A 1,153,433-nucleotide genomic window follows, 5' to 3' on the forward strand; every position below is an offset into this window, starting at 1 on the left:
CCTGTAATCCTAACTACTCAGGAGTCTGAGATCCTTCGTAGTTCAAAACCAGCCCAGACAGGAAAGTCCGTGAGACTCTCATCTCCAATTAACCACCAGAAAACTGGAAGTAGTGTTGTGGCTCAAGTGATAAGAGTGCTAGCCATGGGGCTGGGAAGGTGGCTCAGTGGTAGAGCGTTTGCCTTGCATGCTCAAGGCCCTGGGTTCGATTCCTCAGCACCACATAAGCAAAAAGAAAAAGACGGAAGTGGCGCTGTGGCTCAAGTGGTAGAGCACTAGCCTTGAGCTGAAGAGCTGAGCACAGCGCCCAGGCCCAGAGTTCAGGCCCTACAACCAGACACTCCCCCTCCCCCCCCCAAAAAAAAGAGTGCTAGCCTTGAGCTGAAGGCGCCCAGGCCCAGAGTTCAAGACCTATGACCACCACCACCAACAACAAAAAACCCCCAGAATTGTGAAGAATTTATGGACTGTTAGGTATGCAAATGTTTGTTACATCTTCTTGTCTCTTTTCATCATTATGAAAAGATTTTAAGATTTTTTTTTTTTGGCTGAATGTGAGGCCTGAACTCTGGGCCTGCGCGCTGTCCCTGAGCTCTTCAGCTCAAGGCAAGTGCCTTGAGTCACATTGCCACTTTTCAGCTTTTTCTGCTTTATTTGGTGCTGAGGAATAGAATCCAGGGCCTCATGCATGCAAGGCAAGCACTGTACCACTGAGCCACCTTTTCAGTCTATTTTGTCTGATAAATTTGGTCACTGCAGTTAACTCTGCATTGTTTTATTTTCAAACCTACAGTTTGTCCCCTGTGGCCAGCAAAAATTTATTTATTTATTTAGTAGCACAAGAGTTTGACTCAAGGCTTTGGGCTTGCTCAGCAATCTATCCTCCAGCCCTTTTGAATCTACTTATTTTTGTGCCAGTATTGGGGCATAAGCTCAAGAGCTTCCTAGTGTCCCTTGGCTTCTTCTGCTGAATGCTTGTACTCTACCACTTGAGCCACACTTCTACTTCCTGCTTTGCTTATTTTTGAGAGGGTTTCTCCTTTTGTCTGAGGCTGATTGGATTAATGTCATTTTGCCTGTGGGTTTCATGTATCTCCTGTCTTGGTTTTTTCAATTTTGAACTCAGGATGTCATGCTTCTCAGGCAGGACTCTTACTACTTCAGCTATATCGCCAGCTGAAAGCAAACTCTACTGTAGTATTTCAATTTCTTTAATATATGTATATATATATGCTTTATAGTAATTATAGTGAAATTTAGAAATGTTATTTCTATACAACTTATGTAATTATACAACTTTATTATTACATGTGTAATATGTATTACATACATACACTTGAGAATGTCCTATTTGCCTTGATTTCTTATTTTGTATGTTTTGGTTTGAATTATCTAGTTTTGCTAGATGTTTGGTTGACAGGTAGCTTGATTCCATCTTTGTTGTCCTCTGCCTTGAGGCTTCTGTTTTTAGAGAAGTTAAAATGTAGTCCCAATGAGATCACTTGTGGATCCTTAAGTGGGTTTTCCTTTTCTCTCAGTTTTCTATCATTTTCACTATGATAGATTGGGGAATAACACATCTATTACCTTCTTACAATTTGGTAGTCTTCTTGCATTTATTTTAAATCTTGGTGGAGAGGAATGAAACCTAGGTTAGGTAAGTACACCTCCAGTCCTAATTTTTTTTCTTTCTTCTTTACAGCTAACATTCCCATTACATAGTTACATCCTTATTTTTCTGGGCATTTAAAAATTATCCTATTCTTTGGATAATCTTACACTTGTGGATTTTTCCTGCCTCTAATTCCTATTGTAAATTGCCTCTAATAAAATTTCCATTTGGCTCTAAAAAATAATTTCCATCATTATGGTATTTGACTAAATACTTTCATTACTTAAAGTTAGACTCCTGCAGTTTCCTTTAGATATTTTGAACAAATTTGTGGCGTGCGCCTTCTCGACCAGCGAGGAAGAACGAACACCACACCAGGAGTCTTCTCAGATCACGCTTTATTGGAGAGCCTTTTAGTTGATGGGAGAGCTTGAGCGCGAGAGAACGTGCACCCAAAACATGGCCGCTTATATAGGGAATAGGAACACGGGTCTTTCTATCATTGGTCGTCTGCCTTTCACCGTCACCAGGTGCCACGGGATTGGCTGGGGACTCTACGTGGCTCGCGCATGCGCAAAGCCCAGGACCCACCGTCCCGCCAAGCACCGCCTGAAATGGAGTGGTTACCTCAAAGCTGCAAGGGAGTGGGCGCCATCTTGTAATGGCGTTTACCCTGGCTCCCTACACAAATTTATAACAGCACTTTGCTCCTGAGCTCTCTCAAGGCCTTCTCCCTTAAGTTGTCAGCTGGATTGTTTAAACAAAAAGCATTGTGCCTCTAATGTTCCTACAGCATGGGCATGTGTAGTCTCTCTAGTCTTCCTTCCATGCCACAGTAATTACTTCCTCTGATCTTTTGTTCTAGCTGGGAACTGGGGTGGGGTAAGGGGTGGCTCAAGTAGCAGAACACCTGTCTAAAAGTTCAAGGCTATGAGTTCAACTTCCAATATCATCAATTGAAAATTAAAGGGTTCTAGTTGGTCTGCTTTTATTGGTATTATGTATTTTTTTTTTAATGTGATAGAGATTGAACCCAAGGTTTGAGCGCTAAGCACAAATTCTACCACTGAAGTACAACATTCCCAGCCCCAACTTGTTTGATCCACTTAAATTCAGATCCATATATGGTATCTTTAACCCTAGGACTCCTGTTAGCTGCCTCTTTCTCATTCTCTGCTCAGCGTTCTATGAGTCTTTTGATCTGTTGCTGTCATGGACCTACAAGTCTTTTGTTTTTAGGGTGGTACTGGGGATTGAATTTAGGATCTTTTGCTTGTTGGCAAATACCCTATCACATCAGCTATGTCCCCACTCCTTCCTTCCTTCCTTCCTTGGTCTCAAATTTAGGGCCTGGGCACTGTCCCTGAGCTTCTTTTGCTCAAAGCTAGCACTCTTCCACTTGAGCCACAGCGCCACTTCCAGCTTTTTCTGTTTATGTGGTATTGAGGAATTGAACCCAGGGCTTCATGCATGCTAGGCAAGCATTCTACCACTAAGCCACATTCCCAGCCCTTCCTTGATTACTTTTTAATGCATATCTTAAAATACACCCTTTAAATAAAGCAGCATGTTCACAACCTGAAAGATCTTCCTGCTGCCAGCAGGTAATTCACCATCAACATGCAGCATTCACATTAAGTGAGCAGTTCTTTAATAGTTATTTAAATATTTTCCACCACCGAAGTGTTTATGATTAATTTACAAGTGCAAGGTATTATACAATTAAATGTAAGCTGACTTACTGTGTAAATAATGCTGCTCAAGAATTAGTCCTGGAGTAGTTGGAATTTCTATTTCTAACTCAGTAGATTAAAACACAATTGTGAATGGTATAAAGATGTAAGAATCATATTATGGTAGAAACTGTGAAAAATAGAGAAACCAGACCCTTCCCAAGCAATTTAAAACTCCAGTTTCCTTCACTTAAACATGGTTTCCCAGACAATAAAGATGACTTTCAATGTATAAAATTCCCAGAATATTAGTATTTGATGATCAGTGTATTGAAATTAATGGAATTTACAAAAACACATTTACATGTAAGCAGATATAAACAGACAATGTGCAATTGAGCTCTAGTCATCATCAGAGTCTGAATCATATTTCTTTCCTTGGATAGTTTTCTTTTCCAGCTTTGTGAAGTTTGCCCCGAATTTCTTTTGGCTCTGAAATGGTGGCTCCATTAAATTTCCACTAAAAACAGAACAAAATTGAAAACCATTTTAGATTAAATACACCTGGTATATTAGAATGCAAACAAAAATCTTTTTCATTATAATGTACAGAATATAAACAATTTAAGAAAATTTCTCTAATCATACTAAGAGCTGATAGTCTACATCTTGTTCTTGTATCCTAAATGTTTTAGGTTAATGTTTTATTTTCTCTTTAATCATTAATTGTTGATTCACGTTTTATAGGCTGTGCTAACACAACTTCTGATTGTAAAAAGAAGAGTGCTTTGATTTTGTTGGTTATGCCTGTGATGAACCCATTAACCCTGGCTCCCCCCACCTTTTTTTTTTTTTTGCAGTATTGGAGTTCCAACTGTCCTTGGTGTTCTGTTTTTGTTTTTTGCCTGTCCTTGAGCTTAAACTCAGGGTCTGGACACTATCTTTGAGCATCTTTATGCTCAAGGCTACCACTCTACCACTAGAGCAACAGCGCCACTTCTGGCTTTCTCTGAATAGTTTCATGGACTTTGCTGCCCAGGCTGGCTTTGAATGGTGATCCTCAGATCTCAGTCTCCTGAGTAGTTAGGATTACAGGCATGAGCCACCAGTATCTGGCTATGTTCTGGTTATGTTTGAGATAGGGTCTGACTTTGGCCTGGGCCAGCCTGAACTATGCAGTCTTTATGCTTGTTTCCATAGGTAGACAAGAGTGTACCACCACATCCAGCCTTTTCTTTTTTTTTTTTTTTTGGGTCCGGTCGTGGGGCCTGAACTCTGGGCCTGGGCGCTGTCCCTCAGCTCTTCAGCTCAAGGCTAGCGCTCCACCACTTGAGCCACAGCACCACTTTTGGCTTTTTTTTCTTTTTGCTTATGTGGTGCTGAGGAATCGAACCCAGGGCCTCAGGCATGCAAGGCAAGCGCTCTACCACTGAGCCAACTTCCCAGCCCCAGCCTTTTCTATTTGAGATGACATCTCACATTTTTTGTGTAGACTGGCCTGGAACTCAACCTTTGTGATCTCAGTTTTCCTTGTGAATGAGATGAAAGGCTACCATGCCTAGCTATTACTGGTTGATATGGGGTCTCATGAACTTTAGCCCAAGTTGACCTTGAACCACAACCCTCCCAACCCAGGCCTCCCAAATAGCTAGGATAGTAGGTGTTAGCCTGTGTAAGCTTTACCTAAAAGAATAATAGCCAATCCTGCTCTACTTTTGGTAGCTTATTATGATTGATTTGGTGTATTTCCTAATATTTAGATTTCTACAGACTTGAGCAAAACTTATATAACAATTGTTATAATCTGGGATTGGAATAAGCATTTTATACCAATATTAATTAAAAATAATTTTTCTTTCAAAAGTGTCTTAGGATTTGGGATCTGGTGGCTGACACCTGTAATCCTAGCAACTCAAGAGGCTGAGATCTGAGGATCATGGTTTACAGCCAGGTTGAGTAGGGAAGTTCATGAGACTTTTATCCCTATTTAACTACCAAAATGACAGAAGTGAAGCTATGGCTCAAGTGATAGAGTGCTAGCCTTGAGAAAACAAACAAAAAACAAAAAAGCTTAGATGGTTAGGGATGTGGCTTAGTGGTAGAGTGCTTGCCTAACCTTCAAGAAGCCCTGGGTTCAATTCCTCAGTACCATATAAACAGAAAAAGCTGGAAGTGATGCTGTGGCTGAAGTTGGTAGAGTGCGAGTCTTGAGCAAAGGAAGCTCAAGGACAGTGCCCAGGTCCTTAGGTTAGGCCCCAGGACTGGCAAAAACAAAAACCTTAGGGGCCCCAGGACTGGCACACAAAACAGGAAATACCATTTGCTATTAATGGAAACATGGGTCCTTGGAACCAATTACAGGGAGAATACAATGTAATCCTAAAACATCTTCTTAGGACAAGAAAAAAAATGGCTTAGATAATTATGGTGACATGTTATAAGGACTCATAAGCTAATATGAAAGAGAAGTTTTCACTGACCAACTCTGAGCTGGAAAGTAAATCACAATAGTAATAAAACAATTCACAGGCTAAATGTATTAATAACACTAAATGAAAAAGTAAATAAATGTAGGAGATGAGAAAATTTCAATACATTAACCTCTTCTCTACTATGGCAAATGGTAATCTCGTGCTTGTTGTCTAGCTTATTTCTGCTAACACCAGAAATAACTACCACACACTTGGTATGATGGAAGAGCCCAACACCACTCCTCTAATGTAATTAACATTGATGTGTGATCTGAAGCTAATTTTGAGGATGCAATGCAAAACTTGAACTGTGGATAGTGATTCTACAGAAGAACTACCTTATAAGCTAACTTGCTTATCATCCTCAAAACCCACAAAACATTGGATTGAGTACTGGTAACAAATTGTTGCAGAATAGAAATTTTTTTTTTGGTTCGGTAGTGGGGCCTGAACTCTGGGCCTGGGCGCTATCCCTCAGCTCTTCAGCTCAAGGCTAGCGCTCTCTACCACTTGAGCCACAGTGCCACTTCCGGTATTTTTCTTTTTGCTTATGTGGTGCTGAGGAATCGAACCCAGGGCCTCAGGCATGCAAGGCAAGCGCTCTACCACTAAGCCACCTTCCCAGCCCCAGAATAGAAAATTTTTTAACTGACACGTTTGGGTATTGAGTGATGATCACATATTTGAGTAAGGTTTGTAAATTGAGTAATTCTTGCTTTGATAATTGCACTCTGGCTATGTAAGAGAATGTCTATATTCTTAGGAAATATACAAGGAATCCTTTTATTCAGGAATAAAAGGATATAGTATTTCTAACATCTACTCAAATGCTTCTGAGGAAAAAAATACATAAAGGATAAGTGAGAATCTCTTGTGCTAGTATGCAACATTTGGATCCTATTTTCCATAATGTATACTAAGTACAGAAATCTCTACATGTGAGATAGGGCTATATATATTAAAAATTTAATGTTTTAAAGTAAGCTTCAGGGCTGGGATGCATTTCAGTCATATAGCAGTTGCCTAGCATGTGTGTACAAAGCCACTGAGGTTCAATCTCCAGCACAATACCACAAAATAAAACACAAAAACTCTAAGACTCAGAGTTGTCTATAAATCTGAATTTGCTGCAATATCATGCTGATATATAATTTAAGAAATACAATTTTCTTAAAGTGTGGTGGCACATGTCTAATCCCAGCCCTTAGGAGGGCAGAGACAAGAGGATTTTGAGTTCATGAACAGCCTGGACTACACAGTAAGGCCTCATCAAAACACAATAAACACAAAACAAGATTAAAAAAAACAAAAATTGCTTTCTGATAAAACTACAAGTTTTAATATCATAAATGTTAATAATATATGAAAATCCTCTATGAAATGATCAACTAGATAGGATTTAAAATTAACCTGATGCTAAAAGTTACCTGTAATTAAGAATATCGGAACAGCCAAGTCTCCATTCTAAAGTTTCTGTGGTGAAGTCATCTGTATTTCCTAGGTCAGTAAATCCAACAACATAATCTTGTGTCTTCCCGTCTTTTATCAGTGCTAGTGTGGGAAGGACTTTGATACGCAGTCTCTCACAAAGGAAAGGTGCTTTTTCCACATTCAGCTTCAAAAATTTGGTCTCAAGATGTTTCCTGGAAAGTATCACCAAATGTCTGTCTAGTATTTTGCACCTGTAACAACATCAAAAAGTTAAAATGTAAGGCAACAGATTTCTCTTTAAAAAATCAGCATCATTATCCTGGTGCTGGAGGCTCATGCCTGTAATCCTAGCTACTCAGGAGGCCGACATCTGACAACTGCAATTGGAAGCCAGGTGGAAAAGAAAAGTTCTTAAGATTCTATTTCCAATTCTATTTCCAATAAGATGCAAGTAGAGCTGTGGCTCAAGTGGTAGAGCAGTAGCCTTAAGCAAAAAAGAGCTTAGGGACAGCACCCCTGAGTTCAAGCCCCAGGACTAGCACCTCAAACAAAAATATCACTAAACACCTGATTTCAGTTTTTCTGTATACGTCTAACTAGGTGGCAGCCAATCTATGCTATGTCAGATGACCTAATTTCCAGGTTAACTGCAAGATGAGCTGCCCAAAGACAAATGAGCATTCTAAAAAGTCAGATTTTCCCTAATGAGATTTAAAAAAATACTTTTAAGTAATAAAGATGTTGTCAAACTTTTAATATTTATGGAAAGAGCAAAACATCAAGATACTGTTTTCCTTATGTTTCCTGGCATCTCATTTAGGAAAACTTAAAAAGAACTTTGTGTGTGTGTTTTTGTTAATCCTGGAGTTTAAACTCAGGGCCTGGGCACTGTCCTTGAGCTGAACTTCTCTGCTCAGGGTTAGTGCTCTTCCACTTGAACTATAGCTCTACTTTTTGGTGGTTAATTGGAGATAGAAGTTTCATGGACTTTTCTGTCCTGGCTGGTTTCAGGTATGAGCCACTAATGCCTGCAGGGCAATTAAACAAAACAAAACAAAACACTTGTTAGTGGGCTTGCTCTTTCTTGGAATGTTGAACCTATCAGGCAGGAAACCTGGCCTTCTAGACTCCTTAGGAAAGACAGAGGAGAGGAAGAGGAATGGGAAGGGTGGAAGGTGGGAAGAGGAATAGAGTCTTGCCACTATCTCCTAGACAGAGATCTAAGGATTGAGGTTCAAAGACAGCTTAGGCAGGAAATTCTGTGAAAAATCATCTCCAGTTAACGACCAAAAGCTATAAACATTGCTGTGGCTCAAGTGGCAGAGAACTAGCCTTGAGTGAAAAAGATTAATTACTGACAGACACACATATACACACAAATAACAACAAAAAACCCCCACTTATTTAACATGTGGTTTAGAACTTAAAATATGTATGAGATTACCAGGAGACAAATTGAGAAGTTGTTCCTTTTAGTTTCCAGTAGTATATCTTTATCCAAATTTTGTTTTTAAGAGAACAAAGTTACCTGAATGTAGAGTCTCTGTAGAAATGGCAAACTACTTTTTTACTCTCTTTGACTTCTTGAAAAAAGTCTCTCTCACTAGGGATTTCTCTGTATTCACCATGTCCTTTAGAAAGCCATTCCTAATTTGGAGAGAAGTAAAATATTGTATATGAAAAATCTTTCAGCACCACTTTATATTTTAAATGTCCCAATCACCATATTATTTTATAACAAAGTTGATATCCTATAGAGAAATGAGTTCATTTTAGTAGCTTTCCCGTTTCTGGTGTCCAAGAGTTAACTAATCCATGGGCAGTGAGCATATCCCCACAGCCTGAACTGAGACAATTGTCTGTTTCAGTAATTTAAAACACTTGTTTTCTCAGAATATCAAAGTAGTTAGACTTGTGAGACTCAGCATCTAACTGCACTTTTGTGTGTGTGTTCTTAACTACTAAAGTTAGAAACATTTGGTGTAAGTTAGTATTTCTTTTTGAAAAGTTTTTCTTTTTAATTTTGTTTTTTTGCATTGTTGGAGACAGGACACAGAGCTTTTCGCATCCCAGATAAGTGCTCTACCACTCAGCCACACCCCTAGATCTACCCTTAAAAAAAAAAAAAGTTTGGGGGTTGGTGGCATAGCTTTGTTGGCAGAACATTAGACAATGAGGAAAAGCATCAGGTACTGAGTTCAAGTCCCAGTCTTGGACCTAAAAAAAGGAAAGAAAAAAATGTACTTGAGGTGTGGTTCAGCTGTTGAGCACCTATCTACTACGTACAGAGCCATGAGTTCAAACCCTAGCATGCTAAAAAAGAGAAAGTTCCAACCATAGAAAAATCCAACGACTCAACCAACTAACTAAAAACCTCACCGGCTAAGTCAGTCTTGGGTACAGGGGAGTTACTGTAGCTGAGAAGCTAGGGAGTTCTGTTTGTTTCTGATGAGCACCTCAGAGAAGCAGGTATACATACCTTCCATACTAACAAAGGGAAGTGTCCTAAGAGAAAAAGTAGTTCACTCACATGGTATCCAGAATCAATGCAGATCTCCCATTGAGTCCATCTGCCCTTAACAACCAAGCCCGAGAGACCTCCCAGCTTCTTGAACCCTGCTTGTGGCAGAAGCTTATCTCCTCAACTGGAAATGCTAACCTTTCAGGCAGGTGGTTTTAATAAAAAGGAGCACTAGGCTTATAGGTCAGAGATACAAGTTTCAATTAAACTTCTAAGTACTTATTGAATTGTAATGACCTTTCTGAGCCTCAATATCCTCATTTGTAAAGTAGATCTAATAAGAAAACTACCTCATTGAGTGGTTGTGAAAATTAAAACGGGACAAAGAAATGCCTAAAATAGCACCTGACGCATGTGCTTAAAAAGTATCTGTACGAGCAGTATGTAACTTTTAGAAATGTCTTTTGACAGTTGGGTACTGGTGGCCTACACATCTTGGGATGTGGAGAGTAGGACTGTAGTTCAAGGCCAGTCAGGACAAAAATTCATGAGACCCTCCTATCAATAAAAAAGAAAAAAAGGCAGTGTGTAATGACATGACTTGTCATCCCAGCTATATAAGAATCAGCTAGGTGCTGGTTGCTCACCCCCGGAATACTAGCTATATAGGAGGCTGAGATCTGAGGATCACTGTTCAAAGCCAGCCTGAGCAGGAAAGTCCATTAGACTCTTATCTCTAAGTAACCACAAAACGCTGGAAGTGGAGCTGTGGCTCAAGTAGTAGAAAACTAGCCTTGAAAGAAAACGCTTAGGGAGAGAACCCAGGCCCTGAGTTCAAGGACCAGGATCAGGACCAGAGCTGGGGAAGAGAGGGGTAGGACGGGGGGAGTGGGGGGAGAGACAGTGGGAGAAAGGAATGAAAAAGGATTAAGGTCCAAGTCAGTGTAGGCAAAAAGTGAGCTCCTATCTCAAAAATAACAACAGCAAAAAGGTCTAAAAGGGTGGCTCAAGTGTTAAAGTGCCTGCCTGGCAAGCTCAAAGCCTTGAGTTGTTTTTTTTTTTTTTTTTTTTTTTTTTTTTTAAAAAGGGAGGGCTGGGAAGGTGGCTCAGTGGTAGAGTGCTTGCCTTGCATGCATGAGCCCCTGGGTTCGATTCCTCAGCACCACATAAGCAAAAAAAAGAAAAAAGCTGGAAGTGGTGCTGTGGCTCAAGTGGTAGAGCGCTAGCCTTGAGCTGAAGAGCTGAGGGACAGCGCCCAGGCCCAGAGTTCAGGCCCCACGACCAGACCCCCCCTCCCCCCAAAAAAAGGGGAAAAAAAGGCTCTAACACTGAACTGCAACATAGATCCACAACTTTTATCTATGGATTCAGCTTGGATAAAGTTTAGAGAGAAAAATATTTTTTAGTCTTTTTCACATCAGCCACTCAAGTCTCACAACTTGTCTGTTTCTCCTAATGAATTTTCTTGAACAAATTTCTAACAGGAATACTTAAAATCACAAAATTCTAAAAGTGAGGAGTGAAATGTAATCATTACAGCACACACAGATATAAGTTGTTAGGAGCATACTGTTATAGCAATTTCAGAAAGCAGGGCAGAGAGGTTACTTGTTTCTGCTGTTGAGCTTTCCTTAGTGCCGCCAGTCTCTTTTCTTTGAGGTGCTCCAATTCATCTTCATCCATCTGATCCAGTTTCTTAATTTCAGAATCCAAATGATCTTCTACCAGTTTGGTAGTTTGAAGCAACTGGTTTTCCAGGACTTTTGAAAACATGTCGACAGATGCATCACCTTCCATTCTTCTAAATGGTACTGGTCAGCCTTGGTACTAAGTTAAAAAAAAAAAGGCAAATAACACGAAAAATAATCTCTTTCACTTAAAAATTTTCTTTTTCACTGAAAGATTCCAGTAACTGGGCATTTACTAACTCCCAAACACTTACTGCTAGGCTTCAAAATTTATATATATATATATATATATATATAGAGAGAGAGAGAGAGAGAGAGAGAGAGAGAGAGAGAGAGGGAGAGAGAGAGGCAGACATAGTGCTTATGCATGAAGATGGCATTAAAAAACCCTCAGTGTTAAACAATAACGGGGTGAATAGATGAGGAAAGAGCAATAGAGGGGAATTATTCTGATCAAAATAAAATACACGTATGGGCTAAACTACATGGTTGAAAACCTTGGTACAATGAATATCTGCTAAAAATGGATGACAAAAGAGGAAAAAAATAGGGTTTGTTGGAATGGGTGAATAGGGAGGATGAAGTACTTTATATATTAGAAAAAGCTGGGTACTGGGGGCCCTTGCTTAAGATTTTGCTAATCAGAAGGCTGAGGATGAGGTTCAATGCAAGCTCTGGCAGAAAAGTCTGAGTCTTCTGTAAATCAGCGAAAAGCCAGAAATGTAAACAAAAAACAAACAAAAAGCTAGAACTAGAAGTGTGACTAAAGTGGAAAAGTAGCAGCCTTGAGTAGTAAAAAAATCAAGTGATAGCCTGAGGTCCTGGATTCAAGCCTCCAGTATAGGTACAAAACAAATATATGAGGATATAAAGGAAAGTGATTGCAGGATGAAGTTGATGGGGTACACTGTATGTATGTATGGAAATGCCAAAATAAAACACCTTTATACAACTATGCAAAAGAATAAAAAAAAATCTTAAGAAAGAAGCCAAGTGTGGTGGCCTATGGGGAGGCTGAGGCAGGAGGACTTCTAGTTCAAAGCCAGCTTGGGTTTATATAGGTGAAACTGTTAACAAGCCAATAGCCAAGGAAAGAAAATAGTAACAAAAAGTTTTACTTAAATGCTTTTAAGTTTAGATACATAAAAACTGCAGAAAAGTTAGTTTCATTTAACTGAAACAAGATTGTGACATTATATTTCCAGGTCACTTAAATAAATGGAAATGCCTTTAAATCAAAATTCAATTGAGAACTGAAACGAACCTACTTAGAGCAAATTTCAGGGTTTTTTTTTTTTTTTTTTTTTAAGACCATTATCAGACCACACAGAAATCAGCTGAAGAGATGAACTGGCAATCAGTGTTTAAAAAAGGAAAAGAAAAGTAAAGCAGAAATATCTGTGAAGACTACTATTGAGTAGTTGTAGTAGTAGTAAGATCACAAACTCAGCTTTTACATATACAAAAACATAGGCTGGTGCTGGTGGCTTATGCCTATAATCCTAGCTACTCAGGAGGCTGAGATATGAGGACCATGGTTCAAAGCCAGCCTGGGCAGGAAAGTTCCTGAAACTCTTATCTCCAATTAACCACCAAAAAACCAGAAGTGGTGCTGTGGCTCAAGTGGTAGATCATTTGCCTTGAGCTGAGGAGCTCAGGGACAGAGCCAAGGCCCATAGTTCAAGCCCCATGACTGACAAACCCAAAAACATATTAAGATGTGCTCCAGGGCTGGGAAGGTGGCTCAGTGGTAGAGTAGGCATGCCTTGCATGCCTGAGGCCCTGGGTTCGATTCCTCAGCACCACATAAGAAAAAAGCCAGGAGTGGCACTGTGGCTCAAGTTGTAGAGCCCTAGCCTTGAGCTGAAGAGCTGAGGGATAGTGCCCAGGCCCAGAGTTCAGGCCCCACAACTGGACCTCCCCCCCCCCAAAAAAATGTGCTCCAACACTGAGCAGACTTGAGCAAAAATACGCTTTTTCATGGTTACTGTTCTAAGAAGTTCATTTCTGACTCTCAAGACATTTCATAATTTTTGTAAAGACTACTGCCTGGTCTTCTCTAAGCATTAGTATCCATACCTAATCATTATGCAACAAAATCCAATCCTCAAAAATTAATACTGACTTCAATTAATACTGACTTCAATTAACTGACATTTAATGTTTTCTGTGATAGAAAACAATATAGTATTTACTATTTTCTTAAATGTTGATTTTTCTGCCCAATCAACTCATTGTGTAAAGTTTTAACACAAAGCTGAAATTGTATCAATTATATATTGCAAAATAGATGATATATTTTCTACTAGTAACAGAGCAATTCTTTGTTTATGTCTGGATTATTACCAAAGATGATTTACAGTTTGTCAATCAATACATAACCAAAATATAGTAAAAAAACACTACTCAAGTATCTAAAAACCAAAATGAACTGTGAATTTATTCACTAAGCTTCTGATACTGATCCTGGTTCACCTGTGGCCCTCTATAAATGTTGAACTGAGCTTTAGCAACCTTCACTTTTTAGCTGTTTCTTCACAGAAAAAACAGCTGAAAAACATTCTTGATTTCACTTTCATACACCTGAAGTCAGCAGTGCACAGATCACAGCAGATACTTAATATTTGAATATTTTCAATGCATTCAATTTATCGTTGAATGTACATGTGCCTAGCTTTTGTTCAAAACATATTTGAGGTTAAAAAAAAAATCAAACGAGTAACTCCTTATAAGTAATACAATTGAAAACGATTTTGAATGTAGCAAAATACTTCCACTCCCTGCCTCCCCCCCCAAATGTAAGATCGTGAGTCTAAGGGTAGGACTAGGGGAAGGAAAACAAAAGATATCCCTTGTTCATCAGAACTTATTACTAGGGCCACAGCAGATGCTGATCACAAGACATACTTAAACTTCAATTATCTGCTAAAGGAGAACAGAAACGATAAAGAGCTTTGCTGAGTGAAGGTGCGGAGGTCTCAACCTCTTGAAAATGTTAAAGAAGTGGTGTAATGGTCGCTAACTTTTCATTCTTCAAGTCAAAGTCTCTATTGTTCCTTTTAAGGTTAACTGGAATGGTGGAAAGAGATACTGAGGCCTGAAATTTCCCCTTCCCCTCCTCCCCAGTCTCTCTTTTTGTGCGGGTATTGAAGCTTGATTTCAGGGCCTGGGCAATGATTAATTGGAAATAAGTCTCCCAGACTTTCCTGACCAGGATGGCTTTGAACCGCGATCCTCTCTGAATTTAGCCTCTAGAGTAGCAGGGATTACAGTACTGAGCCTACGGCGTCCGGCTATCTTTAATTTTTTTTAAAGCCAGGCACCAGACAAAACTACCAAAAGCTCGCTTTTAACAGTCCCGCTGTACCTTTCCAACAGTCTCCTTTGCCACTCCCAGAGCCCTGGGACAGATAAGGGCAATTCAGAGGCAGCGACTTCGGCGACTTCGGGAGCGCATGCGCTACGGCCACTGCCACCGCTTAGACCCCAGCGTCCGGCCGCGCCCCTCCTCCCAACCCAACTGGATGTGCAGCTGTGATATGCCCAACAGCACTGAGAGGACACGGTGGCCAGATCTGTCACAGATTCCTTGTCTCACCTGAGCTCTAGGTGTCCAGGGAGTGAGGGGGCAGCAGCTCCAGAAGACCGGTCCTTTCACTTTGCAGCTGACGTCGCGGACTACGAATGGGCCGTCACCTCTGCTTTATCATTGGCTGCAGCCCTCTCGCGATATCTGAGATGCTCGCGGAAGGCATGGTCAGCTGTGAACCGAGAGCTTTTGCGCGTGCGCCACGCTCCTTAGCTAGGATTTCAATTCAGTTCTCTCGGGGTATGTGGGTCTAGGGAAAGAGAGCGAAGTATTCTGGGAGTTGTAGTTTTTTAAAAAAAAATTCAGGCTAGAGTGGCTTAAAAAAAAGTCAGTACTCATGAAGTTACACCAGAAATGAAATAGCTACGATTTTGTTAAGGGCTAACACTCGAACTTCATTGTATTTAGTGATCTTTTCTATTTTTTATAAAATTGAGCGATAATTTCATTTTAAAATATAGTTCACCCATAATACCACTGCTCATATTCGTATTCATAGAACATTTTCACTGCTCCAAGAGCTTCCGTCCTTACTTCTAACACCCTAGTTTTTAGAAGCTACTCTTGTTTTGAATGTAAAGATTAAGACTCCTATGAGGGCACCGGCAGATAGGTATGTCCTTGTATTTTTCCGTCGGTAACTGCAAATCATTTTTAATCTATGGATGTGATTGGAACAGTCCCCATTTTTGTCTTGGGTTTAAAATCCCTCGGAAATTCCCCAGGGCTCAACATTGGTTCATTGTTGTTCTTTAGGGAATTTCGTGCAGCTAAGAATACATGGACATAAAAGCAGGCAAAGACCCACTTTTGAAGCCGGTGCCAGTTCCTCACGCCTAAATCACCCCGCGGGGAGGGTGCTGACGTGGGAAATGCAAACGTGGGGAATGAACAGCCTCATTGTCCGCCGCTTGGTTCTAGAATGTGGAAACCACGCGGTGTCGTTGCGCGGCGAACACTGGCAGGCAGGGGGCGCTCAGGATCCTGCCGGGCTGGCGGGTCAACCGGAGACGCTCTACCTGAAGCGCCGCTCTCGATGAGCCGCGTCCTGCGTCCTCACGCTGAGGCGGCAGGGCGATGCGCTTGCGCATTGAGGGCTCACACCATATGTGCCCCGTCCCTGTGCGCGCGTCTGTCGAGAGCCGGGTGCGAGAGGCGGCAGCGCGAGGGGGGACGGAGTCGAGCGGAGACCGAAGTCAGCGGGGAAACAGTGGGTCTGTGAGAAACCGAACCGAGGGCTGGGGCCGCGACTGCCGCTGACAGACGATGGGGAAGAAACAGAAAAACAAGAGCGAAGACAGGTAGGCTGTGGCTGGTGGGTCCGGCAGCAGCCGCCGCGGCTCCGTGAGGCGCGCGGGTCTGCCGCGCGCGAGGTTGGGCTGCGGTCGAGGCTCGCGGGCTGCTGGGACGCGGCCGGGAGTGGGCGGCGCGGGTCCGCGACCCCGGGCCAGGCGGACACGGTGGGCCTCGTTTCCTCTAGCCGTGCGTCAGTCCTGTAAGCTGCCGGGTCGCCGGCTCTGGCCGGGGGAGGTTCCAGGCCTCGGAGCCTGGGCAGCGGGGCAGTTGTTTGAGGTACCCGGCCGCGCGGGGAGGGTCTGGGTCGGCTTTCCTTTGCCCAGGTGGTGGGTGGGAGTTGGGGATTTGGCTCTTGTTATGCTTTTGTACCCCGTGAATCCTCGGGGGGGTGTGGGGGGGAGAGTAGGGAATCCGAAGCTGACGTACGTGCCGTCGATTGGGTGCTGGTGGTGGTCGCTGCTCCTGAACCTGCCCAGGAATGGAGAAGTAAGGAGCGAGAGTTTTAGCTGTTCGCTCTCGGTCGAATGCGGGCACGCTTTCTCAGATCCGTCTAGATGATGATTGTCCAGGCTCCATGCTTTTTTTTCCCCCCCTCTTTCCTTCTTCCGGCCTTTTTGGTCATCTCTCTGCTCTCTAGCACCTCCCCTAAGAAAAGGAGAAGGTGAAACAAAACCAACCCCGGGTCGCGGCTTTCCAACGACTTCAAAGTCTGTTGGGAGCGAGGGAGTGCGAGGGTGTCCGGAAGTTACTCACCCAGAGGTTTTTGGAACGTTCCTGAGCGTCGCATTCAATTAACATTCTTTTTCGGCTTTATCGTAAAGAGTTTTACTTCGTGGGAACAGGTTGCCATCTGTTAGTTTATCCATGCTGTGCTACTCGCCAGACCTAGTTTAAATGGTAAGAGGGGAGTGTCAGGTAAACGTAAGAGCAGAGCCAGTCCGTGCTATTTCGTCGTCTTCGCGAAAAACACCGTGGGTGGTTTTTGAAGTTAAAATAAGATTTGTCAGTTGGAATCTTGAATCGTGTACTCTCACCTAGAACTTGCGTAGCAGATGAATGGAATGAAAAGGCCACAGACTCTTCGTATTTCACTTTTAGGTGTAGATCTTTGGGAGGAAGATAACTAGGTTGGAGAATAGAATTTGTTAAGTAAAAAATGGGGGACAAAAGCAGAAATTGGGTGGTTTAATGAAACCCAAATTTATGTATGTTTGACAGAAAAGTTTTTTGATATGTAGATGGTATTTGTTTCCTTGCTGAGAAGAATTTTCAGCTGTGTATAAAATGTAGAGAAACAAATACAATAAAGCCTTGTGTATCACTTACCTGTCTTCAGCCATTATAAGCACATGACCAGCCCATATCATCCACCTGTTGAATATTTGAAACTCTGAAGCTATTCTCAGAGGTCTTTCACCTGCAAATCCGTCAGGAATAATCTGAGTAATGGGGGCAACTGGGCGATGTTTGCTCACGCCTGTAATCCTAGCTGCTCAGGAGGCTGAGATTTGAGGATCATGGTTAGAAGTCAGCATGGACAGGAAAGGCTGTGAGAATCTTATCTCAAATTAATCACCTAAAACCCAGAACTAGAGCTGTGCCTCAAAGTGGTAGAACGCTAGCCTTGAGCAAAGAAGCTCAGAGACAGCACTCAGACCCTGAGTTAAAACCCCATGACCAACATAAAAAAGGGGGAGGGGATAACCCACAAGCCCACCACAGAAGCATAAGGGTACAATCAAAATGCCACCATCAAGCCTAAGGAATAGTAACAGTGGTTTTATAAATATCCAATATACAGTCAGCATTTTAATTTTCCTGATTGTCTTCGTTTTTTTTTCAATTCATTTGTTTGGTTCAGGATTACACTAGTTTTAAGAATATATATTTATATTATTTTACTTTCAGTGCTCTTTCACAGTGGAAAAAAAGCTATTTTGAGAGGAGACATTTTGTAGTTTTAGTGAAAAGTAACCTTCCTCTTAAGAGTCATAAAAATAATTTCATGAACATAGGTCCCATGGTTTCCCTTGTTTGCAATATCTAGTATATGTATGAGTCAAGCGGAAAAGGTCAGATAATGTGATGTCAGGAAAATGAACCCTTAGATATGTATTTTAATGTTTTTTTTCTTTCATGCATGTGTTTCTAAAGCATTTATAAGATTATCTCTTTGTTGCTTTGTATGTCCCTCCCCCACAGTATAACCCCTGCTTTCACTATATTTGATGTCAGTATAACTTGTGGAGGAGATGGGGAAAAACCAGTTGTTTAAGGATACAGGTGGACCTGTTGCAACAGTGAGAAGTACAAGTTGTCATGTCCAAAACGAGCTTTACAACGTCGGTGGGGGGGGAAGGGGGGGAAGGAGAAGGATTGGGATTGGGGAGGAGGGGGGAGGCTGGGAAGGGATGTGAAGGGTAAACAAAAGGAGGAGGCTGCAATGCTTGGTAAGAAATGTACGCATTATCCTGCTCATGTAATTGTAACCCCTCTGTACAGTATGTTCACAAATAAAATAAAATAAATAAAAAAAATAATTTCATGGATCATGTAAAAGTGGGAATCTGTTATTAAGTGATTGGTTTGGTGTAGTATAGGTGTTGCTTCCTCCACTAACCTATAGTCTTTTTTTTTTTTTGGCTCGTTTTGAAGGGAAAGTGCAGCAGTGTAATGTGAAAACATTTTCTCATATGCCAATATAAAGTGTGTGTTACTGTTTTGTAGACTCCTATGCTTGAGCCTTTAAAATTGTACCAAGAATTTCTGAGATTTTGCAAGAGGGCTCATTGTGACCAGAATTGCTTTGTGTTTTGTTGTTGGTTTTTACTTTAGTGTTCTACATGAGATGCTGAAAGGTGGGAAAGTTAGTTTGCTTTTTTTCCCTGTTGTTCAAGTAGCATTTTCTTCAAGGATATTTTGAATAATTTTTTAAAAGACGAATGCAGACTGGGAAGAAGGAGTGCAAAGTTCCCTTATTATTTGTGTAACATAAATATTGTCATACTCTTTTTTTTTTTTTTTTTAATTTAAGATCCCTAGTTTAAGGATTTTTCTGTCATCCCCTCTCCCAGGCTATTCTCAGCCAGACAAATTTCTGGCCTGATGGCATTAGGTAAGAAATAAGTAGCTGCTTATTATCAAGGAAGGTTTGGATGGACCATTTTTCACTTCTTGGAAGAAGTATAAAATACTTGCCTCTTTTTTTCTTTTTTTCCTTCTTTAGGTACTGGGACTTGAACTCCTGACCAATACTAGCTTTCATGTCTCACTTGCTTGCTTTTCTTTTGCTCACAGCTGATGTGTTACTACTGGAGCCACACCTCCACTTCTGGCTTTTTTTTTTTTTTTTTTTTTTTTTGGTTAATTGGAGATAACTGTCTCTTGGATTTTTCTGCCTAATTTAGAACCTGAATCCTCAGATCTTAGCCTCGTAAATTGCTAGGATTATAGATGTGAGCCATCAAGTGCCCTGCTGCTTGACTATTCTTATTCCTTATGTATTATCCTTATTTTAAGTTCTACCTGACATGGATTTCTGATTAGATTTTACTATCTAATTTTATTTGTATAGCACATACTTGTTTTTATCAATATATTTTGTCTTATTTTTGAATTTTAGAAATTTGTTTGAAGATCAAGTTCAAGAACTCTACCCCAGTTTGTGTAATTGTGAAAATGAGATTTCCCATGGGGTGTTACACAGGTTTTTCTTTTTTTTTTTTTTCCGTTGACTGAAGAAACTTTATGGGACAAAGGATGGGGTTTAAAAAATACAGATGGAACAAAAGATAGGAAAGGATTTCCATTTATCCTGTAACCTTCTCAGTCATCAGTTTGCATAATGAGACTATACCAGATTTTGTGTGCTCAGTAATGTCCTATTGTTACTGTTTACACTAGTTATTAGTCATCAATTAAAAAATTACTCAAAGGTGGTAAAGCAAGTTACCCTTGATGAAATCAACCTCCCTAAGCCAAACAAACCACTCAGACCCCTTCTGAGGGAAGGAAGGTAACTTTTTCCACTTATCTCTCAGTCAGCTATCATTGAGGTGAGGATGACTTTCAGAACTAGGCATTCATGATTCAGTAGTATTCTGGATGCATTCAGTGTTAGATTATTTGTTGATAAGGTTCTGTTCTCTCTATACCAGTAGTGAGCTACTACATTGACTGTTCTTTGCTTTTAACTACAAATAATACTGTTATTACTGACAAACTCCTTCTGTGGGGATTCTGATTGTCTGAGGTAGGTAGCAGCTTTGCCCCTTAGATGACTACCTTAGTGTCAGACATTCATCCTAGTAGATCATATGTGATAAAGATAGCCAGGTCTCTCTTGATAGAAAACATGGTGATCTGTTTAAGAAAGCAGTTCCAGAAGAACCTATGACTATAGTAGGTCCTACAAGAATTGCCCCAAAGGGAACAATTCACATTGAAAATACATAATGAATATCCCTAATTGGAAAAATCTGAAACCCATAAATGCTCTAAAGTCCAAAACTCTTTAAACACCAATATTGTGACACACCTGATCTCACATGATGGGTCAAAGTCAACACTCAGGTGCTCCAAAAATATTGTATAAAATTACCTCCATGCTCTGGGTATATGTTTCAGTTAGAGTTCTATACCTCAAATATCTTATTGTGTATATGGCAAGTGAAATCTGAAAAAATAACGTCTTAAAAGCATTTAGGATGAGGGAGACTCAACTGGAAGTTAATATGGTCTAGGTTTAACAAAGGAATTTATTTTTATTTGCATATATTTGAATAACTTAAACATATTTGCATAAATCAGGTTTTAAAAAATGCCCAGTCTGAAAGTTCTCATGGTTTATGTTGTTCCCATATCAATACTTTATGAACTAGATGGGAAGAAGTCGTAGTTCCATGGTATACGTAAATAAGAAAGTAGACTCTGATTGGTGTTAATCTTAGTCTTTGGGCTAATTTAAGAACTGCTGTTTCACAGATTCAAAACTAGATTTAACATTTATTTGATCATCATTAATGTTTGTCCTGTGTGTACTTAGTATGCTTGAGAATTACTTAAGGGCAACATAAGACATCTGTGGAACTTTTTTTTTTTTTTTTTTTTTTTGCCATATTGAGTTTGATACTTGTTAGGCTGGTGCTCTATTACTTTAGCAATGCTTTCTTTCAGTCCTTGCTCTGGTTGTTTTCGGCAGTATTGAGGTTTGAGCTCCGAACTTCACATTTGCCAGGCATATGCTCTTAATGCTGAGTTACACCTCATGCCCTACTCTGAGCAATATGTGCTTTGTTTTCTTGTTGCTCTTAGAATCCATGTTGGGCAACAAGATCTGGCCCTTGAATCTTCTCTACACCCTGCCATGGCAGGGTGGAACTTCTGGCAGGTGGAACTTCTTGGTCTTCTTTTTCAAAGGTCGGAGAACAGCCATGATGCTAAGTAGGAGATGGCGTCCGTCTCCATAGGCAGCAGTGAGGAAGAGGAGTGATATTTAACATCTTTATGGTGATGAATCACCGTTTCTTGAGCCAGGCACAGTAGTTCATACCTGTAGTCCCACCTACTCGGGAGGCAAAGGTAGGAAGAATGTGCTTTGAAGCCAGCCCAGGCATAGTTAGCAGAAGCGTGTTTGTTCATGGGTAGGGAGCAGCTAGGACATGGATCTTCCAAGCCTAAAAAAATCATTTGGTATATGGTTCATGTATGCTTTTCATCATTAGCTGCTTGAGGCCATTCACCTGTGTTGATAATTTAGTATGGCCTGAAAATTATGGTATGAATAACCAAATGGCCCCCAAAAGGTTCCCCACTCCTGAAAAATGAACTGAAAGGAGGAAGACTGGGGTATGGTTGAAGTAATAAAGTGCTTGCCTAGCATATGTCAGGCTCAGTTTCTAGAACCAGAAAACAAGTGTTTTGTTTGTTGCTAATACAATTAATTTACATACAGTAAAGCCTATTTTCAAAATGGCTATTAGACCAACTTACTGAACTTTTATTAAAAGTAATTTAAAAGGAATAAGGACTAAATTATGAGTTAGCTTATTAGTTTGTGATAATATATAATAATGCTAAAGAGTATAAAGAATTAAGGCAGAGTTCAGTGTTGTATTTATAAACAACCTATTTCCTTTCCTTTCCTAACTTAGGACAAATTCTGTTGAGAAATTGAAGTACAAAATACAAAATATAAATTTTAAGCTGTATGTGTTGAAATTACCAGCACTGTTTGCCTTAGGAGTGACCACAATATTTGTATAATTTTAATAATGAAGCTACTAATTGTAGAACCAGTTCTGTAACTAGTTTGAGAATCTGAAAAGAAGGGAAAAGTAGATATAAGAACTAAACCGAGGGCTGGGAAGGTGGCTCAGTGGTAGAGCGCTTGCCCTGCATGCCTGAGGCCCTGGGTTCGATTCCCCAGCACCACATAAGCAAAAAAAAGAAAAAAAGCCGGAAGTGGCGCTGTGGCTCAAGTGGTAGAGCGCTAGCCTTGAGCTAAAAAGAGCTGAGGGATAGTGCCCAGGCCCAGAGTTCAAGCCCCACGACCGGACCCCCCCCCCCAAAAAAAAAAAAAAAGAACTAAACCAAATTTACCATAATATATTTGAAGCATACAAACTTTTAGGTTATTAAGCCAAGACTCCATAGCCTATTTTGTTTGTGTGTGGGTGTGCGTGCATGTGTGCACATGCGCGCGCTACTGGGGCTTGAACTCAGGGCTTTGTACTTTTACTTGCCTTTCTTTTTAAACATGGATAGAGCTCTTAACACTTAAGCCACACTTCCAGTCTAGCTTTATTTTAATTTTTTACTGGTTAATTGGAGATGAGATCTTACGGACTTTTCTGCCCAGGGTGGGTTCAAACCCAGGTATGAGCTACCAGTGTCAAGTGCCTATGGTTTTTTAAAAAAACTGGCTGTAGTTACAGTTTTAAGCAGTTCTCATATTGCAAAAGGGAGCATATCTACAAAATATTTTTACTGGTGAAGATATTTAATTTTTTTCTTGACTTATTAGTTATATTGCAGTGAGGGGGGATTTCATTGTTATATGTTTACACTGTAATTCAACTAATCTTATCCCTATATCACACTCTCTGCTCTCCTCCCCCCCAAATCTCCCTAACCAGTTTCCTTGTTTCATTTTTATAGTTGCAAATAATCTAGCAGGAATAAATATTAATCTATTTAGAGCCTAAAGGAAGAGTGCCAAAATTTCTTTAAAATGTTTCTTTCTCTGTTACCCTTAATTGAATAACCACCTTATCTGTTTAAAGTGAAAGCAGTGGTGATGTAGTGTTTCATTCCATTTGTTTTTTGACCTGGAAATAAAACTTCACATGTATGTATGTGCATATGTATATTATGTAATAGATATGCATATATATGAGAATCCTTTTTCATAAAAATATCTCTGGTATTTTCACATAAATTACTTGCTTTTTTTGTTTGTGAAATTTTACCCACGCCAGTAATTTTGTGCATCTCTCTGAATAATATACTTTTTTTAACTTAATTATATTTTAAGTCATTAGGTTTCTAGTACTGACCTCTGGTGAGGCTAATGGATGTAATGGATGATGTGATGATGAAATTTTATTCTAGGTTTAGAATTACATGCTCAAAGTAATACTTGCGTTACATGAATAAACTATATCCATTCATCACTTGATGATAAATACTCGGATTGTTAACACTTCTAGCAATAATGAATAACAGTACTGCAAACTTCACTGTTGAAGTTTTTATGTGGATAAATAATTTTAATTCCATTACATATACTTAAATTCCTAGGAGTCAAATTTCTTGATCATAGGATGTCTATAACTTTTTCAGAAACTGTCAAGCAATTTAACTGTCTTCAGGAACTGCCAAAGCAGCTGCTCCATTTATTCAACCAACCATGTATAGAGTTCTTCTTTCTCCATAGCCTCACCAACTTGCTGACTTCTTAGCTATAGCCATCCCAATGGATGTGGTGTCTCCTCATTGTGCATTCATGATAGCTTAAGATGTTGAGTATCTTACCTTGGCTTACTGACCATTTCTATATCTTGTTTGAAGAACTGTCTACTCAAGTCCTTTGCCCTTTTTTTTGGTCAATCATGAGGCTTGAACTCTGGGCCTGGGTACTGTCCCTCAGCTCTTCAGCTCAAGGGCAAGCACTTTATCACTTGAGTCACAGCACCACTTCCAGTTTTCTGATGGTTTATTGGAGATAAGAGTCTCACGGACTTTCCTGCCAGGGCTGGCTTTGAATCGCAGTCCTCAGATCTCAGCCTCCTGAGTAGGTAGGATGACAGGCGTGAGCCACCGGCACCTGGCTCAGTTGCCCAATTTAAAAAAAAAGTTATTTATCTTTCTTATTGAAGAATAAGAGATCTTTCTATATTGTAGACATTCCTTATCAGATGTGTATAATTGCTAAATATTTTCTGTGCCCACTTTTAATTTTATTCTCATTTTCCTTTCCTTATCCTGCTTACTTTGCCTCTGCTATGGAGGATTAGAGGCATGAGCCACTGATTGCCTGCTCCTTTAAAATTTTCTTGATTGTGCCCTTTGTAGCACAGAAGTTTTGATGAGGTCCTTTACATTTTTTTCTTTGTTGTTTGTTCCTTTGCTGTTCTAAGAAATCATGCTGTCATGAAATCATGACCATATCCAAGATGATGAGTACTTACAAATCTATGTTTTCTTCCAGGAAGCATATGTTTTTAGCTTTTAAATTTAGGTCCTTGTAATAACTTTTACTTCGTGTATGACATGTAGAGGTCCAACTTCATTCTTTGCCTGTGAATTTTCATTTGTTCAAGTACCATTTGTTAGCATATTTATTCTCTGTTGTCTTGGTGCCTTACTGAAAATCTGTTGAGCATATGTCTCATGAGTTTACTTTTGGACTCTTTATTCTATTTCATTGATCTATAAGTCTGTGCTTAAGGCAGTACCACACTTTCTTGATTATCATAGCTTGGTATTTAATTTTGAAATTAGGAGTTCTACTTTGTTCTTTTTCTCATTGTTTTGGCCCTCATAGCAACTTCTCAATTTCAACAAAACAAAAACCTGAGAATGTATAGGCATTTATTGACTGGGTGGGAACATTGAAAATATTATGTCTTCTCATCTATGAACCAGAGATCTTTGGTTTTCACCCTCCTTTTCTTTTTCACTCCTTCTGTCCCTCCTTCCTTAAATATCTTTTGTAGTTTTTAGGTTATGAGTTTCTGTTCTTTGTTTAAATTATTCAGAAATACCTTTTCAATGATATTTTAATTGGAAATTAAATTCATTGCTAGTGTACAGTAATGCAATTGATTTTTGTATATTCATTATGTAGTCTGCAGTCTTAACTGAACTCATTAAAAGAATTTTTGTGTTTATGGATTGTTTAGGATTTCCTATATGCATGCAATAGTTTTCCTCTTATCATTCTAGATTTTTTTTCTTTGTCTTGTCTAATGCTTTGATTGGAGCCATCAGTACAATGTTGAAAAGAAATGAAAATGACCATCTCTTGTTTTTGCTCTTGGGAGGGAAAGCTTTTGTTTTTTGTTTTTTTTGGGTCCGGTCATGGGGCCTGAACTGTGGGCCTGGGCGCTGTCCCTCAACTCTTCAGCTCAAGGCTAGCGCTCTACCACTTGAGCCACAGCGCCACTTCCAGCTTTTTTCTTTTTTCTTTTGTGGTGCTGAGGAATCGAACCCAGGGCCTCAAGCATGCAAGGCAAGCGCTCTACCACTGAGCCACCTTCCCAGCCCCTGTGTTGCTAGTCTTTTAAAGGTACAGCATGTACAATTATGTGTTCCTACACATAATAGTGGATGTTAAATGGTATGTTACTGGTTGATGTATTTACTGTACTATTTTTATGACTATAGAATACATACAAAAAGTATAGAATATTTACAAAAAGTTTTTTTTTATTGTGAAAATACTATACAGAGGGGTTACAATTACATGGGCAAGATAATGAGTACATTTCTTACATACAAAAAGTTTTGCAATATGCTGCATTGCACTGGCATCATTATCCTACAGGCATTTATTATTACATCTCTTGATTGAATCATTTTTCTGGTGTGTTTGAATTTTTTTTCTTGTTTCCATATCTTTAACTTTTTTTTGTACGTTTTATATTGTAAAAATACTGAATGGAGGGGTTACAGTTACATGAGTAAGGTAATGAGTACATTTCCTATGGAGCATTGTTGCCTCCTCCTTTGTTTTTCCCCTACCATCCCTTCCCTCCCACCACCACAACTACTCCCCCCCGCCCCCGAAATTAATTTTGTACTACTTTGTTAATCATGACCTCTGGAGCTGTTGGCTATACCATATGTATTTATGTGCAATATATATATACATCAAAATCATATGTATTTATATACAATATAGACTAGGTATATGGACAGTAGTCCATACCACTTACATTTGTGTAAGTATACTCAATGATGCTTAACAAAATAGACTAATAATGCATTTCTCAAGCTATATCCCTGTTATTAAGCAACATAGGACTATATTTGAAATTTTTTTTGGGGGGGGGGTCCAGTCGTGGGGCCTGAACTCTGGGCCTGGGTGCTGTATCTCAGCTCTTCAGCTCAAGGCTGGCTAGCACTCTACCACTTGAGCCACAGTGCCACTTCTAGCTTTTTTCTTTTTGCTTACCTGGTGCTGAGGAATCGAACCCAGGGCCTCAGGCATGCAAGGCAAGCGCTCTACCACTGAGCCACCTTCCCAGCCCTATATTTGAACTTTTTGCCCATTGGTTTAGATTTTTATTTGTGCTATTTCTTTTTCTTGACTTTAACATTGTTTTCTCTTCTATTGACTGCTTAGTTTTTTTGTTTGTTTTGGTGTCTTAGGGGCTTGAACTCAGGTCCTGGAGGCTTGCTCAGGGCTGATACTTTACCACTTGATCCATACCTCCATTTTCAGCTTTCTGCTGGTTAATCAGTCTCGTAGACTTTTATGTCTCTGGCTTCAAGCCAAGATCCTCAGATTTCAGCTTCCTGAGTAGCTAGGATTAAAGGTGTGAGCCATCTGTATGCAGCTGGGTTAGTATATTTATATGAACTATTTCTGTTTTCTGTTTAACCTTGTATTATAGGAAACATGTTTAATGTACAGTATAAGACAGTAGGGCTCTTGTCTAGAATTTTGATTATATTTCATACTCCTGCTTTTAATCAGTGACTTTTTACATAAAGGTTAATTAAGGCTGGATATTACCTTCTTAAAAAGAACAACTGAACTTAAAAAAGATAGAACATACATGATGATTTTTCTGTAATTCTCTTAGGACTTTTAATTTTCTCTCAGCAAAATAATTAAGGTGATTTCCTCTTTTAAACCTGTTCCCAACCAACCAAAGTCTTCAGGAATGAAATGTTTAGAAACTCACTACCTTTCAGGTTCTAGAAATTATAAATCAAAAGTGGTAGGTTGTAGCTGAGTGTTACGTACGGCTCAAACCTGTGAAAACCTAGCTACTTGGGAGGCAGAGACAGGGAGTTGGGGTTACAGGCGTGCCTGGAAAATAAAAGTTACCAAGATTCCATCTCAACCAACAATTGGGTGTGGTGCTGTGTGCCAGTTAGCTGCAGGGAAGCACTGTAGCTGAGTGCTATGACATATGACTGTCATCTGAAGTGAAAAACAGAAGTAGGGGGATGGAAGCTCATGCTGGCCCAGAATAAAGTGAAACCCTTCACCTTGAAAATACCCATAATAGCCATGCACAAGTGGCACACAACTGTAATCTTAGTTACTTGAGAGACTGATCTGGAGGATCATAGTTTGAAGCCAGCTGGGGCAGAATAGACCATGAGACTCCTTCAAAATAATGAGAGTGCCAGCAGAGCAGGCAAAGCCTAGTAGGCACTACCCAATAGTGGTAAAACAAAGCAAGAAAAAGAAAATAACCAAGGCTAAAAGGGACTGGAGGCATAGATCAAGTGATAGAGGCTTACAAGTAATCCTTAATTCTCAGTACTGGAGGGGGAAAAAAGAGTATTAGGTAACTGATTCAGACTACAAGTTTTTGGTTTTCACATTCTTCCTTCCCTGTTTTGGAGATTGAACTCTAAGCCTTGCACAAGCTTTTATTTAAAAAAAAAATTCAGGGGCTGGGAAGGTGGCTCAGTGGTAGAGCGCTGCCTTGCATGCCCGAAACCCTAGGTTCAATTCCTCAGCATCACATAAGCAAAAAGAAAAAAGCCGGAAGTGGCGCTGTGGCTCAGTTGGTAGAGCGCTGGCCTGGAGCTGAAGAGCTGAGGGACAGCACCCAGGCCCAGAGTCAGGCCCCATGACCGGACCCCCCAAAAAAATATATATAAAATAAAATAAAAAAATTCAAACACCCAGCAAAGTAGAGGGGATAATAGTATAATGAACCTCCATACACTTATCGCTTGGTTTAATCATTATTAGCCAAATACCTTGTTTTTGCTATTTTATCTTAGAGACATGATATATTTTTTCTTTCCTCCATTCTCCCTTCCTTTCCTTTCCTTTCCTTTCCTTTCCTTTCCTTTCCTTTCCTTTCCTTTCCTTTCCCCTCCCTCCCTCCCTCCCTCCCTCCCTCCCTCCCTCCCTCCCTTCCTTCCTTCCTTCCTTCCTTCCTTCCTTCCTTCCTTCCTGTCTTTCTCTTTCAGAACGTTTCATGAATTTGTGTCTCATCCTTGTGCGGGGCTATGCTAATCTCTGTATCATTACAATTTTAGTATATGTGCTGCCAAAGTGAACATGATATTTTCTCTTTATAAAAATGTTGGTGTGTGCGTGTGTGCGTGCGTGCATGCGTGCGTGTGCGCGCGTGCGCGCGTCGTTACTATGATTTTATCCCATTTAATAAAATTAACACAAATCTCTAAACCCTAATATTCTGTCCTCGGTTTAAATTTTCACTTCAACTCCAAAATAGTTTTTCACAGTCATCCATTCAAAGCAGAGTTAGTCTAGATTCACATCACATCCCTTTGTGGTATGGCTTATAATTTTAAAAAGTCAGACAGACCTGAATTTCATTATGACATTTACACACACACACACACACACACACACACACACACACACACACACCCCACACACACACCACACCACACACACACACACACACACACACACACACACACACACACACACACACTGTACTTTGATCATATTTACTCAGATTAACTTCTGTTGTCCTTCTTCCTGCTGTTACCCTTACTCTAGAGGGTCCCCTTTTTGCTTTCATGTCCTTTTTTTTTTTTTTGCATATGATAAAATCCATGCAGTATTTGTCTGAATTCTGCTTATTTCTCTTAACAGGACAATTTCCAGTTCTATTTCCCTATAGATGACATAATTTTGTTCTTTTGGGCTGAGTAAAACTCCATTGTGTAAATGTACTCCATTTCTTCATCAGTTAGTGGGTATATAGGCTGATTCTTTTTTTTTAAATTTTTTTGGTCAGTCATGGGGCTTGAACTCTGGGCCTGGGCATTGTCCCTCAGCTCTTTAGCTCAAGGCAAGAGCTCTACCACTTGAGCCACAGCGCCACTTGTAGTTTTCTGGTGATTAATTGGAGATGAGTCTCATGGACTGTCCTTGCCCGGCTGGCTTTGAACCATGATCCTCAGATCTCAACCTCCTGAGTAGGTAGGATTATCTTACAGCCTCCGGTGCCTGGCTGTAGGCTGATTCTATAACTTGGCTATTGTGAATAGTATTTCAGTAAACATCAATTTGTAGGTATTTCTATTGTAGCAGACTTAAATTCCCAGTGGTGACTGTTTTATTTTTATTTTTGGGGAATCTGCACAATGATTTTCATACAGGCTGAACTAATAATTTGCATTCCCTCCCTCCCCTTCATTGTTGCCAGCATGTTTGTTTCTTAAGAGTAGCTATTCTGACTAGAGTGAGATGGAATGTCAATATCCTTTTGATTTGTATTTCTCCAGTGGTTAAAGGTGTTCAACTTTTTTTCATATATTGTTTCATATACTTATTGACCATTGAGAATTCTCCAATTCATTTGCCCATTCTTTTTTAGTTTTTTTAAAATATGTTCTGAGTATTACTCCCTTGTCAGATGAATTGCTGACAAAAAGTTTCCTTTGCTGTGCAGAATCACCTCTTTTCCTTTTTTTTTTTTAAGAAGCCTTCCCCCCCTCCATTTTCTTTTTGTTTGTTTGTTTGTTTGGTTTTGTCTTATGCAGATCTTGGGGGCTTGAACTCTGGGTGTCGTCCTTGAGTTTTTGTGCTCAAGGCTAGAGCTCTACCATTGAGCCACAGCTCCTGTTCCAGCTTACCCTTTTATTAGTATTGAGTTTAGAACTCAGGGCCTCAGGCTTGCTAGATAAGTGCTCTACCATTTGAGATGCAATGCCATTTCTCAGTTCTTGCTATTATTCCCTGAGCTTTTGGAATACTTTTCAGAAAGTAACTGCCTCTGCCTGTATCTTGAATTGTTCTCCAAACAAGGGTTTTGAACCACCAGTTCTTGGGTCATATAAGGTTCTCAAAACGGCATATAAGTCCCTCATTTTTTTTGAATCTGGCTTTATAAAAGATTAAATATAGAAGCTTTTTTCATAGCAACATAACTTTGGTATTAAGTGAATCATAATGTAAATTTTGAGGTGCAAACAAGGAACATTGATTAGTAATAGACATGAATACATATAAGAACATAGTGAGACAGATACACATGCTATACGCTGCCTGCTGCCCATCTCTATTTATTACTCAGAGGATAGTCAGTACCAGACAGACTGATATTGTACATGCTGTAGCACACTGTTGTGAAACTATTGCAGTTCTGTGATGAGATGAAATGATTCCTCACAATGTTGATGACCTTGCCTCTGATGATTGACAGCAAGGTTGTTGATTTCTTTGTCGACACACAGTAACTTTAATCCAATCTTTATTCATACATTCACAATCAACAAATCCTTATACAAACTGAAACTCAGATGAAAACTAAGTTTATCATATACAGAAAAGATCAAGACCTCAAGGGTTGCTGATATGAATGCCAGATATGTTTCAAGTCTTAACAGACAGGATTAGAACAGCAAGTCATAGGTGACACACACACTGGTTGGTGTAACATCCTACTTCAAAGCAAAAAAAAAAAAATTGATGCATGTTGATGTTTCCAAAGAAATGGATGTAATTTTGTTGCTGTTGTTGATATTGTTGAATTCAAAGAGTAGTCTCTGCCTAGTTTGTGGTCCTTCATTAGGAGTAATGGAAAAATCAATCTGGAGCATCATTACAGCTCAAAACATGCTAAACTCAATCAGTTGGGAGGCCAAATGTATCTGGATAAAATCAGTGTTTTTCAGGAGAGTTTGGATCACAAGTGCTTTTATAGGTATCATTGTGCAGACTCAGCATTATTCAAATAAGTTTTGTAGTGAGTGAATTGATCATGAAGCTGAGGCCTCATGTAGAGGAAGAATGGTGGCTGTTGGGGAGTTTTAAGGACAAAGTTTGTTTCAGCATGTGTATCTTGGAGAACCATCTCAGATTAGATTATTGATTTAGCAAAAGACACTGAAAAAAAATTAAAGGATGCTATAGATTTTCAGTTTTTTTTTCTGGTTTGTGACTGGACTATGGACATAACAATGCCTCACTAGCTGTTGTTTTTGGGTATTTGTTAAATTTCACATGCAAGTTGAACTGCTGTCACTGGAAGCTATCTATGCAAGAGATCAGAAACTTGTTTTGTCAGTGAAAATACTTAAGCTATCCTTTGAAAAAATAAGTGAACTCCAGCCTTGGTTGGCTGGAAAAAAGGGTTAAATGCATTTTCAAGGAAAAAAAAAACAAAACTGAATTGTCTTAGTCTTGATCCAAGTGATTTAATTATATGCCACTGAATCATACACCAAAAAAAGCTCTGTGAAGAGTCTTTGTGGCTCAACAGTGTGATGTCCACTGTAATATGCATAAATGTTGTCAAAAGCAGAGGGTTTACCAGCCACATGTCTAAGGAGTTACTAAATGATGTTGATTGCATATGGTGTTACTTACCACTGCAAACTGTGGTATCTGAGTCAGGGGAACATACTCAGGAGATTTTTTATGAACTCCAAGATGAAGGCAAGCGATTCATGGAGTTGAAAGGAAAACTCCTGTCGGAGAACTCAATGACAAAGATTTAATGTGTAATCTAGAGTTGAAAGAGGACATTATCGAATACCTCTGAGCTGAATAGCAAGCTTCAGGGTCCCAACCAGCTTCTCATTTTCAAGTGTGAAATGATTTGAAGCTAAATTGAGGATGTGGAAATAAATTAGAATGTAGATAGTGCAACTCAATAGGAATAAAACTATAATTTCCTACTCTGGAAGGACAAAAGCTTTCTTTGGCATCCAAATATGTTGGTGAATATGCAAAACTGATCAAAGCATTTAATGAAAGATTTAAGGGTGTAGTTGAACATTTTTACTATGCTAGTTAATGTGGAGCCAGATAAAAGTATCTATAACATGAAATCATTCACCTGCAAAGCGATGATGGGCTGCTAGGTACACCAACCTTTCACTGCCTGAGTTCTACAGACATTAAATAAACAATGAAGAATTTTCCAGTTTGAGGAGACATATATTGAAATATGCGGTGTTCAGAACATATTTGGAGCAAGTTACTGTTACCATCATCAGTTCTTTTCAAAACTTACATTATGAAAAGTCAGACTGTGCTCCAGACTGACACTCAAACTTGGGAAAGCAGTTGTGAAGTAGCAACATCAACAGGCTTCACCAAAGAGAAGCAATTCCAATTATCATATTAGGAATGATTAGAGTGAATTAAATGTTTGACTAAATATAGCAGCCTAATTTTTCAGCCGATACTTTTTTGTAGCCTCCAATAATGTTAATAAATATCCAGATGGCCCTTGACAAGTTTCCCACTTGTGTTTTAATATTCTTAAAAATTTCAGGTCCTTCAATAAGATCTTTGAACCATTTTGAATTGATGTTTATGTAATGTGAGAGGGATCCAGTTTCAGTATTCTACATGTGGATATCCAATTTTTCCAGTTGAAGCTTTTTTTTCCCAACATATGTTTTTGGCACTGTTCTTAAGAATCAGGCAGCTGTAGATAATGCGGGTTTTATTTGTGGGTTCTCAAGACCATTCCATTGTTTATATGTCTGTTTCGTCTTTGATTTTTGAATTTGGAGATTTTTTTTTTGTTGTTTCTGTGAAGGAAGCTATTGGAATATTAAGGATTGAATTAATCTGTGGATTACTTTTGGTAATATGGCTATTTTTGTAATAAAAAAAATCAGACCCATTGGCTTGATAGGTCTGTCAATCTTGTGTCTTGTGTAGTTTGTTTTCAGTGTAGTATCTTTTACCTTCTTCAATTATGTTTATTCCTGGGCCTTTTTTTTTAAAGCTATTTCTTATTAGTATATAGATACTGTAATACTTACATTTTGATTTTTGTAGCCTGCTATTTTGCAGATCTATTAAGCTTCTTTCCTTGATTATTTAGGGTCTTGTTAAGTGTAGAACCAAAACTGCAAATAGGGATGTGAATTCTTTAGAGGAAATGCATTCAGTTTTCCCCCAATTCAGTATAGAGTTGGCTATAAGTTTGTCATAAGTAGCCTTTGTCATGTTGAAGTATGATCCTATTTCTAACGTCATAAAAATTAGACTTTTATTCTGTGACTTTTTTTTTTGGTCGTGGGGCTTGAACTCTGGGCCTGAGTGCTATCCCTCAGCTCTTCAGCTCAAGGCGAGTGCTCTACCACTTGAGCCACAGCGCCACTTCTGGTTTTCTAGTGGTTTATTGGAGATGAGTTTCATGGAGTTTCCTGCCAGGGCTGGTTTTTGAACCATGATCCTCAGATCTCAGCCTCCTGAGTAGCTAGGATTACAGGCGTGAGCCACCGGCGCCTGGCTGACTGACACTTTCTAAACTTAAAAATTCTCAAAGCTTCTGGGCTGGTGGTTCATGCCTGTAATCCTGGAGACTGAGATCTGAGGAGCATACTTCAGAGCTAGCCCAGACAGCAAAGTCTGTGAAATTCTTATCTCTAAACTACCAAAAAGCTCAAAGTTGAGATGTAGCTCAAATCTCAGCTTTCTGAGTTCAGATTCCCAAGTTCAAATGCAGGCTTTTTAGTTTGTAGTTCTGACAAATACATACAGTTGAGTAACTGCTATTACTAATAAAAACAGAACAGTAACATCATGTATAGGAATTCCATATATTCCCCCCTCAATCGGATTTGTGGCATTGATGTGGAAGATGCCATTTTGTTGTTGTTGTTGGTTGTAGGTCCTCAACTCTGGGCCTGGGCACTGTCCCTCAGCTCTTCAGCTTTAGGCTAGTGCACTACCACTTGAGCCACAGTGCCACCTCCTGCTTTTTTGGCTTATATGGTGCTGAGAAATCAAACCCAGAGCCTCATGCAGGCAAGCACTCTACCACTGAGCCACTTTCCCAGCCCTGATAAGATATATCTTTTTTTTTTTTTTTTGGTCAGTTGTTCCCAGCCCTGATAAGATATATCTTTTTTTTTTTTTTTTTTGGTCAGTTGTGGGGCTTGAACTCTGGGCCTGGGCACTGCCCTACTGCTCTTGAGCGCAAGGCTAGCACTCTACCTATCACTTAGCCACAGCACCACTTCCGGCTTTTTCTGTTTATGTGGTATTGAGGAATTGAACCCAGGGCCTCGTACATGCGAGGCAAGCACTCTACAAAGCACTCTACTGCTCTGCCACCTTCTCAGCCCCGAAGATGCCAATTTATTGAAGGGTGCTTTTGAGATTTATCTGGTGATCTTATACGATGAACATTTTGGGTCAGTGGGTCCGACCGGGGTAGAGCCAGAGATTTTTGACTTTTTGACACAGTGAATTTAAGATGCTTTTTTTTTGTTTTTTTTCCCCTAGAATAGAATAGCAAGAATTGAAGGACCATTTCTACTAGGAAGATATTGCCACTTGTGTGTGTGTGTGCTTTCTGGCCTTTTGGTGGTTAATTGGAAATAGAGTCTCATTGGACTTTCCTGGTTGGGCTGGCTTTGAAGTACCTCCAAAGCAGCTAGTATTACAGGTGTTGAAACACTGGTGCCCAGCTTACAGTGTACTTTTAACTATTCTACCCTCCAAAATATTCCTTTTACGTAATACAATTAAAACCTCTACCCTGCAGTACCCTCTGCTTTCCTGCTCCTCTCTGCCTTGCCCCTCTTAGTCCTTTACACTTATGTCCCATTATTATTGTCTACATTGTTGTCATAATTTTAAAGGGGAAGAGGTAACAAAAGTTTGACGAGAAATGTACTCATTACCTTACTCATATAACTGTAACCCCTCTGTATAGCATCTTCACAGTAAAATTAAATTAAAAATTTTTGAGTTTTCATTTATGATTATTTTCTGTTCTATGTATTTTCTGTGAATTAAAATTTTGTTATTTTCCTTTAAGGTGTGTGTGTGTGTGTGTGTGTGTGTGTGTGTGTGTGTGTGTGTGTGTGTGCGTATGTACACAAATATGCATGCATTTTCCTGGGGCTTGAACTCAGGGTCTGGGAGCTGGCCATGAGCTTTTTTTTTGCTCAAGGCCAGCACTCTACTGCTAGGGCCACAAATCCACTTTGTCTTTTTGGTGTTTAATTGGAGATAAGAGTCTCATAGAGTTTCCAACCCCGGCTGGCTTTGAATCATAATCCTAGATCTCAACCTTCTGAGTAGCTAGGATTACAAGTGTGAGGCACCAGTGCCTGGCTAGATGTTGAAAATTTTTGATGTTCTTATTATTAGCAAATTGTACTTCTGGGAACTTTATCCATATATTGGCTCTATTTTAACTTTTTGAGTTCTCTATATTCTAGATATAGTAATCTCTCACTTGATGATTAGTGAGTGAAGAGTTATTTCCTGTGAGTTGTCCCTTCAGTCTGATAGTAGTTTTCTTTGTATAGAAGTTTTCCCAGCAGCTTTTGTGAATGTATGCTTTTGACTCAAAGGTCAAAGGTAGTTGTGTGAGTTTTTTAGTTTTTTAGTTCCATTGGCCTTTGTGTCTGGTATCCCCCCCCCCCCCCCCCCAGTATCATGTGGCTTTTACTACTGTAGTTCTGTAGTATAATTTGAAGTCAGATATTGTGATAACTCTTAACATTGCCCTTTTGGTTCTCAATTATTTCCATAAGGATTTTAGGATTGGGTTTTCTATTTTTGTGGAGAATGACATTGGTATTTTGCAATGAACCTATAGATTGCATTTTCACAGTATTAGTTTCATTTATGTATGAGCATTGGCTATTTATTTATTTTTTAGACTCACCATTTTTTTATTGTGAAAATACCGTACTTACAATTACATGGGCAAGGTAATGAGTACATTTCATATCAAGCATTGTTGCTTCCTGCTTTGTTTCCCCTTCCCATCCCTTGATATTCCCCCCCACTCCTGCACCCCATCTCCCCCCTTCTTCAAAGTCTTATAGTCTCATTGTAAAAGTCATTCACCTCATTTGCTAAGTTTATTTGTAGTTTTTTTCTTTTAGGCTATTGTGAATGAAATTGTTTTCCTGATTTCTCAGTCCACTCATTGTTGACATATGGAGAAGTTACTGTTTTCTTGTTTGTTAATTTTTTGTTCTGCTACTTTGCCAAAAGTATCAGTATAACATGAATTTCAATGAAGTCTTCAAGAGCTTTTAAGTATGGGATCCGATTATCTGTACATTTGATAACTGCTTTCCCTATTGAACCCATTTTCTTTCTTTCTTTCTTTCTTTCTTTCTTTCTTTCTTTCTTTCTTTCTTTCTTTCTTTCTTTCTTTCTTTCTTTTTCTTTCTCTTTTTCTTTCCTTCCTTCCTTCCTTCCTTCTTTCCTTCCTTCCCTCCTTTCTTTTCTTTCTTTGTTTCTTTGTTTGTTTCTTTCTTTCTTTCTTTTTCTTTTTCTTTCTTTTTTCCTTCCTTCCTTCCTTTCTTTTTTCTTTTCTTGTACTTTTTTATTGTAAAAATGCTGTACAGAGGGTTACAGTTACATGAGCAAGGTAATGAGTACATTAAGTACTGTTGCCTCCTTTGTTTTCCCCCTACCATCCCTTCCCTCCCACCTCCACTACTACCCCCCCCCCGAAGTTGTAAAGTTCATTTTTGTTTTCAACATAGTGTTTTGTACATCTCATTGTTATAATGGGTCAACCTGTATCCTTATTTAAGCATTTTGTTTTTTTTCCCTTCCCCTCCCTGAATTAGAGAAGTGTATATACAAGATGCAAGATGCAGGACACCAACATCAAATACAGTGAAAACAAGGGTTATACCGTGAGGGAGGAACATACAAAGAAACAAAAAAAATCACATGGCACATTATAAATATGTTAAAAACAATAGCAAGATAGAAAAAAGATATTTGTGTCCCTATCTTGGGTGAACCCATTTTCTTTGTCTCACCTTGATGAGACTATGAAGTACTTGCTCTGAGTAGGAATTCCTGCATTGTATTGAGTAGAAATGAGGAAGAATGGACACCTTTGTCTCATTCCTGATTTGAGAGAAAATGGTTTTTTGTTTTCTCAGTTCAATGTAGCGATGTTAATACAGTTTTTATTATGTTGGGATACATTCTTTCTGTTCCAAGGTTCTTTCAGAACTTCTTTTTTTGGTTGGTTGTGGGACTTGAACTTAGGGCCTTGGTGCTGTCCCTGAGCTTTTTTTTGCTCAAGGCTAGCAGTCTACCACTTTGAGCCATAGCTCCATTTCTAGTTTTTAGGTGGTTAATTGGAGATAAGGCTCTCATGGACTTTCCTGCTTCTTCTGGCTTTGAACTCCATCCTTAGATCTCAGCCTCGTGAGTAGCTAGGATTACAGGTGTGAGTCACCAGAGCCTGGCTCTTACAGAACTTTTATCATGAAAAGATGTTGATTTTTGTCAATGGCTTTTTCTGCATTTGTTGAGATGATCATGTGAATTTTTTGTCCTTGTGTTTATATACTATATTACATTGATTGATTTGTGCATGTTGAGTTGCCTTGTGTGCCTAGAGTAAGCCCAACTTATGTAGTGTTGTGTGATCTTTAATATGCTTTGGTTTGCAAGAACTGTGTTGAAGTTTTTGCATCACAACATCCCAAACTATTTCTAATAAACCATACAAACAGTTCTATAACAAACAATGAAGTTAAAGAATAAAGAGTCACTCAAAAGGGAAGAATTCAGGACAGAATGGATTCATTATCATTATCATTATCTCTGCAATTATGTGAAATAGGAAAGAAACACTTCCAAACTCTATGTAACCAGATTACTTTGATAACAAAACCTGATGAGAATATAGCACTTAAGTTAAAAACTTCTTTAATGAGCATTGATGCAAAAATAACTAAGGTAAAAGGGGCTGGGATGAGCCAGGCACTGGAGGCTCACATCTGTAATCCTAGCTACTCAGGAGGATGAGATCAGAAGATGACAGTTGGAAGCCAGCCCAGACAGTCAAGTCCATAAGACTCTTATCTCCAATTAACCACCAGAAAAGCTAGAAGTAAAAGCTGGCTCCAGTGATAGAGCGCTTAGTCTTGAGCACAAAAGTGTGGGGACAGGGCTGAGTTCAAACCCTAGAACTGGCACAGAAAAAAGGGGCTAGGATGTAGCTCAAGTAGACCACTTGGCTAGCAAACATGAGTGAGGCACTGAGTTCAAACTCCAGACCTGCTACCTTGTCATAGAACATCTACCCAAGCTTTTATGTATAAACTATTGCTTCAAGTTGATGAAAAGGTGTAAAATAAACCTTCATGCAAAAAGAAGGTGCTATTAAAGCTCAAAACACATTACTTCAATTTGAAGATTATCAGAAAGTTAAGTCCTTGCCAGTACAGAAATGCTGAACTCAAAAACTGAAATACAAGCACAGTGGCACAACTCTGAAGTCCTATCTCCTTGGGAGGCTGATACCGGAGATATCACTTGAGCCCACAAGAAAAAAAATAGTAAATGGTAACTGGCTAACATCATCAGCATCCTTCCTTAAATATTAAATGACATATGGAACAAATAAACTAAACAGACCTCTATAGAATAATTCATCCAGTAACAGCACAAAACACGTTATTCTCAGCAACCCAGGCATTTGGGGGAGAGGGAGGGGGGTGGACAGTTTCTGGATGACTATCTTGGTAAGAGTGCGCTTGTTATTATTGTACTGGCACCTTTCTGTGCTTTGTATGTCCAGTAGTACTTGTTTAATCAAGTCAAGTGCACTAATTTGGGTGCTTGTGTACTAACAATTATTAAATCCTTTTTTCCTTCTAGTTTTAATTTATATTTGTAATGAGGAGACTTTATTGTGATATTTCCATATATACAAAGAGTTTACTTTTTGAAGTAGTTTGCTAAGTTTCACTGTTACAACTTTGTGATGGATTATTTCCTTTATTAATATGAAATGATCTTGTTTGTCTGTTAAAACTAACATTTGAAGTCTTTTTTAATGTATCCTTTGTTACCAGTCCTGGGGCTTGAATTCCTGAATTCAAGTCACTAGTCACGGTCCCTGAGCTTTTTTTTAAAAGCTTAGGGCTAGCATACTACTACTTTGTCGTATGGCTTTCTGGCGTATGACTTTTAATTGCTATAGTCTCAGATTTTTCAATGGGGACCCATCCTCAGATCTCAGCCTCCTGAGTAACTAACTAGAATTAGAGACATGAGACACGGGCACCCAGCTGGTTTATTAAATCAGATATGAGCATAGGTACTGCTACAGGCTTTTCAGGTCCATTTGCTTGGAGAGGAACTTTTTTGTTCTATTTACCCCAAGCCAGTATTTATAGTTGTGAGATATGTTTGTTGCAGGCAACAAATCGTCTGGGGTTTGCTTTTTAATCTAACTCACTAGGAGAATTGAGACAGCATTAATAATAAAAGGTATGTAGTATTTCCTGTCATTTTGTTAATTTTTGTGTATTCTATTTTTCTTCTGTTGATTTACTCATCTGGTGTGACTTGTTCTTTCCTGTATTTTTCTGACTGCATTTATCTTTTTCTCTGTATAGGATCCCATTAATTATGTTCTGCAGTGCTGGTTTGGTGGTCACAAATTCCCTTAGGCATTAATCATGGAAGTTTTAGTTTATGTAGTATTTTCTGGGTATACTAATCTAGGTTGAGTTATTTTCTTTCAGACTTAGAATGTATCATTACATGCCCTTCTTGTTTGAGTTTTCTGTTAAGAAATTTGTCATTCCGGTAAGTTGCTTCTTTATGTTGCTTTATGTTGCTTCTCACAGTTCTGTACATTTATTGTATTAATTATGAATGTCATCTGGGGGGTGTTTCTTTTCTAGTCTTGCCTGTTTGGTGTTATGAAAGCCTCCTTCTTCCATTTGTATGACCCTCTCTCAAGACTGGGGAAATTTTCTACTATTTTATTAACTACATTTTCTATGCCTTTAGTTTGTATTTTTTTCTTTTCCATTGACTTGTAGGTTTGGTCTTTTGATATTGTCCCAGAGGTCTTTGTATATTTTTCATTTTCTTAGTATTTATTTATTGTCTTTGACTGAATGGCCTAATTCTTCCCTCCTCAACTGCTTATACTTTATATCCATCTTGTTCTGTTCTGTTAGCCAGGCTTTCAATTGAAGATTTATTTGGATTATCGACCTATTCATTTCCAGGATTTTTTTTTTCAATTTTCTGTCTTTATTTAATTTATTTATTTTGGTGTGTTGTAGGGCTTGAACTCAGGACCTGGACACTGTTCCTGAGCCTCTTTGTGCTCAAGGCTAGTGCTCTACCACTTGAGCCATAGTACTACCTCCAATACTCTGTATTTCATCCAGTTGTTTGTCTGCATTCTCTTTAAGTCTGCTATTAATATATATTCTCTTAATTCGTTCAGCTGCTTATACATCTCTAATTTCACTAATCTTTATTTTTCAAATTTATTTTTGATATTTCATGTTCATATTCTTTAATATCATTTAAGTCCTATATTAGAGTTGTTGACTTTGGAGATATATATATAGATTTTTTGTGCCAGTTCTGGGGCTTGAACTCAGGGGCTGGGCCCTGTCCCTTAGTTTTTTCACTCGAGACAGTGCTATACCACTTGATCCACAGCTTTACTTCCAGCCTTTTCTGCTGGCTGTAAGAGTCTCAAGGATTTTCCCGTCTGGGCTGAATCTGAACTTCAGATCTCAACCACTTGAACAGCTAGGATTACAGGCATGAAGCAGTGGTGCTTGGTGTATTTTTAAAAGTCAGTTTATAAGGTTTCTCTGGGATCTCTGCTCTCAGTCACCAAGACCCACGCACTTCGCACTTGTGACTTCTTCCTTCTCCCTGGTTCCTAAGAACTCTGTCAGTTGCTATTGTCTGCACTGGAGCAGTTCTTTACCAAGCCATAGCCTGCTATACTGTTTCCTATACCATGACTCTATCATTTATGTATTATGGTTCTCTGTGTAGATAGGCCTATTGCCTGCAATTTCTCTGATGGTTTTTCTGCAACCTTAGAAGCCATTGCATGCACAGGACATCACCTTTGCTTCTAGGCTGCAATCTGTGAGTCTACACTACCTGTCATTATCTTGGAACTCCTGGGCTATTTGATAGAATTACTACTTTGCCACATGCACTAACTTTCTTAGTGGTTAGTTCTGCAGGGGAGTTATTTGTGAAAATAGCTGTTGAGTAAGTTGTGTGAGAAAGGAAGCCGATGGTGTCATCCAGTTACCATTTACTGCTCTTTTTTTTTCTTTTGAGTCATGTTGCTAGTTGTCTAAGTTGGTCTTAGGTTTGTGGGCTCAAGTGATCCTCCCGTATCAGCCTCCCAAGGTGATAGGACTTCAGAGTTGTGCCACTGTGCTTGTATTTCAGTTTTTGAGTTCAGCATTTCTGTACTGGCAAGGACTTAATTTTCTGATAATCTTCAAATTGAAGTAATGAGTTTGAGCTTTAATAGCACCTTCTCTTTGCATGAAGGTTTATTTTACACCTTTTTCCTCAACTTGAAGCAATAGTTTATACATAAAAGCTTCGGTGAATGTTCTGTGACAAGGTAGCAGGTCTGGAGTTTGAACTCAGTGCCTCACTCATGTTTGCTAGCCAAGTGGTCTATTTGAGCTACATCCTAGCCCCTTTTTTCTGTGCCAGTTCTAGGGTTTGAACTCAGCCCTGTCCCCACACTTTTGTGCTCAAGACTAAGCGCTCTATTACTGGAGCCCAGCTTTACTTCCAGCTTTTCTGGTTGTTAATTGGAGATAAGAGTCTTATGGACTTGACTGTCTGGGCTGGCTTCCAACTGTCATCTTCTGATCTCATCCTCCTGAGTAGCTAGGATTACAGATGTGAGCCTCCAGTGCCTGGCTCATCGAAGCCCTTTTTTACCTTAGTTATTTTTGAGAGAGGGTCTTAATGCGTTTTTGCTTAGAGCCAGCTTGGATTGTGATCCTCTTACCTGTTTGTCTTGATTTGAGAAAAATTGTCTTTTCTACCAACGTGCAGGGCTTAAAAGTTCCCGCTTTGGCCTAGTTGGTTAGCTCTTTTTGAGGAGAAGAACTGCTTTGGGATAAAAAAGGATTTGTAAAGTATAAAGTTTTGTCTTAAACTGATTTCTTTTTTGTATGGAATTAGGACACACCTTAGACTATTCAAGTAGAGGGTGTGGGTATACTTTGAGATTACTTGTGAATATTATTCTTACTTCAGAATCACCTTATGTGAATACATTTTATCTTGTGCAAACTAGCTTATTTTGAGCAGATTGTGACCCTGATCTCAACCAATCTGGGCAGAGGGGCAAGGCCTGCTGTGTTAGGAATACTTATCTGAGCAGACTGCCTACTCTGTATGATTGCTTGCCAGATTTTTTTTTTTAGTTGATAGTACACCCTTTTGCAGTAATAAATTTTTTCTTGCTGATAGAATTCTTTATTTTTTGTATATTATTGTGACTCTAATGGTTCTTGGAGAGCATATTTATAACAATGAGTAGTTGGATTACAGGGAAGAATCACCATGTCTAGCTTGTTTGTTGAGATGAAGTCTAACTTACTGGTTGGAAGCCTGAACTTTGTTCAGATAGCTTGTCACTTATTTTCCTTAAACTTTAATTTTTCTTATTTTTGCCTAGTTGGGATTATAAATGTACACCTTATCTTGAGTCTTTATTAAATTAAAATTTAAATAGATAACCCAAAAGTTACTGGAGAGAATTTTTGGCTTCTGAATCACTAAATACCTACCTTTTTAATTCTTGGGATACTGTATTTTGTAAAAACAATACTAGATTGTTGAGATACACTGGACTCTGAAATACACTGGAAGTTAGGTATACTGGTGAGTCCACTAGATGATATTTGTCCTTGATCTTGTACTCTCCTTTTTTTGTCTAATGCATCTGATACTTAAAAATACAATGGATTGAATTTATGGAAGTAATGATACATCTCACATACCCTTTGCATTGCATTGTACAGTGTTGCAATAACAATATGGTTTCCAATGCTTGTAAGGAATCAGAACTTCTTAAGATAGTTGTAAGGTTGTGGTACTTATTTTCTTTTCCTTATTTTTTTCCCAAGATGTAGTTCTTATCTTACTAATGGATTATACAGTGAAACAACACTATTGAGAATATAGGAAATAAGGACTGTTGGGATCAGCAGTTGCAAGTGGTGGGGGATATTATCTTAACAATGATTACTGTGCTTATCCCTCTCAGTGCCCCTCCCCCTTCTTCCTCTATGTGTGTAACTGTTGATGCTGGGTAAGAAGAAATGGAGGTTTCTGAGTATTTTGGTGGTACATGGCATGAAACCAAATAGAGTGAAAAAGGGCAGCAAGAGGGTTATGCATGGCCTTCTTTCTTTCAGCATGTTGATATTTGGGGTAGTTTCTGTTTGACAACTTAGAAGTTGACAGGAGGCAGAAAGGAGTGGTGTAGTTTGGATTTAGCCAATACATGCTTGTCTGGCAACATGTCATTTTTTTCAGGCTTTGATGTGGATTAGATAGAGGAGGAAATGGAGGATACTCTTTAACTACTGTGATAACATTCAAAAGTTTAGTGGCTTGAACTTTTTAAATCATTATCTTTAATAGTTCTGGGCATTGGTTCTGCCGAATTAAGTGTGTATTGTTTGGGGTCTCCTGTGCTTCTAGCCATGGGGCATGTAATGGAGTCATCTTAAAGTCTTCCTTATTCCTTCTCTTCTTCTGGTAGTTGGTGGTGGTCAGTTGGAGCTAGACCTGTATTTCATAAACCTAGTATGTCCATATTGCCTGGACATGCACATTAGCCTGGCAGTGAACATCCCAAAAGCAAGCTAATTCAATATGACCTGATTTAAGGTCTAAGCCTAGAAACTTAAATGTCATTTCAGCCAGATCCCTTAGATTAAAGGGGAGAGGAAGACAGTAGACCCTTACCTCAGAGTGTCAGAGAAATTTTGACCCAGTTTTAATTATTCTAGTGGCTGTGTAATGACATCTGTTTTAATTTACATTTCCTCCTTGCATCTCATGGATTGTGCTTGGTCAGATTTTCCCATTAAAAATTTATTGCTTTCTGAGCTGAGCATGGTGGCTTACGCCTATAATCCTAGCTACTCAGGAGGCTGAGATCTGAGGATCGTGGTTCAAAGTCAGCCAGGGACAAAAGTCCATGAGACTCTTATCTCCAATAAACCACTCAGAAAGCCAAAGAAGTAGTGTTGTGGCTCAAGTGTTAGAGCTCTAGCATTGAGCTGAAAAGCTGAAGGATAGGGCCCTGGGCCCAGAGTTCAAGCCCCAGGGCCCCTCCCCCCCAAAAAAGTGTGTGTGTCTATCTATCTATATATATTGCTTTCTGATACTGGATTGAAGGAATTTCTTATGCATTAGAGGAAATTCTCAACAAATATACAGCAAGTATTTTCTCAGTCTGTCTTTTGTATTTTGTTAACTGTCTTATTTAGCTTTAATCTAAGTCAAAAACAACTTTTAAACTTCACAATGATAGTTATCATTGAAAGGATCCTTCACATTCATCTCAGCGGACCACAGGGAGGCAGGCAGGCACTGGAGAAAGATTATCATGTTTATTATAGGAGCCATATTTCCCAGGAGAGGAGGGAGCACCGGGCACCCTTCACTATCTAAGTTGCCGGAGGGTCTTGGCTGAGAGTGAGGGAGGGGTCAGCTGTTTGGTGGGAACCAGGGCTGGGAGGAGCTCAGGTCTGGGTGGAGCTCAGGACCAAAGGTGGGCATAATGCTTACAATCATTATCTTAATCTACATTGCTTATGAACTCTTATCAGGTGATATGAACATTTCTTTCTTTTTGCTTAGTATTGGCTGTTCCCTCTTTCTCTCTCATTCCCTTCCCTCCCTCCCATCACTGCCATTGAGTTGCTTAGTTTACTTTCATCAATGTCCAGTATAGCTGATAGACCCCCCTGCTATATTTTTTCACTCGCTTTCCACTGATTCTGTGCTCTGCTCCCACCTTCCCTCAGGTGTACACATATATACACCATATATGAGGTAAAGAATATAGTCATCTAAAAATTGATAAAACAAATTAAGAAGAGGTCCTTTGTTTCTTTTATTTTTGCAGTTCTTTTCAGTATGCATATTTCTATATACAAATGAAGAGTTTCTTGGGTATTACAATTTGGCGCTTTTCTCCTGAGACTATCCTCTTTTGGTATCACCATATATAGGTAACTTTAGTCCTGTTTTACTTTGTCGTATCTCATTGCATTTTAATTATGTCATCCGCATATCAGGGAGAACATGTGCCATTTGTCTCTGATCTTGGTTTACCTCACTCAGCATGATTTGTTCTAGTTCCATTTCCTTGCAAATGCCATTATGTTATCCTTTCTAATGGCTGAGTGTAAAATTCCATTGTATATAGGTACCACAATTTTTTGATCCATTCATCAGTATTGGGGCATCTGGGTACTTTCCATATCCTGGCTATTGTGAACAGTGCAGCAATGAACATGGAAGTGCAGGTATTCTTGTTGTATCCTGTTTCCTGTTGCTCAGGTAGATGCCTAGGGGTGGTATGGTGGGGTCATAGGGTATGTCTATGTTTAGTTTTCTGAAGAACCTCCAGATTACTTTCCAGAGTGGATGTATTAGTTTACATTTCCACCAGCAGTGCAGAAGGGGGTCCTCTTTCCCCACATTCCCACCAGCATTGCCTGATTTTAGGATATAAGCCATTCTGACTGGGGTAAGGTGGTATCTCAGGGATTTTTTGTTTGTTTGTTTTTGTTTTTGTTTTTTGCATTTCCTTTATGGCCTGGGATGAAGAACATTTCCACTTGTGTTTCTTTGCCATTTTAACCTCTTCTTCTAGGAAGTCTCTCTTTAGCTCCCGTGCCCATTTAATTATTGGTTTATTAGATTTGGGAGGGAATAGTTTTTTGAGCTTCTTGTATATATTGGATATTAGGCCTTTGTCTGATATATATCTGGTAAATATCTTTCCCCAATTGGTTGGCTGTCTTTCTAGTTTGTTAGCTATGTCTTTAGCTGTGCAGAAACATTTTATTTTAAGGTAGTCTCATTTGTTGAGTCTCTCTCCAATGTTAACTGTCTTTAAAAAATTTTTTTAGCCTGGGATTGGTTGCTCTTGCCTGCAATCCTAGCTACTGAGGAGGCTGAGATCTGAGGATCATGCTTCAAAACCAGCCAGGGCAGGAAAGTCCATGAGACTCTTATCTCCAATTAACCCCTGGAAAACTGGAAGTGAAGCTGTGGCTCCAAGTGGTAGCCAGCATTATGCAAAAGAACTCAGTGCCCAGGCCCCGGGTTTAAGCCCCACAACCAACAAAAAAATTTTTTTTTTAGTTTGGAGATTGTGTGTAGTCACATGCATTTGTAAGAATACAGGGTGATTTATGTATGCTGTATTCAATTTTTCCTAGTGGTAACAACTTGTAAAGCTATACTGTGTTATGAAGTAAATGTTAATATTGATGAAATCCAGTAGTAGTGGTACTCACTAGATCCTATGTTGAAAATGAACTATACAACTTGGGGATGGGACAGGAGGGAAAAACTAGGAGATAGGGAAGAGATGATATTCTCCCCTCTAAAACAAATGAATTCATTATTTGACTTCGTAAATGTAGCTCTTCTGTATATCACCTTTTTTTTTTTTTGGGTCCGGTCGTGGGGCCTGAACTCTGGGCCTGGGCGCTGTCCCTCAGTTCTTCAGCTCAAGGCTAGCGCTCTACCACTTGAGCCACAGCGCCACTTCCGGCTTTTTTCTTTTTGCTTATGTGGTGCTGAGGAATCGAACCCAGGGCCTCAGGCATGCAAGGCAAGCGCTCTACCACTGAGCCACCTTCCCAGCCCTGTATATCACCTTTATAATAACAAAAAAATTGATGAAATCCACTGATCACATTCAAGTTCACTTGATTTCATTTTTGTGTTTTTAGTGTTTTGTTTTGTTTTAAATTGTCCTGTCTGTAGATTTGTATATCTATTACCACAGTTCAGATAAAGGACATAATTCAAGGATTTGCTGTGTTGTCTGTTTGTCACCACATAAGTACCCTCAGTACACTTCTACTCCTGTGGTTCCTAACCTGTGGTAAACTGAAAATCTGTTCTACATTTCTAAAAATTTGTCTTTGCAATAATATTGTATTCATGGAATCACATATGCATAAAGATTGAGAAGATTGGATCAAGTTCTATCCAAGAAGTTGTATATGTCAAAAGTTTCATTAAATTTTATTGCTGAATAGTTCTGTGGAATTGGAAGCCACAGTTTTTAAGTTTTTGGCTATGTAAATGAAACTTCCATAAAAATTTGTCAACAAGTTTCTCTGTGAACCTAAATTTTCTTTTTTTGTGATGTGGCACGCACACACACATAGATTGGGTGAACAATTTTATATTTCTAAAGCAGTGTGGATAATTCAGTTCCTGTATATTCTTCCAGTATTGTTTATTATCACACTATAGGAAGGATGACATTTTGATTGTTGTGGTGTTTTTAATTTCCATTTCCCACATGGTGAATAATGCAGAATATCTTTTTTGTTTTTTTGCTTTTTTTTTCTTCAATGGATGTACTGGTCCACTGTATAAATTGGATATTCCATGTCTTTTGCCTGTATTCTAATTAGTTGGTTTGGATTTTTGCTGTTGTATTCTTTAGGTGAAAATGGTGATAAATCATGAAATTTTGCTGTCTAGAAAAGGACAGAAAAAAAAGTAAATGTCCAGATACTTAATATTATTGTTAATCAAGAATTGAGACCTCCTTTTAAGATTTTTGTTTTATAAATAGCTTCATACACTTGAATAACTTCAGTACACCCTCACGGATCCCTTTGGTATCTACTAGAGTTACTTCTTTTTCTTGGTTACTTGGTATTTCTGTTGTTTTGTTTTATTTGGTAGCTTTCATGCAGCTCTTCCTGATTGGACTAATCTAGAAACTTTATTGAAGTAGATTCAGGGAGTTGATAAGCAGATGTAAACTCACATTGTTGTGAACGAACTTTGTGAATTTTTTCCTACTTGTTCTACATATGTATGAAAAGATTTTAAAATGATACATTTCTATGAATTACATATAATAGATTACTTGTTTTTGAGTAACACCTAGTTCCTTGTTTTCATTTTTAAGTACCAAGGATGACATTGATCTTGATGCCTTGGCTGCAGAAATTGAAGGAGCTGGTGCTGCCAAGGAACAGGAACCTCAAAAGTCAAAGGGGAAAAAGAAAAAAGAGAAAAAGAAGCAGGACTTTGAGTAAGTATGCTTAAATACATTTGAGTTTTTTTTAGCCCTGATACTGAGGTCACTTAATAATTTCAGTTCTTCAAAATGTGTTGTATTCCTTTTCTAGTGAAGATGATATTCTAAAAGAACTAGAAGAATTGTCTTTGGAAGCTCAAGGCATCAAGGCTGACAGAGAAACTGTAACAGTGAAGGTGAAAGACACAGATTGACTATTTATGTTTCTGTTCTGTTCTAATGTTGGTTTTGAGAGCTATATTAGGAAACTAGTAAATGTAGATACGTTAAATTTCTGTAAAATATGATGCCCAATAGAAAAACGTTTTTAGGACAGAAATAATGTATTTTAAAATTTGTCAAGATATAAAGATGCTTTATTTGCAATTCTAAAGATACTTAATGGCATTTTGCATGTCTATAAAACTGATTTTTGAAATGTGATTGCAGTTGCAATCACATTTATAAATTTTCTTTTTCAACCTTTGAATTTGAATATGCCTCAGAGTAATGGAGAAAATGGTAGATACCTTTCTCCTTTATTTTGAAAATAGTTTCATATAGCGTTTCATATGTCATTAACAAAAGTCAATAAATGTGGCTGGAGATTACTGTTTGTTTTAGCACACCTGGATTTTGAAATGTGAATGTGAATGTCAGATGTGTGTTTGACTTTATGGTTTTTTTTGTTTGTGTTTGTTTTTTGGTACTAGTTCTGGGGCTTGAACAGGTCTGGGCTCTCTGTCTCTGAGATTTTTTTGCTCAGGGCTAGCATTCTACCATTTAAGCTACAGCTCCATTTCCAGCTTTTAGGGGTTAATTAGAGATAAGCCTAGATTGGCTTCAAACAGACAATCAAATCTCAGCTTCCTGAATAGGATTATAAAAGTGAGCCATTGGCCCATGGCTCAGTCTTATGTGTTTGTAAAATAAAACTATTTTGAAATAATTTTGAGAGTTAAAAAAATGTATACTTAGTGAAGCACGTGAATCTGAATCTGAGGGGATCTCAGGGTTTTTTTTTTTTAGATTCGCATAATTTTGTTAATATTTCTAACAGTGAAAACTTTTAGCCAACAGAAAACAACGAGGAAGAATCTGCATCAAAACAAGATAAAAAAAGGAAAGGACAGAAGAACAAAAAACCGAGTTTTGATGATGATAGTGAAGAATTGGAAGATAAAGAGTCAAAAGCAAAGAAGAATGTGAAACAAAAAATAGAAATATACTCTGGGAGTGATGATGATGATGATTTTAATAAAATTTCTAAGAAAGCTAAAGGGAAAGCTCAAAAATCAAATAAAAAGTGGGATGGGTCAGATGAGGATGAGGATAATAGTAAGAAAATTAAAGAACGTTCCAGAGTAAATTCTTCAGGTGAAAGTGGGGATGAATCAGATGAATTTTTACAGTCTAGAAAAGGGCAGAAAAAAAATCAAAAAAATAAACCAGGTCCTAACGTAGAGAGTGGCAATGAAGATGATGACTCCTCCTTCAAAATTAAGACAGTGGCACAAAAGAAAGCAGAAAAGAAAGAGCGTGAAAGAAAAAAGAGAGATGAAGAAAAAGCGAAACTACGGAAGCTGAAAGAAAAGGAAGAATTAGAAACAGGTAAAAAAGACCAGAGTAAACAACGAGAACCTCAAAAGAAGTCTGAAGAGGAAGGTATAAAATCCAAAGTAACCCTTGAGACTGGCACTGTCTTTGAAGAGAAAGGAGAGACTCTGACAGCTATAGAAGGTTGGTAATAAGCAGGTATAAGAAGGTTGGTTCATGCTTAGTCTAAGTTGTGATTATTATGCCTCAGTATCACTTTATTATTTGTCCTTGGTTATAAAGGACCTTAATTATAAAAGCCTTTAAAAGTTACATCTAACGAGCTGGATACACTGGTACACATATACACGTCTACTACTTGGGAACCAAAAGCAGGAGGATTAATTGAAGGCTGAAATTTAAAGTTTGTATGGACAGAATAGTGAGAACTCTGTCTTTTTTTTTCTTTTAACCAAAATATATCCACCCAAAACTACTCTTTTTATGTCATTGCTCAACGTTTACATATAGTATAAAATATTTTTTCAGTGATTTATTTATACATTGGAGGTTTTGTAGAATTTTGTGAATACTATTTGCAGATAACAACTTAAATGTTGTCAAAGAGAAAAATATACTTTTTGAAAACTGAGTGTCAGATAATACCTTTTAAGTCTTTTCCTATGAAAACATAGAATCAGTCTGAAATACAAAGTAATATTATTTTAAAATTAGTTAACATCTTTTAAATTATAACCAGTTTTAAAAATAAACATAACTAATTCCTTTTTATTTGATCTGAAGATCAAATGATTCCTATAGAAATTAAATCTTAGATTTCAGAATGGGTTTTCTTAACAACAGAAAACTTTTCTTGGTGCTGGTTCTAGGACTTGAACTCAGGGTCTGAGAGTTGTCCCTGAGCTTTTTTATTCATAGTTAGTGCTCTATCACTTGTGCCACAGCTACACTTCTGGCATGTGCGGGGGTGGGCAATAAGAGTCTCATGGACTTTCTTGTTGGGGCTGGCTTCAAACCTCGATCTTCAGATTAGCCTCCTGAGTTGCTAGGATTACAAGCATGAGCCACCAGTGCCTGGCTTAGAGTAAGAAGCTTTTAGTGCAAAAAATTGATACTTTTTTTCTTTTTAACTACTGCAATTTTTATTATCTGAGAAACACAATAAGAGTGAGTTTGAGTTCATGTAGTATAGTTATGTATATTTTTTTATTTTGTCATAAAATAGATTTTGTATAGATGTGCAAGTAGCTATAGAACTTAAGTGGAAATCAAGTCATTCTTTAGAACTTCATGCAAGTGTCTGTCATGTACAAGTCACTCCCCCAGGTTGCCATAGATGAAGACTCCTGAAGTACAATATTGCCCTTTTAACTTAACAACAGCTTTGTAAGTAGATTGAGTAAAACTGAGCTGTTCTAGGTACCAAGGTGCATAAAATGCCTTGATACCCACAGTCCTAGCTCACTGATGGCATCAGCTTTGGCCTGTTGACAGTCCTTGAATTGTACCAGTTTTCCTCATTACCATAGGGAACTACTTTGTTCCTTTGGACTAAGCCTCAGACTGTATCTGGTTCACACATTGACTGGAACTCTTATCAGCTGAACCAGCCATGCCTCTAACCCCTACTTTTTTTATTCTTTTTGGTAGATGACAATGAAGGAGACAAAAAGAAAAAAGATAAGAAGAAAAAGAAAACAGAAAAGGACGAAAAAGAGAAAGAAAAGAAAAAAGGACCTAGCAAAGCCACTGTTAAAGCTATGCAAGAAGCTCTGGCTAAACTTAAAGAAGAAGAAGAAAGACAGAAGAGAGAAGAAGAAGAACGGATAAAGCGACTTGAAGAATTAGAAGCCAAGCGTAAAGAAGAGGTATGTTCTTCATGAAGTTGTTAACATTGATACTATCTTTTATTCAAAATTGGTTCCCTACAGAATATTGTTAATCTTATATTTCTAAAATGTTCATAGTTGTATAGCAATTCAGTTATACTATTGTTTTGGTGTAAATATTAACATGAAGAGCTGCAGAAAGTCTATTTCATGTAGAGACAGATTACTTATGTAATCTGTTACATAGTGATAATTCATAATGTTTTAAGTATTTTCATTTGGAATCTCCTAACAATACTGTGCATCTAAAGAGCTTTAAAGTTTGGGAAGTTCACATTGATACCTATATATTTTTTAATATATTTTTAAATTCTGACATGCATTCTTTCTTAGGAACGATTAGAACAAGAAAAAAGAGAAAGGAAAAAGCAAAAAGAAAAGGAAAGAAAAGAACGTTTGAAAAAAGAAGGGAAACTTTTAACTAAATCCCAGAGAGAAGCCAGGGCTCGAGCTGAAGCTACCCTTAAACTTCTACAGGCTCAAGGTAAGTGGTGCTTTTAATTAGTTGAACCATTTGGGAGTTTTCTCACGTAGAGATACTGTAGTGTTCAGAAGAATGGAATTGAATCAAAAGAATTTCTGTGAAAAAGTCAGGAAAAATGTAAGAATAGTTATTATTTCATCATTTTGGAAGATAACTTACATACTCAAATTGTATCTCTTTGGTCAGTGGGTATCTAATTCAGACTGATTTCTTATTACTTTTTCACATCATGACACGTGTTCTTTGACTTCTATACTTTCTGTTATAAGTCAGCCAAAAAAGTCTTCTAATACTTTCTGCTTAAATCTTGATCACCTGTTTAACAAAAACGTCTTGGTTCTTTTAATAGTTAATGATGGCTTAGGACGACAAATTAGGCATTTAGTTGTGTTTTCCAATGGATAAAATGATTAAAAATAGTCACTGTACTACTGAGAATATGTTGGATCTTTTCTAATTTTTTAATCCCTGTATTTTATATATTTTTATATTATAGTCATTTTTGGACTTAGGGACTATACTTTGGACTGTATTTACAGGTTTATTATGTACTTATTTTGTAAATTGATGTATACAGTAATAAACTGACATTATTCATTTTTCTCCTCATAAAAATCTTATAGTTTAGTTTCCTGCTGTCACCTAGAGTAGAGATGGTGACTCATTGGGTGTAAGTAGTGTGTTTAACATACCAGAGCTGAAATTAATCATTGTATGTTTGGCTGGAAGTAGTAAATATAGATTTCAAAAAAGCACATTTCCCTCTTCTGCTGTTACTAGGGTTTAAACTCATGCCTCATACTTTGAGGGAAGCATTATATAGCCATGCCACTAGCCCAGTTTTTTTCATGCTATTTTTAGGATAGGGTCACACTTATTGCCTAGTGTGCCCCTGAGGTTATCACCATTTTTAGGAGTCCTGTGGTTGCTGGGATCACAAGTGCATGCCACTGTCTTATTTTCCTTCCATGGAGACAGTCTTACATAGTTTTTCTGCCTGAGCTGGCCTGAAATTGCTATTCTGCGCTATCTCTGCCTCCTTTGTGCTTGAGATGATCATTGATCACCACTGCACCTATCTGTTGAGAAGGAGCCCTATAAGCTTTTCTGCCTAGCCTGGCCTTGATCTGCATTGCTCCTGCTGTCAGCCTCCCAAGTAGCTAGGATTGCAAGCACAAGCCACTGGTAACCAAAATTGTATTAAAAAAAAATTTAATTACCTACCCATTTGGCTACCTAATTATGGCTTGGAGACCTAGAAAGAGGGGTCTCTTAAATTTGAGAAGACATTCCTTTATTGTTTATCCTATTTCTCTTGCTGTTTTTGCCCAAATGTGTGGCTCTTCCCAACAATCTGGGAACATAAAACTCTTGACAGCTTCACGTTTTGGCCAGAGGAACCAGGAAAAACCTCTTGAGAGACACAGTGTAAAGGAAATTACAGGGTTGAGAAGGCTGGAGAACCAAGGCCTAATGATTCTGTTTACAAGCTGACATAGCTCCTAGGTTTATCAGGGATTGTCTGTGTTTAGAACAGACCCAAAGAAGCATAGCCAAGCTTCTAAAACTGAACTGAGCTATAAACCAATGACCAAGACCTAGACTGACTTCTGAGTGACTCATGTGCCATGTAAATACTGCTTCTAAGTATGCTATGAAAAGCCAGCTATAAATATTCTGATTCTTCTCCACTCACTAAAAGTAAATAAGCTAAACCAGTAGATAAAGTAGAATATTAAAATGTTGTTGGATAATCCTGAAGACAGAAGAAAAGAGAAAGAAAAGGAAACAACTAGAGGAAGCAAATATAAACAAAATGGTAGACCCAAAATATTACTCATTACGTTAAATATAAGTAAAAATGCTAATATATACGTTAATATGTTAAAAGGCAGATTGTTTGAAAATGAGACAGTTGTGCTTTCTGTAAGAAATTCTACATGAAATATAATACAAATTAAAAGAACAGGAAAAGATTTACAAAGCTAACATTAGAAGGAAGTTGGAGTTACCGTAATTTGAAATCTACTCCCCATATTATATAACAAAGTTATATTTTCAAAAAGTTATAATAATCTTGTGTCTATGTACACCCAACTTAACATTTTCACCAAGGTAGATAATTTCTTGAGCCATACAGTAGACTTTTCTAGCCTGTCAGCAAGATCTCTTGTCCTTAAGTTTGAGTATTCATTCAGACTTAACATAGCTAATAAGCCAGGAGTAGTGAGATGAGAGTGTCATGCTTCAAAGTCCAGCCCATGTAAAAAGTTGATGAGACTTTACCTCAGCCAACAAAAAGTTGGGTGTGGTGGCATGCTGCTATCATCCTAGTTATATGCAGGATATTTTCTCTACTCTCCCTGTCTCTCTCAGCTAGAAAGGGTGGAGGAGAGGTAGAGGGTAGAGGTACAGGGTGTTATAGAAAGCAGAAATGTAAATGTGAAACAGGTAGAATGGGATTTCAGTCAACTGTTGAAACCTGTGAGCTTACGCCTGGCTGATGCAATATGTTTTCCTATATTAAAACTAGAAATAAGGTAGAATTAAATAATAGAATATATCTGGAGCTGGGACTGCATGAACCTATAATTCTGTTATTCAGGAGGTGGTGGCAGGAGGATTAAGACCAGCGTGAGCTACATAAGTTCCAGGCTGTCCTAGCCCAAATAGGAAGATTCTGTATCAAACCAAAACCAACCATCCAAATAAAAGATACACTTGGGAAAAACTCTCAAGTTTTTGGAAATTAAGATACTTTAGTCCCTGAGTCAAAGAAAAGTCTTAAATTGGAAATTTGAAAATACCTTGGATCAGATGAAGATGAAGTACATACTGTCCACATTTGTAGAATACAGTACACAGAACAAATACAGTACAGAGAGGAAAGCAAGCATGACATGTTTTAGAAAGAGCTTCAAATCCATAAGCTAAACTTCCATGTTAAAGACTAAATTGAGCAGAAGGAAAGAAATAATAAAGTACACTAAACAATGAAATGGAAAACAGAAAAATAATAGAAGCAGTTAGATGAAGAGATTGTTCTTTAAAATGATCAATAAAATTGATAAACTGACCGATAAAAAATATATTGTCAGGGCTGGAAAGGTGGCTCAGTGGTAGAGCGCTTGCCTTACATGCATGAGGCCCTGGGTTCAATTCCTCAGCACCACATAAGCAAAAAGAAAAAAGCCAGAAGTGGCACTGTGGCTCAAGTGGTAGAGCGCTAGCCTTGAGCCGAAGAGCTGAGGGACAGCGCCCAGGTCCAGAGTTCAGGCCCCATGACCGGACTCCCCCCCGCCCCCCCCAAAAAAAAACAAAACAAACAAACAAAAAAACCCAAAAAGCTGGGCACCGGTGGCTCATGCCTGTAACCCTAGCTTCTCAGGAGGCTGAGATCTGAGGATCTTGGTTCAAAGCCAGCCTGGACAAGAAAGGCTGTGAGACTCTTATCTCCAGTAAACCATTAGAAAACCGGAAGTGGCGCTGTAGCTCAAGTGGTAGAGCGCTGGCCTTGAGCTGAAGAACTGAGGGGCAGCGCCCAGGCCCAGAGTTCAAGTCCCACGACCGACAAAAAAAAAAAAAAGATCTTGTCAGAAAAAAAGCCACAGTAATCAAAACCATTATCAGGGGTGAAGGTATCAAGATAATTATAAGGCATTACTCTGAATAATTTTATGTCTATAAATTTAAAACTTAGTTGTAATAGAGAGACTTTTAAAAGGACGTGAGTTGCCAAAACTTGCAAAGAAAGTAAACAAAGAAACAAGTAAATAATCCCATTATGCATTGTAAAAATCGGCCTTATCTATTTAAATTAATCAGGTTAATTTCCAATTAGGTAAACTCCATATGGACATTCTAAAATAATTAAGGATGAAATTAGACCAGTCATAAACATTATCTTACAGAAATACCCAGCTTGGGGCTGGGAAGGTGGCACAGTGGTAGAGTGCTTACCTTGCATGCATGAGGCCCTGGGTTCGATTCCTCAGCACCACATAAGCAAAAAGAAAAAAAGCCGGAAGTGGTGCTGTGGCTCAAGTGGTTAGAGCACTAGCCTTGAGCCGAAGAGCTAAGGGACAGCTCTCAGGCCCAGAGTTCAAGCCCCCATGACCAACAAAAAATAAAAAAATAAAAAAAAAAAAAGAAATGCCCAGCTTGTTTTATGAGGCCAGCATTACTGTTATTACATATTGAGACAAAAACAACTTAAGAGAAGAAATATATAGATTAATGTGCCTTATGAACTAAAAAATTCTCAATATTTTGCACTTTTATTCTAGCAATAATATGTATATTTATACATATTTACATACAATGGCAATCTATCTTGATAATAAAGCACATTATCCTGGGAATAAAAGGATGACCTCAGTATTTTGAAATGAATGAAAATGCTTTTCTATATTGACAATCTAAAAGAAAAATTACTGCTGGGCGCTGGTGGCTCATGCCTGTAATCCTAGCAATTGAGGAAGCTGAGATCTGAGGATCACGGTTCAAAAGCCAGCCCGGGCAGCAAAGTCCATGAGACTCTCATCTCTAATAAACCACTAGAAAACAGGAAGTGGCACTGTGGCTCAAGTGGTAGAGCACTAGCCTTGAGCTGAAGAGCTGTGGAACAGTGCCCAGGCCCAGAGTTCAAGCCCCATGACCGACAAAACAAAACAAAAAAGAAAATTACCTTAATAAATGAGGAAAATTATTTGTCAAAATTTATTATTCAGTGTTTAATAAATATTTACAAACTGGGTATAGAAAGGAATTCACTTACCTGGATATTAATAGTAGCTTCTTCACTTTGATAGAAGATACTTACACATAGGAAGCACAACAATTACACCTAATGGTGAACAACTCAGTTGTAAGCCTTAGCTTTATGAGGAAGTCAAGTTTGCTATTTTTTACCACACACTGTGTTGTACTGGTATGTTCCTCAACTCCCCCATCCCTCTTTTGACTCCCCCAAACCTTAGCACTAATAGGTGAGATTAAAAAGATAGCCGATAGCCTGTTGCTATCTATATAGGCTCATGCCTGTAATCCTAGCTACTCAGAAGGCTGAAATCTGAGGATCATGGTTCAAGGCCAGCCTGGGCAGGAAAATTGTTGAAACTCTATTCTCCAATTAACCACCTGAAAACTGGAAGTGGAGCTATGGTAGAGCACCAGCCTTGAGTGAAAAGCTCAGAGACAGGGCCTAGGCCCTGAGTTCAAAACCCGTGACTGACAAAAAAGATAGCAGATACAACTGTTGTATTTCTTCATGCTAACAATTAATATGTGAAAGTAAAAAATGTATAGTAGCAATCCAAAAAGGAAAAAAACAACATAACTATAAATCTAAATAAAGAATGTATATATGGAAAACAATACAACACTAATTAGTTAAAGAAGTCTTAGTAGAGAGATGCCATGTTTATGGATTTTAAGACTCTGGAATGTTTTTTGTTGTTGTTGGTTTTTTTTTTTTTTGGGGTCCGGTCGTGGGGCCTAACTCTGGGCCTGGGCGCTGTCCCTCAGCTCTTTAGCTCAAGGCTAGCACTCTACCACTTGAGCCACAGCGCCACTTCCGGCTATTTTCTTTTTTGCTTATGTGGTGCTGAGGAATCGAACCCAGGGCCTCATGCATGCAAGGCAAGCACTCTACCACTGAGCCACCTTCTCAGCCCATCTAGAATGTTATGTTAAGTTCTCCCTAACCTGTTAGATTCAGTGCTGTCAACCCAAAGCATGTTTTCTGTATATCTATAAACTTTTCTAAAAAGTATGTTTAAAAAGACTAACATATTAAAATAGCCATAATTTTGAGAAAGGAAAACAAATTTGGACAGCACAGACCATATTTCAAGATTTATACCAAAGTTAAAGGAGTTAATACTATGTTTTTTTGCAAAGGATAGACAAATAGTTCAACAGAACAGGAAGTCTATATATGGTCAGTTGATTTTTCTTAATTTTTCCTGTTAGAGGTGAATATAGTTCAATGGGTTAAGTATTTGTAGTCTTTGCCACAAGTGGTACTGGAACAATTGGACATTTGTATGTTAAAAAACAAGAAAAAAACCTTTTGTTAATCTCCATTCAAAGTGAACCTTAAATCTAAATTTACAACAGTCAAACTTTTAGAGGAAACATAGGAGAAAGTCTTCATGATTATTCTGTATTAGGTAAATAGTGCTTAGATATGACTTTATAATCAGAGAGAAAAATGAGAAATTTTGGTTCACAACTTTTTCTCAGCAAAAGACATTGTTAAGGGAATTCAAAGCCAGTACCTTCAAATCATATATTTGACAAAACATTAATCCAGTATGTAAAATCCTAGATATATAAAGATGTCTCAGAATTCAGCAAAACAAACCAACAGCTCCATATAAAAGTAGACAAAAGATTTGAACAATCCCTTTACCAAGAAGCTTATAAACACATGAAAATCATACACTGCCTAAATTAATCATTAGGGAGATTTAAGATCCCAAATGAGTTAGTAACACATAGCATACTAAACCTTTAAAATATACCTATACATAACGGTGAAGATTCACAGCAGTAAATTTATTAAGAAGGAAAAATTGTATGAGTACTAGGAAAACAATAGGCAGTTTAGCATAAAATTAAGTACGTTTGCTTTGTCTTATTACTTCTCTGAAATGGTGGGTAAACATGAAATAAACTAACACAAAAATGCTCAAATTTGCTTTATTCAAAATTATCCAGAATTGTAAATTACTTAGATGTCCCTCAGCTATTAAATGGATTAACAAATTGGTATATCCATACAGTGTTATTTCCTCAGCAATCGGAAGATGTTATACTAATACATGCAAAAACTGGATTACTCACAAGGCACGTACCTTCTACCTCTTCAGGAGGCTGAGAACTGAGGATCATGGTTTGAAGCCAGCTGGGGCAGGAAAGTCCATAAGACTCTCATTTCCAATAATCACCAAAAAGAAATGGAGCTGTGGCCTAAATGATAGGGTGCTATCTTTGGGTTAAAAAGCTCAGGGACAGTGCTCAGGCCCTGAGATGAAGCCCTAGGACCCAGCACCCACATCATTCCCCAAAGTGGGTTACTCATAAATCCCTGTAAATAATAAAGCCAGACTGAAAACTTCCATTTAATTGATATTTTGGGAAAAATCTAATGGTTAGGAGTAAAGAGCTGATGGTGTTGCTCAGCAGCCGAGTATATGAGGAAAGCTTAGCTGCAGGGAACAGCACAGGATGAAATAACTGCTGCTTTGTTGCAATGTGGTTGTAAAAATGCATTTATTAAAATTTTTATTGTTATGGAAACACAGATTTTAAGATGCCTATGTAAAAGTAGTTTTTCCATGCATAACCTTTTATATTTTAGGCTATATATCTTTGAGGTTATTGGAATGGGGTGCATGGGTGTGTGCTTGCATCCTGCGGCTTGAACTGTGCCTCAGTGCTGTCCCTGAGCTTCTTTTGCTCAAGGGTAACTTGAGCCAGAGCTTCATTTCCAGATTTTTTTTAAAAATAGCTTATTAGAGATAAGATTCTCATGAACTTTCCTGCCTGGGCTGTCTTTGAACTGTAGTCATCAGATCTCAGCTTCCTGAATAGCTAGGATTACAGGCCTGAGCCACCAGTACCTGGTTTGAAATAAGTAGTAATTTTATTGTTGTTATTATGGTGTTGTATAGCGGGGTTACCATTTCATAAGTCAAGTAGTAAGTACAATTATTTTTAGAAAATATTACCCTGTCATTAACTTTCCCTTAGTTTCCCCACTTTGTCCCTGCCCACAAGTTGCATACTTGATTTCCACATAGTATGGAATGTTATCTTTTAAAAAGCTATGTCTCAGGTGTTATGTCAAGTGTATAAGCCTAAAGATTTTGTTTATTTATCAGGTGTTGAAGTGCCATCAAAAGACTCTTTGCCAAAAAAAAGGCCAATTTATGAAGATAAAAAGAAGAAAAAAACACCTCAGCAGCTAGAAAATAAAGAAGGTTTGTATTAGTTTTGGAAACTATTTTGTTTGCTTTTCTTCATATCTTTCAATGCACTGTCTTTTAAAAAACACTGAACTCATTTGTGTATACATGGGCATGGTATTGTGCAATATATTCCACTCCCGAATAACACTCCCAGAACTGCATTTTGAAATTTCTTATACCTTGTTTCTTTTTATTGTCATACTTCATTTAAATGAGAGGCTAATAGAAAAAGTACTTTACTTTGAAAAAATGGGCTACTCTATGAATAGTTATTAACTTTAATGACCAACAATAATAACTTTTTTGTGATTTTGTATTTCATTCCTTGAGTAGAAAGAGTAGTTTTTTTGTTTTTTTTTTGTCAGTTGTGAGATCTGAACTTTGGGCCTGGGCACTGCCCCTCAGCTCTTCAGCTCAAGGCTAGTGCTCTACCACTTGAGCCACAGTGCCACTTCCAGCTTTTTCTGCTTAGGTGGTGCTGAGGAATCGAACCCAGGGCCTTATGCATGCAAGGCAAACACTCTACCACTGAGCCAATCTTCCCAGCCCAAAGAGTAGTTTTTTAACAATACATCAGCTGATAAATGTTGCAGAAGAAATATGTGATGTTGTGGGGATTTTGTTGTTGTTTTTATTTTTTGATTTGGTGTTGTTCTTGGGGCTTGAACTCAGGGCTTGGGTGCTGTCCCTAAGCTTTTTGTGCTCAAGACTAGTGTTCTACACTTGAACTACATCTCTACTTCCAGCTTTTTTGGTGGTTAATTGGAAATGAGAATTTCATGGACTTTATCTGTTCAGGCTGGCTTTGAACTGCAATCCTCAGATCTCTGCCTCCCGAGTAGCTAGGATTACAGGTATGAGCCACTGGCACCCAAGACATAGGCTCTTATTACTGATTTTTTTCAATTACATATTGAACAGGGTATGTTACCAGAAATAACACACTGCAGAAATATTATTAACTTGATGTGTGCTTCTTTTTCAGTGTCTGAAGCAGTGGAATTGAATTCTGTTGTAGAAGTTATAGAACAAGGAGTACCAGAAAAAGAAGAGACACCAACCCCTGTTGAACCAGGCCAGTGGCATTAGGGAATCAATTGATTATTGTTAGATGCTGTTATTGTATCATAAGTTATCTTAGGTATCATTAAGTATTTTGGAAACAAATACATATTTTGTTTTTTCCCTTTTTATTTATTTATTTTTGTCGGTCCTAGGCTTGAACTCTGGGCCTGGGTGCTGTCCCTAAGCTCTTCAGTTCAAGGCGAGCACTCTACCACTTGAGCCACAGTGCCACTTCTGTTTTTTTGGTGGTTTATTGGGGATAAGAGTCTCATGGACTTTACTGTCAGGGCTGGCTTTGAACCATGATCCTCAGTTCTTAGCTCCTGAGTAGCTAGGATAACAGGCGTGAGCCACTGGCACCCAGCTTAGATAGCTTTTTTTTAAATTTTGAGCAGTAGACAAATGAGATTACAATGTGTTTTTTTCTTTAGTAACAGTAACTATTCTTTATTTTCTTTGTTTTTAATCTATGGGTTGAAAATCTCAAGGCCTAAAAATTTAAGAACTACAGAAATTTGCATTTTAACACCATTTTTTAAAAAATATTTAACACTGTGTGTGTAAGGAAAAAAAATCTCTGACTTTTTTAAAAAAAATTTAAAGTTCTCCTTCATGAGATTGATAAGACCATAGGCTAGATAAAGGTATGTTGAGTACATAATCACTTATGTACAAACTCAAGAGAATATTCAGTTTTAAGACAGGATCAGAACAGGCTGAAGAAACATCACAAATAATGAGAGCTGATTTTCTTACCTTTCTCTCCTAATTGAATATGGTAATTTCACATGGGTAGGCTTCAGCTTAAGGTTAAGATAATGAAATTAACTGGGTGTTGGTGGCTTGTACTTTTGTATTCTTACCTACTCAGGAGACTGAGATCTTAGGATCACAGTTCAAAGCAGGAAAAGTCTGTGAGACTCTTACTTCCAATTAACCACCAAAAGGCCAGAAGTGTAGCTGTGGTTTTAAGCGTTAAGATGATAACCTTGAATGAAAAATGCTCATGGACAGTGCCCAAGGCCCTGAATTCAAGCCCCAGGACAAGCTCTTGAGTGCCCACACATCCACCCACACTCTCCTCCCTTCCCAAAGATAGTGATATTAGAGGAATTGGAGATAGAATCCCATGTTCACTTTCCTTTCTTAGAAGTAGTTTTGTCTAGTTGCATTTTTAGTAAAAGGAGAGTAATTGTTAATAGAGAGTATTACAGTTTTTCATATTAAAATTATTCCAGAATTTCAGCACCACATTTATTTTTTTCCTAGAATAGAATAATAGTTCTGTATCTTCAACTTTGAAATATAATAGTTACTTGTATATATCTGTGAAGGCTAAAGCAAAATGAATAATAAATTATGTTCATAAAGTATGAGTTGAAAGTTCAAAAAGATGTGAAATGCATTCTTCTTAAAAATATAATGTATTCATATATACTTTTTAGATAAAAGAATATTTTAGCATTTAAATTTGTAAAATTTTAAATTCTTTACATATGCAGTTTAGGTTAAGTTCTGGTATCTTGAGTATGTATTGTGAAATAGTGAAATATTTATTAATAGTAAATTATAACATACTAACTACATTGAAAAAGTTAATTCCAAAGAAAAGGTGCATGCATAGTTTTACCTATTTAAATCATTAAAACATTAATGTCACAGCGTAGTTTTCTTTTTTCTAAAAGTGTCATATTCTTAAATGATTTTTGTATGTTAAATGAAAATTTACAGAAGAAGAAGAAGAAACTGAGGATGCTGGATTGGATGATTGGGAAGCTATGGCCAGTGATGAGGAAAGAGAAAAAGGTGAGTAATTCACAATTACACATTGATAAAAGCCAGTGGTCATTCAAGTTGAATGTATTTACATGAATCGTCTCCTAATTATGAAACATAGGTGTGACCCTTCTTGGGTTATGAGGACCAGTCTTGCTCTCTCCTTTGCTATAGTTAATAAATCCATTTCTAAAACACATACCTAGTATTTATAATACATTTCCCAGGGTGATGTTTAATATACTTTTTCCATGATTCTTAATAAAAGTAGCCTACAAAAAGGCTATTAACTTAAGAGTAACGAAAAGATACCAGGCATCAGTGGCTCATGCTTGCTATTGTAGTGACTCAAGAGACAGATCACAGGTCCGAACTAGCGTAGGCAGGAAAGTCTGTGAGATTGTTATTTCTAATTAGCCACCAAGCTGGAAATTGGACTGTGGCTCAAGTGGTAGAATGCTAGCCTTAAAGGAAGAAGCTCAGCAATAGTGTTCATACTAGATTCAAGCTCCAAGAGAGGCACCCCAAAAAAGTTAATGAAAAGATGAATACGTTTCCTAGTCACTTTAATATGTAAACTTTCTTTGTCATTACTTTCTGCCCTTTATTACTAGAATATCTACTTCCTTTACTATGATTTTTCTTCTATCTTATAGAGAATGATGTTTGACTCCAATTTTTTTTCAGACCCCCACCCTCATCCTTGTTTTCAAGCTACAATTAATTTTTAAGCATGCCCTCATGAAATTCTACAAATTCTAATATATTGGGTTTTTTTATATTTCTGTTTTCTTTATCTATGATTTAGTATATCTTTTAGCAAATGTAAGTGATCGGTGATTCTATGATTCACCCTTGAAAAACTTTTGAGTCTTGCTTTACAGCTTAGTATATGGTCAAGTAATAAGGATATTTCCTTGTGTACAGTGTCATCTCTTCACTCATTCTCTCCCATTCTCTTTCCTCTCCAACCACAAGTTGTATACCTCACTTTCATTAATGTCCAGTACGTTCCACTGCTGTACTATTTCACCCTTTTTGCTCAGATTTTGTGCCCTCCCTCTAATCTTCTACAGATATGCATGTGAATATACTGTATATAAGATAAAGAATACAGAATCACCAGCAAAAAAAAAAAAAAAAGCAAAGAGTTCTTTGTTTTTCTGTCTTTGGTGTTCCTTCCCATATATATATTATTTTATGTACATATGAAGAGGTAGTTGGGTATTACACCTTTGTGATGCTCTTCTAAGACTGTCCTGTTTTGGTGTCACTGTATGTGAGTATCTAGAATCCTGTGTAATTTGTTATATCTCAGTGTTTTAGATCTAACTTCTGCATATCAGAAAGAATATGTGCCATTTATCTCTGATCTTGGCTTACCTCAACATTTGTTCTAATTCCATCTATTTCCTTGTAAAAGAGGTTATTTTATTTCTGATGGCTTTTATTTTATTCTTTCTGTTGTACATATTTACCACATATTTTTGGATCTAAATATGTATTGTGGGGCATGTGGGCTGTTTCCATATGTTGGCTATTGTGAATAGTGTAGCAATGAGTCCTTATCATATCCTGGTTCATTATGATAAGGGTGGATGCCTAGGAGTAGAATGGCTGGATTGTAGGGAAGGTCTATTTTTTGTTTTTTTGAGGACACTCCAGACTGCTTTCCAGAGTGATTGTGCTAGTTTATATTTCTACCAGCTGTGAAATGTAGGGTTCCTTTTTCCTTACATCCCCACCAGCGTTTCTTCCAGTTTAAAATGTTGGCCAATCTAACTGGGATGAGATGTTTTGATTTGCATTTCCTTTATGGCCAGGGATGATGAACATTTCCTTACGTGTTTTTTTTTGCCATTCTTATTTTTTTTTCTGAGAAGTCTCTTCCTTCGCTCCCTGCCCATTTTGTAATTGGTGTATTAAGTTTGGAGGGATTAGTTTCTTGAGTTCCTTGCATATATTGGATATTAGGCCTTTGTCTGATGTATTGCTGGTAAAGATCTTTTCCTAGTTGGTTGATTTTCTTTCTAATTTGTAAATATGTCCTTAGCTGTGCAGAAACTTTTTAACGTAGTTCCCCTTGTTGAGTCTCTGTCCTATCTGTTGTGCCCCTGGGACTCTTCCTCTCTATACCTATAAGTTCTAATGTTTCTCTTACTCTCTGTTGCAGTAGTTTCAGAGTTTCAAGTCTGACCTTGAGGTCTTTGATCCACTTTGAATTGATGTTAGTGCATGGTGACAAGCAGGGATCCTCTTTTAGTTTTCTGCATATTGCTGCCCAGTTTTCCCAACACCAATTGTCAGAGGCTGTGTTTTTTCCACTGTATGTCATTGGTTCCTTTGTCAAATATTAGATGACTGTGAGTGTGTAGTTTTATTTCTGGGTCTTCTAATCTGTTCCTTTGATCTTTGGGTCTGTTTTTGTGCCAATAACCAAGCTGTTTTTGTTATATGGCTCTGTAGTAGAGTTTGAAATCTGGTATTGTAATACCACGGGCATTGCTTCTTTAATTGCTTTGGCTCTTATAGGTCTTTTGTTGTTTGATGTGACTTTGAACTGTTTATCAGTAAAGAACATCATTGGGATTTTGATGGGGATTGCATTGAATTTGTATATTGTTTTTGGCAATGTGGCCATTTTCAAAATACCGATTCTACCTATCCACGAACATGTAAGGTCTTTCCATTTCCTGGTATCTTCTTTCATTTCTTTCTTCAGATTTTTATAGTTTTCTCTGTAAAGATCTTTTATGTCTTTGGTTAGGTTAATTCCTAGGTTTTTTTTTTTTTTTGAGACATTGCAAATGGTTTTGTTTTTACAATTTCTCTTTCTACTTGTGCACTATTGGCATACAGAAAGGTAACTGATTTTTCTGAGTTAATTTTGTATCCAGCTACCTTGCCAAAGTGGTTTATCAGCTCTAGGGATTTAGGAGTGGAGTTTTTTTTGGCTCCTTTAGGTGTAAGATCATGTCATCTGCAAGTAAGGATAGTTTAATTTCTTTCCCTATGTGAATCCCTTTTGTGTCCTTTTTTTGCCTTAATGCTCTGGCTAAGAATTCCAGACCTATACTGAAGTGGAGTGAAGAGAGTGGGCATCCTTGCCTTATTCCTGAGTTTAGGGGAAATTTAGGTTTTCCCCATTTAGTAAGTATGATGTTGGCTGTTGGTCTGTCATATATAGCCTTTATTGTTTTAAGAAATATTCCTTCTGGGCTGGGAAGGTGTCTCAGTGGTAGGGCGCTTGCCTTGCATGCCTGAGGCCCTGGGTTTGATTCCTCAGTACCACATAAGCAAAAAGAAAAAAGCCGGAAGTGGCGCTGTGGCTCAAGTGGTAGAGTGCTAGCCTTGAGCTGAAGAGCTGAGGGATAGCACCCAGGCCCAGAGTTCAGGCCCACGACCAGACCCCCCCCCCAAAAAAAAAAAAAAATATTCCTTCTAAGTTTCTCCAAAGCTTTCAACATGAATAACAGTTGTATTTTATCAAAGGCTTTTTCTGTATCTATTGAGACTATCATGTGGTTCTGACCTTGGCTCTGTTGACAATGCTGGATTTCATGTATTGGTTTGTGTATGTTAAACCAGTCTAGTATCTTTGAGGTGCAGCCTGCTTGGTCATAATATATGATTTTATTTGTTTCTGGAATCTGTTGGCTAGTATTTTATCTGTGTTCATCAGAGAAATTGCTGTGTGTGTGTGTGTGTGTGTGTGTGTGTGTGTGTGTGTGTGTGTGTGTGTGTGTGTGTGTGTGTGTGTGTGTGTGTGTGTGTGTGTGTGTGTGTGTGTGTGTGTGTGTGTGTGTGTGTGTGTGTGTGTGTGTGTGTGTGTGTGTGTGTGTGTCTAGGGGTGTGTGTGTGTGTGTGTATGTGTGTGTGTGTTATGGGGCCTGAACTCTGGGCCTGGGCACTGCCCCTCAGCTCTTCAGCTCAGAGCTAGCCCTCTCCCACTTGAGCCACAGTGCCACTTCGGCTTTTTCTGCTTATGTGGTACTGAGGAATCAAACCCAAGGCCTCATGCATGCAAGGCAAGGACTCTACCACTGAGCCACCTTCCCAGACCTTTGTTTGTTCTCTTTTTTGTTGGATCCTGACCTGGTTTTGGGATGAATGTGATACTGACTTCATAGAATGAGTTTGGGATGACTCAATTTCTATTTCATGGAAAAGCTTGATGAGTAGATGTTAGCCCAGAAGCCTCCTCCCTCATGGCTTAACATGTTCTTTCCCTTAGGCAACACTAGGTCCATGTAGTAAAGGCAGCAAATAATTAGCCCTTACCCCCTTTCCCTGACAGAGTACCACTTTGGGATACCTATGACCATACAAGGAGTGGGATCTCCCAAATCCCCGAGGTTATAAAAGGTCATCTGAGACCATAGCTGGAACTTCTCACTTCCTCTTACCTGGTGAGAAAGGGGTTTTGCTAGTCTCTTTTTTCTTTTGTTTTTTTGTTTTTGTTTTTTGCTAGTCTCCTTACTGGCAATAAATCTTTCTTTTGTTCTTTGTACCTGGATGTCTACTTGGTTTTCTGGCAGAGTCTTAATTTACTCTAACAGTATTGATATTAATTCGTCTTTAAAAGTTTTACAGAATTCTGCAGTGAACCCATCTGGGCCTGGGCTTTCTCTTATCTTGTGTATTAGTGCCTTGTTTTGCTGGTTTATATCTTCTTGGTTTAATTTAGGCAGTTTGTACATTTGTAAATACTCATCCCTTTTTGGTAAGTTTTCCTTTTGTGAGTATAGATTTAAAAGTAATCCTTTATAATAATTTGAATTTCCTGGGTATTTGTTGTGATGTTTCCTGTGGCATCTCTGCTCTTTTTTTGGTTAATCTTGCAAGTGGTCTGTCAATTTTTTTTTCAAAAAAGTATCTTTGTTTTATTGATTTTATGTATAGCTTTTTTAATTTCTATTTTGTTGATTTCTGCCCTAATCTTTTCTATCTCTTTCCATCTAGTATTTTTAGATTTGATTTTTTTTCTTGTTTTTCTTGTAGCATGAGCTTAATTACTTGAGCTGTTTCTTTTCTATATGTGTGCACTGAATTGTCCCACTGGTGAAAGGAGTCACCAACACTTAGTCAGTAGGACTAGGAATCATTTATTAGCCATGGCCTATGACCTCCACTATACCAAGACAATGAAGACCAGCACCAGAGCTCCATTAAGACAGGATTTTGAAGCCACATGCAGGTGGGGATGTAAGGGATAGCAAGTGGGTTTACAAAAGCAGAGCCAGCAGTTAGTAATTACACATTTACAAAGCAATAAGCCAAAGCCCATCCACAAAAGCAGTAAGCCATCCTTGCAGACATGTTGGTGCTTTAGCAGAAGGTGGGAGCTGCTGCTTACTAGGCTCCAAGGCCTGGAAGTAGGGCAAGCCTCCCTTTGATTTGCAACACCTGGCCTAGGGGGAGTGTGAGCTAGGAGGGCTCTGCTTGGGAGAAATGCAAATATCATAGTCTTAGGTTACCTTCCCAAACTGTGGAAAGCATTGAATAGCTCCCCAAATGGCCTAAAGGTAGACAGGCCATCCTTTGAATGCCTAGAAGAGCCACCTTGGTGCTGAACTCTCTACTTCACTCAAGCCTGTATTTTTAATTAACATTTGGCCCTATTCTTAATACAAATGGTCAGACCCACAGTCTTGTTCTCTCAGGGTCTGTATCTATGTTTCTCAGGCTACCCAGTTAAATTTCCTTCTTCCTTGGTCAACCAATACCATATCTGCTTAATTTGACCTATTCCTAACATGCACCTAGAGGTATAAACTTCCCCTTCAATGCTTCTTTTGCTGTGTCCCAGGTTCCACTGTGAGTATTTTCATTGAATTGTAAGAACTTTCTAATTTCTCCTTAATTTCTTCTGTGACCCAGATGTTATTCAGTAGTGTGTTATTAAGCCTCCATGTGTTTGAGTGCTTTCTGCAGGATGTTTTTTTTGTTGAGAACTAGTTTGATTCCCAGTGGTCAGATAGGATGCAAGGAGTTATGCCAATCCTCTTGTATTTGCTTAGGTTCTTTGTGTGTACTATCATATGATCTATTTTGGAGAATCTTCCATGGGCATCTGAGAAGAATGTGAATTGCGATGTTGTTGGGTTGAATACTCTGTAGATGTCTGGTAAGTCCATTTGGGTTATGGTGTCATTTAGTTTAGAGGTTTCTTTGTTTATCTTTTGTTTCGTTGACCTATCCTTTGGTGAGAGCAGGGTATTAAAATCTCCCACTGTTAATTGTGCTTGGGTCTGTCCTGTTTTGTAAGTTCAAAAGTGTTTGTTTAACATATTTTGGTTCTCCATTATTTGGTGCATAGATTTCCTCTTCATGGATCATTCTCTTTATTACTATGTCATGACCTTCCTTGAATCTTTGTACTGACTTTGATGAAAAGTCTATATTTTATCAGGTATCAATGTGGCTTACTCCTGCCTTCTTGCAGGGTACTTTTGCATGAAAGATCATTTTCCATCCCTTCACTAGTAGTTGGTTTTTATTTTTGACTGTGAGATATGGGACTCTTGGAGATAAAAAAATGGATGGATCTTGTTTTTTGATCCAATATGCTATTCTTTTTCTTTTGACTGTAGAGTTAAGTCCATCAGTATTTAGGGTTATTATAATGAAAAATATGTAAAGTTTACTGCCATTTTCTTGATTTCCTGTATTTTGCTTCTTTCCTCTTCCTGTGCTTACTAAATTGTTCTTCTGGTGATTTTTGTCTGATGTATATCCTTGGTTTTGATTGTTTGCTTCGGATTATGTACCTCCTTTTTAGTATTGTTTGTAGTGCTGGTTTATTGTTCATGAATTCCTTATATTTTGTCATGGAAGGCTTTAGTTTCACCATCAAATGTAAATGATAGCTTTACTGGGTATACCAGTTTGACTTGGCAGTTGTTGATCTTCAGGGCTTTGATTATACCATTACAAGGTTTCCTTGCATTGAGGGTTTGTATGGAGAGATTGGCAGTAATTCTGATTTTCTTTCCCTTGTAATATAGCATCTTTGATTTTACAACATTTAAAATTCCTTGCTTTTCAAGTCTAATGCTTTTACTATGATGTGTCTAGAAGGGTTTCTTCTTCAATCTTGTCTACTAGGGGTTCTGGATGTTTCTTTCAGGTGACTGAGATTTTTTTCTCTTAAGATTGAGGAAGTTCTCTTATTATTTTACTGAATAGATTTTTCAGTGCTTTTATTATTGAAGATCCTAGCTATGTGTAAATTTGATTTCTTAGCTGAGTCTGCAAATTCTTGGATTTCCCTTTTGTAAATTCTAAGTGTTTTTCCCATACCTTGGACTTTTTGTTGTAGCTCCTCTGTTTAATCCTTTACTTCTGATACTCTGTTTTCCATTTCACTTATTCTGTTACCTGTGGACCGTTTATGCTTCCTAGATCAGTTCTCAGAGTATTAATGTTGTCTTTTAATGAGGTGTGTATTTTTATCTCCATACCTTTTTTGGGGTTCTGGATTTTCTTGTTATTTCTTCTTTGTATTCTTGAAATTATTTTTGCATATCCCCTTTCATTTGATTGGCCAATTCTGTCATTTCTTTAACGCTTCTTTTGTCCTCCATCTCTTTTTACTCTCATTGAAATCCTTCCTTGAATTTTTGTTGGCTTTTGGATTTGGATTATATGTCTTATTAATTATTCATGAATCTTGTCATCTTTGGTTTCGATTTATGTATTTGGGTTCAGGGATTGTCAGTGCTGTGTCCTGAGCATGGCCTGTTTGTGTCTGACAGGTGTGTCCTGTGCTTGGCCCAAGCTAGCTCAAACTACAGTGGACTAGCCCATGCTAGGTCTGTAGGACAGTGAATGCTTGTGCACATGCTTGGCCCTGGGCTAGCTGAAAGGAACTCATCTGTAGTGGGGCTGGGAAGGTTAGATTCCAGGATGGGCACTTTGGAAGGAGTGGGCTCCCATGCATGTGTAGGCATTTGTCTGTGCTTCAGCCCTGATTTGGTTCTTGGTCCACAGGTGGCTAGTGTTTGGCTGCCAGCTTGTGCGTGCACGCTTTGCTCACCCCTGAGCCAGGGAGCTCTGCCTGAAGTCAGGCCTGGGTTCCATCTCTGGCAGTAGTTATGAAGGCTATTTTCAAGCCTCTGAGCTGGGTGTGTGTTTCGGAAGGTGTTTGGCCCCTAGTTTCTCTCCCTGCAGGTGGCCAGTGCTTGGCAGCTGGATCTGAGCCAAGCTTCCTGGCTCAGGACAGGGAGCTCTCCACTAGCAGCTGGATGGTTGGTTCTGTCTGCGGCCTGGGATGGTGGTGTTTAGGCCTCCAGGATGGGCATGAGTTTTGCGAATGGTGCTGGTGCGCAGGCTTTTGTCAGTGTTGGTTTAAAACAGGCCCAATTTTCCTGCTGATAGCTTGCTGTGAGGACGTAGGGTCCTAGCATCCTTCCAATATGAGTGCTGGTAGTCTCCCACTGGAAGCCAACAAGTGGGGTGAAGGGAGAGTTAGAAAGGTCTCTGGTCTCTTTTTCCTCATCAAGTTTGGTGCCCCTTCTTGGGCAGAATGTAGGGGTCTGGGCCAGGCTGGTCCCTTGTGGGAGGGGGGACCCCAGCAGGATATTCACTGATTCTGGAGTTGGCTGTGGGTTCAACCGGCGACGTTGTGATAAATCTTACGTCTGGATGCTACAGTCTTGCTGGTCGGGTCCTGGAGTCCTGGGCAGCAAGGCCACTCTTGGGGCTTTGCTGTGCTGCTGGCATGGGTTGGGGAGTTGGCCAAGAGCTCTCCATGTTTCCCCCCCCCCCATTTCTGTGATTCTCTATTTGTTTATTTGTTGTTGTCAATTTTGGGGGAGAAGTGCACATTAGGACCCTAAATCTCTGTTTGACTAGAGAGAGCTAGAGTGATTCCCTATTGTTTCATTGACATTTTCCTTCTTTATAGCATTTATATTTTCATTAGTTTGGTGTCTTACTTTATGTTTCAAATTGCTGATCAAAAGTTTTGTTATATCTTTATATTGTTCTGAGGTGCTTTTATGGCATACTTTTTTTTCCTCTTACTGAGACTATCCTGATTAAAAACAAGACTACCACTGTGATTTTATATTGTCTTATTTTCCCCTGCATGTTGCTAATTTTTGAGGTTTAATATTTTGGTACTATGGTTTTAGGTGAAAATAATCTTAAATCTTATTGATTAATTTAGCCTTATATTACTGACATTTCTTTTTTGCAAGTCATGTCGATTGCCTTACAAAATCTACTTTTATCCTGTACTCAATATGAAAAAACCAGCTTTGAGTCATAGATCAGTATTAATCTTTATTATTTCTTTATCATTAAATCATTATCTTACTCTGTTTGTGCTCCTATAGCAAAATACCACAGATTGAGTGATTTATAAAAAAAAAATTGAAGTTTCAGAAGAACACAAGTTTAAGAAACAGTTACTAGGTCTAGTAGGTTACTCACTACCTTCAAGATGTTGCTTTGATGTTGCAGTCTTCAGAGATTTGGAAGAACACTATTCTCCATGAAGAAAGGATTGAAAGGGCAAGAGGGGTGAACACTTTCCAAGTCTCCTTTTTTTCCCCAATACTACTTTTATAATAATAATCCATTCATTAGGACAGGATCCTAATCATTTAATCATTTCTCAAAAAGCCCCACATCTTTATACCACCACAGTTGGGATTAGGTTTCAATGTGAATCTATATTCACACCATAAGAAACATAATTTGTCAGTGTTTAGGTAGAGTACATTTGATGTATTTAGCGAAGTATATTGGTTTTAAGTTTTCATCTAAGTCTTGTTTTTCTTTACATTAAATTTCTTTTTTTTGGTCTGAGACCGGGACTCGAATTTGGTTCTCTACCATCTGAGCCATATCTCCAACCCTTTTCTTTTTTTTTCTTTGTTTCTCTTTTCTAACAATCTTTGATTGTTGAAGTTTTTAAAATTCCATTCTTTCTCCTTCCATATGCTAGAAAGTTTTATACTTTCTAATTTGTTTCTACTGAGACAAGATTTCACTGTGTTGCCAGGCTAGCCTCAATATTAAGATCAGCCTACTAATGGCTAACATGCCTCATTTAGTTATTATTTTGATGGTTACCAAGATTTTTAATTTTGCCCATTTCATCTAACAATACCTAATGCCTAATGTTACACATTTTCAATACCTTGCAGGGACTTTAAAATACTTTAAGAATACTTACCCAATGTCCCATTTATATAACATTTCTCTTTTTTCTTCATGTCATTCTGTATTTCTCACACTTTTATGAAGTGGAGATTTCATTATGTTTATCCTTTTTTTGGGGAGTCCGGTCGTGGGGCCTGAACTCTGGGCCTGGGTGCTGTCCCTCAGCTCTTCAGCTCAAGGCTAGTGCTCTACCACTTGAGCCACAGCGCCACTTCCGGCTTTTTTCTTTTTGCTTATGTGGTGCTGAGGAATGGAACCCAGGGCCTCAGGCATGCAAGGCAAGCACTCTACCACTGAGCCACCTTCCCAGCCCTTATGTTTATTCTTCACATTTGTTGTGCACTATTTCTTCCTATGTCTTTGATCTTCTATTTAGGTTCATTTCTTCCTTCTTGAAGAACATCTTTTTAAATTTCCTTTTATAGGGGTTATTAAGACATTTTATTTTTTCATTTCTGAATGTATCTTTATTTCATCTTCATTCTATAATGATGTATTTACCGAGGGAGAAGAAACTCTTGGTTGAAACTTCATATATAATATTTTGAAGATATTGTTTATTTTGACTTTTATTGCTTCTAATGAGAAATCAGATATCAGCTTAAATTCTACATGTGTGGGTTTTCAGTGATTTAGATCATGATGCCCCCAGGGTAGGTTCTCTCCTTTCCTCCCTCCCTCCCTTCTTTTGTGATGTTGTGCATCATTCTATTTGGAGGACTTTATGAATGTGTGATTTTATATGTTTGTTCATTTTGTAATGAATGAAGCCATTATTTCACTTTTGATCCTGTACTAGATACTTGTTATACTACAATTTACTTTTCTGTATTTTCTATTGAGTTTTGTAATTCTTTCTGGATTGTTTTATTTGTCTACTGTGTCATTAATTTTTCATTCTTTTAAGCCTGCCTACTGAAAGCTTAATTTCATCTCCTGTATATTCCATTTCAGAATTTCCATGTAACTTAAAAGAAAAACGACCTTCTAAAAATTTTAACCTTTTCTCCTGAATGTTGGGAAAATTTTAAAGTTTTTGTTTTACAAATTCAGTGCATCAAAATCTTCCTTGTGTCTTACTGGTTTTCTTTGTGGAAATTGTTCTATACTTTGTACTGTATATTTATTTACAAGATTGTAGAAGTAATTGTATGTCGAGGATAGACAAATTTATTTGTCCCTTAATTGAAATGCTTAGGATCCAGGAGTTTGGAATATTATCAAATACAGTATGAGATATTTTGGGGATATGACCCAAGCCTTATGATGAAATCTAATTTATGTGTGTCTAAAATAGCTTGAAGGTTGGTTTATGCCATACTTTTTAAGCATTTTATTTATGAATTGAATTCCCCATTTGTAGTGTCATTTCAGTGCTCAAAAAAAGTTCAGATTTGGATTTTTGTTTTGGTCGGTTGTATGGCTTGACCTCTGGGCCTGAATACTGTCCCTCAGCTCAAGGCTTGCGCTCTACCACTTGAGCCACAGTGCCATCTCTGGTTTTCTGGTGGTTTATTGGAGATAAGAGTCTAAGGTACGTTCCTGCCCAGGCAGTCTTTGAACGGTGATCCTCAGACCTCATCCTCCTGAGTAGCTAGGATTACAGGTGTGAGCTTCTGGTACCTGGCCAAATGTTGGATTTTTACAGGTGTTCAATATATACTCAGGAATATGAGTGAACAAACAATATGGAGTATATTATTTTGAACTTTATTGAGTGCATATGAAGGTGAAGGTGATTTGGCAGTAGTGAGGATGATGTCCTATTTATTAATTCTTAATTCATGCTCCATTGGTGGAGTTCTTACAGAATTTTACCCCATGGTAAAGTGTAACCTTGTGCTACCTCACTCTTCTGTCCCTTCCTTGCTTTAATTATTGGTAGGTCTGAATTTGCTGTGCCTAGCCCTTTAGCACTGAAACAACTTAGCCTTTTGTACTACCTCCAGAATCACTTAACGAGTACATTGTGTTTTTCTCCCTGTCTTTATATTCTACCTTGGATCCTGGTTTAGTAGTAGATTTTATTTTTTATTAACTTACTTGTGGATTACCAACTGAATTTTTTACTTCTAAGTGACCATCTTCATTGTATCATGTGGACAAATACTTTGCATTTACAATGTATGAAAACACAATGTTGCTGCCTTAGTGCCTTTTTAGTAGTTTTCCTATCTTGATACAAATCTATCATTTTAAATTTTGTTTGCTTTACTTAAAAAAGGAAACACAGTCCATATAGAAGTAAAAGAAAACCCTGAGGAGGAGGAGGAAGAAGAGGAAGATGAGGAGGAAGAAGAAGAGAGTGAAGAAGAAGAGGAAGAAGAAGGAGAAAGTGAAGGCAGTGAAGGTGATGAGGAAGATGAAAAGATGTCAGATGAAAAAGATTCAGGAAAGACATTAGATAAAAAGCCAAGTAAAGAAATTAGCTCAGACTCTGAATATGACTCTGATGATGATCGAACTAAAGAAGAAAGGGCTTATGACAAAGCAAAACGGAGAATTGAGGTATGTTTTTTTCCTTTTTTGTTTCTATCTTCCCCACTCTTATCATTAGAGCTGTACTATGACAACTAAAGATTTTTACCATACTTCACAAAATATATTTTTAAGAATTATATCTTCTCTAGTTTCAACACTGATCTAACCCAGAGGCTTTCTTCCCTTACCCAAGTCATACTGGAAACTGCATCATTTTCCTTGTTTTGTCCAAATATTAATGTGTTCTTTGGGTGATGGTACAGGTATGTGAAGGTATTCTGAGCATATGCCCTTTAGTTGGTAAGATGTTTAGTTCTTACTGTTAGTGTGAGATATCTACTTGTAACTTCTCTTTAAAAAGGTATAAATACCTAGTAGGCTTTTTTGTTTTTCCTATTTAATGTAGTAGACTTGAAGCAAAGGATTTTTCATTTTGTCAGCTTAGTATAAATAATACTTTAGTTTGCTTGAACTCTAGTTACTGAACTTTTAAAGGTAAAAACTTCTAGCTTTCCATCTTTTCATATGTAATTATTTTTTTTGTTGTTGTTGTTTCTTTTTTTTTGGTCAGTCATGGAGCTTGAACTCTGGGCCTGAGCGCTGTCCCTCGCTCTTCAGCTCAAGGCGAGCACTCTACCGCTTGAGCTACAGCGCCACTTCTGGTTTTCTAGGGGTTTATTGGAGATAAGAGTCTCACGGACTTTCCTGCCTGGGCTGGCTTTTTGAACCATGATCCTCAGATCTCAGCCTCCTGAGTAGTTAGGATTACAGGTGTGAGCCACCGGCGCCGGCTGTAATTAATTTTTAATAACACCAATAATTTGATTTTTTTTCCTTGTCTACATTTTGTATGGGACAAATTGAATTTCTAAACCACTAACTGGGATTGTTCTCCAGTTTCTGAACTCCAGAACTACTGATGTTTTGGATTAAATACTTTTTTATTGGAGAATGTTAAGCTGCTCAATTCTAAAGTTTATACATTTGACTTCAAGTGTGTCATTTGTCAAAATATAGACAAAATAGCCTGGTGTGGGTGATTCACGCCTATAATCCTAGCTTCTCAGGAGGCTGAGATCTAAGGATTTTGGATGAAGCCAGCTCTGGCAGGAAAGGCTGAGACTCTTATCTCCAACAAACTACTCAGAAAAGGCCAGAAGCAGCGCTGTGGCTCAAGTGTTAAGAGTGCTATTCTTGAGCAAAAGAAGCTTAGAGATAGTTCAGGCCTCAGGACCAGCAAAATGAAACAAAATGTAAGCACAATAAATGTATTGTTTTAAATTACCTTCAGGCTATATATAAGATAGCCATGAAATGTAAATGAATTTTATAATTGGCCAATTTCTAAGATATATCTCATGTATATACAACCCCCCAAATCAGAAATACTTCTGATGTGCATTACTTCATTTCTGAAGTAATTTTTTTTCTTTTGTGCCAGCACAGGAGCTTGAACAAAAGGCCTCAAAGCTCTTTCTTGGCTTTTTCACTCAAGGCTGGACCTCTTATCTCTTAAACCATACTTTCACTTTTAAGATCCGACTTATTTCAGATAAGGAATATATTCATATTGGGGGGGGGGGAGAAGTGTGTGTGTGTTCGTGTTCTGAGGCTTGGCTCTATCCCTGAGCTTTTTTGCTAAATGCTATGGTATACTTGAGGTACAGCTCCACCAAGTTTTTTGGTGTTAATTGGAAATAGGGAGACAGGGGTCTCATGGACTTTTCATGTCATAGCTAGATTTGAATCCTGATTCTCAGCTGTTCGCCTCCTGAGTAGCTAGCTAGCATTACAGCCATGAGCCATGGGAACCTGTCAGTAATTCTTATACACCAGATGAATGTACCAGATAAATGACTTCTGTTGAGTTTGGGAAACTTGTATCAACAAATCTCCAACCAAAGAACATTAAGGATTTATAAGACTTTTATGATGAGTGCTATAGTGAGCAGTGTGTACCTATAAATGTTTGTGTTATTACCCTCTTATTGGTTCAGTATAAACAATAAGAGGTAGAATTTTAGATTCAAAGTTTATATCTTCAAAATATTTAACACTCCAAGTGTGGAAGAGAAAGGCAGTTTTCAGCCATATTCGATCCTAAGTATTGTATTCAAATATGAGTTGTATATACTGTGAGGCTGCCATGTTAGTAAAGAAGTGCTACTTTGTGAACATCATTTGGATCTTAGTTGTATTATTTCAGTTACAGCATCTAATGGCAAGAAATAAAAGTTTGTTAGTTGAAAACTAGTTTCACAAATGATTTAGTTTTGATGATCGCGTATCTCATCTGAATATAATATCAGCTTTATTGTATTGAAAGATTGTTGTTTCAAAGAAGGTATGTGATGGCTTCCTTTTTATTTGGTCCTCCAAAAGCAAAAGTTAGGTAAATGTTGCCAAAACAAGCAAATGAAAAATTGAATTGTAGTTTTTTTTTTTTTTTAATTGGTTGTGGGGCTTGAACTCTGGGCGTGGGCGCTGTCCCTGTGCTCTTCAGCTCAAAGCAAGCGCTCTACCGCTTGAGCCACAGTACCACTTCCGGTTTTCTAGTGGTTTATTGGAGATAGTGGATATTGGAGTCTCACGGACTTTTCTGCCCTAGCTGACTTTGAACCATGATCCTCAGATTTCAGCCTCCTGAGTAGCTATGATTACAGGCATGAGCCATCAGTGCCTGGTTGCATTGTAGTTCTAAGAGAAGCTTTTGTAAATCATAGTTTCCATTGGAGACCTAGTAAATGCCTGGGAAAAAATAAAAAATGTTGTACTTACACTAAGGCTTAAACATTCTTTTTACTGGGAAGCTTGTGTGTGCACACTTGTGCGTGTGTGTGCATGTGCACGTGTGCACACACTTGCACAGTTCTGTGGCTTGAACTCAGTGTCGAGGTGATGTTTCTTAGCTTTTTTGCTCAAGTGGTACTTTACCACTTGAGTCACAGCTATATTTCTAGTTCTTTGGGGGTTTGGGGGGGGTTTGTATATATTTTTATTGTAAAAATACTGTACAGAGGGGTTACAGTTATGAGTAAGGTAATGAGTACATTCCCTATCGAACATTGTTATCTCCTCCTCCCCCTCCCCCCAAGTTGTTAAAGTTCATTTTTAACATAATGTCTTGTACATCTCATTGTTACAGTGGGTCAACTTGTATCCTTATTTCAGGATTTTGTTATTTCCCTTCCCTCCCCAAATTAGAAAATATATATACAAGATGCAGGGCACTGGAATCAAATACAGTGTAAATAGGTGTTATACTATGGGGGAAAACATACAAAAGAAACAAAAAATATATGTAACAGTACTACATTATAAATAAATTTAAAAAACAGCAGCTAGTTCTTTGTTTTTGCTGGCTAATTGGAGATGAGTCTCATGGCCTTTCCTGTCCTAGCTAGTGAGGAACCACAAGCCTCAGAATTTAGTCTCTTGAGTAGCTAGGATTAGAGCTGTGAGCCACTAGTGGCTGGCTGGGAGGCTTCTTTAAAATACAAATGTGTACATTGGATAAAAGTGTAAAGTATATCATTTTAAAAAATGTTTACGGTTGTCACTTTTTTGTATAAGCTGTGACATAAATTAGAAGTTCTACTGTGTAGACAGTATGATGGAAAAAAAAATCACGTTTCTTTGCTATCTATTTTATTAAATAGCTTTACACAAAAGCTATCAGAAAGTTGGAGGTAGTACTTTATACCTTGCCTATTTGTACTTAGTGTCTGTTTAGAGTCTGTTCTAAACAGATTTTTCCTTTTCAAGAAGTGCTATGATAGGATTATGAAGTTCACACTGTAAAATTAGTTTTATGTGGTCACATCACCAAATCACTTGAATGTAGGTTGTGATAATTTTATACCAATGTAAAATATAAAAGTAGTGAGAATTTAAAATAATATTTACTTAATTTTGTCATTTTTTTCTTTTTCTTTTTAGAAACGTCGTCTTGAACATAGCAAAAATGTTAATACAGAAAAGCTAAGAGCTCCTATAATTTGTGTGCTTGGTCATGTGGACACAGGGAAGACAAAAATTCTAGATAAGGTAAGTGCATGCATTGATATAACTTCAAAATAATATATTTTAAAAGTACATTTAAAAGTTTTATAAACATACCTCATTTGGGCAAATTCTGCTTGTGATAAAAATTACTTTTGTACCTTTACAAAATTTATTTTGTATTGGTATATAGTAGTTGTACAAAAGGGACTTCATTGTGTTCTTTTCTATGTCAAAGTAACAATCCAAATTTGCTGTCCTCTCATAGCTCCGTCACACTCATGTCCAGGATGGTGAAGCAGGTGGTATCACACAGCAAATTGGTGCCACTAATGTCCCCCTTGAAGCTATCAATGAACAGACTAAAATGATTAAAAATGTAAGTTACATTATGTCTTGTGTGTTTTAATCTGATGAAGATTAAGATATAAACTATTTCAAACAGAAAACCTAGAGACTACTATATCAGACTCATCTGTTCAGCATTTACAATGAACATTTGTACACCTTTGTCCTATTTTGCTTTAAATCTTAATAAAATTATGTAACTGAAGAGTCCTCATATTCTATTTGCTTCCCTCTTTGTTCCAGGGGCAACTGCTATTCTGAAGTTAATTTTTCCCCTCCATGTTTTACTATGGTTATTGTAGATCTCCGTTTAAAAGTTCCCTTCTCTTTACCATTGTTTTCTTTTCCTTCTGCCTTTGTTGTTTGTTTGTTTTTTAATAAGGTATTGTACAGATAGGCTATCATTTCATAAGGTACTGACTACATTTTGTTTTTTAAATAGTGTTTCTTCTCCATCGCTGCCCACAAATTACATAGGTAATTTTCCATGGAGTGTATATGGGATAACATAATTGCATTTGTTCACCCTTCTTCTTTTCCCTTTCTGTGTTCCCCCTCTTTTGTTCCCCTTAAAAAAAAAAACAAAGCAAATTAGACACCACCACCACCAACAATAAAACCTATGTTTCTATTTCCTGGAATTTGTTTTGATAATCTTTTTGTCTTTATCTATTTTTCTACTTGTTTGAAGTTATCCAGTTTTTTTAAACAAGTATAGCAGTAAGCTCAGTGGATCATAGTGCAAATACCCTGACCCTCCTGATTTCCCTCCTCATGTCAACACTTTTTATATATTTTTAAGGTAATCTCTCCCTTTTAATGTATGGAGGGTTACAGAAGGTTGATATGTCAATCCTGTGTTCTTCTGTAAAGTAACTACCTAATTTTCTGTTGGATTACTTAATTTCGGTGTATATAGCAAAAGTAGAATTAACCTCTGATTCTTTACCTCTTCTACTAACTTTTGAAGAATGTACAGTTTGATTTTATTTTTTAATGCACTCATGTATTTAATCATATTTGCTGATTTAATCCATTTCAATTACTATTGTTACCTTTGCCCTGTGTTTGGGTCCTCTTTTTTTTTTTTTTTTTAATCGGTTATGGAGCTTGAACTCTGCCTGGGTGCTGTCCCTGAGCTTTTGCACTCAAGGCTAGTTCTCTACCACTTTGAGCCACTGCACCACTTTGGTTTTCTGGTGGGTAATTGGAGATAAGAGTTTCATGGAGTTTCTTGCCTGGGCTGGCTTCAAATAGCCATTTTCAGATCTTAGCCTCCTGAGTAGCTAGGAATACAGACATGAGCCACCAGGGCCCAGCTTTGGTCCTCTTTCTTCTTTGATACAGTTCTGGTAGTCCTTATTTTATATTGCATCCATTATATCTGGTGTGTCAGGAAGGATGTTCCAGGTTTATCTGTCAAAGAACTCCCCTTTCCTAGAACTGAGTCTTACATATCTCAGGTTTCATCAACACATTAAGTACAAATGGTAAAATCAAAGAGAGTCTATATTATTAAATTCAACCATCTTCTTGTTTTATTTCTTGAATGTAGAGATAATCAGTGAGCTTGTCTTTCTAATTTTTTTTTTTTTTTTTTTGCTTATATGAGACTAAGTTAGTTAGTTTGCTTTTTAACTGTATTTTTTTGTCTTTTCTTTTTTTGGTACTGGGGATCGAACCCAGGACATTGCACTTGCTAGGCAAGCGCTTTGCCACTGAGCTACATCCCAGCCCGAGACTTAAGTTTTATTAGCTCATCTTCCATTATTTCCTAAGGAGGAAATTAAGGAAATGATATTCCTTGAGTTTTTTTGTATTGAATAGTTATATTGGGCCACATGTAAAATCTTCACATTTTCTTTTATACAATATCTTAAAAGTCTATTTTCTTCCAGCTCAGTACTGTTAAGTTGGATTTATAAGTTGATTTTCATCTTATTAAGCAGGTGGTCATTTTGAATGTTGGTCCTGGTTTCTCTGGGTCAGTTTTTCAGTTTTGTATTCTATTGCAATGTATAGTTTTGAGTCTTTATTTTAGAACATACTTTGAATTTCAGGTTTTTTGAATTTACAATAATTGTATATGTGTCTGCTGGTACTGGGGCTTGGTGCTGTTCCTTTGTTTTTTTTTCCCCCTCAAGGATAGTGCTGTACTACTTGAGCTACAGCTCTTCCAGTTTTTTGTTGGTTAATTGGAGATCATCTCCGAGACTTCCCTGCCCATTACTGGTTTGAAACCATGATGACCAGATTTCAGCTACTATGTAGCTAGGATTACAGGTGTGAGACACCAGCAGCCAGCTAAACTTAAGTTATGTTCAGTCTATTTACCAATAACAAAAACTTGAAATATAAAGAACAAGATGTTTATTAGGTCTATCTATATTACAGTTCTTACATAATCTTAACATGTCAGTTTCAATTACTTATTGCTTATATTCCTGGCAACGAAGTAGAAATAATTATAGTGCTTAATGAGTATTGATTTAAGGCTATTGGAATGTAGATTTAAACTATTTATATTTGAATCATTTTGACAAAAATGAGGTGATAAAATTTGAGAAATTTGAAAGTTAGCAAAAATTGTAGCAAACAGTCAAATTGTGGGTGACTTTCTTAGTGTAAAGGAGTATGTACAAGTGAGGTCTGTTGTACTGTTTTTATTCATTTACGTGTTTTTGTTTAAAAAAATCATACATTTAGGATATTTCTTTACAAGAGATTTGAGACATTTTTTATTGCTTACAATTATTTTATAATTGCACCAGATAAATTTTGTGCCTGCCCTTTTTTTTGGTGGGGGAAGGGTTCAGTTGTGAGGCTTAAACTCAGGGCCTGGCCACTGTCCCTGAGCTCTTTTGCTCAAGGCTAGCACTCTACCACTTTGAGCCACAGCTCCATTTCCAGCTTTGTGAGACTTTAATTGGAGATAAGAATCTCACTGACTTTCCTGCCTGGACTGGCTTTGAACCGTGATCTTAGATCTTGGCCTCTGAGTAGCTAGTGTTATAGTTATAGTGCCTGGTTTGTGTCAGTTTTTTTTTTTTTTTAAATAATCTCCAGTGACTGCTCTGTCATTTATATTACACTTTCTTAATGATGTGCTCCAGCTTCACTATAGTTATATGACTTTAATGAAAGTGATATTTTCTCATTTCATTTTGTTTCAACAAAAATTTTTGTTTAATAAAAATATTAATGTTCTTGTGCCCATTGACTCATGTTGGTTGTTTGTGTCAGTTCTAGAGTTTGAACTCAGGACCTGAGGGCTGTTCCTGAGCTTCTTTTGCTCAAGGTTAGCTCTCTGCCACTGAGTCACAGTTCCATTTCTGTTTTTTTGTTTTTTGTTTTGTAAATTTAAGATAAGAATCTCACAGATTTTCCTGCGTGGGCTGGCTTCAAACTGTGATCCTCAGATCTCAACCTCCTGAGTAACGAGGGTTGCAGGCATTATCCACCGGTGCCTGGCAAACTAATGGTTTTAAAACCATTAGTAGAAATACTTTTAATTATAGATAAATTAATTTAAAATCTTCTCTTGTTTTGACTTCCTTAAGCCATGCATGTTCCTTCACTTTCTAGTTTGACAGAGAAAATGTACGGATTCCAGGAATGCTGATTATTGATACTCCTGGGCATGAATCTTTCAGGTACGAAGTCTTATATCATTGAGAAAATTGAAACTCAGGAATTCTAAATGTTTAGTGAAGTCATTAACTTTTGGGTGATTATTAAAAAAAAGTCCATGGTGTTTGTAACTATAAATCTTCTCTTGGTCATAATTTAATAATCTTTTACTTGGGTCCTTGTTTTTGTAGAAGAGGAAGTCTATTCTGAAGGAGCAGTAATTAATGTAGAGCAGAGCAGCTTATAATATGTGGTCTCCTGCAGAACTATTGAAAGTAGAATATATATATACACATACACACACATATATATATACACATTATATACATATGTGTGTGTATTTTTTACTTAATTTTTTTCCACAACTGAGGTTTGAACTCAGGACCTCTCACTTGGCTTGCCTTCCTTGCTGAGCTGGTACTCTACAACTTGAGCCATTCCTCCAGCTGGCTTTTTCTAATTGTTTTGGAGATAGTGTCTTGCAAACATTTCTGTCACAGGGTTGCCTTAGAGCCATGATCCTCTTGATCTCAGCCTCCTGAATAAGTACAGGTAACAGGTATGAGCCACTGATGGGGTGGCACTATTGTCTCTTGGACATATTCCTTAGAATTAAAAACTTCCTTGGCCTGGTTGCTGGTCGCTCATGACTATATGGAGGCTGAGGTATGAAGATCAAGGTTTAAAGCACTTACACACAGGACCGTCTCTGTGACTCTTATTTCCAGTAAACTACCCCTCTCAAAAGCCAGAAGTGGAGTTGTGGCTCAAGTGGTCGGGCATTAGCCTTGACCAAAAGAGGCTCAGTGACAGCACATAGGCCCTGAACTCAGCCCCCAGGACTGGCACAAAGAAAGTGGGGGGGGGGGAGACTTGTTCAGTAAAATTGATATATTAGTAAATTTTGGAATTTTGAAACTTAACCCATTAGTTGCCAGTTCTGTGTGTGTGTCAATCAGGTGTAAGCAAGTAAAGGCACTTGGACAATATAAGACATACCATAGTTGGCACTCCTTTTCTGTAGGTTCTGCATTTATAGATTCATACAACTGTGGATCAAAAATAACATAAAAAGATTGTATACCTGCTAAATACCTACAATCATTTCCCTCATTATTCCCTAATCAGTGCATTGTAACTACTAACATGGTATTTACATTGTATCAGATAAGACACATCTGAAATGCTGTGGATGAGAAGTGTTTCATATTTCTGGGTATTGGCATTAATTTTCTATTTGACCATACCTAATCAGAAAATGTGAACTCTAAAATGTTTTCAAGTCTGAAACTTGGGCATTATGTCAGCAATAAAAATGTTTTTGATTTTGGGCTTTTGTATTGGAATGTGTGATCTGTAAGAAATATTGAGATGAGTTAATGTTTATGGGAGAATATGTGTGCGTTATATGCAAATACACCATTTTAGATGAGACTCTGGACTTAATTCCTTCCAGATAACAAGGGATGACTGCTTTCTTTTTTTATGTTAGGCTTGGAATGTATGTTAAGTTTAACAAAAATTTTCTATTTATATTTTTCCTCTTTACAACAGTAATTTGAGAAACAGAGGAAGCTCTCTTTGTGATATTGCCATTTTAGTTGTTGACATTATGCATGGTTTGGAGCCTCAGACAATTGAATCTATCAACCTTCTCAAATCTAAAAAATGTCCATTCATTGTTGCACTAAATAAGGTAAGTTCTTTTTATGGAAAAAATATTTTTGGTTTTTAGTAGGGTTTGAACTCAGATCCACACTCTTGCTAGCAGGCATTCTACTACTTTGGACACATCCCCATCCCTTTTTGCTTTAATTGGTGAATGAGTATATGTGTGTTTGTTTGTGTTTCTGGGGCTCGGACCCAGGATCTGAGCACTGTTCCTGAACTATTTTGCTCAAGTACTAGTGTTCTACCACTTCAACCAAGCTCCACTTCCAGCTTTTGGTGGTTCATTGGAAATAAGAGTATTAGACTTTCCTACCCAGGCTGGTTTTGAACCACAATCCTCAAATCTCAGCCTCTTGAGTAGCTAGGCTTGCAGGGGTGAGCCACCAGAGTCCAACTTGTATCTATCTATCCATCCACCCTTCCTATCCATTTAGAATAGGGTCTTACACTGATGGCCCAGGTTGGCCTAGACCACAATTTTCCTCATCCTGCATAGTTGGGATGGTAAGTGTAGCATATCCATTTTTTTTTATCTGTTCAGATAGGGATCTTAGGAATGTTTTGCCTAGAGTAACTTGAACCATCATCCTTCTAGTCTTAGCCCAGTAGCTAAGGATTACAGTTATAAATGACCCTACATAATGCTTATAAGAATTTTAATTAGGCAAATGCTTCTTAATATTTTTGTGATTAAGGAATGTAGTATACCTGCATGCTTTTGTTTACTATGGTACTGTGGAATCAGTCTAGGTGACTATCAAAGGATAAAGAAAATGTGACACGATAAAATACAGAATCTAGTTTAAAGAAGACAGTAAAGTAGGGACTATTTAGAAATTGAAAAGGGGACCAGTCGAAAAAAAAGATAGGGCAAAAGTGGGTAATGAAGGGATGAATGTGGTAAAAGTACATTGTATACATTGTGTGAAGAACATATACATGTGTGAAAATATCACAATGACATCCAGTTAACATATACTGATAAGAATATTTTTAAGAATAAAAATGCACTCCATGTACTATTTTGACAAATTTATACATCCACATAATCATTGCAATTCAGAATATGTAACACTTCTATTCCCAGAAACTTCTTCCCTGATGCTTCTTAGTAGTTGGGCTGCTGCCCAAAGTACTGGTCAACACTTGACCTTTGTGGCACTTGACTTGAATTTCATGTAAGTTGTCTGGTGGTTGTAATTGTTAACCTTGCTTTTTGTTACTCCTGTTACTATAGTTTGACTTCCATTGTATAAATCATAAATTACTCCTTTTAGTTGCTGAGTGATATTTTATTATCTGGATGATCCGTACATAGATTACTTATTAGCAAAATGTCTGTCTTTTTTTTTGGCAAGTCCTGGGCTTGAACTCGTGGCCTACACACTGTCCTTGACCATCTTTTTGCTTGCAGGCTAGCCCTCTACCACTTGAGCCACAGCTCCACTTCCAGTGTTTTTTGGGTGCTTAATTGGAAAGGAGAGTCTTTTAGACTCTGCCTGGGCTGGCTTTAAACCTCAATCCTCAGATCTCAGCCTTCTAAGTAGCTAGGATAACAGACGTGAACCACTGACACGGGGCACATTTTTTCATTTTACCATTATTGATGAGTTCTTGTTTCTGTACATCCTAGTTGTACACTATTACCTTTAACATTCTCCCTTTTTGTTGTTTTTGTTGTTGTTGTTGTTGTTGTAGGGCTTGAATATAGAGGGCCTGGGTGCTGTCCCTGAGTCCACAACTTTGAGCTATAGCTTTTGGCACAATAAAATATCTGAGCAATTTACATTACGAAATTTTTAGATCTTAAATTTATGGAGATGTTTCTTATATAAAATTAATTTTCAGATTGATAGATTGTATGATTGGAAAAAGAGTCCTGACTCTGATGTGGCTGCTACGTTAAAGAAGCAGAAAAAAAATACAAAAGATGAATTTGAGGAGCGTGCAAAGGCCATTATTGTAGAATTTGCACAACAGGTAAGAAAAAATTCCCTCTCACCCCTCCTTTCTCCTTTGGTACCAGAGGTTCAACTCAGGAGGACCTACCACATTCAAGGCAAGCACTCTTGACATTAAACTAAAATCTCTAGCCCTTTTTATTTTTCAGATTTTTAAATTTTTTAAATTCTGTATTGACTTTATTTTACTCAGTTGCTCAGACTGGAACCCAAACTTGTGGTCCTCCTGTTTCTGTTTCTCTAGTAGGTGGAATAGATAGGCTCAAACTATCACACTTAGCTTGGCTTTCATTGTTTATGAAGCCTATCTCACATTGCTGATTTCTTTTAATATGTTACCTTTTTAATGAAATTGCCATTTTCATTAATGCTATTCTGTTTCCCTATGTTTTTCATTTACTTATTTACTATATTTTGACTTTGACTTTTTGTTTTGTTGTTTTTTTGGGGGGAAGTGGGAGGGTTGATATAGTTTCTTACTATTTTGCCCAAGCTCCTCTTGAGTTCCTCCTACTTCTGTCTCCTAGGTAATTGGAATTCTAGGTTCATGGTCAGTATTCATAGATTTTCTTTGTACTGTTAATCTTTGAAAAAAACTAAGTTGACTTAGAAAGTTTTTCTATAATGTATCTATGGCCATTTTGAGTTATTAATCAAGTGCTTGATTTCATTGAGCTATACTGTACCCCCTCATCCAACCCACTGAAGTATTATATGGAGTTTCACAATGGTCAACTATTAGCTCATTTTACTCAGTTCTGTTCTTAGATACCTTCTTTCATAGCTTGGTGTTTTGGAATAACTTTTGCTTACAGGGTTTGAATGCTGCTTTGTTTTATGAGAATAAAGATCCTCGCACTTTTGTGTCTTTGGTACCTACCTCTGCACATACTGGTGATGGCATGGGAAGTCTGATCTACCTTCTTGTCGAATTAACTCAGACCATGTTGAGCAAGAGACTTGCCCACTGCGAAGAGTTGAGAGCACAGGTGATGGAGGTAATCATCATGTTTTTAGTTTATTGTTCCCAAGCTGCTCTTTAATGGTTCATTCCTTAGGTGTATAGGATGTGTGGTTTTTTTAGATTTAATGTATATGATTCACTATGTGTTATTCCCTTTGCAATAATGTCTGTTAGGTTAAAGCTCTCCCAGGAATGGGCACCACTATAGATGTCATATTGATCAACGGGCGTTTGAAGGAAGGAGATACAATCATTGTTCCTGGTGTGGAAGGTCCCATTGTCACTCAAATTCGAGGTCTACTGCTACCTCCTCCTATGAAGGAATTAAGAGTAAAGGTAAGCCTTGGAGGATAGGGTTGACACACAGGACTTGTATAATATTTAGAAATTCTGCTGAGGTACTCCCCTTACTTTGAGCATTGTTTGGCTTAATACACAGTAATGTTTTACCATGTAAGTCATAGAGGAGAGACACCTTCTATGAGGAAATGGGTGAATGTACCTGTTTACTACTAGTCTAGGGTTTTCTTAAATTGTTTTGACTCTATACTCTTACCTAGTTTTTCACTAACAGTTGTTTGGTGAGAGAAAACATTAACATGGAAAAGTACATAAAATTTTAACAATTTTTCAGGGAACAACTAGATCAACAATCAGAATATTGCTGGCACCTGGAAACCTCCTACATGCTTTTTCTTGCTTGTACTTCCTCAGTTCTCTAAAAAAGTTAACCAAGGGTACTTTTTTTTTTTTAAATATAACAACTAATATCCTTGCTATCCTTTCTAGTTTCGGTAATGGAATGTGTATGAACTTTACATGGAGTTTTTCAAATTTTGTACCTTTTATCTGGCTTCAGTTGAAAAATAATTATGATTGATAGTTTGTTTGAATGTATTATGTTATCCTTTCTCCCATTGGTGGGAGCCATGTTCTCACTAGAAGACCATGGCTGTTTACGTCTGCTCTGAATCTTGTGCAGTTGTGTGTCCCAGGGTGGACTCAGATAGATTACTGAGTTGCTATGCACACACAGCTCACCATGATGTGCCTAGTAACAAGTTGCACTTTCAATTACAGTTTTTCAGTTTTATAACTTTATAGTTCTTTGATGCCTTTAGTTTTTTAAGCTGTCATTCTAGTGTCTGCAGCTCATTGCTATTTCAGCTTGCATTTCCCTAATTGTTTCCATGGAATTGCTTTATTTGTTATTTCCTCCTTTATGAAACACTCAGTTTTCTTTCCTTTCACATTGTCTTTTTCTTACAGATTTTGTAGGACTTGTTGATATATTGTATCTCTACATTTTGTTTTATTACCTCGTCTTAGTTTGTGATTATTATTTTTTGTCGGTTGTGGGGCCTGAACTCTGGGCTTGGGCGCTGTCCCTCAGCTCTTCAGCTCAAGGCAAGTGCTCTACCGCTTGAGCCACAGTGCCACTTCCTTTGCTCTGATATTTTAAAGAAATACTTGCATGTTGAATCTCTCAGTCTTTGATCATTATTGCTGTTTGTGCCTAGTTTATGAAATCTTTTCAGATTCCAAGATTACAAGTTATCTTCACATATATCATCTCCTGATGCTACCAATTTTCAGATAAATGTCCAGGAAAATGTTTTTGTTTACATAGAACCAGTATGAAAAGCATAAAGAAGTAGAAGCAGCTCAGGGGGTGAAGATTCTTGGAAAAGACCTGGAAAAAACACTGGCTGGTTTACCTCTCCTGGTGGCTTATAAAGAAGATGAAATCCCTGTGCTCAAAGTAAGCTCATTAATTTTGTTAATTTTCCCCTCCATTGCTATTTAAAGCTTTGTCTCTTGAAGGGTTTTTGTTTTGATTTTTTTTTTTAATTAGGTCTTTCCTAAACCTCCCATGCTGCCTTAAACTCAATGATTCTCCTACCTATTTTGAGTTTGATTGTCTTAGGGGTACTAAAATGAGCATCCTTGTGAAATCTCTTGTCTGTTGGCTTTTTATAGCAAACTTAATCCATTCAAATTACTTTATACAGGCAAATAATAATTACAATAGAATTTCAAATATGCATTTTATTGAAATAAAAAAAATGAGTCAGAAGCTAGAAGTTGGCTGGGTGCCATTGGTTCACACTGGTAATTGTACTCAATAGACTGAAATCTGAGTATTATGTCAAAACTAACCCAGGCAGGAAAGATCATGAGACTTTCTGTCAAGTTAACCATCAAAAAACCAGAAGTGGTCCTATGACTCAAGTGGCAGAGCACTAGCCTTGAGTGAAAAAGTAAGGAACTGTACCCAAGCCAATTACCAGCATCCCTCTCACCCCCCCCCCCATAAAAAGTACTAGTTATTTTATTCTGTCTACCCATCTCTTATATCTGAGTGGAACAGAGGTTGAACATATTTTAGTCAGTCAACCCAAGGCAAACTGGAAAATGGCGTAGTGTTATGCGATAGGGACTGTATCTCTTCCTCCTCTTTTCTGGCACAGGCTGTTTTACTTTCATAATTGCAAATGCGTGCTTAACCAAGATGAGAGATGGTTAAATTCTAGACTGCCAAAAATAGCAATAGATGTGCTGATAATCTTTTCAAATTTTCAATTTGTTTTTAAGGATGAACTGATTCATGAGCTAAAGCAGACACTAAATGCTATCAAATTGGAAGAAAAAGGAGTGTATGTCCAAGCATCTACACTGGGCTCTTTGGAAGCTCTACTTGAATTTCTGAAGACATCAGAAGTACCCGTAAGTAATCATATCCAGCTATACAAATGAGTGACAGTCATGTTTCCATTACTTTGTGCACTCATATAAAATATTTTTTACAGTATGCAGGAATTAACATTGGCCCAGTCCATAAAAAAGATGTTATGAAGGCTTCAGTAATGTTGGAACACGATCCTCAGTAAGTAAAATTATTTTTCTGAAACTTATTGAGTGTCCTTTGTGCCATACTACTTTTTCATTGTTGGTCTTTGATATGCTTCAACCTTTCAGGTATGCAGTAATTTTGGCCTTTGATGTGAGAATCGAACGGGATGCACAAGAAATGGCTGATAGTTTAGGAGTTAGAATTTTTAGTGCAGAAATTATTTATCATTTATTTGATGCCTTTACAAAATATAGACAAGACTACAAGAAACAGAAACAAGAAGAATTTAAGTAAGTTGATGTTTACTTTATGTCTTTGTTAATGTAGTTAATTGAGAATTACTAAATATTGGAAGAAGTATGTTTAACAAAAGCCTAGCATTTGCTCATCTATCAGAGACTGTATCCTGAAAAGTGACGTTACATAAACCACAAATCCTTCACTATGGAACATTCTGGTGGCATGTGAACAAGCCCTTACTGTGGCCTTTCAGATGATTAAATTTCAGTTTGGCAGTCTTACTTGTCAGTAGCGTAGTAGTTGCTAAATCATGAGTGTATCTTACTGAAATTGCTTTACTAGGAATTGCATGGAGTGGAATTTGCAAAATTAGAATGTGAATATTGAGAAATAATCCTAGGGATCCTGTGGGAAATGTACTTCCCCACACTTTCCAAATACTCACATGCCAACACTACTGCAGGTGCTGGAGATGTCTGCAGGGCCTCAGCTGCTCTTGGGTCCCAGGGACTACCTATCATTGGGAAATACAACAATGAAGTGTGTGATAAGTAGAGATGTAATTAAAGCAGGGAAAGGCTAGGTAAGAAGAGAAGTGGCTAGATAATAATGTGGTTGGGGAAGACATCCATTTAGGGCTCATTGGAAGTAGCAATCTGAAGAAGACTAAGTATAGCACTCAGGTATGTGGGGAGTTTCTAGGCAAAAGAGCATCTGAGCCAGTATTTCATACAAAGGGAACAGCAGCCACCCTAGCTGAAGTAGAGTTTGCAGGGACTATGGAGTCACAAGTTGGCAGGACCCTTGTGTTATGATTTAACTTTTCCTTTATTTGTGGAAGTTGCCTGTTACCAAAATTACATGATCATGTGTAGATGTGGGGAGCCATGGTTAACTACATGATCATGTGTAGATGTGGTGACCATTGCCTCTCAGGAGACTACCATAGTCTAAGCCAGGCAAGCCACATATAGAATGAGCTCAGTTTAGAGTACAGTTTTAAAAGAGTTAATGGGTATTAAGTATTATGCCATAAATTAGTATGTATTCATTTTAGATTGTGAAAGCTGGGGTGAGGAGACTAAGAACTGTTAGAAACCATTATCCACTATTAACCACTTCTGGCATTTGCTTAACAAGCAGGGAAATTAATTTCTAGTAGCCTTTTGTACCAGTAACTTACTAATATAACAGGGAGAAGTGTAAGGATGCTTTGTTGTTCGCAAAATGCAGATTGTTAGATTATTACATGACAGTCCTGTCAGCAGGTACTGCCTGGGTTCTAGGCCCTAAGGTGTGGCTGTAAGTATGTTGTCTTCAAAGTCAAGCTCCATCTTTTAATTTGGGCACAAGATGCTCTTGTGATACAGCTTTAGATTACACTGAGGATTTAAGAGAAGAAAGTGAAGGCTTGGAAAGCAATGGAAAGAGAAGAAAGAAAATGAAGGAAAATGAGCAAGCTATAGAGCCCACCCCTAGTCATTGGGCTGAAAGGGGCTTCTCTCCTCACCCTCCATTAGGAAAGGTGCTTTCATCCACTAGAAGAAACCTCATTTGTGTGTGTGTATTTCATTTTTATGGTTAAATGATTTTAAAACTTACTTCTTTGTCCTTTCAGGCACATAGCAGTATTTCCCTGCAAGATGAAAATCCTCCCTCAGTATATTTTCAATTCTCGAGACCCAATAGTGATGGGGGTGACTGTAGAAGCTGGTCAGGTGAAACAAGGGACACCTATGTGTGTTCCGAGCAAAAATGTAAGTTCAGTGGTACTTACAGAGTTCTTTCCAGACTTTAAGCATACATACTGTTTTCTTTCTGTAAGTTGTACCTCAGTATAGCAAAGTATTTTTCCCTGGTGTAGCTTCACATCACGTGATTTCAGGCTTTCTTTCCCTTAGAACATCGTATCTCTGACATGACTTTAGCATTAAACTGTCATTGGCAGTCCTCTTTGGTATACCATTCAGTGGCCTGGACTGATTCTCTAAGCACATTATTTCAGTCTCAGTTAAAAACAGTCTCCTTTCTCCTTGAAAAATTCACCCACAGTCTATTGCTTTTGTGATAATAAGTTTGGATTCAGTCTTGTGTTTGCTAAGCTAGTACTCTGCCACCTGAGCTATACCCTCAGCCCACTTATTTTTCCAATTTATTCTTCCATTTAAACTTGCCTGTTCTCTCCTTCCTCGCTAGATCCAGGTTAGAATTTATGAGAAGGAACCTTCAAGGGGACTCTCTGCGTCCTCTGTCACATAAGATGTCTCAGTGTTGGGATGAAAAGGCTGAAAGACAAAACTTTGCTTCTGGTACTGTTTGAGATGGTCTCACCATGCATCTTTATATTCTATAAACTCATTTTCTTGCCTATACCTGGAATTACAGATGTGCACTGCCATACCTACCTATCAGCAACTTGATTGTGTGTATGTGAGCACCAAAGGTTGAACTCAAGACTTTACACTCTCATTGGGTTTACTTGCTCATAGCTGGTGTTAACACTAGAACCACACCACCAACCTGACTTTTTTGCTTGTTAGTTGGGTCTCATGGACTTCTCTGCCTGGGCTGGCTTTGTATCTTAATTTCTCAGGTCTCAGCCTGCTGATAGCTAAGATTATGTGAGCCACCAGCACCCAATTTTTACTCCAATTGCTCTAAGGCCCTATTGGGTCTTTGCTGGTGTCAGTTTTATATAATTATTTACAAAATTATGATATCCTCCTACCCACAGACCTTTTAAATGAAGTACCCTCCAGCTGTTTAAGTCATTTTGTACCTTTAAATTTCCTGATACTCTGCTTATCCAGTTTGGCCATGGGAAAGTACTCATGCTGGTATTTATGGCCTTTCTGTTTTTGGGTTGGTGACATGCTTCCAGGTTCATCCAGTATTTCTCCTGCCCTGAACTTTGTTCCCTTAGTGGGAAATTATCTCGGTGTATGGAGCATTTTATAGCCTTTGTCTCACCAAATCCTGTTTTTACTCTTAGCTCTCTTTCTGTAGGACAGCCTGCCTCTATTCCCGAGTCACTTGTTCACAAGTTACCTTTAAACTGCAGAATGTTTCTTTGGTTGTCTTTCTCACTACACTACCCCCTTTTCTAGCTCTTGCAGAACTAGAACTTAGTGCCTATTATTCTCTCCTAACCTGGCAGCTGTCCTGCAGGAAGGTAGGACAGAAACAGAATATGACCATGTTGATAAGTGTACACCAAGATTCACACAGCACATACTGATCTTGCTTTTAACAGTTGTGTTATGGAGAGCAAATGTAGTGTTGTAGAGAAAATTCTTCTGTGGAGGCCTTCGTGATGATAGCAGGATCATATTCCAAGTCTCTAATGTGGGCACTTTTGTTTTAGTTCTTATTTCAGTGGTCTTGGGCTTATGGAAGGCAAGAATTCCTCTTCATATATTGTACTTTGTTTTTGTCCTACAGTTTGTTGACATTGGAATAGTAACAAGTATTGAAATAAATCATAAACAAGTGGATGTTGCAAAAAAAGGACAAGAAGTCTGTGTCAAAATAGAACCTATCCCTGGTGAATCTCCCAAAATGTTTGGGAGACATTTTGAAGCTACAGATATTCTCGTCAGCAAGGTGAGTAATCAAAGTGGCACATTTTCAGCAGAGTGGTTTTTATCTTTGCATCAGTAGCTGTGAGGGTTACAGTCAGAACTTGGAGAATCTGGTGGAGCTAGGGCTATCTACGGAGTAGAACACTTTGGACAAGGCCAGGGTATAAGCTTCTAAAACATGATGTGGGTTCTGTTATCTTAGATGGGCAAGCATTGCCCTTCTTCAATTATAGACCTTCAATTATAATGCCTAATTTAAGGACCACAAGCTGTTTTGGGCACTAGGTTGTTAAAGTTCTATTCACCCTGTTTGTGCCTCGGGCATTACAGATCAGCCGGCAGTCCATTGATGCACTCAAAGACTGGTTCAGAGATGAAATGCAGAAGAGTGACTGGCAGCTTATTGTGGAGCTGAAGAAAGTATTTGAAATCATCTAATTTTTCCACATGGGACAGGAATTGGAGTAAATTCAATATTATGTTGTATTATCACCAACAAGCCAAGAAAACAAAAAGGAACATAAGTATCTGGACACTGATGAACTTAGGTGTATAAAATGTTTTCCATGAGAAACCAAGAAACTTACACTGGTTTGACAGTGGTCAGTTAATGCGTCCCCACAGTTCCAGCGTGCCTGTTCACTCATCCCTTGCCCTAACCTTCCCTACTTGGCTGCTGTTTTGAAGTTTGCCCTTCCCCAAATTGGGATTTTTACTACAAATCTAAAAGCTCTTTCAATTTTATACTGATTAAATCAGTCCTGCAGTATTTGATTAACCAAGCTTCTGCAGATTTTGTGATTCTTGGGACTTCTTTGACGTAACAAACACGTCTTTATGCATATTCCCAGTGATTTTTTTTCAGCATTCTTCTGCCATATGCCCTTAGCGATTTTTTAAAAATAGCAAATAAGACATTCTGGTATTTCTTTATCTGCTTTGTGTGAAACCATGGTGTAAAACATAGCTGGCTGCTTTTTATTGCTTGTGTAGTCTTGAGAGTTGGTTGTAATCCAATTCCAAAAACCCAATAAAGAAAACAGTCATTGCAATAACAGTAAGCTCTGTTAGGCTTCCATGTTAGTATAGCTTATTGGCCTCAAAACAGCTCAGTGTTCTCAGGATGAGGATTTTATCAATCATCATACTTCTCTTCTGTGTGATGAGTGTGTGTGTGTTAGAACCATATACTGTACTCAGGGCTTCAAGCTCTCACTTGGCTTGCTTATTACTTGAGCCATGCCTCTAGTGGCACTGTTTAATTGCAGTCAGAATCTTGAATTTTTTTTTTTAACCTGGGCTGACTTCAAACCTCAGATCTTTAGATGCCAGTTTCCTGAACACCTAGGATTACAGGTTTGAGCCAATGGTACCTGACCTAAAGGATCTTGATTGGTTTTATCCTAGAAAATCTCATCCATTTCGAGGTTTTCACAGCTGTTTCAGTTATTTTGAAGCTTATATTGCTGCCCTGAGAAGGGGTCCACACTCCTTTTACTAAGACACCTGTTGGATCCACCTAGAGATAGCTGCAGTTACTGTGTATTGTTTGGGAAAGAGAATCTAAGTTTTAATGATAAATAATGATAAATTAATTTGTGTTATGGGAAAATAACCTGATAGGTCAAGAGATAGAGTCTCTTTTCCCAGGAAAACCATGAAAGAAGGAAACAGCATTTAGAAGCTTTACCCTTTATTCCAACAAGTAGATTCTTGTTACAGGACCTCAGCAATTTCAAAGCTTAGCACAAGAACCTGTAATGGCTGGAAAAAAACTTCCACGTAGGGCATTTAAAGCATAAGGATTCACAAAAGGAGCCTGTACAAAATATACATACAGTTTTTTATTAAACAACTGTAAACACTTCACTGTAAAAATCCATAAAACTTTATAAACAAACATTTTGTAAATAGAATCTATGCTACAGTAAAAGAATTAACATAATTATTTACATGCAATACTGACAAATTTGGCACTTTTTTGAAAGAAAATGTACAAAAACACTTGCTGAAAAAGAAACTTTAAAAAATGAGCATTACTATCATGCACTTTGCAAATACCTCACAAGCACTTATGGCACAGCTAGCAGAGGGCACCAGGCTCCCTGGTAATATTTATGTAACTTTTAATGTGCTTCCATAAGTTTGTTGTAAAACCACCTGAACATTGTCAAGAATAAAGTCAAATGCCATATTCCAAACTGATTCAACCGATTGCTGCATCAACCTGCAGGTGGGAAAAGGAAACATCATCATTAGGAAACATTTCTCCTTCAAGGAGTGTCGCTAAAAACTAAGACATTGAAAAAAAAAGGCTAACAATTTCCTATGCTTTAATTCTGTTACAAATCTCAGACAACCACAACACACAGCATTTTTTCCCCTTTTCATGAAAATCCTGATAATACCTTTTCATGTATTTTATAACTAAATCCAACTTTTCCAAATCTTTTTCCTCAATAAGGTCAGTACAGTATTTTACAACTTGCAGAATGTCTTCTTCCATTGGATCTATGGAGGGAAAAAAAAATCCTCATGAAACCTTGCAAAGGAAATCTTGGAACTTAATTCACTATTAAGAAAATGGGTCAGATCTGTGTTCTCAAAAATCACAGACCCACTACATTGGCCACTTGACACAGCCTAAGCCAACCTGAGATTGTCGTTATCCATTCTTTGAGCAAGGTCTTCACATCATTGAATTCAACAGCTCCAGCTAAATTAGGTGCTACATGTTTAACACAGCTGGATTGATCAGGCTGCAAGCTATAAAGGCCTGGCACACCGGAAGTGGAAGCAGAGAGTTCTTCCTGTTAAAAAAAAAAGGATACAGTGGTACATTTGTGCAGTATCAAGTACATTAAGCTCTGGTAAAGGTCAGAAGTATTTAACTTACCATAGGTTTCTCAGCAGCAGGTCCTTCGTGTTTGAGGAATCCATCTATTAACTTCTGGGGACTCCCATAGGCCCCGGGTAGAATTTTTGCTGGACTAATAAGTAGCTTGGCTTTCAAAGGACTCTGAATCTTTTGGGGGGAACTGATGGGGTTTTTTTTCTTCTTTTTCTTGTCTTTCACGGCTGCTGGTTTTAGTTGAAGTAAAGGATTCTTTGGCACTAAATGAAGAGGGGACATAAGATTCTTAATACTAAATGTGCCATGAATTATTTCCTCCTTCCCATCAAAACCCTCAAAGTCTATCAACTCCACCTCACCATCACCAAAGGTATCACCATGAGAAGCCAGGCAAAGGACTCAAAATACTATACTATAAGCTCCCAACTTTTTAAGAACTGAGGACTGAATTCAGTACCCACCCTTGCTAAGTAGGCACTTTCCAGTTGAGCAATGCCACTGAGCCTGTGGCCTTGGTCATTTGGAGGTAATGTCTCCCTTCACGCCTGGTATGGAGTACATAACTTCTGCTTGTGTTGGCCTTGAACCACAAACACCAGATATCTACATTCCAAGTAGCTATGGTTAAACTTAAGCACAACTGCACCTGGCTCAACCGTTCTTTAAATTTAAATGTAGGTTTAGGTGTTTGTGGTTCATGTCCAGAATTTTAGATTTTGTTTTATAGTGCTTGGTACATACACTACATATATACTATGGAAGTGCTCTGCTATGTCCAAGTTCCAGGTTTTGTGTTCCTAGATTCAAGTAACAGTCTCAATTGCTTTAACTGTATTAAAACTTAGGTACTAAATCCAGCAGGAACTAAGCCCAGCCGGTACTAAGCAACACAAATCCCAGCTGTGCTTTTTCTTTGCTTCAGATATTCTCCAAGATTAGCTTTTAGTAACACCTATACAACTGTGATACCATCACCTTTTTTGCCAGCTTGCCACTTCCTGAGCTTACCAGATGTACTGGTTGAATGCTGGTGAGAGGTGGCTTCTCCCTGCCTTTGTCTTTGATCATAAGCTGCTTTTAGCTCCTTTTGAAGCTCAGCAGGAAGAGCAGCAAACACCTCAGGGTCCACCTAGTGAGAATGGAAGGCCAAAGTTAAACCTGGGTTAACGCTAGATGACAGCTAGTTTCTATTTTTCACAAAGTAGATTTTGTTTTCAAACCACACTTTTCTGATCTGAATAGACTCATAATGAACTTTGATAACAGTCACTACAGAGAAATTTTTAGAGCTAAGCTGTAGTAAAACCAAGTAGGAACTACCTCCTGCATATGAATGCATCTCCATTCTGTTGTAAGCACAGTGATGAATGGACAGATGTATATGCATACATACTCCTTACCCATCCCCTTTCTCCTCTAGTGCTAAATTCAGTTGGTGGCTGTCATGCAGATGAAGTGGAAAAGAGCCAGCAACATCCCCTGCCATCCTATACACACAACACACTACCTCTTAGGAGCTAGTCAGTGTAGTAAGAGTACATTGACAGAAGGTTACAATGTTATTAACTTACCTGTGAAAATGCTGGGAGGGCAATAACATTTATTCCTGTATCACTAATAGATTCTTGAGGCATTTGCAACAAAACTGTCCCAATTGGTTGAGGCAAAATTCCTGTATTACAGCCATTTACTGGTTCTTTCTTTTTATCACTGTGTGGTTCTCCTTGAATAGCACAAACTTGTTTAATTTGTTCTCGAAGATCAGGAGGAAGTGCTTCTAAAACAGATTCATCAAGCTATAAAATACCAAGCATGGATTTGAAGGTAAGTCTATTGGAATCTTATCTCTGAGAGAAAGAACACAAGACAGACTACCTACCATCCCCTCCCCAGTCAACACGTTTGAAACATTTTGCCTTTTACCACTGAAGCCTGAGGTAATAAGGAGTCTGGAGGTAAGTGTACACCATGGGTCAATTCCACAGCATTAGGTAAATCCACAAAGTTGGAAGCTAACTTTACGTGTATAGCAGAATCCTCTCTCTGCTTGGCTGGGTTCTCCCTCTGCCTATCTGAGCAAATCTGGCCATTTGAAAACAATTGATCCATGAACTACATAGCCATTCTTACCTTTCCAGACTGTCACTAAAAACTGGAAACCAAAGCAAGAATTAGCCCTTTCCCTATAATAAGCATTTTTACCATGTCCTTAAAGGCCTCCTTCCACAAAGAAGAATGGAGGGGTCACAAAATACCCACAGAGTTATGGTGTCTTACTTCCAAGGAGCTAGAATCCATAAGAATAATGCTTGTTCTAAGTTTCACTAACTTGACATGAGGTTTCTGTACAGATCACCAGAGCTACTGTGTTGAATCGGGGCCTACATGATTACTGACAGGATGACAGTGGGAAAGGACTGCCCTTAGCTATGCCTTCGCAACTTTTAAGACTTGAAAATCTCTGCAAAAGCACTTTTAGTTAAAATAACTCAGCAATGAGTGTGTACTCTTAAGTGCCATCTATAGACCAGTTCTGTCATTAGGACTAAAAGAATATACCTGGGAAGGGGATGGGATCTCTATACTTAGATTAAGTCTTGATTGTACACTGATAGGAGAATGCAGACCATTCCATTTCCTTGTAGACTCAACTTTGTTATTATCAGCACTAACGTTGGTTGTCAGATGTGTAGAAAAAGATGGCAAGAATGTGCAATTTCTAGAGGCAGGTGGTATTTCCAGATCCACTGTAGCCATAAATACTGCAAGAATAGAAAAACACATTAATATTATTTAGCTCATTCAGGGAAGGGGGAGTACAAAACCTTTAGTCCTCACTCATTTCCTTCTGTTCATTGCAAATACTACTAGTTCATAGTAAAAAATATAAACCTGTCTCACACACACAACCATGCCAATTTGAAAATTATATCCTTAGAAAGGTAAACATTGAAACCATCTTGATAACTACCAACCTTCCTTATGCTGTTCTTCTGTGGTTTTCTTCGCTTTCTGAGCTTGAAAAAGATCCCGGACAGTGTGTGACCCACCAGAGAAGTGGCTTGACTGAACTGATGGGCGACTGGAACATGTGGAAGTGTTGGGATTAGCTGGAGTCAACTGGTTCATTTGAATCCCAACCTAGAAGATAAGTGTAGGAAAACTAAAGTAAAAATAAGACTTCTCAGCTTGTTTTTTATTGTCATAGAATAAAGTGAAACTAGCAGATTTTTGTATGATTTATTACAAAAAGTACTATATGAGCCATTGAGCAGTTATTCTACCTATACAAGTAATATTTTAAAATTAGAAAATGAACAAGTAGAGCCACTGATGTTCTAAGAAACTAAGGTTTTTAAGTAGGGTTTTAAAAAAAGACTGAGGGCCAGTGTGGTAGTGATGCACACATGTGATCTTAGCTACCTGGGAGGCAGGGAGGATAGAGTTGAGGCCAACCCAGGAAAGAATAAACAAGCTAGGAGTGGTAGCTTGTGGTTCTAGATATAGGGAAGGCCTGGTATCTAGAAGTACAAGGTCTGCCCGTGGCTTAAGTAGGAGTCCTTAAGGTCTGAGTATCTGAATATGGCTCGCTAGAGTGTTGGGGGGGGGGGGGGAATTAAGGCCTACTCATTGGTTCTAACATCCCCTTTTGTGTTTGGTCCTGGGGACTGAACTCTTGGGCCCAAGTGCTATCTGAGTTATTTTTTCCCTCAAGACTAGCACTCCCACTTTAGCAACAGCTCCACTTTCAGCTTTTGTGTAGTTAATTGGAGGCAAGAGTTTCATGGCCTTTCCTACCCAGGCTCACTTTGAACCTTGACCAGATCCCAGCCTATAAGTAGCTGGGATAACATGTAAGTCACCAATGCCTGGCTTTCCATTAATGTGTGTATGTCTATGAAAACACGACACTTATCCAAACGATGGGGAGTGGCTAGCAGAGTGTGTGTGTGTGTGTGTGTGTATACACACACACACACACACACACATATACACTAATAGCTGTCATGTCTGGCATAAAGGCATCCACATGTGCCCATGGTTTCTCTCCTTTCTACACCAGCATGGAACAGCATCAAAGTTCTAACTAAAAAGAACCTTAAAAGGAGATTGACAGATTAACGGTCCTCAAAGTCCCATCTACTAGGGAAGTAAGAATGTAGTAAGATAGTGATCCTAACAACTCTAAAATTTGCTAAAGACTAAAGAAGTCAGGTTACATGCTTGCTTGGATTACATCAAAGGAGCTGAAGGTCTGCATATGAACCTTATTTCCAACCATCTTACAAGGCTCAAATGAGATATAAAGTAAATATTATACACTTACCCCTCTCATATCTGATATGTTGAGCTTCATTGTATGGAACATGTTTAGAGTAGCCTTCCCAATGATTTTTGCACTATCGGTTGCCTGGTCAAGAGTTACAGTCCTGTAAGTGATAGAAATGTTTTAAACTATACATTCTATGCAGATGGATTTATTAGTACCTCAGTAGTACAGAAGTTAGGAGTTTATTCAAAAGCTTATAGAAACAAAGGGGGGGTTATAAGAAACCAACAATATTAAACATTCAGTAGCAGCGAGAAGGGAAAAATGTTACATATATAATATTGAGATTTCAAGGTAAACGCTAGAGTTGGGTCAAAAAATTTTTAGTAATGCATATTAAAAAATAGTTTCCAATCAATGCATAAATTCACAGTAACTACAATGTTCTAGCTTCCAAAAGCACCTCTCCACGATGTATTGAGATACATAGTTGAAGAGAAGATGAATCCTATTTTGGTTCTTGACTCTTAATTATGTTTAATGATTCTGTTTCAAAATTTAAGTATTCCAATATTACTTTCTAACAGGTTCTATAAATGGACCCCAAAACAAGTGGCTTCTATGACAAAAAGTATGGTGATAGACTGGTCTAAAAAACAGAGGCTAGAATACATGAGCTTAGATCTATGAGATACCTTGAAGCCATCACTATTATGTGGCAAACCCACAATGAACTCGCCCTTTGGAATTGGGCTAGATAAAAGTAGAGTGTACCAATTCAAAAATGGATTACCATTAGCTATTTTTCGCATACGAAAGTATGATGGAACTATGTGATGAACTGGATCTGATTTTCCCCCAAAGAAATTATACTCCTAAACTCAGGATAGTGGCACATGCTTCTAGTCCTAGCACTCAGGAGCAAGGTTTCAAATTCAAGGCATCCTGGGCTACATATTTTTAGGTTAGTCTGAGCCACATAGTAAGACCCCATCAAAAAAGATAATGACAGCCGGGCGCTGGTGGCTCACGCCTGTAATCCTAGCTACTCAGGAGGCTGAGATCTGAGGATCGCGGTTCAAAGCCAGCCCGGGCAGGAGAGACCGTGAGACTCCTATCTCCAATAAACCACCAGAAAACCGGAAGTGGCGCTGTAGCTCAAGTGGTAGAGCGCTCGCCTTGAGCTGAAGAGCTGAGGGACAGCGCTCAGGCCCAGAGTTCAAGCCCCACGACCGACAAAAAAAAAAAAAGATAATGACATGATATTTCTGAGTAAGGATTTAATAGTAAGTTGTATAGAAGTGACCATTAACACATTATTATAAGTGCCATTTAAAATATATGTATTAAAGTAAATAGTTCATTAACCAAAGACAATGTATTTTTAAAACTAGATTCTTCCACTTTGTTTTCATGATGTGCATCAGTGAGGGGATATCACTGTACACACAAATGTTTGACATGACCTAACTCAAGTAAGCCTATACAATCTCGTGGTTTTTACTATCAAGTCTTAAAACTGATGCAGATGACATGCAAAACCAAGAATTCTCATATCGATCACAAGTATTACATAAAGCTTAATATCTTCAATGTAGCCCAGACATCAAAAACTAGGGTTCTAAACAAATGCTTTCTACCAGTTTTCAGAGATGTCAGTTATTTTGCTTTTCACAAAGATTATACCTATTGAAATTATTTACTCAATTTTTAAAAGAACCATATGTAATTTCCTTCCGGTAAAGTTGCAGTTAGGCTTTTCAAAAACCCAAACACACTCCCAGGTCTGCAAATCTTCTCTTTTCCTACACACACTAAAGTTAGCAGCCTGGAAACTCTTAAGCGAAGACTGACAGATGGATGGACTCCAGTGCTGCTATGATTTTTTCCCCAAAGGCTCTTGTATTAGAAGCCCGGTCTTTAGTTATGTAGAGGTAGGGGACCTTAACAGTTGGGGTACGATAGAAAGTAATTAGGTCATGGGTATGGCACTGTTCTTGGAAGGAACTGATGTGTTTTTTTTTTGAGGCTCTGGTTCTCAAAAGAATGATAGTTCTCAACAGTCCCAGTTATTGGTTGGATGTGTAGATCAAGTGGTAAAATACCTAAGCAACTGTGAGGCCATGTTGTCCCCTGCTCCCCTCTCAAAAAAGTTAGCATAAATGAATGACCAAGGACCCCTGTCACACCTTGTGATCTGTCTTGGCATATGTTCTTGTCACCTTAGTCAAGCTCTTGAATCTTTAGGACTTTGGGCAAAATAAACCTTCATTTTGATATAACACAAACTAAAATATATACTTAAATTAAATGACCTTAGTTAGGTCAAGGCCTGGCTCTACAAAATGGTGTTACAACTTTGTTAACAATTTATAGATTTTTACACCAAATAGTCATTGGTTTTTATAAGCTCTAATACCTATGCCAGAAATAGAATTTACCAACTTTCTTTGTAAGATAAGCTTACCTGGCAATGTTATCACAAATTCCATGGCCTCCAAATTTTGCAGTTTCTACAGGAGCCCCTGGTTTTCGTACCATGATTTTGAGAGTCAGACGTTTACCCTTCATGCCAGCAGCTTCAAGTCGTCTTTGAATTTCTTCTGAAAGACTCAAAAGGAAAGCTTCTGCCTCTTTTGGCTACGTAAAGAAAAACATGACAAAACTTCCATATTATTTTCCTTTATAAACAATTCTCAAGCATTTTGGTTAATATTCAACATGTCTATTTTTGCCTTCTGAAGCATCAAAACTTAATATTTCCATACCTTTAAGTATTTTTCAAAAAAATGAAATGCTTTTCCTTTCTCACTTTTCCATGCCATCACTGAGCTGTTGAAATTCTTCTATATTTATATTCTTATTAAATTCTATTAATGAAATAAACTCTATACTCTCATTGTTCCCTATACATCCCAAGCATTGGCTCCCCTTTAAAGGAACCAAGAACTGTAGAGCTCCAAAAAACAAGCTCACTTTCAAAATCTTATCACACTGAGCTCTGTTTATGGATCTAAATTCCAGAGATACATACAAATATATTCAGAAGTAAAGACAAGTTAATAATCCGAGCCACTATTTCTAGATGAATCAGGTGAAACTTGCAATTTTGTCTTCTCTTCATTGGAAATTGAGTCATTATAAATACAAATAACTGCTGACTCCAAAATGCAATGTTTTAATATCTTTCCCTAAAGATCTGGGTTTTCTTGGTCTTTTCTGGCTTCTCCCCTATTATATACATTGCCTAAAAAGACTTTGCTAAGGCTTGATGAATAGCATGCATTAAGATTTAACTTCAAGGGGCTGGGAAGGTGGCTCAGTGGTAGAGCGCTTGCCTTGCATGCCTGAGGCCCTGGGTTCGATTCCTCAGCACCACATAAGCAAAAAAGAAAAAAGCCGGAAGTGGCGCTGTGGCTCAAGTCGTAGAGTGCTAGCCTTGAGCTGAAGAGCTGAAGGATAGCGCCCAGGCCCAGAGTTCAGACCCCACAACCGGACCCAAAAAAAAAAAAAAAAAAAAAAAAAAAAAAATCAAGCAATGCTAAAATGTTAATGAAAATCATACTTACCTTAAAAAAAAAAAAAAAAGATTTAACTTCAAGCATCAAGTTACAGATAACTGGGTAAAAAGCACCACGTAATAACACAAAATGGACATAAGACAAAATCTGTTATGGAAATATACCTGAGTAAACCTTATTCCATAGTTGATTTCAGCTGAAATGGATTTTCTTTCCTTTTCTGTTCGAACTGGTCTATCATCCAAACCACGGCAGAACCTATAAAGCATCTGACCAGTTTTGGGACCAAATTCTTTTTGAAGTTTTGCCATGGTCATGTACTGCAAGTCTCCACAAGTTCTAATTCCCAAAGCTGTTAACTTCGATTCCATTGAACGTCCAACTCCTAAGAAAGGAATATTATTTACTTCTTATTAGTGAAGGATAAACTATTGAAAAATGATAGGAAAAAACCTCATCCACATACAAAGCAATTTAAAATGAGTATTATCACAAGAGAGTGATTTTTATTAGTATCAATTTTGCTTTCTTATCCACAAAATCAACTAGCAATAGACCCTTGCTTTAAAAAGTCTACAGTATGACTTACTCAGTTGCATTGAATGCATCCACTTTTTCTTTAGTAATTCAACAAGAAATTACAAAGTAGGCCTGAATCTAAAAACACTTGCTACTGGAGTGACCTAAGAATTAAGATTTCTAACCAACCCACAAATGTAGCCTCTCTGTAGCCCTTTCACCTGAATCGAGGGCTTCAAGCATTGAAGCACTTTGAGCCGTGTCCCAAGTTCTGGGGAATTTATTTTCTCAAAAAGTCAGTCTCCCTAAAGAGATGGTATGAATCCTCCTGGACCCACATGCAGCCACCTCGTGTTCTCCCCAATGTAAAAGCAAGGTTTTGAAATCCAACCCACAGGATTCTAAGAAGTTTTGCTCTAACTTGGGGATGGTTTTGATTTTCAATTCTAAAAGCTCTAAAAAGAATATGTACCTCTAGAAAGCAGTTAAGATTTACAAAATCTTAAAAAATGGTGTGGAACCCCATATTATTAAGTATTTTCTACCAATAAGGACCATGTGTATTTCTGGTCTTCTGTACACTATGCAAAGAGCTAAAAGTACAGTTTGTTATTTTCTGCTCATTGTGGTTATGAATTATCAGTGGCATGAATTATCTCAAGTTCAGGTCTTGTCATGAAAACCTCGGGAAGCATTAATGTATGAATGACACAATGTTAAGAGTTCATGAAGTTTACAAAAGACCTATGGTATGGTTATAGGCCAAATAAGTTTAAACCAACATGTTTGGTTTACTCCCTATGGAAATTAGATGAACAGTGTTAAGAATGCTGGTTCCCTGAGGAGCCATTTTCAATTTCAAGTCAAAACAATAGGCAAGTAAAAACACCAGAATTCTAGGTTAACAAAAACATTCCAGAAAGGCTTCACAAAATAGTGCTGTCATTGATAATTTTTCAAACAGAAACTTAAGAGAAAGGACAAATCACAAGCAAAGGTAAACAGACACTTTGCACAGATATTTATGTTGAGAGGCTTTTTCTTTTCTTGGGGGTGGCCCCTCTTCCTACTCTTGGTGCTTTGATGCCCACCTGCAATTAATTAATTACACATCTAGAAAACAAATCTATTCCAACACTTTGCAAGTTTAGAAAGAAGCAATGCTGAGTAGGAATCTATTTGGAGAGTATCTTGAATATACCAGAAATAGGTGCTAAAACAAAACCCAAACCAACCAAAGAAAACACAATCAAATTGAAAACGACCCTCTTGGGAAGAAGAAAATCTGTTTTTCCACAGAAAGCTTATCTAGTGAAATCACTTGAACCACGCCTCCAGTCCCCATCCTTGTTTCTTTGAATAGGGCTGGAAAATTTGTCAGAATTTGAGTCTTGCAAGTGATTATACGGAGTAATCTCTACAGAGAAAGTGAAAGTGCAAATGAGGATAATTAGTTCAAGGCCACTCTGGGATTCAAGAACATAATCTAAAAGGAGAGTCTTCGCAACCAAGGAGCAAATGAAGGTGAATGGCAAAATTACTAGATCAAGGATCTAGAAATTATTTCTATTTTTAAAATTTTTACCGTATCACTAAAGCAGTGTCTTCACTAAACTATTGTGCCTTCTCAAAACTCTTTGAAGTTCTGACTCTTAATGCTTTTTAGTATGACTATATTTGGACAGAGACCTTAATACAAAATCATGCAAGTAGACCCTAAACCCATATGACAGATGTCCTTTAAAAAATGAATTAGAACCAGGAACAGTGGCTCATGACTGTAATCCTGGCTACTCAGGAGACTGAGATCTGAGGATTGTGTTCATTTCCAATGACTCTTATCTCCAATGAGCCATCATAAAAAAAAATTTTTTTTTTTAAGCTACAAGCAAAACTGGCTCAAGTGGTAGCATGCTAGCCTTGAGCAAAAAAAAAAAAAAAAAAAATACATAGGGACAGACAGTGCCCTGGCCTAGAAGTTCAAGCCTCAGGACTGGCATAGTAGATTTAAAAAAAAAGTCATTTCACATTTCTGACACTAATATATCATTGTACAATATTTACTTGGTTGTCGGGAAGCTTTAGAATTAAGCCACCATAAAATGTCACTTTATGTTGTTTGACATTAGGGCCCATAACACAAATTTCTGAGGCAGTTCATATATGCCTTTACTTGCTTAAAACTCCAGCTACACAGAGGCAGAGATATGATGAATTCAGTTTGAGGTCAGCTCTAACAAAAAGCATGACTACATCTAAACAACCAAGTATGGCATGCTCATGCCCACCTGTAACACCATCTACATCGGAGACCTAGGAGAACTACAGTCTAGGACATCCTAGGCTAAAGGGAGAGACCTATCTAAAAAATAATGAAAGCAGGAAGCACTAGGGTTGTGGCTCAACATGTAGTGTGCATACTTGGCTAGTACTCTAAGTATAAAGTCCAGTACTGCAAAAATAAATAGTGTTAGGAATGAAACTCAATGCCTAATGCATGCAAGTCAAGTAAGCTGCACCCATGACAAGCAGCAAAATTATATAAAAGGGAAAGTCCATTTTCAAAAGTTTGGCCAGGCGCTGGTGGCTCACACCTGTAATCCTACCTACTGAGGAGGCTAAGATCTGAGGATCACGGTTCAAAGCCAACCCGGGCAGAAAAGTCTGTAAGACTCTTATCTCCAATAAACCACTAGAAAACCAGAAGTGGCACTGAGGCTTAAGCGGTAGAGTGCTCGCCTTGAGCTGAAGAGCGCAGGGACAGTGCCCAGGCCCAGAGTTCAAGACCCACGACTGACCCAAAAGGAAAAAAAAAAGTTTGAGTATTTCAATTATGGCTTATTTACTGGAAGTAATTTTTATCATGTTTCTTTTATAATTATTTCTTAGCATATGTGATTTTGCTGCATGAAAAATAAAGTAGAATCTACTAGCTACAAAACTAAAACATCCATAAAGACTGGATAAATTAAAAACATTCAAATTTGCGATTTGATGGAGATACATACACACACACACACTTTTTTTTTTGGGGGGGGGGTCGGTTGTGGGGCCTGAACTCTGGGCCTGGGCGCTGTCCCTCAGCTCTTCAGCTCAAGGCTAGCGCTCTACCACTTCAGCCACAATACCACTTCCAGTTCTCTGGTGGTTTACTGGAGATAAGCGTCTCATGGACTTTCTTGCCCATGCTGGATTTGAGTGGTGACCTCAGATCTCAGCCTCCTGAGTAGCTAGGATTACAGGTGTGAGCCACCGGCGCCCGGTGGCACAAATAAAAAAATAGAGAAACCCAACCCTGGAGGGATACACCTGTAATCCCAACAGTTGGGAGGCTAAGATCGAAGATTAAAGAGTTTGAAGCTAGGCGTTGGTTATGGAACAAGACTTTAAAACCAAACAATCTGTGTGTATAATATAAAAATTATGAAATGCCCTTATATACATCTTCAGTAAACATTAAAAGACTTGGTCTTGCCTGGTAGATTAATAACTAGCTGGCCTCGGATAAAATCATCCACTTCATCTGGTTGTAGATGGTACTGCCCATCTGGTTTTGCTTTTCTTGTTGCCATTCTAGCCAAGAGAATATTAGAACCTATAAAATTAAAAAGGAAAAAAGTAAATAAGAAATATCCACAATTTAAAATTTTTAACATATTTATACACTGGTTACTATTGAATTTGTAAAAACAATGAAAATGCAGTTTGACTATTTCAGACATGGTATGTTCCTAGCAGACTCATTAAATATTCCAGACTACAGCAAACATGATTGCTACACAGAGGTTTCTCTTTAGTCTAAAACAAATGCTATTTCAACATAGAGAACACAGCTGTGACCTTAAGAGTGATGGTCATAGGAATCATGGGGGATAATCAGAAATGAGGGAAATGAGGCTACAGCCTAGAGAAACAGAAAACTCAAAAGAATCAGAGCAGGTGTCACAATGCTGAGGGGAGGAGAGTCTTTGAAACACAGATGAAGATGGGTAGTAAGCATAAGCTGAGACGAACCAGAGAATCACCGAGTACTGAGAAAACCGAGGAGCTCAGCTGTTTGCTGCTAGGTGAAACTCCATGAATAAAATCTCAAACATTATGGAATATCTGTATCAAGGACATTCAGAAGACTTTTATATACGACTATGTAATTTTCTTAGACTAAGTACAGAGATTCATGGAGAAGTTGTTGGGTGACAGCCAAGCAATCACAATGTCTTAAACCCTAGTTCCACACAAATAAGTTAAAAAATTTTTTAAAAGGGCAGTAGACCATCTTCTGATAATTTGACAACTAAATTTTTTGCTGGCTGTCAGGTATGGTAGTATATGCCTGTAACCCAATCATGGTACAATGAAGCAGGAGTATCTCAAGTTTGAAGCCATCCGGGCTAACAGATTGGTTATACAAGACCCTATATCTCATAAATCATTAAAAAAAAAAAACACTAAACAAAAACACAGGAAAAAACTTTTGCTGACCAAGCAGGGACTGCTTCAGGACAAGCTAATTTCCAAGGATGTAAACCATTTACTTGGAAGTATACCTCTCACATACCTAACCATACCTGACCACTATCTTATCAAACTCCCATATATTAAGCTAGTATTTTCTCCCTCCTCTCAAGTGATCCCAATGTTAAAAAAAAAAAAAAAAAATCAACCTTTAGCCTAAAGCCTGCTAGGAATACTCAAGCTAGTTAAACAGCTTCCTCTACCCTACCTTTGGAAACCCCAGTATAGTCTTTCCCATGGTATTTCTACTTTTCCTACTACTTTCCCCTGACTATCCTCATCCCAGTGCTTCCCTCATGGTCCTGACCAAAATGAAAGTGATCAAGTGTTCTTTCAACAATATTTGCCTACAGAATTCCCCTGGAAGTTGGGTAGATACAAAGACTAAAATTTGAGAGAAAAAAAAAGTTGTTGAATGAGGATAGAATAATAATAGCTGGGAATGACAAGCAACCACAGAGTGCAAATTACCTACCAAAACTACAGGAACAAATGGGCTTCACTCAAGAGAATGGCAAAAAGGAGGGAGAGAATCTTGGCAGAAGGTCTAAGTAGAGGAGAGAAGAGATGGTGGAAGAAGCTTACGCTTTCCAGAGGAAGCAGCTCAAAGACTCACCATAAGGAGACAAGTGGTGGGAACAAAAACAGAGTGGATGAGTAGGAAAAGACTAGTCACTGAGAACACTGTGTGTATGTGAGAAAGAGGAGAGAAGTACACATTCAGCACTGTCAGGAACAGTTGCAATTCCAGTAAACAGTGGAGAATAATAAGACTCAAACTCAACTCCAAAAGATATTTCACCATTCTGCTTTTTAAATATATCTTCTGTTTAATCTTAGAAAAAAAATTGTTTACAAATACAACTTATTATCCTCCCCCCTACCCTTTTTGTCAGTCATGGGGCTTGAACTCAAGGCCTGGACACTGTCCCTGAGCTCTTCTGCTCAGGGCTAGTGCTCTACCACCTTGAGCCATAGCACCACTTCCAGTTTTCTGGTGATTAATTGTAGGTAAGAGTCTCCTGGACTGCCTGGCCTGGCTTCAAACCATGATCTTCAGATCTCAGCCTCCTAAGTACCTAGGATTACATGCATGAGCCACCAGTGCCTGGCTTGGATCCTGTTTTTGAAACATTCTAGTAGCCTATGATATCTGGTGTACTAGAGACGATGTTCCAGGCTAATCTGACAAAAGAACTCCCTTTACCTGGAACCAGGTCTTATAAATAATTCTCAAGTTTCATTAACACTGAGTAGCTAGGATTACAAGCATGAGTTACTAATACTTGGCTCCTTCCCCTTTTTATTGGTAGTACAGGGAACTCAAGGCCTTGCACTTGATGGGAAGGTGTTCTTTACTAAGCCATACCTCCAGGGCATTTTTTTTGCATGAGCATATTTTGAGGTAAGAGTCTTGTTTCCTGCAAGCATGATGCCTCCACTATGATCTACTTATTTTAGGTTTTCCATCATAGCTAGGATGACAGGCATGTACCACCATGCCAGCTTCCTTCTCCTAGTTCCTTCTCCCATTGAGAGGAAGGAGTCTCAGACTTTTCTGCTGCAGCCAGCCTGGTACTATGACCCTCTTGATCTCAGCCTACCACACATAGCTAGGATGACAAGAACATTCAGCTATCAACTGAAGAAAAGTCTGGTAGACTTTTCTTTCCAGCTGACCTCAAAACCACTGTCTCATCTTAAAAATAGCTAGAATTATAGGCATAAACTACTGGTATACAGCTAACATTCCCAGTTTTGAATAAGAAAAAAATACTCAAACTGATTATTGCAAATAAATAATCATCCATTTACTTCAATATCCACCATTTTAGCTATGTCCTACACAGCTGTAAGGAATGTGAAGAATTGTTTTAGAGGGGATTGGCTCACTTCTGGAATATATATTAAGCTGATAAAAACTTTAAAACTAAGTGGCTTCAAGGATGTCCAAGCAATTATTTGGGTAAAATGAGTAATGATAAAGCACTAACCAATTCCAACAGAAGCAGCACATTTAGTCTTGTCTTTGATTTCCATTCGCACAGCATTTGCAAATTCATCAGGAGTAAGTCTGGTCTCCGCAAGAATTTCAGTGATGTCCACCAGTGCTTCATCACAACTGACAGCTTCAATATTATGAGTATAGCTATCAATACAAAGCAGTCAGTGAATCACAATCATATAGTTTCCATCTGGTAGACACAAATGTTGCAAAATAAAAGTCTTTTCATAATATTTTACAATTTCCTCACAAGGCATTTTAAAAAAGACCGAAGTAACAGCAACAACAACAACAGCATTTTAAACAAACTGGCTAAATAGTATTTAAGAATCTGATTTATTTTTAAGTGATACTGGGGTTTGAACTCAGGCCTTGGACTTGCTAGACATTTGTTCTTCAGCTTGAGCCACATAAAAATCTCCATTCAAGAAATGAATATATTATTTAGGCAAAAACAAAACTAGAAGAAAATAGACTAACAGATTCACCCACTTCTATCCAATTAGAAAGTTCAACTTAAACTGTCTTCAAAAGCTGAAATTAAACCAGCAGTCGGTAGCCTACGTCAGAAATCACCCTCAAGTCCTCATGGCCCAAGGTACAGGCCAGCATTCTACTACTGGAAGTTGATACTCTGAAAATAGGAGCACCACTGCTCAGCTCAGTGGCCCATTCCTTGTCCCCACTTGGATGCTACCAGTGACTTCATCTTCAAGACAGATTTAAAACACTTTGTACTTGGTAACACCAACATTTCTATTCTAGGGACTTTAAAAACAGCTATGACTCTAACTGGTTTAGCACTCACCACAAAATACTACATATTGACTAGGTAGCAATCTTTCCTGATACATATTCTTAGTAGAATAAGCTCCTATAAGGACAGGAACTTACATTATTTCTCTTGATGAGACAAGGAATATGTAGGAACCATCAATACTTAAACGATACTGGTATTCAGAATAAAGTATAAGAAAGAAGAGGTAGTGAAGATACAGACAAGGAGTCTACCTCTTGGAATAAATATCAAAGCATCAAGATCTATGAAGTTTTACTCTTTAGAAATTAATTTTTCCTGGAGTCCAGCTTAGGCAATCACTGTAGCTGCTTCTAAATTGCAAATAACTCAGTAGTTATGACACAAATTTTATCTGGCCCTTTAAGCAGAAACCATGCAGTTCAGTTATTAGAGCACAAATAGGTTGCCTTTTCTGTTTATGTGCTGCTAAGGAATTGAACCCAGGGCTTCATGTGTGCTAGGCAAGCACTCTACTAAGCCACATTCCCAGCCCCCTACCATATACCTTTTTGAATTTTGAGTTAATATTAAATATATTTCTACTATAAATATTTTTAAAGCTAATCTCTTTTCTCTTAAGTCAACTAGCCATTTTGAAACCCAACTGTGAAAGACTAACTTATGAGTAATGATCTTACAATAAAGGTTTCAAAGTATCTATGCTTGTCAACACCCTATCAGTTCTAATTTTATTTATTTAATTTATAACATAAGGTCTCACTATGTAGTTCCTGTTGGTTTTGAAATCATGAACTCAAGTGATCCTTCAGCTTCTAGAGTAGCTAAGACTACAGGTGCATACTACCACATTCAATTCTAGAGTTCTAATTTTAATGGGCAGAGAATCAAATTTTATGTCACTATCAAGGAAGCAATTGTTAGCAATGCAAAAATGTTCCTTGAGATGAAGGTTCTCAATTATAAAACTGCCCAAAGAAAGAAGAGTCAAATGTGGATGCTAAGGAAAGTTTTCCTGAGAAAGATGAAGTCTAGCAAAAGTACTCCTGATAATGCTCAAAAAACTGAATTGTTTAACAGCAGATAAAAGGAGGATAAATACCTTGCCAATGTTTCATACATTGTTTGTGCAACTTCTTTATATGCATGAAAATCATATGGAACAGCTTGAAGATTAGGACAGAGCTGTTTAGCATGTCCAAAAAACATTCCATTCTTAATGCCAACTTGTCTAGAGAGAAAAACAAGACACAGTGAGAGTTATACTAGGAAGTTTTAAGCTGAAAACCAAGTATCAAATATGTTGATACCTCCCCATGCCACTAATATACAAGTTCCATTTAACTTTCTTTCTCATTAGGGGTTAACGACAGGCATTAGGAAAACTTACAGGTTTGTTTTCCCCCCAACGGAAAATAAACAATTCTTTCACAAATGTAACTGACATCTCTTTGTCAGAATCTGAAGACTTCTCCTAAGGCTTGACCTCTGGCCCCTTTGCAGAGATGCCAGCATGCCATATGCTGGTGATATCACAACCACCACAGAGCAGGAATATGCTGTCAAAAAAGGTTTTCTTCCCCTAATACATGGCACAGTTTGGCCAGGGTTCATCCCCCAAAGACAAAGAATATAAACGCAAGAACTACACAAAACAGTGCTATGTGACAAACAGACAAAATGTACTCATCCTATTACCACCCAATTCCCAATTGACCAATTCCATGCTCCTGAAGTGGCTCCACAGTGGTTGAGATGCCAACAGCATTGTATATGGTAGGACATCACTCTGGGCAGGAGCCAGGGTTCCAGAACTTTGAGGGACCTAATTGAAAATGGTAAATTTTAAATCTACTGTGTGTCTCAATGCCCCACATTACCTTTGATATTTGGAGCATTCAGCACAAAACTATAATTATGGAATTATACATAATTAGTAAAATTCCATTTTTATCACTCTGTAAAGAATCAAGAAAAAATATTACAGTGAAAACACAAGCAAAATAAAGCAATGTTTCACCAGATTACATAATAGTACATAGTATAGTCATGGTCATTGTATACATTCATTCAATAAATGTTTACTAACTGCTTACTTAGAATGGAGATGTTTATGTTTAAGAAACATATATGAATAAATCTCTTAATTGCTCAGGGGTCTTTGGCATTTTCCAAATCAGAGAGCCAAAAAGGAAAACCCTTCAAATTATTCAGGGGTAAATGCAAAAATCACATTCATTTTTATATACACAAAAGCCATGAAAACGATCTCATTGTTAAGTCTGTAGTGAAAACTATCCAAACAAGAAGGAAAAATATTACAGTAAAGGAAGTGGTGACTGACAACAAGAATGGCAAGAAAACAAATCTTTCATTCATTTATCAAATACTATGTCTCAGGCATTCTGTTTGTTGCTAGATGGAAGAGGGTAAACAAGAGCTCTCATGACACCATTCACCCAGCAAAAGATGTTGGTCAACAGGCTTTAAAGAACCAACAGGCTGATCAAACCAGGAAAATGAATATATAATAGGGTGTATGTATTTATACATACATATATATATACACCCATTATATTACTTATATTATGGCTTAGGAAAGTTTTCAAAAATGTTTAAAGCAGAAAAGGGTCAGTATACTTTTGATGTGTTCCTGCACATTTGCCAGAGAGGAAAATGAAGAGCACTAGATATTTTAAAGCTGTAACCAAAAAAGGGAGCAGAGTACACTGAGCTGAGGTTTGGGAAATTAAGATTTATTTCACAGAAACTCAAGGTATTAAGACAATTACAAAAATGTCTGAAGTTAATGTGTTCTTCAACAGAATAATTACGCATTCCTCCCAACCTAAAATCCCATGCAAAAAGAATCCAACTGTAATTCTTATGTATATGAAAAATAGAATTTATTCCCTGATTTAAAGTACATCAGAGCATAATCTGTATTGCAATATGCTTGCTAAGGAAATATACTTCATATTGTATAAGATTACACAATTAAAAAAAAACTCAGCCATCAAGTCTCTGTTACTGTCTTCTATTCATCAGAATCATTTAGTAACAATATTAAAGAGGCTTTTATGAAAGCATGTAAAAATAGAGGCTTGAAAATTACTGAAGAAATCTAGAATTCTAGAGGATGTATATATTATTCATTATCTACTCATCCATGTATTGATCTTCTCACTTTATGTATAAGCTTGCTTGCCTTTTGTGTAAGTATGAGTAAAACTTTTGTAAATAATGTACACTGTAATCTACGTATGCATATTCCACTTCTGGGTGATTTTTAGCATCTCATACTCATATTTCATCCAATGTTAGCTTAATTATTAAGTATATTCAAAACTCATGAGCTAGGGGTGTGACTAAAGTGGTAAAGCCCTTTTCAACAACCTCAAAGATATGAATTCAGTTCAATTTCCAGTGCCACCAAGTAAATAAGAAACTACACAAAAAACACAGAACTAGAATGATAATCACCACAGTCTACTCCTCTCCAATCTCAGAAGCAGCTCTCTAATGAAATTGTACTTGTTTTAAATAAAAATCTTCACAGAAAGAAAATATATCTGTTGAGGATTCCCTCTCTCTTGCTTGTTCTCTCTCTCTCTTTCTCTCTCTCATACACACACACAGAGAAAGTTATCTTGGAATGATTTTTTTCTCTCTCTCTCCATATATATGTATAAGAGTAGCTTTCTACATAATGGCAAAGTACAATTAAAATGCCATAACCCGGAACTGTGGGATTGTTTAGTTTTATTCAACTTATACTCAAATTCATTTTCATCTCTTTATGGATTTGTTAACAATAACATTTGTCACTTAACTGGCAATTAATGGCTTCCCACGCAGTATTTGGCATTCATATAATCAATCTGAATTATTTTGTAAGGCCTTCAGCTTTACTATCACCATGTGTGGGTCAATACAAATGCAAATGCCAAAGGCCTAGAGCCTAGACACCAAGTGTGGCTGCTGCAATCCAAATCAGGAGCTGAAAATGCTTCTACATTTAAGACTGCCTTGGGATTTCTCACTGAAAATTTATCTTTTGGGTGTTAATGGGAAGCAGCAATGGCAAAAGTGGGTCTCTTATCTCACAAAGTAGCAACACTCAAAGTATGTATTTCTAGGCAGCAACACACATTTACACTCTAACAACTGGCAGCCATCAAGTCATCAATCAATAACAAAATGGGTAAAGAAAGGTTAGCCTACTTAGTGCCATACAATCTCAGTTCTGAACTCCTATGCTACGAAAAAGTTGTATCAACAATCATAAATACATTTGTGTCTCACTTAATTATTATTAATTTCAACTCTTTGGATACGTTATCAATTGAAAATGAAAAAGATTAAAACAGTTTTGTTAGCTAGTGGGAAAAGGTGTAAGTTAGGCTGGGAGTAAAAGTGTGGTATGGAATCAATGGCTAAGAATTTAACATTATTAATTATGCATATTTGAGGAACATTTTTACTTTACTAGAAACATTTCAACCAATTTTGATGTTATATTAAACTCAAATATTGTTTGTTCAGACAAGACTTGTCTGAACAACAGGCCTGCATGAAGACGGAAACTAATGTAAGACTACATCTTTATTGAATAAAATGTACCAACAATATGTGTTGTAAAGTTAAAAAAAGTTCCTTCAGGAAAGAGGTTGTCTAATCACGTAACAATCTCTTATTTTTACATTATAATTGGTTGCTTAAATGATGTATTTTCTTTAAATGAGAAACATGAATATGCATTTCTTCTTGTATTAAAACAGCCAATTAAAATAATGATTTAAAATTATTAAGAAAAAATTTAGAACATTAAATTGTTGCTAACATGGTGATAATACTCGTAACAATGCTAGATGAGATTTTTATTACTATATTGTATTATTTACTGGTACTTTAAAAGGCGATTCAATTTTAACACAAAAATCACCAATTACCAATTTTATATTATAGAAAAATTTTAAATTATCTATAAAAAGGGTAATTTGTACTAATAAAAAATGTAATGCTATCTAATAGAGCTTAGAATATTTAGATTCTGTTTCAAGATCTCACTCAAGAGAACTCTTTCATGCTCAAAAGACAAGAAAAACAACAATGCTAATTTCTTTTAGTGTTTACTGAAGGACCTGTAAGTTTATAAAGAATTATTAAAATTATTTACGGGAGGAGCAAATGAGGGGATTAAGGACAAAAATATCTTGTTTCCGCAACATGTTTATAACTTGTAATTACAGGCCTGCCTGACATGTCTTATTCTTTCACAGGATTATTTAAAAATAATTAACTACTCATTAAGAATTACAACACAACTTCTACATACCTGGCTTCATAACTACAAGAAGCAATTTCAGCCTTTGACAAAACACAATCAATTCCATTTGTTTGTGCAGAATCTTGATTCTCCCACATTGATAAATCTGGTATATCTGCTTTAAAATAACATAATATAGTGATTACATATATGTTAACATTTTCCTTAACTCTTATTCAAGAAATCTGTTTTCTATTATTTTCATTTCATAAATTTCAAAACTAATAATCTCTATATTATTGCCTTATTTAAAAGAAAACTAACTCTAGTATGCTTTGCTTCCATTATATTCTTCTTCAGCAGTCACATTAAAATATATCACAAAAATTCAAAGTGTCATGGTTTAGTAATAGGAATTTTTTTAAAGCACACCAAAAGATAAACATAAGACATTTTGTAATACACAATCCTTTAAATTGGACAAAGATGGAAAGTGGTAGGGAGATGAACTCCCTCTCCTAAAGCCTCACAAGGACTCTGTAGTGGGAAAAAGTTAATAGAAAACACAAAATTCTCTGAATGTTCTTTGCTGTTTCCTGAAAGAACTATGTGCAGAACTTAATTAACATGTTCAATTCATGTATTTCTACTGTCCATTTGATCAAATAATAATTTAGTTTGGTCACATATCACAAAGAAGATATTCTTACACATCCTAAATGTAAGCTTTTTTCTTTTAGATACATATCAGGTAAAAAGAGCTTGATAACATTATTTCCCCTTTCAGTTAATTCTATTTTTTGGCTTAACAATGAGTGTTCAATTAAAACACCTAAATTCAAGTGCAATCAGACAATCAATTACTTTACAGAACACAACTCTAATAGAATATAAATCATCACTCTCTTAATATGCAAATGAAACTTTAGTACTTGACACAATATAAAAGCACATGGTCTAAGCAGCCTAGTGGCTAGATATTATTTAACTTCCTGTATCATCTTTAGCTTTCCTAGTAACTGAGCAACAGGATAAAATAAATCTGTAGTCTCGGGCCTTGGAGTAAATAATACCATTAGGTTCTAATAGTATGCTGTAAAAAAAAAAACAAAACAAAAAAATTCTAAAAACACAATCTCAGTCATTTCTTTATATGATCAAAAATACCAATAGTAAAACAAACCCAAAATATACCTCTTCAGCTAATTGTAGACAAACCTATTCTGAGTCTATTATAACAATACAAAGCTAACAAACCCACCATTTTACTTCTGTTTAAGAAACTGCTCCAAGAAAAATCAGCCAAAGTAGTGCACCACCAAACAAACGTGGGAAAGCATCTGGCTTCATGGGCTAAAAAAATGTTCTTGTTTGATCAGTAGTCATTACTATCATTCACCTAACTATGCAAACCATACAGGCATTTCCAGATTCCAACATACAAGAAGTCAAACTCAAAAGTGGCATCTAAGTAGGGTCAATCCTACTTGCATTAAAAATAAAAACAGCAGAGTATGTAATGTGAGCTATGTTTTATGATAAAATGTGAATAGTATATCCCATTGTTAAAAACAAGACAGAAAGCCAAGCAGATTATCCATTGTGTCTGTACTAGTCCATTATTCTAATGTATTTTCAGGGATTATCAGTAACACAGTCCTAAAGAGGGTGCTACTAGACAAAAAAAAAAAAAAGGTGTGGACACTTGCACAGCCACAATCAACTGCCTTTCAAAGATAAAACTGTGACTTATGCTTTAAAAGTCAGGGAGTTATATGATCTTTGTATTTGAAAGGCTAGTAAGATTCTCATCTGGAAATTACAGGAAGCTCATGCTTGAGGCGCAACAGGGTATATAGTCCATGCGCCCCCAATGCTCTGGCCTGAGAGGGAGCACCATTGTGTTCCTCTTCACTGGGCTGGCTGACCTGTTCCACAGTGCAGCAGAGTGCGTGGGTCCCTCCACCAGCGGAGTGAGTTGCTTCATGTGAGATTCAGGGAAATGCAGGGACAGACTGTCCTCACTGGAGGGCAAAGTAGAGAACTGCTGATCAAAACTTGACAAACTAGACGGGCACATGGAGAATGTGGAGGAACGGTTGGAGAAATCAGAGGCCAGGACCCAAGTCTGTGAAAAAGAAATCGCTGAGAATAAATCTATGACTAATACGATTTTTAAAACTTGTTCTTTAGAATGAAAACTGAAGTTGTTGAAAGGACAGAAAACATCTGCACCCTGGGAATCTAGGAAGGGGTAAAAGGCCTCAACCATGAATTCTAGAGTATAAATGGTTTCAGATCATCAATGAGAAGTATAACTTCTGAGTACAGCTCAGGAAGCAGCATCCAAAGAAAGTCACAGATGGATAAGATCCCCTGGTTTCACTGGTCTAGTTCGGTTCTGAATGAGAAATAAGAAACCAAAGTTTCTAAAATGGACTTAAGATGCTTATTTGTCCTAATATTCTCACTAGACATACAAGCCAAACATTAGAATTGATTGTTTTAAAGCTAGTGTGCAGAAGCCAAAGATTCTAATTTTGAAATTGATCTTCAATATGTTTATTTTTGATGCCATGTCTAATAATGACCCAGAGCAAGAAAGATTGGGAAAGAGGAACAAAATCACTGGAAAATCAAGTTCTGAACACAAGTTGTAATCAACCCATATAATAAAGAAAATCTATTTATTTCAAAGGTAGCAAATATTTTAGTAAGGCCTTAAGGGTTAAAAGGCTTAGGATATAAAAAATAAATGACAAAGTTAAAGTATAATATCAAAGTATTGCTGTCCACTTTTGCAGTGAGAGGAAATTTACGTATTTCTTCTAATATTTGCTTCTGGTATGCTATGCACACTTAGAGGTAAAGGGGGTGTGAATTTTAAAAGTTCATTAAAACCTCATGAAAACGCAGTGGCTACAGAGATGAAGAAAACTAACCAATGACAACATTCTATTAATGAATCACTTATGGCCAGACAGTGATGGAAAGAAAGACAAAGAGGACCAACTGCCTGCTATATCTAAGGAACATGTGCCTGCTGAGATCAAAATCTAGATGCAGATTGCTGAAATAAAGATATGTGTAGCAAACTAAGACTCCACCCACCAGAGACAGAGCACAGAGTAATTAAAAGATAATACTGAACAAATATACCTGGGAATTTTTTTTCTTTTAGCACTCATTTGGTAAATACTTATTAAGTGTCCAGCATGTAGAAGTATTAGGCATTTCCTTAAGTTACTTATTTTTGTTTTCTACAAGAACTTAAGATTTCATTATCTTGTAAAACTACATAGAAACACAGAAGTAACAACCTACAAAACCACACTAAACACTTAAGCCATATCACAAAACAAACTTCAACAAGTTCAGTAGTAACTAAACCAAAATATGCTCATCACAAACAATTCTAGAACCTCAAAAACCTCTGAAAAGACTTAATAACCAAAAAGTCTTAGAAACGGAAAAAACGTGTACAAGAATTATGTATAAACGTGTATGTGAAATTACTTTCTTTCACATTTATGCCATGTAATCAGATGATTACAACCAACAGATGATTTAATCCCCCAAAAGAATCCTTGGGGATTCTGATAATTTTCCCTTTCCCTTTGCCTCAGGAGAGATCTTTTCTAGAATAAGCCCAATGTTCTGCAACTAACAAACACAGAACCATAAATAATTAGAATAGCAATCAAACTTCATGCCTTTATCATTCCACAGTATAGCTACCATATGGCTAATATTTATCCTAAAAGAATTTCTGTAATAACAATGAAGAGGGGCTGGGAATGTGGCTCAGTGGTAAGAGTGCTTATTACCTAGCATGCATGAAGCCCTGAGCTTGATTCCTCAGTATTTCATAAATACAAAAAGCCAGAAGTGGTGCTGTGGCTCAAGTGGTATAGAGTGCTAGAACCTTGAGCAAATAAACTCAGGGACAGTGCCCAGTACCTGAAATTCAAGCCCCAGGACTGGCAAAAAAAAAAAAAAAAAAATCAAACAAAAAATAAAAACATTGAAGAAACAATGTTTTTCTATAAAAACAAGAGGAAAGTAAGTGATCAGTGTCAAAAGTTTAGTAAGAAATAAAAAAATTTCCAATGGCAAATGAAACTGGCATTTCTCAGCCAATTTACTGGCTGAGAAAAAATACACAGAATCTTAGAAAATAATCAGTATAACATGATTTTTGATTTTGCCCCTCTCTCCTTTGGTATTGATCCTGGGTGCCTTGAACTCAGGGGCCTAGATACTGTCCCTGAACTTCTTTCTTTTTGCTCACAGCAAGTGTTCTACTGCTTGAGCCACAGCTCCACTTCTAGGTTTTTAGTGGTTAGTTGGAGATATAAGAGTCTCATGGACTTTCCTGAATGGGCTGGCTTCCAGCCATGATTCTCCGATCTCAGCCTCCTGATAGCAAGGATTACAGGCTGAGCCACTGGCACCCAGAATACTTGTTTTTTAGTAACTAAAAAGTTCAAGTCAGGAAAATATTTCTCATCAAACAGGTTCAATAAGATATGGGGAATGATTACTGATATTTATATTCTTATTCTACTAAAGTTCTAGTCTCTCTCCCCTTTCTCCACTGTGCTCCCCACCTCTTGCTCAAGGGGGAGAAGGGAAAAGACAGGTTTTCATTGCTGTGTTGCCTAGGCAGGCAGGCCTCAAACTTACAATTCTACTTCCTCAACCTTCTGAGTAGGTAGAACTAAAGGTGCATAGCACTGTGCTTAGCTTTCAGTTCTACAGTTTCCTATTTCACTTTCTTATACTGTGATATCGGCACAAATGTAATTTAACTCTCAAATACAGATAAAAGGCCTCTATAAAATAATTTCAATCACCAAAGTCAATTCACATTAATCAAACATCATATTTAATAAATCATTCCTTACTCTCTGTTCCAGGAATATCTCACCATCCAATTCAACAAAGCAAAACTACAAAGCAGTCATTTGTATTCACATTTTTACTTTAGATGTTACGAACATCCTTAAAACATTTGAATGAAAAAGCTAATTACTGCAATTCTGCTTTCATTTCGATAAGAACGATACCAAAAGCAAAATCCAGAAGTCGTCCGTAGGAGCACTATTGACTTTAAAGAGCTCATCTGTACCTGCTTTGCCTTTCTGGATTTTATTCTGGTAATACTGCCACTCCAGCTGGGGGTTAGTGCCAGGACGTAAAGGTGCCCTTCCTGTGCCTCTGTTACTTGTAACAGCTACTGGTTTGCCTGTGAAGAAAAAATTAAGTGATTTCTACATCTAAGTACCAGGAGTGCTAAAAACATATAAAATGTAAACTATTATTGACAATTTTGATACATTTCTTCAGTCTAAAAGTTGCAGTGTCACTTAAAAGTTTTCTGTGGTTTTTATTTCTTACATGAGAAAATATACAATTCAGATCCTAGATTTGGATTAGAGATTGGGAGATAAGAGTAAACAGACTTTTTTTTATCTTTCTGGAATCTGAGAAATAGGTTGGACATCTACATTTAGCTTTCAATAATATAAATGACTAGAAATCACAGTCTGATGATATAACCAAACGTAACTAATGTATTCCCTCAAGTTTTGCTTTAGTTAGAAAATTATTTTCATTTCCTTTTGTGTATAAGTGTTTAGTTGCACAATGACTGTGCAGTATAAAGCAGTAACACAGATGATTAATATATACTTATTGAATGTAACTGCTGTGAGGACAAAAACTAAAACAAAACTGGTGAGACCAGTGGTCGGGCACATGCTCAGCATGCACAAAGCTCAACACCAAAAAGAATCATAGGTAAAATAAAACTAGAGTGCATTAAAAACTTATCACTAATAAACTATAGTCAATTTTGAACGTTCTAAAAACTCATTTCAGGCTGAAGCAGCAACTATATTTGACAAAAACAAGACCTTAGTATTAACCTAACTTTGTAGCATAATTAGTAATTCTTTACATGAGCCAAAGACTGACTCTAGAAAGTATTTATCTCTTTCAGAAAGATACCTATTGAAAAACCTAAATGTTTTTAAATGACGAGTATGTAAATATATGAAAACTCACTGAAACAAAAACTGTTACATTTATGAAAATGTCAGCATGGCCAGATACTGGTGGCTTATGCCTCTAAGCCTAGGAACTCAGGAGGCTGTGACCCAAAGATTGCGGTTCAAAGCCAGTCCAGGAAGAAAAGTCCATGAGATACTAATATCCAATAAACTACTCAGAAAAAGCTGGAAGAGTCACTTGGTTCAACTGATAAGAGTGCTAGCCTTGAGAACAAAAAGGCTCAGGGACAGTACCCAGGCACTGAGTTCAAGCCCTAGGGCCAGCAAAAAGGAGTTAGTAATAGTAGTAGGAATAGGAATAGGAATAATAATAATGAACTCCATAAAAAGTATTTAAAAAATACAATCATAATGACAACATATTTTAGCAAGATTCAGGAACAAAACTTAATCTACAACTATAATGGTGATTATCAGGACCACTAAGCAAGTTATTTGCTCACAAGCAGTGACTCAAGTCTGAAAAACAAGACTATCAAAAAAATTCCATTAACAAACAGTAAAAAAAATCCAGAAAATTTCCAATACATATTAAATGTCAGTTAACATAAGCCTGAGAGGAAGATGAGTATTTTCCTGAAAATCATCTTTAAGGAAGAAAGGGTTTTTGTTAGATTTTCCTATAACTTTCTTGATAATGGGAAGCCAGAAAAATTAGAAGCAGAAATTGATTTTGTCAAGCAACGTCAGAATAAATATTTTTTAAAGAATATTTCATTATCCCTTAGGAAATATATACAGAGCCGTTTATCAATTTTCTGAAAACAAGAGTACAGACCTTTGAGATCTGGTCTATTTCGTATACCCACTGACACAAAGAAGCAATCCATATCTACATGCATTATACAGCTCTGATGTCTGGGTGAGTTCAACACTGACGGATCTCCTAGAAGGAAAAAAGAGAACATTCAAACTGCAAACCAATTTTTCATGTTAAAAAATTAGGTCTACTAAACTTCAGACCTCATTTTAAAAAATGTTTACAAGGAGACTATGTTATAAACTACACTTAAAAACCCAAATTAAATTTCATATTAAGCTGTTAAACTACAAGTTAAATTTTCAAAAATAATCTTTAACTAATTGTGATGTCATATTATCTAATCTCTAGTCTAATAAAATCTATAATTTTCAGCATGTCAAAAAGTTTACCTATCATTTCTGTAATTATGCATGTTTTTAAGCATTTTGGTACAAGGAACTAAATAAGTTGATGACTGCTACTCTGTGCAGTTTACATACCTTACTTGGATAAAATAATCTAAAAGGCTATTAGCAGATGTATTAGGCTTACAGGTTAATTTATCTAAATTCTTACAACACTATGGAGGAGTTAATCCTATTATCCACATTTTACAGATCAATAATTAGCTTAAGTCATGTAGCCCACTGAGTGCCCAAGCTGGGATTTAACCCATAGGCCAATTTCAGTCTTCAAACTAGATATACTTTAGTATGTAACAAGTCCATAAAACAAAAACTTATGTACAAATGGAATTTTTCTTATTCCATTAGATCCTACTAAAAACCAGCCCTGCAGGAGATGAATTACATTTAAGGAAATATGGCTTCTGGTCACCCCAAGATACACATTCATTAGGGTTATTTTAATAGTTTTCCTTGTTTCTCTAAAATAACACAGATTCTAAAATAATTCCTAGCTTGTAAAAGGCTCTCATCTTACCAAACTTTTCTCTGATTAGCTTAAGTTAGTCTTTAAAATAGCTTTTAAATTTAAAGGGGGCTGGGAAAGTGGCTCAGTGGTATAGCGCTTGCCTTGCATGCATGAGGCATGCATGAGGCACCACATAAGCAAAAAGAAAAAAGCCGGAAGTGTGCTGTGGCTCAAGTGGTAGAGCACTCGCCTTGAGCTGAAGAGCTGAGGGATAGCGCCCAGGCCCAGAGTTCAGGCCCCAGGACCGGATCCCCCCCCCCCCCAAAATTTGATTTTGGTGCTACTAGTGATTTTTGGTATTTTAACTCCAAGAGTTAAGTTACTACATCTATTAAACTGTGACATGGCAATATTTATCTACTTTGTTGTTGTTTTGTGCCAGTCCTAGGTTTGAACTCAGGAACTGGGCACTATGCTTGAACTTTTGTGCTCAAGGCTAGTATTGGCCACAGCCCTATTTCTGGCTTTTTGGTAGTTTACTGAAAATAAAAGTGTTTCATAGACTTTCCTGCCTGGGCTGGCTTTGAACCTCAATCCTCAGATCTTAGCTAGGAACATAGGTATAAGCTACCATCAGATGCCTGGCTCCTACTTATAATTATATACAAGGTACCAATTTTTTTTCATGTTATTTTTCTTAAGCCTACAACTCCTGAGGCAAACATCCTTAATTCCTATCACTCATCTGAGAAGAAACCAAGACTCTTGAGAGGAAAACTACTGTCCTTGGCGCTCCTGCACAAGAGTGGCACAGGCAGGAATTGGATTCGAGCTAAGTCTACCTCTAAACTCATGTTTGGAGCTTCCCTTCAAGCTCTGAGGTACTTTAAGAAATGGTTTATAAAATAAATCTTAACAATTAGAATTCCATTGAATAAAAGTATTATGTAACCATAAGCAATTAAAAATTATTTTAAGCATTCAAGGAATACAGAATGTATAACCCCATTATCTACAAATATTTTCAGGTAATATAAAGATTTTCCATTTTATTGCCAACATAGAACTAATTCATAATAGTTCTTCAATGCTTTTAAAATTAAATGAGCTTCAGATTACAAAACCAAGACATAAGAATAAATACCTGAAACATTATTCTGGAATATTCATAAAGACCAAAAAAGCATTTTAACTAAAAACATGTAATAATAAGCAGTAAAATATAAACACAAAACAGCAGCAGTAACAGTGGCGAGGCCCTGAAACTCTGTAGGACAGAATCATCAGCTCCTCTCTGTATCTCAGTTTCCACAGCTATAAATTAAATGTTAATATAACATACTCTCAGACTTCGCTACTAACATACTCTCAGACTTCGCTACTAAAAAGAAAACAAAAACAGCAGCCAGCTACTGTCAGTTTGGTTTTGATGACAAGTAATAATAACGCAGTTAAGCAATCTATAACTTATATAGAGTCTCACTAAAAGCTTACCACTCTAAGTACAAGTCACATGTGAAAGTTATATAATTGTAATTTACATAACTATATGATTATATAGCTAATTATATAATTATATAGTTACTTTTACTAAATAAATTTTATTCTTATAGGTTAAGCACTGAATATAAAACACTAGTTTACATAGATCAAAACTTCAACAACTGATACAGTCTAAATGAGGAATCACAACTGTGTTACTACTTAAAATGACTTAATATTTTCACTTAGCCACAAATCTAATTCTTTTGAAAGTTAGTTAGAAGGCTTTCTATAATCCCTTATAATTACTGTAACTTATATAACCTGGCATTTCTAAAAAATCCCCTGAGAATTTAATATGAATCAAAATACCAATGAAAACTAAGAATGACACGATCAAACATAACTATTTAATAAAGCAATTTTAGTATCTACCTGTGTCAGTTACAACAAGGGCAGACCTGCATGTTTTCATTTTTTTTAACTTTTCCCTTCCTGGAAATATGCCACTACTTTGTCTTTGTAGGGTATTGACAAACTCAGTCAATTCACACTTCCATGTAGATATGTGATGCAGTCTTGAATGAGAATAGAAATCTGAAATAAAATTGCAGTCTGAAGGCTTGGATGGCACTGAAGGTGCTGCCTTGCTATAAGTAGGTACTAAAGAAGTGCTTTTTGTGCTTGAAGGCCCCTGAACAGTAGAATGGTGAGCACCGTTGATTTTAGTGTTACTGTGCAAAGGTGGTAAGAGAGAATTAGTTCTGTGTGGACTCCGCAAAACATCTGTATTTCTGGTGCTTTGTTGCAACTGCTGCAGCATGCAGTCTCTGAAGTCAGTGTCACTATTCTCAGCCCTCTGCTCCTCCTGGGCAGAGTCTGGAGAAAGCCTGCTGGCAACACTGTTGCCCACGGGCATCAAGCAATCCTGTGTCTTTAAGGCACCATTAGAACTATGAGTGTGTCCATTAAAAATTGCAGTACTGGCTCTGGAATGTGAAATTCCATTTTGCTTCCTTCCTGGAAGTGTCTGTTCCAGATCCACAAAACCAAAATCATTTGCATCTTCTTCATTCCAACTGTTTATTCCATTGACTTTGATTTCATTTTCAGTCTCAATCTTCTTAATTATGTGATTTCTAAATTAAAAAAAATTGAAGTTAATAATGTCTGAACTGAACAGTTAAAACCATAAACTTTATATTATTTTTGTTGGCCAAACCTAAGTATTAAAGGTCTCCAAGTACTTTTCCCACAAAAAATTAATTAGAACATATAAACTATACAAATATCTAGTCGAAACCATGATGCTTATGAGTACTTATTTTCTACACTTACTAAATACCTGCTAAATAAATATAAGTAACTTTGAAAAGCTGTATAAACCTCTACATGAATACTTATTCCTGGTTTTACAATTGTTTTTATGTAAGCCACTGTCTACCACATTAAATCCAAAACTACAAAGTTCTGAGGCCAATAAATCTTAGGCCAAAAATTATATTTACTCCGTAACAAGGTTAACTACTATACTGGTAAATAGGAATCAAGTATGTGTGTACATGGAGGGGTAATATGGTTAAAAATTTACAACAGAAAAATGAAGATATTCACCTTATTGAAAAAAATTATTTTTAAGAAAAGCATATTTAGAGCAATATTTAGATGCCAGACAGTCTGGAGTGGGTTTCCTGATGAAAGGGCCTATAAAAATATTATACTAACCTCATATCCTGTTTCTTCCATATGTTTTCTTAGTAACTAAAAAGTAAAATTCATTTCTACTCACAAAACTCAAGTAACAAAAACAAAAATCTGCATTATATTGGTAATTCATTCCATTAAGAGAGGTGCATAATATTAACCAATGACAGTTCAAGCACCAGATGAAAAAGTGCCATACACAGCACGAAAGCACAGGAGATTACCAGTATTACCTGGTTTTGTCTAAAATTCTTATCCCAATTCTTGCTTATCCCAATTCTAGCTATCAGAATGACAGTCTGACTATAAATGAAAAATCATATAAGTAAGGTACAAAATATTGCTACCAACTTCTGGATTGTTTTGGATTCTGGCTAACCATGTCATGAAATAATTTAGACAGACAATTCTGACCAGAACCAACCCAGACAGATCATCATGCCAGTAAAAAAGAAAAAGAGAAGGTAAACTAGAAATGATTTAAGGAAGGAAAGACAATCTGCTTGGTTAACATGGCAGAGAAATCCTGCCTCTTAAGAGAAAGCAAAAGAGCAACTTTCAAAAGAAATTTGTAAAATGTATTGACTATAACAGTCCTTCAAACCACAACAAAAAAAAGTGGTATCAGTCAAACATCTAATTTTGTGTGTGTCAAAAATATTAAGCAATCTAGCTGGGTGCCAGTGGCTCACGCTTGTAATCCTAGCTACTCAGGAGGCTGAGATTTGAGGATCACGGTTCAAAGCCAGCCCAGGAAAGAAAGCCCTTGAGTGGTACAATAAACCACTCAGAAAAACAGGAAGTGGCGCTGTGGCTCAAGTGGTAGAGCACTCGCCTTGAGCTGAAGAACTGAGGGACAGCGCACAGGCCCAGAGTTCAAGCCCCATAACCGACCAAAAAAATAATAATATTAATTAAGGAATCTATGCAACAGAAACATGAACTGGTAAGAAAACTTGTGTCACATTTATGTCTAATACTAATGTTATATACATTATTTCTGCACCTGTTTCCCAGACCAGAAAATTAACATTTACAAAAATTCTGGACTAGAAATATATGTTTATAAATCAAGAGAGTGTACTTATATGCTTATATTAAGAAGTAAAATCTATTAAGATTATTCTATCTAAAATTATGAACAGAGAATTTGAAAATGCACTTATGTATTTTGTACTTTTATTATTGTATGTTCAAAAAGATTTTGCATTCTTTGGAAAGATTTTATGTTGCTTTTTATGCTCTTTGTGACAGTATTTTAACAATGAAAACTTCTAAGCATAAGTACTAATTAAAAAATAAGTAAAAACAACAAAATTATAGAAGGTAGTGATTTTGAGTCCTCTCAGGTCAATTAAGACTCCTGAATATTTTTTTGAAAAAGCATTATCAACTCCCAATGCAAGCAATTTAATAAAAACTGATAAAGTTAATGACAATGAACTAACTACTTGATATACAAGTTAAGATAATACAGCAATTAGCTGTGAAACCAATTTACCCAGGAATATTGTCATTAAAGCTGAAATAGATATATAGATTTTTAAATTACTCATATGTAAGAATCTAGATTTTATTCCCAATTCTGTAACCAATTAAATTTCCACTGGTATAAAATATTTAAATTCAGAATTATGAATTTTGAAGTTGTCTAAACATGGAACACAAGAATATAGCTGGTATACAGCTCAGTTTTTGAAAAAACATGAAAAATTTTACTAACAATTTAAGACCAATTAGAATCTAAAGAATATTTTACTCATAAGACTTTAATTACATAAACAGATAATTGGAGTGAAGACATCCACATATACATTTCAACATGTCTACTATAAGCGAACAGCCAATTTTTATTATTGTTTCTATTTCCAACAAAAGTGGACTGCTAAACCATCAGTTTAGTTTTGTCATCCTTAAAGTAGACAAACTTACACCCTGTTGTTGAGCTGTTTGGCTATATTACTTGGACCTGGCATGGGATCCTCAGGTTTGCATACAGGATTAAAGTTGAGACCTTTTTGTGCACTGGACTGCTTGGTGTACAGCTGATAGGGAATGTAGGACAGGAGTCGTCCAGCTTTGATGCTAAAACAACAAAAACACACTGATTTAAAATTCCACACTTGGGCGAAAATGAATTTTTAAAAAATTAAGGTTCTTAGAAAAATAATTTTTTTACCATGAATAGGTCATTTGTTTTTCTAGTTTATTCTGTTTTGGTGGTCCTAATACACTATGACCTTATGTAACCATTAAAAAAAACTTATGCAATTTCATACATAAAAAGAAATAAGACCTAGAATTTTATAAACTAACAAAACCAAGACCATAAAACAGAATGAGATAAACATCAAGCATTAGCTGTATTAGTCTATATTTTAATCTTCATTAATCTTCATGACTACCATTTACTACTACTTTCCCTCTGGTAGAATTATTAAGACTTAGCCAGGCATCTGTGGCTCATACCGGTAATCCTAGCTACTCAGGAGGCTTAGATCTGAGGATCATGGTTCAAAGCCAGCCCAGAAAGGAAAGTCTGTGTGAGACTCTTATCTGCAATAAACTATTAAAAAACTGGAAGTGGCACTGTGGCTCAAGAGGTAGAGTGCTTGCCTTAAGCTGAAAAGCACAGGGACAGCACCAGGCCCAGAGCTCAAGTCCCACAATTGATGAAAAAAAAAAAAAAAAAGAATTAAGACTTTCTCAAATTCCATCTCAAATATTAAGTAAACAATAAGGACTCTCCATTTCCATGATTCATGTTAGGTATACAACTTTGGTAAACTAAAAAATACAGGACAAAGAATCTCAATTTTAAATATAATGAATAACTGCAATACTTAAATCAGGATTGTTAGAGACAAGAGATTTGAAGTCATGGACTCTACACACCTGACTCCAAATGGTTCTACATATCAAACACTGCTACTAAAATCCACGATAACCCCAATGATGTAATACCAGATGGTAGTGTCATTCCTTTTGTACTTCAACTCAAATAATTTGATGAAGCTCTCTCAAAGTGATTTTTGCTGGCTGATAAACTGAGTTAGATGGCTATAGATCTTTAAAAATGCCACTTTTACTACAAAATTTAAAATGACCAACTAATATACTTATTCAAACAAGCAGGTAAATAGATGAGTTTTTTAAATATTAGGAAAACTTGAGGTTTGTGGAGTTTTTTGTTTTGGGCAGTGTTGAAGTATAAATTCAGTCTTAAGCTGTCTAAGAAGGTACTCTCCGACTCTAGCTATGCCCCTAGCCATTTATGCTTTATTTATTTTTAGAATAGGGTACCACACTATTGCAGAGGGCAAGCCTGGACCACAATCCCTCTATTTATGTTTCTGCACAGCAGGGATGACAGATGCTCAACCACCATGCCTGACTTGCCTGAGCTATAGCACTTAAGATTCTTTTTTAAACCTAATATACACAGTCATCCCTTAAAATTATTTAGGAAAATAGCTAATAAACAGCAAAAAATGTTTCCTGTCTCAAAGACACAAAATTTTGCCAGGCACTGGTGGCTCACACCTATAATCCTAGCTATTCAGAAGGCTGAGATATGAGGATTGTGGTTCAAAGCTGGCCAGGGCTGGAAATTCCTTGAGACAGTTATCTCCAATGCATCACAGAAAAATGGGGAAATGGTGCTGTGGCTCAAGCGGTAGAGTGCTAGCCTTGAGCAAAAGGAGGCCAGGGACAGAGCCCAGTCCCAGGACTGGCAAAAAATAAAAATTCCAACATTTACATTTTCATAAATAGCACATCAAGTTAAAAAAAAAACACCTAGGTATTGGTGGCTCACACCTATAATCCTAGCTACTCAGGAGACTGAGATCTGAGGATCAGGGTTCTAAGTCCCTAAGACTCTTATCTCCAATAAACTACTCAGAAAAAGCTGGAAGTAGTGCTGTGACTCAAGTGGTGCAGCACTAGTTTTGATCAAGAGAAGCTCTGGGACAGCACCCAGGCTCTGAGTTCAAGCCCCAGGACTGGCACACACACAAAAAAAGACCAAACTATTTGTTTTTTTTTCTTTTTTGGTACTGAGGATCAAGGGAACAAGCACTTTGTCACTGAGCTACCTCCCAGCCTAGAAATGACTGCATTTTTAAAGAAAGAAGTACAATTTATAAACTGAGTCAACAATTGTGAATAGAGGAATTTTCAGGTACTTGAGAGTACAAAGGGCTTTTATGTGACACAAACTAGGAACAGTGAGACAGTGAAGCAGAAATCTTCAGGCTGGCTGTGATGCTTGTACCAAAGTATAAAATTTCCCACTTTTCTTTCATCTTCCTCATGTTTTCTTCTTACTGCTACTCCAGAAACTGATGTAGACCTTGCTCCCTTGTGGCCATCACCTCTGGTTTATTTTTAATCAGAAACATTAGTTTTCTGTCAGCCAGTCAGAGGAGCTGAAGCAGGGAAAGGTGATGTAGAGATTTCTCTTTAGAATTTAGAATACCATGTAAAAATGATGAATTGTTAAGGCTAAAGTAATAGCTTCCCTTCTGTTTACCTCTCATCTTGTAGCTTTCTATGAAGTCAACATTGTTCAATCCTGAGATTCTATGCTGGTAACTTTATCTAATCCAAATTATAGGCACAATGTCAGCTGTTAAAAAAGTTAGGGTCAAGTATCTATGTTCTTATTACATTATTGTAAGGATTTAATTTTACATATTAGCCTTCTTTTACAAATAAAGGACTGAATAAAGTTTCTAAATACTGACTGTAGAGATAAGAGACACAAGTGCTAATCTGGATATGAGTTGAAAGTCTTTTCCACTACAATGCTACTTCTCACTGTGGCTCTATGTATTGCATAGGACTGAGCAAGAATATTACATCTATGGAAGTGTCAGAATCAGAGAAAGCTAGACTTAAGACAAAAACCTTATACACTGTCTTAGAAACATAATTTTAGTTTGTGTCACAAGCATCCCACTATAAAATCTGTCCATGCTCTCCTATATTGATTACTGTCTATGCTTTGTATTACATTAGTATTCTTTTATCTCTTACAAATCAAGTAATCTGTCATATATGCTATATGTATCACTTCAAACTATGAGTCACTTAATTTTGGCTCATTACCAAGGTTTCAAATTATTATTATTCTTGTCAGCCATGGGGCTTGAATTCTGTGTCTGAGCACTGTCCCTGAGCTCTCAGCTCAAGGCTAGAGCTGTACCACTTGGAACCAAAGCACCATTTCCAGTTTTCTGGTGGTTAATTGGAGGTAAGAGTCTCATAGACTTTCCTGCCCAGGCTGGCTTTAAACCATGATCCTAAGATCTCAGCCTCCTGAGTACCTAGGATTACAGGCATGAGCCACCAGCACCCCGTCAAGGTTCCAAATTCTATACAGTAAATTTACAAAGTCAAAATAAATGACCACTATCAATTTACATTTTATCATTTGCAAACCAACAACCAAGAAAACACAATGTGATTGGCAATGACTAATAATTAGCTGGGCACAGTAATTCATATATATAATAGCCACTTGGGAGGCTAAGGAGAATCACTGTTCAGGACCAGACTTCTCAAGAAAAAAAGTTTTCAAGACTCCCTCTCAACAAATAAAAAAGATCTCCACAGATCTGTTGTCCCAGCTACACGGAAATACAGGAGTATCAAGGTCCGGGCTGTCCTACGGGGGAGGGGGTGGAATGCTACCCTATTTGAAAAATAGCGAAAGCATAAAAGGGCAGGGATGTGCTTTATGCAGTAGAAAACTTCTCTAATAAGCAGAAGCCATTAGGTTAAAATTTGCAGAAACAGGGGCTGGGAAGATGGCTCAGTGGTAGAGCGCTTGCCTCGCATGCGTGAGGCCCTGGGTTCGATTCCTCAGCACCACATAAGCAAAAAGAAAAAAGCCAGAAGTGGCGCTATGGCTCAAGTGGTAGAGCACTACCCTTGAGCTGAAGAGCTGAGGGATAGTTCCCAGGCCCAGAGTTCAGGCCCCACGATCCGACCCCCAAAAAAAGTTTTTTGCAAAAACATAAACTGATAGAAACTGGTACAGTTTTACATGCTAGTAATCCTTATACTAAGGATACAGAAGTAGATCACAACCACTGTGTAGCTTTAGCTACACAGCAAGATCTTATCTCTAAAGAAAGGACTGATTTTGCCAGTCACTGGTGGCTCATGCCTAATAAGCCTAGCTACTCAGGAAGCTGAGATGAGAATGTCACAGTTTGAAGCCAGACCGAGCAAGAAAGTCCACAGGACTATCTCCATTTAACTATCAAACAAACCTGAAGTGAAGCTGTGTCTCAAGTGGCAGAGTGCTAGTCTTGAGCAAAAAAGCTCAAGGACAGTGCCTAAACCCTGAGTTCAAGCTCCAGGTCCAACCCCACAAAAATAAAAGTAGCTAATTAAAGAAAAAGAGAAATTGGGGTATAAGAAGTAGACCTTTTGTCTAGCATGCACAGCTTACTGGGTTCAATCCCTAGCACAAGACTAGCAACAACAACAACAAATACAACAAAAAAATAGGCTGGGAATGAGGCTTAGTGGTAGAGTGCTTGCCTACCATGTATGAAGCCCTAGGTTTGATTCCTCAGCACCACATAAACAGACAAAGACAGAAGTGGTGCTGTGGCTTAAGTGGTAGAGTGCTAGCCTGGAGCAAAAGAAGCTCAAGGACAGTGCCCAGGCCCTGAGTTCAAGCCCCAAAACTAGAAAACAAAAAAGTTAATAATGCAAACCACTCTCCCTTTTTGCCCTACTGCCAGAAATTCATGTTTGTATTATCTTGATGTATTTTCATGCTATGATTTAAAGAAAAAAATACATATTGTACATAATATGTAATAAAAAATATGAGATGATTGAGTGCCAGTGACTTACACCTATAATCATAGCAACTCAGCAAAATGAGATTTTAAAGGATTCAAGTTTAAATCCAGTCCACTTGGAAAAGTCTATGAGATTTCATTCCCTTTTCTGTGTGTCAGTTGTGGAGCTTGAAGTCATGACCTGGGCACTGTCGCTGAACTTTTTTGCTCAAGGTTAGCTCAACCACTTTTGAGTCACAGCTTCACTCGAAGTTTTTGGATGGTTAATTGGAGATGAGTCTCACAAGCTTTCCTGTCTGGGCTGGCTTTGAACTGGGATCCTCTAATTTCAATATCCTGAGTAACTAGAACTACAGGTATGAGCCACTAGGACCTGGTTGTGAGACTCCATTTCTAAAACAACCAGCAAAAAAAGTAGGCCAGAGATGTGGCTCAAGTGGTTGAGTGCCACTGAGCAAGCCAGATGAGGAATTGCACAAAGTCCTGAATTCAAACCCCTATATGAGAAACAAGCAAAAAATCCTGAGATATTGTTTACTCATATGTTAATTATTGCCTGTCTCTCCAACAAGGTAAGCTCCACAGGTATTGAAGGGATCTTTTTTGTTTTTTTTTAATTTTATTTGTGAACATACTGTACAGAGGGGCTACAATTACATGGGCAGGATAATGCGTACATTTCTTACCAAGCATTGCACCCTCCTCCTTTGGTTTACCCTTCATATCCCTTCCCAGCCTACCCCCTCCCCCTCCACCCAACCATACCCCCCTCCCCCCCCACACCGACATTGTAAAGCTGGTTTTGACATGACATTTTGTACTTCTCATTGTTGCAACAGGTCCACCTGTATCCTTAAACAACTGGTTTTTCCCCATCTCCTCCACAAGTTATACTGACATCAAATATAGTGAAAGCAGGGGAGGGACATACAAAGCAACAAAGAGATAATCTTATAAATGCTTTAGAAACACATGCATGAAAGAAAAAAACATTAAAATACATATCTAAGGGTTCATTTTCCTGACCTCACATTATCTGACCTTTTTCGCTTGACTCATACATATACTAGATATTGCAAATAGGGGAAACCATGGGACCTATGTTTTTTTGGGCCTGGCTTACTTCACTTAATATAATTTTTTCCAAGTTTTTGAAGGGATCTTTTGTTTTGTTCAATGGTATTTCTTAAGTACACAGAATGCAACTCCTAAAAAATTCATAAACATTTGTTGCAGTTACATGCTTGGTAATCTGCTTCCTATACTGATTCCTGCTATTTGCTTCAGTCATCTTCCTTACTACTTGGCAGTGTGTATTATGCTATTGTTTGGATCTGGAGTGTTCCCCAAAAGTCCCTTGTGTTAAAGGCTTGATCATCATCTTGGTGTTACTGGAAAATGGTGACCTTTAAGGAAATAGGGCCTCTTTTGAAAGACAAAAACCATCTGAGCACTGGTGGCTGACCCCTATAATCCTAGCTACTCAAGAGGCTATAGAGAAGATTATGTTCAATGGCAGTTTGGGCACGAAGTCCACAAGACTCCATCTCCAAGTAACCAGCAAAATGCTAACTGGAGAACTAGTTTCGGTGGTAGAGTGCCAGCCAAAAGCATGGAAGTTGAGAAAGAGTAAAAGGTTCTGAGTTTAAGCCCAAGCCTAGCAAAAAAAACAAAACAAAACCCTGCATGCATATTCCAATTTTCAAGGATTTTATTAACTTAATCTAAACTTACCTTTCCACAATCCATTCTGGTCGAATTACTTTCTCCCCCTTCAATTCTTTGATTTTGGCATTAGGAAGATTTGTGGCAATAATGTGAGTTGTTTTGGATCTGGAGTAATACACATGATATTGACCTCCATGCAGCATCATTAACTTTCTCAATTCCTCAGCAGAAGGATCTGTGAAACCAATATTAAAGTAAGGTTTTACATACAAGGAAGCAGATTATTAAATGGTTAATCCCTAAATCCCTTAAGGCTAATTTAACAACCACCACTGGATCACTTTCTCCTTGGCTACATTGCCATAGAACAAGCTGAGAGGCAAATCCAAGTGTTGAAATAATGTGTCCTTTTTCCCAGCTGCCAGAGACAGCAGAAGAAACAAGTCTTCAAAATAACCAGTTGGTATACGGTAGCTCATGCCTATATTCAAGTACTTAGACTGAGATCTGAGGATTGAGATTCAAAGAAAGCTAGGGCAGACAAATCCTTTCCTCAAGACTTATCTCCAATTAACAAACATAAAAGCTGGAACTGGAATTACTGGTGCAAGTGGTAAAGGGCCAGCTGTGGGTAAAAACACTAGTAAGAACCAGAAGACCTAAATTTAAGACCCAGTAACAAAAAAATAAAATGAATCAGCTGGGCACTGGTGGTTTATGCCTGTAATTCTAGCTCCTCAGGAAGCTGAGATCTGAGGATTAAGGTTTGAAGAAGTACAGCAGTGGTGGCTCAAAGGGTAGAGTGCTAACATTGAGCACAAGAACTGAAGGGCAACACCCAGCCCTAGAGAGTTCAAGCCCCACGACCTGCAAAAAAAATAAAAAAGAGCTTGATAAGAAAAGTACTATTACCTTAACTCATTTAACTGAACCCCCTCTGTACATTATTTTTTCAATAAAAGACATAAAAAAGATTAAAAAGTACAATACTGTATGTGATATTGTATACTATATATACATTTACAGTATTGTGAATATATATAGTATTATACTTAAGTATATGTGTGTAGTATATGTATGTACAGTATCATGCTTAATGATAAGTATGTACGTTTAATAGAAACATAAGATAGTATAAAATTAAAAAAAGAAAAAAGAAAATTTTACCACGTATAGCCTATTTTAAAAAAAAAGAAAAATAATAATGTGTATGGAGTTTCCAAACAACTTAATCCACTAACTTCTTCAAGATAATATAAGGTAGCTCATAGCTAGTAATCCTAGTTTCTCAGGAGGCTCAGATCTAAGAATCACTGTTCAAAGCCAGCCCAGGCAAGAAAGTCTGTGAGATTCCTATCCCCAGTTTAGCCATCAAAAAAGCCAGAAGTGAAACTGTGGCTCAAGTAGTACAGCAGAGCACTAGCCTTGAGCACAAAAGCTCATGGATAACACCCAAATCCTGAGTTGAAGGTCCAGGCATGGTACCAAAACAAAACAATAAGCGATTATTCAACCTTATAAGTAAACTTAGTAGTAGACTCTGTTCTTAATAATTAAGCTTAATTTCAATTTTTTTTGGGGGGGGGGTCCGGTCGTGGGGCCTGAACTCTGGGCCTGGGCGCTGAGCGCTGTCCCTTAGCTCTCCAGCTCAAGGATAGCGTTCTACTACTTGAGCCACAGCGCCACTTCCAGCTTTTTTCTTTTTGCTTATGTGGTGCTGAGGAATCGAACCCAGGGCCTCAGGCATGCAAGGCAAGCGCTCTACCACTGAGCCACCTTCCCAGCCCCCCTTAATTTCAATTTTTATTTAAGAAAATATTTAGGAAATTCATCAAATAGTTTATAAGGATGAGAGTATAAAATTATATCAGTATAAAATTATATCAAGGGCAAAAAAGTACAAAATAAATTTGACTAAGAAACACTTCTTTTCTAGTTTGTTTCATATTCTAAATAAAACTACAGGTACAATCTTAAACTTGTGAAAGTTTTTTTAAAAAATCAACATGCTTTCTACTTTCCATGAACAAAATGTGATCCACTGAAGTTATGTTATGATCTACATTTCTAGGATCACATTAAACCAATTATTTTTTAAACACTTTCATGCTTTTGTTACCTTTCATCCTAATGAGTGCTCTAAATCATACCTCCCCCATCAACAATCGTACTCAGGAGAGAAAGCATCCACAGGAGCCTTATTTGTACCTTATTATTCAACAATAGATTTTCTTCAAGCCCAAGCAATATAGGTCTAAGGGTTTAAATAAATATTTTTTAGTAAGACTACTAATCACGTTGTTTTACTCTTTAGTAGAAACCCCTTGTGCCACCTATAGAAGTTTGTCTAATTCTTGGCTTTTTTTTTTTTTTTGGCCAGTCCTGGGGCTTGAACTCAGGGCCTGGGCACTGCCCCTGAGCTTCTTTTGTTCAAGGCTAGCACTCAACCACTTGAGCCACAGCACCACTTCTGGCTTTGTCTGTTTATATGGTATAAGGCTTCATGCATGTTAGGCAAGCATTCTTACCACTAAGCCACATTCTCAGCCCTTGGTAAATCTTATAGTATAGAATTCATTTAACGTTATTGATTACAAAAACTAGAGCTATGCAAAAGAAATATGTGCATCACAACACAAGCCACATGCTTAATTTAAAATTTTCTGGTAGCCTCATTAAAAACATTAGAAAGGTAAAATTAATTTTGTAAAATTTTATTGAACTCAATTTGAAATGGAACTGATAAAAATATAACCCAAATTCAGTGTGAATTTTGTACTTAAAATTGAGACTACCCCCATTCACAGTGCTTTAAACATTGAGTTAACATTAAGCCATCAGTAACCACTAAATTGGAAACTGAAACAAAATAAATTGAAAATATAATAGTTTTGAATAAAATACATTCAAAGCTCATAATGAAAGGATTTTAGAGGTTAAGGATCACAAAAACTAAACTATAATATCACAAGGATTTAATGTAAAATGGTGGAAACTAAATAGCTAGACAAGCAGGAATCTAGTTTTTTCCTCACAATTAAGGAACATGGATCATCTCACAAAAATGAGCCAGGAATAATAGCACACATCTCTTAATTCCAGCATTAGGATCACAGTGGAAGGCTAGTCTGTGCTACATAGTAAGATCCTGTCTCAAAAACAAAAATCAAAACACAACAATAAAAATTACTGAAGATTAGATAATATATGAACAGAAATACCAAATCCAATAGAGCACAAAAAATCTAAAAAGCAACTTATAAAGTCAATATATAATTATCCTGAACTAATTCTATTTAATAATTACAATCAAACATAATTGTCCTCTAATTATTAAGATGTGTCAGGAATACATTAACTTTGCATATATTCATAAAGTACTTGTCTATCACCTACTACTCTTTGAAATCTAAGTCTTAAATCCATCCTAGAAATTTGGAACTGGAAAGCCTAGAAAGTTCATTGTCCTTTTCACTAGATGAAGAGAATTAATTCAAGTTTTAATGTTTTTGCAAATTCTTCAGTGTGGACCAAGAACACCAATTTAGTTAAAGTTCACATAAACTAATGTATTAGACAGACCTAGGTTTAATCTTGGCTTTACCAGCTTTTAGTTGTCTGATTATAGTCATTACTTAATTCATTTGGGCTCCTCTTTCTTCAATAAGTAAAGCTGTAGCAATGAAATAAGTCTGGCACATAGGAAGCACTTGATATGAAAACTGCTGTTACTACAAATTAGAATATTAGAATTCCTCTCAAATAATGTGTATGACATGATGTTCCTGCTCTGCATCATAAGAAAAACAAACAGGGCCAGGAAGTTGGCTCAGTGGTAGTGCGCTTGCCTTGCATGCATGAGGCCCTGGGTTCGACTCCTCAGCACCACATAAACAGAAAAAAAAAGCCGGAAGTGGTGCTATGGCTCAAGTGGTAGAGTGCTAGCCTTGAGCTGAAGAGCTGAGGAACAGCTCCCAGGCCCAGAGTTCAGGCCCCATGACCAGACCAAAAAACAACACACAAAAAAATGAAAAACAAACATAGAATGTTACTTGGTAGCTCTGACTTCCAAATAAAACCAGAACTGTTAATAGTATGCTGTAGATTACAGCCAGGAATCACTTTTATCAACTAAAAAGCCTAGTATGTATAGTAGTTGTCAACTACCTTTATTTTGATTTCTAAAACATTTTCAAATAGTATATATTTCTCTCAAGTCTATTTCTTTAGTAGTAAAGCATACATGGATATTTTTTATTTTTTTATGTTAGTTGCACAGTTTTATAAGGTTAAAAGAATATAAATAACTGTACGTTTGTATGTTTTTTTTACATTCAATACCCTCCAAAGATGTCTGGAAGACAGGTTCCAAAACCATGAAATCTATGTAACATTAAGCACTATGTGATACATTGTCTTGTCATACAATCTACTACACATTACTTTTCTTCCTGGTATTGAAAAGCTGAAATTATTTTCTGTTTACTTGTTTATTGTCAAATTCCCTGAACATATGTTCCTCCAGTGAGCATATGCTTACCTTATATGTTCCTCACACAAAGCAGCTTAGTAAATAGTTATTGAATTCATTAATATCCTCAGTGTATCCAAGTGTATCAAAGGCTCTTACCTGAAGTTTACCCACCTAAAAAAAGTACAAGGAGTAACAATACTTTTTCGAAAGACCAGTTCATTCACAAAATAGATATTCTAAGTCAAATTAGTAGGGGATAGATACAAGGCAAAACTGACTAGTTTCAAATCCTAGTTGTCAACTTGTTAACTGTATGAACCTCACGTAAGTTGCTTAATTTCTCAGAGTGTCATATTCTGCATAAGTAAACCAGAGGTTAACATATGTGACTCAATAGGACTGCTATGGGGATTAAATAAGTCTAAAATTACAAATTACTAAGGAAAGTAAGTACCTTGTGCAGATAGTAAGATTATGTCACCTATTAAGGTATTATAATGTTATCAGTAGTGTTATTACCATCTTATCCCCCAGCAGGAAGGAACAAAAAGCATCAGGGCTGATGTTACTCTCAACTCAAATTATAAATTTTTTTAATCTCCAGTCTCTCCTACAAATATGATGATGGGTTGCCCATCCCTCAGTATGCTTTCACTCAATATCCTGATGTAATGAAAAAATAACAGAAAATCAAAACAGAAGTAGCCTGAAGAAGTATCTTCCAAATCCTGCAGTCACACCCAAGTGTCAGAGCTAAAGGAGCCTTCAGATATCTTAAGTCATTTCATTTTTCCACAGTGGTATACACTAGCCTTATCAATGTAAACAGATTGGACCAAGTCAAATAGTTAGCAAATACAATTAACAACCCTATAATCCCCATTATACATCCTTCTTATTACTTTTAAATAAGTTATAATACAAAAACTACAATATTCTAACCTACAAAATCATACCTTCAGATTACCACTGACATCTTAGTAAGGACCATTTAAATGAGGTTCAGGATCTCCAAAGGTGACTGAGTTTACCAGAAAAAAAAAAATACAGCATTGTGCTCATAAACTAATATGTGTAATTGAAACTCCTTTGTATAGCTATTTAAAGACAGTAATACATATATATGTATACACATGTATATATGTACACTCTGCATATATGTATAACATACATGCATATATACATGTGTACACACATATATATATGGAGAGAGAGAGAGAATAGGATTTTAACATTTATTCTAAAATTTATATGGAAAGACACAGGCCCTAACACAGCTAAACCAATATTGACAAAGAAGTAATGAGAAGAGTATTTCTGATATACAAAAAGTACTACAGAAGCCAGTGGCTCACGCCTGTAATACTAGCTACTCAGGTGGCTGAGATCTGAGGATCATGGTTCAAAGCAAGCCCGGGCAGGAAAGTCCGTAAGACTCTTATCTCCAGTAAACCACTAGAAAAACCAGAAGTGGCCAAGCAGTAGAGCGTTCACCTTGAGCTGAAGAGCTCAGGGACAGTGCCCAAGCCCTGAGTTCAAGCCCCACAACTGAGCAAAAAAAAAAGTACTATAGAATAGTAATTTACACAGTGTAATGCAGGTGAAGGAATAGACATATCCATCAATGGGACACAGTAAAAAAAACTCAGAGACAAGACTCATTCAAATATGTCCAAATGATTTTTGGCAAAGTTATTAAAAAAAAAAAAGGAAGAGGGGTCTATAGTAAATGGTATTAAGAAACAAAACAATATCACGAAAATGGGTAATATAAACATAAAACCATAAAAACCTTAGGGAAAAAATACAGGGAAGATCTCTGGGATATAGAACTTAGAAGACTTTAGGTTTGAAAATATTCATAAAAAGATGGATAAATTATATTCATTCAAATTGTAAAAATTCTCTCTACAAAAAAAAAAAACCTACACCTAGAAGATGAGGGACAAGCTACAATTTACAGAAAATATTTACCAGACAAACATAACAAAAGAAGGGTACAAGCCAGGTGCTGGTGACTCACATCTGTAATCCTAGCTACTCAGGAGACTGAAATCTGAGAATCACAGTTTGAAGCCAATCCAACAAGGAGAATCTATGAGACTCTTATCTTCAATAAACTACAAAAAGCTGGAAGTAGAGCTGTAGCTTAATTGGTAGTGTGCTAGCCTTGAGCATAACAAGCTCAGGGACAACACCCAAGCCCCAAACAACAACAAGGCTCTCAAACAAACAAAAAGCTTCAAACAACCCACTTAGAAAATATAACAAAACAAAAACACGAGCAACTATTTCATCAAATAACTATTTCATCAAATAATACGTTAAACGCTGTTCACCACTATTAACCACTGAAATTTGAGTATGAATTTGAGTATGAATTAAGTGTGAATAGTGAGGATATTTTGGGAGGTTTTGGAAACTAGGAGTTAGGACCTAGCTAGAAATAGATCACAAGGGCTATGTCCCCAGGAGTTACATTTTGCCCAGTTTCTTATAGCTCTCTCTTTGGCTTCCTGTTCTCCAGGAGATTACGCGCAGCTTTTCTCCACCATACCCTTCCAACATGTTGTTTCTACCTTGTTGAACACAAACTAAACCTCTAAATCAGGAGCCAAAAATGAATCTTTCCTGTTTTAAAATTGTTTCTCTCAGCTACTGGTTATGGTAAACAAGAAATAAATGCAAATACAAGAGGGAAATACTACAGTACATCAAAAAAAATTAAAACCTAGTCTTACCAATACTGGTGAAGTGGAGCAACTGAAACCACAATGGACTATTACTTCACACCTACTAAAATGGATAAAGAACATTAAATGCTAACAAGGATGAAAACAAAGTAGATCACTGATAGATCACTGGTGGAATTATATAAAAAAAAAAACCATAATCTCTTTAGCAAAGTTTGTCAGATACAAAAACTAAAGATGCAATTACCATGTAATCTACTGTGTGCACTCACATAGCAAAAAAGGAAATAAGCTATATATTCTCTAATTGGCAAAGTTTAATTAACAAATTGTGGCACATCCATACTATGAATTACAACCTGACTTTAAGAAGGAAAAAAACTAGTAGTGATATGATAAAAAGAAATGCTGTTAAAAAAAAGCAACCCTCAATCATTACATACTGTATGTCTTATTTATACAACAGTTTTGAAATAACAAAATCAGAAATAAACACTACTAGTGGTGCCCAAGAGTTAAAAGAAAGCTGAGAACAAAGCGAGGGGCAATGAAAATATTAGAAATGTCCTGTACCTTGACGCATCAGTGTTAATTTCCTATAGTCCTCTATTCTACAAAATGTTACCATTGAGGAAAAATGGTAACGGGTTCACAACACCTGTGTCGATTATTTCTTATATCTACTTACATAAATACCATTAGTTTTTTAAGTTTAATAAAAAATAGGATGAGAGATAAAATCACCCTTAATAAGGAAAGTTAACCTATTTAGGAGAAAAAGAGAAAAGAGCATTGGCTGGTAGAAAGGGATATTATAAGCTCAAGTTACTGAACTACCTAGATTAGGGCTTGTGAAGAGGTATAGGTGGTAGTATTTGGGAGCCCTAAATAAATTAAGAAAATCTGCAGGAAACTTGGCTACGAAACAGAACACAATTCCTCACTTGTCTTACCACAACTCTATAAATGTTCTTTTTTTCCCCCTTTTTACCTACTATGCAGCCCAGACTGGCCTGGACCACAAGAGCCTCTTGTCTTAGCTTCCTGTTAGGATTTAATGCTCTGCCTAAAGTACTATTCTTTTGTTGACTCATGGCATAGAAGTGGTTAATTCTTCTATAAAGTTACAAAGTATTCACTGAATCTGAAATTTTTGCTAAAAACAGTAATTTTGTCTTACCACTATTTGTATATCACTATAAATTTCAGCTTAACAGAATTCTGTAGTTACTATGTAGCACAAAACTAGTGAGAAAAATTTAAAAACAGATAATTATCACTATCCTGAAGGGGATAATAAATTCAAATAGAAACTATCTTACAAGTCACACAAAAAGGAATTGCATATTCTCAATCAAGGAGGTGATTTCTCTCTTTCACAAAGACTTTCCTCTGCTTACTTTTATGTGAACTAGAGTGTTCTCAAGAATTAAGGAACTTCACAATCAGTTAATATAGCAACCAATGTTTATTTTTTAATCTCTTAATAGCACATATGAGTCTATGAGCCTTAAATTTGCCAATATATACCTACATGCATTATAGATGTCTAACAGCATATACTCTAAGATAAATTCTAAGATTAAAATTATTATCAATACTGCCTAACAAAACTTTTAATTGCACCCAACATGGTCTACCCTCAGTGAGCTGGGTGAATACATTAATTCACTAATATTTAATTCAGCTAATGTATCTGGACTGGTTAGGATCAGATGATAAGCAGTGGCAACTATTGAAAACCATGTAGTTCCTGTTCTTATCTAGTAATAGGTAACTATCACAAAGTCTAATAAGTACTAGGATGTAGACAGACATACATAAGTTATAGCCCCAAAGAAGCACATGAAATCATCTAAATCAGTATGAAGACAAACAAGGGGAAGTTATATGTGAACAGAAAAATTAAAGATAAGCACGCTATCACCCAGCTAAGAAGAGAAAATGATACTGATTGACACAAATATTTGCAACCATCATTAGAAAAACAAAGAAAATAAAAATGTTAGGAGTAAAATCTGATAACCAATAAACAAGTGCTGACTTTATAGATTGGAAAAAATAAATCTAAGCTGGCCAAGGAAACCCACAAAGAGGTTACTTGGTGCCAGTAAAATCAACAAAAATTCATAAAATGGATATACTGGGTACCTCCCAAAGCTGGTGGGGTTTCAATCTTAATATGGTTAAGTTTGTAGCTGAAACTCTATAGATGTAAATTACAATTTCCAGTTATCTTCCTATACCATACAGAGGACAAATTACCCAATCCTTTCCAGATAGTAGACTCAAAGACCACAGGCAACACTTGTAGGGAAGGAGATGAAGAAACAATGAGATTAAGTAAATCTCTACTCCCTTAACTGTGAGAATTCTAACCCTTTCCGTACCCCCTTGACAACCAAAATGTTTAGAGCTATTTATATCTTTCTCCAGGCAAGAAAAGCAAAACATTCTTCTCCGGTAAATCACAAGCATACAACCTACTTATCCACAAAAGTAGTCATAGATAATCATAGTTGGAGATTTCCCAATGAAATGACCCTATTAGATCCTCCCAAAGTGCAGCTCATAAGTCTCAACCCACACACATACAATGAGCTCCAGATTAGCTGTTCAATCAAAATGTATAGCTTTCTATTTTTTAATTTTAAAACTCATTTACTATATTTTTTTCTGTATATGAGTTTTAACTCAGAGCTTTGTACCCACTAGAAAAACACTCTTGCTGAGTTGGCTCGTTAATTGGAGATAACTATGTCTCAAATTTGTCTGCCCTAGCAGCCTCACTCTGATTCTCCTGAGTGGCTAGATTTATAGGCAGGCAAAAGGCACCACTATCAGCTTGTTATGGTTTCTTCTTTTTCTTTTTTTGTACTGGGGCTTGAACTCAGGGCCTTGCCCTTCCTAGGCAAACTCTATGTCACTGAGCTGTATAGTCAGCTCTTTTTGATTCTATCATTTTTCAAATACTGTAATCTCAACTTTTGCCCAGGCCAGCTTGGACAACATCCTGTTTATGCTTCCCACATAACTGGGATTAACAGGCACATGTCACTGCGCCCATTTTTTGTTGTTAAGATGAGATCTCATGAACTTTTTGCTCAAATCCTCCCAATGTGAGCTAGAATTACAGGTATGCACCAAGTACCTGTTTCCACTCTGGTTACTTCTTAAGAGAGGGTCTTGTTTTTGGCCAGGACCAAGATCCTCTCATTTTCCATTTCCCACTGTCTCTGGAATGACAGGACTGTGCCACATCATTTCCAGCTTTCTTCTGTTCAGATGAAGTCCAGTTGATTTTTCTGCCCAGACTGGCCTGGAACTTTGATTCTTCTAACCTCATTCTCCCAAGTAGCTGAGATGCCAGGTGTGTTCTACCATGCCCAGCTACTGGCTGACATAAGGTCTGTTGAACTTTAGCTCAGCCTGGTCTGGAACTGTGATCCCCCTGATCTCTACCTTCTAAGTACCTTGAACTATAGCCAAGAGTGACTAGTATCCCATTTCATTTAACTTTCTGGTGTTCTACCACTTCAGACATACTTCCACTTGTGCTTTTTGCTTGTAAGTTGGAGTTAAGAGTTTCTTGGATTCGTCTGCCTGGGCTAGCTTTGAACCAAATCCTCTGATCTCAGCCTCTTGAGTAGCTAGGATTACAGGCATAAGCCACTTGCACCAAGCTCATTTAATTTATAAACAATATGCTTTGATAAAAATTAAAGGTAGGGTGGATGAGAAAAAAGAATGAAAGAGTACCTAAGCAAAGTTCTAATTTTACCATTTTAAAGTCATTTCTATATATAACATAGAGAAGTTCAAAAAAATTCCTCAGTCCTAAAAACATATATTCCAAATTAGGGTACCTAATAAGCAAAATGTACTCAACCTGTATATCCATTAACATAAATGGCAACTCCACTAAAAATCTCAGATGAAGTCTCATCCTTTTGCTTAGCAGCATCTGATCGAAACTGTTCATCCAATTTCTGGACCTTGGCAGCCATATACCCACCCTAGAATCAAGGGGGGGAAAAAAGAGAAAAAGGTAAACAAGTCACAAAAATTCAACTCTCATTCCATCCATTAATATTAAGTGAAGTAAGCCAAGCCCCAAGAAACATAGGTCCCATGGCTTCCCTTATTTGCAATAGCTAGTATATGTCTGGGACAAGCACAAACCATCAGATAAGATGATGTTAAGCGAAATGAACCTCAAGATAGGGACACAAGTGTTTTTTTCTTTCTTGCTATTGTTTCTAATGTATTTATAAGGTACCATGTGATTTTTTTGTTACTTTGTATGTCCCTCCCCCATGGTATAACCTCTGTTTTCACTGTATTTGATGTTGGTATAATTTGGGGAGGGGAAGGGAAAAAACAAATTGTTTAAATAGGGATACAGGTTGACCCATTGCAACAATGAGATGTACAAGACACTATCTTGAAAAATGAACATTACAATTTATAGCTGAGGAGGTGGGAGGGAAGGGATGGTAGGGAAAAAACAAAGGAGGAGGCAACAATGCTTGGTAAGAAACCTACTCATTATCTTGCTCATGTAACTGTAACTCCTCTGTACAGTATTTTTCACAATAAAAAACTTATTTAAAAAAAATTACATAAGCAATCTTATTTTGTGCTAGTGGCTAGGATGAAATGATGACCTCCTAAACATGAACTACAAGTCAAGACAATAAATACACTAAGACTTTTATCTATCAATTCTATTTTTTAAAACATTTTATTGCCTCTTGAGGATGTTTCTTTTAAAAAGAGAAAAGATAAGTCAATACTGAATATCATAAAACACCACTCCTAACTACAAAACTGAGCAAATTACTTCAGAGTTTAAATCAATCATGTATTTGGCAAATGGCTTAAGAGTTTTAGACTATCTTCTACTTTCTCCTACACAGGAAGCTTAAAATGAAGCAGCTGACCAGCAGTCTCTATAAATAGGAACAAGAATACAATGAGTAATTTAATGGCTAAGTTCTGGAGCTTATCAATCTATCTGGTAGTAGTTTAACCTTCATTAGGTAACTTTAACTTCAGAAAAAACATATAAAGCTATCATTTAAACACTTTGACAATTATGAAATCAGTCCCAATTTTCCTAAACCACGGATAATTAAGTTTGTTTTGAAATATCAGTGCCAAGAAAATACTTATTTACAAAATGTGAATCACTTGTTTTAAAGTCTTACATGTTCATTATAAAAAATTCAGAAAATGTAGAGTATAAAAAGGTATAATCCCATTAATAAATATTTTTAGGATATTTTCAAACCTTACTTCTGTATCTCAGAATACAGACGGTTTGTTACATATGCAATATGCTTGTGTAATTCATTGTCCTAGTTAAGGCTATCATTCCAGTTTAAGAAATAGACAGTTAAATAATAACTACAGTGTTCTACTATATACAGAAAATGCAGTTGACCCACTCTCGAATACTACATATTCATGTGTCTTCCTATTTCTCAGTATTATTATCAATGTGAGAAAAAGTCATCACCATACACTCAGTTTATATGTTGAGGCAAATTTACTTCATCAGGATACAACTCCTGACAGTAAAGTTTAAGGGCTAAGAACATATTATGAACACTGTGAAGTTTTTAATGTACTGGACTGGGAAAACACAGAGTTGTTAAATAAATGGTTTACAACTGAAGCTTAAGTTACATTATAAACTTTAAAAGTATTAAAATACTTTGTTCAGTATCACTACTTTTATATTTATTTATTTGTTTATTTATTTATTTGTCGGTTGTGGGGTTTGAACTCTGGATGTGGGCGCTGTCCCCTCAGCTCTTCAGCTCAAGGCTAGCACTAGCTCTACCACTTGAGCCACAGTGCTTTCGGTTTTCTGGTGGTTTTATTGGAGATAGGAGTCTCACGGTCCCTCCTGCCCGGGCTGGCTTTGAACCACGATCCTCAGATCTCAGCCTACTGAGTAGCTAGGATTATAGGCATGAGCCACCAGCGCCCAGCTACTACTTTTATTCTTTAAAACATACCCATTTTTCCCAGCCATCATTTTCGGCTCGCTTCCTCCATCCACCTCGTCTCATGGTGGAGCTTCTGTTTTGGGAAAAAAATAAAATAAACTTTGTAACACAATATACTCCTAATTGATATTTTATTCCAGTATCAAGTAAAAGAGAAAATAAATAAACTCAAATGTTCAATTAATGAAAGCCAGAACCAATTTCAAATACTTTCAAAATGGGCACTAAATGATTCTTGAAATTATTCTAAACAAAATAGAGGCATATTTGGACATGATTGCATACCTTTCACAAAATTTACGTAACATTTCTTTTTCTCGTAACTATAGGTTTCTATTAAATGGTTACTATTACCGGTTACATGTATATAGTATTATGTAATTATAATCAAATTAGCTTTGATATGATTTATGAGAACTTTTACTGAACACCCTCAACATGGTACTTTATCCATGTCATATATATTAGTAAGATACTTTCTTTCAAATACTTTTGGTCTTGATATATTGTGGGGTTTGGTTTCTTTTTGTTGACATTCATTTTAAGTGAATTTGCACTGGAAAAACTTAAATGATGCCCAAGAGGTACACAAAATAATTCTTAAAGGAAGACTAGGTAGAACCAAGATAATACAAATGATTTAGAGGAACAAAGTACTCTAAGAACTAGAAGTAAACTATGTGAACAGGTTGATATAAACAGGTTAAGGTTGATATAAACAGGAGTATGAATGTCAAATACCACTTGATAATGTGTCCAAGTATCAATACCAAATCCCTAAATATGAACATATTTTTATCATTTTTTTCCCAAGTGGCTACTTTTTCTAGCCCCTGAAGATTTCAAGTTTTCACTCTTAAAAAAGCCTAAAAGACATGTTAACATATAGGTTCTAACTTCAAATAACTCTAATTCCATATACTTTATCTGACAAAACCTTCTAGGTTTCTACTGATTCCATATACTTTATCTTACCAGACCTTCTAGGTTCCTACTGCAAAAAGCCAGTAATAAAAGTCTTTACTGATGATGTAATAATGGTGGTAGATAAGAAACTTGAATGCTGGGCAATACATTGTATTTCTAAAACTGCCCCAAGGCATAGAAAGCCTAATGGAATATTAATGGCCAAGAATCAGAAGACAATCATTTTTAAGACAGTGAGCTATGTCATCTCACTTCTTTCCCAAAATGGAATTGCTTTTCTCACTGATAGCTGAATAGGCACTGTTTTAGACAAACAGCACTAGGAAAATGATAATAGGAGTCCTGGAGTCGTCCAAGGATACAGATCTCTATACTTAGGTTTAAGAATCTAGGAATAAGAACAAACTGCAAGTAAACTGAATCAAACTGCCAAAACTGAATCCTCACATACATTATTTCAATTACTGAAATAAAAAGGATCCAGCTACAGCTTCAAGGCACTTGGCAAAAGCAAATGTAAATCCATAATGGATGAAAATAATATCCTAAACTTCACGTCTATACAATCCATTTTGCAAATACAATGCCTGGCACAAAAACAAATACATCCATCACACAAGGAGAACCAGTAGAACAACAACAAAATTATAGACTTACAGAGACTGTAGATAATGAATTTAACATACATTTAAAAATAGCCATGGTTATCTTCAAGTAAATTAAAGGAAAAAATAATTCTGAATGTCTTATTTAAAAAAAAAGAAAGAAAGAAATGGGAATAAAGCAAAGAAACAGTAGCTCTACTCAAGGAAAAGGTTTTAGTGGGAAGGGAGAGGAGGTGACCTAGAGCACGAAGCTAACAAACACCACCACACACACCTCCACAATTCTAGGAAACATCGACACAGACCAGACATGCAGTGGAGCCATCTGACAGCCTCAACTGCAAGGCTAAAGGGAAGATGCAAACATCGGGAAGCAAACAACATGTACCTTTCTCAACACTACAGTTGACATGCACTGTATATAATTTACTGACACTCATGTGTATCTCCTTTTGGATACTCAAAATATTGTAATGAAAACATTGAGTATATAAAATTGCCGTTTATCTTGTGGTAGTCAGTATATATATGTAAAACATGGCTACAATACAAATATGCTTAAAATATATGATAGTCCAACATATCAGTATCTGAAAAGGTATTTGGAATGTTTAATCTTATATACCTTTTCTTAAATTTAGTAGTTGAACAAAGAGGTTACAATTCTGTTAAATCAAGTTATGAGCACAATGCTTTTTGATCAATGTAACTCCTTCCATCACATTTTCCCCATTTCCCTCCCATCCCTACCTTCAAGTTAATTGTTTTTCATTTTAAAACTTTTTTAAAATTCACAAATTTTATGCTAATCATTTAAGAGCCTTACTATAAACCTCTATTCCTGCAAAGTGTTCACAAACAAAATTGCCTAGTAACACTTTCTTAGCAAGAACACAACAGATGAAAATAGCTAAAAGACATTTAGAAGGTTGATAATATAGCATAAAATCAGTAATTTGCTAACGGACCCTTTTCTTAGAAACTGTGATGGGACACGTAAAGGGTGTAAATTTCTGCTAACTAGTAAGAATCATCAAAAAAGCAAGCAGCTCTGACAGTGCCTCTGCAGTCCTGTCTAGAAAAAAAAAAAAAAAAAAAACTCTGTTCTATGTGAGTGATGAGATTCTTCAAGTAGAATTTTCTCTAATAAAAGGAGGGCAAAAAAATCAGGATACCACTGACAGAAAAATCCCTCAGAAAAACGCCTTTTTCCAATACTGTACTTCAGGTAACTTTCCTAATTACTTTGTGTCATTTTTACTACATTAAGAAGAGATGGGTCAAACGCTGGTGGCTCAAACCTGTAATCCAAGCTAATGAGGAGAAATGAGTTCTGAGCACCGTGGGTTGAAGCCAGCCCAAGGAGGAAAGTCCATGAGACAGTTAACCAGCAAAAAGCTGGAAGTGGAGTTGTGGCTCACATGGTAGAGCACTAATCAAGAGCACAAAAGCTTGGGGACAGCAACCTGGTCCCAAGTTCAAGGTCTAGGACTGACACACACACAAAAAAAAGAGATGGGCTCTGTACTGAATACAGTCATCCAATTGCCTAGCTAGGCTTTTAAATACAAAGAGTGAGAATCTCTTACAGACTGGATTTCCAAGACCTTTGGAAAGTGATAAAGAATTTTAAATCTAAAATAATTTATCAACATTCCTTATGCAGCAACATTAACAGATCTGCAACTATAAGTGTCAAAATAGTGCCTAAAAGAACAAAGGGTAAATTAGTATGTGTGAAAGTACATTTATCCCTAGCATTTTGATTATGACCTCAACACTAGCTATTAGTGGACTATGTCCAGCTTCCTGTGTCAATATGCAGTAACAGCTAACCAGGTGAGGTAAGTTAAAGGCAAACAGAGTAGTTAGTGGGTCATGCCTATAAGTACTAGGTCCTTGGAAGGCTGAAGTTGTTGGGATCAAAGTGTAAGGCCAATCTAGACAGAAAAAGTTTGTGAGAACTGTAAAACAGAATCTGGGCTCCGTAATGCACACCTTCTATCCTATCAGGATACTTAACATAGGTAAATTATACCTGGACAGAAAATGAGACCCTATCTCAAAAATAGCGAGCAAATGTAAGCACTGAGAGTGTGGTGTAACAGTAAGAGTGCCTGTCTGGCAAGCATGAAGACTACATTTTAACTTCCAGTACCAAAAAATAAAAAGAACTGATAATGTAGGGATGATTCTCTCCAGCAACTAAACTAGCATTGTATATACACAAAAAATTTTAAATTAAGATTTAGATATTTCTGAAGTTTTAAAATTTATTCATTTTTATAACACTTGGCAAAAACCTCAATGAATCTACTAGTAAGGCAAGCTTACTACACAGAAGATTTAACATGTTTGCATCAGTATTGATCAGTTACATATTCATAACTCTAAAAGTCTGTGGACTATTAAAAAAATGAAACTGAAAGCTGAGTGCACATTGTCAGTCCCTGCCAGAAAACCACACCGACATCCAGGCACAAAGAATAAAGAAAGGCTTATTGCCAGCAAAGGGACCAGCAAGACCCCTTTTCACAATATGCGAAGTGTGGCTATGGTCTGGGGTGACCTAAATAACCCAGAGGGGCTAGGAGGCGGGGACTCTGGTATGGACCTGTAAGCCAGGGGCTTCATCATGGCAGGCTACGATTTATGGCTGCTGCCCAAGTGGCAGAGAAGGTGTCTGCAGCTGCCCAGACTTTAAAAAGGAAGCTTGTTATCTTATATGGTTGTAATTGCTCCAAATGAGTGTCATATTAAGGTAAAGGGGGTAGGAAGCCAATTATTTATTGCCTATACCAAATGGACATAGTCTTGCCTGGGAGAAGAGCATGCTAAGGCTATGGAAAAGGAGCCTATGAGACTAACACACATACTCGCAATTTTAGCACTCAGGGGCTAACCTAGGAAGATCTTGAGTTCTAAAGCTAGCCTGAGCCACAAAGCCAGAGGCTCTATCTCAAATAACCAAATGAACAAACATGTAAGTGAAACTATCGTTAAGTGGCTTTTAATCACACCTATATATCCTGGCTACTCAGGAGGTAGGTGATCTGAAGGATAGCAATTTGAGGCAAACCAGGGCAGAAAAGTCCAGTGAAACTTTCTCTAACATAATGAATAAAAAAGAGGGCTAGAGTCATGGCTCAACTGGTAACTGCCAGCCTAGCAAGAGTGAAGTCTTGAGTTCAAACTTCAGTACTGCCATCTCCAAAAGATACTGTTGGTTAAACTGGCAGGACATCCTCAATTTGTTAGATATGCCTTCAGATGTGGGGTGTGGTGCAGAAATACCAACTCAAATGGAATTCTGCTAGGTAGTTTACTTTTGTAAACTGTATGCCATCTGCCAAAATCTTACAGGCAAGCACACAGAACAGGTAGGCTGCTTCCTTTTTTTTTATCCCTAAAGCAGCAGACAGTACTTCTCTACTCAGATTGGCAGAACTCAGGTTTACAATCTGAAACAGGATGTGGCTTATTAATAGAAACAGGAAGTCTTAATTAACAACAACACAATGTAACTAAATTTCAATGAGCTTTTAACAGTTCTTAATTCAACTGTAGCAGAAATAGGATGTCATCCACAAGGGCGGAGCCTCCTGGTCCAAACAGGAACTTTTTTTCAGAAAAATAATTCTCACAAAATGGACAGAAAGGAAGTAACCCACTTTGACAGAAAAGACAGCTTTTCCCCCCCAAAATTCAAGTCCCAGTATCAGCATAAATAAATAATACACATACACACACAAGAAAACAAAAAGAGCCGGGCGCTGGTGGCTCACGCCTGTAATCCTAGCTACTCAGGAGGCTGAGATCTGAGGATCGCGGTTCAAAGCCAGCCCGGACAGGAGAAACCGTGAGACTCCTATCTCCAATAAACCACCAGAAAACCGGAAGTGGCGCTGTAGCTCAAGTGGTAGAGCGCTCGCCTTGAGCTGAAGAGCTGAGGGACAGCGCCCAGGCCCAGAGTTCAAGCCCCACGACCGACAAAAAAAAAAAAAAAGAAAACAAAAAGAGAAGAATGATGGTTGGGGATAGAGTATTATTTATTAGGCAGAGTCCTTAGACAAAATAAATGTGTGAAAATGTCTGTACCACAAATAATGTCCATGGAACTGTATGTTTAAAAGTGGCAAAATGCCATACCACAAAATTTAACTTAAATTTTAAATGTGTAAAAAAGCAGTCTCCCTTAATACAACCACCAAAACACAGGACTGTAAAAACAGAAGCATGCTACCCACAACTAGGATCACCAAGACTGGAAAAGGGGTGGGAAAGATGTGCAAAACTGAGAAAGAAGTTCCTTTAAAAAAAAAATCTGAACTTGTGATTCTCTTCAGGCAATCAGGCAGTGAAAAGCCAAATGCAAAAGCAATTTGTAAGGACCAAGCACTGCCCTTGTGAGCAATTAGGTAAACAAGGTGCTAATCCATACAGAAAAAAAAAAAAACTGCCTTTTAAGTATTTGTGTATGACTGTGTGTGCGCGCCAGTCCTGAGGCTTGAATTTAAGAGCCTGGATCTGGCCCTGAGCTTTTTCACTCAAAGGTAGCATTCTACCACTTGAGATGCAGCTCCACTTCTGGCTTCTTGGGTCTTAATTGGAGTTAAGAATCTCATGGACTTTCTTGCCTGGGATGGCTTCCAACCATGACGGTCAGATCTCAGCCTCCTGAGTAACTAAGATTACAGGTGTGAGCCACCATCACCTGGCTTTTCCAAAATATTATTAAATGGTGAAGGCTTTAGTATTAGATAAAACAGCCTTTGGTGTAACATTTAGTACAAAAATTCTTTTCTTGTTTTAGTACATTTAGTACAAAAAAATATTTGTTTTGAGATTTTTGTTGTGATTTAACTGTAGAGATGATCACTGTCTCTCAAACTCAGAGGTTACAAGAAACTGTAGATTTAGAATTTCATACCCCAGAGAAGCACAGCATACTTCCAGACACATCCCATCTTTAAAGCCAGGTTTTGACTTTAAAGGAAATTACTAGCTTTATAACTGCTTTTAGGGATTCTAAACCAACATACAGTTTACATTCTAAGAACAGTGCTCTGTGAGTAGTTATTTTCTTTATTGAAGACACCTTTGGGAAAAAAAGTCAAGATTTCTCAAATCAGTTTTTATGCTGGACCTAATACAACCCTCTTTGTTGTTGTTGTTGTTGGTCGTGAGGCTTGAACTCTGGGCCTGGGCGCTGTCCCTCAGCTCTTCAGCTCAAGGCTAGCACTCTACCAATTGAGCCACAGCGCCCCTTCTGGTTTTCTGAGTGGTTTATTGGCGATAACAGACTTTCCTGCCCGAGCTGGCTGTGAACTGGCATCCTCCTATCTCAACCTCCTGAGTGGCTAGGATTACAGGCGTGAGCCACTGGCGCCTGCCACAACCCTCTTTTGAAACAGTTAAAAAAAAAATCTATCTTTCATATACTGAAACATTTTCCTGTTAACATTTTTCTACTTAAACAAAACAACTTGTGGTAGATGAAAATAGCATTTTCTCCCTGCCCACTTTTGGTTTGTTTTGAGCTAGTGTCATACTATATTGGCCTTGAATTTTTAGGCTCAGTTCAAAGTAGTTTAGACTACAGACAAATACCACCATATTCAGGTGAGACACTATCTTGATTAACACTAAAAAATAAAATAAATAAATCTAATAGAACTTAACCTAGTATTTTGGTAGAACTGAATTTTGAACTCAGATTTTGAGCCTGATAGGCAAGCACTCTCTCTACCAACTGAGCCAAGTCTCCAGTCTAAATTTAAAGATCTGTATCAAATAAAAGTGGCAAACAACACACTACAGCACTATGAACCAAAGCAGCACTGGCACAAATTTATTCTTTAAATGAGTCTGATCTTTCTTGGAACACTCAATTATCCTCCCATTGCTGATTTGTGTTTTACACTGCTTTGTCATGGCAGTCCGTATTCAGTCTTGGATAAGGTGTTCCTTTTATTTTTACAAAAAAAAAATGTTTACTGTTTAAAAGAAGAAGAAGAAAAACACTAAGGAGGAACAAAGGAAATTATCCAGGTTTCTACCTTCTACACACACACACACACACACATGCACACACACACATGCACACACACGCACACGCACACACACACCCTAATACAGTAACATTTGCATTGGAAATTATCCAGGTTTCTACCTTCTACACACACACACACACACACACACACACACACACACACACACACACACACACACACACACACACACACACACACACACACACCCTAATACAGTAACATTTGCATTGGAAATTATCCAGGTTTCTACCTTCTATACATACACATACACACACACACACACACACACACACCTAATACAGTAACATTTGCATTCCCTAATACAGTAACATTTGCATTGGAAATTATCCAGGTTTCTACCTTCTATACATACACATACACACACACACACACACACACACACCTAATACAGTAACATTTGCATTCCATTTCCTTCCTTTCAGTACTCAAGCTGTTAACAATTAATTTTTTTGCATTTAAACCTTAGCTTTCCACTAACACCTGTTTTTCCAAATAGCTCTTTTCATCTAGATGCATCTTTACAGATTTATAGAATAAGCAGGGCAACCACTATTAACTTTGTAAACAATTTTACTAGGATTAAGAAGTAAAAATGTGCCAGGCACTGGTGGCTCAAGTCAGTAATTCTAGCTGCTCAGGAGGCTGACATCTGAGAATCACGGTTCAAAGCCAGCCCAGGCAGGAAAGTCTGTGAGACTCTTATCTCCAATTAACCACCAGAAAATCAGAGTGGTGCTGTGGCTCATTTGTGGTCATTTGACTCAAATGACAATCATTAAGTTGTTGTAATACAGAAAATTATTCTCAATAGTAAACAATCCTTTTATATAAATATACTCATACGTAGTAACCTGTTCCATTTTTAATATAATGGATACGGGCTACCCCCATCACTGCTGGCTTTAGCTGTCAACTGGGTAAGTACGTGTTCTCATTTTTTTCAGGATTTGGCTGCCATGATGGAAATCTGACTATAATCAGAAAGGGAGTTAAGCTAGGTGATACCAGCCTGACTTCTTACGTCCACTTAAACCTATGTAAAATTCCAGTAACAACTCTTGACACTTAAAAACTGAAGGATGAATGTCTCTGAAGTCATGGAAACTTTGTCTCGAATATTCCCAGGCCTGACCAGATAGACCTCTTCACTTGACGAGAATATAATCTTATGTCCTTTAAAATAAAACTATATAACCAAATGTTATCATTCATACCTGTAATCCAAAACTTGAGACCCTATCCAAAAAATAAATAAAACAAGAAAAGGCTGAGGCATTGCTTAACTAGCAGAAGGCTTATCTAGCAAACAGGAGGCCCTAAGTTCGAATCCCAGTGTCAAAGAACAAACAACTATAATCTCAAAAAAAGCACTTTCATGAGTTCTATGAGCCATTCTAGAAAATTATCAAACCTCAGGGAATAGTGGAAACTTCAGAAATTGCAGTCACTTAATCAGAAGTGAGGGCTGCTGAAGCCCTGAAATTTGTGATTGATATCTGAGGTAAGTAACAGGTATGTTGTAGACTTGTGCTTTCAACCTTAGATGTCTGACTTAACTCTAGGCAGCTGGTAACAAAATTACACAGCAGCTATAAAATAAGAAACACTGCTAGACTTCTATTCCCAGCACTCTACTGAGAACTAAAGGAGAACGAGTAGGCTGAAAGCAAGTAAAAACACATTACAAAACTTAAATTGTTTTTTAGCTTTGTTTAAAACAGTAAGGAAACTGTAAAAATAGTTTTAAAATTTAAGATTATCTAGTATAAATAGGCCAAGTTTTTAAAAGGGCTTAAAATTAAAACAGATTGTCCAAGTTGAAAAAAAGGGTGAAAGCAGTGTTAAAGAGCCAACAAGTATTCAAGAAACAAGAACTTGCTATAGAGTAAAATTAAGAACTTGATCAAAGGCTTTTAAAAACAAAGAGCAGGACATGGTAGCACATGGAGGGGAGAGGGGACTGAGGCAGAAAGATAAAAGTTCAAGTCTAGTTCAAGTTACAAAGCAATACCTCATCCCCCCCCAAAAAAATTAGGGGGCTGGGAAGGTGGCTCAGTGGTAGAGCACTTGCCTTGCATGCATGAGGCCCTGGGTTCGATTCCTCAGCACCACATAAGCAAAAAGAAAAAAGCCTGAAGTGGCACAATGGATCAAGTGGTAGAGCGCTAGCCTTGAGCTGAAGAGCTGAGGGACAGCGCCCAGGCCCAGAGTTCAAGCCCCACAACCAGACCCCCCCCCCCAAAAAAAAGGAAAACAAAAATTAGGACTGGGAAGGTGGCTCAATGGTGGAGTGCTTGCCTTGCATGCCTAAGCCCTGGGTTCGATTCCTCAGCACCACATAAGCAAAATGAAAAAAGCCGGAAGTGGCGCTGTGGCTCAAGTGGTAGAGCACTAGCCTTGAGCTGAAGAGCTGAGGGACAGCGCCCAGGCCCAGATTCCAGACCCCACGACTGGATCCAAAAAAAAAAAAAAAAAAACCTAAGTCAATTTCCACTAACTCATATAACTCCTAAAAGATAAAAATGCAATAAATCCATTCTCATTAATCCAAATGTAATAATGGTGGTGTTTAGACAATAGTTATTTTGTAAGTAAATTCAAAGTTTCTCATTTTCTCTTTTGACAAGTTCCTGCTAAGTGACTCAGGCTGCCCTTGAACTCATGTATGTATAGTAGACTAGCCTTGAACTCTTAATCCATTTTCTGCCTCAGCCTCCTAAAGTGCTGTAATTACAGACATGAGACATCACACTCAGCTAATTAGTTCCTCTTGAATTTTAGGCATAATCTAGAATGAATGTAGCCAGTAAGCAATCTTTTGATCACTTATATACTGGGTTTACCTAGAGATAAGATACTAAAAGTACTCTTAATCAATCACAGCCAACCTCTTTTTGTTGTTCATGTAATTCACATATAAAGCAATGGAGCCAAAGTGACCTTTTTTTTTGGTAATATTACATTTTAAATCAGGGCTTTATACTTATTAGGCAAGTAGTCATACTTAAGCCACACCTTAGCCCTTTTTCAGGTAGAGTCTTGTACTTTTTGCCAGGAACAGCCTCAGAACACAATCCTATCTACACCAGAACAGGATTATAGAAGGTACCACCAGCCCTAGCTAGTTCTTTGAAATAGGGTATCACAATCTTTTTGCCCTGGCTGAGATTATAGGTGTTAGTCATTTTGCCCATCCCAAAAAAAAGGGTTTTCAAACTATCCTGTGGCTAAGACAGCTACCTGCCCAAATGAAAAAGCCTCACTTTTAACTGCATTATAAAAAACAAGAATTTTTCCCATTACTTTCCAATGATTAAAAAAAATGAAAACTTTTAAATCACATTTTTACAAAACTTGTTCCCATTTTTTTTTCCCCCTGAGGTACTGGAGTTTCAACTCAGGGCATCGTGTTTACTGATCTTGCTTACTTAATGTTCTACTACCCAAACTATGCCTCCAGCCATGCTTTTTTGGTGACTACTTTGGAGATGGAGTATGACAGACTTTTCTACTCAAGCTAGTCTCAAATTGAGATTCTCTAGATCTCAGCCTCCTGCATAGCTAGGGTTACAAGCTCAGACCCAGTGGTGGCTTCAATTTTCTGTCTTCTTGAAATCTGAGATACTGTGTTTGGTTTTTCCTTGAGTAGTACAGGGGACAATTTATTGTAGCAGGAAATGGTCTTTCTTTTTTAAGAGCCCCGTCTAATGCATGTCTTCATTATTTGGTATCCTGAGAAAGTGAATAGTAAGAAATCAATCTTGTAGGTTTTATGTAAGATGACGATAGAATGAAACTGAGTAAGACTGATAGTTATTATTTATTTTTTCATATAATTTTTTAAACCTACAAACATAAAATGCAACATTGAAAGTACTCAATATTCAACTAATACTTTCTTGCTGAAAGAAAGTCAACAAACATGGTATACTTTCTGAGACAGTATTACTGAAGCCCTTTGAGGATTAGGCTGCCCACACATTCTGGAAAAGCTTCTTAAAAAAAAATAGTGAAAATTCTTATTAATACATTCAATAGGGGCTGGGAAGGTAGCTCAGTGGTAGAGCGCTTGCCTTGCAAGCATGAGGCCCTGGGTTCCATTCCTCAGCACCACATAAGCAAAAAGAAAAAAGCCGGAAGTGGTGCTGTGGCTCAAGTGGTAGAGCGGTAGCCTTGAGCTGAGGAGCTGAGGGACAGCGCCCAGGCCCAGAGTTCAGGCCTCACTACCAGACCCCCCCCAAAAAAAATACATTCAATAAAAATGTCTTGTTGTAAAATGGAGGGGTAATGGTACTCGCTGGACACTATGTTGAAAATGAACTATACAATTTGTGGGTGAGAATGGAAGGGAAAATTGTGAAAGTGAGGGAAGGGGTAATATTGTCTAAAGAGAAATGTACTCTTTACTTGACTGTAACCCCCTCTGTATATCATCTTTATAATAATAATAAAAATTATAAATGCCCTGTTTATGAAAAAAAAAAGGTTTTAGAGTGAAAGAACAGCTTCTAAGTCCTACTTTTCCATGTTAGCAATTCAACAACTCTCAGGGTTCTCAATTCCTTCTAGTAAAATATATAGCGCCAACACTAAGTCTCTAGAGTTTAATCAACAATTCATAATTAAAATATGCTTACAAATAAAAGTCTTACAAGATGTCAAAAGTCAATAAAATATATGTAAAGACAAGGCACTAAAGCTAGATACCAGTGGGCTCATGCCTGTAAGCCTTGCTACTTTAGGAGCTGCAATCTGGGGACTCGGCCAAAACAGAAAAGTCTGTAATATACGGTCAATTAACCACCAAAAAAAAAAAAAGACCAGGCCAGGACCATGGCTCAAGCATCAAGGAGTAGAACACCATTCATGAGCAAAAGGCAATGAGTTCATACCCTAATACTGGCAAAAATAAAAACACAAAAACCTGAAACCAATATTCAATCTTAATCAGCAGAAATGTATATCATTAATAACTTACACTAAACACTTGCTACCTTTAATTTATCCTCCAACAAATGTAAAGATTTTTTTTTTCCTTAAATCTTCTGTACCATATCCATTATATTCAAAGCCTCTTCAAACTATTTATAAAAGAGAGGTAACACAACATATGCTTTGGCTTATTTTTAATGACTTCTTGATTGAGGAAAAAATTATTTGGGGGTATCAACCTAAAAATGTGTTTCACACATAAAAATAGTTAAGAGAAATATGTACTCATAATGTGATAAAATGGCAGTTTGTCCTCCCCCCCCAAAAAAACCAAACCCTATTCTTGGCTCTTTTCTTGCCCATGTGATTAAGTACCATCATCTCTATAAAACCACTTCTTTATGACTGTGCCTACTTAATGTGATAATCATAAATATTCAATGAGACATGCTACCTAGCAAAGAAACTGTTACACAGTACATATTTCATGATTTAGGAAGTAATTTTGAGACAAATGCTACAGGGCCAGGCCTTTCAAATTGCTTAAGTGTAAGGCCCAATACAGGATCTTATTAGTCAAAGTTAGGATCTTATTAGTCAGTTGAGTCTGAGAAATAAAACAAAAAGGCATTTTACACACTATGTTGAAAATGAACTTGGGGGTAGGGGGGAGGGAACTCAGAGAGATCAAGGGAAGAGGTGACAGTGTTCAAAAAGAAATGTACTCTACCTAATTTATGTAACTGCAACCCATATGTACATCATCTTTATAACAACAATTTTTAAAAGGTATTTTACTAAGAACAAGGAGACTAAGTAAAAATTACTGTTAGAATGCCACAGGCAGAATCTGTTTTTAAAAATAATTCAAGTTGCATTAGCTCAAAGTATCAATTATTAACAAAGTTAGGGGGAAAACAAAGGAGGAAGTAACAATACTTGATAGGAAACGTACTCATTACCTTACTCATGTTACCCCTCTGTACAGTATATTTACAATAAAAATATAATAAAAAAAGAAAATGAATAAAATTCCTATTTTAGAGTTCTGATGTTGAACGTGAACAGAATTAAGTGTCTTCTGTAATAATGCAATATGAATAAGACTTTATGTTGAATAAATGGAGTTCTTGTAAAAAAAAATTTCAAGTTGCATTAGCTCAAAGTATCAATTATTAACCAAGTCACTAGCCCCATCAAATCCTTTCCTATTTCTGAAAATGCTAAAGAAAAAAACAATCTATGAAAAGGAGAGAAAGGTAAAGGTACATATAAGTTCTACTTGAAGATCAAATATCATTTTGGGAAAATCTTTAATGAGAAAAGGCAGAAATTGAGCATACTAAAGATATGACAAAATATCTCTTCCTTCTTAAATATTAGAAGACTCACACTTCAACTGGATGTTCAAGGATTTTCCTATCTGAGGACAGGAAGCCTATAGCAAGTCCTTTCATCACTACACTCTTATCTCCAGTGGAACTTCAAAGAGAAATACATAAAAGCCACTCTGGTGGATAGTTGGGATAATTAAGCATTTCCACAGACCTATTAAAAAAAACTGGCTTACACATTAAGAACAAATACAGTTCACTATTCTCAGAGATTTATTTTTTAAATTGTTCTAGACACCCACGAAACTGAATTTGCAAGTTTTCTAAGTAAAATTTCAGTAGCCAAAAAAACCTATCCAAAAAAGTAATATAAAAATGAAGTAATTTGGACTGGTTATAGTGATTCATGATACTTGAAGCTAGGACTGTTGTTAGAAGGTCGGCCTATAGTTAGAGGTCACCCTTGACAAAGTTAGACCCTATCTCAAAGATCCAGCCAGGCATGGTACTTTAACATCTGTAATCTTAGTTACATGGGACTGCAAGTGGGAAGTCACAGTCTGAGGCCAGCCTGGGCAAATACCTGAAAATAAAGCAAAAATGGCTAGGATGCAGCTCACGTAGGAGAGTACCTGCCAACCAAGTGTGAGGCCTTGAGTTCAAATCCCAGTACCACCCTCCTCCCAAATAAAGGAATGAATTCATCTTTATCTTGGGCCAAAATACAAAATCCAAAGTCAATACTCTAATTCTAAATAGTTTTAAAGTATATAACCATGACCTAAACACTTTACACATATTAACTCAATTACTCACAGTAATCATGTAAGATAGATAATTAGTTATTTTATAGATGCACAAACTGAAGCGTGAGTTATTAACTTGCCCCAGGCCACACAATCAGTAATGGTAGGAGCCAGGAGTTTGACTCAGCTTGTCCAGAAGAATGTTCAAGTCAACTATAGCATTTATTCATTTAACAAATTTTACTGAGAGCCTAAGGTATTAACTTCTAAAGTACGTGGCCTAAGTATTAGGGATAAAGCAACGTACAACTCAGACATGATCTCTGCCCAATAGATGGAAAAAATAAGTCTAATGGAGGAAATCAATCAATAAGTGATAACAGTCTATCTTCATCTAATAATAAATACTGGTAGGGGGAGAGGGAGTGAAATCTTCTGGTAGGGGGAGAGGGAGTGAAATCTTCAAGTGCAAAGGAAGACATTGAGGATGGTTTCTATTTTAGGAGTCAAAGGAAAGCACCTCTGAAGACATATGAGCAGCTAGCAGAAGGTAACAATTCTGACTTAAAGGGATGACTCAGGAAAAATGGGATAGCATTCTAAAGTAGGAAAAGTTTGTTCAAATATTGTGAAACTGATGTAGGGTACTGAGGTAACACACAAGGTTAGAAGCTGGCAGCTGCCAAATTGTATAATATCCTATTGGGTTTAAAATCAATTATAAATATAACAGGAACTTCAAGAAAATGATTATTATTTTTTAAAGATCAGTTATGTGGGGAATAAGAGAGCAAAAGATACAGGGACATCAGTGAAGACAGTAATCCACAGTCTAAGCAAGATACTAGAATTTATGTCTCAACTTGTGTATAGTTTATATACAGATGAGATACTAAAAGATGATCCAGCAAACCTAGCCATTCACAAAAAAGACTTATGAAACCCTCCTTAACAAAAGATGAACAAATGAAGCAGTGGTACTCACTAGACAATATGTGGGTGGGGAATGGGAGGGAAAAACTGGCAGAGAGTGAAGGAAGGATGACAACATTCAAAATGAAATGTATTCATTAGTTGACTTATGAAACTAACCCTTCTATCACTTTTATAATAAAAAATAAAATTAAAAAAATCTTCTTGTACTCCCCTTGGAGACACATTTGGGGGAAAAAAACAGGTTTTAAATATCCATTAATATTTACATTAATGGTTCATTCAGCTGGTACTATTATACGAAACAAAAAAATTGTGTGTGTGTATGTGTCAGTACCCAGGTTTGAACTCACGGCCTCATGTTCGTTTGGTTTTTTTTCCACTCAAGGCTAACCACAGCTCCACTATGACTTTTTACTGGTTAAATGGAGATAAGAGTTTCTGCCTGGGCTAGCTTCTGATACTCATGTCTCAGCTTTGAAATTCTTAGCAACTAGGATTACAGATGTAAGCCACTACTACTAGTGCCAAGTCACTTTCTTTAGTCTACAATTCATTCATTTAGAGACAACAGTTACCTAACATTGCTTATGATTATAATTTTCCTTTCATGCTTTTTGTCTGGTTCATGCTAGATAGTAACTTGCAAGTTACCCGAGTACCCACTGTATACTAATCTTACAAGGTAAGAACTCATTCAAGACTAAAGTGCCCAGAGTGGAATATAAGGTCTTCATTCTATGAATCAGAAAAAAAAATCCCATATTAGTAATCTAACTTGTCCAAGGTCACACAGTTAAGTAGCAGAGCTATCAAAGACCAGACTAGCCAGGAGCTGGTGGCACATTCCTGTGATCCAGGTATTCAGAAGGCTGAAATCTGAGGATCACAGTTCGAAGCCAACACTGGCAGGAAAGTCCATAAGATTCCTATCTCCAATTAACCACCAGAAAACAGGGAGTGGCACTGTGGCTCAAAGTGGTAGAGTACTAGTCTTGAGTGCAAAAGCTCAGGGACAGAGCCCAGGCCGAGTTCAAGGCCACAACCCACCAAAAAAAAAAAAAAAAAATCAGACTATGAAGTGTACACACACACTTATTACCAATGATTGGATTGTTATTGTATTTAATTCTCTTATGCAAATGATTTGTGTTGCAGGTGAGGGAAATGGAGTGATTCAAACACTGAATGTTTGAATCACTTGACTCTTGTTGAGTTCTCACCTTAAAAAAGTTAAAAGTTTACGACCAAAGACAAGGATGTGATAGAGCCTGGCTGCAGAGGACCTAAGAGACACAAGAGGCTGGGGGGTAAAAGAATAATCATCAGACCACAGGGTAAATGGCCAACAGCCTGGGCACTAGGAACATTCCTGTGAAGTGGGATCCTACAAGAAGGACTGTAGGTGAGTTTCCAAAGGGTCCAGCACAGGAAGTGCAGGTGGGAACGAGCTAGGAATAGTTGCACAAGCAAAAGCCAAGGAGAATGTGAGGGGAAATAGAGACCCTACATTTGAAGAGCAGATGGACGGTAACGGTGGTTGAGTTACTATGTCGGGGGGGGGGGGGGGGCTTACTCTCGGGCTAAGCCAGAGATCCGAACGTAGGCGGCGTGAACTCTCCAGCCCCTCACCAATGCCTTTCAAGGGCAAAGTCGTTTCCACTAGTTTCACTTTCACCATCCGGCTTCTACGTGGTCCGCGGTGGGCCGGAGAGGCCAGAATTTGGCTTCTGAACACCTGTGATTTTAGTTGATCAAGAGCGCCGCAGGTCTACCGCGGTCAAACAGCAAGGCCCACGGCCCTGAGGTCCACGCCGGGACCCAGTGCTTCCCGCGGCGCGTGGCCGGATTGGGGGGGAGGGGCTGGTGAGGACGGTGGGCGCGAGGCGCCCGCCCAGACCCCGGGACGGTGACTGCGCGGGGCAACGAGTAAACCAATTGCCTCCGGACGCGGACTCGGGGTTCACCGGGGCGGGAGGGCGCCGAGCCGGGGACACGGGGAGTCGCCGGCGTCCTTCCAGGGCGCCCCCCCCCCCCGCCACAAGCCGCCGACTCCGGCGGAGCGGACGCACGGGCCCGAACGCGCGCGCGAATGAATGGCGCGGGACGACGCCACGGCCAGCCCGGCGCCCGCGCAGGAAGCAGGGAGTTCGCGGCGGCGGGACGCCGAGCGGAAGAGCCGCGGGCGCCGGCGGGCGGCTGACAGCCGGGGAGCGGGTGGCGGCGCCGGAACCGCCGCGCCGTGGAGGAGGGGGTAGGGGAGGTCACGCGTTACATAACCCGGCGGCCGCCGGCGCGAGGAGCGGGCGCCGCCGGCAGCCCAGGCCGCAGAGGTCGGGCCGCGAGCGGGCGGGCGGCCGGCGCGCCTCCCCGCCTCCCCGCCGCCCCGCTCCCGCCGCCCCCGGCCGCGCGGTCCGCCGCGTCTCCGGCGACGCGTGCCCGGCCGCCCCTCCCCCATCCCGCGCCGGCCCGGCCGCTCGCTCACCTTCCGCTTTGCCTCGGACCACCATGCCCGGGCCCTGCTTCCACCTTCCGGCCTCGCGGGTGCCGCCGCCGCGTCCTCCGCACACAGTGCCTTCGGCCCGGAGCCCAGAGGAACGCCGACGGACGTGGTCACCCGCCGCACCACGGCCCACGCTCCCCCGTCAACGGCGACGCCGGCCCTCGAGCCTCCGCGGCGGCTCCCGCCCCTCCCCCTCCCCGGGCGCGCGCGCCGTTGGCTCCGCCCACCCCCGCTCCCCGCTGCGGCGGCCGACCGCGCCGCGCACGCGCCCGGCTCGCGCCCGGCCCCAGGCGACCCTGGAGCGGCGGGTGCGGCGCGGCGCTCCGCCCCCCTCGCCGGCCCGCCTTCCGCTCGCGCCGCCGCCCCGCAGAGGGCAGCGCCTACGGAGGCACGTGACTGTCTCACTCTCGGTGGGGGGGGGCCGAGCCCGGGTCGCCGCGCCCCGCCCCGCCCCCTCCGCGCCTCCGGCTCTGGTCGCGGCGCCGCTGCCCGCTCGCTGTAACCGGCCGGCCCACCCCGCCTCGGGCTCCGCAGTCGCGGTAGAAGCCACAGGGCTGGCCTCAAAGCCTGGTGGCTCGGTGGAGAGACGCCCCACGCCCGGCTCGGCGGCACTGCGATCGATGTGCAGTGACATCTAGTGGAGAACCGGGCGCACGAGCCGGCACTGGGGGGGAGGGAGGACGAGGGAGAACCGGGGCCCACGAAGGCTCGCGTGGGGCGCGGGGGGGCCTGCAGGCCGCTGGCCGCGCCAGGCACGGGCCCCATCTTCTGAGTCCCTTGCCCGCGGGCCCCGGATGTTTGTGATGGGTCCGCAGGTGTTCTTGGCCTCATCCCCTGCAGCGCCTAAATCACACGGGAAAGCAATCTGCCTCTAGTGTTAACAACAGCAACAACACTGGATCACGTATGCTTAAATGCAATTCCAATTACGGGCCAAAGGGTCATCTTCTCCTCTTAGCCGTGTCGGTTGGATAGGAGACTGCGTGGTGGTCATAAAAGTCCTAAAGAACACCCGGGATGCCAGCCTTCCCACAAAGGCGCCACAGTTCTTTCTTCACACCTTTATCCGAAGTAGTTGAAAAGGAGTTGGTACTTAGCAAATAAGCAGTATCCTTTTCAAAACTAATTTGCAGACCTGGGTCTTGTTTCCTGGCAAAGTAGAGGGTATTTCCCCCCCCCCCCTTTGTCTTTTTCATCTTGTAGACTTCATAAATCTACTAACTTTGGCATTCTCTTCCCTACCCCATCAGAGTCAGACTGCATGGTTTTCTGGGAGCTGTGAGTTAAAACAAATGGGGTGACTTCAATAGTCACAGCCAGTTGCCAATTGCAACACCAGAGAGGCATGTTCCGAAATGGCACAGGAAACCAACCAGTGACAACCTTTTATTAATTACAAGGCTCCTTTAAAAAAAAAATCTATTTCTAAAGGGCAGTTATTTCCACTAAAGAGAAATGGCAAAATTTGATTTTCAAATTGAAATATAACCTGTGAACTCTACCTGAAATGCACCATTGGATTTCCACTGCAGTTTTGCTTCTTACTCTTTGTAATCAAGACCCCCCCCCCAAAAAAAAGTCCTGCATTTTCTTAAGCAAGAAATAAGCTTGTAGCTAATCGACCATGGCAGTACTTTTTTTATAGAATGTAGGTGAACTCTATAAAGTGCATTTCGGTACAAACTAGTAGTCAGCTTCCAAGCATCTTGTTTTCTAGATAAAATAGGATAAAAAGATGTAAAGAACAATAAAATTGTGGACAAACTCTAGAGTCTTTGTTATGAATAACTTCGTTCAAGTTTTGTTTTCCAAAGTGGTGTGGCTTATGCCACCCCATAACATCTGAAGACTTTTCAACTCACTCATTCATTCATCTAATTCTATTAATTCTCATCAGGATTATCTTTCCCACCTAAGGAGAACTGACTGACTTTGGAGAAGGCAACTGATATGACTAGTCTGTCCCCCCACCACACACACACACACACACATTCATTTTGAAAACTCAATCATGACTGGTATCTCAAGGGTCCTATGACAGTGCAGACCAGTGACTCCTGCAGGGGCTGCCCTTGTAAGGACATGTCTTCTGCTAGTGTTTTACCTCTGGATCTGTCAGTAAACCCTTTTTAAAACATCCACACTAGTCTCTCAAGTACCAAAAACAAAAAATAAGCGCATGAAACCATTAAGAAAAACACAGGTTTGTAGTCAAGTCCTTGGGGTGATACACACAGAGTGACTCACTACATGATGATGCAGATTGTTACAAGACCTTCTGTAACAATGAAAGGCGAAAACAAGAAAAATGAAAATAATGGAGAATGAATTCATGCCCACAGACACAGAGATAGGAAGTGGAAAGCAAAATGGGTTTGCCACTACAGATAGTAATACCACACCTTTCATGAAATTCTGGAGGATTCCACAATTAACTATGTTCAAACATCCTGTATGCTACTCACTTTTATGTCAGTAGACACAATGCATTTATTTCCTGCCCTCAAAAAACGGTGATAAGGAAGGCAAATAGATAAATACACCTGCAGCACAGGTTCAGAACTACCACCTGAAAACAACCTATGGAACAAAGAGAGAGCATATCAGGGAGACTTCCTAGACAAGTGGCATTACCATGTGGTGAATACCTATAATCCTAGCTACTGGGGAGGCAGAGCCAAGAGGATCTTGGGATCAAGGACAGCTCCAGCCAAGTTAGGAAGTTACCATGTCAAAAATAAAATATAAACCAAAGGGCTGGGTGTATAGTTGAAGTGTGGTACTCTTGCCTAGCAAACATCTCCAGCACCAAGAAGGAAAGAGGGAGGAAAGGGACAGTGGACCACTCAGTAAAGACTGAGAGACTAGTCCAGTTAGAAAAGCACCACTTTCAGAGGTATGGGCATGTGCGAAGGCAGAGAAGGGTGGAAGGACAGAGAATATTCAAGGAAATGCAGACTATGAAGTCAGAGTAATATGTGCTGTGGGGAATGATACATCCTGGTAAAGGAGCTGGAGAGGCCAGCAGGAGTCTGAGCAGGAAGGGCCCATGAAGTGTCATAATGTGTTTTGACTGTTCTGAGGGCAAGCATGTAAGTAATAAAGTGGTTATAGAAAGTCACTCCAGCAGCTTCCGCAGCAGCCAAATATTGGTAAAAGTCCAGGCTTACAGGTGAATCCTAGAAGAGATGAGATTGGATCTGACCAAGGTGAGAGTTTTGAGGAGCAACTACAACAAAGTGAGAAAAGGGCAAATAAGTTGAGGACATAGGCCAGGGAGAGATTCTAACAATTGATCGTGAAACCCAAGCTGAGGAGGAAAGAGAACATATTAAAGGTGGATAAAGATTGGTGAAAATGGTGTTAAGGGATAGTGAGGGACATTTCAAAGGAATTTGGGAGTCAGATACTAAAGGGCATGATAGTAACAAGTCTGAAGAATTAGTGGCTATCATGGGATGGAAGACAAAGTCACTGGAAGGGAGAGAAATTCAAGGATAACGAAGGGCCAGAGTAGAGAAGGATCATCTCTGTGCATAGACTAGAATCCTGATGGAGAGAGAGAGAGACAGTGAATCAGAGCACCATTTTGGTGACTTCAGGGCAAAAAGATGAATATCATCCACTGTTTCCAGGTCTAATACAATGATGGCCCTAGGACAGAGGTTCCCAGAATTTCTTTTTGTGACAATCTCTGAATAATTTCTCTTTTCATATCATCCCAAGGCTAAAAGCAATACTTAACAGTGTTAATAAACAACTTAGATATTGGTGACCTAGCAACTTGGTAACTAATTTTTAAAACCATATACATACTATCTTAGTATCTCAGCAAAGTTACCAAGATACTAAGTTATCTTAAGATACAAAGATAGTATTTCATCCTTAAGTGATCATTACTAATGGGACATGTGTGCCCTTTGGGCAATAGAGCATTTTTCAAACTTGGGGAAAACATTGTGCATCATCCTTATTCCACACTATTCCACTAACAGGAGTATATTTTACACTTTCTGTGTACATCATATACCATAACAGGAGGTAATGGCTTTCCCACTACTAATGATACTTAGCCAAATCACTTGTCTAAATGGACAGCCAGATCTTTCCATTATAAAACTGGCAATGCTTTGTTTTTGTTTTGAAATCACGTTCTTGTTTTGTTTTGAACTTTGCTTCCTTGCTTATTGCTGCCATGGGAGCCATGCCTGGTGTTTTGGAGATAGAGTCTCACAGACTCTTCTCCCCTGAGCTTGCTGAAATTGTGATGCTCTGGATCCCAGCCTGCTGAGTATCTAGGATTACAGGTGTGAGCCACCAGTTCTGATTAGGGTAGTAATGTTTTTACCAACAATTTTGTTATCTGACAGATTCAGTTTCTGTTCATGATCCTGTCCTGAGCCCATTTTATTGGATATCAAATATTCTAATTCCATAATTCCTTATGTGCATATAGGTGTCATTATTCTTCAAAGAAGTTTCTCTTACCTACTTAAAAATCAGAGCAAATGCTTAGTGCTTTCAATTTAATCACTAATTTTTGTATAAAAGAGTTGCTTAATAATTGCCTCCAAAGGCAGTAAATCAACTTTTTCTTTATTCTTCCTTCTTGTTCTTGAAAATCCTAAAGGATTTTTATTTCTTATAATACATTTTATTTCTTATAAACTTACCATCAAGGTATTCTTTTTAATGCACACATTGTCTCATATTTGTCTTGAAATTGGGAAGAGCCTTCTCTGAGAGAAGGACATTTTAGACACAGAAAAAGTGAGATCAAAGGCCTTGAGTAGGTTCTCAAATATCCGAATATTTGAGGACAATGATGTTGGTAGAACAGAGTAACAAGGAAGAAAAGGGTTAGAAATGAGGTCAGGGTGGCAGAAAAGTCAACTGTATCATACACTTGAATTGTTATGCCATGTATGATGCAGCTATTGAAGAGGTTTGAACACAAGAATGATAAAATAATCAGACTTACTATTTTGTGTGTGTGTGTGTTTGTGTGTGTGTGTGTGTGCACGTGTGTGCACATGTGCCAATCCTGGGGTTTGAACTCAGGGCCTGGGTACTGTCCTTGAGTTTCATTTTGCTCAAAGCTAAAGCTCTACCACTTGACCCAGAGCTCTACTTCTGGCTTTTGGGGAGTAGTTTATTGGAGATAAGAGTCTCACAAACATTTCTGCCAAGGCTGGCTTTAAACCTTAATCCTCAGATTTTAGCTTCCTGAGCAGCTAGGAAAACAGTTGTGAGCCACCAGCACCCTGCTGCTGACTTTTAAAGGAATCCCCATGGCTGCAATGTGGGAAGAATGAGAGAAGAGCATTTTGGGGGAAGGGTGGGATTTAGGACTTTTTTTTTAGTTAAATTCAGTTTGAAACACTTATGGAACATGTAACTGGAGATATTAAATAAGCAATGAGATGTTTGGGTAGATGCCCAGGCTGGGGATCTAAATCTTTTGGAGTTGTTAGTTTATACACAATGCTTAAAACCATGGGATTGGATATAATCAATTAGATAATAACTACAGAGAAGACATTTAATGGCTGAGATTGGAGCACTGTCATGTTGTCAAGATGATGAGCCAGTATAAAGGAGGCTTACATGTTTCACTGGCCATGAGGTAGAAGAAGAAGGAAAAGAGAATAGTGTTCTGAAAGCCAAAGAGAGTGTTTCAAAGACGAAAGACAACTGAGTCACATGTTGCTGCTAATCTGAATAAAGTGAGGATTGAGAATAACTATTGGATTTGACAATGGAGAGGTCATTAATTGGGCAAGTCTCCCAGAGAAGTGGGGAGATAATATTGATTGACAGGAGCTATTCAGGAGGTTAAGATGTAAAGGGCCAAGATTCAAGGCCAACTCTACCAGAAAAATCTGTGAGATTCTATCTCCAATTAACCATCAAAATTGCAGACTGGGGCTGGGAAGGTGGCCCAGTGGTAGAGCACTTGCCTTGCATGCTCAAGGCCCTGGGTTCGATTCCTCAGCACCACATAAGAAAAAAGCCGGAAGTGGCGCTGTGGCTCAAGTGGTAGAGTGCTAGTCTTGAACTGAAGAGCTGAGGGACAGCGCCCAGGCCCAGAGTTCAGGCCCCGCGACCGGACCCAAAAAAAAAAAAAAAAAAAATTGCAGACTGGAGGTATGGCTCAAATGGCAGAGCACCATTTGTGAAGAAGCAAGCAGAGCAAGAGTGGGAGGCCCAGAGTTCAAGCTAGAAGCAGCACAATAATTGAACTAATAAAACAAGATGAGAAAAATGGATCTAGGTGGGAGATAATGGTGTCTCTGTCTATGTTGGGCATGGTGGAAGTGGTAGAAATAGACTTTGAAGATGATTTTAAGATAGAGTCAGTAGTCAAGATTTGAGGTGAATAAAGAATTGCTGATTTGGCTCAACCTCCCTAGTCATAAAAGAAATGCAAATCAAAACAACATTGAAATACCACCTCACCCCAGTTAGAATAGCTATAATCAAGAACTCTAATAACAACAGATGCTGGAGGGGATGTGGATAGAAGGGAACCTTACCTCATTGTTGGTGAGAGTGTAAACTTGTTCAACCACTTTGGAAAGCAGTATGGAGGTTCCTCAAAAGACTCCACATAGAGCTCCCCTATGACCCAGCAATCCCACTTTTGGGCATTTACCCAAATGTTTACAAACAAGACCACACTAAAGCTACCAGCACGACTATGTTTATTACAGCATTATTTACCATAGCTAAGATATGGAACCAACCCAGATGCCCCTCAGTAGATGAATGGATCAAGAAAATGTGGTATATATACACAATGGAATTCTATGCCTCCATCAGAAAGAATGACATTGCCCCATTTGTTATGAAATGGAAAGACTTGGAAAAAAATTATATTAAGTGAAGTAAGCCAGGCCCAAAGAAACATAGGTCCCATGGTTTCCCTTATTTGCAATATCTAGTATATATCTGAGTCAAGCAGAAAAAGTCAGATAAGGTGATGTTAGGGAAATGAACCCTAAGATAGGTATTCAAATGTTTTTTTTTCTTTCATGGATTGTTTCTAACACATTTATAAGATTATTTCTTTGTTGCTTTGTATGTCCCTCCCCCACGTATAACCCCTGCTTTCACTGTATTTGATGTTGGTATAATTTGTGGAGGGGAAGGGAAAAACAAATTGTTTAAATAGGGATACAGGTGGACTCATTGCAACAATGAGATGTACAAGATGTTCAGTCGAAAAAGGAACTTTACAATTTTGGCGAGGTGGGGGGCAAGACAGGGGTGGGGGTGAGGAGCTGGGAAGGGATGAGAAAGGGAAACAGAGGAGGAGGCAACAATGCTTGATAAGAAATGTACTCATTACCTTGCCCATGTAATTGTAACCCCTCTGTATGGCATTTTCACAATTGAAAAAAAAAACTGATGATTTGGGAATGAACAGCTAGGAAAACAGGGCTGCCATATGTAGAGATGGGACAGATAGAAAGGAAAAGACATTGAACCAACTTGGTGCTTGTCCAACTTGGTGCTTCCAACTTCTTGAGAGACCTCAAGATAATCAATCTTCCTGTTGCCTTATCAGAGATACTCAGAGTCCAGCTTCTTCTATCAGCCAGCTGTGTTCTCCTTCAACTTTCTGATTTCTAGCTTCCAAACTTTAGTTGACTTCTCTCCCATTCTCTTTTCCTTGTATATTTAAGTCCCTTTAATTTAAAATTCCATTTATAATAATTTTCTGTGATATTTGGAAAGGACAAAGACAATAATGTGTGTTTAAACGCTGTGTTAAACAAAAAAGTCTCCTTGTCCTATAAATTTATGTTCTAACAAATGGTCACTTTTGGTTGGCCAATAGGTCTTCATAAAGTTTACAGGCTCTGGAGAGCCTGTGCTTTCTAGTGACATGGAATAATAAAACAACAGATTTTCTTTCTGCCTTCTTCTTCTCTAATTTTTCTTCCTTTGCATGAGGCAATGTATTCTATTTATGATCTGCCTGGGCACCATCCTGGAAAAAGCCCAAGTATGCCATAATCATTTAAAATTACTAGTATGGCTTAGACTATATGAGTGTGTGTGCATCTGCATATGTGTGTGTGTTTGAATTTGATAGTATGCATTTATGTACATTTATTCTTTAATCAGAGTAGAGTCACAAAGAATCCACATGAGTTTACCTGCACCCTACCTCCATTTATTCTGAGTCTTAGCTGGGCAGGTACCTGACTCCTATAGGACTCTCTTTCCAGAGAATTTGAAATCAAAACAGAAAAATAGGTAACTCTATGTGCCATGGAACCTTGGGATCTCTGCGTGAATTTATAGACTAGGGGCCAGGAAGCCTCTTCTTGCAGATATTTACAGCAAAGCACCCCAAAGTGTAGAGCATTCCTGTTGGTCTTCCAGGCTCTGCCTCCATATCTTCTTAGTTCAGCCTGTTTCTACCAAGTGCTATGACACAAGCCTATGTCCTTGGAGTGAATTCCTCTCCTCTTTGAGCAGACTCAGGTTTGTTCCGGGTACCTGCAGCCAAAGGATACTTACTAAAATCAAAAAGGTGTGTTTCATAGATCAGGAAGACTAATCAGTTTTCTATGGAGAGATGAAGCAGTTCATTCATCTCTACTGATACCATAATGTGTGAAGGCTTCAGTTAAGTATCAACAACTCTCAGGTCAAATTCCAGTTCTCATGATCTTGGACTATTCTGGAGACTAAAAGGATTCGATCTCAGAGGCTTGCAGCCCTACCATATAGAGAAATTCTGCCCAAGGACACAGGCCTAGTTTATCACCACTTCTTTTTTCCTTCTTCACCAAAACAGTAATTAAAAGGAAAGCAAATGAAAGAAAAAGAAGAAATGAAGGAAAGAACGTCTAAAGTGCCCTAACTCCTGAATTTAGTAAGAAAGGATTAGAAATCTATTCCCAACAAGGCCAGGAGGATCACACTTGTGATCCTAGCTACTTGGGAGATGGGGATCTGAGGATTGTGATTTGAGGCCAACATGAGCATAAACAGGAGACCCCAGATCAACCAGATAGTGTGCTTATCAACTGAGCTACATAGGAAACATAAGTAGGCAGCTCTCAGTCCAGGCCCCATCATACACTGAAGATCTGATTTTTTAAAAAAAATCAGTAAAGTAAAAAGTCTGGGATTATAGCTCAAGAGATAGTATCTTCTTAGCAAGGGCCTAAATCTAACCCTAGTACTACGACATGATAAAGGAAAGAAAGGGGGGGGGGAGAAGGAAAGAAGAAAGGAAGAAAAGAAGGAAAGAACTCCTTATAAGCATGACAGCACAAGGATCAAATTTCTGGATTAAAAGTAAGTGTACCTTAGTGGATGTCTTAATGATGGTTAATATCTTGTCTTACCGGAAGGTTTTTATGGATGCCTTCTACAACTGGAATCCAAAACATTAGGAAAACCCATGGGGAAAATATTCCCAAAGTTACACACCAAATCAGCAGCACTGAACATAAAACCCAGGGACTTTACTGCCCATTCTGTCAGACAACTGTAGGGACAGTGAAAGATGGAGTCTGTTTCTTGTTTTTATTGGAAGATTTTTTTTTTCATTTGTGGGTGTTCCAAACACAAGCACTGAAGAGTCAGGGGGAAGAAGAAAGAAGAAAGAGACAGGATGTACATGAGGTGAACATAATAACATAGTGATGATATTCAAATATAAATGATGCCTAAATGAAGATGTATTTCTGTTGTAGAGAGTATCAGACAGGAAATCAGGGACCAGATTTCCAGTTCTGACTCAGCTGCTTAATTTTGGAAAAATAGTTTAACTCCTCTAGACCTCAAATGCCTGGTCTGTTGTAAACAATGTCCTCCCCTGCTCCAAAATTCTATGAAATCTAATCAAGTTTAAAACCTAAATCAGATGAATTGAAATAATGGTCATAATTATGTAGTATTGAAATCATCAAAATAATATTTTTCATTTAATGAAAATGTAAGAAGCTAAAATGATCACAGAAATATATTCAATTAAAGATAGAACAATAGGAAGGGTTTTGTTTCTGGCCTTCAAAAGAAAAGATTTGAGGAAACCAAAATAAGATAGGGGAATTATAAAAGACAAGCAGAATTAATCATTCTATGAGTTTAATCAGGGGAAGATTTAAAAAAAAATCAAGAGGCTCAATATTGCAAACAGCATTCATAATCAGAGGCTTTTAAACTGCATACACAAGACATCAAACACATCACATAGGGAAAAAAGGTTCAGAGTATAAGAGGTATAAAGAAAGACAGGCTTTGAAAAGACAATTTTATTACTCACAGAGGGAGAGAGTGGAGAGTCACCAAATGAAGAGTCTTATGTCTGGGAACAACAGCTAATATTCAGGAGACTGAGTTAAAGGGTAGTGATGGCAGAAATAATTATTAGCAGGCAGAATGCATTTCAGCTAAACAAAACACCAAGCTCAGATATTATTGTCTCTAGAGTGTTTTCAGCACATAAACAGCGATATAGATGAAACTTAAAAAAAAAAAAAAGCTATGAAAAGGAAGAAAGGCAATGTAAAGAAAGATTCCAAAATAAGAAGCACATTTATCTTGAAGGGGGAAATACAGACAAAAGCCAAAGCAGAACACCAAAATTCAGATTATATAACAATGCAGGCATAAGAGAAACTATTTCTTCCTGAAAAAAAATGTCCAGTGAGACAGTGAAGGGAAAGACAGTGGAATTTTTTAGAAGCGCATTTAGTCTCATTTGTAGCCATGAGCTAGTCACACCCAAATTGGAGGCATTTTTGGAAGTCATTGCTGCAATTATGAAGGCCAGCCGACAGCAGGGTCATTTTGCACTCATCGATTTCTTTTTGAGGGGGGAGGTAAATATCATTTGAAAATTACTGCACGGGGAATTAATTTCAAAGGCTGAGTCAGAGGCAAGAAGTTGCCTTTTTTAAGAGCCAGGAAGAGGTAGGAAGGTGATTCATCAGTGGCTCTGGGACAGAAGGATTCTCAGTACCAAGAAGAACTTGGGAAGGCCAAGAAAAGAGAAACGAGGAGGGCAAAGGAAGAGGCATGAAAGGAAAGCTGAATATCATGTATGGTTCCCTCTCCTTAGAAAAATAAAAAAAAAAATAAACACACACACACACACACACACACACACACACACACACACACACACACACACACACACACACACACACACACACACACACACACACACACACACACACACAGGTCCTGGGTCTTGAACACTGGGGGCTTTGGCACTGTTCCTGAGCTTTTTACGCTCTAGGGTGGTGCACTTCCACTTGAGCCACACCTCCACTTCTGGCTTAATTGGAGATAATGATCTCATGGATTTTCCTGCCCAAGCTAGCTTTGGATGGCCATCCTCAGATCTCAACCTCCTGAGTAGCTAGGATTAGAGGTATGAGACATTAGCATCTGGCCAAAATTGTTATCTTGATATCTAAGACCTGTGGTGTGTGTCCCTGTTTCCTCTCTACCATCTCCCATTACCCTGCCCCTTAGTTCTGGACTCTGATACCACATTTTTGCCTTCCCTTCGACATTGCCTCAGGGTTCGGTTCACTCTGTCCCTGGGTCTATGAGTGCTTCTCTCTTCCTCCTCTCATTTCTTTATTCCTCCCTTTTGGTCTAGGGAATACTAAGTGCAGAAGAGGATATTAATCATGATATGTGTATCTTTGCCCCTGCCAAGTTATTGTTGAGTAAGGGAAGAAGCAGAAAAGACTCCATTGAATACAGTCTGTGCTTGATCCAAGGTTAACCTTCCCTTCTGTTCCTGTGGTTGGATGAAATGTTGAACCTCTCATATGACAATGGCTGGCAGAAGCATTTAAGACCCTGGACAGGATGCATCAGCCAACTGTAACGTAGGCAGTTATCAGAAGCAAAATGACTATTTTGTTTATAATAGGGCTTGAAGCCAAAGACTTAAATTATGAAACCCAGGCAATGAAAACATGTACCATAATCCACCTGAGAGGAACAGATGGTTTTCTTTTCTTTTAGCTTCATCTCCGTCTGTACTATGTGTCCTGCAGTGTTTATATAGGAGAAATGGGACTGCTTGCCACAAACTTCTCCTTGTTTGGTTAAGAGAAAATCAAGAACTATACAATTGTCCATGACAACTCTAGTTAATGAGTTTAGACTAGTTCTTTGGGTTCCCAGAGCCGGGTATTGTTTATGATTTCTACTAACATCAGAGACAAACTTCAAAGTACTTCTCTATTTGTATTATTCCCATTGTGGGGATTGCAGCTCTCAGAATCCACATGAAAAAGGAATGAGGTCTGTTCCTCCTGGAAGATCTCCCAAATAATTTGTGCTTACCTCATTGTGGAGATTTCTGGCTATCCTTTTTGAGGCAAAAGATGGCAATGGAAGCATTTTAAATATCCTCCAGACTAATGGTTGCCCTAGATATACAGGATCAATGAGTCTGTAGTTGAGAGATAGGAATTGGTATTCATGTAAAAAGTAGTATTAATTCCTTGATTGGAACAAGAAGCTCCTGCAAAGCAGGTAGAAGTATCTTTGAGGAGAAAAACCTACTATAATCAGGAAAGCCCCAATACTAGTTCTTATTCTGGACTAAGCTTGGCTGTCCAGAGGGACTGTATGGATCTATTAGAAGTATTGGGATGTTGTTTAGGTTCAAGTTTTAGGACCTGAGATAATAATTTGAGAGAGCTCGTTTTTCAGAAGGGGTCTAAAGAGGGAATTCCTGTTCTAAAGTATTTAAAAGAACAGGTGGTAGGTTTTTGTCAAGAAATCTGGTGAGGAAGTACAGATTCACAAGTCTACTGGCTTCAGGACTGAAATTGTGGCCCGAGAAAGACACAGAAGGGACAAGAGTCCATGATGCTCAGAAATAAAAGGAGGAAGATAAGTGAGATTAGTGTTCTAGGTATTGACATTCTGTAATAGACAGCAGACATTGTTGAAGAATCTGAAAACTCATCTTCATGAGTAGAAGTCACCCACATCTGAGGCCCCCTTTGTTCCACCATGAGAAGTTCTTGTCCATCTCTGAAGATGGAAACTTCAAGAGAATTCCAAAGAATCCTCAGCTGAATGTAGCAGATGGAATTGAAGTCCAGTAGTCAGGAGGAGGTGGCATATATCCTTGAAGGACCATTATCTCAGAGTTTGATAGCTATGATATTTAACTGTGCCTGGTAAGGTATGATCCTTTCTACTGAGGTTCAAGAATGGGTTTTTTTTTAATATCATTTCTAGAAAATTAAATCTGTACATTGCGGATTATGCAGAGATGATTTAGGAGGGTGTTTTGGAAAAGCAGCTTTTGTCTGTTGATGTCAAGTCTGGAAGCAGTGTTTGTAAGAAGATAAAGCATTAGTTTCTTAGGGCTACTGTAACAAAGTGCTACAAATTAGATGGCTTAAAACAATCAAAAATTATTTTCTCACAACTTTGGAGGCTAAAAGCCTGAAACTGAGATGTAACATCAGGCCATGTTACATCTGAAGGCTCTGGCAAAGAATTTTTCCTTGTCTTTCCCTGACTTCTGGTGATTGTTGGCCAGTCTCAAAGATCCTTGGCTTGTGGAAGCATCCTCCAATGTTACATAGCTTCCTTCCTGTTTCTGTATGTCTTGGTATCCAAATTTCCCTCTTCTTATAGGACATCTGTCATTGAATTAAGACAAGCTACAATGTAGGATGATCTGTTCTTAACTTGATTGACTTGCAGTGTTCCTATTTCTAAATAAGGTCACATTTAAAGAAATCAGATCTGTTCTGTAGAGAACAGGTAGAATATAAAATTGAGTTGAAATTTCAACACCTGAGACAATCTATTATGAATTCTTAAATGGATAATCTGAATTCATAAGGGGATAATCAAAAGAGACTCGTCTTCTGGGCATTGGGGTTAGTGGTTATATTTCAGGCTGTGAGGGATAAAGATTTCTAAGAGCTTTGCTAATTTTAAGATTTCACTATTTTTTCAGTATTATAGATGACAAATTTCTGAGTAAAAGACAAAACTATAAGTTCTTTATTAATAGTGCCAGTAAAATGAATGTCCCTTTCACTAAGGAGATAAGTGTTACCAGGATGGGGGAAAAAAGCAAGATTCTTTTTTTCCTTAGGATTGTTGCTCTCTGCAAAAGAGAAGATTCAAACTTCTCTGATAATAAATGTACAATAACCAGAATATATTCATAACCCAGTACAGGGAGGCATTTCTATAAAGTCCATCTGGAGTGCTCAAAAGGCTCTTGAGGTTTGGTTGTTGTCCATGTCCATTCTGTACAGCTTTGCCAGGATTATGTTACTGGCAGGCAGAACATGTTCTGGAAACATCCTAAGTAATATCTCTAAAATTAGCTCACTTATGTTAGTCTGACACTGTTGCCAATTTAGTTATGCTATCATGGATAATATTAGGTGGCATCTTTGTTCAACTCCATTTTCAGTTTTTTGATATTACCAGTCAACTAAGCTGAAGAAACAAAATATTATTTGTATGCAATGAGCTTCCTTATTTTTCTCATGTATTTTTTTTTTTTTCAGAATCAAGGGCTTATCTCTGACCATTAACAACAGCCTCTTGGACTCCTCTTCATTGTGTTACTACAGAAACAATATTACCATAGTTAATGTTGCCTTTTTTGGCATAGTGCTCAGTTAATCTCATCTGCATGAGATTGACTGTTTTTTGCATTTTGAATAACTTTTCACTTTTAGCTATTTCCTTTAGTGAAAGCAAAGCATTAAGAGCTCTCTAATTTGTCATTCATGTTTTATAGGAAATCCTGTCGATATAATAAACCTTTGTTTCCTAAGACTTTCAAAGTCATAGACTACCTGAGAAACATCAGCTATCAGTTTAAATATTTGCTCTTTTATTTTTTTTTTCCCTACTTTGTATATCTAGGTAAAGGCAATTAACTTAGCCACGTGAGTGAGCTGCTTTTAGTTCTTGGAATGGTTTGTATTTCAAAGGCAAATTCAGGTTTGTGCTAGCACAACCTGCCTAATAATTTCAAATGCATGTCACCATACCTGTTTTGTTTGTTGAGATGGGGCCTCATGATTTTTGGTTTTGGTTTTTTTGCCTGAGCTGCCCTGAAACTGCAATTCTCCCAATTTCCCAAGTGTCTGGATACAGACAGAAACCAGCACATTTGGATTTCTCCAAGTTATTCCAAAAATACAGAGTGCAGTATTATTTGTTAGTCATTCTACTATGCAACATTAGAACTTCTCCTTCTACTGCAATTATGTCTCTGTTGCCTATTCTTTCCCCGTCCTCTTTTCCTCTATCCTCCCCAGCTTCTAAATATCAATATTTGACTTTCTATTTATGTATGTAAAATCAGCTTTTCTAAAGGCCCATGGTTTATCTCATTCTTAAGCTATTCACATCATTTAAGAAAGATAGCAGCAGTAGCTGGGTGCCGGTGGCTCACACTGTTAGATTTTTATTTTTATTTTTATTTTTTAAATTTTTTTGGGGGGTCTGGTCGTGGAGCCTGAACTCTGGGCCTGGGTGCTGTCCCTCAGCTCTTCAGCTCAAGGCTAGCAGTCTACCACTTGAGCCACAGCGCCACTTCTGGCTTTTTTTTTTTTTTGCTTATGTGGTGCTGAGGAATCGAACCCAGGGCCTCAGGCATGCAAGGCAAGCACTCTACCACTGAGCCACCTTCCCAGCCCACACTGTTAGATTTTTAAAAAGAGGTAGCCGAGTAAGAACAGCACCAGCACGCACGTGGTATTCAGGTAAGGGGTAGGTTTATTCAGTAGACCTGCTGGGACCAGGCAAGGGTGGCACTCCACGTGGCTGGGAAAGGCCTGGGAATGAGAGAGAGCTGGGAAAGAGAGGAAAGAGCTAGAAAAGAGCAGAAAGAGGGGTAAGAACAGCAGCACTCACGTGGTATTCAGGTAAGGGGTAGGTTTATTCAGTAGACCTGATGGGACCAGGCAAGGTTGGCACTCCACGTGGCTGGGAAAGAGAGAGGAAAGAGCTGGAGCAGAGAGAGAGCAGAGAGAGCTAGAAAAGAAGAGCAAGAGACCACAGAGAGAGAGAGCAGAAAAGAACTGAGAGAGCGAGAGAGAGCTAGAAAAAGGCAGAGAGAGCGCCTGGGCCTGAGCTAGGCCTTATCTAGGGTATGGGCGGGGAAAGGTGTGGCCACATCAAATTCAGATGTGACCTCAGTGGATGCAGATGTGACCTCTTCCAGGTGTCCCAGTTGCCTAGGTAACACAGGTACTGGGTGGAGACTTTGCTGCGAGGAGGGTGGAGTCTGCTAGCCATCCAAGAGCGGACCTTACACACACCTGTAATCCTAGCTACTCAGGAGGCTGAGATCTGAGGATTGAGGTTCAAAGCCAGCCCGGGCAGGAACATCATGAGACTCTTATCTCCAATAAACCACTAGAAAACCGGAAGTGGTGCTGTGGCTCAAGTGGTAGAACACTCATGTTGAGCTGAAGAGCACAGGGACAGCACCCAGGCCCAGAGTTCAAGCCCCACGACTGACAAAAAAAAAAAAAAAAGAAAAGAAAAGAAAAGAAAGAAAGAAAGATATCAGCAGAAGCAAAACTATGTATATGCAAGTACATAGGGGGTACAGGTAGAAGGATCCATGATCCAAGGCTAACTCCACGCAAGAAGTATGAGACCCTATTTAAAAACAATTAAGCAAAAAATGGACTGTGGATATGGATGTGAGGCCCTGAGTTCAAACCTCAGACCCCTTGCCAGGCACCGGTAGTTCACACCTGTAATCCTAGCTACTCAGGAGGCTGAGATCTGAGGATCGCGGTTCAAAGCCAGCTGGAACAGGAAAGGCTATGAGACTCTTATCTCCAATAAACCAACAGAAAACAGGAAGTGGCACTATGTCTCAAGTGGTAGAGTGCTAGCCTTGAGCTGAAGAGCTGAGGGACAGAGCTCAGGCCCAGAGTCCAAGCCCCATAGTTGACAAAATGACTACAACAACAACAACAAAACCCGCAGACCCTATCCCCTTACCCCACACACAAAGTTCCAGGCCAGCTTAGGTTACATAGTAGCATCCTATCACTAACTATGAAGAAACAAATAAGTAAAACCTAGGATAGAGGATTTGGGATATTCTCATCACTAAGAAATGGTAAATGAGGTACTGGCTATGCTAACTACTCTGCTTTGCTCATTATACAATGTGTACATATATGGAGACATTGCTCTATCCTATTAATATGTATACTTATGTGTCCATTAAAAACAAACTAAAACTTAAAAAAAACAACAACAAAACAGGCCTCTGATGATTCTCAGGTAATTGAGTCAGGATCCCAGTGTTCAAATCTCTTGTGAACAACAAGGGAAAGGCTTATGATAATCAGGCATGCCAGGTTTGATTTAGGTCCCAGGAGTCTTACTCATATGTATCTTCCTAAGGGAGAGGTTCAAGGACCAAGACTCTAATTCACAGAAGGGTGAAGTGATGGCAGAAAAGATTGGCACCCATTGTTCATAACATAAAGTCACCTTAGGGATCCTCAAAGTTGTTTTGTATTAATTAACCTGGGAAATTCTCAATGTCTTGTAATTTCCACCTAGCAAGAGCCCTGCCTTCTTGTGATATGGTATGCTGTAAATAATGAAACTCCCCTTGCTTTTGTTGTTGTTGCAGCAGAATTTTAATTTCTCTCCAAAGGCTATATGTCTCCTCTGAACTAAGGTCTTTAATAAATACACAAAATCAGTCTTGAAGCTTTGCTCAGGTTCTTTTTTTTGAATGTAGTAAAAAATTATCCACATGCTATATTAGAACAGACTGAAGATAAAATCTCAAATCCTTGAGTTCCCAATTAAGGATCTAAGAGAAATAAGAGAGGAGCTTCGGTAAACCCTGGAGGGCAGGCAAACAGTCCAGGTATATTGTAGTCTTTCCTATGAGAAGGGAGATAAATATTGACTGCTTGGATCTAATGGAATGCTAAAGAACATAAACCCATCACAAACAGTGAGTGGGTTCAGGTAGTATTGAAGACAAAATAGAATTTGGAATAAGGACCATTGAGGGAAAAAAGGGAGCTACAACCTTATTTATGTCACTATGGTCCTGTACAATCAATATCTATGCCCATGAGGCTTTTTTACTGAATAACACTGGAATATTACAAGGGTTGGTGCAGGCCTTATGGAGCTCTGGTTGATTTAAAACCAAAACAAAACAAAACCTTCTGTGGTTGGCTTTAACCCTTCCTGAGCATTAGGCTTTAAATGGTATTGAGCAAAAACAGTTACAGGTTTGGGAAAGCCAATTTCTACTTTGATGGATTTAGTCCTTAGAATTCTTATAATCAGTAAAACTCTTGTTCCAGTGACCATCAGGACTTGAAATAACTCCTGCAAATGAGATTTAGTTGAATTCGTCAGGACCAGCAAAGCACTGTCTAAAGAACACTACCAAAGGGCTGAGGATGTAGCATAGTGGTAAAACCCATGCTTAGCATGAATGTGACCCTGTAATCCCAGAAATCAGAAATAAGAAACAAATTACACTATTAAAGGATCATATGTGGAGAGTTCTTAGGTACTTTCAGAAAGAGCACATCTGAAGCACAGTTGATTTGGCAGTTCTACTTCCACAAAGGATCCCTTCCAAAAAAATGTACTGGTGTGATACAACAGAGAACTACATGTTGACTCACGGTGACGTCACAGTGACTCATTCACAGGAAGGATCTGAGCATTGTTTGAAATTTCTCAATGGTTTAATGACTCCAAGGAAGATGGGTAGAAATTGTGGTAGAGTTGATAACTGACAACGTAGCACTGGTGGCTAGCAGAAAATTTGTTTTGATTTTCTTTTGTTACTAAAGATACAATTCTCCTTCTTAATTTTAAATTAATCACTAGAAATGAGGCATTACAATTTTCCTCAGAATCCCTTCATAATTCCTGTTTAGAATATGAAAACAACTTTCTCTCTCTCTCTCTTTCTCTCTCTTTCTCTCTCTCTCCCTCCCTCCTTTCTATTCTCCAAGTATTTTTTTTAATATTCATTTCTGTGGGTGATTTTTTTCTGGCAGTATTAGCCTTGAGCTCAGTGCCTTAAGCTCACTTACTTGCTTGGCTGGTGCTTTACTATTTGCACCAGCCCTGCATTTTTACTGATTAGTTTTTGGACATGGACTCTCCTAGACTTTTCTGACAGGGCTGGCTTAAAATCACTATCCTCCAGGTTTCAGCCTCCTGAGTAACTAGGAATATAAGTGTGGACCACCTGCCTCTAGCTTTTAGTTCTATATAGTTACACAGTATGAACTGGTTTGTGTGTGGTATTCACCAGCACAATCAAGATAGAGAACCACATTCCAAGGAACACTTTTGTTATTCAAGAATCTCTGCCTCCTGTGTTATTTTCAGAGTCTGCCATTTTCTGGCTTTGCCTGGGATGAGGGCACAGCTACCCCTGCTTTTAGCTCCCCCAGGCCTACCTGCCTGTGGGTTTCACTGTGTGGGAAGCTCAAATCTGGAGCTGGGTTGTAGAACCCTCTCACTCTTAACCCATAAATCAGGTTTCATGGTTTTTCCTCAGGCAATCAGGGATCGCTTTCCAGTCTTCAGTGGAAAAGACCTAATAGAAGGGACATCTCCCTATTACCCTTTCCCTCCTGCCCGCCCCCTCCCCAGTTCTTCCTTTTGCTAATGTCCTCTCAAGTCCCCTGGGAGTTTTGGTTACTCCTCCCCTTTTGCCTGGCAAATCCTTCCCTTGAGATGCTGAGCACAGAAGAGCAAGTATGCCTGAACTGTAAGGTGGAGACAAGGGGTAAGTTTTTAAAAACTGGAGAATGCCTCAAAAAGGAATATTCCAGCAAAAATAAAAAGGCTCTACAGTCATCCCTTGGTATCTGGGGGGAAGCGGGGAGAGTTGTTTCCAAGAACCCCCTCCAAAGATATTCAAATCCTTGGATGTTCAAGTCCCTAATATAAAATGTGTGTGCCATTTACATATAACCCGGGCACATCCTCCCATGTATGTTATACCGTCTCTGGATGATTTCTAAAACAACACCAATGCTCTGTCATTACCCACCATACTTTTGAGGCATAATGACAAGTGGATGCATGCTCAGTTCAGACTTAATGTTTTTTAAAAATCCATGGTTGACTGAATCAACAGATGTGAGACCTGTGGATACACAGGGTTGGTTATATTCAGTGTTGGGGTTCTGCTGATTTTCTAGGTACTTTTCTTTTTCATCTTTGTAGACATCTATATTTAGATATATTTTGGGCAGTGCTGGAAATTGAGCCTAAGGTCATGTGACACAGGAATATACTATATCCCTGAGCTACTGCCTTGGATTTTTATTACTGCTTCCTTTCCAATAAATAGGTGACATCAGATTTAGGGCAGCCAGAGATTAAGTGCCTGTTTCTCCTTCAGTGCAGCTGTGACCAAAAGCCTCCTGGGCAGGCCCCTTTATCCTACAGGACCTGGTATGCAGGTAGAGAAAGAGTTCCTCTGCAATCTCAGCCCTCTTATCAATGAAACCTTGATGGAACCTGCAGACAGTTGATTCAGCTCAGATGGCCAAGAGGAAATGGAGTAGTCTGAGAGCCAAGAGTCAATCTGGTGGCAGGAAAGGGTCTGAGGGTCTTTGATGGTGGTAGCCAGTCATTATTAATGGGTTCCTTTTCACACACGGGGACAACCAGAAGGCCAGTCAGGGGAGAAGGTAAATGTGAGAAAGAAATGGAGAAGGACCATCTGGAATAAGCAAATCACCATAGAAAGGGTGAAGTGCTTTGCTCAGGATTAAAAAATAAATAAAGAATCCATAAACCTCAGCAAGTGATCTAAGCATTATGGATTGTACTTTATTGACATATATAGTTTTTATGAGAGACTAGCATTTATTTTTATGGCTTAGTTAATGGACTTCTAGAAATAAAAGTTAAATGAAGAGAGCAACATTTACTACTCATGCAACACTAGAAAAATTTCTAATAGCCTTTTTCCTCCCTCCTTTCTGTTCCTCCTACTTTCTCTCTTCCCTCTTTCTTCTTTCCTGCTCTTCTTTCCCCCATCTGTTACATTCATGTACTAAGCAGCAGCTACTATGTACTAGACATTGTAATGAAGAAATGAAAGAACAGAGCCCTTTTCTCCCCTTATAGACTAGCTTAGTCTGTTGACATTAAAGTTTTGCACATAGGTGATTACCAGGTAGTACAGATGGATGGAGCTCTGAACAAGATGATTTGGTCCAAAGGTGGGCACCTGGCCTAGTTGGTTGAATAGAGAGTAACTAAGGAAGGAAGGAAGTGGGTGTTTGGGTGATGCTACTATGTGTTTTGAAAGCTAACAACTTGGTTGAATGCAATTGGAGAAAGGTGCTCTAGGGAGTGGGCAGAGAGTGTCCAAAGACAAGGAGGCATCCAAGTATGGCTTGTTCAAGGAACCCCAAGTAGTCTCAGCATAGTTAGTGAACGCTTTAGTCTGGATTTGAAATGTTACTCGAAGCCAATATGTTAAAGGCTTGGTCACCAGCCTGTGGTGCTACTGGAAGGTGTGAGAACTTTTAAGAGTGGGGCCTAATGAAAGGAAATGAAATCATCAGTGGGTGTGTCCTTAATGGGGACATTGGGACCTGCGTCCCTCCCCCTTCCTCTTGCTTCCCAGCTGCCATGAGGTGAACAAGCTTCTTCACGATGTGCTCCTGCCATGATGTATTATGCTGATGTAGGCCCAAAGCCACAGAGCCAAAACCTCCGACGCCATGAGCCAAAATAACCCTTTTCTCTTTCTAAGTTGATATATCTTAGGTATATGTCGCAGCAAGGTGAATGGGACTAGCACAAAGCGTGCTTGAGGAAGAATGGGCTGCTATAAAGAGAGGGAAGGGCCAGATCATCAAAGGCCTATAGATGAAGGAGGACAGATTTTCTTCTAAGGCTGTGGTTGTGCACATTGCTTTCAGGAGGCCTTTCGCAGTATCTGGAGTCAGTTTTCACTGTTATATGTTGGGCAATGTTCATGGTCTTAAGTGGGTAGAGGTTAAGGCTACCACTAAAGCTCCTACAATAGACACGGCAATCCCTCCTATTTCCACCCTCCAGGACTGGCCTCATACATTGGAAAGTCCAGTGCAAAGTCAAAACATGAGACTTGTTCAAAAGGTAGAAAACCCGTGTCACTCAAAGTGTTAAAATATAACTTTTACCTTTCTTCTATCTTCTTTCAGTGTTTTAAATTTGTTATTTAATTAAATTTGATATAATTCTAGATAAAGTTAAAATATTTGAAATATTAGCATAAGGATTACCATGCATCGTTATGTTATACAATGCCTTTTTTTTTTTTTTTTTTTGGTCAGTCCTGGGGCTTGAACTCTAGGCCCCTGAGCTCTTCAGCTCAAGGCTTGCATGCTACCACTTGAGCCACAGTGCCACTTCTGGCCTTTCTTTCTGTTTATATGGTGTTGAGGAATCGAACCCAGGGCCTCATGCTTGGGAGGCAAGCACTCTACCGCTGAGCCACCTTCCCAGCCCCATACAATGCCATTTTTAAACTGCTATTATGAGAACATTTAATTAATGACAATAGTCGCAATAACACTATTCATATTAAATAATGTGTACATGCATATGTATTTTGTTCTTACTTGAGCAATAGAAATGCAGCACAAGCTAATGTATCTTCATTCCACTCCTTCATGATGGTGCATTCTTTTTTTTTTTTAAAAGCTAATAATTACTTTATTAAAACTCTGGGCTTCTGACTCCGATATGTTTGTTCAATTTTCTCATGTAACTTCTTTCTTTTTCTTTTTTTCTTTTTCTTTTATTGTAAAAGTGATGTAAAGAGGAGTTATAGTTACATAAGTAAGGTAATGAGTACATTTCTGTCGAACAATATTACCCACACCTTCATTTTTCTCCCACTATTCCTTCCCACATCCCACCTCCCAGTTGTAAAGTTCATTTCTAACATAATATCTTTTGAGTGTCATTGTTGCATTGAGTCATCCTTTGTCCTTGTTTGACCTTTGTCCATTTTGTTGTTCCCCTTTCCTTCCCCAAATCAGATAAATGTATATACAAGACTTAGGGTACAAGAATCAAAGACAGTCATTGCCATGGATTAACCAAAGGAAAAGGAAAAATGAAATAAAATAAAAAGAAAGAACTTGATACAGTACATTGATGACAACAAGGTCAACAACCAAAATTCTAACCATGTTTTCTTTCTACCTTTGGCTTTACATTGAGTAAGGAAGGACTGAAAAGAGAAAAGAAGTATGAGTTGGACTATTTTCTCCTTCATCTTATGTAATGTTGCCACATAAAATATAGATGCCTATTAAATTTGAATTTTAAGCCAGGCATGGTGGTATACCCCTATAATTCCAGCATTTGGAAGGCTGAAGGATAGCAAAATTGAGGCTAGCCTGGCCTGATCTCAAAATTAGAATTACATTTAAAAACCCAAATATTTCATTTCAGGTATACAAATAGGTATTCAGCATAAGATTACTCATGCTGTTTGTCTGAGTTCACATTTTAACAGAAATTGTATTTTTGTTTGCTAATAAAACCCTATTTTTTTCCTTGTAATGCTGGAAACAGAACACAGGGCTTTACACCTGTTAGGCAAGCACTCTATCACTGAGCTACAAGCAAGTCCTAAAACTCTTCTATGTCATCATTTTCAGTAATTGGCCAGTTTAGGGAAATAACATGAGTTAGAGAAAATATGTTAAACAGTTTCTCTTAGTCATTTGTATTTCAATGCATTCAAAGCAAGCTTCTGGTTGGAAAGCATCTTGATGCTATAAAGGTTATTGAAGGTTCTGCTTACTCAACACAGAAGTAACACATTTATGTTGAATTTGCTCTGGTTCTTACTGAAATCCCATTATGAGGCATCAGAACTCTATTTTGTAAATGGGGCAGCAAGGATTGTAGACATGACTATTATGTGTACTATTCTGTTACCTGCAGGATTTCACTCACTAAACCTGAGTTTAAAGAACAGATAATTAAGACGAGTGTTGGTGGCTCACATCTGTAAGCCTAGCTGCTTAGGAGGCTGAGATCTGAGGATTATAGTTTGAAGTCAACCTGGGAAGAAAAATCCCTGAGACTTGTATCTCCAATTTTCCAGCAAAAAGCTGGAAGTAGAGGTGTGGTTCAAATAGTAGAGTACTTGCCTTGAGCTACAAAGCCTCATGAAAATGTGATGCATTGAGTTCAAGTCCCAGTAAACACACACACACACACACACACACACACACACACACACACACACTTGATAAGAAGATTAAGAATTTTAAGATGATGACAGCAGATCAAATGAAAGGTCCTCCTGAGTGTGAGGCTCTGGGTGATCACATAGGTCATCTACCTGTGAAAACAGGCCTATATCTGTTCACAATGAGGGCTAAGAGTGAAAAACCCTGTTTTATGGGAAATAGGGAAACACTGAAGGATTGTAAACAGCAGGGGAGAGGTAGAGTACCATTTAGAATCTCTCTGGCAGACAGTATGTCATTTGGATCCACATAGGAAGCGTGAAGCTGTATCTTTCTGCAGGGTAAGTACATTACAATTCGAGCTGGTGGCTCATACCTGTAATAAATGCTGATATCCAAGGACTGCAGTTCAAAGCCAGCCCTGGCAGGAAAGCCCAGGAGACTCTTATCTCCAATAAACTACTCAGAAAGAGCTGGAAGTGGCACTGTGGCTCAAGTGGTAGAGTGCTAGCCTTGAGCACAAAGAGGCTCAGAGACAGTGTGCAGGCCCTGAGTTCAAGCCCTAAGATTGGCAAAAAAAAAAAAAAAGCACAGGTTGAGTTCTTTGCATTTAGTCCCCTTTATAAGGTACTGGGTAGCAGAGTCAACCTGGTTACCATGTGTCAGACCCTCGCCCTTTGGGGAAGATTGTTTTTCCCTCAGCTGAGCTGTGTATGGTGAAGTTGGTGGCTTGTGTTTAGTCTATTACTCTTTCCCTCTCTCCTCTTAACATTCAGCCTCTAACACTCTTATCTTGTCAGATTCAGTCCCTCTCACTCTTATTCTATCACTTGAGCCACAGCACCACTTCTGGTTTTCTGGTGGTTAATTGGAGATAAGAGTCTCACAGACTTTCCTGCCAGGCTGGCTTTGAACCATGATCCTCAGATCTCAGCCTCGTAGTAGTGAGGATTACAGGTGTGAATCACTGGCACCTGACAATTCCTTCCTGCTTTAACCACCAGAGACGATATCCTATCACTGGATCTTACATCTAATATTGGCCTTAATTTCTGGTGCTTCTCACTGGATTTCTCTCTTAGTTTTGGAAGAATCCATTTGAGACCCTACAAAAAGCCTCAGTGACAAGTGAGACAAACTGCGTCTCTACCTTGGTGGAGCAGGTCTAAGCGTCTCTCCCTTGGGAATGCTTAGAGGAGACAGGCTCTGTTTTCTCAGGCTGCAGTTAGGAGAATGCTCCCTCTGCCCTGGACAGCCCTAAAGCCTGGGCATGTGGCTGTGGGTTTGCCTGGGTCTTCTGTCTTGTCTCAGGATGCCTCTGGTACATGGGTAGGGAGTGAGGGAAACTAATTTAGGTTAGTTATATTAGGTAACACCTGGTCTAGGTCCATGTCCCCTTTCCTTCAGCAATCTCAAATAGAAAAACACCCCGATTCCTATGTCTCAGATTCTACCACTTATCATAAGGAATTTCTTATATTACCAATCTTATAACCTAACCTGGAATGACATTCATGTCATTCTGTCCTGAGTCTCTCTCCAGAGGACTGGGACACATCAAGTTCATACAGACTTCTTAGACAAACAAGTTGTCCACCATCCCATTGGCATAGTGGTCATCCCTAAAGATGACATAAATTGGAATGACCGGCAGGCTCTTAGGACCTCAGACATAGAGGGCCAATGATTACATGCCTACCTATAAGGATGGGCAAATGTGCCCTTAAAGCAGCAAACTATGAAAAGCTCAAGGAAGTCATAAAAAAGCTTGATGAGAACCCATCTACTTTTATAATTACCTAATGTAGGAAATGATTAAATTTACTCATCTAATTCCTCAAAGGAGGGCTGATTTTACTTCTACCTCCATTTTATCTCTCAGTCAACACCAGATATTGGGGCAGGGGCTGGGGAAGGAACCTTCAAAAACTTGGAAGATGACTCAGAAACATCTCAAGCAGACCTAATTAAGGTCGCCACCAAGATCTTTAACACAGGGAGGAAGAACAAAAAAATTCAACAATTTGAATGGGATACGACCAAATTCTTGATGCTGGTAGACGCCATCCATAAGAGCTTTCCAAAGGTGATAATAGTCCTACTTCGCTGAAGGGGAGGATACTCTGAGGGCCCTGTTACAAATGCACAGAAGCTGGGCAAATGCCTGTCTCAAGAAACTGCTTTTTAGGCAGAGAGGAAGGATAGCGAAGATGGGAGGGTCTGAAGAAAGACATCTCAATCTCATTGGTCCCATAAACTTGACCCAGGGCTGATGGATTCTCTATGGCTGGTGACTCAAGACAGACAGGATCTAGGGATCTCAGTCCCCATCAGACGATCATCACTGCCACAGAACTCAGGTTCCTCTCTCAATATCAAGCCATCAGATCTCATGCTTAATACACACCAGGGCGCAGGGTGGAGGGGTAGTTATTCATCATTGCTGGCATTTCCTCTCTTCTTGTCCTGTTGTAAGTATTGATGGCAACTCCTTTACCCTACTTTGTACAGATTCCTTCCTCTACACTTTTTTCTACATTCAATTCACACACTTCTCGTTAGTCATCCCACAATGTCCCACCCCTTTATTATTCTGCAGCCTCTCTCCTCTTTAGATCTATACCCTTAAACACATCACACAACTCCTCAATTTCCTACATATAGAGGCCCAATATATATCCATATAGGGCCTCTCCCTCTAAAGCATAAATATCAACATCACAAGTACCTATCTAGGACTCATCATCACCCCCTAGTTTAGGACCATTCTAATGTCATGCATACAAATAACTCAAAATCTGACATGCTCTCACAAAAACAAGGTCTTTTCTCTTTCTTGGGATTTGTTGGCTATTTCCGTTTATGAATTCCAAACTTTGGCTTCCTTGCCAAACTTCTATATACAACATCACAGGGTAAACTTGAGGATTCCCTGGATACAGCCAAATCAATTAGGACTCATTTTAGTAAGATCAAAAGGGGCCCTCCTTAAAGCTCCTGCTATTGGACTCTCAGACCATTCCCAATCCTTTACTTTATAATATACATAATCCAAAATATTGCCTTGGGTCTCTTGGCAAAAGATATGGGCACACACCCCAGACTCATGACAATGTATTGAAACAGTAGTTAGATTTAGTTTCATAAGGCCAGCCTCCATGTCTTAAGACTCTGATTGCTGCAGCCCTCTTTACATCAGAGGCACAAATATTAACACAAGACCAACATATAATCATCTTCTGAACTCATGATCTAGTGGAACTTACAAGTTGCTGAGCCCCATTGGCGCTTTCTTCTACACAAGTCCAACAACTTCATGCAACTTCATGCAATTCTCATCTCCTTTCAGGGCTGCAGAACCTTCAACCGTGTCACCATTTTCTCTGTTCCAGATATACAGGAAGATTTCCAAACCCCTGCACACTCTTGTTGGGAGATGATAGAATTCCTTCTTCCCATCTACACCCATCTCTCCTCAGACCCTTTTCCCAAAATCCTTCCTTGGCTCATTGATGAGAGTTCCTTTAAAGACCCCACATCCAGCCATAGGCTACACCATCATTGATACCACTCAGCCTTCTCCCTTAGAAGCCAGGGTCCTGCCTCCAGATACAACATCCAAACAGACCAACTTGATTGCTCTCACTAGTGTGCTGGTTTTGGCAAAAGACCAGGAAATTAACATATATACAGACTCCATTCATACATTTCACATAGTATGTTTCTCATGCTCTTATCTGGCAGGCAGGCTGATTTTTAACTACTAAAGGAACTTCAATTGTAAATAGAGCCCTAACCCCCAACTGTAAGAGGCTCTCACATTCCCCAAACCAGGACATCAAGACTATGGACTTCATTTCTATCAATAATAAACAGGCAGACACTATAGCAAGATTGGTTGCAAAAGACTCTCAGGTCCGGCTGGGAAGTTGGCTCAGTGGTAGAGCACTTGCCTTGCATGCCTGAGGCCCTGGGTTCGATTCCTCAGCACCACATAAGCAAAAAGAAAAAAGCCGGAGGTGGCGCTGTGGCTCAAGTGGTAGAGCACTAGCCTTGAGCTGAAGAGCTGAGGGACAGTGCCCAGGCCCAGAGTTCAGGCCCCACAGAGTTCAGACTCCCAGGGCAAGGTTCTAAAATAGTAATTGGCCTGGGTTTTTATTCAATTAAGATTGAATCCATACACCCCATTTGTTTGTTTGTTTGTTTGGCCACATTCATTCCCCAATTCAGAAAGGGGAAAAGAAATTCTCATTTGAGGAGGGAGAACCCAAAGAGATGGCTGGTTCTTTCTAAAAAATAAAATAAAATAAAGTGGTATTTTCAAAGCTTAGGAATATCCTACACTTTCATATCTCCATAATAATTTCCATTCAGGATACAAGCTACAAATACATATATTACAGGCCTACTTAAACCCCTCCCTCTACCCTACTTAGTCTTTCCTTATCTGCTTCCAGACATCTACCTAGGGAAATGTCAAGTCCCACCCTTCCCCTCACCCCAGGCACAAGGCAACCTGCCAGAACAGGACTAGTGAGTTGATCTCAACCACATGCCTCCAGCCAACAGACAAAAATATGTTCTCAATCGGGGCGCCGGTGGCTCACCCCTGTAATCCTATCTACTCAGGAGGCTGAAATCTGAGGATCACGGTTCAAAGCCAGCCCGGGCAGGAAAGTCCATGAGACTCATCGCCAATAAACCACCAGAAAACTGGAAGTGGTGCTGTGGCTCAAGTGGTAGAGCGCTCACCTTGAGCTGAAGAGCTGAGGGACAGCCCCCAAGCCCAGAGTTCAAGCCCCACGACCGGCCAAAAAACAAAAACAATCTCACCATAATAGAGACCTTCACATGTTGGATTGAGGCATTTCCAACCTCTATAGAAAAGGGGTAGGGAGGTTGCTAAAGGGGTGTGTGTGTGTGTGTGTGTGTGTGTGTGTGTGTGTGTGTGTGTGTGTGTGTGTGTGTGTGTGTGTGTGTGCTGGTCCTGACCATGAGCCACAGCTCACTTCCAGCATTTTGGTAGTTTATTGGAGGTAAGAGTCTCATGATCTTTTCTGCCTGGCTGGCTTTGAACTTTGACCCTCAGAGCTCAGCCTCAGAGCTCACACTCTTACAGGTGTGAGTTACTGGTGCTCAGCTGCTAAAGCTCTTTTGACCTATATCATTAAATGGGTTTGGCCACCATCAACTTTACAATCAGACAATGGTCCTGCCTTAGTCTCCACTGTTAATTCGTGGCTTTGCTAGGCATTGGGTATTTTTTTTTGTTGGTCATGGGGCCTGAACTCTGGGCCTGGGCACTGTCCCTCAGCACCTTCAGCTCAAGGCGAGTGCTCTACTGCTTGAGCCACAGCACCACTTCTGGTTTTCTAGTGGTTCATTGGAGATAAGAGTCTCATGGACTTTCCTGCCAGGGCTGGCTTTGACCTGTGATCCTCAGATCTCAGCCTCCTGAGTAGTTAGGATTACAGGCGTGAGCCACTGTGCCTGGTGGTATTGGGTATTAAACCGGCATTCTGCCTTCCATACCAGCCCCAGTCTTCCAACAAGCTAGAACTGGCCATTGTCCTCCAAAAACAACAATGAACCAAAATTTCCTTGAGGCAGCAAAATGCTCAGAGATTCGGCCTCCCAACTCAGAAACAAATAACCAATTCCTGGAGCCGCTGGTCTTCCATCTCCAGCTGTTTACCCTGGCTGGCACCAATCTTGGGGTCTCTACTCATACTTAAATGGTGTTTGGTCCATTCCTTATTAAACTTGTCACAAATATTTTTTTCATTTTCACTTTTATTGTCAAGGTGATATAGAGAGGGGTTACAGTTACCTAAGTAAGGTAGTGAGTTCATTTCTTGTTGAACTTGTGACCTCCTCCCTAATTTTTCTCCCTCTTTCCCTCCCCCACAGTTCCCCCGAGTTATACAGATTATTTCCAACATAGTGTCTTGTGAGTATTGCTGTTACAAATTTCTTTTCCTTAACTTTTTGAGCCTTGGTTTTTGCAGACCACCACTCAAAAATATGTGGATAACGTTCTTCTGAAGAAAGCATCACTATCAGCAGATCCTTCAGCTCCCAGAAGCCCACCAGAATGATGAAACTACTGCCTCAAACAATTTCTCCTCCTCTGCTGGAAGCCACCAGAAGAGCCTTCACCGCCCCAAAAGTCACAAAAGGCAGTAGTCTTGAATGGCTAGGATAATAGGTGTGGGCCACCAGGGCCTGACTTAAGTTCTTAATGAATGTTACGGTTTGGGAGATTTTAAGGAAACGATCATCTTTGTTTCATTTACTAGAAATTCATCACACTGGATGAAATAGGTAGGAAGAGTCACAAGTGTATAAAACAGTCCACAAAATTCTCCTATCACTGGAGTTGTAGGAAAAGAGGCTGGGTCAGGCAGGGGAGAAATGGTTAACAGTGAACGGGAACCTCCAATAGACTTGGCCTTTCTTGGCAGTCTGAGTCTGGGTAATGGAACCAGAGAGAGCAAGGAGAATAAGAAGAAGCCAGAACAAATACCAAACCTTTTTTCCCCTGTGTTCCGAAGCTCCTTAAAAGCAACATGAGTGAATTACAGTGCGGTGGAAAGTGTGGGCCCTGTGGCCACTTAGCTGGGTAATGTGGAGAAGTTGCACAGCCAAGCTCAGACAAGACATGGAGCTCCAGCCTTGTGGCCCGTGTACTGTGAGGCTTGTATAAGAGGCCTGTGTGCTGGGGTGTCTAACGTGAGATGTCACCTAGTAGGGGTCATGTAGCCTGATTGGCCTTTCTAGTAGAGACCATAGCCCAAGATGTCACTGTACCTTTTCAAGGCCACAAGTATGACTTAGTGGCACAGTCCCTGGATATTGCATTCCATGGCTGGAATCCTCAATCTTATCCCCAAACCTTTATAGGAGTGAATATATCAAAATCATTGAAACATGAGACCTACATTTGTGTCTTGCACATTTTCTTTGATATGTGTGCTGACCATTGCTGAATGCAGGATTTGAAGCTATCCTTTTCGTCCCAAAACAAAACAGCATTAAAAACAAAACAATAATAAAAAAATCCAATCCATTCACAATGAGTTACAAATTTAAAACACCCAAAATACCCTCACATTTCTGGAGAGCTTTTTTATCTGCAGCATGCTTCCCAGACAATTACTAATGAGCTCTCCAGTGCCCCTTAGGAATAAAGATACATGCAGTCCCACGTGCATGAGGAACTTAATTTACATGAATGAATAAAACAAGACATTATGAAATAGCATTCCACTAAATTATAATCACAACCTGGAGCCCCAAGTAAACATGTTGAGCTCACCCAGGGTGGAGGCAGTGCCGCTTCCTCATTGGGAGAGTTTCTACTTCCAGAAGTGGCTCTGTGGCTCAAGTGGTAGAGTACTATTCTTGAGCTGAAGAGCTGAGGGACGGTGCCCAGGCCCAGAGTTCAGGCCCCATGACCAACAACAACAACAAAAAAATCAACTATCTCTTTAGCTGGGTGCCAGTGGCTCATGCCTGTAATCCTAGCTACTCAAGAATCTGAGAGCTGAGGATCATGGTTCAAAGACACCCCAGGCAGGAAAGTCCCTGAGACTCTTATTTCCAATTAACCACCAGAAACCTGGAAGTAGCACTGTGGCTCAAGTGGTAGAACTCTAGCCTTGAGCTGAAGAGCTCAGGGGCAGTGCCCAGGGCCAGAATTCAAGCCCCACAGCCACCACCACCACCACCACCACCACCATCAACAACAACAACAAATCAACTATCTCTGGAATCACCGTCTCATTTTACAGGCAAATGATTTCAGGTGAATAATGTGGTAGGAAGCAGGTGCTGGAACAAATTCAATGTGGGCCTCCTTTTCTGCTGGATATTTCCCACAGAAGCCCTCTGTGGCTCTACCTTGCCATAATTCCTCCCATCCATCAGGAAGAAGACAGTGATAAGAAGTCCAGGATGTGCACAGGTCTTCCTGTGCAGAAGGAATCCTGGGGTGTCACATAGGAATAGGACACCAACTCCAAAGAAATTTGGAGTTTGAGAGGCGTTAAAAGTTTATCTGAGCATTCAACCAAAAACAGGACACTTGAATAACACTTGTCAGAGGGAGTGTGGCACCACCGCTGCAAGGAGGAGAAGCAGAAAGTCCGAAAATAGGTAAGAAGAGTCGAGTGAAAACTCAGACATCAGGCACTGGAGCTACAGCCACTGTGTCTGTCATCCAAGGAAATGTTGAACCTGACCAGTGAGCTGTTGCAGAAATGTAGCCATCCAGCACCTGGCCCGGGAAAAGAATGGAAAGAGTATGTGCAGATCTAGTCTCTGGTTGAGAAAATATGAAAAAAGCAAAAAAAAGATCTGTCTGTTACTTTTGATGGAAAGAGAGCTTACTTTCCTGATCTAATGACATGGGCCGCTGAAAATGGGGCTTCTGTTGAGAGGTTTCAAGTGGTTATCTTTGAAGAAGAGGGCTTTGGGTTGAAAGCAACAAGAGACATCAAGGCAGAAGAATGATTTTTATGGGTTTCATGAAAATTACTACTGACGGTTAAATCTGCTAAAAATTCAGTATTGGGGCCCCTATATTCTCAAGACAGAATTCTTCAAGCCATGGGAAATATCACACTGGCCTTTCATCTGCTGTGTGAGTGAACCAACCCCAACTCTTTCTGGCAGCCCTACATTCAGACTCTCCCCAGGGAGTATGACACCCCTCTTTACTTTGAAGAAGAGGAAGTTTGGTGTCTTCAGTTGACACAGCTATACATGATGCCTTCAGCCAGTACAAAAACACTGCTTGACAGTATACCTATTTCTATAAAGTCATCCCGGTGAGCGGGTGAGCAGGAAAGGGAATAACTACTGTGTGTTCCTTTTGTGTTCTGTGAAGGATACTCAAACACTTACAGATATTCAATGACCTTTTGTTGTTTGTATTTTTATAGAAGCATCTCTGTAGTACCATTTGGAATGTACCTGACTTTATCAGTATCCAATCTTAATACAAGCAGCAGTTGTTCATGAGCCACAAAAGTCACTCATCTTCTTGAAAATGAAAAATTATAATGAGATTTGTATTTTGTTTTTGTTTGGTCCAGTCGTGGGGCCTGAACTCTGGGCCTGGGCACTGTCCCTCAGCTCTTCAGCTCAAGGCTAGCACTCTACCACTTGAGCCACAGCGCCACTTCTGGCTTTTTTTCTTTTTTGCTTATGTGGTGCTGAGGAATCGAACCCAGGGCCTCATGCATGCAAGGCAAGCGCTCTACCACTGAGAAACCTTCCCAGCCCTATAATGAGATTTTTAAAGGCTGTAAATTGTCCTTCATACAAAAAGGTGCTCTGTGTATAAAGTTCTCCCCTAAATGAAAGTCCATTTCTGGATTTCTCCTAAATGTGGTAGTAGTAATATATTGACAATTTAACAAATTGCCATAGTTTGCTTATGTTTTTCTAGGTGTACTGCCTATTATATTTTAATGAGTCAAAGTGTCGAGTGTGGGCCCTTGAATTATGCCACTTAGACTCTTCTCTGCTTTGGTGGCTTGACTCCCTTGTCATGGCATTTCCAGTTTACACAGCAGTTGGGAGATTTAGAGTCCATGCAGCAGTTCCCCACTGAGCTTGAGGAAGACTGTATGTTTCCACCTGTGGTCCTTCTGTTTCTTAGGGCCCAGGGATCACCTCCTGGGCTACTGTACCTGCTTTGTGGCAAGAGTATGGTTCCCATACTCTCCTTGCCCTTTTCTTGGATAACTTGCATTCACTTGCTTTCTCCCTCCCTCCCTTCCTTCCTCCATCTTTCCTCCCTCCCTTCTTTCCTTCCCTTTGTCCTTCCTTCCTTCCTCTCTTTTCCTCCCTCCTCCCCTCCTTCTCTCCTTCCCCCTCCCACTCCTCTCTCTCCTCCCCTTTCTTCTTCCCCTTTCCCTTCCTCCCTCCCTTCCCTTGTTCTTTCTCTCTTCTCTCTGCCTCCCCCCCCCCCATTCTTGTATTATAGTTTGAATTCAGGGCCTAGGCAGGGAACTATCATTGTCTATCACCTCTTTTGGACTGCTTGTTTTGAGATAGGTTCTTGCCTTTCCAAGACCCATGTCTGGACTTTGATCTATTTTAGGCTTCCTAGCATATCTAGGATGACAGGCTATACCACTATGCCCAGCTTCTTCTCTTTAGATATAGTTTTGCTAACTTCTTGCTAAGGCTGGTCTAGAACCATGATCCTCCCTGTCCCAGCCTCCCGTATAACTGGGATGATAGGTGTGAGCAACTGCACCTGGCTTTGATTTTGTTGTTTCTTGAATGTCCTGTCTGCTGTATTCTACTGCAAGGAGTGCTAATCTCATTTCAGTGGTCCAGATAACATTGTTTTCCATGCATTATTTTAACTTTACAGCATGCTTACTGTCCAAGAATATGCAAAGTTGTCCCTTCCTCACATCAGATATTCAGCTGTGTCTAATGTTAGATGACTTGCTGTCTTCAAGTAAAAGTCACTTTACCTTCCTAAACCTTAAATTCTAGGAAGTCACTCTGAATGACTGTGCAATATATATTTCAAGTTTGCTTAATTTAAGGACTGTTGATGGAGTGAAATCAACACTTCGCCTCTTCATTTAGTACACATCACAGTTCTGCACTCTAAAATTTGGTACGGCTCTTCATCCCTTGAAATGATTATGCTTTTACTCTTAGTTCTCAGTTGTATATTTGTGAAGACTGAAAGTACAGGTGTAAGTCTGTGTCATTTCTGAGAGAGGGACGATGACCTGCAGATTGGCTCTTCTCACTAACGTGTCTCTCAAATCTAGGCTGTTATTGGTTGGAGAGAAGTCAGTCCAGTTGTCAAGGGAATTCTGCAGTGATGACAAGTCTTCTGACAGCTGGCTTGGGCTGAGTGATCTTTGGATATTTTGTTACACTCACTGTTTATTCAGTGTTAACTAAGTCTTACAGTTTTGCTTTAAAACTTGATGGAATTTTGCATAGCTGTGAGACATTAACATAGTATTTACCTACTCATATACATGAAACCATTTGATGTCACTTTAGGAGTGACTTTAGGAGATCTCTTACTTCCATAAAACAATTCTTGGATGATGCTTAGATGATCACATTATAACACATTTTACATAGTAGTAAGTAGCATTGTTAGCCTATGAGGAGTTAGAGAATATTCAAAAGTCAGAAGTTTTCTAAAAGTAATAAAATTCTCATGTGACTTGGAAGAACAATTTGTGTAACATAATAAACACAATTTATTTTGAAAAAAACTTGTCAGAAAACCAATTTTTACTCAACGGATACTCTACCACTTGAGTCATGGTTCATTCAGCCCATAGAAAAATAATTCTTTTTATTTTAAATAAGTTTTTTTATTGTGAAAATACTGTACAGAGGGATTACAATCACATGAGCAAGGTAATGAGTACATTTCTTATCCAGCATTGTTGCCTCCTCCTCTGTTTTTCCCCTACCATCCCTTCCCTCCCATCTCCACAACTACATTCCCTCCACCCCCTACACTTCCCCCCCACACCTAAATTGTAAAGTTTGTTTTTCAACATAGCATCTTGTACATCTCATTGTTGCAATGGGTCAACTTGTATTTCTATTTAAACAATTTGTTTAAATAGAACATACAAAGCAACAACAAAAAAAATCACGTGGTACCTTAAAATACGTTAGATATAATAGCAAGAAAGAAAAAAAACACATTTCCTTATCTTAGGGTTCATTTCCCTAACATCATCTTATCTGACCTTTTCTGCTTGTCTCAGACATATACTAATTATTGCAAATAAGGAAAACCATGGGACTTATGTTTCTTTGGGCATGGCTTACTTCACTTAGTATAATTTTCTCCAAGTCTTTCCATTTCCTAACAAATGGGGCGATGTCATTCTTTCTGATGGAGGCATAGAATTCCATTGTGTCTACATATACCACATTTCTTGATCCATTCATCTACTGAGGGGCATCTGGGTTGGTTCCATATCTTAGCTATGGTGAATAATACTGCAATAAACATAGTTGTGTTGGTAGCTTTAGTATGGTCTTGTTTGTGATCATTTGTGGGATTGCTGTGTCATAGGGGAGCTCTATGTGGCATTTTTGAGGAAACTCCATACTGCTTTCCAAAGTGGTTGAACAAGTTTACACTCCCATAACAATGCAGTAGTATTCCCTTCTGTCCACATCTCCTTCAGCATCTGTTGTTATTAGAGTTCTTGATTATATCCATTCTAACTGGCTTGAGGTGGTATCTCAATGTTGTTTTGATTTGCATTTCTTATATGGCTAGAGAGGTTGAGCATTTATTTCTTCATATGTCTGTTGGCCATTCTTATTTCCTCTTCAGAGAAGTTTCTCTTTAAGTCTTTAGCCCACTTATTAATTGGGCAGTTGTTTCTTTGAGGATTTGTTGTTGAGGGAGTTAATTTTTTTTGAGTTCCAAGTATATTTTAGATATGAGACCCTTACCCATTGTATGTATGTCTAATGAAGATCTTCTCCCAATCTGTGGACTTTCTATTGATCTTGCTAGCTATGTCCTTTGCCATGCAGAAGCTCTGCAGCTTCATGTAATTCCATTTGTCCAACCTTTCTTTGTTTGTTGTTTCTAGGTCTCTATTAAGAAAATTTTGGCCTGTGTCAAGGAGACCTAGGGTTTCTCCTATTCCATCCTGTAATGTTTTCAGGGTGTTTGCTTTGACTCCAAGGTCTTTGATCCATTTGTAATTGATTCTGGTGCAGGGTTTTATATACGGATCTAGCTTTAGTTTTCTACACGTGATTAACCAATTTTGCCAGCACCATTTACTGAAGAGGCTTTCTTCCATTCTACTTTTTAGGTCCCTTATCGAAGATTAGGTGGCTATAGGTCTGTGGGTTCATTTCTGAGTTTTCAATTCTATTCCATTGGTCCCGTGGTCTGTTCTTGTGCTAGTACCAAGCTGTTTTGATTACTATGGCTTTGTAGTAGAGTTTGAAATTTGGTATTGATATTCCTCCAGTACTGTTCTTTCTGTTAAGGATCATTTTTGCTATTCAGGGTCCTTTATTGTTCCATATGAATTTTTGGTTTGCCTCTTCTATTTATTTGAAGAATGAGGTTGGAATATTGATAGGTATTGCATTGAATTTGTAGATAGCCTTGGGAAATATTTCCATTTTCACGATGTTGATTCTTCCAATCCAGGATCATGGGAGGTTTTTCCATTTTCTAAGTTCTATTTTGATTTCCTTTTTCAGGTTTTTAAAGTTTTCATCATAGAGGTCCTTCACTTGTTTGGTTAAGATAATTCCTAGGTTAGGTATTTTATTTTTTGTGGGGCTATTACAAATGGAGTTGCTTTTCTGATTTCAAACACACTTTTTTCATTGTTGGCATACAGAAAATCCATTGATTTTTGAGGGTTAATTTTATACCCTGCTAGTTTGCCAAAGTTTTGAATCAGCTTGAGTAATTTGGGAGTGGAGTCCATGGGATTCTTTAAATATAAAATCATGTCATCTGCAAAGAGGAGAGAGTTTTACTTCATCTTTCCCTATTTGGATCCCTTTTATGTTTGCATCTTGTCTTTTTGCTGTAGCTAGGCATTCTAATACTAGATTGAAGAGAAGTGGAGAGAGTGAACATCCTTGTCTTGTTCCTGAGTTAAGAGGAAATGGCTTTAGTTTTTCACCATTGAGTATATTGCTGGTTGTAGGTTTGTCATATACAGCCTTTATTGTATTGAGGAATGTTCCATGGATTCCTAATTTTTCCAGAGCCTTCGTCATAAAAGGTGTTGGATCTTGTCAAGTGTTTTTTCTGCATCTATTGAGATAACCATGTGGTTCTTATCCTTACTCTTGTTGATGTGATGAATTATATTAATTGATTTGTGTATATTGTACCAGCTTTGCATCCTTGAAATGAAGCCTGTTTGATAATGGTGTATGATTTTTTGGATGAATTGTTGAAGTCAATTGGCCAAAATTTGGTTGAGAAGTTTTGCATTGATGTTAATCAAAGAAATGGGTCTATAGTTCTCTTTCTTTGATGAGTCCCTGCCTGGTTTTGGGATGAGGGTTATGATGGCTTCATAGAAAGAGTTCAGTAGTGAACTTTCTCTTTCGATTTCATTGAAGAGTTGAAGGAATATTGGTGTGAGCTCTGCTTTGAAGGCATTGTAGAATTCCACTGTAAATCCATCTGGTCCTGGACTTTTCTTAGCTGGGAGGTCTCTTATTGCTGTTTCTATTTCAATGCTTGATATGGGCCTGTTAAGTTGGTTTAACTCATCTTGGTTTAGTTTTGGCATGTCAATAATTGCTAGGAAATTGTCCATTTCTTCCAGGTTCTCAAACTTATTAGCATAAAGGTTTGAGAAGTATTCTCTTATAATGTTCTGGATCTTGGTTTCTGTTTGGGTGTGGTTTCTTGGCCTTTATTGTGGTCTTGTTGGTTTTCTATGTGTTGGACATCTTTAAATGTCTTTTGTAGGGCTGGTTTGGTGGAGATATATTGTTCAGTTTTTCTTTGCTATGGAAGGTTTTTATTTGGCCTTTGGTTATGAAGGAGAGTTTAGCTGGGTACAGTATTCTTGGTTGGTAGTTGTTTGTCTTTATGGCATGGCATACATCATTCCAGGCTCTTCTTGCTTTAATTGTCACTGCTAAGAAATCTGAGTTTATTCTAATTGATTTCCCTTTATAGGTGATTGATCTTTTCTCCTTGACAGCTCTAAGGATCTTTTCCTTGGTCTGAATTGATCCTGTGTGGATTATAATATGATGGTGAGATGTCCTGTTCTGGTCTGGTCTATTTGGGGTTCTAAAGGCTTCTTGTATCTGAATAGGCCTACCTTTTTGCATGTTTTGGAAATTCTCTGCTAGGATCCTGTTAAACAAATTTCCTAGATCATTAACTTCTGTCCCTAGGTGCTCCCCTACACCCATTATCCTGATTAGGCCTTCTGATGGTGTCTTCCAAATGTTGAATAGATCTATCATGTTTCTTGGATTTGTCTTGGATAATCACATGTTCTTTCTTTATAATATCTAGGCTGTCTTCAATCCCTGAGATTCGATCTTCTGCATGGTCTAACCTACAGTGAAGACTTTCTACTTTGTTTTTTATTTCCTTTCCTTTTAATTGGTCGGCTTTGATGGCTTCAAATTCTTTGCTGGAACTTTGTTTTAGATCTTGTATGAACTTCTTTACTTCCTTAATTTGGTGTTCAGTGTTTACTCTCAAATCACTTAGTTGATTAGTTATGGTTTTCTTGAACTCCCTTTCCTTCTGACGGGCTCCATTCAGCATTCCTTTGTGGTCTCCCTGAATTCCTTCAGCTGTTTATGGATTCCATGAATGCCTCTATTGATCTTTGTCTATTCTCATCCCGCTCATGTAATTCCTGTATTACTCTTTGATTAGCTTCCTCATGCTCACGGAATTCTTGTATTTCTCTTTGATATTTCTCAGCCTGTTCACACAATTCCTGTGTTTCTCTTTGACTGTTCTCAGCCTGCTCATGCAATTCCTGTATTAATCCTCATGCTCATGAGATTCTTGTATTAATTTTTGGTTAGCCTCAACATGCTCATGAAGTTCCTGTATTAATCTTTGGTTTGCCTTGTCTTGCTCCCTATCATGCTTGCACGGAGTCCTTTGCAGGTTTTCAATCTTTTCATTCACCATGTTTACCAGTAGTGTTTGTAGAGCTTTTTGGAAACTCTCCTTTGGATTATTCATTAATTGTTCTGTCACCTGATTATCCTGATTGGGAGCTGAGATACCCGGACTTGTCATTTTTCTTGTGTTTCTCTGACTTGTTCTGCCCATTTGGTATGAAAGTAACACCAGTTTTGTGCTAAAACACTATATTAAGGCAAACATCAACCAGAGTCCTGTAGGTACACAGTCAAATGGCTTCAGATACAATCTAGTTCAACAGATACAATCTATTCAACATCAAATAACTATGGATTAATGGGCTGAGAACATTCAACAGGGATTCAGCAAACCAGAAATTATTAGGTTTATGGAGAATTATGGGGAAAAATAGGATTAGAGGGATGTGGAGAGGTAAAAGGTGAGTGAATTTAACCAAGTCCTAATCTCAGAGAGGGAAATGGATAGGAGAGAATAATAGGAGAAAGATTAAAAAAACAAGAAAAAATGGAAAAATAAAAATTTATAGTTAAAAAATGAAACACTTAAAATTATGTAAGTATAAAGAAATGATTTTGAGAGAAGAAAAGGATAGGATGAGAGGAGGGGAAAGATAAAAATGAAAAATGAAAAAATAAAAAATAAAAAATAAAAATTCTTAAAATTGGAATACTTGAAAATTATATAGGTATACAGAAATAAAACTACTATTAAAGAAGTTAAGCCTAAGACATTGTGAATTGAGTAATGTTTCTGGATTAAGTACATTTATATATAAGGTCTAATAACCAACAATGGGTATATATCTGGGGATGAGCAGAATAGCAATTAAGTCACACCAAAAAAAAAAAAAAAAGAGAGAGAGGGAGAGAGAAAAGGGGAAAAAAAGAAAAAAGGACCAAAGGTCAAAAGAGATTAAAAAAAATCACACCCACACCCACACCCACACACACACCCACCCACACCCACACACACACACACACACACACACACACTCCTAAAATAAAAATTATGAAAAAAAATTATGAAAGAAAAAATAGAAAAGAATTTAAAAAATGATAAAAATAGGTAGAAAAAAGAGTTGTTTGATTTTTTGGGGGTGGGGGGAGTGGGGGGAGGAAGATCTTGTATTTCCCCTGTGTCTGTAACCAGTCTCTTGGTGGAGTCTCTGGTCTGCTTGTGGTGTTTGGTTTTCCTGTGGCTTGATTGGTTTCTTAAGTTGGTTTGTTTGAGCAGGAAGACAGTGATCCTCCTCCCAGGCTAGTTCTGCTTTGAGTATCACAGAAGAGGGAGTTGGCTGTTTCCTCTAGTTTGGAGATGCTGTGATGAGACTAGGTTCTGGGTAGGGTTGAGGCCTTTCAGCAATCAGTACCTTGTCCCTGAGGGGCTAGCTCCTGAGACACTCATAGAGCCCAGCCTGGAGCCATTCTCAGGGTTTATGTTTATTGAGTTTCAATTGTTTATCTAGGCTGCAGTAGAGAGGGGCAGCTTCTGGCTCTGTTTACCCAGTGAAGAAAGTCACTCCTCCCGGGGGCAGAGCTTTTTCTGCCTGGGCAGGGGTGTGGGGGGGAGGGGGGTGACTTTCTCTGGGCCTGGCAGGTCAGGTCAGGTTCCTGTGACCTGCTAATGCCTCCAATTGTTTCCTTCCAAGGCCTGGATTGGAGCTAGCTGCTCCAGATCTTCTCTGGTGGTAGGGGAGGAGCTGCCTTCCCACCGAGGCTCCATGAGAATGTCAGGGTTCTACTCACACCAGACTCTGTTCCTGGGTCGTCCCTTATCTTCAGTCAACAGGATGAAGAGTTCTGCTCCTTGTCAGTTCTTGCTGGTAGTGTGTAGAATCTGCTCACATGCCGCATCTGGCGCTTTTGTCCCAGACTTTCTCTGTTGGTATGGTGGCCTACTGGCAAGTGCTCAGATCTGTCTCCTTGACCATGCTGCCTGGATTTTCCCTCTCTGTCCAAACTCTGTGTACCGTGATGGCACACTTGGTGTGATTCTCTAGCCTAGGACTGTTCACTGGAACACTAAAACTGCTTTCTATGTGAGAACTTATTTAGCCTCCAGCTTCTCCTCTGTCATCTTCCTCCTGTCCCAGAAAAAATAATTCTACAAGATGTGACTTAATTAAAATAGTTTTTGTGTAAGATGGTGGATATCCATAAAATAGCAGTGCTTATGTCACCCAACTACTTTGATAGAAAAGATTGTAACTTCTACAATTTCCTCCCCCTCACTTTGTTTTTGGTTGACCATGGGGCTTGATCTCAGCGTCTGGGCACTGTCCCTGAGCTCTTTGGCTCAAGGCTCGCTCTCTACCACTTTGAGCCAGAGCTCCATTTCTGGTTTTTTGAGTGGTTAATTGGAGATCCAAGTCTCATGGGGACTTTACTGCCTGGGCTGGCTTTGAACTGCAGTCCTCAAATCTCAGCCTCTTGAGTAGCTAGGATTACCAGTATGAGCCACCGGTGCCTAGCCCCCTCTTTTATTTACATTCTTTTTTTCAAATCAAGTCAGTATTGACTTTCTTATTCAGCAGTTTCAATTAGTCTCTGAACATGACTTCTTTTGTAAGAAATATAGCAATCAGCTCAGTGATGATTTCAATTTTTTTTTTTTTTTTTTTGCTATCTGATCTCTAGCTTTAAACTCATTGGGAACTACTTGGGAGGACCACGATAACATCTATGTAAACATGAAGGTCAAATGACTCTCTAGGGGTGAGATCTCTCCTTACTGGAGACTGGTCAGGTCACTGAAATCTCAGGGTGAAATGGATGACCAATTGAACCAAAGCACAGGTTCCACTCCACATGGCCAGAAAGGTCCCCAACTGTAGTTTTCCATAACACCACAAGACATCTGCCCTGGTTATGTTTGCCTCTGGAGAAATGTTCCAGAAATGCCAATTGTTCTCCCTACCTAAAGCATTGAGTGGTATGCTTGGCTTCTGGAGAGGTGGGCTAGATAGTTTTATGGGTGAAGGTTGTCTTAGACTATTAACTATCAGGAACAGCAATGAGAGAGTCTTACAAGACTTCCCCCAGACCATGTCTTTCTGATACCCGGCACTCCAAGTCATGGGTTCTGTGGTCCACCTAACATTAAAGGGATCACTTGAGTCTCTGGTCTCTCTGCAGCATGAGCATAATTGTCATTTAATGCATGAACAGAAATCCATCCCATTCAAGTTTTAATCCCCATGTATCCAGTTTCAATTTCTGTGTTCTGCTCAAATCCTTTATCCTAATGGGATCATTTGAGAAAGCATTAGAACTCCAATTGAATTTTAAATCTACCCGGGCTTCTGAGAGTGAAGCCCAATCCTGTATCAACTCCAGGGTCCATCCAGGCCTCAGAGCCAAGGATGGTCATCTTATGGAGATTAGTGAGCAAAAGATTTAGAGTTTCCCACTCAGGACATAGGCCCCCACTGGCAGTACATGACAAGCATCAAACTCTCACCTGAGAGTTATGAAACTGGGTATGATGTTTATGACCAATTTTGATAGGGAATACAGTTCAGTTTGATAGGGACAGAGTGTGGGATTATCATTCATAGATTTTTCTGATAGGAAGCTATAGCAAACTTGACTCAAGTGTCCAACCTCAAGTTGCATTTGAATAGCTGTTTCAGTTATGAAAAGAACTTGACATAGTTCTTTTCCAGGTGGGATTGAGTTTATCTTTCTTCTAGGCTTTTATCAGGACATGAGTCTCCAAGTTGGTGAGGGTAAGCGGGACAGTCAAGAAAGAGGGGTGTGTGCCAAAAGGTCTCACAACCCATGGGGAAATAGAAAAGAAACCCAGCACATAGTCTTTCAGACAACTTTCCAGGGTTTGAATATGCATCTGGTGGACCATGTCTTTCCCATTGCTGTTGATCAAACCTCAGGCAGGTTTGAGCTGAACAATTAAGAACAGCCTGCTGAGGGATTATTGACAAGTCACTTTTCAGTCGGCCTGACTCAATCATCATCAGGAGGCTCACATTACCAAATATCCATTGTGCTTTCCCCTCAATTATCCAAGAAGAACCATTAACAACAACAACAAAAAAAACAACTTTAAAGGGGATCTCTTGTAGGTCTCTTCTGACCTTCCTCTAGCATTCTATTAGGTTCAGGTAGTCATGCTTGATTAGGATTTGGTAATTGCTCTCCTATTAAGAATTTGGCAGTGTTGGGGCTGGGAAGGTGGCTCAGTGGTAGAGTGCTTGCCTTGCATGCCTGAGGCCCTGGGTTCGATTCCTCAGCACCATATAAGCAAAAAAAGAAAAAAGCCGGAAGTGGCGCTGTGGCTCAAGTGGTAGTGCTAGCCTTGAGCTGAAGAGCTGAGGGACAGCGCCCAGGCCCAGAGTTCAGGCCCCACAACCAGACCCGCCCCCAAAAAAAGAATTTGGCAGTGTTTAGACAGATGTCCTAGGTATTAGACCATTCCTTCCTATTTTCCATTGTCTTTCCTACCATCCCCAGGAATGAGCTTGGCTGGATTCTTAACTTCAAAAGCATGCATGTCCTTATACTTTCCCATATATTTCCTACTCGATTTTTCCTCCTCTTCAAATTTGTATTTTGACATAATTTTTATAGAATCTTTGAGTTTAGGTAAGAATAAAACTCTCTAGATCCAGGGAGAAAAGTAATCTTAAACCATTTTTTTTTCTATGCAGTAACAGTTAAACACACTTCCTAGGCAAGGCAAGGTGACTTCCACAGCTGGGGCTAGTGACCTGGGAATGCAGAATCTGTAGATCAAAGTGGTGCTCTGAGCCTCCTGCTGGTTGGGACCTCCCCTCCTGAGGGATGACTGGAGTTATCCTACCTGAGAAAGAGTTTTTTCCAGGGGTTGGAGGTGAAGGTATGCATGTGTGGGACACCTGCCTGAGGGACGAGAACCCAGCGCATTAATGAATGCATTGAGATGACATTAGCCACTATCTGGGATATTTCCAAGTCTCACGTCTGAGAATCTCAGCCTAGATGGCAGCTCCTTGAGCACAGTGACTCGGTGTAAGGCAAATGCGTTGCCCTGTTCAGTAGCTCCGATAAACTGGGTGGGCTGCAAAGGACTGCATGCTTTGTCCTGCTCCCCACTCATCCCTCAGCCTAGACAGCATAGTCAGACTAGTCAGACCTCATCTCAAAGAATCCCAATGATAGACAGGCACCAGTGACTCACACCTGTAATCCTAACGACTTAGGAGGCTGAGATATGAGGGTTAAGGCTCAAAACCAGTCCAGGAAGGAAAGTCTATGAGACTCTTATTTCCAATTAACCATCAGAAAACTGGGAGTGGTGCTGTGGCTCAAAGTAATAGAGTGTTAGCCTTGAGGAAAAAAGCTCAAGAAAGTGCCCAGGCCTTGAGTTCAAGCCCCAGAACCAACCCAAAAGAAAAATAAATCCCAGTGATCCTAGAGAATACTACTACTACTACTACTACTACCTATGACTAATACTACTAATATGACTGCATTAAGATACAAGAAAGGATATTTTAAAAGATTCAGGAACATGGAGACATCTCTGAACAATGGAACAAGCCTGGTTTTGTTATAAGGAAGGAAACTGCAGTTCAGAGGCTATATAGAAATAAAAAGATAGGGACTTGCTATGGTTTTAGTGGGTCTCCCAAGGTTCAATGTTGAGAGGTGAAACTTCAAAAAGATTGTAAGCTGAGCCCTGTGGCTCATACCTGTATTCCTAGCTACTCAGGAGGCTGAACTCTAAGGATCCTGGTTTGAAGCCAGCTCATGTAGGAAATTAGTCTCTGAAACCCATCTCCAATTAACCAACAAAAATCTGGTAGTAGAGCTGTGGCTCAAGTCGTAGAGCACCAGCCTTGAGTGAAAAAGCTAAGGGATAGTGTTCTGGCCTTAAGTTCAAGCCCAGTACTGGTATGTACCATGAGGACCCTATTCTTATGAATGGGTAAGTACTGGTACTGTGGGAGTGTGTTCCTGATGAAAGAATGATTTCAGCCCCCTCTTGAATTCTCTTGCTCATACTCTTTAACCTTGTGGTGCCTTCCTTCATGGCTGTAAAAGGCTGTGTGTAGAGATGACCCTCCATCTTGGAATTTGCAATGTCCAGAACCATGAGCCAAATTAACGATAATTGTGTAGTGTGTACTATTCTGTTAGAACAGTACAAAAGTGACTAGGAATGCAGGCACTGGTGTAATCCTAGCTACTTGTGAGGCTGATATGGGGATGATTTCCATCCAGGCCAGCCCAGGCAGAAAATCTCAGCAATGCTGTCTCTGTGGAGAGAAGTTGGTGGTGCTGTCTCTGTAGAGAGAAGTTGGTGGTGCATATCTTTTATCCCAGCAATGATGAGAAGCTTCAAATAGATAGATTTTGGTCTAGGCCTGCACTTTGACAGGAAGTGAAAACTTACTTCAGAAAACGATTGCAAGTAGACACCCTAAAAACATTACAGTTAGGAATAGGAGAAACTCTAGGGCTCCTTGGCACAGGCCAGAATTTTCTTAATAAAGATCCAGAAACACAACAAATCAAAGAAAGGTTGGACAAATGGGATTGCATGAAACTGCAGAGCTTCTGCATGGCAAAGGACATAGCTAACAAGATCAATAGAAAGCCCACGGATTGGGAGAAGATCTTCACTAGCCATACAACGGCCAAGGGTCTCATATCTAAAACATACTTAGAACTCAAAAAATTAAATCCCCCAACAACAAATCCTCAAAGAAACAACTGCTAATTACTAAGTGGGCTAAAGACTTACAGAGAGACTGCTCTGATGAGGAAATAAAAATGGCCAATAGACACAAGAAGAAATGCTCAAATTCTCTAGCTATAAAAGAAATGCAAATCAAAACAGCATTAAGATTCCACCTCACCCCAGTTAGAATGGCTATAATCAAGAACTCTAATAACAACAGATGCTGGAGAGGATGTGGCCAAAAGGGAACCCTACTGCATTGTTGGTGGGAGTGTAAACTTGTTCAACCACTCTGGAAAGCAATATGGAGGTTCCTCAAAAGAATATACATAGAGCTCCCCCATTACCCAGAAATCCCACTTCTGGGCATTTCCCCAAGTGATCACAAACAAGATCATACTAAAGCTTCCAGCACAATTATGTTTATTGCAGTATTATTCACCATAGCTAAAATATGGAACCAATCCAGATGCCCCTCAGAAGATGAATGGATCAAGAAAATGTGGTACACACACACACACACACACACACACACACACACACACACACACACACACACACACACACAAATGGAATTCTATGCTTCCATCAGAAAGAATGACACTACCCCATATGTTAGGAAATGGAAAGACTTGGAAAAAATTATAATAAGTGAGGTAAGCCAGGCTCAAAGAAACATAGGTCCCATGGTTTCCTTTCTTTGCAATAACTAGTATATGTCTGGGACAAGCAGAAAAGCTCAGATAAGATGATGTTAAGTGAAATAAACCCCAAGATAAGGACATGAGAGGTTTTATCTTTCTTGCTGTTGTTTTTAATGTATTTATAATGTACTATGTGATTTTTCTTTTGTATATTCTTCCCCATGGTATAAACCCTGTTTTCACTGTATTTGATTCTAGTGCCCTACATCTTGTATATACATTTTTCTAATTTGAGGCGGGGAAGAGAAATAACAAAATGCTGAAATAAGGATACAAGCTGACTCATTGTAACAATGAGATGTACAAGACACTTTACAACTTTGGTGGGGGGGAGGGGAGAGGGCATTTGGGGGGGGTGGGGAGGAAAGGGATGGTAGGGGAAAAACAAAGGAGGGGGGTAACAATGCTCCATAGGAAATGTACTCATTACCTTCCTCAGGTAACTGTAACCCCTTTGTACAGTATCTTTACAATAAAAAATTAAAAAAAGAAAACTGCTGCCAGCAAGGCTCAGTAGTAGAGTGCCTGCCAAGTAAGCATGAGGCTCTGAGTTCAAACCTCAGTACCGCCAAAAAAAAGTGTCTAAGACATAGTTACTCCAGGAAGTGACACTGTCAGGACAGGGTACAGCCACAGTGGTGTGAATCCTCCCATAAGGTAGGTGGGTTCAGATGGTTGGTATGGATGTTGAGAGGTGGACTTCTCAACACCTAGAAGGGATGAGATTCCTTTGAATTCCAAGAAGCTAGATACAGGAACTAGGGAGGTCATCAGTGGACAGGCTGAAAACCCAATCACAGAATTGAGTACCAAGCCAACAACCGCTAAACACTTGAAAAGAGCCATAAAGAAAAGCACCAACCTCAAAAATGGAAAAGCTTCACCAAAGAAGGCCGAGTTAATAGAGCAAACAGAATAAGTATTTGGTACACATATAATTAGAATCCTCCGAGAGAAATAAAATGATATTGCACCCATAAAAAGGAATGCTTTAGAGATCTTGGAAATGAAAATTTTGATGATTGAAATAAAAATCTCTGTAAATGGGAAGAAGCATTGAAGCTGATAAGCGAATAAGTTGAAAAACTGAGCCAAGGACTTCTCAAAGAACAGCAGAAATGGACAAGGAGACAGAGACTAGAAGAATTGGATGGTTCATCTCCAGATTCCCCACATTCATCCAAGAGAGCTTTGGAAGATAAGGCCAGAAGAATGGCAAGAGCATGAAGCAAGAAGGGAAGACAAATTCTCAGAGTGAACACAAATATAAGCCCTATATTGCAGGTGCCCATGGACAGCTTGAGAATCAAGGAGAAACACAGTCAAACAAATTGGCTTTGGAGGTGGGTGGTACTGTGATTTCAACTCAAGGTCTCTCACTTGCTTAGGTTAAATGCTGTATCACTTGAGTCAGGCCTACAGCCATAACATGTTTTGTTTTGAGAGAGTCTTATTATGTAGTCCAAGTTGGCTTGGAATTCATTATGTAACCCAGGCTGGCCTTGAACAAAAAATCCTCCTGTCTCAGTGTTTAGAATTCTAGTATTATAGGCATGTGCCACCATGCCTGGCACAAATACATACATGTGTGTATGTGTGTATCTATACATTATATATATATATCATATATATATATTTACCAGTCTTGGGCACTGTCCCTGAGCCTCTTTTGCTCAAGGCTAGCACTCTACCAAATTGAGCCACTGTGCCACTTCTGTCTTTTTCTGTTTATGTGGTACTGAGGAATGGAACCTTGGACTTCATGCATGCTAGGCAAACACTCTACCACTTGGTCACATACCCAGCCCTTAAAATTCACCCTTCTAAAGCCAAGAATGCAGAAAGGTCATGCCTTGATCAACATTACCTGATTAGAGAACATTCTTATTACTCCCCATCAGGAAAAATGGGCAACTCTGTTTAAGTTTCTTAAGAACTGACAAACCATTTTCCATGGCAGTTACATTGTTATCCATGCCCAACATTTGGCCCTGCTCCCTGCTTTAAGGGAGGCTACTCTGCCAGGGACTGCCCAAATTAGGCCTTCCTCAGAGCCACCCCAGTCTTAGTTCTACTTAACACTAGGTTAAAACAGGGCTTTTTCTCCAAGACAATGAGTTCCAGCTACTCTCATATTGCAAAGGGAGGAAGAACTCACTGGTGCTAGGGAACTGTGACTCAGATCCTGAGCAGAGAAATGGTGAGAAACCAGAGAATCCACCAGGAGGGTTATAAGTAATTCCTTCTCCATAGCACTTCTGCATTGCCCAAATCTAATGAGAGGAGCCAGGTAGCAAGACTGACTTAGGCGTATACTTCTGCATGCAGAGGAACACCATGGTTGCTTATAATCCGTGTGAAGATCCAGGCTGCCTTTGGCAGGAGAGAAGGGGCTGTATCTGGAGGCAAACATTGCTTTGTTAAAGACATATTCAGATGAAGCTACATGCAAGAGACATCTGTTTTATCATTGGCTAAGAGTTTGGTCACCAGATACCTGAGGTAGCTCCTAAAGTCTCTTCCTCCAGGCTTTGGCTTAGAGAAACCAAGATTGCATACATGAAACGCTCTAGCTTGCTGCTGGTACTGGAGCACTGTCTAGTAACCCTATAGAGCTTGGTCTTTTGGAGAACAGGGACTGAGAACAAGGAGAGACTTGGCTGGTGCTAGGAGGTCCATGAGGTTATTCTGCACTTTGCCTAGAGTCCTTTCAGTCATGCTACTAAGGCACAGTTTATTTGTTTTTAAACTGGGATAGACGGTCAGCTGCTTGAAGGAAATTCATTTACAGGATATGTAATACACAATGGATAGCTAAATGAAAAAAAAAAACACTTCTAGCTCAGAACAATCTAGCAAAAAAAAAAACCCAAACCCAGAACCCACAAAAACCCATATTTTAAAATTTCAAGTATAAGGTTACAGCAATCAGGATGCGTGGGCCTGCCCAAAGGGTGAGCTTACAGACCACTGGGATGGAATTGGAGTTCAGAAGTAAACCCTAAAAGTAAGTCAAGTTGATTTTTGACAAGGGTACCAGGACAGTTGAAATGGGCCAAAGAATCTCATCTCTTTTAGCAAATGGTATTGAAACAATTGAAATATCCACATGGAAAAGAATAAACTGGTACTCCTTTCTCATGTCACACACAGTAACTTAAAATGGATCACACATCTAAAACCTAGAGGTAAAGCTTTAAAACTCCATGAAAAAATGAAAGAGTAATCTCCACAATCTCGAGCAAATCAGTCTTCTGATACATGTTATAAGAGTACACAAGACAATCCGTCAAATAAATTAGAATTCATGAAAATTAAAAACATTTGCCCAACACAGATACACATAAAAAGGCACCATTAAAAGAGTGAAACTATCCTCCACAGGATGGAAAAAAAATTGAAAATCATATATTTGATAAGGAATATAGAATCCAGAACACATAAAAATCGTAACCCAACAATAAAGAGACAATCTAACTTAGACATGGGCAAAGGATTTGAAAGTGTTTCTCTAGGGGAGACATAAACATAGACAAGAAGCATATAAAAATACACAACCTCATTAGTCATTAAGGAAATGTGAACTAAAGCCACAATGTGATACTATATATATGTACCCATTATATATGTATATGTATGCACATATGTATACATATATATATATATATATATATATATGGGTATATAATATATATACCCATTAGAGTGGTGATTACACCCAAGAAACCTGGACGCATACCTTCACCCAGAACCTTGTGTTATGAAGGGTCATACTAACATAGAAAGTGGAAACAACTCATTGCCTAACAACTGATAAAAAGGTAAACAAAAGATGGAGTATTATCCAGTCATAAATACGAATGAAGTGCTGAGATATGTGACAGTAAAGTTGAACCTTGAAAATATGTCATGTAAAAATGGCAAGAAGAGGAAAGGCTACATGTTGTGTGATTCCACTTATATAAAAAGTCTGGGGCTGGGAATGTGGCTTAGTGCTAGAGTGCTTGCCTAGAATGCATGAAGCACCACATAAACAGAAAAAGCTGTATGTGGCACTTTGGCTCAGGTGGTAGAGTGCTAGTCTTTTTTTTTTTATATTTTATTTTATTTTATTTGAGAACATACTGTACAGAGGGGTTACAATTACATGGGCAGGATAATGCATACATTTCTTACCAAGCATTGCAGTCTCCTCCTTTGTTTACCCTTCACCTCCCTTCCCAGCCTCCCCCCTCCCCCGCCACCCAATCATACCCCCCTCCCTCCCCCCCCACACCGACATTGTAAAGCTGGTTTTGACATGACATTTTGTACTTCTTATTGTTGCAACAGGTCCACCTGAATCCTTAAACGACTTGTTTGTCCCCATCTCCTCCACATGTTATACTGACATCAAATAGAGTGAAAGCGGGGGTTACACTGTGGGGAAGGGACATACAAAGCGACAAAGAAATCATCTTATAAATGCGTTAGAAACACATGCATGAAAGAAACGAAAACATTAAAATACATATTTAAGGGTTCATTTTCCTAACATCACATTATCTGACTTTTTCCGCTTGACTCATACCTATACTAGATATTGCAAATAAGGGAAACCATGGGACCTATGTTTCTTTGGGCCTGGCTTACTTCACTTAATATAATTTTTTCCAAACCTTTACATTTCCTAACAAATGGGGAAATGTCATTCTTTCTGATGGAGGCATAGAATTCCATTGTGTATATATACCACATTTTCTTGATCCATTCATCTACTGAGGGGCATCTGGGTTGGTTCCATATCTTAGCTATGGTAAATAATGCTGCAATAAACATAGTTGTGCTGGTAGCTTTAGTGTGGTCTTGTTTGTAAACATTTGGGTAAATGCCCAAAAGTGGGATTGCTGGGTCATAGGGGAGTTCTATGTGAAGTCTTTTGAGGAACCTCCATACTGCTTTCCAAAGTGGTTGAACAAGTTTACATTCCCACCAACAATGAAGTAAGGTTCCTTTCTGTCCACATCCCCTCCAGCATCTGTTGTTGTTAGAGTTCTTGATTTTTGCTGTTCTAACTGGAGTGAGGTGATATCTCAATGTTGTTTTGATTTGCATTTCTTTGATGGCTAGGGATGTTGAACATTTCTTCATGTGTCTATTGGCCATCCTTCTTTCTTCTTCAGAGAAGCTTCTCTTTAAGTCTTTTGCCCACTTATTTATTGGGCAGTTGTTTCTTTGAGGATTTGTTGTTGGGTGGTTTAATTTTTTGAGTTCCAAGTATATTTTAGATATGAGACCCTTGTCCGTTGTATGGCTAGTAAAGATCTTCTCCCAATCTGTGGGCTTTCTATTGATCTTGCTAGCTATGTCATTTGCCCTGCAGAAGCTCTGCAACCTTATGCAATCCCATTTGTCCAACCTTTCTTTGATTTGTTGTGTTTCCAGGTCTCTATTCAGAAAATTTGGGCCTGAGCCAAGGAGACCTAGGGTTTCTCCTATTCCATCCTGTAATGTTTTCAGAGTGTCTGCTTTGAGTTCAAAGTCTTTGATCCATTTGGAGTTGATTCTGGTGCAGGGTGATATATAAGGATCTAGCTTTAGTTTTCTACATGTAGTTAACCAATTTTGCCAGCACTATTTACTGAAGAGGCTGTCTTTCTTCCATTCTATTGTTTTAGCTGCCTTATCGAAGATTAGATGGCTATAGGTCTGTAGGTTCATTTCTGGGTTTTCAATTCTATTCCATTGGTCCTGAGGTCTGTTCTTATGCCAATACCAAGCTGTTTTGATTACTATGGCTTTATAGTAGAGTTTAAAATTTGGTATTGATATTCTTCCAGCAGTGTTCTTTCTGTTGAGGAGCGTTTTTGCTATTCTGGGTCTTTTATTGTTCCATATGAATTTTTGGATTGCCTCTTCTATTTCCTTGAAGAATGAGGGTGGAATTTTGATAGTTATCGCATTGAATTTGTAGATAGCCTTGGGAAGTATTGCCATTTTCACGATGTTAATCTTTCCAATTCAGGAGCATGGGAGGTTTTGCCATTTTTTAAGTTCGGTGTTGATTTCCTTTTTCAAGATTTTAAAGTTTGCATCATAGAGGTCCTTCACTTCTTTAGTTAATTCCTAGGTATTTTATTTTTTGTGGGGCTATTACAAATGGAGTTGCTTTCCTAATTTCATCCACACTTTTCTCATTGTTGGCATACAGAAAAGCCATTGATTTTTGGGGGTTAATTTTATAACCTGCTACTTTGCCAAAGTTTTGAATCAGCTTGAGTAATTTGGGAGTGGAGTCTATGGGATTCTTTAAATACAAGATCATGTCATCTGCAAAGAGGGAGAGTTTTATTTCTTCTTTCCCTATTTGGATCCCCTTTATGTCTGCATCTTGTCTTATTGCTGTAGCTAGGCATTCTAATACTAGATTGAAGAGAAGTGGAGAGAGGGGCATCCTTGTCTTGTTCCTGAGTTAAGAGGAAATGGCTTTAGTTTTTCACCATTGAGTATAATGCTGGCTGTAGGTTTGTCATATACAGCCTTTATTGTATTGAGGAATGTTCCATGGATTCCTAATTTTTCCAAAACCTTCATCATAAAGGGGTGTTGGATCTTGTCGAATGCTTTTTCTGCGTCTATTGAGATAACCATGTGGTTCTTGTTCTTGCTCCTGTTGATGTGATGAATAATATTAATTGATTTGCGTATATTGAACCAGCTTTGCATCCCTGAAATGAATCCTGTTTGATCATGGTGTATGATTTTTTGGATGAATTGTTGAAGTCGGTTGGCCAAAATTTTGTTGAGAAGTTTTGCATCAATGTTCATCAAAGAAATGGGTCTATAGTTCTAGAGTGCTAGTCTTGAGCAAAAGAAGCTTGAGGACAGTGCCCAGGCCCTGAGTTCAAGCCCCAGGACTGGTTAAAAAAAAAACCCCACAAAAAACAAAAAACAAAAACAAAAGTGTCTAGAACAGGCCAATCCAGAGACCATGTCGATTGGTGGTTGTCAGAGACTGTGTGAAAGGGAAAAATGTGTGATGATTGCCGATGAGTACATGATAAGGTGTAAAAGATGCTGTGGAATAAAGTAGTGGCAATGGTTGCTCAGTCTTGTGAATGTACTAAATAAAGACCATTAGACTCTGCACTTTAAAGGGTGAATTTTATGGCTTATGAATTAGCTCAATTAAAAAAATATGAGTCTAAATATTCCCCACTGGAGACTCTTAAATTGTGGTAGACTACACTGTAGCCATGTGCAGTTTCTACACTATGGAGATATTTATATATTGATATCAAAATATAGCTAAGACTTAGAACTAAATAGAAAAAAGGAAAGTTTGAGACAAATACACATAAATCAAGTGAAGATGGTGAATGTAACCACTTGACAATAATGCTCTTTGGGTAAAATGGGATGGAAATCAAGGGGTAACTGTTATGTTTGTATTGTTTACATTTCTTAAACAATAGAGATGTATATCTTTGTACTATTTACTTGATTGGAAATTCAAAAAAGGGAAAATATGGGAAATAAAAATGGGTGGTTAGCTTTATGCACTAAATTTTATATATATTTCCTTGTATGTGTGTGTGTGTGTGTGTGTGTGTGAACTTTCAGCCTGGTTAGTTGGAGTTGTTGGTTTTTGTTGGTTAGTTGGAGTAAAAAAGTCTTGCAGACTTTTTTGCAGGCTTTGAATTGAGATCCTCCAGGCCTCAGCCTCCTGAGTAGCTAGGATAACAGGTACAAACTCCAGCACCTTGCTGACAATTTTTTATTTTATTTTTTATTTTTTCTGACAATTTCTTAATATTACATGTGCTCTTCACTTCTTCCTAATCTTGTCAGAATAATTCACAATTGAATTATTCAGATTTGAGTATGGAGTTTTGTTTGCAATATGACAAATTCAGCTGTTCAGGAGCAACTTTTATTTTTCTGTAACAGAAAAAGAGAAAGGGGATTGATTCAACAGTTCATTTTGTTATACAAATCTGAGTAATGGCCAAAGGGAAAACTTTAGGTTCCAGATTTGTGGACATCTTGGAAGTGAGTTTAGGGACAAGAAATCCACATATTAGGGGTCCCTTGGAATACATCTGGAAAAAGTAAAGACAAACATTAATAGCCTGAGTTGAGTTTTTTATCCCCCACACCCACCACAGATAAGAGCATTCTATTATATCAGTAGTAGCATGGATAGGGTTGATGCTTTTAATGTGATTTCTATAGCTACTTGGATCAAAATAAGTCATGATCAACACAGATTCTGGGCTTTTCATTATAATCATATCTAAATGCACTAACAAGAAGCCCACAAGGAATAGCACATAACACAAAGGAACATGAGCTATTTTAATATGAAATGACAAGACAAAATGGGGAAATGGTACTGGGACTGACAAGCACAATGCCATGAGATGTACATTTTCACAGGTGGAATTATCATTGAACAGCATTTTCCTCTTCGCAATTTTCTTCAGTTCTCGAAACTGTCCTGAGATTAGTTCCTGTGGGAGGGGCAGATGAATTGCAGGCCCTGTCATTTGTTTTTGTGGCTGCTGAATCTGGAGCACTGACAAAGGCTCTCAGGAGATTAGTAGTTACTGACAGCTTGCCTAGGACTGACATGGTTTTTGTCCTGACACAGTTAGCATCTGATTTTAGATTATTAACTTAAGATTATTACCAGCTCCATAGATCAACCATGGATAAACCAGTAGAAAAAAGGGTGCCTTTTAAAATTCCTTCACCAGAGAGATTTTACGTTTTTATAGAACTGTAAAAGCAAGTAACTATTATGCTGTCACCAGAGTGTCTGTTCTTGGACATCCTACCTTAGAAAAGGTGAAGTTCAAGTGTTCAACTGATACTGCTTCTCCTAATGAGCTAATCAGCATAATTACCACTCTAGAATTATTTTTACTTAAATGTATCCAGAATTCACGTGGGCTAAGGTTATGGGCTTCTGTTAAGAGAACATTAGTAACGATCTAGACTTAGATCAGCTTGGATATCTCAGGATTTCTGGCCATCTTTCCTTTTTACTCAGTATGAAAAGAAGAGGACCTTTTGAAAGAGTATTTCAGTATTCTTTTGGCTAAGCTCAATTGCTTTAAGACTACATGGAAGACACACTAGCCTTGTGTCTAATCATAGAAATACTAGATAAGAGCTGAAGGTTTCATCCCACCATTAATATGTTGGCCCCAGGGGCATGAATCATCTAGGTCACTTGGCTAGAGTTTCTTTGTCAGATGTTGGGACCACAGTGTTCAGCATCTAATTGGGTGTCTCAAAAGTCAGGGAGTTCTCAATGTTGACATTCCTCTTTCCAGGTACTAAGATTTCACTATAATTAAGTGATTAGGTTGAGGCAACTACTTAACCACTAGAGAAAAAGTTACCCATTTTTCCCGAGAGGCTCTTCTTTCTTTCCTGAAGCACACACACAATATACGTAAGTCCCTCAGGACAGATCTCCTTTCTCAGGGACAAAGCTCCCACAGCAGCTGTTCTCCCTCCCAAATTAGCATCAGAAGTACCAGAGTTACATGGAGAACTCAGACTCCAGGTCTCCAGCAGACAAGCCAGAGTGCAGGAAATGAGACTGTGCCAAGTGACCTCTGGCTTTACGGTGGCAGTGGACATTTGGTGTTTGATAGTCTAGGTTCTTTCTCATGGATGCTTGGATCCAATGTTGCTTCTTCTTTCCATCTGGAGAATGTCTTAAGGCCAGGCATAGACAAAGAGTGTGGAAAGAGAAGGGCGGAAACGCCACTGTTCTAGCTCTGTTGGGTCTATTAGAATTCTGCCTCCAGCCAGGAAGGACACTGAGTGATGGCAACACATGTGGAGAAACTCTCTAGCCATTGGTCATCCTGGATATTCCTCTCATTGTGCTAGCCTATGGGGTGAGGGGCTATGGCTATCCTGCTGTTAGATCTAGATACTAGGAGAAAGTCCTGTTTCTCATCACCCACCTGTGTACATTTCCTTTGAATCTGTTTTTACAGCAAGCCTTAAGCCTATTGTGGGTGTAACAACACGGACCCAGAATGTTTGACCAAATCTGTTGATCTGCACACTTGCTTAGTGAGGTAGGTGATGTGTCATGTCCTATCACAGAGGACAGTAAGGCAGGGAAAGAAGTTTTCTTCCAAGGTCAGCAGGGTGAAGGAGAGCCATGCTGTGGTCCCAGTTATGGTTCTGACTTCTGGTCCTATTATCAGTCAACTCTTATATTGAAGTTTTGTTTCTGTAACCCCCATGGTCTCTAGGAACTGCTCTACAAAAAGGCTAATAAATTCAATGTAATTCACAGGATTTAGAAGAAAAAATACATAATGCAATAACAACAACATTTTGGGGATTTCGGGGGGATGAATAGCTTGAAGTTACTCCAAGGAAAGCCTGTGTTATCATTTTGCCACTTAAACAAGCCTCAGTGGTGGCTGGTGTCCCTCTAAGAGTCTATAATAGAAGATCAGATGCTATTTTTAGAATTAATTGACATCTCAGCTACATGGTCATACTTGTAACCCTTATGCTGTCTGATGAATTCAACAGAAGAGACATGAGGGATATTTCTTTGAAACATCAAATGCCTTTGGTACTCTGGATGGAATGCTGCTCAATCAACGAGTAAATGATCCTCAGTGTTAAAAGCTTTTTTCTTTTTGCTCATTTGGGCATTTAGAAATATAGAGATCATAAATGTTGAGTGAAAATTTAGTTTTGTTTTACGAAAAAAGCTGAAAAAAGTTATCAAGAGACAAGGATATTTTTTACAACTACCAGCACTGTTTGAAAATCCTAAACATGGATACTATCTTACTTCATGTCTGGATACAAATTATTTCTTTTTTTTTTTTTTTTTTTTTTGGGTCCGGTCGTGGGGCCTGAACTCTGGGCCTGGGCGCTGTCCCTCAGCTCTTCAGCTCAAGGCTAGCGCTCTACCACTTGAGCCACAGTGCCACTTCCGGCTTTTTTCTTTTTGCTTATGTGGTGCTGAGGAATCGAACCCAGGGCCTCGAGCATGCAAGGCAAGCGCTCTACCACTGATCCACCTTCCCAGCCCCACAAATTATTTCTTGAAGGGATTTTGCTATTTTAAAAATGAGCAGCAAACGAGTACTGGGTTTAGCTTTCTCAGGTCCCATCCACACTTCTGATGTCTAGAGACAGTTGATGATCTTTGAGTTGACTTAAAATTAGTGCCTCAAATCCGGTCTTTAAATTTGGCTGTGTGAGGTGGTTTTTCCAAGCAACATATAGAGGTTTAATCCCCTGATTCCCATTACTTTAAGAGTGGTGACTCTAACTCCCTGTGCAGCTGACCCAGAGTTTACCCCTGCTGCCTCCAAGTGCCAATTAAATAATAAAAAACCCAAACCGTGGCCAGATGTAATTAGTCTGAAAACAGAGTTTTATAATTTTCCTTATGCCAAGCAAACAAGTTAACCTCTCAGATGACATACACAAAATAATTTAGACAAAGAAAACACAATTCTCAAATCTGAGCATTTCTTATGCTGCTTTATCCAGATTTTGCTCTTGTGGAAATAGGCAAACAGGGAAATAAACTTTGGCTCTAAATGGCTAAAAATTCACTTGATGCAGCTACTGACCAGATTTTCCCATTATATATATTAAAAACATGCCTTTGAGCCAGGCACCAGTGGCTCACACCAGTAATCCCAGCTACTCAGGAGGCTGAGATCTGAGGATCACAGTTCAAAGCCAGCCTGGGCAGGAAAGTCCATGAGACTCTTATCTCCAATAAACCATCAGAAAGCAGGAAGTGGCACTGTGGCTTAAGTGGTAGAGCGCTTGCCTTGAGTTGAAGAGCTGAGGGACAGTGCCCAAGGCCCAGAGTTCAAGCCCCATGACCGACAAAACAAAAACAAAAAGAACAAAATACCAAGACCAAAAACATGTCTTTGAAGAAACTAGTTGATTGAGGTTGCATGGAATATGTGGTACTTCTTTAAAATATTCTGATAGAAATAGGCTCCACTGACTGTGGAAGACTACCTAAAGAGGATAATTATCTGAAAGACAGCTGGGCATTTCTCTCTCTCTTTAACACCATCACCTGAGTGGTCCCTGGAGCAAGCAACACCAAGTCCCTGATCCTGGCCCCTTTGGGATGAGGTGGTCTCCTTGGTGATGCCGATGCAGGGCTCTGCTGTACTCCTCTCCTTGGCTGTTTAGAAAGCGAATGAACTGTCCATCTAGAAACAGACCCTCTCAGTATGCTCTCACTAGTCACGTGTAAACAGAGCAAAACAGTGTAGCGGGGAAAGGTCAAGGCGATCTGGACTGGATAACATGAAGTAGTCATTTTAGTGGCTATTTCTGCTTCTGTTCATTTTGGTTTGGGGAGAAGGAAAAGGCAGGAGATAGGAGTGAAAGAAAACAAGATGAACAAACCCCGCCCACACAGAGGCTTTAGCATGTCAATCACAGGTCTCATCGTTCCATCTTCTTGAGTTCATAATTCTCTTATTTTACTCAACCAAACATTGAACATGTGACTCCACCTTGTTGCTTTGAGTTGGGAAATCCTGGCACAATAGTCAGGGAATTAACTTGTGCCATTAAAGAATGTCAAACAGAACAGAGTCCCAGGTTCAACAGGCACACACGTAGTCACCAATATGAAAGTCTCAAGCTTCCTATTCAGAGTGCTCTCAGACACTAGAGCGCCTACCTTCCCCCTCCCCCCTCCCCCGTGTGTGTGTGTGTGTGTGTGTGTGTGTGTGTGTGTGTGTGTGTGTGTGTGTGTGTGTGTGTGTGTGTGTGTATTAAGACACGGAAAAGGCAAATTCCATATAGTTATATGGAAGAAAAACCTATTTTTCTTTCCATCAGACTTTGCAAAGATAATCCAAGAAGGCATTTTGGAAATGTTTGTGAAACAAGGAAGTTGCTTTTAAAGATACTGGAAAACAAATAGATAAAGATAGCTGGAAAACAAATGCTGATGTGAACCTATTTAAATTCTCAAGTTTCCTTGTAAAATAGTCACAGAATTGGTGGACAATTTTTTTTAAACATACAACTCAATTTCTCTCATGTACAACATAAATCATTTAATGTAACATTTGCAACCTTAGAAAGGCAGACATATTTAATCCAAGTCCATTTATAAATTCCAATTTCACATGGATTAAAAACTGCAGATAAATTAAGTCACAATAATATCCTGTACATGCATTAAGGCTGGTGACTGCTGAAGTCTCTTGGGTATCTACAAACAGGAAATCACACGCAGGTTACTGGGTCTGAAGAGCGTCTACATCATTAAAAAAATCTTGCTTTTTTTTTTTTTTTGGTGATACAGATTTCAACAGCAACTCTGGAAAACTGTGAAAAATGTTATTTAAAAATATATATGTATATGCTACTGCACAGTTTCAAAGATGTGGTTCATAAATAATGTTGCTGCACTGATTCGTTTTGTAACAATGACTGCACTTCCAAGGTGACATGAACACGCAGTGACGTATACTCAATATTAGGCACTAGTAATATCTGTCAGGCATACTACAGTTCCATGTTAGCTGTATTGTACATATATATTTTTAAATGTATGCATTTATACAAACTGTGTATATTATGTATGGGCGCCAGAACATCGTTGTTGGAATACTAGAATTGGTTTTAGTGCAGAAAGTCTCCCTGCATTGCATTCTGTGTGTTCAGCCTAGTACGTAAGGTTTTCAACTCTTTCAGATTATTTTTCTGGTATATTCCTCTTTAGATAGTAGGTCCAAGCATCATCCATTTGCAATGTGAAAGTTTTCAGAAGCTTTTTTTCTTTTTTTAAACAAACCTCTCTCTCTCTCAGCACAGTTTTGCACATGCATCTGATCTGTGTGGAGAGTGGTACCTGATGTCAACATCTGATCTACTTGGGCTGCTCTCTTTCACAAAAAAATCGGAGCATGTGACAGGATAGCATTCTTTTGTCAAGTTATAGCACACCAGGTCAGCTGAACTTGGGTTCAACTCCTCAGGCAAGAACGCATCCTGAGAAGTCCAAATAAGCACTGTATGTGAAAATGTGATGTTTCTGGAAGGATATATATCAAATGTGTGCTATGGTTATTTCAGCTGACTGAGATGATCAAAGTCTTAGACTTTCTGCCCTGTTTGAATTTTTAACCATAAAGAGCTATCAGTTTTATAATCAGAAAACACACCAAAAAAGTTTCAACTTGGTACCCAACTGATGAAAAGGGATGAGATATGACTGACTTTCACAAGCCATATTCAGGAGACGGTTCTGGATCCAAACAGATTATGCCGAACTCATCAAAAAGCGCAGCCCATCATGTTCTACAGATGAAGTGAGAAACATGGGTAGGATCCCATGCTCTGACCATCCCCTGAAAGGACCAGTTTGTAGTTCTGTTGGAAGCGCAGGTCTTCAGCCTTCTATGGGGCTTCTTAGGCAGGCTAACATGGATGCCACAATAAAGTCTGACACTTTAAGGACAGACAAGACCAGAAAACCTCTCCAGGGATGCGTGGCAGACACCTAGGGCCAACTGTTTAGGTGAGAATTCCAACTTGTCACCAGAATTCACCAAGGGTAAGTAGAACAAAGTCTCAGTTCTGCTGTACATACCTGATTCCAAGTTTCTTAAGTTAGATTCCAATTTCCAATGTAAGATGGATCCTGAACTTAGCTAACTAAGGGAGATGAAAAGAGCCTCACTTGTATAAATGGAAATGTAGACTGAGTATCCCTAAAATTCCCAAATCCCAAATGCTCCAGAATCTAGAACATTCTGGACATCAATATGATGTCCTAAGTGGTAAGTTTCACTCCTGACCTCATGTGATGAGTCTCAGCTACAATGCAGAAACAGTATATAAAATTACTTCCTGATCATGTGCCTAGGAGCATATACAACATAACTGATTTCCATTAGAGACCCATCCCCAAGATAACTCTTTATTAATGTGAATGTTCCAAACTCAGAAACAAATCTGACATCTAAAACCAATTCTGGTCCCAAGTATTTTGGATAAGGATCACTCAACTTGTACTGTTAATATTCTCATGTGCATTAAGGTCAAAGCCAAATGAGAATTTCACAAAGCTTTCATTCGCTCATTGTCAATTAATCTCAAATCACCAATTGCTCTATCATCTGCACAGTTTTGAATCAGTACTTAGAGCAGAGGAATCCCAGTCATCTTATTTGCCATCTACAGACCAGGCTGACAAAAATGTGAACACTGTATCCAAACATAAGGATGTAGTGAGACCTCCCAGCAGGGATCACACACATTTTGTGCCTCTACCACCTTGAACAGTACATTGTCCCAGAGATTGTGTTACCTGTCTTTTCACACTGACCTGCTACAATCCTGTCAAGTAACTCAAGGATGTTAGTTTTAGTTTTGAAGTGTGGTATGGCGCACCCTCTTTTTGCAGGAGTTGTTTCCTTCTTACCAATATTTTTTTTATCCAAATACATTTAACAAGAAAACTAAACCTAGGGTATGACAAAACATTATAAAACAAATAAATGAGACAAAAACTGTAAACGAGATGTTAAAAAACTAAAATGTAAACGTAATTCAAAAGGGAAGAAAACAAAGAAAGGGAAAGGAAAAGAATGGAAAGGAAAAAAGGAAAGAGGCAAGGGCAAGATGCAAACATACGCATACCAGGGACCCAAGGTCTAAGCAGGGTGCTCTGGTTGCTGCTTCTCTAAACAGAATCACGAGAATTGCAGGAACAAGTTCCCTTGCACTGTAAGCAGCTTATTAATGAAAGCCTGAAAAATATCTCCAAATCAAAATGACTCAAAGGCCTGTAGTACATTCTACAGGAACGTGAGGATCAGACAGCATTAGGATGGCCAAGAGCTCTCAGCCTGAGAAGCAACAGGTAGACCACTAGCAATGGACATTCTAGACAATGTCCTTATTGGCCCAAGAAAAGTGGCAAGAAAGCTACCATGGAAAAAAAAGACTTGGAACACACTGCGGTAAAGGCCACGTGGCTCTCCAGCCACAGTCACAGTGGCAGGAGGAGGAAATGAATGTGCCTGGAAGGCTTGTCACAGATGTAGATTTCAACTTTGAACTGAGCTCCAAATAGTCATTGTTGCTTTCATGTGGGTTAAATTGACCAGATGGTGGTGCCATTCTCATATTATTTGGGCAAGGGTAAGAAGGCTTGTGGGAATTGGTGCATTTGCTTATAATGTGTTTAGCTGAGAATAATGCTGGATGGGAAGAAGGTATTGGAGGATGGGCTAGGTATTTGGTTACATGCAATCTAGTAAACATCTGGCACAAAAATAACTGACTTGTTTTCATTACTCAATTACCCATTAATACACACTGATAAAAAATAATTGGGAAAGAGTATATTAATACTGAAAGTAATCAATAAGGTAAGAGCTAGGTTTCAACTTAACTGGCAGTTAAGTTTTCTGTGTGCTGCACTGCACCTGGTTAACTAACCCATGAGATTTTGCTTGGACTTTCTAAGACGTCATGATTCAGCATTGGAAAAGGAAGAAAGAGTGTGAACATGAGTGTGCATGTAATGTGGGTCTTTCCTCTCACCAGGACCTCCTGTCTAGCCTGGCATGATGGAAACTAGCTAAGGAGAATGTGTTCGGAAGAGCTGTGTATCTTACACAAATACACAGGCAGCTTCTCATTACACCCACACGTACAAACACACATGCCCTGGAAAAAGACCACTGTTTTGATGTGGAGGACACATTCACTGCAGTTTGATAAATGCTGTGGCTGGCAATTTCAATAGCACAGTGTCCCGAGATAGTGAGCCATCCATGGACAGGACTGAGCACCTGGCTGGAGGACGAGGTGCCTAGGACAAGTGGGTGCTATTCCTCAGCCAGTGCAGACCCTGCTGGGAGTACTGCACCAGGTGCTCCATGCTGCTGTGCAGGGTGACCGGTCCCATGAGCAAATCCAGGTCGTTGAAGAATTCTAGGAACACACAGGGAGAAAGAGAGCGAGTGCTGTTAAGAGCACTGAACATGTGTAAGGTATCTGTCCTATCTGTAAGTCAGGCCCTGAACGACTTCAGAGAGAATTCTATTCATGATCTCTATAGAAAGCAAAGGCTTTCTGATTCATCCTGTGCTTTTAGCATCTCCTCGAACAAAAGAAGCTCCAAGGGTCATCCTAAATCCAAATAAACTAATACATGAATAAATGGTACTTGCCATTTTGAATCCAAATGAATAGTGTCAAAAGACCTGTATGTTTAGACCACACTCTCACCATACAGTAGTGCTTCCCACCCTGAATGTCAACGTGGCTTTGTCACCCTCGTTCTGTGGTCAACTGTGGCCTGTGCTGAGCTCCTGGAATGAGTCCAAGGCATGAGACCTCCAGGATGGCCGGGGAAATTCAGAGTCTGGAGGAGGGGAGGCATCTATCTCTACTGAGGTCAACTTCTAGCACTTGATGTTCCTCTGGGTTTGTCCTTTCATTAAACATTGACTGTTATACCAAGCTACTCTGTAGGTGGAGGGGAGGATGCCAAGGTGAGTCATGTTTGGACTCTTCTCTACATCGCAGTTTAGTAGCTGATAGAGACAGGTTCATGCTGTCATGGGGGTGGGGAGAGACCTCACTGAATAAAAGACCTAGTGTCCCAAACAAGTTTTTTCCAAGATGCTAAGGTGCACACTGAATAATGTCCTGCTAGGAAAAGGCAGAGAGGGTCAGGGAAGATTCCACATGGCAGGGGGCTGTGGGAGGGGGGGAATCTAGGCATAGGAGGAGGAGCTGCTGAGTCTGGCACTGCGCCCTCTGGTAAGAGATATTTAACAAGTGACTGGAAGTGCCATAAGGAGCTGGACTTGCTCTCCCAAAGGAGATGTGTCTATTTCCTTTCTGCTCTGTCCACTGGAGAAACCCATCTCACCCCTCTTGGCCACTCAATTTTGATGTGCTTTTCAGAATCCTCTTCTATGCTAGTTCCTCTGGCAAGATTCTCCTCATGGCCTGGGACTTTTAGGATGGGCTTTTAGGATGTACCACCTTTGAGGACTCAGAATCCATCTGGGCCATCCACTCTGTGTTATCACAGGCATACATAATTATCATTGCATGGCCTGGGGGTGAGCTGATTTGCTGGTGTGGAAGGACAGTAATAATGCTGCATAATGGTTCAGAAGAAAATAAAAAAGGTAAGATCAAGATGCAGAAAAAGCACCTATAACCTCTTCAACCCAAAATTCTCTATTTTTTTTTCCTGGTGGTCCTGAGGATTGAGTGCATAATTGATAGTCAAGTGCTCTAATTTCTCTCCAATTCTGCTTCTGTAACTGCCTCCCAAGAATGCCATCAGACATATCAACATGAAGTTTGCATGAAAATACTCATTACCCAACTTATGAAATGGAAACCCCTCTGTATAACAGCTTAATAATAACAATAAAATCATATTTCAGAAAAGAATCAGGAGGAATAAAAATGATGATGTGTTTACTAACATGGAAAGAAGGCTCAGGATGTGGCTCAGTGGTAGAGAGTGTTAACATGTGTGAGATCCTGGATTCAATAACAATCAACATATAAAGAAAAGACAGCTGTGTCTTCTGAAATGAAAAGTGCATAGTGTACATGTGGTGCAGGTGTGTATATTTATATGTAGTATAATCCAGTGTGCGTTCTTTTTTTTTGGGGGGGGGGTCTGGTCGTGGGGCCTGAACACTGTCCCTCAGCTCTTCAACTCAAGGCTAGCGCTCTACCACTTGAGCCACAGTGCCACTTCTGGCTTTTTTTTTTTTTTTTTGCTTATGTGATGCTGAGGAATCAAACCCAGAGCCTCAGGCATGCAAGGCAAGCGCTCTACCACTGAGCCACCTTCCCAGCCCCAGTGTGGGTTTTCTATGCATTCATGAAAACACTTGGAAGAGTATTCTAATGTGAATAATGATTATATCTCAAAGTAATGAAAGGCAGAAAAATGGATAGTGATTTATGTAAAAATAGCTGGTATAACTTTATGTGTCAGTAGAAAACGCTAGAGATAATTGTCTGGGCGCTGGTTTGAGAAGTCACTGTACTTCGCAATTATGTAACCATCACACTGATAACACTTCAGAAGCCTAAAAAAGGGTGTTCTGCAATAATGAGTGATATAAGAAAATGCCTGATATAATGTTCAATGAAAAAAAGACAGGATATAAAATGTATGCACATGATCATATTACTTTGGTAAAAGCCATGCATATTTGGAGAAGAAAGACTAGAAGATACTTAAGTAGAATGTTAACAGCAATTTCCTGATGATACAATTGCTTGATAATTTAAAAACTTTTTTTTTCTATAGCTGCATAAATTTAGACACAATAAGCATGCCTTATTTCTTTTTTTACCTGCAAGTCAAACATTATTTACAATGCAGTATAACTTACTGCTACTTGAAAAAAAAATCTCTTGTCAGTGGTAGGCTGCTGACTTTTTTTTTTTCTCTTGGCATCTCATTGTGTAGCCTAAGCTAGCCTGGAACTCACAGACTTCCTGCCCAGCCTCCTAAATGCTGGGATTACAGACATTGCTACCAAGGCCAGTTAACAATTGACAAAGAGCTAGAATTCATTCACTGATTCATTGATTCATTCATGTATTTGATATTTTGGAGCCCTGTGTTCTAGAGTAGATCTCGGGAGAACAAATATGAATGAAATATAACCTCTGCTTTCAAGGAGCTCATTGTCTAAACAGAACATACTTATGAACATCTACACTTTCAACTACATCTGTATCTATATAGGACACATCTGCATCTATATTTAATCTACTGGATACACACTTCCACAGGAGGCATGAAGGGAGATAAAGACACAGGGTGTCCTGAGGGAGGGGAGAGGTCAAGAAGGTTTCATGCACCAGGAGACAGCTCTTCCTCTTTTCCCTTCCATAGCCCTGACCACTGGGGCAGTGACAGACCAGGGGTCAAGTGACTTCCCAAGCCTAGTTGGATCAGCATGCTTTGATAGGAAACCCCCCCCCCCCCCGCTCTCCCCCACTCCGCCCTATACATACCTCTGTTTTCCTTGGCCAGGTTGTCAGCCATCTCCCAGTAGTCATAGCTGTGGAGGATGCTGTTGGTGATGCTGACGTGATTGGCAGCCATCTGGTGAATGCGGTGGGGGATGCTAACGATGGTCGACGGGGACAGGGCATTGCTGCTGGAGAGGCTGCCCTGAGACCCCACGGAGCTGGTGGGAGAGGGGTTGGGAGACATGGGGGATGGGGTTCCAGTGCTCCTGGAAAGGGAGAGGTAGAAAAAGCAGAGTGGAGAGGTTGGGAGCAGGTGAGGTGGGGCAGCCCTGCAGGACACTGGAGCAGCATGCATGGGGTGGGGGGTGGGGGGGATGGACAAGTGACTTACTTTCCACTGGCACCCCATGGAGATGGGGCTTGGGAGGCTTTTGATGAATTCTGCGGGAAGATGAAAATGTGGACAGTGAGTGTCACCTGCCTAAGGTCCATACAAGACCCTGACAGATGCAGATTCACAGAAATTGAGTCTGGAGAGCTGCAACCCCAAGGCTATTTTACTCTCTGTCTGGAGGCTGCCTGGCTTGCGGGGACTCCATCGGGTGAGGAAGAGCTCTCCTGGATTTTCATATACAAATTTCAGATACTAAATATACTAAATTAAATATACTAAATATCATATACTAAATTAAATCCTAATACTGAGGACCTATTGAATTCTGAACTAGTCCAGGTGTTTTGTAAATTAGTCTAACTTTTCTGAGCAGGAGCAGTGACCAAGAGCTGCCCCTCTCCCACAGCGTATGACTTATTTAAGTTTAGGGATTATTTGCCAAAACTGTTGATAGACATTTATTTACTGCTTGAAATTCTATTGTTCCAACCTTATGAAATTTGAAAGTATTCCTCTTCATTAAAACCATTCATTAAAAAAATATCTTTAAGGGCTGGGAAGGTGGCTCAGTGGTAGAGCGCTTTCCTTGCATGCCTGAGGTCCTGGGTTCGATTCCTCAGTACCACATAAGCAAAAAGAAAAAAGCCGGAAGTGGCACTGTGGCTCAAGTGGTAGAGCGCTAGCCTTGAGCTGAAGAGCACAGGGACAGCGCCCAGGCCCAGAGTTCAGGCCCCACAACCGGACCCCCCCCCCCAAAAAAAATATCTTTAAGCAATCGTACAAAGGAGTCTCAATTTAACATCAGCTGAAAATCACTCTAAAATATTCCCATCGGAATAGATTAAAATACATTTCCTTAACAGACAGGATATTCAAAACTTCTGATTTAGGCGTTTTGATTTTGGACGTTTTGTTTCATGGAATGGATGTTAGCCTCAGAGATTTAGGGGTTCAATATGTGAGCCCTTGGGGTCAATCCTCAGCAATGTAAAGAAACAAAAAAGAAAACCATACCAGCCAAACAATAAATAAAAACTAGTCAAGAAAACACAGAAAAAAAAAAAAAAAAAAGAAACCGCAAAGAAAGCTTTCCCTTAGCAAGGGAAGTTGCTGGATACACAGTGAGGTTTCTGAGGGCAGATATTGCTTTTGTGGACTGATGCCTGCAGGTGTATCAAGGGAAATAATGTTGTGGCGCTTAGTGAACTTTCTCTTCCAAAGACAAGAAAATAGTCTTAGCCTGGTTCTCCCTCGCCACCCATCCCACAGCGCATTCCTTTGCTTTACATCACTTCATGAAGTGATGATTATTTTTCTTTGGTTTTAGTGTAGGAATTGGCAAAATGGCCAGAAATGGCCTTTCAGGACTCCAAGGCACCCCCACAAGGCATAAACACAGGGCAGAGCTCTAAAATACATTTTTACCTGTCAAAGAATGACATGTTTTGAGGTGAACAAGAAAGTGGACATTCTTAGTAGAGGATACCATTTTCTCTTTCCTGCCCAAATGCTATCCACATGTTTGGGTGGGGCAGGGGGGGCCACTATAAACTCCATTACTTTGCTTGCACTGTGTAGGGCTCTCACAATATGATCTACACAGAGGATGACTGGGTGTAAGAACAGGGAGGGAATGTGAGTGTGGAGGCTGAAGGCAACCAGAAAAGGAGCCGAAGGGTAAGAAGCCCTCAGGCACTTCCTCTATTGTGGACAGAAGCCCCACACCAAAACAAAAACCAACACTGGTAGGAACAAAGTCTCCTTTCCAGAGACTCTGCACTGATGAAACATTCCCTAGATCTAAAATGTAATTTTAGTTTTCAGTTCCTGAACTTGATTAAAATAGCCTGTGAAACTTTGCTCAAAGTGCAGGTACTTCAGGGGTGCAAAGACTGTTAGGAAGGATAAGTTCTAGAGGTTTATTGCACAGAATGGTGACTGTAATTAAGAATAATGGCCCAGGGGCTGGGAAGGTGGCTCAGTAGAGCGCTTGCCTTGCATGCATGAGGCCCTGGGTTTGATTCCTCAGCACCACATAAGCAAAAAGAAAAAAGCCGGAAGTGGCGCTCTGGCTCAAGTGGTAGAGTGCTAGCCTTGAGCTGAAGAGCTGAGGGACAGTGCCCAGGCCCAGAGTTCAGGCCCCACGACCGGACCCAAAAAAACAAAAGAATAACGGCCCAGATGTGGCTCACATCTGCAATCCTGTGTTTCAAGGCCAGTCCTAGAAGGCTAAGAAGACCCTCATCTCAACAAAACGTTAGGCATGGGAGGGCCTACCTAGCAATGTGGCAGGCATAGGTAGGAAGACTGAAATCTGAGGCGGGGCAAAGGCGGCTCAGGGGTAGCCTTGCACGCATAAGGCCATAGGTTCGATTCCTCAGCACCACATAAGCAGAAAAAGCTGGAAGTGGTGCTGTGGCTCAAGTGGTAGAGTGCTCGCCTTGAGCTGAAGAGCTGAGGGACAGCACCCAGGCCCAGAGTTCAGACCCCATGGCTGACAAAAAAAAAGAAAAAATGAGATGCCACTTGAAAAAAAACTAAAACAAAAAGTGCCATGGGTATGGCTCAAGTGGCAGCGTGCCTGACTAGCAAGCATGAGGTCACTACTGTCAATACTGCCTAAAAGAAAGAAAAATAAGAAATATGCCTGAAAAATCACTGAGAGTATATTTTATCTTAATTATTTTTATTAGCATATATTAATTGTACAAAAGGTTTCATTGTGGTGTTTTCTAACCTCCTTCCCTCCCTCCCTCCTCTTCCTTTCCTTTCTCCCTTCCTCTCTGGTTCTGGTCCTAGGGCTTGAACTCAGGGCCTGGGTGCTGTCCCTGAGCAGTATTGCCTAAGGCTAATGCTCTACCACTTGAGCTGAAGCTCCACTTCTAGTGTTTTGGTGGCTAATTAGAGATAAGAGTTTCGTGTTCTTTCTGGTTCAGGCTGGCTGTGAACTGCAGTTCTCAGATCTCAGCCTCCTGAGTAGCTAGATTATAGATGTGGATCACTGGAGCCTGGCAATCAAGCATTTGTCTTAATGGTAATAGCTCTTTTAATATGGCTCTTAAGGGCTTTATGACAGCTCTTGTCATTATGACACAGATGGTCAATGGACCAGAAAGTCATCTAGTTGGTTCAGCAAAAGTACTATGAGGCCATATGCTGAACAGAGCCCTGGAGACCTCCAACCTAGCCTGCTCATCAGAAACCCAGAAGAAGTAACAATTGGACAAAAGGAATCGAGAGTAATGTTGAGTAGCGTTTTTATAGATAAACAGAGAAGACATCTAGAGGTCCCCAAAAATGACTGCTTAGCTTCAAGCTCACTTTGCAATATAGATTAAAAATAAACTGACTGGGTACTGAGCCCTAAAAGCCAAAGTATGTTATAAATAGGGTTATTATAAGGGCCAGAGGGGACCCTAAAGCAATGGATTCAAATGTTTTCTCTAACAGGGAATCAATGGAACACAAGGAGCCAGGCTATCCCTCCATCAGAAGGTACCTTAAAATAGTCAATCAGTGCTTTTGAATACTTCACAGCATGGTCCCTTTTGAGTCGAAACATCCGCCAGTAGAGGAGAGCCAGACATCGGTAACTGTAACAGAAGAGGAAAAATGAGCAAGACAGAAAAGTGTGTCTTTCATAAGCTTGTTGTTCTAGAGTACTAGCTACTTGTTGTGTACATCGACACCATATTTATGTATTTCATTGAACATATGTCAGTGAGTATCTGACATTCCTTTTCTTCAAAAATGTACTCCAAAATTCCAAGGAAGTACTCCCTAAATACACATACCACGAGATTATTGTGTAGTAGCTCCAAGGCTTCTTTGTTGGGAACAGGTCTGGCTGCTTTCTTTATCTACCACTAGAGGGCAGTCTCTGTCCATCAGAGGCATGAGGAAGCTGGGGCACATAGCTTCCACTGCTTCCTGGGGAAGCTACTGGATTTGCTCATAGGACAGACACTTTACTAGTCTATAATTATCTCAATGAAAGTGCATTATAAGTACTAGCAACACTATGCTGAGAATAGTTTCATTAAGTTATTTTCTACATCATTTACATGTTTGTATTCTAGTAGAATACTCATTACTGTCATTAACTTATTCTAACATGATACTTCAGTAAAGACAATGGCACAGGTAGCATTTCCTGAGACTCATCCTCACTTCCTTGGCCCTTCTTACTCATAATTATTAACTGAGTGAGATCTGGGTGACATGTTGGTATATCAACGTACGAAACCCAACTTAATAGTCTGCTCTTAACTCTCCAGGTTCCAGCTGCTGTGGCATGTGAAACCACCCCAGATGCTTCTCTTTGGTCTTTATTATATTTTTTGAGACTCCATTTGACTCTTCAATTCACAGATTAGATTCTAGAACTCACTGAACCTTCAGAGAGCAAAAAGTTTTGGATATCTTTGACAGGTAGAACCAATAGCAAGGTGTCTTTGTGTTTTGGAGAGGGTTGAGGTGACCCAAAGAAATACCATTGAGAGTAACTGTTACCAATGGAATCATTATAAGCCGCGGGAAAAAAATATATATATTGGCTAACATTAACAAAAACATTGTATTATCCAAGTATAAGCAAGCTCTTCTTGGTTTAATGTATGGAGAACATAGTGAGTCATCTGTTTTCATTCCTACGACTCTACCAGTTAAGCAACATATGAGTTATTTAGATTGCATCTCAACTGTTACACAGTAAAAATTCCATTTGGCACAACTCCCATTCAAATGACTTTAACTGGGACCTACCTGATTTTAAAACACAGGCACACGCACAGGAACAACAACAACAACAACAACAACAACAACAAACTATCCCTGTATAACCAACCTGTCAGTTTTCAATCACTGTGAATTCTGTTCATGTGTGGCACTGCAGCAAAAATGGCCTAGATTGTTGTTGGCTGTTAGAACTACACAGAGCTTTGTAAGTTAGAAATACCAGGAAAACAGCCTGCATTTCAGCACCTGGTTGGCCAGTGACTCAGAGGCATGGTTACTCTCATGAGCTGGGAGGTTACACTCACCACAATGCAGCTAATTGTTTGTCCTCAGGAGTGGCATTGGGGCCTGAGTGAGTTTTCAGTCTCATAGCATACCTGAAAAAACAAAACAACAGAGGAGTTTAAAAAAATGCTGTGTGTGTATGTGTATGTGTGTGTGTGTGTGTCCAGTTTTTCACTCATGGTTGGAGCTCTACCACTTGAGCCAGGACTTCAGTTCTGTTTTTGTTTTTTTGCTGGTTAATTGGAGATGAAGTCTCATGGACTTTACTCCTCAGGCCTCAGGCTGGCTTCAAACTGAGCTCCTTCAAGGTCTCAAGCTCTTGAATAGTTAGAATTACAGGCATGAACTTTCAGAACCTGACCTCTTATTTATTATTTTTTTAAAAAGATGTTGATAATTCTCATTCTTTCTGTGCCTGTTTGTCTCTCTGCCTCAAGTACTGTACTGGGGATTGAATCCAGGGCCTTATATAAGCAATCCGCCTCATGAGTCACACCTTTAGCTTCCCCGGCCCCCTGCACCCCCCAACATGTTTTCTGTTGGGCATGGAGATTCAACTCAGAGCTCTGGTCCTCAGAGCCCCTCTGGTCCTGGGGTTTGAACTCGACCTGGGTGCTGTCTCTGAGCTTCTTTTGCTCAAGGTGAGCACTCTACCACTTGAATCACAGCACTACTTCTGGTTCTTTTGAGTAGATTATTGTCCTGCCCAGGCTGGCTTGGAACCAAGAATCTTAGGCTCCTAAGGAACTAGGATTACAGGTGTGAGCCACCAGTGCCTTGCTTGTATTTAGGTTTTGAGATAGGGTCTCACTAACTTGGTCTGGGCTAGCCTTGAAGTCATGATTCTCCTGCCTCTGCCACCCCTGTAGCTAGGATTACAGGTGTGCACTACCACACCTGGCTGATTATTCTTTCTAAAAAGCTACCTGATGTCACTCTATTTTCCTCAGCCATGACACTATCAATATGACAAGAATAAAATGACTTTCTTCTCTTTAAATAACACAAGTTCAAATGCTAAAGATTGTCAGGAGTGATCCGAACTCAAGAACTATTTGAGTATATGATAACATGTCCAATTTTCTAAATTTTGATTTACGTCCAAGAGGCTGACAGATGGAGGCAAAGTTCAATTCTTCTAGAGATTTCCACCTGTGGGCTCAGACAGATGCTCCATTTACCACTCTGTTCTGTAACACTTACTCTGAGGGCAGCTTAAGTGATTGCCATATTTTTTTTTTGTCCGTTGTGGGGCTTGAACTCTGGGCCTGGGCGCTGTCCCTGAGCTCTTTAGCTCAAGGTGAGCGCTCTACCACTTGAGCCACAGAGCCACTTCTGGTTTTCTGGTGGTTAACTGGAGATGAGAGTCTTACAGACTTTTCTGCCCGGGCTGGCTTTGAACCATGATACTCAGATCTCAGCCTCCTGAGTAGCTAGGATTACAGGTGTGAATCACCAATGCCCAGCGTTCTGCATACATTTTGAATCTCTCTATATATTTTCTTCAGACCTGGGCAATGAGGAACTAGGGGCTTTTAGGGACTGCATTTAATTCTGTTTACTTCTTTGAGCTAGGGAGACTGAGGCCCCTGCTTTTTCCTACTAACATACTAGGTCTTCTATGGGCTGACTCAGTGTGCAATGGCTAGAGGGTTCTATGTTCAAATCCTAGCTTAGCATACTTATTAGTATGAGAGTTTAGGCAAATGTATTAACAAGTCGAAGCCCTTATTTACTTATCTGTAAAATAAGAACAGCACTGGAATCACCTAGCCTTGTTGTACAGATTATCTCAGAGAATTTTATAAAAACTAAAACTAAATGTTGAAAAAAGAACTTTACAACTTTGGTGGGGAGGGGGGGGTGGGGAGGGGGGTGGGAGCAAGATATGGGAAGGGATAGGAAGAGGAAACAATGGAGGAAGCAACAATGCTTGATAAGAAATGTACTCATTATCTTGCCCATATAATTGTAACTCCTCTGTACAGTATTTTCATAATAAAAATATAAAAAATAAAACAAGATAATTTTGGCTTCAAATTGCTTGATTTAAGTACCATTATCATTCTTAATTCTGCAGTGTACAGATCTGTAGGTTTTAAAGTGTATCTCTCTGTACATACATGTATATGTTATGTGTCTCTAGAACAGTGATTTAACAAACGACTGATATCAACATGTTACCACTTTGAGTGAAGTATAGAAACCCTGACCACTTTTAAATGACACTACATTGGTAATCAAATGGTGGTATAATTGTTATTTCATTCATCATATATGATTTATAAAACTCAAGAGGTGGATCATTTCTTATATGTATTTATATTACTGTTCTTTCTACTTTGATGCTCTGAGCTCCTTCTTCTGACATTTCCTTTAATTGAGGAAGTTTCTACAGGTGTCAGTCTCTAAGGGGGAGTCTGTTAGAGACAGATACTGAGAATGTTTTTATTTCTCTTCATTCTTGGACAATAGTTCTGCCAAATCCACAGTCCGTAGCGTGATAGGTCATTCTTTCACACTTGGGAAATGCCACACCACCCACTTCTGGCCTCTACAGTTTCAGAGAAGTCTGTGGTCATTTAAATCAGTGAGTTCTCATTGGCAACGTGCCCTATCTCCTTGGCAGCTTTCAGGAATTTTGTTCTGTGTTTGTTTTTCAGAAGTGTAGTTAGGATATGTTCTAGCATAGGCTTCTTTAGATTTATCCTATCTGTTTTTTCTTGGCTTCTTGAATCTGTAGGTTTATGTCTGATTTAATAACTTTCAGCTGTCATTTTTTTTGAATATTCTCTTTGTCTACTATTTTTCTTCCAGTCCTGGGTTTCCAATGACATAAAAATGGTATCTTTTGTTACTGTGTTTGCAGTAGTTTCAATGTGGCCCTCAATATCTTGGAAGCTCAGTATGCAACATAACAATATTTGGTAGTGGGAAGTTTAAAGTAGCTTTCTTCTCCTAAGGAATTAATGCTATTATTGTGGGCATACATTAGTTATTCAATGAGTGGGTCTTGATGAAAAGGATGAGTGTGTAGCAACTTTCTCTCTGTTCTTGCTTGCCTTTCCTCCAAGTTTTTGGGTTTTTTTTTTTGCCAGTCCTGGGGCTTGAACTCAGGGCCTGGGCACTGTGCCTGAGCTTCTTTTGCTCAAGGCTAGTCACTCTACCACTGGAGCCACAGCGCCACTTCTGGCTTCTTCTGTTTAAGTGGTACTAAGGAATTGAACCCAGGGCTTCATGAATGCTAGGCAAGCACTGTACCACTAAGCCAGCCACATTCCCAGCCCAACCTTTCCTCCATGTTTTGATGTAGCATGAAAGCCCTCACCAGAGGCCAGCAAATGCTCTTGAACTTCCAGCCTCCAGAACTAAGGATCAAATTTCTATTGCTTATCATTTACCCAATCTGTGATATTTTGTTATAGCAGCAAAAAGCAGACTAAGGTGATGTTGGAGCATCTATTCTTTCTTTTTAGCCTCTTTCCTCTGTTGTTCAGATCAGGTAAATTCTAGTTTCTGTTCTCAACTTTGTTGATTCCACCCTCTTTATTTCTATTCCTTACTGAGTACAGCAGTGATTTTTGCTTTGTTTCTGTTATCTTTTTCAGTTTTATAATTTCCATTTGGGTCTTTAAGAAAGACTTTCCCTTCTTTGACAAGATTATCTCTATTTTTGTGTGTCTTGTAAGAGGAAAGTAATTGTCTATTGGGGGCATTTTTGTAATGGTTGCTTCAAAATCCTTGTCAGAAAATTCCAATGCCTGATTCATCTTGGAATCAGGTGATTCTGTTATATTTCATTCCAGGTGTGGTTTTCCTGGTTCAAGGTTTGGTGAGTTTCTATTAAGCTCTGGACATTCTGGTTCTTTGTGTTAGGGGTTTCTGGTTCTTTTTTTTTTTAATTTTATTTTTGTGTAAAGATGAGGTACGAGTTCTGGTTCTTATTCAAATCTCTTCTGTTAGCAAACATTCACTCTACTTGGGCTTAGCAAGCAGATCTAGTTTTGGGCTACTTTGGGGCTGTAATAACATTGGTTCCAACAATTTAATTTTCAGAGCTTTCCTGGTGTGATTTTGGTCTGCTCAGCTGACTTGGTGGCACTGGATCACAAGTGGTCCCTCGTGGTACTGCCTGAAGTGAGATGAGGTGGAAGAGGAGGCTTACCAGGCTGTACGCTTGTGAAAGCAACCCCCTCTCCCCCTCCTGATGCTCTGCCTGCTGGAGCTCTTGGGTGAAGGAGAGAGCTCTCTTCCTTGTGAGTGGACCCCTCTGCTAGCACTCCTGGCTCTCCCAGATATTTCAGTGGGAGAAATCAGTGTCTTTTCTACATTGTTACTTTATAACTGTACCTACTTAGGGGGGTATAATTCACATTTCAACACATGTATATCTTGGCCAAGTTAGGAAATTTAGCATATGATTACCTGACACATGGATCATTTATTTGTGGTGAGGACATTCAAAAACTCTCTGGCAGGTATTTTGGAAAACAGAACTTTTTGTTTCTTTTGTGTTAGTACTGGAACTTGAACCCAGGGCCTTGTGCTCTCACTCTGCTTCTTTGCTCACAGCTGGTGACTTACCACTTGAGGCCTATCTCCAGTCCCGAATCTTACTGGTTAATTGAAATGGAGCATGAAGGATTGGTCTGCTTGGGGTGGTGTGGGAGCACAATTCTGCGACACTAGGATTAGAGGCGTGAGCAACTGATGGCTGGCTTTTGGTATTGCATTATTACCCGTAGTCATACGACTGTAATCAACCCTATTTTCTAACTCAGGTAAATTTTTTTGTCTGGGTTTTCTGGATAGTGGGACTGTACTTGTTCTGAACTCTCCAGAACAAGGAGTGTGTTCTCCACCTGTATAAGGTGACTTACACTGGTGGGCCCAGAAGGTGCTCTACTTGGTTTGTCTGCGGACACTGGGCTTTTTGTTAGGTTTGTTCATTTTAAAGTGTGAATGTTTTTAGTAAGATGTGACACTCTAGATCACTGGAAGGCCCTGAGGCCTATTCATGTGCTTAGTCCTCAAATATTTAGCATGTGTCAGAGACTGGGGATGTATCATGAACAAACTAGCCAAAACAACAACAAAACCCCTGTGCACAAAGCACTCTAGGGTATCTTCTTATTGGTGCCTGTCCAGTCTCACCCTCCTCCTCCCCACATTTGTACGGGGCATCTAAGCAACGCTGTGCTCTAAGGAAGGATGAGAGGATCTAGGATTGCATCAGTCATGTCAAAGGTTTGTACTGTCTTTTTTTTTTCTGCTGAAAATACTGTGGCAAATGGGAAGACAGCATGAACTAACTGCCAGTATGGCGGTTGAGTGGAAATATTTTAATGAGCAAAATGGCTGGGCAGGGCTGACCTTCAAGGCATATTTGAGAAATGCTGTTTGAAGATGTTCTCTGATGTTGGGAAGACACTTCAAAGGCTGGAAACTACTGACTGAAGGAGAGTAGAGAAAAATACCACATAGCTTCTTTGGGCCAATGTGGACCAAAAGATGATGACCCAAGATGACTGGAAACCTTTATGCATAATTGTAAAACAAACAAGAAAAGACCCACCTGAGTTTAGGCTGCATAAAATCTCAGAATAGGCAAAGACTCAAGTGAGTATTAGGAAGAACTATTTCACATCATGGGTATTAGACATCATCCCATGCTGTTAGCAACTGGCTAAAATCCGATGCTGTATTACAGAAATTATCAGTTTGGTTTCTGGAGGGAGTTGCCTCAGTGATTCTTCAGAGATTTGTTAAAGATATGCCTATGAAAAGCATCTCTAGCTACACATGCTCAGTGTCATGTCAGAAATCCTGTCTTGAGGTTGGGGGATGAGGCAGTGTCCAGGATTTAGAACAGAACAAGTGAACAGCATCCAAAATGGTGCATCATAGGGTGGCATCGCCATACATACAGCTTCCCTGCTTTTCCCCCAAAGTGCTTTCCTTGGTTAAGCACTCCTGAAATATTCACAGATGAAGTCAGGTTTTAGATTCCAGTCATGCCTCCTTAGCTGAGGTCTTAGTTTCCATAGTTTCAGTTACCTATAGTCACTTGCAGTTGATAGCATATATATATATATCTATATATGGTATATATAGATATATATGGTATATATGTATATGTACATATACATATGTATGTGTATGCATGCATGTATGTATTTGGAAGCACCAGGATTGGCTGCAGGACTTCAATTTACTAGTGTAAGAACAGTACTCTACCACCAGAGCCACCCATACATTTGACCCTGTTTTTGCTTCTCATATTTACCCAAGGCTAGCCTCAGAGTGATCCTCCTTCCTAAAGTTTCCCACAAAGCTGGGATCATAAGCGTGACACCACTGTCTGGCTTACTGAAATGAAGTCTCAGTAACTTTTGCCTGGCTGGCCTTGAACTTCTATCTTTCTGATCTCCACTTCCCAAGTAGGCATACTGTTTCTGGACAGAGATTTCTTTTGTCTTTACTCTTTTAAGACAGAGACATCCAATTCACATAACTTTTACTATGATGTACTATTATAGTTTTTCTATTTTATTACTGGTGTTATTTTTTTACTGTGTCTAGTTTATAAAGTAAACATTATACTTGTGTATGTATACCTCAAACACAGTATGTATGGGATATTGAACTACCTGTAGGTTTAGGCATCCACTGAGGGTCTAATAATGTATTTTTCATACACCTGAATGGTCCCTCCTTCCACCGCCTCTTTCCCTCCTACTCACTCTGTTAACCACTGTCTCGCACCATTTTTGTGACATTATCTTTTTTATATTCTGCATGAGTGAGATCATATAGAAATTGTCTTTCTGTACCTGGCTCATTTTACTTTATATAATCATTTCCAGCTGCACCCATAGTGTTGCAAATGGAGGGATTTTGTACCTTTTGTGGCTGAATAGTATTCTACTATGTCCACGTTCCACATTTTTTCTTTTTTTGGGGGGGGGTGTCTGGTCGTGGGGCCTGAACTCTGGGCCTGGGTGCTGTCCTTCAGCTCTTCAGCTCAAGGCTAGCACTCTACCACTTGAGCCACAGCTCCACTTCCGCTTTTTTTTTCTGCTTATGTGGTGCTGAGGAATCGAACTCAGGGCCTCATACATGCAAGGCAAGTGCTCTACCACTGAGCCACCTTCCCAGCCCATGTTCCACATTTTCTTTATCCATTCACCAGCTGAAGACACCAGGTTGTTTCCATTCTTGACTATGTGAATAGGCGTACAGTGAATCTGAGTGTAGACATCTCTTGGGTATACTGCTTTCATTTCCTCTAAATACATATCTAGTAGAGAGATTGCTAGATTATAACAGTAGTTCCATTTTATTTGTTTATTTATTTAATTAATTAATTTATGCCAGTCCTAGGCTTGAACTCAGGGCCTGAGTGCTATTCCTCAGCCTCTTTGTGCTCAAGGCTACTGCTCTACCACTTGAGCCACAATGCCACTTCCGGCTTTTTCTGAGTAGTTTATTGGAAATAAGAGTCTTACAGACTTTCTGCCTGGGCTGGCTTTGAACTTCGATCTTCAGCTTTCAGCCTCTTGAGTAGCTAGGATTATAAGTGTGAGCCATGGGCACAAGACTCATTTTTTAAAATGTTTTGAGAAGCTTCCATACTGTTTCCCTCCATATGATCTTAAATTCCTACCACTAGTTTGCAAGGGTTGCCTTTCTTCCACATCTTTATCAGCACTTCTTATCATTAGTCTTTTTGATATTAGCTACTTTTAGTATGGGGTAAGGTTAGGTATTTCATTGTGGTTTTGATTTCCTTGTTGGTTAGTGATACTGATATTCTCTCATTTTCAGATATCTGTTGGCCATTTATATATCTTCTTCGGAGAAGTGTCTGTTTAAGTCTGTTTCTCATTTTAAAATAAAGATGTGTGTCTGTGTGTGTGCATGCATGTGTACATGTACATGTGCACATGCTGGTAGTGGGCCTTGAACTCAGGGCCTTGGTGCTGTCCCTTAGTGTTTTTGCTCAAGGCTGGTACTCTATTACTTGAGCCACGTCCTCACTTCCGACTTTTTGCTGGTTAATTAACTAGGACTTGCCTACCTAGGCTGGCTTTGAATCTCAGTCCTCAGATCTCATCCTCCTGAGTAGCTAGGAATACAGGAGCCACCAGCCCCTGGGGATTCTAAGTATTTTTTTTTTGACTGAGCCATATTGTTTGTAATTCAGCATAAGGTGAAATGAGTCCCAACTTTGTGGCTTCCAGCAAAAGGAAGCAAGTATGACACAGGTCACTTAGACACAGCTTCTGCCTTTGGTGGACATCTAGGACCTGCTCTGCCTCATGCAGGCAGAGCAAATGAAAGCTGCAAAATCATCCATTAATTTGGGGGGATAAACACTGATGCTCCATGGCTGATGGTGCAGGCTGACATTCTTTTCTCTGTTTTTTTTTTTTTTTCAGGCACTACGCAGAACTTACCTGATGAGCTCCACTGTTTCTGAGTACATGGTATAAGGAGACTTAGATTCCATGGGGCCTTGTTCCATTGCATTTCCACACTCAATAAACGACAGGGCGGCTTCAGCATAGTTCAACGCCTTCCCAAACTTTTCCACCTGAGAAGCACAATTAAACAGCGTCTTCCTTAATAATATAGTTTTAGCAGCACTGCCACACAGTTCATACACTTTATTTCAGGCACTCAACTTTTGAGTTTCAAAATTCTATGAACAGGGCTGGGAAGGTGGCTTAGTGGTAGAGTGCTTGCCTTGCATGCCTGAGGCCCTGGGTTCGACTCCTCAGCACCACATAAGCAAAAAGAAAAAAGCTGGAAGTGCTGCTGTGGCTCAAGTAGTAGAGTGCTAGCCTTGAGCTGCAGAGCTGAGGGACAGCGCCCAGGCCCAGAGTTAGGGCCCCACAACCGGACCCCCCCCCCAAAAAAAATTCTATGAACAAAATGGAGAGAAGAAAGAAATAGACGCAGTCTCTCTCCCTAGCCACAATTCTGCTTCTCTATGGACAACCATAGTACACAAATATTAAATAAAAAGGTGTAGAAATAAGTAATTCAAAAAGTTTAAATACATTTTATTGTGGATTCCTGTTGTAATTGTTCCACTTCATTATTGCTATTTCTTATTTGTCTAGTTTGTAAGTTGAACTTTATCAAGGATATGAATGTAAAAGAAAAAAAAAAGCACAATATGTGAAAGGGGTTGGTACTATGTGCGATAGGCATCTATGGGACATTTCTCCCTCAGATAAAAGTGGGTTAATGCAATTCCTTTTCTGGTTATTTTCTCAAATTACTACTAGCTTGGGGCAAGTGAGCAAACAACTTCATGCAGAATGGCGCAAAACCCAGGTAATGACTGTCTGCTGGGCTCAGAGCTTCATGGTCACTTTAGTGTCTGCAATCATTGTAATGGTTTAGAAGCTTTATTCCTTGACTCTCCAGTCTGTGCTAAATACAGTAAACAGTTAACTTAAAGCCTGGGTATCATCTTCTACATTTTCTAAGACATTTACATCTCTGCATCTCCCTCTTCACAAGTGTTTCTTCATTAACAGTTTGGACCTCATTCAAGAGTGAGAAAAGGAAGGAGAGATGATAAAACTCAAGGGTTTGCTTTACTTCAAATAAGACACAAAGTTGAAAAATCAATGATGAAAATGGTATTTTTTTTTTTTTGCCAGACCTGGGGCTTAAACTCATGGCCTGGGCACTGTCCGAGATTCTTTTGCTCAACTTAGCAAAACTGAGGCACTTGAGCCATAGTGCCACTTCTGGCTTTTTCTGTGTATGTGGTGCTGAGGAATCCAACCCAGGGCTTCATGCATGCTAAGCAAGCACTCTACCACCAAGCCACATTCCCAGCCCGGTCCATATTTTTGTGTGTGTGTGTACTTAACTCAGGGCTTGAGTGTTGTGCCTGAGCTGTTTTGCTTGAGGCTGTCTGTCACTATGACACTTGAACCACAGTTCCACTTCTGGCCTTTGGGTGGTTAATTGGAAATAAGAGTCTTATATACTTTCCTGCCCAAGCTGGCTCTGAACTGCAGTATTCCAATCTCAAACTCCTGAATAGCTAAGAAAATAGATGTGAGCCACTGGTACCCAGCAAAAGTGGTATTTTAAAATTCTCTAGTCATCTAAATTTATGTTTATTTTCCCCTCACATCATCAAAGACAATCATAAAACAACTTTATATTCTTAAATTCTCATAGATTCAACCTGGTTTCATACATTGCTACTCTCTGTAGATAATTACATACTCTCAACTTGGATAGCAAAATGATTCACTCATTAGGAAAAAAAAGACATAGATAATCTAAATATGACTCTCTAAACCTTGGCATTATAAAGTAAACAAATGATACCTTAGAGGACAGAAATATAGAACTCTTCTTAGCAAGTCAAATTTTAAAAAGCTTATAAATCAAATAGAGTATAAAGAAATAATTTTAGCAACACTTTCAGATTAAGGAAAACATTTCATTCAGAATTATTTTTTAGCTGGGTGCCACTGGTTTGTGCCTGTAATCCTATCTACTCAAGAGGCTGAGATTGGAGGATCATAGTTCAAAGCCATCCCATGAGACTCTTACCTCCAATAAATCACAGAAAAAGCCAGAAGTAGAGCTGTGGCTCAAGTGGTAGAGTGCTAGCCTTGAAGAAAAGTCGCTTGGGGACAGTGCCTGGGCTCAGAGTTCAAGCCCCCAAACTGACAAAAAACAAAAACAAAAACGAAAAGAAAAAAACAAAAAACAAGAAAAGAGAACCTATATTTTTAAGAACACTCAATACTGAGGCATTTGCAATTGAAACCCAAGAGTTCCTTCTATATACACAGGAGAGTACATTTGGAGAGAGAAAAATGTATACTCACAAAAGAGTTCAGTATGTAAGGCAGTTTGTGAAGAACTAAAATGCTAAATGAGGAGTCTGATGCAAATGAGATGGAAAGAAGGCAACAATTCATGGGGCTACAGGGAGGGAGACCAAGGAAGAAATGGTATGATCAGGCAGGATTTGAGGTCACCCAGAGGGAGTGTGTGTGTGTGTGTGTGTGTGTGTGTGTGTGTGTGTGTGTGTGTGTGTGTGTGTGTGTGTGTGTGTGTGTATGCGTGTGCTAGAAGCTCTGCAGGTGCACACTTCTGGCTGACATGAGCTAAGTGTGCTCAGAGGCTGGTGGGAATCTGTGACTGGAGCAGTGTCTCCCTCTTGGGAAATTAATGGATAGATAAGAATGGTAGGGTGGAACAAGATGATAATGAATGGATTAAGACAAGGAAACCTTGGAAGATGAATTTGAGAAGAAAAGCTCATTCTGTTTTTAAAACTTTAAAATTGGTATTATTAAAGGTGATATGCAGAGCTCATTCTGCTTTAAAATTGTATGTTTTTCCTCATTTGTGGCCACCTATCAGTGTTTTTTTCAGATAACCTAAATTTCCATCAGACTCTGGGATTGTAGCCACTACTGTCCCTTCCATTATCTTCTTTCTGTTCTAATACTCAGTGACTATTTTCTTTGTTTATTTATTTATTTATTTATGGGTCTAGTCATGGGCCTGAACTCTGGGCCTGGGTGCTCTCCCTCAGCTCTTCAGCTCAAGACTATTGCTCTACCACTTGAGCCACAGCGCTACTTCTGGCTTTTTTTTCTTTTTGCTTATGTGGTGCTGAGGAATCGAACCCAGGGCCTCATGCATGCAAGACAAGCGCTCTACCACTGAGCCACCTTCACAGCCCATTGACCATTTTCTTATAAGATGGTACTCCAGTGTACCTTGACAGTGAACTTCATGACTTCATAGAAATAAATGATGGCTAACAACAATAGCTAGTGGAGATGAGGACTGTTAGGGCTCATGTATTTTTACCAGGAATAAAATCCTGGAAGTCATTTGATATGCTGCTTTCAGTTCCAGCCTCTAACTAATGTCAGTTTTGAACACTTGTTGTAGGGAGGGATAAAACTGGAATTACCAGATTGGAATACCCTTTTGGATGAGATATTAGAATGGAGAAATCTTGTGACCTCTTTTTAAAAAAATCAGAAATTTTATATTTCTTGCCTGAAGCTTTAAACTGCCCTAAATAGGAGGTTATCCAAGTAAGAAAAGTTATTCCTTGAAAACATCAAATCATGATGCCTTTAAGGTTTTACGAGTAGATAATAGTTTCTGTGTTGTACACTTTAGGGAAATATTCACTTTGGCAGATACACATGAAAAAAAGAATCTTTTCTAAAATGGGATTTGATTTTGGAACCAAGCCAAGGGTTGGTCAGGCTAGCGAGAGAAAAATCTAGATTTTTTTTTTCTTTTAAAGGAATAAAAAACCTACCACCCACTCACAACTTTGGCTCTAGTTACAATTCAAGTCTTAGGATTAAATTGAAATGTTCATCTGTCTTGGACTTTCTCCCAGTCAGACATTATTGGTTGAAGTCATAATTTATTCAACTATGAGCCCTTGATTATATAAACATTTCTCCATTTAACAGGCCCAGCCATCCTTGTAATAGATTTTATAATTACCCCAACTATATTGCCCCAGTGATGAAGCTGCCGCACAAACATAATTTGGATGAACGTATCTCACCATTGCATCCGCTTTATGCTTCATCCGTTTAGCTTCCTGCATAAAATAATCTGCACTGCGCGGCCTACAAGGAGAGAATATTAAATGCCATTATTGCTTAAGTGAAACAACTCTTGAAAATATACTTTTCTTTCACTCCAACATAAAAACAATTAAAAAATACAATCTGCTTAAACATGGCATCAAGCCATTTTTTTTCGCACTTCCAAATTACTATCTATATGTGAGATACTATGATTATTTTTCTCTTAAATTAGCAATTTAAAACCCATACAATATATGCAGATACTCTACATTCACAGTGGCTTGGACATGGTCCCCCCAGTGCTTACTTTGTCAATAGGGCTTTTTATTGTATAATTTAAAAAGTGAAATTTTTTATTTCAGACATTTTACACAAAATGATTCCCTTTTAATGTAAGGATTGCAAGTGTATCTTGTAATAGACATGTGTGCACAGAATGTGCGGGGGACTTTCACTATATTTGATGTCAGTATAACATGTGGAGGAGATGGGACAAACAAGTCGTTTAAGGATTCAGGTGGACCTGTTGCAACAATGAGAAGTACAAAATGTCATGTCAAAACCAGCTTTACAATGTCGGTGGGGAGGGGAGGGGGGTATGATTGGGTGGGGGGGAGGGGGGAGGCTGGGAAGGGAGGTGAAGGGTAAACAAAGGAGGAGGCTGCAATGCTTGGTAAGAAATGTATGCATTATCCTGCCCATGTAATTGTAACCCCTCTGTACAGTATGTTCTCAAAAAAAAAAAAAAAAAAAAAAAAAAAAAAAAAAAAAGAATGTGCGGGGGAGAGTATTTATGCATCCTTATGAAGAGAAGTGGCTTTTCTACCTATACATGGTACCTATGTGGCAACTGTATTTATTTATCTAAAAAACCTTACAGTGAAAGATACAAGAATGGAATGCTATACAATTATGTTCCAGTTGTAATGAAGTTAATTGTAAAATGATGTCTACTTTGTAACAATGCAAACATGCATGTATCCTCTGGAGTGCTGATTAGCTAGCTGGTAAACATTAACAGCAGACACATGCATTATTAAAGCAATAACCCTGGCCGACATGGATTCTTCCAGGAGATGAAAGTAATTCATCCTGAGACTGATTCAAGTGTATATAATGATCCCAAGTTACACTATTAAACTACTCAACAAACAGTATATTTAAATGCTTAGTTAGCAGATAAAGTCTTCTCTGTGTATATGTTGGTCCTGAGGCTTGAACTCAGGGCCTAGGCGCTGTCTATCCCAGAGCTTTTCTGCTCAAGATTGTCACTCTACCACTTGATCCATTGCTCCACTTCTAGCTTTTTGGTGATTATTTTGAGATTAAGAGTCTCCCCGACTTTTCCCACTTGGGCTAATCTAATCTTTAGATTAGATCTGAGATCTTTAGATCTCAGACTCCTGCGTAACTAGGATTACAGTCGTAAGCCACTGGCACCTGGCTGGTTTATGTTTAATTTATGCAATATTTATATCCTTTTGGTGTCATCAACACGAAGGTTTTTGTATTATGGGTCTTTATGTGATCAATGAAGTTAGCTATTTATGAATACCAAATCTGAGCCTGGAATTCTTAACTTGGGAGACAGAATGCAAGCAATGATCTTAAGAAACAGATCGTTGAACCTAATGTGATAAACTTCTTTTAAACTGTCTTATTTCAGGTTATTAAAAGGTCTTTTACCTTACTATAACAATAGGTAGTCAGAGCATCCTTTTTGTAAAGCGGTTAAAATTCTTAGAAAAACAAGGCATATTATGACAATAAATATTGCGTATTTAAAGTATCATATTTAATCAATCAAGTAAATCAACAGCTTAGAGCAAATAATTAGTTTGGGGTCAAAACTTGCTAAAGCAAGGAAACAGCGTAGTTTTTGGTCTTTTATTTATCTATAAAATATTGTTGATAGTGTGGCAACATGCTGGGACTGTTTAACTCCAGCAAAGAAGAGACAATGCAGCTGTAGGATTTTCTTAATGTGTACAAACTTCCTTCACCATTCTTGTTCCTATTCAGGCCTGAGTCCTTCTCTCCCTCTTTTTTTTTTTGTGCCAGTCCTGGGGCTTGAGATCAGGGCCTGGGCACTGTCTCTGAGCTTCTTTTGCTCAAGGCTAACACTCTACCATTCTAGCCACAGCACCACTTCTGGCCTCTTCTGTTTACATGGTACTGAGGAATCAAGCCCAGGGATTCATGCATGGTAGGTAAGCACTCTACCACTAAGCCACATTCCTAGCCCCTCTTCTCTCCCTCTTGAGGGGCCTCTCATTGGTGGCTGAGGCTGCAGGTTTCCTTTACATAAAGTCCCTGTTCCAAACAGCACCTCTTTTTCTAGTTCACCTCCTTCACATCTACACTTCTCCATTTAAACAGACTTTTAGTTGTCTTAAAGGGGGTAGATTTTACTTCTTTGTTTACACAATGACTTGTTCACATATTGATCAGTCTTTGATTCCAATTCTTTCAATTTCATTTTTTTTTGCTGTTACTGTTGGTTTGCTTCTGCTTTTGAATAAGCTTTGTTATTTTTTCAGAGCACATTTAGGTTCACAGCAAAACTGAGCAGAAAATACACTATTCCCATGTACCCTCTGCCACACATGGGCAGCCTCCCCCACTATCAATGTACTGAACTGGAGTGGTACATGTTACAAATGATGATGCTACACTGACAATCATTATCTCCCGGAGGCCAGAGTTTAGTGCTTACTCTTGGCATTTTGTATCCTATGGACAAATGTACAATGGCACACATCCACTATTATAGTAGTATAAAGAATAGTTTTACTACCCTGAAAAATCTCTATATTTAGAGTTTATTTGTCTGTGGGCTTAATATCACCATGGAGAAGACCAGATTTCCACCCCTAGCCAAGAATAGACTCCTCATTGTCAGTGGTGTCCCAGAGCTTATTTATTATCTAGAAGAGTTCAAATATCTTCATTCACTTCTCCCTTGTTACCAAATGCTTTCTGTACTTTTCTTCTCTTTTCTTCAAGAAAAGAGAAGAATGAGTACCAAAGGCTTTCTGTACTCATTCTTCTCTTTTCTTGAAGAACTTTTCTATCACCCAAGTTGGCTTTCATCATTTCTGTGGTTTTGGGGCCTCTTAGTTTGATTCCTCTGCAATCTATCCTGAGCTTTACCCCTTGAATAATGTTTGTAAAGCATTGCTTTCATTATGGGACCATCTTGCTTGCAGATCTATGATCCCCATGGCTTTTGAAGTCAAATCTCAGTTCAGGTCCCCAGTAATCTTGCCTAACCCTCTTAATCATATCACTTATTCACCAAGGTCCCTTGGTGAAAGTCTTGACTAGTTTCCTCAGTGTGTTCATGAGATGACATCCTTGTTTTAGAAACTCTTACATCCTTTCTCCTACCTGTAACAGTCTGTTGTTTACTCATTCAGTGCTTACTGCATGCCTACCACGAGCCAAATGTTACTACCCTTCAAATTCTACCACCACCAGGCACATCCCAGTAGCTTTGGTCTATGCTCATGTCTGTCTTTCTGACCTCACATAGCACCTTTTGTTTACATTCCACTGCTAGGCATTTCATTTCTGTCTTGCTTGACTAGGTTAGAGTCATTGTAACTAGGTAACTGGCACATTTTCATCAGGGACCATGCTGTTGGCCTCTTTTGTCTTCACCATTTGGCAGTTTTAGGCACAGGATAGAAGGTGCACAAGCCCTCTCTGAATGGGACTGAATTTGCTCTGAGTTTAGGAAATAGGAGTAGTTTCTAATGGGGTACAGCATCACAACCAATGAGGCACAGAGCATCTCCATGACAACCTGAAATTCTCCACATCATTATCTGCTCCACACTCTAGTATATAAGTTAGGTCATTTTCTTAGTGTCTTGTTTCGTAGACCTGGTCACTAGCAGTCATTTTAAATGCATATTGTTCCCATGCAGATATTCTCTGGGTAATAAGCTATAACAGCTTAGTTTTCATGGGTCTTCTGAGTTACTCTTGTGGATGGCAGTGGCTCAGTCTCTAATATGGGTTCTTTAATCAGTGCTGATTTCATCTGTAGCATACTAATGCACTTTTTAAAACCCGATATGTTCACTGAATCACAGACTCACAGTAGTACATGTAGATAAGTAACACATGTAATTTTCTGACTCTATTCTGGCAGCTACAATAGAATCTACCATGCTGAAAGAAAACCATACCATCTGGGGGCCATTTATGAACACATTTGTAAGAATTCTCATTTTGCATATAATGGAGGGCTCACTATACTGAGCACTGAAGATTGCCAGAAGATTGGCCTATTTTCTCTTTTCAGGTGATTTCTAGTGGCCTACTCCTAAATCAGACCATTACAAAGCCACTGGGACCAATGGGACATCACCCAGATTGTTTGGGATGGTTTGGATGTATGTCATCCTGAAGGCATCACTTTCCACAGCATTCTACAAGTCAGTTGGAAAAGTGAAACTTCTGTCACTATTGTGGCAGTTACAGAATATAACAAAGATACTAAAATAAAATCTACTTGTCCCAGTGTTTAAAAAGATTTTTTCCATCTAATCTTCTATACTTTTATGTGGAAAATCTAGAGTTTTTCTTTTCTATGTATGCAATAAAATTATTCACATTGCTTCTCACAGTGATGGTATTTTATGATGAGGCATGAAGAATCCTAATAAAAGTGCAATTAAAATTTGTAAATGTAACTGTGTATCCTGTTCTCTTCAGAAACAGGGCTTGAGACATCTGAAAGCCAGGATGTAACCACATGGTATTTTTGTTACAAGAGCTCTCTCTGACAAAAGGGATCTGAGGACTTGATCCAAAAAGGACATTTTCTTTTCTTCTCCTTACCCTCCCACTACTACCACCTACAAACACACAGTCCTAGTTATGAGCCACAACAGGATATGAGTGACCCCATATTTCTTCTGGCACAGGGGTATTGAAGCAACTTTGCTTCTTGTTCTCCTTGGGGCTGAGAGAGAGTTGAATGGTCTCCCACAGAGAGGCTGGCATACTCCTTTCTGTAATTCCTGCCTCTGTGAAAGGCCGCCCCTCAGCAGAGCCAGACTGCTTTGTGCAAACTGGCAGGGATGAGAGCTCAATGTGTTTGAACAAACAGGTTTCTCAGCACAGCAGAGATCTGGATGGTTTTTCTTAGAGAAGCCGAAATCCGAATCAGACAAAGGTAACACAACACCAAATAAATTTATCATCTGACACCCGACACCTGGGCTTGACATTTCATGCACCTCTAAGGTATATTGTCATGTCCTATGCCTCAGGGTGCTTTCTCCAAAATGAGAATGTGTAAGAGTGAAATAATTCTTTCAAAACACGGACTATGCATGCTGGGCAAGTGCTGCACTACTGAGCTCATCCTCAGCTCCCAAGTGATCACTATGATGGGACATTTTGGAGTCAGAGGCCAGGAGTGCTGTTGTGGGCAGTCTGGGCTCTTCCTCACGAATGGATGCAGGTTAACTGTATTTAGGTGGCAAGGATTCAAATGAAGCTTTTGTTTCCCTGATGTTGATGTCAATTAGGCTTCATAGTCCCTAGAACTTGGCTTCTCAGGAGCACTGGCTCATTCCTTGCGTTTCTTCAAGGTCATATTCTCTGGCCACACACAAGAAGCAGTGTGTATTTTCCAGGATGCACAAGCTAAGCGAGACAAGGTTTTTTTTTTTTTTTTTTTGAGACAAGATTTTTGTTATTTAATCAAGAGCAACTTTCTGTCAAGGTGTTCTGTTGTTCTTCCAGTCTGACTTGCAAAATAAATGAATTAATCAAGCCATGAAAGTGACCAGTGGACACAGATTTCAGTCCAGGAGATTTGTCCTTATTCCTCCTATCCAAAACCAGCTCCTGTTTTTCTTTCTCTATCTTCTTGTTATCCCTTGGGACAGGGATTTCATCGTGAAAATATTTCCCTATGAGCAATACAGGTTTATCAGGTGCTTTCAGGAAACAAAGGAAGTGTGTCAGCTCGTTAAGTGACTTGGGAAAGTTCTCCCTCAGGTCCAAGGTAAATCCTGGGGAGCACCCTGCCTGGCTGAAATACTGCCTACTCAAGATGTCAGTTGGTTTCCTTTGATTAAATCATGCTGGGAGAGATCCGACCTTTTACATATGGGAATCTTCCCATCCTCTATAAAATTAAAATCCTTTTAGCCACAAGACTGCTGTGCATAATTACATTACAAATGTCAAGTCCCTGTTCTTTCCTCCCAGCCACATTTCATATGCTCCTGGCCTTCTGTGCTGGGGGCTGAGGGAGTCTTTCTCAATGCTGGGGAGGTTTGGGTAGCTGAACTCTCATTATTTGTGCCATGGGGACAGATGGGGCGTTCGGTGGGTTGGCTGGCTGCACTGGCCGTGACTGACTCTTCCATATGAAATACGGGCAAGAGACAACACTTCCTTCAGTGAGCAGCAGGCAGGGCTGGCACCCAGGTTTGTTGGCTTCCTCCATGGCAGTATGGCTGGCGGGAACCAGAAGCCTGGCTTTCCAGCAAGCACTGAATTCACTGCAAATTCAGGACTTGTGTCCTGTGGCTACACAACCCACCTCTCTCAATTTTCTCCAACCAAGAACTCCCCTGTCACTAATTATGACAGCAAGTAATTTACAGCTCATGGCGCTGCACAAATAAGACCAATCCCTAGCTTTGAGTCGAATCAGCTGCTGTCACTCACTGATCTAAATTCTTACAGATTTTGGTTTTATGAAGCAAGATTTTGGAGAAGATAGTGACTGTGGAGCAGTGAATGTCAGGAAAGGGAAAGGAGCAGTCATAATGCCACCAATCTAAGGCTACAACTTTGCAAGAACAGCTGACTTCCATCCCATTTTAAAAACAAGTGTTACTCCATTTTGTTCATGAGAGGCATGAGGAGTGTCTCTTCAATTGATAAGTAACACAGGAACAGGGTTTGGGAAGCCTGTGAATTTAAGTTTACCTGCATGCAGGCTAATGGAAGAAAGCAATAAAATCCCAGCTCTCCCCCTGGGAAGGTTATTTATCATTCAACTGTTCATTCAGTACTTGTTATATTGATAGCCCACTGGATTCAGCTGTTGTCTGTATCACATGTTTATCCAACCATTAATGAGTATTTATAATACAAAATAATGAGTTTACTTTTTTTTAAAAGCTACATGATGTAGCTTTAAGGACTAAATGACAGTATGGCATCTGTTACTTTTTGGATCACTGTAATTGGATTTCCATTAATTCTAAATTACTCTGGCACTAATTATCTAGTCATTCACTTCTTCCATTGGGGGGCCTCTCTCTTTGGTCATTTTACTATTTATTGTCAGTGAAGACAAACCAAGGAAGTTGGCTCAGAAAAGAAGAGGAACAGGAGGAGTAAGAGGGAAAGAAGGGAGAGGAGAGAAGGGGGAAGGGGAGAGGCAGCTGAGGGGATGAGTAGAGAAGAATTAGAAGGGAGAGGAGGTGGTAGTTAATGATGAGTGGTCCCACCTATGTGCCCTGTCCTCAGTGGAAGAAATGAGATTTGCTTTATCCTGCTTGTACCTGGTACCTCTGTACCTGGTCCATACTGTAGGTGCTCATACAAACTAAACTTGGGAGACATTTTACACCACTTTAGGTGACTCTGTTCTCTTTGAGGATATTTACTTTTAAGGCTTAAAGGAAGAGACAATGCCATTTTTGTTTTTTTTTTTTTTTTGGTCTTCAACCTTTAAGAAGCTTCCAACAGCTTTCAACGGTTGAGTGGCTGTATCAGTTGCATGTTTATTTTATTGTTATGGGTTTCAAATTATCAGGACATGTAGCAATTGGAATGCAACATCTCTCTTTCTCCATATGACAGATTTGTAATAAGAGTGCCTTTTGATTCTATCATATCTATCCATAAAAGCAGAAATGGTCGTATTGTAGAGCTGTCAGCCAGAAAAATTACCCATATTGCTAATGGGCAGAACAAATGACAAGAGCCTCTTCATTGATACAGATAGTGACAAATCTGTATTAGCCTTGCCCTAGCAAACAGAAATATTTCCTCTTGTGAGAAGTCCAAGAAACTGAAGATTGGAATACAATCATTTAGTTGCTCTTTCTGACTTACAGTTTTGCTCCATACATTGAAAAATTCCACCCACTTTTTTGTTTTGTTTCTGTACTTGCTCCTAAAACCATTCTCTAGAATGATTTTGTTATTTAGGGCATCTCATTGTCTAATGCTCTAGTGCTGTTTGATTCTATTTTAATTAAGACTTCTGTATGCAAATTTCTATGTTGACATTACATATGACTCAGATTTCCTACTTCACAAATGGCTAAGGTTCATAGAACAATTTATACTAAGAACTTTAATTAAAATAGAATTGACACCAGGCATCCGTGAGCCTAGCTACTCTGGAAGCTGAGAGTTCATAGAAAATCTGTGAGACTCCATCTCCAAAATAACCATCAAAAAGTAGGGCTGGCCAGGCGCTGGTGGCTCCTGCCTGTAATCCTAGCTATCTCAGGAGGCTGAGATTTGAGGATCACAGTTCAAAGTCAGCCCAGGCAGGCAAAGTCCATGAGACTCTTATCTCCAATAAACTACCAGAAAACTGGAAGTGGCACTGTGGCTCAAGTGGTAGAGTGCTTGCTTTGAGCTGAAGAGCTGAGGGATAGCGCCCAGGCCCAGAGTTCAAGCCCCATGACTGACAAAAAGTAGGGCTGGAGGCATGGCTCAAGAGGTAGAACACCAGCTGTGAGTAAACAAGCCAAGCAAGCACAAGGCCCTGAGTTCAAGCCCTAGTACAGCTCCAAAATATGTATGACTACCTGAGTGTATTCCTATTCTATGTCCTCCCAATGGATGACTGACCACCTGACATGCTTCTCAGCAGGAACAGTGGATAAGTTAAAGGGAAAGGAGATGATGAGGTCTAGAGATGGTTGTAGAATACAGCTGCAGTGGCTATGGCACTGAGAGCCAAGGCCTGGGTCCCCTTGCGACCTTTGCACTTCCCCAAATCCTGCCATCCTCCAGTGGAACGAATGTGCATTTGGTTTTCAATTCCAGAATTCTGAGCGCTAATAAGCTTACCAAAGTTCAATTAATTCTTGCATAGTATAGCTCAATATTCTCTTTTCTCAGAGAAGTTTGAAGGTTAGGGATGGTGAAGAAGAAGGAACTGAGGATGGAGGGTAGCTGCTTCTCAGGTAAGGCCCCTTGGAAGTATCTTTTACTTAGTCCTTAGAAGCCTTCAAAACAAGATGCTGGAGCCCAGAATCCCCCCCACAACAGTTGGTAGCTGTCACTGCTATTACTGTTATTATTATTTTGGTGGGGCGAAGGAAGCTGGAATGTGAAGACATTTAGAACCATTTTCATTTGCAGCTTTCACTGGGCTTTCGGTTTGTGGTCTGTCTCCTCAGCTAGACTGTCAGCTACCAGAGGGCAGGAAGCTCTCATTTTGCATGCTGCATCTACCATTCTTCACTGTGGACTTAATTTTTTCCTGCCTCCTATGAAGTCGAAATACTTAAGACTGTACATCACTTAGGAATATGGATCTCTAAGGATCACTTAGGATTCAAGACAAAAAGCTAGACTTTTTTGGAGGTGGTTCTTTTACTGGGGTTTAAACTTAGGGCCTGGACATTGTTCCTTAGCTTTTCATTCAAGGATGGTGCTCTATCATTTGAGCCACACCTCTACTTCCAGTCTCATGAACTTTTCTGCCAGGCTGGCTTCAAGCTACCATCCCCCCCAGATCTCAGAGCTCTTGAAGAGCTAGGATTATAGGTGTGAACCACTGTTGCCCAGATAGTTATTTATGATGTATGTATGTATGTATGTATGTATGTATGTATGTATGTATGTATGTATTTGGTGGTGGTGGGAGTCCTAGAAGCTGAACACAGGGTCTTGCACTTGCTAGGTATACTACTACTTGAGTTATGCCCATAGTTCTTTTTGCTCTCATTATTTTCTTTTATTGTAAAGATGCTATACAGAGGGGTTACAGTTACATGAGTAAGGCAATGAGTACATTACTTGTCGATCATTGTTACCCCTTCCTTTGTTGTTGTCCCATTATCCCTTCCCTCAAATGGACTTTCATGTTTGCTTGGGCCTGCTTGGACCACAAGCATATTTACATTTCCAGCACAGCTTAGATGACAGGCTTGTGGTACTACACCCCGCTATTGGGTGATGTAAGGGTCTCGTGAAATTATTTGCTCATGCTAGCCTTAAATTGATATCTTCCCAATCTCAGCCTCCTGAGTAGCTGGGTTACACATAGTCACCAGACCTGGCTGTTAAGCTGAATGCTTGGAACCTTATCTTTTGACTTCTATTTTGTTCTCAATACCCATTTTTTCTTAAGAGATTAATTTTTGTTATCATTTTAAAATCATTTTTCATTTGTCATTTTCAGCCTCTCAAGAGTATTCCAGGATGTTCTTTTTATTTACATTCTACTCTTGTTTCTCCTGTTTGAACTGATGCTGGGAATGGAAACTGAATTCCAGCTTTATTGCTAGAACTGTGTGAAGGATGACAGAATACTGTTTCCCCTATAAGGATCACTTAGACTATTATAAAGAATATAGCCATTTTGGAGGAAAACGCCTTTAGGGAGTAAATCACTATTATTTTTTTGGCCATTATAATTTACAAAGCAAAAATAACTCCTCTTTCTGATAGCATAAAATCACCAACAGGCGGCAATAGAAGTGTTTAGAAATCTCACTATGCCCTTTGCCTCAGCTTTCTGATGGCTGTATGCCAACTTATGAGCTCTGTTTCTTCTATATGTTTAAAACCCTTACCAGGACTCAGCAATATCTGCATGCTAGGGCTCCCTCTGAGAGGGACAATTAAATGACCAAGTCATGCAAGAGAGAATGGCCACATGGTAAATAAGATGCATATGCCCCCTCTACCAAGAACTTCCATTTGCTTTCCCTCCTTACTGCATTAGAAAAATCCAAACTTACATGTCATCGAAGACCAGTTTCTGTCTCTTGCAGTCTTTGTGGCCATTGGAACCTGGAGACCATGGCTCTGTTTGTGGCCGTGACTTACAGTGGAGACCATTTTCAGAATTGTGAGCAGCTTTCTAAACAATAAATAACACAGGAATCTTTTACACAGTGGCTGAAAGAGCAACTAATTAAATAGAACACTTTTTTTTTCAACAGAATGTCTTCATGTTCTGTGTTAGGACGGGTAGCAATTTCCCAGTGAAGAAAAAAAATAATATATAGGTTAAATATCCCTTATCTAAAATGTTGGGGAGAAGAAATATTTAGATTTGGGAATTTTTTTTCCAGATTTCAGAATATGTACACATAAAAAAGTAGGATACATTGGGGATAGGACCAAACTCTAAATATAAATTTGATTTGTGTTCTATATACAAGTTACATATATTGTCTGATGGCAAATTTTTTTGTGTGCTGGACCTGGGGCTTGAACTCAAAGCCTAGGTGCTGTCTCTGAGCTTTTGTGCTCAAGGCTAGTGCTCTACTATTTGAGCCACAGCTCAAATTCTGGCTTTTTGGTGGTTAACAGGAGATAAGAATATCATGATTTTCCTGTCTGGGCTGGCAGTTCATTGCCAGCCCAGATCTCAGCCTCCTGAGTAGCTAGGATTATGGGTGCTAGCTACTGATGCCTAGCTCTGATGGCAATTTTATACAACTCTTTGAGTGATTTTTTTTCTTCTTTTTTGTCAGTTGTGGGGCTTGAACTCTGGGCCTGAGTGCTGTCCCTCAGCTCTTCAGCTCAAGGCTAGCACTTTACCACTTGAGCTACAGCGCCACTTCTGGTTTTCTGGTGGTTTATTGGAGATAAGAGTTTCATGGACTTTCCTGCCCGGGCTGGCTTTGAACAGAGATCCTCAGATCTTAGCCTCCTGAGTAGCTAGGATTACAGGCATGAGCCACCGGCGCCCAGCTGAGCAATTTTTTAAAGGTAGTATTGGGGTTTGAATTCAAGGCTTCACACTTGCCAGGCAAGCACCTTAACACTAGAGCCATACATTCATTACTTTTTGTTGGGGGGGGGTTGGTCGTGAGGCTTGAACTCTGGGTGTGGTCACTGTCCCTCAGCTCTTCAGCTCAAGGCTAGTGCTCTCCCACTTGAGCCACAGCACCACTTCAGGTTTTCTGAATGGTTAGCTGGAGATAAGAGTCTCATGGACTTTCTTGGCCAGGGTGGCTTTGAACCATGATCCTCAGATCTTAGTCTCCTGAGTAGCTAGGATTACAGGCATGAGCCACCACACCCAGCCACATTCATTACTTTTATGCTTTATGCTTTTGTTTTTGTCTTCAGATAGAGTCTCTTCCTTTTTTTTTTTTTTTTTTGCTTGAGATGCACCTTGGAATAGAATCCTCCTCTCTGCCTCCCTTGTAACCACTGCACGTGTATTACTGATTGAAATAGTATCTTGCTAACTTTTTGCTGGGGTTGGCCTTGAACTCTAAAATCTCAGCTTTCTACCCTCTGAATAGGGTTATAGATATGTGACACCATGCCCACCCTAGTTTTTCCTTTTTGATGATGACCTGCCACATGAGATCAGGTGTGGAATTTTCTACAGTGGCATCATGTCAGTGATCAACAAGTTTTAGACTTTGGATCATTTTGAATTGGGGATGCTCCACTTGTATGTGCCTTCTAGATCTTAAGATGAGGAGTGATACATCTTGTTATCAGATGTTATTCTCACAAGAACATCAAAGAAGTCTTATTACGCTCACTCGTACAGATTGGGAAATTGAAACTTAGTAGATTAATCTACAGTGCTGGAGATCCAGTGGGGGAGGGCGAAGCTGTCTTTGGTACTGCTGTGTCTCTCCAAAAGTTGTCTTCAGAGATTCTCTGTGGGCCTCCCTCCATCAGGAGTGTAGACTGTGCAGGCTAGAGGTGAAGTGTATGTGTGTAGGGGGTGAGGAAGGTGCAGTTTTACTTTGATTTTCCTGGGAAAGAAAGGGCATCAACCAACCGTAAGGTCTCCGGCATGGCTGTCAGCCTTAGGCTTTTTGTTGGAAGAGGCAGAAGTGAAGACACTGTTGCCATGAGGTCGACTGGAAGAAGTTAAGTCCTCGCTGGAATATTTGTGTTTGGATACATCAGAGAGGGGCGAGACAGGTGACCGGAGCATTTTTTCATTTTTATTTATTGGTATTGCCACACTGAAAAGAAGAAATTACAGTGATAGAATGTTAACATAGTAGGCACAGGGAGAAGCGAATGTTTTACATATGCTCCATACCTCCCATTAAAAACCTGCTGGTAGGAAGAATTAAGACCATTAAAAAGCATCACTCATTGTTTCTTTACTCCCATGTCAGGATGCATAGTAATTCTAGAGTTTGTGATAAAACAAGTGACTTAGCATAGTAATTCATGTTTCATTTTTCATCCAAGGATCTCAAAGTGATCAACGAACTTGGTTCAAGTGTGAGTGACAAGTAATAGGAAAGTTAATTAACAATGATGAACAAGCTTTCCTTCCCTTCCTTCTTTTGGTGGTACTGGAGTTTATACTCAGGGCCTTGCACTTGCTAAGCAGGTGGTCTATTGTTGAGCTGTACCTCCAGTTCTCCTTTGTGTTATTTTTGTAATAAGGTCTTGCTTCATATCTGAACTTTGATCCTCCTACTTGTAACTCTTCACATCATCAGAATGACAAGCTCACTCCCTGTCCCCCATGCTCAGCCACTGGTCAGGATGAAGTCTTATGGTTTTTCCATGTGTGACTGGTCTTAAACCATAATCCTCAGAGCTCTGATTCCCAAGTTGTCAGAATCACAGTAACTGTGCTTGGCTTGAGTTCTCCATTTCTACAAGGGCTTTTGCCAATGTTTGAGCTTTACAAAATATTATATAGAAAACAACAGAATTACAGAATAACCTCCAAAGCATAAAGTCAACTTTACATTGCTGAATTTCTGAATTAACCAGCTATTGTGAATACCAATAACTGTTATTGGTATTCACAAGTTCTGATTTCTAGCTCTTTATCTCATCTACAAAGCAATAATTTATTCTTGAATATAATGTTCTCCAAGATTAATTATCAGAGAAGAGGGATTCACTTATATTTATGTCTGAAATGTACATTATATTGTTAGGGTTCTCGCCATTATTTTACTTTGGGAAGAATACTGTGTGGGGCAGACACATTAGACACATAAATAAACCCAACCAGTGCTAGTTTAAGATGCTTGAATAGGTCATTTGATACAGCAATTTTACAAATAAGTAAAGCCATCTAATGAAAGTTTAGTTTATTCTTGGGGTTATGATCTCTTAATTGTATATGTTGGTTATCACTGCAAACAAGCCACTGAAATCAGCTCAAAAAGCAATATAGCTAGGTGCTGGTGGCTCATGCCTGTAATCCTAGCTATTCAGGAGGTGGAGATCTGAGAATTGAGGTTCAAAGCCAGCCAGGGCAGGAAAGTCCATGAGACTCTCATTTCCAATAAACTACTCAGAAAAAGCTGGAAGTGGTACTGTGGTAGAGCAAAAGAAAAAAAGAAACCAAAACAAACTCACGGAGGGCACCCAGGCCCAGAGTTCATGTCCTAGGACCTGCAATATATATATATTCCTTAGCTGGTGATCACAGTGGGGAAATTACAAATTTAGGCCATTATTTCAAATGGTAAAGCCAAATTCTTAATGTATGCAAATACATACAGGTTTTCTGGCTCCAAAAGCAGAGGATGTCCAACAAATGTCCTCAGAATGAAATGAGAAGATGTGCTACAGAAAACTGCTCTGGATGAATAAAAAGTAGCTCATTGGTGCTGATGTTGAAGATGGATATGATGAGCCTGAATACAATCATTTCTTGAAATGTCAGTGAAAAAGATCTGTTCCTAAGTGTGTATTACTTTATATGTGCATGGAAAAACAAATTACGGCATTAAATATAGTCATGGACATGGAACTATTCTTCAGTACTGCAAATCTCCTCTCTGGGATGGGTGATCAATTACCTAGGCTATGATTGTTTTATTTACTGGTAAAACCTGATAGTAGTAATCACAATTCCAGCATAATAACTCTATGCACTTTCCTATGCATTGTGTCATTACTTAACATATGTGAAACTATCGCATATATGCTACTCTGCCAGGTAGAGTCTCTACAACAGTTAGGTCCAGGATTTTGTTCAGCAAAAGTTACATCTACATGTTCACCAACCTGTCTCTGAAACAGAATTATTTCCTTCATTACAAGTGAGGGCAAGAAACCAAAGGAGTTTAAGCCTGAGCCAAAACAGCAATACCTATTATTGTGTCTCAGTAGAAATCACAGGTGTTTTAGTGTCATATTATAGTTGTCACAAACATCTTGAAGTATCACTTACTTTCATTACTCTTCAATGATTATGGTTGTCCCTAGATTGGCTAGAAAGGTTATTTAATGCACAAATGAAGAGCTTATCGATAAACTCTTATTAAGCGGCTAGGAATGTGGCTTGCTGGTAGAGTGCTTGCCTAGTATGCATGAAGCCCAGCGTTTAATCCCTCAGAAAAAGTCAGAAATGGCACTGTGGCTCAAGTGGTAGAGCACTAGCCTTGAGCAAAAAAAAGCTTAGGGACAGTGCCTAGGCTCTGAGTTCAAGCCCTAGGACTGGCAAAAAATAAAATAAAATAAAATAAAAATTAAGAAAGTAGGGGCTGGGAAAGTGGCCCAGTGGTAGAGTGCTTGCCTTGCATGCATGAGGCCCTGGGTTCGATTCCTCAGCACCGCATAAGCAAAAAGCCGGAAGTGGCACTGTGGCTCAAGTGGTAGAGCGCTAGCCTTGAGCTGAAGAGCTGAGGGACAGCGCCCAGGCCCAGAGTTCAGGCCCCACGACTGGACCCAAAAAAAAAAAAAATTAAGGAAGTATTCCCATCTTCCTAAGTCTCTGGGGACACCATTCTTTCCACACAGAGGACTGATAGGCTGTCTCTGTGCCTGTGTGCACAACTCCCTCTTGCTTACTCCTTCAGCATCCTGGCTGCCTTCCCAAGGTGATCCTGACACTGCAGCAGGCCTATGTGCTCCTTAGCTCTCCAATTTTCTCTCTGAGTTTTAGTACTGCTCTCCATCTTTCCCTAACCTTTCAGTTTATGTCTTTATGTGTTTTGCTGAAACATTAATCTCCCCTTAAGAACCTTTGTGTACAGTCAGGAAGAGTGAGGAGTGTCACAGCTGAGGAGAAGTGGGTCTGTGCTAAGGTGTTTCTAAATGGAAAAGCCTGTATGAGTGATGCTAAGCTCCTTGCTTTAATGAATACCTGGGACCTTGCCTTGCTGGAGAGTCATTTATTACAGAAGAGGTTGGTGCATGGTAGGGCTATTTGTAGCTCCTTTACAGGATCAACTGGGTGGCTATTTGACCTTGGAAGCACATATCCTTCTTACCTCCACAATTTTAGTTTACATCCAAGAGCCGTAGGTGCCTCACCTGCAGATGTCACTATTAAGTGGCTATTTCCTCATCCTTATAGTAAGCTTAATATTATTAAGCTCATTAAAATATGGGCTTACAAATTCATTTATTAAGTTTTGGGGGAAGGGAGCTGTCTTTGGGAAATGCAGAACTTGTCATACTTGAAAACTGGTTTTGGTTACAGAGAAGAGCCTGACATAGCTACTGGGGTGTAGCCAGAGGCTTATGTCCAGCCAGAATTATAAGCCTTCAGTTAAACCAAGAACTTAAGATCCATAGACCCCTCTGGCTTACTTCCACCTGCCAGGGCACAGCTTACCTACTGATGTTCATATTGCAGTGGTTCACAGACAAGGTATTGTTGGCAGATGCAGCCAGTCTCAAACAGCTATCTTTTTCTCCCTGGACCTTCTTCATCTCCCTGTAGTCATCTTCGTTGTCACACTGCATAGGAATAAGCAAAAGCCAAATCAGTTTTGTACCTGGAGTGGTCAAAGTGAGCTCTAGGATACTGTGACAGAACAAGGGCTCTGGGGAGATCTGCTTACCTGGCATCCTGGAGAACAGGCTGAGCATCCAAGCCTTTGGCATAGGCCCCCAAGGTATCTCCTCCACAAACAAGGAGGAATCTGTGGGGCTTACTATCCACAGCTTTATTTATTTAATTTTGTTTTATTTTATTTTGTGCTGGTCTTGGGGCTTAAACTCAGGGCCTGGCACTGTCCCTGAGCTTTTTATGTTTGTCAGTCGTGAGGCTTGAACTCTGGGCCTGGGCACTGTCCCTCAGCTCTTCAGCTCAAGGCTGGCATTCTACTACTTGAGTCACAGCTTCACTTGTGGCTTTTTGATGGTTAGTTGGGACTAGGAGTCTCTCAGACTTTCCTGCCTAGGCTGGCTTTGAACTGCAAGCCTTAGCTCTCAGCCTCATGAGTAGCTATGATTACAGGGTGAGTCACTGATGCCCATCTCTATCCACAGCTTTTTGAGAGGAAAGGCATGATGTCAAGATCAAAATTTGGAAGGGAACATTTTGAATTACGAAAGCTGCTTAGAATTTAGCCTTCCAAAAAAGTGTTCTGAATTCACACTGTAGCTTCAGTGTCACTTGTCCTGGCACTTCTTGATATTAAAGGATAAAGAGGTGTGTGTTCTCTGTTTTATTAGGGTAAGAGTGGTGACAGGCCTAGACCTTTTTGCTTTGAAAGTCACGCCTTTTGTGAATAGCAAGCAGACATTATTATTATTTTGTGTCCTAATTCTAGTTCCCAGTTCCTGTGGCTTCTTAGAATTCTGAAAGTACCTTTGTATAAGACCTAGATTGGATTCTTATTGCCTCTATGTTTAATTTTAGACTAGATTAGACTGTAATACAAATCATACCACAAAATACCACTTCCTGGAAGAGAGGTAGGAGCCAATCTTGTGTGGGTCCTCAGGGCTATGTGTGGTATTTTCCAGGAGACAGTGAGACAGAGAGACTCTGACTTTCTCTTTTTAGCACAATGAGACTGTCACTCTGCCACTGAAGTCTCCAGATGCTCACACTGTAATATGAATAGTCTAAACGAAACTCTTTGGTTCTCAGTGAGACCTGGCACCTCTGGCAGCCAAATCAAGTGTCTCAACTCCAGGATTTAGCATTGAGGTCTTAATGCCAGGATACTGAGTAAAAAGCACTGTGAAAAATGTACTTTCACTTTTCTATGTTTGTGTTTACTGATAATTTGCCCAGTTTCTTGAGTAGAGCAGTGTCACATAGTGTAAATGACATTTTATAATGAAAACAAAAATTAAGAAAGAAAAAGAAATAGAAATAGAAAAAAAAATCTCTGGATGCTGGTATAACCTTAGCTACTCAGAAGGCTGAGATTTGAGGATTGTGGTTTGAAGATAGCCTGGGCAGATAAACCTGAGAGACTCCTAATCTCCAATTAGTCAGCCAAAAGCTGGAAATAGAGGTGTGGCTCAAATGGTAGAGCACCACCCTTGAGCACAAAAGCTAAGCAAGAGCATGAGGCCCTGAGTTTCAGCCCCAGTGCCAGAAAATAAAGAATAATACAACCATTTCAATATAGAATATTATAAACATTACATGTTTGTCTCTGTACATCTTTCCCTCTATGTATCTATACATGTATCTATGGTACTTAAGTATATCTATATAGTGATACATATTTCCATTCTACCAATGTGTATTATTTACCTTAGCATAGTTCTTATATATCTCTAACTTATGTACTTTTATCAGCCTGTCCATCTCTCCCTCAGGGAGAGGGTAATATCTATACTCACTTCTACATGACTAACCAGCTAATTGATTCAACAGAAACTGAGCACCAACAGGTAACAAGAAAAGCAGAATACTGACTGGGAAACAGAAGGAAAGAGGAGCAAGGAAGAAGTGAACTAGTTGTATTTTTGAATTGTATTGTTTTACTGAATGAACATGACACCACACCATTTTACAGATGAAGAGTCTTGTAAGTTTCTCTGCTGATGAATCACTTTTATGCCGTGAGTATGACAGCATGCCTTCCCCATACACACTTCCAAAGATGAGGAATACTTTCATTTTGGCTAGGAAAAACCCTACTCTCTACCTGCTCTTAATCAAGGATTCTAAATAGGTATCAGTCTCATATAGGCAGTCTTATTTATCTATTGACAGATCAGACTGCCCTTTGGAAACCACATAATCCTTAGATCCTGAGGCTGACATCTTTTTTTTTTTTTTTCCTTTTGCTAGTCCTGGGGCTTGAACTCAGGGCCTGGGCACTGTCCCTGAGCTTCTTTTTGCTTAAGGCTAGCACTCTACCACTTGAGCCACAGCACCACGTCTGGGTTTTTCTGTGTATGTGGTACTGAGGAATTGAACCCAGGGCTTCATGCATTTTAGGTAAGCACTCTATCACTAAGCCACCGTCCCAGCCCTAGGCTGACATCTTAATGCAACATTTCAGGCCTCTGCTTACACAAATGTCCTATGTCCTCAGAGCTCTGTTCATAGCCCTTCTTCACCTTGAAAGCCTCCTAGATCAACACTACTGGAAGCAACTTCTGATACCACAGGCTGGTTCCAGCCTCAGAGAATCCAGTATTTATTGCCCACCCCAGTGACAGCCTTAAACCCCATTGACTCTTAGGTAGATGAATGGTCCTCTCCCCTTCCAGAAAGAATACTCACCATACATCAGCCTTCTCACATATTCAAGCTTTCAGCCTGTATCTATCCATACACACTCGATAAATATGTTTTGTGACTTTCGCACATTTAGAATAAAACGAGAGCAATGCCACTTGCCTCATTGGGCTGTCCTAAGGATTTACCTGAGATTATGTCTGTTAAGCACTTCCAACAGTTTCTGCATATATAAAGTAGTATGTAATTGTTTAAAGACACAAAACACCTGCGGTCGACCACAGTCCAGACCAGTAGCCCATCTTGCCCTCAAGTTAAAGTAATTCCCCACACCCTGGCCCTCTGCCCTAGGCTTACCTTGCGTTTCCTCTTGGATTTTGGCAAAGCCTTTTCTGCCTGAGTGTCTAGTGTGTGGCTGGGCGGTGCACTCTCAGTGTCTTTGGCTGCTGGAGCACTCAAGATCCCCGGTTCCTGGGGAAGGTGTTCTGGTATCCTGGACAGGAGAGTCAAATCAATTTTGACCCAAAGAGACCTGACCTCATCACTGTCCTTCAGTGGTGAGAGAAGTTCGTTGCGGCCGAAGGGGACCAGAGTGTAGAACTGCTCCTCCAGCTCCTTGGCGATGTCACTGGTAGTCCTGGCGTTGATGGAGCCTACGGGAGCCCGGGGGCCACTGCCAGTGCTGATGCTGCTGGCAGTCTCCTTCAGTCTCTGGTCACTCCCCGAGGTGGCAGCAGTGGCCACTGTCTGCGCTTTGGCTAGAGGGTACTCCTCCTGCTCGGACTCCAGGTCCGAGTCAGAGGAGGAAGATGAGGAAGAAGACTCGGTCTCAATAAACTCCTTGGATTTGGGGACAATCCTGCTCAGTCCCCGGGTGCGCCGCTTCTCACAGGCCACGGAGGAGCGCAGCTCCTTGCGGTGGCTCGTTCTGGTGTTGCCACAGGGCTTGGTTTTGGCAGGTTCTGGGGGAGCCACCACACTGGCCCCCAGGGTGTCTGTGCCCGTAGGCTCCTCTGACCGGTGGCAGTTGGCACTGTCCCCTGCAGAGGTCCGTTCTGTGCGCCTGGTGGGCTTCTTGCCCGCAGATCTCCGGGTGGGCGCGGGTGCGTTCTCCACGGGTACGCTGGGCACCGTGGATGGCGGGGCGGCAGTGGTCACTGCCACAGCCACAGCCACAGCCGCGGGTGGGGACTTCTGTTTCACCCCTTTGCTCCCTGGGCCCTTGTTGGCTGTCCTCGGCCTCTGCTCCTCCTTGCAGGCAGTCTTGACTTCCTTTTCTCTCAGGCTGGTTTGGCAAATGTCAGTTAGTTTCCCACAGTCCTGCACATCATCTTTTACCGGGGTGTAGTATTGATTGCTCTCTGGCCCGTGGCTTTCATTTTGGATCAGAATGGGAGGCTTGTGGGGATTAACTTTGTTTAGCCATTTATCCAGCTGCCACTTGTTAGAGGATGCTGGTTCGGCCTGAAAGCAGAAGACCAATCACATACAAAACATCTTTTATTATAGACTCACTTAAAAGGGGCCTGCCTTATGTTTATCTTGACATATCTCCTCTGGGTATATGAGTAAAACATATGGAGCTGCAAGCAAATGGGAAATGGAAGCTATGTGTATGTGTGCCAGCCCTCCTCGGGCTTTCAGGATGCCAGGAGGGTGCTGCTTTTACCAGATGTGGTACAATGCCAGCACAGCATTTCCAAGTCCAGTTGACAAAAATAAAGGACAGTACTGTTTCAGCAGAACCCCACTTCTGAGTGCTAAACAATACAGATATACAATGTATATTTATAACTATACATACCTGAATAGATCTGACATTCCATGGAACTGAGGAATAATACCCTGGAGGCACACAGCCTTAAATCTTTGACAGTACTATAGTTTGAACTAGCTAAGCTGGTGCTCCACCACTTGAGCTATGCCTCAAGTCCTGCTTTTTTGCTGGTTATTTTGGAGACAGAGTCTTGCAGACTTCTTCTGCCCTAGCTGGCCTTCAACCTTGATCCTCCAGATCTTAGCCTTCTGAGTAGCTAGGAAAATAGGCATGAGCCATCAGTACTTGGAATTTATTTATTTACCTGTGGTAAGATTAGAAACGGGAAATCCAAGCATCTCTGATCTCAAAGAATAACTCATGTGGAGATGGTACATAGAGGATGCAGGGAATTTAGCATCAGAAGCAAAACTTTGGAAAGAGGGCTCATTTGGCAGAGAATCTCTGTTTCAGGGGACTTGGGGTACTCTGTACACTTTGGTAGCATGACCTGGTTAGTCAACCTGCTTCTGTCACATGTTGACAGAGGTGATGATGGAAAGCTTTCCTGCAGGTAGTTTTGCTAACTTAGAGCAAATTATGGATGTCATTGGTTTTAAACTCTGGTCCATAGATTAGTTGGGTGAGGGGACACTGAATGCCCTGAAGCAATAGCAATGTTGTAGAGATGTGAACTTCTGGGCAAAGTCCATAGTTCTGAGTTGACTCTGAGGATTTATGTTCAAGGAACAGGTTAGAACCTTTTACAGGGACTACATACTGCTTCCTAATAAAAGTCCATTTCAAGTCCATTTATCTACCATTGGGATTATTAGTAGATAAAGAGGTACACTGGGAGGTGGAAAACTTTAGCCAGAGTATTTTCAATTAGTAACCATAACTGAGATGAGAAGTCATTTGGAGGGATCCAGGGGAGAAACTTTCCTTCTGCATGCCTCCTTCTTCTCTGCCTCCAACTTTCAGGGGTAGGTCAGATACCAGCCTAGAACAAGAAGGCTTAGTAAGCCAAGCCTTTGGGGCTGGGGGGCTGGTAATGTGTGTGCTTAGGATCAAACTTCTTGTAATCAATACACAGCTGAGTAACAGCCTCATCTCCTTAGATTTCTATTTCAGACTTGATCAGTTCAAGTCTAGAACCAGAGACAATCAACTCATGTGGTAGGAGAAAAAAAAAATTTAAACATAAAAAATTCCAAAAGCTACCTTTGATAGTTCAAGATTTGTTTTTTGCTGGGTGCCGGTGGCTCACGCCTGTAATTCTAGCTACTCAGGAGGCTGAGTTCTGCCAGAAGTGGCACTGTGGCTCAAGTGGTAGAGCGCTTACCTTGAGCTGAAGAGCTGAGGGACAGTGCCCAGGCCCACAGTTCAAGCCCCATGACTGACAAAAAAAAAAATGTTTTTCAATGGTGAAGTCCATGTTATGTGTAAAGCTTTGGGCTTTGGGTGTAGTCACAGATCCAAGAGGGGTAAGGAGTTGCTGTGCCTGAGACATTAGGGTCTTGGCTGAACCTATGTGAGTAGGGATGGTGTAGGGTATGGCTCAGGGGATGGGAAGCTTCTGTTGGGCCAGAGATGGCAGAGATATATGTAACTGGCCATAATGCGTGGATGCAAGACAATCAGAACTGTGGTGGAGACCATGGACATCCTGCCTGTTGCTCCCAATAGATGAAGACTATACTGCAGGGAAAACCTACTTGGAGTGTCCAGTGACACCCTGTGACAGAAAAAAGAAAGTACAATGAAGACCACAATATGGATTTTATTTTTTTGGCCCATCATGGGGCTTAAACTCTGGGCCTGGGCACTGTCCCTCAGCTCTTCTGCTTACACAATATTGATTTGAAAGATTCATTCTGGAACACAGGGGGAGGAATGATGACATCCTTGACTTTTACTTAAGTTTGTATTCATGCTACCAAAAAAACTGGAACAACGAAACAAAACACAGGGCTTCAGAATAGAATGCCAAAAACAAAAGATGTACCTCTTCAGTTTTCCCTATCTGTAATGCTTGGGACTAGAATTATTTTGGATTTTAGACTTATTTTTTATTATTATTTTGGATTCTACATCTTTATCAATGGGTCTATCTATCCTATCTATCTATCTATCTATCTATCTATCTATCTATCTATCTGTCTATCTATCTATCTATCTTGATGTGGCTTATACTCACTTTAAACATATAGCCTGAGATAATTTTAGATAATATTGTTAGTAGTTGAAACAAAGTATCATGGTGTGGGATTTTCTGCTGCTGGCTTCATGTCAACCAAGTTTCAGATTTGGGGCACTTCAGATTTGATTAGGGATGCTTAATCTGTCTTTTTTTGTGAGCTGCTGAGTTGAAAGATATAATTCTTCAGAGAAAGGGAAGACAGAGACCTTACAGAGCATAAATGGTAAGGTCTGCAGGGGCAGACTGCATCTGGTGGCAAGCAGGGTAGTGGGACACAGAATAATTCTTGCCCAGAGACACCTCCTGAGGTTATCAGCTGAAAGATGATTTGGTGGCCAACATTCTGCAGCTTCCAATTTTGTCCTCCCATTCTCATTTTCATCCCTATAATAGTATGAGTGAGGCAGTACCTTTGGTTGGGTCTCAATTTTCCTACAGAATTGGGACCTGGTATATAGGCCTGTAGGTAAAGAGACATGTAGAAAGGGGCATGCACTGGGACAGGGCTCACAAACCAGAGCAGCACCCATCTTCTCTGCCACACAGCTCTCTTCCATCCCAAGCCTTCCACATCTCCTGTCTCTTATGTCAGAGAAATGGAAGTCATAGCCAAAGCACAACTGAATACAGAGAGTCACATAGAAACTTGCTGGTGGGGGCATCAACAGTGAACAGCAGAACTTAAATACATTTAGGATGGGGACATTGCCTGATGTGATCTAGGGTCATCTTTTTTTCTGCACTTCATGGCTGAACAAATCAGACTGAAGTGCTATTTTCAACATGTCACTAAGTCACATGCCCCTTCTCAAGGATCTACAACCATCTCTTATTGTCTCTCAAACGAAATCCAAATTCCCATGTAACCATTTTTCATTGCCTGAACATGTATAATATGCCTCCAATTTTACATATATTATCTAACTTTTATAGATAAGGAATGTTGTCTTCCCTAATGTGTAGATGAAGTTCAGAGAGGTTAAGTGATATATCCAAATCTACACAGGACCCAGGCTTCACAAAGACTACACTCATACTTCCTTAGGTATAAAGACCAAATCCTCTGCCCTGTTGTCTCCTTTGATCTCTCTCTATTCTCTTGTGTTGCTTCATGAAAGGATACCTAATTCCTTTGAGAAATGTCAGTTTTTGCTATGGTTAATTGTGTGTGTGTGTGTGTGTGTGTGTGTGTGTGTGTGTGTGTGTGTGTGTGTGTGCGTGCGTGCGTGCGCACGCGTGTATTAGAGCTGGTACTGGGACTTGAACTCAGGGCCTGGGCACTGTCTCTGAGTGGATGGAGAGGCACCTAGGAGACTGGTAAAGCATACCTCTGGGTGTATCTGTAAGAATATTTCCAGAGAGAATTAACTAAGAGTGGAAAACTGTTTAGAATGTGCATCATCCCATAAGCTGAGGTCCTAGAGGGAATAAAAAGGGAAAAAAGAGAAAGCCGCCTGTGAGCATAGGCAATTCTCTCTGGCCATCACGATGTGAGTTGCCCTGCTTGGCCACTCCATCCCTGCCATGAGTAACGGAAGCCCCTGAAGTAGGAAGCAAAATAAACCTGCCTTCTTTTTCCTTTCAGGTAATTAGTCTTAGCACAGTCCTCTGGCTAAAATGATGGCATTAGATCTAATCTTCATAGATAACACAACTAACCCTCCAAACAGTGTGTCTACCCGTATTAACACTTGATAAGCACACACTTTTTTGTTGTTTATTTTGTTTTATATGAGATAGGGTCTAGCTGTGTGGCCCAGGCTGACTTAAAACTCATGATCTTTCTGCCTCAGCCTTGGGATGACAGGTGTGTGCCATCACCTGTAGGTGTCTGTTAATGTTTGTTTTAGATTCATATATATGTCTTATGTCTTCAACAAAGTCCTACTCATCTTTTAAACTAGGGCCAACTCTCTTTCTTTCTTATTCCCTTGATGTTTCATACTAGGTCTGTGAGGTCAATTGTTCTACCTCTGCTTATGATGAATGATCTGTCACTCAAACACATTTGTTCCTCACTGATTAGGCAGGATAGCAATATCTACCATTCTGGAGGCAATTTTGGCCAGGGAAGCTGAGATAATGGCCAAGTTATATCGCCGAAGGAAAACTCAAAGTTTTAGCCCTTAGCTTACCAGCATGCACTGACAATGTCCCATATTCTGAGTCCCACATCCTGGGATTCTGCCCAGTGGTTTTTTATTGGTTTTCTGGCTTGCTACTTTATATACTCTATCACAACTCCTTTCCTGATTAATCTTCCCTCTGATTCACACAGAAACTCTCCTCATGTCACCAGCTTCACTGAGATCCTCACCAAACCCCAGGTCTACTGCACTAACAAGAGATGTGCCCTACACTTATGCTGATTTTTAAGGATGATATGGTGCAGCATTTTCTAAAATGTGCTTTCAGTTAATATATTCAATGGAGGAAGTTTGCCATGGTCAATCCACTCGGGAAATGCTGCAATGGAAAATATAATTTATACAAACAGTATGAGGGCTAGGGGATGTCCTGTGTAAAGAAATGGGGTCCATCTATTTTATCCTAGATGTGACCAGGCAGGTAGGAAGTCAGGATGTTTCCTCTCTCTCTTTCTCTTTCACCTGGACAGTTTAGTTCTGGGTGAGGGAAACCCATGTCTGGTGTCGGTTTTCCAGCTGTATGGGAAAGCAGCTTGCCCTGGGGAAGTATGAGGGCTCACAATGCTAGGAAATGTTCCGAGACAAAACCTAAGTGAGCCGGGCTTTGGTTGCTCATGGCTAAAATCCTAGTTATTGAGTAGGCTGAAATCTGGATGATTGTGATTTGAAGTCTGCCTGGGAAGAAAAGTCCCCCAGACTTCCATCTTCAAATTAATAAGCAAAAAGCTGTGCTGGAGGTGTGACTCAAGTAGTAGAGTGTCAGTCAAGCTAGTAAACTGACCAAGCTTGAAGTTCTGAGGTTAAACTCTAATCCTCCCTCCCCCCCAATCCAAACATTTAAGTGAGAAAAAAAGAGGCTAAGAACAACACAATACATAGCGGGCTCTAGCATGAGTACTCACAGGCATAGAAATGTTGACAGAGGCTCTGCCCTGTCAGCTTGTAAAAGTGGCTTTACCATACTCTAGTGACTCATGTAAAATAAAGTGCTTTTCACCAATCTTAGCCACAAAGATCAGTTCAAGTTGTGAACAGTGAAGAGAAAACCCAGGTGTCTTGGAACATCATAAGTGTCTCCTTCTACTTCTATGACAGGAGGCCCTGGAGGAGATGTGAAGGTCAGGAGCATTTTGCTTCAAGTCAGTACAACCCAATCAGAATAGTAGAATGTGAAGTGTGTGATGGTTAGGAGCCAGCTTCTACGTGGGATTCTGAAACACTGGTCTCCCTACTCTGTAAGGCAACCTGGGCCAGCTGTGTCAGTGTGATGCACAGAGGTATGAAGGATGAGCAGTCTTGCTGCCTTCTAACTTTGTGATTTTTAGTCTGCAAACATTTTCTTCTTATGGGGAATGTTGTACGTGTTTACCTTGGGGGAAAACATTAAAAGAATCTGACTTTTATTATAATGAATGCTTCCCTTTTCAATAGAAGGAATAAGGTAAAGAATGGCTAATATGTCATTTCTGCATGGAGAAGCAAGAAAGTGAAAACATCATGTACCTTTCAGGAACGTAACTTCCTGAGCTCCTTTAGCAGACTTGTGCTCCCTTTCTTTAGCCAGATGCCTAAAAGCTGTTGAAGAAATGGAAAAAAGCTGCCTCTCATCCCCAGAACTCTGGGCTTTGTGATGATCACAGTGACTGTTAGAAAGAATTCAAAGTACTTTGTAACTGGACTGATCTTAGCCAACGTCCCCTGCTCTAGGATTCACTTTGCAGTTCGAAAATAAGATTCAACAGTGGCCAATTTAACCTGCAAATACACCACAAAGAAGAGCCTGGACACAGGAATCTTTTCAAATACTCACCTTTTATTCATCCCTAATCCTGCTCTTTCACTGTCTCTGGGACTCTTATGTCTTAAAACTAAATATTCTGGGTGCTCAACCAATTACAGTGTTATGAAAGCCTGGTACCTTGTCTACTTGTTCTATTTTATGTATTTTCCCACTTTAAATGAGCCTAATAGAATGTTAGCACCATGAAGATAGAGTATTTCCTTCAAGCCAAACAGAGTCTGTGGCTAATGCACAAGCATTTGTAGAGTGGACATTGAATGAGTGAATGAATGAGTGAATGAGAAGGCAAGACTAATAATTCAGTTTCCAAGAAAAGCCAGGGTCAAAATAAATGGTAAGGCTTTTAATGTTAAGGGCATACATCTTATGTAGACTGATAGGGACAGGTAGTTAGGTAGATAGAAAGGCAGGAACTTTGTAGAAAAGAGAGACATGCTGAAGAGAAGTCCTATTTCAGATTATTTCCACTGAGTGGAAAAGGTACTGAAGAGAAAAGAAGAGCTGCAGGGACATAAAACAAAACCTGTGGAAGTTTCAAAACCACTGTGCGGGGGCTGGGAAGGTGGCTCAGTGGTAGAGTGCTTGCCTTGCATGCATGAGGCCCTGGGTTCAATTCCTCAGCACCACATAAGCAGAAAAAGCTGTAAGTGGCGCTGTGGCTCAAGTGGTAGAGCGTTAGCCTTGAGCTGAAGAACTGAGGGACAGCACCCAGGCCCAGAGTTCAGGCCCCACGACCGACAAAAAAAACAAAAGCAAAAGCAAAACAAAACAAAACAAAATAAAAAAAAAAACCACTGTGCAAACTTGACAAGCAGTCACTTTCACACAAGTTATGTCTGAATCACAGGTACACTGCTGCACATAGGTGTTGCTCAGGCTCCCAGGGTACCACCAACTCCTGGCTGTGGTTTGCAGGAAGGATTTGGTTTCATATCAGAGCCCAATTTGAATTTGGCCCATGAATGGTGCAGAAGGTTGTAGGTAAAAAAATCAAACCCCACAATCCCTGGGGATGTCCAATGTTTATACTCTCAGGGAGGAAACTGTATCTTATTCTTTTTATCCGTTTTAGAAACCAAGCCCTCCTGTTATGGCTCCACAGATAGAAAAGTTTACTCTGGGCCCTCACCCAAGAATCCTCATGCTCTGTTTACTATTTAACCCCCCTTTTCCACTTTAGAGTAGAAATAGCAATCGTTTTTATTGGTACCTTGTAATGTGTTTATACGAGGTACCTAAATCATCCTAATAGATACTGATCATGGCTGTAAAAGGTTTCATTATTATTTGTAGGGAGATGCTAATTTTCCCTTTTATATTTTCTCAAAGAAAACACAGTTAAGAAGGTTTTATTAATATTTATAGCCCTTGTTCGTCTGATCCGTGACAAATTTGAGAAAAAAAGGGTAAGATTCTAAGCATGGCTAATGCATAAAACTCCTTTCCCTGTGATTTATGAGTGGTCACACTTCCGTGGGGGGTGGTGGTGGGGAGCTTGCCTGTCTCGTTATTGCCTCAGCTGACCCTGAGGGAGACCCTGTCCAGAGGTTATTTCCTGTTAGTGATGTTTACAGCATATGTGGAAATTTCTAGAAGTCAAACAGATTTTTCAGACCGTGAAAGATGATGCTTTGTACTTCAAAGGAAGTGGTGTCATAAGGAGAATGGTAGGAGGGAACACGATCTGGAAAATGTAAGCCCCCAATCTAACAGGCTTCCAGGTCTGTGGGAAAGTGGGGAGCAGACAGGATGAGAACTGGGACTGGGACCTTGCTGGCATTGGGGAGATGAAGCGTGGCTTACCTCAGGGCTGGAGAAGTGGGGGGCCTTGCTGCCCTCACTCTCGCTCGAGCTGCTCTCTGTCTCAGAGTCGGATCCAGAGCTGCTTTCTGAGTCGCTGGAGGAGCTGCTGCTGCTGCTGCTGCTGCTGCCGCTGCTGCTGCCCTTGCTGGACAGCACGGAGCCTCTGCAGTTGGTCTGCTGGACCACGGTGCTGCCAGCCCATCGCCACCCCCCAGGAAGGAAAGGGAAGGAAAGCCAAGTGAGCAAACAGGAAACACCAGCAGGCTGCCATACCCAAAAAGGAAAGGGGAGGCAGTCTGCACTCTGTCAACCAGGATCGGGACTTAAGCAGCAAACATCCAGGTCAAAGGCAGCTGGATGGTTACACAGAATTAGACCCAGGAATTCAACTGAGAATGAGAGTCGGTTGGTTCTTCTTGGTAACTAGGTACTGGTTAAAGCACGGATGCTTTAGGAGGGAAAGTGGTGTAATATACCGGTAGCTGTTTTGCACCACTGGTGGTGTTTTTTTTTCTTTTTTTTTAAATAAGTTTTTTATTGTGAGAATACTGTACAGAGGAGGGGTTACAATTACATGAGCAAGGTAATGAGTACGTTTCTTGAATCAAGCATTGTTGTCTCTTCCTTTGTTTTTCCCCTCCCATCCTTTCCCTCCCATCTCCACAACTACACTCCAACCACTCTGGCCCACCCTCCACTGTTGTTTTAGAGATGGCGTTTCAATCATCCTGGACTCCAGTCATCGATACAAACAGAAGGAAACCCCCAAAACCTGAAATATTTTGGGTGTCAAGGGACTTTGCTTATTTCTGCCATAGAGGAAAAGGAAGTATGATGGATGGCAAGGTTTAGGAAGAGGGCTGTAGGGGCAGCACAGTGCTCTGCCTAGAACTTCCATGGTCTGCTGGAAGGTCCCTCAGAATTTGGGACTGTTGAAGCTAAAATCTTGCTTTGTTCCCTTTTCTGCCTGGAGAGTCAAATGCTGTAGTTATTATGGGAACTGGCATGGTGTATAAAAAGCAACCTTTCTTTTAGTCATTTCCTAAAGAACTGAATATCTTCCTGGTCATCATTTATAGATTCTAGACTTTAAAATTCAACCCTAATGCCATGGCTTATAGAAGAAACAAGATGTCAAATTTAAAACTCAATGTTTATATACATGCCACAGGGTCTTTTTTTAAATTTAATTTAATTTTATTTGTGAACATACTGTACAGAGGAGTTACAATTACATGGGCAGGATAATGCGTACATTTCTTACCAAGCATTGCAGCCTCCTCCTTTGTTTACCCTTCACATCCCTTCCCAGCCTCCCCCCCCCAATCCCAATCCTTCTCACAGGGTCTTTATATAGTCAAACACAACATGAAAAAAATGGTGAATGCTTTCCAGTGGTAATTCATAAACCACAACATTTCAGATAGCATACACCCATTCAAAGAGTATTTAAGTCAAAAGAAAATTTCAGTACTCACATAATATTCAACATCTTCCAAGACCCTTAATTAATGGAGCTGAGACACACCTGGATGTGTTCTTTTATGGTTAAGCTCTAAACCCAGAAAATGCTGGTCACTTTTAATGTCAAGTCAGCAAAAATCTGCTTGCTGCTTCCAATTGTGACCATGACTTTATCAGACTGAGCATTAGTGAAGGTCATCAGGGAGCTTGTTAGGCTTTATGGTCTCAAGTGCAAAGCAGCTGAACATTTTAAAGAACCCTTTTCATCCATACCTTAAATCTTTGACAAATGCTTTACCCAAGGGCAAGCGGTCATAAATTCTGGGTGTGGGGGCTGGGAGGGAAGTGATACTTATTTAAGTCTTTGTTTCTCTTATAAAAGCTGTAAGACAAGAAACTATCTTGTATAGAATCTGGTAAAAAAAATCACCCTTTAAAAATGACAGAGTTAGGGGAAAGTGGAGTTTGAATATAACCTTCCTTAGTGGTTTTTATTCCTTTCCATCAATGTCATGGTCCATACCCACTGTCTGCCCAAATTCTTCAACATCAAACACTATCTGCAGATTCATGCTGTGTCTGAGTTGCAGCAATTTCATTTCTAGCCTATCATTTATGCCTGGTATGGAGAGAGGAATGCAGGGTCCCATGACAAAGGGTAGTTCATGCTCAAGGGGCTGCAGTATTTCTTGTGAGTGAGTGAAAATTTATCTTCTGCTGGCTGAGTGGATATGGGTACAATCAATGGGAAAAATATGTATATATGCACACACACAATTAAATTCCAAACATGAGAATCTGGGATCCTTGTTTAAGTTGGGAGGTTCCTAAAATATTGGGGGTAAAAACACAGAAAACAAAACAAAACAAAAAAAGAAAGCCAAACAACATATGGCTCAAAGGCTTCTTGGTAAAAGGCTGGTGGAAAAAGACAGGGCAGAGGCTAGGCACCAGTGGCTTATACCTCTAATCATAGCTACTAAAGAGTCTGAGATCTGAGGATTGTGGTTCAAAGATCAGACAGACAAATCAGAGAGACTCCTATCTCCAATTAATAACCAAAAGACTAGAAGTTGAGCTGCGGCTCAAGGGTAGAGCATCAGCTTGAGTAATAAAACTACAGACAGGATCTAGGCCGGGAGTTCAAACCTCAGGATTGGCACACATGCATGCAAATATAAACACATGCGTGTGCACGCAAGCATGGGCATGCGAGCACACACACACACAGAAATAGGAGAGTTGTATCTTCTTTTTACATGGGAACAGGGGGACACATCTTGGAGACCAGAAATTAGGATATACAAATAACATTTTGATTGGTTTAACAAAATGATGGTCAATGTTCTTGATCAGTACATTCTATCTGCTTGCATTTGCACACTAAGGAAAACAAGAGATTCCGTCATTCTGTGGGCACCTAGGGCTGTCAGGTGTGTGGAGTTCCCTGTGGCCGTCACTACAAAGCGAAAAGTTGTCTTATACAAAGTAGCATTTTAACTTCTGGGAAAATGCACATTTTTGTCATATTAATTTAGGACTTCTGGTCCTAAATTAATAAGACTCACCAGCCCAAGGAGACAGAATTAGATTGGCAGAAAAGTTTTATACTCCTGTGTTTTTCTTCATTAAATTAGGAAGCTGACTTAAAATGCCACAGCCATAACTATTACTTGCTTTAAAAACAGCTGAATGAGCCTGAAATTTACATTTCTTCATGCTGAATTTAGAAAGATTAAAAGTATCATGACATCTTTGGGTCAGGATTGAATATATAGGCAGTTTTTAATTTATGATGGTACAAAAAGCGTTATGTAGAAACTACATTGAATTTTGAGTCTAGATCTCTCCCTAGGCCTGTAGTATACAGGCCTAGGCAGTGGCAGTGGGCCAGCCACAGTTCTGTTGGCTAAGTAAATATGAGGGGAAACAACAGAGACTCTTGTGTGTTGAGATGTTTGGTAGGTTATCTGGATTAAATGCATTTTCAGTCTACTATGTTTTCAATTTCTGATAAGTTTATCTGGACAGAGTCCAATTGTGAGTTGAAGAACATCTGGTATTTGTTTCACTATGGGTAGAGAGAATGTAGCTAGAAAAGATCAGTGTCAAGGGCAGGCAGGCTTGCCCAGAAGGCCTCTGTTGGCCAGCTATGAGATCAAGAGATCCATTCACGTATCCCCACATCCATGAAGGCCTCTCTATGGACTAATTTTTACCCAGGTCTTTGAGAACGAGCAATCGTCTTGGCCTCAGTATAGTGATTGTGCTTGTGCTGAGGGCACGCAGATGCTTTGCTTCTGCTGGGACAGAAATAACAATGAGAGCAGAATGAGGAGAAAGCCAGGGTGGCCAGCCCTGTAGAAAAAGACTCCTTATGGGCTGGGAAGGTGGCTCAGTGGTAGAGTGCTTGCCTCTCATGCATGAGGCCCTGGGTTTGATTCCTCAGCACCACATAAGCAGAAAAAGCTTGAAGTAGCTTTGTGGCTGAAGTGGTAGAGCTTTCACCTTGAGCTGAAGAACTGAAGGACAGCACCCAGCCCAGAGTTCAGGCTCTACAACTGACCAAAAAAAAAAAAAAAGGCTCCTTACTAACAGAAGTAGGGTCTCAAAAAGACCTTATTGAAAGAAGACAGTAGGGTTTATACAGTTAAAATTGCAAAATGGCACTGGTGGCTCATGCTTATAATCCTACTCAGGAGGTTGAGATTTGAGGATTGTGGTTCAAAGCCAGCCTGTGTAATAAAGTATTTGTGTAGTAAAGTCTGTGAGCCTCCTACCTCCAAACCAAAAGGCTGGAAGTAAAGCTGTGGATCAAGTGGTAGAGCATTAGACTGGAGGGAAAAACAAACAAAAAAGAAGCTCAGAAATAGCACCCAGTCCCTGAGTTCAAGCCCCAGGATTCACCCCAAAACAAACAAACAAAAACAAAAGCAAAACCAAAAGCAAACCCCCAAAACAAAACACCCAAGCTGAAAATGCTAGTATGCAAAGTGGTTATCCTGTCTACACCAAAACCCTAAATTAACTCAGAGGAATTTTTTCTGGAATGTTAACACTGATTAATTGGCATGACAACACAACTATGGAAAGTTTTTAGGATACTACCTTACTAGGTTCTGATCCTACATAATATCATGAATAGGGTGCCAATGACTCTAAAGACTGAAAATAAGTCTGAGACTATAGAATAAAAGTTTTTGTCAGCTGGGCATGGATGCCTTTAATTCTAGTAATTGGGAGGCTGAGCCGGAAGATCTGGAATTTGAGGACAGCTCAGTGAGATCCTGTCTGAAAATACTCTGACTTCCCAAGAAAACCAAAAGCAAAACAACACACATACACACACACACACACACACACACACACACACACACACACACACACACACACACACACACACACACACACACACACACACGAGTTAATCGTAACAAAAGAGATCTAACTTTTCAAAAGGATTATAATTTCTCTTTTCTGATAAAAAAAATCTTTGAACTCTTTCAATTTGAACGTTTCTTTTTAGAGGATATTCCTTTACATGCACTCTACATTTCATCTGCCATGTCAGCACAGCTCCATTAGAGATGGCTTGATGCTTTTGTTATTGGGGCATCCTGAACTGCGTTGCTGGTTTTACTAGTGGCCAGGATTCAAATACACCTTTGAGAGAAGCCTGGCTTCATTCTAATACCACTTGCAATGTTTCTTCCTTTGGCTGTATTGATGCATTCTTTTCAGAATTTGGCCCAGGCCAAGTCTGAATACAGACTGTAAAAGAAAAGATCTAAAATCAAAGTTCCAAATGTTGGATCTTACAGCTTAGGCTGTTTCTATTGTGGAGCCTGAATAAATATCTTAAGCTGTCCACAGGCTTTCCAGTGACAAAGTGACCTGAGGTTGGGCTCTTTACTTGGCTGACATGGAGGGGCAGCCATGCTGCTTAGTTTGGTATCATGCATCTCTTGGTATTGCCTGCATGATAAAATTTAGCTGACTGCTCAACATATTGTAAGAACTCAACAAATGGTTCATTTCCAAACTCTCATCAGTGTCCTGGCAACAGTTTTCCTTTATCACAGCATCTGTACTGACAGCAAGTGATCTAAAACTATGTCCTATGTTCTTATTATTAAGCACTGAAAATGATAAAATCTGGTGAGTGGGTTCACGGTAGATAAAGTATCAACTAAGAAGCAAAGCTAATGAAACTATTGGTTCTATATAGCCTTGATTTTGTTTGATCTGACATCTCTCAAGGAAAAAATTTTCTAATGTGATTTTCAGTTACTCATAGTTGGCCTCCTTTCAATTTATCCATCCCAGAACCTTGGTTGGCTATGTTTCTCATCACACCTTGATAATCTCTTCCTCTCTTTCCCTCCCTCTCTCCTTCATGCTCTCTCTCTCTCTGTCTGTCTCTCTGTCTCTGTCTGTCTGTCTGTCTCGCTCTCTGTTAGTATTGGGGTTTGAACTTAGGGCCTCAAAGTCCTGCTTGACTTTTTTGCTCAAGGCTAGGGCTCTAGTATTGAAGCCATACCTCCATTTCTGGCTTTTTGTTGGTTAACTGGAGAAAGAAGTCTCTCAGATTTGTCTGCTGGAGTTGCCTTCAAACTGTGACCCTCAGATTTCAGCCTCCTGAGTAGCTAGGAAAACAGGTATGAGCCACTGGTGCCAAGCTGGGCTGTGTCTCTTTAAAGCTGGGGGTTTGCACAGGTTACTTTCTGGCCCTTTCTTCTGGCTACTCTTATCTTCCTCTCATTGTCCAAGACTGAATTTCAGTATTACATCCGTGTTTTGTTACATGTGACTGAGTATACTGACAGTATATAGTTGGAGTATAATTTTAAAAAATTCTCTGCCAACATTTTTTCATTAATGAATTTAGGCTTTTTTACTTAAATGCAATTACTGATATGCTTAGAACTTAAATCTGATATTTTTTAAAATAATATTTTTACTATATTTAATTGTACAGAGGTACTATCATTCAACAAAACAGTTTATGAATATAATGCATCTTGATCAATGTCACCCCTTTCAACATTCTCACCTATCCCTCTCAACTCACCTCTTCCCTTACTATTCTTAAATTTTGTAATATTATATATATATATATATATATATATATATATATATATATATATGTGTATATATATTTGGGTCTGGTCGTGGGGCCTGAACTCTGGGCATGGACACTGTCCCTTAGCTCTTCAGCTCAAGGCTAGCGTTCTACCACTTGAGCCACAGCAGCACTTCCGGCTTTTGCTTATGTGGTGCTGGGGAATCAAACCCAGGGCCTCATGCATGCAACGCAAGCGCTCTACCACTGAGCCACCTTCCCAGGCCCTATATGTATATGTATATATATATATATTTACTGCATTTTCCCATTTCTTTCATTTTGATTTGGGTTTTTCTACTTTTTTTGCCTTTCTATAAATTAGAATATACTTTAAAATATTATTTTGCTTCCAGTGTTTTAAAATTTATATCTTTGCACAGATTTTTCAATTTTTATATTATACACAATTTATCACAAAATACTAAGATTGCCACTTTATCAGATTAAGTGAAACTAGAAGACTCACTTCCTTAATTGTCTTAAGTATGTCTTCTACATACATTGAGAACATAAAACAGTATCTCAAAGGTTGCTTTAACGATCAAACAAAATTAAAAATCCCAAGTGGAGAGGAAAATATAATCACACATTCTTTTTAATCTGTTGTTCTTATTTCCTTTATGATATTTCAAGGTTCCATTTTTTTCTTTAAAAAAAAATCATTTCCTTTCTGTTTTTTTCTTTTTCCTTCCCAGCCACTCCTTTAGAGTATCTGCTGGTGACTAAGGCTCTTGATTTTCTGTCATGTCAGAGAGTCTTCACTGGCCCTTCATCGCTGAAGGCTTTCACTGGATATGGAATTATGGATTAATAGCTCTTTCCTGTTAGCCCTTGGACCATGATGTACTACTTCCTTTTGGCCTCACTAGCTTTGCAATCTCACGTCATTCAGACTGTAATTATTTTTCCCTTACATGCATGATGCCATTTATTTCTCACAGCTTTCAGGATTTTTTTCTTTGTCTTTTCACCAGTTTGACTATGATGTATCTTCACAAGGATATTTTTAGATTTATACAATCAGGAGGTTCATGTCTCTTCCTGAACCTGTAGGTTTATATATTTTGTACAACTAGGCTTTCAAAGCTTTTTGAATATTTTTTTTCAGGTACTTGTTCTTTCTTGTTTCCTTCTGAGATTCTGATGACTTAAATGTTAGATCCTGGACTAAAGTGTGCAGCTCAAGTGGTAGAGCACCTACCTAGCAAGAACTAAGTCCTGAGTTAAATCTAGTACTACTAAAGACATTCAGATTTTTTTTCAAAAATTACGTTTTTTATTGTGAAAATACCATACAGAGGGGCTACAATTACATGAGCAAGGTACTGAGTACATTTCTTATCCAGCATTGTTGCCTCCTCCTTTGTTTTTCCCTTACCATCCCTGCCCTCCCATCTCCATGACTACACCCCACCCCCCCGCAGCCAAAGTTGTAAAGTTCGTTTTTGGACATAGAGTCTTGTACATCTCATTGTTGCAATGGGTCCACCTGTATCCTTATTTAAACAATTTGTTTTTTCCCTTCTCCTCTACAAATTATACCAACATCAAATACAATGAAAACGGAGGAGGGACATACAAAGCAACAAAAAAAATCACCTTATAAATAAAAAACCACTTGTGTCCTTATCTTGGGGTTCATTTCGCTTAACATCAACTTATCTGACCTTTTCTGCTTGTTTCATACATATACTAGTTATTGCAAATAAGGGAAACCATGGGACCTATGTTTCTTTGGGCTTACTTATAATATAATTATATTAAGTGACGTAAGCCAGACATTCAGATCTTTTACTATTGTCCTGCAAGTGCTCTACAGCTTGAGCCATAGCCAAGTACTTTTTACATTTGTTATATTTTTAAGTAACGTCTCACATTTTGGGGGGGCTTTAGGCTGGCCTGGACTACAATTCCTCTATTTATACTTTCCACACAGCAAGAATAACAACTATATGACATTATGTTCAGCTTTATCTGTTGAGATGGGGTTTCATGAACTTTTTGCCTTGGCTGGTCTTCAACTTCAATCCTCCTGATCTCTGCCTCCCAAGTAGCTAGAATTACTGTGTGGAGCTACTGATCCTAGCTCATCCACTGACTTTTCAAAAACATATTTATTTATTATTAAATACTTGTACTAAGTGGTCTCAATTCTAGAAGTCATGTTATGAGGGCAATGTTACCCTTCCCTCATTCTCCTCCATTTCATCCCTATGTATATCAATATTTACACAGTGCACACAGAACACAATGGCTGTATTTGCTCACCCCCTCCCTCCATTCCCATATCTCCACCTCAACCTGATCTCCTTTGACCTCCTCCCCACCTCCACACATTTTAGCTTCCTGATATTCATTTTGTTTAATGGTTCACTAGTAGTTCAAAGGAGTTATAGCATTCACGTACTGAGTTTTAAACATTTTAGTTATTGAGCAAGGCATAGTGGTTCATGCCTTGGGAGGCAGAATTCAGGAGAATCAAGGTTTGAGGCCAACCCAGACAAAAGTTCATTAAACTCCATCTCTAAAAAGCTGGGCACAATGGCTCATACCTGTAGCCACATGGTAAGTAGAAACTGAAAGATTGCAGTCCAGGCAAAAAGTGAGTCCATATGTGAAAAATTATAAAACAGAGTAGGGCTGGGGGTATGGCTGAAATGGTAGAACATCTGCCTAGTAAGTACAAGGTCTTGCGTTCAAATCCTGGTACCACACAAAAAATGTGCGAAATGCAAATCCAGGAACTCACTGTAGACCTTTCCTGAGGCCCAAAGCCTCTAGCTAATGTACCTTCTCCTCATAGTTCAGTTTTCTCATGTTTGTCATAAGCAGTGGCCATGGGTTTTAGATGTCCATAGGAGAAGGGACAGGAGAGTGCCCCAACATTTCACCATGGAATAAGAACACTCACTTGATAGTAAGGAAAGGAACCTGCTTAATACTTCTAACCTCCAGTATCTGGTGCACTGTTGTGGAAGAAACTACTATGCAGGTGTCTGCCTAATGTCACTTTGCCAAATTAGGATTTTTTGTGTGATTTGATTATGAGGATTTAATATTTTTTGTAGTTTACATATTCTCATTTTTTCAGTTTTTCACCAATAAAACAAACATTAGGTTTTCCAAGTCTACTTGATTGTGGAAGTTAATTCTATTAAAATATTGCTGAATTTAGTTTGCTGGTATTTTATTAAGGAATTTGAGCTCTCTCTCATTCTCTCTCCACACACACACACACACACACACACACACACACACACACACACACACACACACACACACACACACACACACACACACACACACACACACACACACACACACATCTGTCATGGGGTCTGAACTCTGGGCCTGGTGCTGTCCCTCAGCTCTTCAGCTTAAGACTAGCGCTCTACCACTTGAGCCACAGCACCACTTCCAGCCTTTTCTGTTTATGTGGTGCTGAGGAATCAAACCCAGGGCCTCATGCATACAAGGCAAACACTCTACCACAGAGCCACCTTCCCAGCCCTGAGGTGTCTATATTTATGGGAATGTTTAACATGTATTTATATTCATATATTTTCACACTTTGAGGATGTTTTTTGGCAGGCTGATTATTATGGTGGTTTTAGCCTAAAATAATAGGCTAGAGACTATTTTACCATTCCCTAGTGTTCTAGGAAGTTTAAAATAGATCAGAATAACGAAGTTCTTAGCAGTTTAAATGAACTTAATCACCTACAAAAGCCATCTCAATCCCAGAGCCTCTTAGAATGGAAATTCCCTCACAGTTTATTCCTTGGTTATTCTCCAGAAATTTTATTTATATTTTTTTCTAAAAATCTCCTCTTAATAAGTTTGTGATAGTCACTTAACTAACTCCCCCTATTGTATCTGTTTTATTACTTATCACATTCTAAATTCTTTTCTCTTCTCTTTTTCTGTGTATTTGCTAAAGTTTTTAAAAATTTTTTTATTGTAAAAATAGTGTACAGAGGGGTTACAGTTACACGAGTAAGGTAATGAGTCCATTTCTTATTGAGCATTGTTACCTCCTCCTTTGTTTTTCCCCTGCCATCCCTTCCTTCCCCACCTCCCCAACTTTTCCCCAAGTTGTAAAGTTCGTTTTCTACATAGTGTCTTGTACATCTCATTGTTTCAATGGGTCATCCTGTATCCTTGGTTCAGCATTTTGTTATTTCCTTTCCCCTCTCCAAATTACAAAAATGTATATATTTTTCCCCTCAAAGAGGTAGTTCTTGATCCATGTAATCATTCTAGTATTTTCAGGGTTTGTTTCTTTCTACATTTTCAGATTTGCTTTATAATATTGTTACAGCTTCTTGTGTTGAAGGCTTATCTCAGCTACTTTTATTAATAACAAAGAACCTGTGACTGCAGGTATGTGGATGTGTTTCCCCCCCCCCCCTCTTCTTTTTACTAAGTAGATGGCTATGGCCATTTGTAAAAATTGCTATTATAAACATGTACAGAGGGGTTATAGTTACAGAAGTCAGATAATGAGTACTTTTCTTTTTGGACAGCCCTTCTTTGAGTAGCCATTTAGAAGACTGCTTTTCAGTACAAGATGACATGATACTGAGGTCCAAAGATGAACAGGCTGTGGCTGTGGCCTACGACTTGTAGAAGCCTCAGGGGACATGTGGCTTTATGTTGAAGGGGGGCCTTTGGGCTCTGATGTGAGGATATGGAAAAGGTGAAGAAGGGGGCAGGTAGCATAGACACAGCTAGTTCACTCTGAACTCCAGTGGGATGGGAGCAGGGAATAGTCCAGGGAAGGGATTAAGGCCATAAAAAGACCTTTGCATTATGTTTCATTTCCCAAAGGGCCCAGAAACCTTCTATTGGCCTCAGCAAGGGATAAAAGTTCACAGAACCCACCACATTTAGCAGGAGAGAAGTTCAATAATATACGAGGCTATTAACCTGTACATCAAGTATGCCCCTTTCATGCCGTTGTTATGGTAGCATCTGAAATACCTTCTGTCACATGCCAGAGTCTAGAGAGCTTCCTGCTCAGCCTACTGAACCATTTTCATAGTCCTACCAAGGAATCAAGAGCTTGTGCCCGTCTAAATTTAAGAATTTTTTTTTTGCCAGTCTTCAGGCTTTAACTCAGGGCCTGGGCACTGTCCCTGAGCTTTTTTTTCTCTCTCAAGGCTAGCACTCTACCACTTGAGCTACAGTGCCACTTCCAGCATTTTCCATGTGTGTGGTACTGAGGAATCGAACCCAGGGTTTCATGCATGCAAGCCAAGCACTCTACCACTAAGCCACCTTCCCAGCCCCCCCTTAAGAAGAATTTTGTGACTCAAGTCTTCACAATTAATTTCAGATGTCAGAGAATCCGGATATTTCCTTGTGAGGACTTTTTGATTTCTTGGATTTCTATCTTTTGTGGCATAAAATGTCTGATGCTCTGTTCTTCCCCTAGCTTAGACAGATGACACAGTTTGAGGCATCTTCCTCAAAAAGGTCAAAATGCTCTTAACTTTGTGATTCATAACATTATGACCCAACTAATGATATCTGCTAAGGTTCTTTTGTAGTGGCACCAGCCCTGCTTTTGGCTTTACCAGCTTTATTTTTTAGGATGGTTGAGAAATATTATCTTTTATGTGGTTCTCTTCCCAACCTACTGCTTGAAGTTCTGGGTCATATATGGAGTAAAATTTTACTTTTAATTTAATGAAAGCCCACATGTGCCCCGGTCAAGAAGAAAGACATTTCACAAATAAATGAAAACAAAATACAATATTGTATACACAATATCTACACAATATTGTGCATTCATTGGTTCCCTGAAATACACTTAGGCTTGTTGATGGTTTTTCTGTTTCCAATGAAACATAGTATTTATTTAATATTCAAGGCCTATTAGGGCACAGTCTCTATGCATCAGCCTTCTGTGACTTGGATGAGCCCTCTGGCTCTGGTGTGCTCTTGGGACAGAATCTGTAAATATCTCAAAGCAGGGAAGCCTCCATTCCTTGTTTCTGTAAGGGACGTGATACAAAGTGGGTGGGAGTTGTGACAGGGAGGGCCCTGCATCTCTGAAAGCCCTGTGCTAGTTTGACCAGGCTACCTGGGTGCAGCATAGCTAAGCAAGAGCAACACACAGCTGCATTACTATTCTATCCTTGGCACTATTTGAGTGACAGTGAGAAGTAGTTGCTGCTGCCTTTTGGTGACACCAATTTGCCACCCTTCCATTCATGTGGGTAATACCTGGATATTAAGATGAAAAGTCATGCTTGTCTCAGAGAGCACCTCAAGTAGGAAACTCATCATCCTTCTTCTGGAAGTGGGGATGGGACCTGAGATGTGGCTGGACCAAACTGCCAGAAAGCTGGAGGAGAACTTCTAGGACAACCGCTTCTCTGGTAGAGACAGCTGAAGATGTATGGATATGTGGGATGCTGCAGTGTAGAGATGGAAGGTCTAGGTTCAATCCAGGTGTTTATCCCTGACCTGCAACTGTAGATGAGGCAGGGAATCTCTCTGCTGCTTTGCAGTTACCTGGTCTATAATGAAATGATGAGAGGGTCCAGGCTACCGTAATATTCTGTAATTCTGCATCCTTTCTGTCCTCATGAGTTAGACTACAGCACTGTGGTGGGGTAGAGGAATCATGCTCAAGGGAATCTGTATGATCTCTTGCATACCACAGACTTCAGTAGAATGTCTCAGATGCTACCCTAAAGAGCAGCCCTCAGCCCTTCCAGTGACTGGAGCATTTTATAGCCATGGCCCATTAGACATCCTGCCATTCATGACTTATTTATAGAGTTCCTAAATTTATGTTTTTTTTCAGTTCCTGAGGCAGAAAAGTCCTAGACTGCTCCTTTACAGGAACTTAATAATCTTATAATCTTTATGGTGGCAAAAATATACCCCACCTCCTTGATTATGCTTTATGTTCCTGGCATAGATTACTGACCACACAATTTATCTAACTTTTTTCCTTTGTCTCTTGTCCTTGACTACTTTTAATAGTAATAGATACTGAGAGTGGTGGTTCATGCCTATATCTAGCTACTTGAGAGGCAGAGAGTGGGAGGATAGTGGTTTGAGGCCAGCTCAGGCAAAAAGTGAACTTCCACTTCAACTAATATAAAGCTAGGTGTGGGGCACGTGCTTGTCATTCCAGATACACAGAATATGTAGAAGGATTGCAGTCCATGCTGGGGGAGTAAAAAGTAACATCCTGTTCAAAAAATAACCAAAGCAGAGAGGACTAGGGTATGGCTCAAGTGGTAGAGTACCTGTCTAGCAAGTACAACATTCTGAGTTAAACCTTAGTACTGGCAAAATAGATAGATAGATAGATAGATAGATAGATAGATAGATAGATAGATAGATAGATAGATAGATAAAATAGATACTAAAATTTATATGGTTCTTCAAGATTTTTCAAAGTACTTTTGAGTCTCTACTATTATTCTCCCAATAAACCTGTGAAGTTGTAAAGTAGGAAAGTCAGCTTTAGTTATGTCCGATCTACAGAGGCAAAGCAAAAGATCTCAATAATCTATCCAAGGTTGCACATCAAACCCAGCAGAAGAGAGGTTAGAACCCAGATTCTCACTGTTAATGTTGCCTTTCCTGTGCTCCCAGGAGAATGGAACTTGTCCAGCAAGCAGGTAATTTAGCAGTATTTCTGGCCCTAATCAGGCACAATAAAGTGTAAGGTAGCATGGACTATTATATAGACTTTATAAAATCATCTGGACATTTTACCTCCTGTACTTGCTTAACTACTTAACCACTGTGAGCCTCAGTTGCCTCACTGATATGAAGAGGGCATTAATAGTGTGAACCTCATGGGGTTGCTAGTTAGACTAAATTTAAAAATCCTGTTCATTTCCTCAGTATAGTGCCCGATACCCAGCCAGGTTGAGCTTAATCAGTGTTAGCTAGTATTATTCTTTATTTTAAGATAACTGTATTATTCATTTTAACATGACCTAATCAGCTAGGAATTTCTCTATCTTACTTTTTTTTCATAATGATTTTGTCTCTTTCAGTTTAAAGCCCAATTTGCCTGATATATGGCTACTTGTGCTTTCTTTTAGATTTTGTTTACATGGAACATCATGTTCTCTGTATGTTGCCCAGAGTGGCCTAGAATGCACCATCTTCCTGCTTTATCCTTTTGAGTGCTGAGATTACAGGTGTTAAAATACCTATCTCCTTTAAAAAACTGTGTGTGCGTGCGTGCGTGCATGTGTGTGTGTGTGTGTGTGTGTGTGTGTGTGTGTGTGTGTGTGCCCATGCACGCGCACTGGTATTAGGGATTGAAATCAAAGCCCTCTGCTCTAGTTTAGCTCCTTTGCTTAAGGCTGGTGCTCTACTATGTGAAGTAGACCTTTACTTCCATCTTTTTGGTGGTGACTTTGAGATAAGAGATTTTTTGGATTTGTCTGCCCAGCTGGCTTTGAACTGAGATCCTCAGATGTTAGCTTCCTGAGTAGTAAGGATTACAGGCCTGAGTCACTAGCATCTGGCATTCCTGTTTTTGGTTTGTTTATTTAGTGGTGCTGGTCCTGTAGCTTGAATTCAGGGCCTGGGTGCTGTCCTTGAGCTTTTTTGTTCAAGGCTAGCACTCTACTGTGTGAGCCACTGCTTTATTTCTGGCTTTTTGGTAGTCAACTGGCGATAAGATTCTCATGGACCTTTCTGCCCTAGTTGGCTTCAAACAGATATTCAGATCTTAGCCTCCTGAGTAGCTAGGATGAAGGGTGTGAGCCACTAGCACCTGGATCTTCTTGTTCTTTCTTTTCTTTTCTTTTTTCCAGCAGGGGGCAAGTTGCAGGGATTCAATCCAGGGTCTTGTGCATGCTAAGCACATGCTGGACTGCTGAGCTAGCCTGTCAGCACATGTTTATTTGCATTTTTAACCACATTGTCTGGTCATTCCACAGAACTATAAAATGTTTATTCTGGAAGGAACATAAGAAATCATTTAGAACAACTTACTAAAAAGGAACGTGATGTGCTGTCCAAGATCATACAGCAATGAGCCAGCAATGATACCTCTCCGAAATTTCCTTTAATTTCCTGAGAAAGGTAGCTTTTGTGTGAAGACTCAGGAAGCTCTGATCTTGAACAAGGTCAAAAGAAGCCCTGGGCGATGGCAGTGCCCCGATCTTAGTTTGAAATCATGTTTGGCTCCTGAAAATCCTCCTCCTAAACCAAGCTGTCTGAACAAACCAATTCCATTTCTCTCCTGTGTTTAAAGCAAATAAAGCGAGTGTCTGAATGTCAGCAGCATGTGGTGTTCAATTTGCATCTCACCAAGGAGCATAAGACTTAAGCATGATGAGTGAATGGATTTTTATGGAAACCAAATCTAAGCATCTGAGACCCAGACTTGTGGCCATACCAGTTCAAGCTGTGATCTTGTTAGCTGTCATAAACCAAGTTGGGCTTGTTCCCTGGATGGAGATGCCCAAGGCACACACATAAAATAGTATTCAGATGTTCCTATGGGAGTGCCACTCAAAAGGACCTTTTCAAAGATGGTGTATCAGAATACTGCTGTGATAGACTGTCTGCTGACAGGGAGCAGGACCACAACTAAAATAAGTGAAAACAAAATTGGGACATGAATAATTCAAAAGCAGAAGCCCCAAGGAAGAATGTTTCCAGGATTAGTTAACTCACAGGCTCTGAGCCTCACAATAAGGACACAAACCCTTCCATCTTTTCTTATTGCCATCCTTGGCTTGTGTTTAGATTGGCTCTCCCATACATCCAAAGATACCTGCTACAGTTATAACACTACTTGAAAGTATAGAGAAAGAATGTTACGGTCTGGCTTCTCTTGTTAGGTCAGGTCTCACTGGCTTGATATTGTCACATGCTTATGACTAAACAAGTTCCATACAGGATAATATGATAACTGATACTGGCTTAGACAAGAGAATAACCATCCTCTGGGACTTAGGACTCCAAGTTTCCTTTAAAGAGCCTGTCACTCAGGCTGGGCAAATAGGCATATTCTTGGCGAGGAAGAAAGGCATGCTATTAGACAGTGAGTCCCAGGTTTTCCTCACAGATAGCCTGTTCCAAGCAACTGAGACAAGTCAAATTAGCCATGTAGCTGATCTGACTGCTCTGGTTTTGAATGCCTGAGTATGTCCCATGAAGCTTTACGTGCTAGAAGCTTGGTCCAATATGTGGTAATAATGAGAGGTGGTAGATCTTCCACTAGGTTGGTCCTAGTGGAAGGTCATCAGGTCATAGGGACACAGCCTGTGAAAGGGATCAATATCATGATTGACAGAGAGGTGAGGAAGAGTGAACTGTCTGCTACTTCCTTGCTGGCACATGTGCTTGTCTCTACATGTCACCATGGTGTGATGTAGCTGTAGTTGTCAGATGCTGATACTAAGATGTTCAGACTTTCCAGTCATCAGAACCATGAGCCAAATAAACCCCTCTGCTTTACAAAGTACCCATTCTGGGAAACATTATAGCAACAGAAAATGGACAATGACTGACAGGGTGAGCTTGACAGGCCAGCCCAGCTCACATGCCAGAATAGCCATTTAGCCAGGAATCTGCATACCTTGAGTTTGAGTCCCACCTATGTTAATAACTTCGATATGGGTTTCAATTACCTCATCTGCTAAGAGATGGGCTTAGACTAGATGATTTCTAAGGTCCTTCTCACTTCTAGTAGCTTTTGATAAATCTAAAATTAAATCTAAATTAAATAAATCTAAATAAAAAATCTGGTAATTTGCATTTTACTTTAATAAGTTTCTAACTAGGAGTGACATTAATTTATTTTTAAATTCTTTTCCTTTTCCTTACTGAAGCGGATGAGCAGTTGGGAGGCCAAGAAAAAGGACCAGTGGACACCAGAGCTTGAGTTCTGTGTCTGATTCCCTGCTGGTGATTAACCCTAAAGTGACCGGGATGGTACCTTGTGTTGTCTTCCAAAATGTGCACCTAAGAATAATATGAGACAATTGAGCAAATGCCAACAAATTCCTGGCTTCATTAGCACAAGGTAACTAGAAGCTTTCCAACCTTTATACTATAGTCAGCCTGGACACTTGTGAGCTCCCCTCCAGATTCACTCAACCACAGAGTGAAAATATTAAAAAGAAATGTATCTCTCTGTGCAGAGCATGTACAAACTGATTTTTCTTGTTGCCCTCTAACCAATACAGAATAACAACTATTTACATAGCATTTCCATTGTATTAGGAATTGACAGTCATTTAGATATGGCTTAAAGTTTCTGGGAGCACGTACCTAGTTTTGCACAAATACTATACCATTTTATATGACGGACTTGAGAATTCATGGGGGTGGGTACACCCCATGAGGTAGGGACTGAGGGATGGCTGCATAGGACCTCTGAGAGATCAAGGGCTGGTTTTCAACTTTTCTATTTTTTTTTTTTTGTCAGTTGTGGGGCTTGAACTCTGGGCCTGGGCGCTGTCCCTCAGCTCTTCAGCTCAAGGCGAGCGCTCTACCAATTGAGCTACAGCGCCACTTCCAGTTTTCTGGTGGTTTATTGGAGATAGGAGTCTCACGGTCTCTCCTGCCCGGGCTGGCTTTGAACCGAGATCCTCAGATCTCAGCCTCCTGAGTAGCTAGGATTACAGGCGTGAACCACCAGCGCCCGGCTTCAACTTTTCTATTTTTCTAAGTGCAGAGTAACTTCAAGGAATCTGCCTGTAGACAGCCTGCCCCTCCCCCAACCCCCCCTCCCCCCATCTCCAAGGCACTTTTGTTTTCAGTTTTTGGTCAATGAAGTTTTCTGCCATGGAGGATTTTTAGTGTTTCTTGCTGAGCTGCACTCACAAACTAGCGCTGTTCTGTGTTTGGTGTGGGAGGAAGCACAAAGTTAACCAGCCTATGCTGAACTACTGGAAATGCAGACATTTGAAAAGTGTTTGACAGAGGACAAGGAGGGTCCAGTTACAATTCTATGATGGAATTCTTAATTCCAATTAGCAACCAGGGAAAGAAGAAGGGCTAAAGTTTCCAGGGCGGAAGTTTCTGGTGTCAGTGGAACCACAGTGGGTTCCTAAATACCAAGTAGAAGTTATCCCCAAATCCTACTTGAGAAGGGGGTACGATCTAGGCCAAGGAGATGGGAGAAGAAGTGACTAGAACACTGAGATTCACTGTGTGTGTGTGTGTGTGTGTGTGTGTGTGTGTGTGTGTGTGTGTGTGTGTGTGTGTGTGTGTGTGTTCAGGGAGTGGAACCATTTCTTCTGTCTGCATATGTGACAATGAAGAGAGTTGAAAAAATAGATTGTGGTTAACTAGTTTTCTGCATCTTGTGAAGCTTGCTAAGCAAATAGCCACTTTGTGGTATCTACATCTAAGGCTCTGTACTAAAATCAGTACATGCATCAGTCCCTTGTATTAAATATGAATTTGCATAGGGCCGGTATACTTCTTTCCATGTACTTCGAGTCATTTCTAGATAACTTATAATAACTACTGCAAAGTTAATGCTCTGTAAATAATTGTTATACTGTTATTTAGGAAGTAATGAAAAGAACAAAGCTGTACATGCTTACTACAGATGGGTTTTTTCCCTGAATGATTCCATCTAAGGTTGATTGATGGCAAACCTGTGAATGTGGAGCATTGACTTTATATGTAATTTCAGTAAGACCATACTGAGTGGAACACTCTGAGAAAAAAATATCACAGCAGGCCTTAAGTCTCAATTGGGCACAGTTGCTGCTGAAATATAGGGAAAATAAGAACAGGGCCTCAAACCCTGCAATTCCTGGGGCTCCACTCTGCTGAGGAAGCTGCACCCCTCAGGGAAGGCCAAGGGAGTACAGAAGCTGGCTGAGAGTGGACCAGGAGAGGGAAATCACAATGTGAATATGTCAGTTATAGAAAGGCAGGTGGAAGTCAGGCCTTTGTTTCTTTGAGGAGTGCTGAAAATAGCAAAGTTACTTCATGAGAAGGCAGAAAAAAAGAAGAAGAAAGGAAGAGAGTAGTTGCTGAGGAAAAGAAGTGTGTGTATGTGTGTGTGTGTGTGTGTGTGTGTGTGTGTGGGTGTATGTGTGTGTGAGAAAAACTTGAATGCAATCAGTAAAATTTTTTTTTCTTATTCCTGGGTGTGGTATCAGTAAGGCTGTGCTCTTTGGCTTTTAGATCCACATCTCAGGGAACATGTGAGCAACCAGCTCCCCCAAAATGAGCTGCTCACCACATGAAAGGCAGCACTACATTTTAGAACAGGTCCATAAAGCTCTCAGCCCAGCCCTGCCTGATCTGATGAAGCCCTCTTAGCAGGGTTGGTTGGCTTGTGCTCCAGGTTTAGAGTACAAGACTGAAAAAAAGGCAGATAATTTAGAGGAACTGGTCAGACCTTGAGAGCAGAAAGCTTCTCATGGAAACTTAGGTTCAAGTCTCTAGTCAGAGTTTCTCTCTTCAAACAAAGGTGGTCTTCCCTACCTCCTCTGGTGAAGGAAAGATGATGTAGAGAAGTCCCAGGAAGCTTTTGGTGGTCAAAGAAGAGGGAATAGGAGGCAGATATAACGTCTGTTATCAGCATATCTTGCCATGAATGCCTGGGTTAATGCCAAAGGGCCAAATGCTCTTGTTGACCTTGGAGTAACAGATTTACAGCTTTAAAAGATAGGCCTTTCCTGGGGCTGGGAAGGTGGCTCAGTGGTAGAGCGCTTGCCTTGCATGCTTGAGGCCCTGGGTTTGATTCCTCAGCACCACATAAGCAAAAAGAAAAAAGCCGGAAGTGGTGCTGTGGCTCAAGTGGGGCCCAGAGTTCAGGCCCCAGGACCAGACCCCCCCCCCCCAAAAAAAAGACAGGCCTTTCCTAATGCTCGCAAAGCACAATGACCAGCTTCTGTCCCTGGCATCTTTAAGATGTCTCCCTTTAAAAGGATATGCCCTACACACAGGTGACTACCCAGACTCCTGGGAGCCAAGCCTTCTCAAGGTCCCAGGTCCTGCCTATCATTTACTCTACTGCCAGTCTGCCCAGGTGTTCCCTACCTGCTCACTAATGGAAATGCAGAAGAAAACTTCCCAGACTAGCACTAGGTAACCAAGGTGGTGACAGTTTCAGAAGCTCAAAAGAAAGTTTGTGGAGATAGGATTTTAAATAAGTTGGAGTCCTATGTAGTTAAAATAATTTCGAATGAAAATTACTACTTTAGTAATTGCTTTATGTTATAATATTTATTACCATTTCAATGATGTAATTTATCTCATTAATTAGTGCTGGTAAAAAGTTAGTCAGTGAATAATTAATGTACTGTGAAAACCAAGGGAGTAATAGTGCTTAAGAAAGAGAGTTTGAAAGAAAATGTCACCCATACACATACCATACACATACACCCATACCCTGATAATGAGAGACTTAAGAAACAAGGCCATTTGCTAAGGTGTGAGACCCTCAGTCTATTATCTGCTTTTATTAGAGGTCAACAGAGAAATCTCTTCAACCTCCACAAATGTAGAAACAGACCTGGAATTATTGATAGCTCCCACTTTATCAAAACAGACAGTTCTTTGTACAATAAACTCGGAAAACTACAAATTAGAAAGAGCAGCCAAAGATTAGCCTGAATTGGGCAGCAGCCATACTTCGCAGGAAATGGGTGTCTGTTGTTTCCCATCATGGTATGTGTTGGGAGATGGAGGGAGAAGAAACTCAGTCAGTGTTTCCAATCTATAAATGGTGTCTCCACCCACAGCCAGGTTTCCAAATATGTGACACCTGCAGCAAGTACAACACTACTAGTACACAAAAAGACACACACTCATATAGGAAGAGGAACAGCTGTGCACTTTTTCTGGATGTATGATACGAACTATACTGTTTTTTGTTTTTGTTTGGTGCTGTGATTTGGGCCCCATGGACTCACATATGCCACTTGCTCTTCCACTGAGTTACACCTCAAGCCCCCAGTCTATTCTTTACAAAGAGCAAGCTGGTTTTCAAGGAAACTCTCTGGAAGGATGAGGTAGAATTTGAACTTGCATCTATCATTCTTATACAAAGAATTATCCCTTAAGATCTATTTTAAAATGTAATTTCCAACAAAATCACATACTTGCACAGAATATTTTCTTCTTAAAAGGTTTTGAATCAAAATGTGGTTTGTGTAGGTTTGCTGGATGAAATACAGGGTACCCAGTGAGGTTTGAGTTTCAGATAATGAGTAACAATATTAGGGACATACTTTTACCACAGAACTATCCATCGTTGCTGGATTTCTAGTTACTAAATCTTCCTGTTTAATGTAAAAGCATGTGGTCAGGGCACAAGCAGCACTGAGCATGGAGCTATGTGTGGGATGAATGACTTAAGGAAGATTGATGGCACCTGGATACCACATCGCCACTAAATAATGTGCAGGAGATTGCCTGCTTCAAGTTTTGCAAAATGTCTTCTGGATTGTATGGCAGCAACAGAGACGGAATGACAGGTAAGAGGATTAATTACAATTAATCACCCGCCGGGAAGTCTAGAGACCTGGAAATTCATACTTCAAGATCCTAGAGCTATATTTTAAATCACTGAAACACAGTGCTTAAAAGCAGTCAGGGAGATAGAAGAATAATAAGAAGACAAAGTTAAAGCAGTGCTGAGGTATCACCAAAATTGGAGCTTAAATATTCCCCTTTATAGCTTTTGGATGAATTGGAAGGAACAAAACACAAGACTTGTTTAACCTTATATAATCAGCAAAGCAAATCTGCTTACATCTTGGTGACTGAAACCCTACAGCTAATTTTGAGTCCTAATGTGAACAGTATGAGGAGACTAAAATTTTCATAAAGAAAGATGTGCATATTGTGCTCCAAGGTAGAGGTAGAGAGAATGCAATTTCTGAGGGGTTGGTAGTGCACCAAACTGGCCCAATTCCACCGGCCTGCTACATTCCTTTGTGTTTAGACAAGAAAATGGAAGGTGTTATTTTATTCAACAGAACATACTTGGTAATACTGTTGGAATTTAGTAAGGTTGCACTCTCTTTGTGGTATTTTACCTAAAAAAAATCAGCATATGAAATCTAGGAAGCTCATTGTTGCCAGTTTTATTCATATTCTACATAAGAGGTGAAACTTCCTTTGGAAAGCAATTCTCATTCTTCAGAACATATTGTTCATTTTACTTACTTTTGTGATTCCAGGATGGAACTGAGGATATGCTAGGCAAATGCTCTACCACTGAGAACACCATGGCTCTTAGACACATGGGCACATTATTTATTTAGTGTCAGTCCTGGGGCTTGAATTCAGGGCCTGGGCATTGTCCCTGAGCTTTTGTGCTCAAGGCTAATGATCTACCACTTGAATCACAGTTCCATTTGCAGCTTTTTGGTAGTTTAGCCCAGGCTGACTTTGAACAGCAATCTGCAAATCTCAGCCTCCTGAGTAGCTAGGATTACAGGCGTAAGCCACCATGCCTGCATTCTTTCTGGTCTAATTCTTTCTGCTAATCCCATTATAGAGGATTCTGGGATCAGAATCTTCCCAAAGGCCTCAGCTCCTACTACTAATGACATTGTGAATCAAGGACTAAATGTAAGAATTTTAGGACCGTGTGTGTGGAGGGCACACATATATTCAGTCCATATCAGATAGAGGGACGTCTGACAGTCTACCAAGTTTGTCGCCCTTTTGGACACTGCTCATAGTGGCAACTGGCTCAACATCTCAGATCTATGACCATTACGGAGGGGAGAAGCTCATGAAGATTCCCATTTCCTCTTCTTTGCCTATATCAGAGTTTTAGCACTGACTTCCAACAGGTATTTTCTTGGTTAGCATGCTCATGGCCAGAGGTAAAGAAAGCATCCCAAGTAGGACAGGGACTCACTACATGAAACATGGGATTTCAGTAGGCACAATGGAGCGGAGATGAAGGAGGACATTTCAGAAGGTTAAACACCATTCCTAATATGAAAATCTGAAATTGGAGCTGTTTCAGAATTCAATCTTTTGAGTAGCTCACATGATGCCATGAGTAGAAATTCTGTACCATGAAACTTTGCTTTATGCTCAGAATTGTCACATAAAATCACATTCAAGCTATATGTATGAGGTGCCTATGATATATAGAGAATCTTTTAGATTTAGACTGAGATCCCATCACTGAGACATTTTGTTATATTTAATTCCAAAATGCAAACAAAACCAATTGCAATTCAAAACATTTCTGATCCCAAGCATGTTGAATACGGAATAGTCAACATGTCATCATTGTGTCTTGAAGACAAAGGAAATGCTCAGGCTGCCTGGAGAAAACTGGCTAAGCAGGACCAGGGAGAAGACTCAGTGCACTGTACTGGCTCAGCAAGGGACCCAGTCTGTAACTTGAATGTCCTCCAAAAGGCATGAAAGCTGTGTCCTGAGCTCATGGCATTATTGGGAGGTAGTGTAATCTTGGGTGTGTAGGACCTAGAGAAGGAAGGTCATTGGAGGCATGACCTTGAATGGGAATATTGAGACTCTAGCCTTTTCTTTTCACTTCTTGGTTTCTATGAGGTGGGTAGTTTTGCTCTAATACATACTCTTCATCATGATCTGTTGCTTCCTCAAGGGCCAAAGCAATGATGCCAAACATCCATGGACCAAAAGCATGAGTCACAATAAACCTTTCCTTCTTATAAGTTGATTCTCTCAGGTATTTTGTCACAACGAGACAAAGTTAATGAATACACCTGAGACTAGCACTCCAGGAAGTATAACCTTTCTTTTCCACAGAACTCTGGTCCACATCAGCAAAAGGATTCAGTTGGATTTCTTTTCTTTGGTGACCAATTCTTGTATGAGTGTCTACCTATCATGGCATCCAATCCAAGCAATGTCCTTTAAAAGTGTACTCATTTTCCAAGACATAGGTTGTGGTAAAATGTACACAACATAAACTTTACCATCTTAATAATTTTTAAGTGTATATAGTTTAGTGGGTTTAGGTATGTTCACACTGTTGTATTGCCAATGTCAAGAACACTACATATTCCTGAACTGGAATTCCATACCCATTAAACAGCAACTTCCATTTCCCCTTACTTCAGGTCTGATGATCACTATTCTACTTCCCATCTTTATTGGAGACTAATTAAACCTACTCTAATACCTCATATAAGTGGAATTATATAGTGTTTGTACTTTTCTTTTATTCACTCAGGATAATGTCTTCAGGGTCATAGATATTGCAGTATGTAGCAATATTGCCTTCATTGAGGCTGAATAATCCTCTATCCTATGTATATACACACTTGGTTTATTCATTCACCTGTTGATGGACACTTGTGTTGCTTCTGTTTTTCTGGCTATGGTGAATAATGCTTCTATGAACATGATGTTCTAAAAATGGGATTATTGGAGCCAATAGTGATTTTGCTTTTATTTCTTTTTGAGACTCCACATATTGTTTTCTTCAGCCCTGTATGTTACCATCAACTAACACAAGGGCTGTAGTTTCTCCATATTCTTATCAGTGCTTTTCATTTATTTTTAAAAGTGACTATCCTCTCAGGTGAGAAAATACTGCCCACAGTAATGCTGGTTGTGTAGGCATAATTTTGGGGTGCATGGTATGTCCAGCTATAATCAATCTGGAGAATCCCATGAGTAACACTGCTTCTGTGAGCTGTGATGTAGAAGCTCAGCGTGAAGGCACATCATAGCATTTCAAGGAGCCTAGGTCCTGTTTATGAGCTATCCAGCTACCTGTCTGTTTAAATTTCCACAGTGGCTCAGGAATGTAAAGGTGGAAAAAGAATTTCCTCAACCACTTCCAGATTCTTCCTTAAGATTGCTCTCTGCAGAAAAACTTTTAAATAAGTTTGAGTCCCACATAATTACAGTAATTTTGAATGAAAGTTGCTACTTCAGTAATTATTTTAGCATTATATAACGGATTCTGTTTTTGAAATTCAATATTTTATTAGACTCAATGAATACTATACCATATATATCCCTTAAAAATTAAGATGCATGATATTCTTATTACAGATATTGTGTAATTTTGTATATTATCCTGCATTACATTCTTTGGTAGGTATGCTTTTTCCACTACAGCATACCTCCATTTGTTCTATTAATATTATTTCTTTTTCTTCCAATCTGTCAGGTTTAAGTACCTTCTTTTTCAGTTTGTACTGAAAATAGTATATTAAAATACAAACAAGAAAATACAAACAAGAAAATTCAGTGTTGCTGGTACACAGCATGATTTTTAAAAAATGCATGGATGATAAATAATAATTCACTTGAGGAAATAGAAACTTTTCCTTAAAAATCTAAAGACTAAACCAACATGAAAATATATCAGAAAATAATGTTATGAGTATGCTAATATGGAGGTAATTTATAAAATAAATAATACAACATGCTAATAAGAATTCTGCCATTGCTCCTCATCTTCCTTTGTAAAGAATTTACTCTTTGTAATAACCATCATGCGGGCCCACTTCCTTGCAACCAATGGTCTATTAGATGTCCCTAGAGTTGAGTCACCTCCCAGCATCCTCTGCCCTGTCTGGCCTACAGCTACTCCTTGCTGTCACCCATTAAAACAAGCCCCAAGAGAATGCCACCCAGCTTCCATGTCCCCAAAGTACATGGAAGAGGTTAGGAGCTCGCTTCTCTAGATGATGGCTGCCAGGAGTTTAGAAAAGTAATGATCTCAAACTCTTCATCTGCATCAGTCTGGAGAAGAAAGGGAAGGATGGCACAGCGTTCAAGCCTGCAAGCTCTTGATGGTGCTGGATTACTGGCTGTAGCAGCACAATCTGCTCTGTGGTGTTCTCTAGGGGGCAAGGCACCTGGCTACCCCTTGGACAGGCTTCAAGTTGTCTTTAAGTTGTACCTCCTTCAAAATCTTGCTGCTCCTCCTTAATTTCCATCTTTGTGGGGGTGAGAAAGTCCTGAGGTGGCCTCAGCAACAAGGGGTTTGTGTGGCTGCCAGCATCTTGTCCTGGCACTCTGTGCCTTCACCGGCAAGGTTGTGATAACAGCTCTTAAAGGTCCTCCTTCTTATCCTTTTTCTGAGACAGCTGGTCAACATACTCGTCTTTCTCCTGATACAGCTCATCCAGGACCTCCATCTGTTCTTTATAGAAAATTATAGACCCTTCAATAGCCATGATGTGTTTTGACAGCTGGCTGTATCAATGTTGGAGTTCACGCACTTGATTCTGGTAGTCCTCCTTGTTGGACAGGTCATAGATTTTCAGCTTCTTGGGCACCTGTGTGTCCTACTTCCTGTCCCTGGGTCATGGCACCGTTCTAGTTTTGATCAAATGGGCCTGGCACTTCAGCTTTATCTGGCACTGGGCTGCCAGGCTGGCAATGGGCCTGTTGCTCCTGCAGCTGAGTTTTGCCTTCCTTGATTCAGCAACTGATAGCATTTTAAGGTAAAGATCCCACATGGTTTGTGGGTTGTCTATTTCCTCTGGGACACTCACACCACTTTCTTCCTTTTTGCTTACTTCTTTACCTTCCCCAGGGAAAGCCAGATAAGTCAGCTGGGCCCACAGCTGCACATTCTCTTGTCTTGTTGCTTCCAGACACTTCATTGTGTCTTGTAACTTTTGAAGTACCATTTGGTCCTCCAACTTGCCTAAACCTGCGTTAGCTGGTCCAGTAACTGAGTCTGCCTCAGAAAGTGCTGTTCAGACCTCCTTCTCTGCTGACTGGGGTGGGGGGAAGTGCAGTTCCCAGGTGTTTCTGAGCTCCTGCCGCGGAGCCAGGTACTGGTCATGCAGCTCCTGTAGTTTCTGAGCCACTTGGCTCAGCCATCTCTTTCCATTCCTCTAACTTCTCTAGCTGGCCCAGCTTCTCCTGCAGATGTTTCTTCACCTGCTTCTCTGAGTGCAGGATGAGGGTGAGCTCCTCCTTTTCATGGCTTAGCCTGTGGAAGGCATCCTGCTGCTGGGTCGGCTGATCTTTCAGCTCTCAGTTGTGCACGAGTGTGCATTTCATAGTCTCATCTTCCTTCCCCATTGTCTCAAGCATCTTCTGTTGCTCTGCATACTGATCCCATTCCTTGGCCTTCTTCTCCAGGATTCACAGCCACTCCTGTTGCTCCAGGTTTTGGAGACTGAGGCTCTGGTTTCCTGTATCTGGGTGTGAAGTTATTCTTCCAGGTTCTTTAGCTCCTTCTGTATCTGGAAGGCGTGGCCCTGCAGCTGCTGCACAGCCTGAGATGGCCCTGCAGGGAGCTGTGGGGGAGGCAGCTCTGACAGCTGCTTTCTCAGTTCCACTAGGTTGGTCTCTAAGTCCAACACCTGCCTCATCCCTTGATCTTACTTCTCTCATAGTTGGTTCATCTGCCCTAAGAGCTGCTAGACTTTCTCCTTCCACATGGAACTCTCCACCCCCAAGTCCTCCGCAAAGCTGTCTCGTTCCAACTCCAATGTTGTCACCAACTCTTTCATGTTGTCTAGTTGTCTTTCCAACTCTGCCCACTCCTCTAGTGCTTGTTGTAGCTCATGAATTTTGATCTTCCTATCAGCCTTCTGTGTCAGAAGCATTTCCAGCCTCTCCTGCAGCTCGGTGTTCTCTTCCTCTTGTCACAGCGTCTGGTCTTTTCCTGGAGCTGCAGTTTCACATTGTCCAGGGCTTTAAGGAGCTCTAGATTGTTCTTATTGGTCTCATTCTGCGTGGTGGAGACTGCAGACAATATCATCTCTAGCTCTGTAACCCACTGCTATAAAGCCCCTCGGTGGCTGGCAAGACCTTCACGCTCCAGTTCTCTTTCATTGGCCACCTGTTGCATGTGGGCCAGGGCAGACTATAAATTGAGTTTTTCTGAAACCAACATCTGTATTGATAGCTCCTATCAACAGAGCTCCAGCTCTATCTTCAGTGCTTCCTGCATGCAGGCCATCTTCTCATTCTCTTTCTCCTGTTGATCCTGAATGTCTTTCTTTCCTGTTGCAACCTTAGAGCTGCTGTTTTGGTATTCTGCTGATGTCCAGGGCAAACAGTAAGTATTGGCACCACCTTGCTAGGTCCTTGGTGTTACAGGGACATGCAACACTCTTGACCCTGGCAGCTCTGACTGTGCCTGAAGACAGGGGAGGCTCAGGATCAGCATAATCTTTGGCTGTACCTTCAGCTGAATTACAGTCTCTAGTGGTATTTGTCTTGGGGTTACCTCCTTTTAAAAGTTCTTCTTTTTTTGGATTCTGAGGGTCCATCAGGACAATTTCTCTGCTTCATTCTTGCAGTAGTTTCTTTCCTGCGACTATTTTTTTAAAAATCTTGTTTGCTCAGACATCCCAGCACTGGAGCAGGAAAGATGAGGGGGACCCCATTTCCAGACTCTCTGAAATCACCTCTATTCTTGCAATCACCAACTACATCTGCTTCCTACTGCATCTCCAAAATCACCATGATTCACTCCCCATGCACTACATTTACCTCTCTCAACTACTGATAGTGGTTTATGCCAACAGAATGACTACCAGTGCTACTGGGCAGCATGACACGTGGGAGTAGCCCTAATCATTGTATCCCATTGGTTAGAGAAACATGGAAAAACAGGGATGTGGCCAGAATTTTGTGTTGCAGGAGCATCTCTCAATGTGACTCCACTCAAAACCCTACTCCCATACAACTCTATCTGGTTTAATTGGGGGAAGGGTATGATCTGCTCTTGATGGATAGGTGCAGTTTTCCAAGTCACCTTTCCTGGCTCCCATCATACAACTGTGGTTACCAGAATTTCCACTATGCTTCCTACTGCCCTTCAGGAAGTGGCACCAATAAACATAGCTATCTGCCCATGTCCAATGTCTTTGGGTTTTTTCTCCATGCAGATTTAGCTCTATTGTTCTGACCATATTTGCTGACACTTGTATTCTGATCAGGAAGACACCGAGGTTCATAATGGCTTTGATATAACCTGCTCTTCCAATTTTTCTTGGACTGAAAGGCTCAGGGACATCAAAGGTCAAGGGGTCTTCTTCATGAGTACAGCACATGTTCCATACATTTGGACTGGTGACCTCAGAGGATTCAGAAACACAATCATAGGAGCAATGCAAATGTCTAAGAATTCCATGCTGCTGCTGTCCAGGAGTTTGTGAATTCCCCACCAGCACAGAAAAAAAGAATGATAACTGGCAGATGGCTGAAAACAAATCTGTTAGCGGAGAAGTCAATTAACCAGCTATATCCAAATGATGTCTAGTGTGTCCAGAATCCATGTTCTGGGGCAGCCCTCTACCACTCCACAGTAACTGATTTTGAAGTAGAGTATTTTCTACTATTGCTGGTGTGAACCTCATTCATTGGTTATTTTGGAGAAAAATGACTAGGGGTTCCTAGGTAAAGAATTAAGGGAACCAGGTGCCAGTGGCTCTCACACCTGTAATCCTAGCTACTCAGGAGGCTGAGATCTGAGGAGTACAGTTTGAAGCCAGCCTGGCAGGAAAGTCTGCAAGACTCTGATCTCCAATTAACCACCCTGTGGCTCAAAGTGGTAGATTATTACCCTTGAGTGAAGAAGTTCAGAGATACCTCCCAGGCCCTAAGTTCAAGTACCAGGACTAGAAAAAAAATTAAGGGTAAAAAGGGTAAAGAAGGGTAACTGCTGTTCCCATACCTTTCCTTAGTAACAACATTATTGCTAAGAAACAGTTATTGTTTGTAATCAGTTTTTTGTTTTACATAGTTCTCTCCCTTAAATAATCTCCCAAGGCCTCACCACATTGCTGCATTATAGACAGAAGTGGATATTACTCTTTCCTCTTGAAATGATAAAAAGGAGAATCAAGTCAGGTCACTAGGATTCAGGCCATACATCAGGCTCTGCCTGAGATGTAAAGATTGCGACAGGCACAAGATGGAGTCTGTCATCCATGAAAGTCAAGAGAGAAAGTAGCTTGGTATATCAGCCACCAAGAGGTGAGTGGAGGGTGCTATGTGAAAAGAAAGTGTAAAGAAAGAGGGCCTACTTCAGATGGGGTAGAAAAGCATGTCCATGTGCAGGTGCAGTAGATTGAATGAAAATGTCTGTAGATGAAGTCATGGAATAGACCTATGAAAGAAGTGAGGGTTTGAGCCAAGTTTGTTGAGTCCCTACTGTTACATTACTTCACTCCCCACAACCAAGAAGCGTGTGTGGTCTCCAATGACATTCAGTAAATAAAGTGCTATTTCACTTCACTGAGGCAAGGAGGCTGGAAAAACTGGTTACTGGTACTGAGAGCAACAATCTATCTGGATGAGATTCCCATTCTGTAGGTCCATAGGGCACAGACTGCTGTAGAGACAGGAGCAAAATCTGTGCTTCATTTTTAAATGCTAGTGTCGAGGTAATGGTTTTCCAGCCAGCTGGAATGGGAAAAGATCTTCAAGAAATAGAAATTATAGGAAATAATGTTGGCTTAGTTCTTCTCATCATATAAATCTGTCTAAACCCTACCGCTGCACTTTTCAAGGGTTCTGTCATGTTCTATTTTAAATGTAGAGAACAGAAAGATGGCTTAATCCCTAGACCTATTTGTTTGGGAGGAATAGAGCTAGATGAAGCCTGTTCTAGCAAGCAGAATCCATCATGATGGGCAGGAGAAGGGAGCAGCCCTTGGCAATAGGTGCAACCCTCAGGCATGTGCTTTGGAGTGTCACTAAGGGCAGAGCTTGTCTGTCCTATTTTCAGGGGTTTCAGTAGAGTGGAGAGGCCTGGTGTGCCAAGGCCTTTCTTCCCAAGGCTGTAAACTGGTTCTACCCCTTACTGTGAATATTAGCCTTGGGCAAAGACTTCATCTCTCCACTTCAGTTCCCATTTCAATAAATAAATAGTAAAATAAGTTATAAGGACCCCTGCCCCAGAAGCTTTCTGGGAACAAAATGGGGGTAGTGACAGTAAGCCCCCAGAAAGAAGCCTGGAGCAGTAGGCATGCTACAGCAAGAGGCCTGGAAGTAACCTAACATCCCAAAGATCACATGCTATTGTCCAAGGTGTGTGAGTGGGAGTCATCTGGCTTTGTGGTCATCTTTCAACATTATAAAGGCACCTGGTCCCTTTTAAATTATACTTCAGTAACTGGGGTAATGACTCACAGAGAATCTGGATCTCCTTTGCATATTCCTACAGACAACCAACTCCTCAATTTGCTATGCTTACCAAGTGCCCCTTATTATTTTCTTTGGCTCCTCCCAGCTCTGGGATTAGAGGTGCTGAATAGAGGTTACTGTCTTCGTTTTAAGATGAAGAATGTGACCTAAAGTGGCTCTCTGACTCACTGGCTGCGAACTAGAGCAAACACAGCCACAGAGAAGCCGAATGGGGAGCTGCCAGGGCTTCAGATTCCTAGCTAGGGCTGGGCTAAATGCAGCCCAGTTCAATTTACCAGATCAGAGCCAATGAGCAAGCCAACCTAGTCTGTAATGTACAAAGAGGGGCCATGTTTTGTCCTTCACAAGCAATTGTTCTGCCTTAACATTTTAACTGATCTGATTAGTGAGTAGTGCCATGAGGCATTTTGCCTCTCAGGATGAGAACATCAATGGGCAGAAGGCCTTGTAAAAACACAGAGCCAAGGTCACAAAGAATTACACAGAAGAGGAAAGACTGAGAAAACCGCTAGGAATTAAGTAGATCAAATGGCTGTCCCTAAATACCTGGATCCACATGGCAGGGGGTTAATGCTGCCCAGTGAGAACAGAGGCAGGTGCTGTATTCTGCTGGCCAGCAGAAGGGCATGGCATGGCTGGCAGCCACTAGCTTGGGTGCCAGCATGGGACTGGAAGTCAGAAAGGTCAGACTGCTCCAGCGAGCAGAGGTCACATTAACCTTCCTTTCCCCTGTTGGGCTACAATTTGCAGTCAGCAAAGGTCAGCCAGCCTAGCAAGGCTAACACTGACCCGAGGCTGTCTCTGTGAAGGCTTTGAGGGAGCAGGTCACCAGAAGAGGAGGCTGCCTAGGGAGTGGAGGTGAGAAGAGGCAGGCCCTGAGTCCAGAGTTAGCAGCTGGCTGGGTAGTCAAGTCCAGCTGGTTCTATTAAGTCCAAGCCCAGAAAGCCAAATGGCTGGGTGGTACTGTCCCAAGGGACAGAGAGGGGTAGGGCAAGAGAAAGGATGGGAGAAGAAGGGAGGTAGCATTCAGGAAGACTTCATGGACTTTGGCTAATTTTCTCCAACACAGTGAGATTTAAAGTAAAACAAATTGGAATAATAATCTAAATTAACTCTCATGAAAGACAGCCAAGGTAGAAAATTCAGAGATAGAAAAAGTGTTACTGATACTCCTAATATTATAAGTGAGATACCAATAATAGTAAAAAAAAAAGTCTGAGAGACTCGGTCTTAAATGAACCAGCAAACTGCTGGATTGGAGGTATGGCTCAAATGGTAGAATGCCAGCTTATAGCTGAGCAAGAGCACAAGGCTCTGAGTTTAAGTCCCGGCATAGGCCAGAAAAAAAAAAAAAAAGGAGGTTGTAAGGTTAAGTAAAATTTAAATGAATCACAAATATTATTCTAAATCTAGAAGGGACAACTTTCAAAAGTGAATGATATACTGAGACAAAACAAAGACTTTTGACAAAGATAATTCATATTTAAATCACAGGTTTTAAATATTTACCTCTGGTAATTTTATCAACTCAGTCTAAGAAGATGAGCTCAGAAGAATTGTAACGATCAATGTTAGAAGTGCCATGAAGTATTACTAAGTGTTCTGCCACTGATCCATGGAGAGTCTAGCTCTTTCTGGTCCCTTCTGAGTTTACGGACTGCTATGAGGCCCATGAAACAAGAAGGTAACAATTAGCTTGACTAGTTTGCTAGTCACAGACACGTGGCTTCAGGAGCAAGGACGGGCTATAAGCCTGGCTCTACCACCCTTACAACAGAAGACCAGGGTGGCATCCTCCAATTAAATGAAGAAAAGAATGTCCAGGCTAGTACCTAGATCTGTTTAGAACAATACTTTCCACTTAGGCCATCTAGAAATAGAACATTTGGAAGACTAGAGCAGCATGAGGATCCTTTATCTAAAATGTTTGGGATCAGGAATGTTCCAGATTCCCCCCCCCCCTTAGATTCTGCAACATTTATGAATTTTATTTTATTTTTTATTTTTTTAGGGTCTGGTCGTGGGGCCTGAACTCTGGGCCTGGGCGCTGTCCCTCAGCTCTTCAGCTCAAGGTTAGCGCTCTACCACTTGAGCCACAGCGCCACTTCCGGCTTTTTTCTTTTTGCTTATGTGGTGCTGAGGAATCGAACCCAGGGCCTCAGACATGCAAGGCAAGCACTCTACCACTGAGCCACCTTCCCAGCCTCTGATTCTGCAACATTTTTGTGTATATACATGCACACATATACACACACTTATATAATTAGGCATATATATGTATACACACATGAAATCTCTTGGAGCTGGAATCCAAGACTAAACATGAAATTCACTTATGTTTCATGCATACTTCATACATATAAGCTGCAGATAATTTTATTCAAATTTTAGATGTTATGCATGAAAAAAAGTTTCAAGGTGTGAAATTTTCCACATGTTGTGTTATGTTGGTATTCAAAGATTTTAGAGATTGGAGTATTTCAGATTTTGGGTTTTCAGATTAAGGATGCTTAATATGTAACCATATAGGTATCCATTCACCCCACTCTCGTTTTTATACTTAAAAAATGGTAGTAAAATACACAGGACGTATTTTAACCATTTTCAAATGTACACTCACTTCAATGGCATTGTATGTTCACATCAGTGTGCAGCCATCAGCACTATCAATTCTTTTTTAAAGAGGTCAGAGCTCTTCTAAGTGGGTCCCCGCTCACTTCACCCTTCTGTCTCTTCAGGCACAGGCAATTCTGGGCTTTAACAAGGAGGTTAAAACACTATGATCCAGCAGTCCCTCCGGCTACCTTCTCCTTGGCAGGATATCAGGCAAGTCCATATTAATCCTGAGTCATTCCCAGACTCACTAAGCCATTTTAAAGGGCAATTAGTGGCTTTATACAACTTTATTTATTTACTCAAAAGACTGTTAACTTCTTCCAAGGCTCTTTTCTATTGTGTAAAATACATGTTTGGGACCTTTTAAACTGTGTATTATTTACCTGATAGGCCTCAATGGCTTCTCTGGAGCCATTCAGTTTTATTGTGGAAATTAGTACTAGGGGGGCTTTTAAAAAGCTGAGTTTTAGACCCTACAGTCTATGTTTGCTCTTGTTGTTAATGCAGTGTTAATGCAGCTGACTGAGCTAATGGCCACCAAAGGGCTGAGAGGGACACTTATGCGGCTTCCCATAGGAGCAGTAGGGCCGAGGCACTCTGCTGTCACAGTGCCTGGTTAGAGAGGAGAGCACTGCAGAGGGGGCGCCGGTATCACTTACCACTCTTCACACAGGGCTCCCCCCATGTTATCTGAGAATGACTGTTTCTGAAATAAGTATTATTTGCTTTGAGATGATAAAATGACACCAATTCTTTGGAGATCTGCTGGGAAAGTGTCAGGAAATGGCCTGGGATGGCTTTTAAGTGAGTGAAATGGGAAGGTGAAGCCAGAGGGATGGGTTGTGATGACTTGGAGGTGTGCCTGGACCTTGCCTGGGTTTCACTTTCAGGAGCCAATAGGCTAGATTAGAACATATTACAAAAGATGGATTAGTTGGAAAAGGCAAAGGACAATTCTTGGGACTTACTGGCATTTGTTTTCGTAGAGTGTCAGTGTACAAAGAAGCCCACACTATTAGTCCTTAGTTGCTTCATAATTAAACCTATGATTTACTATTTTTCTCTGCTGGGTTTTAAGCCTCTGGGAAGACTTAAATCAAAGAGAATCTCCTGGTCCCTGGATGAGAGTTTATTTGTACAGCATAATTACCATCCTTGATGGTAATTGATCTTATCTGTCCCTAAACCTAGCCGGGAGGTACTATTCTCACACTGTGAAACTGGGATACTTCAGATTAAGATGGGTAAATACCTTGCCCCAAATCAGTTCGTCAGCATTCCATGCTTGCTAATATCACATGCAGCATCCTGTCATGTCTAACAAAAAGCAAAGGAATAAGGGACAGCTGTGGTAGAGGGTTTTTATTCTCCTGATCACGAGGGCAGAGTGGAGTAGCAAGGTTCACTTTCTTAGCATGTCTTGTTTGAAAAGGGATAAAGCAACCTTCACCTGATCTTTCTATGAACTAGATGCTTTCAACTAACTTTCTTCACTTGCAGAAAAAAATCCTATACAAAGGACTTTTTTTTCCCTCCTGTGGAAGGAGTTTAAAACATGGCAGTCTGTCTATAAGAAAACAGTGGTCAAATAGTATTAGATGTTTTGTATGAGTGTTGCTTAGGGGAAAGACAAATGACTTATTTTTTTTCCTCATTTAAAATGAAACAATTAGGACTGAGGGTGTACCTCAAGTGGTAGAGCACCTGCCAAGAAAACATTAGGCCCAGAGTTCAAATCCCAGTACTGCAAAACAAACACACAAAATAAAACTTTAAAAGGCATACTATAAGTCATGATTATGTAGTGGTTTTGTATAAAGTATGCCCCATTCTTCAAGATGTGGTTTCCACTCTCTAGTAGTTGCTGAGGAGGAGTATAAATCTATTAAGTTCTCAGAGTACAAAAGCAATAATTGTATGAGGGGCTGGTAAACTAGAAGCTGAGTCAGGGGGTTGTTTGAGATAAGGTTTCTTCCATTTTTGAAGGAAGCCCTGCATAGTGAAGGCACAACCTGCTCTTGTCCCCTTGCCCTATTTAGTGGCTACCTCCAGCCACTCTCCCTCTAATGTCCTGCCCCCAGAGAAGGTTAGGTTTATATCCCCTGTATGCCCTGTAGCCCAATTCTACTCCTGCCATTCCTCCTTTATCTTCTGCCTCTTTATTCCTTGGTCACCAATACAACCACCTTCCATATGGTGCTTCAATTTTCCTTTTGAATCCTTTCCTCTGTGTTCTTCTACTCAGTTAACTGTCTGTCAACCTTATTTCCCTATAACTTAATGAATTCAGAAGAGTGCATCTCACTGAAGCTGGGATGGGCATCAGCTCTAAAGTCTGATTCATTCTGGGAATTTAAGGCTATGAGATGAGGGGCAAATTACTTGAGTTTAGAAAAAAAGGACTCACTAGGATTTGGGGGAAACAGTTTAGAATATGGAAATAAATGGAAGTAAAAGTTCTAATATTGGATCCTTTCTTCCTTGCTAAGACGGTTGTTGTGAGGATAGAAGTATCACACAGGAAACAGTGTACTGTGGGACATACAACTGTTCTAACAGAAACTCCATCAATTTGTGTAATATAGCAATATCCTAATATAGACGATTTATCCCCATGTGTACATTTTCTCACTGCTTGGGGGCAGAATCCATGGGTTATGAGACCAGCACAATGCATTACCTGTGTATGGGCTCAGTTCTGCAAATATTTATTGAATAAATTATGGAGGGGGAAAAAGAAGCAGTAATACCTGATAGAGGCTATGTAGAAGAGTATTTAAAGCCCTGCCACTGTATGAAGGGCAGAGATGAAGAGGGGCTGTGAGAGGAAGGATTCTGAAGTCATCTGGTATAGTCCTCTTTTGGTTACTAATTTCTAACTTATTATATTCTATGTACTGGGTGGTTTTGATCTTCTGAAATTTCTGAGACTTCCCTGTTTACTCTTGGATTGATATATTTTTAACTGTTCAGCTGTTTTTAATCTTTCTAAATTTCTAAATTTTATCTTTGTAAACTTCTAAATTCCCATATGACCTCTATGACAGCTGGCAGTGTTCCCCATTCTAAAACATCTTTATAAGCAGGCATGGAATCTGCCTGCATCCCTTTGTGATGAGCCTTTGTTCATTAATCTCTCTCCCCTGAAGCAACTTGTTGTAATGCTGATGACCAGTTCCAGAAATTTATTTTTTGTACAATTTTTTTATTGTAAAAATACTGTACAGAGGGGTTTCAGTTATGTGAGCGAGGTAATGAGCACATTTCCTATTGAGCATTGTTGCCTCCTCCTTTGTTTTTCCCCTACCATCCCTTCCCTCCCACATCCATAACTACCCCCTCAAGCTGTAAAGTAATCTTACGTCCAAAGTTGTCTTTTTGTAACCACAAAGCAATGATTCAGATCTTTCATTTGTTCCTTGCTTTCATTCATTTACAAAATGACTTATTTTAGTTCCTTTACTGCTAGACCCCGTACAAAGTGCTTAGGGAGAGAATAACTGAGACAGAACAATGTATGGAAATAATGTAGCAAAAGGAGGCCAAACACCTGTCTGTGACCGCATTCAGATCTGCTTTGTTACTGCATGGAGGAGGGTGAGAGAATTGTATTCACTGAAGACCTGGGGTATAGTCACAGCCTGGCCAACACATGTGAGTCATATCACCTGTGTGGAGGGGTGCAGTATTTTTAAATATTTTTATTGTTATTATAAAGGTAATGTGTGGAGGAATTACAGTTACATAAGTCAGGTGAAGAGTACCTTTCTTTTTGACATTGTCATTCCTTCCCTTACTCTCTCCCCAGGTTTTTATTTCCTCCTGTACCCACCCACAAATTGTATAATTCATTTTCAACATAAAATCTAGTGAGTACCACTGATGCATTTGTTGACCCTTTGTTTCACGTTCAGATTTTTGCTTTAGCTGTATAAAGGGTCACATCTTTCTCTTGGTGAGGATCATAAAATGAGATGGCATAAATGGGACAGTGCTTCTAACCTCTAAAGCCCTTTAAAAACATTATCCACATGGTATACCAGAAAGACTTTGCTATGAGGAGCTACTTGCTTAGGAGAATTTAGAAAATGTGGGCTTCAAGGGCAGGGTTGATATGGAACTGTCAAACTTGGGAATTTAAGACGTTTTCTGAAGTGCTCCTGAAGAGATCAACTGCTAGCAGTACGGGGCAACTGTGGCTTTCCTTTTTGCCAAGGACTGAGTAAAATGGTACCCAGGGCACCTGAGCTGGTGCCCTTCCCTTCCCCAACACACCCCTGTTTATCTGTTGAAATTGATCCACTTTACTAGGGATTAGGAAGGTAAGAGCTAAATACAAAGCCATCATCCTGCCAGTCAGGTGCCCACCTTGCCTTGCTCTTTTACAGTGGGCCAATTAGGTTCTGTTTTGGGACACAGATAATTTCACATTCTTCTACCAAGGTGGAGGAGAAACTCCTTTCATTTTAGGTTATTTCTCATTTACCTAATTTCATCCGATTCTCCCTAAGAGAAAAGTATATTGCACTTGTAAGATTTGTTTGAGAGAAGGAAAAATGAAAAGCAGCAGATACACAGACCTCTCTCCTTACAAAGGTAATCTCCGTCTGGTCAGCAAAGCTGTGAGCACAATCACTTCTCCTTCATTGTGCCCACAGCACCCAACAGAGAATGCCTGGTGCTCAATAAATATTTGTGGAATAAATGAATAAATCAATGTCAGTTGTCTGGATCTAAATATAAATGGATCTTGGACCTCAGCTACTGCCAGATGGGCAGACAGGTTACAGTCTGGTGATGCATCTCGAGGGCTACAAAAATGTCGCCATGGCTGGAGCTGCAAGCTGACATTTCAGAAGATGATTACATGCACAATTTAACTACATGGCTATTTGTGCCCTCCAAGTGCCATCGCTTCAACAACTGCCTTCATGTTGGTTTTCTTGCTTGTTACTTTTTTTTTAAGTCGAGCGCAGTTTTTTTTTCCTTGCCTCTCATATTTCTAGCTGAATGTGATTTATTCATATGAAATTACGCTCCATTTTTATAAAACCCAAGTTACTGCAAATGATGCTTGAGGTTTTGCAGAAAATATTAATTCCTGATCTGCTGCTATAAACCATGCCTGCTCCTGTGCAGCAGCTCTGTCGCCCTGAGACAGATGGAAGTAGTCCCACGGTATGATTAACTTCTTAGTTCTGGCAATTTCCTTGTGCTCCTCTGGCCCTAGATTTCTAGATTGACCTCCAGCTTCTCTGCAAATTCACAATCGCTCAGCTTGATAAATCATGAGAATCCCCTTTCTGATCAGAGTTATCTACTATTTACTACTTATGAAGGGAAGTTAATCGTATTCAAGGTACTTCATATGCTGCACACATAGCCTTACTTCTTCTCAACAGCACATTGCATATTTTCCACATTACTGGCTTTTGCAGTGCAGAGTCCATACCAAAGACTCACCTTTATAAGGGAGCCTTGTACTCAAGTAGCCCTCTTCCCCCCCGCCCCCACCTGCATTGAATACAATGCCCAGAAGAGAAGGCATTTGTGAGGCACATTATAAGGAATAAAAATGTAAGAAGGATAAGGTCCTTTGCAAACACATGTTCTTGACACTGGTTTAGGTCATAAAGAATTTTGCTACCCTCTCCCCGACATGGTTGTTTGCCGTTTTTGTCATATGGGGGGCATCAATTAACCTCTCCTAGGCCAGCTGACTCCCAAAGGTATAAAATACATGGGGGAAAATCCTATGGTTTTATAGAACTATATATATATATATACATATATATATATATATTCTATGTTATAGAACACAGACATAGAAAAGAACAAAAATCACACCATCCCACCCTCAATACTCTGAGTAGAGGTGCCCTGGTTAAGTCAGGCTGAAGTCTAAATTTCCTTTCCATTTTCCAGTTATGACCTGAAGAGTACTGTGGCAAAGTGGGATGTGAATTACCATTTGGTTTTTGATTAGGTTTACATATATCATTTGATAACACCAATGGAACAAACTAAACCAGGGAAGAAGAAGTCAGGTGTACTGGACTATGAGTTAGTGGGTTACATTGCATACAGTCCTGCATGAGAGAATCCCATCAACAGATGGATCACTCTTGGTGAAAGGATATGGAAAGATTGAAGAAAACATCTTACAATACATGGAGTATTTACTGCTGAAAATGAGCTTGGGTCTCTACCAATTCCAAAGTTCAGAATTTACTGGGGCATTCAAGCCTTTTCCCTTAAGTTTCTTGTCTCTTGTTTCATTGCACAATGAGGGATTCTTCATAGTTTATGTGAAATACAACAAGGCAATTTTTGCAGTAATAAACTCCACACATGCATGACAAATCCAAGCATGCAAAATGTTTAACATCCCGGTTCACAGATTCTTTAGGGACAAAATCTGATTATGAATTATATACCACAATAAATAGGGCTCAATGTTTCATAAAGCAATTTATAGTTCATAAAAATGACAAAATGTACCTGTCAGATAGAGCGTGGAGAGCTGTTCTCTGGGCTGCCTGCTGGAAGAAAGGGCAGAGATGTTTATTTAATATTCTGACTTTTAAATTATGTGCTCAATCAACACTTAAAAACCCCATGTTACACACATTTTTGTCATGTGGCCAAATTTTAAACGACTAACAACACGGTAGAGGGCTCTATCATGCTATGAAAGGAGCATTACAGAAGAGGTAATGAGTGCTATGGCAATGTGCACGTATCACCAGGGGGTGAGGCAAGCATGAGGTCCCAAGTAATAGACCCCTGGGGTTGGACAGGTCTTGATAAAGAGCAAAGATCGGAGCTATTGTGTTGCTATTCTCTGGCATCATTTTCTCATTACTTAATTTTTTTCCTACCTTCCTACCTCCCTGCCACTATTTTAGTTAGGGTATAATTTCTTACTTTCTTTTTAGATTGATTGGAAAATATCTCCACAGTTTGAAAATGGAACACTACAATCTCAGGATTTTTGAGGAATAGTAATAATATTGTGAGTATTTTTTTGAAAGAGATTTTTAGAGGTCCGTTCTGGAATATTTATAGATATTGTATGATGCTAGGATTTGCTTTAAAACAACTCAGTGGGAGAAGGGGTGTGGGTGGGCATATTCATGACAGAAACATATTTTAAGCAACATGAAAATGAAAAGATTAAGGTGGGACTAGTCAGGAAGGTACAGATGAACGGTAAGTAGTATATGTATGGACCCTGCAGCTCTTTAAACAGTGTCTGTGACTATTAACAGATGTCTAGGTAAATAGCTGCTGAGTAAACATTAAAGAAATGAATCCATCAGGGAATCCTTTCTGCTGAAAACTGGGTGGAATTTTAAAGGCAAGGAGGGATATGGTGAGGAAGATGTGCTGCTCAGCTTCCAGCAGTGGTTCTCCAGTGGGGTACTTCTTAGTCCTTGTCCTAGGTATGTCTGAAAGTGAGAAGGGGTATCTCTGAATAGGTTACACTCAAGAAGGGGCTCATCTGTGGCATTTAGTGCCTGGGGCGCTAACATCTTTTAAAGAGCAGGAAAGACCTGCTTTGTACACTGAGGAATTGTCCTTTTAAAATGACATAGGGGAGCCATAGTGAAATATGCTAACAACGGAGCAATGAATACAAGGCAGACCTGAGAAAAGGGATACAGAGAAAGTGAGCTTTGGGGCCTGATAAAAAAGAACTGAAAAGTCAGAGGAACTTAAGATCATTCCTCCAAGTGGCACAACAACATTGATTTAGAAAAAACCATCAAATGTAAGAACTGGGAACTGACAGCTTATGCCCTAGGACCTTCATCCATTCATCCATTCATTACGGACCTTGAGTGTAGCTCTCTATCAACATCTCAGTTTCCAACTGCCCTTCCCTTCTTTGGATAAAATGTGGAAGGAGCCAGTCAACCCATGCCCAGGCCATTGTGGACAATAGAATGGGTTGCTATCCTCTGGATCCCAGTAAATTAAGGCCCAAGTTTTCTAGCATGCCAGGGTTACAGAAGTACTTCAAGAAAGGAAGGCAAGTGTGAGAAAAATGAGGGAGAGGATAACAAGTTTGTCAAGAAATGTACTCACTATTTTAAGTATGTAGCTAACTGTAACCCCTCTGTATATCATCTTGACCATAAATTTTTTTTAAAAAGGAAGCCATCAGCTAGATTTGATAACTCAGGCCTATAATCCCAGGCACTTCGAGAGGTTGCAATTTGGAGGTTTGTGGTTTAAAGCTAGCCTGAACAGAAGTTACTGAGACTCCATCTCAACAAAAAAGCTGAGTAATGATGGTAAACACCTGTAATCTCAACTATTAGGAAGATATAGGTAGGAGGATCACAATCTAAGGCTGGGAATTCAATCTCGAGAAACAGAGAGGCCATATTTTGAGAGGTCTTTAAAGCCAGTGACTATAGGCGGATACATGTCCCCAGAAAACCTGCAGCCTCTATACACTTAACACTGTTAGGAAGCTGAGTCATGAGAGTAGAAGCGGAAAGAAAGAGCAGAAAAACAATCCCAACAAACCAGATCAACTCCAATGGAGAGCTGAAGTGGGACACCATGGTGACCTGGGTAGAGTCAGCAGACATGAGGCATGGCACAAAATGGGGCCTGAGCTGGTCAGGGCCTAAACAGTGTCCTGGTCAAGGGCAGGATCACAGGGAGTTAGGAGTCTTGCAAGTTCATGGCACAGGATTGGCAGGCCCAGTAACCTATGGTCCAAGTCCCTGCCCCAGCAGGAATTCAGGCATGCCTATCACCTGGGAGTGGGACTTCACCTTCCTTCACCATGAAAACAAAATGGTGCCAGTTAAACCTAATTCCCTATCATCTACCACGTGGCCAAGATGGCGCCAGTTAGACCCAGTATCCTTATTTCAAGCTTTTCTGAAGAATAACCAAAAAGCAGAAAAGAACTGGGAGTACAGATCACTCTGTATAGTGCAAACATGAGGCTCTGAGTTCAAACCCCAATAGAAAGAAAGAAAAAAAAAACAAAGAGGATAAAGGAATTGTTCACAGATCTCGAGGAGGTCACTGAGGCAGAAGAGAAGCCAGAGAGGCAGCTCAGGTGTCCCCTTCTCTTACTCTTTGCCTGAGCTCCCTCTCACAGCCAGCCCAGGAGCTGCTCACTGAAAGCATCCAGCAGGTGATGGGTGCACCTATCTTTGTTCTCAGGGTTGTCCTCTAGAGAGTTTGCACTCAGCAAGGTGGCTTTTACTTTTGGTACAGATATTTGAAAAAGACTCAACTTTCTACTCCTAGCTGTTCAACTGAACACCCTGGAAGTATTTTGAAATCGCTGTAAGAAAGGTGGAATGTATTATTAGTATGGTCTCTTAACATTATCACAGCAGGAGGCATGAGAGGCTGATCCTTCCTAGGATAACAGAAACTATAAGAGATGTGACTAAAAGTTCACTATGAATTTTCTTCTAGCAATGAAAATAGTCCAGGGCTGGAAAGGCCCTGCTTACAAACACTATTCCCTCTTGACTTTCACAGGGAAGTACAGCACATGTTGATGTAAAGTCTGTTAGAAAATTAGTTTAGGAGCCAAAGCAAAAAACAAAACAAAAAAAAGGCAAGAAACTTTATTGCCCACCCACACTATGAATCAATGCATCCCAGGTGGTGGCACCTCCTGATAGCAACTCTGCATGACTTAGCCAAAACTAATATTAGCTGCTTCAGGAACTTGAGGTAAGACAGCTTTAGCACTGCTATGTGATGCTCAAACCAAAAGGTACTCCTGGGCTTAGAGACCAGGCTCTTAACCAGCTACTCTTAGAATCTACCTACACAATTTCTTCAGTCAACACTATAGTACTCATCAATTTTTTAAATGTTTGATTTTGATTGTGTTACTTAATTTCCAATCATCCTAACTCCACAAAGGACAAGTCATCATCCATTAAGAGAAGGGTGAAGAATATAATTGAAGTTTAAAAACAATTCCTTGAGAAAAACAAGCTTATGGAATTAAAATCGTAAGTTAGATCCCAGAGCAAATACCACCAAGACATTTTTTTCTGTCCCTTTTCTTTTCTTTTTTACTTTTTTATTTTATTTTTTACCAGTCCTGGGACTTAACCTTAGGGCCTAGGTGCTGTTCTTGAGCTTTTTTTTGCTCAAGGCTAGCACTCTAATACTTGAGCCATAACACCACTTCCAGCTTTTTCTGTGTGTTGACGAATCAAACCCATGGTTTCATGCATGCTAGGTAAGTACTCTACCACTAAGCCACATTCCCAGCCCTTGCCCCTTTTCTTTAAAAAGTAAGAATAATATGAAGAAAATCCTTGGCTTTTGCATGCTATTTTATTTTCACTTGGGAAATAATAAAAGAAATAAACACTGGAATTAAATAGCCAAGAAAAAAATTACTCAGGTGACTCATGATTGAAGCCTGGAAAACTACTCATTGTAAAATAGATGAATTGTCCAATTTCATTCCTCAAGAGTCACATGTTACAGCAACTATATTTCTTCTCTTTGTAAATTTCTCATCATCTTTTCCTTGTAACTTTCCTTTTATTTGGTTTTCAGCAAAATTGTTTGAGAGGGTTAAGAGAATGCTTCATTGATCTTCCTGAATTCATTACTCATTCATGAATGACTCCAAAGCTTAAGTTTAAGAGACAAAACACATTTTCTGCCAGAAACAGTCACTTCCCAGCCTCTCCACAAGAGACATCTTTTCTATGGCTTTATTATAACAAGCTTGGTGCTTGGGAACCTAATCAGTATATATTCAGGTTCCAATGTCTGCTAAATGAATTACAAGTCACAATCTGTTATTGAAGGAGGAAATTAAATGACCTTATTGTAATTGGGTTGAGCACAGAACAAGTTCATGGATATTTGAGTGGAGAGTAAAACAAAGGGGAGAGGCTGAAACTCAGAGGCAGCCCACAAAGATCCTTTTTTTTTCCTTGACAGAAACAGAACTAATGCCTGGACATATATATTATTTACTCTGAATGACTTACTATGTGCAGGCACTGGGTTTGGCTTTAGTGACAGGCAAAGTAACAAAGTTACCATATTGTGTCTATTAGTGTCCAGAGTGGGGAAGTCTTGAGAAGTTCCACATGTAAACAGTTTAGATCACATGGCTATGCCTAAAGAGAAAAGGATGTTATGGAACTGAATAATGAAGGGTCAAGAAGGACTCAGCAGGTAAGGAAGAATAAGGCTGAGGACTGAAGGATAAAGGAGAGTTAGTGGCTCAGAAAAATGGGAGTAAGGAACAAAGGATTTTATGCAGGGAGAAGTTTGGGGGCAAAAGCTACAAGCAGCTTAAATTCTGGCTCAGCTGAAAAATTGCAAGTAGTCACTGTGGTGCAGACAATGGGCCCTTAGGGACAATGGCAGAGCAAGTTGAGGGAAGATCAAGGGCTCTGGAGGTCAAGTGCAGAATTGTGGAGCTTATTCACAGGGCAAAGGAAGTCACTAAAAGGTTTACATTACAGGAAGCTGGGCAAAGCATGTTTAAACGTTCTACGCAACGTCTTGTGAATATATAAAAATAAAAAAGAGTAGGGAAAGGGAGAATATGAACTACATTTTTCAAATATCGATGAGACAAAGGATGAACAAATGCAGCAGTGGTACTCACTAGACACCATGTTGAAAATGAACTATGTAACCAATGGGTGGGGATAGGATGAAGAAACTGGGAGAGAGTGAGGGAAGGAGTGACATTGTTCAAAAAGAAAGGTACTTAATAACTGATGTAACTGTAATTCCTCTGTACATCACCTTTATAATAACAATAAAATCTTATTTTTTTTTTTAAAAAGAAAGGAGTCCCAGGTTTCCACTTGAAGCACCTGGAGCGAATAGACACCACTGGTGAAGATGAAAAACTGGAGGGTACTGGCACTGGGGCAAGGATGGAGTTCATTTTGGGAATATGAAGTTCAAGTTGTAGTTGGAAATATGAGACTGACACTATTCAATGTCCAATAAGAATATACCATTAATAGTCCTAACACACACACACACACACACACACACACACACACACACACACACACACACACACACACACACCACACACACCACACACACAGAGGGATTCTGGGTATAGCTTTGATCTTATTCTAAGAGAAGAGTATAAAGTAACTAGTTGGAAAATGTCTTTTTAATCATTCCAGATGTGATGAATCTCCATTTTTACTATTAACAGTATCAAATTTATTCCACTGACAATAAGGGAAGGGTCTCTGCTTCAGTAATTAGGATCATATTCCACAAACTGTTTCCATATTCAACTGCAAAATACTCAGCTTCCATTGGGATTTTTATCTTGATAAGACCATGTTAAGTAGAAAATATCCTAAGTCAAAAATGTAGTTAAAGGCTGGCATATGGCTCGAGTGGTAAAGTGTCAGTCTAGCATGTTCCAGGGCCTGAGTTCAAACTCTAGTATTGACAAAAATATATAATATACCTAACCTACATTATTCTGCAATTGAAAGACCTAGTACATTCTACAGAGTTGTTTTCTCTTGAGATGTGACTCCACCTGCTAATTGCAGAGCATTCTAAGAGAGGATCAGACCATGGATTATTAGTGTGGGAAAAAACCAGCACTCAAAATTTGAAGTATGATGACTTCTGAATACATATAATTTTCATACTGTTTTAATGTCAAAAACTTGTTAAGTCAAATCATTATAAACTAGGAACCATCTACAATTGAGAATACCATCCCAACTAATCTTTGTTCAATTGCTGTTAACTGAAGCAAGCTGTGAAATTTTGCTTACTGTTTTTATTCAAGTTGAGACTTGCATTTATTAATTTGTTTTAATGTTTAATATCTTCTACATCTACTAACACATTTTATGTTTCATTATGTTCACTTTCATGTAATTGTTTTTCATTTCAGTATAGGTAATGGGTCTCTTTAATGTATTATCACATATACTTCCATTAAGTATTTTACCTATTTATAAGACAAATACTGACTCACAATAAAAAAAAGACTAATACTGTTCAAAAAAGAAATGTTCTCATTGCCTGGCTTACGTAACTTCCACCTCTCTATCACCTTTACAATAAAAACTAAATAAAAATTTTAAAAGACAAAAAATCCTTACTTGTCTACTTTTTCTTAGTAATTATAGGTACTTTGCACTTTCAGATTCCTTGAAATGTTGTCTAGTAGGTTTTGCTCAGTAGGTTTTGACCTTATCCTGTTTCCTACAGAGTCAGGTTGAGTCTATAATTTATCATCATAATAAGAACATTTTTGGAGTGAAAAGGAATGCTAACCAGATGCAAGTCAGAGGCTGGAGAATACAATCATGCTTTTCTGGGCATTGTAGACTGTCTGGTTTCTCTAATAAAGACTTCTCTATGCAAATATTACTTGCTGTTTATTAAACTCACATTAATTAAGATCATAATAGAAGGCAGAATTTTAGAGGATGAGGAACTTCTCAATAAAGCAAGCAAAGGGCTAAATGTGGGCAGTAGAAAACAAATCAATTCTTGGTAGCCTAAAATGAACTAGATTTCCTGTTCTTCCTATTTGTACTCTATTTAGGTTCAGCCTATACTGGGAGGTCTAGCTCAAGCTTGATTTCTTAAGCTTTCTTTCATTGAGGTCCCTTTCTCTGAACTCTAACACAAGTCTAAAATGAGTTAGCACTGGGTTCCACTCATTCTTGGGAAGCTTGTCATCTACCTTATGACAAATTTTTGTTGTGGCTTCCCAAGTTTCTTATAAGACCACTGAAGGTAGAGACCCTAGCTCATCCTTCTTCTACCAGAAAGAGCTTCTTCCACACTAACAGCACTAATGGGATGTGAGTAAGAAACTTCTGGGGATGACAAAGATTCTTTTTCACAGTCTCTCATTGATGAGTTTTGTGGAAATATATTCTCTTACTTGTTTTGTGTGCCAATGCTATGGCTTGCACTCAAAGCCTTTCACTCTCATTTTTTTCCTTGCTCAGTTTTGCCGGTGCACTACTCCCTGAGTTACAACTCTGGTCCAGCATTTTAATGGTTAACCGAAAATGTAGTCTCAGATTTTGTTTTTGGCTTCAGATTTTGTTCTTCTAGATCTCAGCTTTCTGACTAGCTAGGATTACAGCTGTAACTACAGGTACCTAGCACTTTTATTAAAAGTATAGAAGATGGGGTTGGAGGTGTGGATCAGTTGGTAGAGCACTAGCCAAAGAGCTAAAGCATCAGGTACCAAGTTCAAGTCCCAGTCTTAGACCTAAAAAAAAACGATAGAAGACACATTCCCATTTGAAGAAAGTTTGCTTAGTTTTTTCCTCTTTACATAGGATTGCTTAGATGTTTATAATTACCAGGTATGTGCTAATTTATTGAGTCCTTATTCTAGCCTATGGAAAATGCTGATTGGGGTTTGAAATCTGCCTCAGTGATACTACCTCCTAGATCAGACTCTTACCAATAGACAGATCTGGACAGATCATTTGAAGTCAAATTAGTGAAGGTCCTATTTCTGGCAAGTCCAGCCTTCTGAGAGGGATTAAGAGAGACCTATTTGCTTTTGTTGAGCATTTTCAGGACACTTTACTCATTAGAGACTATGAACTATCTATGCCACCTAATTTGTTGCCCTTTCTGCACCAAAGCAGTGGTTCTTCTAGACCCAGGAGCTTTTGCCATCACAGATTTACTTGATTCAGGAGAAACAGAGATGGTACGGGACAATGTGAGCAGATGATGTAGTCACTCCCCACCCCCAATCCCCGTCATGGGGACCAGCATCAGTCTCCTCCCAGAGGGTCAGGCTGGAGAGCAGTGTGTGGGACTCAGAACACAATGTCCCAAAGTGTGTTGCCTTGTCATGCTAAGCACCTGGAATGAAAAGAAATTAGAAGTTCTCAGAAATTGCTTTAGAATCCAGGGCTCTGGAGTCTTCCCTGGGGACTTCCCCTGCCAAGCACTGAAGGGGGCTCTTTCTGAACTTCTCTTATCAGACCAGAAAATCTTCTTCCAAGAGAAATATAAATGCCTTAAACCCTTAGAAACAGAATTGCTTTCCTTCAGAAATCTCATCAAATAACTGAGAGGGAGAGGGAGGGGGGGAAGGGGAGAGAGAGAGAGAAGGGAGTAGGTATGGGAATGGGGAAACCTAAAATGGTCACTATACCCAGACTTTTCATTTATCACTTTGAGGGCAAGCTAGTAAGTAATGGAAAGAGGCCAGTGACAGCTCCACAGAGCAGCAGATGCTTCCTCAACCTTACTGTGGATTGAAGATAAACGAAATGGGACCAGATGCATATTGAATGCTGCCAAGCTGAGTGAGAAGACTGGTTGGACACTGGATGAAGTCTGGCAGACACTGAAGAGAGCTTTATCTGGGAATGCCAATAAGGAGGAAGGATGGAAGTCTTTAAGGAGCAGGGAGGATGCTAAGTTTTCTGAGAATTTTTGCTTTACCACAAAGACATTTAAAGGCAGTGATACATTGTTGACCTCCAAGCTTGCTAGACACTCCTGGGGAAGAATTCTTTCGACTTCCAGGCTTTCCACAGGGCTATGTTTGAATGAACAGCCTGCCTGCGTTAGGTCTGGGTAGAAGCAAAGACCACTACAGTCACTAGGCAGAAGAGGGGAAATCCATGCATGCTGCTGGATGATGGTGAAGGAGCTAAGCTTACTGTCTCACAATTGTGAGGGGCTGTCATGAGGATGCCAGAAACCTTCAAACTCTGGAACAGAACATTGCCGAGGCAATTGTGCTTTCTTGGAGAATGTATACACATATATTCAAGAACTTGTCTATTTATAATTTCAAAGTGATAGCAGACATACAAGATTAGCCAGCATACCTAATTCTGGCTGACTTCTAAGAGATACTTTACAAGGAGTATGAGCATTTAAATTTGTGGTTCTTGGGAGGACAAGGTTAAATTTGGAATGTGGATGGTGACACTGGGTTGCTGGTCTAACTGTGGTGCACCTTCACCTTCTGGATGGCTCTTTGGCCTCTAGATCTCCCTGGAAGAGTCGAGTCCCCTAAAAGACTGTGACATACATTTAGGGAAAAGAAACAAAGCAAAGAACTGGTCATAAATGTTAAATTCTGTGTTACCTGGTGTGCTTTCAGACAGTTCTGGTCCAGGTTGGACTGAATGTGGTGTGTGGGCTATGCATGATTATATTCATGGTGGTAAAGCTCTGCATGAAGGTCATGCTGATGAAACATATTAGCTAGTCCAGATTAGCTGGTTATTTAGGCTATGCTGGGCAAATAGATCAAGTATCCTAGCACACAGAGATCTGTGTGGGCAGGAATTGTTGCTTGATGGTCCAGTCTCTTCCAGATAAAAGCACTGATTAAATCCTGCAGGTTTCAACCACAGCTGTTTGCCCTGTTCATTTGAACTCTGGTCATTCACATGTTCACATGTTACCCTCTTCTGCTATCAAACATGAGAAGCTATTCCCCCTACTCAGCTATACCAGACTGCTTACTAACGAGTCTCTTTCCATTCCTTCCTCCCCCACATTTTTCCTACCAGGTTCTGGTTCTTCAGTCTACTTTCTATAAGACTGTCATCTATGGTGAGCAGATGAATACATGAGTATGCTAAAACTTGGGGAAAATTCCTGTGCTACCTCAGTAGGATGGTTTGATGGAACCTCCTTCCTTTCCCATTGACTTTGGTGGGTGGTTTATATTGTGAGTGTAACCTGCATTGTGGAATGCAAATGTTTCTTTGTTTCTGTATAAAGACCAGATGAAAGTAACACATAATTTTCAGAGTCTTGCTGAAAATTCAACCTGAACTTAAAGAACAAAAGTCTAAGGCTGGCATTACATTTCACTTAAACTGTCCTACTCAAACAAAATAGCAGTATTAAAGGTTAAAAAAAGTTTATAGTGATTAAGAGAGATTCTTCTAGTGGTATTTTGCAAATCAATTATGTAAAAACCCACTCATGGAAACAATTCTGAGGATGTCATTCTTAGTATCAGGATTTTCACTTCCAGAGTGAACACACTTTTGTAGTTTATATGTGTAAGTGCTCTCACACGTGTTGCATCATAATCACACACACTTTCCAGATCTGTCTTGAATTTTTAGGAATAAATTCTAGGCTGAAGAACTAAATCCCTGTTCCTGAATCTGCCTTCCCCACAGAGATGTCCTGGCTAACTGCATCCTTGAACTTTTCAAGTAGGGCAATGATCACATCTAGTAGTTAGCAGCTGTTTGTGATACACTTGTTAAAGATAACGGTGTTTCACTCTGTATAACCTGTTGGCTGCAGATTTGATTGAGATAGAACTGGAAAGTGCGAAGTGGTCTTGAATAACCAGACATAAATTCTTTCCATGATAAAACGTTTTCACCTGAGGAAAACTGTGAGTAAGAGATAACCAGGCCCATTTGGAGAAGATTTGGAAAAAATGAAAGTGAAACTTTCCGACTGTATGTACACCAAACACCTGAATAAATAATGATAGGCAAATCCTTACTGTAGGCCACCCACCCAGTGTGGAGAAGACTGATAGCAGGCACTCCAAGGAGCAACTGTTGCCACTTCCTAACAAGCTTTTGTAGGAAAACAACAATACCGCCATCACCAACAAGAAAACCCATTAAAGTCACAGGACAAATGGCTCTTCCTCCGAGTTAAACAGAAATGGTCTCTGGAGGAGAATTCCACTTCCTCTGCCAACCAGCACGCTTGCTGGATGCTGTGGTGAAGTGTGTACCAGCTGATGCTTGCCCCTCTCCTGCTCCATGAATGGAGAATCCAGGTGGGGGATTGCTATCTGCCACTAACAAAAACTTGGCTTAGTTTCAAAAATGCAGCTCTTTCTATGAATTCTGCAAATTACAAAGACTATGGTTACCCATTTTGGTGTTAATTATATATTTGCCCATATTTAATGGAATGTCTTTTTAATTTTTGTATAATTGTCTTCATTTTGCAGATTTCCATATTCAGAGTCCTTAGGCTGAAATTAGGTACATCCCATGGCCCCAGGCTGCTTGGACACAGCTAAGCTTATATAAATCTCAGGTGGATTCCTAAGAGGAGGTCCTAAAAATTACATAATGAACAGCCTTGTGAGCTTTTGTATATCTGTGCCCATTTTAAGTCAACTGACCAACTTTGGAAATTGTTAACAAATCAGTATGAAAAAGGCAATCTGCCTATGCTGACGTTTTCCACAAATGTTTACACAGAGTGGCAAGATATCATAAGTGAAATTTTCATTTGCTTCTGGTGACAGTAAAATTTTGTTGATAAGATACTTAACTAGGCTTTATGTCTGCCAAACATATTCTTCTGCTGAATATTTATGTCTGTTTCTTTGTGATTGAAGGTTCAAATAGATGATGCTTCCTAAACAGGATACTGTGACAAAGATCTGATGGACAGTTGTTTTCAACTACAGTTACTATCATGTTTTCATATTGAAAAGATACAATATGTCAGCATGATCAAACTGGGTATGTAGCTCAGGTACAACATTAATGTAAGATTAAAAATAAAAACAAATGCAAGCTATTCTTTTTCTATTATGTTGCGATTAAATTTACTTTTGTATAATCCTTTAGGGCAAGGCATTTCTTGGCATTAAAATTTACTTAAAATTTTTGTGGTTAAATTATCATAATAAATATCACTAATATGTAATTCATCCAGACCAATAAGCCAACATCTTGCATGGATGTTTGGAGTTTAGTAGGTATGGAAAATGATTCTTGGAATGATTTATGTAAAAACTGTCTAGTTCTTGTTTGGCTACACATAACTTTGACAATACACTTCATTTCTCATGGAGGAGAAACTTGATTTTGGAGACTTGCCTCCAAACCTGGTCTTGATTTCTGCTTCAACTCCTGTTTATATAATTCTACACAGTTCTGGCAGGATTCAAGAGCACATATCAGGGTGTTGGCTTTTATGAATCTCCTGGGATGTGAATGTCACATTGCCTAGATGAACTCTGGCCACAAATCCCGGACAAGCACAATGACTCTATTTATTCAGACTTGGCTGCCTGAATGCAGATTGACTCTGTGGGTAATAAATTTTCACAGGCCAAGAACTTCAGCATCAACCAAGCTGGTCCTGAGAGAAAAATGTACTTAGGAAAGTGGGGTTGTCTTGCAAAAACCTCCTATGTTTTGATTCCATGTCTGCATTTCATTCAGCTAATTTACATGGCAACCTATCAACATGCACTGTCAATGGCTTTAGAGATACTTTAAAAAAATAGCTCTGCTTTCTGTTAAATGATTGTTATATTAAAAATAGGGAAAAAATGAAGAGTTCCCATTACGACTGGCAATCTGCTTTTAATAGTACAGCCTAATCTGCTATGAGTCATCTAGTGACCTCTACAGTACAGAGCAGAATTGAGATGAAACTGTTTCTTGTGCCGCTTTATATGAAACCAAAGGACACAAAACACAATCCGAATTGTGACTATGCTCAGAGCAGCCTCACCTGCAATCTTGACATCTCAGTACACAGAAGCTTTGGATTCTTACTGACAGACATGATTATTACTCTATGCATTATAAATAAGAAAATAATTGGCTCTTTAGCTTGCAGATTTATGTTAATGACCTAGACATCTATTACATTAATTGTATGCTCTCCAAATATTGATTGGGGTTTAAAAGGTATCTTTCCTTCAGTGTGCAAGAAGTAAATTAGGTCAGTAGGGAAATTAGGTCTGTAGAGGAAACTCTACAGATTATATCCAATGATTGCTGTTTGTAAAATTAAAATAGTCACTTTAAGTGAGTAAACCATATTCATTTAAAAAGAAAAATGCACTTGTATAATTAAAAGGAAAAGACTACCCAATCTGTGTGGAGAATGTAATTACCGGAAGCTACAGGCACATATATAGCCATTCAATTTGAATCCCTATTCCTTACTCTCCTGAGCTATTTACTTGTCCTTTTGGAAATACTACTTGTAGTTGACACTATCTTGGCTGCTGCTGCTTGCTTGAAAGTCTTAATCATGGGTCCCTTTCCTTATGCCTTAGTTATAATGATTCCATCTAGACATTCGCTGTCTATGCTCTGCTCTCAAGCTCTCACTGATTTGAGAGGCAGCACTCATCTTTTTGACCAGACAGAAGGCAGGCCATATAATTCATCCTCTTCCAAACACATTACAAAATTCCTGAGTTTCTTCAGGAACCATTTTATTTTTTAAGTCTTCTAATTTTTTTTTACATCCTTCCAGGCACTATTGGCCTTCGGAATTATTAAACTAAGAGTTACAAAAAAGGGGATCAAACAAATCTGTTACACGAATCACACATCTTTCATTTGTCTAAACAAGAAAGCCAATTCTCCAATATTTTGTACTATTACCAGTGTGAACCTTATCATCAAGTATAAACTTATTATAGCAACCACAAAATTCTACTTCTCTTTCAATGCTACTTGCAAACTGCCACAATTAAAATTCTGTTATCCCTGACAGAGAAGGCAGGGGAAATACCCATATTCTTATTACTATGTGAGAAAACATGAAAAGTTTTAAATTCAGTGTCACTTAATATATGTACATGTAAGAAATGACTAGAGATGCATCCATGGAGATTGGATAGATGCTTTTCTCTCAAATAGGAAAGCTATTAGTGCATTCATCTATCTGATTTATGAACATGGCTATTTATTTCTCTCTGTAAATATCTTTGATGTTTGGGTAGAATTAATTAAAAATATTATAGTGTTCAGTATAAGAAGTAAAAGTAGGCAAAGGTCACTCTTGATACTGGATGTTAGACAACAGGAAGACTCCCAATTCAACACAATACTGTGGATTTGCTCCTGAACCCAGTCAACAAATAGTACTGCTGTTGTGCCAGACTGTTCCTGCTCTCAAGAAACTCCAGGCTAGAGCTAGAAATTAAAAAAAAAGCATATATCATCAAAATTATTATTAGATCTAAGGAAAAAGTTAACATTACTATGAGATGGACAAACCAAGGGTGTCCCTGTGGAAGTAAAATTATGCTGCATCTCCAAGATGTACAGGTGTTAGCCAGGCAAAAGCTGAGAGAGTAAGACCTATGGAAACACCAAGGCAGCTGAGCCTGATTTATTGGAAGAGCTGAAAGTCCATGTGGCATGTTGCAGATGTGCTGGGAAAGAATACAATGCAAAGGACAGAATACAAAGCTAGACTGTGTTGGGTTGTGCTGATCATGCTGTGAGCTCTGGATTTTATGCCAGGTGGAAGGAGAACCCATTTAAGATTTTAGACAATGAGTGAATTGATTTGATTCATATTTTTAAAGACCACTGAGGAAAGACTATTCTAGAGGGCAGGAAACAGCTAGATGCTAGTTTATACCAGATTGATTTAAGGTAGCCAGGATAGAAAGAGGTGTATGGACTAATGCTTAATTTTGGAGGTTTGATTTACGAGACTTAGAAGTGAAATGAATATTTGAGTGAGGTATAGGAAGTCTTCGAGAATGAATCCTAGGCTTGAATAGCTGGGCATTGGGCAGTGCTAGCTTTGGAAATGGGAACAAACAGAAGATGAACTTATTTGTGCTTCTAAGTAGAAGGGGGTAATAAAGACCAAAAGTTCAGCTTGGCATAGATTGAATTTAAAATGTTTGTCAGACAGCAAGTGGAAAAGTCAAGTAGGTCTATGGTTCAGAGAGAGGTGTGAACTGAGGATTTACCTTTAAAAACTGCCAGTACATGGGAAGGGATGATAACACTCAGCAAGAAATGGAGAAAAAAATCAAGAATAAGTATTGCAAGGTTCCAGCATCCAAGATTGGGTAGAGAATGAAGAGTCAGCTAAGTATTTTGAAAAGAAACAACCAGAGGGGCAGGAAACACACCAGGACAGTATGGTGTCCAACACTGCCAAAGAAGTGGTAAGCAATACTTTTAGGAGTTGTAAGTCTTCTAGTAAGACTATTCAGAGCTATTCCGTTTGGCTCAGTGGCGTTTCTTGGTGATTCGAGAAGAACATTTCTGGTGGAGGGATAGTACATAGAGGAAGCACAAAAACAAGTGCTCAAGAAGCTGAGGAAATGAGATGGGGGTTTTTTTTATTGTGAGAATACCTTACAGAGGGGTTACAATTACATGGCAAGGTAATGAGTACATTTCTTATCAAGCATTGTTGCCTCCTCCATTGTTTCCCCTTCCCATCCCTTCCCATCTTCCCCTCCCCCCACATTCCTGCCAAGGTTGTAAAGTTTGTTTTTTGACATAACATCTCATTGTTGCAATAGTTCCACCTGTATCCCTATTAAAACAATTTGTTTTTTCCCTTCCCCTCCACAAATTATACCAATATCAAATACAGTGGAAACAGGAGTTATACCATGGGGGAGGGACATACAAAGCAACAAAGAAATATCTTATAAATATTTTAGAAACAATAGCAAGAAAGAAAAAACATTTGAGTCCTTATCTTGGGGTTCATTTCACCTAACATCAACTTATCTGACCGTTTCTGCTTGTCTCAGACATATACTAGTTATTGCAAATAAGGGAAACCACGGACCTATGTTTCTTTGGTCCTGGCTTACTTCACTTAGATGGATTTTTGACAGGAGCAAGGCAGCATCCTCTTGTAATAGGAGGAAATAAGGATTAATGAAGATGAAAGTGGTTTTCTGGATCCAGCAATGGAAAGATTAGCTTTTCTTATTAAAACTGAGTCAGCCATGGTATTCACTAGAGAGAATAAGATATAAAATAAGATTCTAATTGTTCATGCAAGAAATTAAGAACCTAGAAAGCTAAAGTCCTTATTATTTACTATTAACAAGCAATGGAGATAATTACAGGGTAACAAGGGAGAAAACTTATGACAGCATCAGTGAACTTCCTTGTTTATATAACAATAGCTACTAAAAATCCATACAAAGAGATACATGCAAAGACATTAAAGATAAATAACTACTGAATTCTTCAAACTACTCAAGTAACATAGAGAAAAGTAGAAAAACGAAAACAACCCCTCTTTATGGTATTTTCACAATTAAAAAAAATAAAAAAGAAAACAAATGGACGAAGAATAAACCAAAACAGAAAGTAAAGTGGCACAATTAGATCTTAACATATCAAAAATTAAACAAATCTTTGAGTCAAAATCCAACTGGAAGAGTAGATAAAGAGATGAATTAACTATTTTTACTGTCTATAAGAAACTCACTTCAAGTATAACAACACAGGTAGGTCAGAAGTAAAAGAATAAGAAAAGGCACTTTATACTAGCATTCATCACAAGAGAATAATACCTACCCTAGAAAAATCAGTTTTCAGAGTAAAGAAAATGACAAGAAATAGAGTGGGATATTTCATAAACAATTTACCAAGACACAGAAATCCTAAATACATATGCACAGAATAACAGAGCTGTAACAACTGCTGGAATAGAGCGGTGAAAAGAAATAGAAATCCACAACTAATTTGAGACTTCAAAAACACTCTCTAAACAATTGATAGAGTTAACTACACAGAAATTTAGAAAATACATACAAGAATTCAACAACAGCAAAAGGATATAATTAAACTTTATGTAATGTTTCCCCTACCACAGTGGAATTCACATTATTTCAGGTACTCATAAAATACATGCCAATATGGATCACATCTTGGGCCATAAAATTAACTCATCAAGTTTAAATGAATTGAAATTACACAGGGAATATTCTCTTACTATGCACAAAACTAAACTAGAAACCAATAAAAGTGAGATTAAAGTAGATCTCTGAACAATATACTTCAAAATAATCCACCAGTCAAAGAAGTCTCATTGAACTGAATGTCAATGAAAAGATACCATATTGAGATTTGTGGGGCAAAGGAAAGTGAAATATAGTACTAAATGCTTACATTATAAATGAGGGCAAGTCTTAAATCATTTATCTAAGTTTCCTCAATAAACTAGAAAAAAGAGGAAAACATGTAGCCAATAAAATAGAAAAAATGAGCAAAAATGTACTTGAAGCAAGCATTATAAGGGAAATAGTAAATATTCTGAGGAAAATAAAAACAAATCAAAGAAACTGAAAATGGAGAAACTAAATGGAGAATATGAATGAACAAAACAAAAAGATAGTTCAAAAATGGATAAATCTCTAGTAGGGTTGAAATAAAGATAAGAAGAAAGAAATGATGAGAATAAGGAACGAAATAAGGGCTGTTACTATTAGTGCTGCATGCATCAGGAGGACAATAAAGGATACTACTGTACATATAAACATGAGAACCTAAATGATATGGGTAGAATACTTACTTTGCAAGGGCATATTACTACAACTTACCCAGTTTGAAATAGATAATCAGAGCAGCACTCTGACTATTAAGGAAAACAGAATTCATAACCAGGCCCATATGGTTTCACTGGAGAATTCTACCAAGGAAGATTAACATCAATTTTTACACAACCTCTTTAGGAAAATAGATGAGCATAGAATATGTTCTAATTCTTTTTTTGTTCTCTCTCTCTCTCTCTCTCTCTCTCTCTCTTTCTCTCTCTCTCTCTCTTTTGCATGGGTACTGGGACTTAAACTCTTGACACTGAGCTTGTTTTTCTTTTCTTACCACTGATACTCTACCATTTGAGCCACACCTCTACTTCTGGCCTTTTGCTAGTTGATTGGAGATAAAGAGTATTGAGGATATGTCTATACAGGCTGGCTTCCAGTTGTAGTTCTCAGTGTTGTAAGCCACTGGTGTCAGCCTGATTCCATTTTATTTTCATGAAATTGCATTTAATATGTTAAATATATGTTTAAATAACCTACTTATGAATGAATCTGAGGGAAATAAAACTCATAAATACCATGAAAATTTCTCTTTGTAACTGATTCCTTTTTTAAGGCTACGATTATCCTGATACAAAAGCTGAACTGATACAGGACAAAAGAGAAAACTGCAGGCCAGGTTCCCCCATGGCCACAAAAAGACAAATGAACAGCACAACTGGAGTTCTCTTACATTGTTGGTGTTAGTATCAACTGGCAAAAACTATTTCAGAAAATAGTTTAAGATCATCTACTCTGCTTATGCCTGGAAACATCATTTAAGATAAATTTCCAATCATTTCACACCACCACAGAAATGAGCATGTATTGTGTGTGTGTGTGTGTGTGTGTGTGTGTGTGTGTGTGTGTGTGTGTGTGTATGTGTGTGTGTATGTGTGTATGCGCGCTACACATATGTACAGGCTACATTATGGAAAAATCTTACTTTGGTTTGAAGGAGAAAAATGTTATATAATAATCTTTTTAAAAAGTAGGGAAAGGGCTAGGAAGGTGGCTCAGTGGTAGAGTGCTTGCCTCCCATGCATGAGGCCCTGGGTTCAATTCCTCAGCACCACATAAGCAGAAAAAGCCAGAAGTGGCATTGTGACTCTAGTGATAGAGCACTAGCCTTGAGCTGAAGAGCTGAGGGACAGCGCCCAGGCCCAGAGTTCAAGCCCCACGACTGACAAACAAAAAAAAAAGGAAATTATGACTTTATGATCAGGCCAGGGCACAATTATTTGCCAAAGAAGGACCCTTTAATAGAATTAGTACTGAAGAATTAAGCTACTATATTCAAAACCACTGTTTGGACTCTTAATTTTGAAACAAGGATTACAGCATAAATATCATTAATTCTGTCAGTTCCTTTTGTTGCAAAAATAAGAAGACATACACACATAGAGATTAAGTGTAAGAGTAAAGGACCTGAACTGTATATTCCCAATTTGTAATGGCTACAGATTTGAAGGGAGTAACTAATAAAGCAAACAACCAACCAATGCTTTAGAGAATGTGTGTAGTACATTATCGATAATGAACCTTTTAGATTGAGTTGTTATTGGAAGTAGCTTATGAAGACATGTTTGCTGAATGAAATAGTCTGTAAACCCTTTTTTCTAATATATCACTCATATTTGACACAATTAAATCTACCAGTGTAACTATCTGAGCCTCTCAATAGTATAAAACACAGAGAAATGAAATTATTCACTTTTCATCATATAAACGAGGAAATAAAACCAGAAGGGAAGTTATTTTACCTTTCTGTGCTTGCTGAGTCGTGGGTATCTAACTTCCTGATAAGGATGTTTAGAAACAAAAGAACTGAAAACCCTCTGGGTTTTCTCACCTTGCCAATCTAGTTTCTAGAATCCCCCAGCATTTCTTACAGCATGACATGGTACCTCTGCTTCTCTCACAAGGAGGGACCCCTTCTGTGACTCCACTACCATGTTCTGCTAACACACATCTGAAAAATTTCCTTTAGCTTTTATTTCACCTCTGCTCACCCCTCAACAATCATTTGTATTTGCATGTCTAGAGAGAAAATAACCTATGCAGCATATCATGATACCTTTGTATTAAGTTTACAATTCCAAAATCAGATAGGCATAATATGTATTTTGAATCATTTGTAAAATGACACCCCAAACCCCTCTGTGTTGTCTTTCTATTTACTCTGTTTATCTAAATTTGAAAAATATAATACAGAGGATGAGAAAAAGGAAAAAGAAATGTAGGATAATCTGTCTTTCCTGTTTTAAAACAAAAACCTTTCCTGAAATGCAGAAGGGAGAGAGTGATGAATGTTAAGTGCATATTTTTCCACCTTAACTGACTGTTCAGAAGAGTATTTATAACCCATGACTGATGTCTGGAGATGATAAATCAACACAAGGGAGAATATTTCAAGCACATTTATCATTTAGGACAAACAGCTCTGACTAAGCATGATTATTTTTTATTCATCATTTTAGCTCACCTCTACATTTTATCCTTCTTAGTGTTAATGATATCTGTATAAAGCTTCTCAATATTTAATGCTACAGCTTGCCTACTGCATGCTGATGAGGTTAAGGTTATGTTTGATTTCTAAAGGCCATTTTGCAAGCCAGTGAGTGAGCGAGCAAGTGAGCAGGAGAGAAAGAGACAGTAAGAGAGAGAGCAGGAGAGAGAGCGAGAAAAAGAGAGAAAGATGGAGAAAGAGTATCTCTATTTACCAAGGAAGCCTCATCCTAGTGATCCTAGTTAGCTTCCTTGTAAATACCATTGTTGATCTCCATGTCATTAAAAATAATCACAGACTTATAGCTTTAAGGGAAACAGTAGGATATATCAATGTACAGGTCCAACTTTATAGAAAAATCAATTAGAAGAACCAAGTCTAGTTTCATAGGGCAACACAATTGGAAGAGTCCACCAGCCATACCCAGTCCTGTCCAACAACTCAATGGGATCTGTGCCTCATGCAAAGGAGAGCCAGATATAAGAAAATCTTACCTGTTCACTCTCTTCTTCATCACTACTTAGCTTAAGATCATCTTCTAGCATACTGAAAGAAGGAAAACAGAGGTACATATAGTTAGCAGATTCAAAATAATTCCACTTCAAAAATAACCACTTTTTTTTTTTTTGGGTCGGTCATGGGGCTTGAACTCTGGGTTGGGCACTGTCCCTGCACTCTTCAGCTCAAGGCGAGTGCTCTACTGCTTGAGCCACAGTGCCACTTCAGGTTTTCTAGTGGCTTATTGAAGATAAGAGTCACACGGACTTTGCTGCCCGGTCTGGCTTTGAACAGCAATCCTCAGATCTCAGCCTCCTGAGTAGCTAGGATTACAGACATGAGCCACTGGCGCCCACCTCAAAATAACCACTTTTATAGCAGCAACATTTCAGTAATAAGTTTATTTGATTTCCTATTTTTTTTCTTTCCCTTTTAGGTGTTTTTCCTTTAATGTACTTAGAAAACAGCAGATGTTTGGATCATGAAAATTAATGCTCAGTACCATCTTAGGATGCAATAGGGAACCTCCAGAACATGCTTTTAGAGATTGGAGGAGGGTCTTTTCAGTGGGACATTTTAATCAATTAATTGTTTCAAGTTGTCCATGTGCCAGGGCCTGTCTAGGGGAAAGTCATAGCAAAGAAAGTAACGGGATAAGCAGAACTCTTCTGAGAATCATGACGTGAGGGATAAGTTGTGAGCAATGATAGCTGCTTGGTCTTTCATCAGTGTAAGGGCTGGAGAGGGCTTTTGCCTGAAGACCGGCTGAGTGGAGCCCACCTACGAGACTAGGAGGGTAGGTCTGAAGTGACTAAGGCCCACTCTCCACCCACCATGAAGTTTCTTGGATAAGTCCTGACAGAGACAGTGAGTTCACAAAAGCTAAGAGTAAAACAAAGAAAGGCTTCAGATCTTAAAACTTCTGATGAGGAAATCTGTTGAGTACTTCTTCATAGAATAGCACATTAAACGAAATCTAGTGCAGAGGTATATTCTATAAAAATATTCCATACCAGCTATACTGCTAGGAGAAGCAGGGGTAGGTCTACTTTGCATGGCCTTCTGCTCCCGACATGAATCTGAAGGCTGCTGAGACCTTGTGCTTAAAAATCTCACTATCCACCTCACAGTTAGCTTCCAAAGCCTATCCTTAGTAGATGCCTCAGAGTATTTTGTGGTTCAAGTGGCTTTTGGGGTTAACTGGGGGTAATGAGCGAGCAGGGCTGAGCAGAGACCTAGAAGCACGTTACTTAGCACCCAACCTGCCTGCCCTATCCTCATTTCCCTAGTTGTTAAGTGAAAGTCTTACTGGACAGCCTTGAAGGGCTAATCCTGCTTTAAATTCTGCAAGTTCACAAAATAAATTTTCTCCTCTCCTCTTCTGCTTGTGGCTGACAATACAACAAAGACATTCCTAAGTCATTCTTGGCTTGCAACTGAAGCCATTACCATTAGGACACTAAGTCTGCTTCCTCATAGGGTATTACTATCCTTTCAGTATGGATAAGTATCATATGCTTTATTTTTTAAACCCCAAGAAAAAACTGGCAGCAGCAGCAGCAGCAGAGACTGCAGAGCCTTGACTCCATTACTCTGCACATCTGGCAGGTCATTCATTTCCTTCACCTCACAAGCATACACACTGGCTTCAAACAGAAGAAACATTTTGGTGATTTATTAGAGCACTGTTTGATATAACACAGGGGAGAAGGCTGGGTTTTCTTTGCCCTTGAGTGCTGAGTGACAAGCACAGTGACAGCACTAAGGACGATGCCAGGTTGTTGGCTGGGCTGTGGTATACCTTTCTGATAATAAAAGATCAGAGAAGGAGACAATTTCCTCCCTCCATTCTTCATGCCTTTTTAAAGGTAGTCTATCACCGTAATTGTTTTAATCTCAAGGATGTCCAGAAAGTACTGAGTGTTCTCAGTGTGGGTGGTCCAGAGTAGGGGAGGGGAGGGAGAAGGACACACACACACACACACACGCACACACACACACACACACACTCACATCAAACAACCCCTATAGTCAGAAGGAAATTCTGTCAAGGATGATGGGGAATTTTAGTCTTTACATGGATATAGTATATACAGACTTCAAATTGACACGGACACAGCAAGAAACTCCAATACATCTTAAGGTAAATGTGCTACTACAGCTTGAATGTTCAATGTGTCTCTCCAAAGTTCATTTTTTTTTTGGAATCGCTAAAGTCATATGTTGATGATATTAGGAGATGAGAATCTTTTTGAGGTGATTGTTAGCCAATGGATCCAAGGGTGGTGGGACCCATGATAGAGACAATAGCTTTCATGTTTGCTTGGTCTTACTATGATGCAGCTGGAGGCTCTCACCAAATGCCAGAATCATGCTCTTGGATTTCCAAGTTTCCAGAAGCATAAGCTAAACTAACTGGTTTGAATCTCATAGTTCCCCTCTCCTCCCCAGATTTTGGACATTTGTCATTTCTATAATTGGACTCATTTACTTTTATTAGAAGAGAAGGAGCTAGGAATCTACCTTGCTTTATGAATAATTATTACTCTTCATTGAACTGTCATGTTAAAAATGAATTTATTTCTAGCAGAGTTCTAAAAATGAAAGATCCTATGTATATATTCTGATGTATATATTCTGATATATTCTTGTACTTTATAAAAGTTTTTTTTTTAGTTCACTGTTTTGGAAGTTGAAACGTTTCCAAATAACTTTGCAGGTGTAAAGACCACAGGCTGAATTGCATGTGAGAGCTGGGTTTGGCTTCAGCTCAGAGACAAAGCTGCAGCTAATCATCTCTGCTCTTAGGAACATTTATTGTTGGAGCAATGGTGAAAACAGAATAGTTTCTAGCAAAGAGGAAGGATACCCTGGGGCAAATGGGACAGTTAGGAACAGTGGTAGTGTGAGTACTCTCAGTGCCGGCAATGAATTGAGCTTTCTTAGGGAAAAATGAACTAGGTTTAAGACAGACATTACAACTCTTATTGTCTTTCAGAAAAAAATGTAATCCTAGGATTATTATTACCCAAATATGAAATGACAGATGTGGAATAGACAGCTACAGCCATATTGCATTCCACTCTCCTGAGTAGGTGCACAATGTGAACATAAATGTCATATATAGATACATGTCAGAATAACTGAGGTTCAATCTCTGATACCACCTAGAAAGAACCTCAGCTCCTCTGGGCTCTGATGGTTACCAGTAGATCCTTTTCTCTCAGCTTGTGAAGTTCAACATTTATTCCCTTTTACTACACTCAAGCCATGGCCTTCACACAACCTCCAATTCTTAATGCTAAATATTTCAGAGTAGTCTCTTAGAGAATCTAAAGAGGACCCAATGTTTTGACATCATAGAGGAACAATGAAACATAGTCATAGAAGAGAAAAAGTATGACACCCATAAGACCCCAAGACATGTGTCCCCCTGGTGTATATGACTGTAGCTTATGGCCAGTTCAATGTGAACACAAGTGTCACTCTGGTAGTTGAGGCCTTGATTCACTCTCAATCCCTGAAGAACATTTTTTATTTGAATATTTTTATTAACCAACTGGCCAGCAAATGAAGAAGTAGCAATAATTAATAATAAAAGGATGACAATTTGAAATAATTTGTCATCAATAAGTGAACCATATATTGTCACCTATTTTTAATATAAAATTAAGAAACGCTATAGGTGTGTAAGTTATCTTTCATAATCTTTTTTTGTCTTTTCTTTTTTGGTACTGGGGATTGAACCCAGGACATTGCACTTGCTAGGCAAGCGCTTTGCCACTGAGCTACATCCCAGCCCTTCTTTCATAATCTTATTTAAGGAAAACATAAAGTCAATTTAGAAAGTAATCAAACATCGATTGTGAAAGACATGTTGATGTTATATTTATTGCCCTTAAAACAGTACAGAGGGGTTACAGTTACATAAGTAAGGTAGTAAGTACATTTCTTCTCAAACTTGTTACCCCTTCCCTCATTTTTCTCCTACTTTCCCTCTCCTCACACCCCACTCCCAAGTTGCACAGATTATTTCCAACATATTGTCTTGGGAATATCACTGTTGCATTGGTTCCCCCTTGTCCTTTATCTCACCATTCTGTTGTTCCCCTTCCCATCCCTAATTCAAATTAATGTATATACCAAAATCAAATACAGTGACATAGGAGGAAGAATATACAAAAGAAACAAAAAATATCACATAGTACATTAAAAACAACAACAATGAAGAAAAACCTCTTGTGTCCTTGTTTTGGCGTTCATTTCATTTAGTGTCATCTTATATGGTCATATGTATGTAGCTATTGAGCTGTTCTGCTCATCTGCTAGGATTATCCTAGATGTATACTAATTATTACAAATAAGAGAAACTATGGGACCTATGTTTCTTTGGGTCTGGCTTACTTCATTTAATCTGATTTTTTTTTTTTTTTTTGTCAGTCATGGGGCTTGAACTCTGGGCCTGGGAGCTGTCCCTCAGCTCTTCAGCTCAAGGCTCCACAGAGCCACTTCCAGTTTTCTAGTGGTTTATTGGAGATAAGAGTCTCACAGACTTTCCTGCCAGGGCTGGCTTTGAACCATGATCCTCAGATCTCAGCCTCCTGAGTAGCTAGGATTATAGGCGTGAGCCACTGGAGCCCGGCTTAATGATTTTTTCCAAGACTTTCCATTTCCTTACAAATGGAGCAATGTCATTCTTTCTGATGGAGGAATAGAATTGTATATATGAATGGATCAAGAAAATGTGGTATATGTGTGTGTGTGTGTGTGTGTGTGAACATTTTTATCATTTGTGTAATCCCAAAAGCAGACAGATTGGCCCGGATATATCAAATAACAAACAAAACATTAAGTCAGGAATAAAGACAAATAGCAAACTGAGTGTTGGTTAGACCCCTGGCAGTGGTATGGATCTCCAATTGTGTGTTTGAAAAAAGAAGACAAAGATTAAGGTTGCACAGTGTAAAGCACAGAGCAGGTCATTTGCATGTAAGTACAGAGCCTGGGCTTTGGCATCATACTTGGCTCAAATGGGGATACACACAGCCCTATATTCTTAGCACCTCCAGGCCTTCCTCCACTCATGATATCTACCCACCCAGAGCTCCTCCTTCGTGTTCCCTGACCCTTTTTCTTACAGTTTGGATAGAAAGTGTCCCCTGCAAAAGGCTTATGTGTTGAAGGCTTCATTCCCAACTGAGCAGTGTTCAGAGTTAGGGCTTTGGGGAAGTGTTTCTATCATGGGAGTGTGATCTAATCAATGAATGATTTTTCTAATTTCATGGTATTATTGAGAGGTAGTGGAAACTCTTGGAGGTAGTCTAGTTGGAGGAAGTGAGTCAAAGTCATTTGAGGTGTAACTTTGGAGGTCATATCTTGGTGCTGGCCCCTCTCTCTCTGCTTCCTGGCTACCACAAGTTAAGTGTTCCTGCCACATGTTTCTGCTTTATGATATTCTTGCCTCACCTCAAGCTCAGAGCAATAGAACCAGTTGACCACGAATGAAACCTCTGAAACTGTGAGCTAAAAATCTTTCCCTTAAAAAAAATATGCCAGCAAACTAATATAACATTCCCTTTATGTCTCCTTAGACCTGTCCTGGGTAACTGAACTCTGAACTCATAGCAGTTGCTGAATGGGTATCTGTGCTGGAACAGCATAGCACTTTCTAGACATTACCTCATTCAATCCCCATAGCAACATATTCAAGGTGGGAGATGAGCACTGTTGGGGGGTGGAGGGGAGGGCAGTGGTGACAAGACTCCAGGTGATACTACCCAGATGTTACTGCCATTCAACTAGCTGGTACCTAACTCAAACAGATTTCCAGAGAGCTCATTAAATACTCCTTAGAAAGTGCTCAGTACAGGACCTTACGTAGGTATGCTTAATCAGCTTGCATATTTGTTAGCACATACTAATTATACAATATAATGGATTTAATGATGTCTTTTGATTGTATTTACTCCCAAATATCCTCTCTTATTCCTTTCCTTTCTCCCACTGGCCTCTTCCTCTTGCATAACAGTCCACTCTCCTACTTTCATTTCTTTCTTTAAAAAACAAAATCTATAGTTTATGCCACATGAGAAAAACATGGTATTTATCTTTCTGCTGAAGATGTAGCTCAGTTGTAAAGCACTAGCCTAGTATGCACGAAGCTCTGGGTTCAATCCCTAAAATCCCCCAAATGTTAATTTTTACTATTACAGTTGGCCTTCCATACCCATAGGTTCCACATTAACAGATTCAATCAACTGCAGATCAAACAGTATTTTGGGGGGGGGAAGACAATTAAACATGGATACTTTTTCTTGTTATTATTTCTTATGCACTACAGCAGGTCTGCTTGGTAGGCACTGGTTGGCCACATGGCCAAGAAATCCCTCAGTAGGAACCACTGTCTGATGACAGAGAGGAAATTGAAATAAAATAGATAACAAAATTGAAGTTTTAGAATCGAGGCCAGAAAGTAGCTAAGTGCAGCCTGAGGCACTGAGAGACCTGGACTTCAAAACTTAACACCTAAAGAGCTGTCAGACTGCTATCAGGGACACTGAACTGCTAGCACCTCATGGTGACTTCACAGGGGAATCTGAATCAGGTAACAGGGAACTGTGATGCTAAAAGGACACAAGCAGGATTTTTAAAACATGTAATAAGATGATTAAAATTCTATCCATTTTTCAAAACTTTGGAATTGTGCCAGACAACAGATTTCTTACAGTTATTGTCCCAGCAACATTAGATACGGGGACAGGAGTTGAATGGGTTTGCATGTGGGGAGAGAGGGCCTTGCTTCAACTCAGCAGAGGCAAACACGTGACAGGCTATTCACTCAAAACTCTAAAGAAGAAACTCGGGACATGCATGTCCCTTTGCAGTTTGTCAAGAACTCCCTCAAGTGGGCCTTTTCCCTCCTGAAAGTGGAAGATGACAGAGATGACACTTCGCACCAGCAGTACAACCAGATTGTTGACAGGCTCGTTCATTTACACCTGGACTCACTGGGTAGTGGACACTAGCCCGTACACTGCAGTGTCCTGAATGATGGGTCTCTTCCTAAACAGCATTCAAAACAGCACTGTCATTGTTCTTCAAAAACTGTGAGGCTCTGAAATTCATAATGCTAGCAAATTAACTGCTTCATTCAAAGTTAAATTCAAAAACACTAATTCAGTATAACTTTTCCAAGTTGAATATTTGACTTTCATTCCCTGTATTATTTTATTAGTTGAGTAAGAAGCAATTATGTTGTAAGAAGCAATTATGTGCTTATCTTTTTGAGATTCCCCCCTCCCCATGCCATGTTCAGAAAGCAGGACTAGCAGCCCACCTGTAACAGATGGTCTAGTACTTCCCCTGCTTTTCTGAATTCCACACAATACTGCAGACAGCCACAGTATCCACCTCAACAGTAATGCAGCCAGTTGACACAGCAGTGGTTTTTAATTAATAGGATTTTCCCTGAATTACTTGTCATTTGGGGCCCTTAGAAGATGTGAATCCATCAGTCCTTTAAGTTCATTTCACTTTGCTTCATTTTAATGGCCTTTTAAAAATTTGAGCTTTAATTGGGCTGTTTGATTTTCAGATTTGTTTCTATAGCAGATGCTGCTATCTCCACCTACCTGAGATTTAGAACCGGAGACAAATGTTTATGAATTCCCATTAAACATATTCATATATGCAAATATCCATTCAAGCAATTAGCATTGCATGATAGCCTATTTGTTATGCAAGTGTACCTCTTTGTAGGCAATTTCCAGTCCTCATCTCCATTGCTTGAACATTTGGAACATGGGAGGGAAAGATTAGGCAACTCATTTCATTCTTTCTGACGGCCACTGCTCTGTCAGGGTCGATGCTACCATCTGTCTGGAATTATATTCATTAGCAAGTGGCAACTTTCCTTTCTGCAGTTGTGTGGGAAAACTTTGCTGGTGACATTCTAGTATACGGGGAGCCAGGAAAGCTAATGTAGGTTCATGCTGGAAGCTGGTGACTGAGGGATTCTGAGACCCAGCTGAAGTAACAGTCTGGGAGCAAATGGAAAAATTAAGAAAAAGAAGAGGGATGGATTAGATTACCTAAGAGTGTGTGACTTTGGAGTTTTCAGATCCTGGGGTATCTATGTCTTTTGAGGCAATTCTGGCTCACAATATTCCCTTCTCCAGGACCTGTGCTGGTTATCAGTCAATTCATATGTGATCATGATCATCTGATTATGTTTTGTTCAGCTTTGGTTGAGAAGCACTGTATCTTTTGTGTTTATGGCCTTATGTTTTCTTAGAGACAATGGCTTCTGATGCCTCCGTTCACACTTATGTGCTCAATGCACCTGTTACAAAGGTCCGCCTTCTCTGAGGAACAAATCTTATCTCCTATCTCAAAAGGCCTTCACATCCTGAAGCTCATTCAGGAAATGTATTCAAAGCTTCAATCAATTGCCTTTCCTGAGAGTACTCATATCTACATGCTGAAAAAGAATATGCAGGAATCAAATGAAAATGAGAATCAATGCTAATGAAAAGAAGCAGCTCTAGAGTCTGGGGTGATAGAGTGAGTTTTTAAACAGCAGCTGCCAGGCAGGCCAGCATTTCTATGTATATCCTGTTGTTAGCTCTGTGATTAGCTAAGTTCTTTCTCTCTCTAGACATAGTTTCCACATCACTAAAGTATGAGTTGGATAAAATGACCTCTATCTATTGCCCTGAAGTCACTAGTTCTTTTGCCTTTATTAGTGGGTACAAAGTTCAGGAGAGGATCCGACATGATTCACTTGACAGAACAACAGGTTGAAATTTGATTTAATAGTGAAAGATGAAAAGAAAGCCAGACCCTTGAGTAAAGTCCATTTCAAATGTATCAAGTGAGGCATTCCAAATGGTTATTGTAAAAATTAAATAGAAAATAGGACCAGTCATGGTGGCTTAAACCTGTAATTCCAGCTCTGTGGGAGGTGGAGATCAGGGCAATATGGTTTGAGGCCAGCCTGAGCATAAAAATTTGTAGGATTCCATCTTAACCAATGGCTGAACACAGTAGCATGTGCTTTTATCCCAGCTATTGGGAAAACTCAGTGGCTACATGCCATGCCATTCATCTGTCATCCCTGGTAACATCCTATGTAGGATGATCATAATCCAGACTGGTCTGGGCATAAAGTGAGACTCTACCTCAAGAAAATCAACCTAAAAAGAGGTTGGACTTATTGCTCAAGTGATAGTCTAGCAAACATGAGGCCTTGAGTTCAGTCTCTAGTATTGCCAAAAAGAAAAGAAAAGTAAAAGATATAGCAGTACTTTTAGACAGCAGAGTGTTATAGAGTTCTACTTTATGGAAAGTTTTCTCTTGTAATTCAGTACAGGACAGAACTTCACTATCAGGCTCTCATCTAAGTAAATGTATAATTCTGAAGAGACTTCTCTATAAAGACAACAACTAGACGGAACTCTAGTTTTCCTGTATGGGAAATACTGACCTCTGAAATTGGTAGATGGTGCCAGCTCCCCAAATGGGAATGACACTTTAGAATTATTCTTTCTTATTATAAACTACCGACTTTAAATATTCTTTAGACTCCCCTATATAGAGAAATGTGACCCCTCCTCAGTGCCTCTCAGTGCATATCTAAAGACTTTTAGGTAGTTTACAAAAACTATATTCATCTTTTTTTAATTTATGAAGAGGATCTATAAGTAAAATTAGATGATAGATGTGATAATCTCATTAGACACAGAAAAAAAGCTTGACAAAGCAGGACACTCTTTCATGATTAAAAAATGCTCTCAAAGGGGCTGGGAAGGTGGCTCAGTGGTAGAGCGCTTGCCTTGCATGCATGAGGCCCTGGGTTCAATTCCTCAGCACCACATAAGCAAAAAGAAAAAAGCCGGAAGTGGCACTGTGGCTCAAGTGTTAGAGCGCTAGCCTTGAGCTGAAGAGCTGAGGGATAGCGCCCAGGCCCAGAGTTCAGGCCCCACGACCGGACCCCCCAAAAAAAAATGCTCTCAAAGTTTACAACTTGGGGGGGAGGGGGGAGGAGAGGAGGAAGGGATGGGAAGGGGAAACAAAGGAGGAAGCAACAATGCTTGAGAAGAAATGTACTTATTATCTTGCCCATGTAATTATAACCCCTCTGTACGGTATTTTCACAATAAAAAAATGCTCTCAAACTAGGTAAAGAACTGTATCTCAAACACAATAAAGGCCATAGATGACAAACCTCTGGCTAACCTCTAAGGTCAAGAATAAGACAAGGATGCCTATTTTCACAGCTTCTAGTCCTAGCCAGAGCAATTAGATAAGAAATCAAATGAGTCATGCCAAGTAGAAAGTTAAAAAGTAAAACAGTCTCTGTTTGCAGAAGAGATCTTTCTACCAGAATGCTGTTACAACTAATATGTGCATACAGATAACATATCAAAAAGTGACGAGCAGACTAATTTGCCAACATCACAAAAGAGCTTTTATTAGGTTGTCCAGGCTCTGTTCCTCATATTAGAAGTGTGTGTTTTTCCAAAACTCCTATTTCGACATAATCCTTCCATTTTTTCTCAAAAGCAACAAATTGTTCCTAAACTCTACCCTGAAAAATCATTTAGAAAGCAAACAATCATTAAATATCTGTCAAGGTAACTGAAATAGCAGGTTGGCTAAGTTGGGACATAAAATGAAGTTACCTGGAACATAGCATTCACTCACCTGGATACGGTAAAGGCCAAAAAAGGAGAAACCCCCCCACTCCAATTTTAACACGAGGCGATTACCTTAAAAATCAAGGTTTCCTGATGAACTCTCTAAAATTAGGCCCTACTTGTCTTCTTTTCCAAATTATTTAGTAAATAAGTTTAGTATACTTGAGTGCTTGGTTTTTTAAGTATATTTGGTTCTCTGAGTAGCAGACTCAATGCTGTAGGGAAAAATACTTACAAAGGAGCACATCTCAGGGCATAAACTGTTCTAGCTCCCAGCTTCTGGGATATGTAGGAAGCTTCCTGAGAGCTTTTCTGGAGTACAGGTTAGGTGAGTGATTCTCAAACTTGAAGTGCACTGTAATTACCTGGCTTGTTAAAATACTGAGTGCTGGGCCCACTGAGGGCTTCTGATTCAGTAAGTTTGGGGTGGAATCTAAAATTTGTATGTTTAGTAAGTTTCTAGCTGATGTTCGCAGAGGCCACCTTTTGAAAACCACCTTGGGCAAGGCCATAGCTTCCTGCCCACATAGTGCATTACAGCTAGAACATATGAGGGCTGGTGGTCTGGTAAGAATCCTGAGGCTCTTATACTCAGACACTATTCTGATACTCATTATTTGTAACTGCATTTCACCTACAGTTTTTGTCTACATATGAGGTAGGATCCCAAGGAGGATCAGCATAACCCCTACTCATACCTGCTAAAAACAACTGCTCATTCACTCAACCAATGGAGCCCAGTCACTGGAATACAAGTTCCAAAAACGTGTCCTCAAAGAAAATCCAGTTAGTAGGAGGTACAAATAGTAACCTAAAGAATTTAACATGCTAGGATAAGCATCAGAGATAAGATGCTCTCAGAGACCTGATGCTTGGGAAAAGCTACCTAGAAGAGGGTGTGCCTGAGCTATCATGGTCTCTGAGGAACTGGGGAGCAACAGACATCTTACAAAGAGCTACAAGTCCTACAGCAGAAGGGCAATAGCCAAGCATGGAGTGCTGGATGACAGAGGTAGTTTATTCCTCTTTCTCACAGTATTTACTTAGAAAAATAATACATAGAACTGAGGGTGTGGCTCAGTGGTAGAGTGTGAGTGTATGTGTTTAACACATGCAATAATCTGGGTTTGATTTCCAGCATGCTTGCACATATACCACACACACACACACACACACACACACACACACACACACACACACACACACACACACACACACACACACACACACACACACACACAGAGCTTCCTTCCTTGTCTCTCTGCTTGCTTTCTAGTTTTGTCATCCACAAGGAATATTGTTTATAGTTTCTCCTATATTGTTTTAGAGTTTCTGTATGCATTAACAAGTCATTGTAAGTGTAGCACCTAGGACCCATCAAAGCAAGTGCAGCATATTACACAGCACCACGTAATTCCATCAGGACTTTCACAAGTTATTGTCTTATGAACAAGCCCCAACAGTGAGAGAGTGGGCAGCCTTTAGACAATGCCAGTAAAGTCAGTCATACCAATGGTGTCAGCACAATAGCCTGGAGGAACTGACTGCATCCTGCTACAACATAAGATTGTGAGCTTGTGAAACATCTTTTCCAATCACTTCTTGAGATGACAATAGCTCTCATGACACCTTGTGACACCTTGTTCACAGCCTGTGATAGACATTGAGTCTGGAACCCAGCTAGCTACACTTAGATACTTGACCCTCAGAAACAATAACATAACAGATGCTGTTTTAAACTACTAACTTGAGAGGTAATTTGTTAGGCATCAGTAACTAAAAGCTAGGCTGGTAGATAATATTAAATATTGTGTGTTTCTTCCAATTGCCTGAGGTAAGCATTCACCATCACCATTCAAGCTGTCTAACAGAAGTATAATTTAGGCCAAATTGGTAATGTGACATCTTAATAATGACAGTAAAAGTAAAAATAAATAGGTGAAATTAACATTGATAAATATTTTAGTCATCATAGCCACTTTATAGGAAGTGCTCAACAGGCACATGTAGCTAATGTTACCCTTCTTGCTTGAGTTTTCAGACAAGTTCTTTATGCCTAGGATAGCCTAATTCTCCTACTTATTCCTCCCATGGAGGAATAGCTGGAAATACAGACATGAACCACCATGCCCAGCTCATTCTCTGAGGTTGGGGAGACTCACTACCTTCTGGTTCAGGCTGGCCTCAAACTGCTATCATTCTGATCAATGCATCCCACAGAGCTGAGATTACAGAGATGAGTCACTATGAACAGTCCACAGTTTTGCCTCATATCAGATGGCAGTCCCTTTTATATGTTCTGTTTAACGGGCAGCAAGGACAACTAGTAGAAATAAAGAATTTTGTAATTAAGAGTATTGAGTTGCTGAGATGGAGGAAAAGAATGCTTTGGCATAAAAGTCCCTGTAATGATTCCTAGTGGGTCATGATGTTAAAGGCTCCCTTGGACTGCATTACATGTTTCAATGATCTTACTACTAATTCTGGAGAGGCTATAATGTCCCTGAAAATCTTAACTTCAAAGAAGAATTGAGAAGGAGAAATTAACAGCAGCTACAGGTGTTCCAAAAAGGGTATGCTCAGGGCAGCCTTCAGACAGTAACATTCCTTGTAAACTCTCACTGCCTGGCAAGGCAACTGGGGCAATTGGTATTGACTGATCTGCCTAGTTCTTGCCAGAGTGATAAGACATGTGATTAAGCACTGAAATTACGAGAAATATTTCATATTTTCATTGTGTATTTAAAAAACCGTTGTGATTGTTCTTTTCATTTGGAATGACAATTCTAGCTAGGTAGGGCTGAGTAGCCAGAGATCTCTTTGGTAAGAGAATGGGAACATTGCAAGAGAGAAATTCAAGTGCTACCTGTCGGTGGTGTAAGTGTGAAAGCATGAATTCATCATCTTTTTCCATTTAGGACCATGCAGACATTGTGACCAACGGTACACTTCATAGTTGCTTCCTCCTAAAAGAACTTAACTTTTTGTGAAGGCTATCTATCTGTATTCTCTGGTTCCTATTAGGAGACTATGGTGGCTTAGAATCTGTCCTTTGCTAGGGCCTGATTCTCCTAATCGTGGTTTTAAATTCCGGTCTTTGTTATAAGGACTTGTAGAAAATGAGCTCCTGAACTTGGTGTTCTTGGTATCAAAGGACTGAATTTCTAAGATGGAATGAATGCAAGCACAGTGTGTAGAAGAACATGATCCTTTCCTAGACAAACAGAAGAGAAGACAGAAGATCCTGTTAGAGACATGAAGTGTTTTAGCCATACAGATTTGATGATGGACTTTAATCTTTTGAATCTCTTTAATTTCTCCAGAGGGGAGAAATGTACATATTCATTTGGCTCAAGTTTGTGACATTAAATATTAATTGTCAATAAATTATTCTGCTGGCTATATTGTTTGCTAACCAACCAATGGTTTGCTTATTTAATTGATAACTTTGATGGTAGAAATGCATTGACTCAACAAGGGTCATATTTACCTTAGGTTAAGATGTGTGTGTGTGTGTGTGTGTGTGTGTACACTAGTACTGGGCCTTGAACTCAGCGTTTGGGTGTGGTCCTTAATTTTTCTCTCAAGGTTGGTGCTTTACCACTTGAGCAACAGTTCCATTTCTGACTTTTTAGGTGATTAATTAGGTATGAGTCTCACAGACTTTTCTGCCCAGGCTAGCTTTGAACCATAATCCTCAGATCTCAGCCTCCAGAGTAGCTATGAATATAGGTGTGAACACTGCTGTGTGATTAAGATTTGTTTCTGCATTTCTGAGATACTTTTATTGTTATTATAAAGGTGATGTGCAGACTTCTGAAATGGTACATTACATAAGTCAGGTGAGTACATTTTATTTTTTATCAGTCATGGGGCTTGAACTCAGGGCCTGGGCACTATCCTGGAGCTTTTTTTGCTCAAGGCTAGCATTCTACCACTTTGAGCCAAAGTGCTACTTCAGGTGGTTAATTGGAGCTAAAAATCTTATGAGCTTTCCTGTCTGACTTCCTTTCCTGACTTCAAATTGTGATCCTCAGCCTCCTGAGTAGCTAGGATTACAGGCGTGAGCCATCAGCAGTACATTTCTTTTTGAACAATATCACCCCTTCCTTCCCTCTCTCCCAGTTTTTCTCTCATTGTTGCCCACAACCTGTATAGTTCATTTTCAACATAGTGTCTACTAAATACCACGGCTGCATTTGTTCTACCCTCTGTGTTTCTGCATTTTTTTCTTGGCTGTTACTGACAAGTTAATTGAGAACCCATAACTAAGAGGTTCATTTGAACAGATAAACTTAGAATGAGAAAAGAGAACCAAACATCATCTTTGAATTAGCAAAAATTCATGAGGTTTGACCTATACTAACCTTCACATGTGGCCTGTGAATGACATAACAGTCACTTCTAAAGTTCACTGAGTGTTAGAATCATATGTGGATATTTAAATAAACTATATTGATGTCTGGCTCCCATCCCACTTGCATATTCTGATTCAATCGTTTTTGGGGTGTGATCTGGGTGTCCATAGTTTTCCAAGTCCCCTCAGTGATTCTGACTTACAATAACGTTTGAGCAGTACTACAAGGCAGAAATGGACCACACTGGAATATCTGAACACCTGGATAGTTATGTACTTTGGAAAAAAGTCCTCACCTCTAAGGTTTAGTTTGTTAGTATAATGGGAAATTAGTCAAGGCTCAAATGGGATAGTATAGGTAACAAAGCTACAGCTAACTCCAGTGTTTTGCAGAAGTTCTCAGTGATGGGTTTAAACACTGTCTGAGCTGTCTTAAAATATATTACTTCTTGGGTTTCATCTCCAGAGATCTCATGGAACTGGTCTTACACTGGCCCACAGGCATCAGTATTTGTGACAAGTTTGTATATTCTCAATATCTTGCCCCATTTGAATGCTGAAACTCAGTCACCTATGTGATGGTATTAAGATGGAGGACCTTTGAGAGACAATTAGATGATGAGAGCAGAGTGTTCATGAACAGGATTGGTGCCTTATAAAAGAGATTCCAAAAAGGTCCTTTCTACCAGGTGAAGACTCAATCAGGTGCCATCTTTGAGCCAAAAGTGGACTCAAAACAGATGTTCAACCTAGTTCCTTAATCTTGCAACTTCGCAGAACCATGAGAAATAAATTTCTGTTGTTTATAAGCTATCCAGTCTGAGGTATTTTGTTATAACAGCCTAAGACACAAACATCCTAAATAAATCTACCTCTCTGAGATCCACTGTCTTAATTCCTACTGAACTATCATCTTTGCACTAATATCCGTCACCAATCCAAACAGGCTTTACTACTGGTCTAGCTTTGTACATAACAAGGACCTTGAGTTAGAACTGTCTTTTGACTTATATGTCTCCACATTTTCCCACACCTCCTGTGTGAATTAAGAACATATTGAGTCTGGAGGTATAGCTCATGGGTAGAGAGCTTGTTTAGCATGCACAGGCCCTCTGACAATATCCTTAAAACTGGGAGCAGGGGAGCACAGGAATGCTTTAAAGGGAAGGGTTTGCTTCTTTAGTGCCCCAAATAGGGCATAACCCTATCGCTAGTAGTAAGCTAAGGAACTGTGATACATTGCAGTGCTGGGGGACTCTAAGATAATTTCTGGATCTATTCTTCAGCCTCTAGCAGGAAATACTGAAGAATGTATGGACCATCGTGTCTTTCAATGACTTTCAAGCTTTCTGGAAAAGGGCTTAAACTCCCTAAGACTGCATGGAATAGTAAGCTGTTTTTTTGTTTTTTTGTTTTTTTTTCTGGCCATGACTTAGAACCATCACCTTTCTCTACCACTGGGCTATAAACTTGGGAGCTGCATTACCCAGAATCCTCAACAGCAGATTTTTTTTGCTTAGATGTCACCAGTGAGAGGCATTTGAATGAGACTGGGAATGCCAAAGAGAACAGAATCCTTATTGCTCCCAGGGCAGTGAAGCCTGTGCGTAATCTTCAACAGATGGCAGATGGAAACTTTTGTTGGTGGTTCCCAGCTCCTTCTATGAATAATGCTTGCAAGCACTGCAGAATTCTGAGACTACTGTTAGCAGTTTCTGCAATTCTTGCATTTGTCAATCCCTTGAAGTGACTTTTAAATTACTGTTTTCTTGTTGGCCTCTTGACCTAAGCATCTCTAGTCCTCCCAATGAACAGACTGGTCAGATAACACGCTGACCAATATAAATATAGTAATAAAGATTGAGTAAAAAAAAAGCCTTGTTTACTTTTCCCCCCCTTTTTCTAGTACTGAAGGTTTGAACAGAGACACATTTCTTTTTTTGCATTGGTTCTTTTTGAGGGAAAACTTTCCAGCCCAGGCATGTACCTAGACCCCAATCTGTCTCTATAGGCTTGCCATTGTAGCTGGAATGACAGGCATACAGGTATGCACAAGCATATCCAGTTTCCTTCTGTTGAGATGGGGTCTCAACAGACTCAATTGACTTTTCTGCCTATGCTGGCCTGGCCTCAGTTCCTCAGATAGCTTCAGATGGCAGGCATGTACCACTGTGCCCAACTGTAGGCTGAGAAGGGAGTCATGAACTCTGCCTGTGTTGGCCTCAAATTGCAATTCTCCCATTCTCAGCCTCCCAAATAGCTAGGATTACAAATATGAGCCACTGGCGCCTGACACTACCATTTTCAGTCAGACATGTAGTCTACTATATACTAGGTATGTGTCCTTGTGCAAACAATTTAAAGTGGCTCTGCCTCAGTTTCCTTATCTGCAAAATGGGAAAACAAATTGTTTACCTCCTGGGAATTTTACAGGTAATTATATGAGGAAAATAAATGGAACATTTTCTATATTACCTGGTACATAGTAATAACTAATAAGTATTCAAATGTTAAGTATTTTTATTACCATTCCATCTTCTATCAGTAAGGATGCCAAAATTTAGGTCTATTTTATTGTTTGAACAGGGAACACAGATTCTAAATTTATTGAACCTGTCCCATAAAAATCTTCTGGAAGCTAGTGATAGAGAATTGAAAAAGTCTTTGTTGTCAAGTGACTCACTGCTCATTGAAGGCAGAGGCAGAAAGTAACCCTGTGAAGCCAAAAATACTATGGGAACACAGATGTCCATTTTCTCCCCTTCTCAGAGAATCCTAGTCATGTTATTTTCCCTCAGATATTTATTTTCCAGTTTTTAGACACTTGAAATTCTCTTTATTGTCTACTACAAGTCCTCAGATGTCCTTTGCAATCTTCAGTCATGTGCAGGACACAGTCCACTCATTACAGTCTGTATCAATATTAATTCCAACAGCAGGATTAGCTCTATTATGGGCAGTGAACAATTCTGAGAGTTAATGTCTGAGATTCACAAAATAAAACTTTTGCTACTCAAATACATTTATACACAGCTTATCCAACCATATCCTGAATAAAAAAAACCCATCTGAATTGTTGTTCATGCCGGTTGTTCATAAGGTCCTTTAAGGTTGATCTTAGGTGCTCAGGAGGTCAAGATCTAGAGGACTGTGGTTTGAAGCCAGACCTGGGCAGAAAAGACCATGGGACTCCATCTTCAAACTAATGAGCAAAAAGCTAGACTGAAGGTGTGATTCAAGAGATAGAGCAACCAGCCCAGTGAGTACTAAGGCTCTGAGTTCAAACCTTAGTACTAAAAATAAAAAAGTTTGTCAAAGAATTTTAACAACTTTGTCCTATGCTTCCTCAGCCAAGATGATCCTGTGATTGGGATGGGGGGCCAATCCAGACTTGGAGTGTGTGACATGCAGCCACTCCACAGTTCAGTACCTAGGACAACATCTACCCTCAGACTCAAAGTTATTTGTAATCTGGAGGCTTTTTAACTGGATCCACTTGATCCTGCCTTCTGCACACATACATAATGAGTTGATTACTAAGATGTAAAGAAAAGACTTTTGTGTTCCATATTAAAAAAACATCCTATCAGCTATCCATTGGCTTGGGAGATTTGTATATAATTCTCTAACTCAGGCATTTCCATGAATACAGTTTAATGCCACTAATTTTGTAACACTCTGACTATGATATATGATATGTTCAGAATTTTTTTTCATTAGAAAATTAATCCAGGTGGTCTGAATAGGTAAATCAAATAACCACAAGCAAGAAGAAAAATGAAAATAGCCTTAAAAATACAAAATGAGTAGGCCTGAAATTTCAGCCTGATGTATTAAATATTCTGATCCCCCTTTCAGGCACATACAACTAGTGTGGCAGAGGGAGACATGACACCCTAGACACCCTGTATCTCCAGCCACCAGTGGTCTTTTTTTGGGTTATTCAGCTCACGGTGATACAGAATGTGTTAAACCATCCATGGAAATTACACCCTGTCATATCTACTGCAGAACAAACACCATTTACTAGGTTGGAAACAGAGTCAGCAGCACCAGTCAGGGCTGGTTTAAACATTTCCTTGTAGCTTTGTATTAGGAGAATTTTGGATTTCAGTAAAGTACTGCAGAATCAAATCACTTTTACCTATTCTTTTGTTTGTCTTGTCTTTCTGGTCTTTGGATTTAGGATCTCACACTTGCTAGCTAAGTGCTCTACCAGTTGAGCTATACCTCCAGCCATTTTTGCTGTATTTTTTTTTTTAGATAGGGTCTCATGTTTTTGCCTGGTGCTGGCTTCAGACCATAATGCTAGTTCCACTTCCTATGTAGCTGGGATACAGGTATACACCAACACGCTTGACTTGTTAGCTATGATAGGGTCTAACTAATTTTTTGCCCCCCCTGGATAGCCTCAAACTATGATCCTCCTATCTCTCCTCCTATGTAACTATCATTACAGGTATGTATTGCTATGCCTGGCATACCTATTTCACTTTCTTTTGTGTGTATGCTGGTCCTGGACTTAGGGCCTGGGACACTGTCCCTGAGCTTTTTTTGACTGAAATCTAGTGCTCCAGCACTTGAGCCACAGCTCTACTTCCGGCTTTTTTGGTAGTTAATTGGAGATATGAGTTTTTTGGACTTTCCTGTTTGGGATGGCTTTGAACCACAAACCTTATATCTCAGCCTCCTGAGATGTTGCCACAGATGCCTGGACCGATTTCACTTTTACATAGTCACTGATTTGACCTTCAGGTAGCCAAAAGGAATCTCAAGTACTAAGGAAATACTTTTTGTGAAAAAATTTAAGTGAGACTGTAGATATTTTTAAAAACAGATTCTGATTGTGAAACAGTGTTTCTCCTACCTACTGCTTATGAAAAATAACCAGGATAGTCATGATAAATGTAGTCATTATCTTGGAAGCTATGGGGTAAATCCTGCCTAAGTAGTCTGTTCATTCACAGAGGACAGGAGAGAGATGAAGACAGGATCCCAGTCCAATGTATATTTACTGATTTTAAGTGAATCAAGAGTACATAGTTTTTAATTAAAATGGCAGAAAATCAATTGTTCTCAGTATCAACACTAAATAATACTATTAAATCGGTGAAGCTTACTTTTGAAATCCATTTCAGGGCACCCTCCACCTCCATGGAACTGATTCCTTTCGGAATGAGCAATTATACTCTTCCTTGTGGTATGGAAGACTTAAAAGAGGAACTCAAATGCCTATCTTCTCTGCTTCCCCTCAACTTGGCCCCTGGTAATGACTGTGAACTAGTCATAACGCACAGTGAATGATTAGTGAGATTTTAACAAGTTCTCAAGCACTTTCAAACTGCAATTGCACAAAATACTAATAAAATCACAACAACAATCTTTTAAAAAGTGATATTAATGGTAGAAATATGTAGGTATAGGGATAGCCCCTCAATGACCACAGAGCTGTTATCCATTTTGATCACATGTAAATATGCACAGTGTCAGGCACTCCAGACCAATAGATTGGATAGAACTTGGTGACGTCACAGAGATGAGCTGTCTGCCTGCAATGGGTCCTCAACAACTAGGAATTATAACATATTCAGCAGTCTCTATCACCCGTGGCAGTATTTACTAAGCAAATCATCTTCCACTGATGGCCCATATATGTCAAAACTTCTGCTGGTTAATTGAGGTCAGTGATGTGTAAGAAGTGGTTCCTTTTCTCATGGTGCTCCAGTTGGCATAGCAGCTCAGGCTTATTCTCTTATACAGACAATACCCACTTCTGGGATCTTCTACAGCATCTCCTAAGTGCTGTGTGTATGGGATATTAAACTCAGCATATAGAAGGCTCTAGAAATACCATTTTGAAGTTTTTAATATGGCCAAAGATTCTACTATAAATCTTCCTTGGCTGTGGTGGCATTTCCCCTTCTTGTCTCCCATACTACCATTTTAAATATATAGCTAAAAATCAGAAGTAGGTACTTGGTAAGGGTTTTTTTTTTCCAGTGTAGTGGCTGAACACCCTAGCAATGAGCTACACTCCAGCCTCATATTTGTTGATTCTATTTGGCCAGTGTCAGGCTACAGAAATTCTACTGTAGGTAGAATAGATACCACATAATGTAGTGGAAGAATTGGTTTCACCAAATGAACTAGGTAGGTATGTGAGGGATGCAGCTTCAAGTCAATGAGAACAGAGACCAAGTTTTATGTCTGACACACAGCAAGGCACAAGGCTGCATTCTGATACCCCAGGGAACCGTAAATGAAGCTACTAAAACTGATTTCTGGGATGGAGATGGGTGAGTTCCAACAGCCAAAGGCACAGGGCTTAAAGCACAAACTCAGGCCAGTGACTAGCCAACTGTTGCTAATTTTTAAAACAAACTTATAATACCATTAGATTTGCAGAAAAGACATAAATATAATACAACTTTCTTGGCTACAGACTGGCCTTTACTTACGGTGGTTTGATTTGGGATTGTTTTTATGATGTTGTAAAAGTGTACTCAGCAATCATAAATAATAGGAGATACCTTACTATCAAACAGACATCATGTTAACTGACTTCGCCTGGCGGTAGGCTAACATGTTTGATCATATTTAAGATTGCCAAAGCTAAGCTGCTATGTTAGGAGGGTAAGATGTTTTATACGCAGTTGTGACTCAAAGTATTTTCAACTTGTGATGGGTTTGTTGGGATGTAACCCAACTGAGGTTTACAATCATCTATACTCAAGTATCTAGTGTCTTATGATATTAAGAATTTATGTTAATATGACACATTTGTCCTAAATAATAAATCAAATGGATACATGAACTTATATAATATTACATTTAGTTTCCTTGTCTCCTTAGGATTCTCTTGACTGTGAGAGTTTCTTAGACTTTCCTTGTTTCAAAGACTAACCATCCTGCCTCTGACACTGTGAGGGATATTAAACATACATTTTGTAGAATGTTCCACAGTCTGGGTTATCTGATGTTTTTCTCATGGTTAGGCTGGGGTTCTACAGAAGGCAGATTGTAAGGTGGTATTTTTCTCAATGCATGTTATTAGTATGGTGTATCACTGACATTAGCTATTTTATATGTGACTGAGGAGTATCTGGCAGGCCTCCTCACTGTAACATTTCCTTTTTACTTCTATAGACAGTAAATAGAAGTCACTGAGCACATCCCCCACTTGAGAGTTCTGCTCCATCTCCTTGAGGGAGCTACATTAATTACATGGAATTCTTCTGCTTGTCTATTTCATTTATTTAATTATTTAATAATTTGTTCATAACAGAATGGTCTCTTACATATATACTTTATTTTTCAGAGATGAGATTGAACTCTGGGCTTTACATGCTAAGCAAGTGTTCTACTATTGAGCTGTATCCCAGCTTATTGCTGGGATTTACTCTGTAGGATAGATTATAACAATATGAGTCAACTGTTCTAAAATTCAAATTTAAAAGTTCTACACCAAACAGTTCTTTGAGCACTCTGCTGTGCTGCAATGGTATACAGAGACAAGAGTTGCCATGTGTTGGCTGACATTTGCTATAGGCCCAAACCATAAGGTCCCCATTACCTGTGCCGAGTAGTTCAAATTATGGCCAAACAGAGTTTAAGTACCAAAAAAAATTCAGATTCTTGCGTCTTTTCAAATTATAGCCATTTGCACTTCATACATATACCCCAAAGCTGTCAAGGTCATTCAATTATCATAGCAAATGGGCATATTTCTGTTATTTGTCTCACCAGTCATTCTGATTTATGTGGCATATTGGACATTCTTTCCTTGAAATACTCCTTACATTTTCTCTTTCTTGATCTTGGACCTCCATTCCCTTCAATGCACTTGCCCCTTCTGGCTACTCTCCAGAAGTTTCCACTGCCCCAAGAATCTCAGTCTCAGTTTTCTTCTGTACCCTCATCCACTCCAGGCATTGACATCCATGACTGCTTCCCCCAAGTGCCAACTCCCTGGAGCCAATTGCACCAGATCTCTGAACTGTGGCATAAAGAGCCCAGATTTCATCTCCTGTGCATCCTAACCAAACACTAAATGTTTTCTAGGCTGACATCCTCTGGTATGTGCCTCCTCCTTGACTTGCCTGAAACCTGAGTGAGACCATTTTCTGCCCACATAAAATCCAGCCTTCACTACTGGATTCTGTGTACAGGTCAGTAGCCTGGTAAACCTGCACTTTTTTTTTTTCTGGTTGTGGGGCTTGAACTTGGTCTGGGTGCTGTCCCTGAGCTCTTCAGCTAAGGCAAGCAAGCACTCAACTTGAGCTGCAGTGCCAATTCTTGCACATGGGTTTTGAATTCTCCTCTCTCTTTTCTGCAGATAACAGAAGTCCTGATGGTCTCCATCCCATAACTGAAACTTTCCTCTAAGCCTTTCTCTTTCTCCATCACAGGTGATAGAACATTACATTACCTGACAGCTCTCAATGTGACAGCTTACTAACTCACTCCTTTCCAAGCCTTACTCTAGGTTCAATTTCCCATTTCACTGCAGTCCATGTGAAATTTAAATTCAGATTTCCTGTGGCTTCTGAAGACCCATGAGGTTTTTCATGGGTCAGTCTCAGCTCATGGCAACTGCTCCTTCTCCCAGTGTTGGACCCAACAGGAGAACAATGCAAAAAATTTACAGTTCCCTTTCTCTGAATCTTGTCTTCCTCCTTGTTCTCTGGGGGCCACCCTAAAGGAAGCTCATCTTCATGCTCAGTAACCTTAGTTAATCTTCCTTTACTGTGTGTGTGTGTGCATGTGTTTGAGCGTGCGCACACACACACACATCCATGAGAGCACTTGATACCCTATATTGTAATTATTTATCTTCAAGTCTCCTCAGCTACCTGACTCATAGGCTCCCTTAAGGAATTGTCCTCCTTTCTGTCTCCAGCACCTGGAGGCTTAAGAATATTCATTACACAAAGTGGAATCATTGTCACACTATGTGAAATGGAGTTCAAGGGTATGGGAAAGAAATGGAAGTACTTAGGCAATGTCACCTGCTCTAGAACTAACTCCCAGAATCAGCCCAATGGAACAGTGTGCTCTACCTTTTAAGGCTATTTTTACTTAGCAGCTGCCAACAAAATTGCCAATTCTGATCATAAGACTAGCTTTATATGTAAGCTGCTGCACCTCATAAATCAGTGCTTGATAGCCCCTACAAACACCGAAAGTACCAATGAATTTCCTTTTAAAATAACATATAGATTTATTTGACCTAATGGAATCCCCAACTTTTCTTCAATTTCCAGTCATAGCAGAGGCTACTTAAGCATTTGCCTAGTGTGTCCTAGTTTGTGACTCTTATTTATTCCTAAGTAAAAATTCCTTCATTGGAGATTTCTCTATATTTTTGATTAACTTTAATAGAGACATGATATTTATTTAATGGATCAAACACAAGCATACAACCCTTCATAACAGGAGATAATACTTGGAGTACCTCTTGACCCATGATTTCAAATATCATGGAATACATTCTAAATCTATCTTTAGTGAGCTGAAAATAATGTTCTAACAGCTCATTTGGAACAAAATACTTGAATATTCTTTAAAGCTTGATCTCTGTATACATTTAAAACAGTGGTTGTGCAAGTATGTTTACTCTAGAATCAGACCACCATGGGAAGGACTCAGCGGCAACTGCTGAGGACTCTGGGCCTCCATGGGCTATGCAGGTGCTATGTAACAAGAGCTGCAATGCGGAATGAACAGGTAGAGCTATTACTATTGTTAACATGCACATAGGTAACAACTGGACACTGAAGGATACTTTTTATACCGATTCTCCCCCCAGTAAAAAATTTGAATTTTAACAAATATATTTTGGTTAAAAGTATGCTAGTGCAGTGTAAAACTTTCTTAAAGAAACTTTAATTTGTTTTACTTATGAAAGGGAAGCATGGTACAGTTTCTTGTTTTCTACTTTCTTAGTGAAGAAAGCACAGAGTAGTGAGTGTGTGAGGTGGTAGGCTGAGGGTCAAGATTAGGCACACTAGGTGTGCTTCTGTCTGAATGTCCAGGCTGTGAGGTGCATGAAGCAGTGGTAAAAGGAAGTAAGGAATGTATGTTGAAAGGACTCATCTTTCACTTTGACCTGAAATTTGGAGCCTTGTAGTCCCTTAGGAAAGCTGAAGACCATTTTTGGCCTATCCAAAGTTCCCTCATGGTCTCCTCTTTAACAACATGGTATGTGCCAATGCACTCTTTCTGGGTTAGGTCTTATTATCGAGGAAATTTTGAAGTGGACCCTGAGCTGGGGCCCAAGCTGGTATGATACCATTTTGAGCTTTGCCTTTGTTTTAGGGATTTGAGACTTGATGGGCCTAGTTCCTGGAATGAAAAAAATGCATCTGGTCCTCCTCCCCTTAACAACCTAACCCACCCTTAATTGTTTAGTTAAAGACTGACCCATAAAACAGATGGGTTGTAATCTGGCTCAAACTGGTGACACCACATGCTTACGATAAACCCTGCCTTTTGCTTATGCTTACAGTAAACTCTGACTTTTGCCCACCAAAAGGTAGACCCCCCCTTACCCGCTAAATTTGCATGCCATTTTAAACAAAGGTGATAGGCTGGTTTAAACAGCCATTACAGACAAAATTGTAACCTCATTGTAACCTCATTGTAACCTGCGTGTGGTCTGGTATGACTGTACAATCCTTTGTATGTGTATTGATCCCATTGGTCACCTGCCCATGACCAGGCTCGCCCTCATGGATTTTGCCTTTAAAAAACCAAAGACTGGGGGCAGCTCAGAGTGGCAATATCAGCTCCTGAGCCTGTGCTGCGGCCCTGACCAGTCAGTTTAGGAACCTGCCCAATCAAGTTGCTTCTTTGTTAACAACTTTGTTGCGGTGGGCTCTGTCACTCCGGACGACTAAGTGGACTTGCTTGCCTGAGTAGGGGTCTTCCTACTACAATTTAATTAATGGTCAGGGCTCAGGAAAGGATTAAGTTCTTGTAATGAACAAGAACAGGATCTATATTGTGAAAGGCTTTAAGGACATTTCTGAATGGCCTTCTTCCAACTCTCACCAGGCAGTTTCTAGCATAAGTGGCTAGTATTCAGCCTCTAGGGTTGGCTGCAGAGCCCATGAGTATGGCGAGGCAAGAACAGCTTGGCTCAAGCACAGACAGGCGTGGCCACCTCTGCGGCCCTGCCTGCACCCCCTGTCTCTGTATAAGAGCTCAAATCCAGAGGACTTCAAATTGTTTCCCCAGAGGGACTGCGTCTCAGGACACAGGAAGGCTCCGGTTCTGGTTCTAGCTGAGCTATCTAGGGACCCAGGACAGTGAACCATGCTTGTTGCTTTCGTGTCCTCTATTCAGAATCATTTTCTTTACTCTCACTCTTGAACCTTATTAATGGAGAATTGATAAGAGGCTACCAGTTTATGGGGGGCACGAGATAGGGTTGTCTCTGGATACACAAGTGACTTGCAAATAATAAATGGATGAAGAATTTTTGAGAGGAGAGGAGAGGGGGCAGGGAGCCCAAATGCCCTCAAACACAATGTCTGGGCTTCTTCCCTGCACACCCTTGAGAGTTCATCCCAAGCACATCTCCTTTTAGAAGTACATCAGATATCTCCACCCTTGTCCTTCCCTGTCTCTGAACTCTAAGAAGGATCTGATGTTTTATGCTCTGTCCTGCTAAGTCTCTCCTCTTCACCAAACTTGTTCAGCACTGAGATGTCTTAAGCCTCTGAGGCCTCCAGAGAGCTCCTATCAGATACCAGCATAAATCAGTGTAAAAGCCTTTTGAAGATGCTCTCCTGTAACAGGTGGCTCTGTAGTATCCTGAGCCTGTATGAATGGATACCTTTATCAGAGAGCTCAACATTAACAGCCCACGGCTTTATGCCACTGCAAGGTTCAACTCCTTTGAGTGGACACCATGCCAAATGCCCATATTCATCTTGTTATTTCTATAACTTTGCATAGCCCCTAGACAGAGCAGGAATTCAATAAATGAACAAATTCTCAACTGAATCAAATGGAAATTAACAGACTGTTGTCATGTTACAGAGAAGAGACCAATTTGATTAAATGGGAGAAGTGGGATTTTAAAAAGTAGAGGTGAGAATTCAATTTTAACTTTGGCTAAAGTCAGTATTAATAGTAGCACTCATGATTACCCCAAATGGATAAGAAAAATCTTGTTCAAGAAAAAATTCAGTCAGATTCTCAGGAATCAACTCTCTTTCTACACCCAGGTATTGCAAAACCTACAGGTGCCCAAACCTAATTTTATTATGGAAATGGTGTACATACTATTAGGATGTCCTAGCATCACTATTTACAGTTGCTTAAGTAAAGAAAAAAGTAATTATTTTAGAAGCGAATGTGATTTCAATCAAAGAAAAATGGAAGAATTGGTAACTATTACAGAAATGGCATTGCAACCATCTTTCAATGTGTAAGTCTTAGGATGATTACCGGTTTTATAAAACAGGTAAGTGGGGGGGGGCACCCAGAAGAAGAAGATATGTTTCGTGCACAAGGCTCTGGGTTCAGTCTTTAGTACCTCCTCCAATATAAAGGAATAACATGGAATGTTTAATGCATGTTCCTACTATTATTGTGTCAGTAAAAATTACTCTTTTTGTGTGCTAGTCCTAGCTTGAACTCAAGGCCTGGGCACTGTCCCTTAGTTATTTTTTTTGCTCAAGGCTAGTGTTCTACCACTTGAACCACAGCTCTATATTCAGCTTTTTGCTGGTTGGAAATAAGTGTCTCACAAGTTTCCTGCCTGGGATGGCTTTGAATTGTGATTCTCATATCTCAGCCTTCTGAATAGCTAGAATTACAATCATGAGCCATGGGAAGTAAAAGCCTTTTTAAAGAATAAAAATGAAAAGCAGTGATATTGGGTGCCCATTTGTACTCATGAGTTGGCAAGCAAGAAAAGCACCTAGAACATTTCCTTCCTTTCCTACTGTATCACATTTCCAGTGTTGAGGAAGCCTAAAGTCCAGCCTTTTTTATGATTAAATATGCCTTTCATTCCTCACATATTTGTTTCGGCTTTCTAGTAGAGGCATTACATGTAGCTCTTATACACCAAGAAATGGTTTAGGACTCATAAAATTCTTACTGAAGGGAAGGACCATTTGGGCTCTATAGCCCACCGTAGCCACAGGAATTAAGAACACTGGACATCTCATTGTTGCAATGGGTCCACTGGGGGGAGTGGAGGTGGGTAGATGGGAAGGCAACGATGGGAAGGAGAAACAAAGGAGGCGGCAACAATGCTTGATAAGAAATGTACTCAATACCTTGCTCATGTAATTGTAATTCCTCTGTATGGTATTTTCACAATAAAAAAACTTGGTAATAAAAACAAAAAACACTGGACATGCTCAACATTCTTTTCTGGCCATAAAGGAAATGTAAATCAAAACAATATTGAAATTCCATTTTACTTTATTAAGATTGATCATCATCAAATATATGCACATGCTGGTGAGGATGTGGAGGAAAAATGGCACTCTAATACACTGTTAGTATGAATAGAAAACTAGTGAAACTACTATGGAAATCAGTATGGAGATTTCTTAAAAACCTAAACACAGAGCTATCCTATGATCCACTGATATGAATTCTGTGCAGTTATCTGAAAGACCTACACATCAAGATACAATAAAGGCACCTGGATATCCATGTTCACTGAAGCATAGTTCATAATAGACAAGTTATGGCAATAGTCCAGATGCCCACAGAAGGTGAATGGATCAAAAATATGATACACATCACAAATATATACCCCAAATACAACCTTCTAGATAATCATACCTGGAAGAATATGTATATAGACACAATTTAGTTGACTATAGTATATGCAGGAGTGAAACTATGGAGTAAACCTTTCAAACAATTAACAGACCACTTAATGAATATCAACGAACAGACCACAAAATGTCAGGGAGGAGGTAGATAAGTGTAAAAGGGCAAGAGGGACAAATACAGCCTGAGTACTCAATGTACATACGAGGAAAAAGTGTGAAGTGCGAAATAAGTCTGAGGGGAGGGAATAGATGAGATGGGGAGAATATGAAAAGGGGTGACTCTGATCAAGAAGCACTTAGATTTACATGTCATATGGTAATCGCCTTGCACACCTTTGAGGCTCAGAATGTAAAATAAAAAATTTTTAAAAAGCACTGGAGATAGCTGCATGTATGCAGGAGAAACCTGGAACTGGGATGGCTGTGTGGCTTTGAAACTTTGTATTGCTCTCCTTAAATCCCTCCCCTGCCCATCCCACATGCTGATCAAGTCTTTAAGTTTTTGTCTAATGTGAGCTGACTAGTAGGCATATAAAGAAAGTGAAAGGAATCAGTGATACTAATTTTAGTAATACAGTCAATAATACAGTCCTCTATGTTCATGACTTCTACATCTGAGGAGTCTACTAATCATGGAGAGAAAATACCAGAAAAAAAGAGTCTGTACTGGGGCTGGGAAGGTGGCTCAGTGGTAGAGCGCTTGCCTTGCATGCATGAGGCCCTGGGTTTGATTCCCCAGCACCACATAAGCAAAAAAAAAAAAAAAAAAAAAAAGAGTCTGTACTGAACACATACAAGCTTTCTCATTGTTATTATTCCCTACGCAATACATCAAAACTATTTCCATAGCATTTATATAGTATTGAGTATTACAAGTCATCTGGAGATGATTTAAAATATTCAAGAAGATGTGTAGGATTCATGTAAATACTACACCATTTAAATTAATTAAGCATGCTTGGTAAGAAATGTACGCATTATCCTGCCCATGTAATTGTAACTCCTCTGTACAGTATGTTCACAAATAAAATAAAATTATATAAAAATTAAAAAAAATTAATTAAGCACCTGTATGAATTAAGTACCTGTGGTACTCATGTGAGGATCCTGAAAACACTTCTCCACAGATATTGAGGAACAACTATATAGTTATTTAACATCAGACATCATCATTTTTAACAAGTAAGTAAAGTTTTAGCAACAAAGCCATTTATATTTTTTCTGTGTGATGTGTTCCCAATCCATGTATATTTACATTTACTGCCCATTTTTGGATCAGACTGTGAGCTTCGACTGCTCAACAGATATCATGCCTTGCAGCAGTAGAACTTTAGTGGCCCAGGCACGCCATCTTTAATATCTTAGGGGTTCAGGTCTCCCACTTAGCTTCTCACTAGGTAAGCCTCCTAGGATGATTGATTCACTTAACTCATGAGCTTCCCAACAACCAGCGAATCCCTTTCTAGGGACTTCCATCTATGAGCATGAACACCTTTTTTGCCAGGTCTCTTGAGATAGCCTGGAAATCTGTTCTAAAAGTTGTAAGAAAATTAAGTCTTGAATTTAAGCAATATATATTTCTTTTTTTCTTTTCTTCTTCTTCTTATTTATTTTATTTTTTGCAGTCCTGGGGCCTGAACTCTGGGCCTGGGCACATCAATATATATTTCATGTACACACCCACGAGACTACTTCATAGGATAGAAAAGGGGTCAACCTGGCTCCTACTTTATTCAGGTACATGAACATGTTTGATCCCCAAAACCTTAAACAGGAGGTCTCTTAAACTAAAGCTAGTACATTTGTACTTCTTTCACTGGTGAGAGATGGAATTTCATTTCTAATAGGTAATTTCTGAGAATTCACAAGCTCTTTAATGCCATAAATGGAAGGTCATAAAGACAGGGAAATAAGGTGTCAGTGAAAATAAAGTTGATCAATCACAGAGCTGTTTTTTTTTCTACCTGGAAGATCTATAAAAAGATGACATGGAGGGGGACTCAGACCACCCCAATAGTGCTCTTAGTAAATACTAGGCAGCCTTACAGCTTCAGACAACCGTCAGCTGTTCAAACCCATCCAGACAAAATTGATTATTTTTCTGGTGCAGGGCACAGATAAAATTCTTAAATGAATTGCCTAAGGAGTCAGTTTGACATAATATCCCATAAAATCTTTGCTGCTTGGAAGAACTGCAGAAAATTTCATTAACATGCAGCTTCATTTCCCCTCCAACTCCTCATACCAACTTCATGACTGTTACAACATTCCTATGCAGGTGATTTACAAGCAGGAAGCTAAGATCATTGCATCTCAGCTAAAGAGGATGCAATTTTCGGGGAGGGGTGTCTTATCTACTATATGACTTTATTTAAATTACAAGTTGCATTTAATATGTGCTAATGCTCAAATCCAAGATGTGTCCAAGCAACTTAGGAGTTATGTGTGTACCCACTTTGTTTTCTACAAAGGGAGAGAATCAAGTGCTTCCTATTGTAGTGGGTCACTCTTTCTTTCCATGCTTGATGTGTGGTGTCTGCAAGCCCAGCACATTATACAACACATAGAAATTTTTTTTTTTTAAACTACATCATGATGAAATTCTTGCTGGCTACAGGGCAAGAGCCAGCTGGGCAGTTAGTTCCCTTTGCTTTCCACTCCCTGACTGTTTTCCTCCACCTAAGGGAATGTGGTCCTTGCCATGATTAGAAGTTTTGAAAGCATTATGTGTCTCAGTCCAACTTCTCCTCCTATCCCAAGCACTTAGTTACTAAAGGGAAAAAATGTCCACCTGTCTCTTGAACTTTACAGAGACTACAAGAAGTAGGAGAAACTGGCAAAGGTTCATTTCATGGGTTTTGAAAAGTCTCCAGCAGATTTCCAAATTTAAATGCCCTGTAGAGTCCTGCCAGAGATAACTGCAGGTAGATGAGATGATCTTCCTCTTCCCTCTCTGCTCTGTATGTGTGTATGTGAAAGTCTCTGAGTGTGTATGTGTAAGTGTGTGTGTGTGTGTGTGTGTGTGTGTGCTTGAGAGTGAATGTGTGTCTGAAGAATTGCCTGCATATAACCTAATTGAAAAGATTTTCCAGTCCAAAGACTATTGTTAAGAGCTTAAAGATTTTGCAGAGGAAGCAAAAATGATGAAAGTTTCAGGGTTACTGAGCAAATGTAGAAAGGAAGAACAATTTGTAAAATACTGAATTAGCTTCAGAACATATCTCTATTGTTAGTGCTAATTCTTCATTTTAAACAGACAAGCACTGTGTGGTTCTTTTTTAAAAAAAAAAAAGCCCTGGGGATCAGAAGAAAATGAGTTTTGGTAAAGATTTAGGTGTTCTGAGAACACCTGGAAGAGTCTTACATCTCTGTCAGGGATTCAAAACTGAGATTCTGAATCTGGTTGTTGTCTTAATGCTGATGCTGAGTGTGCACACAGCTGTGTTGGACTTCTTACAATAGGTAGTAACACCAGGTCCACCTTCATCACAGGTTATTGTTGAAGACAGGGTCATACTATGGAACTGAAGGAACTTTCAAAAGCATTGTTTTATACACAAGTAAGATAATAAACACTTGCCTGACCCTGTGAATTTGCCTGCTGTCAATATATTAACTGCCTGTATCATAAGGTCTCATCTGTAATGCTCTTTGTTGTGTGTATGGTCTGTTACTCTCTCTAACACGTTTTTGTACATTCCCAGGCTGTTCAGAGAACAATTCCAAGTATGTGTTTGATATGTAGACTTGGGAAAGGGCAAAGGGCTTTCCTGAGGCCAATCCTAAATTTCAAGAATCGGACAATCTGAATATTACTTGTTGAAAACTTCTATACTATGCTGGAAAACTCCAAATCTCATTGGAGCAACAACCATCTCTGCCAAGCATCAAGCATCCCTCAGTTTTTGTTTTTGTTTTTATTTTTTTGCTGTCAGCCCTGGGGCTAGGAGCTTGGGTGTTATCCTTGAACTATTTTGTTTAAGGCTAACACTCCAATACTTGAGCCATTTATTTAGTGCTTGTTTTTGTGCTTAATTGGATATAAGAGTATCATGGACTTTCCTGCCTGGCCTGGCTTTGAATCATGATCCTCAGATCTCAGCCTCCTGAGTAGCTAAGATTACAGGTGTAAACTACTAGTAACTGTTGCTTTGTCTTCTTTTGAATTACTCTTTTTGTAGGATTTTTTTTCTTTTTTGATGCTACTTGGCTTTGAACTCAGGGACTGTGCTTTCTTGGCAGTTGTTCTACCACTCAAGCCAGTCCTCTGGTCCTTTTATGATTTCATTATTATTCAGGTAGGGTGTATTTTTTTGTAATCTTTTCTCTCTCTCCCTCTCTCTCTCTCTCTCTTCCTTCCTTCCTTTTTTCTTTCTTTCTTCTTTCCCTCCTTCCCTCCCTCCTCTCTCTATCTCTCTCTCTCTTTCACCAGGGCCATATTCTGTGATCTTTATACTTATGGTCTCCTGTGTACCAGGGATGACAGGTATGCACCACTGATAATTGATTGAAATAGGGTATTGCCAACTTCTTGCCCTATCTACTCTTTGTTGTTGTTGTTGGTGGTGGTGGTGGTGGGGCCTGAACTCTGGGCCTGGGCGCTGTCTGTCCCTGAGCTCTTCAGCTCAAGGCAAGCACTCTACTACTTGAGCCACAGTGCCACTTCCGGTTTTCTGGTGGTTTATTGGAGATAAGAGTCTCATGGACTTTCCTGACCAGGCTGGCTTTGAACCGTGATCCTCAGATCTCAGCTTCCTGAGTAGCTAGGATTATAGGCGTGAGCTACCGGTGCCCGACTCTATCTGCTCTTTAACTGAGATCTCCCTGGTCTCTGTTTCCTAAGAAGATAGGGTTATAGGTATGACTCACCATGTCTGCCTCTGATTTGTTTTTTAATTTTCATCCTTCACCCTTAGGATAGCTACCCATTTTCCAAAACCACTAATGACTGTCTGCTTGCACCCAAGACTGTGTCTGCAGAGTACCAAGAGTCTGCCTGACTCATGCCTTGGACTTTCCAGCATTAGGGTGCTAGGGTGTTGTCACTGTAATATTTGCAGGATTTGGAAATTCTATCTCAAGTCTGACTCCAAGGGTGTTGATTCTGGCTAACAACCCTAGCAAAACATTCAAGCACTTTGACTCACTTGGGAAATCTGGCATTCTTGGATGTCTGATAATGAGACAGTGGAAAACTGTCAGTAGAGGGTCTGCCAATTATATTTATCCAATTAAGCACCTGATCTTTTACATATTTACCCAGCAATTTCTGAAGCTCCCATGGATTAGAGCTAGCACTTTTCCACAAAGGAGAGGTAGGCTCTTGTACTCATATTCGCAATCTCCATGTAAGAACATTTTAGGTACAAGCTTAATTTTGGTTTTGGAGTTTAGAGAAACCCGATAATATATTTTTAAGTAGGTAATAACTTATTGCTTGAATTCAGGACCTTGCTTGCTTGCTTGACAGTCTACTACTTGAGTCATGTCTACAGTTTAGCATTTTGCTGGTTAATTGGAGGTAATGGTGTGGACTTCTGTGTCCTACAATCCTTTAGACCTCAGCCTCCTGCGCAGCAAGGATTATATGCACAGGCCATGGGAGCCTGATGATACTGACTTTTTTAAAACTCTTAATGCTTTTATCCCTTAAAGTGTTAGTTTCTCATGAAACTTCAGATCTGAGAAACATCTTTCTGTAGATAACACATTTAAGTGGGGGTAATAATTCTGGCTATTATATGATATAAAAGTCTCACACAAATGTGTTTTTGCTATTTATACTCACTGGTTTTTCCTGTATATGCCAAGATACAAAGATACTTCTCCAGCTGTCTTCTCCTACCTCATTACCTGTGGCTTCCTTTAGTTTTTGATGAATGTTCTTTGCAGAATTACTAAGTCATGGACAAGAAGTGGCATTATCTGGCTTACTTTAAAAAGCCTCATTTACTAATAGCACTGAAATCCTGGCTGTGAAAAGACTTATCAATTAGCCCACTAGAAGTGGAAAGAGCAAATTTCTCATCTTCTGTTGAACTAAGTGATTGTTTCCTAAACCTGCATCAAGTAAACTTTTTTTTTTTTTTTGTCGGTTGAGGGGCATGAACTCTGGGCCTGGGCGCTGTCCCTCAGCTCTTCAGCTTAAGGCTAGCACTCTTCCACTTGAGCCACAGTGATACTTTCAGTTTTGTGAGTAGTTTATTGAAGATAAGAGTCTCATGGACTTTCCTGCCTGGGCTGGCTTTGAACCATGATCCTCAGATCTCAGCCTCCTCAGTAGCTAGGATTACAGGTGTGAGCCACTGGCGCCTGTAGCATCAAGTAAACTTTTATAAAAACAAGTATGTCTGGGAGAATTTAAACTGATCATCATTTTGAATCTCAGATCCTAGCATCCACAGTTAGGCTACAAGGACATTCTTCTCTCTGCTTGAGCTCCAGGTTCATAGGGGAACTCTATACATTTCAACATATGCACATGTTGAAAATAGGAATAAGGCCACAAGAGGTGGGACTTTTCATCCACAGTGTGTTGATCTTTGTGGGGTCATTCTTTGGGTTCCTAACAACGCCTCGTTTCTGTTCAGAACTACAATGGTTCTGTGTATAAAAATGCTCATGTGCAACTGCTGAAAAGGAACCAATGAGTTAGACATAGCTCTAAACAGCTTCACTCTGGTTTCATCCCCCCTCACGTGGAAAGGAACTTCCACCTGGAGTTCCTGCTTATAATTTGGTATGGAAAGAGTGGCTTTTGTTGTAACTTTCATGACCTTTGCAGTATCAATCCTGCCTACCTGGCAAGTGAGAATGACTGCCCAACTCCACCAAAGTGTTATTCTTTTTTTGGGGAGGGGGGAGGGTCCGGTCGTGGGGCCTGAACTCTGGGCCTGGGCGCTGTCCCTCAGCTCTTCAGCTCAAGGCTAGCACTCTACCACTTGAGCCACAGCACCACTTCCGGCTTTTTTTTTTCTTTTTGGTGTGTGGTGCTGGGGAATTGAACCCAGGACCTCCGGCATGCAAGGCAAGCACTCTACCACTGAGCCACCTTCCCAGCTCGAAAGTGTTATTCTTACTCTGATCTGATACTTAGAATCTCTGTGTTTATATCCTTTGATAGGGAGAAAAAAGGGCAGGATTTAGAAATTATATATTCTTGGAGGTTGATTACTGATTATTAAACTCAGGGCTTTGCACAAACTAGGTAATCACTTTAGCGCTCTGTCCACACACCAAACACAAAAATTGTATCATTAAAAGCCATCTATATTGGGTGGGGGGGGGCAGGGGGAGGATGGGAAGGGATGAGAAGGAGAAACAAAGGAGGAGGCTACAATGCTTGATAAGAAATGTATTCATTATCTTGTCCATGTAATTGTAACCCCTCTGTACAGTATTTTCACAACCAAAAGAAAAAAGCTATCTACACTTTGATTTATAACAGTTATTGAAACTTCAGTTTAATAGTTTGTCAGGTTTAGGTGGAGCTACAGTGATGGAACAGAACAGGAGGGAAGGAGAATCAAGATTCAGGAAATTCTAGGGCTAGGGAAATGTCCAAACAACTACGACTGCATGGCAGAAGGTCGAATTGTTGCTCTGGTAATGGGTGGGGATAAAGGAGGTGGCACAGAGGGAAGGACAGAAAGGCCCAAAGACAAAGTCTGTCTGCTTTGAAAGGGACTGGGATTAGTATTGGTTCTCAGCAAGATCAAGTTGTACAACCTTCTTAGAAGAGCCACAAGGCATCTATATATACTCAAAGCTTGGGGTGGGTTGGGAGTAATGTATTTCATAAACTCTTGGGATTGTTCCACATATGTATCTAAGACAGAGACAGCATGATGCTGATGGACAGCCTCTCCTGGGCTGTCAAACATGCTGGACTCATCAGATTTAGGTTTTCCCTGTAGCTAGGGTGGCAAGCTGCTTTGTACAACAGCTGGGCAAAGAATAGACTGTGGGCAAAGAAAGGACATGTGAATGTATGGCTGTGTGGGTATAGGCATTTACAAGACAGCAGCTGGCTGGGATATCTTAGTATTCATTAGGTGCTTTTGTGAATTTTTAGTTCATGCCACAAATGACAAATGGCGTAGCAAAGGAAGGTGTTCAAAAGGCCTGGCAATGCCCTGGAAGGAGGAGGAAAGAAAATCTCTTTATTGGCAAATGATTCATACTGATGCCTGAAACCCTAGGCACCAGAAAATTCTGTTATAGTCTCATCAGGTATTTTGATTACTACAAGATTAAGAGTAGGAGAGAACACAGACTAGCTGCTTCTCTGGGGATGATGGATATGTTCTTAAGAATTTTATAAATTTAAAGTAACTATAGATTCATATGAAAATGCCACAAAACATGCAGAGAATTTCTAAGCACCCTTCAGCTCAGCCTTTGCCAATATTAATGTCTTTGTTTTCAGTGCTGGATATTGAACCCAGGGCCTTATGCTAAGATTGTGTTCTACTACTAAGATACTCCCGTAGCTCACTATGTCAGCAACTGCAGCATAATGTCAAAGCCAGAAAACTGAAGAATTCATTCAACTTACTTAGATTCCATTATTTATGCATGGGCTTATTAGTGTGTGCACATGTATAATTTTGTCATACGTGTAGCTACATGCAAGAATCCAATACAAGCAAGATATGTGACCTTCCCATCTCCGCTAGGTCTTTCTAGCCATCCTTCTAAACCATCTCTATCAGTGCTAATCCCTAAACTCTTCTCCAATTCTACACTTAGATTATTCCACAAATGTCATATACATGAAGTATTAAGTACGTATAGTTTCGAAATTGGCTGTTTCTTCCCACTCAGCACAAACTCCTCAAGATATCAACAGTTCACTTTGTACCATTTTATGTTTCACCAGCACCATGTTCAGTAATTCACTTTCTCTATATCTTTGCCAGCAAAGCTGCATTTCATTGTTCTTTATTTTAGTCACTATAATGAGCATTAGGATATCTCGCTATGGTTTTAAGTTGCATTTTTTTCTAAACAGGTGCTTCTTTGCCTCTGTATATCAGTTTTATTGAAAATTTTGTATGTCTTTTGTCCATCTATCTATTCTTTAAATGCTAAGGTTTCAAAGTTTTTTAATGCAGTTAGGTGCATGTCCTTTGTGGCTATATGGTTTATTAATATGTTTTCTAGAATTTAAGTCCCAAATTGTCCTCTTAGAAAGTTAAGTGAAGTAAGCCAGGCCCAAAGAAACATAGGTCCCATGGCTTCCCTTATTTGGAATAACTAGTGTATGTCTGAGTCAAGCAGAAAAGGTCAGATAAGATGAAGTTAGGAAAGATGAACCCCAAGATAGGACATAAGTGGTTTTTTTCTTTCTTGCTATTGTTTCTAACATGTTTATAAGGTGATTGTTTTGTTGCTTTGTATGTCTCTTCCCCACGGTATAACCCCTGTTTTCACTGTATTTGATGTTGGATAATTTGGGGAGGGGAAGGGAAAAAAACAAATTGTTTAAATAGGGATATAGGTGGACCCATTGCAACAATGAGATGTACAGCTTTGGTGGGGGGGTTGTGTAGTTGTGGAGATGGGAGGGCAGGGATGGTAGGGGAAAAACAAAGGAGGAGGCAACAATGCTTGATAAGAAATGTACTTATTACCTTGCTCATGTAACTGTAACCCCTCTGTACGATATTTTCACAATAAAAAATTTATTAAAAAAACAACAAAAAACAAAAAAAGAAAGTGTTTCATAGAGCAAAAGTTCATTTTTTTCAGGCTTTTTTTTTTTTTTTTGGTCAGTTGTGGGGCTTGAACTCTGAAAAGTTCATTTTTTAAAAGTACAATTTGTCATTTTTTTTTTTGGCCTAGTTTAGGTCCTAAAGAATTTCTCCTATAGTTTTGTATTTGTTCTCTTGGTATTGTAAGAAATTATATAAACTTGGTGTCTTAAGGGAGCTCAAATTTATTGACCATTCATGAGGTCTGAAGTCCAAATCAGTCTCAGTGGGCTTGAATTAAGATGACACAGGGCTGTGTTCCTTCTGTAGGCTCAAGGTGGGAATTTGTTCCTTACCTTTTCTAGCGCTGGGCCAGCCCTGTTCTTTGCGTAGGGCCCTCCCTCCATCTTCCAACTCAGCACCCTAGCATCTTCAAGCTTCTCACTTACTCTGTACCTTCCTTTTGAGATGAGCCTAATGGCTCCTTACTTGTGGACATCTTAGGGTGGGCGACAGCTTTCATTTTGTAGAAGTTTTAATTTTTTTTATTGTTATCTCCAAACTGTTGTACAAGGCAGGTCCAATTTAATATTCCCATTTAAGTGTAAAATGCATTTTGACCTGTCACCCTCCCTTTCCATTGTTCTCCTTCTTCCTTTCCTTTGCCAGTTTAGTCAAGTTTCCTTGTTCCAGGTTCACATAGGTACACTGAATCTTCTGACTTTTCACACACCAGTTATCCATCACCTCCCCTACTCTAGTCAAGACATATTTCAGCTTCCTGATATTCACTTTGCTATATTGTCTGTTAATTGTTCAGAGGGTTACAACATGGAATCTCACTCCTGTGTACATCGTACTTTGGTTGATCATTTATTTACTTATTTTTTTAATTTTAATTTTAATTTTTTGTGAACATATTGTACAGAGGGGTTACAATTACATGGGCAAGATAATGAGTACATTTCTTATCAAGCATTGCAGCCTCCTCCTTTGTTTACCCTTCACATCCCTTCCCAGCCTCCCTCCCCCCCACCCAATCCCTCCCTCCCTCTCCCCCCACCCCCCCCCCCCCCCCCGCACCAAAGTTGTAAAGTTCCTTTTTGACATGACAACTTGTACTTCTCATAGTTGCATCGGCTCCACCTGTATCCTTAACCGACTTGTTTTTCCCCATCTCCTCCACAAATTATACCGACATCAAATATAGTGAAAGCAGGGGTTGTACTGTGGGGGAGGGACATACAAAGCTACAAAGAAATAATCTTATAAATGAGTTAGAAACAAATGCATGACAGAAAAAAACATTTAAATACTTATCTAAGGGTTCATTTTCCTAACATTACATTATCTGACCTTTCCTGCTTGACTCATACATATACTAGATATTGCAAATAAGGGAAAAAGACTTCACATAGAGCTCCCCTATGACCCAGCAATCCCACTTTTGGGCATTTACCCAAATGTTTACAAACAAGACCACACTAAAGCAACTAGCACAACTATGTTTACTGAAGCATTATTTACCATAGCTAAGATATGGAACCAACCCAGATGCCCCTCAGTAGATGAATGGATCAAGAAAATGTGGTATATATACACAATGGAATTCTATGCCTCCATCAGAAAGAATGACATTTCCCCATTTGTTAGGAAATGGAAAGGCTTGGAAAAAATTATATTAAGTGAAGCAAGCCAGGCTCAGACATACAAAGTATGCATATATGGATCTTAGACCTAAAATATAAGCATATATATGTTTATATGCTTATATAAATGATCAACCATGGGACCTTTGTTTCTTTGGGCTTGGCTTACTTAGACTTATCTTAGACTACTTCACCACTCCCCGCCCTCCACCACATCCATCCATTTCTCTGCAAATAATTTAATTCCTTTTGATAGCTCTATAAAATCATATATATATATCATATATATCATATATAAAATCATATATATATATATAAAATATATGTATACCACCCTTTCTGGATTCATTTGACAACTGTAGAGAATGTGGGTGGTTTTTAGAGCTTCGTTACTGTGAATGGTGACAAATTATGGGTGTACAGGTGCGGTAATTATATCCTAACTTACAATCCTTTTGAATAAATGCCCAAATGGTGTTTTGCTGCATCATAGGATAATTCTTTCAATTTTTTGAGAAACCTTCATACTGACTTCCATAGTGGTTATACTAATTTGTATTCCCATTGACAGTAGGAATACAAATTACTACTTGCATAAACATTTGTTTTGTTTGTTTTCTTGATATGGCCATTCTCACTGGAATAAGATGGTATCTCCATATTATTTTGATTTGAATTGCCTTTATGGCCAGAAATGTTGAATATTTCTTCACGTATTTATTAACTATAATTATTTCTTTTGAGAAGTGTCTGTTTAGCTCTTTGCCCATTTTTAATTGGGCTATTGATTCTTGGGTGTTTTAATGTGTTAGGCTCCCTATGTAATCTGGTTATTAGTGTCTTGTAGAATGTATAGTTGGTAAAGATTTTTTTCCATTTTGTAGGTTGCCTTTTCATTGTAGTTTCCTTTTCTGCCTTTGCTGTGCAGAAGCTTTTTAGCTTGATATAATCTCATTTGCTTTTATCTGCTGAGCTACTGGATTGTATTCAGGAAGTGGTTTCCAATTCCAATAAGGTCTAATGTTTTCTCTATTCTGTCTTATGCTGACAAGCTTCATAATTTTATTTATATTTTAAGTCTATGGTTCATTTTGAGTAAAGGTGTGAAATTTAAATTCAGTTTGAAGTTGTCTATGAATTCCAACTGCTACATCAGCATTAATGCATCCGACAAATCTCTTTTAATCAACATATTTTAGGTTCTTTACATTAAAAATAATTATTAATATGTTAGGATTTAAGTTTGTAATTTTATTCTTTATTTTCTTTTGTTTCTCACTCTTTTTTTTTGCTTTTCTGTGGGTTACTTGCATAGTTTTGTACAATTCTATTGTATTTCGATTTATAATGCTGTTGAGTAAATTACTTTATATTGTTTCCTAAACAATACAAAGTTGGGCTAAATATTTTGCTTTTCATGTGTTACTACTCTGAGTGAAATGGGTAAGCTCCCTTTATATTTTCTACTCTTTAAAAATAGAGGTCCTAAGTCATCTATGTATGCTTATTGTCATATCAGTTAGCATTGTAACTTTTGCTTCACCATAAAATACAACTGAAAAAACTCATGAGGTAAAAAACAGGCTTGTATTCTTACATTTGATTTTGTTTTTTTTTCCTCCCAGTACCGACACTTGAACTTAGGGCCTGGGTGCTGTCCCTTAGCTTTTTTGCTTGAGTCTAGCACTCTACTACTTGAGCTACAGCTCCACTTTTGTCTTTTGGGTGGTTAACTGAGTTAAGAGTCTTGTGGACTTTTCTGCTTTGGCTAGCTTTGAACTGCAATCATCAGCTGTTAGCCTCCTGAGTAGCTAGGATTATACGCATGAGCCACTGTTGCCAGCTACAGCTGTTTTTCTGTGAATAGATTACATGAAAATACTATTTTAAGAAGATCCCACCCTGGTAAGAATGCCAAGAGAATGTAGTAAGATTGCAGCCAGAAATAGATGGCACAAAGAAGTCTTGATCAAGGTTTGAAGGGTGCATCCCATGTTGTAAAGAGATCAAAGAAGCTAAGAACCAAAAAGAGTCACTGGTTTGGCTTAGTCAGAAATAAGTCACAAGGCCCACCAAGAATATAGATGTTAGAAACTCATGACTTTGTCTTCTGCAGTTTTGAGTTAATTAAGGCCAAAGTCCAAAAATACTAAACGGGAACTTTTAGAAAAACATTTCATAAATTTTAAGTTATGCAAATTTCTGAGTAGTGTGATAAAATTTTATGTCATTTTGCTCCATCCCACCTGGGAGAAGAATCATTCATTTTTCCACCATATCCAAACTATGAGAGTTACCTGCCTGTTAGTCACTTAGTAGTTAGCATGGATTATGTATGATAAATATTTTATGTACAATATTTTTGGAGAGGCTGATCACATTCATATAATTTTAATTAGATTGTTATAATTATTCTGTTATTAGTGGTGTTAGTCTCTTCCTGGGCCTAATTTACAAGTTAAGCTTTAACATACATATACACATACACACAACACACACATATATACAGGGAAAAAAATCACAGTATGTTTCGTTTGATGTGTGGTATCAGGCAATTCACTTGGAGATACATATCCCTTGAAGAAAGTCTACTGTAGTTATAGTGCACTATGGTTTGGATGTTTTCTTGTCCTCATAAAGATCCATTTGCTGAAGGCTTAGAACCCAGAGTAGAGCTTCTGGTAAATGATGGAATCTTTAAGAAGCTTGACCTAGTGGGAGGTCCTTAGGTCATGAGGGGCATAGCCTTTGCAAATAAATCCTTGTCTCTTGGAGTGAGTGTGAGTTGTTATAAAAGCCTAAGCCTGGACTCTGTCTGCTTCCTGCCTGGCCATTTGGATCACATTCTCCTCCATGTATTCCTGCCATATGCTATAGGTCTTCCTCAGAGCATACTTGATGCCAGCACTGTGCCCATTAGCCAAGTAAATCTCCCATCCTTATAAAGCTAGTCTACCCTAGGTCTTTCATGTAGGAACAAAAAGCTTTAATACACAGCAGTTGAAATGTGTGGCTGTTTTCATTTTGTCTGGGAAAATATGGGTATAAGTAGGAAGAATATTTAAGAAACCTCCAAGAAACAGGCTTAGACTGGGGAGGGGAAGAAAGAGGTCAAGAGCACCAGAGGTGAAATGGATCAGGAATTTCTTCCTTTGAGATGGTGAAGAAGCAGGCATGGAACAAGCTAGGAAAAGTTGAAGCTGAAAAAATAAAAAGGAAATTTAGAATGTTGTTCCAAGTGCACTTTAGGGATATATATTGCTCTTAATTATTTAAAAAAAAAGTGCATGACTGAAATGAGTGATTCAGTTGGGGCAATGAAAATTTCCTAATCTGACCAAGTTCCAAAATCATTTGGGAAAGTTTAAAAATACACATTGCTAGACCAAATTCAATCACTGAGTAAGAATGCCTAGTAGAAGGGCTCAGAATCTTCATTTTGAATTTCTTCAGTGATACAGGTGTTAATTTAGGTTTGGGGTCTAATTTATTTATTTATGTTTTTAGGATGATGTTTTGTGATAACAGATGCTGGTAAAGTATGAGGCCAAAACAGAATGCTGTTGGTGGGAATGTAAACTTGTTCAACCACTGAAAATCAGTGTGGAGGTTTCTCAAAAAAATTAAACATAGAATTATGCTATGATCCAGCAATTCCTCTCCTGGGCATTTACCCCAAAGATTACAAAGCAGGATGTAGTAAAGCCACTAGCACAACTATGTTTACTGCAGCATTAGTCACCATATCCAAGGTATAGAATCAGCAGCCCAGATATCTCTCAATGGATGAATGAATCAAGAAAATGTGGTATATAAACACAATGGGTTTACTCATCCATTAGAAAGAATGATATTGTACCAGTAGTAAAGAAATGAAAAGACCTGGAAAAATTATGTTAAGTGAAGTAAGTCAGGTCAAGAGAGACAAATGATGCATGTTTTCTTTTATATGTAGAAACTAGCTTTAGCTTATAAACTTATAAGTAAATACACTGAATGGTATACAAGTGCATACAAAAGTGTTAACTGAACTATGTTACATCCCAAATAGTGTAATTCCTTAGAAAGCCAAAATCAAAAGCAAAGTAAAACTCCAGAAAGTGGTAATTTGAAAGAGGTAAGTAGGGGCAAGGAGAAAAGAGTAGAAGAATGAAGAGAGGGAGAATGCAGTCATGAATACAATGTGTATCCTACAAAATTAGAAAGGGGAGAGATGGGTAAGAATTTTCAAAGGGGTGACATTGATCAAGATATATTATATTCATAAACTGCTTTGTTAAATGGCAACTCCTTTGTACAAATACTTAAGATTTTTTTTTAAAAAAGAAAATAGTGTTTTGCTATGATTCCCAGGCTGGTCTCTTAATTCCTGGGCTTCAACGATCCACCTGCCTCAGCCTCCCAAATAATTGTGATAACAGGTATGTGCTGCCCCGTCCAGCTTTAATAACATGCCATATATATACATATATGTATATACAAATACATATATATATATATATACATATTTATGTGTACTGGGGTTTGAACTCAGGACCTTGCACTTGTTCTGCTTGCTTTCTTGCTTGCCTGCTACTCTACCAGTTGACCCACACCTCCAGCTCAGCTTTTTTACTAGTCATTTTGGAGATATGAGAATCTTGTGGACTCTTGTAACCAGTTTGGCTTTGAAAATCTCAATTTTCCAGATCTCAGCCTCCTGAATAGGATTATAGGCATGTTGCCTTATTATTATTTTGGGGAGAGTCTTTTATAGCTTCCCACCCGACCCTCCACAGCTGAAGACCCAACTCAGGTCCTTGTACTTGCCAGGCAAGTGCTCTTCCACTGAGTTAAATTCCTAATTCCAGGATTATAGGCATAAGCTACCAGCACCTGACTTGATTTATTAATATTTTGAATATCCACTGATACACACCCAGGCTATGAATCCATCAAGAGACTGGGTTATAAAAGTAAGTTATATTGATAGGATACTTGAATTCACCATATTTATTGATCCCATTGTTTATACAACCTGATAATTCCCTTTGGATATTTATCCTATCAAAATGACACTTGCTTCTAAGCTGGCTGCCACAAGTAGGCTGATGTGGCGCCTTGTGCCTTCTCAGTGGGTTTCCACAGCTGCCTACTCTAGAGGGACATCTCTGGTTTTCTGGAAAGAGGCTGGCTTTGGGATTCTTTGAAGACTCTTAAATGGGAAATATGCAGAATACCATTGTTTTTATTTGACCAGTCCCTCCATGTACCTTATAAAAGAGCCATTAAGTTGCAAAATGAAGCATAGAGGAAAGAAAAAGCAAATAATTGTTTATATATCATTAATTCAAAAGATAATTATCAGGCTGATTTGTAATCAATTTGGTCAGGACATTCCTTGTATCATTCACACATGTGTGCCAGTCCTGGGGCTTAAATTCAGGGCCTGGATGTTGTCCCTGAACTGCTTTTGCTCAAGGCCAGCTAGCACTCTGCCACTTGAGCCATAGCACTACATCTGGATTTTTTTTTAGGGTAGTTTATTGGATATATGAGTCTCATTGACTTCCCTGCCTGGGCTGGCTTTGAACCACGATCCTCAGATTTCAGCCTTCTGAGCACTAGGTTACAGGCATGAGCCATTAACTGGCACCCAGATTTATTTATTTATGCATTTTTAAGCTATGGCATGGACAATGTAAACATCTACTAAAATGAGAGCCTATACAGCTGCTTGGTTTTTAAAGGAAGTCACAAGCACAGCTCTTTAAATACTTTTAAAAAATATCAATTTTTCTTTTGACCAAAATGGAAATATGATTCAGTCCCTGCTCCAACAATTCTAACATCAGGGGCTGGATGCTTTAGTTCACAGCAGGGGCAGAGCGCACATGCCCTTTCATTACAGGACATTCAACATTAGCATCATCCAAAGACAGTACAAGCCTCCCCGGCCACCTTCCCCAATGTTGCCTCTCCCTCAGACTACAGTCTTACACTTGAAATAGTCAAGATATAACAGTAATACAAAAATATTCTTACCCCATTGAAGGCTTGATCCAGCTGTGGCTTAGAGCAAGTCAAAAACTAGTAAACTTGTCTGTAACAACATGCTAAAAATTCCAAAGTGCTTTTTTGTTTTCCCTTTCCTTTATCCACTGTTAAAAAGCCATGTCCTACAGAATGGTCACATTTGTAACATGTCCATGATGAAGGCAAAAGGCTTCTTCCTTATAGTAATTTGTCTGGTTAGAGATTAAAGAAAAACAAATCCGTCTTCAAGCTGTCAGTATTTTTAACTTAAAAAAGCCATCTTCATGCTTCACAGCTGAATTTAAAAAAAAAAAAAAAACAGGGCTAAATTCCTCTCACTATCAGTACAAAACAAACAAAAGGTTATCCATGGAGTTTCAAAGGCGTCTTAGGAGAATAAACTGAATTTAGGCAGCGTTCTTTGATATCCAATTCCCAAACCGTCGGGGGGGGGGGGGGGGAGGGGGGAGGGGAGGAGGATTCTTCCTTGCAATTAAACAATTGGGGCATTCTAACGAAGTTCCAAAGGTAGGAACTGTCACATTCCAAATCTTTCCATTCCTAGATGTGCTTCAGTATTCAGATGCTATGTGAACCTCTGCTTTGGAGGGGAGGGGGCAACACTCAGGCTAAAGCTTCTGTGAAGCAGACGTTTTCCATCCTGTGGCCTCAGTTTCAGGATTCCTTTCTTGCAAAATTTAGTTGTTTGACTTGGCAGCTGGCCAGGATTCATTTTTATTTTCCTCTCTTTCTGCCATTTTCTCTACCTCCTCTCCTTTTCCTTGTCTATCTTCTGTTCTTTGATTAGTTATGACTTGGCAGACCAACTGGACCTACAGTCTGTGTGGTGTTTGGTAGAGGTGTCAGAATTTGTAAATGAAAATAACAGGGCACCTGGTTACATTTGAGTTTCATGTAAACAATCTTTCAGTACAAGGATGTCCAAAATATTGCATAGGACATAACGCTAAAAAAATGATTCCTTGTTTTTCTCTGAAATTCAAATTTAACTGGGTGTCTTGTATTTTATTTGGCAACTCTACTTTGGAAGTTGAAGAGGAGGAATTAAAACAACCACAAAGACATCTATTTACAAGTCATGGGAGAAGAGAAATTTCCATTCCTACACTGAATGCCTTCTGGCCAGTGTGATGATCTGGGCAACATCCCTTTTGCTTCATTTTGACCCATCACACTTTCCTGAAAGCTCTCCAGAGTCAGGCCATACCCTGATACCGGAGAAGTCTGCCTCAGAGTGCAGGTCCCTTGGCAGCCCCTGCTGTCCTAAGGCAATATGGAATCCCAGAGCAGTCACGAAACCATGCAAGTGCTCATTTAAACTACTTATTTTTCTTCAAACGTTGAACACCAAATTTAGTGTTTTAAAGGGCAGTGAAACAGTTTTCTCTGCTTAGTTCTCATTTGGAGGCAATTTAGCATGATTAGTAACAGTGATTATGAGAGAAAACCAGAATTCAAATGTACTAGAAAAAGTAAGAAAAGGATCACTTCTTGGATATTTTGAAAGAAAAGATAAAAATACCATTGTGCTTCTGACATTTAAAGGGAAGATAAAGATATTACATTAACTACTAATTCAAGTATAGTTTTGAACAGTTAAGGAAGCCCTGGGTTAATACATAATTTGGAAATGCTGTCCTGGTATTTAAAGAAACATTAAATTGCATTATCTCAGCAATATTTTGAAGCCCAATACCCAAAATGGAGGATCTATAATAGTGTGGTTAAAAGCATGGGCACAGGAGCCAAATGAGTTCACATCCTATCTCTATCACAAACTCCAGTTGGGTGGTACTGGTCAAAATCCTTAACTTCTCTGTGCATATATGCTTTATCTGAGAATGGGGATAATTATTCCAGACAGTTATGTGAGTTACACCACATATAAATGATATGAGTAAAAGGCTCAGTAAAAGGCTCAGAACAGTGCTCAGCATACAGGAAGTACTCAGTAAATTTTGTGAATGAGGACCACATCATCTAGCACTAACAACTTTCCAAGGACCTAATAACCTTCTACTAGGCTCCACTGTCATCATCCATCACCGCTAAACCACATACAAACTGCAGCATTTGGCATCTGACAACCTCAGATATCATTTGTTTATTTGTGCTTCTAATGCAATTCTGTGGTCTGAGGCAATCTGAAAAATAGTACTTGTGAGTCAGACATCTCTATGGTAATATCCTAGCATGGTCATGTAGCTAGCTCTGTGTTGGGTCATATAGCTTGAGTTATAAGATGGGAAATTCTATTGTTTACTCTTGTGAGTTGCAATGAAGATTCAAGAGTTGACACATGTAAAGTGTGATCCTCTGTTTCAGTTTATACTTGTTTCCTGCATAATTATCTCATATAATTATCCAAATTTTATAAGGCATTTAGTACACAGCATGGCATCCAGTTAGCATTTAGCATTGCTACTGCTTGATCATGGCATGCCAGCACCTGTACTGTTTGAGCCAAATGCCTGAAATTCCACAAGATCCTTATTTTTAAAGCAGGAATAGCCTTTTGTTAAAAAAAAGATAAATGTGTGCATGTGTGAAAATATGGTCACCTGCTTTTATCCTTTCTGTCCCTTTGGCTATTTCAGTCAGTTTAAGAAGCTAAAGGCAGAAGGTGGAATTCTCTGTGGCAGAACCTTGGAGGCCAAAGTGAACATACTTCACATGCTTCAGTTAGGACCATGTGAACACAGCTTCACTACACCCTTGCGGGCAGCAGAGGCCCTCTGAGGTGAGCAGGTGGGTTGAGACTGGAAAGCTGTCATTTTACTTCTGCCAGTTGGATTGCCCGATGAATTCCAGACTCTAGCTTGGCCATTCCTTCACACCACTGTGAAGAAACAGCACAGGTACCCGCATCTGTAGCCATGTTTCCTTGCCCACTCCCTGGCTGTTTGGGAGGCAATTCTCCTGTCAATAGGGAAGGAGGAAAGGGCTTTTAGGACTTTCTGCTCTTTGTTAAAAATGGGATCTCTTCCTTAACACCTCTTTCACCACATGGGTTCTCTGTGCCAGGCCACAAACCTCAAAGTGGCTCTGGTGCAGGGTGACTAGCTGGGTTCTTGGCTCTGATGTTGCAGACTGTGAAACCTCTCTGAGCCAACTCACTTTCCTAAGACCCTGTTTTGCCCTTTTGGAACACAAGATGTGGTGTTGTAAGAAAATACCTTATTGGACTGTTGTAATGGAAAGTAGTATCCTATGGTATCAGGAGGGTGCAAAGAGAATCTGTGATCAGAGGCATTGGGGAATTCAGCTTGCAAGTTTGTAAGCTTTGCATTTAGAAGCTTTCTGTCTTAATCAGAATCTGTAGAAGAGAAAGAACTACCTAATGGTATTTCTGAAATGTGGATATAATGTACAGTCAATATATTGAAAAACTGTCCCTGCATTGATTCATTTATTTACTATCAATACTTTTCTACTAAAAAAGTGCTAGGTTGTAAATGCTGGGAAAGGTTCAGACAAAAGAGCATGGCAACACTTTAGGAAAGACAATAATGTACCAGGAAAAAGTATAACCAGTGTGTTAATGTCAAGTAATAATTATTGATCATCCACTGCAACCAATAAACATGGTAATATAAGCCACACTCTTCCACAGACCAAATGCCTTCTGAGAAGAATGTCTCCATCTGCAAAGGCTACAGTGAATACAGAACAGCTGAGGGTTATTAGTTAATGTCTCTGTGAACTGAAAGAACTCATTGCACAGGTGCCAAGCTTCCTTCCAAACTGTCCACATTCATCAAAAGTGATTAAGTGAATCAGTTGTATATGTGGCCTAATTAGGAGTCACTGAAAATTTTCCTTTTCCTATGACACAGACCCTAAACAGCTACATCTTGAGCCTGTGATTGGGTCCTAAGATTTTGAGTTGTCAGTCTTTTGCTTTTGTAGGTTCTACTAGCATGCTCCAAGGTCTTCTGGGGGAGTACTGCAGGAAGCCATTACATCCTGGCAGTGTAGGCTAGAGATTAGGCTTGAGTGCAAACAGACTTGCTGGCTGCAAAACTTTGGAGAAGCTCTTTTATTGGTTTCCTTGTCTACACAGCTGCCAAAGCCACTGGCAGACTGATGTGATCAGTAACCAAGGACCCGACCCATATGAATTTCTTTCCTTTCCTCACTCCTTTGAAACACAGCACCATAATAGTTGGTCAGTACCTATATTGTGTTTGGTGAGCTGTGGCTGATAAAGGTGTATTTGTGTGCCTATGACCTGTATTTAAAAATAGGAAATAAGAACAAAAAGTTCAATTGTGTTTATAACACTTTACTTTTAGCAACACACTCACACAGGAGATGATGTAAAATGTATTTCTGTTCAGATAGGTTAGATTCAAAAACGTTGGGATATTACCCCTAAGAATTTAAAGCAGGGAACTGAAGAGACATCTGCACTCTCATTTCATAATAGCATTATACAAAGGAGCCAAGAGGTGGGAGTAGCCCAAGTGTCCATGGACAGATGAATAAACAAAATGTGGTATATGAATGCTCCCTGACTTAAAATGAAATTAAAGCCTGATAGGCATGTCTTGGATTGAAAATGCCAAAAGTGAACCATACATTAAATTCCCCCAACCTACTGGATATCTAAGCTTAGAAACACAGCACACTAACGTTGATTGTTTCCCCTGTGATGGGAACAGAGACTTGCTGTCACTGCTGAACATGTGAGAGAGAGTCCTATCACCTGTCACTTGCCCAGGATAAGATCTGAACTTAAAAGTCTAAGTACAGTTTCTACTGAATGCTTATCATTTACACACCATCTTGAAGTCTAAAACTTGTAAGTAGAAACTCTTTCATGGGCTGGGAAGGTGGCTCAGTGGTAGAGTGCTTGCCTTGCATGCATGAGGCCCTGGGTTCAATTCCTCAGCACCACATAAGCACAAAGGAAAAAGCCAGAAGTGACGCTGTGGCTCAAGTGGTAGAGTGCTAGCATTGAGCTGAAGAGCTGAGGGACAGCACCCAGGCCCAGAGTTCAGGCCCCACGACCGGACCCAAAAACAAAATTGAAAAAAAAAAAAGAAACTCTTTCAAGTCAGGGACAGTCTATAGGCACACAACAAAATACTATTTCACCTCAAAAAGGAAGGAAACTCTGACACATGTTATGATGTTTATGAGCTTTTAGGACATTATGTGACAAGAAATCAGCCAGAGAAATACTATATGCTGTACTTAGATGAGGCACCTAGAGTAATCTACATAGATTGGTGCCATAAACTGACAGGAGAGGAATGGGAGGTATGGGTTAGTGGGTGTAGAGGGACAGTTTTGGGAAATTAAAATAAAAAAAGAGTTCTGGTGAAACATTATGCTGATAAATGCAAAAACATATGAATTGACATTATGCTATAGAACAGAACACTTACCTAATTGCTTAGTATTTAAATCTTACATGTATTTTTATTTTTTTCTCTTTCTTTTTGCCGATCCTGGGGCTTGAACTCTAGGCCTGGGCACTGTCCTTGAGTTTTGCTTAAGACTGGCACTTTTCCACTTGAGCCACAGTGTCACTTTCAGCTTTTTCTGAGTGGTTTATTGGAGATAAGAGTGTTGCAGACTTTCCTGTCCTGGCTGGCTTCAAACCTCTGTCCTCAGGATCTAAGCTTCCTGAGTACCTAGGATTATGGGTGTGGGCCATAGGCACCTGGTTGCTTACATGTATTTTTCCATGACTAATAAATAAATAATTAAAAAATCTAAATTTCAACACAAGCCTCTAAGGAACCTCTCTGATTTGGGTTGATAAGGAAGTATATTTGGAGGGAGCCTTAAAATCAAGGAAAGAGCACATGTGAATCTGGGAAACTAAACAAGGGACAGGGGAATAAAGATTCTCTAAATCTGCTAGAGGATTCTCTCATAAGATCCCTGGGACCATGGCCTACAGCCTGGGATAAATAGACAGAAAATGTCTGCAGTCTTGTTCTGGCATTTTCCTATTGACATTCTTGTCTTTTAATTTGAGAGTAGACACATTATGACTTTCCTCTTTGGTTAAAATGACAACCTCACTGTCCCAGTCCACGAGCCCAGCCCAGTGAGTCTTTGGTGCGTGCAGGCTGGTCTTGGAGGTTCTTTTTACCTCCATGGATAAGTCATGCTCCTTATGGCCTTGTCTAATTTGTTCATAGTGATCTAAAGAACCATAAGACTCTTCTTACTTCATTTTTCATTCTTGGTGTCTAAGAGTAAAAGAAATAGGATCTGGCTGACTTTCTTCAGCCAAGGCTGCATACAAGTTTTCTCATTTTTTAGCTATCAGGATCCTGGTTAATCACTTCAACAGATATAGAAAAAAGTCTCAGAAGACAGGCACCTCACAGGCTAAAAGATCAGCCAGAATTCATCATTTTAGACACAGATTGCTATAGCCAAGATAAATATTAAGGAGGATTCAGGTTTCTCAGGAAAAAAAAATTGGGCTAACAATTTTCCAAAAGGCTTTGATCTTTCAACTTCCAAACACTATTATATGATCAGTTTATATAACCTTATTACTAAATGCACATACATAAATGATAGATTTATTTATATGATTTGCATGCATACAATTATTCCCCTGGGTATTCTTTCTCTCTGTATCTAGCATTTTCTAAGCTAGTTTTACAATGAACATAGACATTTTCAATGAGAATTTTTCACTGATAGAAACATTTTGTCCACCTCATCTTCATACATGACCCAGAATTACATGTTATATACCAGGGTTGGAGAGTGGCTTTGAGCATCTCTGTTTGGTGCATTTTATTTAATCAGTCAACAGTCAATGACACCCATGTCTTCCAAGATGTTTTGAAAGGGAAGTCAGTGGTGGAGGCAAATTCATTGGCCTTCTTTAGACCATCTGTCCTCTCTGGGGAGGGGTGAAGCCAAGCATTTCTTGCCAATGGTCCTGCCTGTTGAAGCCCTGGGGATGAGTTTATTCTGGTTGATATCTCTGGAGCAGCTTGGCTGCTCAGCCTTTCTTCTTTACAGTTCCACTAGAAGACCTTTTAAAACTTTCTAATAATTTTTATTTTTATAATCCTTAATTTTTTCCGGGTTTCTCATTTTTTTTCTAAAGAATAGGTTCAGTTTTGGTCATCTATAGGGATGGCTGATAGCAGTAACTATGATTTATGGGGTGCCTACTTGGTAATAAGTACACTCAAAGTATTCACTTTTTAAGAAGGAATACATTCTTGGGTCACTGTAATTCATTCTGAGCTTATATTAATTTCCAGTACTTTCTTTGATTTGTTGTGTTTCTGGGTTTTTAATTAAGAAAATTTCAGCCGGTGCCAAGGTTTTTAGAGTTTCTCCTATTCCATCCTACAATGTTTTCAGGGTATCTACTTTGACTTTGAGGTCTTTGATCCATTTGGATTTGATTCTGGTGCAGGGTGATAGATAACGATCTAGCTTTAGTTTTCTACTGGTGTTTAACCAATTTTGCCAGCACCATTTACTGAAGAGGCTTTCTTCCATTCTATTTTTTTTAGCTCCCTTATTGAAGATTAGATGGCTATAGGTCTGTGGGTTCATTTTTGGGTCTTCAGTTCTATTCCACTGGTCCTCAGGACTGTTCTTGTGCCAGTACCAAACTGTTCTGATTACTATGGCTTTGTAGTAGAGTTTGAAATTTGGTATTAATATTCCTCCAGCAATGTTCTTTCTGCTAATGAATGGCTTTGCTGTTCGGGGTCTTTTATTGTTCCATATGAAGTTTTGGATTGCCTCTTCTATTTCCTTGAAGAATGAGGTTGGAATATTGATAGGTATCACATTGAATTTGTAGATAGCTTTTGGCAGTATTGCCATTTTCACAATGTTAATCCTCCTAATCCAGGAGCATGGGAGGTTTTTCTACTTCCTTAGTTCTGCTTAATTTCCTTTTGTAGGTTCTTAAAGTTTTCATCATAGAGGTCCTTCCGGTTCTTTTACTACACATTTATATCTATATCTATATCTATATATATCTATATATATATATATATATAGATAGATAGATAGATAGATAGATATAGGTCTGTCTGTCTGTCTGTCTGTCTGTCTGTCTGTCTGTCTGTCTGTCTGTCTGTCTCTCTCTCTCTCTCTCTCTCTATCTGGACTGTTTTTTTTCTCCTGGGAATTTAACACGTTGCCTGTAATGCTATTTCTTTAATTTATTTTTTATTTTCTCAGGCTACAGTTGCTTTGCCCAGTTAAGAGCCATCTACAAATGTAGAAGGTACTCTCTTGGGATTTGTCTAATGCTTATTATGTTACTGGTCCATGACTTGAGAGCAAATCTTTCAGTGGCAGGCAAACCTGGATAAAGCATATACTAGGATCCTGTCAGATTGTGGCCTCCACAGAATCTTTGAATCTCCATTTGCTCTGGCCACTATTTCTAGGGTTTTTTCTAGTATGGATGGTAATCTACTATGTTGGTTATTCCTCTTTTATTTTAGCCATTGGCTATTGCTGGGAAGGTTATTGTCTCTAGAAAAGCCATAGTGGTAAAATAAGATAGTGGTAAGCTTTTGGCTTTCAGGGTCTGCATCTTGTGTTTGAGACTTGCTTTGTCATTTCAAGCTTTGTAAATGCAGGGACTTTAACTAGTCACTTTTTGCCTATAACGGGAAGTAGTAGACCCTTCTTTCTGAGGGCTAGAAGGCATAGGACATGTCAAGTGATAATAGTTATAGCTGATGAAGTTTCAATGCTGTTATTGTTATGCTATTGGGTAAAATTGTCACATGATTATTTTATCCTTTCTATATAATTATTGTTATATTTTCAATTAAGGTAAAGTTTATATGCAGTGCAAAGTACAGACTTCGTATTCTTATTTATTTATTTTGGTAGTACTATGGTTTGAACTCAAGGGCTTGTAATTGCTAGGCAGGCACTCTACCACTTGAGGGACACAAAGCCAATATGTGTATAAATCTTAAATGTAAAATTCAACACGTTTTAACAAATATATGCTACCTTGTAATATAGAACAAGATAACATATAGAACCTCCTCTTGCTCCAGAAGCTCTATCACAGACCTTCCTATTCAATTCTCAGCATCTCATAGAAACTATTGTTATAAATTCTATGTCCTCAGATTAGTTTTTCCTGTTTCTTGGACTTCATATAAAACCAATCTACATTATACATTCTTTTTTGTCTGCCTTTTTTCACTGAACATATTACTTCTATGATTCATATATGTTGTAGTATGGGCCTGTTGCTACACCATTAGAAGTATTCCACTGTACAAACATGCCACAATTGTTTGTCCATTCAACTGCTGAGGGATATTGTAGACATTTTTGGTTTTAATCTACTATGAATAAAGTAGTTTTCCATTTCCTAACAAATGGGGTGATATGATTCTTTCTGATGGAGGCATATAATTCCATTGTGTGTGTGTGTATATATATATATATATATATATATATACATACATACATACATACATACACATATATATATATATATACCACATTTTCTTGACCCATTCATCTACTGAGGGGCATCTGGGTTGGTTCCATATCTTAACTATGATAAATAATGCTGTAATAAACATAGTTGTGCTTGTTGCCTTAGTATGGTCTTGTTTGTGATCGTTTGGGTAAATGCCCAAAAGTGGGATTGCTGGGTCTTAGTGGAGCTCTATGTGGAGTCTTTTGAGGAATCTCCATACTGCTTTCCAAAGTTGTTGAACAAGTTTACACTCCCACCAACAATGCAGTAGGGTTCCCTTTGGGCCACATCCTCTCCAGTATCTGTTGTTATTAGAGTTCTTGATTATAACCATTTTAACTGGAGTGAGGTGGAATCTCAATGTTGTTTTGATTTGCATTTCTTTTATGGCTAGGGAGGTTGAGCATTTCTTCATGTGTCTATTGGCCATTCTTATTTCCTCTTCAGAGAATTTCTCTTTAAGTCTTTAGCCCACTTGTTAATTGGGCAGTTGTTTCTTTGAGGATTTGTTGTTGGGGATTTAATTTTTTGAGTTCCAAGTATATTTTAGATATGAGACCCTTATCCATTGTATGTATGGCTAATGAAAATCTTCTCCCAATCCGTGGGCTTTCTATTGATCTTGCTAGCTATGTCCTTTGCCATGCAGAAGCTCTGCAGCTTCATACAATCCAATCTGTCCAACCTTTCTTTGATTTGTTGTGTTTCTGGGTCTCTATTAAGAAAATCTTGGCCTGTGCCAAGGAGACCTAGGGTTTCTCCTATTCCTTCCTGTAATGTTTTCAGGGTGTCTGCTTTGACTTCAAAGTCTTTGATCCATTTGGAGTTGATTCTGGTGCAGGGTGATATATAAGGATCTAGCTTTAGTTTTCTACAGGTGATTAACCAATTTTGCCAGCACCATGTACTGAAGAGGTTTTCTCCCATTCTATTTTTTTATGTCCCTTATTGAAGATTATGTGGCTAAGGGTACCAGCACAACTATGTTTATTGCAGCATTATGTATCATAGCTAAGATATGGAACTGACCCAGATGCCCCTCAGTAGAAAATGTGGTATGTGGTACACACACACACACACACACACACACACACACACACACACACACACACACACACACAGAGACACACACACACACTGGAATTCTATTTCTCCATCAGAAAGAATGACATCATGTTAGGAAATGAAAAGACTTGGAAAGAAGTAAGCCAGGCCCAAAGAAACATAGGTCCCATGGATTCCCTTTGTTGCAATAACAAAGTATATGTATGGGACAAGCAGTAAAAGTCAGATAAGATGATGTTAGGCGAAATGAACCCCAAGATAGGGACACAAGTGTTTTTTTCTTTCCTTGCTATTGTGTCTAACGTATTTATAAGGTACCATGTGATTTTTTTTTGTTGCTTTGTATGTCCCACCCCCACAGTATAAACCCTGTTTTCTCTGTATTTGATGTTGGTGTAATTTGGGAAGGAAGAGAAAAACAAATTGTTTAAATAGGGATACAGATTGACCCATTGCAATGAGATGTATAAGATGCTATGTCAAAAAACGAACTTTACAATTTAGGTGTGGGGGGCGGGTGGAGTTGAGGAGGTGGGAGGGAAGGGATGGTAGGGGAAAAACAAAGGAGGAGGCAACAATGCTGGATAAGAAGTGTATTCATGACTTTGCTCATGTAACTGTAAGCCTTCTGTACAGTATTTTTACAATAAAAAATTTAATTAAAAAAAAAAGATGATGGTAAGCGAAATGAACCCCAAGATAGGGAAACAAATATCTTTTTTCTTTCTTGCTATTGTTTCTAACATATTTATAATGGGCCATGTGATTTTTTTGTTTCTTTGTATGTGCCTCCCCCATGGTATAACCCCTGTTTTCACTGTATTTGAATGGCAATGCCCTGCATCTTGTATATACTCTTCTCTAATTCAGAGAGGGGAAGGGAAAAACAAAATTCTTAAATAAGGATACAGGTTGACCCATTTTAACAATGAGATGTACAAAACACAATGTTGAAAATGAACTTCGGGGGAGGCGGGTAGTTGTGGAGGTGGGAGGGAAGGGATGGTAGGGGAAAAACAAAGGAGGAGGCAACAATGCTCAATAGGAAATGTATTCATTACCTTGCTCATGTATCTGTAACCCTTGTACAGTATTTTTACAATAAAAATGTACAAAAAAGAAAAAATATAATTAAAAAATAAAAAATTAATATCTGTCATTTTGTAACTGAATTGTCAAGAGTTCCTATATAAAATGAATATAAATTATTTGTCAAAGGTGTATATACCAAATGTATTCTCCTAGCCTGTGGCCTTTCTTTTCATTTTGAGAAGCAGATGCCTTTGATATTATTTTCTTTTATGATGTATATTTTTCTGACCCCTGTGAGAACTTTTTGTGTATTGCAAGGTTATGAAGATAATGTTCTATATAACCAAGAGTCACAGATTTTAATGCAAAAAGGTTTGTACATAAATCGCTCATAAATATAATATCACACATTGTATTTTTAAAATAATGTACTTTTAAAACAATGGTGTTTTCTGTATAATATCATTGTACCTTTATTTAAATCTTGGAATTTCAAAAAATAATAATCATGTTCTGTCCCCTCCCCCTCAGTTTTGATGCTGAAGTCTTTGGGCCATCTCAATTGTGTAATATGAAGGCTTCATCATCCCCCCTTATCTGTTTCAGCACCATTGGTTGAAAAGACTTGGCTTTCCACACTGATTTGTTTTGGTGTCTTTTTGGGAAAATCAATTGATTCTATGTGTGTGGTCTATTTCTAGACTGTTTCTTCCATTGATTTGTTTGTTCTCCTGCCACAATAATTTCAGTTACTTTGGTTTTATAGTAAGTGTTGAAAGCAGGTACTATATATGGCTGTTATTGCCTCTCTCCTTCTCGACTATTAGGCTACATAGGTCCTTTGCTTTGCTTTTCTACAACAGTTTTCACACTCAACCTATAGAATCGTTTTCTATGACAATGCCCTGCTGAACTTCTGATTGTGTGGTGAATCCATAGATTTCCCTTCGCCCCACCCCATTCCTTTTGAGTACCTATTTACTGGTGTTTTACTTTGCTGAACTTTGATTTTGGCTTTCTAAGAAACTACAGCATTTGAGGTCTCACTTGATTCTATCATATTTCAGTTAATACATTTATATACACTTGCATACTACCTATTTACTCATAAGTTTGTAAGCTATAGAAGACCCAGAAATAAACCTCCAGACATACAGCTATCAATAAAGGAGGCAAAAACATAGGTTGGAAGAAAGACAGCCCCTTTAACAAGCTGGCAAAACTGGATATCCACATGCAGAGAACGGAAACTAGATCCTTGATAAATGGGACTTGATAATAAAGACTTCATAAATGGGACTGCATCAAACAAAAAAGTTTCTGTATAGTTAAGGACATAGCTAACAAGCTAAAAAGACAGACAATAGAATTGTTGAAGATCCATTGCAACAATGAGATGTACAAATCATTATGTGGAAAAACGAACTTTACAACTTTGGTGTGGGGGGAGGTGGGGAGGTGAGAGGGGGGAGATGGGAAGGGATGGGAAGGGGAAACAAAGAAGGAGGCTACAATGCTTAATAAGAAATGTACTCATTATCTTGCTCATGTAATTGTAACCCCTCTGTACAGTATTTTCACAATAAAAAAAATTAAAAGAAAAGAATTGTTGAAGATCTTTGCCAGCTACGCATCAGACAGCAGCCTACTATCTAGGATATGCAGAAAACTTAAAAAAAATTAAACCCTCAAAATCTCAACAACCCAATTAATAAATAGGCTAATGAGCTAGAGATCTTCTCAAAAGAAGAAAAAAATGTAATTGTTTTTTGAATTTCATTTTTCAATGAAATTTAATTGCATATTACCAATAATAATACATTTTAATATGTTGATGTTGATACATTTCTAATTTAAGTAGTTGTTGGCTTGTTAGGACTTGATCTGTAAACAATCATTTCTCTCAATGTTTATGTATATTATTTTCTTTCCTTATGAGACAAACTAGAATCTCCACCACAATGTTAAATAGAAGTAACAATTAGAGGCAACACTGTTATCCTGATTTGAGGAAAGAACATTTGCAGCTTTATTGTTGAGCATTCTGAGGGACTAAGGTTTTCATTTATTTACTTGTATAGAAGTCCATCATTAGATAAAACAAATTCCTTCCTTAAATACTATTTTGTCAAGAATTAATTTTTTTACATTCATGTATGGGAATTATTTTTCCAAGTGATTTTCCTATACCTACTTTATTTCTTCTTTATTCTGTTAGTATGGTGAGTTACATTAACTGACTTTTCAATGTTAAACCAAAATATGTTCTTGCAATATATCTCACTTTGTTATAAGAAATTACTGTACATTTTCACAAGTTACTGGATTACATATGCTAATACTATAAGAATGTTTACATCAATTATGACAGGTGCTGGGTTATAATTTTCTTTTTGTATAAAGTTTAAGTATGGGTTACACTACTTTACACAATAAATTGGGTAATTTTCCTTCCTCAATTTTATCAAAGAGTTTTTATAAGACTAGTAATTTATTTTGTATATTCCATGGTTATGTACTTACTTAATTTTTGGCTCATCATTTAAAGTATTTATTCTATATTTCTTCTCATTGAGTAATTCTTGTTGATCTCAATTCAAGTACATTCATATTTTTTGTCTTGTGATTTGTCTTGTGTCTTCATTTAACACCACCTAGTAAATTTTTCATTTCTGCTGTTGTACCGTTTAGTCCCCAAAAATTCATTTGGTTCTTCCTGTTTACATTTCCCTAATGAAATTCTTTCCTATTTTTGGTCACGATGACAGTGTGTGTGTGTGTGTGTGTGTGTGTGTGTGTGTGTGTGTGTGTGTGTGTGTGTGTGTGTGTGTGTGTGTGTGTGTGTGTGTGAAAACATAACTTGCTTCTAAGCAGCTTATATTTGAGTTGCGAAAATTCTTTTTTTGGGGGGGGGTCTCTTTTTATTTATTTATTTTTTAAATCATTTTTTATTGTGAAAATACTGTGCAGAGGGGTTACAATTACATGGGCAAGATAATGAGTACATTTCTTATCAAGCATTGTAGCCTCCTCCTTTGTTTCCCCTTCCCATCCCTTCCCATCCTCCCCCCCTGCCGCCCCCCCCCCCACCAAAGTTGTGAAGTTCGTTTTCAACATAACAACTTGTACTTCTCATTGTTGCAACAGGTCCACCTGTATCCTTATTTCCAGTCTAAATGTGACTCAAAAGAAGCACATTTTTCAGTGACTATACCCTTTTCAGTTCTCTAGAATGCCTCCAGATGGCATTAAAACTCTTTTCCCATTATATTTTGTAGCACAAACAAATGAAAAATTAGTAATATTTTAACTTTGAAGACTGTTCATACTCATTATGCAATCAGAAACTACAACAATGGAACTGTTCAGAACTTTTAAGGGAGTGCCTTGAAAGACAAACTCTACAATCAAACCTATTATAAAATATTTAAGAACCAGATCTTGGACAAAATGAAACACACAAAATTATATCCCAGACTGTGATTTCTAATGACTAGCATTTCAATGCTTAATAAGTAATAAGAACACCCAGTCCGTAAACAGAAACTCTCACAAAGACCGTCCTAAAATAAGAGAGCAGATGTCACTCACTGAAAGTGACAAAAACAGTGATTTTGAAAGGAAGGGTTACTGACTCTGTAGGCCTAAGCAAAATCATTTGTTATAAATAAATAACTGAAATATTGGTACATCAATTTGGTGTTCAATTAATAATTTCATCACACTTAGGAAGTCTTTGAATACTGAGAGGACAACAATAACACAGAGGTAGGGATATATGCTTCATTATTTAAAGATACCAACAAAATCTTGAGTTTCCAAAGACAACTACAATCATATTTTCACATAATTCAGAAGAAGACTGCAGATGCAGGCTTGTTAAATAATAGAGCTGCTGCACGGATGTGCGGGAAGAATGTCCTCAGTATGTGTGAGAAGTTTGGCAAGTTTTGACAGTGCTCAGTCTCCAGCCAAATAAAGGGCTCACATCATTTCTCTCCAAGTCCATACCTTCAAATCTCCTTACATTTCTACTTTAAAAAGAGGAACATTTACATTTTCATGGTTCCTTTCTCTCTACTACAGCATAAGATTTAAAAATGCATCAATACCCAAAAGCATTTAAAAAGACATTATCATGAGAAAAGAGAACCCAGCTTCCTTCTATTGAGATTACTACCATTACAAGATAGTTGCACAGTTTCATTTTATAAGGCTTATTAAAGAACAGACATCTCCCAGAGAAACAAGAAAAAGACTTACGATGTATTTGATGTGCCATTGTCTGGACTCTCTGGCTCAGCTTCACCTTTTTCTTAAAAAGGAAGTAGAAAAAAATATCAACATGAAAGTCTTGCAATCTTCAAGATTTAAGAGAGATTAAACAAATTTCTATGTTCCTATGCACAGTCTTTCAGAATGTGAAGCAGGAGGCTTTTAAAACATCTTTTATTGTCTGAGGACTAGATTTGCAAAATTATTTTGTCTTTGCAATGTAATTAGCCTAGGTACAGATCTGTGAGTAGGTATTAAGAACCTATTTGCAAACAACCAGAGATTTGGAGTAGAGACCTTGCCAAGAGATGAATATCATGCAGATGGAATCAGTTTATTTCCCCTCCATTTTACAGAAAGTTTAAGGGAATACACCTACTAGCATTTTACATCCAAAGCACTCTGAACTAACACAGGTCAAATGGGGCTAGGCTGAATAAGAACTTGGATGAGAGAATTTTATAGAACATCAAGGTTGTAGTCATGAAATCCTTAAGAATTACACCTCAACCCTGGGCAGCCTTTCCCAAGTTAAAACACAAGAAACCAAAAATCCTTGTTGGCCATCTGATCAGATAGATAGTTATGTACATATGGCCATCTGAAATGATGCTAATTCAGTTGGATTAGCATCATTTCAGATGGAACTCCCAGGATAGGGAAATAAGTGTGTGTGTGTGTGTGTGTGTGTGTGTGTGTGTGTGTGTGTGGTGTCTCTGTGTGTGTGTGTTTTAAAGTACTGTGTGAACTTCTTTTTACTTTCAGTTCCCCCCGTCCCAACTTTTTTTTTCCCCCGTCATCACTGTTTTTTGATTTTGGTACCCTGTATCTTGTATATACGTTTATCTGATTTGGGAAAGGGAAAGGGACTCAAAATGGTTAGAAAAGGACAAAGGGTGAACTACTGCAGCAGTGATAGTCACAAGACACTATGTTGGAAATGAACTTTTTAACTGGGGGAGGAGGGGAGTTTGAGGGAGGGAAAGTGGGAGAAAATGAGGGGGGGTAACACTGTTCGATAAGAAATTATGTTACTTATGTAGCTGTAACCCCTATGTATATCACTTTTACAATAAAATAAAACATTATTAAAAATAATATTGTGGGATGTGGTCACCAGGAATTTAATGCGTTTACTTAGGTTAGCCTGTAAAGTAGTTTTATTTTTGGAGTTTTAGGGGCAATTTCTAATCCTAGACCAATTGTGGTGTGGAACATGAGCTATCATTGGGTAAGAAGCCTCTTGTTTGGTTTGCTGGAAGCTGGGCATGGAAGAAGAATCAATCAAGCTATGGCTGCTGGTAGTTCTGCATGGGTAAGTGTTAGAACCACGTTAAATTAAACAAAGAATATTAATTAGACTAAGAAAAAATGAAATTTAACTGGGACAAACAAATCCCAGGTAACCTGAGAAAGTAAGTACAGATCGTAGGAATGGAACAAACTGAGGTCTGGCATTTACTGAAATTTGCAAAGTGAGTAAAAATAGGGCCAACCTTGAAGGACAGGAGCTCCTTGTAGAGAAAAACTCCAGGAGAGTCAATAAAAGGAAAAATTCCAAAGATAAAGACTTGGAGTAAATTATGAGTTAAACACCAGGTTACTGGAATTCGGTAAATAACAGTGAATCTTAGAAAGAGTCAGAAAACCTGGAAGGGGTTTGATTTTGGGGTATGATAAGTGAGAAATTTGTAATGTGGTTTTTGCTTTGAGGACTTATTACTTTGCTTATAGAAAATGTAATTACTATTTCACTAATTTGTTTCTTTGATGGGAAGATTTGGGATAAGGACTCTGCCTTGTGACTTATGGTCTTGGTTATTGGAATGACTGGAATTATAATCACCATTTTGTAATCACTAATTGCTATCTCAGCTTCTGTAACTTGCTTCTTTGCTGATCGGCTACCTGTGAGTGGCTATTTGACTTTATTGAGCTATTTACTGAGCGATTTGACATTATTGCTGTTCTTCACTGTCTTGGTATAGTGAGGTACAGCCACAGCAGCAATAAATACTCCTGGCTGAATTGGCCGAGTGTTGGGGTATCTTGTTGGGAAATCGGGCACTGCATTAAGAGTTAAAGGAACCCCAATGAAAGTCGTGAGTTGCAAAAAAAAGGGGTATGTAAGTGGCATACTGTACTCTTTCAAGTAAGACCTGGTTATCTCCTAGGATCTTTCAACCTTTTGCTCAGGTCCTCAGGCCTAAGCATTGTACTAAGCCCCATGTGTCAGCTGACAAAGTTAGCCTGTGATCACCTTGTCTCAGGAATGACCTATTTCCTCTATCAGACAATGAATATATACTAAAAATGTTGTCTAAGCTAAGCTCAAAACAAGCTTCCTATTTTCTTTTTCCTATAGCAAACAGCTATGAGAAAAGGCAGGCAAGCGTTAGATAGGGATCATATATCCAACTAGATATTTAAAATCTGGGTTGTGTGCACACCTGGTCCAAGAACAGAAATGTGAGAGATAGCCACTTAGCCAAAAGTTGATCATGTAGGAGAAAACCAACGTCTCAAAATGTTTGCTGATAATGAACTAACTAGTCAGGGTCCCAGACTATGGGAAATTAAGTTAAAGCAAAAGCAACAGATTAATAAACTTGTTCTAACACTCATACTTTATTATTATACTGGGTCAATGCTATGCTCATTTAGAAAGCACATGAAGCCTCATCAACTGGCTTCTATGCTAGAAAAAAAATATTTTTTTTCCATTGAACCACCATCATTCCTGATACAATTTCCAAAGAGAGTCATAACACTGCAGATAAAAGACACGACTCTCATATATTGATTTGTCTATCCCCCTTTGAATTTGGAGAAACCGTTTACTCTCCCTGGGTAGAGTTGCCAGCAATTATTCCTTGTACCATTATAATCAAGAATGTAACATAGCAGTCTCAGCTATAGCAAATAATAGCAAATATTCCAAACAATTTATGCCAGAAAAGAGAGAATCAGTAATATAAAGAAGAGGAGGAGGCAACAATGCTGGATAAGAAATGTACTCATTACCTTGCTCATGTAATTGTAACCCCTCTGTACAGTATTTTCACAATAAAAAACTTATTTTTTTAAAAAAAGAAGACCATCTTAGGTGGTCTGAATAAAGTATGTTTTACCTTGAACAATAATACTTCCAAATAACCCACAGGTATAGAGGCCACAGGCTGGATTGCACATGGGAACTGGGGGCTACAGGAGTCATGGGCTGGCTTCAGTTCTGGGACAAAGCTGCAGCTGATTATCTTTGCTTTTAGCAGCACTTATGTTGTGGCAACAGGGAAAACAGAATAGGTTCTGGTAAATAGGAAGGGTACCATGGGGCCAAATGGGACATTTAGGAACGGTGTTAGTGTGAGCATTCTTAGCAACTTCAGTGCTACAATGAATTAAGCTATTTGGGGAAAAGAGAGCTCTAGATTAAGCCAGGGAATACATTTTTTTTTCTCTCAGAAAGAAAAGAATGCAAACATTTCCCCCAACGTTTTGAAATTTTAGGTGATGCAATTTCTGAGGTTAATCTGAAATATTTAAGGACACAAGCCATAGAGAATTGTAGCATCTTTATCAAGACCCAAGGGAAGATGATGAAGGTAAGCTAGAAAACTCTCAGTATGAGGTCTGGTTGGATACTCAGGAGATGCCTCCCTGCAGCCCACAGAGAGGACTGATTGGGGTCAGCTAGTTGATCTCATCTGCCTTCTTAATGGATACTACCCCTCAGATGCTTTGGGAGGGAACTTGTACTGGTCATTAACAAGTTGGACATAAGAGACTTGCTAAGGTACAGTGCAGTTATTGTGCATGTGGAAAAACAATTACAGAGAAGCAGGATTGAGCCACCAAGAAGGCTAGATATATGTGTTAATAATGCATATACAACCCTGTGTATGTATGTGTATGTTACACGCATTTTAGCATGTTACATGCTTTTTCAGTTGTCACTCTTCTGATGATACGTCACTAATTCAGAACTATATGCTACAGGAGAAGAGGTTAGGGTTGGGGATGTAGCTCAGTGGTAGACTGTATACTTAGCATTGTGAGGCCATGGATTTAATTCCCTTTCTCCAAACCCTATCCTTTTGTTCTTAATTCTAAATAGCTATAGATTTCTTCTTCTATTGGCAATATCTAAAATATTTAAATATTGATATTCAGGAACTATTAATGAGTTATCCTCATAAATATTAATTTAGATAATTTAATCTTTGGACCTGTCTATAGGTCAATTACATATATTATAAACCAATGACCAGCATTTGCAGAATCATAATTTAAATATTAGATATTAAAAGACAAAGTATCATGGGTGGATCTACGCAGAAGGAAATGTACTAAAGCTAAATGAAAGCAAATATTCCTGACATTTATGTCCAATGAGCTCTCATTCTTTTTATTCCTTTATGTTAAAGGTTAGTTTTTTGTCTAAGTAAATACTAGAACTTTTCTAAAAGATTTTTATAGTGTTTATTATCTATCTATCTATCTATCTGTCTGTCTGTCTGTCTGTCTGTCTGTCTGTCTCTGTCTGTCTGTCTCTCTCTCTCTCTCTCTCTCTCTCTCTCTCTCATCTTTTTATCGATTATCTGTCTGCTTTTGTGCTGTTATCAGGACTTGCTCTTGCAGATTAATTTGGAGCAAATTTGTATCTTTACAATAGTGAATCTCATTATCATACCCTCCATTTATTTAGGTCTTCTTTAATATGTTTTGATAATTTGTAATTTTCTTTATTGAAGTAGTACCTAATTTGACCAGGCTTGTGATTTAGTAAGTTATATTTCTCAGGCTAGCATTAGTTAACATTTTTAAATTGTGTTGTCCATTTGTTCATAAAGAAAAGTTCAACTGGTCATGTGTACATCAAAATTTTATCCTTAGTTCTAGTAATTCATCTGTATGTTGTTTGAGTTTTCTACAACTGTATAATTTGAAATGAGATTTTTTTCCATTCTCACACATACTTATATAAATATTTGTTACCTTGATCAAAGGTTTACTAGCGGAGCCCATGTCTTAATCTAATTGTTAGGAGCATGCTATATTACTTCAGTATTTAAAAAGACATTTTTTTCTAAGATATTCTTGAATGTATCATTTGTGCTAATGAAGTAACCTTCTATTTTCAATTTAATAAAATTTTTAACTGGTCTTGGGACTTGAACTCTGAGCCTGGGCTCTTTTGCTCAAGGAGAGTGTTCTACCACTTGAGCTACAGTAACATTTATGGCTTTTCCTGTGATTAACTGGAGATAAGAGTCTTATTGACTTTCCTGACCAGGCTAGCTTCAAATTGTGATCCTCATCCCTCAGCCTCCTGAGTAGTTAGAATGAGAGGAGTGAGCCTCCAGATTTCACCTTATTAAGTAATTTTTTTCTTTTCTTTTTCTTTTTTTTGGTCGGTTCTGGGCCTGGACTCTGGGCCTGGGCACTGTCCCTCAGCTCTTCAGTTCAAGGCTAGCACTCTACTACTTGAGCCACAGCGCCACTTCTGGCTTTTTCTGCTTATATGGTGTTGAGGAATTGAACCCAAGGCCTCATGCATGCAAGGCAAGTGCTCTACCACTGAGCCACCTTCCCAGCCCTAATTTTTTCTTTGACTTACATAAATAGCAAGTTTTTTTGGGGGTCAGTTCTGGGGCTCTCATTCAGCCTTCTGGCTCATACATAGCTGGTGCTCTACCAATTTGAGCCATATCTACAGGCCAACATTGTACATGACTTTGCCTAAGCTGGTTTCATACCACAATCTTCCCTTCTCAGGCTCCTAAGTAGGTAGGATTAGAGGGATGAATCTCAGGAGCCTTATATAGTGAATTTTAATAAATATTTCTAATAAGCATTTATTGAAAGAATATTCTGTTTCAATATTTAATATAGTGAATTATATCATTATACTTAATAGAACTTTGAATTCCTAGAACTTCACAAGTATAAATAATACTTTAAATTCTATTTTGATGGATATTAGTATTTCCTTAAGGTTTTACATTTATGATCATGAATAAAATTAACCTGTAATTTCTTTTTTCTTTGCTTTACTGTCAAGGCTATGCTGGCCTGGTAGAAAGAGTTGGAAACTGCTATTCTTGTCCTAATCTTCAAAAATGGTATCAGTTTGAAATTTTTCTTCCTGTGATTTTAGTAGAATTCCTGGTGAAAAGTGTCTAGCTCTGGAACTATGCATGAAATGATTTTGAAAAAACAACTGAGCAAATTTTTAAAACAATTGTAAATTTTATATAAAACATATGTAAGATTTTAAAAATCATTTCAATTATGTTCATTTTTTAATCTAATTTTGAAAAAAGTTGTTTATATTTTATTACTGTTTTGACCAGAGGAATGTGGTTTGTTCCTCTTTGTATCCCTGTGGTGATTTGCGCTTTTCCAGGAAATTCCTCTATTCATACTTTTAAAAAACAAACATTTGGCTGTATTGATGTGTAAAATCTGTGTTTTCTATCTTGTTAATTTCTATTTTTGTCTTTTTTAAATTAAAAAGTTCTGTTTGGGGTTTACTTCACATTTTTTTTACTTCACTCTTCTTAAGATGGATACACAGTTCTTTAGTTTTTTCTTTCCTAATATAAGCAATTAAAGCTATAAACATCCTTCTGATGTTTGTACATTTCCCTCTGTTGGAATACTAAGTATTTTATTGCCTTCTAGTTTGAAATATGTACTAATATCTAAAGCACTTCTTCATTTTTAAACATACACGTGCCTATAGTCAGAGAGCATGATCAGACCAGCACAAAACTGATCTTCTGAAATTTGTTGAACTTGTTTTATGGTCCAAAATCAGCTTGTCATTTTCCACATATACAATTGGGACTTTGAAAGTATGGTGTCAATTTTTATACATATTCCTAATTTGCTTATAAATGAATATTTTGTATCTGCTGGTCATGGGTTTTTGCTAATTTTATTGTTTAAATATTATATATCTTTATTTTCCAATACAAATGGTTTAAATCAGGGCATTATACTTGTTAGGCAGGTACTCTAATCACTGAGTGAGTCTGTCAGCTCCCTTTTTTATGTTGGTTATTTTTGAGGTAGGGTCCTCCTAAGATCTGTCTCCCAAGAAGCTGGAATTCTAGGCATAAGATACCATGTCCAAGACATTCTTATTTATTTATTTAGCAAGATACAGAATTCTTGGTTAGTAATTATTTTCTCTCACCTGAGTAACATTATTATTTCACTGTTATCTCCCACTGCTAATGTAAGATTGTATGGAAGTTTACTTTTTTGATGATATTAAAAAGTATTTTAAGTTTTTTCTTTATGCACATGCCAATAAGTCCATGTGGAGTTATCCTATTTAGTGTTCAGAGGCTTCCATTCATCTGGAAAATTCACAGCAATAATGGCATATAATATTTACCCCTTTTTTCCCCTCCCCAGACATTTCATAGAATTCTTAGCCATATGTTAGATTTTTCTGCTTTTTAAAAAATCTCTTCTATGTCCTATTTTCCATTTCTGTTTCTAGGCTCCATTCTAGATCAATTCTTAATTTTCCAATTCATTCATTCATTCTTGGTTCTAATGTGCTGTTAAACCTGTCCATGAAAATTTTAGTTTCTATTTTTTTCCTCTACAAATGCTGTTTAGCATTTCTTCAAATCTTGCTCCTTACGTTTTGATAATCTGCTTCCTGAGTCTAGTAATTATAGGATGGGACCATTTTATAGTCTAGCCTTAGTAATTCTCTTCTCTCTCTCTCTCTCTCTCTCTCTCTCTCTCTCTCTCTCTCTCTCTCTCTCTCTCTCCTCTCTCTCTCTCTCTCTCTCTCTCTCTCTCTCTCTCTCTCTCTCTCTCTCTCTCTCTCTCTCTCCTCTCTCTCTCTCTCTCTCTCTCTCTCCCTTCCTTCCTTCCTTTCTTTTTTTGGTTGGTTGTGGGGCTTGAACTTAAGGCTTTGACACTGTATCTGAGCTTTTTTTGCTCAAGGTTAGTACTCTACCATTTAAGTCACAGTGTCACTTCTGGCTTTCTGGTGGTTACTTGGAGATAAAGAGTCTCATGAACTTTCCTGCCTGGGCTGGCTTTGAATCATGATCCTCAGATCTCAGCCTTCTGACTAGCAAAAATTATATGTGTGAGCTATTGCTGCTCACTAAGGCTGGGTAATTCTAACTCAATTCCAATATATGAATGAGCACACAGACTTTCTGCTGCCTGTTCTTTCCTGATCTTGCACACAGCCTCTTATTTCATTTTATGTAAAGTGCTATTGATAATGACTAACTCATTTTCCTAGGAATATTATTTATTTGATCATTACCTATTCTCCATTTTCTTTGTTTTATATCCTGGAGTTGACCTTTCTACTCTGGTTAACTCCCTTTCATTTTCCTGTGTTTTAGGAAAAAAAAACAAAAAAAAAAACCACATTTCATGTTCCAGATTCTAGACTTCATTTGCTACTTTTAGTTTTTAATTCCAAAGTGCCTATTCAGTAACAACTTCTTATCAATCTCTTTTTTTTTTTTTTGTCTGTCGTGGGGCTTGAACTCTGGGCCTGGGTGCTGTCCCTCAGCTCTTCAGCTCAAGGCAAGCGCTCTACCACTTGAGCTAATGCACCACTTCCGGTTTTCTGGTGGTTTATTGGAGATAGGAGTCTCACAGTCTCTCCTGCCCAGGCTGGCTTTGAACCGCGATCCTCAGATCTCAGCCTCCTGAGTAGCTAGAATTACAGGTGTGAGCCACCAGCGCCCGGCTTTATCAATCTCTTTTTAATCCAACACAAATAATTACAAATGTTTCTGAAAACTGTGATTATACCTGCACATTTTTCTGATTTTCCTTAAATTACAAAGATTCTTTTTTTTTGTTGTTTTTTTTTGCTAGTCTTGGGGCCTAAGCCCAGGGTCTGAGCACTGTCCCTAAGCTTCTTTTGCTCAAGGCCAATATCCCACCACTTCAGTCACAATGCCACTTCCAGCTTTTTCTGTTTATGTGGCACTGAGGAATCGAACCCAAGGCTTCATGTACGCTAGGTAAGCACACTACCACTAAGCCATCTTCCCATCCCCCAAGATTCCTTTTGGGATCAGTTCTTTTTTATGCTCAGTGGTTATACATATAAAAATAGAAGGTATCTTACTTTGGGTATGCAGAATTTTTGAGAAAAACTGACCAGTGCCCAGCCTGTTTCAATATTTAAGTATTGAATGGTACGCGTAATACTTAAATATTATAAAATAACAAGTTATTATTATAAAATAAAGTTTTTATTTTAAAAAGTTTTACAAAAACTCTTCATTGGTTTCAGTAAACCACTATAAAAGATGTGACAACTGAGTGACAATTGCCTAGTACCACCTTCCCTGACTTTTCTCTAGCTGAGCATAATGGTTCTGGGGTATCTGAGAGCATTTTCCTGAATATCTTTTTTTCCTGAAAACTCTTTTGCCTTTCAGTGGTCCAGTGGGGAGCCTCAGTTCTACAGACACATCCACTAGCTCAGAGTGATTTTCTTCTTCAAACATAGCAACTGAAAAAAATGTTATCTTGTTATCAGCCCACTGTGCTCATGAAATTAACAAAGCCCAGCCTATGTGGATGTACTCTTTTAGGATGGGAACAATGTAGTTTATGCATCTTAATGCCCTAGACAAAATTAATATTGGTAGTGCCAAAGAAGAGATTTAGGATACTATTTCATGGAGTGCTTCTGTCTTTGATAACAAAATTCATGTGTTTTATTGGCCACTGATTGAGAAAGGAAACTACTTCCTTACAGTCTGCCCATTTCAAAGATGATATGGAATATACATCATGCAACTTGGCATTTTTCTTCATAAATTCTAACGTCATTTATTTTGAGGTCTTTGAACCGTTTCTTTATTTTAAGAAAATCATTTATTTGCTTTTTAATTTTTTCCTCTTCACATATATTAAGATACAACTCTAACAATATGCAAACTCCTCCCACATACGATTATGTTGAAATTCTTTCTTCCTTTAATATTAGCACTCAGGGTCACCAAGAATCATATCCATTTGGGGAACACTTGAACAAATGGTCCACTTAATTTGGTTTGTTCAGTGAATTCCTTCATCAGCCATTGATTCATCTTCCCTCCCTCTCACTCCCCCATTTAAAGCTATAGAAACAGACTTTCTTACTTGGATTATTGTGTCCAGAAGATACAAGCTGAGAGTCCTGAAAGAATAAGAAATATCAATTAATTTGACTATTTTGGCTTTCTAATCCCAAGCTGAATATGAGATATTTTACTGATCATTCAGAAGCAAGGCATTGATCATAACTGCCATCTACTGTCATGAGACTATGCTTGTTAAGTAGTTCTGAGAAAACAGTTCATAACCACATTTATTTTGTATTAATGACTTTTGTTTCATTTATTGAGGTGAAATTCATATAACATAAATCATTTTGAAGAAAACAATTCAATGGCATTTAGTGCATTCACAATGCTGTATAACCATCACCTCTATCTAGTTGCAAAGTACTTTCATCACTCCCAAATAAGGACTCCTACCCATTAAGCAATGGCTCCTCATTTCACTTTTCCTTTCAGTGACTAATTTCCATCTTTGTCTATGGATTTAACTATTTTACATATTTTGTATAAACAGAATCATATAGAACAGGACCTTTTAGATATGGCTTCTTTCAATTAGCATAATATACCTGAGTTATTGGCTTATTTCACTTAATATGATTTTTATGTTTGGAAAATATATACCATACTGTTTTTATCCATTTGTCTATTGATGGGTATTCGGACAATTTCTACCTTATAGCTAACATAAACACTGCTTTTATGAATACATATATATTCATTTCTTTTCCGTACATACTTATGAGTGAAATTTGGGGGTCATATGGTAACTCCATGTAAAATTTTGCATTCCTACCACAAATGCATGAAGGTTCCAATTTCTCCAGAGCCTCAACAACACTTGTTATTTCCTATTTAAAAAAAATCTAGCCAGCCTTGTGGGGATAGAGTGGTATCTCACTGAGTTTTGACTTACCTAAAAACTAGTGACATTGAGCATTTTTTTCAAGTTTTTGTTGGCTATTTGTAAATATTCTTTGAATAGGTACCTATACAATTCCTTTGCCATTTTTAATATCATTATTATTTAGTTAAAAGAGTTCACTATACAGTCTGGATACTGTATCTTTATTAGACACATTACTTGTCAATATTTTCCCCATTCTCTTAATTATCTTTTCCCTTCACTGAAGTTCTATACTGAACAAAAGTTTTCACTTTTAATGAAGTTTTAAAAAATTTTTCTTTTGTTGCTTATTCCTTCAGAGTCCTATCTAAGAATCCATTGCTTAATCTGATAAAGGCTTAAGTCTGTTTTCTTTTTATGAGGTTTATGGGTTTAGTTCCTGTATATAGTTACTGATTTATTACATTATTGACTCAGAATGTAACTCACTTTCCTCTGAATGTACCTTATTGCCAGAACCTCTCTGCAGAGGTTGGCAACCTTCTTTTCCACCAAAGACAATGTACTGAATGAACATCTGTTGTCAATCACACAGAGGTTGGCAAAAAGATCATTACAGATACACCTTTATCAGCAAGGGTACAATTCCAGTATTATACAGTATTTTATTATAGTTACTACTCAGAGATTGAACCTGATTTTGTTTCTATTAAAGTGAGATGTAAAATTATGTCTTGAGAATTCACCATCACCCTCCTTTGCAAAATTCTCATTTAACATGAAATATAAGGGTAAAATAAAAAAATGACTTGAGATCATAGGCATGTAAAAAATAATAGCATAAAAATTCTAACCTAACTCCTTTATAATTCTGGTATGTGGAATAAAAATCCATTGAGATGGAATTAACTTCTATGAAGTGGCTTAACATATTTTAACAGAATTTAATGGGGCTGAATGGGACTTATGCCATATTCAAGTTCAAGTAAGAATGTCTGTTGTAAAAAAGGAATTCCAGGGACTAGCATAAAATGAGCCAGCCTGGTGGGCAGGATCTGGGTGAGAATAGAAAAGGAGAATCCTTGCTCTGTTGGCAGATGCCAATTAAACCTCACTCAGTGTGTTGATAAAAATGAGCCATTTATCTGAAGAAAGAACCAGTTCAAATCTTACTCTGAGGTTCAGATTTTAGAAAACAGTTATATGATAAGATCTTATTCTTGAAAAATAGGCTAAAATTCAATCTACCAAAAAATGACTGGCCTATTTTGGATATATGTTATTAGATATCTACAGTTACATTCACCAGGTAGACTGCTGTGTTTTCATTCCTTTGTATTTAAATTTTAGAGTTTATATCTGAACATGTTAGTTTTATAAGGCTTTCATTTGTGACAAAAATTGTGGGCCCTAGAGGTAATGCGTCTGGGCTGTCTGTAAATTTCTCCTCTCATTCACCATCTGTTACCAAAAATCAAACTGACAGTTTTGAACAATAGATAATGAAAATTATAATTGTTTATTTTTAGATAATGTTAAACATGGAACTTTAGTGTAAATAACTGGTTTGAAGTTTATTTGTAGTTTTTGATGCATGCTAGCAAACTCAAGAGGGAGATTTATAGTAAATTTTCTAACTCCAAAGCATCTCCTTTTACATTGGCTGGCTTTCTTTTTCATCCTAGGGTATAAAGAGAAAGGCAGAATTCTCAGTTCTGTAATGATGCTGGAATTCTTCTCTATAAATCTTTACAAAAACTACTCAGCAAGAATAGTTACAGACCAAATCTAATGCCAACAGATTTATGGCCACCTGAAATGCTTATGAGCTGCCTATGGACACCAGGACACCCCCTTCTGAAATAAGGAAAACATCCTACACTTTTTTTTGAGTTCTTTATTTGCATTTCAAAACTTATGAGACTGATGGAAATGAGAGGGAAAAGGGCAGAGTAAAATCATTTTCTTATCTCTTGGTTGTATACCTGGTAAGGGCAGCCAATTTGAAGGAGTCATGCACTTTTTTTTTTTTAAGCAAATCCAATTACTTTTGAGATTTGAAGAATGAGGCTGCAATGCCTGTAGTGTTTGTCTATGGAATTGTAACTTCCAATTCAGTCCTCAGAGAATTAACAGAAGTAGCCAGTGCATTGTCAATTGACTTTACTATGCATTATGTTTTTTTAATATTCTGACAAAATGAGGAAATTATTTTAAGTATTGAGCTAATCAATTTAGTAGCACTGGAAATTTAGAATGCTCAATAAAACTGACTTTTCCTTGTGAGATCAAATAGCCCCTTTAATCCTATTAAGGCCTACATTTTATTATTTGCCAGTCATTTTGGGGATTTTGCCTTTCAAATTCCAGAAACAACTTTAGCCCAATACTTAAGCAATAATGATAATCTCAAACTTTCATTGTCTAATTAATCAATTGCCATGTGTAGCTGTCAACATACCAGTCTTGTTGAGATAAAGATTAAGAGTTACACTCTAGGACTCATGTATAGTGTGCCCATCTGCCAAATGCAAGGCCCTTGCTGGGTTCCCTCCTGGAATCTTAAGACAAACAAAGGGTTTTAAGACAAACAAACAAAAGGATGCACTCTGTGAAAATTAATAACCACCTTTGTATTAGGAGAAGACTGGCACTCCAAAGATATCTGCCCAATAATTCCCACAAGCTGTGAATATGTCCTCTCACTTCGAGAAAGGAACTTTGCAGAAGTCATTCCATGAATAAATTTGAGGTAGAAGATTATTCATGGAAGCCATTATAATCACAGGGGTCCTACAAAGGACAAGAGTATCCCAGAGAAGTAAAAGATATGATAAAGGAAGCAGAAGTAATAGGATAGTACATCCTGAGTAAGGAAGGAGGCATCTGGAAGTTGTGTTTTTGCCTGCAAGACACAGTTTTTCCCTGGAGCTTCCTTAAGGAAGGCAGCCCTGCCTATACTCTGATTTTTCTCAGTGGAGCTGATCTTAGACTTCTGACCTTCACAGTGAAAGGCAACAAGTGTGTATATTATTCATTAAATGTGTGGTAGAAACAGGAAAGATACAACTTTGTTTCATTTGTACAAGATAAATGATCAGTACTTATAATGAGCCATTTGAAAAACACTATTAAAATCATTAAATGCTCTTATACTTTGTAAAGGCACGTATTCATACTTTCTTGGGCAAGGTAAACAGCCCTAAAGGTCAATCAGTTCCATGAAAATCCTAGAATATAATAAACTTCTAGAACTTATTTGTCTTGCATAATTGGAAGTTTGTACTCTGACCAATATTTCCTAATAATCACTGCACTATACTCCTGCTAACTACTATTATAATACTCCCCACTTCTACAAGTTTGACTACTATGGCTATTACATATAAGTGAGGTCATACAGTATTTTTCTTTCTGTGACTGGCTTATTTCATAAAGTTTATGATATATACAACATTTACCTTTATGTATATGATATCTTTATGTATATATCATATCATATCATATATATACACACACATATCATATATATACACATCATAGATGTAGCACATCTACCTGCATGCCATAAATATGAATGATATACAGCATGATAGACCAGAAATGTGACTACAGTTAGCAACATTATATTGATAATATTGTATGCTTAAAATCCGAATTGGAAGGTATGCTAGTAGGGCTCATTTTGGAGTTTCTTGAATGATGGCAGTGATCTTTTTACAAAAAAAGCAATATGTGAGGTGGGACAGATACTTATTAGCCTGTTGTGATGATTGCCTATTTTGTAAATAGGCAAATACTGAATTTTCACACTCATTGCTTTAAATATGTTTTTATCAGCAATTTACTAAAATTATCAAAATGAAAATTTTTCACTAATGATTTTTGGCTTGTTTCTTTTTGAGACAAAGATCTTGCGAGGTAGCTCACACTGGCCTGGTACTCATTATGTATCTTAGGCTGGTCTCTAACTTGAGATCCTTCTGCCTTTCTCCTCCTGAGGCAAAGGTTCAATGTATTTGCTACCATGCTCAGTCTATACTAATGATATAAAATTTCTGTTTCTCTTCAAGAGTAAAGTTATTGCTTTTTCTTAAGTGTTTACATGGAAAAGGACATTCGGGGAAAGTTAGAACAAAATTTTCTTTGGGGTATTCCCAATTATGTCAAAACTAGTCACAGATACGTATATTTAACAAAAATGCTTCTTTGACTGTATTTTGGACAGGCATTTTTTTTGTCAAATCATATGCAAATATTCATTTTATTCTAAATGTGGCAAGATGCCATTGGAAACACATAATGCAGAAACTAGCTAAATTTGCGTGTACTTAACGGAGTACAAGTTTAAGAACTTCAGACAGATTCCACTTAAGATGTACAACGAGATTCTACTTTATTCACTAGGTGTTGTCAGCAAAGCATAAACAATTTCTTATATGATTCTTTACTGAAGATGTCTGTTGGTCTCTGATTTTTTAAAATGGTACTAGGGTTTTGAACACACTAAAGTCTTCAACTACACCATTAGCCCTTTTTGCTTTAGTTATGTTCTGGAGTCTAATGCTTTTGCCTGTAGCTAGCTATGGTCCAATGTCCTTATACTTATGATTCCTCCTACTTATGCAGCTGGGATATGCACCAACATGCACCAACATGCTTGTTTGTTTGTCATATCTTTTTCTATCTTCTAAGTAGCTGGGATAACAGGCATGAGCCACCACACTTGGTCTTTTTTCCTTTTTTTTTGGTCTCAGAGTGCTGGGATCAAGTGATCCTCTTGCATCAGCCTTCTGGATATAGGAGATCAGAGGCATATTTTACTCTACTTGTCTCAGTCCCTAAACAATAATTATAGGGAAAATTAGATGAATATACTAAATATAGAATCAAGAATCCTGAAATAAATCCATGTATTTATCTGAAATTCAACTAGTGGGAGAAAAAAATGAGCTAATATATTGATAGTGTTATAATAATTACTAAAAAGACAGAGTCCTATGGTACATCATTTCCACGTACTTTTAAACCAAAAAAAAAAAAACATACAAAAGAGCTAGAATAAAAGAGACTACTGTAAGCATGTTTTAACAAGGGAGACTTTTTTCCCCACTGACCTGAAAATTAAACACTTTTCTAGTATCAAAGGCACATAAATAAGGTTACAAAATGGTTCCATTATAAGTAATAGACAAATGAATAAGATATAAGGAGTTACTACAAATCATTTTTATGAAGTGGCAGTGGATATGAATGGGCAATTTGCAAAGGAAAAACAGTCCCCGCTCAAGCTTAGAAGTAATTGGGGAAATGCAAATTAGAACAATGAGATATCAACTTTTCATTCATCACACAGACACAATGATAAAATTCCAGATAATATTAATCATGTGATACATAGAAAGAACTCCTGAAATACAGCCAAGTGTGAAGGTGGTTTTTCAAGGCTCTGACACTGTAACCACTGCTCTTGATGCCCTTATTGGGCAACTTTATTGTGGCAGGCTCTGAAGAGGTACACACAAATGGGCTGCAGTAACAGAATTTGTAATAGGCCATAAGCAATCTCAATGTCCATTAAAAGGAGCTTGCTTTAAATCAGTTGCAGTAAAACGGTACCACCCAATCATGTACTGCTCTTTAGAAAGATGATGAAAATCTCTATAGGCTAGCTAGAAGATCCTCAAATATACTTTGTTAAGGGAAGTGAAAATCAACTCTTAGAATGGAATTTACTCTTATAAGAGCAGTGAATAATTATTTCAAATAATTCAATTTAGAATGTTATAATATTGTTATTCACCAATGATATTAATGTACTATGACAATCTGGAAAAGTCTATTATAAAATGTTTTGACTACTATAGAGTTAAAGTTAAAAAATTGCACATGAAGATATGCACATGTAACTCATAGGGACAATGACTAGGTATACACTCAGACTCTTGATTGTAATCTCTGGGTTGGGATATAGACTCTGGTGGGCTATAAACTAGTTCAATTTAATTTTATGACTGATTTTTCTGTTTTTCCTTAGCAAGCATAGGAATTACATTTTAGGTCTTAAAAATATGTTAAGCTTTAAGAAAAGATATTCAAAAGAAGTATCACATGTCTTAAATTCTAAGACATTCATTTTAAGGGAAACCATTAATTTAATAGTAGATTTCCAGGAAAAAAAAGACTAGGACATACAATCTCATCGACTGTGATTGTAAGATGTGACTGTAAGATGCATTTCAATCTCACAAATGTTTTTAGATAAAATGACAGGTATAACAAGCATCGCATTTTGCAGAATATGAAACAGGTAAGAAAGACAGCCAGCTCAATTCTTTCCTTGCGATGAATAAATGTGTGCTTGTAGAATGTTGAAGGTCAGACTCACATGCCTGGGACAGGAATATTGACATGGGAAAAAGATAGTGAAGAGTCAACGCATGTCCACTGCAAATGACTATACACCAGCAGAGCACATTCCCCACAGTGATGCAAGAACTCACCTTATTTGGAAATGGAAATTTGCTTGGTTCCACTTTGCCAGGTGCTTGAATAGCAGAAAGTGGTGGAAGCCAGGTCATCTCCTAAAGAGGGGGATAAAGATCAAACACTACTGTGATATACAGAGTATGAAATCAGGAACATGTAGAGCAGCTGTCCAGATGTCATGATAAGGCATGAGAAGGACAAGAGTGAATAGGGTATTAAGAGATAAAATGTGTTAAAGGATGTGAATCCCCTTTCCGTGATTTGTTTTCCTAATGTGATCAATTCTCAGTTCCTTGGCCATTCCATGTGTTAGGAAAGTCTCATATTCCCATTTTCATTTCATTTAAAGCCCCCTAATAAAGAGATAGCCCAATAGTATAGGTTCTATGGAAAATGCCATAAAAAGGAGGGTTGTAGACTTATTCTACAACATTCACATGATGTCTCTGAAGGAACATACAAGTGTGTTTTTAATTTTAGGTGTCTTTATTACAGTAGCTATACTATTGGAGATAAAGAGTAAATTCCCACTAAGTTCCACCCCCACACTGGTCTTCCTGAAAATGATGCAGTGAAAAAACAACCACAGACATAATAAAGAAAGAATGATGTCGTTTTATTGGGAAGTATTAACAACAAACTTGAGCCCCAGAAGCAATAATTTATCATGTACTTTTTGACAGACACTGTCACTAAACTATAATATAGAGAGGAGGCTGTTTTATTCATGTGTGGTATTCATCCTCAGCCCCCTCTTCTGGAAAAAACATTGCCATCAATAACTGTTTCTAGGATTAAAGTGACTTCTAGTGACCAGGAAGTCAACATGAAATAGACAGACAGGTAGGTCCTCACCCTCTGTTTTTGGTTTGCTTACACTTCCAAACCTAAGCAAGCACAGAAGCCATACTTGATACAGTTTACGAAAATTGAGACATCCCTCTCAATCTCATCCCATCTCCCTCTCTTGAGGGAGGATGTTTCCTCACCTTTTGGTGGGTGGGTGAGAAATTGACCAGGAATTCTGCTAGATTTGGGATATTATAGGTTAGCCACATGCTTTCTTTCCTTGGGTAGCTCTCCTCCCAAGAACCTCAGATGAGCTAGTAGCCACACAGATAGTTGAAGGAAGGTGTGTTTGAACACTATCCAGACCTGTAACATCTCTCCCCCTTATGACACAAATGCCACAGGCAGTAGGAAGGTAAAGCAAATATGCTTTCAAAGTGTCCTTCTCCAGTCTGCAGTCACCACAGGTTTCTCTGGAAAGCAAAGGAGGGACCCAGAGACCCTTTATGTCTCCTTCTCATCCTACCTCTTGCTCCCTAAGTATTTTCAAAAGTCTCACTGTCCCTGCCATTAATAAGAAGGACTGTCAGGTGTGCCCCCAGAGTGACATCCGGCTTATTTCATGGAATTAAGGTTCCGGTCATCATTCTCAAATGGTGGGCTGCTTGTGGAGGAAGTGGTCAGACCTTACCTTGGTTGTTGCTACCCAGTTAAGAAAGCTACTAAGATACACATGGGTTTCCTTCAGCCCCTAACCTTGTCCTTTCCTATAATTTGGCTTTCCCATAGTGCCATTCCTCCCCTCTCCCCCACAAGGCTTCTAATTCTTACCTTTTATTTAAATTACTGGCTAGGATGTGTAGTTGTTGTAAGTGGCGAATCTTTTGTAGAGGAAGTTGAGTCATTGATTGCACACACTTGAAATGATTTTTCTTTTCCTCCCTGTGGACTGTTCAATGTGTCCCTAAAGCCATCCTACTCTTAATCAGCCACTCAGTAGCTTCCTTCCTTTCCAGTCATTCTCTGTCTTAAATAATTTAGACTGTGTGATCCTCAGGGAACAAACCAGACAAACACAAACTAATTACTTGATTAAACATCAGACTTGCAATACAGCCTCCAGCATGTCCATGTTAATCTTGTGCAAATTATCTTATGCTTTCTTTTTATATATCAGCATGTCTATATATGTTCAGTTTGTGTTTAACTGCTATAAAAAAAAAAGATGAACTATTTCCAGTGTCCTATAGCAATAAATGAGAAGAGAAAGTTCATAAATACATAAATAAATAATAGTATGTTCAAAGGCACATTTTGTATACTGGTGACTGACTTTCTTTAACTGATATTTTTAATTTAATATTTGTTTCATGCACAGTTTATCCAAGAGGAAAAATAGAAAACAAGCTTCCAGAAAGTGCTAAGCTTTCTACTTTAAGGGTAGAAATGGTGTTCTCCTGATCTTTGAACTCAACCCTGAACACCTAACAGACATCTTAGGTGGCTTGTTGAAGACTGTCTCCACATGGTAGGAATCATTGTTAGGTCCACTAAAAAAATCCTCCTAAAATTTCCAATTTGGGATCAAGCCGTCATTCTGTCTTCTCTTATCCTATACTTGGGCTGCAACACACTATGGCAGTGATGCTGGTTTGAGACACTGGCTCATATGGGTCCTTCATAAGAGATGGTAATCCTTCATTTATTTCTGACCTGTCTCCTGTTCCCTCTTTCGAGTTCCCCAGATATCATTCCTATGTTTGGTGACTCTCCTGGAGCCTCAGTTTTGTCCTCTCTAACAACTGGTGGACTTGCTTCTTCTTTTCTTTTCTTTATTTTTTTTTGGTGCCAGTCCCAGGGCTTGAACTAGTGCTCTACCACTTGAGTCACAGCTCCATTTGTTTTTTTCTTTTGGGGTGTAGTTGGAGGAGAGAGCCTCACAGACTTTCCAACCTAGGCTGGCTTTAAACCACAATCCTCAGATCCCAGCCTTCTGAGTAGGTATGCTTACAGGGGTGAGCCAAAGGCACCTGGCTTTTCTCCCTTTTCACTGAAAAAAGATAAACGCTCTTAAGTTTCAGTGTCCCTAAGGACAAATCTGTTGGTATTCATGCCCATCTCCCTTCTTTCCCTCCAGCCTGACTACAGGAGCTGAGCACAGGTTGATTCCCAGCTATAGCCTCCATCTCTCCTGCTCCTCTGTCTTGGGGTCTAGAACTATCAGTTCCCCATTAGTATCTTTTTAATGTCCACCTTTACTTCTTCACTGACTTCATCTCATAAGAAGTTGGAGGCCTTAGACCCTCCCTGAAACTGTACCCCAGATCTAGCTTTTCAATAAATCTATTTGAAGATAATACACTTCTTTCCCAAAGAATCGTTTATATTTGCTGTTTTGACATCTTCATCAACTCTGTTTTCTTGACTCATCCCTAAAATGTTTTGTTATTAATTATACATAATATCCATATATTGTTGCATGTACATAAAGTTTAAGAATAATAAAATGGTTGAGTGTAAACTGTAATCTCAGCTAATGGGGAGGTAATATTGGGAAGACAGCAGCTTGGGGCACAAAAATGTTTGAGAGACCCTAACTCAATGAAAAGCTGGCTACGATGGTGTATTCCTATTGTCCAGCCATCTAGGAAATGTGCCTGGATGACTTCTACTTACTGGGTATTTTGTACTGAAAGAACAGGCATACACCACTCTGCTTTTCATTGGTTGGGATGGCATCTTGTGGATGTTTTAGCTCAGGCTGGCCTGAAACCATGATTGTCCTGGTCTCTAGCTCCTGAGTAGCTAGGATTACAGGAATAAGCCACTGTGCCTAGCCTCCATTCTTTTGTCAAAACTTCTTCCTTCACCCTCAAAGTTCCTTGAATTTTTTTTTTCAGCCTTGTCACTAGTGTTCATCTACACACATCACTGTTAACAATCTTCTAGGCTGGGGGTAATGCCAAGTGTATACCATTTTAGATGTCTATTGTGCCTTTAAACTGGATGTTCCACAGTCAATCGGAATACATTATATTTAAGGATGATAATCTATTCTCAGCAAAACTTTACTTTTTTAGATTCTGGTTAAATGTACCAACCTTGTGCATATTAAATCTTTAAATCAGAATCCCCGGTATCATCTTAGAGTCTCTCTTCATCACTCTTTTCCTACCCACAAGTAAAATAGTAACTCACATTTTATTAAGCACTTACAATACAAAATGTTTTACATAATTTAATTTATTTAACATAATTTATTTAACATGATTTCCTAAAAAACTCTAAAAGTGACAGCTTATTAGTTTTATTCACTGTAGGGACCAAGTCCCTTGGAGGTTAAATGGTGTGCTTAGGTCCATCTGCAGTTGGGTGGTTCTCCATTAGTAATAAAACCTTTTTGTTGCTAGTCAAGGCCTATCTCATCTCACTGCTCTTCCAAGCCAATTCCCTGAAAGCACTAAGCTCTACATGTGTGAGTAGCCTCACCCAACTTCTTGTCTTTTGGGCTGTCCATCCATCTGTGAAGACCCAGTTTCATTCCTCCTTTGCTAAGATGCCTTTGTGGGTAAAGCCAGGATTTGCATCCAACCTTCCTTTGTGTTACATTACTCCATATAGATAGGGGATATCTTTGAGGATCCTGTCCCCCTAACCTGTGAGGAACTCCTTAAGGCTGGATACTACATAGCTTGTCTGGTGGCCCTAATCCCTAATGTGGAGCCCAGAACAGAGTGTGTGTTCAGGACATTTTTGGAATGAATGTCAAGTTGAACAGCATCTCTGCAATGTTTCTCCTTACTTTATTACCTGAATTACCATTCTAACACACCATCAATATTTTCAACCTGCTTAACAGCTTCCTGATTCACTGAAGTTATAGCCTGTCTTCCACACTGCTGCCAACTGAATTTTCCTGAAGTGCAGAATTAACCAAAAGGCTCCACCGCTCCGAAATCTTCATATACCATTCTTACATACGTAACAATGATGACAGTAACAATGATAAAGTTGCCTCTAGTTAAGCTTTATGGTTTTAGGACAGTTCTATGCAAATTTATGCCAACCCTTTACAGTAATTATATCCATATTAGAAGCAAGGAACTTAGAGCTCAGAAAGATTAATTGATTTATGTCAGGTCATTACACTCATAAATGCCATAGCTGGAGTGAGGCCATGCATCTCCACTCCACCGCATTTTCCCTCAAAGATCTCACCCTAGGATGAGAAATCTACACTAAGGTCCCTATATTCACGCCTTTTTATGGCTCTGTAATATTCACCTGCATGAAAAGTTGGTGTCTGCTTTTGCTACACTGTACCTCTTGTGTGGAGTATCTTCCTCCCACCCTACATGCTTCTTACTTTCTTACTTTCTTCTCCTTCTTACAAGCTCATTTCAAATATCATTTATGTCTTGAGGCTATTTCTTTTCATTATAATATGATGTGAGAGTCCTTCTCAAGCTCCTCCAAACCACTTACGTTTTTCCCTCTTTCATAATAACTTGCACATTCTGTTTTGTACAATGGCTTTATAAGAACACATCTTTACTTATACCCAACGATTTCTCTATCTTCTGATGACCTTTCCATGGTGAATAAAAATTATTCTTTGGGGGAGGTTAGTTGTAGAGGTGGGAGGGAAGGGATGGTAGAGGAAAAACAAAGGATGAGGCAACAATGCTCAATAGGAAATGTACTTACTACCTTGCTCATGTAACTGTAACCCCTCTGTACAGCATTTTTACAATAAAAATGTACAAAAATTATTCTTAGGATACTTAATAATCTATTTCAAGATCATTCATGTTTACAAAACACAACCCCCAAATAAGAATCCTAATAATTCTTCCTCTTCTCTTTTTCCTTCCCCTTCCCTTTCCCCTCCCCCTTCTCCTTCCTCCCTTCTTTCTTTCCTTTCCCTTCTCCCCTCCCTTCCTTCTTTTTCCATTTCTTTCCTTAAATTTAATACTTTTTCTGAAGCTTGAACTCAGTGCTTAAGTGCCCTGAGCTTTTTGCCTGAGGCTAAAGCTCTGCCACTTGAGCACTGCTCCATTTTCAGCTTTCCGGTGGTTACTTGGAGCTAAGAGTTTCATGGACTTTTCTTTCTTTCTTTTTTTTTTTTTTTCATGGACTTTTCTACCAATGCTGGCTTTAAACCTCCATCCTGAGATCTCAGCCTCCTAAGTAGATAGGATTACAAGCATGAGCCAATGACACCTAGCCCTAATAATATTTTAATAACATTCAGATTTATTAAACATAATCCCTTAAAGAAGGACTATAAATTCCTTTGAGGAAGAGTATATTTACTTATATTTGGCCACACTGGAGCATCTTACATACTAAGTGTTCAATACATGCTTGTTGATTAAACTGAGTATTTGTACCTGTATGCAAACTTGGTTGTTAATATTTAATTTTATCTAAGCATTTCCTTGTGATTTTTCCATGTACTAAATCCTACAAATAGTAAAGGTGATACAATTGCTTAAAACATTCAGGTGAGAAGAATTTCCAAAAATATAAAAATTATATATATATGGACTATTTAAACATATTTGTCATGTATTTCAAATGTGAACTATGTTGTTCTATGTGTACATAAAATAAAACACAGTTTACAGGGTACAATGACTTTCTAAGATTCACTATTATAAGGACAGACACTGTCTTTTCTGGATTTTGCGTGGCTCAGTGAGTTTAGGTAAGCTATACTCAGTACATCATGCAGTAATTCTATGTTTGGGACTTTAGAATCAACTGGATTTCAGCTTTGGTGTCTAGGACCACGGAAATGGAAATATGAACTATTCCATGGTCCAATCACAAAGATTAAATAAAATAATCCAGAGAAAAATAGAATAGCTTCCTTTACTTAATTTAAGCACTCATAAAATATAGCACTGATTAACACCAAACTGAAACTTTAAAATGAGGAATAAAATTTATTTCTGGGCTTTAGTTAGAGAAGCTAAGTGATTTCTTGTCCCTCAAACCATGGCTCAGCACCTTTGCCCACAGGGAGGTCTGCTGAAGAGCCTGACAATGGATTGTTCTTCACTCCCAAACTCCTTGCACTCAGAAATAAATGTTTTCCGAAATAAGATACTGGATTAATTCTGCCATTCAGAATAAAAGGTAAAATGCCACTGTAGATTAGAGCAGGGCTTTGTTTTCAGTTTCTGAACCACAACAATCACTTGGCTTTTTAGTTCTTTCACACATATTATTCCTGTTATCACAATCTTACCCGAAAATTGCCACTACTAACACAATATGCTAATTTTATTACCCTGTCAATCCTCCAAATGCCCAGTAGCTCACAGGAGCACTGACATCTTGGGGAAGGAGACAACCCTTTCTAGGCTGGCCTATTGGCCCAGCACCCACCTGGGATTAAGAATAGCAAAGAGAAATAGTCCTTCCTAATGGAACTGAAGAGCATGTCCTGCTCTTTAAACCATTTCTGGGGAAGGTACCACACTGGTCCTCAGACAGGAATTCTAGGATCAAATGGGAAGGCTGGGTACACTACTCAAAACAACCTAACCCTCTAATCTGGCCTCTCAACCAATGAACACCCAGTAACAGTCTTGCTTTTGGGCTCTGCAGCAGAAGGACCTAGGGTATGAAAATAAAAAATACAGTACAGTGTTAGGACTGCTGAGCCCCTCCATGATGTTCACCATCAGGGATAAAAAAAAAAAAAAAAGTAGAGGATCAGTGGAATCAGTTTGAGAAACAGTATTCAACTCAGGTTTCACAGACTGACAAAAATACAAGTCATAATAATTATTGGTTTTGGTGGTAACTAGTCATAGAAGGTTTTTGGAAAAATAGTACCTGCTGGCAAAAAATAAAAGTACTTTGAAAACTTTTGTTTTCATCCTATTGCTTAGGCTGGTATAACACCAAGGAACAAAACTGCAACTGATTTGAACATGAATACAACTGAACAAATAACTTGTAGGACTACTAACACTGTGTTTAGGAAAAAAAAATCACCATGAAGAATCAGGCCAATGTAAGACAAGTAGATGAGTCCCAGGAGCTGTACACTCATCCCTCAGTTTGTTTTAGACTTTTTAATCTAATTTTTGAACATTTTTTATTGTAAAAATGCTGTACGGAGGGCTTACAGTTATATGAGCAAGGTCATGAGTACATTTCCTATTGAGCATTGTTGCCTTCTCCTTTGTTTTCCCTTTACTCTGCCTTCCCTCCCACCTCCACAACTACTCGGCAACCCCCCCCCCCAAGTTGTAAAGTTCATTTTCAACATAGTGTCTTGTACATCTCGTTGTTACAATGTTAAGCATTTTGTTTTCTCCCTTCCCCTCCCCGAATTAGAGAAGTGTATATACAGAGACTGACATCAAATACAGTGAAAATGGGGGTTATACCATGGGGGAGGAGCATACAAAGAAACAAAAAAATCACATGGTACATTATAAATATGTTAGAAACAATAGCAAGGAAGAAAAAGGATATTTGTGTCCCTATCTTGGGGTTCATTTTGCTTAATATCATCTTATATGGTCATATGTACATAGCTTTTGGCCTTTTCTGCTTGTCCTAAACATGTACTAGTTATTGCAAATAAGGGAAACTATGGGACCTATTAATCTAATTTTATTAAGTAATTGTACAAGGAAGCTACAATTCCATAAATCAGGTTATGAGACAATGCATTCCATTGTTCTTCTCCACTTTCCCTCCTCTCATCCCTACCTTCAAATTACATCATTTAATTTTGGGATTGAGTTTTTAAAATTATTTATTCTAAAGGTGATGAGCACAGGGTTACAGTTACATAAGGTAAGGTACATTTCTTTTTGAACCTGTTACCCCCTCCCTTATTTTCTCCAGTTTTCCCTGCTCCACTCTCCCCTCAAGTTGTAAAGTTCATTCCCAACATAATGTCTAGTGAGTATCATTGTTGCATTAGTTCATTCTTTGTCCTGCTGTTTCTGTGATTCACTTTCCCTTTGCAGATCAGATAAACTTATGTACAAGACAAAAGGCACAGAAAACTGAAACAAAAAAATAGAAATAACTGAAATAGTACATAATAAAAACCTCTTGTTTCCAATTCTTGGAGTTCATTTAGATACATTTCATTATATTTGGTCATATGCACCTAGTGATTAGGCTATTGGGATCCTCTGCTAAGAATATCATAGAGATATTCTAGTTATTACAAATGAGGGAAACCATGCGACCTACATTTCTTTGGGCCTGGATGCTTAGCTTGGTATAATTTTTTCCAGGTCTTTCTATTTCCTTATGAATGGGGCAATGTCACTTTTTGATTGAAGGATAGAACTCTATTGTGTATATATATCATATTTTCTTGGTCTATTTCCATGTTCCTGGATTGGGAGGATTAATATCATGAAAATGGCAATACTACCCAAAGCCATCTACAAATTCAATGCAATACCCATCGATACCCCACCACCATTCTTTATAAAATAGAAGCAATCAAAAATTCATATGGAATCACAGAAGACCCCCAAATAGCAAAATCAGTTTCTTAGCAGGAAGAACAGTGCTGGAGGAATATCAATATAAAACTTCAAACTCTATCACAAAGCTGTAGTTATAAAAACAGCTTGGTACTGGCACAAGAACAGGCTTGACGACCAATGTGATATAACTGAAGACCCAGGAATGAACCCACAGACCTATGTCTATCTAACATTTGATAAGGGAGATGAAAAAAGAAAAACAAGATGGAAGAAAGACAGCTCTTCAACAAATGGTGCTGGGAAGAATTGGCTATATACATGTAGAAAATTGAAGTTGGATCCGTATATATCACCTTGCACCAAAATCAATTTCAAATGGATCAAAGACCTCAATGTAAGATTAGATGCCCTGAAAATACTGCAAGAAGGAATAGAGGAAAAACTAAGGCTCCTTGGCACAGGGTGAAACTTTCCTAATAAAGACCCAGAAACACAAAAAAATCAAAAAAAAGTTTGGATAAATGGGATTGCATTAAACTGCAGAGCTTCTGCATGGTAAAGGACATAGCTAGCAAGATAAACAGAGAGCCCATAGATTGGGAGACAATCACTAGCTATACAACAGATAAGGGCCTCATACCTAAAATATACTTAGAGCTCAAAAATTAAATCTCCCCAAAGCAAATCCTCAAGGAAACAACCACCCCATTTAACGAGAGGGCTAAAGAATTAAAGAGACTTCTCTGAAGAGGAAATAAGAATGGCCAACAGACACATGAAGAAACATTCAACATCTCTGGCCACAAAAGAAATGCAACATTAAGAATCCACCTCACCCCAGTCAGAATGTCCATGCTGGCAAGGATGTGGCCAAAAGGGAACACTACTACATTGTTGGTGGGAGTGTAAACTTGTTCAACCACTCTGGATAGCAGTATGGAGATTCCTCAAAAGACTAAACATAGAGCTCCCCTATGACCCAGCAATCCCATTCCTGGGCATTTACCCAAATGACCACAAACAAGGCCATACTAAAGCTACCAGCACAACCATGTTCACTGCTGTATTATTTACCAGAGCTAAGATATAGAACCAACTCAGATGTCCCCCAGTAGATGAATGGATGGATCATCCCTCAGTTTTCATATGGGATTGATTCCAGGGCCCTCAGGGTCCCATATATAAAATGATATTGTGTTTGCAAAGACTCTACGCACTTCAAATCATTTTTTCTTCATTTACAACTAACTGAGAGTGCTTTGATTATAACAGTTGCTAAATCCCAAAATATAAACTCTATGTGGAAAGAATCTGTCAATATCGATTTCTCAAATTGCCCATTTTATCTCTTTATATAGTTTTTCAAATATTGAGGCTTAAATAATCTTTAAGTGATATACAGTACAATATAATATACACAATATAAATGCTATATGTAATAATTCTTTTGCTGCTGCTTAATGAATTAGGAAAAAAATCCAATTTAAAAAATATGCTTAGTTAGATCCATGAGTGTGGAATGCACAGATATGGGAGGTGGGACCTACCTTTATTTCCTGGGCAAATTTCACTGGATGGGGAGATCTCAGCCTAGTACTGTGACATTCTTGCATTGCCAGGGCCTGTGCCCTCTGTGAGGGCAATCATCAGGGATAAAATGAGGTAGAGATCAATGGGATCATGTTGAGAAGCCACAATCAATTCAGCTTTTATAGATGGACAAACACAAAACACAAAAGGCCTTCAAACTGGAAACACAGAGGGCACCTGAGGCCTGCAGTCACACTTGTTCCTTGGTTTTTCAGACTCCCATTCAGTGAAAAGCTGAGGCTACATAGTGTGTGGCCTTTCTTTATTTCCTTCTTATTACATTAAGTCCTACTTGTAAAGACATTAATCCCATGCCTTGGGAGGCCCAACTGTCACCTCCTTCACTTCAGCTATTTCAAGGAACACTGGACTTTCCACCAAGAATGTTAGAACAATGAAGAAAGTTAAGACACACCTGCTCTGAATTTTTATTTTCATGCTCAAGTACTTCATTTTGGACTTCTCAGCTTTCTTGTCTGCTCTTTTCCATTTTCCCTTCTGGGGTAGCAACATAGGAGAGCCCTCTCTCCTTATTCCCTTGTTTTGTGTATCAAGTGCATATTTGTTTCATTTAGTTGGAAGCTTGGCAAAATCCATACATTTCTAAAATTTATTTTTCGATTCACCTGGCTTTCAATGTTCATTTTATCACTTATGTATAAAACACACTATAATTCTGGATCTTCAGTCTGGGGACTGTTTATAGAATTAACATGTTGTTAAAATGTTAAATTAGCATAATTTATATAGAGTTCTCAGAACTTAAAGCAGATGGGTTGGTTGTGTAGAGCCCAGATGCAGGAGCTGAATGACTGGTGAAACACAGGTGATGACAATTTCTCCATAGGGTCCTGTGGCAATCACTCACCTTCTGGCTCTCTTACAATTGTGTGCTCCTGATGAGAGGCAGTAACTGGTACAGTTTTAAATTTCTTTTAATTAAAATGATAAACCATTTGAAGAACACTGAGAGGATTTCTCATATTCTGCATCTTAGCCAGTACTATACTTTGTCATTATGCTGATACTATCCTGTGTCATTTGTTAGACAAATTACATGAAGTTTAGGTTCATAGAAGTGAGATTTGTGACCAGCTCACAAGAGAAGTCATGTAATTAATTGTGCCATTATCATCTTCTTTCTGACTCACAAGATACCTTTTAATGGTAGCATAAACACCAAGAAATTAGCCTTCTGAACAGACTAATAACTAACAATTAATTTGTGAACTGACCAGTTTGCAATTATCAAACTGATCTTTCATATGCAGTTAAAGGAAAGGATGGCATTCCTTGAAAAAGACAGGAAAATCATGGGGTTGAAGTTCAGTGAAAAAGAGGATGATAATCACATCTTCATCCTGTTTTCTATGTAACCTATTTCTGTACTCCTTTCCACAGACAATCTGGAATGTATTTGTGAAAACCCCATGTCCATCACAGATAAGAAGAATAGTGGGGCAGAAAAGGCTTGGAGCTTGTGTTCTAGACATTGGCTCTACCATAATCAGCAGAATAACCCTGGTCAATTTTATTTTATCAATCATTTATGTTCCCACTTGTAAACTGATATTGATAATCATATTTTGCTAGGTGATAAAAATATCTAGTATATCTGGTACATAGTAGGTGGTCAAGAAATAGTAATTACCACTATAATACTAACTTCATAATTATGGTTGGAAGTTTTTGGCTTTGAAGGGAGAGGATAAATATAGAAGACATTTATGAGCTTGTTTTTAATCTATTTTACTCTGTTAATTATTTAATATTTAACTGGTTAATTATTCATAGTCAAATAGAAGGTATAATAAAAGTGTGCTTATTAAGCAATAATTTGCTTTCCCAACTCCCAATGCACTAAAGCCCATGTGCAGGAAGGGAAGGGAGGATGCTGTCTCTTTATCTGTTTTATTTTGCTTCAAAAGAGAGAGTTAAGAGTAAGCAGGATATATCCTCTTCCTAAGAGCCGGCATAGGGTTCTAAACAGCTTATAAGATTGCCATTATGCCCTACAGCTTTCCCCCAAGTCAGTAGGACAGTTTTGCAGGTGTTTAGCCCAGGGTCTCCTTGGATGAAAGCGTCAGTGGAAAGTGATTTCTAGAAACATTTGTTGTAATTAAAGCTTAAACAGGCCAGGATAGTAATATTTGAGTTGAATCATTAGGACTGTATATGTGAGATTATTTCTTGAGGATTTAGGGATGAAACTTTAACCAAAGATTTGATTCTTGTTTTTTAGGCTATTCATAGATAGGAAACAAAGCAGACTAAAATACAGAACTATTAACAAAAGTAACACACACACACACACACACACACACACACTCACACAAACACCATGAAGAATCTTGTTAGGGTGACAAAGTGGTTGTACAACCATACAAACTCACTAAATTTATTTTATATTACTGAGTTGCATACAGAATGTTTTTTTACTTTTATTGAGTTGTTAGATTTATTGGTGTTGATTTTTCCACTATCTTCCTTTCAGAGACAAGTCTTTCATTAAGAAATTTCTCTTGGCAACAGTGCCAGCAAGTCTGTGGCTTGCCTTTTCATTTTTTTTCCCTTTTTAATTTTTTTATTGTGAAAATACCGTACAGAGAGGTTACAATTACATGGGCAAGATAATGAATACATTTCTTATCAAACATTGTTGCCTCCTCCTTTGTTTCCCCTTCCCATCCCTTCCCACACCCCCCCTGCCCCCACCATTCGGTTCCCCCCCCCCACATAACGTTCGTTTTTCCACATAACGACTTGTACATCTCATTGTTGCAATGGTTCCACCTGTATCCCTATTTAAACGATTTGTTTTTCCCCTTCCCCTGGACAAATTATACCAACACCAAATACAGTGAAAGCAGGGGTTATACTGTGGGGGAGGGACATACAAAACAACAAAGAATTAATCTTATAAATGTGTTAGAAACAATCGCATGAAAGAAAAAAAACATTTGAATACTTATCTTGGGGTTTATTTCCCTAACATCAACTTATCTGACCTTTTCTTCTTGTCTCAGACATATACTAGTTATTGCAAATAAGGGAAACCATGGGACCTATGTTTCTTTGGGCCTGGCTTACCTCACTTAATATAATTTTTTCCAAGTCTTTCCATTTCCTAACAAATGGGGCAATGTCATTCTTTCTGATGGAGGCATAGAATTCCACTGTGTATATACCACATTTTCTTGATCCATTCATCTACTGAGGGGCATGTGGGTTGGTTCCATATCTTAGCTATGGTAAATAATGCTGCAATAAATATAGTTGTGCTGGTAGTTTTAGTGTGGTCTTGTTTGTGATCATTTGGGTAAATGCCCCAAAGTGGGATTGCTGGTTCATAGGGGAGCTCTATATGGAGTTTTCTGAGGAACCTCCATACTGCTTCCCAAAGTGGTTGAACAAGTTTACATCCCACCAACAATGCAGTAAGGTTCCCTTCTGTCCACATCCCCTCCAGCATCTGTTGTTATTAGAGTTCTTGATTATAGCCATTCTAATTGGGGTGATGTGGTATCTCAATGTTGTTTTGATTTGCATTTCTTTTATGGCTAGAGAGGTTGAGCATTTCTTTTTTTTTTCTTTTTTTTTTTTAATTGTGAAAATACTGTACAGAGGGGTTACAGAGGGGCACGATAATGAGTAAATTTCTTATCAAGCATTATAGCTTCATCCTTTATTTCCCCTTCCCATCCTATCCTCCCCCCACCCCCCTACCCAACCCTCCCCCCACCCCCGCCACCAAAGTTGTAAAGTTCGTTTTTCGACATTTGATTTGTTTTTTCCCTTCCCTTCCACAAATTATACCAACACCAAATACAGTGAAAGTAGGGATTATACCATGGGGGAGGGACATACAAAGCAACAAAGAAATAATCTTATAAATGTATTAGAAACAATGGCATGAAAGAAAAAAACATATGAATACATATCTTAGGGCTCATTTCCCTAACATCAACTTATCTGACCTTTTCGCTTGACTCAGGCATATACTAGTTATTGCAAATAAGGGAAACCATGGGACCTATGTTTCTTTGGGCCTGGCTTACTTCACTTAATATAATTTTTCCCAAGCCTTTCCATTTCCTAACAAATGGGGCAATGTCATTCTTTCTGATGGAGGCATAGAATTCCATTGTGTATATATACCATATTTTCTTGATCCATTCATCTACTGAGGGGCATCTGGGTTGGTTCCATATCTTAGCTATGGTAAATAAGGCTGCAATAAACATAGTCATGCTGGTAGCTTTAGTGTGGTCTTGTTTGTGAACATTTGGGTAAATACCCAAAAGTGGGATTGCTGGGTCACAGGGGAGCTAGGTTGAGCATTTCTTCATGTGTCTATTGCCGACAGTGCTGGAGGAATATTAATATCAAATTTCAAGCTCTACTACAAAGCCATAGTAATCAAAACAGCTTGGTATAGGCACAAGAACAGACCTCAGGACCAATGGAATAGAATTGAAAAATCCAGAAATGAACCTAAAGACTTATAGTCATCTAATCTTCAATAAGGGAGCTAAAAAAATAGAATGGAAGAAAGACAGCCTCTTTAGTAAATGATGCTAGAAAAATTGGTTAACTACTTGTAGAAAACTAAAGCTAGATCCTTATATATCATCCTGAACCAGAATCAACTCCAAATGGATCAAAGACCTCAGAGTCAAAGCAGACACTCTGAAAGCATTACAGGATGGAATAGGAGGAACCCTAGGTCTCCTTGGCACAGGCTGAAATTTTCTTAAAGAGACCCAGAAACACAACAAATCAAAGAAAGATTGGACAAATGGGATTGCATGAAATTGCAGAGCTTCTGCATGGCAAAGGACATAGCTGGCAAGATCAATAGAAAGCCCACGGATTGGGAGAAGATCTTCACTAGCCATACAACAAAAAGGGTCTCATATCTAAAATATACCTTGAACTCAAAAAATTAACCCCCCCCAACAACAAATCTTCAAAGAAAGAACTGCCCAATAAATAAGTGGGTTAAAGACTTAAAGAGAAATGTTATTTTTTTATAGTACATGGGGACTGAACTTAGGACCTTACCTAGTTCCCCACATCCTTTGCATTTTTTAGGGGTTTTAATACAGGGTGTCTCAGTTTTGCCCAGGATGGTCCTGCGTGGTGATCTTCCTACCTTTTCATCCCAAGTAGCTGGGAATACAGATATATGACATCATGTCTGGCCAATGTTTTTGTTTTTGTATTTTTTCTTTGAGACATAAACTCTACAGCTGTTAAGCTGTAGAAATCACATAAGGAAGAAATGAGCAGTTAATATATAGGATAAAGTGATGGGGATAATTCTTAGAACTGTTGTTACAGACATCCATGTAATTTCTAGTCAATTCAAAGTTACAGTTAGCTAGTTAGGTGTGGTGAGTCTTTTATTGCAACATGCTTGGTCAAAATGTTTCTGGAATTCTTCCTTGGGAAGAAGTCTACTATGTCACAAGGAGAGTGGTGGGGTGAAGGATCTCAGAGATTAGAGATAATCTGAATCCAGAGAGCCAAAAGACAAGCCTTAAAGTGTCTGAGTAAGCTAGGGAGATCTGTTTAGGACTAAGACCCAGCTCAGTGTGCCACATCTTCCTACATATCCTCCTCATCTCAAGAAGAAAGGGGCCACAGGAATTCTTGAGATGACAACATCATTAGACTGAGTGTTCTAATAGATCTACTTTGTTCTTGAGCCCTGAGATTGTCTTTAATTCAACCTATTCTACTAAGTGAGACTTTCCACTGGGTTTTTTTTTTTTTTTGTCTGGTCGTGGGGCCTGAACTCTGGGCCTGGGTACTGTCACTCAGCTCTTCAGTTCAAGGCTAGTGCTCTACCAGTTGAGCCGCAGCACCACTTCTGGCTTTTTTCTTTTTGCTTCTATGGTGCTGAGGAATCGAACCCAGGGCCTCATGCATGCAACTCAAGCGCTCTACCACTGAGCCAGCCCCTCCACTGGGTTTTTTATTTGACTTAAAGAGACTGCATTTCTAGAATTTCAGTTTGATTCTTTTTGAGATGTCTGTATCTTGATTAAATTCTTCTTTCACATCATACATTGTTTTCCTTATTTCTTTTTTCTTATCTACTTGTCTTTGCTGTTTCTTTTTTTTAATTATTAAAGTTTATTTTGTTTTATTATAAGTGTGATGTCAGTGGGGTTACAGTTACATAAGTAAGATAATGAGTACATTTCTTGTTGAACATTGTTACCCCCTCCCTTGTTTTCTCCCACTTTCCCTCCCTCCTGACTCCCTTCCCCCCAAATTGTAAAGTTCATTTCCAAAATAGTGTCTTGTGAGTATTGCTGTTGTATTGGTTCACCCTTTGTTCATTGTCACACCATTTTGTTATTCCCCCTCCCTTCTTCAAATCAGATAAACATATATACAAAACACAGGATACCAAAATAAAAAAGTGACAACAGGGGATAAATCAAAGGGGAAAAAAAAGAAAAAAGAAATAACTTCACACAGCACATTAAGAAACAAAAACAAAATCAGAGAGACAAAAAAAAACCCTTATTGTTTCCATATCTTGGAGTTCATTTCAATAAGCATAATTTTTTATGGCCATATATACATAGCTATTGAGATCCTCTGCTAGGGCTATGCTAGACATATACTAATTATTACAAATGAGGGAAATCATGGAGCCTATGTTCTTTGGGTCTCGCTGACTTCACTTAATATGATTTTTTCCAACTCTTTCCACTTCCTTTCATTCAACTGTTTATTTGCAGACTTTTGAGTTCTTTGGGCTTTCTTCCTCTTCATTATCCTTAGTGTTGGCATTGTTGGCCTTTGGATGTGTCATAGTGCCTTGTTTATTCATATTTCTTGATTCTACATTAAAATTTATGTATCTGAGGCCCATTAATTGGTTATATGTTTTAACCATCTTGTAGCTGAGATGTTTTAAGTACTTAGGCAACATTTAGATATATAGTGGAAGGGAGGTAGTATTTAGCTTCTCAGGATGACCATTATAAAGGACTGTAAGTGATTCCTTGAATGCATTAAAGCTATCCTAAATATGAATATTTCCTTTCTAAAATGAATCTAGTGCCTAACACATAGAAGGAACTCAATCAATACCTACTGATCAATTCTGTTTACACTGTGACCACATGCTACTTTGGTGCCATATAAATATAAACATTAAAATAAATTTGTTGCTTCAAAAACACCAAGATTCTATAGCAGAACAATAAAACAATGTAACAGTATGAGATAAGAGAAAATGCATGACTCAGGAGGAAGAAAAGCATGGGGATCTCTGGAAATGCAATTCTCAGAGGGGTTTCAAGTAACACCAGGAGAAAAAGGAACACACTACATGTTCCTCATAATTGAGACTCTCTGTTCTGGCTCTGAACAAAGAAACAGCAGTCAAGGCAGGATTGTTTGGGGCAAACTTCAAGAAATTAAAAAACAGGTTAAAAAAAAGAATAAGGGTCAGTCTGTTACCTAGTATAGACAGATGGCTGTGTTTACACAGTTAGAGGAGCAATGTAGAAAGACTTCCAAAGTTCCAGATGAGGCACCATTGCCAAGAAAACGCTTCAGGTTGGCAGAAGGTAGAAACCCTGTATTGGGTAAATATTTAGCAACATGGAAGAATTTTAACACTAATATCTCACTTGTAATAGAATATGCTTTATGGTCTAAAATCTCTTTTCCCATTCTGTTTTACAAGGGACGATAAAAATCAAAACATAATCACCTGTCGGATGAATACCACACCTGTGAAGCTATATTTCAAATGAGCCAACTTCCTAATTACAATGTGGAGAGAACTGGCAGGAGGAAGCGAGTTCTTCCTACCATTCCTGCTCTAGGCTCTGGGCTCTCAGACAAAGGGCTGCTGGTATAACCACAAAAACCTGCTAAAATCATCTTTTATTATTCCTGTCTGCACAACAAACGGCTCCATCTGGAGCTCAGTTGTTCATTCCAGCCAAAATTTGAGAGGGCTCAGCTTTGAGGCATGTGATAGCAGCTCTGCCTCAGACCACTATTGTTACCAGGATCACTGTCTATAGAGTCAATGGACAGCTGGATTCATGCAAGCTGTTGGGCTAAATGTGTCATAGGACACAGAAAATACAAATGATGAACCTATGTCTGAACAAGACTGTAGTGCAGGTAGAGAGAACGTATCTAAACATGTATGCAGAAACAGAACAGTCCATTGGTCATGGCAAGTACAAATGTAGCAATGGTAGTGATACTCAGAACTGAGTGAGCTGTAGTGGCCAGGAATATTTTCAAGGCCCTGTGTTAAGTTCCCACCTGCTTTCCCAGGAACATCCTGGGAAAATGCCATAAAGTAGCCAGTTGTTCTTGCACAGAGAAGGCTCCCATTCTTCCAAAAGTGTGTTATCTAACCACTACAGGCCTAATACCCAATTCTTCTGTGTGTTTTAAATGAACTGACACTAGACAGTGCAACTGCAGAGGGTGGGTATTCAGAGGTCTGAATGAACCCTTAGACAGTTGGGCATCCACAGACTGCATGCTGCTATGCCCTAGGGCTTGTAGTCTCTTCTTCAAGGAGGAAAGATGCAGCCCTATGTCTTTGAGTTGCCATGTTTAGGCTTAGCATCCATGTCTGCCTGGTCTGGGATGCTATGTTGAGGTTTAGGCACAAGGCTCTTCATACATAACTTTCTTAAATTATTCTAAGTAAGGACTGTTAAACCTTAAATATCAGGCAGACTCTCTACTCGATTCCTTCGCTTCTTGCATCCCAGAAAATGCTCTGAAGGGCCAGAAGACTTGGATAGCTATTTCCTGGCAGGCCCTGACTGGATACAAATGGACTTGCCAGTGGTTCCGCATAGAAGCCATGCCTGTAGGCAGTAAGTGGTGGCCTGCCAGGCCTGGCCTTGGGAGCAGAGCTCATTATAGAAAAGGGCATGATGACATGTAAAAAGAGTAAAATCCCCAAACCTGGGAAAATTATTTTCAGCACTGTCTGCTTAAATAGGCAGCATGAAGGTCTGTAAAGTGTGATTCCTCCAAATCAGACTGTAAAATAGAGAGTTTTGTTAGTTCATTTAGGCCTGTGAGCCAGAAGGTAAGAGTAGCCTTTGAGTGCCATAGCCAGAAAGACTACTGCTTCTGTCATCTGTGTGGCCTGTCTGGAGTGCACATTCTCCTCCTTTTCCTTCTTCTTTGCTCTCACCTTCTACAGATCTGTGCTGTCTCCAGCACCTTACACAGTTGCTTGCACAGAGAAAAGTACAATAAATAGTTGTTTACAAAACTAAAAATACATAGCTTTTTAAAGAACTGGTCTGAAGAAAGAGTAAGAACTAGGGGGCCTCAAAAAGTGGAGACTTGACAGAGATGTAAAGATACAGCAGGGAAGAACAGGGTTCACAGAAAGCAACAGAAGAATCCATGCATATGCTTCCACAGGATCTCATCTAACTCCCAAAGCTGGCTGGGAGATGACATTTCTGTCTATGTACTTATGAGCCTACTTACCAAAAAGGTTTTTTTTAAAAATGATGGTATCTATGTGTATCACACATTCCTATGTGCACACACGCATACACATTTAATGCAGAAAGAGCAGGAGCTTAGAAAAGCTATCTCTACCTAAGCAGTTCTTCAAACATTTCAGTAAGCTTATAATGTTAGGATTTGTTAACTAAGTCACATAAACTACAATAGTGCTGGTCAGGGGGCCCTACTCAGTGATAAAGCACTTGCCTACTTAGTGTATATAAGGTCTTTTTTTGGGGGGGGTCCAGTCGTGGGGCCTGAACTCTGGGTCTGGGCGCTCTCCTTCAGCTCTTCGGCTCAAGGCTAGTGCTCTACCACTTGAGCCATAGCGCCACTTCTGGCTTTTTCTTTTTGCTTATGTGGTGCTTAGGAATCGAACTCAGGGCCTCAGGCATACAAGGCAAGTGCTCTACCACTGAGCCACCTTCCCAGCCCCATATAAGGTCTTGTGTTTAATTTTCACAATGAATAAAACAACAGCACCTTAAAATGAATGCACTTAATAATGAGGAAAATACGTTTAACAAAGTATAACCCTCCTTAGGGATCATCTTGAATTTCATGAAAATAAGAAGCATTGAAAAGGAATTAGATACTTGTAAAGGGTGGGAGAGGGGAAGTCAAATGAAGGGGAGAAGAGAATGAAATCAAGAATACAATCTATAAGAAGGGGGTGGATTGGTGAATGTTGAAAGGAGTGACACTGAACAACACACAGTGTATTCATAAGTTGCTTTGTTGAATGGCAACTCCTTTGTGCAACTACTTAAAAGTTAATAAGAAAAGAAACACAAGAAATTGGCTCAAAGTTGTTAGATGAATGATGATCCCTACTCTGGGCTAACTTTAGCTCTTTGGTAATGACAATGTGAAAAATCCTAAATGATTTTTAATTGTAATTGTAACTTCATAGAAAACGTGTTGATTCATGATAGACAGACCTTAAAATTTAGACAGATTTTGGGTAGAGGGAAATGTTGAAGAAATTCTAAGACTCAATTCCTTACACACAGAGGCCCACTTTGCTTTCTTTGTGGAAGTTCCTTCTAAAATGTGTGTAAATGTTCCTCCTTCACAACTAGCAAGAAAGGAGTAGGAGGCCTTTGGAGCTTTGTGCATATAAATGTGCATGTGAATCTGTGTTCAGTAAGAGGCCCAACTTGGAGAATGTGGCCACTTTCCAATTAAGTATATACCACAGTTGTATTTTTTGTGGTCTTTCCAAGCATGAAATGTCTACTGTGTTATTTTTACTAGAAACTACAAACCAGCTTTTAAAGAACTGAGATAAAATTCATACAATATAAAATTCACCATTTAAAAATTTCAAAAATGCATTTGACACTATCACCCTTATTCCATTCTGTAAAACTTGCACCACCTCAAAATAAAACCTTTCCCCTTCCAGTTCTAGACTCTTCCCATTCCAGAGCAATCACTATCTACTCTCCGTCTCAAGATTTGTCTCTTCCGAACATTTCGTTTCAATGGCATCAAACAATGTGAGCCTTTTGTCTAGTTTCTTTCATGCAGCACAGTGTTTTCAAGATCCACGCCAAATGCACCGTGAGTCAGTACTTTATTCCTATTCAAGGATGAATATTCTATTGTATGAATATTTGTTTATTCATCAGTTGAGAGACATTTGGGTTGTTTCAATTTTTTGGCTACTGTGGTGGTACTTCTCTGAACATCATGTACACGTTTTTGTGTGAACATATTTTAAAAATTCTTTTGGGTGGAATTACCAGTTCTATGATAACGCTTAAGTTTTAACTTTTTGAGGAACTTCCAACTGTTTTCCTGAACCCTGCACTATTTTATACTCCCTTCAGCAATGATGAAATCCAACTTACTATACTTTTGTTGTTTGTGCTTTTGGTATAATAGTTAGAAACCCATTGCTTTAATCCAAGATTAGGAATATTTATACCTAAGGCTTTTTCTAAGGTTTTTCTTTTCTTTTTATTATTTTTAGCTTGGACTGTAAATTTAGGCTTTTTATCTATTTGGTTTACTTTTTATATATAGAAGGACATAAGGGTCTGATTGCTTTTTTTTTTTTTTTGCTTGTGAACACCTTGCTGTTCTAGCATCATTTATTAAAATGGCTTATGTCCCTAATTGAATGGCGTTAGCATTCTGGTGAAAAAATCAGTTGACTTAGCCTGGTGTCTAGTAAGGTGGCTCAGGTTTGTAATCCTAGCTCCTTGGGATCTGGAGGATCTCCATTCAAAGGGGCCACCAAAAACCTACAGAGCTTTCCTGTAGTGTTTGCAACTGTCCCTCAAAAAAAAAAATTTTTTTTTTGGGGGGGGGGGTTCTGGTCGTGGGGCCTGAACTCTGGGCCTGAGTGCTGTCCCTCAGCTCTTCAGCTCAAGGCCAGCGCTCTACCACTTGAGCCACAGCGCCACCTCTGGCCTTTTCTGCTTATGTGGTGCTGAGGAATTGAACCCAGGACCTCATGCATGGGAGGCAAGCACTCTACCACTGAGCCACTTACACAGCCCCTATCCCTCAAATTTTTAAACTTGGCCTGCTCCTTACTTCCTTCTATGCTTCAACTTCAGTGTCTCATCAAAGGCTCAGGCACTCCCTCCACCAACATGATGAATTCAGACATAAGACTCCTAAAGTTAGGATTAATACTCCAGAGCACCATAGCTATACTCAATTTCCTTAAAATAATAGCATCCAAAGCTGGGTGCTGATAGCTCTCACCTGTAATCCTAGCTACTTAGGAGGCTGAAATCTAAGAATCATGGTTTGAAGCCAGCTCAGTCAAGAAAGTCTATGACATTCTTATCTCCAATTAAGCACCAAAGAGCCAGAAGTGGAGCTGTGGCTCAGGTGGCAAGTAGGGTGCCAGCCTGCCTTGGTTCCTCATCATGGCACACAGAGATCCAGAAGAGAAATGAACAGAAAACCTCAAAATGAAACCGAACAAAAAGAAAACCTGAAGTGCTTTTCTTGCTAATGAATAGAGGATTCATTTTCATAAGGTTCTATATTTTTTATTCAAATCACGTTAAGCATCCAAATTTTGCCATGCCTTGCTTTTTACAGAAGTTCCTTCAGATTCAGAACGTTTAATGAGGAGCAAGACAGTGAACAGCTAAGGGGTCCAGGTTTGCATTCTATTTGCTTAGCAAGAGTACTGGAGAGGATATTGGTGAATAAAATTCATTATTCACAGAAGTAAAATAAACAAGAACAGAGATTACAAAGAGAAACCGTCATTATTTACCAATTTCAAAATGGCAATAAAAGTTTGCTCTATCTCAAGTTTGTGAATGGTCATGTGTTGCTACCCCTATCACCCAAGTTCTCTTTTAAGTCTCTTCCAAACTTGGGGAATAGGAATCTTCTCTGTCCTTAGCCCTATCTAGAGATTCTGAATAGCTGTTGTGTACTACGTCTTCCTCTAAAGCCTACAAGGGACTCTTTGAGTATTGTTAATGTCCAGGGATGCTGAGAAGACAATGCCAATAGAAGGTTACAAACGTAAATCCTGTAACTTTGGTGCTTGTAGCTGCCCTGCTATGTGAGGGGACTCACCCTATGCTGAACAATTCTCAGCTCTCTCAGGAAAGCAACTGAGCTCTACTGAAATGACAATAAAAATTATGTAACAAAAGAGGGCTCACTTCAGTGTCACACTGTCTAAGGACTAAGTCAAACTTGGTCACTTCATAGAATGTATGTTCTTTACTCAAATATTGTTGTTCAAATAATCAGTAACAAAGCATTTAACCTGACTACCTTTCTAGAATCCTGGCATAATTTGTAGATGGAAGCTGCCTTTTGCAGACTTCCAGAAAATGGAAGAATGGTCAAAAGAACATTTAAGCCCAGCTACTTTTTGAAGAGCTTCTACTCTTGCTTAAGGAATATATGGCAGGAAAAGGTAAGGGACTCAGGAGTCTCCCATGCTCATTTTTGAGTACCTACTATGTGCTAAGCACAAGTACAGCACTCCATCAATCATATATCATCCATTTCAATGAGCTTTGTAAATTGCATTAATGCTATCTGATAGAAAATCTGCTTTGTAGGAGCATTAGTGTCCATAATGATACTTAAAGTAAACACTCAGATAATTTCTTCTGATAGTTTGCTGAGAAACAGGTATTTTTACTTCACCAGTTTTCCTGGATTGAATAATTAACGAAGGTTTATTTAAGTCTCAGGCCACTTCAGAACCTGGATACAATGTCTGTCAATCATAACCTGTATTTGATGTTGGTATAATTTGGGGAGGGGAAGGGAAAAATTGTTTAAACAGGGATACAGGTTGACCCATTGCAACAAAGAGTTGTACAAGACATTAGGTTGAAAACCGAACTTTACAACTTTGGCACAGAGTGGGGGATGGTGATGGGAAGGGATGGGAAAGGGAAACAAAGGAGAAGGCAACAATGCTTGATAAGAAATGTACTCATTACCTTGCTCATGTAATTGTAACCCTCTGTATGTTATTTTCACAATAAAATTTTTAAAAAATACTTGTTTGAGCAAAAAAACCCAAAACCAAAACCCAAACCAAAAAAAAAAAAAAAAAAAACCCATGCCTGCAACCCAGAGTTTCCCGGGGCTTTATCCTCTCAGATTATTTCCACACCTGGAAAATGTGACTGAGGTGAGCTGACACAGGTTTCTGGTCTCCAGCACCCTCAAAGACTGTTTGGGGGTACTCTTTGCACCCTTCAGCTATACATGTGTATGTTTTAATAGGGTAACAGCCTGTCAAACCTTTGCAGGTTCTAAATCAAATAGTACATGGTCTCATGAAGTACATAGTCTCAGAGAAAGGAGATGACAGACACAAGGTCTGGGAGTTCATCCTTCAGGAACAAGAAACAGATTGGAATGGGGGTGGCCTGAAGATAAATAGGCTGGCAAACAAATCTGCAGGTGCTAGTAAATTACATCAGTATATATTGCACCTTAACATGATATTAGAACAGCAGAGATCTGTGCAGTATGATATTCTGTTTCTCAACTTTAAAACCATAATCTATTATTAGCATATAGAACAGACTCTACAGGTATTCTCACAGAAGAACAGTTTTCTCCTGACTAATAGGAGCTTCAATACTCTTAAGCTGCTTTGCACTTTGATATCTGAAATAAGTACGTACCAAATGTAATTGTTCTGGCCTACACTTTGGTCTACACTAAAATTACCTTTATACAGTCTGTTGCTGTCTTTAGAGCTTAAAATTCATAACAACCTGATAAAAAAAGATTGTCTTAGTTGTCTTTTTTTCTGCAAAATTGTACTGTCACCATCTTTCTCTATACTGTTACCACCTTCTCTTCCTCTTGATTCCAGCTCGGCAATGGTATACTGAATCTTAGTTGTAGTTTCTTAAGCTGTCTGTGTGCTGCAAAGTGCTTACACATGGCAGCAATCAGGGACCTTGAAGTCATAGTTATTCTCATTTACATCCTTGTTTTTGTTGTGGCAGCCATGAAGAAATACAAAAGTGCAAAGAGCAGAAGAGAGAGTGGAGTGACTGCAGGGTGGCAGGTCAGCTTATTTGTTTCTAATCAAAGTTGTGGTAAGTCATCCTCAGTTCTAGTCTACCTTATCATATAACAGAAACAAGTACAATAGAGAAATCACAGTAGAGAAATACAGTATTATAGTCTGCACAAAACGGAACTAGGTATCACTATCTTGGTGCATGCACACGTTAAGTATCCATTTCTAAGTTTAAAATAATAGCATAGGCTGGGCATCAATGGCTCATTCCTGTAAGCATAGCTACTCAGGCTGAGAGCTGAGAATTGTAGTTCAAAGCCAGCCTGAGAAGGAAATCCCAAGAGACAATCTCCAATTAAACACACAGATACACACACACACACACACACACACACACACACACACACACACACACACACACACACACACACACACACAGAGGAGTAAAATGATAGCACAAGTGTGGTTCAATTATTATAGGCAAACCTACAAAAATTACCTGTAAAGGTTATAACTAAGAAAACAGGAAGATTAGCTTTGAAAGAATAAAATGCTTCTCCCTTATTCATTTTCTCTTTTACAATGAAATATCATCAGACATTCTACAGGCAATAAAAGGGAAGACATTTTTATTTCTCTCTAGGTTTTCAGTGTGAAGTTAAAAGTTACATGAAGTAGTGCAGATGGAAGGCTTTTCTGCTGCCTCTTCCCATTGACTATGTAGCAGACTCCAACTCTATTGGAAACCTATCTAAGTCTTTCCATACACTCCAGAAATGTGGTGTTGGGAAAGGGGTTTGAGTCAGTCTGAACTTTATTTACGAAGAAGCTAATTTTTAGAATAACACCCCATTTACATATTCTCTGCACAATATTCCACAAATTTTTTATTAATAAGCTTTTTTTATTGTGAAAATACTGTACAGAGGGATTACGATTACATGAGCAAGGTAATGAGTACATTTCTTATCAAGCATTGTTGCCTCCTCCTTTGTTTCTCCTTACCATCCCTGCCCCCAGCCCAAGTTGTAAAGTTCATTTTTCAATATAACCTCTTGCATGTCTCATTGTTGCAATGGGTCAACCTGTATCCCTATTTAAACAATTTGTTTTTTCCCTTCCCCTCCCCAAATTATACCAACATATCAAATACGGTGAAAACAGGGGTTATACCATGGGGGAGGGACATACAAAACAACAAAAATCATCTTATAAATATGTTAGAAACAATAGCAAGAAAGAAAAAAACACTTGAGTTCTTATCTTGAGGTTCATTTCGCCTAACATCAGTTTATCTGACTGTTTCTGCTTGTCTCAGACATATACTACTAATTGCAAATAAGGGAAACCATGAGACCTATGTTTCTTTGGGCCTGGCTTACTTCACTTAATATAATCTTTTCCAAGTCTTTCCATTTCCTAACAAATAGGGCAATATCATTGGAATTCTACTACTCCATCAGAAAGAATGACACAAATGTTTCTTGAATTTGAATATACCCTGATCTTGAGCACAACTCTATGAGCGCTGATCATTTTATACAACAATAAAGCAGGGAGATAGAGCCTGGACTCTTTTTTTTTTTTTAATATTATTTTATTTTATTTGAGAACATACTGTACAGAGGGGCTACAATTACATGGGCAGGATAATGCATACATTTCTTACCAAGCATTGCAGCCTCCTCCTTTGTTTACCCTTCACTTCCCTTCCCAGCCTCCCCTCTCCCCCCACCCAATTATACCCCCCTTCCCCCCCCCCCCCAACCGACATTGTAAAGCTGGTTTTGACATGACATTTTGTACTTCTCATTGTTGCAACAGGTCCACCTGAATCCTTAAACGACTTGTTTGCCCCCATCTCCTCCACATGTTATACTGACATCAAATATAGTGAAAGCGGGGGTTACACTGTGGGGGAGGGACATACAAAGCAACAAAGAAATAATCTTATAAATGCATTAGAAACATATGCATGAAAGAAACAAAAACATTAAAATACATATTTAAGGGTTCATTTTCCTAACATCACATTATCTGACCTTTTCTGCTTGACTCATACCTATACTAGATATTGCAAATAAGGGAAACCATGGGACCTATGCTTCTTTGGGCCTGGCTTACTTCACTTAATATAATTTTTTCCAAGCCTTTCCTTGACCCTGTGTGTTTGAATCTCATCTGTGTCACTTTTGGTTGGTGGTTTTGGAAAAGTTACTTAATCTCTGAGCCTCAGTTTCTTCATCTCTAAGTAGACTGATAACAGTATTTGATTAGTGGGGTTGATCTGAGGCTCTCATGAAATATTATTCTGAAAGCCATCAGCAACATTCTACTTTAATTGTACAACCCCCTTCCCCTATACTTAGCTATGATTTCAATTACTCATGTTTAACTGCAGTCTGAAAATACAAGTAGTAGATGACATTTATTACTGTATATTGTTAGGTTTCCTATTATCTGTTATTGTTACTCATCTCTAGCTTTGCCTAATTTATTAATAAACCCTGTCGTATGTATGTATAGGAAAAAGTAGTATGGTGCAGGGTCAAGCACTATCCACAATTTCAGCCACGCAAGGAACATCTTAAAACTAAATCCCCTTGTGGATCTGGTGTTTGCTTTCTTTCCTTAAATGATAGTTGTGGTCATTTAATGCCAACAGACTAACAAAATCCTAACATGCAATGTAGATAATTATGTTGGATAATAATGTCCCCCCTTTAAAATGACAAATGTTTTGAAACATGAAGAATTTCTGCATTCTTTCTCTTTATTCTGCACGATAAAAAGCAAAGCAAGTGTAACTGAACTCTGTGGTAACGGTAAAGCAGGTACAGCCTGACAGCTGTGACTGCCTGTATGTCAGAGGTACAGGGCCAATACACAGAACAGACACTGGAAAGCTTTCATGGTTTTTATGGTGAGGTAATAAAAATAAACTATAATCCCAAATTAATCCTTTTATGCCAACTTGCTATAAAATATTTAGAGGACTCCGGCTGGTTTTCAGGGTGGGTTCAGTATGCCACGGAGCTCTGTGGAACTGGAGCTGCAAGGGCTGGGTTCCCACCATGCCATCTGCTCCTGACACTTGGTCTCATTAGTGCAGACTATTTTTATTGACATGCACAGTAATGCTTCCCCTATCATCTTAGCTAAGCATTATTTATTGTATGTCTATATACAACAATATTAACACAGTCAAGCACCAGGATGGGTACTTGAGGGCATCATTAAAATCAGCCAGTGTTCAGCAAGAGATTTAATGATGGATTTAATAGTATTAAATGGGAAAAAATGCCCTTGGCCTTTACATTCTCATTTAAAACCATATAAAAAAGCAGTAATTCAGGCAGTTATACTTCTCTCAAAGATTTTGCTCTAAATCACAGATGGCAATGGGAGGCCATGGCTATGTGCTGGCTCACACCCTGTTCACTCTGACTGTGACTTTAAATCAGGGACTGACAGTGTCTGGCTGAAGCATCAGAGGTAAAAAAACTAGTGAAAATGGTGTTCCCTGCAGTTTGTCCTCTGTGGACAGCCACCCCCAGCACACAACACCACACCCAGACCCTACCTACAGTGGGGAGTACTATTCTATGCTTACCAAGACCAAATAGTTCAGATCTGGCTTGTGGTGACTATTTAGCCTCTATAGTCTTCCTGTCACTTGTGCCACAGACTGGTCATGAGTTCTTGTCTCGGAAATACATCATTAAGCCACCTAATTATCAACTCTCTATGAGGTATATCTTATATAGTTTCAAGTAGGGATTGAAAGTCTAAACATTACTGACTAGAAACCATTAGGTTGCGATTCAGATTTGAATAGACAATTTGGCAAAACAGGGCAAAACCAGAGCAGCCCTGAGAGTGCAGTAAGAGGCTTAGCTTTGAGTTTGCTCACTTGTGGACAGCTTTGTGTTTGGGGCTCTAGTCATCCACTCGAATCTGCCCCCACATTTTTAAACTACCTCCTAGCTTTGTTACAATACTTTTCATGATTAGAAAGCTATGAAACTAGATTAACATATCTGAAACACTCTATACAAAGCTTGTCATTCCTAAGTTTTATAAGAAGTGGTGGATGATTAGAAATCATGCAAGTATGACCAGAATGACAATATGGTTGCCCTCTCTCAAAACTTTTACCAGTCCATTCTGAATACATATTGGCATTACCCTGAATGTCTGACAGCCTAGGCTTTTCCTCTATCTGGCATGGGGAGAGAGACTTTCATTCTGGAAATGCAGGTCAGGTCAGGGGGAGCTACAGGCTATGATAGCATTAGTGGAGTCCTTCCCACACTTGTCAGAGAAAATAAACATCCATGGTAGAAGCAGTAGCTCTGCAAATTAGAAGATAGATATTGAAAAAAATCATCTTCGCATTTTAAAGCAGAGGTGTTCAACTAATTCCAACAATGAAAGGAATGTAGATCTAGTCAAAATTAGACATACATGGACTCTGGTGATGATACCTAAAATTAGACTGCGGATGGCAGTTCCTGCTAAAGTAAATGCAAAGTGATTGCTCATCAGAAAATACATATGTTCCTATGGGAAACTCCTTGCCTATGATAAATTTTTCTACTGCAGTCAGTACCCAAACATTTACCAACCTGCCTTAGAAAATACTGCACACTAAAGTTTCTTGTCAAAAATGTGCATACAACATGAACAAGAGAAGAAATGTGACAGTAGTATCGGTTTTTTTTTTTTGGTCAGTTGTGGGGCCTGAACTCTGGACCTAGGCGCTGTCCCTCAGCTCTTCAGCTCAAGGCTAGCACTCTACCACTTGAGCCACAGTGCCACTTCCAGCTTTTTTCTTTTTTTGCTTATATGGTGCTGAGGAATCAAACCCAGGGCCTCAGGCATGCAAGGCAAGTGTTCTACCATTGAGCCACCTTCCCAGCCCAGTAGTATCAGTCTTTAATGTGTCAAAAGCTTACTCTGGAAAAGGCAATACTACAAGAACTGCCCCTGAAATATGACTAAGATCCAAGCTATTGTGGTAACAAAGCTTAGCAGAGCACCCACATCACAACCACTAAAAAAGAAAATTTTAACAAAGCCGCCATATGATTTTCAACATCTACCCACCACAGGCCTAGTGCTCTGGAATTCATGAATGTAATGCACTAAAGAGAACCTCTGTGAATGAATGAGAAAATGGATTTGCTTTTCCTTGGGAAAGAAATTCCTGAGGAATAATCATGAAGCAAGGGATACAGTGCTTCCTTCACAGAGTATTGCTTGCTTTTATAATATTGTTAGCAATATCCATTGCAGCATTATTTACCATAGCTAAGATATGGAACCAACCCAGATGCCCTTCAGTAGATGAATAGATCAAGAAAATGTGATATATATATATATATATATATATATATATACACACACACACACACAATGGAATTTTATGCCTCCATCAGAAAGAATGACATCGCCCCATTTGTTAGGAAATGGAAAGACTTGAAAAAAATTATATTAAGTGAAGTAAGCCAGGCCCAAAGAAACATAGGTCCCATGGTTACCCTTATTTGCAAAAACTAGTACATGTCTAGGACAAGTAGAAAAGATCAAAAGCTATATCCATATGACCAGATAAGATGAAGTTAAGTGAAATGAACCCCAAGATAGGGACACAAGTGGTTTTTTCTTTCTTGTTATTGTTTCTAATGTATTTATAAGGTACCATGTGATTTTCTTGTTGCTTTGTATGTCCCTCCTGCACAGTTTAACCCCTGTTTTCACTGTATTTGATGTTGCTATAATTTGGGGAGGGGAAGGGAAAAAACAAAATGTTTAAATAGGGATACAGGTTGACCCATTGCAACAATGAGATGTAGAAGACACTATGTTGAAAAACGAACTTTACAATTTTGGCGAAGCAGGGGTGGGGAGGGGGGGCTGGAGAAGAAGGGGATGTGTAGTTGTGGAGGTGGGAGGGAAGGGATGGTAGGGAAAAAACAAAGGAGGAGGGAACAATGCTTGATAAGAAATGTACTCATTACCTTGCTCACGTAACTGTAACTCCTCTGTACAGTATTTTCACAATAAAAAAAAGCATGTAAAAAATGACTACTGAGTTGTATAGTGGTTTTCAAGCAGGGGCCACAGCTAAGACATTTTTCATCTGTACAACTAAAGAAAGGCTACTGGTATCTAGTAGGTAAAGGCTAAAATTGCTAAGCATCACACAGTGCATGGACTGTCCCCATGATAAAGAATTATCTGACTTAAATGTCAGCAGTACTAAGGCTGAGAAATAAATGCTAGTAATTATGCACAGCAGTCTCCCTCCTACATTCTAGAAATGGCTATGCAAAACTAATCTCTGAGGAGTGAACACATACTGATTGTGTTGACCTGGAGATGAAACAAGAGATGAAATATCTAGTTTTTTCTTCTTATAAGAATATAATTCTCAGCTGGGCTCTGGGGGCTCACACCTGTAATCCTAGCTACTCACGAGGCTGAGATCTGAGGATCCCGGTTCAAAGCCAGCCTAGGCAGGAAAGTCCTTGAGACTCCTATTTCCAATAAACTACTCAGAAAATCGGAAGTGGTGTTGTGGCTCAAGTGGTAGAGCACTAGCCTTAAGCTGAAGAGCTCAGGGACAGTGCTCAGGCCCAGAGTGCAAGACCCATGACCGACAAAAAAAAAAAAAATAATAATTTTCAGGTGCTTTCATGGTCATTCATTGGAAAATGTGGAACAGAGAAAATTTGACTTGTTTGATGTGCATGTTCCCACCTAAGACTAAACAATGCAGTGTTTTGCTTTCTTGGTAATTTTCTCATGAGGATCTTCTGTGTAGCGTATTCAGTACCATGTTTTTTGAATTTGGGACTTTGAGTTGGTGATTTTGCTATTTCAAGTAGCGTCAAGTACAGCAAGTGTGGAACTAAACTGCTGTCTAGTATTGCTAAGTGTAAGACTGAAGTGTGCCTTGTGAGATGTGCCTATGTGTCAGACAAACTTGGTTTGGGCATGAGTCACAGTGGTTTTGGACATGGGTTTGATGTTAATGAATTAACGATATATATCAAAGTATTTTTAAGACCTTCTCTTTCTGTAGCATGCACAAGACCCTGGGTCAATTTCTAGCACTGAAAAACAGCTACAACAATAAAAAACTCCCAAAAGTTTGTGTCTTTATACACACAAAAAATAAGGGTATGTACTGATCAGCTGATAAAAATGAAGAAGGTGTGCATAGGTTATATACAAACACTATACCATTTTAATAAGACACACACATTTCTAGATTTTAGTATTCACAGGAATACTAGAATCAATCCCTTACAGCCATGGAGGGATGACTGTGTAGAAATTGTCAAGAGTGTATATTTCTACCTTACTCGTTTCAGAAGAAAACAATTTGTTACTATATGATTAAGGATAATGTCACTATGGGAATTATCCTTTGTGGGTATCCTTTATCAAGCTTAGGAAATCTCCATATATGCCAACTTTGTTCTGAGTTAATAAATATTGCATTTTCTGAATTTGGTGAAATAACTACTTGGTTTTCTCCTTTATTCTGTTAACACAAGAAACTTTTTTGATTATCACATGTTAAACTTCCTTGAAGTCCCAACTTGTTTCTTATATACTTCTTAATTTGATTAGCTAAAACTTTCTGAAGCATTTTTATGTCTATGTAAATGGAGTCTATAGTTTTCTTTGTCTGGTTCAAGTATAGGCTAATGGCTTTAAGAAGCTTTTCCTCCTTTATTGTCTTCTGAACAATTCTAAATATAATAATTAATATTTTCCTTTAAATTACTGGTAAAACTTATGAGTAAAGCCACCTGATCCTTCCATTTTGGTAAATTATGAATTCAATTTCTTCAACACAGATAGGACTAAGCAGATTTGTATTATTCAGGTGTAAATCTGGTAATTTTCATATTTAAATAATTTTGTGCATTTCATCTTAGTTATTAAATCTACTGACATGAAATTGCTCTTAGTAGCCTCTTATTAGCCTTTTGATGTCTGCAATGGCTGTAGTGATGTTCCCTTTCGCTGCTGCTATCAATAATTTGTGTTTTTTTCTAAATAAAGTTACCCACTAGTTGATTGATTTATTGATCTTTTCAAACAACCAGCTTTAGATTTTATAATTTTTCCCTATTCTGTATTCATTTGTCCCTCCCTCCCTCCATCCCTCCCTTCCTTCCTTCCTTCTCTCCCTTCCTTATTTATTTTATTTGTAAACTCAGAGCCTTTCACTTGCCAGGTAGGTAACTCTACTGTCTTCCACAGAATTAATACATCCCGACTTGTGTTTTATTGGTTATTTTTAGGACAAGGTCTTATTACCCCAGAATATTACAACTGTGATCTACCTATTTTATGTCTCTGATAATTGCTGGGATAACACACCATCCAGCTTCCCCAGGATCCTCCCAATGTAGTCTCCCACATAACTTGTGATGACAGGCTTAAGCCACGGTACCAATCTATAGGTAGAGAAAGAGTCGCATGATATTTTTATACAGGCTGGCTTCAAACCATAATCCTTCAATTTTAGTAAGTCCTGCTTTCACCTTCCTCACTTCCTTTGAGTTAATTTGCTCTTCATACTATATATTCTTAAGGTGGATACTTAAGGAATTGATTTTCTACCTTTCATATTTTCTGCTATGAATATTTTAAGTTAAAAATTTCCTGTAGTCACTGTTCAGTGGCATCTCACACATACATTCATTGGGTTCAACAGTTTCTTCTGTGATTTTTTTGATGTCTTCTTTGACCCGTGAAGTTGTTGGTTTGCTTATTTTTAAAGAATTGTGTTGTTCCTCTGTTATTCCTAAACAACAAATGCTGGCAAGGCTAATGGGAAGAAAGGACCCTAATACACTATTAGTGGTGCTATACATTAATATGACCACTATGGAAGACAAGGAAAAAAACTAAACAAAGAGCTACCCTATGATCCAGTGATACTGCTCTTGGGCATTTATATGAAAGACTGAAAGTGAGGATACAACAAGGGTACCTGCACACCTGTGTTCATTTCTGCATTGCCATGCAAGAAACTCAGGTGCCTTGAAATAAATAAATGGATAAAAAAGTGCTGTATATGTACAATGAAATTTCATGCAGCCATCAGGAAATAAGAAATTATGTCATTTGCAGGGAAATGGATGGCTCTGGCAAATATAATACTATGCAAACTACACGAGGTTCAGAAAAAAAGGTACATTTTTCTCATATGTGGACATGAGACCTAAAATACAATCTCCCATGCAAATTACACAGAGTTATATGCTTACATACATGATTTAGTTCAGTAATATATGCAGGAGTGAAATTTCATGGAGTAAACCTTTCAAAAAATTAAAAGACAGTTTAACAAAATGAATATTAGCAAGCTAAAATGAAACTAAATGAGGGGGAGTTAGTGGCAGAGGAGGAGATGAGTGAAAAAGAACAAGGACAAAAACAGACAGAACAGGAGGGAAAGTGGGAAAAAATGAAAAGGGGGGTAACACTGTTCTAGAAGAAATATAAGCATTACTTAGGTAACTGTAATCCCTCTCTACATCACCTTTACAATAAAATAAAATAAAAATTTAAAAACCAGCAAGAATATTCAATATACATATGTAATAAAGGAAGTGGAAAGTGTGAAATAAGTCTGGTGGGGAGGGGCAAAGGGGATGGCAGAGAAGATGCAAGGCAAGGCTTCTGATTTAGAGGCACTGGACACTTAAATGGGAATGTTAAATTGTACTCCCTCTACAATTGTTTGAAGTTTATGAAAAAGATAATGATCTCTACTTGTAAAACTTTTATGTAAATTGCAGTTTCTTCCTCATACATCTGAATGTATACAGTATTCTGCTGTATAAATATATCAGGTTTCTTTTATCCTTTTATCTGATGGTGTCTTTGTTAATTCCATATTTTAAATATTGTGATTAAAAATAGCACTGCAATAAACAATGTTGGTCCTAGTATTGGGAATTTACAAGTTATGTGTGTGTGTGGAGGGGTGGTAATGTATGTTTACTGGGTGGTAGTGGGGTTGAAATCAGGACCTCAACACTTGCTAGGCAGGTGCATTATTACTTGAGTTACACCCTAGCCCTTTTTGTTTTAGTTATTTTTTTGGGACAGGATCTCACATTTTGCCTGGGTCAGCCTGGACAGCTATTTACAGTTCCTTCATAGCTGTGATGACAAGCATGCACTAACATATCCAGCTATTGACTGAGCTGGAGTCTTGTGAACATTTTGCCTGGGCTGGCCTCCAACTGTGAAGTTTGCTATTTCTGACTATAGATATGTGCCACCAAACCAAATATCTTTTCATTGTTTATTTCTAAATCAACTTCATTTTAATCAGAGGACTTTTTTCCCTTCTAATTTGTTGAGACTGTTTTATAACCAAAGATCTGTTTGTAGAATTGCTGAAATGCGTGGTTAGCCAGTGGAACTATTGGGTGTATTGTGCTGAGAGCAGTAACAGGTGAAGTTGGTTGGCTAGTTGTTATTTAAGGTCTAATTTTGTTTACTTGTTCTATCAAATAATTAGAAAGGCATGTTAAAATCTCCAACTAATATTGTGAATTTGTCTACTTCTCCTTGTAGGTCTACAAGTTTTAGTTTCATGTAATGAAAAGCTCATTCATAAACATGTGCATAAGAGTTCACTGTGTCAATTTTGATGACTTGTTATGCAATTTTTAAATTTTTAAATATGCTTCCATAACAATGACAGTATTATTAATCTGGAATTCTATTTGGGTATTAATATTCACCCTCATTCATTCCTTCTTATTTATCTACCTACCTACTCACCTGTCTTCCTTCGTCCCTCTCTGCCTGCCTTCCTTCATCATGACATTTTCATATATGTATATAATATAGTTTAATCATATTCTCTCCCCAACTTTTCTCCTTCTTCTTGCCCCTCCATTTTCATCTTCTTTTTTTTTCAAATCTACATTCTGTATGTAAGAAAAAGGTTGTGATATATGTCTTGCTGAGTCGGCTTATTTTTCTTAACATAATGATATGCACTTCTATCTATTTTCCTAAAAATGATAAAATTTAGTTTTCCTTTGTGGGTAAACAAAATCAATTTGTGCTTTCCAACATCTTGATATTGAACATATTGTCATGGATTTATTGGCCATTTCTGCTTCTTGTTTGAAAACTGTTCAATTCTTTTGCCTATTTATCATCATTTGTTCATACTAATAATATTTGCATATATTTAAAAACTTTTTACTCTGCATATCTTAATTTAATTTAATATCTTAATTCAAAGCACATAGGCAGTATAGATTTGACTTCTGCTCCTGCATATCCACTTTAAGAATCTTGACCTTTTAATCAGATTGTTTGGAACACTTTCATTTAGTACTATCATGGAATTATATTAGGCTTAGTTTGAAGTACACTATCTTTACAGCTGTTTTCTCCTTGCCCTATTCATTCTTTGTTCCTCTTTCTTCTTGTCTTCTTCTGGATTGTCATCTTATTTTTCCCTATTGTTGGCTTATTTACTATCTCTGTTTAATTCTTTTTTTTTAATTTAATTTTATTTTATTTGAGAACATACTGTACAGAGGGGCTACAATTACATGGGCAGGATAATGCATACATTTCTTACCAAGCATTGCAGCCTCCTCCTTTGTTTACCCTTCACCTCCCTTCCTCTGTTTAATTCTTAAGTGGTGATCTTCAGTTTAATATATGCACAGTTAGCTCACCACAGTAAGTCATTAAGTAATATATCACCCACTTACATAAGAGCCTTGTAACCGTAACAGAAAACATTTCCTTCCATTCATTGTATACTTGTACTTCATTTTAGTTTACATCTTGTATATCTTTCAATAAATTGCTATCTTTTTACTTTTGACTGCAAGTTATTTATTTATTTATTTATGAGGTACAGAGGGGTTACATTACCTAAGTCAGGTAATAAGTACCTTTTCTTTCTTTCTTTCTTTCTTTCTTTCTTTCTTTCTTTCTTTCTTTCTTTCTTTCTTTCTTTCTTTCTTTCTTTCTTTCTTTCTTTCTTTCTTCCTTCCTTCCTTTCGGGAGGGGGGTCTGGTCATGGGGCCTGAACTCTGGGCCTGGGTGCTGTCCCTCAGCTCTTCAGCTCAAGGCTAGCGGTCTACCACTTGAGCCACAGCGCCACTTCTGGCTTTTTTCTTTTTGCTTATGTGGTGCTGAGGAATCGAACCCATGGCCTTAAACATGCAAGGCAAGTACTCTACCACTGAGCCACCTTCCCAGCCCCAGTATATTTCTTTTTGAACAGTGTCTCTCCCTCCCTCATTTTCTCCTAGTTTGTTGTATAGTTCATTTCAACATAGTGTCTAGTAAGTATCACTGCTGAATTAGTTCACCCTTTGCCCCATCATTTCTGTGTACAAGTTATTTTAAAATAACATTAAAACTAGGGAGAATTTATATTCACCATTTCCAGAGCTCTTTGTTATTTTATGTAGCTTTAAGTTTCCATCTGGAATTATTTTTCTTCATCATGAGAACTTTCTTTACCATTTCTCTAGTCTAATTTTGTTGTAGTGAATTCTCTCATTTTCTGCTTATTTGAATAATTGTTTTAATTCATTTTTGAAAGGTAGTTTTGTTGGATATATATGTCTAGTTGGAAGGGTTTTTCCAAAACTTTCAAGATATATCCTACTGTGTTACTATTTCTACTGTTTTCAACAATTAAGGCTACAATCATGATTTTATGTTTGTTTTCCTGAGTTCACACTCTAGATACTTTAAACATATTTCTTCTCACTCATTTTTAGCATTTTGGATATGGTATGTTTTGTGATGTTCTTTGTATTTACTCTACTTTGGATTTGTTGAAATTCCTCGATCTGTATATTTACAACTTACCTCAACTATAGAAGACTTTATTTCTTCAAAGTATATTTTACCTTTTCCTCTTTCCTCTCCTGGAATCCTCTTTCTTCTCCTGGACCCCTAAATATTTCTCCACAGGTCACCAGGATTCTGTTATTTCTTCCACAAGCATTTTTCTTTCTACATTTTATTTTGGACAGTTTCTATGGATATGTCTTCAACATCATTTTTTTAAAAGTGTCATTTTACTAGTAAGTTTGCTCAGCATATTGAGTGTCAATAGTGTATTTCCCAACTCTTGAAGGTCTACTATTAATCTCTTTAATTTCTTTTCTTAGAATCTTTTCCTTTAAATCTTTGAGGACATTCTAGCTATTTTAAAGCTCTTGTTAATTCCATTACCCTTTTTTATTTTGGGGAATGTTTTTATTAACTAATTTTCCTTTTGCTATGTATTACATTTTCTTATTTTGTATGTCCCACAATTTAGTGTAATTGATGTCAAGTTGGTAACTGCTTTGTTTTCTGTTTTTATGGATTGATAAAGTCTGTCAGGAAATGGATCAGGCTGTTCCTTTAAAGGATATGTTTCAAAATTTGGGTGGGCCCAAACTTTTTACTTCAGTAATATTTTAGCTTTATTACTAAGGCATGATTCTTCTAGTGTTTCTTATTAATGCTCTGTGTTTTTAATGAGGTCTTTCCATTATGGCTTGTAAGAATTTAAATATACCTCTGTACTATTTGAGTTCTGGGAATTGCTCAGCTCATGGCATCATGGCAATTTTTATTGGATGGCCTATGGAGTTTTATATTATGCACGTAAGTATTAGCATTCAACCAAAGACTCATGGGCCTCATCATAGACTTTTAAAAATCATTCTCTGAATTTCTTCACTTTTGTACTCTGCCTTGTAAATTCCAGCTACCTGGGCTTCTCCGAACTCTGTTCTAGTTCCTTTCAACTCAGTTGGATTTCTAGGTTAGCTCAAAGCTTCTCCTGTGCACTAAAGTCTAGAAAGCACCACTGAATATAAATCTGAAGTGACTATAGAAGTCACCTAATTTATTCTCCTTCACAGGATCACAATTCTGCACTGACTATTTTCCAATACCTACAGCCAGTAATTCCATATGTTTTGTGTGTGTTTGCTAGCTGTTTATGACAGAAGGGTAAATTCAATTCCATTTATTAAATCATTAGAGAAACTAGAGTCATCACGCAGAAGTGCAAAGCTTATAATGTCATCCTTCAGTTAAATCCATCTAAGCTAGCTGTATATTTTACATCTATACTGAAAAGTTTTGAAGTGCTAAAATGTTCATCAGAAGGAGCTTGTCTTTCTCCTCATTTTCTATCAAGCTTCCTTCCTTGAGCTTTAATGCCTCCAAGGTCATTCTCTACCAGGACCTTGCCTCAGATCCTCACTCAGGAAACTCCTTCTTCTCTCCAGTGGCTGAAACACCACTGACCTGTACATTATACAGTGCTTTGTTGCTCCAGCAAGTCCATTAATTTGTTTACATGCTGACTCTTTTAATAGACTACGATTTTGAAGAAGCAAGGGAAAAACTCAAGACATACATTTATGAAAAATTAATACAGAAATAGTGATTATGGAATGTACAAAGGATAAGACATAAAGGTAACTTCAGAGATTTTTTCAGTGTCCATATTCTTAATACACATCTTCAAAGCTAAAGAAGCCCAAAGCCCTCTTGGCTCAAAATCTTCCTACTTCTTCCCCCTAAGCTTATAACCACATTCAAAACCTACTCAGAAAATCATAATTTTAAAATATCAAAAGCGAGTGCGGAAGTTCTCCATGTATTATGATTTAAGCAAACCTGCCAGAATCTGGTAAAATTCAATACTTGAATGCTACTTGCAATTGTCCACTGAACTATATTTAAAATCTTAGTGTAGTAACCATTGCAATGGACATTCAGGAACATATTACAATACAATTCTAACTTGACACATCATATCATAAACTTAGTCTTATTCTTGAGAAAATACATTTAATTCAAAGCCTGCCTGCCTGCCTGCCTGCCTGCCTGCCTACCTCTCTCCCTCCCTCCCTCCCTCTGTCCCTCCCTTCGTTCCTCCTTCCTTCCTTCCTTCCCATCCTTCTTTCCTCCCTTCCTTTCCTTTTACTCTTCTCTCTTTTGCAATAAGTAAACAGATAGAACCTAGTGCCTCTTGCATTCTAAGCATGTACTCTACCACTTGAGCCATATACATAGCCCTTTTTGTGTGTGTGTTGTTCTTTTTTTTTTTTTTTTTGAGATAGGGTCTCAATAATTTTGCTAGGTCTGACCTCAAACTCCAGATCCTTTTGCCTTTTGCCCCCTGAGTATCTAGGATTGCACCTAGCTTAGTACAGATGCAGCCTATTAAGAAAATTACCAGACTTGGGGCTGGGAAGGTGGCTCAGTGGTAGAGCGCTTGCCTTGCATGCATGAGGCCCTGGGTTCGATTCCTCAGCACCACATAAGCAAAAAGAAAAAAGCCAGAAGTGGCGTTGTGGCTCAAGTGGTAGAGCGCTAGCCTTGAGCTGAAGAGCTGAGGGACAGTGCCCAGGCCCAGAGTTCAGGCCCCACGACTGGACCAAAAAAAAAGAAAGAAAGAAAATTACCAGACTGTAGTACAGGGAGATGAGACATAGGTCAAGTGGATGCCCTAAGCTGAGATCTGGGAAGAGCATTCAACTAGAGATTACAGGAGAATGTTTCTCCTGGTGACTACAGGAGATCTGCAGGTCTTCCATGAATATTCAGCACATCCTGAATGTGTCAGGAGACAGCCTGAGGCTGGATGGGGTAAGAGTCATCTGCAAAGGTTAGTGAAGAAATACCAGGTGCTCATACACATGGTCATGGACAATAACTGTTCTCACCAGCCAGACTGAAAAATAAACTTGGTAATTAATAGAGCAAGGATAGAATACTCCAAAGAATCTTGCTTCTGTAGTGAGGAAATAGCTAATCTAACTGATACTTTCTCTTACCTAATGAACTGCAAAAACAAGGCTCAAAAGACTTAATTATTTCCAAGTAACTGCATTTCAGAACACAGCTGGAGAAGAAAAAGCAGCATTCTGATTGGTATCCAGCCAAAGATTACCAGACACATATAAAAGCAAGAATATATAATTTATAATGGAAGAAGAATAAAAAAAGAAGTCATACAGTAGTCTGAATGATCAGACACTGATGGTAAAGTTACTGTAATTCTTATCTATGCATCCACAAAAGTATAGAAGATACAAAATGACCAATCAAACTTGTAAAATGTAATAGATGATATAAAAATATATCCTGCAGACACAGCAACAAAAACTATTCAAAATGAGATACAAAAATAGTTTTTTCTTTAAAAAGAGGATCAGTTAACTGTGCAATGACTTCATGTATATCCTATGATACATGAAGTTGGAATTCCTAAAGGAAAATAGAGAAAATTTATTTTAAGAAGTAATGAAAGGAAAAAAACTCTTAAAATCTGTTGGAAAGTGCAAATCTGCAGGTGCACGAAACTCCTGCATTCTAAGCATAGGAAACATGAAAAAAGTAACATGAGGACACAGAATCATCATGCTCAACACTAGCAACAAATAGCACAAGCAGGCAGAGAAAATATTAAATAAAGATAAAGCTTATAACAAATTTCTTGTTGGAAATGATGCAAAAGAAGATAATGGAGCAATATCTTACTTTTTATTAGTTTGTAGTATTTGTAACAGTAAGTTTCATTGTGACTTTTTCATATATGTATTTGTTTTTCTTTTCTTCTTTTTACTGTTTGTTTTGTTTTGTATTTTGGTCCTGGGGCTTAAACTCAGGGCCGGGGCCTCTTTTGCTCAAGACTAGCACTCTACCACTTTGAGCCATAGTACCACTTCAGTTTTCTGATACTATCCATAAGGTAAAAATATTAAAAATAATTTCATAACTGTGCTTAAAATTTATTTTTTAAAAATAAAAATGTGTTTGGAGTTGGTAATATGTAAAATGAAAATGTATAAGGGACAACAGGATAAAGCCAGGCACATAACTGTAATCCTAACAGTCAATGGGTCAAGCCAGGAGGATCACGAGTTTGAGCTAACCTTGCACTCTCATGAGTTCAAGGCCAGGATAGACTAACTAGGAAGACTGTCTCAAAAAGAAAAAAGAAAAATAGAAGAAAAAAGAAAAAAAAAACAAGAGCTAGAACTGTAGCTTAGAGTTTAGTAATTCACTGGTTAAAATGCCTTCTTACCATACAAAGCCTTGGACAAACCCTAGATCTAAAAAACAAAACAAAACAAAACAAAAGGCAAAGTTACTGTGAAAGTAAAATAATTTAATTGGAAAGGAAAATGAAATAGTGCATGGGAAGAAATGGAAGCATATTAGTACAAAGACGTAGTATCTCTGAAGTAGGATGCTATTAAGTTTCACAGGTATTTACCTGTGAATTCTAAATATGCACAGTTTAATATACGACAAGAATATCTCTCTAAAGAAATGCAAAAATGGTATTTTCTCAATTCTATGAAACTTGGACGTGTAATACATTCTGCAGGCTCCTAGCAATGTTTCTTTCATCAACATCAACCTGAATAATTTTGAAAAATTTATAAGAAAGGTAAAAGTCTATTAATGTCAACTTGTTATTTTACAGTTTAATTTTCTCTCTGACTTCAGCCACATGCACTGTGTGATGTTTCCTCCTGTTTTCATTAACATTGCTGTAGCTTATGTGATTGTGTAAATTTAGAATCAAGCAAGTGAAGTCAATTGAAATGCCCACTCCAACAGCAGGAATAGGTCTCTGAGTAAGTTAACTTCAGACCACACAGGAGACTGCCTTGTACAGATACCTCCCCTCCTTGGGGGTGAAGGAGCAAGTAAGTACATCAGACACAAAGAATTTGGAGAGCGCAAGGAGAGGCCTGCTCTGCTAAACAGTCATCCCCAGCGATGACACTAGCTTAATGTCTACTTTTGGGACTTAGCCTCCTTAATCATCTCTCCTGAGCCCCAACTTCTTAGGTTATATATTTACCTCTAACCAAAAGGGGAAACTGGGAACCCCAAAGCTGCAGCCTAAGCTCTGTGTAATTGTACAATGGGGTTTCTGTATCATACCAAGTCATTAATGAGCCTAGCTCTTTTATTTTTGGTTAAACAATCTTTCTGCTACTGTTCCCATAATCATCTTCCACAGAACTATTTTCTTTGTTAAATACATGCTTATGCAGGTTTTTACATGTGTATTATAGACCAATTATCATATAATTACATAATTACTGTAATTGGGTTTACTGGCATAATTAGAATATGTAATTACATAATTAAAACATGTAATTACCAAGTTTAAAAAGTTATGGAAATTATTTTTGAATGAATAATGCATGTCTAAGTAAGGCAACTTTCTAAGTTTACTACTAAAGACTAAAAATTATTTTAGCTAGAAACACAATTAAAAATCCAGTAAACCAGTTACCTCACACGAAATGCCGAATACCTTCAAAAATGTTAACAAATTCTTGCCTTATTTAAATAACTGGAACTTCTGAGAACTCACCATCTGATGTAGGAGTAGAAGACTGAAAGGGAGCCCTAGCTAAGTGTACATGAAGTCTGACGGCTATTAGCCTATTCCTATGTTTATTAAGTTTCCAAATCTCATTGAGGAATAATGAATAGTGGAATAATGAATAAGAAATAGTGACTAGTATGCAGCTGGTGTTTTGACTAACACAAGAAATGGTGGATCTGATTCTACCCCCAAAATGCTCATGCTTCATTTCAAAGGTACAGGGTTTTTAAATAAATAAATAAATAAATAAATAAATAAATAAATAAATAAATAAATAAATAAATAAATAAAGGTTGACTAGGTAGGAGTTTCACAGTAGAAAAAACTGCCTGTATTCAATGAACCTCAGTTTAAAGAAGCAAACCTTTTTAAAGTTACAAGCGTATGATGTCAACTTGGGAGGTAAAAAGAGGAATCAGAGATGTCCTCTCACTACATTGCTCATACACTTGAATAACAAATAAAAAGAGGATACTTTGAATTTTATTTTGAAGACCTAGTGAGTCATTATAATTTGGCACCTGAGGAAATACTTCTTATTATCTAAACTGGCAATCGGTTATTGATTTCTCTGACCACAATCAACATAATGGTTAAAATACGGTCTGGGCAGAAAAGTCCTTATTCTACTTGAAGTGGGGCAATGACACTTTCCCACACTTCATTTTGGAGCACTTATCCCATTAGTTCTTAATTATGTATGTCTGCTTCTTAAAAAGTATACGTTCCCAGAGGGCAATTGCTCAGAGAAAAAAATTTTTATTTCACCTAAGCTAAAGCAACACACACACACACACACACACACACACACACACACACACACACACACACACACACACACACACACACACACACACACACACAGTATTTGCCTATCTACAGAGCAGTATATATGATTTTGTTTTTACAACATATGTAATCAGCACATCTTTCAAAACCCAACAGTGTAATTTGCAGGTATTCAAAAAGATCATTCTCAAATGATAAGTTATTATTGGATAAAATAAGAAACACCCACAAAATAAAAGACTATTTCTCACAATAAAGGCAGAATAGATAAAACACAGGCTAAACCTTTAGCAGTGAGGTCTGTAGCTGACGACATCAGCTTGGGTAGCCCAGTTTCAGCACACGCTCCAGAACTAATCATCTTGTGAATTCACCCTCAGTAGGTTAATGTTCAACGAATGAATTAATTACTCCCCTTAACCCCTACTGTGCCTCTGTCAACTTTATGTGGAGCAGGGTGTGAGGAACAGAGGATACAACACAGGACAGGGGAAAAAAATCTCCATTTCTGTGGAGGTGAGGTTCTAGTAACAAGGTAAGAACATGAAAAAGCATCATGGTATAGGTGCTCAACTTTGTGGTATGTCAATACTCTACAGTCAGAAATACCAACCATTCAACAAATTCAATGTACTGCACCAGTGATCTGGCTTCCTACTCATCCCTCACAGGTAACTACTCCAGACTTGATAAAAGAAGTTCTAGCTGACCTTTATTTGATCGACCAAGTAGTAGTGAGAAAAACCCCCCAAAACCTATGTTCTAGATCCTGGAATCCTGGAGGAACAGACTTGCTAGTCTCAGGAATCCCAACCCCTCTCTATATACCTGACTTCACCTGCACCCTCATCTAAGATAGAAGTTTACCAATATTATTTTTTGAGAGGAAATAATAAGGGGTTTTAATTCAGGGGCTCCCACTAAGAGTACTAGAAGGTACTCCTAAGAGTACTAGAAGGTACTCTTCTACTTAGATCATACCTCCAGCCATTTTTGTTTTAATTTTTTTCCATAGTTTTTTTTGGGGGGTGGGGTGGCTGAACTGGCCTCAGATATTGATCCTTCTGTTCATAGTCCCCTACATAGATAAAATGAGAGCTATACTCCATCATACCTGGTTCACTGGTTGACAGGATTCATTCTCTCTCTCTCTCTCTCTCTCTCTCTCTCTCTCTCTCTCTCTCTCTCTCTCTCTCTCTCTCTCTCTCAGCTAGGCCAACCTGGACTAGGAAAAATGTACACTCTTGTATACATTTTCTACCATGGATGATATAAGTGTGAGCCACCTAGCTTTTCTATTGTTTTATTTTATTGTAAGGGTGATGTCAGAGGGGTTACAGTTACATAAGTAAGGTAATGAGATGAGGTCTCATAAACTTACAATCCCCCTTCAGCCTCCTGAGAAGAACAGCTAGATCAGAAGCATAAACTACCACCATTGGCCTATTTTAGTTTTTTGAAAACTATTCAAATTGTTTTCCATAATAGTTGCCTTAATTTACATTCTTTTTTAACTGTTCTGAAATTTATTTTAAGGTCGTGCATTGTTATTTGAATTCTGTTTTCTTTTTTTTTAATCGTGAGAATACCGTTCAGAGGAGTTACAATTACATGGGCAAGATAACAAGTACATTTCTTACCAAGCATTGTTGCCAAGTTCTTTTTTTTTTTTTAACTGTGCTTTGATAACAGCCATTCTTTTTTTTTTTTTTTTTTTTTTTTTTTGTCGGTCGTGGGGCTTGAACTCTGGGCCTGGGCGCTGTCCCTCAGCTCTTCAGCTCAAGGCGAGCACTCTACCACTTGAGCTACAGCGCCACTTCCGGTTTTCTGGTGGTTTATTGGAGATAGGAGTCTCACGGTCTCTCCTGCCCGGGCTGGCTTTGAACCGCGATCCTCAGATCTCAGCCTCCTGAGTAGCTAGGATTACAGGCGTGAGCCACCAGCGCCCGGCTGATAACAGCCATTCTAACCAGCAGTATTGTTTTTTTTTCTTCTTCTTTTTCCTCCCCTTCCTCCTCCTGCTGCTGCTGGTAGTGATGTACTGGGGCTTGAACTCAGTGACTCTCTGTCACTCAGTTTGCTAGCTCATAGCTGATGCTTACCATTTGAGCCACGTTTCTAGCCTAGCATTTTGCTGGTAATTTCGGAGACAGAATCTCATGCACTATTCTGGCTGGGTTGGCTTCAAACTGAAATATTCCAGTTTTTGGCCTCCTGCATAACTATGATTACATGTATGAGCTACTGTCACCATACAACAGCATCATCATCATCATCATCATCATCATCATCATCATCATCATCATCAATTGTGGGGCTTGAATTCAGGGTCTGGGTGCTGTTCCTGGGCTCTTTTGCTCAAGGAGAGCACTCTACCACTTTGAACCACAGCGCCACTTCTGGTTTTCTGATGGTTAACTGGAGAAAAGAGTCTCATGGAGTTTCCTGCCTAGGCTGGCTTTGAACTGTGATCCTCAGATCTCAGCCTCCTGAGTAACTAAGATTACAGGCATGAGCTTCCTGTGCCTGGTTAACAGCATTATTATTAATGCATGCTTACTGGGAAACATTTGGAAGGTGGATCTAGCACACTGTACAGCAGACAGGCACATCAGATGTTAATTTTTTGGTGCATCCTTATAATCCAAGATACATCACTGGGAGTGTTTGGGCTTCCCCAATAATTTTTTTTCCTTCTGAAGATGAGAGAGCACTAAGCTGACCACACCTCCTGAGTTTGAGACAGATGCAAAGCTCAGCTAAGGGTTTGGGAGGACTGCAAAGTGGCATACATCTGAGCAGAATCCTCTGTTTGCTCTGTTTGCAGGGCCTTACTGGCACTACCAGGACATTCTTTGCGTTCATTAACAAACACTGATAGAAGCCATTGTTGACAGGTGCAGGATCTGAACTCATCCTTGATAAATCCAAGTGTGTTTCATATTACTGGTTGCCCACTCTGAAATGAGGAAGTAGGTCCTGGTGGTGGATAGTGAGCCTAAAACAGGTGAGAGGAAACAGCAGGGCATATAGATCTACCTGATTTGTTGGTTCTTCAAGTTTGATAATATCACAGGAACTCATTCATCTTTGGGAAGGACTCTGGACTAACCACAGCTGTAATGCATGAATTCCTACTGCTGCACCCAGTTTCTGCTTTTCTTATGGTGGAAAACTCTCATGTCCCTACATAGATCATTCTGTTTTCTGATAGCTGGTAGAAAGATCTTCCATCAGCATATTGAGTTCCAAACTATGCTCTCCAGGTTTTTCAGTCTGAGATCAAAGGAACCAATGTAGACATGTGCCCTTGGAGAGTAAGTTCTGAAATTAAGATTTAATATTAGGGACTGCCTTAACATCTGCTAAAAGCTGAAGTTAAGTGGCTTAATTACAAGTTCTCCGCATTCTGTCCTGAAGGACAATGTCTCCCAGTCATACATCCTATTAGGAGACCAGGCACAGTTCCTGCTTTTCACTAAGTAGCAGGTTTAGTTCTCCCATACTGCCTGCGAAACTATTTAGACAAGCTAGTACATCCTCCTATGGGAACTAGGGGTCATCCTATACTCCTGATATTTCCAGGCCAGCTGGATCATTGTTCCTAAATGCTGCCCCTGTGTGGTTGTGTACTTGTCTCCCTGGTTGTGAGCCAAGTGATTCATGATCTGCTGAGTCTCCTGTTCACAGCTGTGTGGGTGCTGTGTGTCAGCCAGCACTGGCCACCTTAGAGTGGGAATCCCTCCCTCCCACACCCAAACTACAAAGATCTTATGATATATGACATATCAACTGCCAAAAGGAAAGATGTAGTTTTCATATTATGAAAGGAAAAACAGATGTGAGGGACACACACACACACACACACACACACACACACACACACACACACACACACACACACACAGAGTGCACACCTCTTCTCCTCTGAGGAAACTTGCTCCTGATTCCTGTGGGTATAACGACAGGACAGGGACAGGACAGGAAGAAATGTTTCTGTAGATAGAGTCACAAGTGGTTGAAGAGCAGCATAGCAATGTGGACACTTCCCACCAATACTAAAATGACACTCTTGTTGGATGTTCTCATTGTCTTTGCATTCATAAAGAAACAAGGCAGCAGAGTGTCTTTAGCATTGTGTGCACGCTGATAATTTTTACATAAACATGTCTGTCCGTTAGGAAGATCCTCAGAATAGCAGGGAAGCCTGAGAAACCTGAAGAGTTCAGCCATAGGGGCAAGGAAAATCTCTCTATTCTTCTCCCCTCCTCCTACCATCATCTAATGTTAGGTGGTGGCAGGAAACAAGGACAAGCAAACAGAGGCAGAAACAAAAGGGGTGTCAGGATCACTGTAGATCAGACTCATTCTAGAAAACAGATGAAGCTTTTCATCTTATTCATTAGCAGCTCTGACCATATCCTACTCCAGTTTCTTTTTCCTATCTCATCCCAGTGTACCAGAACCCTCTCTGTCTCTGTAAGAAAACAAAGGATGATGAACAAGAAAACTAATGATGAGTACTAATGAGTGTGGTCTGGTTACCAACACAAATGCTCCTCCCTCCCACCCCCCCCCAGCCTAATGGATGAACCTCAATCAATACATTCAGGAAAGACCACAGATCAATAACGAGGCTATATTTAATGGAATTAAGAAGTGGCTTTAGGGGTAGGATGAGGAGAGAAACCATGAAAGTAGATCTACAATTGTAGAAACTACATTCTTATATGTTGCTTAGCAACAGATATAAAAATGATATATGAAGCCAGGAACTTAGTTTCACATGTAGAAACAGCCTTCTTGCTTTGGCAGTGTTGTAGCATACTTTTCCACAACCAGAACTCCTCAGAGACCATTACCACTACCATTCTCCATAATACACTCTGTTAAACAATCATGTGTTTTGTTAGTACATTAAGACACTAAATTTACCTAGTGACTATCCAATAATGCAGCAGCTGTGGAAAAAGTAGGAATCTTTGTGCTTCCTTTTTTAATCTCACAAATTAATTCCCTGGGCAGGAGAATTCAATGGATAGCAAAGATTTGCACCTAAGGACTTAAGTTCACATATGAAAGAGTATAGGAAAACTGTATTTTACTGGGGAAATAGACATGTTGAAGTGAAATATTACTGCATAATAATGATATAAAAAGATTTTGGAACATAGAGTAAGTTTCTGGGAGGCAGAGAGCACTTATGATTTCAAGACATATCCCTGTATCTGGAAGAAAGGTTTAGAAAATGATGGGATGGCAGAGAGCTTTAGCCAAGACGCAGAGAACAGAAGCAGCTATAGGGGGTATCAAACCCTTAGTTGCTGCAGGGCCAGGATTTGTTTGTATGTGTTAGCCTCTGCTGATTTCAGGATCAGATGAGGGCTTTAAAATACATAAGTTTCATTGTATCTTTTTTTTTTTTTTATGATTTTAGGCTCTTTTTTTTCATTCCAGGGTTTAACTCAGGGCTTGTGCTCCTACTCAGCTTGCTTGTTTGGCTGGCACTCCACCATTGAGCCATGCCTCCAGCCTGTTTTTATTCCTACTGGCTAACTGGGGAGACTCAAAGACTTTTCGGCCCAGGCTGGCTTTGAACAGGAATCTTCCAGTAGTTAGGGTTACAGGCATTAGTCACCAGTACCCAGCTAAGCCCAGTTAATAGAAACAGAAAATACGCATAATGCAGCGTAGTGATTTACTAGTATCACTCAGCTAGCAAGTTAAAGAGCCGGAATCTAAGCTGTCTGTTTAATCTCTCTAATCTTGTCTAATTTGTTTTCAGAACCACCACATCCCATTGCTTTAGTTGGTTAAAACTGGTTTCTAGCAGTAGGTGTCACTGGTTCCCAGCAGTAGGATATGTTCTGGGATTGTTGTCCTTGAATATCTGGAGCTTAGAAAGGAGGAAACCTATCCTCCCCAGAAAAGGCCAGCAAACAAATAAAAACCAACAAATCACTTCCCTAAGAAGCCCCACTATACTCATGTGCACACAGCACACTTCCATGACTTGTTGCAGCCTTATTATCCACTGTTGTGTAGGCTCATCAACTCATTTAGTGTTGGCATATGTATGTTTTTTCAACTGTTTTCTAATGACTAGAGTTATTTTATTCAAGAGATGTCCAAAAAGTTCTGATGGATAGATAATTTGTGGGTAGGACAAACGTTGCTTAGCTATATAAATCTATTCCCCTAGGATTACATACAACTATCTCCTTCACAGTACTATGTTCTCCACCTGTCATGTATAGGAATGTTCAATAAATATGCATAGATAAGCCTTGTGCACTCAGGAATTCCAAGATCTGAAATATACTAACTGAAGAGTTGAAGACTCAGATCCCACAGTATCCTGATGAGTTGAAGACTCAGGATCTGAGTCAATAGAGTTACCTGAAAAAACAGCCTGAAAAAAATACAAAGGCAGTTCCATTATCCATTATGGGTAGTTGCTAATCTGAATCGGAATGTTGTGGCTCAGTGGGAAGGGCAGGTGATAAGAGGAAAGACAAGTAGAATGCAGCTGAACATCCTCTTGGTTGCTATGCAACCCTAGAAAGTCCTGTGTCCTATCCAGGGTGTCTAACCACACCACACCTGTTCTCTCATCTAGGAAATCATTTCAATAGCTACACTGTCAGGCAGTGAAAAAGTATTTATGGAATACCTGCAGGGCACAAAGTAATAAACGTATTGCTTACTTAAGCCTAGAAATAAAGCGAAGGCAAAGCAGAGGATTAGTGGGAATACCTGTGTAAACTAGGCACAAGTAGAAGCATTAGGTTGTTAAATCCTTAGGGTGATTGTGGCCATACAGTTTTGGCTTTGGAATAGTTTTTAAAGTAGCTCCTGAAAGATCTTGCTTATTCACTTTAGTCAAATTAGGTGTCTGCTGATTTTCTACATCTGCTATAATAATTCACCTCAAATTAGTTAGTTTAAAGCAACACAGCCTAAACATTTAAAATAGATAAAAATCAAAGTGTTGGCAGGGCCATGGTCTGTTCTGGAAGCTCTCATGGACAATCTGTTCCTTGCTTGTTTCATCTTCTAAAGGACACCCAAATTCTTTGGTTTATGGTCCTTTTCTCTATGTTCAAAGCCACCAAGTCTTGCTCACAATCCTCCCTCAGCGGTTCTCTCTTTCTTCTCTGCCTCCCTCTTCCATTTCTAAAGATCTTTGCGTTTACATTATACTTATCTGGATAATCTAGGATGATTTCATCTCAAGGTTTGCTGAGCTTATTGTCTTCTGTAACCTTGATCCCTTCTTGCCAGATCAACTAACATGTTCTGGGGCTTAGGATGTTATTCTGCCTACCATGACAATTTATGTTGGTCTGAGTGATCATTTCTATGATGATTCTGTATTTTCCAATTTTAGTATATGTGCTGCCGAAGCGAGAACGATTCTGTATTTTTCTATGGGTAGTTTAGACTGGCTACTGCCCTGAGAACTTCACATTTTAAGAGGAAGATGATAAATATGGAAAATAATAGCTGCAACCAAAAATAACTTTGACATCTACAACATGATTTACAGTTTGGAAAGCACTTTGACATCATCTTTCCAGTAGAACCCTAGACCTATTTCCAAGATAGGTAAGGAAAATAATATTAGCTCTGATTTATAGATGAGTATACTGAGACATAGAGGGATTTTCTTATGGCCACAGAAACACAAAATTCCAACCTAAGAACACAGACTTCTGCTTCCTGCTCCTCCAACTCCCACATTGCAAAGACTTTATAATATGTATCATGTGAATGTATACTGCAAAAGAAGAGATCTAGGTTTCATTTTATGAAAGGAAAAACAGATGTGAGGTTGTTTTAAAAAGAAAAACAGTAAAACTAACAGTGAATGTTCCTCCAAGAGCTCAGGGTTTGTCCATGATTCATGCTGTGAAGTGCCACAGACAGGAGAGGGAGGAGTTTTTCTGCAGGTAGTTGCATATGGCTTTCAGCAGCATAACAAGGTGGACACTTCCCATCCAAAAATGAAAAGACATTCTTGTTGGATGTTCTAATGAATTCATGAAGAAATGAGGCTGTAGGGTGACTTTGGCCCTGGGTGCACACAGGTAGCTTTTATATTTGTTGCTGAATTTTGTTAAAAAATTTTTAACCATATATGCCTCTCAGAGTTACTCTTCAAAAAGGTACACCATTTAATTGAAGAATGAAGAATCAGAAATTTATTCATTCAAACTATGTCCTCATAGACTTGTCCTAATAGCTTGCCTTGAAAAGGGAGGAAAAGGTATACTGATTTTTGGGCCAACCCAATGCTTGGATAATGAGTTAAATGTGACTAATCTTGGTGGCTGGGTGAGATGTACAGAGCAATCAGCTAGGCAGTAAGATGCTACCTATCTCCCACTCTCTCTAGCTTTCTCTTTCTTGTCTTGAAGAGGGCAACTTAGAAAGCCACCAAATGTGACTTGTAGGTGAAAGAGATTAATTACGTTTAAAGACACTACTGTTTCCTTCTAATAACCTCTGAAAGGGAAACAGCCACAGAAACTGCAAAGTCTGGGACACCTGCTGGTGCTGCCACACAAAGCACACATGGCCACAGACACAGCAGATCCTGGCAAGGTGACAGCACAGAACCCTAGGTTCTTACTGTACACCACACCATTCATTATTATGATGTTTATGTTGGTGAAAGACACGGAAAAAGACAGTCACTGGTCTAAAGAGGAAAACATAAATGTAAATGCGTAATGGGAAGTGGAGTGTGGCTCCCTGTCTTAATTGCCTAACATAATTCCCACTAGATGCATAAATTGCAGTTCCTATTAACAGCATTATGAATAATAATCAGTTTACTTTCTGACTTGTAGCTAAATATACTTTCTATATGATTTCATCTTTTATTCAGCTGTTTAAAAGCAGAACATCTAATTACAGTTCCTATTAGTCAACATTAATTTTTCTTCCTTTTTGCTATAGAGCATGTATGATGACTGATTTTTCTAAAAACAGAATTTTTTAGCATATGGAACAAATCGTGTTATTATTAATGTGTTCCCAGATGACTCTGCATTTCAATTCCCTTAATTATTTAGTCATTGCTGATTATCTCTTTTTACAATTCATTATCCCATTTCTTGCTACGCAGGCATTTTATTCATTAACTGTCAAAATGAAGAGCTTGCCCTCTACCAAAAAAAAAAAAAAAAAGCAAAAACATCAGGGAACACTGAGGTAGTTTTAAAAGTCTATGCTTCCTATCTTGAACATGTTCAGCTGTGTGAAAACATGCTCTACATAACCATCTTCTCAAGGACATCACTAGGCCCCAGTGGCAGTGTTGCAGGCAAAGGTTGGAGGGCAGCAACTATGGGAAGCAGGAAGTGCTTGTGAGACATGGAGAAAGACAAGGCTGTGACCTCAGCTTGATCACACAGCTAAGTTCTCCCCACAAAGAAAAATACCATTTGTGTAGGAGATTATTGTACCAGTTGTATTCAAAAGCTAACATGATGTTTCAAAAATAGTTAAGTAGGATGGGAAGGCCACGATCAGAAACATTTACTAAATTAAAAGAGAACGAGCTCTTAATGAGGATTCATTGTGTCCTCTGGCTGATCCTACTGACATTATAAAACCAGATTCTGACTTGGACTATTTAATAAGGCCTGAGTATTACAGTCGCCATGCAGATTGGCTCATTATTTCAGTGAGGGCTGTGTACCTTGTCAGAGACTAAATTCATTGCAAAAATAAAAAGAGGCAAAGGGAAAAAAATGAAAGGATTGAGGAGGCCGAGCATGTGAGGAAGTGACAGGAGAGTAAGGGCATGAACACTGTGAGCGCCTAGTTTCTACCTGAGGTGTCAGTTCCACATGGAGGAAACCTTAGGAAGAATCCCTGGCTTTTGGGCACTGTCCCTCAACTCTTCAGCTCAAGGCTAGCACTCTACCACTTGAGTTATAACACCACTTCCGGTTTTCCGGTGGTTTATTGGAGATAAGAATCTCATGGTCTTTCCTGCCTGGGCTGGCTTTGAACCACGATCTTCAGATCTCAGCCTCCTGAGTAGCTAGGATTATAGGTGTGAGCCACTGGCGCCTGGCCTCAGTTCTTCAGTTTTCAAAGTAATCATAGCTACCATTATAAATTACTAAATCACTTGGCAGTGACTTCCTATCAGAGTAGGACTAGGCCATACTTTATAAAACTTACTCTGCCTGGGTAATCTGATTCATAATTAGCATACTTAGTATAATCATGTACTTGTAAAAGAAACTAACAGACATGAATTGATATGAATACAGTTTGACAATCAACTATGAAGGTAAAGAAATTCAAGTAAGCACTTTAACTGTACTTAAAGAAATGAAAAGCTATCAACCATCTATCAAACAAACGTTCCACCAGGGGGTGTAGTCTGCATTTATTCCTCTTGAAGCCAGTTAATGCAGGCACCTGAACTGCTATACAAAAAAAAAAAAAAAAAAAACAACTCCTATTTTGCAGTGATTTATAATGTCCCACAGGCTTTAATTTCTATTCCAAAGAAGGTTTATGTTTTATTGTTTGCCAGTCAACTTCAAAGTGATTTCTTATGCTTTTGTTTTTTAAATTAATGCCAAGTTGTAAGGAAATTAGAAGCAAATATTTAAATTCTTTTGGGAACTCTGTTACTAATGCTAAGTTAATTCTTTCATGTAGCCAAGAATCCTTTAGCAAAGTAATTGTTTCTTAGCAATAAGTTACAAGTACTCTACAAGTGGATTTTGTAGATTGATACTTCTGTAACTGAACCTCATCTCTAATGAACTTGAAAAACATTAGATTATTCTAACAATAAGAGTGATAATAACTCACAGTTCCAAAATAAAATGTTGACTTCAATTGTAGGAGTACAAAACTAGTTTACCTCCAGGAGCACATTTGATGAGTAAAACCACGTGGTCAGTCATGGTTTGACTCACTAAATTGTGGGTATTCACGTATTGATCTAGCAGTAGATATTATAATCATATGAAACAGTGAATTAGAATAACAGCTTTGTTCCTTACAAAATCATAGCCAAGTCAGGGCAGAACTTAGGAGTCTGATGGTTAAGGTACAAGTTTAGATGGAAACTCACAGCTTGATCATCAGGGGAGCCTGGGCTTCTGAATCAGGAACTCAAGAGTATCTCCTGATTCTCCATCTTTGCCTACTCTATCCAGGGGAAGAAGACAGCACTGACTACTGTTGCACTTCCTGGGAGTGACATGGGCAGGAGACCCCCCCCCCCAGAAGGTGCCAGTCACTACAATACAATATACAGACAATATACAAAAGAGTCCAGCATTTGCAGCCTTCTTCCTCAGTAGCTGTTACACATAGCTAGTACTCCAGGACTATATGTAGCGACTATCAAAGTTGGTTTTTTTTTTTTTAAACACAACCTGGTATTGTAAGGGATGCATGAGAGCCTCTGTCCAATACCTCACCAATAGCATGGAAGCAGCAGAGGCATCCACAATGCATCCTTTTATTTCCTGACAGCTGTGAGAGAGTTCAGCTCCAAGACTCTTGATGTAGCCCTGAAAGAAGATTTTTTTACTCACTCACATTTTGAAAACATTTGGATTTTTGTTGTTGTGAATGTTACTATGGATAGAACCCAAGGCCTCACACGTGCTAGGCTCACATGCTCAGCTCTTTTTGTTTAATTTGTTTTGCAGGTAGAGTCCCACAGCTTTTGCCTGAGACTGGTCTTGAACCTCAATCTTCTGACTAATAGCTCTCCCATAGCTAGGATTATAGGATATACTACTATGGCTGCCCCTGAACGTTGTTTTTTGTTTTCTTCTTTTCAGTACTGGGGTTGTTTGAACTCAGGGACGTGTACTCAATCACCTTGCTTCCTTGGCTAGTGCTCTACCAGCCACACCTCTAAAACTGCCTTTTTGTTGGTGGTAGTGGTGGTCATGGGGGTTGAACTCAGGGCATGGGTACTGTTTCCAAGCTTTTGTCCACAAGGCTAGTACCATTTTAAGCCATAGATCCGCTTCCAATTTTCTGGTGGTTAACTGGACATAAGAGTCTCACAGACTTCCCTTCCATAGGGTGGCATAAAAAAAGGATTTTCAGATCTTAGACTCCGGAGTAGCTACGATAACAGGTGTGTCCACCAGCACCTGGCTTTTTTTGTTTAATAAGTTTTTTATTGCGAAAATACTGTACAGAGGGGTTACAGATACATGAGCAAGGTAATGAGTACATTTCTTATCAAGCATTGTTGCCTCCTCCTTTGTTTTTCCCCTACCATCCCTTCCACAACTACACTCCTCCCCCCCACCTGCCCTAAATTGTAAAGTTCGTTTTTCAATATAGTGTCTTGTACATCTCATTGTTGCAATGGGTCAACCTGTATCCCTATGTAAACAATTTGTTTCTTTCCTTTTCCCTCTCCAAATTATACCAATATCAAATACAGTGAAAACAGGAGGTATACCATGGGGGAGAAACATAACATATAAAGCAACAAGAAAATCACATGGTACCTTATAAATACATTAGAAACAATAGCAAGAAAGAAAGAACCACTTGTGTACCTACCTTGGGGTTCATTTTGCTTAACTCATCTTATCTGATCATATGTATGTAGCTTTTGCCCTTTTCTGCTTGTCCCAGACATATACTAGTTATTGCAAATAAGGGAAACCATGGGACCTATGTTTCTTTGGGCCTGGCTTACTTCACTTAATATAATTTTTTTCCAAGTCTTTCCATTTCCTAACAAATGGGGCAATGTCATTCTTACTGCATCGTTGGTGGGAGTGTAAACTTGTTCAACCACTTTGGAAAGCAGTATGGAGGTTCCTCAAAAGACTCCACATAGAGCTCCCCTATGACCCAGCAATCCCACTTTTGGACATTTACCCAAATGATCATAAACAAGACCATACTAAAGCTACCAGCATGACTATTTTTATTGCAGCATTATTTACCATAGCTAAGATATGGAACCAACCCAGATGCCCCTCAGTAGATGAATGGATCAAGAAAATGTGGTATATATACACAATGGAATTCTATGCCTCCATCAGAAAGAATGACATTCTGTAGGTTTTTATTGATCCTGCTAGCTATGTCCTTTGCCATGCATAAGCTCTGCAGCTTCATGCAATCCCATTTGTCCAACCTTTCTTTGATTTGTTGTGTTTCTGGGTCTCTATTAAGAAAATTTCAGCCTGCACCAAGGAGACCTAGGGTTCCTCCTATTCCATCCTGTAATGTTTTCAGTGTGTCTGCTTTGACATTGAGGTCTTTGATCCATTTGGAGTTGATTCTGGTGAGGGTGATATATAAGGATCTAGCTTTAGTTTTCTACACGTGATTAACCAATTTTGCCAGCACCATTTACTTAAGGGGCTGTCTTTCTTCTATTTTTTTTTTTTAGCTTCTTTATTGAAGCTTAGATGGCTCTAGGTCTGTGGGTCATTTCTGGGTTTTCAATTCTATTCCATTGGTCCTGAGGTCTCTTCTTGTGCCAGTACCCAGCTGTTTTGATTACTATGGCTTTGTAGTAGAGTTTGAAATTTGGTTTTGATATTCCTCCAGCACTGTTCTTTCTGTTAAGGATTATTTTTGCTATTTGGGGTCTTTTATTGTTCCATTGAAATTTTGGATTGCCTCTTCTATTTCCTTGAAGAATGAGGTTGGAATATTGATAGGTATCCCATTTAAAGGTATTGCATTTAATTTGTAGATAGCCTTGGGAAATATTGCCATTTTCCTGATGTTGATTCTTCCAATCCAGGATCATGGGAGACACTTTCTAAGTTCTGCTTTGATTTATTTTTTCAGAGTTTTAAAGTTTTCATTATAAAGGTCCTTTACTTCTTTGGTTAAGTTAATTCCTAGGTATTTTATTTTTTGTGGGGCTATTACAAATGGAGTTGCTTTCCTGATTTCAGCCATGCTCTTCTCATTGTTGGCATACAGAAAAGCCAGTGATTTTTGAGGGTTAATTTTATAACCTTCTACTTTGCCAAAGTTTTGAATCAGCTCAAGTAATACGGGAGTAGAGTCCATGGGATTCTTTAAATACAAGATCATGTCATCTGCAAAGAGGGAGAGTTTTACGTCATCTTTCCCTATTTGGATCCCCTTTACGTTTGCATCTTGTCTTACTGCTGTAGCGAGGCATTCTAATACTAAATTGAAGTGGAGAGAGTAGACATCCTTGTCTCCTTCCTGAGTTTAGAGGAAATGGCTTTAGTTTTTCACCATTAAGTATAATGCTGGCTGTAGGTTTTTTCATATACAGCCTAAATTGTATTGAGGAACTGGATTCCTAATTTTTCCAGAGCCTTTATCATAAAGGGGGGTTGGATCTTGTCAAATGCTTTTTCTGCATCTTTTGAGATAACCATGTGGTTTTTATCCTTGCTCTTATTGATGTGATGAATTATATTAATTGATTTGTGCATAGTGAGCCAGCTTTGCATCCCTGAAATGAATCCTGTTTGATCGTGGTGTATAATTTTTTGGATGAATTGTTGAAGTTGATTGGCCAAAATTTTGTTGAGAAGTTTTGCATCGATGTTCATCAAAGAAATGGGTCTATAGTTCTCTTTCTTTGATGAGTCCCTGCCTGGTTTTGGGATCAGGTTTATGATGGCTTCATAGAAAGAGTTCGGTAGTGAACTTTCTCTTTCAATTTCATTGAAGAATTGGAGGAGTATTGGTGTGAGTCCTGCTTTAAAGGCCTTGTAGAATTCCGCTGTAAATCCATGTGGTCCTGGGCTTTTCTTTGATAGGAGATCTCTTATTGCTGTTTTGATTTCAATGCTTGATATGGGCCTATTAAGTTGATTTAACTCATCTTGGTTTAGTTTTGGCATGTCAATATTTGCAAGGAAATTGTCCATTTCTTCCAGGTTCTGAAACTTATTAGTATAAAGGCTTGAGAAGTATTCCTTTATAATGTTCTGGATCTTGGTTGTTTCTGTGGTTATGTTTCCATTCTCATCTCTAAGTTTCTTTATTTGGGTGTGTTCTCTATTCTGATAAGATTTGCTAAGGGTCTCTCTGTCTTGTAAATTTTTTTTGAAGAACCAACTCTTTGTTGATTCTTTCTATGGTTTTTATGGATTCTAATTCATTTAATTCTGATTTAAGTTTAATTATTTCTTTCCATCTACTAGATTGGGCTTTAGCTTGCTGCTCTTCTTCAAGGAGGTTCAGATGTCTCATTAAATTGCTGGTTTCAGATTTCTCCAACTTGTTGATGTAGGAACTCAGAGCTATAAACTTGCCTATGAGTAGTGCATTTGCTGTGTCTCAGAGGAGCTGGTAATTTGTGTGTTCATTTTTGTTGAATATCATGAACATTTGAATTTCCTTTCTAATCTCTTCCATGACCCACTGGTGATTCAACAGTGTGTTGTTCAGCCTCCATGTGGTACAGGATTTTCTTTGGTGGCTTTCGGTGTTGAGTTCTAATTTTATTCCCTTGTGGTCCCAGAGACTGCAGGGCATAACTTCAATGTTTCTGAATTTGGAAAAGTTTGCTTTGTGACCTAAGATGTGGTCTAATTTGGAAAATGTTCTGTGTGCTGCTGAGAAAAACGTGTATTCTGATGCTGCTGGGTGAAATATTCCATAGGTATCTGTTAGATCTAGTTGATCTATGGAGTTGTTTAGATCTGTGGTTTCTCTGTAGAGTTTTTGCTGAGTTGATCTATCTAGTGGGGATAGCCTTGCTTTTTGCTCATTATTATTTATCATTTTGGAGATCCTCTGGATTGCAAACTTCTGAATAGCTAGGATTATAGGTATGAGCCACAGGAATGCAGAATATATTTTGTTTTTGAGGTAGTGTCATATTAACTTTGTTCAGGCTGGCCTAGAACTCACACTCCTCCTGCCTCTGTCTCCTGAGTAGCTGAGATTATAGCCATGCACCATGATGTTTGGTTAATATTCAGAATTCTTCAAAAAATACAGTCGTTTCTTGGAATTGACTCTAGAAACCAAAGTCCACAAATGCTTAAATACCTTATACAAATTGTGGTGCACTTACCACAACTGTGCTGCATTTACATAGAATCTCTACACATCCTCTAGTATAGTTTGAATCATCTCTGGATTGCTTTATAATACTTGATATAAGTTAGGTGCTATCTGGCTATTTGTTACATTGCACTGTTAGGAAGTATGACAGGAAAAGAAACTGTACAAACTCAAACAACCATCCTAGGCTGATTAGCATAACAAACAGAGGAGATCTGAGACAAACAAGAATGGAATGTTGGAGACTAGAAATCTATAAAAGGCAGAGAGGCCACAGCAGGGCAACTATCACATCACTTCATTTAGATGGGTTGAGGGATGTGCTTGGTACATGAAAAAATAACTTGATTATGAAAATTTCAAGTAATTTTTTTCTGGATATTTTCTATGGATATAGTGCCTGCAGATGCAGAGAGCTCCCTGTACTCTGTGTAGAATGTAAGTGTAAAGAAAACTTGAATTAAAACCTTGTCTGTTAGAGGAGCTCTATGTGTAGTATTTTGATGAACCTCCATACTGCTTTCCAAAGTGGCTGAACAAGTTTACACTCCCACCAACAATGCAGTAGGGTTCCCTTCTGGCCACATCCCCTCCAGCATCTGTTGTTATTAAATTTCTTGATTATAGCCATTCTACCTGGGGTGAGGTGGAATCTGAATGTTGTTTTGATTTGCATTTCTTTTATGGCTAGAGAAGTTGAGCATTTCTTTGTGTGTCTATTAGCCATTCTTATTTCCTCTTCAGAGAAGTCTCTTTTTAAGTCTTCAGGGCACTTATTAATTGGGCCATTGTTTTTTTGAAGATTTGTTTTTGGACTATTTAATTTTTGAGTTGTAAGTATATTTTAGATATGAGGCCCTTACTTATTGTATAGCTAGTAAAGATCTTTTCCCAATCCATGGGCTTTCTATTGATCTTGCTATATCCTTTCCCATGAAGAAGCTTTGTAGTTTAATGGAATCCCATTTATCCAGCTTTTCTTTGATTTGTTGTGTTTCTGGGTCTTTATTAAGAAAATTTTGGCCTGTGCCACGGAACCCTAGAGTTTCTCCTATTCCTTCATGTAAGGTTTTCAGGGTGTTTGCTTTTACTTCGAGGTCTTTGATCCATTTGGATTTGATTCTGGTGCAGGGTGATATATAAGGATCTAGCTTTGGTTTCTTACAAGTGTTTAAACAGTTTTGCCAGCACCATTTACTGAAGAGGCTGTCTTTCATTCTATTTTTTTGGTTCCCTTATCAAAGATCAGGTGGCTATAGGTCTGCAGATTCATTTCTGGGTTTTTGGTTCTATTCCCTTGGTCTTCAGGTCTGTTCTTGTGCCAGTACCAAGCTGTTTTGATTACTATGGCCTTATAGTAGAGTTTGAAATCTGGTACTGTTATTCCTCCAGCACTGTTCTTTCTGCTAAGGATTATTTTTGCTATTTGGGTCTTTTATTGTTCCACATGAATTTTTGGATTGATTGCTTATCCTATTTCATTGAAGGATGAGATTGGGATATTGATGGGTATTGCATTGAATTTGGTGATAGCCTTTAGCATTATTGCCATTTTCACCATGTTAATTCTCCCTATCCAGGAGCTTGAAAACAAACAAGGCCATACTAAAGCTACCAAAACAACTATATTTATCGTAGCACTATTCGCTATAGCTAAGATATGGAACCAACCCAGATGCTCCTCAGTAGATGAGTGGATCAAGAAAATGTGATATAGGGGCTGGGAAGTTGGCTCAGTGGTAGAGCGCTTGCCTTGCATGCATGAGGCCCTGGGTTCAATTCCTCAGCACCACATAAGCAAAAAGAAAAAAGCTGGAAGTGGTGCTGTGGCTCAAGTGGTAGAGTGCTAGCCTTGAGCTGAAGAGCTGAGGGACAGCGCCCAGGCCAAGTTCAGGCCCCACTACAGGAACCCCCTCCCCCCAAAAAAAGAAAATGTTATATATATATATATATATATATATATATATATATATATATATATATATATACATACAATGGAATTCTATACTTTTATCAGAAAGAATGACACCATCCCATTTGTTAGAAAATGGAGATACTTGGAAAAAAAATCATATTAAGTGAAGTAAGCCAGTTCCAAAGAAATTTACGTCCCATGGTTTCCCTTATTTGCAATAATTAGTATACATATAGGATAATCTTACCAGATGAACTGAAAAGCTCAAAAGCTATGTACATATGACCATATAAGATGATGCTAAGTGAAATGAACCTCAAGATAGGGACATAAGAAGTCTGTCTTTGTTGTTATTGTTTTATGTTATGTGATTTTTCTTCTTGTTTCCTTTGTATGTTCTTCCCCCTATGGTATATCCCCTGTTGTCATTGTAATTGACTTTGGTACCCTATACCTGGGGAGGGGAAGGGGAATAACAAAAGGCTGAAACAAGGATACAGGATGACCCATTGCAACAATGATACCCACAAGAGAGTATATTGGAAACAAACTTTACAACTTGGGGGGGGGGGAAGGGGAGTTGAAAGGAGTGTGTGTGTGTGTGGGGGTAACAATAATCGCCTTACTCATGTAATTGTAACCCCTCTGTACAGCATCTTCACTATAAAATAAAATAAAAAACAAAACCTTGTCTCTTATGTGCTATGTTCTAATCTCTTCTCCATTCCTGCCTCCGTAAAATGGGAATGACATCGCCAATACTACAGTAAGCCTTGCCAGTGTCACTACTGTTTCTAGTGCTTCCATTCATGAAGTTTGTAAGTCCAAAGCATTATACTTCAAAGAAAAGCATGTTATCAATATATTGATTTGATGGGCTCTTTTTCATTTTTGATGATAACTGGTCAGGTATAGACCCTTCAGGGGACAGTGAGTTTTCCCAGGTTGGGAGTGATGTCAAGTGCCTGGATTTATTTTTAAAAATGCTCAAATAAAAATTATTCCTAATCTCACTTCCTAAATATTTCTTTGAATTCACTAAATATTTTGCTCACTGTTTTTCATTTCATTTTCCTCTATTTGCATGTGCCTGGCTTTTGATGTGGCACACACTTTAAAAATACATTATTAAACAGATGAGCCCATCACCCCTGGAGCTGACATGCTGTTCCCTGCTTATTCTTAACAAATCTCCCTTTGTGTGCTTTTGTGCTTAAGTGATTAATCATTTCACTATCCAAGGGCTGCTGACAACCTTTCCAGATGACTCCAGCTACCATGACCCCCCAACCCCCTGGCATTGACACTGTTTTTAACATGTTAGGAACCTGCTCTTAGGTCTTTATTCATACACAGTGGGCTTCTCCTTTCATGCAACAATAACCAACCAACTTCCAAAAGAGGTCTGTTTTTATTTCTTGCCTTTTTCCAGAGTTCAGGGTTGGGGGTATGAATGCAGGGGGTAGTGATGACTTCAATGAGCAGTGAAGGAAATGGAAAGTTTAAAAGTCAAAATGATAAATGCTTGTTTTGCAGGCCAGACAGGAGGTTTCTAATCTCAGTGTCTGAAGAAAACCTGTTGCGCTCCCTTTGCAGTGAGATACCATCCTCTTTAATGCCTGGCAGCGAGGGCTGGCTTTTTTTCCCCCTCTTTCATCTACCACACTTTTCAAATGCTCTGTATCTGAACACAGCACTGGGCTCACTAGGCTCTTAATTTGTAATTTGATTTCCCAAGATATGGCCAGGGTATGTTGTAAGGTTTAGTCACTTTTTAATAAGCTATTGCTAACATTTCTAAGCTAACTTTAAAGATTCTGTTTTGAAAAGCTTATGTCCTTCCTCTTCTCCTGTATACTCTGTTAAATAGCAGGTTTAAAGAACTGACCCAAAATATAAGTTACTGCTAGGAAGGAAAGGTTAAAATGATTCATAGAGTAGACATGCATATACAAATATTCTGGTGATGTTAATTAGTATAGAAAAATAATTGAAGAAAAAGATAAAGACATGTATGGCATCTGTTAAGCAAATTTATATTTTAGGCTATTAAAAGTTATTTCCAAGTAACTAAGTACTAGAGTTTTAAATTACGGAATACTGGCTTAAGATAAGCATACTGATCTTAAGTTTTTGTTTATTTTTTCAGTACTAGGGATTGAACACAGACCTCATACATGCTAGTCAAGCCCTCTGATTTTTAAGATTTTTAAATTATCAGAAATCTTACCCATGATCATGATGATACATTAAAATGGTAATACAGAATCCTTTGTATTTTTAATACCATAGAACCACAAACCTCTAATTGTTTGAAGTTACAATAGAAAAAGAAAATAAAATGAAACTTACATAATGAAAAAGGCTAAGAATAAAAAATGAACTGCCCAGAAGGAGTTTTACCACTTCCTATGAATTGCTGGGAAAGAGAAAGATGCATATTGGCATAAACAAGTATTTTTAGTGTGTGTATGGGAGCTGGGACAAATAAACCAACTAGGGTTAGTATATGACAATTCTTTTTAAATCTAGTATATGAATGGTCCAAATGGCCCAGCATCCTGGTTTGACATCAGAAACTGAAAATACTGAGGAAAGTGCTCACCAGAAAATGAAGGTGCTGAGCATTCTCTAGAAGTTACAAGGCCTAAGTGCTATGGGCAAACAGAAAGATGCCTCATGTTCAAAATGCAGTTAACTTGAATTAGCTAATTAAAAACTATGGACTATATGGACAGCTTTAAAAAATCAGAATATACTGATTTGTAAATAAACATGGGAACATTTATAAAAGTTTTGGAAAATGTCTTGATTTCTAACCTCTACATTCTCAGTACATACATTTCACTGAATCCATTGAGCATAAAAACAAATAAATTGCACACCTATTAGTCAGATGTATCAAGTCTTACAAAATGCAATGGCAAAAGAAAAACTGGGTGTCTGAGATTTTTGTTAGTTTAAAAATGAGTTAAGTAATTCTAAGATGATAGGAACTATGGATAAGATTTTTAAAAAAAAAATATGTTTATCAAGCCAGGCACCTGTGGCTCACACTTGGTTAATTCTAGCTACTCAAGATATGAGGAACAGGGTTCAAAGCCAGCCCAGTCAGGAAAGTCCATGAGACTCTTATCTCCAATTAATCACCAGACAACCAGAAGTGGTACTGTGGTTCAAAGTGATAGAGTACTAGCCTGGAGTGAAAAAAGTTCAGGGATACTGCCCAGGCCCTGAATTCAAGTTCTAGACCAGAAAAAAAAGATTATTTAAATAGATGGTCTCATTTATACCTTTCCCATCTTCTAACTATCATTTTCTATCCTTTAAATAATTTTTCTAAGCTCTATATGTATATAAAAGTAATTTGCAGCAAATCAATGTAATTTCACAACCCTCAATTTGAAAAAAAATAGAACTATGCATGGTGTTCATAATAAGTACAATTTTAAAATGTATGTCTTGAGTAGATCACTTTAGATAGATGTGTTTTAATTGTTATAAGAACTACTTTACACACAGCGTATTAGCAGTGCCAATAGCTTTGACTTGCAGTCCTTGATTCTACCAGCAGCAACATGGTATTTAGCCAAATTATCCCGGCAAACTTATTATCTTGATTTCTTCAACTTGTAAAATTCATTATCTGTAAAAACGAAAAACTCCATTTCATAAAGGATAATCAAGATACAAGTAGCAGACACAAAAGGTCTGAGCTTTCCTGACATGCATGCCTCACTAACTGCTGGATTTCCTTCCATTTCTGTCCACTGTGATTTAGCAGGCAAGTTTTCAGCTCTCTCAAATTTGTGCTAATTTTACAGTATGTGCTATCACTTCTGGATAATTATCAGTCTTGGCAATTCTTGGAGAGCTGTTTTCTGGGGGCGACAGCATCTCAAAATTCTTTGTTGTAGGACTGGAGAACATTAAGGTGAAATCAATGACAAACATTAAACAAAAGGTCAATGTCATTTAGTGTTTATGAAATACTCGTATGTTTTGGTCATTTTCCAGCCCCTGGAGATAGGTGGAACAATAAGAAATAGGAAAGACCACTGGGTAGTGTTTAAGTAAAAATAAAGGATCCAAAGCTGGGCACTGATGGCTCACGCCTGTAATCCTAGCTAGTCAGAAGGCTGAGATCTGAGGATCGCAGTTCAAAGCCAGCCCAGGCAGGAAAGTCCGTGAGACACTTACCTCCAATTAACCACCAGAAAAAAACCCACCAGAAATGGTGCTGTGGCTCAAGTGGTATAGTGAGTGCCTTGAACTGAAAAGCTGAGGGACAGTGCCCAGGCCCAGAGTTCAAGACCCATGACTGACAGAAAAATAAAATTAAAAAAAGTAAGGGGTCTATGGGCATCAAATTCAGACCTGGAGTATCAGAAAGGCTCCTAGAGTGACACCTTGGGAAGCTTGGAAGACAACAGGAATCAGTCACCTGAGGCAGAAAATGTTCTAGGTAGGAAGAGAAATAGTGTGGGGGTAAAGAGTGGATAAGGAACAGGCTAGGAGAACTCTCAGAGCCAGAGTACACGTGGCTTTGCAAACCACCCCCAGGAAACTGACTCTGCTGAACCCAGAGGGACTACTAAAATGTGCTAAGTAAAATCATGCTTTGGGAATCTGGTTATGCTCACTTTGTGGAGAGCTGGTGGAGGCAGGCCAGTGGAAGTTCTTTGGATTTATCTAGGTAGGAAAAGATGGTGAGCTAAACCAAACGGGTGACTGTAAAGAATGGACTCCTTTCAGAGAGACAGAGCTGACAGGCTTGGGGAGAAGCTGAGTGTGAATGAGAAGACAGAGGTATTGGAAGAGAGACTGCATAATGAAAAGAGAAAGATCCCAATAGCTCCTAAGTGGGCTTCAGTTGGGGATGGAACTCTGATAGATAGGTAGAGGGATACGCCTCAAGCAAAATAAGGTGCTTTAACTTTAGCAAAGAGGGAATCAGAAAACTGGATCACAAGAGTTCTCTGGCAAGGTGAGGTCTGTACTTGTTTAGCTCAAAGTTCGGTCCCTGGTTGAAAATAGCCATACCCAGTTACTCACAAGGGGTGCATCCCACCTATCAGGATGAGAAGGTGAAGCACCCGCAGAGGGCAATGGTGAGATGCTGCTGCAACAGGAGCATAGCACACAGGTGTCCTAACTCTGCTAGTTATTGCCAATAGTGGCCATAGAGAATGGTTTCTTTGAGATGAGCAAGTCTTATGTAGACAGCAGAGCCACATGTACCACATATAACCTGGAACGGGGCATGTTCTGTGATGTTAGCAGTTTATTCTGCTGTGTGAAAGAGAAAGTATTTGATACCCCCAAGAGGTAGAATGTGGAAGGGCCCCTTAGAGGACTATGATAAGGAAAGACTAGAACCAAGTAAGTCTGCAGAAGCCTTACAGTCAGCTCTGCCAAAACCCATCATGTTGATAGTGAGTTTCAGAGGGGGGAATATATCAATCTTCTAGGGGATGGGCATTGTAAAGTTACTCTGATTTTGCTTTAGAAATGGTATCCAGTGTAAACCAGGGGTGCTGCCAAGGTGTGGCCTGGAGTAGTCCACAATGCAGTCTTTATCTGACAGACAGGAGGCAATCCTGCTGCATACTGCAGTCCTGGAGGGATCCAAGAGTGGTGCAGGTCCAGCAAGGATTTGTGTTCAGTCAAAAGTTTTCATCTCAGGGGAGGGCCTGGCCTCAGGATAGCTGGGGTGGTCACAGGCTGACAGGGGCAAGGATTCTTGGGGAGAAATAGGACAGTTCTCTCTGAGTATTTAAGGCTGTAATGGTACTGAGTTTTTAGTAACATGCTGGAGTCTGTTTGCAAGCACCAGCTGTTTGATGGCATTTCTAGGTCAGAGTAAAGACAATGTTGGTTATAGGTGAAATATGTCTCAGGACACTTTATGCTGGGGTATTTTCTCACAAAAGGTTTACATACACATGTACATACTTCTACAATACTTTTGTAAAAAAGTAGAATCATATTTGCCTTCACATTTTAAGTATTAATATAATTTCTTCAAAGAGTTTTAAGGCTTGGATGCCTTGAAATGTATTAGCTAAAAAGAACTTTTAGTTCTGCTCAATAGTAAGTTCTTCAAAGTCTAATCCATCTATATCATTACTAAATATAAAAATATTCTCTATTAAATACAGAAATAGACTATATTAAGTATAGAAATTGTAAAGAAAGAGAAAAATTACAATAGTTCTCTTAGAGTTCATAAAGGACACAAAACAAGTTTGTTAGTACTGTATATTATCAACTGTATACTAGCAACTCACTGCTAGAGAACAACACTCAAATAAAAAAAGATTAAAAATAAGTTATGGGGGGCTAATAAGGGAACTCAGTGGTAGAGAAGAGGTTTAACATTCAGTAGGACCAGGATCTAATACCTACCACCCAAGTTATGTGTATACATTTTATAATGCTCAAATTAAGAGAAATACACGTATACCTTCAAATATCTATCATTACTTTGTTGGAAAAGCATCCAAAATTCTTTTTTTGTAGTTTTTGAAATATATAGTAGGTTATCATTATCTAAAGTCACCTTAAGGTGCAACAGAATGCCAGATTTAGTTTTCCAAAAGCACGTACAATTTATACATACTAATTCGAAAAGTATAAGTAAAATTACTTGTTTGTGGGAATTTATATATTTTAAAATATCATTGGTTTCTATTACTTAACATGTGTTAATTTTTTTAGCTCCAAAGTAAAAATAATACTATAAGGGTAAAACTTCATGTCTGATTACAGATAATCATTTTCACTCTAGGATTCTTTTTGCAGGAAGTGGAGTTTGAGCTCAGGGTTTCATCTTTGATAGGTAGGCACTCTACCACTTGGGCTAAATCCCAGTCCCATGTAATTTTTGTTCTGCATGATTAATATTTCTACATTTCTGAAAATTCTCAAACATTGAGAAAAAATGTAATGAATTGATGAGAAAGCCTGAACAGAACATATGAATGACAACGTATATAGAAAAAGCCAATGAGAGCACTGCCTCTCAACTTCAATTCCAGCTTCTACCATCTTGTGTTACTAGGGCTAGACATTGCCAGTCACCTGTCAAAAAAGTTCTGATCCTGAAAGGAACACATTTCTATATGGTGTCTGTCTGCATTCATCCTTTAACTCAGTCATCCCAACTGCTAAGTCTTTCTTGTAGCAAGTGTCCAAGGCTTTGAGCACATCTTCTCCTTTTTGAGACAGGTCCTGCCTCTCAATTGTTAGTTCTGTTACTGTGCCTTGCAAAGGCAGGACAACAGAAAACATTAAAAAGTAGCACTTTCCACATCAGTCCTCTAATACAGTGCTGAAGTTCTCCAATTGTCTCTCAAAAAAACCCTGAAAACTGTCCACTTAAGTATTAACAAACACCCATGAAAAGAATGACTATAGTATCAGAACCCAGTACTGTTAGGGGAGAAACTACCATTGCATAGACTTTTAGGTACTAATGCTGTTAACATTCCTTTGGTCTTCCATCCAGATGGCTCTCCAAATGCCTGTGTGCTTTTTTACTGATGTGTATCAGAATAAGACTGGTAAATACTAAAAGGCAGAGGATTTATTCTCAACATTCTCAACAGTAACTTATGGACTTCGGGATTTCTATAGTTACCACCACAAAACTCAGAATGTATTTTTTAAAATATTTGTATTGTAAATATACTGTAAAGAAGGGTTACAGTTACATGAGTAAGGTAATGAGTATATTTTCTATTGAGCATCGTTATCCCCTTCTTTATGGGCTCAGAATGTATTATGTACTGGCATGGCCTCTTGTCCCACTTCTATTAATACTGAGTCACTCTGGGATCATTATGTAGCCTGTGGTCTGTAGTCAAACAATCCTGCAATATAGACGTAAGATGCTGGCCATGCCCCCCAGGCACCAGGACACCCCTGCCACAGGAACAGCTGCTGGCCATACTGCACAGGCACCAGGACACTCCTGGCACATGAACAGGCTGCTGGCCAAGCCTTCCAGGCACCAGGACACCCTTGGAAGTTGACAGTGCACTAATGTTGTCAGGACTTCTGCTTCCAGGGAAAAGAGCTAATCTAACAGCATCTATTGAGACTGTATCTCAAAATGTAAAAGCGTATTACTTAAAAGCTTATTACTTCTATCCTTATTCACATAGCTAAATGCGGTAAGAAAACAAAATGCCACCAAATACACTAATTTACATCTTGGAAAAAAACTAGATTTTACATGGTGAATTTCTCTGGGCCAACATCAGATTTCTTTTGGTTTGATTTTATTTTTGTATACAACAAGGAAGGATATATTAATGGGGGCTTCTCTACAGCTCCACCTCGATTGATTTGGCCATTGATGAACTTCAATCTTTGCCATAGGAAACAAATGAAATAAATTATAAAGGAAACAAGGAAAAGCCTGTCTGGCCTGCAGCCGGGGAGATCTGACCTGAGCCAGCTCTGCAACTGACCCAAGTAGGTCACTAGAAACAAGTCATCTCTTTGTTCTTTATTTTTCAGTAGGCACAGGATGGCTAATATGTTTTCATGTGCATTAAGGAGTATATAGACATTCAAGCACAAGGCTTCTTTTGTCCTACCAACCAGAGTCTAAACATGCGACAAGCTATAACAATGTGTACTACATATGACACTGTTTCTCAGCTCACAACTCTCCCAAGACCACAGCTGCAAAGCTTATGCAGTTTCCAGCAAGCTAAGGAAAAAATGAGTTCTCTTTATTTGCCCGAAGTCAATTATCATGTCAGGAAGCTGATTTGAATCTCCAGAATTGAAGCAAGTAGTCTTCACATAAACAGAAATCGACTCTAAGTAAATATCTACTATGAATATTTCACAGAACACTGGAATTAAATTAGTGACTAATGATAAAAGCCAAGAATGTAATTTTCTTAGATGTTGTGCTGAAGGGGCCTCTAAATTCATTTCTTAAATTCAAACTAGCTCAAGCTATGGCACCATACTACCAAGACTGCTTGCTATTGTGTCATAAGGTGCCCTCCACAAATGCCTTCTAAAGCTGTCTTGTGCATCATAGGTACCAGCCCTGCATTCCCTCCATTAAGTTATAAACCACTTTTATGGGCTGAACAAATGTTAATGCCATTATATCTTAATGGATAATGCTATGAAAAGCACCAAAGTATTACAGCACGGGAACCTTTAGGGATGAAATACTGTATAACTTAGAAAATTGTCTGTTACAAACATATGTCAGCCATGAGGGCTTCTAGCCTTTATGATCCATCTTCAGAGAACTCAGTTATAATTTCGCCCTTGGTTAAGAGAACTTTGCAATTACACACAGATTTATTAGGTCCCAGGATTAAAATTCTCTGAGTAAGAATAAAAAATAATTATACTTCAGAACACAATGTGATATTCAAATGCTTTGAAAATCGTCACCTCAGCAAAAATGAGAGAGAGGAGAGGAAGAAGCTAAAGATGAGACTGGTAATGTTGGCCATTAAAAACTGTGAGTTTCAGTGCACAAATGTACAATCTGGCACTTTTATATCATAATCATGTGGAAATGAAAACCTCCCTTTTGTAGCAAAAGGCCTATCGTCTTTCTTGTCCTTTCAAAACTTGCTCTGCACATTCTTGGAGGTGAAAGTCTCTTCCCTTGGGTCTGTGACTCTTTATCATCGTCATTTTTACTCAGTTACTTCCTCTCATTTCTATTTGCCAGGAGATCTTCCTTTCGTTGGCCTTTCAATGTGAGAATTTAAGCTCTTGCTACTTCTTTGTCTCTAGTCTCTCTTTCCAGGAAAATGTGGCCATTTCTGTGGTTTTATAGCCAATGATACCTGAATTAACTCAAAATGTTAGGCTGCAGCTTAGACCTCTGCTTGAGTGCCAGGCCTGGTTTATTTCCCTCTGTTCTCTAGGTTTACTTAGCTGTCTCAAAGGCAATTTAGAACGTCTAAAAACGAATATATGATTTCTCTTTTTTATCCTAAATCAGGATCCCTCCTAAGCCTTTTCATGCCTTTAAGTGCACCTCCAAGCATCTATCCTTGGGACTCCTGCAATGATTTCCACTCATTCTTGCTGCTTTTCTTCATCCCCCTCACTCCACCTCCACAGCAGCCAGAGTAGTACACTGAGATGGCCAATGTGATCACACACTATTCTCTCCTCATATGCTTCACTGACTCCCTTTCTTATAGTACCTTGAACATGGCTGAAGAAGTAAGCATTATCTGGCTCCTTTTACCTCTTTTGTTAGGCTTATCTATCCACTGTTACTTTCCCTGTTGTATCATGGTCCCTACCAAGACAAGCTCTTCCATTTCTTTTGCTTATAGTCATCACCATTTTTATCCTTAGTTGTTCTCCCATTCATTGTTCTTGTCCTTGAGGAAGGTAACGGTACCCTATGATGAGCTCCTATAAATTTATATTATATATTTACTTTTGAGATCTTTGAAAAAGTAGTATCTATCTCTCCCAGCAGATCACTAGTTCAAGAGGGTAAAGGGTCATGCCTGTTTTACCCACCACTGTTCTCCTGGTGATCCCACCCCCATGAAAAGCACATGAATAACCTAACTTTCATCACTTCAAAGCCTTTTTCAAGGCTCTCCTTTTCCATCACTACAAGAAAATACTATCACAAATTTGATGGCTACAAACAACTACTTCTGGTGACCTTGACCACATCAGGTTTATTTCAACAGAAAAACTGGAAACAGAAGAACAGAAAAATGCACAGAAATCAGGCCCTGAAAAGACCAGTGAAGCAAGTCCTAGATTTATAACCAGTGTAGGTGTTAGGAGTCAATATTGTATGAAAGTGGAATAGAGGGGATGAGGAGCTCATTAACTTTCTTCAGAAAATATAGTAAAGCTTCAAATGGTTGACTACTACAATCTATGTTAGTTAAATTTTACTTTCCTTAAACTATATCTTTTCTGTATCTGAATTAATTAAATTTTTGTTCAAATATACACCCTTCTTAGAAGGGTAGGAAGAAGGCTGAATGTACTGGGAAGCTAGGCTACATAGCAAAACCCTTCCTCCAAACAACAACAACAAAACAAATAAACAAACATGTAAAAGTGTGTTTGCATGGGGTAAAGAGCCAAAGACAGATTTCGTTTATGAGATGATAAAACAGCAGATTTTCTCTACTTAGGGAAAGCAAAGAAGGTGCTGATGAGTTTCAGTATTATCATTTTGTAGATATAAACAACAATAGCTGATCAAAAGATGGCTTAAAATGGATATTTGAAATCTGAAGCATGATTATTTTAAAAGAGAAAAAAAGGAAAACATTTATCAGTACCATATACTAATCTGACAGAGACAAAATAGGTAATACAGATAAAATACAGTATAGATTTTATTTAATGTGTATCTAAATGCCAGAAATAAAGCTGTATGATTTGATAATTGTCTTCTATGTAAGAAAAAGAGTTATGAATTCAACAAATAAAACTTCACCTGATTATTCTGGCCAATTTGTGAGTTATAAGATTTGTGAAATAATGCTTTCCATAAAGAAAAATACCTTGTTTTAGAAAATTGGTTCATATAAAATTTTAAACCATGTAATTACTTACAATTACTTAGTACATTACTATGATATAATAATTCAAGGATGTCCAAAAGTTAGAAACATGTTAAAATAGTTTTTTTTTTCTTTAGAGAATGTTGATACCAGATGGTCTAATTTGTACTGGAGTTTTTCACAATGTAGTATCAGTTTTCTGAGAACCATAGATTACTAGAGTGCTCCCCGGGAAAAAAAAAAAACATGAGCAAAGACAAACTCTGGGTTGATGGTGAGTACCTGATTATAAGCTGGACTTCTCAGGAAAATAGCAACCCTACATAACAGCCTTGGTTTTCAGCTTGCATGGAAACTAGCTCATGGAGGGAAAGCATACAGGGGCAATGATGGTAAGAAGGACAAGGAAATTAATAACATGAAAAACAACGTAGGAATACATTTTAGACTCTGAGCATTAACTGTTTGTCAGGTACACCTGATTCTAATTAAGTTCAGAAGAAAAATCACAAGGCAACCTCTGCCTGACTCTTTTAAATAGTAGGGTGATAAATGGGTGTATCCGAATGTAAATGCCTCCATATTTTTCAACTAAAGTCTGTTCTGTCTTCCAAATGATCACTTTAATACCCAAGTATCACCTCAGCCTGCACAAAGGTACTTGTGTAGATAAGCTCCTAGGTTTCTAAAAGAACTATTATTTTGTTAAGTGTCATTTAGGTAACCTTTGTGTTTCTCTCAGAATAAAGGTAAATGTTAAACAGCAAATGACTCACAACTAACAAGCTACTTTCAAAAACGTGACCCCATGAATCCTTTCTCTTTGGAATACATGTTCAACACATTGACTTTCTTTTTAATTTCCTACCTTTTTTAAAAAATAGATTTTAAAAGAATATCCTTACCCGAATTATTTCTTCAACACAGCTGTTGCTTTCTCCAGATCTAGTCTCCTGAAAACAAAGGAAAAAATAAATTAGGCTTCTTAGAAAAGATTTATGGTCACAAAGAGAAGGTGACATGCAAGGTTCCCAATTAGTGGGAAGAAATTCACTAGAGGTTTGGTGAGGGAATACTTAAGATGGGATTTATTGATAAGTTTCTTCCCTTAATAGCCGACTCCCATTGTGGCTCCTTGCTTCCCCTTGCCTGGTAGCAGTACCACACTCACAGGCCTGCCCCAATGGCTTGACCCTGCATCTCTAGCCACACTGATACCAAGCAGGGAGACTCCTGAGCACAGAGGACAGAACAGGAAGCATAGATTTGAGTTCTGTTCATCCTGGGCTCCAGCACAGTGTAGAAACTACGGTTTCAACTAAGGTTGTAGCCTTTGCTGCAAAAAAGTACCAGATGTGTTCCATGGGCCAAATGAGTACAGTGATTGCTATGGCATTCACAGTTCTCAAAGCCACACTTATTGTTTTGATGGGTCCCCAACCGAAAGACCAAAAACTGAGATCTGTAGACAACATGGCCTAGAGCCACCTGCTTGGCTGTCACTATGCTGCCCTGTGATGTAGTGGTATCCAGGCTTCTGAGGTGGGGTGGCTTTAGGTCACAGCCACTGTTAACAGTAGTAAGTTTGAGAGACTGTTTGCTGCTGGCTTCACAGCCTGGAACATAGCACATGGTTTTGTGGGGACATGAAAGCAGCAACTGCTAGTGGAGATGCTACATGTAGTCTTAGGGCAATCATTCTCTGGGTCCTATAATTTAAGGAAATTCTAGAATGGAGCTTTCTTATAATTACTACTCAAGTCCTACTGCCTTTTCTTCCTCACAGTTTTTTAGAGAAGTGCCATCTGTACATGCCAACTGGATAATTCCAACTCATTCTTCAGATTATAGCTCACCCATAGCTTCCTCAGAGTGTCTAAGGCCATCTCTCACCCCGAGTTCTCTCCCACTATGGCATCACCTCATCATAGTCCTCTCATGACTGAAATTCAATAACTGATTCTTTAATAACATCTCCTCTCTCTACAACATATACTCCAGGAACACAGAGTTCCTGTGTTGTTCTGAACTAAGCTCCATGTGTACTACCCATGGGTGAAGACAGGAATAAATTTACTTCCTGCAAAACTGCTGAGTTTCTGCATGGCCAAGATCATAGCTAGCAAGACAAATAGAAGCCCACAGATTGGGAGAAGATCTTCCCCAGCTATATAACAGAAAAGGGCCTCATATCTAAAATAGAGCTCAAAAAAATTAAGTCCCCAAAAAACATATCCTCAAGAAATAACCACCCCATTAATAAGTTAGATAAAGATTTAAAAAAGAGACTTCTCTGAAGAGGAAAGAATGGTCAATAGACACATGAAGAAATGTTCAACATCTCTGGTTATAATAGAAAGGCAAATGAAAACTACATTGAGATTCCACCTCAAACTAGTTAGAACAGCCATTATCAAGACAGCTAATAATAACAGATGCTGGCATAGAATGTGGCCTAAAGGGAACACTATTACGCTATTGGTGGGAATGTAAACTTGTTCAACCACTCTGGATAGCAGTATGGAGGTTCCTCAAAAGACTAAATATATAGACCTATGACCCAGCAATCCCACTCCTGGGCATTTATCCAAACAATCACAAACAAGGCCACACAAAAACTACCAGCACAACTATGTTCACTGTAGCATTATTTACCATAGCTAAGATATGAAACCAACCTAGCTATCCCTCAGTAGATGAATGGATCAAGTAAATATTGTACATATACACAATGGAATTCTATGCTTCCATCAGAATGACACTGCCCCATTCATAAGGAAATGGAAAGACTTGGAAAAAATCATATTAATGAAGTAAGCCAGACCCCAGGAAACACAGACTCCATGGTTTCCCTCATTTATAATAATTAGTATATATCTAGGATAGTCATAGCGGAGGATCATAATAGGTCAATAGCTATGTACATGTGACCATATAAAATAATGCTAATCAAAGCAAACTTCAAGATATGGAAACAAGAGTTTTTTTTTTTTAAGTGTACTGTTTGCAGTTTTTTTTCTTTTGTTTTGCTTTTGTTTTGCTTTGTGGTTTTTTTTTTTTTTAACCTTTGGTTTATCCCCTGTTGTCTCTGTTTCTGACTTTGGTACCTTTTATTTTGTATATTAAAAGGGAAGGGGAATCACAGAAATCATGGGGCAAAGGGTAAGCCAATGCAACAGACATTGTTGGACATTATGTTGGAAATGAACTTCACAACTTGTGGGGGAGGGGAGTCAAGGGAGAGGGAAAGCAGGAAAAAATAAGGGAAGGGGTAATACTGAAATATACTCATCACCATACTTATGTAACTGTAACCTCTCTGTATATCACCTTTACAATAAAACTAGTTAGTTAGTTAGTTAATTAACTTACTTCCTGCAGCTGTGAGGAACATGAGGCCTATCAGAATCAGCTCTAGGAGTTTTGAAGATAATAGCAGCTTTCCCAAAGATCATGACTTTCACACCCTCCCATGTATGCCAACCCATCACCTTTTCCTGGAGTTGGAGTACTGCTTCTGAAATAGGCTATCCTAATAGATGAAGGTTAGAAAAGATGTGTGAAGCTTGGCATGGCACCATATATGACTGCAACCATCTCTTACCTAGAATTAGTCATTTGTTCACATCTCCTGACTGAGGCCAGAAAATTGACATAATTTGTCCCAAGCCACACAGTATCACAGCAGAGATTGTACCAGAACACAGGATGCCTGATCTATAGTGTTAGATATTTTCTCCTTCAGAAATGTTTCCCCATCACAAGACTGTCCTTATATCACCTCCCTTATTAAAATCCAACTTGTCAAAGGGAATCCTGAGACAACCATCTCATAGGCTATATGGTAAAGTCTCATTCAAATGATGGATTTATGGTCTATTGGAATGTCCCTGCCCTTGGCATTCAGAAAAAAGAATCTGCTGTCTCAACTGGAAAACAGATCCTGTAGCCACAACATTTCTTTCATTTCTACCTACAGGTTTCTAAACATTCCTATAGATGACAAAACAAATGCTAACCTGTCAATATACCTCCTATTTTTTTTAAGTTAGAACAACTAAATTAAACCATAATCTCACATTATCCATACAACATACTAAAAATAACTCTTCCAATTAAACTCTGGGCTTGAATCCTTGAAGTCAAGTTTCTCCTGAATACTACACTTGAATTGCATTTGATGTGATTTATATAAACCAAAGGTTGCTTAATGATGACTTCTCATAATCGTACGCTCACAATCTTGAACATTTTCATTACCTGCTATGTTAAGGGAACCAGTAGAAAAAAAATAGGGATAGGTGGTGCCAATATGACAAGTCCAACCATGAAATTCAGTGGTATACTTGGACAGACACCAGGTCATTACATACTAGGAAGACTCCTGATACAGTAGAGGAGGTGTCAAACTGAGACCAGGACCAAGCGGCTGAGACCAAGCAGTTTCAGTAAGTTCTGCCCTTAAATCACAGCTTGGTTAGTCTGGCAGAGGGAGGCTTTGAGCCTTTTCTGGAACATTTCTCCTGATGACTCAAGAAGAATATCACACTGATTTGGATTCCTAGGATTCTGTTTGGCTTGAGTGGATTTATGGGACACTGTAGCACAGAAAGTGTGAGTTATGAGCAATCTTGGAGCTAATTTCAGGCAAAATCAATGACTTGAACCAGGTAGAAAATCCATGACCCATAGGAGGGAAGTATTTTGTTCAAAATACTCAGCAGGTAGCAGGATCACACCGTGAGAATCCACATATAGTTTCTCAGCACCAGCACAGTATATTTTCTCCAATCTCTCTGTTTCCCTGCACTCAATCCTCAGAATTGGTTCAAATTGAAGTTCAAACTTTCATGCTTTAAAGTAGGGAAATGGGACAATTCAATAGTATCTGGGTAAATTTCCTCCCTTCTCCCATTCTGCAAATTCTTTAACATCGAGTTACCATCTCTCACTCACTAACCTCCAACATCATATGCACTGACCAAAAAGAAAGGGGGTGGGAGATAATGAACAGACCAAAGGTTAAAACTTCTATTCCTCCTGTAACATTAAAAAACCCAGAGGGCAAGACTTGGTATCCTCAGATGTGGTAGCATGAAATTTCACCTCATCTTTCCTACAAATACAGAAGGGGCAGGAAGGCAGGTAGGCATGGGAAAGTAGCCGGTAGCACTTTTTGCCTTCTGAGGTCTATCTCAAGTCTGCTTTCAGCTATAGTTTGTGCTTTGATTATATTTACATTTTGAAAACTTCCTATGTTTATGATCAAGATTAAAATGTGCATATAATTTACATCTCCAAAATTGTGTTTATATTTTTCACAATAAAATTACTGCTTCCCTTGGAAAGGTACCCACTGAGAAGGGGGGGGGGGTTGCACAATGTAAATTTTAATTACTCTAGGTTTTGAGAGTTTGGAGCTGTTGTTTCATGCTGAGTTGCTGAGCTGCTGTTTGGTATTTACTCCAACTCTCATGAACCCAACTCATTTCCCTATCATTACATTTTGAAATCTGTCATAACAATCTCACCTCATTGAACCTCCAACTAAACTTCAATTAAAACCTAACATCCCTGGCTGATTCTTCTCTACAGTCTTGCTATCGTGTATGTTCTCTCAAATCCTACCATTTAAATATACACACTTTGTCTGGGAAGGGTGAGGAACTAAGCTCTGGGAAAGGAGAGCTCAAGAATCCACCAGGAGCTTGCTGCCCCTGACAGCAGAAGTCCCTAATTACTATGCACAGCACACACCACTGTAAGAAGCAAGGCTTAAGGAGAACAGGCTCAATCAAATCAGGGAAAATGGCATTTCATCACAGAGGAGATGAGCTGAACACATCCTACTTTGAAAATAGTTTAACTCTTCATCAGATTCATTTCAGGTGGAACTTTCATTCTAAAATACTGCTAATTTAAAGTCACAGGCCTTGGTTTGTCTGCAGGTCCTCAAAAGAGTATTTAGAAATGGCTTATCCCATGCACATATCTAAATGCTCCTGCAGAGCTTTATTTAAACAGACTTTGTTCTTCTTGATTTACAGGAAATCTGATCAATAAAGAAATGAGATGTAAGCAGTACAAGGGGATCTAAACTCAAGTTCAAGAACCATTGTAATTGCACAGGAAGCTCCACCCCTATGCTGTGTCCTCAGCCTTACCCTGAGGACAGGGTCACCAGTGAACAAAGGAGGAAGGCAGTCAATGATCTCCCAAAGTTAGCTTGTCTACACCTCACCTGAAATGAAACCTTCCAAAGGATATACTCTGTTCTCCTCCCCACCCATGGCCCAGATTCATCTCTGCCCTGTTGCTTTCACCCGATCAGGCCATGCACTCTTAGTAGGCCACTCACATCCAGTTCTGCTTCTGTGATCTTAAGTGTTGCACAAAAAACAAGCAAAGGAAATTACCAAAAAAGATATATCTCATAAAAATGAAAGCAAAATGATTGCAGACTGGAAATATTAACATCAACTAAAGTCTAGGTCTCATTCATACACACACCTGGGCATATGTACACACACACATTCATATATGAAGCAGGAAAATTAGGGCATTAATAGAGCATTAGAAGAAGATATACTAGGAAGAAAATGAAGAGAAATTCAGTGTGCCCCTACTTTTACAAAGAAAAGCTACATAAGAAAATATAGAATTTCAAAAGATTATTAAAGTTAAATTGGTAGATTTAAAGAACTTTGACTGCTGAGAAGAAACTCTACTCTGCCTTCTCCACGATGTATGAGATTGTAGTTTCTGCAATGGTAGGTAAAGAATTGGTTGTATTACTTAAATATGAGATACACAAAAACCCTCTGAAAATTCCAAAAAGTATTGTTTCACAGTCTGAACCTTTACCCACTGGTCCGCCAAAACCTATGAGGAGAGGAACTAAATACAGTGCAGACATAAAAATCTCCTAGAATCTTTTAAATTAAGCACAAACCACATCATACAAATAACTCTTTATATTTGCAGGGAATAATAGTAAAACTCAGTAATATAAAACTCTTAGTGCCACAAAGATTGTCTAAGAGAAAAATTCATCAAGTAAAGGCTTTCACTATTTTTTTCCTCTAAGATGTTGTGTTAAAGAATTTAAAATTTAAAGGAAAAGCCAGGCCCTGGTGGCTCCATGCATGTAATCCTAGCTACTGAGAAGGCTGAGATCCGGGGAAATAAGTTTGAGGACAGTCTGGGCAGGAAAGTCTGTGAGACTGATTTCCAGTTAACCACCAAAAAGCCCGAGGTAGAGCAGTGGCACAAATGGCAGAGCACTATACTTGAGCAAAAAACCCTCAGGGATAGCATGTAGGCTCTGAATTCAAGCACATACACACAAAAAAAAACTTTAAGAAAATCCAAAAATAATACAAAAGAAGGCAAAAGGATAGAAGTAACAAGTGAGGAAAAACAAAGTCATTTATAGCAAATAAAATCAAGGGATTTTACAAACCCTAAATATATTAAAAACAAAAGCAAAATTAAAAAATAAGCTACCTATAAGGACAGGCAAGTCACACACAAATCTATTGAATAAAAAGAAGCTCAAATAAGCATAATTTTAGATAAAAACATCATATAAGGCACTATAATTTTAAGAGGACATTGATATTAATTTTAAAATAGAATACAAAGTCAACAAATATAACACCTTAAAACAGGAAACTTCTTGAAAAAAATGTATGAAAAATAAGATTTTGGACTTACAATCTTGAAAATGCAAACAAATAAAATATATAGTAATTTTTTTTCAAGTCAGTTTTAAAATGAAATATCTCACATTTACAGAAAAGTAAGTTCCTGTCCACTTTCTCTCCCAAAATATAACCTAATGGAAAGCTATAGAATTTATTTTATTGAATTAGAATAAAAACCCAACAGGAAGCCGGGCGCTGGTGGCTCACGCCTGTAATCCTAGCTACTCAGGAGGCTGAGATCTGAGGATCGTGGTTCAAAGCCAGCCCGGGCAGGAAAGACTGTGAGACTCCTATTTCCAATAAACCACCAGAAAACCGGAAGTGGCGTTGTAGCTCAAGTGGTAGAGTGCTCGCCTTGAGCTGAAGAGCTGAGGGACAGCGCCCAGGCCCAGAGTTCAACCCCCACAACTGACCAAAAAAACCCCCAAAAACCCAACAGAAGAGAACTGGTCAATATCCCTTATGAAAATAAATGTGAAATCCTCAACAGATTAGTAGCAAATATAAATCAATAAAATATAAGAACTGGTGGGATTTCAGAAATATAAAATGGGCTCAATATTGGTAATACTTGGAAGCACTAGTCACTAACTAAACAAATTGTGATCAATACAGTTTACTAATTTTAAAAAATTATTATCTTGGAAAAACCCCAAAGACTTCACTTTATTAAAATAGGAGGTTAATAAGGGGTTGGATATGAAATAAACAAAGACAAAAGCTTTTCTCTGTAATAGTCATGAACTGATTTAAAAATATAAGAATTCATGTTATAAGATAAAGAAAAATATATAAATGAGGATAACCTCAACAAGCAATGTTTGCAATATGTCTAAGAAAATAGTATTCTGAAGGATATAAAATAAACAAGAAAAAACTAGACCAAACTTCTCAAATAACTTCCAACCTTAAAGTATAAACTCAAAGAAAAATAGGGAAAAGAGAAGAGCACAAAGGATATTACCTTAAAAAAATACTGAGGTGCAAGTCAGGTAATATAAAATGAACCACCATAACGCATACCATACCTATGGCATTTGGCACATTCACAATGTCACGAAGAACCATCATTTCTACCTACTTTCAGAATATCACCACCATTCCAGAGTAAAAACCAATACCCAACAAGCATTTTTCTACATTCATTTGACTCTCTATATTAACCTTCATATATGATTTTATTGCATTAAAAACTACAGGTTAAGCATTTGCTTCAATTTGAAGTCTGAAATGCTCTCAAATCCCCAACTTTTTGAGTGCTGACAAGACATCACAAGTAGAAGACTCCATACCTGACCCCATAGAATATATCAGCCAGAATACAGAAAATCCTTAAAATTCTGTATAACTTCTTGCCATGTATGTAAAATATACCTGAAACATATATGAATTTCATATGATAGACTTGCAATTAGATTTTATACTGGTTATACCATCTCTTTTTTATAAGTTTGTGATCACTTCTTATCAAAGTCATTGGTACCATCCAGTAGCACTCCATATCCGTTGACTGAATAATTAAGTAGCCCACACATTAAAAAAGAAAAACAAACTTTTAAAATAAGTTTTCTTATTGTGAAAATACCATACAGAGGGGTTACAATTACATGAGCAAGGTAATGAGTACATTTCTTATCAAGCATGGTTGCCTCCTCCTTTGTTAGAAAAACAAGCTTTCAAAAACATGTGTTAGCTGGGCACAAGTGGCTCATGCCTGCAATCCAAGCTCCTCTGAGGATCTCAAAACCAGCCTGGGCAGGAAAATCTGTGAGACTGTTATCTCCAATTAACTACCAGAAAGCTGAAGTGGCACTGTGGCTCAAAGTGGTAGAGTGTTAGCTTTGAACAATTTAGGGACAGCACCTAGACCCTGAGTTCAAGCCCCATGACCATGTTTATAATCCTAGCTTCTGGGGTGGCAAAGATAGGGAGGATTACAGTTCAATGAGCTTTTTCTTAATGAATAAAGCAGGCATAGTCGTATGTGTCTATTATCTAAGCTGTATGGAAAATGTAAATAGAAGGACAATGATCAAGGCCAGCCTAGGGAGAAAAAATCAAGATCAAGATTTTATTTGAAAAATAATTAAAGACAAAAGACATTAGGGGGTATAGTTCAAGTGAAAGAGTGCCTTCTTTGCATGACTTCAAGTTCAAACCCCAGTATTGTTACAAACAACAACAAAGCCCTCAAAGTTTGAACTTCCTAAGTAACCAGAGCAGGAACCTACATTGCAAGGAATGGATTTGCTTTATCCAAACAACAATAAGTCACCAGTTGACTTAAAGACAAATTCTTGCAATATTAATATTTATTTACCTCATTAAAATAAAGCTACAGTTATTAATTAGTATCAAAACCATTTGGAAGTAATTTGACTTCCCTGGTCCCCACACTGCTATCTGTAAATTCAAGAACAAGTATAGCTTTTTATCAGTCGGTAACCTTATTAAAGAGTTACAAACTGAACATCCCTAATCTGAAAATTGAAAGCAAAACCATGAAACGTCTTAAGCAGTGATGTGAAGTAACATGTAGAAAATTTCACTTTATCTCACCTGAGGATTGGCAGCCAAAATACAGGCATGCAAAAATATTTTATAAAATTTTATTCAGGCTATGTGGATAGAGTATAAACAAAACAAATAGATTTCATATTTAGTCTTGGGTCTCTTGCTTCAGATGCCTCACTACTAATATGTAAATATTCTTTTTTTTTTTTTTGGATCCGGTCATGGGCCTGAACTCTGGGCCTGGGTGCTGTCCCTCAGCTCTTCAGCTCAAGGCTAGCGCTCTACCACTTGAGCCACAGCACCACTTCCGGGTTTTTTTCTTTTTGCTTATGTGGTGCTGAGGAATCGAACCCAGGGCCTCTGGCATGCAAGGCAAGCGCTCTACCACTGAGCCAACTTCCCAGCCCCTATGTAAATATTCTTAAAATCTGGGAAGAAAAAAGGAAACTAATTCTGAAATACCTTTAGTCTCAAGCATTTTGGACATGAATACTCAACTTGTACTAATTTCCTTGCAGATTCCTAGCCACAGGACAAAGTTGTTCAATTATGACAATATTTTTATAGTGACAATTAGTTATCTTAATCTGAGCTTGTAGATAAAAGTGCATTTGGCTCTCAGTTAAGTGGTCTATCAGTGTACTGACCTTGTAAAATCCTATTGATGAGTTAAAGAGATTAGAACTATAGATTGACTTTACATCCTGATCACTAACTGATACCTAGTATTTTTTCACAGGACTGTATCCTCACCTAAGTGCCAAGTTCTGTATAGTATAATGGGTCATCTTTACACTGCCCTGTCAACACTGAGCAAAGAAACCACAGATCAGTCATATTGAACAAGTGCTTCCTGTTTGTAATTGACATTGACAAGAACACTTCAGACCTCTGTGTTCTTTTATCTCAAATCGTTACTCCCAGGCAGAGGAAGAACAGCAGGCTAAGGCAGGAGTGACAAGAGAGAGCTATTTCACATTCACACGACAGGCAGGAGTTGGGAAGACTTCTGAAATACCCCATCAGGATTCTCAGCCTGCCCCACAATCTAATAACAAATAACATAATATTCATCAAAAGCAAAAGCTAATATCACATCCCTATTTTCGTCCTGAAAGGATACAAGGAGATATATTGGAAAAAATTTGATTATTAATCAGGAACACTCTATTCTTCTCTAATCTTGAAATTCTCAACACAAAGGCTTGCAAAATGGAATAAATAATCCAATGTGGCTGAAGAAATTAACCAGTTAATGATATTAATGATACTAAGGACTGTTCTAATGTGTGTCCACCAGTAAGATATACAGTAAGTTCTCTTTTAATACGAGGTCAAATGACTATTGTTAATGGCAAAAAGTGGGGCTATGAATTTGACAATACAGATTGGAAATCCCTTATCCAAAATTCTTCATATCAGAAGTGTTTCAGGTTCAGAATTTTGAATATTTGTGTACACATAAGGTTATTTTCAAATTCATATAGAAAAATAAAAGACCCCGAATAGCAAAAACGCTCCTCAATGGAAAGAACACTGCTGGAGGAATATCAATACCAAACTTCAAACTCTACTATAAAGCCATAGTAATCAAAACAGCTTGGTATTGGCATAAGAACAGACCTCAGGACCAATGGAATAGAATTGAAAACCCAGAAATGAACCTACAGACCTATAGCCATCTAATCTTCGATAAGGGAGCTAAAACAATATAATGGAAGAAAGACAGCCTCTTCAGTAAATGGTGCTGGCAAAATTGGTTAACTACATGTAGAAAACTTAAGCTAGATCCTTATATATCACCCTGCACCAGAATCAACTCCAAATGGATCAAAGACCTTGAAGTCAAAGCAGACACTCTGAAAACATTACAGGATGGAATAGGAGAAACCCTAGGTCTCCTTGGCTCAGACCGAAATTTTCTGAATAGAGACCCGGAAACACAACAAATCAAAACAAATGGGATTGCATAAAGTTGCAGAGCTTCTGCAGGGCAAATGACATAGCTAGCAAGATCAATAGAAAACCCACCGATTGGGAGAAGATCTTTACTAGCCATACAACGGACAAGGGGCTCATATCTAAAATATACTTGGAACTCAAAAAATTAAACCCCCCAACAACAAATCCTCAAAGAAACAACTGCCCAATAAATAAGTGGGCGAAAGACTTAAAGAGAAGCTTCTCTGAAGAAGAAAGAAGAATGGCCAATAGACACATGAAGAAATGTTCAGCATCCCTAGCCATCAAAGAAATGCAAATCAAAACAACATTGAGATATCACCTCACTCCAGTTAGAACAGCAAAAATCAAGAACTCTAACAACAACAGATGCTGGAGGGGATGTGGACAGAAAGGAACTTTACTTCATTGTTGGTGGGAATGTAAACTTGTTCAACCACTTTGGAAAGCAGTATGGAGGTTCCTCAAAAGACTTCACATAGAACTCCCCTATGACCCAGCAATCCCACTTTTGGGCATTTACCCAAATGTTTACAAACAAGACCACACTAAAGCTACCAGCACAACTATGTTTATTGCAGCATTATTTACCATAGCTAAGATATGGAACCAACCCAGATGCCCCTCAGTAGATGAATGGATCAAGAAAATGTGGTATATATACACAATGGAATTCTATGCCTCCATCAGAAAGAATGACATTGCCCCATTTGTTAGGAAATGGAAAAACTTGGAAAAAATTATATTAAGTGAAGTAAGCCAGGCCCAAAGAAACATAGGTCCCATGGTTTCCCTTATTTGTAATATCTAGTATATGTATTAGTCAAGCGGAAAAGGTCAGATAATGTGATGTCAGGAAAATGAACCCTTAGATGTGTATTTTAATGTTTTTTTCTTTCATGCATGTGTTTCTAATGCATTTATAAGATTATCTCTTTGTTGCTTTGAATGTCCCTCCCCCACAGTATAACCCCTGCTTTCACTATATTTGATGTCAGTATAACCTGTGGAGGAGATGGGGAAAAACCAGTTCTATAAGGATACAGGTGGACCTGCTGCAACAATGAGAAGTACAAGTTGTCATGTCCAAAACGAGCTTTACAACGTTGGTGCGGGGGGGTGGGGGGGGTGGGAAGGAATAGGATTGGGATGGGGGGGAGGGGGGAGGCTGGGAAGGGATGTGAAGGGTAAACAAAGGAGGAAGCTGCAATGCTTGGTAAGAAATGTACGCATTATCCTGCCCATGTAATTGTAACTCCTCTGTACAGTATGTTCACAAATAAAATTAAATTAAATTTTTTTTAAAAAAGGTTATTTTCAAACTGGAAAACAAGCTCAAAATTCTTCTGTCTTAATATAAAAGATACCTTATATACATAGCCTGAAAGTATCTGGGAGGACAAAACCAGGGTTTATACTCAGAGATTCAACATAGTATGTTGCTTTTTGCCCAGTCCTGTGCCTGGACAATCCTATTTGATATTTATCTCCATAGCAGGAATGACAGGTGAATATCACCATACTCAGTTTCTCCTGTTGAGATGGAGTCTTAAAAGCTTTGTTGCCATGGATAGTCTAGAACTCAGTCTTTCCAATCTCAGCCTCCTGTGGAATTGGAATGATTGGCACAAGTCACCAGGCCCAGTTTTTAGTTGAGAAGGGTTCTTGTGAACTTTCTGTATAGACTAATCTCAAACTGCAGTCTTATCTTAGCCTCCAGAGTGGCTAGGACTATAGTTGTGAACCTACACACCCAGCTTTGAAGGTACTTTCACACACAATATTTTAGTACTCTGGTGTAGTTATACTATAACCCATTGCATATGCCCTCAAAAAGTCTGGGATTTTGAATTTTAGATGTTTGGATTAAGGATTTTCAACATATATTCTATTTGGTATAATTTATTTATTTATTTGAGCATTAAATCTAAGAGAAATAAAGGATAGACTTAGGAATAGCTCTTCATATATCATGCTCTTCATAGACCTTTTCTCCATTATCCCCTGATCTCCTCAACATGTCTCAGGTCTGCCTGACTCTGAGAACAGAGTTCATTCAGTATCCCCAGCACCAACTGTTTCTAGGGATACCTTCTGAGGAGACATGTTATAAGGACATGCTGAATAAGTATGCATGTTTTTACTCATTTGTAATAACTAGAATTTGTCTATAAATCTACAAGTAAACCAAATGGAGAGTAAAAGACAAAATTTACACTTGACCATGATAAATTAAAAAGGACTCGAAACATTCACACAGTGAGACCAAAGGAGGATATTCTTAGGATAGGATCACAGGGCTCAATGTAAAATGATGCTTATCAAAATGAACTCCAAGAGAGGCAACAAGAGGTTTTTAAAAATTGTACTGTGTCTAGTTTGTTTTCTGTTCTTTCCCCTTTGTTATTTTTTTAAATTACTTTTGTCTTGCATGTGTTTGATTTGGGATGGAGAAAAGAAAGCACAGAAATGTTAGGACAAAGGTGAACTAAGTCAGCAGTGATACTCACTAGACACATGTTGGAAGTGAGCTATATAACTTGAGAGGTTGAGGAGTCAGGGGGACAAAAACTAGGAGAAAATAGGGGAGAGGGCGACACTGTTCAAAAAAAAATGTACTCATTACTTGACTATGTAATCATAACCCCTCTGTACATCACCTTTATAATAAAAAATTTAAAAAATAAAATAAATAAATAAACCAGTTCAAATTGACAGAGAAGCAGGGGAAAGAAGCTGGGAGATAGGTTCAAGAAGCTTTGAGAACATGACTGAGAACCTGGTACTTACAAAGAAGATTCTGGTATCTACTGTTTCTATTTCACACTATCCTATCTACCTAAGCAGTGGGCAGCCTTAGACTTTATCTACTTTTTTTTTTTCAGTTAGGTGTGGGGCTTGAACTCTGGGCCTGGGCATTGTCCCTCAGCTCTTCAGCTCAAGGCAAGCATTCTACCACTTGAGCCACAGTGCTACTTCTAGGTTTCTGTTGGTTAACTGGAGATAAGAGTCTCATGGAGTTTCCTGCCTTGGCTGGCTTTGAACCGTGATCCTCAGATCTCAGCCTCCTGAGTAGCTCGGATTACAGGCATGAGCCACTGGTGCCCAGCAGCCTTACTCTTTAGACTACCTTCCTGGTCATCTAAAATTGTGTTGGCTGAAGAGAAAAATTTCAATACTTAAAGTCTTATATTTCTAAATTTATTTAAATGCCATACATATTTTTATTTTCTTTAATTTATGGAATTGGATGGCCTTTTCATTCTTGACTCTGATAGCATATATATTATTAGTTGGTCAGTTCCCAGGATAACAGCATGCAGGTCCCTGCATATGACAGGTTAAATGTCAGTTCCTGGAACTTGGGGCACCTGGAGTGAACCTGGATATTAACTCTGCATTTATCTTTTCCTTTAAGCCTTGGAAGTTACAGCTGACCATTGCATTTCCATGAAAAAAAAATCAACAGGTAAGGTCATAAGCTGATACAAGGCAGCTCAGAAGGCAAAGGGCTGTGCTTCAGGCCCCTGTATCCTTTCCATTGACAGACAAGGCTGTCTCCTGACACTGGCCCCAAAGCCTGCGGGTGGGGTCCCAGGGAAGGCAGTCTCATCTTCATGTCTTCACAACTATCTTTCCTAAGCCCCATGGAATGGTCATCCACCATCACTGTGGTTTCACAGCGTTAGGCTTCTCTGCCTTCTCCCAAGCAATTCTCTCTTATGAAGATAACATCAGGCACATTTCTGCACCCAGAGTCTTCCTTCTCAATTCATAAAATGTTGATTGTGGTTTTTTTTTCTGTTTTAGTTTTCTGTACCCTTTGTCTTGTATATACGATTTGTGGAAGGGAATGGGAACCACAGAAACATCAAGACAAAGGATGAACTAATGCAATAATGATACTCACTTAACACTATGTTGGAAATGAACTATACAACTGGGTGTGGGGGAGGGAATAAGAAGGGGTAAGTGGGAGAAAATGAAGGAGGGGGTAACAGTGTTTAAAAAGAAATGTACTCATTACCTTACTTTTATAACTGTAACCCCCCTGTTCATCACCTTTACAATAAAGATTTTTAAAAAAGAATGAAGGAATGTGATGTCAAAGGGGAAGCTTAAAAATTATCACACAGTAAGACCAAAGAAAGATGTCCTTAGGAAAGGATCACAAAGACTCAATAGCTATGTGCATTTGATTATATAAAGTGGTATCTATTGAAAAGAATTCCAAGAAATGGAAAGGAGTTTTTTTTTTTGTCATTTTGTTTTTGTTTCTCCTTTGTTATTGTTTTCTGTATCTTTTGTCTTGTATGTATCTCTTTGGGGGAGAGTGGGGGGAACAGAAATGGTGGGAAAAAGAGTGAACAAATGCAGCAGTGGTACTCACTAGACACTATGTTGAAAATGAACTGTACAACTTATGGGGATGTCAGGAGGGGAAACTGGGAGAAAGCAAAGGAAGGGGTGACACTCTTCAAAAAGAAATGCACTCATTACCCGACCTATGTAACTCCAACTCCTCTGTACCCCACCTTTACAATAACAATTAAAAAATATGCAATTTAGTCTGAAGAGTAAAAGTGAGCAAAGGTTGGCTATTACTTAGGTAGATAGCTTAGTGTGAAATAAGCACAAAATGAACAGATGACAGGAAGCATGACAAAGATAACAAAACATGACTCAACTTCTAGTTTGTTTCTTCTTTCATATCAGAAACCATCTTCGACAAGCCAAGAGGGAACTCACATCTCAGCCATACTAAAACAATGCTTTTTTTAAGCTGCTTTATATGGCTATTTTCTTTAGATGCACCAATGGTATCAGAGGAACTTGCTAATAAGGTTGCAGATCCCATATCTTAAACAACTGCCCCATTGGGAAGAGGCCAATGCTGCAGCTAAGGGAGGACTGGATCAAATTATACACTTCTAAGTTCATTGTAGGGTCCCCAAAAATCACACTAGAGACTGTGTGGTATAGAAGGTGGGAATATGGACTTTTGCAAACACAAATATTCCAGTTGTTGCAGAGGTCCCCTCCAGGGGGGTTACCTGGGTTCCATAGAGCTCACCTTTCCAATTCCTACATCAGGGATAATAACAATACCCACTAAAGGCAAGGACTAAATGAGATACTGCATGTAAAGCATTTAGCAGATGCCTTCTACATTATGAGTGTTGAGTAAACAAAAATGATTAGTTGAGTCAGAGTATTTTAAAGAAAACAATGATTACTAAAGGAGACGTAACTCATGAAGACTAGACAAAGTTATCTCTACAACTGTCCTCTTCATCTTATAATGTTTGTATTTGTCTAAGCAGGCCATATGTCTTAGAGATTTCTCAAAGAGAAGATGGATTTGATTTGCATTTCTTTTATGGCCAGAGATGTTGAATATTTATTCATGTATCTATTGGCTATCCTTATTTCCTCTCCAGAGAAGTCTCTTTTGAATTCTTTAGCCCACTTATTAATTGGGTAGTTGTTTCTTTGAGGATTTTTAATTGGGGGTTTAATTTGTTTGAGATGTAGGTATATTTTTTATATAAGGCCCTTATCTGTTGTATAGTTAGTGAAGATCTTCTTCCAATCTGTGGGCTTTCTATTTATTTTGCTAGCTAAGTTCTTCGCCATGCAGAAGCTCTGCATTTTTACGCAATCATATTTATTATCTGATTTGGAAAAGGAAGGACAACAAAATGGTGAGACAAAGAACAAAGGGTGAAATAATGTAACAGCGATATTCACAAGACACTATTTTGGAAATGAACTTTATAACTTGGGGAAAGGAGTCAGGGTAGGGAAAGTGGGAGAAAATTGAAGGGGGTAACAATATCTGACAAGAAGTGTACTTACTACCTTACATATGTAACTGTAACCCCTCTGTATATCACCTTGACAATAAAATTAAATTAAAAAAAAGAGAAGGTGGAAATGAATGAATTGTCATATAATTAAAAAGACTGGTAGATGCTTCAGAAATACTATATACCATACAATTATTGTGTGGTTAGTTATGTGTCTGGCACATTCTAGATTCTACGAATCCAATTTTGCTCTCCTATTACCGTATTGAAGCATAGTAGGAGCTGAAATGCCATGTGGAAAAGTGTCAGAGGCATAGTACTGTGGATGGTATCACATGTGCAATCTCCTCATTTGGTGACTGTGGTCCCTCTGATATTCAAGACATATATGAAGACATAGATTAAGGTGAAAGGTCTCCGTCCCTATTACTTTTCCTACCTATAAGATGTAATATTTTTTTGGGCTGGGAAGGTGGCTCAGTGATAGAGTGCTTGCAGCCTTGTATGATTGAGGCCCTGGTTAGATTCCTCAGCACCACATAAGCAGAAAAAGTCAGAAGTGGTGCTGAAGCTCAACTGATAGAGCGCTAGCCTTGAGGTGAAGAGCTGAGGGACAGCACCCAGGCCCAGAGTTCAGGCCCCATGACTGACAAAAAAAAAAAAAAGATGTAATATTTTTCTTTCTACTGTGAAAATATCACTATTCTGAGTAATCACTGTGAATTTCGTGCCCACCCACCCAAAGTCTACAAAAGAAGGACAGACTAACAATGGTCTGAGCATTAAGAGAAGGCTAAAGGAAAGTGGACACACTCATCCCTGGAAGAAGAGTGAAATGTAATGGTTCATACTGGATGACACCTACATTTGAATGATATCATTATAGTAAAGAACTCAAACTTCAAAACTGGGCAGGGACTCATCAAAGAAAGAGAACTATAGACACATTTCTTTGATGAACATTGATGCAAAACTTCTCAACAAAATTTTGGCCAATCGACTTCAACAATTCATCCAAAAAATCATACACCACGATCAAACAGGATTCATTTCAGGGATGCAAAGCTGGTTCAATATACGCAAATCAATTAATATTATTCATCACATCAACAGGAGCAAGAACAAGAACCACATGGTTATCTCAATAGACGCAGAAAAAGCATTCGACAAGATCCAACACCCCTTTATGATGAAGGTTTTGGAAAAATTAGGAATCCATGGAACATTCCTCAATACAATAAAGGCTGTATATGACAAACCTACAGCCAGCATTATACTCAATGGTGAAAAACTAAAGCCATTTCCTCTTAACTCAGGAACAAGACAAAGATGCCCACTCTCTCCACTTCTCTTTAATCTAGTATTAGAATGCCTAGCTACAGCAATAAGACAAGATGCAGACATAAAGGGGATCCAAATAGGGAAAGAAGAAATAAAACTCTCCCTCTTTGCAGATGACATGACCTTGTATTTAAAGAATCCCATAGACTCCACTCCCAAATTACTCAAGCTGATTCAAAACTTTGGCAAAGTAGCAGGTTATAAAATTAACCCCCCAAAATCAATGGCTTTTCTGTATGCCAACAATGAGAAAAGTGTGGCTGAAATTAGGAAAGCAACTCCATTTGTAATAGCCCCACAAAAAATAAAATACCTAGGAATTAACTTAACTAAAGAAGTGAAGGACCTCTATGATGAAAACTTTAAAATCTTGAAAAAGGAAATCAACACAGAACTTAAAAAATGGCAAAACCTCCCATGCTCCTGGATTGGCAAGATTAACATCGTGAAAATGGCAATACTTCCCAAGGTTATCTACAAATTCAACGCGATAACTATCAAAATTCCACCCTCATTCTTCAAGGAACTAGAAGAGGCAATCCAAAAATTCATATGGAACAATAAAAGACCCCGAATAGGAAAAACACTCCTCAACGGAAAGAACACTGCTGGAGGAATATCAATACCAAACTTCAAACTCTACTATAAAGCCATAGTAATCAAAACAGCTTGGTATTGGCATAAGAACAAACCTCAGGACCAATGGAATCGAATTGAAAACCCAGAAATGAACCTACAGACCTATAGCCATCTAATCTTCGATAAGGAAGCTAAAACAATAGAATGGAAGAAAGACAGCCTCTTCAGTAAATGGTGCTGGCAAAACTGGTTAACTACATGTAGAAAACTTAAGCTAGATCCTTATATATCACCCTGCACCAGAATCAACTCCAAATGGATCAAAGACCTTGAAGTCAAAGCAGACACTCTGAAAACATTACAGGATGGAATAGGAGAAACCCTAGGTCTCCTTGGCTCAGGCCGAAATTTTCTGAATAGAGACCCGGAAACACAACAAATCAAAGAAAGGTTGGACAAATGGGATTGCATAAGGTTGTAGAACTTCTGCAGGGCAAATGACATAGCTAGCAAGATCAATAGAAAGCCCACCGATTGGGAGAAGATCTTTACTAGCCATACAACGGACAAGGGGCTCATATCTAAAATATACTTGGAACTCAAAAAATTAAACCCCCCAACAACAAATCCTCAAAGAAACAACTGCCCAATAAATAAGTGGGCGAAAGACTTAAAGAGAAGCTTCTCTGAAGAAGAAAGAAGAATGGCCAATAGACACATGAAGAAATGTTCAGCATCCCTAGCCATCAAAGAAATGCAAATCAAAACAACATTGAGATATCACCTCACTCCAGTTAGAACAGCAAAAATCAAGAACTCTAACAACAACAGATGCTGGAGGGGATGTGGACAGAAAGGAACTTTACTTCATTGTTGGTGGGAATGTAAACTTGTTCAACCACTTTGGAAAGCAGTATGGAGGTTCCTCAAAAGACTTCACATAGAACTCCCCTATGATCCAGCAATCCCACTTTTGGGCATTTACCCAAATGTATACAAACAAGACCACACTAAAGCTACCAGCACAACTATGTTTATTGCAGCATTATTTACCATAGCTAAGATATGGAATCAACCCAGATGCCCCTCAGTAGATGAATGGATCAAGAAAATGTGGTATATATACACAATGGAATTCTATGCCTCCATCAGAAAGAATGACATTGCCCCATTTGTTAGGAAATGGAAAGGTTTGGAAAAAATTATATTAAGTGAAGTAAGCCAGGCCCAAAGAAACATAGGTCCCATGGTTTCCCTTATTTGCAATATCTAGTATAGGTATGAGTCAAGTGGAAAAGGTCAAATAATGTGATGTTAGGAAAACGAACCCTTAAATATGTATTTTAATGTTTTCGTTTCTTTCATGCATGTGTTTCTAACGCATTTATAAGATTATTTCTTTGTTGCTTTGTATGTCCCTCCCCCACAGTGTTACCCCCGCTTTCACTTTATTTGATGTCAGTATAACATGTGGAGGAGATGGGGACAAACAAGTCGTTTAAGGATTCAGGTGGACCTGTTGCAACAAGGAGAATTACAAAATGTCATGTCAAAGCAAGCTTTACAATGTCAGTGTGTGTGGGGGGGGGTATGGTTGGGTGGGGGGGAAGGGGGAGGCTGGGAAGGGAGGTGAAGGGTAAACAAAGGAGGAGGCTGCAATGCTTGGTAAGAAATGTATGCATTATCCTGCCAATGTAATTGTAACCCCTCTGTACAGTATGTTCTCAAATAAAATAAAATTAAATTAAAAAAAAAAAGAACTCAAACTTCCTTGGAGTCATTCCAGACACAGAAATTTACACTAAAGAGAGTAACGTGAAAGTTTTTTTTCACAATGAGAATTATACAAATAGACTGCCTGATTTACAAGTTTGATTAGAAGTCGAATGAATGAAAATTAGTTATTAACTCATATCTCTAACATTGTATATTCTTCAAACTCCAAAAATACAATTCTGGCTATTTCCAATAAAAGGCTGAAAGGCAAGTTTCTGTCTTCCAGTTACTGCAGTACTGTAAGTTTAAAATGAGTTATTTATGATGAAAAGAACAAAATAAGATTCTTTTTTTGTAGATGCTAGGAATAGAACACAGGGCCTTCCATATGCTAGGCAATTGCTCTACCCCTGAGACATACACCTAGATTGAAAGAATATTCTAGTAACACCAACTTGAGAGTATTAAATAGATGTTAGTACAATATGCACTGAACTAAATGGACTAACTAGGTATAAACTTGAGAAAGGTAATATATGAATAAAAGCATTCAAACATGAAAATCTATCACAACCCTGTCTACACTGTTTAACATTAAGCATTTTAGTTCTATGTACTTATAACTAGCAAGCTATAAAAGATCCCACCCATAGGAATATAGTGAGGATTATTTAACGTGATACTTACTACTGATTTACAGAAAGAAGAATGTTAACACAGCTATACCTTGCAGCATAGATATTAAACTTATTATTGAGAAAAATACTATACTTAGGTAACATTTACTATAGTACTAAACCTATAGGTTGCTATGGTCCAGATATGGTTTGACTGTATCCCCCAAAGGTTCAGGGGCTGAAAACATGGTTCTTAATATGGCAAGGTTCAGAGGTGGTAATACCTCTAAGAGTTAGGACCCATTGAAAAGTTATTAGGCCATAGAGATGCTGTTCTTGGAAAGGGGATCAATGCTAGTTTAGTGGGTCCAGTTAATTTCTGTGACAATGGGCTGTATGATGTGAAGTTACACCACATGCTTTGTCTCTACTGCAACAGCCATGTACTTTTATGCTTCTGAAAGAAAAAGGTCCTTACCAGGATACTATTCATGCTATTTGGACTTTCCAGCCACCATGAAACAAATAAACCTTTTTATAAAGTCCCAAGCCTCAAGTGTTTTCTTATAACAACACAAAATATACTAAAACTCAGGCAAAACCTTGTTTAAAAAATACATCATAAATGGTGCTTCAAACAATATAGGAGGGATTTTTCCAAAGGAGGAAGCAAAGCCTTGGTATTCATGATATTCCATACTTTTGTTAGGCTTGACTGATACTATTGTGTTGGTAATGATTAATAATTAAACTTCAGATGCCTGCCTTCTTTTGTGTTATTTTCCCAGTTCCTCAAATTTTATCTGTCTAAATACTTTACAAAAATATTTTGAATATTTTGAATTCCAGTAGAAAATTATAATTGAAAACTTATCACTTTTGTATCTGTAATATCATCACTTTATCTTCTATTTTGAGAACTGCTTGAGGCTTCTCATGGGCCTGCCGGGTTAAGGTTCAGAGGAAGAAAACTGCCTACAGCACACAAAGACTCACTTTTTAGTTTCTTTTGTAATTCTGAAACTATAACAATCAACATTCCCATTAAGCAGAGAGGAGGCTTCTGCTCTTTCCACAGGAAGCTCAGTGAAACAGGAAACACCTGACATGGTTCTAGCTATATGTGTGTCTTTAAATCTCACTATACCTTTGAGCTGATAGGATTTGTTACTCAACTCACAAATAACCCACCCACACTTCACAACAATTATGTTAATTTTTGGTCTTATTATACATATAGCAGAGTGTAACATTTCATATTAATTTCTCCCTGATTGTGAATGACTAAGACCAAACAACTTAGCCTAGTCCTAGCACAAAGACACTTAAGCAGTCATGAGCTGGAAAGGATGATAATCCAGGGCAAATCAGGGTGAAGATAACGTCAGACATTGCTGGTCCATGACATTAATTACTCTCCAAGCCAAATAGTACAGTGTAATCCTCATTCCTCACTTAAAAAAAAAATCAAAGAAATCTTAGTAGGGATAATAATGGACTTGGTTTTAAAAGGAAAGGCCTTCAGTCAGCTCTGATCAATACAGCCTGTCCTATTTCCTGCTTTTAGCCTATGAAGCAAGACAATGCCTTTTAAGTTGGCACTATTCCTACTGTGCCTCCAAAGAAGAAAAAAGTCCACCAAGAAACTATTACTTAATAGCCACACAGTCAGTTTGTAGAATAACAACACACTGCAGGAGAAAACTCCCAGGAACACACTTGATGACAGTATAAGTCAAAGATCAGACAAGACAATTCTGTTCAGGGAACTCAACTTTGCCTTGTGAAAGAATTTGTTTCTAGAAAGTCATCTATGAATTTGAATTGATGTGCTGTTTTATTCATTCATAGAGGACTGCTGGTCACCAGTGCCATGCTATACTGGAGTTAAGGTGAACAACACAGGCAGAGTATACACCTCATGGAGGTGATAAGACATGGACAGCAAGACCATGAGAAAATATACAGAACAATCCTAGACAGTAATAAGTGCTTACCAGAAAAGCAAACAAGGGATCAGGATTCCTTTCAGCCCTAACATTACTCATATAACCAAGGTATGAGTATAATGAGGATTTTCAGTTATTTGGATGGAAGTCCTAAAATCAGAGAGTATACCAATAACAGAAGGTGTGAACGCCAAAAATACAACATAAAATTGAAAAGAAGCAACATGTGATCCAATTTCTACCACATCCTCAAGATCCTCAGAAGAAACTATTTATAATTTAGATTGCAGCCATGCCGAAAAGGTAGAGAAAGAATCACAGGTTTTTGAAATGAAAATTTGCAAATAACATGGCAGTATTGCAAAATGCAAATGTAAATGCTGCAAAGCCATCTGTTCAATATTACAGCAACATCAGGGAAAGGATCTGAAAGAAATGATGTTTGAAATCATTAAAAAAAATAACATGTCAAGTTTAAAATACTCAAGAATCTTAAAACTAACATCAACACATTCAGCAACCATATGGCTGTACATCAGGTTAAAAAAAAATCACCCTGCTTGCAATTTCTACTTTAGCCCAATAATTCCTAAAGCATTTTCCCTCATTTGTGTGTTCTTTTATCTATTGAATTCCTTGTTGTTTACAGTTTCTTGAATTATACTTAAATCCCATTTCAGTTTTTTCTCCTTTGTAAGAGATAATATGATAAGAAAGACTGAGTTAACTCTTCCAGAAAAGGGGATGTGAAGGTAGTGATATAAAATGCTTCTTGAACACATTTAGCTTTGGCTTATTTATAAATCTTTTCTGATCACACTGTCTCAGTAATAATTGCTAATAACCCCATTGAGTATTAGAATTATCCAAGCACTCTGCTAAGTGCTTTGCCCTTATATGAATCACCATGATTTATCAAGTAGCTTCTATTATTATCCATTCTTTGTACATGATAAACTTCAAATTCATCCAGGTAGCACATGACAGGGCTATAGTCTAGACCTAACTGTATGGATCATGTGGTGTCCTAAGCTGCTATTATTGCTACACGTCCATGTTCAGATGTCTGTGTGGGCAACCCCAAGTTGACTTTTCAAAGTGAATAAATGAGTGACATACATCTGAGGGGAAAGCTCGCTTCTGGTCCCATTAAGGAGAATCTTGGAAAAGTGTCTTCAATTACACTCAATTAAATAGTGAAGAAAAATATCTCCCCAGAGTTGGGGAAAAGAGGAACAAATGGAACAAACTGAATGAAATAATATCACCAGCATTATTTTAGAAGACAAGGATCAGAAAACTTCCTTCTACAGAGAGATACTTGGCCTTGCAAATCATTTTCCCTAAACTTACTTCACTGCTTCTGTCTATTGATACTGTGTAATAATAGTAGCACCTGGCCTGACTGATGCTGTCTTGAACATCATTAGCAATCATGGCTAGCCTGGAACTCATGATCTTCCTGTCTCAACTTCTCAAGTACTGAGACTATTACAGGTATGCAACATCATGTATAGTCTAAGGGAAAAGTTTTTTAAAAGATACACAAGAAAGAACAAATTACAAGAGAAAAAATAGGAATGACTTTTGAAAAAAAAATAGAAGGAAGACATAAAGGTACAGATTTTCTTCAGAATGTAATAAAATGCTCAAGAATGGATGATGCTAATGGTTGCATAACTGAATATACTAAAACCACTGAATTAGACACTATGAATGGATGGGATATATACAGTGAGTTATTTATCAGACTGCTACCAAAAATTAAGAAAAATCCAAAATCTGAAAGTATTTGTTAAATATATAATTGACAGAAGATATGTAACTAAGATTAAAGAAGACAAACCACTCAATATGACATAAGCAAAAACACAATAATAGGGGCTGAAGAGACATAGAAGCCACTTGAATGGCCACTGCTGAAACAAGACAGTAAAGTAGTATTGGAGTATATCAAAGTATAAAATAGATCTGTGACTTCATAGCAAGCACTATCTCAGCCAAAAGATCATGTTCAAGATCAACAATGGTAAGTCATGTTGACAGCATGTACCCTTGATATGTGTTGAGAATGACATTTGCTCCTTAATCTTTCTCCCTAAATCCACAGTCCCAGCTTGAACATGGGGAAAACACCATATAAACACAAACTGAGGCGTGTTCTACAAAATGGTATTTCTCAAAGCTATCAATATGATCCAAAACAAGGGCAGTCTGAGAAAATGTCACAGCCTCTATAGAGTCTGAGGAGATACAACTAAATATGTGGTGTCCTAGGTAGGAACCTGGAAGAGAAAAAAGACATTAGGTAAAAAGTAAAATAAGAATGAGTGATTGGTTGATTAGTTCTGACAAATATACTAATATATGTTTATGATACAATTTAAATAAGAAGCAGACACTCGTTACACAATATTCAAAATGACCAGACATAATCCAAAATTACTAAGTATATGAAAAACTAGGAAAATCTCAGCTCAGGTAGGGAAAGAGAACAGATACAAAATGGTGGGTGAAACAGATGTTGAAATTTTCAAATTTAATGAATGGGTTTATTTACATAAATTATGACAAAACACAGAATAAAAGTTTTAAAAGGAGGACTGATATGATTTGAGATAAGGTGATTTATGATCATATACATTATTCTAAAAATTATGTTTAGGGCTGGGAAGTTGGCTCAGTGGTAGAGCGCTTGCCTTGCATGCCTGAGGCCCTGGGTTCGATTCCTCAGCACCACATAAGCAAAAAAAAAAAAAAAAAAGCCGGAAGTGGTGCTGTGGCTCAAGTGGTAGAGTGCTAGCCTTGAGCTGAAGAGCTGCGGGACAGTGTCCAGGCCCAGAGTTCAGGCCCCATGACCGGACCCAAAAAATAAATAAATAAATAAAAATTATGTTTAAATTTTAAACAATCATCCCACAGAAAAATCTTCTAATATGTACCTTTCTTAAATTAATAAGCAAATATAATGAGAAAATGTGGCACTACACAGACCTTATCTTAAATCCTGTAATGTAACAGTTTCTTATTGCTTTGGTATCAGATTATTTGTCCTAAGGCTATTAATATCGCATAGGATTTTGGTGGGATCTTGGAATAGTATACTTGAGGAAGGGTAGGACTTTAGAAAACTGTAGATATGATGATTTAGCTGAAGTGCAACTATAGGGAGGCATGCAGAAGAGAACCAGCAACCCTACCTTCCTCTGGCATAGAAAAGACCATTAGAAATGACTGAGTTCTGTTAGGCACAGTGGTGTACATCTCCAATAATAGTTATTAGGGAAGATGAGGCAGGAAAAGCACTTAAGCCCAGTAGTTTGAGGCCAACATGGGCAACATAGTTTGAGTCAATTTCAAAAAGGGGAAAAAAGGAGGAAAAAGAGTAGAGGAAGAAAGAATGGAAGGAAGTAGAAGAAGGAAGGGAAGGAAAAGGAAGAGAAATGGAGGAGACAGGAGGAAAAAGAAAAAGAAACAAGTAACCTGTTTTAAAGTGTTTCTCATTAAACTCTCCAGTCTTTTCCTAGAAAGAACCACAGAGACTCATCTTTACTAGTTATTAAACAATTTGCATAGGGACACAGGTTTCAAGACAATTGCCCAAATAAATATTTATTTTCTTAAAGAGGGAAAAAAAATCTGTGAAGATTATCATGTTTAACTCTAAATAAATGAATAATCACAATTGGTATCTATCATAGAAGCTCATTTGCAAACTGTTGCTATAATTGTGCCACTCATTTACAGGCACAACCAGTGAATCAGAACACCATACCTCATACTACTTATTTGCATTAATTGTGATCAATTGTCACAGTTCGTTTATAACACTGAATATTTTTAACCCTAAAATAATGATGCTGATTATTAAATATTTTGTATTATTTATTTTGGGGGGAAATGTTTAATCACTGCATTCTCAGAAATTCAACTACAGGCTTTTTATTCTACAATGCTTTTGTTTTATGTCCATGAATTTAGACGTTTTCAAAGTTATTCTCTCAAAAACACATTAGAAAAATAAAAATAAACTGAGGTGAAGAGATGTGATTTTTAGGTGCAACAGATATTAAGATTTAAGAATGTAATGTTGGAACTCATACACGTAAATCCTAGCCTGGATCAGAACAAATTCTTGCTTCTGATGGTGAATAATCTCACTTATCCTAAAATCTTACTCAATTTAACCTTCCTGATGGTTTCCAAAATAATAAACCATTCCCTTTTATGTTCTCCTGAAGAATTGTGTTTCTATTTCCCCCAGTCTACCTCTCAGTTGACCAACCTCTCTCTCCAAGTTGGTCTTAAATTTGCACAAGAGAAGATCTATGGCATTTCCCCTAGGAACAAATTAAAGAAAAATACCTCTAGTTTATTGTGCTACATTGTAATGCTATTTGGAAAATAGTCATTCTTCTCTGCTTCCCTTATGGGTGGAATATCCCCCCTTACTGGTTGTATTTGTTTGACCAAGTGACTTGCTTTGTCCAATGGGCTACAGGCATGACAGGAAGGAAACGGTGCACAAATGTGTTTGCTCAGCAGGCTCTTCCTCTGAAACCTTCATCAAATCCATGCAAAAGGCAATGCCCCAGGGCAGGAGGCAGTTGAGGTAGGATTAACTTGTAGAACAAACAGGTCTGAATCCAACTTTCATCACTGACCTAGGCCAAACCAGTTCTAGCCTAGAAAAGCAACCTGAAAGACCAGAGTATTTAACTGCTGAAGTATTGGGGTGGTTTGTTCCTCAGTAGTAACTACTTTATTAACATTGGACTTTGTTTGCCATGAATAGGTCTGGTGGTTAAATTGATTTTGGACATTTCACCAAAGCAAAATAGCTCTGATCTTCCTGCATTTGAAAGACTTTTCTGAATCGGTTTTGGCTGCTTTCCTCAAAAAGCATTATCATACACTTGCCTAAATTAAAGGTAATATTTTCTTCTCAGCCCATTCAGTCTTTTATGACTGTCCTAATTTCTGTGCCTTACTATGTTGGTGCATTACTACTCTTCAGAAGACTTGGAATGATCTGCATATGTATCTCTGACCCTGTTCTACAGAATCACATCATTTTAAACATTTTAAACATGGATTCTGTTTTCTTTTGCAAGAAGCCTAGGAAGCATCTGAAGGCATAATCATCTAGAATCCTTGTTAAATTTACCAGTTGTGAGCCTCCTCCAGACCTACTGTGTCAGAATCTCTGGGATAGGATTCAAGTATTTCCATTGTTAGTTAACAACCTCCCTAAAAACATTCTCTATTATAATAAAATGTGTGCGTGCTTATGTGCGTGTATGTATATACTGGCTCTGAGACTTGAACTCAGGGCCTAGGCCTGCCCCTGAGCTTTTTTGATCAAAGTCAGCACTTTACTACTTGAGCCATAGTTCTGCTTCCAGGTTTTTGGGTTTTTTTGTTTTTGTTTTTTGGTAGTTAATTGAAGATAAGAGTCTCAGATTTTCCTACCCCGGCTGGCTTCAAACCCTGATCCTCAGATCTCAGTCTCCTGAGTACACAGGATTACAGGCATGAGCAACCAGAACCCAGCTTACAACATTTTTGAAAACCTGGTTAATGAACATGTTAGTTCACCAAATCAGTCAATACCTAATCCTGAAGCATTTAAGTAATAATTTGTCACCATCTATACATTTATCTTTATTTTTGTTTTGTTTTCCATCAGCTTCAATGCTTTTGTCTATTTTAATTATGTGACAGCTCAACTGAAAATATTAAGTTTGATGCAGAGTATTTTTATTGAAATTTTGATCATCTAAGTAAGTGTTCTTCCCCACATCTGCCTATCCCTCCCCTACTCCCCAGGTACTAAGGGGTTTAAAGGCCTTGTACTTGACCTGACTGGATTTCTACTAGTTGACTAGTGCCCCAAGTTCTTTTAATTGTTTTTGAGATAACATCTTTGCTATAAGACCCTGGTTGGTCTTGAAATCAAGATCCTGCTGCCCTCACTTCCCCACATAGCTGGTATTACAGGAATATCCCACTGTACCTGGCTTAAATAAGTTATGTTAATAATGATTTTTATAAATATTTATAATACTTATATATAAATGATTTTTATAAAAATAAAGTTATATATTCTCTTCAAAATGTGCTTAGGTTAAATCAAGTGTTCCATATATAAACCATACATACAGGATGCCTTTGATTTATTTTTTAAACTATTGTTAATAAATTTTAATATAATTGACAAAACTGTACACTTATATTTGAGGAATACACTGTGATAATTTGACATATACTATGAAATAAAATTATCACAATGGACATATCAATCATTATCATTTTGTGTGTAGGTTCCATCAATATCAAGCAAACAGTACAGTATTATTACTTGCAGTTGCCATGCTATCCATCAGAACCTCCAAGTCTCCTCAGTTTATGACCAGCACCCTCACATTTGCCTTCATTAATTCTCTTCTTTAGTGGAGTTTGCAGAGTAGCTTCTGATGGGAGTGACTCATAAATCTTTTTGCTTTGGGTTTCTTATGGAAAGAAAATGTATTGGTGACACCAGGTTTTTAGCAATGTGGCTAAATTATCTATTTGGGTTAAGAGCTCTGAAATGATATTATCATTGATTCTAAAACCTCTAAACTCTTCATGTGGGCATACTCAGGAATATGGGTTTTGCAGACCAAGTACCTGTATTTGTTATCCTGGGCTCACACTGTGGCTCAGTTTCTCCTTCTATACAAATGGGAATAGTGACTTTGTGCACAGACCTATTATCACAAAAGTTGCTAGCTTTAAAAGTACATAAATGATGACTGATTCATTGGGAGAGAGTTGTCATTATTGCTTTACAATCCTTGCATGTACTGCTGGCCATTGCATCCTTTGCATTTAACACTTTGTCTTCTACAGCATACATACAAAAGAGTGTCCACAGGGTGTATCCAACAGCTTAAAGCGTAACATTATAATAAAGAACATTTGTGTCCATCACTCTCCTCATTGACTTCATCCTCACCCCAACTTTCCCAGATGGAGAGTATGCCATTCCCTTGCTTTTCTTTTTGGTTTTAGTACATTTTTGTTTATTACTATTTTTAAAGAAACTTTTCAAGTTGCTCATAAATTCTTTTATGCCCTATTTCCTTGTGAACACTCCCCATCTGCCATCTTTTGAAAGGCTTTTTTCTGTTCTCCTCCATCCGGGGACTGTGGCAGATTAGGAAAGATGTTGTGTTCCCTATTTGGTCAATTTGTCTTCCCTGCTTGGCTTGCTTAAAGCTTTCTGCCACCCTCCCAAATGCTGCCTCAGTATAGTCTTGGGTAACGATGAAAAATAATTTTAAACTTTCCTTGTAATTTCTATACTTCTTATATGCCTTCCTAAACGCTGAATATTACTGTATTTCCTTTAAGTGTTTAATCAAATGATAAACTTCTTGGGTTTCACAGAACTAATTGACTGTACAAACTCATTGGTGGGGAATGCTCCCTGCAGCTTGGTATTTCACCCACAGATAACTTTTACAGATATTTTCTAGTGATTGGGGGCAAAGAATGCCTCAGAATATCTTCATCAGGACTTATATTTCAAGTCTTAGAAAATAATCATATGATCTGCTTCTTATAGCAGGTAAGGGAACATTTCTCAATCTCTAAACAACTAAAATCAATTTTTGCATTCTCATCAAATTTTTCAGTGTCTTAGGTATGTTTACAGATATGCCCAGCATTAATCCATAGGGTCTATCACAGTGTTCTGTGGTGTAGTCCTGATTCTAGACAAAATTAGGTAGGGAATTTCCATAATCCTACTTTGGTTCTTTATGCTTTTTACTTTGTACAAGAGGAGAATGTAAAACAATATTTTACATACATAAAATGGATCTTTGAAATTTGTGTGATATATCAGACTGTCAAAGGCTACGACGTCAGAAAAGGTACTAAATAGGCTATGATTAAACTTATTCATTTTTCCTTGATAATTAAAACCAAAAGGTTTTGTCATCCTGTCATCTTTCTTCTTAATAGTTATAATGGAAGTTTAAAAGATCTCTTTGGTCATTCTGTGCTACTTTCCACTACACATACTTCCTATAATTTAATGACACTATTTTGGCAAACCAATATTACAAAGATTTTTTATTCACATATACAGTTTTAAATAGAATATGCAATAAATTATCGCAGATGTTTTTTCAACAAAGGCACTACAAAAATTCCAGACAGTTGCCCATCTTGCTCAATAAAGATGTTGTGTTCCCTATTTGGGAACTATGTATTCTTTATAGTCGTTGATTTTTGCAAGTATAATAGAGGTTGAGAAGAAGAAAAATATATGCTTTCTAAAAACTGGATGCTTCTGCTTTTTATCAAAGGTTTCTACAATTGCCTACAATTGTAAAAATGTACCCTGTCCTAAGTATTACTATTGCAGAGTAAAAGTAATGGTCTGTGCTATAAAGATAATCATTTCGGTGTAAATATAATGCTTGCATGTGCTATAAAGTCAGATGATGATTGATTTAAACCTCACAAACATCTGGAGTTACATCATGTGACTCCAGTCTATCTTGTGAAAAACTGTTTCAGAAAAGAGTTCACGAGGCCCAGTCCTAACTCTTTAGCTACTAAACAAAACATCTTAAGTAAATATGACTTATTAGATATACTGGAAAATATGTGGATTCATCATTACATTATGTTTTTACATACAATATTATACAGAAGAATTAAGAAAACTGGCTATTATTATATGTGTTCTGCTTTAGTCCCCAAACACAATAAATATGATTTAACAGAGATAATACATAATAGACCCCTTTTAAAAGAAGCCCAAGAAGCTATGTGGCTGAGGTTAGGTAGGATATTTACATCAGCTAATGGTGAGCAGTCCAGCTAAGCAATCCTGAACCAGATTAGGATGGACACAACAGATGAAAGACTATGACAGATTCATGCTCCATTTCTCATTTGAAATCCATATACCAGCAAGATGCTGCCTCTTTCATGAAGGTGGAATAAACTCTCCATACTGGCAATGATAAACTAAGGATACATGATGGATAATCAAGGATTTTCTAAGTCAGGAAAGAGAAGAAAGCATCAACTATCTGTTTGGAATCTTGGTTCTATAGAACCATTTTCCAAAAAGAAGCCAAAAAAGCCAGGTCTTATCATGGTCATGACTATTCATTACCACTAGCAACATTTGACTGAATTAGCTACTTCTTCATCCCCACCCCTCTGTAATTCTGTATCTTCATGGCTCATCCAGTTTTTACATGTTTTATGATACAAGGAACCCAATGATGACTGTGTGGCATGGACAGAAAACAGAGGATGAAGGTGGAGGTCTTCAGGCTTGCTACCTTTATGTTTGACATCATGGGTAGATTTATAGTCTAGGCCCCCTGATAAGTTTGATGATAAAAGTCCACACCTATATGCCTAATCTTTTTCTTAATAATGAAACTATAGTTGGACGAAATCTGAACCAATGTGTCTCCATTATGTTCATGGTAGAATTCTATGATAGGTGACCTTCTGTTCTTTTATACAATTATTATTTATTATTTATTATTTTTTTGTCAGTCATGGGGCCTGAACTCTGGGCCTGGACACTGTCCCTCAGCTCTTCAGCTCAAGTCTAGTGCTCTACCACTTGAGCCACAGCGCCACTTCCAACTTTTTATGTGGTGCTTATGTGGTGCTGAGGAATTGAACCCAGGGCCTCATGCATGCAAGGCAAGTACTCTATCACTGAGCCACCTTCTCAGCCCTATACAATTATTTTTAAAGGCACAGAAATGGGATTTGTAGAATGGTAAAACTATGCATCTAGTCTTCTGGGAGCATTTTTCAAACTAGCATGACATTCTTCATAAATGCCATGGCAACTTATGACAAGCCATTCAAAGTCTGCTTATGGCTGCTCTGAATGAAGCCTACATTCCAAACTCTGTGAAGAATATGGAACAAACTCTCTATGAGTGCTGAGAAGCCCAAGTTAACACATGAACCATGGCCAGAGGAAACGGTAAGCAAATAAAAGCTACATCAAAGAAATAGACTGAGAGCTTTGTCTGAAGCTTATTTCACTGTCCAAGTGAGCATATTGGACAGTGAAGTATTACACAATGGTTAATATGTTTTGTGGAAGTGTGACAGACACAATTCAGTATCGTTAAGGTCTTATCACACTCCAAAACAAGCAAAGGGCAAAGAGTCATTTCTTCTTACAGCTGGAGACTTAAGAGATGACATGAAAGTCACATGTGGCTTTTTAGGCATTTTAATTAACCCCTCTCATGAGCCTTCTTTAGCTTTACATAGAAAAGGGATTCTGAAACAGAGCCATTCTGACAAGACTGCAACAATACTTTCTAAGCCCATGCTGCTGAGGACTTGTGGAGGTGTATGGAAATTACACGGTGAAGCAACAGCTCTATGAAATGCTGAATGGAAGTGAACATAATGAAGTGGATAGATGCATTCCAAAGGTACAATGGTAGAGTTTAATTGCTATGACCCAGCCACCAAGTGCTAGGGAGGGCAGCAACAGTGAACCATCCCAGCCAGGAGAAGTGGGATTGCTTCTTTCAGCAGACTCTTAGAAGCTTTCAAAGGAAAAGAGTGGGCAGTTTTGGCCCAAGAGCAATGAGGCCAAGTGGTGAAAGGACTCCAAGGAATTATTTACACAAGCCTGGAAGGTACTGGCTGTAAAAGAATGACTATTAGCCACTCATTGTTCTTATGTTTGATGACAAAATCAGAATCAGAAAGACTTAATTAAACTAAATAGGCCAATCCAACAAAATGAAATGGAATAAAAATCAATGACGTTATATTTAGATCAAAAGATGCGACTTCAATAACAAAACAATTTTAGCTTAGGAGTTCTGGGGACATATGGTTGGGAGTTAAAGATAAAGTGGACAACAACAAAAAACATTATTATTTTATGTCTGTCCTGAGACTTAAACTCAGGGTGTAGGCACTGTCCCTGAGAGTTTGGCTCAAGGCTAGCACACTAACACTTGAGCCACAGCCCTACTTCTGGGTTTTTGGTGGCTAATTAGAGACAAAATTCTCACAGATTTTCATGCCCTGGCTGGCTTCGACCCGTGATCCTCAGATCTCAGCAATTCTTAGATGTTAGCCCCCTAAGCTGTGAGGATTAAAGACATTAGTCACCAATACCTGGCCAAAGTTGACCAAACACGTTTATTAAAAAAAGAAGGAAACAACTTTGTTTATATAACAAATATGCAACATTATGCTGGGATTAGGATATATTTATTAGAAAATCATTTAATGAGAAGAAATGCATGAAGTCACTGAAAGTATCCCACTAAGGGAAAGTGAGAAATAAATGACATCATGAGAGTCTCATATTTTTTTATTGTGAAAATACTATACAGAGGAGTTACAATTACATTGGCAAGGTAATGAGTACATTTCTTATCAAGCATTGTTACCTCCTCCTTTGTTTCCCCTTCTCACTCATCCCTTCCCATCTCCGCCCCCTCTCCCCCAGCCAAAGTTGTAAAGTTCGTTTTTCATGTCTCATATTTTTTTTAAGTGTTCTGATATAGACAGAGACTGGAGTTATTCCATGGGGCTATTATAAGCAGAATTAGAGCCAATGAAAGATATTACGGTTAAATAATCCACTCACAAATTATTTGGTAAGCGCCTACCATGTGTCAAATACTGGGCAAGAGAGTAGAATTGCCAAAACTCAGAAATAAATGGGCCTATCTGCTTGAGACAGTGAGGACTGGTTGCTGAAGCTATTATGCATAAGCCGACATTCCAATCAGATTGATTGGAAATGCAATATATGAACCTTGAGCTTCCAACCTTAGGACATTTATGAGCATCCATGTATTATTATGCACCCTTCTTTTCAGTTCTTTTAAGGAAGATACATGTGATTTTTTGTTGTTGTTGTTGCTTTGTATGTCTCTCCCCCATGGTATAACCCCTGTTTTCACTGTATTTGATGTTGGTATAATTTGAGGAGGGGAAGGGAAAAAAACAAAATGTTTAAATAGGGATACAGGTGGACCCATTGCAACAATGAGATGTACAAGACCCTATGTGGAAAAGTGAACTTTACAATTTAGGCGGGGGGGGGGGGGGGGGAGGGTAGTTGTGGGGATGGGAGGGAAAAAACAAAGAAGGAGGTAACAATGCTTGATAAGAAATATAAGAAAAGTACTCATTACCTTGCTCATGTAATTGTAACCCCTCTGTATAGTATTTAAAAAGGAAGATGTTATCTAACCCAACAGGGATCTCAGGAGAAAGCAAATTTAAACAGCACTTAAATAGACTTTTATTAAAAAGGATATCATAGGCTCTCCAAAAGACATACAAATCTAGATTTTAAGACCTTATCTTTGGAAAGGAAAAGATGGCCCAGCCATGTCCAGTAGATCTATGAATGAGGAACTAATATCATTGTCAACAGAGTATGGAACTTGGAAGCCAGGAGGTAGCCATCTCTGTCTTCATTTTCCTCAATAGTATGGATCTCATGCATTCCCTATAGTACCAGCCTCTAATTTAAATCCTGAACAGTGAATAGGACAGGCAGTGTCTGGATCACGGATCTTAGTCTGAGATTTAAGGCAGCATAGAAAATCAAGTATCTGGCATTTTCTACTTTTATGAAGAGTGTTCTGCCTCACAAGAAAGGAGATTCTCTGAAAGATATTCAGATGCTCAGAATCACAAAGCACTAATTAAATATAAGGGAAGCCAATGCAAGACCAGATAATCCCTTTCCCATTAATAATTTAACAAAGCCTGAGAATGAAGTCAGAAAGCAAAAAGTAAGAAAAATAGAGTTGACAAATAGCTTTCCTAATATTGTAGAGTATGTACTTCTGTATATCCCTTTTTCAAAAGAATTCTGGTGGTCCTGGTCACTCACTTGAACATAACACTGATTAGGGAATTGTCACAGAAGGTTTGAGACTGAGGAACTCTCCACAGAATGGAGGAAAGACTAAGGAATTTCGTCTCCTGTTATAGCAGATGAGGGTTTCAGTCATTCTGCTGGGAAACTAAGTGACCAAGAATGGCTTACAGGTATCACAGGCCTAAAAGAGACCACCATTAGTCATGAAATCCATTACTCCCTTTCCCCATACCTATCTTGTCCTCTTCTTTTTGACCCTATTCTCCCACTCCAGGTGTAAACACAGAGGAGGAGCTCACTTTCTTGTCCATAATTTTCATTGTGGTTTCCAAAGGATGGTGCTGGGAATCAAAGCAAGGTTATTTGCTAGATGGTGATAATATTCATTGGGGTACTCTGGCCTTGGGATGACACTTAGGAATGCCAGACTTCCTCCAGGAAGTGTGAGCACATTAATCATGCCCCTGGGACAGGTGGGCACCTGGAGTGAGAGATTAACATTCCCCAACAGCTGTCAAGCTGGGGCTCTCTCATTAACACCCACATCACTCTTTCCTAATTTTTTTTTTTAGGTCCTTTGACTGCAGCTCATGTACTTGAAGTATGTCATTGAAAAATGCACAGATGGGATCTACCAGATCATGAGAATGCTTTCACAGCTTTTGAAAGTGTGCTGGGTGTCTTTCCTTAAGATGAAAAAAATTGCTATATTCAAATTTCTAACCCTTTTCTACTTTCTTTCTGCTCTAGAAATAAACCATTGCAGAAACCAATGTTCCAAGCGATAATAACCAAGCCGGGCAATAATTAAACTACTAGTTCTTTTGCTCTTTTTTTTCCCCTTTAATCCAAAAGCAGCTAATTGTCTCTGCTAATCATGCCTTCCTAGTTCATAGAGAGGGCACAGCATCTGAAATACATTCCACATTAGCTGCAACCACTCACATTCAATGTGAAGCCAGAAGAAGAGACAGCAGGGCAGTCAAGAGGGGCGTTTGACAGGTGCCACCCTGGGGTAAGATGTGTCTTGAAACTGAAGCAGGAGGAAGTGCTGCGAAGGACAGGTTTCCATCCTGTATTGAAAGTTCTGGATAAAGGGTTGGGAGTTTTATATGTTAATGGAATCAGCAAGACAATGATCCATGAAGCAAGAGAACTAAAAGCTGTGTCTCAGTCCTATATGACCCCATAGCTTTTTTGAGCCTTCTAATTCACATTATCTATGATCCTCTGAATAAGATCTAAGAAACAAAGAGAATAACATTACTCTGCTCTGGGTGGATATTGTGTTCTTCTGTGATGCTGTCAAAGGGAGTTATGCTAGAGGCCAATAATCCTATTTTACATACGGATCCAAAATTCTGAACTTCCAGGCGGCATCTAATATACCCTCTGGCAGCTGAGAAATCTCACAGAAAGACTAATTCTTAGCTAAAAGGACCCTCAGGTAGTGTTAAACTATGAATGTAAAACCCATCGAAGAGACGGAATAGATGGGATAAGCAACCTTTCCAGACTAAACTATATAGAATGTATGTGTAATGTCTTTCTGATGAGAGGATAATATTTCTTAGGTTATGAAGAACCCTCAAGAAGGGTCTTCTGTAGGATGAAGACATTAATAACTCTGTTCACTTAGCAAATATCACTTCAGTCCTCATATGTGCTATGTATCAGATGCAGAGCTGGAGGAAATCAAAGGTGACTATAATCCTTTCTCTAATGAGCAGAAGGCCACAATTTAAAATGCCACTGTGTTCATACATATGTTTATATATGTTCATGTTGAGTTAGGAATACATCACCTGTTGTGTACTATTAATTATTTATAATTAATATAACTTAATATAATTAACTTTTCCATTTGTTTGGGGCATATCATGACTGTTACTGTCCCTCCTTGTTTTACGTAAAACATTTATTAAAAAATATTAACTGACAAAAAATAGAATGGAAGAAAGACAGCCTTTTCAAAATGATGCTGTCAAAATTGGTTAAACACCTGTAGAAAACTAAAGGTAGATCCTTATAAATCACCCTGCACCAGAATCAACTCCAAATGGATTAAAGACTTCGAAGTCAAAGCAGACATCCTGAAAACATTACAGGAAGGATTGGGAGAAACTCTAAGGATCCTTGGCACAGGCCAGATTTTCTTAATAAAGGCCCAGAAACACAACAAATCAAAGAAAGGTTGGACGAATGGGATTGCATGAAACTGCAGAGTTTCAGCATGGTAAAGGACATAGCTAGCAAGATCAATAGAAAGCCCACAGATTGGGAGAAGAACTTCACTAGCCATACAACAGACAAGAGGCTCATATCTAAAATATACTTACAACTCAAAAATTAAATCCGCCAACAAATCCTCAAAGAAACAACTGCCCAATAAATAAGTGGGCTAAAGACTCAAAGAGAGACTTCTCTAAAGAGGAAATAAGAATGGCCAATACACACATGAAGAAATACTCATCTTCTTTAGCCATAAAAGAAATGCAAATCAAAACAACACACTCCAGTTAGAATGGCTATAGTCAAGAGCTCTAATAACAACAGATGCTGGAGGGGCTGTGGCCAAAAGGGATCCCTACGGCATTATTTGTAGGAATGTAAACTTGTTCAACCACTTTGGAAAACAGTATGGAGGTTCCTCAGAAGACTCCATATAGAGCTCCCTTATGACCCAGAAATCCCATTTTTGGGCATTTACCCACGTGATCACAAACAAGACCGTACTAAAGATACCAGCACAACTATGTTTATTGCAGCATTATTTACCATAGCTAAGATATGGAACCAACCCAGATGCCCCTCAGTAGATGAATGGATCAAGAAAATGTCACACACACACACACACACACACACACACACACACACACACACACACACACACACACACACACACACACACACACACACACACACACACACACACACACACACACAAAATGGAATTCTATGCCTCCATCAGAAAGGATGACATTGCCCTATTTGTTAGGAAATGGAAAGACTTGGAAAAAATTATCTTAAGTGAAGTAAGCCAGGCCCAAAGAAACATAGGTCCCAAGTTTCCCTTATTTGCAGTAACTAGTATATGTCTGGGACAAGCAGAAAAGGTCAGATAAGATGATGTTAAGCGAAATGAACCCCAAGATAGGGACACAAGTGGGTTTTTTCCTTTCTTGCTATTGTTTCTAACATATTTATAAGGTACCACATGATTTTTTTGTTGCTTTGTATGTCCCTCCCCCATGGTATAACCCCTGTTTTCACTGTATTTGATTCTGGTGCCCTGCATCTTGTTCGTACATTTTTCTAATTTGGGTAGGGGAAGGGAAATAACAAAAAGCAGAAATAAGGATACAGGTTGACCCACTGTAACAATGAGAAGTACAAGACACTATGTTGAAAATGAACTTTACAACTTATTGGAGTTTGGGAAGGGGTTCGAGAGGTATGGAGGGAAGGGATGGTAGGGGAAAAACAAAGGAGGAGGTAACAATATTTGATAGGAAATGTACTCATTACCTTATTCATATAACTATAACCCCTCTGTATAGTATCTTTAACAATAAAAATATAGAGTAACAAAATAAAAAATAAATAAAAATGAACTGACAAGAAAAATAGAATGCCACTAACATAATCTTAGAAATTATATCTATACCATGAATGCATTGGGATGTTATAGGCTAAGACTTTACTGACTCAAAGAATAGTGAAAAAGAAGTGTTCAGGAAAGCTATCCCTGAAGCAATGTGAGGGTAACACGGGGGAACAAAAGAGAATCTGTACAGTATTTTCACAATAAAAAAATAAAACAAGAAAAATTTTAAAAAGAGTTTATACAACAAGAAAAAAAAAAGAGAAGACATGCCAGATATCATTCAAAGACAAAGAATAGCAACAGAACCTCATCCCAGAGGGTCACTTTTGTGGAATGATATAATATTGGCAAAGCTATATATTCATAGAAAACTTATCACTGATGGATGAACTCTGTGAAATAATTTCAGGCTGTTCCTGAAAAACCAGAAGTAGAAAAATTTGATGTCCAGTAAAGGACAGATCAGGTAATGCAGAATCTGCACTGAACCAGGAACAAAGGTATCAGGAGAGGTGATACCTGCCACTTGAGATTCCTTAACATATGAACTCTCAGATTCACCAGAATTACTGCTCTAACATGGAGAAGAGCACCAACTACCTAATCAACCTGTTTCAACTTCCCTCTTCTGGATGTAGACTTCTACGACCCTGCTCAGCCCTGTAGGATGAAGGCTATTTACCTCAACTGGCAAAGAAGAAGGCTAGTTTCCCCTTACCCTTTTATACCACATGGAATCCAGTGAAGACAAGTGAGATCACTCCTTGTTATCCTGAGAAAATTCTGTACCAGGTCTGTTGCATCTACCCACAGAGCCATCTCTGCAGCTACTTATACAACGATTATCTTGAACAAGGAGATGAATGCACCAAGAGGATGGGTGACAACCTGACCCTATTATGCACGTTGGCAGGTCACCAGACTGCTTAAGCTTCCCTGTACCCTTGTGCAGGACAAGGAGCCTCCTGGACATTTGGGACAAGCAGAGACAATGTGGTTTTTTTACAGAAAAAACATAGTAATCACAAAAATGTATCAATTATATGAAGGAAGAAAGGAAGAAGGAAGGGTTTTTTACAGAAAAAACATAGTAATCACAAAAATGTATCAATTATATGAAGGAAGAAAGGAAGAAGGAAGGGTTTTTTACAGAAAAAACATAGTAATCACAAAAATGTATCAATTATATGAAGGAAGAAAGGAAGAAGGAAGGACGGAAGGAAGGAAGGAAGGAAGGACGGAAGGAAGGAAGGAAGGAAGGAAGGAAGGACGGAAGGAAGGAAGGAAGGAAGGAAGGAAGGAAGGAAGGAAGGAAGGAAGGAAGGAAGGAAGGAAGGAAGGAAGGAAGGAAAGAAGGAAGGAAGGAAGGATACTGTTCCTCAGATGAATTTAAAGTTCACAAAATCTACTATAAAAAATCTGACTCTGGAATAAGACTACTTGAGTTTTAATGCTGGCTTTAACAGTAGTTGAAGCTCTTTGTATATTTTTCACCTATAAAATGGGAAATATAACCTCTTCACAGAGATTTTGTAAGTATGAAATGCATAGTTAAGTGCCTGGCACTTTACTGACAGTAAGGTCTCACTAATTTGAACAACTGTTATTAGAAAATATTTAGGTCATGGCATTATGCTTGGTTCAGTTTTTTGTTGCAGTGTCTTCTATGAAGTACGGCAGCAACATGAAAACTGGGGTAAGGTGATTGCAATCTCTGTTTATCAAATGATAAGGAAGGGCTCATAAGGAAAGATTTATTTTACAAATGTTCTTCAATGCTCTCATCAACAGCTAATTGAATTGTAAATAATTTCACTATACATGGAAAATGTTTTGAAAGCAAATGATAAAAGTAGTTATAATTTGAACTTTGAAATTTTAGCAATGATCTTCCAAAACAGTTACATTAAAACCCAGCAGTCTATTTTTGCACTTTGAACAAATCTTTCATGCATTCATAATATTGTAAGAATTCATAGGTCATCTGGAAAATCTTGGTTCATTGAGTTACACATATTTTCCATATGTTAGTGTATTTCATTACACAACACCCAACTCTCACTTGTTAATATCACCACTTATCTTAGTACAAAACTCTTTTAAGTATACTGCATTCATTTAAGTAGTTGTCGAGCTTCTGCTGGCAGATACAAGCTTGCTAAAATTTCAACTTTAGCTTCAATGCTCAAATTTTATCATTAAAAGCTAAAACTATCCATTGTTTTCCTTGATGTGACAAATTCACTCCATTCATTTCTGAGAAATGTTTAAAAACCCTAATTTTCATTCGGCCATTCTTTTTGTAAGTAAGTTTTTTTATTATACAGAGGAGTTACAATTACATGAGCAAGGTAATGAGTACAATTCTTATCAAGCATTGATGCCTCCTCCTTTCTTTTTCCCCTACCATTCCCTCCCACCTCCAAAACTACATCACCACCCCTCCAGGCCTAAATTGTAAAGTTTATTTTTCCACAAAGTATCTTGTATATTTCATTGTTGCAATGGGTCAACCTGTATCCCTATTTAAACAATTTGTTTTTTCCCCTTCCACTCCCTAAATTTTATCAACATCAAAAGCACTGAAAACAGGGATTATACCATGGGAAAGGGACATACAAAGTAACAAAAAAAATCACATGGTACCTTATAAATACATTAGAAACAATAACAAGAAAGAAAAAACCACCTGTGTCCCTATCTTGGGGTTCATTTCGCTTAACATCATCTTATCTGAACTTTTCTGCTTGTCCCAGACATATACTAGTTATTGCTTATAAGGGAAACCATGGGACCTATGTTTCTTTGGGCCTGGCTTACTTCACTTAGTATATTTTTTTCCAAGTCTTTCCATTTCCTAAAAAATGGGGCCATGCCATTCTTTCTGATGGAGGCATAGAATTCCATTTGTGTGTGTGTGTGTGTGTGTGTGTGTGTGTGTGTGTGTGTGTGTGTGTATGTGTGTGTGTGTGTCACATTTTCTTGATCCATTCATCTACTGAGGGGCATCTGGGTTGGCTCCATATCTTAGCTATGGCATTGTTTTCTTTTTTTATTGTGAAAATACTGTACAGAGGGGTTACAATTACATGGGCAAGATAATGAGTACATTTCTTATCAAGTATTGCAGCCTCCTCCTCTGTTTCCCCTTCCCATCTTTTCCCATCCTCCCCTATGGCATTGTTTTCAATGACGACTGTGTGGCTATGGCTGGGAAGAATATGTTGATGGTAGATGCTGTGTAGTGGGCACTACTTTTACCTGTTAGGGGAGGTGTCAGCAGTTTCATTCTCCCTTGTTGTTTAACATTACTATAATAATTAACACAGTGAAAAAAAGACAAGTAACATTTTTGTATTATTATGCAGGTTAGTTTTGAGTTCATTTTCCTATGATGCCTCAGGACCTTCAAAGACTAACTGACCTCTTAGGCAGCTTACATCCCCTCTCTGCAGCTCAGTTGCCTCATCTGTAAAATGGAGATGATGTGTAGCACACAACCCAGACAGGGACAGAAAGAGATCTGGGGGGAATAAGTATCATTCGAGCTTGTTTGGTGTTCTTTTTCCTTTTCTAGTACCTCACAATTATTAGGGAAGTGCTCAAACCCTGATCTAAGTCCTCAGAAGAACATCATTTGAGACTTTCAGTTAATTTTGGAATTATAACAATTACCATCTTAGTAGTCTGAGAGAGAGAGAAAGAGAGAGACAGAGACAGAAAGACAGACAGACACAGAGACACAGACACAGAAAGAGAAACATGTCAGTCATCATGGTTGAAAGAGTTCTTGGTTTACTATTTTCCTGAGATTGTTAGAGACCAGAGATTTCATATTTTGTCTTTGGCAGCATGGGGATCAAACCAGATCTCATGCATGTGAGGCAAGCACTCTGCATGAGCGATATCCCAGTTCTAAGACTTCTCTTTGAGAAACTCTGGCCATTAATATTTTCCCTGGAAAACCTGAGGACATCCTCCTCTGCAGAGGTGCCAAACATCTCACTGATGAGCTTTCCTGTGAATCACTGAAAGCATTGACAAAAATGCTGGCACTTACAAATACATGATCTTCCTGTGCACCTGAGTACTCTAAATAGTGTAACACTGAGAGAAATGAGAAATTTCTCAGCTCTTGAACCTGACATGCAGTGTCAGCTCTCTTCTGTTCCAGCATGGTTTTCAAAAATGGGAGACTCAGAACAAAGACATCTGTCCTTTAGTCACAAGGCAGTAAACTGGCTTGGGGTTTGTTTCCCTGGTGGTACTAACTTGGATTTTTATAATTTAATTAAAGCAGGCTTGCATGTGTTGTGGAGTATATATAAACTTGTATTTTTTAAAGATAAGACTCTTGTGTGCATGTGTGTTTGAGAGAGAGTATTTAAAAACATAGCTTTTAAATGCATGATTTTAGATCACACAGCAAGAGAGTAGAAAATAGAGAAAGCTCCAAAGGTCTTTACTAAAACAATTGGTGAAGCCAGGTGCAGTGGTCCAAACCATGAATTGTCATTACTCAGGAGTTCAAGGGAACCTTTCTTAACGAATAAAATCTGGCCATGATGGTGCAAACTTGTTTCCCAGCTAAACAAACACCATAAATATGACAGGCTGGCTCATTAAAAACGTAAATAGTAAAGCAAAAAGATCTGGGGGTATGGCTCAAGTGGCAGAGTGCCTGCCTAGAAGAAGAGAGGTCCAGAGTTAAACTCGTAACACACACACACCTGGTGAAATCTGAATACATACTATAGGTTAGGGAGTAGTACTGATGGTATTAGCTCAAAGTTATATTTCTTAAATATAACTGATCTGGGTATTTACATTACAGTGTCTTCACTCTTAGGAAATACTTTGAAATGTTTAAAAGTGAAGGATTATGATGTATGCAGTTTAACAATTTCCTAAAATGGTTAAGAAGAAATATCAGAGAGACAGAGAGAAAAAAAAAGAAAGCAAGTACAGTCAGCCCTCTTTAACTAGAAGTCTGAATCTGCAGCCTCAACCATAGATAGAGAACATTTGAAAAAAACTGAATATATAGAAATGTTTTCTATGGTCAAAGCTCCATACAATATTCTCTAATTACTATTTATATAGCATAATATTATAAAGAACACCCTGGAGATTTACAGCATACAAGAGGGTGTGCATAAAAACATGACACATTTTACACAAAGAACTTCAGCATGTGCACCAGTAACTATAGACAGTCCTGATACTAGCATATATGGAGGGATGATGTTTAAAATTATTGAATTTGGGCAAAATATGGATATAAATTCTTGATACTATGCCTATACTCTTCTTTTAAGTTTGAAATTATTTCAAAATACATACTTCTGAAATGTTATAGCTAAAAAAAGATAATGATATTGCTCACAAGACCATTTACGGTGTGCTTCGTTGTCTGCTTCATCCTCTACCATTTCCTATCCTGTTCCAGAAACAACAGCCACAGTTCCCTGAACCTGACCCCAACACTCACCCCACACATATGTTCTGCCTGAGTTCTGTTGCCTTGCACTGTCCCAGGCTCCCCACTTGAGTCATAGCTCAAGAATCTCCCAATAATTGTTATTTCTAAGCACTATTTGAAAGATATCACTATAGTTCCATTTTCTCTGAAGTGTATAGGTATCTCCTCTCTCAAGGTCTTTGTACCTGCCATTTTCAGCCTGGACAATTTTTCCTCTAACATTTCAGCTAAATCATCCATGAATAGAGCAATAATTGACATTCACAAGAAGATTTCAAATAGTGCTTCAAAATAAATTTCAGCTCCCCTCTTCTTCTGGTACTAACTATGAAATTTCTTATCTCCAATTAATAACCAAAAAATCAGAAGTGGAGCTATGGCTCATGTGGTAAAACAATAGCACTAGTGTTAGGCCCTGAGTAAAAGCCCCAAGACTGATACATGTACATATACACACACACACCCCTACACACACATGTACACACATGTGTTGAATGTATTAACCAAAGCAAATCACCCTATTTTGTCACACTCTTCACATGACTTCCCAATTCTACAGACAGCTTTCCCTGATTATTTATTGTTAAATGTTTGAAAACTATGCAATAACTAAGTTCTGTGTTGGAAAAAGTAGGCATCCAATAAAATGCAATTTTTGTACTACAAAGCAGGAGAAAATAAGAAGCAAGAAGTTCACACACCCAACCCTGTGGCAATATTTTCTAGGTCCACCATGGATTTTGCTAAAAATGAGAAGAAAAAAAAAAACAAGGTTTGGAAACTTAAGTCAAAAAAATTTTTGTTGAATTTTAAATGGCTAAATGACAATGTTTGGGAAATATAGTTCCTCCCTGGATGATGATTTTTCCTTTAAACTTGGGGTAAAAGAATCTAACAAATAATCACCTATTTACTGGGACACATTAAAAGTGTATTTACTTTGGCTCATGCCTACCAGGGAGACTGAGATCTGAAGATTGTGGTTTGATGCCAGCCCTGGCAAGAAAGTCCATGAGACTCTCCAATTAATCACAAAAATGTAGGAAGTGGAACTGTGGCTCAAGTGGTAGAGCACTAGACTTGAGCAAAAAAAAAAAAAAATCTCAAGAGATAGCACCCCAGCCCTCAGCCCCAGGGGACACACACACACACACACACACACACACACACACACACACACACACAGTGTTTTTACCTGTTCACAATGGATTTTTAAACACTATTTGCCTTTTAAAGTAATTCTAAGTCTGATTATCTTTAATAAAGTATTTCACTATAAGTACATTTGAATGAAAATTAAGGGAAAAGTTTCCTGGGATTCTGTCATAAATTCTAATTTCTAAATACCTCTGAATCCTTTTCTAGAGTGCTCTAAAAATAAAGTAAAAAACCAACAGTTACTAAATATAAACACAGGAATAGGCAATACACAGCCCTTAAATGCTTAAGAAAAACTACCACTAAGCTCTTCATGTGGACATATGAAGTTTCCTGAGAGAAACAAGTGTTAGTAAGTAGTTCACAATGCTTCCTGACAAAACCTTTCTTGATTCCTGGTTTGGAGTACAATGGTTAATATAAATATCATAGATTTAAACAATAATCCTTTTTAGACACCTTCATTCTTAAAATGTATAGACTGTCTTCAAATACAGACAAGCAATGCTTAATGACAAGGACACATTCTGAGAAATGCATCCAGTACTTAATTAATTCTGTCATGTAAACATCACAGAGGACACATGAACACAGCTGGACAGGTGTACCACTGTTATCCAATACAGTGTTCAATACAGTAATGTACATGTCCTACTTCCATGTCACAGTATCCCTGTAAGTTGGGTTCCACTAGAATCATCACAAATGTGAGTACTGTATTTTGATACAGTAACATGATGACAACAGTGTCTCCTGGAAATAGGACTCTGTTACATTCTTTGGTTAACAGTGGTTAATCAAAATGATCATCTGTTCACCAAAATGATCATATTATGTGGCACATAAAAGTATCTGAATTAAATATGGAGAGAAATTTAAGAAAAAGAAGCCACGCTAAAGGCCACAAAATCAGGTCACTTCAGAGAAAAGATGTGCGTTGTCTCTGTCTATGCAAGTCCACACTCAGAGAGGCCTGGGTCTGCTGGGATGACACAATAAAAACAGTTCCAGAGCTGGTTATGGTGATGGAAACATATAGCATGCAGTCCCCAAACTGTTTTCCAGACTGTATTCTTTAACAAAGATACCTATTATTTATGCTCTTGAAAAATGTCTGCGATAGCCCTCTAAAGTCCATAATGAGTTCTGCAGATTCATGGAATTCCTTTCTTGAAATCATTTCCTTTCCTTTAACTTTCTTTCATGTTTATGCCATTCATCTTTCAGCTAATTTAAACTTAGAGTATGAGTTTTTTTGTTTTACTGTTTGCAATTATTTTATTCCGCCCCCCTTTGGTTTATTCTCTTTTGTCACTGGGTTTTTTTTTATTTCTGTACCCTTTGCCTTGTATGTATTCATTAAATGGGTAGCAAGTTAGACAAGAAATGTACTTATTACCTTACTTATGTACCTGCAACCCCTCCGTACATCACCCTGACAATAAAATTTATACACACACACACACACACACACACACACACACACACACACACACAAATTTCAGAGTGAGAAAACAAAGGAGGATATTCTTAAGAGGGCATCACAAGGGCTCAAGAGCTATGTGCATAAAACCATATAAAATACTATACTTGGTCTTAGCCAAAAGGCCAAGAAGTGACAAGAAATGTCCTCACTACCTTATTTATGTAACTGGAACCCCTCTGTACATCACCTTGGCAATAAAATTTTAAAAAGGACCATATAAAATGATGTTTATCAAAATAAACTTTAAGAAATGGAAACAAGAGCTTCTTTTAATTTTTACTGTTTGCAGTTATTTTATTTTTTCCCCTTTGGTTTATTCTCTTTTGTCACTGCTTTTTTATTTCTGTTCCCTTTGACTTGTATGTAAGTTTATCTAGTTTGGGAAGGGGAAAGGAAAGCACAGAAATAGTGGGACAAAGGGTGAACAAATTTAGCAGTGATACTCAGTAGACACTGTGTTGGAAATAAACTGTACAACTGGCGAGGGAGGGGTTAGGAAGGGAAAATGAGGAAGGGAGTAACACTATTCAAAAAGAAATGTACTCATCACCTGACCTAGGTAACAGTGACCTCTGTGTACATCACCTTTACAATAAAATTTTAAAAGAAAAAACTTCAGAGTGGGTATCAGGTTTTCTTCTATTTTCTTGCAGAATTTCTCTATTCCCTTATGGGTAGGAGACAGGTAAGAGGTGCCCTGTCAAGGAAATTCTGAGCTTTTGGATACTTTAATTCAGGTCAGTGTGACCCAAACAGCTGTACTTTATACTCTTTTGTATCTTGTCAATGATAGCAAAAGAAATTGGTCATTATTTCACATATAGCTAGATTTGCAATACATTAGATTTTGTCGACATGCCCAGAGACCATATCTATGTTCTACTGAAAGAGTAGAAAGCCTGCTCTCTATGTCTTGACCTCTTTCTTGCATTTTTATATTTGTTTCAATTATTATTAATGTTCATGGGAACAGATAACGTGGTTGTTATACTCTTTTAACAGATATTAGCCATCATCAATTAACACTGTGGCTTCCATTAAAATAGCAAAGTAGTTAAGGACCATACAGAAACAGGTTACTTAAAAAATCACCTAAAATAGACTTTTTGTGTAGCTTTGTATGTCCCTCCCCCACAGTATAACCTCTGTTTTCACTGTATTTGCTGTTGGTAAAATTTAGGGAGGGAAAGGGAAAAAACAAATTGTTTAAATAGGGATACAGGTTGACCCATTACAACAATGGGATGTACAAGATGCTATGTTGAAAAACGAACTTTACAATTTAGGTGAGAAGGGGGGGGGCGTGTAGAGGTAAGGGGGAAGTGTAATTGAGGAGATGGGAGGGAAGGGATGGATGGTAGGGGAAAAATAAAGGAGGAGGCAACAATGCTTGATAAGAAATGCACTCATTACCTTGCTCAGGTAACTGTAACCCCTCTGTACAGTGTTTTCACAATAAAAAAACTTATTAAAAATAATAATGAAAGAGATCAGTTGGTTAGGGCCTCATTCAATTGATAAAGGAACCAAACCAGAAACTCATGAGCCTGATTGTCTCAGAATATTGATCTAAAGTATTAACTGAGAAGATCTATTGATAAGAATTTTAAAATGAGTACCAGGACTTTCAGGTTCCAAGAATTTATCTTGGAGGTTTTTGTTTTTGTGTTTGTTGGGTGCTATCTTATTTCTACTGTGCTTAAAAACCAAACAAACCAAAAGAAAAACAAAAAAAAGTCCCCTACATTTTCCCTGAAGTCAGAAGGCATGAGTATAGATGAGGTGAGAGATTATAATGAAATTTATATATAGTGTTGAAGTGAGCCCCAGATCAGTTGGTTTTGCACGATAACCCCCAGGAGTACCCTGGTACAGGCAAGATATCTCCCCAGGACATGACCTCTGACTTAGCACAACGACTATTTTTCCTCTTGAGAAGCTCAAACACTTATCCTTTCATAGGATGAGTCACAAGTGAAATGAGTTGGCATTGTGAGGTGATGGTGGATACTGAGGCTAGGAAAGAGGCTACATGAAGGGCAGAATGAAAATGCCACTGTTCTCCAGATCCATGGTCTGCATCTCAGCACACATATAGGGAAGCTCCCACTCAATTTCAAAAGGGTGCTACTCATTCTTGAAAAAAATAAAATCTAGCCCACAGAGTAGCTGGGAAAATACACAGCCAGGGAGACAGATGGCTCAGGAAGAAGCAATCTGGAATGGGAGTGAGTGTGTAGGTGTGGAAATGTAGACCAGGCAAGATCAGAGAAGAAAGGACGGGCATCAGTATGCAGCGACAGATGACAGAGTGCTGTTGGGGACAAGCAGTTGGAGGAGGAGAAGGAATTGGAAGTAATGTATTTATGCATAAGGGCTCTATCATAATGGGAAAATTCCCCTTCTGTCTACTCCATAAGTCTCACTTGGTTCAGTCACAGGCAGACAGCAAAGAGCATTTGCTTCACAGGAAAGCCAAGGTTATGCCTTATTCCAACAGGCTTTCTATTTCTGATCGAGACAAATCCAAACTGAGCTAATTTGTGTACAGCTGCAGGCAACATAAACATGGCGATTTAGAATTCTTTATAGAGTATAGGCCTTTGTACTCCATACTTCATGGAAGTTAATAAGTAGGTGTCAAACTCTGAATTAAAATTCCCAGAAGAGGACACAGCACAAAGGACAATAAAAATGATTTTTAAATAATCATAGGGATAAATAGCATCTACTTCTGACAAATGTAAGTGCTGGCATAAAATGTTATTAGGCTACCGAGATTGTCTTTTGTTCAGGAAGGGTATTTTATTCTCCAGCCATGTCATTCATCATCCTAATGAGCCCTCAACATGTAAATTAAATAGCAAAGACGGATTCATTCGGAAAGCATCTTCCCAGAAAAAAAAGGCTAGGTGTTAAAAATCATTTTTCTATTTTGTTTTGTAGTCCAGGATAGTCTCAAACTCACAATTCTCCTGCCTTAGCCTTTCAAGTGATGGGCTTAGAGAAAACCACCTGGACATCTTTCTGCTTTTATATTTATGTATTAGACCATTTTTAATGAATTTAAAAAAACCTGAGTACTTGAACAATTTATGGAGTAAGATAATATACTTCATATTTTCAGTAAATAGTTCATTCTTTCACTGATATTCTGGGACGAGTAACAAAATAAAAGAGAAAAGTAAAGAAAAGAAAGAAACAGGTTTAAAAATGGCAGGCCCTGTAAATTATGTTTGATCCCTGAAAATCTTGGGAAACTGCACATGCATATGCCTTTTTGTTTCTTTCACAATCTGGTCCAGGGAAACTCTTGATGTGAGGGATTAGTGAAAATTTTAAACACTTTTAGTTGACTGAACCCAACACAATAATGGCTAAGCAAACACCATTTCAACCATTAATGACAAAAGAATAAGGTCATGAGCCAAATTAGTTGTGATTTCTTGTTATGTATTGATAAGAACATTACCCATTCCTATGATGAATAGAGAAATCAGGGTTTTGTACTTGACCTGAATTTATGCATGAGCACACACAAGAGAAGTGACAGAGCAGCTCTGCTGGGGAGGCACACAGCAAAAACACACAGCTAAAGGAAAATAGCAGCAAATCATGTCTCATTTTGGCATAATTGGTCCTCATTAGCTTCTCCCTCTCCCTCCACTCTCACCATTCTCTCTTACTGCAATCTATAAATCATTCTTTGCATTCTTTAGCTGTCCTTGCTTGTATGAGAGCTCTCACTGTTCTCTGTGGATAAATGTATATAAAATAAAGAGACAAAATAATAGCGCTGATGAAAGTTTGTCTGATGTCTAGGAAAAAGCAATTAATCTGTACAAGGGAGTGCTCAAGCCCAAATCTGCAGAATAAATAATCACCATCCTAACTGGACATTCTAAAGACATTATATTCTATGAGGTAAACATGTGGGAGAAATACCTCGAGAGGGGCTGGCTGCTTCCAGCTACGACAGAAACCACCTCATAAGCAGTGTACTATGGAAGCCTGCTTCCTGAAACCATGGGGCTAAACTCTAAATAAAACTTCAAACTTTTCTGGTCCATGGGGAACTGAGACACTGGGAAAGTCATGGCCAAATTCTAGATGACTGGCATCAATTTTCCTTGATGAAAGGCTTGCAGGAAAGTCTGTATAACCCACTAAACATCACATTCTAGTTTATTTAGTTTTTTTTTTAAATAGGGAACATGCTTTTTTTTTGTCGGTTGTGAGACTTGAACTCTGGGCCTGGGCGCTGTCCCTCAGCTCTTCTGCTCAAGGCTAGTGCTGTACCACTGGAGTCACAGCACCACTTCCGATTTTCTGAGTGGTTTATTAGAGATAAGAGTCTCACAGACTTTCCTCCCTGAGCTGGCTTTGAACCGTGACCCTCAGATCTCAGCCTCTGGCATAGGTAGGATTACAGGTGTGAGCCACTGGCACCTGGCAGGAACATGCTTTTTAACACAATGAGCTGAACTCGATGTGGGCTCAAGACTATCACCATGACAACCTGCCTCAAGAAGAAACTATAGTCTGACACCAAGCATGGCCACTCCTTCCCTCCCAGTCAGTTTTTTCTCCTAATGATACACATTTTTATGGTTACATTTATTGGTTTATGATGGAAGACTGGTAAGGGAGAAGTCAATGCCAAGGGCCAATGGGGCTCTTGAGATGACTGGTGAGTAGGGTACAGGAGCGAGGGAAGGCTGTGGTTTAAGTCATGAAGGAAAAGTGACTTCTGAGAAAGAAAACAATTATTCTATACAGCTATTTAACTCTGAAGATGTATTGAACAATGAAAGACATACTTTAAAGTAGAAATAAAGCCTCTTAAGAGAATTATGAAGATATCAACAAATTGTTTTCTATTTAACACCATGCAGGAAAAACAATATACAATCCAGGGAAGAAAAGTGCCCTACTGTGAAAAATGGGTGTTTTAACCTTCATGATATGTTAATAATTAATATGAATTCACAGCAATATGGGATCTTCACAAAAACACAGAACTCTTGCACATAAAACCTTTCAAGTATAAAAGAAATAAGCTACCCCCTAAAGGTTTTCTATGAGCATTCCCAATGAAGAAGGATCTCACAGCTGGAATGGATAGACTTTTAACCAGATCCGAGATTCTGGGTGAACGGGACCCATGTCAAATGACTGACAGTGCCACTAGGAACTCTACAAAATAAAACCCATGCTTCATTAGTCCCCCAGCTGAACTGAGAATCCTCTGGCTCAGAATAAATCTCTGCCTTTAAAAATAAATTCTCTGCTGAATTAACATCTCAGAATCATTAATCTTTGGAGTGACCCTTCAGTTTCATCTGGAAGAGAAGTACCACATTTCTCAAAGGTCCTTTTTCTTTTGACAAACCACAACCAAATGGAGAAAAGGAAAATAACGTGTTCTTTCTTCTATCATTTTCCTGCACTTGCCCCAGGGCAGCTTTGTTTCCCTTTGCAACTGAAATATCCTAAATCTAAAATCCACAGAAAGCCATCTACTGAGCCAGAGATAAATGAAAACTTGGCTTTAGGTATACGTGACAATAAAAATAAGGCTGAATGGAATTACGATTATAAATTTCAAGAGGAAAGAAACCATCACAGCTGGTAAAATTTTACCAAATTAAAATTGGTTGAGATTTCATCTTTCATTGCAAGAAGCTCATTTATCATGTAGATGCTGAACTCATTTTGATTACTCCATGAGGTAACTGCAGACATGAATAATGCATATTTGTTCCATAAGGAAAATAAAGAGTTGAAGTTTTGCACAGTCAGGACAAATGGTACCTCAGTTTATCCAATATGTGTCATGCTAAAGGTGTAGAAATCATGTTCACTGTGCTATTTATGGGGTCATCAAGTGATGTTTTGATACATGTACCCAGTACAGAATGATTAAATCATGCAAGTATACCAATCTCCTCATATGGTTTTAATTCTTTTTTTGTGGTGCAAACATTTAAAATCTGCTGCCAGAAACTTGGAAATATACATTACATACTCACTGTGCTTATTTATTAGTCTAGATTTTAATAGTGAGATGTTTGCTTAATACAAGTAGGAAGATCATAGATCAAACTGGCTTGGGCATACATATGCCAGAAACCTTACCTTGAAAATAACAAATGCAAAAGGGTAATCAAGTGGTAGAATGCCTGCCTACTAAGCTTGATGGCGTAAGCTTTGTCTCTAGCACCACCGAGAAGGAACAGAGGGAGAGAGGGAGGGAGGGAGGGAGGGAGGGAGAGAGAGAGGGAGGGAGGGAGGGAGGGAGGGAGGGAGGGAGAGAGGGAGAGAGGGAGGGAGGGAGGGAGAGAGGGAGGGAGGGAGATGGGGGAAGATGGATGGAAGTTGAGAAGGAGGGTAGAGGAGGGAGGTAAAGAGGAAAGGGGAGGGAGGGAATATAAGGGAGGGGAGAAGGGAGGAAGGGAGGGGGAGGGAGGAAAGGAAGGAAGAAAGGAAAGAAGGGAGGGAGAGAAGGAGGGAGGGAAAATTTTTAAAAACACAGAATCTGGGCATCAGGGCCTAAGTTTATAATCCTAGCTACTTGAGAGACAGAAATCTAAGTACTGTGTTTGAGACCAGTCAAGCATAAAAATCAAGATTCTTAACTCATTTCATGACTGGGCACATGGTACCTGCTTATCATTTCAAGCTATGAGGGAAACACAATGGCTGGACAAGTGGCACATACCTATCATCCCAGCAACAAAGGCAGGCACAGACAGGAAAACTGCAGTCTAGTCTGGCCTAGGTATAAAGTGAGATTCTATACTAAATCATAAATCTGGAAAAGGACTGATTGTGTGATGGGTCAAGTGGCAGAGCACCTGCCAGCAGTGCTCAGTTCAAGAATTTGAACTCAGTGCATGGCCCTGAGTTCAAATCTCTGTACTGCCAAAACAAAAACAAAAGCAAATTCTTATTTTGTTGGTCTGCTCAAACCTTATTTCACATACAAAGCCTTTCTCTTCATTTTCCTCTTTAAAACCCAACATTCATACTCTCTGGTCTGATACTTATTCTTTCCTTTATCACTGAGCTATTTAACATTACATATGTACTGAAGTCTTACCAACAACTCACTGATGTCAGGAAGTGTGTCTGGTATTCTTGTGCACATACCCTCAATATAACATAGCAAGAGACCCAGAGCAAAAACTTGCCGCTTAAAAAATATTTGCTTTAAAAAGAGGAGTATGGAGGGAAGACATGAGTGACAGAGAGATAAATTTAATCAAAATACTATTGTGGTGCCAGTTTTGGGCTTGAAGTCAGGATTTTGTGATCTTGTTTGGCTTTTTTGCTCAAGGATGCTGCTCTCTACCACTTGTGCCATGCTTTCAATTTCAATTTCAATTCTGGCTTTTTTCTCTAGTTAATTGGGGACATGAGTCTCACAGATTTGTGTGCCCAGAATGGCTTTGAACCTCAATGCTCAGAGCTCTGCCTTGATTAGCTAGGAATGTTATAGGTGTGAGCTACTGGCACCTGGCTAAAACTTTTTTAATGATTAATATAATTAACAAATAAAATAAGCAGTCATTTCTTTTTCCTCTCTTCAGTTGAAGAGGTTGAAGATACAGAGAAGCTCTAAACATCTGATCTGTTTGTACAGAGATGAGTTTCAGCTGAGTATCAGGATTTTGGTTTGCTTTTTTTTTTTAACTTAGGATATCCCACTTGCTAGGGTGGCATTCTACAACCTGAACCACATCTCCAGCTCTTTTCACTTTAGTTTTTTTTTTTTCAGGTAGCTTCTCATATTGGGGGAGGGGTACTAGAGTGATCCTCCTTGCTTATGTCTCCTGTGTATCTAGGTTAAAATATATATGACCCACTTGGATTACTGATTCAAATGGGATAACGTTAACTTTTTGCCCAGATTGGCCTCTAATGACAAGCCTGATCTTCACTTCTCAAGTAGTTGGGATTACAGGTGTGAGCTACAGAACCCAGCTGCAAGGTGAAGGTAGTTTTTTTTTTTTTAAAAAGCTTTGACAATTCTATTCTTAGCTTCTTTAAAACTACAAGTGTTAAAAGTAGTACAAGATATGGAACCCTATGTGGTCCTTCTCTAGGACAAGTTCAACAAGTCTAAGTTCAATCTGTTTTTGTTTTTTTTTTTAATTGTGAAAATATTGTACAGAGGGGTTACAATTACATGAGCAAGGTAATGAGTACTTTTCTTATCAAGCATTGTTGCCTCCTCCTTTGTTTCCCTTTCCCATCCCTTCCCATCTCCCCCCTCCCCCCACCCTCCCCACCTCCCCCCACACCAAAGTTGTAAAGTTTGTTTTCCACATAACGTCTTGAACATCTCATTGTTGCAGTGGGTCCACCTGTATCCCTATTTAAACAATTTGTTTTTTCCCTTCCCCTCCCCAAATTATACTAATATCAAATACAGTGAAAACAGGGGTCATACCTTGGGAGAGGGACATACAAAGCAACAAAGACTCAATCTGTTTGTTGACTGCATTACCACATATTCCTGTTTGGGAGAAAAACTCAGCCAGTCACTTGAGCATTGGAAGCCATACATTAGAAGGACTGGTTTCAGTTCTGAGTAGACTATAGAGGGCTGACTTTGTAAATAAAGCATTTCATGGTTGGGCTGCTCCTTATAGGTAAGAAAGGCTTATCTGTTATCAACTAGATATATTGTTCTCATCCCCTACCATATAGTGTTATGTCAGGATCGTGGCACAAGGACTACGGTAACATGTAGACAGTGAAAGTTTACTGATCCTACTTATTCCTAAGTAGTGATTGGGGAAAAATAATTAGATCTTCACCCACCTCTCTCTCTCTCTCTCTCTCTCTCTCTCTCTCTCTCTCTCTCTCTCTCTCTCTCTCTCTCTCTCTCTCTCTCTCTCTCTCTCTCTCTCTCTCTCTCTCTCTCTCTCTCTCTCTCATGCACATCTTCCAAAATATACAAAACAGATCTTTTTGAAAATATGCTTTTCACATAGCCTTTGCCTGGTACCAAGCATTTTGTTCAGTGTGTACATACTTCACAGTTAGCTAAGCACTGACTTGTCCTTTGCCAGCAGTTGCTAGTGAAGCCACCCCTTACCTTAGCCTACTGATGTCCATTGATATGCATGGCACAACAATATTATTATTTATTTATTTAGATGTAAGGAGATGTGAACAAGGTCAGACAGCCTCTCACAGCCAGTGGGATGTATTGCCATGATGTCAGGTCTGGAAGCAGAGCTGAAAGCATCATGTGTCCTGCTGCTGGCTCAAAAATGCAAAAGATACACATTTGCCAGTCAGAGAATCCATAGTTGCCTTTTGGATGACTTTAACTTCAAGTCTGTTGGACTAAGGCCACTTGAGAAGGGCCCGAAAACTACTTCCATGGAAGAAGTTGTGTTGGCCAAACTGAACAAATCAGTGACAATAAGATGTATGTATGTTGTATCAGATGTATGGCTGCTGAGGAAGACATTCCATTATCACATGTGATTTGCAGACTGTAAAAGAAGAATATTAATGAAAAATGCGGATTTCATAAGAAGATTTGATACTTTCTTAAGCATTTTATTTTTAAACTTAGAAAAGCTATCTTTAAATATATTGAGTTCACTCATATCTAGTGCTCTAGGAAATAATGCAGTTCCCTTAATAAATTTCCAGTTACAGCATATTTTTAAATTTTCATCCTATCTAAGCAAAGCTTAGATGAACTGTTTCATGAAGTTGACCCCACATCATGAGTCCCTACTTGAAAGAAAAATAGTTCTGCCCTTGTTGAGCCTAGGGTTCCCCAAAGTAGCAGGGCTGCTGATAGAAGACAGCTGAGCTAATCTGTTCACCTGAACCTCTGGGTCACATTCAATTTAGCCTCCACTGCTAGAAACACAACGTCAGAGGGTTGAAGCAAAAAGCACCTACCCAATGCAGCTCTAAGAGAGACAATCTGCCCCTGGGTCCAGAAGTAAATCTGTCTAGAATTGATTTCCTCACTATTTCTTTTGGAGTGATGTCATTTCTGTGGCAGGGGTGTAGGTGGAGGGAGCATTTGTCAACAGAAAGACAATTAAGTCTTCCAAGACCCTAAGTCTTTTTAATAACTGATTATTCAGGCAAGTATCAGAACTGTACTTGCTAATTTAGTATCTGACGAGTTTATGGGATCATTTTTTAAAAGCAATAAATTATTCTTGCTTACAAAATATCACAGTGTGTATTTCTGGGAAAGTCTGTATCCCATTGAATTGTATCACTTAAATACGTGTGCTTTTCCTCAAAAAATGCAAGCTCTTCAATATCAGGACATGCATATATGTATGTATGTGAACATGTGTATCCCAGTTTTTAATACAGTATCTGGAATATGACTTTATTCAATAAATATTTGCTTTTATTATGGTAATTATTAAGCTAGTCTAATAATTACCAAGTATAAAGTCAGTTCTGGGGAAGCTCTTTCCCTTCCCTCCTGATTTTTTAACCATCCACCTATGAGATATTGGCAACCTAGGTTCACAGGTGAGTAGATTAGGAGAGATGCAGACTTCTGTGTGAGGCCCATCCATAATGCTGCACCAACATCCATAACACCCACAAAGCCTCAGAGCTTGCTCTCTGCAGTTATTTGTAATCAGCAAGGTTATATTAATAACTCCATACTCCATATACAGCCAAACTTTACATTTCATGTTTCAGTAATGAACTAATATCCAGAATTATTTACATAATAACAAAGTAAGGGATGGCGAAGTATATTCCTAGTAAAATACTGGGATGGGTAGGCATAATCCAAAAATAAGATACTATAATACTTCACAGTAACTTGCGACTAAATGAAGAAATCAGACAACAGAAGTAGTGTAATATATTAAGAGACCTATATATCCAGGACAAAATCATATGTAGTTTCAAATGAATAAAAATTATCACTTGAACAGAAACTTCAGTATATGTGTACATTTTGAACATTGCTGTTTTGAAATGTTATTTTATTTTCTATGTCATATTCTATTTTTAATAACACTTTATTGTAAAGGTGATGTACAGAGGGGTTAGTTACATAAGTAAGGTAATGAGTGCATACCCATTCAAGATTTCATAAGATACAAAACTAGAAATGTTCATTCAAGTTAAATGTTATAATTGTCCTAGTGCAAATGAATAAATATACTATCCTTTCCTTTTGTCTTCTCATTTCATCAATTTCTCTCTAAAAATGGCATGCTCAATGCAGTTTTTGAAAATCATTATCATACAATGACTTCTCAGTCTTTCAAATGGACATCTAACCCTCCATGGTGACTTTAAGAAGTCTTCCTCTGGGGGAAGAGGGAAGAGTTGGGGAGGTAAGGAGGGAAGGGATGGCAGGAGAAAAACAAAGGAGGTAACAATGCTCAATAGGAAATGTACTCATTACCTTACTCATGTAACTGTAACCCCTCTGTACACTATTTTTTACAATAAAAAACATAAAAAAGAGAAATGTACTCCTTACCTGTAACCCCTTTGTCTATCACCTTTACAATAACAATAAAAATATTTTTTAAAAAGAAGTCTTCCTCTGTTGTACATTTAAACACTCCTACTTCTGAAAGGACTAATACATGCATATCAAAACAGTATCTTTTCTTAAAACATTCAATAGTCTTTGTCAAAGTATTGCATTTTTCCAAGGAAATGTCAGTAATGTTATTCTTGGGTTTCCATCTGCCCAAGAGGCCAATGAGAACTGAACAATGAAGCCAACAAGACATCTAATCAATAGCATTCACAGCCCCATTTTTTTTTATCCCTTAGAAGCTTCCTGTTTAATGACTTTTACATCACTTAAGGAAGAAAACAGTATTTCCAGTCTCCATCGGTTCCAAGTGGTAGAGGAAGAATTTGACTGTCATAAAAAAAATAATATATTGGGCTGGGAAGGTGGCTTAGTGGTAGAATGCTTGCCTTGCATGCATGAGGCTCTGGGTTCAATTCCTCAGCACCAGATGAGCAGAAAAAGCCGGAAGTGGTTCTATGGCTCAAGTGGTAGAGCGCTAGCCTTGAGCTGAAGAGCTCAGGGACAGCACCCAGACCCAGAGTTCAAGCCCCACAACTGGCAAAAAAAAAAAAAAAAAAAAAAAGGATATAGCTGCATGCTTTGAACCTTTAAAAGTTTTTCTTTTTTCATTCTAAAACCTAGAAGTAGGATAGATATGTTGCCTAGAAATAAAACACCAATTTATCAGTTTTCTCATACTCCAGAAAGAGAACCTAACAAATCTGCATCTTGTGAAGAAAAATAAAAGGTTTCAACACATTCTTTAAGATGTTATAAATAATAGATTTAGAATCCACTTATGAGCAATGGTGTTGGTGCCATTGTTTCTGAATGATGTTGACACACATCCTCTCAAAATGTGCTCTCCTCATGACAGATTTACAAGATAGGAGTAAAAACATCACATAACACCCACACAACCCTCCCCAGGGCCTGAGGCAGGTTTTCTTGGCCCTTAAAAATTATAAAGCTATCTTTGTAAAAATAATTTTTAAAAAGCAAAATAATGAGTACAAAATTAAACAGAGGGTCTTAGGAAGTACCCAACAGCCCAAGAGAATTGAAATGGAAGTTTGATAAACTTCACAGTAACTCTGCCTTGTACCAGAAAACCCAAGTGAACCCTCTGCTCATGACATGCGGGTTGTGCAAAACTGAACTTTTGACTTGGTCTTCCGGTCCTCACTATGGTATTGTCAGCCCCTCCAAATGTTCTGTGTCAGTGTGGCTGCACATATGCCAGGGCATACAGCCAGAGAATCACAGATGTCATCTCAGCCCACTGTAGCCTATGACCACCCTGGAAATCTACAGGCAGCCACTTCTACTAGATCAGTGGAGAGACATGTCAGGGTAGGTTTTGAGCTATGATGCTTACACAGTTTAGGAGCTAGACAAGATTGGCCATTAGGGATAGGTTCAGGGTTTTAATAGAGACAGCCCTTTATGTAGATAGCCCTCTGTATCCACGGGTTCTATATATGGATTAAATAAACCAAAGTCTGAAAATATTGGAGAAAAATGACATTAACATCCAACATGCATAAATTTCTTTCAGTCCCTAAACAACATTTCAACTATTTACTTAGCACTCATACTGTATTAGGTAAGGTAAGTCATCTAGAGAGTATTTTGAATCTATAGGTGGATGTATACGGGTTACATAGTAATGTCAGGCAACTATATAGAGTGACTTGAGCACTCACGAACTTTGGTATCCTCAGGGGAGTACTGGAACCATGCTTTGCATACACATGGGGAAGATGTACGTTCAAATGCTTTGCTTCTAGTAATTTTTCTTTGACATTAACTTTCTATTAGAAATATAATAAGAATGGAAAGGAACTCACACAGGCTTTAAACAACTGAGCAAGATACACTATGTTGATGTCTCATTTCTAATTGAGACAAACACAAGACAAGCCCTGTCTAGAAGAGCCATGATGCCTGAGCAAAATGTTCCTGAGCCAGAGACGGATGGAAGCCCAAGCAGGAGGAAGAGGCATATCACTTCTCTGAGGTCAGCCCTTTCTTACAGCCATAGTACTCCAGCATGAATGGCACTGCTGCTTCCCCGCCCCCACCGCCCTTCAAACAGCAGGAGGCCAAGAACAGCCTTTGATGAGCCTTAATTCTGTCTAGGCAGAAGTGACTTCTGCATGGCCCTGGCTTACCAGATGCAGCATCTGTGGCCTGCCAGCTGGTTCTTCCCCACTCACCTCCATCCAGGGAGTAGAAAGAATTAGGAGCTGATTTTCTTGCTCACTGGGCACACTTTCCCCAGGACTGGTATCTTTCAGATAACCAAGCTTAGAGCTGGGGAAGTGTTGTTTAAAATGCCTGTTTCATCATTATTGATGTAAGACTGGCAAGGACAGTATATCAAAGAGGGAGGGAAAACATTGGGGAAGAATCAGACTTGGTCAGGAGAGAAGGTACACATGAGTTAGTCTTTCTTTATTGTGATTTTGATAAGGAAGTCGGAGCAGGGAGGGTAGGAAGGCCAAGGATAGAAAGTTTGATTTCAGTGGGTTTAGGGAAGTAGGGATTATTTCAAGTAATTTATACCTGTGCTACAATGATGAGGGTATGGGATAGGAGTCCAGAGTATGAGAGCCTCAGTCTGAGGTGAATGGCTGGTGTGTAGGCTCTAGACTGGTTGGTTTGTTAATTGAATGGCCAGCTTCCAGCAGTAGCAGATCAGTCATTTTCTCTCTGGGAAGTAGCCAGCCATGACAAGGGTTGTCTCTCAAGTGTCAGCAAGGAGCCTCAAGATTTCAAAACTTCAGAGATACAGAATAAAGAATACTGATAAATAAGAGGAAAAAGGAGCAGCAGCAGATAAAAGTGTTGAGGCCTACAGCAAAGGTCTGAGTTCCTCATCACTTGTGCAGGATGATGAAGCCTAGGAGAAATGCTTCTCTTTCACTTGTGCCCCACATGGAGGGTAGGGGCTGGCTAACCCCTGGCCTGTGGCACATGGATGTTTCTCACAACATCAAGAATGTAAACCTCTGCTGGTCGCTGTCGGTTTGGGCCTGTAATCCTAGCTACTTAGGATGCTGAGGTGTGAAGATTTAGATTTGAAGTCAGTTCAGGCAGAAAAGTCCATGAGCTCTTCATCTCTTATTAACCTCCACAAAGCTTAAAGTATAGTGGTAGAGAGTCAGCCTTGAGTGAAAAAGCCAAGTGAGAGTAGGGAAAGCACAAGGCCCTGAGTTTAAGCCCTAATGACAGTGGAAGAAAAGGAGAGAGGGAGAGAAGAAAGGTGGAAGGGAGGGAGGAGAGAAAGAGAGGTGAGGGGGAGGTGAGGGGGAGGGGATACTCTTGAAAGGGCTCTGCCTGTCTGTCTGTTCCTGAAGCCCAGCCCCCTTCCAGTCATATTCCAGCCCAGGCCCCAGGCAGCCCAAGCAGGAAGATGGTTTTGGAGGAGGTGGCTGGGGAATTAGTCCCTGGTGAAACTGGCTCACTGATCCTACCACCCGCTGCTCACTACACTGTTTAATATCTACCATAGGGACTACAGGATTCCACCTATTCAGAGGAGGTGAGAATGTTCCTGTGCAGAGCAGATTCCACGAAAAGCTTCTTTCTGCAGAGCCTGTTCAGAGCTGAGTCAGGAGACCCAGGCTCTCCTCCCAGAGCTACCACTTTCTGGTTACCTGGACAAGTCCTTGTAGGGCTGGCCTTTATTTCCCTTCTTTATCAATGGTAGGACTTGAGATACGGTCATTACTTAGTTTTCTTGACTTTTAAGGACTTCTATTTTATACTATCTTTAACAACTTTTATTCTATACTAAAACATATAGATCTCTGCAAAAGGACACTGTCCTCAGAACCAAAGGGTACACTTTGCCAAAGGCTCAATGTAAATATAGGACACATAGTAAATACAAGCCACACAAGCGCAATAGTCAGACCATTGGGTTGGACTCTCATAGATAAAATCCTGGAGGGACTCAACTTCAGCTCCTTCATCCATACCATGGAAATGCAGGTTGCTATCAAAACTTAAACATATATAATACTGCCTGATCCTTGGCAAGCTCTAGTAAAAGTTGTTATTGGTTTGAACTTATTAACTGTTCTTAATTTTATTAAGTTGAATTCGATATTCATAAAGCTTCCAGTTAACAAAATTAAGTACCACTTTTTTAAATAAGTTTTTTATTGTGAAAATACTGTACAGAGGGGTTACAGTTACATGAGCAAGGTAATGAATAAATTTCTTATCAAGCATTGTTGCCTCCTCCTTTGTTTTTCCCCTACCATCCCTTCCCCCCCCACCTCCTCAACTACACTCCCCCTAAATTGTAAAGTTTGTTTTTCGTGTCTTTTATCTCATTGTTGCAATGGGTCAACCCGTATCCCTACTTAAACATTTTGTTTTTCCCTTCCCCTCTGCAAATTATACCAATATCAAATACAGTGAAAACAGGGGTTGTACCGTGGGGGAGGAACAAACAAAGCAACAACAACAACAAAAATCAAATGATACCTTACAAATACATTAGAAACAATAGCAAGAAAGAAAAAAACCACTTGTGTCCCTATCTTGGGGTTTACTTTACTTAACTTCATCCTATCTGGTCATATGTATATAGCTTTTGACCTTTTCTACTTGTCCCAGACATATACTAGTTATTCAAATAAGGAAAACCATGCGACCTATGTTTCTTTGGGCCTGGCTTACTTCACCTATTGTAATTTTTTCCAAGTCTTTCCATTTCCTAACAAATGGGGTGATGTAATTCTTTCTGATGGAGACATAGAGTTCTATGTGGGGAGCTCTATGTGGAATCTTTTGAGGAACCTCCACACTGCTTTCCAAAGTGATTGAACAAGTTTACACTCCCACCAACAATGCAGTAGGGTTCCCTTTTGGCCACATACCCTCCAGCATCTGTTGTTTAAGTACCACTTTTTAAGAGATACCAAATAAAGTTTACACTCAAAGCAATTTGGAATGTACAGGTTTGGTATTTGTATTAGATCCAGGATTTCAAATGACTAGACATCCAAAACTCTCTTGTCCAGTTTGGTGCCTTAAAAGAATTTAGTGCCTGGGCTGGGAAGGTGGCTCAGTGGTAGAGTGCTTGCCTTGCATGCATGAGGCCCTGGGTTCGATTCCACAGCACCACATAAGCAGAAGAAACCGGAAGTGATGCTGTGGCTCAAGTGGTAGAGTGCTAGCCTTGAGCTGAAGAGCTGAGGGACAGCACCCAGGCCCAGAGTTCAGGCCCCACGACCGACAAAAAAAAAAAAAAAAAGAAGAAGAAGCTCAGAGTCAGTGCCCAGGCCCAGCCCTGCCCCTCCCAAAAAAGAATTTAGTGCCTATAAAATGCAGCAATACTCTTGTCAGTTTTAAAACAATGTCATATTACTTATCCTGAGTCAGAAAAATAAATGTAAATCTCTGGACCAAATCTCTGAGTGCTATCATAATTTCAGTGGCTAAAAAACAAAAAATATGGAAAACAATACCACTTTTCCTCTTAACTGGTCTTCAGTATCAACAACCACAATTTGGGGGCCAAGTCCTGCTTACTACTTGCTTTTGTAAAATAAAATTTTATTGTAACACAAACATGCTCATTCACTCACATAGTGTCTATGGCTGCTTTCACCATAATGGTGTTGGGTATTTGCCATGGAGACCAACTGGCCCACAAAACTCAAACTATGTACTAGTTGACCCCGTACAGAAAAAGTTTCTTGGCTATGTTCTACCATGTTCTCTTCCTACTGAGAGTCATTTTCCTCTCTGTTTTCAACTTCTTTTCAACACTGCTTAAAGAAGACAGCTGTTGCCTTTTTCCTGAAAAGTTCGTTTTAAAGTACTGTCTTCTCTGAGCTTGAGGGTACATGTCTATAATCATAGCTACTCCCCAGTAGCATATGTAGGATGATAAAGGCCTGAGGCTGGCTCAAAGCAAAATGTCTAAAACCCTACTAAAAAATAACTAAGCACAAAAGGACATGGCTTGAGTGGTAGAGTGCTAAGTTCTGAGTTCAAACTCCAGTACAGCCAAATACATAAATGAATACTCTTGATTTAGTAACTGTGCAAGCACACTAAGAATTGTTTATTTCTTATTTTATTTAGGGATCTAATATATCTACCAACAGGCTTTAAATGCTATGTTCTGACCTTCACACAAATTCAGGGTACCAAATATTTATCCAAACGCTATTAGTAAATTAAACAAATATTCAAACAGATCAGTTTGTGAAATTAAATTACTTAAAATGATTATGTTCCCTACTATTTTATATTACTTAGGAGAGTATCTTCCAAAGGTTGCCTATTCTCATGGCTACTTAAGAAACAATATTTGACTATCAAAATAGTAAGACAACAGGGCACAAATGCCAACATCTGGTCCTCATCTGTCCAGTCAGGGAATATGCATCCTGACCCATTTCCTCCTTTAATCTTGATTCTCATTTACATATGGATAGCTGAATGAGCAGGGGTATTTCTGAATCAGTGACATAGAGAATGGCTGTTAGGTGAGCCCAGTCCACATGGTGAGGCCCAGTATTCAACCATGTGTTCTCTCATCCTAAAGGAGCTTTATCTGTTTCAAAAAAAAAAAAAAAGCCTCAGAGCTTTTCCCTCTACTAATATTCTTGATGTACCTGTATGACTATTTCTGCCAGAAACATTCTTAGAAGTGGAACTGCCAGCCAGGCACTGGTGGCTCATGCCTGTAATCCTAGCTACTCAGGAAGCTGAGATCTGAGGATCACTGTTTGAAGACAACCCAGGCAAGAAAGTCTGTGAGACTCTTATCGCCAAAAAACCAGAAGTGGCACTGTGGCTCAAGTGGTAGAATGCTCACCTTGACCTGATAAGCTCAGGAACAGCGCCTAGGCCCAGAGTTCAAGCCCCAAGACTGACAAAAGAAAGAAAAATAAAAGTGGAACTGCCAGTCCAAAAAGCTCCCATTTCCAAATGTTCAAATTCCTGCTACACTCTACTCTGACAAGACAAGGTCTGCTTACCATCCCACCAAGAGAATTTCTCCAGACTTGATAAGGAAATTCATATAAGAATCCATTCAAAAGAACATGATGCTTTTTGAAATATACACATTCCATGCCTCTGAGCTTAGAAATTCAGACTGCTCAAACCAGACATATTTACATGGACTACAAGATTCATCTTTCCTTTACATACTGCATAGGACCATAGGACCATCTGAAGTTAGATTTGTGTGTGTATGTGTGTGTGTGCCATCCTGGGTCTTGAACTCAGGGCTTGAGCATTGGCCTTGCCTTTTTTTTTTCTTTTATTGTGAAAATACCTACTCACCTAACTTATTATATTACCATTTAAAGGTCTTGTCCTTTTTGATCAGTGTCAGTTCTTAGGCTTGAACTCAGGGCCTGGGCACTGTCCTTAAACTTTTATGCTACTGCACTACTAACACTTTATTCACAACTATACTACCAGCTTTTTTGGTAGTTACTTGGGGATGGACTTTCCTGCCCGGCCTGACTTCAAACTGTGATTATCAGATCTCACACTCTTGAGTAGCTAGTATTATAGGTATGAGCCATTCCTTTTGGAGTGAATGGCACAACTATTCCTTTTTATTTTCCCAATAGAGTAATGAGACTGTAGTTGGCAAATGCCAATAAATAATAAATTAAAATGATAGTTTACAAAAAAGGATTAGGTATATCCAATGAATTTAATACATGTAAGAGCTTCTGAATCATAAAACAAAACTGTGACCTGTCAGTTTAATGACACACATTTATTGTGAAGTGATAAGAAAAAAATCCTTTCAAATGATTAATTCCTGAAAAACACTGAAGACCTTATTCAAGAAGCTGGGTCAACAAATCTCCAGGCTCTTCTAGCTCTAACCCTCCCTGTAATTTCCACTGAGCACATGATGAGGCTTTCTCCCTGTTAATGAAAAGCATTTGTGAAGTAGAGTCATCTAAGCTCTCATCCTAAGAATGCTTTTGCTTTACTAGGAATCTATGTTTTCTCTATGCAGTATAATCTTCAAGACAGATAATAAATAGTCACATTATTCAAGCTAGTACTTGGTGCCTAGAAAGATGCCATATGATGGCTTACTACATTATCTTATTTAATCATGCCGGTGGAGAGATACGTTGTCATGCAAAGAGAGAGGAGACCTTGTATAGAATCCTACAGCCACATTCCACATTCTTAACTTCTCATTACATTAATTCAGGACCATGACCTTAGCATTCCACACCTCTGGAGCATCAGAAACTTTGAGAAGAAACTAAGAGTGTAGAAGAGTGCTTCTATGCACAACTGGAACCTGGATACTGTCAGTTATTACCACCTCCCATGTCCCTGAATCGTATGATATCTTATCCTCAATCCTGTCCTCATTCATGTCAGCTCCTAGTCTGCCCACTGCCTGCATCCTTGAAGTCAGCTTCTTAGTGAGCCCTCTCCCCTAGGAAGCCTCTTCTGTGCTCAACATCCTAAGAAAACCATTAGAATGGTTTTCCAACGTTATATTTTCATCTCACCATAAAAGTCTAAGCAGCTCTCACTGCCTCCACTGGCTGGAATCCAAGGCTATGCTGACCAGTCCCTCTCACTGTGGTCACTCTGCCTCCCATGGCTGCTGCCACTCACCAAAGGGGTATACTCTTCCTTACCTGCCACCAGGAGCCCAGCCTGTTTCCTGCCATCTCCTCTTTCTCTATTTTTCTGCTTATGCCAATCTAACCTCCTCCTGTCAGGGCTAGACACACATCTTTAATAAGTTCTTTTGAATTTGACATGTCTGAATTTTAACAACATAATAAAGGACTAAAAATGCTGAATATTAAGGACAAAAAGTCCACTTCTAGGGGAAAAAACTCACTTGGGAGGGAAAAAACTAGGAGAAAATGGGGGAAGAAATGACACTGTTCAAAAAGATATGTACTCATTACTTTACTTATGTAATTGTAACCCCTCTGTAATCACCTGTAAAATAATAATTTTAAAACTCCTCCTTTTAACTCAAAGTGCACAAATATATACAAGTCCTCCTTACTCTCCCAGCCTTTCCAAGTTTAAACTGCAGCTTTCTGAAACAAAGGTCACTTGGCTCAGCTACAGATAAATAAAAATTCACAAGCATCTCCAGGAAAATCAATACAGGTACTAAAAAATCTAAGTTGATAATAAATTTTAGTTCCCCTTGCACATAGCTCAGGAATGTCAGTACTTCCTGGCATGACTGTAATATCAGGTATTTCAGAAGGGTATTGATTTTGCCACTGAAGTGTGACTAAAGGGATAAATAAACTGCTCCTGAGGTCAATCGATCCATTTATCTTCACTGGTATTTTATAAAAAGTCAAAGTAGCATAAACTTTGATAAATAAATGTTATCATGAAAGAAATATTGCTGACATAAGGACTTGAAGGGAGAAAGAGCAGATGGCTCTGCCATCTGAAAGCCACAAAATTGGCTTAACATTTTAGTACAACCTTTCTCACCAAGTCTACATCATCTATGGGGCCCTAGTTCAAATGTGAACCACACAGCCAAGAAACATATGACCACAAGTCAAATCTTTAAGAAAAATAATAAAAGACAATGGAACCAAACTTTCATTCCTTTGGCTAATCAGAAAGAAATTGTTAGAGATCTCTAAAATAGGCAAATGCCCTTGGATATTTTGAAGGTATGTCTTGAAACAGCGAAGCAATTTAGACCTTTTGGAAATCAGGATGGGGCACATTCTGAAGTGGCTTTTTAAGGCTTTATTGTTAAACCAGGCTGCTCCAATAACCACTTAACTGCATTGCAATGATCCCATAAAGATTTCAATGCAAGGCCGTGGAAAGCTCACAACATTGTAGATGTAATGGGATATTAAGGCTCCAGAAGAATTTTAATTCAAGTGTAGGAAAAGTGGGAACCCTGTGAAGAGGCTGTAACTTAGTGTGAGAAATTACACTAGCGGGGTTTTACTGCAGTGTATGGAGACAGCATTACCATTGCGTAATGAAACAGTGATGCTGATCAAAGTCCATCACCTGATACTGCAATTTCAGCCCCAAACCCACTTGCATTAAATTATCATACCCCAGGGGATACACAGCTTTCAGGATGTAAAGACTGCTAAAAGATTACAAAGTTGGTTTGGGTCATCTTTACAAGAGCTCTCAAACTTGAAAAATGTTCCCAGGAAAATACAGATTTCTTCTTGGTCACTACCTAGGACTATTCAGGAGCTCTTTGGCTTCTTTGACCCTTAAACTACTGCTGCCTCCAAAGATCCCTCAGTGGGCCAGAGTAGAAAAACATGCTCAGCATTTGGTAAGGCACAAGAATTTTATCTCCTACAGACTGGAGCAGGATCCAGTGAGCTCTTGATACAGTGGCATTTACTGACTGCAAGTGTCTTGGTGGCCAGACTGGGCCTGGGATTCTCTGGAGGTCACAGGATGTTGGCAATGTGGTTCTAGCAGCTGCTAAAGCAGCCCTGGGCAGGAACAGTGCAGTAGCCATGGGTACAGTCAAAGGGGGAAATGCCCATGATGAAAAGTTGTCTGGCAGGTTTGGACAACCGCCACTAAATAGGTCTGGCACATTTTCCATGACAGCAGGTTGCTAGAAGGAGCACAGTATGCACAATAATGCTCATTTTCTTCCTTCTCCAGAGTTACAAGTGCAGAATTAGCCACAAAACTTAGTCCCCTCTCATGGCAGTCTTTCCATATGAGTAAACATAATGCAGGTATATATGTTTGTATGCATGTTTGTATGGGCACACATCATCGAGCTATGAATTTACTGCATAGCATGGCACTAAACAAATGAAAGGTGGTAATCTTTTGTAGTTTTTCTCCTCTTTTCTCTTCCTCTCAACTCTTCTGAGGCTCTGGACTTTTCCTGCACAATGCTTTAAGTCTAATTAGCTAGCCTGCTATTTTTCTGCCCTGGGTCTCATTTGCATGCAAATTATGTCATTGGCTGAGTGAAAATTTAAACATTATCTGTAGGCTGTAGCTTCATCTGTGTTTTTCCACTTGACCATCTCCAATAGGTTCTGCCAATCCTGCTGGCTTGGCTAAACCTTCATTCTCCCCTCACTATTCCATTGCCAAAGAAACTTAGAGATATTCATTATGTGGACTAAACCCTTCTTCATGTGGCCACCATTTCTACCCTTCCAACCAACTACCCAAGCTGGGAATCTGAGAGTCCTTTGTGTCACCCTCACAGCTAGCTAGCTATAACAGTATCTGGATACTACTACAGTTGTAAATTCTAGCTCATGCTCCTGGTCTTTCTCACCACATGAATACTAACTTCCTATTCTGTGTAGCTGCACCAGCTACTTCTCCAGTGGAGCTATGCTGTGAATATGGGTAATGTCCTTCAAAGGTCCATGTGTGAAAGGCCTGGTCTTCAGGATGGCACTATAAAGAAGTTCTGAGGACTGTTAGGGGGTGGAGAGTTGGGGAGTGGTCCATACCTCTTATGGGATTTTGGGTTCTCTCTCTTTCCTGGCTCTTTAGATGCTCTGACTCGTGTCCTTGGCATCATGTACAGCCCTTGTGAGAAAGCTTATTAATAAGCCAGTGTGGTCTTAAATTGGAAGTTATACAACTGTAATCCAAAATAACTTTTTTTTCTTTGTAAATTAATTGCCTCAAGAATTTAAAGTAATACAAAAGTAACTAAAAAAGTACTTCCTCTCATTGAAGCCACAGTGATCTCTCTCAAACTCCCACATGATCATATTATTTCCCTTCTCAAGACACTGATTGCTGGGCCCTTAGAACAAAAGGACAATTGCTTGTCACAACTAAGAAGGCATTTTATGACCTGGTCCCAGAGTCATCCCTTTCAATTCTTGTCAACTTCACATCCGAGCCTATAGCTCCAAGTTCTGCACATGTCTTTCCCTCTGACCATACGAACTTTTCAAATCTCTGCTAAGAAGAAATTTTCACCTCAGTCAGACATAAAGGTCCTTCCTAGCTGTTCCTACAAAACCCCGTGCATGGCAGTCATTAATGTTGTTCATAAAATATAGATATTGGATATATTTGCTCATGACTATTTAAGCTGCATACTTATGTACTGAAAAGTATAAACTTTAATAAACAGTATAAATAAGTTATAGCATTATAAATTTAGAAAATCTGGAAGTCACATGCTATAATTAGTGATTAATATCTCTACATAAGGAAATATTTCCTTTCATGGATAGAAAAATGGAGCATTTGTTTAAAATCAATGAGTGATAAACTCTAATCCCTAGTGGGAGCCTATTTGGAATAATGCCTTAAATACACACACAGAGCTTACTACATGTTAGAGTGCATTTAGATGAATTCTATTGTTGACTCAGCTCTCAGTGCAGGTATACCTTTTCACCTCAATGTTTACCAATCAATTGGGGTGCAGGTGTACCTCAGCAATGCAGGTGTACTTCATCAATGAAGGTATAGTTCACTTTATATGATAGATGCGCTTGTAAAACTTCATGCAAACTAAACTTTGTGAATCAAGGTTTATTTGAGGAAATCCTGTAATTCTATATTAAGGAAAGAATAATCTCCAAATTTAACTTTTCTGAGTAATCTAGAGTTGTGTAATTGGGCTTTCTTAAAGCAATATTATAAAGTAATCAAATGAAAAACAAAGAAAAATGATACAAGATATACACATGCATATCATATATTGCCAATATCCTATATAATACAACCACTAAGATGATTAAGTTATTTGGAAAGATGTCTCATGCATAATAAGGGAAGAAATACAGTAAAATTAAGTAGCTACATTCTTCTGAATCCCATTCACTATACTAATTTTTTATTCTACTTAAAAAAAATTTTTTTTTTCAGTGTTGGACCTTAGACTCTAGGTTTGGGCATTACACCTAAGCTCCTTTTGCTTAAGGCTAGCACTCTACCACTCGAGCTACTGCACATTTTTTCTGTGATTAATTGGAGATAAGAGTTTCATGGCCTTTCCTGCCCTGTCTGGCTTCAAACCACAATCCTGAGATCTCAGCCTCCTGAGCAGCTATGATCATGGTGTGAGCCACCGGCACTCAATTACTCTACTCTTGTTTTTTAACTATAAGTTTACTATACCAAGGACACAAGGGCATTCTATACTGGAACCATTTTTCTCCAAGACACACAAAAATGCAAAACCTCAATTTTCCAAATAAAATAAATAAGTAAAAATGATTGCCTGCACACAAAAGTATGTGTCCAATTATAATTGTATTATTACATTCAGTTTCAATGATCCTTAGATGTTAACAGTATAATACATGCAATCCTGTGTGAGATTTAGGAAGAAAACCTTCTCTAGCTACATTATGATTCAACATATTGTAAGACAAATTCCAATTTTAGAGATGTTAAATTGAGGAAAAAATGCTCATTGGGAAATCAATGCTATATGCTCACATACAATGCTATAGGCTCGGGATGTGGGACAACGTTCAACAACAGTAAAACTGTGTGTATGTATTGAGTACATAAATATAAGTATATATTTGAATAATAAACCATATAAATATCTAAAATTATGAAAACAGTATATACTGATAAATTTTAAAAATAGTACAGTTTCAGTATCTCTTATTCAACCTGTTTGGGACCAGACAGGTTTAGATTTTGGAGAGAGTGCTTCTACACAGAGATAGATACGTTTGAAATAAGACCTACGTCTAAAATGTTTCCAATTTTGGAACATTTGGGATTTAAGATTTTTCTGATCAAGGATGCTTAATCTATCTGTGCTTGCTTCACATGCCAAATTACCTCTTCTTTAAAGTTATAACTCAGAGACGCTGCTGCTGCTGCTGCAGGATCACGACCAGGGGTATCTGAGTAATAGCTCTTCAAGTCTACAATTAAAAATGGCCTCTAACAAAACTACATTGCAAAAAATGGGAAAGAAACAGAATGGAAAGAGTAAAAAAGTTGAAGAAGCAGAGCCTGAAGAATTTGTTGTGGAAAAAGTACTGGACTGACATGTAGTGAATGGGAAGATAGAATATTTCCTGAAGTGGAAAGGTTTTACAGATGCAGTGGAGAACTGATGTTTCTCATGAAATGGAAGGATTCAGATGAAGCTGACTTGGTGCTGGCAAAAGAGGCAAATATGAAATGTCCTCAGATTATAATTGCATTTTATGAAGAGAGACTAACTTGGCATTCTTGTCCAGAAGATGAAGCTCAATAATTGTTTGCATTTATACATTTATATATATATATATATATATATATGTATATATGTATATATATAATCTGAGTCTTGGTTTTTCAATTAATGGTGTGAAACAATAACTACATTCTAAAGAAAATCAAGTTTGATAATGGTTTTGAAAGTAGTATTGGGGGAGTTGTTGAGTTTTTTGGGGTTTTTTCCCTCAACAGCACTGGGTACTTTGACAAATATAATAAAGGTTTTCCGTAGTTGCTTCTTTTATCAGAAAAGACTATTTAATTCCATGGTATATTTCCTCTGCATTCAGGAACAGGTTGGGTTTTTAAAAAATATTAAGACAATATTTTTTTGGTCATTAATAAAAACAGCTTGTCTTTAACAGGACCATCCTGTATTTTTTTTTTTTTTTGCGTGTGTTTGTGTGTGTGTAAACAAAATACAAAGGTAGTTTTTTGTTATGGAGATTTTGCTTGTTCAGAAGTGTTGGGCATCAGACCCAGAGTCTTGCATATGTAGACAAATGATGTATCACTGAGTTACATTCCTGGCCCTTGTTTTAGTTAGTTAGTTTGTTTGTATTTTGAGACAGGGTCACTAGGCAGCTCAGGCTGGCCTTGAACTTACTAGGTTGTCAGGCTAGCCTCAAACGTTAGGTCCTCCTCCCTCTGCCATAGATAGACAAATGCAGTAGGTTTGCAAAACTTCTTGAAAGGAAAAAATTTATCACTACCAACAATTTCCCTCATCCAGATGAGAAAACTAAATTTTTATTTCCTTTCATTAAAAGTTTCTGTAGTGAGCATTCCCTAATAGAACATTGGAATCATGGGTCATGATCTAAGTCTCAGCTCATGGAAATGTAAAATCAACTGGTTAGGGATTTCTACTATTTAGGACCTGCTGGCCTAAATGATCAAAGTTTTATAATTATTGACCTGCCTGCTTTTTCTTTACCCCAACTCATTCCTTACATGTAAGTTCAATTTTTTTTCAGTATTGGGTTACTGGTTCCACAAAAACCAGAGAAACAACTTTGTAGTCATCAGAATGTTACCCAACTGTATATTGTTTACTTTATTGTAAATAATGGTGAACAGTGGTCAATAGTTTTATATTCCTTTAAAAAAAGTTATAACTCAGAAAATTAGTATACAAATAGTAACAACCCTAACAGTTGTTTAATTGGACAGGTAACTATCAGGTTGAAGACACTCAACAAAAATGAATTAATAAGTTTTTTTTTCTGTAGTTCATGGGGCTTGAACTCGGGGCCCAGGAGCTGTCTCTAATTTTCTGTTCAAGTCTAGAGCTCTCCCACTTAAGCCATAGCTCTACTTGTGGTTTTCTGGTGGTTAATTGGAGATAATATGTTCCTGTCCTGTCTGGTTTTGAACTTCAATCTTCAGATCTTAGCTTCCTGAGAAGCTAGGATGACAGACCTGAGCCACCAGCACCCTGCTTACCAACTTCTTTTTAAAAAGATTTTGATGCCTCCTCCTTTGTTTTTGCTTGATAAGAAATATACTCATTACTTTGCTCATGTAACTGTAACCCTTCTGTACAGTATTTTCACAATAAAAAAAACTTATTTAAAAAGACAAAAAAAGATTTTGAAATGACTGTCCTAATAAGCTATTCTGCAATATGATGTGATTAATCCATCACAAGCTTTACTCTCCAAGTTTTAAACACATCAAGCTTATTTTGAAGGTCTGAGGTATCTTACCATGGCTGGTGATACATCTACACATCAATATGAATGGAGAAATGCCTCTAAAAACTGCTAACCTGCTTGATGCTGCCCATTACAAATCTTTCAGACCCTCAAGTCTATTTATTGTCTCTGTTCTACTTACTTTTTAAGCTAATATCCTTTTCAACATTCCCCAAGGAGCATATCATAGAGGGAAGAACATACAAAAGAAACAAAAATATCACATGAGATGTATAAGACGTTATGTTGAAAAACAAACTTTACAACTTTGGTGCGGGCCCAGGGGAGGGGGGGAGGGGAGGGAGAGGGGGGAGGGGGGAATGATGGGATTTGAGATGGGAAGGGATGGGAAGGGGAACAAAGGAGGAGGCAACAATGCTTGATAAGAAATGTACTCATTACCTTGCCCATGTAATTGTAACCCCTCTGTACAGTATTTTCACAATAAAAAACTTATTAATAATAATTTTTAAAAAACGACAACAACAAAGAAAAACCTCTTGTGTCCAGCTCCCATCCAAGAAAAGCCCAGGACCAGATGATTCACAGCTGAATTCTACAAGGCTTTCAAAGCAGAACTCAAACCAATACTCCTCCAATTCTTCAATGAAATTGAAAGTGCAAGTTTGCTACCAAACTCTTTCTATGAAGCCAACATAACCCTCTTCCCAAAACTAGATAGGGACTCACCAAAGAAAGAGAACTATAGACCCATTTCTTTGATGAACATCAATGCAAAACTTCTCAACAAAATTCTGGCCAATCGACTCCAACAATTCATAAAAAAAAAAAGCATACAACTTTACAACTTTGGTGGGGCGGGGGAGGAGGGAGGAGGATTGAGTGGGGGAGTGGGGGGAGGTTGGGAAGGGATGGGAAGGGGAAACAAAGGAGACTACAATGCTTGATAAGAAATGTACTCATTATCTTGCCCATGTAATTGTAACCCCTCTGTACAGTATTTTCACAATAAAAAAAAATCATACACTATGATCAAACAGGATTCATTTCAGGGATGGAAAGCTGGTTCAATATATGCAAATCAATTAATATAATTCATCACATCAACAAGAGCAAGGATAAGAACCACATGAATATCTCAATAGATGCCGAAAAAGCATTTGACAAGATCCAACACCCCTTTTATGATGAAAGCTCTGGAGAAAGTAGGAATCCATGGAACATTCCCCAATATAATAAAGACTGTGTATGACAAACCTACAGCTAACATTAACCTTGCCAAGTTTTTTTAACCCATCATTTACACCTCTTTCTTTCCTAATTTTATTATGCATCTGAAAACTCTATCCTTTATCTCACTTGTTTTTCCTTTCTAGGCTCATGAGAAAGAGAGCAGAACCTGAGACATTTGTGATGGCTTGTCCATCTGAGCTCTACTGGGAAAGGAAGCTATGACTTCCCCAAATCCCTATCTCCATGTAGATATTCTGTGTCTGCCAGGGCAATCTGTATTCAATACACAATGTAAAACAGGGTCTGTGTAAAGCAGAGTCTGTATCTCTGTGGCATAACTATGCCATCTTTACAATGAAATGTGTACATCTCCCATTAAATATGAGATATTTCAGTTCGAACACTGAGTAGGATAGCACTTACAAATGAATCCTACTTGGTTAAGTTTAGATCTCATGGGGGAAAATGCCAATCTAAAAATATCTCGGGCTTGGGGCCCTTTATGTCTGATTTTGAATTAAATTATACTCTTTCCCCTTAACATCTTTTGAGACAAACACCAATTGAGGTAGCAGTATCAGGCCTGAAACCTGAATGTTCTGATTAAGTGCCCCATAATTGCTAACTAAAAGAGGGATTCCTCTTTTATTGATCCCCTTTTCAGTGCAAGCAATTTTGGTAGCTTGTTCTTGTTTTGTTTCTGACATAACCAACTTTGCTTGCCTCCTTACACATGAACCTACAAGTTCTACAAGCCTGGATTCCTCAAGATCAGAAATTCTAGAGTTCCTGGTCTTCCCACCTAGCCAGCACTTAGCACCTCCCACCCATAGCAGCTATTGACTGATGCTTAAGTTCCTGGTGCTCAACTATCCTGACTTCCTTTCCTGTGCTTTCCTCTCTTCTGCTTCCATCTCTAGCTTCTTCTCCCTCTCCTCTGCAGCTTTCACCTTTCTGATTTTCCTCCTCCTCTTCACTCTAACCTCTCTGCCCTCACACTGGAACAGTCTGGAAACCATACTGCATTACAACAGCATTCAAGTGGGTGACTATGCTGCATGGAACTGTAGGAATCTAATGGTAATGTACTGTCCAGGAAGGTTCTGATGCTCTTCTTCCCAGATGTTACCCAAGTCATCACAGACAATGTTTTTCAAATCCCTGCTGGCCTCTCAGTGGTTGTTTGTCAAAATCTTCCCATAGAAAGTGATAGAACAACCCTCTTGGTCATGGTGACCTCCATAGATAAGGTCGTGTATGGCCTGTGTACTTACCTCCTGATCTCTGTCCATATGCTTCTCACCTGCCCTTCTCGCCTCCTTTGCTGTTGCTGAGAGACTAAGATCTTTTCATGAGTTATAGTTTCTTTTCTTATCATCTGAGATGCCAAGCTGATGCCAATTACAAAAAGGAGACAAGCCAGCTATTATTTGATCTCTTTGTGTTTATGCCTGGCTGCAGGCTCACAGAGAGGTACCCCACACATTTCAGCATTGGTACGAAAGACAACATAAGGTTTTTGTTTCGTTTTGTGTTTTAAAAAACTGTAACAAATACTCATGAGTTTAATTTAACTGCCTACTTACTAGCACCCATGCTTGTTAAGAGTGGCAATAAACCAACTGAAAAATTAAGTGCTTACTTCCTTACATCCTAGGTTATACATTATTTTAAGAGTTCCATAATTAGAAATTCAGTTGGCACTCACACCAGCAGTGGAGATGCTAATGACTCCATTTGCTATTCATACAGATGTTATCATCTATTACTCCCTCCACTGCCACTGGAGATTCAGTGTTTCTTTTTATTCCTTGAATTTGATAAATACATGGATAGTCTTTGCTTTACACAATAAAAGAATATTAAAACCAGGTCTAATAAGTGTGCGGCTGAAAAAATGAAAGAAACACTGATAGGTCTCAACAGCAAAGTTCTCTGGCCTTTTCCTTATCATTCAAACCAGCTAATAGGGAAATGTTTTTGGAAATGTTCTTGTGTGTGCCATTCTAAATAAAGTTCAGAGGTAATGCTCTAATTCCAAGAACGAGTCTTCAAAGGTACCAACCCATGATAACTACCTTTTAAATGTGTATTTTATTTTTCATGCTAGATATTCAATAACTGTGCCATATTTGAGGCCTGGTTATGCCAGGTATTAGCATGGTTATAATTAGGATGATTAACATGTCAAATGTTAAGATGATAGATTCTTAAGAAGCCCAGAAAATCAGTATTGTTAACACCATTTTATGTATGTGAAAACTGAGAAAGAAGGTTCAGAAACCTTGTTGGCAAGAGAATTAAGCAATGGTAGAGTTGAGTTTCAGATTTAGGACCAAAATGAGAACATATTAGGTAGGTCCTGCATGTTACCCGGCTCTTTCTCTGTCCATGTAGGATGGTCGATTGTGTCCTCTTAGTATGGCTACTATGTCCAGTTACTCCGACAAATAAATACCATTCCATTTTATTTTAAGGAAGAACATCCTAGATAATCCCATGGACCTGATAAAAATCAGGTGATAGCCCCTGAAGCAGAAGTTTTCCCTGGAGAAGAAATTCTGATTTGGGGGTTTCTATACTATTCTTCCTGATGATCTGCCCTGTGGATTTTGAACTTGCCCTGTCAACTCCTGCAACCATATAAACCAGTAGCTCATCTATCTATCCATCTTTTAAATACACACATATATCTTCAGCTATGTCTGCTTTTCTGGTGGATTTTGGACTGACTTGTCCTTTCAGAGTTGTCCTAATTGTACAACTAAGGAAGTACCATGTACCAATACCTTGCTAGGTACACATGCTTGTCCACATGCAGCAAGTTTATTTATACATTTATATAAAGCAAGAAATTATGTGATACATCTTTTTTTTGCTTTTTTTCCTAGTTTAATAGGCAAGGTCTTACTATGCAGTCCAGGCTGGCCTCAAAATTGTCATCTTCCTGCCTCCATCTCTGGCATGCTAGGATTATAATCAATCTCAGTACCCCTGGCTACCATATTATTGAAGTTTAACCTCCTTCAATCTTTTACAGCAAGGAATTTAAGTTAAACAATTTAAAGCCAACAACATGCACAGCTATTTATCCTTTTTTTTCTAACAGATAGAAAATCAATCTTTATTCATCATATAATTGAAGTCATTCATGTGCTTATCATGTTATTGATAAAAGAGGTGTCAAAATTACATGAAATCTGTGTAAACTGCCTAAAATTACTCAATTCTATTACACTGTGTGCAATTTTACTATTTTACTATTTTAACAAGTTCATGTAAAACTCAGTCATTCTATGAGCAAGATTAAAGTGACATATTTCTAGTATTACTAAAATATTATTCCTTAGATACTAGTTTAGGAAAGTTTATTCTTCTCTCTAGGTTAAATAACCCACACTCCCTTAATGCTTCACTGTGAATCATGCATCAGACTTGAACTGCCTCCCTTACCTGCCTGTGACACTTATTCATTTTTTTCACATCCTAAGCAGTGAACACTGGACTTAGCCTTCTAATAAAAGATTCTGAATTGCTAGTGAATGCTACTCATAATACAAAATACATACTATGTCCATCTACCATTATGAACACATCCTCATTAGCCTCCTTCCAAGCAGACAGAAGCTTTCTTTCCTGTCAATCATACTTTGAACCAATGAATGGCCATGCAGTGGTATATGGCTTATCTTGTCTTTAACAAAACTTCCTATTTTGACACTTGTTTCTATTCGGGTAGCTTATGTGTGCCCATTCTCTCATTTTTCCATAATCATTTTATATCTGATTTAGCTGTTCTGTCTGATACTATTATTCTAAAACCAATGTCAATCATCTAGACACTGTTGAAAATAATTTTCAACCCTTCCTTCATGTCACTGATCACATGGTGTATAAAAATGACTCTTTTAGACATGTATTCTATTATATATGGATACATTTAAAATATAAACACATTCATAAACACATACAGGACCCTACATAATGCTTACAGTTGTGGAAATTTGGGGAGATAAAAAGGGGGAAGAAAGAGTATTTGAGGGTGCAATACACTGTGTGTGAATGAAAATGGCAAGTGAACACTGTTGAGTAATTCTGATTGGAGACTGAGGAAAGAATTGGATTAAAATATGGTGTATATGGTGTATATCTCACACATGTACATATGTGAGATACTATGGTGAACCTTTTTGAACAAGAACATACACTTTATCCAAAGTAAATGCTAGGAAGGTGAACCGTGTCCTGTCTGGTGTGGGTTTTAGTGCGAGGGTGGAAAGTGAAAGACAGCAAATACAGTAAAAATATTAATGTACATTGCAAAAATAGAAAAATGAAGCCTGTTGAAATGTCTAGGGAAAATAGTAAGAATGATGGAGGGTGATGAAGGAGAGTGATGAATGGGTTGAATGTGATCTAGGCACACTGTAGGCATATATGAACATGTCAGAATGAAGTCCCCTTACACAACACTAACTGATGTTAATTTAAAAACATGAGAAAAAGGCCTTTTTGTGAATAGAGCAGAATGGTCACACTGAGATGACCTATGAAATACAAAACCTGCTGATATTGACTGAAAAGACTTAAATCACCAGGCTCAGTCTGTTACAGAAAATGCTCACTAAATACTAATTACATTAAAATAACCAGCAGGAGTGAAAGTACTCTTAATGTTTGGTTTGGGAATAAACACGCTTCTGTTCAGGTAATAATTTTTTTAAAGTCCTATGCTCACATTGTTTACTATGTATTAGTAGTTAATACTTTAGAAATCACTTTTTTCTTTCCTATGAAGATTTTCAATATTTACTATACTGAACTATCTAGTAACACTAGGATTCTGTACTAAATATGAAGATCTTCCTAGCAGTTAACAATGTGCTCTTCTTTGAACAACACTGTGCAAAACAATTCAACAAAACCTTCTAGATGATGGCTGCTAGTTTCTGCAAGGAATTTATAATCAATTACATGTCATCACTAATAGTTCCTAAAGGAGTGATACCACTTTGATCACACTATGAGGAAAAATCTTTGCTTATTCTAACTTGCTGGTAAGTTTATTCTTTTTTTTTGGGGGGGAGGGTCTGGTCATGGGGCCTGAATTCTGGGCCTGGGCGCTGTCCCTCAGCTCTTCAGCTCAAGGCTAGCACTCTACCACTTGAGCCACAGTGCCACTTCCGCCTTTTTTCTTTTTGCTTATGTGGTGCTGAGGAATCGAATCCAGGGCCTCATGCATGCAAAGCAAGCATTCTACCACTGAGCCACCTTCCCAGCCCCCTGATAAGTTTATTCTTAAGGACAACATGACTCTCAAAACCTTGCAATTTTCCTTTTTCACTTCAGGCACAAGGAAGCTCAGAGCCAGTTTGCAGGTTATCTTAGTATGTAACTAAAATTTTACATAGTATGTGACTAAAATTTTTTAAGTACTAATATGTGACTAAACTTATTTATTGTATAAATTAAATAAATTAACTGATCTTGCAACATTTTCAGAAAAAAAGACACAAATAACATCGTGTTGTGGAAAATTAAGTTAAATTTGATCATTTCAGGAGCTCTAACTGGCTTTATTGTTCAGCTGGCCAAATCCCTATTTGATTACAGTTAACATCACTTCTTGCAGTAAAAACTCTTTTGTTCCTAACAATGTTAAACTGAAGTTAAACTGGAGAATCTTTGATGGCATTACATAAATGCTAACAAAGGGATAAAAATACTTTTTATTTGTGTACAGGGTGTAGCAGCATGGCATGAGCATTTTTGATTTGTGCACACAATCTAGCAACATGGCATGAGTGTCAAAGCTGCCAGCTGTGCGCTTCCTGAAGCTGAGCATATTAGTACATTACTCTGCCAGCTATCATTCACAGTGAATTGACCTATACATGCTAAGGCTCTATCTGGTCTACCATACCCCTATATTTTTCAATTATTGTTTGATCTATTTTTTTCTATGTGTAAGTTTTCAGAAGACCTAACATATACCAAGGTTTAGAACAAATAAAAGATTTTTATAAGAAAAAGATACCTTTCAAAAATTCAATACAAACAACAAGGAGATATGGACTGCCTGAATAGACTTTGCCTCATTTAAATATTTGTACCTTTCATTTTGAAAGACAAATGCAGCAAAGGATGACACTTGCCTGTTGTGGTATGTACCTTTAATAGGGCAAAGCTCCAAGTAGGAAAATTCATGGTCTGTAGAGGTTTCTTGTGCCTCAGGTTCACTGTAAATTTTACTGATCAACACTTGATGTCTAGGTAACAGATGATAGAAAATTCAGATGTTCCCATGTTCCTTTTTGAAGAGCTAAGCTGCTGTACCACCACCAGCATCCACCTAGAAGATGGCTCAGTGGAAAGTAGGTGGAATGAATGTTGTGACGGCAGCCTAGAAGCTGGAAGGAAAGACTTGAACCCACATCAGATGCAGCACAGACAGACAAAACTCACTAGTCCTCTGTCAGATTCTGAAGAACCATGATGCTGTTAGATAACATTAGAGGAAGAAATTTAACATTCTCTGACAATACACCTGGACTTCCTTGTTAAGAGGTGCAGAATTTACAAGTACAAAAATAATAACATGGCAGCGGAAATTGTCTGAATGAGAGGGAGGAACAGAATCCATCTTAAGTCAGGAAATCATGCATCAGCAACAGGATTTCTTGACCATGTGGATATAATTCTGAGAGCAACAGGAATAATTACTCCCTTGCTCTTTAGCCCGAAGGACAAGGATACAGTCATGTACCAGAGGAATAGTGAGTCCCAATTTTACCACGTGATTAGCCCATAAAAGGAAGACTGTTCTATTTATTAAGATAAACACCCAGCATTCTATAGAAGCTTGGTGCAAAAAGCCTATGGGAAAAATAACTGCCCACAAAACAAACAATCAATAACTCTACACAGAGCTTAAGTTTTATGCTTGATGACCAACATAGTCCATAAATGTCATTTGGTAATTTGTACTAGTAAAAATTATTAGTCAAAATCACACTTGGGGCAAATGTGCTTCCACTTACCATATAACTTGTTTTAGTATGTCCTTAAATTAATAAATGTGTGTATGCCCTCTCTTAGGATCTAATAAATAACCCCTTGACCACTGACTATGAACAAAGTTCTTCATCAGGGAGGTGTCCATTCATACAGAGCTTTCAAAACAACCAAAATGAATATTTCCCATAAAATGAGCCAAGATGAGAAATTACTAGATTATGAGAGACAGAGTTCCATATCAAACCCAGAAACTGCAAAGTTAATTATAAGCAAAAATCTCAGAGGTTGTATATCATCAAATGATAACATAGGGAAACAAATTCTTAGCTTACCATTTTTATACTGGAGATTAATTTTTATCCTACCAAAACTACCTACTCATGAACAAAACAGATGACTATATTTATTTTATGTCTGGAGATGGGTTGTTACACAACAATAGCTAGCCCAGACATTCCCTGTAAGAAGAGTACAAAGAGACATGTGACAGCCTAATATAGCCTGATGTATTCTGATAAACACTGGGTGAGTTCAGTGACATCTTACTCCTTCAGTTCAGAGGAAAGAAGAAAAAAAGCTAAAGTAACTTGATGACAGGATAGTGTTTTATTCAGCTATACTTAAGCACAGAGAGAGAGAGAGAGAGAGAGAGAGAGAGAGAGAGAGAGAGAGCAACATTTTTGTATAAAATATAAAGGTTTATACTGAACAAATATTGAATCCAGATCATGTATATTATTTTCATAGTATATTCTAGCAATTCTGAATCTATTTTTTGTGAGTATTCTAATATCAAGAAAATAAGTAAACAGAAATATTGGGAATCATCTTTCTCATTGTTGAAAAAGGAAGTAATTAATACAAATGACTTGAGTGAACCAGATGGAACTGGATTTAGATTAGAAATATTATAGATCTGGCCTTTTTCAAATTAAATATCTAAGTGGATAGAGATACTAAAGCATAGAAAGACATGTTATTATATATCCATGTGTATGCATATGAAATATACATATTATCTAGTGTGATCTAATTAAATAGCATAGGAATAACAACATTCAACCAGAAATGAGTACACATGGTACCCAGAACTTGGTTTCTAAATTTTATTTCAGCAATAAAAGGAACTAAGTCTCTCTTGAAAAATGGCTGATTCCAGGGACAGAGTTAAATAATTACAAAATTATTTTAGGACATCTTATATGTCAAATGGAATCAACCCAGCTTGAAGAGTATCTCTACAGAGAAATTTGGAGGAATATGAACATAAAGATAATGTGTGCATGATGGGAGCCAGTGGCTTAGGCCTAGAATCTTAGCTACTCAGAACGCTGAGAATAGGAAGAGTAGGGTTCCAGGCCAGATGGGTATGGTGGCATAAATGGCAATCTGAACAACAATAGGAAGCCTAAGAGAGGCAGACTACAGTCCATATATACACCCAAGAAGGTAGCCAGACCATTAAAAGGTGAAGTATGGATTAATAATGGAATGCTTGCCTAGCTAAAAATACTACAAAAAATACTACAAAAAATAATGTGAATGACTGATTATCACATATTGAGAAAATAAAAATCCATGAGTTCATATGGATTAAACACATAAATATGGCAAAAAAGAAAGACTTTCTTATAAATACAATCATTCAATCTGCATTTGGAAAGCACTGTTGTAACTGACTCAGACAAATATCACAGCTGCTCAAACTTAAAGAGCAATGTCTCTGTAACCTCACAGATACTTGTTAATAGTACTTTTTAAATAATTTTGGTAATGAAATCTAGCTCCTTTGCCAAATTCATAATAGTTACAGGATAATCAAAGTATAAGGAAATGTCAGCCTAAGGAGGGTATGAACAAGAAGGTGGTGACTGTGTTGCTGTGAAAGCCAAATTCTGGAGGCCACTAATAAGAGGGTATGAGTTGGGATAGATAATACCGTATTCTACGCCCTCCCTCTGGTGTCTGTCAATTAATATAAGGATCTTCCTTTCTTCCCTCTTACAACACCTCTCTTTATCTTCTTTCTCTAAGAAAGTTCTGTCTGAAAGACAGTTCAGACTGTCCTTGAACTCTCAATCCTCCTATCTTTGCTTTCCCAAGTGTGGGCATGAAAAGGTGTGGTTTCTCGATGATGCTCTTTATTGTTTGAATTCAACTAAAAGTGGGAAGGCAAGAAGGGTTCCTACATAGAGCTTCTATAAACTGGGGAGCTAGCTCTGGAAGAAAAAATAGTAAAGATTCATAATAACCCCTTCTGCTCTGAACAGGTATAATGAAGAGAACATCCTCTCTCACCTAACTCCAGCACTGTTTCCCATGTGTTCACCTTGTCTCTGGCAGCTGGACTCTAAGCTCTTCAGGGAAAAATGACCATCACACAAAGAGCTTATTAAACAATCACTAGATTATTGTGATTTTTAAGTGATTGATATGATAGATTACTAACAGTAATTAATGAATTAAAAAGTACAATAAAAATAATTTACAAATACTATGATTATAGACAATAGCAATTGGAATCTATCTCATTATTAGTGACCAGAATCCCATACCAACTGATTTATATTTTAACACAAGACAGTATTACCTGGTAAGAAAGTAAGTGATAGGAAGGAATTGATATGTGGCAAGGACACTGCATTGCCTGTCCATAAAAAACACAACAACAAAATCTGTCGGATATTTATTACTTGGGTATTATATGAATACTGCAGAAATTAAAATCTTAGAAAGAGAAAAAAATCACAGCAAATTCCTATAGAACCAAAAGGCAACTTGCTAATGCACATTAAATTCTGATACAAAAAAAGAAGGGAAAAAAAGAACAGACTCTCTCTTCTAGTGTAGGGGAATAAATAATTTACTATTCCTTCAACCAAACAATTCTTCCTTACTATATAAAAATAGATCTGGTTGTAGTTTACAAAATAAAATCTAGTATATTTCCCTTCCAGACTTAACTTATGCATTGGTGTATGTTGTGTGGTTATGAGGAAAAATCAACCCAGAAGTCATAAAGAAAAGTTTGTCTGAAATGTCGTCTTGCTTCAGTGATAATAAAGAAAAGTCAATTGATCAAAGTCTGAAATAGCTGAGCTGGTTCTTGAGCCACTTAAAATAATTTTTAATTAGAAAACTTTAAAAAAAAACCCATCTCTTTTGCTTTTAAATAAAATTCTATTAATAAGTAAGTCTATTAGCCAATATACTTATCCAATTTCAGTTCTGAAGGGAAGACTAACAAATATCTTACTAGATAAGATGTCTGCCTAAGGGTATGAACAGAAAAGTGGTGACTGTGTTGGTGTGAAGGCCTGATTCTGGAGGCCACAAATACTCTACTTCCTCCCTCTGGTGTCTGTTGGTCAACCAATGTAAGTATCTTCCATTCCTCCCTCTTCTGGCATCTCTCTTTATCTTCTTTCTCTAAGAAAAGGTACAACCATTGTCAGAATTACATCTGTTGGTGGCAACATTTGTAGTATTAATTATTCCAGTCTCAATTTATTAACAACTTAGAGCTTTTTCATTCACTGACTTATTCTGACAACCAATACTTAGTAAGTTAAATTGACAAACATAAGAGAAATACATATTCAGATGACTGTTACTGTGAATAGTACCTTCATTCAGTAAAAACCGTGGCTTTAAGAAGTTACTTGCAACTGAAACCTAACAGAAGTACCCTCCTAAAGCAAAACTTCTATAGGTTTTCATCTCATTTTCAGAAGTTATGTTTAAAAAGAAAAACCAATAACAAAAATACTAAATTCAGTAGAAATAGCATAAGATGAAAAGTAAACATAGAAATCTTTTGAATTATACAACTTTGGGGGATGGGGTACAATTTGGAGGAGGGAAATATGGGAGAACATGAGGGAAGAGGTTAACACTGTTCAAAAAGAAATGTACTCATTACCTGTCTTACATAACTACAACCTTTCTGTACATCACCTTTACAATAATAATAAAAATAAATAAAATAAATTCTTCTTTGTCATCCAAACCACTTTTGCACAAAACACTATGTCCCTTCTCCTAGCTCCCCTGAGCAAACTTTGATCTGGAGCATGAAATGCCTGCCATTCAGGCTTTCAGAAGCAAGAGGTGTACTATCAATCCTAATCATTCTTGCTACCGCCTCATGACACAGCTTAGGTTACTGTCTCATTTTTCTGAATACAGACAATAATCATTAATTCCCCCTAGTAGTAGTACAGAATCTTTTCTCACCGCTGCAATGTTCTACTTCATAAAGGATATGGATAAGAAACATTTAGAGTACCTATTCTTTTATGGATGATCTCCAAGCATGAAACTATTAATGTTCATCTCAACCATAATGACTGTATTTCTCACATTAATGCTCATGGCTGAACACATCAATTAAAAATAGATGTATAATTTCCACATTTCAAATAAATGTAATTGTGTGTAGAAGATCTAATGTATGCATTCTTGTATATATTTCTGTGAGGTGCTGCATAGACAACTGTGAAATGGAGGATAAACCTTCTATTAATATATCATGTCTTCTAGACATCTGCCCTTTAACACCAGAGTAGTCATGTTGGCTGAGGTTACATTAGAGTTTATGGGGTGAATTTTATTCACAATTGGAAAACTGGCATTAAGTTCAACTTACTTACAATGTTTTCCGATAAATAATTATTTCATTTTGAAAAAGTAGTCCATACTAATTCATTTCTCCCCTTTTAACCAAGTAGAAGTTCACTTAAGACAAAAATTAAAGGTAATATATAGCTCCTCAAATTAAACTCAAAATAAGTATGAAAATAGTAATCATAGCAATAACAGCATCAGAAAAGCAATGAAACAGAAAATTGACAAACACATAAAAAAAACCAACAAAGCCAGTTAATTTTCTGGAAAGATAACTATATTTGATACTACTCAGCAGTACTGATCAAGATTTTCTTTTAAAAAGAGAGAAAAAAATTCACCAGTATCAGAATAAAGAAGCAGATGTCACTGAAAAGTGTTTAAAAATTAAAAGTACAATAAAGGAAGGTTAATAGACAACTTAGATGAAACAGATAAATTCCTTTAATTCTATATTTGTTAAATAAGTTGAATTTATAGTTAGACAGTTAAAAATGCAAGATCTTTGTACTAAACACCTTATAGCATTATTGATTTAGTATACAAAATTAAATAAGTGGAGAAATAACACACAAATGTATTCAGACTTAATATTGTTAAAATAACAAATCTCCTCAAACCCATGAAATGATCCAACATAAGACCAGTCAAAATACCACTACACTTTCTTTAAAAGAAAGTATATAAGAAGCATAATTGGGATAATTACATATCAAAGCAAACTAGGAGGGAGGGACAGAGGAAAGAGAGAAGGAAGGAAGGAGAGAAGGTGAGGAGGCAACTGCAGTGGCACTACTGGCTCATACCTGTAATACTAGCTACGCAACAAGCTGACATCATGTCATATTTGCTAGGAAAAGGTCCACTTCTGCCAAGTTGTCAAACTTATTAGCATAAAGGTTTTAGAAGTATTTCCTTATAATGTTCTGAATCTTGGTTGTTTCTGTGGTGATGTTTCCATTCTCATCTTTGAGTTTATTTATTTGGGTGTGTTCTCTTCTTTTTCTGATAAGATTTGCTAAGGGTCTGTCTATTTTGTTAATTTCTTCGAAGAACCAACTCTTTGTTGATTCTTTCTATTTTTTTATTCTAATTCATATAATTCTGATTTAATTTTGATTATTTCTTTCCATCTACTGGATTGGGGTTTATCTTTCTGCTCTTTTTCAAGGAGGTTCAGATGTCTCATTAAATTGTTGATTTCATCTCTCTCCAATTTGTTGATGTAAGAGCTCAGAGTTATAAACTTGCCTCTGAGTACTGCCTTTGCTGTGTCCCAGAGGATCTGGTAGTTTGTGTGTTCATTTTTGTTGAATATCATGAACATTTGAATTTGGTTTCGAATCTCTTCCATGACCCACTGTTCAATAGTTCAATAGTGTGTTGTTCAGCTTCCATGTGTTACAGGACTTTCTTTGGTGGCTTTTGGTGTTGAGTTCTAATTTTATGCCCTTGTGGTCTGAGAGAATGCAAGGTAAAACATCAATGTTTCTGAATTTGGACAAGTTACCTTTGTGACCTAAAATATGGTCTATTTTGGAAAATGTTCCATGTGCTGCTGAGAAGAACGTGTATTCTGATGCTGCTGGGTAAAATATTCGGTAGATGTCTGTTAAATCTAGTTGATCTATGCAGCTGTTTAGGTCTGCGGTTTCTCTGTTCAGTTTTTGCCAAGTTAATCTATCTAGTGGGGATAGTGATATGTTGAAGTCCCCAACAATTAATGTGTTTGGATCTATGTGGAATTTGAGAGAAAGCAGTGTTTCTTGGATAAATCTGGGTACTCCGTTGTTTGGTGAATAGAGATTTAGAATTGTAATATCCTCCTGAAGGAGAGATCCCTTAATTAGTTTGTAGCGACCTTCTTTATCTCTTCTAACTAATTTTAATTTGGAGTCTATTTTATCTGATATTAGGATTGCAACTCCTGCCTGTTTATGGGGGCCGTTTGCTTGGTAGATTTTGTTCCAGCCTTTCACATTCAAAATGTGTTTGTTTTTATGGGCAAGATGTGACTCCTGAAGGCAGCAGATAGAAGGATCTTGCTTTTTAATACAACTGGACAGTCTATGTTGCTTAATTGGAGAGTTAAGTCCGTTAATAAGACTGAGAGGTATTTGGGAGTTCCTGCCATTTTATCCACCTTCTTGGGGGCTGCAGCAACTGGGTTCTTCCTATGGTTCTTGGATTCTCAGTTTGAGTGCAGTTTCTTGGCCTTGATTGTAGTCTTGTTGGTTTTCAATGTGTAGGACATCTTTAAGTATCTTTTGCAGGGTTGGTTTGGTGGAGATATATTGTTTCAATTTTTCTTTGCTATGGAAGGTTTTTATTTGACCTTCAGTTATGAAGGAGAGTTTAGCTGGGTACAGTATTCTTGGTTGACTACCTCACCCCAGTTAGAATGGCTATAATCAAGAACTCCAATAACAACAGATGAGGGGATGTGGACAGAAGGGAACCTTACTACATTGTTGGTGGGAGTGTAAACTTGTTCAACCATTTTAGAAAGCAGTACAGAGGTTCTTCAAGACTCCTCATAGAGCTCCCCTATGACCCAGCAATCCCACTTTGGGGCATTTACCCAAATGATCACAAACAAGACCATACTAAAGCTACCAGCACAACTATGTTTATTGCAGCATTATTTACCATAGCTAAGATATGTAACCAACCCTGATGCCCCTCAGTAGATAAATGGATCAAGAAAATGTGGTACATATACACAATGGAATTCTATGCCTCCATCAGAAAGAATGGCATTGCCCCATTTGTTAGGAAATTGAAAGGCTTAGAAAAGATTATATTAAGTGAAGTAAGCCAGGCCCAAAGAAACATAGGTTCCATGGTTTCCCTTATTTGCAATAACTAGTATATGTCTGAGTCAAGCAGAAAAGATCAGATAAGTTGATGTTAGGGGAATGAACCCCAAGATAAGTATTCAAATGTTTTTTTTTCTTTCATGCAATTGTTTCTAACACATTTATAAGATGATTTCTATGTTGCTTTGTATGTCCCTCCCCCATGGTATAACCCCTGCTTTCACTGTATTTGATGTTAGCATAATTTGTGGAGGGGAAAGGAAAAACAAATCGTTTAAATAGGGATACAGGTGGACCCATTGCAACAAGGAGATGTACAAGTCGTTATGTCCAAAAACAAACTTTACAACTTTGGTTGGGGGGGGAGGATCAGGTGGGGAGAGGTAGGTATGGGAAGGGATGGGAAGGGGAAACAAAGAGAGGCAACAATGCTTGATAAGAAATGTACTCGTTGAAGGGTAAACAAAGGAGGAGGCTGCAATGCTTGGTAAGAAATGTATGCATTATCCTGCCCAGGTAATTGTAGCCCCTCTGTACAGTATGTTCTCAAATAAAATAAAATAATATTAAAAAAAAAGAAATGTACTCGTTATCTTGCCCATGTAATTATAACTCTTCTGTACAGTATTTTCACAATAAAAAAGTAATTAAAAAAAGAAGCTGACATCAGAGGAGGATTAACATTCAAAGGCAGCCTAGGCAAAAAAAGTTATCAAAACAATATGTCAAAAAAAATGTCAAAATAACTAGCAAAACTGAATAGAATGTATGGTTTATGTGGTAGAGGGACAGCCTCAGTTCAAACCCCTGAACCAACAAAAAAAGAAAAAATGATAAGAAAGGAGGAAAAAGAAGAGAAGGAGGATAATTACATCAATTCTGTAATATGGTTTTTTTCTCAGTAACCCATGTCACAGTATAATCATAAGAAATAACTCAACACAAATTCCTAGAATGGAATAAATGTCAACGTTATTAAAGATAAGGACAGGCAGAGGAACTACTACAGATCAGAAAAACTAAGGAGTCATGACAGTCAAATGCCATGTGATATCTTGCACTAAATTTTAGAAAAACTGGTGAAATCCAAGCAAAGTCTATAACTTAGTAGAGTGCATCAATGTCTGTTTCGTAACTTTGAAAACTGCATCATATTCATATAAGATGTTAACTTCAGGGGAAGCTGGTTAGATATAAACAAGCCCTTAATCATACAATGGAGTAAAAACAATAAGCAGTCAGTAGAAATCATCTCTTCTCAGGCCACCTATATACATGGTCCCATATCTGCTGGGCAGATGGTAGTGAACCACAGCTCCCAGCAGCTTCCAATCAAATGCTGTTTGGTAGGTTAGGTGTATAACTCACCATCAATTCCATGCAGGAAATACAAATCAAACCTCAATGCAACACCTACACTTAAACACACTAGGATGATTAAATGAAATAAACTAACAGCACCAAGTATTAATGGAATATAATATATCATATCACATCATATCATATATCATATATAGTGGAGTGGTCAGAACTCCTACATAAGATGGTAAACACCTACAGTTACTTTAGAAAACTAGCAAGAAGTTAAACATGTGTCTTCACTTTATCAACCAATTCTACTCTTAGGTACTTAGGTACAAAATAAATCCAACTATATGTTTATAGAAAGGGTTGTGGTACAATTTCCATGCCTATTTTATTCATGTTAACCCCAAACTAGAAATAGCCCCCATATCCATCGAGGGATCTACCAACTAGAGTATATTCATACAGCAATTAATAAATAAAAAGGGAACTCCTGCTACAATCAATAATGTAAATGACTCTCAAAATATTACACTGAATAAAAAAGGCCAAGATGATCCCATTCTTATGAAATGTAGAGTAGGTAGGGCCAGCATGTAATGACAGACATCACATCAAAAAGGAATGCTTGATAACTAAGCATTTCTCTGCATGCAAATTATATCAAGTAAAAGATGATACCACTCCAATGAACTAGGAAATATTCTAAGATGATCTCAAGTTAATTTTTCCTCTTCATTTCTAGACTCTTCTCTACCTCTGGACTTGAAATTAAAAAACCTCACAGTTCTAGTACTTTGGCCAGTGCTCTGGAAAGTACCTGTATATATGATTTAGTCACCCAGCATTCTGAAGCTCTTGGCTAGGTCAGGCTCTGCCACATGCCTCTCAAATGTTTCTCAAGCAATGTATTATTATGTTCAGGCATGTGCTACTCATTTCCAGTGTGTCATCTGGGCCATCAACCTCATGAATGTTTCTAATTTTAAATACCCAAAACAAAACAGAACAACAAAACACAAGAGATATCCCCATTTCCTTACACATCCACCTGTGGAAACACATAAAATCACCATGACAAGAAATGTACTTATTACCTTACTTACATAACCCCTCTATACATCACCTTGACAATAAAATAAAAATAAAAATAAATAAAATCACCATGCCAAATTTAATACATTTTAAGAAAACTTTGTTCCCTACTCCATAGAAAGCATAGTGATACAGGAGCTCCAGCTTCATTCTAGATATGATAACCTGGGGGCAATCTGAAGAGAAGACCAACCATAGCCGTGTTTAATCTTGATCTAGCTGGATCTTCTCATAGTTATCATCTCTTCAGACCAAATGCCAAGTTGTACAAATATAAAGGGCTCTTTTGGGAACTACTGGATTGTGCACAAGTGTTGATAGGGACTTGGGTCTCAACCATAATTATGATGTTTACCAGAATGCAAATTGTCAATTTCTAGATAAACTCTCAGTGCTAAAAGGCATATGGAGGAACTAGAAAGAAACATGCTTTGGGATAAAGAATCAGTAAGTGTTTATTTTGCATTCTGCCTAAGTGTTCTCAAGAGCCACTGTTACAAGTTCAATAAACTTAAAAGAGCCAATTTGTATTTCTGTGCAAGAAACAAAAATGACCAGAATTTTTTGCTGAATGCAAAGTGAGGTCCAACAAATTCAATCAAAAGAGATTATAAAGTACAAAATGGATCCATAGTACTATGTAAATCATTTGAATAGGATTTTTTAAATTAAATTAAATTTTATTGTAAAGGTGATGTACAGAGGGATTACAGTTATACAAGTAAGGCAATAAGTATATTTCCTTTTTTATTGTGAAAATACTGTACAGAGGGGTTACAATTACATGAGTACATTTCTTACCAAGCATTGTTGCCTCCTCCTTTGTTTCCCCTTACCATCCTTCCCATCTCCCCACAACCTGTCCCCCGCTGCGCCATAATAAGTATATTTCTTGTTGAACATTGTTACCCTGTCCCTCATTTGCTCCCACTTTTCCCTCCCCCCACCCAAGTTCCCCTCCCCACCAAGTTGTAAAGTTCATTTCCAACACAGTATCTTGTGAGCATCACTACTACATTGATTCACTGTTTGTTCTTTGTCTCACCATTTTGTTATTCTCTTTCCCTTCCCTAAATCAGACAAATGTATATATAAGACACCAAAATCCAAAACAGTTACTGCAAATAAGGGAAACCATGGGACCTATGTTTCTTTGGGCCTGGCTTACTTCATTTAATATAATTTTTTCCAAGTATTTCCATTAGGATACAGGTTGACCCAATGTAACAATGAGAGGTACAAGACATTATGCTGAAAACAAACTTTACAACTTGGGGGGTGGGGAGGAGTTGGGAAGGTACGGAGGGAAGGGATGGTAAGGGAAAACAAAGGAGGAGGTAATAATGCTCGATAGGAAAAGTACTCATTACCTTACTCATGTAATTGTAACCCCTCTGTACAGTATTTTTTACAATAAAACAAACATAAAAAATCCAAAACAGTGACAACAGGGGATAAATCAAAGGGAGGAAAAACCAAACAACAACAACAAAAAAAGAAATAACCACACAGTACACTAAAAAAACTTGTTTCCATATCTTAGAGTTCATTTAGATTAGCATCATGTTATATGGTCATATGTGCATAGCTATTGAACTATTGTGATCCTCTCCTAGATTATCCTAGACATGTACTAATTATTACAAATGAGGGAAACCATGGAGCCTATGTTTGTTTCGGTCTGGCTTATTTCAATTAATATTATTTTTCCAGGATGTTCCATTTCCTTATGAATGAGGTGATGTAATTCTTTCTGATGGAAGCACAGAATTCCATTGTGTATATATCCCACATTTTCTTGATCCATTCATCTACGGAGGGACATCTGGGTTGGTTCCATATCTTAGCTATGATAAATAATGCTGCAATGAATATAGTTGTACTGGTAGCTTTGAGATACTGAGGGTTTCAATTTGAGGCCTCACACTTGCTGGGCTGGCACCATATCAATGAACCATGCCCCCAACTCTATTTTCTACTGGTTCTTTTTAGGATTGGGTCTTGCTTCTCATCTGGGTGTGCACCTGAACCACACTAAGCCCATCACTGCAGGGATCACAGGTGGACACCACAGCTACAGGTTGAGAAGGGGTCTTGTTAATTTTTCTTCCCAAACTGGCCTGAACTACAGTCCTCCCATTATCACCCTCTCAAGGAGTTAGGATTACAGGAGTGAGCCCCGGTGCTCAGCTGAATCATATATTTTTGGTAAGACTTGTTCTGCAGTTCTTTTGCAATAATAATTCAGCTTTGCCTTGGGAAGAAACATTCCCCAAATAGAACATTTCTGCATTTTTGGTTCCCGACATTTGTATTTTTAAAAAATATATGCTATGGTCTACTTCAGTATCCTAGTATGTGTTCATGGAATATATTACATTATGTTTGACGTCTTTATATAATCACATCATAAAACTCACTTTTGTGTGGTGGTGGTACTGGGAATTGAACTCAGGACCTTGCACTTATAATTTGTCTTATTATTTTCAAAATATGGTCTCACTTTATGGGCTGCAATCCTCCTGCTCCTCCTACTTGGAATTCTTTGTCACTGAGGATGATGCCACTGAATGCCCAACCATTTTGTTTCTCCTGCAATGCACCACTACGCCCAGCAGTGTACAAGATGGAATCTCACACACTGTTCTGCCACAGATGACCTTGAACTGAGATTTCCCCCAATCAAATAGCTAAAATTACAGACTTGAGCCACCACACCTACTTTATAAGATTGATTTCCAATATGATAACTACGTTTATAAAATTAAACGAAATAAATAATGAAAAAAATCACTACTTGTAAAGGATTAAAAAATCCTGCTTTATGAAACCTCTTCTTTCTGACTATTCAAAGAGAAGTGGGTAACTTATGCAGGTCTATTGAAAGCAAACCTCTTATGAAACCTCTTATGACTCATAAGTAAAGCACCAACATTTATCCAACCTGAGCTGTTCCTCTTAAATATGTCATGGCTATTCTCTTTCCCCATAGTTCATCTGCCTGTCCTCAGCCAGCACCAACTTTTTTTCCCAAAAGATATGATTGCTGCTGCAGGATTTTAAATTCTTTTGGAAATATGCACATATGCACATATCAATACATTTTAATTTCACTGAACATAAATCTTACATTTCTTTCAAGATTCTACTTCCATGTCACTTTTGAGTTTCTTTTCCAGGGTCTCCAAAGAAATGGGCATGATTCTCCTATCACAAATTATATTATGATGAGAGCTCTTATTCGGAACTCACATCTGAAATAGATGGGAGTATCCTCTCTTGTTTCTGAATTCTTCCCACAGTTCTTAGTACAGCATCGTGCATATCACATGTGCTCATTAAATAACAGCTGAATTCTTATCTTTACATATAAGTCTGAAATGTGTGAGAAGGATGTCTTTATGAGAAAGATGGAATGAAAATCTTCCTTTTAATTGCTAGGGCCATCCTTCTGTCTATTCCATTGCCTGTGACTTCAAACTGCTCTACTTTGTTTATTGTTATAACTCAATAGCAATGTTATAAAGTCAAACTGTCTATATTATACCGTGTTTCAGATTTAGAAATTATTAATGTAACACATAAAAAGCCATTTTGTCAACTTAATTTTTTTCCATATGCTCACATTCCCAAAGGGAATTTCCATTTTAGAGTTACAGCATCAAATGCAAAGGACTACAGTTTTCTACTATAACTATTCTTATTGTCAGTTTTTTATTTATTCCTCTTCATTCATGTCAGGCTTTCTATGAATAGTCAATCCTATTTATTCAAGCTTACTAGTAAAACAATTCAAGCTTACTAGTAAAACAATTCTGGAAAGTGTGTGTTTAGATATGTCTGTCTGTCTAGAGTATAAGTCTATGTAGGGAATCATTCTTCTATCATAGATTATAATCTGGGAAATTCTATCAGTTTCTTTTGAGCTACTTAAAGCCAAGAATATTAGAAAATTTCTACATTCTCACATACTGCACAGTGTCTAACACTCAGTAAAAGTTTGTGGAATGAATGCTGCAATTAATCTTGAGGGGATGGAAAGACAACTCAAAGGTGAAGGGCAGTATGCTGAAATTCAGCCTTCCACTTCACTGGAAAGCTATTGTATCATGCTTCCCAGGGGATCACATCGTTGTCATGACTGAGGCTGTCAGATGTAGCATACAGTTTAAAGCCAGGCTGAATGCAGAGATGCTGCACATGAAGAATATTTCTGAAGATTCAGCCTCTGATATTACCTTAGTACAGAAAGGACACTTAGTAAGTGTTAAATTAAGTCACCTGTTACTCAAAAAACTCACAATGTATTGGGAATGTATTCCCAAAAAGGTAATGGATTCTTGGGAAATAAGCCTAAGTCTCACAACTATTGATCTAAAAGTGATAATGTTGTGGTGTCAGCTGTTGCTTGCCTTTTGCATGCTACAGGGAGCAATTTATGCAACCTGTACTACAACTGTGCCACTTCTGTAGATGCTCTGATAAACATCTGAAAATGCTGCACACTTTTTGCAAATTCAACTGAGAGGGGCTGAGATATAAAAATAAACAATGCACAGACCTTAGAATCCTCATAGAACTCTAAGCCATGACCATGAGGTGACAGTCATAACATAAACCAGTAAGTATACTAGCAGAATCCAAATATATATGCTTAGAAAATAAACTTGGCATATGAGTGTGAGGGAGGGAAATAATGACACAAGTTGTTTAAGTGCACAAAAGTAGGTTAACAGTGTCACTGACTCTACCTGCCACTCTACTGGACATGGGCATACCATAAATGTGTATGTTGGGAGATTTTTATATCCCTGATTTTCTTATACTAAGCTGAACTCTGATGTTTCAAGATATAAATTATTCATCATATAATACCCCCAAACCTAACCCACCTACTTCATATATTTATTTCAAATATTTTCAATAAATATATATGCATTATACATACATACAGGATTAGATGCACATTGACAGGCACTAGTGGTTTCTTATGAAAGATTCAGAGCACCTCAATAACAAAGTTGACTATTTCACTTCACAATAACTCTGTACCCCTTGGATGTGCAGAGTACTTCTGTCACACAGGACCTGGAAGAAGCTAGCCAGTGAGCCTGCAGGCTGCAGAGGTTGAGGACTATTAACCTTCGAGCCAGAAACTTCTTCTAAAACACAAGATGATTTTCATCATTGACCTCCTTCTATAAACCTGACTTTTTTCTCTGCTTAGCAGACTGAAGTTAAAAAAATAAAAGTGCAATTTCTGAAGTCAAACATCATCAGGATTTTGCCACCATATATAAATCAACAAAACAAATCGAATAGCAGCACCTTAGGCAGGTGATACTAACACTTACACATTTTTAGAGTCCTCTCCCAGGTGCTACACTCTTACACAGATTCATGGTAGTTCTGAAACTCTGGAGAGTGAGGACTGCAGACTCTTTCCTCCTTAAAGGAAGATATAAAAAGCTGTACCTTTTATCTTTCTAGATTTCATGCCCCTACCTGTGCAAGCCAAGGCTTGCTTAGAAGTCCAAAGTCAAAAAATGATTTTAAACAATTGTCCAAAGATTTCCAAATGAGTTAGAAACAACCCATCCCCAAAGCCTCTGTAAGGCTCTCAACCTTACAAAAAGGAAAAAAAAGTAAGCGTCTTAGTCAGAGACCCATGAGTATACTACTGAGAGCCTACAGAGCACAAGGGAGGCTGCTTTGTATCTCAGAGTCTGTGGAACAGCCATTGTGGGACAGATGCCCTAACATGGGAAAGGAAATGAAAGCTGAAGGCTAAATAACTTCATGAAAATCACAACAGGGTGAGAATCATTCTGTAAGTCTTTTTAACATGCACAACATGAAATCAGGGACTCTTTCTTAAATATAAATCTCTTCCTATTCCTCATCAATATTCATGAGAGAAGGCTGATATTTACCATCCTCCTTGCAGCACAGACTCACCTAATTACACCCACACAGCTGGAACAGGCTGCATTGTGTCTTCCAGTGTCAGGTGGACTTGTAAACAGCTGCTGAGGCAAGAATCCTCCAAAAGCTCTGTGAAAATATCTGTATGGGCTTAGTTAGGCTTCTCTTTTTATCCTATCATTTAAGGTAAATAAGGCCAGTATCACTCATTCTTCAATGGGAAACACAGGAAGATGCCAGAAAACAAGATATGGTTCCTGAGGCCTTGGCAATCTGCTAGGTAAAGTAATACCATAGTTGTGGATGGAACCGCCCCTGACCTCAGTTCACTTCCGTGAAGAATTGTGTCACCTTACTGCAAGGTAACAGTTCTAACTGACTTTGATTGTGACTTCCTATAAACTCTGATCACATAAAAAAAAAAAAACAAAAAAACAAAAAAAAAAACTCCACTGCAGTGGGAGACACACAAAACATACACATACTGCAGAAACCAAATTTTCATTTCTTGGATAAATGCTATAGATTAAAACCATCTTTCTAAAAGCAGACAAAAAATAAGTCAAATAAGTTTAATCCAGTTCTGGCTTTTTGGGGGTTTATTCCCCCCAACATTGGGCTTTGACCTTGGGACCTCTTGCTTTCTAGGCAGTCTCTTTAGCACTTGAGGCCTTTATTTTTGCTTTAGGTATTCTTCAGATAGTATCTTATGATTTTTCTCCAAGCTGACCTCAGGGCTCAAGCCTTTGTATCCCTACTTCTGAAGTAGCTGGAATTACCACTATGCCTGGCTCAGTTAACATATTCTGGAGTATGATATAAGAAATGACATGGGTAACCAATATTAACTCAAAGTGGATCAAAGAACTTAATGTCAGACCTGAACATTTGAAATTACTATAAGAGGAAGTAGGAGAAAAACTAGGACTCACAGGCATAGGCAGAAACTTTTTGAAAAGAGCCACAGGATCCCAGCAGATATGAGAGAAATTTGACAAATGGGATTACATCAAAATAAGTTTCTGCACAGCAAAGGACATAGTTACTAAACTAGAAAGACAGCCAACAGACTGGAAGAAAATATTTGCCAGCAGTATATCCAACAAAAGCTAATATCCAAAATATAGAAAGGAGATTAAAAATTAACACCCTCCAAAGCTATAAACCAATTAATAAATGGACAAAGGTGTTTAAGAGAGACCTCTCAGTAGAAAAAATAAGAAGAAAATAGGCAGAGAAAATTCTCAAAATCCCTGGCCATAAAGGAAATGAAAATCCAAACAACTTTAGATTGGCCACTATCAAGAATTCAAACAACAACACATGCTGGGGGGACGGAGTGGGGAAGGTACCCTATAATACAACCACTTTGAAAGACAGTTTGGAGATTTCTCAAAAAACTAAATATAGAACAACCCTATGACCCAGCCCTGTAACTTCTGGGTGTCTACCCAATCATTACAAGTCAGGATAGGGTCAAGATTCACAACCATGTTCACTGCTGCACTAGTCACATTGCCAAGTTATGGAAATATCCCATATGCCCTACAACAGATGAGTGCATCAATAAGATGTGATATATACACATACATACATATATACATACACACACATATACACACACACAGGAATTTTATTCATCCATTAGAAAGGTTAAGATGTCATTTGCAGGGAAATGGATGGACTTAGAACAAATCATGCCAAGAGAGGTAAGCCAAGTTCAGAGAGACAAATTGTGCATGTTTTCTCTCATATGTGGAAGTTAGACCTAAAACTGGGCATGATAACCTATACAGGACTCTAGGTACTGACAATCAGATTAAAGGAGGATAGCTTTAGGGGAGGAACCCAAAGGTATAAATTCACTGAACACTTAAAATATTATTTATTGAAACAAATTCTAGGAAATGGAAACCTAGGATTTTTGTTGGTGGTGGTGCTGGTGGTGTTTGATTTGCTCTGGATTTTTTTTAAATGGCATGAAAAAAGAGAGGGAGTAAGGATGAAAAAATACAATCCTGCTATTCAGTATATGCTATTTGGAAAATGAACTATGTAACTTGTTGGCATGGATGGGAGGGGGAAGCTGGGGAAAAGCGAGGAAAGGGTGATGTACTCAATTACCTAGTTTATGAAATGGTAACCTATCTGTACAGTACCATAATAACAATAAAATTATATTTAAAAAGAAATATAGTATAGGTAAATGGAGGTATAAACTCAATAAATACAAGAAAACTTGGCAACTCATTATGTTACATAATCACACTTAAATTACATCCACTGCTGTAGTTTGGACCCAATGTGTTCCCCAAAGACCTATGTGTCAAAATCTTAGTCAACAACCTGTGGTGCTAGATGTGGTGGAACCTTTAAGAGGTGAGGTCTTGTGGGAAGAAGTGAAGTTAGTGGAAATGTGTCCTTGAAGGGGACATCATGATTCCAGCCCCTTCCAGTCTCTTGGCTTCCTAAATATGGTCAGGTGAGTAGCTTCTTTCACCACATGTTCCCACTGTAATGATCTGCCTCACCACATGCCCAAAATGAGAGACCAACTGACCACAGACTGAAACCTCTAAACCCATCTAAAATGATTCTAAAATGAATCTTTCCTCCTTATAAGATGTTTACCTCAAGTATTTTGTCACAATGATAGAAACATGATAACCTATCTTTGGAACAACTTAACTCAAAAAGAAGGGACATAGTCCTCTTTTTTTTGGGGGGGGGTCCAGTCATGGGGCCTGAACTCTGGGCCTGGGCACTGTCCCTCAGCTCTTCAGCTCAACCTAGTGCTCTACCACTTGAGCCACAGCGCCACTTCTGGCTTTTTTCTTTTTGCTTATGTGGTGCTGAGGAATAGAACCCAGGGCCTCAGGCATGCAAGGCAAGCGCTCTACCACTGAGCCACCTTCCCAGTCTCAGTCTTCTATTTTTATCATGAAGTCTCACTACTTACTTTCTGACTTAACTTTATGCTGATCTTGGTTGTTTATCCATTTATTTTTCATGAATCTAATTTCTATTCTCTTATACTTTCATATGAATGATTTTTTTAAAATTTCCAGTCTTTTTCCAATAGGTATCTTTTTACTGAAAATTTCCCTGCTACTGCCCTCACCTGATTCACATTTAAGTTCAGACTATAATTAAGTACAAGGCAATTCTGACATTTTAAAATAAGTACACTATGTACATATGACCATATGTAAGCTAGTGCTAAATGAAATGAACCCCAAGATATGGACACAAGAGGTTTTTCTTTGTTGTTGTTGTTTTTAATGTACTATGTGATATTTTTTGTTTCTTTTGTATGTTCTTCCCCCTATGGTATATCCCCTCGTCATTGTATTTGATTTTAGTACCCTGCATCTTGTATATACATTCATGTAATTTGGGGAGGGGGAATAACAAAATGCTGAAACAAGGACACAGGATGACCCACAAACAATGATACTCACAAGACACTATGTTGGAAACAAACTTTACAATTCCTAGGGGAGGGAAGGGATAGTAGGAGAAAAACAAAAGAGGGATAACGATGTCTGATGAGAAATGTACTCATTACCTTACTCATGTAACTGTAACCCTTCTGTACAGCATCTTTACAATAAAATTTAAAATTTAAAATAAATAAATAAGTATAATTTGGGCACAATATTTTATAACCAAAACTACTTTAATCCAGAATTCCTTACCAACTGAAGAGGCTGAATACATAAATACCTAAAAATGAACATGACAGTCAAATGCAGATGGACATGTTCAGTGAAGGAGAATCAGGATTACATGCAGAAATTTACACGTAGAATTTCCATCACTTTTTTTTTTTTTTTTTTTTTTGTCGGTTGTGGGGCTTGAACTCTGGGCCTGGGCGCTGTCCCTCAGCTCTTCAGCTCAAGGCGAGCGCTCTACCACTTGAGCTACAGGGCCACTTCCGAATTTCCATCACTTTCTGAACAGTGATTGGCTTCTCTATATGTTTAAAACTGGGGAAAGAAGACAGTCTTGGTATATTAAAATATATATTCAAATTAAAACACTGCATTTTCATTATTTTATAGAGATTTAAATCTCTATTTTATAGAGATTTAAGTCCCATTTTCTTAAAGCAAATATTGACTGTGGGCTGAGAGAATACTCAATATCCAGGTGTGAAGCTTAGGATAAGATCAATTCAGTCCAACCATGTGCCTTCTAGCCAAGAAACAAGAAAAGAATGCTTTATACTTGTAGTCAGAAACAAAAAGTGCTAGTTCTTCCTTTAAGAATACCAACTTGCTCAGAAAAGCAGGATGGATGTTGGTGGCTTGCTCATGTAATCCTAGCTATTCAGGAGGCTGAGACCTAGAAAACTGCAGTTTGAAGCTACCTTGGACATAAAATTCCATGAGACTCCATCACCAATTAACCAGGAAAATGCTGGTCCAAAGGCATGGCTCAAGTGATAGAACACCAGTGTGGGCAAAAAAAGCCAAGCAAATGTGAATGTGAAATCCTGAGTTCTACCACAGTAACAGCAAAAAACGAACAGCAAGAGGGGGATGATGAGGAAGGAGAAGATCAGAGATGAACACACATATTACGTGAGGGAAGGCCTGTGGTACTAATGGAACTTTGGACTCCAAGGACACAGTAGCCCTGAAGGGCTGCCCACTGAGCCTGCACTATCAATAGTGAGTGTCCTTAAGGTAGACTCCTGCAAGGTAGTCTCCTCAGTCTGAGTCCCAACAACAACCACATATGCTACATGGTTATCTGACTTTGTCCAGGAACTCAATACACGAGAGAGAAGAGATTTCTCTGGTAGGAGAGGCCTTTTTCTCCATCTTCATTTTGCCTCTTTGCCCCCACTTCTCCCCTTCCTATCTCCTCTTTCTCACAATGTCCACACTTCTGCCCTTTGATAAACATTTGATCATGACACTTCAGTTCAAAAGTTTTAATTAATGCTCCTATCTGCTACACAAAGATCTTTGGGAGTTAGGTGGGATGGAAGGAGACAAGCCTAAAAGATTTTATTCTTCTTTAAAGCATCAGGCATTGATGGCAAAGGTTACCGCTGGGAATCATGGAGACACCAATTTCAATGTACATACTTCACAATACATCATTTCCAAAGTCATGCTCCATTTCTAGGAGGTGTTAATGAGAACTGAGAGGTGTATTTTTAGTTGATATGTATATTAATTCTCATAGCACAGCCAGGTATAACTTCATAATCTGCCAAAGCATTTACATGATAAATTTTCAACAAACATCAGCTTAAGATTTCAAATTGAAATGCATATGAAAGAAGATTTAAAGATGCAGAATGAGTCTTTGCTCTTTTAAACTCTACAATCTTGTAGATGGTTCATAGTTTTAAAATGCTAAATAATCATGACATTATGAATCTAGTTTGTCTTACAGCAAAATCAATGAAATGATGAAATAAGTGTAATAGCATCTTCTCTCATTTCATCATTTTTGGATGGCTTATCCCCAGGACCTGAGAATCATCCACTCACTGACTAGTGATTAACCACTTCTAGAAGATGTCAAGAAAGTGACTTTCACACTCTGCCCTCATGTAGCTCTCTGTCTCTGGCCATCATAGGAAGACAATATGCATATCTCCCTTAGGGTGAGAGAAAAGGAAACAAACATACATCCAGGAAAAGACTGGACATTACAAGGATTAAACCAGGAAGACCCCAGTCTTGAGGTCTCAGTGAGTGGTTATAAGAACAGATTCTCTCTCTTTTTTTTTTTTTTTGGTTTTTGATACAGTAGCCTCTTCTTATCCATAGATGATATGCTCTAAGAGCCCCAGAAGATGCCTGAAACCACAGACAATACCAACTCTATATACACTACTTTATTTTACACACACACCTATGATTGAGTTAATTTATAAAGTAGGCACAAAAAGAGATTAACAACTAATGATAAAACTGAACAATTGCCTCCATGTACTAATAACTGACAATTCCTGTGATTAATAATAAAAGTTACTTAAAATCCATGAATATTTTACTTTTAGAGTCTTTGACAGTTGACAGTGGTACTAAAACCATAAAAATTCAAAGTACAAATAAGGAGACACTACCATATTGAAATCATAGTTACTTATGGCATATTGTTTCATTGTTGCTTGATTTTTATGATGTGGATTTTAAGGTTTAGTTATGTACCCTTGCTCATGACTGGAAACTCTGATTCACAAGATATTAAGTACCATAGTTTTTTAAATTATAAAGATCAGGTGCAAGAGCTGTGGGTGTAGCTCAGTGGCACAGCATGTGCTTAGCATGCACAGGCCCTGGATTTGATTTCCAGCACCACAGAAGAAAGGAAGGAGGGATGGAGGGTGTGGAGGGCATTTATCTTCCTTGACTTAGCACAATCAGAGTGTGTGTGTGTGTGTGTGTGTGTATACACACACACACACACACACACACATACACACACACATATATATATATATATATATATATATACACACATATGATATGACCATTCTGTTCATCTCATTGAGAAACAACCTTTCAAGAGGTATTTCTCCTTATTCCAGATTTTATGCTGATTAAAGCAAACAAGCTTTGGAAGCAGAGCATCTTCTAGTTTTTCAAGGTAAATATCAGACACAGCCCAAAAGATGCTGTACTACAGGTGACACCAGCGTCTGGCCTTCTCCACACTACATCCACCATTTCACCACTAGCAAGGTCTGTAAGGAACCAGTCAATAGTGCACTTTCCTTGCTCAGGTATATCACTGGGCCTAGAGCACTACCTAGAGTTAATGTTATCTTACAAACACCATACAGTTGTATTCATCCTAACTGCCCACCTCAATTCCAAGAAGTAGAAGGTAGGAGCTATCTTTTGAATTCATCTGTACACAGTATGTACAAAAGGCTCCTCAATGTTGGTTTTACACTAAGGATGAGAAAAGGTACTTAGAAGAGTTTTAAACTCTTTTAAAGGCTACCTAGAAAGGCAGAAAGGTACGCATTTTCCTTGTGACCTGTTGACACAGGTAATCACAGCTAATCACAGTTTCCAATTGCTTTTCCACTGTGCTATACAGACCTTGGTTTTCTCCCAATCACAATGGACAGTTTCAATAATATGGTCATTTCTTAACTGATGTTAAATATGCTCTTAGAAGTTATACTGAAATGATACTTCATTTCAGTAATTTCACAGTGAGTGAAACTGGATTTGCTTGTCGGATAATAAATATGTATGTTCATAATGAAAACAGATTTATGTTTCCAGAAAGGAACACAATAAGATGTAAACAGTGATGTAGAAATTCTGAGTTCTGTGCTACCAGTGATGAGTTTCACCTGAAATCTTTTACAGACAAATGCCACATTGAAAAATCAAAGACTTGGGAATTTCTTCAAAGCAGTTCTTTTGAGGACCTATCAAACTAAAGCAAAAGTCTTAAAGAAAGGTAGATATTTAGGCTGTGCATTTGAGAGACTGTTCAACAGGAGAGTGAAAGCTGACAGAACCAATAACTAAAGGTATCTGGAAGTATTTAAGATAAGAACATCCTGGGGAGGGAAAACAGGCTGTAACTCTGGTGTCCACTAAACTCATCTCTCAACCTTCTTAAGGTCCTGTCCTCCATGTCCTGTCCTCTAAGCACTTCAGAGACTTCATATATAGTACCAATTTCTCTAGAGTAGCCAGTCAGCCGTTTTTCCAGAATGATCCGAATCATTCTGGAAAGAACAAACATGCCTTCAACAGTACAACAGGGAAAGTGGGAAGCAGGCTGCTTTGCTCAGTTTTCCCCAGCAGAAGTTGACCATAGACTCAGACACTGAGTGACTCTTTCTACCACATAACTGGATGTCCACATCAAATGTGAGGTCTGTTTAGATTTCACACATCCACTGTAATGTTTTCACACTTGCCACTGACCAGTCAACCAGGCATTTTAAGGATTAGAAGTGAATGGATAGGTTAGATGAATTTTAATAAAATTCTGAACATCAAGACATTTCTCAAGAGTAGACCTCTCTGTGTCCTGGTAGATAAAGCTGCGGAGGCAGTTCCCTAAAATAACAGGCCAGTCTCTAAGGCTTCCTAGGCACTGCTCATGTGTCCTAGAATAATTACCTGCTGCATTGGCAGCTAACCCCATAGAAGCAGTTCCAGGTCAGAGGGGAAAGGAAGAACCTACAAAATTTCCAATGTATAGGATGAGAACAAGGTAAAGGGATGCCATGGGACTTACCAATCATAAGGACTGCATTGAACTCCACAGAATAGAGAATCAAATTCAGGTCAAATTCTAGACCACTGCTTGGCAGAGCTATCTACATGAAACTGGCATTTTGCCCAGGAGGGTAATCCCCAGAAGCCAGCTAGGAAGAAACACTGTGTTCTTATTTAGCTCCACCATTCATGAGGCCTCCCTTATGCACATCCCAAGTACTAGAGAGCTGTTCTATTGGTGCCGCTATCAGGAAGAATGCAGCTATTGGCTCTGCCTGATTCTTCTGGGTGATTTTGAGAACATACTGCGGGCTTAGGCTTGCAGGCTCTATCCTCAGGAATTGGAGTGTTTTCCCAGCCTTATCCAGGACCTGAGGATTGTCCAGTCTGAGGCCAGCTTCTCTAAGCTGCTGTATCAGCAAGATTTTTATTGTCTGTTATTTATGCTATAACTCTCAGTTAGTGTTGAATTCAGGAAAGGAAGAAAGGGGTGTGTTTATGAGCCTCCTAAATTGCTGAAACCTTTTTATCTGAAGGAGGGGTAGGTAATATCTAACAATAATGCAGGGATGGCAAACGTTTACTGCTCCCTCCAACCCATAGGGCATTCCTCTACCTGAGCCATGACAACTCCTCAGAGTCCTTCCCCACATGGTGGTCACAGCAGGGTGGATACTATCTATAAACCACCTCTGCCACACACAGTATCTCCTATTTGTTATTGATAATCTTTGGATTATCTTTGGATAATCTTTGGATAATCTTTGGATGCTGATTCTGTTATTTTCTGAACAATTCCTTCTCACAGTGCTTTGTGAAGCAAATTTAAATCTATGGTCTTTATTTTCATTCAATCAATCTACAAATATTTTTAAATTTAATTTTATTGTTAAGATGCTGTATAGAGGGGTTACAGTTACATGAGTAAGGTAATATTTAGTGAGCAGTTTTTAAGCCTCCTGAGGGAGAGCAAAGCAAGTATTTTTAAGGAACCTCCCTGAAGTAACTAAGTTCTGGGAACAATGAAACACTATGAACCTTTGTAAGAAGACATATTCTCATTATATTAGTGGGTATAACGGGGATTGGAAGACTCCAGGGTCCACAGAGATCATAGGCTGAGGGAGTGTGACAGTCTTATGATGCTGTTGATGTCCTACCAACTCAGCCACACTGTAGGTATTTCTAGAACCCCACAGATAGCACGTATCAAAAGGTCTTGGGTCTGGTTCCACAGGCTACCTACCACCACTTTTCTCTGGAATATATTCACAATTTGAACATATTTCAGTTTTTCCCATTCAACTGAGAGATGTTAGTTGAATAGAGAGCAGAGTACTTTGCAATATGGAAAAGAAGCTGAGAATAACTACATAAACCACACACTTCCCTCAGTGAGTAACACAGTCACTCTTCTTAAAGCACAGGAGCTGCAGAATGAATCATTCAGTGAAATCAAGAAGACATGAAAGGAGGTGGGAAGTAAAAGTAGGAATTCAAACAAAGAAAAAAGTGTTTCCTATATTTACACTCTAAAATCAGAAAACACCCACACATTACAGGTGATCCTGGAGCCTGTGTAGACAGAGAAGGATGGAGATAATTTGCTAAAAATGTTCTAACAAGTAAGCAACATAGAACTCTTGTTCTGTTTTCTCTGCACTTGCCTTCTTGTTCTTCAACGACTAAAGTCTTGGGGGAAACATATTTGGGTATTAGCTGGGTATTAATTAGAGGATCTAAGTTGGCTGGTATGTAAAGATTAGCAACACCAGGCCCACAGTGCTTAGCTAATAATCCCTCACTGGAGTCCCAGGAATTGAATGACCTGATGGTGCTGTGTGGGTAGCAGATCCCAGGAAGTCTAGAGGATCAGTTCCTGACAGCTTCGTGTACCTGGCCTGCTTTGATGATAGGTTTTAAGACCACCCTGAAACAAAATGGAGAAGCAAGGTCCAAGAGGCAGGGGAGAACTACACAATGAAACATTTCTCATTTCCTGTCAAATCACAAAGAAGCCAGCAGAGATAGGAAGAAACATGGATGGGTCAGGCATGCACTTGTACCACTTAGAGGTTGTCATTTCTTCTACTTTTCAGGAGAAGCCATACAACATTTAAGAAATAAAGTCTAGGACTGGGAATGTGGCTTAGTGGTAGAGTGCTTGCCTAACATGCATGAATCCCAGAGTTCGATTCCTTAGTACCACATCCGCAGAAAAAGCAGAAAGTGGCGCTGTGGCTCAAGTGTTAGAGTGCTAACCTTGAGCAAAGGAAGCTCAGGAACAGTGCCCAGGCCCTGAGTTCATGCCCCACGACTGGCAAAAAAAAAGAAAAGCAAAAAAAGAGAGAAATAAAGTCTAACTGCAAACACACAGGTTTCCAGGAAGGAAACAGGAATTAGTGGACATTCATGTTATGTCCAGGCTGGATCACAGAGAGAAAATCCTGAAATTTATGAAGTATAACCACAACTGTTAGATAGGCCAGCACATACTTCAAAATGCTAATGACCATCAAGGACAGGTTTCTTTCTTCTAGTAATTACTGAAATGTGCCTTCCTCCCTCAGCCCTAGTGGAGGTGGACTTACCTGTGGTATCATTCATGATTACTGTTACACAGGAAGTCTCAGGAAGCAGAGCCCCTTAGACACTCAGGAAGAATTCAAAAACATCTGTGATTGGTTTCTTGGATCTAAAACCCCAAAAAACAATATTCTGAAATTATTATTTCAATTCAAGAGCCAGCCTAGGCAAGAATGTCTGTAAGACTCTGATTGCAAATTAACTACCAAAAAGCTGGAAATGGAAATGTTGCTAATGTGATAGAGTGGTAGCCTTGAGCAAAAATCTCAGGGACAACGCACAGACCCTGAGTTCAAGCCCCAGAACCATCGAGGGGGGGGAAGGGAGAGGAGGAGGAAGGTGGAGGAGGAGGAAGGGGGAGGAGGAGGAGGAGGGGGAGGAGGAGGAGGAGGAAAGAGCATTGGTAGTTCCCTCTTCACTTTGTTCAAGAATACTTTGAGCTGGGAGCCAGTGGCTCACGCCTATTGTCCTAGCTATTCAGGAGGCTGAGATCTGAGGATCTCCGTTCAAAGCCAGCCCCTGGCAGGAACATCCATGAGACTCATCTCTAATTAACCACCAGAAAACTGGAAGTGGCGCTGTGGCTCAAGTGGTAGAGTGCTAGCCTTGAGCTGAAGAGTTCAGGGAAAGCACCCATGACTGGGGAAAAAAAAAAAAAGAATACTTTTCATCTTTTTCTTCAGAACTCGTAGCATTTAGAATGACACATATATCAGAAACTGAGGCTATTTACAAAATACTGGAGTATAATACTTTATTTTACTTGCCAATGCTGGATATCAAACCCAGAGCCTCACATACTATATACAATCTCTCTCCCTCTCCCTCTGAGCTACACTGCAGCAGCCTAACAGCTCCAACTTCTACACAGGGCTTTATTGAAACTATAGCATACTGAAGCAGAAAGTCCTTGTGTCTTTAGTTTCTCTTACCTCCACACAAGACTACCTTTGAGCTATTTGTTAAAACCAAGCTTCCTGAAACATGAGACATTGGGTTACATCTGCAAGATTAATGAGATGCTTTAAATGTAAGGAAGGAAATCTGTGCTTCTCTCATTATCTGTTTATGGCGCTAATAAGAACCACTTTGCTCTATTGTCAGCTCTCTACTGAGATAGTACTAAGGGTTTAAGAGTCCATAAAAGCTTATATTGAAGTTGTGTTCTAAGTGATGACTATTTTGTTCTGATGGGCCCTACAGCACTGAGATTAGCATTGGCTGTATTGAGCAAAAAGCTTATTTCAGATAAAAATTCCTCTCATCAAATAGTAAGATCTTACTCTTCTCATATAGATGTTAGATATGAACAAATTAGGAAACAGTGTGCACAAGAGTTTGTAAGCATGTGTAGGAGTGACTTCCTGGGTTATGCAATTGCTGATACACTTAATCATTTAATGGCTTTTCTCTATTATAAGGCATTTATACAAATTAAGTAATTAGAATTACATTCCTCTAAAAGGAATAAAAATTTCCAGTTTTCTAATTTGTCTTTGTTGCTAGATGCAGGTGGCTCATGCTTATAATCCTAGGTACTCAGGAGGCTGAGATCAAAGGATCACGGTTCAAAGTCAGCCCGGACAGAAAGTCTGTGAGACTCTTTTCTCCAATTAACCACCAGAAAACCAGAAGTGGTGCTGTGGCTCAAGTGGTAGAGTGCTTGCCTTGGGCTGAAGAGCTCAGACAGCACTCAAGTCCTACAACTGGAAACACACACACACACACACACACACACACACACACACACACACACACACACACACACACACACACACACACACACACACACACACACACACACACACACACACACACACACACACACACACTACATTGGCTTTGTGTACCATGTGATTTTTTGTTGCTGTGGATGTTCCTCCCCCACAGTATAACCCCTATTTTAACTGTATTTGATGTTGGTGCCCTGCATCTTGTATATACACTTCTCTAGTTCGGGGAGGGGAAGGGAAAAAACAAAGATGCTTAAATAAGGATACAGGCTGACCTGTTGTAACAATAAGATGTACAAAACACTATGTTGAAAACGAACTTTACAACTTCAGTGGCGGGCAGGGTCGGGGTGGGGGGATAGTTGTGGAAGTGGGAGGGAAGGAATGGTAGGGGGAAAACAAAGGAGGAGGCAACAATGCTCAATAGGAAATGTACTCATTACTTTGCTCGTGTAACTGTAACCCTTCTGTACAGCATTTTTGCAATAAAAAAGTACAAAAAAAGTCAAAACCAGGAGGCAATTCCAGTTGGTTAAATTTTCTCACCTATCTGTATCTTGATGGCCCCTCTTAGCCCCACATCCATGTCACAGCTCTCTGGGCCCACTGTCAAGGGAAAGGCTAGAGGGTGCAGACCCAGCTATGACAACCTTTTAGGTCCTCAGTAGCTGTGGTGCTGCTATATACCTGAGAGGGAATGTGAGCTCCTGCTGCAGTACCTGCAAACCAGAAGCAGCCAGGCCCATCAGGAGTGCAGGTCCTACGGAGGCCAGCCATTGGATATGGACAGGACGACTCTCCACAAACACTCAGAGAAAAAGTCACTGGCTAAGAGGCATCACAAAGTAATCACATACTCCAGGAATTAATTTCCTAAAAGATACAGAAGCCATCCTGCTATGAGATGTTTCACTTGCAAGATATCCTGCATGAAGGTGTTGTGGTCCATTTAACAATTTATTATGTTATTGTCATTTTGAAATTTTATATAATCCTAAGTACATATGATAGCAGACTGCTATGCCCCTTTGTTAACAGTGCACCTGGACTGTGATGGATAAAACAGTGTATTTTGTTTAGTGATTCTATTTCCTAATTTCTAAAATTCTGTTCAATGAGATAGAAGTTGTCTTTTGGGCTTCTGTTAAATTTTTTACTTAAATTGTAACAGCAAGCTGCCTCCTTCCTTCCTTCTTTCCTTCCTTCCTTCCTTCCTTCCTTCCTTCCTTCCTTCCTTCCTTCCTTCTTTCCTTCCTTCCTTCCTTCCTTTCTTTCCTTCCTTTCCTTCCTTCCTTCCTTCTTTCATCTCTTTCTTGTCAGGAAAACAGATATGATGGGTAGGGCTGCTGTGAATATCTTGTGACAATGGAACCATTTTGTGGCTAGACGTCACACACTAAGGATGATTAACAAAAAAAAAAATGAGGATGGGATCCTGATGACAATATAAGACCACTGCTCCACACCTGACCTACTACTTTATACCGCCGTATGTTGACCAAAAATACGTACAACAAAACACGTTTTGTTGAAACTACTAATTTTCAATTTATTCACAGGCAACCAATTCTTAACACACACACACACACACACACACACACACACACACAAGCAGTCGTTATGAGCAATCATCTACTGTTTGAACAATCCACACAATTTGTCTCCTTGGAGCTGCCACCACCTCTTTTTCAATCAAAAGCACTTAGAAAGGTGCCTACTATGAGCCAACTGCTAAGGGTACAAAGGTGAATGGCAGCTCAGTTCATTCCTTCTGTGGGCTGACAGAGTCCTTAGAGAAGCATGAAGGTAAGGAGCACAGTGTATGCCACATGTCTCAGTCACCCACCTAACAGATGCCTCTTAAGCACCTTCTATGTATAAAATGCTGAGAAAAAGATACCACACTGAATTTATATTCATGATAGCTTAGAGGAGAACAAGCTGGAGGGTAGAAAACAAAAAGAACACAGAAGAAAATTAATAAATAAGAATTCAAGAAAATAAGGGTATGGTGATGGTAAGTAGCTGCTTGGGGTTATTTTAGGTATGGTGGCCTAAACAGTCCTCTCTATAGCAACAGCCTGGGGAGAAGCTTGGGAGAAACATTCCCAGAAGGAAGAACAAGAGGCAAGAATAACAGTAGAGCATTGGGAGATAATGCTAATGACTCACAGAAAAGGGCACCAGGCCTTGATTATGGGCAAGGAAGGATCAGGCAATGATATCCAAGTTTACATTGGCTATATCACGTCCTCCTCTTCTCTACAGCTGGGGTGTTCCCACCATAGAAGCACAGCTGTGTGAAGCCTCTTTTCTACTTACCTAGCCTCCCAGCTCAGGGATAGACCCCTCTGTGCCCCACACCCATCATAGTTTCCTTTTTTGAAAAGCAATTTTATTGTTAACATTCATAGTTCTAAACTATTTTATTTAATTAATTCTCACCATCTCTTTAAATATGTTTCCCTTGAGTTCCTTTAGAGGCCAGAGGAAAGAAAGTTTGAGAAATTACATGGGTATGATCTAAATTCTCAGAGAAGTTTCTAGATACCTTTTACTATATTTGAAACAATGTTTCAACATCAAAGTCTGGTATAAAATATCATTAGTTTCACATCATCACAGAATACCATGCAGGGATAATTCCTACGCTTGCTAGGGACTAACAAAACATTGCTACTCTTATATTTTCCCTAGCCACTGCAAATAAGCTTTAAAAAGTCAACTTTCTAAAATTACAATTTTATTTATAAGATACAGACAACACCTTGCTAAAAATGTGACTTCAGCTAAGTTTTCATTATATGTGCAAAAGCATCAATTCAGTTTGGGCAAATAATTACGTGATCAATCGTGTAGAACTACTGAATGCAGTAACAGCAATATTAAATGGATTATTTCTTTACTACTTCCTTAGATAAGTATTTCTTCATGTGTGATTGGATTTTTAGTGATGTGGTTTCTTTTGATCCTGTCAAAAAGTGAGTGGGGAAAAAAGTTTGAAAGTTAAGTGGATATGTGACTACAAGAGGAAGAAAATGAAAATACATTGTTAGAGACAAACAGTCTTTGGTAAAAATGACTTAAAGTCACTGTGTTCACTACCACAGCCTGGGGCATGGGAGACAATTAAATATCTGTTGTTCAAATGAAGGAACATAGTCACTCATTATTACTAAGAACAATAATACAAACTGAATAAAAAATTACTAGGACTTTTTCTATTTTCAATAAATTGTCCTATCCATGAAATTTTTTATCTTAGAATCTCAAGAGAAGAACAAAAGACTTAACCATGTCAAATTCATGGATGGGGATTATTATCCATCAAATTAGCAATTACTTCTATTATGCATAATTACAACAGAAAACTCAGATGCACATAGTGATATGTTAACTTAAAACTATATATGATTTATATGTTTCCTGCTTTATTGGTAATATGAAAAACTATTGAGAAATCTTTAAACACAGTCTTGACTATGACAAATAAAATCCAAATTTGTAGGTAAAAACACTAATGCTCAAGGAACTATATAATAAGAATAAATATATATTTACATATGTACACATGTGACTTCATGTGTACACACATATGTATGCATCTTACTACCTGATTTGGGGACTTCAAAAAGCTAGGTAAAATTAACCTACTTAAAAAGAATACCAAAGTTCAATACTAAATAATGAAATAAAATCCAAACTAAGACAAATTACTTATTTTATAGCTTAATAATAAAAATATTAAGCTATAAAATAAGTAATAATCTAATTGTAATTATGAATTCATTTTTCAAGAATAAATTAAGTCATTTTTAATGTAATTTTTGACATAATTTTTTGTCATAATTTTTTTGACTGACCTTGAGAACATTTTCCTGAATTTTTAAAACTCTGTAACAGGATCATTTCTGTCCAGATGACTGAAGGCTTCTGTAATCCTCCCAATGGTTTCTCTTTTTTTGGTTTCTCTTTTTTTCATACCTCCTTTCTCTAAGACTCAATTTTCCATCTCTGCCTAATGCTCATTTGCCAGTGGCTTTGCCTGATTGGAGCAGCTTCCCATCATCACTTTCACTTATATCAAGAAAGTCCATAATTTGTACAATCTGCCCTTCACATTTTCCAATTGCACCATACCTGCAATTTACTGCAAGAAATTTACAGCAACCCATTAGTGAAAGCCAAAAATAGGAGACAGACATAAGAGATGAAGGTTAGGAAAGAGGGAAGTTGGGGTAGAGAGTCATTTTTAGGTCCTTTTAGGAAATATGATTTATTACGGTGTTTTTTTTTATTTTGTCTGTAAACCTACAACTGGCTGAATTTCCTGAGACTGGGTGAAGAACATAAAATGAAGTACTAAATTGCCTTGTGCAGAAACGAGAGGTACGGGTCTAATATCCTTTCTTGACATCGGTAGTCCTTTGATCCTAGAGACCCACTTAGTCCTTCTGATCCCCACTGTCCCACCATGAAAACAACTTGCCTGCTGCCTTGACCCACCCTGACATGTTTTAGTTTTCCCCTTCTCATAATTTCCATACCGTGTACATTATTATTTCTAAGCTTTATGAGGAAAACATCTACCTAAAATGAAAACAATCATCTGGAACATATGATGGAAAGCAGTGTAATTAAAGTGAAGAAGTCTTGCATCTGGAATATTTTACTTTACCAGGTCCTTCTGCTCCCTACTGAAAGAATGGCTCACTCCTGCAGACACCTTGGCCCTAGTTGTTAGGAATATGCATATTAAGAGCAGGGAGCCCAGGTATGAATCCTGCTTCTCTAACTTACTACTATTGTGACCTCAGGTCAGCTTTTAAACAATCTGTATCTTTATCTGTAAAATAGGGGTGGGTCCTGCTGCTTTCCGAAGAACACAGAGTTGGTAAGAAGCTAAAATTAGACAGTACAAACAAGGTACTTCAATGATGGCTATAGCCCAGGCCCTACTCCTTCCTGAAAATTTTAGAAACCAACTGGTGCTCAATAAACTCCAGGTTGCATGCCAGGGCCCTGGGATCCACAGAAGATATGTTTGTCCTGAAGATTGCAAAGGGGTTCACAACTTGAACACTGAAGAGACACACTTACATTCACAGGCTGATTTGGGGGTGGAGGGCCTGGTACAGACAGTCAATGCCACCTATGCAATTTGCAGCTGAGTGGCTCTAGATTAGGTGTCTAAGATATTCAGACTTACTGCCACAGTAAAAATGGGAGGGAATTCTCCCTACTTCCCAGGATCATTGAAATGATCATTACTAGCACACATTTGAGAAAGGATATAAGACAGGTTCACACAAGCAAACAGATACAAATGTTCATTTCCCTTCTTCCCTTCTTTGGGAATCTGACCATCAATTCCATTTGCACATAACTAAAAGAGAATGTATCATTTAAATAAAAGTGATCACTGACTAATTTTAAATCTATCTCCAAACAAAATTCAGAGTTTCTAGGCACAGTGGCTTACACCAGTAAAATTAGCTCCTCATGAGGCTGAAATCCGGAGGATGGGGATTCAAGCACAGCACAAGCAATAAGTAGGCAAAGACCCATGGTCCTACCAGGCAGAATGACACACCTATCATCTCAGTTAATCATGAATCATAAATAAGAGGACCATAGTACAAGGTGGCCCAGACAAAATGTGAAACCCAATCTTAAAAATAACCAACACAGAAAAGGGTATAGGTATGGCTGAAGTGGTAAAGTGCCTAACAAGCACAAAATCCTGAGTTCGTCTCAGCACCACTGAAAAATAAGAATAAATAAGTAAGTTTCAGGATCACTAATAGCTCAAATTTTTTTTATTTAATTCTATCCTGAAGTGACCAAGTAAGAACTAAAAAAGGTATATTGTAGCAATTGTTCTGAGGTTGTATTTTGTGTAACAAAGAGAAAAAATACTTGTTTCTAAACATAAAGAGGAAAACTATGTGAAAATGAGGGACAACACAAAGGATACTGAGAATTTCAGAACCCAGATAATTAGCAAACTGAGAATTAGTGAACACAGTAGACTCCAGGTCTGGGGGCAGAGTGAGAATACCATACAGGAAAGACCCAAGTAAGGAGCCACCTTTCTTCACCATAGCTTCACACTTTACCCAGGACTGTTCCCCAGGTAACAGTCCATAGCAGAAGAGACAACCTTCTCACTCACACTGAGTGAGTCATTGGGAAGGTACAGCACATATTGAGCAGTTACACAATCTACCTTGACTACCCCACTTTTCCTGTGTGCCAATTCCAGGGGCCTTTTGTGAATGTGGGTGGGTGGAGTGGTACAAACTTTACTACTATTGGACACAAATGAACCAAAATACTGAAAGAGTAAGTTCTACCAACAAAGGGTCCCAATGACTCTTTACATACATTTAGTATTCTATTAATACAGAAGAATTAAAATGATATGCTACAAAAGAACCCATTTAACCAAAAAATTTGCCATTCTGATAACTATAACTATGCATCACTTTTCAGTCTTCAATCACATTTTAGTGTTCTTCTGGCTTACAAGTATGGAGAAGAGAGATCTTAAATGTTTCAAACAGTAACATAAATACACAAATCCTGAAACTTTATGGAATTTAAGAAGGCTCTAATAGCATAAAATACAATACACTACAAGGAAGCATGGTGTTTAGAAATGCTTTAATTATCACCAAGGTGATGTAGTAAAATGAAGATAATAAAATATAATTAAACATTAATTAAAGAAACTATCAAAAATAATTGACTTGTACAAAGCACAGCAGTCCTATTAAAAAAGAAACCATTGGATAATAAAAATATATACAGTATTCCATCCTCTAGACATAATTATTCCAAGACAGCAATTAAATTTATAGAAAACTGTTAAGTTTCTTCTGTAACACTTTACTACTATGAGCTCAAGACATTTTGATTGAGAATTGCCTCAAAACATTCTGATGTGTTCAACATCTTAATAGGAAGCACTGCCATAATTCATGTTTGTGTTTTATAAACAACAAAAAGTTAATTCTATCAGTACTAGGAATCAACTGCATTCGCTCCTGTTCTTACAGGACAGACTGCTACTCCAGTTAGAAATGTCTAGATCACTTTCATTTTTTATTTTATTTTATTTTTTGGGTCCAGTCGTGGGGTCTGAACTCCGGGCCTGGGCACTGTCCCTCAGCTCTTCAGCTCAAGGCTAGTGCTCTACCACTTGAGCCACAGCACCACTTCTGGCTTTTTTTTTCTTTTTGCTTATGTGGTGCTGAGGAGTCGAACCCAGGGCCTCAGGCATGCAAAGCAAGCGCTCTACCACTAAGCCAACTTCCCAGCCCTAGATCACTTTCATTTATGTCTGAGCACAGCTTAGTATTAAGGAAAAACATACTGTTAATTCAAAATGAATATTCTACAGAATGACTGAAAAAAACATATTCTTAATAGTAATTATCCTGACAATTTTTACTACTAGTTGTGTTTCTCTACCATTGAAGGAAGCAGAACCATTCCATAAAATCATTCCAATGTCCTTATGGGAAGCATTAAGTTTTTAAAAGGATATAAAAATCATTCTTTTTGGCCTTCTTACAGCACATGCAGAGTCCAGAAATTGCTGTAGATATGGGCAGTTATAAACATAAACTCTATTTGCTGGAGCTGGGGAAAGCAGGGATATCAAATGATTTTGTACTGACTAATATTTTACTGGAAAATGAAGAAAGCTTGACGTAAGATAGCTGTGTACAGCCAGGTATTAATGGCTAACGCCTGTAATCCTAGTTACTCAAGAGGCTGAGATCTGAGGATTGTGGTTCAAAGACAACCCAGGCAGGAAAGTCTGTAAGACTCTTATCTCCAATTGACCACCAAAGTGCCTAAAGTGGAGCTAGAGCTCAAGTGGTAGAGTGCCAGCCTTGAACACCATGTGCGAAAGCTCTGAGTTCAAGCCCCAGGGCTGGAAAAAAATGTGTTTAAGATTAGCAACAGGCAAAAAATGAGCAATAAATGTGAGAATCATATTGTGTGCAGATGTACAAACATATAGGACAATCTTTAAAAATCCAACTGATAATGCAACTGTAACCTTTCTGAATATCACCTTTATGATAACAATAAAATATAAAAATTTAAAAAAATGACCATCACCATAATAAATTCAAATAAGCTCTAAAAAACAAAACTGAATTCTGTATTTCCTCATTTATTTTACCTTCAGAAAATGCTTCTAAAAACAATTTTGTGTTTAGTCAAGGATATCTTAGCTATAAATGAAGATGTTAAATTACAGAAATAATCTACTGTTGTGCCTTTTAGAGAAGAACTGAAGAATAAGATGCTGGGAGAAAAAGAGGAAGACACTGTTAGCAAGCATCAGGCAATTCGTCATTGTGTAGGGAAGAAATCTAAATCCTGGAATCATACGTTCTGAAGCAGAGCTGAAATGTAGACAAGGAAGACATGGAATGTAAACCACAATTTAAAATAAAAACACAAAACTTAGGACTGTCACTGCAGTACAACACAGCGTATTCTGACTAAAACTGAGGCTATCATCTAATTTTTACAAGTAAATTGTATTTTAAGGACCTGATTTTGAACTACTACAAAAGTTTTTCCTCACCTGCAAGAATTTTACTTTTAATATAGAAATAAATGATTTTACATTAATACTTAAATATGTCAAATTATGACAACTCAAAATTAACCCCATAAGGAAATTTCAGAAACTATATCTATTCATAACAACATATTTCAGCATCCCTGGACAAGAGACACTATATTATACCTCAGTGTAATGATAGGAATATTGGCAAGGAGTTTCTCAAAGAGGAATAGGAAATAAGGAATTCTCAGACATTATATAATAATTCACCACTATTACCTTGGACTGAAAATAAATGGGAGTTTTATACCATAAATATCACAATATAAAAGAACCCAAGTACAAAACCAAAGAGTATAAAGCACCTAACTACAATAATCACAGTTACAGAAGAGTCAACAAAGGCAAATGAGAATGGTTCCATGCTAGAGCCGGGAACTACAGAAAATAGGCATACTCGCTGAATAATCTGACAAAGGATCTTTACTGCATGCATGAACTGCGAAAGCACCCTCACAATCACAAGGTTATGTGTACATGTGTGCACACATGTGCAGGTACACTTCTGGGTACACACATGCATTAGATACTTTCATTCACAATTCCCCAAAATATGAAATGGCATTCCCCTGTTATTTTTTTTTTTTTAGTTGTGAAAATACTTTACAGAGGGGTTACAATTACATGGACAAGGTAATGAGTACATTTCTTATCAAGCATTGTTGCCTCCTCCTTTGTTTCCCCTTCCCCTCCCTTCCCCCCCCACTACCCCTCCCTCCCACCCCCCTGCCCCAGCCAAAGTTGTAAACTTTGTTTTTCAACATAATGTCTTGCACATCTCATTGTTGCAATGGGTCCACCTGTATCCCTATTTAAACAATTTGTTTTTTCCCATCCCCTCCATAAAATTATACTAACATCAAATACAATGATACTGTGGGGGAGAGACATACAAAGCAACAAAGAAATCATCTTATAAATATGTTAGAAACAATCGCAAGAATGATTTATCACTCCCTTACCAAAAGACATACTGCTTAATGTTTTAGGGTTGTATGCAAAGTGTATGAAAATAAAAAGACAGATATCCAGCATAATATTCCACTTAAATTCACCTCCAAACTATCTTGCCAAATTAGAAAATGCATTTTCCATGCCAACAGGAAAACCAAGTATGAGCTGCTGCATTTCTTTACAGAATAGACAAGATATACTGACTCCAAAGATAGAGTGAACTTCTAAAAGAATCAACTAGGCCTTCCAGGTTAGAAAGGTCTTTCAGCTAAAGCAATATAGGACAGACAATAAAGAAGTCACATATGACAACAAAAGGCTGTTTCTATTCTACCTGGTATATGCCCGAGATCTAAAGTGAAGCAGGTAGGAGGGTCTCTGCAGGGCTGACTGGGTCCTCTGAAGTGGGCAGCGGGGCTAGTAGAATCTCACACTCAGGCACCAGGTGATCATGGCCATGAGACTGACACAGTGACACATTTCTCAGGTGCTCAAAAAATTATTCCTTATTTACTTGACTGTGTCACAGTGATTAGAAGACTCTCAGACTACAGATTCATTTTTCACCCAGAATAAGAACATTCTGCTATATTTTGCCCCGGTAGAAGCACTATTTTAAGTTCTAAACATATAGACACTGTCCAAACATGAGCAAACGGAAATGCAAAGGCTTTGGAAAGGTTGCAGGTCTTAGGAATGGCAGCCGAATAACCAGGAAAAATAGGTATAATTGTATAATTATCTTTTAAAAAAATTCTGAATATTTACTAAGCATATATATATATTTTTTTGGTCGGTCATGGGGCTTGAACTCTGGGCCTGGGTGCTGTCCCTGCGCTGTTCAGTTCAAGGGAGCACTCTACCGCTTGTGCCACAGCATCACTTCCGGTTTTCTAGTGGTTTATTGGAGATATGAGTCTCACAGACTTTCCTGCCCGGGCTGGACTTGAACCGAGATCCTCACATCGCAGCCTCCTGAGTAGCTAGGATTACAGGTGTGAGCCACTAGCACCCAGCTACAAAGCATATTTTTATGGTATGTACCCTGAAGGCACACAAGCAGATTGGTAGGCAACAGGTCCTGTCCTTAAGGACTCTGCAGTGAAAAGAGAGACAAGTTAAAAATATATAACTAACACCAAACAGACCTGAGGAAGCAAAAGTATTGCTGGTACTTATTGGTAGAAAAGACCACATTTCACTAAGGGACTGTTTTTGAAAGATAGATAGGATTTTGACAGCCAGAGATTTTTTTTTTTTTTGAGCAGAGGATAAAGAATAAGAACATGATCCAGAGGAAAAAAACAAAAGATTGAAAGAAAAAATTGAAATGTATAGGATTGGTAAAACACCACGAAAAGGATAGTGTGTAATAAAATAGGATGAAAATAGGATGTAAGAAAAAAAAGTAATGAATGATGATTAGCATGTTTGGGGTATATTTCCAAGACAAATCTGTATTTGAAAATAATTTTATCACTTTAATTGAATATTCTCATTATATAGTTAGAAAAACAAAGCACAAAAAACCTTCTTAGTCCTTCCCTTCTACATGATACTTGCAGCCCAAATATTGTAACTGAATTACTGAATTGAAAAATGAACATGTGTTTGAACAAACAGTATATGAAAGCAGGTACCACAGCTCACATCTGTAATCCTAACTATTCAAGAGGCTGAGATCCAGAGGATGGCAGCTCAAAGTCAGCTCAGGCAGAAAAGTCTGCCAGATTCATCTAAAAAATAGTCAGTCAAAAGCCAGGTTGGAGGCATAGCTCAAATGGCAGAGTGCCAGTTGAGCAATTAAGATAAGCAAGTTTGTAAAAGCCTGAGTTCAAACTCCAGTACTGCCAAAAAAAAAAAAAAATTACAGCATAATTACATGTGAGATTACTACAATGCTCCCTGAAAATCAGTCACTGTTCTCCTCTTCCTATCTGTGAACACAACTCATTCAAGTTCCTCATTTTAAGTCCATATTAGTTTCCACTTGATACCACATCCACACATGAACTAAAGACTCAGATACTGTAATGGTCCTTAAGCAGAATAAGCGAGGATGGGTTTGTTGTGTGTGCTGTTTACTCACACATTTACAGTGTCTATAAAACAGTACCTGACACACATGCAGAATAATCCAAAATAAAATATTTTGTTTGCTTGTTTATCTGCTGATTGAGATGTTTTATGATACTACTGAAGTCACACAAGATTTTACAGTAAATGAAATGTGAGAAAGTATGCTTAATAAAAAAACAAACCCTTTATTTTCTTTGATGAAGAGTTAACATCTGAGCAATCACTCCCCTGCACTCATCTTCAAGTGCTTAATTGTTTAACAATAATAAAACAATTTTAATACAGGTTAGTCTCTACTGTGGCTTTCAGATTCAACCAGGATTTCTGATCATACATAGCTTCACACATTGTTAACAGTTAAATCTTCTGATGCTTCATTTAGTATCACCATTTATAATTACTTTTATGTTTACTGAGAACCATTAGCACCATATGGACTGACTCGAGAATATCCTGCTGGGACACTGCATTTTGTCAACAATATGCTAAGTGAGGATATCTTTACAATAACCTCAAATGGATTCACCTCTATCAATGCCATGCTTCCTATTACATATGGCCTTTTATTAAAAATCAAGCCACCTATGTACCCTCATCTTTCTGAAGTGCATCCCCTCCTTTCTTCTCTCTTTAAAACCCTCCCATGAGGCAAGGATTCTGCTTCCTTGGTGAAGGGGTGGCCACAAATTCCAGACTAGATGAGAATACAGTTGCCCAAATCAAAGACAGCCTTCCAAGTGAGATGTCTCTGCCAGCCACCATAGTGTTATGCATTCTTCCTTCTGGCTTTTTGACATAGCTGAGAAACCTATGATCTATCTTCAAGAATACAGCCCTGTGCTTTACACTGACCACAGCCAATGCCCTTCTCCACATGATAGACTTGCTACCTGTTCTCAGAACTAGAATCATGCTGATCTCATAAGCTAGTAAGATAAGATTTCAGTCACTTCCTTTGGGGGTCTCAGTCACCATTCTCCTCAAGATTTTGCACACCATTTGTTTCCTTCTGATTTCTCCCAATCATGCTTTTGATTCTTACTCTGGAGGCCTATTATAAGGCCCAGCCTCGAGGATTTGGGGGGAAGTATCCTATTCTGAGATGTTACTTTCTAGATTCTTGTTCTACTCTATCAGCAGGAGGCCTCTTTCATCTGAATATCACATGCTATGGTGTCACAAATGATTAAAAGCTGTGGTTATTAATTGCTTAAATCAGACTGGGAGATGTATTGATTGTTGGTCCCTCAGAGCCCCCTTGTTCCTTGCTCAGATCTCTCAGCACTTTACCTTGTTATAGTTGCGCTTTCTTTTTTCCTTTCTTTCTCTTTTTCTTTATTTCTCTTTCTTTTTCTTTCTTTCCTTCTTTCTTTCCATTCTTTTTCTCCTTCCTTCCTTCCTTCCTTCCTTCCTTCCTTCCTTCCTTCCTTCCTTCCTTCCTTCCTTCCTTCCTTCCTTCCCCTCCTTCCCTTGCTCCCTTCCTTCCTTTTTCCTTCCTTCCTACCTACCTAGGTATTGAAGATTAAACTCTACTTCTTGCACATGCTAGGCAAATGTTATAATTCTTGAGCCTTACTCTCAGGAGTTTTGGTTTTTTACACTGTTTTTGAGAGATGGTCTCCCTAACATTTTGCCCAAGCTTGCCTCAAACTTGCAACCTTTCTTCCTTCATTTCCAGAACAGCTAAGATTACAGGCATTTGTCACCACATACTCAGGTTACTTTTGGCATTTTCCTCTGTGTTTTCCATACAAATGTACCAACTAAGTCTCAAAAAGCAAAAAATAAGCACCTACTGGACTAATGATCTAACAAAATGGTATAAACTCATTGCTCCCTATTCATCCCTGCTAAGCACAATGATAAACTCTGGAAATAATGCCTGGGGCAATGAAAGGAAGAGTGTGAAAGGTAGGAGGAGTAAGATCCATCCATTAGTTAAGGACCTATGCCTGCTTTATGGAGGACCAATGCTTGCCCAGTGTTTTAGAAACCACATCATATGCAAACAGGCACCACTGCAGAGACAATTCCTCTTGCAGACTAAGGAAGAGTCCTGGCTCAATAAAGGTGAAGAAGTGATACCAGGCTAGACCAGTGCCTGACTAACGAACAATGGCCAACGGAGGAACCCTCCTAAAGATTCTCCTCAACCCACAAAATACAATGGGAGCTTGCCACAAGCACTAGGACTGAGAAGGGCTTGTCTTCCCCATCAGGCCTGAGAAACCATATGGCACCTAGACACACCAGAAAGGGGGATCCTATTATAGCAATCATCCACTCCAAGAAGTAGTCTCTATTAACCTCCAACAGGTTGGATGTCTTCTTCTTTATGTTGTCTGCAAAGCTCTTTCCTCCTTAAGAAGCAGCAGCATGAGATAAACCAAGCAGACTTGACATGGCACTAAAAAGATCATTAGCACAACAGAGAAATAACATAATATGATTTTAACAAATTTCCCATCAAACCAAGAGCCAGGTCAACCAAACTTGTGTGACAGAACTAATGCCAATATTGAGGTGATAAAATGTTGAAATTACCAGACCAAGATTTTAAAGCTGTCATCATAAAAGTACTTTGACAATCAGTACTAAAAAATCTCTTGACACAAATGAAAATCAGAAATTCTCAGAAAAATAATGCTATAACTCATAAAAATGTGCAAAACTGAAGTTGTGAATTAAGAAATTACTATAACCAAAGCTGAGGCAGGGATAGCTTAGAGTACTTGGTTTCCAAGAACAAGATTCTGTGTTCAAGCCACAATACTACAAAATGAACAAAAAATTACTATAACAGAAATAAAAACTTACTGGATAGGCTTGATAGTAATATATATATCACAGAAAACAGGATCTGTGAGCATGAAGCCATCAACAAAAATTACTGAATCTGAGCAATGAGAGTTAAAACTAGAAGAAAAATGAGCTCAGGGACCTGTGGGACCACATACAAAAGATTTTTTTGTTGTCATCATCTAGGTGCCAAAAGGAGAGGGGGAAATATAGATAAAACAGTATTCAAACCAGTAACAGCAAAGAAAATGGCTGAAAATGTCACAAATTTGATGAAAGACATAAGCCCTCCAGACTGAAGAAACTGAGTGAATCCTAAATAGCATAAACCTAAAAAAAATTCACGCAAAGACAAATTATATAAAAATTATATAAAAACTGAAAACAGCAAAGGAAAAGCTGTGCAAGTTGCCTAAGAGGACAGGCCAAGTGATTTCTAAAGTGAGGCAGCTCCTCTAGGAGCAGATTTCTCACCTGGAGCATCTCAAATACTGAAAGAAATGTCAACTGTGAAGTCTATATTTGGCGACAGTATTTTTTAGAAAAGAAGGGGGAAATAAAGAAAATCTCAAATGAAGGAAAAGAGACCTTGCAAACCTGCCTTTAAAGAATGGCAAAGGAGTTGTGGAGGTGGGAGGAAAGGGATTAAAAAAATGGCAAAGGAAGTCCTCTAAACAGATGAGGAAACAATAGAATAATGTTTAAAACTCCAGAAAAAATGATGATAAATTAAAATGATGACTGAAGCAAGTAGTCAATGTAGTATACAATGTATACCAAGAAAATACTTGTTATGACATTTAAAGGAAGAATATCCAAATGACACTAATAAAGATAGCCAAGGACAGTAAGTTTTCGGTGAATATACCAGAACACACTGTGAATATACTATACTATGCCACATCTGTATATTGTAGTACTAAGAGATAGCATAAAAACACATGCAAAGACATAACGCTTTTTATAAACCTATTTGAACAAATTAACACAATCATTTTTCAAAAGATGTTCAAATAACCTACAGAAGAGAAACAGAGGAATAAACTTTTTTTTAAAAAAAGGAAAACAAGTAATTCTCTTAAATGTAAATGCCTTTAAAAAAAAAACAATACAACAGGCAGGGATTGCCACCAGAATGAAGCAACATAATCCAATAAGTTGTCTTCAAGAAACTGACTTCACATATAACTCCATAGGTTGACTGAATCAAACAAGAGAATATAAAAAGATATTGTGTGTAAACATTAGTTTTTAAAAGGCAGAGTTGAATATGTTAACATTAGATAAAATAAACTTAAAAGCGACAAAATACTAGTGGAGAAGAGAAACATTATCCACTAGACAATGTTAAGAATCCTGGAAGTACATGAACCAGACTTCAGAGCATCCAAATGCTCAAAGTAAAAGCTGACAGACCTGATAGGAGAAACAAACAAGTTCACCATTATAGCTCAGGACGTAAATATCCTATTTTCAACAACAGTTAGAACTTCAGCAATAATACAGAAGAAATGAGCAGCTCAATAAACTAACAAGATGTAACTGACATAGAAAATTCCACTCAACAAGAGCAAAATACTCATTTTCAAAGGTATACAAAATAAAACAGAACCTATCATGAACCATAACACAAAGGTCTACCAATTTAAAACATATAGAGTATGTTCTCTAGACAATAATGGAATCAAACCAGAAATAAATGACACACACACACACACACACACACACACACACACACACACACACACACACACACATTAATTTCCAGACACTCAAATTAAACAGACTTGTAAATATTTCAAGAAAAATACTTAAAGAAGTCCCAAAATAAATTTTTCAAAATCTGTAGAACTTAATGAATAAGAAAATGCAAGGTATTAAAACATACAGCAAGCAGCTAAAGCAATGCTGAGATGAAAATTTATAATACTAATTCTTACATTAGAAAAGAGGGAAAGTCTAAAGATATTAGATTAAAAAGCCATAATAAAATATCAGAAAATCAAATCCATCAGTATATAAAAAGTTACCCACCATGGCCAAATAAGTGAAGGGTGCACAGTATCTTTATGTATTGTTTCTTACAGCTGCTTGAGAACTACAAATATGTCTAAATAGAAACTTAATTAAAACATCTGTGGATGCTGAATGTAATTCAACTCAACCATCAATTTGTATACAATCTTTAAAAAGCCTGAAAGTGTCGTGGTTGTTAGTATTTGGGAGTTAGTAAGAGACTCTCCAAAACTGGAGTTTTAGATGGTTCTCTGTAATTTCAAATTTAGGAACAATAGAAAATGAAAGATAAAATAAGATAATTAATTTTCCAAAAATTGTTCTGATTATTAGACAAAAAGACTAGAGTGTAAGTGGGAAGAAAGTAGCCATTAAACATAGACCAGCTGGGTGCTGGTTGGCTCATGCCAGTTTAATCCTAGCTACTCAGGAGGCTTAGAGTTGAAAATCATGGTTCAAAGCCAGCTTGAGCAGGAAATCCTATGAGACTCTTATCTCTAATTAATTCCCCCAAAAGCCAGAAGTAAAGCTGTGGCTCAAGTGGTGGAGAGACAACCTTGAGGAAAGAAACTCTGGGACAGTGCTGAGGCCCTGAGTTCAAGCCCTAGGGCCCAGACAAAAAAAGAAAAGAAGAAAGAAAAGAAAAACCATGTGGCTCAGATAGGTGGCTGACACCACCATACTCTCGTGGTCAACAATATTATCCCATTTTCAGAGAAGAAGCAATCTCTTACTAATGCCCTGACAGTAATGCCTTTAGACCACTTTGGTGGAACCATAGAATTCAGATCAGTCCTGTTCTCCATCTTGGAATGCGCACTAGACAAATGTTTAGAACCCACTATACACCTGAACTGGGAAATTGAGGTCAATGTGGTAAAAGTGGTTGTTCCATTGGTAGCTATCTTTGCTTTCTTCTAATTCAGCCAGATCACAATCCTCTATTCTGTCCTAAGCTGTTAAACTTTTTCCTACCAAAATAAAGAAACTGGTATTCTGTTTTCATGTAAGAACCTTGCTAGTTTAGTTTATAGGAGTCCAAACGTTTGGTAGCAAAATTAGCCATCTGAGCCCAAGGCACTGCCTGTGGCCTGTGGCAAGCTCACATCTGAAATGCACTTAGGAGCTGTGCAGAACTCCTTTACCCATGCGCATTCTCTTTCCTTGTCTGGTGTGTCAGTGTGAGCTTTTCAAATCCATTACCTTTCTGCTACCCAAGCCACAAGTCAGACATGGTACTTTGTGTTTTGGCTTTAACACAATTTCTACTTGATGATAAAAATATACAAGATTTTTGCTATTTTTTTGACAAGGCAAATTAAGTCATGGGGTGTCTTTGTATACTGTAGAACACTATGAAATTCAAGATTTAAAAATTATTACAAAAGACACAATGAAATCACTTTCTTCCAACTACAGATCTTGATTAGGACTATTATTAATCCTTTTATATGGAGTCTATGATATGAAGTAGCTTTCCAAACCACTTCTGTTATTCCTCACTGGGATTCCTATCTGGTATCCAAATGCTCAGAGCTTAAGCAAACTGTCAGGGGAAAGCAGCTAACTTAGATGGGATAAAGGACAAAGTGAAGCTTAAATTCATACAGCTGAAATACTGTCTGAAGGGTTAGCCATCATTAACAGCAAAAAAAGACATGATATTCTCAAAAAGGAGAATATCAATAAAATAACAGAATTTTTTAAAACATTGATAAATGAAACCTTTATCATGATATTTATATAGAAAGTAATTAATCTTGATTTAAATAATTTCATTAAGATTAATGTGAAAATGGAAAAATATTGGAAACAGATTAACACCACTCTATGGAAAATTGATTATGGGAAGGAATTACATTAGCGTAATGATGTTCCCTCAGGAACTGTATGATAATTAATTCATGCTGAGCTAATTCTGATGAAAATATTTATATTCATAAACTGAAGTAAAAAATATCCTACATTCCCAAAGACATCACTGGGTTTTTTTTAACTCCTTGCTGTTTTAGACACAGAGTCTGTCCAAGTCTCACACATAACCTTCTCTCCAGGGACATTACTTCTTTTTTTGTTGTTGTTTTGTTTTGTTTTTTTGGTCGGTTGTGAGGCTTGAACTCTGGGCTTGGGCACTGTCCCTCAGCAATTCAGCTCAAGGTGAGCGCTCTACCGCTTAAGCCACAGCACCACTTCCAGTTTTCAAGTGGTTTATTGGAGATAAGAGTCTCACGGACTTTCCTGCCTAGGCTGGCTTTGAACCTCGATCCTCAGATCTCAGTCTCCTGAGTAGCTAGGATTACAGGCATGAGCCACTGGCGCCCAGCTTTTTTTTTTTTTTTTTTTTGTATCTCACCTGTACACACACACACACACACACACACACACACACACACACACACACACACACACACACACACACACACACACACACACACACACACACACACACACACACACACACACACACACACACACACACACCACACAATTCTATCTCCCACCCTCCCTTATCCTGACTCCCCCAATTTAATACTGATGACTTCTACTTATGGATGGCCCTGCCCTTCTGCCCTTTCTCCCAAGGATCAGCTGTATAGTTCGAAGGCCTCTGTGCTTTCCACACTGGGATTTAGTTGCTTTCTTTATAATCTACTCAAAGCACTAGTGTGCTAGAGTTGGCTTAAAGTGGTATGTCAAGTGGTTGTGTACATTCTTCCCAACTTCATGTCAGTGACACCACTCTGATGGCAGGCTAAAGTGGATTTAGAGTAATTACACCATGGAAATTGGCAGTCAATCAGTCTAAATAAATAACAAAGATCTCTTTTCCTTCAAGATGAAAGTATAACCTTGCTGATAAGCTACCACCATTCCCAAGTTATACAGCGTAGAAATTTGGAATAATTTTTTTTGCACCATCAACCAATAAGCAAATTATTTGACTCTGCTTCTGAAATACCATGCATCTTCCACTTTTTCTCCAGAATCAAAGACACTGCCTTAGTTTGAGCTATTACTAGTGTTTGCTTTGATGACTGCACTGGTTTCTTTTTATCATCTTCTTTCTTTTTTTTTTATATTGTGAAAATAACGTACAGAGGGGTTACAATTACATGAGCAAATGCTTGACAAGAAATGCATTGGTTTCTTAACTGGCCTTGACTTACATGTTTCATTTCAAAAATCTGTCCATCACATAGCCATATGATTCATTTCCTTTAAATATGTCATGGAACATGCCACTCAGCTTCTATGTCTCAAATCTTTTCAGGAAAAAAAGGATTATTCTGTGTTCCCTCAACTCAGAAACATATAGTTGCTTGTATTCCCTTGTATTCCCTTAATCATAAATATCTTTACCTTCATCTTCCTCTGAAGATCAGTCAGTCAAAAATCTCTGTTTCTGATTTGCACAGTGAGAATTAACTAGCCCTTCCTTTCTGCCCACACAACCTGTGTTTGCCTCACAGTCCTGTGCTTCTGGCCTTTTGCTTCAATGTTTCACAGATGCCAGACTTGGCAAGCAATTAGCTTCATTTCCACTCATTTTAAAACTTGCTTTTGCCCTTAAGTGATAGAGATTCTATTTTCCTTTCAACCATGTATTTTCTTCATTTTGCTTCCCTAACCCAATTTTAATTATCCCCAAACCATAAGCATTTAAAAGCTATGAATGCCTACTCTCTGTCATAATCAGGCAAGATGAAAGGATATTTAACCCCAGGCTGGGTGTTCCAACTGCCTTCAATTAAAGCAGCCTCCCTTCACACACACACACACACACACACACACACACACACACACACACACACACACACACACACACACACACACACACACACACACACACACACACACACACACACACACACACACACACACACACACACACACCTCTCTCTCTTTTCATACTCTCTCTCTCTCTGTCTCTCTCTCTCTTTGGTTTATTCTATGATTTAAAAAGAAAACAGTTTTATTACAGATAATTTAGTTGACATTTTCTCTTTGTACAACTTGGAGTTGAGATGGCTTTTACTGTCCCACAATAATTTAACACATAAGAACATCAAGAAACATGTATGAGTAAAAACACAACATTAGCCATAGTGATATAAGTCTAGTTGGTCATAAAATACCTGTGGGAAGACAGCTTGTGACTAGGAGAATTTTTTAATTCCTGTTGCACTTAGTCTTTCTACTTTTACCTGTTCTGGCTTTTTGTTTCCCACAAAATAGAGCCACCAAAGTGGTACCTTCTTGGTTATGTGCCAAAATTGAGCAATGTGCTATTGCACAGGAGGAGAAGCACAGATTCCAAGGTCCTGATAGGAAAGAGTCACAATGAAAAGGCAGCAACCACAAGGAGTGGGAAGCAGGAAGGGCATAGCATGCTTGGCCATCATCTGGAACCCACTGACCTCAACCTCACTCTCCCAATCTTTTCAAGATGACAAAGTCAAAATGGAGTGTGGGAGCAGCTTTGTGGTTCTTCTGAGCAGAGAACCCAGGTGCATCCTCAGGTGTAGCCTCCCATGTTCAATGACTACCTTGATGTCAAGCCACAGGGTTGCTCTATTTACACTTTCAAAATTGGCACTGACATTTATTGTCTCTTTTGCTGAATGACCTCAGTTCACCTTGGCCAACGTGTACTAACTAGTAGAAAGACCTGTTTGAACCATTCTTCTTGTAAATAGGGCAGCTTAAAATTATCTAATTTATATAACCTTTTCCTTTCAAGTTTTTATTTGTAATTGACACAGTAGCTGTATATACTTATGGGGTAATTATAATGATCAGGTTGGGATAAATGGTATATCTATCACTTCTAATATGTATCATTAATTCCCTTGTGTTAGAGACAGTCAAAATCCTGTCTACCCGTTTTTTTGAAATACAGAATTGCTGTCAATCATCATTATTCTACTGTTTTATAGAACTTTAGAAATAACTCTTCCTATCCAACTGCACCCTGTACCCTCACTATTCCCCTTCCCTCAACTTTTTCCAGGCTCTTATAAGATCGATGTTTGGCTTCCACATGAGAACAAGCAGTATTTTTATGTGCCTCACATATTATTTATTAATGCAGCTATTAATACAAAAATCTGCACCATCTCTACCAGATCTCCTAAATATAAATATTGCAATCAACAAACACCTAGCAATATGAATAACTAATATTTCTAAGTCTGATGCTCTATAATCATTTCCTTGTAATTAGAGCCTTTTCAAATTTTACAGTTATTATAATAGTACTAGATGCTTATATAACATTAAGAAATACAATTAATTTACAGGTATTATCTACCTGTTTGTAACAGTTCTTTGTAGCTCTCTGTTACAAACAGCTTTGTAGGAAATATTAAGGTTACATAATGCGTTCAAGTGTTGCTCCTGCTGTGAGAGGAAATGAAATGTTCAGAGAATGGACAAAAGGAAGAAAATAGCAATAGTACCAGCATTAAAGATGTGCTCCATGGCTTTCTTTTGGGCATTTACTCTATGGTTGACAATAAACTGGCACTGACAGTTCTCTTACAGGACACAGGAAGAAGACTCACCAACTTTTCTAGTCACCCTCCTCTATGATCTAGAGATGACCCCCTCCTCTTCTGTCATTTGGCCCTTTTCCCCAATCACACCTTCTTACATACCCCATTCAAACAATTCCAGGTCTTCCACACATTGAAAACTCCATTGACTCACTCTTGTTTTCCTAGGGACCATCTTCCTCCCTCACCTCCTACCTTCTTCCAGCCTACTTCTCCCTACACTACCTCTCACTTCCCTTCTACTATATCTTTTCTTTATTATTAACCTTGGTTTACAGTTAAAATCTCCATTTCATCATCACACATCCATTCTCCCAACTCACTCTTTGAAATCCTTTAACTCCCCAGCTAACTTTCTTATCAAACTATTTTATTTATTTAATTAATTCTTTCTCTGTTTATTATTTTGCAATACTGGGAATTACCCCAGTGCTCGACTACATGAGCCATATGTCTAGTCCTTTTGTTTATATTTTGATTTAGAGATACAATCTCCTAACTTTTGTCTGGGTTGGCCTCAAATTCACTCAAATTCACTGCCACTGCTTCCCAAGTAGCTGGGATTTATAGGCATGAACCATCATGCACAGATTTTCATGGAATACTGGTATTACTTTCCTTTTCACAACGGAAAACATTTTAATTCATTAATTCATCCATTTGACACATATATCAGGCTCTTTACAATATGCTAGGAACATTTTTGTGCCAGGGATACAGCAATAAAGTAAGATAGACACAGGCAATAAACCTGCAAGTGATAAGTTCAGATAGTGCTAAATGATGCAAAGACTTTGTAACAGACTGAAAAGAATAGAGAACCACCATAGGATGGTTGGTTAAACAGCCAATGGAAAAAAGAAGGAGCCTTTAACATGTGAGATTTGGGGAATATTAACAATACAAATGATAGCAAAGGAAAAACTTTCAAAATTGTCCTTTCAAATTGTCTTAAGCAAGGTGAAAACAGAAGCAGATAATCAAGTTGTTCTGGCTCTGCCTCTCTACTACCTTTATCAATTCAGAAAACCTCTTGAATATGTTTTATCCATAGGTTCAAACATTACACCTCAGATCTCTTTTATTCTATTTTATGCACAGAGGAGAAAAAACCATTTGAAATTGACCCAAATTTCTCCTTTGAAACCCTCAAATGTGGGTAGCACAGAATTGTAATTATAAATTCAATTACAGTGAAATAATTCTCACATTTCAACCTGAGCATGTAAAACCACACCACATAAGTCCTAATTGCCCAAAACTAAATGTTTTTTTTTCCCTTTCTAAGTATAATGTTCTGTTTCCGGTCTTTGTTTTTTGAACAAGACTTTGCGTGGAAAATTACTGGTTCTTGTACAGGTATTCTATATGCTCTCCTGTCCCTGAAGCTACTGTTTTAATTAGTTTGACTGCTTAGAAGCTGGCTTTGTGCTGTGGTCTGCTCCAGGGCACAGGTGTCTGAAGAGGACTCCTCTTCTGGAACATGAGTCTTAATGAGCCATTTAGTAATAACAGCCCTGTATTGAGACAGAGCCTGAGTATCTGAGAAACACCAAGGAGCAGAAACACTCACTTATTTCTAAAGCAGCCTTCAAATTTGCTTTTAAACATAACTCCCAAAGAACATTAAACCTGTGATTTTCTGAAGGGGGGGGGCAGGGGAAGGGACTCTAGATGTTGAATATGTACAAAATAAGTTAATACAATGGAGGTAAAGTCAAATGCATTGTCATGTAAAATGCACACACCTCTCTATGCCTTTCTTTCTCTTTTGTAACCAGTCTATTTTTCCCCTTAAGTGAAATGAAAAAAAAATTTAAATTAGTGAATCCTTTTAATTCCTATTTGATTAAAACTGATTACTGCTCATCTTCCTGTTACCTAGACTTCAGAAACCTTTGCAAGAGGGATTATATGGTGCCTGGTGACTTCATATAATGGATTGAAACCAATCTAATTTAACACCTGTGTGCTCATCAATAAGAGCACTCGAGCACAAAAGTGAGCATAGTGTTGAGTGATTTTTGACACTGACTACATGACAACCACAGATTCTGTATCCAAACACTGGCAGACAAGAAGCTAATTGTAGTGATGAAAGGCACACCACTAAAAGCATGAGTAATCACTGCCACAATCCAAAGATAACCCCCTCTCCTTTCCTATCGAGGATGCTGAGGCATTTATCTAAAGCCTGTCTCTACCAGATCTGACAACCTTTTGTCTCTCTGACCAATGGAAAATGGAAATGATTTTTCACAACTGTGCCTGTGATGGTGAAGGCTCTTTTCCAAGCACAGAGATGTAATTCAGCAGTTGAGTATGAAATAAAGGCAAAAGCTGCTATTTGTCATCACATTACAGAAATGAGAACCTAGTTAATGAAATCTATTTGAATTCCTTTTCCTCAATGCACCCTTTGTTACCCACAAAGAATATAGATGCATTGTCTTCCCAAGTTGTTCTATACATAGCAAACTACCAGGGCAAATGATGGTGTAGAGAATGTCTATAGATTCAGATGTGTGGTGTGTGACAAAGAGAAAACAGATCATCTGGTTGCAATTCAAGGTAGAAGTGCTTAATAACAGACTTGCTGAAACTAAGATCAGTCACTAAAAAAACAGTTAGGTTTTTCTACTTCAAATAACGAAGACTATGTGGATGAACACGGAATACAAGCACAGAATCCTATTAACCTACTCACAGGCCAAGCCCAATTTAATTTTGTGTTTCACCAAAGCATTTGGAGTCTTTTGTTCTGACAGCCAATAGGCTACACAGTAATAAATACATGGCTGGAATAAAGCTGGAATTCGCCCAAGTCTTGCCATTCACTGACCTCTCCATTTTAATCCTCTACTCACTCCTCTGGTTAACTTGGAGTAGAATTAGATATTCTGAAGTACTATACAGAGCAGAGAAAAATCCAAGAACCTAACCCAGTTGGAACAATTTTATTCAGCATGTATCTGCTAATGAAATATTAACCATATAACAAGAGTCCTCAGGTTTCAAATTTATGGATGCCAATCTCTATGTATAACAGAAATATATATGTAGACCAACTGTCAGTAAACCAGATAGTTTCCTATGGCATTTTGCTATTTAACTGGAAGTATAATGAAGAATTTATTTAGAAAATCTAGGTTGTCACATATTGGCTAAAGTATAATTGTAGGGTAGGAGGAAAGAGGTATAAATGATTCCATGTCACTACACCAATATTTGGAACCCAGTGGCTGCAATGGGGTGAGTGACTATATGAGCAACCGTGGCACAGCCCATTTTGCATTGCCTTATAAGCCTCCCTCTAATCTTTTTGGGGGTCCCAAGTCACCATACTAGAGTCTTATAAATTCAGTATCAAGTGACAGCTCATGAAATTCTAGAAAGGCTAACCACCCATGCAGATAGAAAACTAATATATATTTTCAAAAACTAGGAAACCTATTCCGAAAGCAGCATTTACTAGTAGAAAGGCTCAAGATGATGACAGATGCACCCAGGTCCATCCAATCAGCCAACAGAAAACTATTAAAAGGACTTGCTTTCCTGATATCTGCACTTTCTATATAGCTCACTATATTGCAAGGAGAAGGCTAATACTGACGCTTACTCAAAATTAATTTCTATTAGATATTATGGGGGAACATTTCAGAAATGTAAAAAGCATTTCCAGTTTAAGTTAAAATAAATTTCCAATAAAGTCTCTAAGAACTGTACTTCAAGTACAAAAATGTTTTACTTTAACCCTTTACACCTAGAAATGTTCACTTTTCTTTCTAATCATAACAAAATGCTTAAACAAGGACACAGGATGACCAATTGCAACAATGATGCCCACAAGACACTATATTAGAAATGAACTTTACAACTTGGGGTGGGGGTCGGGGGAGGAGGGAGAGAGGTGCGGGCGGGAAGGAAGGGCTGGTGGGAATACAACAAAGGAGGGGGTAACATTGCTCCACAAGAAATGTACTTATTACCTTACTCGTGTAACTGTAACCCCTCTGTACAACATCTTTTCAACAAAACAAAATTAAAAAATAGTTTTACCCAAAGTTACTCATTTTTACCTCTGATATTTATCTGACAATAGTTCTGGAGACTAAATCTGAGGTCTTAAAAACTCAATGAAATGGCCAGAAGGTATCGTGAAGTTACAGGGACATGTTTCTAGAGAAAAGATTCTTAGTACTTATTAGATTTTCAAATTGATCTAAAATCCTCCAAAAGACTAATAAATCTCTGGTTTCAGCAAAATTAAGGAATCCTTACTCCAGGACCTTGTTTCTCTAAATAGCCCTAAATATCTTTAATTTATAAAACTGCTTTTAAATTCACAAAGGAAACTCATAAGATCCACAAAGAAAAGTAAATTCAGCCTTTTAGGGGAATGGACTCTAAATTATTATGTTCATAATGATTCAACTTAATGTTAAACTTCATTTCAGGTAGGACATCAGCAGCAGAAAAAAAAAAACACTTCTGTTTATTCCCTACCCTCTCTCCCTTTTTTACATAAAAGCCTCATATTTACTTTATTTGAATTTTGCTAGCAAGCTTTTATCTTCTAAAACCAAGTGACTGGAACTGAAATTACTCCACGGGGGAAGAAGAGAAAACTGAAAACCAATTTAATATTGGTTTTCAAATACATGAAGGTTCTCAGGAAAAGGTAGTAAACAAAGGAAATGGTCTTTCAACTAAAGCTTGAAGAATCTGACCCAGCTTTAAAGCTAAATTTTCTGACATGAAAGAGTTCATAATTGGAAACTGAGAGACTGAAGGAGCTTTTGTGGAGACTTTTAAAACAGAAGGCAAGCACAGTGATCTATGCCGTGGTCCCAGCAATGTGGGAAGCTGAAATGGGAGGACCCCCTGAATACAGGACTTTGAGCTGCTTGACTACAGAAACGCTGTCTCAAAAAGAAGACAAAAGAAGACAAAAAACTCAATATAGATTTGGATATGGTTGTACCTGAAGTCAGGACGTGTTGGAAAGGTTAAGAGTTATAACACTAGCCCAGCATGTTAGAGAGTCATCTCTCTACCATGGGTTGCAGTTGTATTTTTCTATGCTCTAAGTAAAGTGAATAGCCCAGCTCTGCTCTCAAAGTAATGACACTATCAGTCTTCCTTTCTGCTGGACAACTCTGTCTTGGTTTACAATAGAGATGCCTACAGCCTTAGATTTCCAACTGGGCTGAGAGAGGTTTGTATGGTCAGTGTCCTCACAGGATCAAAGACATTCAGTTGCTTAGAAAGCCTGGAAATGTTTACTGTATGTTTCTTAGCCATGGCTCCCAAGCTCCTGCCAGATAGGGCACATCTAGGAGGGGAACTCCATACCAAACAGCCTATCCCAAAGCTGCCCTGCTCTAAAGAAGGCTGTGAAAATCTCGTTCCCAGATCTAAAGCTAGCAATTCAAAGACAGGCACACTACCAAGCCTTTCTTGGGCTCAGGAGCAGAATTCTTATTCCATTTGTGCCAAAGGCACTCCCCTTTTGTAGGGGGAGAGGCTGGTCCTAGGAGCTATCCCTGAACTTTTGTGCTCAAGTCTATTGCTCTACCACTTGAGCCACAGTTCCACTTCTGGGTTTTTGGTGGTTAACCAGAGATAAGAGTCTCATGGATTTTCCTGCCCAAGATGGCTTCAAACTATGATCCTCAGCTAAGATAATAGGTATGAGCTACTGGTGCCCAGCCCAACTTCCCTTTCTTAAGAATCAAGATCACCAGGTGCAGGTGGCTCACACCTGTAATCCTAGCTATTCAGGAGGCTGATATCTGAGGATGATAGTTCAAAGCCAACCCAGGCAGGAAAGTCTGTGAGACTCTTATCACCAATTAACCACCTGAAAACTGGAAGTGGCACTGTGGCTCAAGTGGTAGAATATTCACCTTGAGCTGAAGAGCTGAGGGACAGCACCCAGCCCCAGAGTTCAAGCCCCGTAACTAACCAAAAAGAAAAAAAAAAAGAAAAGAATCAAGAAGATCTAAGATCTACAAACTATGTCTGCATATACAAGTTGTGACTGTTTACAGAACTCTGACCCATAGATGCTACAAGTCTAAATAGGATTCAAATACAGAAGGGGAGAGGGGGACAGGGAGAAGGGGAGAAGGAGAGGGGGAGAAGAGGTAGAGAGGGAGAGGAAGGGAGAGAGGGAGTGTGTCTGCTGTCAAGCTAAAATTCCAGCAGAAACCAAATAGTTTATTATGGAAAAAAATTTTCAAAAGTGCTTGTGCTATAGTTTTCATAATACTACCAATGTCAAAGTCACTTAGTATTTAACAAAAAACCCAAAAGTATCAATAAAGGTATTATACAAAAGTGGAAGTCATTATTTTCTAGGGATACAAGACCCAGCATCTAACAGAACAAGTGAAAAGCTGGCCATCACCGAATAATAGGCATAACACTTTCCCTTTAACCATCCTAAGGAGCCACAGGCATGCAACCAGAAAAGTGATGAACAATTGCTACAGACTAAGTTTTTGTTTCCTCCCCTTCTCCAAACTCATCAGCTAGAACCTAACCTCCCATTGTGATGGTATAGGAGGTGGGGCTTTGCGAGGTGATTAGAATATAAGGGGCCCTCCTGAATTGTATTAGTGCTCTGATAAGAGAAAGCTGTGAGGCCAATATACTATGCAAGGACACAGCAAGAAGGCACTATGATGTTGAATCTCACTAGAAGTTGAATCTCCTAGCATCCTGATCTCAGACTTCCCAGGCTCCAAGACTGTGAAAAATGAATGTTTTTATATAGCATATTTATGGTATTTTTGCTACAGCAGCTCTAGACGACTGAGACAGCAAGTAAAATGATTAAGGACAAAGGGTGTAAGAACCAACTATGCAAACACTCTCCAACTGGAAGAGAGGAATGCAGCAAAGGAGTATGACTTAATTCTGTCAGAAATCTGAAAGAGAACAAATAGGCATATTTATTTAATAGACTCATGTTTTTTCCATCAGAATCTTCAAAATTGAGCACTGGGAAGACATTATCCTCATATTTCCCAGAGACCCTGCAGTGATTTGCAGAAAGTATTTATCACACATTCATAATGAAATGGACTGAATTTTGTGTGTGTGTGTGTGTGTGTGTGTGACACTAGGGTTTTAACGCTGGGCCTCAAAACTTGCTAACAGGCATTGTTCCACCTGACCCACACCTTCAGCTTTATTTGCTTTGTTTTAAGAGTTTGAGTTTCCTAGTTTTATCTGGGCCAGCCTAGACTCTGACTGATATTCCAGGCATGCATCAACACACCAAGCTCACAGACTGCTACCTTTTCTTCAGAGGCTGGCCTTAAACTGTAATCATCCTCATCTCTGCCTCTAGAGGAGCAGTGATTACAGGTATGAGCCACTGTGAATGGCTTGTATTTTTCCCCCATGTGAAATGTTCATGTCTGAGAAATAGCTTATTTTCAGTAGAGGTATCTTGTGAAAAGGGTCTTTTTTTTTAATAAAAAAAGAAATTTAAGTGATGATTAGAAGTCAAGTCTAAACTGGTTGGGAAGATTTAGATTCAGGATGAGTCTAATATGCCATGAAGAGGACAACTCAGCATCCATGAATTAACATCCTTCCTGCCTTCTTAAATTTTTTCCTTATTCTATTCTTTACCTTTACAACAATCATTCCCTAGATCTAGTATGTTTATATTTGACATTTTCTTTTCCATTGCAAATTCCCTATTTGAACACCAAGCCATTTGGATACCCAGTATTACTAAAAGTTGAATTCCATAAAACATAAGCAATATAGATAAGGCAACACTGCTCCAAGTCTCTGACCATCTATACTTCTCACTGTCTGTAGTTGTGAAGAACTACACTTCTTAGTATAATCTCATGCCCTTAATTAAATCTAAAATACTAGCCAATATTTTTAATGTGAAATCTCATGGCAATTTTATAGCACAATTATTGTTATAGCAAGCTATTCAACCTTAGCTACTGCTTGACTTAATAGAGGATTTTGAGTTTCATGTTCATAGTAATAAGGTCACTGACAGAAATGTTGTTCTGTTTGTCTTTCCCCATGATCTTTGGTTAGCAATCTCATTTCAGCCTCAAGGATCTGTCTGGCACATCTGGCCTCTTTGCCAGGATAAGAGACAAAAGAGAAGACCTTACAGACACCCTGTCAGTGAGTTAGTGCTCTCTTTCCTTTAAGTACAGATGCAATGACATTCTGTCACATGTGTGCAAGTGGTGGTAATTAGGACCAGGTACAATTCAAAGCCAAATCAGACTGGAAGGACATGAAGAAATGTGATGACTTATCTTTCCCAATAGGTAGCAATTATTAGAATCCAAAGGAAAAATAGGCAGACACATCATATGAAAGGATTTGATTTGTGGCCATTGCTTTTCTTGTCCAGATTCCATTAATGTCAGGTTTGTTGGCCTTAAGCACAGGGATAAGTATTTTATTCTTATTTAGTGTTCCCTGGACAGTTATTATCTGTATCAATTTTCTTCTATCTATATCAATTCTATTGAAATGATGTTGCTTTCAGTTGTAGCATATTACTTAACCAAAATATTAGTTAAATATTGGTTAAGAACACATCAGCATAATGTGTTTTTAGAGTAAATCTATAGTATCTTCAAAGTTTAAGTTATTTTCTTTAAAGTGAGTTATTTTTGATTATAGGAATAATTCAGGTTCATTTTAAGAATCAATTGAAAAAAAATAAAACGGAACTTTATAACCCATAATGCTACCAATCAAGATAATCTCTGATAATATACATTTATAAATTTTGAATAAGCCTCTAAATAATGTTTTAAATTATCATTTTTCAGTTAGCTTATAATGCAATTATTCTATGACATTAACTCCTTTTTAAAATCATAATTTAGCTGAGGCCATAGTTTGAGTAGTGGCTTACCTACCTACAACCATGTTGTTGTTTTTTATTTTCTGTATGTTTTTTATTGTAAAAATACTATACAGAGGAGTTACAGTTACATGAGCAAGGTAATGAGTACATTTCCTATCGAACATTGTTGCCGAGTCCTCCTTTGTTTTTCCCCTACCATCCCTTTCCTCCCACCTCCACAACTACCCCACACCTCCCAATCCCTGCCAAAGTTGTAAAGTTCATTTGCAACATAGAGTCTTGCACATCTATATGGTATGAGTACCATATAGGTCCCAGAGATTATCCCTCCCAATATGTTCAAAGAAACCATGTGCACAGTTATTAAAAAATTAACCTCTCATCATCTAAGCAGCGGTTCAGAAAATTAACAATTTTAACTTCTAGAAGGATACAAGGAGGATCCTGATTTTTTCATGATTTCTCAATTTTTACCAATCTGATAGGCAACATTTCATGACGATGAGAATTTCATTTGCATTTTGTCTTCACATTCACTTGTCCATATTTTTTCATTTTGATAATAGAAGTCTTTTGTGTGAATCGTCTACTTGAGACTTTTTTTAAAGAGCATTAAGTACTTTTCCCGGTTGACAGATGTTTATGTCTTAAGGATATTGGCAAATAACCTCTAATTTTTCCAGTTAGTTATTTGCCTTTAATTTGAGATCATGTTTTAAAAAATTCAAATTAGAACCAAGAGACAGTGACTCACACCTGTAATCCTAGCTACACAGGAGGCTGAGATTGGGGGATCATAGTTCAATGCCAGCCTGGGCAGGAAAGTCCATGAGATTTATCCCAAATTAACCAGCAAAAAGCTGAAATAGAGCTGTGTCTCAAGTGGTAGAGGCCTTATGGGAAAAAAACTCAAGGCCCAAGTCCTAAATTCAAGTCCCAGGACTGGCACACACATAAAAAAATTCAAACAGAAACTTACACTATTTTTGTACTCTGTCCACTGACTGAATTAGCTAGAGCTTCCAACTTCTAACTATGGGAAGACAGAATATGCCAATATTTTCCACTGCTTTTCTACTCTTCAGGATGCCAGGATATACAATAACCTAAAGTTGTTATCCCTGCACAAGGCTCTTCCTCACACTTGAGAAACACACAGTTATAAGCAAAGTATAGAACCAACATCACCTCTAGAATGCACCTTGAAATTCTAAAGGTAACTGAATTAGAGGAAGGTAAATGTAACAGAAAAAAATGCCATCAACTCCCTGGGTCGCTTGGGTTTCCAATTCTCATTCTGGCATACTATCTATAGCAAATTTTCTTTATGACTCTCTGATGTTCTAATCTCTTTACATGATAGACCTAGAATACTTAATTTACTAGAAACTTGTAGAGGAAAAGAACTTTAAATAGAACTCATACTGAAAATAGTATGAAGAAATCAGAATGGACAGAGGAATTATTTCCAAATTAAAGATAGGGGAAGATTCAACAGTGGAGGAAACTGGTAACATTGCTTGCTTTCTGAGTTAGGTTTACTAATCTTCAGTTGCCATATATAAGTAACTTCCCTGAACAATAGAACTGTGTTATCACATTTATATATGCATATTTATACATATAGGATAATCCACAAATAGCTTATTAATACAGGCATGATCTCAGCCTCATGTGGGAAGACTGTGCTCAAACCTAAGAAATTAGAAATGTATTCGATGAAATCCAGGTTCCACCTAATCATAAAAGCCTAATGTAACTGTGTGATAAACTCAATTTCCCAATGAGCACAGCTTTGCACAGCCATCAGTCACCACCTAATCCAAGCAACAGGGGAGACTAGGTCTAATGGAGACTACTCGGTTTGTCCCACTGGCCCCATCTTACTTTGAATGGCTTAAAGCTCTTCAACAATTTACCTAAAAGAGGATTGCCATGTGTCTCGATTGTGTCTGGTATTTTCCGTCATGTAAGATGATACAATTCATTTTTGTGGAATACGTGGGGATTATTAATGTCTTAGTATGAGGAGGAGGGTTATAAATATATCCTGGAAGAGCATCAAATACCTGACAGAATCTCTGCTAACCAGCAATGACTTGACCTTCAAAGTCTGGAGCTGTTCATTATCATCTGATGAGACAGCCTGAATGGCAACAGATCTGGTCTCCTTCTATCTACTGACTTCAAAAGAGCCATGAGGCAAAACACATAATTATCTGGAAAAATTCAGGTGAGAAAAGCTCACTCCTGAATTCTTTGCATAAAGAACTTTAATAGACTGACTTTCTTACATAATTGTTCTATACTGGTCTGAATTTAATAAATTAAGAAAGGGAAGATATCTGCCAGGGAAGCAGTTTTCAGAAGGCTGATTTTTACAAAGCTACTACGCAGTTCAAAAAGTGCCAGCAGAGCATAAAAATCTACCTAAATTACATTAGTTTTCATTTCACTCATTTTTTGAATAAATCTACTTCAAAAAGCTTAGAAAACACTGCTTTTTCAAGCATGAAAAAGAAAAGCTCTTTAATTTTACATAAAGCATATAAAATTATAAATAAAAAGTATTTTCCTACAGAAAGCTTTGTTTTGGTATCTTCTCTTCTTTTATTTCATAATTTTACAATGTAGTATAAGCAGTCTTTAGTACTCAAAATGTCAAGCTTCCAGCATTGGAGCTTTGGTGGCTTGAGTGGAAATAACACAGACAGTGAACAAATACACCATGTATCTAGATTGATATATGAGTACCAATCACTTCCAATGAAACAGTTCATTGACTCCTTTATACGCATAAACTCTATGAAGCTTTCAAATCCAGCTCTGAGTAGAAAATTTTAATAATGAAAAAGATCAGCTACCATTTCCAGTTTCATATAAGATTTTTATTTTATTGTCTTATGAAATATCTATACCAAATAAATAAAAATCCTCTTTTGTAGAAGCTTGGGCTGAGCTTTTGTGGAAGAAGCAACCCAAAGGAGGGAAAAACTGGAAGAGAGCAAAGGAAGGGGTGATATTGCTCAAAAAGAAATGTACTCATTACCTGACTTATAAAACAGTAACCCCTCTACATAATTTTTATAATAACAATAGAAAATATATACAAAAAAGAATCAACTTAAAGGCTTATCTAAATGCATTTTGCTTTATTTGGATAACCTATATTGTCATAAATATGCTGTAACCATGGATTTTAAAAAAACAGACAAATGGAAAGAGGTACATTAATGTCTAAAAAACTCTAAATACAAAATAGTATATTAATACCATCTGGTCCAGTTCTTTCTGGATCAACTCTGCCCACCCCATCAGCACCCCAAGCCCATAAGAAGGATCTAGTTAATTCACAGGAACTGCTTGCTGCCTGAGATTCTTGCCAGAACACTTAACAGCCCCTCATTTGTTGGGTGATTTTATAGGTCTCTGGTGCTGAGCAGAGGTAGGACAGCTTGCAGGGTGTGAGGACAGATAAAACTACCCTGCTGTGTAGATTTAGTCCATTTGCACTGGCTCTCAGACAGAAAACAAATTGCAACCACTCACAAAGGGGCCCCTTTCTGCCCTTGCAAGCCTGAAAAATGCAGGCAAAAATGAGTAAATCAGGCAACTTCACATCAGGAGGGGAAAAATGGCTACCACTCTAACAGCTGCTCTTGTAATTAAGAACAGATTTCATCACTAAACTCTTGCTGGTTATGTCCAAAGCAAACCAAATACACAGATGTGAGGCATTTGCATACTAACAAATTTATCCTGAGTAACCAAACCAAATTTACCTTTTGTGCTTTAAAATACTCCCTTTAAAATTATTACCCAATTTGCAATAAGTATAAAGCAATGTCCAATTCTAAGCTTAACTATATTTCTGTCATCATCATGCAACTAAATTTATTTTGGCCTTTTACCAAATTCACTTTCCTTTTACATAACCAGAATTACAATGGACTGCCATGGACATGACCTCTTTCAAATAATGAAACTGGGCTACCCATTCCTTTTACTCATAAAATTTGCTAAATTTATTGCTGCCTCATTTATCCATGTTTTAAACAACTGCATGGCACATGCAGTAAAAAAAAAATCACATTTGACCTTTGTAAAGGTAAATTAGTGTGAAGTTATATCAGAGATATAAAATTAATGAAATGGTAAAATTACAATAAAAGTGATCAGTACAGGAAAATTAATGGAAGGCCACACCGTTATAAGAAAGAGCAATATACAATTCACACAATTATATAAATGAACCTCACAAGTGAAATGCTGAACAAAAGAAGGTAATAACATAAAGTGCAAAAGTAGGCACTGTGATTTTGCTGTTGGAAGGCAAAGTAATGGTCACCCTTCAGTAGGTAGGGTTGTTCCCAGAAGGGACAAAGAGGGTTGTTAGGAATGTGGTCCTGATCTATTCCTTAACATGGGCAAAGGGTATACAAGTGTGTTCAATATGGAAGAATTTTTCATGTTGTACACTTATGAGAACCTATGTATAGTTATACATAGGTTCATATAGGTATCAACCTGTGTATATATATACATATGTATATACACTTATATATATACATATATATATACACTTCTATAAGAAGTTAAAAATGAAAAGATATGAAATGCATCTCTTGGATTTCATGATTTTCAGTACCAACTTTAAGTGATAGCTTACTCCTTTCAGCCACAACTTCTTCATGTGACACTATCCATTTTGTGTTCACTAATCTCATGTGTCACTGTGGCAACTGTGTCCTTATTAACAAATTACATTAAGACATACAATTCTTTTTCTAAATTGCTTAAGTAGCCAAACATTGAAGTTTAGATTATCTGCACAATGTTCTAAGAGAGTCTCTTGTCTAACATTTCAAACTGATTTTCTAAACCAAAAGTGTGAATGTTAAGTAACTTTTTATTATAAACTGTATTATCACTACTGTAATTTAAAGTAAAGGAACAGTTTCATACCTGCAATTTTCTATATAATGTGGCTCTAAGTGCATTCTTACTTGCATGGCTTACTATACTATTTTATCCATGGAACAATAATCCATAGATTTAAATAAGCTAATCCAAAGGTATAAAAATGCAAAATAATGCCTATTCAAGTCAACCTGGTATTTACTAAAACCCTGAATACCTAAAGCATGTATTATTATTTGTCAATAAAAATCTGAGAAATATTAACTACCTTGATATGATCATTACATGTTACATACATGATGTATTGAATTACAATGGTTGTACACAAAAAATCAGTACAAAATAATAATAAAAGAAAAATAAATTTACTTGCAAAAAAATAGATTTTAAACACTCCAACCACCAATGTATCTAAGTGCAGTCTGGAGGGTGACTTGGTAGTTTAAATAGTGCAGTTCTCATTCAGAATTGTATGTTCCCAATTGAAATTACACTGCTGTGCAACCACTAAGGTATTAAAAATACCTGCAGAAGTAAATGGAGGAATCAAGTCAAGGCTGTTGCTTAGAGAGTGAGGTATGAGAAAGCACATGCTCTCATCCCAGTTAGGTCTGTGGTAGATGAAAAGGCAGATCGTTACAAACATAATCACACACACTTTGCTCTAAGTGGCTTCACAGCTGCACTTCCCAATTGGTGACCATCAATTCATGAGCCAGAGGTCAAAGACATAAAGCAACTTTCTTTCCTTTAAGAGGAGGGTCTAGTTGACCTTTCCCTTCTGTTCATCTTTTTCATCACTGTGGCAGAGGCTGGATTCTCTTCTGATAGCTTGATCCTACCTATGCAGTCATTAATGTTTAAACTATTAAAAGGAAAAGAACATGGAGAAAGTTGTGTACTCATCTATTTGAATCTTCATTTGTAAGTCAAAGTCCTAGAGAATTTGTACCTAGCATAATAATTCACTAACTAGTTTGTTGTAGTGAACTGGAATATATAACTAAACTACTAGATTAGTATTTTCAAGCAAACATTTGCCAGAACACTAGTTCTATAGGTTGCTCTGCAAAAACAAACGATCTTGGGGTCAAGAACATTTAAAAAGTGCTGCACTTTGTGGTCTCCTGTCAAGAAATTCCTAATGGAATTGTTATCAAGAGGGCTGAGAAATGCAGGAGTAAAGAAACTAGTTTAGCTTAAACATCTTTTTCACAAAATGATTAGCATCCCTTCAAAAGTAAGATTCTTCAAAATATGCACAGGAGATACTGGAAGCTGTTGTAGGGAAGGAGAGCAAAAGAAGCTAATTGCAGCGTCAATGTAACAGGATCCAACTTATTTTTGCCTCTTCTACACCACAGAAAAATAGTTTTGAGTCTAGTCTGGTAGTGACAGTGAGGTTGACTAAGTTAGGGGGAGACTAAGGGCAAAAAGTTAAGTGGTTATGAAACACAGGACTAAAGAATCCCTGTCTTAAGACATTCACGCTCCCCCTCTCCTGCCTGCCCTAAGGTAAAGAAGGAATAGCAGGTGGAATAATAGAAGCACAGTAACTCCATATAATTCAAAGGTGTGCCCTTAGAAACACAGCGAAAGGCTCTCATTTGAGCATGACAGAATTCTGGGGAAGCTGTTTGGTAAAATATCAGTATAGGGGATAGGTTGTCCTCACAAACATTTATCTGGGCACATCCAAAAAGCAGTTATACATATGGCTACTCAGCTTAAAGGGAAGGCCAGGACTAGAAATACACAGTGCAATCACAGAGACTATACATAAAGTCACTGGACTGAATGATCCTTCCAGAGGAACATGGTAAAAGAGCACAAAATACCAACATTTCAATGCATAAAACACAAAAATCAATTCATCCATTTATGGGTATATAATATTCTTTGATATTGTAAGCCTAAATTTTCTTTTGCATTGTCCAAAGAGCTTGACAGTGTTTTGTATTTTGTCTTTAATCTTCGTCATTGGTATATAATGTAAAGGAATAAAAGTAGTCTGAACAGAAAAGGATCCAATTAAGTACACCTGAAGGCCAAAGTCAGAAACTGACTAAAGCCTTGTAAACTAGTCTTCTTTGCAACTACCCTAATAATAGCAAGGGAAAAAAGTAAGGAACTCTAATAGGGAAGTAGTAAGTAGGTACACAAATTGATAGCCTTAGGTCTAGAAATGAGTCTAAGAGGTTCCATGTGAGAATTTTATTAAAAACTGTATTTTTTAATCCTGTGAAAAAATAGAAAATTGAAAAATAGTTAAAAATAAGATGTCCTTTTCATTTTGCTTATTTCTAAAGCATTTGAGAAGGCACCAAAAAACGTTTAAAACTGAAGTTATTAACAGATATTAGAAAAGACACTGTGTTGAATTTAAATGTTCTTGTTTTGATTTTAATCACCATGAAATGAGTATGGAATTATGAAGTGTTTCTTTTTCTCAGTGTAATTGAATTGTGTATTACTGGAAGGTCATGGAGATTAGCCTATATTCTCCATGGGGGTGGGAGGGTCAAGAGAAGCAATGTCCTAGTGATGGTCTTATCACCTCAAACAGCCACTCGATAAACAGTACTCACCTGAGAGAGCGAGATGTCCAGAAACATCACACTGAGAACGGAACTCAAGAATCCAGTGGCAACCACTTAATTCCATATAGTGCTTTTAAGAGATCAGCAGGAAGCCCTGAAATACTTTAGTCTATAATACCTACAATCCTGTATTAAATGTAATAGGATTTATAAGTCACCTAGGAAGAGGAGGGAGAACCTCAAGAATTATGAAATGTTGTTGTACAATGTAAACACTGTATACTTTACACTTTTCAATGGTTTGCTTACAAATGATTCAGATGGTAAAATTCATGCTCTGTGGTTTTCTTTACCCTAAATATTCTAAAATACTGATGAAATTAAATTCTCTTTAAATAGCTTATATTTATCCATACAGTATTTGTATCCTATCCCTCAGGATCTTGTGAGCCTGCAAGTTTTTTTCAGGCTGGGGAAGAAAGAGGTGAAACTGGACCTTCAACAATGGTTAAATAGATAATGCTGCTCAAGGAGTTGCTAAAGAGAATTCAACTGGGCAGACATTCATGAGTTATAAAAGCTGGTATGTAAATAAATAAATAAAGTTTAAAAAAATAAAAAAAGACAGAAGAAAAGCTGGTATGTGAGCAAAATGTTTAAGCAGAAAGGGGACTCTAAGATTTGGAGAGGAGACTGATAAAGAGGACAAATGGTGAAGACAAAAAAGAATCCAAGATGATTCCGGACACTGTTTCAGAGATCAAGATAATTATTATGTCAACCTGACTTTCAACAAAGGAAATAGAAAGAAAGGAGTTGGGGAAAAAAGGGAATAACTTGAACATTATTTATCTGCAAAGGCCCCCCAGAGATACCAATCTGTGTATTTCAACAGTGTAAAGCTGGATCTCAGACAAACTGCATGCAAGTCTTTCTTAGACACAAACAACTGAGCCATCATGGTTTTTTGCCCAGAAGTGATCCTGCTTAGCTCTCCTAGACCAGCCCTCACTGCAAGTGTATCTAAGTGAGGAGGAGGCACTCACATTGACAGGTAAAAATCACTGGACTTCAATTGTGATGAAGATTAAGAAATTTCTGGAGGGTGAGGGTCTCTGCTAAAAATTCGCCTTGCTCTAGGGAAACTGAGTAGAACAGTGAAAAAATTAAATCCTTCAGAACTTTATGCCTTTAGGCAACCTGACAATTGATCTTCCTTCCATTTTGGATACTAGTTCTTCCCAGTAACTCAGATACTTTCCCACTTTGATCTGTATAAAAGGTCATTTGATGTTTCTAGGTCTATCTCACTGGAGTTCTTTTCCACAAAGCAGCAGATAAATCTTTGCTGTTTTGACATCAGAAGTCCTTGTAAGTATCTTCTCTCAGTTCCAAAAGCTGAGAGTAAGGAGGGGGCAGCTGAATCATAATGTCATTATGTTCAAGTTGGAGAATTGTAGTTGATTTATAATATTTTAGAGAGAGAGAAAGAGAAACTATTTCAGAATCTATCACAAAATGTTACAGCATTGCAAAACTAAACAGAACTGATTTCTAGGGAGGGTAGGAACAGTAACTCAGAAAAGCAAAGTAAGTTTATTTTCATGAAAATGTATACATTTAAATTGTCTTCCCTATCTCTGTCCTTTACACTTAGCATTGGTTGTTTTGAAAGTGGGCATGTTTTAATTTCTGTTAGAATAATGTAGTTTGAGCATTAATTTTATTTTTCAAATTTGTGCCAGCTATTTAATCTGTGAAGTGCAGCCCAGAAAAACATGCAGTTATAAAACCTGTTGGTATAAAGATAAGCAGTTTATTCAACAACTAATTAAATGTGGTCACCAGAGGAATCACAGCTTATAAAACTTTATCAGAAAAAGATTAATCCATTTCAGGCTTAAACCAAATGTCATGCGAAAGCTCATGAATTTAGATAGGAATCCACTTATTATCCAAAGACATTTCATACTATATTTATGCTTACTTCAATCAAATCCATATACTTTGTAGCTATCATTGATTCCAGGGACAATTATAAAACTAGAATAACATAACAGGCAGCCTTTATCTATTTGACAAATTTTCTAGAATACTCTAAACTATAAATGTATACATCTATTCTTTCAGAAATTCAAAACAATGCACCAACTGTGGCGTTTTAACTCAAAAAGACCAATCCAACAACTCAATATTATACACTTATTATCTATTGCATCCTAGGAAATAAAGACAGGAGAAATACAGTTTTTGAGCGGCTCATAAAGTAGAAAAAGAGGAGAGGAAGAGAGAGAAAGAAATGACAGTAAATGTTGCAACTGTTACTCAGCTACACTCTAGTGCCTCAATCACCTGAGACTGAGAGGTAAGGTATGAGAGGAAGTAGTTTGTGCTCCTTCTAGGTAGCATCTTTATGAACAGGTTGTTCCTTCCTCTTTCTTCTCCATCTTGCTGATGCTGACAAACAATATAGTCTATCTTGGATCATGTGGAAACTACTGGCAGAAATGTAAATTAGTATAGCCATTATGAAAAACAGTATGTCAGTTCTCCAAAAAATTAAGGATTGAACTATTATATGATGTAGGAATCCTATTACTTGGTATATATACAAAGGAAATGAAATCAGTCTATTGAAAAAGAAAGCAATATCTGCATTCCCAATTTACTGCACCACAGTTCTCAACAACCAAGATATGGAACCAAACGGATAAAGAAAATGTGATATATGGTCGCAGTGGAATACTACTCAGCCATAAAAGCCATAAAAAGAAAATTCTGTCATTTGTGGTATTATGGATGAGCATTGTAGAAATTGTATTCTGTAAAATAAGCCAGCCATAGAAAGACAAATACTGTATGACTTCACTCTACTTCTACTAAAGATAGTGGAAGAAGAGATAAATAGGGATAGGATGGTCAATAAGTACAGAGTTATAGTTAGAAAGACTAAGTTCGGTATTCTACTGCACTGTACTGGGTGGCTATAATTAATTACATTAAATATTTCAAAATAGCTGAAAGTAAAGATTTTGAATATTTTTGCCACAAAAAACAGTTAATGTAGAAGTGATAAATATGGTAAACGCTATGCTTCCATTATTTTATAACATATGTATGGAATTGTCATACTGTGCCATATAAACATGTATAGTTATTGCATGCCCATTAAAAAGGAGAAAAATAGTGGCCTTAATGCAGGTAGTAGACACAGAAACTAGAGTAGAAGGAGTAGAAGCCTCTTTCTGTGGCAGGACATCACAGAACAGAACCATCGTACCACTTCAGACTTTAATACTCTCTGTTTTGAAGTCATTGTTTGGAATCAATCATGAGAAGCAGCTTCAAGCTCTAATTAACATGTAATAAACTTGCTTCTTTTTCTAAGGAGACTTTTTTTGTCATTTTACATTTTTCTAAGGAGACTTTATATTGGAAAATTCTCTTTTAAAAGAAGAATCACAATGTATTATAAAAATGAAGCAAAGTGTGATTTCTAGTTTTTATGAAAAATGAAGCCTTAATTAATAAATTAATCTTACAAGTAACAAAATTGAGATCCACAATTAAACTCTTATAAATTCTTAGGAAAGAATTATTTATGTGCTCATGGAGGGCCATAATTTTTTAATGAATTGTATAATCACATAATGGACCTATTTTTAAAAAATAATGTAAAAAGCTAAAGATGAACAAAACTATAAAACTCAGAGACAGTAGGAAACAAGATAATCATTGAAAATGTAGTCACTGACAAGTAAATGGGAAAAGCCTAGGAAAATACAATGAACATGATTGAAAAAATTACAGATCAAAACAATTAGAGAGGAACTAATAAAAAAAAGACAATGATTGTTCATAAGGGTCATTCCTTTAAGGAGAAAATAAAAAACAATATACGCAATTAATATGTATACAAACACTCAATGGCTGTGTGTGGTAGTGTACATTTCTTATCCCCTGAAACAAGGAGAAGCACAGGTAGGAAGATTATAGGCCAGGCCAACCTGGACATAAAGGGAAACCCTACCTAAAAATAACCAATGCAAAGAGGGGCTGGAGGTACAAGTCAAACGGTAGAGCATCTGCCTTGCAAGTGCAAAGCCCTGAGCTCAAATCTGAGCACCACACAAATCTGAGCACCACTGATATGTGATATGAACAGCATTCCATGATTCCATGATTCCATATTGAGATGCATCTTAGTGATGCTACAGAAATTACAAGAAAGACTGTACATACTCATGTAAAAAGAAAGAAATCACAAGAGGAAACAGGTTGGACCAACTGAAAGGATGTGTTTCAGCAATACTCAAGACAGTCTCTATAACTGATGAAACAAAGAAATACCAAAGAAAGAAGGAAGAAAAAGACAGTGTTTTCCTGAATGAAATCCATGTCATGTTTGTTGATTCTGTTCTCCTGAATGGTGGGATATGAAGTGATTTTATTTCATTTGTTAAAATTGACTGACATTAGTTATGCAGAGGAGGGCTTCACTGTTGAGCTGATTTTTAAATTTCATTTTTATCCATTATTAAAATTAAAACATAAGTCTCGTAGTAAAAGTGAGTATACAGAAAATATTATAGAAATAAACATGACAAGATATTAACAGTAAGTCATTTCTAGCAATTATTGCTCTTTTGAATAAGAGGAACAGGCCTGAAAGGATCTGGTGAGAAAATTGGGAGGGACAGCACATGAATCCTACCTAAAGGCTGAAAGGTTTGAAAGAAAATGACATGTGTAGGAGACAGCAGTAAGGTAAATCAATTGAGATAAAGCCTCTTGACATTGCAGACCATGTCTGAACTTCATTCTGGCCTTTATTTTTTATTTCAGTTATTGATCTATCAAACATCATTCAAAGCACTGAAAGTAGGTTTGCCTCTCTAGTTCTCTGGCACAGAAACTCAATGTGCAGAACTCAGGGTGAAATAACTCAGGATTAGCTCTGTTAGATGATGGGAGAAAGATGAATGGGAAGGGACTTGTCCTCCAGGAGCTGACAATGTATCAGTGAGGTAAGTCAGACATAAAAAAGTAAATAATAATATGTGGTAATGGAACACAAGTTGACACTAGAGGAATTTAGAGAAAAGGCAGTATCATACCTATGGCTGGTGCTGCCTGAGACAATGGAGGAGTTACATCGAGTCTGGAAGAAAGGACACAGTTTTGACTTAAGATTTTCAGTCTCACAAGGATTCCTACCAATAGCTATGTCCTAATTCCATATAAACAGAGTATTAATCGTTTTTCTCACTGAAATTATTTACTAACTAGTAAATTATAATGAGTTTCAACTACCTGCAAAAATAACTTGACTTATACCTATTAGCAAACTAAATTCTAGGTAGGTAAGGTAGACAAAAGTAACACAGCCAGTAATGATGACATCCCAGGACACAACTAACAGGAAAAGGCATAGATTGCAGAACTTCTGATATGCAAGTCAATCTCAGAAAGGGTCAGAACCATCCAAGAGAGGAAGGCCACTGCTCAAAGTTGTAGGTTCCCCCCACCCCCTTAGTTATAGAGCTTGAGCAAAGACAAGATTAAGTTGTGATAGGTATGACACAACAAGGAGTCAAATGCCCATTCAGGGTTGGAGGAGAACCTCCATTACAGGCCTCTAAGAATTGTTGGGGGGGGGGGGGGGGCTGAACAGTATATGTTGTCAGAACTTACACAGACAGAACTTACATAGACAAATACCACCAAGTATATATGTTTCTATTTGCTGCAATTTACCCTCTGTCTCCCAGATGAAGCGTCCTCCATTTACTGTGTATCAAAGGCATACTAAAGGCTAAATGGTAAAATGCTACGTAGCCAGCAATATCTCTGAAGGAGAGAACCATAAGACAACAAATAAAGCTCTGGATAAATAAATACGAGGTTGTGTTTGCCTAAATCAACATATCCCTTGAATAACTGAAACAGGAACCATGAGAAGCAGGAACCATGAAAAGTACGGAATGACACAGAGAGGAAAAAGACATTCTTAGAAGCTTTTGTGCCTCTTAGAACTCAGTATTCTAGGCTGTTTTAAATCCTCTAAAATGTAACTCATGTTGAAGAAAGTCTCAAAGTCTAGGCTCTTACTCCTCCTCCAGAAACCTCTCATCTCCCTCCTCTTCATCCCTACGTCTTCTCACTCATCTTCCTAAACTCCTACTTCTCACTCCATCTCTACTTTGTGACTACAAAACAGCCATCTAGGAAAACCTGAACACACCTCCCCACAGAGGGATTCTACCCTTGAAACCAAAAGAGGAGGAGGAGGAAGAGAAGAAGGTATAATGCATATCAGTCCTGTCCAAGCCACTGCCTTCTTGGCATCTGTTTCTGAGGCCAGCATGCCTTCTATCTGTGCCACGTTTGCATCCATCAGTAAATATGGTCCCCATGTTGGAAGTGTGTGGCTCCTCTCTTCCCATAAAAAGATTTAGCAGAAATTACTGCAATTATGAGGAGACCATTGGCAGACTAGAGGAGACTTCTTTTACTTATGTCCTGAAATTAATCACTTAATTCAAGTGTGTACAGTTGGAGATGTTTACAAAATCAGGGGAAAAATATCAAAACAAAACCATACATCTTGTTGCACTAACATCTTAGTGATATTCATCTACTTACCTTAATTTACAACTCTGACAGACAAACTACCTGGAGTTAGGCATTTGGAAGGTAAATATAAAGCCAGTAGAGCCACCAACATTAATGGTTACTTAAATACATTTTTGTTGAGTGCCAGACATCATGTAACTATTAACGTAATTTCATAAATATCAATAGGTTCATAACTATCAATTGTTTCTACCATGATTCCATGTCACCAAGAAGGCAGTTGAGACACAGACTAGACTTCTAGCAAATAGGAGTGAGAGTCAAACTCAGATAAGCTTCATTTCATAAACCACACTCTTCTTCTACAATTCGACCAATCACTGCAGATATGTGGGGCCTAAACAATCTTGTTTCCAACTGCATATTGTTCCTGGAGCCTGACCTTTGGTCAAATTAGAACAACTACAGGGTGCTCAAGGATGGTCAACTAGCTGCTTGTTACATGTGTAGCTATGGAAGTAGATCTGCAACTAGCATAAGAGAGATTCTATTCTCAGGTGCCATAAAAGCATTGCTAATGCTGGCGAATCGTGTGGAGATAAGTAAGTCCACTGCTCAGCCCAATTAAACATGCTGTTTAACACATGGTGGCTTCAGACAGTTCTGTTAGTTATTCTAAGAGCTTACTGCCTGAGCATTTTAATATTTTTCTCCAACCCAAATCTTGTTGATTTTATATTTCATTTCATTGGAAATAGGTCTCACATGGTATGTTCCACTACAGCTAAAAATAGCATAGGAAAAAAATACAGAGAAACAGAGCAAATGTGACCCTTGACGGGAAGAGAATCTCAAGAGGGGCTAAGCATCACATAGGGAGAATATTGTCATTTGGGCTTTGTTACATTAATCCAGGATAATCTTGATATTCAAGATTTCAATTGTTTACAACAAAAACATCCAAATTTTATTTCCCTCTATTTCACATGCCCACACATATATAATTGCTCCCAATAATATATCCATGTTTATATTGTTTCTACTTTGAAGCAGTAATGCAGCTAATATTTACCCGTGTTTATTTTATTATCACTCTGATAAGTCTATCTTAAATTTTAACTTCGTTTTCTCTCCCTCCCCAATAACTCTGCCAAATAGATATTATCAATTTCTCCATATCTCACTAAGGAAACTGGGAACCAGAGGGATTAAATGGTTTGGCTATTAGAGGGTAGAGCCAAAACCCAAACCCCATTCTTGTTGGTGTCCAGGCTATGATCATTCCACACTGTCTTACCTCTTCCCCGTGTTTCTGAATGGCTGCACATGATCTGAGCAAGGATAGATGAAGTCCAGAAGAAGCTTTTCTCATTGGACTATGTAGTAGGGACATTTTTTCAGAAAAGCTAAATGGAGTAGCCTTGAGCTCCTGCTTGGCCCCAGGTTTGGAGTCAGCACACTCATAAGTTTGTAGTTTAAGAAAAAGCAGTCTTGGAATCTACCCAAATGTTTTCCCAAGAAGAAAGCTTTACAAGAACTGGGAAAAGATACAAGGAAACACAGTGGGCTGGCTAACAGCCTCTTTGTGAATCCTTTCCTCAATGCCTCTACCATCAGAAGTGGTTCCTACCATAAGGCTACAAAACTTGGCTTTTAAACATAAATCTGAAGGAGCCCCAGAGGAGAAAGGAACAGAAAAGGCCATCAGACCCTTCACACAGGAGCTCCATTTTCTTCAGATTTTCCAATCAAGGGTTATAGAAACATAAGTCATTTTATGTTATTAAGTGCCTTACTTTTTAGGACCTGCTGGCTGAACATGAAAGAGCTAAAAAAATATATGGAAACATTTCCATGTGCCAGTCTCCATTATGACCTTCAGAATAACTTACTAAAATACAGAAAGCAAATGCTTTCATCCAGCAGGTGAGATCAACATTGAGGAGTCTGCTCCTGCAAGGACAAGTGTGAACAGGAAGGATCACAGAGCACAGCTATATGTGCATTTGCTACACCACACTGTTCCCCAGGAGCTGCCTATGCCTCTTTCTGCAATGGGTATGGAAGGTAGATAACGAGAAGAATGAGACCACTACAGATAAGCCAGCTCTACAGGTTCCACGGACTCACTGTTCTTTAAGAAGCAACCTAAGAGCTTACTTGGATTTGAAAACATTATACATCTCAAATGTAATTAAGAAATTCTGGCTGGCATGAATATGTAATACACACACTGCTTTGCAGATGCCTTTTTTGCCCGACAGGCTGGTGCCCACTTTACTTTGGAAGAAATCCATTTTCATACAAAGGTAACCAAGAGTGACAAGAAATAGGAAACCTATAACATTTATCTTCTGTGAACTTATAAAAAAATCAGTTAATTGCTTTTCTAGGAAGCTATTTCGTGGAATCATAATTCTCTATCTTTCTATTTATATTCATGGCATAAATGGTGATTTTTTAAGGCTGTTCATGAAGATGCTCTGATTAATCAATACATCTTAAAGAATTTAATTAACATGTTTTAACAAGTAAAGTTTTGATCAACCAAAAATAGTTACTTTGCTCATGTAGATGAATTATCAACCACTACTAAAACTTCTAACATAACCTCTATTCACTGATACTCACATTTAGGGATTTCTTTCCTAATCAACTAAGCTCTGGTTAGCAAGGCTTTCTTTGCCCTGCATTTCAAATGTATTGCACTCCCAGACATCAGAATCCTTTGCTTTATAGCAGATTCAAATCAATTCTATTTATGGTATTAACAGAAAGCAACAATTAAAATACTGAAGTTTTGGAAAACTAGTGCTAAAATTAGTGCCAAACAAACTGATCACACAGCCTACAAGAATCAAAGGTTCTACAAATTACAGTGTTTTTTTTTCCTTTGCTTTTGTTGTCACCTCTTTTTCCTGGTAGGTAATTATATGTTTTTCAATTCTAAAACTTTGAGGCTAATATGACACACCTTTCCAAACCCAAACCTATTAGTCTGACAATAATCCCTTATGCTGTGAGCCAAAGGCAGATCTGGAAGTTAACCATACTTAAGTTTCAGGGACCTCAATGCTCCAGAAGGAACCTAATGATGTGTTAACAGATATATGTTTTATTAAAATACAATGTAAAACCTGTATCTAACCCTCCAGGCTAGCAGTCTCCAAGGTCTAGATCTGGAATTAGAAGTTAAAAGCCAAATGTGTGCAAGGAGGGGTGGAGGGAGAAGAGAGGGAGGGAAAGAAAATAATTTCACTTCTGTTGGAATAAAATATATTGTGCCCTGTCCTAGAATGTTCTAGAACACATGTTGCAGCCATTCATTAAGTCCCTTGTCTCTTGCCTAACAGCAGACATCTTTCCAAGTGGCACTCCAGGGTAGGCTCACTTAATGAGGGGTGGCGTCAAGAACAAGAGACTCAGCTATAACAACGAAAATATGTTTTTCATTAAACACAAAACTGAGCTGGGAAAAAAAGCTAGCCAAGAGGCAGGTGTATCAGTGAAGGAATTCTCATGAGGCCTTTAACTTCCACATCAAATTGCACTGGATTTTTCTACACTAATTACCTATTACTGAAGACTGAAGAATTATAACAAATAATTTGCCACAGAAACAGAGCACAGATGTTGCAAGGGATAAAATGAGGGGTTTATGAAGTACAAAATCAGGCAGAAGAGATTCCAAATTTGCTGTTTTTAAAAATACCATACATTCTTTTCTACTACAAGAATGATCAAAGTGAAAGAATTTTCCGAGGTCTAGGAGGCCAGTTTTAAATTTAGTTTGGACTATGAGTGAGAGAAATTGCAAATTAAAAGCTAAGTGCTAGAATCTAATTTATTCCATTCCTGCAGATAGATATCCTAAAGGCAGAAATCACAAATTCGTTGTTTAATGTCTCACATCACAGTGCATATAGTCCTTTTGAGAGAAATGTACTACCCAATGACAAGCAGCCACTTTTGAAAGCCCCTCCCCCTTGTTTGTATGTCATGGTTGCCTAATGCTTCCTTTTAGCCTCTAAATTCTCCACACCATAAGTCTTGCTCTACAACTTACATCCTCGAAAATGTAGCACATAACATAATTTCCTTCCAGCTCTTTTTCTCTATAAATTTCCTAAGAAAAAAAACTTTCCCTACTGCACTGGAAAGATATTTTCATACTGGTGATGTCTATATTAAATACACACACACACACACACACACACACACACACACACACACACACACACACGTTTCTGAAATTGTTTGCCACATTCAGTTATTTTACCTTTTCCCCCAAATAAAAGCGTTTTTTCAAAGAAAAATCTATTCCTAAAATTCTCCAATTTCTATGTTATGACTGCAGATTTATATGAATGCTCTAAAATATGGAATTATATGCCTACAAAAAGATATTGATGAGCTTCTCTTGGAATAGAGAAAGACAAAAATGGAAAATAACAATAACAAAAAAAACTTGGAGGTTTTTTTGCGGGGGAGGGGACTAAAACTGACAGGGATAATATTTGGGGCCTAAGCATAAATCAGACTTTTATTTCTACAATACTGGGCATATTATCCTAATAAGTATTTCAACATTCTAATTATAGTATTTTTCCTAATGTGCAAGGAATTTTGCTAAAATAAGAACTGCATGTCCCCTCTAATTTCACTCTGTAAACAACACTTCTTGTCAGGGTTACCTCTCTTCTATTCATGCACAATTGGCCTCTCTGACATATTCAGGATAGAATGTGAGGAGAGCAGCAGGCTGGCTGGTTAATGCCACTGCATGTAGGAAAATGGAATCCTTGCTGTATATAGCTCTAGTTTCTGTCACTGTTCCTCTGTATCTCTTATATTCTGTGATGACTAAATACTGGCACAAAGGTGTCATTCCCAATCTGCTGTCCTTTAAGGGAATCCTAACAATATCTTAGTTATTGATAACATATTCGACTGCCTCATGAAAATTGTGCAAGTATCTGCATTACGCTATACTGGATATAAAAATGTTCATCTTTGCAGGCCAGGAATAGTGGCACATGACTACAAACTTCTGGGAGACAGAAAACTGCAGTCTACAGCCAGCCTAGGCAAAAAGTTAGTGAGGCTACCTCAGAGACAAAATAACAAAAAACAAAAACAAAAACTGAGGGTATGGCTCAAGTGCTCTACCACTTACCTAGCATGTGTAAAGCCCTGAATTTAATCCTCAATACCACTACCAAAAAAAAAAAAAATCACTGGAACTTTTATCAACTCACTGGATTCCAAAATGAATAGTTACCTAATAAATTTGAAGTTGCCTTGATAGATTAAAAATAATTTTTAAAATTTTTTTAAGTATTTTAAAATTATTTTAAAATTAAAAAAAAATTTTTAACTGGATCAGTTAGAATGAAAGTTGTAAGTAGATAGACATCTGAGAGTTTAAACTCTCAGCTCACCACTGTCCAATGATTAACTCTGCATTCTTACCAGTGAATGTCACTGATGAGAATGGTAAAATCAAAGAGCCTGACAAGTTCAGTTTTATAAGTATGGGGGGTGTGTGTGTGTGTGTGTGTGTGTGTGTGTGTGTGTGTGTGTGTGTGTGTGTGTGTGTGTGTGTGTGTGTGTGTGTGTGTGTGTGTGTGTGTGTGTGTGTGTGTGTGTGTGTGTGTGTGTGTGTGTGTGTGTGTGTGTGTGTGTGTGTGTGTGTGTGTGGTATCTAGGCATGTTTCCCTCTGATTTTTAAAAATAAATGCCTACAGAGATTATATTGTGTTTCCATTAATTCCTAATGAGCATATTTTAGAATCTCTCATAAATGTGTAGTGAAATAATCTATTGGTACACATGTCATTGAATTTCCTCATTAAAATCTGTGTAAACATCTCATGGAGCACATATCATCTCTAAGTGCAACATGGTCCCTGGGGAGTTCTGAGATGCTACAACAGAAATGCCTAAGCTCAGCTTTTTCAGAAAGGAAACAAAGAATGTCAAATCATTCTTTTCATTTGTTATTAAATCAAATTAAGAGCCAGTATGAGCCATTGGTAGCTCATACCTAGCTGCTTAGGAGACTGAGATCTGAGAATTACAGTTTGAAGGCAGCCTAGGCAGAAAAGTCGTCCTGATTTCAAGCCCCAGGATTAATACCAAAATAAATAAGTAAAGAAAGAAATAAACAAAATTAAATAATTAAAATTAAGATGCAAGGAATATTCTAGCCACACTGATATTGCATTTGCAAAGAAGAATTTATTTGCACTGTGCAAATTGACTCACACCTGTAATCTTGGCTACTTTGGAGAAAAAGTTTAATATACAAGGAATGTGGTTAGAGACCAGCCTGAGCAAAAAGTTTAGGACACTCTCTATCTCAACTAAAGGCTGGGTGCAGTAGCACATACCCATCAACCCAAGGCAAAAGCTGATTACATTCCATCTCCACCAACAGTGAGTGTAATAGCACATACTTGTCCTCCTATTTATGATGGGAAGCAAAAGAGGAAAATTATGGTCCAAGCAACACTGGGCCTGCTCCTATGTCAAGCAAGAACCTATCAACAACAACAACCAACCAATCAAACATCCAAACATAGCAAGAAGGGCTAGAGGTGTCGACTCAAGCTGTAGACACCTGCCTACTAAGTACATAGTCTTGAGCTCAATATTGCCAAAAGAAAAAAAAGAGAGAATATATAAAAAGTAAATACTTAACAGTTTCTAAGTACAATGTTTGAAAACTATTTTAGCTTATATATTTAATTTCACCAATTTGGAATATGGTATGAGCTGTGCTTCTTTACAAAATGTTTCATCCAGATTTACTGTTCAAGTATCTAGCCATTTCTGAATAAGCAATGTGCTTACTCAGAATTCTCATATTCAGTACATCCACTCCACACATTTTATAACACAACCAGTGAATATATTAAAATCAAAATGCAAACCAAAAAATATGAACCATGCTATAAAGAATATGAATCATCACCATGCTCAGATATCAATTAACTTAAGACCATTTTCATCTGACAAGGAGGATGCAGGTAAAAATTCTGATTAATATCAATAAATAAAGATGATAAATATTATAATATGAATGAGAATCTGATATATTTGAATATATGCACTATTTTCAATATTAAGTAACTTAAGTAAGTACTTGAAGAGTTATGATGAAATTTCCTTTATAAAATTTACCTTGAAATTTTAAAAACTCATAAAAAGGTTGAGTTTTATGTAGAATTCATCTAAGTAAAATTTTACCCCTTGGAGTGCTAAATTACTTTGAAGTGCTTTTATTTCTGGTATACAATATCAGATATCACTATCTTATTCACAAAAAATCCTTGAACTATTTTGAAGGAAGCATCCCTTCCCTAAGTCATACATACATGTATGCCTTCACAAATGTACAAATGTGTACACATTCCAATTATAATAAACTTGAGATTTAAAAAACACAATTCATATTTATCTTCCCATTTGAGGAAGTTTACCACGTTTTACACATGAAGTTTTACCACATAAAGTCAGTCACATCACTGAAACAAAGACATGTGGAAATGCAATTTTCAAAGTGAAGCAGTTGGATCATTTCTTAGTTGCACAAAAATGACAGTGAGAAAAGACTTACCTCTCCTTGCTTGGGGATGTTGAATTTGGAAAGCTTGGTCTTAGCTCTAGCTGACTCTGACTTAGTGACTGGGCCCCCCCTGTAGGATGTACAGTGCACACCAGATTCTGTAGAGGACTTCAGCTTAGGGGACTCATCAGGAGCCTGGTCTTGACCATCCATTGGTCGTACATATGCGGTTGGTTTTTGCTGGACCAGACTAGGTTTTGAAGCCAATGACGGAGGAAAGTTCTGAACACAGTGTCCACTGCTGTTGTGCTTAGCTGCCATCGTAGGTGGCCTTTCCTGGGTCTGAAGCCCCATCTCCACATTACACACTTGTTTGGCCCGTGGTTGCTGTCTGCCAACACCATCTCCAAGCAAGGTTCTAAGAGAGCCTTGTGGTGCTGCATGGGAAGAAGAGAAAAAGAAGAGTGAGGGACTTAACATACAATGGTTAGGTTTGTTATCATTGTTCTCTAAGGTAGTATATCTGTTCAAAGCCAGCAACCTGTGCTCTGCCTACCTGCTCTCTGTTGGCCATCAGAGGATGGGTGCCCAGCCTTTTGCCAGCTCATGGTTCCTCTCTTACTTTGCTGCACAGGGACAGCTGCTGGTGTGGAAGATGTGGTACTACACACAGATGAGGGCTGGCTTTGGGCTCGTGAGTCTGCCACAAAATGTTCATCAATCTTGTTCGCAGGAGTCTGAGTCACCCCAGGTTTGGGGACACCAACAAGATGACTCTGATTGGATCTATCCGTTAAAAAGTCTTTCATTTCATCATAATTGCCTAAAGTATTCTGAATCCGGTTCGAGAGCTCATCCCCCTTGTTAGTCTGGAGAAAGAAAAACATATCCGTGCTATTGTTAGAAACAACAAAAACACAGAAAGTAGTGGACAGATGCCTTGACAATCACAGAACCCAGACTGACACACTCAAAAGGAGAGCTGAGAGGTGAAATCACAATCCTTACAGTGTCTGATGATATCCCATCAGCACTCAGCTTGGCTACAGACCTAGAAACTTGTAAGGAACAGCCTTAGGCATTGTTGAAGCTGTCCTTTGTGTTGTAGTTTATAGATTACCCAGATATCAAAACATTAACTACTTCAACTTTGTTCTATAGTACATCTTTCCAGGATTGGCTTATCTTTTGTTTTCCATATTCCCATTGGAAATTTACTTTGCAAATTCAGATTTGGCTCAGAATTGGTCTTCCTCCAATTTCTAAATAAATAATTACTGCTACCAGAATGACAGGCAAGAAATATCAGGAAAACATGACTTCAAAGATTGCTTTGTTAGTCCCTCCCCCACAGTATAACCCCTGTTTTCACTGTATTTGATGTTGGTATAATTTGTGGAAGGGAAGGGAAAAAACAAATTGCTTAAATAGGGATACAGGTGGACCCATTGCAACAATGAGATGTATAAGACGTTAGGTCGAAGAACAAACTTTACAACTTGGGGGGGGGGAGAAGGGGGTAGTTGGGCGGGGAGATGGGAAGGGATGGGAAGGGGAAACAAAGGAGGAGGCAACAATGCTTGATAAGAAACGAACTCATTACCTTGCCATGTAATTGTAACCCCTCTGTACGGTATTTTCACACATGGAGCTAAATGGGCAAGAATCTACCAATATGAACTATCCATAGTTTCATGAATCATTTTAGAAGAGAGGTTATATATTTGACCTTTGGTAAAAATGAGAAATAATTTGAATATTTCTTTTTATTAGCCCTGATTCTTGCAAATGTCAAATATGTAACCCATCCTCTGTTTTGAATAGTGTTTGTTTCCTAAGATCTTAGAAAACATAACAAATGGCACTGACTTTGAAATACCAATGCCAAGGGACAAGGTATATCATCAATAAAAATCACAGCAATTTAAGTCTGTATTATTGATAAAAACCACAGCAAGTGGTTCTCAATATTAAATAAATTCACATTTTATTGAAGGAGCCAACAGACGTATGAATTCAAAACCAAGAGTGGAGAAGGGGGGGCATTACACTACACTTGGTAGCCAAGCTTTCTTTTCCCTAGTTTGTATAGGCAGAGAGAACTAACTGGGGTTTTCTCAGTCAACTCCTCCAGTCAAGACAGCCATCCACAGAGTATTTATGGTAGGGGCAAAGATGAACAACTGCGTACACACTACCTTGTAGGGCTCACTGAAGAGAGAGTAACTGGAATTAAATGTGCCACCATCCTGTTGCGTTTCTTGGTTTCTTCTCTCTCGTTCTTTCCTCCGTAATGCATTCCTATCTGGTTCATAGACACTGTATCAGGAGAAAGAAAAGAGAACAAACCAAAAAATTAAAGAGTAATGACCAAGGTATCATATAGTTGACTGCAGAATTCTAGTTCATGAACAAATGGCAATGAGAACAGAACATGGATAAGATTAAAGCCAGTCTAATCATACCACATGAGCTTAGGGTCTGATATAATTACAATCTTCAGGAGGGAAATCCTTAGGACAAGTTCTAACCAAAATGAAATTCCTCTGATACGTGAAAGAGCAACTACCTAAGTACCTCTGACTGGAAAAGACTGAGTGATCAAAAGGCCAACGGTAATTGCAGCAGGTGTAAATAGGAATTATGAGCATATTTCCTCTATGACATCGTCTCTGAATAGTGTATGGGAATATTCCTGTTTGGGATTTTTTTGGAGGGTGGGCTTGGGGAGTATGGCTGCCATTCTATAGTGATTCTTTCATTAACTAACTCCCTAAAGAGCTATTGAAACTTCATGCTGTGATGATTTTTGCAGTTTTAAGCCATCTTCTGATCTCTGTTAATCAGTCAAGTCGTTAAATGATTCCTGAATCAATTCCTCCTTCTGATATATTTGACTCACTCATCCTCCTAACTATGAAAAATGTGCCAGGAGGAAGAGGAGCAGGCGACAAAAGGAAGAGAATGGAAATTGAATTATGCCATGGCATCAAGGAACTCAGCCTTTTGGTTGAAGAAAATTAATATCTATTCTTCTAAAATACAATTATGAAGTGGCCAGATACCAGACAACTGGAATAACTAAGGAAGAAATAAAATCTGCCTGCCCCCTATAGGGAGAAAATACAGGACTAATTCAACGAATGAGGCAAGGAAGTGATATGCTTACTGACAGAAGGTAACACTTTTTATGTTGTTTCATGTTTGGCTCACTGGATAAAGAAATTTGATCATATGTCCTTCAAAATCGGCACTGTCCTAATTTCTGGGCAGAAGCATTTAATATAAATGACCTTGTCACCATTTTCCTTAGAGCTCCCACTTGGACTAATGGGCAGATGGCTGAGCCAGGAGTCAGGACACTTCCCTATTAATTGAAGCTGTCCCCTAACCAGAGACCAGATGACAAAAAACTCAACCTCTACAGCCTCTGTCTTCATTATAAAGCAGGGATGCCTTATAGGATGGCTATAAAGTCTAAACATGAAAGTCATTTATAAAAGAACTTTGGAACAATTGTAGGGGCTTGAAACCCAATGCAACTACTTAAAATATAATTAATAATAAAAGAAACTGTGGGTTCAAAGGAATTTTATGAAACTAATGATATTTTTAAAGCCAAATAGCTATCTATAGTAAAAAAAAAAAAAAGATAATATTTGTGTGATATAGCTGTGGAGAACACAAAAATACAGTCATAAAATAAATATTGCTTATCCTAGCTCAGCCTGTGTGGCCAGAACATATTTTAAATCTACTGTCTACCTGGTGACACTAAGCATGCTTCTGGCAAAGCTGTTCCAGGCCCTAAGGCATTTAATTTAAATTTAAAATTAGGGAATGTTAAAATATCCAGAACAAGGAGTCTATTAGCATTTTAATTCATTCTTAGTACATTACCCAACGTTATTAGGTTTGGGAAACCAACCAGTGTCCTTCATACAAAGGAAACTGCAGCCTCTAGACTCTTCTGTAAACTGAGAGGCTTATAGCTCAAGTCACAGTCACTTTCAATCACTTCTGTGGTGACAGTGAAGAGCAAAGATAAGGGGCAGATGGAAATGACAATCTCATCTACAGAACCAGGGCTTTCCTGTCCTTCTGGTGAACATTATTCCCATGAATCTCTATCTCTTATGAACATCTATGGATTCCAAATGGAGACAATTCTAAGGACAAATGACCCATGCTATTGACAGGTACAAAGGTTTTAATCAATAGGGAAATGATGATTTCATTATGAACAACTCACTTTTAGACCAATGTCGGCATTTGCAATCAAAACAATCGTAAGCTTGTACTGCATGCATGAGAACTCTTCCTCTCCAGCATGAACAACAACCATCACACACAGACATCCACACACATGCTGGCCATCCTTGGATGAGTCAAGCCACGAAGCACACAAGACTGGTATGATACATGAACGGCCTTATGGAACAGCAGATGATTGTTGGGCTTCTGAGGAGCCCCCCATGCCCTGTATAATACCTCCTGCATCTGCTGGCTGATGACTGAAATTCCACAACTAGGGAGTCATTCCTCTGGCTTAAGATGTCTTCACCCCTGTAAAAATATAGACACCACAAGCAGAGAAAACACTTGAATCCTGACCAGACTCCATTTGGTATCTTAATGAGTGTTAAATGTTTGTCAGCATTCTTTCCAAAGGCCAAGAGAAAAGGATATAAGGACACCAAGATCCAAAGAGGAGAAGCAACAAAGAAGCAGGGACAGGGACAGAATATAGCAATGAAAAAAAATGATAAATTATTTTTCAATGAGGCTTAAATGTAAAAAAGACAATAGGACAAATACCAACTATGATTTAGCAGTAAGATACGAATATGTTTCCACAATCTGGAGTAAAAAGGATCATGTCATAATTTGGAAATGCTAGAGTTAGTGGGAAGCTGTTCCTCTTTACTAAACTGCTTTATTTCTGACCTCTCTGAGCTTAAAGATGTCTTCAAGCTCTCCACCTTGCAGTTTGAAGATAGATAAAGTTCTCAAGTAAGGCTCTGCCTACATAACCAGCCCATGGCTGGCTTCTAACATTGATTAGTAGAGAGTAGCCTCAGGACCATGTCCATGGAATCTAGTAACAGAAGTGTACTTGCCAGCTTTTTGCAGTACACCATGAGGCTTTTTGTCATTCCTCCACACTAGGAGAAGCAAGATGACCCCAGATATAATTGTCCCCACTGCTTCAAAGGAGAGTAAAGAAAACACAAGAGGAAAAGCTTTGTTTCTTCCCTGCTTCTTGGTGTCTCCGTCCTTTCTCCACAGGGAGCTCGGCAACCTCCAATGAACACTGAGCCCTTCCCAAAGGTAACCCACCCACTCCTTGACCTTAACTGGGTAAGAGCACAACCCCCATGTGTCACTTCAGGCCACTGGAGCTAATATACCACCTGCCTAAAGCAAATATTGTAAGAGAAAGACAGGACTTCCCACTCCCCATCTCTCCCGGAGTGCCTGTACTTTCACCATTGCCCCAACACTATGTGTTTAGATGAAGAAATCTGCTGGTGGACAGTGAGTCCACTACCCCACTAAGTACGAGTAGAATTTGTGTAGGTGCTCACAAGCCCATAGAGCACATTCCTTTTCATCTCTCCTCTGTCTTTTGACAATGCAAAGACCCTCTTTCCTGTTATACTGGAAATTGGCTCAGCTTTCCTGAGGATAACTGACTTAAATTCAGAGAATTCTAATCCCTGGAAGGCAAATGTATAAGTTAAATCAGGTACGTGCCAAGTATTATGAGCTCTGTTCCTTTGTTACTAGAAGATGGTACTTTCTCTGTCATCCATAAAGATTTTTACCTATTTCTGTAAAAAATGTAAGAATCACATTCCTCAAATGTATATAACCAAATGTATTTATTTGACATGGAAGTAGACATAGTCAACTGCTACAATATTATTATTTATTGCAGACAAACTACATTCACAGAATTCCCAAATCAACTCATTTTACAAGACGTGAGTTTTAAAAGAGTAACTAAAAATTGCACTAAAACATTTCTTATCCTTTTCCATGTATTTGCTTTTAATCCATAAATTGGAGTTTCTTATAGGGGTTAATCAAAAGCCAATTAGGGTAGTTGAGGAGGAACGAATGTCTAAATATGAAATTATTATCATTTCCAAAATTAAACCATCCTTAATCATATGGTAACAACATGAAACTAAATATATAAATAATATCTGCAAGACGTTAGGAAGTAGAAAACCCTCCCATGCTTCTTGAGTGGGAGGATTAACATCATGAAAATGGCAATACTACCAAAGGCTATCTACAAATTCAATGCGATACCCATCAATATTTCAACCTCTTTCTTCAATGAAATAGAAGAAGCAATCCAAAATTTCATATGGAACAATAAAAGACCCAAATAGCAAAAACAACCCTTAGCAGAAAGAACAATGCTGGAGGAATATCAATACCAGATTTCAAACTCTACTACAAAGCCATAGTAATCAAAACAACTTGGTACTGGCACAAGAACAGACCTGAGGACCAGTGGAATAGAACTGAAGACCCAGAAATGAACCCACAGACTGATAGCCACCAAATCTTCGATAAGGGAGCTAGAAAAAGTAGAATGAAAGAAAGACAGCCTCTTCAGTAAATGGTGCTGGCAAAATTGGTTAAACACCTATAGAAAACTAAAGCTAGATCCTTATATATCACCCTGCACCAGAATCAACTCCAAATGGATCAAAGACCTCAATGTCAAAGCAGACACCCTGAAAACATTACAGGGAATATGAGAAACTCTAGGTCTCCTTGGCACAGGCTGAAATTTTCATAATAAAGACTCAGAAACACAACAAATCAAAGAAAGGTTCCACAAATGGGATTGCTTGAAACTTAAGAGCTTCTGTATGGCAAAGGACATAGCTAGCAAAATCAATAGAAAGCCCACAGATTGGGAGAAGATCTTCACTAGCCATACATCAAACAAGGGTCTCATATCTAAAATATACTTAGAACTCAAAAAACTAAATCCCCCAACAACAAATCCTCAAAGAAACAACTGCCCAATTAATAAGTGGGCTAAAGACTTAAAGAGAAACTTCTCTGAAGAGGAAATAAGAATGGCCAACAGACACATGAAGAAATGCTCAACTTCTCTAGCTATAAAAGAAATGCAAATCAAAACAACATTGAGATTCCACCTCACCCCAGTTAGAATGGCTAAAATCAAGAACTCTAATAACAACAGATGCTGGAGGGAATGTGGACAGAAGGGAATCTTACTGCATTGTTGATGGGAGTGTAAACTTGTTCAACAACTTTGGAAAGCAGTATGGAGGTTCCTCAAAAGACTCCACATAGAACTCCCCTATGACCCAGCAATCCCACTTTTGGGCATTTACCCAAGTGATCACAAACAAGACCATATTATAGCTACCAGCACAACTATGTTTATCACAGCATTATTTACCATAGCTAAGATATGGAACCAACCAGATGCCTCTCAGTAGATGAATGGATCAAGAAAATGTGGTGTATATATAGAGAGAGTAGAATTTTATGCCTCCATTAGAAAGAATGACATTGCCCCATTTGTTAGGAAATGGAAAGACTTAGAAGAAAAATATATTAAGTAAAGTAAGCCAGGCCCAAAGAAACATAGATCCCATGGTTTCCCTCATTTGTGATAACTAGTATAAGTCTAGGACAAGCAGAAAAGGTCAAAAGCTATGTACATATGAACATATAAGATGATGTCAAGTGAAATATACCCCAAGATAGGGACACAACTTGTTTTTTCTTTCTTTCTATTGTTTTTAACATATTTAAAATGCACTATGTAATTTTTTGGTTTCTTTTGTATGTTCTTTCCCCATGGCATAACCCCTATTTTCACTGTATTTGATGTCAGTGCCCTGCATCTTGTACATACATTTTGCTAATTTGGGAAGGGGAAGGGAAATAACAAAATCCTGAAATAAGGATGTCCCATTGTAACAATGAGATGTACAAGATGTTGAAAACAAACTTTACAACTTGGAGGGGGAGGGGGAAGTTGGGGAGGTGGGGAGAGTAGGGATGGTAGGGAAAAAACAAAGGAGGAGGTAACAATGCTCAATAGGAAATGTACTCATTACCTTACTCATGTAACTATAACCCCTCTGTACACTATTTTTACAATAAAAACATTAAAAAGGAAAAAAATAATATCTGCCAGCCTGGTGGGTTCTTCCTTTATCTATATGTCCCTTAAGTATTCTTGCATGTCCATTGAAGAAGGATAGATTTTGAATATTATTACTAGGTTAGCTCTTTAAAAAATCAAAGAACTGCCAAGACATTAGTGGCTTATAACTGTAATACTACCTACTCTGCAGGCTGAGATCTAAGGATCATAGTTTGAATCCAGCCTGCGCTTCTTATCACTAATTAACCAGCAAACAGCTGAAAGTAGAGGTGTGGCTGAAACAGTACAGCACCAGGCCTGAGTGGGAAAATATCAAGCAAGAGTTATTCAAACACACACATACACACATCCCTTAGGATAAGAATTTGACCACAAAAACCGTGCCAAAAATAAGACATGTAGAAGGAACAGTAATGTTTACCGTACTTTCCTCATTTCTACCCAGAGAACAGGACTTTCCCACAAGCCATGAGGTGACCACACTTCCTAAACAAGTTCAGGAGTAATAAACAGTGTACATGAGCCCACAGAGGCAGAACAGGTCAAATGAAACAAAGAACAGCTATTTCCCACTAAGAAAGAACAATGAAACAAATTATAAATAAAAGTGCCATCTATTGTAACTCTTTACAGCCCTGAACAACTAAAGAAAATTCTATCTCTTTCCACAACACATATAAAGCATAGCCATGTAACCTACAACTGTGGTACGGAGGACAAATCAGCAAATAAATTCTAGATTCTGCATTAAGCTGCTAGCACTGATGGTATCACCATTTTCATCAAATGCAGCCCATTCATCGGTCTGTTCCAATCTCTCTCCAGAATCTCCTCCTGCAGGAAAAGATGCTGGAGTTTGCACAACCTACCCCTCCATCTGAGGCCCAACAGAACCCCGCAGACTCAGTTGGCCAGAAAAAACTACCTTTTTCCCTTCCTCCCTCCCTCCTGTGCTCATCCATGTGCTGCCCATGGTATATGAGTGCTTGCTCCAAACAAGCTACATTTCCTATGAAAGAAACTTCGAGCCAATTGTACTTCTTGACTGGAAGCATGTACACATTTTGTTAAAAAAGACTTTTCTCCTTTCTGATATGTCTCCAGAGCTGGGGATCTGCTTTAGGCTTTAGTCCACTTTCTGTTGAGTCCACTTTCTGTTGATATAACAAAACGCCTGAGGCTAAGTTATTTATAAAGACAAAGGTTTTTTTTTGTTTTGTTTTGTTTTGTTTTATACCAAACAGTATTGGAGGCTGTAAGTTCAAAAGCTGGTGGTTCCATCTGTTTGGCCCATAGTAAACCATTTTTCGGCCTCATTACAACATGAAGGATGGCATTACCATGAGGGTACATGTAAAAGAGGAGCAGTCACATGGTGAAACAGAGAACCAGAGAGATTCATGGGTCAGAATCACTGATTTTGGCACAACTCACCCTGGAAATCAACCAGAGTTCCATGAACTATATTGACTCCTTTCTATAGCAGTGCCCCCAATTACATAACCACTTTATATTAGGCCTGACTTTTATTTAAAAGTTCTTCCTCCCCACATCACAACACTTGTGACCAAGTTTACAGCACATAAATCTTTGAGGAAAACAATCTAACTTTCTCCAATCTACTGCAGGGTATAAATAACATGGTGACTTTAAGATGAAAATGAACATTCCTCCTATCTTTCAGAGAAAACTATCATGGTTTCCATGTTTTGAAAATATGGACTAAAATACAATTCAGTTTTAGTCCCAAAGCGTTTCCTGAATTTGTGAGTCACATATTGGGGAAATAATACGGACAGTGACCTACCTTATCCTGTGACTGAAGCTAGGAGTCTAGAGGGAGAAGAGAAAGGGAAAAAGAGGTCCATTCATAAACAAACACTGTAAGCACCACATTTTCAGGATTCTGGCAGAAAAGAACATAGGGAAACAGGATGATCTCTGACAGATCAGCTTTAAACAAGGTCTTAAGAAAAAAAGAAGCAAAGAAGGTTGAAAGGTGTAAGATATATCCTACTAAGTGGCCTTTGACAATATGCAGAGGAAACGAACTCTGCTCTCTCCTGACCACTATACTTCTTTAACATACTGCAATTCTACATTCAGAGTTTTTGTGTCCTTAGTTTGCCCAAAACAGTCTGTCATTGCTGCTTCCCCCTAAATAAATTCATCTAATCCCTTCCTGAAAACAGATTTGAAATGAATGAGTGCAGAGTAGGAACAGAAAAACACTCTTCCCTTCTTCACTTCTCATCATGACTGGCCCTGAACAGCCCCGCCACAGAGACTACCATTTATCCAGACACTTTTGAGTCCCTGGGGCACTGTGAGAGCAAACAGGAAGAAGAAAAACAAGGTGTGAGAAGAACACTCCCCAGAAACACTCCTGCTCTCCAGAGCAGCAACATCAGCAACTGTGTCCAATTAAGCTAACAATCAAACACTACAAAATTATAACAATTGTTTTAATTTAATGAGTCAAACTAATTAGTATCTGTTGTTATCTATAAAGCAAATGATAGAAGCTCATGAATCCTTTCTGAAATTAGAGCAAAACAAGACTGTTAAAAGCACACTTGCAAATTCCCTGTTTATTCTGCAAACAGGGTTGATGGCCAAAAGGCAAAAAGATAGTTGGGATTGAGCAGGTAATAGAAACAACTCAAAAAAGAAGACAAAATTGGCATTAGAACCCACTGAAAAGGCATGAGTCCTAACCAGCAGTCCTTCATGGCCCTGAGTTGCTGTTGATATGATGGCAGAGGAGGGGAGTGAGCAAAGGGCTGGTTATGCTCATGCTAGTGCTACTGGTGGTGGTGCATGAGGGTGGTGAGAATAGTGATAATGGTGTGATAGTGGTAGTGTAGATGGTAACAGCAATGATGAGTGTGATAGTAGTATTACGGTGATTGTGATGGCAAGCTGGGGCTAGTACTAATGGTGGTAGTGGTTTTAAGGTTTTAAGGTAGTGGTGGTAAGATGCTGATAGTGTGGATACTAATGGTGGAGGTGATAGTAGTCATAATGATAATGGTACTAAGAGTAGTTGGTGACGTAGTAGTTAAAAACCTGCTGAAGAGTTAAAAACCAGTCAACAGTGTATATGATAGATTCTTAAATTGTGTATTACTATGTATTACTATGGCACAGCTCGCTTAAAAATCACTGGAGCATTCTTTTTAGTGAAATAATTTCAGACCTGTGCCCCAATACCACAGCACTGCTGGCTTGCCATAGGCTTTGTAAGGGTGCCCCCAGACTGTGGGTTATTTCTGCCATGGATTCTTACTAAAGATCAGTCTGACCTTTTAGTTGTTTGTCTGGCCACAAAGGTTATGTCCATCTTAATCCAATCTTGAAGACATCCTGTAAGAACATATCTACTCTTCCAGAATAGAAATGAGCTTGAGGCCATTACATGCATGCCACAATCACTTCTGTACCATAACTTTTAGAAAATTATTATATGAAAAGACTCAAAAAATTTTTTAAAAATCCCTGAATGTAGGTCACTAATACTCCCCCCAAAATTTTGGATGATCTATGTCATCTAAGACCCCTCCACAGCCTAAAATAAATTTGTTAATATCAACAGCTATTGTACATAAACTTTACATTACTTATTTTAAAAATTTTGAAAAAGGCCATAAGGCATTATCTCTACTTCCTAGTGCAAAAAAACAGGAAGCTCCGAGGCTAACAAACTTGTCCAAATCCCACAGACAGCATGTGACATCTCTTCAATTTGAAGCCAGGCACATTGGCACCAGACATAGAATTATCAGATTCTGATGTACTTTTGCCCCTGGGAACAGCCATCCCGAGTAAGCTTTGACAAATGGTGCTCCCACCCTGTGTGAGTAAGGGCTGGGAATAAAGGGGTTAATTTTAAGGTCATGACTATTTCAGTTCTTTCTTTTAATACTTGCTAGGCTTCCTTGGTTGATACACATCCTTTTTTATATTTTTGTCGGTTGTGGGACTTGAACTCTGGGCTTGGGTGCTGTTCCTGCACTCTTCAGCTCAAGGCAAGCACTCTACCATTTGAGCCACAGCTCCACTTCTGGTTTTCTAGTGGTTTATTAGTGGTTTGTTGGAGATAAGAGTCTCACGGACTTTCCTGCCTAGACTGGCTTTGAACCATGATCCTCAGATCTCAGCCTCTTGAGTAGCTAGGATTACTGGCATGAGCCACCGGTGCCTGGCCACGTCCATTTTAAGAATTCTTCTAACCTATAATAAAATAAAGCTAGGATACCTACTATGAATAAGACAGTACTAGAAGTGAACTAATATCCAATCCTTAAACTTTTCCAACATGTTTCAGGAACTATAATCTAAATCAATTCCCCCATTTTACCCATTATTAAGGGTGTAATTTCTTAAATATTACAGAATATCATAAGTGCATTTATAAAAGAAATAGTATGGACATGTGCTTGCTACCAGGTATTAACCCTTACCAGAATTTTACTAATCATTTATTGGGTCCCAACTTGATTTCTAATCTGACTGTTTCAAACCTTTCTCATAAATATCCCCCAGTGAGTTCTTAGAGAGAGATGACAGAAAAATGACAGTTTTGCGTTTCCAAGGGTTAAATGTTTTTCCTGAGGGACCCTAAGTCTTGATGTTATAAGGGTCTAACAGAATTGTTCTGTGATAAACCACCAATCTGTATGGCAACCAGCTTTCAAAGAAGCTTTCCATACAGTAGAAACAGTAGAAGTTAATTTAAGTTTCTTAACAGGATCCTTTTTCTTTACAATATAAAAGTGCCTTGGGATGAAGCAATTACTCTGATTTACCATCTCCTCCTCAGTAGCATATAAAGATGCAGCACAGCTCACAAAAGCAGTAACTTAACCAAATGAGACCCACTTGCAAAGTCCCTACTATGCTATTTCCAATAGTTCACTTCCCAGCAGCAGTGAAGAGCTATCATTAATCATAGGTGCCAGCCAAGAGAAGATGTTTGCTCCCAGGGCTTTTCATGTTAGAGACAATAAATTATTTTTCCTCCACCAAATGCTCAGTTAAATTTCATTTTCACTTTAAAACACCAGTTTCAAAACTTCAGCTCCTAGGAATTTCTTTTTTTTTTCATTATTTAGAGAAGACTTTATTAGTTTCTGTAATCAAACCCACGTAGATAAGACCTTACATATTTAATACAGTGCGTTTACCCCTGTACAAATGGAAAAAAATTAAGTTTAACATTTCTAGACCAATATGGCTATTAATTTCTGTACAATGCCAACTCAACACGGTAAACTGAGATACTTTTTCCAAAGTTGACAGCACAGCTAAAGTTTCCAAAAATTCAAATTATATATATGTATATATATATTTATATTTATATAAAAGACCAATAATAGCAGTATGTTATGCATCAATAGCAGCAACAGCTTTTCCAGGTTCTGCAGTCATCTGAACAAAATTAGACATCCAGCACATCCATTGATAAAAAGAAAAAAAAAAGATAAAAAAACAAAACCCCAGAAAAATGCGAAGTTCTGTTACTGTTGTGGTACCTGGCACCATTTAGCTCCTAGGAATTTCAAAGCCACCAACAGAATGCATCATATTTTATAGCATGTCTATGAAGGTTTTCTATACACTCACAATAGTGGCCATTCAGGGCCACAGGTTGGTGGCTTAAGTCAGAGGGCAGAGGTTAGCCAACTCCTTTCAACTAATTTCCTGACTCTTCAGGTAGATCAGGTTCCTGGTGCTGATCCTAAGTCTCAGATATTAAAGAATGGTTCATAGTCTTCCAAATCAAAATCCTCAGCCTTTCCTCCCAGATTCACTAATGAGATATACTAACTAAACCAATTAGAGTCTCTGATAAGGAGTAAGAATCAGCCTTAGTTACTTCTCTTTGATGAACTGAATTCATTTACCAGTGAGGTACAGAAGTAGTCACAGGACAGAACAAAAATAAATACAGCTGAATTAACCAAAGGTAGAATTAGAAGGATATGCATGGATCCAAATGCCTTCTGATAAGCCATCAACATAATAGGCCAATGAGTTGCCCTTCTATATAGGCAACACAGGTAAAAACTGTTAGAACAAACTAATTTACCTGAGAGGTAAAGAAACCTTGTACTAAAGATGAGAACTATCTATTTTGTTACAGGGCAGTTCAATTTAGTTAGAAGTCTTGGGGGTCTATGGTAAAAATTCTCAGTACTTGAAAATGAACACAGAAGATTGCCCCCCGCCCCCCAGCTCTGAGCTTGCTAGGCACAATAGCTGGTGCTCATAATCCCAGTTTCTTAGAAAACAGCTCCTAGGATGACCGTGGTTGGAAGCCACTCTGGCAAAAAGTCTGTGAGATTCTCATCTCAATCAATAAAAAGCTGGATGTGGTAGCAAACACCCTTCATTCCAGCTACATAGGAAGTATAAGCAGGAGGATCAAGGTCTAGGCTGAACTGAGCAAAAGGGAAGGAAAGCGAAGAGGGGGGAGGGAAAGGTTGGAAAGAAGAGGGAAGGAGAAGGAGAGGGGAGGAGAAGAGGCTGGAGTATGGTGGTTCAAGGGATTGAGCATCTGGCTTGCAAGCACAAGGCCCTGAGTTCAAACCTCAAGGTAATGCCAAACTTAAATTAAAAAAAAAAAAGCAATCACCTTAAAGGAGGAGTCTCTATGTTCACCATGGAAGCAGGACTGGGGTAAGATCAGGAGCTCAGTTTCTTGGTCATAGAGCAGGCAGATGCTTCCTTCACTGCCTGTCCTGCTGCTGCCTTCCCTACCTCAACTGTCCCCTTAAACTTCACACCTCAATCCCACCTCCGCCCCTGGAGGAGCGCTCTCCTTCCACTCTGCAGCCTATCTGCCACCCCCATCTATTAGGTACCAATTTCTCTTGCCAACTCAGTATCTTTATTTCTGCTAGTTTTCAGAGATTGAAAACAAACTTGTTGGAGGTCCAAATTTTTCTCCTCCATATGCTTCCTCATGCTGTATCACCCTCAACAGGCCAAATCAATGGCACTCTCTATTCCCAGACTCAAACTCCCAAAGCTCTGAGCTAAGTAAATATATTCTCTTTATAAAGTTAGTTGCCCCAAGTATTTTCGTGAAAAAAGGAAAGCTGACAACTACAACATTAAAGGCGAACAGTAGTTTGATCATGACCTCAGAGCTGAGTCCCAACTTAGAAGCCATGGCCTCTAAGCCAGGTCTTGGTTTAGGCATACTTTTTCCTCAAAAACATTTCCATTATATCCCAGGGCCTATAGAACATGTCCTATAAAGAACTCATCATCATGCCTCTTATGCCAATTATCCAAATCTACCATTAAACTGTCAATCTCTAAGAAGAATGTGTATGTTTACTTTCTACAAAGGCATATCTTCAGCTTCACGATTGCCTAACACAGTGGGCAAGGAAAAATCTACTTTGGCTGTAAAAATCCATAGGAAATGAAGTTTCCTCTTCTTTTCTTCCTTTTGCCAAATTGTGCCCGTAGGCATATTACAATGTAAACAAACATAACTAAAATCCATTCAGAACCTGGGTCCTAAAATTTTCCTTATGGTTCTTGAATTTAACAATCATGGAATCACAATAAAAGTAATATAGAACAATTGCCTACAGAGCTTGTAAACCAAGTTCATATTTTCTCTGTTTATCTTTCTCTACAAACTGCTCTGTAGCCCTTATTTCTGAAAAGCACGCAATTTTAATAGATGACCATATAAATATAAAAGTGAAATAAGACCTACACACTATAAACATTATTATGACTATTTTACAGATAAAAGATCTTTCATCAATAAAAACTAATGTGGGGCTTAGCGAACTTAAATACTTTGCCTAAAGTCATATAATTAATGGTTAGGATTCTAGGCTCCATGGAAACTGTGGCCACCAAAACAATTTAAGTTTCAAAACTTTTCATCCTAAAACTATTCATTTACCCTTAAAAACATACACAACGTGCCAGCTAAACAAGGAAAATGTCCAGGACCCCAGCCTCCACACAGGCATATGGAAGACAGTTCTCCAACTTCATCCAGTGAAAACTCTGCAAGTCATTTCAGCCTGACTCAGAGGAAGACATTAAGAGTTACAAATTATTTGAACTCTCTGGTTCTATAATTCATTCTTTGCTGGTGACACAAAAGATGATTAATTCTAAATATGCATATAACAGTGTCAGGAAACTAGAGGGGGGGGTCTTCCTATAGCTGATGGATCACTCACAAGTTTCCAATCTCAGTAAGACATGTAATCTATCATACAGCATTGTATCTGGTCCCTCAAACATTAGGAAGATGTATTAGATATGATGACTGTATTACATTTGATATCCCCATGCATGAGGATAACTACCACAGTTCTGTGAGAAATGCTGCAAAGACACAGAGTATCCTCTGCATGTCTGTTGCTTCATGTTACTTTCATATGTCTTCAACCCATCTTCTCCTCCCTTCCCTTCTCCCAAACCCTTCATCTTTGTCCTTCTGCTTCCCATATATACTCATACAAGATAAATTAAGTATAGCATCATAGGTAATAAACATAGACAGCTCTGTGACACTTAGATAAATTTATTAATCAGAAGAAATCCTATGAGAAGGGCTATTCTTCCTCAAAATACTGAACACATAAAAGAATTTTGAGTGACCTAGTATAGGCAAGGAGGGCATTTAGTAGTATCTAATACAGGAGGATATGGGGAGAGAGATCTTGCATCCATCCTGTTCCAATTCAACACCACTAGTCCCTCTTCAAACTAAGCAAGATTCTACTCTATGGGCTTCCATCTTGGTTTCTCAGCTTTCTGCACTCTATTGGGTACCCCTACTGTAGGACCTAAGAGCCCACAACTCTCAAATCTAACAGAGAACACTTGGCTTATAATAGGCACTCAGACTTAGTTACCATTTGTGACATGGATGCATCAATGAATCACAAATATTGTTTTTCATTCAATATTTCTTCTTACTGAGCCCCAAGGATAAATAATACTGTTAATAGATTTGTTGGGTCTTCCCAAGAACAATAAAGTAGATGCTATCATGCTTAAAAGTCCTTAAGTGCTTTCTGAAAGTAGCAACTTCAAGGAGTTAATACAACTAAGCTTTATCCAATTTCTTAGGAAAGATATGAAGTTACCTGGAGGTAACATATCAGCTTTTTTTCAACTGAAAGTTCACCTGCATTAACAGAAGATCCTGTACTATATCTAATGGGAAGCATACAGGCTAACTACCTGTAACCTGCAGATTCAAAATGTGCAACACTACAAAACTGACATTTTGAGAGTCAATATGATGCCACCAAGTGGACACTTTCACACCTGGAGTCTCATGTGACTATTCTTGAAAACACAGGCACACTAAAAATATTATATTAAACCATCTTCACTAAAATATTATATAAAACTATCTTCAGGCTGTATCAGAGATGTGTATGAAATAAATGACTACCATGTTTACACTTGGGTCCCATAGGTCCTACTCCCAAGATATCTCATCATTACATATACAAATATTCCAAAACTCCAAAAGAACTGGAAATCCAAAACACTTCTGATCCTAAACATTTAGGATAAGGAATATTCAATCTGAAGAAAATTTCTAAACTTAAAAGATTTGTTTAAGGAGACAAAAGTGATTCACAGTCTTTATGGAATCTGAGAAGAGCTGGCACACGAAAAATTCTTATCAGTAACTTTCAGGGGCTCCACCACTTTCAAAAAGATCAGCACTGGGTCCTGAGTGAAGAGATCTGGCTAAGGTCCAGGCACAGACAAGCCATAAGCCAATCTGCCTTGAGAAGCATAGGTAATAAAATTAATCCAGACATTGATCAGTGGCTGTAAGAAGCAAGTGAGGAAATGAACAAAGAAGTACTTGAAAATGTTAAAGAGCTCTGTGAAGGTGAAACATTATTAATACTGGATGGGAGGTGACTAAAATACCCACAGGCAGAAAGAAAATTCACTGTTAAACCATCTGAGAGATGTAGCTTAAGGTCTCACTGAATATGGACTTTGACCCAATATTGCAATATTTAGGTATATAACATCTACATTGGGATTCCAATAACAATATTTAATAATTAAAAAGAAAAAAAACAAATTTAAAACCAACTAAATATTCATTCTTAAGTAACCATTAACAAATGGTAATTCATACAATGGAAGACTATGTAGTCACTGGATAGAATGGCTCTAACTGTACAGATGTAAAAACATATCCAAAACATACATCTTAAGCATGAAAAAGAGTTGAGTTGTAGAAGAACATGATTTTCATATCTTTTTCTTACAAAATCTATACACATTTATACCTATATGAAATTTTAAGTAATTACTGCTGAAGTAAATGATAATGGAGTGGTGGAAAGAATGGATGAGTTTATATTCTTCTACATTGCTTGGAGGTTTTATAAGCACAATTTACTTTTAATATAAAGTATTCCACTTTTTAAATATTGGCAATATAATTTTTTCATTTATTCTTTCTTTTCTGAACTATCACACAAAAGTATAAAATTAGGAGAATGATTATAAAATATAGCCAAGATATATGCTACAATACTAGGATTCTTGCCCTCCCTATCAATCTACTGCTTAAGAATTATTACTTATTTCTTTTCAAGCCAACAAGTAGTAAACTGGAATTTTACATGAAAATGAATTATTCTTTCAATAATCATGTTCTTTTTTCAAATATTTACTTTTTCAGCAATTGTCTCTGGCTAGTACTCATACATCTTACATACCAAGGAAATCATTAATAATGCAGTAGCAACTCAACATTAATATTAAGCATTCAATTTCTCAAATGTTAAAGGTTATAACTAATAGAATCTTATTCTTTTACTATGAAAATTCTGGTAATTCTATTAATTTAACTGGCCATTTCCTATCCATGTGAATTATTTTATCAGGCTCAGTGAATTCATAAAGAATAAACATGCTAAAACTGCCCACCTTCATTACTATTCAAAGAAATGTACACCAAACAAAGATGAAACCATTTTTACTTACCTAATTAGAAATTATTTTGGAGAGATAACAGTAATTGTGGATGATGACACTGAGAAATTTCTATGACCAAAGGAAATTATAAGAAATGCACAGATTTATATGGATTAATTTTATCAGAGGATTACATACAAACGTCAATGAAAAGTGTGAGGAAACTTTGGAAGCAACTGAAGTCTATAAAAAAGGCAAAAAGAACTTCCTATCAGTAATCTACTCTAGCTGACAAGGCTGTTTACCAACAGAAGTACAGGATAATAATTATGAATATATGTATATATGCTTAAGTTACCATGTAATATAGAAAGTACCCAAAACAACATCACAATATTTGATGTATGGATAAGGGATACAGGAGCCAAGTGAAAGACTTTTTCAATGGCTAAAAATAATCAGAGCAATAAAATAAAGTAGTACTAGATTATTATCCAAAGAATAAAACAGATATCCATAAACACACTGTTAAAAAATAAATGATTAGAGTGAAGGAAAAGGCACCATTGTCCAAAAAGAAATGTATTCATTACCTAACTATGAAACTGTTACCCTTATGTACATCACCTTTATAATAACAATAAAAACTTAAAGTGATTAAATGAAGGATGGAAAGCAAAAGAATTCCAATTAATTTATGTAGCTACTCCATGTCCTTAAGCATAACTCTGTTCTCTTTAAGAACTACAGCTAGATGTGACAACATAAATATCTCAAGCATAATACTGAGTAGAAGAAACAATAAAGAGAAGACTGCCTAGTATATAATTATATCACTATGATTTATAAAGCAAGTACCTATAATTTATAGTCTTGGGATTCAGCATAATGATAATCTCTTAAGAGATGGTAAAGGGTGATTAGAAAAATGCCTGAGGAAATTTCAGTGATTCTGACAATGTTCTTTAGATATGTGCAAAGATCTAGGTTCTGTCAATGTTCTAATCAACTCAATGAATTAAACTTCACACCATACATTGCTGTTCAAGGTGGGGAATGCCTGAAATTGATTGAGGGCTTACAGGGAGCACAACTTTTCTCCATATGCCAATCTGACTAAGCACTAATCACCAATGGTTGAAAATGAGCACTTCTTATTCCCCCATTACTCTATAGTGACAACTTTTATTTATTTTTATTTTTATTTTTTTTGTCGGTCATGGGGCTTGAACTCTGGGCCTGAGCGCTGTCCCTTAGCTCCTCAGCTCAAGGGTAGAGTTTTCCACATGAGCTACAGTGTCACTTTCGGTTTTCTGATGGATTATTGGAGATACGAGTTTCATGGACTTTCCTGCCTGGGCTGGCTTTGAACCGAGATCCTCAGCCTCCTGAGTAGCTAGGATTACAGGTATGAAGGTGTGAGCCACCTTGCCTGGCTTTATAGTGACAACTTCTGTCATAATGTCCTAAGCTAGGAATCTGTGTGTGTGTGTGTGTGTGTGTGTGTGTGCGTGCACACACACACACACACACATACACACACACACACACACACAAGCAGAAGCAGAACTGAGGTTCAATACTCTGGACTGCAGGCTTGCTAGGAAGGTAATCTACCATGCAAGCCATACCCCAAGCCCTATTTGCTTTAGTTATTTTTCCAATAGGGTATCCTGCTATTGATTGGGCTGGCCCAGACCATGATCTTCCTATTTATACTTCCCACATAACTGGGATGAAAAACATATACCACCATGCTATTAATTGAGATGGGTCTCAAGAACTTTTTGTCCCTGCTGGCCTCAAACCATGATCCTCTTGACCTCTACCTCCCAAGCAGCTGAAACTTCAGGCATGAGCCTTTAAACGTAGTGTCTTCATATATTAAGTAAATAGATGGTGGAAGATGGGTCCCAAGTTTATGGTTCTGTTCTTGCACTGAATTTTCTTTTTGAGACATTTCATTATTTAGCCCCAGGATGACCTCAAATACTTCCCAAATTTGCCATTCTTGTAATAAAGTCTTATAAAGTAAGTTCTATAGCCTCGTATTTTTCTTAAAAGTCATTGGTCATTCTTGACCCTTTGCATTTTTCATACATATCTTGGAGTTGAGTTGCATATTTTTATACACAATTCTATATTGAGAATTGGCTGGGAATTGGCTTGGGAACAAGTGTACCATGTCCTGACATGGATCATATTCATATTTTTTCCACTGCCAAATGTGGAAGCATGGAAATGGATCGCTGGCCTGCACTCCTGAATAAAATCACTGTTGCAAAGAGCCTTCACTCACATGAACATATTATGAACACAGTGTGAGCAAGAAATAAACTTCATTAGTTAAAAGTAAAAAATAAATTCAGACAGGTGGTGGTGGCTCACACATATATTTCTAGTTATTCCGGAGGCTGAGATCGGGGGAATCATGGTTCACAGCAGACAAATCTGTAAAACTCTTATCTCTAATTAACCTGCAAAACAGGCACTAAAGGAGTGGCGCAAGTGATAGGCACTGGCCAAGAGTAAAGTAGCCAAGCAAAAGGGCCAAAACACACAGTTTAAGCCCCAGTACTAGCACCAAAAAAGGAAAGGAAAAAAGAAATAAACACTGAACTTTTTTTTTTTTGTCAGTCATGGGGCTTGAACTCTGGGCTTGGTCCCTGTCCCTGCACTCTTCAGCTCAAGGTGAGCGCTCTACCATTTGAGCCACAGCACCACTTCCAGTTTTCTGGTGGTTTATTGGAGATAAGGAGTCTCCAGGATTTTCTTGCCTGGGCTGGCTTTGAACCCTGATCCTCATATCTCAGCCTCCTGAGTAGCCAGGATTACAGGCATGAGCCACCAGTGCCTGGCTTTGAACAATTTTTTTAAATAAAATAAAAATACTTGAGCCAGACATAGTACCTCACACACATCCTTGGTATTGGGAAGTAGAAATTGGGATAATTACAGTTCTATGTCAGTCTGGGCAAAAATGTTCACAAAACTCCATCTCAACCAATAAGCTGCTAAGTATAGTGGTACACACTGTCATCCCAGCTAGGTGGAAAGCATAAATAAAAAGATCATGATTCAGACTGGCTTGGGCAAAAAGCAAAACCATACTAGAATAATAAGAAAAGCTTAGCTTAAATGGCAGAGTGCTTGCCTAGCAAGGCTGAGGCCCTGAATTCAAGTGCTACTGCTGCAAAAAAAATCAAACAATAAGCAAGTAAACAAACAAATAAAGTTATTTTGTGGCTTAAGGTAGGAAGAAGAGACAAGAAAAATATTAACTGGATTCATTTTTAATCTTAGCTATGATCACTGTGAGCTGTAACCTGTATATGCATATACACACACAAAGTATACACATACATAGAATGCAACTTTCTGAAATTCACTCAAACCATTTACCAAATGATAAATTCTAGAAATATATTTATATCTGAAAACAATATTATCTGATGTTTACATGAAATACATCATACCCTACTAGAATTTCCCATTTTATTTTCAGAAAAGGAAACAATATAAAATTTTATTTCTAATGTTAGCATAGAATAATAATCAATTTTTATTTGCAAAAGTTCTCTGGGATTTTTTTTAACAAATCAGTATTTTTCACTATTATTTCTTATACACTAAAAGCCTGACAGGCTTAGAATTCGACAGAATTAAAAACAAAAGAAGCAAATTCTTTTAAGATTGTTGTATGAAACTTTTTAACCCTTTTACATCTGTTGTTTGTGCATACAAAATTAAGATTTAGTACATAATAAAATGTTGTATTAATAATATAAACCTTTGAAGTCATATGGTTCTTCTACATTTATCCTCAGCTATACTGCAGCTCATAAATCATGCAAGGGGATTCTTGCAACATACATTACATAGGCATGAAATTATTTTGATTTAATTCTCAATAAGAAGTGAAGCAGTAACTTGTTACTTTAGACTGCCAAATCAATATCAAAGGCTTGTTCTAAGATTGGTTATCACTCTAGCTAGGCAAGTAGCTTGAGAAGCTGACATATTAGCATTGACAAAGGGATTGCTCTATTTGTTTTCCAAAGATTTTCTTGCCTGACTCTACACTTAGTTTTATGCCAAGGAAAAATCAATTTCTTTATTCAACTTGTCAATCAGAAAACACACATAGAAATGTATCTTTATGGCAACACATAAAAACACATTGAATAGTAATATGAGATGAAATAGAAATGCAAACTGTCATTCTATATAAAACATATACCATAGCAAACAGTTAACATGCACACATATCAATGTAAGTAGCACACACAGGAATACAAACTTAAATGCAGAAATAAAGTTATGTCATGAAATTAAACCTGACAAAAATTAGTGTCAGTTAAATAGACTTATTACCATTCTTAGTTTTCAAACACACTAGTCTCTTTACATTTCTTAAAAAAGAAAAAATCCCTTAGAAGTACAAGCTTCATCCAGTACAACAAAAAAGTTCATAGAAAGTTAATTTTCCTTTTTTAGAGAAAGCTTTTTGCAAAGACTCATCTTTCTAGACAGACTAATGCTGGCACATTTATTTCAGAATATCAATGAAAAAATTTCTCTTTAAAATAAGGTCTTTGAGTGACTGTAAAATATACTTTATATAACAAAGAACCTGGCTTTTTATCTAGTACCCTGAAAAGGTATCCACTGAATACCAAAGTAGAAAGCAACCTAATACATAGATCTCATTATCACCTAGGTTTCCTCATTCCATCAAGGTCACTCAAGTTCATCATGCTTGCAGTATTAAATGTCAGCCACACAAACTGACTCATATAAGTTTTATTTTAGTGGCTGAATATCGTCAAGTCTCATGGACTAGCTTTAAAAAATTAAGTCTGGTGTGGGTTAAGGAGTCAGATTCTTTTCCCCCTGGGATCACCATATTCTAAGACCTTTGTTCCCAATATCCCCAAGGCCACCAACCAAACAGAAAGCTGTTCCACACTACCACATCTGTACCCAACCCAACTATGGCTATGTTCAAACTCCCCACCTAGAATTTCAACTCTGTGGAATCACCTACATGCACAAATAGGAAAATGCTTTGAATATACTCAGGCCAATTTTGTGAAAACAAGGATGCCAGTAAAGCACATTTCACCCAGTGCCAGCACTCTATATAAAGCCCTTTGTAAGACTAGCAGAACCCTCAGTGAACTGGCCAACCTCTTTACCTGCCCAGAAGTAGTGTTCATGTGAAAGGAACTTCCAATCCAAGATGAAGGAATCTCATCAACTCAGCTGAAGCAACCACACTTACCAATTATGAACCAAAATGATTACTAAAGAGTCTGCTGATTCTTTAGTGAACTGAAGATAGCCAAGTTCTTATCTATTAAGCAACCTAATCACATTTTTGTCCTGTCTAGCCATGAAGTTTGTGGGCGCATATTCCAGAAAGTACTAGAATGATAAAAAGCACTCTTTTGGACCCACAGTCCAGCTTTGCCTGAGGTATTCATATATTTTGTCATTTTCTTCCATCTGTGTATTTAGCAATGTCTAGCACTGTGACCCTCAGTGAGTATTTATTCAATAAGAACAAAGGGACACAAAGGAAGTATGTTACTTTCTTAAGTATTCCATGTCTTTGGGTACAACTTTTTAATCTTTAAAGCAAAGACATAATAAACTGGCACATGCTTTTTATATTGGGTTGAGCGAACAAAAAAGAGAACTAAAAAATACACAAGTTATCTGTTCACCATAAATTATGTCACAAGGATGTGTTGTAAGCCAAGAACCATTCACTCCTAAAGAAGACAAAGTGATAGCAATGATGGTACTTTAAAGATCATGGTCTTCACAAGGAGGTTTCTTCCCTGTATCTTGAACTCCTCTATTCACCTCTTGACTAGAAAAGATGTTCTACCTACTGGTACAGACAAGTCATAGGATTCTAATTAGAATATACGCTCACTGAAAAACAAAGTACTAATTTTTTAAGAGTTTATCAAACTCATTCCTGGCAATTGTCTCCCTATTAACATGTGAGGCCCACAGCTCTCACCACACTCACAATAGACATAAAATACCTGGCTTCGTCAGTCACATCCAGGTCCTTTCATTTAACACACCCAGGATTGCCCACACATGACCCTAGCCTGTTATCGTATTACCAGGCTTTCTAAAGCCCAATTACAAATCCATGAAAACAAACAGGTTTTCAATTAGTTCACTTCTAGGTTTCAGAAAAATAGATGAAGTTTTTGGGAAAATATATTTTGATCTTACATGATAACATTAAAAAATAAACTCCAACTTACTTAATTAAAGAACAATTATTTCTAAATGAAGCCACACAAAAAAGAAAGAAATACCAAGACTGTCATTTCTACTTATTAAAGTGAAGAGAACGCACCAAGCACCAGTGGCTCACACCTGTAATCCTAGCTTCTCAGGAGGCTGAAATCTGAAGATCAACTAGCCCAGGTAGGAAAGTCCACAAGACTCTTATCTCCAAGTGACCATCAGAAAACTGGAAGTAACGCTGTGGCTCAAAGTGGCAGAGTGCTAATTGAGCTGAAGTGCTCAGGAACAGTGAGCGCCAGGTCCCAAGTTCAAGCCCCACGACTGAAAAAAGTATCCAAGAAATGACATGTTTGACTATGCAAAAATTATACACTTCTACGCTTCACAGAATTACCAGAAGGTTTAAAAATTATAAATTAAGGAAAAGATATGGAACTCTTATTATGTATAAAGAGCTATCAGAATCAATAACACTTTTTTAAATCTAATAAACTTGAATTGGTTCATCAACAATAAAGAGAAGGAGGAAAGTAGAAAGTAGCAGCTCACTATAAATCTAAAAAAGGAAATAAAAATATAAGTGACAGAAATTCTCTTTATATATCAAGTAGATAAAGGACTAAAATGCATAATCTCAGTGCAGATAACTGCAAGGCAACTAGAAATCTCACATCCTCCTCCTTGGAACCAAGCAGGTAAATCTTTCTGAAGGGAAATTTGACAATATATCAAAAACCGTCTTAGAAAGTTCATTCCAGGTTCAAGAATTTTTATTAAAGAAGTTATCAGCAATGTTGCAATGAATTTCTGTACAATGTGTTCACATAGCCAACAAAATACTAGAAGAAAAAAATCTCAAAGTTCAAAAGGAACAATAATTAAGTTGTGTTATATTCATACACCTGAATATTGGACTCCATCTTCAAAGAAAGCATATTTACATTTAAGGATAAATGTAAAGTTAGTAAAATATAAAATTTAATCCCTCATTTGTAATCACTGGAATGTGCCTATAAATCTTTAAGTTAATCCAGAGGTTAGTAAATGACAAAATAAAAGCACACTTCAATATGATAAATATCAACAGGACTATAAACATTCACACAGTTAGACCAAAGGAAGATATTCTTAGGAGAGAATCACAAGGGTTCAAGAGCCAAGTGCATATGATCATATAAAACATTGCTTATCAAAATGAATTCCAAGAAATGGAAACAAGTGGTTTTTTTATTGTACTGTTTGAGGGTTTTGTTGTTGTTGTTGTTGTTTCCCTTTTGTCCTTGTTTTTGAGTTCTATACCCTTTGTACTGTACGTAAGTTTATATGATTTGGGGAGAGAAAGGGGAAGCACAGAAAAGGTGGAACAAAGGGTGACCTAATTCAGCAGTGATACGCACTAGACATTATGTTGGAAATGAACTATACAACTTGGGGGGAAGAGAGGAAGGAGGGAAAACCTGGGAGAAAAGGAGGGAGAGGTGACACTGTTCAAAAAGAAGTCCTGACTTATGTAACTGTAACCCCTCTACATATCACCTTTACCATAAAACTAAAATAAGATAATAAAGAAAATATAAAGGTATAAAAGTATGATCCAAGCCTATTGGGGAAGGGTCAAATATGAAAACATGTATTTTACACACAAAGAATCAAACATCAGTTAACAATGGGGATGTATTCTGAGAAATGTGTCACTTGGTGATTTAGTCATCAGGTAAATATCAAAGTACACTTTTATACAAACTAAGGTAGTTATGGAAGGTAATTTTATGTGACCATCTTTTATATGTAGTCATTGGTGATTAAATCATCATTAGGGGTTGTGTGTGTGTGTGTGTGTGTGTGTGTGTGTGTGTGTGTGCGTGCGCACACGCACACACACAGGTGCGTAGCTCTGTAAAAGTTCTACACAATATTCTCAACTTTGACCTAGAATGGCTCAAGAGTTTTTATTTTGTTTCATGATTATTTGATTTTGGTCTCCACAGATTCTGAAATGACCCACATAAGAGAAAAACTTTTAACATTCATACTTCAATTAGAAAACGTTTAGCTTTATATCTTTTATCACCTAAAACATCCTCATCAAACCATTAAGAGAAGAGAAAAGGCAAAGACAGCAGACTCATCATTTCCTGCAAAGAGGTCTGAGACAGACAGTTGAGCAAATCTAAGCCCCATCTGCCTCACTCTGACAGATTCAAATCAAATAGACCTCTTGGTCCCTTAGTTCCTTCTCTCCAGAATTCCAGCCGCCTTCCAGATTCTTAGTGTCCTAAAACTGAAAAGAAAATCCACATATACTAACTACCCCTCTCCCCCCTCCAAAAAAAAAACAATGCACAAATGCCTATCTGAAAGAGGGAAGAGCTGTACAGAGCAGAGCGTTTAACAGAAAGACACAAGAATAAAATGATCTCAAACATTTTGTGAGCCAACAATACAAAGAGAGCTTTGATTTTCTTTTTCACACATTCTATAAACATTGGAGAGTGTGAGTAAAAAGCATCATGCGGCCTAGTTACAGGAAAGCAAGCTGAGACCCAGTCCTAACTCCTCCTGTGATTTTCCCTGAGACACACATGCACAGAAAAACCTGTCATGTAACAAAGCCTTAAAATGATTTAAATTTGTATCTGTAGATCATAGGACAATGCAACATGTTCCTTTTCTTCTTTACAGTTTTTCTACTTTTGAATTTTCCTGAAATTAATCTATTTTACTTTTATAATAAGAAAAAATCAATAGCAGCATTAAAATTTTTAATTAGGTAAATGAAATATCACCTTCATTATGTCAACCTTCCTACTTATGGCTTTCTAGTAGCTATCCCATCAAATTCATTCTCCTTTGAGTATTTTCTGCCCAGCCTTATACCCAGAACTCTTCATGCAACATAAAAGCCTCTTTTGACCTACCTTCTTCCTTCAACTTACTCTATACCATAGATTTCGAGGACTACTCAGTAGCAGTGCTACTCCCCAGTGGATGGTGCTACCTTATGCTCTCACATCTTCCTTGGCCTCCTCATTTGGCTTGGAATTCCTGTCTTTACTTGGCTCTGTCCCTTCTCTCATAAACCACCTCCTGGCTGGTTCTGCTTAGAAGATTTCCTCCTCTGGAAAGCAGCCCCTCACTTAGCTGCCTGCTGCCTCCTCTCTGTCCCAAGACCTCTGCTCACATTTACTACAGTTTAGTTTTCATTTTCCATCTAGGATGGAAAGCCATCTTTACTCTCTGTAGCTAAGAGCTCAAAAGAGCACTAATTACATGTGTGAGAAAGATTTCTATTTCTTAGAAATCTTCAATTCAGACTCAGCATGCCAAAATTCTGCCTCAGTATACCAAACCATTTCAAATGTGGGTGCCATGTTTTCTGTCTGGAGGGTGATCAGCCCTAAGGACCATAAACTTTCCCCTTTTCAAAACTCTAGCAATTTTTTAATAAGATTTCCTCCTTGGTTATTTTCCAACTAACCACCTCTTTATACTTTTTGTTGTTGTTGTTGTTGGTCATGGGGCTTAAACTCTGGGCCTGGGCGTTATCCCTCAGCTCTTCAACTCAAGGCTAGCACCCTACCACTTGAGCCACTTCTGGCTTTTTCTGTTTATGTGGTGCTGAGGAATCGAACCCAGGGCCTCATACATGCGAGGCAAGCACTCTACCACTGAGCCAACTCCTTATCTTCTCTTTTGGACCTTTGTAAACCTGTCATCATTTAGATCCTCTGCTTGTTAAACATTAGTAAGTACAACCTTTGCCATCATACTATATAATCTCTTTTTAAAAATATGACAGATTATTTGGAATTTCATTTCCTGAGTCCCACACACAGCACACCACACAAAAGAAGAGCACCAACCCAAACACCTCAGCATTCTTTTGTTCCAAGAAAGCAAGCCATTCAGTGAGACACAATCTTTTTTTTTTAATTTATTTTATTTTATTTGTGAACATACTGTACAGAGGGGTTACAATTACATGGGCAGGATAATGCGTACATTTATTACCGAGCATTGCAGCCTCCTCCTTTTTTATCCTTCACATCCCTTCCCAGCCTCCCCCCTCCCCTCCCAGTCACAATCCTTCCCCCCCCCCACCAACGTTGTAAAGCTCGTTTTCGACATGAAAACTTGTGCTTCTCATTGTTGCAACAGGTCCACCTGTATCCTTAAACGACTTGTTTTTCCCCATCTCCTCCACAAGTTATACTGACATCAAATATAGTGAAAGCAGGGGTTATACTGTGGGGGAGGGACATACAAAGCAACAAAGAAATAATCTTATAAATGTGTTAGAAACACATGCATGAAAGAAAAAACATTAAAATACATATCTAAGGGTTCATTTTCCTAACATCACATTATCTGACCTTTTCCGCTTGACTCATACATATACTAGATATTGAAAATAAGGGAAACCATGGGACCTATGTTTCTTTGGGCCTGGCTTACTTCGCTTAATATAATTTTTTCCAAGTCTTTCCATTTCCTAACAAATGGGGCAATGTCATTCTTTCTGATGGAGGCATAGAATTCCATTGTGTATATATACCACATTTTCTTGATCCATTCATCTACTGAGGGGCATCTGGGTTGGTTCCATATCTTAGCTATGGTAAATAATGCTGCAATAAACATAGTTGTGCTGGTAGCTTTAGTGTGGTCTTGTTTGTAAACATTTGGGTAAATGCCCAAAAGTGGGATTGCTGGGTCATAGGGGAGTTCTATGTGGAGTCTTTTGAGGAACCTCCATACTGCTTTCCAGAGTGGTTGAACATTCCCACGAGACACAATCATTTCTTATCACTGAGTTTCCAAAGTTCCATGTAGTCCTGAAGACTTCCCTGTTGCCCATAAGGACTAGAGAGAAAGCAACAGTAAGGACCCTTTTTTTAATCACTAGCAGTGTGCGAAATAAAATGTGTAGCAGACTGGCTGGGAAATTAAGTTGAACAGAGACAGAATAGGTTCCCTTGAGAGGAGAAAGCTCCACACTTAGCTGCTCCAAGAACAGGTAGCTGGGGCTACAGATGAAAACCTGTGTCAAGGGAGAACTTGCTGTATGGCTGCAGCCACCCGCATCTGTTTAGTCTGTTATATATTGTGGCAAGATTCTTTTTTTTTTGGGGGGGGGGGGTCCAGTCATGGGGCCTGAACTCTGGGCCTGGGCGCTGTCCCTCAGCTCTTCAGCTCAAAGCTAGCACTCTACCAGTTGAGCCACAGCACCACTTCCGGCTTTTTTTCTTTTTGCTTATGTGGTGCTGAGGAATTGAACCCAGGGCTTCATGCGTGCAAGGCAAGCGTTCTACCACTGAGCCACCTTCCCGGTCCCTTGTGGCAAGATTCTTAACTGTGTTGATTTTCTTTCTTTAATAGGATTGTTAAAAAGCAAAGAGAGAAACTTCCAATTTAAAAAAAAAAAAAAAAAGCAGCCAGCACTGGTGGCTCACACCTGTAATCCTGGCTCTCAGAAAGTTAAGATCTGAAGGTCTTGTTTTGAAGTCAGCCTGAGACTTTTATCTCCAATTAACTACCCAAAAGCCAGAAGCGGAGCTGTGGCTCAAGTGGAAGAGTAACAGTCTTGAGCAAAAAAGCTAAGGGACAGTGCCCAGGACTGAAATCAAGCCTCATAATCACACACACACACACACACACACACACACACACACACACACACACACACACACACACACACACACACACACACACACACACACACACACACACTATAAATTATAAGACAAAAATTAAATCTCTCTTCATCCTTTCCCTCTACTATTAACCCATCAAACCCATCTATCCATCCTTGATTGATGCAAGGACAAAACTAAAATCCTATCAAAATCAAATTAACATATATTATGACAAAATATAAAATATAAAATTCATGTAATGTAAGCACAGATAGCTTTCAACCCCAAAGAGGATGTACCTCTTTTTGATTAACTTGAACTAATACTTAATCAACCAATACAAAAAAAATCACAAAACAATCTAGATCAATATTTACTTTCCCATTCTTCCCTTCTAACCTGGAAAAGTGGAAAGAGGACAACTTTGTTGACTTTTGCATTGAACAATGAGAAATTTCTTCCTACAAACTAAACAGCAGTACAGAATAGCTAAAGAACAGCACAGAACAGCCGCAAAAGCACCGAGATTAATGTTGGCTTAACTCAGCTACACAATTTGCTGGATATCTGGCATAGGAAATCATCTATAAGGCAATATGTCTACCTTTTAGTCCTTTTTTGAAGCAACAAAGTGAGAAAAATTTTTAAAAGAAGTATTACTCTGGCAGTGTAAAACATAAGTAAAATTGAAATTAATTCATTCACACAAGAAAAACTGGTACTAATAAAAACTAATAACAAACATTAAATTCTACAGAATAGGGGAGGCTGTCTTTATCATAACTACTACTAAATTTTATTATTGTGCTTCTTGAAGTCATCATTTTAAAAATATGCACATTTGAATGTCTTTTGTGGTGGGTCTTCCTAGTGGTGCTTAAAAAAAAAAGTCTACATTACCTGCTGGGGAACTCTCCAACTCTTCTTTTCTCCCTGGAGGAGAGGTGAATACACCCAAATGCCAGCCCTTCAGGCCCAGAATCACACCACCCCAGTGGGGCAGTTGGCACTCAGCTGGCAGCCAGCACAGTCTGCCATCATCAGGGAAACAATCTCCCTTTTATCCCTTGACAGTTAAGCCACCCCAGGATTCTGGGTCTTCCCAAAGAAGCCAATACAGAGGCCAAATCGTATGCAAATAAATGCGGAATCTCATGAGGATTGGAGTTGTATGTGACTGACAGCTCTGCAAACCACATCTCAGCAAATTCAGTAAGGGCATCCTTAAGTACATGACATTCTCCAGGTCCATAAGCATGCAGGTGGCCTCCTACAGAAACTAGCTGATATACCTTATTACAAAGGCATCACTTCAGCCACAGTTGAACTTTAGAGAGCAGTGCTTTGGACACATTATCTCTGGAGAGGATGTCACTCACTTGTAAGTGTAGACACACACATAAGAGCACTGTCAAAGCTAAGCAAAACAACTCAGTTAATGGTAACAGAACATCCTGATTTTAATTCCATAGTGCTAAGTCACCTCATCAGTGTCTTGTGTTTAGATGACAGGCAGAAAGCTTAAGCAGGAGTTCGTGCTTCTCCAATTAATCAAATAGCCTCCGTGCTACTTATCCTTGGAATTGGCATTAGTAAAGCCCCTATGTGCCCCCAAATCATATAAATTCTAGGGTTTTCTATTCATTAAATCCAAGTTGGCCCATGCTGATATGTCATATTTTGACATGTCGCCACAAGGGATACACAATCAAAATTAAGAAGAGACCTTAGCTAAAATTGGCATGCCCTACTTGAATGAACAATTTATGCCCACACATGGATAAAGCTGCATATATCTTCCACAAATGATTAATATTAAACTGTTAAGAACACAGAGATATAATTCACTGGCCCACTTTGCATTACGCATTTCTTTTACCTTTCAAACAAATATGCAGAAGGGATAATTGTTTCATACACAGGATTATTCCATGTAATTATGTATGGGTGTCCATACTATCACCATCATGAGTAACCTACAGTATTAATAAAATCACATTATTCCTCCTCTTGAAACTCTCCATGACTTCCCTCCACATTTAGAATACATGCCAAACCCATCAGCATTACCTCCAGTAACCTCAAAGATCCAGCCACCCATGCCCAATCTCTGAGCCCCTCTTCTCCACTCCTTTCCATCATAAAACCTCTGCAGACTCAGCCCCTACTCACCATCACTCATTCTGCCCCTGCCATGCTAGTGTTTTTCTTTGTTCTTTGTCTCCTAAACTAGCTATGAGAACAGCCCTGGTCTCTGCTGTTTCCTATGTTTTGAAGGCTTTCCCTCACATATCCATGTGGTTATTTCTCTAAGTTGCAGTCAGGTATCATCTCAGCAGTGGGCATCCCCAGCCATCCGGTGAGTTCTGCCCTCCACCTACAGTCATTTTTTTTGTTATGTCCCTGTCACTCATCTTATTTTCTCTACAACACAAATATATTCCAATCAGAAACATCTAGTTTTTGCCAATCACCTGGTCTCCTAAAACATACTATGACTTTGCTACAATGTCTAAGACTATGACTAATATACAGCAGGTCTGAAAAAGGCATTTGTTACATAAACGAATGTGCTATAAAGTGGACATAGCAAGTTACAGACACAATGACCTGTCCCCTTGGGAGTACTAAGGCCAATAAATTAATAGACAAATAGCTGACAGAATTAGAAATCAGCAGTTGCAACTGAATTATGATTAAGTAATCAAAGACAAATATATCCAATATGAAAAAATATGTATTAAAGACAAGGCATGTTAGAAATGCTACTGATCTGGTGTTCTGTTTTGGAGATGGTTTAGAGTATGTCCTCTAGGGGTTCCTGTGTTGGGAGCTTGGTTGCCAATGTGGTAATGCTGAGAGACGGCAGGACCTTTAAAAGGTGGGAAGTAGTTAGGTCACTGTTGAGTGACCTCAGCACAAATTAGTATAGTTCTCAGGAGACTCCTTGGTTATTTCTCTTGATAAAGTTGTTATTGAAAAGCAAGCCAGCAGGAACCAGTGGGTCATGCCTGTAATCCTAGCTACTCAGGAGGCTGAGATCTAAGGATTATGGCTCAAAGCCAGCCCAGGCAAGAAAATCTATGAGACTCCAGTTAATTAATCTCCAGTTAAGCACCTGAAAGCCAGAAGTGAAATTGTGGCTCAAGGCACGAGCCTGGAGCAAAAAAAAGCTCAGGGATGCATCCAGCCCACCCATGACCAGGTTAAAAAAAGAAAAAAGGCAAGCCACCATTCACTCTAGCTATATGTCCTCTTCCTTGCATATGCTCTGACCATGCATATGCTCACACCAGAACTGGTACCATACTGCTTGGACTGTCAATCTCTAAACTGTGAGTTAAGTAATTCTTATGTCTTAGTGGATTATTTTTGAAGACCAATTCTCTCCTACTTCCACTGGTGTTTTCTCTCTGAAGTAAATACCAAAAATGTGGACATTAAAATTAAGCAGTAGAAAAATCATCCACGGATCAGGGTAAGACACAATTAAGAAGAGATTTTTGTTAATGGGGAGGATTTCTTTAGCCCTAAAAACTTGACAGAGACTTTACAAGTGCAAACAGACTTTAGCTTTTTCACATTTTTCATGCCCAGAAACTGGGACATGAAAATGCCAGGAACTCTTTCAATATCAAAACCATGTGATAAATTCAGGAAACAACTCTCCAACGACCAAGATTACTCCTGTGGAGTTCCAAAGAACCAGATGCTTCCTTCCAAAGAATGCCAGTTTGGCTTTGAAAAAGAAATTGTGTCCTCAAGCCCCAACCTGGAAGGGTAGGTGGGATGACACAGTGTAGGTACACATTCCCACTGCTCTGCATCTGAGGTAGCAGAAAGACTCAGAAAACTTATGTTGATGTGCCTCCCAGCCTGGGAGGCACAGGCATGGTTTTACTGCATGTATAGAGTGGAACTAGAAAGATTTGGTCTGGTGCCATATACAATGAATTCTGTATGTGGGAAGACTGTGATATAGAAAAAGGTGCAAAATAGCTTCACTGCATTTGAAATTTTTATATTCAGATATTGAACAGAAATTAAGAAAAAAAGGTAACTGCATCCAAAAACAAGTTTACAGTACAACACTAAAACATAAAAATTAGCCCCTGCCACCCACCCACACCACACAACAATGAGCATTTGTTTTGACTATTGCCATCTACCAAACTTTGAACCAGGAGATCTGTCTCTTTTCATATAAGCCTGTACAAGGCCCTATTCATGTGCATCCATTTTCACAAACCGTTGTGAAACTGGCATGATGATCTGACTTAAAGTAACAAACCATGGGGTTTCTGTAATAATTGTTCAGGCTTTTATGGTTTTCTGTTTTTAAAGAAGCCTAGACTATGTTTCTACATTTACAGCTCCTTATGGAGTTGATCTGTGTTTAAATTCACTGCAAGAATTATTTTGCCAGTACCTTTAACCTTAGCCTGGCCCCAAGAGCAGGAATGCTCTGAGCTCTTATAATCAGGCAGCTCGCACGTAAGCATCTGTGGGTTTGGGAATTAGATTTCACCACAACAGTTTCCTTCCATCCTAGATATGTTCAGGGTTGTGACTTTACCTTTATCTCTACCTGACCGTGCCTCAAGGTGCCTGGGTTCTCGATTACAATCCACCCCAACAGGGCCTGAAGAGTAGAATGCACATTTCATTTCTGCCCTCTTTCAGCACCCAGCAGGATCCTCTCACATGAAAGCCAGTTTCTAAACATTGCCAGTAATATATTACTATATGCATGTGAGTGAAATAGCTTCCTCTTTTCCCCTGTCACTATCCAATGAGATAAGAGTATTGTCAATAGTATGAAGAGGAAAGCCCTGAATAGAACTACTGAATGCATTCAGAATACCCACCCCTCCTTTAGATCTGTTTATCTGAGCTATGAAGTGCAACAAACTTCAATGTTTTTTTTCAAAATTTCTTACCTCAACTCCCCACATATATTCACTTTCCTAACACACTACCACAGTCAACAGTTAAAAAGATAAAATCCCTAGGCAATAAAAAGAAACAGATAGTCTCACCTTTCTCTATGTGGACTAGTCTGATGTCTGCTGTTCACTGGCCAATGATCAGTATGGCATAAAATTGAGTCATGTTCCATTTCAAATGGTGCCATCAGTTAGTGTGAGAGTAATATGTTTATATTCCTTAAAAGCAATCTATAGATGTGCTAAAGAGGAAAAAGAAAACAGTAATAGCCATTCAGAAGCAGAGTTGAGACTCTGCAGACCCTGGGGCATGTCCACAGCTGTCTAGCTGTCCTGCAGGTCAGACTCTAATCTTGCACAGTAAAGCAGACATGGTGAGATAGGTGGGAGCAAACTGAAGGGAGCAGAAACAGAAGAGCAATCTGCTTTGGCAGGAAAAGCATCAGCCCAAAGGATCATTTTCTATCTTGTCTACAAAAGTATCTACGCACCTCCTCAGCACAACCAGTAAACTCAGATATGTAATAGCATGTGTCTGAAAAGAGGGCAAAGGAAGGAGAGAAGAATGAGCCATCACAGTGGAGATGGAGAGTGGGTACAGCCTAAGAAGTGCAGCATATTGAAAGATGACTACCAAACTCATTCTATGAAGCCAGCATAGCCCTCATCCCAAAACCAAACAGAGATTCATCAAAGAAAGAGTACTATAGACCTATTTCTTAGATGAATACTGATGCAAAACGTCTCAATAAAATTCTGACCAACCGACTTCAATAACTAATCAAAAAAATTATACACTATGACCAAATGGGATTCATTCCAGGGATACAAAGCTGGCTGAATATACCCAAGTCAATTAATCTAATTCAACATATCAACAGGAGCAAGAACCACATGATCATCTCAATAAGTACAGAAAAAGCATTTGACAAGATCCAACACCCCTTTATGATAAAAGCCCTGGAGAAGCTAGGAATACATGGAACATTCCTCAATAAAGGCTGTATATGGCAGACCCATAGCCAGCATTATACTTAATGGTGAAAAGTTAAAATCATTTCCTCTAAAATCAGAAGCAACAAGACAAGGATGTCCACACTCTCCATTCCTCTTCAATATAGTATTAGAATCCCTAGCCAGAACAATAAGGCAAGAGACAAACATAAAGGGGGGTCCAAACAGGTAAAAAAGAACTAAAACTCTCCCTCTTTGCAGATGATATGAGCCTGTATTTAAAGAACCCCATGGATTCCTCTCCCAAGTTATTTAAGCTGATCCAAAACTTTGGTAAAGTAGCAGCATATAAAAATAACCCACAAATATCAATAGCTTTTCTGTATGACAACAATGAGATGGACGAGGCTAAAACCAGGAAAGCAATTCTTTTTACAATAGCTTCAAAAAATACCTCAGAATTAACCAAAGATTTGAAGGATCTATGATGAAACATTTAAAAAAAACTTTAAAAGGAAATTAAAGCAGATTTAAGAAAGTGCTCCTTAGACTGGGAGGATTAACCTCATGAAGATGGCAATACTGCTCAAAGCTATCTACAAATTCAATGCAATACTCATCAAAATCCCAACAATATTCTTCAATGATATAGAAGAAGTAATTCAAAAATTCATATGGAATAATAAAAGACCCTATATAGCAAAAACAATCCTTAGCAGGAAGAACAGTGCTGCAGAAATATCAATACCAAACGTCAAACTCTATTACAAAGCCATAGTTGAAAAAAAAAACAAAAAATATCTTGCTACTGGCACATGAATAGGCCTGAGGACCATTGGAATGGAATGGAGGACCTAGAAATGATCCCACATACCTATAGACACTAATCTTTGATTGGGAGCCAAAAACACAGGGTGGGGAAAAAACAGCCTCTTTAACAAAGGGTGCTGGTAGAATTGGCTATACACCTGCAGAAAACTGAAGTTAGATCCTTATATATCATTCTTCATTAGAATCAATTCCAAATAGATCAAAGACCTCAATGTAGGACCAGATACCCTGAAGGAATAGGGGAAATACAGGGATAGGAATTACAGGAAGGGATAGGGGAACTACAGGGCTCCTTGGTACAGGTCGAAACTTCCTAAGTAAAGATCTAGAAACACAAGAAATCAAAGAAAGGCTGGATAAATGAAATTGGATCAAACTGAAAGGTTTCTGCATGGCAAAGGACATAGCTAGAAAGACAAATAGAAAGCCCACAGATTGGGAAAAGATCTTCAATAGCTATACATCAAACAAGGGCCTCATATCTAAAATATACTTTGAACTCAAAAGATTAAACCTCTAAAAACAAATCCTCAAAGAAACAACAACCCAATTAATAAGTGGACTAAAGACTTAAAAAGAGACTTCTCCAAAGAAGAAATAAGAATGTCCAATAGATACATGAAGAAATGTTGAACATCTCTGGTTATAAAAGAAATGCAATTCAAAACAACATTGAGATTCCACCTCATCCCAGCTAAAGTGTCCGTTATCAAGAAAACTAATAATAACACATGCTGGTGGGAATGTAAACTTGTTCAACCACTCTGGAAAGCAGAATGAAGGTTCCTCAAAAGACTAAATAAACATAGAGCTCTCATATGACCTAGCAATCCTACTCCTGGGCATTTACCCAAATGACCACAAACAAGGCCATACTAAAGCTACCAGCACAACCATGTTCAGTGCAGCATTATTTACCATAGCTACGATATGGAACCAACCCAGATGCCCCTCAGTAGATGAATGATCAAGAAAATGTGGTATACATACACAATGGAATTCTATGTTTCCATCAGAAAGAATGACATCACCCCACTTATAAGGAAATGGAAAGACTTGGAAAAAACCATGTTAAGTGAAATAAGCCAGACCCAAAGAAACATAGATCCCATAATTTCCCTCATTTTTGTAATTCTTTTTTTTGTGGGGGGGGGTCTGGTTGTGGGGCCTGAACTCTGGGCCTGGGCACTGTCCCTCAGCTCTTCAGCTCAAGGCTAGCACTCTACCACTTGAGCCACAGCACCACTTCTGGCTTTTTTCATTTTGCTTATGTGGTGCTGAGGAATCAAACCCAGGGCCTCAGGCATGCAAGGCAAGCACTCTACCACTGAGCCACCTTCCCAGCCCAATTTCCCTAATTTTTAATCATTAGTATATGTCTAGAATAGTCCTAGCAGAGGATCACAATAGCTTAATAGCTATGTATATATGACCATAAAAGATGATGCTAAGCAAAATAAACTCCAAGATATGGAAACAAGAGCTTTATCTTTGATGTTGCTGTTTATAATATACTATGTGAAGTTATTTATTTTTTTTCTTGATTTTTCCCCCTATGGTTTTACCCCATGTGTCATTGTATTTGATCTGGTACCCTGTGTATTGTATATACATTTATCTGAATTAGGGAAGGGAAGAGGAACAAGAAAATGGTGAGACAAAGGACAAAGGGCAAACCAATGCAACAGCGGTACTCACAAGACAACTTGTTGGAAATGAACTTTACAAATTGCAGGAGAGTCAATGAAGGGAGGGAAACGGAGAGAAATGAGGGAAGGGGTAACTATTTTGACAAGAAATGTACTCACTGCCTTATGTATGCAACTGTAACCCCTCTGTACATCATCTTAACAATAAAATTAAAAATTTTAAAAGACTAAATAAACATAGAGCTCCCCTATGACCCAGAAATCCCACTCCTGGGTGTTTACCCAAATGACCACAAACACAGCCACACTAAAGCTACCAGTACAAGCATGTTCATTGCAGCTTTATTTACCATAGCTAAGATATAGAATCAAACCAGATGCCCCTCAGTGGATGGATGGATCAAGAAAATGAGGTATATACACACAATGGAAATCTATGCTTCCATCGGAAAGAATGGCATTGCTCAATTCATAAGGAAATGGAAATGCTTGGGAAAATTGTATTAAGCAAAGTAAGCCAGACCCAAATAACCATAGGCTGCATGGTTTCTTTCATTTTTAGTAACTAGAATATGTTTATAAATCTACAAGTTAATCCAATGGATAGTAAAAATAAATAATTACACATGAACATGATTAATTAAACAGCACTCTAAGTATTCACATACTGGGAACAAGTGAAGATATTTTAGGAGAGGATTACAATGGCTCAATAGCTATGTGCACATGACCATATAAAATGATACTTATCAAAATGAACTCCAAGAAATGAAAACAGGAAGTTTTTTATTGTACTGTTTTTCCCTTTAGTTTATTCCCTATTGTCACTGTTTTTTATTTCTTTACCTTTGTCTTATATATAAGTTTATCTGATTTGGGAAAGAGATGGGGAATTGCAGAAATGATGGGACAAAGTGTGAAGCAATTCAACAGTGATACTCACTAGACACTATGTTGGAAATGAACTTTACAACATGGGGAGTAAGGGGGTCTGGGGGATAGGAGTATAGGAGAACACGAGGGAGGGGATAATACTGTTCAAAAAGAAATGTATTCATTGCCTTACTTATATAACTGTAATCCCTGTGTATATCACCTTTACAATAACATTTAAATTTTTAAAAGTGCAGCTTATTCCTCAGCTAGTGACAACCTGAGAAGACTGAAATTCCCATGGAAAATGAAGCAATGGACAAGATATGTAGCAGCTGTAGGTTAGCAGTTACATCTAGGGATTTTGCTATGCCTCAAAGAAGCATAGCAAACAGCCACGTGGCTACAAGCCAATTTACCTCTTAATATTATGAATAACAACTTCACTATTAAATTCTCACTATGTCACATACATTTTCCTGGCTTTAAATGGCTTCTACCACCTTTATAGTTCATGACCCAGGACTAGTCTCCCTACCTTTTCCTGATCAGTAAAACAGGAATTGAATTAATAATGTATCAATGGTATGTGCTTAGCATCGTGCATACTTAAAATGAAGATTTTAAAAAATCACAAGTTGATCATACTTAATCCAACAAATCTGAAATCCAGAAGGCTCCAAGGCTCCAATATCACAAACATTTTAATCATCATACAGCATTAAAATTTTAGATTTTCCAATGAGGAATACTCAATCAGAATCTAAACAAATCTAAGAAACTGCTGAAATCTAAGCACTAGTCCTAAGCATTTTAAATAATGGTCACCCAATCTTGAACAAACAGTTCCATTCCTTCCATTATAGGAGCCCCTAGCCACACATGGCTATGTAGATTTAAATTAAAATTCAGGTGTCCATCCCTGATAGTCACAATTCAAACACTAAAGAGTCCGAGGAGTTGGCGGGGGGGGGGGGGGGGGGGAGGGGGAGGGGGGAGGGGTATCACTGCACTGAACAACATCTTCACCATCACTAGAAAGTATTATTGGACAGCCCAGATACAAATGCTATACATACAAGTAACTTTTCCTTCAAATGTGCACTTTGCTCCAGTGAATGTCTTACAATATTTGTTACTACTGTGTTATTTGAAAAATCCATTCTCCACCCAAGTGATCTCAAATTTCATTATTTACACAGTCCTACCCCTTGTTCTTGCTCTTCTCAGCAGCAATGGAAGATGAACACAATAACTAGTTCAGTTTTCTGTCTCTCAACAAGCCTAAGTTTCTAAACTTAATAACCATTCAAGTTTCAGAATTCTCAACGGCCCAACACAGGTCCTCACTTTATACCCTTACAACTTGAACATTATTTAATTATCAAAAATAACCCATTGTACATATACCTATACACTTTCTTCTCAAAATTTAGCCTGAAAAATAGTGCCCTGCATATTTCAAAATGCCTAGAAGACGGAATTTTGAAAGCTTTCAGCCCAAAGGAATGGTGTTCCAGGCAACAGATAGGCTAATTACCCTGATTTGATCATTACTCATTTTATATATATGGAAATACACCACACTTCCCCTCATGAATATGTACAATTTTGTCAATTAAATAAGTAAATAAGTCATCTCATTCCAAAAGGCACAACATCAAAAAGATGTATGCTAATAATAAAAGCATCAACAAGACATATACTTTTAATAAAATTAAATGACAGCCTTCTTTTTAAAAATCGTTAGAGGAATTAAACTCATGAGTTAAAAAAGCCTATCTCTCAACTCTAACTGAATGTCAGAATGCAGTAACATTTAAGTTCTCCATTCATTCATTAGTGAGCTGACAAAAGCCTCTGTAAGGGGTAGAGCATTGTGAGTCCTTTGTGACAAATTAAGCTGCAAAGCTGTTTTTGCTGTTCTCTGCCTTCCAGTTTATATTAACTAGCACCATAAAAGAAAGCCTTTAAGATAATATTTATTTGCAGAAACAAACATCGATTCAAGGCACTTAGAAGCACATATGTGCATTGAGGGGAGCACTCAAGGGAATCTTAATATTTTATCATGTCGTGGAGATTATTACCAATGTACCTGCATATCTCCATACTCAGCCCATTCTCAATATTTCATGTCAAGCTTTACCACCAACCAAAGATGTCTGGAGGCATACCTGCATATTATCCACAATAATGACATCAGTAAATATGTTTTACTCTTTGTCAGACTGTCTAAGATTACATAAACATGACGTATTTTAGGAATGAATACATCGTTGTTGTTTACAATTTAACAAAGATAAAGCCATGACAAATATCATTAGCTATAAAGATATCTACCTATTAATCTCCAGAATGAACAAATGTTAATTATAGACAAATTGGAATGAAGCCTGTTAAGTGTCATTTTTAATTTAGCATGTTACAGTGTAAATGTTTTTCCATTGTGTTAATTTACACCTGTTATCCCAAGCTTCATTATAAGGTTTATAGTAGAGCATCTCTCTGTGACTCTAAAATTTGCTTAAAATGGCAGAAACAATTGCTAATTAGAAGGGCATGTTTACTTTAATTATATTTATTTCTTAGTCTAGTTTTATATGTAACATAGTATGGAAGTGTGATTTAATTAGTGAAATCTATCACAAGCAATTTTTCAAGTGAGTACTGCTTTAAAAATAAAACTTTCTTTCAGTATTTCATAAATGCCTTAGATGTTATTTCTACAGAGAGATACATATACATTTTTCTCACTATTGACCCTACCATTTTCCCACTCAGTTTCAAGTACTGCCAATAATTAACTAGTAACAAGAAATCCACCTGTAAGTATTTTCAATGCAAAGTTTAAGAGATGACATGAAAATTTTAAAAATGCATTAAGTGCACCTAAAGACTATTTATTTATTAATATTCAAGCACCCATATTTATTTTAATTCCTGTTCTAAATATATACAATGAAAATTTCAACTTTAAAACATAAGTGCATGTTTTTTCTTGTCCCTGGAGTTATTTCTTTGACATAATATTATGACTTCAGTAGGTGAATCCACTGTGCATACCAACCACCAATACAGTAACTGTACAGGCATAGATAATCAACAGATAGAACTGGGAAAGATGGTTGGAGAATAGGATTTTTAACTGGTATTAACTAACTAAGCATATAGAAGTACTTTGTAAGATATTTCTTTGTTGTTTTGTATGTCCCTCCCCCATGGTATAACCTCTGTTTTCACTGTACTTGATGTTGGTATAATTTGTGGAGAGGAAGGGAAAAAAATTGTTTAAATAGGGATACACGGGTGGGGACTGGGGGAGATGGCAAGGGATGGAAAGGGAAAACAAAGGAGGAAGCAACAATGCTTGATAAGAAATGTATTCATTACCTTGACCATGTAATTGTAATCCCTCTGTACGGTACTTTTTCTTTTTTAATAAAATAAGTTATTTATTGCTTTTTAAAAATAAATTAACATTTATAATAGAAAAAAAGTACTTTGAAAGCAGATTAATCTAGCGATATTAGCCATATGACGAAACAAATATCATCAATGGGACAAATGGACACAGTGTGCTTCCCAAGGTACCTGGGCAGGTGCCCACTTGTGATGCCCTTGAATCTTGTAAGAGGAAATAAGTAGAACTGTAGAAAAATAAAAGGTAGCCAGCCTGAATTGTGCAACACAGTAAATGTCACTAAGGTTACTAGATTTAAGAAAGACTATAGGAATGTTGTAACAAATATCATGTGACAGTCTTGATTTAAAAAAAAAACTACAAGGAAAATTGCTGTGATGACTAGGGATATTCATATACAGACTGTAGTGTAGAAAATATCATATCCCTGGTGTTTCAATTGGGAAAGAAGAAATGAATCTCAAAAGATACACACTTGAAATTAAGATAAGCTGTCCAGTATTGCAACATTGCTCAAATGCAAATAGCTGGCAGAGATGAGTAGTATTCTTGTATTCAGTGCACCTTATTTTTCACTATTCTGCAAGCTTGAATTTTTTTAAATCACAACCTTTGAAAATGTAAGCCATTCTATGGGCAGTGTGGGAGGCCAAATTGGGAGAAACATACATACAACTTCTTCCATAGAACTTAAATGTTACTGCATTACTCTCAGTTAAGCTACTAAGCACTAATGTGAAGCCCCTTAAAATGGCAGTTACATGTTCAAATGTATTCATAAGTCTGTCTCAAAATATTTACTGACAGCATTCCCCTCAAGTGCGTTCTCCTCACCTTCCATCTCTAAACCCCACAAAGAAGCCATGCCCCAGAGCAGCCAAGATACTCTTTATAGACTCACAAATACCACCAGCCCAAGTAAAAGTTTTCCTACTTATTAGAAAAATGCACATATAGACAGTGTTCTGTTTATAAAAATAAAGCTTCTGCAGGGTGCCAGTGGCTCACACCTGTAATCCTAGCTACTCAGGAGGCTAAGATCTGAGGGTCACAGTTCAAAGCCAGCCTGGACAGTGAAGGCCAAGAGTCTCTTATCTCCGATAAACCACCAGAAAACAGGAAGTGGCCCTGTGGCTAAAGTGGTAGAGTGCTAGCCTTGAGCTGAAGAGCAGAGGGACAGAGCCCAGGCTCAAAGTTCAAGCCCCTACAGCCATCTAATCTTCAATAAGAGAGCTAAAAACATAGAATGGAAGAAAGACAGCCTCTTCAGTAAATGGTGCTGGCAAAATTAGTTAATCACTTGTAGAAAACTAAAGCTAGATCCATATATATCACCCTGAACCAGAATCAACTCCAAATAGATCAAAGACCTCAATGTCAAAGCAGACACTTTGAAAACATTACAGGATGGAATAGGAGAAACCCTAGGTCTCCTTGGCACAGGCCAAAATTTTCTTAATAGAGACCAAGAAACACAACAAATCAAAGAAAGGTTGGACAAATGGGATTACATGAAATTGCAGAGCTTCTGCATGACAAAGGACATAGCTAGCAAGATCAATAGAAAGCCCATGGATTGGGAGAAGATCTTCACTAGCCATACAACAAACAAGGGTCTCATATCTAAAATATACCTGGAACTCAAAAAATTAAACTCCCCAACAACAAATCTTCAAAGAAACAACTGCCCAATAAATAAGTGGGCTAAAGTCTTAAAGAGAAACATCTCTGAAGAGGAAAGAAGGATGGCCAATAGACACATGAAGAAATGCTCAACCTCCCTAGCCATAAAAGAAATGCAAATCAAAACAATATTGAGATTCCACCTCACTCCAGTTAGAATGGTTATAATCAAGAACTCTAACAACAACAGATGCTGGAGGGGATGTGGACAGAAGGGAACCTTACTGCAGTGTTGGTGGGAGTGTAAACTTGTTAAACCACTCTGGAAAGTAGTATGGAGTTTCCTCAAAATACTCCACATAGAGCTCCCCTATGACCCAGCAATCCCACTTTTGGGCATTTACCCAAATGTTCACAAACAAGACCACCTAAAGCTACCAGCACGACTATGTTCATTGCAACAATATTTATCATAGCTAAGATATGTAACCAACCCAGATGCCCCTCAGTAGATGAATGGATCAAGAAAATGTGGTATATATACACAATGAAATTCTATGCCTCCATCAGAAAGAATGACATTGCCCCATTTGTTAGGAAATGGAAAGGCGTGGAAAAAATTATATTAAGTGAAGTAAGCCAGGCCCAAACATAGGTCCCATGGTTTTCCTTATTTGCAATAACTAGTATATGTCTGAGACAAGCAGAAATGGTCAGATAAGTTGATGTTAGGCAAAATGAACCCCAAGATAAGGACTCAAATGTTTTTTTCTTGCTTGCTATTGTGTCTAACATATTTATAAGATATTTCTTTGTTGCTTTGTTTATCCCCCATGGTATAATCCCTGTTTTCACTGTATTTGATGTTGGTATAATTTGTGGAGGGGAAGGGAAAAAACAAATTGTTTAAATAAGGATACAGGTGGACCCACTGCAACAATGAGATGTACAAGACGTTATGTCGAAAAACAAACTTTACAACTTTGGCGCACACAGGGTAAGGGGGGGGGTGGAGGGGGGAGACGGGAAGGGATGGGAAGGGAAAATAAAGGAGGAGGCAACAATGCTTGATAAGAAATGTACTCATTATCTTGCCCATGTAATTGTAACCCCTCTATACAGTATTTTCACAATAAAAAAAAATTTTAAAGAAGAAAAAAAAAAGAAATGTACTCATTATCTTGCCCATGTAATTGTAACCCCTCTGTACGGTATTTTCACAATTTAAAAAAAAAAAAAAGTTCAAGCCCCATGACCCGACCAAAAAAAAAAAAGAAAAGATAAAGCTTCTTTCAGTATCCTTCAAAGATTGGTTCTAGAACCTCTGCAAGATATCTAAATTCTTTGATGTTTAAGTTCCTTATATAAAATGGCATTGTCTATGCATAGAACCTACAAATATTATTCATATACTTTTACTTATCTCTAAATGATTTCTAATACCTAATGTGACATAAATGCTATGTAAACCATTGTTACACTGTATTGTTAGGGAATAGTGACAAGAAAATGTTTGTATGAGCTCAGTAAAGATGCTATTTTTTCCCAAGTATTTTATCCTAGATTAAATCCTTGGATATGTAACTCATAGATGTGGGTTTTATGGCTGTTTGTTGTGATTTCCACGACATAGTGTTCTGCATTTGTGAAAACACAACTTCTTTAAGAAAAGTAAACATCAATTCACATGTAACATTTTGTCCAGCCAAGAGAAACTCACTAGAAACCAAAAAGGGCCCACTTCCACTTCATATATTCACACTTCCATGCTGCTCCTCTAAATGTACACAGGCTTAACCAAAACCATTCATTTCTATAGAACTGCTGCTGACAACCACTCTTAGGGAAGGACTGATGCCCTCAGACCAATGTACAGCAAACAGCTAGTGAGGAGATGATCCCATTGTAAGAAGAGTACCACCCTCCCACGCTCCCTGGCTCCAATGTTCCCTGACCACACAGAATTCTCAAGCATCTCTCACACACTCCTTGTGGCTGACACAAATCCTTCCATCCATTAACTATATATTTTTAGGAACATACAAAAAGTTACTTTCTACTTAAATTTCTGATTTCTCCCTATAGCAGACTCCATTATCTTTGACCTCAAATAGTTATTCGGACCACTATCTTTAAATACAACTATCTTAAAGCTTAAAGTAAGTATCACATCACTTGGTTTAAATATCTACCCAGTCCCACCCCAGTGGGTTTTAACTATTGGGGTAGACCAGGACCAACTGAGGAAACAAAAGGATATTTGAGGAAACAGCGGGAAAATGCTAGCTAAGCCAATTTAATGCCTCTCAGGAAGATGCAAATGGCAGCTAGAGAAGGCTAGTTAAAACTAAGGGAGATGATACACTGATAAATCAGCAGCTCAGCATCTTTCAACTCTGGTCTTCAAACAGACTGCACTTGCAATGTCCTGCTGCTGGAAATAGATCTTCTATCTTCAAGAAAGGAAAAAATGAGGATGAGACAAAAGCTTGTTAGGAGAAACAAGAGAGACTGGAATTGAACTTGACTAGACAGTAGCATCTTTTACTCCCCTCCTACACCCTTTTTCCAAGCTGCAAATGTTCAAATGATGGAGGAAAAACCTAGCATATCCAGATTTCATATCAATTAATATATAGTCAAAATTAATACCCAGGACTGGGAAGGTGGCTCAGTGGTAGAGTACAGAGTGCTTGCCTTGCATGCATGAGGCCCTGGTTTCGATTCCTCTGCACCAGATAAGCAGAAAAAGCCAGAAGTGGCGCTGTGGCTCAAGAGGCAGAGCTCTAGCCTTGAACTGAAAAGCACACAGACAACGCCCAAGCCCAGAGTTCAAGCCCCATGGCCAACGAATTGAAAAAAAAATTAAAACCCAGAGTTCTACAAGAAAGATTGTATTACGCATGTGTATGTACCTCTGAATTCACATATGTACTGAATACACTGGCCATGTATTTTAAGAAAAGATGCTAGAGATAAAGTGGTTATTAACTGGAATAAATGCTCAAAATACAAACTTCGCCTTAGAAGCCAGAAGCAAGAATAATTAGATTACAATCTTCCCAACACTGTAGGAAAGATTTGATCAATTAGAGCCAAGATCAGTTACATTATTTGGTTTACCTAAGTAATGGACCCTTAAATGCAATCAATACTTCTCCAGGCTGTAAGTCTCCAAGACCTAAGATACATTCAACAAAAAACACAAATAGACTTTCAAAGAGCCTCAGGTTAGACAATCACAAACTGGGGAAGGGGCTGCAGAGATGAGAAAAGGGACAGACTTCTAACCTTGCTACATGAATTCTTGATTTCCTTACTTCATGTGTACCTGTTCTGTACATCACCATAACAGCAATTTTAAAAATCCAAAATTACAAGAAAAGAGTACAAGGGTTCTCCCACTCTATCCTTTCTGTCATATGGATTTATGCAAGCACAATGAAGGTGTCAGAACCAGTTTATGTGGGTCCTCCCTACGGCTGACCATATGCCTTCTAGAACTATCCTTGCTTAGGATGGATTCATAAGGGCCCATGATAACATGAAATTTTCAGAGAACCTGCATACCTGCCCCATTATTCTAAATCTGGATATAGATTTTAAAACTGTTGTTCAGTTTAGTGCTTCCATTTACCAAATCATACCCTGTAGAATCTAAAAATAATACATTTGGACAACCAGACAGAATAGTCCCCAGTTTCATTTAGGTCACTCACTATCATCCTAAACTAAGTCTACTAGCAGAACAAGACAGAGCCAGAAGCACCTGCTAGCATGTCTTCCTGCAGCCTCCTTGGGTATTTGCTGGGGCATGTGCACCTGTAACACACAAGGATCTTATCAGTGATTTGTTTAACATACTTGTAATAATTAGAAAGTGAAGCAACTAATTTCTTGACTTTCCTGAGAGTAAGGCTTCTGTTAAATAGCATAGGGTAACATGGCAAGAGGGGAAATGAAGAAGAAATTTATACTGAGAGTTTGCTTTGCATAGCTCTGAAGTCTCTGCAGTAATGATGAAGAGATGCTGCGGTAATCTGAAACAACAGGTAATCAAAGTCATCAATTAGCTTCCTCTTGCCAGCAGTTGAAAAATTATGTTTTACTCAAAAGTCAGCCTGTTGACTTTATTTATACAACACCTGAACTGTGTTGAGTGGCAGTGTGTTAGCCACCACAGAATTTCAAACATTGCTGTTTGGCAGTAGGAGTTGCTTGAGAGCAGCATTCTAAATGACTATATCATCATCCCCTAAAATCAGATGTGCTCAGTGCCAAGAGTATGGAAGCATGCAAGGGTATTATGTGGGAAACCATAGCTCACTATCAATTAATTTTCTTCCAAAATGGAGAAAATGTATCTAATGCTTAGTCTACTTATCTAGGGAATGGGCAAGAAAATGTATAACTTGGATAACTGTCTTTTAGGCTAAGCAAAAAGAAAAGCACCTAGAATAGTCCTTGACACAAGGCACTTATCCCTTTATGATAATTGTCAGGAGTAGTATTCCAGAGGGAGAGCTTCTCTTTGAGTATCTTGCATATTCCTAGCCAAATCTATGGCTGAGTCAGGGAAGAAAGCCCTTATACGGACAACTCTTCCCCACAGAGCTTCTGTGTGGCCTGTTGTCACCAACTATGCATGGGAACAAGAAATTTGTCTCCAATCCCTCTTCCCTCTTCTTTGTCCTCTTGATGGCATTAAAGGATTAACCAGAGTTTTGAAGCTCTTTGAATAGGCCTGGAGGGTATTTATGTATATAATGAGCCAGTGATGTCACTTGGGTTATGTTAACTACCTCTACCTCTCACTGACTGATCGTCTCCTCCAAGTCAAGCTCTGCCTTTGCAGTAGCCACAATTCTCTGTCCTCATTCAGATTTTCATTCATTAAATAATTTCTTCCATTTCTTTTAGCATTCAGTCTAATCAGAGTGAAGAGAACCATACAGATCATAGGCATAACCTTAACAGCTGCTAAGCAGACTGGCAAGAAGAGCAGGATGCTGTGGACTGAGGAGACTGAAGACCTAGGAACTTCATTCCCACCCTGGGGAAGTGACAACCTCTGAGACTATTATCTCATCCACAAATTGAGGACCTTTAACTAGATGATGACTGTGATGGCTAACTGTACGTGTCAAATTGGTTGGGGCACAGGGTTGCCCATCATTTCACCAAACATTAGTTTGGGTGTAACTTGGAAGTGTTTCTGGATAAAATTATCATTTCATGCTGGGTAAAGCAGTGTGATTTCCCAGTGTAGGTGGACTCTATGTAATCAATTGAGGGCCCAGGCATAACTAAAAAGTGGACCCTCCTACATACACATGGAGCAGCTCCCATCTGAATGCCTTGGTTTGAGACACTGCATTTCTCCTTTGGACTAAAAATGAAACATTAGCTTTTCCTGGGTCTCAAGTTGCCAGCCTTTGAACTAGTACTATACCACTGACTCTCCTGAGTCTTCAACTTGCCAGCTCACCCTACAGATCTAAGAAGCTGTCAACCTCCATAACCATGTGAGTCAATTCCTTATAACAAATCTCCTTAGAGAGACAGATAGGAGATAAAGGAATCATCTCATTGGTTCTGTTTCCCTGGAGGACCTTAATATGATCTCCAAAGATATTTTCAGTTCTAAGCTCTGCCAACTGTTATCCACTCTCTACTTAAACACCTCTCACAGACAGACCTCACTGCTTCTTCTGATACAATGCCTGCTTTAAAGTGAATGAAGTCCTCTTGGTACATTCCAGCCCTAGGTAAGAATCAAAGCTAAATCAGCTGTACTCCCACCACAGAGAGTTTCAATCTTACAAATGTGATGTAGCCTGAGCAGAGTATACAGTACAACTTTTATCCTTGCTTTTGACTGAAACTGCATACATGTAAGCTAAGATTTCCTTGGTTGTTATTGTTGACTTTGTCTTATTTTGATCTTCTTGATATATCATACTCATTTTACTGTACCCACTATCATACAAATTCAGGGTCAGAAATTCTGCATTTCTTACTTCCTCATCTACTAGAAGATCAACAGGACAATTTATTTCTCTTAGTTATGTCATAACAGAGACTGAATTATCTGTGTGACATAACCATTATCTAGTCACCAGTAGCACTGCCTAGTAACTCCCTGATACTGGCCAGGTGTCTCTAGCTCTGACCCTACTTTACAAATCCGTTTTTGTTTTTGTTTTTGTTTTCAACTAACCTGGTATCTTTAAAAACATGCCAGACATTCTAATTCATTTGAAAAAGGGGTGGGAGGTAGGGATAGGCAGGTATAAAGTTAGGAAATTAGTAAGAAACCTTTTAGATAATTCTAGTGTGAAGCCGGGCTGAGACTCCGTGTTAGGTCTACTCCAGGAGTCAGTAAAGAGTCACACGGTAAATATTTTTGGCTTTGTGAGCCAAATGATCTCTGCAACAACTACTTGACTCTGTCACTGTAGCACAAAAAGAACGCTGGTCATAGCTATGTTCCAATAAATCTTTACTCACAGAAACTACTTATGAACTACATTTGGTATGAGAGCTAGTCTACTGATCCATCCACCTACTGGCCCATTTCAAAAACAGTTGTGGCAGAAATAGAAACTTGTCCAACTGTATGTTGCCCAGCTCACATTTCCCCATCTTATCGGTGACATGAGACTCTCAGGTGGCTTGTTGAGATCAATATTCACTTCTATCTAGCATTCCCATCAAGTAATTACACCAACGATTCCACCTAAACAAGGAAAATAAACTTGTTCATAGGATCTTTTCTGTCCCAGAATTCACTGCTGCCTTTTTATATGTTCAAACATCTGCTTCATATTGCTTCTAGAATTCCATCAGAATCAGACTGAATCTCACCCATCTGTAGTTTCTAAACTATGTTCTTCCCACCCCCTTGAAAACTGAAACACATTCATCAAAATCATTTACAATCTCCTGGCATCCTATTCTCCTGATTCACAAAATATTATCTACACTGGTTCCACAATCACATCTGCAAGCTCTTTCCATGCCCAGGGGACCTAAGTGGATTTTTAGCAGTTCCCATTATCTCTTCCATCTTGGGCTTTAATTTCTCCTAACCATGTTTACTCTACCCTTTCCAATTTGCAGATAATTTTTTCTTGATAAAGATGATAAAATCAAAGTAGGAGTCCAGCAGTTCTGCTGTCTCCATGTCATGTTTATAGTATACCATCTGTTCTAAATAAGCCTATGTCTTTTTTACTTTTTTGGCTCCAAAAATAATTGCTTTGAAATTCCTAACTACATGTGACCATGCATTCTTGTTTGTCTGGCACACTCTAGTAGATGTCTTTTACCCTAAACAATATTAATAGAGATCCCTGGACTCTAAAAGTGTCCATTTTGAACAACTGGTTCCATAGGTAAAAATGATCAAGCATTTTATAGATTTTGATGTCTGTACACACAGACATCAGAGAAAGATCTCTGTTGAAATACCTTGCCATACAGGATTCATTTCTTGTGTTTGCCATTTACTAATTCTTAAATCTCTCCACTCTTCGCTTTACCGTAAGTTTTGTGTGTGTGTAAAAACATGTATGTGCCTGTCCTGGGGCTTGAACTCAGGACCTGGGCACTCACCCTGAGCCTCAACACTAGTGCTCTCCCACTTAAGGCACAGCTCAATTTCTTTCTTTTTGGTGGTTAATTGAAGATAAGCGTTTCAAGGACTTTCTTGCCTGGGCTGACCTCAAACCTTGATCTTCAAATCTCACTCTCCTGAGTAGCTAGGATTACAGGCATGAGCTTCCAGCACCCAGCTTTTTGTGCCTATTTTTATAAAGAGGCTCCAAACTTGTTTTTAAATTCAGTTAAAATAGTAAAGAGCTACCATAAAAAAAGCAAAAATAATATTTATATATATTTTAGAACTGCATTTATAAACCCTGATTATAAAGTAGAAAACTGATCTTTAATCCACTTTGGGATCAAAGACAGAATCCAAGATTGTTTTTTTTTCTACACAATTTTCACACAATACACATAAGGATAGTAATATGAAGCAGGTAAATAATTGCATTCAGCAAACTCAAAAGAGGTATTGTGTGGATTCCTCTTGTGAGAAAGTAAGTAGGTAAGCATCATAAAATGGCCCTGCCTGAGTAAAGCATGTTGGTCTGAATTCAGAAGTGTGATTCCTAGCCTTGTCAGTACACCTGCTGCACAGACATATGGTGTTCTTGAGCTTGCAGGGATTAAGTTTATTTTTGTAGCTATATGTTACCTTTCAGTAAATTATACTGGGACAACTGTGCATATACAAGTTCAGGAATGGTACTGGGACCTGTGTCAGGAAGTCCTCTAACCTCCCCCATATTTAGATATTGACTAGAAGCATACAGGAATCAGCACAGTGTTGGTTCTCATTGCTAAGACATCACACTCATATAACAAAGGATGTACAGCTATATCACAAGGGGAAATGGCAGACAAAGTCTTGGAGACTCCATGTAAGACTTCTCATGTTATTGCCTTCCATGTGGTATCACACCAAGTAAACTCTTCCTCCAGCATTTCAAATGTAATATATGTATGATGATCCTGCTTATCAGAAACTCAAAAGCCCGGCATTTTTACTGACAGCTGACTACATAGCTAAATACTCAGAGTCAACCAATAAGATTAATAGAAGGATAAAAAAAAAGTTATTATTGTCTTGGGGTGCTCAGAGGAAGTAAGAAAAATATTTAAGTATTCAGCAAAAAAAGCAAAGTAACAAAAATAATAATAGCTCCCCATTAGGGTCCTGTGAAGGCTCACTTCCACACTTGTAGCCTTTACAAACTGGGTCTTAAGTCTGTAGTCACTTAAGGAACTAAAATGAAACTCCTGAATTATATTGGGATGCATGGAAGATGCTGGGATGGCTCTAGAAATAGCATCCCAGGACTGCTTGCTTAAACAAAATAGAATATTCCCTAAGTAAAAAAAACAACCTTAACTTAAGTCATAGACTTTCTGTACAGATTAAGATCACTGGAAGATGAGCTAGCCATTAAGGTTTACTAAATACACATGGAAACAAAAAGACATCACAAATCAGAGTCCCAGAAAATTAACAAACCACAGATGTAGTTCTAAGACTTCAAATGTCTCAATTATCAGATATAAAGTAACCACTGCCAGATACAGACTACAAAATACTAAAGAAGCAAATAATAGTCACACACAAAAAAAGCAAGCATTATGGGACCATCAAACATGACCAGACATGAAGAAGGGAGGAATGGAGGAAAGGTTGGTTAGTGCAAACTAAGTTATATGCAATTAGATAAGAAAAACAAGTTCTGGAGTTCAACCCCACAGTAGGGTGACTAGAGGTAATGAATGTACTATATATTTCAAAAAAGCAAAAAGAAAGGATTTTGAATTCCTACCACACACAAAAAAAATGGAAAAGCTTTGAGGATATAGAGTGCTTATCCTGATTTGAACATTACATAATGTTACACATGCATTGAATCATCAAATACTACCCCCTTAAATATGTACAATGCTTACATTTTAATTAATTTTTTTAATTGTAAAAAGAAAGAAGTTGAGCACCAGTAGCTCATGCCTGTAATCTTAGCTACTCAGGAGGCTGAGATCTGAGGATCCCAGTTCCAAGCCAGCTTGGGCAAAAAAGTCCCTTGGAAATTTTTATCTCCAATTAACTACTCAAAGTCAGACGTGGGGCTAAGCACCCATGGCTCAGGCCTGTAATCCTACTCTGGAGGCTGAGATCTGAAGATGGAAGTTCAAAGCCCCCTCCAGGCAGCAAAGTCCATGAGAAGCTTATCTCCAATTAGCCACCAGAAAACCAGAAGTGGCACTATGGCTCAGCTGAAGAGCTGAGGGACAGCGCCTAGGCCTAGAGTTCAAGCCCCACAACAACAACAACAAAAATGCGAAATAGGGATACAGGTGGACCAATTGCAACAATAAGAAGTACAACTTGTTATGTCAAAAAATGAACTTAACAACTTTGGCCAGAGGGGGTGGGGGGGTGAGGGGGCGGGGAGATGGGAAGGGATGGGAAGGGGAAACAAAGGTGGAGGCAACAATGCTTGATAAGAAATGTACTCATTATCTTGCCCATGTAATTGTAACACCTCTGTACTGTATTTTCACAATTAAAAAACAAAAACATGATACTGTGGTTCAAAGTGATATTCATTAGCCTTGACCAAAAAAGCTCAGGCACAGTGCCCAGGCCCTGAATTCAAGGCCCATGACTGACCAAAAGAAGAAGAAAAAATGATCAGATTTAACAAAATAACCTCTCAGTTGTGTCATATAAAGAGCTATAGAGTTTGTATGTATAATAATATAAATATGAATAGAACCATGCACTAAAAACAGTGAAGATGGTGAATTTCATATACTGTGAGTTTTACGACAAGTTTTAAAAAATATGACCAGGCAGATTATCTAAGAACTAAGTAATATTTTTTAATGAAACTTAAGCTTTTTTGATTTTTAATTGAGCACTGAAAATTTGCTATCCAATTCTAAGTACATTAGCCAAAGCTGAAAAGAAAATTGAGAAACTGTAAGAAGAGCTTTAAAAACTCTCTAATAGATGCCGGGTGCCAGTGGCTCACACCTGTAATCCTAGCTACACAGGAGACTGAGATCTGCAGATCGCGGTTCAAAGCCAGCCTGGGCAGGAAAGTTCGTGAGACTCTTATCTCCAATAAACCTCTAGAAAACCGGAAGTGGTGCTGCGGCTCAAGCAGTAGAGCGCTGGCCTTGAGCTGAAGAGCTGAGGGACAATGCCCAAGCCCAGAGTTCAAGCCCCACGACTGACAAAAAAAAACACCTCTCTAATAGGCAATTCGGAGAAACAAGTAGATGAAACTATTAAGAAGGTATTAACCTTAAAATACACATCTAAGGGTTCATTTTCCTGACATCACATTATCTGACCTTTTCCGCTTGACTCATACATATACTAGATACTGCAAATAAGGGAAACCATGGGACCTATGTTTCTTTGGGCCTGGCTTACTTCACTTAATATAATTTTTTCCACGCCTTTCCATTTCCTAACAAATGGGGACATGTCATTCTTTCTGACGGAGGCATAGAATTCCATTGTGTATATATACCACATTTTCTTGATCCATTCATCTACTGAGGGGCATCTGGGTTGGTTCCATATCTTAGCTATGGTAAATAATGCTGCAATAAACATAGTTGTGCTGGTAGCTTTTGTGTGGTCTTGTTTGTAAACATTTGGGTAAATGCCCAAAAGTGGGATTGCTGGGTCATAGGGGAGTTCTATGTGAAGTCTTTTGAGGAACCTCCATACTGCTTTCCAAAGTGGTTGAACAAGTTTACATTCCCACCAACAATGAAGTAAGGTTCCTTTCTGTCCACATCCCCTCCAGCATCTGTTGTTGTTAGAGTTCTTGATTTTTGCCGTTCTAACTGGAGTGAGGTGATATCTCAATGTTGTTTTGATTAGATATGTATTTTAAGGTTTTTTTCTTTCATGCATGTATTTCTAACGCATTTATAAGATTATCTCTTTGTTGCTTTGTATGTCCCTCCCCCACAGTATAACCCCTGCTTTCACTATATTTGATGTCAGTATAACTTGTGGAGGAGATGGGGAAAAACCAGTTGTTTAAGGATTCAGGTGGACCTGTTGCAACAATGAGAAGTACAAGTTGTCATGTCCAAAACGAGCTTTACAACGTCGGGGGGGGGGGGAAGGGGGGGAAGGAGAAGGATTGGGATTGGGGGGGAGAGGGGAGGCTGGGAAGGGATGTGAAGGGTGAACACAGGAGGAGGCTGCAATGCTTGGTAAGAAATGTACGCATTATCCTGCCCATGTAATTGTAACTCCTCTGTACAGTATGTTCACAAATAAAATAAAATTAAATTAAAAAAAAAGAAGGTATTAACCTAAATGAAGAATATAATGAGAAGGTCTAAAGATGTCTAATCAGGGTTTGGGGGAAAAAAGAATAGCAAGGATGAAGAGGAGAGAATATTTCAGGAGATAACAGACTTTTCCAGGAGTGAACTCACAAATCTACTAATCAGGATAAATTAAACAACCTGTGCAGACTGTTGTACAACAAGAAAACATGGAGATGCTAAATGGCAACCTAGGTCAGCAAACACAAAACCACCTGGTAACCAGATCAGTCAAAGAAGAAATGCTTTATGTATCTTAAATTTACTTTCCTCTCCTTGGCCCATTATCTTCCCTAATACTAACCCAGTAAGAAAGGTGAAGGGAAAGTGGAAATCATTAAAGCCTCCCTCTCCTACATCATCAGGATGGATGCTCACAACCACAGCTTAGATGGGCAGAAAAAGCCTGACCTTAGAGTGCATGGAATTTCTGTTCCCATTCACATACTAATATACTTGATGAACATTCTAATCGCTCTTGAATTGATAATATGCTTCCAACTTTAACTGTCCAGTATGGAAAGGCAGAAATCTGAGTTAGCCCCCCTCAACCAAAAGTTTGTGATAACTTCCTAATACTGTAAGCTGCAGAAGAAACCAAATACATCTCCCATTTGTCTTGCCAGGCTAAAACCACAGTTGGACTGATAAAAATGATCCATGAAAATACAAAAATACATCATTACACAGTGATGAGTGACATGCCCATCACTCACCTCCACTGCCATATCTAATGGGAAAGAATTAACCTACCAATTGGCAGGATACGAAGCATCCATGCCATGAGGGTGCACTCTCTCTCTCTCTCTCTCTCTCTCTCTCTCTCTCTCTCTCTCTCTCTCTCATCTGTCACAAACACACACAAAAAACATACACAAATATATATATATATATATATTCTATAGATACATTATGATTAGACACTCGGTATACAGCAGCTAGCAGGGGAAAAAAGGGATGAAATAATGAATAATACTCAAGGGAAGAAAAATCCCTTTTTCAGCTAGTTTAAGTCATGTCGATAATGTGCACACAGCATTTTGCATTTACCATAAAGCTTTTTCAATTAGTCCATAGACAAGTTAACCTTCTAACTACCAGAAAATATAATTCATGCACATTTTAAACCATGCAGCATCCTGCTAGCTATTATCCATCATTTACAAGTGTTATTTGTCTATAAAAGTGACACTAAATTTTTGAAAAATGGGACTGCCTGCCTGCTTCTGGCTGGGTTTTAACAAATGGCACCAATGCAATAGGCTTTAAGTCACATAAAAGGCAATTAGTCAAAGAAGCAATAAATATGTTTTAAAAGGATATAAATGATGGTGTGTCCAGATAGCCAAATGTCTAAAGGCTGATACACAATAAAATAAGGGTTAACACAGAAGAGTACATTTCATTATTTATTGTTAGTAAAGTTAATCAAATTCATGTATTTAAATTGAAACATGAGCATGATATGCACACTTATGGAAAACATCCCCCAAAATCATTATCACTAAAAGAAAATCCAACAAGGAGAAATACATAAAATGTGGCTGTTATCTTACAACATAGACTGCTCTGCTTCAAACACAAATACTTATTTTAATTAAAACTATTAAGCTAACTAATATTTGTTCCACAACTGATAACTGTGACTAAAATATCCATTCCAGCATTAGTGTTAAAATAATTTTTGGAGAGAAGAAAATCATATAGCCAGAACCCTTCAATTCATCTTTTATCCACCTATCCTAGAGTATTTTTATTCCTCTACTCAAACATCTATTCTCAAAAGATATATTAGGATCTTTTTAAAACAAAATTAGAGAAGCATAAGCTCATCAATCAGCAATTTTTAAATGCATTATCGTCAAATAGCTTGGTCTTTTATGTCACTTATCTGCTTAAAATTAAGTATCAAAGAGTTTCAAAGAAAAGATGATATAAAATTAACTTCATTTCATAATAAGTTCTCCAATCATGCCAGCAGACAGCTGACATTATTACAGTTCACACACTTATAAATCAGTGATTATATACACTAGTTAAGTAGGAAAAGAAATAAAGAAGGCAATTACAGAGTGGTGAAATTCCCAAGAAGCATATGTGTAGTCAATGTTGCTAAACAGTAGTTCACATGTGGTTAAAATAAAAGCCCTCCCTTCAGATATGTCTGGGGTTTTGATTCTGGAGGGGAAGAAATAGGAAATCTATACAACTTGTAAGTTGTAAAAAAATATATTAAAAAATGAGAAATCAATGAATTATAATTTAACTTATATTGCTGTTTATTTTTAATTCTGCAACTTCCATATGTCACTAAACTATAAAATAATGAATCAGGCTGAAAGTAGAAAGGAGGAATATCCAAGAGTCTATAGACCTTTAGTGATGAACAAGCCAGTAGCAGGTGAAGATACAGGATGACCTGGACTTGGTTTCCATACCGTCTTCTGCTCCCTGCCACTTGACTAAGGGCCAAAATGGCATTTCTAATCTTATTTGCCATTTCTTAGATGCTTTATTAACTCTTCTTTTCTTGCACAGTTAAATGTTCTAATTGGCCCACTGGAGACCTACAGCAACTGGATGTCCACTTCACTTTAATGTGTTTTGCCTGCAGAAAGAAGGTTCTGGGAGACCCAGTGAGGTCCCATTCATCTCTTCACTCTATTGATGGCATGATAACCCAACCTAAGCAGTGCATCACAACACAGTAAGATGAAGAACTTTCTCTTTTCCATTTTCTTCAAGTGCTTTGAAGAAATGAGATGATATCCTTTCTACTCACTCCAAGTAAGAACCAAACAATGTGGGTCATTTCTGAAGGATCTTGTGATCTATAATTCCTCATAGAACCCCAGCAAAGAAAAAGGAAGTGTTGTCCAGTATCACGATATACAGAGAGAAAGTGAGATTGGTAACTAGAGAATTTGCCAAAACTTGGAAAGCTTGTACCAATAGAACCTTGAGAAGATTATCACTGGATCTACTTCTTGCACTCATGTCAAGGAAGTCCTACTCATGATCTTGTGCAATTGCTTTTCATTGACCTCTTTGCCCACCTAGCAAATGTTAAGAAATAACTGTTCCTAGTTAATACTGTTGTAAAAGGTGCTGCTCCAAAGACTAGGCAGATATCCCGAATCTTCCTATGCTTAAAAGGACACAAAAAGTTTATCTCCTCCAGTCCAACCTGCAAGCAAGGAAAAGGCCAGAGGCCCTGCCAGGGGAAGTGCCTCTTATCTGTTTCCTTCCTGATAACAAAGGAAGCAGGAACAAAAACCTGAGTGCCCGGGACAGGGGGGTGGGGGGACCTGCATAATCCCTCAGAGTTTATCTGATGCCAAGAGTCATTTCTGAGAAATCTCTCTGCTCTCTGAAAACTCCCAATTCTTTAAAATTCCACCCTGTCTAAACTAACAGCAAAATCATTGTTTTAATTTTTGAATATTTTTAAGTAGTTATACAAAGGAATTGCCATTCTTCAAAGCAGTTTATGAATATAGGACTTTGTGATCAAAGTCAACATTCTCCCCTTCCATCCTTTCCTCGCTTCCTCTTCCTTCACTTTTCTTAATTTTTAGGCTATCTATTAAGTGTTTTTGCCATTTAACAAAGCAGTTTATGGATACAATGCATCTTGATCTGTGTCATCACTTCAACATCTTAACCCTCCTTCAATATACCCCTTCCCTATATTTCTCAATTCTGTGGTGTATACAATGAATTCTTGCCTGTATTCTCCCTCCTCCCCCCCAACCCCTTCATTCTTCAGTAGTAGAAAAACATTATTTTAAAGAAATAAAACATACATGCTACAAAAAAATCCAAATGTCACTGATAAGCCAATAATAGCATTAATTGTGAAATTAGTATCCACAATAGCATGTTTACTGTTAACACATTTCTCTGGATATCTGGGCTGCCAAAACTCTGGTCATTATTTTTATCATCCCTATCCAATGGGTAGGATAAGGGCACTTATTAATTCTTTTTTATTGAAAAAAAGAACAACAAAACAAAACTTGGATCTAGAACGTTAAAATACTGGTCTAAGGTAGACATGAATTCAGGTCTCTAAATTGTCTTCTAACTAAATAATGGCCCAGAAGAGACACACAAATGTCAACACAAACAGAGTGCCAGCTGTTATTTACACTACCTACAATAAATGTTTGTTCCAGAAAAAATAGTTCAAACAAGATGGGAAATAGTTTAAACACAAAAGGCTGAAGGGTTCAATATAGAAGGGAAAAAATATGTTTGCTTTTAATACAGTGGAGGAAGTGTTCAGGAACAGTTTACTCTTCTCCCATCAAGGCTGGTGTTGTACTGCCCAGGGCTGCAAGATCACAAGCTACATGAAATTGAGATGCCAACAGGCCGAAATTTTCTTAATAGAGACCCAGAAACACAACAAATCAAAGAAAGGTTCGACAAATGGGACTGCATGGAAATTGCAGAGCTTCTGCATGACAAAAGACATAGCTAAGCAAGATCAATAGAAAGCCCACAGATTGGGAGAAGATCTTCACTAGCCATACAAGGGACAAAGATCTCATATCTAAAATATACCTGGAACTCAAAAAATTAAAACCCTCAACAACAAATCCTCAAAGAAACAACTGCCCAATAAATAAGTGGGCTAAAGTCTTAAAGAGAAACTTCTCTGAGGAGGAAAGAAGGATGGCCAATAGACACATGAAGAAATGTTCAACCTCCCTAGCCATAAAAGACATGCAAATCAAAACAACATTGAGATACCACCTCACACCAGTTAGAATGGCTAAAATCAAGAACTCTAATAACAACAGATGCTGGAGGGGATGTGAACAGAAGGGAACCTTACTGCAATGTTGGTGGGAGTGTAAACTTGTTAAATCACTTTGGAAAGCAGTATGGAGGTTCCTCAAAAGACTCCACATAGAGCTCCCCTATGACCCAGCAATCCCACTTTTGGGCATTTACCCAAATGTTCACAAACAAGACCACACTACCAGCACAACTATGTTTATTGCAGCATTATTTACTATAGCTAAGATATGGAACCAACCCAGATGCCCCTCAGCAGATGAATGGATCAAGAAAATGTGGTATATATACACAATGGAATTCTATGCCTCCATCAGAAAGAATGACATTGCCCCATTTGTTAGGAAATGGAAAGGCGTGGAAAAAATTATATTAAGTGAAGTAAGCCAGGCCCAAATAAGCATAGGTCCCATGGTTTCTCTTATTTGCAATAACTAGTATATGTCTGAGTCAAGCAGAAAAGGTCAGATAAATTGATGTTAGGGAAATGAACCCTAAGATATGTATTCAAATGTTTTTTTTCTTTCATGTGATTGTTTCTAACACATTTATAAGATTATTTCTTTGTTGCTTTGTATGTCCCTCCCCCACAGTATAACCCCTGCTTTCACTGTATTTGATGTCGGTATAATTTGTGGAGGGGAAGGGGAAAAACAAATCGTTTAAATAGGGATACAGGTGGACCCATTGCAACAATGAGATGTACAAGTCTACAAGTCGTTATGTCGAAAACGAACTTTACAACTTTGGTGCGGGGGGGGGGGGGGGGGAGGGAAAGCGGGGAGGACTGGGGGGGCGGGGGGAGGATGGGAAGGGATGGGAAAGGGAAACAAAGGAGTCTACAATGCTTAGTAAGAAATGTACTCATTATCTTGCCCATGTAATTGTAACCCCTCTGTACAGTATTTTCACAATAAAAAAAAAAGAATTGAGATGCCAACTCAGTGCTATACAACTAACTTCTTTCTTAAGACTTTACATTCCAATTCTTGTAAAATTTTCATACTTTGACCCAAAATGTAAATGATCTTTTTTCCAGCAAGGAAAATTTCAATGTGTGCTATAAACAGTATTCTGAACTAAGTAATGCAGAAGACAATGGAAAGCAACTGGATATCCAGGCAAGTTTAGAGATGATGAAACTAAGAAAACAGGTACAACTCATGGTTCCTGAGGAAATGGGGAAATTTCTACTATTAATATCACAGCTCTTCATTGGTTGTAGTGGATATTTCTTTTTTGGAAATTAGAAATTGCTCCCTAACTCAACCTATAGCAAAAAAAAAAAAAAAAAAAAAAGGTCCAAAAGAAGATGGGTTTCTTCAAATAGCACAAAAGGTATGCAAAAGAGGGGCTAGATTTACTCTGGATGGCTTCAGGGAACAAAATTAGAAAGTGATTGGTAGGAATCTATATACCCAAAGTAGAGTAGAACCTGCTAGTAATTAGAACTACTCAATAACAAGGGTATCTTAAGAACTGTGGAGCTATCTCCTCAAAACTTATTCCAGTGGTGGCCTCAGATACACTTCCCTCCCTGCCTGGGTCAAGTATGTTGAAAAGGAGATCTTAAACTAGAAAAGACATCAGACAAGACAAGTCCTAGGAGTTTGCCAACTGCTAGGATTGGAGGAACCTTCAACACCCTCCATGAGGGTCACTTCTAGTCTCAGGTCTATCATTTGTTACAGTGTGACAATGAGCGGATCTTCTTCTTTTTTTTTTTTTTAATTGTGAAAATACTGTACAGAGGGGTTACAATTACATGGGCAAGATAATGAGTACATTTCCAATCAAGCATTGTAGCCCCCTCTTTTGTTTCCCCGTCCCATCCTTTCCCATCTTCCCTCCCACTCCCCCCCAACCCCCCCCCCCCACACCAAAGTTGTAAAGTTCGTTTTCAACATAACGACTTCAACCATGGCCTCAAAACCAAAATGTTTATTAGAGTAGTTAGGAGATTGACTTAATCATGAAGATACTCAGATCTATGTCCAAATTCTCACTTCCTAGAAATGAGACCAGGAATCTGCATTTTTAAGATATTTCTAACAAGTGTCTAACAGGATAATTGGCAGGGAGATAGGGGGATGGATAACCACTTTTAGCCTCTGTATTTTTATAAAGCAGGGAACATGACCAAGAGTGGTGGATCATTCTTTCAATCTAGATACTTGGTAAGTTGAAATCAGAAGATCACAGTTTGAGATTCGTCCAAGCAAATGTTAGCAAGATTCCATCTCAATCAATAAGCTGGCCTAGGTAAAAATATAAGATCCTAAAATATAACTACAGCTTAAAAAAAAGAATTGGAGAGAGAATTGGCTAAAGTGGTAGATCACCTGCCTAACAAGCACGGGATCTGGATTCACACCCTAATACTAGAGGGGGAAATAAAACAACAGGAAACTTGATAGCTTTTCCCTACTTTAATCATGAAGATATTTAAATAAGATAATATGTAAAATATTTAGCATGGTGCTTATATCCAGTCATTGGCCCTTTAAAAAAAATCTGTTCTATGTAGTATAGGATCAAGCTTAAGAACCTTCACTGAGTACAGAATAGGACAGTATGACAATATTTTCTTGTACGCTTTCTTGTCCTTAATTCAACACAAAAATATCTGTTGGAACAGGGTCTGAATCCACTGTATGTAAATATTGTCTTAAAACCAATTTATCAAGAAACATTTAACAGCTGAATGTAGCAAAAGAAAATAATGAAACTCAAGACATAGACTCTTTCACTCTGCAAAGTTTAAAATTCATGTGTATTCCCACATACTCAGGTAAAGATGAAACATCCCTTTTCTCTTCTTTGTATCAAGTAGTCATACTCCCTCATTTAAAATCCTGCAAGGCACTCGGGTAGAAGAATCATTCTGTTCTGACATTTATATTGCTGTAAATGGCTTCAATTCTTTAATTGTGAAGTTGCTTCTAGACATGAGGGTAAGTGTTAAAATATTTCAAGACAGAAAAGAAGAAAGGAGGTAATTGGCGCAATTTCCATCAAGTGGAAAAAATATCTCCTGGATTTCTGTATTCCTAACTGCAAGTTATTAGACAATTTCTGTTTGGGTGGTTTTATTTTTTAAAAAAAATGTACAGCGTGGTTGCTTAAGCACATCTAAAGGTTAAACTCCAAGCAGCTAATCTGTATGCGAGGCCTAGTAACTGGCAAACATTTAACCTTTTGCAGATTAAAACTGTCTGATTCACAGATGTGAAGCCAATGTTGATGTAATTGTTCTAAGTAGAAATGTGAGTGTTTTTAGGAGATACGTCACTTCTTAGAGCAGTCATATTTATGCCCTAGGTCAACTTGTTCGTAATGGAGTCAGAAGCACAGTCTTTCATTTATGCTTACATGTTGATTACCCTGAACTACATTATACAGGGTTCATAATTTACCATTCAGACATATTCTTAAAAACTCAAGGCTCAATTCTAATCATCAGTTCTATTTCCACACTGTCCCATGCAGCTCAGTCTTGAAAATGCTTTATCTTCATCTCTGATCCTAATTGGCCACAACTCCTGAGATCCTCTGTTCCATGCCACCTCCATCCTCATTTCTGCCACATAATTACAATATCAACACATAGCAGATGTTCAACCAAGACTTTTTTAATGAAGCAATTATCTGTTTAGGTGGTTTTATACAAACACCTAAAAGATCTATTCCTCAAAGGCATTTTTTAGTAAACTATTTCTGTATTTTGAATTACCTAGTGAACTTGTTTGATAGTTTTTAATTTTACTAAATGAGAGGTTTTCTTAACATTATGATTCTGGCTTTCAATATTAAAATTACAAGCAGGAATGAACATTTTATAACATCATAGTTCATGGTAGTACTAAACTGCAATAGCATAGTACTTGATATATGTTTAGAATGACTGTATTTTACAAGTTACAGCATTAAAATGTTTGACTTGAAATACATCACAATTTTTGTTTGATTTGGCTTGGTTTTTCTTTTTTGAGACAGGGTCTCACTACATAGTTTAGACTGTCCTCAATTTCTCAGTCTTCCTGCCTAGGCTTCCCAAGCGCTGAATTATAGGCCTGCACTACCACACCCAACTTAGTGTACCACAACTTAAGGCTAAGTTTTTTCTTGTCAACAATGCTCCACTAGTACATGACGATTTTCTTTTTTTTTTTTTACATGACTATTTTCTAAGACAAAACAAAATGTGTACAAAAGCTTTTAATTAATCATATAAAATCAAGAATAATTTCTTAAACAAGAAAAAAGTTTGATGTGTCCTTTAAATTAAAGTACACTGGGAGGGGGTTCAAGTCTCCAAATTCTGAGATTATGCAAACAGCATGCAAAAACATGAACTGAAAAATATACACTAGCCACTTCTGAATGAGGCCATATTTCAGACATGGGACTAGTTCTGAAGAAAACAGAGTGCAGGAAAAAGCACATATCTCCTTTCCCCCTGTAACACATATGGAAAGAGAAAGTGTGGTTTTTATGAGGCCCTGGATCATCCTGAAGAAAGAAGCCTCCACTCTATGGCTCCTGTCTGAAACTGTACCAGTGAGGTAGATCAACATTAATGTCTCCTCTAAACCTGGTGGTGCTGGTGATATGGGGTTAGCGGGGACTAGAGGAGTACCTCTAAATATGCTCTGAGCAGAATCATGGATAAGTAGCAAATGATGAAGCAAATGGGCTGTCACTTTCCTTAATAAATCACATTTGTGTGTATGTTCTTTTTTTCCCTCTGCAAATCAACTGTCATTTCCCAATGAAGATCTTCTGCCCATTTCAGAATCCCAGGAAGTTTATATTCAGGGTACACACTACACAGCAGATGTGGTGATCTGCAGGTAGTACAGCCTGTGAGTCCAGCTCATTCAACCTCACAGCATTTATCATGTATTTTTTTGCCTTGTGATGTTAGTTACTAAATATAAACAAGGGAAGAGCCACTGGAAACTGGAGACTTCTGCTACAGGCAATGGATGGCCAGTAAAATCACTTCTGCTTTGACCACAGAATGAGATGTGCTGGTTTCCCCATGTCCATGTGTTTAGGCTGCCCTCTAAATGACCCTTTGGCCTTTAAGGAAACATGCTGCAGTCTGAGCAAGTCCTCTCTGCAGCCATCGTGAGCTGGCCTGGTGCCTGTTGGCTGGGCCATGCTGGGAGGGGCCTGGTATGGTGGTAAAAGCTGCAACCCCTGATAACATGATCATCTCAAACTAGGAAGGGAGGTATTAACAAGGAACTGAACAGTCCCAAGTAATCCTGACAATCAACTGTACCTGTTTTCTTATTTATTAACTGTAGGATGAACATCATGCACGGTTAAGAATCCACCATATCTCAGATAATGTGATGTTAGGAAAATGAACCCTTAAATATGTATTTTAATGTTTTCGTTTCTTTCATGCATGTGTTTCTAACGCATTTATAAGATTATTTCTTTGTTGCTTTGTATGTCCCTCCCCCACAGTGTAACCCCCGCTTTCACTATATTTGATGTCAGTATAACATGTGGAGGAGATGGGGACAAACAAGTAGTTTAAGGATTCAGGTGGACCTGTTGCAACAATGAGAAGTACAAAATGTCATGTCAAAACCAGCTTTACAATGTCGGTGTGGGGGGGGGGGGGGAGGAGGGTATAATTGGGTGGGGGGAGGGGGGTAAAATTGGGTGGGGGGAGGGGGGAGGCGGGGAAGGGAAGTGAAGGGTAAACAAAGGAGGAGGCTGCAATGCTTGGTAAGAAATGTATGTATTATCCTGCCCATGTAATTGTAGCCCCCCTGTACAGTATGTTCTCAAATAAAATAAAATACAATTAAAAAAAAAAAAAAAGAATCCACCATATCACAAATACTGGTTTGTTTAGTCTTAGCAAAATTAAGTGTGTTTAGGACACTTTATGTATCTTCCCCACTCAGAAAATTCCAGCTGAAACATGCTGTTGTTTCTTGTTTTCTCTTTACCAGTTTTCTTTCACTTGTCTCTGTCCTGTCATCCTTCTTATTAGCAGAATCCTTTTATTTCCTAGTCCTGATCTGATATTAATTGACTTAATTAATTTATATGGTAAAATACAAAGAAATTGTTGTTGGGCTTCACTAAAAAGTCATTTTCTCCCCAAGAAGTACAAGATAAAATCCAAAAGAGTCCAAATGTTGAGATTTTTCTAACTTTAACCTTGGAGAATCTTATTATACTGTGGTCTAACACCTTCTAGCAAGTGGAGTGCTCCTTCATCACCAAAAAAAAAGGTTATTTATATGATGAATTCCTAAACCATAGAGCTTCAGTGATCTAACTTGAAAATAGGACCATTACAAATCTAATTAATTAAGCTAAGGTCATACTGGAATAATGTGAGCCTCTAAATTCAACTGAGTAGTGTTCTTATTTTTTTTAAAGAGGCACAGATGGACATGGACATGGACATGGACATGGACACACGGACACACACACACACACACACACACACACACAGAATGTTATGGGAAAATAAAGGCAAAGATCATTGAGGTCATTTATCTACAAGCCAAGGATGTGAAACATGGCCAAGAATCTAACAGAAGCTAGAAAGAGGTATAAAAATATCCTCCTCCACAGCTTTCAGAGGAACCATCCTTGCTGACACCTTGATCTCAGATTTCCAGTCTTGAAGGTTATGAGACAGTAAATGGTTGGTAAAGCTATTGTACTTTGCTACAGCAACCTGAAAAAAATAATACTTATTCCATGTATTTCTCTGTCCACCAGGAAATTCAACAAAATTATCAACCAAATGTTATTTGGTCAGATAAAATACAACCCTACAGCCAAAAAAAAAGATACTCACTTGTTTCTTAAAGGCAAGTTCACATACCATGGTCAAAAGTTAAAATTAAAAAGATAATTGTGGTCATCTATAATAATTCAAAGGTTGCTATCATGTACTTTCAAATGACCTCTTCATGGAAATCCAATATATTTTTGTATACTTGAAAGTGTTAAGTGTTACCTCTGAGTTTAAAATTGTAAGGCAATAACTTAATATGTAAAAAGGAACATCAACTCCATCCATGACATATACTGAATAACAGACTAATAAAATGAGAAAATATTAAAATTATGAAAAGAACACATGAGTTTTATAACAGGTAGAGTATTCCCTTGGAAGATAGGTTATAGATTCACCCCCCCACACCCTACAATGGACACTGAAACTCAAGGTAGACATTCAAGTTCTCCTATAAAATGACACAATTGTTACATGTAACCTACAAAATCCACCTTATGCTAGGTTACTTGTAATAATAACTCATACAATATAAATGCTACATAGTCATAGTACATAATTTAGAAAATGACAAAAAAAAGCCTGGACATGTTCAATAAAGATACAATTCCTTTCAGTATTTTCAATCTGAGACTGATTAAATCCAAAAATGTAAAGCCTATGGATACAGAGAGTAATTGTACTGTAAATAAACTCATATTACAAGCGTTAATCTCTCACAAACTAGCTTGTTGGCTAGAAAATCCAGGACAACCACTACACCCTGTTGTAGTTCAGCCAAAGACAAGATACTTCATCTTTTTGAGCCTTGGTCTCCTTAAACACACCTGTCAAAGTCTCAGGCTTGGACACCTGACCCAGCACACTTTCTATATTTCACAGAACTGGATGGCTGTGTCCTTGACTCTGCTTGCCTCTCACTTTTGGAAATTTCCCACTTCCTGGGCTCTGGACTTTTCTACCTGCCAGTGCTCCTGCTCCCTGTCACAGGTAGTCCACAGGTCTCTCATTTGTGGTACTTCCTATGCCTACTCTTTCCTAGCCTGGATTTCCAACCCTAACCTCTCACCTTCCACACCGCAGTTTCCAGGAAAACCGCTCTGCTAATACTCATGACATCCTTGTGCTATTACATACTTATATTTAGGCTTGGTTAAATACCATATTTTTACAATTGATCCACACAGCATGGAGAGATGAGATGACTTGAAAATGGTTTGTTAATAGTCTCTTAAAGAAAGTCAACACATTCTAGCATTCTTTGTTTACAGCATTCTTTGGTTCAGCGAGGGAGGGCTTTTATCCCATTTTATCTAAGGAAAAGATAAAGCTCAATGTTGTCTCTGACTTGTGAATCTGAGGGGTACACAGTAGGCCAAGTGCTTTCAACAGCATCCAAGGGAAGCATATGCAGGCCCTTCTAAAGACTCAACAACCAGATAGAAATCAAAGACAACTCCCCCTGCCTCCCAAAAAAGTGCTTATTGACTCCATTTAATCTGATAACCCACTCTCCCCAAGGAGAATGAAAAAATATTTTGCAGAGCTGTTCAGAAGGTGGCTCATGTGGTAGAGCGCTAGCCTAGAGCTGAAGAGCTGAGGGACCAGCGCCCAGGCCCAGACTTCAGGCCCTGCAACTGGAAAAAAAAAAAAAAAAAGCAAACCACTGCCACTTGAAGGTCCCTTCAAGTCCATCTTAAGAGTCTGGTGGCAAAGAAGGAAAGGAGAAGCCTGGATAGATGAAGGTATTCTAACTTAAATGTTTGAAAGCATTAATACAGGAAAGCATCATTTCTTCTGGCAAATAGATTATTCACTTAATATGTTAAGGTGCTATATTATGACCTCTCTAGAAGGAAATAAAGGGATATGAGAAAATGTGAGCTCAACAGAGATTTTTGTTTGTTTGTTTGGGTGGGGGAGGTGTCATTTGGCCTTGAACTCAGGACCTAGTCACTGTTCCTATACTTTTTTGCTCGAGGCTAGCACTCTACCATTTTGAGCCACAACACCACTGCCGGTTTTCTGATGGTTAACTGGAGATTCCAGTCTCACTGGTCTCACTGACTGTCCTGCCAGGGCTGGCTTTGAACTACAATCCTCAGATCTCAGCCACCTGAGTAGATAGGATTACAGGTATGAGCCACCAGTGCCTAGCCTCCACAGAAGTTTCTTAGCTTTCACAAGAATAGCCTGGGCTACTCTTTGTGCTTCTTTGTGGGTAATCAGTTTCAAGACGACCTGTTTAGAAATGTTCATCATCCCTGGTGGTGAAGGAAATGCAAATAAAGACAACCCTGAGATACCACCTTACCCCAGTCAGAATGTCCCACATCCACAAATCAGCCAACGACAAATGCTGGAGGGGATGTGGAGAAAGAGGAACCCTATTACACTGCTGATGGGAATGTACACTTATACAACCACTTTGGAAAGCAGTCTGGAGGGTCCTTAGAAAGCTAAAGATTGACCTCCCTTACGACCCAGTCATACCACTTCTAGGCATCTACCCTGAACAACAGGAACCAATATACAAGGACACATGCACCTCCATGTTAATTGCAGCATTATTCATAATAGCTAGGATATGGAAACAACCCAGATGCCCCACCACAGATGAATGGATCCAAAAATTGTGGTATCTGTACCCAATGGAGTATTATGCAGCCATTAGAAATGACAAAATAATGGCATTTTCGGAGCTAGAAGGAATCATGTTGAGCAAGATAAGCCAAGAGCGAAGAGACAAACAATACATGGTCTCCCTGATAAGTGGATGCTAAATCCAAAATGTTAGGTGATACAACAAAACCAACAGGACTTAAGAAACAAAGAACTCCCACTCATCTGGTCCAACCACTACTAAATATCCCCATGCTACTGATCACATGTATGGTGTATAACATGTGAACACCGTTATATGTTATAGACTGTGATAGACAATTTGCTCCAGGAAAGTTAGAATGAACCTGTGACTTTAAATGAGCATCATTATTCCATAATACTGTGAAATTCAGGAAATTATGTAATCACTTAATCACAATCAAAAAAAAAAAGAACCTTGGGGAAGGTAGGGAGGGAAGGGATGGTAGGGGGAAAACAATGGAGGGGGTAACAATGCTCAATAGGAAGTATACTCATTACCTCACTCATGTAACTGTAACCCTCTGTATAGCATCTTTACAATAAAAAGAAAAAAGAAAAAAAAAAGAAGACCTGTTTAGGTGGTTTACACATAGATAGAGGCCATGGACTGAGTTAAAATGCAAGATTCCCCAGTTGTGCTGATAGTGTCTATCACTATGAAAAAATACCTGACATAAAGGAGGAAAGATTGATTTGGGATTCACAATTTGTAATGTGTTAATTCTAAGCCTAGATAGAGTCAGAACATCATGACAAAAGGTCATGGAGGAGAAAAGCTACTCAGCCAATGGCAACAGGAAGCAAAGACACACAGGCCCTCAGTGGCCTAATTTCAACTAGATTCCACCTTCCAATCAGGCTCCACCTCATAACAGCCCAGTCCATTAATAAGACTAACTCATCAGTAGATTAAGGCTAGGGACCAAACCTTCACCACATAAGCCCTTTTGAGAGACACTTATATCCAGATAACAATACCAGATAACCATGGTTTGTAAACCTCTCATCCCCATTTCCCTCTAAAATCATGGTCAATGTTTTCATGTAGTAAGTCTTCAAGAGGTACAGGTCACATATGGAGTGAAAGTTAATTTCTCCCTGGAGTGAGGGAGCACTAAGTGAGAGTAACAAATTGTCATCTCAGCTGCAGCTTCTTTTTCTCACAGTATTCCTCATTATAAACACCCTTTTGAATAGCACAACCAGGAGACAGCTTGGAGAATAAACTTAGAAACTCTTAAGAGCTAAACTGGGCACTAGTAGCTTATGCCTGTAATCCTAGATACTCAGGGGGCTGAAATATGAGGACCATGGTACAAAGCCAGCCCAGGCAGTAAAGCCCATGAGACTCTTACCTCCAATTAAACACCAAACAGCCGGAAGTGAAGGTGTGACTCAAGTAGTAGAGCACTACCTTAGGCAAAAAAAAAGCTCAGGGACAACACCCAGGCCCTGAGTTAAAGCCCCATGACAGGAAGGAAGGAAGGAAGGAAGGAAGGAAGGAAGGAAGGAAGGAAGGAAGGAAGGAAGGAAGGAAGGAAGGAAGGAAGGAAGGAAGGAAGGAAGGAAGGAAGGAAGGAAGGGAGGGAGGGAGGGAGGGAGGGAGGGAGGGAGGAAGGAAGGAAGGAAGGAAGGAAGGAAGGGAGGGAGGGAGGGAGGGGGAGAAGGGGAAGGAGAAGGGGAAGGAGGAGGAGGAAGAGGAAGAAGAGGAAGAAGGGGAAGGAAGGAAGGAAGGGAGGGAGGGAGGGAGGGGAAGAAGGAGGAGAAGGGGAAGGAGAAAGGGAAAGAGAAGGGGAAGAAGGAGGAGGAGGAGGAAGAGGAAGAAGAGGAAGAAGGGGAAGGAAGGAAGGAAGGAAGGAAGGAAGGAAGGAAGGAAGGAAGGAAGGAAGGAAGGAAGGAAAGAAGGAAGGAAAGAAGGAAGGAAGGATAGAAAAAAACTGTAAGACATGAATATCTTCTACTAGACAGAGCAACAACAAGGGGGAGGGAAGCCCACCTGTTAATTTGGGCAATAATGATGAAAATTTCACTAAAATTAGAAAAAAATGCTTCAAATTCTCTATATTACAAATGTTTCTAATGCCTTTCCTTGTAAGTTCTGGCCGAATTCCCAGCATGCATTTATCTGATAATATCACAAGTGATGGCAAACACTGAACATTTATGTTCCAGGTATTCTGACGCTAATTTATGTCTGTAAAAGGGTTTGTCTCTTTAAATGAATGGTACTGCCAAAATGCTGTGGATTGCTTGATGGAATAGAGGATAACATGGCTACTTGGACAAATCAACCCCCCAAATCATCTCAGATTCATTTTGAAGTCCACAGGTCAGTATTTCTCTGCCACTATAGCTCACCTCAAATCTGACTTGGGGACAGTTAATGTGCTTCTATCAAAGCAAATCAGAGTGACAATATGCCAAAGAAATATACATGTCATCTTCCAGTTGAGTTTCTTATGACCAAACATCTTGTCCAATCAGCACATAGATGCAAAGTAGCTGCAGCAGACAGTGAAAAAAGATGTGACTAATGTGTCACTGAACCATTCTCCTCAACTCTGCCTTATCTTCAATTATGTCTCTAACTACAAACCAAGACATCCTCTTATCTAATGATGTGACAATTAAAATGTCACCTTTGAGATAATAAGACTAAAGATTCTTAGGGTTTCTACAGCAAGGAACTAGAAAGAGTGCCAGTATCATATCTGGACTTAGTATAGGAAATTTCTTTTCTATTTTAGTTTTGATAACTTCTCAGGACTTTAAGAAATCCTTGCCACGTACACCTAAATACCTGTGAGCTCCTCATCAAAGACAGTGTGACCATTTCAGGTGAACTCTCAAAGAATTTAAAACCTAACATCCCACCAAATTTCCTAAATGATCGTTTCAAATACCTGTGGTTCTGGCCCTGGGAACCCATTTCCTTTTCTCCACACCACTGAACCGAGCCAGAGAACAGAATGAACTTTTCTCTGAAGGCCTTTAAGGTGGCCTCCACTTGAAAAGATGAAACAGCCTCTTATCGCATGGCTCTTTTTGTGTTTTCTCCCCTTTCCCTTTTAATAAACTCCCTAGTGTGGCACAAGAGATTGGAGCAAGGAAGCTGAAGATCTCCCATGAGTGATAAAAATGACTTAATCTACTAGCAACATTTCTTCCCAGAGAAAGCATGAGCTCCTGGGTCAAGCAATGCAATCCACTTTACATATGTGTAATCGATATTAGAAGGATCTGCAGAGATCCTACTGGACATACTGTACGTACTTGAATTTGGGGGGTATGTTCCATTCCACAGTAAAAGAGGCTGCACAGATGTGATCAACTTACAGGTCTTAAAACGGGGAGATTATTCTGATCACAGTGTCCCTCACAGAAAAGAAGCAAGAAGAGTGAGGAGCTATTGGCTTTGAAGATGGAGGAGGGGCCTCAACTCAAGGAATGCAGAAGGCTCCTAACTAGACATCCATCCCACAGAAGAACATGAATGAGCCTGTTGACATCTTGATATCGACCCAGTGAAATGCATTTCAGACTTCTCATCTACAGAACTACAAGATGATAAATTCATGTAGTGTTAAGTCACCAAATCTGTGATAAGTTGCTTTAGTAGCAACAGAAATCAATATAGTCCATTACTTCCTCCCTCTGGATCTAATTCTCAGAGTTCTGGGAAGCAGTTTGGGATGGGGAAATCTAGCTAACACCTAAATTCTATTTCTCTACTTGTACTCTCAATTATCTGTTCCAATAACAGAAAGCTAGCAAGATGAACTTTCTTTTATTTGAAGACAATCCAGTATTGCCAAGCTCTTAAGGCTTGAGAGTCTAGAGATCACTTAAGCCAAGCTTCCAATTTTAGCTAAGAGGAAAAGAACCAGAGGTTCAAGGAATGTCCATAACAAGTAGTTAATGATAATTCTGCTGGGCTTCACGCCCAACTTCCTAAATTTTCTATCTCTTGCTTTTATAGCCAAGAACTCTCTCCTGCAAAAGGTATATTCTTCCTTAGAACCAGTTCCCTTAACAAACTTTCCTTTGAAATAAATACTTTAATTAGTAAAATAGGCATAGTTTCCATATCCTAACTAGGAAATAGAATAGTCTGGCTTGCAAATGCATGCCAAGCCAAACTGGCTCAATCAGTTCATATCCCAACATTGGTTTGCAACTAAGACTATATCATCAAAGATTAAAATCTTGAAACTTGGCAAAATTAGGTTCCTGCTAAACACAGAAGATATTGTAAGTTAATGCAAATATTTGGCAGTTTCTAGGAATTCTATCTAAAACACCACAGACAGCTCAAACACAAACTTTTATAAGACTTTTTGTTCTTCTGAACCAAAACTCACAAGAGCTCTGAGTGACAGCTGGAAGCAATCTTAAAGATCATTATTTCAATACTTTATTCAGTCATCAAATTCTCTCTACAAGGATGTCTATATTTGCCCTGGATTTGACCCAGAAGCACAAACTTCACAATGTCTCAGAGGCTCCTCTCTGTTCCTGGCCAGGGTATGGAGGCATGCTTTTAATTTCATCAGTAACATGATTGATGATACAGAGAATAGGCTCATTTGGCTGTAGAGCGAACTAAATTAAATCGATTTGTAAACCTCTCTGAATGAAAGAATAAAAAAACCAAATGAGGAATAATATTATGTCAAATAGAATTAAGTTTCGTTTATAGGAAAATATAGCTGTCTCTTGACATTTTTGGGAGAATGATTCCAGGACCCGCTTTGAAACTAAAATCTGCAGAGGTTCAAGTACCTTATGTGAAATGGCATACATTTGCATATAAGTTGCACCCATCCTCCTGTAGAGTTCAACTCATCTCTCGATGACTTTCAGTACCTAATGCAATGTTAATATTATGTCAGTTATTAAGTTGCATTGTTTAGGGACTAATGACAAGAAAAGAATTGGTACATGTTTAATATATTTTTTCCAAACATTTTAAACTGCAGTTTTATTGAATCTTTGGATGCAGAGTACATGGTTATGAAGAGCAAATTGCATATTTAACCTACAAAAGGAAACAAACTAGAAACTAGCAAAAGATGTTAAGATTCTCAACTAGGTTGAGAACTCCTTGACAACTAGGTTGTGAACTCCTTGAAGAAAGATTCTCTCTTGCTGACAAACCTTGTCTAGCCACAGTTACATAAAAAGAGCCATGTAAGCACATCCAAACTCTGCTTAACACTTAAAATGAAGATATCTCTATAATACCAACTGTCCTTTATTCCCAACTTTCAAGAGGGTCCCCACTTCCTCAGTGTCAAAATACTTGCAAATATAAATCAATATGTAAATCAAATATAAATCAAATGTCTCTCAATTGGCTCCTGGGTTTGAAACTCATTTTCCTCTGGGTCTAATGCATGTCTGATGGCTGCCCAAGCTGTATCTAAGCTCAGATCTACAGGCAGGAAGGAGCTGGCTTCTGGAAAGTCAACACAAGCCCAGCTGGATAAGAAAAGAAACTCTCTCTCTCTCTCCCTCTCCCTCTCCCTCTCCCTCTCCCTCTCCCTCTCTCTCTCTCTCTCTCTCTCTCTCTCTCTCTCTCTCTCTCTCTCTCTCTCTCTCTCTCTCTCTCTCTCCTCTCTCTCTCTCTCTCTCTCTCTCTCTCTCTCGTGACTACCTCCAACAGAAAACCTTCTTCTGACACTCCAATCTCGTTTGTCCAAATTTCTACCAGCCTAGATTCCTCTCCCACCTGAATCAGGAATGTTTGGCCCATGCCCAACCCACATGCAGGCACAGGAACAAAATAAGGAAAGCTTAGATTAGAAACATAGGGCATCTAAGGTTGACTCATCCTTAGCTCCTTCTATGCACAGAGCCATTGGGGGGGGGGATTGCTATGACCTGCTGAGTTCTCAATGTTAGTTACTTCCCTACATTAGCTGGGAGAATCCCCTGAATTCCACGCAACCCTATGAGGCAGGTAAGGCAAATCATCAGTTTAACTTTATGCACAAGAAAACAGAAAAAGAGGTTCTAATGAGAGTCATTGGCCAGAAGTAGGCCTGCATTTGACTACTCAATAAACAATAGCACTTAGGAGATAGTCTCAGCCAAGGGGGGAAAAAAACTAGTAAGATCTCACAGAATGTTCTTCTGTTTGTTTTTGGCTTGGGTTTTGCTCATTGTTTTTTGTTTGTTTGTTTGTTTTCTGAGGCACAGTCTTGCTATGTAGCTTGAGCTAATCCCCAACTCTTAATCCTCCTGCCTCTTCCTCCAAAGTGCACTATGTGAATGTTTTGTGTTTTTTAAGTTCTTTTAAAGAAAGAAATTCGCAGATTTAGTAATATTTCATATCGATTTCCTAGAAAGCTTTTTAAGACAGAGTCTACCAAATCATATAAACCTTTCTAGGTGTGTCTGTCTGTCTGTTTGTCCTAAGGTTTGCACTCAGAGCCTGGGCACTGTCCCTGAGCTTTTTTGCTTTTGAGCCACACTTACATTTCTGGCTTTTTGATGGTTAATTGGAGCTAAGAGCCTCACAGACTTTCTTGACTGGGGTGGGCTTTGAACTGCAATCCTCAAATCTCAGCCTTCTGAGCAGTTAGGATTATAGATGTGAGTCACAGGCACCTAGCTAAATTTTTCTTACTACTAATTGCAAAGTATGAAATGCTCTCATCAAAAATAATTAAGAACCCGCTAAAAATGTCAATGTGTGGAAAAGTGGAGCAGCAAGATAGGAATGAATAAGTGAATGAACACCTGAATAAAAAGTGTACCTGTGTTTCTATATGCCTAAATTACTTAATTTTTGCAAGAACTGAAATTGGAAACCCCTAACCAATGACAGCCCCACAGTGTTTCTGGATGCTAAACATAGACAAGGTTTGAATTTCCAAAGTCTAAATCAAGCTTTATCACACATACTTGGCACAAGAATGTCACCCTGATAAAGCCTCCTGTCTGGCCACACTTAACTGAATGCCCTTAATACATCCTCTCTTCTACCTAACTGCTGGGGGAGACAAATCATCTCTGCACTCTTGTTGTCTAGACAAACTATCTGAAAGGGTCTTTGATTCTACCATTGCACCAAAAAGTACACTACTGTCAGTTACATTAGAGCTATTGTGGTAAATCTGAATACCATATAACAGAGGGGGAAATACAAAAAAAAAAAAAAAACTATGTTACAGATCTAAAAGGAATACATGAAGCTATTTGGGCATGATTTTATCATTGATCAGTAACCTTCAGGGTGACTATAATTAATACTTGAGAAGCCCTCAGGATAGAGTATGACATACATTCTTATCAACTTGCTCTTAATGTTGCTCTTATAAAGCATGCATCTGAATTTCTGAATCCTTACATATAACACTAGTCCCCTTAATTTTAAACAGTGAAGAACATTTTTCTGCTGGCAGTTGTGCCTCACTGTGACAAAGCCTGGGACCAGCTCATTTGCAATTAAGGTGAATCTAAAACACCTGACTTCCCACCATAGCACAAGAAAATGACAGAGGAGAAGTGTGCTCTGTAGGCACTTGGGGTTTGCTGCCTGACTTTTCATACTCTGGCAGGTATTATGTTTATGCTGCTGCTGCACCACCACAGACTCCTGCTGGTGTGGCAGTCAGGAAGGGATGCAGCCATGTCTTCATGATCAAGCCTGTTTTCCTGGCTGAATGGCTTTGCCAAGCATCCTTGCTAGTACTCACTGCCTCTATTATACCTGGAAACACTAATAAAGGCATATAATTTTCAGCTCCACCCCAACCTCTGCTCATAATAGAATCTGGCTGCTTCCAGAGCTGAGGAAGTGGGGTCATGGGTGCCTCTAGAATCTAATCAAAACTTGTAGGTTCCTTTCTCAGAAAAAAACAAAAGTGAAAGGAAGAAAGGGAAGTAACCTATGATTGAAGGGTTCCCTGACCTCCAGGTTAACAATCCCTAGATTTACAAGGCAAAGAGAAAAAAGAAGAAACCTAATGAGACAGAAGGGCACAGAGATGGAGGGGAGGAATTAGAAGAGGGAGAAGGGAGGGAAAGGTGGAGTAGACACAAAGAACTAGTTAAGCCTGAGTGAGGGACCACTAAAGAAAGTGCCACTCCTCTTCCCAGGGAATCAGGTGGTTATGCTCTGGCTTAGGTTGTAACACCCTGGTAAAAGCCATGAAATTCTGTAACTTCATACAAAATTCTTCTTTTCTCAGCGCTCTATCACTGACTAGAGATAGAGTCATGGGTCACATGAATTGTCATCTATTCAAATATTCATTCTATTAAACTATTCTACTCTAAATCACTAATACACAGCCATAATAAAAATGAGGGAGGCATAAATACTATAACAAAACTTTACAACAATTGATGTGGTCCCCCATTTAGTCAATAAACATTCAATGACCACAGTGTGTGTAAGTGTATGTCATATGCCAGAGTCAATTACCAACAAATGCTACAACTACAATTAGCCAAGCACATACTGTACACTTTGTAACATGAGCCATACTAGGAACTTTATACATATTAATTAAATTTATCCTCAACTAGTCCATTGTCTTAAGATGGGTAACTATTCTTTTCCATAGCTACATAGTTAGTAAAAGGAAAAGTGGGAGATTAAAAGGCTAGTCCATGCTCTTAATCATTATTGTGATTCTCATCTTCCACCAACTCATAGGCCAGAAAAAGTTGTATCTAACAGTATGACAGTGAAATGAACACAACTATAAAATATATTCAAATCTGAAATCGACATACTTTTTCATGGAAAGGAGAACCTATCTGGCATCCCAATATATATTATAAATAAACGTATTTCCTATCAAGGTTTCAATACATATATATTGCCTAAATGCATGTAACAATAATATCTAAAGTTCCATGAAGATGACACTTGTCTGAGAGAATAAATTTATTTTCAATGAAGAATAGTTTATAGTATGAAATCTTTACACTAGTTTAATAGCATGCCTATTTATCCAGATATATGAGTATATTGCATATCAACTCCTTTAACACTAAGAAATACAGTAACAATTATACAATTATTAGTATATGTCTTAAGACAATTTTGAGATGGCACTGGAAATGGTAATAATAAACTCCAAAAAGCCAGGCTTAGTCAAACACAAAGGATTTGCGATTGCAGTTACCTTAATGCAATTAAGTACTTTCTTGAAATATTAAAGTAACTAACAGAATGTTGTGAGCAAAAACATATGTATATCTCATTTTCAAAGCAAATATATAAAACCCCTTGTAGCTCGTCTCTGTTCTGAAATTATGTGATGTAGAACATTTTGTTCATTGCTTTAGTCATGCCAGTTACTAACTCCAGGATCCCAGATTCAAAGAGCCCACTCTGTGTACAAGACACGTCACCTCCATGAGCCTCTTTCTTGTTCTTTCATTGAGCTGCCATATTCTCCAAACTCTAAAAACACTAGGCATGACTATTAGCATTCCCAAAACCGAAAAGCTAAGAGTGGGGCTCCTGACCCAGGGACTCCTGATCTTCAAATGATTCTGGGCAACAGCTATATTTAAGTAGCCCTGGACTACATCACAGAAATTAGCATTCCATTACAGGTATCAGTTTACAGGTATCAGTTTACTCTACTGTAAAACATGGGAGGTGGGTAGGAAAGATGATCTCAAAAGTCCCTCTCAGAAAGAACTAACAGTCTGTGATTTTTCAGCTCTACAGCTATTTCATAGATACTGGTTTCTCTACAACAAGACTTTATGCTTCCTCAGAGCAGGGGCCACATTTCTTTCTACATTTCCAAGCCAATTCATGCTTGATACATAGTAGGTGCTCAATAAACTTGTGGCTCGTAGGTTTGCCTGGACCTATTGACTGACAGCCAGTACAGACCTGGCTGTGGTCAGGCTACCTGAAAGACAATGTGCAGATGCTGATTATGTCTTCTCTTACAGAGACTTCAAGATGTCAGTACTTGATTTACTATGAGAAATCAAACTATTTCAAGTACAAGGATTCTAAGAAAGTACAAGTTTTTCGACATAGCATCTTGAACTTTACAATTTAGGCAGAGGAGGGGGAGTGTAGTTGTGGAGATGGAAGAAAGGGATGGTAGGGGAAAAGCAAAGGAGAAGGCAACAATGCTTGATAAGAAATGTACTCATTACCTTGCTCATGTGATTGTAACCCCTCTGGTACAGTATTTTCACAATAAAATAAAAATTTTTAAAAAGCAAGTGCAAGTTTTGACGCTGTTTATCTCCCAAAGAACTACAGAAAGTCACCAGGCGCCAGTAGCTCATGCCTGTAATCTAGCCACTCAGGAGGCTGAGATCTGAGGATCGCTGTTCAAAGCCAGCCCTGACAGGAACATCAGTGAGACTCTTATCTACAATTAACAACTAAAAAAAACGGAAGTGGCACTGTAGCTCTAGTGGAACTTTAAGGACTCACATACCCGATCAGCTAATAGTGACAAGAATAGGACTACAGTGCTTTTTTACTGCGATGGTATTGGATGACCTAGGTAGCAACAGAAGTCCATTCCAATTGGCTTGTACCTATTACAAAGTTATTCTGTTGAAAAGAGAGAGTTCTAGCTGGTCTTCATAGATTTCCAGGGTCTGGCAACTAAGTTCTAACCAGGAACTACATTTCTTGGAAAGTCAAGACACACAGAGCTGAACAATAGCCCTGATATTTGTATAGGACTTCATCGTGTTTGAATTATTTTCATACATTATGACATTTAAACCTCTACAACAACCCTGGTAGTTAGGAAAGCTGCCCATTAGCTGCACCTTACAAAAAAGAAAATGAGGTTGTAGAGAAGTTAACAACCTCCCTAGTGGTAGATTTGAACTTAGATAGCAGGATCTTAAGCTCTATTGAAGACCTCCTGAATGAGAGTAGAGGGAAAAAACATATATTATCTGGGTTAAATAGATAGAAGAGGTTTTGTCCATTGAATTGTTTTTTTTTTTTTAAACACTGAATTTATGAAAAAGCAAGGTTCAGAGCTTACATGCCCCTGCTTCAGTCTTTTTACTTCTTCTGGGAGATTCCTGCAGAAATTCATATTTGTGATCCTGAGTTTAAAAGTTGTATCTACACACTTATATAAGTAGTTATATCTTCCCATCATGCAACACCTTACAGGCATAGTCAAATACCATATTTACTTGTTCCTCATAATCCTCTTTACTGATTATGAAACTAAGTGAAAAAAATTGAGAGACTTATACAAGGTCAGGATTTATCATCTAAATGTATCATACAGGAAACGTGTAGGAATTCCTTAAGCATATGCCAAGTTAAAATTCTTCAGAAAAGCATTACATAAAAGTTCATGAACTTGAATACTCAAATAGACATATTTTGAGATTATTATTTAAAGGACAGTTGTTCAAAATACATAAAAAATGAAGGCTTCACATTTCCATGGAAAAGTCATGCTCTACTTTTCTCTCCAATATTCATGAGCTTCTAACATCAAGGACAAAAATGGGTGAAAAGTGTTCAAAAAAAGGAAGTCATTATCTGTGGTACGGTGGCAGATATTCAGGAGGCAAACATCAGAAGATCATGGTGGTCCAGGCCAGCCCAAGGCAAAACTATGAGATCATATTCAAAAATTAACTAGAGCAAAAGGACTTGTGGTATGGCTTAAATGGTAAAGGAGTTGAAAGGGGGAAGAAAAGGAGGGGAGAAGAGGTAGGGAAGAAAGAAGGAGGAGGAAAAGGAAGGAGGAGGAAGACCAGAAAGAGGAGAAGAAAAGAAAGAAGGAAGAGAAGAACTGGAGGACATATTTAACAATACTAGCAAAATAAATCCAATAACATATATATAAATATATATTATATATTTTATATATATATATATATATATATATATATATATATATATCATGGCCAAGGGGAGACACTGCAAGATGTGAGGTTGGTTCAACATAAAAAATAGCTAACATATTAAATTATTTCAGTTGAAGAAAGTACAAAATCCACAATAAAATCCAAAGAAACCTTTTACAAAACCAGACATTGTACTATCATGATGAAAACACTAAACAAAAAATAGATGGGGCTGGAGAGATGGGGCGGGTGCCAGTAGCTCATGCCTGTAATCCTAGCTACTTACGAAGCTGAGATCCAAGGATCGTGGTTCAAAGCCAGACCAGAACATCTGTAAGACTCTTTTTTTTTTTTTTTGTGAAAATACCATACAGAGGAGTTACAATTACATGGGCAAGGTAATGAGTACATTTCTTACCAAGCATTGTTGCCTCCTCCTGTTTCCCCTTCCCATCCCTCCCCCCACCCAAAGTTGTAAAGTTTGTTTTTCAACATAAAGTCTTGTACATCTCATTGCTGCAATGGGTCCACCTGTATCCCTATTTAAACAATTTGTTTTTTCCCTTCCCCTTCCCAAATTATAACAACATCAAATACAGTGAAAACAGGGGTTATACCATGGGGTGGGACATACAAAGCAACAAAGAAATCATCTTATAAATATGTTAGAAACAATAGCAAGAAAGAAAAAACCAGTGAGTCCTTATCTTAGGGTTATCTCCAATTAACCACTAGAAAACCACAAGTGGCATTGTGGCTCAAATAGTAGTGTGCTAGAACTGAAGAGCTCAGGGACATCACCTTGGCCCAGATTTCAAGCCCCACAACCAACAACAACAGCAAATAGATGGGAACAACTTAACCTGGATAGGTACAGATAGTATAATCATGAATAACTAGAAGCTTTCTTCCTAAGACTAGAATGAGCCAAGGATGCCCATTCTAACCACTACTATCCAACATTCTACTGAAGAGTCTAGCCATTTATCTAGCCTTTCTTTGATTTGTTGTGTTTCTGGATCTTAGGAAGTTTCTACCTATACCAAGGAGCCCTAGTATTTCCCCTATCCCTTTCTGTAATATTTTTGGGGTATCTGGTCCTACATTGAAGTGTTTGATCCATTAGGAATTGATTCTGGTACAAGGTGATATATTAAGGATCTAGCCTCCGTTTTTTACACATGTATAGCCAATTCTGCCAGCACCCTTTGTTAAAACACCCTGTGTTTTGGTCTCTTTATCAAAGATTAGATGGCTATAGGTGGGTTGTTCATTTCTGGGTCTTCAATTCTATTCCAATGGTCTTCAGGCTTTTTCATGTGCCAGGACCAAGTTGTTGTAACTACATCTTTGTAATAGAGTTTGAAGTTTGGTATTGGTATTCCTCCAGCACTGTTCTTCCTGCTAAGTATCATTTTTGCATTTTTGCTATATGGAGTCTTCTATTATTCCATATGAATTTTTGGATTAGTTCTTCTATATCATTGAAAGATGGTGGGATTTTGATGAATATTGCACTGAATTTATAAATAGCTTTGAGCAGTACTGCCATTTTCATGTTGTTAATCCTCCCAATCCAAGAGCATGGAAGGTTTTTCCACTTCCTTAAATCTGCTTTAACTTCTTCTGACTAGTTGTTCCCAAGTTGTTAGGCTATGGTATAGTAAATTACACTTTGGGAATTAATTGTCATGTGTAACTGTTACATTTGGATGTTACCTAATTTGATCATTTAAAAGGAATTCCATTTAAGGTATGTGGTTGCAGGTCAGAAAACAAGGTAACTGTGTGATGCTCTGAAATGTAAAAAAAAAAAAAATGTTAATTAAATCAACTAAATCCAATTTTAAAAAATAAAAAAATAAAGGTTCTAGCCAATTCAACTGAGTTCCAGAAAGAAATAAAAGGCGAGCCGGGCGTTGGTGGCTGACACCTGTAATTCTAGCTACTCAGGAGGCTGAGATCTGAGGATCGAGGTTCAAAGCCAGCCAGGGCAGAAAAGCTCATGAGACTCTTATCTCCAATAAACCACTAGAAAACCAGAAGTGGCCCTGTGGCTCAAGCAGTAGAACACTCTCGCCTTGAGCTGAAGAGTGCAGAGACAGCGTCCAAGCCCAGACAGAGTTCAAGCCCCACAACTGACAAAAAAAAAGAAAAAAGAAATACAAGGCGACTAGATTAGAAAGAAGCAAAACTATTTTTATTTTATTTTATTTATATTTTATTATTTTATATTTATATTATTTGTATTATATATTATTTATATTTATAAATGTACATTTATATTTTATTATATATTATATTTATTTTATTTTCAATTTTATTATAATATGGCATACATAGAGATCCCAAGGAATGAACACACACACACACACACACACTCACAAACACACAGATCCTAAATGTGAGGGACAGGCATAAGATTCTCCATATGAAAACAATAAATAATAAAGTAAAATTTATCAGCAATTTATCAGCAATCCATGATCCAAGCACACCTAAAAAACTGTTCTTTTCAAAGGATGAGGTGGGAACCAATACAACAGCAATATACACAAAAAAATGTTGGAAATTATCTGTACACCTTGCAAGGGGATTGGGAGAGGTAAAGGAGGAGAAAAATGAGGGAAGGGGTAACAAGTCTGACAAGAAATGTACTTATTACCTTACTTATACAACTGTAACCTCTCCGTACATCACCTTAACAATAAAAAAATACCAATGGAAAAAATTATTCTTTTAATTCCATTCATTTCAACCTGAGATATAGAAATACAAAATTCAGAATTTACCTTTTTAAAGTGTCTATTTGCTTAAGAGAAATATTTGTTGGCATGTGCATAGTTCTAGAAAATATGGAGGTAAAGAACCTTTTGTTTATACAGCCAAAGTTAAATGATGGGAATTAGAAAAGATTTTGAAGCAACATAGATATTCTGCTGGGCCTATTACAGAACAGCTAATCTGTTCAAGCTTAATTCTCTCTAATGGGTTTTCTTCAAAGTGCTTTACAGCAATCTAAATCAGTTCAAAATATTGCATCTTGATGCTCACCTAAAGTAGAAAGCAATAACTATATTTTCAATTATTTAGTTTGTGTTTTTACTTTGTCCCAGTCTCCCAGAGATTTTAAACACCATTAAGTACTTCACAGTACTGGTATGGACTCCTTCCTTCCTCAATTACATTGAAATTAACACGGAAATGGTATCTTATCCCAATAAATTGAGCATACTTCTTAGGTAATATAAGCCATACAGAGAAAGGAAAATTGTCTTACTTTTACAAAAGCATTCCATTTACTTCTTTCCCACAGACTAAAAGCACAGACCCTGCCGGGTTTAAAATTTAGAAAACACAAAATAAGACTAGGGATGAGAGTTCTTGCTAAAGACCAGGAAATGTCCTTAATTCCCTGTATCTCAAGGCCACAGCAAACATTTCACTCATTCATTTCCATAGGTGGTCAAACATCATTCCCTGCTTATTTGTAAGCACACACAGCTTTATTTTTTCCTCACATAGTTGTTTTTTAACTCAAAACCAGTCTTATCATACAAAGATTGGATTAAAGCAATAGAAACATTTTCATCTATAAATCAGTTTACTCCTTTCACTTTTATGTATGTATTTTACTCTACATCCAGTATTTGATTTTTGATTATAATAAACAAAATAAGTTCATTAAGAATCAGGTCATATTAACTGAATACACAGTATTCATCTCTACAAGATAAAGGCAAGTTTTTATAAATGAATTACTAAATAAAAACATATATTCTCAAAAAATATTTCCCTAATATTTCATACCTGTCATGAGGAAAATCTGTTTTGTTTTGTTTTTTTGGATAGGAAGATTTTTCCAGCTTTTCTCATCAATCCTCACCATGAAAATTCCAAAGAAGTGATAAATTCCAGAAAAAGAAAATCACAGACCAAAAGGCAAAGATCTATTACAATATAAAAGAATTCTCTATCAGACAGTTCTGTAAGCCCTTTGGGGGACCATATAGTTTTAATGTAAAATGATAGTCAAAAGAAAAATAAAAGATTCTGACTGATGTCATAGTAACTAAATAACCAATTTTTGACTTTTCTTCTTAGGAGGACATGATCCCTGCTAGGTGTTTGTCTTAAGACCTATAGCATTGCTAAGTTGAAGGAGGATTGTCTGTAGGACTTATTAGACCAATGAAATGGAAGCTAACTGTCATATGCCACAGCCCACAGAAGCTACTTTTCCCCACCACCAAAGGGAAAGCATGTTCCAAATATAAGTGCACTTTGGCAGCCGGGCCCAGGAGTAAAGAAGACAATAGAGCAGAGCCAACCTCCACAGAGAATGAGCAAGAACCATACCTGTCCTTGTAAACCTTGAGATTTGAGTGGTGTTTATACAACTTGACTGAGAAGCATTATAAAATCTTAAGGAAAAAACAAACTGTTTAAATAGGGATACAGGTGGACCCATTGAAACAATGAGATGTACAAGGCATTATGTTGAAAAATGAACTTTACAACTTTGGCAGGGCTGGGGGGAAGAAGGGGGGATGGGAAAGGGAAACAAAGGAGGAGGCAACAATGCTTGATAAGAAATGTACTCATTATCTTGCTCATGTAATTGTAAACCCTCTGTAAGGTATTGTCACAATAAAAAAAATTTTTTTAATCTTAAGTAAAACCTTCTGCATTCAGTGGAAGAAAATATCAAACCATTTCCCACTAATAAACATAAGCATACTTTTCAATCTTCAAAAAAAGTTGTCAGTTAAAAAAAATAAACAATGAGACAATGACTCACATAAATGTTTCTAAATATCATTAAGCAACAGAATGAATGTAGCCATTAAGTACAATTGCTATTTAAAACAGCCTTAACCATCAGGGAAAGGCAAATCAAAGCTACATTAAGATTCCATCTCACCCTAGTCAGAATGGCTATCATCAAGAAAACAAATAACAGCAAATGCTGGCCAAGAGGGGCATGTCTATAATGTCAGCTATAAGAAAACCATGAGGTCTAAGGCTAGTCCAGGGCCAAAATTTAAGATTCTACCCCAAATTTAAAGCATAAAGGGGTTGGGGGAATGGCTCAAGTGATAGAGTATTTACCTAGCCAGCAGAAAGCCCAGACTTCAAAGCCCAAGATAGCCAAAAGAACATTAAAAACAACCATATTAAGTGAAAGAAGACTGAACAGTAAACTTATGACTCTTGAGGAGTTACTGTGTGCTTCATTACTTATGAATATTATTTCAACACTCCTAACAATATAGTGACAGTATTATTTACACTGATAGATATGGAAACAGAGGATTAGACAGTTAAGAAGCCATAGCCATCACCTGGCATGCCCCTGCCAAGTGGCTTTTTTAACTATCCCTGTAATTTAACTTGTCTTATTCTCAAAGAGGCTTAAAGAAGAAATTTACAGTTATTTTTGTCATCTGTCTCAATATTTCAGAGTCCCTTAAGCCAAGAATTTATTAATTTTACTTTACCCAATCTTATGGCATAAATTAAGCCCGTTTATTCTCTCCTTGTTACCAAAGCAACACTTTTATATAGAAATCAGGTCTACAGCAAGATTACATTTTTTTTTTTTTTTGGTCGGTCGTGGGGCTTGAACTCTGGGCCTGGGCGCTGTCCCTCAGCACTTCAGCTCAAGGCGAGCGCTCTACCACTTGAGCTACAGCACCACGTCCGGTTTTCTGGTGGTTTATTGGAGATAGGAGTCTCAAGGTCTCTCCTGCCCGGGCTGGCTTTGAACCTCGATCCTCAGATCTCAGCCTCCTGAGTAGCTAGGATTACAGGCGTGAGCCACCAGCGCCCGGCAAGATTACATTTTTTAAAACCCACTTTACACATGATTTCAGATGACTCTGATAAAGAAATTTTACCCATCTTATGGTTGTGCCATCATTGTTGTTATTAATAAATTTTTGATATTATGGTAGATATGATCAGCTGTGGTAAAGTTGTTATCATTTCCTTCATCCACAAGGTTTGTCATATTAGTGGTTTTATAAGTAAACAAATAAGGGAAAACATATAGAGACAGTATGTTTTTATCTAAGTTAAATAATGGCAAAAGGCTGGGTATATAGCCCAAGTAGTGCAATGCTTGCCTAGCAGGCAAGAAGCCCTGGATTCAATCCCCAGTTCTATAAGGGAAAAAAAGAGGCAAAAAAATGTATAACCTGAAATACTAGTGAATTACAGACAATTCACACACAGAAAAGCTTAATTAGAATCCTACTAGTCTAAAATATATAATACTCATACATAGCTTACTACATTAATCAGTTTAAAAATTCAAAATAAATGCCAAGATATTTTTATATATAAGCTTCCTGGACAATGTATGTGTATATGTAAATATATACACAAAAAATATATGTGAAGTAGAATATATGGTGCATTTATATAAAACATGTGGTTTTATACATATTTATATATACATGTACATATCTTACATATATATAGTTGCAGGGTGAATGGGCCCTCAGAACCCACATGTTGTCATTAAGAGATGTGCATGTGCATTAAGCCAGGCTCCAGTGGCTCATTCCTGTAATCCTAGCTACCCAGGAGGCTGAGATCTGAGGATCATGATTCAAAGACAACCCGGGAGGGCAAGTCCATGAGACTCTTATCTCCAATGAACCACCAGAAAACCGGAAGTGGTGCTGTGGCTCAAGTGGTAGAATGTTCACCTTGAGCTAAAGTGCTGAGGGACAGTGCCTAGGACCCTAGGACCCGAGTTTAAGACCCATGACTGACACAGAGAGAGAGAGAGAGAGAGAGAGAGAGAGAGAGAGAGAGAGAGAGAGAGAGAGAGAGAGAGAGAGAGAGAGAGAGAGAGAGAGAGAGAGAGGTACATTACAGGATAGTAATTATATGTAAGGACTCTGGGACCAAACTTCTGAGTGAAAATCCCAAACCTGTCATCCCAGCTGAGAAACCTTGTGACTTTGTTTCCTTCCTATAAAACAGAGAAGAGTAGAACCTATCTCACAGGATATAAGGCAAATGAAATGTAAAGAACTGAGTAATCTTCCCTACATATAAAAACCTCAAAACCATACTGCAGATCCAGCCTACTATCCTTTCCATGGAGATCCTGCCATTGAGTATTAGTACAACATCCCAAAGCTCTTAACTGTAAGTCTTTTGTATTTGAAAACAATTTTTTAAATTAATTTAAGATTCCACAATTAGACAAGTTCACTAATTGTTCCTGGTGATGTAACCTCACCTAGTAACTTGAAGCAAAACTTTCAAAACACTGTAATTATATTACAGAAAGTGTAACAGATTTATTCTAAAGTGGCTTATGCAGACTTTTCATTAAGCCATTTTCTCAAAGATAACTATAAAGCACCTTTCAGACTCCTTTTGCAATCCAAGAGTTAAACCTCTTCTTTCTATGGTTTCATTTTCTGAATCTTCCATTCCTCAGAGATATTGAGAAGTAGGCAGCCAGACAGTGAAAGAGATTCATTCACATCTATAGTACCTGCATGTACTCTCATGTTCTTTCTTTTACTCTGGGACTGGCCACGCTCTTTCCTGAGACTTTCTTTCATCAGCTTTCCCTCAAGAGAGAACATAGCTATACTTTCCCACCTCCCATTACTCTTGTACCTTCAAGGATGGGTTACCACTTCAATTCCAGCCTCCAGTCCTGCCACTCCCTCCTTTGATACTGCTGACCTACAACTCACTGGTATAGTTACTGCTACTGCTCATGACTTTTCTGCTTTTCCCCTTTGCTTTTACTTATATCACTGCACATGCCACATTCCCTCTTCTCCCAGTCTGACTAACTCCAGTTCATCCTTCAAGAATCAAGTCAGTAGCCACTTCCCTTAGGAGATCTCCCCTTAAAACTGAAGGTAGGTGTGGTACCCTTTTATCTACTCCACAAGACTTTAAGAAGGAAAAAAAACTATTTGAAATAATCTATCCAGGCTAAAGTACAAACACATTATGGCTGGAAATGTGATATGTTTACAATTCTGTGTCTGGCTCAATAAATAGGTGTTCATCTCAACCTAGAAATCTGGAAATTCAGAGGAAGAGTTGTAATGAGCATCCCAAATCCCCTTATACAGTCTCCATATTGTGTCAGGTTATTGTATATAATAGGTTTATAAAATATTGTTTTCTGCCTACTAAAAGATAAGATTAAGGGAGAGAATAGAATTAATTTAATTTATGTTACTAACTACCCAAATACTAAAATCAAATTGCCATACTTCCTTTCAGACTATAAATATTTCATCTCTATTCTTGGAACTTGTTAATTCAGGCTTTGGAGTTTTAATTCAAATAGGGTGGTAGTAGCAGGGGAGCTGATAAAATTCAGTACCTTTTACATCGAAAAGGTAGTCTGTTCATTCTAAAAAAATTAACTTCTATCTTAAAAAATTAAAGGAAGTCATCAAAGAAGTTTAATTCTCAAAGAAAGCTGTCCCATGTTATGGGAAAGAAGTATCAATGACAATAAGCAATAGGAACATCTTCATGCCATGGTTGGGCTAGCCTTTCCTGCATGGGTCTGATGAGGGCTCAGCAGTTCTCCATGTAGCTCTGAACTGGGCTCCCAAAGATGGCTCAGGTAGGCATTATGGTTCACTGCTGTACTCTGAGTCCAGGCAACACAGACGAGGTCCAAATCTTCATTCTTGAGTCACACAGCTAGCAATCAATACAAAGGATCTACTACAAGTATTAACACGCTGGAGAAGAGCATTACATTTGGATGTCAGATGGAACAGAAGGGCATTCCATCTCTGTGAAGGCTGTATGTAGTCCATTTCTTCAGGAGACAGACAGCTTAGATACCTTCCTTCAGATGAATCCTCACTTCCAGCATCCACCAGGAAGGGGAAGGGCAAGAAAGAGCTCTGGGATTCTGCAGGAAGGAACAATGAAGGTCTACCTGACACAAGACTCTCTTCCATAAACTACAGGGTCTGTAGCTTAAAGGCACTTGCCTCTCAGCCTGAGTACAAGTCCTCCAGCTCCACCAGCACCTTCCATTTTAACAATTCCAGATATGACACGGTCAGGTTCATAGCCCTGGGACATGGCTGATAGGGAAAGAAGTGAATGGGGCCATGTTGACAGCTGTCTGTTCAGCCAAGGTAGAAATCCCAAGAAAAAGACTGAAGTTCAGAACAGAGTTGATCATTTTTAGTTGCTGTTTGTTCTTAAGGATCTCTTGACCTAACAGAGCAAATCTGTATGTCCTTTTTTTATATTTATCTCAGTAACCTGACTATTTATATGTTGATAGAAAATAAAGTGTTGTCTTCAGTGTAAAAATTATAAGTTCCATGGCTATAGCGCAAACCAAAGCAATAACAAATACTTGTTCGATTTACTATGGGCCTGACTTGTGTCAAGCAAGTTTCTGTCTCTTCCTCACTACGCAACGGTAGTTCAATTAGTAGAAAATAATGCTGTATGCTAGAAGGAACAGTTAAATGCAATTAGTCTGACAACACACTGCACCATGATGTTCAGGTCCATATGGTAGTCACTAAGAGCACAAGTAGGAACTATGGTGCCATGACACAAAAGCTCCACCTTATCTAGCTTACAGGTGACCAAAGTCACAAGAGTCCAATTTGTATTCCTCAAATCAAAAAATACTTGCAGTATTTTATCAAACCAAATAAATACTTGAAGTTATTTAATCCCAATTGTTCTCCTGTTGGTAACCCTTGCAAGCTCTCAGAAAAAGGAAATGCATGCCTGTACACACCTTCATTAGGAAAATAAAGCCAACAAACTTCCCTCCAATCTAGAGAACATCCAAGTTGATTCTAGTCAACTGCACCATATTTCATCAGTCACATTACACATATTTTCTAGTGAAATAAGACTGGAAATTAGACACGGAAAATACAGTAAAGTTTCCCACCTAAAGAAATCAGAGTACTGTAATGGCTGGAGGAAAAGTGAATAGCTAGTCATGCTGGGATGAAAGGGCAGTGAGGAAAATGTTTAAGAACTACTCTTAGTTCCACTTGGAGCCTGTCATTATGACTAGGACATGAAGAGAGTTGGAATTTGTAGCCATAGCCACTGGGCAGTGCAATAATTCTGTAAAATACTCACCTCCAACCTCCACTGCCACCATCCCTCTCCCCCTTAGCTTCTATTCACTATAGTACTCTTTTCTCCCAGAGACAGAATGGCTGCAAAAGAATAGGGACATTTCATCCCTCTTGGAGTTTTTGTGAGATTACTCACAAATCTGAAGTGTTTGTAAGAATATCCTATCATGCCCAGCATTCACTTATGATACAGCAGAAAGACTCAGCTCTGAAAGGATTGACAAGAACAGAAATGCTGTAAAAAGTGATTATCCTATTTATTATAACTTGTGTTTACTCGGTTTTTATGTTGATTTCTGACTGTAATCCCACTAGGATACAATTAACCACCCCCTCACTCATCAGAATTGTATTACAAAGATTTACAAAAATAAAATAAATGCTGCCTCTAAATATAACCTCCCAGCTTTACAAATTTGCAATGTTATTACATAAAAATCTCCCCAAACAGGGGAAAGAAAAATGAAGTCTACTGAAGGGACTTTTTTCAAAGGAATGCTTTATGTCTCCAAAACTCAACTTACTAGGGCATTAGAAATATAGAGTAATGGCTCCACCGTAATCCTACTACATCAGAGCATATATTTTAACACAATCCTAAGGTTATCTGGATTCACATTAAAGTAATTTCCTGAAGGAAAGTTAACTATGGTGACCTATGTTCTCAAAACAGCTCTTTTCTTACTCTCAATATCTCCTATAAATGTGTGTGTGTGTGTGTGTGTGTGTGTGTGTGTGTGTATGTGTGTGTGTGTTTGTACTTTGCAATTTGAAACAAAAACAGAATTGGTGATGATGCACTACAGAAGGTTTTTTTTTATCTGTCAGGCATCTAATTAACATTTCAATGAACAGTGACAGAAAATTTGTTCTGTCACTTCATAACTCAGGTAAACAGCACAAGTATGACAAGAAAAATTTAACTAAGACTAACAGGTTCACATTACATCCCTGTAGGGGATTTCTGAAAACTAATTTCCCATCCATAACAAAGGAAAAATAAAATTACATTCAGCATCAAGTTAAGCACATAACTCTAAAGTAAGCTGCTACATTAGCCAGGTCTCCAAATTACAGTTATTTTTTGTTTACCTCCACTAACAACGAACCTCTGGGGAGGAATTATGTGAAGAAGTTTAAGGATCCTTCCTGACGTTGCAGAGGGGAAAATACCCAACTGAATACAATTAATGACTTCAGCGCTCTTTGATTTCTGTTCTCTCTAGGGGGAATGATCACAGAATTTTGAAATCAGAAGGATTGCCATAGACAGACCACTGCTGCTGGTCTACTTACATAGAAATGTCTTTGTACTAAACCAGGTAATTGTTAGGTTCTGAGACAGCACACTCTATATCACTGTAACACATTTACACACTCCCTAATCTTACTGGTGCCCCTGTGCAACCCAGAATAATTCTCTTCCCTCTCCACCCCCAGCCCTGAGTGAAACATCTTCAAATACCCAAGGGCCCCTTAACACCCTTAGGTGTTAGTTTCCTTAGATTAAACCCATTTCATTTCTTGGGTGGTGTGGTATCCTCTTACTTTGATCTAAATGTGAATTTTGTTTCCAGTGAAGCAAAACTGTGATTAGCTTGACATAATTTAATGAGACCCATGGTGCCAAATGAGGTCATTCGATGTAATGGTTGGTAATACAATACATTCTCAGTAAAACATCAGAGAGTATGTAATGGTTCATATGTCTACATATGTTAGCAGTACAACCACAACTAAGGGCATATTTGCTGGATGATGATGCACAACCAAGTAAAACTACGAATCTCTACTCAAATATATCCTATTGCCACAGACAGAGCAAAAGCATTTTTAAAAGAACTCCATTTGGTGTTCACAAAGCAATTGACACTTTTATTACTTAACATCACAACCTTATGAAGTAGGCCAGAATAAGTGCTGTCATTTTATAAGTGATTAAGCCAAGACTGAGAATAGGAAATGAGAAAAGTTGTGAGCTGCCCAGGGCAAACAGAAAGCAAGGTTGAAGCAAGTTGAGTTTAAAATCTTCAATAAAATTTCCATACAAAAGGGAACAGCCAACAATGAAAATAAGTTTTTATGGATTTCACTTTGAAACAAAACAAAGAAACATTAGGCTACTATTAAATGGTACTGAAATTGTTTTTTATGGTCTTGATTTTCGCCACCCAGATTGTATTCACAAAATGGGCAACACTATTCCAAGTTAAAATCTGATTTTTTTATTTAAAAAAATCTTGATTCCACATTGAAAAATTATTTTTTCTTAGTTTAACTATTATTTTAGCCTAGATTAAGCCAAAGGGCCTCATTCAAGTTGCTAATCCCAAGTATCATTGATTAAACCCATTCTGGTTCATAGGGATGTTCTCTCAAAATGGGTTATTAATATTTTATAGCCCTCCTACATTTTTATGAAAGATAATCTGGAACAAGGAAAGAAATCATTTCCCATACATAATATTCATCTTAATCATTATCCAAAGACATTTGGTTAAAACTCATCCAGCACATGCAATATGCATCCTTCCTGTCATCCTGAACTAACCAGTCTTCCCAGTGAGCAGTCTTTAACAAATCCCCCACAGAGGATTCCAAGCTCATATTACTTACCAATGGGAGCTTCCCACTGACTTTCCAACTCCTCCATGGTGGCCACTGGCTCCACAGTCACCACAGCCCACAGACTTCTCATGAAAGACATTTTTTCTAGAAACTATTTCACATCACAATCTCCTGAAGCTCTTTCTTATGCTCTGGGCATCCACCAAGACTTTTCAACCAATGAAAACCTCTGCAGCCAACTAGAGTCCTTTTTGGCCAATGAGATTGAGGGCAGCGGGCAAAAAGCTGCTCTCAGCCAACCAGCTGCAGGATACCTGAGCTCAACACACATACGCTCTGCTCTCCTTTTGCCCTTTGTGTTCTGAGGCACAGCTATGAACCACAAGGAATTGGGGTTAGATTCAAAGTATTTGTTCTACAGATTTGGGAGGGAAAGCTCTGGGAACATGATGGCCAAGATTAGGAGTCTTTTAGCATTTTCTAACATTATCAAGGACCTGGAAGCCCAAGGGGGCCTGGAAAAAAGCTACTACCTAGACATGAATTGACTGGTGATTAGATGAAAAGAACTTTCATAAGAAGAACCAAAGAACATCGGTGGATTCTAGGAAAGCATCTCTAAGGAGACTACACTGTTAGTACACTACTTGGTCCTCCTCCCCAGTGGGGGTGCAGTCCGCTCACACATTCCCACGCCTTCTCATTCCTGCTTTAATAAATAAATTTTATCTTCAAACAAATATCACACTTTATTTTCCCCAAATCTCTAATTGAAGTTTTCCTTATACATGGATTGTCTTCACATTTATTTCCTCCTCCTAAAATAATACTCAGGGATCCACTTCAAATGCTACTAGGCCACACATACTTTACTCTCTCTGCAGGATATGCTGGTGCTCCCCTCCAACAGGTAGCATCAGCTTTGTACTGCTGACATGTACATGTATAGTTTGTTCTCTTCTAAGTTCCTAAGTTACACTCTCATTCCCTCTTACATTCTCCCACCCCCTGCAGCAAGGTTTTAAACTGCAGGTTTCAACTCTTACATAGGAAATACAAAAAGGAAAAAAGTACAGAAAATATCAAAAGGCACCACACATAGTAATGAGTGTTATTACAGGCACTCTTGTTTCAGCTGTGCATACTTAGGTACACAGGGGATCTAGGCTGTAATGTTAAATGTATTTCTTACATTTGATTCATGATACAAAACATTTAAAAACCACTGTCTCCACAGTACCTATCCTATAACAATGGCTGATACTCTGAATACTGAGTTAAAAATTTTGATGACTATGAAATAATCCATGTATTGGATTTGTATCCTATTTGAAACATAGGTTCTTTCAACCAATCTGAACCAAAGTGTATAGATTCTGACATATGTGAAGCTTCAGGGTGGATGGGGTCAGGGTGAATGATACAAAGGGTCTAAAGTATTATTTTATCATGATAGATTTTCTTCCAGATAACTAAAATATATTCATATTTAAGAAGATTAAATATACATTGATTTTGGAAAGCTTTACTCATTCAGTGAAACCATCTTATGATTACAATGTTCTCTATCTTTAAAATACAGAGTAATTCTACTCTGAATAAAAGGAACTTTCAGAGATACCAAGAAAGCCTTTGTTCTGCTTCTTCCTTCACCTAAAACGACTATGTCATTTTGATATCCTCATCTCTTACCATCTGTAAAATTCCAATTAATCTTCCAAAGTTTAAAGGCCATTCCATGGAAACTTTTATATTTTTCCTTAAACTCAATTTTCCTCTTTCCCTCCTCTTTTAGCCTCTCTATTCCCAAACATGGTCCCTTTTCTGAATCTCCACTGTTGGAAACTTTCTTTCATATTTATTTATATATTTGTCTCATTCCCCTACTAAACAACATATGCATAACTCATGTTTTGTTCATCTTTGTATCCCCTACAACAACATTAAAAGGTCTTATACTTTAAATATGGTCAGTAAAGATTGGTGAAATAAAGAAATGAAAGCAACAGCTAGCATGCTAACAGCCATGGTCCTTATTTTAAGAACCCTGAAGAATGGCTTGTATGTCAAGCAGCTGGCCCAAAGCCGATGGACTACAGGAGCAAAGCAGGAGGCTGAACAGAGGCCCTATTCCTTTGGACATCTGCCCAGTAAACTTTCTGGACATTCAGCTCTACCAAATGAACCTCCACACCTGGATACAGAATCTCAAGTTATCCACGCTGGCTTCAAAGTTGAATTAGAGGTACTGATTGGGGGTGCACATTTCAATGTTAATGTAAGGCAGAAATGAAAATCCACCTGTACACTCACACTCAAAAGATCATCAGAAAAATAAGATATAGAGCAGGTAATCCTTGAATTATCAATTGTCTATACTGATTATATTCAATAATACTAAGCTTTATCTTTCTTATACATCTTTAGCATTTGAGCTAATACTGTGACCAGTAGAATAAACAAACGGGCTTACACACAGTCACAACCAATGCAATGCAATTTGGAAAATGATATCAACCAATTTTAAAAGGTTAGGGATTTAAAGTAAGACTCACTAAGCTGTACTTCTTCTCCCTTCAAATAAAAGTATCTTCCTATTATTAATTAAAAGAAGAAATTGTTTGATGGTTATTATTTAGAATTCACATTTTCTTTCATAAGTCAATTCACAATTAATAGGCATAATTTCCTAAATCATGATATTTTGTTTTAAGATTTTTTAAATTTAAATCAGTAGCTTAATTTAAGGTTCTGCCCTTCTTTTTCTTTGATATTTCAACAGATCTTTAACTTCCAGTCCATCGAAGTCTGCTTTGTAATTAATTTCAAAAGCACCTTCATATACTGGGAGGCTCTACCGTATTCCAGAAAATGCACTGGAGCTAAACTCAAAGAAGTAGGCTTTGAAGTTAATTTATAGTTCAAATATTACTCCCCAATTGTTAGCTGTATGGCCAAGGGGCAGGTTTTCTGAGATCCCTATCCTAAGATTCTCCATCTGTAAAATGGGATTAATAATTTATTTTGTGTAAGGTTCCTATAGCAAACAAATGGACAACTACATTCTATGTACTTATGACAGTAAATTAATAAGTAATAGACACCTTGTAAAAGAATAATAAAGACACGTAGTAAATACTAAGTGCTCTATAAATTTTAGTTATTAAAAGTCTACTGTCATTTGTTTGATAGTTTCAGTCATCTAACAATACACACCTTCTATTTATTTCTTCATGTTATTATTATTCTTTATTTCATCCCACTACTTATCACTCCTGAAATCATTGTAAGATTCAAATAAAGAAAACAATGGATATGAAAATATCAAACACATAGAAAATACTTAAGTATTAGTTATTTTTGATCACCTATAAGCTTAAGAGTAAACCATAAACTTAAATTTTTAAATCAATCATTAAAATTGAGTTTGAAACACCAACCCAAAGTTGACCCATTACTGAGAAAATGTATGGCCATATTAGAAATCCTCACTGAAGGAGTTCAGTTTATCTTTAATTCACCGAAAACATGTACGCCCATTCTTTATCTACAGATTGAGAAATACTAAAGGCAAACTGTTCTTTTATATTGTAATCAAGAAAATCTGCAGGCTTTCTTAAGCCAAAATTTTATACACTGATTAAAATCTGATTCCATGTATGGCAGCTTTTGAAAAAATCCTTAATTCTTCCAAAAAAATGAAAATTATTAATATAAATTTCAAGCCAAATCAGGAGCCACTCTCTAACAGTGCTAGAGGTAACTCAACAGTGAACTCAGGGTAGAAAGGAGAGCGCCAGAAATATATCTGGTAATCTCAAAAAATTACTTATAAAACTCATGAAAGGGTGCTATTTGAGCAAGCAAAGAGACAAGCTGCATAAAAATATGCCAAAACAGTAAGCTCTTCCCTTTGCTAAAAAAATAAAATAAAAATAAAAAAGCAGTCTGAGTGCCGGTGGCTCACACCTGTAATCCTAGCTACTCAGGAAGCTGAGATCTGAGGATCATGGTTCAGAGCCAGCCTGGGCAGGAAAATCCATGACTCTTAACCACCAGAAAACGTGAAGTGGTGCTGTGGTTCAAGTGGTAGAACACTAGCCTTGAGCTCAAAAGCTGAGGAACAGCACCCAGGCCCAGAGTTCAAGCCCCAGGACCAACAAAAGAAAAGAAAAAGTCATTCATTTTTAAAGTACATTTCTATCTGGAAACATACTGAATTTGTGCCAGAAACCAACATTTCTAATTGTAAACCTGTAAAATAATAGGTATCTGTAAATGAAAGGCTGAAATAACCCTAGGAGCAGCAACACAGTAATTAGCAACTTTTATAGAGTAATAACATGTTCCATATTCTTTCTACACTGGTTCTTTGAAGTTTCCAATGTAATATATACAAGTTTTATTAGATGAGGGCCCATCCTTGTGTGTTTTATAGGCACCAGTAATATGCAGAGCAAGCTATACTTACTCACCACTGGCTCTTTTATAAGAAACTGCTCAATAATGTATTAGCTTTGTGTCTAGTTTATTTGGTTACACCTGTCCTTAGAAAAATAAAAGTCACTGGAGGCCTAAATCACCGAATATCTCCACATGTCCACATATCATCTATATGAGTCATAAATCATAAAGCATTTAGTTTTCAAATTGAACACTGCATATTCATGTGCACACCACTTGCAGTTTTAGACACATGTGAACTCTTTACTGATTAAAAAAAAAAAAGCTCAGTTCTACAATATGCGATCACCAGAGGCAGAACAGAGTGCAGTTAACATGCTTGTTCTAGCAGATGTTCGTCCCCGTAAATATTAAACATAACGCAAGTTCCTCCAGGAATATGAAGGCAATAATTTCACCACCTGAATAGGACTGGTTGGAAACGTTTAAGAGGTTTGTGGGGGTGGAGGGAGCGAAAAGAGGGGTAGGAAGAGGAAGGCTGAAGTAGCCAATGGGATTTTTAAGACACCTGCAACTGCAACTGGGATTCAACTGCTTTTACCTTAGATTCACCTACAGCAGCCCCTTCCTGTGAGATGAGCAAGAAATAGAACCCAGAGTGCACCCCAAGCTGTGAGCGTGACATAAAGGGACACTCGGGGTGCCAGAGGCGGAGGGGAGGAGAGGAGATGGAGTACATCTGTGGAGAGGTGTGACCCTCTAGGAAACGTGTCTGCCTGGGCCAAGGCCTCTGGAACCCCGCATGGAGAAACGTTTGCCCCCCCCTGCCCTGCCCTAGGGGGTGTTCACTTCTCCATCTCGGGTGGGAGTGGGTGGGAACAAGCAGGGAGGGGACTGGAGCATCCTCTCAGGGCACTTTGGCAGCCCCAACTCCAGGGGGGTCGCCGGGGCAAAGCCAGAGGCTCTGGGACAACGAGAAGGGAAGGAAGAGGAGGGAAGAGAGCTGAGAGTGGCTAGGAGGTGGGGGGGGGGGGAGGTCGGTCCTCGGGCATTAGTGATACGTCCTTTAAAAAACCAAAAATCCTCGCTCTCCCCTGCACAGCCGCGCTGGTCCCTCGGCACCCAGATCGTCAGCCCGGGGGCTGGAGCGGGCAGCACCGCGGGGAGGGGACCGGAGAGGAGGACACACAGACGGAAAGGCTGCTGTGCGTCCATCCAGCCGGGGGGGGGGGGGGGGAGGGCAGGAAGCAGGCGGCGAGGCGGGCGCCCCCGACCCACCCCACCCCCACGGAGGCCGGCTGCCCCGGCGCCCCCCCCCGCCCCGCCCCAGGTGAGGGCGCGCGGGCCGCCGCGACTCCCCGCGCCGCGCCGCGCAGCTCCCGCCGGCCCGGAGCGGTCAGCACGAGGACTTACCACAGCGACTCGAGGTCCCATTCCTGGAGCAGGGCTAAGTCGAAGCTGTCCATGGTGGGAGGTGTCGGTGTCAGCGCCGCCGCCGCTGCTGCCGCCGCCGCCGCCGCGAAGCTCCGGCCGCCCGCGCGCTGCGAGGAGAGACGCCGGCTGAAGGTGCATCCCGGCCGCGCCCGAGCCGCCGCCCGCCCGCCTCGAGACCCCGAGCCGGGGCTCCCACAGCCCCCCGCCCCCGAGTCCGCACCGGCCCACAGGGCAGCGGCTGCCGCGCACTCACCCGCTCGCCGGATCGCGCGCAGGCACACTCACGAGAGAGCGGCGAGCTCGCCGCGCCGCCTCGCCCCCCTCCTCGGCCGGCGCCCGCCCCTCCTCCGCCTCCGCCCCTCCTCCCTCCCTCGCGGCGGCCGGGCCCGCTGCAGCCGCCGCCGCCGCCGCCGCGGTGCTCCGCGCTCGCCCGCCCGCCTCTTTCTCCTCCGGGAGGCGCGTGTGCGCGGGCGAGGCCGAGGCGCGCGCGCCGCGAACCCCCGCGCCGCGCCCGCCCCGCGCGTCCCTGCGCTCCCCACGCCGCTTCCCGAGGTCCCGCGGTGCTCGCAGGCCACGCGGCAGGCTTGTCCTTCTCCCGGGTCCTCGGACTTCCGCGGCCCTCTTGACCCTCCCTCAGTCCAGGCGCAGCCCGGGGGAGAGAAGGGCAAAGCAGAGGCGCCCAGGGCCGGGGAGGGGGATGCTGAGCCTGTGCCCGGCCTGCCGCAGCCCCAGCCCGGCTCCGCCCGGCCCCGTCCCGGCGGCACGCACTTCTCTGGCCTCCTGAATCCGCCGGACCCTGCTCCGCGCCTCCGCCGGCCGACGGTGTGCGCGAGCTGCACACCTCGGGTGGGTGCAGGGAAATCCTTGGCCGCCCCAGGCGCGCTGAGAGTTAACTGTGCAGCCCACGGCAGCGCCGTAAACAAATCGTTTCAAATATCAAGTCAGTAAGTTAAATGAAATAAAAGAGGAAGCAGGAAGGGAAACCTCTTCCAAGAAGACTTGCACTCAGCTGCAGTTTGGCCTACAGTGGGGGTTGGGGTCCCCACTGTTCCCCAGCTGGCGGATCCCTGGAAACCAACCTCCTTTCTTTTTATGTCTTACAGGGAAGGCCTCTGGGTTTCCACTACAAACTTCCCGCCGCCTCTCTTGCCTGGAAAGTGGCAGATTGTCAGCTGGAAGGATGATAGAGTATCATCGTGGCTGCTACTTATACCAGGTCCTTGTTAGAATGACTTCCCTAGTTTTAGAGCAAGCGTTTTCTTTCCTTCCCACTCATTGTTATACACATGCTGAGAGTCAAGTCTTTGAGACCTGTTTCTCCGCGGCTAGCCTAAAACGGAGAGCCCATCCTTAGTGCTCTCTGACTTTCTGAATCTCTTGACCTCAGCTCAGGGAGCCTCACTCGAACGTCCCAGAATTCCTTGAGATAGTAGCAAGGAGCAAGACAGTTATGCCTCACGGCCGGCACCAAACCCACATTCCCTCCCTGACAGAGGCCTTCCCAGCGCTCTGCCCCTTTGTTCCTTTTCTGGACACGAAGAGCAACTGCCTAGAGCTGCCAGAAAATTTAGAACCTTGGGTAGAAGTCACAGGATTCGTGTAAGGTCAAACCTAGTAGCCCCCCCCCCTCACCCCCACCCCCTTCCTCACCTCATCACTTCTGAAGAAAGATTAACAAAGTTGTGGACACTGGTACAAGCCCAAGAAGCCAATGAGAATTTGTTGAGATTGGATTGTATCACGCTCAGCACAACCTTCCCCCCTTGCCTGCCCCCTCCACCCCGGCACCATCCCAGCTCCAGAGTAGTCCTTCCTTTATTAACATCCATAACTAATGTGCAAAATGTAAAGCACTAAATTAAGGCAGAATCTGCATCACATAGTCGGGAGAACGACTATTTTATATGCTGACAACTTCCTCATCCTGAAACACTTCCCTCATTAGTGGAAGGTAGTAACAAGGCTACAAAAGAACAAAGGGAATATGAATACAGAAAAAAAAAGTACAGGTGTGAGGGGCTGGCTTCCAAAATCTCCGTCTGCAGCATATTTGGAGGGGTGGGGGCGGAGTCTGCCTTCCTGCTATCTCCTTAGCATAAGCCTTGTTGGAAATGTTTGCTCTGGCAAAAGTGAGCTGTAGACATCACATGGAGACAGCCTTCCCAGGAACAAAGGCTGGGGGTGGAGGGTGGAGGAGAGAGCTAGAGGAACAGCCCTGTCTGGAAGAACTGCAAGTTCCAAGGCCTGAAATGTGTCCTGTTTCTTGGGCTCCTGTCTGCAGCTGGGAAGCTTCTCCAGAAAAGAGACCTCCAGCTTCTCATGGGGATCTGGCTTTCCTTCCCTTCCCACCACATCTGTTTATACAAAGGAGGCTGATGAAGAACAAGCTGACCTATGTTTACTGGGGGCCCCATGCAGGGCTTGAAGCTCAGGATACAGTTTTGCCCTCACCAAGGAGGCTGAAGAGAAATAGAGGTCCTGAAAATGAAAGGCAGTAGCAGGATATAGAGCTAGTAGAGGGGCTTATTAAAAAAAAAAAAAGCTATGGAATAATGAGTAGATTTATATTTGAATTCAAACTCTGGGGCCATATGTTAATTTATGGCTATACTTGAGTTTAAAGCGATTTCACTGTGGGTATTTTGAAATGTTTCTTCAGGAATAACTGTTATTTTCTGTTTGAGGCTTTTAACTTGGTGATGTTTTCACTAATAGTTTTATTTTCAGTGGTATGTGGTGTGTGTGTGTGTGTGTGTGTGTGTGTGTGTGTGTGTGTGTGTGAATAGCATCAATTTGGAGAATGGGGACACTAGTAATTGTTGTAGATACTGTTTTATACTAAGCTCTGTGATGGAAATAAATCTAAATTAATAGTTTTGACAAGTGAAATGTAGATCAGTTAATGAGATTCTCAATGGGAAGAAGTTATCATCATCATCATCATCATCATTATTATATTTTATTAAGATATTCTCATTATCTTTCAGCCTCTAGGTGCATGAACCAGATTTGGCAAGCACTGAATCTAGTTGTCAAAATATTAAATTCTCAATGCAAAGGAAAAAGGAGAGGAGAGGAAAGAGGAAAGGAGAGGAAAAAAATGGGGCTTGGACTTCCTCGAATTAGAATTCCAGAGGTGATCATTTTTTTTTTGTAATGGAATGAGACTGCCTAAATCAGAAATAAAAATTAGTGTTTCCAATGCAGCTGTGGTAGCTTTTGTTCATCCTACCGACCTTATGACCCGAGGGGCTTTTCTCCCTCAGGGAGATACAGCCTGACAACTGGAGCTGAATCAAACCACCCAGCTTGGACAGGAGAAGCTGCTGAATGAAGGAGCTAGGAGCTACTTGGGCTTCCTGGGTAGATTGGTTTGTTTGCATAGGCTAAATTCATGATATAAAATGCCTAAGAAATGAATCTTTCCCAATTTAGGGTGGGGCATATGAATATATTTACCAAAGACCCTCTCATTCTGTCCATCTAGAATCAGAAGTCTCCTATATATACCCAGAAGAAAATCTGTAGCATCTCACTAACATCTTCTTTGGGATACAAATTAAGAGAAACTTGGCATGAATTCATTTATTCATGATTTATTTTGAATATATGGCTGCAGTTCAGGAGTGGCTTTTGTAAACAGGTAGGGTTCCCCCCAGGCCAATCCTGTTATTCCTCTAGAAAAACATGTAGGGCCCACGGTCAGCTCTGCAGGTGGTCTACCAAAAGACCCATATCCACCAACCCCTCCTTCATCTCCAGCAACAACACTCTCCCTTCCTGCTCAACAAAGCAGACAGAAGTGCTCTGTTTCTCCTTTCAGAGGCTGCTTGGGTGTTTATAACTGTATCTAGGGATTGTCTGCTAAACCCTATAGGCTTTCTCCTTGCAAATTATATGCTAATATGTGGAGCCCCAAGACAGCAGGATTTTAAATCACCCAAGAGCTACACTGTCCTCAGGCCTTTCCTTCTCTCTCCACAGGTATCTCAGAGTGGCTCTAGCTTGGGATCTGAGGTGCCTTTCTATTTTTTTTTTTCATCATTCCCAGGTCCCGAGCAGATGGTGCGGCTGTGCTAGCTGTCATCACTCCTCCTATGTTTCCATGGAAACATGGGGCATAGGGACCATCTCTGCCTTGGGCTCTCTGACAGTATCCTCTGGCTGAGAACTTCAACACTCTGGCCCCTCCTCCTTGCATGTATGCCTGCTGTCCTGGAGCCTTGGAGAACATTCTGGGACCCAGTAAGCCAGTGTTAGTTCAGAGATCCTCAAAGGACATACTGCCTGAAAATGGTTGTAAACTGTCTGGAAAGGGTAGGGGGGAGAAAGGCCAATAGTTTAGCCAGTTGTCTAAAGCCAATCTAAGATGACAACATATTTGGACAATCTGTCCCCTCAGCCAGCTTCCATAATGGCTCATTATTGCCCAGATGTCAAAATCGATGCTCCTAAGGTTTGGTCTGCTTATTAATTGAATGTGAGTATGTTACTCAGGCTTTTACACCTTACTGATATTCTACCACTAGAGAAATGTGCATTCCTTTAAAAAAAAATCAGGGTTTCCCTAAGGAATGCATTTTCCTCAAAGTTTCCAACATCCTCCTCCCTACATAATTCATTTATATGGCCACTAAGACATTAATTAGATTCAGAAGTCTGTGGAAACAGCAGAGCTAGGAGGGGTCAGAGGGCAGGCAGGGCAAAGAAAAGAGAGGAAAAATGACCCCAGGAAGGGAGGGAGGAAGTGGAGGGAAATTTTTCATGCCCTTCAAGTACCAAACAAGACAAAGATAATTTCAAATTGTGGTCAACTACCATAACATTGTTTAGACAACTATGGTATTGCCAAATTAAAAAATCCTTTATTTTTTAAAAAAAGAATTGGGCATAACAAGGTGTACATATCTTTGATAGTTTTGTTTCTTTCTTTGGGGGGGGGGGTCCGGTCGTGGGGCCTTAACTCTGGGCCTGGGTGCTGTCCCTCAGCTTTTCAGCTCAAGGCTAGCTTGAGCCACAACACCGCTTCCGGATTTTTTTTCTTTTTTGCTTATGTGGTACTGAGGAATCGAACTCAGGGCCTCAAGCATGCAAGGCAAGCGCTCTACCACTGAGCTACCTTCCCAGCCTAGTTTTGTTTCTCATATAGCAGGCTGGCTGGTGCAAAATATTGGTGAATGCAGCTTTCCACATTTAAAAAAATAAATAAATAAAGCCTGGCATCAGTGGCTTGCTCCTGAATCCTATCTACTCCAGAAGCTGACATCTAAGGATTGTGGTTTCAAGTCAGCTCAGACAGGGAAATCCATGAAACTCTTATCTCCAATTAAGTACCAAAAAGCCAAAAGTGAAGCTCTGGCTCAAGCGGTAGAATATCAGCTTTGAGCAAAAAAGCTAAAGAACAGCACCCAGGTCCTGAGTTCAAGCCCCAGTACCAGCATAAAATAAAAAAGAAAGAAAGAAAGGAAAAGAAAAAAATAGTTACTCATACCTAGTGCACAAAAAAAGAATAATAAACTATCATTCATACCTAGTGCAAACAGAGAAAGTAAACCATTCATAAAAGCAGACCAGAAAAGTATCTCCCATCACAGATTATATATCTCATATGCTCATCTATTGGTGGGAAAGTCCCATTATTTTCTGATAGGAGTTCTCCTGATACTAGTAACAAAAATCAAACATCATGACTTAAAACTTAACATCTGCACCGGCTCTTTGTTGTGCTTCTTCAAGATGCAATCTGGCCAACTCTGCAAGATTCAAGGACTTCAAAACCATTGAGAATGGGTGATAACTAACTCTGAAATAGAAAACATTTTTATACGTTTACCCTCTAGGTCCTGTCTTAAGTACCAATGCCATGTAGTGCTCCCAAAATCACAGAAGGTATGATACTATGGTTTTCTTTTACAAGTGAGTACACGAAGAAACAGATAAGTTTCACTCACCAAAGCAAGGCAGATCGGGTTTTGGATGTGGTAGCCACAATACCATATGCTAACCCTGTAACTTTTGTCTTAATTATCTATAGTATCAGAGCATTCCCATATTCAGAGGTGCTTAATTGCTGAATGTAATATAGACCCAGCCAAAAAGCTAGAGAGATCCTTCTACTCCTATCTGCAATTTTCTTTCCTCTCAGCCATATCACAACTGGAGGAAGTACCCACACACACATACTTTGCCTCAGTGTCTTCTTTTGCAACACAAGAAGGTTGGGTTGAATGTTCTTTGTGTCTGTCAGTTTTTGTCTCTGACAGTTCTAAAATATGAGACTTCTGCTTTTAGTTGTTCTTCCTGAGAGCTGCCAAACAGGAATCCCTGGAGTATGTCAGGAGAGCCATAAACCTTCCCTTTTTTAAAGGTAGACCTCCTTCTTGGCTTAAACAAATCTTAAGGTGTTGGTCTGTTCCAAACAGGAGTGGTATGCTGTCTGTTAAGTGTTACCAGACAGCAAGAGCAATATGCCCAAGAGAAAGAAACTTAGATTAGGTCTTTGGGGGCAATGTGGAAAAAGAAATCATAATACAATTGTGGTGCCTGGCTCTTTTCCTATGGCACCAGAAGATCCTTGCTTGGACTTAGTGGTCCTTAGGCAGCCCTGGAAAGACTCTGAAGCTGAAGTGGTACAACTGTGGTTCCCAGTCTGAAAAGAGAGATATTTCAAAATAGCATATTAAGGAGTTTAATATTGATGGAGAGAGACAGGCACTAGTAGCTCATACCTATAATTTTAGCTTCTTGGGAGGCTGAGTCCAGAGGATCAGGATAGCAATTTGCAGCAGCATCCAGGCCCTGAGCTCAAGCCCCAGGACCAATACACACAAACACACACACACATGCACTCAAACACACACACACACACACACACACACACACAGAGTATGGACTAATGTTGGTACATCTGAAGTTAAAAGGAACTTTGGTCTTTGATGATGTCTTCATATAATTGTCCCATCTTTGGGCCACCTACCTAGAACTGTTTTGGAGCACATTAAGACTCTATATGGCCAAGCCAATGTTGCTATGCTTTGATTATTACAGCTAGCTGATTATAGAAACCACAGCTCCTGCTTATTGCTACACGTAGTCAGGTCTACCAGATATCCCAATGATGTGTCCCAGCAAGGATAGCCCTGCCAAAAAATCAACTGTGACTTATAAAAGTCTATGATTGTTTCCTTAAATATAATCTTGCCTTTTGGGTTCACTCCAAATTGTAAGAGTGTCAATTAATACAAAAGAAACAAAAACAAACAAAAAACCCTCATGCTTAGTTAGTTGTCTGAAGACTGATTAATCTGGCTCCAGAATTTTTTGAATATTCCATATTATTAATTGTTTCTTTATATACATGTAATTTATTAACTAGGTTAAGTTACTCTTACATCCTCACAGGGATACTAAAAGCTCTCACTGTGGAAATAGTGCAGGAATAATAATAGTCATTTTTTCTTGTGTCTTTGCCACAATCACAAAAATATGCACGTTCCAGGCTTTGTCATTGTTTCTACCAATAAACTAATTACTACTGTATGAGGCTGATTTTCTTCAGAAGGAGTTTAGAAAAACAACTAATTAAGCACAGTATTTTGAAATATAAACTGCATTACAGGGTTAGAGCCCTATAATAAAGTTGCCAAAGCTTGAAAGTCAAGAGAAACCATAAAAGCTCTCTAGCTAACCTTCTATGAGATAGAGAATCCCTCTACATCAGCCCTCAAGTGGATATTTCTAATAGTAGGAAATTCAGTCTCTCAAAAACTTCCTACTCCATTTTTAAAGTACTCAGGTCTGGCTAGAACAGCATTCCTCAGTAGGTTTATGGATCCTAAATTGATTTCTAATGTACCTTTCTAGCACATTACCAGCCTGCAGTAAGCATTCTGTCTTAGCTCGCAGTTTCATTGAATTGTTTCTATCAGTCCTTCATATATAAAGTCTTGGGGGCCCATCTGAATTCTCTAGCACTTTGGCAGCCACAAGTCCTTGGGCCACTGGGGATGCTATATAGAGAAAAGGAGCCAGTCTCTTAAAAGAAACAGATGGATAGGGAAATGTGAGACACCCCAGCTTCTTCTTAGTTTCTTGGAAGAAGAAAGTTTCAAACAGAAGTGGGAGCTGGCCACAAGAAGAAAAGTGCATACCACAAGGTAGGGAAGGTGTGGAAAGAAAAGTACCTGATGGCTCTGCTAATCCCAAGAAGGTAGAAGAGTATCAGAGCAAGTAGAGAAAAGATTCAGTCCTCAGAATCAGCTCCCCACCCCCACTCCCCACCCCTCCCACCCTATAAGTAACAGAGCACTTTCCAGGAATGGTTCCCAGTGATTTTGCAAAGCTCCACCTCTCTTGTGATGCTTATTATAATTCTATAGACTTGGCTTAGATAGTTACAATTTTATGAATTTAGCATTGCTTTCCATCACTCTCTAGGCAACAATATGAAGTTTATTACAATATAATCCTCTTGGACCTAAGAGTCTCATCTAATTCCCCTTTCTGTCATCCCAGAAAGAATTCAAACTCAAGTCAGGACTGCAGTTATGGGAGACATTTTCCCAAGCTTGGGTCATTGGGTCAGGACCCATAGGGATACTCAATGATCACATGAGTCATTTCAGCTATTGATTTCTCAAACAAACATTATTGAGCACCAAGTATGGGTTAAGTGGTTGGTTTAGAGAGAAGATAGGAAGTTTACAAAAGCAAAAGGCCTGCAGTTGAAAGAATTATCACAACTATTTATTCATCCTTGAATTTTAACAAGTATTTAATTGAGTCTGTGAAGTGCTAAGCACTGGGCTTACCACAAAGGTAAAGCAGATATGGTCTTATGGAAGAAGCTAGATCAAATCATATTGTAAAATAGTTAAGGGTATGAGGAAGGAAGTGCAGGTACTTGTGGAGAGCTTTCTAGAAAGAATGGCTTACTAGTATTCCTAATGAAGAACTACCTAAGGGGCAGAACAAAGAGAAAAACAAAATCTATATAGTACAATGTGTTATTGCTATGCTAGAAGTGTGTCTATGGATCTATAAGACAAAGAGCAGGTGAGTGACAACTGAGACCCTCCTTTGTCAAGGTTTCATGCAGAAAATGACATTTGGTTTGGGTCTAGTGGAATGAAAATCAAAGCAAATGCTGGGTACCCTTAGTTTATGCCTGTAATCCTAGCTACCCAGGAAGCTGAGATCTGAGGATCACGGTTCAAAGCCAGCAAGGGCAGAAAAGTCCTTAAGACTCTTATTTCCAATTAACTACCAAAAAAGCCAGAAGCAGAGCTCTGACTCAAGAGGCAGAATGCTAGCTAGCCCTGAGGCGGAGGGTGGGGGGGGGGGGGATTCAGGAACAGTGTCCAGACCTGAGTTAAAGCCCAGGAATGGTATACAAAAAAAGAAGAAGAAAAGGAAGAGGAGGAGGAGGAGGAGGAGGAGGAGGAGGAGGAGGAGGAGGAGGGGGAGGAGGAGGGGGAGGAGGAGGGGGAGGAGGAGGGGGAGGGGAGGGGGAGGAGGAGGAGGAGGAGGGGGAGGAAGAGGAAAAAGAAAATAAAACAAAAATAAAAACCAGGAGGCCAAATGAAGGGTCATGAAGCAGAATGAGAGAAAAGAACAAGGAGCTATACCAGGCGAGGGATTGAGGGGCCAGGTGTCAAAGAATCTTGTTTTGTGTTGCAAAAACATTTTAAGTGATCAGGAAACACACAAGGGAACCCCATGCTGCCAAACCCCGAGGGACAAGTGAGAGTTGAAAAAAAAGGAACTGGCTTCTGAGAAACCAGAGAAAGTATTTTACCAATACTCAAAGCAAGGGTTTTTCTTTTATTGTAAAATCAAACAAGGCTGCAAGCTCCTTCCCTAGGCAGGGGGCTATCTACCTCATTTGCACAGCCTGGGGCAAAATGGAAATGTGGAGTCTCTTGTTTATAAATTATTAAGAATTTCTAAACACCAACAGCAGAGCCTTTAGCCAAGGCCACGCCTTTCAAAGTATGGGCCCCAAATATTAGAATCCATTACGACCATCCCAGGGAACCAGGTGGAGGCAGGCACACACAGGAGAAAGATTATTATAAGGTTTATTAAAGGGATCATATCTCCCCCTGGAGAGAGAACATATATGGTGTCTACCCCTATCCAGGTGGCAGGTAGGTCTGGGGCTGGGAGTGAGGTAAGTGCCTGCCTTGGTAGGTCTGAGTGGAGAGAGGGAGTGGCCAGCTATCTGGCTGGAACTCTAGGGAAGGAAGGAGCTCAAGGCTGAGTGGAGCTGAGGACCCAAGGTGGGGATAATGCTCTCTTTGGCAACTGCACCCATGAAGTTGGGGTCTGTTCCACAGCCCCAATGGCTTTTTTGTGCTTTGGGGTAACGTTTGCCTAACAGAGTGGGTGGGTGCCACAGGTCTGAGCATCACAGGGCTGACTGCTAACACATTTGGAACACAGCATCATGCCATCCATCCTCCTCTCCTAGGTTTATTCCATCCTGCTCATATTGATAGTAGGCCCTCAGTCATGTCTGGCTGTACATGATGGGGTAGAGAAAATGTCAAATTTTAAGTTTTAAGGAGAATCCTTAAAATGCTTTTTGTGTGCTAAGGGAGGTGGTAAGAGCAATATAGGTGAGAGAAACTTATGGAAAGGGGAAATCCTTGTACAAAATTAAAAATATAAAAATAACGCAAGCACACAAGAAAAGAAGGGGTTAAACTAGGCATAGTGGCAAATGCCTGTAATTCCAGCACTTGGGAGACTAAGTGAGATTCCAGCTAAGGAGATTCCAACTTCCTGAGAAACACAATGGGCACAGTGGCACATGCTTGCCGTTCCCAGTGACACAGACTTACAGTAAAGTAAGAGGATCACATCCCAGGTCCACCAGGGCATAAAGCTGGGTCCTACCTCAAAAATAATCAGTATGAAGAAGGAATGGAGGCATGGCTCAAGTATTGGAGCATCTGCCTAGCAAAGGCAAGGCCCTGACTTCAATCCCGAGAACTGTCACAGAGGCAGGAAGGGGAGAAAGGGAGGGGGGGGGCAAGGGAGAAAGGAGAAGGGAGAGAGGGAGAGAGAAAAAATACAGGTTTTGGCTAGAGTAGGGATGGGAAGGGAACAGGCATATCTTCGTTGCATTTGTATTTTAGTGGTAGAACATTTGGCAAGTATACACAAAGCCCTAGGTTCAATCCATAGAACTGAAGAGAAGAGAGACATAGGTAGGTAGATAGAGAGATGATAGAGAGAGAGAAAGAGAGAGATTTAAACTGTGAAATGCATCAAAATGTGGCAATCATAAGTGTGATGTGTGTGGGTTCATTTGTGTGTGCAGGTTTGTGCATATGTGTTGAAGTAGAAAAAAAAGTTCCAATCACCTTCTTCATCCCAAGATATTGATTTAATCAGTGTGAAGTGAGTTTGAGGAGCCCTTGATCTAGATATGCTATCAAGCAGAAGTGACAGGTATGCATATCTTTTAGCCATTATCCAAGTTCTCTTCTTTGAAGACCTTGTCATTCATTGGTCTATTTGTCCATGCTTGGGCCACCTCCACAGTTGTAATTAATATAGCTTTCTAATAAATTATTATGACTGGTATAGTCAGTTACTTCCAACTTGTTCCTCATTAAAATATTTTCCTATTCGTAACATTTTATTTATTATCATTTTAGAATCAGCTTGTCAAGTCACATGCACACACTTACATGCACACACATAACTTTTTTTTTACTGGAATTACTTTGAGTATATAGATCATTAATATTGAATTATTAATATTGAACCTTCTAGTATGTGAACATAGTATATTTTCATGTTTATTTAGCTTTCCTTTTGTTTTGTTTTGTTTGTGCCTGGGCATTGTTCCTTATCTGTTTTATTCAAGGTTGGTGGGCTACCACTGAGTCACAACTTCACTTTCAGCTTTTTGATGGCTAATTGGAGATAAGAGTCTCGAGGACATCCTTCTGTGGCTGGCTTCAAATTTTCATCCTCAGAATCAACTCCAAATGGATCAAAGACCTCAATGTCAAAGCAGACACTCTGAAAACATTACAGGATGGAATAGGAGAAACCCTAGGTCTTGTTGACATAGGCCAAAATTTTCTTAATAGAGACCCAGAAACACAACTAATCAAAGAAAGGTTCGACAAATGGGATTGCATGAAATTGCAGAGCTTCTGCATGGCAAAGGACATAGCTAGCAAGTTCAGTAGAAAACCCACGGATTGGGAGAAGATCTTTATTAGCCATACAACAGACAAGGGTCTCATATCTAAAATATACCTGGAACTCAAAAAATTAAACTCCCCAACAACAAATCTTCAAAGAAGCAACTGCCCAATAAATAAGTGGGCTAAAGTCTTAAAGAGAAACTTCTCTGAAGAGGAAAGAAGGATGGCCAATAGACACATGAAGAAATGCTCAACCTCCCTAGCCATAAAAGAAATGCAAATCAAAACAACATTGAGATACCACCTCACTCCAATTAGAATGGCTAAAATCAAGAACTCTAATAACAAGAGATGCTGGAGGGGATGTGGACAGAAGGGAACCCTATTGCATTGTTGGTGGGAGTGTAAACTTGTTCAACCACTTTGGAAAGCAGTATGGAGGTTCCTCAAAAGACTCCACATAGAGCTCCCCTATGACCCAGCAATCCCACTTTTGGGCATTTACCCAAAGGTTTACAAACAAGACCACACTAAAGCTACCAGCACGACTATGTTTATTGCAGCATTATTTACTATAGCTAAGATATGGAACCAACCCAGATGCCCCTCAGTAGATGAATGGATCAAGAAAATGTGGTATATATACACAATGGAATTCTATGCCTCCATCAGAAAGAATGACATTGCCCCATTTGTTAGGAAATGGAAAGGCGTGGAAAAATTATATTAAGTAAAGTAAGCCAGGCCCAAAGAAACATAGGTCCCATGGTTTCCCTTATTTGCAATATCTAGTGTATGTCTGAGTCAAGCAGAAAAGGTCAGATAAGTTGATGTTAGGGAAATGAACCCTAAGATATGTATTCATATGTTTTTTTTCTTTCATGCGATTGTTTCTAACACATTTATAAGATTATTTGTTGCTTTGTATGTCCCTCCCCCACAGTATAACCCCTGCTTTCACTGTATTTGATGTTGGTATATAATTTGTGGAGGGGAAGGGGAAAAACAAATCGTTTAAATAGGGATACAGGTGGACCCATTGTAACAATGAGATGTACAAGTCATTATGTCGAAAACGAACTTTACAACTTTGGTGGGGGGGGGGGAGGGGGGGGAGAATTGGGTGGGGGTGTGGGGGGAGGATGGGAAGGGATGGGAAGGGGAAACAAAGGAGGAGGCTACAATGCTTGATAAGAAATGTACTCATTATCTTGCCCATGTAATTGTAACCCCTCTGTACAGTATTTTCACAATAAAAAAATTTTTTTCATCCTCAGATCTCAGCCTCCTGAGTAGTTAGGATTACATATATGAGCCACAGGTATGAGGCTTGGCTTTCTTTTTGTTTAATGCTTATCAGTTTATTGGAGAGATATTTGCATATTATTTGTAAGACTTTCTCATCTATATGTTTAATTGAATTGACCTATATCTCTTGATAATCTTGGATTCTTTTTTATTCTCTATGTAATTTATTTAGTAATATCATCCTTACACCTTTGTGTCTCTTGTGTTCTTAACTTACTAGCTAGAACTCCATGTGCAATAATGAGTAGAAACAATGGTAGTAATCATCCAACTTTACACCCTTATCAGCTATAGGAATTTCTCATCTATTATTAGTCGATTAAATTTACATCTACTTATTTGCTTTATCAAAATAATGAATTGATGGTGAATCTCATGAAATGTTTTCTCTGGCTTGTTGAAATGATTATACTGTGTAACTTCATTTTTCTATTAGTTGTAAATGTAGTAAATTATATGAATTTATTTTTGAAAATTTAAGTCAGTTATGCATTCATGGAATAGATATTAACTGGGTGGCAGGGCATTAGTCATGTATTTATTGCTAGTTCAATTTGCCTTTTTAAAGGGATTTCTAGGCCAGTGAGCATGTCTGAGATTAGTCTTGTAAGTAAGTGCAATTTTCCTATTTAGATGTGACCTTGTCAGCTTGTGCTAAAGGGTTTTGTTGCCGCCAAAAACTGAATTGGAGTATTTACCTTCTTTTCTTCTCTCTAGAGGAATTTGCATTATATTTCAGTATTTCTTTACAGAGTTAATAGCACTCATCATTACAGGAATCTGGGGCTGCAGTTTTCTCTGAAAGATTTAATATTATGGATTCGACTTTTCAATAGTTTTAAGTCTATCAATTTTGATAGGTTTGACTCTTCCAGAAATGTGTCCACATCGTCAAATCCTTTAAATTAATCGCCTAAATGTTTTAACTACTTAATATCACCAAAATAGGTGTGAGTTCTGTAATTATTTCTATTTCCATTCCTTACATATTTTTTGTGTGTGACTTCCCTTCCTCTCTATGGTAGCTTTCTCTCATCATGACAAAATGCTGCAATGACAGCTTAAAAGAAGTAAAGGTTTATTTTGGCTCACAATAACAGAGGTTATAGCCCATGGTCACTTTGTTCCATTGTTCTGGGCTTACAGTGAGGCAGAATATCATGGCAGGGTCCATGAAAGAGCAAAGTTCTCCCCCTTCAGTGGCCAGGAAGCAATGAGAGAGGAAGAAGCCAGGGTCTCAATGTACCGTTCGAGGGCATGCCAACAATGATGTAACTTCTTTACACTAGGCCGTATTTCTTAAAGATTCTATCACTTCTTTCCAGTGACCCAGGCTGAGGGTGAACACTTAAAACACATGAGCCTTAAGGAAACATTCAAGCGCCAAATGTAGTATTGTTGTTATCATTGGTGGGGAAGGTTGGGAGGTGGAGTTTGATACACTGGTTAAAAACTCCAGGCCTTGTGCTTGCTAGGCTGGCACTCTATCACTGAGCCATACCTCCAGCTCTATCTCTTTTTACAGAACTTTATCACCCTCTTCCTATTTTTATAGAACTGCTTCCCGGCTTCTCACTGCTTGACCTTCTTCTTCTTCTTCTTTTTTTTTTTTTTCCTGTGCTTTGCTGGTCCTGGGGCTTGAACTCAGGGCCTAAGGCACTATCCCTGAGCACTTTTTCTCAAGGCTAATAATCTACCACTTGAGCCACAGTTCCATTTCCAGCTTTTTGGTGGTTAATTGGAGCTAAGAGTCTCAGGGACTTTCCTACCTGGGCTGGCTTTGAACCATGATTCTCAAATCTCAGCTTCCTGATTAGCTAGGATTACAGATGTGAGCCACAAGCACCTGGCTACTTACTTCTTTCTGGTTTTCTTTTTAAAATTTCCCAGCACTCAGTTGCTTTATAAACATAATATATTGTACTTGTCATTTTGTGTGTGTGTGTGTGTGTGTGTGTGTGTGTGTGTGTGTGTGTGTGTGTGTGCTTGTACCAGGACTTCTTGCTCATAGCTGGTGTTCTACAACTTGCACCATTTCCCATCTAGCATTTTAGAAGAGAAGTCTTGCAGACTTTTGTGCCTGGGTTGGCTTCAAACTATGTCCTTCAAGTCTCAGACCCTCCAGGTCTCAGCTTCCCAAGTAGCTAGGATCATGGGATGGACCACTGGTGCTTGGCCTCTACCTGTCATTTTGTTACGTTAAAATGCATTGTTACCTTGCTCATGTAATTTTAACCCCTCTATACGGTATTTTCACAATAAAAAAAAACTTATTAATAAAAAAATGCATTGAAACTTCTTCTATTGTTCCACATGTTCAATTTTTATATGTGTTTAAAATATGTACATTCTGTTCTTGTTGGTATGGTGTTCCTGTGTATTTATCTATTATGTTTCTGAATAATGTTTTTTAAATACTTTCATCTTTATTGATATCATGTCTGCTAGCTCTACCTTTTCTAATTGGGGTCTTTTTGTTTTGCTTTGACTTCAGTACTGGGATTTGGACTCAGGGCCCTCTGTTTGCTAGCATGTAATCTTACAGTTGAGTAATACCCCTAGACTTGCAATGGAAGGGTTTAATTTTTTCTTCTCATATGCTTTTTTTTTTTTTTTTTGGTCAGTCATGGGGCCTGAACTCTGGGCCTGGGTATTGTCCCTCAGCTCTTCAGCCCAAGGTTAGTGCTCTACCACTTGAGCTACAGCACCACTTCTGGCTTTTTCTGCTTATGTGGTACTGAGGAATCGAACCCAGGGTCCCATGCATGCAAGGCAAGCATTCTACCACTGAGCAACCCTACCAGTCCCTCAGATGCTTTTTTTCAGGTTTTTCTTTATATATTGAAAGTCATGTTATGAGTTGTTTTTCTTAATCTGAAGTCATGATTTTTGCTTTAAAACCCCCGCTTTTTCAAATAGATTTAACTATACTAGCTTGCTCAGAGTATTCTGATTGTTTTAACAATCTGTTTCTTTTTTGAATTTTCTCATTTGAATTATATGAGAATATTTTTTTGATGTTATGCCTCTCCATTAGCTTTGCACTTGTATGGTTTTATACTATTCTTTATTGATTTCATGTGATAGTAAGACATGTATCTCTGGCCCTAAAATATAGTATTAATGGTTGTTATCATTTTCTTCTACAAAATGCAAAGCCCTTCAAACACTTTATTTACCACTCTCCTAATTTAATAGCATTCTTATCAAGTATTCAGTTCTCTCTATGTTAAAACCTCAAAGATTATTATTTTGAGCAATTCATTTGCATTGGCATTTTGCTTTACTTTCATTTTTATACCTCTGAGTTTCTACTTAGGATAATCTTCCTTTTACTTAAGGACTACCATTTAGTACTTACTTTTCTATGTTTTTACTGGTAATTTTTTTCTTCGTTTTTTTCATTAGTCTGGAAATACCATTTTTGCCTTCAGAGTTGAAAGGTTTTTTGCTAGGTTTAAAATCCCAGGTTAGCAATTCTCCTAAGTGCTTTAAAAGTACCATATCTATTGTATCTATTAAAAAGTCAGCTGATAGACAGGTACTATAGCTCATGCCGTAATCCTAGCTACTCAGGAGGCTGAGACCTGAGAATCATAGTTAGACTCCAGTAAGACAGAACAGTCCATGAGACTTTTATTTCTAGTTAACTAACAAAAAAACAAACCAAAACAAAACCCAAAAAAACAAAAACCCAGAAGTGGAGCTGTTGCTCAAGTGGTAGAGTGCTAGTTCTTGAACACAAAAGCTCCCAGGCCCTGAGTTCAAGCAACAGGACTAACACACACACACACACACACACACACACACACACACACACACACACACACACACACACACGCACACACACACACACACATGTCAGCTATCAATTTTATTGTTGTGAAGCTAAAGCTTCTTTTTCTATTACTATTAAGATAATACTTTTGTCTCCAATTATAAGCAATTTTTCCTTATATATGGATTATTTCTCCTCCTCCTTCTTGTTATTATTATCTTTAAGTAGTTGTACAAAAAGGATTTAATTTGCATTTCTTTTTTCATCCAACTTGGGATTCTCAGGGCTTCTTAGTTAATTTTCCATTGCTTGGGGGAAGTTGTTAGCCACTGTCTATTTATTTTGACCCACTGGTTCTCTTTTTCTGAGAATCCAATTTTATACTTGTTAGAATATCTATCTTTTCTTTTACTTTGTTTTGTGAAATTCTATTTTTTTCATGTTTCTTGTATCTGCCAGTGAACTAATTCTTTCTTTAGCTGTCTGTTATTAAGATCATCCCCCGAGTTTTTAATTTGGATAATCATGTTTTTGAATTCTTGTATTTTACTTTGTTCCTTGGTTTCTAGTCCTCTGCTAAATTCTGCAATCAAACTTTTTTCTGTTTGGAAACTGTAAATACAGATATCTTAAAATTGGCCTCTAATGACTCCTTTATCAGGAGTTCATAGGTATCTATTTATAATTTTCTGCTGCCAATATTTCCTCTATCTTTCCACATTTTATTACATTTCTACTATGTGGTTGACATTGTGTTTGATAAAATAGTTTAAAAAGTAGAAATTAATTAAAATAGTTTACAAAATAAAGATCAATGAAGCCTGGGATAATGTTATCATTCTCCAAAGAGTATGCCTAATACTTGGAGGTATTATCAATCAGGTTTATTTTACACAATTTCACACATTGGAGAGATTTTAAAATATATTCTGTCCCTTTAGCGTTATACGTGTTACTTAGTTCCCATATCTTTAGAGTGTACTTTTAGGATTCTGACCCAAATGATCAGGATTTCTCATTCTTTATTTTTTCCTTTTTTATGGTATTGGGATTTGAACTCAGGACCTCACATTTGCTAGGCACATGCTCTATCACTGTATGCTAAGCCTTTTGACTACTGTCTCCAAAACTAGGCTAGAGCACCAGAAGGAAAGTGATGATATTAAACATGAATTCCCTTCCTTTAATAGTTGTCTTCATCTGGAGCTTAGCTCTATTAATTCTTTTCTCAACCCTGAGATCTGTAATGCACTCATATCCTAATTGTTTAAAAACACCTCTTAGATTTACTGAAACGATTCATATATACTTCCAAACAAGAATTTCATTTGGATTTCCCTTTCTTCACAGGATGGCTGTAAACTAACCTGAATATTAGTTAAGAGGACAGACATCAGATCCAGCAAATCTTGATTAAACCTGGGTATGCTTCTCTCCGCAGGCCTTCCCCTTCCTTGCTCATAAAATTGAGTTAATGATTACAGCTCATTTGTTGACAAATAAGTGCAATAACATTGCAAAGATATATCTAGTTAAGCACAGATTAAATGGCAACTGCTTTGAGGTAAACTATTTCTATACTTTAACAACATTTACCAAAGGTAAGCATTTAAAATTTAACTTTTTTTCCTGATCGTTATATTTAAGGAAGGAATTCTTATGTCATGATTTGGGGTTCCTGAGAAAACAAACCTACTGTAGATATTTTTCCAAATCTTAGCAGCGTTTATACTATAAAACTCAAGGAGCAAAGGAGGAGGCTGCAATGCTTGATAAGAAATGTACACATTAACCTGCCCATGTAATTGTAACCCCTCTGTACAGTGTGTTCACAAAAAATAAAAAAAATAAAAAAACTCAGGGAACCAATAGAATACTTCTTTATTTTCTGGAGTGAATTAGAAACTCTAGCTAAGGAGTTTCTGCATCTAAGAAAAGGTCTGGCTTTGCATGAAAGATGTCCAAAGCTCCTGCTTGAGTGTTTGCCTGGGTTTCTACAATTGCCATGATTGCCTTAAAGCCTTTATTAGCTATTTCTTCACACACAGGTGAGGCCAAAGGTACAGAGTAAAGTGTCCCTATGATTACCCTCAGGGGCTGTGTTGCTAAAAATCTCATTTTAGGCCACTTGGCCCTGTTTTCCAGGTCTAAGGATTATTCACTCTTCAGGAGACCATTCCTGCCAATTGCCACTGTTGAGCTTTTAAAAGCAGGTTCATTTAAACATCAGTAACTAGGAGTCTTCATTGACCTCATGCTGCTTAATTCCTAACCTGGTCTTGACCCCAGAGTCAAAGCCCTGTGAAAAGTCAATAAAAGCAGCAAACAATCTTATGTTATTCTTGGCAGACTTTCCTAAACAATGAAAGACTTTAACAATGGTTAATTATGGCTTAATAGTTGCTAACAAGTATTGAGTGTTAACAAAGTAGCAGGTAATGTGCACACATTCTCTGATTTGATTCACATAACAGCCAAGAGAGGTTACCCACTGTCATTACCCCTGTTTTACAGGAGAACAACTGTGTTTTATGGGGGCAAACTACTTAACACAAGTCCACAAACCAGCAATGGGGTTCATGGCCACACTTGGCATCTGCTAGATCTCCACATAGAATAATAGATCGACAAACTCAGACCCTCAGTTTATTACAGAGGGGGCTATTGCGAAGTTTTGAAGGAATTTCCAACAATTTAATTGATCTTTACTTACTAACAGAATTGCTCTAGTAGAATGAGTTGGATTCCGCTGTTATGGAGTATCCTGAGGAATCTGAGGATCTAATGAAGAAAAACAGGTGAGCAAGCATTAAAACCATCAGAATGAGAATGAAAAGAGCCTGGCAACAGCGGGACATCATCTAGTCACATGGGAAATCATGTTTAATGATGAGTTCATAAGAGGAAATTGGATCAGATCTTGACAAGAAGCTCCTTAGAGAGGCTACACTTAACCATGGAAGATAACTCTCCTGTAAGTATAAATCTATGAAAAAATCAGCCTTCTAGGTTCAAAGCATGTTCCCACAACATGTCTGACTGGATACATGCTGTAAATAACTGCATCACAGAATTTATCTCCATGAAGGGTTCTTGTCATCCTTAACACAAATTAAGTTAATTCTTAACTCAATGTCAGTCACAGCAACTATTACACTTGAGAGTGTTTTAAGGGGGCAAAAATGAAGTTACAGTCAGAATAAAGCTTGAGAAGTTACTTAATAGTCTGGCTGCTTTGCTTTCTTCCACAAGGTCCTTACGTGCTTCATCTGTTTGTTTATGTTCCCTGTGAATACCTATCCAACCAGAAGCCTGAAGCTCAAAGGCTTCTGATTACTCTCATTTACCTGAAGAGAGTAAACAAATTTCTCTCTTAAAGTCTTGAGACAGTTAAAATATACCTTCAGAAAACTATAAGATTGAAAATTCCTTTACTAAACCTTCGCTTTTTAAAACAATCTAATCTAACTAGTCTAAGTATGTCTAGATGTTGACTGTGGGTGTGTGAATGTTTAAGTTTAGGTGTGAAGGTGAAATTCCAAAGATGGCAATAATGAAGGAAGAGAGGTTATATAGCCTACAGCAGTAGCTTCCTATAGTGAATTTATGTAAGTGAAATTTTCATAGTTTTGCATACTTGCCAGCAATCCTGAGTTATGTCTGCTACACTAAATGTTGAACAAATATGTGTTGAGTGAATAAATTGACTTAGTATCTGAGCCAGTCAAAGCCTTGAACCAGGTCTTAAAGGATGAGTTTGGCCAATGGAGAAGGAAGAAGTTCAATCAGAGAGGAAATTACCCGGGTTGGAGATGGCTTTGAAGTTCTCACATAAGCAGACTGGTGGCCAATGATACCACGAACTAACCAAGATGGTCTGGGGTTTTAGAGGTGTCAGTCAAACCACACCAACACATTTTTGATACAAATAAGGACAATTAATATTTGATACGCTCATACATCATATTAACTAAAGTTGTTCTTAGCCAGGTGCTTATGGCACATGCCTGTAATCCCAGCTACTCAGGAGACTGAAATCTGAGCATTATGGTTGAAGCTAGTCTAGACAGGAGTCTGTGAACTCTTATCTCCAATTAACCATCTAAAACCTGGAAGTTCAAGTGGTAGAGTGCCATCCTTGAGGAAGAAAGCTAATATCTAGGCCCTGAGTTCAAGACCCAGTAATAACAACACCAGCAAAATAAATAAATAAGATTTTTCTTCCTCCCATTAACTCCATTTAAATCCTACAACTATCTTTTGACTATCCTATAGCTCAAGTAGTTAGAAATTCCTAGTTTTCACCACAGCACAGGACTGTTTATTAAATGTTGAGATGATCATATAGGTACCCTCTAAAATCAGCACATCTACTTCACATTTATTTATTATCAACTTCATTTGTGTTAGATAGGTTGCCATTTTTAAAAATTCATTTTCCACAAAAGGCTAATGTGGTATGGTATCAACATTTTGAGGAAAAGAAGGTATTAAAATAGTTTCACTTAAGTAGGGCAATTTTAAGATATAGCCATACAAAATAGGCAGAGAATGTAGAAGATATGTTAATGAGGTTGCCAGCCAAGAAATAAAATGTGTGTGCACATGCATGCACGCTCGTGTGCATGACCTTGGATTGGAATTTGTGTCTCAGCACTGTGGCCCGGATATGGGTAATTGAGAGCAAGTGTATCTCAAAGAGAAGGGAAGGAAAGGGAAGGGGAGGAGAGAAGAGAGGAGGGGAAGTGGCTCTTTAATAAGTTAAATCAATATTTCTCAAAATGTGAATTTTCTAAATTGAGCATTTCACAAATATGCATTTTCCAATTGTCCCTGCAGATTCCCAATATACATTAGCAATGAAAGGCTCTGAGAAGACCTGCAGGAAAGAAAATTATTTAACTTTATTTTAATCCAATGTGAACCAAACTTACCTGATGGTGCAATGTATTTTTTTATGGAGCATCTATTATTCTTTCCCAGGAAGATGGGGAGATATTGAATGAAGAAACCAATGCTAGCTGGGCACCAGTGGTTCACACCTATAATCCTAGCTACTCAGGAGGCTGAGATCTCAATCTGGGCAGAAAAGTATGTGAGACTCATCCACTTCCAGCTTTTATTGGTGGTTAATGTAATTGGAGCTGTGGCTCAAGTGGTGGCATGCTAGTCCGGAACAAAACGCTTAGGTACAGTGCCTGATCTGAGACTATGCCTCAGGACTAGCAGGAAAAAAGAAAAAAGAAAAAAGAAAAAATGCTGTATGTGACTGATAAATGCTTACTTTTGAATTTTAGAGGTAATTTTCAAATAAATTATTATGAATTTTCAAAGAGTTTCTCAAAAACTACATATAAAATAATTATAACCTTTACAATCAAAACTCTTAGAGTTAGGATGACAATGTTTTTTATTCAAGATTTGATAAAATAATTTAAAAATGCCCACCAATGATACAACCAATCCCAGGATAAATTATTTCTACCAGTATACAGCACAGAATTCCTCCAAAGCTGTTCATTCTGCTTAGATGCCTTCTGACTGTGAGTGAAATTTAATTATCTTATTTTCTTTAATAGCAGGGAGTAGATTAATTGCTTAAAAGGAAAAAGTATCAACTGGTTACACAGGTGGAAAGGTATAGAGTTCAATGTGCAGTTTATGGAAGTCTATAGTCACAAGAAAATAGAGCTAATGATTCCTATAACACACAGTTCTCTACTTTATGGTGAAATATATTTTAGTTTTGTAAAATGAGATTAAATGTGTTTACCATGCAGACTTCAGTTCAAATGTTGGCTCTCTTATTTGCCAGTTATCGAACAATGGGCAAGTATCTAAGCTATAGTTTTCTTAGAGTACTAGAAGTGTCTAAGATGGTTATGGATCACCATAACTGAGCCAAAGGCCATTTCCTAGCAGACATCATCCCCAGAAAGCCTGAGCCAAGAACATACTAACAGTAAGCACATGAAAAACACACATTATGGGGCTGGGAAGATGGCTCAATGGTAGAGCACTTGCCTTGCATTCATGAGGCCCTAGGTTCAATTCCTCAGCACCACATAAGCAAAAAGAAAAAAGCCGGAAGTGGCACTGTGGCTCAAGTGGTAGAGTGCTAGTCTTGAGCTGAAGAGCTGAGGGACAGCACCCAGGCCCAGAGTTCAGGCCCCACAACTGGACGCTCTCCCCTCCCCCCCCCAGAAAAAAAAGAAAAACACACATTAGGCTGGGCACTGATGGCTCATGCCTGTAATCCTAGCTACTAATGAGGCTGAGATCTGAGGATCACATTCAAAGCCAGCCTGGACAGTAAAGTCCATGAGACTCTTATCTCCATTAAACTACCAGAAAACCAGAAGTGGTGCTGTGGCTCAAGTGGTAGAGTGTTAGCCTTGAACTGGAGAGCTGACGGACAGTGCCCAGCCCGAGTTCAAGCCCCATGACCACCAAAAATGCAAAACAACAATAACAACAAAAAACACACATTAACTTAATCCCTCTCTCTTAAATAGAGATGTAAAACCAAGAAACATCGGGCATGTAAAAAGAATGGTAGCCTGAAACAGAATACCCAAAAGAAGTGAGAATCACTCAGAGAAAAAGAAAAAAAAAGAAAGGAAGAAAAAAAGAAAAGGAAGAAAGAGAAGGAAAGAAAAGAAAGGAAGGAAGGAGGAAAGAAGGAAAGAAAGAAAGAAAGGAAGGAAGGAAGAAAGAAAGAAAGAAAGGAAGGAAGGAGGAAAGAAAGAAAGAATGAAAGAAAGAAGGAAGGAAGGAAAGAAAAAAAGAAAGGCAATTGGGAAATAGAAAAGAACATTAAATACATTCCTATTAACACATCAGGAGAGTTTTGAAGAAACTATTACATGCTGAAAGTTAGAATGAAGTGCTAAAAATAAAAAGGAATAAGAGAGAGTGCACTTAAACACTTTAAAGAAAGGACTGCAAAAAAAAGTGTTGTTTTTTGTTTTTTTTTTTTAAATTTGAAGGACTAGAAAATAAACCAAAGAACCGCCTTTCTTCACTCTCAGAATGTAGGAGAATTTTTTTTGGTGGGGGGGTGGTGGGGAAGGTCAGTCGTGGGGCTTGAATTCAGGGCCTGGGCACTGTCCCTCAGCTCTTCAGTTTTCTGGTGGTTTTATTGGATATAAGAGTCTCATGGACTTTCCTGCCCGGTCTGGCTTTGAATTGAAATCCTCAGATCTCAGCCTCCTTAGTTGCTAGGATTATAGGTGTGGGCCACCAATACCGGCTAATTTTTTTTTTAATTCAAAAACTAGGGGCTGAGAATGTGGTTTAGAGGTAGAATGCAAGCATCCTCAGTACCACAGAAACAAAAAAAAAAAAAATCAAAAACAATGTGAGACATCTTAGAAAATCAGTGTACAGGTTTTATACATAGAATTGGAAATGAAAATGTATCAAAGAAATACTTGAAGAAAATATGTCCAAAGCTGAGGACAAAATTCTTCAGCTCTGCTGGGTTTCCTGAGTGCCTATGACAATTATTACAAAGAAAGCCATGCTTAGATACATTTTTTGATGGGTTGGGGTAGACAGGAAACAAAGAAACTTCCAAAGATTTCTATATCGTCAGTCATACATGAAGAAATAATAACGGTATTTTTCTAAGATCTCAGAAAGATAATTTTCCATATATTATTTTCTTTCGAAGTATTTGGAAATAAATTCCAGATAACCAAAAGTGAATTAATATGATAGTTCTTTGGTTCCAATCTAGATCATGATGGCAGCAGGAAAAAAACACAATTGCATCGCACACTTAATAGCAACCAATGGCAGAAAAGATAGAACTTTGTGGGGTGGAACTGGGAGAATCAGGAGTGAATCTCCAGGGAAAAAGGAAACTGCAATAGAAGAGCCACACAGGAAAAATTAATCACAAGGGCAAATAATGGAAGAAAAACAACATCAACTGGAAACTCAGAGAATCAGGTGGAAGGATAGATAATAAACCCAAATGTGTAATGAGATCATAATTCATAGTAGAAGCAAACTAAAATGTGGCAATACTAAAGAATAAAAACAGAGGGAAATTCCACTGAACCTTATAGAACCTTGATCAGGCCAGGGTTCATGACCATACGCCTCAGGGAGGTCTTGATCGGTCTATGTACAAGTCATGGAGATTTCAAGAGAAAATAAACAGTAAACTTTGATCTGAAGACAAATATGAATAGGTGGGGTAGAGGAGGAAAAGAGGGGAGGAGTACCTATTAATATATCATTAAGGGATGACATTGATCAAGATGCATTGTATTCTTATAAGTACTGCGCTAACCGTTTGTGCCACTGGAGCGCCGTGCATTGTATTCATAAACTGCTTTGTTGAATGATAACTCCTTTGTACAACTCCTTTAAAATTGTGTGTGTGTGTGTGTGTGTGTGTGTGTGTGTGTGTGTATGGAGGATCAGAGAGATAATCTAAGTAGATGAAATAAGAAATGGAGGTTTGGTACACTATTTTAAATTACTAACATAGATAAAAGTAAAATAAAGATAATGATACAAATATAAGATACTGGGAATATCCAGTACTGTAGGGAGGAAAGGGATGGTATTATTGAGTTAAAAACATCAGCATCCTTCTTAAAGATTCTATAAGCATGATCTATGGTTGACAAGTAAAAAAAAAAAAAAAAAGATGAAGCATCAAGGTATTAGCAAGTTTCCCATAGGAGGCAAAACAAGAAGAGTAGAAAAAGAAAACAACCTCTTGGGGCAGGGACTGAAACTGCCTCATTTGCTCAGTCTGTTTCCCTAGTGCCTAAAAGTGCTCAGTGCCCAGCATGCCTATTTAATCAGTAGTGAATAAGAAGAAATCTATGCTGGGAAAATGGCACTAGAGGTGCAGAAGAGCAAAGGCCAGGGTCTACCAAATGTAGATACTATTTGGATGGAAAGAAAGTTATCATTGTGAAAATGTGGGAAGAATAGAGCATGGCATGAAGTGGGTTGTTGCCGTGGGGAAGGAGAATGTAAGAGCAGGCCTTAGGGAGAAATCAGCTGGGTGGGAGAACTAGATCTTCCAGACTGAGGGAAAATGTGAATACCCAGGTGACTAATTCAGAGTTGAGGGCTACCTTGGGATGGAAGACAGGGGCCAAGACTACCAGAGCTTGGTTGGCCATTGATAATGCTGATTAATCATCCAATGAAGTCTTTGTGCATGTACTTGGGACCATATCTGTCTGTACTCTGCCATATTCACTTGTTTCTGGCCTACCAGGAATGGACTGAACTCTTAGATTTGTCTTTTAATATCTTATAGCTTTACCATAGCAGGAGAAACATACAAAGGAAACAAAAAAAATCACATAGTACATTAAAAACAACAACAAAGAAAAACCTCTGTGTACATGTCTTGGAGTTCATTTCGCTTAGCATCATCTTATGTGGTCATATGTACATAGCTATTTGAGCTATTCTGCTCATCTGCTAAGATTATCCAAGACATACACTAATTACGGCAAATAAGGAAAACTATGGGACCTACATTTATATATACATTTATTTGAATTAGGGGAGGGAAGGGGAACAGCAGAATGGTGAGACAAAGAACAAGGGCGGGGGAAACAATGCAACAGCAATATACACAATATGTTGGAAATGATTTGTACAACATGGGGGTTGAACGGGAGGGGGAAGTAGAAAAATGAGGGAAGGGGTGGTAAGTTTTACAAGAAATGTACTTATTACCTTATTTATGTAGCTGTAACTCCTCTGCACATCACCTTGACAATGAAAAAAGAAAAAAATCTAATAGCTTTGAGTTACTACAGAAGAAAAGAAAATGCTATCTATTGGACAACTGTGTGAAGCACAATCAATTAATTGCACACATTGTGTGTGCATTGCCTATGTTAAATGTTAGAGGGAAAATAGCTACATTTTCACCTTCATATAGGTTGTGTTTCTTGGGAAATTGTGACACCATTTCAGCAGAGGCAGAGGTACATTACCAGGGCAGTTTGGGCACTGATCAGTGGCAGAGAATATTCTATTCAAGAAACCCAAAGAGTGTTTACAGGACTCTCAGGAGGAGCAGGAGGCTGGGCCAGCTGCCAATGATGATTGTAAAGATATGGGCTTTACTCTTGAAGAAGTGCCCATTCTTAGAAGACAGAAATAGATGTAGATGAACACAGATCCAAAGTCTCACAGAGCAAAAATGCTACCCAGGGATTAGGCTCTGAGCACTGGGAAACTGAATTAACTCTTCCAACCCACTGGGGTCCTTGTTAGTGCATCGAAGCAGTAATTTACTCAATGGTAAGAGTTCATGTTGCTTTCTAAGACACTTAACTTACTCTGGGGATATTGGTAACTCACTAGGGGGAAATGGCTCCCTAATCTTTAACACTTGTCATAATTATTTTTCTTTCAAAATACTATTTTCCCCCTGAGAAACTCAAAATTAGTACACATAAGAAATATAGAAATGTAAGTGTGTGATTTTAAAAAAGTAAAATGTAGTTAGCAGCCCCAGGGAATTTTTTTGGAGTAAAAGTCTTAAATCAATTGTTTTCTCATTTCTGTTTCTGATCATTGAACATTTTATTTCTATATTTGTTTGAGTTCTTTCTATGTGCAAAGGTAGGGACACAGTGAGGAAGGAGGGAATTATTAATTAAGGTTGTATAAAGTCCAACATGAAAACAGGGCTTTCATACATAGAGATTTGTCAGGTTCTATCATGAGTGGGCACAACAATACCCACCATCCCTGTCTGCAGTGGCAGGGCATCTAGTCACAAGATGTGTCTGTGACTCAGTTGTTCAAAACCCAGGATCACTAGCTCACATTACCCCATTTTAATCAGAATGCTTAGTTCTGCTGTTCCCTTCTGTTACTGCAGTGGACGCTTATTGTGACTTATACCCATGGTCTCTCCTGATTCTGATATCCTTGCTCTAATGTGTGTAGGGGGAGGGGTGAAAAGTGTTCTCTCTATTAGCTACAGCTCAGACCACTTGAGGACTCTTGTGTAGGCCCAAGAAGCTACATGGTGCCACAGCCAGAACCACACCAGGGGTTATTATACTAAGAGTATAAAAACAAAGAAAGAGAACTTCCACTGAATCTTGCTTCTGGATCCTTGCTCAGCCCAGGGTTCATGAACATTCTCCTCAGGTAGGACTTCAATTTTAGTTTTCACACAGGTCATGATGATTTGGTTGAGACGTAAAAAAAAAAAAAACAGTAAACATTGATCTGAAAACAAATACAAGATGGGGGGAGGGAATGGTGATGGAGAAGAAGGGAAGAAGATCCAAAAATACGTTTTCTCAGTGGAGGATCAGGAGAGGTATGATCAGAAGCTGATGGAATAAGAAATGAAGATTGATACACTGTTTTAAATTGTAAGCATCAATATATAAAGAATAAAGGTGACAGTCCAAATACCAGGATTCTGGTACCTGGGGACCACTTCCTGAACCCCTGCCCTAGATTGCCTGACTTATGAGCCTCACCCACTCCCCCATGCCCACCTTACTGAGCCTCAGAATAAAATGACAGCTGAGAAGAGCTAGACCCAAGCAGCTTTCTGCTCCCTACTAGAGGCTGATATGTTTTACCCAGAGGCATAGAGAACCCTGGGTTTCCTCTGGCAAGAGTTGGCTTTCGGCAGAAAATGAGGATCTAGAGCACGTAGAGCTTCCTTCTTATCTTGCTGGCTCACTTTCTCAACTCACCAATTCTCAAGAAACATTCCCAAGAGGCATCTGATGCTTTTGTGGTCAGTTAAGGATGACCAGAGGGACCCACTCAGGAAAGGTCAATCTCAAGTTCAGGCGATGATTTTTCCCAGAGCTTGCCTCTTCTAACCCATGCCGCCAGAGATTCATAAATGCTGGTTATTGTTATTTGGCCCTGAGGAGAGTTTGAATGCAAAGAGTTATGACCTTGTGCCTAAGTCAATCTCATCGTCTTACATTTATCCCCTGTGACACTAGCAGGGAAAACAAGACTGAGGTCAAAATGGCAAAGGTTTCGGCACAAGAGGCTTCTATTGCCGGCCATGGAATGAAATCAATGACTACTTATCAAAATGAGCTGGGAACAGAGAGCGTGGTTAGAATAGATGATCCCAAAGGCCTCTGCATTGAGATGGTTAATTTGTTTATCTTTCCTGCAGACACATTTTTAGCGGGGAGAGAAAGAAAGTGGGATCAGAATTTAGGACCAACAATAGGGCACCTCTGGTCCATCTGCTGTTTTCAATAGCCTGAGAATGAGTCCCACCAGGTATTAAAGGCAGTAGTGAGAACACAGAGTCACAGCTAATAGGCCTAGCCATTTTCCAGGAGTCCCTAGAATGCCATTTACATTGCCACCATGGGCAAATAAGGCAGTAACCACTGTTTAGATGGGATTCTAAAACAAAGATATCTAGTGATTAATTTTGAGTATGTACTGATACTAGGGCTTGAACTCAGGGCTTTGTCAACTTAGGTGCTCTACCACTTGACTCACACCTTCACTTCTGGCTTTTTGATGGTTAATTGAAGAAAAGAGTCTCTCAGAGTTGTCGGTGTATGGTAGCTTTGAACCTCAACCCTCAAATTTCAGCCTCCTGAGTAGCTTGGATTACAGATGTAAACCACCAGTACTTAGTTTCTAGTGATTTTTTTCTCTTCCTCCAGAGTACTAGGGAAATGCAGCATGGTCATCATCATATCCTTTGCATAGGAACCCACTCATTGATTTCTCTGGATTGATGCTTCCTGGTCTAAATAATCAGCCAACTAAAAAATCTAAGTGATATATCTGATACTTTATTCCAGACAAAAGCTCAGCTACGTAGGCAAAATCAGCAGCCTCATAGTTTTCTGGGCAGTTGTGTTATAACTAAGCGTATATGTGTGTATGTAAAAACACTCTATCTTATGAGCAAGTAATGGTCAGCCATTCCAGTGGGTAATTTACTCTCTGGGAAAACAATGCAGCCTGTGCCTTATGCATGCTCTTTCCAGGTTACCCAGAGCCATTTAGAAAATTACTATTGTTATTACAAAATGCTCCGCCAGTCTGAAGAATTAACCCACTTCCCAATGCGTCTAATTTACTTGTTCCTCTAAGTAATTGATGTGTGAAGTTGATGTAGCCCCAGGATGGAAATGTTCTGGGCACTCTAAATTTATGATGTATAACATCATTAAATCCTCACAATAACCTGGGTGAAAGAGGCATGATCACCCCTCCTTTACCTAAAGTGGATCTTGAGACTCAGAGAAATAACTTGTTACTAGTCACATAATTTCTAGTATCTGGCATATAGGAAGTGCTTTGTGATTAACATTACTATATTAGAAAATTCAGCTGGTTCTGCATTCTGATCTACACCTTCACATTTGTCTTGTATGTAGTTTTGCTAAATACAACTTGTATTTTTCATGTCATAGCCAAAGGGCACGGGTGGGCCACTCTCAGCAGCTCCTGATCAATTGAGAGCATATAGAACATAAAACAAGATAGACAAGATAGACAAGCTTGGAGAAGATGTACAATGTTTCTATAAGTTTGTAGAAGCTTACCAATACTCATTTAATAGGATTCATTCATGACTAGGTTCTCAGCTTGCATATGTCATCCTTCTGAAACCTGATGTGATCAGAAATTCTCTGTGGGTGAAGCTCCATACCATTCCACTTGGAAAGGCACTTCCCTTACCTAACTAAGCCTGTCCTGTGTACAAAGCAAGGGACACCTGCTCCTTAGGGTGTACCCCAGAGGTACAGGGCTTGACAGGATGCTAATGTCTTCATGAGAAGTAGAAAAAAAGGCTTCCCTTTATCTGGTAAGTAAGAGGTGGGCTAGATAGTAATCCCCACTCACTCTCAGACATGCACCTGTGGGAAGAGAGATGGCTGCCTGTGTATATCCTACAATGCCCAGTAATGCATTGCTCCAGGAATAAAAGCTCCTTAGGTACTAGGGGTTAGTTTCAAATACAGGTGCAAGGATGGTACCTGGAATTCCCTGGAGGTTTTCTGGAGATTTGTGAGTTAACTCAGCTGATGCACGATGAGCTTTTGGCTCCCCGTGAAGCTTTCTAGAGCTTGTGTGGCCTTGCAGGAAACTCAGCTGAGGCATAGACCATCCCAGCTGAGACAACAGAGAACATTTTCCGGTTAAAAAGGTTAACTGCTTGCTCTTTACTTCTAAAACAAAGATTGTCAAGCCTCTCCTAAAGTACAGAAAAACGTAATTATAGGCCAGACAACATTAAAGATTGGATAGACTCATAAAATTAATGGCCAGAAATTCCATAGTACTATTTTGAGCCTCAGATCATAAATATGCTATTTTAAAAATGAAAAGATAGACTTATAAGAGGACGGCCAATTAATCCTGTGAAACTCAGACCCTAGGATGCACTGGCTATTTTTAACCAAAATGACAAAAGAGTTGGTTCATTGTGTCCACAGTGATTTCCCAGCCTCTAAGCTATGCGAATGAGTATGATTTCTCAGGTCAGTATTAATGATATGATGTTACTGCAGTTCCCCTGGGAGAGGCTGCCTTCTGAAATAGATTTCTTAAGAACTAGGGCCCTGTCACCATTATGCACTCCAGGGAATGAACAAGCAAATAAACATTGTCAAATTCTACCTATGTGCTCTGCATGCATTAGAAGATAACAATAATATTAAAAGTTAACATTTAATGAGTACCTATTATAGCCAGATACTGTCCGAAGAAGAGCACATATATTGACACACTAAATCTGCACACTGTTGCTTTCTATAGAGCAAGATAGCTGTCTGCCACTTGGCTAGAAAATATAGAGAGCCAGAATGAGGCAGAGCACCTGCCTGGTCTCTTGTGCATTCCACCTGCTCTGAGAGAGGGCTGTCCAACCCCTCACCCAAATCTTCTGGCAGAACATTGTGGAGAACTGGTTCCCAGGCTAACCCTACAGAATACTGCTAGGGTTCCACTGTTAATAACTGAATCATGCTGCAGTCAGGATGAATGGGTTCATGTGACCCATAGCACAGCAGGCAGTCTGTAGCAAAGACAAAAGTGGGGCTGTGAATGTGTACAGTTTAAGCTAACTATTGTTCAATATATACACAAACCAAAGCATCACGATGTACACACTTATATACACAAGTTTATCTGTCAATTAAAAAATGAATGAAATTAAACAAGAAAATGCTCAGATGTAGAAAAAATAGAACCAAGCCAATGCTACTAAAAAGATAGCAATATTTAGTCCTTTTTTTCTGTTTAATCTTCTTTCACAATTGAAAGAAGAGATTAAATTTAATTAGTAGGACTTTCTCAATTTTCCTTTTGTCTCACATGATATTTTTCTTAACCTTTTGGCTTCAACTATTGTTTATGTACATAAACAAATAACCAGGTAGCAAATGTATATTTTTCACTTTTGTTTTGCAGAAATATAACAAAAATAACAAAAGCAAAAAAAACCCTAGAAGGGTCCATAATTCTAGCCAACTTAATGTCTGTTAAGTATCTTCTAGTAAATATACATTAGTTAATATTCATATATATCAACATATAGCTATATTATATATAAAATTTTAATAGTTTTTACTTAACAAAAGGATTAGTTTTACATTCTGAAGGAGACATACATCAAGATTTTATAGCACAGTATAATATTTCACTAGAATGAAGTACTACAAATCACTTAAGTTATCCTCTATCTTCTATCTTTGAAAAATTATCTCATTTCTACATTTTTACTAGAGTAAAAACAGTAACAACTAATATTCCTACCTATCTTTGCTTTATGAGAAATTTCTAGTTCTTCAGTCTTTTCATATCTGCAAGTGATTATCAGTAAGAAAATTTGGGCCAGCTCAAATTCATATATTATATAAAATATACCTTTCAGCCAGGCATCTAGCTACTCAAGAGGCTGAGATCTGAGCATCACAATTCAAAGCCAGCCCAGTGGGAAAGTCTATGACACTCATATCAAATTAACCACAAAAAGCCAGAAGTGAAGCTGTGGTTCAAGTGGTAGAACACTAGCCTTGAGCACAAAAGTTCAGGGACAGTGCCCAGGCCAGAGTTCAAGTCCCGGAACCAGAAAAAAACAACAACAACATATTTTCAACACCAATATCAATATTGAAGGTACATCTCTAATAGGGTATTTTAACATGTGGCTTTGGTTTATTGGTGAAATGAGGTTTTCCCCAAAAACATCTTCTGAGGCATTTGTATTTTTAAATTTTATTTTGACAGAACTCTTTATATATTAAGGACAGTAAGATCTTGTTTTATACTGAAATCTTTTTCTAAGTATGCTGATTATCTATTCTTTATTTTGTGAAATGCTTTTGACAAGGTCAATTATATTATTATTTTGTTATGCTTCATTTACTTAGTTTCAGGCTTATAAAAACATCTATCTAAAATCATTTAATCTTCACCTAGTAATTTTCAGTCTTTATTATATGACATTAGGATCATTCTAGAATTTGTTTTGATTTAATATAATAGACATGCTTTGGTTTAGTTCTCCTCTCAACTACCCATACTATCCAGAGATTATTCTAGCATCATTCACTGAGAAGTACTCATCCAACCTACTATGGTCAAATATTGTTCTAGGTCCTCAAGTACGGCATGGAGCTTAGATAATAGGAAGGCCAAATGATAGCATATATATGTTGGGTGATTCTAAGTGAATGCAGATGGCCTGAGATGGCTATTTTATATGGAGTGGTCAGAGAAGACTGTTGTGAAGTAGTAGCAGAGAGACCTGAAGGAAGTGAGAGATTACTTTTACATCCAGGAAGAAGCTCCAATCTACTAGAGGTAGTGGATTGCAATATACTTCATTTCCAAAGATGGCCATGGCAACATGAGATAGTCTTCCTCTCAACTTCCTTGAAACTGCATAAGTAGAGCAACTGCTTTGAGCAACAGAAAGTATATAAAAGGAAGGGTGATTTGTCAAGTTGGGGAAGAGCCCTCAACTAGTTTGTCTTCTGCTTCCTGCTTCTTAAAAGCCAGCCACAATCACAGCCTGAAATTTTCTTAGTAAAGATCCAGAAACACAACAAATCAAAGAAAGGTTGGACAAATGGGATTGCATGAAATTGCAGAGTTTCTGCATGGCAAAGGACATAGCTAGCAAGATCAATAGAAAGCCTATGGATTGGGGGAAGATCTTCATTAGCCATACAATGGACAAGGGTCTCATATCTAAAATACACTTAGAACTCAAAAAACTAAATCCCCCAACAACAAATCCTCAAAGAAACAACTGCCCAATAAATAAGTGGACTAAAGACTTAAAGAGAAACTTCTTTGAAGAAGAAATAAGAATGGCCAATAGACACATGAAGAAATACTCAAGTTCTCTAGCCATAAAAGAAATGCAAATCAAAACAACATTGAGATTCCACCTCACCTCAGTTAGAATGACTATAATCAAGAACTCTAATAACAACAGATGCTGGAGGGGATGTGGCCAAAGGGAGTCCTACTGCATTGTTGATGGGAGTGTAAACTTATTCAACCACTTTGGAAAGCAGTATAGAGGTTCCTCAAAAGACTCCACATAGATCTCCCCTGTGACCCAGCAATCCTACTTTTATGCGTTTACCCAAATGATCACAAACAAGACCATACTACAGCTACCAGCACAACTATGTTTACTGCAGCATTATTTACCATAGCTAAGATATGGAACCAACTCTGATGCCCCTCAGTAGATGAATGGATCAAGAAAATGTGGTATATATACACAATGGAATTCTATGCCTCCATCAGAAAGAATGACATTGCCCCATTTGTTAGGAAATGGAAAGACTTGGAAAAAATTATATTGAGTGAAGTAAGCCAGGCCCAAAGAAACATAGGCCCCATGGATTCCCTCAGTTGTAATATTCTGGGACAAGTAGAAAAGGTCAGAAGCTATGTTCATATAACCATATAAGATGATGTTAAGTGAAATGAACCCCAAGATAGGGACACAACTTGTTTTTTTTTCTTTCTTGCTATTGCTTTTAACATATCTAAAATGTAGTATGTGATTTTTTGGTTTCTTTTGTATGTTCTTTCCCCATGGTATAACCCCTGTTTTCACTGTATTTGACCTTGGTGTCCTGCATCTTGTATATACATTTTTCTAATTTGGGGAGGGGAAGTGAAAAAACAAAATGCTTAAATAGGGATACAGGTTGACCCACTGTAACAATGAGATGAACAAGACACTATGTTGAAAACAAACTTTACAAATTGTGGGGGTGAGGGGGGAGTTGGGGAGGTGGGAAGGGATGGTAGGGGAAAAAACAAAGGAGGAGGTAACAATGCTCGGTAGGAAATGTACTCATTACCTTACTCATGTAATTATAACCCCTGTGTACACTAATTTTACAACTACAAAAAAACATGAAAAAAAGCCAGCCACAAGCCACAATAGGAAAGTACAACTACGGGAGATGACCATTACCTGAGAAGAGAGAAGGGGAGAAGGAGGAAGAGGAGGAGGAGGAAGAGGAGGAGGAGGAAGAGGAGGAAGGGGGGGTGGTGGAACAAACCCTAGAAGATAAGATAATACCCAAGAAAGAGGAAAAGAGGCCAGGAGCCGAATGCATTAGGCCTGTGATTGAAAGGGGGTCCTCCAGCCCATCCAGCTCCAAACTGCCCAAATTTCTAACCTATGATGTCTTGAGAAAAATCAAAAGTCCCTATGGTTTTAGCCAATTGCTTGTTCAGCAGTAGACATTGAAACAGTGAGGTAGGCACCCACAGGAGGATTTTGAGCAATCATATGTTACGACTTAAGTTTACAAGAATTCCTCTGGGTCTGTGCTGAGGAAGCAATGGGAAGGAGGCCAGATGTGGAAAGAAGGTCAGTTTGGAGAGCAGGCCAGAGATCACAGGGTCTTACTTAGACCAGCATGGTAGAGGAACATGATGAGAGGTGATTAAATGCTGAATATATGGCTAAGGACACACAGAGGGGATATATTGAAGGAGCAGATATGGGCTGTGAGAGCAAGGAGTAAAGAATGGTTCCAATGTGCTGGACCAATGTTGGAGAGACGAGATGTGACAAAGCTACAGAAGGAACAGGGTTGGAGTCAGAGAAAATTTCAGATCTTGGATGTGCTTAGATCACAAGGCTTAATATATATTCAAAAGGAGAGGCTGGGGAGGCATAAGCTTGAGCATTATTGGAATTACAAGGGTGGTATTGACTAGACCATTGGGAATGAAAGTTAACAGAACAGAGAAGTTGGATGACTGGAGACTCTTTACCACCTAGAGACGTGAAAGATGTGGAAACTGAAGGGAAATAGCCAATGAGATAAGAATAAGAGAACAATCTTTGGCGGGGGAGGAGGGGTAAGGAAGAAAGGGGTTTCAAGAAGGAATGTCCATTTATAACAGAGTCAAGTCACCTGAGGATCTACCACATTTGATATTACTGTCCTCATTCTAGATCTTAGTCATATGAAGAGGAGTTTTTCTTACATACTAAATTTGCATATGTGTGGATGCAAGCGGACTTTCATTTTTCCTCTCCTCTCTCAGCAGTTTGTTTACCCATTTGGAACTAGGTAACCCCAGAAGTTTCGTACCCAGCAAGACAAGCACTGCACCCTCTTGTGTCTTCCTGTTTCAAAAACATCCTGACTATCCTTAGATTAGAATTTTGTCCAGTCCCCTTCCACCATGAATGCAAGGGAATCTTAATTTTATTTTTCACATATAAATGAGTTGATATCAAGTCTCCCACATGGTAAGTATTTCCATTTATATGTTTTCTTTCAGTCGAGTTTATACATTTTTTAAAAGATAGGCTGTGTGTGTTTTCTCTTAAAGCTTTTCTAGTTATTTAAATTTTGGTGTTTTTTATGTGAACTATATCCTCTTTTGTATTTTTCTATTCTCGCCATGCAAATTTGCATATAAAGGCTTCTCATGATTTCTAATGGTTTTACAGACTATTCAAACATATGTAAACACCTTTGCTGTTTTCACGGGCCTCACCTCTATGCAATTACATGGCTGATGTGGAAAGCTGTCTTCATTTCTGTTAGTAAATGAGTCCTAGTTTTAAGAAAGTGACTTAGCCCAGCATTTCATGATGCTTCCTGAAGTACTCCCTGATTTCCAAGGTGCTCTGGGAATAATTGCAGCCATACATCTCAGAATGTCCCAGATATTCCCCAATTCAAATCTTTTTCTCTTTGTTAACCCATGAGTCAGACCATATGTCCTTTGATCTTTGCTTTAGAAAATGTTGTCACGGTATTCAAAAACAAGGACAGGACAGGCAAAGTTATAACATCTGGGATGTTTTTCCTCTGAACCCCTTTCAGCTTTCTTCCTGATTGTGTGCCTGGAGAGTACACCCCACGCTCTCACACATACATACTTCCATAGTCACACACATATACACACATAACACACACACACACACACACACACACACACACACACACACACACACACACACACAATGGAGTCCTGGAAGAAAAGGATTTCATGCCACATCTGCTGAGGCTATGTATTGTAGACTCCAGATCCATCTTGGGCTGGTGTGGAAGATTTTAAGTTGGACAGGCCAGGTTTGAACCTCATATTTATCTATGCATGTAAGTGAATCATTTATTGTCTTAAAGTCTTCAGTCTCCATATGTTAAAGAAATGTATAATATGATTACTTAATGAATAAAAAAAGAAATGTGTAGTGTCTACTTTGCAGGGTTGTTGTAGCAACTCAGAAAATGCCTACCAAAATGCCCAGTGTAGAGAAGAAGAGAAGCAAGTCCCCATTTATAACAAGCCACCTGTCCCCAGAGGCTGCAAAGATTGGGTAGAAGACATTTGTGAATTTTTTAATTTTCTGTCACTACAAACACCCACTTTCCTGTGCTACTCCAGTCTGTTTTGGGAGGACACATTGTTGTGCATAGTTTTGGAAAGTAAGACCTAAAATCCAGTGGACAGGTCTGACCTTTCCCTGGGGGGGCAGGCGTGAGTCCTAAGGTTGGCTCATCATTCTCAATCTTCTCTCTGGGACATCCCAGTGTGGGGACAAGTGAGGCCATGCCTGTTACAGTGGTGGCCATGTTATGTGGGCAAGATGGTTGCTGCATTTTTATCCTTGCTGGAATGGTATTTCTGGATTTTATCACATGGCCATCATACCCTCATCCTTATGGTCACTGCTCAGGGTTTTTTTTTTGTTTTGTGCCCGTTATGGAGCTTGAATTTAGGGCCTGGGACCTGCCCCTTCTCATTTTTGCTCAAAGCTGGCACTCTACCACCTGAACCTTGCTTCAGGTCCACTTCCAGCGTTTTGCTGGTTAATTAGAGATAAGAGTCTCACAATCATTCCTGCCTAGGCTGGCTTCAAACTGCAATCCTCAGATCTCAGTCTTCTGAGTAGCTAGGATTACAGGTATGACCCACCAGCATCTAGCATGGTCTGTTTTAAACCTGATCACTTGATATTTCTCATCAAAGATCACTTTGATTTCTCTTTTGGTTACAGCAGTTACTGTCCAATACAACCATATTTTAAGAGGAAAATGAGGGAAAGGAGCTCACCCTACATAAAAAGATTTCTATCTTATTGTGGCCAAGACCCCAGATTTGGGGGAAGTCAGGCATCACCAAAGGAGAGGTCCTGGAAGTAAAAGCCTTTCATTTGACACATTTGTCATCAGCAGGTTCCAGAGGACAGAGGGGCCACAGAAGGCTAATCTAGCAACTTGTACAACAATCAACTAAACATAAACTCTTTGCATGCTTGTAGAAGAGCTGGAAACGATTTCTATGTTCATGACAGGGGAAGTAAATGCTCAATTTGCCCCTTTTTTTCTTTATTATCTCAGCACTGCTCCTTGGCCCCAAGAAAGTGGCTACAGAGCACTTTACTAGTTATCTGATTGTCCTCCTATTTAACATGTTCCCTTTCTGCTGGCTGATGGTAGTTTAAGCAGGATCTAATTGGTAACATATTGTCGATTGAATTAAGTACCATACGATAGAGATTTAAACCATGGTAATTTTTCCATAAAGAAAAATCTGTCAACAGGCTATAGCAGAGGAGCAGCAATAAATCAAATTGTCATGTTTATTAGTTATTGCAGGAGTCTAGTTGTCTTGTATTCATTATAACCTCCCATTTTTAGCACAAATAAAAGCTATAAAGAGGAATATTTGTGCAAGATGCTTCTTAATAAGTTTATATTTGTACACAAACACCTGCTTCTATTTTAATCACTAAAAAATGATGCAATCTCATTTTAGAAGGACTGTATTGTGGATGAGGGTCCATGGTTTTGGCAGGGTTTTTTTTTTTAGCAGTTTTTAAAAAAATAATCAAAAATCAAGTCAAAAAGAAGATAATTTCCTTTGTTTATCAAGTTTACTAAAATTAAGAGATGAGAATGAGTGGTTGTACTAACGGGAGAAAAGAACAGTCCCTGAAATTTAATTTGCCAAACCCAATGCACAAGAATAAACTAGATTTCCATAGATGGGAGTGATTCAACACTTTATGGAATGCCAGTGGCAAGGAGAACAAAGGAACTGTTGGAAAGAAGGAGATAAATCATAGTCAAGGGCATGCCCTTCTGAACTAACCTCATCCATACTTTGCTTTCCTTGTAACCTGCCTTTACTGGAAGTAACTTCCAACATTATGCCCTTCCATGAATCAGAAATAATGTTACAGCATTTTATATATGGAGCCTCAGTGGGCCCCTAGAAAACTCTATGCACCTTGGAGGGTTGGTTATTTGACCCACTTGACAGATAAAGAAACTGAAGTGAAGAAGATAAAAGTGATTTATGATGGGATCCTGTATTTGTAAACCTCAAGAGACAGGTTGCCAATCTAGGGTTCCTTTCTCTGAACAGTGAAATAAAAGCAAGCATCCAGCCTCCCTCCCCACACCCCTACCTCCCAGACTCTCAATGTCACTATGACTTTGAACCTGTTTCTTGAATTCTTTGGGACTTGACTGTCTTCATCAGTCGTCTTTTATTAACTAACTCATATTGTAGAGGTGATGTGAGGCCACTTGGAGCATAGGATCTAGAAAGAATCAGATCTCAATGCGGCCATTTCCAAGCTCTGCACCCTTCAGATGTCTATTAACTTCTCTAAAAACAGACAGAATCACAAGGACTCAGATGTAGTAAGATGAAAGAATGTGTCAAAACCCTAGGCAGATGAGAGGCACTAAATACATGTTCCCTGATATCACTTAGGGTTATGGTTACAGATATCTCTTCTCTAGGCTGCTATGTGCATGGATGTCCAGCATATGTGTGAGCAGTTGCGATGGAGCCCACAGTTTCCTGTGCTTGAGCCTCTCACAAGTAGAGTAGTATCCTGGACTCCTTTCTCTGGTACTTGCTGTCTACTCCTGTGCAACCTCAGGACTGTAGTAAACATTGCTCTGACCTTAAACCTAAACCCATTTTATACACCCACCTCCTGCCTTTCCAACCTCCTACCATTTTTACTTGCATAAAAGATGGTGACTACTATGATGGTGATGATAATGATGACAGTTGCTAATACTTACTGAGCCCTTTCAGTGTTCTAGGTACTAAGCACTTTACATGTACTTAGCTCATTTAACCCTTACTTAAAGGGTAGGGGCTATTATTGTACCCATTTGACAGATGTGGGACCACTGATACAGAGGTATGTTGACTTGTCCAAATCTATCTCAATAAAGTTGGGATTTAAACCGTAGAGTCTACCAAATAAGCAATACATACTTCTTTTTCTATTTCGAAAATGCCAATTAACAGTATGAATGCATGACACAATTAAATACTAAGTGCAGGTAACACCCAGAGTAATAGCAGTTAACAGAAGCAAAACCACAACCCTGAGAACATGGTGGGTTTATATTACTTTCACTATACTAATCTTGCTGCTACAGCAGTGAAAGGAGAAACCTTGACACCCCTCAATGAAGGCAAGGACTCATGTACTTCAATAATGTCTCAATTTGCACCAAGGAACCAGTGCTTTTTTGATAAAAGCAGAAAGTGAATACATTTTGCAAACAGATTATTTAGTTTATTTTTATAACTGACACTTAAAAAGAATGAGTATGCTATCATTTGATCATTGTGGACATTGACTTCAAGTTCTTCTTACTGCCATATCTTCTATTTAAAAGGGGGAGATCCCGTTTAGAGATTATCTAAACACAATTGTGCTTTAAATAACAAGGAATATACAGATAGAAAAGAGCCTTTGCCACATTATTTGTCTTCTGTGCTTTCAAAATGGGTCACTTAAACAGGCTGCTAGTGACTCACTCCTGTAAACACAGCTACTCAAGAGACTGAGATCTGAAGATTGCAGTTCAAATCCAGCCTGAGCAACAAAGTTCATGAGATTCTTATCTCCAATTAACCACCAAAGAGCCAGAAGTAGAAATGTGGCTCAAGTGGTAGAGTGCTAGCCTTGAGCAAAAATGTAAGAGACAATGCCCAGATCCTGAGTTCAAGGCCTAGTTCTAGAACAAAAAGAAGTCACTATTTTGTTGCTATTTTGTGTCATATAATATGTTTGCTTATAGGTATATATTATATATATATATGTCTTGCATAAATACATGACATATTTACATGCAAACCACACACACATACACATATACACAATATGCTATCAAAGAATCTAAATATAGTGTTATTAGCCCCATAAGAGTTATATTCTGAGTTACTTCTGCAGGAATGAGATTGGCCTTCCTTTTCTCCTGTCTCCAACCTCTGTGAAGTCACTTACAGAGGCCATCTATAAATCCAATGGGTGGCTGGGCCATGGATTCTCCCACTAAGGTATAGCTAAGTTTGAAACAAGCTTCAGACATGGGCCTATGGCTTATCAGCATCATAAATCCGTTAGCATGTTCATCCCTAAGGTGTATCTCCTTTCCATGCTACATGCACACAAGTAATGTGACATGCTCTGTTCACATTCCACCACGGTCCTGCCATCCAACCAAGGCTGGTTATCTCTCTGGGACAGATTAGAAATGCCATACTGCCCACACCTTAGGGACATAGGCCTGCCTGGCTTCTTAAGAGTCACACTCTCCAGAACACCAACTCCACCCAAGAGGATCCTGATACTTTCCACCTTGAACTTACCTTTCAATCCACACACTCTTCTTTGTGTCCCCAAACTTAATTTCTTTCTGTTGAGGCAGTGTGCAGCTCTTTTCTCACCGTCAAGCTTTCTGAATGGCACTTTCTGTACAAACAGGAAGAGTGTGTGTGGTCACACCCAAGTATGCAGGTGTTGATAGAGGATATGAAAGTGTGGAGGCGAGTGACTAAAGCAGACACCCAAGCAGACACCTCCTTTCAGTGGCTGCGGGGGGTAAGTCCAACCAGGGGGCTGGAGGAAGAGCCTGGGCTTTATATGGAGGAGCCAACTGATAAAAAACAGAACAAGGTGGTTATGGAGGCCAAGGGAGAAGAAGGTCTCTATCACCATTTCCTGACCTCTCACAGATTAGTTAAAACAGCACCACGAACATTTTTTGAATCCTTTAACTATATTCTTATCTTTAGGGACTGCTTTCAGTAGTCTTCCTAATTTGCTGGCACTCTGCTGGCACCCAAATAACCTGGGCATTCAAGAGCCCAGGGCTAAAGGCTCACCTTCCCTCTGGATTAGAACAGGTTTGGTAGAACTTTTTAGAATGAAGGTGTACAGGGAAAAGAAAAACAGCCCAAGTCAAGGAATCCAGTGCCCCTGTGCTGCTCTCCTTCAACATATGTTACCTCTCATCTCCCACTCCTTAGCCCACACTTTGCATCCTACTCACTCATCTCAGGAAGCTTCACTATCTTCACTAAACTCACTCATCTTCACTAACACCAGGGAGTTTAGTCAATGGACATTTTTGGTTACTGTCTTGTTTGCCATCACACAGTGATTAATTCTTTTCTTCTAGAACTTTCCCCTTGGGCCTTATGGCTCCACATTATACTGGTTTTTGTCAGTTTATCTCCTGTTGCCAAGATTCCATTCTTTTTTTTTTTTTTTTGTCGGTCGTGGGGCTTAAACTTTGGGCCTGAGCGCTGTCCCTTAGCTCTTCAGCTCAAGGCGAGCGCTCTACCACTTGAGCTACAGCGCCACTTCCGGTTTTCTAGTGGTTTATTGGAGATAGGAGTCTCACGGTCTTTCCTGCCCGGGCTGGCTTTGAACCGCGATCCTCAGATCTCAGCCTCCTGAGTAGCTAGGATTACAGGCGTGAGCCACCAGCGCCGGGCTAAGATTCCATTCTTTGGCTACCATCTTGATTTATCTCCTTTCCCTCCCCAGCTTAGTGGTTTGAGTTCTTCATGAGTAGACTCTTCTACCTACCAGAGGGTATTTACAAGCTCCTCACTCAATGAGCGCGAGTGCACATGCACGCACATGTGCAACACACACAATGTTCACATACATCGCTATAAATGAGGAAGGACAGGTATATTCACCATTGTGTTTACATTTATATGTAAATCTATATGCATAATGTTTATGTTTATTCCTGGCATGACTGTACCATATTTTCATTAGATTTCTCAGCCCTACAATAAACAACTCAAAACATATGCTTGTATATAAAGTAATTTCAGCTCATATTTTGGATACAGCATAAATCAATCCAGGGGAAGGAACTAGTGAGCAAGTCAAACAATTTATCTCTGCTAGAACCCAAAAACATAATTTACAAATTGATATTTTTAAAATAGCAAACAAAAACAAGGAGAAAGGAACAAACCAACTCCACACAGTCAGTTTAGAAGAATACTCCTAAGCAGGTGACAGTTCAGGGGAGGAAAGTAGAGCATCACCCATAAGAAAAATTGCTGTCTGAGCCACTCTGTAATTCAAGCCTGGAACTAAAGCAGGGGCTGCAGTGGCGATAAAATAAGAAACAAATAGGGCAGACAGGGATGGAACATAATTACAGAGACACTCAATCTGCTGGTAGCATTTACTAAGGAATAAGTTGCATACAAGAGAATTTGCATACAAATGAGATCGTGAAAGCAAAGGAACAGGACAGTGATAAGAACTCATACATGTGATTAAAGCATGCCAGCAGGCAGAGGAAAAAAAAATCATTAAATTGATATCGTGTAGGTGTTGCTACCTTCCATTACCAAAATAAATTTTAAGTGGCATGCTGAGCTTTAACAGGTCTGAGACTTTCAACTCAGCCTGAGAACTAATATTTTGTATGGATCTGTTTTATTACTTTTATTGCTTGGATTTATAAATTTGAAGCATTATTTGAGGAACTAATATTTTAAAGTAACAGCTAACTTTTCACGAACATTATTTTACATTTTTTGTGATGGGCTGTGTACAATTTCTAGGCAAGGCTTTTTAGAATCTTTTATTCAAATACTTTGGTGTTGGCTATTGATGCCACATTTATACCAATACATTAGAAATAGTTAAGTGTTACAAGTAAACATTCCAAATTTTACAACAGTTAAAATTATGTGAAAAGAACCTAATAGTCTTCCCTTACATTTCTTCAAAAGGGCATTGTTGAAATAAATTGTTAGATGTGAATAAAAAAATATATAAATACATATATAAATATATTTATTGTAAAAATGTTGTACAGAAGGGTTACAGTTACATAAGTAAGGTAATGAGTACATTTCGTAGCGAGCATTGTTACCTCCTCTTTTATTTTCCCCCTGCCATCACTTCCTGCCCCACCTCCCCAACTCCTCCCACCACCTCCACCCCACCCCAACATTATAAAGTTTGTTTTCAACATAATGTCCTGTACATCATCACAATGGGTCAGCCTGCATCCCCATTTAAGCGTTCCCCAATATCCCTTCCCCTCCCCAAATTACAAAAATGTATATACAAGATGCAGAACACCGGCATCAAACCCAGTGAAAACGGGTTATACTGTGGGGGAAGAACATAGAAAAGAATCACATAGTGCATTGTAAGTACATTAAAAACACTAGCAAGAAAGAAAAAAACCACTTGTGTCCCTGTCTTAGTTAACATTATCTCATGTGGTCATATGTACATAGCCTTTGATCTTCTCTGCTTGTCCTAGACATGTACTAGTCATTGCAAACAAGGGAAACAATGGGACCTTTGTTTCTTTGAGCCTGGCTTACTCTGATGTGAATAAGTTTTGTATGAAATAGTTTTATGTCTATTGTTGAAAGTGATGAAGCTCTCATTTGTGGTTTATGCACACACTGTTAAAAGATTTACTAACAAGGACATGAACATATGATATGGATATTGTATCAACCATAAAAATCAGAATTTTCCAAAATATGTAATGACAATGAGTTAAGAACCAGACTTAAACACTTACACGCGCATCCTCCCTCAATTCCACGACTTCACCTTGCTGCAGAACATGCTCTGTGGGCATTGTTGCATGAGCTTATCTGCTCTCTGGCAGGCAGCTCAGATCACTTTTCCACCAGCTACCTAATCAATGGCCAGGTGAACAAGACTTCAAGTTCATGTTCGATGAAATAAGCCAGATGTAGCTCTTTGTTCTCTCTCTTTCTCCCTTTCTCCTCTCTCTCTCCCTCTCTCTTTCTATTTCTATTTCTATTTCTCCTCTTCCCCTCTCGTTTTAGGGATCTTCCCTGGGCCGTGATCAGATTCCATTTTGCTCAAGTTCTTTGCTGAGCAGTCCCAGAAATATCCTGAGGTTTGGGCACCAGAGGTCTATAAACAACCCAACCTATCTAAAGGCCTGGGTGATTTTATGATCTGAGAGTACTTGGTGAATGGGAAATTCTGTTCCAAAGCAGGGAAGGTGAAAGTTGGTTATTATTTCAAACTCAGTGTATCATTGTGTGTCTTACTGTGTCCCTACCTTTGTGAGCTACTTCTTACCATAAATATTTTTCTTTTTGGATTTTGAGACTATGTTTTTGGATATATAAATGTCTCACAGGCTTTAATTTTATAATTTTATAAGCTAATTCAAATTCTCATTGTAATTATACTGTAATTACAGTGAATTTGACATTGTATGAATAGAAATATTATAACTCCTGCCTCCTTTATGTTAAACATCTTCCTAAATTTTAATATTTCTTTGTCAGTTTGATTTATATATTAAAATTCTGGAAGCTTAGTTTCAGTTTATGTTTTCTCTGGTATTTGCCCTTTAGAAAAGGAATTTTTTTCCATTTACTTTTATTGTCTTCATTAATTTACTTGTCTTGTGTTCTGTTATTTTCTAGGATTCTCCTTGCTTTTTAGTACTTCTCTTGTTTTGACATTTTTTTATATGAATTATGCATTACTTCTTTGAAAGGTAGAGAGTCTGGTTTAGTTCCATTAGTCTTTTATTCTTTAAACGTAATCATTTTGAAACTGCCACTTAAAAGCATTATCAATATTTACTGTTTGAATCTTATTAAAACAAATACTGTGTTTGACAGAACCAGCTATGAAGTAGAATACTTCTAGCAAGAGCTAATATTCACCAGTGTTTGTTTATCATGCTCCAGAAACTTGGACTAAATGTTTGAATGAGGTACTTCAGTGATGGGTTTCCAAGGTCAAAGGGACAACAGGAGATGGAGCTAGATACTGAACTCCAGGCTGTATGACGCTAGAAGCTAATTCCCATCTCAGAAGAGAGGCCCTCAGATACCTCTTAAGGGAGAGATATATCTGTCTCCCATGATGGCCTTATGCAGCTCCTTCAAAGTATACAAAAGATCTTGTTAGCTAAGACAACTAGTCCTAGGAAAAAGTATTTATTTGTTTATTTATATATGGTGGGGCTCAAACCTGGGGCCTTGTATTTGCCAAGCAAGTGGTTTGCCACTGAGCTATAGCCTTACACTCCAGAAAAGCCAGTTAAACACAGATGGGTTGGTGATATAGCTTGGTAGCAGAACACTTGCCTAGCAAGTGCAAGGCCCTGAGTTTGGTCCTCAGCACCACAAAAATCAGTTAATTAGTATAAGTAAAAAGTGAATAAAATAAAGCCATACATGGAGAGGACCAAATTTCGATGGACAACGGAGGAATAAGAAGCTTGATGGGGACTCTATCCTTAAAAATAGAATGCAATTATGAAAATAAGTTTATCTGGCATTTATTAAGATGTAAGTTGCAACTGTAATTATGTACTAATTCTTATGATCAAAAAGGGACGAATTAGTCCTATTTGGGTGGCTTTTAGATGTAAGACTTCCGACAAAAGATCTTGTCAGGATATTCTTTATGCAGAGTTTTATGTGACATGTCTAAAAAAAGTCTCATAAATAAACAATGAAACAAAAATAAAACAAGTATGATAAAAGATTAAAGTTTTGTTTGTTTTATTATTAAGAAAGTTGCAAATTTTCGTATCTTTGCCCAGTCTCTTTCCCTCTCTCTGCAGTGAGTTTTTGGGGGTCTCTTTATGTTTTAACTGGAGAAACTGCCTGACAGACCATCATTTTACCTGTGATTTGAACAATTCTCCAGCATCACTTTCATCAGCCAATTGGAAACCCTGCATCTTTTCAAGATGAATCATCTCTGGCTGCAGTTGACTTGCATGGCCCTCCATTGTGTGTGCCACCCTGTACTGTTTACATCTGACACTGTACCAGCCTTGGTCCTTGGCAGAAAAGAGATGGCATACTCACTTGGAGTGTGTAATTGAGGAACATTTAATAAAGAAATCCTAAAAAGTGCTGTTGGGCCTAGTAAAAGGAAACCAACAAAAGATAATGAAGGATATCCAGGGTTAGCAACAGCAGGAAGCCATTACCAACCACTTCTCATTCCCCAACCCCCACCTGTGACCAGAGGGCTGGGGGAGGGAGGGTCTGCTTCCAAAGAGCTGCTATTTAGGTCAATTGCCATATCCTGTTCCCAGTAACTCAACTGAGGAGTTACATGAGGGAGTAACCCTGATTTCATTCTTTCTGGTCTCTGGTCTCCTGCTGGTGATTTCTATTAATCAAACCCAAATGGAATCCAGAAAGCAAGGGAGTCCTTGATTGCATTTACAAATGAGAGTCCCTAGGACACAAAGAAGGTGGCAATAGATACTAGACCTAGAGAAACAAGCAAAAGATTCTCTTCTACCGCTTAAAACAAATTGCAACTTAGTAGACTAATGGTACAAGGGATGTTTGGGAACAGACTTTGAAGATGCTCAGTTTGTTATGGCTGGTCTAATTTTATAGCTTGTCTTTTCTATATTACCTCATAAGTATAGATTTGAACAACAAATCCTAGGTTAATGTGATCTACAGTTTCCCTTCTAAAGGCAAGCAGAGGAAAGTTTCCCTTAAACTGGTAGAGTTGACAATTTAAAAAAAAAAAGAGCCGGGCACTGGTGGCTCACTCCTGTAATCCTAGCTACTCAGGAGGCTGAAATCTGAGGATCATGGTTCAAAGCCAGCCTGGGCAGGAAAGCCTGTAAGACTCTTATCTCCAGTAAACCACCAGAAAACTGGAAGTGGCGCTGTGGCTCAAGTGGTAGAATGCTAACCTTGAGCTGAAGAGCTCAGAGACAGCATCCAGGCCCAGAGTTCAAGCCTCACGACTGACAAATAAATAGATAAATAAGTAAGTAGAAAAAAGGAGTAAATTCAGCTTTGGAGGATAGGCATATTTGTATACCCCTGTATAAGAAATGTGTCATTTCAATTTTCTGAGTGAATTTACCGAGCTGGTTGGCAATGTTGGATAGTTCCATCACTAGAAAATGTCCTTTTGGATTCTGAAGTTGAGGTTAGAGTTAAGCTTTCAAGCCACAAGATCAACAGCTCACTCACTAGGGTTTAATGAGAAAAACAGAAAATTCAGAAAGGAATTAGGCTGAAAATCATTCTGTGTTGGTCAGACTTTGACTTCTGATTCCTTTTCTAAGTCTATCAGAAGGTCTGAAATGATTACCATCTAGGATAGTGATTCAAATCGAATTGTTTCTTTACATTCCAAATGTTTCTCCTGTTTTTGAAATTTTTCATGATTATGACAGGGTAAATACATGTGAAAGAAACCGATCACATCACTGGGATGAAAATGTTAGTCCAGGAAAGCACTATTGGTGGCTGGTGAGTCATCCAGTCATTTTCAAGGTACAGCTTACCAGCAGTCTCCTCACAGGAAAACTCAATCATGTAAAAGACTTGTTTATTAACAACTATTCAACCAGAAGCCATGGAGATCTCTGTGAGACTGACCATGGCCCAAAGCCCTGTGGCCTCTGCTTTTCCTCTCTAGATGCCCATTGTCTCCACTGATTGCTGCCTATGAGCCAGGTCATACCACATCTGCACTAGTTCAAGTCTTAAGTGTGAGGCTGATTTCTCAGAAGCAAACTACAGACAAGTGTTCAAAAGAAACTGGCTTCTCAGAAACGAAGGAAACACCAATAGGGAATTGGGAGAAAGGCAGGAAATGGAAAACAGCCAAAAAAAACCCTCCAACTATTTTCCAACCCATTATGGTCCAGTGGAACTTATATTTCTAGGAAAAAGGCCTGGGAACTAGTGTGGAACACCTGACCCAGGGATTTGGGGCTGGAATATTTATGTACCTACTCCTACTAGTCAAAGGTTGAACATTGGATGTATTAATTTTCTCGATTCTTTCACTCTGCTAGAGATCAAGGAAAAGTGGGATTTGGGGGCCAGAGAAAACTCTCAGGAACTAGCATTGTATATCAGATTAGTCATTCTGGGGAGCTACTCAGAACCAGAGTGGAACCGAGTACTAACATCTGCTGCTCTGTTGTGGTTTTCTTTAGAATATCACTGTCTCCCTTGCTGTCACCATTAACTCAGAGGAATTATTTTCTTGACTACAGCATCCATAAAAATAAAATATTGGTAATTTATACATCATTAACATTAGGAACTTCTGCTTCTGTAAATATACCTTTGAGAAAATGGAAAGTAAATCAAAGACAGAGAAAATATTTATAAGCCCAAAATATAATTAAAGATATGGAATACATAATATTTAAATATGGAATACATATTTAAATTCAAGGATGGGTGCTGTATTTAAATTCAAGAATGGCTCATACCTATAATCCTAGCTAATCAGGAGGCTGAGATCTGAGGATCATGGCTTGAAGCCAGCCCAAGCAGAAAAGTCTGTGAGACTCTTTTCTCCAATTAACTTCCAACAAAGCTGGAAATAGAGCTGTGGCTCAAGTGGTAGGGGGCTAGCTTTGAACAAAGAAGCTCTGGGGCGGCACTTGCACCATGAGTTCAAGCTTAGGACAGGCAACAACAACAACAACAACAACAACAACAACAACAAAAAGGAAAACAACAACAAAAAAAAGGAAAGAAAGAATTTCAATTTCAATTCAATAATAATAATAATAAACCCCAAACAGGGCAGGAACATCAGTAAAGATGATATGCAGATGGAAAATAAACACACAGAAGACTGATTCACAGTGTTAGTGATTTGAGACATGTAAATTTGAATCCCAACGAAATATCCTCACAAACCAAGTATTGGAGAGGATGTCAAGAAACCATGATTCCTGTACATTGATGGTGTGTGGGAAGGTCAAGTGGCACAACTATTTTGAAAGCCAGGTTAGCAAATTTTTAAAAAGTTAAACACCTACATACCATATAGCCTAGTCAATTTACTCCTGCATAAACCAGAAAAGAAATGAAAGCATATGTCCACACCAAAACTTTCAGATTTTGTTTATAGTAGTCCCAAACTGGAAATACTCTAGAGGTACATCAAGAGGTGACTGGTTAAATCACATGAGTAGTATATTGCTCATCTTAAAAGTTATTGGTACATAGATAGGTGATAATGACTCATGCTTGTAATCCTAGTTACTCAGGAGGCTAAGATCACAGTTCAAAACCAGCCTGAACAGACAAGTCTGAGATACTCTTCAAATAACCAGCAAAAAGCCAGAAGTAGCCAGGCACTGGTGGCTCATGTCTGTAATCCTAGCTATTCAGGAGGCTGAGATCTGAGGATCGCGGTTCAAAGCCAGTCCAGGCTGTGAAACTCTTATCTCCAATAAACCACCAGAAAACTGGAAGTGGCACTGTGGCTCAAGTGGTAGAGTGCTAGCCTTGAGCTAAAGAGCTGAGGGACAGTGCTCAGGCCGAGTTCAAGCCCTATGACCACAAAAAAAAAAAAAAAAAAAAAAGCCAGAAGTAGAGGGATAGCTCAAGTGGTAGAATGCCAGAATGCCCCCCCCACACACACATACAAATTATCAACATGTGTTACACTCTAGAAGAATCTCTAATTATACTGACAGGAAAACAGAGAACAGACTGTTACTTCACTTTCATTAAATTTGGAGAAAATAGAAATCATCTTAAATGAAATAAAGCTGAGGGTTGAGAAATAGGGAGATCAGTATAGATGTTGTACAAAGGAGTGAGAAAAATCTTGGAAATGAGAATATTCTCCATCATCTTGTCTGAGGTGATAGATGACAGTTTTATGGACGTTGGCACATATTCATGCTGACCAAATTATTCACTTTAACTATTTATTTGCAGTTTCTTGTTAGTCAATTCACCTCAACAAACTTGTCATAAAATCTAAATATCAAAGTTTCTCAACAAAGAAATCTTCAGGTCTAGATATAGTCACTGTGAATAATTCTAAAAATGAAGGAAGAAATAATACCAATCCTCTACATCTTCTAGAGAACAGATAAAAAGAAAACTTGTTCTAACTTGGTCTATGAGACCAGCACATTCCTGATAGCAAAACCAGAGGACATAAGACAATAAAAAACCAGCCAGTCAAACTCGCTTATGCTGCAAAATTCAAAAGAAAGCATTAGTAAATTATATCCTGCAATTTATACAAAATATAATATATCACAGAAGAGTTGGGTTTATCCAGTAATGCAATGTTAGATTAATATTTGAAAAATCATGTGAAGTAATTCATCACAATATCAGAATAAATGTGGAAAACATATCATTATTGTAACAGATTTATAAAAAGCATCTGGCCAAATTCAATACCTCTTATTGAAGAAACAAGTTAGAAAACTAGAAGTAAAAGGAAATTCCCTTAGTATGATAAAGTATTTATAAGATTACTGTAACAGAGTAATTAGTGGTGACATATTGAAAGCATTTATCCTTGTGATCAGAAATGAAAAGAAGATGCTTACCATCACTGCTTCTCTCCAACGGTATTCTGCGTACATAATATGGCTGGGACAAGAAGGCTAGAAAGAATATAAGAATTGGAAAGGAAACAATACAACTGTTATGCTCACAGCAGTATGATTAGATTTGCAGAAAAGATGAGACTAAACAAATTTAAAATTCATAATGAATTGGGCAAGAACACCAAATAGAAAGTCAACTTTTAACAATCCATTATATTTCTATGTATCAGTAACAATCAGAAAATAAAAAATTTAACAATACTATTCAAAATAAAGTCAACAAATACCATACACTAGGAATACATTTAATAAAAATTCAATTAGTCCTCTTCATTGAATATTGCAAGATAGTAGGTAGAAAAATAAAAAAGACCTAAATGAATAGAGAATATGACATATTAATTCTAACTGTAAAATTATTTTCTCAAAGTTATTTATTCTGTGAGTTTATGTGTGAATGCAAAGGCCTGAGAAATGTCCAATCAATCATGAAGAATAAGAGCAGAAGTTTTTATTTAACATAAATGAATTCTTATGTAATACAATAGACTCCAAAAGTAGACCTGTACATATATTATTACTGATCTATGATTAAATTAACACTATTATACAATGGAGAAATTAGGCTGGGTTTTACTCTGGCTCTCCATATAGACAAAACTTTTCATATATACCTAATACCTTACCAAAAAAATACTTACAGATGAACTGTTGGTCTACATGTAAAGAATAAACAATAACATTTCATTTCAAGGAGGAAATATTGGGCAATGTTTTTGTGACACAAATGAGGGCAAAGATTTCTAAAATAACATTTTAAAACAATGACTATAAAGGAAAATTAGAAAGTTAAATTATGTAAAATGAAGAATTCCAGGTCATTGGAGGAAATGATTGTAGAGTTCAGGTACAAATGAATGGGACTGAATGTATGGTTCAGTGGTAGAGCTCTTGCTAATCCCAGGGCACTGTCAATTACAAAGAATACTAACAGTAGAGTATAACAGGTTATACTTGGTTCAGGCCTAACAAAGAATCTGGAAAAAAAACTGTCCTCAATTACTACTGACAATAACTTTTTACAATGGTTTAGCAGTGTCTACTAAGGCTGAGTATCTGCACAACTTACACCCAAATCATTTCATCTGTGAACATATCCCAAACAGAAATGGATACACACATATACCAAAATGCATGTGCATGAATATTTATGCTCCTAAGTGCTACAACAGTAAAGAGCACAAATATCCCTCAGCAGTAACCCATAATTTGTGGTCTAGTCACACAACAGAATACTACACAGGTGGGTCAGAAAACTTTTCAAACAAGTCAACAACATAATAAAGATATTAAATTCTGTAGTCCATATATTGTTTCTGTTGCTTGTCCTTCTTTACTATTTTTTTATAGTTCTTTACCATAGTAGGAGTCAGTCCTACCTGGTGAGTGACAGACTCCAGTTCCCTGTGTCTAGTCTACACCAGTAGCAATGAATGAATTGCTCTGAACTTCATAAACAGAATTTTGTGTGAGAAAACCCATTTCCCAAAGAATGTAGACTTGTAATTGTTGGCAGAACAGATGGTGATAGAAATCTTGATAGCAGCCTTTTTTAGGGTAACAGTGATGATGTAAGAAGGTATGTAGAAAGAGCATCTGAGGGGCTAGAAATGTGGGTTCTCTATCTGGATGTATATTCATTCAGTGAAAATTTCTTAAGCTATGTGCTTATACAGTTTATATTCTCGTAATTTGCTTTCTTCTTGTAGTTATAAGTTAGTAAAAATCTTAGTCCACCAAAGTTTACATTCACCAAGAGAATTAACATTTGACAATAGCATAAAAGATGGTGTTTGTAAGAGAGGTGCTGATGGCTCACACCTGTAATCCTCGCTACTCAGGAGGCTGAGATCTGAGGATCACAGTTCAAAGCCAGCCCAGGCAGGAAAGTCCATGAAACTCTTATTTCCAATAAACCACCAGAAAACTGGAAGTGGCACTATGGCTCAAGTGGTAGAGCACTTGCCTTGAGCTGAAGAGCTGAGGGACAGCGTCCAGGCCCAGAGTTCAAGCCCCACAACTGACAAAAAAAAAAAGATGGTGTTTATAACTCATGGTCACTGTATGTTGTTATTAAACAAGAACACTCAAAATATTGATTTTCCTTGTCAGAAAAGGAAAGGGGAAAGAAAGGGAGGTAGGAAAAGATGGAGGAAGAGAGGGAGAAAGGAAAGGAAGAGTGGAGAAAGGAAGAGAGTAAAAGGGAGGAAGAGAGAGAGGGAGGGAGGGAGAGGGAAAGAGGAAGAGAGAGGAAAAGAGCAATAGAGAGGCAGGGGAGAGAGAGAGCATGTTCCTGAGAACAAGATCTTTGGCATCTGGCCTGCAGTCATTCTTCTAGATTGCAATGCTTACATGTCAGTAGAAGAGAATTAAAAACACGATTTACTTAGAAACAAAAAACCCAGCTGAACATATTTTTCTCATTTATACTTTATCCTAAACATTTGTAAAGCTTTAGCAGCTCACTCTAGCGGCCTTTTTAACCCACATTCCAGTAACAGAAAGGCTTTCTCAAGGACTTTTCCTGTGTCCAGGCCTTGGCAGAACTGAGTGACTCCTTTATGTCAGGGAATGAAGATGGACTTGAGATGGCGAAAAGCTTATCATGATCCACAGGACAGACACAAGGGAGTTCCTCTGGGCATGTGTACTCATGCCTGGTCCAGCATTCACTGGATGGGACTGGCGTAAGTCCCCGAAGGATGGGCATGGACAGAAATGCAAAAGAAATGAACTGTCAGCAAATGTTGCTGTCTCCACTCGGCACAGAAAACCTCTTAGGAAATGGAAGAGGCTTTAAAAGAAGAAAGGGGACAATAGTAGAGTAGGAAGTAGGAATTTTGGGGAATGGAGTCCAAAATTAGTAGTTATGCTGAATCTATCAGAATGGAGAGAAGTCTGAGCATCAGAATTGTGTGGTTAGAAAAGAATAGGAAGAAGAGTCAGATATGAGGAGAAAGAAATATAGGGTAACAGAAATGAAAACGTTGAAAGAAGGGAGAGTTGAAGGGTATTCAGCAAAAGTACCCAGGCCAATTCACTTTGACCTACATTGGCCTCTTCAACCATCAGTTAGCAAGAAATGAGAAGAAATGGGAATAACTCAGCTGTTAAAGGTCCAACCAGTCTCCAAGGACAAAATTAGACCTCCCTGATGAAGTAGTGGTGGTAGTCTAAGCACGTGTGTGTATGTGTGTGTGTATGTGTGTGTGTGTGTGTGTGTGTGTGTGTGTGTGTGTGTGTGTGTGTGTATACAGTGGCAGTAAGAGTTCCAAATTGAAAGAGAAGACAGCAGAGACTTTGATCTGCTGGTTAAGAAGAGAATTCTGGCAGAGGGTATGTCGTTCTCTGACCAGGGGTACCAAGGGATATGGAATAGTTTCAGGCCAATATAAAGAGGGAAGAAAATTATATTGTCAGATATTAAAAGACAAGTTTATGACATGAAGATTACAATAGTTAGCTATGGACATGAAGCTTAATTTGTACTTAGGACTTCTACTTTTTTTTAACCCTAGCTACTATATTTAACCCTTGCTTGAGGTAACTCAAGATTTATGAAAAGAGAGATTATAAAAATAAGGCTAGTGACGAGTGGTGATGGACATTAAGAAACCAAGTGGGGGGGTGGGAAGGTGGCTCAGTGGTAGAGCACTTGCCTTGCATGCCTGAGGCCCTGGGTTCGATTCCTCAGCACCACATAAGCAAAAAGAAAAAAGCCAGAAGTGGCGCTGTGGCTCAAGTGGTAGAGAGCTAGCCTTGAGTTGAATTGCTGAGGGACAGTGCCCAGGTCCAGAGTTCAGGCCCCACGACCGGACCCCCCAAAAAAAAGAAAAGAAAAGAAAAGAAAAGAAACCAAGTGCTTGCCGTGTGTACTGTGGTAAGCCCTTTCCAGCGTATTTTCTTGATATTTCTGATAACAACCCTCCAGATACACTGTGTGTGTGTGTGTGTGTGTGTGTGTGTGTGTGTGTGTGTGCGCGCGCGAGCGCGTGTGTGCGTGCTGGTCCTGGGGCTTGAACTCAGGGCCTGGGCCTGGATATTGTCCCTCAGTTTCATTTTGTTTGTCTGTTTTTTCTCAGGGATAGATATCTACCACTTGAACCACAGCTCCCCACTTTGGGCTTTTTTTTAGGGGGGGTGCTTAAGTGGAGATAAGAGTCTCACTTACTTTCCTACCAGGTTTGAACTGTGATCCTCAAATCTAAGGCTCCTGAATAGCTAGATTATAGTTGTGTGCCACCAGTACCAGACTCTTCCCTGAGATACATTTCTTAGGGTACCCCCCCTCCCTGCCCCACTTTATAGTGACACTAGGTGGAGGCCTTCACAGAGCTACAGGTGCTGAAGCCAGGGATTCAAGTCCATGCATCCTGGCCCCGGAATCTTTTGGGGTCTACTTGCTAAACAAGGTCACATGGGGTTTTCTCTTTGTTGTTATTTTTTGAGATAGGGTTGTGTGATATAGCCAAGGAAGGCCTTGAACTCAAAATTCTCCCCTCAGCCTCTTGAGTACTAGAATTGCAGATATACATCATCACAATCAGTGAATTTTTGTGTTACTTTCATTTCTGGAGATAACAGAGTAAATAATGTTAGACTTTTTTTGTGACTGTAGTGGAACTTGAGTTCAGTGACTTGTGCTATTTGCTTAGCTTTTTTGTTCAAGGCTGGTACTCTATCATTTGAGCCACAACTTCAAATTTGGCTTTTTGATGGTTAATTGGAAATAAAAGTCTCTAGATTTGTATTCCCAGACTATTTTTGAACTGGGATCCTTGGATCTCAGCCTCCTGAGTAGCTGGGATTACAGGCATGAGCCAGTGGTATCTAACCATCTGTTTTCATTACCCAGGTCTGAATAAACTTACTTGCTTCTCTCTCACTATAATAAACCAACTACTTTGATTGTAGAAAAGCAAGGTGACTAAAATGACCAAGTGTGCTAATTTTCCCAGACTGAAGGTTTCTAGGAACTTGGGAGTTTTACTACCAACACTGGGAATGTCCCTGGCAATCAGGAAGATTGGCCAATCTTTATGCTGTTTCAAATGAATGAATTTACCTCTGTAGACTCTGTTTGCTTTGTTTTGGCAATAGAAACATCACAAGGGCAGTTTCTACATTTTGCCTCTGGCATCAACTAGCACTGTAATATAAGGGCCCTCATGCGTTTCTCATTAGGCAGTGGCTTTCTTCCCAGGCATCCTGGGATAATTCGCTGTGTTGCTGAAGGGAGGGGAGAGGGCCAGGGGTCTGTGGGCTCTCCACCCACTGTAGGTAGAAGATACAGCCACAGCTGCGAAGGGACAGGGCTGCACAGAAGGGAACGGCCTCTAGGCATGATGGGAACCTGTGTGATTAAGTGGCTTCCTTCCAGGAGGGCTCTCCTCTGACCTAGGAACTTCTATCACAGTATAGCTGTCTCTGTGCTGGCCTGGGAAAGGACTACCTTGTATCTGTCACACAGTTCATGCTGGGCTAGCCTTTCCCTGCTTCATTGCTTGACCCAGTCAGTGATTTAGATTTCTTCTTAGCAATTGAACCATTGTTTTTGTGTCTCTCACCACTCCACCGTGTGACTTGCGAGGTCTTGCCCGCTTGCCCTGGCCTTCCTTTGTTATGATCTGTTTTGATCTTATCCTTCACGTGAGCCACTTAGGAGGAGTGCATTAACACCAGCCCTCTGTAAAGATGGAACTGCCTTGGTCCCATGCATGATTTCATTTTCTGTAACCGTTCAATCATCCCAGAACGCAGGAAGGTCCCCTGCAGTGGCTTTTTGCATTTTTTTTCCCAACTGGGCAACTGTGGATGTGAAGTGAGGAGCGCTGGAGGACGCTCCTCCCTAAGCCTCAGAGCCTCGTTTTGCTTCTGCAGGAATTGGGCTGGAGCGTGTGTATATAGAAATTCACCCTGATGGCTGCTAATTTCAAGTGCCATCAACAAAGCCACTTAGTCAGAAAGGGAGTATGCAGGTGTACAACCTGGAAGGAAGAGGCTTTTTTTTTTTCAATTCAAGTCTTGTTTTTTAAAAAATGAACACTAAACAATTGAGTAATGTACAAGCTAGGATTTTTAGAATCATTTGTGTAAAATTCTATCTACATAAAAAGAAACTATGTACCAAAAGGAGAAACTCTGCTGCTTGTAGCAAACTAAATTATTCCAAGTGGGAAACTCTGCATCATTTCCTGGCATTTCCATACCTCTTCTGCATAAGGAATCAACTCTGAAATCCAAACGGCTCCTCAGAAAAAGAAATGTAAATAGAGACTAAAGATTATGTTCTCCCTATCTCTAAAGCAGTGCTACTTTAAAAGAGGCAAAATTAAGTCATTTAAATGCCCAATCCTAATCTATCATAAAACTATAGCAGTACAATTTTTCCTGGGGGTAAACTCAAGTCTGCTTGAGGGCCCCTGCTTATAATTATTTTACCATTATGAGCATAATCATATTTCCAAAACCTGGTGTTTACTCTTTGGATTTGCTTCATTCCCAACCATCAGCTGGTTCCTTATTCTGACGATGAGTTTGGAAGGAAATTAAGCCCTTTCTGAAAACTAATAAAAGACCATCTCTTCTGCAAGTGGTGTTTGTATTATGTTTGTCATCATTTGGCTGGAAGAGCCTCTAGGAAATGGAAAGGAGATTATTACACAAGAATACATATTGTAGGGGGAAATAAAGATGTGCCCTTCAATTCTGTGCTCTATCCCAGAAATTGGTGATGTAGATCCAAGATGCTCAGTGATGTTCATTTATTTGTTCTGTAAAAGAGAGAGAATGAGAGACAGAAAGAGAGAGAGACAGAGAGAGACACAGAGAGAGACAGAGAGAGAGAAAGAGAGGAAGATGCTCAGCCTGAGAAACCAGTGTTGGGGCCTGGCAAGGCATGAAAATAATTCCTTACCATTAACTTGTGACTACAAATACAAATGAATCAGAATTTTGGTATTGCCTAGCTTGGCTTATGCTCCAGTCTGAAATGGGACTAAGAAAAATGTACAATGGTCCAAGTTCAAGGTATATTTAAAAAACATTGCATTTAAAGGATATGGGGGGGAGTGGGAGAAAAATGAGGGAGGAGGTAACAAATTTGACAAAAAATGTACCTATTACTCCTCTATATATCACCCTGCCAATAAAATTAAAACATTAAAAAAATGGATATTGGAGACCAGATGTCCCCTAACTTCCAATGATTGGACCTAAACCGTTTTCAATGCACACTCAAGAAAAACTGTGCTTCAAATCTTGAATTTGGGTTTTTCCCTGGATTCGTGTATGTAGAACCAGACTCTGGTGATGCTGGGCAGAAGTGGTCACTCCTAGTTGCAGTCCCACCCCCAGAGATGGTCAGGCATTAGTCACTCCCATGATCACAGGAAAATAGCAATGGTTCCACATGGTTCTGTGTTGCTTACCATGGAGTTCTGTATGCTGGTGCATTAAATGCATATTTGACAGGTAAGATTTTCAGCATAGGAGGAAAATAATAGCAAGTGGGAAGAGCAACTGTATGAGCTGTGTGAGGCTTATTTTCCTCTTAGTTCTCTTTCACAATGTCCTGCATCCGAAAGTGAGAAGAGGACCCAAGGAGCTGGAGGAAGGTTCATTACAATTCCTCTTCATTTCAACCTTCCATCCCTTCACCCTAGGCAAGACCTCAGACAAGTTCTGCCACCCAGGGCAGCCTCTGAGTGCTCTTACGTGTGATCTTGCTACCTAGACTTTGCCTTCCCCTAACAGCTTCCCCAGCCTGTTGCTTTGCCCACTAGTCCTGTCCTACCTCACTTTGTACCTTGCCAGCTGAATGTTCTTCCCTGCCACAATTTCATAATGCCTATTTTATTGGCTAGTATGTTAGTAAAGAACAAACTGAGCTCCATTTTCCACCTCGCTAGTGCACAGCAGGGCTGCCAACCCTTTCCATACCTGTGCCAGGTAGACAACAATTGCCATACTCTGGTTTTCCGGATCTTTCTCAATGCAACCCTCCAAGAGGCCAATGGAAGCTAGGATGAGTTAGCAAGTAAGATTGCTCAGGAACTTTAGTTCCTGGTGCCTCTTTTAAGTTCTGGAGATCTCTCAGAATTATGTACTGAGAAGATTCCTAATTCCACATATGAAAAATAGAAAGAATACAAAGAAAAACTAAAGCAGAGTAAAGAGATAGAGATCCCCAGAAGAACTGCCTTGCTTATCAGTATTAAATGTCTCCTGTGGAAGAGACATTTGAGTACAGAACTAACAGGAGTGAGGGCACCAGCCATGCACCCATTCTTCAGGAAAGTCTTCTGAGCAGAGGAACTAGCAAGTGCAAAGGCCCGGAGGGCTCACTTAGGCTTGATTTGCCATCCCTGCCACTAGCCTGGTCGTAGTCTACTTTTCCCCTTCCATTTCCCAATTTTTGTCAAAGACAATCACTGTGCAACCATTGCTCACCTGTACAAAGTTCACCCCTTGGTTTCTAAGTCTGAAGTTTATGATATCATGCTCTGAAAAGCCTTAAATAGATGGCTGGATTTCCTTCTGCATGCTGCAGGAGTTGAGAAGTTCCTTTAACTTGTTAGGTAAATGGTGACCATTTTCTCTGTGTAAGATCATAGCATATGGTCATGGGCAAGGGGTCAGCTGACTTTTTGGATCATTCTGTCCTTTGGGATACCTTTCCTTTCTCCCCTCTCCCCATTTCTATCATCCACTCTACACTCTCCCAGGGAATGAATCCAGTTTTGGAGTTTTGGATAGGTAGATCTTTCCCTTCCCTTCTCCAGATCTTTCCCTTCCCTTCTCCTTCCTTCCCCTTCCCTCCTTTCTCCTGCCCTTCCCATAAGGCTTACATGAGAGAATCCCTTCTCCCCAGAGCTACTGTTACCTACTAATTGCATGATATGTGTCTGTGAGTTGGTTCTTTCCTCCTACCTGAAAAAGCTTTGACTAGACCCTGCATTCTCCTTTTGTTAGTTCAGATTTGCCAGCTTATATAACTGAAGATGGCTCTCCGAGTAGTGCTGATGGTTGGTGCCTACATTGGCAGTGCACCAGGGCTCCACATTGACTTAGCTGCCTCATGTTGATGTATACTTTGTTTCCATATTCCTGCATCCTTCAAGAGTCATTTTCAAAATGCCTGGTGATGGAAAAATTCATGATGAATAATCTCTGTAGGCATGAGTTTTGGGATCGAAAGTGGTTGGGGAATAACAATAACAAATATTTTTCTCCTGCTCTTTGAACAAACTTAATCCATATCTTCAAGTTCTGAATCCTTCTGCTTCTCCCAAAGCTGGAGAGTCTCTGCTTTTACTCTCTGTCTCAGTCTGCATCAATGTCTCCCCACCTCAACTTTTCTAATATCTGAACAATTCTAATTGAACTCATACTTTGTTTTATTCAACATAGTCATTATTCATGAAACAAAATGAAATCTAAAAAAAGGAAATCTCAGCAGTTAAAAATGATGACAATGTAATTCTTGATCAAGTGCCAGTTCCCATGGGTTGGACACAGGAACAGAACCCTTTCATTGTAGTAGAACTGTCTGAAACCCATGACTCCCAGGACACCACAGTAGAGAAAGTGAAGGGCCCCCCAAGGATGCCCCAGAGCCAGGTGCATGCTTGCATAATTTCCAGCCATGTTCCTTTGGCATGAACTCAAGCTCATGTCTGCTTATCTGCTGAGGACACCAGGAAGTGCGGTTGAGCTGTCTGCCCAGGAAGGAAGGCAGCCCAGATGGTGGGCTGCTACATTCATTAATGTTACTTTTTGATTAAATTTTGCCTGAGCCCTGGAGAGACTCAGGTTTGAATGCTCATCATCATCACCTGCCCATTATCCCACTGTGCACCTCAAGGCTTAAAGCTCGGGGTTCTGGCAGGACTGGCTGCTGGATGCTAACCTGTGTAGCTCACAGAGACCTACTCTCAAATGAGCTCCAGGCTCTGAGTTCTGCTCTTGTCTACTTCAATTGTTGTTAATTCTTGTGTTTTATAAATGAAGTCCCAATAAACAATGGAGCCACTTGAACAGAGGACATGTGCATATGAAGGAAAGCCCTTATATTTTAGTACTCTTTCTTCTATTTTGGGGGGACAAGGGTTATATAGATTCCTTTTCTACTGTGTTCCACAAAATAATCATGTAGCTGGTTCTGTATACAAAAATACTGTGTGTCGGAAAAAGAGAGAATGAAAGGCAGAAAGAAGGAACAAAAGAAGAAACGAAGGAAGGAAGGAAGAAGCAAGGAAGGATGAAAGGAAGGAAGGAAGGAAAGAAGGATGAAAGTAAGGAAGGGAAGGAGGGGACAAGGAGAAAAGAAGAAAAAGAAGAAAAGGAGGAGGAGGAAGAGAAAGAGAAAGAGAGGAAGTAGTGGGAAAGGAGGAAAGGGAAAATAAAAGAGAACAGAAACCTATTGTGATCAGTTGGAGGCCACTTTCTCTATTCCAGCATTGAGTGAAGGGATGGTCACTTTGCAATCTATTTTATTTTCACTGATAAATCATTGATGGCCAACCATAGGAAGGCCCCGGGGTAGATTATGAAAGTGAAAGTGATTCCCTCCCTTCAAGGAGTTTGGCGTTTCTGACACATAACAAAACACATGATCCTGGGGAAGGTAAAGTGGGGAGGATCACAGAAATGGAGGGATGAGGGGTAAACAAATGCAGCATTGATACTCATTGGATATTATGTTGAAAATGAACTATAGAACTTGTGGGTGGGGACAGGAAGGAAAAACTGGAAGAGAGTGCAGGAAGGGGTGACATTGTCCAAAAAGAAATGTACTCTTTACCTGATTTGCATAACTATAACTCCTCTGTACTTCATCTTTATAATAACAGCACAAATAAAAAAGTCACATGTTCCTATGTGCTCTACTTTTATCTAACTCTAGTCATCTATCTTTACCATAGCCAAGATAATTTTTTTTAAAGTTATATTTGAAGAACACATTTCTTTCCTTAAAACTCTCCAATGGTTCTCCATGACCTCAGGATATAGTTCAAACTCCTAACCTGTGGAAATTCATCTCTCAATTTTCCTGTAGAAATTATCAGGCAACACAACTCATAATGAGCCAACAAGAAAATGTACTAAGGCACATAATTAGATATCTCAGAAAGAGGGCTTTGAACTGGGTAATTCATGAACTCCATGACCTCATCATGGATATTGCTCTCTGAGTTTTGTCTAGGGGCTCTGCTTTTCCAGGGTGTTGATTTGTCTTCAGTCATTGGTTTTTATTTGATACCAAGATGGAAGCCATAGCACTATAATACGCAGGGCTGCTTGTTCCTATGCATTCTTACATTAGCAGGAACATTTTTGTAGAGCTCTCTTCTCCATTGTCTTATTAGCAAATATAGTGGTTCCTCCCTATCCATGGTTTCAATTTCCATAGGTTCAGCTACCTGAGGTTACCTGCATTTTGAAACTATTAAATGGAAAAGTTCCAGAAATAAACAAGTTCTTTTAAATTACATGCTGTTCTGAGTTACTTGGTAAACTTCACACCATTTGACTTTACTTGCCTGGGACAGAAATCTTTCCTTTGTCCAGAGTATCCACATTGTATATGCTACCTGTCCATTAGCCACTTTGTAGGCATTTAGTTACCAGATTTCCTGATGTAAAATTGCCAGTACTTGTGTTCTCCAAAGCTGTGTTTTACCTCATAGTGGCTCACAAATGCAATAATGATGATGCAGGCAAATTCAGAAATGCCACAGAGCCATAACATTCATCCATTTAGTGAAAGGGTAAAAAGTTCTCTATTTAATAATTGAGGTAGCCACAAGTACCATAAGATGTTGAGAGAGCCCACATGCATTGTGTGTGTGTGTGTGTGTGTGTGTGTGTGTGTGTGTGTGTGTATTTGAGGTTTGAACTCAGGGCCTGGGCGCCCTAAGCTTTTTCACTCAAGGCCAGAGTTCTACCACACCGAGCCACTGCACTACTTGTAGTTTTCTGGTGATTAATTGGAGATAAGCATCTCACAGATTGGGAGAGAATGAGAGAAGGGGTGACACTGTTCAAAAAGAAGCATACTGATCACCTGATTTGTGTAACTGTAACCTCTCTATACATCACCTTTACAATAACTTTTTTTAAGTCTCATGGGCTTTCCTGCCTAGGTAGGCATCGGATCGTGATCCTCAGATCTCTGCCTCCTGAGTAGCTGGAATTACAGGCATTAGCCACCAGTGCCTGGTACATTTATATTTTTAATCATAACAATTGCTATATTGTTCTCTTATTGTCATTAACTCTTATTATGCCTAATTTGTAAAAATAAACTACCATGGGTAGATATGTATGGGCAAACACATAGTATACATAGGGATTGGTACAATCCATGACCTTAACTATTATATTTCATTCTTCCCAATGACAAACCAATACTTGGACATATTGGGCTTACCATGATTGACATAGACCCTAGATAGGAGATATATTCCCTCCACCAAATGACATGTTTCTTAGTAACTAAACAACTTAGATATTCCAGTTGCAAAGAAGGATGGCTGACAGTCCTACCATATTAGACCAAAAGAACCTTCATTTTCAGCCCTGGATACCTAGCCTCATCCACTGCCATGTCTCCTTCCCATTTCATAGGTCTACTTTAGTAGACCTATGAAACAGCCCAGGTTTTATCTGGGCTGTTTATGCTAATCTTTTTAGCTGGAATGCCTTTCCATTGAAACACCTCACACACCTTCTTCTCCAGGTTAACTCTTGCTCACTCTTTAGACCAGCAGTTTAAATGAATGGGAAGATAACATCATGACTTTTGATATATTCTGTGTGGTTCCCTTGTGCTTTTGTACTTTAGATATTTAAACATTTTAAAAATAAGAATTGTGGCAGGGCACTGGTAGCTTACACCTGTAACCCTAGCTACTCAAGAGATTGAGATCTGAGTTCTGGTTCAAAGTCAGCTAGGGCAGGAAAATCTAAGACTCTTATCTCCAATTAACTACCAAAAAACCCAGATGTGGTGCTGTGGCTCAAGTGGTAGAATGCTAGCTTAGAGCACAAAAGTTCAGTAACAGCCCCCAGGCCCTAAATTCAGGACCTAGGACTGGCACAAAAATAAATAAGAATAATAATAAAAATCCAGTTTTTGACATTGCTTGAAGAAAGAGCTTGGTCCCACATGGGGCAAAGGAGTATTTGCTTGTTGAGTATTGGTAACCTACTCTCTCCAGTTCACTCTTTTCCAATCTGGTTGGATTTACACACTTATATGGCTTTCCTGATCTTGTAGGCACTTGAAATTTCCAACCTTGGTTTAGACTATCCACTCTTAATTTTTTTTTAAATTTTGCTGTAATTTTATAACACACACTTCCCACTCCTAATTTAAAAACTTAACATATATGTAACCACCTATAGTTTTTTTTTGGTAAATTCTCCCAAATATTTAGATTAAAAACTCCTTCATAGTCTCAAGCAAGTCTACCTTGTTCAAGGCCCCATCACCTAACATACAGTCTGGCATGCAGCAAGTGTTAATGAATTATGCATACCAACATGAAAACTACAAGATGCCTTGTTTTTCTCAGAAGAGCCTTTTTGACCCTGTTCATTTGACCTACAATTCCATGTGCATTCACATAGTATTGATGAACTGCCCATTTTAGGACTAAGAGTTTCCTGGATGCTAGAGTTGAAAAATGAGTAAGTTGGCCTTTGGCCTCAGTGAGTTCTGAGTTTGGTGCAGAGCCTAGAAGAAATATAGTCATTACAAAACTGTGATAAATGCTACCAGAGAAGAGTATGAATGGCATTGGGGGTATATCTGATTAATTAATCTAGAGTGATACCTGAGTCTGTATAAGTTGCTATAATAGAAGACCACAGACTGGGTAATTTATAGAGACTTGAAGTGCATCTGACTCACAATTCTGAAAATGAGGAAATACAAGAACATGGCATCAGTATCTTCCTGACATCATATGAGGGCTTTCTTGCTGTGCTGCTGCATGACAGACACAGAACATCACATGGTGAGACAACAAGGTGCTAGCCCTGCTCTCTTTTCTACTTACGAAGCCACTAATACCTACTTGTGGGCCCCGCCCTCATGTCTTATCTAATTCTAATGTCCTTTGAAATGCCCCACCTCCAAATATCATTAATATATAACTTTGTAGAATGTACATCTAATATATGAATTTTTGAGAGATATATTCACACTATAGTAGAGGGTAAAGTGATTCTGTATCTGTCTGAGTTCCAGCAGGAAACAGACTTCATCCAGATAATTTCAGCAAAGAGAGTTTGGTAAAGGGACCAGTTGTAGAGGTGTTGGGAGGGTTAAGGAATCAACAAGGGATATTTTTTCCATACTGAGATGCCATTACTTCTTGTGGGGTGTGTCGGCCTATTTTCTACCACTTGAGCAAATACCTGAGATAATCAACCTATGAGCAGGAAAGGTTTATTTTTGACTCACAGTTTCGGAAGTTTCATCCCATGTTGTTTGGCTCCATTAGGAATCCCCTTCAAGGGGAAGCCCCAGTGACCTTTCTTCTACAAGGCTTCACTTCTTAAAGGCTCCACCAAGTGACCTAACTTCATTCCACAAAGCACTACCTCTTAAAGGTTCTACCATTTCCCAATTGCACCACTGGCTGGTGACCAAACCTTTAACATGTGGGCTTTGGGAACAATTAAGATCCAAACCATGGCATGAGGCTAAGGGACTGAAAGAAGATTCAGCATTGTTATAGCAAATGAGAGCCAGATTTGTGGGACCTTGTTACAATTATAGACTTGGCACCACAGTATGGAAGAAGTAAGAAAGAGACATCCCAATTTCTCTTTCTTTCTGCCTTTCAATCTCCTGCCAGTATATTCCATGGCCAAATCCAGTCAGAAGTTAGCCAAAAAGGATGTCAAGGGACTGCATTTTTCAGAAGTTAGATTCCTGGGGCCTAGACAGTGGGGGAACAAAAGGATCTAGATAGGAAACAGAACAACTAGTACAGATCATTCCAAGAAACAAAGGTGAGGGGAAAGTATTCTTTCCAATATAGATATCTACATAGATACATGTAGGTTATTGCTTTGTTTGCAGTTATTCAAATCTGTTCACAAAGCCAGCTATCCTTTGTAAATCATGAGTACATATTCACTCACTAAGGCAGAAAAGCTAGACAACTGGCATTGGGAACAAACATCTAAACAAAAGTACTCAGTGGTTGGCTTCCAGAGGTTTGTTTTGTTTTCAATTACAGAGTGCATTAGCTTGCACTTAAGCATACACCAAGGCTGATGTGTACATCTTCATTACTATAGGGAAGGTTGAAAACTACCTTTGTGGTCTATCTAGAATCCCTGTTGCCCTGAATTCAATAGAAATTTTACAGAAATGTCCTCCTCTTAAAGAAGAATTCTCTTTAAAAAGTAACTGTGAGATTGGTTTGGTGCTGTTTACTCCTATAAAAGAAGGAACATTTGTGAAGATTTAATTTTTCTACCCATTAAAGGAAGAACACTAGGGGGCGATTTCTGCCTTGTAGGGAATGAACACACTCATGGTGTTGAGAGGGACTCGGATGCTTGTTATTTAAATTGCTCAAGTTTACATGTAAAATTCACAGCAAACTCTTTACTGTGATTTAGTAAGAAAAATCTCAAAGGCTGTCTAGTCCATATGGACTAAAATTTATGGCAGGATGATAGGACCAAGATAACAGTTGGGCATTTTGTTGCTTTTCCAGGAAACACACAGAGGTCAGGCTTCCTGTAGGTGTCCAGCTACTGATGACCAAGAAATTCTAGATACAATGTGAGGCCTAAAGTAACACAGCATTGTGCACCTCAACACTTGTTAGCAGGGTAGATTTCATGTTGTGTACGTACACACAAACATAGACACACATGCATACACAGAGACAAAACAAATGAAAAATCTTGCAGGTAGCAAAGAACCTTTCAAAAATCTCTCATGGGAGCTTATACAGAAAAGTGTTTTGACCTGGCAAGTTGATTAGGTTCCAGTTCTCTGATAATATTCTGTATTAGGCAGGCTTATGGGGGATTTTCTCTATATATTCCCATTTTTAAGTACATACCAATTTCAAATGAGTTTTTTATATCGATATAATATACATTCCAAAAGGATGTGCGTAAATCACATCGACTAGATTCATATATTCCATAGGTGAAGCAAGGGAGAATCACTCAGAGGTGCAATCAAGGGACTTGTGCTCTAGTGATTGAAAACATTTATTTTTGTTTGGGTGCTGGGGCTTGAACTGAAACCCTGATGCTCTCGTTTAGCTTTCTTGCTCCTTGCTGGCACTCTACCATTTGAGCCATGCCTCCACTTCCAGGTTTTTGGTGGTTAATTGAAACTAACAGTTTCTTGAATGTGTCTGCCTAGGCTGGTTCTGAGCCTCAGATTCTCAGATCTCATCTAAGATTATAGGCACGAGCCACCATGGGCAAGTGGCTAAGACTATGTGTGGCTTGATTTCTCAATGCCTTCATTCCTGCCTCACTCATTGAGAATCAAAGGAGACAAAGTGCCAATATGTTTAGGTGCTTTAAGATGCAGAGCATCATATAAACACATGATACCACTCTTCCATTTTCTGTCTGTGTGCACCCACACAGAGATTATACTCTAATTTGGTTTCAGGGAACAGAAGGAGTTAGAAAGAAACGGCTACTCCCAAGAATACAAGGAGCGTTGGCTTTGCCCTTACAGAGCCAGCTGTGGTAGATGCTAGAAGTGAACATGGCTATGTTCTTTCAGAAGTAATATCAGCACCTCCAGAGTCAATGGTTTTCTTCTGTAGTCCATGAACTTAACTTCATCCAAGCTACTTTCTCTGAAGGAAGAGCACATGAGTTGAGTTCAGAAACTCCAGACACTTGAAGAGATGGCTAAGGAGAATGAATCTACTGGACCCTTAGTCCAGCACCTTCTTCATCCTTAACTTCCAACACTAAAATCCTTCCAGATTCCTGGTGGCATTTTCCTCTGAGGACTTTTGCCTCTAGTCAAGAGTGTTATCCTTTCCTGTTCACATTTCTAGCCTCTGATGCATTGCTTCCTGTGGGGCTGGAGACATGGTGTAGCCCTTGGGCAATTTTAGGTTTGACTCTGACCTTGTCTTCTTTTGTTGTCACCTGCTTAGCTGCCTTTCTGATTGCCTATATTGTGTCCACCTCTTTCATTGTACATAGTCCTTGCCATGTTCATTGGTTAGGGCCTGGACTCCCTGTGTTAAGACTTTAAAGAAGATCAAGCCTTCAGACAGGGATGCTTTTAGGCTGACAAATATCCCAGTCCTATAACTGACTTCCTTTGTGTTCAGTGGGCACTCTACTGCTAAGCATACCTTCAGCCCTGGTTTGTGGTGTTTATGTTTTGAGATAGAGTCTTTCTACCTGCCCAAGTGCATGCCTGGACTGGTGACCCACTTATTTTAGGCTTCCTATTGTACCATGCCCAGCTCCTTCCATTGAGAAGGGGTCTCTAAAACTTAATTGGCCTGGAACAGGGATCCTCCTGGTTTCAGCCTCTGATACAGCTAGGATGACAGGAACGTACCACCTTGCTCAGATATTAGTTGAAGAGGGTCTTGTAAAGTTTTCTGCCTGGGCTTGCCTTGAAGTTCGATCTTCTCAATTTCAGCCTCCAAAGTAGCTAGGATTACAGATGTGAGCCACTGATGTCTGACTCTTCTATTTCTTCATCTTCCATTTCAATCATCACACACATTCACTCTTCCACTTGGGCCTTCATTTGAATTTCCTGAGTACTGAATTCAAACTCATCTCCTCCAATACATCCTGATTAAATATCAAAATTGGCATTCCCATACCCTCAGTGAGTATTTCATGCCCATCTGGCCTGTTCCCAAGAAAGCTGAGACAAATCCTTTCCTTCTCATCCCTGGACACGTTTGTGGGCCTTAGTTCTGGGGTTGCCATGACACCCAGGGTCCTGCAAAACCTCGCCTCCCACTTGGGAAGCCTGGATGCATAGCATTAGACAAATATGCTGTCCTTTCTATTTATCCTGTAGATTTTACTTTGAACCAAGACAAATATGGAGTTTTGAGCTCAAACCTATTAAAGGGATTTATGAGTAACTAAAAATAGGGGAAAATTCATTACATTCTTTTCTTGTAAGAAGCTGGATTTCCTTTGCCAAATGTGTTTCAGAAAATGCATCTTTTCTCCCTCTGTCAATAGTTGTATTTTCTGCCATTCCCAACAGAGCAGATTGTCTATTAAATAATCACAACATAAGGGAATCCTCAATAAAACACCATCTTAGCTCAGGAGCACACAGATAGATATACCTTGCTTTCAAGAATGAACATGTTCTCTGAAACGATCTTTTAGAAAATAGTTAAGAAATACCAGAAGGGAAATTTTAAAACATGGGTTGGAGTGGTGGAGAATGTGGGAGGAGGCAGGTGCAGGAGCAGGAGGAAGAGGCCCAGCCCAGGGCCCAAGCTGGGCCTGGCTATGGGCTCCAGTAAGCTGGAAATTCTGCCTTCTTCTGGGAGGCCAATGCTAGCAAGGCCTGGAGCCTGCCTCTTCTCCTCCACCCCCTCCCTTCCTCAATCTGCTTTGCACCATTATCATTAGCCCAAGGCAGAAACAGCGAGAGACAGGAATATGCCTTGGAGAGGATCACAGAGCCAATAGGAAGCCAGCCTTTGCTTCACAGACAATTTACAGTGCTGTTTGAGCACAGTGGCTTCTGTAATATGAGGTACAATGGGTACAGTTCTGAGGAAGGCATTGCATGTGCTAGGAAATTTCTGTGCTGATCTCGAAGCAGATGCCTTTCAGACTAACAAATTGCTTAAAATACCCAGAGTCAGCTAAGGCCTCTGTGCAGTTGACTTTTTCCTGCACCCCCTTTCTCCTCTACCATTAGAACCCAGTGGCCTCCTCCTAGCTCCTGCTATCTCCACATTTACTTTCCAAGTGATCCCATACACGTTGGGGTCCTTGTTAACCCTGAGGAGAGTCACACATAGATCATCCCTAGGTCTCCTCTCATGAGCCACCAGGAGGGAAACGCAGGGCAGGTTTGTATCCTATATGCACATCTACCAACAGAAAAACCTCCTCTCTCACAGCCTCCTTTAGTAGCTGCTTTGGTTTGGATATAGCTTATTCATCCTCCCTCCTCTGCCAAGATTCATGTGCTGGAAGTTTGGTTCATAGTAGACAGTATTGAGAGGTCTTTAAGAGATGGTATCTAGTGGGAGCTGATAAGATCTTGGGGGCATAGGCCCTCAGAAGGGATTAATATTCATCAGGTAGGACTGGATTGGTTATGGAGGTAGTAGGTTGTTATAAAGCAAGTTTGGCATTCTCAACCCTTTCTTCCTTCTTCTCTTGCCATGTGTCAGATCTCTCTTACTTGAGCTCCTATCATTTGATACTTTTGAAACTGATATTTGACACCATACTCTTAGATCCACAGAACAATAAGCTAAATAAACCTGCCTTCTTCATAAATTACCCTACTTCAGGCACTTGGTTGAAACAACACAAACAGAGTGAGACAGTAGTGGTAAAATGTTTTGCAATTAGGTGAAAGTAGTTAGACAACTTCCAAGTGTACTAAATGCCCATGTGCTAAACACCCATGAGTTGGACACTTTTTAAAATTGTCTTTAGTAGTTGTACAAAGGAGTTACCATTCAACAAATAAATTTATAAGTTCAGTGCATCTTGATCAATGTCACCTCTTTCATCCTCCTCCTCATCCCTGCTGACCTATTCCCTTACCCCATTTTTCTTAGTTTCATAGGATATGTTGCTCTCAGTGGATGAATGGATTAAGAAAATGTGGTATAGATATCTGATGGAATTTTTCTCATTCATTAGAAAGAATGATATCACCTCCTTTGCAAAGAAATGTATGGACCTGGAAAAAATACATTGTCAGGCCAGAGAGACATATATGGAAGTAGAACTAATTTACAAGTAAACACATATAGGCTTGTATGCAAGTGCACACCAATGTATCAACCAAAGTCTAGTGTTTGCAAAATGGTCAAGTGCAACAAAATGAATAGCAGGAAATTGGTACTTGAAAAGTGTGGTGGGTAGGAGAGGTCAGGGAGAGTATGGTAGAGGAATGAAGAGAGGAAAGTGGAGGAGAATGAAGTAATAATGTTCAAAACATATCCTATGAGTTGCACATTTTAATATGGTTACTTGTGTGCATTTCATTGCAATGAAAAGAAAACACTTGCAAGCTAAAATAGCTCCTTTCAGACCCTTCTCTCAGGCAAACCCAGCCTGGAGCCTTTCATTCCTCCTCCCTTTCTCAGCTCCAGCCTGTCCTTCTCTGTCTGAGGTACGCACATTTGTTCTCACGGTGTTAGCTTTTTGAGGCCAGGCCATGAACTTGATCTATCTCTGCTAAAGAACAATCAGAATCGAACACTGACATCTCTGCCTGTCTTACTGACTTCATGAAGAGGGGCATGGAGGACTTTGGGTGGCAAAGGATGGCTTATTTTTCATGAGCCAGTAGTGTCTGTGTATTATAAATCCCCCAGAAGACTGAGACCCAGTGAATGGTGTAAACAGAATTCTCAGCTGTAAAAAGCTCTTCTAGGATTCAGAGAGGAAGGTTTGGAAGTCCACAGCCAGGTGCTTAGAGGCAGGTCCTATGGATGACACTAGCCTGCCTTTGCATCTTTCTCCCTGCAGCCTCTGTGCATTTATGCCTCATAATATCAGTACTTGCCTCGTGGGGCTATGGGAGGTGCTGGTCACTAGAAGTGGCCAGAGCAAGGTAGTGATGGTGAGTTCTGGAGATTATGGTTTTTGCCCCCATGGAGCAGGGCCAGCAGAATTACTTGGTGATATGGAGTTTGGACTTGGAGCTCCTAGACTTTGACCAAATATATCCATCTTTATCCTTGGCATTCCCAGGGAACCTGTGCAATATGGACTCAGGTTTTGAGGTTCCTGGAAGGCAAAGATGCCTGGAGAGTGGGTAGCTGGAGGGCTCTGGATCTGAGCATTAAATGTGCTGCAATTCAACTGGAGTTTGCATAATTGCTTATATTTGTATTAATTACAGTTTACAAAACACTTCCATAATAATCTTCTCACTTGTTTTCACAACCGCCCCAGGAAGCAAATTCACCCCCATTTTTATAGATGAGAAAGCAGAGGTTAAGTGACTTGACTACTGCCACATGCAAAGAGCAGAGCCAAAAACCCAAAGCAGGAATTCAGACTCACTGTGAGGCCTTCCAGTTGGGGTGGAGCCAAGGCCACTAAGCCAAGGCTTTCCTTAGCTAAGCGCTACTATGGGTTTGGGTGGGGAGACAGGGAGGACTGTTAGCATCACTACTCTTCTAGTCTGTTTTGTGCAGGAATCTACAGGGACTAATAAAATAAGATTCATGCTGGGTGCAACTGTAATCCTAGCTACTTATGAGGCTGAGATCTGAGGATTGCTGTTGAAGCCAGCCCAGGTAGGAAAGTCCTTAAGACTCTAATCTTCCATTAAGTAGCAAAAAGTTGAAAGTGGAGGTATGGCTCAATTGGTAGAGCACCAGCCTTGAGCAGAAAAAGCTAAGGGACAGCACCCAGGCCTTGAATGCATGCCCCAGAACACACACACACACACACACACACACAGAGGGGAAGATTCACACATATTCTACCTCAGGAAGCTTACACTCCCCGAGGGGATGGCCAGCTGTGCAGCTTCTCCACTTCCCATGGAAGGAAGGTGACACAGAAGGGAGAAAACTAGGTGCTGTGCTCTATAGTTGGCCAACTAAGACAAGGTGCCCAGGCTTGCTGAGCCTCAGCTCAGTGTTCTCATCTGTCCAATGGACAACAGCCGAGTACTACATCCTAGTTTTATGCTAAGGATTAAATATTTATTTAATAAAATATTCATCACATTGACTAAAATTGTTATTATCATTCATACCAGCAAGGTCTGTTTAACATCAACTGTTTTAAAGCAAATTGGACATTTGCTGAGACTACATATTTTGTGTGGTAATTGTAACCTATACTTAATAAGACCTTCCCATGCAATTAACTGCTCCAAGTTGCATGCCCTTTATCTTGTATTTACACATGTATGCATCTATGCACAGAGCAGCAATCTGTAGAACACTGAAATAACACCATCATACTGAATGGCAGATGTCAGAATTCAACCTTAGAGGTTTTTATTTTCAACTCTCAGGCACAAAAGAAAACTATGGGAGGTAAGTTTAATCATAAAAATATTTTCTTAGGATGTCAGTGGCTCATGCCTATAATCCTAGTTACTCAGAAGCTGATATCTAAGAATTGTGATTTGAAGCCAACCTGGGTAGACAAAGCTAAAAGATGCTTACTTCCAATTAACCAGCAAAAAGCTGGAAGTGGAGGTATGGCTTAAGTGGTAGAACACCAGCCTTGAGCAAAAAGCCAAGCAAAAAAGCCAAAAGAGAGAGCAAGGCCCTGAGTTCTAGTCCCTAAATGGTTGGCCATCATTTTTAATAAAACCAATTAATGACTTAAGTATGAATTAAATAGGTGCACACACATAAATATATATTTCATCTACTATTACATTTAAACATCTGACCCATATGCATATGTATTCCAGATATACATATTTGTGCCTATATATGCACATAAATGTCAGAAATATGTATGTTTATATATTATATTTATATATGTATATACATATATATACTCATATATATCTGCCATTTATATGCATACACCCATTTGGCTGACATATATACTTATATATGCATCCATACCTGACATTTAAATAAAATAGTAGGTGTAAAAATGGTTTTATGATTTTTAAAGTATGTTTGTCTACATCTATATGCATTATGTAATTTTTTAAGTTACTAAAATACAAAAGTAATTTTTTTGCTATTTAATCAATGTAATTTTAGGGTTTTTTTTTGCCATTTAACGAAGTAGTTCATGAATACTATGTATCTTAGTTTAGGAAGTAATTTCCTAATGAAAGCTTAAAGCTTCTTTTAAAGAAATATTTTGATGATAACATAAGAAATAATGACAACTTCCTAATTGAAACTTTTTGGTCATTATCCACCTATGTTTTCTGGAGGGGGAAATGGAACTAAAAATATTTTCAGGAGACGGCCCTCCTGAAACGAGTTCTGAAGGAAAACCACTTACATGTAATGGTGAGTTGGTCTGGCCACCATTTTTAATAAAACTAATTAATGACTAAGTGTGAATAAAATAGGGAATAAAATAGTGAGTAATCAGGTGGAATTTATGTTATCCTAAGCTGGAATAAAAGTCTATGAGATGGAAAAGCAGCCTCTGGGGGCCGGGCCAAGTTCTTAAATAAGCAGGAGCTGGCGGGGTGGTTATGCTTGGGAATCAGCATCCAGTCACAGCGACAAAGCCTATTAAAAATTAACAAAATAGTTTGAGATGACTATTTTAAACATTAAGAATTGGCAAATGACGACTACCTAGCTGAACAGATGACTGGTTTGATTCTTAATGGCCAATTGTAAGGGAAATGGACCACAGCAGGCTTTCAGACGCTGGCAGCCTCCTGCGCTGAGCCAGAGGTATGGGGGAACATCTAAATTTCAGGATCAGCAGTTCTCCCAGGGAGCAAGCAGAAAAGCTCAAGTATAATTCCCATCACTGTTGAGCGTTTTCTAGAAAATTAAGCTTAAGTCTGAAACTGGGGATGGGAGTCTGCATTAGATTGGGTCTTAGGAAGAGGGGATCCCAGCAACAGAACGGGAATGACTAGGATAATTATTGTGGAATGGTTCGAGGATTGGAGATCTTTCGTAGACCATTATATTAATCATGTTTTGGTTTTTCTTTTATTTTCTGTATTTCTTGGAGGCCTATCTGGCCCTGGAGGGATTGCCTGTATCCTAACTGCTTCATTGACTGCAGCCTTGTCTTATGGGGGACTGTTCATCTGTCCTCTCAAGCCAGAGCCACTTACCAGACAAAGAGGGCTATCCTCTACTTCCAAGTTGACCAAAATTACACAAAATAGCTCAACTGAAGTCTGTTTATCCTGTTTTATCCAATCCTTCCTTTGTAAACCACAATAAAAACTCTGCCTCAATGTATACTAATTATTACAAATAAGGGAAACCATAGTGCTTATGTTTCTCTGGGTCTGGCTTACCTCACTTACTATGATTTTTTCCAAATCCTTCCATTTCCTTACAAATGGGCAGTGTCATTCTTTGCGATGGAAGCAGAGAATTCCATTGTATATGTATACCACATTTTCTTGATCCATTCTTCTACTGAGGGGCATCTGGGTTGGTTCCATGTATTAGCTATGGTAAATAATGTTGCAATAAAAAAATTAATCATGTAACTGTAACCCCTCTGTAAGCAACTTTACAATAAAATAAAATTTAAAAAAACAAAAAAGTATTGAGGGGGGAGGGAAAGAGGGAGAAAAATGAGGGACAAGAAATGTAATCATTACCTTACTTATGTAACTGTTACTCCTTTGTACATCACCTGGACAATAAAAAAATAAAATAAAAGAAGTATTTTTAAAAACACTTCTGCCTCATGTTTTTCTCTGCTGCCTATATCCAGGGCGATCTTGGTAGGTCACTGTATGCCATGTCCCTACTTCTTGGGATCTGAGAGTAATAAGCTATATTTCCTTTTTTCTTTAAAAAATTGCTATTGTAAAGGTGATACACAGAGGAGTTACAGTTATGTAAGCCAGGTAACGAATACCAGCTAACTGTAACCCCTCTGTACATCACCTTTACAATATAAATAAATAAATAGCAAAAATTAACAAACAAAAGTACATTTCTTTTTGAACAATGTCACCCTTTCCCTTGCTCTCTCCCAGTGTTTCCTTCCAGTCCTGACCTACAAGTTGTAAGGTTCATTTCCAACATAATGTCTAGTGAATATCACTGCTGCATTTGTTCGCCCTTTGTCCCTCCATTTCTGTGCCCCCTTGCCCTCCCAAAGACAGATAAACAAACAAGACAAAAGGAAAAGAAACAACAACAACAACAAAGAGAAAAAAACCTCTTGCTTCCATTTTTGGAAGAATAAATATTGTTTTATATGATCGGATGAGCATAATAAGCTATATTTTCAATAGTTGTCACCTTCTGATCTATTGAACTCACTATTCCAAAACAATAGGAAAGTCTGTATTTTGAACAATCTGCATTGAAGTGTATCTGAAGAAGTGCAATACCCAAGACCCATCAGCATAACAAATACCCAGAAAAGGCATGTCCAAGAAAGGGACTTTGGGCTCTATAATGCATTTCATTCCATGGATGGAGTGTGTGGGGTGGAGGGAGAGCTTTTCTAGACTCCTAAGTAGAAGGGTAATGGTCACAAGTGATGGCTCCCACCCTGCATTGTAGGGGTTCATTGTGGAGATAAGGAGGCCAGTGCGGAGGCTATAGTGACTGCCTAGGAAAGAAAACCAAGTTCAGGACCAGAGTGGGTTGAATAAAGAGGACATTGTAGACAGAATGATTTGCCAACCAATGGAATACAGAGAACATTGGAAGAAGAATCAACATGACCCAGAGCTTCTAAACTGACCTCTCAAATGACAGAAACAAACAACAAGAGGGCAGTGGAGAGATGATAAAGTCTGGAATTAAAGGTTCGACTTCTCTATCTCCTATTTACAAACCTGGGAGGTTTTCAGAGTGTATGCTGAGTGCCTCCCAGGCTCTGCCCTAGGTGCTGAGGTGAAAGTCCTGAATGAACTAAGCACTCCACGTTTATGCAGTGGGGGATGACCGTGAGCACATGGCCTATTCTTTAGAGAATGTTATGACCAGAGTTGCCGGCCAGCAACTTGCCCACATGTCCTTTCTCCAGGGACTCGCTGTGCCTATCACCCTTGAAAACATATTTATATATTCCTTATCAACCTCATTCCACCTGCTGTGAAGATATCATCAGAGCTTTTACAGATAAGCCAGAGTCAATCCAAATCTATTTAGAAATAAATATGCATTTGTTTTCCCTTGAGTTTATCTAATATGGATTAATAGAGAGAGCCAAAGGAGCCATGAGTACAAGACCAGTATAATGAGTTCCCAGCATGTGAAGAATTTTTCAGTTGTTACCTGCTCCTGGTACTGAAAACAAGCAGCCCTTTCACCTGGCTTGAGGGCCTCCTTCATTTACCTGATGTACACCATTGTACATTTTATCCTTCTGCTTGCAGAACCAGTCATTTACTTTCTGATTGCTTCTTTGACACAAAGCATGAGATCAACAGGTCAATAGCAAAACTACAGATTGGGAACAAAGAGAAATGCATCCTCCGGCCAAAACATACAAAGTGTATAGACAACCATGAGAGCTTTTCTATCTGTCCACCTGGCCTCTCTGAGGTTGGAGGCCAGCATACATGCTCTCACTGTGGGTAAAAGTAGCGGGTATTTTCCTTCTTGATGGGGTATCAAAAATAGTTTCCCCTATTAGGGATGGATTTGAGTAGATTAGAGATGTTGGTGGAAGGTGGGGAGTCAATCATAAGGTAAAAGGCTTTTATCATTTAATGTCATTTATCATCACTTAATATAACTTCTTCCTGCCAATTTTATTATTGCTTACAATAACTTTTATGAGGGTAATAAGGTATTAAGTATATGTTGGTTGCAAATTATCTGGTTACGTTTGCTAGTTCCTGTTTAAAATGTAATTTTGAACCATCTCTCCTTCCTGAAAACAGGACATCCCAAAGTAAGAAGACACATATGCTGTAGAGATAGGAAATGAGATGTTTGTCTTTGGCAAATGCCTGATTGCAGAGTGAAAGCAAATGGAGGACTTATCTTCAGAAATGAAGGATGTTAATGGCTTGCTCTAGTCGATTTGCCCTTGCCTTCTTCCCCAGGGGATTAAATGAATAGATTTGCTTCTGAACTATGGTTTTATAGAGATAAAGATTTTGATGGGCAAATGGTATCTCACAGAGTAGGATCTCCCCTGAACACACTGTTTTTATTATTGTCTAAATTGCCAGAGTCTGCATTTTATGAGTCCTCCATAGGTGTGAAGTGCCAGCTTAAGAAAGGTATAGAGAGTATTGGATGTGGGGCTGGGAAGGTGGCTCAGTGGTAGAGTGCTTTCCTTGCATGCATGAGGCCCAGGGTTCAATTCCTCGGCACCATATAAACAGAAAAAGCAGGAAGTGGTGCTGTGGCTCAAGTGATAGAGTGCTAGCCTTGAGCTGAAGAGCTGAGGGACAGTGCCCAGGCCCAGAGTTCAAGCCCCACAACTGACAAAAAGAAAAAAGAAAAAGAAACAGAGAGTATTAGATGTAATATATTTCCATTTGGTACTGCCACAAAATTTTGTAAGACTGTCTATTTTAATCTCAGCTTTCAGATGGCTGCTCCTCCACCACTAACAAGTTGTTATTTAAACATTGGTACACATGAACCTCATTCGATTGATTGGTTTCCAGTTTGAAATAAGATTCCCTTTACCTGCTTTCAAATTTATAAGATTAAAAGTGTTCTGAGCTTCCAAACAGATAGAGCTGTAGACGATCATTTTTGAGAGTTATTTGTTTTTAGAACTGGAAGTTATTTCTTTCCAACCACAGATGTTTTCTAATCTATTTTTCAGTAATATGTTCCCATCTTTTTGCTTTAGAAGCAAAGGTAACATTTCAATTTATAATAGATTGCACTGTGTTGTTTTCAGCCACAGTAATCTCTTGTAAGGATGGCTTCTCTTTCTGTGGTTCCAATTACCCTGTGCTCAATCATAGTCTTAAAGTATTCAATGAAGAAGGCCAGAAATAAATAGTTCATAAGTTTTAAGTTGCAAATTGTTCTGAGCAGTGTGATGAAATCAGATTCAAAGCAATCTTGTTCCTAGAGTATCCATGTTGTATACCTTATCCACCCATCAGTCAGTAACTGTATCAAACATCAGGTTGACTATGATGGTATTACAACCCTTGTGTTAACATTGCCTTCATTTTACCTATAGAAAAAGTGCATAGTATATATAGTTTGGTGCTACTCACAGTTTCAGAAGCCCAGGAGTCTTAGAACATATCCCTGGGAGACAAGAGGATAACTATTATATTTTAAAAACTATTTTATGTTATGTTTTTACCTTCTCTTCACAAGATCTTGGGCATTAGGAAGAAATGTGTTATTTGTCATACTTTATTATTTGGAGGAAGGTTCAAGCACATGACACAGATCCTGTATTCCCAGGAATGATAATCTATGTATTAATAAGAACAGAATTCTAATTATTCCAAATTTTGCTAAAATTAGTCCCAAATGTTCAATTTTCCATGTGTTCCTCCTAATTAAAAATGAAATGAAAGAGGAAAAGAAACCATCAAAATTATATAAATAAAAGCAGATGGAATCGAGTTTTGGAAGCTCTCTTCTATAATAATATTCCCTTTAATAAAATTCATTGGTTAATTTGGTTGATAAAAGCAGCATTAAAATTAAATGAAAATTAGCATACACTTGGGTAAATATTTGTAGTTTTATTCATGTGCTATCATGATAAAGGTAATTTAACTTCAAAGCAACCATCATCTTCCCTCATAACTGAGAAGGCATTACTAATTGTGCGTGTTAATATGGTGCAATATGGAACTGAATAGAGATTTTTATCTTAATAACATCTCCATTAAATTAAAGACAGCGTTGTATGACAGGAAAGATAAGACTGTTTATTCTGAAGAACACATCAAATGATCAGCTGTAGGAAGCTGTAGTAACTAGCATTTTGATACTATTTTGGCTGGCAACATTCCATTTATAGTCAAGGTTGTAAACAAAGATTTTTGCGGGATAATCTAGATAATGTTTCAATAAGAAAAGTGATACTTTAATTATGGTGTAAAAGATACTTTCTGACTCTGGTGCTGGGTGGGAAATGATCAGACTTTGTTACAATAAAAGAAGCATCGCTCTGGACTCATTCACCAGCCTTAAGCCTCTGTAGGGCACCAGGACATGAGCGGCCAAGGACTGTGGAGGCTCCTGTGGGAGGAGACAATAATAACTTCAATGACGCTGAGCAGCCTGTCTTTCCTGTGCGGTCCGGCTCCCTCTGCCTCCTGTGTTACTGGTGTCCTCAGCTATGTACCCCGCCAGGCTGGAAGGGCAAGATTCCCTGCAGAGCGCTAGCTAGCTGGCTGATGGCCTCAGCCTGAGAAACAGGAGCCCAAATCCAAAGGAGAAAAGGGGATGAGACCAAAGCCCAGCTCTCTTCCCCACATGTCTGGAAAGCTCTGCTCTGATTACCACATCATTGCCACAGCACCATCTGCCCTGGGGGACCAGGAGACCATTGGAATGTCAGTTGTTTTGTCTGCTAATGTGTTTGTTTTTTAAATCACATGTCACAAACTGCCTGTTTAGAGGCTGTGGGTTTGCTGGGGACATGAGGTCTTGTGGATGTATTCCATGTTATCTCTCTGCTGCTAGCAGCAAACACTTGACTGATTATCACATGCAAGGCCCTACCTCTTACTTTCACCACACACATGCACGCACGCACGCACACATGCACGCATACACACACATGCATGCACGTACACATGCATGCATGCATACACACACACACACACACACACACACACACACACACACACACACACACACACACACACACCAGATAAGAGACAGCATTTGCATGGACAGCCAGAGCCAATATTAAGGACTGGTTGAGAAAGGAAAGCAGCTTAGGAAGCATTCTAAAAGTCTCCCCAAATAGGCTGTTCAAAAGAGTCAGTCTGCAGAAGTAGAAGTGCATGCCAGCCCTATTTTTAAACCAACTCCACTGAATTCTTCGTAGCTAGCAAATAAACAACAACAATAACAACAACAACAACAAATCATGGTTTAACATAAAATGGGAGATGTGATAAATAATGAACTGACTTAACAGCTTAACATCATAAGGAGACAGATGGAAAATTTCTCTCCTGAGATCACTGCTTCTAGAATTAGAGAAAGGAATTTTGGACGTGTTGAGGGTGGATAGTTCAGGTCTGAATTTCAATGAGGTAGGAACGTGTTTAGTATAAATGCAAGATTTTTCACATCTCCCTTTTAGGATATACAGAGATTATAGCATTCATCGGTTTCATCCAGGACTGAGAAAACAAAAGCTGGAACCTGGGGGCTCTTCCTGCCTGTCTGATTGGATCAGATAAGGGAAGCTGCTTTTGGTGATTTGCTTCCAACAGAAGTGCTACAATGCCATCATCTGTCCAGGAAAAGAAAAGAGGACAACAAGTTCTCAGAAAATTGACGCCTTGGAAATAAAGGATGTATGTCAATGAGAAAAGCACTGCTAGTCATCCCCCCCCCCCCCCCCCGCCAGGCCATGTTCTGGACCCAGAATTGCAGTGGGATCAGCATGTGCAGATTAGAAGATAGGAGTGTCAGTGGGCAGTGTCCCCCTGTCTAGCTCTACCCTGTGTCATTTCAGGACAGCACGGACTCCTGAAGACTCATTCCCTCTCTAGGAAACAGGGCCATTCACAAATACATACAACAAGGCACCGGGCATTTCAGGAAGCTCATTTACCCACAAAATTCTTGTTTGTCTGGGTCTCTGGAGTTTCCTGTCTCTGTTTGCCATCTTCACTGAAGTTATTGGGCTATAATTCTTTACCTGAGGCAGATTTGTACCACCTCTCCACACCAGTGTGGAGACTGCACATCTCTGCTGTTTCAAGTATCATCTCATTCTCAATATGGCTTTCATAATGAAATAGCTCTGAGAAGTCCTAAGGCAAAATTTGTGTAATACCCAGACTAGAGTTTTTAGAGCAAGTCTGTTGGATGACTTTCCCTGGGGAATCTGAGCCAATAGATGACCAGAACCTTCACTGTAATTACAGGCCATTGTATCAAGTAGCCCAATTCTTCTAAGACCCAATTGACTCTTTAGGGTAATCAAACCTTTAAAAAAAATGACACAGACTTTCTTTTCCTGGAAACACCATAAATAAGAGGATATTGCAATTTCACTAACGCGGCATGAACTTTTCAATCCACAATCCTTAAACACAAGTGAATCACCTGATCATGAGTCTGTAAAAAAATGTTAGATAATCAGAACAAAGATGAGCTTGCCTCCACAGGCACGAAGGATAGGAAGTGATAAGGTCAAAGGCACATTGGTTTCAAAACCAAGAGAAACAATACACACAAGAAATTAACAATCAAGATTATGATTGTGTCACTTGTTCCTATAGCAGGATTGGGGAGAAGCCTAAAAGGGGGATTATGGATTCCTCACTATCCTGTACCTCAGCTACTACAGCACATGGATGGTAAGTGAATGTGATGGGTTTCAGGAAAATAGATGATCATGTGATCTGGCTTGAGTTGCTGTTTTTGTAAACTTGTTACTTAAGTAGAGTTCAAACTTACAGAACATTTGCAATGATTGTTACTCTATATTTTTTATCTAGACTCAAAGGCTAATGCATACTCTATTTCTCTAAACATAGATAACCAGTATTTTACTTTATTTACTGAATCTTTTCAGAGTAAGTGAGAGATATAATAATCCCCCACACATATACTTTGGGGTATGTCTCTCATGAATAGGATATTCTTGTGAAGAATACATATGGATAAATTCCTATTACTGAATGATAGATTATCACAAGCCTAGCAACTTAATGCTATTTATTATCTGTGAGTTTGGAGCCTGGGTGTGGCTTAACTGAGTGCTCAGAAGAGAGGTACACCATCAAGCTGTCATTCATGGTCATGGTCTCATCTGAGGTTTGACCAGGAAGGAACCTGCTTTCTTGTCAGCCATCAGTCAGTCAGTCTCTTGTAGCTGTAGGACTGAAAGATGCCATTTTTTTGACTAACTACAAAAGGCCTCTTGCATTGAGCAACTTGAGGTCCCAAGGTAGGAAATCTACAAAAATGGAAGCTTCCTCTTCAAAACTAGCAAAGGAGTGAGAGATTCCAGCAAGATGGGGCTACCTCCTCACGTAACACAATTCAAGTAATGGTGTGCACATAACTGTAGACCTTGCTCATGTTACTTTACCATGATGTATGGGTTAGAAGAAGTCATAGGTCTACCTACTCTCAATGGGGCAATGTCACACAGGATAAGAATATCAGAAGGTGAGGCTCATGGGTACTACCTTAAGAACCCATCTGCCACACCATTCAATGACCAAGTTCAGGAATTAATGTTAAGACACCTCAGTGTGTCAGTATTTGATGCCAGCCTGTCCTGTATGCTAGTATTAACTCTGATCTTTTTTGTGTAGGGGTGTCTAGCAGGCTTTTCAGCCACTAAATTTACCAATTTTCTCCCTTTTGGAATTAATAATATAGCCTGTTTCTCAAAGTTGAGGCTTCTCTGGTTCAATTGTTGCTGTGTTGGTTACTAGTAATTATTTGAGGTGTTAAAGGTAGAACCCTAGCTTTCACCCATGCTGGACAAAGTGTTTTGCCATATTACCCAGCCCTTAAATTTGCCCAACATTTGCTAATTGGTATTTTGCTGTAAAAAAGAACTTTCCCTCTTTCTGGATGTTTGTGGGCATTTCTGTTCAGTAGGTGGCCAGGCTACATAACCCAAATATCAACAACCAATACTCAAAGCTAGATAACTCCTACCCTGGAACTATAGACAGGGACAATTCAGCCCACAGTTTCCTTAAAATCCTCTGTGTAGCTAGAACCACCCTAGATGTTGAATATATAATGGGTTGATTCATTCATTCATTGACTATACGTATTATCTGATAATAAAACCAAAGTTAATTTACTATATAAAGTCTACTACAATGAGTACAATAACAGGTATGAGTAGCTAGAGGTTATGTAGGCCATCCACCAATTCATCTAATAGGCTTCCTGGACCTCAGTAAAGGGAATGACAAATCCAGGTAAAACGTGTGGTCTGCAGCAGAACTCAGTCTGCTGGCCAGACATTCAGGGTGGCTCTAGCATCTCTCATCAAAATGAGGTGTCAAAAAGAATCGTTTTGTGTACCTTGCATACAACTCCAATGTGTTTACTTATACATTTATAAATTAGTTCTAGATTCCACATATGAAAGAAAATGTCCTTTGTCTTTCTGGGCCTGACTTACTTCACTTAATTTTTCCAGGTCCATCCATTATTTTGCAAGTGATATAAAATCATTCTTCCTATCAGATGAGTACAATTCCATTGTGTATTTATATATCACATTTTCTTGATCCATTTGTCTTTTTAGGGGCATCTAGGTTGTTTCTATAACTTGGTTATGGTGAATAATGCAACAACAAACATGGTTGTTCAGGTGGCTTAACTGGCATTGTATGCAAATGTACATAAGTTCATTAACCAAAGTATTTCAGGGGAGAATCCAAATGGTTTAATTCCTTAGACTAACAGTTCAACAAAACAAATATCAAAAAATTAGTATTCAAATGGTGGGAGATGTAGTCAAGGAAAGAGATAATAGATGAATAACAAGAGGGAGACAATAAAGCAGGGAGGAATGAAGTCATAAAATTCAATGCATATTATACAAAATAAAGAAAACTAGGAGCTGGGTGCTGGTGGTTCATGCCTGTAATCCTAGCTATTCAGGAGGATGAGATCTGAGGATCATGGTTCAAAGCCAGCCCTGGCAGGAAAATCCTGAGACTCTTATCGCCAATTAATCACCAGAAAACCAAAAGTGGCACTGTGGCTCAAGTGGTAGAGTGCTAGCCTTGAACTGAAGAGCTCAGGGACAGTGCCCAGGCCCAGTGTTCAAGCCTCATGACCACCACCACCAACAACAACCCAGGGAGCTGGGTGCCAATGGCTCATGCTTATAATCCTAGCGTCTCAGGAGGCTGATGGTTGAAGATCGTGGTTCACAGCCAAGTGGGGAAAGAAAGTCTGTGAAACTCTTATCTCCAAATAAACTACCAAACTACCAGATGCAACAGAAAACAGAAGTAGAGGTGTGGTTCCAGTGGTAGAGTGCTAACCTGAACAATAAAAATTCAGAGACAACACCCAGGCCTTGAGTTCAAGCTCCAGGATTGGCATAAATAAATAATAAAAATGAGGCAGAAGAGGAAGGTTGAAAGGGATTAGGGAGAATGATGAAAGGGGTGACATTCCTCAAGATTGATTGCATTCATAAATGGATTTATTGAATGGTAATTCGTTTTACAATTACTTAAAGATAATAAAAATATAAAAATTCTTTTAACCAAAGTCATCTAAAGCCTTGTAACTTGCTTTGCCTAAGGGCAGCTTGGTATGGGAGCCACGCTTTCAGTCCAAGCTCCCTCTGAGCAAAGCCATTAGTATGACATTGTGGTGAGTTGGCTCTGGGTTAGGTCAGGCTGGCCTGTGTGAGTCCTGAGCATGAGCACTCAAGGTCTTGACCATGGCAGGGGCTGCTGTGACATAGGGAAGGACAAGGTCCTCTCTCTGCTCTTGTGGTTCTCTACTTCTTAAAATGTCTTACAAGCTGGTAAGGAGTGAATTGGGATGCAAAGAACACTTACAGGCTAGAAGTTTCAGCTGAAGGTGTGATATTCACTCTACTACCCCTTACCTCCTGTGCCACTATTGGCTTCCAGGACAGCAGTGGCCCCCTGGCCTGTCCCCCAGTCTCTTTTCTAGGCTTCTTACATCTCATTCACCATGTGCATGCGAAGTAGGCTCCTCAAAAAGCCTTGAATCCCTCTGCCTGTAGCAGTATCTTCATTGGCTTCTTCTTTCCCTAAAAGGACTTAGTTCCAGTTCTTAGTTCTCCTCCCAGAGCATTTTCTGGCAGGGTCAGCCCATAAATGTCCACAGTTTGGTTGGAGGCAGGCAGTAAGCCACCCTGGAGGTTTCCCAGCATGCTTTGGAGCACTGCCCAGAGCTGCTTTGCAATGGCGGGCCAAGCCCACATGTGAGTGCTGTGCGCCAGCTGACATTTGCTGGCGTCTTTCCTGGGAACCACTTAGGGGGCAGTGCCTAGGGTTGGAAAGAGAAACTTCTACCACTCAGGCCTCAGGGAAGTTCAATTTCCACTGTAGAACCAACATTCAAATAAAAACGCTTTAATTACTTAACTAGGACTGTTAGTAAGGTTTCTAATAGCGATTAAGAGGTGACAGAGTTAGAGACAGAGTCCAATGCCAGTTTTGCCCCTTGCTGGTGGTGGACCCTGGGCATGCTGCCTATCTAGTAAAAGGCGAAATATTTGTAGCCCCCTCCCACAGGCTGATCTAGCTTGAAACTAATGAAGCTAATTTTTTAAAATCAATTTTATATAATTTGTTTGCGAGGGCACACTAAATGGAGTAAGCTCAAGTCTCCATTTCATTCCTGTGAGCTATTTGACTGTTTTAAGGGACAACTGTTCGTCCCTAAGGAATCAGTGTAATTAGTGGCATTGATGACCACAGAGTGCAAGGTTGGAGACCCAGAATTCCCTGGAAGGGAAACATCATTGCCATATTGTTCCATAGACCTCGGCTCAAACTTCTTCCTTCCATCAGTATGATCTCCTGAAACCAAGTAAGGCAAAGAACTTGGAAAGGTCAAATGCTGTCCATGTCTCAGAGGTCATTAGTCCTGCTTTGGGGGCCTTTGTCTGTAGCACAGCAGACTACCCCTGGTCCCATGTTGAAACCAAGCAAGAGATTTCAAGAGCTCAATCCTAAATCAATTCTACCCAAGTCTCAAAGTAGGACTGGGGCCTTGAGAATCACTGTCTAGAGGGCTACACTGAGCCTCCTAGGTCTTCTACTTCTGTAGTAGAAACCCTGGAACATTTCTCTTCACCATGCATTTTGTGTGTAGCATTGACTCCTGGTACTGTCACATACCATTTTGTTCCTCTTTCCCAGACTAGGTGGTAAAAGCCTCTTCTATCCTGCTGACTCCAGCTCTGAGTATTTCAACATGTGTCAAAAAGAGCAGATGCTCACTATGCACTGAGGGTCAGCTATATGGGTCACTTGTTCAGCCCTTCTTATGAGCTAGAAGTTCCCACCTCAACTAAGCCCCATAAGAAACCTGCAAAGGAAGTTTATTAGTTTCATTTTGTAGGTGGGTCTAGGAGTGAGATAGTTTGCCCGAGGTGACAAGGCCACCTGCACAGGAATTGGAATATACTCATGATCTATGCACACCAAAGCCACAGGCCATTGGCAGCATACTGCCTTGCCTATGGCCTGCTTACAGACAGGCTAATGGAGAGAAATCATTCTGGCCACAGGATTAGAGTCCAGCTCCTCCGGTAATTAAGGAAAAAGTAAGCTTGGAAATTTTCACTGCATAGATTCTTGAGATGGCTCATGCTCATTATGTGTGGTCAGAGTTAGAACTGAATAAATAGCTCAGCTGTAAACATTTGGGTACTTTCCTGAGTTCCTGCTGAAATAAATTAATAATAAAGTGACCTATAAATATTTATAACTGATTAGAGGCTTTTCCTTTTTGAGGGGGGGATGGAAATCATTATCCTTTGATAATTGCATTTGAAAGTTGCAAATAATCTCTGATTGCCTCTTCAAAAGAAAATCTTTGAAATAATAGGATTGACCAGCAAAACCATTCAAGCCTGGAGGTCATTTCACCCTGATGGTGTGAGAACAGCATGCATGACCAAGAAGAGGCAGACACTAGTGTTGACACTCCTTAAATAACGTGAGAGACCTGTGTCTAGTCTTTTCCCAAATCCTTCTTTTATGCCCAGAAAAGCAGAGGCAAATCCATCCTGACTTCAGACAACTCAGAACTTATTTGCCTAGTACCTGTGGCTGTAGTCACAAACAGCTTACTTCTGTTGTGGCTGGAGAATGATTCTGGAATTTTCTAGAAGGCAGGAATCTGCCCAAATAGTGAATAGACCATACAACTTGGGACTCTGCATGAGATGCAGACTTAGCACTCCAAACACGGGACACCTCAATGCTTGTCCAGTCTAACGATCACCTTTTTGTGTGGCTTCCAATTCCACATTTACCATGGTGGATACTTTGAGCAATTTTTGAGCTTCTAGGAGCAATATCTAGGGAAGGGAGATGAAGGGAAAGGAAGAGAAGGGAAGGGATAGGAAAGAAAAGGAAGAGAGCATCATTGGGTAAAAAAAAATGTTGAGCTTTGATCAGTGAAGGCTTTAGCCAATCTCACAGGGAGTTCTGGGTCAGGGATCAGGTTGTCTTAAACCACACTGAGAGGTTAAATCTGGGCTCTCTATCCTTGCACTGAAGAGGCTAAGGGTTGACTTCTAGCAGCAGGTCTATTACTAAGGTTTGAATGTGGTTTGTCTCCCAAAGGCTCATAGGGTCCCCAGTATAGTAGAACTGAGGTGGTGGACCATTTAAGAAGTAGAGCCTCATGGAAGATAATTATCATGAGGGAGTCTGGCACCTCCCCTTTCGCCCCTCTTTCATATGTGCTGGTTGCCATTCTCACCCACACTCCCTCCATTGTGATGCCATCTACCAGGTTGCCCTCACACAGCCAAGATGCTGGTGCCATGCTTTTTAACCTCCAGAACTGTGAACCAAATAAATCTATTTTCTTTATAGCATACCCAGCTCAGGTATTTTGTTATAGCAACAGAAAATGGACTAATGGAACCTAGCTTCTGAGGAAAAAAACCTTTCATTCATGAAGAGGATCTTATAGTGGCCCTCATCGTGGCCCCATAGGTAGATTACCCATGACTACTTCCTTCCAGGAATCTGCACATCTAAATACTACAACCTCTTCCATATGCTGAAGGACTTTTTTATGATCTTATTCTGTCCCTGAAGACATATATACAGATGGGTTATACTGAATTTCTACATAATGGCCATGCAAATGTTTGGAAGCCATGACTTTCATAGTAGAGCTAAAGCCAAGACATGCAGGTGCATTCCCCTGGGCTCCTATATCTACATTTGCAGAAATTTCTATACTACAAACCTTCCGCTTGCAATTTTTGGTTGAACCCTCACAACAAAACTCTGAAGAGGAACTTTACTCTCATTTTTCTAGCAAAGGAATTAAAAGATATTAGGACAGTAAAATAAGTTACTCAGCATCACCATGAGGACAGTATGCCTTGAGTTTGCCTTGAATGCAAACTTGGGCTCTTCTGGCCCCAGAGTTGATCACAAGCCTCAGAAACATTCACTTTGTAAGTAGAGTCTGGGTCCATCTTGGAAGAGGTACGCCAGATACAGTGAATGAGGCACTGCCAGAATGGAATGCCTCAGTGTGGGCACTGGATTCTCTACTTGAGGAATTCTCCACTTCACAGCTGCACAGGATAAGGTCTTGGCCATGTTCTCTTTGACATCCTCACATCCAGGGGATTCTGAGGCAGAAAAGAGTCCTCAGAGAAATCTCCAGTTGTGAGATTAGCCAGCCCAAATCTTCCTTATTTTCCTGAAGAAATTCAAGCCCAGAGAGCTGTCGTCACTGGGCCAAGGTTACTTCATGCAATTGTTATTCCTCACTCCATGGAAATATGATTCTTTTATGGTATACGTTAACATCTCCAGATGTCTCAATAAAAATACAATTACACACTTCCCTTTGTTTCCCAGAGAGGCTTTTCTTTAACTTGAATGTTTTAAGAGAAGCTGGCAGGAAATTCCAGATCACAGAAAAACTAATCAGCAGATGTGGTGCTGTTGTCCTCATCTCGTCTTGTCCTGTCTGCTGTCCTCATTGCCAGAGTCCTCCCTGGCATTGGGAATCTTGCTGTTCATGCAATTGCCTGAGCATCATGTCCAACTCACTCCTCAGCAGCAGCACCAAACAACACTCAAAGCAGTCCTACTGGCCCTTTGGTCAACCAAAGGAGAAGGATAGAGGGGTGACCAGGGCCTCTGAACACTTCCGAAATTATATTAGTTTTTAAATGAATTTTTGTAGTTTGTGCTTGCTCATGAATATTTGAAGGTACCTCTTTCATCAAAGTGCCCTACCACGTGTATGTTAGCTTGCAATAGCTTGCAAGTTACTAGTTACCAGACACAGGGCCTGGCACTGAGATGCCCTGCCTTCATGCCTTTCTCCCTTCCTCCCACACTGCACCCCCTACCCCTGCTTCCAATGTAGCCACTAGAGCCTTGTGTGTACCAGAAAGACATCCATTCCCCTTCTTCTAGCCTCAATAGCAGCAAAGCCCTTGGGAAGGCAATGACCTGTATCATGTTGAAAGGGGAAATATAAGAGTATTTATCTTAAAAAAAAAAACCCTGACTACTTTCAGGCCACCAACACAGGGACTCATGAGTAAAGCAAGTTCCTGTTGACTCTGGATAGCACAAATGTTAATATCATTAGCATTTCTCTTAGGATTTATAGTAATTGAATCAAAGTGCACATTCTTGGCCCCCAGCAAGAACCAGTTCTATATGCCTTAACTCATTCATCAGAACATGGCCTATATTAAAACAGTAAATTCTCAAACATGGTCTCATGGCATAGCAATTTTATACATCCTGTACAGGATATGGTTTTGGGGTCAAGAAATGAACTTAAGCATTCTAACGAGGGATTTACAGAAGGCATGCTTGTCGGGCTTCTTGCCTTTATTGTTTATATGTGTATATATATGTTGAGATGGGGTTGGCCTCCAACTTGAGAGTCTCCAACTCTCAAGTAGCTTGCCATGAGCCACCATAACCTGCCCTGAAAAATAGTTTTTAAGCGAATTGTATCATAGTAAAGAGTACTAGCAGTGATTTAAAAATCTCTATCTGGAATGTAGAGACAAGCCATTTCTGCATTAATATAGTTGAACTAAAACAGGATTTGGAGTTTTGAAATCTGAACTTGAGTCCTGGCTCCCTTATTTCATAGCAGTATGGCCTTGAGTGATCATTATTTTTATATTCTAAACCACATTCTAGATATCTTCATTGAGATACTTCAAATCATACCCAAGCTTTGTTGACTGGAAAACTCAACCCAAGAGTAAGGGCTCTTCTTCTCCTTTTGAGTCATTATCAGTGGGATAAAAGTCAACACTGAAAATCAAGAAAAGTTAGAGCCAGGAGCTGGTTGCTGACATCTGTAATCCTCACTGAGGACCTCATTTCCAAGCCACCCTGGACAAAGAAACCCTTATTTCCAATTAACCAGCAAAAAGCAAGATGTAGAGCTGTGGCTTAAGTGGTAGAGTGGCAATTTTGAGCCAAGAGAGAATACAAAGGCTTTAGTTCAAGACCAGTGCCAACACACACACACACACACACACACACACACACACACACACACACACACACACACACACAGAGTTTGTTTTTTTTTTATCACCCTTTGCTTTCCAATTTACATTTTGGTGCTCAGAAGTACATAATATCTTTCCATTGTTGTCTCTGTCTGAGTTTGGAGCACAAAATGGATTACAACTTCATTCATGCTAAAGTGCAAATATCTGTCACAGGGACATTTTTTTAGTTACAGAAACCAAAAGCTTTTATTTAAATTAGGACTGAGGGACTCATTTGGGGAAAGGAGTCATTCTGAATTGGCTGGATTCTCAATTCAACCAATGGGTGCTATGGCTGTTTGCTTCTGGACATTAAAGGGAACTTCATGAGTGGAAGGGATGTTATCTGAAAGGAATTTTCCATGAGAACCAGAAGGCAGTTTTCACTAGGATAGATAGATAGAGACACATATATACATAATACACATATATGTATATGTAGATATGTAGATATTTATGTATATAGCATAGTGGTACACACACACACACACACACATACACACACACGCACACACATACATATAGTGGTACTTTGAACTGAGGGTTGAGAGCCACACCCTTGCCCCTATTACTTCTGTTATTTTTTCAAATAGGGTTTCACTTTTTTTTCTCTTAGACCACATTCCTCCTATTTATGCTTCCCATGTGGCAGGGATGAGAGGCAGGTGCCACTATGCCCAACTTTTTATTTATTTATTTTTTGATGGGACAGGACTTGAACTGTAATCATCCTCATCTCAGTCTTCCACACTGAATGAAAGGCATGAGCCATTGACTCCAGTTTCATTAAGGGTATTTTCATCAATTTTGAACTGTCCCACTATATACTTAGTGGGACTCATCATGTCACCACGTCAAAAGGGCCACTTGCTGTATGATCCAGATAGAGGTGTAATACCCTACTGTTTATATAGCCACTAAGAGGAACCATGGAAAACTGCTTTCTAATGCCATCTCGATGGAATACTCTTCTTGGTTTCATTCTTGGATTGTTCATCACAGGTATGTAGAATAACAACTGATTTTCATATATTGACCTTTTGACGTTTTGTCTTGTAACCTTACTGAACTCATTTATTAACACTTTTTTTTTTACTGGATGTCTTAGGATTTTCTATATACACATCACACCTTCATATATACAGGTGTTGTATTTTTCCTTTCCAATGTAGATGTCTTTTACTTTTTTCTCTGACCAAATTGTTCTGACTAGCACCTCCAGTACAACACTGAATAGAAGTGTTGAGAGCATCTCTGCCATGTTCTAGAGGGTAGGTAAAGTTTTTCACCACAAAGCATGGTGTTAACCTTTGTTCTTTTGTGGATGTCAGTGTATTTGCGAGGAAGCTTCTGTGGGAGATCAACAGTTGAATCAGTGGTCCAAGTCAAGCAGTTTCTCCCCTGTGTGGGTGGCCCCATCCAATACATCCAAGCCTTGAACAGAATAAAAAGCTTAGTAAGGAGGAATTTTCACTCTGCCTCACTGTCTTTGAGCTGGGACATCTGTCTTCATTTGCTCTTGGACTTGGACTCAGACTGGAACTATTCCATTAGCTCTCCTGGGTTTGGACTTCTTAGTCTTCATAACTGCACAAGCTAAGCAAATTCTCATATTCTTGAACTATAGTTATTGACTTCCTTCCTGTATAGAATATTCATATTTTTTAAAAAATTCTTGTTCTCCCAGTTGACTCTTGAAGGAAGTTCTTGTCAAGCTGTCTCCAATTAGCTGGACTTTTCTTGTCTTGAAATTGTATTCTCTTTCCATGGAGCCTTCAAAGTAGAACGAGGAGTGGCTGGCCATCATGGCTTCCTTCACTGATGAAGCCATAATTGCCTTTCACCTTGATGACTGCAGGATGTCTCTCATCTCTCTCCTTCTCGCTGCTTCTGCCCTTACCTTCCTCTAGTTCTTCCTCATCACACAGACAGTATAGGGGAAATATACTTCTCCATCTGCCTCAGATTCAGTGTTCACCTTACGCTGGCACCGGTGGCTCACACCTGTAATCCTAGCTACTCAGGAGGCTGAGATCTGAGGATCATGGTTCAAAGTCAACCAGGGTAGGAAAGTCCGTGAGACTCTTAGCTCCTATAAACCACTCAAAAACCAGAAGTGGTGCTCTGGCTCAAAGTGGTAGAGCACTAGACTTGAGCGAAAGAGCTCAGGGACAGCACCCAGGCCCTGAGTTCAAGCCCCATGGCCAACAACAACAGCCACAAAAGAAAACACCAGGAACACTGTCCACTTTGCATTTCTTTTTCAGTTGGCCTGGAATACTCTTCCCCACAAATCTTTACATAAATGTCATGCTCAAAAGGAGGCTAACCCTGACTACTGAAGATGAAATCACCAACCCCTCCTTACCTTCAATTTGACCCATCAATTCTGTTATTGCTTTCTTTCCCACTAGAGCATAGGAGTCCTGCTATTTCTTCACTAATCCCCATCTTCTCCACAAATCACACCGACATTAAATATACTGAAAGCAGGGGTTATACTGTGGGGGAGGGACATACAAAGCAACAAAGAGATAATCTTACAAATGCGTTAGAAACACATGCATGAAAGAAAAAAACATTAAAATATATATCTAAGGGTTCATTTTCCTGACATCAACTTATCTGGCCATTTCTGCTTGTCTCAGACATATACCAGATATTGCAAATAAGGGAAACCATGGGATCTATGTTTCTTTGGGCTTGCCTTACTTCACTTAATATAATTTTTTCCAAGTCTTTCCATTTCCTAACAAATGGGGCAATGTCATTCTTTTTGACGGAGGCATAGAATTCCATTGTGTATATATACTACATCTTCTTAATCCATTCATCTACTGAGGGGCATCTGGGTTGGTTCCATATCTTAACTGGGATGAGGTAGAATATCAATATTGTTTTGATTTGCATTTCTTTTATGGCTAGAGAACTTGAGTATTTCTTCATGTGTCTATTGGCTATTCTTATTTCCTCTTCAGAGAAGTTTCTCTTTAAGTCTTTAGCCCACTTATTTATCAGGCAGTTGTTTATTGGAGGATTTGTTATTAGGAGATTTAATTTTTTGAGTTCCAAGTATATTTTAGATATGAGACCCTTGTCTGTTGTATGGCTGATGAAGATCTTCTCCCAATCTGTGGGCTTTCTATTGATCTTGCCAGCTATGTCCTTTGCCATGCAGAAATTCTGCAGCTTCATGCAATCCCATTTGTACAACTTTTCTTTGATTTGTTGTGTTTCTGGGTCTCTATTGAGAAAATTTCAACCTGCGCCAAGGAGACCTAGGGTTTCTCCTATTCTTTTCTGTAATGTTTTCAGAGTGCCTGCTTTGACTCCGAGGTCTTTGATCCATTTGGAGTTGATTCTGGTGCAGGGTGATATATAGGGATCTAGCTTTAGTTTTCTACAGCACTATTTTGTCAGCACTATTTACTGAAGAGGCTGTCTTTCTTCCATTCTATTTTTTTAGCTCCCATATCGAAGATTAGGTGACTATAGGTCTGTGGGTTCATTTCTGGGTTTTCGATTCTATCATTTAGTGATAAATTCTTGACTAATTAAGAGCAGACTTTCAGGAGGAATTAAGGTAGTTCCCAAAAGAGCAAGCTGAACCTCTGAAACTCTCTCTGGATTTTTGTTTTGAAGTGTGATCCTTCCCTGCATAATTTGCCATAAGACCCTAACCAGAGTCCAGGCTGTGCTATTTAAACTTTTAGCCTCCAAAACTATGAGCTAAATAAATCGCTTTTGTTTCAAAAGTACCCTGCCTCTGGTATTTCATTACAGCAACAAAAAAGCTGACTGATACAGGGGTTGAGTAATAATTTCTTTTGCAGTGCCTGTCATCCCCCTAATCAAGCAGCTCAGAGCTACCCAGTCTATCTTGGATCCATGATGGTGGTTAGGCAGCGTAACATTAAGTGTATTTCTTCTTGTTCATTTTCCCCCTAGACAGAGTAGAAAATAAATGTAATGCCCAGTACCAAAACAGACAAACACACCACACACACACACACACACACACACACACACACACACACACACACACACACACACACACACACACACACACACACACACACACACACACAAACCACCAAAAAAAAACTACCCTTACTTTAAAAGTATTATGCTGGGGAGATACCTTAGTCAAGTTCAGACTTGTTTGAATCAAGTTTATAAAAGGACACCTAAGAGATTTCTTTTCCAGACAGTGTCTTTCTGTGTAGCCCAGTGTGGCCTAGAACACTGTGATCTGCCTGTCTCAGCCTCCTGAGTGATAGATTACAGATGTGTCCCACCAGGTAAAGTAAAACAGAATATCAAAGTAATTTATTTTTCACATGGTCACCACCATTCTATGTTTCTTTAGGCACTGCTATCATTCTTGTTCAAACTTGGGAGCATCGATGTTAGGTTCATGACAAAGATTCTTTCTGTTTTTACATCCTTTTTCATGAGGCTTAGCTTCCAGTGGAAGACATTATTCCTGGAAGGGATTCCTGGAATCTCTTCCTGTCTCTCCCTGCACTTTAATCATCTGGCAAAACTCCAACCATGATGAAATTACTTCTGCACAACTTCAACTGAGCAATTGGACTAAGCCACAAAAAATAACATAGCCTGCAGACTTCAAAATCTTGACTACTTAGCAACCCTTCATCCATTCATTGTTGACAGCTCTTTACTTCACTCCTTCTTTTTCTTCCAACCATCCTCTCACTGATAAATTTGCTTCTTATTCCAGTGAAAGGACATATTCACCCAGCAAAAACTCTTCTGCAAAGAAACTACCAACAAACCCACGTAGTCATTGGAATCTGGACCTGTATATTCTGCCTGCTACTGTCACAAAGAATGACCTGGTCTTGTCCCTACCTTAATCCACTGGATTACATCCTCATCTCTCAATCTGAAAAAAAAGAAAGAGAAAGAAACCATCTTTGTATCTCATCCTCTGTGGTCCACGGCCTCATTCCTCTACTCTCCATTAAGTCAAAACTTCTCAAAATGGTGGCCGATCATCCTGCCTGTACTTCTGGCCCACCCCAACTTGACCTTTATCCTCATTACTGTATGTCAGCTGTAGCCAAAGTCACTGCTAACATCTCTGTGTTAACCTTGTGTTCAGTTCTAAGCCCTCCTCATCCTGAAAACTGTTGCTTTCTGGCTCCCAGAATACCATAATTCTCTTCCTGCCTAATGCTCCTTCTCATACTTGTTCTACCTTATTATTACCACCTGATGGGTTTCAGACCTCACCTTCTTTGTATATCCCCTTTCTGAGAGGGGTCATTATTTATCATCTCTCACAACTTCTGAAGCCCTCAAGGATCCCAGGGCTTAGTGCATGCTAAGTACCTGCTTTTGCTACTGGGCTGCTCCCACAGTTCATACTCTAATTTCAGGTCTGTATTCCAGACCTCTTCTAGGAATGATAGATGTTCAGCCAGCTGCCTTCTTCACAACTGCCTTTGGTTCAGATATCATCTCCAGCTTCCTTCATGCAGAACTCAGTAACTGTGCCCTTTTCCACTTATGAGTGAAGATCATAGTCCTTTATCCAATGCCACAATCACTCCATCATCTAATTCCTTTGACTACATCTTTACCTATGCTATCACCAGGAATATTGTAATGGCATAATCTGTCTCTCTGCTTCCCCTTGTGCCTCTATAATCCATTTTCCCACAGCAGCCATACAAATCAAAGTCCTATCATCTGTACCCATGCAGCTTCTGGGCCTCAAGTTATGCAAGGGCTTTGTATCTACTTACTAGTAAAATCTAGTTCTTGGCCACCTGTATGTCCTCATCTTCCCTAGCTCCTAGCCTATTGCATGCCAGTCACACTAGCCTCCTCGTCCTTTCAACAGTACCTGAGGAAGGGCCCTTGCATTTCTTTTATTCAGTATTGGGGTTTGAACTCAGGGCCTCATGCTTGCTAGGCAAATGCTCTACTACCGAAGCTATGCCTTCAGCTCTTTTTGCTCTGGTGATTTTTCAGCGAGATTCCCATTTCCTGCCTAGGTACTTGTATAGACCAGAATCTGCCTGTTTTAGGCTTCTCGTCATAACTGAGATGGAAGGTGTATGCCATCATACTCTGTTTCTTTCTGATGAGATGGAGTCTTGTATTTTTTTCTCCTGGGCTGTCCTGGAACCATGATCCTCCCAGTTTTAGCCCACATAGTGGAAATGACAGGCATACACCATTACACTCATAAGTTGAGAAGGGGTTTCATGTGTATACCCAAGCTGGCCTCAGATTGATCTCAGCCTCCCAGGCAGCTAGGATTATTGACATAAGCCATCATAACCTGACTGGTCCTTGCAAGTTTGTACCCTCTCATTGAAAAACGTGTCCTACCAATATGTAGCTTCCTGCCTTGCTCTCTGGCTTCTTTTTGGCCTTTTATTAGTTAGGTCTTCTTAGAAAATTTTCTTATAAAATAGACTCTGTCTTCCACAGTTCCCTTGTGCCCTGTTTATTTTTCCTCAGAACATCTCATCCTACTGACATGTAGGCCCCCTTACCTGTAGAGGAATGTGCACTGCTTTGTCTGATTGGGCCACTGCTATACACATGGTGATCAACACACTGAAGTTTCCCTCTTACCATGTGCTGTATGAATACAACAATTAATTTACAATATTGTAATTCATAAACAACCCATATCCAGCACAGAAAAAAGGGATTAAGCAAATTACAGTTTGGCTTTTTAGTGAAATTTTTTGTAATCATTAAAATGGAAGAGTTCCATTCAAAGGCATTATTCAAAAAACACAAACAATTTTCCAAAAGATCTTCAAATTGTTAAAAGACACACAGAGGAAGGTATTACCTACCTAGCAACCAAGGAAAAGCAAATTAAAAGAACTCCAGGATACCACTTTCCTGTTACACAATTAGCACATGTTTCTCTTTAAACATGCCCCAGTAGATTCTGGAAAGGCTTTCCTGTGGTGAACCTTCTACGGGATGTAAATTTATACAAGGCTTTGGGAGGGGGCGGCAAATGGATGAAAATGCATCGTATTACATCAAGATGTTGTTTCTTTTTCATCCGATGATTCTCCTGAGAATAACACAGAAGAACATAACCAATACCAGGGGTGGAAAAGACCAGCAGAAAAACGATGCTGTATCTGCTCCAGCGAACATTATAAAGGAAGCAAAATTATGCTGATTAAAGAGTTACTGACTTGCAGAAGTGTTAACACAATGAGACCGAGGGAAGATGCCAGGTAAGCCCCTAGGGGATGACAAGAACCAAGGAGGATGCCAGGTAAGCCCCATAGGGAATGACGAGCATCTACACTTTTCCTTTGGGAGACTGTAGAGTTTCTACCTGTGTGCAGAATCACTGACTTTGTGTCTCTATGTTTCCAATGGTTTAATTAAGCTTTGTCTGAGCTCTCTTTACTTATGAATAAACTACATGCAGATTTTACAATGCTTTCCCCACTGCCATCATTCTCTGTGTTATGCACAATAATTTTTAAACATTTCATTAGCATATATTAACTCTAGGAAATAATGCTTTTGTTGTGAGATCTTCATGCACCCATGTACTGTATCATCATAGTCATAACTTTTTACTCTCTCTTATCCATTGTCACCCTTCCTTTTTGCCCTTTCTTACCCCACTGGCCCCCTTCTACGTTCATGATTTTTTTGTCTTCTACATATGAGAGAAAATATATGGCGCTTGTCTTTCAGAGTCTAGCTTATTTTGTTTAACATAATGATCTCCAACTACATTCATTTTTCCGCAGATACACTGTATTTTCTTTATTCATCCTTTGATAGGCACCTAGACAGACTCTACTGGCTACTGTGGACAGTGCTGTAATAAATATGGCTAGACACAACTACCTATCATGTTAGAGGTTTTACATTAACTTTTCAAGCTTTACAGAATTATTAGTATTTAAACCTGGCTCAAGTGGTAGAGAGGCAAGTTCAGTACTCTGAGTTCAATCCCCAGTACCATAAAAATGAATTTGTTAATCAATTAAATCAATCAGATACTACTCCAAAACACTGAAGTCAGTATGAATGTGGAGGAGCAGCTATTCACCATTACCGGTGGGAAAGCAAAGGTGTTATCATTTGGCAGTTTTCTGTTTTTATTGTTTTTTTTTGTTTTGCTTTACAAAGCTAAATATTCTCCTAGCATACAGTCTAGTAATTCCACTCCTTGGTGCTTACCCAAATGAATTGAAAACTCATATCTAGGCAAACACCTACATATGGTGAGTATAGAAGCCTTGTTTATCCCTGCCAAAACTTGGAGGCAATCAAAATGTCCTTGGAGACAATAAAGATAAAAAGCTGTGGGTTGTGGAATGGGGAAGGATGAGTAGGTAGAGCACAAAGGCAAGGAAACTCCTCTGCACACTGCTGCAATGGGGGCTTGTGCTATTATACACTTGTTCAAACTTGTAGAAAGAACACCCCAAGAATGAACTATCATAATAACTGTGAATTTGGGGGATAATGATGTGCAGGTGTAGGTTCATCCAACACAAATGTGCTGCTCTAATAGGGGATGTTGATAACAAGGTGCCATGAGTTTGAAGTGGCAAAGGGGGCAATAGAATTTTTTGCGTTTTCTTCTCAAGTTTTCTTTGAAACTACAAGTTCTCTCTTTTTTTTTAATTTCTATTTTCTTGTAAAGATGCTCTAGAGAGGTTACAGTTGTATCAGTAAGGTAATGAGTACATTTCTTGTTGGGCATTGTTACCTCCTCCTTTGTTTTTCTCCCACTATTCCTTCCTTCTCCCACCTCTCCCAATACCCCCCCCCCAAGTTGTTAGGTTCATTTCCAACATAGTGTCTTGTGAGTATCATTGTTGCAATGGATCATCCCGTGTCCTTGTTTCAGCATTTTGTTATTCCCCTTCCCCTCCCCAAATTACATACACACACACACACATATATATATGTATATGTACACACACACACACACACACACACACACACACACACACACACACACACACACACAATGCAAGGTACCAAAGTCAAATATAGTGACAAGGATATACCATAGAAGGAAGAACATACAGAAAAAAAAAAAAACAAAGAAAAAATCACATAGTACATTAAAACATGAACAACAAAGAAAAACCTCTTGTGTCCATATCTTGGGGTTCATTTCACTTAGCATCATCTTCTATGGTCATATACATAGCTTTTGAGCTTTTCTGCTCAGCTGATAGGATTATCCTAGACATATACCAATTATTGCAAATAAGGGAAACCATGGGACCTATATTTCTCTGGGTCTGGTTTACTTCCTTAATATGACTTTTTCCAAGTCTTTCCATTTCCTAACAAATAGGGCAGTGTCATTCTTTCTGATGGAAGCATAGAATTCCATTATATGTGTGTGTGTATACATATATATGTATATTTATATACCACATTTTCTTGATCTACTGAGGGGCATCTGGGTTGGTTCCATATCTTAGCTATGGTGAATAATGCTGTGATAAACATAGTTGTGCTATGAGAAGAAACTGGCCCAGGCCTCAGCATTCACAGCTCCCAGTGTTGTAGGACAAGTGGGCCAGGCTGCCTCATTCCTCCTCCATGTGGAGCAAGAACCAGTGTCCAAGGGATGGATCAGGGGCCCCACCGACAAAAGAGAAGGGTTCTCTATTCCTATGGGCATGAGATCCTGTTCCTCAAACTGGAAACATAGAAGCAGGGAAAGACTTAGGCAGATTTTGTCTAAGAAGCCTCTTTGTCTTCACAGCCCTAGTCTCCTTTCTACTCACAGACACTGGTGGCCAAGGCACACCAGTGGGAGAAGGGAGGAGTGGGATCCTCCCCAGGAAGTACTCTTTATGTCCAAGGGCCAGATGATCCATTCCCTCCAGCTTAGGGAAATTCTTTCTAGGCAGGCAAGCAGGGGCTAGGAAGGACTACTGAGGGAGCCTCACCAACACCAGATAAACCAAACAGAACAAACTAACACCCCAAAGGCTGTGAAAACAAAATCAACATTGGAATCAGAACTCGCAAAAGTAGCCTGCATACTAAACTTACTGCCAGGTGCCAGTGGCTCATACTTGTACTGCTAGATACTTAGGAGGCTAAGACCTGGAGGACTGAGGTTCAAAGGTGATCTGGGCAGAAAAGCTCTGTTATCTGTAAAAAGCCAGGCTAGAAACATGGCTTAAGTGATAGAATGCCAGCTGAACAAGTAACACAAGACCCTGAATTCAAACCTTGGCTTTGGCAAAGAAAGAAAGCAAGAAAGAAAAGGAAGGTTGTTTTTTTTTTTTAAATTATAGTCAAACTATCCCATGATAAAAAAATCTTTTAAAAAATGCACAGAAGAAAAACTCAAACACTAGCCATACAGTGAACCCAAAGAATCATAACTAGAAAGAAAGGAAAAACACAAAACAAAAACAAAAACAAAAAACCCCAAACCTGATTGTCAACTCTGACATGAATCAGATTTGGGGACTATTGAACAAGGAATTTAAAGTAGCCATTATTAATTTGCTCCAGTAATCAACTACAAATTCTATTGGCAGAAAGGGAAAAATTTTAAATTTCAGTGAAGAAACAGAAGCTAACCACTCTGTACATTACCTTCATAATAATCATATCATTTTTAAAAATCAAACAAAATATTACACTAGCTAATTGTTAAAAAAAGAAACAGAAACTATATATATATATATATATATATGAAAAATCAGAAACCACAAAATGTAAAGACCCATAGCTACAAATATTTTTTTTTTAAATCAGCATTGTCTGAGCTCAGTAATGGAGTATGAATTACTGAGGGCAGTCAGTAAGCTTGAGGAAGTATTGCCAGCCTGAACCCCATCTCAGCAAAAAAGAGAAAATAATTTTCTTCCAAAAGAAGGAAAAAAATAACCAAGCTTCAAGGACCCATGTGACCAAAACCAAAACTTGCACCTTTGCAACAGAGGTCCCAGTGGACCCTACTGCCGAAAGAGAATGCAAAGGAACAATGGCTAAAATCTTGCCAGTTTTGGCAAAAAGACAAAAAGCTACAAATTGCAGATGCTGAGTGAACTCTAAATAGGCACCCAAGGAAATCCACACCAGGATAAAATCATAATTAAATTTTGGGAAAAGAAAGACAATGAAAAAATCCCTAAAAGCAACCAGAGGAAAAATAATATAGCTTCCACGGGAGAACAGCAAAGTCGTCTGACAGTGGATTTCTCATCACAGAGGCCAGAAGGAAAAGGCCCATTTTTCAAGTTCTGAAAGAAAAAAACCTGTCAAACACAAATTCAACTTCATGTTAAACTTCTTCGGTTGGGTGCTGGTGGCTCAAGCCTGTAATCCTGGCTACCCAGGAGGCTGAGATCTGAGGCTCATGGTTCTAAAGCCAGCCTGGGCAGGAAAGTCCTTGAGACTCTTATCTCCAAGTAACCAACCCCAAAATGGAGGTGGAGCTGTGGCTCACAGTGATAGAGTGTTAACCTTGAACACAGAAGCATAAGGACAGCACCCAAGTGCTGAGTTCAAGACCCAGACCTGACCTAAAAAAAGAAAAAAGAAGAAGAAGAAAAAGGAAAGAAATAATGAAAAGGTGAAATGCTCTTAGTGGACTATAAAAAGTCACTGGTACATATTACAGGACCACAGCAATCCCCCCAAAGGCAAAATAACACAGCAGAAATGTTATTAATAAATCCAAGCAGAACCCTACCATTTGTAATTTACAAGAACGCAACAAATGAGAAAGAGGAAACAAATAGTAAAAATATGTCATCAATTTTCTTTTTTCTTTTTTGTAGTACTAGAGCTTAAACTCAGGGCCTTCACCTTGGCTCTACTACTTGAGCAATGCCCTACTTTCGGTGGCACTGGGTTTGAACTCAAGGCCTCATGCTTGCTTGCTTGGTTCCCTACCACTTAAGCCATATCTCCAGCCAATCTTTTTGCTGGTTGAGATGGAGTCTTACAGATTTATTTTTCCTCTCTACACTGGCCTTTAGCTTTGATGTTTTATATCACAGCCTCTGAGTAGCTAAGATTACAGGTATGAGCTGCTGGTGCTCAGCTTCACTGGTTATTTTTTTAGATTAAGTCTTGTTTCTAGATTTGGTCATGTATCTGGATTATGATCCTCCTGTTTTAGGCTTCCTGGTATATAGAGTGATAATGAGCATGCTCAGTCAAAAATTGGTCTCATGAACGTCTTTTCCAGATTGGTCTCTAACTGTAACCCTTCCAATCTTAGCCTTTCAAGCAGCTAGGATTACAGGCATAAGTGACTGGCACCTTAGTGCTTTTGATTTAAATTTGTTTTTCAGATACAGTTTCTGATTTTTGCCGTAAGATTTCCATCCTCCTATAGCTATCTCTGGAGTAGCTAGGATTAAAGCTGTAAAGTACCATACCCAGCCTATCTTAAATATAAATAATCTAAACAAGCTGATTAAAAGGCAGAATTTTGGCTCTCCAGATTAAAAATGTGTCTCAATTATTTGATGTTTATATAAGAAACTCACTTCATATTCAATGACATGGTTGGTATGAAAATAAAAGTATAGAATAATATAACATCCAAATAATAGTTAGAACATAGAAGTAGCTGCGTTAATATCTGATCAACTAGATTTTATTTTATTATTTTATTGTGAAAATACCGTACAGAGGGGTTACAATTACATGGGCAAGATAATGAGTACATTTCTTATCAAGCATTGTAGCCTCCTCCTTTGTTTCCCCTTCCCATCCCATCCTCCCCCCCCCCCGCCCCCCAACCCAATCCTCTCCGCTACTTCCCCCCCTCCCCCCACACCAAAGTTGTAAAGTTCATTTTTCGACATAACTACTTGTACATCTCATTGTTGCAATAGGTCCACCTGTATCCCTATTTAAAAGATTTGTTTTTCCCCTTCCCCTCCACAAATTAGACCGACATCAAATACAGTGAAAGCAGGGGTTATACTGTGGGGGAGGGACATACAAAGCAACAAAGAAATAAAGTTATAAATGTGTTAGAAACAATCGCATGAAAGAAAAAAATATTTGAACATATCTTTGGGTTCATTTCCCTAACATCACCTTATCTGACCTTTTCTGCTTGTGATCAACTAGATTTTAGAGCAAAGAAAATTACAATAGGCAAAGAAGGACAAAATGTAACAATAAAATAATTAATTCACTAGGAAGACATAAGCAATTTTAAATATGGACATACCAAATAGCAGAGCCTCAAAACGAAGCAAAACTAATAGATCAAAAAGGAAAAATATAAAAATCCACAGCTATAATTACTGTGCTATTGCACAGCTATAATTCAATACTCTCTTCTCAGCTACTGATAGAATTTCTAGAAAGAGCTGAACGCCAGTGGCTCACACCTAAAATCTACTCAGGAGATTGAGATCCGAGGGTTATGGTTCAAAGCCATTTGGGGCAAATCTAAGAAACTCTTATCTCCAATTAATCAGCAGAATGCTGAAACTGGAGGTATGGTGCAAATGGTGAGCGCTAGCATGAGCAAAAAAGCTCAACAAAAAGTGTGAAGACAAAGTGCAAGTCTCACTCAGTACAAGTACAAAAAAAATAGAATTTCTAGAAGAAAATCGGCAAAAGTAGAGAAGATCTCAATATCATCAGCTAGCAGTATCTATTGGACACACAGAGATCTCCCAACTGCAGAAAACACGTGTTTTTTAAGTATTCATGCATTCAATAAAATACATCATATGCTAAGATAGAAAACAATACCCAAAAACTTTAAAGGAAATGAAATCATGCTGATTATGTCCTCAGGCCATAATAGAATCATGAAATAATTGTCTAAACACTTGGAAATTAAAAACAGACTTGAAAAAAGTCAATTGGTCAGAGAGAGAGAGAGAGAGAGAGAGAGAGAGAGAGAGAGAGAGAGAGAGAGAGAGAGAGAGAGAGAGAGAGAGAGAGAGAGAGAGAGAGAAGATCTAGAATGTAAATATAACAGAGCAGGGCTTAACAGTTCACACATACAACCCCAGCCCTCTAGAGGCTGAGATGAAAGGATTGTGAATTTAACACTAGTATGGGCTTTATAGCAAGATCCTGTCCCCAAAACAAAAACAAAAGCTATATATAGAGAACAGAGAATGGCATAAAAATGTTCATCAACTTTTTAAATTTTAATTTTAATTTTTTGTGAACATACTGTACAGAGGGGTTACAATTACATGGGCAAGATAATGAGTACATTTCTTATCAAGCATTGCAGCCTCCTCCTTTGTTTCCCCTTCACATCCCTTCCCAGCCTCCCCCAACCCCCCATGTCGTTTTCCACATGACAACTGGTACTTCTCATTGTTGCAACGGGTCCACCTGTATCCAACGGGTCCACCTGTATCCTTAAACGACTTGTTTTTCCCCATCTCCTCCACAAATTATACCAACATCAAATATAGTGAAAGCAGGGGTTATACTGTGGGGGAGGGACATACAAAGCAACAAAGAAATAATCTTATAAATGCGTTAGAAACAAATGCATGAAAGGAAAAACATTTAAATACATATCTAAGGGTTCATTTTCCTAACATCACATTATCTGACCTTTTCTGCTTGACTTATACATATACATATACATATACATACATACATAGATATTGCAAATAAGGGAAACCATGGGACCTATGTTTCTTTGGGCCTGGCTTACTTCACTTAATATAATTTTTTCCAAGCCTTTCCATTTCCTAACAAATGGGGCAATGTCATTCTTTCTGATGGAGGCATAGAATTCCATTGTGTATATATACCACATTTTCTTGATCCATTCATCTACTGAGGGGCATCTGGGTTGGTTCCATATCTTAGCTATGGTAAATAATGCTGCAATAAACATAGTTGTACTGGTAGCTTTAGTGTGGTCTTGTTTGTAAACATTTGGGTAAATGCCCAAAAGTGGGATTGCTGGGTCATAGGGGAGCTCTGTGTGGAGTCTTTTGAGGACCCTCCATACTACTTTCCAAAGTGGTTGATGTTCATCAACTTTTAAGATCATCTCTTGAAAGTATTTTTATTATGTGAAGTTATAAAATAATTTAAGTATGTGTTTTACAGATTTATTAATATCTAACCTGTCATCTTGTGAATCAGAAGTGTAAGACAGTATTTCCACAAGTTTAAGAGATTCCAGAATAGAATACTTCCCCTCACAAAAGAATGAGCTGACAGGAGAGCTCCACCCCCATCTCACACACACCTGTGTTGTCTAGGGGAGGCAGAGAGCCTGTGTTGATAATCACATCTAGGGCTTTTAAAAGTTAGGTAGTTCTGCGAGAACATGGGACTTTGCTGTTCTCCATTTACACTGTCTCTCCAAGTGAGCCCACCTATTTCCACAGCTTTAAATGCTATCCATGGATCAATAATCATCAATTAGATCATCTAGACCTGGACCTCAGATTCATTCAACTACAAGTTTGACACCTCCATCTGATGTCCAAGGAGCATCATGTTCGTCCACAACAGAACACAATCTCACCTTTAACCACTGCTGTCATTTTTAGTCGCCCAAAAACTTACACCATAAATCCTGACCTTCTTTTCCCCTAACATCCATAATACACATCAGTAAGCTCTGAAGATCCAGCGGACCACAAATGTCCCCCCCCCTCTCTCTTCCTTCAATCCAAGCTGCCATTTTACTCACCAATGGCTGAAGTGACCTCTTGCCCACTTTCCCTGTGCTGCTCTTCCCTCTGGGATCCATTCACCATATGGAAGAAACCATTTTTACAAGTGTCAAGCAAGAGCTGCTGGATTGGCTCAAGTGATAGAGCACTTACCTGCCTAGCTAGCACTGTATCCTCAAGTTACCCTTCTTCACTTAGAAATTTCCAGAACCTTCTCATCACACATGTATGTTAGCTCAATTCTGAATTTTAACTAAGATATGCATTGAAAGAGACAACACTCTTCGGTGTTATTCACTCCAGAACTCTCAGGACCTGGCCCTTACTAAAGGACTCCATGAATATCCATTGGCTGAACAAATAAAGGAACAGGGTTTAAAAAAGGCCACAGAGACAGAATCAGGAAAAGAACTGCCGCAGGACCCAGTATCATAATAACATGACTACTCTACAGTTATATAACCTGATCACAGCAGTGTAAATACAATGTGTGTATTTAGAAAGAATTTAAAATGTTGACATTATGCTTAGGTGGTGGGCTTACAAAGGACTTTTCTTCTCTTTCCCTCGAAAAGTCATCTCCTGTATAATTAGCAAAAATAACTGCAGCCATTTATCAGGATCCCCCAGACTGAACCATTCTAGTATCCGTGCCTATTCCAGCTCCTTCCTCCTTCCTCTTTCTCAGGTCCCTTACACTACAGTGCAACCCCCAACAAGTGTGCATTCATCAGTCAGTCCTTGGTATTGTACAGGCTGAACATTCCAGGAAAAGAATTTTCCCTTTCATAATGGTGTCATGGGGAAAATGGACTTCAGAGTGGTAATAAAGTCCTGATTTTAGGAATGGCTCCTAAAGAGATTTGGGGAGGTTCTAATGGGACATAAAAACTGGCAATTAATTCCTGAATGAATGCCTGAGAAACTCTACTGAGCTTTGCACGTTTCCTCTTTTCATAAAGGGGGTTGAATGAGTTATGTTATTCACACTTTTCAAGTGTGAATATTAAAGTAGGCTTAATTATGTGTAGACTAAATGCTATGAGAGCAACGTGATATTCATCTGTGGAAATTAAAGAAATCTACATAGCCCTGCAAATGTGAGCACTTCCCTTAAAACTAACAGTTCTAGCTGAGTAGCTGTGCTTTTGCCTTCCATCCATCAGTTGGGGACCCCAGAGAAGGTGGTGACATATTCATTTTAGGACTATGTGTCTGAGTGGAGAAACACAGACCATGTTTTATGAGCAATTCCTCTTAGGGGCAGAGGTCCAAGGTAGCTTTGGGGTGGTCTTGTGGCCACCTGCAGAAGTCAGGTTTCTTGCCAGTTCTAGAATTGGCTCATTTCCAAGCATCATTAGAAAGGGCTAAAACAGAGAAGGTAAGAGGGAGCAAAGGTCAAGCTGACTAGACAATCTGGACAGAGTAGGCTCTGGTGCACATTGAGCCCTTCCAATCCAGGCTAGAGTCAAAACCTAACTGCTACCATATGCAGATGCCCTGGCTGAATAAGAAGTAGCTGAACAGGTCAGAGGTGGAAATTGACCTGAAAAGATGGGGGTGACATCAGGCCAGCAGGGCTAAGGCACCAAGTCACACCTTTCATCCTGCAAGTTTGACCTAGGACATATTCCCTTGGAATGCTTGTAGAGATGGCTGCCTGGAAAGACAGTATCCTTTGCAGCAGATTCATCCTTCAATGCTCTGTTCATATCTGCTATCACTCCTATTGTGTCAAAACAGCTGGAGTGTCATGGCTGGGTACCAGTTGCTCATGCCTGTAAGACTAGCTACCTGGAAGGCTGAGAACCTACCTGGGAAGATTGTGGTTCAAGGCCAGCCCAGACAGAAAAGCTTACCAGACCCCTTCTCAACACATAGCTGGGCACAGTGGCCTCCCTCTCAACCCGTAGGTAGAAGCACCTGACATTCCAAGCTACTAGGGAAGTTGAGATTGGGAAGATTGTGGTTCAAGGCCAACTTGGGCAGGATCCCCACCCCCAAGATTCCATCTCTACAAAAGGAAAGTTATATGCAGTGGCATGTGCCTGTGATCCTAGTTTCCAGGGCCTACAAGAAGCCAAAAGTAGGCAAATTATGGCTCAGGTACATGCTTAGGTAGGAAAGAAGACCCTGTCCTAACCAACAAAAAGTAAGGCTGGAGGGCTGGGAAGGTAGCTCAGCGGTAGAGTGCATGCCTTGCAAGCATGAGGCCCTGGGTTCGATTCCTCAGCACCACATAAACAGAAAAAGCCGGAAGTGGTGCTGTGGCTCCAGTGGTAGAGCATTAGCCTTGAGCTGAAGAGCTGAGGGACAGCACCCAGGCCCAGAGTTCAGGCCCCATGACCGGCAAAAAAAAAAAAGTAAGGCTGGAGTCATGGCTCAGTGGTTTTGGGCTGGCATAGCAAGTGTTAAAGCCCTAAGGTCATATTCCCAATACTGTGGTTAAGAGCTTTCATTATGGTTTCCTGATACATAGTTGTGGTCTTTCTAGTCTGAAACTCAACTTTTGTTGTAAATGGTGTGAATTTGGTTTTTTGTCTGCCTTTCTTCTTATATTCTGAAGAGGCTTCTACTAAAAATTTGTGGGTATTTCTCACCCATCTAATTGTTAAGGGGAATGAAGACAGTCAAAAAGCAAAGGCTGAGCCAAGTGTTAGTGGCTCATGCCTATAATCCTGGCTACTCAGGAGGCTGAGATCTGATGATGAAGCTTTGAAGCCAGCCTACACAGGAAAGTTCAAGAGACTATCCAATTGACCAGCAAAAAGCCAGAAGTGGAGCTATGGCTCAAGTGGTAGAGTGCCAGTGGAAAAGCCAAGGGACAGCACCCAGGCCCTGAGTTTAACACTCAATACTAGCACCAAAGAAAAAGAAAAGAAAAGAAAATCAAAGATAGTGAGGAGCAGGAAAACTAAGGGTGCAAAACTGGAGGACACAGTTGCCATGGGCATAAATTAGAAACATCTACTGAATGTTTAACATTGGTGTATTTTGACTGAGTATTTAAGATTTACACATCTAAAACCCTCTAAGGGTTCAGAGACTTCACAATGTTTCTTGTGTCTTCATTTAAAACTTGGTAGTACTAGACCAGGTGCTGGGCTCATGCCTATAATCCTAGCTACTCAAGAGGCTGAGATTTGAGCATCGCGGTCAAAGCTAGCCTGGGCAGGAAAGTCCATGGGACTCTTATCTACAAAAAAAACAAAAACAAAAACAAAAAACAGAGCTGTGGACTCAAGTGTGCTAGCCTTGAGCAGAAAAACTTGGGGACAGAACCCAGGCCCTGAGTTCAAGCCCCAGGACAGCACAAAACAAAAACTTGGTAGTATTAAAATGTAGAAGTAAGCTAAATGAACCCTTAGAAGAACATTAAATAAATGCTACCCAGACACCAGTGGCTCACACCTGTAATCTTAGCTACTCAAGAGGCTGATATCTGAGGATCATTATTTGAATCCAATCCAGGTAGGAAAGTCTATAAGACTCTTATCTTCAATTAATCACCAAAAGGCCAGAAGTAGAGCTGTGGTTCAAGTGGTAGTGTGCTAGCCCTGAGCAAAAAAAAAAAACAATAACAAATTGGTTCAGGGACAGTGCCCAGGCTCTGAGTTTAAGCCCTAGAACTGGCGAAGGAGGAGGAGGAGAAGAGGAGGAGGAGGAGGAGAAGAAGAGGAGGAGCAGGAGGAGGAGGAAGGGAAAGGAGGAGGGAAGGAAGGGAAAGGAAGAAAGAGAAAGACAAAGAAAGAAAGAAGAAAGGAAGGAAGGAAAGAAGGAAGGAAAAGAAAAGAAGAGAAGAGAAAAGAAAAGAAAAGGGGAAAAAAAGGAAGAAAAACAAACCAGAGTCTGGCGGGGTAATGACTGACACAGGGCACAGGGCTGCAGAGCCTGCCACCCTGGAGGGCTGCTCCACAACGTGGCCATTCATCCAGCCCAGGTGTGCACGGTCTCCAGCGCTCTCCTTTCCCCTTCCTGCCCTGGCCTCCGGCTGCTCAGGAAGTCCTGCTGTCTCAGCCGTGAATAACCCATAGCAGGTCAGGAGCCTGGGGATTTGAGGGCCCAAGGCCAGATTGTGCTATAAGAGCAGCTCTGTGGAAAAGACAAGTTCACAGTTACTGAGTTCTTTGGGGGTAGTCTTGCTGAGCTGACACCTTTACTGACTGTCAGAGCTGGACCCAAGGAGAATGAGGAAATCTTTGATGATAGTAGAGCCATCTAATGAGTGGCTTCCCCTCTAACAGCTACTCACATAGGCATTATGAAAAGCACAGAGATCAGGGAGAGAGTTTGGACAAACTTGTCCAACATCACCCAGGCAGAATGCTAATCAAGTCAATGTTCAAACCCAGGTCTGTCTGGCCTCCTCGCCTCTTTCTTTGATATGGCTGCCTTTGATTTGCTTTTCTTTTTTCTTTTTTTTTTTTGTGGTATTGGGGTTTTAATTCAGGCTTTGTGCATGCTAGGCAGGTGTTCTACCACCTAAGCCATGCTTCTAGCTCTTTTGTTCTGCTTAGTTTTGAGACATAATCTTGTTCTTTGCCTAAATTCAGTCTGGAGCACAATCTTTCTATAGCTTGCCAAAGCTATAGAAGTATGTAACATCACACCACCACATGCTCTTTTTACTGAGATGAGGTCTGTTGAACATTTTTTCTTCTTTTGGCCTAGGCTGGTCTTGAATTGTGATCTTCCAGATAATTGCCTCTACTTTGCTAGGGTTATAGGTACAAGCCACTTGTAACCCCCCTTTTCCTTTGGATCTCTCAAGATGTAATTCCTGTCCATCTCCATGCACCTGCCATTTCCTACAACAACCTCATATACCCATGAGCCATCAATTTCAAAACTGTACCAACAAAAAGCGTGTATTGTCCATCTTTATTTGTAGTGCTCCTTGGAATACATTGACAGGTTAACTTTAACAGGCATTCAAAAATTAATGAGGGTAGCTATGATATGAAATCAACCCAGATGCCCCTCAGTGGATGAATAGGTCAAGGAAATGTAGTATATACCCATCAATAACCCAATAACATTCTTTAATGATAGAAGAAGCAATTCAAAAATTCATACGGAAGACCCTGAAGAGCAAAAACAATCCTTAGCAGGAAAAACAGTACTGGAGGAATATCAGTACCAAACTCCAAACTCTAAAACCACAGTTATAAAAACAGCTTGGTATTGGCACATGAACAGGCTTGAAGACCAATGGAATAGAATTGAAGACCCAGAAATGATCCACAGGCCTCTGGCCACTGAATCTTTGATAAGGCAGACAAAATTATCAGATGAAGGAAAGACAGCCTCTATAACAAGTGGTGCTGACAGAATTGGCTATACATATGTACAAAACTGAAGTTAGATCCTTATATATCACCCTGCACCAGAATCAACTCCAAGTGGATTAGAGACCTTGAGGTAAGAGCAGATACCCTGAATATTACAGGAAGGGATAGGGGATGCACTAGGGCTCCTTGGCACAGATGAAAACTTCCAAAATAGAGATCTAGAAATATAAAAAATCAAAGAAAGGTTGGATAGCTAGAAAATATAACTGACAAGGGTCTCATACCAAAAATATATGGAGAGCTCAAAAAATTGAACCCCCCAAAACACATCCTCAAAGAAACTACCCCATTAGTAAATACGTTAAAGAATTAAAAAGAGACTTCTCTGGAGAGGAAAGAAGAATAGCCAATAAACACATGAAGAAATGCTCAACAACTCTGATCATAAAAGAAATCCAAATCAAAACTACATTAAGATTCCACCTCACCCCAGTTAAAATGGCCATTATCAAGAAAAAAAATAATATCAGATGCTGGCAGGGATGTAGCCAAAAGGGAATACTACTACACTGTTGGTGGGAATGTAAACTTGTCCAACCACTCTAGAAAGCAGTATGGAGGTTCCCCAAAAGACTAAACATAGAATTCTCTTATGATCCAGCAATCCCACTCCTGGGCATTTATCCAAATGATCACAAATAAGGACTCACTAAAGCTACCAGCACAACTATGTTCACTGCAGCATTATTTACCATAGCTAAGATATGGAACCAACCCAGATGTCCCTCAGTAGATGAATGGATCAAAAAATGTGGTATGCATACACAATGGAATTCTGTGCTTCATCAAAAAAAAATATCATTGCCCCATTCAGAAGGAAATGGAAAGACTTGGAAAAAATCATATTAAGTGAAGTTAGCCAGACCCCCCAAAAAACTCATGGTTTCCCTCATTTGTAATAATTAGTATATGTCTAAGATGGTGCTAGCAGAGGCTCACAATAGTTCAATAGCTATGTACATACGACCATATAAAATGATGCTAATTGAAATGAACTCCAAGATATGGAAACAAGAAGGTTTTATTTTTGTTTTTGTTTTTAATGTTCTATGTGAAGTCATTTTTTTTGTTTTATTCCCTTGGTTTATCCTCTGTTGTCACTATATTCAATTTTGGTACCCTATGTCTTGTATATATGTTTATTTGATTTGGGAACAGGAAGGGGAATAACAAAATAATGAGACAAAGGACTTAGTGTGAACCAATGCAACAGTGATATTCACAAGACACTATGTTGGAAATGAACTTTACATTTTACAGAGCTGGGAGAGAGTGGGGGGTGGCGAAGTAGGAGAAAAACAAAGAAAGGGGTAACAATGTTTGACAAGAAATGTACTCATTCCCTTATGTAACTGTAACCTCTCTGTACATCACCCTTACAATAAAATAAAATAAAATAAATTTTTTTTAAAAAAGAAAGAAAATGTGATATAAAATGGAATTCTGTGCTTCCATCACAAAAAATGACATTGCCCCATTTGTAAGGAAATGGAAAGACTTGGGGAAAAATTATATGAAGCAAAGTAAAGCAGACCCATAGAAACATCGTTTATAGTAACTAGAATATGTCTAGGATATTATTAGAAGAGGACCACAATGGCTCAATAGTGATGTGCATGTGGGCATATAAAATGATGCATATCAAAATGAACTCCAAAAAATAGAAACAAGATGACTTTTTATTGTACTGTGTGCAGTTATTTCATTTTTCTTTCTTTTTTTTCCTTTAGTTTATTCTGTGATGTCACTGTTTTTATTTTTGTAGCCTTTGTCTTGTACATAAATTTATCTGATTTGGGGAAAGGCAGGGGAATCATAGAAATGGTGGGACAAAGGATGAACAAATGCAACAGTGATGTTCACTAAATACTATGTTGGAAATGAACTTTACAACTTGGGGGGGGGAGGTCAGGAGGGGGAAAAGTGGAAGAAGATGAGGGAGGGGGTAATACTGTTCAAAAAGAAATACTCATTACCTCAGGACCAATGGAATAGAATTGAAAACCCAGAAATGAACCCACAGACCTATAGCCACCTAATCTTCGATAAGGGAGCTAAAAACAATAGAATGGAAGAAAGACAGCCTCTTCAGTAAATGGTGCTGGCAAAATTGGTTAATCACCTGTAGAAAACTAGATCCGTATATGTCACTCTGCACCAGAATCAACTTCAAATGGATCAAAGACCTCGGAGTCAAAGCAGACACTCTGAAAACATTACAGGATGGGATAGGAGAAACCCTAGGTTTCCGTGGCACAGGCTAAATTTTTCTCAATAGAGACTCAGAAACACAACAAATCAAAGAAAGGTTGGACAAATGGGATTGCATGAAGCTGCAGAATTTCTGCATGGCAAAGGACATAGCTAGCAAGATCAATAGAAACCCCATGGATTGGGTGAAGATCTTCACTAGCCATACAACTGACAAAGGTCTCATATCTAAAATATACTTGGAACTCAAAAAATTAAATCCCCCAATAACAAATCCTCCAAGAAACAACTTCCCGATAAATAAATGGGCTAAAGACTTAAAGAGAAACTTCTCTGAAGAGGAAATAAGAATGGTCAATGGACATATGAAAAAAGGCTCAACCTCTCTAGCCATAAAAAATGCAAATCAAAACAATATTGATATTCTACCTCATCCCAGTTAAGATATGGAACCAACCCAGATGCCCCTCAGTAGATGAATGGATTAAGAAGATGTAGTATATATACACAATGGAATTCTATGCCTCCGTCAAAAAGAATGACATTGCCCCATTTGTTAGGAAATGGAAAGACTTGGAAAAAATTATATTAAGTGAAGTAAGGCAAGCCCAAAGAAACATAGATCCCATGGTTTCCCTTATTTGCAATATCTGGTATATGTCTGAGACAAGCAGAAATGGCCAGATAAGTTGATGTTAGGCGAAATGAACCCCAAGATAAGGACTCAAATGTTTTTTTCTTTCTTGCTATTGTTTCTAACATATGTATAAGGTGATATTTTTTGTTGTTTTATATGTCCCTCCCCTACAGTATAACCCCTGTTTTCACTTTATTTGATGTTGGTATAATTTGGGGAGGGGAAGGGGAAAAATTGTTTAAATAAGGATACAGGTGGACCATTGCAACAATGAGATGTACAAGACGTTAGGTGGAAAAACGAACTTTACAACTTTAGCGTGGGGGGTGGGGTGAGGGAGTGGGGTTGGGGGGCGGGGAGATAGGAAGGGATGGTAAGGGGAAATAAAGGAGGAGGCAAGAATGCTTGATAAGAAATGTACTCATTACCTTGCTCATGTAACTGTAACCCCTCTGTACAGTATTTTCACAATTAAAAAAAATTTAAAGGAAAAAAAAAAACTCTTATAACAACAGATGCTGGAGGGGATGTGGACAGAAGGGAACCCTACTGCATTGTTGATAGGAATGTAAACTTGTTCAACCACTTTGGAGGTTCCTCAAAAGACTCCATATAGAGCTTCCCTATGATCCAGCAATCTCACTTTTGGGCATTTACCTGAATGATCACAAACAAGACCATACTAAAGCTACCAGCACAACTATGCATTATTTACCATAGCTAAGATATGGACCAACCCAGATGCCCCTCAGTAGATGAATGGATCAAGAAAATGTGAGATTACACACACACACACACACACACACACACACACACACACACACACACACACACACACACACACACACACTGGAATTCTATGCCTCCAGCAGAAAGAATGACATGGCCCCCTTTGTTTGGAAATGAAAAGACTTGGAAAAAAAATATGTTAAATGAAATGAGCCAGGCCCAAAGAAACATAGGTCCCATGGTTTCCCTTATTTGCAATAACTAGTATATGTCTGGGACAAGCAGAAAAGCTCAGATAAGATGATGGTAAGTGAAAAAAAAAAAAAGATGATGGTAAGTGAAATGAACCCCAAGATAGGGACACAAGTGGTTTTTTTCTTTCTTGCTATTGTTTCTAATGTATTTATAAGGTACCATGTGTGGTTTTTTTGTATGTCCATCCCCCATGGTATAACCCCTGTTTTCACTGTTTTTGATGTTGGTATAATTTGGGGAGGGGAAGGGAAAAAACAAATTGTTTAAATAGGGATACAGGTAGACCCATTGCAACAATGAGATGTACAAAAACAAACTTTACAATTTAGGCACGGGGCGGGAAGGGGGGCAGTGTAGTGAGGAGGTGGGAGGGAAGGGATGGTAGGGGAAAAACAAAGGAGGAAGCAACAATGCTTGATAAGAAATGTATTCATTACCTTGCTCATGTAACTGTAACCTCTCTGTACAGTATTTTCACAATAAAACACTTATTTTTAAAAAAGAAAGAAATACTCATAACCTGACTTATTTAACTGTCACCCCTCTTTACATCACCTTTACAATAAAATTTAAATTAAAAAAACTTTCCAATGTAGGGGAAAAGTAATGAGGAAACTCAGCCATTGAAAACAATGACTATAAAATCATAACACTTCTCACAGCCTGAATGTGCATCTGTGGTCTTTGGGGTCTTGGTGCTGTGTCACTTTGCCTGTGGAGACATGGCCTTCTCTGCTGTGGGAGCCCAGCAGCTGCACCCTCCTCTGCTTCTCAGCTTTCACTTACAGCAAGTTCTGCCAGCTTGACATCATGTCACACAGCTGACGGATCCAGCCTCCCTTCTGAGTGCTGGTAGGATAACAGGACCTGACATTTGATTCAATAGCACATTTGGATTGGCATTTGACAGGCCGAGAGGCACCTTGCTAATGAACTGAACCCAGCGATTGGTGCCTGTCTGTCCAGGGATGTCCTCCTTTTTCATTTCGTTTTTGCTTCCAGGCCATGAGGTGAGTGGTTTTATTCCACCACACACTTGCTCCCATGATGTACTGCCTTGCCACAGGAAGCCCAGACTGGGATCAACCAACCATGGTTGGACACTTCCAGAACTGTGAGATAAGATAAACCTTACCTCTTTTCAGGTAGATTTTCTTGAACACTTTTTTATAGTAACAGAAAGCTGACTAATATACTTCCAAGACTTCAGAACATATAATTGGAAATTGAGTCATTGTAGATGTCATTAGGTGAAATGAGTTTATATTGGAGTAAGGTGGGCCTCTGCCCATTATGACTGCCTTCTGAAAAGTGGGAAATGCACATACACACACACACACACACACACACACACACACACACATGCACACACGCGTGCGCGCGCACATACACACACACACACAGAATGCCTCATGAGCATGAAGACATTTATCTATAAACCACAGAGAAAGACCTAACTAGTTCCTTCCCTTGCAGTCTTCAGGAACAAACCCTGCTGATACCTGGATCTCAGACTCAAACTTCTTCAGACTTCAAAACGGACAGAGAGAACACATTTCTATTGTTTAATCATCCAGTTTGTTATCCCTGTTCCCCCCACCCCCCAAGAAACAAATACAACAGCTCATTTTCACAGTTCTGCTTGGCCCAATCTGGGTGGTTTGCACTAGTCAGCAGGTGAAAGGAGACACCATAAAACACAGCAAAGATGGAGGGGAAGAAGTGCTTTTAGTGCAAAATAGGTCATTTGCTCCTATTCTCAGGAAATGACCCAAGGACCATCTATAGACAGCTTCATGTGTCCCAGAGAAGTGCTGTCTTAACTGACAGATTTTAAGTAAGCACAAAAACTCAGGGATCAGATAAATAAAACACAAAATACCAAGTACTAAATGATAATTAGATAAAATGCCTATTGGTTACATCGTACCATGTTTCACTCCTCTGTGTAACTGCAAGTTGGGAATATCTATGCATCTGACATGACCTAACTTTTACTTACCCTTCTATCCTTCAGATCACATGGGGGAAAAATACGTGTGTAAAATGCAGGCCTCATAACAAATGAGACCAAACCATACTATTCTTTATTTAAGGAACACAAGGCCATGAGAACATTTGCAATTGTGTAGCAACTTTGCAAAATATGATTTACTTTGATGACTTGCTGAAACTCTGTACTTTAATCTATAGCTATTCTGATTTCTTTGAAATTCGATATTCATTTTCCTGGGGAAGGAGATAATCATGGATTTCTTTATGGTATTTTCCTATGTCAGCCATTACCCAATGGGCAGTCAGGACATGAGATCACCATGGGAGAAGCTGTGGGTTTAATTTGCTGTGTAAAGCCCATCCATCCATCCACCCATTCTTCCTTCCATCCTTCCATCCCTCCATTCCTCTACAAACCTCATCCTGTTGCTCACCGTGGAGGAGAAATAGACAATCCCTAGGTGAGTAATGCAGAATTATTTTCTTGTCTAGGCAGACATAGTCAAATGAAGTGCATGTTCACTACCAGTTTTCTATTTGTTCTTTGAGGGCCTTGGAAGGCCTAGGCTGGTGGTGACTGCACATAATTAGGTCTTATTGGGTCTTTCCTGAAGACTCACATTGTGGGACAGAGACGAAGGCCATAATACAGGCTGTCTTCTCTAGTTAACTGTTTTTGACTAAAATCATAACATTCCCTCTGACATAATGACAGTACCAATTAGACTTCAGTAAAGGAAAAACTCCGATGGAATAAATTTAGTCATAGGAACAGACACCCCTCTAGGAGAGGCTGCAGCAATCTATGACCTCCAAGGGTTGGGGACAGATGTGTTACAGACAGAAGTACACGGTCCAAGTCCCTAGCTGCTGCTTCCACCAAAATCCCCAGTGGGCATTTCTCCTCTTTTACTAGGTATACCCCAGCACAACCTGCAAAATGGGAAAGGAGTCAACAGGAAAGGCTGGGAAGCATAGCCAATGGCTAGAGGATGCAAGCAATTCCCAAGCTGAACCCATGGAGAATGATGCCTTGGATGGAAGGTCCTGAGGACAGAGCCTCTTGGATCCACCAGTGCAAATAGCAAATGTATACTAATTGAAAGACTGATTCCATCCAGTCAGATGCTGGTGGCTCATGCCTATAATCCTAGCTACTCAGGGGGTTGAGATTGGAAAATGCAGGTTCAAAGCCAGTCAGGGCAGACAAATCTGAAAGATTTGGATTAACCAGCAAAAAGTAGGAAGTGGAGGCCTGAATCAAATGGTAGAGTGCCAGCTTTGAATTAAAAAGCCAAGCAAGAGCATAAGACTCCAAATTCAAGACCCAGTACTGGCACATGTGCATACACCTGTGCACGCACCCATACATGACACATGCACGGGTGCACGTGTGCACACACGCACACGCACACACACACACACACACACACACACACACACACACACACACACAGAATGATTCCATCTAATTTGCAGAACATTTAAACCAACCTTTTGACACCCTCAAGTCCTTATGGAGGTGTCTGCATAGAAAGAAGTTTCCCCCAAAGCAACCCCAAGGTCTAGGTTTGTTTGCATACACACCTAGAGTCTGTACTATAGACAGTAACTTGAAGTTATTGTTTTAAAACAGAAATGTCACTGCATCGTGGCCAACAGAAGCAAGTGTTGATTCTGCCTCTGTTTTTAAATGAAACTGTTGACCAAGTCAGACTCACACTCATCTGGCCTGTGGTGGAGGAAGGTGAATGAGGCAAGTAGGCTGCAAACACCTAAAACTTGCTAGCCTCCCTGGGGAGGCCATTAGCATCCCACATTCTGGGAGAAAGGCAGGAGGTGCTGATTACTGCTCAGATCAGCAGCAAGGCCCCAGTGTCTGGCACTGCCTGGGAACTAAGAGGGTATTCATTCAGACTGAACTCCATGAAAAGGGTGCAGTGCTGTGTCTGTGGCAGGGGTGGTCAGCTTTGGGAAAATCTCTCTAGCTCCTTAACTACAGGATGCACACTTTGTGGACAGAATAGCATGTTGTTTCATATCTCTTAATGCCCTTCCATCCCAGCATCCCAAAAGGTCAAGCACTAACTAGGGACTCACCTTCCCTTTGTCCACTCATCAGCAGTGTCAAAAAAGCAGCAGCAAGGCCATTCTTTGGCTCTATGATACCAAGAAGTTAACTGTATAACCTTACAATAGCAATTACTGACTTACTTTAATATAATATTATTTCATCATAGCCTTAAAAAGAAAACTGCTGAACACCAATGGCTTACACCTATAATCCTAGCTACTTTTCAGGCTGAGACCTGAAGACTTTTATCTCCAATTAACCACCAAAAAGTTGAAAGTGGAGATGTGGCTTAAGTGGTAAAGTGCCAGTCTTAAGTAAAACAGCTAAGAGATAGCACCCTGAGTTCAAGCTCCACTACACCACACACACACACACACACACACACACACACACACACACACACACACACACACACACACACACACACACACATACACACACGGGGGGGGGGGTAGGAGAAGAGAGAGAGAGAGAGCAGGCTCAAGGAGGTTAAATGGCTTGCCTGGGATCATGCCAAGTAAGAGAGGCAGCCAGGAATTAATCCATTTCTTTTGTTTTGCTTTTGTTTTGTCCTTTTTTTTTTTTTTTGGATGCATAGCAGAAGCCTACTTCTCCACACAGCCTTAAGGCAGACGAAGCTCCTAAACAAGCCCATTCTGTGTTGGTTTCTCTGCTCCTCACTTCCCCTCCCTGGCTCCCAGGGGTGGACACCATCCATCAAGTTGGTTCCTTGATCTCCATACAGATTCCCTTTCCCCTGGATATCAACTCAGCTTTATCTAAACCCCCATCTTCAAGTTGACTTGCAGCGATCACTGGGGCTGTGGTCCCCAGGAGTTCCAGGGGCCCTCCTGGGAATGTCTGTCTGCGGTAAGACTAAACCACACCACATAAATCTTGTCCAGGAAAAGAAAAGAACCTGGCTGTGCAGGAGTAGAGTTACTACAGCTGCCAAGACCCCCTGTGCACAGCCCAGGGGGGTCCAGAGGGGAGCCAAGCCAATTGATTCCTGGCCCAGCAGGCCCCGTGTGATGAGAACTTTCTCCTCCAGTTTCCTGGGTTTGCAAGCAGGGAAGATTGGGGAACAAAGTGCCAATTTCAGAGACTGAAGGATGCATTCCACTGTGGGCCTCCATAGATAAGTGGAGGGTGGCAGACTGGTAACAAGCCAGACTCCTTTCTAGCTCTGATAAGATTAAGAGCCTCTGTTTCTGAACATGTTATTAATACTCTGCCCAGTCTTGGGGCCCTGGTGGGAAGAGGGGAAAAATGCCCTTTTCCTCTCATTAGAAGAAGCCAGCCGCTCCCCCAAGATTATGGGAGGGAGGTTATGGACAGATTTCATCCTGATACACCCAGGACTCCTCCTGGCCTGGGGCTGGCGGGGGGAGGGGGGAAATGGGGGGGGGCTCGGCTCATCAGCCTCTCCCTCGCAGCGTAATCAGACTGAATAAAACATGGATATTATATAATAAATACTACATTTTCGTGAATCTGCCTGTGAGATCAAATGGTGTGCTAGAAAATAAGGTGAAATATGTATCAGAATCTATTACAGCCTCCTCCATAAATCTTTTACCTGCGAGAACAGTTTGAGGATGGATGGAATCTAGACTCTGTGGAAGACCCAAAGCCTTTAAAACCACAAATTAACACTAAGCAAAAGGAAAGAAATGTACCTATCACCCGATGTGCAAGAAACAGTCATGTCAAAGCTTATAGAATTCACAGACTTTATAGATCATGATAATGAAAATTTGTCTTGTGAAGGTTAAAATGTGTTGGTGAGTTTAAGTATCACTACCCCACAATACTGTGAAATTTGCGCGATTTATGTAATCACTTAATCTCAACAAAAAATTAAAAAAATAAGAAATGCAAATTAGTTGTTGAGATTCACACAACCTACACAGTCACCCTAAGAAACACACTTTCTATGACTTTGGACTATTACTGCCCTTGCCCCAGCTCTCTGCTCTCTATGGCCTTTAGAATCAAGCAGCGAAACACTCCTGAATCAACAGCACACCCTACTGTGAAGACCGAGCACAAGGTACTCATTTCCTCAGCTCCAGGTTCCTTGAGGAGAGTGGCATTGCTCTGGACCTCCTTCCACTCCATACTCTTCCTCTCTCGCTTGTTGCTTTGTCTTCAGGTGTATGGTAAATAGCCATATAGAACTAGTTAATTCTGCCACCAACATTCTCCCTCACCCATATATGACCAGGTTCTCTCTAGTCTCTTCCTCCTCGTTCTCTTAAAATGCAATGATTTCCCCAAGAAAATCCTATCCATCTCCCTGCTTTTTTCTCTTTTCCATTTGGAAGCCAAATGTCAGCCCAAAGGTACATGATGGAAACATAGTATGGGTGATACAAATTCACTAATGTAAAGCAACACACAACCTGTGTTTTAGCCAATAACATGGCTCCCACTTTTAATTCTAGCTACTCAGGAGATATGAGGATCAAGGTATGAAGCCAGCCTGGGCAGGAAAATCCATGAAACTCTTATTTCCAATTAACCACCAGACAACTGGAAGTGGAATTGTGCCTCAAAGTGGTAGAGCACTAGCCTTGAGCAGAAAAGTTCAGGGATAGCACCCAGGTCCTCAGTTCAAGCCCTATGACCGGCAAAAGAGAGGGGGGGGGGGAGGAAGGGAGGGAGGGAGGGAGGCAGGGAGGAGGAAAAGAAAGAAACCTGTGTTTTACCATGGAGGTAAATATGGTGACAGTTGGTAGCCTCCCATTTCAAAGGCGCTGGAAAATTCTTAGACATGCCTTTCCATCTTACTGTATCATCAGTTAGCTCATTCTATTTCTCAAATGGAACACCAGCATCTGAGTTAAACTTTAACAATAGCCGGGGGTCGGTGGCTCACGCCTGTAATCCTAGCTACTCAGGAGGCTGAGATCTTAGGATAGCGGTTCAAAGCCAGCCCAGGCAGGAAAGTTGGTGAGAATCTTATCTCCAATAAACCACTCAGAAAACCAGAAGTGGCGCTGTGGCTCAAGTGGTAAAGTGCTAGCCTTGAGCTGAAGAGCTGAGGGACAGCGCTCAGGCTGTGTTCAAGCCCCATGACTAACCAAAAAAAACAACTTTAATAATATTATTTTGCCCAATGTGATTATTTTTCTGTTGACTTTCCTCACAAAAGCCTTGTTTTTCCTTGTGTACTTCAGCAAGAATGGGGCTCAGGTTGCTTACAGATTACAGGCTTGCTGGCCATTGTGCATTTATTACTCTCGGTCTGTGGGAAATTGTTGTCTGAACATCCCTAATTTTTCTCTGGACCCATTGCAAGTGGTACTCCTCTTATTAATATCTCAGCTCCTGCTAGCCTCCTTCATCCAACCTCTGCCACAGGAGCCAGATGCCATCAACCAGCGTCCGATCCCACTGCAGGAGAGCTGCTCCCTGGAGGCAGAAGAGAGGGAGTCGGTGCATCTTCTTCCTTTCCCAGGTGAAGAGTTTCAAGTCCCCCACTAGGATTCTTCCCAGAGTCCCAAAGAGTGAGCATCCAATGAGCCTTCATGGTGTCCAACTCAATAACCTTGCTCTCCTTCACTCTCCTGACTTTACTCCCTCCTGCTCTTCAGAATATTACATTTCTGAATGGAGGTGTGGGGCTCTCCGGCAGGGGGGAGGGGGATACCAGGCTGAAACAGGGTGTTGCTAAATGTCCTGGGGTGAGCTGGGCAGGAAGGTGACTTCTCAGAGCATCAGTCTGACTGCAGCTCATTTTGCTCCACTGGCTCCTAAACCAGAGAAGAATTTTCATTAAAATGAATTTTCATAGACAGTAGAAAAGACAAGTAGCCCTACATTTAGAATGCGGGCAAGACAGTACATTATGGTTATCTTGAGCCCAACTACATAAGACTGGTGTTGGGTAACACAGAGCAGTTTTGATATATTATGGTTTTGGTTAGTGTGCTGGCACTGAGGCTTGAACCCAGAGCCATGCACTCCTGCTTAGCTTTGTCTGTTCAAGGTTGCCATTCTACAACTCGAGCCACACCTCTGCTTCCGTCTTTTTGCTAGTTACTTGGAGACAAAAGCCTCATAATACTTTTCCCAAGCTGGCTTCAAACAGCAATCTTCAGGTCTCAGGCTCTGAGTAGTTAGGATGACAGGTGTGAGCCACCAACACACAGTTGATACTACTTTTAGTTTCTCACACTACCAAACCTGAGAATATATTTAATCACATGTGGAGAAGATAGCATAACTTCTCTGAGCCAGGCCAGAAATGACCTCTCCCTGCTCTGGAATGCCCTGAGGTGGTGCCTCCTAACAGGCTATCCAATTCTGGCCTTCCCATGGTCTTTTAATTCTGTACTCTTTGCTGATCTACCAAAACTAAAGAAAGACATGTGTCCCCTGCCGTTTTGTAGGAAAATCATTTGATGACTGAATCTGGCTTGAAAAAACAATCCCCGTCCACAGAGCAGAAACAGGCTCTTCGCCTTACTTCTTGCATTCAAGCACTCCCTGTAGATGACGTGGGCTCCCTGATGGAAATTAGACAGACAAGGCAATCCTACTGGTACCCATGGATGTGCACGGGTGCCAGATACTCACAGGGATTCTGGTTTTTGTGTCATGGAAACCAAATATACATAATAGCAAGTCCCTGTCCACACCCATCTGATCAAAGGAGGTCTGGGAGACCCAATCTCAGCTTTACCTAAGTCCTGAGTGGGCTTGGGCAGGCCCAGAGCAATTCACTCACAAAAACCCAAATGTAGTCTGGATAGGGGAGGGTGGCTTACACTATGTTTCTGGATTTCAGGGCCATGTTGTTTCCTTCACATTTAATCTCGCTGAATGTGGTTGAACCCTATTCTTAGAACTCACAGAGAAAAGAGTTTACTTTTATGAGCTAAGTTAACCAAGAATAAGTCAAAATCCCATTCTTGTTGACTTACATCCTATTATTACCCTTTATTGTTTTGAAGAATCAAATTTGTCCTCAGCTAGAAGTGTCTTCTTGGTCCCTAGATCATTATCAAAACTCCAGTTGGAACTCTTGTTCTTAAAGAATTTGCATTTGGTCCTCTCTTCAGGAGAAATTCAATGTGATCGAAATAGAGGCAAAACCCAGCATAGTATGAGTGACCACTCTCCCTAATCCATCCATGGATCAGTTGAAAATCTCTGTGTGAGTCAAATTCTGAAAGTGAAAAGCAGGTGTTGGTCCTTAAGAAGTTTATTTATGGCTCTTCTTCTTGCCTCTAATTGTTACAACTGTGTAAATCACCTCCAAACTTCATGGTTTAGAGCTGCATCTTATTACTCTTTTTCATGGTGGCCCCTGTGATCCATGGATTTGTGCTTACTTCTAGTTTTTCCACCACTCCAGATGCCCCAGAATCTTATCTCTTCCAGGGCCACAGTCCCCAAAGCAATCATTTCTCAAGGAGTCCTGATTCTTTTCTTAAAAGATGGTATGAGAACACAGATCTGGGTGCTTGGTTGGACCTCAGGATACTTACTTCTAATGTAGAATGCAGACTGGGAAGCACTGGGCTGGCTCGGGGTGGGGTCTGGCCTGGTGATGTATGAGAAGACCTTGAATGTCAAGGGTAGCTCTCTCACTCGGGGCTTCTTCACATGTTCATGAGGCTCCATACCACATGCAGCTCCTCCACCTCCCACCACACACACACCCACCTCCCCACACACTCATTGCTGTCATGTCTAAAGATGCTTCAGGCCCATGTTGACTAGAGTTTGCCTATTTGCAAAATTGATGCCACTGCACCGACTTCTCCCAGAAGTTTCTCTCACACCTAAGGGACAAGGAAGGCAGAGAATTCATTTTGTCAAGATATCAAAGCCAGCTCAGCCTCTAACAACCCAAGGCATCTGGTCTGAGACCAAAATTCAGACCATTTTCTCCCTGAGATCAAGAAGAGAGTTCTGCTTATGGTTGAGTGTGTGTGTGTGTGTGTGTGTGTGTGTGTGTGTGTGTGTGTGTGTGTGCGCATAGAGTGTGTATGGATGTGTGTGATTCAAAGGGTGAGTATGTTCAGGGAGTGATGTGTGAATTCTGAGTGTGAACAAGAGTGTCATCATGGTTTACAAGGTTGGGAATAGAGTGGAGAATGGAATTACGTGTGTAGCTGTGAATAAATGTATAAATGGGGATATGCAAGCCTGATGTTGGTAGCTCACACCTATAATCCTAGCTAATCAGGAGGATGAGAACTGAGAATTGCATTTTGAAACCAGCCTACATGGACAAATCTGCAAAACTTTCATCTCTAGTGAACTAGCAAAAAGCTAGAAGTGGAGATATGGTTCAAATGGTAGAATAGTAGCCTTAAGTAAAAAAGCCAAACAAAAGCACGAGTCCCTGAGATCAAGTCCTAGTACTGGCACAAAATAAACAAAATTGCAAATGAATTCTCATGTGCACATCAACATGAGTCTGAGGTAATGTGTGAATGAGTGTGTGAGAGGGTATGGATGTGTGTGTGTGTGTGTGTGTGTGTGTGTGTGTGTGTGTGTGTGTTCATGAGAGGGTATATAAGATAAGAGAAGAAGAGTCACACGTGGTCCTTGCTGGCATATTTCCCCCTTTGAACACCAGCCTCCTTTCTTCCTTACCCCACCCTGAACTTGATGGCAGGCTGTCTCTGGACGCCCCTAAGAAGAAGAGGTTTGGGGATGAAGGGCTCCAGGTGAGCTAGTGCCAGGCCTTGAGAGCCTGGGTACAACACCACCAAATAGTGAAATATTCTTCCTTTCTCTCAGCGCTAAGTCTAGCTCCACAGTTAGCTCATCACCATAATTGCAATTTCCTGATCCCACACTAACACTAGTTAATTATTCCCTCAGAGACAAAGCAGACGCAGGGCGAAGCCACCAGTAAGCTGCTACACTCCACTCCATTATCCCAAACTCACGAGTTTGTGTGCAATGCGTGCACACACACACACACACACACACACACACACACACACACTCACACTGCATGACAGTCACACAGCATCAGGTCCTAGGCAGGATGGACGACCTGGGAAGTGGGCCCAGAAGGAGGCCCTGGCTGAGAGAGGGAGGCAGGTGAGCTCTATCACCCCTGTTCCAGTTGTTGGACTGCTCACCAAGGGCCCTGCTCCTCCTGTGCCTTGGAAGCACAGGCATTTGGGGGCCCCATTGACAATCCAGCTAAACACTGTAACCAGCCCTGGCAACCCCAGCCTGGAGTCCCGGGATACAGAAGAGAAGCACTCCATCAGCATCCTTCTCAAGCTGCTTGTGTACCCAAAGGCACCTACTCCTCTCTCTGAGGTCCCACGCTGCACCCCATGCATTTGTGCTGTGCATTGAGCAGTTGAGGCTGCCTGGCTGTGATTGTTTCTCACCAGGGTCACTAGAACACTAACACACAGCCGCCACGGCCCAGCCTCTCTGCAGGGACTTGGTGAAGGGACAGAAAAGGTGGGCGGGGGGGGGGGGGGGACGAAGGCAGGGGAGGGACGTCCATCACACAGCTGACACGGGTGGCTGCCTCTTCCCTTGTCACAACCAGACTCCCTTGGTAAGAATGAAAAGGCAGATCTGAGCACACTTCATGGCAAAGGACGCCCTGCAAACCCACAAGGACTCATTTAGCGAAAAAGAAGAAAAACAACCACAAGGCTAATTTTGCCTGAGGTCTTCTAATAACTGAAGCAAACACTGGACTTTCATGCTTCTTATTACTCAAATGACAACCACAGTGCTCTCCCTTTGGTCACCAGTGAGAAAGTCCCTGCCTGGGAGAAAGTGTAGTTTTTTACTCTGGGCCTCCTTCTTTTCACCAGGACCTTTAAATAGCCTTTGTTTTTCAGAACAGCCTTCAGTTCCAGCAAAACTGAGGGGGAAGTACAGAGATTTCCTGGACTCCTGGGCCTGACTACACAGGGGAGGTCTTCCTACTCCCAACCCCCCACAGAGGCACAGGTGTTACCACCGATGAAGCCACGGGGCTTGTCCTTGTCTCCAAGGACCGCAGTGCACATCAGGTCTGCACCTGGCATTTGATCACATGTATAATGACCCAGGCCACCAATATAATGTCAAATAGAGTGGCCTCATCGCCTTAATCCCCCTGGCTTTGCCTGTGCCTCCCTCTGCCCCCAGCTCCAGGCAACAAATGGTCTTTCTACTGTCCCCATGGTTTAGTATTTTCTAGAATGTCAAGTAGTTGGAATCACTCCATAAATAGCCTTATCACATGGGATTCTGTGGGGGGGGGGAGAAATGGGGGAGCGGATGGTCAAATTGGATTTCTTTAATACTATATGTTTGGACTCCTCCATGTCTTTTCCTGCCTTGATAACTCCTTTCTTTTTTTAGCACTGAATAATGTTCCACTGTTAAAATCTACCAGTGCTTAACTACTCACTTACTGAAGGACACTTTGCTTGGTGGCTTCTAAGTTCTGCAAGTGTGAGTAAAGCTGCCATAAATTTCTATGTCCAGGTCTTTGTGTAGACATAAGTTTCTGGTTTGTTTGGATAAAAATTAGCAGCATGACCATTAGAAACATTATGTTTAGGATTGTAAGAAAGGGCCATTTGTGTCCACCATTTGCATACCCACCAATAATAAGCAAGAGAGATCCTGTTGCTCCGTGTCTTCTCCAGCATCTAGTGCTGAGCTTGGGCTATTCTGACTTTGCTAATAGCTCAGGATGTGGACATAGGGATATCTTCTTGATTGAATTGTCTCTTGAGGTTTTTGCTGTCAGTCTTCTTCATTCCCAAACACCGAAGCGGCTGAAGGCCGGGTGTGATGGTGTCTGGGCCAGTGCCTTCATCTCTCCCTGCTGCCCCAGCTCAGGGTTTTTTCACCATTCTCTGGTCAGCCACATCCTGTTGGTTTAGGCACCCAGCCCCCTGAATCCTGCCACCCAAAATCTCTCTTGAGCACATTGTCTTGGAGGGATTGGTTGAGCTGAGATCTGACATGCTGTACAGGCTCAGGTAACAAGGTAATTATAGGGTCTGGTTGTTGGGACAGTCCCAGATAACACTTCTTGCTTGACTTACTAGTTATGAACTCCCTGGAACACCTGTTTGGACAATGACTCTAGTGTCCTGACTTGGGAAAGAACATTTGCAGGACACACATATGCATGCATGCATGCATGTGTGTACATATACACACACACACACACACACACACACACACACACACACATACACACAGCCATCTGCTCTGTGGGATAGGTGTTCACCTTCTTACAGTAATAATGTCTCATCTAGGGTAGGTGACCCAGCCCCAGAAGCACACATTTTTAACTGTGGTTCAAACCAAGCAATGAACAGGCCTCTCAAAGCGACTTGGTCAGTCTGGCTAGTTTTCCCATCACATTTTCCCCACCTCTGCATCTGAATCCCTCCCACATCCCTACACTACCACCCAGTGAAGAAAACCAAGGCCAAGAGGTATAAGCTTCCTCAAGAGCCTCCATATTGGTCAACTCCTTCCTTCTCTCCTGCCAGCAGGAAAGTCCTTTCTCCAGTCCAAGTCCAAACCTGCCTTCTGCTTCCTCAGGACCTTTGCTTTACCTTTCAGCAGTATCTTTGATCTCTGCTTCTCACAGTGAGAATACAAAAAAATCTAAGAGATTCTTTTACAGTAAGAACTGTCCACACTAAGGCCATGACAGCTTCTTCAGAGAAGAAGGCAGAAGAGCAGTAGCATGCAAAACTCTCCTCCAACCCCAGCTCTGGAACTTTATGGCTTTACGACCTTGGGCCCCTCTCTGCACTTCAGTTTTAGCCCCTGCAGTGCCTGGCCCGCTGGGAAGGATCATGGGGAACGTCAGATGCCCCGTCAGGATGTGGGCAGTTCATGCAATGCTGAGGACAGCCAAGCTGCCCAGCCACAGGTGTGGTGTTAGCAATGTCCTCTTCTCTCCCAAGAAGCTGCCTTTTGCTCTCAAAGCCCAGCATTGGCCCGGTTCAGGTGGTCTCAGGTTTGTGAGTGGGACATCACTTTTGAGTAAGTGATAGGAAGGGATGTTGCAGTGGGTCTGATGACCTGAGGTTAATCTTGGGACACTTGGGTGGGCTGGGCGATCTCCCCCCAGGGCCCATCACACATGGCAACATTATCCTGGCCCACAGTGGCCAGGGCAGCATCCAGCCAGGGCTCATCCTTCCTGCTTACCAGACTTCCCCTCCCTGCCTGCACCCACCCCCACAGCTCTCCACCAGCACTGAAGATGAGCAAGGGATGGGGATCTGTTGGGCTCTTCATTCAAAAGGCCTTTCTTGCCGGGCGCCGGTGGCTCACGCCTGTAATCCTAGCTACTCAGGAGGCTGAGATCTGAGAATCGCGGTTCAAAGCCAGCCCGGGCAGGAAAGACCGTGAGACTCCTATCTTCAATAATCCACTAGAAAACCGGAAGTGGTGCTGTAGCTCAAGTGGTAGAGCGCTCGCCTTGAGCTGAAGAGCTGAGGGACAGCGCCCAGGCCCAGAGTTCAAGCCCCATGACCGACAAAAAAAAAAAAAAAAAAAAAAAAGGCCTTTCTTGTCCCTCTATGGCCTGGATCCTGCCCTGAGCTCACGTGGCATAACATGGACAGGCTACACACACACACACACACACACACACACGCACACGCACACGCACACACACACACACACACGCACGCGCACGCATGCACACACGCGCACGTTGTTATGGGGAATTGGCTCCACCATTATGGAAACTGGGAAATCCTACATCTACAGAGCTGACGTCTAAGTTCAAGTTCAGAGGTTGAAGTTGCTGTAGAACCAGCAAGAGCGAAGGTTCTAATCCAATTGAAGGCAGTCAGTGGGAGGAATGCCCTCTCGCCCAGGCTTTTTCTTCTATTTGTGCTTTTGGCTCATTGGGTAAGGCCCATCTCACCATGGAGGGCCATTTGCTTTACTCAGCATCTGTTGGCTTACGTGCTAAATGTCATTTCGAAATTCCCTCACAGAAACACTAGATATCTGGGTACCCTGAAGCTCAGTTAAGTGACGCATAAAATTAGCCAACACAGCTCCACAGGCTGGTGCCCAGGGAGGATGTAAGGAAAGGAAGATAAGTTTGGTGGGACCAACGGTATAGCTCAGATCCTCAGCATCACTACGGTGTGCTGTCCAAATCTAGGAAGGCAAGCTTGGGGTCCATATGCCTGTGTCTCCATCTCACAGTGAGGCAGTGTCACCACTCACCTCCCAGAGAGCACGGAAAGGGGCTTGGGGCAGTCCCTGTCATACCAGGTGCCAACACGGGCAGTTTCATAGTATGGCTGGGACCCTGACCAGAGTCACTGGGGGAACCTGGAAGAAGAAAACCAATGACTTAGACTTAGCTAAGGTTCCTCATAAAGCCCCACATTACTTCTTGTGGCTTGTTTTCTTGTCTTGCATTTTACCTTTTGAAATATGGTACATTTTTCCCATATATTTTTTATGGTAAAAATACTGTACAGAGGGGTTACAGTTACATGGGCAAGATAATGAGTACATTTCCTATCAAGCATTGTTACCTCCTCCTTTGTTTTCTCCTACCATCCCTTCCCTCCCCACCTCTCCAACTCCTCCCTCCCTGCCCCACCATGGTAAAGTTTGTTTTCAACATAGTGTCTTGTACATCTCATTGTTACAGTGGGTCCACCTGTAACCTTTAGTTATATCCCTTCCCCTCCCCAAATTATAAAAATGTATATACAAGATTATGGTGTCCTGTATCTTATATGGTACATTTTTTGAAGACAGAATTTTATCTGCTCATATAGCCACATACAAAACCTTTTCCTGCATGAACTACACATGTGTGGGCCAGACAGACACCAGGAGGCCAAGGCCTTTTCCTTAGAGGCCACAGGCCTTTCTCCCCCCATCTGCAACTCTTGGGCCCCCAGGGTCCCCAAAGCCCAGAACTGACACCACAGGTGCTGAATCTAATTCATGTTTGGCTCTCTAATCGAAGCTCTTTCTGGCTAGTTATTTTAGATGAGTCCTGTGCCAACAGCACAGATCCAAGCTAAAAATAGGCAGCTTTTCAGGGCAGGAAAGAAAATTCCTTAACTTCAGGAACACTGAAAGTGTGACTCATACCCCAGGCCTTGGGTGAATGAACAGCCAGAGTCCAATGCATATTGATTGAGCACCTACTGCATGCAGGCTACTGGACGAGGGGAGCTACCCTCTTTCTCATGGCTCAGAGGAGGCCTTGCCTAACATTCCTCATTCCAGGGAAGGGGGTGCTTCTCCTCTGAGTGCTTAGTGCTTAACCTTCTTGCACCTGTCCTTTGTTGGTGCTTGTTTTGCTTTTCAGGACCTCAAGCTCTTTTCCCTGCTGACCCTTCCTTCTCTGCTGCCCGGAAGTGGTGGCCACACAGGAAGGAGGGTTACAGAGCCTTGCTGCCTGCCATGCCTGGCCTCTCTCTGGATTGTCAGCTCCTCCTTTTGTTGGGGTAAGACACCATTTTTGGGCACAAAGAAGCCAGAGGTTCAGGGGTTAGTGAGTCTCCCATCCTCCACTCCCACATGGGCAGCTGTAAGGAAATCTGGGTTTCCAGATCTTCCATCCAGAGCCAGAGCGCTGTGTGCTCTGTGTGCTGTGCTAAATCTAAGCACTTGGGGTCCGCTGGATGACCTTGCCGGAGAGCCCATGCCTGGCAGCGTCTGCGCCTGACTTAGTCCCTGCACATCCGGTGAGGAAATAGCAAGGGCACAGGCAGACGCCAGTCCTGCTGGGTGGTACTTTGTGAAGAGGGTCTGGGCACATTCCTCCTCCCCCCCCAATTTACTGTACTTAGCTCCTTCTGAGTCCCCGGGTGGGGGGTGTCTCAGCTTCTGTATTATGGGTGAGTCAAGTTCATTGCCCTATGCCTAGGTCAGACTGGCACCCACTAAGGCCTTTCTCCCAGCTCTTGGTGGGACAGGCTGGGTGGGTCTGTCAGGCCCCAGTGGGTCTGTCAGGGAGAAAATGTAGGAGAGGAGACAGCAGGCTGGCCAGGAAGAGAGGAACTGCATCTCTAGACCTAGTACAGATCTCCCCAAGTCCCCCAAGGCTCTGAAAGGCTTGGGGAGACAATCATGTAACTACTGTTGCCGCTTTTCATTTTCTACAAGGAGACAGCTGCTTTGTCCTACTGCCAAGGTCAGCAGGACTTTGTAAGGGCTTTCCTGGAAAAGTATCAAGATTCTTTCCTTAGAAAAGCTGGGGTGGGGGCAGGGTGCTGGTAAACCTAGCTACTCAAGAGGCTGAGATCTGAGAATCACAGTTCCTTCCCAGGCAGGAAAGTCTGTGAGACTCTTATCTACAATTAACCACCAGAAAACCAGAAATGGAGATATGGCTCACAGTGGTGAAGTACTTCCCTTGAGCAGAAAAGTTCAAGGGCAGCATCTAGGCCCTGAGGTCAAGCCCCATGACTGACAAAAAAAAAAGACAAACACAAAGAACAAAGGAAAAAGAAGTGTGTATAAATTATTGAACATATGAGACAATATAAATTATGTAATATACAGCCTATGTATATATAGGTAATATATATCATATTTCATACATACATGTATCATTATACCTAAGTTATTTATCCTAACAGTTGTTTTTGTTCTGTACTGTTTTGTCTGTACTGGAGCTTGAACTTAGGGTCTGGGGCTGGAAATCTGGGCCTTCTGCTTCTTGCTTACTCACAACTGACTATCTCTTGAGCCATTCCTCCAGCATAGCTTTATTTTGGCTAATTAAAGATGGAGTCTTGAAGATTTTTCTGCCCAGGCTGGATTTGAACCTTGGTCTGTAGGATCTCAGCTTCTTGAATAGTTAATATTATAGGTGTGAGCCACCAGTACCCAGTCCGTCCTGGCATTTGGAAAGCGTACAAGGCCCTGTGGGAGCACTGGGACAAATGAACATTCTGTATGCTTATTTATGGTTTGCATAAACTACTAAACCATGGATGCAAAATGACCCCTTTTTCAGTCCTGTTTGGGAACATGCTGAGTGGGGCCTATCAGATAGGCCATAGCTGGACACAAGCTTTGTCACCTCCACCAGGCATCCTGTGGTACACCTGGCTGCATCCAACCCACAAATACGGGCTCAAGGCTCTGGCTTCACAGCCTTGCCACAGTATGACAAAAAGCCAGGATGATGTTTCAGGAGTGGTTTGCAGTTTCCCCACGAGCTACCTAAAGAAGAAGTGAGCTATCCACGTCCGGGTCTGGAACAAACCCTAGGGCCCATGACCAGATTACAGACACCAGAGTTAGATTTTTGCAAAAAGGCAAAAGCAGGGGACCATAAACGCTTTGGAGAGATGTCATTAGCAGTGCCTAAGGCTGCTTGGGTATTCCCTGCTGTGCCACCAGGTCATGGTGGTGGCTGGGCAGGGAGGGTTTCACACCAGAGGCCCAGAGCTCACATCCCAAAGGGTAGGACCTTTTGAGGTTTCAGTTAGTACCTCCTCCCAGTGTCTTTCTGGGAGAACAAAACAGCATTTCAGATAGAAGGCATCTGGGTCTTCTGCTTCACGCCAGGCATTGACGCCCGCTTCGGGTCTGTGAGTCAGCCTGCCGCTCTTCTCGCTCAATCTGGCCTTCCCATGTAGAAAGCTCTTATGATGACTACGGTCTTGCTGAGTAATAGATACAGCAGTTGATGCCCATGGCTGTCCCAGCCTGAGTCCAACTTGGGGCTCAGCTAACTATGCTATGGGTGTGAATAACTATGCTATGATGACTACGGTCTTGCTGAGTAATAGATACAGCAGTTGATGCCCATGGCTGTCCCAGCCTGAGTCCAACTTGGGGCTCAGCTAACTATGCTATGGGTGTGAATGAGGCTGAGCTACAAGAAGTGGTAGAACGAGGTAAAAGTGGCCCATATCCTTAACCCTCGCTACCCAGGAGGCTGAGATTTGTTGAGTTGACCATTGAAGTCAGCTTTGGGCAGAAAACTCTTGAGAGATTCCATCTTCAACATAACCAGTCAAAAGCCAGGCTGCAGGCATGGATAGCTCACAGGGTAGAGTGCTGGTTTAGCAAGCACGAGGCCCTGAGTTCAACCTCCGGTACTTCCAAAATAATGAACAAATAGATAAAGACTGCCATGATCCCATGAATGAGAAGAGCCAATCAGGCAATATTTGTTATGTTCATTGTCTGGTCATAAATCAGGGAGAAAAACTGGAAATTTCCTGCAGAATCCTACAAGTTATTTTTCAGTGTCAAACCCTGCTCAAGCAATGGGTCTCAGACTGAAGCACACCAGAGTTATCTACAGGAGCGTTAAGGCCAGCTGGCTGGTGCCTGCCCCAGCTTCTGATTGAGCGGCTCTGAGACAGCTGCTAGTCCCCTGGTGATACTGATCTGGGACACACAGAACCATTACTTTTACTCAAAGCTCACCAAATGTTGAAAGCCAGGAATCCTTGGGTCAAATGAAATCTTTTGAGGGCAAAAAATAAAGTAACAGCCAGGTGCCGGTTGTTTATGCCTAAAATCCTAGCTCCTCAGGATCAAAGCCAGCCCAGGCAGGAAAGTCCATGGGAATCTTATCTCTAACCAGCAAAAAGCTGGAGCCGTGGCTCAAATGGTAGAACCCCAGCCTTGAGCAAAAAGCGTTTAAGGCAGAGCACCCAGGCCCTAAGTAAAAGGCCCTGCGTGAAAGTCCCAATGCTGTCACTAAATGAGTGATGCTAGAGGACTGTGATGCCTTGCTGGACACTTCTAAGGCACAGTTCAAACTTAACAGCAATTCTCCAATCTGTACTTGGCTTTAAACCAAGCATAGGCTCATTCAAGTCCGGAGCTGGTAGGAGCATCCTGGTTAACACTGCACAACCTTAAGGGCTGGGGGCTGAGCAAGCTGAGGTTCAATGAATCCTCCAGATGCCTCTGCATTTGAGAAGGCAGATAGGAGCCCGTCTGAACACCCACACACGCTGTGACCTCCAATTTAATGAAGCCCCACCCCTACACGTGTGGCTCATCCACAGGACACTTCGGGTCTCTGGTGCTCCTGCCAGCCCCCACATCTTCCTCTTCTCCCAGATTCCCCAACTCAGGAGGAACACGATCAATGCGCATTGCTCTCCATATGCTATCACAGGTCGCTGTTATACATGAACTCTAACCCAACGTAGATACCAGCAATGCCATTTACTAAAGAAGAAAATCAAAGCTTCAAGACTCAAAGCAGCTTGCCAAGGTCATTTAGGCAGTGCACAAAGCAAGCCTCTGTGCTGGCCTGCACCACTAGTCCTTCAGCTTCATATATTTCCTGGCACCATCCACCAGCAGACAGAAACTGTCACCATCCAGGGCTTGGGACTCCCAGGTCTGACTTTGATTGATGAGTTCTGTTTCCTTTCTGAGACAGGCTCCATGACTTTTGTCAGCTTTGAATGCAAACAGAATCTATGGGAATTATAAAGTCTTGTAACAACAATGACTATGATTCAAGTAATATTTTTGGATGGCTATTTGCTATTAGCCCTTCCACAGGCTGCTTTTGTCTCCAAGAAAGGCACCTGGGGGTGTTCCTTCATTCCTAAGGGTGCAGTGACCCCATGTGGTCATTGTCAAGCACAGCTACTTGTGGGCACTGAGCTGTGACTACTGACTTTTTTTTCAAACGTTTTTAAAGTTGTAAAGTGATATGCAGAGGGGTTGCATTTACATAAGTAAGGCAATGAGTACATTTCTTGTCAAACAGTGTTATACCCCTCCTTTGTCTTCTCCTATCTCCCTTCCCCAATTCCCTAAACCCCAAGTTGTAAAGTTCATTTCCAACAGTGTCTTGTGAGTATTGCTGTGGCATTGGTTTGCCCTTTGTCCTTCCCTTCCCTTCCCCTTCTCCAAATCAGATAAACACATATCCATCACCAGGAAGCTGTTTTGTCAGACATTTTACTTTGATTCCACCAAAGAGAGATAACAGGGAAGAAGTAAGTTGCAAGGACGCTGGAGGGGCTTGGACCGAGTGGCTGGCCTCACCCTCACCAGTGGCTGTGTTTTAGACAAAGGTAAGACACAAGAAACTGCCGTGATGTGACCTCCAGGCTCAGGAGGTGGAAATGGGGAGACTGTTATATAAAGTAGGGAGATCCACAGGGTTTACCCAAGTGATACACACATTGTTTAAATGCAAGTACAGCCAGAAGTAGTAAAAAAAAAAAAAAAATCTGGGCTGGGAAGGTGGCTCAGGGGTAGAGCACTTGGCCGTGCATGCTCGAGGCCCTGGGTTCGATTCCTCAGCACCACATAAGAAAAAAGCCAGAAGTAGCGCTGTGGCTCAAGTGGTAGAGCGCTAGCATTGAGCTGAAGAGCTGAGGGACAGCGCCCAGGCCCAGAGTTCAGGCCCCACGACCAGATCCCCCCCCCCAAAAAATCTCTCCTTAAAGCCACGCAGATGATTCGGGGTTGCTGGTTGCCTGATGTCATATAGGATCCCAACTCTGTCATATAGGATCCCAACTCTGTCTTCTATTTACCAATCCTAAAGCATGGTTCTATTCACCATTGTATCACGGTTACAATATGATTGCCAGAGTGCACCTGTCATTTCCCAGTTCTAGGAAGGAAATACAGGGGGAATGATGAAATCATCTTCCCTTTAAATAGCAGTTAAGCTTCCCAACTTCCCTTTGAATAGTATTTCCAGAAGTTTTACCCCAAAATTTCCCTTTTGGACTGTTGGCTGTGTCCACCTGCAAGCAAGCTCACGACTAGTTTTGTAAGCTCAATGTACTCTAGGAAAGAAACAGAGTGGAAATATAACCAGCTGGGAACCTCGCCTGCAGCTAGGCATGATGAGAATAGCTATTATTTCTTCAGGGCTTACTTTACTATTTGTACAGCTATGACCAGATTTAAAAAAAAATAAATGTACAAAACAGATAAATCCTTTAGCTTTGTAAAAAGGTCATTGTGATGGACAGCAGCTAGACATGAGCGATGAGGAGAGATGGGGAAACTAAAAATGGAGGGTGAGGTCACAAAGAGAAATATAATTAAGGTTTGCTGGCTCACAGGTGGCCCTCAGCTCTGTATACAAGACCAAAAGGATGAATTTCTCACAGGCAGTCTCAATAAGTACTCAAACTCCAGAGGTTCTGCTGTTGTTCTCACCTTAGAGACAACCTGCTTTTGGGCTATTGAAAGTGTGTTTGGAACAGGTGTCTAAACTGTTTTGCTGCCTCAGGTTATATAAAAAGCAGGGGAAAGCCTGGCATCTCTGCCTCCATTTTACATTTTTCATTGTTTTGAGCCATTCTTTGCACAGTCACTTTGCAATCACCTTGAGTTCAGGAAAGTCAGACTAATATTGCTTAACAGCAAAACTTAGAAGAGCAGATCATGTCCCAAATGAGAAAAATTAGCTATAAATGACCAGGATGCATCTTGGAGCTAGAGAAATCATCTCATAAAAACAAGATTGTTCCTGCTGAATGATGACAGTGATTTAAGAAAAAAACTTTCTGGGAACCCAGGAAAATCAGAACTGAGATGACCACCAGCCAGGTCACACCTGTAAATGGGACACCTAAGCTAGGCACATCATTTTCCCTTGCTTCTAATTCTTCCTCTACTTACACCTAATGTTCATATCTGCTTTGAAGATGGCTGAAGATAAACTGAAGTGCCATCTCCCTGTGGCATTGTGCCATGTTATCACCTTTATCCACCATATTTCTTTCCTAATTAGCTTGCCAAAACCCTTTCCCTATTTTTGCATATTTTCTGGGTTTTCTCTTGCCAATTACAAGGATGGAGGTTTTTTAAGTCTGAAATACTTTATTACTTACTTGATAAAGAGACAAGAGAATAAAGGAACTTAAAGCTACATTGGAGGACATACTGAAGATTTGAGATCAACCAGAAATTGTGATAAATCACAATACAGTTAAGAGAAAAATGGAGCTGAATTAATAACCATGATTTTTTCTATTATCCCCTTCAATCTAACCCTGCCTGGGTAACTGCCACACTAACCCTGTCCCAGTGCTCCTCTGATAAGGAATGCTGTGATCCACAACATATTCACAGGTGCTATGTTCTTTTGAAGCCATATGTTGTGCAATTTCAGTCCAAAGTTGTCATCATGATTGTGGATATATCTAAAATCTTTGGAAATCTGACCCTGGCTGCCCCAGCTTGAGTCTTGAGACTCAGTCGACTGCAGTACTTCACAATTTCCAGCAGATGGCAAAAACACACAGGCTTACCCTAACTCTTCTTTTAGAAGAGAATTTGATTACAATGACGCCTTCCTTTTTATTCCACTTTTCTTCCCTCTTCTTCCCTTCTCTGCCACTTCCTTTCTTCCTTTATTCACTGATCCAAAAAACATACACTAAAGCCTAAAAACTAAACTCTGTGCAAGACACTACAAAGATGGAGACAGGGTCCCTGACTCTGAGGAGCCCCCCCCCACAAATTTATATATATATGATAAAAATAATAGGACAAAAGGAATATGGAAGGTGACATTGGTTGCTAAGGTGACAATGTCCTCCTTGAGCTACTTCATCTTAGCCTATAGGCTTTAGAGTTGGACAGATCTATCTTGTCTGTCTTCAGGTGTCAATTCCACACTTACTGAAACATTGTACAAGGCCTTAATGTCTTGACACCAAAGTTTTCTTATCTGTAAAATGAAGGTAGCAATAGATTGTCCAGAGTATTTTCCTAAGTTTGGAGTAAAGCTGTTCATAGTTCCCAAAGTGTTTAGCATATAAGAAAATCCTGAAACATGTTACTCAAAACATAGAACTAATTCATTTTTTGCATGCATTTAATTGGCATTATTATGCTAAGAACACGGTGGTTAGAGATTATTGTGGAATTTTCCAGCTGCACCATGACCTTAGGAAATGTGGTATTTTCTTATCAATCATACCTCAGATCTATTTTGTGACATCCAAATGCTGAGCCATCCTTGCTCATGATGGCACTTAACCCACTTAATTCCACTTCCTAGTGCTGTCTGAGAAACTGCAGCCAGCACAGGACCAGACAGTGTAGACGAGGCATCAATCTCTGTCCCCTTGAGCATCCATCATTGCTCTCCCATCTCTCACTGGCTGCAACACATCAGTGAAATGGATTTTGCCACATTGCAGAGTGACTGTTGGTCCCTGCTTGGTGGTAATAACTCCCTTTGCAGGCTGCCTGATAGCACAGGTCCAGGCAGGGTTGCTGTTCACTTATTCAGAGGCTCACGTGTGAAACCTTAGCAGAGAGGTGACCAAAGTGAGGAACAGAGACTCTGAGGTAAAGATGGTGGAAAGGAGGTAAAACTCAGGAGCAGCCTCCATGGATGCCCAATTCCCAGACCACAGCGCCTCCTGGAAGCCCTGAGTAGCTGGCTAGATGTTGGGCAATGCTGGAGATGTACAACGTGTTGTGGTGAGCTGTAGTATCAAGCTACTGGGCTAGAGAACAATGTGCTATGATTGGGTATAATTTGAGTCTGCCCTCTAAAGGATCCATGTGTTGGAAGTGTGGACCCCAGGTGCAAGTTCAGCAATGGTGGGACCTTTCAGAGGTGAGGCCTAGTGGCTAGGGGCACTAGCCCCAATTAATCTGGATTAATCTGGTCTTGCAGTACTCATGACAATGGGTTCCTTTCTGCACAGGCAAGGCTCCTCAGGACAGATGGGGATTGGGGGTCTGAAGGCTAATGACTCTTTGCAGGGATACTTGAGAGATAAGTGAACCTCGAGCCGTTTCCACCTGGCCTTGTCCATTGGTACCTCAGGCCTGTAGGGACTCAGGTTTTGCAGATGCCTAAAGTGCTCTCTTACTGAGATGCACAGATAGCACTCCAAATGCCATGTAATGGTGAAAAGCAAGCTGTGAATGTCTGTGTTTATCTTGGTGCTCCAGCCAGCTTTTTACACGACTTTTTGTTTATTTGAACTATAGCAGGGCTTGGGCCATTTATTCTGTTAGTAGACACGGGGGTGTGCAGTAGTGGTAGATCAATGCACCATAGAAACCTTCTCTGAATGCAGACAAGCTCTTTCCTCTGCCTCAACCCTCACCCCTGTCTTCCCTCAGCTACTTTGCCTCACCTGTCCCCAACCACACAGATTGTTCTTGTCTGGAAACGCATCACAAAATTACAATTTCCATATACAGTCCTGTGGCTCTTGCGCAGCTGAGTTTCTAGGGATCTTACTATTTATACCAGGGCTGCAGGGTTAATTGCTTGGCTTTGTTCTGAAGGGCTTTAGTGGAATAAATCTGCCCTTTGAAAATTCATATCTGAAATCATCTGTAGATTGCAAGGAAGCTAGGGAAGAATATAGGAATAAGTCCCAGCTTGCTCTGAAGCCCTGCTGCCCAAGAGCTGGCCATTGGGGAACAGGGGCCCTGGGCCCAACACTGGTTTGCTCTGCCAGGAGGCAGGGACTTCTCTACACAGGAGGACTCTGCTCCTCCTGGATCGGTGTCTTTTCTTTTTGAAGCAATGACCATCAATGACTGTATAGTTACCAAAGTTGGCTTTGAATTTTTTAGAGGAAACACCTACCCCACAGTGGAAAACTGTGTCTGAAGAGCTGAGAGGCCATTGCCCTTTCCACAGAATCACCCTCTTGCCATTGAGGGCCAGCAAAGGGGTGATAAGGTGAGCCACATAGGCTGTAAAAACCCTTCTGGAATTTCTCTGTGCTGTGGTAACAAAACATGTATTGTCAGGATGGGAGGAGGATGGGGTGAGGGTGGGGGATGAAGAATGGAGAGAGAAAGAGAGAAAGAGTGGGTAAATACAGTCATAATATTCAACATACATATGACAAAATGTAACTAGAATAATTTGAGGGGATGGGTGGTGTTGGGAGAGATGGGAGAGAATGATGAAAGGGGTGACATTGATCAAGACGTATTGCACTTCTAAATTATTGTTAAATTGAAACCTGTTTGTACATCCAACTTAAGGTTGTTTTTTTAAGACCGTCAATCTGGAGACTGAAAACCACCAGATTTATTATTCATTTGCAGAGGTCACAAGGCCTCCAGCAATCACACTGAGCTAAAATGAAGGGGCCCAAAAGATGTGGGGGAGATCTGGCCCCTTGCCCCTACCCTCCAGCTCTTACTGGCCACCTGCCTATCAAGCTTTGTGGGCCTTCCCTCCACCTCTGAAGTGAGGGGTCACACCACTCATACCTGCTTCCACCATCCCTTTTCCCCTCTTTCCTCCCTCTTTCATTCAATGGATAATCCAGGATCAATGTCCCATCTCAAGGATTTTAGTATGATGATACCCACCATGTTTCCTTTACCATGCAAGAAATGTAAGCCTGATTTGTGCTCCCATAACAAGGGAAAAGAGCATGGGCAGTTCAAACAGGAGTTCATTGATTCACAGTTCTGGAGGCTGAAAATTCAAAATCAAAGTGTTGTCAGGGTTGCTTATCCTGAGACCTCTCTCTAGCTTGCGTGTGGCTGCCGTCATGCTGTCTCTTTCCATGGTCTTTTCCCTGTGTTTATCCCAGCTGTCACTTCCTCCTTCTATAAGGACACCAGTCAGCTTGGTCCCATTTACCCTAAATTACTTCTTTAAATGTATTTAATGTTTTGTCCCCGTCATATTCTAAGGTATGGGGTGGGGATGGGGGGGTTAGGCCTTCAATATGTCCACTTGGGGTGAATGATTTAATCCACTTAAACATATAAACAGGTCTTAGACTGAGGACATGGAAAATTTGGGGAAAAGAATGTCATTAATTTATCTACCATGTGGGGCCTTAATATTCAGTCAACTCATCTAGACATGAAGCCACACGTAGAGCTCTTTGACTCCAGGCATTGAGAAACATGACCCTGCATGGTTCAGGCAGTGCCCTGGGATTGGAGGGCTTTATGTTAGCCAGGGAAGCCCATCCAGCCAGTAGTAGTGCTGTTGGTCAGTCCTTGGTTGCCAACACCTCTGCTGGTCTGGCCACAATATTCCTCCACCACTTATTGGCCTTTGTCCTTCACATTCGGTGTATTCCATTACTGTGAGTGACATAGGAGGTGCTTGTACAACACCTGAGATGAAGTTGGGTAGATGGTTACTGAGGAGAGTTCTCTTCCATCAACACGGATGAGAGGGAAAGGAAGGAAAGCCAGGACTAAAGGCGAACCACAATCCAAACCCACCAATAACCTGGAGAGCTGCAATGACTCCTCAGGGGTTGCCTGAGGCAGGCAGAGCCAGGCGTTTACAGTCCATCAACCACTCACAGGAGTGAGACGCAGCTCTCTGAAGCTGAGCAGATCCAGGAGGCGCAAAGATCAAGGACTGCGTGCTGACTGTGTATCCACCTGCACCAAGCAGTCCTTCATTGTTAAAGACCTGCTCACTGGGATTTGCTTTCAAACCTATGTTCTGGAAGTATCTCCGGGCACCCTCCACTGTATTACACCTGCAAGGTGCCCTTTCCTTTGGCTGCAGTGAAAATCTTTTTGAGAAAGATGCTAAGCATACCCAGAAGTATTCTTGTCCAGTACTGCCCCTTCTCAAACTATGACCTTATTGAGGATTCACAGTAACATATACCTTGAATTGAGCATGCTCCAAAATGCTTTTTCCTACGTTGAGTATGTACAGGCTCCATGAATGAACTCACATTTTCTTTGATGGAGGATATTGCTTTGGAAATAATTCCAGTGCTCTCCTTACCTGGTGCAGGTAACGGTTCTCCACTCTGCTCAGTCATGCTTGCTTTGGCTTTGCAATTCCCAACATGAAAACTATCATGTATGGCTACAGGATGGCTCCGAATCTCATCCATGAGAGGTGTGAGCCTCTGGTCCCCACACCCTTCTCAGATTTGGGCTGTTACACTTGCTCATTTCTATCAATAAGGAGCAAGGGTATCCCAAAGCACCCATGAGGATCACTGATTTCTGAAAATAAATTACAATCTCTTGTCATGTCCCCTTTGGGACCCAGACATCCAATCTTTGCAGAGAGCAACGATGAGGACAGGAAACACAAATACTCTTGATAGGCCTCTACAAGTTAGTTGCTACCCTTTGGTTTCCAGATCTATGGGTGTTTCCCTTGTGGACAGGACCCCATGTAAAGATGCTTGGCCCAAAGTGTCTCCTGCACCCTGGAGGGTGGTATCCCAGTTTTGTAAATTAGCCCCTCAGGGTTCAACCAGCCATACCAACCTCCTGTGAGGCAAACAGCTTCCTGCACCATTCAGCACAGCTCATTCTTACCACCTTTTGCTGGAAGGAGGCTCTCCTTCTGGTCTTTCTTTTGCAATGGTGAGAGATTATCCAGTGTGAATGAAGCAACCACTCTCATAGTGATCTGATTGAGCCCTGTGGTTTGCAAAGGTAAAGGCTCTGTTCAGTTATATCAGAATGAATCATGGGCCCTCCCAGGTGAAAGGTGGGATCAGCTTGCTCCCCAGCTAAGGACTTGTCTCTGCTAATGACAGATTGTTGTACGGCCATGGTGAAAATGAAAGCCTGCACCACTGGACCCATTGGTAGTGGCCATCTCTACTACCTGTGACAGCATTATGGTGGCTAGTGACAAAGGCTGGCCCAGACATCTGGTCTACTTGGTCAAAAGATGCCTCTTCCTCGGCAGATGCTGTCCAGGAAAACATAATGTGATAGCCCTGTCACTGCTCTCATCATCCCAGGTGCCCCTTGCCTCTACATCAGACCACAGAGTCCTCACCCTTCCACTAGAAGCTAGACAAGCTTCGGGGCTGGTACTCTGACTTCAACCAGCCATACCAACTTCCTGTGAGGCAAACAGCTTCCTGCACCATTCAGCACAGCTCACTCGTACTACCTTTCACTTCAAGGAGGCTACCTGTGGGTCTATGTATCCTCTAACTTTACCAGATACTCTGTACTAATTCCATGCACTGGGAAGGTTTCTTCCTCACTGTTCTTTCAAGGCCCTTGACTGAGGCTGTGTGCAGCTGCCATCTCTTTTCAGCCCTCACATATACAGTAAGCCCATTTAGAATGAACTAAGTTTGGACATTTTCGTCTTCCTTTGTCTAGTCTCTCAGAATTCTCACATGGACATGAATGAGTAAAACGCATTGGCCTAAGAATGGTAGGGATACCGAAGCCTGGCCATCTCTTCCTGTGTGCTGTGCTCCCTAACTGATGATGCGTGTATATGACTGCACATCTCTCTTCATCTTAAGACTTTCTTAGGGGGAGGCAGCGGTACAGTACTGGGGTTTGAATTCAGGATCTCACTAGGATGGCACTGCACCTCTCAATCTTTTTAAACTCTTTCATGTGTGTGTGTGTGTGTGGGGTGCTCTCAAGCTTTCACCTAGGACTAACCTCAGAGATTCTCCTACCTACAGCCTCTTACATAGCTGGGATCACAGAGGCATACCACCACACCCACCCTATTGATGGAGATACAGTCTTGGTAACTTTTTTGCCTGGTCTAGCCTCAGACTCCAATCCTCCTGATCTCTGAGGTTACAAGTGTGAACCATTTCTTCAGATGGAATTTTTCTGGTCCACTTCCACCTTGTGACATGTTGGCTCAGCCTGGCAGTTGTGATGGCATGGATGCTTTATGTCCTGTCTCTGTCAGGGCTCAGCACCAGGCCAGCAGTCTGATGATGTTGTGATGGGATCAATTCCATTGTATTCATCGTCTAGCACCACCTTAGCAAGCAAAGTACCACAAAATGTGGCTTAATTAGCTGCCTTTTATTTTCTCATCTCCTTGAAGGCTAGAAGTCAGAGCTCTGCATGTCAGCAAGGTTCGATCCTTTCAAGGCCTCTCCTTGGCTAGCAGAAGGCTACCTCTCTGTCATCACATGGTTCCCCCCCCTACACATCTGCCTCCAAATTGCCTTTTGGGACAGGAGTGGTATGAATGAGGGTACACCCTAATCATTTAGTGTATTTACTTCTCCAAGGACCCTGTTTCCAAACACAGTCACCTTTCAAGATCCTGGAGAGCAAACTCCTGGAATGACATTGGGTACATATCTCAGCCCACAGCACTAACCAGTGACACCCTTAATGCCATACTCTGCCATGCTGTGTGGCTCACTTGTCAATGCTCCTCACACCACTGCCTGGACCTGGTGCAGAGCCCTTTCTGCTCTACCCAAGGTGGACAGTGCTCTGTTTACCTGGCAATATAGCAATTTCAGATACATAATAAACAGCCTTCCAATCCTAAAGAGGCTTACAAGGTACTGGTTTTTCATGACAATCACCTGGAAGGAAGGAAGGAAGGTGGATGGGCAAAGGGAGGTGCCCAGCTATATGTGATTAGTAAGTCTCTGCTGAGCTCATAGCTCGCTTCCCATGTAAATCCCACATAGCTAGATCTTTACGTCATCACTGAGATCAGTCATGAGCTTTCCCAAAAAAGTCAAGTCATCTGACAAGAAAACTCACAGCAGCAGGGGCAATCAGTCTCTTATTATTGGAGGTCTGAGCCAGGAATCCCAGGTCCTACCAGAGATAAATATGACACATTAGTGAAAAACAAATATGGGGGATGTCTGCTATGAAGCATCACATAGCCCTTGCTGATTTCACACAGAAAGAAGGGAAAGGATCTCTCAACATACAAAGGAATATGTTAAGAACTCAAGCCTTTTCACTTTTTTTTTTGGTTGGTAGTGGGGCTTGAATTCTGGGCCTGGGCACGGTCCCTCAGCTCTTCAGCTCAACACGAGTGCTCTGCCATTTGAGCCACAGTGCCACTTTCGGTTTTCTGGTGGTTCATTGGAGATAAGAGTCTCATGGACCTTCCTGCCTGGGCTAGCTTTGAACCAAGACCCTCAGATCTCAGCCTACTGAGTAGCTAAGATTACAGGTGTGAGCTACCGGCCCCTGGCTTGACTTTTCACTTTTAGACATTCTGATTTGATAGTCATGCTGAACACACACAGGAGGAATGTCTGTTTTAGACCGCTATGTCTATGACTAGTTTTCACCAAGGTCACTGACAGAGGCCTTGGTCTGCTGACAGAGCCTGTGCTGGAAGAAGGCTGAGGAGAAAGCACTGAGTGGGTCACAGGGCTGGTGGGCCACAGGCTGGCATTGGACAGCTTTATGGGTGAAAACCCATGGGTTAAAATTGAACTGTATAACAAGTTTACTTTTCCAGCCACACTAACCACATCCTTAGTGCTGGAAAGCCACACACGGCTAATGGTGACCCCTCTGAGCATAAATATAGACATGTCCATCATCAAGCACACAAAGCTCACTTGGGACAGGCAGGCACCGCTAGGACTTAAGATTGGACACTGCAGAAAGTCTAATAAAATGTCTGACTCTTACAGCTCATATATAAAAGAATTTAACATAGCTTTTCCCAGATTTGACAATACTAGTCATTTTAATTATATGTCCAATAATGACTGGTGAAACCAAAAGTTCTGGGCTATGGCTTTTTCAATAACTACACTAGAATAGGTACCTAAAGAAACCAAAATTCTTCCTTTAGAAACTAAAAGTAAACTTCCATAGGCATAAGTGATCAGTCTACAGGTTAAAAAAAAATAGAAGGGAAAAAAAGTATCAAAAGGTATCATAAAGTTAGTAAAATAAGCTTTCAGTATTGTGATGAGTTAGCAATACCAAGTTTTCAAAATTTAAATTTACAAAAGCAGTGTTGAGAGGAAAATTCATAGCTCTAAACGCCTACATAAAAAGAACAGAAATTGCTCAAGTAAATAAAATTATGACACAAGTTTATCTTGTAGAAAAACAGGAACACACCAAATCCAAACTACTAGACTGAGAGAGGTAAAAATCAAGGCAGAGATCCACAAAACAGACCAAAAAAAAAAAAATAACCCTATGGAATCAATGAAACAAAAAGCTGTCTCTTTGAAAAAAATTAGTAAGATTGACACTCTCCTAGCTATTTGACTGAAAAAAAAAAGTGGGGGATAGGATGGAGGAAAAGACCTAAATCAATAAAATTTGAGATTAAAAAAGGAAGTATCACAAAAAGTATTAGAGAGGGGCTAAGAAGGTGGCTCAGTGGTAGAGTGCTTGCCTTGCATGCATGAGGCCCTAAGTTCGAGTCCTCAGCACCACATCAACAGAAAAAGCTGGAAGTAGCTCTATGGGTCAAGTGGTAGAGCTCTTGCCTTGAGCTGAAGAGCTGAGAGGCAGTGCCCAGGCCCAGAGTTCAGGCTCCACGACCGACAAAAAAAAAATAGAGAAATTCAAACAATTATGAGAGATTAGCTTAAAAACCTATACTCAAATAGTTGGAAAATCTAGAAGTAGATACATTTCTAGAGGCAGACAAGCTGTCAAAGCTGAACCAAGAAGATATAAACTACTTAGACTCATAACAAGCAATGAGACTGGAGATATAATAGTTTTCCAACAAGGAAAAGTCTAGGTTACAATGAATAATTCACAGCTGAATTCCATAAGACCTTCAAAAAAAAGTTAATATGTTACTCCATGCCCCCCTGACTTTTCCATGAAATAGGAAGGAAAAGATCATTACCAAACTTATTCTACAAGTCCAGAAATCTACTCATCCTTAAATCAGGAAGGGACCCATTGTAAAAAGAGATAGACCAGATTCTTTGATGAACATACACAAAGCTCCTTAATAAAAATATCTTCTATCTGAACTCAACAACTAGCCAAAAAAAATCATTCACTATGATCAAGTCAGTTTCATACCAGAGATGCAAGGCTCATTTTCAATATACATAAATCAATAAACACAATACATCACCAAAAAATTTACTCTTTTAAAATTTCTAAATAAATATTTTTTTTTCTTTTTGGCAATCATGGGGCCTGAACTCTGGACCTGGGCACTGTCCCTCAGCTCTTCAGCTCAAGGCTAGCGCTCTACCACTTGAAGCACCTTCCCAGCCCCTAAATATGTATTTTCACAGTTAACTCTTTACTTATAATTTTGTATTCCTTATCTCAAACCTCCTCCATGTCCCCCCCCCACAAAATAGCTATATTGGTTTCAGTTCTTAACTACCCTGGATAGAACAGATCTTAAAACATAATTATAATTAAACCTCTTCCCTTTTATTACTAGTGATTTAAGTTGGACTAATTTAACATCTGAATTGAGCTGAAGCTCCTCTAAACAATGTGTGTCTGTGACTTTACTTGGAGACAATGTCTCTGCAGATATAATAAATAAAATTAGGTGGTGTTCACACTGAATTAGGTTGCTCTCCAAATCTAGTAACTTACTTCCTTACATAGGAGACGGACATCTGGACTTGGAGGGAGGAGGCCCTGTGGTAATGAAGACAGACTGCGGATATGTACAAGCCCAGGAAGGTCAGGGCCCGCAGCAACCTCTAGGAGTTAGAAGAGACTCCACATATGTAAAAGGAGATATGATTCTGTCAATACCTTGGCCTTCAACTTCTGATTTCCAGAACTGTGAAGAAGAAAATTCTATGTTTGGAAGCCAACCACAGGAAATGAATCCAATATTCTGTGTCTTTGCAAATGTAATCAAGTTAGGTTGAATTTGTCCTGGATTAGATTGAGCTGAATTTGATCTAGTTCTAGTCATTGTACGTCATTTGCACATGATTATTTATTAAATAACATTTACAACACTGCAAGTTTTATTTACTCCAAATATCACATATTAAATATACAATTCCAACTAAAGTGAACAGTACACAGACACAATGAAGTAAATATTGCAACATTCAAATGTGGCCTCACTTAAGTAATGACAAATAGCAAATATTGTTTTTAACATCTTTATCCCAGACTTAAACTTAGGAAACAGAAAGTCAGATAAACACTTGGTATTATATGAATGTGACAATACACTAATTTCTCAACAGGTAAAACCATGATTTTTAAGTTCATCTACATCAACTTTTTGCTCAAATCTGCTCTTCTAATTAAGTAGAAAAAAATGCACATCAAATTGTTAAATGGAAAAATCATCCCACAACTACAAAATTAAGTTGCTAATGACACTAATACATAAACATACAAATTTTCAACACAGCAACCTTTTTCCAGGGCTCAGTGGAAAATGGAGGGTGGTAGGATGAGCAGTATGAAAGAAGAGCCAGCCACTGATCAGACCATACATAGTACAAAAGCGGACAAAACTATTAAAGTTAAAATAGCATGGCAAATACCAAAGGCCCCAAAGCAATTTTTTTAATGATTGCTGAAAAGCAAAAGGTTAGAGATACTTACATTACAACTCCATCTTCCTCCTCAAAGACCACATACGCCAATCTAGCCTTGTGACTGACAGTCAACTTCCTTCGTGTCTTTCTTACTAAGGTTCAGTCTCTAATTTGGGGTGGGGTCTGCCATAATGCCACGGGAACTCATCTGGCCCTCCTGGCCCCACCTTGCCCTGATAACTTACAGCTGCAGGACTGCAGGAAGTGGTTCTGATGTTGAAGTTCTGTAGACACAAGCTGGTACCAGCAGGCCCAGGCCCATCCCTGCTCAAACTAGCCTCTGTATTGAATGATAAAATTTGACTTAGACTCTTAGTATGTGGTGAATTGCAATCTAGCTTGACACATAAACCAGTTGTAGCATATTCTACGTGGTCCCATAATGTTGCATCACCTAGTGACATTGTAGCTGTCTTGGTTTATGTTAGAACACTCTTATGTGGCTCATACTGTGACAAAATCACCTAACCACACTTCTCCCAGTTTGTGTCTCCATAAGTATTAAGTGACTGCATGCCAAATAAAGTAAACACTGAACTGCACCAATTTATCATCTCTGTAAATTCCTTCCCTTTTCTGTCTAAAATGTTGGGGATAACATTCTGCACCATCTTGGGTTGGTATGCTGCCCAATTAAAAACTTTACTTCTTGCTCAAAAATAACCTACTAAATTTAAATGTAGTTGCATTCTCCTTTTGGTGTGGTCAGTAGGCTGCAAAGTAGAGCTTCCAGAATCCACGGGTTCACTGAGTGGCTAATACAAGAGACTCACTAGGGCCCGCTGAACCCTATGGCTTCTCAAGACACCTAGATATAGTACAGGTAAGTTTCCTCCCCTTATCGCCAGCTCCACTCTGAGTTCTGAGCTCTCCAAGTTTTTCTAAACTTTTTCTTTCCTTTCTTTCTCTCTTCTTTTTCTTAACTTACTGACTTGGATTTCAGAAAAGAAGCCTTAGGTGTCTGAGTAGGTTAGTTAGAATCTGAACTGGGCTCAGAGGCAAAGTGTTTTTGACAGCTGATTGCACTGGATTCAGTTAAAGGTCATAGTAGGTATTGAGGCTTTGAACTCAGGCTCTGGGCATTGTCCCTTAGCTTTTCCATTCCTGGCTGGTGCTCTACCACTTGAGCTACAGCTCCACTTCCGGATTTTTGGTGGATAACTAGGGATTAAGAGATCAAGATGCACTGTATTCATAAATTGCTTTGTTGAATGGCAACTCCTTTGCACAACTACTTAAAAATATTTTTAAAAAAAAGTTAAGAGTCTCATGGACTTTCCTGTATGGGCTGACTTCAAACCAGGATCCTCAGATCTCAGCCTCCTGAGTACCCAGGATTATAGGCATGAGTCACTGGTACCTGACCTCAAATTTTTATTTTTGATAATGGGATCATCATAATCCATACTTCAGAACACTAGCTAGGTTTATGTATCAGAATTATGGGCACAAATCTGCATATTTTAGGAAAACGTATCATCTAGAAAACAGCTTAGAAAATTTGAGGGTCACTGGGAAGTCAGAATTGTTTACTTGCTATATATAGAAAAACAAACAATAAACACCCCCACCAAACTAGTGGGATGCACTCTTTAATTGATATGTAGAAGCATCCAAAAGACTACATGAATCAAAAATTTTTTCCTTGAAAGCTTCTTCAGAAAAACCCAAGTAACAGACAAGGACAGGGTAAAAGAGGACCTCAACTAGATTTAAACTCTAACAACTCCTCCCTATCCCGCTTAAAAAACCCAATTTATTGTAAAAAGTAATGGGTTTCATTATGGTAATAGATAGATCTTATTCACCCCTATCATTCTCTTCCTGGCCCCTCCCTGCTCTCTGGTCCTCTTCCTCTGAAATTCATTATGTGAGAGAAAATGGAGTATTTGTTTAAGCCTGGTTTCTTTTGCTTAACATGGCCAATTCCATCAGTTTTCCTGGATATGACACAATGAATAATATTCCCTCATGTATATATAATACCACATTTTCTTTACCCATTCATGTGCTGGTAAGCACTAAGTTTCCATTCATCTTTCAGGCCACTGACCATGATAAGCCCAGATGCCTTCCCCTCTTAGAAATAATAAGTTTAACATAGCCTTATAATAAAGTGAGGCCTTTTGGCCAAATCTGTTGGTTTTAACTGCCTTTTCCATGGTTTAGGCAGAGATGGAAAACTTTTTTTTTTCTGTCAAGGGCCATTTGAAGATTTATAACATCATTAGAGGGCATACAAAATAATCAATACAGGCAAACAACTTCAAGCAGCTGGTGAGAAAAAAAAAAAAACCATACATGTCTGTCCCATCAGGAAGCACATGATTTCATGGGTCTTATGTAGCCCACAGACCAGATGTTCCCTACCCTTGATCTAGGGCAAAGTTGAGTCACACTATAAGAAACTTCCCAGTCTGAAAGAATAATTCTAAAAAAAAAAAAATTACCAATGAGTTTAGAATTCTTGCAGCAGCTTTCCCAATTTATTCACAGGATATTGTGACCTAGGGAAATTGGAAAGTTTATGACAGAAACAAAACAGAAGGAACCTAAAGAGATAAAGACCTTCCCAAATCTTTCCAGATCAGCAAGTAAAACTGCTAAGAACCTATAAAATTCAATTCTAAAGCTTTTCTACAGAAAATTGATTGGTCCATGATAATCCTGCAGCCAAAAGATGGATGAACCAGTTTCAGATTAAAGAGTTTACCCAGAAACAGTGTTACAAACTTCATTAAGGAATTATTTTTTGCAGGGACAGAAATGGCATTACTTACATTACTTGCAACTGAACATGGCTGTGAACTTAACTGCTAGAGGCTGCATCTCAGTTATTTTTAGGGATGAGCTCCAGGAAGTGGTGCTGTGGCTCAAGTGGAATGAGCTCTTTCAGTTTTCTCCAGGCTGTGGGACATCCTAGTGTCTCTCAAAAATCAGTATTTCTCAGTAATTAGACAGCCATCTTAGAAAGTTCTTCCAACTCCTCATCATTTCTATCTGAGCCACTGCAACTCAACTGTTGTACTTCCAGTTATTGGTAGGTGATGGTAAGGACCGTGACTGTGGGAGTCTTAAGTCTTTGCAAAGTGACACTAGAGGATGGTTGCCATTAAACTTGGCTGGAAGTTCTTCTGACCCCTACTCTTCAACAGTGGTTCAGGACTCCAATCATGGTCTGTATCTCACAACTTAAAAAGGGCGATTGTATATCTACCTGGTAGGGATTTTAAGGTAAAGCTAAACAGCTTCCTCACGATCTTAGAAATTTCTGTTACCCTGAAGGCCTTATCTTTCTTTCTTCTGGCTCCTCTAACCTCTTCCATTTCCCACAATGAAATAACCTGCTGATGTCTGCAAAGACTTATGCTCTAGCAAGAACCAAAATGATTAAGTCTGTGGACTAACTCCACAAAATGAAGAAGCTATTCCATTAATATCTATTCTTCAGGATTCCGACGGGAAATACTCCAAAACTCCAAAGGAAAAATGGAGAGTTTCAACATCACTACTGCCTTTGCTTCCTAGGTTTGCTGGAAGTAGCACTCTGCCCTTTCTAATAGTAACCTGGTTGTTACAAAGTGAAGAAAATTTGTCCAGGTAGCATCCAGGAGGCATGTCTTATATTGTACTTTTAGTTAACCTATACTCAGGCTGTCTATGTGGTTTTGAATGACTGATTATATATGCCACTTGACTAAAATTAGAAGGTGCCCTTAATGACAAATGTGGTTATACATCTTCAATGTGTGATAGAGAAAGTATGTTAGAGCACTTTTCCCATTGTACTTTGGTTATATTTATGGGCAGTCTTATGAGCAAGTAGAGAAATGATTCTTGCTCAAATATCAGTAAGTGGTCCTCATTTCCAGTTCCTGAGGCCTACACTGCGTTTGTGGAGAATCTGCTTATTTTGTTCTGCCTCTTTATTGGTTCAGGTCTTCTGTTTGGCTCAGCTCAATACTGCCTTCTGGAAAGTTTCTTGGCAATGTATACCGTGTAGTGCTTAGAAGTTTTAAGTACTTTTATAAATTAAGACCTGGATACAATTCAACGCTAATGTTCCTAACTTGACTGAGAGAGCAACTATGTCACTTTGAGTTTCATTCTTTTGGTTACTGCAATATTTTAGTATTAATATCAAATGGTTTCATTGCAGCTGAAATAACAAAAATGTAAGAGTCATCTAGAACAGTATTAAATTGCCAATTCTGAACTAGGCTGATCAAGTAGATTCACTGTGGTAGATGCAGAAAATGGTGTCATTACCCATGACTATGGTTTTGGTTAATCTCTGTAAGGACTAAAAGGATGACCTAAAGTGGGGAACTCTTAAATTATAGTTGTCTTAAACTGGCTCCATACTTGGATGATGAAATTTGGTCTAGGACAGCCCCACATACAGTTAATTGTAACTTAGCTTGATGTTCAAGCAAACTGTAATTAAGTGTATATCCTGGTGAGCAAGCAACTGGGTCTTGACCAATCATAGCAGCTGAAATGCTAGCCAATCCCAGAAGAAAGGCTCCCAGATAAGGAAAATACTGGACTGCACCAATCAAATAATATCTGCTTTTCTGATTGGAAAACAACTCACTGTCTTAGGGAGTGGCAGTCTAGAGTGTGGGTCTAGAGTTCTGACTGGTTCTAGAACCTATTTCTTGCTGAAATCAACCTGGTTAAACTTAACTTACAACAATCTTCAGTTCTCCTTTGCAAAAAAACAGTTAAATCATTTTGAAAAAAATAAATCTCTCTCCAGAAATACTAGAACAAGTTTGAACTAATCATGTTTTTATAATTTTTGATGTTTTGGTTATAATTTTTATGTCAGAGCTTTCCTGACAAAGAAAAGAATGCCCCTACCAGGGCTGGTCAATTCTTTAAAATATATATATGGTTTACTATGAAGTAGTTGTACAAAGAGGTTACAATTCCATTAGTCAGGTTATGAGTACACTGCATCTTGATCAACGTCATTCCCTTTCATCATATTCTCCATCTGCTTGTCAATTCTTACATAGCAGAGGATGCTTGAGAGCACACATTCCTTAAGCAAATTAACCAACCCAGAGCCTCCATGCCCAAACACCTCCTGGATCCAGCTCCTCTATCAGGAAGCAACAAGGGCAGTACTCCTGCCCTTGTGGAATTTTTCCCCCAGGCTGGCCTTGAAGAGCAATCTTCTTTCTCAGTCTCTTAAGTAGCTCTAGGATTACAGGCATGAGCCGCTGGTGTCTAGCTACAATTCTTCATATATGTTATTAAAATATAAAATAAATTCTAGAGAAGAGTGGCTAATATCTATTACTTTCTAGGAATAGCTTCTAGTAAAGATCTTCTGCACATGAAAAGCAGTTTTGTTTTTTAAGTGGTCAGATTAATTAGGCTACATGGCTTAAGAAAATACTACATAAGTACTTGAAACATTGAGTCAACAAATACTTCTAAATGTTCTGCTGTATAGTTAAGTTTCACTAATGTATTTTCTAACTCCCATGACCTCACTTAAGTTTTAACTGCTGAAAACTCCTACAATACATCAAATTATAAATATTATAAGGTCTTTCTAATAAAATGCTTAATGGGTTGATAACCCATCGACATTTACTATTGTGAAATATACTTTTTAAAACTTGAAGATCACATACCTTGAATGAAGAGGGCAAAGCTTGCAATTGTCATGTGCCCATTAGTTCACACTTTCCTTCAGTGGATGCCCACCTCATAAACTAAGAAGCAAACTCTCAGCACGTGGCTAGGACAGTGAGCACATCTCAGATCGATAGTTATTCCAACCAGCATTACCAGCATACATCACAGGTTGGAAGTTATACCCATTGTTCTTTAACTGATAATTCATGGTCTAATAAACATAAAACTTTGTTTAAAAAGTCACCATTTTAGTTTGGTATTGGAGAAACCTAAATATTTACCCTTTATCAACCACCTATTCTTGCATATTCTGGTATATTTCCTCAGAATAGACAGACTTTACCATTTATGACAGCTTTTTAATGTCTTCATATATTAGTGGAAGGATAGTAGCATAAATTTTACTGATGAGACTAATTTCTCATGAAAATCCTGGCAGAAAAAGAGGACTAGCCTCAATGTTTAGTACGCAATCAATTGATGAGAACAGTTACACTTTCAAGGGTTTCTGTACTAGTCTGGCTACATGTTTGACATCCCAATGCATTTATAGTTTTAACTCACTGTTTATTCAGAGTGTGTAAATATAGTCTCAAGTTCACTATACTATTCTCCAACTTTGCTATATCCATGAAATGTATTGTATTTTTGACACTGTTAATGAATACAACATGCAATTTACAACACCTGGGACTAAAACAGGACAGTAAACACAGTTCTATCCAGTAATTGCTACTTCTTGGGTGAGGACTCATTTTAGCTCCTGCACTGGACAAGGGTTTGATTCCTTAAGTTCACAGACAACTTTACAGCAACACACGAAGCCTAAGTGCATCTTTGGTCAGCCTGTGTTCTAACCCATCTGTTTCCATATAAAAACATGTTTTCCTCTTATTGTCTGGCCACAGATACATGCATTTTTCCATTTAGCAGGGTGAGATACTGACTAGAACAGCTTCTCCTTTCTTGTGGACCCTAAGCCACTATATGCCATCTGTGCTGTTCCCTGCCACCAGTGACCTCCTGAAACATCTGCTTCCAAGTGATTTTCTTAGGTGGCTTTCCAACCCTGGGCTCTATCTGAACTTCAGGCTAACCTTTTACAGCAACAGATTCCACCAGGCACAAACTTGGCAATTGTGAGAGGGTATTAAGTGTTTGGTTAAGTGTCCCATTTGGTAATCTTATCAATGAACATTTTACAGAGCACAATAATTGATGGGTACTTGTCCATGCCCGGCACTCATAAATGTACAGGGGCTTCCAGAAACCATAACAGAAGAAGAAAATCAGTTATTTCTCTCCTTGTTGGGAGCCACCTCTTGGCGATTATTCATCTTACGCGTGATGATGACTAGTATGCGTCGGATGGCAAGCAGACGTTCCTTCAGAGAGGTCATGCCAAGGATGGCCAGCTGAGCCTTGCGCTCCAGTGGCAGCACTGCCAGGATCCACCAGGACCAGGCCGGGCCACTAGGATTGCTCTGAAAAGTAAACCAGAAGAAAATACTGTATTAATGAAGCCCTGCTCCCTAATTTAACCAACAGACATGTGAACCAACAGAAATGCCACTTTCTCTTGTAAAGCTACATCACAACTCATTCAGTTTGCTTGTATGTTACACATTCAAAGGTGGGAAACTCATAAAAGCAAGAACATTCCAAGAGAAGCATCTTCTACAGGGAAATTCCATAAATTAGTTGCTTTTTTTCTCTTGACTGTCTACTTAAGAGTTTATACATACACCAACCAGGAGAAAAGACAAGTAATTTTCACCTCCCCAACCCAATGTTCTATGCTACTGCTATTTAAGTTTCAAGCATGCTATATAAATCATAAAGGCTAAAAGTATGTATATATGTATGGTTTAAGTACCATAAGAAAATTAACCTTATCATAAGCCAATGTGGTAAATGTGTGTATGTATAAAAGATGCATATGTATACATTAGTATACATGTGGCAATCATTATGCATTTATACACATCATGAATTTATGTATGAAAATTTTATTTGCACAAAAATACACACATGCTACATATATATATGTATGATAGCCTTTATCACATGATTTGTTCTGGTTTGAATTCTAAACAAAAGATGACTATAAACTTGTTCTTGATATGCTGGCACTGGAACATGGATATCCAGGCCTTTAGTTTCAAAGCCTTTTATTGTCCTCTGGTGATCTCTGGGATGGTTTTCCACCAGAGGACTAAAAATAACATTGTGCATTGGGCACTAGTGGCTCACGCCTGTAATCCAGGCTACTCAGGAATCTGAGATCTGAGGATCACAGTTTGAAGCCAGCCCAGGCAGGAAAAGTCCATTCTACTCTTATCTCCAATTAACCACCAGGAAAAACGGAAGTGGAGCTATGGCTTGAAGCCGAAGAGCACTAGCTCAGAGACAGTGCTCAGGTCTGAGTTCAAGCCCCACGACTGGGAAAAAAAAAAATCAAAAAAGTTGTACTCTCCTTTTCTCATCTTACAGAGTAGTGAACAATGTTTTTCTTTTTTTTGGTAACATTGGGATTTTGAACTCAGGGTCTCACGCTTGCTAGGCAGATACTCTCTTGCTCAACCATACCTCTAATCCTCTTTTGTACTAGTCCTGCTTCTAGCCCAGGTGTGTCCCTAATTTTGTGTCAGCTCATTTGAACTTCCCATAGTAGCTGAGATGATAAACATGCACCACTGCACCCAGCTATTGGCTGAGAAGGGGTTCCTGCATGTGTGATCAGGTTGGCTCAAGCTTCAGTCTTCCCAGTCAGCCTCCCAAGTAGCTAAGATTTTAGGTGAGAGGCATTAGCTTAATGAGAAGCTAAAGCATGTTTAGTAAGAAGAAACTCATATAAAGACATTCCCCACAGACTACCTAAAACTCTTCTGTCCTTGGCATAACAACCCTCAAAGATGTCAATGCTCTAATGCCTAAAACATGAAAATGTACTTTAATTGGCAGTGGGATCTTAAGATGGCAAGATCATTACAGGGGTCCTACATAATCAGGGGTGTCTTTTTCAGGTGGCAGTCAGGGGAAGTATGGCAGCAGAAGAATGGTCAGAGATACAGTGTCCCTTGTTTTGATCACAGAAGGAATCATAAGCCAAGGAAAGCCAGCAGTCTTTAGAAGTTAGAATAAGTTAGCCAGGCATGATGCTTCAGGCCTGTAATTACAGCTTCTCAGGAGGCAGAGATTGGGAAGACTGTAGCAAGACACATCATAACCAATAAAAGCTGGATATACTGGTACACACTTATGGTCCCAATTATGTGTAAGACTATAGGTAGGAGCCAGGTGCTGGTGGCTCACACCTGTAATCCTAGCTACTCAGGAGGCTGAGATCTGAGGATTGTGGTTCAAAGCTAGCCCAGGAAGGAAACTCCGTGAGACTTATCCCCAATAAACCACTCAGAAAACCGGAAGTGGCACTGTGGCTTAAGTGGTAGAGCATTAGCCTTGAGCTGAAGAGCTGAGGGACAGTGTTCAGGCCCAGAGTTCAAGCCCCATGACCGACAAAAAAAAAAAAAAAGACTATAGGTAGGAAGCTCATAGTAGAAGGCTGGCCCTGGACATTACCTGAAAGATAACTAAAATGAAAAAATAAAAAGGGCTGGGGACTGGCTCAAAGAGTAGTGCTTATCTTGTAAGTACTAGGCCCCAGTACACCCCAAAATTAGTGGAAAACACAGAAGATAGACTCTCCCCCAACAACCTCCAGAAAGCAATGCATCCTGTCACCATACTTTGATCACAATAAATGTGTATTGCTGTAAACTGCCACCCACATTTGTGATGATTTGTGACAGTGATTATTGGAAGCAAATATGCCTACCAATGAGAGATTAATCTGAGTTTAAAATGGAAATCTCTAGCAAAAAGAATGATTCATTTCCTCGTTAGGAACCAGTGGCTCATATCTGTAACCCTACTTACTCAGGAGGCTGAGATCTAAGGATCCCAGTTTAAAGCCAGACCTGTCAGGAAAGCCTGTGAGACTCTTATCTCTAAAAACTACCAAATGAAAGCCAGATGTGGAGTTATGGCTCCGCTGTAGAGCACTAGTTCAAGCCTCATGATTTCCTAATTGCAAATCGGCCTTATCTCCTTGCATTGTGAATCTGAGTTAAAGTACAGTATAGAAAAAGAGTTTGGGAGAGATTTGACTTTCACAAGATTGTAGTCAAGTAAGATCTAGAGGCAATTTTGGCATTTTGAGTTTAGAAAACCTCCAATTCCCATAGATGATAAATAACAAAAACCCTCAAGAGGTAAGGTAACAAATGAATGGAGACAAGAGAAGGCATTCCATCTTAAATTAAGCTTTTTGAGAGCTAGCCCTACCAACCCCACATACACGCCTTCTGTGAGGCAGACGTGCCTCCACGCGTGGACCAGAGAACTGGTCACTGCCACAACCCCAAGTTACCACGGCCTCTCATTTAAATCCACTGATTACTGGAGAACCATCTTCACCAAAGGCATGCAAAGGAGGGATCAGAAAAAAAGCCCAGGAGGAATAGATAGGGGAAGGAGGTGTTACCACAAAGGACAATGAAATAAGGCTTCGAAGTGACCAGGTATTCTGTATTTTTCTCTAGAGTCCAGATGTGAGGCAGTGTCGTGTGCAAAACAGTGTCATCATCAATATGATTTTAAAAAAATTGGTATTTAAGTCCTAGTGTTAATGGGAGATAAAAAGGCATGAAGGCTGAGACCAAGCAGAGTTAAGTGACTTTCGTTCAAAGGAAATTGTCTTCATGTACTGTTAGCATTAATGTTATAGGTTCTCCTTTGGATCTTAGGCACTTAACTAATGCCTCTTTGGACTGCCAATAAATGAACCAGTTCATAAGCATTCCTATGGAGTACATGATGCTGGGCTGTCACACTGTGCATACACTGGAATGGTATGTCTAGAATATTACAGCAGGAAATAGCAGCATCAAAAAAAAAGAAAGAAAGAAAAGAAAAAGGGTAACATACCTGAGGCTCGGGCTCCCTGTCTGGCATTCCCCCAAAATGACTTAAAATTTGTTCTTTCATGTGATCCTGGAGAGAAGAAAACCAGGACACAGACTGCTGATACACAGAATCGTGAAGAGTGGTAAGTTCTTCATACTCTGGCCCCTCCACCTGTTCAAGGAAAAGGCAAGCATTCAGCAACTCATGATAGACATGGGCCTCCACACACAACAGCCAGTGACTTACTCCACATCTGCCAAGTGGGTTCACAGAATGTATTGCTTTCATAACGCACTATTGCTTCATTAAAATCACTGAGTGTAGAAATCTTGTGTCCTTTTAATTGCTTCCTGATTTTTTTCTAACACTCCTAAACATTAGCATTCATTCCATACATAGTATGGATAATTTTCAATAAATACATGCAACTATATATTCTTTTTTATCTTTAAGAGCAACAAAGTGTTAATAATAAAAATCAGGACAAAATATATCATCATACATACATATTAAGAAACATTATTACTATTACATAATGAAAAGCAATATCAATAGAACAAAATATAGAATAGACAACCAACCAAACAATTGCTAATACCATCTTGTTAACTCGTGAGCCCCCACCTCTGATTTTTTTTTAATCTGGAAAATGCAATTAATAGTTCTATTACCTCTAGGATTCAGTTCAGTAATGCACATGATATATATTATTAACATATAAATTATAATGTAAAAGCTGGGAAATGACTGCTATTTCTGTTATTTAAAGCTACTCTAAACTTTAGTTCTAGATAATAAAAGTAGTCCCATGGAGAAAAAAAAGTTGTTAATGAATTTACATTAATGCCCTCTAATTTCTATATAGAGTATATAGTGAATGGCGTTTTTTTTTTTCTTTACTGTGAAAATACCGTACAGAGGGGTTACAATTACATGGGCAAGGTAATGAATGCATTTCTTATCAAGCATTGTTGCCTCCTCCTTTGTTTCCCTTTACCATTCCTTCCCATCTCCACCCCTACTCATCACCCCTCCCCCAATCCCCACGCCAAAGTTGTAAAGTTCATTTTTGACATAACATCTTGTACATCTCATTGGTGCAATGGGTCCATCTGTATCCCTATTTAAACAATTTGTTTTTTCCCTTCCCCTCCACAAATTATACCAACATCAAATACAGTGAAAACAAGGCTTATACCATGGGGGAGGGACATACAAAACAACAAAGAAATATCTTATAAATATGTTAGACACAATAGCAAGAAAGAAAAAACATTTGAGTCCTTAACTTGGGGTTCATTTCGCTTAATATCAACTTATCTGACCATTTCTGCTTGTCTCAGACATATACTAGTTATTGCAAATAAGGGAAACCATGGGACCTATGTTTCTTTGGGCCTAGCTTATTTCACTTAATATAATTTTTTCCAAGTCTTTCCATTTCCTAACAAATGGGGCAATGTCATTCTTTCTGATGGAGGCATAGAATTCCATTGTGTATATATATACCACATTTTCTTGATCCATTCAGCTACTGAGGGGCATCTGGGTTGGTTCCATATCTTAAGTAAGGTAAATAATGCTGCAATAAACATAGTCATGGTGGTAGCTTTAGTATGGTCTTGTTTGTGATCATTTGGGTAAATGCCCAAAAGTGGGATTGCTGGGTCATAGGGGAGCTCTATGTGGAGCCTTTGAGGAACCTCCATACTGCTTTCTAAAGTGGTTGAACAAGTTTACACTCCCAGCAATTATATATTCAATCGATCACGGTTTATTTAATCACTCAAATAAGTTATATTTGGAACAGTACAACTTTTTACTTTATAAAACAACACAGTATTTCTACGATGTTTTCCCCTTTTATTGTGAGAGAAATACAACTTTGATTTTGTAATGTTTTTAATCCACAGTGGATGGAACCATAGGGGCAGAGGGTCACGTATGCCTCTATAGAAGATGAATTCCCCTACCCCTCCCCCACACCCTGCACCACATACACCAGGCTAGAATAGCAAACAAAATATTAGGAACCTGTTTTTATTTTGCAATGTGTAGATTTACATGCTCCCTAAGGACAATAGGGTTATTTTTTTAAATCAGGTATTTTTCTCTACCATCTCCAACTCACACAAAAATTGATAGGGAGTAAGTAATTTATGTGCAGAATTAAGCAGAAAATTAGTGACTCTGTTAATAAAAATCTCATAAGGTTTTTCCACGATGAAGAAGGGAAGGAGTCAGACCTCTAAAATGAGGTTTACCTTTTCATCTTCCAGATACTCAATGTCTGCTGTATTATAGCCATCTCTGTGACGGTGGCTCAGAACTCGGAACCGACTAATTCCAATGGCGTCCACAACAGAGCTCCCATCTGGGAAAGTTCTCACATCCTTAATCTCCAACATGCAGCCAAACTCTGAAATCCTGAAAGGGTGATGGGAAGAAATGGTCATGACTTCAAATACAGTGGGACTTTATATTCTCCTAGAGAAGGCTCACCTTTTAAAAGGAACATAAATCCAGACTAAACAAAGGGCCTGACTATCTGACATCAGCAAGATTACAATCTCTAAGCAACTCTTTGTCAATAACAACTCTTGTTCAGTGCTACAAACACAGGAGATGGCTGTGGCAGGCAAGGATAGGGCTTGGACTTCAGTGGTTGAAACCTAGTGCTTTGGAGGGACTGGATCTTAAATGCGGCTCCTCAGCCCTGGTTGCCAAGTCCCAAGAGGGATTCCTATTTAGCCTCTTTACAGCATGACTGCTAATCTGATCCTGAGTCAACACCCTCCACTGCCCTTTTACCTACCTTTGATTGGTCGGGTCCTACCCTACTTGGCCACCCAGGATGGGATCCTTGGTTGTAGCTATCCTCACTCCAAAGCTCTCACTAGAGACCTTACCCACACTCATCACTCCAATAATCATAAGCCAATCACTGTGCAGAGCAGCTTATAGAACTCACGCAAGCCTCACAAAACCAGAGGCTTATAGAAGTTAAACAAGTTATTTAATGGCATAAAAAGATTTAGAGCCAAGATTTCAACCCTAACTTGTCTGTTTCCAAAGTTCTTATGGTGATCGTCTTTATGATAGATCTTCAACAATAAAGATGAGTGCTATTCCTGTTACAAGTCTGCACATCCAAGTACCTGCTGGACATGCTGCATAGACAGCTCATACAACATCCCCTTCCTGGTTGTCTAACAGGTAATTCTGCCCACAGCGATGGGGTATATGGAAGCTCTTCAACGATGCCCTTCAAGAGAGAACCTGGCTGGGTGCCAGTGGCTCACAATTATAATTCTAGCTCCTTATGAAGCTGAGCTCTAAGAATTGAAGTTTAAAACCAGCACAGGCAAAGAAGTCCGCCAGACTTTTACCTCCAATTAACCAGCAAAAAAGCCTCAAGTAGAGGTGTGGTTCAAGTAGCAGAGTACCAGTCATGAGCAAAAAAGCCTAGACAGATCAAGAGCCCTGAGTTCAAGCCCCAGTACCAGCCAAAAAGAAAAGAAAAGAAAAAAAACAGATTTACAACTATCACCAAACAACCCTCAAAGGGTGGCTCCATGTCTACTCAGCAGCAGAGCCTGTCACATCCAGGAACATCTTGTCTTATCTGTGGACAAATACCTGGGGAGATGGAAATTCTCCTGTGCCTGTAGCTCCTAACAGACTGGTATTCTCACACTGACCCTTGGGACATCATAAAAAGTAGTTTAAATTAACTGCATTCTTCCCACATACTTGTTAAGTCTCTACCTCCTGATTACCTTTTCCCTGAAAGGTTATGCTGATTGTTTTTCATATTGTTTTGGTGAAAGTAATATTCTTTTCAGCATTCTGTATTCTTGGTGGAGTTTGCGTAGCTTGTTTTTTCACTTGGCCTTCACTGACTATTGATGAATCAAAATTTAAGATTATTATTTATTATTAATCTCTTCTGTGCTATATACACTCAACATTTTACATAAGAATCTTTCCCAGCCTGGCACAGTGGCTCATGCCTGATCTTTACTCAGAGGGTAAAGATCAGGGGGACTGGAGTTCAAAATCAGCCTGAGCAAAAAAGTTAGCAAGATCCATTATCCCAACAAATGAGCCAGGACTTGTTACATACATTACATATGTATATGTGTGTATATATATATACACACACACATGTATAGGTAATATATATCTATCATTCCAGCTACTCAGAAGGCTGTAGGTAGAAGGATCATAATCCAAGGCTAGCCCTGGGCAAATAGCCAGAACAAATCTGAAAAGCAACCACAAGCACTAAGGTTGGAAGTGTTGTTCAAGTGGTAGATACCTGTCTCGCAAGTACAAGGCTCTACTAAGTTCAAGCCAAAAATATATTTTAAAAAACACCTACTCCCCACAAAACCTTTCCCTCTTGTACAGGGACAATCCAGTGTTTCTTTTTAAATGTTTATGTTTTTCACATTTCATAATTAGGAAGGTAAATATGTGGGTGTGTAAACAAACATACAGACATATGTGTATTTATATGTACATGGGTGTGTATATATATGCATGTTATGGGATATATATATAAGAGAAAGAATGTTTTGTTTTGTCCTATTTAGATTATATATTATTCATAACTTCTGGGCAGTGGATACCACATTTTTGCAGTTTGTCTTTTTTATAAAATTATGTTTAAATCTGGAGTCCATTTATGAGCCGAACAGATCTGTTCATAATCTCTATATTGTGCTTCATTGGTCCACTTATGGTTTATAATCTTGCTGTTATAGAAAAGTTCTTCTATCACTGAATCGTTTTTTGTAAAAACTATCTGGCCTTGTCCTCTGCTCTCCACACCAATTCTAAAACCAACTTGAGTGAATCCTTTAGGAAACAATACAAGAGGTTTTTCTTTGTTGTTGTTTTTAATGTACTGTGTGATTTTTTTGTTTCTTTTGTATGTTCTTCCCCCTATGGTATATCTTCTGTTGTCACTGTATTTGATTTTGGTACCCTGGTATTGCATATACATTTACTTGAATTAGGGAAGGGAAGGGGGGGGACAACAGAATGGTGAGACAAAGGACAAGGGGGGAACCAATGCCAACAGCAATATACACAAGACAATAAGCTGGGGGTGTGGCAGGGGTGGGGGAAGGGAAGAGTGAAAAGGAAAGAAGGAGAAAAATGAGGGAAGGGGGAACAAGTTTGACAAGAAATGTGCTTATTACCTTACTTATGGAACTGTAACCCCTGTGTACATTACCTTGACAATAATTTTTTTAAAAAACGTAGAGGGACCTGGGGGGGAAAAAAACCCTCCTGTAATGTTCCCACGTCTTTCATAAGTTTTGCAATCATGAACATGGCATTTCCCTATATTTATTTAGAGCTTCCTGAATAGCTTCCAATAGTTTTTGAAGTTTCTTCATAAAGGTCTTTTTTTTTCATTTTTTAAAAAAAGTTTGTTCCTCCCTAGGTATTTATGGTAGAGATTACTGGGTGGCCCTAAAAATCTTTTTCTCCTCCACCCTGGGCACATATGCAGAATACATTTCCTAGCCTTCTTTGCAAATGTGAGCTAGCCATTTTTATCCAGAATCCACTGAATACATGTGCTTCCCCTTCTATCTAGCACTCATCACCAGGAAGAGCTGACAAATCCCAAATGGATAGAAAGGGACCTTATTATTGGAGATCTGAAATCCCTAAATCAGCCCTGCTCCCCTAAAACTATCCCTAGACAACTGAGAAGAAACAACAGGAAAAAAGGCCAGATGCTGTGGATTCTTGTAAGACTGAAAACTATATGGATGGCAAGATAGAGAGAATCTGCATTAAGGATACAGCCATTCTGCTAGACCTTAAATTTCTAGGCAGACAGATGGGCTAGAGGAGAACTGCAAGCTGTGGGGAGAATGGAGGTATGGGACCATGAACTACAGTCAGAGAATGATGAGCATGGTACTGGACCAGCAAGTATGATGACTGGAAGCAAGTAGAATGAGGCTGGAAAGGACACATTATGGATAGCCTTGAACTGAGTCTTGGTGGTATAATGGGAGATCCTAGAGATTTTCAAGTATCAGTCTAAATTTTCTTCAAAATAGACCATGTTATACACTTATCCTTGGGATTCTGGCAATTCTTACCCTGCATGTTCAGCAGATAAACACATGCCAAATCGTTTGGTGCCAGTTTCCATGCATCTTCTTATCATAAGCCGATACCGGGGCTCAAAGACATGGAGGGGACAGGGAACTGTGGGGAAGGCCATGGCACACACAAAGATGGGCACATCTCTGGTCAGACTGCAGAGCAAAGGCAAATGTGAAGTCAGATATATTAGAAACAAGGGAGCCACCCAACAGCCAAAGCTAGCCAACCCCAATTCTCTCTTTTACAAAACAAAACCTTCAGATCCGAGTCACTGCTGGGGGGGGGGGGGGGGGAAGGAAAGCCATTAGCATGAGAATGTTTTCTGCTCACCCAGATGTCTACCAAGTCTTCTTTAAATCTAAGAAAACATACTGTTAAATTACTGTACTTAGAAAACTTACAGCTTTTGACTACTCTAAAAAATCTTTTGATCAAAGCAAAAACTGCACCACTGTCAGAGGCAATGAATTTTAAATAGGAGATCCATATATAAAACTTCAATCATCTGAAAAGCTGTAAAACTGTCAAGTCTAGAAAAGTCACCATCCATAGAAGTGTTTCTTGACTTACATACTTTGCCTTTCCAATTCTGGAAAACTTAGTATCATTTATTTAGATATAAAAATCAACTATATAATTTTGTTTAAATATGCTTTTGAAATAGTTCTCATACTTATGATTATACATCTATTTATATTTTGCAGTTAATATTTTCTCCTGTTTAAAGATCAAAGAACTATTAGGAAAAAAATCCCAATCAATGACAAAGTTGAGGTTAATGAGACTGCCTTCATGAATTGGAACTAGGCACCAAGGACAAGCAGTGTGAGCACTTACTTGGATAGTTCTGACATTTCTTCATCATAAATTCTCTTTCTGTCAGACAGCTCTTCTTGCAAATACTGAAATATCAATTCTTCGGCCAGTATAGTTATATTAAAATTTCTGGTTGCCAACAACTGTAACAAAAAAAGAAATGTTAAAATGATGCCGTGGGGATAATCCTAAATTAGCACTCAGTCAGGCCTGAGGATTTGGTTTTATAAAAGAGATCTGGAGTTGGCAAGCTTGGCTGTTTTGGTGATTAGGCCCCCATGGAACTAAAAACAAGAGACAATAAGAACAAGACGTAAACTTTAGTCAATCCCCAGATTTTGCATCTTTGCATGTTTCTACTATAAAGCAGCCCTGAACATGGAGGCAAATAAAGTCAGTGTGAGGAATGGTGATCACATACTCTCATGAGAGTAAGAACCATTTCCTGGCCTCTTGTTCCAGCCAAGGATGGGAGCAACATCACAGCAAGAAGAGACAGCAACATCAGGAGGACTGGCAGAGGGCACCCCCAATGATCCTGCTGAATAGACTGAGAAGGTATCCGACACCATGACATATGATGCATCACAATATAGCTGATCACATGAGAACCCTGCAGGCAACTTAATAAACCAAGGAAACATGGATATTTTAGAAAGGTTTTAATTCAACAACTATTTTTTAACAGGGGTTGGGAATTTAGGGGCCTCCCAAGCATTCTGCCACTTGGGCCATGTTCCTAGCCTTGTACCAACTTACTTTTAACAAGTTTTAGCAATAAATTAAAAGGCTGTTAACTATTTAAGAATTTGCTCAAGTACTATACCTCTTCTTATAGGTAAGAAAAAGAATCTGAGAGCTACAGGGTGCAACTAAAGTTATAATATGTTTAGTACACACAAGGATCTAGCCTCAATCCTTGGCACCAATAATAATCATCAGTATTTTCCTACATATTTGTTAAAAAAACAATAAACTTTATCTATCTAAAGAAGGAGTACAGTTTAGTTTCTGGAAGACAATTATGGCAAATATTGTTAGTTTCATCTTATGGATGAAAAAGAAGGTTCTTCTATCCCCACAAGAGCTTTAACGGTTTGCTCCATGTGTAGAGGCACCCAGTACACAGGAGCACATACTATTTGATAAAATGGCCAGAAAAAAGCCTTGTTTTTAAATATTGTTCATTTTCTCACCATACCTAATGAGAATATCTTTAACAGTTATAGAAGTAGCTTCTGTGTGGGCCCTAATAAGTTCCACTGATCTTGATCTCAGGTCAAGTGATACTATAAGGGTATTTAGGTTGCTGAGGCACAGTTAGAAGTGATTCGGTCCCCAACTGAGATGAGGTACAGAAGAGCTCATAGGGCATGAGTTATATCCTTTCTCAAATATTTGTAACAGATATGCTATTTATAATATACCTCAACTACAATGTACACCTGAAAATTTTCTTGAAATTTAGCTACTTCTGTACCTAAATGTTCCTTGTATAATTGTGATTAATCAGAAAGGTGGGAACTGAGCTGTCTTTAGAGGCTCTAACTTTAACAGCCAGACAAAAGCAAAGCAGGATGTGAAAGGAGGTCCGCCAAGGCTGTGTAGGGTACCTCCTTGTCGCTTCAAATTGTCCCTTCACAATTACCTCAGAAAGTTTGTCTTTGCACAGTGGGCAGTGTGGAGCATGGTCCAGGCAGCGCTCAAGGCATTTCAGGCAGAATGTATGTCCACAAGGAGTAGTGACAGGCTCAAAGAGCAACCTGGAAAGGAAATGTGTGTCTTCATCAAGACATGTCCACAAGAGACTTCCATAGAATTTATGAACATTAGAAGGATGCCTTATGAACTTCCTTTTCCATTCTGGATATTATTTATTTCCATTCCCCTCTTACATCTTCCTCAAATTTTTTGGGGTTTTTGGGGTTTTTTTTTTGCCAATCCTGGGGCTTGAACTCAGGGCTGGGGGCTGTCCATGAGCTTATTTTGCTCAAGGTTAGTGCTCAACCACTTGAGCCACAGGGCCACTTCTGGCCTTTTCTGTTTATGTGGTACTAAGAAATCAAACCCAGGGCTTCATACATGCTAAGCAAGCATTCTACCACTATGACACATTCCCAGCCTTCCTCAAATTTTTAAAAAATAAATAAATCATGAATGTTTATGTTATTTCCCTAATAAGAAGCACATTCTATTTAGGTATGCAACTTAGAAAGGCTAATATTTTTCAGAGCTGTACAGACTCTGTAGCATCCTACCTCATGCAAAGGGCACACTCAAAGTCAGTCATGTCAACAGTAAAGTCTTCGAGATCATCTCCCATCTTAGAACTCACAGTCCTCTGAGGTGGGCAATCTGCATCTGAAGAATTTTCAATGTTACAATTAACATGTGAGTAACAGTACGCAGTGCGCATTCTTCTGCTGGACACAAATGTGTTATATCAGTTTAACAAAACCATGCTGGGGAGGAATGTTTTCCTGTCTAGTTAATTCATACCAACAACTTTTATGGATAGACAAGAACGAAAGTGAAAATTAAGCCAAAACTTTCTCTATTAAGGAATCTGAAATTTTTGTGATACCAGCTATCTCAAATATCCACAGGTAGTAGACTCATCATTACTATTACTTGCATAATTAAAAAAAATAGATAAACTACTGGCTAACATCCTATCCCTTTAGCGCACACAACACCATGATAAAATGCTCACCTACCTTTCTTGGGAATTTTCCCAGGGAGGCCGTGCGCATCCTCCATGTCACTGGGAAGCTGTCTCTTTAAACCAGTGCTGGGTGCTACTGGGATGACATTTTCTAATGCTTTTTTATCCTCTTCAAAGTGCAGTCCCAGTATAAAATATAAAACCGAAGAATTTGTATTTCTAAACATATCAACTCTCTCAGATGAGTTCTAATTAAGTAGGAAAAAAGAATCCTAAATATTCAAGAAATCACAGCATACAAGAAAAAAATCATGCATGCAGAAGCCTGTTCTAGAAAGTTCCGGAAAAGAGGAGGGCTTTTACTCTTTTTTCATAACTGTTTTTATCTATCAACTGGTAAGATGCACTTGAACATTTGCATGGTAAATCACAGAATAATTTCTGTCTGGGACAACATAAACACTATCACACACATAAAATATACACAGAAATATCTGTTATGTATCTTATACTCAAAATCATCCCTCTTGTATCTTATACTCAAATCATCCCTCTTTCTTTTCTCCAAGCCAAAATCATCTCAGGCCTCTGAACTGACTTGTATGGAAGTGCTAAAAGAGATTCTTTCAGTCTCACTAGTCCCAAATGAATTCATTGAAAGTTTTAACGACTATTGAGAAACACTTAAGATCTATCTAGAGCCAAATGTCTCCATAATTTATGAAAAATTTAACACAGACCAGTTATTCAAAGCTTACTCAAGATAATGCTGACAGACAAATACATTCTGAGTACATCACTCGGGACTCACATATGCATTGCTCCCCTCACTCAGGACTGTCTCTTTCTCGTGCGTGCGCACACACGCGCGCGCGCACACACACACACACGCACACACACACACACTATAATCCACTCAGGACTCCTTTCCATACTACATACCCCAGGGCTCCCCGGGTCATCGTCTTCTTCCACTTGGGTGTTTGTCTGGCTATCACAGTGAGCTTTGTATCTGCCATGGGTGCAAGAGGTCGAGTTTTGATTTGTGTTGTCTGAAGGTGGAAAAAACACTTCACATATTACCTATAAAAATACCAAGAAAAGGGAATGTATTTTAAAATGCTTTTGGAAGAAAAAGAAATCTATAGCATGTTTTCAAGAGGAAAATGTGGCCAGACAGGCCTATAAAATTGGAAAGAAAAATTACCATAATTCTAACTATCCACCTTCTAAAATGCAAACATTTTTTAATATAGTCCATGTCTTAACCATTTTAGCTTCCAGTCTCTTTCATTAATCTTACAAATGACAAAATAGGAACATTTCAATTTCTTCTTGTCTGGTCCCCACCTGTTATACAAAACCTTCCATGTAAAAGTCTCACAGGAAAGAGAAAAATGGGGATTGAAGATTCCAGGGGCTCTGAGATTAATTAAATCTAAGCTGTAAATCACTCATGGAATTGAGATATTTCCAGAGGACAGCTCCATTTATGACAGAACCAGCAGAGCCACCTGGTAAAGAACTCTAAAAGAGAGGAGGCATGGGGCCAGAATTCTGGTTCAAGAACTCTTTCCCAGCACCAAGAAAGCAACTGTCAGGTGGGCATTCTGGCTGACACAGGTGGTTCTTCCAAACCTCATGGCCTCAGTTGTTTCCAAGAGCTTCAAGAAAGAAAAAAGAAGACAGTGAAGTCTTCAAAACCCAAACCAAACCAATAAACAAAATACCTTCCTGCTGTTCATGTTACAGTGAGTGTGACAAGCCAAAGACGCTGAAGCAGTGAGCAAAACACTCTCCTGTGGCCTGGGAGAAAGGGTCCTAACAGGGACTAAGCAGCTTCAGCAGAGCTGCAGGGAATGGATCATATTACATAAGTATGAATGGGCTACAGTTTTTGGAACTATCTGTGATAAATTATGTCTACCAGCCATTAATAAAGCATCAGAGCCAGGGCCTAAGGTTCATGTTTGCAACACTAACTACTCAGGACCCTAGTACCCGAATGATCTCAATTCAAAATTAGCTCAGGCAGAAAAATGTGCCATCATAAATGCTAGACTGGAGGTATAGCTAAAGTGGTAGAGCACAAGCCATGATCAAAACTGTCCAGTGAGAGGATGAGTCCCTGTGTTCAAGACCCAGTACCAGCAGAAAAAGGAAAAAAAACACACACACACTAGATAATCTAGACAAGAATCTACAAAACGCAAACTCTGGTTCTAGGACATTTGTAAACATGCTTCATCCAAGCTAGGGCTTTTTTGAAAAAACACTGGTATAAGGACTAGTTGAGATACACGTTTTACTGTTCTTATGAAATTTTCAGGTTGGGCTGAGCAGGCATGGATGGCAGAGAGCTGATTCCAGGGTAAATATTATTTTAACAGGTAGGAATGATGGTCAGAAACCAATGATTCTAAATCAAAAAGGATGAACAAATTCCACTTTACTTCCTACCAGTAAAGATACCGGTAGGAATTGGTTTTTTTAAAAAACAACAACAACAACAACAACACCTAGGTATTTTAACTAGCTACAGTTCCAACAGCGGGATGCTGAAAGTAAGTCCATCTCCTTATGTGAACCCTGACAAGGCCAAGGTTGCTACGCGTGGCTGACAGACAAGAAGAGATGTGGGCCATGCAAGAGTGCAACCAGAGAAGGAAACCCAACGCCCTGTCCTATGAGAAAAGCATGTTTGCCTCAAAGAATGAACTGAGGCAAAGGAAATAGCTATTCTCAAATACCTGAATCTCTGAACTGCAGAAGGAAGAACTGATTAACTATTGCTTTAGAGCTGATGACAAACAGAAATTACAGAATAGATATATGATAGCATTCACATTAAAATAGGGAGAGTCAAATATAAAAACAGAACTCCTGGTCATTGGAAGCACTTTAAGAACTTTCAGCCAGGTGCCAATGGCTCATGCTTATAATCCTAGCTACTCAGGAGGGTTGAGATATGAAGATTATAGTTCAAAGCCAGCTCAGGCAGGTAGGTCTGTGAGATTCTTATCTCCAATTAACCACCAAATAGCCAGAAATGGAACTGTGGCTCAAGTGGCAGAGCATTAGCTTTGAGCAAGAAAGATCAGAGACAACACACAAGCCCTGAGTTCAAGCCCTAGGACCAACATAGAAAAGAAAAAGGACTTCTTACATTAAGTGTAATTCAATGAGGATTACATACGAGAGCAGATTTCTACAACATGCTGGCAAGCATTCACTGAAAATATGAGTCAAGCCAAACTGATACCTTTTATATATACCACAATGTCTTTTGGGGGGACAGGCAATTATGATTTTTATTGTTTATATCATGTTTTGAAATATAAACACATTGTACGATGGTTAAATCTGGCTAACAGATGTATCACCTCATATCATCACAATGTCTTTTACTGGATTTCTACACAAACCATGGTTTGTGTACATGGCACCTGAAATTGCAAACTATAGAAAAACATTTTGCTTCCCTCACCTCACCTAGTCTCACTTTGCCATAATTAGCCTCACTCAAGTATACTATTATTTGTCCACACTTGAGATGGGTCTATGCTATCTCATGAAACATTCTGCTGTACTCATGGATGGAAATGCAGCCTCCAACACAAAATTGTCACCTGTATGAACTGTATCATTTTTATGTTATGTTTTTAATCACAGTATCATGAACATTCAGAATTCTATTTGTTGGTTTTACAAAGGCTGGAGTTAAAACTTGAGGGAGAAAGTCAGTCATCAGAAATCATACCTTCTGTGTTTCTTTCTTCGCTGAGTTACATTCAGGATTTAAAGCGAGGCAATAGATAAATTCCTTCAGCACTTCCTTACTTCTTCCCAATCCAGACAGAGCCTGGGCTTTTAGGTGGTGTCCCTGATTTCACCCAAAGACAAAACATGCATTTTAAACCACAGAATAACTATCCATACCTGATCACAACTGGGAAAGTTGTTCAAACTATTTGTTTTAACTTCAAATTAAGTAAAATAAACAAAACCCATCAAGGATGGTGACAGGTGCACCATGTCTCCCTGTCTTGGTAAATTTCAATGTCTTAAAAGTTCAATCTACAATCAGAACATTGGAGTCTCCACTGCTGGAACTGCCAAAAGCAGTTCTGAGGGATCTTCTAAGATGAAACTGGCATCAGGTGACTATTATTAAGTTTATTTTTCATTTGACATATTTGTATGAATTTATAAAATTCAGATGGAATCACAAATGACATTGAGCAGCCAAATCATTGCTAAGCAAAAACAACTATCTGACATCAAAACATACTACAAAGCTATGGTCACTAAAAAGCATGATGGTAGCATAAAAACAGATATACAGACCAATGACACAGAAAAGGGAACTCAGAAATAACCTCATGCATTCAGGATGAACTGAGTTTTGACACAATGGGAGAAGAATGGGTTCTTTAATAAACAGTGGGAAGGAAAGAGATAAACTAGATATTCACACATAGATGAAAAAAGAACCTTATCTCTTGCCATTTACAAGTAACAAATTAAGATAGGTTAAAGATTTAAATGTAAGACTGGGAACCAAGAAACTATTAGGAGAAAACATGACCTGAGCAAATTGGTGTGTTTGGGGTTTTTTGTGTTTTTTTTTGGTCAGTTGTGGACTTTCTGAACTCAGGACCTGGGAGCTGTCCCTAAACAATTTTTTGCTTAAAGCTAGCAGTCTACCACTTTGAGCTATAGCGTCACTTCTGGTTTTCTGGTGGTTAACTGGATAAGAGTCTCATTGACTTTCCTGCCTGGGCTGGCTTTGAACTGCAATCCTCAGATCTCAGCCTCCTGAGTAGCTAGGATTACAGGTGTGAGCCGCCAGCACCCGGGCAAAGAGTTTTTTTGGATATGGCCCCAAAGTGTAGGCAACTAAAGTACAAATTGGCAAATGGAATTCCATCAAACCAAAAAGTTCTGCAAACAATAGAAACCTTCAATACAGCAAAGAACTAATTTGAGAATATTTTCCCACTATCTAACAAGGAGTTAGGATCACCAGTCTCTTTGTTCTAGTGGGTCTGTTGTGGTACTTTCCTGAGATTTTAGTGTGCATTTCCATGACGACTAATGGTGTGCAACATCTTTTATTTTTTTGTTATTCATATATTTTCATTAGTAAAGTATCTACTCAAATTACATGCCCATTATTTAGCTTGGCTGGCTGCTAAATGGGTAATACTTTTTATATATGCTAGTATATGTGTGTATGTATATATGACAACTTTATTACATATATGCTTGCAAATATTTTCTATTTTATGATTTTCATTTTTAGAACTATTTTGAAAAGCAGTTTTTAACTTGATGAAGTGCAATCTGCCAACTTTTTTCTTTAATGATTGTACTTTCTGAGGCCTATTTGTTGACTTCTAGTTTTATTTCTTGAAACAAAGTAACTTAGAACCAAGATATCCTTTAAAATCAAAGGAGATATATAGACTTATGTAACAAGCATAAACTGAAGCAGTATGTAACCATTAACCCAGCACTGCAGAAGATACTTAAGGAAAACTGCACACACTAAGAAGAGAGCTGGGAAAAAATATGTATCACCAGAAGAATAAACAAATGAGAACTGAGAAGGAATCAAATAAGTAAAATAGCAAAAGTCTAAGAAAGAAACTACGACATCTCTGTCACAGTAACACTAAATGCAAGTGGTCTTAAATTCCTCAATTATAAGTTGCATACTGAGCTGAGTGTCTGTGGCTCACACCTATAACCCTAGCTATACAGAAGGCTGAGATCATGGTTCAAAGCAGGCCCAGGCAAGAAAGTCTATGAGACTCTTATCTCCAGTTAACCATCAAAAACCAGAAGTGGAGCTGTGGCTAAAGTGTTAAGAGTGTTAGCCTTGAGCAAAAAAGAGCCACTGTGCTTAGGCTAAAACATTTTGTTTAAAAGTATACTAGCAAACAAGAAGGAAGGAAAGGAGGAAGAGCTAATGTCACTTCAATGTTTCTAAAAGGTAATAATATAATATGGCATGATAATAAATATTTTGAATTATGAGCCTACAAGCACAATAGTAAAACTCAAATTTTCTTATACAAGTTTAAATGCCAAAGATTCAAGGAAAAACTATTTTTGTTCCCTGGGTTCTTAATATTTAAGCATAATTTCCACTGCCATTATGAGATTGGCAAAGTTTATTTTGTATGATCGGAAGTATTAGACCTCTCTGACCAAAAGCCAAGAATGACACTAAGCCCAAGTTACACAGAAAATGTTAACTCTTTCCCTGGCACCCCTGTCTCCTATGTATGTCAGGGATCAACAGCCCTTATACAATCTTCCAGCTCAAATTATATTTTAGTAATTAAATAACTCATTAACATTTCCTCTTCACTCACAGTGTATATAATGTATATTTTTAATGTATTGGGCCTATTATTCAGCTAAATAACGACTAAGGATAATCAAAATCAGTGTTTCTTATTTAAATCCAGTTGGAGACATGGGTCTTACAAATTGGGTTGGGTTAGTACCAGATGGACTACTAAACAGAGACTACTGGAATCTGGAGGGAATACACACTGTCTGCAGGTACCTGATCATAATTATGATGCCTTATTCTCCATAAACTTACACTATGCATCTCCAAAGCCAACAGACACCAAGTACCTTAGTCAGGAGAGGCTCCTTCCGGCAAACCACATCAGCATCCTGCAGAGCTTGCTCATAGTTCTTCATGATTAAGCACAGCTCTGCTCGAAGCAGCAGCAGTGAGTCATCCTCAGGGGCTAACAAGAGGAAGAACACAAAGAACTAAATTGACTGCAGTTAAGTGAAAATGCTCTGTAAGTTGCTAAAAATGTTAATTTAAGCATAAAGACTAGACACAGAATATTCATCATTTATTTGATTCATCATTTATTAATATTTAATTCATCATTTATTTGGGATAAAAATGCTCCCCATCTCCCTACCCCCAAAAAACCCAACCCCAATTCAAAGTTCAGTAGTTTGGTAAGTACAATTTAGAGTTTCTCTGAAGAAAACAGAAATAGGATTATTATGACTTCAAGAAAAACAAGAAATGTTGGGCATTACTGATAGCCAAACAGTAACATCCAATAATACACAGAGTAACTGTCAAACCATTTTGTTGTTGGTTGTGTGGGTCTGGGCGCTGTCCCTCAGCTCTTCAGCTCAAGGCTAGTGCTCTACCACTTGAGCCACAGCTCCACTTCCGGTTTTCTGAGTGGTTTACTGGAGATAAGAGGCTCACAGACTCTTCCTGCCTGGACTGGTTTTGAACTGTGATCCTCAGATCTCAGCTTCCTGAGTAACTAGGATTACAGGCGTGAGCTACCGGCACTCAGCCCAAATCATTTTAATGCTACAAGTGGAGCACTTCTGTTCCAAAAATCAAAAATGCTTTGACATCTAAAGATCTTTTTTCTTTTCTTTTTGTCGGTCATGGGGCCTGAACTCTGGACCTGGGCACTGTCCCTCAGCTTTTCAGCTCAAGGGTAATGCTCTACCACTTGAGCCACAGTGCCACTTCTAGCTTTTTCTGCTTATGTGGTGCTGAGGAATAGAACCCAGGGTCTCATGCATGAAAGGCAAGCACTCTACCACTGAGCCACATCTAAAGATCTTTAGTGCAGATGTAACATTCAACGTTTCATAATCCGGAAACTTTAGAGGGAGATTTAAAATAACCTTCATAGAAGTACACAAGGAAATCCATGTATAAGAAACTACCAGAAAAGTAAAATGTAACATGTTTTTCAACATAATTTCATGCATGCTAATTTACCTACATAACTGTACCTACAGTGCATTCTCCCAAGTATGTGGCTGGAAAAATGCACCCCTATTCCTAGATTCCTCATGCAGAAACATCTACAGACAAAAGATCAGCTAAATAGGATAAGAGTGACTGAAATGACACACAGCACATAACAATATTGATTTGGCAAGGTACCACGGAAAAGCACAAAGCCAGAACTCATCAAAGAACCATCGGGCAATTTTTCATACTGCTGGGCTTGGCTTACCTGTACTATTGTGGAATGTTCACAACAGAACCAGAACTGTACATTTTAGCTGAGTACTTAAAATGTGTACCAATTTGCAAGTAGACCCTTGGTATCTGAGGGTGTATGGTTCCAAGAAGACCACTGAGGGAAAACAGAACTGCTCAGGAGCATAGAACTTGTATTGTACTTCAGGCTTGAGTCTGTTTTTTTCCATAATGACATCTAGCATCCTTCCACTAAGGACACAGAGCTTCCAACAGATCTAAACTACTCACTTTATCCTTAAATTAATGAAGCACATGTGTGTCCTTTTTGATTTGGGAGGATTACTCTAATTTTTACTTTGCTTTCCAAGCATTATTTGCTTAAAAAAAAAAAAACAAAAACAAAATTGAGGGCAGGGAAACAGCAATAGTGCAACATTTAAATATACTTTGTCAATAGCCTGGGACTGGATGAGAACTTCTCTGCACCAACTGAGCTGTGTAAGGTACACGCAGAAATTTAAATGCTTTCTGAATTTTCTGTTACCATGATTGGTCAGAAACATATGTAATAAATTCAAAAATAAGGTGGGTTTCTGGTCCAAACTCTCAGTTTATTCCATCTCCTTGAATGTGACTCTCAGACTTCCCAGTTGGTCCTTTCAAATGCTCAGATGCTTCCTTTCCCGCTATGAGGTAACTGAGGCAAGTCTGCATGAAGAAACTTGAGCAGGAGGATGTGACATGAAGCCATGGTGAGCAGGAACTACTTACAAATGTGTCAGTATTGCACATGTATTAAGTCGCAAAGGCATGACAAGAAGGAAAGTAGGAGAAGGGGGAAGGAACAAGAGGAGATTAAGATTTAGATTTAAAAAAATGATACAGCTTGGTATAGGATAAGTGGCTGGAGGAGAGGGCAATAATCTCACTTTATTTTCCTCCTGAGAAAGGTTAGGTGGTAAATACCATCGGCTTTGGAGACCAAGAAGAAAACAAGGATATTGTCCAAATAGTTTTATAATGACAGAAAACAATCACAGACTTTTGTTTTTCTGTTTTGGTGTTGGTCCTGAGACTTGAATTCAGAGCTTAGGCACAGTCCCTGAGCTTCCTTTATGCTAGACTAGCACTTTATCGCTTGAGCCACAACTTCATTTCTGATTTTTATGGTAGGTTAGTGGACATAAGTCTCAGACTATCTGGGTGCTGGTAACTCACATCTGTAATCCAGCTACTCAGGAGGCTAAGATTTATGGATCATGGTTCAAAGCCAACCCAGGCAGGAAAGTCCATGAGACTCTTACCTCCGATTAATCACCAGAAAACTAGTAGAAGTGGAGCTATGGTTCAAAGTGGTAGAGTGCTAGCTTTGAGCAGAAAAGCTCAGGGACAGCACCCAGGCCCTGAGTTTAAGCCCTTGGACAAAAAAAAAAAAAAGTCTCATGGACTTTCCTGCTCTGGCTAGCTGCAAAACCACGGTCCTCTGCTCTTGACCACCTGAGTAGCTAGGATTACAGGTGTGAGCCACTGGCTACAGATTCTTTTTTATTGATTAAATTCAAAATATAACAGTACTACTTTTTTTTTCTGATAATTCAAGTCTACCAATGAAAAGAGTAGGATTTGGGGAGAGTTGAGGTAATATTTCCCTTAAGATTCAAAATGAGTATTCTCTATGACCAAAATAAAAAGTACTCAACTGTCAATTATGTATTAGGATTTTGAATGAACTCACAAGCACATGCTTTTAAATTGCCTGGAGAGGGGCTGGGAAGGTGGCTCAGTGGTAGAGCGCTTGCCTTGCATGCCTGAGGCCCTGGGTTCGATTCCTCAGCACCATATAAGCAAAAAGAAAAAAAGCCGGAAGTGGTGCTGTGGCTCAAGTGATAGAGCGCTAGCCTTGAGCTGAAGAGCTGAGGGACAGCGCCCAGGCCCAGAGTTCAGGCCCCACGACCGGACCCAAAAAAAAAAAAAAATCTTAAATTGCCTGGAGAGCATTATAAAATTCTATTCCATTCTTCTCAGTGGTATTTGCTCTTTCAGTACATCATTATATACTAAATGCAACTGTAGAATAATCATATCAGCTGTAAGATCAGATTTAAGTTCCTCAATTGCATATTAAATGCATTTTTTATCTAATCCTCCTTTGGAGGTTTCTGGAGAGGAAAAGCTACCAGAACTTGAGCATGAGAAACAATCCTGCTGCAAGTTTGTGAGACCAGAGATCTCATTCACATGTGTCGCATTGCACTAAAGTTTCTCATTAGTTCTACAACTTCCAACTGACTCTCCTTAATTTTCTGAACAGTCATAATATGTATGCAAATGATTAGCTATCTTTTATAATATTTACAGCTTTTCCTTTCTCTGTGTCCCTCTCCCTTTCTCTTCCTCCCTTCCGCACCCCCCTCCCCCTCTGGGATAGACTATAAATTTTCTTCTGTATAAGCTTTTTCTGATGTGTCAAGATCAGACAATTAGATGGATGGCTCCCTGTATTTTTCTATAATCTGAAACTTGGGCCTTAATGCCTTTTTAGCTGAAGCCCTGAGTTAACATTTCCATTTTATTTAAGCTATTAGTTCATGTCAGACTTTTACCCTTTTCTAGGTTAATTTATGTTTTCCTTTGTAATATTATAAACTTTGTATCTGTATGTATGCTTCCTCTTCATTCCTGGTCTGTGCCTTACTGGCTGGTCTTTGTAATGAGCTTGTTTCTGAATTGTTATCCAATTCAATTTTTTATAATCACTACATTTCCTTCATTACTTTGCTTAGACCAGCTTTGTGTTAACTTAGTCTTGATGAAGTTTCCAGAGTTAAAAACACATTTCCTTTACCTTATTTTAAATCTTCCTTTATTTTCCAGTGTGTGTGTGTTGGTACTGAGGCTTGAACTCAGGGTCTGGGCGTTGTCCCTGAGCTTTTGTATTCAAGGCTAGTGCTCTACCACTTAAGCTACAGTTCCACTTCCAGTTTTTTTGGTAGTTAATTTGAGATAAGAGCCTCAGTAGATGAATGGATCAAGAAAATGTGGTATATATACACAATGGAATTCTATGCCTCCATCAGAAAGAGTAACATTGCCCCATTTGTTAGGAAATGGAAAGACCTGGAAAAAATTATGATAAGTGAAGTAAGCCAGGCCCAAAGAAACATAGGTCCCATGGTTTCCCTTATTTGCAATAACTAGTATATGTCTGAGTCAAGCAGAAAAGGTCAGATAAGTTGATGTTAGGGAAATGAACCCTAAGATATGTATTCAAATGTTTTTTTTCTTTCAGGTGATTGTTTCTAACACATTTATAAGATTATTTTTTTGTTGCTTTGTATGTCCTTCCCCCACAGTATAACCCCTGCTTTCACTGTATTTGAGGTTGGTATAATTTGTGGAGGAGAAGGGAAAAAACAAATCGTTTAAATAGGGATACAGGTGGATCCATTGCAACAATGAGATGTACAAGTCGTTATGTGGAAAAACCATCTTTTACAACTTTGATGGGGGGGAGGATTGGGTGGGAGGGGGTAGGGAGAGGATGGGAAGGGATGGGAAGGGGAAACAAAGGAGGAGGCTACCATGCTTGATAAGAAATTTACTTATTATCTTGCCCATGTAATTGTAACCACTCTGTACAGTATTTTCACAATAAAAAATAAAATTAAAATTAAAAAAAAAAACAAAGAGTCTATGGTCTTTCTTACTTGGGCTGGCTTCAGATCATGAGCCTCAGATCTTAGCCTTCTGAGTAGTTAGGATTATAGTTGTGAGCCACCTGTGCCCAGCCAAAATAATTCCTTTCTAATAAATGCATTTAAGTTTTTACTCTTATTCTGAAGGTGGTTTCTTCTCACTAATATTAATCAGGTTCACTTCCCAAGGAGACACTGTATCAACTCTTGTTGACCACCACCAATAATAGATGCCTGAACATTTTCTCCCATCTAAGTACTAGCCTGGCCTGATTCAGCTTAGCTCCCAAGATGAGGTCAAATATATTGGGATGGTACCAGCCTATACCATTTCTAACCATTAGACTTTAAGCTTAAGAAAACTAAAGGAAACTTATTCAGGACTCACTCAAAAATAAATGAAAGAGAAAAGATAATTTGAAGTTCTGTATGGAGAAAGCAGATGGCAGCAAATGTTCACAGTTCTTGACTAGTGAGGTAACCTGCCTATGGGGAAGCATCAGGAGTAACACCTGAGGCCTGGACTCTGGGATAACCAGATGTACAGTTCTCTTGAGTTTCAGTGATGGGGGCTACCCTCTTCAAGCCACATCTGAGGTGCCTGTGTGCTGGAACTGCAGTTACTGTTGTACATGTGTGCAGTAGAGAATGGAGAATGGTATGTTAAAAAGTTCAATGAACTGACACCAAAACAAACAAACAAACAATGGGTGGAGTTCCCTGGGCACAGAAAGAACGACAGTGATCCTCATTGGAACCTGTTTATGTAAGCCAATGCAGGACTTACCAAGTCAACAAATCTTTAACATGTTTCTTCAGTTTTTACACATGTACCCCAGTAATCACCACTCAGATCATTCCTGGGGCCCCAGAAATCTCCTGGTGTGCTCTTATATAAGCTGGTAGACCCCTCCTAAGGGTAGTCACCACTCTGACCACTATGAATGACTTGGACACCATTCAGATGTTTCAGGTTTCAAAGACTTTGTTGGTAACACAGTTGGTTATAATTTTTGTTTTTTACTCTTGATTATGCATACAGTTAACATTTATCCTTCTATCTTGATTCTTGTGCTCAGGGAATTTTGATAATTCACTTCTGATCTCTGATAGTTCACATATTTCTGCGGACACCAACATGTCATCTATGTATCCAATTCTAATGCCTTTTAATTTTCTCCTCATCGCACTTGCTAGAATAGCAGGTAGAATTCCAAGCAGTATTTGTGGCAGCAAACATCCTTGTCACCTTTCCCTTCAGTAGGAAAATGTCCAGTTATTTCTTCAAGCTCAGGGTGATTGCTACACTTTCTAGGTGCCCTTCAAATAAAACAAAATCATTCTCCCTTCCTGTGTGAATGTGGTGAACTGCACTGGCTAATCTCCAAGGGCTGAAAATCTTTCTACATGACTCCAAGTGCCATTCTCTGGGCATCACTGGACTCAAGTGGCTAATATTTTATCTGACATTTTGACAACTATGCTCATGAGAAATACTGGACTATATACATACATATATCACTTTCTTTTTCAAATTTTTATTATTTTTACAAATAGTTGTACAAAAACTTGCTATTTAACAAAGCAGTTTTTTTTTCTTATTTTGTAACTAATTTCTGCCTTCACCTTTATTTTCTTCATTCTACTTTCTTTGGTTCAATTTTCTTTTCTGGTTCTTGGAATGGGAGCTGGGGATAACTGATTTAACTGTTGTCTGCAGTGCAGGGATTTTAAAACAAATATAACCTCTCTGCACTGCTGTGGTGTCTGTAGTTTTCCAGAGTTAGGTTTTCATCATCTTTTGAATAAAGTATTTTCTAATTTTTAATTGCTACTTCTTTTTTTTTTTTTTAATTTAATTTTATTTTTTTGGGTCTGGTCGTGGGGCCTGAACTCTGGGCCTGGGCGCTGTCCCTCAGCTCTTCAGCTCAAGGCTAGCGCTCTACCACTTGAGCCACTTAATTGCTACTTCTTATTTGGCCTGTAAGTTGGAAAGTCTCTTCCAGTTATAATATTAATTGCCATCGTAACAATATTAAGTGATGTCGGCAGTGAACAGGTATTAGGCCATGAGCATCACTTTTCACAAGACTGAGCTAGTTATCACACAAGTAGCTTTCCTATAAAAGTGAGCTCTGCTGTGTGCCCCTTGCCCTTTTGCCATGCTGTATCACACAGCAAGAAGGTCCCCAGGTACTGACAATGAACTTCCTAAACTCTGAAACCATGCAAGATAAATTTATTTTCCTTATAATCTGGTTTATAGTATTGTTACAGCAGCAGAAAATAGGTAAGACAAGTTATTTTCAAATATTTGAAGATTTTCTATCTGCTTATTTTAGTGTAAATCCACGGTGCTCAAAGAACAGGTTGTCAGTAAGAGTGACCTTACAATTATTTGTTGCAATTAGTTTTATGGTCCAACCAAGGAATTGGAAAACATAATCATACCAAACCTAACATACCAAATCTAACATACTGCCTCTAGTTTTATGAAGCTGATAAGGTGTAGGTAGTGACAGTGAATTAGATTAAAATGCCGATAGTGTTCTATATTCTTACCTGCTTTTCTATCCTTATTTTATCAATCACCAAGTGTTTTGTTCAAGATCTCTTTCCTCCCTTTAATCTTGTCACCAGGCATTTTGTGTTATACATTTAAGTGCATACAAACTTGAGGATATTGCTTTGTTCTGTTGAATCAGCCCATACATCATAAACTGCTCCATTTCTCATACTTTATTTGATACTAATTTTGCATATCATCCATGCTTTTTGTCATCTTTGCATAACATCATTTCCTATCCTATCAACTCTAACTTTTTTATAGTCCTTCTATCTAAGGTTTCTCCATGTGAAAGTTACATGGAGCTACACTTAAATTCAGTGTCAACATTTTTCTTTTAAGTAGAATAGTCAAACAACTTACATTTAGTTTAAATGGTCTGAATTTAAATCTCCAATTCTCCCTTCCAGTTGTCCCACTTATTCTTGGCTGCTGTATTCTCCCTTCTTTTTTTTTTTTTTGGGTCCAGTCGTGGGGCCTGAACTCTGGGCCTGGGCGCTGTCCCTCTAGCACTCTACCACTTGAGCCACAGCGCCACTTCCGGCTTTTTTTTCTTTTTGCTTATGTGGTGCTGGGGAATCGAACCCAGGGCCTCAGGCATGCAAGGCAAGCGCTCTACCACTGAGCCACCTTCCCAGCCCTCCCTTCTTTCTTTTGGATGAACTAAGCATTTGCTATTCCACTATATGTTTTACATTTTTGCTTTTTGTTATCCTTTTGATAGTTACTCAAGAATGCAAACACGCAAGCTTGATTTATCAGTGTCTTTTAAATTAATCCTTTTATTACATGGAAAGCACTACACAAACTGTACTATATTATCCAACCTGGTTTTGTGCCACTGACATATGCTTTAATTTTACATATGTCATTTATACCATGAAAAACTGTTGCTGTTTGAAACAGTCAATAGTGTTTTAGATTATTTATATAGTTACTTTCCCATCTTCTGGCCTTTCTGAGCTACAAGATAATCTGTATTTTCCTATAGCGTTCTCTCAGTATTTCATGTGACAAAACTCTGTTGGAAATAAGAACCTTCAAGCTCCATTTATTTGGCTTGAAGCATTTTGCTTTTTTTCCTTCATTTCTGAAAAGCATTTTAAGCTGGGTAAATAATTTTGGTTAGGCGTCTTCTTTCTTTTCTTCAGCACTTTAAAGGGGTTATTCCATGATGTTCTGGCTTCAAAAATTTTGCATAAAGATGGCTCCTTTAAAGGGAAAAGCACCCTTGTCTTCTCTGCTTTTAAATTTCTTTGATTTTTCAGTAAGTCAACCAAAACAGGTTTATCTTATGTGTACTTATCCTGTTGGGCTTACTTGATTGAGTCAAAGTCTATTATCAGTTTTGGAATATTTCCACAATTTTTTCCTTCCAATATTTCTCTTACCCCATCTCTTCTGGGGTTCCAGAACTTTTGTCTGTGTTCCATATATTTTTTTCTGCTTTTTTCTAGCTTGTCTTTCTGTGATTCAGTTTTGATATTTCCTATTGACTTGTTTCTGAGTACTTTCATTCCAAATTCTGATGTACACAGTATGTTTTTTTTAATCAACTAATTTTCAACCTCAAATTTGTATTTTGCAAATGGAAAATATCCACTTTTTATAGCAAATCATCTACATCTACTGAATTCATTTTTGTTACATACATTACTCTGCTCTAATATATTATTGTGAATTCTGACAATTTATTGGACAAAATTAGTCCTATGTCTCAACCGAATCTCAGGTGAACCAAGACAGTTTACTAACATCTGTGAACTTTTTTTTTTAATATCCCAAAACTTCTGTGTGGAACCCATTCATCATGAACTTAAAAATTATGTTTGTGCGTGTTTTCTGCTGGTGGAGACTTGAAGCCATGACTTCAACCATTGGGCTATGTCCCCAGCTTCATTTTCTTCTATACAATTTTTTTTTTCAGAGCTGAGGATTGAACTCAAGGCCTTGCACTTGCCAGGCAAACGTTCTTCCACTGAGCTAAATCCTCAACCACTCTTCCATACATTTCTTAAATAGGGAATTTTTGCTTTACTTTCTAAACTTTAGAAAATAATATTCAAATAAAAGATTTCATACAAATGTACTGGGAAAATCTAATAGCTTTAAATGCTTAAGCTGACAAACAAGTCGTTTAAGGATTCAGGTGGACCTGTTGCAACAATGAGAAGTACAAAATGTCATGTCAAAACCAGCTTTACAATGTCGGTGTGGGGGGGGGGGAGGGGGGAATGAATGGGTGGGGGGGGAGGGGGGAGGCTGGGAAGGGAGGTGAAGGGTAAACAAAGGAGGAGGCTGCAATGCTTGGTAAGAAATGTATGCATTATCCTGCCCATGTAATTGTACCCCCTCTGTACAGTATGTTCTCAAATAAAATAAAATAAAATAAATAAAAAAATAAATGCTTAAGCTGAGTTCAATATATACAAATTAAAACTTAAAACATGGTACATAGTTTTTAACAAACAGGTGGTGACATCAGTGTCCATTCCTTTGATCAACAAGTAGATCTGCCTTCACCTACTCCCAATCACTATTCCATTTCATCCACCACGGAGAACCACTTCCTCTCTTCTAACAACCTATAGTAATTTACCTGCTTATATTTACAGGTAAACTGAGTCTGGTTTCTTTCACTGAGTATTATATTTGTGAGATTCATGGACACTGTACTTTGTAACTGTGGCTGGCTTATTTTTTGTTCTGAATAACATGCCATGAAAGCATCATAAGATAATTTACCCATTGTGTTCTCACTGGGTACTCAGGTTGTTTCTACTTTACTACTATCTTTAATGACAATATACAAGATGAGCACAAATGGTTAGTGCATATACACATGCCCCTCTTTGAAACTTCTGGTTAAGGCTCCTACTTTAACACTTGTAGACAGTACCAAACAATGTCTCAAGGAGATACCTTGCAGTCCTCTCAACCACACGTGAAAGTTCTCATTTTTCTAAGTCATCTTCAACATCTAAATATAGTTATTTCAAGTGAAATAACTAAAAATATAGGTATTTCCCATGAAAAGTGTCTGATATGGGAAGGGCAGTGGATGAAAAACACACACTATTGCAAAGACCTTTTTATTAAAAAAAAAAAAAAAGTACAATCTTGCTGGGTTTTTTTTTTCTGGTTCTGGGGCTTGAACTCAGGGCCTGGGCACTGTCCTTGAGCCTCTCTGTGCTCAATACAAGTGCTCTACCACTTGAGCCACAGCACCACTTCCAGCTTTTTCTGTTTATGTGGTACTGAGGAACTGAACCCAGCAAGCACTCTACCACTAAGCCACATTCCCAGCCAATCCTGCTATTTTTATACTGAGGACACGTTCATATGATATTCTGACTGTACAGTTAAAAAAACTTTTTAAATTGTATTTCATATTATCACATTTTTAACATGGCTACCATAAAATTTAAATTACATATATGATTACCACTGTAATACCATAGGATAAAACTGCTCTACACCACGTACACCTGAAAACTCACAAATACAGAATTTGTTAAAATATGGCTGCAAACACTATATTTAATACCTGTTACATAAAGTTTGTTAATGGTTCTATTTCAGCAGAGACTATCGCAATAGGGTACTTCATTTCATCCTGTGTACCTTCTGGGTGGGACAAAAAAAAAACCTTAACCCTAAGTCTAAAAGGCATACTGACCAAACACACGGTTCTTTTAGTAAGAAATGGTTACACCTTTTTTTTTTAACCTGATTTAAATCATACTGTTACCAAAAATAAATAAATAAATCCTCCACACACTGCCCCTAACTGCCAATTGATCCTATTCTCCTAAAGTCAAACACAAAGACAGAAGCCTGAGATCAGACTTTTCCTTTAAACTACGTATTATTATTAACAGGTGGTAATTTCGGATGCTGGGGCTGGTTCTGGCCAGAAACCTCAGGTAAAGGTAAACAAATAAATGACATTAAAACCAACTCTCCTACCCTGCCTATCTACGCCATAACAACATCCAATGGCCTTCCAGAGGGACAGAACAGAGCCAGACAGTATGAGGTCATGAACGCAGAATGAAGAATCCGGGTCCTCTGCTGGACACCAGCTGAACCCTAAAGCAAATCCCTCCCCGGCGCCGAGTCCTGCATCTCCAGTGCGTCAGTGATTTGCATTTTCCTATGGGATCAGCAAAACCACTTTGTCATCCACCCACTCCGAACAGCTGAGAAGAGGGATTGAAAAAGCAAAGCAGGAATCTCAGGAAATTCAACCAGGGTCCAAAAAAAAAAAAAAAAACCCAATCCGTGGGGTACCCGGACACCGCTTCCCGCCCCCCGCCTCGTGTGGCTCAAACCACCTTTCACCTCGCTAACTTTAGCAAGCAAAATGACCCTTTGCCTGGATAAAGCTCTTTGAAAATCTAGAGCCGCCGACCAGCCACCGCCCAAGCCCTGCCCAGAGGCCCCGACAGGTGCGCCAGGGGCACAGCCCCGCGGCGTCCCCCCCCCCAGCCCCCCGCGCCCGCACCCTGGCTGACTCACCCAGGGCCAAGGCCTGCTCGCACTTGAGCAGCGCGGCGTCCAGCTGCTGCTGGCGCTGCAGATTCCGCGCTTGGCCCGCCAGCCTGCGCAGCCGGCAATCGCCCGGGAAGCACCTCTCAATCAGGCCGCTCAGCACCACGTTCACGCGTCGCATCTGCGGCCGCGGCGACCCCAGCTCCACGCAGCGCTTGCAGACCGTCACCCCGTTGGGGAGGGTCACCGGCTTGTACAGCAGTTTCCGGCAGCGCGGACAGCTGAGCAGGGCGCGGGGGGTCGGGGGCACCGGCGATGGCCGCCTCTCGCCCGGCGCTCGGAGCGCGCGGCTCGGCCTCGCCACGGGCACTAGCAGCACCCGCCGCTCGCGCAGGCCCACGGCGCGCGCCAGGCCGCACGCCAGCTCCCCCAGCTCTTCGGGCCGCAGCGGCCCGAGCCTCGCGGCGCCGCGGAACGCGCCCAGGGCCTCGGGGAGGCGGCCGGCGCGGGCCAGCGTGTCCCCCAGCCGCAGGCACAGGCCGCGGTCAGGCTTGGGCAAGCCGGCCAGCAAGGAGCGGAAATGCTCGGCTGCCATTTCATATTGCCCGGCGCGGAAGGCCTCATTGCCCTTCTGTAGCCGCCGGACGAACGGCTCTCCGTAGCTGCAGCGGAAACACTGGGGAGACGGAGTCGGAGCCGGAGCCGGAGCCGGAGACGGAACCAGAACGTGAGGCGAAGCCGGAATTGGGATCGCGACCGGGATCGGGGCCGGGGCCGGGGCCGGGGCCGGGGCCGAGGCCGAGGCCTGAGCCTGAGCCGGCGGCGGTGGTGGTGGCGGTGGCGGCGGCGGCACCGGTTCGGGGCTCATGGTGATGCGGGCCCCGGCGGGGAGCTGGCGAGAGGACAGGGTGCTCGGCAGCAGGAGCGCGGCCGCCGCCTTCGCCTCCGGCTGTCGGCGTCTGGGGGCGGCGAGCTCCGGGTCGCGGCGACCACGCGCGGGGGCGAGGCAGGGGCGGGCGTCAGGCTCCGCCCGGTAGGCTGCGCGACGTGGACCGCTGACCGCGCGCAGCTGCGACCGCACCGAGCCGCAGCTGCGCCAGGCGGGGGCGGGGCAGGCGATGCGCGCGCGGCCGGAGCCCCAGCCCACGCGAGGCGCCTTACGTAAGCCAGGTCGCTGTGGAAACGGGGCGATCCCCCCTCCCCATCCCTTTCCGCTCCCCGCTTCCCTCCCCGCTTCCTCTCCCCTCCCCGCTCCTCCTGCCCTCCCTCCTGGCTCTCCCACCTCGGGCGAGCGCGCGCGCCCGGTGCCTGCGGTGGAGTCGCTGCGCGGGCTTGTCCAGCTGGCTCTGCCCGCTGCTGCCCCGACAACCTGTGGCTCTCCCTAGACAAACACAAAGAAAGTCACCAAGCACAGCACCCCACCTTGGGTTTGATGCAGGGACTGCCATTTTGATGACATGGGCATCTGAAGTAGGTTTTAAAGCAGGATTCTTTTCTCTCCATGGAACCCTGAGTGTAGACTGACATTTGAAAACTCAAATTTGATTGCAGAACCTGAGGACATACCAAAGCAGACACTCTGAGGTGGAGGGATTTAAGAAGTGGACAGCTGCATTCTTGATTGGGAAATCCTATCACAGGGTACTGCAGACTGGTTGCAGGAAGCAGGGAGATGAAAGCTAGATGGTAACCAGGGAGCCAGGGCTTGCATTAAAATCCTTCTGTGCTCATTAGCGAGGTTTGGGAATTTCTCGTGATAATGACGTAGTCTTCTCTCCCTATTGTACTCATCACCACCAGCAGCATTCATTTTACGCTGATAGGGATGCAATAAAATGCACATCCATATTCCAGAATCCGCACTGTTCATTATTTCAAGGATAAACTTCTTTGTTCTAAATCTGTGATGTTTTTCTTCATGTAAGGCTGCCCACTAAGGAAAATATAAAATACATTGATCCAACCTGGATTCGGAAAAGGGGAAAGGCCTAGTTTAAGCAAAGAGATATTAGATTTAGATCAATTTAGAACAATTCCCAGGAGGGAAAAAATAGATGTGGCCAGCCTTCTAGTCTGGTAAGAAAATATGAAGCATACCTCTCCAAGGATGAGACCTACCTCTTTTGGACAGTAATGGTTAAAGACCAAAATGGGTCTGTTTCTCGTGGTTGAATTATTCTAATTCTCCTTTTAACTCTGAATTTTGATGTTTCTTTGTAACAATTCACTTGTGTTTAAAAATGGTTTGTTGGCAGATTCACAGGAAAACCGGGAGGAAATGGTGAGGGGAAGTTTCCCAGCAGTTAAACTAGATGCCATAAAAAGCTATAGGTTAAAAATAATGAAACCTAAGACCCTATTGTTCTTATTTTAGACAAATCTATAGCAAGACAAAAGAAAGCAGATCGCTGGGAGTGTGCTCTCAGAGAACAAGCAACATTTTAAAGCAAAAATGCACACACACACACACACACACACACACACACATTGTGAGATTTGCAACATGTATCCAAATAAACTATCACAGAAATAGCGAGGTCCATAGAGGACATTACATTAAGATTCTTTTTAAAAACATTATCTTTAAATAGTTGCGCAAGAGGGGCACTGGTAGCTGGAATCCTAGCTACTCAGGAGACTGAGATGTGAAACCAATAAAGCGCCAGCCTTGAGCTGAAGAGCTGAGGGACAGCACCCAGGCTCAGAGTTCAAGCCCCACAACCAACAACAACAACAAAAAAAGTTCTGCAAAGGAGTTGCCATTTAACAAATCAGTTTATGAACATAATGCACCTTGATCAGTGTCACCCTTTTAAACATTCTCATTCCCCTTCAACCCACCCCTTCTTTTACTTTTCTTAATTTTGTAGTATATTCAATGAAGTTTTTACTGTTTTTCCAACTTCTCCCCTTCATTCATCTATCCCTTTCCTCTTGACCCCACACCCCCTTTGAAGTCCTCCTTTCTTGGTGTTTATTTTGTTGGACTTTGTCCTTCTAAGAAATTAAATTCTTCAACTTTCCCCTAGAGTCTACCATATTTCAGTTAATACATTTGTAACCACTTGCATATCACCAAGTGTTTATGAGCAATTCTAGCTACCACTAATGAGGAGAAATATGCAGGCTTTGTTTCTCTGGGTCTGACTTAATATAATTTTTCCAAGTCTTTCCATTTCCTTATGCATGAATGGTACAATATCATTCTTTTTAATGGATGAGTAAGATCTGTTGTGCACATAGGACACATTTTCTTGATCCATTAGTTCATTCAGGTCCTTGTGAGCTGATTCCATATCTTGGTCATAGTAAATATTGTTGCAATGAACATGGTTGTGCTGGTGGCTTTACTGTAACCCTGTTTGTGATCTATTGGATAAATGCCCAGGAGTAGAATTGCTGGGTCACAGGGAATTTCTATGTTTAGCTTTTCAAGGAACCTCCATACTATTTTCCAGAGTGAGTAAATAAGCTTACATTCCATCAACAGTGTATTAGAGTTCCCTTTGGTGTCATCCTTGCCAGCATTAAACATTGTTTGTTTTCTTGATAATGGCCATCCTAACAGGGGTGAGGTAGAAACTCAGTGTTGCTTTGATTTGCATTTCCTTTATGACCAGAGGTGCTGAGTATTTCTTCATGATATGCATTATATAAAAACTGAACTTCTTAACTTGAGGATAGGGATGGGAGAGGGAATACGGGGAAGAGCAATAAAAGGGGTAAGTAACATTGACCAAGAAGCATTGTTACTAATAGCCTGATGTGAAATTGTAACCCCTTTGTACAATGGTTTAATAATAAAAATATGAATAAATTCCTAAACCAAGTAACAATTAGTGAATTATGAACTCACTGGATATTTGATATCAAGTGGATGTTTAATTTTTTTAAGTGTGATCAAAGTGTGGCAGTTTGTTTTTCAAAGAACTCCTTAATTAACAGATGAATAATAGGATGCCTGCCTGCTGAACTCTGTATGGAAGATGAAAAGTGGGAAATGGATACCTGGACCTTTATTCTTTCCATTCCTTCTTTTCTCCTATATGGTTAACAATTTCCATAATAGAAGGCTTTTAAAAAATGAACAGAAAGTAACCTCTTTTTTGTGTTAATGATCCTGGAACTTGAACTCAGGGCCTGAGCACTGAATCTGAGTACTTTTACTATCACTTGAGCCACAACTCCACTTTCAGCTTTTTGGTGGTTAATTGGAGATGAGTCTCATGGAGCTGAGCGCTGGTGGCTCATACCTGTAATCCTAGCTATCCAGGAAGCTGAGATCTGAGGATCGAGGTTCAAAGCCAGCCCAGGCAGGAAAGACCGTGAGACTCCTATCTCCAATAAACCACTAGAAAACCGGAATTGGTGCTGTAGCTCAAGTGGTAGAGCGCTCTTCTTGAGCTGAAGAGCTGAGGGACAGTGCCCAGGCCCAGAGTTCAAGCCCCATGACTGGCCAAAAAAAAAAAAAAAAGTCTCATGGACTTTCCTGCCTGGATTGGCTTCATACCTCAATCCTCGGGTCTCAGTCTCCTGCATATCTACGTTGTCTTTATTTTTGAAAATTGTTTCTGATAAGCATAGATTTCCATATTGGAAATCATTTTCTTTTAGCACATTAAAGACATTATTACATTGTTCTAGCATGTACAATTTCTGACAAGGCATCCAAGTTTATTCTTTTCTCTTAACCAAATTTGGATAAATTTGGCCATTATTCCCTCACATTTTTCTTTCTGTGCCCCCTTTTCCTCTGGTATTCCAGTTACATGCTTTGTAAGCTTTTTGGTATTATCCTGCAGGTCACTGCCACTCACCTTGTTTATTTTCAGTCTTTCATTTTTGTTTGTTCTGTGCTAGTACTGGGGCTTGAACTCAAGACTCTCATACTCTCACTTGGCTTTTTTACTCAAAGCTGGCGCTTTACCACTTAAGCTATACCTCCACGTCCATAATTTTGCTGGTTAATTGGAGTCTTACAGACTTTCCTGCCCAGGCTGGCTTCAAACGAGATCCTCACACCTCAGCCTCTTGAGAACCTAGGATTACAGGTATGAGCAACTGATGTCTGGCTGTTTTGTCTTCTGTCTCTGTATGCTTCATTTTACATAGGTTCTATAACCATCTGTTGATATGTCTTTGAGTTTACTAGCCTTTCCTCTGCTCTATCTAATATGTAAATATAACTCCAGAAAACTGTGGTTTTTAATCTCTGGAGCCAATTTTTTTTGATTTGTTTATGTATCTGTCACTTTTCATGTAATCACACTTTCTTTTAAACATAATTATCATATGTTTTAATGACCTTCTCTTCCAATTCCATCTTTCCAGTCTAAATTATAGATTACAGATTTCTTGTCCTGTCTAGAAATTTTTACTTGGGTGCTCTAAAAAGTGTGGTTTTATTTTGATGAATATATGGAATTTTTTTCTTTTTAATAATGCATAGGGTATTGTTCTGCTACTAGACTGTTATTTGAAGTTCCTGTTTTAGGCTTTTTTTTAAAGCTTTGATGTAAAAGATGTGGAGTTGATTTGATGTTAATGACAGTGAGGTCCTTTCTGTGGTAATAGGGTCTCTATCAATGTCCTTAGTGGGGAAGTTGGACTCCATTTTGGCTAATGGTGAACTTGCAATGCTTCCCAGAGTGTGTGAGCTCTGGAAACTGTTCAGCACATAGCTATTCTTTTTTCCTATCTCATGGAGGTTCTTCTATCCTTATACATTTTGTAATTCTGGAGAGTCTCAAGGAAACAGCCAGGAAAATTTGTTTTTCTCCTTTTTATTCTGTATATCTCTCCTCTCTTGAACTTTGCCCTTATGATTTTTGGTTGCCTGCACTCTCTGATCTCCAATGATAGACTCACAATTCTAGTCTCTGCAAGAAATCTCCTTATTTATGGTTCAGAATAAGTCTCCAGACAGAAATTTTAAGTGGAAAAGAGTACTAAGGAGATAGGCATGCAAAATTTTTTGAGTACATGTAATAATGGTACATATATTATCCCATGTACTCCTATATACATTGTATTTATTACTAAAGTAAAAACAACCCTTCTATTATATGAGAATCAGGTTAAATGTAATATGATTGATGCCCGAAGTAATACATGGAAGAAAACTAGTAAATGAACAAACTTACTCCCTGAAACATACCAGAAGAAATGAAAATTGTTATTTTTGTTTCTTCCACAGGATCTTTACTCTGCAAAATTAATTTAAAACATTTCCAGCATGGGCACTGGTGCCTCATGACTGTACTTTTAGCTACTCAGAAGGCTTAGATCTTAGGCTTGTAGATTGAAGCCAGCCCAAGCAGGAAAAGTTCATGAAACTTTAATTTCCAATTAACCACCAAAAAGCCAGAAGTGGAGGTATGGTTCAAGTGGTAGAGCACTAGCATTGAGTGAAAAAGCTAAGGGACAGTGCCCAGGCCCTGAGTTCAAGCACTAGTATTGGTGCATATGCATATTCTCACATTCACATACAGCTTAGTGCCTTGAAATAGAGCAAGAGACAGCCCACAATATGATGGCAAGATGACTGGCTTGGAAATTGGAAAGTAGGAAGTATAGATTCTTGATTGAGAGTGTTGCTGTGTGATTGGAAGCATCAGTTTCCCCAGCTATACACCAAGCAATTAACAATCTCTTTCCCAATCTCCACAGTCATTTTCAGGATCAAAAGAACTTGTGGGCCTGGAAGTGCCACAGAAAAAAAAGAATGAATGGCTAGAGAGAAGAAGTATCATTATTAGGGTGGCCAAAATTTGATCATGTTTGAAAGGCATCCAGAAGGGTACATTCCCAATTAGGACTGGTGAGTCAGATCTCAAACCATGAATGTAACAGAGCTAAGCAGGAGCCACCTTATATGCTTTGTCTGGGCAGAGTTGTCGTTGAGTCCCTTGGACCATACCCTGGAGCTAATTTGCATGGGCCCCATTTTACATGATCTCAGACCCACTTTAGGCAAGACACTATGGAATGCTGTCACCCCTGTGCTGTGTTTGATGTCACATTGAGAATTAACTCTTTTGGAGCTCAACAGGACCTGGGAAATATGATCCTTCGTGGTTAGTAGTCATGGCCAGTCCCAGCTTTTCCTGGAGCAAGCTGATCTAGCTAGATATCAGATCCTCCCCCACTTTCCTTTATCCCCCCCCCCACCCCTCCACAAGAGGTACCATTCATTCTCCGGACCTCCTACCCAGCCAGCTGGCTTTCTTCTTAATTATCAATCTAATTAAGAGCACCTGCTGGGCATGTCAGCCCCTCCTTTCCAGACTCCTGTTGTATTCATCATGGTTAATTGCTGTCATAGTCCATTTATTGCTGCTATGACTGAACACTTGGGACTAAGTGGCTTATAAAGAACGGATTTTATTTGGCTCATAGTGTGGGGGGCTGTAAAGTCCCAAAGCAAGGTGATAGAATCTCAGAGGCACTTTGAAGTGTGAGGTAACATGGCAGAAGGGCAAATGAAAAGGGTTAGACAGAGATCAAGGGGAGGAAGGGGGCTAAACTTGCCCTTGTAATTACCCACACCTGTCATAACTAACTCATTACATAGTTATGAAGATGCCATCTATGGACAGAGTTCGAGATAAGGAATTAGGAAACCTAAATATGAATTGTTTCCACCTTAAAACTTAACCTTTTACATCTCAAGCCTTTAAAGTGCTTGAACTCTTTGATAAAATAAAGTCTATAATATGTTGTAGGAGTCCTTTGGGATGGCTGGTAAATACCCACTTTGCCTGGCACCAGAATTGATGCACAGAGCATTGTTCATTTCTTAATTCCTCAGCCCAAGATGATGTTGGCTTTGGCAGGGTCTGGATTCAGGTACTCCTGAGGATTGGGGCTGAGCTGGGCATGAGGACCCTGCAGGACCAGTCACTTCAGTGGAATTGAACTTTCTCTCTCAGATACAAGCCATTCTTGGGAGTTCAAGTGAGACACCAGTGGACAAGCCCCATCCTAACCCTTGCAAAGGCCAAAAAAGATGCAAGCAAAAGTTGGTCACCTCTCCTAGTTGATTCTGGAAGACATGAAACACCCTAAGCCTTCTCTATGTATCTGTATGTTTTGTGGGTGTGTAATTTAGACATTTCATATCCTGAAGAGATCTAAATACCATTCTCATGATGTATTTTACAACTGACCTGCTCCTATAAAACAAAATCAGGGTCTCCTGTTATATATAGCAAGTTCTAACAGAAAGAGAATAGAAGGGAAAAAGAAATTAAAATATAAAATATAAAATAGATAGAGAAGTTTGTTATTTTCAGTCTTGACTGAAATAGAAGGGAAGCAGAAAAAAAGATGGAAGAAAATTGATTGAGAGGAGTTTTGGTTACAAAAAATGTTTCTCAAGTTGTAGGTTGTATCAACCTACAGGTTGAGCCAAATAGATATTCAACCATATACACATATACCAGAAGAGTAAGAGCCAGGAAGGCCCCGGCCTCATATGAGTGCAGTATTAAAACATCAAAAGCTTCTATTCAGTGGTCATTGTTAAAAGATGTGCTGGAGAACACAGATGTACAATTAATCATTACTGTGGCTAAGCAAGTGAGGCAAAAGCCCCCAAATCCATCGATGTGGTAGAAAAGACAATGAAATGCCTTGAAAACTAATATGCTCATCTATCCCCACTTGTCAGTTGGTAATCTCATACCTGTTTATAAGTTTTTATTATAATCTTTAAGTAGTTGTACAAAGCAGTTCAACAAAGCAGTTTATGAATGTAATGCATCTTGGTAAATGTAACTCCATTCAGTATTCTAACCCATCCCTCCTAACCCTAATTTTCTTAATTCTTTTTTTTTTGGGGGGGGCCCTCCGGTCATGGGGCCAGAACTCTGGGCCTGGGCGCTGTCCCTCAGCTCTTCAGCTCAAGGCTAGCGCTCTACCACTTGTCACAGTGCCACTTCCAGCTTTTTTCTTTTTGCTTATGTGGTGCTGAGGAATCGAACCCAGGGTCTCTGGTATGTAAGGCAAGTGCTCTACCACTGAGCCACCTTCCCAGCCCTAATTTTCTTAATTCCTTAATTTTCTTAATTTGTTTTTTCTTTTGTCAGTTCTGGGGCTTGAACTCAGGGCCTGGGCACTGTCCCTGAGCTCATTCGCTCAAGGCTAGCATTCTACCACTCTGAGCCACAGTGTTACTTCCACTTTTCTAGTGGTTACTTGAAGATAAGAGTTTCACTGGGATATTTCAGCCTGGGCTGCCTTTGAACTACGATCCTCAGATTTCTGCCTCCTGAGTAGCTAGGATTATAGGTGTAAGCCACCAGTGCCCAGCACTTTTCTTAATTTTGTAAGATATACATTGAATCCTGACTACTTTCTCTCCCCTCCCCCACTTCTCTTCATTCATTATAGTTGTTTATAATTTTAAATTTTTTTTCTCCTCTAAGTCCATCACTTATAAAAAGGTTGGGGGAAGAAATTCCCAGAAGAAAAAATAGCAAGTATGGGAGCCAGTGAAGGATAGCACATGGAAAAAGGAGTAAGATAAACTAAGATATAAATGAGAATCTCTTCTATTTGCAATAAGGGGGATAATAATGAACCACAAACACAACACAAGACAGCACCATTGTGCACTTAGATAAAAGGCAAGTATACTTGTTGCTAGGGCTAAGTGCAGGAAGTGTTTTAGGAAAGTCATTGCCTACTGAGTACTACAAAAAGGCAGTTATTGATGTAGTGATAGCAAATATCATGCTATGCCCTGTTTATTGCACCCTTCTCACTCAGACAGGTGCACTAAATGTTTTGGAAAACCTTTAAGCATCTACTTATCAACCCCAAAGTGAAGAAGAAAACCAAAACATCTCACCTTCTTTATTAAATGTTATAGATTTATTTATAAGGCATCTAAGTGCAATTTCAACCTTTATTACCTTCTAACACAAAAATTTGAAGGAATATTAGTTTTTGTAGCATAACATCTCAAGACACCTAGGGATACTCCAGGGCAAACACAGGGTGAGGCGATCCTACCTGGTGGAGGCAGGTGATAGAAGAAAGATGCTCACTTCCTGGCAGAAAGGAAGCCAAGTGAGAGAAAGACCTGTAATAACAAAGCTCTCATTCATGGAACTAATCCATTGATGATGACAGTGCCCCCATGATCCACTACTCAATACTGCCTTTAAGACAAAATATTTGGGGTACCTTTCAGATCTAAATATCATCTATCAAGGTAGCAGCTCAGCCAAGGTACTGAGTAGGCTTTGAATTTTCACAACTGTATTTATGTTGTAATTTTATCAAGAAAACCTGTTGATGTCCAAACAAGCAGGACTCTCTAAGCATCAAAGCTGAAACATGGATGAGGAGTGAGAATATGAAAGTGGTTGTCATGGCTACCAACATTGAACACTGCCCTTACAGACTGGGCTTCAGCAGATCATTATAAAAATCAGGTGCAGACTTTATAGGATTCACAGAGCATAAAAATAATCTATGGGCCAGGAGCTGGTGGCTCACACCTGTAGTCCTAGCTACTCAGGAGGCTGAGATTTGAGGATCACCTTTCAAAGCCAGCCAGGGCAGGAAAGTCTGTGAGACTCATCTCCAATTAACCCATCAGAAAACTAGAAGTGGCACTGTGGCTTAAAGTGGTAGAGCACTAGCCTTGAGCGAAAGAGCTCAGGGACAATGCCCAGGCTCTGAGTTCAAGCCCCATGACCGACAAAAATAAATAATATAAAATAATAATCTATGGGAAATATTTCAACCATCTGTAACAAAGATATGCTGTACACAGGTGGGGGTGTGGATTTATCTGTGAAGTGACCAGAACTTGAGGCCAGAAATGGGCCTCATTAGTGTTCATGGAATATTGGCTGAGTGATAATGAGGCTACTGATTGAACAAAAGTTTGCTGGCCAGCCTTTATTTCCTTTCAGAATGTGCTAAACCTGAACATATATAAGACTGCAATGGAAAGTTCTCAACAAATTCTTTCATAATGCCCTTATAAGTCTTCATGAATCATTTATAAATATGCATCTCAGTTTATAGACATCCTGGATCTTGGTTTTAATTCTACAGAGTCATCTGGTAAGCAATCAAGCACACTGCAAAGTAGACCTGAACCAATCCTGCCCATATTGATGTTGCACATAAACCCCTTCCTGTGGCCAGCACCCAGGTTTCTTCATCATACTCCTTTCTGCTCTTTACTCCTTGCATTAAACCCAGCATCCAACAAGGTGAACAAACTCACAAGCATGTGCTTCCCATGTGAGATGTATGTGTGTATGTGTGTGTGTGTGTGTGTGTGTGTGTGTGTGTGTACGTACACATGTACATGCGCTTACCAGTTCTGGGGCTCAAACACAGGGCCTGTGTACAGTTCCTTAGCTGTTTTTTTGTTTTTTGTTTTTGTTCTTGATGCTAGGTGCTCTACCACATCCAGCCTTTTGGTGGTTAATTGGAGTTAACAGTCTCATGGATCTTTCCTGACTGGGCTGGCTTCAAACCACCATCCTCAAACCTAAGGGTCCTGAATAGCTAGCAAGGATTACATGTGAGCTTCTGGTACCCAACTTCCCACATGCAATTTTGAAGCCTTTGATATCTCAAAGTCAGAATCAGCAGAATGTTGTGACTTCCCTACATAGGAAGCAAATACCTCAAATGATCTGTGCTGAAATAGCCAATGTATAGATCACACAGATTTTTCTTTTCTAAAAATTCTTTTGTGCTGGTATTGGGGCTTGAATGTAGGGCTCATGTTATTGCTTGGCTTTTTGGCTAATGAGCTTCCAGATGTACATTAAACCATCACCCTTACCATCAACAAACTCTTGCAGGCTTTAACAGCCTTTTGCTAAGAATTACCTTTTAAGAATGGAAGCTTTGCATTGTTTTTATAGCTTATGATTTTTTTTTAAAAGACAACAAAGACAAAATCTCCATTTTAATAGCCCAGAGTCTCAGCAATCTCTCTGTAGACTTGGGTTTGTTTTCCTATTTTCTATCTGCTCTTCAGCAGAGAAAATGTGCCCCCATAATCCTGAAGCTAACCTCTGCACAGTGGTGTTTTGTAACTGTCATCATTATAAGCTCTTTTATTTTACTTTTGCTTTCCTGGGGATGGAATCCAAGGTTCTGCACATTCTAAACAAGTACTCTACTACTGGTCTACATCCCCACCTCTTGTTTTTTTTCCATATTTTTTATTGTAAAAATACTGTACAGAGGGGTTACAGTTACATGAGTAGGGTAATGAGTACATTTCCTATCAAGCATTGTTTTTCCCCTACCATCCCTTCCCTCCCCACTTCCCCAACTCTTCCCTCCCCCTCTCCCTACCAGTTCTTGTATTTTGATATAGGGTCTCCCTATGTAGTTCACGCTGGCTTTGAATTCATGACTCCTGCCACCACCTCTGAAGTGCTAGCATCATTGACTTCTGAAAATCCTGACTACCTTCCTTAAGGTCAATTTACAAATGGGAGCGAGGATTTATCAGGAGACAGTGCCCCTGAGAAGACGATGGAAAAATGAAGCTGGCCAAGAAACTTCCACTAAGAGACAGTTTGGAGGGGATATATGGAGAAACAAGGGCGAGTTGACCCCCTTAACTTATACTTAGAAGTAGCAGCAGAGCAAATCTACAATTCTATGCAGGCCCAAAGCCCTTAATGCTTTTGTCTTCAAGAACTACTTATAGTTTTCTGTATTTTCATTTTTTTTTGTTTTGGTGGTCCTGGGGCTTGAACTATGGGGCTGGGCACTGTCCCTGAACTTCTTTGTGTTCAAGACTAGTGTTCTACCACTTGAGCTACAGTACCACTTACGTCTCTTTCTCTGAGTAGTTTATTGGAGATAAAGAGTCTTTTGGATTTTCCTGCCTAGGCTGGCTTCGAACCTCGATCCTCAAATCTCAGCCTTCCGAGTAGCTAGGATTACAGGTATGAGCCACTGGGCACCTGGCTATTTGACCTTTTTAAAGTAAGCTCAGTGAAAGATGCTATTAATAGAAATGCCAGAATTGTTACTCTATAGTAAGCTATGATGTAGTTAGGTTAGGTATATTAAGTGCATTTCAACTTACATCCTGAACTTATGATGACTTTCTCAGTAAATAACCATAGCAAGTTGAGGTTTATCTATGGTAAAATGTGGAGAGAAAAATGAATTCAAGCTTGAATTATTAAGCAAAAAGGAATCAGTACCTAATGATTTTGGTATGCCAGGTTTTGTAATTGATTCATGCCTATTAATTCCGGGTGGGTGGATCAAGAGTATTGAGGGCAGCCTAGGCTATATAATAAGTTCCAACTAGTCTGGGTGAAGTACTCGGGGGGCCGGGGAGGAGGGGGCGGGGGGAGGAGGCGGGGAGACTCCTCTCCCCAAAGAAAATATGATTTAGAAAATTCTCAGTCTATCCATATTCTAAAAATGGAGAAACAAATGCAGAGAAAATAGCAAGGGTTTGTCTAGCAGAGGGCATCTGATACAAGGACTGGTGTGGGTATGAACCATGGTCCTAGCTCAATCATCCAACAGAAGTGGGAACAGAGATGGGATTAACACCAGAAGAAAGTATGACCTAGCATGAGAGAGACAGAAAATGAGATGGACAGGCAGATTGTACACATACTCACTATGCTAAGCAGGACCCTAAAGATAGCCCGGAGATCATCAGAACTGCTCCTCTTGTAGGCTTAGAGGGCCCCTGCCAAGGGGCCCGGCTGACTCCTGTTTCAGAGAGCAGGTCCTGAAAACCAATGAGCAGCCTCTAGAGCAGATAAAGAACCAAGCCAAAGGGACAGGGCCCCCAATGGGTCTGCTGCTTCAGTGAGATTAGAACACCAAACCCAAAGAATGGACTGCTTGGAAAGACAAGGCCAGGTTTGTGGCAGAAAAGCTCTGTTGGGGCAGAAGTATGGGGAGAAAATCAAGGAAGTTGAAACAGTGTGATAGTGACTAGGAGACAGAATATTGCTTCCTTTAAGGCCAAGAGGAAGGTGATTCTGAAAGTAGCAAAAGGGACTTCTAGGTCCTTGGTGGAAGGGTGAGGTGTGGGGTTGAAGGCCACAGTGGGTGGAGGTGGCTAGTCCAAGGTATACTGTGCCATGTCCAAGAGCTATTTTGATAACAGTATCTCTGCTTTTTGGCAATAATATGTTAGAAAAATCACCTAAATGCCAATGGGGAGGGGAAACAATACTAATCACATAGGCAATCTTTTGTTTCTGAGAGAAAATGCGATTTTAATTAGGGCTAACCTTAAGGCCTTAAATTCATATACATTATGCACTGTTACTTTTCAAAGAGGAAAGAGACAATCAGCTCATTAGGTATGAAATGATTTTTAAAAAGGTTTTGCTAAAACTCTGTGTAGAAAAATAACTCAGTGTTACATCCTTGGTTTGTCAGTTGAGAATGGAGAGGTGAGCCTCACTTCTGTCCATGATTGTGTTCTTGTCCAGGCCTCAGGAGTCACACAAGGCCCCCGAGCATTTCCCCTGGGACTGTAACACAGGTCACATTTGGCACATATTGTAAATTTCTTTTGACTTTCATATTCATAAATTCAGGAAGCCTTTTTGGGAATAGGAAGGTTGAGGCTACCTTAAAAAAAAAAAAAGCTGGCTCATTCATAGCAGTGCTAGGTTGGTTGACAATGTAGATGTGAGATCAAGGGACTCACTCAGGGAAACTGACTGTTGGCTAGAGGGCATCTGAAATGGTCACTGTGGCTTGATTCTCACTGGGGCCTAGAAGACTTGTTCTTGGAGGCTGCCTCGGCCTAGGATTTTATTGCTGGTGAACTTGGTTATCCAACTTCTAGCCATTCAGTCCAGAATGGTGGAGTATCGGAAATGGGTCTGCTGAGATGAAAGTGAAAAATGTATAAGCAGCACTGAGTTCTGTATGCTGGCATATTGCCCGATAGTCTGTGTGCAGTTTTCTCCTAGTTGGTCCATTTGTCTGGTCTCTTTTCTGAGGATAGTGCAGGCTGTTGAGGGAGTAGGTGGAGAACCATCCAGATTGGGTGGTCAAAGACAAGACAGATGGGTCAAAATGGAGGTACTCAATCCACTCCCTGCCCTGCCAGTACTTCTTCTACCATGTTACATTAAAGGTGTTCTCCTCAGTAGTGTAATTTACACTCCCCTTACTTTCTAAAATTCCATGTCCTATGCTACATGATATAGGCATGTGGTGGGAAGATTCTGAAACACAGGGTAGCATTGCCCAGGCATGGGTTCTCGAATGATGAACCTCTGGAACCATTCTGCGGTCATCAGCAAACACCATGAGAACTCAATGGTCACAGAAGTCTGATTTGCCTGCATGGTTAAAGTAGAGACAAAAGGCAAGGAGTCCTTTTTGTAACTCAGATGGATCCTGCATGGTCCTTGGTGACTTTGGCAGTCCCTTAACTTTTCTAACCCTCTTCAAGGTGTCATTCCTGCCATCACGTGGCATAGGTGACACCTCCTCAGCCAGACAGGAGAGCTTTAGTGCCAATGCCAGTAACAGCAGAGGGAAGCAGCCCTAAGGCTGTGCTATGCTTCTCAAATCCAGTTGACCATGACTGTATCTGTCTTCCCCCGCTTCCACAGAGGAAAAGGCACCTGACATCCAAGCTAAGCAATCTGGATCTAGTACCTTCTGCTCACTGGACCCCGGGAGACCTTAGAGGGGCTTAAGGAGGGGTGTGACAGAGCGAGTATCATTTCTGTACTCAGATCTCCACCTGGTTAGCCCCTGGATTAACAAACTAGATTCATAGGTCCTATGCATTAATTTAGCAAAAAATCTGGTTTCTGATACCCAAACAGCTTAAAGTCCCCTTCAAAACGTGCATATAGGCGTCGAATGTCTCGTTTGCTGATGCCCAGGAAGTAGTGTTCCACCTTGGTTTTGTTATACACCGTAATGCCTGGAGGGATGGTTGGATAGGACACCAGGTGGTCTATGCCGGCCTCCCTCAGGATATATGGGGCATCCTCCTCCAAAGTCTCATGATGTCCAATCACACTGTACTTTATCTCACAGGGTGCGCAAAGCTCTACATACGTCACCCAGTGGATGATGTGGTCCCCAAACTGAAGGTCTAGCCGTCTGTGGTTTGGATCACCGAGGTAGCGCACAAAATCTTCAAATTGGATACCCCGGGTTTCTGTTCGGTTCTTCCTGTATTTCCTGATGATGCCAGGAGCAATATCATGCCTGTACCATGGCTCAAACCGGGGATTGTGAACAAACTTGTCCTTAAATGCAGAAATCAGTCTTTCAAAAGGATCTCTTACAATAAGAAACTTGAAGTATGTTTTCAACCTGGAGGGGAGGGTGAAGATAAAGCAAAGAGAAGTTAACTTGATCCACTTGGAGGAGGATCCTCTGAAAGTATGAGAGAAAAGAGTACTGTAGTAGGACCCTGCCATGGTGAATCCCACACAGCCTTCCTTAATCCCCTTTAAGATCCCATGCCCTGACTCTGTTAGCAACATTTTCATGGGTGAGGAAATAGAGGCTGGGAGAAATCAACTGTAAAGGATACAGGCATCTTAGGGGATTACTGTGAAGACTATTTAATCAAAGTTTTGCTTTATTTGAATTAATTCAAGATTTCAAGAACTTTGAGAAATTTTATTCTGGGTCGGAAAACCATTGACATCAAGATGAACTAACACTAGAGAAAACTACTTTAAGGGCATAACGTTAAAATTCCAAGTGAAAATTGCCAGGAAGAGGCCTTTTTCCTCAAGACTGGTGTTCTACCCCTTGAGCCATACCTCCACTTCTGGCTTTTTGCTAACTGGGGATAAATACCTCACAGACTTTTCTGCCCGGGCTGGCTTAGAATCTTGATCCTCAGTTCTCAGCTTCCAGAATAGCTAGGATATCTGCCAGTCCTGACTCACAGTCTTATGACAGCTCTGGGCAGAGGGAAGCAGGCTTCCCAGCAGGAGGCTTCCTAGCAGTGATTTGTACAGCTGGAAAGACTGAAAGTAGGAGAAGGCAAGGCCCAGCTGCTGACCTGCTTGAGGTGCTACACACACTCATTCCTTTACACCAGGCACTATGGGACCACTTTCCCATTCATTGCTGTAATCAGGGAAGGTTGTGCCTGCCTGCCTATGCCACACCTGGAGAAGAAGGCGCATGCCTTGGGGGAAAAAGTCAGACACTTAGTGGAGTTCCCCACAATCCACACTCCTTTCTTATGAAGAAATACCTTATTCAGTAAGGAATTCATAAAAACTAATAAAACCAAAGCACAAGGAAGTGACCATTCATTTCTATTAATAAGATTACATTAAGCCAGGGGCTCACACCTGGAATTCTAGCTACTTAGGAGGCTGAGATCTGAGGACCAAGGTTTGAAGCTAACCTGGGCAGAAAAGTCCATGAGACTCCTATCTTCAAATAACCACTCACAAAGTGGAAGTGGAGGTATGACTGAATTGGTAGAACTCTAGCCTTGAGTGAAAAGGCTAAAGGGGACTCCCAAGCCCTAAGTTCAATCATCAGGGCTGGGTGGAGAGAAAGAAAAATTTAGTGGATTGCAGGACAGTAAGGCTAAAGTCTTCAAATTCTCATGAGGGCTGGAGAGCTTCAAAGCACTGAATACTAAGCACACACTGGGCTCCTTGTCAACACAAACCAGCAGCCCCCAGTGGTCCTCAGAGCAACTTAGAATATGCAGCAAGTACAAACTGAGCCTAGGGTTTTGCCAAACTTTCTTCAGAGGTTTTTAAAAAATCATGTCTCCCTTTTGAGAAACCTGCTCTTACCGCTTCTGAATTCCTGCTTTGCTGTAGGAAGACAGACGAGGAAGGCCATTCTTCTCATGGTCATGAACCACATTTTCGGGGATCTCTTCAATGGAAGGAAATGCTCCTTGGAAGGAAAGAAGAAGTGTGTTGGCTGCTTCCAAGGGACCCTTATATCATCTGACTTTTCTTGGGTGCCAAGTTTCCCATGACACATATGACACCCCCGATATTCAAATGTATATGTTTAAGGGTGACAAAGTTGGGGTCCAGGGAAGGGTGATGAAAATCTTGACAGTGCATACCCCTGGCAATAAGTATGTTGGACTAAATCTTCCTTTAAAGAACTCAGGGCCTTACAAAACTGTAATCTCTCTGTACAACACCTTTGTAATAACAGTAAAAAAATAAAAATTAGCCAGGCACAGGTGGCTCACATCTGTAATCCTAGCTACTCAGGAGTCTGAGATCTGAGGATCATCATTCAAAGCCAGTCCAGGCAGGAAAGTCCATGAGACTCTTATCTCTAATAAAACACCAGAAAACCAGAAGTGATGCTGTGGCTCAAATGGTAGAGTGCTAGCCTTAAGCAGAAAAGCTCAGGGACAGCACTTATACCCTGAGTTCAAGCCCCATGACTGACAATAAATAAAAAATAAAAATAAAAGTTGAAAAAAAAAGGAATTCAGGATAAGCAACTGAATTCCTAGCACCAACATTACTTATTCTACTGATACAAGGGTAGAGGGTCAGTATGCAAACTGCAAAGCCCATGTACAAACATGACATCTCCAAAGGCCTCATCTTCACTGCCAGGCTGTGCTCATGTGGTACCACACTCTATACCTCCAGTGGTTCCCTGACAGCTGACAGAAGCCCACACTGCAAAGACACTAGATATAGCCAGGTGCTGGTGGCTCATGCCTGTAATTCTAGCTACTCAGGAGGCTGAGATCTGAGGATCATGGTTCAAAGCCAGCCTGGGCAGAAAAGTTCATGAAACTCTTATCTCCAATTAACCACCAGAAAATCCGAAGTGGTGCTGTGGCTCAAGTGGTAGAGTGTGCTTGCCTTGAGCTGAAGAGTTCATTGACAGTGCTCAGGCCCAGAGTTCAAGCCCTAGGACTGATTAAAAAAAAAAAAAAGACACTAGATACTAGAAAAACCTAGCGGAAGTTATGGGAGCTGTGATCCATTAGAAGCAGGAGTTGATCTTTGAACAACCTACAGTTAACAAAATGAGTATCAAGAAGCTGAAAGATATGTTGTTGGGTAGAAAGGGATGGGGAACCATGGATGGGTCACATTGGTCAAGATGCATTTTACTCATAAACTGACATGTTGACTTGAAACTCCTTTGTACAACTACTTAAAGGTTAGAATTCTTTTTGGTTGGTCGTGGGGCTTGAACTCTGGGCCTGGGCTCTGTCCCTGAGTTCTTCAGTTCAAGACTAGGCCTCTACCACTTGAGCCACAGCACTGCTTCCGGTTTTCTGGTGGTTAATTGGCGGTAAGAGTCTCACGGACTTTCCTGCCCGGGCTGCCTTTGAACTGCGATCCTCAGGTCTCAGCCTCCTGAGTAGCTAGAATTACAGGTGTGAGCCACCAGTGCCCAGCTGAAAAAAACTTTTTAAAGAAAGCAAAAGGAGTTGAAGAACAGGGCAGGATATTGTCAACAGTGGGACTAGGTGCTTTAGAGAGCCTGGAAGAGAGGGTATCCTTCTTAGAGCTGGTGACAGGGCAAATTCTCTTTTCCTAACATAGACAAATGGAAGTAACTGGTCATGAGTCTGAGATGGGCTCAGCCTCACCTCTGGCAAAACTCCCTACCCACCTTTGTGCTAATGCTGCCCTGTAAACTTTGAGTTGTGGCAGGGAAGCCTCTCTAATGGGCCATCTAAGGCAGTGGCTATAGCCCTGACTCTTCACATTCCCTTTTCCCCCAAATATTTAAAGTCAGTCCAGAACTCAGTGCTGAGTACTGCAAAATGGCTAACATGAGCCTTGGCTTCAAGAGGACCACAAAACAGAACAGAATCAGCTCTGTGGACCTGCATTTGGGCCTGTCCATGTACCTGTCCAAGTGCACCCAGGGATGGCAGGATGGCTACTGGGACAGCCCATTTGATTATAACATTTGGTAAATCCATTTCTGGATTTTTGCTTTACTTCCCATTTTGTAAGAAATACAAATGAAATGATTATATAAATTCATGCTGTTTTACAAATAAACAAGCTGAGATTGCTGAGTTTAATCTACTAGATGAAACAATGATTTGGAGAATAACAAATGCTCTCTCAAAAATCAAGTCTAGCTGGGGGCCAGTGGTTCACATCTGTAATCCTAGCTATAAAGGAGGCTGACAGTTGAGGATCACAGTTTGAAGCCAGCTCAGGCAAAAAAGTCTGTGAGACTCTAACCACAAAAAAAGCCAGAAGTGGAGTTGTGGCTCAAGTGGTAGAGCACTAGCCACAGCACCCAGGTTGAGTTCAAATTCCAAAACAGGCGCTCTCTCTCTCTCTCTCTCTCTCTCTCTCTCTCTCTCTCTCTCTCTCTCTCTCTCTCTCTCTCTAATTATATTCTCATCAAACTTTGGGACTATGGCAGGTGCTGAAGCCAACGGTGGTTTTTTTTTTTTCTTTCTCTTATTTTTAAATTTAATTCGTAACTGATATGTGAACTAAAAAAACTCACATCTATTAATGGGGTTAAGAAGAGGTATTTTTGATACTGGCATACACAGCAGCCTATTCCTATTTTTCTTGTCCTTGGGAGAATATGCTTTAAATTATAATGCTTCATGTTGCCTTGGTTGATCTCTGGGCTTCTCTTTCAGCGTCAATTGTCCAACATACTGCTATGGTATTCCAGAAGCACATAATTATCTTTGATAAGTTTAGATGAATTGGAATTTAAACAAGCCTGGTGTTTGAAAAGCACAGCAAGTAATCAAAAATTGCAGTAAATAAATGTAACGCCACATAGGCCCACAGCACTACCAAGATCTCTATCACTTTCCTGTGATCTCATTTGTTCCCCAGTAAACATCAGATTTCCGGGAACAACAGATGCTTAGCAGAACCCAACTGGCAATGGGCTACGTGGTTGGCAAGTAAAGAGGCCTGAGACCCATGAGGTGGGGCTGTCCTCCTAGGCTCTGAAGTGTGAGCACCTCTCCCTACAGAGAGGCACCATGAGGACAGACTTGTGCTGTTTCCACGAGTCAGGAGCCTTGATGCACTTGAACACTGCATGGGCCTATTGGGACCAAAATGAATCAGATAAAGGTTCAACAAGGGCGAACAAGCTTCTTGCACTGTGAAAACCCAGGACATCCTAACTTTGTCTAAATGCCTTTGACAATTAACCAAGGGCTGACAGTATAGCTCAGTGGTAGACATCCTGCTTCACATATGCAAGGTCTTAGGTTCAGGACCATAAAAATAAAATAAAATAAGAATTATCCCTACCCCAGCTTTTACAGAAGATTAATAGGAAAGCAATAGAGAATCTTCTAAGAGGTTGCCTCTCTTTTCAGGAGAAATTGCCCCCTCCCTTGCCCAGGCAAACCCTCCATGTCACAGACGGATATTCACTAAGTGCCACACACCATTTAGGACAATCAGCACTTTCTTCCACTGGGTGTTGCCAACTTTGGGAGTCTGGCAGAAAAGAATCTTGTGCTTGTCGCAGACAAATATCCGATCCAGGACAAACTTGGACACTGCAGTATGTGAGAGATTCTTCAGGGCCTCATCCCTGCACACATTTCTCATGAGCTCCAGACGCTCCAGATACACCAGGGGTTGATCAAGTTGGCTCTCTGGCAGCATCTTCCCAGTCGTCTGCAAACAACAGGAACAAAACAGGCAGTAAAGAAATAGGACAGAAACCAGTAATATGACAGACCTGAGCAGATCTCCTCCCCTTTCTACAGTGACAACCACCACTTTCAGCCTCCTTTCCAGACCTTTCTCAGGGCACATCCATCGCCCTGAGTTACAGAGATGGGCTAGCACTGATGGCCAGGAAAAATAGGCGCCCATATGGCTACTGTGACTTCCTTCTTGGGAGAATATTGATTTGAAATCCAATGAAGATGAGAATATTCAAGTTCCAAATGGTGGCCTACAACCTCTGTGGCACAACTTAAGAGGTTTTTGGCTGAAGCTCAATTACAGCTTCCAGTGCTCTCTGTGTGGCAGGACCATTTGCTCCACAGCTCCTGCTGAGTCTGAGGCCAGACACAGGGTATTGTAGACACCTGGTAAAGCCTTGGCTGTACACATGTACACATGTGTATACACACAGAAATTGTTACATGAGCTTGTGCCCATGAGTTAAAATGTCTCACTGTTCATGCTATGATAGCGTGTCTGCCAAGTCTTCCAAGAAGTATGCTAAAATCACACGGCTAGTCCTCCAACCTGAGCTGTGGCTGTTGGTCAGCACTGTGAAATGCTTCTGCAGCTCCCTCTACTTTTTTCTTTTTAAAACATCCATACTTAAAACACATGATCCCTCTACACTCACCTAAATGCACAGGTTTGTCAGACAATCTTTTCACAGGGTAGTTTGTAACAGCCCACCCTTCCTGGACAAAGGCCTTGTAGAACACACTATTGCATGCACTCACCACTGTCTCTCCTTCCTTCCTGGATCTGTCAAGGCTAGACTCCTACCCCCCAGCACACACATAGACACACGCATTCAGAACGTTTGTCCAGGTCACTTTTTCATCTGTGTGAGGTTAGCTTCATTTTCTGAATAATCAGTAGAGGAAACATTGTCCTGGGGCTTCCTAATAGCCTATTCCTGAAATGAAAACACCCAGGAAAGGTGAGCAGGTCTTCCACAGAGCTGCCTCTTCTCCGTACCATGTGAGCACCAGCATCACCTGCCAGCTGCATTCACCACAGCACCCTGGAACGTTACACCCATCACCTCCCCTTTTTATAGCAAACGGGGGATTCATTTTACTCGGCCAAGGAATTCCCTCATCTTTTCTACCTCTTGCTCACCTAACCTGAGAGCATTTCCCTTCTCACTCTGTTTAAAAATTTTAAAACCTAACCCAGATGGCTCTTAGAGGCAGTGCACCATGGAATGGCACTTTCAGAGAAGTTCTTCAGAAATCACAGAAAGACTCCATCATTTGCAAATCATGCTTTTCTTCAAGCTCAAGCACAAAAGGTAAAGAATTAATTTCTTACTCAATTGTGTTCCCCCCTCTTGGAAAATATACAAATGAGGTTTAAAGATTGACAGTATTTTCTACTATTTTCTCACCAAACATTCAGACTCATAATGCACATAATAAACTTTTAAAGGAGAACTTACAGAAGCCTCTTCCATTAACAAATCACCTTTCTCATGGAGAAATACACTAGATTTCACTGTCATGATTCTTGACTCCAGAGAATATTGCATGTGACAGTGGCTCCTCTGGTCTTTCACCTGGCAGCTTGTTGTATGAGAATCATTAGACAGCCAGGAGGACAAAGAACATGATGTCTCCTACAGGACCACAGTTTTTACAGGGAGAGCATCTGGTATCTGAGTGACCACCACAGGCTGCAGTACACTAGTAAGCCCTTGTCTAAAAAGCATTCTGCAGAGAGTTGATGGCACCTTTGTGCTGTTACCCATGCAACTATACATTTACTCACATTAAATTCATTAAAGCCCTCCTCTTCTTTTCTGTAGGATTTTAGTTTCTTGTTTTTTCAATCTATTCCAATTCTTTTCTCAACCTACAAGCAGCATTCCTGGTCATCTTAAGAGTCCTGCACACTTGATCCCTATCACATTAATGTCTTGTCAAAGGACTTCCAAAAACTTTCTACTCTAACAGGGATGCTTTCTATACTGTAAACCACACACAAAAACTTCCCCTTTCCCTGGTTTAATTCTGGAATGACAAACATCTTTAGGGCTTGCTTGGCCCATTTTGCCCCTTCTAGACAATGGTAAGTACCAGCTTCCAGATTCAGTATGAGTAGGAGAGGGATCTTCATGTGTAACCCTTGTCCTGGACAGGCGATGATGAGGAATTTATGTGCAAAAGGAATCTGTAGAGGTCAATGTGGAGTTAGTGTGCAAGTGGGCAAGAGTTGGGGCTTGCCCTGGGCTCTGCCCATCCAACTCTCTGGATTCAGTTCTGTCGTGTATACAGTTCAGAGGTTGAATCATCGGCTCTGCTGCCCAAAGCCCTTTCGCACTCCAAAATTCCATTCTGGGTCAGAGATCATTACATATTCCAGGTTTTCTCCTGATATTATTCAACATGTTCTGCTGTCCTCACCAGGCTCGTGTATAGCTGGTCAGGAATTCAGTACAACCAACTACCCAAACTAAAATAACTATGATCTCTGTCCCTACCACACGGAGGATAAAGAAATACAGAAATACATAGAAGTAGCAAAAGCTACTCCAGGTAGAATATCCTTTATCCAAAATGCTTGGGATCTCAAACTCTTTTGGACTTTGGGATACTTGTATCTCCATAATGCGATATATGGGGTGGGGGAGGGGGTGGGACTCAAGTCTAAACGAGAAATAGATCACAGTGTAAGGTAATTTTATACTTTTTTTTTTTTGTGTGTGTGTGTGTGTGTGGTCCTAAAGCTTGAACTCAGAGTCTACGTGTGGTCCTTGAGCTTTTTTGCTCAACGTTAGTGCTCTACCACTTGAGCCAGAGCTCCACTTCCAGATTTTTGGTAGTTAATTAGAGATAATGGCCTTATGCACTTTCCGGGCAGGGCGGGCTTCAAACCAAGATCCTTAGATCTCAGCTTTCTGAGTAGACAGGATTAGAAACGTGAGCCACTAGTGCCCAGCAATACAATATTTTAAGTAATTTTCAGCACAAAAATGAAACTTCCATGGTATGGAATTTTCTGCTGTGGCATTATGTCACTGACCAAAAAAAATCTCAGATTCTAGAACATTTTAGATTTCAGATTTTCAAATTAACGATTCTCAACCTGGATTCTAAAGCAGGCTGCAATGGTGAGTGAAAACCACTGCTGGTGAGGGCGGGTGGAAGAAATTATCCCCACAGGTCAGGGAACACTGTGCAGCGCTCCCTGTGAAGTGTTACATCCATGTCAGAGGGAACAGGTGTGTGCCCACCTGTAGCTCCTCAGGAAAGTGCTTCTCTTCTGGCAACTTCCCTGCTTCTGGTAAAGTTGTTAGGAACAAAAACTCTTGTTTGGCACTGTACCCTAAAAGACAAGAGGTTAAGACGTCATCTCGTGCAGAAAAAGGCTCCAGATCGACGGGACTGAATGGGAACCCAGGGAAGAACCCACACAAAAGATGCATGGCTGACTTTTCACAGAAATGCGAAGGAAACTCAGCCAGAGGACAGTCTTTTGAACAAATGAGAGCTGCGACAATAGATAAACATTTATCTAAAGTTCACCTTATTAAAAAATGAACTCAGAGCTGGGCCCTGGTGGCTCACACTGATAACCTTAGCTACTCAGATGGCTGAGATCTGATTTTCGAGAATTAAAGCCAATTTGGCAGACAAATCCATGAGACATTTATCTCCAATTAATCAGCAAAATCCCAGGGCCATGAGTTCAAGTCCCATACCAACTGATGGTAGTACCAAGTTGGACAAATCTCCAGGAAATTGTGTTGAGCAAAGCAAGCCAAAAAAGTCAGGAACTGCTTGCCTTAAGATGACAAAATTCATTACAGGAGAACAGATTAGTGGTTGTCAGAGTCTGGGAATGGGGTAGTGGTTAAAAAGGAAAACACAGTCAGACACAGTAGTGCCCAAAACACCAGCACTTTGGAGGGAGAGCAAAGGAGGATGGAGCCACCTTATACTAGATAGTGACATCATGCCTCAAACAAAACCAACAGTAAAAAAAAAAAAAAAGAAAAGAAAAGAAAAAGCCTGAATCATGGCTCCTAGGAATGATGAAAATGTTCCACAGCTTGCCTGCATCCAAGCCAGCACCCCACTTGTGGTACTGCACTGTAGTATAAGAGGTTACACTTATGGAAACGGGGGGAAATAAAATAACTCAGGATTCCTCTGTGGTGTTTCTTCCAATTGCATGTCACTCTACAACTGTCACAAAAATATCAACAGTCAAGTTGGTGCTTGCCCATCAATTTAAGAAAACATAGCTGCTGTGTGCCCTGGCTCTGGTGTCAGGTCAAATCACCACAAACATGGCAGACATGAAGAAAACATGGCATCCACTGACTAAGATTCTAGACTAGAGCTCTTTTTTTTCCAGAGAAGAGAACTAGAAGAAGCTGCCTCAGGACATGTTAAAATCCTAAATGTTATCCTAAAATACATCCTCCTCCTTTATGGCTTTACCTTCAGCCCCTCTTCAACTTGTGCTCTCTTCACAAAATCACCCTGAGCACCTGCGCCTCTCTGAGAACATACAACGTAAAACATGCACACCTCAGCATATTAACACTATCCATCAAGCCCCAGTAGGAAAGAGGTGTTCTTTAAAAACTCTTCTGCTACAGAATGTTAAAATGCAAGGGTGTGGGTTTTATTTAACTGATTATCTGTTGTTGTTGTCCTCTGAGTTGAGGTCTATGTCAGCTAGACTGTCCTTGAACTTGAGGGCTCATGTGATCTTCCAGCCTTCACCTCCCAAGTAGCTGGGACTACAGATTATTTAACTATTACTGATGGAAGCTCCACTAAAATACACAGTAAGATTCCTACTTTTTAAACAAAGTAAACCACAATTTAACCTCATGTCCTGCTCTTTAGCACCTTCCGCACCAAGAGGCAACATGTGGAGGAATCAGAATTAATTTGTTTCTCTTCAGTTGCTCAGCCATTCTACACTTCTGGTTCTCAACTGGACCAAGTACGATTGGTCTCAAGCAGCAGAAGACTTGCACAGGGACAGTTGTGCAGGAAATGCTGTAGTGCCCTCTGGTGCAAATTCCTCAGTCCTCCCAGGAGTTGTCACTGTCGATGGCCTGTGACCATCCCATATCTGTGTGTCTCACTGCTGCAACCCTTCTCCCCCAGCTGCCACACATCATCTCAAATACAACCACCCTCCAAGACTGACCCTGGCCCTTCGGACAGAGCCTCCTCAGTCCTTGGTGTAAACCTAATATAGTGGGTGTATCACAACTTCCAAAGACTGTGCAAACCTCACTGGCTTCATCCCAAAAGCTCCTGGGAGATGAGAGGGATATGTGTGTGTGCATGCATGTGCGCGTGCGCACATGCTGCTCCTGGGGTGGAATTTGGTGCCTGGGCACTGTCCCTGAGCTTTTGTGCGCAAGGCTATCTCTCTATTACTTTGAGCCAAAGCTCCATTTATCTGTTTTTTTGAGGGGGAGGTTAGTTAACTGGAGATAAGAATCCCCTGCCCAAGCTGGCTTTGAATCACTGATTCTCAGATCTTACCTTCCTGAGATTTCAGCCTCCTGAGTAGCTAGGATTACAGGTATGAACTACAGTGCCCCAGCTAAGGGGGCTCTTTTGATGGTCACCAGGAGGGTACAACAAAGCTATAAGCCTGATAACTATCTCTGCGTACAAATCATAGAGCTGAGAAAGTCACCTGGGGTCAATTTCAGGGTTTCTCTCTTCTCTCTGCAGATCTGCCTTCCACCCTCATCCTCTACAGGCAGTTGGAGCAGAGAGGATGGAGGGGAGGTGTGAGCACTGGGTGACACTTGGAACAGGCAGGGATGTGTCAGGAGCTCTACAGTACGTATCAGGAGCCTGAGCCCTTGGATCTCACTGAAAACACAGGTTGGTGCAGCCACCAGGGCTAAACTGGGAATAGTGCTGGTGTGGATGCATTGTCATGCACTGCAACAGCAGGAGGCCATATGAAGCACCATGCAGAGAAAAGATAAGGTGCTCACCTGTGTCTCAGTTCCCAAGAGCTCCCTCTCTGGCAGGGGTGGAGGGGATGAGGCCAATTTGCAGCCAGTAATGATTAGCCCTGCAACTCCCACGTGTCTTTTGTACTTCCCCAGGATTATCTACTTGGCTCCAAAGGAAGTGGCAGAAGGAGTTAAGAACACTATCACACTGATCACTGCCATTCCAGCAGGCTCTCAGGGCAAACAGAAGTGTCCATTTCGTAGAAGAAACATGGAGGCGCACAAAAAGCAAATGTCTAAGATGGGTTCTGGTGCTCTTTATATGTCCTCATCTGAATGCCTATGTTCAGTAGAGGAGTTAAGAATCTCCCAGGATAGCCTGACAATATATATTTAAATGAACCTCCTTTCGCTGCACTGAAGGTGACCTTCAAATGTGTATCGCCAGTGCGGAACTCCTGCTGGCTCACAGGTATGCTGAGCAGTTATGGCTCTCATGATGACATGAGGCAGAGTGGATTTCCAAACTGAAGCCTGCAACATAACTTGTTATCTGAAGCCTGTGCTGGTGCTACTGGGAGACGCCCTGCTCTCTGCTTCTCAGTCAATAAGCCACAAAGTGCCTTTGCCCTTTAGAGGAGGTCCCTTCCCACCTCTCTCTTCCATCTCTGTGCCCTGAATGCATGGAAGCCAAGCATCTTTCAGTCCTGGGATAGCTGTCACTGTGTATCTACCTGGGGAGCAGCGCTGGAGCCAGGACTCAATAAGCAAAATCTGTTCCTCCCAAACATACTTACCATCCGGGTCTTTAAAGGTCAAGGTGATAAACTTGCTGGCCACCATGAACATGAAAATCACCCAAAAGCATGCGGCCAACAGAAGCCACTGGTGGTGCATGTTGTCAAATATAAGCCATTCAACGAGGCCTCCTGGAAAACACAAGTGAAAGGCCTGTGCTACTTGTAGGTCAACCAATTAAACAAGAAGCATGAATAGAAAGAGGTGAAGTCAATAAATAGAACCAATACAAATACATCTTTTCCACTTTAATGAGTATTTTGACTTGGCATTTAACATTTCATATTTAATTAATAATATGAAAGGATATACTTAATAACTAAATCAATTGAAACACCCCAGTGGAGGGGAATGACAATAAGAGAACAGCATCCTTGTTTCTTTTTGGAAGCTAGAGTAAGATTTTGCCATTGTCACAATGATCAGGAAGCAGGGAGTCAGTTGGAGGCCTGTCAGGGAACTACGCTGGGGAAATATGCAGAGGGCTGAGCTGTGCTGAGGGAATTACAGCAGGCTGGGCTTAGAATACAAACTGGTTAATAAGGAAGAGCTACACCTAGAGAGTCTCACACATGTGGAATTTAGTCCTTAAAAATATGACAAGGCCAGGCACCAGTGGCTCATACCTATAATCCTAGTGACTTAGGAGGCTGAGATCTGAGGATCTGTTTGAAGCCAACCTAGGCAGAAAAGTCTGCAAGACTCTTACCTCTGATTAACTACTCAAAAAGCCAGAAATGGAGCTTTGACTCAAGTGGTAGAATACTAGCCTTGGGCAAATAGCTCAGGGACAGCACCCAGACATTGTCATTATATTTATACATATATGTATATATAATATGTATATATATAACACATATATGCAATATGTGTATATATACTAGATATATTATATACATACATGTATGTGTATAGTGACAGGAATGTAAAACATGCTATTTGAGGGTGGATACAAGCAGAGGAGAAGGGCAGGAAGACAGGATGAAGGGGGATGACTAGAGTCTAAGTACTTTATAAATATTTATGAAAATAGAACCGTATTTAAAGTTATCTTTAAGATGGGGGAGGGGAACAACAGAGGGAGTGAATTTGATCAAAGTACATCTATGTGTATATGAAAACATCATAATCAAAACCCTCTGTACAATTAATACATGCTAACAAAAAAATGAAAAATTAACAAAAATTTTTTAAAAAGTGCAAACAAACACCTGTGCTTCTTGCCTCAGTTACTTGCTGGACAGGGCCTGTGCAGAACCTTGTGGACAGGTACTTTTCATGGTTATCATGGTCCAAGCCATAAGTGACATGTGGACATCAGTTGGTCCTCCACCTGTCCCAGAATCTGTATCTACAGAGGACACAAAGAACCAGGAAGTTACTGTCAATTCTCAGCAAGAGAGATTCACATGTGTGTTTTACTTCACTTTGAACATGGCACTCCTAGCCAGATAGACAGACAACTTAAACACAACTCACAGAGCTGATGGGTTTCCACTAGTGACTGAGGCTAGCCATCAAATCTGGACAGGGAAGGCTGGTACTCAGCATGTGCTGATGGTAGCTAACTTGAGAGACAGTTTCCTGACCCGAATGGTCAGAGCTCAGCACCAATACAGGAAGATGACAATTCTCCTTCTCCACAATGGCACCAGACTCTGAGACCCAAAGTCCGTGCACATCATCTACCTAGCACTTCTCCAACCCCACCTGAATACCTGTGGCAGGGGCTTGCCACCTACGAAGATTCCTGGGCTTTTACAGGCTCTTGTGATACACCCTCAGAGGCCCACATGTAGACCCAGTGTTTCCTTGAGTCCCCAGCTCAGGGTGCTAGATTTTTAAAAAATAACAAAAATATGGGATTCCAGTTAAGTTTGAATTCAGATAAACAATAAATAATTTTCCGTATGACTCAAATATTGCACAAGATATATTCATAGAAAACAAACACTTTTGTTACCAGAGCTCTGCCATACCCCCCGAAGCCAGATGTCCTGTGTCCAGCCATTCTCCTTCTCCTCCTATCCTTTAATACAGGCAGCACAGCACAAAGCAGAGTTCTAGGCTTAGTCAGAATTCCAGTCCCACCACTTGCTAACTCTGGACTTGGTTCCGTGTCTCATCTCTGACCCTAGGCCTTTGTCCCCTCAGGGTGACCATGAAGATGAAATGGGATGATGCAGATCCTTTGGCCTCCAAAGAACCTCAGTGAGCTAGGCTAGGCTAAGCTTGTGACTACTAGAAACTCTGTGGTGCCTCCTTCTAGTTTAATGTATGCCACTCCAGAAAGAAAGAAAGGAGAGCCATTTATCCCAGGTGACGACTCAGGTTTCCCTTCTAAAGACAGCAATGTGTATCATGTGCCAAAGGACATTGGACCCTAGAATCCTGGGTCCACTGAACTTGTCCTCAAGACTATGACACTGTGACCCCCAGGTCACAGGGGCAGTGCCCTGGCCTTTTTCAACAGAGGGGGGCCACTGTGGCTAGGGAAGAATAAAGAGAATAGAGACAAGTCAAGTGAGCTGTATGCAATTCTGGACAGAAAAGTGCTGGCATGGAACCTGGGATACATGCCATACACAAGTGAACATGGATGAAGGTGCCACCCAGGGCTGGCCCCTCGCTCACACAGATGTGCTTACTTTGTAGAACAGATGACCGGGACTTCTGACCTCTGTCTATTCTGTCACCTGCTCTGATCATTCCTTGTGTGCCTTTTAGTGTTCTGGCCCTGAACATCATTGCCGGGTTTCCCCCCGGCTTTTGGGAAGTTTTATAGCTTGGGTTATAGTTTGGGTTTTTTTGTTGTTGTTGTTGTTGGTCATGGGGCTTGACCTCTGGGCCTGGGCGCTGTCTCTCAGCTCTTCAACTCAATGCTAGAGCTCTACCACTTGAGCCACAGCACCACTTCTGGTTTTCTAGTGGCTTATTGGAGATAAAGCGTCTCACAGACTCTCCTGCCCAAGCTGGCTTTGAACCGAGATCCTCAGATCTCAACCTCTTGAATAGCTAGGATTACAGTTTTATAGCTTTATCAAATCATCTCAATGTGAACGAGTCTTGTTGGAGGAATCTTTGATTCTGCTGAGTTAGGTTAGAGTCTCACCTGAGAATCACCTCATCCATGCTCTAAAAGCAGGGTGGATTAGGGCAGGAGTACCATGCCTATGCTGGCTGGAAAGCTAGAGAACTATGCTGCCCATCAGCTTCCCTACCTGGAGCTGCCCACTGCTTTCACTGGGGCTGTGTCTATAGCCCCTCCCCTTCTCAGGAATAGCTCTCTCAGCCCCACTTTTCTCATCTGTAAAGATGAGCCTATGGACCACGCACTTGCAGTGTCAAAGCATCTCCTTAACAATCACACGACATACAATATCAACTAGGGTGTTCTCATTTTCACCAAAAGCTTAATTTCCAATGTGACTTCTACAACTTCCACTGAGCTGAGCTGTCTAGAGACTCCTTCCCTGCCCAGCCTGCCCACCACAAAGGACAGAGACGGGTGGTCTGCCAGGCTCCCTTCTCAGCTTCTCAGCTCAGTTGTTGCTTCCCCTCTTTGAAAGTGTGTCGTGGATATATGGGGTCCTCAATGGGGACTGAGGGTTTGGAAAGGTTCATGTGTTCAAAAACTGGGCCCTGAAAGAACCAGTCTCTCAAGAAGAGCATCGGGCCCAAGTCCTTGCCAATGTCTTGTAAACAGCCACTCAGGCTAAACTACTGCCTGCAAAGACCTTGTGGTCTGCTTCAGAGCTCCCTAAACACTAGGATTCTGGGAACTGGGGGTGAGTAGGGCCTGTTTCCATACCTCATGGGCAGTAGGGGAAGAGTCAGTTTCCCCTAGCTCACTGTCCACTTGGTGCCAACATCACTCTACTACCAGACCTCACTGCATCCAGCCCAGCCTGGGAGCTTTTGCTGTGCTTCATCTGGACAGGAACAAGGCCCTAGACATAGCAAGTCAATATCCAGCATTTGCTGAAGGACTACATGTACTAGGCAACTTGCTAGGAAAGTCAGGAGGGCTAAGAGGTTCTTTAGAAGCCATACTTTTTAAACCTCTCCTGAGGCATTCCCAAACTTTGAAGCTATAAGGTAGCCTCTAGCTACCATGTTACCTACTTAATGTCCATTAACTGACACGAAGAAACAACCAAATGATAGTAGGTTTTTCGGCTGCTTAAAAATAATATTTTGTAAGTCAATGCATGTGTTTGCATTTGAATAAACAGACAACATAAACCATACTGCTGAAGGAGGGGTGAAGAAATCATGCTGTAGCCAGGTACTGATAGCTTATGCCTGTAATCCTAGCTATTCAGGAGGCTGAGATCTGAGTATCATGGTTTGAAGCTAGCCCAGTCAGGAAAGTCTGTGAGATTCTTATCTCCAATTAGCCACGAGAAAGCAGAAGTGAAACTGTGGCTCAGAGTGGTAGGGTACTGGTCTTGAGCGAAAAAGCTCAGGGACAACATCCAGGTCCTGAGTTCAAGCCCCACGGCCTCAAAAAAAAAAAAAAAAAAAAAAAAGAGAAGAAATTATGCTGGAGTCCAAAAATTTTTGAGAATTTAAAATAAAACTCTACCTAAAAGGCATGTGAAATGTATACAGTATGATGATATGTCAATTCATAACAAAAGGAGTTCCAGAATTGAGTGTCTGATCCTACTTGTTAATTTTAAACAATATGTATGTATATATACACAAATATGCTGTATGTATGAATGTGTTTATGCACATAGGTAAACACACACATGTAATGCATAGGATAAAATGAAATAAAACACACATACTTGGAAAGCGCAGAATATGGTGAGGTTTTAAACATATACTTGCGTTTTAAACAGGTTTGCAATAAATAAGCAAATTATCTTTCCCATAATAAAAATCAATGCACTTTTTTTTGTTATGTGCCAGTTCTGGAGCTTGAACTCAGGGCCTAGCCACTGTTCCTAAGTTTTTTGTTCAATACTGGTGCTCTACCATTTAAGCCACACTCCCACTTCTGGCTTTTTGCTGGTTAACTGGAGATAAAAGTCTCATGGACTGTTGCTTTGTATGTCCCTCCCCCATGGTATAGCCCCTGTTTTCACTGTATTTGATGTTGATATAATTTGTGGAGGGGAAGGGAAAAAACACATTGTTTAAATAGGGATACAGGTGGACCCATTGCAACAATGAGATGTACAAGACATTATGTTGAAAAACAAACTTTACAACTGTGGCAGTGGCGGGGGGGGGGACACACAGGGGATGTGGAAGGGGGTGGGGGGAAGGGGAGATGGGAAGGGATGGGAAGGGGAAACAAAGGAGGAGGCAACAATGCTTGATAAGAAATGTACTCATTACCTTGCCCGTGTAATTATAACCCCACTGTAAGGTAGTTTCACAATTAAAAAAAAAAAAGTCTCATGGACTTTCCTGCCTGGGCTGGCTTCAAACCACAATCTTCAGATCTTACCCTCCTGAGTAGCCAGAAATACAGGTATAAATCACCAACACCCAGTCATCAATAAACTATTTTAAAATGCTACCTAAATCCATGTTTCACGGTATTTTGATTTGCTCTCTAATGTTTGTCCACCTCACTACTGCCACTTTTTTTTTAAACCATTTTATATCATGTGGGAATGGAAAGCAAATACTACCTAGTCAGGAGAAACATGGTGAACTGCAAAGTCAACATGTATCCGAGTATGTAGTACCTGTGTCGATCTTTACTAGATTAAAGAGGGTAAACTACAGAGAATAATGTAACAAACACCTGTTTACACGGATACTGCCGTGTACCATAGTGTTGCCATAGTTACTTGAGTTTACTTCACTGCAAAGTGTTACACAGCATAGCAGGACCCCTTCTGCCTTGCCTGGCCACAATGGCATTCTTCCCTCATCTGGTGGCTGTAAATGCTTACTCCATCAGAACACAAAACCTGAGACAGAGCAGTAGCAGGCAGTTTCTTCTGTGCCCAGATAAATGTCGGGCCAACTAGAGAGGCAGGAGTTTTCGCGGGCCTTCAAGGAACCACGTTACCCATGGTTGCTCTTCAGAGAGACTCACTCTGAAGGTGAGGCCCAAGGTGGAGGGAAGCTCAGTATTTAAGCACTTGGTTCCCCTGCTGCCCCTTTTCCCTATGCTCCTCCAACACAAGATGGTCTACAGTAGATACACATTCAAGAGGAAAGGCTACCAGGTCAAGATAACCTGTTTAGAAGTTTAGATAAATCAGGAGGAAGAGGGAAGGAGGAATACTGTGGAATACTCAGACAGAATCAACAAGATGATAACCTGGTCCCCTCACATTGGCCCTACTCCACTCAAGTCCTATGCCTCTATGGTTTATAGCATGTATGACTTATGTTATATAACAGAATGCTATATGGCATTATTTATATAGCATAAAAGCTATGTTCATTTACCCAATAAAACAGGTGTCTGGGATACAAGTTAGTCCCACACTGCATGCATGCACAATTCCTTTCTTTACCTAGCTTGAAGTCTTGTAGAGACCCATGTGATTCAGTGAAGCAATTCAAGAAGTGAAACAGGATGGAAGGAGAGGGATCATGTTAAGTGAAATAAACCACCGGGGGACACAATCTGGTTGGGGCAGTAAGGACAACAGTTCCCTTAGGGGACAATGCCAGGGTTCCAGGCCAGGAAACAAGCCCCCAACATTCAGAGTACAGTCAGAGATGAGACAGAGCAAATGGGGCCCTGGAACCTTAGCTGTTACAGAATTCAAGGTCTTCCTTGCAGACAGTGGAAAGCCACTGAGGAGTGTTATACAGGAGAAGAGAGGAAGTGTGGTGGTGGAATCTGCTTTTAGAGTTTAAGTTTGTCTGTCAGCAGAGGCAAAAATATAAAGAGCAAATGTGCCCTTGGTGATGGTGCATTTTCACTCATGGAGGGTACATTCCAACCAGGCATGGTGAGACAAGCCCCTGAGTGCTCTACCTCCCCATATCATTGCCCAAGTCTCTGAAAAACAGTGCATGAACAAGGAAGAATCACAGTTTCTGCTCTGTTAGGTTCTGATGAGTCAGTCTGAAGGCGAGTATACCCAGATAACCATGGTATGATTTACTGTGAGATTTCACAGCAACCTTGTGGTGCATGACTTCACGTTGAGGACAGTAGTTCCCTGCCCAAGCAGCATGTCAGAATCACCTGAGGACTTTTGAGAAATAGCAATGCCTTGGGTTCCAAGAACAGCCAGCCAAGACAAAGTCACTCTTAGCAGGATGCATAGCACATAGTGGGTTTTAAAAGCGCTCAGAAACTTCTCCAGAATAGCTATTACTGGGAACTGCTGGTCCAGACTTCAGGAATCTGAATCCTGGGAATCTAATTAAGATGCATTCTAGCATCAGACCTCTCTCCCAACACTCCTTCTACGTCAAGGAGGGAGACTGGCAGCAAAAGTTCATCTGAGCAAGCAGCTGAGAGAGGTTGAATCAGAATCTGAGACCATTCATCAGTGTTCCCATTTCACTATTTTCCAGCTCTCCCATCTTTGGGCAACTAGACTCTGTAGGACCAGAATCTGTTGGACCTGGGGTAGGGGTTGGAGAGAACCAGGATAATTTTTCCTTTTTGCTTAGCAAAAAGGAAAGCTTTCAAACTCACTTAGCTCCAGGTCCTCTAAGTCTACCCCATTCACTGTATTGTAATCCTAAGTCTGGAATCTCTCCCTGGAACTTACCTCCCTTCCCAGGAGGACAAGGTCAAGCTCACTGTGTCATCTACAAGCTGACTGGAGGCTCACACACAGTATTTTCTCCAGGGCTCTACTAAAGGGTGAACCTTCTCCCCCTAGCCTGGTGACGTTTTCTATAATTAACTACTCTTTGTTCAAGCCCCATCCAAGCCAAGTCAACATGGCACTTTCAGCTAACCATGGTAGCAAAGCTCAGTGTGCCCACATCCCTTTGGCATAGCATGCTGCCCTGCACAGAACCGGCAGCCGTAGGGATTCACCACATTCATCTTTAGAGCTCCCACTTCCAGTCATGATGTGGGGTTTTGTGTGTTAAGGTCAGGACTTGATATCCAGCCAGAGGACTGGGCTCTTTGCAAACTCATAGGGAAGAACTGGTGGTTAGTTATGGGGAATGCAGGGTTGGAATAAGAAACCCTAATCTCTTTTTTTCTTCTCCCAGTTAAAGAAAAATGGCACACATTTGACATGTTTGTAATGACTGTAATTACTATACTATTACCATCTTTTGATACAAATCCTCCATCCTTTGCATTTTAAAGAAAAATGATAAGTTAAGTGTGGTGGCTCACAACTATAATGTCAACCCTCAGGAGGCTGAGGCAGGAAGATAGGGAGTTTGAGGCCAACGTGGGAAACAAGGTAAGGAGAAGGGAGAGGAGGGGAGAGAAGGGGAGAAAGATGCCTATAAATTCATTTTGCTCAGCTGACAATGGTTTTCTCTGCACTTTGAAATGTCATTCAGAAGCAAAAAACCTACTAGGTATTGATAACATGTGCTACTTTCAATGTATAAACTGGCTTAGTATAAGTTCTGAAAAGGCCTCTAGTACACAAGCCCATCCAACTGTTTAAACAAGCTTTGGCTATTCATTTAGTTAGCCCTCTCTGAACCAAGGACTGTCCTAGGTCCCAAGAATACAACGATGCATACTCCTTGATCTCTGTATTTCATTCTAGTAAAGTGACTGATTTGTACAATCACCTGTAGTCAGGTAAAAGGTCCATGGTGATAAGTAGAGAGGGGTAAAGGGATGAAGGCCAGGGGCTCTGGGACAGAATGATGCTGAACAGGTATGAAGAGAAAGAGGGCTCTTCTGGTTTGAATATGCAATGTCCCTCACACAGGCTCATTTGGAGCACAGCTGGTGGTTTTATTTTGGGAGGGAGTAGAAACATCAGGAGGTGGTTCCTACTAGAAGCGGGTCGCTGAGGCGTGTCCTTGTGAGATATCTCACCCTGGCACCTTGCTATATGTCTTTCTATGCATCTAGTCGCCCACGAGGGGAAAAGCTTTCTCAAATGTTCCTGCTGCTACCATGCCCTGGCCAAATGCAGGGGGGCCAACAACCATGGACTGAACCCTCTAAGACCTTGAGCCAAGAATACATTTTTTCTCCCTCTAAGTTGTTTTTGTCAAGTATTTGGTCATGTTGATGAAAAATCTGACTAATACAAGAACAAACAATGTAGGGTCCTGGGATAGACCACGGTCTGGGTTCTAGGATTCAGAAGGCTACAAGGCGGTGTCCCTTTTTATCATGTGAACAAGAGGAGAATGAAGGGACCAAGTAAACAGAGTTGTCAATGGTTCTCTGCTGAGCTGGAAACCTCTGGTCCCCAGACACATCACATACATAGGCTGTGCATCACGGGTCCAGTACCCAACTTTCCAAACCCATCCACATACTGTAACAGAAATGTCATACAAAACAACTTGGAACTTAGACCGTGGGTAAAAAGAGAACAGACCATCCGACTAGTAGGATGGGAGGCTTGTCATGCTCTCTGAATTACACTAATCAATAAGATTATTAAATTCTAATTTAATAAAGCAAAGCATGTCATGGGAATTTGTAATATAAAGTTCTATCATCTACCAGTGAGATTTTAAAAAATTCATAGTAAAGGTTTCTCTCAATCTAAATTCAGAGCTATCCTTTGTCTTCTCTGGGGCTGTCTTTCCAATCTACTATCTTAGAATGACTGGTGATCCTTGATTAGCAGAATGAAAACACATTCAGCTCTACCTAGTGAGGAATGAGTCTACAGTCAAGACGAATTCTCACAAGTAACAGTAAGAAAGTGAACACCTGCGTGATGCATGCCAAACATAGGTCTTAGCAGGCAACAACTCAATCCCAGCCTCAGTGTGCAGTGATTGTTATATTTAAGGAAACATTTCCGAGTGAACATGTACATATTCCTACTCATAGTTTTAAGCTCCCTAAAATCTCTACATAAGCAAAACAGGAGGCAGTATGTATATTGAAAAAAATACTAAGTGGCTGCACCTGGAATACCTGGTAAGCTCACCTTCTCCATCACATACTTTGAGGACTACAGTGAGGAAGACTGTCTCATTTCTGGTACTGACTCTGCCCTGGCCAAGGAGTTCCTCTTGTCACTGTATAAAACAACTAACAATAACAATCAGCATTATTAAAAGTTGGTAGGTTTATATTTATGAAATAGTGAGCCATTCTGAGCTTGACTATATTTTGCAAAACAGGTTTCTTATAGAATTCTGCAGGTGACATTGGATTTGTTTTACTCATTTATCAATACTCATTTACCAAGATATACTCAACATTTACTCATTTACAAGAGCTTTCAATGTAGCTTGGTATGAAAAAAATGAAAATTTATTTGCAGTGAAGACAACCCAATCCTACTCTACCTGTCTCGTGTTTGATATTGGGTAAAAGATTCTGATATTAAATGATCACTTATTCCAATGAGAGATGGTATCTGATTGTTTTTTATTCCTTCAAGCTTTAGCATTTGATCACCTGCTAGACACTATAGACAAATGTCATGATGAATGAAAAACTGAAGAGAAGCCAAATTTATGAAATCACAGAGCTCACAGACTAGTGAACTGGTAAAGTAAAAATACAATTGCTTTTATTCTAAAAACTTGATGTCAACATTAAAAACAAGTCCAAGCTGCAGAGCTTAAATGATTGCATGTTTATAGGACTGCATGAAGAGAAAACAGACTTGCTTAAGTTTTGCAGTCTGTGATGTTCTACCTTTCTTTCTCACATCTTTTTTTATTGTGTAACCTTTGGAAAATGATTTGAATATAACTGCATATGGCCCAGAATATTCACACTTCTTTCCATCTCCTGTTACCTCTAGCCAACACCCTTTTCCTTTCAGTGGAGAGAATTTTTTTCTCTCAGGGATTACAGATTCTATTCTTCAGGGTCAAGAGCAAGGATGGAAAGACTTTTCTTTCCAGCCTTAAGTTCTAATTCTGAACCAAGACAAATTATGTTCTAATTGACCTGGAAGAAAAATCACTTCTCCCTTTGCGTCTTTTCTTTTTAACCCAATCACATAAAAACATTCAAAATAGGTAGTTGATGACCAGCAAGGCAGAGCTAAAACCTGGTTGCCTAATTCCTAATAATGCCTTAGCCATTTCTGGTGGTAGTTAAAATGATCAATGTAATCAACCCAACTCCTTATGGCTCAAAGCCTCAGACTTTGGGGTTTTCAGACAAATGAACCTTTATGGCAGTTCCCGCCAGCCTAGCTCCTCAGAACCTGGCTGTGCCACTTCTTATCCACTGCACAGTCCTTTCCGGCCGTGGCAGACTTGCACACAACCAGACAGCTTTTTGGAAACCCTGGCTCATCTTCCCGGCCAGAAGTGCAGGAATGAATGATGCCTCGACTTCCAACTTCTGACAGGCGTCTGGGCTTGGCAAGCAGAGGCTGGGAGCGCTCGAGCCTGGCTGACATAGACCCTGCATTTCCACCCCGGCTATGCCCGGACGCCCCCCGACGTTGGGGTTCAACTGGACACCCCGGGAAGATTGCACAGGGTTCCCCATCTGCCCTCTCTTTGCATGCCCCCCTGGACCCAAGTGGAACATTCTCCCCTCTTTCCGCTCCCCCCCCCCAAGGCCAAACGCAAATTCTCAGCCTAGGATGGAAGAAACCACGGGTGGTCCCCGCGCACGGCCGCGTTGCATAATTGATGGGGACTCTCCCCGGGGGACCCCTGCATTAGGTGGGTCCCAAAGTCCCCAAAACACGCCAGGGAGGCTGCTCAGCCAGAATCACCGTTGGGCTTGGTTTTCCTTCGGTCCATCCCGGAGTGGGGTGAGTGGGATGAGGACCGGCGTGCGCCCGGAGCCCCAGCCGCCCGCGGCGGGCCCCAACCTCACCCTCTGCCGAGCCCGCGTTCCGCTTGCCGGGCTCCTGGGCTCTTCCGCGGCCCCGGAGGCTCCGCTTCGACCTCGCCGGGCCTGTGGGCGAGCGCGCGCGGCGTTCCGGCGTCCCGGGCGCGCGGGTGGCCCGCCCCGCTCCAGGCCTCCACGGCCCGCCGGGCCCTGGGATGTGGCGGCCGCAGTGCCGGAAGGAGGAAGCCCGACCCCAGACGCCGGCTCCGGGAGGCGAGGCCACCGCCCACCGCGGCCCCCGCGCGCCGGCCAGGCTGTGCGCGCCGCCGTCCGCGCGCCCCCGCCCGCGTCCCCGCCGTCCGCGCGCGTCGCGCGCGCGTCGGTCCTCCCTCTGCCCCCTCCCTCCGCCCCGCCCTGCCCTGTGGGGAGGCGGGTGGAGGCGGCGACCGGGGATCGCCAGGCCCGAGTCCTGCGCTTGGCTCTGGCGCCTCCCTTGCTGCGGCTGAAATCGCATCCAATCCCCCGCTAGAGAGATGGCGTCGCCTGCCTGATCCTTCCTTGGTCTCCATCCAGAAAACACGTTTGCTGTTTGAGAAGGAAAGCAAAAATCTCCAACTTAGAAGAAGGCAACAACTTGATCGATACTTATTATGACCTATTTCAAATTTGGAGAAAACGTAAATCGCATGAATTTGGCACGGCACCCATCCATCTTCTCCCATAGCGTCTTCACTAGCAGGATGCAATACAGATCGGCCTGAAGGGTCTTATTTAAACCCTCCTTAAAAGAAGCTGTGTGACACAGGATTGATTCCAGCCTTGGCTCAGCTTTCAGGGCTACTTTTTCACCCAAGGCCATTGTTATGTTGTCTTCGGTTGTTCTTGGGCCCTGGCTTAACTTGGGTCCGGACAATCCCAGGAGCCGTCTAGAATACTGTTCGTGTTCCATGCAATGACACGTTGAGCCCAGCTTGGATACCTAGGAAAAACGCATCAGTGTTTCCATCCCAGTGATGTCAGGCATCACTGTTAAAGAATTTCTCTTTTTAACATTATTTAACCATCACGATGTAAAGATAGCAGCATTCACTGTCTTTCTCGTTCCCCAACACTCCCTTCCATAAAACTCTTTTGGGGCACAGCGATGGTTGAACTAAGAGACTCTGTTTTTCTTTGATGATCTGAGTGGACAAGCATACATGGAAGAAGAGCTATAAAGGAATGTAGATCTTTTAGTAGCCCTTTTCTTTCAAATCTGACCCAACATCCTAGTGACTACTAGGTAAAATTCTCCGAGTATGTCACTCAGCTTAACAGACCACTAGCCTCTGCCACGCCTAAATCGTAAGAGTGTTAGGTGACATCTAAAACATATGTAAGACATTTCTCAGCTATGTTATAGTCTACCTACCTACTGTCTGTAAGCACAAGCCCAGAAAACCACTTAGACACACAGTCATGTATAACAAAGAAAGAAAGGTTTATTACCAGCAATGGGACTGACAAGGCCAATTCTCACAGGGAGAAGAAGCTTCCATCTTTGTCTGAGGTGACTTCTTAGAATCTAGAGGGGCTAGGAGGCAGGGACCTTGGACTTCATCATGGAGGGCTAGGTTTTTTTTTTTTTAATTTTATTTTATTTTATTTGAGAACATACTGTACAGAGGGGCTACAATTACATGGGCAGGATAATGCATACATTTCTTACCAAGCATTGCAGCCTCCTCCTTTGTTTACCCTTCAGGGCTAGGTTTTTTGGCAGCTGCCAAAGTAGTAGATAAGGGCCTTGCAGCTGCTCAGACTGAAGGTCACTTTAAGGGAATCCTGTTGCCTTTTATGGTTGTAACTAACCCAATGGAGTGTCCTCTCAAGGTAAGGTAAGGAGGAAGGAGGCCCATTATTTACTGCCTACACCAAATGGGCATAGTGTTGGTCACTCTGGGAAAGGTGCCTGCCAGGTCATGGGAAAGGAGCATGTTAAGCTATGGGAAAGGAGCCTATAAGAGTAATGATGTCCCCATCAGTGCATTTATTATGACTTTCTCTTGTTCTCTGCCTCTAAATGTTCTCTCCACAGTACAATGTGCCATTCAGAGAAAACTGAACCCATATTCACATTTGATTCTGAATATTTTCTTGCTTCTTTTAAATCATAATTGTTATTGTCTACATTATTCACCCTAAATAGGGTGAAATAGGGAAAGTATTAGTTTTAATCCTTAATACAGGAGAACATAATTTCTAAGTGATCATGGGCCCTTGAGGTTCTCCAAGATTCTTTCAGAGACCCTGCTTTTTTTTTCTTTTTAATAAAGTACCAGGCAATTATTTGTCATCTTTACTATTTAGGTATTTGCTCTGACAGTAAAAAGTGATGGCGCATAAAACTAGCAGTGAGGGGCTGGGAAGTTGGCTCAGTGGTAGAGCGCTTGCCTTGCATGCCTGAGGCCCTGGGTTCGATTCCTCAGCACCACATAAGCAAAAAGGAAAAAGCCAGAAGTGGCGCTGTGGCTCAAGTGGTAGGGCACTAGCCTTGAGCTGAAGAGCTGAGGGACAGTGCTCAGGCCCAGAGTTCAGGCCCCACAACTGGACCAAAAAAAAAAAAAAAAAACTAGCAGTGAGATGAAATTGGATCAGAAGTCATTTCACTTTTCACCACTGTACACAGTAAAAGCAGACTAACAAGAAGTATTACGGAAATGTCCTCAGTAACAGCCGCAGTGGTTGACGGGAAGTGCATATAAATGCTCCTACTGTATAATAAATTATAGGGTTATCTGGAAGCAATAGGCTTGGTTTGCAACGTGAAACAACTCTTTTCCTAGAACACTTGTGTTTCTGTGTGTGCATGCAGCACTGCAAATTGAACCCACAATATTATTCTATCATTTTTACTTAAAGACTGATAGATCCATGTAACTGGGTACTGGGTCTCCACAAAAATGTGTCTAGAACTAATAAATTAGTTCAGAAATATTACAGGATTCAAGACAAATATGCAAAAATCAATTGTAATTTCTATGCTGATACTCAACTCAAATACAAAATTAGAAAAATGCTTCTACTTATAACAGCATGAAAGGAGTAAAATTTTTAGCAATTTAACAAACCATGTAAAATATATACTCTGGAAACTGCTATTATTTCTGAAAGAATTTGACGAATAGCTATGTAGGTGTAAAGCTATCTCATGCTAATGCATCAACACACTAAAATTTACTCTCTAGAGATGAGCAAATGCATTATCATCTTCATTCAAAATTCCATCTGGCTTCTTGGCATGAACGACCATGAAAATACAAGAGACTTCAGTAGCCAAAACAATGTTGAAAAAGAAGATTGGAGTTTAAGGAGCCTTATTTCTCAATCTTAAAACTTTCTACAAAGCTACAGTAATCAAGACAGTATAGTACCAAATAAGAAAATCCATACAGATCAAATAGAACAGAATTGGGAATCCAAAAATAAATCCTCGTGTTTATGATCAATTTATTTTCAACAAGGGCACTAACATAATTTTAAAAAATGGGAATTGTTTTTAAGTAGATTGTCATGGGACAACTGGATATACATAAGCAAAAGAATAAATTTAGTTATCTCTGTCACACCTTGTACAAAATTGACTCAAGGAAGATCATAGAATATTGGAGCATAGACTCAAAAATCAGAAGACATAGACATAAAATCTTTGTAACTTAGGATTAACTTTGTGATTTTTTTTTTAGTTCTGGCATCCAAAGTACAAACAACATAAGAAAAAAAAAACCTGAACTTCATCAAAATATGCAAGGTTTTGTTTCATCTATTTTCTGAGTGCGTGGGTAGCTGAGCACTCTAAAACCCTGGAAAAAACACCTTCTAAGTGAGTGTGATGGGCCATCCTCTCTTCTCACATGACTCATATTTTTGTACCTTTGATTCTGCAGGGCTGGAGGCTTGCTGGTTTTTTGAGATTCTCAAGTCATCTTTCCTATAGGTCTAGTAGAAGTTACTTGGCTTTAATAGATTGTGTTGATCTCTTCCTTACCCACAACTTTTTGTGGCCAAACTACAAAATTTCAAGACTTACTTTGTTTAGTTTCTCATGATTGTCCCTATAACTCTAAAAGCAACCAACAATATGCATTTGCAGGCTGAATGCTGTGCTTCCTTGAAATTTCCTCTGCCAATTAAACTAGATGGCCACGTGTCTGTGTGTGCATGTGCGTGTGCGTGAGTGCGCGTGCACGCTGATCATGGGACTGGAACTCAAGGCCTGGGTGCTGTTCCTGAGCTTTTTTGCTCAAAAAATAGTGCTCTACCATTTGAGCCATGGTCCCACTTTCAGGTTTTGGCAGTTAATTGAAGATAATTTTCCAAGGTGGCTTTGAATTGAGATCCTCAGAACTCAGCCTCCTGAATAGTTAAATTACAGGTATACTCCATCAGCACCTAGACAGACTGCCACTATTTAACCCTTCTGCCAAGTTTCAGGGCAAGAACAAAATGTAGACAAGGTCTTTGCTAGAATGTAACACATGAGGTCTATAGTCCAAATCCTAAAATTAAAAAAAAAGTCTTCATTTCCATCTAAAAACCTCAACAGCGCAGACTTTACTGGCAGCATTCCTATTAGTCTTCTGGTCTTTGACTAGCATTCTGTTAAGCTTTGCTTACAGCATTCTAAGTTTTTCTAGCCTACATCTGCAAACTTTCCCAAATTCCTCCCACAAATCAGTTGGACTGGCTTTAAAATCATATGGTCAAATGTAGTCACAGCAATTACTCCTCTCAGCATCAATTTTCTATATTCATCAGCTTCCTATTGCTGTGACAAAATACATGCAAAAAATCAACACAAAGATTATTGTCCATAGTCACTTGGCTCTGTTTCTGATGGTAGTGGAAATCATCATAGCAAGCACAGTATGGTAGAGCAAATCTGCTCAGCTGATGGTGCTAGTGAGAGAAGGTGTATGTGTATTTGTGTGTGTGTGCATGAGAGAGAGAGAGAGAGAGAGAGAGAGAGAGAGAGAGAAAGAGAGAAACAGCAACAGATAGGTGCTGAGAGAAACAGAAAGCAAAAGGATCACAATCTAAGACCAGATCTGAACAAAAACACAAGACCCTACCCAAAATATAACTAAAAGCAAAACAAAACAAGGACTGAGGTATTGGCTCAGGTGGTTGAGTGCTTGCCTAATAATCACAAGGTCTTGAATTCAAACCCTAGTAACTCAGAAACAAAACACAAATTCTGTTGAGGGCCTAACTAGAACAAAGTACAGAGAAACGGTTAGTTCTCTTTCTTCTTGAGCTGAGACATCTCTCTTCTCTTACCCTTGCGCATTGAAGCTCCTGGTTCTTGACCTTTAGGATCGTGGTAAGTTAGACCATCAAGTTTCCTGATTCTCTAGCTTGCAACTAGGAGATGGTGGGACTTCTCAGCCTCCATAGTGACATGAGTCAAGTCTGAGCCTCTTCATCTCATACACACCCTCCCTTCCCCCGCCCTGCCTGACACACACTTGTGTTTACCTAGTTGCATATATCTAATAGAATGGATGGTAAGTAGAAAGAATGCTCAGTCAATCATCAGCATATATGATTCCCATTTTAGCTCTGCCAGGGTAAATCTCTTAACTACTAGAAAAATCAGTCTTATTTTGAATGCCTGCTGTGTTTCCTTCCAGCTCTAGGTGCCTACTATCTCGTAGAAGCTGGATGTAAATCTGTATAGTCACTGAAGGAAAAAAATACATTTATATATGGGTAAAAAATTTAGCCCAGTGGATAAAGGAACATGTAGGAAACATTTATCTAAGATGGAAGAATAAGGAGAAATAAGGAGAATAAAAACTCAAGTAAATCAATTTTTCTGTAGGTGGCATATAGTTAGGTAATTAATACCCATCCCGTTGGTTGAACATATAATTACTATTTTCTCTTTAATCATGGAAGGATGCAGCTTATTTTTATGTCTCTTAACTTGTAAGGAGATTCAAATTAAGATAAAGCTACTAGTTTTCTTTTTTTAATACAGGGTCTATTGCTCACCATGCAACTGTGGGATTATTTCTTGTAGTAAAGTTGTTCTGGCTTGGCACTTTGAAAAATTGGTCCTTTTCTTCTAGTATTGAGGTCACATAGCTTGGAAAATGTATCCCTCTCAGAGAAGACCTACTAATAATAAAGCACGATAGAGTATAGGCAAACTCCTGCTGTCTTACTGCTAAAGATGGTTTTAGGGTCATTAGCAGAATAGCTCTGTATCAAGTACAAAGCTGGAAATTGACCATACACTGATCTTTCTTTGCCAACCTCTCCTTGGTGTTACTTTAGCTGCAAGGGAAGCACATTGAGCCTTCAGACCCAGAGAGAGCCTCTTGAATCTGTGGGCCCTGTCCTAGAGGATCTTACACAAGCTAGTTCAAATAAACCCTGGAGATTCATTTTCAGATGTGCCTCAGATAATCCCAATGGAATACAGGTTTGGGAACAGTGAGTCCATCAAGGCTCTGAGTTATCAGATATTCTGCAGTCTCTGACTTTAAGATCATATATTAATTTGGAAGCAGCTTTTATAGGAGCAGGGCAGGAAATCAAAATAGCAATTGTAGCAAAACCTTTCCTGTTAAGTGGAAATAGTCATTATGTATTCCTAGAGTCATATTATTTTTCTCTTTTAGGACCACAAAGTTAAAACTCAGATCTTCCTGTTTTAAGGATCCAAAGACTTCCCTGAGCCAGGCTAGGTGGCTCAAACCTGTAATACTGACTACTTGGGAGGCAGAGATTGGAGGATCAAAGTTTGAGGCTAAATCAGGCATAACATTTCATGGGAATTGCTTCTCAACAGATAGCTGAGCACAGTGGTGCATGCCTGTTATTCTTGCTATGAGGGACGCAAAATGGCTGGGCATAGTGGTGAGTGTCCCCCGCCCTTCATACCCCCCCACTCCAAGCAATACAGAAAAGAACAAGTAGGAGGATTACAGCCCAATCTTCCTTGAAAATAACCTAGGCAAAGAAGGAGCTACAGGCGTTGCTCAAATGATACGGTGTCTGTTGAACAAACACCAAGCCCTGGGTTTAATCTCTAGTAAAATAGACTGGTTCCCTGGCAATAATGCACAGAGTCTTAGAAACAAGTTGAAGTTAGTAACTTGAGTGCCTGATTGCGATCTCTTGAGAGCTCTTAGGACTAAGAAGTACATGAAGGAAAAAACAAAAACAAAAAACCTCATACCGTTTTATCTTTCTTTTTCTGGTCAAAGTCATTTTATTTCACCAACTACGTCTTACTAGGATCAAATTACAAGTTGTTTAAAAACTTCTTCAAAGAAGACTGAAATAGTTTTAGAGTCGTGCAATGTACTGGGCTAGACCATTGTAAAGTAGACACTGGTAATAATCTCTCTAGGTTTGGAAATTCTGTTACTGTAAGATTTCATACTCATCCCTGCCTTTAAACTGTTTCAAAAAGTGTTTGAAAATCTGACACTGTTGCATGGTGGCTATAAGCCCTTTCTTTGTTAATGAAAAGTAGGAATTCAATTTCAAATTAAACTTCAGCCACTTACAGGGCCACCAAATAATATCTCTACCTGAGATAACAATGGGATGAACAGATGTCTGGCCTCACGAACAAGTTTGCATATATACAGGCAATGACAATTATATTACTGCCTCTTTCTGTAGTGGCTAGAATTTTATTTACTATTAATTAGAAAAGGCAAATGAGGATATAGATAATACCCTAGTTCCTTATAAGAGTCAAGGTAAAGGATATCTTTAAAGGAACACTGCTTTCGACTTTCTATAGAAATATTGGTGGGCTGGGAAGGTGGCTCAGTGGTAGAGCGCTTGCCTTGCATGCATGAGGCCCTGGGTTCAATTCTTCAGCACCACATAAGCAAAAAGAAAAAAAGCCGGGAAGTGGTGCTGTGGCTCAAGTGGTAGAGCACTAGCCTTGAGCTGAAGAGCTGAGGGACAGCGCCCAGGCCCAGAGTTCAGGCCCCACGACTGGACCCCCCCCCAAAAGAAAGAAAGAAAGAAATACTGGTAACCAAAACCCACCAACAGTCAAATCCATTCATTCACAGACATTTGTAAGTAATCTCTACATGTCAGTGTTGCTCAGGGTGTTGGTGACCCAAAGATAAATGATAACAGCAACAGTAATTTTAATGTATCTCTATAGTGCTTACTGAGGGCAAGCAATAGCTTTCAAACTGCACACAGCAACTATAAGTGGATCATAAAATCAAGTGAATGTATAACCATCACCATTTAAAATAACAGAAGAGCTGGGCACTGGTGGCTTATGCCTGTAATCTTAGCTCAGGAGACTAAGATTTAAGAAATGTAGTTCGAAAACAGCCAGGACAGACATATCTCAGAGACTTGTATCTCCAATTAACCAGCAAAAGTGGAGGTATGGCTCAGTGGTAAAATGCCAGCATTTAGTGAAAAAACCAAGTGAGAGTGTGAAGTTCTGAGTTCAAGCCTCAATACCCATACAAACCTCCAAATACCAGTGGTCAGGGGCAAGTTACAGATTCTTTCGCAGCAAGTGAACAGGAAGAAAAACTCGGGAACAATCAGGTTGCAGCTGAAAGATCTAAGAACCAGAGAAAAACCTAAAGAGTACAGAGGACCAGTCTGAGAACAGCAGACTGGGAAGAGCTTTGCTGAGTCCAGTATTAGTAGAGAGGCAGCAAGGTGAGCATCAGGCAGCTGGACAAGAAGCAAGCTGCCCTGTTTGCTAACATGTTAACATCTTGGCAATGACAGAAGAAAGTAAACTGGAGCATTAGAAAGATTTTCTTTGAATCTTTTCCTCACTCTGACTGTTCAGAAAAACCAATTTCACTTTTTAAAAAAGCCACAGGCAAGACCAAGGTCAAAGCTCATACAAAGGTATATGAAAGAAAATAACAGTGCATTATTATCAGCCCTGAAAACAATGAAAACACACCTACCAAACAGAACTGAAGTAGTGCAAAGCAGGCTAAGAATGCTTTAAGAGAAATATAAGACCTGCAAGAAAAAAGACAAAACCCAGGAAAGAATTTAAAATAAAGGAAAACAATAAGTTCAGAAATAAAAGACTGGGAGACAGTGGCCTTCATCTATAACCGTAGTTACTCAGCAGGCTGAGATTTGGAAGATCAAGGTTCAAAGCCAGCTGGGGCTGAAAAATCCATGAGATTCCATCTCCAATTAAGCAGCAAAAAGACTAGCTGGAGGCATGTCTCCAGTAGTAGAACATCAGTCTAGGTAATTCAAAGGCATATACAGGGGCAAATATATTTTTAAAAAAAATTTTTAGCTGGTTGCTGGTGGCTCACACCTGTAATTCTAGCTACTCAGGAGGCTGAGATCTGAGGATCTCGGTTCAAAGCCAGCCCAGGCAGGAAAACCCATGAGATTCTTATTTCCAATTAACCACCAGAAAACCAGAAGTAGCACTCTAGTGGTAGAGTGCTAGCCTTGAGCTGAAGAGCTCAGGGACAGCACCCAGGCCCAGAAGTCAAGCCCCATAACTGACAAAAGATAAAAGAAAATTGAACAGATCCTAAAGGACTTGAGAGAAAAATGGCAAATAGTGAAGGTAAACAGAAAAGAATGTTGAAATCAGAGTCCTGCTAGAAGAATCAAAGTGAAGGAACAGAACTATCCTGGAAAATGTAATTCAGGTCTGCTTTTCTGAAATAGACATCTAGATCTATTCATGATGGAGTGCTGTGTATACCCTTATACTGGTGTGATCATCACAGGTTAGTTCTAGCAAAACGTACTGGATTTCAGGGGGGAAAGAGCCTGTACTTTCTGTCTAAGAGACATAAAATTAAGTTATCATCAGACCCTTTCACACCAAAGCTTTACCCTAGGGTGGGGCAGAGAGAGCATATGAGATTTCTTGACAGTTTCTAAGAATTTTGATATCCCTATGTCTCCTGACTCCCAGGCTCCTGATCACACTTTCATTGCTTTATGACTTACCTGTTAACAAATGATGGCCTGTGACCAGCACAGTCCCTTATGATTTGAATTTTGCTGATTGAACATTATGCATATTCTCAGTCCTCTGTATTTCCTACCACTTGGCAGCTGGTTCCACAACTGGATTAGAATCCAGTTCAATTTCTTTGGTGACATTCTAGGCCATGTTTGGCCAAGACAGACACATGGTTTCTGGTTTTCTCTCTTTTAGATCTTATCATCTGTAGATGTTTAATTACTACTATTCTTGGTGAGTTGTAAAGGGGAAAGGGCTCATGAATGAAGAGGGGAGAATGCAGTCAAGAATTCAGTGTATATCCTACAAAATGTAGAAGAGTGAGGGAAGGGACGGGTAGTGGAGGTACTGGTGAGAATATTGAAAAGGGTGAAATTGATCAAGGTACATTGTATTCATAAGCTGTTTTATTAAATGGCAACTTCTTTGTACATAGAGATAATAAAATAAATTAATATAATATTTCAGTTCAAGAATTTCTTGTTCATTGTACTATTCAAGGATCTGGAGAGAGAGGGAGAGAGGGAGAGACAGAGAGACAGAGACAGAGAGGACTCTCAAAGAACCTGTAGTCCGATATGACCAAGGCAGCAGCAGAAAACATGCCTGACTTGGAAGGAAGAGGAATAGTTCCTTCTTTCTGATTTTCAGTTCCAGTTAGGCCCCTGGCAGTTAGCATTGTGTGTGCCTATGCTGATGGTGGATCTTCTCCACCAAGTTTGCTGACCCACATAGTAGTTTTGTCTGGAAACACCTATAGCAAGACCCCAAAATATGTGTGACTAATTTGACAGGAACCTCCAATTCTGGAAGATTGATAATTTCAAAACTACCCATCATGGGTATTCGCTGTGTTATGTGCTCTCCAAGAACACTGGAGGCACAACCACAGACAAGAAAGAAAGAAAAGAATTGTCTCAGCAATGCAAATTTTACTTCTGCAGAGGGTGTACCATCAGCCAAATATCTGGCAAACAAGCATATGAGTAAGCCCTGCCCCTCTGCTCAGATTGGTTGAGCTCAGGTTCACAATCTGCTCGCGATTGGCTAGTTTGAATAGGATAAGATGTATTTACATAAGGTGACCGTTTAAATGACTTTGAAAAAAAAAAACAGTACACAAGTAATCTCAAAATATACAGTACACAAATAATCTCAAAATATACCCTATTATACATATAGTTTTTGAACAATCTAAGCTGTGTCTTCTGAGATGTGTCTTAATTCAATCTTGGAAAAAAATCAGTTAAGACAAAAACTTTACATTTCAAACATCCTTCCTTATCCCAAAGAAGTTCCTCTTTCACTTTCAGGCCAAAGCAGGAACTTTTAAGAAATGCACTTTGACAGTTTTTCTCACATCAGACACAGTACATGCCCTCCACTATTTGGGTCCCTAGATGTCAGATTCCTATGGGAAGGGTAGGGAAAGCTCTTGAATTCTTCCCAATTACTTACTAATTTTCAAGATAATGACTTGATTCCTTGTGCTCTGAATGTGAGAAAGCTCTTTATGAGCTTTTCAGTTCAAGTGTACTTGTTGGGTTTTAATAAGTACATTTAACTACATTTACATGTTAAATGTACTTTATACTGTCTCATCTTTCTCTTTTGGATCTTCCTCAAGTTGGCTTCTGAGTCCTGTAGACATGATTCTGGTAGTTTCTGAGAGCTTCCTTTTTGGTATTCCGAAATGAAGACTTTCTATCCCAGAGCTGGAGTCATTTCCAATAAGCTCTGGATTTGTACATTGTTTTCAAATAATAAATGGTAAGTACAGGCTATTATTTAGTTTCTAGATGCATAGCTAATGGATTGTCTTTTTCTCTTTTCAGCAATACTAAAGAAAAAATATATATACCAAGAATACATCTGTACATTTTATAATTGGATTCTGATACTCCCATTTTATTTGAGACTGGGAGTTTCCCTTAAGCTTGCGTCAATCATATTGGAATTTCCTTCTTCCCATATGGAGAATCATGGCTGTAACTTTGAAGTAGGAATGCATATTTGGGTGAGAAAGCTGAAGTCATTGTTAGGTCTGTCCAGGAAGGAGAACAGCTTCCTCTGCCCTCCTTCATGAAGGACAGATCCTAACCAGAAATCACTTGCCTGTCAATCACCCAACTGTGAGTCAGCATAGAACCCTAGGCTCTGAGGTCACTTCCTTATCCACTCCAGTTACACCTCCTATGGACAGTTAGAGGTCCCCAGGCTCCGTGGTCGCTTCCACTTCCGGTGAAGAGGTCTCCCTTCAGCAACCATTACAATAATAAAGGCAGGATTACCTTCAGGGTTGGGATAGTGGTAGATGACAGAGTGGAGAGGCTGAACTTAGGGGGGTCCCACAGATACTGTCAGGATATCTGGTGTTTGTCTCATGACAATGAATTAAGCCACATTTCAGTTAGTTTTTTTTTTTTTTTTTTGTCGGTCGTGGGGCTTGAACTCTGGGCCTGGGCGCTGTCCCTCAGCTCTTCAGCTCAAGGTGAGCGCTCTACCACTTGAGCTACAGCGCCACTTCCGGTTTTCTGGTGGTTTTATTGGAGATAGGAGTCTCACGGTCTTTCCTGCCCGGGCTGGCTTTGAACCGCAATCCTCAGATCTCAGCCTCCTGAGTAGCTAGGATTACAGGCGTGAGCCACCAGCTCCCGGCTTCAGTTAGTTTGTTTTATGTGTGTGTATGTGTGTGTGTGCCAGTACTAGGACTTGAACTTAGGACTGGGTGCTGTCCTTTCATTTTTTTACTCAACCCACACAGATCCACTTCTGTTTTTTTGGTGGTTACTTGGAGACAAGGGTCTCTCTCACAGATGTTTCTGCCCATAGTGACAAAAAAAGCTGGGAGTAGAACTGTGGTTCGAATGGTAGAGCACTATCATTGAGTGAAAAAGCTCTAAATTCAAGCTCTAGCACTGGCACAAAAGACAGAGGGGAAAGGAGTGAAAAAGAAACAATGTAGCAGTAAAAGGGTACAACATTTCAGGTAAGCAAAGTGACGTGTGTGTGTGTGTGTGTGTGTGTGTGTGTGTGAGAAAAGCCAAACCAATTGAGGAATATAAGCGTTCATTATCCAGTTGGGCAGGATTTATGATTTTATCAACCTTGTAATAAAACTTTGTAATTAACAGGAAGATAACCTATTCAGCAACTCTAGGTTTTTTTTTTCAACTTGAGAATTTTCTAGATGAATGATCATCTTATTTGAAAATAAGGACAGTTTTTTTTTTTATTTCTTCCTTTGAAAACTCTATGTATGTAAGCCCTATATTTCTGATTTTTGCCTTGGTTAGAACTTACAACAGTCTGTCAAATACAACTCATAGAAACAGACATCCTTGAGGATGATCCAGGTTTTTCCTACACCAAAGATCCCCTAAAGCCTGGAATCTACCTATGGACAAGATCACTAACATGGATCATCTTTGCAGAAATAGGTAACTTCAAATATTGCCTGTCTTGATTTTGGTTTCAGACCGAAGTAGAAAAAAATCCTTACTTTTCACTTTGATGATATTCCTATCTTTAAAGATTCATAAGCCAGCTGAGTTTTTTTCAAGCAGATGTATGCTGGTATGATATGGGCTTAAGACTGAACTTTCGCTTTCTGAGAAATAAGCTAATATCAGATATTGTAGCTGGTTAATTGTAATGATAAGAATCCTATAGCCTTCACACAGTAGAGAACTGAATCAGTCTATGAGCTGGACTACAAACTCTTCAAAACAAATTGCTAACATGAGAAATGGAGGAATAAATGTTCTGTCATTCTGATTTCATTTTCCAAGAATGATTGCTTCCTCTGCACTGGGAGCATGTATGCATGCTCCAATGCATTCTGGGAAGCTCACTCCTAGGGTGTCATAATGGGGAATAAAAACACAAATCTTGTGGAAGATGACACTGAAGTGTGGGCTAAATGGCATTACAGTGTGGTCCTAGGATGAAAAATAAGCCTGTGACATCTGACTAATGGTGAGATGTACCATTGTGAGAATTATTCATGGTGGGCTGTAAAATGTGAAGGCTAGGATGCCTACAGAGCTGAGCAGCCAGCAGTTCTTGAGAGTTGTTTGCATACTGCTTCTATAAATGACAAATCTGAATCATAAAAGCTTCTTGAAACTTCCCCTTCTCCATGGTTGCTTAGATGAGTACACAAATGACATTTCTGGTGGCCAGGTGATTGCACTCAGCCACATAGATGACAAAAGCTGGGATGGAACTGGATCATGGCTCAAACTACGAAGACATCTCCCTTTACTTCAGGAAAAGCTTCTGCTATTTATCTACTTTTTGACCTAGACTCATTTTTGTGGGTTTTTTTTTCCACAACCAGTTTAAAAACATCTGTTTATATCCTGAGGTTGATCACAAGAGCCTATGACTGGCTAGAGACAGAAAACTGAAGATCTCAAAAGTGGGTTGCAAATGAGCTATTGAACAGATAGATTCCCAAGTTCTTCTTAAATTGAAAGATTAATTGTGGTCTCTGACCCACTGGCAGAGATTCCTGTTGTGGCAGAATTTCTTAAGAAGACATGGTTACAGAGCAGATTACTATGCACTGCTCCCAGGAATGCTGGCAAAGAAACTGGAATAAGGCTCAAGAATCTGTATCTTTTTCATTCATTCTCCAGGTGTTTTAGAATGGCCTACAGATCTTCTTTCAAAGGACGTGGTTGTTTGTAGGAAGAGGCCTGGGAACTGTGGGAAGACCCTTGAAATAATATTTTAAAACTTGGACATCCAGAGAAGTCTGTGCATTTTTCAGATACAAGGACCTGTGTAGGTTTGCTTATATACTCAGAGGTCTACGGGCCCCTGGTTGGGATACTGTTTGAATGTGTCCCAAAGAGCTCATGTTTGGAAACTGGGTTCCTGGTGTGGTCATGTTGGGAGGTGGTGGAACTTTTAAGAGGTGGAGCTTAAGGGATGTAGTTAGGTCACTGGGGGCAATGATCTTGGAAGTGGTTAACATAGTTTTCTTCTCATGGGACCCCAGTTAATTCCTGTTAAGGGGAGTTATTATAAAAGAATAAGAGCTAAGCACCAATGGTGCATACCTGTAATCCTAGCTACTCAGGAGGCGAGATCTGAGGATGGCAGTTCAAAGCCAGCCCAGGTATAAAAGTCCATGAAAGTTTTATCTCCAATTAATCACTGCCCCCTCAAAAAGAGCTGGAAAGGGAGCTGTGGCTCAAGTGGTAGAGCACCAGCCTTGAGTGAAAGATCTAAGGGACAGTGCCCACATCCTGAGTTCAAGTCCCAGCACTGGTACACACACACACACACACACACACACACACACACACACACACACATACACACACACACACACACACAAATTAAGATTGTCTCCTCCTCTGGCTTCTTGTCTTGCAATGGGAAGCCTTCCTGCTTCAAATTCTCCCACCAATGCAATTCCATCCACTGAGGGCTGCCAGTGCCATGACCTTGCCACTCCAGAACTGTGAGCTAACTGAACTGCTCACCCACACTCAAGCATTTTGTTACAGCAACATAAAATGGACTAACCAATATAAACCCCAGTAGCAGCTTCTTGTAAAATGAAACTAATGAGCAGTTTCAACTTCTACAGGGAGAGTTTAGAGTTTAACTTCTCTGCATTTCCAGTATCAGATTGTTTCCTGAAATACATTTAGGGCCCCCCAGAGGTGTGTTTCTGGCACTGTGTCAATTCCGGACAGAAAGAATGGCTATGTTTGTGCTACTTGGTCTTTACTATTGAAGTAGTGATTCCAAGGGAAAAGTCTGTCTCAGATCAGGGTGGAGTCTTTCTGCTTTGTTGGGGTAAGATGCTCTGACAACTGGAGCAACAGGTATTATTGCACACCTTTGTGCTGTACTTTGGGCCCCAGCCTTTGATGGAGGAGTTACAACTCTTACACTGCTGAAATGGCTCCAGCTGTCCCTCACTTTTCTCTCTGTCATTGCAGTAAGCTCCAATTGGCCACAGAGGTGAGGCCTGACTGAAGTAGGCCTACTTCAAAAAACCCTTTTTAATATGGAAAAGGAAAATAAAATAAAAAGAGAATTGAGCAAATGATATATGTAGGGTGTGGGATCATAGTGCCTCTTCTTAGTAAAATATGATTCTTAAAATTTAAAAACTTGATAATCCACTCATTCATGCATTCATTAATTTATTTGGCAGGTGGTGAGTGTTGAATCACTTCAAATTCGTATGGAGTGATCATCCAGATAGGAACAAAGGTACCAGTATTTTAAACAGGGACACTTGAATTTAGGTGATTGGTGACAGAAGTCACCAATAGGGTGGCTAAAATTAAAACATTAGCCATACCAACTGTTAGCAAGGATATGGAGCAACTGCACACTGCTGGAAGAAATTTTAAATGATATTTCTTTGGAGAATTGGTTTTTTAAAAATTTTAGATATATAGATACCATATGGTCCAGATACTCTAAACTTAGGCTTTTACTCAAGAGTAATAAAAGCAGATATCCATACAAAGGCTTATTACCAAAGCCCATGAAATCTTTATTTATAACATCTCAATACCAGAAAGCCAATTCTCATCAAGAAATGAATGGAAAAAAATCCCTAATATATACAATGGAATGCTATTCAGTAATGAACTGGATAGTGGTGGTTCCTATCTATAATTCTAGCTACTCAGGAGGCTGAGATCTGAGGATCACAGTTCAAATCCAGCCTGTGCAGGAAAGTCTATGAGACTCTTATCTCCAATTAACCACCAAAAAGCCAGAAGTGGAGGTATGCTAAAGCTCCAGCCTTGTCCTGATCCTAAGTTCAAGCTCCAGTATCAGCATATGATGCATGCTGCTATAATAAATGAATGCATGGTTGAATATGCAGAATGGAATAATTTTTTTAATTGTGAAAATACTGTACAGAGGGGTTACAATTACATGGGCAAGATAATGAGTACATTTCTTATCAGGCATTGTAGCCTCCTCCTTTGTTTCCCCTTCCCATCCCTTCCCATCCTCCCTCCACCTCCCCCCCACTCAATCCTCCCCACCCCCCCCACCAAAGTTGTAAAGTCATTTTCAACATAACGACTTGTACATCTCATTGTTGCAATGGGTCCACTTGTATTCCTATTTAAACGATTTGTTTTTCCCCTTCGCCTCCACAAATTATACCGACATCAAATACAGTGAAAGCAGGGGTTATACTGTGGGGGAGGGACATACAAAGCAATGAAGAAATAATCTTATAAATGTGTTAGAAACATCGCATGAAAGAAAAAAACATTTGAATACATATCTTAGGGTCCATTTCCCTAACATCACCTTATCTGACCTTTTCTGCTTGACTCAGACATATACTAGATATTGCAAATAAGGGAAACCATGGGACCTATGTTTCTTTGGGCCTGGCTTACTTCATTTAATATAATTTTACAGAATGGAATAATTTTTTAAAATTCAAGAAGGATAAACTATTGGATTCCATTTGTATTATATTCTAAAAAATGTCTTTTGCAATGACAGAAATCAAATAAGCATAAGCAGTCAGAGCAGGGAAGGCAAAGATTACAAAAAAAAACACAGGAAACTTTGGGAGGAGAATAGATATGATGATCTTGAAGTTCAGTTAATGACACCCTGGCATACTGTTTTAAATTGAAGGTCCATGGAGATCAGCAGGTGGTATTATTTGCCAAAGGCCATGCTCACCAAAGAGAAAGACAATTGCCTTCAGTCCCCGAAACTCTGAAGTTTCATTAACTGAAACCCATACTTCATGGAAGGAAGCTTAAAGAATAGAATCACACATGTGTTGTGGGGGGAAGACCACCAGGAGAGACCACACAGACACATAGAAAGTCTTCATTACCGGCTGGGGCTACACTGGACAGGCGGGTGCCCAAAAGTGCAGTTCCAAGTCTGGCCTCATGGCCTCTTTTAAAGCAGAAAACCCACCTTCTTGTTTGCTCAGGGGTGGAAAGTCCCTAACGGTTTTTTCCTGCAGGTATAAGCCAAGCATGAAGTGACAGAAGTGTAATAGATGATGCTGTAAGCAGGCATTAAGGGAGGGCAGCATGACCCCTTTCTGTGATTGTGATTCTCTCTATGATCATTACCTAGAAACAGAAATGGAATAGTGGCTACATATATCTTTAAATGTCAAACTATAGGGGAACTAGTCTCATGGGTGGGAGTGCAGTCCTTTCCATAAGATGGAGTCACAAAAGCAAAGTGGAATTACAGAGGCTAAGAGTAAGCTCTAAGACAGGGAAGTTTATTAAGCCCTATCACAGTGTGTAGCCATTGTCACCAGCTGTTGTCTGTCTTCTGGGCCCACTGTTCTTTAAGTGACTCCTTGACAAATTATGTCAGTCCTCTTGACCCATTCATTCCTCCTAACAATCCTTTACTACCCCCTTCAAATTGCTTGCATTATGCCCATCAACCTCTCCCCGGTGAAGCAGGGTATGTGAGCATGTGGACCGCACTGAGGTACTGGTGATCACTTTCCTGCAGTCTCCCCCCAGCACCACTGATAGGTTTGTGTGCCCCTTTGCCCCTGTTGGTCTGTCCACTGCCAGTTCATTTCAGTACAACTTCAGAGCATGTAGGAAATTTCCCCTGATATAAATGTATACCATGGATTGTATCTCCAGATGTGATTCAACAAAGGAGACTGGAATTTCAGTCTAGTGACGAGGAACATTGCCCAGGCATCAGCAACTGCAGCATGCCTCACTTACCACTAGGGTTGGAGGAACAGAAGGCAGAACATGGTGGAACCCATGTTTGCTTAGCTGCTAAGGCTAATGGGATCCTTCCTAACACTGCCCTTTCGATGATCACCTCTGTCCCTCCTCAACAAGCTGGAAGCACACATCCTTCTTATTCTGCAGGGCTTGAAGTTCTACAGAGGCCTTTCTTTTCCTTTTAGAGGCATCTCCAAGCCAGACAAGAAGGGATGTAAACAAGGAACAAAACAAACAAACAAAACAAACCTGGCTACATCCTTCCTTTTGACTTCTAACTTTGTTCCAGCTTTCTCTTTCACTAACTAGAAGCCAACTAGTTTTACTAAAAGGGTATTTGTTTTGTTGATATCCAATTCTGTATGATAAGTATGGGGTAAGAAAGGATGTCTACGGTTGAAAGTTGATGCTTGAAGGTTGATGGACAAGTAACTCATAACTATTATTATTATTATTATATATTATTCTTTTCCTCTTATTCCCATTTTTTGGTGGTACTAGAGTTGAACTTAGGGCTTAGTGCTTGCTAGGCAGGCAGTCTATTGTTTGCCATGTCTCTAGCTCTTTTTGCTTTTTTTTTTTTTTTGCATAAGGTTTTTGTAAGGTCCACCCTGGGAAGGTGGAACAGACTCCTCCCTCTTCTTGGTTAATCTCTGCCCAGAACCTTCGTCACCTAGGTAACTGGCTCACCTGGAGGCAGTGACCTTCCCCCTCCCTGAGGTCACACCTGCTTCAAGTGTGGCCACACCTTCTCCTGCCCCTGGCCTTGATGAGTCCTGGCGTAGGTGTGGTTCAACCCTTCTTTGTCCTAGCTGCATGGACTTCCAACTTGACCGGAGGTGGGCTTTCAACTTGACCAGGGGCAGCCTTCAGCTCAGAAATAAACCTTTCCCCTGCCTGAATACCACTGCTCTATCTTTTCTTGGCTGCTGATTTAATTTACCTAACAGTTTTACTTTTTTTGCCCTGAGTCTGCCTGAACTGCATTTTCCTCTTTACACTTCTCACATAGCTGGGGTGACAGAGGTATACCACTACATCCCACTTTTTATTCATTAAAATGAACTTTCAAGAACCATTTTGCTTGAGCTGGTCTCAAACTCCCATCCTCCTGATTTCAACCTCCCAAGTAGCTAGAATTACAGGTGTGATCTACTGAGCCCTACCTTTATTCGAGACCATTCTTGACAAAAGAAATAGAATATAAACAGGTAAAAGTATGTAGCTCTCAATTTCCTGGATCTTGTCTGTCAGCACATCTAGTCACATAGCTCTTCTGTCTTCTGTCACTACATAGCCCAAAATAAAAGTAGAGGTAAAGGCCAAGAAAGCATACAAGATACAGGCTTAGAAGTGGACAGAAATGAAAGTCTATTTCAGGTGGCTGGACAGTATTAGCCAATAGGGGAGGTTGGTCTTTTCTACCACAACTTTTGGGATTTGACAGCTAGGGTTTGAAATAAGCCTCTCTAAGAATACCAGCTATACAGATAGAATATGCTACCCCAAATACACAACTTCAGGAGATCAGCATATGCTACTCCAAATTATGACTCTTTTTTGTAGGGATTATTTTGAGCTAATTATTTTGGGAAACAGCAGGAAGAGGAGAAGCACTGGAAACAGGTAGAAGTTGTCTGTAAGAGAAATTCAGATCTATAAGTGAAATCTCTACTGAAAGGGTATTTCTCTACCTGAAGCTGGACGAAGAGGTGGAAGCTGATCTTGAATCACTTAGAAACTGTTATCATTGGGGAAGAGAGTGATAACTCTGCCAAACTGTTGGGGTGGGGGAGCCAAAACTAATTCCATTTTTAATATACCCGCAGTTTCCCCCACTCTCCTGCCCTGAGAATCAAAATATTGCTTTCTCACAAGCCCCCCAGTTCAGGAAATAAGCTGTTTGTTGAGACCCCAGGAAATGTGGAAACTGTTCGGAAAGCCCTTGTGATTGTTGTGATCAGGTTGTGAGATGTGTAGCCTTGTTTGGTTATCAATAGTCCAGACAGGATCTCAATAGCCCAAACAGGAGCTGAGCCCTGTTTGGTTATGAATAATAAAACAGCCCAGCCACCTTTGCCCTTCCAGGAAGGAGCAGCCTTATCTCTGTCCCCACAAGTGAGAATATCCACCTGCTTTGTGTGGGGGACCCCCAAATTCACATGCCAATTCAAACCAGAATGATAGGTTCATTCAAACAGATACAATGAGACGGACTGTAACCTCATTGGCCACTGACATAAATATGCAATCTTTGTGTAAGTGCTACAATCCCATTGGCCACCTGCGTGTGGCCAGGCTTGACCACATGGATTTTGCCTTTAAAAACCCTACCTTGTGGGCTGTTTGGGGTCTCAGTTTCAGCTCCCGAGTCTGTGCTGCATCCATGGCCAGTCAGCTATCCACTTCCCCAATAAAGTAATCTTTTTACATGAGGCTGTCTCTGAGTGGTGGACTCTCCCCCATAACAAAACAACCCTTTATGACTTCAGTTTTCCTGCCCTCTCTGCATAGCCAAGCCTTCCCATTCCCTTCTCTCTTTAGTTAGCTGATGATGGTATTTCCATCGTCTCTTTGGAGGTAGCAATGTGTGTCAAAACATTGCTAAAACAAAATTCCTGAGATGAGGTAGTTAATTAATGGTAGAAATTTATTTGTTACAGTTCTGGAAACTGGAAGTCTAAGACTGATAAGCTGTTGTGAGAGTCTGAAAATCCAAGCTGTGAGACCCTGAAAGGATTGGGAGTTTGGAATGCCTTCTCCCAATACACTCTTAGAATGCTGGGAGTTTTCCTAGAAAGGTCAAAACAGTTCTGGCTTAACAAAAACTCAGATTCCACCCTAAACTATGTGGAGCCTAAGAATAGACTTAGGTCTATGCAAATTGTAGGCTGTTTACTGTTTAGCTCTCCTTCCCAGAATAAGAAGGTCACCTACTACTTGTATACAAAATATTGTCATGTGTTGAAGTTTATACCTTACACAAGACCAATAAAAACCTTGGTTAATGAAACCTTGGAATGTGTTGTGGCGGAAGGATACAGATGGCCCCTGTATCCCAAACCTCAGTTGTACAATAAGTTGCAACAAGTTGGCATCGACCAGTGAGGGATGGTGAGGTCTGCTCTCAACTTCTAACATGGTGCCTTTTGCTGCTTCCTCTGGAGAGATAAGTGTTGTGTATCACATGGATGGAAGGACAAGAGAAAGCTTCCCATAAGCCTAGGCCTTTTACTGAGGATGCTAATTTCATTTATGACGATAGAGTCTTCATCATCTAATTCCCAACAACAGCTCACCTCTCTTAGTACTGTGGTGATATGATTTGTTTCAACCTGAGTTAAATTTCAACATATATCCATCATTCAAATAGCTCCATAGTCTTAAACTTCCACTTGATTTTTCCTGTTAATTTTTCTTTAGCGGAGTCTCAACTAAGAGGAAATGAAACCACCGTTTTCTCTCAATTTATTTTGGACCAAAGGGTTCTTGAAGAACATAATGTCCTTCTGAGAACCTTAGGAAGTTGTACTTTGAACAGAGAAACTATCATTGATTTAGAAATTATATTTTTATACCCTACAAAGTTCAGTTCCTTGAAAGCCTGCTGAGTTTTATCCTAATAACCACTTAAAAAGTGGAAGCTAATTTAGTGTGGGAAGGTGGAGGCATTTTTAGTGTAGTTCTCTGGCATACACTTGTTTTAAAGGATCTGGGATATCTACAGGGTGAGTTCCTCCATTTAAAAGTTATATTCAATTAGCTTGGCACTCGCAATTTAACCGTTATAACCCTTGCAAGAATGTCTCATGAATGAAACAGTGAAAAAAATGAATGAAATGATAAATCTACAAGTAACACACTGGATGGTAAAATATCACATCTTAAAAACAAGTAATAGTCCTTAAAAACAACTCTCACTCAAAATTGATCTTTAAAATGTGTTTATTTTGTTGAGTTTATTTTGTGTTTATTAAAATGTGTTTATTTTGCAGTGGCTAAAGCCTATAATCCTAGCTACTCAGGAGGCTGAGATCTGAGGATCATGGTTCAAAGCAAGACAGATCAGAAAAAGTTCATGAGACTCTTATCTCCAATTAACCATCAATAAGCTGGAAGTGGAGCTGTGGCTTAAGTGGCAGAGCACTAGACTTTAGTGAAAAAGCTAAGGGACAGAGCCCAGGCCTCAAGTTCAATCCCCATATTGACTCACAGGTCTGTATGTGCACACACACACACAAAATCATTTGTTTGAAAATTATATAATAGGGCTAGAATGTAGTTCAGTGGCAAAGCACTTGCCTAGCAAGTGTAACATCCTGAGTTTGATACCCAGAACCAAAAAAAAAAAAAAAAAACAAAAGACAATTAAAAATTATATCCTTGGGGCTGGGAAGGTGGCTCAGTGGTAGAGTGCTTGCCTTGCATGCCTGAGGACCTGGGTTTGATTCCTCAGCACCATATAAGCAAAAAGAAAAAAGCCGGAAGTGGCACTGTGGCTCAAGTGGTAGGGTGCTAGCCTTGAGCTGAAGAGCTGAGGGACAGTGCCCAGGCCCAGAGTTCAGGCCCCACGACCGGACCCCCCCCCAAAAAAAAATTATATCCTGAACAACAGGAACCAGGAAACAAGGACACATGCACCTCCATGTTCATTGCAGCTCTGTTTACAATAACCAGGATATGGAAACAACCCAGATGCCCCACTACAGATGAATGGATCCAAAAATTGTAGTATCTATATACAATGGAATATTATGCAACCATTAAAAAGAACAAAATAATGGCACTCTCAGGGAAATGGTTGAAACTAGAAAAAATCATGTTGAGTGAGGTAAGCCAAGAGCAAAGAGACAAATGGCACATGGTCTCCCTAATAAGTGGATGTTAAATCCAACATGTAAGGAGATATGACAAAGTAAACAAGACTAGAGAAATAAAGGACCCCCACTCATCTGGTCGTATCATTACTAAATAACCACATACTGCTGACCATATATATAGTATATATGTGCACATCTGAGGGAAACTAGGAGGAAGACACAGAAGCAGAGGGAAACAAGAGAAAACATACAAAAGCAGGACCCATCAGCTGTGCTGGTCATTGATCAAAATGAACTAAGAAACTCAATGGCAGCAATGGGAGGGAGAGAATGAGTGGGAAAGAGGGAACAGCTGACACTAAGCAAAAGGAAAGAAATGTACATATCACCCGATGTGGAAGAAATAGCTGTATAGTCAAAGCTCATAGAACTCATAAACCTTTTAGACCACAATAAAAACAATTAGCACCATGAAGATTAGAATGTGTTTGTGACTTTAACTAAGTATCACTATTTCACAATACTGTGAAATTTGTGAAATTTATGTAATCACTTAATCACAATAAAAAAGAAAAAATTATATAATCATTAAGTAAATTGACTGTTAAGAATTAAACTCCATTTCATTTATTTATTTGGAGGGGGTTGCTACTGGGGTTTGAACTCCAGGACCTCATTGTTGCTAGGCAGGTGCTCTGCTCCTTGAGTAACTCTACCAGTGCAATAATATGTTTTAGAAAAAACTCTCCCCACAAATAATATGTTTGAGGCCTACTGTAAACATTCAGTTTATATACATTATCCACCTCCTAATCTCCAAAAGGGCAAAAGTTAAAGGTGTAAATAATGAGAAGCATCCTAAAGATATTTGTTTGTTTGTTTGTTTAGTGCTGATACTGGAGCTTGAACTCAGGGCTTGATGTTCTTGCTCACAGCTGGTGATGGACTATTTGAGCCATGCCTACAGGCTGGATTTACCAATTCTTCTAGAAATGAAGTCTTCCAGACTTTTCTGCCCGGGCTACCTTGAAAACTATATCAAGAGGTCCCAACCTCTGAGTAGCTAGGATTACAAATGTGATATAAGATATTTATCTTAGTTTTCATTATTTCTCCTATTTATCCCACATCAACTCTCTTTTAAGAAAAAAAAGTCAACCTAAATCCCATGTATCTACATGTATGACTGAGCTTAGATACTCTTCTGTTTGAATTTTTTTAATTCTTAGTAGCTAAGTGGCCTTGGATTAAAAAGAACTCTCCTTGCCTCAGTTTCCCCACTTGTAAAATTAGAATAACAGCACATTTATTATAAGTTTTCTGTGAGAGTTTCCTGAAATGTGAAATGACTAAAACAAATCTCAACAGAGAAGAGCTCAGTAGATGGGGTCAATTTTTGTTTGTTCTTATTTGGCAACAATATTGTTGTGCCTTTTTGAATACTGATTTAACTTGAAATATATATGTGTAATTTGAACATAACTTGTTATAGAAATAAATCTAGGGGGCTGGGAAGGTGGCTCAGTGGTAGAGCTCTTGCCTTGCATGCATGAGGTCCTGGATTCGATTCCTCAGCACCCCATAAGCAAAAAGAAAAAAGCTGGAAGTGGCGCTGTGGCTCAAGTGGAGGAGCGCTAGCCTTGAGCTGAAGAGCTGAGGGACAGCACCCAGGCCCAGAGTTCAGGCCCCAGGACCAGACCCCCTCCAAAAAAGAAAGAAAGAAAGAAATCTAGGAGCCTGGCATCAGTGGTTCATGCCTATAATCTTAGCTACACAAGAGGCTGAGGTTTAAGGAATGTAGTTTGAAGCCAGCTGGAACAGAAAAGTCCATGAGACTTTTATCTCCAATTAACTACCAAAAAGCCAGAAGTGGAGCCATTGCTTCAGTGGCAGAGTACCAGCTTTGAGCAAATAAAAAAGCTCAGGTAGCCAAGTGCTGATGGCTCACACCTGTAATCCCAACTACTCAGGTGACTAAGATCTGCGAATTACTGCAGATTGCGGATTGACAGCCTGGACAGAAAAGTCCAAGAGACTCTTATCTCCAATAAACCACTCAGAAAAAGCCAGAAATGGCACTGTGGCTCAAATAGTAGAGTGATAGCCTTGAGCACAAAAAAGGCTCAAGGACAGTGCTCAGGTCCTGAGTTCAAGGCCCAGATTGACATTAAATAATTACATAAAATAAATAAATAAGAAAAAAAGCAGGTTAATTTCCCACCATAATTAGGTTAATTTCCCACCATAATTAGAACTTAAGAGAACTATTATTGAACTTTTGTTTTCTTGTAATGTCATATCCAGAAGTTTGTATTTTGTTCATTTTTGATGAATCCACAGACTACAAACATCCTTTGTTGGTAGGAAGCAAGACTCCATTCTGAAAGAATTCATGGACTTATATCCAAGTATTTGATTAGGAAAAGGAAGAAAGGCCTTTCCTGAGTCACAAATGTTTCTAAAGCCATTATAAAATAACCATTATGACTCCCCACTTTTTATTTTTATTGCTGAGATGAACAAAAGGTGACTTTCTACAATGCTTATGCCAGGACGATATTGTTCTACAAATAAGGGCCCAGGGTCCTCCTGAGAGAAGCTGATTGGTGCTCAGGCAGTGGACTCCAGGACACTGCAGATAAAAGCACCTGTTTCATTGGCCTGGTCAGACATTAAGGAGAGCACTGTCTTTGCCTGTGGAACCTGGGGGAAATGCTCGAACCCTGCCCTATCATCACATACTTGTGGTCAGCAAAAGAAACTCCGACTCTGAAGATGAAACCTCCTTTTTCCCAGTTCATGTCCATCTCGGCTATCGACTGCTACTGCATGCTACAGATTCTCTCCTCAGGTAAGGGAATCCTCATCACACCTCACCTGGCCTGAGCTCTCAGGAAGACTGAGACAGATCTTAATCCTTTAGGGTTTTATCCTCCACTTACTCCCATTTCTAACCTCTTGTTTTCTGGTTTCATATTGGTTTCTAACTCTTTGAGGGAGGATAGACATAGAAAAATGCCACAGCCTTTTACCAAAGGTGACTTTTCCTGTCGGCACTGTCTTTAAGTGGCCTGAATGTGTGCTGCTGAGATTGGGTTGGGTGAGGTATGGCCAGCATGGGAGTTGGGGAAGACTCCAGTGGTCTGTGCTTCTGGAACTCTGAAGATATTAGAGGCAGTAAACTGAGTTTACAGTCAAGAAGATTAGGAATTGCTCGGTGACTAGAAAGAAGCAGAGGAGGAGCTGGCTCGAGAATCAGGAAAAGGACTTTTTTTCAAAGCCTTTCCATGGGCTCAGCAGAGGTGAATTCCAGCTTTGCCCCAGAGGTCTGAGGCAAAGGCTTGTCCAAAGCTCACAGCGCTGTACAAGATGCTGACCCAACAAGCACCTTGTTTCACCAACTTCTGAGAACCAACTTCCTTGTAGGAACCAAGGGGCAAGGGTGATGGTCTGCAGTGTGTGGTCCAGATCTATTACCAGCACCTCCAGGTAATTTGCCCATAGGATTCAGGGTAGTGAGCTGTAGAAAGCTGTGATTGAAACATGGACTATTTCAAACTTTAGATTTTTCCATTGGAAGTTTTAATTTAGAGGAATAGGAGAACTTTGGTAATATATCCAAAGAGAAGACACCGCCCAAGCAATATGTTTGTTTTGACATGACCTTAAGTATACTAGGAAACCTGGTCCTGCGAAGACCAATGGAGGTCAGGTGGTTTAACCTCTCACAGCCAGCAGGGTCCCCTCCACTTTCCCTGAAGGTTTTCTTTAGTCCTTTTGTCACTTTCAGTGACCTCAGCACATCACCTGCCCAACACAGCCAGCTGCTGTGTTTTCTGGGCTTAAGTAGAACCCTGATTATATCACATGATTGGATACTTGTTACTTTTTATTTAAATGCCCTATATTTATTTATATTCACTTCCCCCTTTTCCTACTTTATTTTATGCTCTCTGGATAGGATTACTATGGTCTTTATCTCAACATAGAACCTCTCAATAAATCTTGAGGAGGTTAGTTTGCTTTCTTTCTCATTATTGAATCACTTTAATTAAGTTGAAATCCAAATTCTAATCATGAGCCCTAGTTAAGTTCTTTGGGAATGCACAGAATAAGACTAATTGGTTCTTTTGTTTTGTTTTGTTTTGTTTTGTCAGTCATGGGGCTTGAACTCTGGGACTGGGTGCTGTCCCTCAGCTCTTCAGCTCAAGGTGAGTGCTCTACCGCTTGAGCCACAGTGCCACTTCTGGTTTTCTAGGGGTTTACTGGAGATAAGAGTATCTTAGACTTTCCCGCCTGGGCTGGCTTTGAACCATGATCCTCAGATCTCAGCCTCCTGAGTAGCTAGGATTACAGGTGTGACCCACTGGCACCCGGCTGACTAATTGTTTCTTATTTAGGTGAGTTATCAAAAGAGCTGAAAGCAATGAGTGGGTATTTTCTAACTTTCCCTCTTTCTAAAGAAATGCTCAATTACTTTAAATCTACATCATATCTCATCATTGCAAGCCATTCTATTACTTTTCAAGGTTTGAAATTATTGTTTGACTGGCTACAGAAAACAAAATGCCATGCAGTTATTTATTTTATTTTTTTAAATTTTATTTTCTTGTAAAGATGCTGTATAGAGAGGTTACAGTTATATCAGTAAGGTAATGAGTACATTTCTTGCAGGGCATTGTTACCACCTCCTTTGTTGATTTTTATTTTTTATTGTTATTATAAAGGTGAGTTACAGTTACTTAAGTCAGGTAATGAGTACATTTATTTTTGTACATTGTCACCCTTAAATTTTTAAATATAAGCTTCTCTGAGATCTATTTTTCACATGTTAAAGCATCAAAGTCCAAGGGTTTGTATGTAATTTTGGCCTAGTTAATTGATTACAACTGTAGTATTAATCATTCCAGCAAGTATTCTATCACATGTACATGCAAACAAATCCCCCTGCTCATGGAGGAAGAAGGGCACTCACAAGTCCATCTTTATACTGTTAGCAGGTCTCCCTGGAAACCCCCTCTGTTGGGTGTAGGAATAGGTATCTGCCTGACTTTTAAGTTCCAGTGATGACTTGTGTGCACAAACTTTATTGTCACTATTTTCTGATATTCTATCTTCATAAATTCCACCAAAATATAAACCAAGTTGTTACCTCAGTATTCCACCTCTTTCCTGATTTGCTAATACCTCGGCTAGAAACATTAAATTTAAAACTCATTCTATTTTAATTCATTTTAAATTGATTGCATTTAATTAGCTCTCATAATTCTAGCAGTAGGTAGAAATATATTATCTTTGGAAAATTCTTTCTTAAAAATAACTAAATGATTTACTTTTAAAAATAAAGGTCTGTTGCAGTATCAGCTCCCGAGCCTGTGCTGCGGCCCTGACCAGTCAGTGTAGGAACATTCTCAATAAAGTTGCTTCTTTAATAAAAAAATAAAAATAAAAATAAAGGTCTATGTTTTCAATAACAACATACAATAAATTATTGACATGCACATTCTCCATCAAACAACACTTTTGACTTTGCTTTCATTAGTTAGAATTAGTTAGAACTAATTTCGTAACGAAGTTTAAAGTTTTGGGTGTAATTGTACAGCTAATTTTCATAAATTCTAATTTGTTAGGATAAATACTTTTCAACATCTTTTGTAGCTAAAATCTGCGTCCACAAAAGATCTCCATATTTCTTATGGCTGTAATTTAGTCACTTGTATCCCACAAAATCAAAATTTTTCTTTCTCACATTGGTTCTTTCCCAACTTCAAAAGGAATCTGTAGCTGTAACATTTTTTACTTTTCTTTTTGTCGGTTGTGGGGCTTCAATTCATTGCCTAGGCATTGTCCCAAAGTTTTTTTCTCAGGGCTAGCACTCTATCAGTTGAACTATAGCTCCATTTCTGGGTTTCTGGTGGTTAATGGAAAATAAGAGTCTCATGGACTTTCCTGCTTGGGCTGGCTTCGAACTATAATCCTCAGGTCTCAGCATCCTTTGTAGCTAGGATTATAGGTGTGAGCCACTAGTGCCCAGATTGTTCCCATTAAAATTTTATTTTATTGTTATTACAAAGGTGATACACAGAGGGATTACAGTTACGTAAGTCAGGTAATGAGTACATTTCTTTTTGAACAGTGTCACCTCTTCCCTCATTTACCCAGTGTTTCCCTCCCAACCCCCTCTCCCTCAAGTTGTATAGTTCATTTTCAACATAATGTCTAGTGAGTATTACTGTTGCATTTGTTCACCCTTTCCCTACCATGTCTGTGCTCCCATTACATTCACCAAAACCGATAAATTTACATACGAGACAAAGGTTCAGAAGGAAAACAAAACCTTTCCACTGACCTCTTTTGTGCAGTTGTTTATGGCTTACTGTTTTGATGAAATTGGTACAAATGTGGAAGTTAGTGCTGAGGTCTCTGTACTTTGATGTCTTTGTGATTTCTAACCACAGGGTTTACTCAACCCTTCACAGATGAGCAACTTCAGGTTTGTCACTGTTCACTGCTGTGAGACTTTTATTTAATCTGGACCTTGAAAATATGTGGTTGAATATTCACTAAAAATTTTTTCCTAGCTGGGCACTGGTGGCTCACACCTGTAATCCCAGCTACTCAGGAAGCTGAGATCTGTGGATTGCAGTTCAAAGCCAGCCCAGGTAGGAAAGACCGTGAGACTCTTATTTCTAGTAAACCACCCAGAAAACTGGAAGTGGTGCTGTGGCTCAAGAAAGTAGAGTGCTAAAATTTTTTTCCTCATTTATTTATTATACATTAATATTTATAAATTGCCAGTAACAATTGATGTTGTATTTGAGTATAACATAAATTAATTTGTCTGAATTTATCAATTTGGCTAATTTATCATTCAGCAATTTGGAAATCACAAAGAAATAATATAAAAAAGTGAGCCAGGCACTGGTGGCTCACGCCTGTAATCCTAGCTACTTAGGAGGCTGAGATCTGAGGATCATGGTTCAAAGCCAGTCTGGGCAAGAAAGTCCGAGAGACTCTTATCTCCAGTAAACCACTAGAAAACCAGAAGTGGCGCTGTGGCTCAAGTGGTAGAGCACTTGCCTTGAGCTGAAGAGCTGAGGGACAGCGCCCAGGCCCAGAGTTCAGGTCCCACGACTGGACCCCCCCTCCAAAAAAATAAAATAAATGCAATTGTTTTCTACAGGAGAATGCTCTGTGTGCGTGTGTATGCACTGTATATATTTGTGTACATATAAGAATAGGCGATATCAAGCTTTTATCTTATATTTAAATTAGCATAAAGTATTAGTAATTCATGTGTATTCCTAAAATTATTATAGTTATATACCATAAAATGAATTATGTGTTCCATGATATATTGTAGAGTACATTATTAATTATTATGCTATGATATAGAAGTTATCAAAACAATACATCTCATGTAGAGAATTTAACAATATCTAGAGTAACAAAATAAATAATTCAATGGTTTGTAAATCAAGTAAATATTGATTTCATCCAAGTGCAAAAAGTTGTCTCAGGATAGTCCGTGATTTTTAGCTTCATCTACTTACTTTTTTGTTGTTGTTGGTTGTGGAGCCTGAACTCTGGGTCTGGGTCTGTCCTTCAGCTTTTCAGCTCAAGGCTAGCACTCTACCACTTGAGCCACAGCGCCACTTCTTTTTCTGCTTATGTGGTGCTGAGGAATGGAACCCAGGGCCTCATGCATGCAAAACAAGCACTCTACCACTGAGCCACCTTCCCAGCCCATCACCTACTTACTTTTACCTCGAGTCATATCTCTTGTCAACTCACCTTTCCAACCTCAGCATCCATGCTCTAGCCACTCAGACCACCTCACTATTCCCTAAGTGCACTAGCTTCTGTACAGCCCTTCCCTTAGCCAGAGGTGTCTTTGTCTCTTTCACAGGCTACCTATTCCCTGAAACCAAACTACCTGGGCTCAAAATTCAGACTCATTCAACTTCAGCAGTTTCTGTTTTTATTATTATAAGTAGCTGTACAAAGGAGTTGCCACTTAACAAAGCAATCATGAATACAATGCATCTTGATCAACATCACCCTTTTTAACAGTCTCACCTATCCCTCCCAATGTTAGCCATTTCTTCTTGCTCTAGGCTTCAGTTACCTCAGCTGTAATCTGGTTGTACCAGCCCTATAATGTTATTTGAGGATTTATTGGTTTATTATTTGTGAAGTGCTTTCAGTAGTGCCTAGATCATAGAAAATGACAGCCATAGGTGTGTCTTCATGAAGCTACTTCGCCTTCTTCAAGACTCAAATGCTCGTTTGCCTCTCAAATTCTATAAATATATCATGGCCATTTTTACTTGTTCTCAGTTTAGGAGAATACATGTATGTTGTGACAATTGTCATGATAATTATTTTAGCTTTGGAGCCTGAAGTAAAAATTCTAAGTGAGAACTCTGGGGCTCTGGATCTCTTTGTCTTCTTACCTTACACTACCGAGGCCTCCTCATCCCATTCATGAGGGCTGTGAGAGTGTTCCCCACAGAAGGAAAGGCTGGGAAAGGAGGACTGCTTCATACACTACCTGCAGTAGTAAACTGGTGTATGGGGTTCCCAAGTGCAAGAGTTTCTACCTCATTCATTTTCCCAAAGCCCATCCAATACATTATTTCCTATTGTATTTCCAAGAGAGAGAGGTTGCTCAATTTATTATGCAAATAAAGTCATGGGCAGAAACTTCCTATTTTGTTTTTTGATCATTGAATTACATTGAAAGAAGTTTGTGTAAGGTTTTAGGCAAGAAAAGGACCATGCTGAGAGGTATAAAAAGATTGACAGGAAATTTTATTGGGGTACGCTCCCAGGGAAACTCCCTGGTCAGGATCAGAGAAGTCACACTGAGTTTAGTTGCAGCATAGCTTTTATAGGCAGGGTAAAAGCAGAAGTTTTAGTGAGCATGTAGCATGTAGTGTGGCATGTAGCTTGTTTTGCAAGGTTGAGCATTTTTAGGCCAGTGCACTTGAAGAATGGTTGACTCAGATGGTGTTTTGTTTTTGATAGGGATGTGGTTTTTCTCCACAGCAGCCTGTCATCTGTGTCCCATGTTCTCCCCTTCACCCCCTTATAACCCCCCCACCCATGGCCTGACATTTTTTCCCAGCTGCCTACTTCCTCCAGTGGCCTGACAGTTTGGATGGGAAAAAGGGAAATAGGTTCTTGGTGAACAGAGACCTAATTATTCTTCATTAAAACAAACTGTGTACTGGTGGAGCATGCCTGTAATCCTAGCTACTCAGGAAGCTGAGATCTGAGGATCACAGTTTGAAGGGAACAGGAAAGTCCATAAGGCTCTTCTCTCCAATTAACCACATAAAAACAAACACAAACAAACAAACAAAACCAGAAATAGAACTGTGACTCAAGTGAATGAGAACCAGCCTTGAACAAAACAGCCAAGGTACAGTGCCCAGGCCCTTTAAGTCCCAGTATTGGCACAAAAAACAAATACACAGCTCTTTACAGAGAGCTGCCACATGCCAAGTGCTGACACAGTAGTGAGCCAAACAAACATAACTATCTGCTCTTATGAAATGTAAGGTCTATTTGGGAAAAATGAACAAAATGATAGGTAAGTAAAAATTTAGACCTGTTTTCTTTTTTCTCTGAAAAATCAAGAATTGCAAAAAGGCTGGGTGTCAGTGGCTCATGCCCGTAATTCTAGTTACTCAGGAGGCTTAGATCTAAGGATAGTGGTTTGAAGGCAGGAAAGTCTGTGAGAATCTTATCTCCAATTAACTATCAGAAAACCGGAAGTGGCACTGTGGCTCAAAGTGGTAGAGCACTAGCTTTGAGCAAAATAGCTCAGGGACAGCGCCCAGGTCCTGAGTTCAAGCCCTTTGACCAACCAAAAAAAAAAAAAGAGAGAGAGAGAGAGAGAGAATTGCAAAAGAGCTAATTAGCATCAGAAAAGACATGTTCATATTCTTGATAATCTTTTGGCCTGAAAAGCTAAAGTAACATTCCAGAGTAGGAAGCTGATGATGGTGATAGTACAAAAATGACCACAATTATCCAATAATTGTCAATGAACACACACATATGCACACATGAATGCATGCATATGCTCACTGCTGTGAGCAGTTGCTAACACAAAGAGCAGGTGCTGTAAAAACAGTAAGTTAGCCTCTGCTGTTAGTAATGTTGGTCAGGTATGGTGTGGTTGTGTGTGTGACTCAATTGATGGGCATGCATGCATGCCCGCATGGCAGGAAGGAAGGGAGAATATATATTGGCCTCACCACCTCCCACAGAAAAATCTCTGCCCAAGGTTTGCAAGAAGATGTATTCACAATAATAAAATTACAAGTATCATTAATGCTAATTTCTGTCTTGATTGAGGTTTGAGCTGATTCAAGAACGTTTAAATGTACATAAGACATGAAAGATAGTTCACAGTTGTCATCTCTAACAGTTTATAAATATGGACATGAAAATATAGACTCCTTGTTTTTGAAGATGTCTTCTTCCCAGCATAACCTTAATATGTTACCTGTTTGTCATCTATGCAGACAAGGGTAGCGCGGTGCGCTTATAAGCATTTAAACTTGGGGAGAGACGAAGGAGAATGATACAAAGGATGACAATGATCAAGATGCCTTGTACTTATGAACTGACATGCTGAATTGAAGCCCCTTTGTACAAAAACTTAAAGATAATACATTTAAAAAAAACTAAGAAAAGTTGATCTTTCTGCAAGAAGAGTAAAAATGCAGGTATAAAGCTTTTGGGGGACAAAAATCCCTCACATATTAATTTGAACCAAACATGAACCAAACCACAAATGAAAGCTTGCAATAGTTATTTTATTCCAGCTTGCAGTCAAAATGGCTGGTTACCTGGAATGTGGTTAGAATATTGATGCTGTATATTAGAGACTAGATTGCTCCCCTCCCCCCAAGAATTGAAAAGATGAAAATTGACTGTTTTAAATCGGTGTTTTGTGGACAGACTTCTTTACCACAATATCCTGCATAAACCATAGTCTTATTAACTTTGCAATGGAGGAATTGCTTTTAAAATAGATAATTTGTTTTAGAATATGTGATTCAAACCAGTAAGATCCATGGTATACCTTCTACTGAAAATTCTATCTGTTGCTGGTTGTAAAATTACATATAACTCACCTTAAGAATTCTCTTGCTAGGACACTCAAGGCATATACAAAGGGTGAGTACCATCCAGCCCAGTAACACAGACATGTGGGCATCTACTTTTAGAGAAAGCAACTAATTGTACTAATATGGCTTTTTCTTTCTTGTTTTTTTTTCCATTATTCCAAAATTCAGAAGCCAGCACATTCAGTAAAAATAGGGGTTAGTATTTTATCATAATTATCTTTCTGTAAAAATGACTCTGTCCTGTACATACCTATGAATAAAAATTCTGAATTAATCTATGCTCCAGCAAGCAGGAAAGCAGGTAACCTCTGGGAAGCTGTAGGGTTGTAGCTTCCTAGGTTTTTTTTCCCCCAGGGCAACAGAGATTGTCTCTTCCTTTCTGACATAGGGGTGATAGCAGACAATTGGGCACTTAAACAGCTATATAAGCAGAGCCTGGTAAATAGTGTACCCTGTTTCCATCACTCCTAATCACCTTCTAATTTTAAATTTTAAAAAGTGCTTTGTGATATGTAAAGTACTTCCCCCCAAGCAGTACACGGGTGGCTCACACCTGTAATCCTACCTTCTCTGGTGATCTGAGGATCACTGCTTGAGACCAGCTTGGGTAGAAAAGTCCATGAGATTCTAATCTCCAGGAAATTACCAAAAAAGTTGGAAGTGGATTTGTGGCTTAAGTGGTAGAGTGCTAGTCTTGAGCAAAAGAAGCTCAGGGACAGTGCCCAGGCCCCAAGTTCAAGCCCCAGGACTGGCAAAAAATAATACTGTCCCCCCAAAGTGATCTGTGAGTATGTCTGTTTTGTAGCTGTCAGGATGTGCACATATGATAGAAATAAAAACCATCACCTTACCTGGGCACTGGTAGCTTAGACCTGCGATCCTCAGAAGACTGAGATCTAAGGATCTCAGCTCAAGGCCAGCCAGGTCAGGAAAGTCCTTGAGACTCTTATCTCTAATAAACTACCCCCTCTCCCCAAATAAAACCTAAGTGGAATTCTATGGTAGAGCATTAGCTCAAGTGGTAGAGCATTAGCTTGAGCTAAAGAAGCTCAGGGACAGCACCTGAGAATGTTTGTATAGTCTCAAAGAAGCATAAGACAACAGGGCTGCACCACATGGAGCTTTGTGTGTCCTCCAGCACCTTGTCCCTCATAGCACCTGGGGAGTGAGAGGAAGGGTGTGCGTGAAGCTGCTGCTTTGAGCCAACACACTCCACACTCCAGGAGGACAGAGTGCTGATAAAAGCCTGATTTAACCCAGGGGAATAGTTCTAAGTGATGTGCTGGAATTGAAACCCGCTATCAAGGCAAGCGGTTCTTTATTGAAAACATAAACTATCCAAGCTTCCAGTCAGAAATGGATTTTGCTCTGAAAATTAAACCCATTTGTAAGGGCAGTGCGTCCAAAGGAATGAACATAGCCTCAGGGTTCTCAAAATGTTCCTTTGGCAGTAGCAGTGGCTCAGCTCCCGTCTGACCCTCTGTGTGCTCGTCTGATGCAGTTTCCTCCTGTGCACCCCTCGAGGCGCCTGGCTGTTAAGCTTACTGACAGAAGGATGAAAAGGTTTCTGCAGCAAGGATGTGCGTTGCTTTTTTTCCATCATAAGGTTCATTTTAAATGTGGAAAGTGTGTGGGATCATTTTCTTTCTTGCTTCAAATCTCAGTCAGCACCTTGGGAGGGAGCTCTGGGCAGAGGGAGTTCCTGTGACTTCCTCCAACATGAAATTTGCCTTGGTGATATTTCCTGCTTTCCATGGACCTATCTGCAATATGTTTAGCAATAGCTAAACGTATTTGCACTATTAATCAAGAATCTGTTGCATGGTACTGAGAGGAGAGAGAGAGAGAAGGAAAGAGAGAGGAAGGGAATGAAGGAAGGAAGGAAGATCTTTTGGATATACTTATCTTTGGTAGCATAACCAACTCATCCTCCCTTGCTCTGGATTAAGCCTTGAAAGTCCCAAGATCCCCAAGAAACTGCTCAACCTCTTGGAAAACTGGCTGATCTTTCCCTTGCTTCCCCCATGGTTTATTCTTGAGCAGAAAGGAATCAAGGGGAAAATGGGGACAATGGCTCTGGTCATTAATATTTCATCTCTAGGTTCACAGATGAGTCACCTGAGCCATTGGTTCCTGGAGATTTCCTCTCCTGCCTCTGTGGCTCACCTGACATTGTACCACTTTGGGGAGAGGTCCAGGTTCATTGCTCACTTTAGTTCATAGGCAGAAAAAGCAAGCTGACAAGGCTGAAATAGCTATCTACATTTCAAAGCTGGGGCTGCTTAGAGGAGCAGGTAAATTAAGCATACTGGACACAACAGTAAATCACATCAAGCAAACCTATTGCCTTCCTCTGCAGGGACTTGTAGTTGCCCATCCCCTCTTTTATGTTTTTTCTTTCGGCTCCTGCCTCCTGACTGCCTTAGAGACTGGGAAGATGCAGGGCCACAACAGGAAAACCACAAGCTTATAGATGTGGTTTCTGGTGCATTAACTCGTGTCTATGCCCTTCGGGAATTCTGGGGCTGCTGCTGTGGACTTTACTCAGAAGGCATGTGTGTTCTGTGAGCAACTCCTTTTCAGCCCTGCAATGAGGGAAGGGCAGGGAGGCATTTGGAGCTGGGCTCCCCTGCAGCCTTGTTAGATCCATGTGGGAGGACATTGTCTCCTAACAGTATCCCAGATATCTTTTCTGAATACTCAAGTTCAGGTTTTCCAAGGTTTACCCTTGAAAGATGGGGCAATGTCTCTTGCAGTTAGTATTTCATCTCACAGATGAGTTAGCTGGGGCATCCGTTCCTGGGGATGTTCTCTCTCCTGCTCAGGGGCCCACATGACATTGAATAAACTTGGGAAGTGATACTGCCAGTGGCTCAGCTCCACAAATAGTGGATCTTACACTTGATCGTGCCTCAGAGTCACTTAGTGACAGTTCAGATGACTGAACCCCACCCTAGCAATTTTGATTTAGTAGGTCTGAAAGATAGGGTCTAAAAATCTGAATCTCTAGTAAGTTCCCAAGTGTCATTATGCCGCTGACCTCAGGCATCTTTTTCAAAGGCTGTCCCCATGGATATTTTGGAGGACGTTTGATACAACACAGTTGTTTAACAGTTTATGTTTTTATGTTGCAGGATCGCTCTGTAACCTTTGGACCGCCATTTTTCTTTTTTTCTTTCTTTTTTTTTTTTTTGGATCCGGTCGTGGGGCCTGAACTCTGGGCCTGGGCACTGTCCCTCAGCTCTTCAGCTCAAGGTTAGTGCTCTACCACTTGAGCCACAGCACCACTTCCGGCTTTTTTCTTTTTGTTTATGTGGTACTGAGGAATCGAACCTCTACCATCCCTTCCCTCCCCACTTTCCCAACTTCTCCTCCCCCCCACCAAGCTGTAAAGTTCATTTTCAACATAGTGTCTTGTACATCTTATTGTTACAATGAGTCAATTTGTGTCCTTATTCACCATTTTGTTATTTCCCTTCCCCTCCCCAAATTAGAAAAATGTATATACAATATGCAGGGCACTAGAACCAAATACAGTAAAACAAAACAAACAAACAAAAAAAAAAAACAGGAGTTATACCATGAGGGAAGGACATACAAAAGAAACAAAAAGAAAATCACATAGTACATTATAAGTACATTAAAAACAACAGCAAGAAAGACAAAACTTCTTGTGTCCTTTTCTTGGGGTTCATTTTGCTTAGCATCATCTTATATGGTCATATGTACATAGCTTTTGACTTTTTCTACTAGTCCTAGATGTATACCAGTTATTACAAATAAGGGACACCATGGGATTATGTTTTGGGCCTAGCTTATTTCACTTAATATAATTTTTTCCAAGTCTTTCCATTTCCTAACAAATGGGGCGGCATCATTCTTTCTGATGGAGGCATAGAATTAATATATATGTATACATACATATATATACATATATACATACATATATATACATATACATCACATGATCCATTCATCTACTGAGGGGTATCTGGGTTGGTCCCATATCTTAGCTATGGCGAATAATGCTGCAATAAACATAGTTGTGTTGGTAGTTTTAGTATACTCTTATTTGTGATTGTTTGGGTAAATGCCTAAAAGTGGGATTGCTGGGTCATAGGGGAGCTCTATGTGGAGTCTTTTGAGGAACCTCCATACTGCTTTCCAAAGTGGTTGAACAAGTTTACACTCCCACCAACAATGCAGTAAAGTTCCCTTCTGTCCACATCCCCTCCAGCATCTGTTGTTATTAGATTTCTTGATAATGGCCATTCTAACTAGGGTGAGGTAGAATCTCAATGTTTTGATTTGCATTTCTTTTATGGCTAGAGAAGTTGAGTATTTCTTCATGTGTCTATTGGTCATTCTTATTTCCTCTTCAGAGAAGTTTCTCTTTTAGTCTTTAGCACACTTAGTGATCAGGCAGTTGTTTCTTTGAGGATTTGTTGTTGGGGGATTTAATTTTTTGAGTTCTAAGTATATTTTCCTTTTTTTGGTGAAAATACTGCACAGAGGGGTTACAATTACATGGACAAGATAATGAGAAGTTCTAAGTATATTTTCGGTATGAGACCCTTATTCGTTGTATGGCTAGTGAAGATCTTCTCCCAATCTGTGGGCTTTCTATTGATCTTGCTAGCTATGTCTTTTGCCATGCAGAAGCTCTGCAGCTTCATGCAATCTTTCTTTGATTTGTTGTGTTGCTGGCTAGCTTTGTTTCCCTGAAATGAATCCCGTTTAATCACGATGCATGATTTTTTTTGATGAGTTGTTGAAGTGATTGGCCAAAATTATATTGGGAAGTTTTGCATCAATGTTCATCAAAAAATGAGTCTACAGTTCTTTTTCTTTGTTGAGTCCCTGCCTGGTTTTGGGATGAGGGTTATGGCTTCATAGAAACAGTTTGGTAGTGAACTTTCACTTTCAATTTCATTGAAGAGTTGGAGGAGTATTGGTGTGAGTTCTGCTTTGAAGGCCTTGTAGAATTCAGCTGTAAATCCATCCAGTCCTGGGCTTTTCTTGGGTGGAGGTATCTTATTGCTATTTCTGTTTTGATGCTTGCGATGGATCTATTAAACTTAGTTTAAATCATCTTGGTTTAGTTTGGGCATGTCAATATTTGCTAGAAATCTATCCATATCTTTCAGATTCTCAAACTTATTAGCATAAAGGTTTGAGAAGTATTTCCTTATAATGTTCTGAATCTTGGTTGTTTCTATGGTGATGTTTCCATTCTCATTTCTGAGTTTATGTGAGTGTTTTCTCTTCTTTTTCTGATAAGATTTGCTAAGGGTCTGGCAATTTTGTTAATTTTTTTTTTAAGAACCAACTTTGTTTTGTTGATTCTTTCTTTTTTTTTTTTGACTCAAATTCACTTAATTGTGATTTAATTTTAGTTATTTGTTTCTGTCTCTTGGATTGGGATTTAGCTTCTTGCTCTTTTTCAAGGAGCTACAGGTGCCTCATTAAATTGTTGGTTTCAGATCTCTCCAATTTGTTGATGTAGGAACTCAGAGCTATAAACTTGCCTCTGAGTACTGCCTTTGCTGTGTCCCAGAGGAGCTAGTAATTTGTGTGTTCATTTTTGTTAAATATCATGAACATTTGAATTTCCTTTCTAATCTCTTCCATGACCCACTGGTGGTTCAATAGTGTGTTGTTCAGCCTCCATGTGTTACAGGATTTTCTTTGGTGGCTTTTGGTGTTGAATTCTAATTTTATTCCCTTGTGGTCTGAGAGAATGCAGAGCATAATTTCAATGTTTCTGAATTTGGACAAATTTGCTTTGTGACCTAAAATATGGACTATTTTGGAAAATGTTCCATGTGCTGCTGAGAAGAAAGTGTATTCTGATGCTGCTGGGTGAAATATTCGATAGATGTCTCTTAAATCTAGTTGACCTGTGCAATTGTTTAGATCCAAGCTTTCTCTGTTGAGTTTTTGATAGGTTGATCTGTCCCGTGGGGATAGTGGTGTGTTAAAGTCAACAATTAATGTCTTTGGATCTATGTGGGATTTTAGGAAAAGTAGTGTTTCTTGGATAAATTTGGGTGCTCTGTTATTTGGTAAATAGATATTTAGAATTGTAATATCCTCCTGAAGGGGAGATCCCTTAATGAGGATGTAAGGTTCTCTATCTCCTTACTAATTTTAATTTGAAGTCTATTTTATCTGATATTAGGATTGCAATTCCTGCCTGTTTATGGGGGCCATTTGCTTGGTAGATTTTATTCCAGCCTTTCATTTTTAGAATATGTTTGTTTTTGTGAGCAATGTGTGTCTCTTGAAGGCAGAAGATAGAAGGATCATTTGATCCAACTAGACAATCTGTCATTTAATTGGAGAGTTAAGTCCATTAATATTGAGAGTTAGGACTGAGAAGTGTTTGGTAGTTCCTACCATGTTATCCACTTTCTTGGGGGCTATGTCAACTGGGTTCTTCCTAGGATTCTTGGATTCTCTATTTGGGGACAGTTTCTTGGCCTTTATTGTGGTCTTGTTGGTTTTCTATGTGTAGGACATCTTTAAGTATCTTTTGGTTTTACAGGACTGAGGAAGGAACCCAGGGCCTTGCGTGTGCCAGGTGGGCACCCTTCTGCTGGGCTAAACACCCAGCCCCTTTAAGTATCTTTTGTACAGCTGATTTGGTGGAGATATATTGTTTCCATTTTTCTTTGCTGTTGAAGGTTTTTATTTGACCTTCTGTTATGAAGGAGAGTTTAGCTGGGTACAGTATTCTTGGTTGATAGTTGTTTGTCTTTAGGGCATGGTATACATCATTCCAGGCTCTTCTTGCTTTCACTGTCTCTGCTGAGAAATCTGAATTTATTCTGATTGGTTTCCCTTTATAGGTAATGGATCTTTTCTCTCTGACAGCTTTAAGGATTCTTTCCTTGGTCTCAATTGATTCTGTGTAGATTACAAGGTGACTGTGGGATGTCTTTTTCTGGTCTGGTCTATTTGGGGTTCTAAAGTATTCTTGTATCGGAATGGGCCTATCTTTTTTTTTTTTCTGCTTATGTGGTGCTGAGGAATCGAACCCAGGGCCTCAAGCATGCAAGGCAAGCGCTCTACCACTGAGCCACCTTCCCAGCCCAATTTTTTTGCATGTTTGGGAAGTTCTCTGCTAGGTTCCTGTTAAATAAATTTCCTAGACCTTTTTTTTTTTTCTCAGTCAGTCATGGGGCTTGAGCTCTGGTCTTAGGCACTGTCCCTGAGCTCTTCAGCTCAAGGTCAGCACTCTACCGCTTAAGCCATAGCACCACTTCCGGTTTTCTACTGGTTTATTGGAGATACGAGTCTCACAGACTTTCCTGCCTGGACTGGCTTTGAACTGCAATCCTCAGATCTCAGCCTCCTGAGTAGCTAGGATTAGAGGCATGAGCCACTGGTGCCCGGCAAATTTCCTAGATCTTTAACTTTTGTCTCTAGGCCCTTCTCTACACCATTAGTCTTAAATTAGGCCTTCTGATGGTGTCTTCTAAATGTTGAATAGATCTATCATATTTCTTGGATTTGTCTTGAATAGTTGTATATTCTTTCTCTATAATGTCTAGGTTGTCTCCAATCCCAGAGAGTTGAACTTCTGCATGGTCTAACCTACTTTCAGAACTTTCTACTTTGCTTTTTATTTCCTTTCCTTCTAATTGGTCAGGTTTGATGGCTTCAAATTCTTTGTTGGAGCGTTGTTTTATATGTTGTGTGGACTTCCTTACCTCCTTAATTTGGTTTTCAGTGTTCATTCTCAAATCATTTAGTTGATTGGTTATAGTTTCATTGGACTCCCTTTTCCTTCTGTTGGGCTTCATTCAGCATTCCCTTTGTGGCCTCCATGGATTCATCCAGCTTTGTGTTTGTAGATTCCATGAATGCCTCTATTAATCTTTGTTTTATCTAATCCCACTCATGCAATTCCTCTATTAATCTTTGATTAGCCTCCTCATGCTCACAAAATTCCTGTATTAATCTTCGGTTAGCCTCATCACACTCACATTATTTCTCTATCATGCTCACACAGAGTCCTTTGCAGGCTTTCAATCTTTTCATTCAACATGTTTACCAGTAGTGTTTGCAGAGCATTTTGGGAACTCTCCTCTGGATTATTCCTTAACTGCTCTGTTGTCTGATAATCATGAGCAGAAGTTGTGATACCTGGATTTGCCATTTTTCTTGTGTTTCTCCATCTTGTTCTGTCCATTTGGGTATGAAAGCAAAACCAATTCTGTGCTAGAACACTATTTTAAGGCAAGCATCAACCAGAGCGCTGTAGTTGCACAGATTGTTTGATGCAGTCAGAATGAGTACAGATACAATCTAGTTCAACAACAAATTACTAGGGATCAATGGACTAAGAAAATCAAAGAAGGAGCCAGCAGACCAGAAATTAATAGGTGTAGGGAGAATTGTGAGGAGAAAATAAGTTTAGAGGAATGTAGGGAGGAAAAGGGACAGAGGGAATATAACCAAGAACTAAGTTCAGAGAGAAGAAAATGATAGAAGGAAAGAAGAAAAGAGATAAAAAGGAAAAAGGAAAAATAAAAAATTAAGAATGAAACACTTAAAATTATATAAGTATAAAGAAATAAAACTACAATTAAAGGAGTTAAGGCTGAGAGTTTGTGAATTGAGTAATCAATATTTGAATTTAAGTATTCACACAGTGAAGGATAATTGAAAATGGGTATATATCTGGGGATGAACAGAACAGCAATTAAGTAAGGCAAAAAAACAAAAAGTACCAAAAGGGAAAATAGTAAAAAGAGAATTAAAAAAACTAAAATAAAACCGATGGAAAAACAGAAAACAATTTTAAAAAATTTTACAAATTAGGTAGAAAAAAAAGTTCTTCGATTTATTTTTGGCAGGGGGGATCTTGTGTCTTCCCTGGGTCCATAGCCAGTCTCTTGGTAGAGTCTCTAGTTTGCTTGTAGTGTTTTATTTTCCTGTGGCTTGATTGGTTTCTTAAATCAGTTTGTTTGAGTAGGCAGAATGAAGCTCTGCCTTACCAGGAACTTTATGACCTTCCTCCCAGGCTCATTCAGTGGGAGGGTGAGCTGCTTTGAGTATCACAAAAGAGGGAGATGGCTGTTTCCCTTAGCTTTGAGTTGCTGTGATGGGGCTAAGTTGTGGGTAGGGTTGAAGCCCGTCAGCAATCAGTAGCTTTTCTCCGAGGGGCTAGCTCCTGAGATACTCAGACAGCCCACACTGGAGCCATTCTCAGGATTTGTGTTTATTGAGTTTCCAATTGTTTTTCTTTTACCCTCCTGCAGCTGGGTCTGCTGCCTGTGCTACGGTGAGGGTGGGGTAGCCTCTGACTCTGTTTACCCAGTGAAGAAATTCACTCCTCCATGGGCAGAGCTTTCTCTTCCTGGGAAGGGCAGCTTTCCTGGGAGTGGAGCTGAGCTCTGCAGGTCAGATTCCTTTGACCTGTTGAATAGCTCCTTGTCTTCTTCCAAGGCCTGAGTTATGGGCTAGCTGCTCTGGCCTGGTCTTTGTCAGTATCAAAGATGTAGTTCTTCTCCAGTGGTGGTGGTGGGGGGGCTACCTTCACACTGCTGCTCTGTGAAAGGCAGTAAGGAAGTCTTGTGGGGTACTCACACCTTTCCCTTGGTTTCTGGGCCATCCATGGTCTGCGACTGACTGTGGTCAGCAGGATGAAGATTTATGCTACTTATCAGTTCTTGCTGGTGGTGAGTAGAATCCACTTGCACACCACCTCTTTCACTTTTGTCCTGGGCTCTCTCTGTTGATGTGGCAGCTGCAGCAGCCACTGCTGCTGCCACCATGGACACCGGTAAGTGTAAGCACTTGGACTTTTCACTAGAACAATAAAACTGGCTTCTACATGAGAGCTTGTTTAGCCTCCAGCTTCTCCACCATCTTCCTCCAGACTCCCTTGTTTCTATTTTCTAACACTAGTTCTTTTTAGCCATCCTAATTATGGATGGAGTTACTGCAGAGCAGATAGAACCAGTATCACATGGAGACTTTCTCCCCTCTACCTAGAGTAGACTCAGTCAAAATGTCCTCCTACAAATGTGCAAAGCAAAAGGTCCAACAGGACACAGGTTGAGTGTGCCAGATCACCAGGAACACTGAGTGGGGAGGGAGTTCTGATGATGGACAGATGCTGGGAAAACCAGAATCCATATTTCTAAGCAGCAAGTTCTAAGACAGTACATGCCAAAAGACTTTGAAAAGCAGTATATCTCGTTGATGCCTGTAGGCCAAGAAGTCCTGTGCTTGATGGTTTACAGGTTCTCTCACCACAGGGAGACATGATCAGGATCCTGGGGACAGAATCCTAGTTCACTGCCCCAGATGGGGTTTACCAAGTAATCCCAAAGGATGGATGAGAAATACCAGGCAGAAGATTAAGGCTCAATAGAGAGAGGATTTGAATTATAATATAGTTATTCATCCCCTTGTAACTCAGTATCTTTTTTTTTCAGCCAAGGAATGGAAGAAACACTGAAGACACAGCTCAGTGGATATTCCAAGGTCAGCTTCATTGTAGTTTTACTCTGTTATTTCTCTGACTTAGAGGAGCAAGAGGGAGCCAAGGGGACCACTGCTAAAAGAAAGGACTCTGCCACCTTACCACCCTCACCCCTCTGTGCTTCTTGCTCACAGCATTACAAAGTCTCCCACCTCAGCCTGGCCAAAGCAGATTTTTCTAGTCAATACCACAGCCTTCACTTCCATACCTGGCTCTAGGGAGCTAGAATGTCTCTAGCTAGATCAGTGATAGGAATGAAAGAATTATGCAGCTCAGCTGAGCTCTCTATGACTCTATGACTTCTCAGTTGGCCCCCCTACTGAGGAAAACATCACCCTGCTATGTTGAGTGGTGTGCCAATGAGCCCCTAGAAGGCATCCGTTTTCTTACAGTGGGCACACTTCTAACTACAGACATGCAAGGCAGTGCCTTCCATTCAATACACTCTGAGACTCAGAATTTAGATATTAGTAGATTCCTTGGCTCAGTCTGGTAGAAGGGGACCTCTGTCTCTCATAAGGAATTGGTTCCAGGAACGTGTGGCTATTGTTCTTAGTTTGCATTGTAGCCTCTCTAATCTGCTGCCAGCATCAGGGCCCCAGGAATCTGACATGCCTGAGGAAGCTAGATCCCAACTGGGAGGTGGAAGTACCCAGCAGATATAAGGCCAGGATGTTCCCTGGGGCCACAACCCTTATGTAAATCTAATAACCTAGTTAGACCCAGCAAAACCAAGTCCTATAAGTACTGTACTGATTATTAGAAAAACCACATAGACATTTATAACATGTGACATGGATGCATAATTATAAATACATTTATAATAACTTGCCCTTGGGCCTCATCTTGATTCCCAAGAATGGATTTGACTTGAACTGAATGTTTTTTTCTTTTCTTTTGCAGGATTCAGTGGCAAAGAAAGGCTGGGATTGAGAAGACTATGACGTGATTGTTTTGAACAGATGTCAAATTCCTTTATGTGAACAGCATTTAAAGATATTTCTCCAGCTCTATAGTCATAAGAATATATCATTGTATTTTTTAAAAAGTAGCACTGACACACCTTTTTATTTCCAGTGGGTAAGTCTTGGGGGTTGGTTTTATAATTTTTTAATAATGGGATTTTTAAAGTTTACCATTCCTAGAATGGAGTTATTATGCCTGATTAACTTGCTATTATTAAGAGTTGAATGGATGGTGTCATGGTAGGCAAGCTGCCTTCAGATCCTGACTTCTATTCTTTTTATCTGAGTGACTTTGGTATATTAGTCAGACTTCCTTTGCTATGACAAATACCTGGCACAAACTACTTAACAGGAAGAAAGCTTTATTTCAGCTTAGAACGTGGTTGGTTGGCCCTGTCGCTTTGGCCCTATGGCATCACGGTACACCATGGCAGAAACATGTTGGCAAAGAAGGCTAGTTCATCTCATGAAAGCTGGGAAGCAAAGAAAGGAACACAAGCTCCAATAGCCCTTTTCAAGGATATACCCCCAATGTCTTAACTTCCTTCCACTAGGCCCTACCTCCTAAAGATTCCACCACCTCCAAATGTACAAGTTTGGGTGAATATTTCAGCAGAGGAGCCCGTAGAGAAAGTTACAGATCCTATTAGAGCCATCCTACTTGAGTGGCTCATTTTCCATTCCTGTGCCTTAGTTTCCTCTTTGATAAAATGGCTTGAGTGGGCTGGGAAGGTGGCTCAGTGGTAGAGCGCTTGCCTTGCATGCTCAAGGCCCTGGGTTCAATTCCTCAGCACCACGTAAGCAAAAAGAAAAAAGCCGGAAGTGGTGTTGTGGCTCAAGTGGTAGAGCGCTAGCCTTGAGCTGAAGAGCTGAGGGATAGCGCCCAGGCCCAGAGTTCAGGCTCCACGACCGGACCCCCCCCCAAAAAAAATGGCTAGAGTGCCTGCCTACCAAGAGAAAAGCTTGAGCTCAAACTTCTCTACCATCACACATTAAAAAAAAATAAGGTAAAGAAGATTGGCAAATGGAGGTTCCTCAAAAGACTCCACATAGAGCTCCCCTATGACCCAGCAATCCCACTTTTGGGCATTTACCCAAATGATCACAAACAAGACCATACTAAAGTTACCAACACAACTATGTTTTTAAAAAAATTTTTTATTGTGAAAATACTGTACAGAGGGGTTACAATTACATGGGCAAGATAATGAGTACATTTCTTACTAAGCATTGTAGCCTCCTCCTTTGTTTCCCCTTCCCATCCCATCCTCCCCCCCACCCCCCCACCCAACCCTCCTCCCCCCACCCCTACCAAAGTTGTAAAGTTTGTTTTCAACATAATGACTTGTATGTCTCGTTGTTGCAATGGGTCTACCTGTATCCCTATTTAAACGATTTGTTTTTCCCTTCCCCTCCACAAATTATAACAACATCAGATACTGTTTATGACAACATTTATACCATATATATATATATATATATATATATATATATATATATATATATATGGAATTCTATGCCTCCATTGGAAAGAATGACATTACCTCATTTGTTAGGAAATAGAAAGACTTGGAAAAAAATTATATTAAGTGAAGTAAGCCAGGCCCAAAGAAACATAGGCCCCATGGTTTCCCTTATTTGCAATAACTAGTATATGTCTAAGTTAAGCAGAAAAGGTCAGATAAGTTGATGTTGGGTGAAATGAACCCCAAGATAAGGATTCAAATGTTTTTTTTTTCTTGTGATTTTTTCTAACATATTTATAAGATGATTTCTTTGTTGCTTTGTATGTCCATTCCTTCTTTCACTGTATTTGATGTTGGTATAATTTGTGGAGGGAAAGGGAAAAAACAAATCGTTTAAATAGAGATACAGGTGGACACATTGCAACAATGAGATATACAAGTAGTTATGTCGAAAAACAAACTTTACAACTTTTGTGAGGGTGGGGGGTGGAGGGGAGATGAGAAGGAATGGGAAGGGTAAACAAAGGAGGAGGCAACAATGCTTGATAAGAAATGTACTCATTACCTTGCCCATGTAATTGTAACCCCTCTGTAGGGTATTTTCACAATTAAAAAAAAAAAAAAGAAGATTGGCAAGTAAGAATAATATCTGCGAACAGAGGACAAAGGAGATGGCCTATCTTCTTAGAAAAGTCTATCTTCTTAGAAAACTTGTGAGATAATGTAAAGTTTTGGCAGGGTGATGTCACTCAATAATTGATGACTGTATATGCTCATAAAAGATGGTTTTCATTCCACAAGTTGAACCCAATGAACTTGCCCCAATGAGAGTCATTTCTTCACTGCCAACAGCCATGAAGTTAAGGTGTGCTAACTCCTGACTGTTCAGGAAACCATGAGGCTCAGGCTTTTATGTCTAGTGCTCTTTGTCTGTAAACATTCCTAAGATCATCCAGTGGATGATGCAGAAGATGTGTGTGTAACACAAAGAGGGTTACTGCGTCTATGTGCATGAGTCTCTGTGGCACTACTGCCCTTACATATAATGTCACCCTTCTTATAACAGCTCTTCTTATAACTTCACCTGGTTCTTGTAAACGTCTTTTAAAAATCTTTGAATCAGGATGTTATCATTTTAACCTTCCTAAGCTTTTGTCCTAAGTCTGAAGCCTCTTTTTGAAAATAGGATATTTTAAGACCACTCGGTAGTTCTTGCCACACTGAGGAGAGACAGGATGAGCAAACCTAGATGTGCCTGGCATTTTCCTGAACACAGGAGTCAGTGAGGGAAATGAAGTTACTGGTCCAACGCCCAGTGTGGGGACAGGGTTCGGAGCTGGCTTAACTTCAGATGCTTCCATGTTATCCTTGAACTGCAGCTGTTTTTCCCTCATGTCTCCTGCACAGAGTGAGCAGAGCACGTTTGTGTCACAGGCCACCAATGGCAGTCTTCAAAACCCATCTCATAATTTAGGATTAACCAAAGATGGGTTCTTTCACACCAAATTAAGCCCTGAATCCTTATTGCTCGAACCAGAAATTGTGAGTTCCATCACAACGTTACAAATACCCTTAGCATAAAGCCTACTAAATGCCAGCCAAGGGGATGATGGTAAAAGGAGACACAGGAGAGTAAAACCACCAGTTGAATTAGAAATGCTTCCCTTGCCTAGCCTGACTGATGATGGGAGGTGAATATGGAGTTCACCTTCCCAGCCAGCATCTCACTCCTTGTGGCCAACCAGTGTTCAGCAAGACTCCATCAGCACTAAAAACCCCAAAATCAAAGGACACTGATTAGCAGCATCTGCACTGTAAAAACCATTCTCCCTACACAAGGTGCTCAGCTCAATTTTTCCAGTTTCCTATGGAAAGGATTTTTATGAGGTCTTTCTACCCAGTGGCTCTCTCCATCCAATTGCCCCCTCCTTTTTTATGCCAGGGCTTGAACTCAGGTCCTGCCACCTCGCATTCAAGTTTATCATTCAATGCTAGCATTCTATCCCTTGAGTCTTATCTCCAGTTCTGGCTTTCTGCTGATTAGCTGTAGATAAAAATCTCACAGATTTGTCTGACTGGGCTGGCTTCAAACCAGTATCCTCAGATCTCAGCCACTGGCATGGCTAGGATTACAGACCAGTGAACCACTGTCACACAGCTCCAACTGTTCCTTCTGATAAGCGAGTTCAAGGCCCAGTTGCAGTCCCTAAATAGAGAATGCCCATATGTTTAGCACTGGAAGCCTTTCACAAAAAGAGGACATATCTCAGATCACCATGTAGGGCCAACTAAGTCAGGATTCTGTGTCTGGCCAGGAGGGGACGATGAAAGGAAGTCTTAGAACCCTGAAGTGGGCAAAGACCTGATTTATCGTTCAGTTTGATCTGCACAAAAAGAGCCCAAATGACTTGCTCACAACCACAAAGTTGCTGGCTTGTCCCAGGTAGACCAGATCTTTTGCTTTAAAGTCTTATTGCTTTTCACTCTGATTTCCCTAACTTGAATTAGTTTCCCAGAACTACCACAACTAGTTAACAACACTTGGAAGCTTAACATAATAGAGATTTGTTTTCTTATAGTCCTGGAAGGCAAAAATCCCCAGTCAAGGTGTTAATAGTGCCATGCTGCCTATTTAGGCTACAGAGAAAAGCCTTCTTGCCTTACTTCTTGGCTCTTAGTCTTCCTCTTGATTTGTGGAAGCATGACTGAATTGTCTTTTTTTTTTTTTTTTTTTTTTGCTGGGCTTGAACTCAGGGACTGTGTGCTGTCTCTGAGCCTCTTTGTGCTCCAGGCTCTACTTCTGGCTCTTTCTGAGTAGTTAATTGGAGATAAGAGTCTCACAGACTTTCCTGCCCTGTCTGGCTTCAAACCACAATCCTCAAATCTCAGCCTCCTGAGATTTGATTACAGGTGTGAGCCACTGGCACTGGCTTCTGTCTATTTTTACGTGATCTTTTCCCCAGGCCTCGTGTCTTCTTTTCCTTTATGTTATAAGGACCTTTATAACTGGATTCAGGGCCTGCTCTCATCTAGGATGCTATCCTCATAAATGAATTACCTCTATAAACAACATTTCTGAGTAAGTCACATTCAGAGGTCACAGTCAAGATATACTCTTAGGGACATTCTGTGTTAAGTGCTTATCCTTGGAGTTTAGACTTCTTTTGCTGGTTTCTTTCCAAGTGCCCCTTGAAAGCCCTCATGTCCTATTCAGTAGCTCACTTATACAAATGTTCATTTTACTAATGTATTTATTCAGCATTTAAGTGCCTGCCAGATAATAGGCATATTAATCTTATACATTAATCATATTTATTTATTTATTTATTTTTGCATTGCTGGTGATCAAATCCATGGTCTCACACATGACAGGCAAACGACTTATCATTGAATTACAATCCTTCCTTCCTTCCTTCCTTCCTTCCTTCCTTCCTCCCTTCCTTCCTTCCTTCTTCTCTCCTTCCCTCCCTCTTCCTCTTTCTTTCTTTCTTTCTTTCTTTCTTTCTTTCTTTCTTTCTTTCTTTCTTTCTTTCTTCTTTCTTTCTTCCTTTCTTTCTTCCTTTCTTTCCTCTTTCTTTTTTTCTCTCCTCTCTTTTTTTGTGGTGATACTGGGGATTGAACTTGGAGTCCTGTGCTTGCTAAGCAAGGGCTCTACCTCTTGAGTGATATGCCAAGTCCTTTCACTTTTAGTTTGTTTTTCAGATAGGGTCTTGTGCTTTTCCTGGGTAATCATCAGATCAGAGTTCTCCTACCTGCCTATAGATAGAACTATAAGGGCTGGGAAGGTGGCTCAGTGGTAGAGTGCTTGCCTTGCATACATGAGGCCCTGGGTTCGATTCCTCAGCACCACATAAGCAAAAAGAAAAAAGCTGGAAGTGGTGCTGTGGCTCAAGTGGTAGAGCGCTAACCTTGAGCTGAAGAGCTGAAGAACAGCACCCAGCTCCAGAGTTCAGGCCCCACAACCGGACCCCCCTCCCCCCCAAAAAAGAACTATAAGTGTGTGCTACTCAACATGGCCTCCTATTTTCCATTTTTGATTGTTTGCCATCTTAGGTGTTTTCTAACCCTAAAAAGGTCTTCTCCCAGAGTTAGCTATTTTGTGTGTGTATGTGTATGTGTGTGTGTGTGTGTGTGTGCTGGTTCTGGGGCTTTAATTCAGGGCCTAGATGCTGTCCCTGATTTTTTTCCCAAGACTAGTGCTATACCAGTTGAGTCACACCCTCACTTCTGACTTTTTGTTGTTGAATTATAGGGAAGAGTCTCATGGACCTTCCTGCTTGGGCTGGCTTTGAACCATAGTCCTCAGATACCAACTTCCTGAGTAGCTAGGATTACAGTCCTGAGCCACAGAAGTCTTAGCATGAGTTAACTAATTCTTAAAGATAGCCTAAGATTTACTTATGAATGTGTCTTTCATATATAAACCGTCCATTTCAGAGTTCCCATCCCCAACCAACCACAAGACGCTGCTGAAATTATTCAAAGCACAATGATAGAACTACCTGATCTAGTGGTTCTGAGTGTTCCTTTTAGTTTAAAATAGTTGCTGGGAACAGAGGCTTGTTCCTGTAGCTACTTAGGAGGCAGAGATGAAAAGGATTGAGGCTTGAGACTGGCCTGAGCATAAATATAAGATCATATTTAAAAATAATGAAAGCAGCCCGGCACCAGTGGCTCACACCTGTAATCCTAGCTACTCAGGAGGGTGAGATCTGAAGATTGTGGTTCAAAGCTAGGCTGGGCAGGAAAGTCCATGAGACTCTTATCTCCAATAAACCACCAGAAAGCCAGAAATGGTGCTGTGACTCAAGTGGTAGAGCACTTGCCTTGAGCTGAAGAGCTCAGGGACAGCGCACAGGCCCAGAGTTCAAGCCCCATGACTGACCAAAAAAAAGAAAGCAAAAAGGGTTGGGGGTATGGCTCAAGTGGTATAGCACCTGCCCAGCAAGTGTGAAGCCTTGAGCTCAAATCTCATTACTGCCAAACACATGCGCGCGTGTGTGCGCGTGCGCGCGCGCACACACACACACACACACACACACATACCACACATAAGTAAAAATTAAAACTAAAAAAATTAAACTCTCCATAAATACTCAGTGCTTGTTATTTATCATAACTGTCATTACCATGGCATGAACAAAGTATCTTCAGTTTGGAAAAGCATGAGGCCATTCTAAGGAGGTCCATTGGCATGACTAAGTTTGGAAACATCTTCCTCTTTGATATCCTCCTTTGGGCACACTACAGGTTTCTTTCTTCTGATTTTTTAAAATACAGTAGCAATGAACTAGGTTAGGAGTCTAAACTTGTATGAAGATAGACAGCTTATATAACTTCTGTGAGTCTCAGTTTATTCACTGTTTGTTTGTTTTTGTTTTTGTTTTTGCTTTTGGGTCCGGTAGTAGGGCCTGAACTCTGGGCCTGGGCACTGTCCCTCAGCTCTTCAGCTCAAGGCCAGCACTCTACCACTTGAGCCACAGTGCCACTTCCGGCTTTTTTCTTTTTGCTTATGTGGTGCTGAGGAATCGAACCCAGGGCCTCATGCATACAAGGCAAGCACTCTACCACTGAGCCACCTTCCCAGCCCTCAGTTTATTCACTGTTAAATGAGGCAATTGATAACCCTTTCATGAGTGCTATTATAATTAGACAAAAGATGACTGCAAGCTCAGAGTGCATCATGTGTTGAACTACAACTACAAACACATATCTACACATGCTAATATTACCAAACACAACATGCTATGAGTTTCCTCATAACATAGCTCTATTTTCCAAGTACATAATCTTCCAGGCACTGTAGAAAGTACTTTGGATTAGTTTTGACACTCCTGAAAACTAGTATATTAAAGTAATGCTAATTACTGCAATAGACAAATCCTAGGATTTCAGGGAGAAATTTATTTCCAGCTCTGAGACAATCCACTGCAGGTTATTCCAAGTTCAGCTTTGCTGTACCTAATAGTTTCTGCCCAAGATACGTTAAATACCTCCATGTTGTCTGAATAGGAAAAGAGTAGAAGAAGTCAGGAGAGAGGATTTACCTAGCCCATTTCATGAAATGAGAACTCAGTCATACAACAATGTCTAACAGAAGAAGATGGAAATATAAAGAAGGAGGAGAGGTGAGTCTCTGATGCAGTGAGAGTATTATGCTTCAAGAAAACAGACTCATAAGAACTAAGTACTTTTCTAAGGTCTTCCTCCACATTGCAGTCAGAACGCACATTTAGTTCTACTGGCTCCTTTAGTTTTTAACTCTCAGTATCAAGGCCACTTATCAAGGGCACAGAATAGTCTCTGAGCTGAGTACAGCAGTAGACTGAGATGAAGATATGGAATTAAATTGGACAGGAAGTCACAAAGTGATTATTCCGATCATCACTTCACTTGACTTGTTAAGTGTAGGTGACATGCCCTATGCAAGAACCAAAACGAGGAGAGGACTGGCCATGGCTAAGTAATGCCAGAGCCATGTGTGACTTGGAGCCAAGAAGAGATCGGGGTGAGCTGGAAAATGGGGGAGTCTAAGACAGCAACTCCTACTCTTCCAATTCAACACTTTGAGTAACTCTGGCTTCCTTAGTCTTTACAAAGGTATTTATCTTGAGTCAGATAATAACAAGTATATATGGCCAGAACCAAGCTCTTTGGAAAGCTGGAAAAATTCTACTTCTGACACATTTTATTTTTTACTCAATGCTCTGATCTCTTTGCTAACCCTTGGTATTTTGATTTAATATTAAGTCCATCAATTTGCCTCAAGAGATTAAATCAAAATCAATAGAAAACTCCGGAGGAGAATGGGTGGTAATTATTTTATTTGTGCAGTTAGTCTTTGTCTTCTAGATATCCATGTAATGGAATGCAGGGAATTGTCTAATAAAGTGGAGGCCAGGAAGATATTTAATACATGTAGCTCCAAAAACAATAAGGTGTTACGTAGTCCTATGGTAGATCATAAGTTTGCATCCTTGGAAGGGAAAGGAACCTTCACCTTTAGCTGGTGAAGAAGAGCATGATTTTTTGGTAGTTGTTGGGCTTGAACTCAGGGACTGGACACTGTCCTTGAGCTTTTTCACTCAAGGCCAGCACTCTACCACTTTGAGTCACAATTCTACTTTCAGTTCTCTGCTCTTCATTTGGAGATGAGTGTCATGACTTTTCCTCAGATATCAGCCTCTTAGTAGGTAGGGTTATAGATGTGAGCCACCAGTGCCCCACAGAAGAGACTAGATGAATAGAACTGTAAAATATACATTTTAGTTAGCATGTAAGGTCCTCACTCACTCAGCTGTGATACACAGACATTTTGGTAACAAGATTTATATTAGTTAAAGTAAAACACTATGTGGTTTACCCTGTTATTGTGGCTGAAAGAACAAATATGTTAGCCAGGTGCCAGTAGATCATGCCTGTAAACCTAGTTGCTCAGGAGGCTGTGATCTGAGGAACTCTGTTCAAAACTAGCCTGGGAAGAAAAGTCCATGAGACTTATCTCTCATTAACCAGCAAAAAATCCAAAGTAGAGATGTGACTCAAATGGTATTGTGCCACGCTTAAGCAAAACATGCCAAGGCATAGTGCATAGTGCCAAAGCTCTCAGTTCAAGTCCCAGTACTGTCATAAATGAACAAATAAAAACTACAATAAGCTTTTCTCTCTGGCTCTCAGTTGGGATGTGATGACCCTGATTATTGGAGTAACTCTATTCTTCCCATCATTTAGAGGTATCAGCCTGGATCAATCACCACCATACTCTGTATTATGAAAGCTGACACATTCATCATGTATGGCAAACACCACTTACCTCCCATGGAGAGAAATCCACACTAGGACCACATTAAAAAATGCAATTCACGCTTGGATGTTGATCTCAAATTACTATTGCCTTAGATTTAGAAGAGGAGAAAGTCTTGGTGGGCAATCATCTGATTCACACAGAGCTCAACATTGGGAAAGAGGAAGAGACTCTTTCTGCAGAGTAAATTGCTGCACTATAAGAGCAGGAGGATATGGATGATTAAAGGCCTTGCAAAGATCTGGCCGGTGCTTTACCAGAAAGACCTGAAGTGTTCCTTCTCATTGCATCCAACTAGAATGTGATGACAGTCTACTGAAACTTGGGGTGGGAAAAGGGATGGAATCTTATGGACCAAGTTGGCCAGAAGCGGGAGAAAGGGACTGAAATATGTGGTCAAAGACCAAGTGGATGATTGGAAATGGAGAGCTGCCTAGGAAACTAGGGTGAAGAGCCTATGTCTGTTGAAGAGATCCTGAAAGAAGGCATTGAATGGTGAAATGCCATTCTTCAACATTTCTATAGCTATTCTTCAAAAGTACAGGGAAGGGTGAATGAAACCTGAAATAATAGGCTGAAGTAATAGTAAAAATTCTTTAAGATCCTGAGTGTGTGAATGACTTGATTCACAATGAACTATTCCATCCCCTCTCATCATGGGAAGAAGACATGGAGCTGAGCTACACCTCTCCACTCCAATTTGGTGAGGAGATTCTCTATACAGAGATTTCTCTTGACATTCTCCGCTGGCAAACTGTCACAAACCTTGTCTCTCTTCTAATTCCTAATCTATCTTTTTGATACACGTTGAAACACCACAAGAACAAGGGTCCCCATTATCAATGCTCTGCACACAGTTCATTATAAAGGCTCAATTAAATTTAAATTCATGAAATTGAATTTCTATGAGGCTAAACAATGTGGCTTGAGAATTTACTTTGGAAGAGGGAAGATCTAATGCATTTCATATCCTGGCCTTAGCAGCCAGAACAAATTAATAATCATTCAAATTAATAAATTTCTAGCAATATTAAAAAAGAGAGTAGGAATTAGAATTTCTGATGACTACCTGAGGTTGTGAAAGTTTAGAGTTTCTTGGTCTCATAGGAAAGGAGAACAGAATACAGAGGAAATGTTCCAACCATTGTTCCAACACTGAGCTTGTGAACATGAGAGAACAGATGTATCTGATGAATGTCACACAGTCTAGTCCTCTCTCGACCTGAACTTCTCAAAGTTAGGCCCTCATAGTTTCACTCAAAGCTGTCATTCTACCACTTGATCCTCAGTTTCACTTCTGTCTTCTTTGGTGGCTAATTGGAGATAAAAGTCTCATGGATTTTTCTTCCCAGATTGGATTTGAATGGTGACCCTTAGATCTCAGCCTCCTGAATAGCTAGAATTATAGGTGTGACCCACCAGCTCCTGGCTAGAACAACACTTCTTTAAAGTGGGGATAATACTGCTTGTCTGGGAGAACTAATGTACTGTGGGCATTCAATTAAGTAGTATATGATGTATTCAGCACAGTGCTTGACAGATGAAGGATTTGGTTGCAAATTCATATAAAACTCAACCCAAAGGACAGTCATCTCACAGATCGGTCCAAAGGTTCACTGAAACGCATCTCTCAATTGTATAAGAGATGGTATCGTAGTAGATGGGACAATGTTGGAGGAAATTTTTGTGTTGTTAATAGCAAAATCCTACCCCAAACCACCTGGTAGGGTGGGTTCCATTGGCTTAATGAAATCCTCATCTTAAGTCTAAATGATTCCCGAAAAGGAGAATAACATCACAACAATAGACTCAGAGATTGTGAATAAATTATTTGGGAGTAGAATGATTCCTGGACATAGGTAGATTTTATTCTAAAGATCCAAGGAGATTTTAATGTGTAGTATACTGAGAATCCCTGACTTTGACTCCTCAGTTAATACCATCATGCTCAGTTGGTGAGAGAGTCTCAAATGAACAGCCATAATTGCTTTGTGATTGAGTCACCAATCCTAGAAGACGGTAATTCTAGCCAACCTGGATGAAAAAATGTCCATAAGACTATTCCTTATCTTAGCTATGGTAAATAATGCTGTGATAAACATAGTTGTGCTGGTAGCTTTAGTATACTCTTGTTTGTGATCATTTGGGTAAATGCCTAAAAGTGGGATTGCTGGGTCATAAGGGAGCTCTATGTGGAATCTTTTGAGGAACGTCCACACTACTTTCCAAAGTGGTTAAACAAGTTCACACTCCCACCAACAATGCAGTAGGGTTCCCTTTTGGCCACATCCCTTCCAGCATCTGTTGTTATTAGATTTCTTGATTATAGCCATTCTAACTGGGGTGAGGTGGAATCTCAATGTTGTTTTGATTTGCATTTATTTCTTTTATGGTTAGAGAAGTTGAGCATTTCTTCATGTGTCTATTGGCCATTCTTATTTTCTCTTCAAAGAAATTTTCTTTAAGTCTTTAGCCCACAATCCAGATACCCCACAGTAGATGAATGGATCAAGAAAATGTTTTATATATGTATATATATATATATGCATACATACATATATACAATGGAATTCTATGCCTCCATCAAAAAGAAAGACATAGCCCCATTTGTTAGAAAATGGAAAGACTTGGAAAAAATTATATTAAGCGAAGTAAGCCAGGCCCAAAGAAACATAGGTCCCATGGTTTACCTTATTTGCAATAACTAGTATATGTCTAGGACAATCAGAAAAGGTAAAAAAAAAAAGTTGTACATATGACCATATAAGATGCTGCTAAGCAAAATGAACTCCAAGAAGTTTTGTCTTTCTTGCTGTTGTTTTTAATGTATTTATAATGTACTATGTGGGTTTTTTTTGTTTCTTTTGTATGCTCTTCCCCCATGGTACAACCCGTTTTCACTGTATTTGATTCTGGTGCCCTGCATCTTGGATATACATTTTTCTACTTTGGGGAGGGGAAGAGAAATAACAAAATGCTGAAATAAGGATACAGGTTGACCCATTGTAACAATGAGATGTACAAGACACTATGTTGAAAATGAACTTTACAGCTTGGGGGGTGGGAGATGTTGGGAAGTTGGATACAGGTTGACCCATTGTAACAATGAGATGTACAAGACACTATGTTGAAAATGAACTTTACAGCTTGGGGGGGGAGATGTTGGGAAGTTGGGGAGGGAAGGGATGGTAGGGGAAAAACAAAGGAGGGGGTAACAATGCTTGATAGGAAATGTACTCATTACCTTACTCATGTACTGTAACACCTCTGTACAGTGTTTTTACAATAAAAAATATATACAAGAGGTCATTCCCTGGTGGAGGAACAGATTCCTTTTGATCTCTTCTGGACTTCAGAGACACTGGGATGCATCGTCCTCCAACTCCGAGGCCGGCAAAGAGCAAATCCACCTCACGGACAGCTGCATCCAGAGGCTTCTGGAAATCACCAAAGGGTCAGAATTCCTAAAGCTGCAAGTGGAGGGAGGTGGATGCTCTGGATTCCACAACAAATTTTCACTGCATGCAGTTATTAATCCCAACGACAGGCAAGGAGAAAGAGGGTATTTGAACAGGGTGGGACAAAAGTGGTGGTTGACTCTGAGCATGGCCTTCATGAAAGGGGCTCTGGTGGACTTCAGCCAAAAACTGATCTGAAGCTCATTTCAAGTTTTGAACAATCCTCAAGCTCAGCAAGGCTGCTCCTGTGGGTCATCATTCTCTACCTAACTTTGATGTGTTGACAAGTGACCTTTTGCTTGTCACCAGTCTTACCGTGTGAAGAACCTGGAATTAGCAGAATTCTACAAGTTTCTTTCTAATCATGCCCTTCTTTCAATTTTATTTTCCTTGATCCATGAGTGTTGTGTTTTGTCACTATTATTTTCAGAATGTGAAGCTTTTTTTTACCTTGGCCTAAATTCCTCCTTATCCCTTAATACCATGCTAAGGGCAAGCTTCAAGTTAATCATTGGTTGAAATCCAGTGAATATCTGTAGAACTTCTTAAGACTCCAGAATTTGGAGTTACTTCTTTGGCCTTCAGAACTACATGTACATATGTGTATAGCTATGTATAAAGCCTCATTTAAAAGAAAAAATATATATATACAAAAAACTGTTCCTGACTATTAATTAGCAAAAATCCAGAAGTGGTTGTATGGCTCAAGTGGTAGATTGCCAGCCTTTGAGAAAGAAAGGCAAACAAAAGTTCAATGCCTTGAGTTCAAACCCAAGTACATCGACCCCCCTATTACCTGCCCCCCCCGGCCCCACATACACACAGAAAAAAATCTAAAAGGTCATGTCCTGGAGACTGATTGTAGAGTTCTGCTACTCAAGAGAACTGCATCATCAGTATCACCTTGGAGCTTCTTAGCAATGCACCAATCTAAGCTTCTACCTGAGACTGACTAAAAGAATCTCCATAAAGATTCTCATAGCCATGTTAAGGTGAGAAACAATGATGTAAAAGACCCTTCTCCTGGGTTTTGGTGTTGCATTTTGCTGTCTGAACTCTGTAAACTGTTTCTGCAATCAGTTCCCACAGCTCCTTGGAATTATCTCACCATGACTTCAGTTCCTCACTGCCTAGGGCAGACAGCCTGTCTGTCCCCAGCTCACTTTCCCAGACTAAAGGAACTAACCCTTCCAGCCTTCTAAAGTGAGATGCCATCAGGGGATAGATGTCATGTGTTATTGTCTTAATAAACATCTGATACTTTCTGTCACTGGTGAAATAAGACTAAGACAAATACTACACATTATCTCTCATATATGGAATCTAGACCACAAAAAAAAATTAAATGACATGAATGTAAAATCAGGGCTATTTTGAGATGGGAACCAGTAGTATGAGGATGATAAAGAGTATTTGCTGCTCAGGCTGGCTTTAAACCTTGATTCTCAGATCTTAGCTTCCTGAGTAGCTAGAATTACAGGTGTGAGCTGTTAGCATTCAGCTCTTCGTAGATTTTTTTTTAACCATCATCCCCCCTCATATATTAACACAATTCAGCTCAGAGCTGAATTCAGATATTAGAACATTCAGATATTCCTGTGATTAAAGGTGGAGAAAAAGGTTCAGTTTCAGCAGTCATGAGCAATATGGTCAGTCATTTGCCTGAACTGAGTCAAGAAACTCCATTACCAAAATAATCAACAACTGCCTTAGGAAATGCAATGCACCTGATATGATATAGTCAAGGACAAGTCAACATATCTATTACTTTTCATGAGGCACAGGCTTGGTATTGTGTCTCAATATTTTTGTTTGTTTGTTTGTTTGTTTTGCTATGGGGCTTGAACTCTGGGCCTGGGTGCTGTCCCTGAGCTTTTCAGCTCAAGGCATGGACTCTACCACTTGAACCACTGCACCAGACCTGGTTTTCTTGTGGTTAATTGGATATAAGAGTCTCACAGACTTTTCTGCCTGGGTTGGCACTGAACCATGATCCTCAGACCTCAGCCTCCTGAATAGCTAGGATTATAGGCGATAGCCACCAGTGCCCAGCTGTCAACATTGTTTTAAGAAAGAAAAACCTTCCTACTAAAAGGTCAAGTTGCCTCTTCACAATCTTTTTTTTTTTGCATAAAATTGGTAGAGTTATAATTCTTGTCATGATGCTGAGAAAGTATTTGATATAGCAGAGAGCTGAGTTTATGTGCTAGGAAAACAGAAAACTTGCACAACTAAATAGGGTGTAAAGCCTAGCAGTTTATAACTGAGAAACTGTGTCAGAGGTCCTGGCTGATTAGCATGAATTACAGTAATGTATATCCAGGCTACTGGTATTATTAGGCTTTAAAGGCAAGTAGGTTGGTGCAGTCTTAAGAGCCCATATTTAGTGTCAGAAGACATGGGTTGGAGTAGCTCTACACAACTTTGGTGTGGCCTCAGGAATGTTAGCTGACAGTCTGTGCCTGTTTCTTCTTATGAAGGATGAACTTCCTTGTAAAATAATTTCAAAGATTAAAGATAAAGGTTCCAAAGATTAGAAAATTGACAAAACATGGAGAAGAATATACATACAATCAAATTGACTAAAGGCTGGTATACTCAGGGGAAGATTCCAATGGTATAACTTTTTGGAACTACTAACATACAGTTAAACTAAATAAAACCAGGAAGCGTAAGGACACTGTATTTGGGGGAAAGGGCTGTGAGAGAGGAAGAAGATGAATGGAGAGGGGAAGGATGGGCAAATATAGTCATTATCTCCAAGGTACATTATGTAAAAGTTGAGCTATATAACTTGAAGGGATGGATGGGGTTGGGAAAGATGGGGGACAGTGATGGAAGGGGTGACATTGATCAAGATTCATTGTACTCATGATCTGACCTTGAAACCCCTTTGTACAACTATTTAACTTTTTAAGTGCAGAATAATATTTGGCAGAAAAAAATCATTCCTAAATAAAGAGAAGCTCATTCCTAAACGAGGATTCCATCTTCAAGTATAAACATATGCAGTATATTTAACATTTGAGATAATTACACCCCTATAACTTTAAAAGATAAGACATAAGCGCTGAAATGTTCTCTTCCTTGTAGCTGCACCTAATTCACTGGATGTCTTCATCAAATAGACATGTTATTTTGTATTCATTCCCAGGAGGTTCCTTCCCAGATTTCCTTACATTCAGACAGACATGAATCTTCAACATCTCCCTGGAGTCAGAAAAGACAATGATCCCTCTAAGCCTATGTGATGAGATCAATATGAAAATGAACAAATGGGGTGAATTATTTAGCATCTTGCAGAAATATCTTTCTGAGAATGAATCCTGAGCTGCCCTTTAAAGTTAGGACCTGCTCTTTTGAACGAGGAGCTTTATTTCTAATTAAGCAGAGGCAGGAAAGGTTCCACAATTGTTCCTTTAACATGATTTTCTAATTCTAGTATATGTATCCCTGAGGTAACTCAGGTAGAATTCTCCATAGAAATCTCTTGGTTTGGTGAATTATCTGCATGGTCTCACTTCTCCAGGAGATGGATAACACCTCAGGCCTAACGGGGCTTGCTGGGAAGAAAAAGTCTTTTAGATTAAACTTTGTCCATAATGATATAAATTTTCCAGTAAGGTGATTCACTTTATCACACACATATAATTTGGTAAAACAGGTTTTCTTTCAGGTGGAGTACAACCAGAAGAACCCCAGGGACTAGTGAGAAAGGTAATCTTTTTTTTTTTTTTGGTCAGTTGTGGGGCTTGAACTCTGGGTCTGGGCGCTGTCCCTGCACTCTTCAGCTCAAGGCCAACACTCTACCGCTTGAGCCACAGCACCACTTCCGGTTTTTGAGTAGTTTATTGGAGATAAGAGTCTCACGGACTTTCCTGCCCGGGCTGGCTTTGAACCTCAATCCCCAGATCTCAGCCTCCTGAGTAGCTAGGATTATAGGCGTGAGCCACCAGCACCCAGATGAGAAAGGTAATCTTGAAAGGACCAAAGAGAAGTTCCAAAAAAGCAGCTGAGGAGACATCAACATGTACTCCATTACACACATTAGTGTAACAGGGGAAGTACTAAACTACTCTGATTTTTCCACCTATCTTTTGACCATCCAATGGACTTTTAGTTAAATATCCGAAGGCTAGATTGGTTCTTTGGGACTTGGAGATTCAGAACTTTTTTTTTTTAACTTTCTCTTTTTTTACTTGCTTATTTACATTTATTTTTATTTTTTGTACATAGTTTTTATTGTAAAAATACTGTACAGAGGGCTTACAGTTACATGAGGAAGGTAATGAGTACATTTCCTATCAAGCACTGTTACCTCCTCCTTTGTTTATCCCCTACCATCCCTTCCCTCTCCACCTCTCCAACATCTTCCTCTCTGTCCCCCCCCCCCCACCTCCAGAAGTTGTAAAGTTCGTTTTCAACATAATGTTTTGTACATCTCATTGTTACAATGGGTCACCTTGTATCCTTATTTCCCTTCCCCTCCCCAATTTAGAAAAATGTATATACAAGATGCAGGGCACAGGAATCAAATACAGTGAAAACAGGGGTTGTACCATGGGGGAAGAACATACAAGAGAAACAAAAAAAACCCCACATAGTACATTATAAACACATTAAAAAACAACAGCAAGAAAGATAAAATGACTTGTGTCCCTGTCTTGGGGTTCATTTTGCTTAGCATCATCTTATATGGTCATATGTACAACTTTTTTTTTTTTTTTTACCTTTTCTGCTTGTCCTAGATATATACTAGTTATTGCAAATAAGGTAAACCATGGGACCTAGTTTCTTTGGGCCTGGCTTACTTCACTTAATATAATTTTTTCCAAGTCTTTCCATTCCCTAACAAATGGGGCAATGTCATTCTTTCTGATGGAGGCAAAGAATATATATATATATATATATATATATATATATATATCGCATTTTCTTGATCCACTCATCTACTGAGTTGGTTTCATATCTTAGCTATGGTAAAAAAAAAAAATGCTGTGATGAACATAGTTGTGCTGGTAACTTTAGTATATCCTAGTTTGTGGTCATTTGGATAAATGCCCCAAAGTGGGATTGCTGGGTCATAAGGGAGCTCTATGTGGAGTCTTTTGACTCCATACTGCTTTCCAAAGTGGCTGAACAAGTTTACACTCCCATCTAAACTTTCTTAAAAGTTTAAAAAAAAAGCACAGTGCCAGTGGCTCATGCCTGTAATCCTAGCTACTCAAGAGGCTGAGATCTGAGGATCACGGTTCAAAGCCAGTCGGGGCAGGAAAGTCTGTGAGACTCTTATCTCCAATAAACCACCAGAAAACTGAAAGTGGTGCTGGGCTCAAGTGTTAGAGCGCTTGCCTTGAGCTGAAGAGCTGAGGGACAGCGCCCAGGCCAGGAGTTGAAGCCCCAGGACTGACCAAAAACAAAAGTTAAAAAATTCATTTTTGTGTGATTTATTTTTTTGTTTCTCTTGTGTGTTCTTCCCCCATGGTATAATCTCTGTTTTCATTGTATTTGATTCTGGTGCCCTGCATCTTGTATATACATTTTTCTAATTTGGGGAGGGGAAGGGAAATAACAAAATGCTGAAATAAGGATACAGGTTGACCCATTGTAACAATGAGATGTGCAAGGCACTATGTTGGAAATGTACTTTACAACTTTGGGTGGGGCAGGGGTGGAAGGGTGAGGGGGGAGGGAGATGTTGGAGAGATGGAGAGAGAAGGGATGGTAGGGGATAAACAAAGGAGGAGGTAACAGTGCTTGATAGGAAATGTACTCATTACCTTCCTCATGTAACTGTAAGCCCTCTGTTCAGTACTTTTGCCATAAAAATATATACAAAAAGTTAATGAAATGATTGAAAAAATGGGTTTCGTTAGGCTTTTTCATATGTGTACATAGTATACTCAATTATATTCTCTACCTACCCCTCTTTTTCTCTCCCATTGCCCTAATAGTTTCTTCAAATAGTTCCCCACTCTTTTTGGCAATACTGGGGCTTGTAATCAGGACCTTGTGCTTGCTAGGCAGCTACTCTAACAGTTGAGCCATAGTCAGGTCTCTATTATTATTATCATCATCATCATCATCATTATCATCATCATCATCATCATCATTACTTTAACAGGATTTTAATAGGATTTTGTGTTTCTGCTTGGGGCCAGGCTCAGACTGTGATTCTCTGGTCAGTGCCTGTGATTACAGGCATACCTCACCATGCTTGTCTGCATTAAAAAATAAAGATTTAAATTCTACATATGAGAAAACATGCAGTGATTGTCCTTCTGAAACTGGGTTATTTCACACTCAACATGATAGTTCCAGTTTCATCTATTTTCTTGATTTCATTCTCACAATGTTCCATTGCGTATATCTATCTCATTTTGTTTATCTGTTAATGGGCACTTCAGCTGTTTCTGTGTTTTAGCTATTGTAAATAGTGCTGCTATTAATAGGCGTGGGTGTCGAAGTGTCTCTGCTGTTGACTGACTCAGACTCCTTCAGATATATGTCAAAGAGGGGCAGAAGATGATGATGTGGTAGCTTCATTTTTGTTTTTTTTAAGGAACTCTGTTCTGATTTCTGCTGCTGTCACTGAAAGGAGCCAATACCTCCAAACATGAGCAGAGGCAATACTTGAGAGAGAATGGCTTCTCTAATCTTATTTTGGATTAAGAACCTCTAATTAGAACCTAGCTGGCACAGGATTTGGAGAAATATGAAATGTCTTCCAGCTCCAAAGAAAAAAAGCAAGACTACAAGAGGGTAAGAGTATGAACAGATGGCAAGTAGCATATCAGTAGTTTATCATTTTCTGTAGTATCTCTGTGTATGTGTGGATTTAGTTTTGCTTGTCCTATTCAGGACAAAGTGTGCTTCTAAAATTTGAGTATTCATATCTAATTTGGAATAATTGTCAGCCTTAGCTCTTTGCCATTTTCTTCTCCCTTGTCGTAATGAGCCCAACTCCATTTTTTATATTTTTGGTTTTATTGGGGGGGTGGGGTGGGGGTCCGGTCGTGGGGCCTGAACTCTGGGCCTGGGCGCTGTCCCTCAGCTCTTCAGCTCAAGGCTAGTGCTCTACCACTATGAGCCACAGCGCCACTTCCGGCTTTTTTCTTTTTGCTTATGTGGTGCTGAGGAATCGAACCCAGGGCCTCAAGCATGCAAGGCAAGCGCTCTACCACTGAGCCACCTTCCCAGCCCCATTTTTTTATATTTTTGATAGCTGCTTTTAAGCCTCATAGTTTGTTTCCTCTGCTCCTTCTACTCCAACTTTGGACCAGCTGACAGGAAAGCCTGTTTGTTCCCTCCTCTGTCTTTGATACCAGCATAACCAGTATATGATACCAGTCTTTGATACCAGTATACCCCTGGCCTGTTCACCGGAACCTTCACTTTACCCCACACGCTATCTCAGGCCAATCTCTTTCTCCTTGCTCTCACAAGTCGTTACTTTCAGACATGAACATCACTATAGGAGTTTCATCTTGGGTATAAATGCTTGACCCAAATTTTGAGTAGGAGGGGTCCATTCTCCTTTCTATCTTCTTTGGACATATATGGCAGACCTATCTCTCCATAGTTCTTCATCTCCTTTTAATCTTCCTGGGTTCTATTTTGAGCAAGATCCTCAACTCTTGTCATTTGCAAATTCTCTTTTCAGGTATCTGTTAATATATTTACCACATTCACCAAATTATTGAAATTTCAGTCACTATATTGTTACTTCAAGAAGATCGATCCTGGCCGGGTGCCAGTGGCTAATGCCTGTAATCCTAGCTACTCAGGAGGCTGAGATCTGAGGATCGTGGTTCAAAGCCAGCCCGGACAGGAAAGTCTGTGAAACTCTTATCTCCAATAAACTACTCAGAAAAAAACAGAAGTGGCTCAAGAGGTAGAGTGCTTGTCTTGAGCAAAAGAAGTTCAAGGACAGAGCCCAGGCTCAGAGTTCAAGCCCCAGGATCGGCAAAAATAAAGAATAAATATATAAAAATTGTAAAGTATTTGCATATAACATATGTATATATGTTTACATACACATAAATCACATATATAACATCTGCTTTTAACTATCCCTAAATTCCTTATAATGCTTAGCACATTATAAGTGTTGTGTAAATAATTGTGTTGGTTTTTTGAAACTCATGAAGTGAAAAAATAAAAAATTGGGGAGGGGACAGTATGAAAATTGCAATTTGGGAAAACACAGAGATTCCAAGGATGGTAGGTTGTTCAGGACTACTAAAGGAAAAGTGGGGGTGGGGACAGGGATTCTACAGGGCACATGAAATCACAGGCGTTAATGCAGGGAAGCTCTTTTAATATCATGCTGTTCATGACTGATTATTGTGGCTATCGCTCTGGTGTAAAGTTCATTTGTTTTGGTGACAGTTATAGCTGTGGCCTCCATGAACAGCTGTTAATGGCTTTGCAGATCTTAGCTCAGAAAAGGTTCACAGACCTGAAGTATTCACACATATTCAGTTTAAGAGTTCACTTAACACTGGACACTGGTGGCTCACACCCATAATCCTGGATGCTCAGGAAGCTGAGATCTGAGAATCTCAGCTTGAAGCTAACCTGGGTAGTAAAATATGGTAAAATTTTATCTCAAATTAACCAGCCAAAAGCCAGGCTGGAGATGTGACTCAAGTGGCAAAGCACTAGCTGTGAGCAGAAGGTTGAATAAGAGCTTGAAACCCTGAGTTTAAATCCTAGTATTACCCACTTCCACCCCTTGGAAGAGTTCCTTTCCCTGCAGCAGCACCAATCCTAATTCCTTAATGGCCTCCCTAGCCCATCCTGAAAATGAACTGAAAGTTACCTGCTGTCATGAAAAATGTCTCTACATGATCAGTATGGGCAGAATTTAGTTCTGAATATTTTTAATTCCCAGCTGATGGAACTCACAGATGTGGAGCACACACATATGAAAAGCTCACTCTATTTCCTAATTTATTTTCCCTACAGCAATATCCTTTATATTATTTTTCCTATTTTATGACTCCCGTTTCTGAAAAGATTTTCTTTCACAATATAAACTGAATTAATCAGTGACTCCATCAAATTGTTCATCAGAAATATCATTGACTTAACCTGCTTAATACTTGACATTCTATTAAAGAACTGTGACATTTTGGCGAACTCCATATTCTTTGCCAGGCTGTTTGAAATACTGCATATTGCATACCAGCTCCTACTTTTATATTCTCACCTAGAGACGGGTCTCTAGTCAAGAGCCAGTTCTTACAATATAGTGGGAACAGTAGGCTTACTTGAGGAGCTCAATTGCTGTTGGAAAACCAGTCATCAGATGCAGATGCTCTTCCTTGCCCTTTAAATTTCTCTTTTTCTCCTTCCTCCCTTCCTTCCTTCCTTCTTTCCTTCCTTCCTTCCTTCCTTCCCTCCCTCCCACACTCCCTCCCTCCCTTCCTTCTCTTTCCTTCCTTCTCTTTCCTTCCTTCTCTTTCCTTTCTTCTCCTTCCTTCCTTCCTTCCTCCTTCCTTCCTTCCTTCCTTCCCTCCCTCCCACACTCCCTCCCTCCCTTCTCTTTCCTTCCTTCTCTTTCCTTTCTTCTCCTTCCTTCCTTCCTTCTTCCTTCCTTCTTCCTTCCTTCTTCCTTCCTTCCTTCCTTCCTTCCTTCCTTCCTTTCTTTCTTTCTCTTTCTTCTTTCTTTCTTTCTCTTTCTTCTTTCTTTCTTTCCTTTCTTTCTTTCTTTCTTTCTCTTTCTTTCTTTCTTTCTTTCTTTCTTTCTTTCTTTCTTTCTTTCTTTCTTTCTTTCTTTCTTTCTTTCTTTCTTTCTTTCTTTCTTTCTTTCTTTCTTTCTTTCTTTCTTTCGTGTGTGTGGCACTAGTCCTGGAGCTAGAACTCAGAGTATGGATGCTGTCCTTGAGTCTTTCTGCTCAAGGCTAGAGCTCTTCCATATGAGCCACAGCTCTGCTTCTTACCATTTTTGGCAGTTTATCAGAGATAAGAGTATCATGGACTTTCCTGACTGGCTGTCTTTGAGCTACAATCATCAGATTTCAGATTCTAGAGTAGCAGGGATTACAGGCATGAGCCACGGGTACATGACTACATTTATTTTTACTATGATTGGATGTTGCTGTCTTCCCAGGGTTTATGATTTAGAGGCTTGGTCTCAATGTGACAGTCTTAGGAGTTGATGTGTGGAAATTCAGGAGATAGAGCCTAAGGCAAGATGCTTGAGTTCTGGGAGGCAGCACCCTTAGATTAAAGAGTTTTCACAAGACCTCAGTTAATTTCCTTGGAGGTGAATTGTAAAAGAACAAACTTGGTCTCTCCCCCTCTCCCTGGCTTTCTGTCTCACAATGTGATGTCTCCTCTAAAGCATGCTGACATTGATGCTAGCTAGTCCTCATCAGATTATCAAGAGCTCACCAGAGCTGCTACCATGCATACTGGACTTTCAGCCTCCCAAACTATGAGTAAAATAAACTTCTTTTTTTAAAAACAACAACAACAAACAAACAAACAAAACCCAACTTTACTCTTCAGTATAGCAATGGAAAATTCTAATACAACCAGGCAGCCCATTATACCATCTTCTGTCAGAACAAGTCATGGGAAACACGTGAACTAGGCAATCCAATTTGGATCGCTCCTTTCAAGGGGAACGTGACCTCATTGCTAAGAACCAACATGTGGGTGTCAATGTTGTGCAGCTTAATATAATTTTATATCAATCTTAGGATGAGCCTCAAAACCTATCCTAAGATTGGTCTTCTTGAGATTTGTGGTTCATAGGTGTGGCTGACAACCATTACATGGGTTTATTGTAAATAATAAGAGACAGGGATGACATACATAAATCAATGTGAGACTTAATCAGTGTGATTCTCTGTTGCTTACCCTAAAGCCTTTCTAGTAGGAAAATGAAAATTTAAACCATACAGAATTTTTTCTAGGTTCTTAGACAAGGGAAAGTCATATTTCCCCTAGTCAAATGGCTTGTTTTACTTTAGAGACAATATAAATCTTGAAACCTACTTCCCTCTGTGAGGTAGGTACCATTTTATAGATGGGGAAGTTAGTAACTAGAAAAACTAACTAGCTGTTAAAGATTATACTACTAATGAGTGTTAGAGCAAGGTATGAGCCCAGGTATCCTGGCTCTAGAACCAGGGATAGCACCACGTACTTGTACCAAGAGGGATGGGTGCTGAGTGGCCAGGCAGCCCTTGCTTTTCTAAGAGAACTTTAGTTATGCACAATGTTCAGTTACATGAAGGGAGCCGCCGACTGTGTGTGGGAAGGGTGGGTATAAGCATATATGCATGTTGATGTGTATAGTTCTATGCATCATAAATGTTATATAAAGTTTACAAGACAGTAAATAGAGTTACATTTTTTCTCTGAATTTTTCTATATCATTAATATTTTTAAATATATTAATACTTTAAAGAGTATGTTTGACACTGTTAACATAAATTTTGTCTTTCACTTAGAAATATATCTCAGATTTGTATTACACACTTAATATAATTTACATCAATGTCTACCCCTCTGTAATTTAATATCTGAGATCAGAAACTGGTATATATATGTATATATATATGTGCATATATATATACACATATATACACAAAGGGTATAGAGAAACCACAGGGGTGTTTGGTGGATATTCTTCTAGTTTGAATATAAAAATATTCTTTTCTTTTGTCCATTATGATGTTCTTTACAATTTGAAAAATCTATTTTTAACTGACTGATAGTATATTGAATAGGTAGTTTTAAAAACATATTTTCATGGTAAATGTAGGACTGAAATCAGAGTTTTTAGGCCATAGTTCAAACTCTGGGACCACATAGCAGGCTACTCATTCCTATACACCAAATAAAGAAACATGGTGAAGGGCAGAGAAAGGAGATTTATTACATGGTTGCTAAGTACTTAACCACTACATTTTCAGCCATCAATAGGGTATACACAATTGCCTTAAATTATATGGAGAGAACTGAGAAAGGTACTCATAGTTAGAGCAGTCAGTCCCAAGCTACAGGTGTGTTCAGAGGTGGAGTCAGGTGGTCTGACAGTATATTGTCTCTGGATTTGCCAGAGGAGGCTTTATAATAAGTCATCATTGGCTGGCAGGGTTCTATCTCTTCCAACCCCTCCAATTACCCCCCTCCACCATTCCAAGATGACTGAAAATGACTACAGTAGAGGATGGCTAAAGACAATGGATATTAGATACAAAATAGAAGAGTCTGAGATGTCTAGCCTTTGCCTGTCACCAATTATGCACCCAAGGAAGAAGTCAATGTTTTTCAGAAAAAAAAAAAAACAGTTCTTAAGCCTTTCTTATGGGGTCATGTTGTTATATAGGAAATCGATCAGTGAGATAGAGAAACCACACGTTGAGAGGTCTAATCAGGAATCTTCATTAGAAAGCTGGCAACAGCAAATAGATTCATGTCCCTCAAAAACTTGCAGCCCCAAATGTAGTTATTACAAAGCTTATAAAGGCAAAACACACATGATTGGTATGAAGTACTAAACCTAGCAAAAATGTGTTTACAGATGCAAAGCAAGCTAGAAGGAACAATCAGGCAATTAAGAGCAAGAATTCCATAGAGCAAGACTTTCCTGGGGCTTAGGACAAGAATTAACTGAATCAAGACTTTTCCTGGATCTTAATTATCCTTGACACACCTTCAGTTCTCTGAAATGAGTAAAAAGTCCCCACCAACTAACTGTTAAAATACAAAGATGGAGGTGAGGACAAGATGTCATAACTTAGGCCAATTATTCATATTTCATTCCCCACTGGTTTTATGTACATGAAGTGAAATCATTGATTCTTTGGTGTGAGGGCTATATTGAGCCCTGGAGACCATGAGCTTAACCGAATTAATATGATTTTGAACAAATTTTACAAAACAATTGAGAAGACATGAACCTATGACTAGACCCAAGAGAAGTAGAATTAAGGGCCCCAGGCTGCGGATATCAGAGTTGTTAGCCATGGGAACCAATTAAACAATTTTTGGAACCAGTTCTGAGAATGTGAGAACTTTTGCTTTCTTGTTTCTATGTATTTTCTTACCATAGAGAGGCTCTCTTGTATCAGACCTGTTTCGTTGGCATAAAAACATGTTTCTCCCAAGGCTGCACAGAGTTCCCTCTGCCATAGAAACAAAAGGTCCAATCCCCTTCAGTTTTGCCTGGGCTGATCCCAACCCAGCGGTTAAAGTTGGCTTGGTATGATCAACACCCATATAATAAGGAGGTTTTGAGCTTAAACATAACTAGCAATCCTTTCCAAGATCAGGCTGGGTAAGGTTTACAAATCTGTGTAGCACAGAATGTCAAACAAAGAAAATTCTGAGGAAGTAGCTGACAGAAAGGGTGAAGGAGCAGTGTAATACAAAAGTCTTAGCTTCAATAGATCTGAAGTGGTGTGTGTCTTCCATCTCAAGTCAGCAGGTTTTAGCTGCATGTAATGGAGCCAGGCAAGACTTTCACCATAGTGGGAGTGGTCAGAACAGGTGTAGAGTCCCTTGCAGGTGGGAGTGAGGCCATCTCTAGTGAACTTCTTAACCCAAACAGAATCTCCAAGTTGGAAAGAATGGACTGGAACTGAGCTGGGCAATGGCAGTTTCTCCAGGACCTGTTTATGCACTTCCCGCGGGGCTGCCTGTAAACTCTGTAAAAACTTAAGGAAGCTTTATTAAGTTTAACCAACATTTAAGAGCAAAGCCTGGAGAGTAAGGGAGGGAGTCTTCCAAACATTATTTCAAACAAGTTAAACCTCACCCTATAAGGAATACACCGAGTTGTTCTACCCACCTTATAAAGGTATTAATGAAAACTAAGAGATATTTATAACCTAAGATGTGGGGGGAGGGGGGCTAACTTCAGTGAAATCTATCTCCCAATGCTGTGAAGTCTTCCTCAGGCCCTTACTCCTGGGTGTGGCTTTTTATTTTGTTTGCATTCATCTGAGCACAAGCAGGGAACCTAGAGGTTATTATTTCAGCTTACTGTTATAATTTGGGAGCCAAGTAATACCCTTTAAGAAGACTCTCAGTCTTAGTTGTTCCCAGTGAATTATTTGGGACACCTGATTGCTCAAGGTTCTCCCCAGAGCTTCAGGTAAAAACAAAACAAAACAAAACCAAAAAAACCCTATCATTGCCAAGTGCTGGTGGCTAATAACACCTATAATCCTAGCAATTCAGGAAGCTGAGATCTGAGGATCATGGTTCAAAGCCAGCTTGGGCAGGAAACTCTGTGAGTCTCTTGTCTCCAATTAACCACCAGAAAACTGGAAGTGGTGCTGTGGCTCAGGTGGTAGAGTGCTAGCCTCAAATGGAAGAGCTCATGGACAGTGCTCAGCAAAATACAGAATTTAGTTCAAAGTATTCATTTGAAGGACCTTGACATAAACACTTAAGTGAACTTTGGTTTAGTTATTTAGTTTCACATCATTAAAAACTTGACAAACTTAATAGTAAAGAAATGATTACTTACATAGATGGATATAAAGAATGAAATGCTGGTTTTACATCAGTGTATTAATCTTGAACTTATTTAAATCACAGCCAACTTAATTACATACCAACTTCACTAACTTTACAAATAACCTGTATCTTATAATTCAAGACTCATACAATACTCATATCATCTGCTACTTACTTGAACCTTTAGTCATTAGTCTTCCTTTCTCCACTGTGAAACAAACATTTAAGACAATTCTTCCCAAATTCTCTCTTATCCAAAGGAAATCATCTTTCCTCAATTACCTTCTAAAGCCTTTCTTTACAAACTTCTCTCTTTTTTGTACTTTAATTTGTATTTAAAATAACCTTTATAAAACCTTTTAATGCAAATTATATAGTTCCCCTTTTAAGACAATGTTATAGTCCTTTGAAACATTTGTTAACACCCAGATCTGACAACCTTCTTTACCATTTGCGTTTAAAATTGTCCCCCGCTTTTTTTCTTTTAGCCTGCAGATCCAATTAACTCTTGGTTACCTTAGAACTGTACAATGACTCTCTGGTGTCAAAATGAATAAATAGACAAACAATAGACACAGGAGATTTTTCTCAAGACCATTTTGCACAAAAGAGTACAATACCATTACTCTATCCAGAGCCAGGCTACCTGGACCGAGCAGCTTACTATTTTGTTGTTGCTGCTTTTTTATCCCAATCCAATCTGCCCCTCTTCCTTGTCAAGGAGTTAGGTTGACATTCTAAGTATAATTGATTACCAAGATTAGAAAGGGTCTATTAAAGATTTATCTCCCTAACTTGGCTAGTGGTCAGAAGCAGCATAGATACTATTTACAATTGTAGTCAAAAGCAAAAACTGTCAGGAAATATTAAAACCAAAAATTATTACCATACAAAACAGAATCACTTTAGTTTGATAGAAAAGACTAATTTTTTTTACACATTGATGACAGGTGTTATTTTTAACATATTCACGCACAAATACATACATACACACACACTTGTACACATAGATCTTAAAGCATCCTTAGGTTTTAAAAATGAAAATTGGCCATAAGTTTTCTGGAATTCCAATGGCAAGAGACATTTTTGTTCATAGCACTATAGAAGCACATGGTCAGTACTAGAAAACAAAGACTTTTTCCAACAACCAGCAACAAACAGAATTTAACAGAATCTCCATTCTTAAAGAGAATACTAAGAACAGAAAACTAAAACAATTTTAGTAATGAGACACATTAGCACACTAATTTGCTTTTTAACATTTCCTAGATGAGGCTTAATCTTAAGGGTCTGCAAATATTATTAAGAAAGGGGGAGTGCCCAACCCTGATTCCTGAGGGGAAGGCAAGCCTGGGTGCTCTCCCTCAGCTCTTCAGCTCAAGGCTAGCACTCTAACACTGGAGCCACAGTGCCACTTTTGGCTTTTTCTGCTTGTGGGGTGCTAAGGAATTGAGCCCAGGACCTCATGCATGCAAGGCAAGCACTCTACCACTGAGCCACCTACCCAGCCCTCTCCCAAATTATTTTATAAACTTTATTGAAGTTAAGGTGGGTCTAGGGCATTTTGACTCACAAAGGGCTCTCAATTTGCTAGGAGTTAATTTTATAGTTTCCACAAAATTCCTTTTTTAAAGTAAGTTTTAACCATGTATTTTAAGCAGTGGCCTTAACGCTATTTTTTTCAACCATTTTTAGACTACAGCACTTTATATACCAACTTATATTTATAGCACATTATATTACAAAGAGAGATTCACTTTTTTTCTTCTTAAAACCTTTAAAAAAAAGTCTTTAGGCAAACACTAAGGGACAGTGGCTTACTATAGGAAGAACTATATTTCTAGAGATTGACATGCAAGAAGAGTGGTGCAGCTACAGACAAAATGACACTGGGTATCTTCCTGAAATCAACAAAAATGACTAAGAGTTACAAAGAACAATGACACTGACTGGTACCAGTTTCTAAGGAAAAAACAGAACTAAACCAAACCAAAACCCTCTGTTGACATCTCAAGCCTTGAGGGCTTGAGGGTTGGGGGTATGATCTTGACTAATCCCCTTCCACAACATTCCAGATAGACCTATCTCCAGAAAACAGAAACAGACACTTACTGATCTCCAGAGGTCTCCTAAATGACTCCAAAAAGATTTAGTGGCAAGTCAGGTGTCCATGGTCTGGCTGTTGGAGCGACAGAAAGGCCACAGGGTCCTGGAATATCTCAGGGTGCGGCTCCCCCATGGAATTCCCCATCTCCAGCAGCCCAATCACTCAGGCCATCGATGAAGCCTCCAAATGTTATATGGGAATTTGATCAGCAAGATACAAAGAAGCCACACTTTGAGAGGTTGAATGCAAAGTCTTTATTAGAAAGCTGGCAACTGTAAGCAGAAAAGTCTCCATCATCTGTTAAAACACCAAGATGGGAAGGGGGGCCAAGATGGCAATAGAACTGTAGGGAAACACCACAACCCTCTCCAACCAAATAGAGAGTTCCAGTTCCAATGCTCAGTTTCCCCAAGAGACCAACAACAGCGAAAAGGTGAACAGCCATAGAAGAACAGGAGGTGAAGCAAAACAAGAAAAGGAAAAAAATTCAGAATGGAAAAGTGTGAAGACCCTTCCCACACCCCTTGCTGGCCACGCAGCTTCTTGCCAAACAGTGGCCCAGCCAGGCCCAGGGCTGCTGGAGACTCCAGAACCACAGTGGGTCGTCTGCAGAATGCCAGTGCACAAGACACCCAGGATGCAGATGCCCGACCCAGTGATTGTAAACAGAGAAATCTTGGAGCTCGGAACCTGCGCAAAGACCCTTCTCCCACCCCTCAGCAGTGAAGCATCCCTGCAAAGCACCATACCACCAAAGCCAAGCGGCCCCTCGGCTGTGGGGAGGAACCACAGAACTACCCCAGAACTACAGGGGCCTATGGACAAAATGCCAGTGTAGAAGATTCCCAAGGTGCCGGTGCTGACAGAGTGCAGAGACAGAAACGTCAGAGCTCAGAATCTGCATGAAGACCCCATTCCCCCACCTCACCGGCAGAGCCTCTCTGTCTCAGCCCACTAAAGCCGCCCGGCCCCCCAGAACCACAGTGGTCCATAGTAAGCCAGCACAAAAAATGTCCATGGTGCAGACCTGTACAGCATAAACAGAGGCAGAGATGGCGTGAAACACAGACCCAGAGCCAGCACCACCACCCAGCCCAGCCCACAATCATCTCAACGGTACACGGAGCATGGCAGCAACCAGCGACCTACAGCACATAGACACAGCGATCTGCCACTGCACCACTGGACAGGTCCCAACCAGTTCCAGGATAAGTGAGTACCCCACAGATGACAGCCCCTCCCCCCACCAAGGGAGACCAGTGCTGGCAGTACCCCCATAGCTTGACCTGGACCCTGCCCTCTATCACCTGGACTAGAGATCCCACTAAAACTGGGAACGGTGCAAGCGCCCCACCAGCCCATGGAGCACATCCAGCCTACCAGGCTCGACCAAGAGCACCCCTGGGAGCGAGCTTAAATGCTTAAGCTGAGAACAGCACCCTGGGACCACAGCAGCCAGCAGAAGAAGACATCGGAGCTACATACCCCCCCTGGGTGGGAAATGCAGTAGCACAGGTCCCACCTGAGCCCAACCAGTGTGTCCCAGGCTGGGGACTGGGAGCAGAGGCCAGACCTGGGGATCTGGTGCTTGACCTGCATAACCCACCTGTCCCGACTGAAGTCAGACGCTGAGCACACGCCTCAGCAGAGGGTGGGGGGAAAGCAGAGAGTCACACTCCCCAGGAACCACGCTCATGATAGCAAAAGACCTGTCCAGAAAAACTTAGGAAAGCAGGAAAATGATAGGAAACACAATGCATCTCTCTATAATAACCATAAATATTAACAGGCTCAGTTCACCAATCAAAAAAAAAAAAAAAAGAACTGCAGATTGGATCAGAAAACAAGACCCATCCATTTCTTGCCTTCAAGAGACCAGTCTCAAAGCCAAAGATAAAAAACAAACTCTGAGTAAAGGGATAGAGGAAGATCTACCATGCAAATGCTCCCACCAAGAAGGCAAGAGTTATCATCCCGATATTTGACAAAATAAATTTTTCATTGAAATCAACACAAAAAGACAAAGAAGGACACTGCATATTAATACATGGATGAAAGAGGATATTACCATTATCAACTTATACTCCCCAAATATTGGTACACCCAAATCTGTTCAGCAAATACTTGCAGACTTACAGAATAAAATTGATCCAAATACAGAAATACTAGGAAACTTTAATACTCCACTCTCACCAAAGGACAGGTCTACCAACCAGAGGATTGGCAAAGAAGCCTCCAAATGAAATGATGCCATATCTAAGCTGAATTCATTGACATCTACCAAGTTTTCCACCCTACAACAACCCAGTACACATTCTTCTCAGCAGCCCATGGAACTTTTTCCAAAATGTCACATAAGGAATTTAAGCAAATACAAAAGGATTAACATAATCCCCTGTATTCTATCCAACCATAGTGGAATCAAGCTAGTTCTCAATAACGAAGTGTACAAAACATGGAAATTACACAAATACATAGAAATTGAACAGCACACTTCTGAGCAACACCTGGGTCACAGAAGAAATTAAAGAAGAAATTAAAACGTTCCTACACTCAATGAAAATGAATAAACATCACAAAGAAACCCGTGGGACACAGCAAAAGCAGTCCTGAGGGGAAAATTTATTGCTCTCAGTGCACACATCAAAAAAAAAAATAGGGACAGACCAAAAAATAATCTCCTGTTGCAACCAAAACTGCTAGAAAAGCAAGGAAAAATTGAACCTAAAGTTACTAGATGGAATGAAATTAATGAGATAGAGACTAGGAACTATAAATAAAATTAATAAAACAAAAAGCTAGTTTTTTGGAAAAAAAATCAATAAAATTGATGGACCTCTGGCAAGATTAACTAAAAAAAGAAGAAAGGAAACCCAAATCAATCAGGGATGCCATGGGAAAAATTACAACAAATACCCAAGACATCCAATTATAAAGAATTATTTCTAGAATCTATACTCAGTAAGGAAGGAAAACTTAGCAGAAATAGATGAATTTTCAGAGAAATACAAATTTCACAAACTGAACCAAGAAGACATAAATCAACTAAATAAGCCAATATCTTACAAAGAGAGATAGAGGGAGCAATCAGAAGTGTTCCAATAAGGAAAATCCAGGACCAGATGGATTCACTACAGAATTCTATGAAACCTTTAAAGAGGAACTAATAACCATACTCCTCAAATTCTTCTGAGAAATGGAAACAGGGGGAGTTATCCCACACTCATTCTATGAAGCCAATATCACACTCATCCCCAAATCAGGCAAAGACCCCCCCAAAAAAGAGAACTACAGACCAATCTCCTTGATGAACACAGATGCAAAACTCCTCAATAAAATTTTAGCCAACAGAATCCAGGAACATATCAAAAAAAAATCACACATTACGATCAAGTAGGCATCATCCCAGAGATGCAGGGATAGTTCAACATACATAAATCAATAAATGTAATACATCACATCAATAGATCCAATGTCAAGAACCACATGATTATCTCCATTGACGTGGAAAAGGCTTTTGATAAAGTACTACATTTATTCATGTTAAAAGGAACATTCTTCAAAACAATAAAAAGCTATATATGACAGACCAATAGCTACTATTATACTTAATAAGGAAAAACTACAACCAATTCTCCTAAAATCAGGAACAAGGCAAGGATGCTCACTGTCTCCACTCCTCTTCAATATAGTTCTGGAATCCTTAGCCAGAACAATAAGGCAAGAAAAAGACATTAAAGGAATCTGCATAGGGAAGGAAGAAGTTAAACTATCCCTTTTTGCACATCTGATACTATACCTCAATGGTCCCCAAAACTCCACCCCCACACTCTTAGAACTTATAAACCACTTTGGCAAAGTAGCAGGAACAAAATAAACCCACAAAAATCAGTTGCAGGCAGTAGAGACAGAAAGCGAAATTAAGAAAGCAACCCCATTCACAATAACCTTAAAAAAAGTTAGGAATTAACTTAACCAAAGATGTAAAGGAACTATTTAATGAAAACTGTAAAACTTAAAGAAAGTAATCATAGAGGACCAAGAAATGGAAAGACCTTCCATGTTCTTGGTTAGGCAACCTTAATATATTGAAAATGGCCATACTACCAAAACTGATATACAAATTCAATGCAATTCCCATTAAAATCCCAATGATGGCTGGATGCTGGTGGCTCATGCCTATAATCCTAGCTACTCAGGAGGCTGAGATCTGAGGGTCGAGGTTCAAAGCCAGCCGGGGCAGGAAAGTCTGTGAAACTCTTATCTCCAATAAAACCCACCAGAAAACTGGAAGTGGTACTGTAGCTCAAGTGGTAGAGCACTAGCCTTGAGCTGAAGAGCTGAGGGACAGCGCCCAGACCCAGAGTTCAAGCCCCTGGCCGACCAAAAAAAAAAAAATCCCAATGTTGTACACTACTGAAACAGAAAAAAAAAGTCCAAAAATTCATAAGGTACAACAAAAGACCTAGACTAGCCAAAACAATTCCAGGCCAAAACAAGAAAAACACAAAAAACAAAAAAACACAGGAGGGATCAAGATGACAGACTGCAAACTCTACTATAGAGCCATAACAAAAAAGATAGCTTGGTACTGGCACAAAAACAGACCCAAAGACCAATGGAATAGATTAGAAGATACAGAAGTAAAAACACATGCTTACAGTCAGCTGATATTTGACAAAGGAGCTAAAGATATACAGTGGAAGAAACACAGCCTCTTTAACTACTGGTGCCTCATGAAGGTTAGAATGTGTTTGTGACTCTAACTATCACTATCTCACAATGCTATGAAATTTGTGAAATTTATGTGATCACTTAATCACAATAAAAATTTTTTAAAAACCCACCGAGATGGAGGTGAGGACAAAATGACATTACATAGGTCAAATATCCATTTTTCAATGTGGTATACTCACTCAAATAAAATAGCTTCAAAAACTGGAACATATTTTTACATACAATTTCTAATGGATAATATGGATTGATTAAAGTTTGTACAACTCTATTGCAATTGTGCCTTTTATAGCATTTATAGCATTTATAAAATCCATGAAGCATTGATAAATGTTTAATTTTTATAATAGAAATTCTAGTGTGATAGAATACTAATGCATGAAGTATTCAAAATCCTGAGAGGCATTTGCCCTTCACTATATCAAGAAGTCCTGTAGTCTAGGTGATCTTATTTCATAGCATATTTGAGAATGCAGTCTTTCCTATTTATTTTGAGACTCTAACTGAAGGCATCTTGCAGTTGTTGTTTGGCTGAAAGAAGGGGGGTCAGATATCATGTGTGCAGGGGACCTAAGGCTGTAAGCTGAGACCAGTGACTTGCCTCGTCCCTGAAGTTAGGAGAATAAGGATTGTAGAGTACTAGGATTTCTCAGGGGTGTACAAATGCTGTAGGCTGTTGGATTTATGAAGTTGGAGTATCAGGGGGAGTACTAAGGCAGAGAGTTCATTTCCAAAGCCTTCAGCATAGAAAAGTATAGCCACATGAACCCACTGAGTTCTTCGAAGAAGAGAGTGTCAGTAGAAGAGAGAGCTAAGAACTGAGTCATTATCAAGTCTGAGCTTAGAGTTTAGGAAGAGAAAAAGGAGCTGGTTATGAGGACAAAGTGAAGTGGAGGACTTGAGAGTTCATAGAGGCTAGCAAAGAGTTTCACAAAGGAGGGAGTCAGATATCAAGTCAACGCTGTGCATAGAGGAGAATGTGCGTAGAGAATGAGTTACTGGGGCTGGGAAGTTGGTTCAGTGGTAGAGTGCTTGCCTTGCATGCCTGAGGCCCTGGGTTCGATTCCTCAGCACCACATAAGCAAAAAGAAAAAAGCCGGAAGTGGCGCTGTGGATCAAGTGGTAGAGCGCTAGCCTTGAGCTGAAGAGCTGAGGGACAGCGCCCAGGCCCAGACTTCAGGCCCCATGGCTGGACCCAAAAAAAAAAAAAAAAGAATGAGTTACTGGATTTCCCATAGTAGTGGTCAGGAGTGAACTCAATCAAAGCCTCTTCCATGGGCAAACAAAAGATCATGAGTTGAATTAAATAGGAAAGAGGGATTGGAGGCAACAAGATAGCTGGGAATATGCTCACTCACCAGTGAGCATATGGAACTGTGGCTTCCAGGAAGTGTCTTTAACACAGGGTTATGGTAGGTTATGATAGGATAAGTTCTGAGAAACGGTCCTTTGAAAATTTTGTTGTGTGAATAAACAAACAGAATACACTATTACACTGTATACTTACACAAACCTAGAGGGTCTTGATCAATCACTCTCCTGGGCCTTTTGAGGCCAAAATGGTTAAACAAGGCTTCTGCTAGTTCCCAGCCAACTTTCTTATATATGTAGAAGTGAAGCAGAATAGAGAAATGGGAAGCAGGGAAAATTATATTATATTTAACAAATTTCAAAAGGGCCAGACTCAGAAGTTGAAACCAGGAAGTAAACGGAAAAGGCAGTTAAACATCACTCCCATTATACTTTCAGAGGCTAAGTGACAAAGACTGGAAGATACAAAATGGGCTGAATGTGTGATTGCCTTTGAAATGGAAAAACAAACCCTGCTCTCTTTGAACAAGTAGAGACAGGCAGATGGAATGTATATAGAAAAAGGAAGCTCCAAAACCTAAGTATTGTCCTTGTGCTTTTAGGATGAGAAACATCTCCATATTTTAGAATAATAAGCAGTACCCATCCTGGCCACCCAGAACCACTATCTAACTGTTGGAAGTTGTTAGACAACCTGATAGCAGCTGCCACTTTGCATCTTTAGCTCCTATTTCCAATGAGGGGAGCAGGAAATACTTCTCTCTTCCATTTCCCCCCACTTTAATCCTATTCTACTAAAATGAAGACTCTCTTTTTGGTGAGACACTCTTAAATGCTTTTCTTAAGTGGAACTCAAGGACCTGAGATTTGAGGTGAAGACTCAGAAGCCGAGGGAAGTTCTCATCCATTCTCCAATGACTGAAGGAAGACTAGTTCTGAAAACCAGAAAGCCAGTGTAGCTATTAACCTCTCACTCTTTATCCAGTAAAAGAATAATTCAGGCAAGATGAGAAACATAAGGAAAGTGATGTAAGCTTTTATTAGAAAAGCTGTATGGCAGAGGAAGATTATTATGCAGCAACTCAGTTCACTGTAGACATCTTTAGAGCACACACAATAGTGTTAATGTTTCCAGGTTCCTTGCATCTCTGACAAAGAATGAGTAGGGCATAGAAGCATAAGAAACCTCATGGAAAGGCTGTGAGGAAGCACTGAAGGGAAGGTAATATTTCCTCTTGCTTTTATGGGAGAATCAGGAAAGAAAGACAGGTGGGTGGACCATTGGGTAGAGTTTAGGCAGCCCTTCTTTGGTATAAACTCTGATGGACAGGTTGATTGACAGGTAATGCTTATGCAACAAATACACATCTGACATACCCTGGCTTGTTAGGGCCACCACAGTGACTATGTGCATGCTCCTCATAGAGATTATGTAGTATTGAGCAGACATCCTGGCATCACAAGCACAAAAGCCAGTGTAGGGGCATCATTCTTGTTGTCAGTGCACAGGCACTGGGTGAGGGCTTTGCTTGATCAAATAAGCCTCCTTCCTTCCTGATTATCCAGACTTGGTGCCAATTTGGTCCCAGAAATATTTATCGGGTTCTTTATCACCACTTTGATGGCAATCTTCACAGGGTACGTTTGGATTTTGTGGGGGCATTCCTTAGGGAGAGGGCAAATCTTTTTGGGTGGATACCTGGGCATGTCATAGAAGTAGCCTTGGTAATGATGAAACGTAGGGTTTTTCCTGTTACCTTGGCAACCAGGGACTTTGTGCTGTCTACCACAGAAGGTACTCACTCTAAAACAATGAGAACAATTGTAGTAAAGGCATAAACCAGTAACAGTCATTTATTATCATTAAATGTTATATACTGTACAGAACTGTTATATGCCTAGCCGCAGAGTAGATATGTTTATACCAACATCACCATAAACATGTGAGTATTGCATTTTGATGTAACATTATGATGGCGATGATGTTACCAGGTGATGGGAATTTTTCAGGTCCATTACAGTCTTATGGGACCAGCACCCAATAGGCATCTATTATTGACCAAAATGTCATTCTGCATGCCTGTAGTTCATGTTGAAAGCTACAACAGGCACAGGAGAGATGAAAAACACCTTTCAACAACCAAGTCCAGCTAAAAAAAAGAAATGAAGAGAGCTCCAATGCACACAGCTGGTGCTGCTCCTTCTCAGGAGCTGACAGGACGATCACAAGACTGAACAACTATCATCTCAATGGATTTGAGAACATGCAGACAGTGCAGTTGGCAGAGAAACCTTGGGAACATTTCTTTCTTATCGCTTTTTTGTCACCATATAATTCAAACTGATCTGATAATGGGAAGAGATGAAATGGCATTGGGTCTTGGAGAAAAGATGTGAGATGGCTCTTTAAGGCAGAGTAAACAGAGCAGGGAATGCAATTTGGGGAGCCCACTGAAGGTGTATGATCTAAAACATAAAGCAAGGCTAACAGATTGTGTATGTTTTCACAGTCATGTTTAACTGAACCAGTGGTAGGCCCAAAATGAGAAAGGGATGAGATATGATTAGTGCTGGAGTTTATTAATGAAACAGAGATTAATTGCACAAGGAACAATTCCGTGAATCGGGCACCTCCCATAGCCAGGGTAACTGCAAACCAGCCACATGGATGGATAACATTTATGGATAGAAAAAGGGAAGAGATACACAGAAAATAGAAATGTGGATGGTCTCAAGTTTGGTGTTTCCCTAATTTTAACTGGGTTTGAATAATGAGCTGCCTCTGGTTGACTCAATACTAATTGTTACAAAGTGGGCTACTGTCTGTTTCCACATCATGTTAGGTTGCAATTCACTATGCATGCAGAAACCTTTAGGACAAACTTAAAATATGTATGGTGTTAGCTTTAGGCCAAACTTAGTTTAATAAACATGACATGCAAATTTGATGAAGAAGCAATGCAGTGGAGTCATAGAACATGAGTCCACACTTCACACCTTATAGTTTGAGGGGGCATAAGAAATGCTAAGTTTGGGCTGACCAAACAGGCACTGTGAAGTGAACTCCATCTATTACTAAATAGCCATTGTGTTTCTTCCTGTCAATTATCTGAGAAGACCTTTCCACCAAGAGTTTATCACCAGTCTTAAAGGGAGCTTCTTAAATAAAACTCTCCCTCTTTGCAGATGACATGATCTTGTATTTAAAGAATCCCATAGACTCCACTCCCAAATTACTCAAGCTGATTCAAAACTTTGGCAAAGTAGCAGGTTATAAAATTAACCCCCCAAAATCAATGGCTTTTCTGTATGCCAACAATGAGAAAAGTGTGGCTGAAATTAGGAAAGCAACTCCATTTGTAATAGCCCCACAAAAAATAAAATACCTAGGAATTAACTTAACTAAAGAAGTGAAGGACCTCTATGATGAAAACTTTAAAATCTTGAAAAAGGAAATCAACACAGAACTTAAAAAATGGCAAAACCTCCCATGCTCCTGGATTGGCAAGATTAACATCGTGAAAATGGCAATACTTCCCAAGGCTATCTACAAATTCAACGCGATACCTATCAAAATTCCACCGTCATTCTTCAAGGAAATAGAAGAGGCAATCCAAAAATTCATATGGAACAATAAAAGACCCCGAATAGCAAAAACGCTCCTCAACGGAAAGAACACTGCTGGAGGAATATCAATACCAAATTTCAAACTCTACTATAAAGCCATAGTAATCAAAACAGCTTGGTATTGGCATAAGAACAGACCTCAGGACCAATGGAATAGAATTGAAAACCCAGAAATGAACCTACAGACCTATAGCCATCTAATCTTCGATAAGGAAGCTAAAACAATAGAATGGAAGAAAGACAGCCTCTTCAGTAAATGGTGCTGGCAAAATTGGTTAACTACATGTAGAAAACTAAAGCTAGATCCTTATATATCACCCTGCACCAGAATCAACTCCAAATGGATCAAAGACCTTGAACTCAAAGCAGACACTCTGAAAACATTATAGGATGGAATAGGAGAAACCCTAGGTCTCCTTGGCTCAGGCCGAAATTTTCTGAATAGAGACCCGGAAACACAACAAATCAAAGAAAGGTTGGACAAATGGGATTGCATAAGGTTGCAGAGCTTCTGCAGGGCAAATGACATAGCTAGCAAGATCAATAGAAAGCCCACTGATTGGGAGAAGATCTTTACTAGCCATACAACGGACAAGGGTCTCATATCTAAAATATACTTGGAACTCAAAAAATTAAACCACCCAACAACAAATCCTCAAAGAAACAACTGCCCAATAAATAAGTGGGCGAAAGACTTAAAGAGAAGCTTCTCTGAAGAAGAAAGAAGGATGGCCAATAGACACATGAAGAAATGTTCAACATCCCTAGCCATAAAAGAAATGCAAATCAAAACAACATTGAGATATCACCTCACTCAGTTAGAACAGCAAAAATCAAGAACTCTAACAACAACAGATGCTGGAGGGGATGTGGACAGAAAGGAACCTTACTTCATTGTTGGTGGGAATGTAAACTTGTTCAACCACTTTGGAAAGCAGTATGGAGGTTCCTCAAAAGACTTCACATAGATCTCCCCTATGATCCAGCAATCACACTTTTGGGCATTTACCCAAATGTTTACAAACAAGACCACACTAAAGCTACCAGCACAACTATGTTTATTGCAGCATTATTTACCATAGCTAAGATATGGAACCAACCCAGATGCCCCTCAGTAGATGAATGGATCAAGAAAATGTGGTATATATACACAATGGAATTCTATGCCTCCATCAGAAAGAATGACATTTCCCCATTTGTTAGGAAATGGAAAGGTTTGGAAAAAATTATATTAAGTGAAGTAAGCCAGGCCCAAAGAAACATAGGTCCCATGGTTTCCCTTATTTGTAATATCTAGTATAGGTATGAGTCAAGTGGAAAAGGTCAGATAATGTGATGTTAGGAAAACGAACCCTTAAATATGTATTTTAATGTTTTCGTTTCTTTCATGCATGTGTTTCTAACGCATTTATAAGATTATTTCTTTGTTGCTTTGTATGTCCCTCCCCCACTATGTAACCCCCGCTTTCACTATATTTGATGTCAGTATAACATGTGGAGGAGATGGGGACAAACAAGTCGTTTAAGGATTCAGGTGGACCTGTTGCAACAATGAGAAGTACAAAATGTCATGTCAAAACCAGCTTTACAATGTCGGTGTGTGGGGGGGGAGGGGGGTATGATTGGGTGGGGGGGATGGGGGAGGCTGGAAAGGGAGGTGAAGGGTAAACAAAGGAGGAGGCTGCAATGCTTGGTAAGAAATGTATGCATTATCCTGCCCATGTAATTGTAACCCCTCTGTACAGTATGTTCTCAAATAAGATAAAAAAAAAAAAAAGGGAGCTTCTTGTAGGTCCAGTCTGACTTTTGTCTAGTATACTGTTAGGCTAAGACAGTCATGTTCAATGTGATTGGATGATTGTCCTTCCACTAGGAATTTGTCTGGGTTTAAGATATTTTCTGAGGTAAATATCAGATCATCCTTTGGCAAAAGAATAGCTTAGAATCTATATTGAGTCTGTTAACCATCTTCCTACTTTGTTTTTGGTTCTCTTTATCCTTTTTTATTTTTCTTTTTTGCCAGTCCTGGGGCTCCAATTCTGGGCTTGGGCTCTGTCCCTGAGCTCCTTTTTACTCAAGCTAATGATGTACAACTTGAGCTACAACACCATTAATTTTTTTAATTCTTTTTTTTTTTTTGTCGTTTGTGGGGCTTGAACTCTGGGCCTGAGCACTGTCCCTCAGCTCTTCAGCTCAAGGCTAGCACTCTACAACTTGAGCTATAGTGCCACTTCTGGTTTTTATTGGAGATAAGAGTTTTATGGACTTTCCTGCTTGGGCTGGCTTTGAACCTTGATCCTCAGATCTCAGCCTCCTGAGTAGCTAGGATTACAAGTGTGAGCCACCAGCACCCGGCAATACCTTTAAATTTTTAATGATTAATTGATTAACTTTTTCTGTGATTAATTGAAGATAAGAATCTCACAGACTTTCCTGCCCTAGCTGGCTTCGAATCATGATCGTTGGATCTCAGCCTCATCAGTAGCTAGGATTACAGGCCTGAGCCAGAAGCACCTGACTCTACATCCCTTTTTACATAGACCTTTTGGGCTTCTCTTAATAATCCTCTAAACTTCTGTCTTTCCAATTTTCTAGTCTTTCTAATTTCCTTGCTGTATCAGGCCAGCTGTTGGTTACAAAATGGAGTTTCAACATACCCTGCTTTGTTTTCATAACAATATTGTTCCCATGACTTGGCCCACTGACTACCCTCCAGCCCAGAATCTTAATGTAAATATGAAAGTCCACTCCTCCACACTGTCAGATGATGGGCACCTGAGAGACTTGCTCAAACAATAGTTTCCTGGAGACAGAGCTGCACCATAAACTTGCAAAACTCTTTGAGCCCTCCAGCTACCTGGGACCCTGCCTTACCCATGACCTTAAGTCCTTCCACTCCTGTCCCCCATGATGCCTCATGGTTCCTGACTCTCCTCAGATCACCATGGTGTCTCTCTTCAACATTCCATTGAGATTGATCTGGTCGGTTGAGGTCATTTTCGGCTTTTTCTTTATTCTAATACCCTCATGACTCAGTTTCCTAAAGCAGGGGATCCTCCACATTCAATCCTGAGTATTTTCTCACTTGCTCCTTTAGTTTACTAAAAAATTCAGCAGAACCTTCTGCTTTACCTTGTTTGGGGACCAGGGAACCAGCTTTTTGATCTTTTTTATAATTAAGTCTTGCATGTGACTTTATGAATGGCTCATTGTTATCCTGCTGGGGAACTTCACATATGCAGAAAGGATATTGGTGGGTGTTTGCATACTCCAGTTATCATAAGTGCCCTTCTAGTCATTCCTCTTTATTCCCGGAGAGCTGGAGGACTGCTGGTAGACTCATATCTCAAAGACCAGCAGCCCCAAATGCAGCTTAGCACAAAGCTTATATAGGTCAAAACCACACAAGGTGTGTGGAATCAAACCCAACAAAAGTGTTATACATAACCAAAGCAAACCAGATGAGGACACTTAAACCTAATAGAAAAGTAAACCATCTAGGGAAACAATCTGGGAGATCAAGGGCCAATTATCTCAGGGAAACATTGAGCCAGTATCCTTACTTGAGTGCAATCTTATGGAGACTGATGTACACTCCTCTCTAAGAAAACAAAATTATCAATATAAAATGAGAGTCATCTTAATTAAAACAAGGAACAAGTACAAGTTATCCATTTGTAAGAGTTGTTAAATTACTAAAAAAAAATCACAAAACCCAGGAAAATGTCATATTTTACTAATTGTATGATATGTTTATATGATCCCATAGACTAACTTCAGGACAATCCAAGTCAAATCTTATTTCTTCTAAAATTACCTAAATACCCCTTTCTATGGGCAAAGCCCCCAAATTATATTTTTATTGCATTTTTTTCTTCTTACCCTGTACCTTTGTGTCACATCCCTGGGTCAAGGGTTTGAGGGCCATCATTATTCAAGACACTTCTGCCAGAAGTTGGTCATCAGTGATAATGAATGAGAAATCACCAGAAAAAATGTGTAGCAATAGGCCAATTGTGGTGGCCCATGTCTGTCATCCCAGTGATGCAGGAGATATAGGTAGGTGCATCATCATCCCAAACTGAGCTGGGGAAAATATGTGAGACCCTATCTAAAAGCAAAAAGGACAAGAAGTATGACACAAGTGGTAGAGCACAAGGTCCTGAGTACACATTTCCAATTCTGCTTTTCTCTTAACATTAGTGAGGTTTTTGTTTCGTTTCTCTTCAGGTTTTTGAGATTAGGCTTTATTATGTAGCCCAGGCTGATCTCCAGCCTGACCACTTGACACATATTTCTAGTCCACTTTTTTTCTGTTATCTTGGAGATGGCATCTCAAGGACTTTTCTGACAGAGGTGGCTTTTTTTTTAAGTGGCAAGTATTTTTGATTGAATGTCATTGCTTATAAATAATACATATACATACAGAATACATATACAAGATTGAAGTCCAAACACACCTAGAGTACCAACTTGACACAAGGAACATTTGGTGTTTCTTTTTTTCTTCTGTGGGTGAGAGTTCTTCCACACAAGATAAAATCGTGGTGAGCTTGCTAATAAGATCATGGTGAGATTGCTATTAGCATTGTGCAAGGCATCTATTACTATTAGTCAGTGCAAGGCATCACTTCTGAATGGCTTCTGAGTAAAGTACTCGGGCAGAATTGATTTAGGGAGAAAGAAAAAACAACAAAGAAATCACTTATGGTGAGGATCAATATTGTATTTCATTTTTGAAAAAAAATTTTACCCAAGAGCTAAAATATGAGACAACATTGCTTTAATAAATATTAGCAGCTCGTTTTAAAGCAACTGAATCCTTCACTGCTGTGGAGCACCAGAGGAACCCCTGCCTGCCAAGGCCTCGCTGAGTGCCTGTTCAGAAACAGGAGTAGATTCCCTGGAGAGGGCTATGTATGATCACATAGGGGTGACAGAGAAAGACATCTGAGATCCAAAAATGCACAAAGCCATGACAAATGGCTGTCTATTCTTCTTACTTTTCTAGTATGACCTGCTCCACCTGCTTAAATTCTTTCAGCTTCACGACCAGTTCCCAGTACTTGAGATACAACCACATGAGCCTCCCATTTGGGCATTTGTTGGTGTCCCAGACATCCCCACAATGCTTATCACGCTTAAATATGTCAGTTAAGCCAGCTTCTATCTCTAGGTCAGTGGTCCGTGGAAGCATGCACCAATAAGTTATTTTCTAGTTGCAGCTGTACACTACGGGGGCAAGTTGGACTGCAGTAGATGTTCTGTCTTTCCACAAGAGCCTCTCCTATCTCCTTCAGCATGAGCTGGGCTTTCCTTTGCCAGTCCTGCCTCTCTTCCAGACAGCTCAGATATACACTTCTTGGAAGCTGCAACTGACTTTTTGCTTGCATTACTTGAGCCTGTTCCTGTTCTAGAAGCTTCCTTCCTTCCACCAACTTGTGCCCTGAGAGATAGGTTCCAAAGACAGCTGAGAACAACTCTTCAGTGTTTTGAGATGACAGCATGGTACCTGGCTTCAAGGTCCTGTTGGAAAGCAGCTGTTCTCTGATGTTCTCTTTTGTTGTTTCTTTCTGGAACTCCGAAATGCTAATTCCAGCATTGGTACCAATCAGGCATAATTCCACCTGCTTCCATCACCTCTGTCAACTCTGGAATTAGGCAGGAAGTTCCAATTTGGGGGATCATTTAAGTCATTCATGGAGAAATTAGCTCAGGGAGCCCTCGGCTGAGTCCGCCCAAGCCCTGGGCCAGCTCCCCCACAAATTGCTGCGGATGCTTCCAGGTGTGCCCAAGGCTGGCTTTGAACTGCAATCCTGAGCTTCTTTTTGCTCAAAGCTAGCACTCTACCATTTGAGGCTCAGCATTACTTCTGGCTTTTTCTGGTTATGTAGTACTGAGGAATTGAACCTGGGGCTTCATGAATGCTAGGCAAGCACTCCACCTCTGAGCTACAACCACTTTGCTGACAGACTTAACCCATAGCTCCACTTCTGGCTTTTTAGTGGTTAATTGGAGGTTGAAAGACTTTTCTCCATGGCCTGGCTGTGAACAGAGATCCTCAGAGCTCAACCTCCTGAGTAGCTAGGGATTACCTGCTTGAGCTCCCAGTGCCCAGCTGATTGTGCAATTTTTGAAGACTTTTAGGTGATTCCAATGTGTAATGAAGTTTGGGACAGGACAATTGTTAGTGTTGTTGTGTTGCTAGGAGGTAGTAAGTTAGCCCAGGTGTTTAGGTTGCTGTGAGAAAAACTGTTGCTTCAAAGTTCTTGCTTTGGACAGAAAGTGAAAGAGGAACTCCTTTGGGATAAGGAATGAGTTTTGTCTTAACTTTTTTTTTTTTTTCCAAGATGGAATTAAGATACACCTCAGAAGACACATCTCAGATTGTTCTCTAAATAGCTAGGTGTGTGGTTATGTTTTGAGATGACTTGTGTACTGCTAATCTTATTCCAAAGTCTTTTCACAGTCATCTTATATAAATAGATTTTACCCGATTCAAACTAGCCAATCTTGGACAGGGAACCTGAGCTCAACCAGTCAGAGCAGAGGTGCATTAATGATAAATAAGAAGCTGCCTGCTCTGTCTACCAGCTTGCCACGTTTTTGGCTGATGGTGTACCCTTTTGCAGAAGTAAAATTGGCCTTGCTGAAAGGATGCTTTATTCTCGTGTCTACTGTTGTGACTCCAGTGGTTCTTGGAGATTGTATTTATAACAATGCTTCCTTGAATACGGAGGGGGAAAACAGCTCTCAATTCAAATTCGTGATCGAACAGCACACCTGGAGCCTATCTACAGTGTACATGTACTGCATGTGCTGATTTTTCAGTGACCTATAACTAGGCACTTAGCAAACACCAATCAGTCGTGGAAGTAATTGACTTCCAATTTTTTTTTTTTTTTTTGGTGTAGTATGGAACCCATGGATTTCCGGATGCGAACTAAGCTTTCTACCATCGAACTATGCCCCAAAGCCCTTATCTAGTTTGATCACTGATGCATCCTCAGAGGCTCTGATACTGCCTGACACACAGTAGGTTCTTAGTGAATGTGTTACAAATAAGTTGCCCCGTCGGGAGCTCTAGGAGCTCCTACCTCGGTTTGCCACAGCGCAGCAGATTACTGAAATCCACTTTCATTGGAATTGCCTGGCGGGCGTGGCCTCTCTGGGTTTGGGTCTGTGCTGGGAAACAGCCCGGGCAAGCTCCACCCACAATTCCTCCCGAAGACCAGCCCTAATAAGGTCAGGCTCAGCGGATGCTCGTGCGCATGCGCATCTCATGAGAGCCAGCGACGACTCCGCCCAGCTCGCTGATGGGGGCGTGGCGAAGGCCGGGCTGAGGGAAGGGGCGGGGCGGAGGCCCGGCTGAGGGAAGGGGCGGCCGACCTGAGAGGCTGGAGGCAAGATGCAGGTGAGCTCGGCCGGGAGGGGGTGAGCCTGGGAGCTGGGGCGGGGGGGGGGGGGGGGTCTGTCTCGGAGGGATCGCGTGGCGGGCACTAAGGCCGATGGGAAGCGAGCGGAGCGGCGCTGCTAGACCCGGGAGGCCGCGTGCGTCCGGGCCCCCGCGCGCAGGCGCAGTGCGGAGGAGCGGGCTGCCCCGGGACCTGCGAAGGAGTGGCCCGCGCAGGTGGCACCACTGACTTCCTGTGTGTGTGGACCCAGACCTAGGCGGAAGCGGGGCTGGGAGCGGTGAGGCGCCCGCCCGGGGCTTTTCACCCCGCGAGCCGGGGAGAAGCGCCGTGGACGTGGCGCTGCTCCCGCTGTGTTAGGCCTTGGTTAACTCTCTTCACCCCCAACACTGGAGCTGAGATGGGGGTGCCTCTTTATCTGCTCCCCTGTCATCCAGAACTGGGCTCCAGGGGTCATGGGGCCTGAACTCTGGGCCTGGGCGCTGTCCCTCAGCTCTTCTGCTCAAGGCTAGCGCTCTACCACTTGAGCTACAGCGCCACTTCCGGTTTTCTAGTGGTTTATTGGAGATCAGAGTTTCATGGACTTTCCTGCCCGGGCTGGCTTTGAACCCTGATCCTCAGATCTCAGCCTCTCGAGTAGCTAGGATGACAGGCGTGAGCCACCGGCGCCTGGCTAGTATGCCTCCTGCCCAAGGACAGTCACATCCTCCCAGACTTTACGGCGGCCTGATACTAGGAATGGTTTCTGCGTAGTGGCAGATGGGAAATGTAGATGGCATCTCTGTGGTGGTGGAGAGGAGCACTGGGGGTTTGAGGAAGGACGCTACAAATACAGTGTTTGTCTTTAAAAGAACATGACAAGAAGCTTCGGGACAGCCTGCGTCTCCTTATTTTTCCAGTTCCTGACTTGGGGTAGTATGGTGGAACAGGCCTGTAATCCCAGCTCCTCAGAAGCCTGAGATCTGAGGACTGTGGTCAGCCCAAGAAGCAAAGTCTGTGTGACTTCTAACACCAAATAATGGCCAAAAAGCCAGATGTGGGGCTGTAGCTCAAATGGTAGAGGGCTGGCCTTGAGCAAAAAAACTCAAGGATGGTGCCCAGGTTCTCCGTTTCAAGACCCAGGAAACACACACACATGCAACTTCTTCAGAGGCCTCTGACCTGTTGATTTTATTTTTTTTTCCTGATAAATCTCAGCAAGATGGAGGCACACAAGATGGAGGCTGAGGCTTGGTTGTCCTACTGCTCTTACCCCAGTACTCCATATTCCAAACCAAGTTTGAGCTCTGTTAGCAGTGTTCCTACCAAACCACACAAGCTCAACTTGGGCCACCGAGTTCATAGCCAAGAGCCCACTTTGACATATGTCATTCTGGTGTTAACAGTTTGGCTGTTAAGCATGGCAGTATCTGTGTGTGTGTGCGTGCGTGCATGCGCGCGCACACTTAACATACCAGTCCTGAGACTTGAACTCAGGGCCTAGGTGCTGTGCCCTGAAATTTTTTGCTCAAGGCTAGTGCTCTACCATTTGAGCCATCCTGCTCCACTTCCATATTTTTTTGGAGATTAATTGAAGAGTGAAGGATCTGCCTCTCCCTTCTAGGCCCAATCTTTTTATGTACCTAAAGATGGCATATGAAGGATTGAGTCCTGCCTTATTTCCCAGGGTCAAACAAAGCACCAGGTGTGTACTCAACATGCTCAGCAGGCAGGTCAATTCCACCCTGGCCTCCTGTAGACAAAAACCCCCCACACCCAGCATTCCACTGTGAGCTTGGCCAGGACATAGTCCTTGATCCCAAGGAGACCATATCATATTTTTTATTCTGAAGCCCTATCTAAGCCCACCCCAAAATCCAGTCCCTTGCACAACCTCTAAACCCTCAGGAACATATATGCCCCTTCTTGTTCCTCAATAAACAGTCCTTACCTGTTGATGATCGAGTCAGGCCTATTCCTATTCTGTTCTCCATTTTCCCAACAGAGAGGAGAGTCCAAGAACTTTTCTTGCTGGGCTGGCTCTGAATGGTGATCCTCAGATCTCAGCCTTCTAATTACCCAGGGTTATAGGTGTGAGCCACCAGTGCCTGAGAGCATGGCATTAACTTTATGACCACAGTGCCTCACATATGCTTGGGAGGGTTGAATAGACCTAAGTCAAGGGCTTTAAAGACTACTTATTGCTTAGTGTTCTGTTAATAAATGTTATTAGTGCTTAATAAACGTGGGCTGTTAGGAGAGACTCCAAGGGCATCAGCTGTACTAACTTTGGCCTTTAGAGAATGCTGTCAGGCTAATTTGTCTTTCTCCAAGTCTACTACATTATACCTTTGAGATGCTCAGAATGTCATCTTCTTTTAAAGGTGCTTTGTAACTACAAGACCAATAGCCTATTTGACATCATGTTTGTCACGACCTGTTTTGCTGTAGTTTGATGTGCTTGTTCACTGCTTGTCTCTTCCTTTGTAGTAATATAGGTGACTCTTGGATTGCCAAACTTTACTATGGCTTTCTGTATAGTATCTGTTACATGAATCACTACAAGTCATTAATAAAAATACTGAATGAAAACATGTCAGAGACTTGATTTCAATGTTGATTCTGATTTACATATTATGCTAGTGTACATGTGTGTGTGTGTGTGTTTGTGTGTGTGTGTGCGTTCACGTGCACACGCACGCACTCAAGCACGCTTGCGCCAGTCCTGGGCTTGAACTCAGGACTTGGTTGCTATCCCTGACCTTTTGTGCTCAAGGGTAGCACTCAACCACTTGAGCCACAGCTCCATTTCTGGCTTTTTGGTGGTTAATTGAAGATAAGAGTCCCAGACTTTCCTGTCCAGGCTGACTGCAAACCTTGGTCCTTAGATCTCAGCTTCCTGAGTAGCTAGGATTATAAGTGTGAGCCAGTGGCTCTCAGCTATATTCTAATAGTTTTTTTCTTTTTGTCAGTTTGGGTCTTGCACTCAGGGTCTGGGTGCTGTCCATGAGCTCTTTTGCTTATGGCTAGTGCTCAACTACTTTGAACCACAGCTCAAAGTTTGAGTAGTTAATTGGAGATTAGAGTTTCAGAGGACTTTTCTGCCCAGGCTGATGCCTAGCTATATCCTATTTTTTTTACCCTAAAACTAGCTCTTCCATGAGGGAAGAGCAGAACAGGAATTGTGGTTCTTTTTGACACTTTCTCAGAAATAATTCTTAGAAGATTTTGGCTTAAATTCCTCCTTTCCCATAGCTTTACCCACTTGGTCCCTTGTTACAAATGTCACCATTCACACTTGGCACTCATGGTATTCTTGGCCCTGTTCTAGGACCCCAATGCAGACACTGAGTGGAATGACATCTTACGCAAAAAGGGCATCCTGCCCGCGAAGGAAAGTCTGAAAGAGTTGGAAAAGGAGGCAGAAGAGGAGGAACAGCGAATCCTCCAGCAGTCAGTAGGTGAGTGTTCCCTCCTACTGCTGTAATAAGAGGATCTTCTGACATTGTCACTGTGGGACTTTAGGCCAATCACAGCATCTCTTAAAAACATCACCATTAGGGGAACATCACAGATGTCCATCAATCCTTATGTTGATCACAAGTGATACTTTTTTTTTTTTTGGTCGGTCATGGGGCTTGAACTCTGTGCCTGAGCACTGTTCCTGAGCTCTTCAGCTCAAGGATAGCTCTCTACCACTTGAGTCACAGTGCCACTTCTGGTTTTCTGGTAGTTAATTGGAGATAAGAATCTGTCTCATGGACTTTCCTGCCCGAGCTGGCTTTGAACCATGATCCTCAGATCTCAGTCTCCTGAGTAGCTAGGATTACAGGTGTGAGCCACTGGTACCCAGCACAAGTGGTACTCTTATGAGTATATAACCTCACTTTTGATAATGCCATGGAAACTTTTTCAGTTTTTACTGTTTATATTTTCCCATGGTTATAATTAATCTTTGTGGTTTGGCTAATGTGTGAAAGCGTCCGTTACTAACACATAGTACTTTTCTCAAAGATGGCCTCACTACTTCCCTTAGAATGTATGTTCAGATATTCCCAGTTGCTCCAGAGTCCAAATCTCTGAGGCAAGAATCTACACAGTCTTTATTTACTTTTGCAGTGGTGGAGATGGAATCCAGAGCCTTGCATACGCTAGCTAGGCATATGTTCTACCACTGATATATATACTCAGCTCTCAATCTACAATTTATTTTATTTTTTGTCAGTCATGGAGTTTGAACGAGTTACTGTCCCTGAGCTTTTTTGCTTGAGGCTAGTGCTCTACCACTTTGAGCCATATCTCCACTTAAGTTTTCTGGTGGTTAATTGGGGGTAACATTCCAAGGACTTTCCTGCCCATGCTGGTGTTTGAACTGTGATACTCAGATGTCAGCTAAGATTACAGACTTGAGCCACCAGTGCCTAGTTCTGAATCTACATTTTAAATAAGAGCTTTAAAGGGTTTCAAGTATATGCCACCATTTGAGAACTATTGGTCACAGGAATTTGAACTCTTGTTTTCTACTTTTACGTGTGGGAGCTGATTTAGAGAATTATTAGGTAATATTTAACCAGAGAAGTTTTATTGAATGATGACTGTGTGTCAGGTGCAATGAAGATTTAGTGATGTACTGACTAGACAAAATTCTCAGCCTTCCTGGAACTTCAGTTCCTGTAGTGGAAGCTGACAGTTAACTGTAAGGGAAATAAGAATGGGAAAGGGGGAGAAAGGTTGGAAGGGGGGTAGCTATAATTCTAGAGAGGGCCTCACCAAATGACACTTGGTGGATGAGAGGAGGTGTGGTGAGGTATTTCAGCAAGGGAGAAGATGGCCTGAGATGTTAAGAGGATCTGAGGAGGCCAGTAGAGCTGGGGAGACTGGGAGAAACAATTAACAGAGGCTGCAAAGGGCCCAACCTGCATGTCTTAGTAAGGGCTATGGCTTTCAGGAAGTCACTCAAGTTTTGGAGCCTCCATTCAGGACATCACATTCTCATTTGACTTTTTTGCATGCAACTGGTGTTTTTCTGCTTGAGTCATGCTTTCAGTTCCAGCTTTTCCCCCTCCTCCCCCTTGCTTTTGTTGGTTGATTGTAGAGCTCTTAACTCGGGGCCTGGGAGCTATCCCTGAGCTCTTTTGCTCAAGGCTAGCATTCTACCACTTTGAGCCACAGTGCCACTTCTGGTTTTCTGGTGATTAATTGGACATAAGAGTCTCAGACTTTCCCACCCAGGTTGCTTTGAACCGCAGTCTTCAGATCTCAGCCTTCTGAGTAGCTAGGATTACAAATGTGAACCACCAGCCCCCAGAGCACCTAGAGTCTCTCAGATTTGTCTGCTTGGGTTGCCTCTGAACCTCCATCTTCAGATTATAGTCTCTTGAGTAGCTAGAATTATAGGTGTGAGCTATCTATGTCTGGCTTGTCCTCATTTTGATACCACTATTCTACTGCTGCCTTACTGAGCTAGAATTTTGTGAGACGGGCAAGACAGAAAGCAAGGAGACCTGTCTGAAAACTCAGGCCAGACTGAGAGATACCGTTGTCTTCAGCTGGGGAGGTGATGATGGAAGTGAGAACTGATCAGAGCTAGATGTATTTTGAAATTAGGGACAACAGGGTTTGTTGATGGACCTCCCTGTAATGCTGTAGGATAAAGATGATTCCTGCTGGGCTTGGGCAGCCTGAGGATGGAGCTGTCACCAAATGTTGTGGGCCATGTTAACTGTGGTCTTGTTAGACAAATAGAAACAGTAAGTAGGAAGTTGGGTTTGTTTTTCTCCAGTTAGAGAAGTCTGGGCTGAAGGCAAAGCTTAGGACATTGTCAGCATGTCCATAGTATTTAAAGTTAGCTCATTGGTGCAACACCTAGAGAGTAAGTATGGATAAAGAAGAAAAGAAGTCAACTGTGCCCTGGGGAATTTTAATCCATAAATGAGTCAACTGATTTAAGCCACTGACAGAATGGCCTAGGATCAGATGCTGCTCATTATCAAGAAACGTTGGTCACTTGCCAGGATGCTGGTGGCTCTTGCCTGTAATACTAGCTATTCAGGAGGCTGTAACTCAGGCAGAAAAGTTCATGAGACTCTTGGTTCAGGTGATAGAGCACATGAGACCCTTATCTCCAACTAACCAGCAGAAAGCTAGAAATGGAGCTATGGGTCAGGTGGTAGAGCACTAGCCTTGAGTGAAGAAGTCAAGTGATAATATGAAGCCCTGAGTTCAAGTCCCACCGCCCTAATACAAGCATGAACTCATATACACAAAGACATACAATGTAGGTCCCTTGAGTTTGGTGAACTTGCTTAGAGGAGACAGAGTATAGCCTAAAATGTCCGTAAATAAGAAAGGGTATTTATGGCAATAAAATGAGATAACATTTCATAGCAATTGGGTAGAAGAAAAGATAGAGCTGCCTGCTGTTCATAAGAAAAAACTAAGTATACCTTTAACTCTAGGAAAGCTGTACTTTGGGAAGACCCTAGTATTCTCCTCTGTTTCTTGAATCATATGAGAACTGCTGGTATGCCCAGCCAAGACCAGATCCAAGTCTTTTTTTTTTTATTGTAAAAATACTGTACAGAGGGGTTACAGTTACATGAGCAAGGTAATGACATGTGAAAAACTTACCATTTATACTCCTATTATTGTATGGAGATCAGATGTGTCACATGGTAAAACCATCTTAATGTAGGTCTTTTTAAAAATACTTCCAACTTTTTGTGTGTATTACAACTGGGACTTGACTTTGGAGCCTTGAGTTTTTGCTCAGCTTTTTCTACTTATTGCTAATACTCAATCATGCCTCCATTTCCAGCTTTCTGCTGGTTAATTGGAAATAGAAGAGTCTCTCAGACTTTTCTGCCCGAGCTGGCTTTGAACCATCATCCCAAGATCTCTGCTTCCTGATTAGCTAGGATTATAGGCATGAGCCAGTAGTACTGGCCCAACTTCTTATATACTAGTGAAATATCGTTTTGTTTTTTTTTTTTTTTGGTCGGTGGTGGGGCTTGAACTCTGGGCTTGGGCGCTGTCCCTCAGCTCTTCAGCTCAAGGCGAGCGCTCTACCACTTGAGCTACAGCGCCACTTCACTAGTGAAATATCTTAAGCAAGCTTTGTCTTGGTGGGATGCTGGTCTTATGATGTGTGCACATACATCTTTAGCAGAAAAGTGAAAACCCCCAAATGCTTATTTGTTCCTCTTTTTGATGTTTTACCTTTGCCAACATCACACAATGCAGTGAAAACATATGAAGATATGACTTTGGAAGAATTGGAAGAGAATGAAGATGAATTTAATGAGGAGGATGAACGGGCTATTGAGCTGTACAAGTGAGTCCCACAAAGAAGCAATGATTGCTATTCTGGATGGTGATAAATTGTGTGTCCTTTGAGAAAGTTAATTTGAGATTTAATTTGGAAAGGATTCCCATTCAAAAATAATATTTTATATTTCAGTGAACTGCCCTCTTGTAAGTAGATTAGCCTGAATTATTGCAAGGGTTGCCTTCTGACAGCTGATGCACATACATGTGTGTGCATACTGCATGTGTGTTAACACGTTTCTTTCCTCCTGTTGGTGCAGGCAGCGAAGACTGGCTGAGTGGAAAGCAACTCAACTGAAGAATAAGTTTGGAGAAGTTTTGGAGATTTCAGGAAAGGATTATGTTCAAGAAGTTACCAAAGCTGGTGAAGGCTTGTGGGTAGTATTGCACCTTTACAAACAAGGGTGAGCTGATCTTCCATGTTGTCTATAAGATGTTGATCAGCATTTGTCTGAACCTGCATTAGGCTTAGGGTTTGTTTTTTTTTGGTCAGTCATGGGGCTTGAACTTTGGGCCTGGGCACCATCCCTCAGCTCTTCAGCCCAAGGCTAGCGCTCTACCACACTTGAGCCGTAGTGCCACTTCTGGCTTTTTCTATTTATATGGTGCTGAGGAATCGAACCCAGGACCTCATGCATGCAAGGCAAGCACTCTACCACTGAGCCCCCTTTTCTTTCTTTCTTTTTTGTTGGTTGTGGAGCTTGAGCTCTGGGCCTGGGTGCTTTCCCTAAGTTCTTCAGCTCAAGGCAAATACTCTACCACTTGAGCCACAGTGCCACTTCTGGTTTTCTGGTGGTTAATTGGAGAGAAGAGTCTCATGGACTTTCCTGCCCGGACTGGCTTTGAACCACAATCCTCAGATCTCAGCCTCCTGAGGAGCTAGGATTACAGGTGTGAGCCACTGGTGCCCGGCAGACTTTGGGTTTTGATTTGTGAGTATGTTCTTAAACTCAGGGCCTCATGCTCTCACTCAGCTTGTTTGCCTATATTATTTTACCTATATTATTTTATATGATCAGAGGCACATAGGCATTGGGTCTTTGTGTTCTTCCCCTAAGGGTTTACTTCTTTAGCCTGACTGTGTGTGAATGCATGGAGTTCTGTGTAAGTTACCATGTCCCAGTGTATTTTAGGTCTACTGTCCACATACTGTTTTTTTTTGTTGTTATTTGTAACTAATGTTCTTTATTGCTGATCTTTCCAGATCATAATTCCTAATTTTCACTTTAAGACTTTGAGGTTAATATTTTTGGGTAATTTAAGTGCCCTTGTTAAAGCATAAAATGATCACTTCTATTGTGAGAGAATTCCTGAGTTACCTAACTGTCTAGAGGGTTTTCAAGAGTATCACTATCACTCTTGTAGGTGGCCGGAGTGACTTTGACCCTGACTGACTGGAGTTACTGGCCTTCAGGGTTCTAGTGTCTTCTCTGCCTAATCTTGCTCTAGTCTGTGTGACTAGGAGTTTCTTTAAAGGATGAATGCTTCCTGTCCTAGTGACATTGAGAATTGAATGGACAGAGCAATTATCTTTTATATTGAAGCCATTAAGAATTCATGCTGGTTTTAATTAGTTTGATTCGCTCTTTTTTTTTTTTTTTTGGACAGTACTAGGGTATGAACTCAGAGTCTTGTGCTCTTCTTCTTGAGCCACATCTCAGTCCTTTTTTCTTTTTTAATTTTTCAGAATAAGTTCTGCTTTATGTCTGGACTAGTCTGGACCTCAGCCCTTCTATTTATACCTCCCACATTGCTTGGATGAGAGGCATACATGCTCTACCAAGACATTTATTGAAATGGAATCTCTTGAGCCTCCACTCCCTACCCCTTGGGGCTTGTCTCCAACTGTGATTCTCTTGAACTTAGCTTCCAGACAGAGCAGCTAGGATTACAGGCATGAGCCTGTCTTGCTGGTTTTTTTTTTTAATTTAATTTTATTGTTAAAGTGATGTATAGAGGGGTTACAGTTACATATGTAAGGTGGTGAGTACATTTCTTGTTGAACATGTAATTGTTTTTTGAGAGTTGTTTGTTCAGTCTACATTTGTCTTGCTAGTAATAAACCCATTGTGAAGCTATCTTGGAGGCATGTTTGGATGGGAGGGAACTGTGCTTTATTCGGTATGCACTGATCAGAGTTGCTTCTGTTTTCTATTTCTGTGCTCTAGGATTCCCCTGTGTGCCCTTATAAATCAACACTTCAATGAGCTTGCCAGGAAGTTCCCTGATGTCAAGTTTATCAAGGCCATTTCAACAACCTGCATACCAAATTACCCTGACAGGAATTTGCCCACTATATTTGTATACCTTGGAGGTGATATCAAGGCACAGTTCATTGGTCCCCTGGTGTTCGGTGGAATGAATCTGACAAGAGATGGTAAGAAGACTCTGCAGTGAGTAAGGATGTGTGGACGGTGGGGAGTATTTTTAGTCACTCACAATTAACTCCAGATATAATTTTTTTCTTCAGTTGAATGCCCTGTTTTAAGTTGAAGTTCAATATGAGATCCTTAATTTTTTTATCTAATTCATACAAAATATTAGTTATTAGTTTTACTATTGTTTGTATTTCTCTAATATTTTCTTTCTCTAGTATTTTCTCAGTTGAATTTCTAGTAGCTGTCCTGGTCCTGAGGTGTGAACTCAGCCTGGGCATTCTTTGTTAGCATTTTTGCTCAAGACTGTACTCTGCCACTAAGCCATAGCTCTACTTCGGTTAATTGGAAACAAGAGTCTCACAGACTTTCCTGCTTGGGGCTGTCTTTGAACCACGATCTCCAGATCTCAGGCTTCTAAATAGCTAAGATTATAGGTGTGAGCCACTGGCACTGAGCCTCTACTAATTACACATCCCTTTATTCTTGCCTTTTAACTCTGAAAGGACTGGGTTGTCCATTACACACAGAGATGTCTACATATAAAAGAACCTAAGCCAGAGGCATCCCAGCCAAGGAAAGTTTATCTCTTTACTGAGCTAATATATCCAATTGTGCTTTACTGGCCTTTAAATATATATCTTGAAACACAACTTTACCACTATGATACTCACCTGGGAATAGTCAATGTATGGGAGATACATCAGGCAGTTAAACAAACACTATTTCCTTGTCCAAGACATACAAATTAATAGTATCTGATTTTGATCTCCTTTGTAAGGAAAGAGAGTCCATTTTCTGTTGATGTAACAAAAGGAAAAGTGATTTGCTTTTGGCTGATGATTCTGGAGGCTGGAGAGTCTAGGTACATAGCACTAGTATCTATGGGGCTACGAGGGCTTCATACTAAATCCGTCGGTGTGAGTATGTGGGAGTGGAAGTGGAAAGGGAATCAGGTGTGTGGATGGAGAAGAGCGGCATGGGAGAGGTGCCAGGCTTACTCTTAACAATCTGCTGCCTGCAAAGCCATCTAGTCTGATGAGAAGGAAGGGCGCCAGTCTCTCTCAAAGGCCTAACACCTCTCAAAGGCCCTGACTCCCAACACTGGTGCATTGGAAACCAAAACTCATATGTTTGGTCATAGACTAAGCACAGGTAAGCCAAAGCAGTGTGCTGTTGTAGCTAGACTTTACTTACAGAAAAAGACCTACAGATATTACCAAGGAATAACAACATTAATATACAGTAATTGTGCATATTGTAAAGATGAATACCAGTCACATACTTAATACCATAGGTGTGCATGTGTCAATTCATAAATATATTCTTGAGTTAAAATCAAAATTTTTTAAAAGAAATGTGTACTTAGAGTGGAAAATCATTTACATGAATCCCGTAACCCAACTAATGAGGTATGATTGACCACAACAAAAGATGCCTATGTTGAAGGTATAGAACTGATTGTTTGATAGGGAATGCAGTACAAAATGATTGCCACATCAAGCTAATTAATAATCACCATTGCCTTACACTTACCTTTCTTTTCTTTTTTATTATGGTGAAAATACTGAATATCTACTCAACAAGCAAGTGTATTTCAAGTTTATAGTGTGTTATTATTAACAATGGTCACCATGGTGTACATTAGACTTGGGAGGTTATTTGTCTTACATCTGAAAAGTGTGTACCATTGGACCACGATCCCCATTTACCCCTGGACACCAGTAACCACTGTTTTACTCTCTGATTCATGAGTACTTTAATAGGACTTCCAGTGCAATTGGTTGCTGAATGTAGTGAAAGTCCTAAGCAGATCATCCCTGCATTGGCCTGCCTTGTAAGCAGGCTGTTGATTGGCTTCAATGTCTCAGGCAGCCCTGGGTTCTACCTGAGTTCTTTGACGAAATTTGCATCATTTGGTTTTGCTTCACCAGGTCTTACTACACTGGTGTGGAATTTCACTGGTTGAAAGAGAGTGAAATACAAGAGGTTACTGATTCGTTACTTTCTAATGCTTTTATTTTTTATTTTTATCATTTCTAGGGTATCATCATACAAGTATTCCTTGACCAAATAGGCGAGCTATTAGACATGAAGCTGGAAAATTTCCTGTTGTTAACTAAAATTGGATTTAATGATGAGATTGCCAGCAGATCTGTGGAGTTTTTTTTTACCCCTCCAACTAGAAACCTGCCTCTTTCTTTACTGGGAAATTACCTAAGCTGAGAAACGATAGTAGCTAGAGGACAGATTTATTTTTTGTGTTTACTGTCATTTTTTTGTACAAGTTCAAGTCTACTTGTCTCCTTTGATCTTATCATTTGAAAAAAGTGTTTGATAAAAGTATCTGATATTTTCCTTCATAGATATCTAAACTTTTTTCCCATCTCTTTGGGCACCTTAAAATTGTAGCACTAATATTGCCACCAAATTTGGGAGCTTATGTTTTGTACCCAGAACAAAAAGCTGACTCAGTCATGGGCATAATGGTGAGAGACCCCAAGCAGTGCCTTTGGTGTCTTTGGTATCTTTGGTGATTGGTTTCTCTGTCTTTTATCATGCAGAGCTGGAGTGGAAACTATCTGAGTCTGGAGCGATCAAGACAGACCTAGAGGAGAACCCCAAGAAACCCATTGAAGACAAGTTGCTATCCTTAGTGCGGGGCTCTGTCCCCATGAGGAGCAGCAGCAGCTCCGACAGTGACTAAACCAAGGCTTCAGCAGCCATAACTTTTGAACTTTTTTGATGTGACATATAATCTGGATGTATCTTCAGAAGAAAAAAGCAAGAACACATCTTTTTTTGATTTTTTAGCCTCTTCACAATTATACTTTAAATGTTATATATTTCAGAAATTAATGCTGGGAATTATATTAAATTTCTGGAAACTTTTTTTAAAATTAATAACATTAAAAGCTAAACCAGTTGTTCAAATAAAAAAATACATAGGAGGCTGGACATTGCCTCCTGTTACAGGCTTATGCCTGTAATCCTAGCGATTCAGGAGGCTGAGATCTGAGGATCACGGGGCAGAGCCAACCCTGGCTCTTATCTCCAGTTAATCACCAGAAAATCGGAAGTGGCACTGTGACTCAAGTGGTAGAGCACTAGCCTTGAGTTGAAGAGCTCAGGGACAGTGCCCAGGCCCAGAGTTCAAGCCCTGTGACCCATCCCCTCCAAAAAAAAAAAAAAAATTTTTTTTGGCTTTAATTCATCTGTCAGAAGTGTCTTATTTTTTTTAAGTTTGAGCTAGTGCTGCTGATGAAAACATGTTTTCTGTAACTGTGTACTTTGAAGGGTGTTCATGAAAACTTTAATTGCAAGGTAGAAGCAGCTTGGTGACTTGTGTGTTTGTCACATAACTGGTTGTGTGTGGTTTAGGAGAACTGCCTTCTTAGAGTTTCCTTGGTAGCTGACCTTACAATGGATGTATGTGGTACAAGGGGGAGAAGAGACAAAGAGGGTGGTTTGATTTGGTATTTGCCCAAGAACTGGAATTCACTCACAAAAAGAAGTGTGCTTGAACATGGGCAGTCTCCATAGTGATGGAGATCTTCAAGCTGGATTCATTTAGGAGCTCAAGCAGCATCTGATTCTAGAATTCACTGTGCCCCATTGATCTAGATTTGAACTGCCCCATCATTTTGCCTCTATTCCAGGAAAAGCTCTTATCAGTGGATTATGGAAGCTTGTGTGGAAGAAGAGTTCAGATGCCTAGGGCATTGGCTGATGAGCCCTATCTGTCTGCATCACTGGACCTAGGCAGAGGTTCAGCTATCTGACTGAACTTGATTTAGAGTAAGAGAGCAGCATCTTTATCCTAAACCTGGACTTGTGATTTGGAACCTGAGCTGCTAGCATCCTCAGCTATTTTCTAGGAGGCATCCCTGTAGTATTTACCATTTCCCCCCTCTTTAGAGCATCAGCAAGATGACTCATGTCATGAAACTTGGTTCTTTAGCACTGAGGTCATAACTCCACAGCAGGTAGACATGGGGCGGGGGGGGGGGGGGGGTGAGAAATGGTTCCAGAATTGGGATACTAGATGGGAGAAAAGACATGGTTTAGACTATGTGGTCTCACACTGTTGATGCTGTCTGCTGTCTCCTGCTTTGTGGAGGGGAAAGATGTAGTTAGATTGCCCACACATACCCCATTGCAGCCTCACTACATTCTCATGCCCACCTCCCAGTGGCTTAGAAGGATGTCAGCAAAGATGTATTTGAGAAGGAGAAAAGAAAAGGCTCTTCAGTTAGGTATCCTCTGAACCAGGCCAAACTTCTTTTTCATTCCTTCCAGTTTTAAATCTAGCTTTGTTATAATGACCCCCAAGTTTTTGTGAGCATACTAATCAAGTGTGGCCAATGTGCTGTGCCTACATTGCTTACTTTGGAAGCATGCCCCAACAAAAGTTATTTCGCCCTTTGCATCAAAATGAGATGTTTGGATAAGTGGCTCTCAACTCATTCTTTTTTGTTTTGTTTTGTCGGTCGTGGGGCTTGAACTCTGGGCTTGGGCACTATCCCTCAGCTCTTCAGCTCAAGGCAAACACTCTACCACTTCCAGTTTTCTAGTGGTTTATTGGAGATAAGAGTCTCACAGACTGCCCTGCCCAGGAGGGCTTTGAACTGTGAGATCTCAGCCTCCTGAATATCTAGGATTACAGGCATGAGCCACCGGTGCCCGGCTTCTCAACTCAACTCTTGATGTTTCTTTCCATTCGTGTATCTGAAGCACTAGGCATTACCTACTCTGCACACTGCTCTCCTACAAAGTGCCCTCCCAGCTGGTCCTGTGGAAAAAGTAAGCTGTCAGGAATCTGCGATAGGAGGTAAGAGTAGGATGGGAGGGTTGAATAAAGTGCATGAGAATTTGAGTTGAGACTAGTCTGATAAATCCAATAATAATAGGGATAAGACAACTGGCATTTACCATCCATAATTCATGGACCTCAATAGGACAGGGTCCATCTTAGGATAGGCAAACTGTAAAAACCATTTAGGACTTTCAAATGGGATGCAGAGCATGGCTTCACAGAAGGAAGTAGGAGGAGGAGGTGCTGAGGAAAGGGCAGTCTGTGGTGCCTGCAAGGGGAAGAGCCAAAGGATCTGTGTATAAGTGCTGTGCTACAGTAGATAAAGTGATTACTTTTGGGTTAGTAATACTTGTATACTAGAAGGGAACAATTATGTAACTGGACAGCAGGTGGCAGGAGGCTGATTTACAGATAGGAGAAGGATATGAGAATGACAAGTAGTATTGAGCTCATGTTTAGCTTACAGGTGGCTAGAGACAAACACTTAGTGAATATACACAAGTTAGCATTCATGTATATATTTCCTTGCTCCGTCAATTGAGGGGGTTAAAGGGCACATCTCAATAGTAAAGACCACACCTGGCGCTCATCTTATTTTCTAATCCTATTCTCTAGTTAACCAAGGCTGCTTGGGAAAATACCAGATTTTAAAGCTGGAAATAGAGATGATCCTGGAGCATCAGGTCATGCCAGATGTGCTAAGCAATAAACATTTCCAAACCAGAATGATAGGCATATATCAAAGGCATCCAGGAGCCAGTTGACATACCTCCCAGGGGCTACATTTGGAATAATTTGAACAATACAAATACTGAATTGCAGCCGTAAGTATAAAGTCCATGACCATACAGATTATAAGCTGTCTCCCATGCAGAATTACAAGTAACACTGTAGATTCTCAACCCTTAAGAAACTCCTATCAGCTGGATTGTACGTAGTTACTTCCTTCCAACATATGCAATATGGAGAAAGAAGGAAAATACAGGGCAGAAACCCAATGCTAGCTCTGTAGGTGGTCCACGTCGAAGTTAACCATTGTGAGCCATGTTGCTAGTGTGGCCTCTGGACATGATATGGTGAAAGTGATACTTCTGATTTTCCTTCGAAGAAACCCATAATCAAGTTGGAATCATCTGAAAAATCTAAACTGAACATTCCACAAAATAGATGACCAGAACTCTTCACCATTGTCAGTTACCAGACACAAGTTTCTGAGAAACTGTCCTGGCTAGGAGACATGCATGCCTACCAAGTGAAATGTGGGGTCTTGGTGGGGTTCTAGAACAGATCAATGAAAATAGGAACTTGGAGTCAGTATGAGCTTCAGTTAATAATCATGTGTCATACTGATTGTTTACGCTGGGTGCCATTTGTAATGCTAGCTCCTCAGGGGACTGAAATGTGAGGACTACAATTTGAAGCCAGCCTGGATAGGAGCGTTCATGAAGCTCTTACCTCCAGTTAACCACCAAAAAAGCCAGGAGTATAGTTGTGGCTCAGGTTTTAGAGTGCCAGCCTAGAGAATGAAACCTCAAAGACAGTGTTGAAGCCTCCTTAAGCGCAAGAGTTTAAGCCCCAGGACACACACACACACACGATATTTTTATGTGTAAGAAATACATAATTTTGATACACATTAACCAGAAAACTGGGTGTCATTCCCCATTTTAATGTTTCTATTAACAATTCTAACAATATTTTATTTGAAATAGGTAGCTCTTCAACTCAGCAAAATGGAAATGGTAATTAATATACAAAGGGAATGCTCATTTCTTGATTGCTCAAATATTTTGATTAGTTTATATTAGCTATAGAAAGGTGTATTACATTTTCTTTCTTTCTTTTTTTGTTTTTCTTTGCCAGTCCCTGGGCTTGAATTCAGGGCCTAGGCACTGTCCCTGAGCTTCTTTTGCTCAAGGATAGCACTCTACCACTTGAGCCACAGCACTACTTCAGGTTTTTTCTGTTTTTGTGGTACTGAGGAATTGAACCCAGGGCTTGATGGGTGCTAGGCAAGCACTCTGCCACTAAGCCAATTCCTAGCCCAGGTGTATTATATTTCTACAAATATTTACAAGTATATTCCAATCAATCTTACCAGTTGATCTAAGTGGGGTTTTTTGTTTTGTTTTGTTTTGAACTCTGGGCCTGGGCACTGTCCTTCAGCTCAAGGCTAGCACTCTACCACTTTAGCCACAGCACCACTTCTGATTTGCTGGTGGTTAATTGGAGATAAGAGTCTCACAGATTTTCCTGCCCGGGCTGGCCTCGAACCAAAATTCTCAGATCTCAGCCTCCTGAGTAGCTAGGATTACAGGAGTAAGCCACGGGCGCCCTGCTTCATCTAAGCTTTTTAAGAGTATGTTTGAACTGAGGGCCATATGTGTTTTGGTTTGGATCTGCCCAGATTCAAGGTCTGAGTGAGGACGTAGGTGAAGGGTTTGAAAAGCGAGACCAGGCTGCAGGAATAGGAGTTTGGAGAGGGAAATGTGATGGGGGATAGCTGATAAGGGTGAGAATTGAAGGGGAGTTCTGGAGACAAAGACCTCTTAAGAGTTATCCACCCACAGATGGGAACCTGGATTGTGTGTTTCTCCATCCAAGCCAAGTGGAGGGCTTCTCCCAGGGGAAGTGACAGAGCTTCTGGGCTAGGTTTAGGCAAGAGCAGAGCCATAGGAAGACTGGGCAAACAACCTTGAGGCTGCTGCTCGCAAGGTGGGGTTCTGAGTGTGCAATAGCCTGTAATATTCAAGTATAGATTTAAAAAAACCATCTATCCGTCTTGTACATATGTGGAAAGAAAAACAATAAGAAAATGAACTAGATAAAGTAATCCAGCTTGTCTAGATGCTGACACTTTCTTGATTCTACCAGAAGGTGGCGCAGGATGACAACTTGATCCCAATTACCATAAGGGCAAGTGTTAGAAGCGCCCTGACCTCAGAGATGTTCAAAGCCAGGAGAGAGTGCTTAGAATTGCTGAAATAATGTCGTTTTATCCCACCCCGGGTGAAAGCGTTTGGGGCTGTATTCACTTGACCATTCTAGCTGTTAATTTTGAAAGCAGATAACTAATGCTGAGGCTATGTACTGACACATCAACTGCCTAATAAGAACGGTGTCTCTGCTATTCCTTGAATATCCATTAGAATGGATACGATCTTTTGAGGAAAAATTTAAATCCAGTACTTTTGGTAAGCAGCTTTCTATAACATGATAAAAATTAAAACATTTACAACATATATATATATGTATGTGTGTAGATATAAATGTATTCATACTATATGTTTTTATAAGCCCACAAGCCACAATGATGGAAGCAGATCCAAGGTATTTTAGGAGCCAACTGAAAGATCTCCCAGTGACTAAACCTGGAACAATTTGAGTAGCATAATAAATATTATAACCTTAAATATAAAGTAAATATACAACTATCACCTCTATCTATTATATGTACATATCTTTTTTATTTTCTTATGCCAGTACTGGGTCTTGAATTCAGGGCCTGCATTCTTGCTTGGCTTTTTTTGCTCAAGGCTGGCACTCTACCTCTTGAGTTACACCCCTACTTTTGCCTTTTTTGCTGGTTAATTAGAGATGTGAGTCTCTTGGATTTGTTTTCTTGAGCTGGATTTGAACTGAGACCCATAGATTAGAGCCACTGGAATAGCTGGGTTACTAGGGGTGGGCCAGTGTCTCCTGACTTACTTTTTATTCATAAAAAGCTGAGTTTACTAAGAGGTTGAATACTTAACAAGCTAATATTTCACCTCTTTTGGCAACTTCTTTGTTTGATATACCCCCATGAAACAGTGTAACATATACATAACCATACACATACACACAGAGTCTCTAATCAAAGTCAAGGTAGGACTTTCAACCCCAGCTCACCTCTCTTATAGACTCTAGCCCCAAAGATTCTGATTCTGATTTGTTTTTCCAAGTTTACTGGGAACACAATGTCAGAAGGACACTTAACAGTTCTATTTCTTAACACCAGTTCTAGTTCTTAGTAGAAGTTAATGATATAGTTCTCAGACCATGTGCCTAAATGCCCCAGGCCCCTCCAGCAAGTTCACAGAGCAAGAGGCTTTAAGTTCTCAAGGAAGACACTAGAGAATTGAGCATGCGCCATGTCCTTCACAGTTCTAACAGCTTGTGCTATGCTCCTATTGATGATACAGCATCTTTCTATAGCTATTGCTTCAATAAAGGCAAGTACTGCCTAGTTAAAAACTCAGAGGAGCAAGAAGTGAGGCAAATGAAATCCTAGGGTTAGAGACATTGCCATTACTCTCCACCACAGTGGATTGGGTTATTTCAGACTATGCATCAGTGTGAACAGACTCATCATGTAAATCACAAACAAGCATCAACATGGAGAGAGAGAGGAGGCTGAAACAATGATAGGCCACCTGCTGGACTATGTCCTTTAGCCTGCCGCTTGTGTCTTTAGAGATCCCAAGATGAGAATTCTTTCAGGTTCATTCACGTGTAACGCCTAGAGACATGGATTGAATCCCATGTAGGATGAAGGCCACTTGGGTTCCAGGCACATATTCCAATCCTCACTGTGTTAGAGTAAAAGTGAGGGAAACTGAAGCAGACAGGTGCAGGAGAAGACACAGAAGGCAAGTTCTCTTCTGAGCTAGAGGGAAATGCCCAGGCTTCTTTTTACATTTTTTTTCCATAGCTGGGCAGGTTCCACTGCCTATATTCTGTATGGTGAGAGGTCTTAGAAGAACGAATGTTCAGGTTCCCCATCAGTACGCAGGAGAGGCGGGTATCCCTTTGAAATGAATTCTGAGTCAAGCAGAATGCTCCTTTGAGAGGTTTTTGCACCTGTGTGTTTGTAGCAACTAGATCGGGTTCCTCTCAGGACTCTCCAGGTATCTGCTTGTATCTGTCACCTGCCATAGTTTCCTATACCCAACCCCCAAATACAATGTAAAGAAATAAAAGAGCCTGATAGGAAGGGATAGCATCAAAAAGGGGGCAGGGGGAGAAAAAAATCAGTGACATCTGAAGGCCCTGAATTGGCAATTATTTTTAAAGTTAATGAATTCATCTCTTCTGCAAATAGAACAGTGGGTAGGTAGAAAGCTAAGGCATTCTTATTCATGCTATTATTTGTTTGGAAAGGATCACCTAAAAGGAAGGTTTCATTAACTCCTTTTCTTTCCTCCTCCTCTTCCTTCTCTCGCTTTCTCCCTCTCTCTCTCTCCCCCTCTCTCAGTACTGGGGCCTGAACTCAGGACCTCACACACTCACTTGGATTTTTTGCTCAAGGCTGGAGTTCTATCCCTTGAGCCATTCTGCCACTTCCAGCTTTTTGCTACTTAATTGAAGGTAAGAGTCTCTGGGATTTATCTGCTGGTTTTGAATTGGGATCCTCAGATCTCAGCCTAGGATTACAGCTAGGATTGCAGGTGTGAGCCACTGGAGCCTGACTCTTTTTTATTTGTAAACAATTGTACAAAATTATTTCATTGTGATAATTCCATATGGGTACATAATATGCTTCTATTACTCTTTTCTTTTCTTTTTTTTTGGGGGGGGTCCGGTCATGGGGCCTGAACTCTGGGCCTGGGCACTGTCCCTCAGCTCTTCAGCTCAAGGCTAGCACTCTACCACTTGAGCCACAGCACCACTTCCAGCTTTTTTCTTTTTGCTTATGTAGTGCTGAGGAATTGAACCCAGGGCCTCATGCATGCAAGGCAAGAACTCTACCACTGAGCTACCTTCCCAGCCCTCTATTACTCTTTTCTTAATCCTCCTTGCTCCTCCTCATTACACAATTTTTAGTGGATTTCATTATGCTACTTTCGTACACATAGACAAAATGTACTTTGATTACATTCTTCACCCCATGCTCCCCTGCCTTGAAACTCTCTCCCCTTCTTCCCTTCCCCTGATCATTCCCTTCCCAACAGTTCTTCTCTTACAATCAAGTTGCATTAATTATTATTTTTATTATTATTATATTTATTTATTTACTTTTTTGGTGCTGGTCATGGGGCTTGAACTCAGGGCCTGGGTGTTATTCCTGAGCTTTCTTGCTGAAAGCTAGCACTCTAAGATTTAAGTCACACCCTCAATTCTGGGGTTTTGGGTGGTTAATTGGGTAAGAGTCTCTCAGACTTTCCTGTCTGGGCTGGCTTTGAACCACAATCCTCAGATCTCAGCCTCCTGAGTAGCTAGGATTACCAGAGTGAGCTATCAGTGCCTGGCTTGTATTTTTGATTGATGCCTAGAGAGAAAAAGAATTTTGTAAGGGATCCATGCATGAACTAATGGCATCCAGTCAGAGTCTGACCCTGTGGCTCTGGTAAAAACTTTTAAATAGCAGAAGCAGAGCTAGAAAAAAAGGATTTCTACTAAAAGGCCACAAAGCATTATCCTTTATGGAGCAGATGTGGCAGCAGGTGCACAGAAGTGTTTCAGGAAGCAAAGAAATCTAGCCCCTAAGAGCTCCTAAGGGCCCTGGAAGGTACTATCAGGCAGTGTCCTCTTTTGGAGTCAGCAGGCCTGCTGAGTAAGCACACAAGAACATGAGAGCTCCAAGTGTGCCCAGATAAAATGCGGGGGGAGGTACACTACATAGGTAGTGGCTGTAGAGATGGAAATTAGCATCTGCCTGGAGCCTACGAGAAATCAGGTCAGGACCAGAAGTCATCCCGAGGCTGGTCTGAAAGATGCTTAATGAACTTGTCCTTTCCTAGGGAATCAGTATAGTTCATTTTTCTCAAGGTATGCAGCATAGATGAATTTCCCTGGGGTCTGGGATCATATCCCAGAAAGGCAAGACATAAAAGAAAACAAAGGATGCTGAATGGATACTGGAGGTCCAGAGGGGAGCCGACGCATAGAGTTTAAGTCAGACATATTTGCAGGGTGAAGTATCAATCCAGTTTGTGGGGGTAGGGAGGAGAGAGAGCGAACATGTGCTCTAAGGTTTGAACTCAGAGTATGGTGCTCTGAGTTTTGTTTTTCCTTAGGTCCAAGACTGGGACTTGAACTTGGTACCTGCTGCTTTGACTCATTGGCTAGCACTCTACCTACTGAGCCATGCCTCCAACCTAAGCCTGGTGCTTTTACTTAGCTTTTGTGTGTGTCTGCCATTCCTCTGTCTTACACTCAGGACCTGAGAACTGTTCCTTAGTTCTTTCACTCAAGGCTGATATTCTGTTATTTGAGCTACACCATACTACAGGAATTTTGGTAGTTAATTGGAGATAAGGGTCTTTTGGACTTTCCTGCCTGGGTTACCTTCGAACCATGATTCTCAGATCTCAGCCCCTGAGTAACTAGAATTACAGGTGTGAGCCATCAGCTTCTTTATTAGCTTTTTCCCACTCAAAACTAGTGCTCTGTCACTTGGACCACATTTCAAATTGGGTCTTTTGGTGGTTAATTGGAGATAAAGAGTTTCATGGACTTTTCTTTCCAGGCTGGTTTTGAACTACAGTTCTAAGTTTTCAGCCTGTTAAGTAGCTAGAATTACAGTTGTGAACCACTGAAGCCTGCCTTAACCTGGTGTTTTAAGACATGCATGCTGCAGCTCCATGACCTCAACCTGGACACTCTGTTTGCTTCTCAGTAGCTGTGTGCCACTGGGCAAATTAATTACCTTTTCTGAGCTTCACTTTCCTCAACTGTACAATCTAAATAATAGTCAGATTGAGACTCAAAGAGCCATTAGGAAAATGAATGTTTCAATTTTATAAATAAATTGATATTTGTATCTTGTTTAGAACACAGTCTTACCAACAGCAAGCATTAGCAAATTCATACATCAAAATTGGAGTTCTGGTCACTTTTGCCGACCAGAACCCACTATGAACCCATGGTATAAACATTTACCCTGTCATGCTTACAAATTTCATGAGTCAGGACCTAATGGGCTGGGCTCTGGTGGTTCCTCCCTATAATTCCAGCTACTCAGGAGGCTGAGATCTGAGGATTATGGTTAGATGCCAGCCTAAGCAGAAAAGTCTTACCTCCAATTATCCAGCAAAAAGCCATAAGTGGAGATGTAGCTTAAGTGGTAGGACACCATCCTTGAGCAAAAAAAAGCTAAGTGAGGAGTGTGAGGCTCTGAGTTCAAGCCCTGGTATCCGCATACATACACATAAACAAACAAAATACCAAACAGGATGGTGTAGCTCAGTGGCTGGATCCAAGAAAGAAACAATGACACATACCTTCATCACACCTCTAGCTTTGTGTTATCCTGGCGCTGGGCTCAGGAGAGAATGTCCCAAGAGCAAGGGAGAGAAGGGAGCGAGGAGGAGGACTGTGACCTTTCGTGACCTGGTCCTAGACCTTCCAGAGCATCAACCCACAACATTCTGGAATCAAAGTTCTCATAAGCTCACTGAAATCTAAAGGGAGGGACACGTCTCTCTCTCTCTCTCTCTCTCTCTCTCTCTCTCTCTCTCTCTCTCTCTCTCTCTCTCTCTCTCTCTCTCTCTCTCTCTCTCTCTCTCTCTCTCTCTCTCTCATATTTTGTCTCACAGAGAGAGAATTTCAATGCTTCATTAGCTCTGGACATCTACATATCCCCGAACTGCTACCAGGGTTTTGTCCAAAGGAGCAAAATCCCAGATTGGCTTCCCTGCACCTCAAAGAATCAGGACAGTACTACACAACTTTGAAGTGACTTGGAAAGGCCACCAAGCCAGGATCAGAGCCTGGTCTCCATTCTAGCATAGCTACTGATAAATCCTGTCACCTGAACTCAACTCAGAGTCTATTCTTATCCTGTTCCTGTGCTCCGTTGTCTTAATTATAGGCTGTTATTTCATCTAAGAAAATCAGCAATAGGATTAGGGTACTGTCATTTTAAAAGCCAAACTCCTAGCTTTCAAACCTTGTCAGTGAATCAGAGGACAAATGTTCCCATTGTGCCGGTTAAAAATAGGAGCTATGGAAAAAGTGACAGAAGAAGATGCATGCCATTAAAGTGTAATTACATTTACTGTAAATGGGAGTCTGGGGAAGGTCCTGTTCTAGGTAGGAAAGCTCACTGGGAACCTGTGACACAGAAAACCCACAGACTTGGCTGATGGTTGCTTTCACATTTTTGAATATTTATGGATCATGTAGTGTACAGGGTTACAGATTGTTCCTACTGTCCATTGACGTTCTTTGAGGTATTTAGGAGAACTGGATCACCCCAACTGAAAATAGAAACCTTACAGAATACATAGCTTCTCTCTGGTCCTCGTAGGTAATTTCAGTTCCTATAGAAGCACTGGCTCAGCTGTTAAAGTGTTGTGGCTGGGAAAGGAAACATTTTTGCAAAGCATGGCTTTTTATTTTCTCTTTAGAAACGTTGTTTGATTTCTTCTGATTTTTAAAACAATACCTGCTTACCATAAATACTGACAAATCTGTATGGAGAAGGTAAACTTTATGCTAAACATTTATCTCTACAGTCTAATCTTGTGCTAACATTTTGGTGAGAAATCTTTCAAACCTAAAACTTTATGCAGACTTACAGACAATTCTACCATTTTTGTAGTTGTTTATATAGTCATGCAACTATTATAGGTCTAATTTTCATGATAATAGACCTAGAATTTAATGATCATGTCTCATATCTAAAATAGACCTAGAATTTAATGATCATGTCTCACATCTAAAATAGGACAGTATAGGGTCAGTATACCACTGCACTATTATGGTTTTGTTTTGTTTGGGGGATTTTGTGTGTGTGTGTGTGTGTGTGTGTGTGTGTGTGTGTGTGTGTGTGTGTGTGTGTGTGTGTGTGTGTGTGTGTGTGTGTGTGTGTGTGTGTGTGTGTGTGTGTGTGTGTGTGTGTGTGTGTGTGTGTGTGTGTGTGTGTGTGCTAGTCCTGGGGCTTCAACTCAAGGCCTTGGTGCTGTTCCTCAGCTTTTTATTTGCTCAAGAATAGCGCTCTTCTGGGCTGGGAAGGGGGCTCAGTGGTAGAGCGCTTGCCTTGCATGCATGAGGCCCTGGGTTCAATTCCTCAGCACCACATAAGCAAAAAGAAAAAAGCCAGAAGTGGTGCTGTGGCTCAAGTGGTAGAGCATTAGCTTTGAGCTGAAGAGCTGAGGGACAGAGCCCAGACCCAGAGTTCAGGCTCCATGACCAGACCCCACTCTCCCCCCGCCACTCCCCCCAAAAAAGAATAGCGTTCTTCCATTTGAGTTGCACTTCCAGCTTTTTTTGATGACTAATGGAGATAAAAGTGTCAACTACTTTGCTGCCTGGATAGCTTCAAACTGTGACCCTCAGGTCTCAGCCTCCTGAGTAGTAAGGATTACAGACATGAGCCACAAGCTCCTGGGTCATTATATATTTAATCAAGTAAGATTTTGGCTTACTAATAACATTATTTTTCAAACTTTTGGAAAGAACATTGTTTCAATTATACACACACATTTGTCCATAGGCTTTCTTGGATTATTTTTTTTTTAAGCCAGTCTTCGGTTAAAAGAGAATGCATTTACTACTTTTATATCTGTAACCAAATTTTCCTCTGGAAATGTATACCTTTAAAACTCTCATAGTGCCCGGGCTCTGGAGGTTCACATCTGTAATCCTAGCTACTCAGGAGGCTGAGATCAGGATCACAGTTCAAAGCCAGCCTGGGCAAGAAAGTCCGTGAAACTCTTATCTCCAATAAACAACCAGAAAACTGGAAGTGGCATTATATCTCAAGTAGTAGAGTGCTAGACTTGAGCTGAAGAGCTGAGGGACAGTGCCCAGACCCAGAGTTCAAGTCCCATGACTGACAAAACAAAACAAAAAACTCTCACAGCAAGATCAATAGAAAGCCCATGGATTGGGAGAACATCTTCACTAGCCATACAACAGACAAGTGTCTCATATTTAAAATATACTTAGAACTCAAAAAATTAAATCCCCCAACAACAAATCCTCCAAGAAACAAACTCTGATTAATAAATGGGCTAAAGACTTACAGGAAACTTCTCTGAAGAGGAAAGAAGGCTGGCCAATAGACACATGAAGAAATGCTCAACCTCCCTAGCCATAAAAGAAATGCAAATCAAGACACTATTGAGATATCACCTCACCCCAGTTAGAATGGCTATAATCAAGAACTCTAATAACAACAGATGCTGGAGGGGATTTGGACAGAAGGGAACCCTACTGTATTGTTGGTGGGAATGTAAACTTGTTCAACCACTTTGGAAAGCAGTATGGAGGCTTCTTAAAAGACTACACATAGAGCTCCCCTATGACCCAGCAATCCCACTTTTAGGCATTTACCCAAATGATCACAAACAAGGCTATACTAAAACTACCAGCACAACTATGTTTATGACAGCATTATTTAGCATAGATAAGATATGGAACCACTCCAGATGTCCCTAAGTAGATGAATGGATCAAAAAAAATGTGTTCTATGCCTCCATCTGAAAGAATGACATTGCCCCATTTGTTAGGAAATGGAAAGACTTGGAAATAATTATATTAAGTGAATTAAGCCAGACTCAGAGAAACATAGGTCCCATGGTTTTCCTTATCTGCAATAACTAGTATATGCCTAGGACAAGCAGAAGAGGTCAAAAGCTATGTACATATGACCATATAACCTGACGCTAAACAAAATGAACCCCAAGATAGGGGTTACTGTTCGTTTTAATGCACTTATAATGTATTATGTGATTTTTTTTGTTTCTTTGTATGTTCTTCCCCCATGGTACAACCCCTGTTCTCACTGTTTGATTCCAGTGCCCTGCATCTTGTATATACATTTTTCTAATCTGGGGAGGGGAAGGGAAATATAAAAATGCTGAAATAAGGATACAAGATGACCCATTGTAACAATGAGATATACAAGACAGTATGTTGAAAATGAATTTTACAGCTTTGGGAGGGGGAGGGAGGGAGGAGTTTGGGAGGTGGGGAGGGATGGGTGGGGGAAAACAAAGGAGGGTATAACAATGCTGGATAAGAAATGTACTCATTACCTTGCTCATGTAACTGTAACCCCTATGTACAGTATCTTTACAATAATATATATATTAAGAAAAAAATCTAATTCTTTACCAACTCAACAAACCATTTTATTTTAATGTTCATATAGCGGCTATTTGTGTCTTTTTTCAGAGTGTGGGGTTTTAACCCAGAGCCTTGTGTATTTTAAGTAAGTACTGTACCACTGAGCTACACTAGCCCCAAATTATGTGCATTTTGAAGAATTACCTGTTCTTTATTTTATTTTTATCTAGTCTTTTATTGATTTGTAACTCTGTGTGTGTGTGTGTGTGTGTGTGTGTGTGTGTGTGTGTGTGTGTGTGTGCTTGTGCCTAGTACTGAGGCCTGAACTCAGGGCCTTGCATTCTTGTTTGGCCTTTTCAATCAAGGCTGGTGTTCTACCGTTTGGGTCACACCTCCACTTCTGGCATTTTGCTGTTAATTATAGGTATGAGCCACCAGTACATACCTATAACTATTGTTTATATATTAAGGACCTAGCATATTGTCATATGTTTGCTGTTTTTTAATCAGTTTATGTTTGCCTTGGACTTTTTTTTTTTGGTCATGGGCATGAACTTGGGGTGTGGATGCTGTCCCTAAGCTCTTTTGCTCAAGGCTAGTGCTCTACCACTTTGAGCCACAGTGCCACACTTCTGGTTTTCTGGTAGTTAATTGAAATAAGAGTCTCATGGGCTTTCCTGCCTGCCTGGGCTGACTGAACTGTGATCCTCAGATCTCAGCCTCCTGAGTAGCTAGGATTACAGGTGTGAGCCACCAGCACCTAGCAACTTGTTTGTTTTTGTTGTGTTTCTTGTGGTCATATAGAGCTGCTATTACACACATAAATATGTTTCAGTGTTTTCCTTCTGGCTTCTGACAATACTGAGCGTGTGACAGGAGACTTATGATTTTCAATTTTACCAGAGTACAAAAGCATATCTAGAGGTCCATATGCCTTTTACTTTCACTGTAGTACTCAATAAATTACATAAGCAATAACTTACATATTCAATATAATGTAATTTATTGAATATGTTAGCTGAGTTTGCCCAGCTTAGACTGGTGTAAATACTCAGCATGTGCTTCAGATAAGCTAGGTTAAACTGTGGTGATTGATAGCTCAAGTGTAGTAAATGCATTTTGAATTACAATATTTTCAACCAACAATGGATAACAGATGCAACCTCAGAGGGCTCACAAGAAAACTCACCTTTGTTTTCCTAATGTTTCAATATTTTCTTATTTCTTTCTTTCTTTTTTTTGGGGGGGGGTCCAGTCGTGGGACCTGAACTCTGGGCCTGGGTGCTGTCTCTCAGTTCTTCAGCTCAAGGCTAGCGCTCTACCACTTGAGCCACAGCACCACTTCCGGCTTTTTTGCTTATGTGGTGCTGAGGAATCGAACCCAGGGCCTCAGGCATGCAAGGCAAGCGCTCTACCACTGAGCCACCTTCCCAGCCCAGTGTTTCAATATTTTCAATTGCTTTTTTTTTTTTTAAATCATGTATGAGAAATCTAGCTCTACTTTGCATCCACATGACTGCCCACATCCGGTGGAGAAGTAGAGGAAAGAGACACTGGAGGGGTGTAGGCTGAAGACAGGACCATGTTTCCAGGTGAATCCCCCTGTCTGGCCTCTTTTCCCTGCAGAGGTAGAGGACCAAGGCAACCAGCATCACGGAGCACTGCCTTTGCAGATGTTTGCTGATGCCCAGGACAGATTTAGGACAATATGTTGGAACTTGGAACCAGAGTCCAATGTAAGGTTAACTATAAACAGGTCTCAAGAGGCAGCTATGTGTATCACAGATTCCACCACTCACAGTTCTCTGCATTGTTCTGTGACATTGGCTCCTATGCTTCCTGGGTTGCTTCCTGTAATGGTACAATATTTATGCTGCTGCTGACTCTGGGGTGAGCAGCAGAGGGTGCTGTGACCTATGGACCTTTGGAGGATGGGCACCCACCAGCTCAGACCTTTGCAGGAACAAAAGGGAATGAATGACTTTTATAGCAGTTATGCTGATTGCATTGGGTTTACAATAGAGGTTAGTTACCACTAGATGTCAGGATGAGTCAAGTAAAACTTTGGTTCTTGGTTAAAAATTATGCGTTTTACCGCATTCCTTTTCATGTACGAATATAGTCAGTGTTTCAACAAGTACCAGTTGAGTGTCTACTGCATACTTGGCATGTGCTGGTACTGGAGATCCTGCCCTAGCTGAGACTCCAGGTCTGATGGGGAGAAAATGGCAAAGGGTTTTGAGTAAGATGAGGCCTTGAAGATGTCCAGAAAGGATGCCTGATGGGGCTGGAGGAGGCAGGAGCAGTTTCTGTGGGAGGTTGACTTCTAAAAGGGAATGTGAAGGCTAAATAAAGATAGGTAAGAAATTCAGTCCAAATTTCCAATAGCAAATCTAAGAGATTGGCAGGAAATTAGTTTAGTGTTTGGATATGTCATAAATTTCATTTGATCATATAATTTGTCTGAGAATGTGAGTGACCGGATGTTACCATTCACTAGAATGAACCTCTCTCCTGGGAGGCTAAGTCCCAGCCATTTTTGTTACTTCCTTTGGTTTGTTCCTCTTAGTCTTAGGTCATTTCTATTCTCCTTTCTCAGTAGGGACTCTCTTAGTCATTGTGATTACTTTAGCATTTTCCATGTTCAAATTACTTTCTTGGTGTCATTTCTGTTTCCTGTCTGTACCCTGGCATTCTGATGCGTGGGGAGCACCTGGCCATTTTCCATAAAACCCTCAACGTTTTATTGATTTCTTCTACACTTGATTTCTTCTATTATGTTATTTCTATTCCATTTATTTTTACAATACTGGGGTTTGAACTCGAGGCCTCAAGCTTGCTTAGGTACATGTTCTACCATTTCAGCCACAAGCTCCTTTGCTTTTAGTTTGTTTTTCAGATAGAGCCTCTCATTTTTGTTCAGGCTAGCCTCCAATCATAATTCTCCTATTCCAGCATCCCAAGTAACCAAGAATAATAGGACTGAGCTGATATATCTGGCTTGTACTACTTTCTAAAAATGATCTCTTGTGCTCAGACTCTGGTAGCTAATGAACCTGAATTTGCACCCAACTTTGTCACTGCCACTTGAATAAGTTGGTTCGACTTTCTGTGCCTCCGTTTCCTAATCCTGTATCTAACTAGCAGCATGTGAGATTGCTTTGCCTGTGAAAGACTGGTCTGGATAGGACTCTCAGGGTAGGGAGTGAAGTGCTGAATTTCCAGAGTATAGCATCAAGAATCAGCACCACGCAATGGGGAAATTCTTCCTGCAAGAATTCTTTCTCCATTAACTAAGTCCTAACGGAAAAAAAATCTGTTATTGTAAACAAGAAATAAACTTCTCAGCCCAAGGACATGTCCAGGTTTGCTGAAAGAGGATGATAAATAAATGTAATGTCATTTCATGATCACCTTCTTTTTGAAGGTTTGAAATGTGTTGTAGTAACAAAATACATCCAAAAGTCTCAACTTGAAACAAAAGAAAATCCATCAGAAATCTGCAACCTTGTTATTTACTTCCTTTCCATTATTTTTTCAATGAAAATGGAATTACATCCTTTTCTTCTGAAAAAGCCATTTTAACCAAGCTTGCATCCATAATTGTAGCTTTTAAAGCTTCTGATTGTGGTTTGAAGCCAGTCAGGGCAGAAAAGTTTGAGAGACTCTTATCTCCAATTAATCAGCAAAGAGCAAAAAGTGTGTCTCAAGTGGGAGAACATTGGTTATGAACAAGTGTAGGCACTCAGTTCAAGCCCCAGAATCAACAACAACAAGAAGCCACTTGCTGAAAATGGTAACTTGTTTTCTCAAAGAAAACAAGAGAGCCTTTGGATTGGCATTTGCAAAACATTTTTTTGTTATTTTGAGGGTGGTAGCCTATTAGATAATTCTAAAACTTTCATCTATTAGACTATCATCATTTGGATAGTTTCTGTTTTGTTTTATTTTGGGTCCGCTAGTGGGCCTGAACTCTGAGCCTGGGCGCTGCCCCTCAGCTCTTCAGCTCAAGGCTAGCGCTCTACCACTTGAGCCACAGCACCACTTCCGGCTTTTCTTTTGCTTATGGGTGCTGAGGAATCGAACCCAGGGCCTCAAGCATGCAAGGCAAGCGCTTTACCACTGAGCCACCTTCCCAGCTCATTTGGATAGTTTTATAGGAACAAAGTCACATTTTGTGAACACACAGCACAGGGAGAGAAATAACCAGTCTTTCTGAAGTTGAGGACAAATTGGCTGGATGTAGGGAGAGACTGGGGAATCATGGTCTAGGATGAGTTGAAGGAGGATGATAGAGAGTCTCAGATGAGCACTGAGATGGATGAGGGTATGGGGACTAGGGATGGCAAGTGCCAGGTTCTGTGAGTCTAGGTATCACAACCTCCATCACTTGGGTACCTGCTGGGGGCAGGACCAAGGGCAGCTGCCACTGGAAGGTGCCTGTTCCTTCTGGGGAAGGGGTGTTGTCAAGCTTGCAATAAACCAGGGGTGCAGAGCAGCAACACAGGAGGCCTTTGCATAGAGCTCTGGATACACTCAGCCATCTCCCACACAAATTGCTCATGACACATTACTCACCTAATCTATTGAACATGACATCCTGTACTCCAATAGCACATGATAACCCCTGAAATTTCCTTTGCAACTCTTGCCATACTTAATGCAATGTCCCTGTAGTGTGTGTCCCTCATTATTCTAAGAGAGAGAATTAAACTTCACAGAAGTTAAGCCATTCGTGGACTTTTAGTAGCAGAAGTCTAGAGTAGAAAATGATCTGACTTGACTTAAATAAATGGCAAAAGGGTTTCTCATGTTGAATTTAATTCTTTCAGCCTTTTCTTTGCTGTCTTCCTCTTGCTCAGAATATTTATCTCCTTTCTGTCTGTTCACTTAAATTCTGCCTGTTTTGGGACTAGTTGCCTGATAGCTGTCTTAATCTCCCATATCTACCTTTCATGTGCTTGGGAATCTGGTAGTAGTAGTGTGCCTGAATATACCCCTTTTGGGGCTGTGTGTGCTACCTGACTGGTCTGAACTTCTCTCTTCCCTGGTAGAATATGGAATGAGGCTTCTGTAATGCTCCAGATAGTTTTCAGCTACCCAGCTATACCAACCCCCACCAATCACAATCTCTACTATACAAGGCATTTACTAATTAGAACCAGTTCTCTACAGACTCCCGCCAATCAGAACTTGTGCTATGCAGACTCTACCCAAGGAGAACCTGCCACCAATCAGAGCCGCAGTACACAGGCTCCCCCCAATCCAAGTCTGCTTGGAGGAACAGGTGCCAGCATCAGCTCAACCTCAGGCCACAGGAGACAGTGGAGAAAATTACCACCCAGGATGCACTGCTGGAGTCTTCACCTGCCACTTGGCCTTAAAAGTTTCTTACTATTCTCTCTTCAACGAGATAATAAATCTGAGGTGAAAGCATATGCCTTTCACTTCTGCTTTCCTGTAGCGTAGTAATGTTGGGCACTAACTTTTGCTTGTGTTTTATCCTATTTCCTAAGTTTACCATAAACAGCAACCCTCAGAATCTTCCTTCTTACTATTCTCTCTTCAACGAGATAATAAATCTGAGGTGAAAGCATATGCCTTTCACTTCTGCTTTCCTGTAGCGTAGTAATGTTGGGCACTAACTTTTGCTTGTGTTTTATCCTATTTCCTAAGTTTACCATAAACAGCAACCCTCAGAATCTTCCTGGTTGAACTTGAAAATTCAGTCATCATAAAAAATATTGAGAGGGCTTTGAAGATGTAGCTCAGTCATACAATGCATGCTTAGATTGCATCCGACTTGGAGATTGATTCTGTGTTGTATGTGTATGTACGTGTGTGTGTGTGTGTGTGTGTGTGTGTGTGTGTGTGTGTGTGTGTGGTGCTATCGGAGCAGGGTGCAGCAGTGTGCCATACATGTGGACTTGTATAATGCCATGACATCTGTCTAATGACAGTGATCTTCTGGCTATTCTGCCATCCTTCCCTTTACCATGACAATGTTTCTGGGAAATCTCTGCTGTGGGAAGGTTTTGTTTCCCTGGATTGCCAGGACCAATCCTGAGCCTCCTCACTCCACTAGTGAAGGAAGGCATGGTGGGCCTCCCTGTACAGACAGGTCCAACCCTATTTGCACAGCCCAGCCTGGAGGCTCAGGGTTTGTTTAGACAGTAACACAGCCTATGAGTGCTAGACAGAGGGCTGAAAGGATGCTCACCTCATCTCTACAGCAGCTTCTAAAAGGAAGTACTTGATGAGATGGGACAGGTGACAGAAAGGCTTTGAACTGTCTTCCTGATCCTGCAGCTCACTACTCTGGGAAGAGCCAATGGATGGGAACTAGGGCTGCTCTGCGTGGCAGGAGGCTATGGATTGAAGCCAAGGCTAGTTGAGACTGCTTTCTCCTTTGGACCAGAAAGTTGGAGAAAGGCTGAGGTGGGCCAGGAGTGAGGCTTTTATCCCACAAGCAAAAAGCTCTTTGGGAGAAGACACAGATGATGATGTGAGAACCGGTGAGGGCCCAAGGCCCTCCTACACTTGAGTTTCTAGACTCCTAGGACACTAACACTGAAGGCTACTGGATGCGTCAGAACTATTCTCCACTATAATGGTTGAGGCCAGAACCTAGAAACATTCAGTGATTTGCTTAAAGTCACCCATGTTTATCCAGGGCTATAGAAATCAAATCACTTCCTCTTCCTGTCCACCCTTATTTCTTCTAGTTAATTCTGGCTGTCAACTTGATTGGATTGAGAAACACTTAGGTTAGGGAAACATACTTCTGAGTGTGACAGTGTTTCCAGAGATAATTAATTAACTAAGCAGGGGGAGGGGGAAAGGCTTGTCCTGAATGGGGGGGGGGTGGGTCAGATGGGACAAAAGGTAAAGAAGGAGGGAGCTGACTAGTGCAGGCTTCTTGATGATAGTCTCCCCCGCTCCGCACCCCACTTCCACCACCATGCTATTCTTCCTCATCACAAGCTCAGAAACAATGGAGCCAGCCAACATGGACCGTGAGGCATGTGATGAGCACATGCCTCAATGCCTAGTACCTACTTGGCCCTTGCCCTGTCCCCTCCCCACATTCCTCCTTGAGTACTGATCTGGTAGCTTAAAGCTTTCCCACCTGAGACAGATGGCTGCAGAGCAGGCAGAGCAAGTAGGGGCTGAGGTCTTTGGTGTTGGTCCAGGAAACTGCTGGGTGGAATCTCATAGTCCCACCATGAGCCACAGCCTGCTGCTACCTCCTGCTGGTCCTCAAAACACAGCCTCTTATTTGAGATGCTTGAGAAGCTGTTTGGCGCCAACTCCTTCTCAACACATGCAACATTTCAGATGAAATGCAAGAAGATGGAAACTTTGTACTCGGAAGTTGCAGCCATAGCTATACATCATTTTGTCTTTTCTTCCTGGGGAGGGGACAGTCTTGTCACCAGCATCCATTCAAATCTCTATGGACTGTGAAATGTGCATGCAGGACTCAGAGGACTTGTGCCCTTGGCAGAGCTGACAGCCTAGAGTAGAATTCTGATGTGTTTTCTTGTTTTATCAATAATTAAGCTGTGAGCTGCTGCCACCTTCATCCCCTATTTCAAATGCAGGCTGTCAGTATAAAAGAACTTCCAGATCAATAAAAGAAGAAAAAAGAATTCCTGGGGTCAACTCTCAATGGCATCATTAAAAAAAATTTCCAACTATTATCCGTGAGTTCCAAACTGTTCAGAAATCTTTCACTTGTGTGTTTGGCAAATCTAGATGATGGGCACAGCAAACATGGAACCCGAGTCTTTTCCTGTGTTCATTTCAGAAACATTCCAGGGACTGGAAATGGTTTATACTATGTCCTCTGCGATTGTAGACCTTTAGGATGAAATCATCTCTATGGAGGCCCCACAGAGAAGCGATTCCATTTGGCAGACATCCCAGGGGTTCTGTTCTTGCTGCAGCCTCTGAGTGTAGCATTGCCCAGCAATGGGGATTAAAAAGTATCCCCACCCAAGACAAATGGCCCTGCTGTAGTAGTCACTTGTAAAGCTCAGGTGATCCTTAGATAATGAATCCCACAAGCTCTGAAACTTATTTCAGAAGATGAACATGTTGTCCCGCCACTAAACCAAATGAAGAAGCTAGTCACTTCCCCACTATGTTTCTAAGAGATGAAGCTGAGAATATTATGCTGCCTGGTTTGGTGTTGGCTTCTTCCCTGGTTCTTCTTAGACAAATACATGATGACACCACCTCATGATCAATTTTCAGGGTCAGACCATGGAGCCAGCAGTGACTATACCCACCATTTGGGAGTGAATTAACTCCTTTATGGATATTAACCCAATCAAAAAGTCTGGACTTGATCTAAAATAAAGAAATAGCTCCATGCACAAAAAAGTAATGGTTTATGAGAGTCTCAATCTAAAGTTATTACACATATTGACCAAGCTGTGGACCTTTGTCTTTTCTTAGGTTTGTATGAACATAAGTGTTTGAAGGATGAGAGCTTAAGATGCATTACAACTTCTATCTTAATTCTTCACTAGCTGTGAAATGCACCTTGCTGTAACAGAGCCAAAGTCAACCACCAGATCAAAAGGATACTTGTTCTTGTTGAGGTTATATTGACATGAGATGGAATCCAATTTGTTTCCAACTGGTCATCTGTGTAAATGTTCTCTGATCTCTAAGGACAAAGTAACTGGCACCACAGCCAACTGCCAACATTTTCAAGGAGAGAGAGACCATGGCTATTGAAGGGAGTTTATTATGAAGATTGCTATCTGGGCTCATGTGGATAAAATCATTTTCTAATGCTGGAGTCCTTTGCCTCCAAAATCCAAAGCATGGTAAGTCATTCACTTTATCTGTGCTTTTCCAGGCTTGGCCACATGCCCACTGTAGCTTGGAGCCATCTGGTACATCAGAACTCAATGAACGGAGAATCAATCCAGGTGCTATTACCTAGAGAAGGTAGAAAGGTTACTGGTTAGGCAAAAGCACTAGATGCCCCCTAAAGTTAGCAAGAGGCAGGGAGGGATTCACTTGTAATCTCACTCTTCCATGCCTCCAAGATGTACTGTTACCCTACATCTGAAAACACAAGACTTTCTTCAGTTGTTTATTTATCTGGCAACCAATCAAGGACTGACACAGGACAAGGCTCTGGACCAACTGTTGCTGAGAATGTAACTTTGCTTGTTTAAGATCTGTGCTTTGCATGAATGTTATATCATATTGGGAAGATGATGTCTTCCTCTTGCTGGAATTCATTTCTTCCATCTAAAGAGGAAGAAAGAAATCTGTGCATACATAGGAGGCAGAATTGTTATGTTACAGATAGTGCTCTTGTGGTGTCTGTAGAGAGGGCCACGTCTGCCCCACAAGAACCAGGAATCCAGTTTGAGCAAAAGGTGGGGCTGAGTATTTGCAAGGCCACAACTGGAGTTTTCCCCAGCTCTATCAGCTTTCAGTTCCCATACATATTTCAGATTTATACAAAAAAATCAGTTATTTTTTTTCCAGTGAATGCATTTGTGTTCTTTGAACTTCAAGACAGAGAAAGAAAAGTCAGTCCATTCGTTGCTCCTGAGCTTCTGACCTTCTTTTGAGGACACCAGTTCTTGTGGGGACTACAAGTTAGGGACCTGCTTCCGAGGGCTTTCTGAGATGTGCTGTAAGAATACATGGAAGCTAGGTGCTCTAGGACCCTTCTGAAAGTCCACACATGAGCTCACTCCTTGATGGGTGTACCACATAAAACATCCAGCCTCATGGAGTTGGGGGTTTGCCAGGCTATTCTCCTCCAGCCCTTTGCCGCCTCATCTCCCCCTAGCCTGTACCTTGGCTCTCACCAGCTCCTGCTGCAGGACATTTGAGGAGGTTCTAGATGGAGACACTGTCCAAAGGCCTTGTTGTGTATCTCGCTCCGCTCTGGTAGCTCTGTGCTTGTAACTGGGCTCTCACCTTCTCCATGCCAGTTCTTACTTGTTGCCAACTGTGTAACTGGGTCGTGTGTTCTCACCTGGACCCATTCCCGGAGGTCCTCCCTGCCCTGCCCTTGTGGTGCCTCAGGCCCCAGAACCCAACCCAGAGACTCCTTGTGAGTTTCATGTGTCCCTTCAAAAATCATGTGTGAGGGCTGGGAATGTGGCTTAGTGTTAGAGTGCTTGCTTAGCATGCATGAAGCTCTCTGTTCAATTCCTTTGTACCACATAAACAGACAAAGCTGGAAGTGGAGCTGTGGCTCAAGTGGTAGACTGCTAGCCTTGAGCAACAGAAGCTCAGGGATAGTGCCCTGGCCCTGAGTTCAAGCCCCAGGACTGGCAAAAAAAAAATCATGTGTTGGGAACTTAGTCCTCAAGAATCATGTAATGATGGTATTTGGAGGTGGGGCCTGTGGGAGGTAATTAGGATTAGATTAAGTAATAGGGTGGGCTCTCCATGATGCCATTAGTAGCTTTATAGTAAGAGGAAGAGAAGCTGGTTGTCAGTGGCTCCTGCCTGTAATTCTAGTTAATCAGGAAGCTGAGATTTGGGGAAATCAGTTTGAAATCAGCTTTGATAGAAGAGTCTGAGAGACTCTGTCGCTAATGAACCAGCAAAAAACCAAGATGGAGTCATGGTTCAGGTGGTAGAGTACCAGTTGAGCAATGACCCACACAAGCATGAGGCTCTAAATTCAAACCCCAGTGCCAGCAGAAAAGAAGGAGGGATAGATAATTGAGTTACTTTGCTTGCGTGCTCTGTCTCATCATGTCGCAACCTCTACTATGATATGACTCAAGAGGACTCACCAGGTGCTGACCAGATGCTAAACATGCTCTTGGACTGCTCAGCCAACCAAACTGTGAAACACATAAATGTCTATTCTTTATAGATCACTGGTCTCAGGTATTTAGTAATAGCAACAGAAAACAGACTAAGACATTCACTCCTGCACCTCTACATCTGAGACCATGACTTTCACCCCCATGACACACTGAAGCTCTGACTTCTGTCTCTTCTCTGTTTCTTGTTGGGACAGATCTTTATTCTTACAACTACTTTTTACAATCCAAGGCCAAAGTCAGCACCAACCTCCTTTTTGAATAATAAACTACTACTACACTTTGAAAATCCCAATACTTTTTTTTTCCCACGGAGAAAAATAAACGTCCACATTTTATAATCTTTGGTAGAATTGCAAGTTCACATTACACACAGACACACAGACAGGGAGAATTATGAATGAGATAGAGAGCCAGGTAACGAATTCTCAAAGCTACCATGGGGTAATGTCTAACTCACCAGCCCATAGGGGAATTTGTCCCACTTCCTGCTCTGAACTAGAGCACATTATGTCTTTTAGAATCTTCTAGGCGCTGTGCTGTGCTGTATATATGAGATAGAGTGGGCTAGAATTATGGCACAGATAAACACGGCCCTTCTGAGATTTAAAAGAAATAGCTCATATGATGCACCAAACCCAGCACATCATAGGTACTTGCATGATGTTGAGTATTGCTACTATTTATTGCTATTGTAGCAATAAATATATCTGGCCCAGAATAAGGAAAGTAAGAGAGCAAATGTAGGCTGGATTTCTAGAGTCTCACATTGGCACTCTACAGAACTGGCTTTTCATGTCTTCTGTGGCTTCCTGTGATTCTAAAATATTCCCCAAAGGCCTTGTGTTGAAGGCTTGGTCCCCACCTTGGTACTATTGGGAAGTGGTAGAACCTTTAGGAGATGGTGCTTAAGGGGGGAGGCCCTCAGGTTTTGGGGGGGTGTACCCTTAAAGGGAATAGCAAGACTTGTTCTTTCCTTTTCCTCATTCATGTCCAAAGTAGAAATGAATGCAAATAACCTGAGCAGGCCTCTGTGGGCACGTGGAGATGAATGCTCCATCCATATTGATTGACAACAAAGGCAACTGTCTCTACATTGGCCATCACAGAGAAGATTAAGGGCAAATTCCATCCATTTTTCCATCCACACAATAACATCAGTGACTCCATTGTTCTGTAGTCCACTTAGAATAACTCCAGGGCTGCCTTCTCCTAGTTTCTCTCTTCTGGTAGCTCTCTCCTCTGCTCCTGTAACCAGGCAACCCAGGAAACCCATGCATCCCAGAATGACAGCTGCAAGGGCTGAGCTCTCTCCGTGGCCACAGATATGCAGGACTTTCTGGAAATGCACTTAATCCAAGTGCCAATGTCACTGTAAAAATCCAGATACGAATTTAGGAAGGAGCTGGTGCATACATCCTCTTCACATTTATATTTCTAGGTAAGTGAAAAGTCATCCAGCCTGGTAATTACCATTCCATTCCTGTCTTCTTGGCACAAGATGCTAATTACTCTTCTTGGGAACTTTTTGAGCAGGGTACACTATTTTAGTCCTCATAAAAAAAAGCTTTCATAACCAAGGATATCCAAAATATCATATGCTTTTGTATTCTGTATTGCTAGTCAATTTTAGATTATCAGGGCAACGGCTCTGAGCTCTGAGGTGGACATTAGAAAATCCATAGCATGTAACCCTCCTTGGCATATACCTTTGGCATAATCACATAATTTGCACATAAGCTTTTCTTCCAGGTTGCATGATGATGCTTTATCATTCTCTTCAGTGGCAGAACCATCAGCTAACACTTACACAGTGCTCATTCTGTGTCAGGCACAATCTTAACTCCTTTGTATCTATCCACTTTGGATATCAATAGCTGCTTTAAGAAGAGCACTGAAGCCAGGCACCAGTATTCCTAGCTACTCAGGAGGCTAAGATTTGAGGATCACAGTTTGAAGCCAGCCTGGTCAGGAAAGACCAGGAGAGTCTTATCTCCAATAAACCACCAAACAAAAGCCAGAAGTGGAGCTGTAGCTCAAGTGGTAGAGTGCTAACCTTGAGCAAAAAATGCTTAGGGATAGTTCTCAGACCCTGAGTTCAAATCCCAGGACTGGCACCAAAAGTGGGGATGGCGCACTCAAAAAACATAGTGGTTCTGGCCAAATACCAGTGACTATCTGAATGCCAACATAGAATCCTCTATGCCTAGACTGATGGCTGTTCATTCTGCTGTTGTCTACATGTGGCTTCCGAGTTTCCCTGCTCATTGCTGCTCAAGACATCAAAAGCAAGAGTGAATGTGCAGAGGTGGCTTAAAGTCCAGTCTGGAAACAGCACAAGTTATACACACTCATGCCCCATAAATGAGGACAGTGCACATGGCTGCACTGCAGGACAAGGTAGGGAATATAGGCTAGTGGACTGGCACTTCTCAGGGCAGTTACTAACAGGAGAGAAAGAAGAACTTGCGACCTCTTCCAGGGAAGTGCTGTTTGCTTGTAGCTCAGGATACCATAACAAAATATCACTTCTTGGTAGCTTAGAAGCATTCACATAGTGAGAACAAAGGAGGATATTCTTAGGAAAGGAACACAAAGGTGTAATGCTTATTTGCATCTGATCATATAAAACAATATTTATCAAAATGAACTCCAGAAAATGGAAACAAGAAGTTTTTTCTTTGTTGTTGTTTTGTGTTCTTTTTAAAAAAATCTCATTTGTTCATTTATCTGTCTTTGGGAGGGGAAGGGAGGGAATAGAAATGGAGGGACAAAAGGTGAACAAATTCAGCAGTGGTGCTCACTAGACACTGTTGAAAGTGAACTATACAACTTGTGGGTAGGGACAAGAGGGAAAAACTGGGAGAGAGAGGGAAGGGGTGACATTGTCCAAAAAGAAGTAAATTCATTACCTACCTATGTAACCATAAACCCTCTGTACATCACCTTTATAACAACAACATGACAATTAATAAACCCTACCCAGGGCACAGATAATCAGAGGGATTAGGCACTTACTCAGATGGTCTGGCTCTAAGTCTATGCCTTCACCCAGCATGCTGTATTGGCTTTACAGTGCATTGACTAACAGACCATTGATACAGATCTCCAAATTTGACTACTCTGTCTACCCCAAAGCATCACACCCACTCATTTGTCAAGAAAACCCCACGGGGTACCTGGCCTTGGGCTGGAGAAATAGATGTAAGTCAAGGTGCTCTGCGTAGCTGACAGGAAGGGGCTGGTCAGTGACTCCTGTCAGACTGACCATTGCCTCATTTTCCCTGAGCAGCAATGCTTCTTCTTGCCTCCTTGGGAGAACCAATAGACTTTGGGTGGACTTTGGAGATTAGGCCCCCAGGAATTGTTGATGGTAAGAGAGATACCAACGAGGACTCCCAGTGTTTAGCCAGTAGTTAACAGGGAACTGAGCTGGAAAGACTAAGAGAAGAGCAGGTTGGTGTGAATGAAGTCAAGGGCTCTGCCCTGGATCAGTCAGCCTTGCTATTTCTTACTGGTGAAAAGCTCCTTCCTCCTTCCCGAAGAGGGCTGACCATGTTTCACCTCCTCCAGCACGGCCCAGATGAGGTCACGTGATATCTAATTTGCCTGGCAGCCTCTCATCTCTTTTCTTCAAATCTTTTAATACAGGCAGGAGAAAGCAATTCCACAACTGCAATTTTCTGTGAAGCTACAAATAAAACGGAACGCTGGGTCTGTGACACACTGCCAACATTGATTTTGTCTGTGTGCTGTTTTATCAATGAGCTTTTTTTTTTTCCCTGAGCAATCTCAGGCTCTGTTTTGTGCAGATGATTGAAGACATTCTAGATATTTCTTTCTTTTCTGAACGATCCATTCAACCAAGAGCTTTTGAATACAAAACAAATACAACACCTTCCCCTTCCCCCATAGACATAATTTTCAGTCCCTATCAGGCTGAGTGTCTCAGGGTAAATGAACCAATTTGTTTTTATTTAAATATGCAAACAGGGATATGGGGAAGTAAACCTCCTAGATATGCATAAGAGAACACAGAGCTGTAAGCTGGGAGGGGAAAAAAAAGAGAGATTTGTCACATCTCTCATGACAAATGATACTTGTGCGATTAAATAGAGCCAGCCTGGTGGCCCTGAACACTTTAGTGCATTATATTTTTATCTGCAAGGCTGTTACCCTCATGTTTCCTGTCACACAATCTAAACATCACAGGTCTGTGGAGGAGGGGCACTTCTACTTGCAAAGATGCTGAGTTATGCCAAACAGTACTGAAAAGTAGGTCAGTGGGTCACCTGCACAAAGCTGTACAGAAAGGGAACCTAGCTGACCCCTGTGAGGCCCCAGTACTTCCAGAGCCAGGGTGGTGGCTGGTGGAATTCCTGGAAGAAGAGACAGGACATGAGAGGGAGAAAGTAAGCACTAGGGAGGGAAAAAAATGGAGGAAAGGCAGCCTGATGCAGGCAGAGGGAAAAGAAGTCAGGAAGGGTCTCTCTGCAGCTTCATTGCTCCCAGACACCTGTAGTACAGGCATGAAGGGGCCAGAACAGTGAGGTCTTAAGTGGGCATGGCTCACCCTCTGTAGCTACAGGCTCTGTGTCCATTGCTTAGAGCTTACTGAAGAGTAAGCAGTAAAGCTACATGCAGCCTTTAGAGGAGCCAGGGGGCTTAGCGTTTATTCTGGTTGTACTAGGGTTTGAGCTAAGGATCTCATGTTTACTATGCTGCCACTTTATCAGTTGAGCCACACCACAGACCTGTTTGCTTGTTGGTTATTTTTGAGACAAAGTCTTGCTACCTAGTCCTGAGTCACAATCTGCCTATGTTAGCTTTCCCTTCCTCACTGGGATCACAGGCTGGCTTCACTCCAACTTAACTCCATAGAGATGAAATCTCAGATTTTTCTGCCTCTGCTAGACTGGCACCATGAACTCCTTATCTCAGCCCCTCGTGTAGCTCGGGGCAACAGGTGTGCACCACTGCACCCAGCAATTAGCTAAGAAGGATCTTGAGGACTTTCTGTCCAGGCTGGCTTTGAACTTCAATCCTTCTGTTCTCAGCCAAGTAGCTAGAATTGCAAGTGCTTATAGGCTCCCAATAAGCTTAGAGCTTCATTTAGTTCAACCCCCTGCCCCAAGTACCAACCCGAGCACAGCATCCATCAAACTGAAGGTGGAGGGGTGCTCAGGATGCCTGGCTTGGCTGATGTCATGCTGCAGCTTCCTGGGGGTGCGGGTGCTCAGGGTCTGACCACCCACAGTGGGTTGCGATGAACTTCCCTTCTAGTTGCTAGGCATGAACGAAGCTCTACAGCATGAGGCTTTGCGCATGTGCACCTAGCAGAGGCTGCGGGAACCTGCAGACAGGCTTCATTCATAATAGGCGCCCAGGTCCTATAGTTCCTGATTTACAAAGGCCACCTGGTGTCCAGTTTCTGCCCTTCAAGAGCTACAAAAGCTTCATTTCTGAGCCGGCAGCTCAGCTCGTAACATGGCTTGTGGCACCTTCGCCATCCTGGCCGCGTTCCCTTCTGCTTGTGCACTTGTCTGCTCTTCAGGGCTGGCCTTGGTCTGCTTAGTGATAGGGCAAGGAGAACATGGCCCCTAGTCAGTGTTTGTCCGACTCCAAGAGCTTGAGTTATTGTTGCTGTCATTGTTGTTGTTGCTGTCATTGTGCTGGTAGTGGTGCTGGAACTTAAAGCCTTCACACTCTCACTTGACTTTTTCCACTCCTGGCTGATACTCTACCACTTAAACCACACCTCCACTTCCAGCTTTTTGCTGGTCAATCAGAGATAAGAGTCTTAGGGACTTTCCTTCCTGGGTTGGCTTTCAACTGCCACCATCAGATTCCATCCTCCTGAGCAGCTAGGAGTACAGGCATGAACTACTAGCATCCAGTTTAAGGTTATTTTTAAACAAGCAGAACATATTAAAGATCTCGAATGATGTTTGGAACAATGTAAGCCATTCTGATGACTTTTCCTAGACAGGATGAGGAAGACCAGCAGAGTCCCCAAGAACTAGAGAGCTTATCCCAAAGAGGAGAATGGTCTCTGGGCAGCATCATTAGCAGAGGGAGGGAGGGCAGGAGACCCCTGACACTTGGGGCTATTCAGGGGAGGGAGCCCAGTCTTCCCTATGTCCAGGCTTCAGCTAGCCTCTAATGCTTCTGGAGCTACTTTATTTTTTGCCAGTCCTGGGACTTGAACTCAGGGCTTGGGCACTGTCCCTGAGCTGCTTTTTGCTCAAGGCTAGCACACTAATTACCACTGGAGCCACAGTGCCACTTCTGGTTTTTTCTGTGTATGTGGTACGGAGGAATACAACCCAGGGCTTCATGCATGCTAGGCAAGCACTCTACCATATTCCCAGCCCTGGAGCTACTTTTTGACCAGCAATGGAGGTTCTGGATCTGGGGTCTTTGGCTAAGGATTCTCCCTTCACATCTGGAGAAGGGGCTCTGCCTTAGGAGAGTATGCTTCTGGGGTGGTGAGCTAATGGCTTGGATAGAGTGGGATGCTGAGCTTTCTTCCTGCATGCTTCTGTCTCAGAAAAGATAGGACAGGAGAGTCCCAACAGTCAAGGCTGACTTGTCTCAGCCCACCATCCTGCACTACAACCCTCTCGATGAAGCAGGTACTTCCACTCTGCCTATACACAGTTCCTGTTCCACAGCCCTGGCTATGACAGAGTCTCCTCACATGACCTATGTGTTTCTTACACGTTTGCTTGGGTGATGATTGTTTGCCTTCTGCTGGCATATATATATCCCACCTCTTTCTAGATTTCAGGCTGCAAAACTTCATCCACAATTTCATCATAGCTACAACTGGTTTACCTTCAGGGTGGGGTCTCAGCCCCCCCCCCCCCCGCAAGTGCTAACCAGGCTTCCTGTTCAGTGAATGAGTCGATAAAACAAAGCAAGTAAATGGCACGATGGCGTTCCATTCTAGTATCACAGATTCTGGACAAAAAGGAAAAAAAAAACACAACTCATTGGTACGGTGCTTACATGACATTTCCTAGGACTTCAAACTGATGAATCTAAAAGTTTTCCCCTTATATTTTAAGCTGTAATTTCCATTCCACTCTCATGACTCTATGAAACGGGAAGCTGGGTGTCTCTGGACATTAGAAAATCTATACCAGGTTTTGCCAAGTGGCTGGGCCAGAGGTAAGGCTTTTAGGCATAGAGAGAATGGTATCTAAGAAAGCTGCCTGGACCACAGGACACGTGGATCCATGGAATGCACATTTCTGTCATGACATCCTGAAAAATAATACAAAGCAAGCAGGACAAAAAAAATGCTCTAGGCCACAAGATGTAATCACTATACATCTCAGAATCCCCTCCACGCCTCACCACAGGAAATGGGTGAACCTTCCCTGGGATAAAACAGCCACTAAGGTGGTATTATTCTTTCCCTCAAAAAAGCAATAAGCAAGTTATCATAGGAGTTGTGATAAGACCTGCTCCAGGCATCAGTGAAACTCAACGTAATGACCATGAGCCATCCATTGTGGCTCCCTTATTCACTTATGCTAAGAGGCTTCATCTCCAGTGTGGCAGTTTTAAGGTGGAGGATCCTTTAAGAGGTGGAGCCTAAGCCAGGCTTATGTCTGAAATCCCTGCACTTGGGAGGCTGAGGTTGGGCCTGGTCTATAATAGTCCTGTCTCAGCAAACCAACCAAGTAAACAACATACCAAAGAGGTGAAACTTAATGGAAGCTAAGTAGGTCATAGGGGCACCAACCTCACATTGGATAAATGCAGGTCTTGTGGGACTGGATTAGTACTCAAAGAATGCATTATTGTTCAGAGAGCCTGGCATCTCCCCCCAAGTCCCTCTTCTGTGTGGGCTGTTCACAGCTTTTGCATAAGCTCTTGTCACTGTGATGCCATTTGTCATGAGGGGCTCACCAGCGCCAAGCTAATGATAGCATCAAGCTCTTGAGCCTCCAGAGCTAAGTAAACCACTTGTCTTTATAAAGTTCCAAACTTCCTGTGTTTTGTTGCAGCAACAGAACAATAGACCAAGACAGAAGCTCAGACTTGCTTCTCCTAGGCTATGATGCACCTACTCCATCACCCTGTAATCCATCTACAGACCAAAGACAGAACAGTTGAAGAAGCCTCATCTTTTCATTTATTTTTTTTTTTGTGAAAACCTGACAGCTCAAATAATGATTGACAACATTTATAAAATACTTGTTATAGTTCAGGTTTTATGCTGATTAAGTCACATGTATTTCCTTTTATTTCCACATGGATCTAATTGGTTGACTATATTTTCCTGATCATGAATAGGAGGAACTGGCCAAAGACTGACTTGCTGGCAAGTGAAGAAGTCAGGGTTTAGATGAGATGTGCTAAGTTGGCCAGAATGCTCTTAACTCTTGTGTTCACAGCTCTTCCAATAAATGCTCTGTAACTCTTCTGGTGCACATCCCTGTCAGGAAGTCATCTCTCCCAAGATATCAAAACACCATTTCAGCCCTCACTAATAGCTTTTACCAAAGCCAGTCTTTTGCTATAGAATTGGCACAAAGATGCTCATTAGGACATTCTCAGATGCCTGAGAACAAGAGGCATTATTTTCCCATCTTGGCTTCTCCTACATTTACCATGTTTCATAAACTCTAGTTCTGTGCCTTGTGTATAGAAAATGCTCATCTGCTGCTGAAATGAATTGAATGTGTTCACTTGTCATCTAGAGCTGGAGACGGGCTGAGTATAGGGCCCTTTGAGACAAAATAACATCCATCATTTATTGAACTGTATCCTTGATGTGCTAAAAGATAAACATGGGAATTCAGCATTCCCCAGGAAGAAGTGGAACTACAAATATTAGTCATGTCCAGTGATTTTACAAGTATACATGTAAAGTGGCTCTTTGATGGTTGCCATGAGACTCCTGTGGTACCATAGCAATAATTCAGTCACTACATACACATCATTGTGTCAAATGCAGAGGAAAGAGAGAACACACCCGTGCCTTTACATGGAGGATGATCTTTGGAAGAGGTAAATACCAAATATTGAAACTCTTTCCAGTATCTGTTGATAAGGCCAATATGTTTTCTTGTGTACCTCTTTAGGCGACACATCAACTACAATAAGGGAATTCTCAGGCTTTCTTTAGGCGACACATCAACTACAATAAGGGAATTCTCAGGCTTTCTGAAAAGCTGTGATGGGAAGGGCTAGGTAACATTTGAGGAATCAAAAGCTCAAGAAAATAGTCTTGACTGTTAGAAAACATCGGTCCCATTGAGAATATTGATCCCTATTTATCCTTCTTGGTTTTCCCCAAGGGTAACATTTGCAAGACTATAGTGCAATTGTCTTAGGTAGAGCCTAAATCAGGTCCATGTCCATAATCTCAGTGCTTGGGAAGCTCAGGCTAGCCAGGGCTATGTAGTGCAACTCTGTCTCCAAAAAAAGCACAGCAAGCAACCAAATCAACCAACCAACAGCAGCTCCATGCCCATACTCACCAAAGAGGTAAAATCTAATTAGGTTATGAGGGCACCAACTTCAGAAAGCTAACATCACAACTAGGCTATAGACATAGATATGGTCCTTTGATTTATTCAGATTTCCTGTTTGTCCTGTGTGTGTGTGTGTGTGTGTGTGTGTGTGTGTGTGTGTGTGTGTGTGTGTGTGTGTGTGTGTGTGTGTGTGTGTGTGGTGTGTGTGTGTGTGTGTGTGTGTGTGTGTGTGTGTGTGTGGTCCTATACCATTTTATTGCCCGAATGAGCTCACATATCCACTACATCAAGATGTTGACTAATTCCAACATCACAAGGATCCATCATGGGCCCCTATTGCCCTTTTAGAACGTCTCCCATCCTTATCCCCGCAGCCATCCTTCATTTCTTAACATTTTTGTTATTTCAGAAATTAATATTAATGAGATCAATAGGCTTTTCACTCTTCATAAATCACTGTAAAGAGATGGAAGTTCTATGTTTCAGTAGTTCCTACTTATGAGTTGTATTCTAGGGTAGGTGTGTACATATACACATGCACACCGCCTGTTTTACTCATTGCCTATTGAAGGACATCTAGAGAAGTTGCAGCTGTATCAAATAAAACTACTATACACATCCATGTGCAGGTTTTTGTGTGAACCTGTCTTCAATTCTCTGGGGTAAAAGATGAGAGTGTAATTGCTAAGTCATATGGTAGAGATATGTTTAGTTTTGTAAGACTCTACCCAACTATTGCCAGAGTTTCTGCTCCATTTTATATTCCTACCAGCAATATATGAGCATTTCAGCTTCTCCTCTACTTGCCAGCTTTTGGTATGGTCAATATTTTAATCACTGTGAAAGTGTGTAGTGATAGCTCATTGTGGTTTTAATTTGAATTCATTCTGTGGCACTTAAGCTTGTGTGTCTGTTTAGGTGTTTATTTGTCATCTTTATTTTCTCTTTGGTAAAATATTTGCATATGCCTTTTACCTACCAGACTTTGGGTATTTAGTGTTGGGATTTGTGCATTTTTTGCATATTCTAGGTTCTAGTCTTGGTTTGCAAGTATTTTCTCCCATTCTGTAGCTTATTTCTTCATCCTTGTAGCATGAGCTTTCATAAAGGTAAAGCTTCTTACTTTTGGTGAGGTCCAATTTGTCAAGTTTTCCTTCTATAGGTGGTTACTTTGGTGTGAAGTCTAAGAACTCTCGATAGTATTATGGTTTGGTTCTTCAGTGTCCTTCAGACCTTCCTCATTTAAAGGCTTGATCACTAGTCATATCACTAGTCATACTATTAGAAGGCAGTGAAACTTTTAAGAGGTAGGGCCTACTAGAAGAACGTTAGGTCATTGGAGCCTGACCTTGAAGGGGATATTGAGACCCCAGTCCCTTGCTCTCTGTGGCTTTCTCTTTTCCTTTGTTTCCCAACACTCCACCTTGTGCTTCTTGTCATAATGGTTCCCAACCACAAAGCCAACCAACCAGGGACTAAAATCCCTATACTATGAACCAAAATAAGTCTTTCATTCTTATAAGTTGTTTGTCTCAGATATCGTTCTTATTAAGGCAGTGAACTTAACACACCCTGCTTTTTGAAGATTGTCTCCCCTTCTGTTTTGTTGGTTGTGAGGCTTGAACTCTGGGCCTGGGCGCTGTCCCTCAGCTCTTCAGCTCAAGACTAGCGCTCTACCTCTTGAGCCACAGCACCTCTTCTGGCTTTTTTGTTTATGTGGTGCTGAGGAATAGAACCCAGGGCCTCAGGCATGCAAGGCAAGCGCTCTACCCCTGAGCTACCTTCCCAGCCCCATCTCCCATTTTTTTGATCTAAAAGTTTTACATTTTTATATTTAAATCTCTGGTCCATTTGGAGTTGCAGACTGTAGTCCTCCTCTTCTACTCTTCCTCCTCCTCCTCTTCCTCCTTTTCTCTCTTTTCCTTTTCTTCTTCCTTCTCTTCCTTCTCCTTCTCCAACACAAGTGCAATTGTCCCAGCATCATTTGTAAGGAAGACAATCCCTTCTTTATTGAATTCCCTTCACACCTTTTCAAAAAACAGCCTATTTATATAGGTCTATTTCTTGGTTTGTTATTGCCTCATTGATCTATGGATGAATCCTCTGTCAATATAATGCTATCTTGAATACTGTGATTACATACTGTCTATGTCTACACAAATCTTTCTCAGATGTGTGTGTGTGTGTGTGTGTGTGTGTGTGTGGTCCTAGGGGCCTGGGTGCTGTCCCTGAGCTTTATTGCTCAAGGCTAGCTGACACTATTATAGTGGAGCTTTTTGATGGTAAATTGGAGATAAGAGTCTCATGAACTTTCCTGCCTGGGCTGACTTTGAACTGTGCTTTTCAGATCCTAGTCTTCTGAATAGCTAAGGTTAGGTGTGAACCACCGATGCCTAACTTCTTTCTGGGATTTTGATAGTAACTGCTTTAAGCCTGTGGATAAAGCTGGGAAGAACTGATGTTTATCATGTTGAGTCTTCTGATCTGTACACACGACATAACTACTCAATTATTTATAATTTCCAACACACTGATTCTGTATGAATTTCAAGTATAAACCTAAACATTTCATTTTCTTTGCTGTATTTTTTATTTCAGCTTGCATAGTTTTTATGGCTAGTAGTACACATTACCGAATTCACTTACAATTTCTAGAAGCTTTTCAATTGATTTCTGGAGATTTTTCTACAGACACTCAATCCGATCACCTGTGAATAGAGTTCTGTTTCCTCATTTCTAATATGTCTCCCTTTTATTTCTCTTTTTTTTCCTTATTTCCATGAGTACTGTGTTGAACGATAGTGATAAAAATGGATATTAGTTCATTTCTGGCTTTGGAGGGAAAAAATCCATCCAATACTTTCCATCAAGATATTAGTGATGATTCCTTCTTTGGTAGATAGCAACTGAAGATTACTCCCCTCTATTCCTAATGTGTTGATATTTTTATTATGAATGATGTTGGGGTATGTCCAAAGAAGATAACCCAGGACTGAGAGGCAAGGAACCAATAACACATGAATCTTGGGTAACCTGAGAGAGCTGCTGGTGACAAAGTAGGAAGGAGAGATGGGCAGAAGAGCTGGAGTCTGTGTCTCAGAAGCAGAAGGAAATACTAGAGGAAGGAGAGAGTGGCTAGTCATGACAAACGCTGTTGGAAAGTCATGTGGATGCATGCAGAGAAACTTGCATTTGATTAGCCTATAATGTGGCCATAGGCTAAAGAAATTTTGATAGATGTGAGAGGAGGGAGGGAAGCAGTTTGAAGATTTCGATATTCTACCTACATTTTTTCCAGTCTGAAAAGCAAAGGAGGAAATGATCCTGCAAGTCAAAGGCCTCTCTTCCCAAACTGAGGGGAATAGTACTGTACAGGGAGAACTGCTGTTATTTGTATTCAAATTGATACATGGAGGCCCAGGATGCTGGTACCTCATGCCTGTAATCTGAGTTACTCAGGAGGCTGAGAATCTGAAATGTATGGTTCAAATGCAGCCTGGGAAGGAAAGTTCACGAGACTCTTATCTCTAATTAACCACCAAAAAGCTGGAAGGAGAGCACTAACTTGGAGCAAAAAAGCTCAAGGACAGCACCCAGACCCCGCGTTCAAGCCCGAGTAGTGGTACATACACACAAAATCATTACATGTCTTTCTGGTCTCTGTGGTCTCCACACTCATGCTGCCAAGCTCTGCCCAGATCTAACTGCAGTCCTTAGAATCCACCCCTTCTCTGCATGCCTCATTTTGCAGTGGCCCAGCAGTCTTGGCCCACAGACACCGATTACCACCACATCCTAGAGCTCCATGCTCCGGCTTATCTTCCCCCACTGAACTGTCATCAAGCTTCTCATTTTACCAGTCAGTTAATGCAAATGTTTAAAGAATACAGCAGCTACTTTTAGCAAGGAATCATATCTGGGATGGTTTTAAAGGTCATTGCTTATTATAGGCACATTTGCTGAGAGGAAAAAAAGAAATCACCAATTCAATTTTCCCTGGCACCAATTTAAAGAAATATTGGCTCTTCAAGCCATCGCCCCCAAAGCCCACTAAGTAAAGGCTAAGGAGAAAAATAATCATTTTACTTATAAGTTTAGTTAGTGGATTTTTATTGAAAGTACACTAATTTTAGCTAGGTCAGCCTGCGTAAAGCAATATTCTATTGTATAAAACAGGAAAGTTTCACAGTAATTTCAACAAACCTGCAGATATTCCTTATGAAAAGCAGTAAGCAAATAAATACTCCTTACCCCTTAAAAACCTATTAAGGAGTGGCTCACACCTGTAATCCTGTCCAGGTTTTCTTCCCAGGCTGTTTTAGAACTGTAATTCTCTGGGTTTTTCAGCCTCTCAGTTCCCTGATTAGTCAGGATTACAGTCACAAGCCATCACCGCCTGGCTTAACCTGTAGCTTTTACCCACATGTTATTTCCTTTTTGCATGCCTAATATTGATCAGAATCATAATCATCATTGTTAAATGCCTTCCATAGGGAATTGTGAGGTACAGATGTTTCCAGAGAGCAGAAATACTGCTTTCTTAGCCAACAAGACACAGCGATGGCTCTCTACAGTTATCCTTCCAATCACACACCTGGTCATTGGGAGAAAGATGTGGGAGTCAGAGCAGGCTGCTTTCTAGGAAAACACAACCCAGGCAAAGAACATCAGCAGGGCTGAGTGCTAGTGGGCTCTCTTTCCCCCCTTCCCTTTCTTTCTCGTTCTTCTTTTGTAAAAGAGAGGGGAAAATAATGCATGAGACAAACCCAAAAGCCTGTGAACACTGACACCACCATCAAGACCCAGCATGGAAATTCACATAGAAGACAAGAGCAGCAGCAATTATTACAGTTGGACACCTGGGGACTCAACTCCTTCCAGGCAGCCTGGGATCAGGGCTCACCACCCCGCCCAGACTGCCATGCACCTGACTCACTGCTCAATGCCTTTCTCCTTCCTGTACAGAGCCTCGCTATGATCTCACTGTGCATCTTACTGCCCTTAAATATATTCATTTTTTGCTCGATAGGAAATGTACTCATTACCTTGCTCATGTAACTTAACCCCTCTGTACACTATCTTTACAATAAAAATATATATATTAAAAATATTCATTTTTATGGGTACTGGTGGCTCATGTCTGTAACCCTAGCAACTCAGAAGGCTGAGATCTGATGATCATGGTTCAAAATCAGCCTGGGTAGAAGAGTGTGTGAGAGTCTTATTTCCAATGAGGCAGACAAAATTTGCAATTGGCAGAATGCCAGCCTTGAGCAAAAAAGCTAAGGGACAACACCCAGGCTCTGAATTCAAGCCCAATACCAAAAACATTCTCATTTTGGCAGCAAATCTTCTAGCATAGAGCAGCTGCAGGCCAGGAGAGAGTAAACAGGGCATGTCTTTTCACTGATTAGTGCATGTAATACTCAGAGATCTGGCTGGTCAGTCATTTTTCTCTCTCATTCACTCTATTCACTTAGAGGGACTTCTCAATATTCCCTTGTTCCTGTTCAATGAAGGATCCTCAGGTGGCCAAGATTTTATAGAACAGGGATTTAAAAACTGCCCTTAGACTGGGAAGAATTATTTCAAAATGCAATTCTGAGATCATACGTTCAATGGGTGGAAGCTTCAAGTATTGGCCAGAATTCATGTTTAGGTCAGCTTTGATGGCAGCCATTCCTACACAAACCACTCTTCCCCATTCAAGATCTCATCTGGTCAAGATAGCTTTATACAATACTTGCGCTCTCTCTCTCTCTCTCTCTCTCTCTCTCTCTCTCTCTCTCTCTCTCTCTCTCTCTCTCTCTCTCTCTCTCTCTCTCTCTCTCTCTCTCTCTCTCTCTCTCTGCCTCCCTCCCCCCTCTCTCTCATAACTCCTTGACCTACTTTTCGTCTCTGTGCAATATACCTAATGAGTAATAACAATTAAAGAGAAGAAGAAAAGGAAGCAGCACAGGAAATAAAGCTGAAGGAATATCATAAGAAAATGGCTGTAGAAGCTGGTTGTTGCCGGCTCATGTTGTACTCCCAACTACTCAGATGGCTGAAAGCTGAAGATCATGGCTTGAAACCAGCTGGAACAACCAGCAAAAAAAGGGGGGAGTGGAGGTGTGGCTCAAATGGTGGAGCTCCAGCTTTGAGCAAAAAAGCCGGACAAGACCTTGAGGCTTTGAGCAAGCAAACAAAGAACCAACTGATAACTGTGAAGCTTTTGAACACAAGGCCTCTATCCTCTGGAAATAAGGGTGTCCATCTTAAATCACAGGTTTGCTGAAGATCCCTATGACTGAATCACGTCTCTGTGAAATAGGCCGGATATTGCAGGGATGGTGACCGCAGAGCCAGGCAGAAGGTCCTGCATTGTGTGCACACATACACAAACTCACTAGTCCACATTTTGTCTATTCAGCCTGAATGGTGCTCTGAAGGGGGCTTCCAGGTCTGGAATACGAGCTCCCATCTAGAGAATTTTTCTTCCCTAGCACAGACTCTGACAATCATATGATATATACAGAAAAATGCAGAAACTCAGCCTGCTCTTTAGAGCCATAAACCCAAACCCCAAAAGGTTTGACGGTAGACACTGAATCCAATCATTCACACACCTCTCTCCAGTCTGTGTCCAGTAAAAAAAAGCTGCCATTTTTTGGCTTTATATACTGATCTCTCCAAATATAAAATCATACAGCAGGAGCCTTCCAAGCAAGTGGTAAGATTTCTGTGATTCCAGAGTTGTCCCTTCCAAACTCATATTGAAGCTGAATCTTCAAATTCATGTTGATGGTATTTGGAAGCCAAGCCTTTGGGAAGTAATAAGGATTAAATGAGATCCTAGAGGTCGAGTTCCCATGATGCACCTGTAGCCTTATAAGAAAGAGAAGAGAGACTGGAACCAGCTTACATACTGTCTCATCCTGTGCTGCTCTCCTCCATGTTTGACATGGCATCAGGCCCTCATCAAATGACAAACAGATACTTTACACCACGCTCTGGATTTCTAGCCTCCAGAACTAAGAGAAAAATACATGTCTTTTCTTTATAAATTATAATCGGTTGTATGGTGTTACTGCAGCAGAAAAGATAAGACTTGGAAATTACACAAATAATCTGGTGAGAAGCTATTTTTCTCTTCAAGCCATTTCTTCTGCAGGATTTCCCTTTCTCCACAGAGGAGGAAACCACACAGAGACACATTTTTGAGTGTCTGTCTTCCAGGAGTGTACATTTGGTAGGAGTGGCTTTAGAGACACAAAGATGTAGGGTTCAAATGCTGCTACCAGTAGTTATCTGCTGTGAAGTCTTGGGCGATCACTTTCTACACTTCAATTTTCTCATCTGTTAAAAGATATTAGTTAGCATGATGTTGTCCCAAAATAATTGCACTCTTTATTTAACTTATGTAACCGTAACCCCTTTGTAAATCACTTTTATAATAACAACAAAAAATTAAATAAAAAGATATTAGTTATAATAGAGGAATGATTGAGAAAATGTGACACAATCTGGACCTTCAAGGCTCATGACTGTAATGCTAGCTACTCTGGAGCCTAAGATCTGAGGACCAAGGTTTGAAGCTATCCTGGGCAATGAAGTCCATAAGACTCATAGCTCCAATTAATCATCAAAAAGCCAGAAGTGGAGCTGTGGCTCAAGTGGTAGAACACTGCTAGCCTTGCATACAAAAGCTCAGAGTGCCTAGGCCCAGTTCAATCCCCAGGACCTAAACAAAAAAGAAAGAAAGAAAATGTCACACACACACACACACACACACACACACACACACACTGGAATTTTACTCATCTATCAGCAAGAATAATGTGTCATTTTCAGGGAAACGGATAGACTTGGAAACATTATACTAAGGAAGTAACTCAGGCTCAGACAGATAAACAGAACATGTTTTCTCTCATATGTGGAAATTAGATCTAAATTACAAATATATATGAAAACACATGCATAAGTACATTAAAAAGCTGACTATAGTGTGAGATACTTTGAGGAGAGGATGCCAATGGTACAGCTCCTCTGAACAACTAAAAGAACGAATACCAGTAAGCTGAAATATATTGGGAGGGGGAATATCAAGGGGTGAGGGAGGCAGACAAATAGAGGAAGGGTGGGTGAATATAGTCATAATATTCAATGTACATTTGTGAAAATAGAACCAGGGAACTTGAGGGAATGGGTGGGGTTGGGAACGATGGAGAAGAATGATAGAAGGGGTGACATTGATCAAGATACATCACATTCATAAACTGACATGTTGAATTGGAACCCCTTTGTACACTACTAGAAAATAATTTTTTAAAAGTATGAGTAAAAAGATGCTTGTAATAGCTTCCTTCTGTGTTGTGTTGTGAGGGTTAAGGATAACTGATAGAAACCACATAACACAATGAAATTCAATATATGGTAGCGATGATGATAAGTCCCTGCATTCAGAGAAATGTAATTCCATATCTTGACTTTCCCTTTGCCTGCTTAGATTTTTTTTTGGTGTTTTTTTTTTTGTGGTTTTTTTTTCTTCTTTCTGATGTCCCATGCTCCTCAGAAGATGGGGAGAATCACTTCCAAAGAAGTGGAAAAAGAATAAATGGATAAAGTCTCTTCGGAAATCAAGATGTCAGAAACAGTGTATGTCCCCCAGGATCTAGCCTTAGACCTCAGGACTATCAACTAAGGATGCTGGTTCCATGGGGCCTGAAACCACAGAGCCCCTCTGGAGGGTCCACATGCATGGGACAATCAGCACATCAGTGATGTTCACAGACTGGAAGGGGCTCCATCTCACCCTTATCTCTTGTGTCCCACCCACTTCTTATGAAACCTTGGGGATCGAGGTGTAAGGTCTGAAAGTAAAGGATAGCTAGACCTTGAATGCAAAGAGATAGAGCCTCACTTCATCCCTATACTGCCTTGCTGGGACATACCAGGTTCACTTCCTGACTGAGCCAGCTACTTCCTCCCAGGGCCTTGGCCTCCTCCAGGTGCTGAGGATTATGTGGAAATTGTTAAGGCAAAGATCCCTTTCCAGCTTCAACTGACTGAAAACAATGATCTTGGGGCTCCTTCCCAGACCAGCAAGCACTGTCAATAGGTTTCATCCTGTGGAGATTCCTACTTCACCTGCTGGGGCCACCGCAGGGGCTCTGTGAGACAGCTTCCCTGCTACTATGACTATGATTGCAAGCTGGACCCATCTGGGACACTGCCGGGTTGGTCTCTGGGGTTAGGGGTTTCCAGAGCCCACTTCTGTTGGCCCCTTGTTCTTCTTAGTGTCACTGCAGAGCCAAAATGCAGGAGCTGCTGACTGTCAGGAAATCAAAGAGAAAAAAAAAATACACTTAGAAAAAGCATCCAAGTCAGGCTGGTGGCTCTTGCCTGTAATCCTAGCTACTCAGGAAGCTGGGATCCTGGTTGGAAACCAGCCCCCCAGTTTGGGCAAGAAAATCCATGAGATGCTTATCTCCAATTAACCACTAAAAAGTCCGAAATGAAGCTGTGATTAAAGTGGTAGAGTGGTAGCCTTGAGCAAAAAAGTTCAAGGGCAGCACCCAGGTCCTCAGTTCAAGCCTTTGAACTGGCATACACAAAAACAGGAAGAACTAGGAACACCTTCCCAACAGCCAGAAGTCTCTGTGCTAAGAAATGGGGGAAGTGCCATTAATTGGCTAGTGCTGCTGTGACCAAGGGACCACAGCCTGGCTGGCTTAGCAACACTTGCTCACTTGCTCACAGTTCCGGTGGCTGGAGGGCCAAGATCAAGGTGTTGGCACGTCTAGTTTCCTGACCCTTCTCCTTGACTTGAGAGTGAACATCTTGGCATTCACACGGCATTCTCCCTGTAGGAGTGTTTCTGGGTCCAGCTTTCCTTTTTTTATAAGGTACTAGTCATGCTGGATGAGGGCCCACACCCCAAAACTGTATTTAATTTAATGACTTCTTTAGAGAACCAGTCCAAATGCAGTCACAGCTGAGGTACCATATGAATTTGGACAATGGGACACCATGCTGCCCATAATAGGAACACCTATCAAAGCCTCCATGGATTTATTTCCTTCACAGAGAAGAAACTGAACCTTCTTGAAAGTTTTATTTTTTTTCATTCCTTTTGGGTCTGCTTTTCTGTGTCATTTTGAAAGACACTAGAAAAGGAAGGATTGTCTACATCATGTGTGTGCATGTGTGTGGGTATCATATGTGGGTATCCTGTGTGTGCATGCATGTATCATGTGTGCATATTATATGTCGATGTGTATATAGTACACATCATGTATGTGCATGTTTGTATTGTGTGTGCCATGTACATGTATCCTCTGTGTATCATATGTGTGCACATGCATGTATATATCATGTGCATGTGTATCATGTGTGTGCTTATATGTGGTGGCAGTGCATGTGTGTCATATGTGATGGGTATTATGTGTGTGGATGCCTGCACACACACTAGGGCTTGGGGCCTGGATGTGTTCTCAGATTTTTTTGCTCAAGGCTGGCATTCTACCACTTGAGCCACAGCTCCATTTCCCACCTTTGATGGTTAATTGGAGATAAGAGTCTCATGGACTTTCCTGCCAGGGCCAGCTTTGAACCCTGATCCTCAGATCTCTGCCTCCTGAGCAGGTAAGATTATAGGCATGAAGCACCAGTGCTGCTAGGTTCATATGTGTATCTTTTTTCCAAAGACCAAAAAGCCCCAACCAGGCTGTTTTCCTGCCCCCAGGGAGAGAAGTCTCCGCTAACAGCCTGCCAGGGATTTTCCTGGGTCATAGATCACTACATCCACCACACTCCCTCTTCCAATTCTTCACCATTTCAACTTTAGACTATCCCAGCTCCCCTACTCACCCCCATCCTTCCTGAAATGAAGACCTCATCCCACCCTGGGGCTGGCTTGGGTGAGGACTACTGACCTCCAATCCTCAACAGAGTAGACCATTTCTCTGCTACCTGTATCTCAGCAACATATCAGTGCTGTTGCTGCTCCTGTCATGCATGTGAAAACCTGTCAGACACAGCATCTGGGGAAGCAGGGAAACTAACACTCATTGTCTTTTCTTTAGGCTTATCATTCATTAGTGGTTTTGCATCTGTGGGTTTGAATCATGTTATATAGCAAGAAGAATAGTGTTATTATTATCCTAATTCCAACACTACTCCCAACCTACCAGGGTGCTGCACAGAGAAGGCAGGCAGAGATGTACAGTATGGAAAGCATGGAGATCTTAAAAAGAAAGTGCTTTTGAGTATGGAGAGATGTTGGAAGGGACAGGAATTGGGGTGGATGGAGGAGAGTTAGCCTAGGAAGGACACTGCCGGGCAATTGGTGGCTCATCCCCACAAAGAGGTCACAAAACCTCTTAGTCATGTCTCTAGGGAGTGTTATTTTCCTTGGCCAGCCCCTGACTGCAGGGACTGGGTTTGTTACAATCCAGGTACAGTTGTTCCAAGCACTGTTTTATAAATAAGGAAACCAAGAATCAGAGAGATCCTTAAGTCACAGCTGGTAAGTGACAAAGTCCATCGTTCACAGTTGTTGATATGTTGATACTCTACTTGTTTGCTTTGGTTTTTTCTTTTTAAACCTACTTTTCAGTACTGAAGTTTGAACTCAGGACTTTGCACTTGCTAGCCACAATCTCTACCACTTGAGCCATCCATTTTCCTTTTGGTTAGTTTTCAGTTAGAGTCTTCTGTTTTATACCCAAACTGGCCTGGACCACAATCCTTCCAATTAAGCTATTTAAGCATAATTAAGCTATTTAGCTCATTAAGCTAATTAAGCTAGTTAGAATGACAGGTGTGAACCATCATGCTCAGCTTTTATCGAATGAAATGGAGTCTCACTAGCTCTTTTCTTAGCTGGCCTCAGACCATGATTCTCCTGATCTTCATCTCCTAAGTAAATGGGATTACAGGTGTGATTGCACTTGCAATCCTTGTTTGCCTTTCCCTACTTTGGCCAAGCAGGACACAGAGGCATGCTGGGTATTTGGTGTTCCCCGGGCCACATAATACTCTGAAGTAATCAGAGGTGAGCAGGACCACTCACTCCATATATCAGCACGCACCCGTGCCTGTTGTCACATGCTATACATGTTTCATTAATTCCTGGCGTCTCCATCCTCTCCCTTCCTCTCCCATCAGTCTGCAAGACCTCCTCAAACCTCAAGAGGGATATAATGTGTTGGCTTTGTGCCACAGACTCCCAGACAATTGCTCTGTATTTCTTCACATTTCCAAACGTTTGCCAGTTGTTTTTAAACAAAAGTAATGTAATAAGGTTCACGTTACTGGGTTCTGTTGAAAGAGAAAAGGATAGAAGCTTTTATTTCCACTCACAGCTTGGAAAACAGAAAAATAAGTCCTAAACTCTGATACATTTTGACTGCAGTGGTGATAATTTCCACTCTTCACTTGGACTTCAAACCAAAGGGTCAATTTTAAAAAAGTAAAAGTTGTTCTATAAACCTAGGGAGGGTACATTTCCCCCTTCAGAGCCTTGCAGAAGCACAGCCGTCCGGGGACTCTCACTACAGGGTAGAAGTGAGGCTCCCACACAAAATGCTGCTGCGTAGTCAATGCTTAGAATGCTACCTTCTCCTCCTGACCTTGAGTCTCTCCTTCTTCCTACAGGGATGCCTGCCCCAACTTCAACCAGAAAAAAAAAAACTTCCCAGGCAGGGCTCAGGTTTTGGGCCTTCTAGCACAGCCTGACATGGGAATCAACAAATTAGGAGCTGTGATTTCTAGGATGCTTGGAAGATGCTCGCCCCAAACTAAAATATTTTCAGAATTTCCCCCATCAAAGTTTACTTCTAGGTTGACAGATTATCTCCCATCAAAGTGAAGATGTATCTTGGGATGGCATTTCCTGCACATAGGGAGAACTTGAAGGTAGATGGGCTGGTATTGGAACTAGACCTGTGTCATTGTTTGGCTCTACCTGTCAGCTGTGTGACTTTCACAGAGTGCCCAACCTCTCTGAGTATAAAATTGCCTCATAGAGATAACATTTGGATATGCATGCTAACTAAATACTAGCTGTAATCCCATAAATTTGACTCTTTGTGTTACTATTTTGTCCTACTGTATTCATTCAACACTATGATTTCAAATGATGTCATTTGGAATATAGTCTAGACTGTCAAGTTGTTCTGCCACTTGCTAGCTGCATGATATTAAGTAAGTGAACTAACCATCTTGCACCTCAATCTCTCTCTCTGGAAGGTGATATTAAAATTGCATTTCTCTTCCTAAGTAAGAATCCAGAAGCACAACCAATCAAAGAAAGATGGGATAAATGGGATTGCAAAACTGAAGAGCTTCTACATGGCAAAGGACATAGCTAGCAAGATAAATAGCCCACAGAATGGGAGAGATTTACTAGCTATGGATCAGCCAAGGGCCTCATATCTAAAATATACTTAGAACAAAATAAATAAATCCTCAGAGAAACAACCACTGCACACATGGGCTAAAGACTTAGCGACTTCTCTGAAGAATCATTAAGAATGGCTGAAAATGCTTGATAAGAAATGTACTCATTATCTTGCCCATGTAATTGTAACTCCTCTGTATGGTATTTTCATAATAATTTTTTTAAAAAAAGAATGGCTGATAGACACATGAAGAAATGTTCAATACCTCCTGCCATAAAAATTGCAAATCAAAACAACATTGATTTTGGAGTTTCCTCAGAAGACTAAACATAGATGTTACTTATCACCCAGCAATCTCACTCTTGGGGATTTATACAAATGACTACAAACTAGGCAACAGTAAAGCCACTACCACAACCATGTTCATTGCAATATTGTTTACCATAGCTAAGATATGGAGCCAACCCAGATGCCCTTCAGTAGATGAATGGATTAGGAAAATGTGGTATATATACACAATGGAATTCTATGCTTCCACCAGAAAGAATTGCCCCATTCATAAGGAAATGCAAAGGCTTGGGAAAAAAATACATTAAGCCAGACTCAAAGAAACATCAGTTGCATGATTTCCCACATTTGTAATAATTATACCTGTAATTAGCTGTAATAATTATACCTATAAATTTACAAGTAAATCCAATGGATAGTAAAAGACAATTATATTGGGACATAATTAAACAGCACTCTACTTCACACAGTGAAAACAAAGGATGATATCCTCAGGGAGAATCACAAGTGCTCAAAAGCTATGTGTATATGATCATATAAAATGATGCTTATTGAAGTGAACTCCAAGAAATGGAAACAAGAAGTTTTTTTATTGTACTGTTTGCAGTTTTATTTTTTCCTCCTTCAGTTTATTCCTTTTTGTCACTGTTTTTTTTTATTTCTGTATATTTTGTTTTGTGTATAAGTTTATCTGAGTTGGGAAAGGGAAGGGGAAGCAAAGAAACTGTGAGACAAAGGATGAATCAATTCAGCAGTGAAACTCACTAAACACTATGTTAGAAATGAACTATGCGAACCTTACTTCATTGTTGGTAGGAATGTAAACTTGTTCAACCACTTTGGAAAGCAGTATGGAGGTTCCTCAAAAGACTTCACATAGATCTCCCCTATGATCCAGCAATCCCACTTTTGGGCATTTACCCAAATGTTTACAAACAAGACCACACTAAAACTACCAGCACAACTATGTTTATTGCAGCATTATTTACCATAGCTAAGATATGGAACCAACCCAGATGCCCCTCAGTAGATGAATGGATCAAGAAAATGTGGTATATATACACAATGGAATTCTATGCCTCCATCAGAAAGAATGACATTTCCCCATTTGTTAGGAAATGGAAAGGTTTGGAAAAAATTCTATTAAGTGAAGTAAGCCAGGCCCAAAGAAACATAGGTCCCATGGTTTCCCTTATTTGCAATATCTAGTATAGGTATGAGTCAAGCGGAAAAGGTCAGATAATGTGATGTTAGGAAAATGAACCCTTAAATGTGTATTTTAATGTTTTTTTCTTTCATGCATGTGTTTCTAACGCATTTATAAGATTATTTCTTTGTTGCTTTGTATGTCCCTCCCCCACAGTGTAACCCCCGCTTTCACTATATTTGATGTCAGTATAACATGTGGAGGAGATGGGGACAAACAAGTCGTTTAAGGATTCAGGTGGACCTGTTGCAACAATGAGAAGTACAAAATGTCATGTCAAAACCAGCTTCGTTTAAGGATTCAGGTGGACCTGTTGCAACAATGAGAAGTACAAAATGTCATGTCAAAACCAGCTTTACAATGTCGGTGTGGGGGGGGGGGAGGGGGGTATGATTGGGTGGGGGGGGAGGGGGGAGGCTGGGAAGGGAGGTGAAGGGTAAACAAAGGAGGAGGCTGCAATGCTTGGTAAGAAATGTATGCATTATCCTGCCCATGTAATTGTAACCCCTCTGTACAGTATGTTCTCAAATAAAATAAAATAAAATAAAATAAAAAGAAATGAACTATGCAACTTGGGAGGGAAGGGGAAACTGGAGGAGAAAACAGGGAGAAATGAGGGAGGG

General features: G+C 39.5%; 7 protein-coding genes, 2 long non-coding RNA genes and 4 pseudogenes across 19 annotated transcripts; 6 read left to right on the forward strand and 7 right to left on the reverse strand.

Annotated features, from left to right (window-relative positions):
• Positions 1-1,338: 1,338 nt before the first annotated feature.
• On the reverse strand, positions 1,339-15,040 carry Txndc9 (thioredoxin domain containing 9). Its single transcript, XM_069988531.1, has 5 exons — positions 14,935-15,040; positions 11,257-11,475; positions 8,716-8,834; positions 7,184-7,438; positions 1,339-3,805 (listed from the first exon to the last, which is right to left on the reverse strand). Exons 2-5 carry the CDS (start codon positions 11,443-11,445, stop codon positions 3,688-3,690), a joined length of 681 nt encoding a protein of 226 aa, XP_069844632.1. The 5' UTR covers positions 11,446-11,475; positions 14,935-15,040; the 3' UTR covers positions 1,339-3,687.
• A 945-nt stretch (positions 15,041-15,985) lies between these two features.
• On the forward strand, positions 15,986-96,401 carry Eif5b (eukaryotic translation initiation factor 5B). The gene is made up of 24 exons (XM_069988530.1): positions 15,986-16,226; positions 48,861-48,986; positions 49,084-49,168; positions 50,045-50,711; positions 52,179-52,396; positions 52,751-52,901; positions 60,791-60,889; positions 61,863-61,952; positions 63,674-63,748; positions 76,116-76,399; positions 80,312-80,419; positions 80,643-80,753; positions 84,308-84,375; positions 85,907-86,048; positions 87,872-88,003; positions 88,800-88,982; positions 89,123-89,284; positions 90,579-90,710; positions 91,544-91,675; positions 91,759-91,835; positions 91,928-92,092; positions 93,661-93,799; positions 95,484-95,645; positions 95,954-96,401. Exons 1-24 carry the CDS (start codon positions 16,192-16,194, stop codon positions 96,059-96,061), a joined length of 3,651 nt encoding a protein of 1,216 aa, XP_069844631.1. The 5' UTR covers positions 15,986-16,191; the 3' UTR covers positions 96,062-96,401.
• LOC138804391 (U6 spliceosomal RNA) lies at positions 28,878-28,978 on the reverse strand (annotated as a pseudogene).
• Positions 96,402-97,445: 1,044 nt separating the features above from the next.
• Positions 97,446-170,098, reverse strand: Rev1 (REV1 DNA directed polymerase). 6 transcript variants are annotated; one of them, XM_069988524.1, is made up of 23 exons: positions 169,921-170,098; positions 151,894-151,957; positions 149,757-149,883; positions 138,767-138,935; positions 132,141-132,293; positions 128,940-129,643; positions 126,186-126,293; positions 124,465-124,581; positions 119,403-119,508; positions 115,167-115,295; positions 113,297-113,451; positions 110,263-110,382; positions 106,433-106,653; positions 105,215-105,387; positions 102,805-102,907; positions 101,453-101,618; positions 101,037-101,239; positions 100,049-100,273; positions 99,486-99,606; positions 98,520-98,737; positions 98,277-98,433; positions 98,032-98,134; positions 97,446-97,850 (listed from the first exon to the last, which is right to left on the reverse strand). In XM_069988524.1, exons 2-23 carry the CDS (start codon positions 151,945-151,947, stop codon positions 97,739-97,741), a joined length of 3,744 nt encoding a protein of 1,247 aa, XP_069844625.1. In that variant the 5' UTR covers positions 151,948-151,957; positions 169,921-170,098; the 3' UTR covers positions 97,446-97,738. The 6 variants fall into 6 exon arrangements, with proteins under 6 accessions (XP_069844625.1, XP_069844624.1, XP_069844627.1 ...); XM_069988523.1 differs by having other exon boundaries at positions 119,403-119,511; XM_069988526.1 differs by lacking the exons at positions 124,465-124,581; positions 126,186-126,293; positions 128,940-129,643; ... (3 more) ...; positions 151,894-151,957; positions 169,921-170,098 and adding an exon at positions 121,262-121,434.
• Positions 170,099-200,737: 30,639 nt separating this feature from the next.
• Positions 200,738-203,011, forward strand: LOC138804237 (actin-histidine N-methyltransferase-like; annotated as a pseudogene).
• A 27,264-nt stretch (positions 203,012-230,275) lies between these two features.
• Aff3 (ALF transcription elongation factor 3) lies at positions 230,276-809,972 on the reverse strand. Of its 6 annotated transcripts, none has more exons than XM_069988535.1 (25): positions 809,888-809,961; positions 787,446-787,513; positions 767,459-767,586; positions 670,098-670,172; positions 667,805-667,925; positions 666,163-666,475; positions 665,658-666,043; positions 501,148-501,195; positions 425,646-425,726; positions 418,336-418,372; positions 408,169-408,220; positions 346,100-346,151; positions 325,306-325,343; positions 284,538-284,727; positions 275,185-276,291; positions 272,008-272,132; positions 268,240-268,429; positions 266,225-266,346; positions 255,227-255,290; positions 251,094-251,230; positions 242,655-242,726; positions 241,112-241,205; positions 237,610-237,659; positions 237,261-237,484; positions 230,276-234,185 (listed from the first exon to the last, which is right to left on the reverse strand). In XM_069988535.1, the coding sequence occupies exons 3-25, from the start codon at positions 767,509-767,511 to the stop codon at positions 234,064-234,066; spliced, it is 3,753 nt and encodes a 1,250-aa protein (XP_069844636.1). In that variant the 5' UTR covers positions 767,512-767,586; positions 787,446-787,513; positions 809,888-809,961; the 3' UTR covers positions 230,276-234,063. The 6 variants fall into 6 exon arrangements, with proteins under 6 accessions (XP_069844636.1, XP_069844637.1, XP_069844633.1 ...); XM_069988536.1 differs by having other exon boundaries at positions 237,261-237,436; positions 325,306-325,346; XM_069988532.1 differs by having other exon boundaries at positions 325,306-325,346.
• Positions 240,781-251,146, forward strand: LOC138804312 (uncharacterized). The gene is made up of 3 exons (XR_011365218.1): positions 240,781-240,856; positions 241,063-241,107; positions 251,076-251,146. It is a non-coding gene; the product is annotated as an uncharacterized lncRNA (long non-coding RNA).
• On the forward strand, positions 574,484-574,711 carry LOC138804233 (chromobox protein homolog 3 pseudogene; annotated as a pseudogene).
• A 108,703-nt stretch (positions 809,973-918,675) lies between the features above and the next one.
• On the reverse strand, positions 918,676-959,333 carry Lonrf2 (LON peptidase N-terminal domain and ring finger 2). Its single transcript, XM_069988539.1, has 12 exons — positions 958,316-959,333; positions 946,183-946,301; positions 943,289-943,411; positions 940,471-940,611; positions 939,581-939,776; positions 939,122-939,224; positions 938,512-938,626; positions 936,885-937,006; positions 936,041-936,199; positions 932,174-932,336; positions 929,931-930,080; positions 918,676-926,425 (listed from the first exon to the last, which is right to left on the reverse strand). Exons 1-12 carry the CDS (start codon positions 959,154-959,156, stop codon positions 926,231-926,233), a joined length of 2,427 nt encoding a protein of 808 aa, XP_069844640.1. The 5' UTR covers positions 959,157-959,333; the 3' UTR covers positions 918,676-926,230.
• Positions 959,334-970,605: 11,272 nt separating this feature from the next.
• On the reverse strand, positions 970,606-998,778 carry Chst10 (carbohydrate sulfotransferase 10). Its single transcript, XM_069988540.1, has 7 exons — positions 998,598-998,778; positions 987,904-988,043; positions 986,692-986,823; positions 983,186-983,277; positions 979,662-979,896; positions 976,072-976,177; positions 970,606-974,611 (listed from the first exon to the last, which is right to left on the reverse strand). Exons 3-7 carry the CDS (start codon positions 986,789-986,791, stop codon positions 974,074-974,076), a joined length of 1,071 nt encoding a protein of 356 aa, XP_069844641.1. The 5' UTR covers positions 986,792-986,823; positions 987,904-988,043; positions 998,598-998,778; the 3' UTR covers positions 970,606-974,073.
• Positions 998,779-1,010,753: 11,975 nt separating this feature from the next.
• On the forward strand, positions 1,010,754-1,013,279 carry LOC138804169 (uncharacterized). The gene is made up of 3 exons (XR_011365192.1): positions 1,010,754-1,010,836; positions 1,011,852-1,011,995; positions 1,013,199-1,013,279. It is a non-coding gene; the product is annotated as an uncharacterized lncRNA (long non-coding RNA).
• Positions 1,013,280-1,088,713: 75,434 nt separating this feature from the next.
• Positions 1,088,714-1,089,415, reverse strand: LOC138804170 (coiled-coil domain-containing protein 127 pseudogene; annotated as a pseudogene).
• Positions 1,089,416-1,091,042: 1,627 nt separating this feature from the next.
• Positions 1,091,043-1,104,016, forward strand: Pdcl3 (phosducin like 3). The gene is made up of 6 exons (XM_069988541.1): positions 1,091,043-1,091,128; positions 1,094,437-1,094,566; positions 1,098,348-1,098,438; positions 1,098,692-1,098,835; positions 1,100,600-1,100,808; positions 1,103,371-1,104,016. The coding sequence occupies exons 1-6, from the start codon at positions 1,091,123-1,091,125 to the stop codon at positions 1,103,511-1,103,513; spliced, it is 723 nt and encodes a 240-aa protein (XP_069844642.1). The 5' UTR covers positions 1,091,043-1,091,122; the 3' UTR covers positions 1,103,514-1,104,016.
• The last annotated feature ends 49,417 nt before the right edge of the window (positions 1,104,017-1,153,433 follow it).

The sequence above is a fragment of the Dipodomys merriami genome, unplaced genomic scaffold (assembly GCF_024711535.1).
Source record: "Dipodomys merriami isolate MVZ:Mamm:240054 unplaced genomic scaffold, mDipMer1.0.p SCAF_36, whole genome shotgun sequence".
NCBI lineage: Eukaryota > Metazoa > Chordata > Mammalia > Rodentia > Heteromyidae > Dipodomys > Dipodomys merriami.

Coding starts and splice junctions, on each gene's coding strand:
- Lonrf2 (XM_069988539.1), bottom strand. CDS start 959,156: ATGAGCCCCGAACCGGTGCCGCCGCCGCCACCGCCACCACCACCGCCG. Junction 930,081..932,173: donor AGTATCTGGAAGATGAAAAG/GTAAACCTCATT, acceptor TTCCTTGAACAG/GTGGAGGGGCCAGAGTATGA. Junction 926,426..929,930: donor ACAGGGAGCCCGAGCCTCAG/GTATGTTACCCT, acceptor TTTACTTTTCAG/AGCAATCCTAGTGGCCCGGC.
- Aff3 (XM_069988533.1), bottom strand. CDS start 767,511: ATGGACAGCTTCGACTTAGCCCTGCTCCAGGAATGGGACCTCGAGTCG. Junction 255,291..266,224: donor AAACTGGTCTTCGATGACAT/GTAAGTTTGGAT, acceptor CTCTCCTTGTAG/GCCGCGCAGTGCAGATTATT. Junction 234,186..237,260: donor CCTGGCCAAGGAAAACAGAG/GTATGTATAGGG, acceptor GTGTGTTCCTAG/AATTCTTCAACGACCTGGAT.
- Txndc9 (XM_069988531.1), bottom strand. CDS start 11,445: ATGGAAGGTGATGCATCTGTCGACATGTTTTCAAAAGTCCTGGAAAAC. Junction 8,835..11,256: donor AAGCTCAACAGCAGAAACAA/GTAACCTCTCTG, acceptor TCTCCAAATTAG/GAATGGCTTTCTAAAGGACA. Junction 3,806..7,183: donor TCCGATATTCTTAATTACAG/GTAACTTTTAGC, acceptor TTCTGTTTTTAG/TGGAAATTTAATGGAGCCAC.
- Rev1 (XM_069988523.1), bottom strand. CDS start 151,947: ATGAGACGAGGTGGATGGAGGAAGCGAGCCGAAAATGATGGCTGGGAA. Junction 138,936..149,756: donor TTATGTTAATGGATATACAG/GTTGAGTACATT, acceptor TTGGTTTCACAG/ATCCTTCTGCTGAGGAATTG. Junction 113,452..115,166: donor ATGTATGAAACATTGGCAAG/GTATTTATCCTC, acceptor TTGTATTGATAG/CTATACTCATAATATTGAAG.
- Chst10 (XM_069988540.1), bottom strand. CDS start 986,791: ATGCACCACCAGTGGCTTCTGTTGGCCGCATGCTTTTGGGTGATTTTC. Junction 983,278..986,691: donor GACCTTTAAAGACCCGGATG/GTAAGTATGTTT, acceptor CTTGTCTTTTAG/GGTACAGTGCCAAACAAGAG. Junction 974,612..976,071: donor AAAGCAGGAATTCAGAAGCG/GTAAGAGCAGGT, acceptor CCTCCCCTCCAG/GTTGAAAACATACTTCAAGT.
- Eif5b (XM_069988530.1), top strand. CDS start 16,192: ATGGGGAAGAAACAGAAAAACAAGAGCGAAGACAG. Junction 88,004..88,799: donor TTGTAGAATTTGCACAACAG/GTAAGAAAAAAT, acceptor TTTTGCTTACAG/GGTTTGAATGCTGCTTTGTT. Junction 91,676..91,758: donor TGAAGACATCAGAAGTACCC/GTAAGTAATCAT, acceptor TATTTTTTACAG/TATGCAGGAATTAACATTGG.
- Pdcl3 (XM_069988541.1), top strand. Junction 1,098,439..1,098,691: donor CGGGCTATTGAGCTGTACAA/GTGAGTCCCACA, acceptor CTGTTGGTGCAG/GCAGCGAAGACTGGCTGAGT. Junction 1,098,836..1,100,599: donor TTGCACCTTTACAAACAAGG/GTGAGCTGATCT, acceptor TCTGTGCTCTAG/GATTCCCCTGTGTGCCCTTA.